At 34.3% G+C, this 917,492-nt stretch overlaps 1 protein-coding gene across 1 annotated transcript; it reads right to left on the reverse strand.

Annotated features, from left to right (window-relative positions):
* Positions 1-47,551: 47,551 nt before the first annotated feature.
* L3MBTL4 (L3MBTL histone methyl-lysine binding protein 4) lies at positions 47,552-537,081 on the reverse strand. The gene is made up of 19 exons (XM_031946621.1): positions 536,951-537,081; positions 415,057-415,136; positions 414,455-414,557; positions 402,269-402,323; positions 372,116-372,207; positions 352,905-353,009; positions 350,654-350,789; positions 348,535-348,626; positions 343,080-343,234; positions 341,961-342,037; positions 336,200-336,285; positions 328,197-328,307; positions 298,331-298,445; positions 255,595-255,697; positions 204,178-204,351; positions 182,776-182,846; positions 72,113-72,282; positions 50,343-50,405; positions 47,552-49,179 (listed from the first exon to the last, which is right to left on the reverse strand). The coding sequence occupies exons 3-19, from the start codon at positions 414,524-414,526 to the stop codon at positions 49,012-49,014; spliced, it is 1,845 nt and encodes a 614-aa protein (XP_031802481.1). The 5' UTR covers positions 414,527-414,557; positions 415,057-415,136; positions 536,951-537,081; the 3' UTR covers positions 47,552-49,011.
* Between the last annotated feature and the right edge of the window lie 380,411 nt (positions 537,082-917,492).

Genomic DNA, 917,492 nt, shown 5'->3' on the forward strand with positions numbered 1-917,492 from the left:
TTTATCCAAGCTAATAGCAAACAAAAATCAAAGAAGATATACAAATGAAAATGTAGCAGATAATCCACAGAGAATGAGTTTTCCCATTAGGTGCAAGCAATCTCAGTTCAACCAAAAGACAGTCCTAAATCTCACCCCTGGAGGAAATTATACAAAATTTCTATTGTGCTAAATTGGGGAGAGGAACATGAGATGCCAGCTCCTTTCTAATATCCTCTTTTTCCCAGAATTAGGCTGAAAGCCAGAAGACAAGAATGTCTTTTTTTCCTAAACTCTTAACCAAGTCTAGGAGCAATCTCCACTAAGGAAGGGAATCCTGTTCAAATAAACTGTGAGTCTGTGCTTACAAATATAATGCATCCTACTGTTAACCATCAGGCATCTCTCTATTACATTTTAAACATCAGTCTGATAAGCTTGGTTGCTAGTTTTATTTTATCTGTTCACCTATGTTTAGTTTTCGTGGCTTATTCTACATGTAGCTTGGTTATTCATTTATAACTGAAAAAAAAAAAAAACTAGAGGGAATGCTGACCTTGCGTCCTCTCCATCTGTTTCTGCAATGGAAAAGGTCTTGAGATAGAATGGAATTTGAGGAAAGAATCTCCTTCCATTGAACAATCAACATCATTGTTTCTGCTGAAAAATTGTAACTGATTGGCATTTTGGGTGGATCAGTCTTTGATTTGCCTCTTTCATACCAGAAAAAGTCCTGCCTTGGAATGAGAAAATCCAGATTCAAATTTTAGTTCTTTTTCTTCCAATTATGTGATCTTAAGGAAATCACAACTTCCCTGAGTTTTTGGTTCCTCATCTATAAAACAGAGTTAAGGAAAATACTTGTAGCATCTACCCATATGGTAGAGGTATAAAATTACTGTGAGGCAAGAGCTTGTATATATGTGAGCTATTATTATTCAGCTACTTAAAGGTCCTTGAAAAGGACAGAGGGAGAGACATTAGCTCAAGGCTTCTTAAAATTTTTCAACTAGTGACCCCTTTTTGCCAGAAAATTTTTTACATAACTCTGTTGTATGCAGATATATAAAAAGGCATATAAAAATATATATATTGATAATAAATAATAATTTCATGACCCCTACATTCAGTTATGAAATCCTATATGGGTCACAACCTATAGTTTAAGAATTTGGGCACTAGATATAGAGTCCTAACTCTAAAAGTTGAAAAGATAGTTCTGGTCTCATTTCCTTTCCAAATGAATGAATGAAAAAGCATTTATTAATGTTTAGTAGCTACCAAAGGTTGGAGATACAAATAGAAAAATACATTCTAATGAAGAATACATATAGGAGATAGGGATTGTTGCTACAGCCAATTCAATTTAGCAAGGATTCATTAAGTATAAATTGTGAGCAGAATGTTTTTGTGGTCTTTTTTCAGTTATATCTGACTATCCATGACTCTATTTGGGACTTTCTTGGCAAAGATAGTGTGGAGGGGTTTGCCATTTCTTTCTCCAACTCATATAATAGATGAAGAAATTGAGGCAAGCAGGATTTAGGGACTTTCCCAGGGTCAGTCAGCTAATAAGTGTCTGAGACTTCCTGACCCCAGACCCTGCACTGTGCCACCATGTGCAGAGTACCACATTACTAAACCTAATGCTTACTAAGAATGGGTGTTTGCTTATTACATTGAATTAATCTTTAATAGACCTTTAGGCAGCTAAGAGGATGATATTTCTGGAAAGGAGTCCTTCTTTTTAAACATTCAACCTATTCTAGTCTTGGAGGAGTGGGATAGTAGAGAGAAAAGTGTACACAGAATGTGATTACTTCCAGCAGGAGAAAGAGGCAAAGAAGGGAGGAGGGGAGGGATTGGTCACAAGATATTTATTACTCTCATGAAGACCCCTGGATCTGTAACCCACAAGGATTCAAACATCCTAGTTCTCTGATAGGGAATACTTCAAAGCCAAATATGCTAGGAAGAGCTCTTTTTTCCACCTGGAGATGATCAGTTTGTCTGTCTATCCCAGTGGCTCTCAAAGTATGGTCTAGAGAATCCTGGGGATCTCTGAAATCTTTTTAGAGGGTCTACAAATTCAAAAATTGTTTTTATTTCCAATATGGTAAATGTCTATAAATATAATCCAGATAAACAAAAATGGTTTGGAGAGATCCTCAATAATTTTTAATAGGATAAAGATACTGAAAACAAAAGTTTGAGAACCACTGATATATCCCTTGGTACTAGGGCTAGAGACAGCTCCTGATAGAAGCTGCTGCTGCTGCTGCTGTTGGTCCAAAGCCAGCCCTGGCTATTGGCCCAACTCTGAGGGGAGCCCTGCTTTGGTTAGCACACCACAAGTTCCTCTTGCTCCAGCTGTGAGGTGGAGGGGAAAAGAAGGAAAGAGAGAAAAGTAACCCTAAGAAAGAGGAATAGCTTGCTGTCTCTCACACAGTGGTCATCTCCATGATTACTGTACACTGCAGTTACCAGATTTCACATGGCAGCAAAATAGGCCCTTTTCTCCCACTAATGAAATGGCTTTTCCTCTCCATGGTGTTCTGACCCAAATACAGCAGCTGGTGAATTCTGGGAAAAAACAATGCAACACTGAAAGGTATTCAGGTGCTCTGATTATGGAGCAATTAATTAAAAGACAATAATAAAAATGTTCCAGATAACTCACATCAAACAGCTTCTCATGATTCCTTTTACATTTAGGATATAAAATCACAATTATCAGTTAATTTGTTTTTAATATGACCATTCAGCATTAGGCAATTATTTGGTAATTGAACATCAGCTAAATGCCCAGGTGTTTTAAAATACTTCCTAGTCAATTACCCAACTTTTAGAAGATGCAAGTTATGCAATTAGCTCAGATTTTTCATACACAGATGCAGACCCTTAATTGCTGCCATAATAATAATGGCAATTTACTCACATTTATTTACATTTTTTTTATCTTATAAAGCACTTTCTTTTCAACAACACTTTGAAAGTGTTAATTGTTCCCATTTTGCAGATGATAAAACTGATCTCTGAGGACTGTTTAGAGTTGATGGTCTATGACTATTAAGTGGTCCATGTAGTTTAGTGGATTAAAGAGCCTGACTTGAAAACAAGGATAACTTGAGTTCAAATTCTTACTGACATTTCCTAGCTGAATGGCAAAGGCCAAGTGGTTCTAGTATCCTTGAACCTCTCTTTCTTCATCTTTAAGATGAAATAGTATTACCAGTAGTATCTACTTCTCAAAATTATTGCATGACTCAGAAGATTAAATGTATACAAAGTCTTGTCAGACATTAAATGTCCATTAAAATAACAAAAACAAATAAATGATTTTCTTTGTTATTGATCTGTTTCAGTCATGTCTGACTCTTCATAATCCCCTGGCAGGGATTTTCTTGGCAAAGATACTTGAATAATTTGCTATTTCCTTCTCTAGCTCATTTTATAGATGAGACAATGAGACAAACAGAGTTAATTGACTTGCCTGGGATCACACAGCTAGCAGGTATCTGAAGCCAGATTTGTAAGTCAGATCCTCTTAACTGCCATCCTAGCACTCTATCTACTGCACCACCTAGCTGCCTTTAAATGATGTTCAGAAATATTAAATGTTTTAGCTATGTCCCATGCGCCCAAAATGGCAAAGGCAGACCCACCCACTCCCATCCAGATTCTCTGATTTCAAGTCCAGCACTCTATCTCTTGTCTTTGTTTTGAAATGAGACATAAACATAATTTTTGTTGTTTGTGTTTTTGTTATATGCATCATATTTTATAATTTGCCATTGTATGTTTGGAATCCTATTTTTTCTCTATTTTGTTCAGTATCCATGTGTGTGTGTGTGTGTGTGGTCCATAATACTAATAATATGAATGTGCAATTATTACTAGAGATGTGGAAGTCCTTTCAGAGTTTTTCAGAAATATTTCTTGAGCATCAGTTTTGTGTTAGGAATCATGATGCTTGCTGTAATCAAGGAAGGTTAAAAAAAAAAAAAAACACAAAACCTGGCTCCTAATCTCAACGAGTGGCCATATATTTGAAGATAAAATTAATATGCACAGAATAATCATTAACAATAGACTTCAGAGTTAGTAAGGTCAAGTAAACCCAGGCTTAGCTTCAAAACCTGCCTCTGCTGCTTCCTCCAAAACTTCCCTTGTACCTCAGCTTTCTCATCTATGAAATGGAGGCCTTAGAAATGCCTAGCATGGATATTCCAGGGCTGATTTTGTGATCCTTATGATCTGTAATTTTATTGGTGCAAGTATCCCTACTCTGATATAGATTTAAAGTATGCCTCGGTATAGATGGTTTCATGAGTTGCTTTAGCAATGTGTCTGTGATATATTCGGTCTATATTTATATATACTTATACAAAGTATTCTTAAAGTCTTAATGCCATTTTGAAATTTAAATGTTAAATTAAAATAAATTAAAATTTACAATTAAAATGGCACTGCCTTTGAGGACAATCCTATATCTATTCTATAATCTTGTTTGTTTTGTTTTGGTTTTGTGCAATATAAGCCACCAGAAGGTTGGAATGAAATGCTTTCCAAGTGACATAATTGGAGCAAAGCTCCACACCCATGGGCCAAGGAGCATAAGTGATATCGGTGGTGATTGATTGCTTCCCAAGGAGAATCCTAAAGATGTTTCTCTTAATTGCAACATTAACCCTAGATGACCCATTTAGAGGAAAATGGAAAAACTCATTCCAAGCTCTAAGAGTGTATGGTGTGTGTGTGTGTGTGTGTGTGTGTGTGTGTGTGTGTGTTCAGAGAAGGTGGGACTGCCAGAAGCTTTGTTATGAGCACGAAGGATGGTGAAAATCATATATTGTGTCCTGTATCCAGGTATGCAGTCCTTCTGGGTCACAGATTTAGCTATTCTCTTCCACCCTTTGGAATTCCTAGCTTTCTTCAAGGTTCACTTCAAGCCACCTCCCATACCCGGTATAAGAAATCATCTCTCTTTCCCTAGGAATTGCTTTCTATCCATCTTGCTAAAAAATTTTTTAGTTTACATTGCATATATTTTTATTTACTTATCTGCGTGCATATTTTATTCCACATACTCTCTCCCCCTTCTCCTTTAGCTGCTCCCAATCCGTCTTCCCTCCTATAATTCTCCCTAAAGTAGAGATTGCTTTAGCTTTGTCTATGTCTTTCCAAAACCCAATCCAGTGTCTTACACATAGAGGTTGCAGATAGTGACTGGGCCTATAATTTTATTGGCTTGAGGAATTATTGGATGAAGAATATCCCTCTTCCAATGTAGGTCAGCATCTTGTCTGCAGCTTGTATTCTTAGAGGGATGCCTAGGGCACTGAGAGTCAAGGGAATTGCCCAGGAATCACACAGCCAATATGTGCTAGAGGCAGGCCTTGAACCCAGGTCTCCTTGCCCTGCTTTCTCCTCACTACCCTAATATGCCTCTCGGTCATACATATTAGGAACTTAATAAATATTTGTTTCACTGAATTAAGCAAAGCTCATATGTGTTTTGGGAGGTGGTTAAGAGAGAGACTCTCTCCCTTTTGACTAGTAATCTACCCCAGGCTCCTTTAGTCCCTGCCCCAGCTCTCAGCCTCCAGGAATTGTTTCTGGCAAGAACTGAAAAGTTCTCTCTGCATGTGGTCATTAAAATTACTTGAGAAGACATTGGCCATTTAGAAAGAGGTTTTTGTATGGTGAGATACAGCTCTAGTTAGTGAATTAATAAAAGGGAATTGAAGAAAGATAAAACACCAAAAAGAAGGCATTAGGATTGTCCCTCTCACTTTTGTGTTTTAAGATGTCTAATGCTCACCTTCAGTCTTCTCTACTCTCATAAGAGGAAAAATCAAAATAGGAAACCAGCCCAGGAAAGAGATTTCTCTATTTTTCCACTTAGACTTTCCATTTCTTTCCATTATCAGTTTCAGCTTGAGTCTGATTTGGAACTCTTTCTTCTCTTCACTCCTGTTCTATATAAAATCTGCCCATCCCCATCTTTGGGGCTGCTTTTGCATGACTTGCAATTCCACTTCTCTTGAATTTCTTTCCTCTCATTTTCTCTCCCATCACTTTGGCTTATTCACCTCTCTACTCGGTTGCCTTTTGGAGTCATGATTCTCTGGCTTCTGGCATCTGGATTGTGGTCCAGCCTCGTTGGCCCAAGGTAGAAATACAAATACAACACGACTTCCTCTTCCTTTGAAAGATCCAAGGCAAAATGTATCAACCCCAGCAGCTGGGGTGTTAGCTAATTTACTAAGTGGTCCCTGAAAGAGTCAATGTGGCTCTGATCAATATGCATCTGATGTTATAGTAAGGAGTCACTTCTACACTCTCAATGGATTTTTTCAAACACTAATCTTGAGGTCAGAAGATATGGCTTGTAGTCTCAACTCTGATTTAAAAATACTGACCCTGTAAAAGTAATTTTACTATCCTGAATTACAATTTCTTCATCTATGGAAAAAAGGAAGTTGGATTGGTTGATATCTAAGATCCTTTATGTCTCTAAAACTCATAATCCATTGATCTGTAATTGATAAAGCTGTTATACTACTTTCCCACAGTGATACAGTGAGGAAAGTACTTGTAAAATTTAATGTTCTTTAAAAAAAATTATTATTATTCTGATTCTCATCAATCAACTTGTTTTCTATACCTTAATAAGATGAATATTGCTTTTTGAGAAGGGTGGTTGGACTGTGACAGATGTGGTAGATGGAGTGCTAGGGCTAGGGTTGAGTACTGAGATCAAATATGGCTTCAGCTTTCTGATCTTGGCAAGTCAATTAATTTCTGTATACCTTAGATTCTTCATCTGTGAAATGGTGATAATAGGAGTATCTACCTTACAGAACATTGTGAGGATAAAATGGGATAATATTTGTAAAGTACATTGCAAACTTTAAAATGTGAAATAAATAGCTATTAAATAGCTAAAAATTAGCTATTAAACAAAAATACCTTTTTGTTTCCTTCTGTCACTTATGTTATTTCTGTATCATGATAGTGGGTATGAATTAAATAGCCTTAATAACTTTAAGTAGTATTAAAACTTTTGGGACAGTTTGTATATATGTAAACAATATATGTGTGGATCTATGTATCTATGTATATATATGTAGCACATATTTATATGCTATGAAAGTATACAAATCTCACTTATCCAGAAGAGCCTTAGATGGTGGCCTTATACACTAAGACTATTCAGGGAATCTCAGAGCACTGTGGAGCTAATTGCTCAAAATGCAAGTAGAAATCTCAAATCAATCAAAAAAGCATTTATTAAGTGCCTACTATGTTTCAGGCCCTGCACCAAGAACTCATATATAAACAATCCATCCTTGTATGGAACTTACATTATAATTGTGAAGACAACAAGGACATATGTGAGGATATGTACAATAAATTTAAAGAGAATAAATACAAATCTATGTAAAATACTGAAATATAAGACTGTTTGCAAGGAATGGCACCAGAAGTTGAAGAGATCAAGAAAGATTACCTGTGGAAAATGTTATTCAAGCAGCATCTTAAGGAAAGAGGAATTTCCTGATGTAGATAAGAGGAAAGAATGCATTCCAGACATAAGGGAGAGCTACTGCAAAGGTGTGGAGACCTTTTGTAGTCTTTGTATTATATGGGTTTGGAGGCAGAAGGAGAAAACAAAAGATAAGGATACTCAAAATTGAACTCAGACATTTACTAGCTATATGACCGTGGACAAGTCATTTAAACTGTTTGCCTCCATTTCCCTAACTGTAAAATGAGGACAATAATATCACCTACCTTCCAGAGTTGTTGTGAGGATCCAATAAGATAATATTTATAAAAAGCACTTAACACAGTACTTGGCATTTACTAGTTATCTTATAAATGTTTATTTCCTTCTCTTCCCACCTGTTCTATCCTACTCCCTCGTTTCTGCCTTCAATTCTCTCCTACAGATAGATTTCTCTGTGCATTCTTGAGCGGAAGGGGAAAGCAATAATGAAGGCAGAATTACCTATCAGCATGGTTTTCTCTCAGTCAGCAATGGCACTTTCTCTTAAGGGTAAAAGCCTCTCATTCACTTTACATATTTTGGGATATTTAACAAAATTAATGAACAAAATTAATGAATCATTTTCTCTCAAGTTGCTCTTGAGCCTCCAGTGAATATTTAGATTTAACAATCATTCACTTTACCCTGTGTAATAGGATCATTCACTATTCTCTTCTTTTACAACCCCTTAGTCCCAAATGATAAGGTATATATCAAGAGAAATCAATCAATTACATTTTTATCTAAAATTAATCAGTTTAAAAATATTAATGAAATAAGAAATTTTGAACAAATTTGAAGAGGAGAAAGCCATTGGAATACATAATTTCCATCTATCTGAGAATATGGGGAGGATACTGACTGATAACTATTCTCCCTAATAAAAAGGGCCTTCAATTGCCCCACTCTGTACAAAGAAAGCTGAGGTGAATGCAATACTAAGATGAACACCAAATTGGTTATGTGAACCCAACACTCAGCTGTCCAATCTAGGAATTCTTCACCTAGGGTCCATGAAATAGTCTTAAAATATATTTAAATAACTTTATTTCAATATTTGTAATTATATGAGCAGGCTAATTTCAGAAAAGCCCAGAAAGACTTACATGAACTGATGCTGAGTGAAGTAAGCAGAACCAAGAGAACATTGTACACAGTAACAAGATACCATAACAATGTGGTAATTTAAGGCAATTCCAATAGACTTGGGATGGAAAATGCCATCTGTATCCAGAGAGAGAATTATGGAGATGGAACATGGATTGAAGCATAATATGTTTACTTTTTGTTTGCTCATTTGTTAATTTTTTCTTTCTCATGTCTTTTGAACATGAAAAATATGGAAATATGTTTAAAAGAATTGCACATATTTAACCTATATCAGATTACTTGCTATCTTGGGGAGGGAAAAGGTAAGAGAGAGAGAGAAAAATTTGGAACACAACTCTTACCAAAATGAATGTTGAAAATTTTCTTTACATGTATTTGGAAAATAAAATATTATTGACAATTTCAAAATAATTTTCAATCATAAGTATTTTATTTTACGCATTTTAAACATTATTCTGAGAAAGAATCCATGGACTTTGTCAGACTGCTCAAGAAGTCATGACAAAAAAAAAGATTTAGAACACTTTCTTTAGAGTTACATACTAAACACTTGTTAGAACTCATCTTCTGAGTCATGTGCCCCATAATAATCCTAGCATATCTAGCCTCAATCTCTCAAAAGGATAGTAGAAAACAGTGCTAAATGTTTTTAGCTATACTAATGACTATATCTGCAAGAACCACTCTATAGCTAAAAAGTAATCAGTCTCCCCATACTTTGCTATACTTATCCACATAAACTAATTAAATTCTACCAGATGTCTACATGAAATTATTACTATCGTTATTTTGCTGATGAATACACAATTATAGAAACTGCTTATGTGATGTTTCCAAGGCAGTGGTGGCCAAAAGGAGAATGTCAGGTGGTTGGGACTGCTATGTCTATGGCAAAAATATGCCTAAGGCTTCTCTTGGGATCTAAAAGAAGGGACATACAGACAAGTCCCTTTAAAGACCTTTGGTCTTCTAAAAGTACTTGGGTCCTTAGTAGCAAGAGAGTACAGGAGGAAAAGCCAATAGTCATTATATGTGTAGAAATAAAAAACAACTTGACATAAAAATGGTTGGAGAAGGAAATGGCAAATCAATTCAGTATCTTTACAAAGAAAACCCCAAATGGAGTCACGAAGACTAAAACAAATAAAAATGGCAGAATAGAAGATATGAACCTGTGATTTCACTGATATAGGGAACTCCCAGATAAGGAAACTTAGTAATGGAGTTGCAGTTATGGAGGTTGGTAATTTCTTTTCAACTTACAGTCTTAAGAAAATTTCCTGGGAACATTTAGGGGTTGCAACTTGTTCATTGTCACAACAGCCAATATATATATATATATATACAAAACAGGACTTGACCTAGTCTTCAGACTAGCTCTTTATCTACTGCTGTTGCTAATCATTTCAGTCTTGTTTGACTCTTTGTAACTACATTTGAAGTTTTCTTGGCAAAGATACTAGAGTGGTTTGTCATTTCTTTCTCCAGCCCATTTTATAGATGAGGAACTGAGGCAAAATGGGTTAAATGATTTTACACAGTGTCACACAGTTAGTAAGTACTGAGATCAAATTTGAACTCAGGTGTTTGATTCCAAGGCTGGTGCTCTTTCCAAGGGTGGTAGCTGCCCTGTCCTCAAATCCCTTTTTAAAGATCCACTGCTATCTATATAAAAAATTATGATAGACTCATCTCCTTAAGGGATGAAATTGTGTACATTCTGAATGCATTGAAAATCCTAATAAAGTCATGGTCACTTTCCATAAAATAATCACTGATAGTCATGTTTTCCTCCAGCACTTCTTAAACAACTACAAAATTCTTCTCTTAATCATCAGAAATAGCAATGGATTTAGAGCTATAAAATCAGCTCCTTCGAGAAAGTTCTGATCAGATTTTACCAGCCAGTTTAGGAGAGTTTGTATCATTCTTTAGAATTTCTATTTTAAGAGCAAATAGTCTTGTTTTAGCTAACAGCCACAGGGTGGTATAATAAAAGGTGTCAGGATAATGTAAGAGACTGAAACCCTGAATGTTAGATAAATATCTGGTTATTTCTAATAAATACTGTGTGTGGGGGAAATCAAGCATTTACTGAAAAGTGATACTAGGAGAGTAGAAACAAGGGGAGTGGGGAGACTCTAGAGACTATTTTGAATTTGTGCTAGTGAGCTTATTCATTCATTCAGATGAAGTATGCTAAGCCTGGTGATAGAAAGGCAAAAAACAAAAACAGCTATATCCTCAAAAGGCTTCCATTCTATTTACATGCTGCAACGTACACTTTAAAAAGCAAATACCAGAAAATATATGGAAGAAAAAACCTTTAATTCTTGAGGGTAAGGAAGGAAAACAAATAGGAAGTAATTTGAGGAGAGAACATAACTTCTAAGATGAAGGAAAGACAAGAAGGCTTCTTGGAGAAGGGGACACATGAACTGAACCTTGAAGGAAAGTTAGCCACTGTAAATGGCTGAAATGAAAAGGACACATTCTAATTATAAGTTACAGTTTAACAAAGATAGGGAGTTAGATATGGAATGTGGAGTTCAAGAAAGAGCAAGAAGGTCAGTTTGCTTGAAATGTTTGTTTATTGTCATTTTTTCAGTTGTGTCCTACTCTCCATGACCCTATTTGGGAATTTCTTGGCAAAGATTCTGGTATAGTTTGCCATCTCCTTTTCCAATTCATTTTATAGATGAGGAAACTGAGACAGAGTTAAGCGGCCTGCCCAGGAAACACAGATAGTTAAGTGTCTGAAGCCAAATTTGAAGGCAGATCCTCCTAACTTTAATTCTGGCAGTCTATCTAGTATGACATTTGGCTGCCCCTGGGCTAAAATGTAAAGGACATAAAATGTGATAGAGATTGGATTTGTGATTTCAATGATATAGGAGGGAATTCCTGGATGAAGATACTCTGTCAAAGCCACCAAGATCACCTGACTATTATGTGTCAAAAATAACACACCAGTTTCTCTGCCTTTACCATCAGCTTTCAATGCATTAGGCCATGCTGAAATAAGACTAAAGGATAGGTCGGTTTCAAATCTCATTATTTAGGCTGAGTTGACTGGGAAATCATGAATTTCTTCTCCCTGTACCAACTGTTTTTATTTGCTCGTTTTCCTCGAATACAGCTATTTTTAGTGCTGTTCACCCAAAACAGTACACAACCCATTATAGCTTTCTGCTCATTTTACCTATGCTCATGTTCAGAAACAATGGGGTAAGGAAGTTTAAATTCTCGGAGGAAGATTTCCTGAGATACTGCTGGAAAATGACTGCATAAACATCTGGGGAAAATCAGAAAGGGCTGTGCAGACAAGCTTAGCCTGTAGAAAATAAATTATTTGAAAGTACTGTGTGGGACCCATCTCAAAGTTTCATAAAGCAGGAATGGAACACAGATACATTCATTGTATTTTTAAATTTGATGCTATTTATTCCATCCAGCACATTTGATTTAAAGGGAGAAATTGGTTTCTGAAGCAATCTGGTTGAGGATTGTTCCCTGGGGCATCACCTGCAAGTACTAGAATTCAGAAGTGGGTGGTGGGTTTCATTCCAGGCCGGAATTCCACAATAAGATAGTTATGAATGCCATTCCCTAAATTGTTCCAGTAGCTCCAGGCTTCAACAATTTCCAGGCCTCTTTTACCTTATTTTCCTGTACAGTGGAATATATTTTATAAATTTCTGTGTGTCGTTTGCACACAGTATTATGAAATGTTACACCAGGAATGTGTCAATCTCCAGCTAAAGAGAAAAGAAGGTTTCAGGTGTACATACAGGGGATGGATGACTAAGTATCTAAAAGGAGCTCCACAGTACAAATAAAGAGAAAGAGAGTTATGGAAAAGACAGACATGCAATTATATCTTCTTTATTCTATGCAGTGACTATGACACTTCCTGCAGTCAAAAATGATGATGAAACTAATCTCTGCAGCTCATATTCAATCCCTGGTTATCAAAGGGACCTAGCCATTTGGTGCCAGGGAATAGCTGATGGGGAAGGAAAGCATAATGTCAGCAAAAAGCAAGAATTCCGAGAGCTGAAGGGTGGTTCAGGGAGATCTGGTGTCCTAACCTTTCCCTGAAGAATATCTCTTCTTCAACTATAGGGATGAGATGGATCCATAGGATCCACAGAGTAATTTATGGCTAGGATATCTGTCTGGGTGAGTCCCTTTATGAGGGTTTCATAATCTTTCTCTGGAAAGGAGTAAAAGGATTATCGGTTAGATAGAATTATGCTTCAATTCAATTTAACAAACATTTATTAAACCCCTACAGTCTATCAGTCAATGTGCTAGATGCTGGGACTTCAAAGATGGAAATGAAACTATCCCTGTCCTCAAAGAGCTGATTTTTTACTGGGGAGGTACAACCCGCATATTAGTAAGTACGAAATCTATTCAAAGTAATACAAAAGACAAAGTAATACATATTACCCAGAACTTAGTACAAACTCTTGTACATAATAGGCACTTAATTTTATGTTGATTGATTGATTAATTTAAAAGTTTATTTCAAGAGGGTAAAGAGTTCTAATATCTGCAGGTAGGAGTAGGAATTAGGAATGGCACTGTGCAAGACATATTTCCTGAGCTATGCTTTGAGAAAATCTAGGGATTCCAAGAGATAGAAGTGGGGAAGGAGTGCATTCCAGAAATGGACTCCTTATTCCAAGGGAGGAAAAGAAGGGAATAAGCATTTGTTAAGCACTTATAGTGTACCTGGCACTATGCTAAGCACTTTATTAAAGTGCTTTACTATTTACTATTTTATTAGTTATTTTACTATTAACTTTACACTTTACAATGAACACTTTACAATTACAATTTACAAATTAAATATTATCTCATTAGATCCTCCCAACAATTTAGGGAGGGAAGTGCTATTATGTCTCCATTTTACAGTTGAAGAAACTGAAGCAGAAAGAGGCTAAGTGATTACCCAGGGTCACGTGGTGAGTAATCAAGGATTTGATAGAAATGTTTATGTTTTGTTTTAGATTGAGAACTGGCTTAAAAACAACACATAAGACCTAAGGGGAAACAGGCACTGCTCTGACTTTATTTATAAAATATATAAACATTCAAAGTTATTAAATATGAAAATATTGAACATTTTTATAATAATCTGGATGAGAGTGAACACAGTGAAATTTCCAGCACTACAGATGGGTAGTGAAATGCCACGCTGACAGGGATAAACTGAAGCAAGATCTCACAAGGTCTTGTGAGTGGGCAGAAAATGGCAAATGAGCTTAGCGTGGGCAAATGTAAGGTAATACATTTTGGGGAAAATAATCCCAAAGTATACTTACAGCAAAGCTCAGTCCTATCTCAGGGAAAGGATCTTGAAGTCATGAAAATTATTCCTTGCATTTTACTTTTCTTCTATTTTTTCCAATGCAATTTCATGTCCTCTTTTGATCCCTAAAACAACAACCTGACAAGCTGAAAAGGGAGTTATCATTCCTACCTCCCAGAGTTTTTGTGAATCTCAATGAGATCATAATTACAAAGCAGTAAACTGTACAGTACCTGACACATCATCATCATCATCATCTTCATCATCATTATCATCATCAAGTTCATCATCATCATTCCTATTTTATATTTGAAGATGGGAAAATGTCTTACCCAAAACTAATTAGAAGCAGAGACAAAAATGGAACTCAAGTCTCTTGACTTTTAGCTTTTTCAACTATTTTATGCTTCATCTCTAACACAAGCTAGTTTCTCAAAGCATGGCACTAATTCTACATTCATTTTGATTTTTTATAAAAATTAACAAACATTTATTTTCTCCCCTAACACCATCTTCCAATTGTGTAGTTGAAAGAATGGGAAAGAAAAAAGAAAACCCTGTAACAATCTGCATAGTCAAAAAAAAAAAAAAAAAAACAAATTTTGACATTTGAAAGCCAAGATAGAGTAAGGAGGAAATTGCCATAATTTTCCTATACTCACCTCCAAAAACTATAAAATAGCACCCCAAAAGAAAGCCTGGAATAGCAGAAAGCAAAAAGATGGGGTGCAACAATTTTTAGCCAAGATACTTGGAAGATTCATTGGAAATGTCTCTCATTTGGGTAAAAGGGGAATACAGTCCAAGACATCCCAGCAAATTCTATTTCAGCACATCAGAGGGAGATCTTGAGTACCAGTGTGGTGGAGAAGGCAATCACCAAATCCAGGACCCCCACAAGCCTCAGCATAGACAAGGGAACTGGCAAAGTCTACCTCTGAGAACCACCATGTGTTTCAGCATAGACCTGGGGCAAACAGGCAGCTGCCACTTTGAGACCCACCAGGTGCTTCAGCTCAGTCCCTGCAAACACTTAGACTCCAAAAATGTAGACCCCCATAGGTGCCTAAGCAAATGAACAGACACAAGCTTCAGGACCCCACACATAACCTAGTATAGTAATCGCATGACAACAATGATCGTGCAAGTGTGCTTCTATTAAAACTAGGCTAATTTGAACCTCAGTCCTTGACCAAAAAAAAATTTAGGTTGGTTTGATTTTCTCGAGCTTTTGTTAGTTCTCTAACAGCTAAGGTTTGAGTTTCATACCAGATGAATTTCATTAATCTCTTTTGTTGAGTTTTTAATTTTGTGATTTTTAAGAATGGAGTTTGTCAAGTCCAAGTTATATCTCTTAAAGAGTATACTTTAATGACTGGTAGAGATATTACAGCTGCTATTGGAATAGGGAAGTCAAACATTTCAAGAATCATTCAAGCCTACAAAGAAACAGCGTTTTTTTCATCCAAGCACAAAAGAAGATGGTGTCCAAGTTGAAAACCAAACTGTCAATAACGAACAATAGTTTGTTATTGACAAATTATTGCTGTAAAGCAGTCTGATTCATCATCAGAAAAGAGGCAGAGTTTCAGAGGAACCTGACAACTAGAGGGATTTTATTATGTCCCTTTACAGCATGGCAGAGACTTTTTAAAGTTAGACAGCTTGAGAACAGTAAAAATAAACAAACAAACAAACAAACAAAAAAAAACCCTACTAACTATGGCTGTTAAGGTTAGAGGGAAAAACTATCTGTATGTGCAGAACAATAAGGAGACTGGAATACTGAAGATTAGAAAAATAAACTTTCTACAGATGTAACTAATTTTTCCACTAAAAGACTATATTAAAACCATCATCAAAATAAGTATGGGTGAACTTGTAAAATCTGACCACTTTTGCTACACTTTTAAATAGTCACCCAAAAAAATGTATAGGGAATTTTTAATTTCCATGGAGTCTAGAAGTCTTGTCTTCATTGAGTTAATGATGAATTCTGATAAATCTATTGATACTCTAAGAAAAAGAATTGTTCCAGAAGAAAAGAAATCCTCAAATTGAGATGGAATACTACAATCTCACCTTGTACTATGCTATAGTAGATCACAAAAGGTTAAAAATTGTATCTAAAAATTGTATCTTTTGAAGAGAAATATGCTTCAGTGGCATGGGAACTCATCTGATTTCAACTCTTTTAAACACCTTGGATGATTCACCTATAAAATGGAAACAGATAGTAGATTAAAAATCTGAACTCAACAATATATCACTTTCAAGAAATGTTATAAAAATGAAAGATATACACAAATAAAATAAAGGTCAAGAGTAGAATTTATTATGTTTTAAAAAAGCAGTGGCAGTAATAATGATCAAAATTAAAACTAAAATAGATTTAATCAAAAGTGAAAAACAGGAAAACTATATTATATGTCAGCTACATTAATCAATATTGTTTTAGACTATTTAAAATAACAAGACTTTATAAGATTGGAATATTACTGTTCTGTGAGAAATAGGAGCTGGTAAATTTAGAAAAAATATGGAAAGACTTGGACTTATGAAGGAAGATGATGTCCATCTTCAGAAAAAAACAGGACAAGTAAAAATAAGCATAGTACATTCTTACATATATGAGTATGAATGTATATATATGTTTATGATTATAGATCTCTATGTATATGTATGCACATCTGTGTATGTTTTGTGTGTATCTGTGCTTAATGATCACCCTTGGGGAAGAAGGGGAAAAATAAAGCTAAAAGTACACAGCAGAGAACAAAAGAAAACCATAAAAAGAAAAGATGGAAATTTTGAACACAATAGGTTGTAATTATTTTATAGGTTTTCTTGAAATGGAAATTTATTGCTTTATATTTTGAATCCTCTCATGTCTGCTGCGCACATGGCAATGTTTTCTTTTTCTCATTCTGTATTTAAGTTTAAAATAAATAAAGGAATGTTGAATATCCAATATGATAAAAAGATCATGATAAAGAATCCCTATATGCATCAAAATCGTCAACAAAAAATTGTGGAAAGTAATTCACTGAAACAAAAAAGGACAAGTTGTATATTAAAAGGTGTTAAAGATGCGAAAAGTTGTAAGATTTATTATATGTCGATAAATTTAATTTTAATTTGTCCCAAGTAATTTGCACAGCACTGTATTTATCACTATTCTTTTATGATTGGAAGACAGAATGGAAATCATTCTCTCTCATTAACCATGTTTGGTTCCATTGCCATGGGAAGATTCTTGGACCCTTGAAATCACTGGTATATCTTACAATCTGGCATATTTGTGCTCTTATATTGGATGTTTTTGCCTGAATTTCACGAGTCTGACTTTGCTGCTTATGCTCATTCTGGAAACCTAACAAATTTCTCCCCAGATCACTCTGTATTTATTAGACTCAGCTATATGTACATGCTGTAGTGTCCCAGAAGAAGGTAAGTACTTTGAGGGCAAGGGTTGTTGTATATTTATTTTAACTTTGTATCTATTACCTATATGAAACCCAGTAGCTACTTAATAAACGTTTGTTGAATTATATTAAGGAGATTGTTTCATTGTAGTTATACTAAAGATAGGTTGTTGAATTTAAAACAACCATCTTTATCCCCTTTCTGATTTTTAGCATTTAAAGCATATCCTTCCCATTCAACCCAATGTCTTATGAAATTCCAAGGACTTTCAGTCCTCTCCAGGTATCTCCCTAAATGAAGTTCTGTCTCAGTAATTTAGAACCTAAGCCCAGAGGCCAATTCTACAGTGGCAGGTAGTACTTCCAAACTGGGTATGAGCCTTTGATTTAAGCCTTTAGGAAACACTGGGCTATTTGTATCAGAATAGCTTCTTGATCATATTTTTGGTTGTCCTGAATTTTTTCAGGCTTTAGAAATATGCTTATTTGTATAGATATACTAAGATTTATTTTAAAATAATCTATAAAAGGAACATAAGTTAACAATACTATATATTAGATGATGACTATATGAAGAATTCAATATATAAGATGAATATATCTTATAAAAATAAGAATATGAAGAATTCAAGAAGCAGAGGAAAACTTTGTAAACAAATACTAAGTGGACTGAGGAAAATTATAAATTAGTATAAAAAGTATAAATTAGTATACTAAAGTATAAAATGGGAACAATGGGGAAAAAGTCAAAACTGAATACTATATCACTACAATGACCAAGCTTGATCTGAAAAAGAGAGAAGAAAAAAACATCTTTCAATTTTTTTTAATAGAGATAGGGGACTATGAGAATCAGAAAAATCTTTTAAAAGCTGACACAAGTTCAGATGCTTCTAAAATTCCTGTTCCACTGTAAATAAAAATGAAACTTTATAGGTCTTCATGACTCAGGGCATACCGGAAGTGGTCCAGGAAACCAAAAAATGTTACGGGAATACAGCACAATGTGGCTATGTATTGTGGTGATTGTTGACTTCATTTTCTGTGTCCCTAGTTGCCTTTGTAATCCTGAGACAGGACAGAGAAATGGAGAGTTGGAGATAGAAAGAGAGAGACAGAGAGACAGGCTGAGATAAAGATAAATGGAAACAAGAGAGACAGATAAAAAGAGACACAGAGAGACAGAGAAATAAAGACACAGGCACAGAAACATAAAGGAACAGAGACAGAAAGAGGGAGAGACAGACACAGAGAAAAAGAGAGAGAGAGAGAGAGAGAGAGAGAGAGAGAGAGAGAGATTCCCCCACATTAATTTTCAGATTATTTGGCTAATGTTTTCCATAAAGGAAAAAAAAAAAGACTGCCATTCATTTCCTGATTTCTCTTCAGTAGCTGAGTGGGGACAGATAGCTTTAGACATCTTCAATAGAGCCAATTTAGGACAGTGTTGCTTTCAACCAGGAAAGCAAGAGCTCTGACATCTCTGAATCCTGTATATAGATTAGCAAACTCAACCGCCTGACACATATACAGAGGTTCAAAGTTTGCAAAACACTTAATGTAAATGATCTCATTTGACCTTCATAAACACCTTATGGGTAGATGCTATTATTCTTATTCTCATTTTACAGATATGGAAATTAAGGTTCAGGAAGGATAACATGTTTTGCCCAGAGGTAGATGCAACTAGAGGTCTGCCTAAGTCCAGCGCTCTAGCCACAATGTCATAACTATCATTTAGTATTAATGTTTACCTCCAAATAGCTTAACCTAAACCACAGTAGATTCAGACAGGTTTATCAGTCTTACCCCCTATTCTCCCAGATCCAATAGTAAGGATATAAGTGGATTGTGAGAGGTTCAGGATTGGTTCTAGCGGTGCCTCTGAGTTCTTAACAAATATTCATTAAACTAAATACCAATCTGAGAGACTGGAGCTGGAAAGAGAAATCAGGGATCACGAATCCTAGATAGGGTTGGTCCTTTATGTTTTCCAAAAGCATTTTGCCATGAAAATACTTCCCCAAAATAGAGAAGTCAGGGTCCCTCCTCATCCTTTGCATCTTTAAGAGATGAAATCCAGAACAAACCAGAGAACAGCCCTTACTCCATTCTTCAGGAGGCAGAAAGTGGTTGATCATTTTCCACAGCAAATTTCATTTTTATTGGTGCCATTCAACTAGGGAAACTTTCATTGCAGTTTCTCACTATTATTGCTTAAGGTGTCTCAGATGACTTTGATGGGAAACAGTAGCTCTTCAATAAAGGCTGTAGTCAGCAGCTTTGCAAAGTTCCTTGCTTGGCTTTTCAAGTTAACAATCTCCTCCTCCATCCTGGTAGTTGGGCTTAAAAATATCTATCCAACACAACCAAGGCTATCCAATATTACCAAGAAGCAAAATGTTGGCCAGCTGGGCTCATTCTTCTAAAAGGGACAAGACCTTTTGTCTCTATGACAGATTTGCTGGTATTAACTGCCAGTTTTTTTCCCCCCTTCTTCCTCTTATGTTCCCAGTAGTTTTTAAAAGCTCCTATTCTTAGTGTAATATACCTGGCCTGGCACAGGTTTGAGTGGTGGGGTAGAGTACATGATAGGAGTCAGAAAGGTGAAGAATGTTAAGGGGTTTTAATGAGTATCCTCTGCCTGAAAAAAAAAAAAAAAACTTAGTAAGAAATACTGTTAACTATATGGGGGACCATTGTTTGCATCCTAGAGTCAGGGAAGAGATCAATGGAATTCAGTTGTGGGTGTGAAGGTTTGAAACTATTGGTTGGGATGGAAAGGACAGGAGATCACAGCTGCCTAAGGAGTCCTTTTGTGTACCATTTGGGTGGGTATTAGGGACCTGACTAACAAAAGAGAATGCAAACTCCTTTTATCTTTTCTAACCCCAGAACTTTTGACAATACTTTGCAGGCTAAAACATTTCTATTTTATTCTAGGGAGCCAATGAAAATTCTTGTATTGGTGTTATGATAAGATCTGAGTTTTAGGAATGTCAGTTCAGTAACTGAGCGAAAGATAGATTACAGAGAGGATAGACAGAAAGCATGTTACCTAATTAGTAGCGTACTGCTGTTGTCTATTATTCATCTCACTTCCCTTGCAAGCATGTTTCTAATAAAGTCTGTGCAAAAAGGACTGGTTCCCAAGTCCATGATCAAACCAAGAGATATTCCCTGAGTTCTACTTCGTCTTTCTGGGGCTAAAACCCCTTGATCTTGCATGAAGAAAGAGAGTTCAAGAGTGCCAAGCATTCCTTTGCCTTTGGTGAGCCTTACCTTCAGGGATATATACAGTTGCTCCAGAGCACCTTAGGATTGAGTCTTTCCCAAGGTGGGGAGAGGGGAATCAAGGTTATTTAAAAGCTGATTTTTTCCCCTCCACATATGCATACATGGTCTACAAGGCTCTCAGTACCAATGAAGGACAAAGTCAAAGTCAAGCTTCAGATTCATTCTACTACAAATACTTTATGGTTCTGACTCGCCCTTGAGCTCCTGAATCATAGTCTCACCTTTCTGAGAGTTACCTCCAAACTCATACATTCCTAGGGGGTAAATCCCCAGGATCAAGGTATTTTGGGACCCTCAGTGCTTAAACTATACCTCAGGAGCCCCATCTGGTGTGTTTCCATTAATAGGCAGAGGACACAATTAATTCAAAGTGCATTTCCTGAGTAAAATCAGTAGCTATAAAATATTTCATCCATAAATATGGAGTAGATTCTCCCACAAATAATATATAGTATAAGTGGGAAGACTAGACGTACACATAGCCTATGCAAGTAGAGAGAAACATATGTGGGAATCACATATGATCCCTACAACTAACACTTCCATCACTTTCTTTTTTCACAATTTCTTTGTTCTGTCAGGACCAAGATTTGAAGCCAAGTTTTCCTTGACTTCAATTCCAACATTCTTCCTACCATATCATGAATCATATCATAATTCTATATGCTTTATCATAATTCAACACTTACTATGAGAAATATGGAAACAAAGAGTTTTGGAACTGGAAAGTTAAATTTAAAGATTATTAGTGATGGAGACAGAAATCTCAGTGAGTAGAGTGCTGAACTTGAAATCAGAAGATCTAAATTCAAATGCATCATCAAACACTTACTAGCTGTGTGACTCTGGAAAAATGGATTAACTTCTATTTGTAAAGCATTAACACAGTGTCTGGTACTTAGTAGGTGCTTAATAAATGGTCCTTTATAAAATAAAGCTAATAAATACCACTTGCCTCTTAGGGTTATTGTGAGGATAGAATGAAATATTTTCAAGGCACTTTGCAAACACTAAAGCACTATTTAAATGTTAGTTATTAAAAGTTCAGACTCAAGAGAAAAACATAAAGCAAAATTTTGGTGTGTATTTTATATAAGGCAAAAGAACATTGGAGAGCGGAATCCAAGAGCCTGTGAGCAGAATCTGGTCATGGGACAAGGTTCACAAAAACAGGGTTGCAAAATAATGATGCTTGGGTAGTCATTCCCTAGAAAGTGAAAGTCTGATTAGATGAGGTTGCAGCTTTATCATCTTCCCATAGCTAAAACTGCAATCACAACTTTTGATCCAGTCCCAGTCACTGAATACTTTTTAGAATTTTATTCAACAAACATTTATTAAGCACCTACTATATGCAAGGCACTGTGCTAGGCAATGGGGACAAAAAAAAATGAAACAGGGCACCTTAAAAAATGTGATTGTAGGATGCATAAGATTAAAAAGAAAAATAAAAGCTGGTGATTTTAGACTCAATGGGTAAAGTCAGACCAAGCAGGATTTCTGTTTGTCAGTTTCAGGAGAATTCCATTGTAGGGCTACCTGCCAGTATTATAAACCAAGCCATGGCCTCTGGCCAAATATTCCCACTGAGAGCCCACAGCAGAAACTCATCATGGGCTTTGACTCATAGCAGCCTGCAGCCAAATGAAGCCCACGTGGATGATGAGTGAGGATACCATATTGACAAAGTCAGGGGCAGGCGAGCAGATGGAGGCTCAACAGCAGCTCCAACAGTATCAGGCTTCAGACCCTCCTGACAAGCACTAAAACTGTCCAACAGGCTGCTTGGCCACACATCTCAGCCCTGCTGCTGATGGCACATTCTATTCTCAGAAGAGATGCCCAGGTGCCCTTTGCTTCCCATGTCTAATGTGGAATGGCAGAAGAAAGCCTGCAGGAAGGACAATTCTGCAATGCAGGTTCAAAGTCAGCCTCCAAGCAGCTCGGCCACGATGGGGCTTGTCACAGGGAGAGCAGAGATGACAACGAGAATGCCAGGCAGTTGCTATAGAGAACAAGGAGACACAATGGTTCACGAGGCCTAAAGAACGGGACCTTTGAGTGGCTGATGCCTAGCTAGCTCGAGACAGTGAGTTGTTGATGTCTGTAGTTGAAAAAAAAGTCTTTGACAAAAATCTTGATTTTTTTCTTTTATTTTATAAAAAATGTATTTGTTGACATTTTGTTTGTGTAATCATTTCTGGATATGTTCCTTCCTCCCTGAAATCAAACCCACCCTTGTATATTTGTTTTATTTAAAATTTAAATTTATTGACATAATTTCTATGTCACCTCATTTTTAATTATATTCCTCTCCCTATTTCCAGATATCTCTTGAGGGAGGGGAAAGAGAGAGAGAAAGAGAGAGACAGAGACAGAGAGAGACAGAGAGAGAGAGAGAGAGAGACAGAGAGAGAGAGAGCAGAGACAGAGAGAGAGAGAGAGAGAGACAGAGAGAGAGAGAGAAAGAGAAGAAGAGAGAGAGAGAGAGAGAGAGAGAGAGAGAGAGAGAGAGAGAGAGAGAGAGGAAGGGAGGAGGAGGAGGAGGCAGAAGGGGAAAAGGAGAGGGAGGGACAGAGGGAGAAAGGGAAGAAGGAAAAGGGAAATAGGAGATATGGAAAAGGGAAATAAGGAAGGAAGAAGAAATGAATAGGGAGAGAGAGAGAGAGAGAAAGGGAGAGTGAAAGAGAGAAGAGAGGGAAGGAGAGAGAGGAGAAAGAAAATGGGAGATGGGATGAAAGGGATGGGAAGGAGGGAGAGAAGGAGAAAGAAATAGGGGAGAGAAAAAGAGACAGAGAGAGAGTCAGGGATAGAGAGGGAAAGAGACAGAGACAGAGAGGAAGGAGACAGACACAGAGAGAGACAGAGAGACACACACACACACACACACACACACACAGAGTCAAGGAAAGAGAGGGAGAGAGACACAGAGACACAGAGAGAGAGAGTCAGGGAAAGAGAGGGAGAGAGACAGAGACAGAGGAAGGAGACAGAGACAGAGAGGAAGGAGATAGAGACAGAGAGAGAAAGAAGGAGGGAGGGAGAGGGAGAGAGAGAAAGTGCCCTTAGGAAAACTACCAAACTCCTTAAGAACAAAGACAGTGACCTTTTCTGACAGTGTAATGCTCCAATGGCATCCCACCTCTCTTCTAAGGTGTTTCATTATCTGTTCTCTGGTACAGAGGGTGGTTATTATAATCACTCATAGTTCACCTTTCTTTTCTCCTCCTTTTATTTCCTTTATTGTAGATGTTTAATGTTCTGTTCCGGTTCTGCTTACTTCACCCTGCATCAATTCCTATGAGTATTTCCCTCTTTCTCTGAATTCCACACATGCCTCACTTTTGTCGCACAATTATGCTTCATTGAATCAACAAACTATAATTTGCTTAGCAATTCCCAATGGATACATCCGTCTTGTTTCCAGCCTTTGGCTACCACAAAGAGTGCTGTCATCAATATGTTTGTGTATCTGGAGCTTTTCTTTCTGCCTTTGATCTTCTTGGGCTAGATGCCCAGTGATGGGATGCTTGGGTCAAAGAGCACAAACAGTTTTGTCACTTTCTCATATAATTCTTTGACCAAAATCTTGGCCAGAAATGATTGTTTAGAGAAAACTGGCTTATTTTGAAACAAAACCAAGACACTGAAGCAAACGGTTGTTAACATCCCTTGATCACAACAATAGTGGCAGGTGTGAACACATTCAGAGCCCACCAAGCTTCATTTTGAGAAAGTACTTGATAAAACAGATGCTGAATCAGTGAATGAATGAAATGACCTGCTGACATAAGAAGATGATGTACTGTCATCAGGATATGAACTTCGAATTATATTTTCCCACTACTGGTGACAGTGGACTTGGGCTCAGTCACCCACTCTGGTTTCTTGTTACATTTTTGACCAGTAGTGATTATCTGAGAGTTGCCTTGTTGTGCTTAGTGGTGATGAAACCAATTTTCATTTTGTGGAAAAGCTTTTTGTCATTCCTAAAATGCTTTGTCTTTTTAAAAGGAAGGAAGCAAGTACATGGCACAGAAAATAGAGTGTTGGGGTTGGAGTCAGGAAAACTGCCTCTGTTATGAGTTGCTTCTCTATCATGAACTTGAGAAGGAAATGACAAAATACTCCAGTATCTCTGTTGAAAAAATTGCAAAAGGGGTTATAAAGAGTCAGATATGATTGCAAAGATATTTGTTAAGTGCTTACTATGTGTTGGGCCCTGAGTTAATTGTTTTTTAAGTAAAATTTCATGTGATCCTCATAACAGAAAGCCTTCTGGTATCTTTATCCTAATTTCACAGTTGAGAAAACTGAGGTAGACAGAAGTTAAATGGCTTGCCCAAAGTCATAAAAGCTACTTGGTATCTGAAGACTGATTTAAACTTAGATGCTCTTGATTCCAAACCTATCCACTCTACCACTTACTGCCTTGGAAAAGTTACTTTCATTCAAAGATCAGCTCAAGTACTGCCATCTTCCACATTTTTCTTGATCTCCCCTTTCCCATCAGTTACTAATGCTTCACTGCCCAAATTACTTTTGTTTATTTTTTATGTGTAGCACATTCTATGGAGCTATTATTCCAAATCCCACTTTTACTGATGAATCAGATTCTTCTCAAATATGGCTATTACTCATCCTCAGGATTCTAGGGGTTAGCTTTTAGGGATTGGAAGCTGTCATATTATTGTTACAGCCTGTGAGCCCCCACTGATATACTCTTTATCAAGATTATCAGTTTGATACCAATTAGAAAACACAATTAACATTTATAAAGAGATATTTACTAAATATACCTAGAGTTAGAATAATTGGCAGAAAACAATCCTCACAAAGTTTATGACACAACCACAAATAGATAGAGAGTTCAGAGAAAAGTGGAACCAAATACATATGGCAGAGGGTTAACTCATAGCTTCTGAAAAGTCATTTGCTGTAATCTTCAAGATGTTCTGCAATATGATGTAGCTTTTCTTCTAGGCTCTTTGTAGACCCTAGGATCTGTCTTTCTTCAATGAGTCTCTTTACTCCTTGGCTCATAATGTAAACACTGTATCAGTTGTGCTAAGATTCTGCTAGGACTAGGAAACTAGTATTAAAGACTCTTTTATAGTATTAAGTCTAGGCTCTGGTCTTTTAAAATTCATGTGGTCCTTCTGTGAACAAATGGGACTGAAGTAGAGAATGGGGAAAAGGAAAGAGGAGACATTTTCCTCCTTCCCAAATGATTCCTTCTCAGGGTTTTGACTGGAACACCCTCTCCTTACCAGTCACACACTCTCCTTACCAGTTACATAACTCTCCTCATTTAGCCAGGTCCCTCAGATATGGCAAAGAAAGTTCCTAGTCTCTTTGATGGTGTTCAGTCTTTGTCCACATCTACTGTATAACTGATATGTATTCTCATTTGATAAATACAACTAAGTTAGCACTTTGATCTTTTTTTTAAAATAGGATGGAACAATTTGATTGATTTACTCAATCAGCCTTTAGCTTTATCCTCTCCATTTTAATTTTAATATTGGCTGTTTTCAATAGATCTATTGGAATGTGTTTGGCAAGTGCATAATACCAAGCCCATGGTAATTTAGAATCTTAGAGAGGTTTTTCCTTATTCTTTTTCAATTCTTTCCCCAGAGTTTTGCATTAAGTGGTCACAAAAATGTTTGTGTGATCTAGGTTGTAATCAGTTCTGGAAATTAATATTCTTTTTTTCTTCTAAATACACAGTGACAAAATTGAACAAATAGCATTCTACAAAGTTTTAACAAGTTAGTAATTTCTATCTTGCTGTTTCCAAAAGGGCCTTCTTCAACCCAAAACAATAAAGAAAAAAGAAGAGAAAAGGAACAGAAAATTAAGCCTTTCTCATGAAGTATGGGGGGGAGGGGTGTAGCAATCCTTGTCCTTTATACATTTCCTTGAGCATGTGAGGTTCTTCTTGCAGGAATATAGGACTTATGGTCAGGTGAAAGTTATCTTTTCACTCTTAGGTGAGAAGCCAAGATGATTTGGTTTTTAGTGATTTGGTTTACAAACCGCTGGGGAGTTAGGGAACTTTATCCCCCCTCCACTTGTATGAAATGTTCTCCCTCTGACCTGTATGTATGCATATATATGTATATGATATACATACATATATATGTTTATGGGTATATTATATGTATGTGCAATATACATATTCTAAATATTTTGCATATGTGTGTATTTATACATATACATATATATCTCTTCCAATATATGGTTAGCTACTTGAGGGCATGGAAACTTTCATTTTTGTCTTTGTAAATTCAATGCTCAACAAAGGGCCTCATATATAACAAGCATTTAATAAATGACTAATCATTGGTTAATTGATTAATAAGTTTTAAAACACTTATGTACTGGGAGCAGCTAGATAGCATAGATAGATAGAGATCTTGATAGAGTCAAGAAGATTCATCTTCCTAAGTTCAAATCTGGCTTTAGACATTTATTAGCTGTGTGACCATAGATCAGTCATATAATCGTGTTTGATTCAGTTTCCTCACCTGTAAAATGAGCTGGAGAAGGAAATGGCAACCATTCCATTATCTCTGCCAGGAAAACCCCAAATGGAGTCACAAAGATTGGACATAACTGAAAACAATAACAGCAGCAATGAAATGGCATTGTCGGGTTATACTTTTCAATTATATTTCTAGGCAGTATTTTTAGCTACACAACTTCAGATTCACAGAAAGGCCTCTGGAGGAGAAGGCAAAGGCAAGTCAGTATCACATTCTACTTTTGAATCAGGAAGTCACTGAGCATATTCTAAGCTCAACCAGAAAATAAATGTTATGATTATTATTTTATTATTATTGTTATTATTATTATATCTCAAACTATCCCAGCTTCCACAGAACTTGCCTGTGTTCTACTTCCAGGAGCACAGACCCAGAAAGTGTCCCCTCCATCCCCATCCCTTCCCAGCATGGAGGCAGATGGTGGATGCGCTCCATAGATGAACCGAGACCTGCCTACTTCGGTGTTGTCCTGAAGGGACAAGGTGGTTTACATCAGGCTTAGTTCTTGCTGCAATGCAGCAGCCAATGTTCTAGGCTAGAAGGAGAAAGAGAACTGGAGACTGAGCAAATGAGTTCATTATTTCAGAAGAGAAATGAATTGTATTCTTGCCAACTCTGTTCTTTGGATGGGAAGTGTGGAGAGTGAGCGGAGGGAGGAGGTCGGCTCATCCTGCCTACCCTGATCCCCTCCACACTTGGCCTGCTAAGCTCTCTTAGCTCCAGCCTGCCAGGCTTGCAGTTCTTGGCAGTGAGGGGCCCCGTCTCCCATTCCGTGTTCTTGTTTTAAAGGCAAGGATTGAGTCAGGATCAAAGTGACTTTGTACTCACTCCACTGGTCTCTCCCCTCGCCTGTTCCCTGGTAGGAATTTTGAGAAGAGTTTTCATAGTGGGGAGGAGGGGGAGAGTGAATATGCTGTGCTCAACCCTACATTCACAGAAAAGGAAGTGAAATGATTTTCTTATATGTTTCCTACTCAGTCCTTATTTCAGCATCAGATTTCTACAAGGAACTTCAACTTAAAAACAATCTCATTATTTGCAAAGTATCCTTTTCTTAGAGTTAATGTCTTTCTTTCCAAGGCTTTGTAGTGGTGACCTCATTAGTATCATAATATTTAGAGTTAGGGGTATAGGACAATTCATGTGACAGTGATTGGGGGTATGAGGTCAATGTCAAGGCATCTAGTCTAGTCCTTTTGATGGGGGTGAACTCTGAAACTTATGAAGGGAAGAGTACTTACTATCGGCTAGGAACTATGCTAAGGGCTGGATCATCTCATGACCTTGATGTAAGAGTATTGGGAACATGAAGAATGGTCATAGGAAATTGGTTCTGCTTTGGCTAACACAAAGTCACTACTTCACTTACAATGAAAAAAAAAAAACCCAATTTGCCATAAAAAAAGAAATTCAATTTGCCATTCTTGAATCAAAAATTCAGTGAATGTGTGCAGTAACATCGACAATTTAATCAGTTAGTAAGAATGGTTTGGATATTTGCTCTATACCCATAGACCATAAGTTCTTTGAAGATGGGCTATTTTCATTTTTGTTGATCTGCAGTGTAGGTCCCAGCACAGAGTAAAGACAGAGTTAATAAATGTGTGCTCAAGTGAATTGAACAGAATTCTTAGCAATGTACTTACTGGGTGCTGGAGGAAGATACAGAAGGGGGATATAAGACTGGGTCTCTATTTTAAAGAATGAATAGTATAGATTGGAATCTAGAAGTATCTGGCAGGAAACAATTAGAGAACAATTAAGTGGCCAACTATGTGATGTGGATGTAGCAGTATAGTAGTTTTTGCTCACAGGAAGGGGAGAGAAAAGGAAATCACTTAATCTTATTTGCCTCACTTTCTTCATTTGTAAAATGAGCTGGAAAAGGAAATAGCAAGAGGGCAGCAAGAGATCAGAAGATTAGAGAAGGGTCCAAAGGAAACATCTCAAGATACAGAGCCTTCTTATTCAAGACATTGCACATTGTTTCTTCAAATGGAGGGATTGGTTCAAGCTCTTATGCCTGAAAACTGTCCTTCATTTTGACTATTCATTATATTTATTTATAGTTATAATATATTTATATTTAAACTATGTTTATATTATATTTAAAGTTTTGTTTTCAATACTCATTTTAAAAACCACTTAATAAAGGGAAAGTTCATTTGGCCCCTGAGAGCTCCCTTTTAGCTTGAGAAGCCCAAGTATCCTCATTCTGATTATTCGATTCTGCATATAGTCAATAACTTTCCAGGGTGTTTCCACTTTATGTCCAACCCTTTTATGATATTTGACATAGTTAGAGAGTGAATAAATGTACAGCATCATTAACTTTTAGCAAAATTGGTCTGGAGGTCATAGTGATAATAGCCTATCTACTCTTTAACAGTCTATTATTCAGTGATAATGAGGAGGCTTTATTTCAGAGCCAGTAGCTGGGGGGAAGTAGGGGGAAAATAAGAGATAGGTATAAAAGAAATAAAGGAACATTAGCCACAAAAAGTGAGTGAAAATATTACAAAACCAAACTTCTGGAGACAGGTTAAAGGAAATTAGATTTATTATAAAGAAGAAAAGGTTGAGAGATAACTTCTTGAGTCCTCAAAATATCTGGTCAAATTTTTGACTAATTAAGCCATTAAATTACCATCTATGTGGATTTGGGCATGGATAAGGGCAGATAAGGGCAGCTAGGTGGTGAAATGGATAAAGTGCTGAGTCTGGAGTCAGGAGGCTTGAGTTTAAATTTGGCAATAAGCACTGAGCAAGTCATTTAACCCACAGTTTGCCTCAGTTTCCTCATCTGTAAAATGAGCTGGAGAAGGAAATAGCAAACCACTTCAGTATTTTTGCCCAGAAAACCCTAAATGGGGGTCACAAAGAATTAAACACGACTGAAACACAACATATGGACTTGGACAAGGTGACTTGTTTCTCTAGACATAAAAAATTTAAATAGTTAACATTTATAGAAATAACTTGAGATTTGTCAAGAGCTTTATTTGTAAGAGAAGTTACTCAATGATTATCTACTTGAACTTTGAATTGCCTGAAATTATGACAAAAGCTTAACTCTTTTCTCCTTAACACAGACTGAAAAAGCAAGAAAGGACTCCAAGGGTGACTAGTGAGGGATGTTCCTAAGAAGTCAAAGGGAGTAGACAAAATGGTAGCCACTATGGCATATGTATGCAAAGGTGGTGGTGATTATCACTAGCTTTTCTCATTGAATTGGCTCCCAAGAGATTTCAGTCATGGTGACACTGCTTTCATGCCATATGGCTTCAACCACAAATAGACTGGAGGCCGAGACATAAATGAGGTTCCTGGAGTTAGTTACCTCATCATTAAGTCAATTAATAAGCATTTATTAAGTATTTCTTATGTGCCAGGTATTGTATTAAGCATTGAGTATACAAAGAAAGGCAAAAACACAGTCCTGATTCTTGAGGAGCTCACATTTTATATGATTGCAATAATATAGAATTGTGGGTCTATCTGCCTCAAGTACCTCCCCTCTCCAATCCATTCTCCATTCAGCCACTAAAGTGGGATTTCCTAAAACACAGGTCTGATCATCTCACCCCTCTCCACTCCTCTCCCTCAAATAAACCCCAGTATCTCCCTATTGCTTCTAGGAACAAACACACAATTCTCTGTTTGGCATTCAAAGCTAACCTAGCCCTTCTTACCTTTACAATCTTATCTTACTCCTCAATAAGTACACTTTGGTTCAGGGACAATAACCTCCTTCTAGATGTTCACGACTAAGACATTTCATTTTTCAGTCATTTTCCCTTTTCCCTGATTGTCTTCCATTCCTGGAATAATTTTCCTTCTTCACTCCAACTACTGACTTCTCAGGAACTATCATGTGCTCTTTTTGTATCCCCATCACTTTCAGTGTCTAGCACATAATAGGTGCTTAATAAATATTTACTGAATTGGATGAAAATTCTAATGGTGGAGACTACAAGCAAACAAGATATATACAGAGCAGATGGGGGAGGTATTCTCAGAGAGAAAGCAGTAGAAGAAGCAGGACTGGGAAAGGCCTCTAGCAGAGGGTGGATTAGGATGCGAAGAGATGTAGTTATCCCTGTTTGGCAAGAGCTACATTGGGAAAGGTGCTACTTCTCTGTCTCTAACCTTGTTTTGGCTTGCCCTAAGCCTACATGTTCTTAAATTCCTCATCTCTTTAAAATGTTAGCTTCTTTTCAGTATTTGCTAAAAGTTCTCAAAAAGAAGCTTATTGCAGACATACAGAGAGGATTTTGTCTTTCTACTTGCTGTTTTTCTGTCAGATGAAGATTTGGAACAAAGAAAGAAACTTTATTGTAATATTCTCTCTGGACACGTAGGTGCTGGTCTGGAGTCAGGGAAGCTTTTAACTTCCTGATTTAAAATCCATCCTCAGATACTTATTAGCTGTATGACCCTGGGCAAATCACTTCACCCTGTTTGCTTCAGTTTCCTCACCTGTAAAATAAGCTGGAGAAGGAAAAGGGATATCACTCCAGCATCTTTGCCAAGAAAACCCCAAATGGGGTCACAAAGAGTTACACAGGAAGGAGAACTACTAAACAACAGTATTCTATCTCCCACAAAATCAGAGAAAATGTTAAATAAAACTGGACTGAGACCTAGATGCAAAATCTAAATGCAAAAAATGCATTGGGAGAAGATTATAAAGTTATCATTTATTGTTGTTGTTTGTCTTTTGTTTTCAAACAGGACCAGTGATATTATAGATGATGTCTTGATTCATGAATGAATTGGATTTAAGCAGAATCTCACAAAGTCTTGCTTTTCTACAGTTACCAAAGTCTAGTAGCAAGATAAAAATTAGCTCATCTGAGCATCCCTCACACCAGAAAAGTTAGTCTATTTAAAGCAAGCCATAAAACCCAGATTATAAAGTAGAAGTAGAAGGAAGGTCCTCTGAAACAATGGTTTTGGGCAAAAACCTGCTCTGTTGTCTCTCCCAGGCTTGATGACCCCACCACCACTCCATCCTGAAGGGCAGAGGGGGGAACTCACTAAGGGAAAAATCACAACCATTCTTAAATTCCTGAAAGGATTCCTGAAAGGAGCAGTTGGAAAAGAGAAAAAATGTTTAATGGAGTATTAATGATACAAAGAAAAAAAAAATTTAAGTCCTCAATTTAACCCTCAAGAAGTTTCCAGTTTTCTATTTATTTGATAATGGAGTCCAAGTACTGGCTGTCAATATACTTGGTAATAATTGTAATTAGTGATACCCATTTTGTTGTTTGTGCAGTAATGTGGGATGGGATGGTGAGTAGGGTTGTTTAATGAATCAAATTTGCATTTCTTCTCAATTCTCCTATTAAGTTCTTGCCTAAGTATAAGCACTTCTCTGCTCTAGGGTGTTATATCAAAGAATATGTCATTTTCTATTATTATTATCATTATTTTTTAGTTCTGAGCCCCATACCAGTGACAGTGCTCTGGCAAAATCTTTCATTAGATCAAGGAAATACAGGATTACTTCTGTGGAATAGATACTGGGTGCCAGAGTTAGGGGCAGAACAGAGAACCTGCCCAGATAGTCCTTCTCCCAATAGGTCCAAGCAATCAGAATCCCTGCTTCTTTCTTCATTGTGGCTGCCTGCCCACATGTCTGTTTTAGTTCCATATGGTTTCTTCAGGGACCTGGTTCCTATTAGAGTTTCTCCTTTGGCTCTAATGAATGAATTTACTTTTGAAGGACACCTGGAAGTATCAGTCATTTATTTTTTTCTATATTTTATGTTCCATTCATGTAGAATATGAGTTCTATATGTTTGAATTTTTTTTTTGTTCTAATGAATCTTTTAGATTCACTCAAGATACTTATTCATAGTAACCTTTCCTTATTGGTCCCTGTTCTGTGACTAAGCACTATGCTTTGTAGGACCAACTTCTTTATATTCACAAACAGCTTTAATCTCATTTGGGCAGGAATCACAGGTAGTATTATCCCCATTTTACAGATGAGAACACTGAGGCTTACAGCATTTACATACCCAGCTCATGGTCACATACCCAGTAAATGTCAGAGGTAGGACTACAGTTCAAGTCTATCCTGACTTCTGTAGTGTCCTTTGCAGTATACAACACCTCTGAACAAAGTGTCAAAGCTCATTGATTTCCTGATAAAATCTGTTCCTGGTTTGTTGATAGGCTTTCAGGATAATGGTTTTCATTGTTGCTCATTTTTTTCTATATTAGAATAATAACGTTCCATTATCCCCACTGTGGGAGTGTGTGTGGAGGATTGGGGGAAGGCTGGAAAAATCAAATATTGGATAAAAATTTCAAGTTGTAAGGTAGAAGGTTTATTTGAGCAGTAGAATAAGATGAGAATATATAAACATTGAAGATTCATAGTTATGCCTCATAAACATCAGCTTCCACTGAACTAAAATTAATGAACCTGTATGTAAAGCATTGCAGAACAAAATATATTCCTGATGACAATTTTACTTAATCACATTAGAAGCATCTCTGATTACTCCTTCTTAATTGCTACTTACAGTGTGAAGAATTTTGATGGAAATTTCCAGGTAACAGTTTACATAATTATTAAAATAAAACTAGTGTTTACAAGGCCATAAAAATCATCATGGCAGCCAGTCACCAACATTTACCAAGTACCCACTGGATGCCCTGTTGGGGAAGGGATTGAGCCATGAACAAATACACACACACATACACATACATACATACACATACACTGAAATGCTGGGATTCAGTCATGTGAAGAAATCACAATGACCATTCTCTTTGGAAAAAGGGAGGTTTGTTTATAAAAAGAGGTACAGACAAAATGGAATTGACACCAGGAGCAGTAAATATGAGATAGATTTGGGAGAGCATCTAGTTAACAACAAAAAGACAAACTGTATAGAAGGGAATATCCCATGAGGTTGGAGAATGCCCTTAGCTGGAAGGCTAATTCCCCAAAAGGGATTTAGCACCCTAAAAGAAGTAGCTATAAGAAGGAGAAAGATACCATGAATATGGTGGGGTAATGTGAGGATAGGGGAAAGACCCCACAGGGCAGAGCGTATGTCTGGCTGTAACCCCAAAAGGGATTCAGCAATGATCCACGGACAGAGATATAGGGGAAATTTAACCTCAGGGGTTTGAAATAACTTGGATTTCTGACCTGACAGCAAGGAGGGGCTACCCACAACCTCTAAAGAGGGTGGGACTATAAGAATAAACTGATCCCCCAATCAGTGTCCTTCCCTGCTTGCCTCAGGGAATAATTTTATCAATATTTCAGGCTTTCTCTGTCAATCCCACCTAGTTACTCAGGACCTTATCACTTAGCACAGTGACCGCATATACTAAATCAGAGGCAAAAGGTCCACAATACCCTTAGTGTGCTCTGAAACAACTTAAAATATAACTGGGAAATATTTAACAAGATAAATAAAAATGCAATGAAACATAGATAACATTGTATTTTAAAACTAAATTAATGTGTTCCACATCAATATTTCTATAGGGTTTAGTAGCTCCTGATTCTATTCATGTGACACAATTGCACTAATTAAATGTTCTATGCATCAATCTATCTCATAGAGAGCACATTCCTTTCTTACTATTTTTTTTTTTCTGGGTTAGAGAGAGGTGTGGAAAGGAAGCAAAGGGACAAAAAAAAAAAAATAGAAGATGAGATGGAAGGAAAAATATTATTAACAATCGTAACTGTGAATAGGATGTATTAACCCATAAACATACTTGAATAATAAATGTTCTCAAAGAGTTTAAAAACAGAAACTGGAGCAAAATCCATATGCTTCAAACAAACTTATTTTTAAAAAGCAGAAGAATAACATTTTTGATCTCAGACAAGGTAATATTAAAGAAGATAGCTGATTAAAAGAGATAAATAGGGAAACTATATTATGTTTAAAGGTAATAAATGGATTAACATCAATACATAATGTAGATGTAATATCTATAGACTTAAAGGAATAGTTAAATAATTTATGGGGATAAATAGATAGTAAAACCATAATAGCTGGGGTCTTCAACATACTCCTTTCAGACCTCAATTTAACTAAAAGATAAACAAAAAGTAGTTAAAGTCATGAATAGGACTTTAAAACATTTAAGTGTGATAAATTTCTGTTAATTACTAATGGTTAAAGAAAGGAGTAGGCATAGTTGCAGAAATGGAATATGTCCAAAAAATGGAATATGTCATAAAAACTGAATATACATAGCACATTCTAAACAAATGTAGAAATATTAAATACATTGTTTATCGACTACAATGGGATAGAAAATGATGTTCTGTAAAGGGCCTTTGAAGATAGCAATAAAAATTAATTGGAGACTAAATACCTTAATAATAAAGAATTGCTGGGTAAAAAAACAAATCATGGAAACATTAGAAAACGTCATCAGATAAAATGACAATGATGAGAAATATATTAAAAATTTGGGAATATAGCCAAAGTAGTTGGGAAAGTTTATAATTGAAAATACTTTCGGCAACAAAAGAAAGAAGAGAACAATGACTTGAGCATGCAGTTAGAAAAATTGTAAAGCAACAAATCAACCTCCCATTGAGTACTAAAGTAGAAATTCTGGAAATCAAATAAGAGATTGACAGAATTGAAAGCAAAAACCCCTAAAATAAATAAAATTAGAGCAGGTTTTTAAATTAAAAGTGTAAAATACAAATGAATTTTGTCAACACTTAAAGAACAGTTAATGCTAATATAAATTGTAAAAATTTCAAGAGAAGAGATTCAACCAAATTTCTTCTGTGGTACAAATATAGGATTGATGCCTAAAATAGGGAAAGACAAAAAAGGAGGAAGAAAACTATAGATTCCTCTAGATAGTGCAGTGGTCCTATAGTCAAAAAGACCTGAGTTCAAATCTAGCCTCTGATATTTATTGATAACTCTGGTAACTAAGGTAATTTACTTGTATAGTTCTATATTAATCAAAGTATCATACATTAATTTATAAAGCTAGAAAAGTAATAATGATAGTCATATGCAGAAAAAAAGAACCCTAATATTAAGGGAAATAATTTTAAAAAGTGGAATGTCATGAGGTCTAGCTGAACTAGACCTTGAACTCATTACTCAAAAAGCAGTTATCATCGGAAATATTTAGAACTGGTTAAAAACTAAAGAAGTCAATCAGTGGAGAAGATTATTTATAAATCATATAAAAGCAAATAAACATAATAGTATGTTTTTTTGATGAACCAAAGGACCCCATCTACTGAAATAAACAATCATTATTTGAAATATCTCTTGGTAAAACTGTAAAGTAATATGGCAGAAATTAGGTTTAAACTAAATCTCACATCATGTACACACGTTAAGTTTCAAAAAGATGCATGACTTAGCTATGACAGGTCACATAAAAAAATTAGAGAAACAGGGAAAGATCATTTACAACTACAAATAAAGGACTAAACAAGGAGGCAGAAGATGAACAGTTTTGATGATATATGATTTTAACAGCTTTTTATTTTTCTAAATATATGCAAAGATAGTTTTCAACATTTACCTTTGCAAAACCTTGTGTCCCAAAGTTTTCTCTCTCTCCTCTCTTAGACAGTAGGCAATCTGATACTGGTTAAACACAAGAGTTCTAAACATATTTCCATATTTGTCATGCTGAGCAAGAAAAATCAAATCAAAAGGGGAAAAAATGAGAAAGGAAAAAAAAAGAAGCAAATAAACAACAAAAGGTGAAAATACTATGCTTCGATCCACATTTAATCTCTTTAGTTCTCTGGTTGTGGATAGATAGGTTTTTCCATCATAAGTCTATTGGAATTGACTAAAATTAACTCATTGTTGAAAAGAGCCCAAGTCTATCACAGATGACCATCACGTAATCTTGTTATTATTGTGTATAATATTCTGCTTATTTCACTAAGCATTGATTCATGTAAGGTTTTCCAGACTTTTCTGAAATCAGCCTGTTCATCATTTCTTATAAAACAAGAATATCCCATCACATTCATATTCCATACTTACTGAGCCATTTCTCAGCTGATGGACATCCACTCACACTTTCCAGTTCCTGATGGTATGTAATTAAAAAAATAATGCAATTAAAATTAGAAGGTAAAAATTAACTAGAAAACAATATTACCAGAAAGTTTCTCTGAAAAAGATTTGTTATGCAAGATATGTAAGTGATTCAAATATATAAGAACTCAGGAGTTTTTTTACTTACATATGTAATCCATATAGATATATATCCATATAACATATCCAAGATATGTAAGTGATTCATATATGTAAGTGATACATATGTAAGTGATTTAAGTGAACACAAGAAAGAAAACTATCAATGGAATATGAAAAAATATTCCAAATAACTAATAATTAGAGAAATGAAATTTTCCATAAAATTAGGGAAATGACAATTGTCGAAAGGTCTGCACAAAACCAGATACACTAATATACTGTTTGTTGAGCTATGAATTAGTCCAAAAAAAAATTTTTAGATTTATACCCCCAAAGTAACTAAACTGTGCATATCTTTTGAGCCTGTGATGTCATTAATAAGCCTATAATACAAAAACATCAAGGAAAGAGTAAAATGTACAAAAGAATCCATGTGTAAATATAAAAATATTTATAGCAGCTCGTTTTTTATCAGCAAAGAGTTGGAAAATAAGAAGATACCTATCTATTTAGGAATTGCTGGACAACTTATGCTAAATAAATATAATAGAATATTATTGTATCATAAAAGGTGATGGAAAAAGTGGTTTTAGGGAAAAAAAACTGAGCTGTCTTATATGAACAAATGAGGAGTGAAGTGAGCAGAACATGGAGAAATAAAGCAAGGTCAACATAAAAGCAAATCTGAACAAAAAGAATTCAGAACACATTAACTACAACCCCATAAGAGGGAAACAAAATGAGCAGGAATGCACAAAGAATCCTGCTGGGGACTTAGAAGGAGTGCCTGAAAAATTGTTATGCTTTGAAATTAATTCAAATGTGTTTATGTTGCAAGTTTGTTTGTATTGATGTTCAAGTATTTAATAATGTTTTTGATTTAAAAAGAGTTTTCCCTGTTCCCTAGAAAGGAAAAGAACAGCATTTAAAGCAAGATGCAGAGGAGAACAGATTGCTGCAGTATAACCTGAGAGAATTAGTAACAAGAACTTTTAACTAAATGGGGAAAAGAGATGCATGAAGGTGTGAACTCCTATTTACACAAAATAAAAGTCTTGATGAGGGATTATCAGATATTTATTTAGTTATTTTCACATGTTCTGTAGTGTTCAAAGCCAAGGGTGTCCATTTCCATGAATTACTGAGACCAATTAAGAAAGATTAAGAACCTAACCTTTTGCATGTTTTACTTTTTCCATTTCATATCCAAGAAAAAAGGACCTTGAACTAGAAGTAGCCATAGAGATTACCTAAACAATCCCTTTCGTTTTACAAATAATAATGATGATGATAATATCTAGCATTTTACATAATTCTTTAAGGTTTGCAAGATGCTTCACAGCAACCTATAAGATAGATATTATTACTGTTCCCTTTTTATAGTTGAGAAAACTGAGGCACATAGAAATTAAATGATAAAGGCCATAAGTGTATGAAGTAATATCTGAACTCCAGTCTTCCCCACTCCAAATCTCATGTTTTATTCAATAGCTGCATGAGGAAAAAGGAGGCTCAGAAAAGTTATTTGTCCAGCTAGTAAAATAGTTAGTAAATGATAGTGTTGAGATTGGAACTCCAAAAATCCACAGCTGTTTCCATACCCTAAGGGTCCTGTATGTGATGGAAATGAAACTGAGCTCTAAAACAAATGATGATGAGGACCATTGATATCAGGAAGATAAACAACATTCTGTTTGATAGGGAAGCTTCTGGCAGTTCTTCACATGTAATCTGCATAAAATCAGACTTAGATGTTGCTAAAAACAAGTATTACAAAAATGGAAAAATCTAAATTAACTAGGGTCCCACCTCCAGGGCCCACTGTCCATATTTTCCAAAATGTATCCTCAGAACCCTATTTGGTGTGATGTGAATAAAAATACTTGCGTTGTAGCACTATCTCTGATCTCACAACTTGGTCTTTGTTCCACTAAAGCAGTCTGCAGCCCATTCATGTCTTGCCATCCTAAGTTAACATTATAATTTAAGTCCCAAAGCCTTTCCAAATTAATTTTTGTAAGAGTTTTTCACAATGTCAATCAGCTAAGAGGAGTAATCTTAGAATATATATACTTTTTTTTGAACTATGTTAATAAGTTGGCTTGGTGATATGAGGAAAAGTTTGGTCTTTTGAGGAAAAAATGAACCAAGTGCATTCCTTCTTTGGAGACAAATAAAGAAAACTAAGACATCAAATTATAAAACAACTCCAAGAAATATGGCTGCCCCACAGGGAGGATTCTGTCTAAACATACAGTTGCACAGGCTTAACATTAGCCATCTAATAGATACTCTGATTCTCTCTGCTCTACTGAACAGACACCTGCATCCTCTGGTGCTAGTTATATGTGAAAACAACCCTTTAGCTTATTTAGAAATAGCAGATTTAATTTCAAAGTATTTCTCGCCCATCGACTTCTGCAGTGAAGCTGAGCCAATATAGTCAAGAGTTCCTGGCATCTTCTCCTATAAAAAAGCCTTTGAGGCCCCAGCAATTCATGGCAAAATACACAGTCTTCCTTTCCCATTCAAACTGTCCATCTGGGTATTTAAAAGAACTGCTATCTGCTGCAGCTCAGTGATCACCGAAAATCCCTTTTAGGAACATCTGGGCTTAACCTGGGATTTTCAGAACTTTCTGTTCTTCATATATCACTTTCTCTTGGGGTCTAATTTCTGAAATCATAGGGAACAGTCTAATTTCAAGTGGAAGGTTCTCTATGGATAAATAAAAGCCGTTAAAGTCTGGTGCCATGATACTAAGTAATTGATTGAGATTTCTTTTTAAGAGAAGCATGCCATGATTTATTTTATACCTTTTACAAGTTTACAAGTTAAGTTCTTATTCCTTTTCCCAGCTCCTCATAAAAGTGCTTTGTTCCTTTATCATCTCTTGATCTTTTTATCCCTTGAAAATCAGTAGGGTTTTCAGAGATTGGATTGGAAAAAAAAAATTTCATCTTTATTTCAACATAACTGTTTTTGTTTTTAATCCTTTGCATTTTATTTTAGGCATTTAAGAAAAATTTTCAGAAAGGATTCATAATTGTGGTAGAGCCTTTCAAGCTTGTATTGGTTTGATCAGCAACAGATAAACTGCATATTAAGATCATTATGTTACTTTGGTCACTTATGAAGACAACAATAGACCAGACTTCCAAAGATTCTCCATAATTAAAAAAAAAGAGTAAGAAATTCCATTGTACCTAAATTATAAATAATTCCATACTTTGGGGCTCACCATTACTACATGAGTGTTGGGAAGGCTGGTCGTCATAGAAATATATGTGACATATGTCTGGAGTCTCAGGGTTAGAATGGACTTTGTAAGTCACTTACTCTAAGCCACATCTGAAGAGTAATCCATTGTACAATATACTGGTAAGTAATTATCCTAATTCTATCTAAAGACTTAAGGGAAAAGGACCTCACTGATTCCTCAGGCAATTTTCTGCTCTAACTATTGGGGAGGTTTTCCCTACAGTGAACCAAAATAGACAACTCTCAGCAATCTCCATGCATTGTTCCTAGTTTTTTCCTCCTCTGGGGCAAAATGAAATAAACTTAATTCCTTTTCCATGAGACAGTCTTTCAAATCTTGAACAGAGATATTCCCATCTCTCATCTTTACTTCTCCAAGCCCAAAATATTCAGATCCCTAACTGGGTTCAGATCCCCACATGGGTTGGTTCCCCATCTCCTAGCAATCTTGATTCTCCTTCTCCAGATGTACCCCAGTCTGTTAATATCTTTCCCAAAGTGAGCTCCCTCATATTGAACACAACAATCCAGAGGTGGTCTGAGCAGAGCAGAGGATGGCAGAATTCTCCCTTCTCTTGTTCTGAAAATGAACTTTACTTCATCTAAGACAACCCAAGATCAGATTTACTTGGGGAGGGGGGCTACCCTGGCATATTGTTAACTCAATTGTGAAAGGACCAGAAGTTTTTCATTGATACTATTGTCTATAATCACACTGCCTTCTCTTCCCATCATGTATTCATGCAATTTACTTTTTGAAACAAAATGGAGGAAGTTAATATTCTTAAACCTCATTTCATTTGATGTAGCAGGTTGGTAATATGAGGGATAGAGTGCTGAGCTTGAAGTCAAGAATACCTTTATTCAAATCTGACTTCAGATATTTTCAAGCTATATGACCTCTGCTTCAGTTTGCTCAACTGCAAAATGGGGGTAAAAATAAATCTACCTCTGAGGGTTACTATGTAGATCATCCACTTAGTACAGTGCCTGGAACATAGGAAGTACTACATAAATGCCAATTATATTTTTTGCTAATTGTTATCATGATAGCCCATTGTTTACTTGCTGACATCATTTTAGAGTTCATTCTTTCTTCCAAGTTGCTGACAATTCCTCTGATTAGATAAACAGTCCATCTGTTCTTTCTTCCAAGTATTGATCAAGGAATTGAACAGAACAGGGTCAGTCACCACCAATAAAGATACTGAACAAAACAGAGCCAATAACAGTTCCTTGGGATATTCTACTAGAGACTAAATTTCCATATGATATCAGTTCCATGTGGTATCAAGATATATCTTCAGCAGTTCCTAATCCATCCAACTCTACTATCATCCAACCAATCTCTATCTTGTTTGCAAAGCATGGGAGACTTGAGATGGCTTCTTGAGAGAAGGGAATTTTATTTTATTTTTATTTGTAATCCCAGTACCTTGCACAGTATGTGGTATATTGTAGGTCCTTAATAAATACTTGGTGGTTGACTAATTGGTACATGTAGGCTCCAGTTTGTCACTACCAAATAATTCTCCCCATAGCTACCTTATGCTTTATCATGATTCCTCAAGGAACCCTAAATTACAGCTTTGTAAACATCATCACATAATTAAAATCAAATGGATTTTTTTGACCGTGATGATTTGGATGAAAACATCATGCATTGTGAAAATTAAATAGTGTCTGAAAATAAGCAATGGAACTTGACACCAAATCAAAGCAGAAGACAATTTTATTAATAGAAGGACAATCAAGGTAATTCAGGGCTAGCCAGAGGAAGAAAAGAGAGAATCAGGTAGAAAGGAATTAGCAGTCTGTTATTCAGCAATTGCCATTCAGTCATGTGGGACTATTTGTGACCTCATTTGGGATTTTCTTGGCAAAGACTCTGGAGTGGTTTGTCATTTCCTTCTCTATCTCATTTTCAGATGAGGGAAACTGAAGCAGAGAGTTAAGTGACTTGCCCAGAATCATACAGCTAGTAAGTATCTGAGGTCAAAATTGAACTCAGAAACATGACTCTTGCTGACCTCAGGCCCAGCACTTTATCCACTGTGTCACTCAGCTGCCCACTGTTCAGCAGGTTACTAATCAAATTTGTAGATGACAATGCAATGTTAAGGTTAAATAATTTTGTTTTCTGTCGTAAGAGTTTTCAGAATTTCTGTATTCTTCAGGTTCTCAAAATATTCCTTTTAAATTACCACTGTTGCAAAGATACTGTAGATCAGGAGCCTAAAGAAACATGCTGCTAGGGCTTTGGTAAATTAGCAAATATTTAATCAGTGAATGTTTTGATATTTCACTGTTAGTCATCCCAGTAGGAATTTTAATGTCCAATAATTAATTAATTGCTTTCTATGGTAGCTCTTAAACTACTTATTAGAGATAGCCATGTATTGTTGTTCAGTCATGTCCAACTCTTTGTGACCCTGTGGACCATATCATACTATACTGTCTATAAAGTTTTCATTGCAAAGATGTTGGAGTGGTTTAACATTTGCAGCTCATTTTTTAAAGAAACAAATGAGAAACTGAGGAAAACAGGGTTAAGTGATTTGTCTAGGGTCATATAGCTCCTAAGTGTCTGAAGTTACATTGAACTATTAAGGAAAAGGATTCAAAGCTTAATTTTTTTCACTCTTTTTATTATTATTAAAGCTTTTTATTTTCAAAATACATGCAAAGATAATTTTCAACATTCACCCTTGCAAAACCTTGTATTCCAGATTTTTTCCTCCTCCCTTCTTCCCACTCCCTCTCCTAGATGGCAAATAATCCAATATATATTAAACATGTGCAATTCTTCTATACACATTTCCAAATTTATTGTGTTGCACAAGAAAAATCCAATCAAAAAGAAAAAAATGAGAAAGAAAACAAAATGCAAACAAATAACAAAAAGAGTGAACTTGCTATGTTATGATCCACACAGTCCCCACAAACCTCTCTCTGGGTATAGACGGCTCTCTTCATCACAAGATTGTTAGAACTGGTTTGAATCATCTCGTTGTTGAAGATGGCCACATCCATCAGAATTGATCATAGTCTTCTTCTTGTCATGTATGATGATCTTCTGGTTCTGCTCATTTCATTAACATCAGTTCATGTAAGTCTCTCCAGGCCTCTCTGAAATCATCCTGCTGGTCATTTCTTACTGAACAATAATATTCTATAATATTCATATACCACAATTTATTCAGCCATTCTCCAATTGATGGGCATCCACTCAGTTTCCAATTTCTTGCCATTACACAAAGGGTTGCCGCAAACATTTTGGCACATACAGGTCCCTTTCCCTCCTTTAAGATCTCTTTGGGATGTAAGCCCAGTAGAAAAACACTGCTGTTTGCACAGTTTGATAACTTTTTGAGCATAGTTCCAAACTGCTCTCCAGAATGGTTGGAGCAGTTCACAATTCCACCATGTTGGAATACATGGGAACCACCTGACAGTGGCTGCTGGAGATCCAACCCAGAATGGATCTCCTCTTGTGAGAGAATGATACAAGGAGACTGAGAGGCCATTACCTTGACTGACTTCTCTCCTCTTCTCTCGGCCTCCAATTTATTTCATTCCTAGTCCGCAACACCTGTATCAGCAAAGGCTGCCTTGCAACTCCTTCAGATGTTATGACTCACAGCTGTGGAGGCTCTTGGAGAATTGTCCTATCCCTTAACACACCAACAATGTATTAGTGTTCAGTTCACAGTTCACAATTCCACCAGTTTTCCCACATCCCCTCCAACATTTGTCATTATCTTTTCCTGCCATTTTAGCCAATCTGACAGGTGTGTAGTGGTATCTCATAGTTGTCTTAATTTGCATTTCTCTAGAGCACTTTTTCATATGAGCAGAAATAGTTTCATTTTCTTCATCTGAAAATTGTTTATTCATATCCTTTGACCATTTATCAATTGGAGAATGGCTTGATTTCTTATATATTTGAGTCAGTTCTCTCTATAATTTAGAAATGAGGCTGTTATGGCTCAGAACTCTGAACTTGAAACAAAGGATTCTTAAAAGGTACTAAATCAGTGGAATTGATAGAGACAATAATTAATCTAATTTAGCATGGTGCTTAACTCTAATTCAGTACATGTACTTAGTACTTACTATAGTTCTACAAGATTCACATCTTTGATTAGAGAGGATATATTACCCAGAATCAGAACTAGGGAAGACAGAGACCATGGTGGCAGTTCTTCTGCCTCCCCCACAGAAACCAAGACACATTCAGGAGGACCTCAAGAAGATAGCAGAGGCAGAGAACACAAAGGACTGGCAGCAGGAGCTCAAGCTCTCGGAACTAAGGACAGAGATAGGCCTCTAAGAAAGCTAAATGGGCCCCAGGAAAGGAGACAAGACTTGGAAAGAGAAAGAGAAAGAAATGAGGATAGTGAGAGAATCTAATCTATCTCTGGATTCCTGTCTATCAAGCACCTAGGATAGAGACCTGCATAATATCTTAATAATCTTAATAAAATAAATGCTTAATACATACTGATTGAATTGAATGAAACTTAAGAGCATGCAAATCTTTTTGTAACATTGCAGCATCTTTGATGTCTCCCTTTATTCAAACCACTCCAAATTGGGACAAAATAGAAATAGGAAAAGAAAGTTTCTGTAATTTTGTTGATATAAAATCCCTCTATCATGGCATATTGGCAACTTCTTTTTAACTTAAGAATTAGTTGTTTGGTACACTGGAATATTAAGTGATTGTCCAGGATCCTAAACCCAACGTTTCTCTTTCTCTCACATGCATGCACGTGTATACACACACATACTCAGCTGGGAAATACAAGGAGGATCAGATGATTTTTTCCTAGATATTTTTCTAGAAATACTAACCTTTCAGCTATTATCATTCATTTGTATTTTACTGGAACAAACCTAGTCTTTTTTTCCCTTTTTCTTTTTTTGAGATCAAGGTATGTTAGAAGAAAGCATAAGGATTCTGATACTTAAATTGGGATGGTTAGAGATTCATTAAGGAGGAAAAAATGCAAGGTTGGGAGAAAAAAGGGAAGTTTTGTTTACTTCCCAACTTTGTTTAGCATGGCTGACAAACGTCAATAAAAGCATCTGAATCTCTTAGGTTCATGCCATTTTCTGGGCTGATTTGGTTCTTTTCTAGGGGGATTACTTATATCAACACTGATAATAGGGATATTAGCCCACCTCAATGAGATCCTGTTACTTTTCCCCTGTATGTTTGGAGGTAAGTCTCCTTACTTCAAGTCTTTTTGCTTTTCAGTTCATTCTATATATTGCAGTGAGAGTCGTTGTCTTAGAGAGTGATATGATCTGGTGTGTATCCTTTTTCAAGAATCTTCACAGGCTACTTATTGCTTACAAGATAAAATATAAATTCCTCAAGTGAAATTTAAAGTACATCACAATCTGGCTCCAGTCTATCTTTTCAAAAATTTCATTTTTCTTTATAAACTCTACATTCTCATCAAACATCTACCTGCTGCTTTCTAACCCTACTATAATTCCATCTCTTCTTTCCATGTCTTTGCACAGACAATTCCAACATGTGTGGAATTTATTTCTTCCTCCCATTCCCACACCCAGAATTTACTTCCTTCTTACTTCTATAGCTTAGAATACTAAACTTCCTTGAAGCTTAGTACACTTAAAGCAAATCTTTTCTGAATTTCCATTGTTTGTACTCTCTCCCTCCTCGATGCTACTCTTAAAAAACATAGATACCTTTTGTTTTTCCATCAGATTCATTTTCAAATATATCCTTCTCTCCCCTATCCAGAGAATAATCCTTTAAAATAAAGATTTTAAAAGTCATATAAAAAAAACCTGGCAAAACTGGGAAATATTTGTAGATCTCTAAATATCTTGCATATCATAAAATTATCAGAAATATTTGATGCAAAAATTTTCCCTAAGCAAAAGGTTTCTCAGCTACATTTACTTGATTTTTGTGATTTCATATAATCACTGTTATTTATTTTATCTTTTGTGATCTTTATTTCATTTGGTTAAAAATTCTCCCCCTGTTATACCTAATTGTATTATCTTTTAAATTTTTAGCTTACTGTAGTATGTGGTACAAGACACTATGTAACCCTAATTGTTGACAATTGTTTTGCAGTTTTTTCTATAATAAGAATTATAAAAAAAACAAAAAACAAAAATAACAAACTCAAATTATCTTGTAATTTCTTAGATAAGTACAAATGTTGTATCCTTCTTTACTATAAAGAGTAGAGAGCAGATAGAATAGATTGTAGAGTTGAAATGATGACTTGGCAAGTGATTGGATATAGGTAAGAGTAAAGACATGCATTCAGGGGTACCAATTTTATGACCCCTGGTGTGGTCCTAGGCTCTGTGATCAACCTATCTGGAGATTGGGGCTGCTATTTAAGCAGGGATGGGGGCAGGCCTTCCAAAGTCTGACTTGGAACCTACCAAAGGGACTTAACAGACTTAAAACACCCAAACCATGGTCAATAAGAAGAGATGCAGACTGAGCAAAATCTAATCCAACACAAGAGGTTGTTAGCACAATGTAGGGCACATAATTGGTGTTCAACATATTACTGTCAAATTTAACTTAATAAAAGTGGTTGGTCTAGCTATAATTTGTTGTATTTTGTTTTTAAGTATTTCCCAGATGCTTAATTTTTGTTATTGTTGAATTACTTTTTATTGGTCCCTACTCTTCAAACCACTTTATTACTATGAATTTCCCAAGAAAATTCACTCTTTGCCAATCTACTACTTGCTAATGCAGGAGATGTCACTATGATTTTGTCTTGATTTCAAATATGAGGGAAAATGTTTCAAAACTTTGATGTAGTGTGTCATGTTAATGAAGGCAAGAAGACATAACTATCTCATGTATATCAATCTTTATTAGCATTTAAAATATATTAAAATATGAATGCAGTAAAAGTAGGGGTTTCATTTACCCATAGAAAGATTTGGTAAAATCGCGGAAATGGAAATTTACATCAACCAATAATATATTAAAATTCGATCTAAATCAAACCCCAAGAAAACATAACAAATGTATATGCTTTAAAGATGATGTTTTTTCCTCAAGTAATAGGTATTGATGACAATTCCATTCAAATAGATACAATATTAGAAAAACATGACAAATAGAGAGGACAATAGTAAAATTTTATCATTTTTCTCCAATTTTTCTGTCATTTTCCTTTTGCAAACATGATGGAATTACTAATGTGAATGCATTCTTCATTCCCTTGTGCATATGGCCATCAAAAAACAAGTGCCAGTTATGGAGGATCCCATAGGATTTTGGTTTCAGGTATAATTACTTGTAGGAAAACATCAGCTTACAAAATACTCGAGTACTATTCTTTTCAAGTCCCCTCCTTCTGATCACTCTTTTATGATAACATTCTCTTGCTTTAAAAAATCAAATAGATTTATCATCCATAATAGCCTAACTCTGGATTGCACAGATCATATGTAAGGAGGACCCATCCCCTCTCTTGAATGTGATCATTTACACAAAGCAGAAGCCTGACATAATACAGTTCTTCTACAAAGGCAAACTGTCAGCCAAAAGCAGTGTTATAAACAGATCCCAAAGCCCTGTCATTTAAAACACTAGGGGACTAGATGACTATCAGAACCAGTGTTTCATTTTAAAACACCCAAGCTTGATTTTTTCACATTACACCACCACATCCTCCCCTTTTAAGGTCCCGAGAAGTCTTTAGTGAGCAACCAAAAAATGGTTACTTAGGCAAAAAAAGAGGATTAATGAATCATGAAAACATGTGCTTTTTTTTTTTTTAAGCATTCACACTTTCCTGAGTAAAGTATACAAAAATCTCACAAGACATCTTTTTAAAGCACCAGGTCTTTGTCTCTTTCCTCCGTGTATCTCTTGCAGACTCATTACAGTCCAGATGGCAAATCTGAGCCAAGCTCGGATGTTCTGATGAAAACATTAACAATGTATTTATGAATACTGTTTTTCTAATATTTTATCACTTGAAGGTTTTATGCCTGGGAGATGGGAAATGGCTTCTTTAATGGAATCTAAGGAAAGAATAAAAATGTATGTACGTGTGGACATCTTTGGTCCTGACGTGACAAGACTTTGCCAAAGAATGACAATATTAACAGACATTCGAAAGGCCTAAAACTTTCTGAATTCTGGCACTTCATCACCAAAATGTTTTCACTGTGTAAAATTTAGACACTTAATATTTTTCAGTATGGATATGACTGGGTAAAACATGAAAAACCAAATGAATGTATTCCAGATTTTATTGCTTGAATAACCTAAGTTCAAGGTATCCAGGAGAGAACGGCACATCTATTCTCTGATGACTTTGCTAGAGGCAGAATCTGTGTCTCCAAGGTCCTGGGCATTCCTGAACATCAGGATGGAATTAAAAATCTTCAAGGCTGGGCCAAGTTTAATGCGCATCACTTTGACTATATCTGTCTGGGTCAGAAGCAGGAAGGCTTTGCCATCAATCTGCTGCAAATGTAAAAGAAAAATTTCTTCATTTTCCTCTAGGCTGTATTTCTGACTCTTTTTCCACAATGACCTTGAACTAGATAAGGGCGAGTATCTCCTTATTCCCTGCCCCTCACTCCCATCACACTCCTTGGGCTTCTTTCTCTCTACTTTTCTCATCCTCTTTAAGAACATAAGCTCCCTGAGGACATTATCTTTTTTTTTTTCTGCTTGTATTTGTATTCCCACTGCTTAGCACAGTCCAGGAAGTGCTTAATAAATCATTCACTTGCTGGCTTGACTTTGTCACCATTTTTCTGATTTAAAACCCATTTGTCTATGTCAAAAAGAGATATTATCACATAGGGGACAGAAAAATGGCTTTAGAGTCAAGAAAATAGGATTATACAATGTGTGACCAAAATCATTTGACTTCTCAACAACCTAGGCAAGTAAGACTATAAATTGTAGATAAATTGTGGCTACATACATCAATTGAGGGAGTTTCCATAGGAGAAGGATCCTATCTACCCTCATGACTCAATACCATTACCTCCACCTATATCACTACCATCACCAACTCTTGTGTGATCAAATATGAGTAGACTCAAATTCACACAAGTCACTTAACTAGCCACGCATGCCCTGATTTAAGAGACACAAGGCTTATGTGTCTCCTAATAATAATACATAATAATTTATGTTATATTTATATTATATATATTATATCTATATCATTATAATTATATATATAATTATTATATAATATATATTATATGATTATATATAATATATAATCATATAATATATATTATAAAAATAAAAGGATTATGGCTTTTCTGAGCTAGTTTTATTAGAATTAATCTTTCCAATTTTTTTTGATTATTTGAATATATACTTAAAAGCAGACTATTCAAATGTTAAGTCAAACAGAGGATCGACACTAAATGTTCAACCCAGGAAGTAGGGGTGGGAATTACTTTGGCTGCTCAAGTGGATCTCCACTAAAATTCATGTGGTATCTTGAGAGAGTCACAAAGTGGCCTTAGAAAGACATGGAGCTATATATCATGGGGAAGAAGTCATATAAGACAATAAAAAAAAAATGTAATTAAAATGACTAAGCTGGGCCCTGAACACAAGAGGTGTGAGAAAACTGAAATACTTTTGCTGACAATTCTTACCTCTTTTTTGAAGTATCTGGAATGATCTTCACAACCTGGAAGGCTTTGTACAAAATTTGCCACCTAAAACATAAAATGAAAACTTAATTTTAAACATGTATATGATAGGTGCTTAAAAGTTAAAATGCTATTTGTTCTAATTTATTGAATAAACTGAAATAATTTCTTAGGTCATAATTTCATTAGGTTATGATCACATTGTAGCTTAGCAAAGTGCTTAATAAGTGCTCTCTGTCATTGTACGGTTCTGCACACATATATTGTATCTAGGATATTCTGTAACCTATTTAACATGTATAGGACTGCTTGCCATCTAAGGGAGGGGGTGGAGGGAGAGAAGGAAAAGTTGGAACAGCAGTGAGTGCAAGGGATAATGTTGTAAAAAATTACCCAGGCATGGGTTCTGTCAATACAAAGTTATAATAAAAAATTAATAAATGCTCTCTGTCTTTGTATCTCTCTCATAAACAATTTTACAACTGTGTATATATGCATATGTGCACATACATGCATATATTTCAAACTTTCAAAGATAAACTCAAGAAATCCCCAGATAAGCCAATTTATTAAACATTTATTAAGTGCTTATGATACACAAAGTACTGCCCTAGGTAGTGAAAGCATAAACAGGGCTGGCCCTAGAGATGAATACTTGTGGGGGTGGGGAAGCACGGAGATCTGGGAGAATTAGGGAAGGATGCTTTGAGGAAGTGGCACCCAAGGTTAGCATTTAAGGGGGAGGTGAATTTTGGGCAGGGAAGACAGCTTGTGCAAACCCAGAGCACCACATTTGGTAATGGTTTATGGCTTGGGGAGTGTCGGAGCCCAATTTAGTCTAGTTTGAGAGATTTGATAGTTAAATTATAAAACTGAGCATTTTACACCTTGAAAATCAATGAACTCTGAAAATTAAAGTTTTGTTTATTGTTTATCTAGACTGAAGGAAGTAATAAAGAAAATGTCAATAATGCAAATTACATTTTAGAATGTGTAATGACTACTCCCCTCCCATACCTTTGCTAGTAGTCCAGTAAGACTGGAGTACAGAAAAGGTCAAAATATGGTTAAAAAAAAAATAAGTGGGAGACTTGACTGTGGAAGGCCTTAAATGGCAGGCTGTTTATATTTCTATCTAATAGGCAATGAGAAGGCATGGAAGGTTTTCTGAGGGATTCAATCTGACCTATGCCCAGGGAAAAGTATTCTGACAGCAGTTTAGAGGATGGATTGGAGAAAAAGAAAGACTAGAAGCTGGGAGGCTAAATGAGAAATTATGGGGCTTTAAACCATAATGTTAGCAGGGAAGAGATAGGAATGGATGTGATGACTAGTAAGGAGGTATGATAAACAAGACTTGGAAGCTGACTGACTAAAGAAGGAGAGGGAAAGGTTTAAGTGACTGAAGTCACTTAAATGACCCAAGGTTACACAGGACTCCTGTCATAAGGTTCCCCCCACTTTAATACTAGGGCCCAATGTACTTTCTGGACACTTTAGAGAAAGTAGTTTCAGTTGAGTGGCATGGGTACAAAACCAGATGGCAAAGTGATGAGAAGTGAGTAATGGGTGTGAGGAAATGAAGTTAGAGAGCATAAAGATAATTCTTTCTAAGAGTTTGAGGAGAAAGATAAAGGACAATGGCTTGCAAGGTCACTTTGGGTATCTTTCCCATTCTTTCATTACCTATAAAAGATACTAGACTTTATTTGGAACTATTCAAGCAGTTACACACATTTGAAGCTCTTCCATATAGGTCAAAGTTCTAACAAAGATATGACTGTAGATTCAGGAAAATAACAAATTTTCCCTATAGACACATTTCCCAAGACTAGCAGATCAAACAAAAGTAAAGAGTACAGATGCTCAAGAGCTTGTTCCTTGTGCCACACAGGACTTTGACCCAGTGCAATTATTTTGTCTGATGTAGAGTCAAATTTATATTTATATTTGGAACAGAATCTAGCCTTAATCATCAAATATACATTAAATCAGTCAAGCTGAGACCTGGGAAAGACTTAACTTAAAAATACCAACATCTCCACTTGTCCAGATCTGGACCCAGATGGCTTTGGGGGGGAGAAAATGACGTTGGTGACTTTGCACTATCTTCCCTCATTTAAATCCAACTCTTTTTCACAACATGGCCATCATCTTCCTGATGTCATGATCATTCTTCAAGATAGAAGGACAAACAACAATAAGGTCTCCTAGTTAGCTGGCATCTTGCCCAAGATTGAAGAGCATGTTCCTTGAAGGCTAGGAGTAATCTTAATCAGTCATATCCTTCAGAGACTGACTTTTTTACAGGAGCTGGACCTTATTGAGGAAATAGAGGAAAAAAGGCTGGATTCCAATTTAATTTAATAATTGGTTACTAATATAAATGTAAAATAATAATTTCTCTTAATAGGTAGTATGTGGTATGGCAAACCCCAATTCAAAAATACTCAGAGATATCTCAAAGTAAAGAACAGAATTTTATTAGGATCTCACAAGAAATGGACAGTCCTGGAGTTCTCCAGTGAAGGGAGGTCAACCCCCACAGAAATCAAAGGCAATTATATAGTCACAACCACAAACCATGACACCCCCTTCCCCTTATCTGGTTAATCCTCACTACCTTGCTTAATGCTTGGAAGTAGCATGGGTTTGTTAAATTCTAGCCAAGACAATTGGTATTGCAGATATGTTTAATTGAATTTATAGTGGTCAGTTTCACAAGGTTTACAGATGTTTGCAGGTGTGTTTGCCTAAATTTATAGATTTATGGTGGTCAGCCCTACAAAGTTTACTTGAGCTAATATGAGGTTTGTACGAAGAATTTCATTTTTCCAAAGCCATTGGATCTTCATAAACTAAATTCATGTTATAGATTCATCTACCTTAGTTAATAATTTTATGAGAAACCATATAATCCCTCACAATAAGGAGATTTATTTAGAGGTAAGTAATCCCTTAAACTAGATTAACCAAGGAGATTTAGTTTACCTTAGGCTTCTTTAATCAACAAATAGAGATTAGTTTGTTGACTTCTGAATATCTCCAGGCCATTAAATAGTCAGATTCTTCTCTAAACAGTTAAGTAAAAATCCAGGAGATTATCTCAGATACTTCTGCTAGAAGAACAAGTCTTTTGTTCTCTTTCCCAGAGCCTTAAAGATTATTGGACTTTTGGAATTGGGGCTGGAATAACAAGTGATTATTCTGAGAAGTCCTTAGTTTCCCTTTTTCACTCAGAAGGAACAGATTTTGGTGAATTTAGGTCCTGATGGACTTCTCTGGTGGTCTGCTCAGTTCAGGTTAGTCTTTCTGAGTTTAGTTCCTGAGAGCTAGATGTGAAATTTAAAAATGAGGAATATCTTTTTGAAGAACAATAAATTTCATTGTCAAATTTCTCCTGGAAAAATTAAAAGGCAACAAAACTCTAATATTTTCCTATCCTCATGAAATGGCTGATAAATCTCTAGAAAGAGCTACTAGTCTCTCTGTGGCAGTGCCTTGCACATAGTAGGTCCGAAGTGTCACTGAAGTGAAATAAAATGAAACTGGTAACCTTTCTCTCTGTGTCTTTGTCTCTGTCTGTCTCTCTGTCTCTCCTTCTCTCTTTCTCCACCCCCACCCCCCCAAAAAAAAGCCAAAGTCTTTTGGAAGCAATTTATTAATATACACAAATTTCTGCTTTGTAAAGAAATACAGAATTTCTTGGGCTTTTGATTCACTTAAATATAACAGTAATGCTAATGCCAGTGTACTTTTGGTGGAATATCATGTAGAAACCTCTTCAGCCAGGAAGCTTACCCCATCTTTAGACTCCTTCTCAGTTTGAAAGCACCATCTACCTTTGTGACCTGTTGACTGGCTACTCTCAAGACATCTATTTTAAGGAGGGGGTTCAGACTAACTATCTTTATCCCTTGCCAAGCTGCACTTTTGACTCTACTAGAGAAGACTTTCTCTATGGCATGCCTTCCATCTCCTAAGCCCACTGACTTCAAAACTCCCCTTCTTAATTCCCTTTTATATACTGCCTTCCCTCATTAGAACAAATTCCTTGAAGCTGGAACTTTCTGCTTCCATTTGTATTCCTAGTGCTTAGCACAGCCCCTGCACACAGTGAGGAATAACAAATGCTGGTTGACTTGAAATCACTCCCTCCCTCTTTAATTGCTCCTATTTAAATCTAGTCGAAGGTCACTATAAACAGGACAAATGCTTTCTAATAATCTTAGGTTCAGGAATCATGATCTTTCCCTAAAGTTGATTGCTTTAGTCAAAAATTCAAGTGACTCTAAGGACTTCAGACTAGGGCATTGTCATAATATTTTCCAATGAACGTCTTAGTGCTATATATTTCTACATTCTCCCATTTTCATTCTGGGCACAAAATAACCTCAAGCATGAGCCATGCTTCCAGGATATCATTTTGTATTCTCTCTTCTCATTCTTTAAGCTGCATATAATCAGCAGCAAGAAACATTACTTGAGTTGGTTCATTATAAATTTGGAGCTCTCTGCTTTTTATTTCAATACAGCAGATGCGGGGAAACAATGAAATAAAGAGAACTATTCCAGATGCTCAGGGTGTATATCAAGTGGCATTTAGGGTGGAAGCATTGCCTAGCATGATTCACTTTCATATTTATCCAATCCAATTCAACTCTATTCAGTTCAACAAACATTTCTTTATTAGGCATCTTCTCCATTCAGAGGGAGAGGCAGTGACAGCAAGGGCAGGTACTGGGAGGAACTCTGAGTTCCTCTGGAGGTTACTAGCTAAGTCATTACAGACAAGTCCCTATCCCAAGAAGCTCTCAATTTATGTTATAGGTATCAGTGAAGGAAACTAAGTGATCCAGTGGATACAGCACTGGGACTGGACTCGAGAAGACTAGAATTCAAATTTGACTTCAGACACCTATTAATTGTGACTGTGGACCAAAAAAAAAAAAATCTGTATGCCTCAGTTTTCTTATTTGTAAAATGGGGATAATAATAGTAACTATCCTCCAGTGTTTGTCATAAAGATCAAATGAGATAATACTTATTAAGTATCTGGTATGAAGTATGTGCTATGTAAGTATTACCTTTTATTATTATCAGTTCACATCAGGAGATTCCCATAAAGATAACACCATAGTTTAGATCATACTGCTATTCCATCCACCAAAAAACTAACAAACCTATGGAAGGCATTGTTCAACAGCTGAGGAATTTATATTGTAATGACTCATGATGGGGACACGATCTGACTATAACCTTGGTTCTAAGATTCCTCATTGGAATTTCTGGCTTTTTCAGTATATATTAAAATCATTTTGATTTATCAGCCACTACTGACCTCTTTTTAAAAAAATTTCACCAAGACACACATATAAGTTACAAGCTATAGGATCTACCAGTCAAATTACCAAAGGGATAATTTATAGAGTTAGATAAAATAACAATAAAATTAATTTGGGAGAATAAAAAAGATGTAGAATATCAAAAGAAATAATGAAAAAGAAATTGAGAGAAAAAAAGGACCACGACATTAGGGAGGTGATCTTATGGCATACAAATTAAAAGGATTTAAATGAGGGGGGCTGTGCAAAATGGTACTTCTAGAATTCAAATAATATAAAGCAGTGATCATCAAAACCATTTGGTAATTGTCTAAAAATAGATCAGTAGAATGTATCAAAGAAAGAAAATTAAAAAAAATTGGACTCAATAGTTCAGTGTTAATAAGTGTCAAAATGTAAATAATAGGGAAGATATATGGCAAGAATTGTTGGTAAATCTGGAAAACAGTGTGGCATAACACTACCTAACACCATATATAACAGTCAACTGAAAATGGATACATGACATGAATATAATACCTAAAAAAACTAGATGATAATATGAGAACATACTGTTTACAATTATGGGCAAGGGAATGAATTTTTAAGCAAACAAGGGATAAAACTGATCATACATAATAAAATAGAATACTTTTATTACCTAAAATGAAAAGGTTCTGTGTGAACAAAATTCATGCTATTGGGATAAGAAGGGAAATATTAAATGGGAAGAAAATATTATTACTGATAAAACTCTGATATCCAAGTCATTTAGGAAACTTAGAAAAATACATAATAAAAAAGTCACTGCTATCTATAAGCAGTTAAAAAATATGAACGAGTGGTTCTCAAAAATACAAATTATTAAAAACTATATGGAAAATTTTTTTCTAAATTACTAATAGAAAAATGAAAAAATAATTCTGAGATTTTACCACACACTCAGCAATAAGCAAACAAAAGATGTCAAGAGACAAAGAAGGAAAGGCTTTACAAAAATGGAGATAATCATGCATTGTTATTGGAGCTGTGAATTTATCAACCTTTCTGTATAAATAATTTTGAATTATGTGAAGTTGACTAAAATATCCATCTCCTTTGATTAGAGATTCTACCAACAGGCATATATATCCACCCAGGTCAATGACAAAAAGAAAGATCTTGTATATAACAAAATATTTATAGCAGTTTTTTTTTCTTTGTTGTAGCAAAGAATGGGAAACAAAATAGACAGTCATCAATTGGGTAATGGCTAAATAAATTATGGTACAAGACTATAGTGGAATGTGCTGTAAGAAATGATAAATATAATGAATACCAAAAAGCAGGGGAAGATTTATATGAACAAATGCAAAGAAAAGTAAGACAAATAATATACACAATGATTATAAAAATGGGAATTGATCCTATTTACTGAGTAAATAAGATTTTTTTTTCTTTTCCAGGTGAACAAGATGCAACAAACTGTCTTTTTGTAACCTATACTTAGCTTATTGATGGAAAAGGTAGATGGGGTATAGTGAGTTGAATGCTGAGCCTGAAGTAAGAAACATTTGAATTATCTTCCCGAGTTCATATTTGGTTTTCATCACTTACTGTGAGACCCTGGACAAATCACTTAAGATTTTCTTCAGCTTGCTCATCTGTAAAATGAGCTGGAGAAGAAAACTACCCCAGTATCTTTGTCAAGAAAATCCCAAATGGGGTTATGAAGAGTCAGACATGACTGAAATGACTGAACAATAATGACAAAATTTAGTTTATCAATACCCTTCTTAGAACTACTAGACTGCTTGGGAGCAGGCTGCAAAAAAAAATATGATTGGAAATCTAGATGGTCTCCATGCTAAGGAACAACCAGAAAATTAAAATGATGGTACCAAATCCTAATGATTATGTTTGCCCCCCCCCCAAAAAAAAGAGATATGAGAAAGTACCACTGCCCTTTTTTTTTTTTGCATAAAACCAGGAATTGTGAGTATGCATATAATATTACTTTTCTGATATGTTATTAGTCTTACTGAATTCCTGTCCTTCCCCCCCTTTTCTTTTTATTGATATAAAGGATGCCTCTTTGGGATGAGAAGAGGAAATATTAGGCTTATGTAGGTTATGTAAAAACAAAATATCAATAAAAATATTGGAAGAAAAACTTTTTAAGCAACACCATAGCTGGTTGCTTTTCTAAAGGCCACTTAACTGTCAGAGTGAACTCCAGAGCAGAATTTAGCACCTGTGTGCACACCTTGAACTGCTCTTTCACCCTGACATCTCTTCACTATATTTAGTTATTCAGTTTTATATCTAGTATGAAAGTCTCAAAATATTTTGTTTTTAGAAATAATCAGTATGTTGATGTCTGCTTTGGTCAGCACTGGCTCTACAAGTATAATTTTATCTTGAGTCCTTGAACCATTTAAAAATGATCTTAAAAAAAAACTGGTTGAGGATAAAAACATCACCACAAATAGCCAGCCATCAAGCTGATAGAAAACAAAATATTCTTGTCAGTAGATCACAGTGGACAGAAGGCTGGTCTCGGGAAAAGTACTAGGTTTTGGCTTCTGGAATCACTTGAATATGAAAGAATCAGAATAAATGACTTCTAAGATCCTAAGAACTTGTGATCTGATGTTCATCAAGAAGGATTCATAGATTTAGACCTGCAAGTGAAATTAGGGCTTAAAAGGTCCAAACTCTTATGTTATTAATATATGTTAACATACTATGTTATAATTATTGTAATATTATAATATGATTATATTGTATATATAAACATATTACATATATCAATACGATAATAACATATTATATAATTAACATAAATAACATGAGAAAGAACCTGGATTTGAACATAGGCCTTTTGATACAAGATCCTGCAAGGGACAGTTCACATACACTTTGGCTGTAAATAATATCTGGTAAATTCTTTTATCAATTAGCAAGTATAAACTTTTTTAGTTGTGAAGCCAGATTCTCTGTGAATCCTTTGAGTAAGGATATTTTATATTGTTAATTTACATTAAATTTTGTTATACTATATTATATTATGTTATTTTGTCATGTAATATCGTCACATTATATCCACAAGAATTTATTAAACACCTACTATGTGCTAATCTTTGTCTTAATCATTTTTACAAATATTTTCTCATTTGATTGTCACAATAAACTCAGGGAGACAGATAATGTGATCTCACATCCCCCTCTTTAATAATTGTGAAGAAATTGAGACTGAGTTAAATGACTTGCCTGGGGTCTCATAGCTAGAAAGTGTCTGAGGTATATTTGAACTGACTTGAATTCTGACTCCAGGCCCAGACAAGAATCCACTTAGATTATGGATGACATTCAGACACTGAGAAAACCAATCCTATTTATTAAGTAAATAAGACATCTTTTTTTTTTTTTCTTTTCCAAGTGAACAAGAAGAAATGAACTCTCTTTTTGTAACCTGAATTTAACTTATCAATACCTCTTTCTTTGAACCTATTGCTCAGCCCCTTGGATCCAGGCTGCAAAAGAGATGTGATTAGAAATCTAGATGTCCTCCAAGTTAATGAATAAAATGAAATTTCTGAGGCAAAGAGCACTCCTGAGGGTTAGGGGATTATATCATTCCCCAAGTGTTCTTTATGGATAGTGAATTATCTTATTGATATTTCAAGATACATCATCTGTTCAGGCAAGTGAGGGCCCAAGAAATAATTCTTCATTTCTGAGGAAAATGTTTTAGCAGCTGAGTTCTAAAAAAGGTCCCCAGAATTTCTGTCTATTTGTAGGAGAAATGCTTTTATAGAATAAAAAAATATTTTGGAATTTTGGAGACCTAAGTTCTGGTTCCAGATTTGTTAACTAGAAAGTTACTCCCCTTCCCTGGGACTCGGTTTCTTCCTTTGTAAAAATGAAGGCAATGAAAAAGACATTTTGTAAGGTCTCTTCCAGTTTTAACATTGTAAAATTGTAGGAATTTCATTTTCTGAAAAGCAGAGAAGAAAGTAGTTCTGTTTGGTAGTAACAGTTCAGTCTGTAAGTTGACTTGATTTCTCTGCATGTAGATTTAATTGTCCATTTCTAGGCCAGCAAAGGCTTTAGATTATGCCTTTTTTTTTTTTGCTCCTTGAAACCAGGAATTATAAATCATTATTACAGACAGAATAAATTGAAGATAGACAATGGACGGATGGCATTAACATTAAAGAAAACCCATAAAGTTTCCCTGTATAAGGTGGAATTTTAGCTGAGACTTGAAGAGGGAGTCTTGGAAGCTAAGAGGCAGAGATGAGGCAGGAGAGAGTTCCAGACTTTGGGGGACAGTCAATGAAGGTCTCCAATATCTGGAGATGGGATATTTTGTTGGAGGAACAACAAGGAAGCCAATGCCATTGGATCAGAGTATTTGGTGGGGAGGGTGAATGTAAGAAAGCTGGAACATGGAGTAGGGGACAAAGCATGAGATTTTCCAAGATCTAAGAGAAAATGTTGGTAATTAATATAGAGCAGTGTGGTACACTGGAAATCCTGCCTCTTATTCATTACCTCTGACTTTGGAAATCACTAACCCCCACCGGGTCCATTATCTTAATCTATATAATAAGGGGATTGAATTAGATGACATACAAGGGCAACTAGATGTTGCAGTGGATAGATTTCTGGTCCTGTAGTCAGGAAGAAACATTTTCCTGAGATCAAATCTGGCCTTAGACACTTATTAGCTATGCGACTTCTGGTTAAGTCCCTTAACTTTGTTTTCCTCAGTTTCCTTATCTGTAAAATGAGCTGGAGAAGGAAATGCAAGCTGCTCTATTATTTCTGCCAAGAAAACCCCAAACAGGCTCAGGAAAAATTGGACACAAGTGAAAATGACTGAGCAGCAAAGTCCCCTCAGGTGTAAATCAAATTATAAAGAGACTGCTTATTCGATGAATGCTTACCTGTTCTATAACTATCAAATTCTGTGGCTAGTAATCAGTGTATTTATCCAATCCTGATGTTTTCTTGGCTTAACCTACTGGATTTTCCAGCCACTCCAAAAATAGCAAAGTCTCTTTTCCCTGTTTTGGGTTAATAAGTAAGTTCTATGAAACTCAACTCAAGGAATTCTTGACCAAAAGTTTAAACTAATGCAGGACTTTTACAAATAATAACATGAGGATGAAATGGAAATTTGGAGTTTTGGAGTCAGTGGGCCCAGAGTCAGATCAGCAGTAAGAACGGCTAGCATGACCCTCATCAAAGACTGAGGGAGATGGATTTCTGGAGGGAATGTGGAATGATTTTCCTGGTCCTTAACCCAGGCGGTGTTTTACCTATGTGATTAAAGGCTGCCACTGCTCTGGGAGAATAATGAACATGAAGGATGACACTATCAATTGGAGAGTGGAAACTTCCCTCACGCCTTTCCTTATAACCTACTTTTGTTGACATCCATCTCTGGATCTCATTGGGACTAGTTTTTTTTTCCGGTGGCTCCCTGCTTTTTCCAAATCCCTCCAATTGCCAATGTTTTCTATTTTGCTGAGCTTGTTGTAGTGTGTCCGACTGTACCACCTTACGGGACATTTGGGATCATGTTTCCAGTCCATCTCATTTTTTTTTTAAACAGCAGAGTTTGTCATTTGCCTGTTTTATCCCCCCAAGGTCCAACTGCATAACATTCCTATCCTCAGCTTAGCAGTGTCCTGGATTTTTTGAACTGCGTTCCCCTGTGTAAAGCTTGCTTTGAAAGTGACTGCCATCTTTTAGTGTTAATGAACATTTGGGGAGCACTTGGCTGGGGATGGGGCAATTTATATACAGCGCTTTAAAAGTTCTTTTTTCTTTTTTGAATATAGGAAATAAAAATCCCTGTGCTTTTGCCAAATATACTTAGCAAGTCCTCTCTGCAGCAGCTGGTGAGATAGAGACATATGGTCTGCTCACCCTACCACTACAACATGTGTGTGTGTATACATACATACTCACTGTATAGAACTGTGTGTGTTGAGAATGTATATATATGGGCCCATATATGCCATGAGTGTGCTCTGTGAAATTTATTCCCTAGGAAAAAATGTCCCTGTGCAGAGGCTGCTGAGGGGAAGCAAAAGATAAACAGATGGAAAAGACACAGTCTTACCCACAAAGAGCTTACAGTCTAATAGCAATAGAATATCAGTAGAGTTTAAAAGTCAAATGAAACTCTGCTAGTGGAATAGTAATGGTCATTTTAATCACCCTCATCCTTTGTTCACAGAAAAAAAGAGATACCTGTTTTTTCTAACCAAATGTGGTTAGAAATAATCAAATTTCTAATAATATGGAATAGGTCTTCCTCTGAATCTAGGCAAAAAGGAATATCCATTCACTTCTTTGTCATCTAAAGGGAACGGTACTTAACTGACAGGGTGCAGTTCATTTAGTACATACTGTTGCAAAATTCTGCTCCATCACTTTTACTACTGAGGAAGCACAGAAGTAATTTTTCTTAATCTAGCCATCCTAGAACTGCTTTTTCAAATAATTTCCATTCTGAATACCACCGTCAATCAGAATTCCATACCAGATTCAAGCTGTTTTAAAATTGTAGCCAGTGGAAATATCTTGTACTCTGAAACATCCTTTATTTTTATGTGTCCAACACTGCTAGGTGCACAGTGGAGATATAAAAGCAATATAAGAGATGATCCCAAACTTCACAGAAATCAAAATCTACATGGAAAGAAAAGTTTAACTTATGTGGATCCATGAAGTGTTAAACTATGTGATATTATTCAGTAATTTTTTCAATCATGTCTGACTCTTCATGATCCTATTTGAGGTTTTTCCTGGCAAAGATATTGGAGTGATTTTCCATTTTCTTTTCTATCTCATTTTATAGATGAAGAAACTGGGCCAAACAGAGTTAAGGGACTTGCATAGGGTCTCACAGTTGGGAAAAGTCTGAGGCCAGATGAGTCTTCCTGCCTCCTGATCTCATACTCTATTCACTGTGCCCCAAACTATATGATATAAACTGCCAAAAGATCATTTGATTTATCACTAAAAGGTTTGGTTCAGGTCCTTTATTTTATAGAGGAGGAAATGGAAGCCAAAAAAAGTAATTGTATTTCCTAAGGTCCCACTGATTATCAGAGCTGGGACTTGAACCTAAGTCCTATCTAACCTTTTAAATCTAGCATTTCCCTCCCTTTTTGTATAACGCTGCCTTCCAGGGCAGCAGGAATTCAGAGAAGGGAGAAGTGAGCATGGGCTAGAGCTCTCCAAGAAGGCTTCATAGAGCACAGAGGGCATTTGAGCTGGAATTTGAAGGGAGATTAGAGTTTAGACTTGGTAGTTAGCAAATCTATTGTTCAACAAACACTCATTAAATACATGATGAGAGGACAACAGAGAGATAGCAGAACTACATGAGTCTTATTGTGTTTCTGTTTTCTCTACCCAAGAGCATGATTTTTGGGCTGGGAAAAAAAAAGAACTAGGATAAAAAAAGCTTCTTTGTTTTTTTCTTGGCTTAGATGTCAGCAGCATGGCTAAATGTTGTGGTCCTCATATGGTTATAAAGCTCCACGGGAGTAGGAGAGACTAACAGTGTGGTGACCAACAATATGAGAAAGTCCATTTGGGCACTGCCCTGAAAGCCCAACCTATTTGGAGGAGCACTGTACCTAAAAGGGATTGTCTTGGAAAAAAATTGGTATGGAAGCCAAGCAGATCAATTCAGCTATTTGGGAGTATGTGAAAGTCTAGCTAATTAAGAACAGCAAAAAAAAAAAAAAAAAAAAAATCACTATCTTAGTTCCTATTGATGACTGCTTGAACTTTAATTGAGGAAAACAATGAAGTTATGGTTTCTGCATTTAGTCAGCAGAGTGGTCATGCTGTTGGTGATATTCTAGGAAAATTTGCAAATGTTTCTTCTGGCCTTGTAAAAATCAGACCAAGGAAAGACCAAGATTAGAAAAAGTGCATAATGCCTTTGTTATAGTAAAAAATATTCATGTAAAAAAAGTTAAACAAAGAATTGAAATCCAACATAAGAGTTTGTGATAAAAGAGTATCTAGCTCTTCCCAGGATCTTCAACTCATCAAGCCAAGATAAACTGCAGCCCTGAGTACCCTTTAAAGAACTTTTTGTAATGTGATAGGTGATCTTTGGAAAACAGGGTAGAAAGGAAAGGGGACACAGTCCTGGAGATGTGTGGATATCCTGGTATTCAAAAAGGGGAAGAGACTGGAATTGGTAGAGAAGTCTGGTGAATCTGAATTCTGGGACTGACAATATTCTAGACTGTATTATGAAATAGATAGTTTAGGGCATTGAATAAAGATTTTTAAAAATCATAACATCCAAGATCACTTCATTTCTGACTCAGTTAAGTCAAGCTAGCTTCATTTGGGGGGTGGGTTAGAGGTCAGCTAATAATGGAAATGTCTTTAGACAGCAAATTTGCACTACAAGGTGCCTGACAAAATCTCTCATGTTATCCTTGTTTCATAAATGGGTCAATATCAACTTAGAGGAAGTTCTCTAGTATAGTGTCCCTGGCACCTCTCATTAGTCCTATTCTATTCAACATGTTCAGCAATAGCTTTGGTAAAGTCATAGATGATATACTTATCCAATTTTCAGCTAACACAAAGTTTGGAAGGGCAGCCAATATGTGGGATGACAGAATTGGGATCTTAACAGCCTGAAAAAATAAGCTGAAGTGAATTAAGATGAGACTGAATTAAAATAAAAGTAAAGCCTCTTTTTTGGATTTAAATGATTCGGCACAAACACAAGTTGAAATTCTTACTACATATTGATGGGATCTTGGGGGTGGGGGAGGAATCAATAACAACAATGTGAATCAACTCAAACTTCAGAAAGATCTCACCAATACAGGCATCTCCTATATAGATTACAACCAGCTGTGCCTTCTCATCTCATGCATCTTTATCCATGATCTTCCACAAATCCTCCTTAGCGAATGCATAGGACCTGTTGGAGACTTTCTTTTAAATATTTCAAGGATACTAATGTCACATTTGGACAGTTTATGTTTTATCCCTTGTTCTTGCTCTATAATTAGTCCACCTCTTTTTCTGCTCATACATTTTTTAAAATGACAATTTTTTTTCCCACTTCAGTGCATGTGAGCTATTGTTGGTCATATGCTGCAGACTACTTGCATTTACCATGTATTTGAAATTTATTTTTTGAGATCATGTATTTTCACTGGAATAGTCTTTATATTAAGTTGGCAGGATTCCATGGAAGGAAGGAGTTTAGATCAATAGAAATTATGCACAATTTTTAACTCACAGTCTACCTACTTTCCTTCTCTTCAATCCTGGGTTCAAGTTCTGGGTTGCTTTTTCCTTCCTTCTCCCTCCCTCTTTCTCCTTCCTTTCCCCTTTTCCTCTCCCTCTTCCTTACTCCCTCTCTTTCTCCCTCCCTCCCTCATTCCCTCTCCCTTCTTCTCTCTCTCTTTCTCCTTCCCTCCTTTTCTCCCTCTCCCTCCCTCCTTCCCTTCCTTCCCCCTCTCTCTTTCTTTCTCCCCCTCTCCCTCTCTCTCTTTCCTCTGTCTCTCCCTCTCCCTCCCCCCCTCTTTGTTTTTGTCCCTCCCTCTGTGTTTGTCTCTATCTCTGCTTCTCTGTCTCTCTGTTTCTGTCTCTCCGTCTCTGTCTCTCGCCCTCTCCCCCTCCTCATCTCTGTCTCTGTCTCTTTCTCATTTGGACCTTTAGTTTCATTGGCATGGAGAATTCTAAGGGAACTTCTGCAATTTACAGTCTTAGGAGACAAGTGATACCACAATTAATAAATGACCAAGGATTATGAATAGTCAGTTTTCAGATGAAGAAATCAAAGCTATCTATAGTCATAAGAAAAAATGCTCAAAACACAATTGATTAAAAAATGCAAATGAAAACAAGTCTGAGGCACTACTTCACACCTATTAGATTGTTCAATGATAGAAAAAGAAAATTATAAATGCTGGAGGGGATGTGGGAAAATTGGCACATTAATGCACTGTTGATGGGGTTGTGAACTAATCTAACTATTATAGAGAGCAATTTGGAACTATATGACTGCCAAAGGGCAGTTAAACTCCATACCATTTTGCCCAATAATACCACTATTAAGACTGTATCCCAAAGAGATTTTTTAAAAAGTAAAAAACATCGACTTGTACAAAAAATATTTATAGCAGCTCTTTTTTGTGTGTGTGTAGTGGCAAAGATTTGGAAATTGAGGGGTTGGGAATGGCTGAACAAGTTGTAGTATATGAATATTATGGAATATTATGGTGCTATAAGAAATGACGAGCGGGAAATGAACAGAATAAGTAGATCACTGTACACAGTAACAGCAACACAGTACAAGGACTTAGCTATTCTCAGCAATGCAATGCACCCAAGACAATTCAAAAGGATTCTTGAGAAAAATGTTATTCATATCCAGAAAAAGAAGTGCTGGAGCTTGAATACATATCTAAGCATATTATTTTCATTTTGTCTGTTTCTTCTTTCACAAAATGCCTAATATGGAAATATATTTTACATGATTGCACATCTATAACCTATATCAAATTGTAAATCATCTTAGGGAGAGAGTAGGTGAGAGAGGAAGGGAGGAAGTTTGGAACTCAAAATTAAAACAAAAAAAGTTAAAATTTGTCTTTTCCCATAGTTTGAAAAGATAATGTATTTATGTATTCACTCATTTATTTATTTGCTTGTTTGTTTGTTTTTCAAGGCAACTGGGGGGTAAGTGACTTGCCCAGAGTCACACAGCTAGGAAGTATTAAGTGTTTGAGGCTACATTTAAACTTGGGTCCTCTAGATGCCAAGTCCAGTGTCATCTAACTGCCCCTAAAATATTATTTAAAACTTTTTTTAACCTCAAGGATTTGCCTGGGGCACTGAGAAGTTATAGGTGCATTGTTCTAGATTTCCCAGACATTAGGTAGCAGAAATAGTTTAAATCAAGGCTTTCTTTCTATATAACTCACTGTGTACCCATAATACCAAGCTTTCTTTCACCTTTAGGCTATATAATTTTTTTATGTTATTCATCAATTCAATGGTTTTTACCTTTATTTTTATTTATTTCTTCTTTGATAATCAGAATGTTGATTCTGATTTGATAGGATTTTTTTAAATTATAGCTTTTTATTGACAGAACATACGCATTGGTAATTTTTCACCAGTGAGCCTTGCAAAAACTTCTGTTCCAACTTCTCCCTTCCTTCCCTCCATCCCCTCCCCTAGATGGCAGGTAGTCCCATACATGTTAAATATGTTAAGGTATATGTTAAATACAATATATGTCTACATATTTATATAGTTCTCTTGCTACACAAGAAAAATCTAATTTAAAAAGAAGGTAAAAAAATAACCTGGGAAGAAAAACAAAAATGCAAGCAAACAATAACAGAAAGAATGGAAATGCTATGTTATGGTCCACACTCATTTCCCAGTGTTCTTTCCCTGGGTGTAGCTGGTTCTGTTCATCACTGATCAATTTGGAATTGAATTGGATCCTCTCACTGCCAAAGATAGCCACTTCCATCAGAATTGATCCTCATATAGTATTGTTGTTGAAGTGTATAATGATCTCCTGATTCTGCTCATTTCACTTAGAGTCAATTCATGTAAGTCTCTCCAAGCCTCTCTGTATTCATACTGTTGGTCCATTCAGTTTCTAGTTTCTAGCCACTACAAAAGGGTTGACCTTTAGGCTATATTAATAAAAACATTGGGTTATGGGTATGGGTATACCTCTAAGTCCCGTGCAACTATGGGATTTTCATCAAAGAGTAAAGATGAAAATGAAACTCTTTAGTGTTCATGTTGGTAAGCTGAACTTTTTGAAAAAAAAATCAACAAAATAATCTTATGTTACTATCAAACTGATCACTTATTTTTAATAACAAAACTAACTAAAAATAGAACATTTTTAAGTGTTTACTAAGTGCTAGAGATTGTTCTAAAGCACTGAGGATATATATATAAGAGCAAATAAGAGTATCCCTATTCTCAATTAGCTTTTAATGGGGAATACATTTTTTAATAGGGGAGGAAAAATGAGAGGAATGGTACCCCAGTGGGAAGAAGGCAGATGGCAAACAGGTAAAATACAGAGTGATGGGAACTCCCATTAGCCGGGAGTGATGGGAACATGTTTGGAACACTTATGAAATGGTTGTTTAGGTGAGTCTAGAGCAATGCATCAGAATAGTTTTCTTGGAGATGGAATGGAGAATGACTAACTAGCAAGTAGAGAAGTACAAAAAGTGAGCTGAACAGAGAAGGGAGAGGGGATAGCTAGGGCTCCTCAAGAAATGATGGGTGAGTAGGGAGTTTCCAACCAGGACAAAGGGCTCCAGGGAAAAAGGCAAAAGATCTGCAGTGATACAAAGCAATGCAGAAGAATGCAGGCTTCTTGATTCTAGGTTTCCGGGCAGTTAGGTGATGCAACAGAGAGTATTGGAATGAAGAACATCTGAATTCAAACCCTGTCTCAGATTATTAACTAGCTGTGTAAGTCTGGGTAACTCATTTGACTTCTGCATGCCTCAATTTCCTGATCTGTAAAATGGGAAAAAATAGCTCAAAAATCACTCACAGGATTGTTGTAAGGATCAAATAAAATAATATACAAAGCATTCTGCAAACTTCTATCATCAGCATCACCATAACTATTTATTATTATTATTATTATTATTATTACATCAAGCAAGGAATGACAACAGCATCTCTGATAGCTGAGTACCAAGTTGCTTTAATTGAACCTGGAATTACCCTGGATTTCACATATCCAGAAAAAATGAAATCCAAAAAGAATAGTAACTTGTACATCAGGAAATTTCAACAAATACCTAACCTTCCTTACTTGTTGTTCAGTCATGTCTGACTCTGTGATAATCCTACCTGGAGTTTTCTTGGCAAAAATATGGGAATGGTCTGCCATTTCTTTCTTCAGTTCATTTTACAGATGAGGAAACTGAGGCAAACAGTAATTTATGTGACTTGCCTAGGATCACATAGCTTGTAAAGGTCTGAAGATTTGAACTCGGGAAGATGAATCTTCCTAATTCAAAGAACAGTGCTCCAACTCACTGCATCACCTGACCTGGTTGCCCCAACTTTCTTGGAAGATTTTGTTATTTTCAAAAGCAAGGGGGTGAACAGAAAAGCATGAATATGACCAGACTGATTTCATGGCTGACGTCTTATAAAAGACTGAACCAGGTGATACAAATATTCACATTCACAGAAGCCAAGGATGTGTATCTGAAAATAGAATAAAATATAAGGAACTGGATAGTAGGTTTCTGTGTCTCTTGTGCAATGACCTTAGTAAGTGCTCAGAAGTATTTGGCGATTAATTAAATGATTTGGTTCTACCCTTTTCCTTCAATAGTGAGTTACCTTGAAATCAATTTTCTTCCATGCTTAGTAAAAAGAAAAACAAAACGTTCTCCAACCTAAAAGAAGAAATGCTAGGAGACTAAGAGACTATTTTCAGTAAAAGCCCCCATATTGCTCAGAGAAAAATTAGGAACAATGTATAGTTTAATTGATCCTGATTAAACTCAAAATTTAAAGGCAAACCTATGTGATATGACTTTTTTTCCCCTGTTTTACACTTGGCATTATAATTTCTTTTTTTAAAAACAATGCTAGATAGTTCTTGCACATCTCCTTTTGGAGAACTCCAAGCTTCATTTCATTTCACTCTTTGCTTAATTCACCCTCTGTGGCCTGCTCTACCTTCCCACCTTGGGTAGTAACTGTCCTTTCCCTAAATCTTCATTTCTTAGGACCTCTGGCTTTTAAGTTTCAGTTTGGGTACTACTTCCTATAGAGGGTCCCTTTCCCCTTACTCATCCTACTTGTGTCCCCCACTGTGCCTTAACTTAGCATGCAAGATAGACAGCTGAATCTAAAGTCAGGAAGACTTGAGGTCAAATGTGGCTTCAGGCATTTACTAGCAGCGGGCAAATCACTAAAAATCACTTTTTAGCTCTGTTTCCTTCTTAAACAGGGATACAAATAGCATCTGACTCTCAGGGATGTTATAAAGATCAAATGAGTATTTGTAAAGCACTTAGCCTAGGGCCTGGCACATAGTAGGTGGTTAATAAATTTGTCTTTCCTTAATTCATATCATATACATGTCTAGTACACAAATAGATGACTATTGTATCCCCAGTTAAAGGCTCTCTTTGAGGAAAAAGAAGAGTTTTGCTTTTTTTTTTTTTTTTTTAAATCTTTAGTGCTTAGCATATTGCCTAGTACACAAAAAGCACTTAAATCAACTTATTGGCATTGCAATCTGGGCAGTGTTAGCACTAATGTATATTAGCAAAACTCCTAAAGTTGGATCTGATCTTTGATAGTGTAATACAGCTTCAAGAGCTCCGAATTGGTCATCAGAGGAACCAGACTAAAACTCTATCTCTGGTGTGACATCAGCTAATTCTTTGTTAATTCTCTGAGTTTATGACTCTTCTTCTACATAAGGAGAGTCAGATAGAGTGATCTTTGCAAATCCCTTTTAGTCCTAATCCCATTTCTGCAAAGCCAAGGTGAATAAATTACTCTCTAAGAGAAAGGAATTTAATGGTAAGTAATGAAGACATTCTATTGGAGCCCCAACATGTCACTGGGCAAATAGCTACTCTCAGAGAGTAATGGGCTTGTCATGATTCAAAAGTCTTTAATAATAATAGCAATAAGTAAGTTCTGAGAAAGGAAGAAAGCTAAAACTTGAAGCTTCCCATGTATTTTCACATTTGTATTGGAAGGAAATTTAGGGTAGGAGAAAGAATACTATAGTTGGAGCTAGAAAAGTAGTTCTAAATGTTGGCTTTAAAAAAGCTTACTACTGGGTGATCTTGGGCAGGTCACAAGCTTGGTGGTGATTTGGCAAACAGATAAAGATCTGTGTTCAAGTCACACTTTTAGTGAGACATATAACTGGGTGTGTGACTGGGCCAGTCAGTTAATCTTGAAATGTTCTTGACAAGTCTCTAGCACAGGAGGTGCTGACCCAAAAGAGTTTCCTCATTTGGAAGGTCCCTATAAAAGTGAAATCCCATTATTGCTAATGCACTTAACCAATCTCTCAGAGTTCCTTTAAGAATTAAATCAGAAAATGTTCAAGAAACAAGAAAACAATTTGTAAACCATGAAGTGACACAAAATATGTTTTGAATGTTGTTTCATGATTAAATGCAAATTTTTAAGAAAGCAATATGCTGAGATGAATGCTTTGGCCTTTATGATTAAATTAAAACAAGAAGGGTTAAGATGAAGATGAAACAAAGGAACCAAAACAAACCAATTAGTTTTAAATGGCTTTCATGATATCTTTACAATCTTTGTTTTCTTTTCCCCATCAAACTTACATAATAACTTAGGTGACATCAGAGCATTTGTTCTGACAAATAGAGAGGGGTACAGTTTGAAAGGGCTTTCATAGAAATCTGTTTTGTACTCATAACTAAGGAAATTTTGGAGCCTTCAATGTTATTTTCAATTTGCTTCCCCCAATGGACTTCCTATTCTCTGCAAAAGCACTCAGACTAACAGAACATTGAACATTAAAAATATTTTATTCTCACAACAACAAATAAAGGAAAAAATTAGTTCCTAAGGCAAAAGACAATTATAAAAAACTCTCCATCTACAAACAAGATCTTCTAACTTCATGTGGTTTGGGGTTGTTAATCTCTGTAATCCAATAACTCGACTAACCACCAATCATCCATGTTAATTCTGATGAGCAGAATTGATTCAGGGATACCAAATTACTTCTGTTGATTCTCTGAAGGAAATGCTATGGTATCTGAGTACATTTACTACACCCATTTCCATTTATTTTTCTGTGTTAGAGACCCTTCCTATTTGTGGTGTCATTAGTTAGATTGCATTCTTGGACTTACCATGGTTTTTTGATGCTTTTAGATGGGCACTGGATATATTAGCTGGTTTTCTCTGGCCACTAAAACATGTTGGACTCATGGTTGACTAGGGTTGCTATCTCTGGATGGAAACATCTAATTTAGTTCCTATCAGAATATGGATCAGAATGTACAACATATTGCATGTCTATAACCAAATCGAGGTCCACATATACAAATGAAAAATTTCACAGTAATAGCCCACATAGCCACTTTGAGGTTAAGAATTTCAATTTTTAAGATGAGATACTGGCATCTAGCTCTTGGCTGGCAAATGCAATAGATTTCTTCCAGTCAGTCATTTTTGCATGAGAAGAAAGGCAGGAGGAAGGAAAAGATCTTACTCGACTTTTCCTGGCTTATGCCTGATAAAAAACCCATATTCTTAGCAAAAATCATTTTATCAGGAATAAAGGGACACAAATATAAAGACCATTTAAAAGTCACAGTTCTAATTTAGGCATTCTCCCTTGAAAATCTTCAAAACAAACAAAGAAAATAGATTTCTCACCTCATCCACAGTCCATTTGGCTACTTCACTTGCCTGGATATCAGCCACACCTGGGAGAAGCTTGCAATGCTGTTCTCTGCAGAGGGGAAGGTCCCGGGAGGGGTGGGTTGACATGGCAGACAGGAAGACTGACTGGTGGAGGGCCTGTTGCTTACTTTCAGAAGAGTATTCTGGGGGGAAGTAGCATTACATGAAACCACTTTATTCAACCTAACTTAACAAATCTTAATATTACTTAGAGCTAACATTTATAGCAGGTGATTTTCTATATGTTTTACAATTATTATCTCATTTGATCCTCACAACAACCCTGGAAGGAAGGTGCTATTATTAGTTCCCTTTTAAAGACAAAAAACAAAAATGGAAACAAAAAAAGGGAAACAGGGATAAAGAGACTTATAAGTGACTAGCCCAGGGTTACACAGCTAAGAAGTATTTGACGCCAGGTTTGAACTCAGGTTTTCTTGACTAGTTCCTGAGTTCTGAGTCACCCAGCTGACCCTGTTTACAGTTCTGTGTTCTCCCTATCCCTGTCCTTCTCCCATAGTTACATACATATATATAACAGAGCAATCAAAGATTTTATATATATATATATATATAGCCTAAGAAGTTCATTAGTTTCCTAGACCATCTTATCACATTGAACTTTTAGTCTACTAAAAAAAACCCACCTCTAAATCCTGTTTGCACATGAATCAAACCTGGTCAATCTTCTTTGTCATTGTACTTGTGAATTTTTAAAAGATTCACATGAAAGACTTAACTTGTGTTTTTCAAATTTTCCCTTACTAGTACTAGCCCTATAATAAATGTTTAGGTGTCTTTCTTTGCTTTTTCCTGTGTTACACTATCCTAAAATATAGAATTCCCTAGAATTCTATTTTGAAGGGAATGTTTCATTACTAGTGTGAAGGCATTTCTCTTTCATACCATCATGGTGGCTTGATGTTGAAGTAATGAAAAAAATGGCTGACATTTATATAAAGCTTTAAGGTTTACAATATGATTTCATTTGATCCTCACAACAGTGCTGTGGTACAGGTAGTGTAAATATTATTACGGTCATTTCAAAGATTAGAAAACTCAGAGAGATTAGATGCTCTCCACCCCCCCCCTCCACTTTGCACAGTAAATGGCAGAGTCGGAATTCAAGCCTAAATATTCTAAATCTTGTTTTCTTTTTGCTGTACTATCCTATTTTCACACCATTACAAATTCTCATACATATACAAATACAAAAATAATCATAATACAAAATGACACATATATTAGAGAGGTTTCAAACAAAGTGCAATGTGAGAGGATCCTGAGCATCATAGGATCATAGGTTGCAGGCCTAATAGGAACTTGAAAGAATACCTAATCCAATCCCTCCACTTTCTGGATGAGGAAACAGGCTGAAAGGATTAAACTTGTTGGAACAATATTAGAAACTCAGGCACACCAGGGATTTTCAATGGATTAGGCAAAGGCGATTGATAAGCAGCATTAAGTAATTGTCAAGAAGGAGGACTGATCTTATCATAGGTAAGTGGCACTCACTGATTGGGTAGAAATTGTACTGTTGAAAAGTTGGATCAGTAAAAACAGCTGGGTCTGGCGATGATCAACTGGGCAAATGGGATGTGAAAAAAGAGAGAGAGAGAGAGAGAGAGAGAGAGAGAGAGAGAGAGAGAGAGAGAGAGAGAGAGAGAGAGAAGAAAAGATGATTCTATAGGTATCATGAGGAGAGAAAGGGAATTTTAGTACTTTCCAAAATGGGGATTTTCTACATGGAGGAAGATTTGTTAATTTTGAAGACTCAGGAGATGGTGAATGAGCATGTTATAGGGCAAAGAAAATACTGAGTGTATATTTGTTTGTGGTTAGGAATGATGCTTAATGTCATCTATGTCCTTACAGAGATGATTAATGCTGAGTTAAATGCACAGATTTCATTCTGTCAATGGTTTATAAACTATATGGTAAGTGAAACTGTATCAAATGCTTGCACTGTGAAGTATTATTCTGAATTCTTAGGCTCCTCTCCAAGAGGTAGATCAATTAAAGTGATTTGTCCAAACGCACATAAACAGTAAATAGGTGGGATGGAGAGTAGCTTCCTAAAGGAAATATGATTTTTGTGTGGTTTTAACAGATGGGTAAGGAATTTAGTTTGTGTGTGTGTGTGTGTGTGTAGCGAGAAGGGGAAAGGGAGAGGGAGGGAGAGAGACCCATCCAGGCATGTGAGATAGTAAGCAAAAATTCCCAGAATTGGGAGACTGAGTATCTAGTTTGAGGAAAAGTGAGGAGGCTAAGTGCCACTGGATTGTAGAATATGGGGAGTAAGAATACTGCCAAGGCAGGAAGGGACAAGGTAATGGAGACTCTTAAAAGCAAAACCTTGTTTTTGATCCTGGAGGCAAGAGGAAGCGTTAGAGTTGAGTTAATAGGGGTAGAGGAGACATGGCCAATCTTTCATGACAGGAAGATAAATTTGACAGATAAGTGAAGGAGGGACTGGAAATGGGAAAGACTTGAGGCTCAGAAAATGAATAGATTATTGCAATAGTCCAGATAGAATGGAGGTGGTGGGGAATATGTCAAAGGAGAGAACAGGACATATTTGAAATATGTTGTGAAAGTAGAAATGACAGGTTTTGGCGACTGATTGGATGTGGAGGTGGGAGGAAGGAGAGAGTGAGGAGGCAAGGATGACTCCTAGATTGTGAACCTGAGTCACTGAAAAGGAAGTGGCATTTTCCATAGAAATAGGTAAGTTAGGAAGAGGAAAAGGATTTGGGAAAAAGATAATGATTCACTTTTTGAAGTTTAAGATTCTTCAAGACATCCAGTTTGAAATGTCCAACAGACAGTTGGAGATGCAGGAGAATCAGTTGGGGGAGAGGCTGTTATTTAGCCGATTCCAACTTTTCTGCAACTTCCACAGACAATTCCACGGGATCCTCTTGGCAAAGACACTGGAGTAGTTTGCCATTTTCCTTTCCAGTGTGTCCCATTTTAAAGACAAAGAGTTAAGCTTAGCAACCAGAAGTTATGAGGCTGGATTTGAACTGAGATATTCCTGACTTCAAGTTGGTGTTCCTTCCACTGTACTATCTAGCTGTCCCCAGGAGAGAGGTTAGAGCTAGGCAAATAAATCTGAGAATCGTGTAGTAGAGATAATAGTTGAACCTACAGGAACTGTTAAGATCACCAAGTGATAAGAGTATAGAGGGAGAACAGGGCCCCATTAGCATTATATGTATATACATATATATATATATATACATAGATACATAGATAGATAGATAGATAGAATTATACCATTAGCAAGTATGATGTGTGAAGAGTAGGAGCAGTCAGACAAGTAGGAGGAGAACCAGGAGGCAACAATATCAAGAAAATCTAGAGAGAAGAGAGTATCAAAAAAATGTGACTGACAGTGACAAAGGCTTATAGAAAAGTAAAAAAAAAAAAAAAAAAAAAAAGATAAAGATGGACAAAGGACCATTAGATTTTGTAAGAGATCATGGGTAACTTTGGAGAAAGCAGTTTCAAGTTGTTTGTTGTGATCAGAAGTTGGAAAAAGTAGTCAGAAACTTTTATTAAGCACTCACTAATATGCTAAGTATTGAGAATTCAAATACAAAAAAAGATAGTTCCTCCCCCCAAAAGCTTACGTTCTAATGGAAGAAGGTGATGGATAAGAGGAAATCCAAAATTTGAGTAAGCAAGGAGAGTAAGAGGGAGGTAGCCCAGAACAAGGACATGACGAAGACTTAGGAGTGTTGCTGTTAGAAAGCAAAAGTTAAGAAGGGAGTGAGAGGAAAGGAGTGGAAGTATCAATTGCACAGTCTTATCTGAAAGTTTAGCTAGAAAAGAGATGTACATGATGAAAGACAGCAGGAACAAATAGATCAAGTGAGGACTTTTTTTGAGAAAGAATTGGCAAAATTAGAATATCTACTCCCTTACAGGAAGACAAAGTGGAAGAAACATGATGTGAGATTAGGAGGATGTGAAAAGAGAGAGTTCAGCAAATGGACTCGATTTTTTTCAGGGAAATATGAGGCAAGTTTTTTAGCTGAGAAGGTGAGAGGCAAGTGTGAGGGGGGCTGAAACACTTTGGAAGAGATGCAGCAGTGAGTAAGATAGTAAATCAATTAGGGAGCCTTAAAAAGATTGTCCTATCACAGTTGAATGCCCAGTTGAGACTATGAAACATAAATTTGTAGAGAATCTAGCCAACACAGTTTTGTGATTTTTCTCCAGCTTTGTTTATCAGGGAATTTTAATTGGAGAAGTGGGTGGTGTGGCCAGAGCTTTGATAAGAAATATAATCTTGCAGCAATATGAAGGATGGAGATAGAAGGAGAGAGCATGGGTAGCAATGAGGGCTTATTAGGCTGAAAGCTGGGATAATAGGGAGGAAGGAATAGATAAGGTGAAGTCAAGTTAACAAGCATTTATTAAGTACTTACTAGGTACATATAAGCCATAACTTGGAGGAGCTTCCATTTTAATTGGGGGAAAACAATATACAAAAAGGACCTGAAAGCAGGATGGTTGGGAGTATTATCCATACAAGGGCATGGTGGTAAAGTCTAGTCAGTATAGAAATGAAAGATGGCTGGCATAGCCTTTTTTCAAAATAGAGGTTACATGTCAAAGGCTTATAGATGAGGACCTACCAGTGGGAGAAGGGGACTGAGGGAGCAGGGGAATATTCCAGGGTAAGAAGACCATAGGTTGAAGGGAAATTCCAAATTAGGAAATTAGGTCATGAAGGCAAAATTCAGAGTCAGAAGCAAAGCTAGAAGAATTATCTTTGGAAGAGTTTTTCCTCTCTGTATACTCTTTTCTAAAGATTTCTCAACTACTTCACTCAGATTGATTATCACTTCTATACTTACAGAAGTATATTCTTATATTTTCTCTCCCTCTTTCTCTCTGTCTCTTACAAACACACACATATACACCTACAAGTATGTATAGACACACAAGTACACACACATATATATGTATATCTCTTGCCTAGACTGCCCATCCAACTCTCACATTTATTATCCCTTCATGTGTGGGACAACTACACATGGATGTTCCTCCATAACAAATTCAACATGTCAAAAACTGAGATGTGGAAGTAGAAGTAACATGACAAGGTAACCAATGGATATGAAAAGAGAAGAATGGAGAAGAGTCCATATCAAGATTTTGAAAATAGGAAATTCACTAAGTGGTGGCTACATTGACTGAAAGTGTGAATTAGAAGAAGGAACAATAAGAATAAGTTTTGGGAGAGACGAATTCAATTTCTGACACATTGGATTTGTTTGGGAAGAACATCTGGGTGCAGCTGCCCAAGTATAAGGAGGTAGAGATATGGATCTGGGGTTTGAAAGAACAGCCTAGGCTACAGAAGTATATATATAGGAGTCAGTTGTATCAAAGGGACATTCAAGCTGTGGGAATGGCTAAGATGTTTAAGAGAAAAAGTGAAGAGAGACTCTCCATAGATAATGTCCCAGTGCTATAAGATTGTCTTTCCCTTTTGCTCATGGGTTTGACAGACGTCCAAATCACTTGATGATTACATAGGATGCTGCCTGGTAGACATATTGGATCATCGGGATTTATAGCTGCAGCTGCTAAGTTTGCTCTCATGAAGAACACTATAACAAAGTTTCACTGATTGAGGCTGTCAGTTCATGGCCAGCTCTTCAGATGGTATATTTGATTTTTTTGTGTAGTTTCATCTGAATTTGCTGTGAATCAAACATTATCATGGCAAAACAAGATCACTCTCCAGCTAAAAATGTTCTCCCTTTCCTCAAAAATTCCTAGAACACTTGGTGACTTTTCTTTTCTTTTTTTTTATTATAACTTTTTATTGATAGAACCCATGCCTGCGTAATTTTTTTACATTATCCCTTGCATTCACTTCTGTTCCGATTTTTCCCCTCCCTCCTTTCACCCCCTCCCCCAGATGGCAAGCAGTCCTATACATGTTGAATATGGGTGATTTTTCTTAACCTACTTGTATTATGCTTATTTATGTATAGTGTCCCTTCCACACCCAGACTTTTGCCATCATAATTTTGAAACATTGTGGGTCGACATACAAAACTAATTGGGAAGTTTTGGGGGAGTTTTGAAGAAGCTGAAGACAATATACAAAGCACAGCAGATGACAGAGAGCCTGTGACCAAATATTTAACCCAAATTTTACAGTAACGTACTATAAACCTCATAAAGTAAAAGAAAAAAAAATCCAATTTCTTCTCTGGTATGAAGAGAAACCCAAAAGATTTTACATGGATTTTCCAGATCACGAGGGTACTACACCCCTAAACTCTGCTATGTAAGAGGGATAACTGTATGACATATTTCTTCCTCTTCCCTAACATCAGAAATGAACTCTTTGAGGGCAGAGACTAGTATTGATTTACTTTGTATTTCAAGGGACTAGCACAATTCCTTGCATGTAGTAGAGGCCTATTAAATGTTTGTTGTATTGACTCAAAAGAAGAGAGATTGGTCTTGGAAAAAGGTCATATCTGCTTTCACCTTAAATGTAGCTGTACTCCATCTATAATGGCTCTCTATTACCTCTAGGATCAAAACATAACCTTACTATAATATATACATATTTAATATAAAATAATAAGTAAAATATATTTGATTCTACTATATTTTATTTGAGCCACTATAGATGGGTTACAACTATAGATCAACTGTAGCCACTACTCATCAAAGCCCTATATAATCTACCCTATTCCTGCATTTTGTTGTTGTCACTGTTAAGATCTGATTCTTTGTGACTCCATGGACCATACTGTCCATGGGGTTTTCCTGGCAAAGATACTGGAATGGTTTACCATTTTCCTTTTCAATGGATTAAAGCAAACAGTGATTTGAGGGACTTGCCCAGGATTATTGTACATTGTGATGAACATGTAGAAGATTGGGTACTATTGCTGCTCAGGAGACCTTTGCTGAGCCCTGGTGAGCTCAATGCACTGTCCAAAGGGCATATTAGCTCTTTACCTTAAAAAAAAATCAGTTTGGCTAGAGGTTTATATTCTAACCACATTTCCTCCTATCTACTCCACAGACTAAAAGTCCGAGTTATATGGGGAAGACGGAGTCAGATAGTGAGACCAGATAAGGAACAAAAACATGATGGAGGTGCCAAGAAAGCCAGTGTGTTTACAATAAAAAGGAATTTATTTTAAGATACTTTCATCATACATTAGTAAAATTGTTGATATTTTAAAGACTTTCAAGAGAAAGACTACAAAAGAAGTATTTTAAGCAATCTAAAAATCTATTTTTGCTAAATGCAAATGATAGGTTAAGTAAGCAGTAGCCACGTAATTTAAAACCTATTATAATGGTCTGTATTTTCCTAACTGAACCTGAAAATATGAAGCATCTATTATGCAAATATTACACCCTTAAATTAATCACCATTTTTAGTTGATGAGCCTGACCTACAGTTTACATAACCCCTTCTACTGCCAATACCCATTAGTAATCAGAAAGGTTTGAAACTACAAATGAACCTGTCAATCACCTTGCCTCTCTATAAAGCACTTTGGGTGCAGCATGGGCCAAGATGTCTCAGGAATATTTACTAATGCTCCCTGTCTATGCAGATAACAAGACAGCAAAATTGCTGGCTGTACCCGAATTCTCATGCTTCAGTTGCAGGCAGCAGGAGCAAATTCATCTTTAAATGCTGATTTGTCCAACATTGACCTTTTTAGTATGTAAATAGGTTATCTCTCTCAGTGTAGTTCAACTAACAGAATGTAAGAGGCTGTGGGTTCTGAAGGAAAACTTCTTATTTCCTTCCCAGAGCCAGGATGTTTACAAATGTGAGTACTCATTAAGGAAATTGCCAGGTTAGGCCATGAGTGTGTATAAAACACTTACTCCCACCCTATCCCATGGACAACTTGCAAAAGAGTGGGTGGTCAGGAGGAGACAGGAGCCATATACTATGAGAGATTAAGCCTGGGATAAAGTCTAGCTTTTTTTTTTTTTTTTTTTTTTTTAACTCTGGCAAAACCCAAACCAACCAAATCAAAATAGTTTGTCTATCAATTGCTTATTCATGCTTAAATAACGGATGCTTTAAAAAGGAAATGCAGTTTTTTTTTTTTAATATCCCCAACTTCTATAGGTGCACATTGGCCATGTTAAGGTTCAAACTTCTTAGGAATTTTGGAATCCTTGATAACTGGATCTAAGCTCCTACAGGTATAAAGTTATCCAGAATCCATTGTTATGGGATTATGTAGAAGAGGGGTCACCAGCATAGTGTCTGGCAGCCACCTGCATTTCAGTAATAGCCAAGTGGCCAGACCTTGCCAAATTATCTTTAGATTCAGAAGAGCTGTGAATATAAGGAAGGTTGAAGGTGCAAGTTAAAATGTATTAAAACAAAATGAAATCAAACACTGTGTTCCCAAGTAAACAGGTCTTCCATGCCATGGTTTTTTTTTTTTTTTTTTTTTTTTTTTGAGAGCCAATGTATTGCTTTGGGTTATGAAGCATATATTCAGAAATATAAACTTCCAAATGGATGGAATTAGGTATTTTCACAATACATGGCAAATTAGTCTGGTTACCCATGATTTGAGGGTAGTCACAAACTAATCCTGGGGGTAAAAAAAGGCCCTTTTTATAGTTTTTAGTTCTTTCCTCATTATATGATTTGATTTTGTTTTTGGCTGCATCCATACTATTTATACCATCCTAGGGTGTTGATCAAAGGGACAATTTTGTATAGAAGAGAAAGTTCCCTACTCAATCAAACTATTTGTTTGAAGGGAACTATCATTTAGATTTCTCAAACACTGAAAAAGGCTTCCTAATCATATGGGAGTACACAAGGTTTAGGGTGAATATTCTTTTTGCTATAGAAACACTACAGTGATTGGTGAGGAGAAAGTAATATTAATAAAAGAGATTTTATTTGTCCAACTAAAAAGGCATGCTTGACCTGGGGTAGGGGAGGAGGGAAGAGGCCAAAATTAGTTTTATCTTATAACAGAACAACGTACTATATAAACTGAATCATTAAAAGATGTCAAAGATTAAAAGCTTGAAAGTTGTATTTTATGTACACATGACTTGTTTACAGGATCTAGGTATATTTTATAGAAATACAGTTTCACAGATTTGAAAGTGGAAGGGATGTTAGGGAACAACTACTATGATTCTTTCATTTACATATAAAGAAACTGAGATCCAGCCTTATTACACATAACCAAGATGGGAGGAATACACTTTTTCTTACTGTGTTTGGTCTTTCTTGGAGAAGGACTAATAGACCAATGTCTGTCATGGACTCCAGTTGCTGATATTCCCTTTCAAGCATAGTCCAGTCAAACAGGCCTTTGATTGCCCTTTATACATGATGCTTCATTTCTTGTTTCACTTTCTGTGCTTGGGATCCCTTTTATTACCTCCTCACTTGAAATCTTAATTAGTTTTAAGATTCATTTCATGAGCCACCTCTTTCATGAAGTATTTCTGTAATTTCCCTATTAATGTCCTTATTCCTTCAAATTGCCCTCTATTTATTTTCCATATATCTTGCCTCTACCTGGATAAGTGGTCCTCCTGTTGTTCCCCCCACCTCCCACTTCCCAGCCCAAAAGGATGTAATCTTCCTGAGGCAAAGTCTGTTTTGCTTTTGCTTTTGGACTTTTAGGACTCAGCCCTGTCTGGCACATTGTTTGTTGATTAATTGGCTGATTGATTTGCTGGGTCACAGTGAGAGCTGGGAAACTGACTTCCAAATTTGTTTTCTTTTCCTTAACTGGACACTTTCTTTAGAAGGATGCATACATATCATGCTCTAAAGTCAGCTCCTGAGGCAAGAGAAGCAATTTATAAGCCTCTCAATTGGATTGTAAACTCCATGAGGTTGCAAACGCGATTTTATTTTATATGGAGCTTTTATCACCGTATGATCTAGCATAATAAAAACAATATTGATAATATTAATAATATTAAAGTTTGTAAAGCATTTTAACATGTGATTTCATTTTAAAAAATCATAATAATTCTCTGGTAATTATGATATTCATTTTGTAAATGTGGAAATTAAAGATCAGTGTTTGTAACGATCATCTAACACATAAAAGGTTGATTCAAGAGGTTGGGCCTGGAGTCTGAAAGACATTTTTTTCCACACTTAATAGTATTTTATTTTTTCCAGTGTTAGTAATATTAAAGTTTGTAAAGCATTTTTAACATATGTGATTTCATTTTTAAAAATTACAACAATTCTCTGCGTAATTGTTCTCATTTTGCAAATGGGGAAATTAAAGATTAGTGGTTGGATATGGTCATCCAACACATAAAAGGATTGATTCAGAGTATAAAGAGGTTGGGCCAAGAAGATTCCAGTCAGGAAGTTTTTTTTTTCCCATTTAATAGTATTTTTATTTTTTCCAATTACATGTACATTACATAATTTTCAACATTTTTAAGATTTTGATTTTCATTTTTTCTCCCTCTCTCCCTTTTTTCTCTCTCTAAGATATTAAGCAATCTGATGTGTTATACATGTACAATCATATTAAACATATTTCCACATTACTCATATTATGAAAGAATAATACAAACAAAAGGGAAAAACCACAAGAAAGAAAAAACAAAAACAAAAACAAAAAACAAAAATAGTTCGCTTGAAACTGCATTTAGACTCCCTAGTTCTTTCTCTGGATATGGATAGCATATGAAGTTAAGTCTTCAGGAAGACATTTTAGCATGAGTTAAAATTTGTCCTCAGGTCTGCTTCAGTTTATTCATACATAAAAGGGAGATAATAATAAAACCTATCTTCCAAGGTTGTTATGACAATCAAATGAGATAAAATTTGTAAAGTGCTTTGCAAATCTTAAAAGTACTATTTGAATGTTAGTTATTGTGGAGTCCATGTGTAAAGAGTCAATGATTAAAGGTAATAGGTTGATCCTGCACTTGTGTCTGTCTCTATAGCAAGGCCAGCCTGCTTTCCTCTATACCCTAAATGCTGTGCCTGCATTAGAATCTCATTATAGAGACCACTGACGGATTGATAACAGAAACTGACCTGTGGAAGACCTTAGCTTAAAAAGGTCCAGGTTTCCCACTGCATCCAGGGCCATCTCCAGTCATCCTGATCTCTATCTGGCCCCTGGACCCAGATGGCTCTGGAGGGGAAGGTGAGGCAGGTGACCTTGCCCACTTACTTGCATGTCTCTTCCCTGATGGCCTGATTCTCTTGGAGAACAAAGGACAAACAATAACAAAACCAATAGAAACAAAGAAGTCCACGTTGGGCTATGGCTAGTGATATTGTTGCCCAGTTTCACCAAACGGAGAGGCTTGGATGGAAGCACACTAGAGCATAAAAGAAAAGTGCCATGTTAGAAATCATCTCAGCCATGTAATGAGAAGGATAACTTTATTGAGAGCACAATTAAGTACTTCAACTATGAGGTTAAAGACCCTTCAGAAAACAGTCAAGAACAATTTAGCACTTTAGAAATATCTCTCCTTTTGAGAGGGCTAATTGTTTTAATTTACAAAAATGCTCTGTGTATAAGGGAGGGAAATCATGAAACATGTATTTAAGTCACATTTTGCTTTTTCTACCAGCCTGTAAGATGACAAATAATAAAGATATATTGCTTCTACAGATGTGCTCCTCATGTTCCCCCCTCCCCAAAAAGCAAGACACAGAGTTACACTGAATCAGCCAAGTACCATTTGAGAATTCATGTGGTTGAGAGGATTCTTCCCCTTCCCCCTATTTCTCCAACACTAGGGATTTCTTCATAGGCATCTTGCCTCTGTTTATTATAATTAAATTTTTAATGATTTTTGTCAAGGTGCCCAGAGGCTTCCAGGCAGGGGGGAGCTATCATCAAGTTTCTGTTGCCAGCATGGATAAAGCCTTTGCAAAAATACATCACCTCAGAACTTGGGACAAAACTGCGAAGGGGACTCTGGAATGGTGAGACCACAAAAAACATTGGTCATACACCTGACATCTCTAAAGAGACATTCAAAAATGTTGTGGAGTATGGGAAAGAATTGTCTTGAAACATATTTTAAAGTCATTACCTTTCTTGCTGAGCCAATTACATGTTGAAATCTGCCTTTGGGTTCCTGAAGAGTGGGAGAAATAATTAATCAAACTTCAATTGCAAGCGAGGTTACAAAGGTCCAAAGGCAAATAGTTGGCTCTCTTTAATGGTGAAAATAATGTAATCTAGCTAAAGGGGTCTCTTCACAATTGTAAACCAAATTGTTCCCCAAAATTATCAAATGGAGCAGGGGAACAAGTAAATCAACCAACCCCAAATTTTTTTGCGGGGATTTCTCTATTGCCAGTTTTATTGTAAAGAATCAGGGTTAAGTGACTTGCAGAAAGTCATACAGCTGGGATGTGTTAAATGTCTGAGGTTGGATTTGAATTAAGGTCCTCCTGACTCCAGGGCTAGTGCTCTATCCACTGTGCCATCTAACTGTTCCTACACATTTTAAAAAAAGACTTCTAATCGCACATGTTTAACATATATTGAACAGAGGAAGGGAAGGAGAAAAAATTTGGAACATACAATTTTACAAGAATTAATGTTGAAAAGTATGCATATATTTTGAAAATAAAAAGCTAAAAGTAAAATAAAATAAAATGTTAAAATGAAAATGAAAAAATGACTTCTATGAGGCACCTTTGAAATTATATGGATGGTATGTCAAGAGCTTCATGAATTTTCAATCCCATCAAAGACCAGATACATTCTGCAACACAAATAATATTTTTTTTCTGTTGCCTCCTTTCTCTTCTCTATAAAAGAGGGAACTCATAAAAATGATACCACAGCATCTGTCTCATGTGACCCTAATCCTTCTCTCCATTACTTTAGTTCAGTTCCTCTTTACCTCTCTCTTAAAAATATTGCAACAGGTCTGTTGTTCTTTCTGTCTAAAATCTCTCCCTGCCTATTCTACCATTCACACAGTTGCCAAAAGCATTTGTCTTACATTTTAATCCAACCATCTCACTAACCTACTCAATCAAGCTCCAGTGATTCCCCATTACCCTTAGGATAAAATAGAGGCTTTCCCATTTAGCTAACCTATCTTTTTAGCCTTATTGGACATTATTCTTCACCAGCAGCCTGCTGTCCAGCCAAATTGTCCTTCTCTGTTTCTTATACACAAAATCCTCATTTCTGATTTTCGCACCAACCGGAAATGTGCTTCCTCCCTCTTCTTCTTTCAAGATGGATTGCAAGCATCCCTCTTTACCTGACAACTTTCCTGACAACTCCCACTATCCCAGTGCTGGTGCCCTCCTGTTCAGAATAGCTTAAACTTAAAAACTTTATATCTGTTTCATATTTGTCTATACACTTCTCTCTCCTATTAGAATGCAATCTTGTGACTAAGGATTGTTTCTATTTTTGCACTAATATTCCCAACACTCAATAAAGTGCCAGACACACAGCAAGCACTTAATTAATGCCTAATAATTAATAATTAATTCATAGGGTTGTAGATTTAGAACTGGAAGGGATCCTAAACTTGAATTATTTTAATCCTTTCTATAGATGAGGCTATTAAGGACTTAAGATGGAAAATCACAATGATAAACTTTGTCTCTGCCCATTTGGGGCTAGCCCTGCTACCAACATGGTTTCCATGTTTTCCAATTAAATTCATTTTTTGGGGGGCTTCTTTCAATTCTTCCTAGTGCCCACCATTCTTCTGGTTCTTCTTTCATGCTTCCCTTCAAACAAAGAAGAAATAAGAGGCACAAGGGAGCTATTCCAGTATGTTGGAGAATCTTTGTCTGCTTTTCTTTATGATCCTGTTTTCCTCAGCTTAGAAATCTGAGCTCCTCTAGAGCAATAATTTATTTTTCTATGTTGAGTGCTCGGCACATCACGGACACTTCCTAAATGCCAAGTAATACCATTACCAAAATACAGTGCACCATTTGTTTGCTATGCTCACCCAGCATCTATTTTCTCACATTTATTTTGCATTCATACATTTATATCTGCCGAGTGCTTTATAATCATAGCTATTAGTCATTCCTCACAACAAGCCTTTCTCCTCTCAGTCCCTTTTATTCAAATGTGGGAAATGAAAACAGGAGATTTGTCCAAGTCTATCCAGTGAACCAGTACAAGGAAAGAAAGAGAATGGGAAGAATTCTGGTTTGTTGGTTGATTGCTTGGCTCACTGCCTCTGACTTAAGTGAAGTTCTGTGTTCCTTTATGCAGAAAGAAGCCAGGTAACTGAGTGAGCAGTAGCAGCATTCTGGTACACCTACCTTCCCTAGAAGTGCCAGGAGACCTGGCAGGGAGGAAAACTTGCTATTATTATTTTTGGGAAAGATATTCATGTAATAGCTCTTGTTTTCTAAATGCTGTCCTCCTGGGGGAGAAGTCCAGTGCCCACTCCATTTTAAAAGACAAATAAACCATGAGCCTGCAGTGAGCAAACTAGAATCAGAGCTAGTGCAAGAATGCAGAGCATGGGGAAGTTAGAAGAGACTAGTTCATTTTTTTTTTAAATTTTAATTTAATTAATTAATTTATTTATTTTAGTGGTTGGAATGTATTGTTGTTGTTCAATCATTTCATGACCCCATTTGGGCAAATATACTAGAGTGGTTTGCCATTCCCTTCTCCATTTTACTGATAAGAAAATTGAGGCGAAATTAAATGACTTGCCCAATATCACCCAGCTAGTGTCTGAGATCACATTTGAACACAGAGCCTCCTGATTCCAGAGGCAGCACTCTATGTAATGTTTGTATATGTGTTTGTTTGCTTTTGGGTAGAGATATTGGAATGGCTTGCCATTTCCTTCTCCAGCTCATTCTGTAGGTGAGGAAACTGGGGCAGACAAGGTTAAGAGACTTGCCTAGAATCACATAGCTAATAAGTATCTGAAACCAGCTTTGAACTCAGGTTTTTTTCTGACTCTAGATCCAGCACTTTATCCACTGAGCCACCTAGGTACACCTAATAAGTATGTAACAGTGGATTCAAACAACACAAGTAGTCACCATTGTCAAGCTTCATTAGGTGCTTACCATGTCCCAGGCATTAGACCAAGAACTTTCTAACTATTGCTTCATTCATTCTTCACAGAAGTGGGTGCTATTATCTCTATTCTATAATTGGGAAAATTGCAAAAGGGGTTAAGTAACCCAGAGTAAGTGCTTCAGATCAGAACTGAACTCAGATTTTTTCTGACCTTACCCTCCATCCACTGCATTACCTAGGAGCCTATGGTTTTAAAAGTCTGGTGAAAACTTAAAGGCAGTAGCTGATAGGGAAAAGCAAGGCCAGATAGTAATTATTTATCTGACTGATCTTTTCTCTCTCCTTCATCAAGCCATCTATACATGGATTTACCCCAGAATTTTATCTGGGTCCTTTCTCTTCTGTTCTTACACATACTTTTCGGCTGCTACAGATTTACCTCTCAACCTGAGGCAGATGACTTCCTGACAATGTATTTTATATTTACTCATTTGTGTATTCCCTCTTCAATAGAATGTAAACTCCTTGAGGGCAGAACCTATTTGAAGAGGGAATGAAATCGCAGTTACATCCCCTATCCCTTATCTCCTATGCTAGCTCAGTATTTGAGCTACTGAAAGGTTCTTGTTTATCCTTCATTCTGGAAGAGGACCATGACATCAGGAGGGGATGTGATGACATGCAAGGAAATTGGATTTAAGTGAGGGAGGGCTGGGTCACCTGCTTTACTTCCCCACCCCCCTCTCCCCCAGAGCCATGGAGCCAGGGAGGTCCAGTGGTCAGATATAGATCAGGATGATTGGAGATGGACCTGGATACAGTGGGAGACCTTGGCCTTTTTTAAGCTAAGGTCTTTAACAGGCCTCTTGCACCAATTCAGCAATTAAGACTATATAGCAATTGAAGCAAAGAATCTCATTTTATCTAGTTAGGAAAAAAAAAATCAAATCCAATAAATCTGGGAGGGCAAGACCTAAAATGTAAGGTCCTGGGGGACCTTTTTCTGTGTCCCTCCTGCCAATAACTGCTCACTGAATAAAACTGGATTCAGTGGTCTAATGTTCTGGCTTTTCATGACATCATGTTTCAAGCAGTGCAAAGTTTTTGCATAATTTTGAATTTTTAGATTCCTAATAACATAGCAGACACTACTTAGAATCAGAACTCCTCTCTGCAAGTTACCTCTCCTGAACCTACTTAATTCATGAATTACTAACAGAGCTTGATGAGCGGTTGTGGTAACACTAACTGGAGCAAATGACTTAGTCACAAGAATACTACTTCACTTTTAGGATCCCATATAAACTCCTGCTTAGCATTTTAAAGCTCTTTATAACTTGGGCCCAAATTATGTTTCCAGGCTCTAAAGTCCTGTCAAATTGGTCTTTTACTGCACCTTCTACATCTCCTATCTCTGTGTGAAGGCTCAGGCCATTCTCACAAAGCCTTAAATCCACTCCAACGTCACCTGCACCTCCCTTCCCCAAATCCCTCGCTTTCTTCAAGACTGCTCATACACCCCCCCTTCTGTATGAAGTATTTTCTGATTCCTCCCCACCAGCTACTAGTACCCTGCCCCAATCGAATGTAAGGGCCTTGAGGGGAGGGACTGTATTTCTGTTTGTGCTTCCCATGGGCACACAGTCAATAAATACTGAGTGCATTATGTTGGCAGAAGCAGCGTCTCTCTCAGGTGCTCTGTGATGTCGTAATAGCACTCTTCACTGGAAGAGAGAGGAGGTTGTTTATGAACCTATTTGAGATTCAGATACTCCTCATTAGAACCAGGCAGCAAGCAACAATCGACTCTAAATCAGTTATCAGCCTCTCAACCACAGACTTGTGCCCAACATACTCTCGGTTCCCTAAAGAAGAATTGCCTTGTGCTATAAGATCTGCTCCACACAGTAGGGGATGCCATTAATTACCCTTTTTTTGATTGAATACTGCAACAGTCACTCAGCATGTCTCTTTCATGCTCTGCAAGGCTATTTCCCTTCATTTGCAAAGGTGACACTATAATTTAATGAATACTCACATCAACTTGACTAGATTGAGCAAGAGACCCTCTTCACAAAGATGTTTTTCTTCCAATGAATGATCACTAGTTTTTCAGGAGGCAGATTGAAACTTTAGAAGAGAACAGAAGGAAAACAGAAAGCAGGAACATCTGTGGCTCTGTATGAACCAGCAAGCCCCTGAACTTTGGAAGTGCCCTCCTATATCCCCCGCAAATCAAGCTGGGGCAAAGGGTGAGCACAGGAAACATTTCTCTTTTGCCAAAAACACAGCTTTATGAGTCCAGAGTTGTGATCTGTGACTGGAATGATTCAATCTAGGATTTTCTCATTCTATAAAGCTTTCTACATTTACTTTCCTTGAGTCCCCAGCACCTAAACCAGAGCTTGGCTAGGAGTAAGCATTTAACAAATATTTAATTGATTGATTTCCCCCTTTTTTTGCTGTTGTTGTTTCCTTATGTTTTGTTTTCTTTCTCATTTTTTCCCTTTTTGATCTAATTTTTCTTGTGCAGCATGATAATTGTGGAAATATGTATAGAATTGCACATATTTAACATATATTAGATTACTTGCAGTCTAGGGGAGGGGATGGAAGGAAGGGAGGGAGAAAAAAAATTGAGAGCACAAGATTTTGTAAGGGTGAATGGTGAAAAGTACTCTTGCATATGTTTTGAAAATAAAAAGCTTTATAAAAATTGATTGATCACACCATCATTTAAACAAATTAAGTCACAATAAATAACCTGTCAGACTTAGATGGGATAGCTGAAATGAAAATAGATGTAAGCTTCATTGTTAAACTGACAGATTAATAATAGTTAATAACAGGTAGCATTTCAAAGTTTGCAAAGCACTTTACATGTCATTTCATTTCACATGATGAAACTACTGGCTCTAATACATTCAATTCTCAGATCTACTTGTCCAGCCCTAAGTTGACCTCCAGTCTAATATCTCTAACTATCTAACAGATATTTTAAAGCAGATGTCGCTTTTTTTTTTCTTGCTAAGTAATTTTTCAGTGTCCAACACCCTATGACCCCATTTCAATTTTTTGGGCAGAGATACTGGAATGGTTTGTAATTTCCTTTTCCAGCTTATTTTACAGATGAGGAAACTGAGGCAAAAAGGGTCAAGTGACTTGCTTTTGGTCACCCAGCTAATAACTGTCTGAGGCTGGATTTGAACTCATGAGGATAAATGCAAAAACTGAATTCATTATTTCATATCCCTCTAATCCTTCTATCTTCCTAACTTTCTTATTACTGTTAAGGACAACACCACTCTCCCAGTTCCCTATGCTTAAAATCTAAGTATCATCCTCAATTCCTCACTTTCTCTCACCCCCATATCCAATCAGTTTTCAAGTTCTGTGACTTCTACATTTTTTACATGTTTGATTTCTTTCTCTGTTTATGCATGTTCATTAATTTAAAAAAATACACATTTCTTTATGAATCATATTGGGAGAGAAAAATCAGAACAAAAGGGAAAAACTGAGAGAAAAAAAAAAAGGGGGAAAAAAAGCAAACAGTTTCTACAATCTTATCTTTTGAATACTTCCCTTCCCTTCTAATACTATCATTACACTGGTGCAGGATCTCATTACCTCACTCCTTGATTATTACAATTATCTACTGGTTGGTTTATTGACCTCATCTCTCCCCAGTTCTGTCCATCCTCCACTAAGGTTAGCTCCCTAATCAATAAATTGCATTGCATCCCCATTATCTAAAAAAATCAACTATAAACTCCTTGGTGTGATTTTTAAAGCTTATAATCTGGATGCCACCTAAATATAATAGGTGTTTAATAGACACAAGCAATCAAATTTACTAAGTGCTAGGGACACAAAAAGAGGCAAAGGACAGTCCCTGCTCTCAAGAAGCTTACAAAAGCAGAATGAGAAATTTTGGAGTAAAGATGGATTCTTCCCTAGGAAAATAATTACAATCTAAAAGAGGCAGAATGGGAAGTTTTGGGGTAGATGTGATGGATTCTCACTGGGAAAAACTTACAATCTAACAGGCAAGAATGGGAAGTTTGGGGGTAGATATGATGGATTCTTACTAGGAAAAGCTTAAAATCTAAGAGCAGAATGGGAGATTTTGAGCGAAGATATAGATGGATTCTCAGTGGGAAAAGAGGCTTGCACATTCTGCTAAAAGGGGATTGATGGGGCCAAAATATTTTGTGGATAGTACATTTTTTCACTGATTTCCAAAAGGGAAATATTTGATAATCAAGGAGGAGTATAGCAGACCACAAAGCGAAGAGTGCTAAGATTAGTTAGGTAATAAACTTGAACCTCAGGACCTTCCAAAGATTTGTCTGTGGTAGTCTACCTGAAATCTGTATATACTTGATTTTAAAACAAAACAAAGCAACTCGAAGCTGTGGAAATGACAGCACCAGCTACAAACCCTGGCACCCCTCCTGGCAGGCGGTAGAAGGCATCTGCATTCATAGAGTCCCCAGTGCCAAGCTCAGCATCTGTGCTGCTTCTGGTGGCCCAGCTCTTCAGCTGAGGAGGATGTGTACAAACGTTGATCTCTGGCATGGAAATCAGCCTCTTTCCTTGGCAAAGAGAGATAGCACATAAGTTAACCTTGCAGAGGTGCCAGGGTCTGCCCTCATGGAGGTGCTGATATTTCCACTGATATAAATTAAAAAACAGCTCGAGTTTTTGGGGCCTCCAGGAAACCAAACATCCTGAGCATTTTCTTTCAATGTCTCAGAAATCACTGGCCTTTGTCTCCAGGATGATCTGGTTATATTACACTATCCTGAACGGTTTCTTTGTTATTGTTTTGTATTAAAGTGCATTTCAGTAAAAGAAAAAAATCTTAGAATCAAGGATATTGCAAAGTCTCCTGGAAAGGTTTATCTTTGGTTCTCCATTCCTGAATGATGCTGACCTGGGCAGAACTAGATGCTGCATTTCCTTATTTCTGAAACAAGTCTGTGAGAGGTGATGTTTATTATTTCTCTGGCAGTTCTTCCTCTAGAATCTGAAAACATACAGGTTGACTTCTGTATAAAGCTGTATTGTTATTTCTACTTTGGGGGCAAATTCAATGACAAAATCAGTAAAATCAAGTTCCCCTGCTAAGAGTTATACAAATTTTAACTACTTTTCCTGCTTTTTTTCAGTTAAGAAAGGAAAATGAAAAAGAATCCTACAAAGCTTCATTGTTTAAAAGAATTTAAACTTATTGGCACTTCTACCCTAAATCAAAAATAGTGGAACAAACCACATTGCCAGGTATCTCATCTGTTCAGGGATCCGTTTCCAGACATTACCCACCCAGGCCAAGTTTCATTCTTTACTTAGTGGTCGCCCCGATTTCCAAATTGTTTTTGGAAACCAGTAAAAAATATGTGCCACCCACAGGATGTTTGGGCTTCAATGACTTCCTCTATTCAATCATGGGTAAGTTTCCCTTGCTTTCACATGTTTGTTAATGAGAGATCTTGGGTGGGCTGTGCCCACTGCAAATTATAAAAGAAGAGAATTGAAACAAAAATTTGCTAATTTTTTCCTGATTAAATTTCTCAAATGACAAATAAATGCTCTATAGCATTTGTTCTTTAATTAGGATAAAATATTCATGTACCATCAAATTTCCCTCTGAGACTCATCTCATAAAACAACAATGAAATATATAAAAGCTAGAATGCCCAGTGGTCTATATCTCCATTTAAAAGAGATATACTATCTACATGCATAGGCAATATACATTTAATTTAGTCTAATTCATGAATGAGGGGAGCTAAGTGAGGTGGATAGAATGCCAGGCCTACAGCCAGGAACAATTGGTCTCAAATCTGGTCTCAGATATTTGCAGTGTGACCTTGGACAAGTCACCTTACCCTCAGGTTCTTCATCTGTAAAATGAGCTGGGAAATATAATGCAATACCCTAATCAAGAAAACTCTAAATTAAATCACAAGGGTTGGACATGATTGAAAACAAATGAACAACAACAATTCATCAACATTTGAGGAGATAGAGGCATTTTACTGTTTTTATAGGAGAAAATTTTGAATTAAAAGAGGAATTTTGGAAGCAGATATTATCTATACAAACATACATATATATATAAATATTTAGCAGACACATAAAGAACCACATTAGCCTATTTACCTTCATTCATTCATTTGTCTATTCATTCATTTAGTCATCGATTCATTCGTTATTTATTTATTTGCTTGTTCATTCATTCACTCATTTATAAGAAGAGTTCTTGGCAGGTACAAACTAAGTTCTGAGTACAACTTACCAACTTTGATTCTTACTTAGGTCATGTACATTTTTGTATGTGTGTGCATACATTCTACATATACTACCTTACCCTTTTTATATTTTTTTTCTGACAAGTTCCTTGATAGATTGCCTCCAGCACCAAAATGTCTTCAATTAACCTGGTTAGATTCCCGACAACTTACAGAGCTGACTATTTTATATTAGGTCTGCTGAACATCTGATATGGGCAAAAGCTATTGGGGGGGAGTAATTTTTGATATGTTATTGATAAATGAATTAGCCTGAAGTAGAACATGTGCTATATAGTATTTACTTCTTAAAATTTCTGTCAAAGAATGGTGCTAGAAAGTTTCTCTGTTAAGGCCTCATTTCTTAAACATAGAAGAAACTGAGACAGATTTATCTTATCTTATCTTTTAAAAAATAAGAGCCAAGTCCCAGTTGAAAAAGGATCAGAAAATATAGCTAAAGGGCTATATATTCATGCACTTCTTTTGACTGGGCAACACCTCTACTAAGCATGAATAACAAAAGAGATTTAAAACAAAAAGGAAAATGACCTATATGAACAAAAAAAATATTTATAGTAGCTCTCTTCTGGGCCAAAAAAAAAAAAAAAAAATGGAAATGAAGGGGATGCCTATCAATTGGGAATGGCTCAATAAAATGTGGTATGTGTTTGTGATGGAATATTATTGTTCTATGGGAAATGATGAGCAGAATACTCTCAGTAAAAAAAAAAAAACAAAAAAAAAACCTGGAAAGTCCTCCATGAACTCAAAGTGAAATGTACTGTATACAAAATAATAGCAAAGTTCTGGTTTGACTAGCTGTAAATGTCTTTGCTATTTTCAGCAATAAAATGATCCACAACTATTCTGAAGGACTTATGATGAAAGATCCTATCCATACCCAGAGAAGGAATTGATAATGTCTGAATACAGATTTAAGCATTCTTTCCTTAAAAAAACCAAAAAACCAAAAAAAAAACCACTTTATTTTTCTTGAGGGTTTTTTATTTATATTAAGGTGGGAGATCTATGTTGTCTTTTACAATATGACTTCTATAGAAATGTTATGCATAACTTCACATGCAGTTTTTAAATTGTGGGTGGTGATAAGAAAGAGCACCTAGAACTCAAAAAAAAAAAAAAATTAAAACAAATGTAAAAAAATTGCTTTCAATAGAACTGAGGAAAATATTAAATAAATAAATCAAATACAAAAAATGGTAGAATAACAGTGCCAGGAGATGGAAGTGGAACTAGGGCTTTTAAAAGAATAAACTGATATTGCCTGAAAGTAGACCAAAGCATGCTATTTTTCACTTTCTTTCCTTCTTTTTTAAGTTCAAGTCTTCTTGTATAAAATGACTAATATGGAAATACTTTATATGATTGCACATGTATAACCTATATCTGATTTCTTACTATCCCAAGGAGAGGGTTGGAGGGAGGGAGGGAGGGATAGAATTTGGAACTCAAAACTTAAAAAAAAAAAAAAAACCCAAATGTTAACAAAAAATGTTTTAACATATCATTGGGGGAAAATAAAATGTTATATATTTTAAAAATATACAACTTTTTAGAAAGTAAAATCAAGAGATTGTGAAATGTTAGAAGAAACCTGACTACAACCCTATGAAGTACAAGAAACACAATCAAAGAAACAGCTACTGTCTTTGATACTGATGTTCAAGAGGTGGATGTGTGGGTATGAAGAAATAAATGGGGATTATTGATCTAGAAGCCATTACTGGCTATCGAATCATGCAAACCTATCAATGAAAGACAAGGATTTGGTGTCTGTAGATTTCAGGGCATCATTAACTGAATACCATGTTTTTAACCTTCAAGTAACAGTTCAAATCCAACCTATGGGAATTATAAGTAACTGCCAAAGACATCTGAGAAAAAGGAAATGATGGCATTCATCCATTTCTTAATAGATATCTGCTTGGGTTTCCTGGAACAGAGGTCAGCATTTAAATGGAATGCAGTTTCAAAATCCCTATAACCAGACAGTAATGAAATAAAGGGAAAAGACAAATCTTGAAATCAGAAGAGACCCTTTAAAAAACATAAAGGTCTTCCAAGTACTCTGTGAATTGGAATTCTTTCAAAACTTCCACTTGAGAAAGAGAAACAAACCATTGCTAGAGTAAATGAAAACTGCTATAGGAAGCACTGCTTAAACTGCCTGACAAAATAATGTGTTTTATCAGAGCTGGTAATTCCACGGAAGGGCCTATTCTCAACTAAGAGCAGCAGGCCTAGAGTCAGTAAGACCGGAATTCAAATCCACCCTTCGACACTTATTAGCTGTGTGACCCTGGGCCAGTCACTTCACTCTGTTTGCCTTAGTTTCCTCATCTGTAAAATGAGTTGAAGAAGGTGGACTCAGAACCAGCACCCTTTTCTCACTACCAGCTTGCTTTGTCCTTCTTTCAGCTTAACATCTTCATGCTAAGAGCTTCTCTGCCTTAGTTGCCCAAAATAGCAGTAGAATTTTATTTTTTTAAGTCATGTTATTTTTCAATAGTCATGGCACGCAACTATTGAAAATGCCATGGAAATATATCAGGCTGCGTTGCTAGAATGCTTTAGAGAACCCAGAGATAAAGGATTTCAAGTCAGGATTTCCAAGATTAAATCTTTTCCCACAATCCCAATCACCAAGCCTAACTGTGCTTTTTATAATGTTTGCCTCCCTTTCTCCCTCCATTGCTGAGATAAAGGGCCTATGGGTATGGAATGCAGCAATGACTAATACATTGGTTGGATTTGCTGTCCTTTCTCCTGCCCACATTTTTTTTTTAAACAAAGGATTTTAGGCAAAGGATTTATTAAGAAATGAATGTAATCTGGAGAGCAATTTGAAACTATGCTCAAAGGACTATAAAACTGCATATCTTTGGGGCTAGCAGTGTCACTACTGGATCTGTATCCCAGAGATCATAAAAGAAGGAAAAGAACCCACAAGTGAAAAATGTTTGTGGCAGCCAAAGGACAAGGAACTGGAAACTGAGCAGATGCTCCATCAGTTGGGGAATGGTTGAATAAGTTATCATATATGAAGATAATGGAATATTATTGTTTTATAAGAAATAATGATTTTGGAAAAGCCTGGAAGGACTTACATGAATTGATGCTGCTGAGTAAAATGAGTAGAACCAAAAGAACATTGTACACAGTAACAACAAGATTATGTGATGATCAACTGTGTTGTACTTAGGCAATTCCAATAGACTTGGGACGGAATATGCCATCCTTGGCTAGAGAAAGAATTATGGAGACTGAATGTGGATTGAAGCATAGCATTTTCATCCTTTTTTTTCCTGTTGTTTGCTTTTTTTTTCTTTGTTTCTCATGTTTTTTTCCCTTTTGATCTGATTTTTTGTACAACACGACAAACATGGAAATATGTTTAAAAGAACTGTACATATTTAACCTATATCAGACTGCTTACTGTCTTGGGGAGAGGGAAGATAGGAGAGGGAAGAAGAAAAATTTGGAATACAAGGTTTTAGAAAAATGGATGCTGAAAACTATCTATATATGTATTTGGAAAAATAAAATGCTATTTAGAAAATGGGGATCTTTCAGCCAAAGCTAGATGATGATTTGTCTGGTTTGATGTAGAAGAGGGTTCTTGTTCAGTTATGGATTGGGCTAAGTGTTCATTACATTATTTTTCTATTAAAAGAAAAAATGAACGTGATAAGAAAGCACAAATAAAAATCTAAAATAAATAAAAAATAAAACATTTGTTCCTACAACCCATAGATATGATGCGTAACACACTGAACAAAACTATTTATGGTTAAGACTTTTTACAAATTGTTATTGCACCTCCTATAACTGAAGATGATGATCAACATAAGTAAATTCAAGTAAAATATTGCAAAAACTTAATTATTCATGAGACTAGCAAGATTTAAAAACAGTAACAAAAAAAAAACTTTTCAAATAGTCTACATTCAAAACCAATCAGAACTCTTTAGAAAACTTTTGATTTCTATTCAGCTTTTGATTTGGAAGACCATAAGTGATTCTCTCCCCCCCCCCCCCCCCCCCCCCCCCCCCCCCCGCCTTTATATGACAATATATCATGTTATCAAAAATGGCTATTTGTGCTTGGTTCTTGATTCCCTTTTGGTGACATAATTAACTGACATGTCAGACCAATTTGTATTTAAAGTATCTAAAGTATCCACTGAATTCTCACACAGAATCGTGTTCAGGTCTTGAATCAGTCTGGTCATTCTTCTCTGGATTCTCTCTAGCTTATCAATATCCATCCTGAAATATACTAGGCAGAAATGAACCTAAAATTCCAAATGTGGTCTCGAATCAGGTAGAGAGAAGTAGGAATAGTCATATCTCATGTTACAAACATTATATTTCTTAATGTGGTGAAAGGCCATATTAATTTTTTTGGTTATCACACTGGTGACTCATACTGAGTTTACCCTCACCTCTGATCTTTTTTGAATATACTAATGGGGTCTAGTTATTCCTCTACTTTTTCCTCCTTGTGAAGTTAACTTTTTTGAATCCAAGAGTGGAGTTTTACATTTACAGCTATTAAATCTCACCTTATTAGATTTGGACATTATTCTAGCCTGTTGAAATCATTTAATCTGCAGATCCTCCTTGATTGTACTAACCAGAGCTCTCAGATTTTGGTTCCTTCTTCTTTCCCTTATTTACAATTATTAAATCTCATGTTATTAGATTTGGACATCATTCTAGCCTGCTTTAGTCTGCAGATCCTCCTAGATGGTACTAGCCAGAGATCTCAGGTTTTGGTCATTTTTCCCCTTTATTTCAAAGAGGATTAATAATATCACAGGATGATGTCTTGACTTGAGTTTGAATTTGGATTTAAGGGAGGCAGAGTTGTACAAGGCTGTCAGTCTCAATTTTTCTTCCTGAGTCAACAAAATCCAGTGGCAAGGCAAAAGTCAAGATGACTGAGGATGGTGCAGATTGCAGTTAATGACTCTGATGTCTGACCAAGCTCTTAGTGCTTCACATTACCTGGCTCAATTGCTTTCATGGCTGCTGAAACAAATTGTTCTCATCTACCTAATGCATTGAAGGAAGTCTTCATATGCTTGAGGAAGACATCCCTGTAACTCACTGACAGGTTTGAGACTTACTGGTTACCCTCAGTTTGGCTTAGTCCATCTGCCAGGATGGTTTTACTGTGGTATGGACATTACCTTTGCTACAGCTTCTTGGAGCTACAGGTAAGAATTGGGTGCAGGTGGATGCCAAAGGTTGAACAGCCCTGAAAAAGTTGAAAAGGCCCTCATACCAAGCAAGATGCTAGTCCTACCTGATTTCATCCAAGTTACTGATAAAAGTATCAAATGTCTCTGATCAACATTTTCTTTGTCAGTTTGATTTTCCTGGTACAGAAAAACAGTTGCTGGGCCTTGGTTGTCCCACTAATTCTGAATACTATGAGAAAGTCAGAATAAATCAGGAGAGGCTTTTATCCATCTTCCTATCTAATAGTAACAGCTTAGGCTATTTAAAGGTAGCATGAATATTTGTTAGGCAAAAAGCTTTTACCCACTCAAAGTTCAAATGAGAGAGAGTGAAGCAAAAAGTAAAACTACAAAGGAAAGAACATTAGATTAATGAAATAGATTCAATGAAAAGGAAATAATAGGAAATACTATAGCAGCAAAAGGATGAAGAAATCACATATGAACAATGATTAAAACATAGATTTAGCAGTAAAGGAAAAATAAGATTTCTATTTTATTACCTAAAATGTGTACAACAGTACTCTAAGGGAGAAAAAACATTTTCTCTTATGTTTTTATTATATTTATTAATAAGTGTTACAGTGCTTTGCTTATGGTCCCCCTCTTCCAAAAAGCCTGATTCTCCCCACCTCCTATACCTCTGCCTATCCTATTCCAAACCATCTTTCAACTTTTAATAGTTAATTATTAAGAACCAACAATGTACTAGGTGTGATGACAGATATAGGAATGATAATGAGTTGAGTAACCATCTCTGAATATTTTAATAATAATAAATGCTGCCACTTTGTCTTTTTTTCTATGTCCTTATCCTCTTAGTTCCTTAATGTAATTGTTATGCAAGTGAGGCAGTTGGGATTAAGCAACTTGCACAGCTAGTAAGCCACATTTGAACTCAGAAAGATGAGTCTTCCTGACTCAAGGTCCAGGCCTCTTTCCACTGTGTCAACCTAGGTGTTCTTTTTGTTCAGCAACCTTAAATTCTAAAAATGAGTAATTCCATACGTGAGTTGAGTGTGCCAGCTTTTTTGAGAAATAAGAAAGGCTTAAAGATCTTTATAAGTGACATTAGGGATGAAAATCAATTGGATAGGTGCCTGCGGGCAATAGGATTTTCCTCATCTAAGTTACATGGTGATAGATGAAAATGACCATAAGATAGTGATCAGATCACATAACATACATAGGAGGTTCATTGAAAAAAAAAAACTGTTTTTCTAGCAACACATTGTAGTAATGTGAATAGGGCTGAAAAATCTATTTGACAAAATTGATGTTCCCTAAAATTTACTTTCTATTTTCCCCTTATCCATATTTCATCTACTATGGCAGCTTTCCAAATCTCATCCTCTCTCTTCTAGGTCTCAATTGCATCTCAAGCTCCCATACTGAGAGAAGGTGATTTAGACTTTTCTTTGTCAAAACTTCTTGACACCAACACCCAGCCTCAAAGTGCTACTGCATTCCTGCTCTTCACATCCAATCCATACTTTTGATTCTATTATTATAGTCCCTTTTAAGACACTTCCCTTCAGCCTTTTTCATTTCTTTACCCTCTGGTTCCATCTATCTGCAACATGTTCTGGTCTCAAGATTTCTTTGCCTTCTCACTCAACACACACATATACTCTTTGCCACCCTTATGTTTCAAAATTTCTTTATTTTATTTTTTCCCCTTAGAGTAGTACTTTCTCTCCCCATTACAGATTTTTTGGAAAACTTATTTAAGTATGATGCCTCCTTTAACATTCACTCTCTCCATCCCTTGTAACCCAATTTCTACCCCACCACTTAAGTGAAATTGCTCTCTAGAAAGTCACCAACAGACTCCTTATCTTCACATTCAATGGCCTTTGAATGCTGTCTTCAGCTTTTAACACTGCAGATCACCACTTCCTACTGAATATTATCTTTTCTTGGCTTCTTAGCTTTCACTGCTCTTCTTGTTCTCTTTTTATCTCTTTATTTGCTCCCACTGTTTCCTTTTCTACTCCTCTTCTTTTTAGTTCCTTAATGTGGTTGTTACACATTTTTTAATATCATTTCCTTTTTATAATCACTTAGTATTCCCAATCATTCCCAAAGACTTCAACTATCCCCTTCCAGCAGATAAACTGCTGTCTATATTTTCCAACTATTTTTCATCTAAGCTCCAGATGTTTTCCAACACACACTTCCCACTCAAAACATCCCAAACTAAGGTGATTATCTTTCCTTCTGAGTCTGTGTTTTCTGTCTTCCTGATTTCTGTCACTGGTACCAACATGGCTTAAGATCCCATGATTGAAAACCTGATGTTATTAGCAACACTTTCCTGTTCCTTATTATTGCACATGATTTACCAAATCTTATTGGTTCTCCTTAACATTTTTTTGTCTTTTCCATCTCAATTTCCATTATCAATACTACCACCAGGTCCTCATTATGAACTGATGAGATTATTTCAATAGCTTTCTAATATGTCTTCCAACTCTCTTTACCTTCCAATCAATCCATTGTATCACTGTTAGATTTATCTTTTTATATGTTGATTTGGACTTCTCTACTCAATAGCTGGAATTTATATGGTAGTGTAAAGTTTGCAAAGTACTTTACAACATCTCTGATAGGTAGATGCTACCACTATCTCTATTTTATAGGAAACTAAAAAACAGAGGGAGGTTAAGTTGCTTTCCCAAGGTCACACAAGTAGGAAAAATCTAATACTGAATTTGAACTCATGTCTTTTTGTTTCTAGGTTCACTGCTCTACCCACTTAGCTAATTCATGTTTTTCTAAAAACAGCCTAATGAACAACATTCATTCAAGTTCCATAGTTTATCATTTAAAGTTCTATACAATCTGACAGTATCTTACATTACAATTTGACTTATTGTCTTCTAACTACATCTCTGAAAGGCAACTATAGTAGAGAGAGGGTCAGACTCAAAGTCAGAAAGTTCTGAGTTCAAGTGTTGCCTCTAACTCATAATAGCTCTCTGACTTGCGGAAAGTCCCTTAATTAATCAGTGCCTTCAAATAACTCTCTAAGGGAGTTTCTATACTATATGTAATCAACACTTAAAGAAAGCACAGGTCCAAACCAAACCCTAAAATGTGTTTCTTTTTTCTTCCTCTTCTTTTTCTTGTCTGGAGCATGGCTGTTGTGCACGCTCAGCTTCTTAGAGCCACAGGGAAGAATTGAGTGAAATGTGAATACCCTGAAAAGAATTCTGGAAACCCTCATGACAGAGCCTGCTGTCCTCAATGCATCCTCCACACACCTCAATAAATAAGTAATTGATGAAAGAAAGAAGTCTGTCAGAAGATGCTCTGAATCACTTTTTAATCCTTTTAAGAGTAGACTATAATGAAACATTTCAAAAACTACTGTCCTTCATCTTAAAATGTAACATTTCAAGGAAATTCTGCCTGGGTTAAAAATTTATTAAGTACCTATATATGCTGGGCATTGTACTAAGTCAGGGAAATAAAAAAGAGGCAAAAGACAGTCCCTGTTCTCAAAGAACTCACAGTTTACATTACCTGAAAGGTACAATTTAGTACCAAGTGGATGTTATCATGGGGAAATCATCATTTCAGTTTAGGTTATTGGAATTCCCTTTTATATAGTGTCAGCCCTCAATAACACATGGAATCTCTACATCTCATTGGAGTATCCACTTCCTTTCCAATACAACTGTTAAGTAATTTTGTAATATTCAGTGAGGAAAGAAAGACTCAATGAGATTAAACAATTTGCTTAAATCACAAATGCAGTATAAGCAGAGGTAAGATTAACACCTACATCTTTTGGCTCTAAATTCAGCATACTTTTGACAGCTGATAAGTAATATTTTAAATGTATTTTCAAATCTTCTCCTTACTTGATTCACATTCTGGCAAGAAAAAAAAGTGTTAAAAGCAAAGAAGTACCTAAAAGTAGGTTGGCTGAAAGGTGGGAAAGAGAACTTCTTAAATAGTTCCAAATTAGCATATGATTTTGGGATTACTCAATTGAACTAATAAAGTAGGCCATTCAGATGGATCCCATCAATATTTTCCCTTCCAAGAGACTGCCTATGTGATTGGCATTCAACTTTATATTAGCATTTAATTCCTTGCTTCTGAAAAATTGTAGGAAAATTTCCCATTGTTAGGTGTACTTTTCTCAGACCTAGATATAAAGCATAGCCACTGTGTATGTTTGCAACATATAATTATGTATAATTATATTAAAATATTAAACACTCGGTGGGCCATTAAAAAGTAATGTAATTCATTGGTACAGAGTCATTGCATGAATTACTCTACTGATTGTCAGAAGCTTAATCAAGAAAACACACCAGAATCTGCAAAGACAATGAGTCAAAGTATTTTAGTTCATCAAAAAATCAGATGCCTTTCAAAAGAAAAAAATCCTAAAAAAGCTCACAGAAGCTCAAGAGTTAGAAAGGATTTCAGATGTCAGTTAGTCCAATCTGTAATTGAAATAGAATGTCCTAAATGAGGGATTCATCTTATCTAGCCATCGCCTGATGACCTCCAGTAATAGAGGTAATCCATATCACTTTTGGCCAGTATAAAATAAAAGTGTGACTATGTCACTTCTCTGCTCAACAAACTCCAAGGGTTTTCTATTGCTTCTAGAATAAAAAATAAAAATAAAAAAGTACCCTCTTATTTAGCATTGAGTCCTTTGCTACCTGGCTCCAATCTACCTTTCCAACCTTATATATTTATTCCTCTTCACGTGATGCACAATCCAAGTAAATTGGTCTTCCTGCTGTTCCTAAACATGATCCTGAATCTCTCTTCGATACTTTTGCACAGGTAACTGTTCCCTATGCCTAGAATATATTCCCCCTTATCTTTTATTTTTTAGAATCTTTGATTTCCCTTAAAATTCAGCTCAAACCACACTTTCACGTGAAGTCTTTTTTTTGATTCTCCCAGATATTAGGACCTCCATATGAAAAATTTTCCTCATATTTATTTTGGATATACATATGGATTATACATGTCAGCTCTGCTTGACTCACCTTAGTCATAGCAAAATCCCAGAATTATATCACATAAGCATCAGGTGGTCTCAGAGCTTGGATAAGCACCTATAGTACTCATGTTCCAATCATGAAGTCCTTCTATGAATCAAACTTGTCTCATTGTCAGGGATACAGCTCACTGTGTAGCCACTGGTATAAGTATTGAGATTTGGCTACCCCAAAGTGGGTCTCCTACTTGGGATGTGTTCTGGTACAAAAGTGTCTAGCCTCTCTTATCCAATGGAATAAAGAAAGAATTTTAATTGTCATCATTGTTACCTCTTCAGTGTTATTTAGTTTTATTTTATTTTGTTATGCCATTAGTTTGTAAGTTCCTTGAGGGGCAGTGACTTACATTTTTGTCTTTGTATTATTCTTTTTCTTTTTTTCTGATGAGTCAATTGGGGTTAAGTGACTTGCCCAAGATCACACAACTAGTAAGTATTAAGTGTCTGAGGCCACATTTAAATTCAGGTCCTCCTGACTTCGGGGCTGGTGCTCTACCCACTGCACCAACTAGCTGCCCTTTGTATTCTTACCAGAATTGGGTACAGTGCCTGGCACACAATGGGGGACTACAATAAAGGCTTATCAAACTGCCACTTGATTCTAATTTTCAGCAAGTTCTACCTTAGTTACGTAGGGCTAAATCATAGCTCTCTAACTCCTATCCTTGCTATTAGCTCTGCCCTCTAGCCAAGCAGATTTAATCTTTCAAATCTTTGGAGACCACTGTTGTATCTCTTCTAAATCTTTTCTCCAAGTTAAACATCCTCAGTCTTTTTCACTAAGGAGATTGAAAGAGAACTGAAACAGTGGTACGGCCTTTGCTTGGGGAGATGGGACTAATGGAACTGAAAACATTATCAAGGCAAGGCTGCTTAATTTTTTACTTTGCTTCTATTTCTGTTCTGCCAAGGAGAATGACCTTTGCAGTAGAAATAACAGAATACAAATGGCTAATCAGGAGGTGATGCCCATGATAAGGAATAGAGCACTTATGCTGCTTGTGGTGAATTAAAGTCACGACAGCAGTTAACAACACCCTGAAGTCCTGAGACAACTGGAAGGTGTAATTGCTGGGTCACTGACAAGTCACCTTTGAATGCTTATGAAAAATTGGAGTGGATAAGGGAAGTGTTCCAATTGTCAAATTAGGGAATAAAACAAGGAAAGTTATTAATAAAAATCTATAAAAACCTGCTTATTTAGTAATTAGTTCATTTTTGGGTAAAATCTACAAATACTTGAGCATTGATGTTAGGTACCATGTACAGAGAATACAAAGTTTTTGTGCTCAAGGACATTTCAATTTAATTGGGGGAGATAAGGAATATGTGTGTGTGTGTGTGCATATATACACATTTATGTATATATAAAAATACATGCAATATATACTATTAATTATATATTCACATTAAAGACACATGTATACTATATACACACATACATCTCTCTAAATACATCTATGTATGTATACATATATAAGTATATATATGTATACATACATATGCACACACATACATGCACACACACACACACACACACAAACATTCCCTCTCAAAGATATAGGGGTAGCTAGATGGCATAATGGATAGACTGACAGTCTGGAATCAGAAAGACTTATCTTCCTAAATTTAAATCCAACCTCAGACTATCTGTGTGACTCTGGACAATTGACTGAATCATGTTTGCTTCAATTTCCTTATGTGTAAAATGATTTGGAGAAGGATACAGCCAATCACTCAGTATCTTTGCCAAGAAAACCTCAAATGGGGTCACAAAGAGTCAAAACATGACTGAACAATAACAGAATATATTATATATTTTATATAAATAAGATTAACAGCAATTAAGAAGCATTTCCTTATCTTCCCATGAGCTAGGGCCTTTCCTGCTTCAATAACTCATTTTATTTATATTTACTTTGCATATTCCCATGAGCCCTTGTTCTCTCTACTATTAGAATGCAAGCTTCTTGGAAGTAGGAATTATTTTACTCTTCCTATTTTATTCCCAGGATCTAGCACAAGGCTTGGCATAGAGCAAGCCTGGAAAAAAAAAAAGCCTATTGGTTGGCTGATTGATAAGGTAAAAAATACTTATTAGGGGACATATGAGGGGACAAGTTGTAAGTACTACCGGAATAGAGAAGTAGAAGAGATCGATTTCTGTAAAGAGGAACAATCTTCATAGTGGAGCAGTGGTCTGAGATGAAGATATCATTCCACTTCCTCTCCTATCACTCTCTTCCAAATTCTCTGCATTCTGATTTATGACTTCTCATTCACCTGAAACCTCTCTCTGAAGTTACCAATGATCCCTTAACTACCAAATCTACTAACGCCTTTTTCTCACTTCTTGTCCTTCACCTCTCTTGCAACCTTTTATTTAGTCAATAAATATTATTAAACATGTAGTTAATGACAAAAAATGGCAATGGACAGTTTCTGTTCTCAAGTAGTTCAGTCTAATGGGGGAGACAATGTGTGATTCTTCTGCGATTACCTCTAAGTTATCTTACATACATCTTTTTTGTATAAAGTGACTTGCACATTGCGTCAAAGGACTAACATGCTAAAGAGGAGACAAAGGCTGATCCCCCTCCTCATTCTTTGTCTTTCCAGAGCCTAGGACAGAGCCTGCCACATGGTATAGATATATAGTATACATAGATAAATCTATCTATCCATCTATCTATATTATATATATATATATATATACATACATATATATATATATATATATATAGAGAGAGAGAGAGAGAGAGAGTATAGATGGTTATCCTAGACCTTGATGATGATGAAAATACAAGTTGGGCTCATAAGATAATGGTCCTCAAATTAGAACCATTAGAACAGCAGATTTCTTCAAAGGAAGAAATGCTTGTGAAAATAATCTGAGCCCCTGAATAAAAGAAAAAATAGTATCATCCTTCTATTATCTTGTTGGCAATAGGGAGCCAGTAAAAGTTTTTGAGCTGAGAGGGTGACATCATCCAAGTAATGTTTTGGAAATAATAATTTAATAGGTATAGATAGCAAAGGATAGACAATGACTGGATTTTGTCCCTGGTGTTTCCTTTCTTTTTTTCATTTTTTGGGGGTTACATAACTAGTGTCTGAGGCCAGATTTGAACTCCTACTTTCTTCACTATTTCACTAAAGAAGAAAGAGTTACTTATATAGTGCTCTATCAACTTCCTCTTAAAGCTAAGGGGACAAGATAAAGTGAAATAGGACACACTTGAAACCTTTGATCTTGGTTAAATGTTAAAATATCAATTACTGAGAATCTCAGTTATATAACATCTAGGATCTCTTATGGAATATCTGAAAAAAAATCATCCCCAGCCATTCTTAATAAGTCACTCCAGAGAATTTGGGGACATACTGAAACTAACTTAAAGTAGTTCCTAAAGCAGAAATGAATGAGCCTCAACATTAATAAAATTGAACAATTTTCTTTCCCAACCAAATGTAATTTTGTCACCAAGCTAATAATATCTGCTAACCATAAAAAGGAGAATTAGACTATATGCATTTCTTTTGTTGTTAATAATAATTGCTATTATATGGAGATCTTTTCTTTTTTTCCTTTCAAATTTGTTTAGGAAAAAATATGTCAAGGCAGAGTTAAAAGACAAAACTTTACAAGGAGTTTGGGACTTCCTGCTCCTTTGTGCCTGACCACACACTCTTAGAATCACAGACTTTGGGAGCTAAAGGAATCTTAGTTTTGTCATATATAAAATAGAGGTTGGGGGAGAGACTACATGATCTCTAAGATCCATAAAGATGAAGTCAGTCTAGTTGGACCTAGAACAGGAAGCCAATCTCCTGACTTATACCTAGTCAAGTGCTCAAATAGAAATATAATAGCATAATATGTATTATATGTTACATATAACATAACATGTATGTTACATATATCATAATATATAACATATTATATGTTAGATATCAAATATATTGTTATTTTATATAATCAAATATATAAATATGATAATATATTATGTTATTATAGACTATATATAAAATATAATATAATATATGATGCATTAAATATAATATAAATACATATATAATTATATAACAAATTTTACTAACAATGATGATTATAAAAAGAAAATAACTAGCATTTGAATAATGCTTTAAGGTTTGCAGAGAAATTTAAGTACATGTATGTATATGTTTACATAGACACAGATATAGAAAGACATACATATGTGCATGTATACAGATACATCTTTAGTGAGTATCTGGCCAATGGGGAGTCCTGTGGTTAGAAGCTTGCAGAGCAGACTCTGCCTGATGAAATGGCCTATGCTAACGTATTACTGCAAGCCTGCTTACCATGTGCAGAAGAGCTTTTGATGATTTAGCCTCTGTTTTCCTGGCTGTGTTTCTGTATGGAAGGATGTCAGCTTCCAAGTGGGACCAGAGGCCCCTGGAAGTTCATTTCCCCATCCCAGGTTGTGGGTGATCCTCTTTCTGCTTCTGTCTCTGTGATGTCTAGTTTCTCCCTCTTAAGTAGTGCAATATCAGACTAGGGTGCAATCTCCAGACCTGCAAAAGGTTTGGAAAGCAAGCTACCAGAAATCTGGGAGCCAGAGTCTATGTCCAATTTTGCAAATGGCCAAGCCAGTTAAGGAATAAAGTACTGAATAACCGGCTTTATCCATCACAGAAGTTGATAAAAGCCAGTCAGGAAGGAAAGCCACTAACTAAATGCATCCAGAGGCTGGGTTGCTCTTGAAAGTGAACTTGATGCCAAATGATGCCATGTTTAAGTTGGAGCCCACTCTCCCCAGGGATTTTAAAGTGCTAACTAGGGTATTGATGAAATAAGGGATGATACAAACTGTTCTTGGAATTTAACACTAAGAAGAAATCAAAAGAATAGAAGCTTCAGCTCAAAGAATTAATGAATTATCCCAATCTCTCAGAGGTATCTATAGAAACCTGTAAAAGAAGCTGTCGCTTTCCTTGTTTTATGAGACCTGGTTTAATATAAATGTGATCTGGAATAAGAATCTTCAAATCTTATAAATATATATCATATGATCCTTGTGACAACCTTATGAGATCTGTGCTATTATTAATTCAATTAATGATTCTTATAACAAGAATGCACTGTAAATAGGAGGGACATAGTTCTTCATGTGTTAAGTATTTTGAAGAAAACATATTTGGTCTGGAGATATGTGTGTAATAGTATTAAAAGGAGCTGGGAGACTAGGTGAAAAGAGCAAAAAAACTCATAAGGCTCCTATATTTATAATAAAGATAATAAAATTTCCATTGATCAGCCTTGGCTACACTGCAAATTTTGGAAGATTACTGCTTTATTTTAGTTTCATGCTCAATTACAAAACACGAGTAGCATTAGAAAACATTCAACAGGCATGGTCAAGTTATTGCCGCTTTATCCACCTGAACACAAAGCAAGACAAAGCATAAGGAAAATGAAACAGGTAGAGGTGATGCTCAAGCCTTGCCTTGTCTTCTGGTACCCAGAGTCTGAGCTTCTGTGGTGGCTCAAGGATCTCTGGGACAACACATTAAGTCCTGTACCTCTGCACAAGCTCTCTATCACCTCCCCTGTAACTAGGAGGTGCAATGTGGGCAGGAGAAATCTGATGATAATAAATACACTCTTCACAGGGTATGGCTGAAAACTGTAGGCAGGGGAGGCTACTATAACTTGGATATAACTCTCGTTTTCTTGTCAAAGCCAGGAAGACTTGATTCAAATCCTGTCTATGACACATATGGGCTCTGTGACCTGCAGCAAGTACCCCCTCTGTGTCCTACATAGTTCTCTAATACTCTAAGATACAGAGGAGGTACCAGCCTTCATTGATAGTGTTTCCTTAGCCAAGATATCCCCATCCAAAGGACATATGAAGAGAGAAGCTATCTGCATCCAGAGAAGGAACTGATAGGTAGAAGTATGTTTAGAATTTTGCATATATGTGTAAAATTTATGTATAATACATATGTACATTATTACATATATAATATCCATATATAGGTTTACACACACACACACACACACACACACACACACACACACCCCTATTTCATTTAATGACAGCCGTGGGTGGAGAAGGAGAAAAGAAAAAAAAAGAGAAAGAATTAAAAAAAAAGAAATTTATATGATAGTTTTATTATATATTTAAAAGGAATAGCAAATTGTATATAATAGATTTGCAGTTTCATCTTTTTTATTATACTATGTTATGGAAATATGCTTGTTTTATTCCATAAATTAAAAATAAAATAAATTAAAAAAAAAAAAAGATTTTGCTATGCTAATAAGATCACAGGTCCAGTTCCTATCTTTCTGCTCACTCTGTTTTCATTAGTAATTATAAGAGTGCTGGTGAACATACAAAATATACTTTATACAGGAAAAAAAATGACAATGAAGAAATCAATCCTGAGCTTATAATAAATGTACTGTTCATGTTTAAAAAGAGAAGTATTTACTCAAGGAAAATTTTGAGACAATGTACCATATAAGGGAAGGAAACAGGTTTAGGGCAAAGGGCCATTTTAAGTATACTTGGATTTTATTGAAAAAGCATTCCTAAGTTAACAAAAAAGAAACAATGTAAATTTAAATGGGAATATTTTCTTTAGGTCATTTTCCTAATTCTTCTGTATGAAAAAGCTAAACAGTCATGCTCTTACATTGGTTGCCATGCTCCAGGTATTTTCATGGTGCATTTTTGTTATTTTTATAAGACTGGGGCAATATTCAGAAATATTTCTTCATACCAAATAAGTTTATGCTAATTCTAATTCAGTTAAGGAAAAAATTCAACAAAGTTAAGGTACAGAGGCTTAGTAGTATTTATATAGATTTCTCTGTATTCCTTAAAGAAAAATAATTGATTTAAGTACAAACTATAATAAGTATTCATAAAAACACTTATTTCAATTGAAATGTAATATATGATAGTGAATATGTTCAAAATTAAACTGTACATTTTTTTCCTTCCAGCATATCTAATACAAATAAACACTATTTTCTGAGAAGTAAAACTTGATTAAACTGGTCTCCATGAATTTAGAACTTATACTGAATCAAACAAAGAATATATGATTTTTAATAGGTAAGATGTTCAAATTTTTTCCTTAATATTTCAGGTCCCTTAAAGACAATTAAAAGTAGTCAAAGGTAAATTTAGTAGTTTGATTAAACCAAAGCCTCAACAAATTAAGATTTCTGAATTACACTCTCAGTAACACAGTACAGTGGCAAGAGTCCAGAGAAATGGTACTTGTTAACGAGTACCTACTAATACCTTGGTATTCAGGAATAGCCATTAGCTAACCTTATATAACAGCTAGCACATAAAAGCTAGTATTACATATAGCTCATATAGTACTTTCAGATTTGCAAAGAGCTTTACAAGTAGTATCTAATTATATCCTCACAAAAGTCCATTTTAAGTATACTCAGATTTTATTGAAGAAGCATTCCTAAGCTAACAAAATTATTATTATCCCAGGAAAATACTATTTAACAGATTAGGAAACTGAAGCACACAGGGGTTAAATGATGCTCTCAGAGTCACACAGCTGGTGAGCATACAAGACTAGATTTGAATTCAAGTCTTCTTGACTCCAGGCCAAGCTCTCTACCCACCATGTTACCTAACTGTACACTTCATTTAATTTCTCAGAACTTTGGCTTTCCTTTCCTAGAAAATAAAGAAATGAGGGACAGCTAGGTGGTGCAGCGGATAGAGCATCAGCCCTGAAGTCAGAAGGACCTGAGTTCAAATATGATCTCAGACACTTAATATTCCCTAGCTGTGTGATCCTGGACAAGTCACTTAACCCCAATTGCCTCAGGGGAAAAAAATAAAGAAATGGGACAAGATGATCTCTAAAATATCTATCAGCTCCAAAGATTCTATTACCAGCTCTGGGATCAGCAATGAAGTCTTGGACATGAATTAAATCTTTACTTTTTATACAATAATGGAATATTAGGGATTGAAAAGAGGCAATTAGGTTGGCACAGTGGGTAGAGTACTGGGCCTACAGTCAGGAAGACTCATCTTTCTAAATTTAAATCTGGCCTCAGATACTGTATGATTCTAGAAAAATCATTTAATTCTGCCTCAGTTTCCTTATTTGTAAAAGCTGGAGAAAGAAATAGCAAACCACTCTAATATATTTGAAAAGGAAACTCCAAATGGGGTCACAAAAACATCATGACACAATGGAACAACATGACAGAAAAGAAATCAATATTAACTAGTCCAATCCCTCCAATAATTGGATAATAAAGCTAAGCCTCAGAATTCCAATGGATTATGAAATAATGTAAATACTATAAATCATGACTTTTGGCTTTAATACAGCTCAGTTAACATGCACTATTTTATTGGAAAACAAAGACTAATATTTAAGCCAATATGCTGATCCTCTGGCCACTCTGATCAAAAATCTTCTAGCCTAATTTAGTATCCAGTATCGTAAATGATTCATTCTAGGTTCCTGGCACTAACATTGGAGTGTTAGAATTGGATTAGAATTTATGAATTATAGCCCTTTCATTTTACAAAGTTAAGTTGCTTGTCCATAGTCATGCTGATAGGCAATGCCAAAATTGGGATTCTGATTTCCAAATCCATTTCCCCCCAACCATATCTGAGTGACCCTTTTTGGCAAAACTGGGGCTGGAACACCATTTTCTAAATTATTTACTGATTTATTATTTAGTATTCATTTTAAAAAAAATAAGTTTCAAATTTTCCTTCTCCCTTGTGTTCTCCTTCCTCTGTCCATTAGGAAGGGAGGTTTGTTGGTTAATTCCTTCTCAAAAAGGATCAAAATGACTTCAATATATTAGAATTAGGGTATACTGTGTCTGACCTGGCTGATTGTACAAGTGTGAGCTTAGAAGGCTCTACCACAGGTTGGGCATAAATAATCCACATGAACATTTGGAGTAGAGATGTCCAATTTGTGCATCTCACTTTTCACTTAAGCTACTTCAATTCTGCTTTTGCTCAGAGAGCACAGCACTTTCTTGGATGTGGGCACTAAGCTGGGTAGTACTTTGCCAGTGTCTTCTATATCTCACAATTGACTCCAAAATTCTTCAGAGAGACATTGGCATTATATATAATACCATTAAAAAACAAAACAAAACAAACAAACAAACCAAAAAAAACATGTTCCACAGCAGTACATTTCTAGAAAAGCATGTGTCTACAAAATTGAGGTTTTTCCAAAAGCACACTGAAGGAACCCAATTTTATTTTCCAAATGGTTGGAAAATTGTTACAATTAGAATATTAGCTAAAGGCAAACTCTTATAACCAGGAAGGTCATAGGTTTTAAGCACGCAGCTGATGGTTACCATCTGTGTGTTCTTCAGCCGTGATTGTGACACACGGTGATAGTGCAAGGTAAGGATGCAATCAGGGATTTAAAAAAAATAAAACAGCAGTAGGCCCGGTTGGATTTGATTAAATCAAAATCTTATCACCATAGCACCTTACCTCAGTCTAACATTGTTCCCAAACCATTACTTTCATGCCGAGACAATGTTGGAACAAGGGAAGTTAAAACTATTTAGAAAAAAAAAAAAAAGCTAACATATCAGAGGCAAGCTATTTTAAAATTATTCAGTGGGTAGCCTTTTTCATATTTATGAAAATAAGGAAAATGGAAATTTAGGAACTTGGCTGAAGTTAGAAATAAGTGAAAAATAATTATTTTTTAAAATAAAAGAACTGGATACTTTCTGGTTCTGCTTGTTTCCCTCCATACTGGCTTAGATTATAATTATAGGCAAATTCAACAAAAAGATATTTTCTTTCTTTATGTAATTGTTTAAAGAAGAGTTACTAAGTACTGAAAAGGCATGATTTAGAATCAGAAAAAAATACAATAAAAACAAAATGACTTTAGAAATCAATCTTTCAAATGTCATTAAAATTATAGTCTCATTTGTCTGAAAATATCTAAGAAATATCAACAATGTTTAAGAAAAAGAAGCAATCAAAAAACATATATAACTAGGTTCCAATTAGTGTGAATAATGAATTCCTTGAACTGGTCATATATATTCAAATTCACAATATTTGAAGTTATATAAAATATGATAATTGCTTCTGGTGCAATGGAAATATGCAGTGTGAATTCGAATTATGTGACCTTTGGGAGATTCATTATTCACAATAATCAAGAGCTACCTGTACACTGACCTCCCCCTACCTTCTCCCCCAAACCCTAAACACACACACACACACACACACACACACACACACACACACACACTTGATTAAAGTTCCATAGTCTGAAGCCACAGGAAGACTTTGTGGGAACTACAGTGGAACTGATAGATACTGACAGATGATGGTGATACTTAGCTCTGTTTTTTCTTATTCAAAATCTGAATTAGTTGTTTCCAAAACATTTAACCTGCATTTTCTCATCTTAAAAATGCACATTCAAAAAACTGTATATATGGCGACTGAAGGTTGGGTTTAGAAACCACATCCATTAGTTATCAACTCATAAGAGACATAAGTAGTGATTATAAAATGCAGCAGAAATGCTGAATTATACTTAATTATTAATGCTTAGGCTACAGGAAAAAGCCATTGGCAGATTGACTGACGAGAACAATTTCTTAAGAGTAGGAAGTCTTTTAAATAAATGAGAACCCAAGCATTTTTAAAGAACTTATTCTTTGTTTGACATTGTGCTAAGCACTAGAGATAGAAATACAAGAGTAGAATTTGCCCTATGCTCAAAATTCTCAGTTCTAATGGGGAAGACAACATGCATAAATATAAATGTTTACAGAAAAAATAAAAAACAAGTTACAAGTTCATTTGGGGAGGAAAGTATATTAGTAGCTTATTGAAATGGTAGTTACTGAAATGACTCTTGGAGGAAATGAAGGATTCTAAAGAGATTAAAGTAAGTAAGGGATATATTTTTGTCATGGAAGGGAATCTGTGCACATACATACAGAGACAGGAGATGGAAGTCTCATGTGCACAGAATAATCAGAAGACCAATTTGACTGTACTGCAGAATATGTGGAGAAGAGTAATAAGAAAGGTAGAAAGGGGTCAGTTTATGGAGAATACTGTAAGTCAAACAGAGGAGTTTCTATTTAATCCTAGAAATAACAGGGCCACCTAGTTGCCCCCAAAGGGAACCACTAAGCACTAAGTCTATGTCATCGATTTTAATGATTCTATGTGAAATGGATAAATAGTAGAAGGATGGTACAGAGCAAAGAGCTTTGGATGTGGGAGCTCACTACTTATATAGACCAAGACTGATAAATTCCCATCTCTGGGCCAGTTCTCCCATCTGTAAAATAAGAGTTAGACTAGATGACTTCTCAGATTCTTTCTAGCTCTAACATCCTGTGGTTCTGTGAAGCAAAAACTAAAAGATGTAACTCTCCAAGATTTGCTTCATGATTTCAATCTAATATTGTTTTTTTGTTCTCTTTTTAATCAGGGGTTGAAGAGAAGGTAATACATTTGATGGGAAAGTCATCAGGTAGAGACGAAAACAGAACTCTAAGAGAAAGAGAGACAATTAAATTTTTTAAGGGATAATTTTACCAGCGGTTCCTACAAAGATGTTTCACTTGTTTCTTTTTTATAAACTAAAAGGTGGGGAAAAACTTCAACAGTATAGTTAAGTACTAGTAGTTCAAAACAAATTCCAGAGATTACAATTTATGTTTGTTTAATTAGAAGATGTTGGGAAAATGGTTCTTTCTTGATCTCTGTTTAAAAAAATATAATAAAACAACATCTTTTTCAATCTCTTGGAATATGTACTCATTGTCAGTCAACAAGTATTTATTAAGTACTTAATGAATTGAAAAAAACAAGGTGTACTTGATGGGGCCATGGCAGAGAAAATCTGGAGTGGAGAGGAATGGTCTGGACATCTTCCAATGGGAGTCATCCAATCACAGGTAGAAGCTGCATGGGTGTAGAGTTTCCATTGTGTGAATTCAGGGCTGGAGTGAGATTCCAGGATGAAGAGATCTCTGGGACAATGGTCTAGAAAGGATAGAGTGTAGCCTGGAGAGGGTAGTTCATAAGGAATCAGGAAGATCCTTGATCCTCGACAATAACAAACAAGGACAGAACAAAATGTAACTTCAGAAGTTTATCAAAACTGGGGAGTCCCCAAGGCGGGAAAGGAGCCCTCTCCCACCAAAATAAATAAATAAACAAATAAAGGTCTAATCCCAGCTTCGAGCATGAATTCATTCTATAATTACTGAGTTGAGAATAAATCCACAAATTGTTCAGCATACATATCAACTTTCGTGATTCTATGGCATTACTTTGCTATTGCAACACTCTTCCCACTCAAAAATACTGAAGTTCATTAAACTCATACTCTTAGGTAAGAAAGGAATATATAAAGTTATCTAGTCTATTTTCATGCCTTCAGATAGGGTAGAGTGGTAATAATGGAACGAATCTATCCTTGGAATGGAGGGACTTTGATTTAAGTTTCATTTCTGACATTTACTAGGGGTATAGTTTTAGACAAGTAATTTAATTGCTCCAAGACTCAATATTTTAATCTCTAAAAAGGAGATAACATTTAAACTATGTTCCTTACAAAGTAGTCATAAATAAGGCATTTAAAAGTGCATAAACAGAAACTCCCATTGCTCACTATATCTAGTTCATACTAGTTATATTGACTGTCTTGCCATTCACTCTACTATGGCACCTTCTAGACTGCTAGTTCAGATTTCCAAAGGCAAGGCTCTTGGGCACTTAATGCATCTACATCTAGCTTTAAAACAACTGCCTTAAGGGTATACACTGGTGAGTGTATAAATGCAAACTCGGTGGTTCACTTTATCTTAACCTTAGTCATTTTCCTGACAATCACATTGTCAACCAAACATATATATTAATCTTCCTTGCTCCTTTGACCACTTGCCATGAAAACTTGGTATCAAATAAATCACTGCTCATGGAAAAGGAGTGACAATCATATATTCCCCATAAAAATGTAAGTTTGCTGGGGTCAAGGACTATTTCTTTCTTTTCTTTTCTTTTATATCCCCAGAGTTTAGCCCAGTGCTTAGCACATAGTAAGTGCTTTATAAATTTTATTTTTATTCTTTCAGAAAATCTATTAGTTATTTTGACTTAAAAACAGTTATTTCCTTCTATTTTTGTCTCTTTCCTAGTAACTCATTTCACTGTTAAACAGCTGTAGGAAACTATATACTACACTGAACAGATGATATATACATTATTATTACATATATCACATCTTAATGGTATTAAGATTGCAGGAATCATATGTATAATTGGTTAGAAGGATGAGATGTATACAACTAAAGCCAGATTGATAGAACAGAACAGAAAATGGGCATGAGATTTGGAATCACAGTGCACACACAGATCACAGATCAGAGCAAGACAATGGGACAAAATCAGAATAGTAGTCAGAATCTAAGAAATTTATGGTTTCTAAAGGAAAAAGGCAAAGCAATAAATTCAAAACCCAAGATAGAATTTGGCAGCAAAGGGATCAAATGGAAAACAGGGAATCAGAGGATATGAAGATAGATCCTGAATTTGCCACTTTCTTTCTAAATGATTTTAAGCAATTAATTCATTTAACTTTTTGGAGGCCTTAGTTTGTTCATCTCTACAATCAATAGAGATGAGGAAAAAGAGATCACCCCTAAAGTCGCATCTAATTCTGGGCCATATAAGAACTTTGGAAGGAAAGAGACCACAATGGCACAAGCCAACAGGAATCCATGACATTGTGTTGGCCTTTGGTCTCAGCTCCTAAGAAGTCTACTACATACATTTAGGCAAGAATCCTCTGCAATAGAATAAGGTACTCTGGAATAGAGTAAGCTAGGAAGGACACAGGAAAAGACTGTCAAAATTTCATCAATATTAAGTACATATTGCAGCAAAATGTGATGTCTAAATATAATTAACTCTCACTCTCATATTATAATGTTTGTTCACATTACCAAGATCACCATATGTGCTACTGTTCACATAAGCTATTTTCAGCATAGGTGTTCTAGGACCTTTGGCCCCACTCTATTTCTAATCTGACTCTTTCATGCTTAAACCTGTTTGTTTTTGTCTTAATGAAGACTGGAGAGTTGGTTTCCATTTCCTGTGTAAGAGTCCTTTATAGATTTCAAAATCATTATTAATCTGCTCCCTCAATTTTCCCTTCTCTAGAATAATTGATGCATAGTGTCTCATTTCCTGATGGGTTTTATTTTCAATCCTTTAATCATATCTCTTGCCCTCCCTTGATGCTCCTTTTAAATTCTGCTTGATTGATTGATGGCCCTTTTAAATTGTGCATGACTGATTATTCTTTGAGTTAAAAAAAAACTCTCTAAATTATAAGTATGTCTTATTCCAAAATCTCATTCTGGCATAGAGATGAACTTGCATGCTTGAAGACTATGTCAGTGAAGGGTAAATTCTAAGTTGGAAAGTCTCTATTTTGTTGGTTGGTATGTCTGGTATCTGAGGGCCAGCTTAATTAAGCTTAGAGAGGAACATTTCCAGAAACTAAACCAGCACACAATGAATTTTTTGCTCATAGAAATTCATGAAACAAGACAAAAAAATAATACACACATCTGAAGGTGAAAGAGAAAAAGAGAGAAAGAAAGGATCACATTTTTTCAATTACAAGTTCCTTTTCCTTTTTCTTACTTTTTTATGAAAGAAAGCAGAAAATCAAATGAAATATAATACTTATTTCAATACTAGACGATCTTTTGAATATGGGTTTTTCCTTTCTTGATGCAGATCATAACCATTCTTTAATTTAGAGACTAGTCATCATGAGTTTCCTTGACTAAATAAAGCTTATTACTCTGTAGTCAACCTGGCAATATCTTCCAAAATTTAGCTAGCCAGTCCATCTTTGGATCTTTCCATTTAGGAACAATCTACCAGACCATGCATTCTATAGACAGTTGTCAATTGCCCAGGGATATGAGTGGAGGACATTCATGGAAAATAAAATAGAAACTGCTAATAAAATTGACCCCAAGTTAGAGTTTCCATTTATAAATATTTGTTGTTAATTTAATATGAAATCTAGTAGCAAAACTATGATCCTTTTCTGCTTTTGAAGTGCCCAGCTCTAATTTCATGGAACAAATACTTATTCGTAATATGCTTTGAGTAGTACAGGCTTTTTCTTAAGCCTTTGGCTTCAGTTTCTCACAAAGGACAGTACTTATTCCTAACTCTTTGGGTCTGAAAAGGAACTCTGAATCTTCGAGTGAGACCCAAGTGTATTCTCTACAATCATATGGAAAAAGGGCTATGAAAGGCTTTCTTGTAGCCTCTTTGAAATATGACAAACCTGAGATCTTCTTCCCCACAGCCCCATTTCAGAAGTTGGGTTAATTTTCAGGGAAAGAAAAAGACTAAGAGGTTGACTTCTCTAAGCTTCTGTAAAGGAGAAAACCCTAGACCAATAATCTTGCCATTTTCACTTACAGAAAGACAAATTCATTTTGTTCTCTAATTTGTTCTCTGTTTTTGCTCTGCTGTAAGAGAGAGATTTGTATTGAGGGGGGGAGGGGATTAGGGCTGTAGTTAAGACTTCCTAGTAGGAATCTCTGGATTACGAAGGGGCAGAGGCTACGGTCCCTGAGGGGTCAAAAATGTTCTCTCTCTTTCTCTCTTCCTTTCTTCCTTCTATTCTTTCTTTCTTTTTTCTTTCCTTCCTTTCTTCCTTCCTCTCCCTCCTTTCTTCCCTCTTCTTCTTTGTCTCCTTCCCCCTCCTTCCTCCTTCCTTCCCTTTTACCCCTCCTTCCCTCCCTCCCTCCCCCCCTCTCTCTCCCCTGCCTCTATCTCAAGGGAAGAATTTTCCTCAGAAAATTGATCCCTCTACTACTTTCATGTCCTCCCTCTTTAGTCCTCAACCAATCCTTTCCCCTTTTGGTCAAAGCCTTGTTCCCAGAGGTTTTTCCCCTCAAGGAAGCCAGCTAATCCTAGGAAGTTTCAGGACATTTGTGTTCTTTATGAAACCCAAAGCAAAGAAGAATATAGAGAAGGGAGGGTTTGGAGTGTATTTAGATCACTGAGGTATTGGGGCCATTTGAATGGGACATGAAAAACAGCACACACAATCAAACACACAACATACAAATCTCTACAACTACCAAATTGAAGAAAAGATGTCAATCTGCATTGGAATAGGGGATTTCTTTATCAAGGAATTAACCATACCAGTGAAAAAGTTCCAGGTCCAATCCCTATACTTATCCTTTGATCAATAAAATTTCAAAAGATCAAACAAACCTTTCCAGTCTGAAAGCAATAGCTTTGCAAACCATTAATCCATTTCACTTGTATACTTAGATTTAATACTACAGAAGTTTTAATTTTAGCTTGACTTGGTTTCAGTCTGTATTCTTTCAAATTTTTAATCAATCCTGGCTTACATATCTAGAGCAACACTAAAAGATTTTTCTCCTTTAATTTCTTTATCTCCCTTTATTTATATAATACAACCCTACCTTTAAATGACTTGAATGAGATTATAGATAAATATATACACACATATACTATATATTCTGACATTATTTTAGGCCAAAACAAGAAAAAAAAAGAAAAAAAATTATTTTTTCTTACTATCATTGGTCTAACTTTCTCTTCTGGAATCATTCGAAGACAGTGGCCAAATCTAGGATCAGGACAACTGGAAATGGCCCTGGAGGCAATGGGAGATTTTGGCATTTTTAAGCTAAGGTCTTTAATAGATCTCAGTTTGACAGAATGCCCAATTGGTGATTGAGGTTAGTAAGATATAGTAATAGCAATATTGTTTAAAGAATAACTGTGAATAACTAAGTTAAATACTCAGATCAATTACAAAGAACCTATGAAAGAAGAGATTATTCTCCTCTGGGGGAAGAACTGATAAGTAGAAGGATGTATAGCATGGTTTAACATATCTATCCATTTATCTTTCTATCTATCTGGCTGCCTTCTCTAGTACGAGATGTGGAAATATGAAAAGGAGAAGGGAGAAAATTCAAAATTTAAAATATAATGAAAAATCAATTTAAAAAAGAAGTAAAAGAAAACACAAGTTTTCTTTTTCTGATTTTTGGTTTAAACTTTAACTTGGCTTGACCTAAAATAATGTCAGACTTGTATCTATTTGTATACTATTCATACTGTAAGTATACCTATAAAGAAGTGAGATGATATATATGTTGCTATATACTAGCATTTTGGATTGACTACCCAGCTTTATGCCATAGTCAGTACAATGGACAGTTTGCATCTAGTTTGTTTTTTCCATATGGACTGTTAGGTTGATTTATCTTAAGGAATCTCATTAAATCCTTACATCCATAAGTAGAAAGACCTTGAAGACCTTGTCATCCATGGAAACTTCCTCTTCACTCTGGATCCCACAGTGAACATCCACTATGTCATCCCTTGTTTGATATCTCAATTGGCAATAATTAGAGTGATCACTGAATAGTTATTACTACAGTTGTTTTGCATGACTGTGATATTTGCATGAGATTTTATTAAAGACTCTTTAAGGTGTCTCTCACTCCTCCAAGTCAAATGAACAATAAACACTGAGGGATATTGTAAAATAGAAAGAACAAAATAATGCAATCAAATTGATTCTATAAGATCGCACATACAAACCAGCTTTGTTCCTTTGGATCTGCATCTCTTTGAAGGTGATTTGGATTAGTGATTCTTTACAAAAGTCTGAAAATTAGGAAAACACAGGAATTGCCCTGATACCCGATATTGTCATTATTACTCCAAACTGAGGAAATTGGTGTGGTTACCAACATGGGAAATATTTACAATTCAGCGACCTTTGTTATTGTTACTGCTGCCAGTGCAATAATTTATCATGTTAAGGTGTCTTATTGACAAGACTGAAAAGCACATTAGCAGGGGGAAATGATTACTAGGGAAGACTTAATTACTGTCCTTTGTGTACTTAATGTTGGTTGAATATATACAAGGAAGCAAGCAAAAGCTCAATGTGACAAATGCCTATTAATTTGTCAATCCTTTAAGGCTATAGATTTTTGGAAGAAATAAAAAAATTAGGAAGAAGGCAAAAAATAGCACTTAATGATGAGTCTATATTTTCCAGATACAACTACCTGATGAAGGTTTTATATCTCTGTGAAATTTGGAGGGAGAGGGAGTTGGTGCAAGAAGGGAGTCAAATAGTAGTAAATGCAAGTTTTCCCAACACCATGTCCAGTGCTGGGCCCACTGTACCATGTTGCCTCTGAAATAGCAGGTATATGTACACAGTTCATGTTGAAAAGGGCCTTGTTTCTATTCATTTCCCCCTATCTTATGGCTAAAGCTTCTCTTTTCTGGTTTATTCTGTTAAAACTAAAACATTTCTTTTTTGTGACTACCCCGTAAGAGTCTCTCCACTCAATAGCAGCAATACCTTGCAAAGGAAAAAGCATTGATTGGAAGTCAGAGAACCTAGCTTTTAGTGATTTCCCATTTGTAGTTTCATGACAATGGGCATACCGCTTGACCTCTTGGGGACTCAGTCTCCCCATCTTTAAAATGGAGAGAGAGGAGAAAAGGGGAACAAACATTAAGCACTTCTTAAGTGTCAGGCACTATCCTAAGCACTTTATAAATGTCTCATTTGATTGATGATAATATCGGATAATTTAGAGCTGGAACAGACCTGGGAGATTGTCTGGTTTATTAGTCTCATCTTACAGATGTTACACAAATAATAAATATGGAGTTGGAATCTGAATATAGGTCTTTTGACTTTGACTAAAGGCTCTTTCTGCTGGTCTTTTTCTTGTACTACAGGATTGCAGGTGAAATTAAAATTAGGATAGAAAAATCACTAGAAACATTCAGTATTTTAAGTACACTGAAAGGGAATGATTGCTATGAATTTTTTAGATCTGGGAAGTAAGTTCTGAAACAAGAATAAGTGCCCAACTTTGAGTACAATTTTACATTAAATGAATAGTATTTGAAAATTCTTTCTTGTGCTTTGGGGCCCACAAAGTATACTTTATAAACTGTATACAAATGGACATCTAGTGGCATAGTGGATCTGAGTTCAAATCTATCCTCAAACACTTATATACTTGCTGTGACCCTAGACAAGTAACAACACTGTCTGTTCAGTTTCCTCATCTGTAAAATGAGTTGGAGAAGGGAATGGCAAACCACTTGCTATGTGACCCTGGGCAGGTAATTTTATCCTGTTTGCCTTGGTTTCCTCATCTGTAAAATGAGCTGGACAAGGAAATGGCAAATCACTTCAGCATCTTTGCCAAGAAAATCCCAAATAAGGTCACAGAGTCAGATATGACTTCATGACAAGACGAAAATATAAATGGAAGCTGTTATCATTAACAATCATTAACAATTAGAAATTGGTGCTGGAGTACATCACCAGCCCAAGGTAAAACACAACTAAATGAGCAAATAAATTTCTTTTCACATCATTTTAGTGATGTTTTTAAAAACACCGCTGTGTTCTGTTTAGTAAAACTTTATTTTAGATACAAATATGGTCAAGAAAAACATATACCTGTAGATTGATTATGTTTGATACCCCATTCCTATATATATTTGTCCTCTACCACCTCTCTGTTGACAGCAGGGAGGTTATGTTTCATCAGCAGTCCAATGGAATCATGATTGATTTTTGTGCTAATCTGACTAATCTGAGTTCTGATTTGTTTTCATTTAAAAAAGGGGTAAATGTTTTCGGCTACATTATTATGTATACCTTTTTCTTAGTTCAGTTTACTTTGTTCTTTATCAGTTCATACAAAAATTTCAAAGATTCTCAATGTCTTCATTTTGTATTTTATTATGGTAAAATAATTTTCATTATATTCCTATACCACAATTTTTTTAGTCATTCGTCAAATAATGGCCACCCAACTTGCTTCCAATTCCAAACTATTTCCTTCAGATCTAAAATAGGATTCTAAAAATCTCTTTGATGATGATTTTCTACTTTACAAATTTCAGTACAGAATGATACTACTGTCTATTACATTTTTAGGTAAGAGGAAAAATGATACCCAGTAGTTTAAAAATGTCCCCAAAGGGCTTGTTTTTTCCCCAACTCTTGATGGAAGTAATCTTGCTTCTGGGCTGAAACCTTTTATTTTGAAAATCAGCCTGCAGCACAAGAAGACCAAGTTTCCCTTAAAAAATAGAATTTGTAATAGCACTGCTGACAAAGCCATAACAATACCAATGTGTGGCCAGTATCGGTGTGATAACAGTATGAAGAGACATTTCAATCCTCTCTTTAGACTCTTGCACTTTAGTGCAATGGAACAAACATTAATAAAACATAGATTTTAGAGGGAAAAAGCAAGAAGAAGATGTAAAGCCAAAACAAACAAACAAAAAAGAATGAAGGAGAACTTAGTATGAATGGTTATCTTAAGGGGAATCTATAAATATAATGAAAGATTTAATATCATGTATCAAACCTAATGGTTGAGGATGAAATGGAAATTGGAACATCTGCAGTATGGCTATGTGTCTTGAGGAAAATAAAAGGTCATAAAAGCTTTTGGTACCATAAATACTTAAGGGTATAAATCCCTAAAGCAGAAATAAATGCTTGTCTTTAAGAATTCTCTCATGTGAAATCAACAGAATCAGTAAAATCTTTCTTAAGTATGGTGACCACCAAAATACCTAGCCAAATGGCAACCATAAAAAGTCCAGGCTTTTTCCATCAGGGAAGAGTAAGAGTTCCTGGGTGTATGTAAAATTTATTTTGTCTGTTTTACTTAGTCATCCTGTGTCTTCTACAAGGAAATGTCTCTCTATTGATTAGAATCTCTAACCATTCATTTCTACCCATTCTTCTTATCATCTATACACTGCTTTACTTACCTTTTCCATTCCACACCTCTGTCCATTACAGTGGAAAAAAATACTTTAATACATTATATATTCCATCATATCTTGGTCTTTCTTTCTTATACTTATTGAACAGTGACCAAATGCAAAACTTAAATGTGTATTGATTTTCCTATAAGCATGCACCCACACCAAATACTACTAAACCAAAATTATGAACATTCTCCTTCAGAGTGCCTGTAGTTTCATTTCTGCTGTCAAATGCCCTCATTTAATCTGATTTTGAAAGACTACCTGGAGGTAAGTATTGATAAGAAAACAGATATCTGCCCATGGCCAGAGAGAACAGAGTTTCTCTAATTTTGACCCCAATTGTTAAAAAATGAAGACTTATCTGTTACGTTTTTGTATTAATTTTTTACCCCAACTATGGTTTGGCACTAAGCCCCTTTGCTGCCTGAGAGAAAACCACATGCTAAAAAGGAGTCAAGTTTAAAAATTTATCTATGATGTTTTCCCATGATGAAGAAAATGTCTGCTCCTGCTAAGATCTTTAAATCCTCCCTCCTCCCCCAACCTATCTTCATCAAGAGGATTAATCTGATATTTGTTCATTTTCTCATTTTTGATGATTCATTTCTAAACCAATTTTTAAAAAAATCTAGACTTTTATTGACAAAATATGATTTTACTATGTTTTCTATTAATTAGGCTACAGATGAGAAAGGCTTGGGGAATAGAACTTTGCTGAGTATATGAACAAATGGAAAAAATCCCAGGTTAAATTTCAAAAGACTTTGGTTTCAGTACCAGATTTGCCAGTATTGCTAACTCATCCAAAGCTTTTCTTCTCTCTGGAACTCATCTGTAAAAAGTGGATAACAATATCTGCTCTCCAACATCATGTGTATGTTGTGAGGGTATTTCTCAATAATTAACAAGTCATGCTGTCTGTACTAAGGGTATTCTGCTCATCTCCTTTTTCAAACCTTGGTTTGAGCTCCTAGGACTGTGTTCAAGTAGTTGAGCTTTTGCCCTATCTTACTTGAAACTAGACCTCTATCTATTTCCCCAGTCATTTTCAAACTTCACCATCAGGTAAATATTTTCCTTCCCATTTAGGTCCTTCTCATCTTTGTATACCATCTTCTCCATTAGAATGTAAAGTTAAAGGGCTGGGGCTATTTTGTTTATTAGCTTTTGTATCCTCAGTGTTTAGCACAATGCTGACATATATTAACTACTTAATAAATGATTAATTAATTCATAATTTCTATAAGAAGTGTCATAAAAATGAGAAATTATTTAAAATTTTTAAATTAACTTAATCCAAATACTACTACTAAGTTTTTTCCATTTCACCATACTCAATGCATGCTGAGAGAAAACAAATAGGGTAAGAGATAAAGAGTGGTTTTAGAGTTGGAATCCCTGCATTTCATTATTTCTGAACAAGTCTTTAACCCTTCTAATGTTCCAGGCAATTCTTTTAGGCGACAAATTAAATTACCCACAGTTCCAGGTCCCCATACTGATAAAATCAGGAGTCCAGATCCTATTCCATCACCAAGGTATGCTGCAAAATGTTTTCTCTTCTGTCTTTCAGGGAAGGGCCAATCTCCAGAGAAGCTAATTAATTGCAAGAACTCTACACCTCAGGGTTATAATAAAAATGTGAATGGTCACTTTGGCATTTATTCTTCCTTGGAAGAGAAGGAGGTGAAATAGTCTTCCCTTTATCATAAACCTTTCTGTTCTGTCCACAGTGAGGCAAGTATTCCTTGATTACCCCCAGGTAGAAGTGACCCTTGTCAAGAACAATCATTTACTAAATGTTATTGAACCCAGGGTGAAGAAATGTGGTACCATTCCTGATCTAAAAAGATTTAGAATCTAATTATAAATCTGTATATATATATATGTCTACATACATACAAACATATATGTGTATATGTATATATATAATATGCATATATATATATACAGATAGATGTATATAAACTATCTATATTTGTATACTATCTCACACTCAAGGATATAAGATTTTGCTACATGAGTGGTACAGGTACAGGTATAGTGGTACAATATAGAAGGAATTCAGAGGATGGAGTGAACATCAATCAGCTGATCTGGTACAGTCAATCTGAGGACTCTTGAATCTTCAGAAGGATATAGATAAAAGACCTTCCTTCTAGCAGAATGGACATAATATCTTTGGTACCATCTGGCCTCCCCCATTTTCCTAAAATAATTATTTATAAACCATTGTTTGTATATATTTCAGGGACCTGAAAGTGACTATTATATAATGTTATAAGAAAAACATTGTGAGCCAAGATTCTGGTTAGCACAATTTAAAAAGGAAAAGAAACAATGATTCAATCCAAAGTTCAATTAAGCTTAGGCAATATAATGAATGATTTGTTATTGCCTTAGGAAAAGAAAATAAATTTTAATCAACTTTCTGGAATTTTAAAAATTAAGCTTTTGCCAAAGTAGGTAGAGGAAATTTCATGATTGTTATTTCATGTTAGCTTTAAATTCATTATACAGGAGCTATATATCACTTTTGAATTATATTTATCTATCTATCTATATATAGAGAGAAACATGCCATAGCTATACACAGGAAAAATAATAAGTTAAATTTACATAGATTTTAGTAGTTTACAAAGAGCATTTGTTATGTATTTTAGTTCATCTGAATCTTGAAATAACCTTATCAAATAAGAAAGGTAAATTAGAGATGAAGAAAATGGGGTTTGGGGAAAATAATAGATTTGCAGAAGGAAGGGAAGAAAGAAGATATGAAAGAGATAGGGACAGAGAAGGAATAGGCTTATTAAGTACCTACTATGTGCTAAGTAAGAACTTTACAATAATTATCTCATTTGATCCTCAGAACAATCCTAGGAGGCAGGTGTTTAGATTAGTCTTATTTTACAGTAGAAGAAACCATAGGAGGCAGAAGTTAAGCAAATGAGGTCAGATTTCTATCTATTTACCTTTCCTACTTGTCTCCAATTAAATAGGTTGTAAAGCCTTTATTAAAATTTGGGTTTTCAGAAATTCTTAGTCTAATTCTCTTTTCCACAAATAAGGCAATTTTTATTTAAATATTAGCTATGCTAAATAAATACTGTTCCGAATCTTTTGGGGACTTATGTTTTAATCAAAGAGTATCAGTGGAATATACCTTCAAGAAGTTCCTCCTGTCATATTAATAGCTAGAGCCTCTACTTTTAAATTACTTCATGCCCTTATCTATGAGATCTGCCTGCCTTTTGACAGGGCAGATTGCCAACTCGTCCAAATCTAATTATCTGGTATAGTACTCATCCATGTCATCCTCTCTTTGATGATATCTTTTATAGCTAATCATTTCTTTGATGATATCTTTTATTATACCTACCACGTACCTCTACTTTGTCCTTTGAGAGAACTACAATTTGGATTTCTCAGATTCATAGCCATAAAACATCACTGGAAAAATATTAGCGTTTTAAACATGAGGTTTTGTTTCAAGAAAAAGGCTGGGGTCATTGAAAAGCATTACAAAGTTTCCCAAATGAATCAAAACCTACTTTCTTCCCCCTATTTCAATTCTGTATCAATAATTTTAAATTAGACTGGCCTAAAACTTTGGCAAGTAGGACTGAGAACTGGGGAATGGATGACATAGGTAAGATTAGCGGAAACACAGTGACTGAGAAGAGTGAACAGATCCTTTGAAACCAGTCTTTCAACAAAAAATAAAGGAATTCTTTGGAACTAAAGAATAAATCAATGCATAATCATGAAGGCAAAAGGATAAGTCATTGTGGAAGGGCATAATGAAGGTGTGTCTGTAACTAAGTGTTATTGAATGAAACAAGTATAAAGTAGGTCCATTTTGGTCTTGAGAGTTTCTTTGAAATTCTATTCATTTAAGGCAAATAGAAATGGGTCTGAAGGCAAAGGCATATCAAAATGCTGACATATTAAAATTTGCCATAAGTTATCTTTCTAGGATCATTTTACTCTCCCAGTGTGCCTATCCACATTATCTCATCCTCCCACCCAAACTCTGACATATGGCTCTGAGAATAAGTGTAGTAGAAAGAATAAGGGACTGAAAGCTGGAAGGACAGTGTTTTTGATTGGCCATTTGTCACTAATTAAGTGTATGACCCATGGCAACTTCTCTGGACCCAAGTGTCCCCAAATTCAAAATAATGAAGGTTGGACTAAATCATGTCTGAAGTTCTTTCCAACTTTATCCTTTCTGGGACTTTAATTCTCTCATTTTGTTTGGAGAAAACGAGACAGGCAATATAATACATGTTATTTGTTACATCTCTAACTTTTTACTGGACATCTTGAACCAGATGTTCTGAAGACATCTGAAACTTAACACATTCAAAACTAATTCTTTCCCCTAAGTCTCTCTCCTTTCCTCCAAATTTCTTTATTATTGTTGAGAGTACCACCTCCTCCTAACCCTTTGAGCCTACAATCTTGATTCTTAACTATCACTCTTTCCCTCAATCCAATTTGTTACCAAATTCTGTTAACTTCACCTTTTCAAAGGTTGAGAAGGATATACCTCCTTATCCCCTCTGACCATTCTAAACCCTGATACAGGTACTCATCATCTTACACCTGGACTTTCTATTGTCTCCTTATCCCTTACTCCTTTTCACACAGATCTAGGGATTTTCACTGGCTGTCCACCATGATTGGAATTTTCTCATTCTCCTTCTCATCTAAAATATCATTTCTTGCAAGAAGCCCTTCCTGTATTCCTTAATACTAATGCTTTTCCTCTGAGATCATCTCCACTTTATCTTGTATATATCTCGTCTGTATAGAGCTGTTTGCAGGTTGCCTTCCTCATTAAATTATAAGCTCCTTGAGGACAGGGATTATTTTTAACCTTTCTTAGTATCCCCAGGACTTAGCACAATACCTACTACAAAGTAGATGCTTAACAAATGCTTTTTGACACCTGTGATGTATCAGACAAGCTCTAACTGCATCACATATAAATATTTAGAAAAATTGATATGTATAGGAAATATACTTTAAAGAATAATTTGCTTAAATATATTCTCTATCCTTCTCCATTCCCTCATATGACCTTTTCCTTTGCCTTCTCTCCCATCTCTGCACCAATATATTACCTTTGTTTTAGGATCTCTGCTCCTGATGTCTTTATACAGTTATTTATGTCTTGGTCTTTTTATATCTCCTTCATTTTCCAGCTACTACTGCTTCTTCCCCCACACACATACTTTTATGGTCTTTTCCAATATGCACTTCCATCTATACATTGAAGCTTTAATTTCTTACACTCTAGTTCTCCAATATGTCTTCTCTAGGATCTAGAATCTTTCAATCCTTTCATTTTTTCCTGATGTCTATTTCAAATCACATAGCAATGAAAATACTATATAAGTCAACATTTTCTCTGTCTTTTAAAAATAAAGCTTATTGCTTTTTTATTGAAATACAGGTTGATATTAGTCTAAAATTTTTATGATGACATTCATTTATATATGCAATTGGAACATTTTAAAAGAGGGTATGGTCCAGGAAGATACCTTGAAAACATTTTTGAATTGTTATAAAACATATGAATCCAAAATGATAAACTTGGATTGTTCCTTTAAATCCTTCAGCTTTCTTTTTCCCCCCTTCTCTTCTCTGCTAAATCAATGTCAAACTATAGAAATGACCTATTTTAAAACTATGCGGTGATTTTAAAACACAAGGAAATAAGACAAACTATTCACACTGGTAAGGAGTTCTAAACTGTTAAATTAAAACAGAACTATCCGCCTTATGAAACAAGTGCCCTAGGAAATATTTTGAACTATAGAAATGGATAACAATAAAGACAAACAGGAAACAGTAAGAAGTGACTGCACTTGTGGGTGCATTTTTAAGAGTCATTCACAATGCTGACATGACAAAAGTACATCTATGTGGGCAAAGAGGGAAATATCTGTTAATGAAAGTAATATAAAAACAAATGGTTTCAATAAAAATAAGGATTTTTATTATTATTAAATTTAATTTAATTTAATAGATCAATTAGTTAATTATTAAGTTAAATTATTATGATAAAACCTGGTTTATACTGATTGAGGAATGGTTGAACAAAATGTGGTATATGAATGTAATCAATTATAACTATGTAATATGAAATGATAAATATAAGGAATTCAAAGACATGTAAGAAGATAAATATATGATACACAGTGAAATAAGCAGGAATACTATCAACAATGGCTAAGATAATGTAAATGAAAACTTTAAAATATAGTTCATTGGAATATCTCTAAAAGCTAGGTCCTTAGGTCACTTGAGACATATGAACTTGTTTTTAAAAATGTTTTGGTAATTGCATTCTAATATAATTGGGTTTTTTGTATAATCATATATTTCATGACATAAAAATAGGGTAAGTGTGTTCACCTTAGGTAGAAAGGTGGAGAGATTACAAAGTTTTGTACCCTGTCAACATTCTCTAACTATAGTGTGGTCAGGGCAGACAGGTGGTACAGTGGATACAATACTGAACTTGGAATCAGGAAGAATCAGCTTCATAAGTTGAAATCTGGCCTCAGATACTAACTACCTGTATGATCCCAGGCAAGTAACTTAATTCTGTTTGCCTCAGTTTTTCATGTGTAATAAATGAGCTAGAAAAGGAAATAGTAAACCACTCCAATATTTTTTACAAAGAATGGGGGCCACAAAAAGTCTGATGCAACTGAAAAAATGACTGGGAACCAGGTTATTTTTCTTAAATTTTATTTTTCTTTGTTGCAAAGGAGAATTCTACTGAGGATGGGATAAAAAGGAACAGATCATGAAATAGTTGCATGGAATAAGAAGGCATCAATAAAAATGTAACACAAATTAATAAAATCAACCTTTTCCCATCATCACTGATTTGCCTTTTTTAACACGAATACAGTTGTAGCTGTATATTGAAGGCTTACACAAATTACTTACAAATATTAGTAGCTGTGATAGCAAACAGAAGTGGATCTATTGCTCTAATAAGACTCAGAAACTGAAATCTATATTGGGAAACTTAGGAAGAGAACAAAGACCCCCTTCTAATGCTAATCCAGTGACTAAAGAAATCATGAGTTGTAAGATGAAGGAAAGATAAAAGGAAGCTTTGCTTTTTGGCAGCAAAGAAAACCAGCTCAAACACATGGAACCGAAATTTGGGGCTATAATTTCTTTTTTTTCTTTTATATTAGAATGTAGAAGATTAGACAGACCAAGTAGGGAAGTGTCAGGACAAATTTCTTTCCAAGAATCTTGTTTTTGCATAACTTTCTAAAGAATAGAGAAATAAAATTCAATTAAAACTAATTTATTATATAGAACAAACATTTGTTAAGAACTTGGTTTCTGTAGGCATGGTACTGTAAGGAATACAAAAAAAGGTACAGATATAAGATTCAAAATCTGCAAGCTAGTGAGGAAAAATATTTGTTGTGTAAATACAAGGAAGGACATGCAAAGATTCAAGAACAGTTAAAGGAGGAATGATGCATTTTTTTCCTCTTATTCTCTAGTTTCTTTTCTACTCAAATTTGTTAATTTTACTATAAAGTATCTTATATGCATAATTATTGAGATTTTTAAAAATCTCAATCTCATTATGACGACCTATTAGGGTAATTATTAGGTTAATTCTGACAATACTGAAAGTGCATGACTGACAACTCACTTAAAACAAGGGGAAAAACTAAAACCTTATTCTTACACTATGCTTATCTCAAATATTTGTGTCTTCTCCAGTTTTTGAAGGGATCTTTTAGAAAGGTCAAATGTTCTTTTCTAATACGAATGAATGCACTATCGACTGATTTCATAAATTTGGATTCTGAATACATTTTTTAAAAAAAGAATTAAAAAGAGCTATATCTGCTTATTTTTATGTATAGGGCTAGTGAACCAAGTTTCTCCTAAAAGAGAAATTTGGTATCTTCTACTACAATCTTATGAAAGATAGTTGAGGAATTTGAATCACTTTACCATTTTTAAATTTCAAACACAACATTTATATTCATGTAATGGCTTTTCATGGAGCAAATACTAAATGAATCTGTCACTGTAATTTCCTAACATATTCCAAGATGATATTATCATGTTAAATCATGGTCTCTAAAGACCACAGAGATTCAATCATAAAAATTGCCCACTTTTCCACTCTAATGAATACTGGAGATGGTCATGAAAGCTGCCATTCACTAAAGAAGTACTGATGCAATCATACCCTGACTAGCCCTTAGGCTAATAATAAATAACCATGACAGTAAAATTCATTTAAAAGCAAGAAAGGAGACAAAACAATGTACTTGGATGTATTTTTACAATATCTTAGTTAAAAACTAAAAGATCTCCAAAAAAGACTGATAAGAAAAGAACCGGTAAAAGCTTAAATGTGTTTCTTTTTCTAGAAACAAATCATATGGATAGCATATTAGACTTTCAGTAAGAAGAAACTGGATTTATACTAATTGTATACCTCCCAGGGTTGTGGTGAGGTTAAATGCAATTCAACAAGCATTTTTTGTTAAATATTTACCATATTCAAAGTTCAAATAAGATAATTTATGTAAGCGCTTTGCAAACTTGAAATCATTACATACACTTTTGCTATTATTCCAATTATTATTACTATTCCAGTCACTCAAATCAATGTGTAGTTAAAAAAAAAAAAACTCACATTCTGTTGGGGAGTTGAGCTTTTAGAAGATGGCATGGCTAATTAGCACAACTACACATTCAAGAATTTAGTTTATGATTATGAAAAGGTCACATACTTGAAAATAAAGCTTAGAACGCCTACCACATTTAGCTAAATAATTATAGAGGATGTTTAAAAATAAATTCTAATATTCTCTCTTCCAAGAAACGTCTTCTCTTCATCTGGACTATTTCTTTATCACTGTTTCTCTTCTCACTGCAAGCCAAAGTTTTTTTCTATATTGCTAGGAGTAACTACATTTTAGTTTTTTCTTCAATTATTTAGTAATATCAGTTTCCAAGATGATAGCGGTATAAATTGGGCTCTGGTTGGGTTATATCATTGCTGAAATGAAGTCTTTAACAATAACCATCCAAAACTCTTGCTCCTTACCAACCACCCTAGGGAGAATACATGGTTCAGCAGAAAAATCTGCAGCTCAAGGATTAGGGTTTGAATTTGAAACTCTTCCATTTGTAGCCTGTGTGACATTAACCTAAATTCTAGGTCTCAGTTTTCTAATTTAAAAACAAACACATAAGGGGATTGAATTAAATAATCTGTAAATTCCCTTTTTGTATTAGATTGACTAATTTATGATTAACCTGCTTGATCCAATAAATATACCAAAGAAATGTTTTACAAAAGGATCACTTGTCATTCATCATTTATTTAGTCAATATTTATCAAGTTCCAATGATATTTAATCTATGAATGCTGGAATGGAACTGAATGTGATAAAATGATGATCCCTACCTACATGGAAGCCTATAGTGAAGATTAGCAGATTAGCTGTTTTCTAACACTATTCAAATTCAAACAGCACACATCTAAATCCACCAATCCTTTGACCTGCTTATACCTAAATTTTTGCTGGTCATTTTTTTTTAAACAAATTAAGAGTGTTTAGAGTGAAAGTCTGATGAGCCAATTATTTTGTGCATTTACTCAGCAAAGAACACTCCAGTTTTCATTTTCTAAAACCATTCTCTGTTTCCAATTTCTAATGCATATAGGTTCATACTGTCCATTAACTTGATCAGAATATTCTTTCCATTGCATCTTTTAAAACCATTAATGGATATTTTGATGAGTTTACCAAGCATTCCTTAAAAAGTTTTCTTTCATGTTTACCCAACACCCCAAAGATAGCCTATTATAGGTGTTGGCTATCCAGGAGAATATACACTATGGATGCTTCAAAGACACAAAATTCGATAATCAATGGGTCCTTTAATATATTCAGCTTTCTTGGGTCTGTGTAATGGCTGTATATCTGAGAGGGGTGTGTGTGTGTGTAGAAATGGAGTGCTGTGAGTTCCAAGGGGTGCAAAGTTACCTAGGGAGGAGAATGTAATTATGTAATTATATTATTACTGATAGAAATCTAGGTTGCTCTCAAATATCCATTCAAATAATTTATATTACTTGGATCAAATGGTTTTTCCTCAAATCTTTACAGTACTTTACAACTTTAATTGAATTCATGCTGGCTTATGAAATAACTATTTATTATATGGAAGATTGGTTGGCATTTGGAAAATTTGACATTTTAAACTTCACAGAATAATAAAATCATTGTTATTTTAACTTGGAACAGACCTTGGAGGTCAACTACTCTAATCCCCTCATTTAAGAGATGAAGGAAAACAATGCCTTGAAAGCATGTAGTGCTAAAATATTATATTAGCAAGGAAGATGAGATAATCTTTACAATCTCCTTGAAAGGTAAGTAGATCAAGAGTTAATGCACAGCAGAAAAAGTAGCTTCTCTACCACCCCTAACATCTGGAAAGCTTCTAGGAATATAGAAGAATAAAGGGGGATCCTGCAATTCCTCTCAGAAAATAAAAGTAAAATCATCAAAAAAGAAACCCCACTATTCTGAACTCACACAGGAAAATTTGGTACCCAAGCCAAAGAACTGTAATAAAAATACACATATGATGGAATAAGAGTAAATTTTCTCCATTCCATTCTAACTCTTTCTGTAAACTGATGCTTCTCTGCTGCTTGTACCACGATTCTGAAAAATCCTCCCTTATGCCAACTGTTTAGCCTTACTAGTTATCATCCCATATCTTGCTTCCTCTGAGAAAATGATCTAAAAATCAGTGCTTTCTCTTATGTCTACTTTCTTTTAAATCCTCTGTGCACTGTCATCCAACCTCATCTTTTAAATGAAGACTATTCTTTCCAAATAACTTGCTTTCTGGATGGTTCAAAGGCAATCCAATTTAACCCAACATGATTTCCCCCTCTTTCCCTCTGCATCCTTCCCCTGTCCCATCCTAGAGATAGCTACATTTATACACACATACACACACACACTATATATGTATACACACATACATATATAATTTTATACAATATTTTATATATTATTTCATTGTATATTATAATTATATAGTATATCATTTAATAATAATAATATAATATATAACTTTATATATATATATAAATAATATGTAATATGTATTTATATATAGTGTGTATTTCTATGCATGTATATGAGGTGCACATATGTATGTGTGTGTATATATATATATATATATACACACATATATAAACTCATTCTTTATATAGTTTATTTGTAAGTTCTTTCTCTGGATGCAGATAGCATCTTCCTTCATAAGTCTTTTGTAGTTAATTTGTAGTTAATCTATTATAAATAGACAGAATTACTTAGTTGCTTCCCTTCCCCTTCAGTCATTTTAGCCAATCTGAAAATATCATCAAGGTTGTTTTAATTTGCATTTCTCTAATCAATAATAATTTAGAGCTTATTAAGTATCTACTTTGCGCTAGGCACTGGCATCTGCTGTATGTCAAGCACTAGGGATATAAAGAAAGTGAAAAACCATTCAAATAAAAAAATCAAACTTTGCTCTCAAGGAAGTCAGGGGATAAACAAAAGGAAAGCAAATATGCACAAACAAAATATATTTGGAGTAAAATGGAGAAAATCTTAGACACTAAGTAAAACTTCTGGTGGAAGCTGAAGGAAACCAGGGAAATGGGGATGGGGGCACAGAGATTGGGAGGATGAGAGTGTCAGGCTTGGGGGATATTTTAATATATTTGTCTAAACGAACACCCAAATACTATCCCTACACACTGAATTTTCAAAAACCAATTAAGCAAAAGTAGTGATGGTGACTGACAGTGGATTCTACTTTTGTTTACTAATTACTGATTATAATTTAATGACTATTAAGAGAAGGGAGGAAGTGTGGTGCTACTATTTGCAGCAACAAAGAGAAATATTTTAACAAATAATGGTAGAAGATAAGTTAAATCTAATGATTGTTATTTTAATCATAAATCAAATTAATTCTAATAAAAAAGCTTAACATGCACTCAAATCTCATATTGTCTACAGACAACATTATATGAAGCAAAATCTACAAAAATAAAAATCTAAACATTTAATTGTAGCTAAAGAAAAGGAAGGCAGTGTCATTGATGGTAGCTGGCAAAACTGAATTAAAACCAGAAAATATGAAGAGAAAGCCAATGAAGTTTCTTTTGCTCAAAGGCATAATTCAAAATGAGATTTTTCATTATGTAGGGCATTAATTAGATTTTCAGCACCTCTTTTTGCATCTCCAGTGCTTAGCACAATGCCTGGCACACAGTGGGTACTAATAAATGTTTTTTGATTAACCGACTGATCTAAACATACACATAAACCACCACCTGATATCCTCCTGCTGCTGTTTCCATATCTTTGCAATATCCTCCTGTTGAAATGCTCTTGCTCCTCACCTTTAACTCTTAGAACCTCTAGCTTCCTTCAAGATTCAGCTCAAATATCATCTTCAGGAGGAGGCTTTTTCTAGTCTTCCTCCTCCTCCATCTATTCTAAGGTTAATTTCTACCTATCTTGTATCTTACATGTACAGATATATATATACACATACACATACACATATACTCCCTCAATAGATGCCAGTACCTCAATTCCAACCTTGACCCTCTTTTATATTGTAAATTCTTTGGGATGAAGGACTTTCAAGAACTAGTTTTGTTTTTTCTTTTATGTATTGTTAGGATTTGGTATTATGCCTGGCCCCTAGTAAGTGCTCAATAAATGCTAGTTGATTCATTGTTGTATTATATGACATCAAATTTAAAAAAGGGGATTTATTAGTGATAAAACAAATAATAGATAATAAAAAATTAAAAGTGTGTGTTTTTTCACACAACAAAGAACAATAAAATATGTTGTTATTAATAATCACAATCTATTTGATGATTTCCAAAGTGCTTTATAAACATTAATTATACATATATATATATATATATATATATAAATAATATCATTTGATATCAAGTGAGCAAATGCATATAAAATACCTTTTAAACCTTAAAGTACTATGTACCACTTATGATGATTATGATTTATCAAAATCAATGGGAAATGGCCAAAACAGTTCTCAGAACCAAATTTAAAGTGCTAAATGGTTCTATTAACAAGAAAAACACTTTACAGATATTATCTGAATTGAGTCCACATTTAAAGAACTCAGAAAAGGAACAAAACAATATATCAAAGAGAAACAGAGAAAGAAAAGAAAAATCATCAAGATTAGGGAAAGTTTTGAATAAAATGGAAAATTCTTCCATTTACTTAAAGGATCAGTGACTTCATTATGATGGGCCTTCCCTTCACTTGAATAGATTATGTCCCATGTACAACTTGGCAAATGGAATTAGAGATGTCATGTGGGTGAGAAATTAAACAACTGGAAGTCAAAATTGTGATGAGTATCTCTGGAATGAGCTAATTTTATCCTCAGACAACAGATATATTGCTCAAGATGTACTCAAGGAACTTACAATATAATGAGCAAAATAACATGCAAATAAATATGTGTAAGTGAGCCATATAGTAGACAAATAGGAAACAATTACATGATCTAGAATTAAGAGGGCTGCTTCTTCTAGAAAGTAGAATTTCTGTTAATAATTAAAGAAAACCAGGGGGGGTCAGTAGGTGAAGTTAAGGAAAGTGGGCAACACAGGCATGGCAGACTGTTGGAGATAATGTTTAGAGCAGAGAAAAGGGTAAAGAAAATGTAAAAAAAAATCATATGATTATCAATCATAATGTGAATGAACTACTTTATGGTATTAAAGTTGTAATAAAATTCATGTGGACAAGACCATTATGAGGAACTATGAAAAAATATCTAATGGGAGGGAGGGGAAATTCCTCTTGCTGGGTTTCAAAGTACACAAAAGAGTAGTAACTATAAAAATTCTCCAGTGGTGGGATAAAAATTATTTTAAAAAATTACACAGACAGTAGCAAAGAATAGGACACAAAGCAGATGTCCACCAAATGCAGAATAGTTGGCAAATTGTGACATGAATGAATGGAAGGAACTATTTCTAAGCAGTAGAAAGCAATGAAAATGATGAATACAGAGAAGCACAAAATGATTGACATCAGTGGGTGCAAAGTGAAGAGAGCAGAGTTAAGAAAATATACACAAATGTCTATCACAACATAAAGGAAAGAATAATCACATATGCACAATATAAAGCAAATGTTGCAAAAATATTTTTAAAAAGCATGGCCTGAAAGAGAAGAGTAGACACTCCTAGCACATTCCTTTGAGGCAAAAGAAGGTCCACAAGTATTAAACATTGTATATATTTTCAGACTTTTTTATGTATATGTAATCAGTTATGTTAATTTCTCTTTTATTTTTTAATTTTTTTTCTATCTTAAAAATATTAGTTATATTGGATATATCTTTTCAAGGGGATGTGGAAGTATAATGAATAAAAAATAAAAGCTCTCAACAAAAACTTATTTAAAATCAACATAATAGAATGGAGACTTTAAAAAATATGACATATATACATAAAACCAATTAACAGATTAAATTTTTTTTTGTCTGTGAGGGTAATACGATTTGTGTTGTGAGGTTTGTCACTAAATGATAGTAGACACCAAAAGCTGAGGTTCAGTCATGTGAAGAATTTACAATGGCCATTCTCTTTGGCAAAAGGTAGATTTATTTAGGGGAATAGGTTATAGACAAAATGAAGAGATATAATAGACACCAGGAATGGTAAATATGAAAGAGTTGGGAGAGCTTATCAAAGATAAGTTCCTCAGTGGAACTTACAATTACCGAGTAGAAGGGGAGCACCCCTGAGGTTGGAGCTTGTCCTTAGGTGGTAGTTTAAAATCCTGAAAGGGATTTAGCTCCCTAAAAGAGTTATAAGGAGGAGAAGTGGGGTTGGGAAGCATCCCACACAACATTGGGAAAGGGAAGGGGAAAAGACACCAGAGGCTGAGTGCAATGGCGGCTGACCCAAAGGAAGATAGCAGCCATGGGATGCCCACAAGTAGGCTTTATAGAGAAAATTTCACCTCAGGGGCATGATTGGGATTTCTGGCAGGTATGACAGGTGAACTGCACATTTTTCAATGACTGGCTACCCATTCTTTAGTAGTATACTGATCAAAGCATGTGAATGAAAAGGAAGTTTTCAAAGGAGGAAAGACAAATTATTAATATTCAGTAGAAAATATATTTAAATGTTTAGCACTAGAGAGATGCATATTAAAGCCAAATGAAGCTACCATTGTTTTTCATTCAATGCGCAAAGATGTTTAAAAACATTAAATTTCAATTCCAGGAAGGCTTTGGTGAAGCACAAAGTAGATTACCTTAATGATAGAATTATAATTTGGTAGAAACTGTCAATAAACAATAAGAATGAAAAAAACTAACAACCAAAGTCCTTTTTGGTTGGACCATCTAGGATCATAAATTTCAATTTTAAAAGAATCTTAGACTCATCCAATCCATTTTACAAATGAAGAAGCAGAGGCCCAGAGAAGCTATTATCCCTTGCTCAACATCACTCAGAAAGCAGCAAAACTGGGATTTAAATCTAAGTCCTTAGACTTCAATTCCAGAACTCTTTCCAGAATTTCTTATACCATATTGACTCCCTAAAGCATATTAAGGATACTATTAAAATGGGGGAAACAATTAATTTATTCAAAAATATTTGTAGCTGCTTTACTTCCAATAAAACTTCTATATAAGAAATACTTTTTTTTAATGAGGTTCTAGTACATGCTGTCTTTATTGTTAGTATTTGTTGAGTATTATTTAAACTTGTAATAAAATTATTAAGGGGGAACATTTTTAAATGGGGAAAATGAAATTTAATGAAGTTGCTCATAATATCAAATTACTATAAAGGGCTCCATTGAAGAATCATAATGATGACTTAAAAGATCTCCACAATCTAAAGTGCCTTATGAAATGTCCAGTATTTCCATTTATATAACACAAAATTAAAAAAAGAGCTTGAGTTAATGGCTCATTTACATATTAGTATTTGAGCTAATATGATGATTTCCATTTCTCTCCTTTAATTCTCTTCACCCTATGATTAATTAACTATAGCTAGCTATAGGTATGGCTTTTCCAGACATTCCAACCACCAGATACAGCTTTATTACCAATACTTAACAATAACACCAAAAATTAACTAGTATTCATAATGATGAACATGAAACAATGCATTTAAATGCTTTTTGAATTAATAATTAGATAAAGCCACAAACATTATGGCTTTAGTGATGAGCATAGATTGCCAAACAATACTTCTTTAAAAACTGGGGCTATACTGAAAGCTATAGAGGGAAATTATTAATTAAACAGAATTCCTGAATAAACAGATTTAGCCTCTGACCATGACAAATAGAAGAGCTCATTACATAATGATTTACAACATTGTAAGTATGTTTAATTTTTCTTTAATTTAATTCTGTTCTGTAACTTAAAACTTTCTGTTACTGCAAAGAAGCAGCAAAGAAAAACTTTCTCCCTCTTCTCATTAATAAGCATTACTTTTATTTCTCAAAGTAAAGAAATTTTTAAAAATTACATTTAAATTTTTACCTAATTTTTGTTAGGCATATAAAAAAGTATACAATTACAGTCCATTTTCATGATTTTAATCTTTAATCAGATAAGTTATCCCAAAATTATCAAAACAGATTTTCCTCTCCAGATGATATGAACTTTAATTTTTTAAGGACTTCATTGTAACTAGCTGATGAATCCTATTGTTATTCAATATACAAAATCATGAATATATCAAGGCGTGGTTAGAATATTGTAATTCTTAGTTTTACATGGATTGGTTCTGAAAAAGGCTCTTTCACATAAACAACATTTAACAGGTAATATTGAAAATCACTGAACAGATTTATAAGCAGTTTAGAACATGAAAAACCAAGTACAATTATCTCATAATGCCATCTATCTAAATTATCACATCCAAAATGCAGTTTTGCAGAATGTTGTGCAACAAAAGGTTGCCTTCACTAAATGGAAAAATGGTCTGATCTCTTTAGCTCACCAAGCTACTCTGGGGCAGGGTTAATAGTATTACATTTAGGAGCGGATCCTTCATAACCCTAAAGCAATCAACTTTAGCAAAGTAAAACTTTCACCTGATTAAATTGATTAACATTGTCTCTGAGGAATTAAAGCAGAAAGGAGAAGAAATTCTGAGCATTTTTTAATTTGGGGAAAAAAAGAGAACAAATGGAATTATGCAGAAAAAACTTTGGGGAAGGAAGAATTCTACAGGAAAGACAGTGGTTAGAAACTGACAAAGTCTGATAGAATAGAAAAATATAGCTCTTAGAAAGAGATTACTGTACTGAAAAATTTTAAAGCACATACCTGAAAATATGAGCTACAACAACAAAAAAACCTCAAGGAAAAATAGTCGGGGACTACTGCTTTGTCTCAAAGAATTCTAAGGGTACAGAGTACCATTCCATTTTATTCTGTTTGGGGCATTATATTGTTGACACTTCCCATTTTTACCTACTGGGAATTTGTAAAGAGCTTTCTCTGAATATAATACAAACCTAGAAACTTCAGTCTTCCATGGTTTAAAGAAATGGACAGGATGTGTAAGTTCAGATGAACTTAATTATTTTTTAATATCCAAAAGGACAGTCAATATTAACACAATGCAGTAACAGTAGGTAAGTTTCAAAGCACAACTCTGACAAGGAGGCACCTGGGATGTGGATTTGGAGAAACAGTCTGTCACTCTTCAAATAAACAGCAGAACTAGTTCTGCTCTAAAAGAAAATGCGACCTTACTGCTCAGCACTGTTAAGTCTCTATATTATATTAACCATACTTGAAAAATTAGATTAGGAGGGAAATATTTATCATAGAAAAATTAAATGACTGAAAAATACTCACCAGTATTCTAACAATTTATAAAGATTTTTTTTTGTAGAATTAAAAAAATTTTTTTTCATTTGTTTGAGTCCATTAAAAGCTTGCGGTAGTTAAGTGGTACAGTATCGTACAAAGCTTGATTCCAAGCATATAGCTTGGAATCAGAAGATTCATCTTTCTGAATTCAAACATGATCTCGGACACTTGCTAGTTGGGTGATCTTGGGCAAGCCATTTAACCCTTTTTGACTTAGTTTCTTCATTTGTAAAAATTAGCTGGAGAAGAAATGGCAAATATTCCAATATCTCTACCAAGAAAGTCCCCAAATGAAGTCATAAAGAGTCAGATATGACTGAAATGACTTATGAATGACAATGAAAAGTTTGATGTTCTTGGTTAAAAGGAAAAGACACTGTTACATTACTTAGGAAAGAATTGTAGCCCCTGGATAAGGTGGAGAAGAAATATCAATTTTATCAGTTTACATCATAGAGACCATTTTAAAAATCTGGACTTCAATGTTCTTGGACAATTCTGTAGTCATATGGCAAAGGAAATAAGTAACTAAACATATGGTCCCCACAAGGAAAACAGAATACTCCAGAAGCTTGTACATGCTCAATCACAAAGATCCTTTCCATGAACTTCCAGAAATAAAAAGAACTCTAAAAATCAGGAAAGGGACATCTAAATGGAGTGAAAAATAATGTGTGAAGCCTATAGTTTTCCCCCAGAAAATGGATTTATCTTTAGCTAAGGTACTGTCATACAAAACACCCTGAGACCTTTGAGAGGGAAGATGAATACAATGAAGTAAGAAGTGAGTTAAACAAGATGAGTGTCCAAATGGTGTGAAACTATGGCTAGATGCCCCATATGCCCCATATCTTTTATATGAAAGATATAAGTAGAGAATTGCTGAGCAGATTTATTGGTCAGAGGAAAATGGTATTCTCACAGAACAGAACCTTTACGTGGAAGAGTATTTACAACAGAGCTGTCAATTAGAAAAGCTCAGGTCTGGAAGAGAGCTGAAAAGATCATTAATCCATCTTTTGTTTCTAAGTAGGACTGCATTAAAAAACCATCATAGAGAGGCAGCCTTAAATCACTTTTTTTTTTTTTTTACTAATTCTAAGCATTATTCTTAATTATGAGATTTCATCATCCCTCTCTACCTTAAGGTCTTCTTCAGTTATTATTTTATGCTTTTGGTGATAACTGCTCTTTAAAATCAGATAGATTGATCCTCAGATGACAATTTTTTTGTTTAGTTGTTCAGTCCTTTCCAATTCTTTGTGATGCCATTTGGGCAGACACTAGAGTGGTTTGCCATTTCCTTCTCCAGCTCATTGTACAGATGAGGAAACTGAGGCAAACAGAGTTAAGTGATTTGTTCAGTGTACTCACAGCTAGGAAGTATCTGAGACTTTACAAGCCCAATGCTCTATCCATTATACCACCAATTCTGTTTAACTTCTAATGGAATGGTACAGAGAATTAATTGCTATTAAAAAATCTCCAGAGAATTCAATTCAGCACTTTATATGTGCCAGACATTGTGCAAGGCACTTGGGAAACCATAGTCCCTGTGCTCAAAGAGTTTCCATTTTGACAAGGCTATGTATGCTTCCTTAGGTAGATAGTCCATTTCAGTATTTCACAATCCTTATAGTAAGAGAGACCTTTATTTGGATTTTGAGATTTTCAAAATCATTCAATGAACAAATATTGATTAATTATCCTACTGGGTACCAAGTATTACGCTTGAAGTTGAGGACAGGATTAGGGAATCAGGACTTAGAGTTGTAATTTCACTAGGAAAGGGAATTGCTAGGTTTTTGAGCAGCATCTTTTTGGCAACTCATTTTTTTCTGAGGCAACCGGAATTAAGTGATTTGCCCAGAGTCACATAACTAGTAAGTGTTGTGTCTGAGGCCCATCTGAACTCAGGTCCTCCTTGTTCTAGAGCTGATGCTCTATCCACTGCCCCTAACTCATTATTCTTTTAGAGAGTTGCAAGAAGCATTGATATTAAGGAACTTGAGGATACAACAACAACAAAAATCATTCCTTGTTCTTACAAATTCATTTGTGAAGTAGGCAAGTACAAATACCATCATCCTTATCTTAGTCTCTGAGAGCTACGTAGTTCTTCCGGATTCATTGGACAAATGTTGGGATCTAAAACTAGGCCACTTTCTAACACTATAGTACCTCTCCTGAATGCCTCCTTAAAAATTTCCTCCTTTGACTAGAGTCTATTCAATATTGCCCTGTCACTTGTGGATACAGAGAATATCTACTGCCACTTAAACACAAACACTTGCAGATTTTCTTCTGTAGTTTCCCTTCCAGGTGATACCAGCCTAGCTCCCTTAGCCTTTCTTCATAATGTGTTTGCCAAACCTTTAATTGCTCCTATTGTTTTCCTTTGGATCTTCCTAGAGGGCTCAGTATCTTCTCAAAACCAGCTTCACTTTCATGTTCCCAAACTAACATTACAGTCCTAATGAAGGCCTGTCCTATGCTGTGAGCATCGAGAATGGATGACTTGGTTATATTATCCAGGGGTCCTCAAACTTTTTTAATAGGGGGCCAGTTCACTGTCCCTCAGACTGTTGGAGGGCCGGACAATAGTAAAAACAAAAACTTTGTCTTGTGGGCCTTTAAATAAAGAAATTTCATAGCCCTGGGTGAGGGGGATAATCGTCCTCAGCTGCCGCATCTGGCCCACAGGCTGTAGTTTGAGGACCCCTGTCTGTGTAGACCACACATACTTATTTCTTTCTTTCATAATTATATTGGTGATTTATTATTTATGGACCTTCAGATTCTATTTTCTGCTTTATTTAGAATCGAACCAAAAGGAGAGAACTGGTATATAAATTATAGTAAAAGTTGTTAACAATTTGTGTTGTGAATCCCTATAGCAGACTGGTAAAGCATAATGACTCTTCGGAATAATGCTTTTAAATGTATAAAATAAAGTATACAGGATTATAAAGGAAAGCAATTAAATTGAAATGCATTTTTTTTAAAAAATAGAAAGTCCCCAGATCTCAGAGTAACAGCTTCTATCCCAGATAATCACAAAGTCAAACTCTTCATTTTACAGATAAAGAAAACTGAATGAAGGACTTGGAAAAACTGACTCATTCCCAAGCAGGATTGGGAACAGAATATAGATAAGAATTTAGGTTTTCTAACTTCTGTTGTTGTTCAGTCTTTTTTCAGTCATGTTCAACTCATTGTGACCTCATTTGGGATTTTCTTGGAAAAAGTACTGGAGTAGTTTAACCATTTCCTTCTCCAGCTCATTTTACAGATGAGGAAACTGAGGCAAAGAGGGTTTAGTGACTTGCCCAAAGCCACACATGTAGTGTCTGAGGTCCGTTTTGAACTCAGGTTTTCCAAATTTCAGGCCTGACACTATCCACTCTCCTATTTAGCTGCCCTTAGATATATTAGACAGTAATAATTTAATATTTTCATAAAGTTTCATACATAGTAAACTAACCCTGTTAGCCTACTAGACAGTCTTGGACTTTGTCAGCAATACTATAAAAGTGGTTCATTAAATTTACCAGCTCAGTTGTCCTTTATTTAGCCAGTACCTGAACCATCTTTTACCAAAAAACATTTCCTTAGCTCTTCTATCAAAGAGTAAACTTTCTTCACTGGGAAAATGCAGGTATGACTACTGAAGTACAAATTGACAGACAGGCTCATGCATTACATGATTTGTCTAATATTTTAATTCTTTTCCTCTTTTTCTTTTTTTTTCCTGAGGCAATTGGGGTTAAATGACTTGCCCAGGGTCACATAGCTAGGAATCTGAGGCTAGATTTGAACTCAGGTCCTCCTGACTTCAGGGCTGGTGCTCTATCCACTGCACCACCTAGCTGCCCCTATTTTAATTCTTTTTCAATATGGTGGCACCTCTCTGATCAGTACTCAAAATTGGGTTCTATTTATTTCTGGGCATATTGTTTAATTCTTTATCCCTCTTTCTTAAAAAAAAAATGTTTCAATGATGTCTTGTTACTTACACTACAGTCATTTCACAATATATCATCTGTGTTACAATGATCCCTCCTCTTGTTATAAAGAAAAATAATGCATATGCTCAGATCCTTTTGGTTTTGAAACCAAAAGGATCTGAGCATATGCATTATTCTTCCCCTCACCAACTACATCTGAAAAGGAGGAATATTTAATCATTTATTTCTTTTTAATTTATTTTTTATTATTTTTCAAAATACATGCAAAAATAGTTTTCAATATTCACTCTTGCAAAACCTTGTGTTACAGATTTTTCTCCTTCTCTTCCCCCCTCCCTTGGTTATTTAGCAGAATGTCCTGCACATAGTTAAGTGGTTAAGAAATGCTCATTAATTTATTCTCTGTGATAGAGATAGGTCATTATAATTGATGTGAGAACACCTTTCTTTTAATGTAATTTTCATTTACATTATTATTGTCAATAAATCAGTATATTAGCAAGCATTTATTACTTGCCTACTGTGAGCTGGGCACTGAACTAGGCACTGGGGATACTTATTTTGTATAATCTTCTCCTGCTTCTGCTCTGCTTATCTTTCCTCTTGAAAATGTGGACAATACCTGTTCTACATCATATTGATATAAGAGGAAATTAAGTAATTCTTCTGAACTATTTAGAGGAGACAGGTATTAAAGCCCTTATCTGAGCTGTGTTTCTATTTGCATTTCTAATATTAACATCAGAAAAATTCTACTATCATCCTCAATGAATATAAATTAAGTGTCTACAGAATGCCTGAGACTGCAAAAGGCTATATGTGTACTGTATAATTTCCTCAACATTGAAATATTCATTTACTATAAAGACTTCATATATGTATGTGTATGTGAGATGGGGAAGCCATGGAGAGGAAGACAGTCAACCTCCATCTTTATTCAAATAATCATTAGAAATATGAGAGCAACTTTTATAAAATCTAGCAAAACTGGACACCTCTAAGAACCTGGTAGAGACATCTGTTATGTGGTTTTAAAGTCCTCAAAAATCCACCTTGAAATAGCAAAAAAATTTCCATTCTCAAGATTTGAGAATTTTAAAATATTATGGAGTAAGTCATGATACCATGTTACTTCAGAACACTGAAGCCTACAGAGGTGAAGGAAATAGTCTGCAGTCATCCAAGTATTAAATAAATAAAATAGTTTGGATATAAATCCAGGCCCTCTAATTCTGACACACATACACTCACACACTCATGCACACACACACATATACACACATAGATGCACATACACGTACACATATACTACCCTCTCTTTTCTAATCACCAATGAGGGTAAATATCTTTTTTCTCTCTTAAACCCAAACACATGGATATGTCATAATGGATTTACATTATTAATATTTTGATTCACTGAACTGAAGAAGCCAGAGCAAACATTTAAGGGCTTAACTTAATTATTTCACAGGTTGGGGCAGGCAGTAGAAAGTTATGGAAAGAACACTGAACTAGTGAAGAAAATCTTCCCGTGTTTGAGATAGCAACAGTAGAAAGTATCAAATATTCTGACAAGATTTAATTCTTTATGTAAAAATAAACAAGTAAATCCATCTCATTAATATGTAAATTTGCTTTAATCTTTATTAAATGGTAAAATTATCCATGTGCCAAAAAATGTTTTAAAATAAATTTCTTTAGTTTGATTTAGATATCTATTTTATATACCTATATGCCCTGGGTCACATAAAAATTTCACTTGCAAAGTTTAAGCCCTGCTCTATAGATCTATAGGTATTTTTAGTATTTGCGCTATGTAAGTCAGTGTAACTATCTTGAAGCAGGAAAATTATTAGACTGTTACATGCTGTGTGTCCAATCTAAATACAGATATGGTCCTGAATGTACCAAGCTGGAGTGATGATTTTTTAATTTTAAACTGTGTTTGAATTTGGTGTGATTTTAAATTATGTTTGGAATGCAAGTGCTGTGATGAATGCTTTAGGAAAGATCCCTAAAAGGATTCATCAAAAGAACATTAATATTGACATATGGCACTAGTTCTCTAAAGTAAAATAAAAAGACTCCAACAATCCATTACCCTCTAACAGAAATATATACCTCTTTTTTATTTATGTCTGCATGAACAACAGACGCCAGTGGTGAGCAGTCAATTCATCCTTCTTTCATTGTCCTCTTAATTCTGTCTTCCCCCAGCACTGGAAAAGGTGTTTCTCATGTAGAAATAATATATGCTGCTGTCAATCATTTTGGGTACCACCCAACCTTTCACAAGCCCCTTTTAATCTTGCCTCTCAACATTAAGGAGCGTACAGGGCAAAGTCTTATAAGGGTTCTGTCTTGTTTTCGTTCCCCACATTTCTTGTATACAACAAATACTTGGTAAGCCTTTACTGCTATTATACTGATAAAAGGAAATAACTTTCCTTTAAAGAATTTATATTCTATGGGAGGAGGAAAGGAGGAAGAAAGGAAGTATACACACAGATGAGACACATTTTAAAAAATCTATGATTTCTTTTTTTTTTTTTTTTTTTTTTTTTGTTTGCTGAGGCAATTGGGGCTAATTGGCTTGTCCAGGGTTACACAGCTAGGAAGTGTTAAATGCCTGAGATCAGGATTTGAACTCAGGTCCTTCTGACTTCAGGGCTGGTGCTCTATCCACTGAGCCATCTAGCTGTCTCTCTATGATTTCTTTAATGTAGGATGAAATTACTACCATTCTGTATTTCAATAACTTTTCTATTATGTATAATTTTTATCATATTTTAATATATATCTTATATATGTGTGATATACAACATATATACCTTAAATACTTCTTATATGTGTGATATGTATGCTTTATATAACATATATATGATATATGATATATACTTTATTTATAAATGTGATATATACCTTAAATTTGTCTTATGTGTGTGATACATGATATATGCTTTATATAACATATATATGCTTTATATAATTTATAAATGTGATATATATATCATATATATGATATATGACATATATCTTAACTGTATCTTATATGTGTGATGTATAACATATATTTTAATGATATATATACTGTTCTATTATATATGACGATAACTTTTCTGTATATAACATATAGTGAAAGGACTTATAAAGGTGAAGAATACCAAAAAACTGCTACTTCAAGAAAGGTAAGAGGCAGGACCTGAGTTGCTGCCCAAGGAGTTGAGGATTTCAAAAGGCAGAGATGAGGAGGGAGAACATTATGGGTTTACCAGCCAGACTATAGGAAGGCATGGGGGGACCACAGGAAGCCAATTTGGTGGGAATGTGTAATGCATATGGGGGAGTACTGTGAAATCAGTCTGGAAAGATCACTAGACTGCCACTGGAATTAAAGCTTCTGCTCAATGATCGTTTTGATGTGACTTTGGACTACCTCAAAGGGTTGACATGAAGATTAAATGAGATATAGAAAGACAGGCTTTTATAACAAGATTGCCTTATATTTCCATAATTGGCTACAATTTACAAAGTACTTTTTACAAATTCTGAAACCAAACCTGGGAGCACTTCAGGCGGGTACCCTTCCTAGAGCCCCATGCTGACTTATGCAGATCTCAGGGTGCCGTTATCTGCCATGAACTTGCTCTTGGGCTAGGTTCTCATGTCCTAGAAACTGGTACCACATAGATTGTTAATGAGCTTCCCATGCACCTGCTGATCTACAACCCGTCTGGCTGACAAACAGGCTGCTCAGCAAGTCTTGTGTTTTAACTTTTAACCATTATTCTGATTCTCCCTTTGGGAATATGTAGAGAGAGAACTGAATTCTTTCCAACCTATGCTATAAAGCGTAGGTACAGAATGAGGAGTCTGCAGAACAAGTACATGCTAAGCCATCATGGCCCAGGATGTAATTTTATTAATTTGCAAGCATCTCCAATATATTCTGTGGAAATACAGAACAGAGCTCAAGAAGGCTGACCTGCACACCTTTTAAAAGTGAATTTCAGGGTCAAAAATAAGAATTTGTTAAGTGGAGGAAAGGTAAAAAAAATCAAATAGATCTTTTTAACACGCTTATGCAGGTTAGCTTTCTACACTCAGAGAACTATTTGGTGGGATGAAAAGTGTTGGAATATTTACAAGCTGTTAAGCCATTAGAGTTGATAGAGACAATAATTATCTAAAGGAATGTTCAGAGTTGATGTTCTCCTACGTCCTTTTAGAATGAAGTGAAGTAGTAAGTCTTCCTGTAGTCAGGAAGCCATGAATGTAGATATAGACAAGCAATACAACTCTAAGTAAACCACTTAATCTTTCTGGCTCCGACTTTCTACTTTGTACTATGGGGATAATAATATCTCTGGCACTGACCATAAAATGGTGTTGTGAAGCTTGAAAGAGATATGTACAAATTATAAGGCAATGTATAAATGTCAACTACTATTATAACTGAAAGAATGGTGTAACAGAACCTTGCAGTCAGGAGGATCTGTGGTAAAATTCTGTCTCTCACCCATATTAGAAATATACAGGCAAGATGCTCCACCTTCCTGTAACTGCTAGACTATATATTACAGGTAAGGCATTATATGTAATTATGTATATTATTATATTTCACATTTTACATAATTATTCATAAGAATATATTGTATGAAATATACAAAACTGTATACTCTATGTAATTATGTAATAGTATTATATAAAACATGCATAATTATATAATATATATATAAGGCTATGTTACTATCTGTTAAATCTGTTATATGGTATATAAGAGTATTTATTATATATAACATATAAAGGTATATTATATGTAATAATTACTTAATAGTATTATATGTAATAATTTTATAAATGAATATATAATATATAAATGAATATATATTATACACAATAATATATATAATTATATAAGTGAATATATATATAATTATATAATGAATATATAATACATATATAACTATATATTATAGGTAAATTATAGATCTGCATATGTGATAAGCATTTTCACACTAGAAATTTCCCACAAAAATGAAACTAATCCAAAACACCTTCTTTAATATTTTTTTAACATTATTATTTTTGTTGTTGCTGCTATTTAAATGAAGAAACTGGCAGAACCTTGTCCTTTCTCTCTGACTCCTTTTTTTTCCTAAGTTCTCCTAAACTGGTTGTCATTCAGATATATTTTTAAAGATCATGTAAAATTCCTGTTTAATAAAATTCCTTATCATCTGAAAAATAGAGTTGTGTAAAAATTTGCTATTGGATGCAGTCTTACAATTGTAAAAAGCAATTAACCTTGTAGTCTTCCCAATGATAAAAATATTAATAACTTCAACTTTAAATTTCTACAATTTAAGAACATATTTCCTAGGTCCTTTACAAGCTGTGATACCCTCTATTATTAACACCTATGCACATAAATTTTGAAGTATTTAATTTTAGATACCTCAATAAAATCAATACCTGACAGTATTTTTTTAAAATGCAAATCCAGCTTGACTCAAGCATGAACAATAGTTTTGAGCATTTGGATTCAACAAAAATCTACTTCCTCCCCTGTAGCTCCACAGGACTGCTTTTAAGTACAGGGCTTCTGTTTTTTAATGGTGTTTTTCTCTCAGGGCAGTAACATGGGGCTGCAAATGAGCTCTGGAGAGAAAGATATGAATTTTTCTTCCTCTAGCTGATCTGCACAAAACTATGAAAAATTAAAAACTATAGCTTGCTGTGGTAAATACACTGAACTTATGCTTTTGTCCTTATGTTTTCTTTACAAACAAAAGGACAAAGCCACAATAATATATGCTAATCAATATTCAGAAAGATTTGGTTTCTTGGATACCTTCTGTGTTGGTTTTTTGGGGAAAATGGATTTGAAGGTGATAATGTCAGATGCTTTAATACACAGATTTAATGAAAAAAAAAAATCTAGGCATTACTGCTTCTCTTTGTGCTTTTAAAAAACCTGTCATTCATTAAAGATATCTGGACAATTTCACATTGTATTTTTTTCACTTTAAAAATTTTTTTTACCTCCCTAGGATTTAGCAAAGTGCCAGACATACTATAAGCACTTTGTAAATGCTTCTTATATTGAATTAACAAGGCAATTCTGGTAGTAAGCATGTTGTGGATAGTAAATATGTCCTTTGGCTCATAATGGAGACTAAAATGAAAGTTTTGATCACCTTCAATTCAGCAAATGGCATTCACTAAGTGCGAAGTACAGAGGATAGAAAATTTTTGATATGGCACAGATTCCACCCTTAACAGGTTCACAATAGAAGGATATAATATACGATTATATCAGGAAGAACAAGATAAATGCAAAAAAAAAGGTCTAAACTAAATGCTGGGAGGAATTTGAAGAGGGAGAGAGATCCTTTTCATCTGGGGACAGAGGAAGTTCCAAGAGTTGGGGGAAGAGGAGTCCATTATGGGCAAGTGGATCACAAGGCAAATTCAAAGGCAAGGAGACAAAAATGCCTTAGAAAAATGAATACAAAACAACCACTACCACAACAACCATCAATCTGAGTGCTTATTACAGTGCTGAAGATAAAAATACAAAAGCAACCCAAGCCCTGACTCTCAAGGAATTTAAATTCCAAGAAGGGATGTTCAATACCAAAGGGAATGGTGATACATAAATGTATTCTGGTCTACCAAATGACAAGGATAGTGAGAGGAAATCAAGTGAAACAGCCTTTCCAAAAGAAATGGCAGTGTTTTTTTTTTTTTATTACAGTTTTTAGAGCAAAAGGTAGAATGTGTGGGGAGGGGGTAGCACAAGTGTTCCATGAGAACATGTGCATAATGGAAGACCAGGAGATGGCCGGAGTAAAGACCATGAGCTCTTAAAATTCAAAGTTGAGTGATTTAACTCTTTCAGAATACTGAAGGATGGGGATAGGGAGAGGGAAGGCTTGATGGAACTAGGATCAGATTATACACGGGTTCCGTTTGAAGTCCAGGGTCAGGAATTTACGCTGAAAACAAGGGGAGCCACTGAAGGTTTTTCCCCCCTAAGAATAGGAAGGACATGATCAGAAAAGCTCATTAGGAATATTGTTTGAATATGAGCATAAAAGATGAATTGTACAGGTGATATATATTGAAAGCAAGAAAACTATCAAAAAAGCTAATATCTTAATCCAGGCAAGCAGAGATAAGGGTCAGATCTTGGAAATTAAAAAGAAGGCAGAAATGTAAGAAAATTCTGATCTGATGGCATTAATAGAAACTAGTATTGTCTTAAACTTTGAAGAAAAGTTCATAAAGACAAGTTTACCACTTATTATTATTATTAAAGGAGGACCTTTGACAACATCAGCAGGAATTCCATATTTAGCAAGGACTTTAATACTCCTTAACTACATAGCAGAAAGAAGCTAACATTCTTAGACTTTGATTACAGCTATATTACAGACTATTTTAACCTTTCATATTTGTGTCAAGTACCCCTTTGACAGTTTTTTTTTTTATGGAACTCTTTTTGGAATAATACTTTTAAACACATAAAATAAAATACCTAGATACAAAGAAAAATAAATTATGTTGAAATATATTATCAAACTATCTTCATACACACACACATTCACAAAGTCCAAGGTTAAGAATGCCTGCCATCTCACTTCAATGATAATTATTAAGAAATTGACTTCATGTTATTCTGGTGCTGTCAGTGTGCCATATTTCAGCAATGAGCTTTCGGGTATTGTATTAAAAATTTCTGGCTTCAGAGAATGGATATTAAAAGCAGGAAATATTGGCAGTGGTAGTCTTGGCTGGCAGTGTATCTATTGTAGAGCATTGGAAGGGTCTTGTAATATTCCCAATCACTTGGCTATTTGGTATTATTAAGCATTTATGGTTTATATTTGGCCACTGTTCTTTGTACTTGATGACTGATGGGTTTCTCTCATGGGATCTCTACTATTATGGTAGTGTTTGAAGGTTGCAGGGCTGTTTTAATAGAAAATGTTTATTTAAAGTTCTTTGGGCTAGGAAGCACAAATCAAAAAACTTTTTTTTTCTGGGTGAGTGTGGGATGTAATTTATAAAAAGATTGACTTATGAAAATAACTTTAAGAAAAGTTTAAGAGGAGGTGGTATTTGTTATTGATCTGTATGCAATCATTTTTATATGGCACATATAGTATAAGATAAAGGCTATAACATCTATTGCCAAGAAATCTCTAACAGGAACTTCCTGTTACTATGGTGGTTGCTCATCATTATGAAGAGGACTGGTTTAATCACAATGATAGGGGTCAAGGTAAAGTATAATTAATGTTCATATAATGACACTGATATTCACTACTGTTCAAGTGTTTCCTGGGTCATCAAAGATTCAGTAATACTCAGAATTTAACGTCAAGCCCACTTGAGTAATTCTTTGACCACCAGAATTGATCAAATAATTTTCTAATTCCTACTATGCAAAATGCATAGGAACTCATACTAAACAATTAAGATTATCTCACTTCACAGAAGTGAAAAGTAAATTAAGATTCAATCTTCATTTAAGCAGAAGACAAAAGGCCCACATATTGTTCTATTGTAAAACAAGAGGCAGCAGGTTATAGAAATTATTGTTTTCTCTCCAGCCTGCTCAGGTTAAAAGAAATTAAAATCTAAGTTTTGCAAGCAGACAGCTCCACTTTTCTCATACTAAAGGATTTTCTGTTTCAAGATCCAGTGAGTAAGTAGGCTAATGGATATAGAGAATTCTGTCATTGTTAGTTTTCTGGGAAAGCACAAGTCAACAAACTGGAAAATGTACAGCAATAGCATGAAATTGTGTTATGTAAATGTGAATTTGAATGCTACAAATCTCAAACTATAGTCAACACACACCAGCAGATATGGGGAAAGCCATCGAAGCTGAAGGGAATCTCATTAGAAAGTTTACTGCTTCCCATTGAAAGTTTGTCTTTCTGAGCAAATTCATATTAGCATCATTTTGCTGTATTTCATGTATTCCTGATACTTTAAAAGCAGCATTATGAATGTAATGAATTGGTAATCTAGAGATATTTATCAATAATTCATTTATTTCAACATCCTAGTTAATAAAAATTCAGGTTCTAAAGTACAGGGCACAGAAAAAATTAGAAAATTAGCACCATGGAGTGAAGTATCTCAGTGTTATGATATGCTGATAAAAGAAACAAAGGCATCAGTGATTTCGGTAACTTGATTGGTAATGCTAGTTTTCCTTTTGAAAAGAAACAATCCTAATTTTTTTGGTGGGCATTGCCTATTTTTGCTACTATATCTATAATGGATAATGTAATTTTGGCATCATCAGGCTGCTAACAGAGAAATTAAACTAATCAAAAATATTTACTATCTTACTATGTCCCAGGTACTATATGGGATACTATTCTTTTTGAACAAAATTAAAATAATCTCTTTTAGTTTCCTCATCTGGGATTTCCCTATACCTACAAAAGCATAGGTCTAATTGCTATCTCATTGATACAATCTATCTACCTATATGTATATATATATATATATATATATATATATATATACATATACACACATGTATATATACATATATACACATTGTATAGTTATTTAATAAATATATGTATATTACTACTATATATGTGTTTCTGTATATGTGCATATATAAGATGTTATTACAAACGTGTAATTCTTATACATCGATTCTTACACATGTGCATACTCTTGACAAAATCATCTCTGACCCGAGGGCTCTTTAAAATCCTAAGCTTTCAATTTCTTCTTCACAGTTAGCACTGGATAGAACTCAAGAGGGGGGCTAAATTAGCCAGTCCCTTCATCACTCCCTTTTCTTATAGCAAATGCTGATCTAGTACAAGAGAGAGTCCACAATTTCAAACATTTTCTACTTTTCCCTTTACAACTCAATCAACCTAAATCCACAATCTAAGTAAAATAATGGAAACTGTACTCCAAATTTACTTGTCCTTTTAGAGAATCTTTAAGAGAACTGTTACGTAAGCTGATCAAGGTAGGATCAGCTTGGGTTTGTTCTTGCATATAGTACATAATTTTTCATCTTGCTTTTCCCATAAAACAATGATAAACTTAATATTTATCTTTCCATGTTGGAGAAGAAGAGGAAGAAGACAGACCATGAAAAAAATACAAATGCAGTATTTTTCAGATTTAATCTTGTGAGTTAATGTAGGTAATTTATTCTTGTCACCAATTTTATTAATTAATTAATTATTGTTAAAGCAATTGGGGTTAAGTGACTTGCCCAGGATCACAGAGCTAGGAAGTGTTAAGTGTCTGAGGCTACTTTTGAACTTAGGTCCTCCTGATTTCAGGGCTGGTGCTCTATCCACTGCACCACCTAACTGCCCCTTGTCATCAATTTTAAAGAAAGAGATTTGTCTCTGCACATGGAAGTCAAGGAATAGCAGAAATTTAGGCATGTCTTCAAAATATCCTTTTTCAGAAACATGAATAAAAATATCCTTTATTTTATTACCCAGAAACTAAATAATTTGTAGTCAAATTACTAGTGCATATATGTTGTTCTCCTTTAATGTGTTCACCCTTAAGTTTAATTAAGGTACTATCTGGATGATGTCTTATCTCAAATTAGACAAAGACTATAATATAAAAGCATTTACATCAAAAGTTTTCATTTGGGGAAGATAAATCTCTTAAAGCCCACTATTATTTATTTGCTACAGATGGAGAATATCCCTCTACTTTACCTCCCACTAGTTCTTAGATCCCTGGCTGGTAAATGATTTCCCAGGCTAACTCACATACTAAGAATCTAGATCTAGTGTCTTTGCTGTTAATTCTCTTCTATTTATCTGGTATATGGCTTGCTTTGTATATAATTGTTTTCTTGAGGGCAAGAACTGCTTCTCCTCTCTTGTTGCATTCTCCTTGGTTAACTTAATGCCTGGTACGCAGTAGGCATTTAAGAAATGTTTATTGATCGACTGATGGACTGGTATCTATGCTCAATGCAAACCAAACACCCAGATTCCTACCAATACCCCTCTTTATTCTAATTGCCCACTCTAAACCCATTCTAACCCAATTTACCTACATGATAGCCCATTCCATTATACCTTTTGGAGCCTCCACTCTTCTCTATGAATTTCCCAAAAGAATGAGACATTTTAGCCAACATTACTTCCACTTAATCAATTTACCTAAGTCTAGCTCTGTCCTGGGACTAATATATGCTTTATAACCCTCGCCATTGGGGATCCTGTTTTCTCACTCTCCAAGAATAGTCTCTCATGGGCCAAGAAGAGAGAATGTTGAATTCCCCCTCTCTCAATTGCCATTTCCAGACCATTTCCCTATCTTTATTCTTCATTAACCTTACCTAATTTGAAGTCCGTGCATTATAACCCTGTCATCTACTGATAGGCAGGTCACCGTGCTAATTTCTTAAGGAATTTAGAAAGTATTCACAGTGAAGTTCATCCCCTGACATCATTAAGACTGATTCTGTCCTATAACTGCTTAAGTCATGGCTCTTTTGTCTTTGAACAGAATTCACAGTTCAGCTGATCTAAAATGGGTTAAGTTTAAAAATCCAACTCTTTTGTTCAAAGAATTTAACTGACCTTGTAGAATGCATGTGAACAGAAAGGGAGGTGAGCTTAATATCTTTATTCCACCAAGTTATTCTTTAAGGATATCTGGAAAAGTCTGGTCACTAACACACCTGCACTCAAATATAAAGTGCTTTTTTAGGCTCTTGAGAAAAGACTGAGGGTTATTTGCTAGTCCCATGACCAAACTTCCAATCAATCATGTCATTCCCTGAACCTCATCTCAATAATCAACCATGTTGCCCTTAATCCCTTGATGTTATCTATCCTGTTTGGTTCTTTAATACTTCCTAAAACCAATATAAAGGAACTTGTCCTTTTGTTTAGAAATTTGGCATTCATGGATGCAGGCCATTGACAAGTTTATCTTTCTCAGAGGTCTGCCTCTGTTTACCATTTTGTTAAAATCTCAAACTCAACACCAATATACCAATGAAATTCCATTTTGTAAAACTAATTTCCAAAGTTTCTACCTCTCTCACACTTTCACTTACAGTGAATCTAGTTTCCCTTTCCCTCTGTTTATAATAGGGAAAATTTTCTATTCTTCACTAAAACACATTCTGCTTACTGAGCCCCTGACTCCATTTCTCCCTGAGTCACCCAGAACCTTGTTCCAGAAATTGTTCTCTTGTTCTCATTCATCTTCAGTTTTTCCAAACCTACTAGCTTCTTTTTATTTTTCTTAACAAGAAAAATCTTCGCTTAACCCTTCTACTCCATATATCCATGCTCTAGATTTCTTGCCTTCCCATGATAGTCAAACTCCATGGACAGATATGGGTTGACCTGATATCCTCTGTGCAACTTTCCCACTATAAGGTTCTAAGATATTTTCAATATTATATGACTCAGGTCCTTCAGTAATTTTTAATCTTACAGTAATTTTACTCAAATGGACTTCATTTCTCTCCTTAAATGGTTTTGATCATATGATCCAATACTTTATTTTTTTTTATTTTTTTAATAGCCTTTTATTTACAGGATTTATACATGGGTAACTTTACAGCATTAACAATTGCCAAACCTCTTGTTCCAATTTTTCACCTCTTACCACCCCCACCCCCTCCCCTAGATGGCAGGATGACCAGTAGATGTTAAATATATTAAAATATAACTTAGATACACAATAAGTATACATGACCAAAACATTATTTTGCTGTACAAAAAGAATCAGACTCTGAATTATTGTACAATTAGCTTGTGAAGGAAATCAAAAATGCATGTGTGCATAAATATAGGGATTGGGAATTTAATGTAATGGTTTTTAGTCATCTCCCAGAGTTATTTTTCTGGGCATAGCTAGCTCAGTTCATTACTGCTCCATTAGAAATGATTTGGTTTGATCCAATACTTTAATATTTATCTAGCCACTACTGTAGAATCCTGAGTTTCTCTGAATTTAAGTTGTTCTCAATTCCATAATGCTCAATTCTTAAAGAATACCACAATCTGATTTCTTTGCATCCATTCCTATGCTGCTAAACATCACAGGGAAAATCACACACTAAAGCTAATTTCACTGACTACATACTTATGGAACACAAACCGCAGCTGAGTCCCTGCGAATATTTAAATCTTTCTACTTTACACTTAATGACTCCTTGTAAAATTCAGCACAGTAACAACTCTAACTTTCTCATTTCTTTTTAATTTCCCACCATACCTCCTTCCCCCTAAATTCATAATAGATGACAGCCTATGAAATTACTTAGAAGAAGGTCGTTTTACATAATACCATGAGATGAGACAATAGTCCTAAATTTTTCTCAAAATTTTTTCTCAAAAAATATTTCTCAAACTTTTTAAAGCATATTTAATCAATTTATCTTTCTTCCCATATAAAAGGAAAGCTATTCCTACTATAGAATGTACAAAAACTTATATATTTGATTATTCCCTCTTGCTTGCTCTAGGACTCTATTTCATCAGAATCTCTACAATGTGGTACCAACCTTACTTTACCATTCTCTTCTGTGAGTGCTACACTCTATCCAAAATGTATTATTAAGGCAATTAATATCATGTTCAATTCTGGAAACCACACTTACAGGAAGTCTTTATCAATCCAGAACTTCCAGAAGTGTTGAGTGAGATGGTAGAGAAAATGGAGAATACATCATGTGATGATAAGTTGAAGGAACAGAGTAAAATTAGTCCTGGGAAAAACTTGGGAGAGGTGCATTATAGCCACACTGAAAGATTTGAAGTATTGCTAAAAAGCAGAGGGTAGTCAAACTTGTTCTGCTTGGATTTGGAACTAGTCACAATGGGTGAAAGTTTCAGGAAGGCAAATTTAGGCTGAACTAAAAAGAAGCACTTACTGTAAAAGAAAAAAGTCTAAAAATTGAAGACCACACACTTATAATCGTCTTCTTAATTAGCTCGCTAGTACTTTATGTGTTAATTAGCATGCTTACAACAAAACTAACACACACCAGTACTACAGATGCCTAAGAAGTCGAAACTATTTTATTTGCATTGAAAATAAAGGTCTTCAAGCTGAATATGGATGTCCACTTACTTGGTCAGGGATGTTGAAGGGCAGATTTCAGTTTAGGCTTAGATGATCTCTCATGTCCTCAGAAGTTTTGAGATTATGTGATATTTTCTATTTGCCCACAGGAGGGGATAATTTCATTTTTGTCTTTGTATATGTATAGACATAGTACCTTGCACAATACTCTGCACATACTCAGATTCTATCTCATATGCTATCCATTGAGCATTGGGTTGTTCCCACTCAATATACAATCAAAGAGTTAATTACATTTAGAGTTAACTCTATGTATTTGTAAAATTCAACCCCACTAAAAAAAAACCCCACAGCAATTGGATTTCAATGGATGACAGGTTCACAGAATCATCTCTGAATATTTAGAACCTTACCCTACAGCTAAAATGGATTTTATAATTCAATCTTACATAAAAGGAACCAGAAACTCAGGAAAGAGTTAGTGACTTAACAAAATTTATACTGCAAGTTATTAGCAGAGATGGAATTAGAACTCAATTTTATACACTCCTAATCAAGTGTTCTTCCTCCAACAGGATATCTTCACATTATGTTATAGAATAAACACACTTTAAAGCCAAGAGCACCCTTTCAAGCAATTTGGTATTTTGCTCTAATGTATATTTAATATTGATGAGACTCTGAAAGAATGGTCTTACCTTTACAATATATTTATTACATCAATCTATTAATTGCTCCCATACTGGAAGTATTGATTGAACTTTGGTATGTAGAAATGAGGGGATAAGAAACAAAGGTCTTAGATGTACTTTGAGTTCCATTTATAACACTTAAAGAAGTGCTATCCAACCACCACTAGGAGACTTCCACTGTCACAGAATTTGTGCCTATTTAGGCAGCTCATTTTGGGATAACTCTAATAGTTAGGAATCTTTTTTTGCTTATATTGAGCTGAAATCACTCTTCCTATAATTTTTACCCACTGGTAATAGGGGAATATTGCTGAGCCTGTCGATTTCACACAAAGAAAATTTCTAAACCACATACCATACCTCAACTTAGAATTTGTGAGAAAACTTTTGATATTTCACTACAAAAAATTACAACTACTATTGGAGAAACAACTCAAATTGTCTAACTGATTTATAGTGATAATGCATTTCTGACCTTCTGCCAGAAGCAAAAGTAGAAGGAGGCAGACAAATAGCTATAAAGAGTTCAGAGTTTACAATCCCCTGACACCAAAATAATTTTATCAACCATGTCTAGTCAATTTATGTGGATTCAATGGTACCTGGAGTTGGGATTGGAGGATTAATAAAAGGCTCTAGGGACCCTCTATCTAGTCCACAGACCTTAATACACTCAGGCCATTCTAAACCAGTCTAAAGTTCTTGATAGATTGAATTTTCTGATTTGTGGTAATATGCAGTTTTATTTCCTAGAATCTGAACGACTGTGGAATTGAAAGGATGGAGGTAAGAGCAGAAGCACATTATTTCTAGTATCCTTGTTTGTGAATGAATTCAGTCAGTGACTTGTGGCCATTAATCAGTCCTTAAGTTAGCTTAGGCTGAATTTGTGTTCCTAAAGATATATAGAAATTCAATTAAACAAGGCTTTATCAAATGCTAAATGCCACAGAGACAAAACAAAACAAAAAAAGATATTTTGCCCTTAAGGAATACCTTTCTACTACCAACTTTCAACATGTTTGAAAAGAACTAAATATATAAAAAGTAAACTCAAATAATTTGGGGGCAGGGGATGTATAAACAGAACCTGTGAATGGGAGTAGGAGTTCCAAATAGCATAAGTGAGAAGGAAGGATATTCTAAGAGAAGAAGCTGGAGGGGAAGGTGTGGGAGGAGGGTAGCCTGTGAAAAATCAGGGAGGTGGAAGATGGAATACTATATATGGGGAAACATCAAAGAAGCCAGTTTGGATAGAACCCTGAGGTGTCAGGGGGAGGAATGTTCAAATCAACCTGGAAAGAGAGACCAGAGCCAAATTGTGGCTCTAACTCTAGAGCAATGTATATTTATTTTATCCCACAGGCAATAGGGAGGCACCAAAGCTTCTTTTAATAAGGGAGTAACAAGTTCAGACCTAAGCTTTAGGAATATTAATATGGCAGCTGTGTGAAGGATGGACTGGAGAGGGGAAAGAATAAATGTTGGGAGATTAATTAGGAAGTTTTTTCCTTCAAAAGTAGGAAGAAATAAAGATCTAAGCTGGGACAGCTGTGAGGTGAGAACAGACAAAGAGGCATATATATGAAACAGTACAGGATTAGAATCAATAAGACATGGCAACTAATTGGACATATGTGATGGTGAGTAAAATAAAGAGGTTCTAGAGAACAATTTAGAACTATATTGAAAGAACTATCAAACTGGGTATATTGTTTGACCCAAAAATACCACTGTGAGGTCTTTATCCTAAAGAGATTTTTTTAAAGGAAAAAAAGGACCTATTTATAAAATATATATTTATAGCAGCTCTTTTCATGATACCAAAGAATTGGAAATTGAAAGGATGCTCACCAATTGGGCAATGGTTGAACAAATTATGTATGGTATATGACTATGATAGGATACTAATGATCTATAAGAATTGATGAGTAGCATATTTCAGAAAAACCTGAAAAGATTTACATGAATTGATACAGAGTGAAGTGAGCAGAATCAAGAGAACAGTAAACATGCATTACTGTGAATGATGCAGCTATTTTCAACAATACAACAATCTGAGACAACTCTGAAAAACTTATAACGAAAGAAAAAGAAAAAATTAACAGAATCTGAATGTAGATTAAAGAATGCTACTTTTTATTTCCTCTATTTGGGGGGTGTTTTGTTTTTTGGTCTGTTTTCTTTTGAAACATGACTAATATAGAAATGTTTTACAAGACTGTACCAGTATAAACTATATAAAATTGCTTGCTATTTCAGGGAATGGGGAAGAGGAGGGAGGGAAGGAGAGAATTTGGTACTTTATAGAATGAATGTCAAAAATTGTTTTTATATGCAATTAGAAAAATGTTTTTTAAATGAGTAAAGAGGAGAGGATGATTCTTGAGTTGCGAACCTAACTGCCAGAATGGTAGGGAGTTGGTAGTACAATGGATAAAATGCTGGGCCTATAGTTAGTAAATCCTAAATTCAAATGTAGCTTCAGATACTACTGCACTTAATCTATTTTGTTTACCCCAGTTTCCCGAATTGTAAATTTGGACAACAGTAGCACTTACCTTGCAGGATACTTTTGATAACAGAAATAACCAATGGGGATATAAGTGGAAAAATGATATAGCCTCTTGTATCAAAAAGTTACCATTATACCTGGGGAAGATACCAGGTGGGAGAGCACAAAGAAAGTAACAACATGGATACAAGAGAGGGAAGGAAAAGTATTAATAGGCAAGAGTTGATCAATGATGTCAAATGCCACTGAGGCTAAGTGGATTACTCAGATCATCTTTATTCAGATATAAAAAATGTTCTTCAGATAGGACAGACAGCAAAATTAATCCAATCCAAATTCTCTGCAGTTTATTGGTCATTTTTAAAAAATAAGGTAATGATATTTTTAATGCATTCATAGATCCTAATCTTTGATAACATAAAGACCCCAAGACAAAGACTCAAATTATTTCTACCAGTCTTCCCCAAAGAGTAAGAATTTGCTATTTGATTTTACTTGGGAAATTATGTATTCATTTCAAGATAAATTCATTTTGTTTGCTGAACCCTGGGTATTGTCATATGCGCACCTTTAATATGCAATTATCCCTTAAATCATCAGCTTACAGGTGGCTAAGCATCAGAGGGAAAGAGAAGAGCCCTAGCATCTCAACCCTACCTTTCCCTTAGTAGAGTGAGAAACTGACTTAAAACTGCATAACAAATGGATTGGAAAACAAGGCAGATTCAATTTTTATGTAGCTGCTGTCTTTGGCAACCTTAATTGTAAAGCTGAATAAAAACAAAGTGGAAGACAGAATAATTTCATTAATTATTATTTTCATCACGTGCCCATTACAGTTTCATAACCATGAGTTCTGTGAAACCCATACTCTAGTAGGTCTTAATAAGGTACAAAAAACTTTGAATATGAACCCAGAAAAGTACCCTATATGTTTTTTTTTTCTGAGCATCATCTGAAGGTCAGAAGGTCAGAATCTCATCATCAAGAAGCTGATCACTAATGATGATCTTTTTTTTTAAGTCACAGTAACTTCAGATTCTCTCCTGAGACTCAGGGGGACTGTGATCATCATTGGTACATGAAGCACCCGTACTGATAAATCACAAGTCCTTCAAATATTACATTATGTTATGTTTACTTGATGTATGAAGGCGATCTTACTCTAAGCCTTTGCAAATCCTCCCTTTCTTCTACCAGTCAGTATTATATGTGCACCTTATTCAGAAATGGCTCAAAGCCCATTATTTGAAAGCCTTCTTGCCAACAGACCTGAAAACACAGTAGTCCTTTAAATTTCTTTCTTTCTCTTCTTTAAAGTATTGATTTTGTGTAGATATGTCTGAATTCCTATGAAATGAAAAGGACCAACATTACAAAATTCATTAGCAAAAAGACAACACTAATGTCACTTACAGGATGAACTTCAGGTCAAGCAGAAAGGGATTCAACTTAAGAAAAGAAAGACCATCATCAAATCAAATAAGAACATCAGAAATGCTGAAATGGTTTTTGATTGAAAGCTTTACTGCCAATATGACCCACACAAAGCAAAATTTCTCTATTTACAATAGCTTTTTTTGTAGTAGACAGTGAAGAGATAAAGCCTTTGGATATATTTTCCATTCAATCTAAGGGATTTATGGTTTTCTGTTAACTCAGGTCTTTGAGAGAAGAGATGTTCAATTCTAAATGTTTAGTTAAAGAAGTTAGGAATGGCAACTACAAATGAAAGAAATGAAATACAGGCAGCTTGATATAATGCATACAGCACTGGATTTGGAAGTCAGGAAAATGCGAGTTGAAATCTTGCCTCTGATACTATCTGTGTGACCCTAGTCAAGTCATTTAATTGCTTTCAATCTTTTTTTCTCTTCTAAATCAGAGCTTCTTATACTGAGGGTCACAATCTCATATGGGGTCAATGTAACTGAATATGAAATGATGATTTATTATCAGCAAATATTTGATTTGTATACCTATTTTATACACCTGGAGTTCCATTAAAATTTTTCAGGTGAAAAGGGGTCACAAGTGGAAAAAGTTTAAGTCCTGTTCTATATGATAGCAATAATAGCACCTATCTTACAGAGTTATTGTGAGGATCAATGAAAGAATACATGTAAAGTGGTTTGCAAACCTTAATGCTAGCAATTATTATTATACAAAAGATGAACAATGAAACATCAATCATAGAGGATCTCAAAATTAAAGAATCATAGAATCTAATAATTGGCAAGAAAAGTAGGCTTTTAGTCTGACATCACTAAGTTTTCTGTTAAAAAGCTAAATATCACCAAACTGATCCTCATACAAAGAATATGACATTAAGATCCCACATCATTTTCACTGCTCTCTGAACACTCTTGTGAATTTGTGAGTGAATTTTCTCACAGGTTGCAACCCAAATAGAAGAGCATATTTCAGATGTCACCGGGTTGGATGACCAACAGTTGCACTTAAGGACTCAGACTCTTCAGCTCTTAATGTTATATTTCTCTTGATGAAAGCTAATTCACATTAGCTTTTTGTTGTTGTTGTCATATCACATTATTGGCTCTGAGTTGGCACTTTAAAAATACCACCACCCCCAAAATATCACCACCTTTAAATTCTACTCAAAAGAACTATTATCAAACCACAGTTTCCCTATCTTATATTGTGTGTAGATGATTCTTTGAACTGAAAATGTAAAATTTTACATTTCCTCAATTAAATTTCATTTTATTAGACTCAGTTCCATTTTTAATTTGAATCATTTTTCAATCTGATTTGATCATCTATATTGGATATCACTCTTTTGTGTCACCTACAAATCTATGCCCTCATCCAAGCTGTAAATAAAAATGTTAAAAAGCCCAAGTAAAGAATGAGTCCCTTTAAATACACACTAAGGACTTTTTCCATTGTCCTAGACTGCTCTGAGACAGTTTCAGTAGCTTAGCTCAACTACTATCCAAATTCAGATACATTAAAGGGTGGATACCTATAAGATAATGTGTTCAACTATAAAGTTATTGAGATTTTCATCCATCAAATTCTGTGATTCTGTTATTATGGAATAATAAGCATAAACTTAATAAGACCAAGGCTATCATGTGCCACTCCAGTTGACAATTTCACATGGGAAAAACTCTCTTTGAAGGTTAGCATCTAAAAAAGATTCTTGGTACCACTCAACACTACTGGAAAAACTCCGAATGTGATGATGAAGGGCTGGCATTTGACAGACACCTCCTTCCTCTAAATATGAAATAAATGCTATCCTGTTGTTCATATTTATCTAGAATAGTGACACCCTCCCCCCTTTCTCAGCTCTGCTGTCCTGACTTCTTTATAAGTTTTTTTTTTAATTCTTTTGCTTAGTATTAGTTATATTTAGGTGCTGATTTTCTAAGAACCAAAAAAAAAAGCTTCTACTACTGTGAATGAATCTCATTTGAGATGGGTAGCTAGTATTGATGCTGTAATATGATTTTCCTTTGTACAATGTAGCCACCAAAGCTTTATCAGCCAATTTTGAAGGAGAAATAATGTTGGATCTTTATGCTGTAAGTGCCTTCTGAAATTATACAAAACTGTTTCTCAGAGGGAAAAAAAACCCAAGGCAGAGGAGCAAAGTAAAATAGTGAATGAGAAAGAACAATGTAAATAATAGATGAAACTGCAGTCTTTCCTAGTAAATAAAGTACAACACATAAGTGATACACAATGTAACCCACAAGGCAATGGTAACTATAGCAACAACAAGAGGTGCAACGAATTCACTGTGACTCAACAGAATCTCTGACTTTATGTGTGGTCTGTAAAGTCCAAGCGATGTTAGGACATATTTATTTCCACACTGTACAGAAATATTTTGTTTCATATTTATGGAAAATTAATTATCTACAAAACTATTGTCTTTTCATTTTTAAAGTGTTTTAGCTCTGTCAACTAACCTAATAGAACAAGCTGAATGCTAACAAAGATCCATGACTGTTGGGAATGGTTATTCTCAATCTCCTCTTCTCAGGAATATGATTTTTAAGTCTGACATATTTCAGTTCAGAAATCTGACCTGCTGACTGTCCAGCAATCTGAATAATGCACTTCTAGGCATCATTAATACGGTTTCAGGGCATTATACTAGACTGACTTTTCTGTACACATGTAAGATCTAAAATGAGAACATTTTAGAGTTTGTCCCCCTCTAAATTGTTTCATGTCAGCATGAGGTAATATGGGTCTAAGAAGGCTCAGTGAGAATCTATGTGGTGCTGAATGGCCTTTGGGGATGCTACAATTTGTCTCACTTATGCTTTAAGTCCTTCCATTAAGGAGTCATCTTCTTTTTAACCCAATGCCTTTTTGCAGCAGGCTCAGTGCAGCTCCTAAGGCTAACTTTACCAAGTATATTTTTTGAATGCTTCTTATAAATCTCAAGGCTAAGAGAAGCATTTCTTAAAATCAGGGTCTTTTGATAAGTGAGCAATTCTCATTCAGTTGTTTTTAATCATGTTCGACTCTTTATGATCCCATTTGTGATTTTCCTGGCAAAGGTACTGGAGTAGATCGCTATTTCTTTTTCTAACTTATTTTACAGATGAGGAAACTGAGGCAGAGTTAAGTGCCTTGTCAACTATAAATATCTGATTTATCTTCTTAACTCTAGACCTGGCACTCTAACCATTTTGCCATCTAGTTGGTCTTCCTGAGCTTTTACACTAAATCAAAGGGAATTTTTTTCTTCTAGGTGACTAACATTAGTTCTATAAGTAGCATTAGTTGGAATCTTTTTTTCTAGCATAAAAACTAGTGACAAAATAGAAAGGAGATTTATTTTTAAAGTACCAGGTAGAATAATGAACAAGGGATAGGTTATCTTTGCTATGTAGCCTCCTATAGCATTCTTAAAGAGTTTTCAAAAAACTAAGGAAATATATGTTCCCTCCCTTCAAATCTGCACATGTAGGGAGAACAAAATGAGAAAGGAGACAGTTATGATGATTTTAGATCATTCTGCCTGATATAACAGTGTAGATATTTAGTTCAGCATCACACATCAGCTCTGAAGACGAAAGGAATCAGAGCTAACATTCCGTCGGGAAGTTGGAGGGCAATTCCAATCACAAATTAAAACACCTTTCCATGGTCATTCAACACAAGGACTTAATATCTGATTACAATTAAATTAAGTCTAAGGGAAACAAGTATCTGACAACTGGTGACAATAAAGGACTGTGTCTCAGGTTATCAATTAAATAGGATGATTTAGGATGATTAGGAAAGGTAAAGATTGCTCTACAAGGTAACTAAGTAGTTGTGTTGGTTTGGAGAAGAGGATGTAGCAGAGACAGGGAGGTAAGAATATTTTTAGAACACTTTGAGAAAGCTTGTGGTGTTGGCTGCCCACATCACACCAGACTCAGCAATGCAGAATTTAGTTTCCAGAGTTGACAGTCCCTCAAACCTCATAACCCAAAAATATGTCATCTACTTATTAAGTAAGTTTATTTTTACCCAGATATCCTTCAATTTTCCACCAAGTTTCTTTCCATATTTGAGTTTCAACAATACTGTGTTAGTAATGTTTATATTTTTAAAAATCCATAACTCAAGGATGGAGTTCAGTAGGAGAAACCAACTTCCTTTTTTTTCTCCCTCCCTCCTGAAATTCTACACAATTATAATTTTTTACTTGGGAAAACAATGTATAAATATAGCTGGGAAGTATCCTCTGAAAAATAATTTAAAGTCTAATAGCTTAAGGGGCAGCTAGATGGCACAATGGAGAAAGCTCTTGGGCCTGCAATCAGGAAGATTCGAGTTCAAATAGGGCCAGAAAACACTTACTATATACTCTGGGCAAGTCACTAACCCCTACTTGCATAAAACTGGAAAAGAAAATGGCAAATCACTCTTTTTGAAAACAAAACCAAAAACAAATAAATCCCCAGACAACTGCTCTAGGTCATATAGAGTCAGACATAATAGAAGGACTGAACAAAAATGGCTAAAAAAAAATGACCCTACTTGCTTTCAGATTTAAGGCTGAAGACCAAGACATTACATTTATTTTTATTATTATTGTTATACTGAGGAAAGGCAAACTTTATTTTCTAGGCTACCACCCTTTATAAAGTTCAATATATAATGATATTTCCAAAAGCAATAACAATTTGTCATTAAACAAGAATACAGGCAAAAATGGAACTGATGTATTGAATTATACCTAAATATTATGAAATGTAGCAAATGTTTCAAGCAAAACTATGATTTTACTAAACAGGGACAATAACATCTATACATTTAAAACATATATCTTATAAAATAATAATATAATACAAACTGCATGATAATAACAATATAATACCTTGTTTTCTTGCTTGGTTTGAAGTTTTCTTACTTCTATTAGACTCATGCTTGCTTATTGTTTGGCTTGAAGTTTTAAAAATTCTATTACATCAATTGTCTGCCTCAGCCCAACAACAGCATGGCTTGAAAATAAGCTAATGCTAGCACTTACTACAGCAAAGGAATGAATACCTTACCATTATTTGCCTCTATCTACCAAGCAACATCTCAAAGGACCAAAACGAATTGACCTTGGAAGACCTTTCCCCATTCCCCAATTTATTATCAAATATCCATTTCTTAGACTCTCACCAGGAAATAAACATCCATTTTTAGCTGGATGTTCACCCACCCTTATTTTTCCTCATTCCCAGCATGACTGGAGGTAATCTAGACATTCCACTTGAACCCTTGGGCCCACCCAACTATTCCTTTCTCAATAGTCATTAGTTGAAGCCTGTCTACACAGCCAAAATTATTACTTGTGATTTAGAACAGGTAAAAGAGGCACAAATCTCTTACAAAAATGAAATATCACTCAACTGAATCTGAATATTTAAAAACCTATTATGTGTAAGTCACCAGAGATGAAAAGAAGAAAAGTTACTCATTCCTTGTATTCTAGGAATTCACCAATTATTATAATTAGATGGTGGTGGTGGGGAGTGTATTTACTTGGGATTTCACTAAAATTCCTCTTACCAACAGTTAAAAGCTCTCATGGTTCATGTTGCACATCTGCTGTCTTGTTCCAGGATGATTCTCCCAGAGACCAACTGGATGACTGCCCAAAAGGCCATGTTATCAAAAGTCTCAAACACACTTTTCATTTCTCTCCCAGCTGATTACTCCCTTCAGTGGACCCCCTCCCACTTTCCACTTTCAACTTCCCATTTATTCATTCATTCATTCATTTATTTATTTGTTGTTGTTATAATAATATTATTGTTACAATAATATTATATAACATGTATTATATAATAATATTATATATTTATTTTATAATAACAATAATAATAATAATATATGTTATTAGAGTAGAGACCATCCATCTTGATTTCTTGGTTTTTATATCCCCAGTGCTTAGCACAAGGCTCAGTACATAGTAAGTCTTTTTAAAAAATGCTTTATCCATTTGTCACCAACTATTCTATAATTTAAAATCATAGAGAATTGCTTGGGAGCAATAGCTGCTTAAATAACTTGCCCAAGAATATACAACCATTATATATCTGAAATTAGACTTGATCCCACATAGTCTTGACTCTAAGACTGGTTCTCTTTACTATACCAGAAGTGTCACATACATAGTTCACAGGTTGCATGCAGCTCATCCTGCATCTTGACTGCAGTCTGAACCAAGTTAAAATGTAATTGGGGAATATTTAACAAAATAAATAAAAACATAATGAAACATTTAATATTAATATGTGGCTTTGCTTACAAAGGGATCCTTTTGTACAATTTAGTAGTCTCCATTTCTATGAGTGTTTCACAATGTATATACCACCATGTCTCTATTAAGTACAAAACAAAGAGAGCTTTGAGAATGGTAGATATACTTTGCACTTTGAGCAATGACTGAGGTCAAGGAAAGATTTTGGAATCTAAGCTGGTTCTTGAAAGAAGATTCAGTGATTCTATACTTGAAGAGTGTCTGTCCCAAACACTGCTATTTAAGGGTAGTTTGGGGTGCAGAAGCAGAAAATATAGGGAAACAGAAGAAAGATATGATTAGGCAACATACTAATAATGATGTAAAAGAGAGTACTTTGAAATAAGCTTGGCAGGGTAAATGGAAACAGAATGAAGAAGGCTTTAAGAGGTAGACTAAGAAGTGTGTATTTTATTTACTGGACTATAGGAAGTACTTGATGATTTGGTGAAAAGAAAGTGATGTGTAAAGTTCTCATTGGACATCTAATTTAGGGTATCATTTTATACATTTTTTAAACAAGTATCTTTTGACTTTAAGTTCTTAAAATTGGGGGGGGGAGAGGAGGAAGATTCTGGAAAGATGTCAAAGTAGATCAGTAAATTTAAAACATTTCTGTTTTCCCCCCACAAATAGAATACATTTGCATAATAGGACAAATGCAGACAGGTAAAAAATCAAGAAGATTTGGGGGCAGAACAGGGGTTCTTCTGAAACAACCCAAGATATCTAAAGAAAGACCTCAGGTTGGGGATTAATCCATTTGAAGTATACACATTTCCATGTTGGCTCTGCAGAAACACCAAGTGGGGACTCTTGGGGCAGGAGCCTCAGCAGGAACGACAGCTATTTTCATCTTCCAGACTGTATGTGGATTGGGAATCTGAGTCCAGGAAGACTGAGTAACTCTCCTCTGATTAGGAACAATAGACCCAGCTTTATTACAGAGACATAGTGGGAAGGAACTAGCACCTATGAGTACAGAAGCAGTGGAGCAGGAATGCTGCTGGCTGTGGGCACTTGAAGGAGAAGGGAGTTTGGAATTTGGGGTTCCAGGTCAGAGGGGAGAGCTCGAGTCACCATTCCTTCATCCCATGATTAGAGGTGCTTATTCTAATAGTTCTTATTTAAAAAAAAATAATAAATTAGCAAAGAAGAAAGAACCCAACCATAGAAACTTACTATGGGAATAGGGAAGACCAGGATTCATCTTCAGAAGAGGACATTAAAACAAACTAAAAAAATCTTCTTCCTCAAAGAGCAATGTTAAATGGTTTCCTGTCCAGAGAGAATCTATAGAAGAACTCAAAAAAAGAATTTAAAAATCACATGAGAGACATTGAGGAAAAACTAAAAAAAAATCCTAGAAAGACAAGATTATGAAAAAAAGTTAATTAACTAAAAAAGGAAACAGAGTCTTAAAGAAGAAAATAACTCTTTGAAAATGAGAATTGAGCAAGGGGAAGCCAATGAAGCTACAAGAAACCAAGAAATAACAAAATAGATTATAAAAATGAAAAAATAGAACAGAATGTGAAACATAAGAAAAACAACAGATCTATAGAATGGATCAAGAAGAGAAAAATAGAAAAATAATTGAACTACCTGAAAGCTATGATCAAAAAAGAAATCTTGACACTATAATGCAAGAAATAATCCAAGAAAATGGCCCTATATTGATAGAACATGAGAGGAAAGTAGAAATAAAAAAAATACCAATAACCACCTCAATGAAATCCTTTGTGGAAAACACATAGGAATGTTATTGCCAAATTTCAAAATTCCCAGATCAAAGAGAAACAAGAACAAAATAATTCAAATATGTGGGAACAAAAATTAGAATTGTACAAGACATATCAGTAGCCACAATAAAAGACTGTAGGTCCTGGAATCACATATACTGGTAATCAAGAGAAAAAGATTTGCAGCCAAAAATATTATATCCAGCAAAATTATCCATACATCAAATGAGAAAAAATAAACATTCAATGAACTTGCAGATTTTTAGGACTTCCTCTCTACCAAACTTGAACTCAATAGAAAATTTAACATATGAGAACCAATATCAAAGATCAAATTCAAAGACTTAATATGGACAAATTGTTTATGTTTTTACAATGAAATGCATACCATATGTTTAAGACTGACATCAACAACTGGGTAGCTCAAAAGAAAGACTGGGAAAAAAGATGAGTATGATCTGACTATAAAAAGCAAAACTAACTAGGAAAAAGTAGAAATAGTTATATAATTTATATATAATTGTATATAACAATTTATTGTTATACAAACGAAGGGCAGAGGAAAAATAGACACAGAGGCATTAGAGAGAGAAAAAGGGTAGTTCTGAAAACCTACCTATATTGGGAATGGGTTAAATAGTCAATACTACAGATATACCATGAAAGATATAGCATTTTTCAAAATCTATAAAGAAATAAGGAGGAATGGATAAGTGGAGGGGGAAGCAAAAGGTGAGGGAAGAAGACAAGGGAGGGGTCCATGGGAGGAAGAAGGTTAAGTAATAACAAGGCAACTTAAAGAGCAGTATTAAAGCAGAAGAGTTAGCAGGGATAGGAAAGAAGAGAAATACAGGAACATCACAACAATGATCAGGACTAGAATTTACTAGGAAAAAAGTACAGCTAGTAATCACTGATCTTAGACAAAGCAAACTTAAAAGATTTAATCAATAAAGAAATCTATGTTATATGTTAGCCATACTGATATTTTTTTAGATGCGTGTTTACATATGTATATATTTGCTTGAGTATATGTAGATATATAAGCATGTTGTTTTATATACATGTATATGGATATATGTATATGGGTATGAGTCTGTGAGTGGGTATAAATGTATATGTATATGTGTGTGTATCTGTGTTTAATTGCAATCTCTTGGAGAAGTGGGAGGGGGAAGGGGGAAAAATAATGTAAAAAAGATACACAGCAGAAAACAAAAGAACAATCTACAAAGAAACAAAGACGGATACTTATGAATATAATTTCTTTTCCTATTATATATATCCTTTCATGATCCAGTAATTTACTGTTAGACATATTTTGAATCCTCCTTGATGTTTTGTTGGGCATATGATAATGTTCTGTTTTATTTTATTTTCCTTTTCTGCCTTTCTTTTTTCTATTTTTTAAAAACAGAAAAGAAGAAGGAAGTTCTTAATATCTGGATTAATCTTGAAGAAGATAAAAGGCTTTCTTCAAGAGGGTAGTATTAGGGATAGATTAAGTTTGTATTTTCTATATAAATTACAGTACCATACTTATCATTGTACATCAATTATGTGCTTTTAAAGTACTTCAGTATTTTATAATAACCACTGATATTTTTCTGTTAACATTCATATTAAACATTATATATTGCTAGACTAGTTTCTTTTTATTTTCTTTCCTTAATGTTAGAGAAAAACACGACTTAATTGCAGATGTCATCAAAGTACCTTTATGGCCTTCCATTTTGCTTTTTTATTCTATTTATCCCAATATTTGAAGAGTTGCCTACTAAATTTCATTTTTAGTTATAAAAATCAATCCAAATCTTTACATGACAAAGACTTCCAAGAACTGAAAAGTTGCTTTTTAGTTCACGGGTAATTAGTTTGAAAGCCTCTCCAAATGTCTTGTCCCCCACTTCCCATTAAAAAGTAAATTCCTTGACAAGAGTTTTAATTCATTGTCTTTATATCTCTACTTCATTACAAAGTACCCAGTCCATTGTAGGTAAAGAAAAAGCTAGGTAAGAAAAGCTGGTTTATTGACTGACTAAATCAAGAATAGTATTCTGCAGAGAACACATCTCTGCAGACTTAGGCTCTTGAAAAATACAAGTTTATAACCCTGGTTAGCTCTGAAAATTCTTCAAGATACCTTATAACATAAGTCAATTATTTTGCTAAGTGGTATCATCCTAAGTATTGTGACAAAGTGACAATAAAACATGGAATAGAACAATCTCAGAAGAAGTGGAATTCTGAGAAATAATAAATAAAAAATAATAAAAACTATATGTTTGGTATTGGTACATTACAGCATTTTACTAATTTCTTATGAGTTAGAAGTGGTATAAATGCAATCCCTTCATTCTTTAAATTAACTTATGTTGCCCATGTGCTTTAATACTTAGATATTGGATGTAACCCATCTAATTCCAACTACTTTCTGGAGAAAGAGAACTCTTCAAAATGCTGGGATTCTTTTATTTTTTTATTTGTATCCCATGTGACTTGCACGTAGAGGGCATGTATTAAATCTGGGATGAACTGAATTATAATGCTAGAAAAGGAGGTGAGACAATAACAGAGAGGGAATGAGACAAAAGATTGGATAGCTAGAGAAGTATTTTCCAAAAGGAGAGCCTGCAGCACTTTGGGTATCTTTGATGTAGAATTTGCAGAAAAACACATTTTTCAGTATTTGTTTTCAGTAAAGTATTGATTTATTTTGCTTGATTATACATAAAAACACTTTTTTAAAAACCTGAGTCTATTTCACCCAGGCTGGAAGTGCAGTAGTCACTAGAAGGTTTGATCCCATTCCTGATTGGCTCAGAAGCTTTGACATATTCCATGTCTATGACGGTTTGATTTGCCTCTCCAGGCATCTTGTTGGCCCTTCTTATTTTAGGGAGTCTACCTACTGGTGTCAGAATTAGTATGGGATCAATCAGCTTAGCCATACTGCAGCTCAGAACTTATGAACTCATGAGCACCAGCCTCCTAAGTAGCAGAAATTGAAGGGATAGGTGACCCGACTGATCCATATTTGTTACAAGAAATGGTTACCATTGAGTGTCAGGTGACCTGACTGACTATCCATATTTGTTAAAAGGAATGATTACCATTGAGCGTGGGGGGGGGGGGCAGGAATGATTGTTAATGGAAGGAAAGAAGGAATGGAGAAAGAAGGGAGGAAGGAAGAAAAGAAAAGGTGAAAGGAATTTAAAGGTTTCATTATCATTTTATGTTCAAAAGTTCATGATTTTATATAAAATTTTTTTTGCTGGTTTTGCTGTTCTTTTGGTACTGGAATGTTTATGTTGGTTGATGACTGTTCACTTTATATTTCCTCAATGAAAAACTCCGATATTCCACTGACTATAAGCTTTTATCATTCCATCTCTCTTTGTACTTTAAACCTCCTAAATCTATTCTTTGCTCTCATGAGTCTTCCAATTCCTCAATATTTTCTCTTGGAGTTACTTTGCTCTTATTTCACTTTCCTCCGTTTCCAATCTCAATGTTATGTTAGCCAATTCTGTACTGTCCCTTATCCTCTTATTGCTGAATCCTTATCCTCTTATCCTATCATTCCCTGCCAAATCCCAGCTCTGGATTATTCCCACCTCTATGTTAATTCCTACCCATGTATTGCTGAATGGAGTTGGAATGCTGAATAGGTATATTATAAATCCATGTGATACAACTTAAAATGGGACCTCACTGCAGCAATCATCCTGCTCTCAATGGATTCTTTATTTTTCTTCCTCAAAAATTGTTCCAAACCTTCACTTCTCAAGTCTATCATCATTCCCTTTCCCCACCCCTTCTTTCTATCTCTCTTCTGATGACTCACAAATCTACAGATATTTCCACAATTATATATCTAGCCCTGCTCTTTGCCTTGAGCTTTGGTGCTATACCACTTGCTTCACCCTCAGTGCTTCAACCTAAGACTAAACCGGTTCCCATCTCCCTGAGACTATTAAGATCTTCCAGGACAGACCATCTCTCTCCATTGGCTTCTGTCTCTCCCTTAACTGGTATTTCCCATCCACTCCCCATCTTTTCCTCCTGGATCATGCTATACTCTTAATGTGTAAATGTTATGAACTAATAAGGGAAAAAAAGGTTTTTTAAATTGCCTATTCGATATTACAAACTGCAGGGTCCAGAGACATCTCAAACATATATCCAAGACATAGTTTACCATTGCCCCCACCAATCCAGCTGTCTTCTTCATATTCTCTTTTTATATAGTTTCTGGACAAAGAAAGATAAATATGCACATATATGGATATGTATACAAAAACATATATAAATACATTTCTGTAGCTATATATATACACAAATATATTTCTATATCTCTGTGTATATACATATATATATATACACACAAAATATATATATATAAATACATTTCTGTATACACACACATCTATTCATAATCACCTCCACTAGATCTAAGTTCCTTCAGAGTACAGATTCTTTCACAGAATTTTTTATCCCTAGTATTTAGCATGTTGTTCAACACACCTAAGTTCTGCTTATTGACTAAGTTAAAAAGAGAAATGACAGCAATAATAAAATATAACAAATAATAAAAATACAATGATGATGATTCATACTTATAAAATTAGACATATACTTATAAAATTAGAATCCTTATAGAAGGGTTGTTTGTTTCAGGGAGAGGAGTCTTCATATGAATGAATCAAAACCATTTGTGACAAAACTTTTAATAAATAGCAAGAAATAAAATTTTTGATGTTTCTCTTTAAAGTTAACTCCAATATTCTTCAAATGTAAATTTTAGAAGTGTGAATATCATTCCACCAGAATCCCATATTCTTAAAGTAACAAAAGCTCCAAAATTATAGTCATCATTTCCTTTCTCCCAACCCCCATCTTCTGTGCTTTTTTCAAAGTTAGTTTTCATGGCTGTTTGATGTATAGATATGGAACTTAAGAAGCTATGGCAATAAATTAACAATCAAATGACTTGGTGGTAATTAGTTTGGCAGGTCATAGGATATATAATATATATTTTAACACCACTCTCCCTAGACACTCATACACACAAACACAAATCATCTCCAGACTATAAATATTCTCAAATAAATTACCTTATTTGTACATTATTCAAATTAAGAGAGAGATATATACACTCATTAAAATACTATTTAGGAAGTAGCTAGAACTAAATAGCTATTATATGGCTAACATGTATTATATATATATATATATATATATAATTATATATTATATAAGTAACTAATAATGGAAAGAATGATGCAACCTGTTTCCTGTTACTGGTACTAAGGAGCTAAGTAACCTGTACCATCAATATTGCCATTACTAAAAGAGTGGGAGAGGATTTCTAGGTGAGCAAAACCTCAAAGATTCATGAATATACTTTTTTTTAGTCATAGTCAATTGGTGTTCTAAGTATTACATATCAGTTAATTTTGAAGCAGTTTTTGGACAAATCTAGGAAACTGAATGGAGAATGTAATAAAATTCCAACAATAACTCAAATAATTTTTTATGTGGTGATTTGCTCCAATGTAACTGGTATATGAATGATATAATACAATCCCCAAATAAGATCCCGAAATCCTTCCATTTCTTTTTTTTTAATTGTTTGTTTATAGATTGTTGTATGTCCTTTATCTTTTGCATTTCTTTTTAAATTTAATACTTTTATTTTCCCCAGTTACATGTAAAACAATGTTTTTTTTTACAACTGTTTAAAACTTTTAAATTCCAGATTCTCTTCCTTCTTCCCCATCCTAGACCCATTGAGAAGGCACAAGTATATTTATATAAAACATTTCCATAAAAGTCATATTACAAAAGAAAACATAGATCTCCCACCACTCACAAAAAAGCCTTCAAGGAAAAAAAAAAGGTAGGGAGGAAGTGTGGTTCAATCTCTATTCAGGCACAATAAGTTCTTTCTCTGGGTATAGAGAGTATTTTTCATCAAAAATCCCTAAGAGTAGGCTTAAATCATTATATTGTAGAGAATAACAAAATCATCCACAGCTGACCATCCCACAACATTGCTTTGTGTACAGTATATTTCACTTTGCTTAAGTTTATCCTTCCTATTCTTTTGTCAAAGAAAAAAATAAACAACTGTCATGAGCATCCTTTCAGCTGATATGTGGCTATCAGGTCTTGTGTATATGTTTACCTTAGATGAACTTCTCAATTACTTTAGATATTACCTTCTGGCAGGAGGAGTAAGTAGCACTTCTTTATTTTTAAATTTCAAATTACTTCCGTCCATTTTGCTATCAAAACTCCCTTCTGAAAACCTGGCTTTGTTAATTAATTCCTTACAATCCTAAACTTAATTAAAATTTTCATGTATCCAATGCTATTTATATACATTATTGTGAGAAAAGAAAGAGCACTGATTCTGATTTTCTTAGAACCCATACTTGGCTGAAAACCTGGTGGCATTTCAGCAAATTTTTTTTTCATAATACCTGTCAAGTCCAGCTACTATAGTGAATAAATTGCTTTTGGAATAAAAAATGTGTAATTCAAAATTTAAAATATGCCTAAAATGAAAAAAAGGTGAAAAATATTTCCAAGAAAAAGAATAAATAGATATTATAATTTCTATCTACTTTGAGAGAAAATAATTTTTTAAAAGTAATTAGTGATATGTAAAGGAATCATGATAAAGTTTATAGAGAGCAAGTCTCAGAGCACCAAAGATCTTGGTTTTTAAATACATGACTGTGAACTTAGGCAAGTTTTTTTTTTTTAATCTCTCAGGCTTCTAGGTAATTTCTTGAATTATAAAGTGCAAAGAAGATACTGACTATTCATTCAGGAGTTTGCTAAATCAAGAAAATAAGACTTCCTTTTTAAAAATCCAACTCCCCCAAAGTAAAAGCAAAACAAAATAAATAGACAAAAACTCTACCTCATTATAAAAACTTATGTTCCTTCACAAATGAATACAAGGGAGGAGGAGTATTCTAAGAATTAAGGAAGGCAGTATTATAGGATGTCATCTGTGAGGGGAAAGGGAAAAGCTGTAAAAAATGAAATTAAGTTGAACAAAAAGACATTTGAGTTAGACAAAAGAAAGACTGGCTAGCATGATATATACTAGAAATACAATGCTAAATTACTTCCATTCCTGGATACCATTAGCCTCTACTTTATGTAGATCTGAGCCAGGAGAATAATAGATTTAATGCTGGAAGAAACCTTAGACACCATTAAGTCCAATCCTTTTATTTGAAAAGATGAGGTACCCAAAGAGGTAATGAGACCTGCCCAAGCTCACATAAGTATTATAAAGCAAAACCATAATGTGAACCCAAGGTCCCCTGATATCAAACCCAATATTCTCATGAACCCATCAAAGGAACCCATAAAATCACTTATAATTCTTAGCAGAGAGCTATGAAGCCAGGATCTTAAAATATTCAAACTAAAGAAAATAGTAAATGCCTGGAGAAAAGAAAAAAACATATGGCCAAGAATTTTTTTAAGGGATGAAGCGAACAACTATGTACTGAATAATTAAAATAGATTTCATTTTTCACATTATGCAAATATTTTTTCTATTTATACGAATTATCCTCATTACTACATTTACTATGTGAATTGTAAAAAAGAGTTGGGCATTTGTGCGCATGTGCCCATGTGTTTGCATGTTTTAATAAAAACATGTAATTACTGTGCTGAGATGTTCCAAACCTTGTGGAAAACTGATTTGGAACATTTTTTTTTAAATTCCCTTATACTGTCTTCAGAAAGGTTACTTTTTAAAGATAAGGGCTCTGAGATTTTAGCAAGAGATCTTGTTCCTTTTTTTTTAATTGTTCCTTTTAAATTTAATTGTTCCTTTTAAAAACAAGGTTTCATTCTCCACTCAGCTAGTTATTGTGTTTTAGAGAGAGAAGTATTTGTGTGAGTGAATAACAGAGCCACAGTATTTCATCAGCCCTCCATTTTTTTCTTTGTGGCTGGGATGCAATCAAGATCTGTTCCCTAAACCACAAGCTGTGCTTCTCTTCCTACTGTGATGAGCAGAAATAGGCTAGCAGGCTTGCAGGAATCCCAGCCCTCTTGTTCAATGTCTGCCAAGTACTCTTTCCTTTTTCTCCTCAAAAAGGTCTAATGGGTATTGCCTTCCTGAAAGGGAAATGCCGAGCCACACAGCTGTGTTAATTTCAATGCACTCTGGGCTAAGCCAACAGAAAACTTTGCATCTCATTTTCATCTACAGTAGCAAAGAAAGGTGTCCTATGGAGCTCCTGTAGATACAAATAGGGGAGAAATCCACTTCAGCCAGAGGGACAAAAGTGCTGATTAATTAACGATGATAGAGAAATGATTTTAAGTGACCAGCATGGTGAAGTGATCTGAATGCTAGATTGGAATGGGAAAAAGCCTCTCTAGGACTCCCTTGTCTAAAGCTTCTTTGTTTTAGAACTTGGACAAACTATTGAGTCTCTGTAAATATCAATTTCTTCTCTAAAATGAAGATAATAACGTTTATTGTACTTACTTTACAGTATTGTTGTGGGACTCAATTGAGTAACACACAAGCGCTTTGTAGTCCCTATGTTGAAGCACTGATTATATTTTCCATCATTTTTTAAAAATTAAAACTATGATTTTTTATGCTGATATGAAGAGTGATACACAAAAATATATCTTTATTGAGCCCTGACTGGAAAGAGAATTCAACAAAAATTTTCTTCTGAATATACCCATAAATACATCCTCCACTACTTAAGAATTTTTTTTAAGGCAAGATATTCTTATCTTTCTAATTTAGCAAAATAGTATCTTCAGCACAGTTAAGGTGCCTCAGAAGTCATCCAATAGATGAGGCTATAATGTACCTATGCTTTAGTCTTATAGCATCAAGAGTTATTTTGGTTATAATGCTCTACATGTAGAAGGCAAAGGTAGATCTCAACATGGATTACTTTACTCTCATGGTCTGCTCATAATAAAGTATATAGTTTGACAATCTTTATGTGAGCAACTATAAAACAATAGTAGATTATGTAGTTGAAAGGGGCCTTAGAGATCATCTAAAAACTAAAAACCAATATCCTTATTTTATTGATGATGAAACTAAAACTCTAATATGGTTTGGTTACAAAGAAAATGAAGTGGAATTCAAAGCTACTTCTTCTTATTCCCAGTCTAATGGCTCTTTCCACCACAGAGCTCAGTAAGAGAATTGAACAAAACAAACAAACAAAAACTCAAAGAAATTCCCCATAAAAAAGCATTTTTTTTTGTTTTTACCTCTGAACAAATTATCCAAGTCAATATCTTCTTTTCCTTTGATTTTCAGACACTTTGCCTGCTGTACAAGTCTGGGCAAAGAACAGAAATAAAATCTAGATTCATTATCCTGTGAGGTGGGAATAAATCATGGTAGCAGCATGAATCTAAGTAAACACCACAGGGTAAACAGTAGTGAAATAGATGATCATTTGCTGCATTAATTTTTTTGTTGAATTTTTTTTCCAGGCCAAGAAAAAACGTATTATTCAGGGACTAGGCTGAAATGTTGAAAAGCTTGTATTATCACAGGTAGAAGTCAATTAAAATTTGGGAACTAAGCTCTTTAGAACCTAAAAGAGATGTGTGGGTAAGAACCAATTGCTACTTATGGTTTTAGAATCAGTTGCTAAAAAGATGATTATAAATATAACTTTAGACCAAGTAGAAAATGGGGGCTTTAGTTAAGTTCCTGAATTATAGGGAATTCATGACTTTTGCAGCTTTGCAGACTTGCAGAGTCTAATTTTGCAACTCTTTGATCATGGGATATTATTACACTTGACTTAGATTACTTTAAAAGATGTAAAGTATAAGGAAAAATATACAAGATAAATGTGTAGCATTGCTTCTACATAGGCAGGAAGCTGACCCATTTTAATTGATTTGCATATTTCATTTATTTAACAAAATCATAAATTTATTTTCCTTCTGTTACAACACTTGGAAATTATTTACTTAACACCCCTCCCCACTACTGTCTCATTTTTATTCTCATAGAATTATAGAATCTTGAAGGTGGGTCCTTAGAGGTTACCTAGTCTAACTCAAACCTTACCAAATCTCCAACAAATGGTCATCTAGCTATTGCTTCAACTTACCATCTCCAGAAGCAGTGGATAATATTTCTGGAAAGCTCTTACTAATTAGGAAGGAATATTTTTCTAAAATAACTCTCTTTTGTATCTTCCACCCAATGTTCCTGGCTTATCCTAAAGAGTGAAGAAGGACAACTTGAACTCTTTTTCCATATGATAGCCTTCCAAGTATTTGAACATAGCTACCATGATTCCCTTCACATCTTTTTTTTTTCCAGGCTGAGCACCTCCATATCCTTCACCATTCCTTATATAATCTCAAATCACCATCCCAGTTTTCTTTTGGAGACTTTTCTGTTTATATATGGTCTTCCTAAAATGAGGCAGTCATAATTTATTTATTATTGCAATCAGATAATGATAAATATGGTGCTAGAACAACTAGGAATTGAGAACTAGAGTTAAATTGCTGAATATGAGGGAATTCATTAACTTTTGTTAATGTGTTCTAAATAAAATCTGACCAGGGCAAGGTACAGGGGATCAACCCATCACCTCCCAAACCCTCAAGAAAACATTTTGTGCTTAGATAATTAAGGTTATTTCAGTTTTGTAAAGGAGAAAAACTGAGGAATAAGTGAAATTAAAACACTCACTGTAAGATGATGACATGAATTAAGAAGATATTACACATAACTATGGATAAGTTTTATATGTACATGTAATGTGTTTAAAATATTTAAAAAGCCTATATGCTATAGTATAAAGGTTATGGGTTTAGTATCTATTATAAACATTTTTCTTTGAATGTAAGATATTGAAAATATAATTTTGGCACCTTCATAATTGGGCGATTCTGTATACCTATTACAAATTGAATGTAATTCTAAAACTATCCAGCATATTTTATGTATTTATTGTAATGCAGGATAAAAACATAAGAAGAATACTGTAATGGGCTGAGGCTTGAGTTGATGCACTGAGGTCCCAAGCACATGAGGCTAAATAGTAATTGGACCATACTCTATTAATATATATGCTTGGAGAAAGAATGGCCCCCACCCACTCTTTGTGCAAGTCCTGATGTGTTGTATAGGAAATGACGATTTTGGTGGGTGGAGGCAGAGAGAGTAAGAGAGGATGCTTGTAGCTGCTGGTCTAGCTAGCTTGTTGACTCAGCTGCATACATTGCTATCACCCATTCTCTTCCACCTCCGATCCTTCTTCATTAGAATAAAGATTGACGATTTTCCCCTAACCTGAATTCCTGACTGCGGCTGATTTTAAAATATGCGGTCTTCACAGAATACTAAAACTGATAGGTAGTTATAGTTAGTATTTTATAAGGAAAAGGACAGCGTAGCATATTTAAAAAGATATGAAATCAGGAGAAACCTGCATATGGAACCTATCTCTGACACTTGATAGCAAGATGACAATGAGCAAACCACTTAACTTTTCTGATCTGTAGTTTCCTCATCCATAAAAATGGAGATAGTAATACTTACCTACCCATGACTCCTATCTCAAAGAGTTGTAATGAGGATCAAGAAAGAAGCTGATATGAATCATGGTCCTATAATTTACTATCTCTGTGACCTCACATAAATCACTTAACCTTCCTGAACCGCATGTTCCTGAGCTATAAAATGAAGGGGTTATATTAAATGGTCTCTAAAGTCCTTTACAACTCTAAATCTATTTAAAGTGATTTCTGTTCATGTGTCTGTCCATCTATCATATATAAACTATCATATTTTAGAAATAATTTTTCAAGATTAAAGAAAACGAAATTTTTTATTATAAGGAATAGTTCTCTGGAAGGAGGGAAGGTAAGAGATATAGAAAGAAATCTCAGTAATATAAAACTGAAATTTAGCAATAAAAATCTATTAAAATAAGTGAAGACTAAAAGCCTTCCATACCTGTAAACTATGAATAAGAGCCAAGTTCCTAAATTTACTCTATATGAATAAAAAGACTCCATGAAAAAAAAATAAATGAGAGGGCAAGAAGAAAAAAGAGAGCATCCAAAGAACCTCAAAAGAAAATAGTTTCTTAGATAAGGAAAAGGAAATAACACTTCAGTCAATAAACAGCAGGGGGGAGGGAGGGAGAGGGAAATAACTGCCTCCAACATGATGAACAAATACCATGGACAAGAAAAAAAATCACAAAGACAGCATAAGGGGAGGGGGGATAACAGATTAACTTCCACAATGGCCCAAAAAGTGGTAACTTTGAATAAAGGATGGAATCAACCTAGAAATCAAATTCTCAGGCTGGAAGGCTGATTTCTAACAGAAGCAAAAAATGCAGCAAAGCAAGAACACAAGATGTTAGAGGAGGGGAGACATCTTAAAAGCAAAAATGGCAGAGTGAGAAAAAGGGTTGGAAAATTTATCTAAAAAAATCAGAAGATTACCTGGAAAAATATGAAGAAAAAGAATTTAACTATGACATTTTCAAGAAACTGCTCAAAAAAAGTCTCAGAATTAGTGAGATTAGGAGACATGGTGCAAATCTATTGAATTCACGAGGCATCCTCAAAGACAAACATTAAATGCAACTTATTTGGGTAAAGCGTTATTAAATTCTAAAGCTACATAGACAAAAAGAAGCAATCTAACCAGTGGCTAAGGAGAAACCCTCACCTATTTAGATATTCAAATTTAATTCACTGGATTGTTATCTATTGTGATAAGAGAGAGAAAAAGACTATTATGTGATAATAAAATGAGTTGGAGATGTTATGACTTGGAGTTATTTCAAAGAAAGAAGAGAGTAGGGAAAATATCATTCATATTTTTCAGAGTAAACAAAAATTCAATGGAATTTATAATTTGTAGTAATATCAAGTAATGAGGGAGGAGGGAAATTGGTGTATACATCATTGAAATTCATTACATACACTTCTATAGACTGTAGCATTTATAATGAATTTAACTAGATAACTAGATATAATTAATTTAATTAGATTTAACTAGATTTACTATATGTAATAAGTGAGATGTAAAATATACTGTGTACTAAAACAGTCAGAAACATACTTAATACTTCTCACATATATTTAACTACTTTACCATATTTAAATTTTTTTCCATATTCACCATTTTCAATTTTCATTTTTTTTTACCATTTTCAATTTTCCATATTCAATTTAAAAAAAATTTACCATATTTTTTAATTTACCATATTCAAAAATTTAACATGGGAAAGAAGAAATGAGTAATCTTAAAAAAGGAACACTCCTGTCTAGGGCTGGTGACAAGAAAGTGATACTTTTAAACCCCCCCCCAAAAAAAAAATCTATAAAATTAATGAAAACAAGTCATTGGGATTAGAACTATATTTCATGGAATTATACTCACTTGCAATAAAAGTAGGAATTTAAGGAAAGTGTTTTTGTTTTTTGTTGGGTTTTTTGCTGAGACAATTGGGGTTAAGTGACTTGCCCAGGGTCACAAAGCTTCGAAATGCTAAGTGAGACCAAATTTGAGTTCAGGTCCTTCTGCCTTCAGAGCTAGTGCTCTATCCACCACACCCCCTAAGGAAAGTGTTAAGTGCTTAAAGGAAAATTTGGTGATAAATGAATTGATCTAGAAAATTGGATCTGAGTTCTAAGAGTGTGTTAGGGGATAAATGCCTGCTTGTTTCTGTTTAAAATAAAAAATTAGAATGGTGCTGAAGGTTAAGTTTGCCATCTCATACCTATAATCCCTAATAGATTAGGGATTGCCTTCCTAGAGGAAGGCAAGACTGGCTGAGGGCGTGAACTGAGATGTTCTAAGATGAGGGCCAAGTTGATGAGTGTCCTCACTAAGTGTGGCCCCAATATAGGAAATCCCAAGAGCAGGGTGATGTTAGATTGCCTAAGAAAGGGCAAATTGGTTCATCTTTAAAAAAGCACAGGTCAAATCTTCTCAACCGATCAGTTGGGGTTGGCCCGTGACTGACTGCTGTACTTTCAACCTGAGAAACCAACTCTTAAAAAAAAAAAATCAATTAACAAAAAGTTGAGTTGATGGCTGTAGGTGAGTTCTACCTTCTTCAAGAAGGTGAGTTGACACAAAATTGATAGGCAATTAGCCTAGAGTCTGGAAAATCTGAGTTCAAATTTGGCTTCAGATTCTTCCCTAGTGAGGGTAATTTTGTCCAAGTCCCTTAATTTGTCTGCCTCAGTTTCCTAACTGATAAAGTGAGAATAATGTTAGAACCTACCTCCCACAGTTAGCATAAGGATCAAAAAAGATATTTGTAAAGCATTTGTCATAGTTCCTGGTGCTATGTGTTAATAAATGTTTGTTTTCTTTTTTTCCTTGCTCAATCTTCCTTAAACTTTAATATTTTCCTTCGGAGGCTATACCCAATTTATTTTGTGTACATTTGTTATTTACATGTTTTCTCTTCCATAAGACTGTGAATTCTTGGAGAGCAGAGACTGTCTTTTGCCTCTGTATGCCCTGTATTTAGAATCTAAAAATGCTAACTGACTGACTGGGTGCTATAGCAAGCATCTGTGTTTATCAGCAAAAGGTATTAGACTGATCAAAAATAAGTAGAAACAATGTGAATTTCAATATAAATGAATTAAACACTTTTAAAAGAAAATGATTTCAGAATGGAAATAAGGAAAAGATCTAACAAGGCTGTAATTTTACTACAGGTAAACATATGCTATATGTATGACAGAAAGACCATGAATAAGTGCAGAAAAATCATACATTTAAATATCTTTATAGAATGTCAATTAATATAATAAAAAGGGGGAAATGTGGTAAAATTAAGGCTTGTATCCTAGGACAGACAGTCCCGTATTGCTTATGGACTCCTTACTAGATGAATGTTTTTAGTGTACCAAGTAAAATATAATAGAAAACAATTATATTGAAGTTTAGGCATAATTTAAAAGTTGTATTATTTTAAAAGTAAAGAAACTCTAAGAAGACCTTTCTAAGACTTCTCACATTCTCTTATTTCATAGTATTCTTTCCCTCACTGCCTACTTGGAAGTCCAACATTTTTTACAATGGGGATTTACAAGTCCATACAGATATCTATATAGAACACTATATTTATTATATGTCCAGTATATCTCTGAAGATGTAATCAGCTGTTTGCCAGAAAGAATCACTATCAATCTTTGTCATCAATTTAATTCAACATATTTTATTAAGGTCCTATTGTGTAGAAAACATTATGCTAAGTATTGGGAGGTAAGAAATATGGGAAGAAAAAAGAAAGGAAGAAAGGAATTGTGTAAAATGAAATACACAGAATTGAAAAGAAACTGATTATATTCTAATATAATACTTTTTTTGGGGGGGGGAGCAAGGCAATCAGTGTCTGAAGCCAAATTTGAAGTCAGATTTTCTTAACTCGAGGGCCAGTGTTCTCTCCACTGCACTACTTAGCTGCCCCAATCAAAATATTTTTTAAAATGTTCACAGATGTCAAGTCAAGAACTATTGCTTTACCCTTCTCCAATTGATAAATGGTCAAAGAATATGAACAGACAATTTTTGGATGAAGAAATGGAAACTATTTCTAGCCATATGAAAAGCTACTCCAAGTCATTATTAATCAGAGAAATGCAAATTAAGACAACTCTGAGATAACACCACACACCTGTCAGACTGGCTCAGATGACAGGAAACGATAATGTTGGAGGGGATGTGAGAAAATTGGGACACTGGTACATTGTTGGTGGAATTGTGAATGGATCCAGCCATTCTGGAGAGCATGTCCATACCCTTTGATCCAGCAGTGTCAGTACTGGGCTTATATCCCAAAAAGATTTTAAAGAAGGGAAAGGGGCCTGTATGTGCAAGAATGTTTGTGGCAGCCCTCTTTGTAGTGGCCAGAAATTAGAAACTGAGGGGATGCCCATCAATTGGAGAATGGCTGAATTGTGGTATATGAATATTATTGTTCTGTAAGAAATGACCAACAGGATGATTTCAGAAAAGCCTAGAGAGATTTATATGAACTGATGCTGAGTGAAATGAGCAGGACCAAGAGATCATTATATACTTCAACAACAATACTATATGATGACCAATTCTGATGGACGTGGCCATCCTCAGCAATGAGATGAACCAAATCAGTTCCATTTATTCAATAATGAATAATTGAACCAGTTACATACAATGAAAGAACTATGGGAAATGAATATGAAACCACAACATAGTATTTCCAATCCCTCTGTTTTTGTCTACTTGCATTTTTTATTTCCTCCTCAGGTTATTTTTACCTTATGTCTTAGTCCGATTTTTCTTGTGCAGCAAAATAACTGTAGAATATGTATACCTATATTGTATTTAACATATACTTTAACATATTTAACATGTGTGGGTCTGCCTGCCATCTAGGGGAGGGGGGAGGGGAAAGGAGGGGAAAAGTTGAAAAAGAGGGCTTTGCAAGGGCCAGTGCTAAAAAATTACCCAAGCATATATCTTGTAAATAAAAAGCTATAATAAAAAAATAAAATAAAAAACAGTAAAAAAAAAAAAAGAACTATTGCTTTAAAAAATCTGTGATTTCATTAATTTGAATATTGCCTTCACTGACATATATTACAGGTCTTTGGATAGAAGGTCTTCATGAGTTACTAATATGTTCATAAAAATCATTACCTGGTGAATGAATCTCTGAACTTATTCAGACATTTCATAAGACAACAGACACACAATCCTTTGCTGGGTTTATATCTGAAAATTTTCACTTGCCACCATATGGGCTCCAGAAACATAGTTTGTGTGTGTGTGTGTATGTGTGTTATGTACAATAGCATGCTTGTGAAATTCAATTGTTAAATTTTCAGTGTGAGCATTTTATACCTTAGAAATTGGCAAAGCTATAAATCAGACCTTGATTTATTGTTGTTCTGGGTGTCCATATTTTAAAAAGTGATTGAGAAAATGGTAATGCATTTTAATTTTAAAAGTAGGTCATATTAAGTGCTTTTATTTTTCAGAGTTGACTATGAAACATTTACCACAACAATTCTGAGTAAATGGAAAGGGTAGGGAAAAGAAAGAAAATGTAGTGAACTATGTGTTGAATAGAAACAAAGATCCAACAATTCAAACTTATTTTTGTCTGAGAAGCAAAGGAAAATTTTTTTTCTGACATAAAGAAGGCAGCATAACACCCTGTTTTGGCCTTTTATTTATCTGTATTTCTTTCAAGGCTGACTGTGATACTTTTTACATTTAGAACAATGATGAAATGGAATTGTGTTCAACAGACTTGCTATTGTTATGTGTCTTCCTGAAGCATAAAAAGAGAAGCTTAAGGACTTTTAAAAACAGTATATGACTATTTTATACATCCAAATAGATCTTTTTTCCAAAATGTCTTTTTCTAACTTCATTATGGTAGTTAGTGATTGCCTGCACTGTCCGATGATTTGTTTATGTTCCCCTAAGACTTATCTCCCTCTAAGGTCTCCAGTCCTCATCCCACATATCCACTAAAAACAGAAATAGTGAGTCTAAGATCCTGGAAGATTCTTTTTATTTTTTGTTATGTTTTAAACAATTTTTGTTTTGTTTTGTCTTTTGATATAAAATATATTTACATTTAGTATTGGAAAATAAGTGCCTTACATGAGAGCATATTTTAGAAAGCATAAGGCACTATATAACTGTGAGAAGTTGGTAGTACAATTAGCCAAAAGAATTACAAAACTAAGAGAGATCACAGAAATCATCTCATTCAAACCTCTCTCTTTACAGATTAGATAAATGAATTCCAGATGATTTCAAGGTTTTGGCCAAAGTCACAGAGCTAGTTAACAACAGAAGCTAACTTCAGGTCTTCTTCTACTTCTTTAGGGGGCCTCCCTCAGTTGACCATGACAGACCCATAATTATATATGAATCGTCTTTGGAAACAGAGTTAAATCTTTTCAAAATTTTTATTCATATTAAGAGTTTGAAAATATCACATGATAAAAAAATTTAAATACAAAGTGAAAAAATCTGTGTAGGCTCTATTGGTGAAGCTTTGTTTTCGTGTAGTATATGTATATATGCATATAAACACACATGCATGTATGTATATATGTATTTTGTGTATATATGTATATGTGTAAGTACATATGGATACTAATATCTTTTCCCCATATAGAACCATGGATAGTTTTAATACAGATAGCCAGCTGGTCATTTAGTTGATCTAACTTCTTAAATCAAAGTTGTCTGTGTTTTAGAATGTAGATGAACTCAAAATAGAGAATGAGACTTTTTTTTTGGACATGGCCAACGTAGGGATTTATTTTGCTTGACCATGCATATCCGTTATAGTGATTTTGTTTTCCTTTTCTTTTTTTTCCCATGGGAGAGGGGAGAAAGAGAAAATAGATTTCTTCTTTCTCTCTATGTATATTCCTTTTAGCCTGGAACCAAGGATGATATTTAGAAATTTATAGATTTATATACTTGCAAAAAAATTTAAATATTTTCTGAAAATAAGAGCAAAAAAAAGCTTATTTAAAATTTACCAAAAATAAAATGTTGTCAGATACATTGAATATGTACTATGATTTAATAGACCTCTTAACAAAATGGTGTGCTTAAAATGCCAAATACCAGCATCCATGGTTTTTCTTATTCTTATCTATTAACGTCATAATACAAAGTATACCCAAGTATATAGGTAACAAATAATTAACTCAGTCTATATTACCAATTTTATTTCCATGATTATGCACATATATATATATTTCTTTGTTATATACATTTCAATATGTCAAAGTTCTTCAATTTTGATGATGTGGACATTCTCCCCATAAGTAGAGACTACAATCCCCCTATAATTTCGTATTATTCAAGAGTGTCCTGTACATGTTGTCAGTCACTAGACTTCAATCTGAATTATATCCTGTTTCAAAGAAAGTTCCCAGAATTTGTACTCTTTTACCTACCATAGCTTTTGATAACCAAAGGAAGCTCCAATTGAATCCATATACCTTGACCTCTCATGAATTTAATTACTTCAAGTAGTTTATAATTTATTTAAGATGTGTACATTGTAAGTAGGTGGGTAGAAAGAAAGAGGACAGATAGGTACAAGGGGGGAAAAGTAGATAATAATGATAGCTAACATTTGCTTGTGCTACAATCCATAATTCAGGATCCTGAACTTTCTATTACTAAAAACACTTCCTATTTAGAATATGAAAACAATAATTAAAGACTCTTTTAGAGTTCATGGCTCTATGACTCCAATTCTAAAAATTAAATTAAAGCAACATTTATTAAGCATTGACTTTGTGTGTGAGGAACTGTGTTAAACCGTAAATTCACAAAGACCAATGACATACCCTGCTCCCACTGTTGGATTTTTCTAATCATTGGGAAATTTTTTGTGTTACCTAGATCCCAACTTCTGAAAATGTGAGTTGCAACTCCATATGGAGTTTTGTAACTAAATTTGGAGGTTATAAAATTATAATTTATTGTCAGTAAATACCTGCTTTATATACCTATTTTTTCCCCTATATACCCAGGGTCGTGTAAAAATTACAATGTAATGAGGCAAGTGTGGGAAGGAACACCACTGCTCTTCCACACACATAAACATGACAGAGTAAATGAAGCCCAAGTCTGAGAAGAGAAAGATTATTTTTACCTAGGAAAGAGTAAGTAATTTCAGGGGATAGTTTCATTAAAGTGATTATAACTGAATTGGGGCTTGATAGAAGGAAGGGACAAAAAAAAAAAAATAAAGAAGGAAGGGATAGAAAATGTACTAAGAATGGATAGGGGAAGAAAAGAAATCAGGAAGTGAGATACTCCAATTTGGCTGGAATAAAGAGAATTGGTAGGAGAAAAAGTCAGACAATTAAGTTGCAGTCAGATGGCAGAAATCCTTGAATGCTAGAATTGGAAGGTAGAACTTCATTCTGAAGACAATGTAGAGGAAGTGGAAGGTTTTGGATTAGGACAATGACAATCAGCTAAGAAGACTATTCAGGTGGAGAAGTGAAAAACTGATTGAAGAGGGGATAAACTTGATGCAAGAAAACTCATTATAAGGATAATTTAGGGAAAGAGAAGCAAGATCTTGAATTATGGTCTACAGTACAAGTAGAAAGAAGATAAGAGAGGGAAGAGAGAAATCATAGGTCTTGTAAAAGAAGTAGATGAATGAGGTGAGGGAAAGTGAAAAGTCACAGATGACTTCCAAGTTGTAAGAGGAATGAAATATGACAGTGCCATCAACAGAAATGGCAAAACTGGAAGGAGGGATAGGATTAAAGGATGAGGAATTTACTTTTGGACAGAATGGTAGTAGCAATAGAGCATTCAGCAGAAAACTGGAAATGCAGGGAACAGAACTCTGGGGAGAAATTATAGGTTTGAGGGAAGGTCAATGCAGAAAATATTTTGTAGGAGAAGAAAATTGTTATTTGGAGTGATAACTTAAAATAAGTATATTGTATAACATAAATAAGTGATAATATTAATAAATGATATTTAAAAGAATTCAATGAATCATTCACAGAATCACAGAATGTGAAATTTGGAAGAGACCTCATCTCAAGCCTATACACAAAAGGGATCTCCAACAAAATTTTAGAGAGCAAGATCTAATCCTTATCTTTGTATTTCCAGAGCTTCCATGAGGGGGAAACTTATCATTTCTCAAGGTAACTCATCCCATTGTTGGATAGCTCTAATCCTTGGGAGATTTTTTTGTGTCATCTAGATTCCAGTTTGTGAAAATCTGAGTTGCAATCCCATATGGAGTCTTGTAACTGAATGTGGAGATCATGAAATTATAATTTATTATTGGTAAATATCTGATTTATATACTTATTTTATATTCCTATACACCCAGAGTCATGTAAAAATTTCTCAGTTGAAAAGGGCTTAAGTGGAAAAAGTTTAAAAAGATCTAATGTAGAGTAATTTTCACTTTATGGAATGTTCACTCATTACCCCTGGTTCAACTCTCTGAGGCTAAAAATACATCTAATCCCATTTCCATATGATAGGATCAAATGAGATAATACATGTAAAGTTCTTTGTAAAACTTGAAAGTGCTATATAGTTGCTAGCACAAATAATAATAATTATTATAATAATAATATTTTCTCCTTGTTTTTCTTGTCTCCAACCAATCTTTATATATGCTATGGACTCAAAGCCCTTTACCACCCCAGTTGTCTTGGTCGGATATTCTAAAGATTATCAGTGTACTTCTTAAGACATGGTACACATAACTAAACACAGCATTCCACAGGAGATTTCTATCTACCTATACCTGGAAGCTCTGCCCTACTTAGTGAAGCTATTCTGTTCTCCTTGGTGTGATGAATGAGATCAGTATTAGTCATAAGTATATATCATGATACTGAAAAGAAAATAGTTCCTATGACAGGACTTCAATGAATGAGATATCAATTCTCACTTTGAAAAGGAGATACAATAGAAAGGAAATACAAATGTCTAGGACTAACATTTTCAGTAAAGACAAAAAAAAACAGAAGGGTTTAGATTAATCTAGTTTAGTTTTTGTTCAATGATATTTGCCCAGATAATTGTTTAAATATGTAGGTATATATTGGATTTAACATATATTTCTACCATGTTTAACATATATTAAACTTGCCATCTAGGGGGAGACTACTTGCCATCTAGGGGAAGACGTGTGTGTGTGGAATTGAAATACAAGATTTTGTAAGGGCTAATGTGTCCACACATGTTTTTAAAAATAAAAAGCTTTAATAAAGGAAAAATATTTGCCCACCAATATTTATTCTGGATAGATTATGATATTTTACCCCCAAAATGAATTAGACCATATTTAAATTATATGTACATTTTCCCTTAATTTAAAAATGTTGCCTAAGTGTTGTGAAGTAGTTAATCTTAGGTTATAGTGACAAAGAAGAACAGTAAGATAATCCAAAACCAGAAAACAATGAAAAAAAAGAACCACTGAGATCTATTTTGAGTGTACACTATACACCTTTGACAATTTTGTCTTTCTATTTATATAAGATTCAGACTGTTAAAATATATATTTATATTATCTAAAACTTGCTCTCAGGCCATAGGGGAGACAGTTTAGAAGCATGCCCCAGAGCAATGAGGAAGCCATGCTAGGACTGGAACTTTTCCCTGGATAAAGCAGGATTTTGTGGATAAACCAAAAAATGGGTAAAGGGAAACTGTGTGGATTGTATTACCAGCATTGTAACACGGCATTATATTTACAACTTTAGGTCAAATATGGCTCAATATTAGTTGAGACTTTTTTAATGGCTTAGAATCATAGAATTTCAAAATTGAAAGAAGCTTCCATGATTATTAAGGGCAAGGATGCAAATCTTTTATTTTATCATGGACCTCCTGAGATGTCTATTCAAGATTATGGATCACTTTCTCAGAATAACATTTTTCAATCAATGAAGAAAAACCTAAATTTTACTAACAGGCTAATGACTTGCCCAGAGTCACACAGCTAGGAAGTGTCTGAGGCCAGATTTGAACTCAGGAAGATGAGTCTCCCTCTATCCACTGTGCCAACTGGCTGCCCCTAAGCCTATATAATACTAATCTCTAATTGCTTCTGGGTTTCTGTAGCCATTTGAATTAGTCTTCAGTTAACAGGGAATTCAATTCAGTCATCATGGGATTCAATTAGTTCAGGAACCTCCAAGTCATCCAACTCCAATAAACAAGCATTTAAATTCCTGATATTTTATATGTGCACATGGTAAATGATTTCTTCAAGTATTTTCAAGTCAAGATTTTTCTGGTGGCCTTCTAATCACTTTAATTTTACTTTCAGTAGCAACACTAAATTCTCTGGGCTACTCTCAATGTGGGACCAATGGGCTTTTCGTTCAGGAATACAGTGACCTGAATGACTATTTTCATCATTTTTGTCCTGTTGTGCAGATAAACTTTCTATTGCAAGACAGACAAATGCAGCACAAAAAGCAACTTTGCATTGAGAATAGGCTGTTGGATGTAGAATAAGAAATTTCAGAATTCAAATCCCATCTGAAACTTGATAATCAGCTAATAAGCAAGTTACTGATCCTCCATTTCTTTACTGTTAAATGAGGATAATAATATTTGTGGATTGTATTTCCCAAAAGGTCACTGCTCCACAATGACCTCAAATAAGGTGATACCTGAAAAACACTTGGTAAATCTTCAAGAATTACATAAATATCAATTACTATTATGTTTTCAATTAGTTGTATTGACTGAGGGCCTACTATGTGTCCAGAAATGTGAGCCTGCAAAGTACTGTGAGACATAAAGCTTTACCCAAAGAGTTCAAAGTTTACTTTGGCAAACAGAGATATAAGCACATAATAATGAGTAAAAAGACAGTAAAATATAAGGTTCTGTGGCACACAAAGAGCCTAAAAGAAATCAGAGAAAAAGACAGACTGGCATGAACTATTTATCCAGGGAAAGTTAAAAGATACAAGATTTAAAGATCCATAAGATAAAGGACAAATGAGAAGAAAATTGAGGAGAAAAGCCTCAGAAAGAGTACAGAAATGAGCCTTTTTTAGAAAGTAGGGGCTGGGATGCGGACAGTGAAGTGATTAGGCTGAAAGGAGCTAGAGAGATGGGGAAATGAAGTTGATTAATTAATAAAGCAACTTTCCACAGACTTAGTTTGGTATGTGGAACAACAAACTTGTGTCCTCAGAATTCTGAAAATCAATCTTATTGTTGCTAATTTGGGAAATAAAAACAAGCTGGGTTGGCCTATGGCAGTGCAATTTATTATCAAGATTGTTAAGGAACTTTTCCACTATACCATTATCTCTTATTACCACAGTTCTGTTCTAGCCATTTTATTACCAGTATATGCCTAGAGAAGGACATAAGATTTATAAAGGAACATGTTACATAGAAACTGGAAAAACAGTGACCTTCAGTCATTATCAACACTGAGTAAACTGGGGACACTTTTATTTTTTGACTATTATTAATCCTATCAATCATGGAAATAAGAAAATCTTGGACACTGATTTTGAAGTAGAGGATAAGAAAATCAAAGGTTTGCACTAAGAAAAGACCTTAGAAGACATCTAGTTCAACTCTCCTCAATCCAGATGAGGAATTTGCTTTTGGTTTCGTTTTTTTTGGGGGGAGGCACTTGGGATTAAGTGATTTGCCCAGCAAGTGAGTGTGAAGTGTCTGATGTCACATTTAAACTCAGGTTCTCTTGACTCGAGGGATGCTGTTCTTTCCACAGCACCCATCTGGCTGCCCCTGGTTTCTATAAAAAATGAAAATTCTATGACTCTATAAAAAGCTACGATCTTTTCTGAAAACCTGTTGAATGACTTGCCTAAAATTACAGAGAACAAATGTGTCAAGATTCAAACTAGGTCCTCTCACTAAATCCAGAATTATGTATAATGCCACTGTGCTATTGAGTGAAAAATTGTAAAAGAATGACCTAGTCAAATAGTTGGTAGAAATGGCTGCATCTAAGGTGAAATGGTTATATCCTAAAGTTATTTTCTTTGTAAATAAATTATCTAACTTACTGCAACTATAATTTCCAGCTATATAGTAGCCTTTAATATACTGTCTCAGAGGAGAAGATAACTCCCCTGTCTCACCAAACTTAACTGCTCTCTGAATCCTATATATTTGCATCTTCTTCTCCAAGATAATCTTCAATTATCTACTTTTTCTCTTCAAGATCTCCCTCTCTCTACTTACTGATTCCCTTCCTTCATTTCTGTCTAAACTCTCATAAACATTCAGATTTCCCATATCCTAGGTCAAGTAAAGTCAAGTCAATTCAAGTAGCACTCACTAAGCAACTATTAACCATGCACTGTGCTATGCACTGGATATGCAAAGAAATGCAAAAGCAATCCATGCCCAGAAAGTGCTCATATTCTAACAAGGAAGACAACATATGCATTCAACTCTGGACAAATGAGATATAGTTAGGATAAACTGGAAATAATCTCAGAGGGAAGGAATCAGCATTGAAGAATAAAGCAACAAAAACAACCCAACTTTTCTAAGCACTCTGCTCCCTATGATTCCCAACATCTAGAATTGTCTCATTGATTGCTTTTACTTTATTATCAATTCAAGGCACAGTCTATTCATTGTTAGCTGTATTTGTCCAAGATACACATACTGATGGATTAAGTCTGTGATCTCTACACCTCAAACTGGCAAAATTTGATCTGCTTGCCATGGCAACCGAAGGCCATACCAATGTACTGTAAAAATTCATTAACAAAGACTACAGAAAAAGATGATGGAAGATTACAGGTGGGACTATCTCAAAAATAAGAAAAAGCAGAAAGAAAAAGAGTTACAAAATGATTTTCATGAAACACAATTAAATGAGAACATTTATAGATGAAATTGGAAAAAGGACAACAAATTAATGAATATAGATACTTGCCAATATTTCTATCATGATTTAAAGTTTGTTTAGAGTCTGGAAACAAATCAGACTGTTGAGCTTAGAGTCTGGAAAACCTGAGATCAAATCTAGCCTCAGACTTTACTCAATTTTGTGAACACTGGACAAGTCACTTAACTCTGTCTGGCTCAGTTTCCACATCTGTGTTGAGCTGGAAAAGGAAATGGCAAGTCACTCTATTGTCTCTGCCAAGAATAAGAGGGTCTCGGTGTGTGTGAATGAAGGATATTCAAATGGAAGGATATTAAAAAATGTTGGAGAAGTAGAAATGATAAGATATGACAACAGACTAGAAATGTGGGGTGAGTGTAAGTAAGGAGTAGAAGATGACAGTATACTTGGATAAACTAGAAGATAATAATATTCCAGTTAGAGTAAGAGGAAATTTAGGAAGAGGGGAGGCTTAGGCTTGGAAAGTTTTGTTTTAGTCATGGGAAGTCTGAGATACCTTTAAGATATCCAATTCAATCACAGAGACAAGTGATTCAGTCCTGGAGCTAAGAATGAATAAGGCTGGAAATATATATTCAGTTCTGAAGTTAAGTAGAAGGAATAAGGCTGGATACATACACACACACACACACACACACACACACACACACACACACACATCTATGGGAATATATATCTATAATCTATTTCTATCTATCTGGGAATCATCATTGAATCTATGGGAATTGATGAGATCAGCAAAAAAAAAAAAAAAAAAAGAGGGGGGAGGTGCCAGGTAGTACAATGGATAGAACACTAGCCTTTGATTTAAAAAGACCTGAGTTTAAATCAAATCATTAGTTGTGTGTCCTTGGGCAAGGCACTTAACTCTGATTGCCTCTATGCCTTCTCCCCCAAAAGGCAATCAGACAGGTAGGGGAAAAACCAGGAGAGGTAAATATCACAAAATCCTAAAGAGATTATCCAAGAAAAGATGATGGTTTAAGTTTTTATTTAAAACTTAATGAAAACTATTTAAAAAGTTATCAAGAAGCATTCATCAATTATGTTCCAGACATTGTTCTAAGTACTGGTGATAATGAACCAAAGGATGTTACCTTGTTAATTTTTTAGAAGAGAACACATGGAATTCTAATCATCTCTATCAATTTTTTTGGAAGCAATACATATGTGCTCTCTTTCTACTTCAAGCAAAAAAAATTGGGCTTTGAACAAAAACAAGCTATTGGATAACCCTTATTTCCCAGAGATATGAAATAATTATAGCAAATGAGAGGAAGGTCCCTTTCTTTTCTCTTTTATATATTCTTATCTAATGTCTTCTTTCAGTTTCCCTTTTTCCTACTTTTGTTTGTTCTTCAAACTAAAGAGAAGGGGAAATAGAAAGCTAGGTGAGAAGTGGAGTCTGCTACTTTCTTCTATTCAGTGATGTACCTTCCTCTTTGACATATAAATAGATAAGAAAAGAGGAAGAAGAGGTTGAAGTGGGGAAAAAAGTAGCAATAATTGTGTCCTGAAATTTGAAAGGAAAGGCAGACAGAGAGACTCTCTGGATGCATGTAAACCTTTTCAGAAAGATTCCACATATTATTCAGGAAATGTAAAGAATAATTAGTATTAATAGAAAAAGATGGCTTTTGATTTTATGCTCAACTACCAATTTAAATAATACATCACTTTCAGTATCATCTTTTGGTGCAAAAGTTTTCTGAAATTGTGAATACAGAAAAAACTTGTGATAGAAATAAATAGAATATACCAAAACAATACATGGAAAACAGTGTGAGATCTTGAGAGAAGTGCAAAAGGGGAAAGAAAACAATTGTACTTGATAAAGAAAAATATATTTTGGGGACAGAATATGACATAGATGTCCAAAATATTTTCTTTCCTCTTTTTTCCCCTCTAATAAAGAGCTTGAGAATGAATATATAGTATTCCTGGAAGGAAAAGAGAGATTCCTTGGAATTTTATTCTAAAAGAATATATATAGCACAATATTGTAAAAAGAGCAAATTGGTGCAATGGTCTTCATGAATCTAGAAATAGAAAATCAGAAATGTTCATCAGAAAATGAGAAAAAAGGACCTGATTGGATTAGGAAATGGAGATGATGTTAGAGGCAAGTGTGTTTTCAACTAGCTTAAGTTGTAAATAATGTGGGTGTGAAAAAATCACTAGAGAGAACAAGTAGACCCTGTGAAGTTTCAACAAGAGAAGTGGGTGTAGAACAAACAAATTCTAAAAGATGGCTACAAAAATAGAGAAACATGTGCATATACAAGAAATAGACCATCTAACACAAAAAAGGAGAAAAGTCAAGCCTCAGGATAATCAAGATAAATACAAGCCCCTCTACAATTATGAGATGCGACATCATTGCTAAATTACTTCAGCAAAAAAGGATAAACAGACACTTTAAAGAAATTTAGGTGTAAAAATCTATTTATGCATTCATTAACTGCTTGATTCAATTTCTCTCACAATATATAAGCTGCTTCTCAAGGACAGAATAGGGCTTCAGAGAAGCTACAAATAATTACACTTTTGGTGCTGAAGTGGAAAGTTACAATAGCAACTGCTGGCGCTCCAGGCCTTGTGTCAGGACGACCAGAGTTTAAATCCAGCTTCAGATAGATACTTTTGAGGAATGGCTCTTGGCAAGTCACTTAACCTATCTGCCTCAGTTTCCTCAATGGTAAATGGGAATAAAACTAATACCTATCTCGCCAGATTGCTGTGAGGATCAAATAAGATAACTGTACTGCACGTGGCACAGTACCTGGCACATTTAGAAAGCCATTTAAAAAATGCTCATTTCTTTCCCCAATACAATAAAATGAGAGTTAATGATTTGTACTCACTAAACCTGGAAATTAACAGAGTGTCTGCTGATTGGGAAATGGGTATGTTGACTGTATGCATTACTGTACTGTAAGAAATGACATTTCTGAGAAATTCAGATAAACACAGGTATGTTTTGTATGAACTGATGCAGAGTAAAGTAAATAAAAACAGGAAAATAATAAATGCAAACAAAAAGAACACTAACCCTAAAACAAATGCAGTGTAATTATAATGACCAATTATGGACCACTGAGAAGAGATGAGAAAATGTACCTCTCCCCCTTCCTCAGTGTGTGGGGAGCTAATGGTGCAGAGTATTGTGTAAAGTATTAAAGATGAAAACTGCTGGTTTGGCTGAATTGGATTTTCTTTGTTAAAGGGTTTTTCTTGGTTACAATGTGTGGGTGGGTAGAGTGTAGCTGGAAATCACTATGATATCAAAATAAGTAAATAAAATAAAATAATCATGTATGGAGGTTCCTCTAGTTCCTACAAAAATATATGTTACTGGAAAATGCAGGAATACTGGGGTTTAGGTTGGGGCAAATATCATTCTCAAAAGATTCTATGATTCTATATTAAATAAGAGAATTTCTATTTTGTCGGAGAGAACTAAGGATGCAGGTCAAAGGAAGAGTATTAGAGTGAAAGTCAGGTTGCCCAAGTTCTATTTTATGCTAACCAAAAAAAAAAAAATGGTGGAAATTATAGCCCTAATTGCCAGTGCTAAAAATTTTGAGCAAGCTAATTTCATGAACTCATTTTTAGGCCCTGGGTTTTCCATCTTTGAGTTGGAAATGCTGACCTAGTTGAAATTATTTTAAGCCTGTTTTTAGTTCAAATGTCCTATTATTCTCTATGATTATGAGATTGCTGGATTTAGGGACTGGATGTCTAGGTTAAAATGGGGTTCTAACTTACTTTAGTTTACCACAAAACTTTTATCAGCATATTGCTTAAATTTTCTGGGCCTCAAATGAGAGAACTTTTCTGTATGAGCTCCAAGATCTATTCTAGTTCTATAATCAATGACCCTGGGGTTATTTTTTATGTGGGATCTGATTATGCCTTAACTTTTTGTTTTATCTGTTCCAGTGGTAATCTCATTGTTTGCTTGTTCTGTTCATTTCACCCATCTATTTATCTAGATAGCTATTTATTGATACACCCATTCATTTATAATTGAAAGTATGATATACTGAACAGGTCTGGTCAAGAAGATCTGGATTTACATCTTATCCTGGGACATATTAGCAATGAAAAACTTACAATCTATTACAGATCTCAAGAAATTCTCAGATATAAATCACAGATGAGTTATCCATCTACATTAGTGAATGAAGTTTCTATACTGGTTGTTCTCTATACCAAAGAAATTATAAGTCTAAACACATATACAAAATCATTAATTCACATTTATATAGAACTTTAAGACTGACAAATTGTTTTTTCTCAACAAGCCAAAAAAGTGAGTAGGGCAAGTATAGATAAGGAAAAACACTTAGTGACTTGCCATAGCCACAAAGCTAGTAAGTATGAGAGCTGGGATTTGAACTAAAATTTCTTTAATCTAAATTCAACATTCATTTTGTTCTATCACAATGCACTTCTGCAGTTATGTTATGTGATTTTTATTTATAATTCTCAGCATGAAACCTTGAAAGCTCTTTGTATGATGTATTCTATGGCAATCTTTTGAGTGAATAGATTAAAATAAATAATGTTCTGAATAGCTTAGGAGTATGTTTCTATTATTCTACTGATTACATAAGTATAATTGAAAGCAGATTCTTCTCTGAGTGAATCAAAAGTTTACACTCAGAAAAATAAGGAAACAAAATTCCAAGAATGAAAGATAGTAGGAACCTTTATTAAAATATTTGTAAAGTAGATGTAAGCCCTGTTTTAAGAGGAAGAAGAAAGAAATTTAAAGTCTATTGCATGGGAAAAGAAATCTAGGAAAAACTAATGAAAGAGACAAACATTTTAATTGAGAAGAAAAGAGATTGATGACTATAATATACAAAATAATTATTCTGGAGGGTTAGAGGGATTATTAGGAAAGCAAAAGACTTATTATCATAGAAGAAAATATGTTTTCTCATTGCTTAATTGGACTCTCAACATTGAGGGAGAGAAATATGGACAATTTTTGAAGATGAAGTAATAATAGTTACAAGTTTTCAAAGTAAGAAAAAGACTTGGTTGGGAATTACAATGAATGTAACAATTCTATGAGTTATGAAAAAAGGACTAGAGTGAAAAGTCAAGTGAAAAGTATATAAGGAACTGTCAACCCCAAATGATTTGAAAGTGAAAAATCATTTTCATGCTGAGTAATATTCACAAGAAAGTTTCTTACCTGAGTTTACTGTTCAACTTTTCATGTTTTCCATTGAAGTTCACACTACAAAGACCTTTCAATTTGGGATGTGAAGAGTCAGCCATGAAATTTGCCTGTGTTTCTTTTTCCAAACGATGATGAAACATTGCCTCCTTTTTCAAGTTTATGTCTGAATAGGGGCAGCCATAAGCACTGTTTTGTATTTTAAAAAAAGGTAAAGGAAAAACAATTATCAGTGTGTAGTGATAAGCCACTGATCAGAATAGAGTTAGAGCAGCATTTAAAAATTGGAAAGATACATTCAGCTTGCACCCAATACAATGAATTTGTTTTTCCTTATCCGAAACTTTTTGTCTGATAAAATGTCAGATTCCAGATGATTAGTCAGCAGAAACAGTTTTTGGAATATTTAAAGTTTCATAAATATAACATAAGGAAATATTTTCCATATGGTAATAAAATGCATTTGTAATATAACAGTTAATATGTCCAGATGATGTCAGTTTAGAGGTTGGATTTCAGTAGGTAAAACATATATCGCAAAATAAAGCCTATGGACAAGTAGACAATCTTATCAATCTTATAAATATGATTTTATAATTAACATCAGTAAATATATAAAATAATTATATGGAAAACAAAATATAAGTATATTAAATATAATTAATAAATATTATTAGATGTTATTTATAATATAATTTATTTTCATACTAACAATTAGGAAATATCATTTTGTTTTTTAAATAGTAGATGAAAAAGTCTGAAATGCCTGCTTAGTTTAAACAACCTTGCTTGATTTCATCAGTTTAAGTATTCCCTACTTAGAGGAAGCTAGGTAGTACAGTGGATAGGGTGAAGATCTTAGGGTCAGAAAGATTTATGTGCTATTCCTACATAAAATACTTATTAGCTATGTGACCCTGGGGAAATTACTTAACCTTCCTGTCTCAGTTTATCACGGGGCTGTTGTTGAGATTAAATAAAATAATATGTAAAAATGCTTTGCAAACTTTAATTCATATTTTTGTTCTGTACATATAGATTCCAATTCCTTTCTCCCTACCAAATGGTCTTCACTATTAGCTGAAAAGAATTTATAGTCTGATGACCCAGCAAATGGTGATGACCAGCCTTTCCCAACTTAGTTTTGAACTCAAGAGGGAGACCTATTGCCCGTTTCCAGACAATGCTTAAATTTTTTCCACCTACAGAAAATTTTCTACAGCTTGTACTCTGTTGGTCTCCAAGAACCCAAGTAAAGCTGAAGAATTTTCATGTAAGCTGATGAAAAAATGTGGTTGATGCTCCAAGTAGTACAGAGTCACAGATATCAAACTAGTTTTTATGATAAGGATTTGCCATAGAAAATAATTAGATATTTGGTTCCTCCAAAAATCTTGAATGGGTTTGATTACTACTAACAGATATTTCAAATCAAAAATCAGAATCTCAGAAAGGAGTTTCAGTGTAGTGAATTAATAGTTATCAAAAAAGTCTTTTTTATATCTAAAATTTCTAATTTATAATATCTAATTAGATGATTTCATTTCAGATGCCCAATTTCCACTGCTTTGTTACTCCTTCTTCTAGGTATTAGTTACTAATCACTTCCCCCTTCACCATGGAGACATCTGTGGAAGGTATGAATCCAACTATTATCACCAAAAGCTAGGATCTCTATTGCCTCTCTATACCCCAAATAGACATCTTCTCAAGGGGTTGAGAATGGGAATGAGATGCTTTCAAGCTGACCCAATATTCCTGCTGTACTTGTTAATAACCATTTATTTGATGCTTGATGAATAACCTTTTTACCTACACCAAATGGTTCATTTATTCCTTTATTCATGTACTCAAAAATATGAGAGCTTATATTATGCAAAGCACTTGAAAATACAACGTTCAAGGTACTCAGACAATTTAGTAGATTTATTAATCATATTCAAAAAATAAAAGAGTAAAAGTATCCATATATTTAGAACCTCTTGAGGCAACTTTTAATCATTTTTTTAAAAATTTAACTTGTGATAGATTTTTTCCCCAATTATGTGTTTCTCTTTTAATTTAGCTGCATTACTTTTGTTTCTACAAAAACTAAAATGTATGCAATCAAATTGTCTATTTTATCTACTGTAAATTTTTCTACTTCTTATTTGGTCATAAGCTTTACTATCCATAAAGATCCAAATGATGACTTCTTCCTCCAACTTGTTTATGATTATACACTTTTACATCTAAGTCATGTATCCATGAGAGAGCTTACCTTGATATGTGGTGTGAGACAGTTGATCTAAATTTATTTTCTCTCAGATTATTTTCCAGTTTCCCAAGAAGCTGTCAACTAACTGACTTCTTGAGATCCAACCATTGAAATACTGACAGTGGACCCAAGTGATTAAATAGTAAAGGCCCAGCTGAGAGCATTATTAAGGAGAAGACCAGAATCAAGGATTAGTAAAAGAAAAGCCACCCTTTGGAAGCCATTAATGGTTTGTTTATAACAGTTTATATCTTTCCTCAAAAGGAAACAGTTAAAGGAAGATATAAAAGCATACACAGAGCTAGACATCCTCTTGGATATCTTGGTAATGTGAAAATCTCTCATTTTGCTTATATGAATCACAAGAAAAGAAGGGCTCTGTTTAACTGCAGAATGAGAGCATTAGATAAGAAATAAAAGATGGAGAAAAGAGAATAGGTATTTATTAAGTACCGACCACGTGCCAAGCACTATGCTGATCACTTTACAAATACTGGTGGATCATTTTACAATTATTAGTTAATCTCCTTAAAAATATCAGCCTATGATGATCACTTTACAAATATTACTTCATTTAATCCTTATATCAACCATAGAAGAGAAGTGCTACTATCAGTGCCATTTTATAATCGAAAAAACTAAGGCAGATCTTGAAATAGACAAGCCTAATAGCTAATAAGCATCTGAGGCCAAATTTGAACTCAGATCTTCTGCACTCCAGGACAGGTGTTCTATCTACTGGGCCACCTAGTTATATTTTAGGACTGAAGGATGGCCAAAGGAAGGATAGAAATTTAAAAAATATTTTTATTATGGTAGAGACTTTCCCTCAAAGCATAAAACTTAGTACTTTTGTTTAAAGGACCTAAGAATCTAGCATAAATTTTTATTACAAGATTTTTATTAGCATTATTTGCTTGAAATTTTCTTTACCCCTCCCTTAATTTCATCACATCACTCCCACTTGAATCAGTCTGTGTAACATTAAAGTTTTCTCCTCTGATATTTTAATTTCCCTGCATTTACTATATCCCTTGCTTCCTGCTTCACTGAATTACATTTTATTTCCCTTAATCTATACTATATATCAATCCCTGCAGTCATTTAATCGCACTCATTCATTTTTTTCAAAATCCTTCCAGCTAGACTTTATCTCTTTGGCAATAAGGCAGGGGCAATGTAATATCAACCCACCTCACTAGGGTATAATATTCTCTGAATTATATGAGGCAAATATTCTGAGGACACATCCCCAAATCACAAAGATGGGAATAAAACCTGAAGTTCAATTTACTATTTTTAAAAGATAAAGGCAAAAATTGCATATGCAGAGAAGACATTAAAGAAGAAACCTCTTAAGGAAATGTAACATAAAAACAAAAGTTCAAAGGATCATTAATTTAGAGCTGAAAGGGCTCTAAGAGGTAAGCGAATTCAACTTGATTCATTTTACAGATGAAGAAAGTGAGGTAGAGAAATTAAGTATCAGGTAGGATTTGAATACATGAATTTCTGATTCCAAGCCCAATACTCTGTCAACTGCCACCTTTTGTTGTTGTTGTTTACTCATGTCCAATTCTTTGTGAACCCATTTAGGATTTTCTTGGCAAAGATAATGAAGTTATTTGCTATTTCCTTCTCCAGCTCCTTTTACAGATGAGGAAACAGAGATTAAGAAGATTACCCAAGTTCACATTTCCGGTAAGTATTGGAGGCCATATTTGAGCTTTGGACTTCTTGACTCCAGGCCCAACACTTTATCCATTACAAAACCTAATTACCCCAACTGCCACCAGATAGTAATAAAAAGCTTAAAGATGAAAAAAAAAAAAAAAACAAACCTCTGAACATTTTAAAGCACACATCCTTTTAACAAAGCAAATTTATAAAACTCTAGAGTCCCTCATTTTGTCAAAGATTCCTGTGTTGTTTTGCTTGTGGCTTTTGGAAAATAAAATTTAAATGTACAGTATTTTGTAAAATTACAAGGTGCTATGTAATATTAACTATTATCACTCTATGGTTATACTTTTATGTTTATCATTTGTATGACACTTAATTTTATTGATAAGGCATCAGATTGATAAAAAGTTTTAGTATTAAGGAAATTAATACAGTGACATTTTCATATATGCCAGTTAAGGAAAGTAAAACATTATGAGAGCCACTCTCCAATAAACAAGTAGCCAAAGGATATGAATGAGCAATCCTTGAAAGAAGAAATAAATAATTATGAACAACCAACCATGTAAGAGAATATTCTGAGTCATTAATATTAACTTTTACCTCACATTTATCAGAGTGGCAAGGATAACAAATTACCAAAATGGTAAATTATGGCGGAATTACGAGAAGAGGGCATATTAAAATCATGATACCATATATATCATTTGAATCAGTGATACCATTATGCCAGTAAGACAGAAAGAAAGGCTCCATATATGCCAAAACAGTTATAATAGTACTTTGTTAGCAAAATAAATAAACTAGAAATAAGGTAGATCATCATTAACTGGTGAACAGCTGAATAAATCTAGGTATAGGAATTAATAGAAAATTATTGTGCCATAAGACATAATAGATAAGAATAATTCAGAGACCCTTGGGAAAGTTTAAATAAACTTATGCAGGATAACCTAATCAAACATAAAAGAACATTATATACAACAATAATAACCCCAAAGAAAATAATCATAGACAACAGAATTCTCAATGCTATAAAAACCAATAATTAAACCATAAAAAACAATCTTGTCTCTGGAGGAAATATGCTGAAATATACCTCTTGGCAAACAAGGTTATAGCTGCAACATAATTTAAATATATTTTTGCATTACATGAAAGGTCCATTGCATGTAAGGAGGGTGAGGGGAATTCTGCTTATATAAAAAATAAAATAACAAGAAAACATTTAGATAAGTTTGGGGTTACTTCATTATCATTTTAAAACATAAAAAAAGAAATAACAAAGTACAAAGAAAAACTGAAGAATGAGAAAGGTTCCCATTGCTGACCCAGGCATGTGTTATATAATTGGAATCTGGTCATTTCTATTTTCAGGGGGAAAACGAACAAGTAAGCATTAGGTCTATAACAACATCCAGAACAAACACACTGCTTATGTCTAAGGAATGAAAGGCTGCTAAAAAGTAGAAACAAACCACTAGAAAAGCTTTTTGCTGCCAAGATGGCCCAACCACTTCAAAGAGATTTGGACAGAAGATAAAGATTCATGGTAGGTCTTTAAGAAGCATTATCATCCAATCTGAGAACAAAATTGGGGTAATGTTAAAAATAAGAATTAAAGACAGATGACAGGAGCATCAAAGTACTTTTCTTTATTCTTTTTACCTTATATGTGTATTTATTCAAAACCATCATTTAATACTTAACTGCTTTGATAGAGAATTTTAGATTTTTAAGGAAGAAAAGGATAACGATCAATGCAATAGGCAAGTCACTAAGCATCAATGGGTTTCAATTTCTTTAGATGCAAAATGAGGGGGTTGGGTTGTATGATCCTTGCAGCCTAATTTTTTTTAAAGTTCACTAATTTGTTTCAGAAAATTTTACCTTTGACACTGTACACAGTAATAGCAATATTGTACAATGATTAACTATATTTGACTTAGTTCTTCTTAGTAATACAATGATCTAAGATAATTCCAAAAGACGTGTGATAGAAAATGCTATCCACATCAAAAAAAAAAAAAAAAAAAAAAAAAGAACTGACAGTGAATGAATTCAAATCAAAAATACTGTTTTCACTTTTTTGGTGTTTTTTTTTCCCTTTTGTTTTGTTTCTTCTTTTACAACATGATAATATAGAAATATGTTTTATGTGATGGCACATGTATAACTTTATCAGATTACTTGACATCCTGAGAAGAGGAGAGGGAGAAAAATTCAGAACTCAAAATCTTATAAAAATAAATGTTAAAAAAATAGAATGGTATTTGCAAAGCAGAAAAAGAAAAAGGAAATTCCAACTCTGATTGACTAGATAAGAAAGATGCTACAGATATATCATTATTCAAATTCTGGCAGGTTTTTAATTTAAGAAGAAATACATAGCCTTTTGAATACTGAATGTACAAATTTAATGCTATAGAACAAGGAGATGATGATTTCAGAAATAGTATGCTGAGTCTACTGATAGACTGGTGTATCCTCTATAAAAATTATACACATCAAAAACTAGAGATATATTTGTCAGTGTTCTTTTTTTTTAAAATAGAAATACTCCTGTGAAATGTGTGTGTGTAAGGATATCACATCTCATTTTATTTAAAGCCTCTCATTTTTATTCTAGTAGTACCAAAAGCAAAATTTGAACCCAGATTCTTTGACACATACTGTACTACAATAAATCTGTTAGACATAATGACAATATGATGTAGCAGAAAGAAACATGGGTTTGAATGTCTGAAATTTTCTCTCTGGGTCATTCTAGCATTTGAACCTCCTGAAAAAATTAAAGGGTTCACTCAAATTCTCTTGCCTTACATTTTTCTCTACTTTTAAATACATTTTGCTTATAATAAAAGCAAACCCTTCTATTTACTTTTTTGGAACAATGTTGAACAAAAACTAATATCCTAAAAGGAAGAAAAAAAAAAGAAAAGCTAAAAACAAACATTTTCTCAAGTGGTTTAAATTTTTTTTCTTTTTTTAAATGTATGTATATTTTTATTTAAAATTTAAATACAAAATACATTAAAAAGTAGATGAAGAAAAATATTGTCATGTGCACAGCAGAACATAAGAGATGATTTAAAATATGAAAAAATAAATTTCCAATGAGAAAAGTCTATGTAATAAATACTACTAATTGTATTCAAAACTGTTCCTCTTTTTTTTTTTTTTTGCTTTCTTGTAGGTTTTCTTTTGTTCTTTGCTTAGCACTTTTAACTTTTTCTTTTTCTTCCCTTTCCTTCTTTTTTTGAACTACTCATCAATGACAATGTTAGACATATGGTTAACATTTCCACATATAAAGCATAAACAATTTGTCCTTATTGAGTCCCCTGAAATTAATCTAATGTTATCTAATATTTTTCTTGGATCTTATATGTGAAATTTTCTCTTAAGTTCACATTTTCTTGCAAAAAAATTCTGAAAGTCCAACAATTTACTGAATATCCTTTTTTCCCATTCAGGATTATGCTTAATTTTTTTGAGTAGGATATTTTCAAAAGGTCTATTTGACTTACAGACCAAATAGGTCTATTTTCAAAAGACCTATAATCCTAGTTCTTTTGCTCTTTGATATATGGTGTTCCAACACCTGTGGTGTTTTAATGTAGCCACTGCTAGGTCTTGTGTGATTCTGTGACTCCAGAATATTTGAAATTTATTTTTCTTGTTGCTTGTAATATTTCCTTCTTGATCTGAGAGATTTCAGAATTTAGCTATGATGTTTCTGTAGAATTTTCTCAAGTAATTATTGATGGATTTTTTTTTTATTTCTACTTTCTCCTCTTGTTTTAACACTTCAAGAAAATTTCCTCTATTTCTTGTATTATATCAAGATTCTTTTTTTGGTTATAGTTTCAAAGTAGTCTAATTAGTCTTATATTTTTCTTGATCTGTTCTCTAGATCTGTTGTTTTTCTTATGTTTCACATTCTTTTGCATTTTTTCATTCTTTATATTTTGTTTTTACTATTTCATGGTCTCTTAAAACTTCCCTGGCTTCCATTTGCTTAATTCTAGTTTTCAAATAGTCATTTTCTTCCTTAAGATTCTGGATGTCTTATTCTAGATGGTTGACTTTCTTCACATAATCTTTTTGTTTTTCTTAGACTGTTTTTATTTATATATTTAGTTTTTAATTTTTCCTCTAAATTAAAATCTCTAAAAAAATCTTATATGAATTATTTTGGGGTAGGTGAACATTTGACATTATATTTTGAGGTAGGGGAGGCTTTTTAAAATTTCAGTATCCTCTGAAGATGAAACCTGGAATTCCCTATTTCCATATTAACTCTCTTTTGCTTGCTCATTTTGTAGCAGACTGTTAGTGTAATTATCTCTAGTTCTGGGATCAGGGTATCTGGGATCAGAGGGATGGTTCTTTGGTCTCAGATCATCCTTTTCAGTTCTCCCCTCTGATCTAGAACTCCCAAACCAAGAAATCCACTTTCCTAGGAGTGCCTGAAGGTATTTACAATTCACAGGAACCAAACCCCTTTCTTGGTCCTGGTTTCTTCCAGTCTTCTCCAGTTGCCCCAAGAGAAGCAATATTCTGTCCCAACTCTTAATTGTCTTTTAACTGCTATGAATTTGCTCTGAGATGTACTTTTGTCTGATTTATGGGAGAAATCTGAAGAACTTGTAATTTTCTGACCTACTCCACTATTTTCCCAAAATCCTCTTTCCTTTCAAGTGACTGTAAAGGAATCTTACATCTATAGCACAAAAAAGAAAAAAAATTATTTTATATTAAAAGTACTGCTTATATTGGATGGGATGGAACTAGTGCTAGAAAGACATTTATGAGAACTCCTAGGGGAATTCTGTGAGTGAAATCTCCTTAGAAAGTTTGAAAACACTGGGAAGACTATAAAGAATTGGGGCTCTCTGGAACATCAATCATGATCTCTAAAATTCCTCTAAAATTCAGACCTCTGTGCAAAGATGGTCTATAAGAAGCTATCTTTTATTTTTGCTTTAAAAAAGATGAAACTTCACTCTCTAACTATATCTAATGCATGGGGTAGACATTCAAAGAGAGTCTAGTAGCTACCTACTACAATGATTCTCTTTTTTCATGTGTCATTTACAATTCAGTAAGGTGGTGACAAGGATGTCTTTCTCTATGATATGACATTTATGTCTCCTGTTATGCAAAATGTGAACTAGACAGGAATGATAGAATGTTAAGATGGGAGAGACCTTGGGGATTCTCTAATACAAAAAGGTCTGAATATTTTTGTGTGCCATGGATGCAATGGACAATTTGGTGATGCCTTTGGACCATTTCTCAGAATTTTAAAAAGATAAAGTAAATTATATAGGATAAAGTAAAAAATATAGGACAAAATATATAGGAAACCAATTATATTTAAATTAAAATAGATTTTTTTTGCATTTAAAGTCATGGAAATCCCTGAAGTCTATATATGTATCTTAGGTAAAGAACCCTGATTTAGTCCAATTCCTTCATTTATACAGAAGAAGTAAGCCTTTCTAAAATCACAAAGCTAGAGTAGAATGTAAGACCTAGAACCCAGTCTCAAACGGGAGTGTCTTCCTTTTAAAAAATTTACGTTATGGTAATTTCCTGATTTTTCATCCCTTTTCCTTTCTTTATTTCATTAAATTTATCCTTGTAACAAAGAAAGACTTTGAAGAAAAGCGGTTACTTTTTCTACTGCACTGGAAGAAAAAAAAATCTGAGAGCTTTTCATGGACTACAAAAGAAGCAGAAGGTCAAACATAAGGATATTTGTAACCTATTATTTTTCCTTCAAAAAAGTACTCTTTGTTATTTCAAATAGAATGCAAGTATTCTAATTATATAAAAGATAAAGGGAGGATATCATATTTTGTTGGCATTACATTATGATCAATCTTTTAAGAACTGTACAAAAATGAGAGTTTTGAGTTGTTTTGCTATTGTAATATTTTGAAAAATGATGCCAGAACAGGGAAAGACAATAAATAACGTAGGTAAGAAAACATTAAGTACCTATTATGTACCAACCACCATGCTAAGTGCTTTATAAATATTATTTCATTTGATCTTTATAGTAACCTTGGGGAGAAAAATGCTAGTATGACCTTTATTTTACAGCTTAGGGAATTGAGACATTCAGAGGTTAAGTGATTTGCCCAAGCATCACACAGCTAGTAAATATATGAGGCTGGATTTGATACAAATCTTCTTGATTCCATGCACAGCATTCTCTCCACTGGGTCAATTAGCTGATAAAGTCTCTTTCTTCTAAGGTACTTTAATTAATAGTCCCTAAACTCTCCTAAATTGTAAATTATAGTAAAGAAGAGCATCATCTCAATAAATATCATGTTAATGACCTTAAATAATATCTACCCAATGGCTAATGTACCCCAAGAGTAATTGTGCAGGGAATGCATCTGGAATACATAGTTTTGAAATTTCTAATAGCTACTACCTGCATAGTTAACATCCCACAGTCAATTAAACAGATGGAGTGATAATAAGACTGCAATATTGATTCAATGAAAGTTATTAAAACAGCCATGGATATGTGTTTCCACTACAATAGTAACAATTACTTACTTTGTAAAATTTTTCTTACAGATTCATTCTTTGCATAATATGCTCAAGTTATTGGAACACATCAAAATTTTCCAGGGTTATTTTCCAGGATATATCACAAAAGAAATCTAATTGTTAAACCGAGAACATGTTTCCATTTTATTTCTTTTTGGTAAAGGTGATTATAAAATGATACTAATATACTGTGGCTGTGTATTTATGCATGTGCAAAATTATACATAATATATATATCATAGCATCAGCACACACTAAATATATATACTAAAACTATTTTATATACTAAATATATATTTTGTTGTCAAATCATGTCTGATTCTTCGTGATCTCACGGACCATATAGCATGGCAGGGGCTTCTATTCACTATTTCCATATACATATAAACATATGTGTATATGTTTATATATATGTATACATATATAGACACATCTATTTTTAAACATCATATAAATATATCTTTTAAAATAATTTGCTGAAACAACTAGTCACATTCTCTAAAGAACAGCACACACAATTGTAAAATTATATATTTTTGATTGCCCAGAAATAATTCTAAGTGCTAAATCCAATATGCAATGAAAAAATATGAACTCACTGATTCATTCAGAAAATATCAATCAAGTGTCTACTATGTATGTGGCTCCATGTGGTATCTGTGATACCTGTCTTCAAGGGGTTTTCAGTCCAACAACAGGAGAAATAAAATATATAAACAAATGATTAGGATACTTGATAGAATATGAAAGAAAAATAAGGGACATTCCAGATAGACTGTAGGGAAGAATGATTACTACTGACAGGGGTACCAGGGAAATTTATGGGTGAAATTTTATACAAAGTAAGAATTAAAGAATGAGTAAATTATCACCAATTAGGATAGGAGAAAAACAGAAGGAACAATAGAACCAGAGTCAAGCTAGACACAGAGAGACCTCTCACCAATCAGAAATTCAGGGAAGAAGGGTGGCAGGTGAAATACCTGGTTAGAAGTCCTCCAGCATGGTAGGAAGAGGGAAGATAACTAGGAATAGAGTGTACAATGGATTATTAGAAGGATGTAGACATGTTGTCAAGGAATTGGCATGGTAGAGAATGAGACCTGACTTTCAAATACAGTTTCAAAAATGTAATAGCTGTGTGACTCTGGCCAAATAACTTAAACCCTATTTGTCTCAGTTTCTCCATCTGTAAAATGAGGTGATAAAAAGAATGGCAGCCATTCCAGTTTTTTTTTTCTTTTAAAAATCTCAAAAGAGGTCAAAAAGAGCCAGATAGGACTAAAATGACAGCAACAATAAATATATTATCAAAGTCTGACAGTATATGCAATGTTTCTCTCACATGGCCTATCCACTTTGCAAGGAAACTATCTTCTCATTTTCTTTTTAGGAGCTAAGTTTTTATCATCATTACTTTATAGCACTTAGTTTCAATTTTGTTATTTCTCTTTATTTCATTGTAGCCATTGTGCATTATTTTCCAAGTCTTGTTTACTTCACTTTGCCTCAGTTTATATAAATCATTCCATGCATCTCATGTATACACTATAAGAAATTATAGGAAAGTATTATTTCATTATTTTGAGGAATCAGTTTGTTAAGCCCTTGCACCAATGATGAACATCTAACAGTTCTCTATTATCACAAAAATCCTTTTTACAAATATTTCAGTCTATAAGAGCCTTGCTTTTCTTCACTGATATCCTTGGAGCATATAGAATGCAGTAGAATCTACAGATCAAAGAATAGGGGCATTTAGTTACATTGTTAACATAATTCCAAATTGTTTCCCAAGATGATTCAGTCAGCGCTCTGCCATATCAACAGTACATCAGTGTGCCTATTGTTCCATAATCCCTGCAAAACTGATTCCTGCTATCTTTTATCATATCTGCCAACTTGCTAAACTTCAATGCTTATTTTGAAGTGTATTTCTCTTATATGTGACTTGGAACATTCTTTTATATGGCTGATAATGATTTGAAATTCTTTTTTGTTGATATCCTTTGACCAGTTTAATTATTGAGAATGAGGCTTAAGACAAATATTTTTCTGCCTGTCTTGGTTATCAGAACCTTTATCAGAGATAGAAAGATTCTCTCCCCAACTTGACCATTTCCCTTCTCATAGAAGTTGCATTAATTTCATTTATAGGAGACATTTTCAATTTCATGAAATTAAAAGTAATTTTTATATTTTGATACCATGTATTTGGTTTGCTCCTGAGGGAAAAATGCCTAGGAATATAAATTATTAAGAATTCACAACATGCCAGATACTATGATAAACACTTTAACAAATATTATTTCATCTGATTTTCACAACCATCCTGGAAATAGGTACTATTATTATTCCAATTTTATAGAGGGGAGCTAGGGGGTCCAGTGGATAGACTGCTGGGCCTGAAGTCACAATGATTCATTTTCTTGAGTTCAAATCTGGCCTCCAACACTTACTAGCTTTGTGACACTAGGCAAATCACTTAACTCTGTCAGTTTTCTCATCTGTAAAATGAGCTAGTGTAGGAAATAGAAAATTGCTCCTCCATCCTTGCCAAGAAAATCCCAAAGGGGGTCACAGAGTCAGACATGACTGAAAATGACACAACAGGTGAGGAAACTGAGGCAGACAGAAGTTAAGTGCTTTGTTCATGGTCACTTATTATGAAGTATCTGAGCATGAATTTGTACTTAGATTTTCCTTACTCTCCATGATTCAAAAATCAACCTTTATTAGTACAAGATGAGGAAACATAGCTGAATAATAGTTTATATGACCAGTTGGGGAAGGTTTAGTAGGCTGCAAATCACTATGAGTCAAGAGTTCAATAATAGCCAAGAAATCCAGGTTGTTCTCAGAGGCAAAGCTTCCAAAAATAAGGAGCCTTTATAAAATCTTTTTGATAAAAACTTATTCTATTTAATCTCTTCTGGTCAGAATAATTTGAAGCATGGTGTACAGTTCTGGCTGTCACATTTTAGGAAGGATAGATGAATATTCTGACACTAGGAAGTGTCTAAAAATGATAAGCAGGAGGGGGAAGAGCCTCAAATAATTTCAAATGATTTGCCTGAAAGAATTCGGCCCCTTTAGCTTGGAGAAGAGGACTTGGTAAGTAACATGATAATTATCTCCAAGCATTTGAAAGGCTATCACATAGAAGATGGATTTAACTTCTTCTTGTACAACTTCTAGCAGTGAACGTACAGCACAAAGAAATAAATGCAGGCCTGAACCAAAAGCAACTTACATGAAGCAAAACAAGCCCCCCACCAAAATCTGACAGTTATAGTTTGTGTTGGATCATGTTGCCTTGAGAAATAGTGGGTTCCTATTATCTATGAGAAGCAATTAAAAATGGTGTGAGATTTGAAGTCAGTGAGTGTAGATGCAAATCCTAATTCTGCTAGCTATTACCTGTGTGGGGTCAGGTAAGTCACAAAAACCCTGAGTATGACTTTCCTTTTCTGTAAAACAACTTCTAAAGTTCCTTCCAGGTCTATACTATGATACTATGATCCTTCAATGTAATTCTTCTAGTAGAGATTATATAACCATTTGTGGGAGGGATATAGAGATGGACTGTTTGTCAGTTACAGGTTGGAATATTTGAGATCCCTCATTCCACTCTCAGGTATGTTTGTTGTTGTTGCTTAGTCACTTTTTAGTCCAAAATTTTTGGAATTTTAGTCAATTCTTCTTGACCTACTTTGGGGTTTTCTTGACAAAGGTTTGCTGTTTCCTTCTCTGGATCATTTTACACACGAGGAAACCGAGGCACATAGTAAAATGGTTTGCCCAGTGTCACACAACTAGTAAGTGTCTGAGACCAGATTTAAATTCAAGAAGATGAGTCCAATTGGTATTCTATCCATTGTACCCCTTAGCTTTCCCTTCTCTAGGATTCAGCTTCTTAAACTGTTATTTGTGACCCATACTGACTTTTGTAACTGAATGTGTGTCATGAAATTATGGTTAAGTAGCATAAATGTTTGATTTATATGCCTATCTTATATACCTATATATCAGGGGGTCATTTAAAAATTGGGGGGCAAAAAGGAATTGTGAGTAGAAAAATTTTAAAAGCTCTGCTTTAGTAGACACTATCCAAACTCCATCTTAGAAGTGTTTTCTCACTCACTCATATCCCAGTCATAAAATCAAGTGTTTTAAGAAACAGTTAAATTAAGAAATTTAAGAAAATTTGGAATTTATTTTAGCCACTGACTTTTGAATATTTTTCAGTTTTTAAGGGAAAAAACATTTTTTATTAAGTTCAGATAAGCAGTTCCTTAGTTGATTGCCAATCTAATTATATGTAAATGAAGTGAATGAAAAAAGCAGTGGTAAGAGTGTACCCTAATTGTGTAAGTGTATGTATGCATACCTGGGTGGTGAAGTAGATTTAGCACAGAACTTGGTCAGGAAGAGACTGTGATATCTTGCAAAGTCACTTAACTGCTCTGTGCCTCAGTTCCCTCAAATGTAAAATCGTAATAATAATACTTGGGAGTTGTTACACAGATCAAGTGAGTATATAACATATAAAGAACTTTGCAAACCTTAAAGTACTATATGAATCCTCTATCTATATATTATAGAAGTAATGTTATTATAATAATTGATGAAGTTTGTGTAGTATTTTAACATATCAAAAATGCTTTATATCCCTTACTTAATTTGGTATTCACAACCCAGTGAGCTCAGTAGAACAAGTATAATTTCTGTTCAGAAAATGAAAAAAAGGGACCAACAATAGGACCTCATTATAATTTTGAAGTTTTTTCCTATTTTTAAATTTTGAGAGACTAAAAATAATGTAACATAACTTTTCTAACCTTAACTTAAGCCCAGATAGATTTTTATTTTTTTCTAAAAAATAAAAACAAAAACAAAAACAAAAATCTAAATAGAGTTTTTTTTTTTTGTTGTTTGAAATCTTTCCATATAATGGAAAAAGTTTATAATCTATTAACTGCAGGGAGTCAAATATACATGTATTTTTAATTCTCACCATATGACAAACCAAATTTTACCCCATAATGTTTGATACAAAACAAAAATAATTTGGAGAAGAAAATAATTTTAATCAAAAATTAATCTTTCTTGGTTTAGATTTTTCCTCTTAAATACCTGGAAATAAAGATAACAGTGCTTTACGATTGTATGGGATAAGGAGTGGAGAGGGGAAACTGGACCTATGATTTCAATTAGGGACTTTTCCTAGTGAGGAAGCTCCCTCTATAAATGTATCACTGGACCTTCTTTATTTATAGTCTTGAGAGCTCTTTCAAGAGCAGTGAAGGTTTAAATGAGTTGCCAGACAGTACACAGTCAGTGTGTGTGTGACAGAGGAAGGCCTTGAACCTAGCCCTCTTATCCATAAGATTGGCTCTGTAGCCACACCCACTATTTATGTGCTACCTGTAGATGTAACACAATCCATCTTCATAGTAGTTATGCAATATGTCCCTTGAAATTTTATAAGCCTACTTGATCCCTTATCTCGGGGTCCAATCATCTGCTGTAGGTTACATCTAGTGGTCCAGTTTTCTAAGAGTAAAGAGTATAGGATGAAGAGCCTATATTATCAAATGAGGCTGGAAGGCATGTTGGAACCAGATCATATGTTTTTAAATTCTAGGACAAGAAATTTAATTTTGTCCTAGAGTTAGTAAAAACATATAGTGTAGAATGGCACATAGATACTTGGGAGTTGTTAAGTCCTACATTCAAATTCTGCCTCAGGTATTAATTTGTGTGATTCTGATTTACTTATTATTGTCGTTGGGAATCACTTAGGCTTTCTAGGTTTCATGTTTCCTCCACGGAAAAGGGAGGGAATTGAAATCCTGATCTCCAAGGTTCCTTCCAGCTCTGATTCAATGAGCCTATCAGTCTAAGGTGGTTGAGCAGGGAGCCTATATCTTGGGAGGACTGTTTTGGAAACTTTGTGATGAATGGGATACAGAGGGGAGAGACTGGGAACACAGAGACCTGTCAAGAGCTTATTACAAAAGTTTAGGTGTAAGGTCAATTCTCTCCCTTCTTTCATTTTGCATAAATCTTTCATACCCCACTTTCCGTGCAATCTTTCCTGATCCCTTAAGCTATATATATAGTATTTCCTATATTTTTGAATTTCCCTAAAATACTTTTTGCTTCTATTGCTCTCTGTACCATAGGATACTGTTTATGTATAGCAGGTGACTATAAGTCCTTTGCTGAAGGCAATACTTTATTTTCTGTAGCCCAGGACCTAACACGATTTACTATATGTGTGTGTATTTGTATGTATATAAACATACAAATACACACACATACATATACATGAAAATATACATACATACATACATACAATTAAGGCTAGATTAAGGTCAGATTACCTGGAAAACATACACACAATTTTTTATTATTCAGTTCTTCAGGTGTGTCTGATTCTTTGGGACTTTCTGGAGCATATCATGACAATATAGTGCATGGGGTTTTCTTGACAGACTGTCATTTTTCTCCAGTGGCTTAAAGCAAAAAGAAATGAATGATCTGCCCAAGTTCAAACAGTATCTTAGGGCACATCCGAATTCAGGTCTTTCTGGCTCTAGACTTTGTGCTTTATCCGCAGAGTCAACTAATTGTCTCATTATAAATACATCACATCCTTAATAATTGGTTTGTAGAGTTGAAATCAATATTCCTAGAAAGTATCTTGTCACAATTACCCTTTTTTTCCTAATGAGGAAATAATCTCCAGGTACAAAAAGGGATGAAAGAAGGACAAAGACTAGAACCCTGCACTTTGAAATCTCTGTTCAGTGTTCTGTGCATTCACCTGTGCTACTTCTCCAATAATAATGACAACGATCATAATGACACATTCTTATAAAGTAATAAAGTAACAGACACTGTATGATTGTATATGCAAAAGGATAAATGAAAACACCTTAGGGAAATGAAGATGTCTACCAGTTTTATTCCATTCAATCCTAAGTTTATTGAACTAGCACAAGACAATATTTGGCAAGAAAGGGAAAAAAATTGTTGTACGAGAACAAAGGTACAATATCTGCATGTAATGAAATGTGATTGAAGAATTGCCCATCTGGATAATTTTATATTGGGACAAGCTGTAATTTACAAAGCCTTTGGAAAGGAAAGAAAAACAAAGATGAATGAGGATCCTTGCATTTCTCCTGGAGAAGGATTTAATAGTTTAATACTAATATATTTTAAAACCAAATATATATGTATGCACATTTATATGTTATATATGTGTGTATAAATATACAAAATAATTTACTGACATAATATAATTATATTTACATCAGTAAATATGGTTGGTCATTTTAACAATCTGAATATTTTTTGTTTCCTGATGGGACTAGTGGGAAACTAACTTAAATAAAATGCATTATATCAACCTGAGATATCCCAGTTTTTTTAAGTGAAGCACCAATCAGAGAACAAAACAAAACAAAGCAAAACAAACAATAAAACCCTGCACTTATTGAAATAACAAACATCAATGAAATGGCTACTGAGAGCTTAGAACTGTTATTGGGACTATGAGGACTTAAAATAAACAGAAGGCATGGACCCTGTTAACTAATTTTGAAAGCAAAAATCCAAATGTGTGTATATGTGTACTCATACATATAACGATCTACATCTGTGGTATGAAAGTCATACGACAGAAGTGGGAAAGGAAGTTTAAAGAATATCTAGAGACTATTATCATGGCAATTTGTACAGAATAAAATAAAATATAGGATACTAGAGATATGGGCTCTCATCTAAGAAAGTAAATAAATAATTCAAATAGGATGTGATATGGGTATAGAAGAGGATAAGAACTCTGAAAATTAGAAAGAAATTAATCTAGGACATATCAGGGAACAAATCAGGAGGATTTGGTGATTCTTTGGTCACAGAATATGAAAACTGTTAAGAAATAAAAATAATAATAATTCTAAAGTCGTGGCCTCTGGGAAATAAAGGCAGAAAGATTGTCACACCATGGATAAACAAGGGGAAAATCAGAGATAGCAATTTAAATTTTTAACATTTTGGCAAAACACTTATTTTAAGTGAAAATCTTACATGAACAACTAAAAATATCATGTTGTTGGAGATTTGCAATGTCAATGACAGAAGTTTTAGTAGTTATCTACTTAAAAAACACAGTTGGGGTCAAAATTCTACAAGCTTCTTAATCAATAAAACTTGGGATGACTACAGCTCCTGTGCATTTAGTATAGTGGGTCTTCACTCTAATATACTCATAGATCTGTGATTGCCTCAAAGTGGTTACTTTCTATAGTAATGCTGGTCATAACTCATCCATTCCTGCCTTTCCTGTGTGATCCTATCCATGTCCTTCCATAGGTTCAATACAGGAAGTCCATACAAACTGTTGGGTATCATCCTTGCTTGCTTTCTCTCAATACTATAGAATTGCGAGTGCAAAAAAGCCATCAATAATTCTTCCTCAATCTCACGATATGGCCAAAATATCACATGACCTTTTCAGCAGACATCCTTAGTTTTGTTATTTCTTTAAAGTTTCTTATGCTTAAGGGTTGCAGTTATGCATATCTAACACATGACTCTTTATCATCATTTGTATGAAACTCAAATTTAATTCTTTGGAAACTGCCATCTTTCGTGACTGATGATCAAGCATGATCTCTCTTTTCTGGCCAATAAACTCCCACAGATCTGCCTCTCCTGTGTTTAGTGCTGCCATTTGCATTTTGATCCAAATCCCAGGGTTTAAATGGCTCATTCAATGCAAAGATGAGAAGGCAGCAAAAATAAAGAAGAAGAAAAATGGGGGAGGAGAGGGGAAAGGGATTTATCATATTGTCTAGGCAATACCTTGTGCACCATCCTGTGAAAAATGTCAAAGAAATTTAATATACAGTTCCTAGCTTCAAGGAGTCTCTTACAATCACAGCTGAGGAAACAAGATATGCAGGCATAATCAAAACTTTTTAAATTGCATGTTAAATGAGAGGTGTAAATGGTAAATGTTATAGTAGTTAAAGGGCCTACTCACTAAAAAGATAAATGAAGACTTCATGGAAGATATGGAATCTGACTTGGTCATTGAAAGATGAGAAGGCTATAATGAAACAGAGGTCTTTTTTTCCCCAAAACCCAATTTTCTTTATGAAAATTTATCAAAAAGATCTAATTACCAATCCCTAAATACTTAGAACTACATTATTATTTGGGGACAGCTAGGTAGTATAGTAGATAAAGTGCCAAGACTGGAGTCCTGAAGACTCATCTTCCTGAATTTTAATCTGTCCTCAGACACTAGCTGTGTGATCCTGGGCAATTCCCCTCATCCTGTTTACCTCAGTTTCCTCATCTGTAAAATGAGCTGGAGAAGGAAATGGCAAACTATTCTAGTGTCTTTGCCAAGAAAATTCCAAATGGAGTTACAAAGAGTCAAACACGATTGAACAGATTATTATTTATTGATAAATATTTTAACTGGAATTTTTGTTTACATAAATTAGCTTTTTAAACTTTTTAACTTGTTACCATTTCAATCTAACAAAATGAGAAACAGTCCAAAATTATAATAGCATATCCCACTGACATACCATAAGGTGAAAATACTATTATTTTATAGAATTAGATTTCACAGTTAGAGTCACTAATTGGGAATATACCCTCCAAGAGATTCAAAGATTTAGTGACTTGAAACAGATGCCTTCATGAACTCAGGAAGCACAGCTGTGCTGCTCTGATTTTCCTCTGAATAAGGAATTTCCAAGTTGTTATTGTGTCTCACCCCACTGCTATTCCTCCTTAATACCGGGGATTTAAAGGTGCATGTATTTTTGTTAAAAAGAAAATGAGGAATAAATGAGAAATGTGTGGAAAAAATTAGAATTCTATTATTTAAAAAAAAAAACAACAGCTTCACTAAAGCTCTACTCTTTGTTATCATACCCCCAAATGAAAAGGATTTGATTATTCAGTATAAGGGAGAGGGACTGAATTTTTAATTTCATTGGTATAGGGAATTCCTGCAAGAGAAAATTTTCTATAAATACAGGCTGGCACTTTTTCCTATAATTCACAATTTTATAGCTGTTATTTGTCCTTCTTTTTGAAAAGTTTCAAGACATCAGGGATATGATGCCTTGATGTGCAGGTGAACAGGATTTAAGTGAGTGTGGGCTGCAGAAAATCACAACAAGCCTTTCTCCTTCGGAGCCCTCTGGGTCCAGTGGCCAGACAGAAATCAGAAAGCCTGGAGGTGGCCCCAGATGCAGTGGGAGACCTTGGTCTTTTTAAGCTGAGGTCTTTAACAGGTCTCAATTTGACTGAGACAATGCACAATGAGTGACTAAAGTTAGTCAAAATGAGCCAGGTGACCTTGCCTAGCCCTTCCTCACTTAAGTCCAATTCACCTGCATGTCACAGCATCCCCTCCCTGATGTCAGGGTCCTTTTTGAGAACGAAGGTCAAACAAGTATCTCTTCAATCCATATGAAAGATACTTGTCTCAAACTTGTATTATAAAATTCATCATGAATACTACCATGAAGTATGGTTATATACATCATGAAATGATGTTTCTTGTCGCATTTGGAAATGTGATAAAACCAACTCCTTTATCTGCCTTTTCTAGAACAATATATAAAGCATCTTTGCCATTTAGCTATAATTTCTTTCTTGTCTTCTAGTTTTATTTCTAGTTTGCATTGAATAAACAAACATTTTTGTCACACTGATATGATTTCATCTTTCTAATACAGTGACTAATCTAGTAAGTGAACTACAGCATTTTACATTTAGAGCATTAATAAAGTGAATATTTGACTATAGAGTTATAGAATCATTAGCATTATCTAAAAAAAAAACCACAGGAATTTATTAGCCTTAGCAAAATGGGTTTCTGAATTTAATTTTGGTGAATGGTGAGTTTATTTCACCAATAAGATAACTTTAGAAAGGAATGGCATGTTTTCACAGAGCTAAATATTTGCTTTTGAAAAGGAAGCAAGATGAAACATAATTATGTCATAATTTTTAAAAAATGTTTATAGATACCTTTTGTTTTCATCTTAGCTAAATTTCCAATGTACCTCTTCCTTTTCCCTTCCTAGAGAATCATTCCTTATAACAAAGAGAATTAAAAACAGTTCAGAAAAATCAACCTACCAAAGAGTAGACATAATATGTAGTATCCCACACCCAGAGTCCTACCTCTTTGCCAAGAAGCTGAGGGAAGTACCTTTTCATATTTTTTCCTTTGAGATAAAGATTTGTAATTGTGATTTTACAACATTCAATTTTAATTGCTCTACTGTTGTACTATTTACACCATTGTGGTCTTTGAGCAAATTGTTTTGTTTCATTTTGGTTCTGCTTACTTTATTTTGGATTGGGTCATCTAACTTTTCTCATAACTTATTTGTACTACATTAACTACATTGTACAATACAGTAATAGTATTTGTATGTCACAATTTATTTAAGCTATTCCATAATCAATGTAGTCTATGCTTTTTTAAAATTTTATTTATTTATTTTTTTTGTTTTTTTAAATTTTTTTAGTCTATGCTTTTTAAAAAATATGTTTTAATTATTGTTTTTGAGACAATAAGCACACTTACATCTTTACTATTTTTTACCTCTTTATCAATTTTCAATTCTCTTGTTTATGGTCTCATGAAATTTCATTAATCCTATAATTAAATATTTAATATCCATCTATGATTAATACAACAATTTAAATTCCATGCTTTCTTTCTATGACTTTTAAAACTATTGACTTGTCTAGTATGTAAAAAATTATATTAGGTCCCAGTATAAAAACTGTTGCCCATTGCTAAATGACTGTTTCCTCGTGTCTAGTTCTGAGCTTCAATTGCTGCCTACTGGACATTTTAAACTAAATATTTCAGAGACATCTCAAATTCAACATATCCAATAAAAATTGCTCTACCAAACTTCCTAATTTCTGTTGTAGGAACCACCATCATTACAGACTTTTCAGTTTATAATCTTGGCTGTTTTCTTGACTCCTAACTCTCCCTGGCCCCATGTTTCCAATCAGTTGCCAAATCTTGCTTATCTAATTCCTTCTCTTAGCTAGCACTGTAGTGCAGGACTCTCATCACCTCTCTCCCAGACACTGCAATGTCCTTTTAATTAGCTTCTCTGTTTCAAGTTTTTCCCTACTCTACTTTATCCTCTATCCTTTTGCCAAAGGAATTTTCCCTAAGCACAATCTGACCACATCAATTCCATACTCAATTAACTGCAATGGCTTCCTATTGATACTACACAGACTCAAATGTAAACTCTGTTTAGCCTTGAAAGCTCTTGAAAACCTAACCTTAACCTAATTTTCTTTTTTTTAGTGCAAATTTTTATATTTCATTTCTTACAATTACACATAAGTATACACACATATAAATATATAAATTTCCAAAATCTCTTCCTCCTTCTTTCTCTTGTTGCCCCATTGAGAAGGCGATCAGTTTGGTATAATTATATATGTGCAGTCTTGCAATGCACTTCTATATTATCCCATGTTGTATATGGAAGCACAAACCAAATAAACCTCCCCAAAATGAAAATAAAAAAAAAATAAAATTTTAAGAAGTGTGTTTCTACCTGCATTCAGATTCTATCATTTCTTTCTCCGGAAATACTTTAACCTATTTTTTTTTCTAACCCCACATCTTGTACTCTGATCTTCTCACACTCATCACTCAGTTTTCCATTTCCATTGCCATATACTAGCCATCTATCCCCCATGTCTAGAATGTACTCCCTCCCCCTTTAAAACTTAGTTCAAACATTATCTTTTATATGAAGACTTTCTTGATCTCTTCAACTGACAGGACGCTCTTTCTAACACTATCTTTGCATTGAACTACTTTGTCATTGGGCAGCCAATGAGCCATTGGGCTCAGTGGATAGAGAACTGGATCGGGAAATAGGAAGGTCTGAATTCAAATATAGCCTCAGATACTTAATAGCAGAGTGACTCTGGACAAATAAGTCACTTAAGTCTATGTGTAAAATGAGATGGAGAGGGAAATGGCAAACTATTCCAGTGCCTTTGACAAGAAAACCCCAAATGGATTCACAATGGGTCAGACCCAAACAAAATGACTGAACAACAATATCAAAAACTTTATAACTATTTGCATTTATTCTTTTGGGATATACACTGTACTTATATATGTACCATTTTGAATACTGGCTCCTTTTGAATGGTCTAGCAGTATCTGGCATTTTATAGATAGTGTATATATATATATATATATATATATATATATATATATATAATTAGATAGATGGTCACCAAAGAACATAATTGACGTTCTAAAGCCAATTCTAAAGAACCTCTTTCATAGAAAAGAAAAATACAGTAAGAAGGTTGCTTTTTTTTTCCTGCGACAATCATTCCTTTATTTGGTGGTTTCATTAATAGTAAAAGAGAATGGGTCTGTACAGGAGCAGATCTCTTAATGAACATTCAAACTCTGGAGTTATTATGGAGAGTGACCCTTTTAAGCTTCAGTCTGCAGAGTAGAGGAGATACTGTTTCATGAATATTTATGACCAATATAAATGATTACTTACAATCAATAATTTGAAGTAGTATAATTAGGATATACTGATTCCTTTATAATGCTAGTGTCTTTCTTGTTGATTATCTCCAGTTTATCCTGTATATATCTTATTTGTACATAGTTATTTCTATGTTATATTCCTAATTTAACCATGAACTCTTTAAAGCCAGGAAGAAATGAACTGTCTTATTCTTTTTTGAATTCCCAGTGCTTAATGACTTAACTTAATGAGTGATCTCATTTATAATGGCAAAAATTTAAAACATGTATACTTAATAATTCTGCAAATTTTCTGAAGTTAGCCTTCTAGTAAAAATAGAATAAATATATATGACATCAACTATTATTTTCTGGGATGCAATATAATGGAAACAAAAGTATATTTTAGACAGAAGAATTTAAATTTTAGCTCCACTACTTACTATTTGCATGTCTACTATGCTAATCTTTAGGGGTCTCAATTTAGGGGTCTCAAAACTAAGAATAGTGAAAACATTAAGAAACGATTGGGAGGGAAGGCCTGAGGAATGTTTCCTTAATATCCCATTCTAGTCTCCAGGTTACTGGTGATTTTCTTTTCTCTCTAAGACAAAGAACCTAGGGAACAAAGAAGGAGAAGATTAGGGAGAAAAGGAGGAGCCTAAGAAAAAAGAAAAGGTAACAGGAAGGAGAAGGAAAAGGAAAAATATTAAGAGGGGTAGGAAAAATTTTAAAAAAAAGAAATGAAAAAAAGGAATGTAGGGAAAGAACCGCAGTTAAGTTATGCAGTGGATGAAATGAAGAGATGATGACAAGGGGATTAATTTGATGGAAGATTTTATAATCCATTATTATGCATAATGGCATGGCAGTGACTGACTGGGCAAACTGAACACATCAAAGATCCCAGAGCCTCCTAGGAAAATTGTGCCACTGAGAACTGCATCTCATCCCAATGGCTTCACCTGAATCCTGGGGTCACATCATAGATGGATTTTACACAGTAAGTGGAAGAAGAGTACACACACAAAATGAAATACATGGTTGGGATCTATCAAGCTCAGTCTCACGTCTTAATTAAATTCTTAAGGTCTTTATTAATTGGGAGCAAAATTGCAATGGAAAGTAAGTAAAAAGCACAGTTATATTTTTAATTACTCAGATTATTATTATACTTATGCTATTAGATATACTTAACACTGTGCACCTAGGTGTATCAGATATGTGATAATATATAATCCAATCAATCAACAAACATTTATTAAACTCTTATTTTGGGCCAGGAACTCTGCTGGCTCTGTCTTAAGAGCAGTGCTTGTCCTCAAGAAGCTTACCTTCTATTGGGGAAAAAAATTAACAAAACACCACACAAATCATGTTCATATATAAGTACTTATAAAATATATTTAAATATAAACCCAAGAGTATTAGGTGGGGGAGAGGGGCACTAACAGCTGAGAGGCTGAGGAAAAACTCCATGTAGAAGATAAAATATGGGCTGAGTTTTGAAGGAAATTAGGGTTTTGAAAAGTCAAAAGGCTGGGGCACAGTGTTTAGAGCACCAGCCAGCCCTTTAGTCAGAAGACCCTGAGTTCAAATCCAGCTTCAGACACTTAGTGACCCTGAACAAGCTACTGAATGCCTCTGCCTCCAAAAAAAAAAAAAAAAAAAAAGATCAAGAGTCAAAAGGTGCATTCCAGGAAGAAGTATATTCCAAGCATGAAGAACAAAAAGTACAAAGGTACAAAAGCTGCAGAGGGAATATTTTGCATGACAAAAAGCAAAAAGGCCAGTTTAGTGTATGATACATTCAAATTGTACAAATACATATAATGTACTAATAATTGGGGAAGCATAAAGAATATATATATATATATATATATATATGCATACATGCCTTAACATAGGCATTTACTACATGTTTACTAATTGACTGACACTAGAGTTAATACAGCTATGATTTCAAGTTGAAATGAACTCTAATGAAAATCTCTCAATTTAGGAAAAAAAACAAAAATAAAGTAATTGATCAAAGTCACATATTAAGAAGAGTCAGGATTTAAATACTAGTCTCTAAATTAAGTGATATTTTTACTATATAAAGTTGGGGAGATGAGGGTATTACAATAAAGGTGCTGTGAGAATTCAGAGGAAGAAGATAATGTTTTTGGTTGAGAGGAACAAAAAGTTTTAGGAAGGAGCAGAAGTAGAACAGAACTGGCTTTGAAGAGGGAAGATTCTGCTAAGAAGTTATTTGGAGAGGGTAGAGAGATAAAGTATTAATGACACAAGGACTGAGCTCCATAAACTTTGAGTATCACAGAAACTGGGATTCCAAAAGAATCAAAGCAAGAAAGTCTCTTTCCTTTTCAGGTCATCTTCCTTTAATGACAATCTCTGTTGAAGATCTTAACTTCAAAAGGTTAAGATCTACCACTGCATCCAGGGTCATCTCTAGTCATCTTGATTCATATCTGACCACTGGACCTAGATGGCTCTGGAGGGGAAGGTGAGGCAGGTGACCTTGCCTACTTCTCCCTCACTTAAATCCAATTTACTTGCATGTCACAGCATCTCCTCCCTGATGTCATGGTCCTCTTGGAGAACAAGGGACAAACAGCAACAAAAATATCCTCCACTCAGCTACCAAGATGATTTTCCTAAAGCACAGGTATGACCATATTGCTTCTGGCTAAAATATTCAGTAACTCCCAAATGCCACTAAATAAAATATGAATTATTCTGCTTGGTATTTAAAGCCCTCCAGAATGTGGCTTATACCTACCTCAGCAAATGCAAGTATTTGATAAGTATATGTTAACTTTCCAGCATTATTTCACTTTAATTCTCTTCTTGTCCTTCAGATTCCCAGCAAATTGACTGACTTATTCTTCCTTTGTGGTATTTTCCTTCCCATTTTAGTGTCTGACCAGCAGAAGGTAATTTCCCCCTGACTCAAGTATATTCCCTCTACTCACTTTAACCTCTGAGAATTCTTGTTTTCTTTCAAAGTTCAGCACCTGCCACCTTGTACAACAACAGGAGGCATTTATTAAAAACACGTTCTGAGTCATGCCCTGTTCTAAGTGCTGGGAATACAAAGTTAAACAAAACAGTCTTTGATATCAAGGTTGGGAAAGGATGGAAAACAAGGAAACATGTGCCTTCTCTTTGTGTCCATGTGGCTGAGCACTGTTTCCACATTCCTCAACTCAGCTGCTTACACCCCACGTAAGACATTCCTATTTCTACTTCTCTTTTATGTATGCTTTAATTTCTACCATAATATTTCATTTACATGAATTTCATCAAATGAGATGTACTATAAAAATGATTTTTCCTCCAAATAACTGGAATTTATGCCTTTAAATGTTTATACATTGCTATCTTAATCAAATTTTGCAAACCATAGCTATGTAATTCCTTATTTCTTAAAAATATAATATATTATAACTGACTGGCTTCTTCTGAATAGTTCATAACTATCATTTTGAAAATTAACAAACATACTTTGGTCTAACAATGATACTTCTTCAGGAATATGGGGCTCTGGGCCCCTATACAAAATAGCCCCTAAACTGTTGTGATCATAAACTCTTTTGCTTGAATTAATAGTTTCTATCTTCAACTTGGCTATTACTACTTATTACCAAAAGTAATTATCCAATCTCCTGTTTTCTGTTTTGTTGATGTTGAAGAGTTTTAACAATGTCTAACTCTTCATGATTCCTTTTGGGGTTTTCTTGGCAAAGACATTGGAATAGTTTGCCATTTTCTTAGGAAAATGAAGCAAACAGAACTAAACAATTTTCTCAGTATCATGTGGCTAGTTAAATGTCTGAAACCAGATTTGAACTCTCCTGACTCCAGACCCAGTCTCTATCCATGGTACCACCTAGTTTCCTACATATAATGATGGCTGCATATAACCCGAAGGGAGGGAAGCAGAGACCAAGACAGCTAAAACTACTTGCACAGTACACCGGCTCAAAATAAGAATATGAGTGAGTCTTTTAGAAATACAAAAATTGGTTTCTCAACTTCTTACAAACGTATCTCAGCAGCCTTCTTTTTTTCCTTGTATGTTTTATTCTTGAAAAATCACATCAAATTCCAAAGCTTCAATTACTAATCTTATTTTAAAAATTTTATAAATCCAGCTATAACTTCCTGAATTTCAGACATATAACTCCAAATAATTACTGGACATCTCACTGCACCTAAATATCAACATGTTCAAAATAAATAGTGAATTTTTCTCTAAATCTTTACCAGATTCTATTTTCATTTGCGATAACACCATTTACACAAGACTTGGTTCTGTAAATCCTTAATTTTTTTGTCTAATCTAATGTAGCATAGCTATTTGTATTAATGTCTGAGGGCAGGAGTCCAATTTTATCTAACTTTTGTATCTTCCCTAAAGCACAGTGTAGTACTTTGTAAATACTAGACATTTTTAACTAATTCATATTGTTATTGTTGCTTTTTTTTTTTCTCTTAGAGGTAGAAGTAAAAAGGTGAGGGGGAATCACGCCTGTTTTCTCATCTATTAGAGAGCTAAAGTTGTCAGAAATGTGAGCTCCAGGTGAGGGATTCTTCTATTTGGAAACCTCTAAAAAAGGAGAATGAAAGAAATTTGGTGTTCAAATCCCAGCTCTGTCATTTACTAACTTGGGTAAGACGCTTTTACCCTGAATGTGACTTTGGTGAAACATACTGGGTCTCAGTTTTCCCATCTCTAAAATGAAAGGACTGGCCTACATAGCTTCTGAGGTCTCTCCTATCCTAAATCTACAAACCTATGACAACAAATTTTCCCACATTTGAAGCATTACTTAAAAAAAGTAAAATTACGTTTTTAAAAATCTAAATACGTGGCATAACAAAAAAGGAAAATACTGAGTTTTTTTTAAAACATGTACATTTATAAAAACATTACAAAGATTAATAGTGAAAGGGTACAAGTAAGATGAATTCAGAAAACAATGGAAACAGTAGGAGCAAAAACAAATCCGTGAAAACTTTTTTTATAAAAAGCAATTTAACAAGAACATTTTAAAATGAAGCCAGAAAATGGAAAAAAAAATGTCAACTCTTTTATAGTGGTCTAATCTTATTATCACTGGGAAAAGAACCATGATAGACGATTCCATGATGCTCTGTGGTTCTTTTACATGTCCTCTCACAAATTGGGGCCCTTATTCCATATGGTCCATTTTGAACTGAAGTGTTCTCTGTACCATGGATGGATAGCAACTTTTACTAGTGGAGGTCCCAAATCAGTAAGCCTGAAGACCCCCTAAAATACAGAGATGTAAACTTCATGAAATAATCATTTAAATCCCATTCATTCCAGTGGGAGATATGGAAAGGAATTTTCTTTTGGATAGCTCTTAGGCATGTTTATGAGAATTCTTTTAATAGACAAAGTCAACTCTTTGAAGTGGATATATATTATTCCTTTTTATTGAAACTTTTTATTTTCAAAACATATGCAAGGATAATTTTTCACCACTGACCCTTGCAAAATCTTGTATTCTCATTCCCCCTCCTTCTCCTACCCCCATCCTAGATGGCAATCCAATATATGTTAAATATGATAAAATATGAAAGTGCAATATAGGCATATATGTTTATATAATTATCTTGCTGCACAAGAAAAATCAGATCAAAAAAAGAAAAAAAGGACATATGTTATTCTAAATCAAATCAATCTAATAAATGAGTTGAGATACATGATTGAGAAAATACCACCTCTTAGTTTTTAGTATAGTAGAAATAATCACGTTATACAGCAAATAAGGCAGAGGAATGCTGCTAAGTTATTTAGGCTTGTACATGTTAATAATGAATTTTCCCATTAGTGCTAATGAGTTGTGCCTATTTAGCTGTAGCACCTCCGTGAAAGAAAAGATCTCAAATATTGTAATTGCTTTTCATACTTAATTCAATTTGTTTATATATTGCCATCACTAAAACAGTGTCTCCCAAAAAGCAATTTCAGGAAAGATATCATAATGAGAAAGTGCTTTATAAAAACTGGGTATACCGAAACCAAAACAAAAGGAGATAGACAGAAGTTTTTGGAGAAATAAAAATTACTTCCTCATGCTTTGTGAATGTGTGAGTATTATCTGATTAGAATTAGAGGCTAATATATTCATAGATCATGAAATGAATTGCTTTCTGTATTTTCAGAGACTCTATGAGAGAAGAGAACAAAGACCTAGGGAGAAAAGTATTCAAAATAAATATAATATAAACACTGAGGCGCGAATGGAAGATGTTACAACTAGGTACTACAAAATTTCATTTTCACTAGAGTAACAAAATAAAAATAAGAATTTGGGGGCAGTGGAGTGTTTTTAATTGGGAGAGTGAAAAATAGCAACTAAAAAGCAAAAAGACAGCAGGCAGTTTAACAATCTGCATTGAGGCAGCATGGTACGTAGAAAGCGTACTCCAGATGACATTTAGGACTTTGAAACCCATCTCTGTTATTTAATATGACTGTGTCTACAAACATATTCTTTACTTCTTTCTGAATGTTAGGCATTTCTCTAAGACCATTAGTTAAAGAAAGGTTGGCATTTGAAATGTTGCTGTTAGATAGTTATATTGTTTATTCCCATTGCCTCTCAATCCTCAATTGTCAATTTTTCTTCCAACTTTATAATTCAACGGAAACTGCTCACTACAGTTAACAATGATTTCTCAATTGCTAAATGATCTGTACAGGGTATTCAGGAGAACCAGCACCTCCCGAGTAAGGGCTTGCTAGGCCCTTTTCAAGTTCGCTCATCTACCTTTGATGTCCACCTGATTCACCCAACTCTCCCTGGGGCTCCAAGAAGCTGTAGCATCCACAGCATCCACATCTTGGTAAAATTGCCTCGACAGACCAACTAAACCAGGCTGAGGGTAAACAAGGGGCAAACACATTGGTGCATTGAGGGGCAGTCTACCCCAAGTGTGAGAAGGCTTTCTAGGGCAAAACGAAGAGATGAAACAATTTGTTCCAGTGGCCATGAATGCAAATGAAGCCGGCATGGTGCAAGAATTTTCTGGTTGTTCTCACTGCCTTATGACTCCCCTCATCCCAATTTGATTATCTAAATGATTTTCCTAAAATAAATTCCAGTCATTCTCTATTATCTTCAGGATCAAAAATAAATTCTTATCTTGGGGTTTTTAAAGGGTTACACAAATTCTCTCCTCCATATGACTCTAGCCTTCATGATGTTCCTCAAACATAACCCTCTATCTCCTTACTCTGTCCACTGGCTGTCTTCCTTCACATCCCCAGACTTATCTGTAATGGACTTTCCCTTCACCTCTTCCTCCAATAATTTTTTCCCTCAAGACTTAATTCAAATTCTGCCTTCTAAATTAGGCCTTCTCTTCCCTTCCCTTCACTCTTTTCCCATATAGACTTCCTTCCAAGATTGCCTCCCACTTATATTGTACAGATTTTGTATGTACATAGTTACTTGCATGGTAGCTTCACCATTTGAATGTGAGCTTCTTGGATACAAAGGCCATGTTTTTGCATTATTTGAATCCTTAGTGCCTAGCACATAGTAAACATTTAGCAAATGATTGTTGACTGACTGATTCTACTTATATTGCTTGCATTTGTAACCTTCATTCACTAAACCAATATTTTAAATTCAATTCCTAATCACATTTTTTTTCCTTTCTAACTTGACTTCCTGTCTACAGTCTTCTACATCTTTAATTAATCTATCAAATGGCTATTAAATTTATATTTTTAAAGTACAGGTTTTATCATACCAGTGCTCTATTAAAGAAGCTCTAGTGCGTTCTCATCAGCCATAGAATAAAACACAAACTACTCTATACAAAGCCATTGTGGATTCCCTCATTCCTAATATCTTCCATTTACTCTATATAAATCTTATATTTATCTGTGTGTAAACATGCTGTTTCTCCCCAAAGGATATAAGCTTCTTGAAGACAAGGATTATTTCTTATGGTACAGTGTCTGGCACAGCTGGCATTCAATAAATACTTACTAAATAAATGAATTATGTAGGAAAGACAGGAAATCACATTAATTATCTAAATTTGTACTTTTGTTGAAACTATAATTTTACTGGCCCTGAATTTCCATAATACTTTTTCACTAAGACAGTCAGATTACCAGATGTACTGTTCAGAAACTACATAAAAATTTTATAGGCTGTTTCTGTGGTCTTATTTTCAAATACTGTTAAATGACTTTAGTAGTGATTGATTAAATGAACATCAAAATATTCATTTTTAATGAGCCTGCAATTTGTTTGTATGTATTATACAAGAATGGTACATCAATCACTCAGTATGAATGTTTAGATAAAGATACAATTACACATTTTAATTTATTTAGTGCCTTTGTAATGAATTTGGTGGAATTCATTGTGCCAGTAGGAATGAATCTTTTCCTTCATAGGGCTTTTTAGAAAAATGCATAAGTACACCATCCATATTAATTTTTGAACATTTTTTAAAATAAAAAGAGAGCTCATTGTTCTCAGTTAACAATGTGTATTTTAGAAATATGGTACTAAAGAGAGAATAAGCGTTAGAAAGGCACTTTGGATACTCTAGCAAGACTCATCATGTAGGGGTGACCCCTGGGCATCGCAGACATATTTGAGCAAGACACAATTGGGGCAGAAGTTGAAGTGAAAGTTTCATTAATGTCAGAATGACATGTTGCAGGGAAACACAAAGTAACTGCAAAACACTTCTAAGCTTGACAAGGAATTCTGACAAACAGCAATCAAAGTTAAAACATGAAGCCAGGTAAATAAATGTGCATAGGTTATTGGGTGAGCAAACATATACTCTCTGTCTAAAAAACATACACTCTCTGTCTCTCCATGTCTATCTGTCTCTCTGTCTTTCTCTGTTTCTGGCTCTACTCCCATTCTTTTTATCATAGGACTACAATTTAAAATTTTTCTAGACTACTTCATTAATCTAAGGGATATGTTATTATAATAAATAAGCAATCTGACCCTAAGAAATGTAAGGCAATGTCAAGATCCATAAAGCTAAGTCATTTCATCAGGGGAAGAAATTTCCCTGCACACCCATACCCACACAAAAACATATAAAGGGACCGTGCCACTTTAGAATTTGGGGTTAATAAAGATAGAAATAACAAGTGTAGTCAGATATAGATCTCAAATTTTAGAAGTTCATAGTTCAAAATCTGGATGGGTAGGACCTCTAGACCCAAGATTCTAACAGATAATTGACCTAAAGCATATTACAGAAACTCTCAGGAACAAGAAATTCCAGTAATTAAATAATAATTGATTCTTATGAGGAAAATGGAGAAATGTCTAGAATCTCTAAAAAGATGGATGTGTCTAAACAGAAAAGTCATAAACCACACTGAAATCTGAAAGGATACACGTAAGAAACGGGAAGCAAAGGCAAATATCTGAAGACAAAAACGATGATATTCTATATGAAAAGCATCAGAATAGTTAAATATATTATAAGTTGAGATGTCTATTAAAGTCTGCAGATAGAGGAAAAGATCAATGGATGGATGGACATTTGGAGATGGATCTTATTTTTTATGTTTTAAGTATATTTTTATTGATATGTTTTGCTTTTATATCATTTATGCTTCCACAGTAATCAATCCCCTTCTCCCCTCAGTTGAACTAGGTGTAAAAGAACTACCAAAGTGAATGAAGTAAAATCACTGGTTCTGGATGGATTTACTTTAAAAGAACAATTAATACCACTCTTTTTACAAATTATTCCCCGAAATTGAGAAACTCCTTTCATAGGATGGATATGGTCTTAATGTCTAAAATGATGAAGGATAAAGCAAAGAAAATGAATTATTACAGATCAATGTTACTAGTGAATATGAATTTTAAAAACTTAAATAAAATCTTAGCAAAAAAAAAAATACAGCAATTTACCAAAAACCAATTTGCTACAATCAAGTTAAATTTGTACTAGGGAAATCCCTAGTTTAAGAATGTGGGAAAACAGCCAACATAATTAATGATATAAAAATAAAATAAATCAATATAAATAAATCAATAAATCAAAATAAAAACCTAACAAACTACTATATCGAAAGTTGCAGAGAGAAGAGAAAAACTTAAGAAACTATAACTCCTATGCTAAAAATCTTAAAAAGTAGGAACAAGGGGATCTTTTAATTATTAATTAAAAAGGGAATAAAAGGAACATCAATAAAGGGGAGAACCCCAATAGCAGATATTCTACACAAAAAGTAGGATTTCTCAAATCTTATTTTTACTGCTGTTTACTATAGGAGATAAATCAATTTCTGAGAAACAAAAGACAAAAATGTCTAACAGAAGACTGGAAATGCAAAATAAATAGGATGATACAGTGTGCTTACTACCTCTCAGCAGATTTAGAAAATGGCTGGGGAAGCTTTGTGATCATTAGAATTGTCTATAAATAAAATAGGATGCCTTATGGAGTAGTCAGCTCCCTGTCAAGGTCATCAGGTATGATCCTGATCCAAGGTGGTCTGGATAGTGTTATGAGGATCCTTTAAATTCTAAAAATATGATTTTATAGAAAATTAAGTCAAATCTACTGGTCATCCTGCCATCTAGGGGAGGGGGTGGGGGGGTAAGAGGTAAAAAATTGGAACAAGAGGTTTGGCAATTGTTAATGCTGTAAAGTTACCCATGCATACATCCTGTAAATAAAAGGCTATTAAATAAAAATTAAAAAAAAAAAAAGAAAATTAAGTCAAAAACTCAACAGCAAAAGATATATAAGAAAAAGATCACTGAAAACAAAATTGTATTCTCTTAATTTCTGGACATTTATACATGAAAAACCTGATTTGTTTCATAAATTAAGAACATAACATGTAATCATAAGATATGTGTTAAAATCTTAGCTTCCTTCCTTATAATCTGTGTGACTATCTGCCTCTCTGGTTTCCTTTAATGACATGGGAATTGAATTAGATGAATTCTAAGATCTTTTATAACTTAAAATCCAAATATTTAATCTACTTGCTCATCAAATGAGGAAACAGGTCCAAAGAAAAAATGACTTGGGTAAAGACAGTAGATTATGGCTGTACTAGAACTAGAAAGAATCCAAGTCTCCTGACACCTAACTCAGTATGCTATGCTATGCAACTAAGATGAAATTCTGTAAAACTAAATCAACTGTTTTTAAAAAGTTTTTACTTTGAAATGGACTTATGCAGAATGAGATTCAGTTTTGTTCATGGTCAATATGTGGGTTTGTTTTTCTTGACTATGTTTATCTGTACAAGGTTTTGTTTTTCTTATTCTTTTCTTTTCCTGGGGTTGGCAAGGAAGGAGGTAAAAATAAATATTAATTGGGATGGGAGGAAAGTAATCACTTTGCATTGCAATATGTCAGAGAGAGAATGGGAGAACCAGAATACCAGTATGTTCATCATCACCAAAATGTACAAAACCTCTTCGTTTATACATTTTTAGAACTGTGCAGTTGGCCAGTCTTCTTTGAATCAGTCAACATTCCAGAGCACCAGAGTACATAGTTTTCAGAATGTCTACAGCATTTTTTTTTGTTGTTGTTTTCTCTGGACTGTTAATGCATTTTTATAGGATGGAAGGAAGACTTTGGCGGGGGGGTAGGGGGGGTGAGGGGTTCTTTGAAGCTGGCCAGTATTTCATCTGAACTGTTACCAGAGCTACCTAATGCACAGCCAATGATGAAAGCCTCCCTGCAAGTCTAAAATTACTGTGAAGACAGTAAAAAAGAAAAATCAACTTTGAATATCACAAATGACCTCAAGAAAATCAATTGATGACTGCTGTTCACCACAACCCATATAAAAATCCCAAGATGAAAGGGGCTCAATTTAGGATAAAGAGAAGTATCTTTTCATGTATTTGTTTATACCAGAAATTTCTGTATTGTTTATTATTCTACACGAAGCTAATGCCACAATAGCTACTTTCATAATCTCTTATCATTGGACAAATAAATTGCAATGTACTATTTATTTTAGATTATGTCTATAATATTTCTTTATGAATTCCAATTCCTCATTTGTTCAGCTATTATTCAGAGGATCTGAAAATTTTAGTAAACATCACTTGCTTCTTATAAATAAGCAATACATCTTTTCCATCTGGCACCATACTCACACACATCAAAACTGGCATGTATAAGCATTTAGTTACATTGACAGGAATTGAGGTATAATTCAGCATTCATTAGAGAACTGAAATGAGACAAATACTGCTTTTTAAAAAAGGACAATATATCAAATTGTACCTGTTTTATTTTTTAATAACTAAAATTCTTATTTAACATTTCAAACTGCAAAGTATCTTTTTATGGATATACAAATATATGAGGCATGATTCAACAGCCAGATATGAAAAGATTAGAGAGAACATTCACACAGCTAGGATTCATATAACTCTTGACTCTAATTTTTGAAGACTGAGCATTGGCTGGCTTGAAGTACTGTTTTTATTTTACTGGGGCCACAGAGAATGAGGAAGAAAGAAATCCCCAAATCAAAGAACCATAGAGATGACCTACTATACTTTTTCCTACTTGTTCATCTCTATATCTATTATGGGAATTTCTTCTCCAGAATATTTGATAGATGATCATTCTGTTTACTTTAATACTGCATCATTCTCATTGAAACTTAATTCTGATCTTTATATTCTATGAATAGATGCCCTAACTCTTAAGTGTTATTCAAGATATTCATCCACAGAACAGTTCGTCCTTACAAAATTAAAAAAAAAATCTAAGCAAAAATACAGTCAATCCAACAGTCAAAACAATTATTTTTACAGTTATTTGGACAAAAGGTTCAAAAGTCAAAACAATTATTTTGATTTAGTTTTATTTCTTTTATTTTCCTTTCTTTTTTTCTTTCATTTTTTAAAAAAGATTCGTGGGCCACCCCACTATGATTGGCATAGAGTTTTGACCTGCTCTATTTCTGTCCTAAGCCAGTAACTTACTGGAGAACCTGGTGGTCAACCTTACAGGAGAAGGGGAAGGATGATATTAATGCTAAATTTAGTGCAGATATCCAATCAACATAATCCACTACAGCTGAGAACTCCTGAGCTGGAATTATTATACTGATGTAGCTTATAATTATCATGTCTCTTCCTCAACCTATCCCCATATCTCCCTGTGCCAGTCATGAATTGTGTGACCTTACAAGATATTTTAATATAATATAAATGAAGTAACAATGAGTTGTTTCCTAGTGAATTTTCTGAAGTCACAATTTTTTTGGTCAGTAGGATGTCAAAAGTAGTGTCTTCAAATGCCCAGTTGACAATCAAGGAATAAATTGGACTCAGGGAAAACCAGACCCAACACCTTTCAATAATTACATAAGATTATAATCAAAGATTATATATAATCTATCTCTTCATTTTACAAATCAGGAATTAAGACCCTTCTAAAAAGTAAGATACTCGCCTAATGTCACATAGGTATCAAGTGGCACAACTTGGGTCTTCTGTCTCTAAATAAAAAAGAGTATTTTCACAAAACCAGATGATTTTTTAAAATCATGTTTTTTTAAAAAAAATGTTTTTAAGAACTCTGCAACCCTGAGAACACTTTGCAGTGTCAGATATTGTTTGTCAGATTATCATAAAAAATTATTTTTTACTCTTAAAGAATTCCATTCTATTTAGCAATACTTGAACTCCACACAGAACTTATTTCCCTAGATCATCAACATTTCAATACCACCAATATCTTTTAAAAGTAATTAGTACAAAAAATACTAATCAATCTGTAAATCTTATATTAACTCTGGCTTAATTAATGATCTCTTTTCTCATTATAGAAATCTTACTTCCTGGCACAGGAAGTTAATTAATAGCACAGAATGTAGAAGAATGCTGTTTTTTCCATTTAGCAAATGACAGTTGTGTGAGGTCTTAACAATCTTCCTTACGACCATTGCTGACGCCTTATTCCTATTTTCCCATTATGATCTCATAATGGGAATTAAAAAAAAAAACTGTCCTGCTATTACTGGGCTTATATCCTAAAGTAATACTAAAGAAGGGAAAGGGACCTGTATGTGCCAAAATGTTTGTGGCAGCGCTGTTTGTAGTGGGTAGAAACTGGAAAATGAATGGATGCCCATCAACTGGAGAATGGTTAGGTAAATTGTGGTATATGAATGTCATGGAATATTATTGTTCTGTAAGAAATGACGAGCAAGATGAATACAGAGAGGCTTGGAGAGACTTACATGAACTGATGCTGAGTGAAATGAGCAGAACCAGGAGATCCTTATATACCTCAACAACTATACTGTATGAGGATATATTCTGATGGAAGTGGATTTCTTCAACAAAGAGAAGATCTACTTCAGTTCCAATTGATCAATAATGGACAGAATCAGCTACACTCAGAGAAGGAACACTGGGAATGAATGTAAACTGTTTGCATTTTTGTTTTTCTTCCTGGGTTATTTTTACCTTCTGAATCCAATTCTCCCTGTGCAACAAGAGAACTGTTTGGTTCTGCACACATATATTGTAACTAGGATATACTGCGACATATTTAATATGTATAAGATTGCTTGCCTTCTAGGGGAGAGGGTGGAGGGAGGGAAGGGAAAAGTCGGAACAGAAATGAGAGGAAATGAAAATGTAAAAAATTACCCAGGAATATGTTCTGTCAATAAAAATTTATTAAAAAAAAAACTGTCCTCTGTCCATCTTCTTATATCATCTTTGTATCGGGTAAGATTTGTTTTCCATGTTTAATTCCTCAAGTGACTATGATGCCACATAGATATGAGAACTTCAAAAATATTATTGATAATGATGCTGACAGTTCTTGTATCTAGAATCACCTTTCAATTGTTAGTTTTATTAAAATGAATTGAAAATTTACAAACTTGTAAAAAAAAAAGAATATTTTCTAAGGACCTTGTGAGATCTCAAAAAAATTCTTCAAATGACTGTCATTTTTAAAAATTCTGTGACTTTTTTTGTTATGATGTGGCTGATAACAAGATTAAAACCAAAGGCTACTAAGTAAAAAATACAGTAATCAGCTCTCCATAAAACCAAACAAATGCTCTGAATTACTTTTCCAGTGAAATATTGCTCCCCATTCCCCATCCCTATCCAGTGCCAAATATGTAATCTACTAGTTATTTTAATATAGCATAAACACAACACCATGTGTTATTTTCCAGGAGACTTTTATAAAATAGACTTTAGAGGACTGACAGGATAACTAGTAAATGTTTCCCAAATGCCTTACTTACAATGAGGAAAAGAGACTGAACACCATGCAAAAGCCCACTCACCATCATTCAATGTCAAGTGGTTCATTATCACACCAATACGACGCCTACTACAATGGTTAAGTGGAGAACATTCACATTTTCATATCTTGCACAATCTTTGCCAATGTTTTTCTATAAAATCGTCTATCAGGGATCTACTGAACACATAGGGAGCTTTCTTCTAAGCTTCAGATAATTTGGGTAATGAGTGAAGGATGTGGGCTACCCACATATTAAAGCTAAATTTACCATTCCTCAATCAATCTCCATGAACATCAGATGAAAAATAAAACAAATCTAACCTAATTGGATAAGTAGATGCAATCTGTGCCCACATTCTAATTCAATCATGAATTTAATAGCCACATAAAGGTAGCTAGACTCATCCCTCTTGCTTTTACATTCTTATTAAATATGGGTCTTAGAGATATTCAGTAAGTCCCCTTTTTGAAGGTATAGGGAAGATCTGAGTTCTCCCCACATATATAACCTGATGTGGAATTTTATAGTTGCATATACTTAGGTATATGGACTAGCTTTAAATTCAATATTCCATTTGCATTTTCATCTCATAAAAAACTTTGGTTAAAATCCATCTTTCTTATAAGTATTTTCCTGGCTAGTAAAGTAAGTCCTATCTGTTAACTTTCAAGAATTTTACACTTACACATAAGAAGGCTTCACATGCTACTAATGGCCAATTTTTTTTCTTAAGATGTTTATTAAATTGCATAATCGTGTCATTTTAAAAACTGAAAATGTTTTCAGAAGTTACCTTTTTCTGATTTAAGTATCAGGATTGGCTGTTGTGATCATACCAGCTTAGTGATAAAGGGCAAGCCACTTAATATCTATGTGCCTCAAAGTTGGAGGAATAGCAAGACTAGTGAAAATACAGATATTAGCCACTGCTAGAAAGAAAAACAAAACAAAACAAAAATATGTGTCCTTGGCACAATATAAAGAATGAAAAATGGAGATTGAAAACAGATAATTTTTATTGGACAAACTCATTTTTTTTAATTCAAAGTTATTCTAAAGCCATCCAGAAGTCCAGTAGTACTTGTAAAATCTAGACAGCTTCATCAGAATGAAAAATAATTACACCCTCCATTCCCCATAAAGCTTATACTATTATTCAATAGTTTTTTTATTAGAATCAAGTCATCTGCTAGCTTCCTTTTAGGAATATTTTTCCTATAGGAAATATTTTCAAAATATTTTTCAAAATAGTTTATAAAAATTAACACTGGACACGCTAATAGGATAGAAAGCACTGGATAAATGCTTCACTTGCTGATTTGTATAGAGCTTTAAGGTATTTTACATATATTATTTAACTCGGTCCTCATAACAACTTTGTAAAGGAGGTGTTGCAAATATTATCTCCCTTTTACAGATAAGAGAAGGGAAATTCATGCAGATTAAATGACTTGTTCACCATCATATAGCCAGTGAGTTTCATGACATGATTTCAACTCAGGTGCTCCTGACTGCAAACTGCTTTTAAACCTTTTACTCTCTGCGCCAATGAGAAGGTGCACAATAATAATTCTCAAGTTGCCCTATAGATAAATAAGCTCATAGATTTTCCCATCCTATGTCTTGAGAAAGAGAATTTGAGTTTTAAAGAAACTCATTATTATAGCCAGAAAAGCATGTTTAAGCAGCATATATGTAATTTTGATAGCTATAGAATAACACATTTATTCATTTTACCAAATCTAAAACCTTAAGCTTAAAAAATTTTCAGGCTTGAGTACATGACAATAGAAGGGGGAAGAATGCTCCAATTTGATTATATTAAGCTGAGATGTTTCTAGACAATGGGAAAATCTATGGCTTGAGAAAGGCTATGTAAATGATTTGGGCTCCATATAGGGAGTTCAATGTAAAAACTTCAAGGAGTGTGATGTTCAATATGGGCACAGAGCTACTAATCTAAACTAAAACTAACTAAAAGTTTTACAGTAAGTCTTTTTGAACATTTTTTCCCTCAATGATAAAAGAGATCTAATTTTATAATGGAATACCAATGTAAAAATAATTTCAGAAAAATATATCAACTGGCCAAATTTTCTACAATATACCTACTTCTATATACCAAAGGTTGCCTACATTATCAAAGACTAACTAGCTATAGTTCCACTGAGTTACTAAGATCCAAACTATAAATTTGAGAGTGATGTGTGAACTTACTTGATACTTCTGTTCACTTTATTATGCATAAAATGCTGGGTTTTAAAATACCAGATGGAAAGAAATTAACTGTAACGCTTAAAGAAATACACTTTTCAAATAATATTTTTGTAACTAAGTGGAAGTATTAATTTTTAAATTAATAAATTGTGTAAGGTGGTATGTAATCCCCTATACCGTCATTTAATTTCTATTGTTATTCTTTTTATTGTGTTTTTCCTTAAAGTATTATCAAATGAAATTTATAAACCTTCCAAAAATACTTCAAAGTCCAAATTTATTCTTGAACATACAAAAGCAACAAAGTCCATTAATTTCAAAAATATGATCTAGTAATTAGAATTTTCAGAAGTTTTAAATGAAATATCAAACTGTATTAAGAAATAGAATAAAGTTTTCTTTGCTTCTAATCAGGAAAATCATTTTGTGATCTTAGACTAATTATTCCCTAATTGAAAATAGGTTAGAAATTCAATAGTTTTGACTTTATGTTGCTTAAAGGGACACAAATTTTCAAGTAATACCAAGTCTTAAGTCTTTCCTTTGAGTGGTTAAAGGAACTCTTAATAAATTATTGGTATCAAAGACATTTACTATTTCTCAAGATAATCGCTAGCAAAGTTCACTTTCACAAGGTCATGAATTAAGCAGAAAACAGAACTTTTAAAAGCAAATAAAAAGAGCATTGAGGTCCTCAATCACTAACAAGCAGTTCAGTGTTTCTAACTTTGGTGCCTAAATACAGAAATTTCCCTGAGTTGTCTAAACATATGCTAGGTAAGGTGAGCATCTACTTAGAAAAAAGGTACAGACCCTAAGAATAACCCCAAAACCCTGGCTTTGGGAAGAGGGAGTTAAGAATAATCCATTTCTTCCCTTAGCCTATCTTGCCTTAGTTTATTTACTTTATATGACAAGGATATTGAGCCCAAAAGATTGCTGGCTGTCACATAACAGTCAATGGTAATGAGATTTCTGAGACTATTGAGCAACAATAATGAAGCGCTTAAAGTTAACCAGTGCAGAACAAAACTGGATGCCAGTCTCTTGACCTAGTGTCATTTCAGGCCTAAAAACACATCTTTGGAAGGTTCCCTCCAGGAAACTTTATTCAAGAAACTATGGATACTGCACCTGTGCACAAAGTCAGAACCAGACCACTTCTCAATTCTCCCTCTAAACCATAAAATTCACATATCAGTGATATGAAGTACCTGATTTCTTTTACTTTTTCAGGTTAACTTATCTTCTTGCTCCTGGCTCTTTGCTAACTTGTTTTGGAATTTAAGTCATCTTAATTACAAATGTAATAAACTTTGCCCCTTGACTTGGAGATGAGTCTGAGCCTGCAAAATTTCTTTGAGACACTTTGCAACACTAGTCTGGAACCCCAAAATTTGGGGGGTCTTTCTTGAACCTTAACAGAAACATGTCATTTAGACCCTTAGGACTGGGGGATTTTTAATTTCTTTCTAACTCTACTGCCTTGCAATGAGATGACAATGAGATTGCCCTGAAGTGTGTAAGGAAAAACTAGTATCTAATGGCAGATGTTATAGGAAGGTACTTTTAAAGGCTTCATATACAGAAGATCTTCCTAATAAAACAGTTCTAGTATGGAATGAATTTCCACAGGGACTCAGGAAGTTTGTCATTAGAAGGATTCAAGCAGAATCCTTTTCTTTGTCCCCCTATTTTCAATCAGTTGCCATATCCTGAAAATTCTACCTTGAAATCTGGCTATACAACCCCCTCTCATATTTAATACCAAGATTATTAGGCCCTCATCTCATCTCAATTTAAGATTATTGCAAACAGTCACTTAACTAGTGTCTTTGTGTTTATTTTTTACTTCTTGAATAATTTTCATCATCCACGGATCAGATTATATTAAATCAGATCATCTCCTTGAAAAATCTGCTATGGCTCTCCATTGCCAACCACCTCATGGATAGAAGTCTAATCTTGATATTCAAGGCCATTTACTACGTCAGCCTTCATTTCAAAAGTCTTCACCTTTTCTACTGCCCTTCTTGAATTGTTTATATCCAGCAAAACTGGGTTTAGGTAAATTCCTTAAGTAGCCCAATACATGGCTGGTCCTGGAAATAGAAAGTCGTGAGTTCAAAAACAGGCTCAGAAATTCACTCCTTAGAAAATTACTTAATCTCTATTTACCTGTTTCCTTAAATGTAAAATTAGGATAATAATGGCATCTACCTTCCAAGATTATTATGAAAATAAAGTCATTGAAATAATATTTGCAAAATGCTTTTTAAAATCGCTAACATTTATATAACATTTACTAATTACCAGGCACTGCCTTAAATGCTTTATTATTATCTCATTGAATCTTTACAATCATCCTCAAATGGAGGTGCTTTTATTATTTTACAAATAAGGAAATTGAGGCAAATAGAAGTTTAAGTGACTTGCCAGAGTCAGACTGACAATAAATGTGGGAGGTCATATTTGAATTTGGATTTTTCCAGACTACAAATCTAGTACTCTCTTCATTTCTGCTCTGCAACTACCAATAGGTCTTTGCCTTTGTCAGTTAAGTTCCAATTTAATCAATCAATTTTTATTAAAGTTGCTTTTTAATTTATTTTTAATTATTTTTTTTTATTAAAGTTGATTTCTGTTAAAGTTTTATTAGGCTTTTATTAAGTATCTAGTATGTGCCAGACACCACTCTAGTCATTGGGGACATAAAAACAAAGAATAGTATCTCTACTAACACAAAGCTTACATATGAGGATGGTCAATGTTGCATCTATCATTGTAACCCCTGGTTGAACTGTTCCTAGCTAATCACTGGTTTTCTAGACAAAACATTGATAGATGCTGTCGGCAAAGCTCCATGTTGCTCTGTAAAAGCAATTACAACAGCAATTATGTTTTTATTTGACATCTCTACCTTTAATCAATAGAAGTCCTTTTTCTATTGGTATTCACTGAGGATAAACATCAGCTGGGTTGCACTGAGGCGATAGGACCCACATATAGGAAACATAGCCTTACTGACAGATGTTGTAATAGTTACAATACAAATCAAGTTTTTATATTTTATAGATCAATTTTTACTATAAATTTAAAATAAATAGTTCTAATTTTAATCATGGGTTCAAGTTTAAAAATAAATTTATATAGTATGTAATAATTTCATTTCATTAAAAATTTTCTCTGTTCACAAATACACCTACTTCATTATTATCACTATGTAAATTATTTGATAACTGTGCCAAATGTCTTGGTTTCATACAGATAATATCTGACCTAATTCCATAATGATTTATGAAGATCTTACATGAACCCAAGGTTATCTGAATTACTGTTAACTCCTCAATTATTTTAATCAAGGTTAAAAAGAAACTTGTTTGAAATAAATCAATAAAAGACATCAAGGAAGGCATTAAATTAACAATGCCTTTAATACCAAGGCCTTCAGTCATTTCAGTATCTTACCTGTCCTAGCAGTTGTACAAAATACGAAACTGATAAATAATTTATTTTCTCCAATCATTTATTTTCTATTTTTTGTTTGTACCAACAGTCATCCTAATGACTAGTGACCCGTTAATGCCTGTTTTGAAAACTTTATTCTTTGTTTCTTTAAAACAAAACAGACTTCCTTGAAGAACTTGGTATTTTTATTTAATTTTTAATTTATGCAATAAAACAATAAGAAGATAATTCCATATGAAATTGCACATCTATTATATACAACTTGCTATTCTTTTCAAATATATAATAAAGTTATCATGGAAATTTCTTTTTTTTTTCTTGCTTCACTTCCCCTTCACCCCACCTATAGATGGCTACCATTAAATATGTGTGCGTGCACATGTATACACATTTATGTAAAATAATTCAATCCAGCTTTCTCTGATGCAGATGGTGTCTTCCTCCATGACTTCTTTATAGTTAATTTGGATATTTTTAATAGTCAAAACGACTAGTCTTTCAAAGTTGTTCTTAAAATAGTATTGTTGTTACTATGTACAATGTTTTCTTGGTTCTGCTCATATTGTTCTTCATTATTTCTTGCAAATCTATCCATGTTTTCTAAGATCACTGAGCTCATTATTTCTTAACAATAGTATTCCAACACAGTCATATACCACAATTTGTTCAGTCATTCCCAAATTGACAGGCATTTCCACAATTTCCAGTTCTTTGCCACCATGAGGAAACCTGCTATAAATATTTTCCCCTAATCATTTTTGGAAAACAACCTAGTAGCAATATTGCTAGATCAAAGGGGATAAGCAGTTTAATAACTCTTGGGGCATAATTTCCAATTGCTCTCCAGTAGACCTCTTTAACTGAATTTGTCTAAAATAGAACTCATTATCTTTCCCCCCACACTTCCCTCTCCTCCTACCTTTCCTATTACTATGGAAGACAACATCCTCCCCATTTCTTCTGCAATCTAGGAGTCATCTGGACTTTCTCACTATTGCTCAGCCCTCATATCCAATCTGTTGATAAGGGCTTGTCAATTTTGCTTCCCTTCTCTCCTCATCTCCTGATGCTTTCATTATTGCAATAGTCTGCTGGTGGGTCTGCCTGCCTCAACTCTCTCCTTACTACCATCCATCCTCCAGTAAGACCCTAAAGTGACTTCTCACTAGGTCATCCTCCTGCTGAATAAATTCCAGTGTCTCCCTACTACCTCTGTACGAAATTCAAAGACCTCCATAATTTATTCCTACATCTTACTCCCAATATATCCTCTTTGATCCAGTGACAATAACCTCCTGGCTGTTCTACACACAAGACACTCACTTTGTTTTCTTTGGCTGTCCCCCATGTCTGGAGTACTCTCCTTATCTCTTGCTTCCTACCTTTCCTAGGTTCCTTTAAGTTCCAACTAAAATTCCTTCTTCCATTGGAAGCCTCTACAAACGCTTCTCAATTCTAGTACCTTCTCTCTATTAATCATTTCTTGTTTATCTCATAAATAATTTGTTTATAATAGACTGTTACATAGTAGATACCTAAATGACATGTAAGAAATCCTATTGAAAAAGAATATCTGATATTGTGATCCCATCTGATGTTATATAAAATATTCTATTCTAATAAAACCCTCTTCTTTCTATAATGAGAAGGGGGCTAAATTTAATCATCTGTTCTCTTTGACCTTCATTGTTTTTCTTCATTATTCAGCATTTAACTTCATTTTATTGAAATTTTCATTTATATTGCTAGGATCATTGAATATTATTTTCTCCATTCTTTTTATTTTGGTCTTTCAGTTCATATATATCTTCCTATAATTCTCTGAATACTTCATTTCATCACTTCTTACTAGACAATAATATTCTATTGCATTCATATACCCCAGTTTTTTCAATCATTTGTCAATGATGATCCACTGGTTCTTTTCTACTACAAAGCTTAACTATGAATATTTTGGCATATTTTAAACTTTCATTTCAATCTCTGATATGGAGCATATGCTCTCGAGTGGGATATACTAGGAAAATGGGTGTAGATAGTTTGCTTAATCATTTCTATTATGTAAATCCAAATTGATAACCAGAAGAATTGGGACAAATTCACAGATTCATTGATAGACAGCATGTCAAAAGTGTTGATATTCTCACAATTGTTTAGTGTTAACTGCTCCATTTTTCATTATCTTTGTTAATTTAGATGATGTGAGATGACACTTTTCAAAATTGTTTTAATTTGCATTTTTCTTTTAGCAATTTGCACCATAGCTTCACAAAGTTATTTATAATTTGTAATTCTTCTTTTGAAAAATGTTCATGATTTTGGAACATTTTTCTATTAGATAAAAACTCTTGGTGTTACATGTTCATGTTCATTTCCTATACTGTTTTGGATGTTAGACTTTTTACTTGATAAAAAGTTTTCTTTTCTTTAACTAATTCTCTTCTAATTCAGTTTTTTTCTTGTTTTATTCATGTAAAAGCTTTTTCATTTTAAACAGTTATAATTAATATTTATCTTTTATGGGCACTTCTATTTCTTGTATACTTAAGAATTTTCCCAGTAGTCTGTAAAAGTTCTTGTTTTCTTCTGAATCTTTTAATGATACAACTTTTTTATATTCATGTTGAATATAAAATTTTAATTTATTGGTTTTATAATATAAAAAACTAGTTTATACATAATTTCTACTTTCTAGTTTTCTTTGTAATGCTTCTTAAAAAGAGAACCTTTCCTCAATAATTTATATTCTTAGACTGATGAAATACCAGGCAACTATCTTTGTTTCTAAAATTAGTTGCTAAATAATTTTAAATTGCTAGGTGGTACAGTCAACAGAGTAAGTGCTAGACCTGGAATCAGGAAAATGAGTTCAAATTTGAACTCTACTTATATGACCCTGGGCAAGTAATTTAAGCTTTTCTTAAACTTTTTTATTTTTAATTTATGGTATAAGACAAACATTTCCATAACAGAGCATAATAATCAAGACTGCACATAAAACTGCAAATCTATTGTTTAAATATATAATAAGGTTATCATGTACGTTTCTTTCTTCCCTCCTTTCCTCCTCCCCTTTATCCCACCTTAAAGATGTCTAAGTAACTTAATCTCAGGATATTTTACTTTTCTCAACTGGAAAAAAAGGGATTAAAAATAATACCTACCTCATAGGATTATTATGAAGACTGAAGGAGATAATATTTGAAAAGCACTTAGCATAGTGCCTGAAAGAACATTTTGTTTTTGTTGCTGTTAAGTAGTTTTCAGTCATGTCTGACTCTTGGTGACTCCATTTGGGGTTTTCTTGACAAAGATACTGGAGTGATTTGCCATTTTCCTTCTCCAGCTCATTTCACAGATGAGGAAACGGACAAACTGAGCCCAGATTTGAACTCAGGAAAAGGAATCTTCCTGACTCCAGTCCTGACACTTTATCTATTGTGCTCCCCAGCTGTCACTATTCCCTTCCCTTTCTCTACTGCTTTATAATGCATTTTGAGCTTTGCAGTGGCATGTATTCTACATGGCATTCTTATCATTTCCCATAATTTCTAGATCTTTTGTTTGTCCAAAAGATATTTCAATATTATATCTATTTCTATATAGTATCTGTTTTGGTAATATGATGGGTATAACATTAACTGTAAATCCATTTTAGTAGTATTGTCATTTTGTTTTCTTAGCATAGTCCAAATAGAAGTGGTGAATATTTCTCCAATTATTCAAATAGTTTATTTTTAACAACAGTGCTTACTTTTTTTCCAAGCATAATCATTCAATGTGGAATCACTATGACATTAACTTTTTTTAAAAATTACATTTGTTACTTTCAAACATCTCATTCCCTGAGAATAGTTTATAGAAAAGAAACTGAAAGGAATTTTAAACATTTCAAATTTAGACATTCAAATATGCTATAATTTTCAAAATATATAGGACTGGAGATGACAGAAACCTGAAAGAGAGAGAGAGAGACAGACAGACAGACAGACATGGGTTATAGGCCTAAGATACTGCAACAGTTTTTATTGGGGAATTGGGAATGAAGGTGAATGAACTAAGTTTCTAATTTCATTGGTATAAGGATCCTGGGTGAGTAAATACCCTTCACCAATTCAAATAAGTAACTGTCCAACAGTTTATAACCAATATTGCCTGGGGCAATATGATGTTAAATGAATGTTTAAGTTTATTTGGCCTTTATGGATTTCCAGAGGTAGGAACCCAAGTCTTTTTAACTCCAGACTTGGCTATCTACTAAATCCTCCTGACTTGAAAGCAATTTTGAAATTCATGTTTCCTTGATTCATGTCTCCCTCCCTGTCTCTTTGCTGCCACTGAGAGAAAATATACTCCAACAATATGAAAAATTTCTAAATAAAACATAGATAACATTTACAACATAAAAACTAGTATTTATTTCAAACTGACATATCAAAAAATATGGTACATCAATATTTTTGTCTTTGGGATATATCAAATATGAGTAAAATAATCAAAAGTAATATGAAAACCCAAGCCAGAGATTAGTCACAAAATGAAATATCTTTAACCCTGATAACCATGGCAGAATTACAATAGGTTCATTTAATTTGGGTTTTTAATTATACAAATGAGGTGCTTAGTTTAATAACTAATATTCAGAGGGTAATGACCTGCAGTGAATATAAAGAGAACTAGTAGTTTTCAAAAAGGTAATATATGAAAAACATTTAAATACCACACCTATGGGTAGATAATTATGGGTAACTCCAGGAAAGCAACACTCTGAACTTCACTGTAAATACCACAGACTGCTACTTGAAATAAGTAAATGATTAAAACCAGAAAAATGAAGACAGTCTTCCAGAACTAATTTAAAATTTCCTACATCTCTCACTCCATAGTAAGCTGACTTGCAATTAACAGGAATTCCCAATAAATTATTTCCTTTACCTTGGCTGTATAATATTATTAGAAATTAAGAATGTTTTCAATGTTCCTTTCCCTTTAAGTTTAGAGTTTTTCCCTCTCAATTTCAATATAAAAAAATCCATAATGTAAGCACATGTCCCCTTTTCATCCACATAAATTGCAATATCTCTAAAATTAGTTGCCTTCGTGGCCATCCATCTCTTAATGGCTAACCTTCTGAAGATGAATTTCCCTAAACCAAGATGGCAAATATTATGGGATCCCATAAGTCATCTAGGCTGTCCTCAAAGTTTTTCTGGGTTGATAAAACCCAGCACAGAGCACAGTGTAAAAGCATAATTTCCGAGACTGCAAAGTCAACTCCATGCCACCAAGAACCATCAAAACTAAATATTAGTAGAGGTCTACTGCATTAAATAAATTATTTTTTATGGCACCTTGAGCAATGCTAGGCTTAGTTAATACCTCTGAATGTGGGCTCTAGATCATTTTCCCCTTAAATCTAGTTTTCCATCATAAACAATTGGGTCTGTTTCATAACCAACTGTACAATGATAACCTCCCCTAGGATGAGGATCAGATGATTTATTTAAGTAGTTTTTCTCCTATATCAGGTATTTGGATCAACTTCTACATAAATTAATCAACTTCATATCTATGTACCTAAAATTTATTTAAAACTGTATGTGTGAATCACCTGTGTGAATAACCTGACATTTCCTTTTCCAAATTACAGAATTCCCAGGAGTAGGAAGAAAGAGGGGGATCAGAATTGGTTCATTTATTTGCATATTCATTTCTGTATTTTATCCTTCTGAAAAACTGATAGTGGAAATATTTTTGTGATTGATTTTTTTTTCCAGTAATTTTCCTACCATCATTTGCATTCCTGAGAGAAATAAGCTATTAGAGAGACAGAAAGAGAAAAAGAAATAAGAGGTGTAGAGGGCAAAAAAGCTTTATGGATTCTCCTAGAAGGAGACACAGTGGGATCAAAGGAAATAGGACTATGTGAAGGCAGAAGAATGGGTTGTAAATATAATCTAGTTAGTATAAGGTCTTTCAGGAGTCAATTAAAGGGCAGAGAACTACACAGAATACTAGAAAGGTAAAGGTTCAAGGGAAAAATCAGAGGAAAGTCAGAGAATTGTAGGAGGCTATGGGAAGGAGAGAGAAACAGAAGGAAGCCATGTGTATAAGTTTGTATGAGGAGCACAAAGTTTCCTATAAAAAGTTAGATGGTTTCTATGGGAATACTAGGATTGATAAAAAAAAGAGGGAGATTAAATATACCTGATATCTGACTATCTTTGGATCTTTCTAAATTTATCTTAAGCCAAGAGTTGCTGCTAATCTGCACAGATTCTGAATCTATAACTGAACTTAATCAAACAAAAAATAATTTTTTTTTAAAGGTACCTGTGATGTCCCATGTAGCTTGGACCTTTGATATGGCCTACTCCTCGGCATCCTCGGGTGGGGCACACAGCTTGGCCTGGAGCAATTTTCTCATCTTTTTCTCCTTTTAAAAGTAAAAATATATATACATATTTTAAAAATAAACTCTGGGTAAAGAAAATAGGAAAGACTAGAATACGCAGATAACAACAAAAGTTCAGATTTTATCTTCTATAACAAGGTTCCTTAAACTTTTTTTCCATTTTATGCCTGAGAAATTTTCATGCAACCCTGTCTCGAATCTGGGCAGAGGTCTTTTTGTCAGTGTTTGTGCATGCACAGTACAAAGTGCAAATGTATATTCAGAACCAAGGCTGCAGTGAAGTCACGGGATGCAACATGGGCAAGTGCAGCCAGAAACACCTCAGATTCATTCCGTGTTTGAATCTGAATTAATTTTTGGTTTGCATTCAGAAACTTTTTACTGCTACCAACTTTTCTCTGATGCCCACATTCAACTGCATGATTCCACATGGGATTGTGACCTACAATTTAAGAAGTTTTGTTCTATAAAATGCATATTACCACCTTCATCATCAGAAAGCTCTTATTAAGATTAATTTGCAAAAAATCACAGTATAGAATGATTGGAGTGATCTCTGACCTTAAGGGTTATATAGTCTAAAAGACAAGACCTTTATGAGCTGAGTTGAATAACTGAATAATAGACATTAATGAAATACACAAATTCATCTTTTATAAAGCTGCTCCAAAATTTCCCGAGACACAGATAAGGCCACAGTCATTTTCCTTCTTAAAAAGCTTCAGTGGTTCCCCACTGCTGCAGGTCCAGAAGGCCAAATCTAACCTTTTGTCTGCTCACAATCTAGCTTCTATCTACTTTCCAGAATTTGGAAAAGGAAAGAGAAAAAAATTTACATAACAACTTCATTATATATTTAAACAGTTTCCTCAACAGTAAAACAAAGACAATAATAACACAAGGTTATTGTGAGGATCCAACAAGATAGTGCTTGTAAAGTACTTAGCACTGAGTAGGCACTATCTATTCCACTATCTCTTCCCTAATATGAAATAATTTCCAGAAACAGGGACACAAACAAGAAAAGGATATAGTGGTCTCCAAGAATGAGAATGCAAAGTCTCAGAGGAAGGAGATGGAATCCCACAGAGTGAAAAGCAAGTAGTTCCAGTTGTTTTGGGATAGAGATGGTGAAAGGAGAAATGAGAATACATTACTGAAATATAGGCCAGAGTCAGACTGATAAAGATTTTAATGGCCAAAAAGATATGGCTGTATTTTAACCTAGAGGCAAATAGAAATAATGAAGCTTCTTAATCAGGGAGTGATATTATTAGACGTGTGCTACAGAACATCCATTTGTCAGCAGTGGAAAGGATGGATAGTGACTAGATTTAGAGATTCATTAAGAGCCTACCACAATAGTCTAGACAAAAGATAGCAAGGTGCAAGTGCAAAGGAGGACAGAGCTTCATTGGTTTTCTGTTGCCAAGCCTTCATTAAACATGTTTGTCCTAGGACCTATAAGTAAAAAAAGATATTTAGAGCATCTCTTTTATGGTGATGAAGAATTAAAAATCTAGAGGATATCCATCAATTGCAGAATGGCTGCACAAGTTGAAATATGTGAATGTGATGGAATACTATTGTGTCAAAAGAAATGACAAAGGGGATGATTTCAGAATAACCTGGAAAAACTCATATAAACTAATGCAAAATGAAGTAAGCAGAACCAGGAGAACATTGTGCAGAGTAACAACAGTATAAGGATGAATGGCTATGAAAGGTTTAGTTACTCTCATCAGTGAAATGATCTAAGACAATTCCAATCCTCTCTACCCCTGGAGAGAGAACTGATGAACTCTGAGTGCAGATTTACTTCTTGCTTGTTTGTTTTACAACAAAGATAATATGGAAATGTTCTGCATGATTTCACAAGTATAATTGATGTCATTTTGTTTGCCTTATCAATAGCAAGAGAAAGAGACTGGAAATAAAATTTTTTGAAAAAACACATGCCCAACACAAATAAATAATAAATTTGATAAAAAGAAAAAGGTTTTTTTTTAAAAAAAAATTTCTTTCATATTTGCTGTTTTGTGAAAGGATATTTATTCCTCATAAATTTTTCCCCCTCATTTTTACAAATGAGTTTATATGCTAAACTGGTGCTACCCTTGGCTGCCATACCTCTCCAATTGGCAGGGAATTAAAGCATTTTCTGGATGAGACAATTTTTAGGTTCTTTTAAGGCAGCCCTTCTCCTTGCCCTAGGCCAACTGATCCACTTGCATTCTTGACTGTATCCTTTCCTACCTTGCCAGCAGATTGCCCCAGGGTTATTCCCAGTTTCTATAATAGCTTTGATCTTTCCTTATCTATTGACTCCTTTCTTATAAGTATGTCTCACGGATCTTTAAAATACTTTCACTCTATCCTTGCAACCTGGATAGCCATCATCAGGTATCTTCCTCCTCTTGGTGGCTAAACTCCTGGAGAGAACAGTCCACATTGTGTGTCTTCTCCCTCTTCTCTCTCTCTTTTCTAAACTCTGTGCAATATTAGTCCTGACCTCATTCCATACTTCCCCATCAATGATCTCAAGTGCAAATCCAATGGTCTTTTCTCACCTTTAATCTTCCCTGACCTTTCTATAGCATCTGATCCTATTAATCCCCTCTTTTTAAATAGTGTCTCCTCTTTAGATTTTTATGACGTTTTCTTTCTTGCTTCTTCTCTGTCTAATCACTTCTCAGTTTCCTTTTACTAGTTTTTATTCATGTCTCACATACTAACCAATTGCTCAAGACTCTGTCTGGGCCCTCTACAGTTATTTCTTCACATTATCTCTTTGTGTGAACTCATTATGTTTTGTGGGTTCAAAAATCATGCTTTTGTTGATGATTTCCAGATCTATAGATCTAGCCTAGCTTTTCTTTGAAATACAGTCTGCTTTTTGAGCATCAGCATGTCCAAAACAGAATGCATTATTCTCAAATAAACTTCACTTCTTTTTAACTTATCTATGTCTGACAAGAGGGACTCCCTTCTTCCCAGGTATCCAAGCTCATAACCTCAATGTCATACCTGATTCCTCACCCTCATATCTCGTCTGTTCTCAAATCTTGTTGTTTTACCTCTTTTCTTCACTTGCATAGCCAACACCCTGCCTCACCTCATTATCTCGTTTGAATTATTCAATTAATCTTCTAATTTTTTTCTTCCTGTCTTTCCTGCTTTCTCTATTCTAAATTATCCTCCACTCAACTGTCAGAGATTTTCCAACAGCAAAGATCCGACTATGTCAGCAACTGCTCAATAAACTATAATGGCTTTAGTTATGTCCATAATCCAAAATAAAGTGCTCTCTTTAGTAGGGTGAAGAGCTTTCAACACTTTGCTCTTATCTGTATAGTCAAAAATACAACTAAAATGACATATATTCAATACCTCACACATGACATCCATCTTCTGTCTTTCTACCTGTGCTGGCTTTTTACCTTGTGATTTCAACCTTTTAGTTTCCATGTATTACTGTAATATTTAGCTTTTGTAGGTGTCTTTCCTCAGTCCTGTCCTTGTCCATAGCTGCTAGTATATTCCCCCTCTGAGATTACTTTTTAATCTATTCTGGGTATATCTTGTATGTTCCTATTTACTTATATGTTTTTCCCCTGCTCCGCCCACCATTACAATATGAGCTACTTGAAGAAAGGGACTGGGGAACTTTTCTTGGTTTTGCCTTTGTGTTCCACCACTGCATTTCTCTATCTTATGCTTTGGATTCAAATCATCACCCTGTCACAGGATAAGGATCTCCTCTTTTTATCCCTATAATAGTGCAACTATGTGGCCTGCAATCAGGAATATCTGAATTCAAATCTAACTTCAGACATTTACTAGCTATGTGACCCTAGTCAAAAGTTACTTAATCCTTCATTTTTCATATTTGTAAAATGCACTGGAGAAGAAAATAGTAAAAACTTTAGTATCTTTAAAAAAAAAGCCAAATAGGGATACAGAATCTGACATTACTGAAAGGACTGAATAATAACATAATAATTTAAGAAAATGTTTATAAATTACCCCCAAACCTTTGTGATTCCTAGAATACTCTGTCTTTCTTCCCATAATATACCACTGAAACTGCAAAAGTAGACAAGGAGTCCAGAGGACTGAGCACCATTTTGCATTTTTCTTTCTTTGATAGTACTTCATAGGCTAAGGATTTACCACAAACTATTGATAATGAGGTTTTGTATGTCCAGCCAGGATAGTCCTTCAAAATCAGAGCCAGTCTGTTTCTTATAATATCCATTCAAAGTCACCAAACTCACCCCTTTTCTAAGATTTCTCTTTATGTTCAGTGCACCACTATCTTTAGTCACAAACAATAACCCTCCATTTTACACTTTGCATCAATCCACAAATCCAATCAACTGCCAAATCTTACCTATTCTACCTGCATATCATCTCTCATATATTTTTCCTTTCTCTCCAGCACAAAGTCAAAACTCTAATTCAAGCTCTCATTACCATGCTTCTAAATTACTGCAATAGGTTCCTAATTATTTTCCCTTCCTCTGGATGTCCCCTCTACAATCTCTCCTCACTAACAGCTGACAAATTTATCTTTCTAAAGGGCAAGTCTGAATATGTCACACTCTCTATGAGGTTCTCTATTTCCTCTAGATCTGGGATTCTTAATCTGGGTTCTGTGAATTTCTCTTTTAAATAAAATATTCAATAACTATATTCAAAAAAACTGGTTTCCTATGCAACCTTACAGACTTTAATTTATGCATATAAAAATATTCTTCTGGGAAGGGGTCCATAGGCTTCACCAGACTGCCAAAGGAATCTGCAACACCAAGAATATAAAAATCACTGCCCTAGATAAAACACAAATTCTTCTGCTTAGCAATTCAAGTCTTTCACAAGATGGATTCAGGCTCTTTTCCTCTCATATTCACTATGTACCTATATAAAATATTTTATCTTCATCCCTATACTTTTTTATATCCTTTACTCCATATCAAGAAGTTACTCCCTCCTGTCTGCTTCCTGGAATCCCCATTTTGGTATTTGCTTCAAAAGCTCAGCTCAGATATTATCTCTTATCAAAGGTCTGTCTTGACTTCCCCTTTATTGTAGTTGTTGTATGGTCATTTTTCAGTTGCATCTAATTCTCTCCACAATACCATTTGGGATTTTCTTGGCAAAGAGATTGGAGCAGTTTGTTATTTCCTTCTACAACTCTTTTTACAGGTGAAGAATGGAGACAAACAGGGTTCAGTGGCTTGTTCAAGGTCATATAGCTTATAAGTGTCCGAGACTAGATTTGAACCCAGGAAGATAAGTTCTCTATCCACTGCGGCACTGAGCTGCCCTTCCTCTCCTAATTAAGCTGCATTTATTTTGCATTTCCTTATCTAGGTACATGTCTTTGTCACCTCTTCTTACACAACTACAATCCATAATTAAGATCATATATTTGGGGCAGAAAGGAACCTCAGAGGCTGTCTAGTACAATTCCCTCATTTCACAGATGAGGAAACTCCCAGACCTAATAAATATCTGGGGCAATATTGGAATTCAGATCTTCCTGACCCCAAGGCCATCCCCTATTGGCAATGCTGTGCCCTTTGAAGGAAAGAATTATATAGCTTTTGTCCCTTCTTTCTCTAAGCCTAGACCTGATAATTACTAAACACTTGTTGAATTTCATTTCTAGTATAGCAGAACCTGGTGCCATAGGGCATAGAGTGTTAAGTCAGAAAGACTCATATTTCAGAATTCAAATTTAATTTCAGACACTTACTAGTTGTGAGACCCTGGGCAAGAAACTTCACCCTGCCTGCCTTAGTTTCTCTTCTGTAAGATGAGCTGGGGAAGAAAATGGTAAACTCCTCCACTATTTTTGCAAAGAAAACCGCACATAGACTCATGAAGCATTGATTGAACCATAAAAACAACAGAACTTGCTGAATCCAAAATTAAGCTAGACCAATGAATGTATCCTTTGTGTCAATGCAGGCAGCAGACCAGGATTTTGAAAATAGCAAGGTATCAGTTGAAAAAAATTATCCTTGAAGGGAAACCAAATGCTATTTTATAATCATAAACATTTTACTCCTTTTTATAAAAACATTTTCTTCTTGTAAATGTTTTTATTCCTTGATTTTTTTTTTACCTTTCCTGAGTAGGACATTTTAAAATTAATATAATGCTAAGTTTTGTCCTTTGTTAGTTATATCATCTTAAGTACATCTATTAATCTCTTTGGGCCTATATTTCTTCTACAGGAAACAAGGAGATGGCCCAATGCTCTTTATATTTCTAAATTCTAGGAATATATCAATGAAGTACTTACTAAAGCATTACTGAATTTTCCAACAAAATTTCCTTTACAAGAGTAAAGAACAGAAGGAAAGATATCCTCGAAAACTCCAAACTGTATGAAGAATTTAAAAAGTACAATATTAATGTCAACATTATTTCACGGTTGTAATTATAAGTGGGACATATGGTTCACTATTTCTCCAAGCAGCTGATTACATGAAATCAATGAGTACACATGATGAAGTTACTTGATATGCCCTTTCTGGAAGGAAGCAATATTACTCTGAAAGGCAGAAAGAAGCACAACATACACCAGCCCTCCAGATCATATGAAGCTGTCCTACATAATGTATGAGTAGGAGAAATCCATATAAGCCAGTGTAGACTCAATACACAGGTGATTTCTTTGTCTCCAGCAAACAAATAAGGAAATTGTCCTCTCATCTCATTCAGAATTGACCAGAAGTGCCAACCCTGATAAACGTAAATGGAGTTTATTATGATCTCCAGACTGGGTTAGCAGCTGAGGCCATTTCTCATCTACTCTAGCCTGTTCTCTGTCTTCCTTGGAGGATGGAAGAGTTCCCTCTTTTGTTTTGCTGCTAGAATCATCTGATTCAATGTAAAATGAGAAAACTGACATTGATTGAATCAAATGAAGATGCTTTAATGGATGTGATGCAAGAGGATCTCTTTCATTAAAAATTCCAGATAAAAATTGGCCAGTGACAAGAAATAGGAGAGGGGGAAGAAGGATGATTGTAATTATGTCAAGGCTAATTTCCCACTGCTAGCAAAGTATTCAATTTGGCTTGATTCTATTAGCAAATTTTTCTGCAGAGACAATAACATTAGTGTTGGGTAGCAGTATCAGTAGAGGTGACATTAAGCTTGCAATGCCGTTTTATCAAATAATTACACTAGCTTTGAGTGAAAAAAATTAAATGTACTTAAAGGTCATAGACTACAGAGACATCTACAAACTTAGAATTATCAAATGTCATCACTCCCTGACCAATTCATTTTTGTCCCCACAAATGATTAGTTCACCTAATTTAAAAATTTAAAACAATTAAAACCCACATATGTTTTGTTTTCAATGAGTCAGGCATATGGTGGGTAGGTTTGGAATTTTTTTCTTTGGGATATTTAGATAGATAGTACATGTTATTCAGAATTTTTAATGAAATAGCTGCCTTTAACTATGGAGAATGCAAATAAACATTTTTCAAACCAATTTATCAGCTAATTATAAACATTCTCATTTTCTCCAAGAATTAGGCTTAATAAATATCTATTGTACTAGATTAATGAGTTTCACAAAATTCCATAATAAAATCCAGTAATTATTTCACTCTTAAGTATTCAAAGTGTAATGGAATCACATGAAAAAAGGGGGGAAAAAAGAACTTGATGAAATGGATAAGTCATGAGAATTCAAGAAATTAATTCCCTAAATACCACACATGCTCCATCTATGAAATGCTACAGATAAGCCACTAAATTAGAAAAGTAGTCAAGTAGAAAAATGTAATGCTGGCAATATCTTAAGGAGGAGGCTCATGGGCTTAGGTGTCAAGCTGTGACCTTTCTGACAGCAGGGGAGGAAACAGAAAGATGGTTGGTCATATAATCAATGGCAATACACAAAAAAGAAGCTAGTAGTAGAACCAAACAGATTAGATGAAAATGACCTAAGACTGTACAAGATTGACCAAAATTAGGTAAAGAGTAAAAAGAAGACAAAGAGATTGTAAAGGTATCCTGAAAGTTCTTTAAACATATTTAGCACAATTGGTATACCAGGGAACCAGAAAGATGAATTCAGTTAACATCAAACTGTTCAGAAGGAAGAGTCTTCTGGCTAAGAAAGAATGGGATAACAGAGGTATCTGTTAAATTCTAGAGGTTTTTATTTGAGTCTGAAACTCTGTCTGAGAATAAAATATCTGAAACATCCTAATAGAGACTCCATGCTAGGGTGAAACAAAGGTTTTACTATTATTTTATCTGTATAAAGATTGGGTGGGCAGAGAAAATATGTTGTTATTATCATTCAGTCAGTTGTTTCAGTTACTTCTGACTTTTGTGACCCCATTTAGGGTTTTCTTGGAAAAGATAATGGAGTCATTTGCCATTTCCTTCTCCAGCTCCTTTTATAGATTAGGGAACTAAGGAAAACAGGATTTAATGGCTTGCCTAGTGTCATATAGCTAGGAATTATCTCAGGCCAGGATCTAAACTCAGAAAAAGCAGTCTTATCACCAGGTCTGTCACTCTCTCTGCTGTGCCATTAGCTTATAACTTTCAAAAATAATGGAACCAATCTCTCCTAAAGCTAATAAATTTGGCTACGGTTTGGATAATGAAAATAGATTCGCCTTCACAAAGGGCATCGCATAAAGAGTTAAAGGTCATCTGACCTCTCACTTCTTCTACAGCAGCCCCAAGAGTTGAAAAAAATCCTAAAATGAAACAAATGCTCTTTATATCGCTGTTTCAGTTATCACATGATCAGGATATGATAGGATCACAGACTCATCCAGACGAGGTCCTAGATAGTAATTAGTTGAGCCCCTTCATTTTATGTATGAAGAAACTAAAGCCCGGGTTTGCATTTCCATTTGTAATCTCAAGTGATTTGCCCAAAGTCACAGGTGATAAGAGGTAAATCTGAAAATGGAATTCAGGTCCCCAGATACCAATTCCAAAGCTCTTTCAAGTACTGTGAGCATACGTAACTAATTCCCAGGATTCACAAGACACATTACATTAAGCAATTATTTTTTTGAACCACACATAAGGTACTATGTTCAGAGCAGATGCAATTAGCTTTCCAACCTCTAGTCTACGATTCTGAGTGTTTCCAAATAACAGCTGGTTAAGCCATCCTACCTGTTTCAATGTCTTGCTGTTCCCTTTTTAGGTGTCTCCTTTTTAAAGCACTTGGTTCAACATTAAGCTAAACTCACATCTCTTCCAATTCCACTCTATCCTCCACACAGCTACTACTGTGATTTTGTTAAAAAAGGGATCACAACAAGGTGGATTCATGGCACCCACCCCACTACACCCACTTAATAAATAATAGTGACTTTGCAATATGCATTGGATCAAATGTTAGCCTCCTATGGAATTTTAATCTCTTTAAGCCTTGGGCCCATTTACTTTACTCTTTGGGATATTTAGATAGATAGTAGGTTAAATTTTAATGAAATAGCTGCCTTTAACTATGGAGAAATGCAAATAGTCTTATTTATGTGTTACTTCCCTCCATATATTCTATGGTTCAATCAAACTGAACTACTTGCTTTTTTTCCACAAGTGACACTGCACCCACCATTTATTTTCATGCCAGCAATTATTCTCAGCTCCATATCTTGCACCCACTGTCTGCCGCTACTGAAGTACCAATTTCTGCATGAGATCTTTCTGGACCCCCAGTGTCCCAAATGCCTTCCTTCAGATTACCTTGTATTTACTTCTATACATGTATATATGCATACATATGTGTGTTTATATGCATATACATATGTTGTGTTCTATTTTTATTAGGATATAAGCTCTTTGAATTTGTAACCTTAGTGTCTAACACAGAGTGCAGGACACAGTAGGCTCTTTAAAATTTTTTATTAATTGATAGAAACAAAAAATCAACAGCATCCTGTCTCTACTTTCTTTCTCGTCATGGACTTTGAGAAGGGATGTAATTTTGGGAGTGTTTTGTGATTAGGTCATGTTTTATCTTTTTCCTTGATAAGTTAAGGTGTTTTTTCACCTACCTTAAGGAAAGTTATATTTTTGTGGTTGTATTTTGTGGTTAAACATAGCCTGATGACTGAAAAATAAACTACTTCCCCCAACAGACTATTTCACTTATTCTTATAACCAAAGTATGCATAATTCTTCAAACATAATTTGAACAATAGTACATTTTCAACATTCAGCAAATATTCATTACATCAATGCTTAGTGTAATTATTTCCAATGACTAAAAATGAAACCAAACAATGAATTATTTCATGAAAAAATAGTGGGGATTGAAGGATAGCAAAAAAAGAAACAAACATCCAATACATACCAAAATATTCAAAACAGAACTCTTTGTTGTAGCAAACAGTGTATTCAGTGAAAAACATTGGTATATATATTTAATGGAATATTATTATTTAACAAGAAATGATAAATAAGGAATACAGAGAAATACAGGAAGATTTTTAACAACTAATCAATAAAGAAAATTTATTAAGGATGCACTATGTACAAAGCACTGTAATAGACTGGGCACACAAAGATAGAAATGAAAGTATACCTGATCATTAGGGATCATATATATTCTGTTGAGGAAGACAGCACATTTGTACATAAGTATATACAAAGAAGTATTAACTGACTGATGAAGAGTAAAATAAACAGAAATAAGAGAAAACAATCGCTATAACAATATAGTTTTTCTTAATATTTATAAAGTACTGTGTTAAACATTACTATGTTAAACATTTTACAAATATCAAAAGATTATAAATTTATATTAAAAGATCCCCAAAAGGAAAATGAATTCTGACTTTCACAGACTAATGAAGGTTGGTGGGAAGAGTGTTATGTATACTGTCAGATGCAGTAAGATCAGGAAATTTTGCTTAGTTGTCTAACTTGGTTAGAAGGGATAATTCATATTAGAAGGGGGTGAAGAGAACATCCCTATTTTCCAACTAGAAATGATTGAAATCAAGACAATATATTTTTCTTTTATAAAGTAATCAAAAGAAAAGACAAGAAAAAGGATCCGTCATATTGTATCTAAACCAAAACATCTTCCTTCTAATCAAATCATAAGTAGAGCATACGTATAAATAACCAAAATGAATTAGCAGTGAAGTTAGCAGCTAGTCATTGCTAACAGAAAACACTCTACAGAAGTCAATTACATGAGAAATTCCATTTTTTTCATTCCAATTATATTTTCTCCTCATGGCTTTTGCTTTAACCCCACCTCTGCACCTAATGACACTCCTTTCTTTAATTGCCTGGAAATGAACTGGCAAGAGATGGCACATTTACAGTAAGTAAATTCTCTACAGTGCTAGTTATAATAGGTAGTTATGTGTGATAGATGAAACCAGTTACTTTCTCTCTAAGATCTGTGTACTGCTTACTCATCCCTTAGGCTTTTAATTAGTCTGGATTCAGGGACCTATGCAAAGAGAAAAAATACAGGAAACAACTCCCTGAAGGAGTTTAAAGTGTGACTATTGCCCCAGAGAAAACTCTCTGGTAACAGGTGTGACAGAACAGTCCCCGGCTACTGCCAGAATGCCTGTCCAAAAGGCAAATAACAACAGTGCTTTCTAATTGTACTTTCTGAAATTAACCAGACAAAATAAAGTTCCTATGACAAAAAAAAACAATGTGCAAAAGCTTCTGAAATATTAGGGCTTGGGGACTGGGGTCAAGAAAGGAGGGAAGGAGGGAAAGTGGGAAAGAAGAAAAGAGGAAAAGAAAGAAGGCAGAAAGAAGGGAAGAAAGCAGGAAGGCAGGAAGAAAGGAAGGGAGGAAGGAAAGAAGGAAGGGAAGAAGGAAGGAAGGAAGGAAGGAAGGAAGGGAGGGAAGAGGATAAGCATCTACTAAGTGCCAGGCAGTGTGCATTTAATAGCTTTACGAATATTATCTTTTTATCCTCACAACAATCCTGAGAGGTAAGTGCTATTATGATCACAATTTCATAGCTGAGGGAATTGCTGCCTTTCTTCTGGTGGTTGTATAATCTATCTAATTAGTAAATCAATAAGCACTTATTAAGTATCTGCTATGTATCAGGTATCATGCAAGGCAATGGTGATACAAAGACAAAATGAAACAGGAAGCTTATAATATATGAAATGGAAGAATAATTAAGGTAAGGTTAATAATGTAGCACAAGGGATGACTACATGGTAATCACAAGTAGCAGAAAAGCTAGAGTCAACTTCCACTTTGTGATGGATGTAAAAGGTCAAGTCTATTTGATGACTGGCAGTATTTTACAAAATACCCCCAAAGCTTCAGTTACTTAAATAGGAAACAAAAGGTAAATCTAGGGGAATATAGTGGAAATGTAAATCCATGCTGCTGAACTGTACTGGTTTCAATTTGGGTTTAAATGTTTATTGTAATTTTAAACATAAATATTTTTATCTTTTAGAAGAATATTAAATTTTTTTAACAAAAGTTATTCTATTTTGTATAATGTAAAGACACCAGACTCAAATCTTTTATGTTTTGCAAGGATCACTGTGATAATTCTTATCAAATATATGCATCTAAGCCATGGTTTACACATAGCCTAAGTGTGATTCTTGTGAAAAGGTAAAACTCTGAAAGTCACCTAATAACAAAACTTTCCCCCCATAAAACTAAAATGAGAACTTTTATAAATGATATTAAAGGAAATAATTGCATAATCTCAGAGGCAGAGGAGCCTCAAATGCCATCATGTTCAATTGTAGCTCATATACAAAGACATCTAGTAAGGAAGAAACCACTTTCTTAGGAACAGTCAGTCTCCTAAGTCCCCTTTTGGACAGCTCTAAATATAAGAAAATCTTCCTACTATATCAAGCATAAATCTGTATCTCTATAAGTTCCAACCATGTTCTATTCTCTGATGACAAAGACAATGAATGAATGAGAATTTATTAAGCAGTTAGTAAGTGCTAAGCCTTGTGCTCATAGTTCATATTTATATATAATAATGATAATTGTTATTATTTTAATTACACAAGGCATCCCAAAAGAGTTAATAGAATTTAGTTCTATAATAATCATTATTATACTATAGCTATAATAAAATCATACTATTATATATGCTATTACTAATACATATATCTATATATGATTTTATAAACAATAGCTATTAATGGCTATTGTTATATTAGATAAATTATTTTACTAGATTTATCTGTTCAGTCATTTTTCAGTTCAGGAGCAGGGGAGGAGAATTGAGAAACTCAAATTGACTCTATTTTGTAATTGATTCTATTCTGTATCACTTTTGATATTTTGTATGCTTTGCCTCTAAATTAAATTCAGATGTACAGTTTTCCTCCCTAAGCTAATTAAGTCTAAAAGTTCAGTTTTCTTGCTAATCACTGTTCTAATATTGTGTCAAGAAAATGTTTTATCCTTGAGAGAGGCAGGCTATTTGTCAGAGAGTTTATTCTGTTAATTCTGCCACAATGGCTGTCCTTTAAGAATATCTCGTTTGTTATTACTGGGACATTAACTAGCCATGTGGAAAGCAATGGCAACAGTGAGCTTTCCGTACTAACAAGATAGAAGGAGGGATTGTTGCTAGTTCGGCCAGATTACCAGCCAATCTTATTGCTTTCCCGTTTATGATGCTGTCTGCTAGCTTGTGGATGTTCTTCCTTTTATCATCCTCATTTTAATTCTTTTTTGTTGTTGTTGAAGAGCTAAAGATACCTTTTTTTTTCTTTTTTTTTTAATTTTATTTAATAGCCTTTTATTTACAGGATATATGCATAAGTAACTTTACAGCATTAACAATTGCCAAACCTCTTGCTCAATTTTTCACCTCTACCCCCACTCCCTCCTAGTGCAGGATGTCATAGATTTAAATATATTAAAATATAAATTAGTACCAATAATTATACATAAAACGTTATTTGCTGTACAAAAGAATCAGACTCCTGAAATATTACAATTACTTGGAAGAAATCAAAATGCAGGTGTGCATAAATATAGGGATTGAATTCAATTAATGGTTTTAGTCATCTCCCAGAGTTCTTTTCTCAAGCTAGTTCAGTTCATTACTGCTCCAAAATGATTTGGTTGATCTTTTGGAGATTTATCCATCAGAACTGGTCATCATATATATTGTTGGAAGTATAATAGTCCTGGCCTCTCATTTCCTCAGCATCAATTATTCTCTTAGGCCTTTAAATTATCCTGTTGGTCATTTTTTTATACATGACCAAATGTTTTTCTTAAAAAGAATCAGACTCTGAAATATGTACAATTGCTTTGAAGGAAATAAAAATGCAGTGGGCATAAATATAGGGATTAGAATCCAATGTAATGTTTAGTCATCTCCAGGTTCTTTCTCTGGATAAGCTAGTTCAGTTCATTTCTGCTCCATTGAAATATTTGGTTGATCTGTTGCTGGGATGGCCAGGTCCATCAGAACTATCATCATAGTATTATTGTTGAAATTAATGATCTCCTGGTCCTCTCATTTCCTCAGCATCAGTTTTGTAAGTCTCTCAGGCCTTTAAATTATTTTGTCATTTTCAGAACAGTCATTTCATAATTTTTAATTATCCTATGTTCCTTAATTTATTAATAATTTCATTCTTTATACTAGGTCATGAACCCATTTTGACCTTATCTTGGTGTCTGGCTTAAGTATGGATCAATGCCTAGTTTCTCTAATAGTTTCCAATTTTCCAGCAATTTTTATCAAACAGTAGTTCTTATCCAAAGCTGGGATCTTTGGTTTATAAAGACTAGGTTGCTATATTTGTTGACTGTTTATCCTGACCTAATCTATTCCACTGATCAACAATCTATTTTAGCCAATATCTGTTTTGGTAACTCTGCTATAAATTTTAGATCTGGTAAGAACACCTTCATTTGATTTTTTTCTTAATTCCTTAATTCTTACCTTTTTGTTTTCCATATGAACTTTGTTTTATTTTTCTAGGTCATTAGAAAGTTTTGGACTCTGATTGGTATAGGCTAAATAAATAGATTAGTTATTAATATTTCTCTTTAATTATATTTGCTTTCCCTACAGAGCATTTAATATTTTCAATTAGGTTAGATCAGACTTAATTTGTGGAAAATGGTCTTAATTTTACTCATAAAGTTCTATTTTTAGATAGGTTCCTAAATATTTTATTTTATTTCTTAAATGGATTTCTCTTTGTAATCATATTGATTGTTATGATATATAAATGCTATGCTTATGTGGGTTTTTTATAATAACTTTGCTAAAGTTGTGGATTATTTCTAATAACTTTTAGGGAATTCTAGGTTTAAATCCATCATGTCATTGGAAAGGGTAATAATTGGTTTCCTCTTGCCTTTTTTTCCTTTCTACATCTTATTTAAAGATTTTAATCAATATTAAATAGGTGATAGTGGGCCTTTTTCCCAGATCTATTGGTTTGTTCTCATACTATGATGGTTCTGATGGTTAATAATGTCTGTTATTTAGGAAAGGTCATTTTTCCTAAAGTGTTTTTTATGAATGGATTTGGATTTTATCAAATCTTTTCTGCATTATTAGATGATCATATTTTTTTAATTTGGTATAATGGAATTATATTGATGGTTTCCTAATTTAACCAGCCTGCATTCCTGGTATAAATCCTATTGATTAGTGTATTATCTTGGAATTGTTTCTGTAGTCTTTTTGCTAATATCTTATTTAAGATTTAGCATCAATATTCATAGGAATTGGTCTATAATTTTCTTTCTCTGTTTAGCTACCTGGGGGTTTAAGTCTGTTCATAGAGGAATTTGGTAGGACTCCTTTTCCCTATTTTATCAAATATTTATAACATTGGGGTTTCTTTAAAGTTTTAGTAAATTCTCTTAAATCCATCTGGTCCTGGGATTTTTTCTTGGGAGTTGTTTATTGCCTGTTCTTTTCTTTTCTGAAATGGACTATTAAAATTTATTCTCCTCTTTAGTCTAAGTCTGATTTTTGGGTAGTCATCCATTTCCTTAGGTTATCAATTTATTGGCATAAGTTGAAAATAACTCCTTATTTTTCTCTAATTTCCTCTTCATTGGTGGAAAGTTCTCCTTTTCATTTTAAGCTATAATTTCATTTTCCTCCCTCCTTTTCTAATCAGATTTACCAAGGCTTATCTATTTTATTGGCTTTTTCATGAACCAACTCTTAGTTTTATTAATTAGTTCAATAGTTTTTTTCTTTCAATATTTTAATTCTCCTTTTAATTTAAATTCAATTAATTTGGATTTTCTTTGAATTTCAATCTTTTTTCTTTATTCAAAGTAAGCCTCTAAGGATATAAAATTCCCTCTTATTACTGCTTTGGCTGCATCCCACAAATTTTGGTATGAGGTCTCATCATTGTCATTATCTTGGTGAAATTATTAATTGTATCTATAATTTGCTCTTCCCCAATCATTCTTTAAGATAAGTTATTTAGTTTCAATTACTTTTTGGTCTATTTCCCCTAATTTTTGTTGAATGTAGTTTTATTGCATCATGATCTGAAAAGAAAGCATTTACTATTTCTGCTTTCTTGCATTTAATTGATCTTTATGTCCTAATATGTGGTCAATTTTAGATAGGTTCCATGAACTGCTGAGAGAAAGTATTTCCTTTCTATCTCCATTCAATTTTCTCCAAAGATCTAACATACCTAATTTTTCTAATATTCTATTTACTTCTTAATTTCTTTCTTATTTGTTTTTGTGGTTTGGTTGTCAATTCTGAGAGTGCAAGGTCGGATCTCCCACTATTACAGTTTTGTTGTCTATTTCTTCTTGCAACTCTCTTAACTTCTCCTTTAGGAAGTTGGAGTGCCATACCACTTGGTGCATATATGTTTAATATTGATATTTCTTCGTTTTTTATCCCTTTGGGATGTAATTTCCTTCCTTATCTCTTTTAATTAGATCAATTTTTACTTTTGCTTGATCTGAGATAAGGATGGCTACCCTACTTTTGACTTCACCTGAAGCATAATAGATTTTGCTCCACCACCTTCTCTATATTATCTCCTTGCTTTAAATGTGTTTCTTGTAAACAACATATTGTGGGTTCTGACTTTTGATCCAGTCCTATCTCCTCCTCTTTATGGGGGTTCATCCCATTCACATTTCTGGTTAAATTACTAAATCTGTTTCCTACCATCCTAATAACCCCAGATTATGCTTCTTATTCTTGCCTCCCCAACCCTCTTCCCCTTTTAAACTTATGTACTCCTCTTGTATCACATGCTTACCCTCTTTATAATCCCTCCCTCCCCCTTTGGTCTTCCCCTTCCTTCCTTATTACTCTTTTCTTTTCCCTTTTCCTCTCCCCGTTTTTAATGGGGAGAAATTTTCTCTAATACAAATGTCAATTATTTTTTCTTTGAGCCAACTCTGATGAGGAGTAAGATTCACACAATGTTCCTCCCCTCTCTAAATTCCTCAGATATGATAAGTTTCCTTTGCCTCTTTGTGGGATGTGGTTTCCCTCTTTTTATCCCTCCTTCCATCTTATTCTGCCATCATCCCTTTTCCATATCTACTTCCCTTTTTATGTTATATCAATTACAATCAAATTATACATGTATTCTTTTGTATATCCACAACAGAAATACAATTCTCAAAAGTTATTTTTTACCTTTACTGCCTCTTGAGTTCTATAGGTTTAGAATCAAATTTTTTGTTTAGTTCTGGTTTTCTTCGAAACAAATGGAATTCATTTGTTTCATTAAATATCCATCTTCTTCCCTGGAAGAAAATGCTCAACTTAGCTGGTAGTTTATTCTTGGCTGCATCCCAAGTTCTTGTGCCTTGGAATATCATATTCAGGCCCTTCTTTCCTTTAATGAGAGGCAGCCAGATCTTGGGTGATCCTTATTTGGCACCTCGGTATTTAAATGGTTTTTTTGCTGTTTGTAAAATTTTTTCCTTAATCTGATAGTTCTGAAAATTTGGCCACAATATTCCTTAGGGTTTTATTTTGGGGTTTCTTTCAGAAGGTGTTCGATGAATTCTTTCAATGCCTATTTTACCTTCTGATTCTATTACATCTAGGCAGTTCTCTTTGATGATTTCTTGTAAAATAGTATCTGGCTCTTTCATCATAGTTTTTGGAAAGCCAATAATCCTCAGATTATTCTCCTAGATCTATTTTCCAAGATCTTCGTTTTTGCAAGTAGATAATTCATGGTTTTTCAGTTTGTCATTTTTTTGTTTTGCTTGACTGATTCTTGCTGTCTCAATGAATCATTAGTTTTCTATTTGTTCAGTTCTAATTTTTAAAGAATCATTTTCTTCATTAGCTTTTTACTTCTTTCTCTATATGTCAAATTAGTTTTTAAATGTATTGTTTTGGTCTGTAGATTTTTTTCCATTTCCACTAATTTTTTTTTTAGAGATTATTTTCTTTTCCAATTCACAGATCCTACTTTCTTCGGGTTCTTTGTCTTTCCCAATTCCAAAATCCTACTTTCTTGCGAGTTCTTTATTTTCCAATTCACCAATTTTGTTTCCTGCACTTCCTGAATTTTTAACTTTTCAATTAAGTTTTCAGGAAGTTGTTGCTCTCTTTAAAAGCTTCTTTCCTTTCCCATTTATCTTCTAACTCTCTTTTGAGACTTTTAATGGTCTCTTCTGTGAAGCATCATGTAAGGACAGTCTGATGCATTTTGCTGTTTGGGTCTCTTCAGGTTTGCAGACCTGCTCTTTTCTGCATAGAAGCTGTTGATCGTTCTTTTCATCTTTTTATTCATGTTTTAAAGCCTTTAGGTGGGTCTCCCTAGGCAAGGGGTTCCAGCTTCCTCTGCAAGGCAGGGAGATGTAAACCGGTTTCTGGCTCCAAGGTAATGGATGCTCTGAGTGAAGTCTCCTTCCCCCAACAGGAAGTGGATTCAGCACTGGCCGAGCTATCAGGGTGCCCAGTTGGGCTGTGTGGGTTAGCGATTGCCCTGGCTGGAGACTAAGGGAAAGTGTCACTGCCCCAGGCTGGAGCCTCTTGTGGGACTGTGAGTTTGGGCTGACCGCAGACCGCAGACCAAGGAACTCTGCCCAAGCGTCTCTGCCTGATGCTCGGCCTGGCAAGCTCTTGGCCCCAAGCCAAGCCCCACTGCGCAGATTGGAGGCTAACCCGGGCTGCGTCCTCCTGCCATGCAGGATCACAACTGCCCCAAGGAAAAGCCCCGTAAGGCGGGTTGGGGCTGGTGCTTGTGCTGAGATCTGTGCTTTCACTTTCGGTTTGAGACTCTCCTCAGAACCTAATTTCTCTCCCAGTCTGCGCTGATCCCCCTGGCCGGAACCAACCTTTTGGCGAGACTGCCAGATTTTCTTGGCGGTGAGTTGTTCTACTTCTTATCTTTATGAATTGTGATCAAGACTGTTTTTGAGGCTCGATATAATATTGATAAAGAGGGTAAGAGAAGAGCTTAGAAAGTCGAGTGTGTCTTCTCCGCCATCTTGGCTCCGCCCCCCTAAAGATACCTTTTATTGGTCATTGTTAGATTTACCGATTACTTTGGAACTTTGTGTCATTTCCGTCACCACAATACAATTTGAAGTATTAAGGTAGAACTGCTTAATAAATAATTAGTAATTATTACTGTTAGTTTTAGCAATAATGTATTTATTACTACTAGTAATAATATGCATAACATCGAAATGCATTTACAGAATGCTTTAAAGTTATAGAGTGTTTTTCTTAAAACTCCTTGAATGCTAGTTCAACCCAACCATTTTTTAAATGAGGAAAATGATTTGCCAAAATAATGGCAGAACCAGACTTTGAGCACAGGTATACTATTTCCCAGTTCCTTGACACTTTCAGCCTTTTTCAATGATCAAATTTTTTACATGTGTACTTGTTAGTAAAGCTTTTCTCATCCGTGTGTGTGTGTGTGTACTTTTTAAAGGCTTGGGACCTACTAAGTGCCTAAGTATTTGATCATCTTCAATGAATATACGTGCCATCTGCTGATTCGTTGCTAAGCTTAAGAAAAACCACTTGTCAATAATATTCTGTACTTACATTCTAATGGGGACATAATGATTACTGAAAAGAAACATAGAAATAAGGTAAATACATAGGATGAATAGATTTCCTGTCAAACTTGAGCAAAATGCCACTTTTTAGTCAAAATTTGAACTACGATCAATGATGAACTATGGTCAGCAACACTGGAAGAACTTCCAAGTCAATGAGCTCAAAAATTCATCTGAGTATCTGAATCAGGTGCAGAAAAATTAAGGAAAATACTTGCTAGATAAAAGATTTCATGATTTCCCTACTGCTCTATCTGAGAGGATAAGTAAATTATCAGAGCTACTCTATTATCTACAGCTGCCAGTCAGAATCAAAAGCATGAGCATGCAAAAGGGGAAGAAAATGGGCAGAAAAATGGATTCCACATGCTCAAGTTACAAGACTAAAAGTTATAAAAAAATCAGTCACCTATTAACTACCATAATATACACATTTTTGTGAGATGGAGTATATAACTTTGATATAATAGAGAAAAAACATGTTATTTGAAATGAATATCATAACATATTTGAAAAATAATTTATCAGCAAAATACTCTTGGCCCCAACATTTGCTCTATAGGTTTTCATTTCTTGAGATTTATGTCTTTCCTGTTACACCCTGAATTTTAGCTCTGTTCTCCAACTTACTGATTTTGGGGTGCTTAACAATGCAAGGAGGAATGGAAAGAATGCAATTTTTCCACAACTCTCTCTAATAAAAAAAATCCTAAGAATTCAATTTAAAACATATATCTTTTATTGACTCTTCATTCTTAAAGAATCATTTACAATTATGTCCATTCATCTTTTTAAAAGGATATGTTAAGTTAAAGTCATTGCAGTTGTGTCTTACTCTTCATTTTGAGGGTTATCTTGACAGAGATGAGGAACTGAAAAAACAGAATTAATTGACTTGCCCCCAGAGTCGCAGAGTGTCTGAGGCAGGATATGAACTCATGAAAATTAGTCTTCTTGATTCTAAGTCCAGTACTCTATTCACTATGCCACCTAGTTGTCCCCCTTTAAAGATAACATTAATTTTTTAAAAAACATATTTGTGATAAATTGTGAGACCCAATATGATAGACAGGAAGGGGAGCAAGGCCAGAATCAGAACACTTGAGTATCTGACATTAGTTGTGGGATTTCCGTCACTGGTCACAGTGAGAGTTGATGTTGGGAGAAAAAAAAAATGAATGTTCAAGTTTAATTAAAGAAAAGCAGGAATAAGAAGTATTTAGGAATACTAAGAGACAAAGTGGGATAAGAGTTTTATTTGCAAGGGTATTAAAATTTTGGAGAAAATAAGGAAATTAATTGGCAATATCACTATAGAGTAATTTTATTAGTTTTAAATATCAGTTTTATTTTAAATTCATACATATGCATGATGGAAATGTTTTGTATGACTGCACATGTAAAAATCACATCAAATTTCTTGCCTTCTCAATGAAGGAGAAGGTCGGGATAAAGAAGAATTTGGAATTCAGAAAAATTTTAAAGTGAATATTAAAAATTGTTTTTACATGTAATTAGGGAGAATAAAATATAGCATTTTTAAAAAGAATGTTTTATGACTTTCTTTGCTTAGAGATTGTAGTACATTATAAACTAAAATGGTTGATGAGCATTCAATTACACTTTTTATAAAAAAGGCCAAGAGCTAAAAAAAAAAATTTTCTGGCCATAATGACTGACCGACTTTCAAAACTACTCTGTGCTGATACATGAAACACAAGGGCCAGATTTTAGAGAAATGTAACCAGCTTTTGCTCTTATAACTCAGAAATAATCCACAAAACAGAAAATGTAGGATAAATGCCTTAACTAGAAATACTTAAAGCATGTGATATCATTAAGAGAAGACTGTAAGTACATTTTGAAATGTATTATTTTCTTGATAAGTCTATCATGTAAATCTGTAATTAAGGACTTTTAAAATAGCTGACTTTTTTCTCTTCTTTTTCTTTCTTTCTTTCTTTTTAAACACAATACACTGTAATTGTCTATTAAGTCAATGAGTACTTAGGGACTCTTAAACCTGCACATTGCAAAAAAAAAATCCTTATGAAATTTTCTTTGAAATAGAATACAAGTAAGAATCCCCACTTGCATAGTTAAATTAGCAATCATCTCTGGTCTGAATAACACAAAGACTCTAATATAGTTAGAGGTCAAGATTTAAACTTGAAATCTATCATCCAAATCCATTATTTTGTAACTTTAATGAGATTTCCCATCTCTGCAGGACTGAAGACACCCTAATTCTATATTCTTGTATTTTTTCACCAAAAAGACTCATTTATTTCTTTGCATAATTCTCAACTCTACATCATATAGAATGTAAGCTACTTGAGAGCAAGAGCTATTGAATTTTTTATCTATGACCCAAACCTTTTCACACAAGACCAAGCATGTTACAGTTACAATGAATGTTTTTTGATTGATCAAGTATACTGCAAAGAAAAAATTTCAAAACATTTTATTAAATGTCATTATTTTCATAGTATGTACAGTATATTTAGTTTTGCAAGTCCAATTGCTGTATTTATAAGTTGGTTATAGTATTAATTTTAGGCATTAAGTAGCACCGTAAATAAAGTGCCAGGCCTGAAGTCAATAAGACTCATTACAATAAGTTTAAATTTGGCTTCACATACTTATTAGCAACTGACAACACTTTTTGCTTTAGTTATCTTATTTATAAAATGAACTGGAGAAAGAAATTGCCATTGAATGAAATGGGGTCACAAAAAGTCATAGGACTGAGAAGTGACTGAAGGAAAATGAAAATCTCAACTGTATATTATAGAAAATGTAAGCTCCTTAAAAACAGGGGCTATTTCATTTTCTACCTGTTTCACTATTTCTTACATAATACCTACCATATCACAGGTGCAATGAACTTTGTTTATTGATTATAGAACTGGCAAATTATCTTATTAAGTCATTATTTTCACATGTGCAGTATATTCAGTCCAATTGCAAGCCCAATTATAAGCTGGCAATACTATTAACTATACAATCTTAAGATTCCATTTTAATGTTAATTTTTTGTGTTCATTTATTCATTAATTAATGTTTCTCTTATTTATCTAGTTATTTATTCATTTACTTATGTACCTATATGTATATTTGCTTATGGACAAAAAGTTAGAAATATTCTAGTCTATCCCTCTTTTGTGTGCTTTAGAAAAAAGACTTCATGGTCACTGTACATTAATGTTTCATTCATTTGCTCAGTAAGCATCATAATTAATTCAAACATAAACAAAACAGGCACCAAAAGTACAATGACAATATTATTCAGACATGGAAACTAATTATGAAACTGTCTGTTCAGCCTGTCAGCTTTGTTTATAAAAACTACTTTGGCTGACAATAGATATTATTTTAGAAATATTCGATTCCTGCTCTGTGGACATGGGACTAGAAATGTTTTACTCAGGGATCTCTGACCTAGTGTACAGTGAGGTGCAATGGAAAAATCATTGAGTTTAGAAGCAGAAGTTGGTTCTTTGAATCCCAGCTCTACCACTGACAATCTGTGGGGCACTTGACAAATTATCTGATCTATTATGACTCAATTACCTCTCATGTAAGACAAAGGGGTTAGACTTGATTCCCAAAGTCTGTTTTAGCTTTAGGTCTCTGATCTCATTATTTTCCATATTGATTATTTCCAGATAGACCTGCTATTCACCCTCACCTAAACATAGGGACTCTTGAGACTAAAAGAGCTTTAAGAGACCAATCATGAATTTACATCAGTGATTACTAAAGTGGGAACGTGAAGTATAATTAGTTCCTGAAAGAGTGACAAATTAGCTACTGGAAAACTGACAAAATGTAAAATTGTGTTTGATAGCCCAAGTGAATAAGATATTTGGATGTCCTTCAAATACCAAGGTTAAGGGAATTCACATCTCTCAGTCCATATGCCTTTTCTATCACAGTTGGGGATGAGAAACGAAGCTTCTTCAGGAATATGAAGCTATATAAACCAAGGAATTTCACACAGTTCTATTTTTCTTATTTGAAGGCAGGTATTCTAGTCTCTGGTAATCCCTCTTGCACTGATAGACACCAGTAACAAGAGTAAGAATATGAATACTAGAGATCTGGGATCCAAGATGGCAGAGAGAAGCCAGAATATTGCCCAAGCTTTCCTCAATTGCCCTTGGAATCAATGCTAGATCAAATCTATGAACAGATTCTAAGTGACAGAACCCACCAACATTCAGAGTAAAAAATTTTTTTTGGCTTATCTTGGAAGGACTTGGGAAGGTCTCTCTAACTTTAGCAGGGAGGAACATAGCCCAATGCAGGAGCCACATGGAGAATCTAGCAGGAGTCTCTTAATCAAAGTACACACAAGTAATGTTGGTGACTTAGGAGGCCAGCTGTGTGACCTCCAATTCAAACACAGAAGGCAAATTGTGGGCCCCAAATCCCAGCATAACAGGTGGGAATAGGCTAGGCCAACCTGCAGTGCAGTAGGCAAGCCAGAAACACCACTCCAGCCCCAGCATGGAAAGCCAATGGGAGGTCCACTTCCCTGCAAAAGAAACTTGGAACAATCTCCCCTATGCCATAGGAATACAGCCCAACTTTTAAAAACAAACAATAACAACAACAACAACAACAAAGGAACCTTAACTATAGAAAGCTACTAGGGATGAAAAGAACAACAAATTCAGAAGAGTACAGCAAAAACAAATGGCTACATGTGAAGCCTTGGTATCAAGAAGGGGGAATGAAGTCTCAGGCTCAAAAAGTTCTTTTGGAAGAGCTCAAAAAGGATTTTAAAAAATCAATTAAGAGAGATAGAAAAAAAGATTGGGAAAAGAAATGAGAGCTATGGAGGAGAATTATGAGGGAAAAGTCAACATCTTTGGGGGAAAAGCTAACAGTTTAGAAAAAAAGCACAGAAATTGATTGAGGAAAAACAATTCCTTTAAAAGTACAATTGGATGACAAATGGCCAAAGGATATGAACAAACAATTTTCAGATGAAGAAATTAAAACCACTCCTAGTCATATGAAAAAAATGCTCTAAATCACTATTGATCAGAGAAATGCAAATTAAGACAATCTGAGGTACCACCTCACACCCCTCAGGTGTGACAGGCTAAGATGACAGAAATAGATAATGATAAATGTTGGAGGGGACGTGGGAAAACTGGAATACTACTGAATTGTTGGTGAAGTTGTGAAAGGATTCAGCCATCCTGGAGAGCAATTTAGAACTATGACCAAAGGGCTATTCAAACTGTGCATACCCTTAGATCCAGCAGTGTCTCTACTGGGTTTGTAAACCAATGAGATTATTAAGGAGGGAAAAGACCCATACGTGCAAAAATGTTTGTGGCAGCTCTTTTTGTAGTGGCAAGAAACTGGAAACCAAGTGGATGCTGGCTGAATAAATTATGGTATATGAATGTTATGGAATATTATTGTTCTATAAGAAACGATCAGCAGGATGATTTAATAGAGGGAGAGATTTACATAAACTGATACTAAATGAAGTGAGTAGAACCAGGAGAACATTGTACACAGCAACAATAAGATTATATGATGATCAATTCTGATGGATATGGCTCTTTCCAACAATGAGATGATTCAGATCAGTTCCAATAGACTTGAGATAGAGAGAGCCATCTACACCCAGAGAGAGGATTGTGGGGATTGAATATGGATTACAACATACTATGTTCACCTTTTTATTGTTGTTTGCTTACCTTTTGTTTTCTCTCTCACTTTTTTCCTTTTTGATTTTTTTTCTTGTGCAGCATGATAAACATGGAAATATGTATAGAAGAATCATACATATTTAACATATATTAGATTAACATTCCTATTAAAAACACTAGAGAGTGTAAGAATAAATGGACTTTTCCTTAAAATAGCCAGTAGCATCTATTAAAAACCATCAGTAATCATCATATGTAATGGGGATAAAGTGGAACCATTCCCAATAAAATCAGGGGTGAAACAAGGTTGCCCACTATCACCATTACTATTCAATATTATATTACACATTCTAGCTTTGGCAATAAGAAAAAGAGATTAAAGGAATTAGCGTGGGTAATGAGGAAACCAAATTAACACTCTTTGCAAATGATATGATGGTATACTTAGAGAACCCTAGAGAATCAACTAAAAAGCTATTAGAAATAATCTACAACTTAGGCAAAGTTTCAGAATTCAAAATAAATCCACATAAATCATCAGCCTTTTTATACATCACTAACAAAATCTAACAGCAAGAGATACAAAGAGAAATTCCATTTAAAATAACTGTTGATAATATAAAATATTTGGGAATCTATCTGCCAAGAGAAAGTCAGGAACTATATGAGCAAATCCATAAAACACTTTCCACACAAATAAAGTCAGAACTAAAAAATTGGAAAAAATATCAAGTGCTCTTGGATAGGTCAAGTGAATAGAATAAAGATGACAATACTACCTAAACTAATTTATTTATTTAGTGCTATGCCAATCAAACATATATTGGATTACTGTGTGTCTAGGGGAGGGGTTGAGGAGAGGAGAGGGAGAAAAAAACTGAAACACAAGCTTTGCAAAGATGACTGTTGAAAACTATCTTTGCATATATTTTGAAAATAAAAAGCTATTATTTTAAAATAAATAAATAAATGAAAAATACAATTGGTCAAATGAGAAAGAAGGTAAAAAAGATAACTGAAGAAAATAATTCATTAAAAATTAGAATTGGATAAATGGAAATGAATGACTCAATGAGATATCAAAAAATGAGTCCAACAAATTTAAAAAATGAAAAAAGAGTAATAAAATATAATATCTCATTGGAAAAATAATTCACCTGAAAAATGGGTACAGGAGAGAGAATGTAAGAACTACTGAACTACCTGAAAGCCATGATCAAAAAAAAAAAAGAGTTTGGACAACATCTTGCAAGAAATCACCAAGGAAAACTGTGGTGATATTTTAGAACTAGAAGATAAAATAGTCATTGAAAAATATATCAATCACCTCCTGAACGAGTCCAAAGAATGCTATAGCTAAATTCCAGAATTATCATATGAAGGAGAAAATACTCCTAGCAGCCAGGAAGAAACAATTCAAATATTAAGTAGCCATGATCAGGATTACCTATGACCTAGAAGCTTCCAAATTAAAGGATCTGAGGACCTGGAACATGATATTCAGGAAGGCACTTATTCAGGAATTTAGACTACAACCAAACTGTAGCTACACAACAAAACTATATCTTTCAGGGTAAAAGATGGACATCCAATGAAATAGGGGGTTTTCCAACCATTTCTGATGAAAAAACTGGAGCTAAACTAAAAAAAAAATCTGATCTTCAAATGCAAGACTCAAGAGTAGCATAAGAAAGTAAACAGGAAAGGTTAAAAAATGTTACTTAAAGGTTAAAGTATTTACATTCATACACAGGAAGATGATACTTATAACTTATAAGAACAAGAACTCTATCTTCATTGGGACAGTTAGAGGATGGTTGTAAGTTGACTCTAATGTGATTATATATATATATATATATATATATATATATACATATATATATATATATATAAATTAAGGGATGGAAAAAGTATTGTACTGGAGGAAGAGTAAAGAGGAGGTAAAATGGGACAAATTATATCACATGAAGAAGCACAGTATACTACAATAGAGGGAATAAGGGAAGGGGATAAGCATTGTTTGAACCTTAATCTCACTGGAACCTTAATCCTTGTTCTAAAGCAATGTGTTTGCTTCTGAAACAGTTCAGCTTATCAATGTTGATATTATAGTCGCAGGGTACCGGAGATTGAGCAAGCTGTGAGTGTACTCTCTGCATTCACAACAGACTTCTGGATTTTTTGGCACTCGAGAATTAACACTTTTTCATATGTCTTATGGAGACAGCCCCATTAAGTATCAAGCATATATCCCTCCAAGAGGGAAGAACATACATAGTGAATAACATACATACTTAGTTTGATATAGAAATTCATTTCATCCTATTGGGAAGTAGGAAGAGAAAGGGGAAGTAAAAGGGGAGAAGTTGTTAGAAGGGAGGACACAAGTAGAAGGTGAAAGAGATAAAGGGGGAAGCTGTTAAAAGCTAGAGCATATTGGGAGATGTGGGGGTCACAAGCAAAAAACTAGGGAGGAAGGAAAGGGTGAAAGAAAAGAAAAAAAATAAACCTGGGAAAAACAAGATGAAGGGAAAGAGACAGACTTAATCTTCATAATTGTTAATGTGAATGGGAAGAATTATTCCATAAAATGGAAACGGATACCAGAGTCAATTAAAAGCCAGAATCCTACAATATGTTGATTACAGGAAATATATCCGAAGCAGAGAGATACACAGAATAGAGGCAAAAAGTTGGAGCAGAATATATCATACTTCACCTGAATTTTTTTTTAAAGCAGGGGTAGTGATCAGACCAAGCAAAAGCAAAAACAGAACTAATTAAGAGAGAAAAGGAAGGAGAACACATCTTGCTAAAGGGTAACAAAGATAATGAAGTCATATCAATACTAAACATATATACATCAAGTGTTAGAGCATAGTAGTGGAAGATCTCAACATCCCTAAGAACTAGATAAATCTAATCACAAAATAAATAAGAAAGAGGTTAAGAAGGTGAATAGAATTTTAGAAAAGTTAGGTATGGTAGAACTCTAGAGAAAACTGAATGGGAATAGAAAGGAATACATTTTTCTCAGTGGTACATGGTAGCTACACAAAAATTAACTATATATGGGCATAAAAACTTGACAATCAAATGCAGAAAGGCAGAAATATTAAAAGAATCTTTTTCAGATCATGATGCAATAAAAATTACATATAATAAAGGACCATAGAAAACAGACCAAAAATTAATTGGAAATAAATAATCCTAAAGATAAAGTGGTTCAAACAAGAATATGAATTCTGACAGCTGTGGCTAGAGTCTTGGATGTGGGAGTCAGGAAAACTTATCTTCCTGATTTAAACTTGGCCTCAGACACATACTAACTATGTAATCCTGGGAAAGGCACTTCATTCTTTTTGCCTCAGTTTCCTCATCTGTAAAATGATCTGGAGAAGGAAATAGCAAACCCCCTCCAGCAGCTTTGTCAAGAAAATATCAAATGGGGTCATAAAAAATTAGACCCAACTGAAAATGACTGAACAATTGCCATAATGAGGTCATTGATATGTGCATCTCCTTTTTCCCTCATAAAATAAAAAATCATAATAATAATATCTCACTCTTCCTATCATACCCATGTGAACTTCTCATATTATATAATGAAGACTCAATTTTTATAAATTGAATTCCAATATGAATCCTTTCCTAGAGTCCAAATTATACATCAATGTCTTCATCTCTGTCTACCATTCTAAAGTCGGAGGAGTAAATCTAAAATTACTTCATTGATTACTTCTAAATCATTAGTAAACTACAAGGGCCAAGAAATCCAAGAATTGTTGTATACTTTTTACTGGGCTCATCACTATTAAATTCAAACTAAAAAACAATCTTCTAAGGTTTGCTCCTATTTTTGAGTACATTTGAAATATCTCTTTATATATATTTATTCTTATATGTGAGCTGGGAAAACAGTTCCTTGTTTCTTTAAAGTTTCTCTAAAGCAATGCGTTTGCTTCTGAAACAGTTCAGCTTACCAATGTTGATATTATAGTCACAGTGTACCAGAGATTGAGCAAGCTGTGAATGTACTCTCTGCATTCACAACAGACTTCTGGATTCTTTGGCACTCGAGAATTAACACTTTTTCATATGTCTTATGGAGACATCCCTATTAAGTATCAAGCATATATCCAGAACTGCCTTTAATTAAGACAATACATGATTCTACTGATGCTATTAACCTGTAAATTACATAGAGTCCTAAAATTATACAGTTGAAAGAGACTCAAGAGGCAATCATCAATCTGAATGTGATATATGAATTCTTTTTGTAGTATTCCCAACATGGAATTATCCAGGTTCAAGTGAAGACCTCTACAATGAAAGACTCTTCTAATTATTAAAGTTTCCTCACCTATGGAGTTTAGCACATTATCTATTTTGCATAATAAGGACTTCATAAATGTTTGTTGAATTAAATGGAGGTTCAAATCAGATTTCCTATGTCTGCTCATTCCTCCTATGTTTTCTGGGTTTAGGCCAAGGTAGTCTAATCTTACTCCATGGAATGTGGGCAAAGGTCTTTAATTTAAGTGATTTTCCTATTTGCATTTCCACAAAATATATTTTATAGTATCAAATGTATTAAACTGCCTTTTTCCACTAGATCTGAACAAGAAGATGGGTTTCACACAACAAAATACAGAAAGTATAAATGAATAATATAAAAATATGATGAACAAATGAGGTAAGAAAAGACATTTTGACCCACAGACAAAAACAGCCTCCTGATTAGCCCCTTATAAAAATATAATGAAGCATTTAAAATTAAATAAAATGTATGCTGTAGAACAGGCTACTACTTGTTGTTTGGAGGAAAGTGGATCATCTCTTTTTCAGGCTTTTTTTTTTTGAAATAAGAATCTATAATTTTGATGGACATAGCTCTTTTCAACAATGAGATGATTCAGGCCAGTTCCAATGATCTTGTGATGAAGAGAGACATCTACACCCAGAGAGAGGACTGTGGGAACTGAGTGGGTATTGCAACATAGTATTTTCACTCTTTTTGTTGTTGTTCGCTTACATTTTATTTTCTTCTTCATTGTTTTTCCTTTTTTATTTGATTTTTCTTGTGCAAGACAATTGTATAAATATGTATGCATATATTGGATTTAACATTTTTTTTACCATGTTTAACATATATTGGATTACTAGGGGAGGGGGTGGAGGGAAGGAGGGGAAAATTGTAATACAAGGTTTTGCAAGGATTAATGTTGAAAAATTATCCATGTATATGTTTTGAAAAGTAAAAGCTTTAATAAAATATAAAAAAGAATAAAAGAATCTTTTTTATAATTTTTCTGGTTATACATTAATTTTTTAATACACATTTCTTCATAAATTATGTTGGGAGAGAAAAATCAGAACAAAAGGGTTAAACTATAAGAAAACTAACAGAAGAAAAAGTAAAATGAACAAAGCATGTGTTGATTTTCATTTAGTTTCCACATTTCTCTCTAGATGCAGATGGTGTTTTCTGTCCAAAGTTTATTGGAATTATCTTGGATTGATGAACCGCTGAGAAGAACCAAGTATTTCATAGTTGATCCTATCACAGTCTTACTATGTGCAATGTTTTCCTGATTCTATTTGTTTCCCCTCAGCATTGGTTCATGTAAATCTTTTCAGGCCTTTCTAAAATCAGCTTGTTCCTCATTTTTTATTACTTTCATATACAACTTATTCAACCATTCCCCAATTGATGAGCATTTATTCATTTTTTAATTCTTTGCCACCACAAAAAGAACTGCTACAAACACTTTTGCATATGCGGGTCCTTTTCCCTCCTCAATGATTTCCTTGGGATACAGACCCAGTAGAGACACTGCTGAATTAAAGAGTAGGCACTGTTTTATAGCCCTTTGGGCATAGTTCCAAATTGTTCTCCAGAATGGTTTGATCATTTCACAACTCCACTTTTTAGTCTTTCCCATTGCAATTTGCATTTAAAAGAATAGCATGATTGGAAGGAAATTAGGGTGAAGAAGGTAAAAGAATTATCCTTAATAACTTCTTTTGACCTAGGAATTGCCTCTTTCTGACTAATAAAAGTCATCAATGGGGATTTGTGAGCTATATTTTAGAAGGGATTCTGACATACTACCTCAGATAGCTTTCTGGGGACCATGGGGAAGGAAGTACTGTTTGCTACAACATTCTAAAAGAAGTTCTTATCGGATTCAAGCTTTCTAAAATGGTCAAAAGCACAACTGGGCATAATAAAATATTTAATGACTATTAGAACTCAAGTAGGTAGAAATCCTAGTCACAGGATAAGGTGTAAGAAGTCAGTTCCTGAAGCAAGCATTGAAGAAAAACTGCTGACAGGAATCTTAGGGATCCTGCAATCTGCTCCCAAGAAAATAACTAGTGTTAATAAAACCCACAGACAAGAGCTCATTGCTATCATTAAATATTGATGTTACAGACCCACTAGGGAAAACTGGCCCACTTATAGAGACTCTATTTATCAGAGAATGGGCCAATCATCATTCCCCAAATGCAGGTAAACATTAAAGGCTACTCAAACCAACCAGAAATGTCAAGTCACTTGAAAAGCAGTTTATCTGCAATGCAAATGTAATGTTACCTGCACTAGGGATAAATTTCACAAAGCACTGAGATCCCTAGAACTAATTTATGAGACATTTAGGCTTTGATGGTTTAGAAAGTCACAAAGAAAAGGCAGAACTGAAACACTTTGCCAAGAATTTTAAGGGAAGTCAAAGCCAATTATTTTAAGGGAGTCCAATAAACCTAAAGGTTTTTACATATTTAGACTTGACCCATAATCATATACTTATCCCTGTAATTATTGTAATAGATTTAGGGAATAACACAGTTGTTGTATAAGTTTTAGTAAACAATAAACTTACAATTATCCTTCCAGTGAAAGGAAGCAATGAATGGAACTGATCTTAAAAATTCATGGTTATGGAGAGACTTGCATGAATTAATGCTAAGTGAAGTGAGTAGAATCAAGACAATATTGTACATAGCAACAACAAGATTATGTGATAATCAATTCTGATAGATGTGACTCTTTTCAGCAATGAGGTGATTCCAATAGACTTGTGATGGAGAGAGTCATTTGTATCCAGAGAGAGCAGGACTGAATGTGGATCAAAACATAGTATTGTCACTTTTTTGTTGTTGTTTGCTTGTTCTTTGTTTTCTTTCTCATTTTTTCCTTTTTGATCTGATTTTTCTTATGCAGTATGATAATTGTGGAGATATGTAAAGGATTGCTGTACATGTTTAATATACCCTGGATTGTTTGCTGTCTAGGGGAGGGGATGAGAGGAAGGGAGGGAGAAAAAACTTGGAATGCAGGATTTTGCAAGGGTGAATGTTGAAAACAATCTTTGCATGTGTTTTGAAAATAAAAAGCTATTTTTTTTAAAATCCATGGTTAACCTTTCTTGACTTCTGATTCCTCTGGGGAAATCAAACCCCACAGAAGCAAGTTTCTGCCTAGCAAGACAACCAGAAAGATAATCAGGAATTGAGTAAGAAAATATAATGTACAACTGAATAGACAACACACAGAACTAATTTCTCAGTAAACAGTGTATGTGTGTGTGTGTATATTATATATATATATATATTATATATACACACATACATATTTTTGGGGGGAGAGGAGACATTGCAAATGAATAGTGACTTACCCAACCCACAGCTAATAAGCTTGATTAGGCAAGTCCTTGGGAGGTCAGCATTCTTTCCAGAGAACTAGTCTGGCATATGGTAGGTAGTATCAGGTGGTATATATTACAGTTGAGGAATTATGTAGGAGAAAGATGACATTAACAAAATGTATAACTGGAAAATAAAATGGATCAGTCATTCAATAAAAGAAAAAGATAAGGATCATGTGTGGGACACTAATAATGGCCCGTGTCATTCATTAATATTCACTGGTTTCCTCATCCGTAAAAGAGGCAGAAATAGCAAACCACTCCAGTATCTTTGACAAGAAAACATGAAAAGAGATCACAAAAAGGAGTGACTTCTCCTCTCATCTCAAATCCTTCTGACATATTCCCTACTATTTCCTGCTAAGTCTCTGATGAAGACTTGAACCTTCTGTCTTCCAAAAGCAACCTCTCTACATGATATTTTGAGGTTCACGAAGTATCTTACAATGAAATCAAAGCCATATTTCTTTTATATCAGTGGTAGCAAACTCAAATAGAAATAATCCTTGCAGGTTACATAATGATTTAGAAAACCACGATTTAACATTATTTATGTTGTATTGTATTTATTAATTTTGAAAAAAATTTCCAATTAAATTCTTATCTAGTTCTGATTAAACTTTTTTGCTGGCTTCAGTTCACAATTCTCTGTTTTATCCCATGAGATTTACACTCTGGAGAAAAGATACAATTTGGACAGAGGAATTTGCTTGGAGAGAATTTCATGTGATCAGAATGCTATTTTTGGAGTCAGTAGAAAAATAAAAGGATCAATAAAAGCAGGGCCAGATTATGGAAGACCTAGATGAAAGCTAGGCAGAAGGATTCAGATTTGATGAAACAAGAAAATAATTTAAGTGGTTTGAACAAGGAGACTAAAGAGAATGGTATTAAAGGATAATTATATAAATAGCAGAATGTGAAGAAGAATCCCAGGGAAAAATCTGGTTCCGGAAAGCCAGATGAAATAATCCTAGTAAGAACAAATAGGAAGTTGACTAAGAATTTAATGATACCCTTCTAAAGAGAGTTCTTTACAAGTAATTTTGTTTTTCTGAGCAGATGAATTTAATAGATTAGATCTAAAAGACTAAAAGTCATCTATCTTAACTAAAATATACCCCTTGGGAATTTTTGGCAAGATGCAAACTATTGTATTAATAGAGCAATAAGAAGAAAAATTTCACCAAAAGATATATTTTGTAATAAAAATATTGTTGGTTTTATGGAGTAAGAAAATGAAAGCAAACTAAATTGGTTGATGTATGAAAAATAAGGTCCATTGATAATAAAACACATAGGAACATTTTTACTAGCAAACAGATGAGGCTAATCCTCAGCCTACAAATGCAATCTTCCTAATACAACCCCAAGCGTGGACCAGAGAATCTTCCATATTATATAGCAGTAGAATTCTAATGGGCCAGATAATAAGTCCTAGCTACTAGATTCCCTCCTAGGTAGGAATCAGAATTACAGGATTAGCTGTGTAAAAGCTGTAGTCAGCTTGTCAAGGATTCAAAATAGTGAGCCAAGGTTGGGCAAAGGAGAAAAATAGTGTCTAAAACAGAAGCAAGATCTTATAATACCAGAATCAAAATGGTTTGAGGAGTGAGGAGAGAAATATGATCTATGTGTCATTCTGAAGCATAAAAATCTAGGACAACTGAGTATAAGTTCTATAAAGACTTCATCTAATTAGCCACATTCTGTTTTGTGCCAGGACATATGTATTTTTATCCACAATTATGTGAGTCTGGCCCTGCTTTTCCAGTTTCTTTTAAATCATTTGCAAATAGACAGCTCCTGACATTCTAAGGCTACAGACATCCAAGTTAGTGCTCTCCAAACTGTTTTGATCACACATTTCTATCAGTGATAAAAACTTAAATTAACGATGGTTATATAACATTACATATGTGTATATTTGTATACACATATTATATATGTACTACAGCAGAAATACATTATGTACGATATAAAACAAAAAGAATTTAAAAGGTCAAGATGAAGAAGAAACAATATTTTCCAAATGATTTTCCAAATTATTAAATGATAGATGCCTTTTTGCTCTCACTAAAATAACAATATTTTAGTGAAATTAATGTAATTAAATATTTTTCATTATTTTTAAAAATCTTGATTTGACATAATTCTAAATTAATTCTAATGATCATAAATTATTTATTTTGCATCAAAACATTTAATAAAATAATTTTAAAATCTTTTAATTCTCTCTAATATATTTTTTATGTGTAGGTTTTATTTGGTTATAATGGCTGTTATATTTGAAAAAAATAAAAAGAAAGATAGGTAGCACAATGAATATAGTACAAAAATTTGGATCCTAATCCTTCTTCAAACCCTTAACATTCACCCTAAACATTCTGCCTGTTTTGTGTCTTTGTTTCCTTATCTGTAAAATAATGACGATAATAGCACCTGTTGTGTACATAAAAAAAAATAATTTGTAAAGAAACTATTTTGCAATCCATAAAGTTATTATATAAATGTTATCATCATTATTTGTCATAGATTCAAATGGGAAAAGTTCACTGATATATGTACTTACTAAATAATGTTTTGATTCTATTTGCCAATTATGCAAAGAATTTTTTAAAAATGAAATCCAGTTAGCAAATTTCCATCATCTCAAGAAATCCTCTATATCATATATAATAAATGATTATCTGACTTCAGACCAAGCAAGAGCACTGATATTTATCTATGTCTATACAGCACATCTATATTTTTGTCTATATCTATTATGAGTAAAGATTAAATTCTTTTTATAAAAGTTTTTATTCTGCATATATATTAAATAAATATATGTTTGTTTGTTGTCTCTCCCATTAGATTATAAGTTCTTTGAGGGCAGGAAGTGTTTTGCCTCATTCGTAGCCCCCAAACTTAGCATAATGTGATGCCTGGTACAGAGAAGCTTAACAAATGTTTATTGGTTGATTAATAAAAATAAATTAAAATACAAGTTTTAACAGCTTCTTTCTGTACCTCAGGGGATCATCTATCTTATCTCCTATGGTATGTATATCCCACCATGTAAAGACATTTTACTCCAAATTAGAGTGGACACTGAGATTTTATTCCAATTCGGATATCTGAAATATTGCCTTAATTTATGCCCACATTCTAGACATAACTGAAAATTTCGATCCCGAGCATCCTTCCCAACAACAACTATTAATTGTGATTACTTATTTATTTCAAAATCCCTCAACACTGTCATACATAGTCTTTCATTTGCAAAAACGGTATTGCATCTCTTCTTTCTGTTTTGCCATAAAGCTAAAATCAGAAGGACAAACAAAGTCCTAATTGTAACAATTATTTTCTGTGGAACAAATTTATTATGGAAACAAATGCTGACTCACATATCTGTATTAAAAGTAAAATTCTCATGGGAAATAATGGAAAGGAACATGACTGAAAAAAACCTAGAGTTAAAGTTTGAAGAGTTATCTCACGGATTCACTGAAAGATAGAATACAAAAATCAGAGGGAACTTACAGATCATTTGTTTACATCCTCTCACATAAGGATCTGTTTTATATATATATATATATGTATATTATGTTACATATAAACATATATAATATAATATATATTATGTTATATACATCCATATATATTTTATATCTTATGTGTATGTGTGTATATATGTATATGTGTGTAGATATATGTGTGTATATGTATATATATATATATATATACATACATTTTAAATATCTTGTTTGGCAATTCTATGTACTGAAATGCTATTTCTATTATGTGTCCTTCTAAAACATGACATATTGTTCCTCATCATTTCAGAATTGTTGGTATCGTGACACCTCAATGCATCAGGGATCTGTCATTTCACTCAGGCAGTAATCTCCCTCCAGGCTTGGGAATCACAACCCTTCTGTATTATTACAGAGAGTTGCTGTGGCCTTGAGAATTTCTCACCTCGTCAGCATTCATCTGTGGGATGATGAACCTCTCTAAACTCACCAAGAGTTTTCCTTCTGACATTATTAGTCCTGAAAGAATTCATTCTCAACAGCAAAGTCTTCAAAAACCCCACATAAGCTCCCTACCATGAGGAAGTAACGAAGGAGGCCTTTGGTGGACTCTCTGTACAAGTCAAAAGCAACACTGCCCAAGTAAAAACCAATTGAATGAATATGCTAAGTAAAGAACAAAGGATTACAGATCTAGAATTGGAAAGGGCTTTGGAGACCACCTAGTCCAATACCTCACCCCCATTTTACTGACAGGGAAACTGAGGACCTAGGAGGTAAGGTGACTTACTACCCACCTAGGTAGTAAGAGAGAAAGAGCATTTGAACTTTGGCCTTCTGACTTCAAGCTAACACTTTTTATATGGCAAAATGATGCTAAAAAACAGATCTAAAATAACCACATTCAAACAGAACTATATAAGACCACAAAGGTTTTTATTATTTCCTTTAGAAAATAATGTTTTCAATTAATACACATTTATTTTCTCTTCTTCCCATGTCCTAACCTTGGGAAAGGAAACAGAAAAGGGAGGAGAAGGAAAACAAGATGAAAATGAGAATATACAAGGAAAAGAGAAAGGGAAAGGAAAGAAAATAGGAAGAAGAGGATAAGGAAGTGAGATAGGGAAGGAGAAAAAGGAAAAGGATAAAGTAAGCAGAGAGGAGAAGGGAGTAAAGGAAGAAGTTAGGGGATGAGAAAACGGGGAAAAGAAGAGGTCAAATACATCCCAATTCATTTCTCTGTAAACCCAGGAGCTATGATTGTGGGACTTAGCATATGATACTAAGTTTTTCAATATAGTTTAGTTTTGCTGAACTATTTTTCTTTCCCTTTTTATTCTCTGTCAAACCTCTCTAGTAGGAAGTAAAGATAAAGATACACTGGAAAAATTTATGTGATATAAAAATCAAAAATAATAAAATTTATTAAAAATACTCTATAAATGTGAGTTGCAATGTTGATGGTGGTGACTTAGGATAGAGACAGATGCCTCAATTACGGCAAGCTAGGCTATCCTGGCACCAGCTGGCACCATTCCAAATATATTGTGGTCCTGAACATTCTGCAGCAGCAACAGAAGCAGCAATTATACCATATGGAGAGAAAACATGCCAGGAATTAAAGGCATCACATGAGACCCAGCACCACAACTTCAAGTCTGTGCATACTATCTTAGAACATTGAACCATAAGAATATCTCCCAACACACCTGAAAATCAAAATAGTGAGAGAGATGATAGATGTTCCTTTCAGAAAATTCTACAGGACAGAAAATTCTCCTCATTCAGCAAAGTTTCAACTTCTGACAACCCTGCGACCACCTGAACATTATGAGGAAAAAATGCCTGAGATCACTCATAACACCATTTCACCACCAAAATGGCAAAACTCCTACTAAGAGCATCAGGTCCAGGAACAGGGGAGTCCCTTCCACTTACCCCAGAGAATAATGTGGGTAAGAGTGTCAGTGAGAGCAATTCAGCTGCAATGAATTTAGAAGAAGCTTTAAGTCCTTATTGTATAGTCTAAAAACACACCAATATCTAGAGGAAACTCAGTGTACCAAATTATACAAACTTTATGCAAATAAAATCTTCATTGTTAACTATGGTAACAAGTTTTTTTAACCCCTGGATCAAGGTAATCCTGGAGCCAAGGCTCCCTTAATTCTGTTTGATCCAGAAACTGGATAAAAAATGCTGAATTTTTTATTGGTGGCTTAGGAACAATTGCCATACTCTTCAAATTTGCAGAAGACATACATGTGGAGGAATAACAAATATATTTGGGAGTCAGGGCCCCCCAAAAAGAACTGCATAGGCTAGAACACTGGGGTCAAATCTACTAAGATGAAATTAAATAAAGCTGAATGCAAAATCTTATGCACAGTCTCAAAAAAATCAGTATCCCAAATAGAAGGATGATGAGTAAAGTAATAATTTTTCTGAAAAAGACCTAGGGTCTTTATATGAGTTGACGGACACTATAGTTTGAAAAGACAATGTTATCTGCAGCTAGTTAATGAGGGGACATGGTGACCCAGAGAAGGAAGGCAATGATTCCAATGTATTTTTTTCTGGTGAAACCACATTAGAAGTACTGTGTTCAGGTTTGGGTTCCACATGTCGGAAAGGACAATAGTTGAAGATCTGAATTCAAAGGACTAAGATGGTGAAAAAAGTAGGATGGAGAAGATCTATAATACTATTGTGTACCCATCAAGCATCTCCTGAAGAAAATGACAATGTTTAACTTAGAGAAAATATTTAAAGTCAACTTCAAAAAATCTGAAAAAAGGTATAAGAAGGATGTTATTATTATTCAATGATTTCAGTGACATCCAACTTTGAGAAAACCCATTTGGGATTTTCTTGGCAAAAATACTTACTACAGTGATTTGCTATTTTATTCTCTAGCTCATTTTACAGATGAGGAAACTGAGGCAAATGGGGTTAAGTGACTTGTCCAGGGTTACACAGTTAGTGTCTGATATCAGATTTGAACTCGAAAATGAGTCTTCCTGGCTCCAACACTTGCTACTTTTTATCATTGTATCAACTAGCTGCCTTTACTAGAGAGATAAAATGTATTCTAGTGGACAGAAGTTGCACAGGCAGATTTTGGCTCACTGCAAAGAAAAATTTCATATTAATTAAAAGAATCCAAAAGAGAAGTGGGAGTCATTGGGTTCTCCTTAATTAGCCAAATTACACAAAAGCTCAATGACAATTTGTTAAGACTATTATAGACAAGGGGTTTTGTGAACTGAGCCCCTTTGGAGCACACAGAAAAAGCCTGGTAGATTTATCAGGTTAGAGAGAATTTCAGTAACCCTAAAAGTGAGACTCCCTACATATGAAGGAAGGAGGAAAACAAGCATTTGGTAAATGTTTATTATTTGCTAGGCCAAGTACTTAGAATACAAATACAAGCCAAAAGAAAAAAAGTTCCTGTCCTTAAAGAACTTACATTTTTAATAAAGGAAAACAATATACAAAAAGGAGCTAAAAAACAAGAGAAATTAAAATAGTCTGGCCTTATCCATTCCACAAAATAGAGGCTAAGAGGAATTCACCAATGTATGGAGGGAATTGGTTTTGCCAAGGGATATTCCACAATGGGCAGATCACAACAGTGGTTGTTGAGTTGCAACAAATTCACAGCATTATATTGTTCTTTTTGACCCCACCTGGATGAGTCTTGGGTCTGGATCTATATTTGAGATTTTTCTATAGGATAGGTTGAAGTTTTTGTTTTGTAAAAGGGAAGAGATAGTTCTGCAAAGTTCAGAGACTGCAGTGATAGAGTTAGGGTTTTGCTTAGAGGAAAAGTATTGAAAATGGAAAGTGTTGTTTCGATGACAAAAGTGGGGTCATAAAATCTCAGAGTTACAATGGATTAATGTTCTCCCTTAACTCTAACCCCCATCCTGCTATAAGAATCTCTATTCAGCAAGAGTTCTTAACCCATATCTGTAAACGAATTTTAATATAATGGTTTCTTCTTTAATCTTATATATTTTAAAGGGTTTCTTCCTTCATGTGCAGGGACCCTTACTTTTAGGGTTGCAGAAATTCTGTCCCATCTGATAAATCTACCACCCTCTATTCTGTGTACTCCACATAGCCAAGGTATCCCTAAATAGCATAATAGAATGAATTATTATCATATGTGCTATGAAATATAATAAAAATAGCAAGAGAGGTCATTCATATAATTCTTCATGATGTACAAAGCATTTTACATAAGTGTAAAAAACTGTATTCATATAACATTCTTGTGATATAGTAAATGTGAGCAGTAATTCCCATTAATGTGAAGTACTTTAAGGCCCATAAAGTACTTTCTTTTAACTACCTCTACTAGAAGATATTTCAATGATTAAGAAATCAAGACAAAGTCTTTAAGTACATTGTCTAAAATCATTCATTTAGTCCTTTAGCTAATGTTAAAGTTTGGTCTCAAACCCAGGTATTCTGATTCTTGAAACATCCTAGATCTCTTCATATTTTTAAAAGGTAGTAAGTCATATGTAAAGTGAATTGAAATGAGACAGTCAAGTTTTTCAGCATTTTAGTTAAAATTACATTCTCTAATCTACACTTTGTTTCTAAAAGTGGCCCATTCTTTCTTAAAAGACTTTGATGGCTCAAAGTAAAATTTTACTCTCTGCTTTTTTCTTGCTACATATTTATGTACTGAAATGGTTATAAGGCTACCTGGTCATATATTTCCTTTTGTGTCTGCCTTTACCACTTATATTTGGTTATATATGCTAGTAGAATATATTTGACTATTAAAAAACATCTTTTAAGACTAAGGGACTCTTAGACAGACATAGTTTCTTGAAATAATTATTGAGCCTAATAAAGTCTCTCTGATTTAGGTTTACTAGAAGGCAATCTAATTAAAAGATCAAAAGCCAACATTTTATCTATCAAATGTGTGTAGAAAAGAGCTGGAGCAATGAACAAAGAATGTTAAACACATTACTAGTTACAACAAGTTAAATTAAATCAAAGGAATCAATGACATAAAAATTAGAATCTGGTCATAAGGTTCAAGGACAAAAGATCTAGATAATTTTCTCCTGAATTTTTGGTAGGTAGCAAAGCACGCGCGCACATGCACACACACACACACACACACACACACCAACCAATCTTAATACCAATAGATTTTATTATTGTTCACATATCAAGAAGCAATTATTGCAAGCCTTTCTATTTCTACACAAAAAATTTCTGCCACTAACATGCTGAAATAAAATCCTACAGTGGGGCAGTGTTAATAAAATATACACAAACTATCTAAGGACTAGACATGGTCATCCATGCATTTGTTCTTTTTTTATTAAAATTCATTAATTTATTTGCTATTTGAAAGGCAGAATAGTAGCTAATGGGCTAGAAAGAAAAACAAGGAATACCCAGTTTTGCATCCCGAAGTTATTGTTCAAATGGACAATACTACCAAATACTATCAAATTTAGTTAATACTATTCAAAATTCATTCTGATTATCATACCTAATTTGTTATGTAAGTCAAATTATTGAGGATTATTTTTTTCATTAATTTTCTGTATTTCAAGTAAATACCTGAGTATTTAGAATATGGAAGAAGTTAACAACCTTGACAGCTCAAATGCATACATTTTTTATGGAAAAAAAAATCTCAATGAAAAACTCAATACTTACTATATGGCACTTCTAGTGGGTGACCTGTCATATTGCACCATCCTATTGGATGAATGTCAGGACTGTCAACATCTACCCAATAGTCATATTTGTGACTCCAGCCATCAAAGTGGACCTGTCAAAAAGTATAGTTTGAAAAATCATCATTTTGATAGTCATACGTGCAAATATATGTGAGAAAATTTTATTAACCAGAGATCAATATGACAAAAGTAAAAAATTCTTAAAAACATTATCTGTGAACATAGGGAATAAAAATATATCAAATTTAAAAATTCAAGACTCATGCATTTCTCAAAGAAATAGAAAAACTTGACTTTTTTTTCCCTATGACCACAAATAGATGTTGATATAGGTGGGAATTTTCAAAGAAATCAAATATCACTGTCATACTCTCTATTTAACCAGCTATTGACTTCTCATATCATCCTTTCTCATATAATCTTAAAAAATAATAAAACAAACCAAAATATTTTGACACCCATCCAGAGCTTGATCATTCCATGGTTTTTTTTCATTTTCACTCTGATCTCATCATTTCCCATAATGTTTATTTTCAGAAATTGCATGGCATGGTTTGGCAATTCCTAGGAGACTTTTCATCATATCCTGAATACATGTACCCAAAAGAAAGTATATCTCCTAATTGTTCATGTCAGGTTGACATTTGGCACTGCCTCTGTGGGCAAAAAAAAACATTCTGGAGTAAATTAAAGTCTTACATTACTCAAGTTTAAAAAATTGTAGGGGGGAGAGGAATTTTTAGACATTTCTTACAAAAGCTCTCAGCCTAAGTCAATAATATGAGGTGACAGAAAGAAAATTCAAATGATACCATAGCTTGAATTTATAAGGTAAAATATCAAAAACATGAAGAATAATATTCTACCATAGTCTACCATGATAAAAACACATATGGAGTTTTCTGTCTAGTTCTGGGTCCCACATCTGAAGGAAGATCTTGATTGTGGGAGAAATAAGACAGTTGTCTTCAAACTTATAAGGACAAAAGGATAATATGAGTAGAAACAGGAACAGGAGAAAGCTAGATGGCACAGTGGATAGAGAGCTGGACTTGAAATCAGAAAGACTCATCTTCATGAATTCAAATCTGACCTCAGACTCAGACTCTTAACTAGCTGTGTAACCCTGAGCAAGTGAAAGTTTTTTCTCCTCAGCTCAGTAAAATAAACTGAAGAATACAATGGCAAACCATTCCACTACCTTTGCCAAGAAAACTCCAAATAGGGTCATGGAGAGAGGGACAAGACCGAAAAACAACTTACAAGAATCAGAAATAATGGATGGAATCTGCCTATTGGAAGATTGAAGAGTTTGGAAGACTGAAGGTTAAGAGGTGGGGATGGAGGGGACTCCCTAACAATTGGAGCTTTCCAAAAGATGGAATGGGTTACTTGAGGAAGTTGGAAGTGACCTGAGAAACCACCTTAGTACAACTTGCATAAGAAAAAAATCCTCATTCAAATATGTCTGTTGTTTCCATTCAGCCTCTAATTTAAGACCTTTAAAGCAAGAGGAACTAATTAATTCTCAATGGAGTCCATTTTTTTTTTCACAGATTTAATTGTTTAGAAGATTTTCCTGATATCAAGTGTTTGCAATCTACTTATTCTACTGGTTTTGCCCTCTCAGGCTAAACAGAATAAATTTAATCTCTTTCTTACAGAAGACAGATCTTCAAATAACAGAAGACAACTATCATGTCTCCCTTAAGCATTCTTTTTCCAGACTAAACATCTCCATTGCCTTCAACATATCTTTCTATGCCATGGATCATCCTCTTAATATTCCTCTTATCCCTCTCTTAATAATTTCCAGCTTATCATAAACTGTTTTGCCTAGAACTGAACACAATATTTCAAATAAGAAAAGAATCCAACATGTATATTACTTCCCTATTCTTGGAGGATAGTCCTGTCTTAATGCAAAGACTGATTAGCTTTTTTTTGTCATGCTGATAAATCATTGGACTTGTTGTCCACTGAAACTCATTGATCTTTGCCAGAAAATTTTCTGTCTAACCTCGTCTTGTACTGTGAAGTTGAACTCTTCGTACCCAAGTGTAAGATTTTACATTTACCGCTACCAAATTAAACTTATTAGATTTCTCTCAGTGCTTTATAATGCCAAGAACCCTATGGATCATGACTCTGTCATCTACTTTAATAGTTATCCCTCTCAGTTTGGTGCCATTTTTAAAATGTTAAACAACATAAGGTCAAGCACAAATCTCTGAGCCATTATAGAGGATAACTCGCTATGCTGAGCTATTAACAAATGCACTTTTTGTAGTCAAGTCATCCAATAATTATGGCAGAGACCTTCAAACAGAGATTGGAGAGCCATTTATTAAAGATGTCTTAGAGAAGGTTCTTTCTCAGATTCTATATATGAATATCTAAAAATTCTAGATGAAGGCTACAATCAGTAGAATATAGTAAGGAAAAGAGCTGTTGTGAGCCTCAAAAATAGAAAACAGGACAGGTGGTTATTTCACACAGCATTTACAAAATTTCTCAGAAATTATGACAGCATCTGGGAATCAATGTGAGAGTTAAATTAATTGAACATTGGTGGTAAATATACTTTGCTAAGGGCAAGATGTCTAAACCTAGAACTATGATTGTAGAGATTGCAAACTTGGATGGAGAAAAAATACATCTTTATTTTCATTAACTTCTAACAAATTGAATAATTCCTTCAATCATTTAAAAATATTAATCTAGGAAGGGATCCACAGGCTTCATGAAACTACTAAAGAAGATAGTAAACACAAGGAAAATTAAGAATACTTGCACTCAAATATTTAAGGGTACAGACTGGGAAGGGAATAGTGTATTTTTAAAATTTTATTTTTTATTATAAATTTGACAAATATCAACAAATTGAATATTTCCACATGCAAGGAACAGAAAGCATATTATGGAAGACATTATATATATTTATTTTACATAGCATAAAGTACATATTATGTTCAAACAGACCACTAAGTCTCTGATCATTTGTATCTCCTTTTAAACTTCCTTCTGTTCTCTTCAGTATACATTTAAAACTTTCTGTTGACATTCTGTTCTTTTGAGGGGAAATATCCTTTCCATTACTCTACTTTTCTCCCAGCCTTTTCCCCAAAGAAAAAAAAGTTGGTCTCCAAAAACAAATACAGTCAAGTAAAACAAATTAACACAATGGTCACATATGAAAATGTATCATTTTGTACTTATAATACATTATTGTTGTCAGGATTGAAATCTGATATAAAGATAAACTGAGGCAAATTTCTCTGAGCAAGATATAATTTATTTACAAGGGCATGTCATATGATAATAAAATGTCAATAGCTTGCCTCCATTTATACCAAAGACCCCAAAAAGGACATTTTCCCTCTTATAGGTTTACAGGAAAAAAAAGAACAGAACAAGATAGATGACATCATGGGTCCAAGTAAGAGTTGACATGAGGGAAGCAACATGTTGGACGGGAATTAAGTAATGAAGAACTAGCAAGTATCCCCATCCTTCCCTTCTGAAAGTAAGAAATGCTCTTTGTTTGAGTCCAAGTGCAAGCTAGTAGACCAAATTGCAAACCAGACATGCTTGAAGGATACTTTGGTGATGCAAAGATGCAAGATCAGACTCCCTGATGACCATGCATCCCCCAGAGAGAGCAAAATTCCTGGAGTCAAGAATAATATAGTGATTAGCAGGAGAGCTGGATTTGTAAATTTAACTCATTACAGACCAGATGGATTTCTGAACTAAGCTATAAACAAAGAATCATCAGTTAAGTAGCTACAGAACAAGAGGAAATCAATTGTAAATAGAAAAAAAAAAGATACAGGATCAATTAATTCACTGTGGTGCCCTGAAAAGATCACTATTGCCTTGTTGGAAATTGTTCTTGCTATTTCTAACTCATTTGCCAATTATATTTAGCTGTGATTCTTTATGACGAGGTAGTATTTAATTGGAAATAGATTGAAAAATTACTATACTATGCTGATGAAAAGAAAAGGCATCCACAATTTAAAACAAAACAAATCCAATCCTGGACTTTTAGAATACATGATTTATATCAAAGTTCTATTACTCCTTTGCTGGATGACTGAGTAAAGACTGGTCTCTATTTCTCTACACCTCAGTTTAATCAACTCTAAAATGGAGGATTTGATTAAAATGATCATTAAGTCTCAGCTTGAACATTCTGTAATCCTATATTTATATATTTAATCTTTTCTTGGCCTTGATTTGCTACATACTGGCCAGATCATTTAACTTTTCATTGGATGGATTTCAGCACTTTTGATAGATTATGCTATTAGGCATTATATAGATTTTGTATATTAATATTTGAAAAAATCATTTGAAAATATAAAGTAGTACTTAAGTACCAGAAGTAAAAGTAATTACTACCATTAATAGTTCATTTGTGTTGCTGGAAGCAATAAAAAAAGTTGTTCAATTTTTTAAAGGGGCTATAGAGCATTTAATTTGCTCTCAATTTAATTAATTTTAATTAAGTAGAGTTGGACTTAAATTTACTTCTATAAATAAGAAGAATTTAATTTAGCATGGTCACTATGATACCTGCTGGATCTAAATTCTTTATCTGGATCATATGCAAATCACCTCTTTTCCTATGAAACAGCAATCAAAAAACATGATCAGTCAGTGGTACATTGGCAGGATTAGAAGAGAAATATTTGTATAAATTTTTATGAACTATCGCCCATACTTTATTGATCAATATGATTCCACTGGAGAGAGTACAGAATAGACAGGCCGGTAGAAAGCACCCGAAATAGTTGACAACAATCAATAGAAAACAGAAGAAATAGAAATGTTCCAGAAGAGAGCCTTACTCAGATATAAGGCCAGACAAGGGTCCCTTCCAACTTCTTGAGTGTAGGAAACAGCTTTTTTACATGTTCTTTAATTGTTTCTGAGTTTGGGCATTATAAATCATTACAATTTTTGTTCACAATAAACACTGAGAATATATTATAATGTGATAATCTATAATAAATGAAAACATAAAATCTCAAAACTGTTTTATACCAACAAATATTTTCATGGTACTTGTGAACATCTCAACCTTTCAAGCACTGAAGTATTCCAATAACAATTAGAATAAAAGCCACACATTTCAGTGAGTAAATACCTGAGGCAGGATTCAAACTAAGGTCTTCTTGATTCCATTTTCAGGACATTATACATCTATGAAGATAAAACTTCTGGCACTATGTCAAGAGCATTGGTCTCCTCTCACAAAAAAATACTTTCAGCTATTATTTTGGAGGAAACTTTCAGGATGTCTCATTATCAAGAGAAATCTCTCAACCCACTGCAAGAAGTCCGAGTTTCCTCTCTTGCTTCGACACTATTAAATCACTAAAGATTTTATGCAAAGTCACACACATTAGAATTTATATAACTAAATTTTGCAAAATCTACATAGGTCATATCCACAGCAAAATGGATGACTATTTTACATCTATCTTTGGGATACTTGACATCTGTTCTCACCCCAACAATTGTGAATACTAAGTATGAATTTACCAGAAGGCATGGATTAATCACCTTTCTTTAAGAAGTAATTTAAAATTTCTATGCACTCCTGCCATGGAACTGGTTAAGACAATAAAATATTTCTGGATATTAAATTTTTCATTGGCTATAAAATTAAGTTTACTTTTACTCTGTAACATCTTTCAAATGTCAACTCAATTTCTAAATTCAATTCAACAATTTGATCCTTTCTGAATCCTTTGAATTTGACACTTCTAATAATGCAATATAGGGATACAAATAATTGTGTTTATTTTAGTCTTTAAATGTATTTTTCCCACATCAAAATATACAACACCAAATATAAACTTTCCTATGGGATTCTACTTTTACCTCCTCACCTTTACATTTATGCTTGCTATTCCAATAGCTGGATAACCTATTTATCCCCCTTCCCCAGAGGAATAACTATAAAATGTTTTATATAACCAATAAACTTGTCTACATATCCCTTATTCCCGGAAAAACCCACATATGATCTGAATATTCCTTATAGAAATCATTCTATATCTCTCCTCCCTGCAATGGTTAAATTGCTTGAAAGATTCATCTATACCTGATACCTACACTGGTCTTCCTCTCACTTTTTTTTCTAAATCTTCAGCAATCTAGCTTCTTATTTCATCATTCAACTGAAGCTGCCTTCTCTAAAGGTACAATTGGTATATCAGATGTCAAATCTAAATGCTCCTTTTCAACCTTGATCTCCTTGACTCTACATTTAATCATTTCTTATGGGTACTTACTCTGCTCAAGGATTTTGTAACATGGCCCTAGAGACTTCTCCTAGCTGTCTAACTACTGCTCTTTTCAATCTCCTTTGCTGGTTCTTCCTCCAAGTCATACATATTTACCTTGTTCAGTTTTCTCAATCATACCTGACTCTCCCTGACTCTATTTGGAGTTTTCTAGGCAGAGACATTACAGTGGTTTGCCATTTCCTTCTCTAGCTCATTTTCCCAGATGGGTAAACTGAGGAAAATAGGGTGAACTTATTTACCCAGAGTCACACAGCTGTTGAATAATCAGATTAAGGCCAGATTTGAGCTCCCATCTTCCTGACTCCAGTCCCAGCCTCCTTGCTGGCCACCTATTTGTCTCCCAAAGCTTTTCTTTTCGGTCTTTATTATCTTACTTGATGATCTTATCAACTCCCGAGGGTTCAATTATTATTGATTTGTAGATGATTCCTAGATCTCTAAATCTAGTCATAGTCTTTGTTTGTCTCTTCAACTGTCTTGAATACATCTTGAACTGAATTAGACATCTCAAATTCAATATGTCCAAAAGAGAATTCATTGTGTTTTCCTTTAAAGCCTCCCCTTTTCCAAATGATTCAATTACCCTCCCATACAGACAAGTCCACAATCGTGATTCTTATTCTTATTCACCTCATAAAGTTTTTTTTTAAAAACCTTTACAACATCTCTTACTTTTTCCCCTTCTCTCTACTCACACAGCCAATCACCTTGGACCAGGCTTGCATCTTTTCTCACTTGAACTATAGTTTTCTAATCAGGTTTCCCAGCCTCAGGACTCTTCAATACCCTTATCTATACTCTATGTGTTTGTGCAGATAATAAAATATGTAACTTCTTATTTGCAGGTATTTCTTCTTATTATTAGAAAGTGAACTCTTTGAGAGCAGAGCCATTTTTTATTTAGGAAAGAAATATACTTTTGCATTTAGGAAAAGTACTAGCACATAGCATAATGTTTACTGAATGACAACAGTTCAAATGGGTGATTCAGAATTGTTCTAGGTATTAATCTCCAGAAGTGAAGAAGTTCCCATCCATAGTCTAGCCTCACTTTTCACAGGAAAAGGGTTCAGAAATATGTCTGGCTTCAATGCAGAATGTTGGGGGTTGGATAAAGAGCATCCTAGAAACTACTTAGGTATTAAAAGATTATAATATCAATGTCAGATTTCTTTTCAAATCATTTAGTATTTTATGATATAAAAGTTGTCATGTTTTCCTCAACTATATAGTTACAATGTACATGAAACAGCAACTGTTAGTGTGGTTGAAGATATAATTGCATTAAAATCCATTGCTATCAGTGATTAAAACAAATATGTGCAAGACAAAGATTAATATTTCAAAATTTGAGCTATTTATCTTTTAAATAAATTTTCTTTCACAAAATGAACCATTTCACCCTGACATAACCCAAAAAGAAAGCTTTCAATTTCAAGAAAAAACATAACAGCTCTCGTCTGTATTTTTTCAGTTCAATGACAATGTGAATTTAGTCTACATTTAAATCTTGATGGTTCTCTTGTAGTGCAATATAGATTAAAGCTTGAAATGTAAGCTGACAGATATATGTTGTTAATAAACAACAAATAAGATGACCTTAAAATGAGGATCTGAACAGCTGCAAAATTTTGTTTCTGTATCAGTTTCTGGTGTTTACTTAGACTGGCACTCTTGCTCTGAACCATGTAATTTATCCAAGTGACTGCAGGAGCTATTTGTCTTTCTTGTGTAAGTGAATAATTACCTGAACCACAGCAATGACTCCTGAAGATTAATTAAATCGCTAATGATTTCAAAGAATTGTGGAAAACACTGAATAACTTTCAGATTACTGAGAATGAATGATTGTTTACACATAACAAATTGGTTTGGTTTTTGGGTTTCTAAAAACATTTTCATGTTCACAATTCATTAAGGAAGTAAAACACCATAGATTTATCTTAAAACAGACTTAATTTTGAGGAAGATTTAGAGCTGGAAAAAACTGAAGAGGAGATGTATCAATAGTCCTCACAGATGAAATTACTGGTCCAGACAGTAATCCCTGGAGTCCAGTTTTAAGCCAAGGTTCTCTGATTCTATTATTCCACAAAAAATTCTAGTTTAGTAATTCAAAACACTCCATCTAGTAACTATAAATCTTATCTATCTATAAGAGGAGAAACAATAGTATTTAACCCCTATCATAGCCATATTCTAAAAAACACAGTATTTTGTAAAGCATAAAGTTACCTATAGAGATAAGAACTGGTTAATTAAAATCTGTCTATTTTTATTTATGAATATGTGTTCATTGAAGCACATTAAATCTTGCTACCACAATCTGCATTAAAATTAACCATTTGCCTTTCATTTAATTCTTAAATTTTATTTTATATTCCATTGCAAATTCTCTCCTTCCCTTTTCCCCTAGTTACCAACAGAGAAAGCAAGAAAAACAAAACCTGTTATCATACATATTGTCAAGCAAAACAAATTTCTGCAGTAGACATATGCAAAAAAATGTTTCAATGTGCACTGAGTATTTCATCTGAGTCTTTTGGAAATGTGGCTAGGTCCTTTACATTATTGTTATTGTATAAATTTATTCTCCTGATTCTGTCCATCTCACTTTGAATCATTTCACACAAGCCTCCCCAGATTTCTCCAAAACCATCCTTTTATTATTTCTTAGACAGTATTAGAAAATAGTATTCTATTACATTCATGTACCATAACTTATTCAGCTATTTTCTAATTAGGAGGTACCCCATCAGTTTCTAATTTTTTCTTATAATGAAAAGAGCTTCTATAAATAAAAGGTACATATTTACATTTTTCTTTGAACTCTCTGGGACACAGATTTACAAGTGGTATTACTGGGTCAAAGGATATGCATTGTTTAACAGCTTTCTGGGTATCAACTCTTTACTATTCAATAAAACCTCCAGAAATTGGATTTTTTTCTCTATCTTTTCAAATGATTAAAATCTAAAATCTAAAGATGGTTTCTTAGTATATCAGCAAGAAAAAGGAAATCTTAAAAGAAGGCATTATCTTTGGATATGTTGTTCTCTTTAGGTGACAGATATATTTTTTTTCATGGTATGCATAAAGACTCCTTTAAAAGAAGAAAAAAGTAATCATTTACCTAAATTAATTTATTTTCCTATTTTTAGCACACTTAATTCAATGTATTATGTTGATTGAGCATCCTATAGCATGTTTTGAAGAAATGCATATTTTAGCAAAAGAAAAACAGGAATAAAATCGTTTCTACTGATTATAATTCTTTATTATAACAAATCCAGAAATAAGTGGGTTCAAATCCCGCCTCTGCCATATAATAACTGTGAAATTCTGGGAATGTCACCTAATCTTTACAATTGCAGGAGTAAGACAATAAGTTTCAGAAAAAGTGTCAACAAGAAAATTTCCCTATATCAAGAAAATTATATGCCTACTCCCTATTCCTATGTCTTCCCAAGTATTCAATACATTTTGATAAGTCCTTCCTTTAGCAATTATTTTGTAATGAATTATATACACAAATACATATCTTCATATTTAGACTTTAAGAAAGTATTTAAAAAGAATACTAAAGTATTACAGTAACTCACAATCATTAATAGTACTTTCTTCACAACCTTAACATCACTTTTTTTCTGGATGAAGACTCAGTTGTTAATTGACTTGTATAAACCAGATGTCACAGGTCTGCTGCCAGCATTTTTTTCTAACATGGAGCTACCATGCTATCCAAGAAAAATTCCTTTATCTGGAATTTCCCTTCTCTTGCAGACTTTCTGTTTCTATTCAATTTGTATTCCAGCACACCCATTCCTGCTCTACCTACTTCCTAACTCCTGCTTTTATTCTTCTGGCTGTCCCTGGTTCATTTCATTACACTCATTTTCCTTCACTGACAAGACTAATGCTATTTAATAATTAAAAATAGGAATGTATATAAGGATTAAGAAATCCTTATTTCTCATGATAATGAGTCTAACAATTGCCTTAGAAATTAGGTTAAGGCTACAAATATAAAATTAATGAGATTTCAAATGAATTTTAAATTATTTGATCAACTAGAAGTTTAGTATATATGTATCTAATGCCATATTAGAAAAGTTTTATAGACCAGTGGTACATGAGGAACACACAGGGAGGAATGAGTCATCATTTGGCATTATCACCCTCATCTCTACTTCCAGTTTGTCCACCACTCCCCACAGTCGTATTCAAGAGAAACCATTACTGGCATTTGCAACTGGCAAGAAGGCAGAAAATCTCAGGACTCAGGAATGGCACTCTACCTCACGGTTCCGCTTCCCACCTGCCCCTGTTAAGTAGCCATTGTCCAGAAGAGCAAACCCTATAGAACTTCATCCTGGAAACTACTCTTAAGGGTGGATGGAGTTCCCAACTTTTCAGGAATCATGGCTACTGAAAACCCAGAAAAGAAAGATTATAATGGCCAAATTCCTTGGAACCATCAAAAGGCTCTCATGAGGAAAAGAAATAGTTTCATTAATGGAAATGACATTAAAGAAAATGCATTATTACTGGCCTCGCTATTGCACTTTAAGGAATTGTCTTTTTATGTACTCAGCAATCTTAACCTACTTTGCATATTTTCTCCCATTATTAGAATGTAAATTCATTGAAGGCAAAGAGTTCTTATATTTTGTTCATCTTCCCAACATTTAAGACAAGGCTTTACAAGAACTTTTTCGTCCATTTATAAGTACTTGGTACTATGTATCCACCAGGATACAAAGAAAAAGAAAGCATTCAAAGAGCTTCCATTCTTTTGGAAAGTTCAGATCTTTTCAGGTTAACCTATAATATAATTCATAAATGCCTTGTATAGTTCACTGCAATATTATCTATAAGTAAGAGGAGTTCTACTTTATTAAACTCACGTTAGTCAAACTTTTTTTTTTAATTTAATAGCCTTTTATTTACAGGATATATACATGGGTAACTTTACAGCATTAACAATTGCCAAACCTCTTGTTCCAATTTTTCACCTCTTACCCCCCCTCCACCCCCTCCCCTAGATGACAGGATGACCAGTAGATGTTAAATATATTAAAATATAAATTAGATACACAGTAAGTATACATTAGTCAAACTTTTTACAGTCATTGAGATACCACTTCAGAGAGTAATGCAGTTTTAAATCTATTCAAATCCTTCCTCACTAAGGATTTAACCAATTATTAAGCTTCTCTGTTTTAAGATTTCTATCAACAATATCATCAATGTGCTCAGATGTTCAATAGATCAGTCCTCCTACCTGCATTAAAATCGTGACAAGATCTATGCAAGAAGAGTTAAATATTCTATAACTAAGTATAAAAAGTGACTCAGTAATGATGTTAGAGAGCATGCTCCCCTGCCAGTCTACACAACTTGAAAAAGGAAAATGTTATAGAAGATAAAAGACAAATAAAGGACAGAGTATGATTTAATAAAAATGAGTAGTCTGTGTCATTGACAACTGGTCCCGATGACATCTTTGAGTCAACTGAAGGAGTCTGCTACCTCCCTTCAGCACAGTCATGTCTGCTTTACCATTTATTTTTAATAATTTCAAGATGAACTCGAAAATTGGGACCCCATTGTTATATGTCAGTGATTTGAAACTAAATATGTCTTATTATAGTTAATTATGCAGTCTAAAAGATAATTTACAACTTAAAAATAAAATCAGCAAATCTAATAGCTGTCAATTCTTTTTCAACTTTAGAACACTGGTTTCCCATGCCTGGAATATGATTTCTTCTTACTTTTTACTTTCTTTTGTCCTTTTTCTTTTCTTAATGCATAGTTCAGGTTTTAATTCAACAAAGAAAGTTTTGCCCTCTGCCAGCTGAAAATGATTTCTCCTTAAAAAAGTCTTAGAGCATTGATATCAAATAGTAATGCAGACTCTAAACTGTATGGACAAAAAGATCTCTGAGGATTCAAACAGACTTAGAAAACAATATGTTAACATTATCTATGTTTGATTTTATTTTTATTCATTTTGTTAAATATTTTGGAATGACATTTTAATCTGTTTTGGGATACACACAAGGTTACGAATAGCTTGTGGTCTGTGAACTGTATTCCTCCTTCTTCAATATAACATAATACCTATTAATTAGCATTGTAAGATTTGTCTTCATTTCAGTATACTGAGTGCCTAACAAAGTACCCTGCACAAAGTAGAAAATAATTCATAAAGCTTTACGGAATTGAATTCATTTTAGTGAACAAAATCTAATTGTCAAAGGGTCATTTTGGGAGGACTATCTTTAGGTCTTAAATAATGAGCCTATCTTGGTTCCATCTTCTACCCTACAACTTTTGCCCCTTCTAATACCTTCTCTATATAACTGCTAATTATAGCTGTATAAGCTTTCATCATATTTCTTATCCTATCATTCCAGGTATTCCATAATATGGTCCTTCTTAAGCTATGGAATTTTACCATGTACAACTCTATAACCCCCAATTAACAGGATGGCTTCAAAGTTCCCTAATGACAGAGTGTTCATCCATATCTTCCTGGCTTCATTAATAAAAATAGACATATATATAGCACTTTTTTTCCTGAGGCAATTGGAGTTAAGTGATTTGCCCAGGGTCACACAGCTAGAAGTGTGAGGTCAGATTTGAACTCAGGTCCTCCTGACTTCAAGGCTGATACTCTATTCACTATACCACCTACTGCCCCATATCTATAGCACTTTAAATTTGCAATCCTCAAAACAATACTCTGAAGTGTGTAGTAAAAATAGGGCTATTCTTCCCATTTATAGATGAGTACACTGAGACTTAGAGAAGATGACTTACTCATGGTTCCACAACTTGCCAGTCACGTTACTGTGAAGATTAAATGACGAAAGCATGTAGAATATTGGGTAAAAAATTGAGCCCTGTGTAAAAGTAAAACATCACCATAAAGGAAAGTATTGGAAACAAAATAGAAACCACCATCCTACTTTGATATAAAACCATACTCTATCTATGCCTGGGTGTACTACTTATAGCTTCACCAGGCCAGAGAAGAAAAATTAAACTGTAGGAACAAGAGAATAAGTGAGATGGTGAGATAAGACTAAAAAAGATTAGAAACTTCCAATCTGAAAAGCATTCTAAAAGAATAAAAATGAATGAAATAAATGAAAATCTACAAAATAATTTAAGATTAGCTTAATTTTTTAAAAAGATTACTTATTGGATTATTATTCTACATATTAAGTTAACAAGGAAACTAAAATTCTCTGGAATAATAATATAACTTTGGAATGTTGATTTCATTGAGACCTACCACTATAAGCTTTGTTGTTGTAAGAGGTAAGGGAATGAGTTAGATGGAGTAGAAGGAAGTTATTCCTATAGGAACAATGTTATGATTTGTGGTTGAGGATATCTTTTTTAAAAAAGAAAGAATTACAGTGGAAATTCATAATATCATATTATGGAATAGTGAAACTTAGTTATAATGGGGAGGGAGATAGATAGGGATTATTTCTCTATCTAAGCTGAAATCTAAGGAAGATGGAGTTGCAGTATTTTAAGAGCATAGAATGTAGAACTAGAAGGCTTAGTTTTTTTTTTAATCACATTCTTGCTATTTACTGTTTGAACATAGATAAGTCATACATTTTGAATCCCAATTTCCACATTTAAAAATAAGTTAGGAGGAGGAGACTAATTTAAGTTATCTCTAAGACCCCTTTGCATCTGTAATACTACAATTCCAAGCAGTTTAAGGGATATAATATAGAAAGAGTATAGATCTCTTCTACATGACTCCAGAGAGCAAAACTAGGAATAATCAAAGAATTTGTGTTAGCTGAGCCCTTAGGAAATGTCTAGTTCAAACTATACATGAAAGGAACCTACTTTATAATATACCCAAAAAGTGGTCAGGAGAAAGTAGAGTGAGAATATCAATTCCCTAATCCTTAAAGCTATACCTTTCAATGTGGTGCAAGATTATGAGAGCCTTTTTGACTAAAACATCAAACTACTGATTGAAAGAACCTCCCAAATTTCTCTTAAAACAAGCGTCTTATAAACATGCCTCCCTCATCCCACAAATTTAATTGTGAATCTGATATTTGCACACAAGTGAAAAACTTTAATGAGTGAAAATTGCAGAGAAAACAATTTCAACTTAATGAAAGAAATGCTTCCTAATAATTAGAATTATTAAAAAATGAAATAATATCTGAGAAAGTGGTAGGTCTACTCTCTCTCACTGCATCAATCAACCAATCAATCAACAAGCATTTAAATACTTAAGTTACTTGGAGCAGAATTGAGTACAAGGGATAAAAAGAGAAAGAAGTTATAGTTCTGTCTCTCAAGAAGCTTTTTTACCAGGAAAGAAAACAAAAGCAAAGTATGTATGTGTACATATGTATGTACAAAATGGGCATTCTTCTTTGGGATGAACAAACCTCTTGCAAGCTTCAAACGAAGAATCATATGATGAATGATAGAAATTATGATGTATTAACTAAGATCTTTGAAAATTTCTTGTGTGTGTTTTTTTAATTTGGCATTCACTCCATGACATAAACAAAAGCAGAGAAAAAAGTACTGGAAATGACTGTAATTCAATTTCCTCATTTTATAGAATAAAAAGTTGAAGTCTCAAAGAATGTATGGAGGGGAGTTACCTAACCTGGGATTATATAGTCAGTGTGAGTTAGTAGCATTTGATTCTCTTTACCCCCTTATTTAAATAGTATTTTTTCCAATTACATGTAAAGAAAATTTTCAACATCCATCTTTTTAAGATTTTGAGCTCCAGATGTTTCTCCCTCTATCCCCAAGACAGTAAGCAATCTGATAGGTTATACATGTACCATCATGTTAAACACATTCCATACTAGTCATGTTATGAAAGATGATTCAGAACAAAAGGGAAAAACCATGAAAAAGAAAAAAAAAGTGAAAATAGTATGATTTTATATGCATTCAGATTCCATACTTATTTCTCTGGATGTGGTCAGCATTTTCCATCATGAATCCCTTGGATATCTTGGACCTTTGCATTGCTGAGGACAGTTAAGTCTATCGCACAATATAGCAGCATCTGCTTTTCAACCCAAGTTCTTTGACTATCAAGTGCAAGCAAGCAAGCTATTCAAAAACATTCATTTGGCATTACATGGTTGACTTTGGTCCAGCTCACTTCTTTAAGGTGTTTTTCACTTTGTTTCTCTTCCTGTTCCCTAATCCACTTTTACCCTCTCTTAAATTTGTGTGTCTTTGATCCTCACTCTGTATCTCATGTTACTCTGATCTTTCAAGTTATTGTAAATGCTGCTTTCATCTTCTCTTCTGTCTTTCTGGAAGTACAAATTCTGTGACTTTTGAAAAAATATATCATTTTTAGGAGAAATGTTTTCACAGAAGCCATAAGGAATTGTACATTGAAAACAACATAAACCAGGCACAAGAGTTTATGTAAGAGTTATAAGCCACTTATGATCTCTCTTCACATTCCTATATAAGTATTTACAATTGTTTCAGTTTCCCTCATGCTGACCTGATTTATACTACATTCTTAACATGATTCATATTATTGGAAAGATAAGTTATACCTTGAACTAGCTATTCTATATTATTCTGAATACATTTTAATCTTTCCCAGTAGATTAAGCTTTATTCCTCTAAGTACATTTTTTTTGGCCTAATTCTGTATCTTGTGAAACACCCACAATGCTCTGGGATATAATAAATAATTCAAATAAAATGAATATTCCTCTGCCTAAAAATATCTGTTTTCCTATTATCTTTTTCTCATAGTTCCTTGGGTCGCCTTTCTTCCTTTTTCTAGATTGTCTGTTCTAAATTTCTGTAAATCTCCATTCAAAGGAAAATTATATTCTGAAAGAATTTTAAATCAAGTATGCCATCAACCAAAGATAAAATGGTAATGAGTGCTCTCACTTCTATAGAGCCATTAAGGTCTGTATGAAGTAGGCAATACAAAGATCATTATCTTCATTTTATGGATGGGAAGAGTCAGGTTTGGAGAGATAAAATTGCCCAAGGATACAGTTAATAAGTACAAAGAAGGGATTTTGCAAGGAGGGTAAAACATGAATACTATGAGTTTGGAAGAATGGTTGTCCTTTGTGCTTGAAGAAGACCAAAATGATATCACTGTGTTATAGTTCAGCTGCAGTATGTCTGACCAATACAAGCTCGAAATGCTCTGCCACAGGTTAGACACAAATAGTCCCCATGAACATTTGGAGTAGCTTCTCTAACTTTGTGCATCTCATATTTCTTCTGAGCTTATTCAATTCTGCTTTGCTCATAGAGCATATTATGCTGGGCAATCCTGTGCCAGTGTCTCCCATGTCATACAATCAATTCCAAAGTTCTTAAGAGAGACTTAGATATCCTTGAATCATTTTTATTACCACTTTGTGAGCACTTGTCCTGTGAGTTTTTCATAAAATATTTTTTTTTGGCAAGTATGCATTTGGAATTTTAAAAAGGTAGCCAGCCCCATGGACTTGTGCTCTCTTCTGTAGAGTTGGAATCCTTGGCAATTTAGATCAAGAAAAGTCCTCAGTATCTGGTGTCTTATCCTGGCAGGTGATCTGCAGAATCTTCTTGAGACAATTCAAATAGAAGCGATTTTGTTTTCTGGCATAGTACTGGTAGATTGTCCAGGTTTCATAGAATAATGTCCACGTTTCATAGAGCACAGTGACGCTGTAGACCTTCAGTCTAGCATCAGTCCAATGCCTCTCCTCTCTCACACTTTCCTTCAGAGCCTCCCAAACATTGAATTAGCTCTGGCAACATGTGTGTCAATCTCATTATCAATGTGGACATCCCCAGAAAGTATATTGTGTTTGGGAGAATATCTTTTCCCCAGACAGAGTACCTCAGATCAAGGAAAGAGAAATATGGAGTTTTTACTTCTCACCATAAGGTTAACAAAAAAATGAGGAAGAAGGATTTTATTCTGAAGAAGACTTCTATCATCTTTGAGAGAGTCCATGACAACACAGAGGATTCTGAGATTAATAACAAAGAAAAACATTTCCCAAAGGAATAAACTTGACTTTTAGCAATGTTTGTGATTTCAAACCTTGCATACTTCCCTTATCCATTCTGACACTGAATATTGCTGATTAAAGATACATATTGTAATTGAGCCTAAATAGCTATAAAAATACAATCTGTGCCATAAGAAACTAGAGATGCTATCAGGAAGCAGTCTGGACTAATGCACTAATATGTTTCTTTTCCCTTCTGGCTACTTAAAGACCTAAGCTGCGAAACTCCCATACCAATTGATTCTAACTCATCTGCTTCCAAATCAGGCTCTTTCGCTCTCTCTTTCAGATGTAGGTATCAGACTTTGTAACAGACAATTTATTTAATATATGAGAACAAACAACTTTTCTTGGCTTTTACATAATGAATTGATGTACACTGTGGATTAGAAAGGAATTTTAATGTTGATTAAAAAGGCTATTAAGCTGGATGGTCACATTAAACTCAGAAAATGTTAAAAAGTAGTGTTCTTCACATGGTTTTGGCAAAGGTTAATGTTGAAGAACTGTCCACGTATATGTTTTGAAAAATAAAAAAAAAACTTTAATTAAAAAAAAAGATGAAGAAGCTGATTTTAGAAAGGACTGGAAAATTTTACATGAACTGAGGTTAAGCAAAAAAAGCAGAACAAGGAATAGATTATACACAATAACAGTAAGAATGTTTAATGATCAACTAAAAAAAGGAAAGCAGTGTTCTTTAATTTAAAAAAAGAGCTTCAACAAATCAACTGAATTCCAATAATCATCTTTTAAGTGTCAAAAATGTGGACACAGTTTCTAACCTGAAGGAACTTATATTCACACACTATGGAGCCTGAGATTTAGAACTAAATAGGGCTACTAGGTGGTACCATAGTGCATAGAGTACATTAGAAACTTACTTGCTATGGGATACTGAATAGTCATTTCACCCTGTTTGCCTCAGTTTCCTTATTTATAAAATGAGCTGGAATAGGAAATAACAAACCTCTCTAGTATTTTGCAAAAAAACAACAACAACAAAAAAAAAAAAAAACCAACCCAAAGGGGGTCATGACTGAAATAACTGCACAGTCACAACAATGGGTCTTTAGAGATCACTGAGCCCAATTTCCTCATTTTACAGATGAGGAAAGACACAGAGAAAATTTAAATGATCCCACAGCCAGGGAGTATTTGAATCAGAATTTGAATATGAGTATTCTTGAGTTTATATCTAAAACTATAACCTCTATCCTACCTAGTAGTCTCTAATCTAAACTTAACATTTCCACAAATAAATAAATAAATATAATAAGAGGTAGCTTTTCTTATTGGACAGCTCATGATAGATAATTTTTGTCCTGCATTGGTAAAGGGAGATTCCTCTCACAGAAACGAAATCATTGTTCTAAATAAACAAAAAATAAATATAATTTGAGGAAAAATATTGATATATAGATAGATGAGGGAAAGAATTCCACAGGAGAACATGGCGTACACTTTGAGCAAGGAGAAATTAGTAAGAGGAAAGGATGACCAGAAAAGGGGGTCAATATGTCCTGAGTGTGTGATGTCTGAATCAGATGTGTGATTTCATTAGTAAGGAGAGATTCCCTTGAGAAAAACACCCATCATTAATGCAGGTCAATTCCTTCTCTGCAACTCACAGTCCTAAAGAATTGCTCAGACTCTATAAAGTGTCTAAGGGACTTTCCAAAGATCATAATACAGCCAGTTTGTGGTAGAGGTAGCATCTAAACTCAGACTTTTCTAACTCTGAGGCAGGCTCTTCATTTACTAAGTCATTGCTGACTCTGTTTGAGTTTTTAGGTTTAAAAATATATATTTTATTGTTTTCATGTACGGTAGAGTGGAAAGAGGGCAGTTAAGTGGAACAATAGATAGAGTACTAGGTCTAGAGTCAGGAAGAATCATCTTCCCCAGTTCAAATCCTATTTCAGACACTAGCCATGTGATTCTGAGCAAGTCACTTCACTCTTTGCCTCAGTTTCCTCATCTGTAAAATGAGCTGGAGAAAGAAATAAACCACTCCAGTATTTTTACCAAGAAAAGCCCAAACAGGGTCATAAAGAATTAGAGACTGAAAACCAATTGAACAAAAGGGAAGAACTATTTTATATCTGTGATTGTTATTGAGGATAAAATCTAGCCAACCAAATGTGTATTTCCAGAAAAATGTGATACAGGTAAAATGACCAGTGAAATCCAGGAGCAACACCCCAACTCCAAACCACAGAACAGTACAAGGCTAGTTCTTATCACCACTGAAATATAGAGTCCTCTGGAATAGATTATTTATTCTCCCTGAGCACTGTGTTTGGTAAAAAGCAACATAAAAACAAATGTTCAATAAGTGACTAAAGTTGAAGTAGATGACATTTTTGGGTTTTTTTCTTTTTTATTATAAATTTTTATTGACAGAACATATGCATGGGTAAGTTTTTACAACATTATCCCTTGCACTCACTTCTGTTCTGACTTTTCCCTTCCCTCCACCCCCTCCCTAGATGACAAACAGTCTTATACATGTTAAATATGTTATGAGTATATACTAGATACAATATATGTGTACAGAACCGTACAGTTCTCTTGTTGCAGTAGAAGAATTGGATTCAGAAGATAAAAATAACTTGGGAAGAAAGACAAAACTGCAACTAGTCCACATTCATTTCCCAGTGTTCCTTCTCTGGGTGTAGCTGATTCTTTTTATCATTGATCAATTGGAACTGAATCAGATCTTCTCTTTGTCGAAGAAATACACTTCCATCAGAACACATCTTAATACAGTATCATTGTTGAAGTGTATAATGACCTCCTGGTTCTGCTTATTTCACTCACCATCAGTTCATGTACGTCTCTCCAAGCCTCTCTGTATTCATCCTGCTGGTCATTTCATTTTTTTTAAATAACTTTTATTGCCAGAACCCATGCCAGGGTAATTTTTATAACATTATCCCTTGCACTCACTTCTGTTCCGATTTTTCCCCTCTCTCCCTTCACCCCCTCCCCCAGATGGCAAGCAGTCCTATATATGTTAAAGAGGTTACAGTATATCTTAGATACAATATATGTGTGCAGAACCAGACAGTTCTCTTGTTGCTCAGGGAGAGTTGGATTCAGAAGGTATAAATAACCTGGGAGGAAAAACAAAAATGCAAGCAGTTTACATTCATTTCCTAGTGTTCTTTCTTTGGATGTAGTTACTTCTGTCCATCCTTGATCAATTGAAACTGAGTTAGATCTTCTCTTTGTCAAAGATATCCACTTCCATCCTCACACAGTATCGTTGAAGTATATAATGATCTCCTAGTTCTGCTCATTTCACTCAACATTTCTAAGTCTCTCCAAGCTTCTCTGTATTCATCCTGCTGGTCGTTTCTTCCAGAACAATAATATTCCATAACATTCATATACCACAATTTACTCAACCATTCTCCAATCGATGGGCATCCATTCATTTTCCAGCTTCTAGCCACTACAAACAGAGCCGCCACAAACATTTTGGCACATACAGGTCCCTTTCCCTTCTTTAGTATCTCTCTGGGGTATTAGCCCAGTAATAATACTGTTGGATCAAAGGGTATGCACAGTTTGATAACTTTTTGGGCATAATTCCAGATTGCTCTCCAGAATGGTTGGATTCGTTCACAACTCCACCAACAAGCATCAGTGTCCCAGTTTTCCTGCATCCCCTCCAACATTCATCATTATTTTTCCCTGTCATCTTAGCCAATCTGAGAGGTGTGTAGTGGTATCTCAGAGTTGTCTTAATTTGCATTTCTCTGATCAATAGTGATTGGAACACCCTTTCATATGAGTAGAAATAGTTTCAATTTCATTATTTGAAAATAGTTCATATCCTTTGACCATTTATCAATTGGAGAATAGCTTGGTTTCTTATAAATTAGAGTAAATTCTCTAAATATTTTGGAAATGAGACCTTTATCAGAATCTTTAATTGTAAAAATGTTTTCCCAGTTTGTTGCTTCCCTTTTAATATTGTTTGCATTTGTTTTGTTTGTACAAAGGCTTTTTTAGTTTGATATAATCAAATTTTTCTATTTTGTGATCAATAATAAACTCTAGTTCTTCTTTGGTCGCAAATTCCTTCCTTCTCCTTTTGGTTTATTTTAAAAGGCTGACATTAATGATAGAAAGCCACTAGCAATCATTACCATTCTAAATGACTTTTGACCATTGAATATCCATTATGTATCCACTGCTACCCTACATTTCCACTCCTTTTCATATAATATTAGAATAATGGTTCTATGATATGCTATTCAATGACACTGTTGTAACTTGACTATGATTCACTGTGACAATGTTCCAAGAAGAAATAGGACCATATGTAATGAAAGAAGTATCACTTCAATTATCCAAATTATCATAATGCTCTTTGAGCCCTGCTTACAGGAAGCACTTTGGTTCATCAAGGAACATTAGTAATACAAAAGCATTGATTAATCAAAGTTTCCATACAGCGTTACTAATGGCCCCTTCCTTATGAGACAATGTAACTGTAGAAGAGCATCTAGTTATTAATAACTGCCAGGAGCCATTTCATGGTTATTATGCCTGAGGAATAAGTCACCACTTGCAAATAACCTGTGTCAGTAAAACCCACACAATAGAGCTCATTACCATCATTACATATTTATGTTACAGCCCACAGGCAGAAACTTTTGGAGAGACTGCCTAGCTGAGAATGGGCCAATCATTGCACAGCAAATGAGGGAAAATATAATGCACCATTCGAAACCAATTGAAATATCAACACAACCTGAAATAATTCCATCTGCAATGAAATCAGGATGTTGTCTACACTTGGGAAAAATATGAGATAGGAAAAAAAAATGATATCTACTCAGACTTTGATACAATAGAGAGAAAATTTAATGTTAAAATTCCAACATCTTTTAGAATTCCAATAGTTTTGAATTTTGCTCAAATTTGGTTGAAACTGATTTGGGGGCAAGAGAAGCAGATGACACCCAAGAAAGCAATTTTATCCCTGTGGGAATTTTCCCTTCTATTAATATGGCTTGGTCATCCTTATAATTTACAGCCTCAGAAAAATGCCTGTGGAGATAAGGGATTAAGTGATGATAATTTATGATCCTATGAAACTGTCACTTGCTCATAATTGTATAGTTAGTATACAGGAGGAGGACTTAAATACAGGTATTCCTATCAACATATGAAATGAGCAAAAGGGAAAGCAGTGGGATATATAGGGGCAAGTACATAGGGCAATTCTCTCAGATCAGAATTACAGAAAATAGAATAAAATGCTAACTGCTTGTTAGCACACATCATATTTTATTAAATAACTTTGTAGTTGGCAAACTGAAGTGTACATTGGCAATTCAAGTAGTAAAGAATTCTGAATGTGCTGACAAGTTCGTAGAGCTCTGCTATAGATAAGCCCGAAGAATGATCAGCATTCCCTAAGAGAAAAATTCTAATCTGATCAGGGAATTTACCACCCATTCCCCACCCCCAAAAAAACCAAACCTTTTTTGTTAACTGTATTTCAACATAATTGGTTTCCTTTTTAATTACATATATATGTATATGTGCACATACATATATATATATTATTTTATGAATTTAAAAACATTATTCTATATTATTGTTTTATAAGAAACAATCAGCAGGAGACTTACATGATCTTATCCTAAGTGAAGTGAGTAGAACCAAGAAATCATGGTACACAGCATACACAGTTATACACAGCATATAACAAGATTATACAATGATCAGTTCTTATGGACATGGCTCTCTTCTACAATGAGATGACTGATGCCAGTTCCAATGGTCGTGATGAAGAGAGCCATCTACACCCAGAGAGGGACCTGTGGGAGCTGAGTGTGGATTACAACATAGCATTTTCACTCTTTTAGTTGTTGTTTGCTTGTATTTTGTTTTCTTTCTCATTTCTTCCCTTTTTGATCTGATTTTTCTTGTGCAGCAAGATAATTGTATAAATGTTTACGTATATTGGGTTTAACATGCATTTTAACATGTTTAACATATATTGAATTACTTGCCATGTAAGGGGTGGGGTGAAGGAAGGGAGGAATTTGGAACACAAGGTTTTGCAAGGGTCAGTTGAAAAATTATCCATGCATATGTTTTGTAAATAAAAAGCTTTAATAAAAATTTTTTTAATCTTATTTTATGAAAGGATCCATGGCCATCAGCATACTGCCAATGGGTCTATGACACCAAAAAAGTCAAGAATCCTGTGCTAAAATATCAAGACCTCTTTATAGGTTTCACTGAATAAGCCTGAGCACCTGAGTTGATCATAGTAAGGCTGTACTTCACCAGGGGCATATACCCTGATTGTCCTATACCTATAAAAATACTTAAAATGAGAGCTTGCAACAATCTTTTTTTCCACTATCAATGGTCATAACTTCAGCTGTGCTTTGATGTGTACTGTCCACATCTACCCTTAATGGACCCTGAGTTATGGAAGAATCACTAACCTAAGGAGATAAGAAAGTTACACACAAGTTCAATAGTTGCTATCACAATTAAGCTGAATTAAAAAACAAGTCCAAGATTTGCTTGAATATCATTGTGCTGAAAATAAATTCTTCCTCCTCAAATTTTCCTGGAACCCTTTTTTGAAGGAAAAAAAAGCATCTCTTTTTTGTACCCTGCATCTGTACTGTTCTCATACCATATTTATTTTCCTTCTAAGTTCAGATCTGATTCTACTTCATTCATCTAACCTTTTCTACTCTCCCTCCCTTTTCTCCCACTCCCAGTTATTGGTGCCTTATGTTATATCTCAAATTACTTCTTAGTATTTATCTCCTCAACATGTATATCTCCTAGTCAATGGATTTAATTTTGTTGCATAATGGACCTTTCTGATATTCTGGTGCAACCCATGAACCTTCTTCCCAAAATAATGTTTTATACACATTAAATTACATACACAGGTTTAGAAATGAAATTAAATATCATCAAAATAAACATACTTAAAAACAACCAAGTTAACCAACTGAAAGATAATAATCCTTGCTGTAAAACAAGAGTTGTTTCATTTGTTACTTTATGTGCCCCAAATCAAGCAAAGTGACAGGTTTAATAAAGATGCTGGACTGAGATATTAAAGTCATAAACCAGAATAGTATCTATCAAAGAATAAAAAGCAATGAGTAAAAGAGATTTTTGTATTTGCATCTCTAGCATATTGTCTTGCCTATGACAACACTTACTGTACTGAATGCAAAGTTTTGAAAGTAGAGCCAAATGGACATAGAAAAGGAGAGATAAACTGGTGGATGGTAGGTTTGATAATAATAATAATTCCCCTGTATCTACTGCAGCACTTTACAATCCACAAAATTATTTATCTGTAGCTTACTGTTTGATGTGTATAACTATCCTATGAAGTAGAAAGTGTATTACTATTCCTATTTCCAGATGAAAAAAAATTAGGATTCAGAAAGGTTAATTGATTTGACCAAGATCATGTAAAACTCAAATACTTTGACTCCTGATATTGTATTATTTCATCTATTTTAAATCATCAGTTATTGGGAGTCTGGAGTTGGCTAATACATCACAAGAAGAGCCTGCAATGGCTCAGTGGGTGGCAATCTAATTACAAAACCAATGCATCACCATAATAAAATATTAGAAAGCAAAACTTATTTATTGTTGGAGACACTAATTTTAATATAAAATATGATAGTGAAGTACTATCCATCCACTAATAGATATTTAAAGATGCTAGTTCTCCTAACTACAAAAGCAGCTATTTTGGGGGAAGAACACTTTTTTTCCTGTGTCATCTATATGCACTTAAAATTCTGAAAGAAAAAAAATACAGGGAAGCAAAGACAATTTTGAAATAGTTTAGAAAGTTTTAGAAATATATTTTTAAAAAAAGTTTTTTTACCAAGATTTATATGCTGGATATACTGGGAGAAAATAATCTTATTGATATAAAAAATTAGTTCATCAAATATAATTACAAATTTTATTTATATATATATATATGTATATATATTTATAAAGAGAGATTACATATAACAAGGTATAGTAAAAACAGTTATTTTAATAACAGCTCAGTATGAATATTCTTATATATAATCATTAAAAGACAATACTTTAAATAACCCTAGCTAACTCAATCTTTGTAGAAACAACCTGTTTCCACTTTGATCTTTTTCCTATTTTTGAAATTTAAAACTTTTAAAAACACCATTTTCAAAATCTTCATCTAAATTGAAAAAGAAAGAAGCAATAATCATTTTACATCATTATAGCTAATAATTAGGTCGTGAAGTCTTAGAAAAGAAGAACAATTAGTAATACTATTTTATTGTATCTCCAATTTTCAAAACACTATTTTAATCATTTTCCAATGAGAAATTTGGAAAAGTTCAAAGATACAAAAATTTGTCTACTTTTTTGTTAGCCAATTAAATTTAGACCTATCAAGGTCTTTAACTTCCCAAGGTAGAGCACAATCCTGAATTTCAATGGATATTAGCTGTCTTGCATGTGGACTAATGCCCACAAGAAATTTCCCTAGTCTTTAAAACAGAAATTTCTAAATTCATTAACCTGACCTAAAATTCAGAACTGTCTTTAGTCTAAGTTGACAATATGCCATATTAATGTTTTCTGGTCATAATATTCTTATTTCTTTTTAGAAATACCATAAATACAGCCTGTTAATGCATTAAATATGAAAAAGACTAACTGAAGGAACTCAATTTATTAATGATTCAATAGACCTTATGCTAAAAAGCATCTATTTGGAATTCATCTATTATTCATTTCACAGCTTAGCTGCCATTCCCACAGGCCAAATATTTATTAAATATTACTATGTTTTAAGCATCTCCATACGTTTATTTGTAGAAGTACATATTTTCCCAAATAAAAGCTAAATTTCGTAAGAACATCCATCAGTCAATGGTAATTTAACATGTATTTTCAGAGACGGTGGCAGAAATGGGCTTTCAGACACAAAGGATATATTGTGCAACCAAACAAAAGAATGATTATTATTAAACAGAATAATTGACTATAAATTGAACAAGACACATTGATGGAAGGACATAATAAATATTTATAAGTGTGGTAATTAATAAACACAACAAAGAATGATGAGAGAAAGCCAGCACTTTGGAGACCCTATCAAGTCTAAAAAAAAGTAATTCTCTCACCTTTGGGTAAAGTGGGTAAAGCAAGAGGTAGGTCCCATTAAGTATACAGTAGCACATATTTACAGAATTTTTGGATTTATAGATATATTAATGTAAAAATAGCTGCTTTCCTCACTTTTTAGTGGGGACATTATCAATGGCAATAACAACATTTCAGATATCTGGGTATATTAAAAAGTACATAGAGACAATCACACATCTATGAAGAGAAAAGAGAACTCCAAAAGATAACTTTTAGCTTTACATGGATTTTTCTAGTAAACAAATACTTAAATAGCTGTTAGGAGATACTGCTATAAAATGGAGAATTACATTAATGATTCAAATTACCCTTTTAGAAGAACCAACTAAGAGAGAGTGTGTGTGTGTGTGTGTGTGTGTGTGTGTGTGTGTGTGTGTGTGTGTCTGTGAATAACTTGGAGAAGACAAGTAGCATGGGAAAAACAAGATCATCTCCTTTGAACTCAAAATTTTACAAATTCATAGAATTAAAGGTCATTTAATTTAAACTTATTTTTGAATAAGAATCACCTCTATAATAATGGCAACAAATAGTCACCCATAACTGGCTTTTGCTTGAAGGTTTCTAGTGAAAAGGAACCATTTTTCCCCAAGTCAACATCTTCAAATTTTGGAAGGGAATAAATTTTAGGAATTCTTTTTCTTAACTCTGATATGTGATCTTCTTAATGTGTCCACTCTCTCCAATGATATACATTACAAGCAATTTATGACCTCCTATTAAGTTTATTAATTATTTCTGGTCTCATAAATATACTAAAAATAAATTTCATAAAGTCTCCATCAGTTATCCCTCCTTCTTCCATGACCAAACAATGTTTTTTTCCTGGTCAAAAATCTTCTCTATTGACACTGTTACTCTCCTGTCATTTTTTTCATTAATAATGTGTTTCAGAGTATTTAGACACACTATGCTTCTTTGCCCTTTGAATAATTTGCAACTTTGATTCTTCAAAAAATGATATTCCATGCCTCAAAAACATAGTTATAAGTGACTTTTTCCAACTTCCACCCATTGATCTTAGTCAAATATTATATATGTATAGATATGGATATATATATATTATATACCCCCCCACATGTATATACATATATGAATGAGAATAATCACAGAATCTTCCCTTATGTACTGCTCTTTTTTTTCTCTCACTATATTTCAGCCTCTTCTGATGGTTCCCTCTCATGTCAAAAGACAACAAAAAGAACAGAGAATAACTCTTACTGACTTAACTAAGACACTATCAATTTGAATGTAAACTAAGATAGAATTAGCTTTTCTTGATTGACACATTACATTGTTAATATGTATTTAATTTGTAATCTACCACAACTCCCATATATTTGTTTTATGCATTTTAGGATGGTATTTTAATTAGAGTTCAAAATGTATATTCTATATCTTGACTGGAAATTTTTTTAAACATTCTTTTACTATCATCCTAAAACCCATCTAGCATACATTTAGGTGGGAAAGAAATTTTTCCAATAAGAATATAATAACTGAAGACAATACAATACAAAGTTTAATTCAAGTTATAGAAATTCATTTATATCCAAATGTTAGAAACAGGTTGAATATGTAAAATATCACTTTATGTCTTTGTTAAACAAAAAAAATTCCAATAGCTTTAAAAGTCCAAGAAAACCCCATTCAAACTTGAATGATATAAATGTTGCATGGGCAAAAAAAAAAAAAAAATACGCAACAACAAAAAGTTCAAATGGCATCAAATTAACTATGATAATTAATGTCAAAATTTTAAGTAAAAGCAAAGTACTAAAAACAAATCACTCTCTCTTTCTATAAATCACACTTTCATTGTAAGATTAAGATTCTTGGCAGAATTTTTCTGAGCACAAGGATGTAAAGCCAATTAAAATACCATCAGTAGAATACCTATTTCCTACTCATCTGTCATTCTGGAGTAATTCATATTAACTAGGCTCTTAGGTCAGAATTTCTTCATTTACAAAATGAGGGATTTTTATTAGAGCAACTTCAAGATTCCTTCTACCTTTAAAGTCCAATATGCTGCTATCTGCAGTTGGTAGCATGACAGAGAGGAAGGAGAACTTAATTGGAAATTACATCACAGCACTAGGTTTAAATCTTGGCTCTGCCACTTAACTAACTCTACTTATCTGGCCTTTTATTTTCTTGATCTGCAAAAATGAAAGGGCTGCATTGATAACCTAAAAAAGAACACTTCAAGCTTTAAGACTCCATGCCTCCTAGAATGTATGTCTAACAACTTAGATTTATTAATAATATCTCATTATATTACTCTCCATAAGAAGCATCTGAAATGTCTGTTGAGTCACTTGCATATTGCGACTTTCATGAAACAATACATCATTTCTTTTGACTGATCATGTTTATATCAAGCCTAAATCAAAATTTCTTTCTGCATGGCATCTTTAAAAATTATATTGTTTTCATTTCTTTATTATTATGAAAATAAACTGTGTCTGGGTAAAAATGATTTCTGAACTGAAGTGTGATTTCAGTGATTTAATGAATTATATTATAATATAATTATACAATATATTATATTCTCTGCACACAGAATTAAAAAAATTCAGAGTTTTTGATTCACTGATTTTTAAAAAAATATATATTATCTTGAAGAAGTTCAGAGATGTGATTATTAATCAAAATGTTACCTCAAAACCTAGTCTCTTCTTTTAGCTATAGCACTGAGATTGCATTTCTATTCTGCACAATATGATTGAGATAAGAGGAAAAGGCAAAACTGTGTTGGTGTTGTCAAGGACTGCAATGGCACAGCTGCTTTCGCAGGAGGAAAAAAAAAAAAAACAATGATGCTATCAGCATGTGAGAAACTCTAGTGATGGCCTAAATGGAAAATGTATTAGCATTTCTCTAAAGCTCATGAGTCACTTCTAGCCTGCATAGCATACCCACTCCTAAATAAATGAGAATGCAGGAACTAATCATACTCTGCAAAGCTTGTGTTGGTAAATGAGGTCAGTCTCATTTCACTTGATTTCTCAATAAATCAGGCACATTTTACCCTTGGAATTCTATAGAGGGAAGAGCTTGCAGCACCTAATATTAATATCTCCATTACAGACAAGACTAGACTCTATATATTAGACTTTATATTCACAGAAGCAGGTTGCTATTCTTTCCCTCAAGATGGCAAATGAGATGACAGTTATCCTGGAAATGGAAATGGGAAATAGAGAGTAGAGAATTAATCATCTGAAAACACTACCTTTATTCTTTGGTCTTCTATATCTATGACAGTAGCAACACGAATTAAACTGGGATTGCGTTTATCTACAGCTTCAAGTTTCATATTCACCAGAAATCCATGAGGTTTTCGCTGCAACAAACAGGAGAAAAGTGAGTCACAACGATCAATAAAGGGCAATCCAAAGTGAAAAAAGGCAGCAGAAAAATAAAGTCAATATGTTCTTTAAATTCATATGTTGATAATTTTAGAAATAGAGGAAATTAGACATACAGAAGGTCTACCCAAATCAAAGTGAATATTTCTTTGTTCAGAAATTCATCCTAATTCATCCGAAAAGGAGATGTTAACTATGTTAACATCCAAGTTCCCTGACCCTATATCTAACACTCCTTCCAGCATTCAGTTTCATTGTGGCAGAAAATTAACCTAAACTAATTGCTCAAACAAGTTAGAGAGACAAAAGTCAATACTTTTTTATTCAGAGATGCATAGATTATATTAAATGTTATCCTATAAAACTAACCAACCTATTAAACATTAATTGGTGGCTATCTGAACTACTGAGGATATTCAAGAAACATAGGATATTTGAGCCACAAATTTAATGAATGCAATAGTCCATTAGAATATTTGATCTCTTTAAGTTTATCTGATTATTTTGCTATGTGTGTTTAGGTTTTCTTTCTTATAGACACTTTGATATTGGAACAACCATTGGCTGTTCTCACTCTGCAGTTTTATATTGAGTAATAAAAAATACGACAAATGTACACATAGAAACTCTTACAAAAATTAACTTAAAAGAACTTGGATAAAAGCAATAATATTACAATTATTAACAGAATATACATAGTATACATAGATGCATGCCTATAGGCACTTATATGTATATATGCATATTTTATATTATATTTATTTATTTAAAGAAGTGAGAATTAAGATGATTTCCCAGATAAAATAACCCTTCCCTGGAAACTATTGCCATATGTCTTTTCTTCTTTTATCAGAATATAATATTGGTAAAGAATTCTTTATCAAACATGGGATTAACCAAACATTCCAAAAGATAAAACACGTAATTTTAATTCCATGAAATTAAAAAAGATTTTGTGGGAAGAACATTAATACACCTAGAATAATAAGGGAAGGAATTGACTGAGAAAAAAACAACTTTCAATTAAATACTTCTGATAATTATCTGAAATCTAAGATCTATAGACAATAAACAGAAATATATCAGGCCAAAAGCCATTCAACAACAGATAAGCAGTCAAAGAATATCCAAAGAATTAAGAACCATTAACAATCATAGGAAGAAATGGTCCAAATAATTAATAATCAGAAAAATCCAAAAGTAAATAATTCTTAAGTTTTATCAGCAAATTAGTAAGGATGACAAACAAGGAATTTAATAACTGTTGGAGGAATGATTTTTAAAAGGGAGATATAAAAAGCAATGTTGATAGAGTTTTAAATTGTTCCAACCAATCAGAAAAGCAATTTGGAACTTAGTGATGAAATTGACTAAAATATTTATTACCATTGACTCAAATCTTTTATTGCTAGGCATATCCTCCAAAAGATGAATGACTAAAAATAAAAAAGGTCTCAAATAGCTAAATATATTTATAGCAGCATTTTTTCTAGAAGCAAAGAACTATGTGAGAGATAGAAGGAAGGTAGCAGGAAGGAAAGAAGAGAGGAAAAGGAGGAAGGAAAGAAGGAAGGAAGAGAGGAAAGAAGGGAATAATGAAATGAAGGAAGGAAGGAAGAGGGGAAGGAAAGAGGACAGGAGGGCAAAAAGAAAAAAATGAAATAATAGAAAGCAAGGAAGGAAGGGAAGAAGGGAGGAACAGAGGGAAGGAAAGACAGGGAGGGAAGGAAGGAAGGAAAAAAAGAAGCAAGGGAGGGAGGGAAAGGGGAAAGAAAAAAGGAAGAAGGGAAGGAAGGAAGGGAGGGAGGGAGGGAGGAAGGAAGGAAGGAAGGAAGGAAAGAAGGAAGGAAGGAAGGAAGGAAGGAAGGAGCCATGCTCTCCTTTCCCTTCCTCTTTCCTTAGGGAGGATGGGAAAGAGTAAAGGAGGGAGGGAGAGAGAGAGAGGGAAGATGGAAGGATATTATATATATATATGAGAATATTGTTTTGAATTGACTTTGTTGTAAAAGGAAAGAAAAGTAACAACAACAAAAAATAGAAAATGAATGTTGTGGAATTATAATGTCCCTCAAAAAAGAGTCAGGAAAAAGGTAGTTCCTCTCAATATTTTTCAGAAGGGGGAGTCCTATGTGAACCCCTATGTGGGGTTCAATATGATGGTCAGTACCACAAAAGTCTTCCCCCATGCCATTCCCACTTTTTTATGTTTGTAATAAGGGATTGTTCTCTAGAAGGAGGAGAAAGAAGGAATATATTAGAAATTAGAAAATACAAATTATTTAAAAATAAAAGATATCAAAAATGCATTTTAAAGAAAAGATGGGCAGTTAGGTGGTGCAATGGACAGCATGCTGGGCCTATAATCAGGAGGATTTAAGTTCAAATATGACCTCAAACACCTACTAACTGAGTGACTCTAAGCAAGTCATTTAAGCCCAATTGCCTCCAAAAAATAATAAAAAAGAGCAAGTGATTCAAAAGTAATTTCTCAGTTGTCCAATGAGGCAGAAGGTTTCAAATGGAAGAGAAACTTCTGACCTAGAGGATGGAGAAGCTATTTGCTCAGTGTCAGAAAGCTAGCATGTGTCAGAGGTACAACTTGAATCCAGATCTATTATGACTACAAGACATTGCCTCTTTCTAACTTTTAAAATATGGAACATTTGGAGAAAGGTGTGTGTGTGTGTGTGTGTGTGTGTGTGTGTGTTTTAAAATGATGAAAATTTATATACTGAATTATCCACTAATATAAGTAACAGAATGAGATAGATAAAATGCTGAATATTGTATCTAGAAGATCTCAGTTCGAATTCTACCTACAAATCTAGCTATGTGATCATGGGCAAAACACTTAAAAATTAACTAAATCTGATTTATTTATTTGCAGATTGGAGGCAGTAGACTATATAACCTCTGAGGTTGTTTTGAGTTATATATCTATTATTGAAGCCCTAACTTTCTATTTAATAGATCTATTACTTTAGGCCAGTGACATTTTCTTTTGCCTTCAGTTTCTTCATCAAATCTATTCCATCCACTTTCCTTTAATTCCTTTAATTTAATAACTAAGTCCTCAATATATGATCTGATGACTAATGTGATCTCAGATAGCAAATGACTCAAGTCTCAGTTTCTTAATTCTTGAAATAAGAATGGTTGTAATTATGTAATCTCTAAGGTTTTTAAAATTCCAGTCTATATGCTAAACATCAATATCTTACCAATACCTCAAATTCAACATGTACAAAAGCAAACCAGTCATTTTTCTCCTCAAAAACTATGCGCCTATTCCCTTTTGTTGATGGTACTCATCATTTTCTAACTACGTAATCTGGAAAGATTTGCATTATCTTTGAACATATTATCTTTGCAACATCTTTGAACATATCTTTGAACCTTATATGATCTGTCCCTTCTTTTCTACTCTCACTAAAATCACTCTTAAGTTTATCATGACCTCAAAAATAGCTTATTACAGAAGTCTGCTAATTGGATCTCCTATGGCCAATTTCTCTACTTTACCATTTTCTCTCTGATCAAGTAATCACACAGTTATCTAAGCAATCTTAATGTATTGCTAGGATAATATTGCTTCCCTATTCAAAACTTTTTCATGAATTTTTGTGGCTTTGAGAATAGAATACAGTCATTAGTCTGGTATTTTATGTACTCTCCCTATGGATGTATCTTATTCATACTCCCTAAATCATAATGTGTTTTCTATCCCTATTTCTAGCTTTCTCTCATACAATTCTCCTTGAAGTATTTTATATGACAGCCACTAATCATTATTCTTGCCCTGTTCTTTTTCTTTTTTGTTCTACTGCATTGCCTGAAAAGACTCCTTAATACTAAGCATTTGCCCTTTTAAATCTTTCCCTTTCTTCTAAAACTAACTCACATCATCTCTTCCAAAAAGTTTTCCCTAATTCTGCCCATGAAAACAGTAATACTAAGACATTAGTATCAAAATACAGTTGTTGTTCAATTATTTTAGTTACATCTAACTCTTTGTGACCCCATTTGTGGTTTTCCTGGAAAAGATATTGGAATAGTAAGCCATTTTAATTTCCAGTTAATTTTATAGATTAAGAAATTGAGGTAAATAGAGTCAAGTGGCAGAATTAGTAAGTGTCTTAAGCCATATTTGAATTCAGGTCCTCCAGATACAGGCCCAGCACTCTATTGCACCACCTACACATCCATTAAAATATTAATGTTTATGAAAATTCCTCCCTTTTTTCCAACTACATATGTGTGTGGGACCAGATTTTCTTCATAGACTTGAACCAAAACAATCTATCACTAAGTGAATGCAGAAGCAGATTATGAGAATCCATCTGTCTTCTAAAAGTCAGACATTAGATTTGCAAAAATTATTTAAATAATTTCACTATTTTCTCAATTTATCTTTCGAAAAATACAGTTAATTGTCACCTAAAATGTATTTATGTTAACTTATAACAGGCTTATTATTCTTTTCAAGTGAATTAATAAATATTTTAAAACTTTAAATGTTTTAACTTCTAATGCAATAACTATGGATAAATAAAACACACATAAACAAAAGTTTCAGCCCTCAGCTATTTATAAAAGTGTAAAGAGATCCTGAGACCAAAAAGTCTGATCACTGCTAGAGTAATAGATATTGCACTGGACTTAGGCTCAGAAAGACCAAGGGTTCAAATCCCACCTGAAACCAATACTAGCTGTGCAACCTTTGTGATAGAGAGACAGATCATGACCAATTGAACAGAAATCAGCAAAATCATCGTGGGAAGTAAGTAGTGATGAGAAAGAAGCAATATCAAGAAATAATAATGGGAGAAGGTCAATAATCTAGTTTGGAGGGAAAATGATAAAAATGAAAGAGGCAGAATGAGAATAAGGAATAATCTAGTTTGGCTGGAATACAAATTTTATAAACAGGGCTAGAATGACATATGGGTAGATATCTAGATAGGAAACAGATTGTAGAAGGTCTTGAATGTCAAGTTAAAGGATTTGTAATGTAATTCAAAGATACTAAAGGCTTTTGATTAAGATAAGTGATGGGACTGAAGCAATAAATCAGAAAAATCTTATTTAGTCCATTGCAAAGAACAAACAAGACATGTATCAGATTAGAAGAACAGAGCCTAGAAGGTACTTTTTGGATAAAAGTACAAACTAATTATTTATCTACCACATGGGTGGTTTTTCTTAAAAGATATATGCAAGGAAAAAGAAATCTAGCTAAGGAATCCTTTTCTTTTTTTTCCAAGATGATTCAGTATTCCTCTATAATCCCCACATTTAATGTTTAAATTTTGGTTACCTTTTCAGCAGTCCAGGACTTTAAATCTGGAATGTTCTCTACTCCCTTGGATACTGGGACACTATTACCTCTAGATTCTACTCCAATCTGTATGATACTTTATATTTCTAAGATATCTTGCAGTTTACTGATTAGATTTCTCTCTTAAAGACCAGACTTTAAACCAAAATCAATCTGATTGTAATTGGCCACAAATAAGTTGTAGCACAAGCCCCATTTGGTCTTTGAGTCCAGATTGACTCAGATTGAATGTAAACAGCAGTCATTTCTGCTTTGGCCAGAAACCATGAGGGTCTTCCCCTCCCAGATTAATTCATTTATTTATTTAACAGATTTTTTTGGGATTAGTCTAAAAAGGAGATTCTTTGCCTCAATTGCTACCCAGGCTGATCACTGAAGGGATGCAACTTCAGTCAGACTAAGACCTGTTGAAGACCTTAGATTACAAAGGCCAAGTTCTCCCTTTGCATCCAGGGCCATCTCAAGTCATCCTAATCTTTATCTTGCCACTGACCCCAGATGGCTCTGGAGGGAAAGGGGAGGTAGGTGACCTGCCTGAATCACCTGTCATGGATCACTTCCCTGATATAAAAATCCTCTTCTAGAATAAAAGACAGACAAAAACAACATTTTACTGGATCATTATTCTGACCACTAAACAGAGTTGTCACACAAAAGCTCTCCACTATATTTCCTCATTTCTCAGTTTAGTCGGTTTGTGACTGCATCAGTTTTCATATATTTAATTATCAGCTTTGTATACATCCACCAACAATATATTTTTTAACTTATTTTAGATTGTCAATTGCCTACTGCCAACCTTCACTTGGATGTAATTTACTTTCTTACTGGAAAGCTCACATTCCTTCAACAAACATCAATTTCTGTTAAGGACATTGTCATCTTTGTAATCATATAGATTCAGAAACTTGGAATCATCTCTGATCATTCCTTCTCTCATTATTCCTCATATTCAGTCAGTCATCAAGTCATCAATTCTGTGTTAAAAATGTCCATTAAATTTATGACACCATTTCTCCTCCTACAGTCATCACTGTAGTTTTTTTTTGTTGTTGTTGTTAAGTAGTTTTTCAGTTGTATACAACTCTTCATGACCCCTTTTGGGATTTTCTTGGCAGAAATACTGGAGTTGTTTGCCATTTCCTTTTCCAGCTCATTTTACACATGAGGGAACTGAGGCTAATAAAGTAAGTGGCTTTCCCAGGATCTTAGAACTATTAAATGACTAAACTACATTTGAACTTTCTAACTCCAAGCCTGGTGCTTTCTCCACTTTCTCCACTATTCCAAACCTTCATTAACTCTCATTTAAATTGTTGCAAGCTTCCTAGAATCTCCTAAAAACACTCTGAATCTAGTTAATCCTTGCTCTTAGTCCATCGCTCATACATCTCAATTCCTAAAACAAAGATGTGACCGCATTATTCCTCTACACTAGAGATTTTAGTGACTTCTTATTTATCCTCTAAGATAAAATACAAAATCTCCTGCTCCGCATTTAAAGAGCTTTGCCTTCTAGCTGCTAGGTACCTTTCCAGAATTATGTTGCACAATAATGTCTCCATTCCAGGCAAACTCTCTTTGCTAATTCTTCTTAGTATACAATACTATAGGTTCCATCTCTGGATATCAGGTCCCCATGTGTAAAATGCATTCACTTCTTACTTTTACTTTGTTAGACTCTATGCTCAAAGCCCAAAAAAGATGTCATCTGCTCTGGGACACTTTTTTGACCCCAAATTACCATGCTGTCCTTTCTGAAATTACTGCTGTTGTTGTTTAGTTGTTTTTCCAGCTCTTCATGACCCCATGTGGAGTCCTGTTAGTATAGACATTCAAGTAGTTTATTATTTAATTTTCCAGCTCATTTTAGAGATGAGGAAATTGAGAAAAAAAAATTAAGGTTAAGTGAGTTCTCAGCATCACAGAGGTAATAAGTATCTGAGGCCATATTTGGCCAAGTCTTCCTGACTCCAAGCCTAGAACTCTATCCACTATGTAATTTAGCAGTATACAAGCTTCATGGTCTAATACAACACAAGTTCCTTAAAAATAAGGACCTTGTAATTTTGGTTTGTATCCTCAGTACTCAACATATTGTCTTGAATACAGAAGGCAGTGAGTTTTCAAAAAAACACTTTTATTGAAGTGAGTTGTTAAAACTGACTTCTTCAAGTTTGTCAGACAAAATAAAATAACTAATGTTATACATAATCAGCTTTAGTTTGTTTTTGTTTGTTTGTTTGTTTGTTTTGAAGAGGGAGGGGTGGGCTTTGGTCAGGATCTCTGATTCATCAGTGTAGGGAATTCTCAGGACAGATATGCACTCCACTGAAGCACATCAGCAACCCTATACTTATACTCTTAAAAATTATAGTTATACTCTTAATTTATACTAAAGTTTAAATAATATTTAATATTTGACTAAATAAATTAATACTTAAAATGCTTAGAAATTTGCCTAGGGTATGGACATTCACACATACACAAACACATATAACACACCCCTACATACATACACACACTAACCATTTTAAAAGCTTTAACTGGTACTGCAGAAGATTGAGTAGCTTCCAAGTAGTCTGTCCAAGAAAAATTTTCTGGATCAGGATGACCTATAAGAGAAGGAATGAGAGAAAAGAACAATGATCATGAGAGCATTGAGACATTAACCTTTTTTTTACGTGTACTACATAATATTTAAAACAACAGTAGCTAATAATAACATAATTATTCTTTTATCAAAATAACAGTGTTATAAAGTACGTAGAGAAGTGGATATAATACTGAGCCTGGAAGTCAGGAAGATTGGAGTTAAAAATCTGGTCTCATAAAGAAGCTATATGACCCTGAGCAAATTGATTAACCCCATCTGCCTTAGTTTTCTCAACAGTAAAATGAAAATAACCACACCTATTTCTGAAATTGTTATAAGAATCAAATGAAATGACATTTTTTTAAAAGCACTTAGAACATTTCTCATTCATGCATTTTGTAACCAAAGGAAGTTTTAGGGAAAAGGGGACTTAACATTTTCCTCCTCAGATGATCAATACGACCTTTGATATTAGACTTTAATATGATTTCAGCTCCATTTCTTATAAAGGAATTCAAGCTAAATTGTAAGCAAATTGGCTCCTTAAGATTAAAAAGGTTCCTGTCAGATTTGTGACAGTCTTCACTAAAAGATTTTAGAGAATACCACATTGAAGTACCTTAATGGAAGTATAAAACTTCTTTATGCTTATGACTTAAGTTCTTTAAAACTGACCTATTTTTCCTTAAGTTATTTTATCTCAAATCTAAAAGAACTGAAATATTCACTAAGGGAAAGCACATGCTGTTCTATTTTCAAATTCTGTAATTGCTCTCAAAAGAGCAATTAGCTATAAGCTGTGACTGATAAAGCAAATATATTTTTCTGACAACAATGTAATTGCAACTATAAAATATAATTTGATATAAAAAATCCATAGGCTTAAAATTATGACAGGAAAACTCAATGACTTTTAGGAAAATAACTATAGTTAGAAAATCACTCATTGAAAGATTTTAAGAAGAAAATAACTAATGTGAACATTGCCTAATCTTTTTTATGAGTTACACAACTCAAGAGAAACAAAAAAGGCATGATTCAGGCAGTTTTATCCTAAGCAATCATTTAAAAGACAAAGTTTGAATGATAATATGGTAGAAAAATAAGATAGAAATTCCTCCTTCAATAATTTTTGGGATGCTTTTTGCCATTTTAGAAGTTTATCTTTTACTTTTCTGTAAATTCATCTAGATCAGCTGAGATTTGATTTTATTGCATTCCAGTCAATTCACCAAGACTGTTTTAAGAATCAACCTATAAAAAAGATGGAAAAAAAGCCTGTTGATATTAATTCTGTCATGTCATCAAGAGTTTTATATTCAACTGGAAAATAAAATATATAAAAAACATCATTTGGGTTTGAATAATAATAAAAAAATTTTGCTATAAGCTATTACCTAATCTTTGGAACTGTGATGGATTTTATCATTTAATCAGAAAACTAGAGATATAAGTTTAAGATCTAGCTCCACCAATTACTACTTATATGACTCTGGTCAAGTTTACTCATATCTCTCTGACTCTCAGTTTTCTCATCTTCAAAATGAAGAGGATGAACTAGATGACCTTCTAAAATCATGATCCATAATCAAAGGGGGATTTTGTGCAAATGTCAGGGAACAGATTTCAAACCTATTCCAAGGAATCAGCCAAATGTATAAATGAATCCAACTGTCTTTGCCCTACATAAGGATTTTCAGATTATCATAACTGTCAAGTCTCCAATTCCTTCAAACTCAGGGGAATAGCTCAAATTCCTGTTAAACTGAGGAGTGTTTATCCTTATTTGGACTGAATTGGACACTGAGATAACCTTCCCTGTGCAGGGCTAAATAGAATGTGATATAAATGGCGAGGATGTTCTCATCATGGTATCAAATCGCATAAGAAAGCATGAGTTCTTAGCAGCAAAGGGTAACAGCAAAGGATATTTAAGAGTAAATTAAGACTTAAGGACATCATTTCTAGGCCTTATCCTTAGGCAAAGGAACCCAAGAACAACATCTGTAAGCAGGTTACTATGAAGTAAACTCTTAAGACCAGAAACATAATAGGCATTTTCTCCAATGTATTCCAACTGCTAAGAGAGAAAAAGAAGTTTAAACTATGAGAAATAGCAAAAGTCAAAGAAATAGGGAAATTATTTGTTGCCATTCATCTCAAGTTATTAAGTATTTATTAAGTTCTTTCTTATTATATGCAAAGTGTTATAGATAGAGTAGATAGAGTACTGGCTTGACATCAGGAAGAATAATTTTCCTGAATTCAGATCTGATCTAGCTGTGTGACCCTGGACAAGTCACTTAGCTATGTCAGTTTCCTAAAGCAAAAAAGAAATCACTCCAGTATCTCTGCCAAGAAAACCCCAAATGGGGTCATGGAATATTGGATATAACTGAAAAAAGATTTAATAAATATACAAGGCATAAATCTAGACACTAAGGATATGAAGAAAGGAAAATTTTACAAAGTCTGCTATCAAAGAGCCCAGAATCTAATGAGGGAGACAACATGCAAATAGCTATACACAAATAAGATGATAAATTTGAGATTCTCCTAGAGAAGGCCTCCACATTATGGAGCAATTTCACATTATCACAGAGGACTAATTAATTCATTTCTGCATCACATGTAGCTCAGTAGTTTACTGGAGCAGCAGAAAAAGCACCATACATAATTTCTGAATGTAAAATATGGGATATTGATTTGCATCCTAACTCTGTCACCATCAGACCACCTATATGACTACAATAAATAAATAAGCATTTTTAAACACCTACTGAGTCGCAAAGCAAAATTGTAGTAGCTCCAAAGAAATATGAGATGATCAGATTCAGAGACATCTCCTTTCCAAATGACCATTTGTCACACACACTACTTGTGTCTGGCTTTGTGACAGAGCCTTCCAGCTCCAATTGGTCTGATCAGCCACAGCTGGACACACTATACACTCACCCTATCATGTCATGTCATCTTTGAGTGCAAATGACAACTACTAACAGCTATGTGAGGTAGACATGCAAGATGCTGGGATATAAAATACAGTGAATGAAACAATCCCTACCTGCAAGACTCTGTGGGCCTCAGTTTCCTGATCTGTAAAATAAGAGGATTAAACGATATGACCTCTAAGGTCTCTACAAGATCTAAGAATTTATCAGTATTCTCCCTTTCATTTCCTACACACTGTTTGGCATCTCAGTCAGTCTTTCCCTGACTTTTTCTTAAACTGTTCTTAGCCTAAGAGTGTTTTACAACTGAGGAGATACTGAAAGGGAAGGGGGAACCTTAGACACGAAGACCCATGAGAGTGGGAGGAGGAGAAATTTCTCTGCCTTCTCTTTGTCTGTTATTACCAATTGATTTCGATAGATTATATATCCTTTCACTCAGTTGCCAGAAAGAAGTTTTTCTTTTCTTCAATAGTGCAATACTGCTTCAGTACTGCAGGGTATACCAATGACCAGAACCAATAAACAATGCATTGTGATTGCCAAGTAGGCACATTTTTTAACCTAAAATTCTGTGGAACCTTAGAGGAAAGTTTCCAATTTATCTGAAACCAAACTACAGTATGGTGGTTAGAGAAATGAACCAATCCTCCCCCTCAGTAGTATAAAACTAAGTTAAACTCAATAATTTATTCATTTGCATAAATCAACTGATCCATTTTATCATTCACATCCCTCCAGGGCTCTAGAGTTTATGCAATATCAAGATTTTTCCCCATCATTCTGCCCTTGGCTCATGAGAATACTGGTGGTGACTTTGTTTCTATACATTTAATGTTATCAAAACTATTTCTAGATTTTCTCACTGCTGAGAGATGAGAATGATGGACTTCAACTCAAGTACCAAATTTCATCCCCTAGAGACAATAAGAGCAATGTGAAAAGAGCAGAGAGGGTATAGTCATCAGTACTGAAATTGGAAGGAATATCTTGCTAACTCCAAGTAAAACAACTATGTATATTTTGAGATCTGACAAAATTGTCAGCTCATCTTAAAGTGGATTATACTAAAGTTAGCTTTAGCCATTTTTTTTTGCAGAGATACAGGACAAGGGACTCAGCATAATCTTGGTTTTATCTAAATCAGATTGTGTAAATAATTACTTGTCCTAAAAGATCCTCCTTAGCACATGTAATAGGCTTAAATATCTTCAATTTCTTAGTGAATAGCCATTTTTCATAGACTCCTTAGAATTACAAAGTGAACTTTTGGATGTGTTCTGGATATTTTTAGAACAGTATGTCAACCAGAGAACAGTTGATACAGGATTTGTATTTAAATTAAAAGTTACATTTTTCCCCCATGAACCGTTATTTAAATACCATACTAAAATTAAATAGATAGCTACTATACACAACTCATTTTTTGTTGTGTGCCAGATGCAAAAATGGCAGAGGCATTAATGGATCATTTCTTCAAGGGATTCTTGATAATGCTATAAAGTGTCAACTCTTTGATCAACATCATGACCTTTTTAAAGGTCCTTTGAAAGACTTCTCTATATAGTTAAGCTCTTAAGAGAATTCTAAATTATCTTGGTGAATTGAGTTTGAACTTTTATATCCATGCTCATTGGGTCATAGATTTAAAATTAAAAGGGTTATCACAGGTCATCTTGTACAAATCTTTCTTTTAAAAGTGAGGAAACTGAGATCCAGAGAGGTTAGAAGGTAGCTTATGGGCACACAAATAGCAAATATTTCAGGCAGAATTTGAAGCCAGAGTCAATGCTATTGCATCACACAGCTCCTCTTCTTCTAAATTTCCATATATTATGATGTACATGATATTGCTACCAAAACCAATTTGGACAGAATAAGGTGTTTGTGTCAATACACAATAAATTATAAAATTAGTTATTTTAAGTTACAACTGCCTAGATATTATATCATGATGACTATTTAATTTACTAAATGATAATAATTCACCATTATATCACTTAAAATTTTCCTTAAGGAACCTTATTACAGGTCATATTATTATATCCTTTGTCTGTTGTTGTTCAGTGATTTAAATCATGTCTGATTCTTTGTGAACCCATTTGGGTTTTTGTTTTTTGGCAGAGACACTGGGGTGGTTTGCCATTTCCTTCTCCAGCTTATTTTACAGATGAGGAAACCAAGGCAAACAGAATTAAGTAACTTGTCCAGAGTCACATACGCAATAAATGTCTGAAGCTAGATTTGAATTCAGGAAGATGAGTTTTCTGGATTCCATGATTGGAACTCTATTTACAATACTATTTCCATTTTAAAGATATGCACATAAAGGGTCAGAAGAGTTTGCAAGACACATGTGTCAAAAAATTAGTAAGTGTCAAAGGTAAGATTCAAATCTTTGGTCTTCAGATGCCAAAGTATCCTTCTTCTTTCAATATGTCATCCAGTAGATCTTACAAAATTTCACATGCAGCAGGATCACTAGTTGAAGCACTGTTTATCTTAAATGACTTCCTACTTTGTCCTTACAATCCCCTAATTGGCAAAAGGATGGGGGTGGAAGTCTTTAAATGGAGAGTGGAAAGATTTTAACCTTACTACTGAAGAGAGTAGTTGATACTATTACATTTTATTCTCTTTTTTTGTTGCTGCTAGAATTCACTTTGCAAATCCCAAAATATACACTAAAGTTTACCATTCATACTGTGACTATGGTACAGATAAAAAAAAAGGATCCACTCACCTTGGGGTGCTATCAGAGTTCTGGCATTTTTCTGACACCATCCAACCGGCTGAATAAAAGGACTATAAATATCACACCTGCCAAAAATACATATCATATTACTCTAAATAAAGCATTCTTCTAATTAAAACTAGAGAAAGAGTTCAAGATTGATGATGGATATCAAGAGCAATTATCTTGTAATGAGAGATGATCAAAAATAGCTTTATGTATGTCACTTTGTATTAAACATTTTCCAAGTCGAATAACTGTGCCTTAGTATGCCAAAACTTATTTGGAGTCTCACAAATCCTTATATAATACAAACACTAAAATGCCATCCTTTCCTTAAACCTATACTTTGTATGATACATTCATTTCATTTTACATTCATTATGCAATCAAAATTTGTACAGATTCAGTCATTTTCAGAAGGAGTTCTTTTACTTATATATTACATTCTGGGAAAGAGTGCTAGAAAATTATTTTAATGACAAATTCTTTCTTATTTAGGGTTGTAGCTCAGAAATACCATCCCTTCTTTTTAATGGTATGTTAGCTTAATGTCATTGTATAATATATGTTTTTTACTTTAAGTTACTGAAGATCTCACTACCACTTATTTTTGATCTTTCCTAACAAGTAGCAGAAGTATTTTTCAAAATCTGGTAGAATAATGAAATAAAATTCTAGAGTAATTCCTTCAGAAAAATATCCTCTTTACTGACTAGATAAAATGTAGCAAGATGATCTAAATTATACACACTAATTTAAATATAGCACTGTTAAATAATCAAGCAGCCAATTTCTCCCATGTTTCTATTGCCACTGAGTATTCAACTCTATTTGAATGTAGATCACACTTGATCATCTTTACCAGTAAAATGGAGTAATGGTATGTCTCACTAAAAACTTCACAACACCTGTGCAAAGGGCTTAATGCACTGACTTTTAGTGTCTCACTAAAAACCTTACAACATCTATGCAAAGTGCTTAATGCACTTTGAAGGATAGCTGACCTCTCCTTACCAGCCTAAATAGCTCCCAAATTGGTGGGAGGAACCCATCATTCTCTCATACCCCCAATGGATAAGTGGGAAGTCACAATATTTTAGATTAACAAGGATACAAGTTCCTTACCAATAATCGTAGCTGTCATCCCAGTTGTCAAAGTGTACAAGTAGGCGATCCCCAACTATATCCGCAATGGTGGCCACACACACTAAGGAAGGGTTCTTCCTGTCCACTGCTTCCAGTTTCATTCCTACCTGAAATTCTTCTCCTGGAGTTCCAATCTAGCAAAGCATCCACATGAAAATGATTTTTTTAAAAAATAAAAAAAAACAAATTAATACACATATACACACACAAATTTAATTCCCGTTCCATTCCATCCCTTACACTCTGGAATAGGGCTAAGACTGTTCAAGACTCTACAAACAGGCTAGTATATCATATAGAGTTATCATAGCATTTATTATATGATTTTCTTCTACTAATCATAGCTAGCATTTCGTAGCACTTTGAGGTTTGCAAAGCACTTCAAAAATATTTTGTTTTATCCCAACAAAAATTTTGGGTAGTAGGTACTACTATTATACCTGTATTATACTATTATACTTCATACAGATGAAGGAAAGAATATGTGACTTGCCAGGTAATTAAGGACTGAGATCAGATTTAAAGTCTGATGACTCCATTATATCTACTGGACTACTGAACCATGGCAGGTTATTTTTCTCTTTTACTTAATTCTTTATTCCTGAAGTTCTTATTCAAAATTAGATTTTAAAAACAACTTATTTACTGAATACAATAGTAGATTTAAAAAAATAGTTTTTTAACTATAACAAAAGTTGCAAAATATATAAAGCATGTAGTCCAATCATTTCAAAACAAAAGATAATAATCTGAGCCCTTGTTCTTGAAAATTATATGGACTCAAGATTTAAACAGTAAATCCAAAAATTAGTTGGAAAGTCTATAGCTTTTGCTCACGACTAGAATTCATTTTCAGGTTTCAGCAGGACATACTTTACCTGCATGCTAGCTTTATGCCCAGATCTGAAACTGCAAAAGTAATTTCCAAAAATGACTTTAACAACATAAATGCCATTTCTGAATTTTAAGGTTCCTGAAAGATATTGGGCATTGAAAGCAAAAAGAAGCTGTCTGCACTGAAGGATTCCTGAATATTCTCACCAATTTTTTTTAAAGCCCTATGAGATACGTAGATATTAATATCTTCATGCCAAAGGGAACTTGATGCACAAAGAATTGAAATGTCTACAAGCAAAGATGTCTACTAGTTGGAAACTAAACCAAAAGAGAAATTTGTTTTCTTCATTTCCTAGACGTACTATTTATGCTACGCCATTTAGTCTTTAAAGCAAAGGAGCCAGTAGAAAAGCCACTGTCACCATATTAGAAGGCTGGCATTGTAACTTAGCATTTACCTTCTTACCACCATGGGTTTTAAAGGCTGCAGAGAAATAACACGTAGAAAATCCTACCCACCACCTCACAGAATCTGTTCTCTAATTGTACAGAAAATGGTTGATCCTTTCTCCTTCTTTTCTATTCATAAACAGATACTTCTTCATTTCAAGTGTCTGTCCTAGCCATATATGTACTAGTGGACTAAATGGGCTATCCATTCAACTTCATTTCAAAATCTGGGTAATAGGCGTTCTTTGTAAGATCCTACTGTTATTTTTCAGTCAGTTTTTTATAAGCCCATTTGGGGTTTTCTTGGCAAATTCTGGATTAATTTGCCATTTCCTTCTCCATCTCAGTTTACTGAAGATGAGACAAACAGGGTTGTGTAAATTGCCTAGAGACACAAAACTAGTGAATATCTGAGACCAGATTTGAACTCCTAAAGATGAATCCTACTGATTCCAAGCCCAGTACTCTTTCCACTATACCACCTATCTGCTCTTTCTGTTGGATTTTAAGGCTTTAGTAAGATAATGGTATCCTTTAAGGGACATAACTAGAGAAGCTCTCCATTGATAGTACACTTTTTCCATAATATAATTTGCTCAGGACATCCTACGTGACATTACTAACACTTTGATGAAGAACGTATTTCCCTACTTTCTACCTTGTTGATTAGTGATAACTGGCAGATCGCTGAACAATACTGTTAATGGTGATTACATCTGTCTAGGAATCTTGAAGGCATAGAAGGCACAATGTTGGAGGGGACAGTTCTTAAGGCTGTGCTTTGCTACTCTAGAAAGTCAATTTATTTTTTATCTAATGCACAATAAACACAGTAGAATTTTATATTGTATATAACCCTTCAGTCAATTATTATATATAAGATGCAAGTTGGCTGTGGAAAATCATTTGCCAAATTCTGGCCTTTCTTTTTTTATCAAGTATGTTCTCAGTATGTTTATGGGCCTATTGGTTTGCCAATAGATAGATAATTCTCATAAAGTCTTTATATGGAAAAGAAAGTTATATCACAAGGGTCAGTGATTATTAATACCTTCAACATCATTTTTGAATAAAAAAGTAATCATGATCTTTTCTATATTTTAAATCATCTCTCCATCTTGAAATGCCTTTAAAATAAATTTTTTCATTTATTTCCTAATTATAGTTTCTCCAATACAGGCTGCACATACTCAGCAGAAATTTGACCTACAAGTTAGTCTTGACTTTATCCTTTTAATTTCCACATCCTGATATGAGACATCTTATACCCACAGCCTCAATATAGTGCTTCTACTATAATTGATGAGAATAACTGACTGCTATTTCATTAAAGGTTCATTTTTCTTCTACAGGATTATGTTCAGCTTATCAATTTGGGAATCATTAAACAAAGTATGGTACCTGAATGTAATGGAATACCACTGTCCTAAAAAGATGAAATGGGTAATTTCAGGGAAAACTTTGGAAGACTTGCTCTAAATTAATGTAAAAGTAAAATAAGAACCAGGAAAATAATTTTTACTATAACTATGTTGTAAAAAAGACTTAAGAACTTAAGCTGATCAGTGCAATCCTCAATCATGACTTCAAAGGACTAATATGAAGCATGCTACTTCCTTTCCTGTCAAAAAGATGATTAAATCAGGAAGGAAATACTTAGTTTTAGATAGGTCTAAAAATTTATTTGGCTTGCTTTTGCATATCTGTTATAATGTATGCTTTGCTTTATTTTTAAAGAGAGAAGGGGAAGTGGGCAAGAAAGAGAATATATGCTTATCAATATTTTTTAAAAAGAGACCAGAAATAGTGAAAAATTTTCAGCCTGAGTTCATTAGGTTCCTGACTCTTCCAAAAGACATGTGACCTTTCCTCTCTTAATCTTGCTTTTTTTGTGTTGCATAATGTTTGCCTTACCATTAAATATACTATGTATCAAGAAGGAAGATGTAAACTGACTTGTGTTTGAGAGCATTTTCTAGATCTTTATAAAATCACTCAACTTCTTCAACTTTTGCAATGGATTCTGACACAAAAACTACAATAATCTTCACTAGAATCATTTTTCTTTTACTTATGAGTTGATTGGTGGTTGTCCATTCTCAGAGAGGATTAAAATGACTTCCCTTGTTAAATCAAGTTATAGTGTTTCTGACGATGGCTGATCAGATCAGTATAATCTCAGGCTGCTCTACCACAAGTCGAGAACACATAGACTATGTGAAGGGTTGAGGTGGATTCTCTAAATTTGTGCATCCCATATTTCTTTTGAGTTACTTTATTTCTGCTTTGCTCACAGAGCACAATACCTTCTTTGATAGGGTACATCAGGCTGGGCATTTTTTTGCCAGCTTCTCCCATGTCATCTATCTACTCCAAAGTTCTTCAGAGTGACCTTGAGTGAGCCCTTGTATTGCTTCTTCTGACCATCTCATGATCCCCTGTCTTATGTGAATTCTCCATAAAACAGTCTTTTAGATAAACATATTTTTGGCATTCAAATAACGGGATCAGCCCATCAGAGTTGCACTCTCTGCAATGGAGTTGGGATGCTTAACAGTACAGCTTGAGAAAGGACCTTTGTGTTTGGTATTTTGTCCTGCCAGGTGATCAGAATTTTCCTAAGATGATTCAAATGGAAGCAATTCAGTCTCCTGGCATAGTGTTTGAATATTGTCCAGGTTTCACAGGCATACAAAAATATATTGTCCAGGTTTCACAGGCATACAAAAATCAGGTCAGCACAACAGCTCTGTAGATCTTCAGTTTGGTAGTCAGTCTAACACATTTTCTCTCCCACACTTTCTTCAGAGCATTCCAAATGCTGAACTAGCTCTGGAAATGTGTAGGAGTACAAGACCAGAGAACCAAATATTCTATGTAATGATATTCTTGATGCCTTTGGAGACCTCCTAAACATCAGAGAGTTGGAAGGAACCTTAATAGTCATCCAGTCCAAATTTGTCATTTTACAGATGAGGAAACTAAGGCACAATGATTAAATGTCTTGTCCCAAGTCAAAGTAAGTGGGAAAGCCAAAATTTAAACTTCAGTGCCTCAACTCTAAAATCATCATCCATACTTTACAACTCAAAGAAAGCTTCTCAGATAACTCCATTATTTGCCCCTTCAAAGAAAATCTGTGACCCAATTTTCCATGTTACTGCAAGTTAATTTTGTTTTATGATTTCAGTTATTATAATATTAACATTGATGAATTCTGGTTTCAGTAGTAGCATATGCTCTTTGTTACTGAAAACATCTTGCATTCTGAGATCTAGGAGTCAAATTAATATTTGGAGCCAGTCTATGAACTGATTATAATTGTTCTTTGATCTCTTTTTTCCTCTACTATCATGAAAATTACCTAGAAGAAAGGAATACTTTGAGCTTTTCAGTTTTATGGATTCATTTCATTACCTAATATTCAAACTGCTGGCGAGTTTGGAGACTCTTTAGGCAATGATAGTCCTTGGAGAAAAGAAACAGACAGTGGCAGTAGGAAGTCATCCACTCAAAGGGGAGAAAACTATGCTAGTTTTTATGATATCAAACACAGCTTTTCTAAATACAATTGTTTCTATCTGAAAAATCTGCAGTAATTTAAAAAAACACAAAACTCATAAATAGGTCAATTTGCAGTATAACTTATTGGGAATGAACACATTTTAAAATGAGAACTTTAATTTAAAAATATTGTCAAATGTAATCCCTTTTACCTATAGCTCATTTATTTTCCATATTTAAATTATTCTTTTAAGAAAAACTGATATCTGCCCAGAGAAATGTTTGGTTTTTAAATCAGAGAAAAATAAATGAAAGACATAAAAATGATTCTTAAAGAATCATCAATAGAGGTACTAATCAATACGGGAAAGAGCAACACTGAACACCTGAGATTGAACACGGATTCTGAACACTTACTAACTGTGTATGTATATTATGTTTATACACTAATTTATGACCACAAAAAATTTATGATCATTGAATTTGTGAATCTTAACTTTATCTGTAAAATGGACCTAAGCATGACAAGTGCTTTGTATACATTATGGACTATGTGTTATATATTATGATGACAATAATGCAAAATAATTAGGAAAAACTGTATTTAAAAAGTAACCTGATTTATATTAGAGTAGATACTTACAATACTTCTCTTTAGGAACAATTTCTTGGGAGCATTTTGAAATTTGGAGGTCTTCAGGTTGTCCATACAAGTAACCTTGTCCTTTCTATAACCTAATGGAAATGAAAATTCCTATAAATACTCACCAGACATACAGTTAATAGATTAATGACTGTTGTTTTCATTCCGTTTTTTTAAAAAAATCTTCTTGCCTTTATTTCTCTGACATGAATGACATCTATGGATTTATCTATTAGGCATCTCAAGTCTCTAAAGTATTGAAAGAAAACCAGTCACCCTAATTTTCTTCACATACAGAAATCATTTTCTACTACAAATCAATCAGTCCTGAGTCATTAGACTTCCAAACCAATCATCAGATAGTTCTCAAAGAGGGAGAAGGATACGATGACCATCATGGAGGCTTCCCAAAATACTAACAGATCCCGTCAAAGAGTTGAACCAGGCTGTTTCCAATCATTCAGAAAATCAGTGCTGTTCCCATATCACCATTGCCCCCCATCATCATATTAGGAACAGTATTAATTGAATTGGTTTAATTGGGTAATTAATTTCTAGTTCACTATCAAGTGCCATGAGGAACTCCATTTCCCAATTCCTACAGACCAGTCCTGAGACTCTAACTGGGGGTAAAAGAACCATAAAGATTTACATCCACAACAAGTCATTCTTCAGTTAATTCCAAGGGAAAGAATAGTCATACAGAGCTTTTAGAAATCACAGATTCCACTGAATTATCTAGTAAAAGGAGAGCTTGTCTAACAATTAACTGACCAAAAAGTAAGTTATAAAGTGTTTATATCCACCTGGAATTTGCTTTAACCACTAGTAAATATGATATATTGGAAATTATACTGGACTCAGGAGACTCCTGGCTCTGACAATAACTAGCTGTGGGACTATGCTTAAGACAGTTAACCTATCTGAGTCTCCGTTTCCTCATCTGTAAAATAAGAGAACCAATATTGCAATAAGCACTTTCAGAACTTATTTTGAACAAAGTTCTTTTCACATCAAAAAACAATATATAAGTAATTGTTCTTATTTTCATAAGAATAAAGCCAAGTCCAAGAAGGACCCAATTATATTTAGTTGGTGTCATGGCATTTATTTCATTATATCTCCTTCACATTATGAAGATGCATAACACAACCCCCTCATTTATTCAATTTTTAAAAATACAGCTGATGGCAATTTTTTGTAGTTCTCTAATGGCTCATTAGAAAAACATTTTTCAAACAAATGATTACTCCCTATCAAAGAGCTTCCCAATAATGAAAGCTGAGGATTTAGAACTGGAAGAGTTGGAGAGCTCATCCTTTTGCAGATGAATTAAGTAAGATCCAGAGAACAAAAAGGTCACTTGGCTATTAAACTGAAGGACTGAAATAAAAATCCAGAACCTATGAACTCTAAACTCACCAGTTTTCCATGGTACCACTTTGCCATTAGATTGTAAACTTATTGAGGACAGAGATTGTCTTGTTCCTCTTTTTGCATCCCCAGTGCCTGATAGTAGGAGCTTAATACATGCTGACTGACTGCTTCTTTCTTCAGCTTGTTAAGGTCATAGAATACTATATTTCCAATAACCTTGTATATTAAGCAGAAAATGGGTTGTTATTCATGTTTTGCAAAATGAGGAAACTTTATTTCAAAGAGCTGATTTGTTCTGACTGTGAGAAGAGTTTGTAAATATCAGAGCAAGGATCTCACCATCTTCTGACTCTTATGTCTAGAGCTTTTTATACAATATGAGAATTCATTAGGCTAAAGTCCTGGTGTCGGTTTCACAAATCAGTGATAAAATTGGGTCCTTAAATCAAATGCATTCCTTTCAATACCCAAAGTGCTTGCTTGCTTTGTACCAGGTCACATCATGACAACATCCCAAGTGAAAACGTGTTGACATATTTGATGTTACTAAGCATGTGTTTCGAAGTAATTTATAATGGTAATAACTGTTGAACACTGGATCTCCTTCTTATACAGACTTCTTTTCATCTTGAAAAGTGTGCTATGTTGGACTTTCACACTCATGTTTTGTGAAATTTTGTTTAAAGGAAAATTGAAATAGCAGTCAACCACCTTTCCAATGGGTAAACATTTCCCCGCTTACCCTTAGGGACGTGCAATTCATGTTTGGTCTTTTCACACCACCCCACTGGGTGAATATCAGGGGAACCTGCATTGGTCCAAAAATCATAGCAGCTTAAATAGCCGTCAAAGTGAAGTCTTAGGCGATAACCACATACCTATAAAATGGGATGTGAGGAAATAGCTGTAATTTTGTTTGCTTTATTTAAGACAAATGAAAAATTCACCAAGTAATAAATATATATTTTACCTTAAACATGAAAAAGTATTAGTGACATATTATTAAGGGCTATTCCCTTCTTTAAAAAATAATTTGATTTTTTTAATCTCTAGAATATAACTGAGCTCTAACAGAATAATAGCTTTTCAAGAGCATGGACTAATACTTGTGGTCCTGTTGACTAGTAGAGATTCCTTCTCACGCTAGTGGCTTAATAAATATTTGTGGAATTGAAAGTGATGTACAAAGTAAGCATGTACAAAAACTGTGTGTATTCTGATAGACGCAGATATTATAAGTAGTACCTCTCTGCTAAGGTTGTAGAGTTGGGATGCTTCTACCAAAAAAAAGCCTTTCTTTTTCCTTACACTTTGGCTGAAACACTAAATTACATATATCAAGCTTGTCCGCAGCACTGTCTCTAGTCCTTCTATGGTACATCTAATATAAAAAGCCCAAGATTACCTAAGCTGAGATGCTTAAAACTCTCACATAAAGACCCAGAAATTTCAAATGCTGTGTTTAATATGCAGTGATTCATACCCTCAGAAACAAGCTATTTCTTCTTTGTCCAAGCACTGTGTATTTGTGAATTTGACAAATAAATGAAGTTAGTAAAAACAAATATGTTCTATATGTTTAATACTATCGAAGTTAATAAGCTTAGAAAATCAATTAAAATGGAAAGATATGTATAAATGAAAAAATAAAATTGGAAAATAATGCACACTGACTATTATTACTAAAAACACATGCAAAATGAAGAAACCAGGGCAGTAAATAAAAATTATTAGTATGCTAAAGTTATTAATATGCTAAAGTAAGGGATCTCTTTTTAACATCCATGTTGATATTTACTATTGTATTGATATTTTTTTAAAATTATAAAACAACTATTTTCATTTTTAACAGTAAAATTTGTTTAGTAATTTTTTATAAATCATTCACTAACATCACAAATTTTTCATATTTCAACAACATATTACTTCTCACATTTCTCATAATTTGAGCTTAAAGAATTAAAAAAATCCTCAAAATCAGTAGTCTGGGATTCATCTATGACTGTCATACCTTTAAGTGAAAAATTCTCCCTAATGAGAGTAATATAGGTATGAGCAAAAACAAAAGTGTTTATGTGGTGGTAAATGACAAGAAACTTTAAATTTTTAATTGGGAAGTAGCATGGTATATGGCTTTGAAACTAGGAGAACCTGGGTTCTGTCACATACTAGATATGCCAGCTCAGAAAAGTATTTAATCTCTACATGCTTTCCTAAGCCTTCCAGAGGTACAAATCTGCATCAGAAAAGAGACTTTCTTCATTTAAAACATCCCATCCCAATAAACTTACAGGTTCTATTTTTATTTCTACACATTATAAAACATACCTTCACCCACCTCTAATTAAAATAAATTTAAAAATATGCAACAGAAACTTGATGAAATCCTTTTCAATTTCAACCTAGTAGTATCTGATAATACTTACAAAACTGATTATATCCATGGATTCTATGATATAATTTCTCAGATCTACAATCTAAGGGCCTACTAAAAATAGTCTAATTTGTATAAAAATATTCACAGGTAATTTACTTCTAATGATGGAAAAACTAGGAAACAATCTCCATATCAGTAGTAAGGAAATAGCTAAACAAACATACATCAATACGATATAATAAAAATGAACTACTAACAATAATAAAATGAGAAATATAAAGAAACATAGAAATACATATGAACTAATAAAAGAATAATCTAAACTATATAAAACTAATAACTTTTTATATCTATAGAAAGAAGATAACAGGTGGGATAACTGAATTGGTATCAATATATTAAAGTATTCTTTTAAAGTAAAATTAATTTTAATTATAGAGTTTCATTGGGTTCTATTTAGGGTATCTTTGCTGAGATACTGTCTTAATGATATAAAATTTATATTAAAACACATTGGGATATTGTTTCAGTGCTGAAAACCCAATCCATTATTCTTTAGGAGTTTTATTTTAACTATTATGGAACAGTCAATGAAACTATAATAGAACTCTCTTACCTCAGCTACAGAGAGCACAAAGAATTTAGATGGATCTTGAGGGTCAATGCCTTCTAATCTCATTCCAATTTGAAAGCCATTTTCATGCTCAGGAAAGGACTGATCCTAGGGAATATTCAAAATATAGATAATTAAACCCTCTTTATTAAAATATTAATATGTGAATATCCTGTAAGGAAAGATTCAGCATGAATATTAGCAAATGGGAAACCTTTGTACTACTTGTAAAATTCAGCAGTATGTATCTTTAAAAAGAAGTTTGTTGAAATTACTTAGGCAACATGAATGGTACACTAACTTTAAAGTACTTCAAATCATCTCAGATTATAATCATTTTACATGTTAGAACAGGAATTCCTCAGACTTTCTTTTGTAAAGAAGAGCCACTTCTTATTTCCATGAAATATTAAAAACAATGAGTTGGGGTTGGGAATTGGGAATGGACTCAATCTAGACATGGTGGCAGCTAGGTAGTGTGGGAAGTTATATGGCTTAGTGGATAAAGTATTAGACCAAAAACCAACAAGACCTACTTTTTTGAGTTCAAATTTGGCCTTAGACACTTACTAGCTGTGTTTCTCTGAGCCATTTATTTAACCCTTTTTGCCTCAGTTTGCTAATCAGTAAAATGAATTGGAGAAGGAAATGGAAAATCATTCAGGTATCTCTCCCTAGAAAATCTCTGCCATGAAAAGGCCCTCCTCACTGAAAAAACTTACCAAGTTGGCAAGTTCTTAATCACCTCACCTCTTTATATCCAATTAGTTGCCAAATCTGGTCATTCAGTATCTTTTTCATTCTTATATTTATACTCACAACAAACAGATTAATTACATTTCTGTCTTTTCTCACCTAGACTATGGCAATAATCTAATGATCTCCTGAATTCAATCTTTCTCTTATCCAGTTTTCTGCATAGCTGCCAAAATAATCTTCCTGAAGGACAGTGACAAAGTCACTTCCTTGCTTAAGAATCTCAATTACTCTCTTTTGGTCTTAGAATAAAAAGCAAACTTCCCAGCTATTCATTCTGGTCCTACCATTTTCCAGACATTTCAAATTTCTCCTCATGAATACAAACTACATTTCAATCAAAATACCCTACTGTTATTTCCCAGACCCAGAGTTTTCATTTCCTCTCTATCCCTCTGCCTCCAATATACTCATTCTTCAAATTCCTTCATATTCCAAAACTCAATGGAGAGGGCACCTCCCATAGGAACCCTTTCCAGATTGCCCTAGTTGTTAATTAAGCTCCTCAAATGATATTGTACTTGGATCTATGTGTATGCCTTACACATATAAATGCTTAATGTATATTGAATTATATGTCTTTTTTTTTCCACTTCTAGATATAAGATAAATGCAAGATTGCAAGAGCCCACAGACATCACTACTAACAATAGGAGTAAAAGATAACAAAACTTCTTGTTGTAAAGAGTTGTTTGGTGGTGAATTAAACAGGTAGAAAATTAACTACTAGGCTTAAAAGTCTTGAGTTTTGAAAGGAAGACAAATTTCTAGGAGAGAAAAATAGCTCTAAAAGAAAGGGCATAAAATTATATTCTAAAGCAGCAGTCATCAAAACCATGTGGTACTGGCTAAGAAAAAGAGTAGCTGATTAATGCATTAGGCTAGGTTGACAAGTCAATGACTATAGTAAACTAATTTACAAAAACCCAAAAGCCCCCAGGCTTCTGGGAGAAGAACTCATCATCTGACAAAATTACTGGGAAAACTGGAAAATAGTGTGACAGAAAATAGGCATTGACCCACAACTAACAACCTAAAGCAAGAAAAGGTCAAAATGGGTTCATGATTTAGACACTGAGTGATATTATAAGCAAATTAGAAAAAACAAAGGATAATTTACCTTTCAGATCTGTGGAGAAGGAAGGAATGTGTGGCCAAAGAAGAACAAGACTACATTATGGATTGCAAAATGGATAATTTTGATTATCTTAAGTTGAAAAGTTTTTGAACTAGCAAAACCAGTGTAGACAAGATTAGAAGGGAAGCAGAAAATTGGGAAAAATTTTTACATCCAAGGGTTCTGATAAAGACTTCATTTCTAAAATATATAAAGGACTGACTCAAACATAAAAATGCAAGTCATTCTTCAATTGATAAATGGTCAAAGGATATGAACAATTTTCAGATGAAGAACTTAAAATCATTTTAGTTATATGAAAAAATGCTCTAAATTACTACTGATGAGAGAAATGCAAATTAAGACAACTCTGAGGTACCACTACACACCTCTCAGATTGCTAAGATTAATAGGAAAAGTTAATGACAAATGTTGGAAGGGATGTGAGAAAACTGGGACACTAATACATTGTTGGTGGAATTGTGAATGGATCCAGCCATACTGCTAAGCAATTTGGAACTATACTCAACAAGTTATTAAACTGTGCAAACCTTTTGACCTAGCAGTTTTTCTACTGGGCTTGTATCCCAAAGAGATCTTAAAGGAGGGAAAGGGACCCATATGTGCAAAAATGTTTGTGGCAGCCCTCTTTGTAGTGGCAAGAAACTGGAAACTGAGTATATGTCCATCAATTGTGGAATGGCTGAATAAGTTATGGTATGTGAATATCATGGAATATCATTTTTCTGTAAGAAACAATCAGCAGGATGATTTTAGAAAGACCTGGAGAGAATTACATGAACTGATACTAAGTGAAATGAGCAGAACTAGGAGATCATCATACATGACAACAACAAGATTATACAATGATCAATTCTGATGGACGTGGCTCTTTTCAGCAATGAAGTGATTCAAGCCAATTCCAGTGGTCTTGTGATGCAGAGGGTCATTTGCAGGCAGAGAGACTGTGGGGACCGTGGATCTCAACATAGTATTTTCACTTTTTTTGTTGTTGTTTTCTTGCATTTTGTTTTCTTTCTCATTTTTCTTCCTTTTTGATCTGATTTATTTTTGTGCACTATGGTAATTGTGGAAATATGTTCAGAAGAATTCCTCATGTTTAACATATTGGATTACTGACTATCTAGGATGGGGTGGGGGAAAGGGAGGGAGAAAAAAACTGGAAGACAAGGTTTTGCAAGGGTGAATGTTGAAAACTATCCATGGATAAGTTTTGAAAATAAAAAGGTTTATATTAAATTGGTTTTTTAAAGAGAGAACAGATGTTCAACCAAACTGAAAAGCAGATTAGAAAGAAAACAAGCAAGTTGTTGATAGAATTCTCAACTACCTGCCAACAACAAAGCAACATCAAGAAAAAAGCAGGGTTCATTCTCTTTATTAAAATGAGCAAGGGAATTGCCATTTCCTAGAGCTTTGGTAGTCTAAAAGTAGCAGCCTGAACAGCCTTGATTCCATAGCAGGTAAGATAGCTCTGTGTGTAAATGTTCTTCTTCCCTCCTCTCCTTCCTCTGTCTTGATAGGATAATATATCCTTACACTGAGATGATCTTAAAAGTACTTTTTTCTTGTTTGCATTTCTGAACCCTCCTAAGATATGGAGGTATTCTGGCTAGATTTCTTTCTTAAGAATCATCTGATTCTAATTGGTCACCAATAGGATTTAGACCAAAGTCCATTTGGTCCCTTTTTGGGTCCTAATTGACTCAGATTGAATGTAAATAGCAGTCATTTCTGCTTTGGCCAGAAATCCTACTACATTCATTCATTTATTTATTTAGATTTTTTTTTAGTCTAAGTGAAAGAGGAGATTCTTTGCTTCAACTGATACCTAGCCTTAAATTAAAACAGAGACCTATTGAAGACCTTAGCTTAAAAAGGCCAAGGTCTCTCACTGCATCCAGGGCCATTTCCAGTCATCTTGATCTATGTCTGGCCACTGGACCCAGATGGCTCTGGAGGGGAAAGTGAGGCAGGTGACCTTGCCTAGCCCTCCCTCACTTAAATCCAATTCACTTGCATTTCATGGCATCCCCTCTTTCATGTCACTTGGAGAACAAAGGATAAATAATAACAGAATCACAGAAAAAATGAAATTCAGAACTAGGAAGATGGAAAGCAACATTTCATAGATGAGGAAATTCAGGTTCAGAGAAATAAAGCAGAATATTTCAAAAAATAAACTATTCCATTAAAAGTTGTCATTTTTTATAAATGCTAAGATAGGGAAGTTATTTTAATATTAACACTATCAATTGTAGGTTGCTTCCTAAAATGTTGATTTCCAACTGTCAAGCACATTTTTTATGCACAATCCAAAAAAAATTGGGAGTCTGGGAAGTATCCTAGTCTATTCTTGGGCTATCATGGGGTACTTCCAAATGAGGAAACTTCTTCTACCAATAAAGACAGCCTGGGTTGCAACTTATGACCTTAGAAACTTTCCTGGACCACTGCAAAGATAAATGGCATGCCCAAGGTCACAGTTAGTTAGTTATATGACTCAATAGGACCATAACCCATGGTCGGTTTTCCTGTAAGGTCAGCTCTTATCTACTCTGGCCTAAAAATGTATAATCCTTTTCCCTAAAGATTGAAAACATATGAATATGAAAGTAGTCTTTTCAATATATTCTGATGATGAAATATGTAATACTTATTTGTAGTCATATTAACCAATGAAAATATAAGATGGTATAATGCCCATTTCCACCAAAGATAAACTCAGTTGAGTGGAAGAGGCAAAATTATAACCAAGTTATCTCCCTTTCCATTTTAACTTCTCTTTCTATATGTGCATAATTCCAAAAATTTAAGAAAAGTAGATTAAAAATTGACCATCCCAATCTTTTTTGTAATTAGAAATAAAATGATCAGTACATGAAAATCAGGTAGTGATTAAAAATCACACACAAAACTTTTCATCCATCACTGTTATGTTAATAGAAAGTACAGCTTAGCATTTTAATATCCATTGGAACATGAAATATTTGTTCAGAATCTTAGGAAATGACCCAAAAAATATTCTGAACAGCTGCCCCATATGCCTGTATCATTTTAGATTTTTACCAAGGAAAACGTTCTTTAAAAGATGACCAAAAAAAAAGCTAAAATGAAATGCTAAGACTGAATGATTTCTAAAGCATTTTTTATTTGTACAAGAATAAAATGCCATGTGTGTGTTTAACTCTCCCAGGCTTCTTCTCACATCTACTCTGTTTTCCAGCAGATTTTATTTAACAAGTTTTATATGACTACCTCCTGTTCACTGCTTTGAAATTTCTCTGTGGTTTCTCCCCCTACATTCCCTCAAATGAAAACAAGGGGGGAAATGTGTATTGATAACATTGAAATGAAATTTAAGCAGTTGTAGGAAGACAGAAGATGCTTTTGTAGAAATGTCAGTCAAAAAATAAGAAGGGGAAAAACATGACTTCCTAGGGAACAGACTATGTCTTCTTATTACACATCAGTGATGGAGGCAAGACACTTGCAGAAATTCACAGCCAGAAGTTAAGATGATCAATGTTACTATTATCAGCATATCAAAACTGCTTCCCAATTGAACATTTGGGAGCTTTATATAATACTGTAACTAACACTGTATATATAACACAGCAGTGTCTTTCCTCTTTGGGTTTCAAATGAAAATAAAGCATACCATTTTCACAATTTTGAAGGACAGTATTCAAAGAGAAAGTCACCATTTTATAAGCTCTTTTCCAAATATTCTCCTTTATTGCTGCATTCACATGACATACTTAGGAAGGGAGGGAGAAAATTATGCACTTAAAGTACCTACTATGTGCCAGGCACTATGTAAGGCACTTATTAGAGGTGAAAAACTTTTCCATTAAAAATATCTTACAATTATATATGGTAATGAGGTTCATAAAAATAAATTTCTATTATATGCCGTGATAAATAAAAAGCATTTAATTTTTTTTCTCTCCTTAAATGCTAGATCTTAATAAACTACCATTACTGAGCATAACTGAAATAAATCTAACCCCTTTGTCACTTTATTTCTAAAGAGATATATGCTAGATATTTTGGGGAAATGATTTCATTCCTTTAAGTTATTAAAGTATCAAGTCCTAATAAATATGTTACTATTGAATGATCTGAAAAAAAAACAACAACCAACAAATCAGTATGTATTCAAATACATCAAGACCAAAGGTATTCTCTTTCCTATACCATGACATTAAGAATATGCATAACTGATAAGATATATGTTCTCTCTCTCTTTAATGAAGCTCCATTCCAAACACATTGATTTTTCTTCTGAAAGGATATGCTATTCTCCTATCCTTGAAGCACATCCCACTTTTTCCATGAACTCTAACTGGATAAAAAAATCAATTTTTAATTTCCTCATGGCATAAATAATTCTTCATCATGCTATCGATTTGTTAGATTAATAGGAATTATTTTTAATTTCAATGGAAAAAGGCAATTGGATTTTACAGTTAAGGCTAACCTAAAGGTAAGGATGACAGAAGAATTTTGAAATTCTTGTTTTATATGATATTTTCTTATTACAGTCAAATTTCTTAAATGGTTTCCAAATATATACATAAATATGTGTACAGCACAAATAAAAGAGCAGCAATCAATCAGTTCTTACTAAGGATCTACTTAATATACAGTGGGCATTGTGACATATAAGCACAAAAGTGAGACAATCTCTATTCTTAAGGAGTTTCTATCCTGCTGGGGAGATATACAACATTTTCACAAGTTATGAACATGAAAGCATGAATAATATGAAAGCAAAATAAGGAAATGTCTCTTGTTGGAGCTGGAAAGTGAAATAATTCTTGAACGGAGTGAAAGGTTCCTAGAAATGAGGAGGTGAAGAAGGAAGGCATTCCAAGAATGGTGTATATGGCCAATGTGATAGAACAGAGGTGAAAGACAGAAATTCATCCTTAATATAATGACAGTACTGCTTTATAGATAGGTCAGTGTATATTTTTCTGGTTTCTGTGAAGTAATAAACTCATTCATCTCTTCATTCAGTTCTAATCAACTCTATATCATCTCTAAAAAGTAAGAAAATTATGTTAACATATTTGATTGCACAATTAAAGTCTGCACTCAAAAAATACCCCAGACATCTCAGTAACTGACTAAATTAAAATCTCACACACAAAACAAAATGTACAACGCATCTTTCTGTGAGTGAAACACTGACATGGGCAAAAGCAAATGTGGCTTAAAAGTTCCCTATGAATAAAATAAAAATGACACTTGGATAAGAGATTGTATGTAAAAAAAAAAAAAACTCAAAATACTGCAAACCATTCTGAGTGCCCTTATCAAAGCTGTCCACAAATTCCTCAACCAACAGAAAATTTATGTCAAGAATCCTCAGAGAACACTTTGTCTAAAACAGAAAAAAGCCCTTGGGTCCTTTTTTTCTAGGGGTGAGCCCATTCTGAGCAAAGAATCAATGTAACTTTAATATAAACTTCACTTAAAGGACACCATTTTCTCTTTTAATCTCTCTTCTTAAACGATTATGAACTTGGCATTCAACTTCCAGCTGGAAGTTCAGATAAGCAACTGTAGCATTTGTAGAAAATGAGAATATCATTCTTTAGAACAAATAAGCAGTACTTAACTAACTCTTAAGTACTATTGTTTTGGATTTGCTTAACTATTTGATACCAACCACCATATTAGAAATTAAATCTTTTTCAACAAATAGACTTATTATGTGGGGTGAAACTGAGTATAGTGATTAGTTGTTGGGTTCCCCCCCCCATTATATCACTCATCCCACCCTCAAAAAATTAACTATATATAAAAATTCAGAAAAGCAAAACTATCATAAATAGAATGGTAAGAGATAACTCAAATAAAAATTCTTCATATGACTTGAGACATGAAGGGCTTCTTCATATGATTTGAGACAGTAATTCAAACCCAGGTTAACACTGAAAATACACAGAACAACTGTTAAAATTCTGCACATGTGAGAGTTTTCAATATATTGGTAATATTAATGTAAATGATATCAATGAAATTTATTCATAATACAAACTGAAGGAATTGTATAATGGGGACAGGAATAAGAAATAAGGAAAACACAGAAAATTATAATGAGAATACTGAATACACACATACACATACATAATTACATAAAAGCAAATGGAGTATTTCATATCATGGAAAAAAAGATAATAGATGTATTAGGAAGAACACATGTTCAGTTATAGAACTTTAATTAACATCTCCAAAGTATTTATTGTCTAATAGCTTATGCATGTATTTTTTCTGTGCTGTAATCTATTCTCCTACTAAACCATAGGGATCTATCAAGTCCATATGAAACCTTTAGAGAATTTCTTCATAAAGATCAGGAACTATATTTCATCTAAATTTTCTACCTCTTCAATGACTAACAATTTTCTAGACACAATAAATGTTGACTTAAAAATTTATAGTACAAATATATGGAGTAGTTTTTAAAAACCAGAGTATTTCAGGATATCTCTACCATTTGATTCTAAGACCAACTGCTGTCACAGGAATGGAAAACCTGATTAACTCTCTCTTTCCACTTCTCCATTTTTTAACCTCAATCACACTCAAAATCTGATGAAAAATTTCTAGACTAATACTATTAATCAATGCTGTATTACAATAGGTAAATAACAACTCCAATTGTTTGACAAATATCCATGTGTGATATTTCCTATTAATGAAACCAAGTGGTACTATCATTTTTCCTAAGATGTACAGAACAAATTGTTAGGCAAAATATTAGTAATAACAGCTCAGATAGAAATAATATTTTGTAATCTATAAAGTCTCTGGAAACAGTCTTATAAGGAAAGAGAACATATATACAAATGCAAAGGCAAACACAAACACATGCAACAACAACTTTAAACTTATTTAAAATTATTTGAAGTGTAAGGGGCCTGGGAGACAGAAGAAGATCTAAAAAGGTTTCACAAAAAGTTTGATACAGATAAAACCTGAGCTGATGTCACTACACAATGGACAACATATCTAAAAAAAATTTATTTGCCTCTTTACTTTACCCCCCAATATATCTAAGAGTTACTGCGTTCTATTTGACAATGCTAAAATTCTGCCTAGATGCTTAAAAGCATATATAACCAGATACCATAAGAACATCTGCCTGTATAGAAAAAGCATAGAAAAAGAGCTTAAATGTCAAAAGAGGATGAGAGGCATTTAAATGTGCATGATAAATTTTAATTCTACAGTAGTGGGTGATTTGGGTTTGTTTGTTTTTGATACAGTTGGTATCAAACTGTTCTGAAGCTTTTTACTATTAAAAGGAAGTTGAAAAGGTATCAATGATATGGTATCTACAAGATTTTTTTTGTCAGTTAAGTTTTAAAGTGCACAATTCATACAAAGACATGTATCAAGCACCTATGTATTGATTTTGTGCCTGGCAGTGTGGCAGATATAATAGCAGAAAGCATGTTCACAATCACTAGGGGAGACATAAGACAATTAGGAAGCAAGAAACACGCAAACAAAATAATAAGAAAACCATTTAAACAAAATATAGTGCTATAAGAATTCAGACTGAGAAAAAGATCATGAAAAGATGGGGTCAAGGTTCTCAAAAAACCCCTGAGAAATCCAAGTCACTTCCAGTTTCATAGGTTTTTAATTACAAGAAAATAATTATGATAGATGAATTTAAAATAAATCAAGAAAGATAAGAAAGTTTCTTATATCCCTTGAAAATATTTTTGAACAAATGTACTAATTAATGAGAGAAGGTTATGCATTTATTTAATGTCACCAATTTCCTCTACTTCACAGGGCTGTTTTGAGGAAAGCAATTTGTAAATTGTAAAATGTCATAGAAGTGAAATCTATTAATATTATTATGCAAACAAAAAGCATTATTAAGCATCTCTCATGTGCAAGGTAAGAGGCAGGTTGTTATAGTTGTTAAAGAGCTGACCTTGGACTGGAAGGGTTCAAGCCTTGCCTCATACATTCTCTGTAACCCTAGGCAAATGCCTTAAATCTTCAATTTCTTCACTTAAAGTTCCCTATATTCAAATTGCACATCCATTTTCATGTTCTGGGGATGTGTATGTGTGCACATATGCAATTATAGACGTATGTGGAATGTGCATACTAAAAATACTCTGTCCTTCCCTCTCTTTCTCTGTCCTCTGACTGTGTATAACACACACATACATATCTAGTATGCATATATATAAAACGTATTTATGATACTGTGTATAAACAAATATATCAATAGATATGGTAAATATACATATAGATCACTCAGAAAAGAGAAAGAAAGGAAGAAAATGGGGAAAAGAAGGAAAGATAGAGACAGAAACAGAAGCAGACCAAGAATTCTCCATTTTTTTTTACTTTTTTTTATTATAATAATTTTTTATTGACAGAACCTATGCCAGGGTAATTTTTTACAACATTATCCCTTGCACTCACTTCTGTTCCGATTTTTCCACTCCCTCCCTCCACCCCCTCCCCCAGATGGCAAGCAGTCCTCTACATGTTAAATATGTCACAGTATATCCTAGATACAACATATGTGTGCAGAACCAAACAGTTCTCTTGTTGCACAGGGAAAATTGGATTCAGAAGGTAGAAATAACCCAGGAAGAAAAACAAAAATGCAGTTTACATTCATTTCCAAGTGTTCTTTCGTTGGGTGTAGCTGCTTCTGTCTATCCTTGATCAATTGAAATTGAGTTAGGTCTCTTTGTCAAAGAAATCCACTTCCATCAGAATACAGTATCGTTATTGAGGTATAAAATGATCTCCTGGTTCTGCTCATTTCACTCAACATCAGTTCATGTAAGTCTCTCCAATCCTCTCTGTATTCATCCTGCTGGTCATTTCTTACAGAACAATAATATTCCATAACATTCATATACCACAATTTACCCAACCATTCTCCAGTTGATGGGCATCCATTCATTTTCCAGTTTCTGGCCACTACAAACAGGGCTGTCACAAACATTTTGGCACATACAGGTCCCTTTCCCTTCTTTAGTATCTCTTTGGGGTATAAGCCTAGTAGTAACACTGCTGGATCAAAGGGTATGCACAGTTTGATAACTCTTTGGGCATAATTCCAGATTGCTCTCCAGAATGGCTGGATTCGTTCACAACTCCACCAACAATGTATCAGTGTCCCAATTTTCCCACATCCCCTCCAACAATCATCATTATCTTTCCCTGTCATTCTAGCCAATCTTATAGGTGTGTAGTGGTATCTCAGAGTTGTCTTAATTTGCATTTTTCTGATTAATAGTGATTTGGAACACTCTTTCATATGAGTGGTAATAGCTTCAGTTTCATCATCTGAAAATTGTCTGTTCATATCCTTTGACCATTTATCAATTGGAGAATGGCTTGATTTCTTATAAATTAGAGTCAATTTTCTATATATTTTGGAAATGAGGCCTTTATCAGAACCTTTAATTGTGAAGATGTTTTCCCAGTTTGTTGCTTCCCTTCTAATCTTGTTTGCATTAATTTTGTTTGTACAAAGGCTTTTTAATTTGATATAATCAAATTTTTCTATTTTGTGATCAATAATGGTCTCTAGTTCATCTTTGGTCACAAATTTCTTCCTCCTCCACAAGTCTGAGAGATAAACTATCCTATGTTCCTCTAATTTATTTATAATCTCGTTCTTTATGCCTAAATCATGGACCCATTTTGATCTTATCTTCATATACGGTGTTAAGTGTGGGTCCATGCCTAATTTCTGCCATACTTATTTCCAGTTATCCCAGCAGTTTTTGTCAAATAATGAATTCTTATCCCAAAAGTGAGGATCTTTGGGTTTGTCAAACACTAAATTGCTATAGTTGACTATTCTGTCTTGTGAACCTAACCTATTCCACTGGTCAACTAATCTATTTCTTAGCCAATACCAAATGGTTTTGGTGAATACTGTTTTATAATATAGTGTTAGATCAGGTATAGCTAGGCCACCTTCATTTGATTTTTTTTTCATTAATTCTCTTGAGATCTTGACCTTTTATTATTCCATATGAATTTTGTTGTTATTTTTTCTAGATCATTAAAATATTTTCTTGGAAGTCTGACTGGTATAGCACTAAATAAATATATTAGTGTAGGGAGTATTGTCATCTTTATTATATTTGCTCGGCCTATCCAGGAGCACTTAATATTTTTTCAATTATTTAAGTCTGACTTTATTTGAGTGGAAAGTTTTTTTGTAATTTTGCTCATATAATTCCTGACTTTCCTTTGGTAGATAGATTCCCAAATATTTTATGCTGTCAACAGTTATTTTGAATGGAATTTCTCTTTGTATCTCTTGCTGTTGGATTTTTGTTGGTGATGTATAAGAATGCTGAGGTTTTATGGGGATTTATTTTGTATCCTGCAACTTTGCTAAAGTTATGAATTATTTCTAATAGCTTTTTAGTAGAATCTCTGGGGTTCTCTAAGTATCATTCTCCATTTTTGTGATTACAGTTCATTAGTATGAAGGAAGAGGAGAAGGGGGAAGTTTTGAAAAACACTACTAAAAGTCCTTCAACATTTTGGTTCTCTTTTCTACATGTGTTTTACCAAAAATGAAGCCTCTTTTAAAAATACTATAGAAGGGGCAGCTAGCTGGTGTAGTGACTAGAGCACCAGCTCTGAAGTCAGGAAGACCTGAATTCAAATCTGACCTCATCTTAACATTTCCTAACTTGTCTTAGCAAAATAATAATAATAATAATAATAATAATAAGCAGTGCCATAGAGATAGTGTCTCAAGTAGCATTACATGTAACATAATTTGTTCAAACTACCCTGGGACAAACAATAGGCTAAAAAAAACTTGGATCAGTTTTATTCTAAGGCATATAAACTAGAAGAAATTAAGATGACATATAATTAGAAAAATGGATTCCTCTGGAAGACTGGGGAGCATTAGGGAGTCTAAGGTGCTTAGATTAAAACAGTTATAATAGGTATCAGTGAAGAAGAAATAAATTAAGAAGGAAGAATATATGAAGATAAATAAGAATGTATAATGGTCTACAATGTGTGAAACACCAAACAGATAAAATATATTATGTTGAAAGACAGAATTATGGGTTAAGAGCTATATGATAACATCAAGGGTATGATCATATTTAGGAGCTAGTCTTTAGAAAAGCCTTAATGATTCATCTTTCACATATCCAAGAGAGTTCTGTTTAGTCTCTTCCATTCCAAATACTATACCAAAAATATCTTCTACTAAAATCACTGTGGAGATTTAACTGGAACAAACATGCTGTGCTCAAGAAGCATCTGAAATGATGATAGGATTGAGAATTTCTCATATCCAAAAATATTTCCAAAAACACATCTGAAAAACATTTTAAAAATTCTTTAAGTATTTCATAATTTCTAATCAACAACAATGATGAAAATAATAATAGCTAACATTTATATAGCAACTACTATATACTAACCACTTTCCTATTATCTCATTTTATCATCACAGCAACTTCAGGAGGCAGGCGCTACTTAAAAATCCTTGTTTTATGAATGATGCAAACAGTGTTAAGGCATTCGCCAGGGTCAGTGTCTGATGTCTAATTTGAACTCAGGTATTTCTGATTTCAGGGCCTGTACTTTTATCAGCTACACTACTACCTACTCCTTATTAACATTATAAATGTTCTTTGGAGGGAGTGACCAGAGAAGTAAGAAAGGCAAGCCTATGATTTCACTGGTATAAAGAGAATTCTTAATTCAACATCTTACTACCAATGGAGATGAGCATCAATTATGAGAGGGAAGATGGATGGATGAATACAGACACACACATGTACAGATATACTTATGTGTATGTATGATATATTAGCTACATGGAGCTGATACTGATTTCTTATACTTCTAGCAGTATAATGGTAAATCAAATAGGCATTCTGACTTCAAGGAACTTACAGTTTCACTAGGGGACAAAATGTAGACATATGGAATGTAAGAGACAGCTAGGTGACACAGTGAATAGTGCCCTGGGCCTGAAGCTGGGAAAACCTGAGTTCAAGTACGGCCTCAAACATTACTAGCTGTGTGTCCCTGTTTGCCTCGGTTTCCTCATCTGTAAAAGAAGCTGAATAAGGAAATGGCAGACCATTCCAGTATCTTTGCCAAGAAATACCTCAGTGATATCACAATGAATTAGATACACAAAGAGCAACAAAACAAGATATCACAGAATAAAATTTAGTTGTGACTGCCTCTTTGTTAACTCCATAGGAGGTTTTCTTGGTAAAGATGCATTTCCTACTCCAATGGATTTGTCAAATGAGTTAAGTGACTGTCCCAGGTTCACACAGCTTGTTAATATCTGAGGCTGGATTTGAACTCAGATCTTCCTGACTCTAGGCCCAGTTCTCCATCTACTGAACCACCTAGATTAATAAATACTAGTTTTTGTTAAGTCTAATGAGTCCTAGGCTATAACCTTACAAGAACCTAGAAAGCCAATTAAGATTTTTAAATTTTTATTTTTATTAAAGCTTTTTATTTTCAAAACAAATGCATAGATAATTTTCAACATTCATCCCCACAAAAACTTGTGTTCCAAATTTTTTCCCTCACCTCTCCCCACCACCTCCCTTAGATGGTAAGTAATCCAATATATATTATACATGTGCAATTCTTCTATACATATTTCTACAATTATTATCCTTTACAAGAAAAACCAGATCAAAAAGGAAAAAAGAGAAAGAAAACAAAAAACAAGCAAACAACAACAAAAAGATTTAAAATACTATGTCGTAAACCACATTCAGTCCCCACAGATTCTTTGGGTGTAGATGGCTCTCTTCATCACAAGACCATTGGAATTGCCCTGAATCCTTTCATTGTTGAAGAGAGCCCTGTCAATCAGAATTGATCATTGTACAGTCTTGTTGTTGCCATGTACAATGATGTCCTGGTCCTGTCATTCCCCTCAGCATCAGTTCATCTAAGTCTCTCCAGGTCTCTCTGAAATCATCCTGTTGATCATTTCTTACAGAACAGTAATATTCCATAAGATTCATATATCACAATTTATTCAGCCATTCTCCAACAGAGGAGCATCCACTCAGTTTCCAGTTTCTAGCCACTACAAAGAAGGCTCCCACAGATATTCTTGCACATACAGGCCCCTTTCCCTTCTTTAGTATCTCTTTGGGATATAAGCCCAGTAGTAACACTGCTAGATGAAAGGACACGCACAGTTTGATAGCCCTTTGGACATAGTTCCAAATTGCTCTCCAGAATGGTTGGATTCGTTCACAACTCCACCAACAATGTATCAGTGTCCCAGTTTTCCCACATCCCCTCCAACATTTGTCATTATCTTTTCCTGTCATTCTAGCTAGTCTGAGAGGTGTGTAGTGGTATCTCAGAGTTGTCTTCAATTAAGATTTTATCACAACTCAAGATAACTTATATAAATCTCCTCAACTCATTTCAAAATACTCTTTGCTCTGATATTTTATGCCTATTCTTTGTTGTCCTGGCATTTAGCCATTATCCCTTTTCAACTGATGATCTTTGTGTACTCCCAATTGAATATTTTTTGCTTGCCTGGTCCCATCTCATACATCATACCTTCCATGATCTATGAAATCTTGAGTAGAGAGTTAATAATGTTATTTAATGATAGAAAACATGGTATCAAAAAAGTAATCTGAATAAAGAAAAACTGAAAGACTAGGAAAAAAAAATAACTCTGCCTTCTATCCTCCTGACAGGATTTTGCAAAGGTAGTCAATAAATATTTATAGACCTGGACCATCAAGGGATGGACAGTCTTTAAAGAGAACAAGAGAAAGAAGGAAGCTAGGATCTCGGAAGCCAGCATGACTCAAAAATTAAAATAAGAATCAGAACTGAACAATTAGAATTAAAACAGAATTAGAATCATTCATTGGAAGCCATCTGTTCCAATATTTTCATTTTACAGACGAGGAAACTGAATAAAACCCAGAGAGGTGATTTCTTTAAGATGACACAGGTAATAATAAGCTACAAATACAAAGAGATTATATAATAGCAGTGGGGGGAAAAGTATAACAAGAGGATGGGCATTGTACCTAAAAATCACTTTTTATTCAAGAAGCAACACACGGTCCATAAGGGGATTGTGGGTGAAGAGATTACCAAGAAAAAACAACATTCAAAGAATTGCAAGTCTAAGGGCTTATTACTCACAGGACAAGTACACAATTGATGACAATTACAATCATGATCAATCTTAAGAGTATTTTAGAAGCAGTATTAAAGAGAGATTATAAAAGTATAGTCTAGAAGAAGGCTAGAGAATAAGAAAGCTCTTGCAAAAAGGCACTGAGAAAGAGAAGACGATATAGTATAATGGAAATAATTCTAGAATTGGAGCTAAAGAAACTTGGTCTGAATTCTGTCTCTCCTAATTTCCTACCTATATGATCTTGGGCAAAGAATCTAACTACTTTGGGTCTCGATTACTTCACCTGTAAAATGAGAGGATTGGATTATAAAACCTCTAGGGTTCCAATGTAAATCTCTAATAATAATAAACTAGAATGATGGCTACGTGAGTTTATGAAAACAGATGTGAGAGATTATGAAGATAGAATTGGCAAATATTGCTAATTAGTTGAATGAGAGAGATGAACTCATGATTAAAAAGTTGAATTATGGCTGTGCTTTGACCATAGAAAAGTTTAGAGGAAGAATAGAAATAAGGAGAAACAACATTAAGTTTTATTTTTTATATGATGAGAATTAGGTGATGATGATGATATATGCAGGTGGAGGATGTCTAGCAGTCAGTCTTTGTGAAGAAAAATGGAAATCAGAAGACAAACTAGATGCATGTATATATGTATGTGTATGTATGTGTGTGTATGTGTATATATATATATATATATATATATATATATATGATAGATGGATAAAAAAATAGACACAAGTTATTTACTTATTTGGAGATGAAAATGGAAACTACAGGAGCAGATAAAATCACTAAAAGAAAATATATAAAAAAGGGAATATTCAGGCTCTAGGTGCAAGTAATGGATGGACAGCAATGTCCATCTTTTCCTGTCATTCTAGCCAGTCTGAGAGGTGTGTAGTGGTATCTCAGAGTTGTCTTCAATTAAGATTTTATCACAACTCAAGATAACTTATATAAATCTCTAAAATGTAGAAAAAGACTAAGACTGAAGTTAATTGAGACCTTTGAAGGAAGCAGTGCAGCAAAAAAAGACTCATATTTAAGTGGTGGAAGGAAGAAGGTGTAGCAAAGACTGAGAAGGAATTATCACATAAGCTGTTGTTTGTCCAGAGGACAATGCTATGACTTGCAAGTTAACTGGATTTAAGTGTGGGAAAGCTGTGCAAACTCATCAGCCTCAGTCTAGGAAAAAAAGGTAAGCACTCCCTTTGATCTGTCCTGTTGCCATGACCTGGCACTGAGAAGAGCTTGATGGTGGATCTTCTGTATCTTTGTCAGTAAAAACCAAAGCACTAAAATGCTCCAAAAGTTTTCTAAGTCTCTACAGACCTGACAGAAAAGTACTGGGTACTAGATACCCAGTATTTTTTTTTATAACAACTATTTTTTATAAAAAAAGTAAAACTAGCTTATGCCCTTAGAGATCTTCAAATCTATGAAATGAGTGTCCCTAGCCCTATGGGTGATAACTAATCACTAGGCAGAGAATAAAATATGATTTTAGGGTCAACTACAAATTAGCTTATCAATATGGGAACTTCTATACAGCCGTGATGTGCCTGAACTTTGATAGCAGATCATACTTATAAAGCTGGTCCAATGAAATTAAATCATTTCAACAAAACTATATTAAGTGTGCACTGTGTGCCAGACTGTACAGCAAGGTTATACTGAGAATACAAAGACAAAAACAATAAAAAAAAAAACCCTTCTCTCAAGAATCTCATATTCTACAAGTGCTGAATTTTAACATATACTGAATTCTTTATTGTTCAAGGAAACCAAAATGGCAATTTGCTGTTTCTGATACAATGTTAAAAATTCAAGTTAGTCAATAAACAAGTATGTTTTAAGTATGTATTACATACTAAGCAATGTGTTAGCTACACAAAGAAAAAACAGTATAGCACATGGTAGTTCCCATAAAGAAATTTGTGATCTCACTGAGAAGACAAGCAATATATTTGAAACAATAGGGAACCAGATGGTATATAATGAAGTGCTAATGCCTAAAAATACAACAGTAATTCAAAAAAAGGGATGATAATAATGCTTAACATCTACAAAGTATTTGAAGGTTTGCAAAGCACTTTGGAAATATTAAATGATTTTAACCTCATAACAATGCTGGGAAATAGGCAACACATTATTGTAAAATTGTAATTTTTTACAAAAATATAAATTTTAAAATTTGCAAATAAGAAAACTGTGTGATTAGCCCAGGATCACATTGCTAATACAGCCAAATCTGAACTCTGATCTTCCCAACTCTAGAATCAGAACTCTTTTCATTATGCTATCCAGCTGATGTGGATAGAGAGAGGCAAGGCAACATGAATAATATATGACTGAAGCTGAGGATGGGTAGATTGTTTCAGATAAACAATAAAAACAAAAAAACAGTAATGTAAACAAAGGAGTGACATGGGAATAGCATGGCATTTTCAGACAATGGGAAAGAGGCTGACCTAAAGTTAGAGGTTAAATATTGAGGAATAACATGAAGCAAATTTGAACTGGAATCCACATATTTTATTTAACAATTCCAAATAGACAGGTATTGTCAATTTATCAGGTGCCAGTTTAGAATAATCTATGATCCAATAATAAAGTTACTAGGAGAGTGAGGTGAGGAGGAAAGAGAAAGAGAAATACTGGTGCTTTCACAGCCATATTATATCTCTGAACCTAAAATCAATAAGAGAAAATACAAATGGTCTATGAAGATACTCTTAGGTTGTGATCACTCTAAATTAGTGGCTGCTAAGGTTATATGACAAGTAAGTCAATAACTTTACTCAGTATCTTTCAACATCTAATCCTGTACACCACACTTCTATAATCTTACTCACCCAGAGAAACCACATCTGAATGAGAGATACACAAAGAGGATGAGAACAAAACTGAAATATCCTTTCCTATTTGGGATGATTCTTTCTATACTCATCCCACCTCTCATAATCACAATCAGAAAACCTCCCAATCTATATCTCTCCTATAAGAAGATGATAAATAGTTGTTCACTTAAACTTCAGTTCCCATTGAATTTGCTTAAAGTGGATTTAAAAGATAATAATAAGACTGTATGGAACAACTTACCCTAGAAAAAAGTCGAGCAGGTGCTGCTACAGCATTCTGTTCCTTTAAGTATTGATCCCAAGACCAACTCTCCCATCCAGCAGCTGAATTTACTAGAAGAGAAAGAACAAAAAAAATTCCCACAAGCAACAAGTTTGTTTTCCTGATTAGAAAGTAGTTTAATTAATTAAATAATAAACTAAAAAGAAAACCTAGGGACTATATGTGTTTTTTTCTGATTTGTCACAAGGAACTATGTAATCCATAGTTTCCCCATGCTTCAATTTTCCTTCTACAATATGAGCAGCATAAATTTTTACCTTTCAAGGATTTTTATTTGAAAAACTTTTTTCAATGGCTGTGTAAATTTGAAATTTTGATTATTTCTCTTGTTGAAAAAGAATACTCTCCAAAAAGTCAGTAGGACAATTTTCTATGAATAAATTATTCCACTTCTCCCCTACCAATCCCCCCAGCCAGAAAAAAATTGTAAGCAGCTGGATGCCACCCACCCAACCCTTTTTTGCAGCTGCGGGAGTTGGAACAGAAGCAGCTATCAGAAGAAGCTGCTCAAAAACTCTGTCTCCTCCTCTTTGGAAGTTGCAGCCTAGTAAAATCCAGAGAGCTTCTTTTCTCTCCTCTAATCTAAACCTTTGCCCTCATTCCCTTTAGATCAAATGTGAACAACTGTTAAAAAATTGACTTCCTACTTTAGTTTTGTTACATTGAAAATTGCTTAAAAAAAAAGGATGCCTCTTTGATAAAGGAATGGGAGAGAGATATAACAAGAAATTCAGGCAAGGTAAAAACCAAATATATTAATTTTTAAAAATTTTCTTAAATACTTTTTTAGTTTTTTAAAAAATGAATTTGTGAAAATATTCAGCTTGGGAAATTATAATCCTTAGTATCTAATTTTTCAGAATTTGGGACAGGAAGAGACAGAGATTATTTAGTCCAGTCTGTTCACTTAACAGATAAGAAAAATAAATGTCAAAAAAGTACATAAGATAAAACAGGAATTTTCAATAAAATTAAAATTCAAGGAGTATATGAACATATCATTAAATACGTAGTTACAAAAAGTAATGACATACAGTAGTTCCTTTTTTTTTTTCAACATATCAGCTTTATTTCTAAAGTTGCCGGATGCACAACTACATTTCAGTTAAATTCTTGTAAAATAACTGTCATTAGCTGCCTAACATCTGAGCATGCTGTGTTGGATAATGCCTCTTCTCAGGGAACCAATTGCAAATGAAGTAATTCCCCTCATGTTATCAAGGCATCACTCCAATGTAATGAACTATTTAAGTAGTCTGTCATTGAAATTATGCTGTCTCTTAAAGCCTTTACTTCCAAATGACCTGGCAATGCTATTGTAACAAAAGTCTTCTTTCCCAGCTTTAATGTGAAATAATTTTCCTTTGCAGTCTCATGTTCCTTTTCCTAAAATTCACTGATCCCAAAGTCTCTATAAGTTTGTCCTAATAGAATCAAGTTGTTATTACCATCCCAAAGACAGAACAAATCATCCAAGTTTATATTTGTTAAAACAAGATAGCAACATTCCCTTCAAATACTGATTAACTGAAAATTATTTGACTCTTTCTAGGATATGAGATAACAGTCAACTACTATAATCCATCAGGTTGATGAATTGAGCTGATCCTATCAGTCAGAATTCTGACTCACAAACTAAATCAGAAATTTCAACCCTCTTGGGCCTCAAGAAAAGGGTAACTTAACTAAAATGTTATTTAAGCTTATTTCCTCCATGATCTTTCGCAATGTATAAAAGAAAAACTACTTCATGTTCTTTGCAAAATTATCTTCATAAATTCCTAACCTTTCAAAACTCTATCTGGATATTACACTGCAATTGTCTATACACAAATTTGGGGAATTGAAAGGTACATTAAATCTCAGACTTCTGTTGTCTGAACCCAGAAGAGCACTTTTATTAAATAAGAACTAAATCAATTCTGTTTGGAGTAAAAAAATGAAACTTTTCCCTCCAAAGTCACTATTAGCTGCCCAATCTAACAGACTTTCCCCTCAATCTTTATGTTGCTTGACCTTTCTGAGCATGACACAGTTGGTTACCATTTTCTCTTGGTCCTTTCCTCTCTAAATTTTCATGACACTGTTCAATCCAAGATCATCTCCGGTTGGACAGCCCCTTATCCATCTGTCTTGTCCTTGAAGCATGAATCAGACACATAATAGTGAACCTCCCAACGCTTATCCAAATGGATGACAATTACCCACTTCTAGTGATTCATTTGGACACAGAGGGAAATCAAGTAGTACTGCCAAGAGTTATTCTTGAACAACAACCAACGACCATAAGGACACAGGTATGTTTTCTATTTTTGCCCAATGAAGGCAAGAGATGCAAAAGAGAAAAAAAGAGATTCTTGGGACCTCATCATAGGAGCCACAGGAATACCAGAAGAAATCAAACAAGAAATACAAAAGAGAGAAGATCTGGAGATGCAAGAATGACAAGAGAAATGGAAAACTTACACTTTAGAACAGAAGATGCCCCCAAATTGAACTGGATCAAAAAAGGGGGAAAGACAAAACCCAAAGATTAAAAAAAAATGTAAAGAATATAATATGAAAAACAAAGGTCCTGGAAATCAGATCAAAAATAATTTTAAAACTATCAAAACAGCTTGAAAACTATTATGGGAGAAAAAGTCTATACTGATAAATGAAGAATGAAGACATAATGCAGTCATGGAGAAAGAAGTAAGAGATGATCAATCTGACATTTATAGAATGGGAAGGGAAAGAAATATACTTTTTTTTTTAACATAACAAGCTTTATAAAGACTGATCATGTCCTGAAACATAAAGAAATGACAAAAATAGAGAAAAGTAAAAATACTCAACACATCATTTACTAATAATTGATGTTGTTTTAAAAAAAAACATTCAATTAAGTACCATTAAAGAAATAATATAAAAGTAATTAGAGACTAAAAAAAATCACTTTAAAAATTTATGAGCCAAACTTTAGAACAACAGAAAATTTCATCAAAGAATATTGTAATAAGGAAACAACATAAAATTTATGAGCTTCAGCTGAAGTAGTTCTGAGAGAAAATTTATATATCTAAATATTTTCCTCAACAAAACAGAGAAAGAATACATAAAACAATGAAGTATACAATTAAAAAGTTGATCAAATCCAACTAAATAACAAAGTAAAAATTCAGAAAATTAAAGAAATTATTAATTAAAAGGAAAAATAATAAAAAATAAAATAAATTAAAACAATAAAATAGATTAAAGGTAACTAACCTTATTTTTTAAAAGATAAAATTCAAACTATTTTTAAAATAGAAGGAAAAAAAGGAGAATTACAGCAATTTAAAATGAAATAAAAGAAATACTTATACTCTTTATTGGCCTCATTCAGAATCACATCAGAATCTAATTTCTCCAAGAATTTGTTCAACAACTTTATATTTTCCTTCTTGCTTAGCATTCTATTGGATTTATCCAAATCAGAGAGAAATATTAAATTTTCTTATTATTGTTGTTTTACAATTTGCTATATTCCTTTATTGAGTGAGAGAATTCGAGACATTCAGGGTTACGTGAGTTGTCCAAGGTCAAATAGCTAGTAAGTGTCAAGTTCTGAAAGCAATATTTGAACTCTAGTCCTCTTGACTCCAAAGCCAGTACTGCATCAATTAGTTGCCCCACAATTAAATGTCCTTTATGAACTGACATTGCACCATTTGAAATATGCGAATTTGATTTGATATCAATTTTTAATATCTTTGGCTGGGTTTCTTAAACTTTTTTCACTTCTGGCCCCTTTTTGCCTGAGATATTTTTATGTGTCCCTGGGTATATAGGTCTATAAAATATGCATACAAACATTTAGTGATAATAAATCATAATTTCATGATCCTCACATTGTTACAAGATCTCACAAGGGATCATGAACCGTAGTGTAAGAAGCTGGGATCTATGACTTCTTTCAGCATAATGCAATGTTTTTTAATGTTTATATTGTATTTTTTTTTAACTTTTTTGAATTAACCTAAAATTTGGTCATTCAGAACCATTCAGATAGATTTCTATCACTCTTCCATTTGTCAAACCTTTCTCTAGTTTTGAAGTTTTATTTAAATTTATTGTTTTTTTTTGTCTTTCTCCCATTAGTTTATTTATTTAATCTCTTCTGTCTTCCTTTTACCCTTTCTTTCCCTGCTCTCAGTTATAGAGGAAATTTGAAATCACTTCTTTTCCCTCTTCTACAACTTCTTTTATTTGCTAGGGTTTTTTTTCCTTGTTTCTTTTTCTAAAAAGGATTTCAGTACTTTGTTATTTCAATTAATTCTTTCTCTTCCTGTCTTTTCTAAATCTCTAACAACAACATATATATATATATATATATATATATATATATATATATATTTAGAGAGAGAGACAGAGAGAATTTGAATTCTAATGATTATTCCAAGACTGACTCCTGTGTGTGTGTGTGTGTGTGTGTACACATACATACACATATCCCACTGCTGCCTCTCTGTAAAAAAAATTAGGGCAGCTAGATGGCACAGTAGATACAGCACTGGCTCAGGAGTCAGGAAGACATGAGTTCAAATCTAGCCTCAGACACTTAACACTTCCTAATTTGTGACCCTGGGTAAATTGCTTAACCCAAACTGGCTAGCTAAAAAATTAAAAATAAATTAACCCCAATATCCAAAATAGTCTCAGTAAATATTCACAGAGACCTATTCTGTCCCATTCAATTAGAAATTGCAATCTAAGTTCTTCAGTTAACTACCATCATTAAGTAAGCCATCCAGGTATTTCCTCTTGTTAGACTATCATTGTCCCTACCTTCATGACTTTTACACACAGAGGTATTGTTAGAGGAAAGTTTGTTGAATCTAATTGCTTTTGAATGGAACTGTTTGTGACTCTAAGACCCTATTAACATTGACCTGAATTATAAAGTTTTAAAATGCCAAGACCAATTCCAGGAACTGTTATAACTAATGACCAAAGCAGTTAAACAATATACTAGAGTAAATCAATAATGGTACTGTTTCCTTAGCAACAGGGATAAAATAACTCCCATTTCATAACAAGAAAGTCATTATTTTCTAATTTAGCATCTCACTGTGGCAATGTAACAGTTAATATCAGCAATAATAACTTCTACCAAATTAGAGTCTCTCTTTCACCCAAGAGCCATTGCTCATGTTATTTTGATAAATTTTCCAATACACTCTCAAATTCTCTGTTTCTACTAAATAACCATAATAATATAATAGATAATGCAAAAATAACAAGTTGATCATAATTAGAATTTACTATGAAACAGATGTAGCAACTAAGAGAATGAATGTGAATCTGATAGAACTTTCTAATGTTTTGATGTGATTCTCATGATGGTGATCCCTTACAGATAATGCTACTGTATCATATAAAAATAATATTATATACAGATGATGCCAAAAGCCGGAACGTTGCCCTAAATGCATTAATGCAGAGTTTACAATGTTATCTCTCACAAGGAGTTGCAACCATAAGTTTCTCCCCACCTTTTTAAGAACTACTGCTCCAATTGCCTTAATATTACATGTGCCTTATATCTTTTAACTAGAGCGGCCAGTTTTTTTTTCATACATCCTTTGTGCATTTAAAAAAAGAATCTGAGTGACTGAGTTCAAATTATTGACCACCACAAATAGCTTACTAAAGGTAAGTATTCCTAAAATTCTATGTTATTTTTAAAAATCATTAACCATTTAAAGGAACAATGAAGAGTGGCAAACTTTGAGTTTATTCTCTAGATACTAAAGACCTGATTTATATTTATAAACACACACCAGAAATTAACTTCATAATAACATTCCTGAAATATACCAAGCCAGAACAGAATTTATTTACAGGCATATTTCTGCTTTGAAATGAACATCTTGAAAGATCCACTGAGATATTACTGAATGATTTCATACTCAGACAGCATTGGAATCTAGAGACACATACTACTTTTACTACTTTTATCAATTCATTTTTACAATTACCTTTTTGAGATAAATAAAATAAGTGGAAAGAAATGTAGAACCAACCATAAACAGTAACAATTAGATGTAAGAAAATGTTATGGGCCCTTGTAGTCATGAAAAAGCTCTAACTTTGATATGGAAGTATTGGGGTGTACATTGAGGTGGGTACCTTTAGGGCAGGTACCCTAGTGCTTATTAACTAACCCTCCCTGAGCCCTAAATTAGAATTGTCCTGGAGGAGAAAGAACAGAGACATTGACTACCACACTGCTGAAGAGAATATCTGACCCAATCAGAATTTTAATAATTCTACAGAGATGTGATTTTATCAAAGGAAATCTATGTGAGGAGGATGGTAAACAAGATGAGAGCATCACTCAAAGCCATCTGTTATAAGGAAGGCTTATGTCCCATATGCCTGAAAGACAATTGTTCCCTTTATAAAATCTCTAGATTCCTTCAAAGGCCAGCTCAAGGACTGCCTCCTACACCAGACCTAATTTGGGATGCGAGGTAGCAGAGTGGACAGAGTACTTGCAGTGGAGTCAGGAAGTCCTAGTTTATTCTTATTCTCATTTTCTTATTAGCTCCCGTATTTTTATTAGCTAGATGGCCATAGGTAAGTCAATTGATCTCTGACTACCTCAGTTTCCTCATCTGTAAAATGAGGATAATAATAACATTTATCTTCTAAGGTTGTCGTGAAAATCAAATGAAATAACAAAGTACTCAAACTACCTGGAACATAAAAAGCGCTATGCAAATATTAGCTATTATCATTATTGTTATTCTGACACCCTCAGTTACTGTTGTCCTCAATTTCCCCCCAAAAAATTGATATTTACTTGTGTAGATTATTTTCTACCTCCAAATAGGGTGTCAATTCCTTGAAGATATAGTTAAGTCCAAATGGCCTATTACATATATTTAATAATGCGCATATACATATACTTTTTCATTATAGCTTTTTATTTACAGGGTATATTCATGGGTAATTTTTCAGCATTGATAATTGCAAAACCTTTTGTTCCAATTTTTCCCTTCCCTTCACCCCCTCCCCCAGATGGCAGGTTGACCAATACATGTTAAATATGTTAAAGTATAAGTTAAATACAATATATGCATACATGTCCATACAGTTATTTTGCTGTACAAAAAGAATCAGACTTTGAAATAGTGTACAATTAACCTGTGAAGGAAATCAAAAATGCAGGTGGACAAAAATAGAGGGATTGGGAATTCTATGTAGTGGTTCATAGTCATTTCCCAGAGTTCTTTCGCTGGGTGTAGTTGGTTCAATTCATTACTGCTCTATTGGAACTGATTTGGTTATCTTATTGCTGAAGAGGGCCACGTTGATCAGAAATGATCTTCATATAGTATTGTTGTTGAAGTATATGATGATCTCCTGGTCCTGCTTATTTTGCTTGGCATCAGTTCATGACATATACATATACTTAGTGAAAGTTAGCAAGTCACACATAATTTAACATTTCTTCTTCCATGGAATTCCTAAATTGGACATGTTTATGAAAAGATCTCTGGCAAGTTAAACATAAAACAAATGCAAAGTCATGGGGGAATATATATATAGATATGAAGCTACTTTTTATATAGTTTACCATGTGCCAGGGATAGGCTAAGGACTCTACAATATTCATTTCCATAATGCTTCAGTCCTTATTCAAACAATATCAGTTCTTTCTCAGAAGGCAGATAGCATGCTCCATCATGGTCCTTTGGGATTATCTTGGATCACTGTTTTGCTAAGAATTGCTAAATCATTCAAAATTCTTCATCACACAATATGGCTGTTAACTGTGTACAATGTTCTCTTGGTTCTACTCACTTTACTTTGCATCGGGTCACATCAGTCTTAAAAGAAAGAGACTTTACACTAGGAAGGTATGTGATTTTTCCTCAATCACACAGTATTAAGTGTCAGGAGTGGGATTTGAACAAAGGCTTTCCAGATTCCAAATTTACAATTATCCAAAGCTGCAATTTAAGGATTCACCAAGAGACCAAAAAATATTATTAGAATTTACATGACACCTACAACCTTCATGTTAAAATATATCTCCTCTTCTTTCAAAGATGAGAATAAAAAATTGTGAGAATCATGTGGAAGTTAGTTCTTATTAACATCTGAAGAAATACTAAATTAAATTTATCACTTAACATATAAATTAACAGAATATGTAGATGAATGATTATATTAAAAGATAGAAACTGAGGAAGATGTAGTTAGTGTGCATCTTCATCACCAGCTTTTGTCTTCAAGAGAACGCTCTCTATATAAAGGATATCTTGGGAATATAAGAAAAGCTAGGATAGGACTATCAATTATAGAGTACAGAGGACCAGTTTTAGCTACTTTAGTTAATAGTTTATTTAATTGCTAATCATAATTGTTCATTAATTTCTCATGGATGAAATGTTAAACATTTCTAAAAATAATAAATACCTGCACTTAGCTGTGTGACAAAGAATTTTGACAAATTTTCATGAGCACATATTTCTCTTTTTTTTTTTTAAATAGCCTTTTATTTACAGGATATATACATGGGTAACTTTACAGCATTAACAATTGCCAAACCTCTTGTTCCAATTTTTCACCTCTTACCCCCCCACCCCCTCCCCTAGATGGCAGGATGACCAGTAGATGTTAAATATATTAAAATATAACTTAGATACACAATAAGTATACATGACCAAAATATTATTTTGCTGTACAGAAAGAATCAGACTCTGAATTATTGTACAATTAGCTTGGAGCACATATTTCTCATCTGTAAAATGGGGATAATATAACCTTTTCCTTAGCCAGTTTATGTTAGTAGGATAAAAGAATGTAAGCGCTGAAAAGTTTTAAGTGTATATAAATGCAAAAGAGAATTACTATTATTCCTAAGTTTAATTTGGCTTACAAAACAAACATTTAATATCTAGGATAAACAAAATATGTGCTAGACAATAGAAAAATAATCCCTTCCTTTATTCTACTAGAAACAACTTGGAGGATACCAGTCTAGGATTAAAAATTTAGAGATGAAATAGGCCTTATCAGTTATGCAATAAAAGCTTCATCACATTTTTTTAGATGAGGAAACCGAGCCACAGAGAAATCAAGTGATTGAATCAATACCACATAGCTGCCAGCATCAGGATATGAATCCAGGGCATTGGATTATAACTCCAGCATTCCTTTACCTATTCAATATTCCATATCAATAGTGTCAAACTCAAAAATAAGTGCATCCCCATGGGCCACATTTTGATCTACAAACCCACAAATTAATATAATTCATATTATATTAAATTCTATTTGTTTTATTCAGCATTTCCTAATTATATTTTCATCTGGTTTAGGTCTGTATTCAGGAGTTGTGGTCCCTATAGGTCATCATTGTGACAACTTTGTTCTATATGATTAGAAAGGGGTGAGAATAATAATACCTTCAAAGAAAATCAAACTGCAATTCAAGTGGATTGACTCTAATAAAAATAAACATATTAAAGAGGGAAAACTTCAAGGATTTTCTCAAACTTCCTTTATATGCCAACTAAAATACCATACTTACCCCAATCCCTCTTAATTCCAGTGTCTATCCTTTGTTAATTATTTCTTACTTATTCTGTCCATAGCTTGCTATATTTATTTTCAAGTAGTTTTCACTATTAAATTTCAAGTTCCTTGAGGGCAGAGTGCCTTTTGTTCGCTTTTTGCATTCCTGGTATTTAGCACAATGCCTGGCATATAGTAGACACTTAATAAATGTTTACTGAATAAAGTATAATGTAAAGAATGTAGTGAAAAGTGAGTAATGAGTTGTCACCTATATCATAAAATAATTGGGTTACACATAATAGTGATCATCAAGATAGAAACAGCAGATCCATACTTTTAACAGAATAACAAGGGAGATTTTCTTCTTTGGGTAAGAGAGAGACTTTAATCTATCTCATGTGAATTGGATATTAATCTGGAATTATTTGATGTGAATGTAAGTCAAATTTATATCAAGAAACTCTTTCATAGTACATTTTTATTGTTTTGGGTTATGATTTTGATTTTTCTTAATAAACTGACTCCATCACCACCTCTCACCCTAATATCTCCTGTCCCCCAAACTATAGACATATATTCTTTTGATATGTTGGTGGGTTTTATGGAATTTTTTTTCATTCTTTAACAGATGGCTCCCTGAAAAGGCTTGAGGAAATCATAAATGGAAAATATAAGTGATGGGAAAACAAAATATATCAACAAAATTATATTTTAAAATAAAAACTGATTTAACAAATAAGTGTTCAGATTTTCTTAAAGATCTTTCTAGCATTCTAAAGTAGGAACTTTGCCTTTTCCTTGAGCCACCCCAAGTTATCATCATCAAACTACTTCCAAGAGCATAAATATAAGGACCAAACTAAGCTTTAAAAATAATTTTCTTCTTATTCAAAATGCTCTCCCACAAAAAAATCATTTTTGTACATATCCTAGGGTCATTTATCTGGGAGAGATTTGAAGAAAATATATTGTGCTCTTTTCTGTTATTCAAGAAAAGAAAATTATTATAAACCAAATGAGTTTAAAGATTAAAAGTTCATGTCTGGCTAGTCCTAAAGGAAAAATAACTTCTTCCTTAAGCATTAGGAAAGCTAAATACTAACACAATTTCAGACCTACTTCACTTAAAGGAAACTCACTAGAGGAAATAATAAATGTTGTTAATGAACCTTTTGCTATTTCTTGATGCGAAAAAGGAGCTAAGCCTCCACATCCATCATAAAGAACAGAGACCAAAAAACTGAAACAGACAAATCATCATCCTACCTTCGGAGACTTTATTGAGTAAACCAGCCAAAGACTTCCTGCAAGGTAAAATCCTTTAAAACTCTAAAAGTTTAGCTCTTCTTGGCAATAACATAATGTAGGCCAGAAATAAGAGCATTGGGTGAATTCTAAAAGCCACTCAGCATTTAGAAGAGTCTTTTTATCTCATGAATTCAGCCTGAAACAAACAGAGTTTGGAGTCATCTACAAGTACTCAAATAGGTCCATATCTTCGGCAATTCAGAAATCCTGGCCATCTATTCATGTTATAACTTATTCACACCTGTCCTATGTGACTCTCCTCCATGTCCTCCCTATACTTCTTCACGGAGCTCTACCCAATATGCTGGAAGCTTGCTTCATTTTCTCCTGCTATCTTACAAATACCAGTGAAGAAATCTAGCCACATAGCTGTCACTCCTCACTGAGCCACATGATCAGTCCATTTTCTCTTTCTGATACCTGTGATATCATCTGTTCCTGTTGTTCAGATTAATTCATCCTCACCTATGTATTACAACCTCCTCACACCCAACATGCACTTTTCCATTGTCCTCTGTGTGATGAGAACAGAAGTAAAATGTTAGTATGGAAAATAAGAGCCTTTGATGTTATAGAAAATACTGGGTGAATAAAAGAGTTTTGCAGTTTCTGAAAAGTGATCTAGCTTGCACTTTTTTGGAATTTTGATCCAGCTCATTGTGTTTTAGCACTGTTTGTCCCACAGATATATGCTATGATATAAATTTTCTAGGTTATCCATTCAAATGCATATTGATAGCAGAGCAATAAATATTTTCTTCCATTTGCTTTTTCTTCTGTGGGTGGACAAATCAAGCTCATTTCAGTTATTATATTACAGGTTTCTTCCAGAAGACTCTTCTTAGACTTGGATAGTCAAAACAATGTCATCCCCTCAAAAAGGGTACCATGGCATACCTCAGCATCCCACAGGAAATCTTCCACTAGGATTAGTTCCAATACCAGTGATAAACATTTTTTGTAAGCCTGTATCTCCCTCCTTTATACTCTATCTGATGTAGTATATCATCAGAGGATTAAATAATCAAAGAATTGTTTCTGTTGTTACATGTTCTAAGGAGCTTGTAATGATGTCAATATATGGATTGGAGCAGGAATATGCTGGAACCAGCTTAAGCTTGGTTCAAGGGAAATGAATGTTAAATTTTCAATGTAAGTTTTTACATCTTAGAAATAGGCAAATGCTACAAAGAAGACTTGATTTATTCCTTTGTTGATTTTCTAAAGCTAAAAGAAAATAATGGAAAAAATAGAAATACTGGAGATTAAACTTTAAAGTGTGCAAATATTATCTCATTTAACCAATGAAGAAATCAGGATTGAAAAGAGATGATTTGCCCAATGTCACACAACTAGTAAATGTCTGAAAACACATTTGAACTCAAACCTTCCCAACTCTCAGGTCCAGAGTTGTATCTTCTGTACCACCTAGATGGCTCTCACAACTAATACTATAAGGGAATTGAGCTTGAAGATCTCTAAAATTCTAATGATCCTTCCCATTCACCCTATTTAAGAATGACTATAAAGAAGCTCTTAGCTTCATTAAATTTCAAAGATGGAAAGTATTCCAAAGGTCATTTGTTCTAACTTTACACACACTACAAATGTCTCTTAGTAAGCAGTTAAAACTTGTGACAAGGAGTTCAAGACTTCCTAAGAGAGCCAATTTAATTCTTTGGTTTAGGTTTTTATGTAGAAAGTTTTAGTTTTTTCTGAAAAGAACTCTTGAGAACTATATCTCTGTTATGGGTATACAAAGAGAGTGCATGTATAATTTGATTTTACTGTTACAATATAAAAATGAAACTAGAGGAGGAAAGGGGAGTGTACCGGGAAAAGTAGAAGTAAAATGAGGGAAATTACCTCTCACCAAGAGGCAAAGAAATGCTATTATAATTGAGGCAAAGAAGAGAAGGGGAATGAATATTTTTGAGAATCTAACTCTCATTATATTTGGCTCAAAGAGAGAATATTAGACATATCTGACTTTACAGAGAAACCTCTTTCATCTTATAGGGAAGTTGGTGGGGGAAAATGAGAAGGGGAATGAATATTTTTGAGAATCTAACTCTCATTATATTTGGCTCAAAGAGAGAATATTAGACATATCTGACTTCACAGAGAAACCTCTTTCATCTTATAGGGAAGTTGGTGGGGGAAAATGAAAAGAAAAGGGGGAGGCTAATAGAAGGGAAAAGAGAAATAGTAAAAGAAAAGTATAAGGAAGTTTTTTTCCCCGTTATTTAGCAAGATTCTAGATCCCCAGAAACTTGCTTTTTGTTAAATTTGGCTATACCATGATAATAATTTCGCTAGCTCCTTTACTGACCACTCCAAAGAGAGCACCCTAACCATCTTTACATTGCATTATGTCTTTTAGTTTCATTTATAGTAATATATCGGTACAAATGCTACTGCATTTCAATTTTCTCATTCTTGCACCAAGACACAAAGTTAAATTCACATTTCTAGAAAAGAACCACATGACTCTTTAGCACCCTTTGTCATTCTTTGCTACTCTCATCACTGAAGAATTGTAAAGCAAGTCAATTTATATTTTTATCCATTACATGGGCTGCAATGGCCAATAATAATAATAATCAATATCAATTTTCTAATAGTTATCTTCTCTCCATGGCTAGGTTTGTTCATCTTAGACAAGAGTATAATTTATAGCTAGACCCATATTTGGATTCTGTCCAACTTCGCAGAACATAAAGAAAAAAAAAAGGTGGTCTTAACTGTAGATCTGGGAATTTTGGGTTTTTTAAAATATTTTGATAACTATTTCAATTATATATTGTTTTTTCTGATCATCTTACTGTAAGATGATGCATTTGAAAACACTACTATGAGATGAAGTCTTCCAGCTTCAACTAGACTGAATAAACGATAAATGAAGGAAAAGATTAAGAATCCTTATCCTTTGAATAAACTCATAAAAAAATTCTACACTATTACAGGATATCAGAATAGAACCTCATAGGAAAATGAATGATAAGATAGTTCTTACAACCCACAGTTCTACTTCATACATTTTTATTCACTGATAACTTCTACATTTAGACTCCATTAAAATCCCATGTTTTGTTTTGTTGTTGTTGTTGTTGTTTTGTGGTGGGTTTTTTTTTTCATTTCTTTCATCTTCTTTGGTGATGATGGCAAGAAAATGAAATAAAAAATTAGATAACGCTAATTCATTTCAAAGTGAGATTGTATTAAAGTTTTAAAATTCACATCTATAGTAATACAAGTTATATGAGAATACAATGGACCTTCACTCTAATTTTGTTATTGTTCAGTCATTTTTCAGTTGTGTCTGAACATATGATCTTATGTGAGATTTTACTGGAGTGGTTTCCATTTCCTTCTCTAGCTCATTTTTACAGATAAGGAAACAAACAGGGTGACAAGTATCTGAGGTCAGAAGAGAAGTCTTCCTGACTTCTGGACCTAGCTGCTTCTAATACTTTTCACTAAAGGATATTAAATTCAATATGATTCAGTTACTGAGGTATAAAAAAAAAGTTGTTATAAGGGGAGAAGAGAGGGCCTCTCATATAAAGATGATCTCAAAAAATGATTCCAAGACTAGGACTATGAAAAGGACATGCTGTTATTATTTAAATATGCAATGGTGCATAGAAGCATTATTTATAAATATATAAAAAAGGAAATCAACTTCAAAAGAATTATATTTGGTTTTGCCTTGGTATCTTCTCTACCTAAGATGTTAATCAGGATGAAAGGGTATCACACAGAGGAGACAATGCAAATACTCAGTCTACCATCAGCTGGGATGGGAGTAGCCAAGTAATGTACCAAATGGCCTGCTTCAAATAGTATGGTAAGAAAGTAGGGCTTTTTTGGAAATTCATGACAAAGATGGAAAATTCAACTCTTGATAGTGCAAGTTATATATTTTGTAATCCATCAAAGTCACATGGTTCACAATGAAGAATTCAGCAGCTAGTAGACAGTAACAAAAAGGGGGTACAATTTTGAAACTCTGCCTATGGCACAAAAAACACTTTGTCCCAACTCTGATACCCATTTATTTTTTAAAAATCTGCCAGTGTCATTAGTGAGAAAGTCAGCTAAGGACTCTGACAAAAGACTCTGAGGATCATATTCAAAAGGCCTTTTTGGAAGGCTTTAAAAAGTCATTTAATAAGCCCCGTTTTCAAAATCAGTGTTTAAAACTAATCCTTAGGATTAAGTTAGGCATTTGAGAAAATGAATTATTTTCTCTTTAAATTTTAACAAAATATTACTTCAAAATGCTATGCTTCTGAATGACTTAAAAGGGTTAAGGTGACTTCTAAAGTTATTTTTAAGTCAATGAGAAAGAAGAAAAGCAAGCAAACAAGCAAGAGAAAACAAACAAGAAAGCAAATGAGAATGAGTGAAAGAAAAAAAGGAAAGGAGGGAAAGAAGGAGAGAAGAAGGAAGGAAGGGAGGGGGAGAGGGAGGGAAGAAAGAAGGAAGGAAGCGAGGAAGGAAGGACCCTGTCTAGGTACACATATATTCAGAGGCAAAGTAGTAAAAGGAAAAAGAGAAGGGAAGAAAATATTTATTGCGTACCTATTACAAAGTAGGCAGTATGCTAAGTGCGTTACAAATACTATCTACAAAACAGACATAATGATAAAATTGTAGAGGAGTTATGAATACCTCTCTGCATTCTAGAAAATAATTTGTGATTAAGTAAAAAATGTCCTTAGGATTATTTTATTTTAAGTAAATTTTACCAACATTTAAAGAACATTTAATTCTAATACTATGTAAATTATTTTGAAAAATAAACACAGAAAGAGTCCTAACAAATTCTTTTTATGATATAAATCTTGTGCTGATACTAAACTAGAACTGCCAAAACAGAGGAATAAAATTATGGACCAAATTCCCTAATGAATATTAATACAAAATTTTAAATTAAATATTAGCAAAGAGCTTACAGCAATTTATCATGAGCATAATGCACTATGACTAGATAGGATTTATATTACAGATGCAGAGCTGATTCCTAAATCAGTATAACTGACCATATAAATATAAAATCAACAGAAATCATTTGATTAACTCAATGGAAGCTGAAAAATTTGACAAAATACAACACCTATTCCAATTAAAAACACTAGCAAGCATAGGAATAAATGGAGCTTTCCTTAAAATGATAAGCAACACCTATCTAAAACAATAATCATTATATGTAATAGGGATAAGCTAGAAGCTTTCCAATCAGATCAGGAGTGAAATATGGCCATTATCAATATAATGCAATATTGTACTAGAAATGCTAGCTTTAGCAATAAGAAAAAAGAAACCGAAATAATTATAATAGGCAATGCAGGAACAAAAGTATCACTCTTTGCAAATGATATAGTGATATATTTAGAGAATCCTAGAACATCAACTAAGAAGCTACTTGAAATAATAGCTTTAGCAAAGTTGAAGGATATAAAATAAACTCGCAAAAATCATCAGCATTTCTATAGATTACCACCAAAGTCCAGTAACAAGAGATAAAAAGAGAAATTCCATTTAAAATAACTACATACAATATAAAACAATTGGGTGATTATCTCTTAAGACAAACCCAGAACTACATAAAATACTTTTCATACAAATAGTCAAATCTAAACAACTGGAAAAATATTAAGTATTCATGGGCAGGCCAAGCTAATATAATAAAAATGATAATTCTCCCCAAATTAATTTACTTATTCAGTGCCATAGCAATCAAACTAGCAAAAATTATTTTACAAAGCTAGAAAAAAGTAATAAAATTCATCTGGAAAAACAAAAATATCAAGAGAATTAATGAGAAGAAAATGCAAAGGGCGTTAGTTTAGCAGTACCAGATTTAAAACTATATTATAAAGTGGCACAATTATCAAAACTCTTTGATACTGGCTAAGAAATACAGTGGTGAACTAGGTTAGGTGCACAAGACAGAGTAATCAATGACTATAGTAATGTACTGTTTAATAAACAAAAAGACTCCAGCTTGTGGATAAGAAATCAATTTTTGACAAAAACTTATGGGATAACTGGAAAATAATGTGACAGAAACTAGACACAGACCAACATTTCATACTGTTTAATAAGAACCAGTTGCCCAAAGTGATATAAAACTGTGTATATCCTTTGATCCAGCAATATCACTACTAGATCTATATCCCAAAGGGATCATAAAAGAGGGGAAAGGACTTATATGTATAAAAATATTTATAGCAGCTCTTTTTGTGGTGGCAAAGAATTGGAAATTGAAGGAAAGCCCATCAGTTGAGGGATGGATGAACAAGTTGTGATATATGAATGTAATGGCATAGTCCTGTGCTATAATGAACAGGCAAATTTCCGAAAAGCTTGAAGAAACTTATAGGAATGGAGGATGAATGAAGTGAGCAGAACCTGGAGAACAATGTACACAGTAACTATAACATCATGTATTGATCACATGTAACAGACATAGTTCTTCTCAGCAAATAACAATCCAAAATAATTCCAGAAGGTTCATGATGAAAAATGCCATCCTCATCTAGAGAAAAGAACTATGGAGTCTAAATGCAGATGAAAACATAACATTTTCATTTTTTTTTTGTCTTTTATTTCTCCTGGTTTTTCCCTTTTGTTCTAATTTCTTTTTTTACAACATAACTGATGCAGAAATATGATTAATATGATTGTGTATGTATAACCCTGCCACAACAGTCACAAAAACAGACTACAAATAAGTGCTACATAAATATCCTATTCAGCAAAGAAGCTGCTTATTTCATTGATGTGAATGATGATTGATATGTTTATTATTGTTAATGAATAGGACAAAATAAAGCAACGAAGCTGTCTATGTGGAGAGAAGAGAGAAGAAAAGAGGGAAAATGAAAAATTCAGAACTAAAAATCTTATGAAAATGAATATTGAAAATTAAAAAAATAAAAATATGATTATCGTGTTTTACCCCATAAATCAAGAGTAAAATAAATATTTTTTTAAAAAATAGTAATAAAAATGTTTTTAAACAACCCATACCCTTTAATTCAACAATCCCATTATTGGACAGAAATCACTAAGAAGGTAAAGAAGTAGAGACAGACCCCTGTATGTCTCAAAATATTCATAGTAGCATTTCTTATAATAACCAAATACCTATATCGTACCATCTGGGGGAGGGGGTGGGGGGTAAGAGGTGAAAAATTGGAACAAGAGGTTCGGCAATTGTTAATGCTGTAAAGTTACCCATGCATATAACCTGTAAATAAAAGGCTATTAAATAAAAATTTTAAAAAATAATAACCAAATACCTAGAAACAAATTTCCTGCCCAATGACTCAGTAACAGAAAAATAAACTGCCTATGAAATCTATGTTATTTTCTACACTGCATTGAAATAAATGACAAATATGAAAATCCAAGAATCATGGAAAGGGTTACATGATTTGATGAAGAGTGAAGTAAGCAGACCTTACTGCTCTATTGGTATATTGGTCTGTGAGGGCCTATATTAAGCTTTGTAACTGCTCACTGTCCCATCTCATAAATGCAAGATACCTCAAAATATGAAGCTGGCACAATGGATAGAGCGTGGGAGCTACATTTCGTAATGACCCAATAGCAAATATGGCCTCAGATAATTACTAGCTGGCTCTGTGACTGAGGGCAAGTCATTTAACCTCTGTCTACCTTAGTTTCCTCAAGTGTAAAATGTTGATAATAATAGGACCTACATCCCAGGGTTATTGTGAAGATCAAATGAGTCAATATTTGTGAAGTGCTTAGCACAGTTTCTGGCACAGACTATGTGCTTAACAAAGGCTTGTCCAAACCTCCACACTGCCTACCCCACCAAAAAGCAAAATAAATGATTTTTATGGCAAGTCAGTTGCCCCACAGAGGGAAACCCAAATACCTGGTTAAACTCTAATCTGAGATTTAAATTCTAAGAACCATAGTATTTTTTCCCCTCTCCCCATTTCTAGCTTTTCCAATGCCTTGGCTGGCTATAAAAAAAATCTCCTTCTGAAAAAGACCTTATTAACTTGAATTAGTTTTGTTCGTGAGCCACATTTTTTTTCTCTATTGTGGCCACTGACTCGCCATAAAAATCACTTATTTGGAGAGCATTCACTATTAAATGATAGAGAAAATGGACAAGAGAGACTTATCACCTACACCTTTCCAATTATGCCTGTGAAACCCAGAGTAAAGTATTTTGCTTGTTAATACAGAAAGAAAAAAGGGCATTAGTAGAGGAAATGAACAAATCCAATATTTTTATTGCAGAGATGCCAACTTTAAACAATCTGAAAAGTGAGAATTAGGTGGGAACTTATGACAGAAGTTCATTAAATCATAGCCTTTCCTCATTTAACATGTTGGAAAACTAGAGTCCACAGTGATTTTTTAAAAAGTAACTTCATGAGTTGCCTGGACAGAATTTTATAGCTGTGAAACTGAATTTCTTCTGTGAAAAGTTAACTGGACCATTCAAAGAATGAACCCAGAAACATAGCACCCACACAAAAATTAAGGAACCATCCCAGGTTCCTGGTGATGTCTTTATCAATTTTGTCATCAATTCCTCTCCTTTCACCATTAATCTCAGAGACAGAATTCAAATATCACCCCCCAAATTTCCAAATCACTTTATCTCACACAGAATGATAGGAAAGATACAACAGAGAGCACTTACCTTAATTACTTATTTTACTATGAGAAATGTTGTGGTGCATGAATGTCATAGAACATTATGTTAGTATTTCACATGAATTATGAATGTGGAAATGACAAACATAATGGATGACTACAGAGAAACATGGGCAGATTTCTATAATCTGGTACAGACTTCGAAGCAAACAGAAATGAGATAGCAATAAATACACTGACTAAACAGTTAGGGCACAATGGAGAGAGCACTAGCTTGGAAATCAGGAAGACCTAAATTCAAATTCTGTCACAGATACTTAATAAATATGTTACTCTTAGCAAGTTGAACTAGTCTGTCTCAATTTCCTAGTCTTTAAAATGGGGATAATAATAGCATCCACTTCCCAGGATTGTTCTGAGGCTAAATTAAAATAACATTGGTAAAGTGCTTTGCAAATCCCCAAATGCCCTATGTAATACATGCTATGTAGTAGCAAAAGTAGTAACATTATTATAATCAAAAGGGAACTAGAAAGAACAAGTACATAACAATCAAAAATGAATATAGAAAATTACAATAAATACCATATCTTCATAAATGTAAAAGAGCAGGACCCACTTTTTTAAAGGAGGAAGTCACAAGGGTGGTAGATTGCATATATTTTCCAATATTCTTAATATGTCAATTACTTTTGATGATTTTTGTCTCTCTTTTTTCATTTAAACATTATTTGTATCATGGAACAGTTTTCTGGGAATGGAGAAAAATAGGAAATATGAAAACAATGTGAAAATGAGTGATGTAAAAAGAAAAGCTATCAATAAAAATGCATTAAAAAAAAAAAGAAAAGTGAAGCAGAAGATATCAAGAGCTTACCATACATTAAGAGCTAAGGAAACAGATGGAAACCTGCCTCCCTGACCAAGGTTCTCAGTCAGAACAGTTTCACTTAAATTTAAAGCTGAAAGAAGACTTGGAAGGAATTCCATACAAACCCCCCCCCATTTTAAAAACTTAAAAAACTTTAATTCATCAAGATTTTCACTTGCTCTGAATCATGTACCTGGTGAGTAAAAGAAATTACTGGAGTTTTACATATATCGAATCCAGTGCTTTCTTATGAATGGAGGCTCCTGAAAGGCAAAACCAAAGCTTCAGAAAGCTTGAGTTTCCCACAGAAGCAGAAAGCATTTAGGAAGAAAATTTGTTCATACAAAAATATTTATTATAAACCTACCATATAAGTACCTGTTTTCAATTCTATTTAGAATACAAAGTCTTGGAGGCAGGGATTGTTTCTGTATTCCTAGCCTCTAACTCAATGTTTGCCACACAGTAATCTAATAAATGCTTCCTGATTGATTCACTATTTGATACTGAAATCAGGATGCTGCATAAATCAAACATTTTTTGGAGATGAATGTGAAGGAAATAAATAGGCTAAAATTTTTGTAATTTCCTTTAACAATAATTCCTGATGCCTCTATGGTACTTTGTCTTTCAAAATGTCATTTTATTCTTTGAGGAATATTATTTTCATAAAACAGCATACAAAACAACAACAAGCCCTGAAGCAGTCAAGCAAAGTATTTTTATCTTCATTTTACAAATGAAGAAACTGAGTAATACAGTGCCAAACATATATATGATCAGCAATGAAAAATGACTGAAAAATCCTTCTCTGGGAGGAATTAACCAATTCACAATTTTACTAGTGACTTTAACCCCTTTGGATCAATATCATCAAATTCAGATAGAAACAGGATTTTATACATATGAATCCATATAGTCTATATGTTAATTCAGTTTTAAAATGTAATACTGTTTTATTACACTTTCCCTTATTTTACTAAATATTTCCCAGTCATATTTTAATTTGGTTCAGTCACATTTGGAAGTGTTGTGGGCCACATGCAGCCCACAGACCACGTGTTTGATACCTCTGCTTTCGATTAATAGTTTTATTACTCTTAAATGACAATCTGCTGACTTTTTCTCATAATATATTCATCCTTCTATGCCTCTCTACAAATTTTAACACTGCTGGCAAGTCTCTGGGGCAGCTCGGAGGTTCAGTGGAAAGAGCACTAGGTCTGGAGTCTGGAAGACTCAACTTCCTAAGTTCAAATCTAGCCTCAGACACTTCCTGGCTGGTGATCCTGGACAAATTACTTATTCCTGTTTGCCTCAGTTTCCTCATCAATACAGTGAGCTAGAGAAGGAAATAGCAAATCAGATCCAGTATTAATACCAACAACACAAACCTTTCTCCCTGGTTATCCTCTGAGTTTTCTCTTGTTTCTCATTCTGTTTTTTTTTTTTTTTTCATGGCTAGATCATCATCCTCATGCTACCTTCTAAATGTGGGTTTTTCATCAAGGCTTTCTCCAAGACCAGTTCCATGACTATGAAGATCCCATAATCAGTATTATAATAACAGTGTTTGACATGGAGAAACAAGGAATATGACCTTGTAATCCTATCATAAGTGAATGATCTCAAACTCTCTGACTTCATATACAGTGAGACTAATACTACCTGACTACCTATTGTGGTCATTTGAAATAATCAATTGAAATAATACATATAAGGCACTTTGTAAATGTCACCTATGATTTTTATTATTCTAAAATAGCTGAATAAAAACACTGGAAGCAAATGGTTGAAACTACAGTCATTGTTGAGTCATTTTAGCTATATATGGTTCAAATTACAGAGTCAGTGTTAAGTCATTTCATTTTTATCAAAATCTTCCTGACCCCATTTGGGATTTTCTTGGTAAAGGTACTGGACTGGTTTGTCATTTCTTCCTTCAGCTCATTTTACAAATGAAAATACTCAAGTAGAATTAAGTGACTTACCTAGGATAACTGGCTATTTTTAACCTCAAAAAGATGAATTTTCCTGACTTCAGATCCAGCACTATCTACTGGATGATCTAGTGCACCTTCACTTCAGAAGGTCCTTTATAAAATATCATGTAGTAAGCAAGTATAAGAAGTTCTTTCTTCATTTTTATAAAATTTATAAATTTTATGTAAACATATGTGAAATTTTATAAATGTAAATCTTATGTCTGTGAAATTTCTTTTCTCCTAATAGTACCTTTTGATTACCAATAAAGTAAAAAAGGAGTGTTAGAAGATTAGAAGGGAAACAATAAACTGGGAAAACATTTTACAGTCAAAGGTTCTGATAAAGGCCTCATTTCCAAAATATATAGAGAATTGACTCTAATTTATAAGAAATCAAGCCATTCTCCAATTGATAAATGGTCAAAGGATATGAACAGACAATTTTAAAGATGATGAAATTGAAACTATTACCACTCATATGAATGAGTGTTCCAAATCACTATTAATCAGAGAAATGCAAATTAAGACAACTCTGAGATACCACTACACACCTGTTAGAGTGGCTAGAATGACAGGGACAGGAATGTTGGAGGGGATGTGGGAAAACAGGGACACAAATAAATTGTTGGTGGAGTTGTGAATACATCTAGCCATTCTGGAGAGCGATTTGGAACTATGCTCAACAAGTTATCAAACTGTGCATACCCTTTGATCCAGCAGTGTTTCTACTGGGCTTATATCCCAAAGAGATACTAAAAAAGGGAAAGGGACCTGTATGTGCCAAAATGTTTGTGGTAGTCCTGTTTGTAGTGGTTAGAAACTGGAAAATGAATGGATGCCCATCCATTAGAGAATGGTTGGGTAAATTGTGCTATATGAATGTTATGGAATACTATTGTTCTGTAAGAAATGACCAGCAGGATGAATACAGAGAGGATTGGCGAGACTTACATGAACTGATGCTAAGTGAAATGAGCAGAACCAGGAGGATCATTATATACCTCAACAACAATACTGTATGAAGACATATTCTGATGGAAGTGGATTTCTTCGACAAAGAGATCTAACTCAGTTTCAATTGATCAAGGATGGACAGAAGCAGCTACACCCAAGGAAAAAACACTAGGAAATGAATGTAAATTGTTTATATTTTTGTTTTTCTTCACAGGTTATTTTTTACCTTCTGAATCCAATTCTTCCTGTGCAACAAAGAGAACTGTTCGGTTCTGCACACATATATTGTATCTAGGATATACGGTGACATATTCAACATGTATAGGACTGCTTGCCATCTGGGGGAGGGGGTGAAGGGAGGGAGGGGAAAAGTCGGAACAGAAGTGAGTGCAAAAGGTAATGTAAAAAAAATTACCCAGGATTACGTTCTGTCAATAAAAAGTTATAATAATAATAAAAAAGGAGTGTTAGTACTTACAACAGGCAGGGGAGGCTGTAGTCTACCATAAAATATGTAAGTAAGGAGAAGCGAAATGATGCTAGAAATTCTTCAGTATGAGAGAATTTTTTTAAAGAGAGAATTCAATTGGACTCCTACTCTTTTCCAATCAGTATTAATCAATTAGGTAGAATCATAACAGAAAGACTTTTATCACATGGCTCTTCTCAACAATGAGACAATTTAGGCTAGTTCCAATGATCTTGTGATGAAGATCTGCATGCAGAGAAAGGACAGTAGGAACTGAATGTGAATCACAACAAAGTATTTCCACTCTTTTTGTTGTTGTTTGCTTGTATTTTGTTTTTATCTCATTTTTTCTTTCTGATATGATTTTCTGTGTGCAGCAAGATAATTGTATAAATATGTATATATATATATTGGATTTAACATATATATTTTTTACATGTTTAACATATATTGGGTTACTTGCCATGTAGAGGAAGGTTAGGGGAACGGAGGGGAAAATTTGAAATGCAAGAAATGTTGAAAAATTATACATGCATATGTTTTGAAATTTAAAAGCTTTAATTTAAAAAAAAGAACTTCCGTCCAAGACCACATTGTCAGATGAACACAAATGTACAGTACTGGTTAAAAAAAAATCCCAAAGGTTTTCTGAGATAGTCTAAATAATAATTTTTAAAAGGGTATGACATATATACATATAGATAAAATACAGATATATGTTTATATATCTATGTAAAGATATTTCATTCTAAACTCTTTTTTCCCCTACATACGTGGCTATGCACCAATGCTAACAGATAATTACAGAGTAATTATATTTCTTGCTTTGACAGTAAGGAAAAGAGTATGTTGTAAATATAGTAAATAAAGCATTGGATTTGAGGTCAAGTTCCCCCTAAGCTAAACTCCCAGCTCTGTTACAGATTAGCTGTGTGATCTTAGCCATATTACTGTCCATCTCTGGAGCTGTTTTCTCATGTACAAAATGAAGTAGCTGAATAAGGTTTCCTACCACTAATATCTATATTCCTTTAAACTGAAACTTCTTTTTTAAAAAAAGGACTAGAGGATAAGCCTGACAAGTGGTAATGTGTCTCCAAGGATAAACTCAAGAAGGTTATTTTAACTTTAAAAGCGAAATAATATTTTGAGACATACTACATAGGTATGAATAACAAGACCACATGCTAAATTATTAAAGATATTTAATTTTAGTGACTGGACCTGCTAAAAATCTTTGGCTAGAGTCTTGGGTTTTTTTTTTTTGTTTTTTATTTTTTGTTTTTTTTACAAGTGGAACAAATGCCTCAAGCAGGATATAAGAGATGCCAAAAACAAATTTGTAGGAATATGTGAGGAAAAAAAAAACAGAACAAGGAAAACAACAACCTAATAAATAACAACTTATTCGTGAAGATGAGCAAAAAGTTACTAATTTTCTTTTTTTAAGGCAACTATACACCCCTACTGTTAGGCCGAAGGACACTTCACATTTATTTTTGAGATGCCACTGTTGCATAACTAAAATGCTTTTCAATGAAACTGTTACATAGTCAAGTTACATAATGGCAAAGATTAGTGAATGCTATTTTGCTTTTTCAGCAAACATTAAGACAGGTCTCTGGGGGATGAAAAACTACAAAGCAGCAACTTTTTATTTACAATAGGAAGCAAGTTCTTTATTATTTGAAACATATATCATTTGAATGAAGGATCCTATACTTAAAGGAATCCATGACCTTATCAGTCTGAGGATGCCCTCCACTGGGAGACACTGAAAATCCTTCTATATTTTTCCTTCTTGAATAGTAATCTTCCATCTCTCCAAACTATTTTTTTTTCTCCTCTCCCCTTAGAGCTATACAAAATGATGATTATTTTTTTTACATATCACAAAGATACCAATGTATTCAGGAACTCCATTGTGTACAGATTCGAAAAATCACACATGATTGACAAACATGATATTCAAATCAAAATCAAAGATTATGAAACAAAAAGGGGCAGCTAGAAGCCTTAATGAATAGAACTATATACTGGAGGTAGGAGGGCCTGTGTTCAAATCCAGAATCAGACACTTATATAGCAAAAAGCAATTGTGAATTCCAGTTCTGATTTATTACATTTTGCAGACTCTCACTTCTTTGTCTGTAAGGACTTTTAATATTTTGGAACTCTACTTACTTAGTTTTTATGAATTTATTATTTAACTAGATATATCTACCAACACAGATGGCAAACTCAATTTAGATTTTTACTACTCAAATATTTGAGGAGAGAGTTAGATGTTGAAATGTGGAACTTGGAGTGATTAAGTCCCAAGTTTCATTTCTGCCTCAAGCATTTACTAGTTATAGGAATCCTCTTACCCCCTACCAGAACAAATTACTGTTAACTTTTCTGTTGTTCTGGGGGTTTTATTTATTTTATTTTACTTAACTTTTTTAAGCCTCAATTTCTTCAAATAATAAATGGGGACAAAATAGCACCAATCTCTCAGAATTATCATATTAGAATACACACACACACACACACACACACACACATATATATATATACACAGAGAGAGAGATGTGTATATATATATAGAGAGAGAGAGATAGTATATACATATATGTTCATATATATGTATGTATGTTTTTGTGTATGTGTATAAAGACTTTGCTAGCCTTAAAAGCTTTGTTATTATTGTCATTTTTTTGTGTATGACTTTCTGTGACCCTATTTGAAGTTTTCTTGGCAAATATAGTGAGGTGGTTTGCCATATTCTTCTTTAGATCATTTTACAGTTGAAGAAACTGAAGCAATCAGGGTTAAGTGACTTGCCCAGGGTCACACAGCTACTAAATATATAAGACCATATTTGACCTCAGGTGAATCTTCCTAGTTTCAGATCCAATGCCATCTAGCTGCCATTAAAAAGCATTATATAAATATCCGTGATTAAACAAATGTGTGTGTGTGTGTGTGTGTGTGTGTGTGTGTGTAGGACATTTTTTAGGAAAGAAAGGTTGTCTTTGAATAAAACTTTGCTTGAGCAGTATTCTTAAGTATAGATGTGATCTCTCTATCAAGAACTGTAAAATTGCTACTCATCTAATTGTAATGCATAAAAAATGAAACTCTGATTAAGTAGCAATAATCATATATCTGGTTAAGTAGAACTGAAAGGATTTATAACTTGTAAATAAGATATCTTAAATTAAAATAATTAAAAAAGATATAGATTTAAAAATCTAGTAGGATCTACAGCACTCTATAAGATTATTTATGACCATAATAAATGAAATTAATTCCACTAGTAATATATTTGCCTCTGAAACAGAGAGTTTAAATAATTAGACCTTGAAGAAACTGAATTTGAGAGAAAAGTAAGTAAAGGGTGGGAAATATGGGAAATACTATAGAGTTTAAGTTTTAACATATCAGGAAATACTTGAATTTCACTCAGTCTAAAAAATGGCAAAGCTCAAGATGAAGACCTTATGTAAAATTAAGTTTAAAAAACCTACTTGCAAACTCAGTTGCAACTTATTTCCAGCAGTGAACCAAAATTTGCTGAGTGGTATATCACTGAGGAAATGTACAATGAAAAGGAGATGGGAGTTTGATCATATGGCAGTTGAATTCAAACATTAATTAGGGGTCTACTATATGCAAGTTACCAGGCTAAACACTGAATATACACAAATAATAATGAAATAGCCCCTGCTCTCAAGTACCTTATATTTAACTGGAAGGCTCCAAGATCAGATGCATGCATGGAGTTATGGTTTCTGATTTACATATTACAAAAATATGAAGGAAAAAAAAGAGCATCCACACTTCAGGGGGAGAAGCAAAAATCATGAAAGAGTAGAAAGGGTAGCACCTGAGAGGAGCCTTGAAGAGACACAAAGATTCTGAGAGGCAAGATTAGAAGCAGTGTATTCCAGGCATGGGGAACAACTTCTGTGACTGCAGAGAGGAGAGATATGATGTATCAATACCTAGAAAAGGCTGGCAATCCATTCTGTTTGGGTTACAAAATACATATAGGAAACATAAGGTAGGAAAGGCAGGAGCTAGATTGTAAAGGGAACAAGATTGAGCCAGACAAATGAATCTTTGTTTTATCCTATAAAACACTAGGGGTCTGTTTGGGTATTTTTTAAGCAGAGGGTGATATGGTCAGATTTGCATTTTTTAAATATCAATTTGGCAGTTATATGGAAGATGTAGTGAAGAGGGGAGATTGGGCAAACTGGAGAAACTCCATGATAAAAGACATTTCTGCATGCCTGAGGGATGAGACCATGAATTTCTAGAAGGATAAGTTTATTAAGTAAGAAAGTCCAACACAAGAATATGGGGGGTGCAGGAAGAAAGGAAAAGAATAAGCATTTATTAAGCACATAACTATGTATCCAGGCACTGTGTTAAGCACTTTACAAGTATTATTCCATTTGATGTATTACTTTTATTAATTACATTTATTACTTCATCTGTTGTGACAACAACTTTGGAAAGTAGGTGTTATTATTATACTAATTTTAGTATCTGAGACTAAAATTGAACTGCTGGTCTTGCCTATTCTATCTATTGTGCCACCTAGCTGCCTTCAAAGAATAACAAATGGACAATCTGAGTCCTCCTCTAGATTGCCCCAAATGTAAAAGACTTGGAGGAACTGTGCATTGATGTGTCCAGTGGTCCATCTCATAAATTAAAGATATCCCAATATCAAGATAAAGATATCAAACAAAAAAACCTTTAAAAAATGTTAAACTATTTACTATAACTATTGCAGGCTTTAGAGATTACAGACTGACTCCAGAGAATTAAGAATAAAATCAGAAATTAATCCACAAACACAAATGTCATTTTTGATGAAATTTTTTTGTTTGTTTTGCCATAAACCCTTTCATAAAGGAACAGACACATAAAATTAGAGATTGAAGTATGTAGGTAGCATGATAGCTATAGCACAGAGCCTAGAGTCAGGAAAACCTGAGTTCAAATTCAGCCTCAGATACTTCCTAGTTGTGTAATCCTGAGTAAGGTTGTTACCTTTGTTTGCCTCAGTTTCTTGCACTATTAAATGAGAATAATAATAACACAAATTTCAAGATAGTTATGAGGATCAAATAAGGCAATAATTGTTAATAGATATTATAACAGTAGATGGCGAACAGAAAGCATTTCTCTTTCCATTTTAAGATTGGAAGGGGTCTTAATAGACAATCAAATTCAATTAGTTAATTTTATAGTTTAAGATGAAAAGGACAGGCAGTTTACATGATTTGCTAGAATCACACAGCTAGTGAGAACCTGAAATTTGGAATTCAGCTATAAATGCATAAGCCTTGTACTCTTGGAAATTTATAGATCAATATTCAAAGAGTCCAGCTATCTTCATGAGAACCAGATGTGAGCTTATATTCTTATACAATGAACCTGATAAATCTGCAAAGTCAGTCACGGAAAAAATCAAAATTTCTCTCCTACCACCTTTTTTCTTTCCTTCTTTTACTCGCTCAACCAAGTAAAATGCTCAGATTCCAAAGAACAGATCTCAGAACAGAGGTAAAAGATGACACTTTTATATCCCTTCCAATCAATGCCTAAGAATCTTTAGGTAGAGAGAGCTAAGAGTGAAACAATTTTGATTCATATCAGAGATGAGACCTTACTCTATTAAAAAGAGAAATCTAGGAACCTTTAGGTTATTGTTAACCTAATGGGTTATTGTCCTCTTCCCATAAACTGACATCACACTGTAGCTGACCAATCTAGTGGAAACCCATGGAAAGATATAAAATGGAAATCTTTCAGCATTTCCCAATACTTTCTAAAGACTCAGTCAGATATAAAGAATATCCTTAAGTAAATCTTATTTGATTATTTAAGATCTGTATGGGATCTCTTTTAACTTTCTGGGAATGGTAACTTACCACAAAAATGACTACCACCTTTTGTTTTCACATTATATCTAAAGATCTATATAGCACTAATTCAACTGGATGAGTCTTACATGAGGAAAATCTGAAGGATCATGGCGGGGGGTAGCGGGGGAGAATTATACTATACAAAAAAGCACAGGTGAATTGTGATTTATCGCAGTGTTAGGAATGCAGTGATTTCTTCCAAACATTGAAGAGATCAGAGCTTTATTGAAGTATTAAAACATACACAACCACATTTTAACTAAAAGCTATAATTTATATCCTGAATTTTAAAAATTAAGTATCCAAACTGATGTATTATTAAAACATTCCCCTTAGATCTTATGGTTGACTATGGAGTTAAACTCTGAGGAAGATAATGATAGTTACCATGACAGGAAGTGATCATGCCATTCTTCTGCTTCTTGTCATCTTTAGATTGTTCCTACAAAACAGAAAATTTCCAGTTTAGAGAGCTTTAGTTCATTATTAGAAAAAGTAAACAATACATTGTCCATATAATCCAGGAACCAGAAAGTAACAGGCTTCACAAGGACATACCTATATGTTCCAAATAACATCCTAGTTCACTATATTTGGCCAACGTGGAAGTTCTAAATTACCCAAATCTTGATTCTTGAAATATTAAATAACCTACTACAAGTTATAAATGTATGATTTCTGAGATCTTGACAAGACAGGATGTCATGCAACTCTAAGATACCACTACATACCTGTCAGATTGGCTAAGATGACAGGAAAAAATAATGATGATTGTTGGAAGGGACGTTGATGCATTGTTGGTGTCGTTGTGAACAATTCCAACCATTCTGGCGAGTAGTTTGGAACTATGCTCAAAAAGTTGTCAAACTGTGCATACCCTTTGATCCAGCAGTGTTACTACTGGGCTTATATCGCAAAGAGATCATAAAGAAGGGAAAGGGGCCTGTATGTGCACGAACGTTTGTGGCAGCCCTTTTTGTAGTGGCTAGAAACTGGAAACTGAATGGATGTCCATCAGTTGGAGAATGGCTGAATAAATTGTGGTATATGAAAATTATGGAATATTACTGTTCTGTAAGAAATGACCAACAGGATGATTTCAGAAAGGCCTGGAGAGACTTACACGAACTGATGCTGAGTGAAATGAGCAGGACCAGGAGATCATTATATACTTCAACAACAATACTATATGATGACCAGTTCTGATGGACCAGGCCATCCTCAGCAACGAGATCAACCAAATCATTTCTAATGGAGCAGTAATGAACTGAACTAGCTATGCCCAGAAAAAGAACTCTGGGAGATGACTAAAAACCATTACATTGAATTCCCAATCCCTATATTTATGCCCACCTGCATTTTTTATTTCCTTCACAAGCTAATTGTACAATATTTCAGAGTCTGATTCTTTTTGTACAGCAAAATAACAGTTTGGTCATGTACACTTATTGTGTATCTAATTTATATTTTAATATATTTAGCATCTACTGGTCATCCTGCCATCTGGGGTAGGGGGTGGGGGGTAAGAGGTGAAAAATTGGAACAAGAGGTTTGGCAATTGTTAATGCTGTAAAGTTACCCATACATATAACCTGTAAATAAAAGGCTATTAAAAAAAAAGACAGGATGTCATGAAAATGTCTTGAAAATTAGTAACTTATTTACTGGGATTTATCTATTAATTTTCTTCTTTTTCATTAGGTATTCTCAGCAATATCGCAAGCTCAAAGTTAAAATCTGGGTTTAAGGCCTCCTATGATAAACACCCTAATTAATTTAATTCCTCAGTACTCCCATGCCATTCTCTAAGATGATCAGTTACAGAACTATTACAGTTGCATGGATAGAGGGAATTTATTCTCTAGGAATGCCCTGCACCAATATAATTAGTGGTCCATGTCCCTCTCCATTCCCACTGACCTTTCCAAACCCAATTTAAAAAAAAACAAAAAGAACTGAAAATTAAACATTTTAAAACAAAAGCCTAAAGATAGCTCTGAGCTAATATGAAGATTTTTTCTGTTTGTACTGACAAATTTATGCAGTAGACATCTAGAAGGAAAATAAATAAGCTGAAGAAATGATAAGTGGAATAATAATGTAACTTAAGCAAGCTTTTGCCCTATGGCAATTCAATAGCATCCAGTATTATTCAATGGTATGTGAAATAATGGTCTCATTTTCAAAGGAAAATCCTTTATCCCAATCCCATTCCTCTTCACCCAATATAAATGTGTGACCATTATAAACATACAGTCATTCTCTCATGAAAATTTTAATCTCAGGATTGAAAAGGTGAAGAAAATCAAAGTTCAAAGTCCCAATAGCAGCTCCCACTTACTTAATCCTTAACATCTGCAAGGCACTATATATACATTGTTCCAGTTGATTTATACAAGGATGCTTTAGAAATAGTATCTATTTATCATTATTATTATTATTGTTATTTTTAATTATTATCCTTACTCTACAGGAAAATAAGACTCAGAAATGTTACGAAATTTTCCCCATTGTCACACAGCAAGTATTAGAGGTGGTTTTCAAGATGAAGATGTCCTGCCTCCAAGCTTAATTGATATTCTTCCTACTACTTCACTGTTTCTTGAGTCGGTGAAGATGAACACAACTATCTGATTGCATTCAATTCTATACAATAACAATGTTACCTATTTTTTTCATAATCACTGGAAAGCTTAAAACAAGGGAAATATGTAATTCCATATCTACCTGTGAAGAAGAAAAATAATTAGCTAGCATTTATATCATCAACTAGGCGGTGCCATAGTAGATAGAGTGTTGGGCCTGGAGTCAGGAAGACTCATTTTCCTGAGGTCAATTCTGATCTCAGACACTTCCTAGCTGTGTGATCTGGAAAAGACACTGTAAAGTGTATAATAACAGCAGAAGGAAATGACAAACCATTCCAATATCTTTGCAAGAAAATCCCAGAGGAGTAAGACATAATCAAACACAACTGAAAAAATGAATAAACAATAATACCATTTATGTATTGCTGTAAGAGAATTTTTAAATATATATTCACATATATTTATATACTATCACATATAATAACATTAAATTGTAAATTAAATTATTTAGATATATATTATGTATAAATAAATATAAAATGTATTTGTATATAGACAGTTATTGAACTTATACATATATATATATATATACACACACACACAACTCTATTTATATATGTGTACATGTGTATAGATACACACACACACAATTTTAAAGTTAAAGTGATTTACAAGTATTATCTAACTCGACCCTTAAAACAGTCCTGGGATTTAGGTGCTACTATTATCTCCATTTTATAGAAGAGAAAACTGAGTCTGGCAGAGAGGCTAAATGACTTGGCCAGAGTCACACAGCTAGTGAGGTTAAATGAATTGGTCAGAGTCACACAGCTAGTGTAAGGTTAGATTTGAATTCAGATTTTTTCCTAATTCCTTTACTCTATCTACTGCATCAAATATCTGACTAGGTTAATGAATTGGCAATGGCTGGTTCATATTAATAAATACTCAATTCATTCAAATTCAATTAGTAGATTTTACTGTCTTGAAAAAAAAGTGTCTCCTGAATTTATTTAAACTACAATTCCCTTTGGCAGATAACTTATTAAACATTTACTACGGTACACACTGGGTTACAAAACTGGAAACAAGGTAGTTCCTCGTCTTAAGGAGTTTATAATCTAATAATTAGAAGCAGAAACATATACCAATGTGTATATAAGTTAAAATAAGTGCAGAAACAGTGGAAGGAGGATTCACTTCTACTTCCAGGACTAGCACTGGGCTTTGAAAGATTTCTAAAAAGATAGGATACTGGAGGAGTTTGTTACAGAGATGCATGAGAACAGAGAGACAGGAAAGGACGGGACAAAATTAAATAGCCTGATCTCTTTTTCAGTTTGACTAAAGTAAAGAATGTATGAAAAGAACTACTGTGCCATAAGGCTGGAAAAGTAAGGAAGAGATCAACTGTGGTGAGTCTTAAATACTAGATTTAAAAACTTCTATTTTTTCTTGCAGGAAATAGGCAATAAAGGATTTGTTTTAATGAGGACTTAAAAGTAACCTTAAGTTTACACAAATTTCATATAGTCTCATTCTTTTACTTAATTTACAAAAGAGAAAAACAGGACCCAGAAAGAGAGAGTGAATTGTGTAAGGTTACAGACTTAGCAGGTAGCTGAACTGGAATTTGAATGTAGGGTTTCTAACTTCAAATTGAGTTTTCTTTCTAATATGACACACTACTTACAGCTGTACACTAAGAAAACTGCTTTGACACCAACATGAAGGAAGAATTTAAGAGAATTAAAAGAATCTAGGTGACTGCTAAAAAGGGAATGGAATATGGGATATGCCATGGGAGTAAGAAGAATCTTGAAGATAAAATGGACATGACTTCACAAGTTGTGAGACATGAGAAGATGAAGAAGAAGGAAGGGCCAAAGATGACTCCAAGTCTGGATAACTAGAAGAGTGATGGTATTTAACAAATAAACAAAAACAACAATAAAGAAAATTAAGATATTAGATATCTAGCTATACACACTAACATTTTAAACTTACCAAGTCCAAAAAGTTTTCAATTACCTTTTATTTCACTTTGTCCTTTACCTCAAACATCCGATTAGTTGCCAAATTTTACTGATTAGTTAGTCAACTCTCCAATTATGAGCTAGCTTAATATCATGAACTATTTTAGTTATGTGCTAAAAGAAATAATGACTATGAGGAGTTACAGAGAATCATGTAAATCCTTATAAAAACTAATTCAGGAAAACAATATAAATAATGACTCCAACATTGTAAGAGAAAAGAACAATAAAATACCTGAACCTAAATACTTGGTCACCAAAAATGAGGCTGTATCTCCATTCCCTCCTGCTATAAGTCAGGAGACTGTGTGACGTTGGACAAATCACTCAACCCTGTTTGCCTTAGCTTCACAGCTGTAAAAATAGTTTGGAGAAGGAAATGCAAACCATTCAAATATCTTTGCTAAGATAACCTCAAATGAGGTCATAAAGAGTCAGATAAAACTGAAGTGACACAATAACTTCAATTTCCTTTCTATCACCCTTTATATGTGTGATCAATATTATTATCCTAGTTCAATCCTTCATAACCTGTCACAGACCATTATAATATATATATATAATTAATAATATAATCCATAATATAATATCCAAACAAATACCCTGTCATCTCTCAATACTGAAAGCATCCTTGCTGTTGCCTACTGAATAGCTATGATTGTACCATTGCCCTATCCCAAGAACATTTGACAATTGCCAACTATATAATAAAAGAGTAAAATTCCTGTCTGGCACTCAAGGCACTTTGCTATCTAGCTCCAAACTACCTCTCCAGTTCTACTCTTTATACATACACAATTGACTCATTCCCTAACTTTGTCCTGCCTTTTCCCCTAGCATCTTTTTTCATTTCATCTTTAATACAAATATCTACCTACCTCTTCTACTCTCTCTCTTCTGTCTGTTGCAATCTACTCCTCCCAAGAAAGTTAAATAGCTAGAAGCTTTCCCTGATGATTCTCAACCACTTAAAAATTTTCAAATTTTATTTGGAATTCATCTCTTTTTCATTTCTAATTTATATTATATTTATATAAATAGCACTTAGAAGTTTACAAAGCACCTTATAAAAACAAATTTAAATTTAAAGAAAAATAGATGGTGAAGTCAGAGGATTGTGCCTTAATTCATATTTGTATATCCTCCTACAGAATACTTTGGACAAAGAAGGCTCTTAAAAGATTTTTATGTTAGACTTGCAGGATCTTTTATCTGCAGGAATATAGTGGGCTTCATCCAATCCAAAAAACAGCATAATTTTGAATTTCAGAATAATTTGTACAACTGTTGGATAATTTTATAAAATTTGAATAGATAACTGCTTATTTCATATATCTACATGTCATAAATACTAGATGTAATTAATTTTCAAAAGAATCATTTTAAAAGAGAAAATATAAGAATTAATCTTTTGCAAATTCTACCAAATAGGTATAACACCTAGAGGCTTACTAAGGAAGAACAATCAAATAACAAAGGATGAAACAGTAGATTTCATAATCTATCAGCATCCTCCTCTGTAAGAAAAATATGGAAAAGATGAAAATTATTTGCATAATAAAATACCAGGAAATAAAATCAAGGTAAATACAAATTCTCTCCATTAAAATTTCCATTCACTGATTTACAATCCCACTATTCGAGAGAGGATTAGCAAACAGGAAAAATAATATGAAAGGCTTAATGTTGTCTTCCTTTAGTCATCAATACTTCATCATATTCTTTTATCGTAAAGGAATAATTTTTTCTAATTATTCAGCTACTACATTTCACTGGTAATAAATTCAAATCAGATGAAAGAAAATAAAAGGATTTAAAGCATTTTATTCCCATTTGCCAATTTCAAGTCACTATCTTGGAAATTAAAACTTCTTTATGCTTTTAACTCCCTGAGAAAAGAATCTTCCCAAAGATTAGATTTCCCCAGTATCATGCCGGATTTTTGCCCTTTTTGTATGCCCAGAAATTAATACAATTCCTGGTACAGAGTGAGTGCTTAATAAATGCTTCTTGATCTGTTATAATATCTGGTATTAATGCTTCAGATAGTGATAGGCTTAATGAACATTTAAATAAAATACACTGAAAACAGATTCAATAATCCCCATAATAACAGAAGCAACTACACCCAAAGAAAAACACTGGGAAATGAATGTAAACTGTTTGCATTTTTGTTTTTCTTCTCAGGTTATTTTTACCTTCTGAATCCAATTCTCCCTGTGCAACAAGAAAACTGTTTGGAACTGCACACATACATTGTATCTAGGATATACTATGACATATTCAACATATATAGGACTGCTTGCCATCTAGGGGAGGGGGTGGAGAGTGGGAGGGAAAAAATCGGAACAGAAGTGAGTGCAAGGGATAATGTTGTAAAAAAAAAAAAATTACCCTGGCATGGGTTCTGTCAATAAAAAGTTACTATAATAAAATAAATAAATAAAAGAAAAGGAAGAGAAAATAATCCCCATAATAAAATGCAACTTGAAATTAAATTATTAAATAATGCTAATATTTTGTTGATTTTTAATTCTTGATATTTTTATATTTACATTTACCAATATGACCTTCTTCTCTTTCCATCCCAAAAGTCAGCTGTTAGAACAAAGGATAAAAATAGAGACAGGAAAAATCAGTTCAGACAAAGTGGCCTATCAACAAAATTTCCCTGAAATTTCCTGACCTGTAGGAGAAGGGATGGAAATAAATTCTCATTTTGGGGGGACCAAACTTGGTCATTACAATTTCACAGCATACAGGTTCAGGTACTTCATTGTTATTTCCTCTTACAATGTTGGAGTCATTATTTATACTGTTTTCCTGAACAGATATTTATAACAGTTTAGATGAGTCTCTGATACTCCTATACTCATCATTTCTTATGACACATGAGTAGTTCAAGAGTGGATAGCTGAATAACTAAATTTTGAAAACATTTACATCTTGGAAATCAGCAAATGCTGCAAATCAAGGCTTAATTCTGCTATTATTTTGTCAATTGTCCAGACTTAAGTATGTGATGAAGAAAATATTAATAAAGCAGATGAAACTTAATACTGTGTTATTTGGGGGAGAAGCAAAGTTAAGATGATAGTTTATATTTGACAAAAACTTCTGGGAAAATTGGAAACCACAATGGCAGAAACCAGACATTGACCCACACCTAACACCATATACCAAGATAAAGTCAAAATGGGTTCATAATTTAGACATAAAGAGTGATATTATAAGAAAATTAGAAGAACAAAGGATAGTTTACCTCTCAGATTCATCAATGAGGAAGAAGTGTGTGGCCAAAAAAGAACTGGAGTAAATGATTGAACACAAAATAGATAATTTTGATTATATTAAGTTTAAAAAAATTGTACAAACAAAACTAATACAGACAAGTTTAGAAGGGAAGCAATAAACTGGGAAAATATTTTTACATTCAAAGATTCTGATGAAGGCCTCATTTCTAAAATATATAGAGAACTGTCTCAAATTTATAAGGATTCAAGCCATTCTCCATTTGATAAATAGTCAAAGGATATGAACAATTTTTAGATGATGAAATTAAAACTATTGCTAGTTATATGAAAAGGTGCTCTAAATCACTACTGATTATAGAAATATAAATTAAGACAGCTCTAAGGTACCACCACACACCTCTCAGATTGGCTAAGATGACAGGAAAAGATAATGATGAATGTTGGAGGGGATGTGGGAAAACTGGGACACTGATACATAGTTGGTGGAGTTGTGAAATGATCCAATCATTCTGGAGAGCAATTTGGAATTATGCCCAAAGGGCCTCAAATTGTGCATACCTTTTGATCCAATAGTGTTTCTACTGGGCTTATATCCCAAAGAAATCTTAAAGGAGGGAAAGGGACGCACATGTGCAAAAATGTTTGCGGCAGCCCTTTTTGGGGTGGCAGGAAACTGGAAACTGCATGGTTGCCCATCAGCTGGAGAATGGCTGAATAAATTATGGTAAATGAATATAATGGAATAGTATTCCTCGATAAGAAACAATCAGCAGGATGATTTCAGAGAGGCCTGGAGAGACTTATATGAACTAACACTAAGTGAAATGAGAAGAACCAACACTTCATTATACACAGCAACAAGAGTATACAATGATCAACTGATGGACATGGCTCTCTTCAACAATGAGATGATTCAGGCCAGTTCCAATGATCTTGTGATAAAGAGAGCCATCTACACCCAGAGAGAGAACTATGAGAACTGAATGTGGATCACAACATAGCATTTTCATTCTTTTTGTTGTTTGCATGCTTTTTTCCCCATTTTTTTTCCTTTTTTGATTTGATTTTTCTTGTGCAGCAAGGTAACTATATACATATGCATGCATATATTGAATTTAGCATATATTTTTACCATGTTTAACATATATTGGATGGTTTGTCACCTAGAGGGAAAGGGTGATTGGAACACAAGGTTTTGTAAGGGTTAATGTTGAAAAATTATCCATGCATGTGTTTTAAAAATAAAAAGCTTTAATAAAAACGAAGGAAAAAAGATGCCAGTTTAATCAATCAATAGCCATTTTAAGTATATACATATATTTTAAGGATTAAATTATATTAAAAGGATACATGCAACATCCAACCATAAAGTCACCATAGAAACTTCCTTAAAGTATGAGATAAGACCTATAACAGTATGGATATTTAGTAACTATTAAATAATATTTTTAAAAAGTACTGGGAAATCATATGAATGACTCAACCTTAATCATTATTAAGAAAACAACATATAACAAATGCCCCATCATATCAGTGTTATGAATCTCTCAGTACTAAACAGGTATCTAGGCTTAGATTAAAGATTGTAAAGATCAAATCAGGACAGTTGTGGAAAGCCTTGCAAATATTTAAGTACTTTATAAAAGTCACTAATTATCATTACAGGCAGGTAAATTACCAAGCCTGGAGTCAAGAAGACTTGTCTTTCCTGTCAAATACAGCTTCAGACCTTACTAGTTGTGTGACCCTGGGAAAGCAACTTAAGTCTGTTTGTCTCAGTTTCCTCATCTATAAAATGAGCTGGAGAAGGAAATGTTAAATCACTCCAATGTCTCTGCCAAGAAAATCTCATATGAGATCACAAAGAATTGGTCACAACTAAAATGACTCACCAACCATAAAATTGTATGTATTTATATACAAAGGACTAAATAATTACAGCACACATAAGCATATAAAAAATACTTTCAAAAATATACCATAGTAAACATCATATAAATGCAAGAACCCTGAAGTCAAAATCAACCAAAAAAATACTCTTAAGAATTTATGCTAAAACTACATTTACAACTGAGCTGATAAATGCTGATTTCCTTCCGTTCTTCCATTACTGGGAATGATTTTGATTAGATTGATATGTACAACATTACCCCATCTTTTGTAACTGCCTCTAACTCTTGTTTGGCTAATAATTCATCTTTATCCATAAAATGTATCTTTATCTTTTCTTTCAACTTTATGCTGTGATTGATAATATTCAAATTGACTATCAATTTTGAATTTATTGTGGAATATGGAATAAGATGCTGACCTAAACCTAATTTCTCCAGTTCTTCCAGTTTTCCTGGTACCTTAGATGCCATAAAGTACTGGCTGGGGGATTCAAGGAGTACCCCCAAAATGTTAGGTTCCAACTGGTATTATGAGGAGTCTCAAAAAATTTGCAAGCTCAGAACCATCTCCCAATCTAGGAGCAAATTTGTTAGATGAATTAAAGCAGGCAAAATTCCAAAAGAAGGTAAATTTATAGGGAAAAGAGAAACCAAGTGCTTCATATCACTGATATGCTCATTTTGTGTTTTGGAGATGCAGTTGAGGAGTTGTCTGGTTCTGACATTATGCACAGATACAGTTCCCATAGTTCCCTGGGGGGTCAACAAAGTGAGGTGCTGAGCATCCAATTTTCTTCAATTCTGCACTAACTTTAAACACCTTATTATTATTGCTCATTAGTTTCAGAAACCATATAATCAGTGACCAATAGGATTTTATCTAACAGCAAGCAATTTTTAGACTCAGCATCTAGCTATATAAAGTAGACTAAGGCAAGAAAGCCTAAGGGAGGAAATATATAACTCTAATGATAGCCTTGGGGTTATTCCTAAAGATGGCCCACTTCAATACAATCCTTTCCATTTTACAGAAGTAGAAACTGAGGCTCATGGCAGGAGACAGCTTATATTGATCCTGTTCTGAATTCCTTATAGAAACTATTTTAGAATAATTTCCCTGCCTCCTCCCTCTTAGCAGTCAGCTTCAACCCCTATTTTATCAAGTGTATTAATTATTTAACAATTAAATTTCCCAATTCCTGCCCCTGTACCTCCAATTTTTTCTTTATCTTCGCCTGGACTCTCCTTGTGGTAAATATCATTTGTTCTTGATCCTATGTCCTTGTATATCTTTCCATATTTTGTTTCAATACTAATCTTCCATCTCTGATATTTCCAATCTCTCCCCTTAACCAGTTCTCTTCCATTGACCACCCATGATCTTTCTTGGGTTACACTATTTGTAATGCTTGCTATGTCCTCTTTCCCCAGCTTGGTCTGCAAAATTCCCATGTACTTTTTAAAACCCAAAGCTCAATTCAAATGTTGCTTCTTCCACAGTATTCCCTAATTGCATCCTAGTTTTAATAACATTCTTGCTTACATCTTATACAAGACTTATTTTGCAATTCTCAAAGATATCTATAGCATATTATTCAGCATTATGACTTCTTGTATGTATCTTATTCTTACTTAAAATATAAACTAAGATCATCAAAACTGTGTCATACCAACTTTTTATCTCCTCTAACACCTAGCACTGTGCTCTATATGCAGCTGACCCTCAATAAATAATAATTAAATATATAAATAAATATAATGATGCTCTATATCTGTATCATGATTTAAGATCTACAGAGAACTTTACAAATAATAAAAATTAACATTTACAGAGTTCTTGCTATGTGCTAGGCATTGTGCTAAGTGCTTCACAAATATTTCATTTGCTCCTCACCAAAAAAAAAATTGGGAGGGAGTTACTATTATTACCTACATTTTACAAATAAGGAAACTGAGGCAAACAGAAGTTAAGCGATTTGCTCAAAGTTAAACAGTTAATAAGTCTGAGACTAGATTTGAACGTAGAGGACCCTCAAATATAGCTCCCAGCAGTAGATATTACAAATGTTCATATTTGCATCTAAAGAAAAGAAAGAGTAATCAAAGCAGCAGACACAGAATGAATAATCTTTGCTCCCCATTAGCCCATCCTCCAACTGCTAAACCTGCTTTGCCATTCTCTATTTTGGTATCCTCCATGTACTTTCACATTCAGCTATCATTCAGTCTGTTCTCAAAATGCTGGCCCAAATGGTGCTTATCAGGATCTCCTAAGGATCCAAAAGATGTTCTTATAATTTTCTCTTACTATTCACTACTGAAAATAAACTTCCACTACCATGTTTTTGAAATAATTTTTTATACTTCTAAAATAAAATGTTCTCAAGTTTCACTTCTAACACATACTGGATATGTGATCCTGGTGCTGTGATTTAACTGCTCAATGCTCTAGGCAACTGCTCAGAGGCAACTCTGGTAGGAATGATATGGAAAAAAGTTTCCTCATCAGGCAGAAAATGTCTGTACCAGTGACAACACAGGTCCAATCCTATCACAATTTTGTCATCTTACTTTTAAAGATTGATAATTTTCTTTTTATAACTATATAAAACACATACAAATATAAGGTATATTAAGTATATATAAATATAAATATATAAACGTAGAGTCAATCTCAAATCAAGTCCTAAAAATATAGTGTGAATTAAAAACCCAGCAGCAATAATTAGGTAAGAAATGTATAACTATGCTATTCATACCAAAGTTAACATGTATATTAAGGGATCAGATATTCAGGCCTTACCCTGCCTCTCTCCAGATCTACATGGTCCTTTGAATCTACATTGCGCTTCCTCTTTTTGTGGAGCTGTTTCATTGTTATTTTCTCACTCCTCACCAGTGGTTCTCTACAAGAGAATTTAATTTGAGAAAAGAAATATTTTTCTACAATTCATTAAACATGCTTTAAATTATAAATCTTACAAATGATGATTAGGGACTGCTTCCATAAACATATTGACAAAAATTACACAATGAAATCTACAATCCTCAATAAAGGATTGAAGCTATAAAATCTTAAACAGAACCATACAATTATAAGTAGAAGAAATATTCTCCAATGCATCTGGAATTTACTACTAAGACAAATATTATTGCAACTGTTATGTGAGGTAATTTTTGCTTAGTTGCTTAGCTGATTAAGTATCACATCTAATTCTCCAGAGTGGAGTAGAAAAAAATCAAATCATAAAAAACACAGTATAGTGTTTATAGAACATATTTGCATTATGGTGTCTATAATGCTTTTTATCACTTCTAACATGCTTCCCTTGCCCTTAAATGATGATTTGGGAAAAGATATCACAGTCTAAATTCTTTATGTTGCCTACAAATGAGAGAACTCACATTTTTTGAATGACTAGAGACGTCCAGCTAAAGGCAGTCTTCACCAAAGGTATAAGTCATCAAAAGTATATCACAGCATTCTGAAACATAACAAATGAAAACAAAAGTTTCAAAATGAGATATAATTATATATACTTATATGCATAAATGTAGATTACAAGCATATATGCATTTATATAAATGAGTGTCTACACATACACATAGTCTAGGAAAGTGAACTTTTTTTTTCTTTCTTTTTTTCTGAGACAACTGGGGTTAAGTGACTTGCCCAGGGTCACACAGCTAGGAAGTATTAAGTGTCTGGGATCACATTTGAATTTAGGTCCTCCTGATTTCAGTGATGGTACTCTATCCACTGCGCCATCTAGCTGCCCCCTAAGAAAGTGAATTTTAAAACATTTTCTCCCATAATTTTTTTTTTAATGTCTACCACTAGGTTTATGTATGAATGTATGTGTCTCTGTGTGTGTGTGTGTGTGTAAAGATATTAAGTAGGAGGGAAAATGTTTAGATTACATACATGCTAACTGGAATATATATATATTATATATATATAGACATATGTATATATATATATGTGTGTGTGTGTCTATATACATACATACAGAAACTTATTTCCATTAGCATATGTGCATATATATATGCACATACATGTGTGTACACAGCCACATCTGATAGTAGACATCCAAAAAAATTATTGGAATGTCTATTGTAAGAGCCTCTATCCTAGGCTGTCACCTGTGTCCCAAATCATGTCCCAAATACTCCTCATCTCTGCCTCCTAATTTCCCCTGGATTTCTTCAAGTCTCAGTTAAAATCACCACCTTTTACAAGAAGTCTTTCCCATTCTGTCTTAATCTTAACACTTTCTGTTTGAGATTTTATCCTGAATATAGCTTGTTGTACACAGTTGTTTGTGTCTAGCTCTTTGCGTGCTGTCTCCTTCATAGGTTTGTGATCTTGAGAAGAGGGACTGTTTTTGCCTTTCTTTGAATCCCCAGTGCTAAGCTCAAAAAAGGGCACAAATAAATGCTGGTTGTCACTACCAGATCTATATCCCAAAGACATCCAAAAAAAGGGGAAAAGGAACTATTTGCATAAAAAATATTTATAGCAGCTCAATACAGATCAGGATGACTGGAGATGGCCTTGGATGCAGTGGGACACCTTGGTCCTTTTAAGTGAAATCTTTCCACAGGTCTCAGTTTGACTGAGGCAGCACTCATTCAGTGATTAAGCCTAGATAAAAATATTAAGGCAAAAACAAAATCTTAATATATTAATGAATGAATGAAACTAGGAAGGGAAGCATCACCTTCAGGGCCCCCAGGCCAGAAGTTTCTCACCTGGGGATAACCTGGGTCTTTTACCTCTCAATTCAATGAATGTCTACTTCATCAAGCTACCTCCTGATATTTTACATTCCCTCTAGCTCTAAAATTTGTAAATTCATGAGTTCAAGTGATTTATAAAACAAAACATCAAAATAATGCCATACTTCTGATTGTAGATGAAAAGCAAAAAGCACCCCTCTTAATCAAAACAACAATATGTCCTTCCTAATAAGACACACATTCATGATCAATCTGTTAACTAGATTATGAGGGTCATTAATTGATCAGCTTTTGATTTGTAAAAGAAATTCTCATTAGAATGCTGCTTGGCTTCAGTGTATATAGTCACCAAGCTTACCAATTTCCTCATTTTTCTCTAATGTACAGAAGTCTGTTCTTCATGGCCAATAACTATTTGCTTCAATTTAGAAGCTATTTATGTCCCTGAGAGATGTACTTGTCTGACTGAACTCAATAAAATAACATTCATTTCATGGACTATAAATAAAATTTATCATGACTAGCTCCTGGTGATATCTATTATGCACTTCTATGCAAATGAACTATTTTGATTTGATGCCTCTGGCAAAGCATTATTGCACAAGACATTAGCACCACCCAGCCTGGCTCACCTTTCATTATTAATAATGTCCCAGAATTTAGCAAATTAAAAGCAATCTGTCTGTTTACAGTCTCCCCCAAATTTCATTTCTTTCTCTGCCTCTCATCCATATCATCACTCTGGCTTTTCCTTTCAATGGGAGTTTTTTGAACACCATAAATATATTTTAAAATGTGATATAATAGTTAAGGAAGAAACTAGATTCTGGTCAGAAAGTTAAGGTCTCAAATTCAACTTCAGACATTAAAATGAGTGATTTTAGGCAAGTCATTGAATAGCTGCCTCAATTTCTTCCTCTATAGAAAAGGAGGATAATGATAAGACCCATCTCACAAGGTTGTTGTGAGGATCAAATGATCCCCCCACAAATGAGATAACATATGTAAAGTACTTTGCAAATCTTAAATGCCATGTGAATACAAGCTATTTTATGAGGATAAACATGGATTTTCTGTGTTTTATAAAATAAAGAATATATGCCATTCCATTTAGAAGGTTTTCTTTTAATTCAATTCCATTATTTACCTGTATGTGATATTTAAAAGTATTTCTTTTCAGCCTAGAAATAATAAAACTAGACAAGACAGCTACATAACTAAAGACAATTAAACATTCAATGCCACAGAGAGAAAGAAACCTAATAATCAGCCAGAGCAGAAAATTAAATGAAATCTTTTAATCCCTTCAAATCTCAGTTAAGAATGTATAGGTCCAACCAACCACATCTCAGCTGAAATTTTCTTGGCAAAATCTTAAACCATCAAAGCTAGTACCTGGATTGTACCTGTTCAGCATACAGCATATTTACAGCATAATTAAAACAATTAAAAATAATATCCACAGGGGGTGGCTTCCCAAGAAAAGTGGGGTTCACAATGAATAAATAGGAATGAGAAACCCTGTAGATATAATATGACACTAAGGCACACATACTAGAAGTAGTGGTGATTCAGAAGAAAAACACCCCCCCGGGGACCGTGAGTTTTGCAAAAAGATCCAAACATTGATCTTCAAATCATGATAATAACAGTTTACATTTATATAGCCCTTTAAAATAGACAAAACACTTTATATACATTATCTCATTTGAGCCTGACAAACACATGAAATAAAAAGGAAAATGGGGCCTAAGAAAGAATTAAAATCCTGATCCTCTATCTCCAAATTTCCCTATTTTTTCCAGGACTGCCAAGCTGACATCAACTGATGGGCCAATGTTTACTTCCCCAGAGAAATCCTAAGATTTCATAAGCTGTTTATTCTTATTTACTCAATAGTAACAAGCTGAGTTAACTATTTTTGAAAATCAAAACAGCACATCTTATAATCAAATTCTGAAACTGGAAAGGAACTCATAGAGAATGAATCAAAGGGCAGAAAAACATGACAGCTGGCCCAAGACAGATCAACAGGGTTATTGAAAAAGTGGGCATAAGACCTTAAAAAAGCATGACAATTTAAAGGTCATTTAGGGTAGAAACATACAACACACACACAAACCTTAATAGGCCCCAAATGCATAAAAGTATTGTATTAATTTATGTATAGACAATAATCACTTTCAAAATACAAAATGTTATCTTTTTATAACAGAATTGATCATTTGTAAATACAAGGCCTCTTCCCAATTCAACCCCAAATAAACAAAAACAAAAACAAAAAAAAAAAGTAATCCAAAACAACAGAAGAAAAAACTGTCTGAAAATGTATACAACATTCTGCTCCTATATTCTCTTTGTGGAGAGAAAGGAGATAATATCATTGTCCATTCTTTGAGCCCAAGAGCAGTTATTTATTACAACTGTTTATGACAATTATTGAATTCTTCCTTTGGATGTTCTTGTTATTAATACTAATAATAAAAAATAATAGCTAACACTTACAGAGCACCTACTGTGTACTGGCACAGTGCTAAACTCTTTAAATCATTTCATTTATGGCTCACAACAATCCTATAAGGTCAGTGTTGGTAATTTCCTCATTTTATAGATGAGGAAACTGAGGCAAAGAGGTTAAGTAATTTGTGTTTTACTAAGTACTTTATAATTATTATTTCATTTGATCTTCACAACAACACTGTGAGGGAAATGCTCCAAATGGGGAGACTAGGGCAAATGTTAGTTAAGTGATCAGAGTTCTGTGCCCTATGATGTACCCAGGGGTCTATGTTATTAGAGTCATCATGTCTGTAGTTCTTTTGATTCTGTTTATTTCACCGTTTCAGTTTACACAAATTTTTCCATGTTTCTCTAAGTCCTTCATACTCATCATTTAATAATTCTACTCCATTTCATTAACTTAACATAGTTCAGAAAAAGTTTCCAACCAATGGACACCTATTTTTTCTACTTTGTTTCCACCAAAAAGTTAACCATACATTTTAGAACATTGCTTCCTAACCTTTTGCTTTGTCATGGATTCCTCTGTCTAGGAGAAGTCTATAGCCCCATTTCTCAGATTAATGCCTTAAAGTATTCAAACACTAGATACAAAGAATTACAATGGAAATAAATTCTACTGAAATAAAATTAATCATATGAATTTTTTATGAATTACAATGGAAATAAATTTTACTGAAATAAAATTAATCATATGAATTTATATGAACATATATGAATACAAATACAGATAAGTTTTCAACTATCAAAATTACCAATTCTGCAAGACTTAGAGACCTTAAAATATGTACCACATACTGTACTATTATTCCAAAATATGATCTTAATCAACAGTGAGTATAGATAAATTTAACAGATTTTTCTACCTTTAGTTCCTTAATAATATTACTTAAGTAATTCAGTTCAGTTCAAACATTTATTTAAACATTTAATATGGACAAAGCACTCTGTTAATGGCAATATGTTAGCAGTCTAGATATTTAAAGGCAAAAGTATTGTCTGTGCTTTCAAAAAGTTTCCTCCTAATGGTAACATGTAAACAATGATAGCAAGAAGGCTGGTGTCATTGAAAAGTATGTGGCAGGGAATCAAATATAAGAATGAAAAGGCAGAAAAAGACTGAGTTATAAAAAAATCTTCAAACGTCAAACAGAAGACTTTATATCTGATCTTGTGGGTAATAGAGGATCACTGAAGTTTATTGAACCGGGATGAGGCAGGAAAAAAATGCTATAGTTAGATGTGCACATCAGGAAAGTCACTTTGGAAAATGAGTTGGGATGGACTGGAGTGGGGAGAGAATTAAATCAAGACATCAATTAAAAAATTGCAGTAGTACAGCAGTGAGGTGATAAGGACATGATAAGAATTAAAGTGACAAAGGCTATTTGAGATGAATGGAAGTCAAATTAAAAATAATTTATTAAGCACCTACTAGGTGTCAGGCACACTAAAAAAACAACAAGCAAAAAAATAACAAAAACAAAAAACCGTCTGCTCTTAAAAATACTCGTCTAACAAGTGTTGCGACATGACAACAACTATGCACAAATAATATATAGTTTTCCTTTCTCCATCATGATTTCGATTTATCACAAGTTAATGTAAGAAATTAAATGGGAATTTGGGGGAGTTTTGCAGAAACTACAGATGACACACAAGTCAGCAGATGACAAAAAGCCACATTATACAATAAGGTACTATAACACTTTATAAAAGAAAAAAATTCAGACTTCTCTGGTACCAAAGAAGAGACAAAAATTTTTGTAAATATTTCTAGATTTCAGAGGCATCACACCCCTCTCTCCCTGCCCCCATGATGTGGGAGGGATAAATGTATAAACAAGAAACACTGGAAAAAATCTCAGAGAGAAGCACTATGATTAAGGATGACAGTGGGTAGCCAGCAGGAAGCTATAAGAGAATGTCAAGATAGTCAAGGATGATTCCAAATTATAAGACTGGGTGACTGGGAGAGTGGTGGGTCCTCAATAGTTTTTCTTGTGATCTTAGACGCCTCCTCCTTCCTATTTAATAGGGCTAAATGTCCAGTCATTCCAGAACAGCTATACCAAATACTGAATAATTCTACTGATTAACATGTGATGCATAAGATAAAATAAGCAATTTTCAGCAAGGTCACAAATTGGGTAAAGCGAGGAATATCTCCTCATGTGATGGACAGGTTTTTCCTTAATGGTACAAGCGATCACAGTCAGTGACCTATGTGATCTTAAAATGGTCATCTGCTCCTACTGGACAAGTGATTTTAGAGAGTATCCAGGAAAAGAAGATGATCGCCAGTGTCAAAAGTTGCAGACACAGAAAGGTTAAAAGGGATCCAGAATAAAAAAAGGCTATCAGATGTGGCAAGTTAGAAATCCCTGACAATTTTGGAGTGATTTCACATAATAAATGAGTTCAAAAACCAAACTTTGGAGCATTTAGAATCAAGAGAGAATTTAGTAGATTGAAGGAATGGGAATTTTTTCTCAGGGCCCCCTGGGCAGGCAAGGTTTGGAAGTATTCTAGGCATTTAGGAATGGGTCCATGCAGAATATCACTGGTTGGAGAGAGAGAGAGATAGCCACTGACTGAGGCAGCTTAGGGATCTCTGCACTCAGGGTGGGTCTGATTTGAGAAAGGTCTCTGGAGAAGAAGTGTCAAACACTTGACCTACAGGAAATGATGCCTGTCTCAGGTCAAAATGAAATTGGGAAATATTTAACAGAATAAATAAAAAATATAAATACTATAGAACATAGATATAACAAATATTTGGTTTTCTAAGTCAATATGTGTGAAGTTTTATGTACAGTTTTATGCCCTTCCCCCAATTTCTATTTCAGTTTGATATTATTACCCTAAAACACTGGCATCTCTAGGACTTTACTGGAGCAAAGAAAAACATATTATACACAATTTGCTTGGATAAGGATTATAGCAAAGCTCACTGGGAATTTCAACAAGGGCACAGATCCCAAATTCTCAAAGCTAGTCAGAATTTGAACTCACATTATCTGAAGCAAAGATTACAACTCCCTTTTAATGACAAAAGTTCTAGAAAAACATGCAAATCTGTATCAGAAAGTATCACTGGGGAGAAAGACCCATTCAGAAATCACTTCTGAGTCACTCTGTCTCTACAAAGCCCACTATCTAAAAACACAAGGTACACCACATAGGTACTAATTATTATTACCTAGAGTATGGTAGCAAAAGAGAAAAAGATTTATGTGGGTAGAAAATCTGGAAGTTGGGATTGTTTATAGGTAATGGTCCTAACTCAGACTGACAATTATACTTTGAGAATTTTTTTGGCAATTTAACTTAGACTCTATTCAAGGGAATATAGTTAACTAAAGTACCTATGAGGTTTTCCTTGGAGAAAACATATATCCATTTTAATTTTATATTTATTTCATAGTACTTCATATATTTTATGTACTCTCCTGAAAAACTAAATTATCTTCTATTCTAAAAAGGTACAATCTTAGTGACTTTATCCAGGCTGTCTCCTATGCCCCCTCCTTACCTCAAAATTATATAATTGTGTAGCCTATTTCAAGGTTTAGCTCAAGTGCCGGAAGATTTTCATGATACTCCTTTCTTCACTATCACTCCTCAACAAAGATGTGGTTTTTTCTCTCTCTCCTTAAATGATCGTGCATTTTTAAAAATCTGTTTACATACTACATCTTCCTCAGAAAATGTAAGCTTTAGGTCAGGGACAGCTTTTTGTCTTTCAATCCCCGACGCTTGAAAACACTGGCATTTAATAAATGAAATCCATTATGGCCAAGTTCTTAGGAAGAGATTCATGACAATTATTTTTTTCATTGAATGGAGAAGCCACATTCATCCTTTAAAAAATTTGCTAAGATTCTTAAGAGATAATACGTACTTAACATTAGAGTAACTTAAGAAAATGCTGCCATAATAAACATATCCTATTGGAGATGACATTTTGAATACAGTGGCTTTCTAAAAAGTGACACATGAAAACACTGCCAAAAGAAAATTTCCCCAGCATCACATATTTTAAATGTTGTTTAAATAATTCTCCTCCTGCTAATTTTTTTTTAAAACACTGGGACTTGAATCATAACAAACAGTACAGTTGCCAGAGATGATTAAGCAAGTTAAAAAACATGAGGTTATTTTTTTATTAAGGTAGCCAGGTGGTACAGTGTATTGTGGGCTGGGCTTCGAGTTAGGAAGATGAGATCAAATCCTTCCTCAAGACATCATATTCTTATATAATCCTTTTTAATTTAAATTTAAACTCTCTTAGCCTCACTTGGGGTGGTTAGGTGATGCAGTGGATAGAGAACTGGGTCCAGAGTCAAGAAGACTCATCTTCCAGAGTTCAAATATGGCCTCAGACTAATTGTGTGATCTGATCACTTAACCTCATTTGTCTCTGTTACCCAATCTGTAAAATGAGCTAGAAAAGGAAATAGCAAATCACTACAGTATCTCTGCCAAGAAAAACCCCAAATGTTAGCAAGAAGAATCTGATAAAATTGAAAAAGAGCAATAGTCTCAGTTTGCCTCATCTGTAAAATGAAGAACAATAATACTTTTCTCAAAGGGTTGTTGTGAAAGCCAACTGAGATAATGCATATAATTCTGCTATATTATGTATTTCAAGAACATGATTTCATTCTGAGCATAACTCAAGTTTTGAGTTTGCTTCTGCCCAGCTGCTTCCATGAGAATGAAAAAATTTAGAAAATTACCAATTTCATGACAGCTCATACCTACGACCGTTCAGATCCATTTGCACAAGTTAACATTTAGGTCTTTATCAAAGTAAAGTACTTTATTTATTCTATATCTTCTGGTGCAGAAGGAGCTGTGAGGGGAGAAAAGCTGGTTTATGCCACATCCATTCCCATATTCTTCCACCATGACCACCATTTGCTCAAACTGCTCAGCCCAGCTAGTGCCCCTATAAATTCTGTGGTTTTACTGTGCAATTCTTTTTTTTTTATATAGCTTTTTATTTACAAGATATATGCATGGGTAATTTTTCAGCATTGACAATTGCAAAACCTTTTGTTCCAATTTTTCCCCTCCTTCCCCTCCCCCCTCCCCCAGATGGCAGGTAGTCCAATACATGTTAAATATGATAAAGTATATGTTAAATACAACATATATATATATATATATACACACACATATACATAGTTATTTTGCTGCATGAGAAGAATCGGACTTTGAAGTAATGTACAATTAACCTGTGAAGGAAATCAAAAATGCAGGCAGACAAAAACAGAAAAATTGGAAATGCTATGTAGTGGTTCACATTCATTTCCCAGAGTTCCTTCCCTGGGTGTAGCTTCAGTTCATTACTGCTCTACTGGAACTGATTTGGTTCATCACATTGTTGAAGAGGGCCAGGTCCATCAGAACTGATCATCATATAAGATTGTTGTTGAAGTATATAATGATCTCCTGGTCCTGCTCCTTTCACTCAGCATCAGTTCATATAAGTCTCTCCAGGCCTTTCTGAAATCATCCTGTTGGTCATTTCTTACAGAACAATAATATTGCATAACATTCATATACCACAATTTATTCAGCCATTCTCCAATTGATGGGCATCCATTCAGTTTCCAGTTTTTGGCCTCTACAAACAGGGCTGCCACAAACATTCTTGTACATACAGGTCCCTTTCCCTTCTTTAAGCTCTCTTGGGATATAAGCCCAGCAGTAACACTGCTGGATCAAAGGTTATGCACAGTTTGATAACTTTTTGAGAATAGTTCCAAATCACTCTCCAGAATGGAGATGTATTCACAATTCCACCAACAATGTATCTTACTGTGCAATTCTTTGCAAAGCAAGGTCCTTTCTAGGAACATATATGCCCAGTAGAGCACAATTGTCTGATTGTGTTAAAGTGCTATATAAATGAGAAGAGGGGAAGAAGGAAGAGAAGGAAAAAATGCAGAGGGGATATGTACACCGGATGTACTTTTCAATTTTTTCTATGTTGCTAACACTGTCCGTCATTTTCTGTAGTCTAGATAGTCAACAAAACAATATATCAAGCTCTGGTTTATAGCATACACTGATTTTCCAGTTTTGAATGCTTAAGCTAAAAATTTAACAATGGGATCTCAGCCCCCTGGAGCTTGCTATAGGACCCCTGAACTCAGTTTATACTATTATTGGTAGAAATAAGTGATTTCTAGTAGTAGTTTGTTATACTGCCACAAATATGACCCTTTTTCATCAGCCTCAGGCAGCTGGTTCCGGCTTGCCCTGTTATTTCACTAAATCATTTTTCCTCTGATCCAAAATGATTCACTGAAACAGAGACTGACAAAGCAATTTTTGATGATCCTGGCCCAGGAAGTTCATTACCCATCATCTAGGATCACAATCAAAAGTACATACTCCTAAAACAGGAGTTCTTAACCTGGAATCCATAGCCTAGAGGGATTCCATGGGCAAATTTTTGGTGGTCTATAAATCTAGATTGGGGGAAAAATTAGGTTTTTATTTTCACTAATCTCTCACTAAAATTTAACATTATTTTCCATTATGATTTCTAAAAATTTGTTCTTACAAGGGTCCCATAGGTTTCATCAGATTGCAAAAGAGGTCCAGGACACAAAAAGATTAAAAACTCATAGGCAATAAGAATGTTATCTGAATGTTGCAGTGCCTTCTCTTTATGTCCTTCTAATGTTATTATGTGAACTTACAGATGGAGGTTGGTAGCAAATGGAATCTTCAAGGACTAAGGTGAGGATACCATGACCATTCCACCAGAAGCTACGGTGCCATGTGATACTGCACTATGGAAGCCCCCATAGCCGAGTTATTGAAAATAAAGGCCAAGAGCAGAAAAAAATCCAGAATTTCTGAGACTGCTAACTGGTTTGAATACTCATTTAGCTGGTGACCCTCAGGAAGATGCTTTTCTCTATTATTTCACATTCCTAAATTGAGGATTAAGAGTAAAGAGAAAACCTTTACTGTCTTCTTGAATTTCCTGGATTTTCTTCATTTGTTTTAAGGTTTGGGTTTTTTGTTTTGTTTTGTTTTTAAGTCCATAAGTCTTAAATAGTACACAACCCCTTCCACCATTTTTTTGTTCATAAATTGCATATGTATAAGGTCAGGAGTCTATCCAATTGCACTCAAAAGTCTGGGAGGAAAATGGGGGGGGAAAATGACTAGGAGATTATCTAATGTAAACCCTAGTGTTTGGTCTCTTTCCCTTTCCCTTTTTTATTTTACTCTGATGCACAATAAATTTGTGGTCACAGAATGTTAGTCCTCTGAACACATTGGGAAGTGACCTAAAAGAATGAAATTCATTATTGAAGTGGAGCTGGGAGGTTAAAGAGAGCAAGCTTCACATTTTAATATTTTGATCAATATTTTATGCTAACCCCTAGACTAATGGGAGTTCTAGTCAGCAAAGAAAGGGGCATCACAAGAGTTGGTCAATGAGGGTTAGAATACTGCAATTTATATTGCAATTTTCCATCCTCCCCTTCCTTCAGAGAGATGGCTTATGGTAACTGCCCCAGGATCAGAAGTGATTTCTGATATGGGGGCTTCCACAGTGCTGTACCACATGGCACTGTAGCTTCTGGTGGAATGGTCATGGTATGCTCACTTTAGTCCCTATGCATTCCATCTGCTCCTCCTGAAAATTCACAGTAAGCAACTCAGGTATCAAAATGAGCTAATTAAACCACCTTTCTGGAAAGTAAAGTGACACATTATCTTTCTGAAGGCTTAAGGAAGTCAATTCAAACCATATAACCAAAAGCTAGTGTTACCCTGGAGTAGAAAGATTTTGAACCAGCCCCTCAGGTGAAAGACCAATTACCCTTAAATCCAGTTTGAAACTCTCATTCATTCAAGTAAGGCCAGTTATGGTAATGCACAAATGGATTGTATGGCATCCTATAACTCTTAGAAAAAAGGTTAATAATTTAGCACAGTGCCTAGCACATAATTAGCTATATAGATTATATCTACCCCTCAGTGCTTTTCTACAAATCCTAAAAGCTTTGAGACAATCTTCCTCACATAGTAACCAAGCCATCTTCCTTATCTATTCTCAGCTTCTCCTTTGTCTATGTGATCTTCCAAGTCATTCTAAATTAAATAAGACTATTTAAATATAAATAAAAGTTAACACTTATTAAGGACTTCAGTATCCTGAGACTACTAGAACAGATACAAGGTCTAGATAAATCCCTGTCCTCAGGAAGTTCAAATATATTGCCTCATATGAACCTTATAACAACTATGATAAGTATTTTTCCCCATTATAATGAGGAAGTTGAATTTCAGAGAGATTAAATGATTTATATACCACATAGCTTAGTAAATGTTGGGGGTAACTTTAAACTGTATCCATAATTTACATGTGAATTTTACCAAACATTTAAAGAACAATTGGCCCCAATGCTATATAAATTATTTGATAAAATAGGGAATGAAGGAGTCCTACCAAATTCCTTCTATGACACAGACATGGTACTGATAACCTAAACCAGGTAGGCTGAAAAGAAAGAAAATTATAGACCAATCTCCTAATGAATATTGATGCTAAAATCTTAAATAAGATATTAGCAAAAAGACTACAAAAAATCATCTCCAAAATAATACACTATGATCAAGTAGGATTTATACCAGGAATGCAGGGCTGGTTCAATATTAGGAAAACTATCAATATAATTGGCCATGTTAATAACCAAATTAACAAAACCATTGATCATCTCCAACAGATGCAGAAAAAGCATTTGATAAAATCCAACATCCATTCCTATTAAAACACTTGAGAGTATAGGAATAAAGGACTTTTCCTTAAAATAATCAGCAGCATCTATTTAAAACCATCAGTAAGCATCATATGTAATGGAGACAAACGCAACCATTCCAATAAGATCTGAGTGAAACAAGGTTGCCCAATATCACCTATTATTTAATATTGTATTAGAAACGCTAGCTTTAGAATAAGAGCTGAGAAAGAGATTAAAGGAATAAGAATAGGCAATGAGGAAACCAAATTATCACCTCTTTTGCCGATGACATGATGGTATACTTAGAGAACCCCAGAGATTCTGCTAAAAGTTATTAGAAATAATCCACAACTTTAGCAAAGTTGTTGGTTATAAAATAAACCCACATAAGCATCAGCATTCTTATATATCACTAACAAAATCCAACAGTAGAGTTACAAAAGAGAAATTCCATTTAAAGTAACTACTGATAATATAAAATATTTAGGAATCTATCTGCCAAGGGAAAATTAGAAACTTTATGAGCAAAATTACAGACCACTTTTCACACAAATTAAGTCTGATCTAACCAATTGAAAAATATTAAATGCTCTTGGATAGGGCAGCAAATATAATAAAGATGACAATATTATAAACTAATCTATTTATTTAGCGCTATACCAATCAGAGTCCCAAAAACTATTTTAATGACCTAGAAAAATAACAACAAAGTTCATAGGAAAACAAAAGGTCAAGAATTTCATGAATATGAAAAATCAAATGAAGGTGGCTTAGCTGTACCAGATCTAAAATTATATTATAGAGCAGCAGTTACCAAAACTATTTGGATTGGCTAAGGAATAGATTAGTTGATCAGTGGAATAGATTAGGTTCAAGGGATAAAACAGTCAACAAAATAGCAACCTAGTCTTTGGAAAACCCAAAGATCCCAGCTTTGGGATAAGAACTTACTGTTTGATAAAATTGCAAACCAATATGGCAGAAACAGGCATTGATCCATACTTAACGCAGACACCAAGATAAGGTCAAAATGGGTTCATGACCTAGGCATAAAAGAATGAAATTATTAATAAATTAGAAGAACACAGGATAGTTTACCTCCAGACCTTGGAAGGGGAAGGTCTTTATGACCAAAGCAGAACTAGAGATCATACTAATCACAAAATAGAAAATTTCGATTATACTAAACTGAAAAGTTTTGTACAAACAAAACTAATGCAGACAAGATTAGAAGGGAAGCAATAAACTGGGAAAATATTTTTACAGTCAAAGGTTCTGATAAAGGCCCATTCCAAAATATATAGAGAATTAACTCTAATTTATAAAAATCAAACCATTCTCCAATTGAAAAATGGTCTGGATATGAAAGACAACTCAGATGAAGAAATTGAAACTATTTTAGTCATAAGGAAAAGATGCTCCAAGTCATTATTAATCAGAGAAATGCAAATTAAGACAACTCTAAGATACCACCCACACCTGTCAGATTGGCTAAGATGAGAAAAAATAATGATGATTGTTGGAGGGGATGCGGAAAACGGGACATTGGTGCATTGTTGGTGGAGTTGTGAATAATCCAACCATTTTGAGAGTAGTTTGGAACTATGCTCAAAAAGTTATCAAACTGTGCATACCCTTTGATCCAGAATGTTACTACTGGGATTATATCCCAAAGAGATTATAAAGAAGGAAAGGGACCCGATGTGCACGAATGTTTGTGGCAGCCCTTTTGTAGTGGTTAAAACTGGAAACTGAATGGATGTCCACGTTGGAGAATGGCTGAATAAATGGTATATGAATATTATGGAATATTACTGTTCTTGTAAGAAATGACCAACAGGATAATTTCAGAAAGGCCTTGGACTGGAGAGACTTATACTAACTGATGCTGGAGTGAAATGAGCAGGACCAGGAGATCAATTATACTTAACAACAATACTATATGATGACCAGTTCTGATGGACCAGGCCATCCTAGCAACGTAGATCAACCAAATCATTTCTAATGGAGAGTAATGAACTGAACTAGCTATCCCAGAAAAGAACTCTGGGAGATGACTAAACCATTACATTGAATTTCTAATCCTATATTTATGCACACCTGCATTTTTGATTTCCTTCATGTTAATTGCAATATTTCAGAGTCTGATTCTTTTATACAGCAAAATAACTTTTGGGTCAGGTATACTTATTGTGTATCTAATTTATATTTTAATATATTTAACATCTACTGGTCATCCTGTCATCTAGGGGAGGGGGGGGGGGTAAGAGGTGAAAAACTGGAACAAGAAGTTTGGCAATTGTTAATGCTGTAAAGTTACCCATGCATATATCCTGTAAATAAAAGGCTATTTAAAAAAAATTTAAAAATAAATAAATAAATAAACTGGATCCATATACAGTTAAAAGCAGATGACAGGATACAAGAAGCAAGCTCTTATTTATGGCCAACAAGATATCACAAGGAAAATGCCTAAGACCATGTCTTACTACTGACACAAAAAAGACTGACTCTGTCGCTCTGATACCTTGTTTACTGGGTTCAAAAATCTGTCTTAAAAGTGTAAAGATTCTCAGAAATTGATGGCACTTTCAGAGATTAAAAAAAAAAACCACATAGTTCACACATATACCAATCATGTGGGTATTACAGCTTCCTTGATTGTTTTGAAATCAATAGGACTTTGCAAGCTAAAAATAATCCATATATATGCTCCTTTACAATAGCAATTTATGCCTGGTGGCTCCCCTAGAAAAGCAGGAGCTGCAACTAAATTTTTTTTCCCTTTTTTCCCTTGTTTTTTTTTTTAATTGATCTTTAAAATTCCCCTTGTTATACAATTGGTAAGATTTATTTTCCTCAGTTTCAAATCTAACTCAATAGTACATAAGAATCACAGGTCAAAGTAATTATATCTTGTTGCTCTAAAAGTACACTATTTTTTCTTCCCACACACTGAACCTATATCACTTTCACAGACACTATATGAACTATGGATTACCTTTTACCTCATCTAAGTACTTGTTAGAATCTAAACTTAAAGACTTATTAAACTTTTATCTTATCATTCCTGGATTTACTCAATTCCATATATATATATAAGTATATATAGCTGATTACATGATTATATGCATGCATATACATGCATACATATATATATGTGTAGCTGATTAAACCTAGGAACAGGAAATTAATAATTTAATACAATTTTAAATGTCCAAAGGGATACGCAGCTCAATTTTTAAAATATAGTATGTGAGAAAGTGATGTGTCAGAAAGTAGATTCTGCTGAGGAACTGATATGCATATAAATATGTGTGGCTGAGTATGTAATTATATGCAAGTAAAAAGCATATATTTTATATGTAGATATGATAAATCTAAGATACATATTTATGCATAGCTATATATGTGCAGTTGGGTTTATGTGTGTATATGCATCAAGTATAAAATGGGGATAATAACAGCACCTCCTTTTCTAGGTTGTTGGGAAGATCAAATGAGAGAATTATTATAATGTTGGAGAAGCTTTGGGATGAAGAATATGCTAACATACTATTGGTAAAACCATAAGTTAGTCCAACAATTCTTGAAAATAAGTTGGAATTATGCAAGAAAAGCCACAAAAACATTTATGATTGTTGTCCAAAAGATCCTACTAATGCCAAAAAGATAGGATTCATACACACCAAAACAGGAAGGGCAGAATTTTTGTGGTAGCAAGAAAAAAAAAAACCAGAAACAAAGTGGGTATCCAACACTAGTAGGAAAATGGCTAAACAAGTGTTATTTAAATTTTAATTCATGTAAATAGGATTAATTTTGTACCATAAGAAATGATGAATATGAGCAATTCTAGAAAATCTAGGACTCATATGAAATGATGCAAAATTAGGATAGCAAAGCCTGGGGACAAAATGTATACTAACTCTAATGTGAATGAACAGCATTAAAAATCAATGAAGTCAGAAAAAAATGCAATGACCAATCTTATAACAGGAGAATAAATGATATAACATATGAGGACATAAGTTCCTTGGGGTCAAGGCTTATTTTATCTTGTATGACCATTGTCTATCACAGTGCCTCTTACAAAACAGGAATCTAATGAGTACTCGGGGAATTTAATTGAATTTTCTTCTTGTAGGTAAAGACTACAGGAATAGAATGTGACATATTAATCAGGCATAGGCATTTTGAAGGTCAGTTTTGATTAACTATTTTACTTTCTTACAAAAGAAGATTCAGGAGAGGGAACAGTGAGAAATGACTGACTTTGTTAAAAGGCACCAATAAAATGTTAAAGATAGTTTTAAAGAAAAATAGCAAGATAAAACACTTTTTTAAAAATATGTTAGATGCATGAGTATAACTTGAAATAATTAATGCTATTAACTTCTTAAGCATCACAAAGTATGTATTGAAGATTTATGTGGCCATAATACAAAAGTAATAGAAGAAATTACTGCTTTTGAAGAACTTTGAAAATAATTCTTTTTGAAATAATCAATACATAGGAAATAGGTAGGAAACAATGAAAGGACAAATTCTTTGGTGCTAACCAAGTACCATAGTAGCACAAATAAAGAAGTTATCAGTTTAGATTGTAATCGATCAGAATAAACTCTTGACATGACATGGCATTTGAGCTGAATCTTGAAGCCTGGTCAAAATTTACATAGAGGTTTAGAAGTAAATGGAGGGAGAGAACATTTAAGGTAGAAACCAGAGAATGGGGAAAGGAATGATGCAAAAAATAAATGAAGAGGTAACATTTTCTGAGAAATGACAGTGGTAACCAAAAAGTTTGTTAAAGAATATTTACCTTGAATAACTACAACCAAAAATGTAACAAAACCTATAAATTCAGTTACTAAAAATCAAATGTTCATTATTTCTAAAAGAAACATTCACTAATATAGTAGAAATCTCATGTAGAAAAAATATTTGAAACTTTTTCTTCCCCATCTTGTTCATTACCAATTTTCAAATCAAGCTGGTGACAAAAGAACATGATCAAAACTTTGAAAAATAAAGTCAAATTCAAATTATCTCCAAAAAGTTATGCTTGATTATCCAATGACTTTAAGGGAAAAAAATTCAATGAAGTTTCTTTTGAAAAAAAAAAAAAAAAACTAGACCTGTGTTTACTGACATAGGGAACTCTCAGTGGGATCAAGAACCATTTGTCAAATTACAGTCTATGAGAGTTGTTCAGGACACTGAAAAGTTGGATGATAATCCAGGGGCAGTTCATGGGCTCAGGATATATCCAAAGCAGGCATTTGAACACAGGATTTTCTGACCCAGAGGTCAATGTTCTATCCATCATGCTATAAAGCTTCTTACACAGCAGTTTATCTGAAGGAAATGTCACTTTAAAATTTATTTTCAGTTAACAGTAATTCTTCTTGGTACCATTTACAAAGAAAATCATACAGTAGTTATTTGTTCCCTCAAAAAAAAAAACATTATTTTTTAAATGTTTTGTTTCTTGGGAAAAAAAAATAAAAGACAGTTACTGTGAGCAAGAAACTTAACTGACAACTTTGAATATGCTGGAAGACTGGTTGTGAAAGAATTATTAAGCTCTGTGAGCAACACCAAAATGAAGAGGAATAGACAGAAACAAATAGCTGAAGTAGACACAAGGATGAAAAATGTTATCTATCTCCAGAAGGAGAACTAATGAATTCTAAGTGCAGACTTAAGTATAATTTTTTTCAGTTTATTTTCCTTGCCCTTTTTTTTGGTAATATGACTGATTTAGAAATTTTTTTTATGATTTCACATGTATAATTGTTATCATATTGCTTCCCTTCTTAATGGGAGGGAGAAAGGTTAGAGGGGAAAAAATCCATGACTCAAAAAATTTAATTAATATGAAAAATAAAGAATAATAAATTAAAATTATTATTTAAATAAAATAATAGTAACAATTGAAAAAATGAACTGGACACAAGGAAGTTCATGTTCATTACTTTCCAATATGGAAAAAATAGTCTAGGAAATCCAATCAATAAGAGATAAGGGTAAGAGTGCCCCAAATGAAAAATAAAGCCCAATTCTGGCAGACTAGGAACCCAGTCTCAGGTCCAAGCTTCCCTACTTGGTTGCCATACAACTCAAGATGAGCTGCATCCATTTCCAGGTAAAACAGAGAAGCTGCTCCTTGACCTTCTCTGCCTCCAAGCAGCCTCTGCTTATCTGGTGGTGCAAAAGATGGAGAAGGGATTTCAGAGTCAATTTATAATTACTGAACACCCAATTAGCAGGAGACTGAAAAAGAAGGCAGGTCTACTTATCAAACAGGTTGCAGGGCTCACAGAAACAACTCACCATGTAACATCCTGATTAAGGGACTTGATCAGTGAATCCATTTGCAGCATCTTCTCCCCTCCCTCCAATGCCTCCTGTGCTGAGGAAGAGCACCTGCATGTTATAAGGCTCTCACACTGGGCTGCAAACTCTGCACAAGCTGGAAAGTTTTCAGGTGTGAGTCCAGGAATAGATCATGTATGTTTCTTGTCTCAGGACTAGCCTCACAATATTCAAAGAAGATTCTAAAGCACTTGTCTTCAATATATGTAGAAACTGATTGAAATCTATAGGAACAAGAGCTATTCTTTCAAATGACAAACAATCAAATGAAATGCACAATTGTCAAAGGAAGCAATCAGCTTCAAGCTATCAGAAGTCATATAAAAAAGAATTCCCAAATAACTATTAAATGTAGAAATACAAATGAATATTTCCAAATGTCCACTTCATACTCATTAGACTGGCAAAGTTAACCCAAAAAAAGAGAAAGAAAATGGCTGATTAAGTTGTGGTATATGAAGGTAATGGAATATTGTTTTCCTATAAAAAATGATGAAAAAGCTAATTTTATAAGGCCCTGGAGAGATTTACATGAACTAATGCTAAGTGAAACAAGCAGAACCAGGAATACATTATATGTAGTAACAGCAAGATTGTGCAATGATCAACTATGAAAGACTTGATTCTTCTCAGTGGTTCAGTGAGGCAATCCCCATAAATCTGGATAGAAAACATCATCTGCATCCAGAAAGAGAAGTATGGAGATAAATGTAAATCAACACATTATGTTCACTTTTTTTTCTGTTTTTCCCCCTCCTTTTATGGCTTTTCCCTTTTGTTCTGATTTTTTTTTCTCCCAACATGATTAATAAAGAAATGTATATTTAAAGGGTTAATATACATGTATAACCAGGAAGATAAAACAATTTTTTAAAAAATTAAATAAATTTATATGAATAAGCGCCATTCTTTCAATGATAAGCAATCAAAAGAAATGGACAGCTTTCAAAGGAAGAAATCTAAGCTATCAGAAGCCATATGAAAAAGAAGTTGCAAATAATTAAGTATAGAAATACAAATTAAGTATTTCCAAACTTCCACTTCATATTCATCAGACTGCAAAGTTCACCAAAAAAACGGAAAATGACAAATTTTGGAGATCTTGGCTCTGGGTATTTTAAGTGATTGCCCTCCATGCCTGGAATCTTTTTATCCATATCACTTCATTTTTCTGGCTTCCTTCAAGTCCTGGCTAAAATACCATCTTCTAGACTGAGCCTTTCCCAATTCTTAACTCTTAGTATCTTCTCTCTATAGATTTCCCATTTGTGTCATGTATAGCTTGCTCATATACATAGTTGCTTAACATGCTGTCTCCCCCATTAGATTGAGAAATCTTTGAGGTCAAGTGCAGTTTTTTACCTTTCTTTATGTCCCCAGAGAATAGCATAATACCTGGCACACAGTAAGTATTTAATAAATGTTATGGATTAACTTTTTTTAATGGAGGCAATTGGGACTAAATGACTTGCTCAGGATCATAGAGATAATAAGTATTTGAGGCCAGATTTGAACTCAGAAAGTTTTCCTATCTCCAGGGATAGCTCTATCCACTGTATAATGTAGCTGTTCACACCCTCACCCACTTTTTGTTGTTGTTTTGAGGGTTTGGGGACTAACTTCTTTGGGAAATGAAACATTAATTCACTTCTGGTGGAACTATAAATTGGCTCAGATATTTGGAGAGCAATTTGGAATGATGTCCAGAAATTTGTCCAACTATGTAAACCTACCGACCTAAAGATACCATGACTAGTTTTTTAATTAAATCAAAGAAAGAAGTAAATGACTTATAGGTACAAAAATTTATAGCAGCTCTTTTATGATGGCAAAGAACTAGAAAATAAGAGGATTTCCTTCAGGTGGGGAATCTAAATAGACTGTAGCATATAAATCTATTGTGCTTTAAAAAATATTAAAGAGATGGTTATAGAGAAATGTTTAGTCATATGAAGTAATGCAGAGGGAAATGAACAGAAACACAAACTCAACTTAAGCAAGAAGAAATATCATTGTAGTGAAATACATAAACTCTCTGATAAATGTGATAACCATCACAAATTCCAGACAATCAATGATAAAGTATGCTACCTACCACCAGTTTTTACCAGTGAGGTAAAGCACTCAAGAGATAATGCAATCCTGTCATTTGAGGGCCATTTGAATGAACTTAAGATGTTTAGCATGTAGAAGATTCAAAGGTGTAAATAACAGATGTGTTCAAACATATAAGGGACCATTGTGTAGCAGAGGGATGGACTTGTTCCTTTTAGTCCTAGAATATAATCAGGAGGAAATGGTGGAAGTCACAAGACCCATTAAGGCTTGGCATAAAGTACAACTTTTTAGAACTATCCAAAAGAGAACCAGGCTGGATAACCACTTCTGGATAAATATTTAATAAATATATGACAGGAGCAATGGGTGGGAGTAGGTAGCCCCTGAAGTTGCTTCCAACTCTGACATTTGGTGATAATATGAATATCCATGCACGGGAAGCCAATAAGACTATTCAAAGGGCCAAGAAAGCCAACCCAAGGGAGAGAAATAAATCCCCATTACAGTTTTAAACATATATTATTAGAGGAAAACAGGAAAGCTGGGAGGAAAAGACGGCAGATCCCAAAAGAAGCTGTCTGTACCCATTATAGATTTAAAGGGCACTTGCTGAGGGAGTCTAACAGAGAACAAACACACAGAGAAGAAAAAAAATACAGGAGAGGCTTGACTCTGACTGCTCTGGCATGACCAGTCATGCTTAGACAGTAAAGGCTCAAGTAGCATCAAAAAAGAGATTAAAAACTCTTAACAACTAAAACTTAGACTCACACCTACCTAGATGCCCATAGCTTTCAGGAGTAGTCAGTAAATGCAGACAAAAGCTTTAGGGTCTTCCTGAGGATCAGCATGGTTAGAAGCTTCAATGGGATTTCTGAGAGAGCAATAATTTCAAACTAGAAATAGAAAAGCTCAGTTCCTAAACTGAACAAACTTCTATACCCACATAATCATCTTTACTGTTTTACCCCAAAAAGGACCTTTCCTTTTTGATAATTGATAAAATAATTAATATTCATATCAGTTTACAAAGTCTTTTTATTTAAAACAAGTCTGTGAGGTAACTAACAAAAATAGTATTATCCCTCTTTTACAGGTGAAGAAACTAAGGTCTAAATAAGTTAAGTGACTTGCCTACAATGATTAAATTAGTAAGCATTTTCTTTCAAAGTTCTTTCCACTACAACAAAATATAAACAGTAATACACATATCTTTACAACTATATTTTAAAATTATAAAAAGTATAAAATATAAGATATATACAAATCATATGCAGATAGAATATATATTATAAAAGTAGCTTACTATAACTTGTCTAAAACCTAATTTCTTGCCAAATGGCAGATTCTTTCCCAGGTAAATTATTTTGGAAGATTTGCTGAACATAAAATTATTGAGCTAAATTATTTGTAATTCTTCCTTATTCTAATCTAATTTTCTATTTTTTAAAACTAATTGGTTTTGATGATTATCATTTGATAATATAATTTAGTTTAAAATTATTATTTCTCCTTCATCCCTACTCCCACACCCCCCATTCCCAACATACTCCTTGACTGTCTAACTCTTTTATTCTCCAAATTAATTTCATTATTTTCTCTAACTCTCCAAACTACCTCTTTGAAAGGTTGTTTGATATAGCATTAAATCAGTTTCAATAGTATTGTAATTTTTGTTGTACTGGTACTGCCAAACCAGGAGCAGTGAACATTTCTCCAACTATATATGCAGGGTTTTTAAAAAATTTCTTTAAGGGATATTTTGTAATTCTATGTATATAGATATTCAATATCTTTTGGTAAAATGACTCCAGATATTTTGGATACTTTATAATTATATGGAATGAGATTTCCATTCCTAATATGATCTGCTAAATTTTGTTATTGCTACATAGAAATATTTTTGACTTTTAGAGATTTATTTTGTAGCCTGGAACTTTAGTCAAATTATTGTCTCAATTAGTTTTTCTTTTTTGCTAATTCCCAAGAAAATTCTAAATAAAATCTCATGTCAATAACACAGGTAGATTTATTTGTTCTTTTTATATTGTTATGCCTTTAATTTTTCTCTTGTCTTATGGCCATTCCCAACATTTCTAGGACTGTCAAATACCAGAAAGGAAATGAGGAATCTTTTGTTTTACTTCTATATTTGCAAGCAAAGTTTCTAATACCATCTTTTGATTTGAGATATACACTTTTTTACTGTATTTTAAAATTCATTTATACTTATGTGTCATGGAAATTTTATCATAAATAAGTATTATGCTTTATAACATTCTTTTTCCTTCTCTTGATATGATCATATGGTTTGGGATGTTTTTGTTTTCAGTATTATTATCAATTATGCTAACTTTTTTTTTAAATATTGGACCACCCTTGCATCTAGACTATAAATCCAATTCTATCAGCTCCATCAAAGAAATTTTTTTCAGATAAATTAGTGGTCTTTTCTACAAGGATTTAATTTAACATTCTGAAATGTTATTCACTAGTGACATTGGTTTAGAATTGCTTTTCTTTGCTTTACCTTTTCTCAGTTTAAGTACTAGAACTATATCTCATATCAGCAGTATTATTTCTTATCTGTTATGATTTCACCTTAATCATTTTTGTTTAGTTAATTTGATTTTCTCTTTTGTCCTTTTTAATAAGATTGACTAAAGTTAAAAATTTAGGTGATCTCTTCAAAAAAACTGGCTGGAGAATTATTAATCTTATAATCATTTTTGTTTGCAATTTACTATTTTTTAATTTTCAAGATTTCTTCTTTTGTGTATTTATTGGTCTACTTTTAATTGCACATACAATTCATTAATTCCCTATTTTTGTATTCCAATAAGATATATCTTAAGGATATAAGAGTTTCCTCAGAGAACTCTTTAGCTACATACCAGAAATTTTGGCATACTGTTTCATTATCACTGTCTTTCATGACTGTAGAGGGCAGGAACTTTGAAAAGGTATACTTTAGGCTCAATATGATTGATTTAATCCTACAAAAAGATATTAACTCAATGGGACTGAGATAATGATTCTCTAGTTTGCATGTACTTAGTACTTAGTATAGGTCCACAAGTTGACATCTACTCTACAAGATTGACACTTATGATGATGTACTTATAATAGAACATATAAGAGCTAAGAGATCTGGGAGGAAGACAGACTCAGTGATAGAGAAGACAGAGGACTGGAGGCTGGAGGCCAGAGGCCAAACTCTAAGATAAAGACCCTAGTGGTGGTTGTCCTGTCTCCTTCACTTCTCCACTAAGACCAAGGTCCATCTGAAAGTCCTCCAGAAAGCTAGCCCAACCTCAGGAGAAGGAGAGACTGTGAAGAGATAAAAAAGACTTTGGACTTTATTCCTGACTATTCTTGTGGTGATTATTCTGCTGAGACCAAGGCTGATCCCAAGGCTCTCCAGAAAGCTAGCCCTGACATTACACATGACATTATTATTTTTATGATTTGTTCTTTGACCCATTTACTATTTAGAATTTCATTAGCAAGTACAATTTAGACATAAGCCTTTTCCTTGTGCTCCCAGGATTGAACACTATTTTTACTGCATTGTAGTCTATCACTGCTTTTTTTAAATATTTATTTGCAATTCTCTGTGCCTTATATGATCTCTTTTTGCAAAGGCTACCTATGTGGGAAAAAAGGTATACCTTAACATCCCCATTTTATCTGAAATACATCATATACCTTTCACAGGTATGGCAGAAGAATGAATTCTTAAGCAAGTAAGGAACAGAGGCAATTATAAAATACAAAATAATCAATCTCGATGCCACGAAATCAAATCGATCAAATCAAATGAGCACATGACAAAATAAATGGAGTTAGGATAAAGAGGACAACTTGAAAAAGTTCTTTATATTAAAATCTCCAATAATAGTCCCTGTCCTCAAAGAAATTGCAACCTAATGGGGGAGCACGTGAATGTAATGGAATATTATGTGCTGTAAGAAACAATGAAATTATTAAATACCAAAAAACATCAACTGATACAAAGTGAAGTAAACAGAACAAGACAAATATTACACACAATGACAATTACCACCACACAATAAAAACTAAATGCTACAAAATTACAATAGTCAAGTTGGGTCCCGAGGAAGGGAAGTAAGAATACATTTCCATTTGTTTCTTTATAGAAGTGAGGAATCATGGGTTTGAAACACTGTTTATAATGAGTATCACTCTTTATCAATATGTTGAATGATTTTGCCAAAATTTTTTCCTCCATCTCTTTGTATTCTTTTATATAAGGGATGAAATGTGGGGAGAAATACAGTAGAGAATATAGGTGGTATAAAAACAAAAGAGTAATCTTAATTGTGACCCATGGAGAGACTTGGATTGTCTTATAGCCAAATAAGGAACATTTGATTCATGACAAAATCCCTTGTTCTGAAAACATTCAAACAGTAATCTCCCCAAGAAAGCATCTGAGTAATTTTCATGCTGTTCAATTTCTATATCCTCAACTATTACATCACAACTTGCTTTGCTGACACTTTATTTCCCTATATTTATTTCCAATCCAAGAACATTTATTTACAAAAATACTTAGCCCATACTCTCAGTCCATTAAACTAATAACATTCCAAACATGAATCACTTGATTGAAACACTCTATTCTCAACAAAGAATGGTTATTTTCAGGAATATATACAAAGAAACTAAACAAAACAGGTTTCTTCTTGAGTGAAACCTTAAAAAGGAATCTTCATTACATTGGACCTATTCAAAAGAACAAATTAATATAAAACCAGATTTAAGAGACAATTACAAATTAGGTTTATTGCCATCAAAAAAAAAAAAGTTTTTTGTCTCCCCATTCCAAAACAGCTTTCACACAAGCTCTCAAGATGACACAGATTGGACCATGTCATATGTCTATTTGAAAAACTCCTGTGTTCCATTAATATCCCCAAGTATTCAATCCAAACCTTCCTTATTTGCCAGTTAAAGCTCTTCATAAACTAACTCATCCATCTATCTTTTCAGGTTTGTTTTAGGGTTTTCTCAGTCACAAAGCCAAAAATCCCCACAACCTCTTCAAAACAAAGTATATACCAAAGATAAAGTAACTTCAGATGTATCCATGGTCTAGGTCATTAAGACTACAAAAGAAGGTTAAAAAAAAACCCCAGGAACCTATACTCACTAACTCCGAGTTGCTCAGCATCCCTCCCTCACATCCCACACTATCAAAAACAAGGCTGCATTTAACCTACACATTAAGCCTACCAGATGCACCCACATACCCTGTCCCTTTTTCCAGTGCTATAAAGCCCCAGCTCAAGGCTGCGGAAGTTTCCTTGCTACTCCATGGCCAGCTTGGCCAAAACCTGTCATCAGAAGCAAAAGCCTGCTGGGGGCTACAACCCAGAAGCATTAAAGCTACAAAATCTGACCTGCTAGGGAAATCAGGCTTTGAACTGCCTGGGCCAGCTTTGAGAACTGAGGAACAAAGGGAATGAAATCACTCACCAGGATAGAGCACTATGCATTGGTAGACTGTGGAGCACTCTATTAAACCTAAGAACCACCCAACATTCAGCTAGGGCCACTTTGAATAGCTAAATGTGAGTTAGGGCAGAGACCAAGACTGGGGATATGAATCCCCCTATATGGGAGGAGAAAATGCTTTGAGATCCAGTCCCCAAGGAAATCATAATCAGAGAGGGAGGGAATCAGAAAGTTAGTGATAAGAAAAAGAATGGGGGGGGGGGGAAACATGGAAAAGTACCAAAGATTACAGGAAGAAGAAAACTCAAAAGACTTTGAACATAAATAAATCCACAGGAAAAACAGTAATATCAGAATGAAATATGTCCTATAAATATGAGTTCAGGCATCTATGAATAATCACCACAAAATAAAAGATAATGTTCCTAAACTTGATGAGACAGAAGACTCTGTGGAATTTGAGGACACAGAATCACAACACACTGTTCCTGAGTGATTTAAAAAAGAAATGAGAAGTATGAGAGAAAATTTTATGTCCTCAACAGCAAAAATAACAAGCAGAAGAGAAAAACTTGAATCTCCAATGGCAAGCCTCATCAAAGAAACAAAGGAAGAACAGATTAGGAATGCAAATACTATACACTGAAATGAAGAACAACTAAAAGATGAGAAGCAAAAACTAATGACATTAAAAGAAAATATGCTCACTATGCAAGCAAAACAAACTGAACTTGAAGACAGGATGTGCAGACAATCTAAAGATCTAAGTCTACCAAAGGAAGACACACACACACACACACACACACACACACACACAGCTATAATGAACTACCTCAAACATCTAAATATGAAAAATGAAATTCCAATTGAAAAAATTCACAAATCACTGCCAGAAAAAAAAAACATAAAAACAAAAAACCCCAAGGCTCCAAGCTTATTATATATGATTTTTTTTCATTTGCTTTAAGCTTCAGGCTAACTGACCTTGCTGTTCTTCACACAAGACATTCCATCAAACCATAACTGTTCCTTTAAATAGTCTGCCTACCATATCTGGTTTTCATTCTATTGTCACCTCTGCCTTTTTGAATCTGTTTCTGTCAAACTTAAACTTAAGTATCACTTTCTACAAATGGATATTCTTTCTTCCCAAATGCTAGTTCTCCTGAAATTATGCATGCATGTGTTGTTTCCCAACAAAAAATGTAAAACCCTTGAGAGCAATGAGTACTTCCTTTTAGTTTTTTGTATCCCAAGCATCTGGCACATACACAGTAAAGCATTTAATATATGCTTGATAATTGACTGAATCATTCAAAACTTTAGATTATCTTCACATTATTTTCTATTCCATTGGTCTAGCATTAGGTAGAGCAAATTAATATTTGCAAGGCTCTATATAGATGTTTTGAGCCTCACAACAACCCTGTACAGATGGGTGCTATTATTATGCCCACTTAACAGATGAGAAAACTAAGATTAAGAATATTAAATGACTTACCTGAGATTACACAACTAACAAGTATCTGAGGCAGGCTCTAAACTGTTTTCATTACTCCAAGTCTTTCCCCATCATTGGTAAAAGGGAAAAAGCAATGAAACTGTCAGAATTTTGAAATCTACCCAACAATGAACATTTGAGTGATGAAAATGACAGAAACTTTTGGTAGGGAAAAAAATCACATTTTCAAATTCCTCAAAAGAAACTATGTCTCAAAGCATAAACTCTAGACATCAAGAAATTAGATTTTGAAATAATATAGAAAAAAAGGAGAAGATCTCATATCAGAAAATCTAAAAGGGAATCAGAGTGAGGATGGATGAGAGGCTTTAAAAAATAAATTCTAACAATATATCCACATATAATATCACTAAGGGAAAAATAGGAAAAATCCATAGAAATTATAGCAAGAATTTTGTAATGAGATCTTCATTTTCAAAGGTCAAGCAGAGTTTAGAAGGAAGGACACACAACCAAAGATAACATACAAAAGGAAACAGAATTATAATAAGCAAGTCAGAGAGGCTAAAAGCCAAGATCATTTGAGACTTATGTAAAAAAAAATGTTAAGGATATCATAAAAACAGCCTTCACTTCCACAAACATCTATTAAGTATCTATTTTGTTAACAAAGAAGGCTAGGCTGGGTATAACTTTTTTCTCTCTTTTCCATGACTGTCTCCCAAGCCTTAGGTCTATGATTTTCAGAATAATTTTATAGCATATAGTTCCCCACCAGACTGTAATAAGTTCCATGATTCCAGGAATTATTTCACAGTTAACAAAAAAGAGCAGGTAAAGAATTCTGACTCTTTTCTCCCTTCAAATATTATCAACAGGGAAATGAATCTCAAGTTACCCAAGAAAAACTCCACATATCAGCTTAAGTTCTACTCCTTGCCTTTCGCTCTCCTTAAATTTCTCCTTAAATTTTCCTTTATTTTATCTTTTCCTTAGTCCTTCTCTGTAAATATCTAGTATCCTGTTTCTATATCTATAAGATCTCAAATTCATCCTTTTCTTTCCACTCTCACAATCACCATCATAATTTGGCTCCTTTCTGAGCCATTTCTCCTTCCTTTATGGTGATAGAGAAGCCATATCTATGAATTTTGAAGACGACAAACTTAAAACACAGCTAATATTTTGAAAAACAATTAGGATTCAAAATTTTCTCATAAGACCAAATCCAAATTAAATTTAACAGACATAAAATGTAAAGTCTTCATCTAGGTTTAAAAATTCAATTTTTAAGGATATGATAGAACACACCTGGCTTAATGTCATTTGTATAGATAGGAAGTTTTAAACTAGTTCCAAAGTCAAAGTGAACCAAGACTATGATAAAATTTAAGCTAGAGACTTGACCTGTGATTTTATAAGTATGGGGAACTCCTATGTGAGGAAAAGCCTTCTACCAATGCAGCTTGGCATTTGCCCAGAGTCAGTCATATAGCTTGTACATGTCAGCATTGGAATCCAATTCTTCCTGACAAGTGTCATGGCTTAAGTACTAATGTAGACTCAGGATAACTTAACAGAATAGAATCCAGATTAAGGGGAATAAACAGTACATTGCACTCTTCTCTGGTCAAAATACAGATTCTAGTTAAAAAACACTATATTCTATTTTTTAAGTTTTAGAATAAGGTAGCCACTGAAACTTAACAATCTAAGAGTGGGCAACCACTTCTCTAGTGAAGGGGCTAGAGACTAGATTACATTAGAAAGAATATGAATAGAGATGTTTCACTTAAAGTGAAGAAATGTTTTAAGACCAGTGGGTAGAAGGTTAAAAGGAAGCAAATATTCCTTACTCAATAAAATACAAAAAGGAATTAGAGGTGTCCAGTAATACAAAGAGCTTCTATCTTAAAATAGTGAATGGAAATATGGAAGCAACAATTGAAAGAGGATATATGGGGAATGTGCAAGATATTGTGTATTTAGTTAAAAGACAAAACTAGATGAGCTCAAAAGTCTCTTCCTACTCAAATATTCTAAGATAACTAGAAACTGATTTTAATTAAGTGTTAAGAGGCATTTTTTACAAGAAAAATCATTCAAGCTTTACTGGAAAAAATGTCAAGCAAAAACTTCTTTAAAATTCTTCTCCCTTTCTCCTCCAAAAGGCAATATAATAGAGCAACAATTTACAGTAATGCATGTCACCTCTCACAGATCAAAGCATAAACAGGACAATTATGTCAAATATATTTTCTTTCTCTAGTCAAACTAAATTGAAGCTACCCCTGAAGGAAGTCAGAATATTATCTAGAGGTGATACAAATACTTATTAGTTAAAGAAGTCATTAACAATTGGGTGCTTTTTCTCAATTTGGGAATGAATCAAATGAATTAAATCATAGCAGATCAACATATTAAACATACTGAAAGCAAGAGACTACAAGCAATGACTGCAATCCATCACCATGCACAATGGACACATTCGGCTCCATGGCCTCTTCCTCTTCCAAACACACAGCTGAAAAATGATGCTAATAAAGGAAACCTTCCAGGCTTTCTGCCACTGATCTAGCCCATAACAGAAGAACAAAACAACAACATAATTGACTGTGTATGAGGTGGCTCTAAAATATCAGATTTCAAAGGAAGATGATTAAAGTAGAAAGGGATATGCATATCAGAGTAATAGTAATTACATGTACATTTTATTCATTATTTGTGATGAGCATTCCTGTTACACTGAGTCAGTATCGTGCCTGATGAGACAAGAAGGCTTCAGTTTAAGCAGATGGGATTAAACAAAAAGCACAATAAATATTAGGAATATTTGGCGCTTGATTTTAGTATGAAACATATTAAACAGGTACTCTGCAAGTTGTTTAATAATTCATTTCTCTTTAGTCGCTCAAAATGTCTTTCATAACATCATGATCAGACAGTTCCTTTAAAAAATAAAAATGAATGCATGCATAAAGCCCTGACAGCCTTCCTTCACATTTTTCTTTATACAAGGGGTGAACTTAGGCAAAGAGGGACTGATATTTTTTAAGGTAATAAAAATGAAGTCTTTGGTGGGTTTAAAAATACAGCAGAATCTCGCAAAATAAGGGGAAAGTCTATATGAATTTGTGAGGACCATGATAGCATATTTTAATTAAAATTGAATTTTGTTACTGACAACTGCATTTAACTAAAAGCAATATAGCATTAGTTTTGGTGTAGGTTCTTACATACTACATCTGCAAATAATCAATCAATGACCATTTTGTTGTTATTGTATTGTTTCAGTCATGTTCAACACTTCATGACCCCATTTAGAGGTTTCTTGACAAAGATACTGGAGCAGTTTGCCATATTTTTCTCCAGCTCATTTTATAGATGAGAAAACTGAGGCAAACAGGGTTAGATAACTTGACAATAATAGGTGTCTGAGGCTGGAATTGAATTCATAAGTATGAGTCAAAGCTAAGTGTTCTATTCACTATACCACCTAGCTATCCAAAAGGGAAAAAAAAAAAAGAAATGTTTCTGGCTGATTTCGAATCCAAGGTCTTTTTCTTTTTTCTTCCTGTTAAGTGAATGTGATAACCAGGACACAAAGGAAACCTACCTCAAAAACCATTTAAGTGCATACTATGTGTTGCCAGGCAAGGTACAAAGCTTGGGAATAAAAAGAAAGGCAAAAATCTCCTAGCTCTCCAGAAGTTCACAATCTAATGGAAGAACACATGATAAGCAGTTGAAAGGGTCCTGGAGGAGAGAGATAAGAAAAGAAAGGCAAGATGAAGTCCAAAGAAGGGCAGCCTCCTTCTTAAAAGGAGAATCTAGAAAGAACTTTCTAGCATTCACCTCTCCAACTGTGAAGGGGGGAGGTCCTCTTAAGGCAAAGGGAACTAAGAAGGTGTATGATTTTCAGAGTTTATGTGATCTTGCAGGGTGATAAGATTGCTGAGAGCATGATAAAGTCTAGAGTGTAGTCAGTGGGAAATAGTGTAAAGTTATTCTTAATTACCTTATCAATTATAGGTAAAGGGATGTTTCTAAAATACTTGAAAAAAAAAATCTGTTCCTTTGAATAGTTTATAAGCTGATATAAACCAATTTGTAGAATCTATTTTTAAAAACTGGAAATGCTAAACAAAGGTAAATATCAGTTCCCACTTTCACTTAAATCACTCTATTTTAATGCTAAACACTGTGATTTTCCTCTACAAACATTTCTATTAGTTAAGCCTAATGTCTATGAGCTGGACTGGGTTAGTTATCTCCATTTTCAAAGCTGAATTAAAAAAACAACCCTATAATCAAATATCAAGTTAGCAACAAGACTAGAATTCCAGCCATCACAAAATTACTCGACCTTTGCCACTGGCTAACAGTACACAAAATAATTCTTTCTAATTCTGGATATTTTTTGTAACATGATATAGATACTATTAACCTCTATTCTTTTAATTCCACCCTGATGATGCTTTTTTGATGCCCTACTTGCTAAGATAAGCCATCTGAATCATCTGGACTTCTTTTATAAGCAAGAGGGGAAAAAATCAGACCAAAAATAACTGCATCAGACTTCTCTGTGTGAGCAGTGATGCAAGCTCTGAATCACTCTAACCAATCCTCCGGACCCTAAGCCATTTCCACATGGAGTAAGTCATCATTTGAACTTCTAAGTCACAGACCAGTTCTCAGATTCTAAGCCATTTATATACACTGGGTAAGGCATCATTGAACTTTCAGTTCACATCTTGGAAAAACAAACAGTATAGGAAAAAAAAACTTATGAAAAGAAACTATAATCAAATTATTTACCATCTAGGGGAGGAGGGGGGAGAGAGGGAAGGTAAAAGGAAGGAAGAGAGAGGGAGAGAGAAAGAGAGAAAGAGAGGAAGAGAGAGGGAGAGGAAGAGGGAAAGGAGAGAGAGAGGGAGAGGGAGAGAGAGAGAAGGAGAGGGAGAAAGAGAGGGAGAGGAAGAGGGAAAGGCAGAGGGAGAGAGAGAGGGAAAGAAGGAGGGAGAAGGAGAGGGAGAGAGAGAAGGAGGGAGGGAGAGAGAGGGAGAGGAGGAGGGAGAAGGAGAGAGAGAGGGAGAGGAGGGAGGGAGAAGGAGAGAGAGAGGGAGAGGGAGAGGGGAGAGGAGAGAGAGAGGGAGAGGAAGAGGGAAAGGCAGAGGGAGAGAGAGAGGGAGAGGAGGAGGGAGAAGGAGAGAGAGAGGAGGGAGGGAAGGAGGGAGGGAGAGAGAGAGAGCGAGAGCAGCTGAAGGAATATTAAGCAGTTGAAAGTATTCCTCCCTTTACACATTGCAGAACATGAATTTCTCTATTTAAACTTACCTGTTCCCCCTCATTCAAGTATCGACCATGTATCCCTTCAGTTCCCACCTTTCTTCAATCAAAATGTATTTATGAAACAAATACTTACTACATGCCAGGCAATGCTAGGCACTGAGAATTCAAGAGTTAAAAAAAAAATCCTTGTTCGCAAAGAACTTAAATTCAAATAAAGATGAGAATGATATATAAACATACAGAGGGTCAAGATAAAAACAATAAGTACAAATAAATATAAAGTAGTTAAATACAACATCATTTTGAAGGGAGAGCACCAGCCAGTTGGGATGATAAGGAAATGCTTCATGTAGAAGATGGTACATTTTGAAAGGGATTATATTAGGGAGTGGGGTGAGGATACGGAAAAAGTAGATTTCTGGCATGTAGTATGGCCAGCCCCAAGTCGTAGAGATGGAAGATGGGATGTTACCTGTGACGAACAAGAAAAAGGCTATTTTGGATGGATGGCGAACCATGGAAATGGGAAGTAATTTCCCACAAAGCTGGAAAGATACATTGGGGACCATGTAATCAAGGCATTTAAAAGCTAGAATTTAATTTTTTTTATCCTACAGGCAATAAAGAATCACTGGAATAATTAAGAATGGGAATGTCATGATCAAGAAGCTGTGCTTTCTGAAAATTTCTGAGGGAAAAATAAGTTCAGGGCGAGATAGTTTAAGTAAGTTGGGATGTCTCAGACATCCAGTTAGAAATGTACAAGCTCAGGAGAGACGGGATAAAGATGCTTAAAGATTATAGTTAAACTCACAGAAACTGATGAGGTTACAGAAATAAAAGTGCAAAGAGCTTGGGACAGAACCCTGAGAAACACTTCTATCATAAGGGATGGCATGTCTCAGAAACCAGCTAAGGAAACAAAAGGAGAAAGAAGTCAGACAAATAAGAGGGGAATCTGGAGCAAGCCATATAAAATACTTGAGAAGAAAAGTATGCAGAAAGAGAGAATAGTAAGCAAAATCAAAGGCAGCAGAGAGGCTTAAATTTGGTATGACTTCCTCACTCAGAATTTAATTAAGAAACATTTATCTTTTTTTTTTTTAAGAATTTAGAGCGCTTTTGGCATTTCACATTTTTCCATACTATACTTAATAAGGTCCCCAAAATATATATGTGGTGAAGGTGGTGATAACTGTTAACATTATTTTTAAGTAGAACTTTGCCCCCAAAACTCTGTGGATATATAGATAGAGCAACCAAAAATCCAGATTACATAGGTAATAGATATTATTTTGCTGTCTGTATCTGCTGGATGTCTCATTTAATTTGTGCATCTTCCCTATGAAAAAATGTATTTTTAAAGCCAAAAATGTATTTTAATTCCTAGGTGTTCAAGTTTTGAAGGATAGCTTTTTTTCCCCTTCAATTACTGATTATCTGACTTGAAACTGCCTCTACTGTAAATACTACATAATCAAAAATTCCTTCAACTACTTTACAGAAAATCAGTAAAGTCAAACTAAAAAGGAACAAAAAGCAAGTTCTTATATCATTATTTGATCATTTGATAGATAAATCAATTAAGTATTCTTGACAATGTAATCTACAACTTCTTACTTACAGGCAATAAAATAGAAATAATCCCTCACTTCTCCTTTAGGCTAACTAAACCTGTTTAACGCTTCAAAGTTCAAAACATAATCTCATTATTACACTTCAGGTTCACTTAAAAATGTGAAGCTTAGGCAGGAAAATTTGTGTGTTATCCAAGCACAGAGTATATGAGAAGGCAGACTTCATAGAACATTAACCTCACTGCACATTTTTGATATTTTCATTTCTCTTTGGTGAGACAGAAAAAGAGTTAACACCTACATCCCTTATAATTTACCAAGTACTTTTCTGATAATAACCTAGACAGAACAAACAGTTATCATTCTCATTTTACAGGTGGAAAATTTAGATTTCATAACTGGCCCATGGTCACACAACCAAATTGGAAGAATCAGATCTCAAACTCTAAGTCTAGCACTTATATATACTATATAAAACAGTATTATTCTCAACTGTTAGGTTTATCTTTTTCCCTTTAGAGGGAATCCAGTTAATGTTCAAAGAGAACAACCCCAAAGCAACAATGTGATTATTTTATTATTTCCTAGTTGCATTCTTCCAGTGCCAAAAATATTGTGAATAAAGCTTTTGAAAAAAATCTATAAAAAATAAAAAGAAACTTTTTTAAAAATAAAAAAGCTTTTGAACTCGGTTCCAGCAAAGAATGGGGGAGGTTGGGAGGTGAGAAATGAATAGGGTTCAGCTATAGCAGAGATCTTTGGCTTTCAGGATAGTAAGAAAATGTATGGTGAAATAATCCCTAACCTCCTGGCAATTAAGATCACAACAATATCAGATCTCATATGATTCTGCCAACCAAAAAGAAACCACATTCCAAATCCATGCTTTGGGATGAAAATCTGGTACAATACAAAGAGAGAGAAATATGGAGACCTGAAATTGGATGAATATGGAACCAGAATCTGAATCCTTGTCAAGTCTATTAAATTCTGTGGGATTCCAGTTAACTTTCTGGGCCTCAGTAAAGTAAAGGAAGGGAGTTGGATTACAATGGTCCCTTTATATCTTAGATTTTTGATGCAATAATGCTAAATCTTAAATAATCTATTCTAATAAACTACAGTTCCTTTTTCAACCTTAATATCTGCCCTTTCTTAGTCTTCATTACTTTACTAAATTCCTTTGACACAGGAAGGGACTGAAGGACTGGAGATTAATATTTTCCTGATTTTCAAGTCTGCAGACTATTGACTCTAGAAAAATTCTACAACTTCACATAAAATATGCTTGAGGAACATCTGGAAAAGGAAGGGATCACAAGAGTCAACATCAAAATTAAATCAAACTCCACCAAGTTCATTTCCTTTTTTGACAAGTTTATTAAAGTGATGGGCAAGAAAATAACAGGTATGCTTTGTGGTTATTGTTTGGTCATTTCAGTCATGTCAATCTCTTAATGACCCATATAGGCTTTTCTAGAAAAAGATGGCTTGCCATTTCCTTCCAGATGAGGATCTGAGGGATATAGGGTTACGCATCTTGCCCAGAGTCACACAGCTAAAAGGATCTGAGGTCTTATTTGAACTCAGGAAAATGAGTCTTCCTGACTTCAGGCCTCTCGCACAGCATCTACTGCATCTCCTCCAAAATTTTAAAAATTTATATAAAAAGGATGGAAAGTTGTTGGCTAGAAAAAAGTTGTTTTAGACAGATTCAGAATTGAATTTCTAGATTCAAATGCTAAATAATTAACAGACCCATCACAACTTGAAAGATCACCAAATGTGTGTCACAGGTATCAATGCTTGGCCCTGGGCTTTTCAACATTCCTAGCAAAGATTTTGTCTAAGGCGTGATTGTTATGCTTATGATATATGCAAATGATATAAAACTCAAACACAGCATGACAAAGAACCAAAAAATTTCACCAGGTAAGAATTCTGGACCAAATTTTAAAAGAGAATTTTAATAAGAATAAACAAAAATCTCTTAGTTTAAATTTTTTAATTATTTTTTAATTAATAAGCATATATGTTATCTCCCTCCACGGCCACCTTCTATCATTACAAAAGCAAAAATATAAAGAGAACACTGACAGGTAATTTCTTCCTTTTTCCTCTAATTTATTTATAATGTCACCTTATACAGTCACATCATGTATCATTAGAAGCTTAAGCAATGTGAGATGTTGGTTTGGACCTACTTTTTGTTTTCCTACAATTGTTTTCCAATTTTCCTAGAAGGTTTTGTCCAAGGGTAAGCAATTTTACTCTACTAGTTTAGTTCTTTAATTCTATCAAACATTAGGCCATTCCATACCTTTTTTCTGGTGTGTTGAATACCTAATTTGTTCTACTAATCAACCTCTTTGTTTCTTAACCAATATTATATAGTTTTAATAATTATTGGGTTTTTTTGCAGAGTTTGAAATCTTGGACTTCTAAGCAGCTTTACCCCTTTTTTCATTATTTACCTTGAAATTTTTGACCTTTTGTCCCTCTGGGTGAATTTTATTTCTTTTTCTAAGTCTAGAAAATAATTTGGTAGTTTAATTTGTTGGGGCATTGAATAAATTAATATTCTAATTTTTATTAACTGTGTTGCTCTATCCATAAGTAATTAATATTACTAGAATTATTTTATATATGTCTTTATTTATATTAATGGTTACTATAAATTCCCTTAGTTCTTTTTCAGTTTTCCATTATATGTTGTCTTCCTCCATTAGATTCTAGATTCCTAAAGGGCAAAGATTATCATTCTTTTTTATATCTGTATTCTCATTCCTTAACAAATGCCTGGCACATATAGGTATTTAATAAATGTTTATTAACTTATTGCAGTTATATTCATCATGGGTATATGATGGTAAGCTGACTTTTAAGCATTTTATACAATCTGTGGATATTTTAAATTTAATGTCTTTTTCCATATCTTCCAGGATTTTGCTTTGTGTAAGAATTTGTTTTCAATGACTGTCTAGTATTCTGCAAGTATACCTCATATCATTTGAGAAAGTAATAATTTTGTTTCTTCTTGGTCCATCAATTTTTTTTCTTTTTGATCCTGTTACTGGAGTTTCTAATTCTAACATTATTCGACTGATAATTTTTACAGTGGATTTCCTTACTTTAACACCCTGGTCTAATTAAAAAGGCTTCTAGTTTTACTCCATTAAAAATTATGTTGGCTCTGCGATACCACTACACACCTGTCAGATTGGCTAGAATGAAAGGGAAAGATAATGATGAATGTTGGAGGGGATGTGGGAAAACAGGGACACTGATATATTGTTGGTGGAGTTGTGAATACATCCAGCCATTCTGGAGAGCAATTTGGAACTATGCTCAAAAAGTTATCAAACTGTGCATACCCTTTGATCCAGCAGTGTTTCTACTGGGCTTATACCCCAAAGAGATACTAAAGAAAGGAAAGGGACCTGTATGTGCCAAAATGTTTGTGGCAGCCCTGTTTGCAGTGGCCAGAAGCTGGAAAATGAATGGATGCCCATCAATTGGAGAATGGTTGAGTAAACTGTGGTATATGAATGTTATGGAATAGTATTGCTCTGTAAGAAATGACCAGCAGGATGAATACAGAGAAGATTGGAGAGACTTACATGAACTGATTCTAAGTGAAATGAGCAGAACCAGGAGATCATTATATACTTCAACAATGATACTGTATGAGGATGTACTCAGATGGAAGTGGATTTCTTCAACAAAGAGATCTAACACAGTTTCAATTGATCAAGGATATACAGAAGCAGCTACACCCAAAGAAAGAACACTGGGAAATGAATGTAAACTGCTTGCATTTTTGTTTTTTCCCAGGTTATTTTTACCTTCTGAATCCAATTCTTCCTGTGCAACAAGAGAACTGTTCGGTTCTGCACACATATATTGTATCTAGGATACACTGTGACATATTTAACTTATATAGGATTGCTTGCCATCTGGGGGAGGGGGTGAAGGGAGGGAGGGGAAAAGTCGGAACAGAAGTGAGTGCAAGTGATAATGTTGTAAAAAAAAAAATTGCCCAGGCATGGGCTCCGTCAATAAAAAAGTTATAATATTAAAAAAAATTATGTTGGCCCTTGATTTTACATATATACCAATGACCATCTTTAAGGAAGAGTCTATTTATTTCTATGCTTCCTGGTGTTTTTAATAGAAATAGATACTATATTTTATTACAAGATTTTTCTGCCTAGTCATATGATTTTGTTGTTCTTGTTATTAGGAGTAAATTATTCTTACAGTTTTCCTAATGTTAAACCAAGTTTGCATTTAAGAAAAAAATCCAAATTGAAAGAAGAGAGTAGAAATAGGAAATCATAAGGATTTAAAAAAGAAAAAAGAAAATTTATAAGGCTAGGGGTCTAGTTGAGTGAAAGAGAACAGCAGGGAAACAAAAGCTGTTTGCACCAAGCATAAAGCACTTATTTAAACATATGCATGTTCCATAACCCTCTTTCTTGTTTTTTTTTAAAGAGGAAACAAAAAGCAAAGAGAGAAAAAATTATAATGGAATATGATATTATTTATGAATAAAATGGACTCATCTTCAAAATTGAAAATAGCAGAATACATTAGGAAACAGGATCCAGTGATATGTCTTTTTCTTTTCCTACTAAGAAACAAATAATCCCACAATTAAGAAAATGAACTGAAGAAAAAATGTATTATATTTCAATTGAATTCAGAAAAGCAGAGGTAGAAGAAACAATTAGATGTGACAATAGACTAGAAATAGGAGGTGAAAGAAAATGAGGAATCAAGTATTCCCAAATTTAAGATAAAAATCATTAAAGTCCAATTACAGCACAAAATAGCATGACTCAGTTGTGCATTATACTTTTGATTCAGTTGTGCAATATACATTTTTATAGAAAACTTCAAGAAAAACTGAAATCAAAGTCCCTAGATTCACAAAAACCTCTTAAAATAGCTTAAGCATAATTTGTTACTAAGGAATCATAATTCTGGGTAAATGGATGTTAGTGTCCTCAATCATAATAGTAAAGTTTGGAATATGGAACATTCTGGGGGAAAAGATAAGGAAATGAAAGATGTGTTTTGAACTTGCTAAGATTGAGGAGCCAAAGGAACACCCAGTTCAAGATATCAGAAACAGCTGATAATGCAGGGCTAGAAATGAAGAGACTAGGGATAAATATCTGAAAAGGGAATCATCTGCATAGAAATGATAATTGAACCTGTGGGAGATGAGAGTATAAAGCAAAAAGAAAAAAAGATTCAGGACAAACTTGGAAGTTAACTTGTGCTTAGCGGGTATTTCATGGATGAAGAACAAGCAAAGGAGACTGTGGAGTGTCAAACAAGTAGAAAGAAAACAGAAAAATATACAATTAGACTGATAACCATGAATGTGAATGTACTGAATTCACCCATAAAACATAAGACAATATAAGAAACAAGGTAAATGAGCTTGAAAACAGAGATTCAAAGAAGTAAAAATAAAAGGCTAGACAAGAACTTGTGCCTCAAGTGCACCCAAAGAAGTATATGTAACAATCATAACTTTTAGGCAAGAGAACTATAAAAAAAGACAAGGTTAAAATAGATAAAATAGCTAAATTATGGTTAAAGCTACCAGAAGAACTCAAATAATATCAATGCTTAATACATTACTTTTATCAATCAAATTCAGTTGACTTTTTAGAGCTCTTTAAATAGACCATGGTATAATTTGCAAAATTGCTCATTTTGTTTCCTTTTTGCCTATTCTCATTTCTTTTCTCTGTTATATATGATCCTGATTGGGCAGAGCAGAGAAGTAGAGTTTTTATTGGCATAGAATCTAAACACTTGAAGGTACAGTTAACCCAATCACAGGGAGACATACATAGCAAAACTAAAATTTAGGAAACCTCTATGAATCCCCTTCAGGACTAGACAAATTAATAAAGATAAGCAAGAATCCAGTTAAAGAGCTGAACAGAGGAGCAGTAATAAAGCATCTGCCCTGAAGTCAAGAGGACTTGAGTTCAAATCTGGCCTCAGAATCTTAAGAATTCCTAGTTGTCCTGGGCAAGTCAACTGACCCCAATTGCCTCAGCAAAAAATAAAAAATAAAAATCTGAATAGAAATCAAAATAAGTGTATTTTTTCAGTTAAGTTTTGTACCCTAACAAAGACTCACCATGGAATAAAAATCTCATCAACACATACAAAAAAGCAGAATTACTAAATATATGTCACTAATTGCAATGCAAATTTTTTAAAAATCCACAGAAGAATGAATTAGGCATGCAACCAAAAAAAAAAGCTAGAAAAGCAGTAAATCTGACATGTCCCACTAAATATCAAAATAGAAACTCTCAAAATCAAAGAATATAATAACAAAATTGAAAGAAAAAAGATGAATTATAAAGAGTTCAAAAAAAAGAGGCACTATGATTTTTTAAAACAAAGGAAAAACAAATACCAAGTATAAAACATTTTATTCAATTTTACATCAACAAATAACAAATGAAATATGTGAAAATTTGTCTAAAATTCCTATATTAGCAGAACAAGAAATCATGAGGATGCTGGGGGCAAATTCTCATTTCCATGAATTCATTACCAAAAGAAAAGACCTCAAAAGTTAATGGATTTAAAAATTTGTTGTATCACATTATTTTTAAAGATTCCATTATTATATCAAGTATTTGCAAAATCAGAAAAAGGAATTTTTCCAGATACTTTATATCAGATGATTTTTTAAATCAAGGTACATTTTTAAATAAAATATGAAAAGAAGCTATAACATATACCCCAAAAATATATACTTTGATTTATACCAAGAATGAAGGATTGATATAATATTAGGAAAACAAAAGTTAAAGACTACTATGATAAAAACAATAAAAAACCACATAATTATATCATTAAATGCTGAAAAGATACCTGATTCTGTTTGTTGTTGCTGTTGTTTTTTAAAAACAGAAAGCATAAAGAAAAAAATTGGCATTTCCTTAGCATCATTAGAGATCAGAGATGGCTCTGAAGATCTAATTTAACATTCTAAATCTCAAATTTTTATTAAGTGGAAATCTGAGCAAGAATCCATGATGAAATTAAGAACAGTGGGCTCTACTCAAAAGTGAAAAGCACAACACAGAGACATGTTTTAGCATAAAGATGAGACTAAATTCAGGATCTGCAGCTAGAGAAAATCAAAAGGTAGAAGCTTGCCATGGCTGCATCTTCAGCTCAGTTGTCTCTATACGTACAACAGTACTCAGCCAAAGAACTTGTAAACAGGCAACTAGAGCAGGGTGCCAGCATGTGTATGGAGCCACTGAACTGATCTAAACTAATATCCATCATTCTGCTTTCCACTTTTCCTATTGTTTTCATCCAAGTTTATAAAGTCTTTCTCCCATAATTTGTGTAAGAAAGCTCACTTGAGGTTTTTAAGAATTCAATGTAACAGTGTAGGAGAGGTGAGAGAGATGCTCTAGACTTATCTCTTATTCTTAACATTAAGGAGATTTTGTTTCTCAAACTAGCTATTCCACACCTTGAGGGTGGGTTCCCCCTGGTGATTCTGAGAGGATTTCAGGTTAAAGAATGTTTTATCTGGAAGAGCTTAGTTCAGCACTTTATACTTTTATTAAATCACACATACACATACCTGCTGAGAATAATACCATGCAATCATAACATGATACTAAAAATTAAAACACATTAAACACATTTTGAAATTGCCTTTTTAGTATTTGGGGAAAATATTATTAAGTAGAAAAAAGAAATTGCCTTTTCAAAAATAAAATAATTTAATATATTTCAGTTTTCAAGACAGGTATCAGTGAAATCTTATGACAATTATTTTACTTGTGATTTGGTAAAAATCAATTAATCTTTACAGGCTAAAAATAAATCTTTGCTAGAAAATCATATAAAATATTTTCTCATACCTAGAAGATTCTTTAGAAGACAGGCTTTAATCAGGATGGTTATATTTCAAATAGATAAAATCCATCATCTAAACCATTTTCTAAATCATTCCCCAAAAGTTCTTTTATTCTAGATAACTCTACAGAGGACTTTCCCAAAATAAATCAACTGAATTCACTGTACAACTTAATTCCCAGCATTTCAGTTTTAGAATCTTACTCTTTATAACCAAAAGCCGAGAGCTTGTGAATTGAGCATTTTACTATTTTTACATTCAAAGATACTCTGTTCTCTTCAAAACAGTCAACTAAAACAGGTTTTGTAACTGAGATCACAAAATCAAATCTGATCATTCTTTCACTTTTTAATTCTCCAAAAATATGAGAATCGAGGAAAAACTCAAAATAATGTGTAGATTTGTATCTGTCTTTCCTTTTTTTCCTCTTTCTGTTTAATAATTACTTAAGTAAAATTGATAACTCAGAACTACTATTTGACATACTAATAATGACTTGACAAGAAAAAGGTAATTCTCTGTCACACAATACTGAACACAAAAATAGACATTCTAATATAAGAATGTTTAAGGAAGATTAGATGATGAAGGAATTATTTCACAATCATTTCTGTCCCCCAAAGACCTGATGTTTACATAATATTACTTTACAACATTCTAGCACTTTATTGAATCAAAAATTCAATACATTTTATAGATGTAAATTAAGTCTGAAATCAGTTTTTATTATATTAATCTAACAGCTGAGTAAGCTGAAATATCAAAAACACGTAATATAACATTGTGACAAAGTACAAAGACAATGATGGGCTAATTTTGGTATCCCAAATATTCAGGCTAACAATGATAAAATCTGAATTTTTAAATATAGAATTGTGATAAGGATAAACTTTTCAAAAGGGAAAGCTAAGTGGTACAATAGATAAAAAGATAGACATGGAGTGAAGAAAACCTACATTTGTTTCTAGCCTCAGACATCTACTTCCCAAAGACATTGTGAGAATAAGAAAAGATATTCCTAAAGTGCTTTTTTAGCTTTAAAACATTATATAAATACTACTGTTATGATGAACTTCAAGTCCTCAGTACTCAGGAATAATCTTAACTCTAAGATTTTCCATATTTTTGGCATGCTCCTGATTACTTATATATGAAGAAGGAAAGTCTTGAAGTCAGGAAGACCTGAGCTCAAATTTGGACTCAGACACTTAACACTTCCTACCTGTGTGACCCTGGGAAAGTCACTTAACCCCAACTGCCTCAGCAATAATAAAATAAAAAGAATGTGAACTTTGTAATCAATCTCTCCACATAAATTACATTGCTTTCCAGATTCACCAGCAGAACCACCTTTATGTAACTTCTCTCGTATTGTTTTCTTCTTTTTCATTGTTATTAATTTGCTAGATGTTACCATGTAGTTGTTAGGGTTTGCATTTCTCCTTGTTTTGGAGAATAAGATAAAGAGGGGCATAACTGAAGTGATTCAAAGGAAAGTAAGCCAAATTAGGAATGCAATAAACACAATGAGTATAACAATATAAACAAACAATAAATAAAATGTAAATAATAAAAATAAAATAAATTAAATGATCAAATAAATTCTATAAGCATAAATAAAATAAATAAGCAATACAAAATATAAAGTATAGCAACACTGAAATTAAATGCTGTGAAATTATTGCAACCAAGTTTAGTCCCAAAGAAAGGATATAAGAAGGCAGCACTATCTCTGACTCACACATAACTTCTTGCAGATGAGAGTGATTAGGAATACTGCTTATAATGTCAGACTTTTTAAGCACGTCAATAAATTTTGTAGAACTTTCCTTCCCTTCTCCTCTTTTGTTTCTCCTTCATTTTAAGGGTGGCTCTCCTGAGAGGGAGAGTTGTGAGAGATATAACAGGAAATACTGGTAATATAGTAATAAAACATTTCAATAAAAACATTATTTTAATAAAAAAGAAAAAATAAATGAGCATATTTACAACACATGGTTTACCCCATAATCACTCATGTCACAAATATCATTGGTTCCCTATTCTTCTAGAATAAAACATAAAAGCATTGTGCTATTATTTATAGCTCTTCACAATTTGAATTCTATCTACTTTTCCAAAAGTATTTTATGCTATTTAGGGTCACAGAATTTCTGATTGGAAAGAACCTTAGACATTATTTATAATGATGTCCTCATTTTAAAGATAAGGACACTGACAACCAGAAATTTTTAACAGATTTGCCCAAAGTTACAAAGATAGTTTAATACCAAAATTGGGTTCAAATGCACATCCTCAGATTCTTAACAACAATTCTTTATCAACAATATAACAAGTCATCATCATATTATTATTTCTTCAGCACAAATATCTCAAATAAGATGCTTCCTCTGTAGTGAAAAAGAACTGGAAACTGAGTGGATGCCCCTTAAGTGGAGAATGGCTGAAAAGTTATAGTATATGAATGGTTATGGAATATTATTGTTCTGTAAGAAATAACGAACAGGATGAATACAGAGAAGTCTGGAGAGACTTACGTGAACTGATGCTCAATTCTGATGGATGTGACCAGAGATGATTCAGGCCAGTTCCAATAGATTTGTGATAGAAAGAGCCATTTGCACCCAGAAAGAGGTCAATGAGGACTGGATATGGACCACAACATAGTATTTTCACTTTTTTATTGTTATTTACTTGCATTTTTTTATTTCTCTTTTTTTCTCTTTTGATCTGATTTTTTTTATACAGTATATTATGGAAATATGTTTAGAAGAAGTACACATATTTAACCTGTATTTGGATTACTTGCTGTCTAAGGGAAAAAAAGGAGGGAGGGAAAAAGAAAAATTTGGAACACAAGATTTTCCAAGGGTAAATGTTGAAAATTATCTTTTCATGTATTTTGAAAAATAAAAAGCTATTAGTATAAATAAATAAATAATAACTGCATAGTAATGAGAAGCTTTTCTGCATTTATTATACTTACAAGTTTTCTCCCTTGACTTTTATTACATTTAATTAGGTCAGATACTATTTGAAGCTATTTTGCTGTGTATCATATTTATAGGGACTCTCTCCTGTGGAGAACAATCAAGTATTTAACAAGGGCTAACCTCAGACTACAGCATTTCCTATCTATATTAGATTTAAGGTAAGCAGCATTTGCTTAATTTCTGTTAGTTGGCTCTACTGCTACCTTTGCAATCTGCCACCATAATCACAACACTGTCCCAAATTTGTGTTCTGGAGAGAGTATCTTGTAAATTTTTCTTGGGGTTATATTTCCATGGCATTGTTGTGTTTAAGAATTGACTTTTTATTCTCAGACATGGTCTCCCTGGCAAGCTCACCTGCTATGTAAGGGGTAAAAGAAAAGGTAATATTAGATTTTCAAAAGACTGGAAAGAGTTTGGAACAGTCACTACCAGGAATATGATAGAAAATCAATAACAGATTAGCAGAAAGTATATACTGAGTGTTTCATTGAGGGCCCAGTAAATTATTCAGCTTGAATTTGTAATGGAATTAATTTGGACGAGTATTGAAATTTTCTCCAGTACAGCTTGCTAGCATGAGAATGGTAACAGAAAATATCAACTGGTACATATTACCTAAGGTTGGAGACTGGAGAGGCAGGTGTGAAAGAAGCTCAAGAAATCAAAGCATTTAAAGGTACCAGGGTAGTCCACAAATACTTTTGATTTGAGAGAGCCTCTCTGAGATCCATAAGGGACATATATAACAACTTCTAGACACACCTCCTCCTCTACCTGTCTGGCAGGTTATCACTGTCTATGGCCTGGCACGCAGCTGTATATATTTGTTAAAACTGTCCATCTTTGGAAACTTAGAACCCTGAATTCCTTTTAAATTGACCTCAAGCACCAACCATGGTAGAGAGTTTTTCTGGTTCACTCCAAATAAATCCCTATTTCCCTTCTCAAAGGTTCTCTGTTTGTCTACAATATGCCTTATTTATAGGATGCACATTGGAACGTAAGCTCCTTGAGGGCATAATTTTACTTTTGTTTTGGGGTCTACAATAGGGGTCTAGCCAAGGCTTATCAAATGGCTGATTTACTCCAAAATTCTCTCTTCAACCAATTCTACTTAAAACCCTAAGGGGCTTTCAGCTCCTTAAGTAGGATATTGAACAGACATTTGAGTGAGCCCCAGTTCCTTACAATAACACCTATCTCCTCCTGTTTCTCTGTTAACTCAGTAAGTGAGTTGTTCTAAGCTATCTTAGCAGATGAATTTATATATATGGACCAACAAGGTGTCACCTACAATTTAAAATTTCCATGATGTATAAAGGATAAGGGACACAGACTTCCTAATCATCAAACTAGGGGTGACAAATGCTTAACATAATTTAAATGTGTCAATTCCAGAAGGGAACCTCTCAAAGGACAAGTCTTTCTGCAAGAACTTTACAATCATTACATTCACAATTGCAGAAACCTCCTTGCTGGTGGCCTTGATTGCCCCAACACTGCATTGATTCCCCATGCCTAATTCAAGGTGTCTTATTTTGAACTTCACATCTTCTCACATGTAAATTAAAACATTGCTACTGTAATAATGACCTATTTGCATTTTTTAAAAAATAATTTTATTTTCAATTCACAGAGTAAAACAAGCATTTCCATAACACAGTACAATAAAAGGTGATTGCACACGAAACTGCATATTTACCATGTACCCGCTATTCCTTCCAAATATACAACAAAGGTATCATGTTAACTTCTTTTTTTTCAAACCTTTTTCTTCTTCTTCCTACCTCTCCCACCCATTCTGTCCAAGCGATGGCTAATATTAGACACAAATAAGTCCATATATGTAAAAATTATTCTATACATACTTCTATTTATCAGTTCTTTCTCTGGATGTAGAAAGCATCTTTCTTCACATGTCCTTTATTTTTAATTTGTGTATTTATAATTGTTATGGGCAAGAACTCTGAACTTGAAACAAAGGATTCTTACAAGATACTAAGTCAGTGAAATTGATAGACAATAGTTATCTAATTTAGCATGGTTCAGTATGATTGATTTAATCCTACAAGGAGATGTTATGGGCCAGAACTTGAAACAAGGTACTAAGTGGAATTGAGGAGGTAATGGCTAAATCTCGTTTAGCACTGATTAAGTCTACAACAAATAATGGTTTCCTAGTGACATAATGATTGGTGTATACTCAGTGTGGAACATAAAAGGAGGAGCTCTCAGGGCCAGAAAGGACAAGTGCACTAGAAGCTCTCGGAGGCTGAGACAGATTTATTCCATTGTCCACCTTTGTGGTGGCTGGAGGCTGAATCACAAACCCTTGGAAGTAGGGGAGATTCAGAAGGCAGAGAAAGAAGGCGGGAGCTCAAGCTCTCGGAACCAAGGAGAGACATAGGCCTCCAGAAAAACTAGCCAAGCCCCAAGTGAAGGAGACAAGACTTTGAAGGAGACAATAAAGGATTTGAACTTTAACTCCGGGTTACTCGTGTGTTGATTACTGAACTTAAACGAAGGCTGCTCCCAGAGACCCCAAGAAAACCTCAACAATGAATATTACATTTTAGAGAAATTATTATATATAATAGTCCAGATGATTTAGTCACTTAAAGTCATAGGAGCAGCTAGCTTATTTGTAGTTTTACTAGTTGATCTGACACTTCTTGAAAGAAAATCCCAAGCTCCCAAAATAGCTGAAAGGACAAAGTGTCATTCACAAGAGTATAGCTACCAAAAATATGACCATCTAGACCAATCTAGGCAAGAAACTAGAGAACTAGAAAGGGTCAAAGGATTAAAGGCCTTACTGATGGCAAAAGGTAGGATATTAAAAAGTGAAAAGGTCATCATAAGCTTAGGCAAATAAAACAAACCAGTGAAATCAGACATTCATGAAGAAAAACAATTCCACATATTTGTTAAGGTTTCTCAAACTTGTAATTATTTCTCGTCTAAATACAATACAAATTTACAGAAATGTTATCTATCTTAACCATAACATTAGTAGCCAAACTAATAGCTTACAGGTCACATAAAGGTAAACATCAACTTTAGTGTCTGAGATCTTATGATCTGAAAACTACAAGTATGATCTAAAATTTTTAACTAAATAATGTTAGTTAAGCAAAAGTAGTTTTCCCAAAAATTAGTTACATTAAAAATATTTTCTACTATGTCTTATTCTGAAAATAAAGGTTAGTGATCCATTATAAGGTTCAGAGTCTAAAAGTAAAGACCATTTTGTTTTTCTTAGTAGCAAGCTAAGAGAATCATACAAATAAAAACTTTTAATCTTTCTGCAGCTAGCAAGAGAGCCTCATTCACTTACTTTAATATACTCTGAACTTGCACTTGTGTGGAAAATCAATATACCCTTTGACCCAGAGATTTCTACTGTAAGCAAGAGCAAGAAGGCTGATAATAAAAATAAAGGCCACATTTACACCAAAATATTTATAGCAGAATTTTTTGTCTTAGCAAAAATTGGGAAACCAAGGAGATTACCCCATGAAGAATGCAATGATACATAAATATGGTGAAACATATTACTATGCTGTAAAAAATGGTGAATATAATGATTACAGAGAAAAATGAAAAGTCATATGAACCAATGATCAAGTGAAGGAGGCAAACACAGAATATATACAGCCATATATGATGGGAAATTATGGGATATATATTAATGGGAAAAATAATAATGGGAAAATTGTAAAATTATAAAAAACAAGACTAGTGCCAAAGAAGATACAAATGATTGAAATTCTTCCTATACTGCATATGTATATTTTGTCCCTGTATTAATAAGTTTTGCTGATTTTTTTTTTTAGTTCTTTCATACAAATAATGGAAGGCTCTCTGAATGTTGTTCAGTCATATAGGTCGTGTCTGACTCTCCAAGGTTTGCCATTTCCTTCAGCTCATTTTACATATATGGAAACTGAGAGGAACTGGATTAAGTGACTTGCCCAGTATTACACAGTCAATAAGTGTCTGAGGCCGGATTTGAACTTCTGACAGGGACCAGCTTTCTATTCATTGCACCACCTAGCTGAGAGGAAATAGGGAAGAAATAAAGAGAAAATTCTAGATGCAATTAAAAGCAGATTTTTAAATTTTTTTTTAATTAAAAAAAATTTTAAGCAAATTATGGAACATGAATATAAGGGATTATTACTGTGCTATTTTTTTTAAATGATGACTTTATTGAATACAGACAAGTATGGAAAGACTTAAATGAACTGATCCAAAGTTCATGGTGTTACCAGGTCTGGAGTCAAGACTCATTTTCCTGAATTCAAATCCAATCTCAGACATTTACCAACCATGTGACGCTACAAATTACTTAGCCATGTTTGCCTCAGTTTTCTTGTCTGTAAAATAAACTAGAAAAGGAAATGGAAAACCACTCCAATAGTTTTGCCAAGAAAACCCCAAGTGAAGTTACAAAGAGTCAGACTTGACTAAAATAGTCAACTAAACGAAAAAAAAAAAAAGTTAAGCATTACCAGGAAAACAACAGACAGAATGAGTACAGCTGTATAAAGGGGAAAAAAAGAACAAAATAACAGAGTGAATGCTGAGAAATTATCTTGAAAAAACTTAATCCAACCCCAAAGAAGATATATGAATAGGTATTTCCTCCCACCACCCCCCTGCAGCTTCTTTGCTGAGTTGTAGACTAAAGGTGTGGAAGACTTAACCAATGCCACTTTTTATATAATGATTTACTTTGCTGAAACACCTGTTCCCTTTTTCTATTTATATTTTGTTATAAAAATGGTTCCCCAAAACAATGAAGGGAGAGATGCATTGGGAAATAAAAGGAATGTAAAATCAAATAATGTCAAAGAAGATTTACTTTTTAAAAATAATCCTTATGAGCATCTTCATCATCAAAAACATCCATTAAATTCCTAAGTGGGCATAATATTGTGCTAAATGGAATACAAAGGAAACTAATCTGATATAAATTCACAAGATGCAGCAGACTAAGTTTCTTTCAGATAAGAAATATTTAAAATAGTATAAAATGTAGCAAAAATATTTTATGGAGACAGATGAATGAAATGCCCTACTCAAGTTTTAATGCAGAATGAATCTTGTTTTCATCTGGGGCCTGTGGAAATGAAGATTTACAGCATGAAGTCAGAAGGGAGAAATAAGTATTTGAATCATAAATGCAAATGATAGTAATGATCTAGGCTACTTAGGCCTGGCCCCAAATTATTCAGTCTACTTGCCCTCAGAAAAAGAATTAATTGGTTATTTCCTCTATCATCCCTTTGTTACCAGAAAATATTAGACATCTTAGCAGTCTGAACAAAGAAAAGGAAGGAAATAATCTCCCAGGTCTCTCACTCCTACCGCTCACATAAACTAGGGCTAAGAAACCTCTGACAAGAATAGAAAGAGGAAAATTTTCATGGGAAATTTTCAAAGAGCACTGAAACACTATGCAATCCTTGAATTTCTTTCCAGGGTTCTTTGAATTTTCCCCTGCCCAATGATAGCTCAAGCTAAATTCATGGAGTCAAGATACTCTGTCATGTTAAATAAACCATAGGAAAAGTTATAGAAAAAGATGCTCAGTATAGCCTTTACCTAATCCATAGTTTTAGGAACAGGTAAATGGGTCATTCAATAACAATAGGATATATGGATGAATGAGGAAGTCTTTTCTTTAATATATATATATATATATATATATATATATATATATATATATATAGTTGATGCATTTAGGGTTAAGTGATTTGCCCAGGATCACATAGCTAGGAAGTGTTAAGTGTCTGAGACTCAATTGGAACTCAGGTTCTCCTGACTTCAGTGCTGATGCTCTCTCCACTATGCCATCTAGCTGCCCCTATTTCTTAAATACAAATGTGCCCCAATTATGAAAAGACTGCTATTTCAGTCCAATAACTTTCACTCCTGCTATGCAAATAGAAAGAATTATGGGTCCCTAAAATGACTTTTTTTGGCCATTGACTTATTTGTCAAGCATCCTCCATAATAGCAACAATAATAATACAATTATTTCCATTTAAGGCTTATATATTACCTACATTATCTCATTTGATGCTCACAACAATTCTGTGAGGTAGGGGCTTTTACTGCCTCCATTTTACAGATGAGGCAACTAAAACTGAGCTAAGTTAACTACTTTGCCCAGAGCCATAAACTGGTAATGGCCTGAATTCCAAGGTTCCAAGACCGGCATTTTAACTACTGAGCCAGCTCCCAAAGCTTAAGCAAGTATGCCAGTATAAACCTTTGAATCCAAATGGCGTTCAAATGAAGAAAGCAGATAAAAATACTCTCCTATCATAAGTTAAAAGATGATTTCATATCAAAGAGATCTCTATATGAGGAAATAATTTAATTGAAAAAATGCCATTTTAGGGTTACTGCTCAAACTCTCAAAAAGATCACAAAGTCATGTTATTTCAGAGCTAGAAGGCATGACTTCATATTTATAATGTAACAATCAACTGGAGGGAAAATTCTTGAATCAAAATCTATAAATTGAAGGAGAAAAAAGCTTATGCTTTACCTATGATTCTGAACACCTGTCTGCATTAATGTTAAATGCATAGCAATTATAATTTACAAAAATGGTCTATATGCATAAATATCTTATAATTAAATAGGTAAATTTATAGAATTAAATAAAATATAATTTTAAAAGGAATTTAACATAGTCAAGAAGCATTTATTAAACACTACAACCTAGCAACTGTGCATAAAATGCAAAGATTACAAATACAAGTAGAAAAAAAAGTTTCTAAACAACAAATCTGCAATTCATAGACATTTCTAACTAGATATCCTACATGAATTTCAAATTCAATATGTCTAAGCAAAACTCATTTTTTAACCCTCTAAAAACACCTCTTCTTTAAGCCTCCCTAATTCTATCAAAGATATCCCCCATCTCTCTAGTCATCCAGGACTACAACCTAGATGTCACTCCCAACTTTTCCCTCTTCATCCCCCTCCATATTCAGAGTTACCAAGTCCTATAAATGCTAATTCAACAGTTCTTATAATGATCCCATGCTCTCCGAGATACATACAAACCCCATATCGTTCATGCCTTCATTACCTTTTGCCTGGACAACTATCTTCCAGTCTCTCCTTTCTTTAATAGATATTCCACACAAATTCCAAGTTGATATTCCTAAAATTGAAGCTTAAATATTTCATCCCCTCTTTAAAAAATCTTCCAATAGTTTCTAGCTGCTTCCAAGTTAAAATACAAACTCCTAAGCTTGGCATTTAAATAATTTCTAATCTATCTTTCAAAATTTACTGCATATTATCCTCCATGTTTTAGTAAACTCCCCTAGAACTTTCTGTTTCGTAAACTTAAAATTCTATCTTCTTTCTCTAGTTTTTTGTACAGATTGTATTTCAAGCCTTCGATGCACTCCCTTTTCACCATCAACTATTAAAATCCCAAGGATTACTTCACCTGTCACATCTTACAAGAAACCTTTTCAAATATCTACAATAAACAGTACTCTGTCCAAGTACATCTCCCAGTAGAATGGGAGCAGCTAATATCATGCCTTGAATATGGGAGACACATAATAAATACAAGTTGGATTTAATAGGTCTATAAGCCCAACGACATTAAGAAATGGGTAAAGGACCTATTTGTAGAAAAATATTTATAGCAGAGTAAGGGGGGGAGCCAAGATGGCAGAGTAAAGACAGGGAATCATTGAGTTCTCCCCAAAGTACTCCAAATTCCCTTAAATAATGGCTCCAAACAAAGATATATATATATATATATATATATATATATATAGAGAGAGAGAGAGAGAGAGAGAGAGAGAGAGAGAAAGAGAGAGAGAGAGAGAGAGAGCGCACAGATATGAGTTGAATATGAAGGGAAAATATGAAAAAGAAAATTAAGGGGTGAAAAGGATTGTATTGGGAGAATGGGAAAGGAAAGGTAGAATGGTGCAAATTATCTGCTCAAGAGTCACGAAAAAGCTTTTATAGTAGAGGGGAAGAGGGGGAAGAAAGGGGGAGTGAGTGAACCCTATTCTCATCAAAATTGGTTTAAAGAGGAAATAACATACTCAACATGGGTATAGAAATCTATCTTATTCTGCAGAAAAGTAGGAGGCGAAGGGGATACAAGAAGGGGAAAGGGTGATATAAAAGAGGGTATATGGGGGGATAAAGCTAAAATATTTCAGGAAGGTCAGAGTGAAAGGAGAGAGAAAATAGAATAAATGAGAGGAACAACAATGGTAACTGGGAGAATATTTTGAAATAAATTTCTCTGAAGGCCTCATTTCTCAAGTGGGTAAGGAATTGTGTCAAATGTATTTTTTATAAAAAGTTGTTCCCCAATTGATAAATGATTAAAAGATACAAGCTATGTCCAAAAGGCTAAGAAATCAAGTCTATCTTTTGCTCTAACAATACCACTACTAGGCATGAGTCCCCAAAGAGATTTTTTAAAAAGAAAAAGGACTTATATATGTACAAAAATATTAATAGCAGCTTTTTTCTAAAAACAAAGAATTGAACTTGAAGGAATGACCATCATTTGGGGAATAGATGAATAAAATGTAGTATGTGATTATTATGGAATATTATTGTTTTATGGGAAATGATGAGCTGAGTCCTCTCTGAAAAATCTGTAAAGCCCTCCATGAATTCAAAGTGAAATGTACTATGTACAAAGTAATAGCATTGTTGTGGGATGACCAGCTTTGAATGGCTTTGCTGTTCTCAGCAACACAATGATCCAGGACTACTCTGAAGGACTTGTAATGAAAAATGCCATCCATATCCAGAATAAAAACTGATTGTGTCTGAATACAGATTAAAGTAAGTTCTCTCTCTTTTTTTTTTTTACTTTATTTTTCTTGAGGGTTTTTTTGCAGGGGGGGGGAAGGATCCATGTTTTGTTTTGTTTTTTTTCCACAACATAACTTTTATGCAAATGTTTTGCATAACTTCAAATGTACCTCCTTAACAGAAGATGGGTGTAGGGGAAAAAGTAGAGAATCTGGAACTCAAAGTTTTAAAAAACAAATATAAAAGAATTGTTTTACATGTAACTGGGGAAAATATTTTTTTTTTTTAAAAGAGAAGAACAAGAAGGAATAAGAGCAGATGCCTTTGTAATGGTAACCACCATCAGCATGAGGATCTGGTTCTACTTCCTCTTTTTTAACTTTCCTCCATAAGGGGAAAGTGAATGGAGGGAAAATTTGTAGGTTTTCTAAGATGAATACAAATCATATGGAGAAAGAAAATATATTTATAGTAGCTTTTTTATGGTGGCTAAGAATTGGAAATCAAAGGGATACCCATCTATTGGGGCATGGTTGAATAAGTTATAGTATATAATTGTGATAGACTATTATTTTGCTATAAAAAATGACAATCAGGATGATTTCAGAAAAACTTGGAAAGACTTACATGAACTGATACATAGTGAAGGGAACAGAATCAGAAGACCATTGTACACAGTAATAGCAAGATTGTTCAGTGAAGAACTAGGAATGACTTGGATATTCGCAATTATACAATGTTCCAAACCAATCCCAAAAGACTCAGGATGAAGTATATGCTTCCAAAGAACTGCTAATGTGCAAATATAGATTGAATCTTGCTATCTTTTTCCCTTTCACTCTTTTTCTTTTATTTGAGTCAACTTGTACAAAATAACTAATATGGATATGTTTTACATGATTACATATGTATAACCTATATCTGATTGCTCATTTCTCTTAGGGAAGAAAGAAAGGGTTAAATTTGGAATTCAAAACTTTTTAAAGTGCTACAAAGGATTTTAAATATATTTTTAATGTCTATGTCAACAAGCAATATAAACTGTCACAAGAGATCTACTTTAAATGAATGATATATTGAAAAATTTATGTTATGCTAGTTGGTGTAAACTTTTTTTAACCACTCAGAGATAGGAAACTATTAAATTGCTAGGATTTTCCCTAATAATCAACTTGCCCCTTTTGGGAAAAGTATAAAAATTGCTTCTTTTATGAGAAAAACTTGTATTTATAATATTCCTCCAATTACATGTACATTTACTATTCTCTAAATAAAGAAACCAAATCTTGTGAATTGGGTAATTGTGTTACTAAGACAGAAGCGATTATATTAGTGGCTGCTATGGCTGACTGGCCCTCAAAGAAGCTATTAAATGAACTTCCCTCAAGAGGGATCCTAGGATCACACAGATTTAAGGGCTGAGAAAGACCAGAATTCACCTAGTCAAACCCCCTCAATTTACAGAGGAAGAAACTGAATCCCAGACGAGTTACATGATTTACCTAGTATCCCACAGATAAAATGTAGAAGAGCTGGGATTTAAACTCAAGTTCTTTGATTCCAAAATAATAATTTTTTATTTGTTTGCAATGCCATGTCTCAATAAATAAGGTCTTAATTGCCAAAACAGCATTATTTGGTATAGTCAACCTCCATTCTGGGGAAGGATTCAGACCAACTATTCCGCATTCTCTTAACTATATCATCACGCTCACTATGGTATTTCTTCTCATTTCTTGTCAATTTTCAATTTCCCTTGACAGGCTGAATTATCACCTTAGAATGTAAGTTTCTTGAGGATAGAAGCTGTCTTTATTTTTGCTTGTAATTATATTCCTGGAGCTTAGCATATTATCTGGTACATAGCTGGTGCTCAATAGATGCTTGCTAATTTGACTTGACTACAGTATGATACTTTTATACAATTGAAAGTTAGAATCTTGAGGTTTCATCAGTGGAAAAATAACCAAGAATATAGTGAATACTTTCTTTCTGAAAATACATGAGTGTTTGCTGTTCTGCTTTTCAGACAGCTTATCCTAAAAACACACTTTTTAGTATATTTCAATTAAAAAGAAAAAAAAAACTATTTTCTCCCAGGAAAGAAAACTGAACTAATTATCTGCACAGTAGATTTTTAAAAGAACTTACAACTTATTCCATGAAAATGTAATGGACAACTAAAAATCTCCAATTCAAAATCCTTGAAAAAGGATTTTTCAAGAAAAACAGAAACATACTTGAAACAAATTCAGTACGTTTATCTAATTAGGCTATCTAGTTAGCAGTGGTATCAAATGATGCAAAACATGAGAAGGAAAAATGGAGAAACAGTCACTCCTATTTATACCAAGATGGTCCAGGTTCAAAGAATTACTAAAGAATTAACATGTTGGTTTTTCAGAAAAAAAAATTTCCTTTCGTGTTCACCTAAAATATATATTTAATACTATAGAACATTTTTCAAATTTTTGTAAAATATGCTTCCTCACAGTCTAGAGCTAGCTCACCTATATATCATTTAACTTAGCCAAGAGTTAGTCACATCAGCCCCAAGATTTTTCTACCCCAGCATTTTCAAACATTGAGTCATATTTGTCTTTTCATGGCTCTGTAAACAATATCACACCAAAAATATCCAGATATTAGAGTGGTGTCTTTCTGCAGTGGATAAAGAAAAACAATAGATAAGTGACTTGCTTAGGATCAAACAGCAAGTCTCTGAGGCTGGATTTGAACTGTAATCTTCCTGATGTTTGGCCTAGTCCTCTATCTACTGGGATTTGTATTTAGATGATCCAGATTCAAATTCTGACTGTCCAAAGGTTCTGATAAAGGACTCATTTACAAAATATATAGAGAAGTGACTCTAATTTATAAGAAATCAAGCCATTCTCCAATTGATAAATGGTCAAAGGATATAAACAGACAATTTTCAGATGATGAAATTGAAAATATTACCACTTATATGAAAGAGTGTTCCAAATCACTATTGATCAGAGAAATGCAAATTAAGACAACTCTGAGATACCACTATACACCTGTCAGATTGGCCAGAATGACAGGGAAAGATAATGCAGAATGTTGGAGGGGACGTGGGAAAACAGGGACACTGATACATTGTTGGTGGAATTGTGAATACATCCAGCCATTCTGGAGAGCAATTTGGAACTATGCCCAAAAAGTTATCAAACTGTGCATACCCTTTGACCCAGCAGTGCTACTACTGGGCTTATACCCCAAAGAGATACTAAAGAAGGGAAAGGGACCTGTATGTGCCAAAATGTTTGTGGCAGTCCTGTTTGTAGTGGACAGAAGCTGGAAAATGAATGGATGCCCATCAATTGGAGAATGGTTGAGTAAATTGTGGTATATGAATGTTATGGAATATTATTGTTCTGTAAGAAATGACCAGCAGGACAAATACAGAGAGGATTGGCGAGACTTAAATGAACTGATGCTGAGCGAAATGAACAGAACCATGAAATCATTATATACCTCAACAACGATACTGTATGAGGATGTATTCTGATGGACGTGGATTTCTTCAACAAAGACAAGATCTAACTTAGTTTCAATTGATCAAGGATGGACAGAAGCAGCTACACCCAAAGAAAGAACACTAGGAAATGAATGTAAACTGCTTGCATTTTTGTTCTTCTTCCCAGGTTATTTATACCTTCTAAATCCAATTCTCCCTGAGCAACAAGAAAACTGTTCGGTTCTGCACACATATATTGTATCCAAGATCTACTGTAATCTATTTAACATGTATAGGACTGCTTGCCATCTTTGGGGAGAGGGTGGAGGGAGGGAGGGGAAAAATCGGAATAGAAGTGAGTGCAAGGGATAATGTAAAAAATTGCCCTGGCATAGGTTCTGTCAATAAAAAGTTATTTAATTAAAAAAAAAATTCTGACTGTCACCTTCAGCCCACGTGACTTTGGGCAAATCACTTGGCCAGATTCTTCATCTATAAAAGCAAAAAGCACAACTGGAAGTCCTCTAAATTCCCCCCTATCTCCAAATCTAAGATCCAAGAGCAAAAAACTGGAAACATTTTTGAGAGAAAGCAAGAATGACCTAGAACTCAGAGCATACAGCAGGACAACATGATAGGGATGTGACAATAATCCTATGGGTGTAAGATTTATAAATAAGTAGGCTCAATTTTTCTAAATGATAAGAGAATGCTATAAAAAAAATTGAAGCCCAATGCTGTAAGGAATTAGAGGTGGAAGTCAGGAGCCCAGAAGAAAGGTCAGTATTAAGGAAATCTGTCAAAATATTTAGAGCCTAATGCTATGAGGAATTAGAGCTGGAAGCAGGAGCCAGAAGAAAGGTCAGTATTAGGGAAATCACAATCAAAAATATTTGGAGCCCAATACTATAAGGAATTAGTGGTAGAAATCAGGAGCCACAAAAAAGTTAAGTATTGGAGAGATCACAGTCAAAAATATTGGAGTTAGGAATTAGAGCTGGAAGTCAGGAGCTCAAAAGAAAGGTGAATTTTGGGGAGATTGCAGTCAAATATATTTGGAGCCAAATGCTTTAAGGAATTAGAGCTGGGGGACATTGCAGTAAAAAAATATTTGGATCCCAATGCTATAAGGAATTAGAGTTGGAAGTCAGGAGCCCCCCCCCAAAAAAAAGATCAATATTACAGAGATCACAATCAAAAATATTTGGAGTCCAATACTATAAGGAATTAGAGGTAGAAGTCAGGAGCCCAGAAGAAAGGTCAGTATTAGGGAGACTAGAATCAAAAATATCTGGAGCCCAATGCTGTAAGGAATTAGAGCTGGAAGTCAGAAACCTCAAAAAAAAAAAAAGGTCAGTATTAAGGAGATTACAGTCAAAGATATTTGGAGCCCAAGTTATAAGGAATTAAGGATGAAAGTCAAGACCCCCCAAAAGTCAGTATTGGGGAGATGTCAAACTTTCCATGAAACCCTGGATTGAATAAGACTATCAATATAGTGAGAATAAAAGAATAGGAAAGACTATAAAAAGCCTTAAATGAGGAATAGTCAAAGAAGTTAAGAGAAAAAACAGGAGAAGATGGTGCTTCTAAATTCAAAAAAGAAAAATAAGAAAAAAGAAGGAAAAAGAGATATCTACACTATGACAAGTTTAGAGTTAAAAAGGTAATCATGGTACCAAATGCTACACATTGGTAAGGGAGGATGAGGAATGAAAGAGACCAAGTGATACAACACTTAGGAGGTCACAGAGGACCTTGGAGAGAAAGAGAGCGGAAGCAATTTCATTAGATTATTTGAAACACAAGTCAAATTGCAAAGGGTTGAGGGAAAATGAGTAATAAAGAAATATTGGCTCTATTTTCCCCTAAGATTAGCAGTAAAGGAGAAGAAAAAGAGATCAAAGAGAATAGGAGAATGAAAGAAAAGAGTTTGGGGTTTTGTTAAGGGACAGGTCAATTCTTTGAGAGCCTCCACAACTCTGGATCATAGTATCTGAAGGAGTTGCAAAGCATCCTTTGCTGACACAGGTGTTGCTGGCTGGGAATGAGATAAATTGGAGGCAGAGAGAATAGGAGAAAGGTCAGACAAGGTAACGGCCTCTCAATCACAGAAGTCAGAGAACAGCAACTGCCTCTCAGTCTCCTTGTAAGATCCTCTCACAAGAGGAGATCCATTCTGGGTTGGATCTCCAGCAGCCACTGTCAGTAGGGTCCCGGGTATTCCAACAGGGTTTGTTCGGGAGGTTTTCCCCATTGAGATTAGGAAGTTAAGCATGTTTGCAGACAAATGGAAAGGTGTCAGGGAAGATGCTTTACATTAAACTGGTATAGAATGTAGACCCAGCTTGCAATTCAGGCTAAAAAAATAAAGGTTATGTCCCAAGAACTATAAAACTCATACCCTTTGACCCAGAAGTACTATTAACTAGGTTAGTAATACCAAGAGATCAAAATAAAAGGGAAAAGGACCATATGTACAAAAATGTTTGTAAAAGCCGTTTTTGTGGTGACAAGGAATTGGAAATTAAGTGGATTCCCATCAGTTGGAAAATGGCTGAATAAATTATGGTATATAAATGTTATGGAATAGTATTGTTCTATAAGAAATGATCAGGAGGATGATTTACATTAACTGGTGTTAAGTCAAATGAGCAGAACTAGGAGAACACTGTATACATCAACATAACATTGACTGAAAATCAACTATAATAGACTTAGCACTTCTCAACAGCAATGCAATGATCCAAGACAATCCCAAGGGACTCATCATGGAAAATACTGACCACATCCAGAAAAAGAACTACAGAATCTGACTGCAGGTCGAGGCATAAATTTTTACTTTTGCGGGGAGGTATTTTTTCTTTCTCGTTTTTCCCTTTTGTTCTAAATCTTCTTTTACAACATGACTAATGTAAAAATGTGTTTAGCATGATTATACATACTTAAACTTTATCATATTGCTTGCTGCCTTAGGAAAGGGGGAAAGTAAAAAAATGGAGCTCAAAATCTTACAAAGATGAATGTTGAAGATTATCTTTACATGTATTTGGAAAAATATACTATTAAGTAAAATAATTTTCTTTTTAAAAAATGGGTTATGTAAAAAAGGATAAAGGCTCCTCAGTGCTAAGTATTACCCTTGGCTTCTCTCCCTACCTGAATTAAAACAAACATACTGATCCCTACTCTTGAAATCGGGATGCAAGATGATCAGCTAACAGGTTCTTATCATACCCCTTTACTGAGTAGCTGCAGTCAATCAATCATGTTCAACAAAAACTCTCCAGTTATTGATCATCTTGTAAAAGTGTATAATCTCAGGGCAGAATGTTCTCAGATAAAGCACTTGAACGGCAGAGATGCTGCCAGAATGATACAGTTGATCCCCATACAGCTTCCCAAACAAATGTGAGATGCTGCTATTTACCCACACCATCATTCAGCATGAGAGAGAAAGTACAGTGCTCCCTAAAATATACCTTAAAGGAGTCAGGTGCTGTAGGAAATAGGCAATCTGTGAGCTGATTAAGACAACCCCTTTAACAGAGACACCCTGGATCTACAAAATGCCCCTGGGAACAGCTCTAAAAAAAGGCATGATTCATATTGATAACATATGCAAGGCAAACACTGTATCATATATAGGAAATTCCTTTAATGTCTCTGAAGTGGAAATATACACAATGCATATATTGAATCAGCCCTTAATTTTACCATCAATCTTCTCACTGCTAGGGCTCTCCCTTTGAGATTACTTTTCACTTAGGCAGTATCTATCTACAGTTACTTGCATGTGCAAAATTACAAACAAGTATGGTTTGAAAGAAGAAATGAAGGAATGCTTCTGACCCAACCCTTCACAGGTTCCCAGGTGTGGACATTGCACATGTTTTCAGGATTGGGTTATGCTGATTTTTTCCCTCCTTTTTTGTCTTAAAAAATGCTATATGGAATGGCTTTCTGGTAAGGGGAGGAGGGACATGGGAAGAGATAAATGCAGGAGAATCTATCATGATGTAATATAACAGCATCAAGAAAAACTTATTTAAAAAAAAAAGGTGCTTAACATTTGCTGAATTGAATTTAAAAGGCAGATAATAAATAGTGGGAGAAACATATACCATTTACATAGTACATTTAGTAAATATATCACCCACGATAATCAAGCAAATATGTCCAAGAACAGATCAGAGGAAGCAAGTGAAAATGCAGGTGGGTGTACACCAGAGAAGTCTGGAAAGTTAGGAAATGTGTCTGCACTCTCTAAATATCCTGCCTTTGAAAGCTGTTTTGTAAATATATTGCTTTATAGGTTAGTCAATGGGTAAAACAGCAACTAAACAAAATCATCTTCTGAGAAACAAAAATAATGAAAGATTATGGACCAAATTTTAACTCTCTATATCAATATCCCTTTAATAAACAAATGTCTAAACTCAAAGTAAGGTCGTAACAATAAAAATGAATTAAAAAATCAAGAGAAGTTCATTCAAAATGATCAAAAATCAAACAAAATTATAAACAGTGAAAATGTCAAGCAAAAGATTCCAGACATCTTCATTCTAACATCTGATGCTTAAAGGAAACTAGAGATTTTAAGAAGAGGGAGTGCATTTCAAACATGGGGATAGCCTGTGCCCAAAGAGACAGAAGTACTGTGTCTGAGGGACAGTGAGAAAACCAGTCTGGCTAGAACACAAATGCTCATGATGCAAATTGTACAGGATACCTAGGACAATGAACAAAGCAAATGAAAGACGTTTAGTTTAATAAGGATAATTGTAACATTCTGCACTCAGATTCAAAATATCAATGACCCAAGAACAAAATCAGGGGAGATGTGTGAATGATTGCCAACTCACCAAGAAGGGCTGTGGTCCTGCCAGTCCCTGCCCTGGTCAGGCTGGGCCTAGGTTATGTTTGTCTAGTTATAGATAATACCTTTTTGCTAAGCTGGAGTATATTCAGAGAAAAGCTGTTATGCCATAGTTCTCTTTTATTGCCCTGATTCAATTTCCCTAACTATCCTGATTCAGTCCTGACTCAGTTTCTCTAATTGTTCTGCTTCAGTTCATCAGCTCAAAGCTCAGTCCTGCAAAATCTCCCCTCCCTCTTTATCAGAATATTTGATAAGGATAAAAGATCTTATGTTTAGAATAACAGACTGCCTCTCCGCATCCTAAGCTACTGGAATGTCAGTTATCAAGATGCCTCCCCCCATTTCCAGTGCTCACCCCACCCTGTCAGAGTCCTCTTACAGCTCTCAGAATCCTGCCTCTGCTCCTGCCTCAGCCTAACACCCCCACACATCCCCAACTCTGAGCCAAGTGTATATAGGTCATTGAGAACTCACATTGTTTGCTGGATTCTTGGAGATCATAGTCTCATTCAGCCCTGGGACCAAACTATGGATCCATTTGGTCCCAGCAAATCTCTCCCTTTTAAATAGAATATTAAATACTCTCTAATCTCTATCTTGCCTGGGCATTGCATTTTGGAGGCTTCCTACCCAGATGTTAGAAAATGATCAGGATTAGAGATAAAAGACCTTCAGGTCTCTGCCTTGAGCCTCAGGGTGGCTGCGAGTCTGGGTTCTTGTCTTTGGAGAGGCCGGGCCCCCTGGAATTTTTTTTCCAGAGCCTCTGGGAAAGAGCAGTTTCCAGCCACAATGTGCCTGAAGCCCAACCAGTGGACACTCCATTTCTGCCATGGGAGAGTAAGTCTGGATGTCTTAAGAGCTGTTCTGTTCTGTCTGTGCTATCATCTGGATTCCCAGAATAATGAAATGCTGACGGGCATAAATTCTGGGAGTAGGGTCCTTTGGACGCAGGGGACCCTACCTGCATGTCTAAGATACATCTGTGTGCCAGTTGGCACAACTCTGGGCAATCCAGAACATAAATCTGGGTGCCTTTTTTTAAGACACCATCTGGCTAAAAAAAAAAAAAAAAAGCTCCATTTGGATTCTGAGAGGGAAGACTCTGGAGCTGACAACTTCCCTCTGGGCTATTCTTTCCATATAGCCCCTGGTCTGTGTGTCACACACTGTGTGTTTTTGGCTGCACAGTCATGTCCATGTGTTTTATGTGACTTGTTTGTCTGTCACTTGTTTGTGACTTGTTTGGTTCAGAGCTCTGCTAAATTAAGAAATTTGAAAATTGGTTAAAATTTGCTTGTGATTTTAAACTTTCAAAAGCTGATACTCGGGTAGTTTAAATTCAGGCATGGCTTGGATTGAGCTATCCTAAATAAGGCCTTGGGAGAAGAAAAGGAGTTGATGCTAATTGCTTTAGCCAGTATTCTGTAAAAGTTTAATTGATTGTATCCTGAGGTTATGCCCATCACTGAAAGGGCTTCTGAAAATAATAGTTTTTCCTTGTCCTTTTGAAAATGTTTCTGTTAAATATGAAAGATAATTTGTGAACTTACTGAAACAAGTTTATTACTGTTATCAATATGAGGTTATGGTGTTTCTAAAAGTTTAACAGTTTTAAGAACCTCTTCGATTCTTTTAGGATATTCTAAGTTTTAATTGATTGTATTGGGTCATCCTGAGGTCATTTAAAGAGACTCTGAAAATAATTTTTTTGTCCTTTTGAAAATGTTTCTATTATGGACAATGTGTAATTTAGGATATTTATCTATGTATTAGGTATTTTTAAAAGCAAACTTATTTGTATGTATAATGTTTACTTGTAGAAACATCTACTTAAGATATGAAAGAAGTGAACATACTAAGACAAATTCTTACTATTATAAATATAAGGTTATGGTAAATATCTGTTTAGGATCTATCTGAAACTTCAGCTAATGGAATTTGTTATTAGAAGTTCTTTGGGCTTATAATTAATGCTATTTGGGAGTTATAAAGCTCCACCCTCTGATAGTTAGTGGGACAATTAACTGGAGTAAAAATGAATTAAAGCTATTTTATCCTGTTTTGCTGAAAGTTAAGTTTTAACTGCTTATGTTATGGCTGTGTCTGCATTTTTTTCCTCCTGTAACTAATTTCTATGATTAGAGAAATGGTCAATAAGAAATTGTTAATGCAATTCAATTATGGCATACCTTGCTATTTCCAATCTGGTTATATATAATCATTATATCCTGAACACTTGACAAATGAGTATTTACCCTGGTCATCTATCTGTTACTGAATATTTGGGTCTGTGGATATTCAGGTTTTTAAAGGTTTCTAAATAATAAGAGGACAAAAGCCTAACTGCTGTTTTATCTATGGAAGCTGCTGGCCAATTCATACTGGCCTCTTCACATTTTGTATCAGTCTGTTCTAACCTTTACTTGTTAGATTTGTGTTTTTTGTTCTATATTTTGGTCAAATTACAGGTATTGACTTGCTTCTGAGATATGGACCAGCCCATCTGAAGCTTTGACCATACCCATCCCCTCCATGGACAGAGGGTGTCCTCAGCAGGAAGCAGGGGGAGTGGGAAAGTGGTTAAATTATTGTTAAAATTTTAACTGTATCACTGTGTTTAAGATTTGTTAAAACTGTTTAACTACTGCTGTATGTTTGAGGGATTTTTAGGAAACTTACTGTACTAGTCTGTTATGTATAGGAATTGTGATTCACATTATATACTTCAACAATACTATATGATGACCAGTTCTGATGGACCTGGCCATCCTCAGCAATGAGATCAACCAACTCATTTCCAATGGAGCAGTAATGAACTGAACCAGCTACGCCCAGAGAAAGAACTCTGGGAGATGACTAAAAACCATTACATTGAATTCCCAATCCCTATATTTTTGCCCACCTACATTTTTGATTTCCTTCACAGGCTAATTGTACAATATTTCAGAGTCTGATTCTTTTTGTACAGCAAAATAACGGTTTGGTCATGTATACTTATTGTGTATCTAATTTATATTTTAATATATTTAACATCTACTGGTCATCCTGCCATCTGGGGGAAAGGGTGGAGGGAAAGAGGGGAAAAATTGGAACAAGAGGTTTGGCAATTGTCAAAGCTGTAAAATTACCCATACATATAACCTGTAAATAAAAGGCTATTAAATTAAAAAAAAAAAAAAAGGAATTGTGATTCACTTAGGATTTACATGTGGAATGGTCATTTGATAATTCCTTTTCCATAAGAAAAAAAAAGGGGGGGAGGAAGGAAACGGGTTGAAACTGGTCAGGAAATTGGGAAAACTGATGTATTTTTCTTAGGCAACTTTTCCCCTGCCCCCTATTTCATTAGTTCAGATTAAGTTGGAAATTTTAAACAGTCCTTTTTGTTTTTACTCCTTGCTTAAAATTCACTGGACTATGATTTGCTGGTTATGTTTTAACTTTGAAATCCCTTATTCTGCTAGAATTGCCCTGGCAGACTCAGTTTTGGGGATTATTTTTCAAAAACAACCAGAAATCAGACACCCTGGGACTGGCAGTCTCTCTGATCTGTTTCTCCACTCCTGTTACCCCAGTCCCTTAATTAGTATTTCAGCATTTTGATATCAGGCCTCTAATAGTTCAGGGTTTGCCTGCCTTGATCTAAGTGCATAATCTGCTCAGAAATCTGTTTCCTAGTAGCAGCTCCTGTTCTATTGAAAGGGGACAGATGGAGCTACTCCCAGGCTCCACTTTTTCCACCCTTGGAGCCCCTGACAGACTTGGGGTGCCCTCTTAGGATGAGCAGCAGGACTGTCTTGAGCACTGCTACTCCCTGTATAAGCAGAGGCTGAGTTAAATGCACAAATGACCACAGACCTAACTCACTGTAAACTGTCCATCTCAAACTGGATTCTCTGGCTGAGATGCTTCCCAACTGCAGAGGACCTAAACAGGGAGGCCTGTGTGTCTCCCTAAATGAGAAATGCTGTTTGATGCTAATAACTCTGGGGTTATCAGGGAGAGACTTATTCTTGCCATAAGTCTTTGCATTTTTCTAGTTTTATTTTGGTTTATTTGCTTTACATAGGGTTGGTCAAAATTATGATGCTAAGACCTTCTAAAGGAAGATAATTCAATGATTTGAATATTAGAAGAGAGAGAGTGTGTGTGGAATGTTATGCCACAGTTCTCTGTTATTGTCCTGACTCAGTTTCCCTAATTATCCTGACCCAATCCTGAGTCAGTTTTCTGTTTTTCTAATTGTTCTGCTTCAGTTTATAATTATCAGCTCAAAGCTCAGTCCCACAAAACCTCCCCTCCCTCTTTTTTCAGAATATTTGATAAGGATAAAAGATCTTATGTTTTAGAATATCAGAATGCCTCTCCCCATCCCAAGCTACTGGAATGTCAGATACCATCTTATCAAGATGACTCCTCCCTTGTCCAGGGTGCCTCCCCCTATTGTGTCATCCCTCTCCCGAAGCTCAACCCCTGTCAGACTCCTGTTCCCACTCTCAACCTTGAGTCCGCCCCTGCCTCAGTCTACCCCCTGAGTCTGAGCCATGTACATATATATATAGGTCATTGAGAACTCACATTATCTTGGAGACAATAGTCTCATTCAGCCCTGGGACCAAACCATGGATCCATTTGGTCCCAGTAAATCTGTCCCTTTAAATAAATTATTAAATACTCTCTAATCTCTATCTTGCCTCAGTTTCTCTGGCATTACAAAGCAACTTGGATGGTAAAGAGGATTCAGGATTATGTTCCAAGAACCAGTGAGTGGATCAATAGAATCACAGATTTAAAGGAAAATGGAGACCAATTAAATAAGGACAATGTAATATCAGAGAAAAAATAACTTGCCTGAAATCACTTAGCTAAAAAGTGGCAGTCAGCATTTCGTCAGATCCTGTTTCCCTTTTTTATCCATATCACTGAAAGCATTCTGAACCTTACCTCTGTGGCAGAGCTGACTAAGTTGATTATTATTGTTATCGGAAAGTATGGCCTTGTGGTACAATGGAAATGAAAAGAGAGGGAGGGAATAAGCAATACTGTGATAACTGCTTTAGAAATATCGTCTCTAGGGGAGGGGGTGGGGGGGGTAAGAGGTGAAAAATTGGAACAAGAGGTTTGGCAATTGTTAATGCTGTAAAGTTACCCATGCATATATCCTGTAAATAAAAGGCTATTAAAAAATAAATAAATTAAAAAAAAAAAAAGAAATATCGTCTCACTTGAGCTTCAAAACAGCTCTCTAAGGCAGATAAGTATTATTATCTCCATTTTATAGTGGAGAAAGCAGATGATAAATGATTTGCCCAGTCACAAAACTAGTTAAGTATTGGAGATTGGATTTGAACTCAAGTCTTCCTAACTACTCGTGACCTGGCATTCTTATCCACTGGGATTTGTAGCTGATTCCAAAGCTGGGCAGCTGGTGCTCTAATGTACACCTGACCTGGAATCAGGAAGACTCATCTTCCTAAATTTTAATCTGTCCTCAAGCACCATGTGACCCCTGTTTGCCTCAGTTTCCTAATGTGTAAAATGAGCTACAGAAGGAAATGGCAAACTACCCCAGTGACTTTGCCAAGAAAACCCCAAATCAGGTCACTTAGAGCTGGACAATTCAAATGACTAAACAACAGTTTCATAAAACAAACAACACTCAAGGGAAGTATTCTGATCCATCTCCAAAAAGTAAAATACCACAGCTGATTTTCTATTATCAAAATAAATGAGAAGGAGCCAGACTTACGGATCTAAATCAATGCATAATGCAAAAATCATTTGGTTTGTAAATGCATTTTTGTTTTTACTTTTAAATGTCAGTCTCCCAATTGTTGTAGGTATTTACTACAAAATGAATTAATAGCAATTCTGGCTGATGACTCTAAGGGATCTTAGAAACTAATAGATTAAAAATCGTTTTTCAAAAAGCAAAGTACACAAAGAAACAAAAACAGGGCATTTTGATACTATCAATATGTACTTTAAAGCAAACAAAACATATCTATAGAAGCTCATGGCTTCATAGACAATCCTTTTTGTTCTTTGTGAACTGACGTGCACATTTTGATTAAGTTCATAATGAAAATTACATTTTTTTAATGTTTAGGGAAAGGAAGGGAAGCTGAAGAATAGGAAAGCATCTGTCAGAAATATTTCAGACTTTTGATATTCAAGATACAGATACAGATATATATACACATACATAGAGTCAGACAACTAACAGCACTAGACACACACACAAAAAAAACCAATAATCGTTCCTCAATAAATGATGAAAAGAAATGAAGAAATACTTCTCAAAAAAATTGTAAACTATTTTAATACAGTTTTTACCACAGGAAAGATGATTCAAATCACTAATAATAAAAAAATCAAACTCAAGACAATAAGCTTTTTCTCCTGTTTGTTCTGTGATTGTTGTCAGAAATTTGGCAAAGTCCAGCCTCAGACACAATACTTTCTGGCTATGTAACCCTGGACAAGTTACTTAATCCCAATTGCCTCAGCAAAAAAAGAAAAGGAAAGGAAAAAAAAAAGAAGAGAAGAGAAGAGAAAGGAGGAGGAGAGAAAAGACAAGGAGGAGAGAAAAGACAAGGAAGAGAGAAAGAGAAGAGAAAAAAGAAATTTGGCAAAGATGGCAAAAGACAGAAATAATGTTGGGGGGGGACTATGGAAAGACAAGCACTAATATATAATGAGTGGAACTATGAACTAGTATAAACATTTTAGAAAACAATTTGGAATTATACAAATACAATGACTAAAATGTTTATACCCTTGGCATTATGCAAATAAAATGGCTAAAATGTCTATACCCTGTGACCCATTCTTTCCTCTGTTAGGCCCATGTCCCAAAGAAGTAATAGACAAAATGTACTTGTATAGATCAAAATATTTATAGCAGTACTTTCTTGTAATAGCCAAGAACTGGAAACAAAGTAAATGTCTATCAACTGGGGAAAGATTAAACAAATTATAGTCTATGAATATAATACCACGAACATAATAAATATAGCAAAACATGGAAAAGTTTACATGAATCGATGCTGTCAAGTAAATAGTCAAGAAATCAGTATATACGACTACAATATATAAATGGGAAAAAAACCCACAAAATAAATTAACAAGATTTATTAAGTAGTTACTATGTGCCAGATGCTATGCTAAACAATGACAAAAAAAAAAAAAGACAAAAATGTTCCCTGCTTTTAAGGGACTGACAGACTATTGGAGAAGAAATGAAAAAAAAAAAAATATGTGTAGAAAACAAGATAGAAGACAGGATAAATTGGATATAATCTCTGTGCTCCAACATTAAGAAGATAGAATTTCAGCAGAGAGTTCAAAGAAGCCAGGGAATCCCAGGCACAGAAGACAGTCAGAGAAAACAAAGCTGCTTGTTGGGTGACTATTGCTGAGGATGTGCAAGGAATAATGCATAAAAAGTCTCAAAAGATAGGAAGAATCCCCGTTTTAAATGGCTCCCAAAAATCCAAACAGGATTTTATATTTGATCCTGGAGCCAAAATGGCTCCAAAGGGAATGGCCCAAAATGAATGCTACAAAAGTTGAAGGAGTGGGGAGGGTGGGGGGAAAAAAGCAGTCATAGGTATGGAATATTTCATATAGTGTCAATTTTTTTAGATGTATGATTGGCTTTGCTGATTTTTTTTTCTTCTTTTTTCTTTCTTCTAAAAATAACTTATAGCGCTCGTTCTCTGAAAGGAAGAAGGGTAAGGATGCTGGAGAAAATTTAGGTGACGTAAAACAAGACATCTACATCTACCCATGCAGAGATAGATATATATTATAATCTGGAGAACTACTACTCCAAATAAAGTTCCTGAGGGAAAATGTTATATACAGCAGAGCAATTAATAAATTTTCAAAAGTGCTGCTCCACTTTTATTCTGAGATGCTATTATATAGAAGTTATAATTAATAGCTATATTTTAGCAATTAGTAAGTACTATATTTTAGCTATTAGAAATAGCTATAGCTATAGCTATCACTAATTGATTAATTTATTGAGAAAAATAAAATTTGTCCTGAATGAGTCATAATAATGAAAAACATATCTTGATTTTCTGTGGATAAGTAACCAAACTTTTAAAGCAAGTCCTTAGGAAGAAATCATTAATTCCACTGTCATCAATCCCTTTTAAGAGTAAATACCCACAAGAAAGGGAACATATTTTAGAGTACTCAAAAATCAGGCTATTGTTTATTACTAAATTTCTTCAATTATTAAATTTGATCCTTAAAATACTACAGAAGACATAGACTTAATTTTGTAAATTGTTTCTGACTTATGAAAAGAGTAATAGAAGCCAAATTTAGTAGATAAATTTGGCCAGAATTGAATGTTCCAGGTAGTATCAGTCAATAATTAGTAATGGAAAATAGAAGGACAGGTAAAAGGACCATAAATTGTAGAAGATTTCAAAATTATGAAGCTCAGACTTTATTCCTGTAGGCAATAGAGAGATGCTAAAGAATGCATAATGCAAAAATCTTTGGTTTGTAAATGCATTTTTGTTTTTGCTTTTGAATGCCAGTTTCCCAATTGTTGTAGGTATTTACTACAAATAAAATAACAGTAATTCTGGCTCAGGACTCTAAGGGGTCTTAGAAACTGATAAATTCAAAATAGCTTTGCAAAAAGCAAAGTGCACAAAGGAACATTATTAGTTTCCAGCTGGTTTCCAAGTAAATTCATAGGGTCACAGTATCTCAAAATTTCAACAGGACCTCAAAGATTATCTAGTCAAATTTGCTCTAGAATTCATCCTTAAAAGTAAATAAAATATTACAAATCTTCTGTGGGGAGAAGAAACATAAAGGCAATAAATGTTTTTCTACTAACCTATCAAATTAATCTACTCATCAAGAGAACTAATTGATACATTGGATAAATTAGAATATCAAAGTGAGAAAGATCAAATTTTAAACCCAGCTTTAGAAACTTAACTGCTCTCTGCCTCAGTTTCCTTCTCTGTAAAAATGGACATAAAAATAGCACCTTCCCCCAAGGCTATTATAAGGATAAAATAAAGTGACATTTGTAAAGTGTTTTGCAAATCTCAGAATGCTATATATGTTATAATTAATAGCTATATTTTAGCAATTAGTAAGTACTATATGTTAGCTATTAGTAATAGCTGTAGCTATCACTAATTGATTAAAAAAAAAAAAAACCTAGGGTACACAATGCAACATCTTCCTAGGAAATCTATTTCTGTGTCTCTTTCTGTGTATCTCTATCTGCCTGTCTGTATCTCTCCCTCTCTCCTTCCCTCCTTGTGATAGGAATGGGAAGATGGGAAATGTCCATGAGAATTAATCATTGAGTAAAAAAAAAAAAAAAAAAAAAAAAAACAACTCTCAAAGAAGAGAAAACTTCCACTACATCTGCTAAATATAACAGGACTCTTCAAGTTCTCCCTAAGATTTACAGCAACGAGTCTGAGACTGAACATCGGGTCTTTTGACATCTCTTCTGCTTTCAGGATTTTAAAAATTTTTTTGTGTGTGTTATGCTTTTTTTTCCTGAGCACAGATGACAAATTAGCAATCATAAGATTCAAGTGTTGGAGGAAATCTTACAAATGTGAACATTCAGGGGCTCCTAGGACTAAAGGCCCAAGAAGGAGATGATCACTGAAAAAACTTGTCACGGGAAAAAATATTCAATATCAGGAGGATTGATCTTAAGTACCGTCCTGAGGCTTGCCAAATGATAAGTACTTTGGGTGAGATACAGCAAGGAGCCATAGTAAAGATAAAATGTTTTTCAGTAGTCCAATTGTATTTCATGTTTTAATGTACCAACCCAAATGAAAGTATAAAAAAGTGCTGGGTCACTGTATCACATATTATTTGTCAATACACTTATGAGTCTTTTCTGTTTTTTAAGAATGAAATAATCACTTTTCTCTACTATCTACTTTGCAATAATGAGCACAATTTTCAGAGACCTTAGAAAAGGTCTTAAGGACCAAACCAATGTTTTGTTAAACACTTTTCCCCTGGCACTATAGATGAAACAGAGGTGTAATAAAAATAAAAACAAAAACAAATCCCAATGTCTTTAATCTGGGGGTAGGCTGCCCTAGGAGATAAACTTGATCTTCAGGCCTGTAGTGGGAGATGCCCTGGGTACCCTAAGCAGTGAGTATTTTACATAAGAAAGTATATAGACTGAAAATTGCTCTTTATCCACATAAATGTCATGTACTAAGGAAGAAGCTTCTCCTAAGATAGTGGGCAGTCAGAACAGAAATAAGAGGCTTAAAAGAGAGCCATTTGCTGATGTGAAAATGAGATTCTTGGTGCAAAGATAAGTGAGGAATAAGAGAGGGAAAAGTAGAAAGCCCGTCATGCATATTTTTCTTTTCCATGAAAAAATTTACAAGAGACAAAAGAAAAGATGAGTCAGAAGTTTCCTGTTCCAGATACCAAGATAAGGAAAAGCCCAACTGCCAGACCACTGTAGAAGCAGATCCATAAGTATCTGAGATAAAGAAGTACTATTTCTGCATATAGATTTTCATGAGTTATCAAGGTTGTAACTAGAGTAATTCCTTGCATTTTGGGATTTGTTTAACCTTTTAGGAAACTGCCAGTATAAAGTAAAAGCAAAATTCTTTGAGAAAGAGATTAAAAAAAGAAAGAAAAAAATTCCACTATCTTATTTAGAATGGATGTGGCTTTGAAGATTACCATTCAATGGACGGAAATTTTCTTTTTTAAATTAAAATTAACTATAATGGCTTAAATGAAAAAAAATTTGTTTTCTTGGTGGGGGGCTAACAATTTTTCTCTTAATATTTGATAATTTCCAAGTTTCCATATGGGGATAGTGAATTAATAATTCTATGAAACTTTTTTCTTCTTTTATTGCATCGGTTTAAAAATTAATTCTTCAAATATGAAGAAACCATATCTTTCTTCATCTCTACTATTTATTTTTCTGATACTTTCTTTCTACTCTTGGTGTTTGCCAAGAGTATCCAGCTATCCAGCCCAACAATTTGCTGTATCTTTGTTTCAATAACATATGGTAACAACAAAAAACCTTCATCTACTCTGACCACAAATAATATTTTATATTTCCAAAATGTAATTAACAATTCCCATTCATCCCAGAACCCTCACAATCCCACATATACAACCAGATTTTGATACCTCCTCTATTATTATCAATATTTGCTGATAACATTCAATCAAGGAGTCAAAATGAAATTTCTGAACAAGTTGGAAATATATGAAAAAATATTCAAAAACAATTTTTAGTCAATTTGGTATTTAAATGAAATTAATTTCCAGGAAAACTCAATAAAGTGCCAGAATACAGAACATGCTCTTATTAATATAAGATGCCGATTTCCAAAAAAGACTCTCTTTAGGTATATCAGGGAAATCTGGGGTAGTCCTCTGCATCACCATTCATGCATTAAAAAAAATTTAATTTATATACTGTTAGTAACCCATTTTTTTCCTGATAGAAACAAGTTGGCCTAGTTTAATCCCAGATAATCACTTTAAATTAAAATAAAAGCGTCCATTAAAAAAAGACAACAAATTTTCTTTTGATACCCAGTGAAACATTCTAGCCAAATCCTAAATCTCAGAACTATTCTGCAGACAGTTGTGCAAGAAAGACTACAAAAGGCAAAAGGCTTCTTGGAAGGAACTCCAGCTGAAAAGTAGAAAGGAATTATTCTAGGACACTAATTCATGGGGTCACAATGGTAGGAGAAATTTAAAAATTTATATGACCTATTCCTTCTGTGTCCACGTATCAATCAGAACAGTGACTCTTAAAAGTCAGCTGTCTGGTCAGTTCTCAAAAGCATTGCATAGACTCATAATTAAGAGATACCTCCAAATGTCAAATCAGTACCAGTCTAATTAAGCTAAAGTTCTCTTTATCTTCTTACGAGAAAACAGAGTAACTGTTCAGCTCTGAGTACAGTACCTCACACACAGTGAACTCTAAATAAATGTTGAATAAATGAATTTTTATAATATCTTTCATTCATATTCAATGAGCATTTATTAAGTGCCAACAGTGCCAGGCATTAAAAATACACAAACAATGAAGTACACATTTGTTGCAAGAGAGAGCTTTATTTATTTTTCTCAAATGGTTATTTTATCAGATTTTGTTTGAACAATAAATTCATCCTCATTTTACTATCCAAAATAATTACCTGAAGTTTGTTAGGGTTTTTTTTTTCCATGTTTATATTTATTTTATTTATTTATTTATTTTATTCTTTGGCACAATTTTTGGGGCATTCAGACTGTCATTGTACAAGTCAGGAGAGAGCTTTCCCTTTGTGCTGCCAATTCTGAGAAAGAGCTTTAGAGAAAATAGGGGGACAATGAAAACTCGGTATATGGGAGGGGAATGAAAAAAAGATAATAGTGATACCCCCCCAAAAAAGAAGAGATTATTAATGAAATTTTTTTAATTTGGTCTGTTTTATAAAAAGTCAGATTTATTATTTCATAAACAATACTATTACTCTTTTATTTCTATACATAAATATTCACATTTGCTAGTGTTTCTCAAGTTCATAATAAATAAAAACAAATGAAATGAGACAATCATGAAGAATTACTGGAAGGATTAACAGGAAAGAAAGAAAAACCCCTTATAAACAAGCACAGATAAAGCAATAAATACCAAGTGATTTGGAATGAGGTGGTAATAATAACTGGGAAGGATCCCAGGCTTAGGCTAAGGAGAATTGAGTCTTGAAGGGAATTAAAAATTCCAAGAAGCAGAGTTAAGAAAGAACAGCATTCCTAGAACCAAGGACAGACTGGGCAAATTCGTGGAGGTGAGAGGTGATACGCTCTTGAAGACGCAATTTTGTTAACTCTAAAGGCTTCCTAGAATCCCTCTAATTAAGAGACTTTAGTCAATCCAATTCCTTTAGTCTCTTCCCATGAGATCCATTTATTAAGTCTTCAATCCTTTCCATTGATCTCTTCTGAAACATCATTACATCTTGTCAGAAACTAAAAGGTAGAGTTAGTGATCTAGTATTAAAGGAACAATTACCATTTGCAGACAGGACATAAAGAGAGCCAGAAAGACTAAAGTCAGCCCTCATCTTTGACATATGCTGGCTACAAGTCATTTAAACTTTTGGTGAGAACACAAACCTCTCAAAGACTAAATATTGCAGAGGTGATCCTGCATGGGCAAAAAAAGGGAAAAAAAAAAAGGCACACAGACTCACAACTCTTACAAGTTCTAATTACTGAGACTAATGCGAGGATAAAATAATGTATAAATTTCAAATCACTAGATAATCATAAATTATGGTTATATAAATAGCCAGTTCTGGACCCAATGTTAAAAAATAAACCATTGTAAATCACTAATTCTTAGAGGGTCACAGGACTACAGATCTAGAACTAAAAAGAAAGCCTTCTAATCCAATCCCTCCCTCTTCAAATGAGGAAACCCAGATCCAAAAAGCTTAAATAACTTTCTTAGGATCCAACTACTATTAAGTATAAGAGGAAGGAAATGAACCTAGCTTCTCTGACACCAATACCAATACTTTCCTCCATGCCGTGCTCCCTAGAATGTGATTTAATACTTAAAACTGCACCAAGATTTTATTAAAATGTATTATTTAGACCATATTTACAAATGACAATGAAATTATTTACCATTAAATTAAAAAAAGAAAGAGTTACAAGAACAGGTACCTTTCATAGCTATGGCTAGAAAAGACTTCTTAACAGGTGATAGGAGATCAGAAAATACAAAATAACTCATTTTAAACACAAATTTAAAAGTTTTTGCAGAACATGAAGAGTAGAAGTAGAAGTAGAAGGAAAGTTATTGATAAGCAAAAAGGGAATGGACAAAAATTTAAAGGAAACCAAGAGTCATTACCCAATGAATAGCAAAAAGAAATGAACATTTCATAAAAGAAAAATTGTAAATTATTAATAGTCAATGTTGAAAAGACTATGATAAGCACCTTAAAATATATTTGGTGGAATTCTGAGTTGATCTAACCATTCTGGAAAGCAATTTGGAATTAATTAAAAGAAAAGTGACTAAAATGTCCATACTTTCCACATCTTACTGCTTGGCAATATCCACAAGTAGGACGAAGAAAGTATTTAAAAAATATACTTTCAATAAAATATTTAAAGAAGTACTTTTGTGGTTAAAAAAAAACACTGGAAACAATAAATGCTCATCAATTGGAGAACGAAAAAACAAATTGTCACACATGAATGTATAATAAAATACCTCATTATAAAAAATGATGAATAGAAAGAGTTTATTTTCTAATTAGAAAACACAACAAAAAGTAATCTGAATTTTAAGTCATAATAGATGAGAAAATGCATTTTTCACCATTCTTTGCAGAAATGGAAGACTGGCTGTTGAAAATTGACCTTAGTCAATGTTTATTTATTAATTTTGTTGAACTGCTTTTATTTCCTCTTTATTTTTTTTTGGTAGACAACTGGGATTAAGTAATTTGCCCAGGGTCACACAGGTTCCAAGTATAAAAATTTAGTTTGAGGCCAAATTTGAACTCAGGTCCTCCTGTCTCCAGGACCGGTGCTCTATCCATTGCATCATCTACTTGCCTTCCCCTTTTTTTGTGTTCTTTGTTACAAAGGACCATATCCTGGAGAGGAAAGATGTACTTGAAATAAAGAATATTTAAAAGCAAAGAATATTAATAATTGCACATATGAGCGTGTGAGTGTGCATAGTACATACAGAACTGATTGGCCTCCAATTCAAGTCCTGTTTCTGACATTAAAAAAAAAAAAAAGTTTGACCTCTGTGTCCTAGGCACATTTCCAAGAATATGAACTGCAAAGAAGGTACAAATAGTTCATTAGTAGGACCATTCCCTACTTTGTGTGTATGTGCGTGTGAAAAGTATTGCCTATTCTGGTCCCTGAATAGATGATCTTTGTCACCTAATTCTAGGAACACATCTTGATTATTATTCACAATCACACAGAAAGTGATACAAATCCACAACGGTCTGAAAAAGGAGTAAAGGGAGGGGAGAAGGAGAGACGGAAAGTAACAGAAACAAAAATAAAGAGAAACAGAGATAAAGAGAAAGACAGAGAAATGGAGAGAGACAGAGACAGAGAGAAGGAGAAACAGAGGGAGAAAAACAGAGAGGCAGAAAGAGACAGAGACAGAAACAGACAGAGAAAAACAGAGAGACAGAGACAAAGAGAGGGAGAAAAATACAGAGACATAAAGAGACAGAGACAGAGAGAAACAGAAACAGAAAAACAATGAAACAGAGACAAAGAGAGGGAGAAAAACAGGGACAGAGAGACAGAGACAAAGAGACAGAGAGATAAAGAGACAAAGAGACAGAAAGATAAAGAGACACACATAAAGACAGAGACAAAGAAACAGAGAGATAGAGACAAAGAGAAGGAGAAAAACACAGACATAAAGAGACAGAGAGAGGAGAAACAGAGACAGAGACAGAGAGAAACAGAGAGACAGAGAAAAACAGAAACAGAGACAGAGACAAAGAGAGGGAGAAAAATACAGAGACATAAAGAAAAAGAGAGAGAGAAACAGAGAGACAGAGACAGAGAAACAATGAGACAAAGACAAAGAGAGGGAGAAAAACAGGGACAGAGAAACAGAGATAAAGAGACACACATAGAAAGAGACAGAGACAAAGAAAGAGAGATAGAGAAAAACAAAGAGAAAGAGAAAAAAGAAACAGAGAAAAGGGAAAGGGATAGAGGAAGAAAGAAAGAAAGGAGAGAGTGAAAGAAAGGAAGGAAAGTAGAGAAGGAATGGGAAAAGGGAGAATGGGAGGGAGAGAAGAATAAAGGAAGAAAGGAAAGAAGCAAGCAAGCACTGAGCTAAGTTTTGCAAAATTTACCTCATCTAATTTTTCACAACCCTAGATAGGTGCTATTATTATCCCCATTTTACAAATGAGTAAACTGAGGCAGATACTTAAACCCAAGTGATGTGCCTGAAGTCACACAACTAATATTTTTTAGGTGGGATTTGAACTCAAGAATTCCTGACTCTAGGCCTACCCCTCTCTCCACCACCAACTGCTTCTGAGATTATAGCAAAACTTGTAAAAGAGGTACTAAATTCCTGAAGGTCCAAATTTCTAACAAAAACACAACCAAATGTCTCTACACCTTAACTTTCACATCTTATTTTAAATCTTTTCAGGAAGTGTCAGAGCACAAAAGATGACAAAGGGAAAAAAAATTCCTTGACTTTGCTTTATTAGCAATATTTGGATTCAGGGATTTTATTCATTTTTATCCACCCTGATTTGAACATATTTCTTCTTAAACAAAGCTCAGAAACAGCAATTTCCAAATTGGTATAACTCTTCCAAAAGCTCAAAGGTTTCTTTTCTTTGAACTTAAAATCATCTCTATTAAATTTGGGGGTTTTCCTCTGGGAACAAGTATAATCATAACTAAATTAGAAGAGCTACTTTCTGGAAAGAGATCTGACTAAAATGTGCCTCAATTACATTCTAAATTTTTATGGTTCCAACTGGGAAACAAGACAGAAAAAATTAGCATTACACAAGGGGCCATTTCCTGTATATTTAAAGGCCCCTGCTAATGATACAATAGAGACAGGATTTGATCTAATTTTCTTCTCATTTTTTCTCTGTCAAGCATAAATATACAATAATGCCATTTTAAATCAAACTTGGTAAAATAAAAAAATAAAAAAAACTTTTATCAAAATTGAAGGCACCAATTAAAAAATGTATAACCATTTTAAGGAAATCAGTTTAAAGTATGTTATATAATTCTATGCTTTCTTAGACAGTATAATGAATAGAATTTAGTATGTTGATGAAAGAGGATCATTATTATGTATATTTATTATTATTGAGTTATAATCAGTGAAGACTTTAAGTATTATTTATAGGATTGTACAGGACTCTTGCACTAAATGTGTCCAGATATATAATATGTAACTTCTCTCTTTACCTTATATAGTTTTTCATTACTTTCCTGACTATGAGGCATTCCCTTCTAAAAGGAAGGGGATAACAAGATGGCAAATCAGAAGTTAAAGGGAGCTCAGTTCATCTCACCACTAAATCTGACTGCACAAATAAGTATGTTACACATACTGTGAACTTTTTCATCTCAAGACCCTTTTCTATTCTTAAATTATCAAGGATCCTTTTATACTCTTAAAAACTGAAAATCCCAAAGCACTTCTGCTTATGTGTTTATGTATTATTTTTATCTTTAATATCTGGCTCAAAAGAAAATAGCTGAATTCTTTCAAGATTATAAATTCAGTTTGCTTTTTTTATTGTTTTTGTTAAAGTATATGAAGAAAATCTGGCCTCACAAAAATATGAAAAAGGAAAGAATAAGAGGAAAAAGGAGGAATATTTTAATAGGCAAATAATATCCTAAATACTATGAAAGTAGTTTTGATTTCCAAGACTTCCTGAGAAGGTCCTAGGGATACCCAGTATTCTGAGGGCCATATTTTGAGAATCCCTACCCAAAGAGATGTTTTGAAAGAAAAAAAAATCTTCTGTTGAAAATTATCTTTGCATGAATTTTGAAAAAAAAAGCTATTATTAGAAAAAAAAAACAAAACTTCAGCTATATGAAAACCCCCAAAAAGATAAAAGCAAGGGAAAGAGAATAGAACATATATTTAGGACCTATTACTTGCCAGGAATTGTGCAAAGTACTTTACAATTATCTCATGCGATCCCCACAACCCTGGGAAATAGAAGCTATTATTATCATTCTCTTTATATAGTTGAGGAAACTGAGGTATGTAGCAGTTAAATGGCTTGACCAGGTTCACATAACTAAGAAGCTACATTTGAACACAGAACTTTCTGATTGTGGGCCCATTGATCCCTCCACATATATGCCAAAGTTAAAATATAAATATAAAAAAGTTACACACACACACACACACACACACACACACATATGAAGTCTATTCAGAAAAATTTGTCCTTGACACATTATGGGCTCCCTCCACATTCTTGGATCTGTGTTTCTGGAAAATAAGGCAACTCCAAAAGACAAGTACAGGGGACCATTAAAATTCCAAGGGGGAAAAAAAGGAGACAAAAGTCTTTAAAAGACAGGGATGATGACCAGAGCACAGATCTAGAAGAAGAGAACACTCAAAAATATCTACCAAGAACAATGAAAAAATCATCTCAGAAATGATATCGAGTTTTTAAAAAATTACAAAAGCAAATGTGAGATACAGAGGAAAGACTAGAAACTACAAGATAACAGAAAAGTAAATTATTTACTTATTTAGAGTTACCCTAATGAACAAATTCCTTAAAATCAGAAAGGACCAAATGAAAATTAATGATCCCAGGGATGAAAAAAAAAAACTATTTCTTTTTTAAAAAATCAAAAAGAAAAAAGAAAGGAAAATGTAAGCTAATATCAAGAACAACCCAGAAAACAAATCAAGGAGAGATAACTACCAACTACAAATCACAGGGTTACCTGGAATACATAATAAAAAAAAAGGACATGAATATCATATTTTAAGAAACCATTTTTTAAAAAAACACTGTGCAGACAAATAAGAACAAGAGGACAAGATGAAAATAGAAAGAATCTACTGATCATCTAAAAGAAACCGCAAAATGTCATTTCCAATATCTAAACCTTCCAAACAAAATAAAAAATATTGCAAATATCCAGAAAGGAAGAACTCAAACATCAAGAAATCATATTCATTATCATGAAAGATTTGTAGCTAACAATATGAAGGAATGAAGAATATGGAATGAGATTCTAAAAGTTAAACCCAATAACTTACTCAGAATAATGTAGTATAATCCTATAAGTAAAAAAGGATGAAACTTCAAAGAAATTGAGGATTTTCAAACATACCTGATGGAAGCTGAAAAGAAAATGTAAAATACAAATTTTGTTTATATTTTTTGAAATACAAAAGTCAAGAAAAAAACTTTAAAAAATTAGGATAAGTAAACAAACAGAAGAGATATCATAAAGATAAACCACTTGTATTCTAATAGGGTGGGGATTAGGGGTACTGAAAGAGTACTTTCAGAAGCCTAATGTCACAAGAGATGATATTAGTAGTCAACTGAGACACAAGATTTAACAGCTTTGCTATATTTTGTACATGCTTTAAGAAAAAAAAGAGAGAATACAGCAATAGAAAATAAGAGGAAAAATGGGAGAACAACATAAGTGATCAAATTGTTCGATAATAGTATGCATCAAATGCATCAATAAAATAATATGCATCAAAAAAGTGGGTAGAGCAGATATCACAAACTTCATTTTCATCTAAATTGATCAAGAAGGTAGAACATGTGCGCGCGCACACAATTTGATAAGAAATATATATATTGTTTGATAACAAATACACACACATATATTCATAAACACAGGGATCTAAATAGAAAGAGGAAGTGAAAAAATAAATTAAAAAAGGATTATTCATAATTTAAGCTTAGAGAACAGATAGTAAAGAGATTCGAAAAGAGTGGACGAAGTCAAGAATTTATAATGAACAAAGAATATAGAAAAGAAAAAGTATAGAAGAAAAGAAGTAGAGGAAACAATTAACTATTATAAATGTGAATGAAATGAGTTTACCCACAAAATGAAAGAGATTAACCAGAATGGATTAGAAAGCAAAATCCAACAATATGCTGTTTCCAAAAAACACACTCAAAATATAAAAACTCATTCAGAATTCAAATAAATGGTTAGAGCAAAATCTGTTGTTATTCCTCAGATAAACACAAAAACTCAATTATGATTTCAAACAAAGCAATGGAAAGATAAATTTAATTAAAAGAGAGAAACTATATTTTGCTAAAAGGTAGCTTACACAATAGATTAATTTCCATATTTAACATATATTCATTGAATGGAATAACTTCTAAATACTTAAAGCAAAAATTAAATAAATTAAAAAGAGAAATAAAGAATAAATTAATAATGCTAAGGAATCTCAAATTGTCCTTATTACCTTTAAACAGCACTAACAAAATAAATAAATTAGAGAGTATGAATAGAATGAGAAAAATTAGATAGGCCGACCTGTGGTAATTACTGAACAGAAACATATTACTCATATGTACATGATATTTTTATAAAAACTGACCATATCGAAAGACATAAACTTCAAAAATAAATGCAGAAAATCATGAACATTTGATATATTCTTTACTGACCAAAAATGCAATATATATATATATATATATAAAAATTATAATTATTTTTTAAAAGTATGAAATTCAACTAAAGATTCAAGTAGGAAAATTAAACTACCAGTATCAAAAAAGGGAAAATTTAGAACTGAAGAAATAAAGATGATGGAAATTATTTTTGCCCTAACTTGTTCCTTATCTGTTGTGTTTGTAGAAACTTGATAACCAATCATACTAGAATTAGTCAAATAAAAGCAAATGCTGTCTTAAAGAGTTTTCTGAGGAATAACATACAAAAACTTGGGTAAATACAATAGATTCATCTAATTTGGCTGCTAAGATTTTTCTGCTTACTTCCTAGTTCTTGGCTGTGTTCCAGATAGCTGATCAGTGAGGTGTTGTAAAATATGAATTGTTTTGATGAAAAAATAAATGGTTTATGGTTTTAAGAATAAAAACATCAGCAATAAATATATTCAATGACACATCATATAGAATGTTCAACAAAAAAATGAAGACAAATATTTTAGCAATGAACTTTCAAGCAGTTAATACAATATAAAGATATTTGCAGTCAACCTGTAGTTTAATAACTTGTCCACTATTTTTTTTAACACAAATCTTTTAGAAATAATACACTATTTTAGGTGCGTAATGGAGATCAATATTTTAGGGGCAAATACTCAATATAGATGAGAGGATTCCTTTTTTTTTCCAGTATCATTTTTGATGATCTAAGAGTGTGAAATTTTAAGATTTGCATTCAAATACAATTGCCATAAAATAATTAGTTGTTTTTTTTTTTGTTTTTGTTTTTAAAGAGCCTTTGTCTGGGGAAAGAACAGTCATTAGTAATACTATTAATACTACAGTTTCTAGGTATAACATTGCTCATTCCCCTATTTTAATTCAATTATTGGTCCAAATCATTGTCCATTTAGAATGTCTAAATACATGCATTGATGGTCCAAGTCTCTGGTTTATGTAACACATGGTGGGCTCCTATATATTACCAACAGGTGACAGAGACACTATCATCAGAGACATAAATCAGAGAAGAAAACAGAATAAGCATTTATTGAGCACCTACTATGCTAAATACTATGTGCCAGGAACTATGCTAAGTGCTTGAGATAACCAGGAAAGATAAAAGACAGTCCTTGACCCTAAGGAGCTCAAAGTCCAATATGGAAGACAACATCTAAACAACTGTGTAAAAACAAGATATATATAGAGTAAACTAGAAATAATAAACAACAGGAAGGTACCAGCATAAAGGGAAACCAAGAAAAGGTTTCTCATAACAGATTAGCAAGACTACAGTAAACTAGAAATAATAAATAGCAGGAAAGCACCAGCATAAAGGGGAACCAAGAAAAGGTTTCTCATAACAGATTAGCAAAACCAGAATAAACTAGAAATGATAAATAGCAGGAAAGCACCAGCATAAAGGGGAATCAAGAAAAGGTTTCTCATAACATTAGCAAGACCAAAGCACAAGGGACAGATTGCATGAGTGCCTCATGATACCAATGCAATGGCAAAAGACCTAGAAGAATCCCAATACCCTGTATGGACTACCTTTGGAAAATTTATCAGAGGACACATACAAAAGCAGCAAAGAATAAAAAAAATGTGACTGTATTGCAATCTGTACTATAGATGTGCAATTGAAATCATTGCATCAAAGCCTGATGGCCTAATGCATGCATCTGAAAATTATGATTGCATACTCTCCAGGTTCTTACTGAGAATTTTCCCAGCCAAAGCAAACAGTACTGTCAAAGGCTCCCAGTGAGGAAAGGGGCCACACAATTAACCCAGAGAATTGCTGGCTGAACCAACAAAGGGTGGGAGAGTGGAGAGGGTTAGGATCAGCCATCTCCTCCATAGGCCCTCTGTCAATGTCTCTCCAAAGTTTTTCTCAGATGGGTCCAAGGTCACAGAGGCATCCATTGTGTGGCAAAGGGAAACATTTGAGCCCACATTTTCCTAATCCACTGACTAAATCCATTTACACCAGAAAATCTGTGTAAAAAGAAGCATCCGTGTCATTTAAGTGTTTTGGAGTACAGAGCTGACCCCTGGCATGGAATCCTTTTGGATGCAATAGAAAGTACAAATGGAGGTTTGTGGATGGGGTGGAGGAAGGGGAGGTAGATGTGAAGCTTTTTACCTTGTGGAGAAGTTCAATCAGAGGCAGTTATACTGGACCTGGAACCACCTCATATCTGCCCTAGCTGTGTCATCTCTGATAGTCACTTATCCTCTTTTTGTTTAGTTCAGTGGTTCTCAAAGTATGGTCTAGAGAATCCTGGGGATCTCTGAAACCCTTTTAGAGGGTCTACAAATTCAAAAATAGTTTTTATTTCAAATATGGTAAATGTCTATAAATATAATCCAGATAAACAAAAACGCTTTGGAGAAATCCTCAATAATTTTTAATAGGATAAAGATACTGAAAACAAAAGTTTGAGAACCACTGATCTATTTCCTCAATGGAAAAGGAAAATCAGAAAAGCATCTACTTCCCAGATTACTCACCAAGATCAAATGAGATTGCTGTAAAGCACTTAGCATAGTGCATGTGACATAGCTATTATCATCATAAATTACTTCATCAACTTAAAACTTAAAGTTAAATTAAATTTAAATTAATTGTGTAAGTATCATAGGAGAATTCACTATTTTAAAAGTACACCAAAGTGAAACATCTTATAATTATTTTATACTAATCAACCCTCTAATTGATATTCTGCTGTAAATTAGATTTTTATCTCTTTACTCAGTGTGTGATATAGCAAGAATACAAACAGCTGTAACAATGCATTTTTCTTACAGTGACACTGAACTAAAGCAAAGCAAGACAATTTTTCCTTCTGCAGATGAAAATACAAGGTACAAGCAGCTTATCTTTTCACACATAGGGTTGGCAAGTGTTTGAGGTGGGATGCAAGCCCTAGTCTCCCAACACTGGGTTCCACACTGCCTTCCTCATCTTGCTTTGCTTTTCAATCACTATGGACAAAAAGTACTTTATAGGAGAAAAAATGTTTCATTACATTTCATTTTATGTGGATATGGATTTTTTTATTCCCTTCGATTCATCCATCCTCTTTCCCTGTAAACATTCCAAAGATTTCCCTTCTTGTTCACACTTAATTTCAAACATCATCTATTTGAAAGTTTACAAAGAATTTTACTCTTTGGATAGGTATTACTTACTATACCTATAAAGAACGGGAGCATCATAAATGATTATTAATTGACTTACTTTACAGAGGAGAATAATATGAGGTTTCTCAAAGGTTGCCTGACTTATGCAAGTTCACTTTTCTCTCATTCCTCCCCCCATTCTATAAAGAAAAAAAATTAAATTCTCCCAAAAAAGAATCATGAAACTCTTGCAACTCAAGAAAAAATTAACTAATCCACCAGGTTATCTGGCCCTGTAACTTAAAATTTATCCAGTCATCTCACACAAAAATATTTCCACTATTTCCTACAGAAAATAGTTCTCCATTTGAAGAGCAATAATAATAGCCAACATTTAGATAACACATTAAGGTTTGCAAATTGTTTTACTAATATGATCCTCACAACAGCCCTGGCAAGTAGGTGCCATTTTTACCCCATTTAAAAGTGGAGAAATTAAGGCTTTCTCAGTGTTTGTGTCTTAGGGAGAATTCCAAGATTCTTTCAGATTCCAAGTATACTCTGACAATCAGGAATATTAGCAGGGATTTCAGAACAGTCTGGAGAGACTTACATGAACTGATGCTAAGTCAAGTGAGCGGAACAAGGAGATCATTGTACACAGCAACAAGATTATGTAATGATCAACTGTGACAGACTTCACTTTTTTCAACAATGATTCAAGGCAATTTCATAGACTTGTGTTGAAATGAGCTATCCACATCCAGAGAGAGAACTATGGAGACTGAATGTGAATCAAAGCATAGGATTTATTTGTTTGCTTGTGTTTTATTTTTCTTTTTCTTGGTTTTTTCCTTTTTGGTCTAATTTTTCTTGTACATGACAAATGTGGAAATATGTTTAGAATAAGTACACATATTTAACTATATTGGATTACCTGCTGTCTGGGAGAAGGAAGGGGGAAAGAAGGAGAAAAATTTGAACACAAGATTTTGCAGTAGTGAATGTTAAAAACTATCTTTCCATGTATTTGGAAAAATAAAATGGTATTAAAAATAAATTATTTTTTAAAAAAGGAATATTAGTAGGCTCTCATCATCTCTGCCTAGACAACTGTCAGGCCTTCTGCCTGTCTCAAGCCTCTCCTAGCTACAGTGCAGCCTCTATTCAGCCACCAAAGTGATTTCCCTAAAGCCCATTCCAAGCTAATCAATCAATCAATCAATATTTACTAAACATTTACTATGTGCCAAACACTGCACCAAGCACTGGGGATATAAAATGAGCTCCTCAAGAAGCTTAATAGGGAAGACAACATGAAAACAAAAATATACAAAGCAAACTACATACAAGAGAAATAGGAAATAACAGAAGAAAGATAATAAAATTAAAAATCAGTTAAGGAAGGTTTCCTGTAGAAGAGAGGATTTTGGTAGAGCAGTTTGGTTGCACAGTGGATGGAGTGCAGGTCTATTATCAGAAGGATCTATGTTCAAATTCTACCTCAGACATTTAGTAATTGTATGACTCTTAGCAAGTCACTTAGCCCTGTTTACCTCAGTTTCCCCATTTGCAAAATAAACTGGAAAAAGAAATAGCAAATCCTTCCAGTACCTTTATGAAGAAAATCCTAAATAGGAAAAAGAGTCAGACACAAATGAAAAACAACTGAACAAGAAAAACAAAAGGAAATCAGGGAGATTGATCCATCCTTCAGTCACCAAAATTACTTTCCTAAAGCACAGGTTCATTCATGTCTTACAGACACATAGACACACAGACCCTCTCCCTTCTCTCCCTCTTTCCCTCTCTCTCTCTCCCTTCTCTTTCTCCCCTCTTCCTCTCCCCCCTCTCCGTCCCTCTTCCTCCTCCTTCCCCCTCTCCCTCCTTCTCCTCTTCTCTCTCTCCCTCTCGCTCTCCCCCTCAATAAACTTCAATGGCTCCCTATTGCCTCCAGAAACAAATACAAAATGCCATTTGGATTTCAAACCCTTTGTAATCTACTTCCCTCCTACTTTTTCAGTCTTCTTATACCTTACACTTACTATTACTTCCTATCAACCTTATGTTCATTATGCCTTGCTTGTGTTTGTATGTTGTCGTCCCCATCCACAATCAACTTGAGGGTCGTAATTAGCTTTGGCCTTTTTTTATATCCTCAGCACTTAGTACATGGGAGGGGAGAGTGGTTGAATAGAACATTATTAATACACCTTCAATGTTGAAAATTATCTTATGCATTTTGAAAATAAAAAGCTAATATTAAAATTTTTAAACACATATTCATTAATTGATTTTTTAATAAAAATTCCTCATCCTTGGTGTCCACACTTTTGGACAGGTAAAAACTATCTTTTCATTACTCCTACCCAAAGCTACAAGCTTTTCAGGTTCAGAGTTCAATGAAATCAATACAATTTTCAAAAAATTAAATTATTTTCTAAAAGAAAAAAATCCTATAAGACAATTAAGACAAATATTTCCATTTTATAGATATGTAAAGTAAGACTCAGAAGACAAGAATTCAATGACTTGTTTGGATTATATTACTAAATCTGGCCCTGGGATACTAATATTGTGAGAACACAAATGAACATGAAGTTATAATGACAGTCTCAACGATTTTGGACAAGGCACATCTCTCACAAGCTACAAAATGGGGATAAGACTTGTATTATTTATGTCACAAAGTTGTCATAAGTAAAGTGCTTTTAAAACCCTAAAGAATCTTATAAATGGGAATTAAATTTAGAACCCAGATATCCCTTATCCAGTATTTACTGGCTCAATCCCATAATTCTGTTTCTCTTTTCTCTGTGTACTGCAAGAAAGCAAATTAAGGTGATCATCACCTCCAAAATCCTGAAAAAGCCTCCAGAGTCCAAAAGCATATTCACCTTTTAAGAATCATATTTTTACACTAACTTTTAAACCCAATCACCAAATCCCTTTCATTTTTTCAGTGCAGAAACTTGTCCACCCAATAAACACCTTTACTTTGAACTGAATTATTATATTTTTATTATCATGTATTTTTTCATTTATTGTTAGTTTGTCTTCTGCAGGTTTTCTTCTTCTGAGTGTTCTATTTCTTTGTTCCCAAAATTACAACCTACAGTTTCCTGTTTTATGGTTTCCCCTCGTTCCCCTCATAGGCCAGAACCAGCCTAGCCACCAAATTGTTTGAATCCTGTAAAAACTGTTCTAAAACCTAATAAAGTAAAATCCCATTGACTGCAGGGCATTAATTCAAAAAGCATGAAAATTTCTACTGTTATTAAACGAAGTACATTATGAAGAAGAGGATAAATGGATAAGATTGTGTGAAATATAACTGCATGCATTTATTCACATAGAAAAAAAATATTCAGCTGGCAATTAATAAACAAGTCTTATTTAACTATTAGAAAAGCCCTATAGACAACTTTAAAAAAAATTCACTGGGCTACTGCCAACTCTACTCATATTTGCCTGAGCAAATCAACTGCCATTTTATGAATTTCAGCTTTCTCTTTCAGTCATGTCCAACTCTTCATGACCCTAATTTGGGGTTTCTTGACAAAGAGAGTGGAATGGCTTACCTTTTCCTTCTCTGGCTCATTTTACAGGTGAGGAAATTTAGATGTAGGAAGGACTTGTCCAAGCAAGTCCTCACTCAGCAACTAATAATCTAGGGATTTGAACTCAGGAAGATGAGTATTCTTAACTCCAGGTCCAGCCCTCTATGCTCTGGGCCACGGAGCTGAACCAACCTCTCAAGTTTCCTCCTCTGGTTATAAGATGACCCCAAGTAATATAAAACAAATACCTTATTCTCTATAGGCTGCCATTTCCTTAATTCATAAATGAGAGGGTTGAACCAAATGGCTTAGTGATTTCCTTATATTTCTGGGACTATAATCCTATTCACATAACTGAATGCAGGGGTTGTGAAATTATAATTTCAGGAAATGTTTGATTTGTATACCTATTTTACATACCTATATCTCCAGGGATTGCTATTAGAAAAAGTTTAAGAAGCCCTGCACTAAACTATGGGAAAGGCATGGATTACCTATGCATAATTGATTTGTGACAGTACCCTTGTCTAAAATTAGAACATCAAGTAAGCAAAAGTATCACTGGAAGGCAAGCCTATTCTGTGGGGAAAAAAGGTGATTTGGGTTTGTCCTATTTCTATCATCAACCTACCCACTGATGATGAGTGACCATCATTCATAATAATAGTAATTCCCATTTCTATAGTAATTTAAGATTTATAAAATACTTGAAGAGGACCAAAAATGGCTTTTACCATTTTAGACCCCCAACCTCTAAATTACTGCTCCTAATGGCTACCCTCTTTCCTTCCTTCCTTCCTTTCCTCCCTCCCTCTTTCCCTCTCTCCTTCCCTCCCTCCATCCTTCCCTTGTGCACTGTGTCTGTGTCTGTCTCTCTCTCTCTCTCTCTCTCACACACACACACACACACACAAAATTGGGGTTACATGACTTGCTAGGAAATATTAAGTGTCTGAGATCAAATTTGAACTGAGGTCTCCTAACTTCAAGGCTGGTGCTCCGACTACCCTATTTCTACTAATGGCACACACATTCTGTATTATTCAAGTTCTTTGTCATTTTTTCTTAATGGTGAAAGAGTGGGAACCATTATTCCATCAATCTTCAAATGCTGATTACTCTCACCTTGTAACATCACAATTATTAGCCCATGCTTTAGTTCATCTCTTCATTATCTCTACAATAGTCTCTTTCTTCCCCCTCGCCATGGAAATACAGATTAACTCTCCAAATGCACATGGCTTGGTCATTAACACCTCTGCTCAAAATCCTACACTGACTCCCTCCCCCTGAAGATAGAATAAAATTTAAACTGCTTATTCAAGCATTTAAATCCTTATAATTTTGCCTATTTTCTTGTTGCTATTAAATCATGAATGTATTCAATGTTTACCTATAGTCCCCACCCAAAATATAGGTGGCACACTATACCAATGTTATAAATTGAACATGCATGTCATCATTAGGACAACAACAAACACATAATGGTAATTTATGTACTGACTTCATCTTTACTGACATAATCCAAAAAGACTGAATTAGGCACCTTTCTATTATCTGGGAAAAATCAAACTTATTCTTGATAAAACTGATTTTACTGCCCTTGTATTCATTGCAGATTTATTTTCTTAATGTCTACTCCATAAAATGTTATGATGAGACTTGAGGATTATCACTGCCAAGATCACTACTTTTATCTTGATAAATTACCATTTACCAAGAACTATACCTAATAAGACCATATAATCTTAAAGTTATTAAAGCTATAAGAGCTCATTTGGTCAGTGTTTTTATTCATAGGATTATAATATTGTACCTTCTACTTCTTCTTTGAATTCCTCCTCTTAGTTTTTAAAAGGAAGGACAGGAAGCCTAGTTAAATACTATTTCTGACACACCATAGGGCCCTTGAGTCTCAATATGCACAGATAAAATTCTCAAAAACTTAAGTTGCACAAAATCTGGGCATTTCCTTAGAGGGGCCAAAAATTAAACCCAAATTGTAAAACCCAATTCTAATGTCACTTCTTAAATGAGACCCTTCTAGATAAACAGTGATACTAATGTACTGCTGAGAGACTAGTTCAACCATTCTGGAAAACAATTTGGAATATGACTCAAATCATTAAACTATTCACAAACTTTTGCCCAGTAATAATAAAAGGGTCCATTTCCCAAAGAAATCAAAGAAGGAGGAAAAACACTCACATAGTCAAAAGTATTTATTAAAGCTCTTTTGCAAAGAGCTTTTTGAAGGGAGCTAATATAATAAAGAACTATAAAATAAGAGGAAACCAATTAATTGAAAAATGGATGAACAAATTATGATGTATTAATGTAACAGAATATTATTGTGCGATAAAAAACACACAAAAAGATCAAAGGGAAGATTTCAGATATTCTTGAAAGACTTATATAAACTATTTTTTAATAGTTAGAAGGGCCTGGAGAATACTATGTACAACACTAAATAAAAACAATTTAAAGTTCTTATCAATGAAATAACTAATAGGTTTCCAGACTATCAATGATAAGGCCTTACCTTACAAAACTGACAGAAGAAGATGAATTCAAGATGCAGAATGAGGTTATTTTCAGAAATGGCCAATTTGATTTTATTAACTACACATATTTGTTACATGGTTTTGGCTTTGTAAGATCAGGAGATTGGGGGGCAGGAAAGAGACAGGATAACTCAAAAAAATGAAAGAAAAGGTTCACTGAAACATTTCTTAAAAGTATAGAAATGTTCACTGTATAATTCTTAACAGAAAAGTATACTGAAGAAAGACATTAGGAATCAAAGGCAAGCGAGAGAATTTTGAAATGATACATGCTAAATTTATTGTTTAATTTTATATTTATAAAATCTGTATTTTAAAAGAAAAGCAAGCTGTTCCCAATAAAAACATGTAGTTTTGTGTATAATTCTTTTTCTGTTCTGCTATGTATATGCTAATGCTCATTTTTACTCAGTGTTTAGTTCAAGTTTAGAAAAAATTAAAATAATGTGTTCCCAGATATCCCCATCTACACTTGACAGTGGATTTCACTTTATATTTCTCTAATGCATTTATTATTTAATATTTGTGTATTAGAGTTATCTACATTTGTCTTCCTTTTTATCCAAATCACTTACCCAAACTTATTTTCCTAAAGTGCAAGTCTCTAATTTTAACGGCTCCCTATTATTCTGAAGATCAATTAATTATGTAACCTGAATCTCAAGCCTCATATTTCTCCTCGGAATTTATCTACTAGCAGAAAGAATGTTTACTTGATAGTCTGGGCTGGCAAAAGGAGCAGAATTATCAAAAGCTTAGAGTAAGAAAGATCCTGGTTTTCTCCCTTCAGGCTTGGATAAATAGGTTTATTTAGAATTCACTATGTGTGACTGTCTTTGTGTAACTCGCATCTGGTAAGAAAGGAATCAAGCCTTCAGGGGGCCACTGCTTCAGTTAAGGGATAGTCTACTGGAGTACAGCCTGAACCCAAAAATTATTCCTCCTGGATTAACAATATTTACGGTTACAGATATAATTCAAGTCTAATTCCCCTCTGGCTGAGAAGAGGAAAGCAGCCATTCTTGTAGCCTCTTTTCCTGCTTCCCTCTAGGCAAGAATCACAATATCTCTTGAAGAAAGGTAGAAGAGACTTGAGATATCTTTTTATTTTTCCTGTGAATCACAACTAAGCAAAAAAGAGAAAGACAAATTATATATATATATATATATATATATATATATATATACACACACACATATATACATACACACACATATACATATACACACATACATATACATATATATATATTATACACACACATTATAGACACATATGGGTAATCCATGTTCCTTATATATAAACTTCTCTATCACTTAAAACTTCACAAAATGGCTCAATTTTATCTTTCTAATATTTAAGCATATTTGCTCTTTGGTTAGTCTATTTGCTCTTCTAGCCTTGTATATTGACTATCTCCAAGGCTTAGAATACACTTCTGTCCTAAACTCAAAACGGTTAGAATCACTAGCCTGCTTTCAGACTCACATCAAGGGCCACCTCTTCTAACAGGCTTTTATGGGTTAATCCAGTTACAAGTATCTTCCCTCTAAGTTTACCTTACATCTATTCTGTATGTGTCCAGTACATGCCAATAATATATTTGTGTGTAGTCATAGGTACATATATATATATATATATATATATTTTTGTCTGTATGCAATATGTACATAATTAAATATATACATATTTTTATGTGTGTGTGTGTGTTTTGAGGGTCAAAGAGCAAAGAATAATCTACCTATCAGATCCAGAGTGAGATGAAAAATTCAATGACCAAGCAAGAGATAGCATTATGAAATGCAAAACAGATCATTTGATTATATAAAATTAAAAAGCTTTTGTATAAACAAAATCAATGCAACCAAGATTAGAAGGAAAACAGAAGGCTGGGAAACAATCTTTACAGCAATTGTCTATGATGAAGGCCTCATTTCTCATGTACATATATGTATGTATGTGTGTGTATATATATATAATATATATATATACACAAATGTATATGAACATATACATTATCAAAAATATATGTGTATACACACACACACACACACATATATATATATATGTATGTATATGTATATATGCCATTCTCCAAATGATATATGGTCAAAGGATATGAACAGGCAGTTTTCCAGATGAAGAAATCAAAGCTATGTACAGGTATATGAAGAAGTGCTCTAAATCATTTTTGATTAGAGAAATGCAAATTAAAACAACTCTGAGATACCACCTCACACCTCTCAGATTAGTCAATATGATGAAAAGTGTAAAATGATAAATGTTAGAGGATGTAGGAAAATTGGGACACTAAGGTACTGTTGGAGTTGTGACCCGGTCTAACCATTCTGGAGAGCAATTTGAAACTCTATCCAAAGTGCAACCAGACTGTGAATAACCTTTGACTTAGTAATACCACATCATGATCCCAAAGAGATCATAAAAATGGAAAAGAACCTACATGTGCAAAAATATTTGTAGCACCCCTTGTCATGATGGCAAAAGACTGGAAATCAAGGGGACACTCATTAACTGAACAAGCTGAGGTATATGAATGCAATGGAATATTGTTGTGCAATAAGGAATGATGAACAAACAGATGTCACAAAAACCTGGGAAGCTGTGCATGAACTGACAAAGTGAAATGAGAAGAATAAGGGAAACACTATACATAGTATCAGTAACACTATGTGAGGAACAACAATGACTGACTCAGCTCTTCTTAGCAATACAATTATCCAAGACAGGTACAAAGGATTCATGAAGGAAAAAGCTATTCACATAAAGACTATATGGATTCTAAATGCAGAACAAAACATATTTTCACTTACTTTATTCTTTCTCATGTTCTTTTTTCCTTTTAAACTGTTTCGTTTTTCACAACTGTAACTAATATGAAAATATGTTTTATAAGGTATATATTTTATATTATACATTATATTATCTTTTTCATATTATACATGTTATATGTTTTTAATATAGCACATGTATAAACTATATAAAACTGCCTGCCATCTTCAGAAAAAAGGAGGGGATGGAAAAAAATTTGAAACTCAAAATCTTGTAAAACTGAAAGGTAAAAATGTTCATTAATATGTAACTAGGTAAAATATACTATTAAAAAGATAATAGTACAAAGGAATAAAGATGGCATATGTAGTTTAGTTTGTGAAAAACAAGTAAGATGAATACTGCCAATCATAATGTGGAGAATAATATGTAATAAGGTTATAGATGTAGGATAGGACCAAGTCTTTAGGAAATCCACTTTGTCTACTATGTGATGGCTGAATTGGACTTGAGAGAGACTAGAGGCTGCAGACCTATTAAAGTGACTATTTCAACAGTACAAGGGAGATTTGCTTAGAACCTGAACCACTGAGGAGGTTGAATGAATGGAATTAAGGGAACTGATACTACAGAGGTAGAAACAAAATCTGAAAATGTATTGGACATGAGAGAATAATGGGAGTAAAGAGTGCCTTTTATTCATTTTTAGCAATGTTTATTGCTAAACCCAAAGAAGGAAACCCTGGTGCCTGGAAAAAAGATGGGGACCTCTGAAACTTAGAAGAGGATGGATTTGAGATGCAAAGATAATGAATTCTGTTTGACTGAGATGACTATAAGACACCCAGGTCAAAATGTCTACCAGAGAGTTGATAGTGCTAGTCTGAAACTTGGAAGAGAGACTGAGGGCAGACAGAAAGATTAAGTGACCTGTCCAGGATAACATGGCTAAGTTAGGGTCTGAGGTCATATATGAACTCTAGGCCTGGTGCTGGTGCAATTGCATCATGTGATATGAATGATGAACCAGCAAATGTTCAATCATTATTGTTGTTGTTATTATGCTGTTATGTAGCATTCAGCCCAAGGGCAAGAAAATAAGACTTAAGCCTTAATTTTACTGCCACTATTTGTTTTAAATTAATTTTAATTTCATTATTTCTTTTAAATTACATTTTTATACAGCATATGTATAATAAAATTTGTTACATATGCTTGAATTCACAACTGAATATTGGTCCTGTTGCAAAAATATTTACATTGTAGTATGCTTTTACTATTAATTTTGATCAGTCTCAAAAACAGTTGGCACTGGGGAAATAAACATTGCTAAAAATGAATAAAATCACTCCTGAACTTTTAAAAATTTATCTTTTTCAAATTTTTAACAGTTAAAAATTAGCAGATCATACAGACATTATGATAATTTAAAGCAGGGTACAATAAAGTTAATGATTTTTCAATTAATACAAAGACTCAAAATATTAAACTCCTAAAGTTCTAGTACTACTTACTACATGGGTAATAACCAATGTGTTTTTCCTCCATTTTGTGAAACTTTTCCATCCTCCTGTGAAATAGAGATCAATAACGTAGTTTTGAGTCATAAAATAAATGAAGATGGATTATTTTTATTTTAAATGATTCACCTTTTAGTCATTAAAGACGATCTCATGAGAAGAATATTGAAGCTTGGTAAGAGTTCTTTTTTTAAAAAAGCAATTAAGGAAAAGATGAGGTAAGCAATATCCAAAAGAAATGAAATTCATCAGCCCAGTGTTCAATAAACTCATGGCCAGAAAATTCCTGGGAGAAAGACTCCTGATTCAACAAAAAAAGCAAGGAAAAAGTAAGCAGTTTGGCAGCAATTAGTTTTAGGCCAGTATCTTATATCCTACACCAAAAGTATCAAGCATATAAGTAGTCTCTACAACACACCTGAGTGCCGTCCAAACAAGAGTGAAATATAATTCCTGATTTTATTCACAATGTATTAAAACACACACATATATAAATACATATATATATGTGTGTATGTGTGTATACATATACATATATATATATATATGCAGTTTTGTAAAAATATGTAAAGCCCCCAAGGAAGCCTTCTATATGGTTTCGTGGCTCCTGTTTCTATTTGATGATACTACCTATTTTCTATATTTTAATAAGCTTCAAATGGATATGCAATATGCTTACAGATAAGTAAATAATCTATACAAAGTGATGAGTAGACAATAACTAGAAGAAATCAGGAAAAACTTCTTGAAGGAGGTTACATCTGAACTAAACCTTGAAGAGAACTAGAATACCAGGAATAGGAGATAAGGAGAGAAAACACTCCATAAATGGGGGAATAACCTTGACAAGGACAAGCAGGTGAAAGATGGAATAGTGAGCAAGTTTGGCTGGAGCACCCAGTGCCCAAGAAAAAAAAAAAATGTGTCATCCACCTGGAAAAATAGCCTGGAGCTAGGCAATACCCTGCTTTAAATATCAAATAGCAGAGTTTAAATTTTATCCTGCACACAATGGCAAAGACTATTTTTAAAAAAAGGAAATAGTCAATGTTGGAGAAATTGTGGGAAGACAGGCACATTAACACATTGTTGGTAGAACTGTGAATTGGACCACCTGTTCTGACAGACAATTTGGAATTATGTGAGAAAAGTCACTAAACTATTCATACCTTTCTCACTCAGGCTGGGATTGCAGAGGGCTACTAATGGTTCCTTGATCCTATTACTAACTAGCATGGAACCTCTGACCTGCTCCATATCTAACCTCGGTGAGTGCACTCTTATTTTAGACAAGCCAGCGGTCCAGCGGTCCCCCACTCTCAGGGGCTAATAATGCTTTAATAGTTCAGACTCCTGATCACCACAGACCCCTACAGTTAAGAACTCCACTAGCCTCAGCCTGTATGCTGGAGAGCTGGAATTACAGGCACTTGCCAACACTCATAGTTATGTTCATAAGTCTGAAGAAGAAATTCAAATACATCCCACATCCCAAAGAAGTCAAAGATAGAAAGGCTACCAGATAATCACAGCAAATAAAGAATGGACTTTCCAAACAAACTATATGAGTGGAACAGACTACCACTGATAAGGAATTCAGAGAAATAGAAGACATACCATTTGATGAAAGAAAAAAAATCAAGAGATAATATACAATGACATAGTATATTTTATATGCAGGGATGAACTAGGAAATATTTAGCTGGGGGGCAGAATGTATATACATGACACTATAAAATTTTCAATAGAATTTTATTTTCTGAATATATATGATAGTTTTCAACATTCATTTTTGTAAGACTTTGAGTTCCAAATTTTTCACCATTCCTCCCTTACCTCCCTCTCCCCAAAGCAGCAAATAATCTTCTTACATTGGTTAAATATGTGCAATTCTTTTAAACATATTTCCATATTTGTACATGACCCATTTTAAGCTTAATTATATTAAATTAATGCATTAACATTTTGTCCATCACTTATTAAAGTTTATAAATCAACAAAGCAATTAACAAGCCTTGATACATCGCAGTTGTTTATTTCCAAAGTAAAAATGTTCACACTGCAAATTTAGCAATCTCCTGCTTAATCTAGCTTTAGCATATCCCAGTATACTTCCAATATAAGCAGTAGTTCAAGACCTAAATTCTGTTTATTACTGTTAGCATTATAATACAAGTATCATAACTGGTCTCAATGACCCAAGTTATCCCCTTTCCTTCATCTTTCTAATGCACAGTTCTGATGTCACTCATCTAAGCAAAAAACTCCAATAGTTCCCCATTACTAGCCAAAGAAAACAAACTTCTGATATTGATATTCAAGGAACCCCCTTCCCACAATCACGATCTCATGCATCTACACAGGCTTAACTAACAATATTCCCTTCTCTTGTACTTTACATACAAGGACTTGGGTTCAAATATCATCTCTAGATGTTTAATATCAGTCATTTAATCTCCTTCTTCATCTATTAGGGGATGAACTAGAGGATTTCCAAGGTGAGATCCTCTGGTCCCCAGACCTATAATTTGATTTATGACCTATTTTTCATATTCTATTCAACCCCTAATTCTCATTTTCCCTCATTCTTCCTCTCCACCTACCTTTTTAAGAGAATGCTAAAAAATAAGAGATTTATAAGAGATAATAAAAGAATTATAAATGATAACAAGAGAATTCTAAGAAAGATTTGCTAACCTCCACATCTTTCCTCAATCTTTGTTTTTCCCTTTCTTCAAATCTCAACTCAGATATAAATCCTCTACAAAGCCTTCCCTCTCTCTCCTGGCAAAAAGTGATTTCTTCCTTCTAAATTTCTCATAGCATTTTTTATAAAGTTCTTCTCTTTTACACATCTCTTTCCCTTGCATCATAATTATAAGCTCCCATAGAATTCATAAAGTGAATGTTTGTATCCTATCTTGTTAACTTCAGGGCCTAGTAACTTGGCATATAGTAGGCACTCAATGCGTGTTTACTGCTTTTAACTGAATTGTAAAGTTAAAAACTTGACAGCCAGCCTCCCCAAAAAGCCTCCGCAAACAAAATTTAATCTCTTCTTAACCCCAACTGTCAAGTAGACAGAGAGAAAGCCTAAAGGAAGCAAGAGGTAATCTATATTTCTTAATTTTCCTTTTTTTACTAGTCCCTTTAATCTGATTAAATCTGAAAGTACCAAACCTCATTCTATTGTAGTTTATATAGACTTAGAGCTTTGATAAGAAAAAGGAAACAGTGCCACCTAACTGTAGAAATGGCTTTGTTTTAAAGATTTTATTTAAAATTACATTAGTAGCAACTATCTTAATCAATTATTTCTTATTCATTTTAATCCTCGTTGGAAATAATTCCCAAGATATGAAGTATATGTTGCCAGCTTTCCAAAAGATAGCGGGAAGCTAAAAGTCAATTTTAATTAAATTAAATCCTGTAAAATATAATACCTCTAATTTTTTTATAATAACATGGACTAAAGAATACCAAGCAGGGTAGAGGGCATACACTTTTCATTTTTTTACTACTAACTAAAACCTAAAAATATCTTCCTTTTACATATCTCCTCTATAAAGTCCTGTTACTTCACAGCAAAAAAAGGATAGATCAGCAGGACTAAGAAGAAAGGTTGCTTTTTACCCAGTGTGAGGAATATTCTCACAAAGATGAATTAAAATCACATGGGAAGTGGTGACTACACATCACTGTAAATATTTAAACAGTGGGAATGCCCCCTTGTCCAAGATATCTTAGAACAGTTTCTCCTCATCAGTACATAGGTTGAATCAAACCACCCCTAAAGTCAGTTGTTCAATTAGCATTTATTAAAGCACCTACTAAGAGCCAAGGAACCATACCTTCTAATCTAAGAGTCTATGATTCTTATTGAAATTAAATTTCTTGCAAAGCCTAAATTCATATTTGCCATTTTTTTTGCTTAAAATATGCCATGATTCTATAAATTTTAATAGATTATCTTACAAAACAACTGAAAAGATTTTTAAAATTTCTTTTCAACTAAAAATCACTGAAGTTGGCTTCCTAGAGAGAGAATAAGTTCTAATTTCCCGTATGGACTCAAGCAAGTAAGGAACACTGAGCCTGCCTCAGGGGTGAGAAAAGCATACCAAAATCCTTAATGCCTTCATGATTATAATAATGAATGAGTCAATACTTCAAAAACATTAAAATGATATCAAAATGTGGAGTAGTTTGAAACAAGTTAATTAAATTTAACCAAAATCATAGGGTTTCACAAATAGAAAATTAAATAAATAACCCAAAGTAAGTCTATTTAGCATCATATTCTAAAAATGCCATGAAAGCAGGCATTATCCTTAAAGCTACCATTAATAAGTTAGTTATATATCTAACTTATTAATGGTAGCTTTAAGGATAATGCCTGCTTTATATATCTAAACTTGTAATCTTCAAAACAATCTGGTAATGGCTCTTAAAACACAATAATCTACTTCATATTTAACATTAACAACAATATATAGCTCTGGGAAGATGAGGTTTGCAAAGTATGTACGTGTGTAATTTCATTTGATCCTATAACAAATCTAATTAATCCCTATTTTACAGAAGAGAAAACTAAGACCTGGAACTTAAGTGTCTTGCCCAAGATCACGCAACTTATAAATACCACAGAAATGATTTTAACTCCAAACTTCTTCACCCCAAGTTTTATCCATTACACCACTATATTTCTCCCTTTCAATTTGGTTTTCATGTAAATTTGCTTTTATGATTGAATTGTTCAAAGTATTTTAATCACAGGCAGGTATTTGTAATTTTAAGGTAATTATATGAATTGGAAAAAGAAAAAAAAAGGATGGAAAGTGGGGCAGAAGGGGGAGTAGGTATAATATGGGAATTCAACAGAAAATTTTATGGATCTCATTAATTTTGAAAATCTTAAAACACTTCCCTAAAGGACCATAACATATATATGGTAAAGGAGATAGGGAATGCTTAACACAAAAATCAAGGAACCACTGAAAATTAAAATATGAAGCAAGAATGATAATTCTTACTCACTCTCTTCCTCTCCCTCTCTCTCATTCTCTCCTTCTCCTAGTCTGTCTGTCTCTCTCCCTACTCCCTCCCTTTTTCCCTTCTCTGTTTCTCTTTCTCTCTCTTCCCCTCCCTCCTTCTCTCCCTTTATCCTTCCTTCCCTCTCTGTCCCTCCCGCCCTCCCTTCCTCTGTCTCTCTCCCCCTCTCTTCCTCCCTCTCTCCCCTCCCTCTCTCTCTCTCTCTATCCCTTCCTCCCTCCCTCCCTCACAATTAAGGAGGCAGAGTGAATGGTGTTACAGGGCCTGAAGTCAGGAAGATTCATTTTGCCTGAGTTCAAATCTGGCCTCAGACACTTCCTAGCTAGAGGATTCTAGGAAGTCACTTTACACTGTCTGCCCCAGTTTCCTCATCTGTAAAACAATCTGGAAAAGAAAATGAAAAGTCATTCCAGTATTTTTGCCAAGCCAAGAAAACTTCAAATGGAATTGTAAAGTTGGAACCAATTGAAAGAAATGAAGAACAACAAAACAAGTCCACAAATCCAATGATAACCACAGGAGTAATCAAGTAATCATGACAAAACTCAAACGTATTTCCATGAATAATTCTGCATGTAATACTTGTTACTACCAAATTCAGCAGATTTCTGAAACAAGATAAACTCATGCATTATCCAACATACTATCCTAATTTTATTTCTAATTTTAGGTCATAATTTTATTCAAAGTGTGTTTTTAAGATGAAGAAGTTAACACACATATACAAGTTTAGGAGCATTCTTCAGAAATAATCACCTTGTATAGACTAATACAGAAAGGCAGTTTAAGAAAATACAGTGCTCTGAAGAAGTACAAATCCTATCAAACTGAAGAACTGTAATCCTGACAGGATTTTCAACTGAGAAGGAAGGGAAGAAAAATACTCACGTTTTGTGTAAAACCTTAAGACAAGAGAGTAAGTCATCACAGATAGCTAACAATAATGTTGAGTCACTCAATGGAAAAACTAAATGAGGAGGGAGGGAGGAAGGAATTCTATTTATGGTTTGAGGAAACATATACCAATGAATAAAACATATTTTGGCAAAAGTAAAAAAGGGAACTTAAAATTTTGAATATTATTGCTGTTCAATCATTTTTTTTAGTTGTGTCCAACCCTTCCATGACCCCACTTGGGGTTTTCTTGGCAAAGATACTGAAATGGTTTGTCATTTCTTCAACTCATTTTATAGTCAGAAAACTGAGGCAAACAGGGTTTAAGTGACTTGACCAGAATCACATAGCTAGTAAATATATGAGGGCAGATTTGAACTCTGAAAGATGAGTCCTCCGGACTACAGCCCCAGAACTTTATCAAACTCATCATGTAGTGAAAATATCCCAGATGTTAAAGAGGCTTTCTGGAAAAAGACTCACAGTTGGAATATGATAATGGAAGTGCATACTTTATTTTTTTTAAATTATAGACAGCTATTTGAAGTAATTCTATTGTCAATAAAGTTATATACTTATTTAGATCTCCAAAAAGCTAGGAAGGAGGGAAAGTAATACTATTTGTCAACAAAGTGATATACCTACATAGAAATCCAAAAAGCTAAGGAGGAGGGGAAATAATATTGTTTGTTACCAAAGATATATCTATGCAGAAATTCAAAAAGCTAGGAAGGAGGGGAAGTAATATTGTTTGTCAACAAAGTTATATACCTATTGAGAAATCCAAAAAGCCAGAGAGGAGGAAAAGCTAAGATAAAAAGCATCTGCATGTGGATAATAGAAAAATAATACTGAGATTATGAGTATAATCTTCCTAGGATAGGTGGAAGAGACGGATGTTAAGTTCCTAATTTAAATCATCAAATTGGCCAAAGGAAAGGAATATGGAGGCCACTGAGCTATATTGGGATTAGCTCAGAGTTTGGGAGCTAGAGGCCCTACATCTTGCCCTGGTTCAGTTTTTACTAATTGTGTTACATTGGCCAAGTCTTTTCACTGCTTTCAATCCATTTTCTCACTTATTTAAATAGTGACAATAAAATTTGCATTATCTACCTTATGGATTGTTGTGCTTTACAAATAAGTTATTTATAGAAAACCCTTTATAAACCATGGAAACCCTAGATAAATATCACTTTATCATCATCATAATTATAGGGATGGGTCTAAAGGGCTGTCTTATTTATGTCTGCATCTCTCCTAGTACCTTATGCTGCTCAGAGCAGACGCATAATCATTTGTCATATAAATGGGAGACTTATCCCAAACTATCCAAACATCTGCTACAAGTCTCTCATTCCACTAAGTAGAGCATCTCATAAATTCCTGACTTGTCCTGCTGACAGTCTCATTTCTCAGGGAGTTGATGAAGCAGTGAGAGAACTGCTACCTTGGACTTAATTCTGACCAACAAGGAGAAACAGGGTTGGTGAAGTGGAAGAGACAGAACCTCAGAGGAAAGTGACCATGTTGTCAAAGAGCTCCTAATAGCAAAGTAAGGACATGCTGTGCACCGGCAATGCATGCATCTCAGGCTGCAGAAAAGAGACTTCAAGACCAGCAGGTACAAGTCAATGTTCTGAGGTTCTAAAAGGGACAATGCCCTAGGTCACAAGTGACAAATACAGTAAGTTAATTTCAATTCAATCAACATTCATTAAGAGCCAGGCACTGTGCTAATTGCTGGGGATACAAAAAGAGGCAATAAAACAAGCCTCTGCCCTCAATGAACTTATAATCTAATATAGAAAACGTGCAAATAAATACAAAGCAAAATGTATAAAGGATAAATAGGAAATAATTAAAAGGAGGAAAGCATTGGAATGAAAAATTAATTAGTCAATTATTTAAGATTACCGGTAGAAAGCAGAATTTTAGTTGGGACTTAAAGGAAGCCTGGGAAATCACTAAAATGTAATTGGAAAATATTTAATAAAATAAATTAAAACACAGATGATGTTAATACATGGGATTCAGGGGTATGTTAGAGCCAGCTTAAATAGATGATTGTTAAATTTTCACTGTGCTCATTTATACTTCTAGAATCAAGATCCTTAGTTTAGTGCCCTATTGATCCCGTTCTTATTTGAATTTGACACCACTGATGTAAGGCATAGAAGTTCCTAAAAATGAAATTATGAAGGGGCAGCTAGGTGGTGCAGTGGATAGAGCACCAGCCCTAAAGTCAAGAGGACCTGAGTTCAAATCTGACTTCAGACACTTAATGCTTCCTAGCCATTGTGATGCTGGGCAAGTTACTTAACCCCAAATTGCCTCAGCAAAAAAATAAATACAATAAAATAATTAAAAAGAAATTATCATGTTATAATTGTAAATACAGTCATTATAGGCAGTAGATAGAACATTAGCCCTAAAGATGCAACTCTCTATTATATGTGGCAAAATTCTGTCAACTTGTGGTACAGAAGTAATTGTGGTACAGAGAATTTTCATACTGGGAGCGAATTTGTTTTTGTTTTTGTTTTTCTGAGACAATCTGGGTTAAGTGACTTGTCCAGGGTCACACAGCTAGGTTGTGTTGAATATTTGAGACCACATTTGAACTCAGGTCTTCCTGATTTCAGGGCTGGTACTCTATCCACTGCATCATCTTGCTGCTCTAATCATATAAGTTTTTAAAATCTGTAAATTAAACAAATGGAGAAAGGAGGATAAACACCTAAAGAAACCAAAGTGGCTCCACTACTTAAATTTTAAATAATTTGGGACAGTTGAGTGGCACAATGAATAGAGCACCAGCCTTAGAGTTAGTAGGATCTCAGTTCAAACTCTGTCTTACACTTACTAGCTGGGTGATCCCAGGCAAGTCATTTAAGTCCAACTGCTTCCAAAAGAAAAAAATCTAAATGATTTGTAGGGGGTGGAGAAGATACTAACCACTTACAAACTAAAGAGTGACAAGAGTGTCTCGTTAAACACTGCTAAATTATTATTATATTACATATCATGTTATATAATTATATAAGCTATATTACATATCACAATCACATAATTGTATAAATTATAATATTACACATCATATTATATAATTATATTAATTATAATTATTATGATTAAGTCTGCTCCTGTGGACCAGATAATAACAGATAACAGATAAGAAACTATACCTCTCTCACCCTTCTATGCAAAAGAAAGGGACTATGGCCACTTAAGCCATCTGCCTCAGTTTCTCCATCTATGGAATGAAGACAATGATAACACCTATATCCAGGGTTAAAGGATAAAATGAGATAATATTTATAAAGCATTTACAAACATTAAAGCTTTATATAAATGCTAACTATTGTTATTATTATTTCTATGAGTGTGGATATTGTTTACATCATCAATTTTACTTTTGCTAAATTATTTTTTCTTTTATTTATTGTTCACTAAGATTCACTAGGCAAATTAAGGCTAAATCAAAAATCAATTATCAAAATACATGTATCTGGGAAAAGTGATATAAAAATTTAAATTTTTTTTAAAAGGGAAAGGGAGAATAGTGTCTTTAAAAAAAAAACAAAGTAAGGTGAGCAGAATCAAGAGAACATTGTATATAGCAACAAAATTATATGATGATCAACTGTGATTAACACCTGGCTCTTTTCAACAATGACATCATTCAAAGCAATTCCAATAGAGGTGGAATGAAGAGTGCCATCAGCATCCAGAGAGAAAACTATGAAGACTTGAGTGAACTAACGCATAGTTTTTCACCTTTTTGTTGTTGTTTTTTCCTTTTTTGTGGTTTTTCCCTTTTGAGCTTATATTTCTTGCAAACATGATGAATATGGAGATATGTTTAAAAGAATTGTACATGTTTAACCTATAATCTGATCACTTGATGTTTTGGGAAGGAGGGGAGGGAGGAAGAAAAATTTGGAGCACAGGGCTTTGCAAAAGTTGATAGCTGAAAACTATTTTGGCATGAATATGGAAAAATAAAATGTTATTTTAAAAAAGCTCGAGTATACAATAACATCAAGATTGTACATTAATCAACTATGAAAGACTTGGTTCTTCTCAATGGTTCAGTGATCCAAGGCAATCCCAACAAATTTTGAATGGAAAACGCCATCCACATCCAAAGAGAAAAATGTGGAAACCAAATGTAAATCACATGCTGTGGTCACTTTTTTTTCTTTCTGTTTTTTTTCTCTCATGGTTTTTCCCTTTTGTTCTGATTTTTTTCTCCTAACATGATTCATAAGGAAATGTATTTCTGTAATGAATGTACATGTATAACCAGGGGGGAAAAAAGCAAAATTAAAAGAAAAAAAAAAAGCTCAAAACAAAGAGAAATTGAAGTCAGGAATAAAAAGGAATTCAAAAGATGCCTTTTAGTGTATTTGAAATAAAAAAGGATCAAGGATAGAATAATAACTTGTATTTATATAGCACTTTATTTTACAAGTATTGCCTCATTTAATTCTCACAGCACACTGGAAGAATATTGCTATTATCTTCACTTTTTGAGATAAGGAAACAAGGCTGAAGGAAGTTGACTTGGCCAAGGTAACACAGCTAGTAAAAGTCTTTGGATATAGATCAGAATTCGAATCTTCCAGACTACAGGCCCATCTTGAATTCCAAAGGTGTTTACAAACACAACTGGTCCAGAAGGGCAATGAATCAGATATTGAGTCTAAGAGTAAATATTTGGCCCAAAGCTCAATGGGACTTGATTTTAATCTGAAACAAGTTCAGGAAAACGCCAAGAGACGGGAAAAGGCATAAGTCATTAGCAACTAAGAACTTAAATATGAAAATGTTATTGCATCCAGAGAAAGAACTGATAAACAGAAGTATGTAAGGAATAAAATTATATCTATAAATAATCACTAATTTGTGTCTAATAATAGCAATGTGGGGAAAGGGAAGAAAAAAATTTACAGGATAATTTTGTTATATATTTTTTAAAAATAGCAAGTTGTATACAGTTGATTTGTAATTTTGCACACAACCATCATTTTTGTTGTGTTATCTTATGAAAATGCTTGCTTTATTCCATAAATTTAAAATTTAAGTTAAAAAAAAAAGAATTTGTTTGGCATTAGTTTATGCTAAGACTATGCTCCCTCTTTTGCTCAATTTCCACCTCACAACTTATTAATAAGATGATAAGAGAAGACTTTGCAGAAAAACTATCATGTGGTCTGAGTCCTCAAGGAAGATAAATTCTCATCAGGCACAGATGAGAAGTGGCAGTTTAGCCAAGAGAAATAGCAACAACAGAGCAGGATACAAAGCTGGAAGGAAACTTCCAGACCATCTTGTCTACTTCTTTCAGGACTTAGTTCAATCTTGTCAGACTCTTCATGATCCAATTTTGGGCTTTCTTGGCAAAGATACTGAAGTGATTTGCCATTTTCTTCTCCAGCTTGTTTTCCAGATGGGAAAACTGAGTCAAACTAATACATCATTGGTGGGACTGTGAACGGATCCAGCCATTCTGAAGAACAATTTGGAACTATGCCCAAAGGGCTATCAAAATGTTCATATCCTTTGACCCAGCAGTGTTTCTACTGGGCTTGTATCACAAAGAAATGTTAAAGGAGGGAAAGCGGCCCACATGTGCAAAAATGTTTATGGCAGTCCTTTTTGTAGTGGCAAGAAACTGGAAACTGAATGAATGTCCATCAATTGGCAAATGGTTGAATAAGCTAGTATATGAATGCTATGGAATATTATTGTTCTGTAAGAAATGACCAGCAGGATGATTTCAGAGAGGGCTGGAGAGACTTACCTGAACTGATGCTGAGTGAAATGAGCAGGACCAGGAGATCATTATACACAACAATAAGATTATACAATGATCAGTTCTGATGGATGTGGCCCTCTAACAGTGAGATGATTCAGGCCAGTTCCAATGGTCTTGTGATCAAAAGAGCCATCTACACCCAAGAGAGGACTATGGGAATAACATAGCATTTTCATTCTTTTAGTTGTTCGCTTTTCATTCTTTTGGTGGTTGTTTACTTACATTTTGTTTTCTTTCTCATTTTTCTTCCTTTTTGATCTGATTTTTCTTGCGCAGCATGATAATTGTATAAATATGTGTACATATATTGGATTTAACATATATTGGATTACTTGCCACCTATAGGAGGGAGTGGGGGAAAGGAGAGGAAAATTTGGAATACAAGGTTTTGCAAGGATCAATGGTAAATATATATATATATATATATCCATGCATGTGTTTTGAAAATAAAAAGCTTTAATTTTAAAAAAATGAAGAAAAGAAAAGAAAACAGAGTCAGAGTTAAGTGACTTGCCCAGGGTGACACAGCTAGGAAGTGTTTGAAGCCCTATTTTTAACTCAGGAAAATGAGTCTTTCTGGCTCCAGGTCTAGCATTCTATACACAATGGTGCCATTTAGAAAGTGGGATTTTAGTTGCTACTTAAAGAAAGTCAAGGTCAGTAACAGAATCCTTATTCACTAGAGTGATTTTCCTAAAGGATGAATATAATCATGTCATACATTTCCCACCCAATAACCACTAATGACTCCCTGTTGCCACCAGGATCAAATACAAAATGTTCTGTTTGGTATTCAAAACCCTTCATAACCAACACATTCCCCCCCTCACATGTATCTTTCCAATTTTCTAACACTCAGCTCCGTTACACATATTCTTCAATTCAGTGGTACTAGACCTATAACCCATTCCATGAGCAAATCAGTATCCCATGTCTGGCACATTCTCCTTCCTCTGCATTGTCTACTTACCTCTTTAGGGTCCATTAAGTCTCAACTAAAATTCCATCTTTTACAAGACTTCCCTAAACTCCCTTAATTCTGGTGCTTAATTCTGTACTTTCTCAATTACCCAGTATATGGCCTGCTTTTATGTATCTGTTTGCATGTTGTCTTCCCCAATAAACTATAAGTTCTTTTAGGACAGAGAGTATCTTTTGCCTCTTTTTTATATCTTTTAAGCTTTTAAATGTAATTGATTCATGGGTAGTAGAGCCAACATCAAAATCCAGAACTCTCTGGTTCCAAATCCTGTAATCTATTCTTCCTGAGCCTTATATTCCAGAGTTAGAACTCTTATTACATAAAATAATAAGATACTAAGCAGCACTCTGTCCATGATCAAATGTCTATAAGGAAGATTAATCTAGTGGCTCTTCAGAGAATATACCATCAGAGAACAGAAGTGGAGAAAAGTTATGGATTTTAGGAATCATACAATCAATAAGTATTTACTAAGAATCTACTATCTCAATGTTTTTGAATTCTTGGAATCATACAATCAATAAGTAGCCACCATTGTGAACACAGTTATCAATTGCTGGAATTATACAACAAATATTTATTCAACACTTACTGTGTACAAGTGGGTAGTATTAAGAGAATATCACAGAGACTTACATGAACTGATGCTAAGTGAAATGAAGAGAACCAGATCATTGTATAGGACAAGAAGATTATATGATGATGAATTCTGAGGGACGTGGCTCTTTTCAACAATGAAATGATTCAGATCAGTTCCAATGAAATATCTTGTGATAAAGAGAGTCATATTACATCCAGAGGAAGTCTGTGATAACAAGTATGGATCACAACATAACATTTTCACTCTTTTGGTTGCTGTTTACTTGCATTTTATTTTCTTTCTCATTTTTTTCCTTTTTGATTGCATTTTTTTGTGCAGCAAATTAATTGTATAAATATACATACAGATATTGGATTTAACATATATTTTAACATGTTTAACATATATATTGGATTACTTACCATTTAGGAAAGGGGGAAATTGGAAAACAAAATTTTGCAAGGGTTAATGTTGAAAAAGTATTCATGCATATATTTTGAAAATAAAAAGCTTTAATAAAAAAAAAAGAGTACATCATGGGATAATGGCACCAAAAGGTGAGAGATGGGAGGAGAAACTATGTGGGTTAGAATCAATAGAAATTAGCAACTGATTAGAAATGAGATGAGAGAAAGAACAATAAAAAACAATAAATAGTTTCAAATGAATGCCAATGACAGAAATAATGAAATCATAAAGGATTCTGGAAGTTAATGCATTAAATGTAGTTTGGGAAACTTGATTTTGAGGAGCCAGAAGATTTTAAGGAGAAATCTAGCCAACAGGGGTCTGGCCTAAGGTGATGGGCAGGACAACAGAAAACAGAATTGATATTGATGAATATTGTCAAGGAAGGAATTTAGAGAAAAAAAAAAACAATATGGGAATGGATACCATCCAAGGATAGTAGATCAACAAAAAAAGAAACAAAACTAGATTTTAAGGAAATAAGGTGAAAGTGGAAGGAAAGGAAGTTGAATAAGAGACTTTTTCCAAGAATTCTGATGGTGAAATGGAAAAGAAAAATGGGAACTTGAAGGGACAGAAAGCAAAGCTTGTCTGTGTTTGCAGAGGAGACTAGAAACATCCAAACAAAAGAATGAGCTAGTGAGGGAAAAGAGATTATATATGTATGAAAGAGAAAAGGAGATAATTAATGTATCAAGGCCATAGGTGAAGGGATTAGCCTTGAAAATAAAGAGGGATATAGCAACCTCAACCAAAAAGGCAAGAGATTCTCAGAATCCCTGGCTCCAGTCCAAGCAATTGCTTTCAAAAGGCCTTCCTTACCTCTCCTCCCCCATTTGTTAATGTATTCACTGTATCTTTCTTTTAATTTATGAAATAATAAGCATCTCCATAATACAGTAGAATTTTAAAAATTTGAATGCACAGAGCTGCCACATCTATTGTGAACAACTTGTTATTCCTTTTAAATATATGGTAAAGTATATAAATTTCTTTTTTTTTTCTTTTTTAAAAAAATTCTCTGCTTCCTCCTTGCCCTCCCTCAAGATGGCTATTAGGCACAAATATGTATGTATGTGTATATGTACACACACACATGTAATAAAGATAAAAACATTCTATACTTACTTCTATTTATCAGTTCTTTTTCTGGATGCAGATAGCATCTTCTTCCACAGATCCTTTGTAGTTAGTTTGGGTATTTATAATACTTATAATGAATTAGTCGCTCAAAGTTATTTTTAAAACAGTATTGCTGTTAACTTATGCAACGTTCTCTTGATTTTGCTCTTCATTATTTCATCCAAGTTTTTCTACAATGAGCAAATTTATCATTTACTGTAGCACCGTAGTACTCCATTCCCCACAAGATTAAGGGGGGATTAAAAAGTTGGGATTTTTCTTACAGCTGAAAATTTTGGCTTCTAAATAGCTTGCAAAGGCTGTTAAAAAACTAAACATTGGCATTTAGGTGGCCCTGAAAATTGCCACTCATTTGCTTTATGACCTTGGACAAATGATTTAACCAATCTTTTCCTTTAAATTCCTGTGTGTAACACAGTAACAATGAATATCATTTATAAACTTGACAAAGGTATTCGGAACAATGTTCCAATGGGGTCATGAAGCCCATCCTAGGCTCATTTCTTCAAGCTGCACTGGCCCTTAACCACAGTAACAGCCAGGTACAGTGCACTTTACAAATAGTATCTTATTTGATTCTTATATCAATCTTAAAAGTAGGTGTTGCTATTATCCCTATTTTACATTTGAGGAATCTGAGGCAAAAATTTAAGCGGTTTGCCCAGGATCACAGATATTATCTTAAGGTCAAACTTGAACTCAGACCCAGCATTCTATCCAAAGTCACTTTTTTTCTGAACAAAAAGTTTACCAAGCAGTTATTTTCTTAGAAAAGTTGAACAACAAGAGACAGGCCCTTATAGTATACAGTTACAATGAGAGTTAAAAGCAGAGGATTGCCCCCCAAAAAAAATTTTACCTGGAGAACTGGAATTTTAATTTATGACACCTCTCAGAATGGGGAGTGAGGGAAATCTCACTGGAAACACAGGAAGAATTTCCATTTCTAGTGAATTAGACAAATAGAAATTAAATGAACTAGTAATTTCTAAGACCTCTTTTCAACTCAGTTCTGACTCTTGGACAGCTAGGGAAGAAGTGGATAGAATTCTGGGCCTGGAGTCAGGAAGATTCATCTTTCCAAGTTCAAATCTGGCTTCAAACACTTACTATCTATGTGATCCTGGACAAGTCACTTAACCCTGTTTGCCTCAGTTTCCTGATCTGTAAAATGACTTGGAGAAGAAGTACAAACCTCCTCTTCCAGGGAGAGACAACAGCAAATTATTATTATAAGTAAGTGTTATTATATATGCCATTTTACGGTTGAAAAAACTGAAGCAAACAGGGTAAATGATTTTTTATGGTCCCATAGCAAAGTTGAATTCAAGTCTTCCTAACTACAGGTCTATGGCTCTATCCACTGTACCACCCAACTGCTTAAGTCTTGGCAAAAAGTTTTTTTTTCCTTTTTTTTTATTAAAGCTTTTTATTTTCAAAACATATGCATAATTTTTCAGCGTTGACCCTTGCAAAACCTTGTGTTCCAAATTTTTCTCTCCTTCCCTCCACCCCCTCTCCAAAACAGCAAGTAATTCAATATATGTTATACATGTTAAAATGCGTTAAACCCAATATATGTAAACATTTATATAATTATCTTGCTGCACACAAAAAAATTCAGATCAAAAAGGAAAGAAACAAGTAAGAAAACAAAATGCAAGCAAACAACAACAAAAAAGTGAAAATGCTATGTTGTGATCCATATTCAGTCCCCAACGTCCTCTCTCTGGGTGTAGAAGGCTCTCTTCATTACAAGGCCATTGGAATTGTCCTGAATCATCTCATTCTTGGAAAAAGTCACATCAATCAGAATTGATTATTGTATAATATTGCTGTTTGGTAAAAGTTTCAACTATAATTCTCATAAGAAGGCAATAGTGTCAAATTCAAGTAGACATGGAGGTCACTAAATTTTACACAATGATCCCTTCAGGCTGTGTATTGACTTAGAAACCATATATAAATATTAACAATGTTTTATTTTTTACTAAAGTTGAATATTTTTCAGCTATATTCAAATCTGCTTCAGGCTGCACTTGGAAGTTAATGTTACAAGCCACAATGGACTGGCCCAATGTGTAACATTTCTGATACAAAGTACTTTCTGACAAGAGTTAAAAAACCCACTATTTTAACAGAGAATTTCTAATCACCAAGAGGCCTCTTAATATGAAAAATTTCACTTCTTTTATATACTCACTATATTGTCTTGAATAAGTGATTTTAATATTTCTGGGCTCCCATTTTCTTCTTCGGTAAAATTGAAAAGGGAGTGAAAATTACATTCAGGTAGATAATGTATCTATAGTCCCTTTTAGCTCTAACAATTCTAAATATGGAGTAAAGAAAAAGTTTAAATCTCAAGCCATCATGTTGCTTCCTTTGGAAGAAAATATCAAGAGAGACTAAAAAAAAACTCAAATATGAGAATATATGTAAAGAGCTTTACAAACCTTGCTATATATAAATGTTAGCCTTTTATTATTTAAGGGTCTTATCCTGTAGTCAGAGCCAAAGTTTCCTTTGAACTAAAAAGCCTCCAGAAACATAAAAAAAAAGAAATAACCCAACTGCAGGAAAATACCAAGCAAACATTTTCCACTAAACCATGCATTAATGACTCCTTTAATCATACTGGAAGACTAATGAATAAACTATATCTGCCAGGTTACCATTATTTTTCTTCACCGGCCATAGCAAAGAGCATTATTTATTTTGGACAATGAAGATTGAAATTCTTTTTTAAAAAATGATTGCAGTGACATTCTCCTTGTCCTCATTCCAGGTACAAAAATCAAACAAGAGAAAATTCCTAAACCCTCAAGATTACCAGTGACTGACTGCAAAATAATGGATGGGCAGAGTCCCTCATACAAAGACAGCACCAGCTGGAACTAGACACACTTCCTTCAGTTTATACAGAATCCACAAGGGAGATGCCAGTTTAACAGCTGCTGTTTTAAATGGTTTACAAAATCCCACAACCTTCCTTACTGAAGTCTTTAGCAACTAGTAAGTCTGTTTCTCTGGCTTTGGCAATTAGCAGAAATCACACAAACTTCTTTGCCTCCATTTAATTCTGAAAACTAAAACTGAAGTTTGTTGCAATAGCCATCTGCAAAAGGGAAACAAATCTCAAATTTTCCAGGCCTATTTGAAAGTTATTAAACTGCTGCCCAGAAAACATTCACAGCATATTTTATGGGAATAAAAAGCACAACTAACTTAATGAGCCTAAGGAGCAAAAGAGAGCTTTGTTCTCAACCATTTCCACATATCAGGTGTATAAAAATGTTGAAACAGCATCATTAACAATTCAAGGCTGACAAGTGCAAAGAATAGGGAAATTAATAAGGGGTATACAGCTGGGGTTTAAAAGTGTTTTTTTTTTGTTTTGTTTTGTTTTACCTATACTATTTCAATTAATGTTCATCCTAATTCCTAGAAAGTGGGTTAATTCCATTTCACAGCTGAGAATGTATATTCATAAAGGCTGACTGGCTTGCTTCCCATTTTACAGATGAGGAAACCAGGACTCCACTGAAACTGAGAAAGTTGCAGCTAATAAGGAGAATTGGAACTCAGGATCTTTCTAAATCAAGTCCAAAATTTGGGCCCCTGCACCATCTAGCTGTCTAAATTACATAGGCCCTTTCTAGTTCCATCTAGGCTCTATTCTAGCATAGATAATAGATCTGCTACAATGCTACAGTTACCTTTCATTCTAAAATCTATAAAACATTCTGTGAACTAGGTTAGTAGATTGCACCCCTCTAAAAAAAGTAACTATAGAACAAGATCTATTGGGTATATTAATAATTTACACAAAAGTAAAACAAACCTTTCTTCAAATACATCTTGGATTATTGTATCATAAAGGACCAAATCTGATTTTTTAAAAATATCATTTTCCCTGAAATCTATAATTAACAGCTAAACACTGAAGCCAGTTTCACACTTCGCTAGTGAAGATGGAACTCAGAATGGATCAAAGCTGTTCTAAATGCAATAAATAAATGCCTCTTGCTATAGGCTGAGGGACCATGGCAAAATCCGTTCCTTGGGGATGAAGAAGATAGATTAAAAACAAGGAATCAATACCGACATTCTTTTTAAAAAATTGTTTTAAACAATCAAGAATGCTAGCCTTTCAGAATAGTTGTTTTTTTAAGAACCTACTGTATTTGCATTTAAAATTATGAACATGCATAAATTCTTGTATTTGCCACATGATCCCACAAATAACACTACTCTCAAAGTCCATTTGAAACTTCTAATAAACATTAAACCCACATGGAAAAGGTATAAATTCTGTTAAAGCCAGTTGCCATATATTTCAGTTTGTGTGTGTGTGTGTGTGTGTGTGTGTATTTGTTTAGGTAGGTCATATGCCCAATTGCAGATAGACTCTACTATTTGCAGATATATTGTTTCAAATGACCATTCAAAACAATTAGAGCCATTAACTTTACCAGAAACCAAGAACAATAGTCCTGCCTAAAAACAAACCAATTCTCTACAATTAACCCAAAGGTAACCCATATTGCCTATAGGGTAATATTTGGGCCATTTAATTCATTTAACAAATAAATGATAAACTTAATATTTATATTGCCATAAACTCCTTTTCTATATATGATGGTCTTTGGTTGCTACATTTCAAATGTGATCTTTTCGCCAGAACTCAACTCTATCCAGTAATTACAATAATGATAAGAATGATAATAGTTCTAAGGTTTATAAATCACTTTGCCAATATTATCTCATTTTATCCTCACAATAATTTTGGGAGGTGGTGCTATTAATTTCATTTTATGTATGAACAAACTGACCCAAAAGTTAAATATTCACATATCTAGTCAGTTTCTTTGGCAGGATTTAAACTCAAATATCCCCAATGTTCTAACTGCATAGCTCTACTTCCATATTATGCAAGTGCCTTAAAACAAGGAACTGTTAAGTTTCCCTCCTCCTGTACTGAATTCTAGTCAAATCTCATGGTCTTTGAGCAGTGCTGCCTTTGACACTGCTAAAACAAAACTAGCTTCTTATTAAAACCATCCTCTCCCTGGATTTAACATCTTCCTTTCAAATTTCTCCTTCACAGCCTCCTTTTCTTTGTACTCCCTAATTGTGGCTAAACTGGAAAGGTGGCATTTGAAATACAAAAAAAAAAATTGATAGAATTTCTACAGGTAGATGTGGAAAAGGAGATGGAAGGAGGGAGACATTCCAGACACAAGAAATTATACATAGACAGATAGACACACATTTGATTTCATTACAACCCTGGGAAATGAGGTATTATTATCCCCATTTTACAGATGGGCAACTGTGGCCCAAGGGATTTGAAGAGATCTAGTCTTATTTAGCATCCCATAAGAAGAAGATTTTGAAGGATCCTGAAATCCATCATGGTGAACTGAAAAGAAAAAATGGATTTGGAAAGAAAATAAATTTCTCTGAATCTTGGCTCAGCCACTTATAAGTTATATAAACTTAGAAAAGTCATTTTAACTTCCCTAGGCCTCAGTTTCCCCATCTACAAAACCAAAGGAGACAGGATTAGATCACTTCTAAATCCCTTTTACTATCTATTGTAGTGTCTCTATATTATTATCTATTTACAATCTATTGCCTTATTTTTTTTTTTAACAAGCTGGACTTCATCCCATAAGCAAAACATGGCTTATGGATTCTGAGCAGGACATACAGAGTTGTGCTTCAGGAAAATTAATCTGGCAAAGTCATGTGTAGGAGAGTTTGGAACAATAAGACTGGCGGCATGACAACCACTTAGGAGTCCACAGCAATAACCTTGTTCACAGTGGCTGGAGGAAAGGAAAGGAGGGGGCAGTGATGCTTGAGATATTGCAGACCAAATCCAATCAAAAGGATTGGAGAAATAACTGAATGTGGGTGGAAAGGAGATGTCAGAAGCAACTCCAAGGTCTCCAGCTTGAGTGATTGGGAGGAGAATGGTGTATTGTACCCTTCAAAGAAAATAGGAAAATCAGGACAAAAAAGCAGTTAGAGAGAGAAGCAGGTTGGGGGACAAGAGATAATGAATTCAGTTTTGGACAAATTGGATTTTACATGCTTTCAACTATAGTTGTCCAGTAGGTAGTTTGAAATAGAGATTAGAAGCTCAAGGAGAGAACCTGGAGTTAAAATTATATAAAATATAAGGAGAGATGTGTGAAATGAATACTACACAAGAAAGAGAATGTTAAAAAAAAAAAAAGGGACAGGATTTGAATTTGAGAAATACCTCTATTTAGTCACCTCTAGGTGGAAGAAAAGGAAAAATCCAGGAAAGGTAGTGAATTTAGATAGTAGGAAAAGAAGCAAATAATTTCAGAATCCAATATCCACTTTGGTCCTCTCTGGAGCTGAACTGCAAAGCATTCAAAACCAACTGCAGAGAGCATTAATTCTGATTTGCTGGCCACAGTGTTTGAATATCAAATATACATTTGCCTAAAATATTATTTTTTAGGATAACTCACACAAGGAAAGCATTCATATGGAAGAAATACAAGGACATTCTCAAGGTCTCTCTAAAGAACTTTGGTGTCAATTGTGAGACAGGGGACAGCCCAGTATGGCATGCCCTCATCAAAGAAGGCGCTGTACTTTATGAGCAAAGCAGAACTGCAGTAGCTCAAAAGTAACAAGAGATGTGAAAATTTTAGAGACATTTCCCTCCCAAAAATTTATATGGACTATGTATGCCCAATCTGTGATAGAGCTTTCCAAGCTAGTATTAGTCTAATCAGCTACAAACACACTGTATATTGATTCTGACATATTGATGTATTTTGGTCCTTTTCAATTATGAAGGACACAATCAACCAACCAGTTTCAGAATTCCAAAAGTCAAAACAGTAACACAGTGAATCATTTTGAAATGCTACATACAAACATGATACCTGAAATTGGAACTCATTAACTGTCACTGCTTAATTAACATTCTCAAGCTCTTGTTTCTGCCAGCTCTCCGGCATCAAAAGTCTAATATAAAAACATCCTCAATATAACTGAACACAATGTTACTTCACATTGAATACATCATAACCAAAACCCACAATACCTCCTAGTCCATTATGACATCCCCATAAGATCAAAAGCCAAAGTACAACCAGCCACATTCATCCTTCCCACCTCTTTTTCTACCCTAATTCTACCACCAAGTCTCCAGCTTTCTTTATTAAGTTTTGTTCCTATGAAAATGAGTGTCTCTATAGCACTATAGCAACTCCTATTTGCACACACACACGCACACACACACACAATTATTAAATTTTAAAAATAATTATTACATATGTGTTTATTATTACATATGATTACATAATTATTCATTAATAAATATTAACTCTTAGGGGATGCCCCTGTCCAAAACAGTCAACGCTTTCTGTCTGTCCAAATACTTGTGTACCTTGTAAATCCCTCCTCTCAGAAATCTTTCTCCTGCTTTAAAGATACTATGAATATGAATTTGTGAGGCATAAACATTGTATCTGTATCCAAAGAAGGAAAAAGCATATTGTTGTTCAGTAGTTTGCAACTGTGACTTCATTTGGGGTTTTCTTGGTAAAATTAGTGGAGTAGATTCCCATTTCCTTTTCCAGTTCATTTTACAAATGAGGAAACTGAGGCAAATAGAGTTAAAATGACTTGCCAAAGATCATATAACTAGCAACTGTCTGAGGCTGGATTTGAAGTTAGGTCTTCCTGACTCCAGTCCAGTACTCTATGCATTACAACACTTAGCAGCGCAATATGATAGAAAGAGTATTCCATTTAGACTCAGAAGACTTGAGTTCAAATTCTCAGATACTTATAGCTTACATGACTTTAGGTCAAAAACTCCCAGGTCTGGGCCTGTTTCCTCATCTGAAAAAAGAGAAAAGATCCTATCAACCCACTTCTAAATGGGGAGACACAGATGAATTAATACAGAGTGTAAGACATAAAACTTGGAAAACAACATACAAGATGACAACTACATAAACGGAAACAACCACCACAAAAAACAAACAAGCAAAAAAAAAAAAAAAACTAAATGTTGCAATATGACCAAGATTAATCCTAGATAAGCTGAGGAAAAACCTTTCCCTTCCTTCTTTTGCAAGTGAGGGATTGTGATGTTGGAATACTGTATATTCTGTTAGAAATGATTTAATGCTTTGGCTGGTTTTACTGATAAGCTTTTCTCCTTTTTCTTTTCCTTTTAATTAGATCTCACAAGGGCTCTTGGCTCCATGGATAGGGGAAAGAGAGATTGCACAAGTAAAACAATGTAAAAATCAAAAGATAGTAAAAACATTTTTTTAAAAATTCACTTGGGAAGAAAAGTTGCTAAATAGACTCAGAGAAATCATATGATTAATCAAAACTAAGGCTTGTTGGTTTCAATTTGCATTTTATGCTGAGTTTACAGTACATTCCTTAGAAAGCAGTACACATAGGGAAAAGAATATTCTGGATATCTGGATTCTGTCAGCTCTAAAACTCACTAACTCTGAGATCTTGGGCATGTCATTTCTCTCCCAGACTCAGTTTCCTTATCTGTAAAATTAGAAGATTAGACTTTTGTTGTGTTAAAGCAACAAACTGTAAATGAATTGTGGCAAAGATTCTGACCATTATCTAAGTAAAAACAAATGATCAAGGACCAAGAAGTCCTAAAAACAGACAATACCTCTGCATTTAAATTATAAGGCTCAGGATAGGTCAAAGCCAATACTCTGATTACAGATGGAATTACCAGACACTAACTTCACCAAACCTTTGATTATTGATTGAATTACCAAACACTGAAGTCACCAATCTTTGGTTATTGATTAAATAACCAGGCACTGATTTTACCAGATATTTGATACATAATAAGAATTACAAGTGCTTCTCTTTGGGGAATGGGAAGAAGGGGAAAGTAGGGGAATTTTTTCTTCACCAAGTTTTATGAAGTAAAAAATAAACAGTCATAAAGAACAGGATGAGACGATCCCAGTGACAAAAAGGGGCGGTCATGGGACTTATTTGAGGGAGTTTTCAGACACAGTAGATGCTACAAGCACTGTTTCCTGCAAAACCTCCTTCCAAGATCTTCCTCCTTCTTCCAGAATTAGATTTTACTTATCTCACCCTAGCCAACAATGGAGGAAGCCACGGGTGATGGAGGGAATAACAAGCGTCTCCATCAGAAAGGGTTTTTCCCCCAAAGGAAACAGAAAGTGAAAAATGATTTTCAGAACATCTGTCCTCTGAGTCGCTCCCTTAAACTCAACCACCAGAAGAGGCCAAAGTAAAGCTAGGAGAGGAAGAGGAGGGCAACTTCTGAGCACGGTCTCAGCTACCAAAGGACGTCAAACAAGTTAGGAGAGGAAGAAGAGGGCGAGATGAGGCATGATCAGCAAGAGGGTCTTCCCGGGACCGAGCGACCCCGGAGCAATTCTAGTGCCAAGAGGAGGGGGCAAAGAAGCAGGAGCAGACACTCGGACAACCTCGTGGGTAAACAAAAGGCACTAGTGGCGCAAAGTCCCGGGAATATAAGGTCATTCTAGATCGCAGAGGATCCTCCCATGCTCCTTCCCCCCCCAAAAAAGGTCGGTCTCCCCGTTTTCCCCAATATCCTACCCGCCCCGACAATGCTAGGGCTGTATCGACTACTGCACACGCATGTGATCGCGGTAGAGGCAGTCTGCAGGTTCCCTGGCCCCCCAAAGTTCCCCCACGCCCGCGGGAGGCACCCACGGATGCTGGTGCTGTTGCGCCCCGTCCAAAGTGCAAGCAAAGTAGGGACAGCCAAGCGCCCCAGGCGTGCGTGCGGGGTGGCCACAGCAATACGTCCGGCGTCCTCCGAAAGAGAAAGAAAAAGAGGAAAGGGATGGGATAAAATTAACTCCTATCACTGCTCCCCCCACCCCGACCCCCAACCCTGCGGATTTGCCGAGCCACACGCCACGCACGCACCTCGCGGGGCACTCGCCTTCCTCCACCTCCTCTTCGGCCCGGACCTCCCCGGGTTCCCTGACCCTCCCTTCTCACCCCCTCCTCCCCCGAGGGCCCCGGCTCTCGCACACGCGCCCTCGGGACCATCCCACATGGCTCTAGAGCAAACGTCCTCCTTACCCCCAGCAGCGCCGGGCTCCGTGACAAGCCGGGCGGGGCCGCGACCTGAGGAGCAGCTGGGACTGCGTTAGCCAATGCAGCCAAACCAGAGTCCCGGGGTGGGGAAGGGGCAGAGGGGGAGGGGAGGGTGGGGAGCCGCCCCCTCGCTCACTCCTGGCGCGCATGCTCCCGCCTCTCTCTGCGGGAGGCCGAAGGATATCTTGCACCTGACTCCCTTCTCGTTTTCCTTTTCCCTAGTGTAGCCCAGTGCTTTTCTAAGGCTTGTGCGTTCTCTGCGGAGCAGGTGGGATAGAAAGAGACCCTTTCCCCCGGCCTAGCGTTCTCTGCACTCTCTCCTCCAACTCCGCTCGGATGCGCGCACCCCCGGAGTGCGGTCCCGCGGGCCCCTGGGTACGTTCTCCGCTGACTTCTACTCCTGCTTTGAGCTCGTGGGATCAGACACCGCTACCTACCCCTGGTCCCCAAACCTTCAAATTCCTTGGGGGACAGATGATTGTTTGAAAGCGTGCAGGAAAGAGTCGGGAAAAGGAAGCGGGGAGGAGAAGACAAAGGACTAGCTAGATGACTTTCCGAGTATTCAAGGTAGAGGGACCAAGAGAAGCAGGAACGGGGGATTAAAGTAGGGGAAAGCGTCAAACACGATTTTTTTGGTTAATTTAACATAATGGAGACCTGCCTGTATTTGCAGAAAGAGGGGAAGGGCCCAATAGAAAGGAATATGTAGGAAGGGAAGATGGTCAGTAAATCAAGATTTAAAAATAATAAGAGGGATTAATCAATGATAAAAATACCTAATATCCATAGAACTCCTGCAATGTGCTCAGCACTTTCCAGTGATTTCATTTAATCCTCATAATAATCTTGGGAATATTATCTCCATTTTACAGTTGAAGAAATAGAAGCAGATAGAAGTTAAGCTATTAATAGCTAATATGTATATAGCGGTTTCTGTGTGCCAGCCACTGTGCTAAGCTTTAAAAATATCTCATTTGACCTTCACAACAGCCCTAGAAGGCAGATGTCATTAGTACACCCATTTTGCAGATGAGGAAATTGAGACAAAAGTAACTTGTCCAATATTATACAGGTGTGGTAAAGATAATAAATCAGGAGGGAATAAAATAATAATGATAGCTAATATATATGATAAGTGCTTTACAATTATCTCATTTGATTTTCACAATAACTGGGAAGCAAAAACTGCTATTAATATTACCATTTTACAGATGAGGAAGTTGAGACAGCTAGGAAGTGACAGAGGCTAGATTTGAAGTCCTGAGTCCAGAACCATTGCTCTATCCACTGTGCAAAAAGATCAATGACATACTTCCAATGATTCTCGACCTTATGCTCTATTATATTTGACTGACTTCCTATTTACGTAAAAATAATTTTTAAAAATGGTCTCTTTTCCAGTCCTCCCATTTTACTTTTTTTCCCCTTTTCCCCCCATTTGTTTTCCTTAATACACATAAGTGTTCTATGGAAGTTGGTTTAATAGCTTTAAAAGTAAGTTCAATTGCATATTAAAACTGGAGCTGAGGATACAAACTAAATATTCTGATGTTTTGAAAGAAATAATCAAAGGTGGATACATTGATCAACAATTTTTTTTAAAATGGGAATGAAACATGCTTATTGGGAGAAAAGGTGCCTTCCATAACTTGCATTTCTAAGAAGAAAAACTCAACCTGGATTTAGTGTCTAAGGATCACCTAACTTTGGGGAGGGGGGGGGGGGCGGATATCACTGAGAAGGAGGCAGGAAAGTGACTTAATGGATAGAATTTGACCTGGAATCTAGGAAAGTTTACATTCCAATCCAGCCTCAGACACTTACTTACTATGAGACCTGGGTAAATCACTTAACCTTGTTTCCCTCAATTTCCTCATCTGTAAAATGAGCAAGAGAAGAAAATGGTAAACCATTCCAATGGTCTTGGCAAAGGCCAAGAAAACTCTTTGTTAAGCATTGATGTGACTTGGTCCATGTGATCATGTGGAGTAGGACATGACAGAACAACAGCTACTCAGAAGATTTTAAATTAAAACCTGTCCTTGTTTTTCAGTCCCAAAATCTTCATGTTCTTAAAGGCACCAACCGTCTATTTGCTTCCCAGTTCTTTGATTATCAAATAAGAAAGCAGGGGTGATAAAAGCTGCTTTCAAAGACTAGTTTTCAGGTTATTTTTAGCAGACAGTTAAACTATATATGTGTGTATGCACACACATACGCACACACACACATATAAAATAAAGACCAACAATATCACATTTAAACACTGATTTTTTTTTTTGACTGAGTCAATTGGGGTTTACTGACTTGCCTAGGGTCACACAGTCAGGAAGTATTAAGTGACTGAGGCCATATTTGAACTCAGGTCATCCTGACTTCAGGGCTGGTGCACTACACCAACTAGCTGTCCCTAACACTGATGATTTTAAATAACACTGCAGGTCATCCAACTACATTTAGTGAAAGCCTGCAAATCTACCAATATGTATGAAGATTTTTTAAAAAGAGAAGATAACTCTGTCTATGCTTCTATGATATTTTAAAAGATAATAATGACATTTTTAACCATAATGTTAAAGGTGTGACATTCAGTAATTTTTAAGACCTTGCTTTCTTTAACCACTTCTTTTCCTGGTAACAAGTTAGAATTAGAAATATATTTATTATCCTTTGCCATATGTTAGGAGATAGATTAAAATCTTAAATTTTTTACATTGCATATATACATTGACTAGAATCAATTGCCATATTTATGTATTATATGTTATTTGAATGGTTCAAATTCAAATAATCTGACTATGAGATTCACTAATTTGTTCTAATCAAAACCCAGTTTCATACATAAAACTACTCAAATTTATATAAATATCTTCAAACATCATGTAAATATTATGCCTAGTTAAGGGGGAGGTACAGAAAACATTAGGAAACAATTTTTAAAAATAGTAAGATAGTCAGACATACTAGTGAAAAAGATAGATGTATACATACTCAGGTTTTTATATAATTTTTATTGATACATTTTATTTTTACATCACCTTCATTTTCCAATATACTGCCTGCCAATCCACTATCTCCATTCCTTTAACAAAGAATTAAAAAGAATGAAGAAACAATTCCGCAAAAGTAACCAACACATCAAGCAAGTCTCAATGTTATTCATTGACTACCACTTCACATATCTAATCTGTCATTTCTATTTTCACAGCATCTCTCCATGCATACAGTTGAAATCCACCTGTGACTTTCTGGTGTGGACTACTAAAATAAACTTCAAACTAGTTTCTTTGAAGCCTCTCCCAACTTCTGTGATGCTTCCAGCCAGATGTCAAGATGATTTTTTCTAAAGGTAGATCTAATCATGTCACACTTTTCCCATTCAATAAGTTTCAGTGGCTCACTATCACCATCAAGTTCAGATAAAAACTACTTGACATATAAAACTCTTTTATAACCTAGTACCTTCTCTACCCTTCCATCCTTCTTCCCCTATACTCCTCTTCACATACTCTACCACTAACGATTTGATTTTTTTCTTTAATGCATAAGTGATCTATGGAATTTGGTTTAATAGCTTAAAAATAAGTTCAATTGTATAATATTAAAATTATCTGAGAGGCAATCAATGTAGATGAGAGCACAGAAGTTGAATATATTGATAATTAGAAAGAAATAATAAAAGAAGGTAAATACATTTATTTCCAAAAAATTTTAATGGGAATGAAACATTATTATTTTGAGAAAAGATGCCTTCCAGAACTTGCATAAACTTAACATATCCAGAACTGAACTCTATCTTTTTCCCATTCCAAACTTCTCTTTTACTCTTGAGGGCAACACCATCCTCCCTATATCCAGTCTATGACCAAGCCCTATTAATTTCACCTTTGCAACATCTTTCAAAGCTGCCTCCTTCTCTCCTCTGACATTGCCACCAAACCTTGTGCAGGCCCCTGTTTCCTTATCCCTATATTATTGCAATAACCTGTTGGATATGCTTATCACAAACCTCTCCCCACTCCCACCCTAATCATTTTTCCATTCAGTCACTAAAGTGATTTTTATATGACTTCAGAGATCCATCCCAAACATTTCACTCTCCTCAATAAATTCCAGTGGTTCCCTATAACCAACAGGATTAAATAAAAATCTTCTCTTTGAAGGATTCTTCTTCACCTAACTTCCCTTCTCCCCACTGACTACTTTGTACAATCTTCTTATACATTAATCATCCTCATATATTCTTTGAGAATATGAGCAAAAATGCAGATTCATTAAGGTGTAAAGAAAGGGAGAAGAATGAACTCACAATGATGACCTCTATCTCAGTAAAAAAAAAAAAAAAAATGGGTTTGGGATGGAGTTGGGAGCTTTAGAGGAAAGGAGAAATTTTGAAACAGTGACTGTTGGAAATATAATTGATTTATATCTTATTCCTGAAGTTTTGGAATGAGTGCCTCAGGACCACCATGAAGAAACATAAAAGTCCTATAATCAGGATTCCCCATTCCTATCACTTAAATCAGTTTCATGAAACCTAGGAATACCCAATGACTTCTAGGTCACTCCCCTTTCTAATACAAGGAGTTGAATGACAGGAGAGCAATTTTTCTCTCTTCCCCAACTCTTACCCTCATATAAGGGTACTTAAACATACACATTGATTCTCTCTGAAACACTCCACTTAGTCCTTCCATCTATTCACCTCCCAAGAGTTGCTCCTCCACCCTATCTCATCCACACACAATGATGGTAATATTTTTGATTTTATCATCATCCACAAATGTACCACCTCTGTATTCAAGAATTCTGAAATCTCCTTATCTAACTATAATCTATTGGCCATTTACCTTTTCCCCTGTTTTCCCTTACAAAATCCACCTCTTCATCCAAGAATCTCTAAGTCTTTGAATTCTCAATTCCCTTCTAAGTCATTTCCCTTGCATTTCTCCAGTCTTGACTCCTTGGTGAACTAATTCAACTCTACCTAGTCTTCTCTTAACTCCCTTATCACATCAGTGATTATGCTTGGGTCATTTCCACCATTCTTTACCCTTTGCTCCTACACAAATCTGATGAGCAAAAGTGGAGAAAATCACACAATCATTCTGAATGAGTCCACTTCAAATTTATGTCACATAATCTCAACTGGGCCTTCACTGCTGATAATCAATGCTTCCACAGCTTCCTTTATCAACTTATTACCCTACCTCTTACCTTCCCTATTACTCCAGCCTCCCAGTCCCTCAGACTCACAGCATAGGTGTCCCTCTGAATTCCTCACCACCTCTCATTCCCATATCCATGGTGTTGCCAAAGCCTATTTATTTCACCTTTTCACCATTTCTCCAATGTTCCCCGCTCTCTCCTCTGGCCCTGCTAGAATGCATGCCTTCACTTCACACTTGATTATTGCTACAGCTTTCTGATGACTGTCTCCCTCAAGTCTCTCCCCTCTCCAACCCGTCCTCCATTCAGTCACTAAGGTGATTTCCCTAAAGATCAGTCAAGTCTAATCATGTTACCACCTCTACTCAATAAACTCCTTCTGCCTTCCTATTGCTTCAAGGATCAAATACAAAAATGATCCATTTAGGGGCAGCTCATTGGTGCAGTGCATAAAGCACCACCCCTGAAGTCAGGACCTGAGTTTAAATGTGGTCTCAGACACTTAACACTTCCTAGCTGTGTGACCCTGGGCAAGTCACTTAACCCCAATTGCCTCAGCCAAAAAAAAAAGAAAGAAAAGAAAAGAAAAGAAAAACTTTCCATAGCCTAGCCTCTCTCCTACCTTTTCAGATTCCTCATGCCTTACTTCCTGATATATGCTCTTGGGTCCACAGCCAGGGTTTCCTGGCTGGTCACACTCCCATCTCTTGGCTCTGAGCATTATCTCTTGCTTTCCCCCATGTCTGAAATGCCCTCATCTATTCTGACTACTGACCTCATTGGCTTCTTTTAAATACCAACTAATATCCCACCTTTAATTCCAGTTCTTTCTCTCTGTTAATTTTTCCTGTATTTCCTATATATAGCTTTCCTTATTTATATTTATTTGCATGTTGTCTCCCTCATTAGATTTTAAGCTCCTTGAAATTAGGAACTAGCCTTTGCCTCATTTTGTATCCCCAGTGTCTGACACATAGTAGGTGTTTAATAAATGTTCATTGGAAAAAAAATCTCTATTCTTAAATTGTCATCCCAGAAGTCTTCATTGAATATTCCATCTACAACTAAACATCCTCATGGAGTTTGGAGGAGAAAGGCATAAACCCTCCAAATTAAGATTTTATATGTGATTATATACCAGGTCTATTTTATTTCTGTAAATTATTATTGAGGATAAAAGTTTACCAATCCCATGGTGAGAAGATCATGAAAAATGGAAAAGGCATTTAATATTTTAGATAGAAGTTGTTAGGGAAAAGCAACTTTTTGAGAAAAAGACATACTGGAATAGTTTGCCATTTCCTTCTCTAATTCATTTTACAGATGAGGAAAAAGGAGATACACAGGATTAAGTGACTTGCCCAGGATCACACAACTAATTAAGTATCTGAGGTGATATCTGAACTCAGATCTTGAACTCTATTCCTTAGCATCATTAAGCTGTTACAATAGTAGCACATAGTAGGTGTTCAGTAAGTTTATTCTACTAGAGATAGAAGAATATTCAACAGAGAATCAGTAGTACTTTTAAGATTGAGCTTAAATATCTTTGTTATATTGTATTGTGTTTTTTTGACTCCCGCCCCCCCCCATTCTAATTTATTAAGATAAAGGTGCTAAAGATATAGCAGGATAGGAAATTTAATTGGTCAGGAAGCTCACGTTTACATAGTGCATTAATTTCTGAAAAATCACTTTATTTTATTTATTTCCTATAAGGTAGATAGCATTATTCCTATTTTACAGATAAAGAAACTGGGGTTCAGAGACATTAAAAAACTTGTCCAAGGATACAATATTTGTAAGTGTCTAAGGAAGAATTCAAATTCAGCCCATTCTTCCTCCAAAGTTAAGCATTCTAGCCAGTACCTCTATTGCCCCAATAACCAAATACATTCATTGGGTCCTTAAAAAACGCTTATTTTCTTATAACAGAGAGACCACCATTGTGACATAAAGATGACTTGGTCTTCTTAAAGACCAGAAGAGAAGAGCACAAACTTTGGAAGTTCCTTACAAAATAGAAAAACTTTTAGTACTGCTCTAGTGGTAGTGAGTAAAACAGCTCAGCTAAGTCGGTTGACCAGCTACAAGATGAGATGATCATTTTAAAAAATTTTGTAAGGCCATTTCTCTTGAGAAGAGGTTGTAATCAGTACCATTGAAGGACAGCTCTACAAAGATGAAATCACAAGTTCTTGAAATACTAAATAAAGAACCATAGCTGACACATCTAAAGACTGTCGGAGACCTACCAATATGCTCTGATTTAAATACGGAGTGAAATATTTATAGAATCAGAATGTCAAAATCAAAATCTAGTCCTTCTCAAAAAAAGTTCAAGTAGCATTATTTCTATTCCTTATGCTAAGATGATTCATGCTGAAATATATGTCACTGAAATGGCCTTTCCATAAAAAAATTTTTTACAGTTTACTGGATTTTATCAACAAGTTTCCTCTTCTGTTTAGTTTTTATTTAATCAACTTTAACTCATTTGGACAGATTCTCTTCCTAGGTAGCTCTAGCAGAATCACTGGGTTTTTAAATTTTATTTACATCAAATTCCCTTTTAAAAAATCATCTTTCTTAATTTAATTATGTTATTCACATATTTGGAGGAAATACTTTGTTGCTTAATTTTTCAGCCTTTGAGTAAAAAAATAAATAAATAAACAGGTGAGTGTAACAATAGCAGTTCTACTTTAAGATTTACAAAATTCTTTACAGAAATTATCTCATTAAATTCTTACAACAGCCTAGTGAGTAGTGCCGTATTCATTTTATAGATTAGGAAGCTACTCAAAGTCAAAGGCTGAGGGAGGACTTTAGCTCACATCATGGCAGTTTTTATCTAGGGAAACTGGTAAAGAAGAAATCAGTAGAAAGGAGATCATAGACATAGGGGAGAAATTTTGAAACAAATGTGGAGGGTAGGAAGAGAGGACTAACTAGAGGAAGATTCAGCTGGACTGCATAATCAAGAATATGAAAAGGGAAGGACCCCACTATGGGGCAATGTTCTCTCTGATATCTGTAATAACTGGCATTGTTCTGAGAGTGAGATACAATGGAAAAGAGAATATATCGGGGCATATTCTGTGATACAGTGGCAAAAAATGCCTAAAGGGGAGAGTTTACAATGGCTACCTTGGAGGCTTTGATTGCATGATACAGAGAAAAGAGAGAGTCCAGATAATTGTAGAGAAGATGAATCAGAAATTGAGGGTGTAAAGTAGACAGACAGAAAAAATGGATAATGAAGAAAATGAGAAAAATCCTTTTTGGAAAGGGATGCGGAATGCAATTTTTAAATTTAATGAATAGTATTAGAAGAAGAAGGAATCTGCTTGATTAAACTGAGAAGAAAAAAATCAAGGAAAGAATTTTATAACCAGATGAAGCAGAAGAATAAAAGTAACTAATAAATAAAACCTCAAGGGTAAAGGAAAAACAAATGAGAACAGAAAATAAGTAGTGAATGGAAGAGAGCTAGCCATCTTAAAAAAAAAAAAAAAAAGAAATTTACAGAACTGAAGAACAGTGGAAGAGAAGAAAAAACTTGGGGAAAAAAGCTGCTCCATATTAGAGAGAGATGGAGAAAAATAGAAACCAAATTCTTATTATTTTAAATGTGAATGCATTAAATAATCCAATAAAACAAAAAAGAGTGACAAATTAGATAAGAAAACAAAATCCTACAATCTGTTGCTTACCAGAAATAGTTAAAAAACAAATACATTCACAAAATAAAATTGGGGGAATAGAAAAATATATGCTCTGCCTTAAGTGAATCAGACAAAACAAAAACAAATATTCAAAAAATAAAAATAAATAAAGAAACTGTATTATGCTGAAAGGAATTATAAACAACAAACCAATATCAATAATAAACTGATGTGCTTCAAATGCCTTACTATGCAAATTCATAAATGGAAGATTTGAGTTTCCAAAAGACATAGTGACCATTAATTAGTAAAAGAAGACTTCAGTATTCTTCTATCAGTTTTGGAGAAGTGATGTAAGAAATAAATTAAAAAAAAAACAAAAGAAAAAATTAATCTTTCTGTATAATTGACAGAAATTATACTATTTCCTTTTTTGAAAACTAGGACAACTTTTGCCATTCTACAGGTCTTTGGCACATTTCTTGTTCTTCATGATCTGCCAATGATCCCTAGGCAATTGTATTTGTTAACTTCTTCCAGTATCTAATGATGTAGTTCATCTCAGCCTGATTACTTGAACTCATTGAAAACAAAAGAAAACAAAACAAACAAAAAAAAGCATGAATCAATGAAATATTTTTTTTTTGGCTACGAGCCCCCAATCTCCAGAGGATGCCTACCTGCAAAAATAAAGTTTATCTTTCTCCACGTGTATCTCACCATCCATTGCTTAGCTCTTGGATGAATTTTCCTAAGGATATACATAAATCAGTAATGCAATGAAGTGAACACATTATCTTAGAGAATCTATTATCTCTCAAATAAATGGCAAAATAAACTTTTAAAGAAAGAAGGACTGGAGCATAGCCTTAGCTATTTGTTGGGATAATGCAAGAGTGAAATTAATGCAAGTAACAAGGAAATCACCAGTTCCATGTTCAGCAACAGAATTGCCCCCATCTATCCAGAGCTATTCCATGTGGTTTCTCCTGGTTCAGGACCCCAGATGTGTTTTTGTTCTCCAGAAAGTATTCATCTCCCATGTCTATTCCAACTCCTTAGGAAAGGAAGGGAAGGAGGAAGCCTTGATTAAATTTTCTTATGTGCCAGACATTTTGCTAAGTGCTTTATATAAGAATATACACTCTGCATAAAGAAAAGAGAAATACCAATATCTTTGTAGAAGATAAAGATAATAAATTTAAAAGTGTGTGTGTTTTTATTTTTTTTTTAATGTCAGAAAATCGGGAGGAAGATGGGAGGAGGCTGAGCAATCCATCTTAGCAAATAGAAAGTATTATGCATAGAAAGTAGTGAATAGCTACAAAATTGAAAACTGTTTCTTGGAAGGTTTTAGTCACTTTATTAAAAGATACCTTTTAAAGTTTCCATTGTGTAGATACTCCATTAATTTCATTTTCTTTTCAGTTACATCCACAGAGACAAATTTTAAAGTTTTATAATAGGAATAGAATATTTGACTAGAATATTACAAATTAGAATTATTTTCTTTTCCTTATAGAATCTGTTAAAACCAGCTAAATGGTGCAGTGGAAATAGGGCCCTGTCCAAAGTCAGAAGGATTCAGCTTCCTGAATTCAAATCTGGCCACAGGCATTTACTTACTTTGCTGTATGACCCTGAGATCTGAGTTTGAATTTTGCCTCAGGGCTTTGAAAAAGTCACCTAAGCTCTCTATCACAATACTTAAATTTGTAAAAATGAGGATAATAATATTTAACTCCCAGCTTTGTGAGCAGTGAATGTAAACTTTAAAACTTTGTCAGCTATTTTTATTTTAAAAGTTACTCGCCAAGAGTCTCTAAACCAGAAATAGTCAACTAGTTTGTGATTGGAAGAGAGTGAAATAAAAAGCAGAGAATGGAAAATTATTTCCTTATGGTTAGGAAATTGAGAATGGGGGAAAATTTTATACCGTTACCAGAAAAAAAAATAGATTCATAAGTAGAAAGTGTGTATTACATATCTTCTTTTTTACCTATGTGATTCTGGCAAATCACAGCTTCTCTACTTCTCAATTTTCTCATTTATATTTTAAGAGCTAAGGTTTAGATTAAAGAGGTTCCTGCCTGATTTTATGAGTTTCCTAATCAAACTGATGAAATTACAGAGAGTGGGGCTTTGTTTGGAGGCACTTGAGGGATACCTCTCTATGAACTATAAGTATGACCGACAGTTCTTTGTCAATAGAACATGGATAATTTCAAGATAAGTAACTGGTTTAGACTCAAAAGTGGACTTTTTTTTTCTCTCAATTACATATAAAAAAATTTAACATTAATGTTTTTAAAATTTTGAGTTTTAAATTCTCTTCCTTTCTTTTTCCTTCCTCTCTTCCCTTCTGTTAAAGACCTTTGCTTAAAAATGGCCAGGGTCTCCCACTGCATCCAAGGTCATCTTCACTTGTGCTGATCTTTATCTTGCCACTAGACCATCTAAGAAGGCTTCAGAGAAGAAAGTGAGGTTGATGACTTTTCACAGCCCTCCCCCACTTAAATCCAATTCACTGGCATATTATGGCATCATCTCCCTGATAACATGGTCCTTTTGAGAAAAAAAATGACAAACAGCAACAGTCCTATGTGATGCCTTCTTGGAGCACAAAACCAATGAATTATTTGGATAGTGTAGACTAATGGGGAAAGGATTGTTTATTCGGTAAACCTAGAATTAAATTATGTCTACTTCCTAAGGAAAACTAAACCACAAAGTGATATTATGAGTCTGATGTCTGTGAAGCAATTTCCATTTCCAGTCGTTTCTGAAGACAGGGTAAAATTGATGGATTATTTAAATATTTTATTTATTTGTCCACTGTTTATGAATTCCTATGAATCTTTTGTATTATCTACATTTTCCATGGATTATAATAAAGACTGTTTAAGATTAATATCCTACCTAGAATTAAGGAGCCAAAGACCCTTGTTATCTAGTCATTTGAGTCTTGTCTGACTCTTCATGACCCCATTTTAGGATTATTTTGGCAAAGATACTGAAGTGATTTGCCATTTCCTTCTTCAGTTCATTTTACAGATAAGGAAACCAAGGCAAACTGCCTATATGTGTTACAAATACATAAGAAACTTTTCCTAGAGCAACTCTAGATAAGGGCAAGGAGCCAAGGAGCTAATTATCTTCTTTGTATAAGCCTCCAAGATTCCCCCAAAGACCTGGAGCTATACAAAGCAAGGTCAAGCAAACACTATAGCAGTGGGGATTATAAATCGTTGGTGACTGATATCCCCTCAATTTCCAATTCTTTGACATCACAAAAAGAGTTGGTATAAATATTTTTGTACATGTGGAGTTTTTTCTCTTATTTATGATCCCTTTGGGATACAGACTGAGTATATGGTATTGCTGGATTAATAAATATGCACAGTTGGATTATCCTTAGGGTATGGTTCCAAGTTGCTCTCCAGAATGTTTGAATCAGTTCACAACTCCACCAAGAATGCATTACTGTACCTATTTTCCCACATTTTTTCCAACATTTATCATTTCCTTTTCTGTCATATTAGTAATATTTGTTTTTTTAAAAAATTTACATTCGAATCTCTCCCTTCTCAAGAAAGAAGCAGGGGATCAACTGTAAGATCCCTGGGAGATGCTTATTAAAAAAAAAAAAAAACATAAATTTAAATCATCTAAATTTTATTCTATTTTTATTTTGTTAACTATTTCCATTTCCATTTTGTTAACTATAACCATTTTAATTAGATTTGGATGCACTCAGGAATATAGTACCAATTGCTCATTTGACTACTGAATGGAGCACTAATTTTAGTGATCTTTTTGGTTTCTAGCAACATTTGTCTTATCTACAACAGGACTTTAAAGTTTTTCCCACTCACAACTGTTTCCTCCCCTGTGGAAATTTTTACCCAGTGCCATCTCCAATCTGAGCCGAGGTGTTTCTGACAGTGTTTGTGCACATGTAGTATAAAGCACATGTGTTGTATGCTCAGAACCAAGGCTGCAGTAAAGTGGCAGGATGCAACAGGAACAAGCACTGCCAAAAACAAACAAAAAAACAAGCAAAAACCTTGGATTCATTACATCCTTGATGTTGAATTAATTTTTAATTGTTGCATTCAGAAATCTTTTACTGTTGTCAAATTTTTCACAACTCCCACATTCAGTTATGTTACTCCATATGGGATCCTGAACTACAGATTAAGAAGCTTTGACCTACATGAAGGATCACTAGTTCAGAACTAGAAAGTTTATTTTAGGGATTATCTTGATCAACCCTCCCATTTTATGCTGGGGACAAGAAATCATACAGAAGTGGTTACCAAGATAAAGGGATTAAGCTAAGAAATGGAATTTGAATCCAGTCCCTTTGACTCCAATCCAGTGCTTTTTCAATTGTGTCACTTTGTGATCTAGTTACAAGTCTGAACAGCCAAAACTTTGCCAAAAGTTGGATCACAATCATTTTTTTGTCTTCCAGCTATCAATTTTCTATTACTTCATTGTCTCTGTTATCACTAATGATTTTTTGATTTCTTTTAAATACATGCAAAGACAATTTTCAGCATTCACTTTTGAAAAATCATGTGTTCCAAATTTTTCTCCCTTCTTTCCCTCCTCCCTGACTCCCTTAGACAGCTGGTAATATAATAATATAGGTTAAACATGTGCAATTCTTTTTTATTATTATTATTATAACTTTTTATTTACAAGATATATGCATGGATAATTTTTCAGCATTGACAGTTGCAAAACCTTTTGTTCCAATTTTTCCCCTCCTTCCCCCCCCAACTCCTCCCTCAGATGGCAGGTAGACCAACACATGTTAAAGTACATGTGTAATCCTTCTAAACATATTTCATGCTACACAAGAAAAAATCAGATCAAAGGGGGAAAACATGAGATAGAAAAAAACAATCAAACAAATAACAACAACAAATATGATGAAAATACTATGTTGTGATCCATAGTTCTCCCTCTGGATGCAGTTGGCTCTTTCCATCCCAAGTCTATTGGAATTGCCTTGAATCACCTCATTGCTGAAAAGAGCCAAGTTCATCACAGTTGATCATAATAATTTTTTAAAAGAAGTGAAATAAAGGAAATAATTAAGAAAATGAATGAACAGAAAGGAAACATGGGGATCACATATGAAACCTGCATAATAATAAGTATGCTCAAAATAGTCAAAAACCAAAGGGAAGATTTGTGGGAAGATATGGGCAAGAATCATGTAACAAGCATGTGAAAGACATGTATCTTGCCAAGGAAGTCAAATTCTCTTTGGAATGGCATTCTGTGGAAAGCTATCAAAGTTCATAGAAAGAGAAGCCTTTGAATATGGAAGGATGTAAACTCTTTGAAGGCAAGGACTATTTTATTTTTCTCTTTATACTCTGTGTCTAGAATGGTGTCTAACACTTTACAAAATATTTGTCCTGAAAGGAAGTATCACAGATCTTGATTTCTTTGCTATAAGAAATTGACAAGTGAAAAATTTCCCTCTACCAGTGCAAATTAGTCATTATTATCCAATTTAAAGTCTTAGAAACTTCCCTTAAATTTTGAGAATTTAAGTAATTTGCCCAGAGTCACACAGCTTGTATGTGTTAAAAGCAAAATTTGAAATCTAGGTCTTCTTAACTCTTTAGAGTTCAGCCAGCTCTCCATTTACAACAACATATTGATTACAGTTTGCTCAGTAAATAGTGTGGAGGTTATAAAATGTTCTCAGGTACAACCAATGATGTAAAAGTTTAACATTTGACTCTGGGGCAGAGGGTGGGGAGCAGGGAAGGATGTAGAGAGACAAACTTTTAAGTTTAATCTGAATTTTTAACATTTTCTTCATCACTTTCTTAAGTCTTAAAAGAGTCCATGACTATACCAGTATTGCCATTAGCCCATATGTATCTAGATTTGAAGCTGCACTAAGACAGGGAGTTTACACATCAAGAATTTAATAGGTATTTTTTTTTATTATAGCTTTTTATTTACAAGACATATGCATAGGTAATTTTTCAGCTTTGACAGTTGCAAATCCTTTTGTTCCAACTTTTCCCCTCCTTCCCCCCACTCCTTCCCCGAGATGGCAGGTTGACCAATACATGTTAAATATGTTAAAGTATAAGTTAAATACAATATAAATATACATGTCCAAACAGTTATTTTGCTGTACAAAAAGAGTTGGACTTTGTAATAGTGTATAATTAACCTGTGAAGGAAATCAAAAATGCAAGTGGACAAAGATAGACGGATTGGGAATTCTATGTAGTGGTTCATAGTCATCTCCCAGAGTTCTTTTGCTGGGTGTAGCTGGTTTAATTCATTACTGCTCTATTGGAACTTATTTGGTTCATCTCATTGCTGAAGGGGGCCATGTGCATCAGAGTTGATCTTCATATAGTATTGTTGTTGAAGTATATAATGATCTCCTGGTCCTGCTCATTTTCACTCAGCATCAGTTCATGTAAGTCTCTCCAGGCTTTTCTAAAATCCTCCTGCTGGTCATTTCTTACTGAACAATAATATTCCATAATATTCATATACCACAATTTATTCAGCCATTCTCCAATTGATGGGCATCCAGGCTGCCACAAACATTCTTGCACTTACAGGTCCCTTTCTCTTCCTTAATAGCGATAATTAAGCTACCTTAGAGAATATCTAATTCAACCCCTTACCTTTATTTTTGAAGAAACAGAGGCTCGCCAAATTTAAGTGACTTGCCCAAAATCATGTGCTTGATAAGGAACAGAATCAATATTTGAATCCAAACTGTGTATGAGAAGAGAATGTTGATAACCATAAAAACCTTCAAACTTCATCAAGTCTAACTTCATGCAGATGAGAAAACTGAGGTCCAGGGAATTTATATGTCTTATCATAGCTTAAATGGCTAATTAGTGATAATATTGGAATGAGAACCCAGTTCTCCTAACTCCCAATCCACTGATCTTTCTTCACAGTCTTCTGCCCATACAAGGTTTTATCTTAACTATAGAGTATTAGCAGGTTTTGAACATACAAGAAATCTTTTAAAAATAAGAGCAATACAAGCTCTACAAAATGGGACTATACTCCAAAACTGTGAAGTTATGCATACTTTTTAGCCCAGTGATATCACTACTAGGTCTGTAACTCAAAGGGATCAAATAAAAAAAAGAAAATAATTGCTATACAAAAATATTTACAGTAGCTCTTTTTGTGGTAACAAAATATTGAAAATTGATGGGATGCCCATCACTTGGGGAATGGTTGAACAAGTTGTGATGTAGAACTACTGTGCTGTAAGAAATAATAAAGGAATGGTTTCAGAAAAAAACAAACTGGGAAGACTTACATGAACTGATACAAAGTGAAGTGAGCAGAACTAGAACATTGTACACAGTAACAGTATATACAATTTTCAACTGTGAATGATTTAGCTATTCTTAGCAACACAGTGATCCAAATTAATTCTGGTGAAAAATGCTATTCTTTTCTAGAGAAAGAATTGATAATGTCTGAATACAGATTGCAACATACTTTTTAAAATATCCTTGTTTGTTTTCTTATGTAACATGCCTAATATGGAAATGTTTTGTATGATTGCATGTCAATAATCTATATCAACTTTCTTGCTTTCTCAAGAAGAGAATTTGGAATTCAAAATTTAATAAAAATAAATATTTAAAAATTTTGTTTACATGCAACTGAGAAAAATACATTAAAAAGACAATATTAATTTCTTCATTATTTTCATTGATCAAGTATTTATAGTGTGCCAGCTCTGTGTGAGTTACTTCTGGTTTCCCAATTATCCTCAGATTTGAAGAATAAGACAAATTATCTGCAAAATAATCACTGTTCAGAGAGAAAATTGATAAGGATTTGGTGAATCAAATAACACAGTCCTCTTCTTCTAGAAACAAGGCCTGATTTTTCTCCCAGAATCCTCTGATTTACAATTTCACCTCTTGTGTTCTTCTCGTTCACACATCCATTTATAGCCCTATATTTTTAACTAAGCCAGATTGTGGGTTCTTCCTGACTTTATTGGTTTCATAAGTATTTTGATCATGTGGAAAGATTAGTATCAGTTAGCATACAGAATAGCTTAAACTGTGATTACATGAAACATCATATATATTTGTAGCCTGTGGCAAAGAGATAGCTGGACACTGTTTAAAGCTGGTGTCATATGAATGAATATAACATTTCAGAGTAGAGCACGGAGCAGCTACATTAATTACACACACACATAAACAGATATATACACAGCACTGAAGCCATCAGTATGTTCCATTGGGAAGCTTTTCTAATAGCATAATGATGCTGGTGATGGAAATGCTAATTAAAATTCATGTGCATATGGCTTATTTCCAAAAATCCAAAATATGGAGGTGAAGGAAGACCCTCCTAGGTATCCTACATTTAAAGTTTTTTTTTTTTCTTGCATCTAATAAGTAAGTATTCCTATGGTCTGAAAATGCCTGTGAATATTTCTCAGTAGATAGATACAGCATGGGGCCTAGAATCAGGAAGATTCATCTTCCTGAATTCAGATACTTACTCAGCTGTGTGAACCTGGATAAACTTAGCTATTTTTCCCCTCAGTTTTTTCATCTATAAAATGAGCTAGAGAAGAAAATGGCAAGATCATAGCCAAGAAAATCCCAAATGGGGTCATGAAGAATTGGACATGGCTTGAACGACTGAACAACAACAAAATCAATATATAACAATGATTCCCATAGACCAAACATTCACGACAGCCAATATTCTGAGGTATTATTTAAAAAAATAGCAATATCCATATTATCTGCCTGAGTTGAGAAAGGAAAAATTCTGAAATGCAAAGTATATACTTTTCCTCCTTTTCTAATTTATACCAAAAGAATCAATAGCAATGTAATAAATAAATGAAAATTTCCAGTGGGATCAAATTCAAATAGAAATATTATGCCAAATTCTGTATAAACATCTGTAGGGACCAAAAATTGATTTTTTTAAAAAAAACTCACAAATTAGTATTATATGTTTTATTGTATTTTTATTTAATTTTACATTTTAAAATTGTTCAAACTGCACTAGATAGCATAGCACCAACCATGCATTTGACACTTCTGAATAAAGTACTTAGTTCAGAAATCTTTTTGGTTTCTAGCCAGCATTGATCTTTTGGCTTGTTATCTACATGAAGAATCTATGATTCCCAAGAAGAATACAAACTGTTTTAATCGATAATTCCAAAGATATTACCAGAAGGTCAGTTAGTTTGAAGGTGACTTGTCATTTGAAGTCAAATTCTCAAGCCCCTCAGTCTATCACCTCAGCCTATTGTATGTGGAATCCAAACTTTATTTAACTCCTGGCATTTAAAAAAGAAGCCCTAAATATGGAACTCTGAAATCCTCCAAATACCCTCTTTTTATGTTCTCCTTTTGGTCTTTAGTGAAATTCTAAATAGTTTGTAAAAATTACTAAAACTAATTAATTACTAAAAATATTCTTTCTTGAACTTTTGCTTTCTTTCACCATTCTTAATACATCCTTCCTTTTCTGCAATATACAAAAAAGTCCCTGTTTTCACCACAAACTAAATTAAACTCTCTATTTTAGACAATCCTAAGGCAACTTTTATATTCTCTAGAAGTAATGTGGTCTGGGTCTAATGGTCTATGATGCGTGGTCCATTCTTCAATTTTCAGCATTTTAACATATCATTTTTTTAAATGGATAAAACCATCACATAACTCAGTTTCATTATATTCTTTATGCATATGAGAAATGATAATCACATTTTACAAAAGTATTTATTAAAAATGAGATTTAATTCCTATGATATCTTTTATAACTTAAAGGCTTATTCTTCATGTCTCAGAATTGCTTTAATCTGCATTTCTGAGGAATTTTGTGACTAAATGTGGGTCAGCACATCATATTCTGCCTAACACAATTTAAGACATATTACTCATACCTATTGTCAAAAGATAGTAGATTTATTCAAATGCATTTATTTACACCACATCACAGGGGTCATATCTTATTTATCAATATATTAAAATAAATATTTATTGAGTGCCTAGGCACTTTACTAGGAGCTAGGGGTGCAAAAAAGTAAAAGAATGATCACCTTGGTACTAAAGGAGCTTATATCTAGTGGTGGAAGTCAACACACAAAAGGCAGGAGTGTGGAGTAGGGGTGCAAGAGGGAGTAAAAAGGTACTCAGATTAGGGGCATGATGGTAGTGGAGTTAGTCCAAAGAATGAAGTTGACTAGTGTGAAAAGAACAGTTGGCTGAGCTCCTGAATTATTCTTAAATGAAGGCTTTGGAAGTTTTCTGCTTAGTATTGGGAAAACAAATACAAAAGGGGGTCTTTATCCTGGGGTCTGTAAACCTTTTTTTTAGACAATTATTTTTCAATATATTTAAACAATTTTGATATTTCAATTCAATTCAACATTTTTCAATATATATTTTCAATATATTTCAATTCATGGGAAATATTCAATATTTCATTATATTTAAAGAATATTTCTAATCCTACATATTTAATTAAAAGATTATTCTGATAACCAGACCATTAAAAGGTTAGAGATTAAGAATATCTGAACTGGGGAGAGACAACTAAATCAGAAATTAAATAAATGCAGTTTATACAGACTATCCCAAAAGTATTAATGCACCTTTAAGCTTTAATAGTTTAGATACTTTGGGGACACTCTACATACAAAGAGATGCACAATGATTGTTAGGGGAAGAGAATAAAAACCGAGAAAATCAGAAAAGATGTCAAAGGAGGTTACATTTGCTATAGGCCTTGAAAAGATAAAAAAGAACTCTATTGTACAAGAAGAAAATAAAGGTGACTTATTTATTCATTGTAATTATTTTTTGCTTTTAGAGATAGTATGCACTTTGGGAAAATAAGAATTACATTTTTCTTTGTTGTGTGTCATACCTAGCAGAGTACACATGCTTAATAAGTATTAGTCAATTAAATTCTTCTTCCTTATACAGGTTCCTTATTAATAACTAGAAGCAATATATCGAATTGCTTTACATGCTACTCTAGTAAGGAACTAAGTCAAAGGTTCCAGAAGTGGCTAGGACTTTGGAGATCACCCAATTTAATCCCCTAATTTTATGAATGAAGAAATTAAGACCCAAAGAGGGCAATTTGCCCAAAGTCATAGAGTTAGAGGGTAGCTAAATGATGCAATAGATAGAGTAATGGACCTGAAGACAAGAAGATTCATCTTCATATCTGGCCTGAGACACTTACTAATGTGTAACTCTGGGCAAGTCATTTAATCCTACTTGCCTCAGTTTCCTCATCTGTAAAATGTAAAAAAGAAGGAAACAGAAAATCATTCCAGTATCTTTGACAAGCAAACCTCAAATGGGGTCATAGAAAGTAGACTTGAAGAAAAACTAAACAACAAAGCCTGGATTCCAGCTCAGAACTCGATTCAAAATTTTACATTCTTTCTACAATATCCCAGATAGGAATGAAATAATTAAATTAACACTTTGCATGGGAATAGTGCTTTAAAGTTTGAAATAAGGTTTATTAATAATAATGTAATTGTCACAGGAAAAAAAAACACCCTGACACAACAGAGAAAAATTTGCATGAACTCGAAAATCAGACTAAAGGCTCAATACTCAGGCAATTTACTTTTGGAGATCTAATTTGAGCTCTAGAATGCTAGGCTCACAGCGACACTGCAGCTAAATCTCAGCTCAGAATTTTTTTCAAAGGCTGGCAACATCTATATTACAAAAAACAACCTCTCTCTGAACTGCTTTTGGTGTGTACAGTGACCACAAGATTAATTTTTCTCTAATTATAAATTAATGAATTACATGGAGTTAGTTTTGAAGTACAATGATTTAATTTCTGATCTTGGGTTATCAGGGAAAAAAGGCCTGTCAAATATCCATAATCGCAGTTTGGGAATATGTTCCCTACTGATGACATGAAATGAAGATCACACATAATTGAAAGCAAGGATGCTTTCTGATTTAAATCAGTCTAGGTGTGAAATGGACTCTTTCTATTTAAACACACACACACACACACACACACACACACACACAAAAAAAAAAAACAGCTCAACCTTGACATTATTGAGGAGAAATTTGCTAATTTTCATTTTCATTTTAAAATTAATATAACTAACCCGTCACCTTCACACCAATTCTATGATGAATTATCACAGAACTCTACACTCTGCCTGATTAGCTAACTAGCTTCTTCTGTATACTATGGTGAGAAGATGTTTACTTTTGGCTCCCCTTTATCTTAGTGATTCAAATTACTGTCTATTGAGGTGAAAATAATTTCCCCTGTTACTTATTCAGGTAATCTTATTTCTAGACATTTCATCTTACCTTTCCATAGACCATATAGTCTTCAGTCTCTAGAACCCCAGATCAATTTTTCTTTTTCTTTTTTTTAAAGAATGTTTTATTTGCATTCTTTGGGTTTTATTGAATCCTACAGGTGAGGAAGCTGAGGCTTAGATAGTTTAAGTGATTTGTTCCCAAAAGTAATATGTAACAGATCTAGAATTTAAAATCAGGTCCTATGCTTCCAAACCAATGTTTTTCTCTGCATTGTACCCCGTTTCCTTAAGCCTGATGCCTTTTGTTTTAAATCATCCTTCTTTCTAAATAATTCTAATTCCTTGCTACTATCTTACTGGGTCTTCTCTTTAGTCAACTGATAAGCATTTATTAGTTGCTTACTATGTTCCAGGCACTGTGCTAAATACTGAAGATACAAATAAAAAGTGAAAATAGTTCCTACCCTTAATAAGCTTAAACTTTGATGATGAAGATAAGATACATATGTATAGGTGAAAAAGTTCTCCTCTCAAAGGAGCCTAAATTGCACATGCCCCTAAAAGCTGTATTTCTTCTATGCTCTGGAAGAGAAGAAGCTAACAAGAGAACAGGACTAACGGGCACAATTTTTAAAATACTAGAGAATTTTAAGGAGAGAAAACAGAGAACAAGAAGAGAGAAAGGAGTAGCATGACTTCCTAGACTCACACAGCAACAACAGCTTGGACACGGTAGCACTATTCATCTCCTTCCTAAATATGTCTGTCTTCCAAATTTTCATTTTTTTATTAAGAATCCTGGCATTTTCCTAATCACTCATACTCTGGGGCTTACAGCAATCTTCAAATCTTTACTCTGCCTTAAGCTCCATATTCAATCAACTATGGAGTCGTTAAACTTCTCTTGCCTCAGTCTTCTTCTCTCCATTTAAATGGCTACTACCATAATTCAGATCCCATCACCTGTTGTCTCACTTATTGTAACATCCTCCTAATTGACATTCTTATTTCCAGTTTCTCCCCCCTGTAGAATCCATTCTCAACATAATTGATAGAACAATCTTCCTAAATTATTTGCTAAGAAATTTTCAGTGGCTCCTTACTCCTTTTGGGATGAAATAATTCCTCAGTCTGCCATTTAAAGCTCTCCAAAAGCTAGTTTCTGTCTGCTTTTTCATTATTTTTAGCCTTCACACACTCCATGTTTCAGTCAAACTGACCTATTTGTTGTTATTCAAACTTGACATTCGATTTTCAATTTTTAAATTGAATGTCAAGTTTGAATAACAAATTTTTTTTACTTTGCTTTACTTATTTTTCATTTAATTTTTAATTAACCAAAAGCTATCTCTGTTATCCTCAAAACAACAAACAAAAACATGTAACAAATATGCACAGGAAAGCAAAACAAATTCCTGCATTGGGGATGGTCAAAAACTATATCTGAGGCTACCCCTTGTCACATACCTATCAGGAGATGGTTAAGTCCTTGAACTGACTGGACCCTATACATATAATACAATCCCTCTTTACTAATTTCAGGACTCATTTCAGATGCCACTTCCTATTGGAATTTTTTCTTGATCCTTTTAACTGCTTTTACTCTCACCTACTTCCAATTATCTTTTACTTACCTATCTCTATATATGCTATAGAAGATCCCCTGACTCTCAATAGGATGTAACCTGCATGTAGCCAAAGTCTTGTGTTGTATTTATCTTTTTATCTCCAGAACCTAACAGAGTGGTCCTTTAAAAAAAAAAAAGTTTGCATGAATCATTGATAAATGGACAAAGCTTATTAAATAGGAACTTTTGGGGAAAATAAACCATAGTATAATATAAAAAACGTGAATAAATGATGAAAATAATATGAAAAAAATGTTTTAAATCATTAATAATTGATAAAATACAGATTAACACAATTCTAAAGTGCTACTTCATATCAATCAAATTAGCTAAGATGACACAAAAGGAAACTAACAATGCTGAAGGGGATGTGGAAAAACACAGACACTAATGCATGTTTAGTAAAGTTGTGAAGTGGTCTAACCATTCTGGAAAACAATTGGAAACTCTCCCCAAAGACCTATAAAACTGTATATTTTAGCCGAACAATAATTTTCATAAGTTATCTGTGGTCTTCTGAGAAACACATCAAATAAAGGCAATTAATATTTTATATTTACCACCTGTCATCAGTTGTTGTCAAAGTATAACAAATTTGGGTGATCTCTCTGATCCTGTACTTTGCCCATCACTGACTTTGACCAGTTTTAAGATTTGGGGGCACAAATGAAAATAGAACTAAACAACTGGACAAATATCAATTGCTCATGGGTAAGCCAGGCCAATATCATAAAAATGATAACATTATCTAAATTAATTTGCAGATTCAGTGCCATACCAAACTAATTAAGAATTATATTTGATAAAGCAGAGAAAATAATAAAATTCATCTTGAGAAATAAAAGATCAAGAATATCAAGGAGATCAATGAAAAAAAAAGTAAAGGAACCTTGCCTAAGCAGTCTCAAACTACACTTCAAAGCAGTAATCATCAAAATAATCTTGGACAAAATAAGACATAGTGGTTATTCCTTTAATCTCTTTCTCAGCTCTTATTGCTAAAGCTAGCGTTTCTAATAAAATATTAAATAGTAACGGTGATAGTGGGCAACCTTGTTTCACTCCAGATCTTATTGGGAATGGTTGCAGTTTGTCTCCATTACATATGATGCTTACTGATGGTTTTAAATAGATGCTGCTGATTATTTTAAGGAAAAGTCCATTTATTCCTATACTCTCAAGTGTTTTTAATAGGAATGGATGTTGGAGTTTATCAAATGCTTTTTCTGCATCTATTGAGATGATCATATGGTTTTTGTTAATTTGGTTATTAACATGGCCAATTATATTGATAGTTTTCCTAATATTGAATATAATATAATATAATATAATATAATAATATTGAGGAAACCAAATTATCACTCTTTGCCAATGACATGATGGTATACTTAGAGAACCCCAGAGATTCTGCTAAAAAGTTATTAGCAATAATCCACAACTTTAGCAAAGTTGCTGGTTATAAAATAAACCCCATAAGTCATCAAGCATTCTTATATATCACTAACAAAATCCAACAGTCAGAGTTACAAAGAGAAATTCCATTTAAAGTAACTACTGATAATATAAAATATTTAGGAATCTATCTGCCAGGAAAATCAGAAACTTTATGAGCAAAATTACAGACCACTTTTCACACAAATTAAGTCTGATCTAACCAATTGAAAAATATTAAATGCTCTTGGATAGGCTAGCAAATATAATAAAGATGACAATATTACCTAAACTAATCTATTTATTTAGCGCTATACCAATCAGAGTCCCAAAAACTATTTTAATGACCTAGAAAAAATAGCAACAAAGTTCATATGGAAAACAAAAGGTCAAGAATTTCAAGGAATTAATGAAAAAATTAAATGAAGGTGGCTTACCTGTACCAGATCTAAAATTATATTATAGAGCAGCAGTTACCAAAACTATTTGGTATTGGCTAAGAATAGATTAGTTGATCAGTGGAATAGATTAGGTTCAAGGATAAAACAGTCAACAAATATAGCAACCTAGTCTTTGACAAACCCAAAGATCCCAGCTTTTGGATAAGAACTTACTGTTTGATAAAAATTGCTGGGAGAATTGAAACTAATATGCAGAAACTAGGTTGATCCATACTTAACGCCGTACACCAAGATAAGGTCAAAATGGGTTCATGACTAGGCATAAAGAATGAAATTATTAATAAATTAGAGGAACACAGGATAGTTTATCTCCCAGACCTGTGGAAGGGAAGGTCTTTATGACCAAAGCAGAACTAGAGATCATTACTGATCACAAAATAGAAAATTTCGATTATACCAAACTGAAAAGTTTTTGTACAAACAAAACTAATGCAGACAAGATTAGAAGGAAGCAATAAATTGGGAAAATATTTTTACAGTCAAAGGTTCTGATAAAGGCCTCATTTCAAAATATATAGAGAATTAACTCTAATTTATAAAAATCAAGCCATTCTCCAATTGAAAATGGTCAAAGGATATGAACAGACAATTCTCTCAGATGAAGAAATTGAAACTATTTCTAGTCATATGAAAAGATGTTCCCAGTCATTATTAATCAGAGAAATGCAAATTAAGACAACTCTAAGATACCACTACACACCTGTCAGATTGGCTAAGATGACAGGAAAAAATAATGATGATTGTTGGAGGGATGCGGAAAACTGGGACATTGATGCATTGTTGGTGGAGTTGTGAAGCAATCCAACCATTTTGGAGAGTAGTTTGAACTATGCTCAAAAGTTATCAAACTGTGCATACCCTTTGATCTAGCAGTGTTACTACTGGATTATATCCCAAAGAGATTATCAAGAAGGGAAAGGGACCTGTATGTGTACGAATGTTTGTGGCAGCCTCTTTGTAGTGGCTAAAACTGGAAACTGAATGGATGTCCATCAGTTGGAGAATGGCTGAATAAATTGTGGTATATGAATATTATGGAATATTACTGTTCTGTAAGAAATGACCAACAGGATAATTTCAGAAAGGCCTGAGAGATTTACGAACTGATGCTGAGTGAAATGAACAGGACCAGGAGATCATTATACTTCAACAACAATACTATATGATGACCAGTTCTGATGGACAGGCCATCCTCAGCAACGAGATCAACCAAATCATTTCCAATGGAGCAGTAATGAACTGAACCAGCTATGCCCAGAAAAAGAACTCTGGGAGATGACTAAAAACCATTACATTGAATTCCTAATCCCTATATTTATGCCCACCTGCATTTTGATTTCCTTCACAAGCTAATTGTGACAATATTTCAGAGTCTGATTCTTTTGTACAGCAAAATAACGTTTTGGTCATGTATACTTATTGTGTATCTAATTTATATTTTAATATATTTAACATCTACTGGTCATCCTGCCATCTAGGGGAGGGGTGGGGGGTAAGAGGTGAAAAATTGGAACAAGAGGTTTGGCAATTGTTAATGCTGTAAAGTTACCCATGCATATATCCTGTAAATAAAAGGCTATTAAATAAAAAAAATATATATACTAAAAAAAAAAAAAAAAGACATAGTGGTTAATGAATGGAATGTGAAAGACAAACAATATATAGAAATAAATGGCCATAGTGACCTGGTGTTTGATAAATCCAATAATCTAACTTTTGGGGGTAAGAACTCACTATGCAAGCAGGTTAGCAGAAACTAGGCATAGACACCTTACCCCCCTATACCAAGATAAGCTCAAAATAAGTATGTGATTTAGACATAAAAGGTGCAAAAGCAAATAAGAGGACTATGGAAAAATACTTGTCATATTTATGGATAAAGGAAGAATTAATGATCAAATGAGAATGAGAAAATCATTGGAGATAAAATAAAATAATTTTGATTATATTCAATCAAAAAAAGTTTGCATAAACAAAACCAATACAGCTAAAATTAGAAGGAAAACAGGAAATTTAGGGGAAAATTTTGTAAGTATCTTTGATAAAGTTCTCATTTCTCAAATTTATAGGAAACTAGAGCAAATTTATAAAAAGAAGAGCTATTACCTAAGTGATAAATGGATAAAGCTTAGTAAAAACATTTTTGGGAGAAGAAATCATAGACATCAATAATTTGAAAAAAATACTCTAACTCATTAGTAATTAAAGAAATACAACTCTCATACCAATCAGATTGGCTAAAATGACACAAAGGAAAATAACAATGCTAGAGGCAATGTGGAAAAGTATGGATGGTAATGAATGTTTGGTGGAGTTTGGAAGTGGTCTAACCATTCTGGAGAAGAATTTGAAACTCTGCCCAAAGACCTATAAAACTGTATATTTGACCCAGCAATGCCACTACTAACTCTGTATTCCCCAAAACAAAAGAAAATACCCCATATGTACAAAAATATGGATAATCAGTTTTTTGTCATGGCAAATTGGAGAATTTGCCAATTGGAAAATCTTCAATTGGAGAATGACCAGACAAGTTGTGGTATATGATAGTGATGGAATACTATTTTATTACAAGAAATGATGAAGGGGATGGTTTCAGAAAAACTTCAGAAGTCTGGAAATCATACACAAATTGATGCAAAGAAAAGTGAACAGAACTAGAACATTGTACACATTAAAAGCAATATCATAACAACCATCAATTGTAAAAGACTTAGATAGTCTGATCAAGATAGTGACTCATGAAAATTCCAAATGATTCATGATGAAAATTACTATCTCCCTCCAGAGAGAGAACTGATAAACTCTGAGTGCAGACTGAAGCATATTTCACTTTCGTTACTTTTCTTGCTTTTGTTTTTCTTTTGTAACATGGTTAATCATGTTACTATGTTAAAATGTAGACTTTTTTTTCATGACTTCAGATATATAATGGTTATTGTGGGGAGACTAGCTGGAGGAAACCTAACTATAAAAAAATTGAAGGCTTCTGTGACCTCTGAGAACCAATAATTTGGGGGGTTTCTTCAAAATTTGTGTATTAAACACACTTACATATAAACTTTATATCACATTGAAAAATATTTTTGAAGGATTTCTTTAAATATTATGACATTTTTAAAAATGGGAAACAAGCTTTGAGCTCCTATTTACTTTAAAATACTTCTTTACTATTTTAATGTATTTTTGTCTTGAACATAACGATGCAAGATATATAATTATATGTTTTATATATATGATAAGCAATTTAATTAGCAAACACAGTGTTTGCTAATTTGATCTGAATTTCAAAATTAATCATTGTCTCACTGGAGACAAAAAATAGGAAGTGGTTGGTAGTACTTTTATATCATTTTCATCCTAATCTGGGTTCTTGTGAAAACTCCTAGCCCAATCATAATGCCAGCTTGCCAGCTATCCCAAGTCAAATATCTAAACCCTTTCCCTTCCTCCTACCAACCATATGCTGCCCTAGAAAGAGAACCAATTTAATCAGAAATTAACATGTAAAGATAGTTTTCAACATTTATCTTTGTAAGATTTTAAGTTCCACATTTTTCTCCTCCCCTTTATCCCCCCACCCCAGATATCAAGCAATCTGATATAGGTTATGCACGTACAACCACATTAGTCATGCCATGAAAGAAGACTCAGAAAAAAGGAAAAAGCAAGAAAAAAGAATCAGTACCCCAAAGTGAAAATAGTATGCTTAGATCTGCATAGAGACTTTATAGTTCTTTCACTGGAAATGGTTGGGATTTTCCATCATGAGTCAGTTGAAATTATCTTGGATTATGGTATTGCTGAGAAGAGCTAAGTCTATCATAGTTGCTCAAAACCCATTATGCTATTACTATGTATAATGTTCTCCTGGTTCTGTTCACTTCATTCAGCATCAGTTCATGTGATCTTTTCAGATTTTTATGAAAACTACCTCCTCATCATTTCTTATAGCACAGTAGTATTTCATTATATTTGTATCCCACAACTTGTTCAGTCATTACCCAACTGATAGGCATCTCCTCAATTTCCATCCTTTGCCACCACAAAAAAAAGAACTGCTATAAATATTTTTGCAAAAATGGAAAGAGAATTATTTTAGACTAGTAGGCTTAGGTTCAAATTCTGAATCTGCATCTTATAGACCTTAGATCAGTAATTTGATATATGGGGCACAACTTTCTCATTTGTAAAATGGGGAAATTACTTCACACACAAATCTAATCTAATAGGAATTAGAAGGCAAACCAGATAACTACATTCATCAAATTGATCATCGTATAATCTTGCTGTTGCAATGTACAATAACCTCCTGGTTCTGCTCAATTCATGTAGCATTAGTTCATGAAAGTCTCTCCAGTCCTCTCTGATAACATTCTGCTGGTAGTTTCTTAAAGAACAATAATATTCCATAATATTCATATACCATAATTTTTTTCCAGCCATTCTCCAAATGATGAGCAGCCACTCACTTTCCAGTTCCTTACCACTACAAAAAGGACTGCTACAAACATTTTTGCACATGTGGGTCCCTTTCCCTCCTTTATGATCTCTTTGGGATATAATCCCAGTAGAAATACTGCTGGATCACAGTTTGATAGCCCTTTGGGCATAATTCTAAATTACTCTTCAAATGTTGAAGCAGTTCAAAACTCTATCAACAATGCATTAGTGTCCCAGTTTTCCCACATCCCCTCCAACATTCGTCATCTTTTTTTGTCATCTTAGCCAATATGAGGGGTATGAACTGGTACACCCCAGAGTTGTCTTAAGTTTTATTTCTCTGATCAATAATAGCCAATATGAGGGGTATGAACTGGTACACCCCAGAGTTGTCTTAAGTTGTATTTCTCTGATCAATAATGATTTAGAACACCTTTTCATATGTCTCATAATGATTTCAATTTCTTTGTCTAAAAATTGTCTCCTCATATCTTTTGACCATTTGGAGAATGGCTTGAGTTCTTATAAATTTGAGTTAATTCTCTATAAATTTTAGAAATAAGGCCTTTAACAGAACCCTTGACTGTAAATTTTTCCCCAGTTTCCAATTCTAATTTTCAAAGAGTTATTTTTATCTTTAAGATATGTATCTCCTTTTCTAGTTTGTTAAACTTTTCCCATAATCTTCTAGCTCTTCTTGAATAGTTTTTATTTTATTTTTTTAGTTTTTCCTCAATGTCTGTCATTTGACACTTAAATTCTTTTTTGAATTCTATAAATTCTTTCTGAGCAAGGAGCCATTTAATGTTGTTCTTTGGGGTAGAAGAAACTTTTTTTTAACTTCAGTGTTCTCCTTTGAAGATGAACCACAATCTTCCTTGTTTCCATAGTAAGATTCCATGTTCCACCCTCCTACAAGTGCCCGAAGCCAGCAGAATCCCTGTCTCACTGCTTCTGCACTCACTGAGTGTGCTGGTTCTTTCCTGCAGAGGGCCAAGTCTCTGCAGCACAGTTGGATCTGGCATTCATGATCAGCAGAGATTCAGTTAGTTTTCCTGGATTCAGACAGACCCCAATTCTACATATAGTCTGGGAGATGAAAGTTTCTATGGCTGAGGCTGCTAAGGCTCCAGCCACAACCAGCTCACCTCAGGGCTCCCCACTTGGTGTTTCTGTGGAGCTAGCCAAGAAGTGTCTGCATTTCACATGGGTTAAATCCAGCTTCGGATCTTCTAATCTTCTTAAGTTGTATCAGGAGGACCCCTGTTCTGCCCCAAGTCTTCTTGACTTTTCACCAGTCTATGTTTGTCCTGAAGCACAAATTTGTTTTGTTTGTGAGGGAAATCTGGAAAGCTTGAAATTTACATTCTAGCCATCCTCCCAAAATCCTTCTTCTCCTGGAATTTTAAAATGGAATTAGGGAGTATCTAAACTCTCTACAAAAGAATTTCCTTTTCACCCATTCAGGTTCATTCTTTCCTTTCTGGGAGTGAATTGTGATTTTTACCCTCTAGATACAGTAAGGAAAAGAGAATTTCACTCTCTGGACACAGCAGGAAAGAGCATGAATGAGAAAGAGAGAAAGAAAAGTGAGACTGGTTCAATTTCCCCTATTTTACTGAAGTTATGCAGCCAATCAGAGGCATCCATAACTGTCTACATAGTAAGGAAAGAAGAGTGCCCCATTCTTAGGAGATGTGGCTTTGTGCTGACAAGACCCTCAGGCTATCCCCATGTTAGATGATCTGGGCATACTCCAAAAACCCCATTGCACTGAAAAATACATTTATAAAAAATAAAATGATAGATTTGGAGTAGATCTCTTAGATTCCCTTGTGTATCTAAATCCTATGAACTAAACTTCTGTCCCTTCTTGGCACACATGAGCTTCCCCTGCCTCCATTAACAAATATTGGGCAGTGAATCAGGAAGTCAGTTAATAAAGGTGGCAGCTCCATTAATTGGTGTTTAAAAAAAGATCTGAGGAATATGTGTGTCTGCATGTGTATATATGCTATCAATTATATTTCCCACCATCAATGCCCCAGACTGACACTCTTGTCTTTAACTCATTTTGCTCATGTTGCTTTTGAGAGTTCTTTTCTGTTCAGCAGATAGTATTCATTTTAATCTTATTTCACAGATATTAGGGAATAAAGGATGAGCCATAGGGTAATTGGCCATGCAGCCTCAGACTCTGGAGATAATAATCCTTCCTAGTACCTAAGGAGAAAAATAAATAGGAATTTTATAGGTTGTAAATAGCATGATCACCTTTGAAACAGAGTTCACAAGACAAATCTGCTAGAGTTTGTCAATATCAGTACTCTAGATTATTTTTACCCATGAGACTGTGTTAACATTTAAAGAGAAGAAATAGTCCATTAGTCAAAAGCAAGCATATCTCTTGAACAAAGCATCAGTCCTTTAAATTAGTGTCTTCTGAGTAGTTTTGAATCAGATCACAGGAAAAATTAGCATGTTATCATCATCATCACCATCATCACCAGCATTTTTATAGTGCTTTAAGGTATGCAAAGAACTTTGCATGTATTAACTCATTTAATCTTCACAACAACACTGTGAGGTTAGTGCTACTATTATCCCTATTTTACTGAAGAGGAAACTGAGACAAATAGAAATTAAACTATTTATCCAGATCCACAAAGCTATTAAGTGTCTGAAGCCAGATCTCAACTAAGGTCTTCTTGACTACAAGGACTGCGTTCTATCTGCTTTGGTCGATGCTCAAAATTGACTTTTAATGAAATAGATTTGGGGCAATCTCATCAACAACCTGTTTTCTCTTATCCCAGGTTCTAGACGTTCAGTTTGATTCATTTTCTCCCTATTCACTGGAAAATTTCCTCCACTTACATTTAGTTATAAATAAATCATTTGGACCTAGTAAAAAAATAGGGGATTGGGTAAGCCCAACTTTTATAGCTTGTGCAGTGTGCTCAACTATTTCCACATGAACTTTAAAGGATGTGTTATTTTTGTTCAGTAGTTTCATGACTGACTCTCCATGACCCAATTGGGACTTTTGCAGAAAAGATACTATAAAGCAATTTGCCATTTTCTTCTCCAGTTTACTTTACAAATGAGGAAAATGAGGCAAATAGGTTAAGTGACTTGCTCAGGGTAACATTGCTATTAAGTGTCTGAACCCTGAATTTGAACTCATGTTTTCTTATCTTCAGATTCAGTGCCATTTAGCTGACCCAAGAGGATATGTAGTTATGACTATTCCCATCTACTAACAATGTAGTGAAGTCTATTAATTTTTGATTGACTTCTGAGCCAAGAATTCATTGGGAAAGTTTTTGATTGGGATAAATTGATATTGGGAAAGACTAAAGACAAAAGAAGAAGGGAATGATAGAGGATGAGATGGATAGATAATGTCATAGAAGCAACTAATATGAGTTTGGACAGACTTCAGGAGATAGCAAAGGATAGAAGGACCTGGTGAGTTACAGTGCATGGAGTCACAAAGTATCAGATATCACCCAACAATGAACAACAAAGCCTACAAGATTTGAGGGAAACACTTTGTTAGATCTGCTCTTGTTTAATCTTCCTAATAAATTTACTTTTTGTAAAAGCTAATTGATGTTCATTGTTATGTGATACTAGAGGGAGTAGGGTGTCACAATAGATAGAATGCTAGCCCTGGAATCAGGAAAATGAGCTCAATTCTGCCTCAGACACTTACCAGTCATGCCAGCCTGAGAAAATCACTTAACCTTTCACTGCCTTATCTGTAAAATGGGGATAATAATAGCACCAACCCCCTGGGGTGTCATGAGGATAAAATGAGATATTTGTAAAGCACTTTGCAAGCTTTAAAGTTTTAAATAAAGGGTAGCTATTAGCTATTAGAGTTCTACTCATAGAGATATCAGTAACATGAAGGAAATATTAACTATCACTGGGAATTAATATGGGGAGAATACAATAGAATAGGGGATCAAGTTGATAGCACTAATGATAGCCCCAATACCTCAGGGGTACTACTTGACCATTGATGGGGAAAGATGTAGCCAGTGTTGAGTCTGTGGGACCTTTCTTGTCAAGACAAGGAAGAACTGGGAAAAGAATCCAAGAGTATATATGGGCTACATATAATAATATCAAACATACAGTTATCAAATACATGCAAGAGATAATTCAAAATTACATCTAAATACCATAACTTTCCAAAATGAAAGTTTCCTTTACCAACCCAATTCTACTCCCTCTACTTATTCTCTTCATATGCTTGAGAGGTTCCTCAAATACTAGCTATATGATTCTAGGCAAGTCACTTAACCTCTATCTGCCTCAATTTCCTCAACTATAAAATGGGAATATTAACAGTACCTACTTTACAAAATTATCAGATAAAATAAAATTGTAAAGTGCTTAGCACAGTGTCTGGTACATAGAAAAAGTGCTTAATAAATGTTTGTTCCCTTCTCTATACTGAAAATATAGTTCAGATAATATATAATATATATATATAATATACATAATATATATAGTTCTGATAGTTCAGAAAGGCCCCTTTTAAATAAAAATTTCTTCTCCAGGCAATGGATAAAACTAGAGTTACAAACATTATGGGAAAAATAGTAAAATGGAAACATATTAAATCCAATTAAACATCCATTAATTTTCCAAACCATTATGTCCGTTTCAGTATCATCTTCATTCCTCCCCTCTACCCCTAGTCACTGCTATAAACACCTAGACTCTGATCTTGAGACAATGAATGAATTCTGATAGATGAGCTTTCACATTATTTTATTTAGAAGTATTCTGTCTGAGAATGCCAATTTCACCTTTCTGTTATGTGTCTTTTCCCCTTATTAGAATACAAATTTCTTGAGGGTAGGGATTGTCCCGATTGCTAGAATTTGCTCTGCCAAGAATTTAGCATAGTGACTTAGTACATAAAAATGCCGTTTTAAGGCACTCATTCAACTTACCAAAAACAATTAATTATTTATTAATTGCCTCAAGGTACTAAGAAAAAATCAGCAGTCTTAGACTAAAAGGTATTAGAATAGCTTGATATACACCATATTGAATTGTTTCTTGTCAAGTAGATTAGTAAGGACAAAGGAATTCAATTAAAAGTAAGACTAAATCGGGGCAGCTAGTGGTGCATTTAGGGTTAGGGTTAGATAGAGCACCAGGTCTGAAGTCAGGAGAACCAGAGTTCAAATCTGATGTCAGACATTTAACACTTCCTAGCTGTGTGACCCTGAGCCAGTCACTTGACCCTTTTGTCTCAGCAAAAACAAAAAGCAAGAATAAATATATGAGTTAGGGTTTCCAAGAGTTACAAGAAAGACTCAGTATTTCTTGGGAGAGAATTTTAACAGAATTTTGTTCTTAGAATTAAAAGATTATTTTTGGAAGTTGATGCTCAGCATGAGTGATTGATCTTTTCAAATGATTCATTCCTCAGAAGGGATAGAGTGATAAATTACATTTAGTTATCTTCCACTAGTATTCCCCAGGGATTCTGTAAATTACTACTGCCCAGTTGTAAAATCTGGCAGGAGTGGCTTGCCGAGAGAAGCCAGAAGGCTGGTCCTGACTGCTCCTTACCCTACTGATTGCTGGGAATTAGGGAAGGCAGTGGGGGTCGGCTATGGCACAATCTGTATAGTGTAGGTACTGGGTACTAGTTGCAACATTGAAGGGAGGTTGAGAAAATTGTTCCTGGGCCAAGGGAATAGTAGAGAGGGACTGAGTTGGAGGCTTGGGAGTGGGGCTAGGCAATACTGTTTAAGGAAAAGCTGTTTTGCAAGGAAATAAGAAATGGTCCCACTGTATCCAACAACCACAAATGGAGCAGTGGGGACAGGATTGAAACATGGGACATCACAACAGGCAGTTCTTGTCCCCATACCTGCTCCTTTAAGTCCTCCAAAAGCCTTCCACTTACTGGCTGATGCATGAAGTTGCAATGTCAGTCAAATCTCTAAAGGTTAACCTTTGATTTTGAAGACAATAAGGTGTGAATTGAAGTCATTGGTTTATATCCATTAATATGAAAAAGAAAAAATTGAAAAAAATTTTATAGGGATGTAGGGGCATGTTGGGCAGGTAGGTTGTATTTGGTTATATTACAAGGACTGAAATCAGGAATAACTAAATTCAAATCCAGCCTCAGACGTTTTTTAGCTGTGCTATCTTGGGCAAATCACTTAACCTACTTTGTCTCTATTTTCTCATTTGTAAAATGAGCTAAAGAAAGAAATGGCAAACCACTCCAGTATTCTTGCCAACAAAACCCCAAAATGGTGTTTCCTCCTTCCTATCTGAGTGGTTAAATGACTTGTGCAGTGATAAGTGTTAGAGCCAAGATTTAACACCGGTCCAAGATTTTAACATGGGTTCTCTCACTCCAAGTCTACTGCACTCTGATTCTACTACATCATCTCACATTCTACAATTTATACCAGTGTATAGTAAAAAGCAGGGCAAGTAGGTGGTACAATAGATAAATTGCTGGGTTTGGAGTCAGGCAAACCTGACTTGTAACTGTGTAATCCTGATCATCACTTAATCTTGTTTGCCTCAGTTTCCTCATCTATAAATTGAGCTAGAGAAATAAATGGCAAACTGCTCCAGTATCTTTTCCAAGAAAACCCCCAAAATGGCATCAGGAAGAGTTATATAGGACTAAACAACAAAAGAGTGAAAACAAAACAGCAACCTCATTAAAATCCCAAGATTATAGTACTCAACCATATTTACTTTGACCCCTTGTATTTTAAAATTTGTCCTACTAGTTATTTGTTTTTATTCTCTTTGACCTTCAGTTTATTCAATTGTTCAATGTCACTTTGAATTCTATTCACCTCTTTCATTGTATGAGAAACTCTGCCCAACTGTCACCTGCAGCTTAATAAGCATGTTCTGAATGCCTTCACTACAGCCTTTGATAAAATATTACTATGAATAAGAATGTTCTTACCCTGACCTTTATGTGATATATCACCTCACTTTCATCATTTCTCTTCCTTCCCCAACCCCAGCCCACCAGATAACACCAGACTATCAATCACAATCCTTTGCTCATAATTCTCAAATCAATTGCATATCTGCCTAACAGTGGTCAAAGTCATAATCCTGGGTCTACAGCTAGCTTTTTAGTGAGCATAATATTAAGGATGTGCCATTTATTATAACCAATGAGGAACTCTGAGGGACAGGGAAGAATTGTAAGATAGGAAGAGAAGATGGCTTACAGATGCTTACCAGTCTCCAGGACCTAAATTGATTGCCACCTCTCCTAACTTGTTTCTAGTTCCAGAGCTGCCAGGAATTTCTTGAAGAGTGCTTGAAGAAGCCTCCTTTGTAGTCTCTTCAGTGGATGGTTTTGAATGTCCATCAACAAAATGACTCCATTGTAACTCAAATGGATCCTTGGTAGGGACATCTTCAAAGAAAGCATCTTCCTTCCTTCCTTGGAAGCAGCATCTTTCCAGCAGTCCTAGGTGAGAGGGGATAGAGCTAAAATGACCCAGGTGCTGTGCAATGACAGTACCTTGTACACTGAGACCCATGCTTGTGTGTAAGCAGTCCTCATGCCTCCAAAGTTAAATAGGGGGTAGCTGTTAGTCAGATGACAATTGATGACTGTGTGAATGCTGGAGACAACAGAAAATGAAGAGCAAAAATGATAAGACTTATCAAAGGTTAAAAATTGATCTGTGAGAGAGCTCTTATGTCCTTCACTTTACTAGTAGAGGTCAGTTATCTTTCTGCCTAGCTATACTCCAATGCATGTGGCAGGGATATTTCCTTGGGCTATGTTTGGGATATCAGAAATAAATGTCTGTTTCTTAAGGCACTGGACAACTCATCTTTCTCTCTGTATTACCTAGTGCTTCTTTAAATAAGTCTCCCATGTTGGTGATCTCTCTGCCATTTATGCTGCCCCTTCCTTATGCTGGGGAATTTTTAAAAATCAATTCCATTTATATTCCATATAGTGAAAATGTTTGCTCACCAAATTAACCTGTTTGTATGAGGTTAGTTATTTATGCCAAGAAATGAAGTAGGGGTGGACAAATTTATTATTTACAACAATGTTTCTTTTAATAATTCCTTTCATTGGATTTCATTGTTGGAAACAGGCTAGCTAACTAGAATAGATTTATTTCTAATCACCACATTTTATGTTTTGGATTTTAATTGCAGTCTTATTTTCAATTCAGTTCAATAATTATTTGTTAAACATGTACAAGGCATAAAGACAAGCACAAAAAATACTATATCTCTCCCAACAACTTTCTTCACTCCAAATTGAAACCATCCAGTATTATTAGGAAAAAAAATTAACAGAATAAAGTAGAATCACAGATTGGGTTCTAGAAGAAAACTTGGTGATCATTTACACTAAACTCCATTTTATATAGAAAAAATGAGACAGAGAATTAAATAATTTGTTTAAGATCATAAAGGAAGTATTTGTTCTACATGATTCTAATTATAGATTTTGATCATTTCTGTTCTTCAACCTGCTTTTTTTGGGTAGCTGGTAGAAAGAAAGAAAGAAAGGAAGGAAGGAAGGAAGGAAGGAAGGAAGGAAGGAAGGAAGGAAGGAAGGAAGAGGAAGGCAGGGAGAAGAAGAGAAAAGAGAAAGAAAAGAAAGAGAAAGAAGGAAGAAAACTAAGAAAAGAAGGAAGAGAAAGAAAAAGAAGAGAAGGAAGAGAAAGAGTAGAGGAAAGAAGGAAGGAAGAGAAAAGAGGAAGAAAAGGAGAAGAAAAAAGGAAGGAAACAAAGAAAAGGAAGAGGAAGAAAGCAAAAAGAAGTAAGAAGAAAAAAGAAGAGAAAGAAGAAAAAAGAAAATAGAGAAAGGAAAGAAAGAAAGGAAAAAAGAAAGGAACAAAGCAAGAGAAAATGACTTTTTGTTCCCCCACTTACATTTTGTAGCAATAATATTTCGATTTATCTGACTTGAGTGATACAAAATTAAGCTAAATTATTGATAATCATCGATTGTAAAAACAAAAGAGGCAGACAGAAGGTAAGAGAATTGATGGTTACTACACTTATCTTGGAAGCAATCCAGTCCTTTGGCTAGACCCTATATTTTCCTGAAGTTGCTATATATTTACTAGTGATATGACAGTGTCCTAAATTTAATTAAATACATAATTAGAAGATCAGAATCACAAAATATTGGAGTTGGAAGGGATCTCAAATCTGTTTTTATTATATTAATTTATTAAGTTTTTAAATTTTAAATTAAAAATTAAAAAAAATTATTAAATCTAATTTTTTCCACTCCATCCTCCCTGCAACCTACCTGACTGATACATTCCTATCGCTCGCCTTCTCAAGCAATTTCAAGGGCTTCCTGCCTACTATAGAACTATAGGACAAAATATAAGATCCTTTGTTTGACATTTAAAGTTTTTAACAATTTGACTCCAACTTATCTTTCCAGGATAATTTGTCATTATTCCCCTTCATGCAGTATATATTCTAACCACACAGACTTAACTACTATTCCCTGTACACAACATTCCATCTCTTACCTTTGTACCAAGATACAAAGATACGGGCACAGGCTTTCCTCCTATGCCTGCAATATCCTCCCTCCTTATCTCCAACTATTGGTATTACTCTCTCTCTCTTCAAGTTTTAGTTTAAGTGTCTTCTAAAAGGAGGTTTTTATTTTCCCGTATTATTTCTTTCCTGGCTTTGTGCACATTTCACATATACTTCTATACACATATATATGTATGTATGTGTGTATATATATATATATATATACATATACATATACACTGGCCAATGGAAGCATATAATCCTTGGAGAGTGTCCAGTGATTTCTTCAGGATGTATATTTACCAGGAGACTTGGTGAACCAGCTTCTGAAAATTCATTCTGGTACCCAATGGAAAGAGTCTGCCTTCTACTCAGAGCATGCATAAATACTGGGTAATTCTTCTCAATTTACTATATACTTATAGAAAATGTTTTAATTGGCTACAGAGAATAAAACTGAGTGTACATCAAAAAGACCTCAATATAATGTGGCTTTTTGAATGAGGGCAGGAGAACTGCTGTAAGCCTCCAAGTTGGGGGGAGGGACTCTCTCACCTATGGTCTTTTCCTTTCTGTCTCTATTCTGGTTATTCTTCCCTAACCCTAATCAAAACTATATTGGAGTTCTAACTATTATATGATATCAGGCAGATGTTTATGGACTGATCCATATTGGAGGAATATTTAATATAAAGGTTTATGAGTGATAATATTAAAGAACAACCCCCCTAAGTAGTCTTAGGGTGACTACTTAGGCTCCTGAGGGGAAAAATAGGAGTTAAACTCTAAGGACTGACCTGACAATGTTAGTGTGGGAGAAGAAACTCCACGTATTATATGTGGTAAATCTAACATGAAAATTGGCCATTAGGAGCCCATGGCTAGGAGTTAATCCTTCTGCTACATATACATGGTGTTTTCCTTCAGTAGAATATAATCCGGAGACCAAGGATTATTTTGTTTTTTGCTTCTGTATTCCCAAACCCCCACACTGTAGCTAGTAGACAGTAGGTGCTAAATTAATTCCAGATGAATTTAATTGAACTCCCACCTTCTCCCCCATTCTTTTTATGTGTTGTCTTCCCTCAATAAATGATAACCTCTTTTCTGACAAGGAGTGTTTTATGTTTCCCAGTGCTTATTGCAGTGCCTGGCACATAGTAGGTGCTACATAAATGTTTATTGACTCCAACTGATCCATTTTAGAAATGGGAAAATTCCCACAAGATTTGCTAAAATGGTTTCTAATTTCCCAAGAACTCTGACTTAACTTGATTCAATCTGAATAATTGCTCTGTTCTAAGAAATGTCCCAATTATTAAAAATAAATGTCAATTGAATAAGGGAAGTTCAAGCAGGTCTTCACCCCATCTCACCACGACATCCTTAGTAGTCGGGACCTTGACACCAGTTCAGACATTTCCGGTTTTATGACCATTAGCAAGCCACATTGTGAGCCCTGACCCACCTTTATTCCCCATTGGTCTCAAAGAGCTTCATGTCAACACACTTTGACAGGGGATAATCTGCCAAAAGATGCTGTTGCTGCCTTGTAGGCTGGCTGTCATCCCACTTTCAAAGCTATCACTCATTCATTCCCCAGGCAAAGTTTGAATGTGCTGAACAGAAATATCCGAGCATATGTTAGATAATTCTGGATATTTACACAATGTTCACATGTTCACAGATTCTTTCCCCTTCATCCTGTAGATCTGCCCTCTACCCTACCTGTTGTTCAAGAAAGTCATGGATGAAATCTTTAATTTTCTGCTTCAAGAAGCAAGGTTCAGTGTGGGCAGGGGTAGTGAGTAGTAAGGGTTTGGAGAATTTGCTTCCTAAGATGCAACTTGGATCTCATGTATAATAAGTATAAGAATGCAACAGCCTAATTATAAGAAAGAGTTGAGAATTAGTGAGCTGAATTTTACCTTTATTGGTCTAACATAATTTAGAGATCTAATATTAAACTTCAATGAGGATGATCTAATATCACTAAGCTGTTAATGCAAAGCTACCACAAACTTTCTAAATAATACCATACTAGGAGTAGTAGCAGGAATCGAACGAGGAATACTTGAATTTCAGAACTAGGCATATCACTTAATTTCTGTTTATCTCAATTTTTCCATCTATAAAATGGAGATCTCTCCCAAAATTATAGTAATAAAATAAAATAATCATTATAAAGCTCTTGACACTGTGTCTGGCACATGGTAAGAGCTTCATAAATGTTGGCTATTATTATTTGGGGCATGCGAAGATTTTGTAAATTTAGAGCAGAAGTCCTCATCAAAGATTTTTAAATCAATACTTTGTTCACTGCACAGGATTTAGGATTATTTCTGATAATTAATAAATGACATGTTTGGCCTATATCAGATTGCTTGCTGCCTTGGGGAGGTGAGGGTAATAAATTTGAAACACTAGATTTTGTGAAGGTAAATGTTGAAAACTATTTTTGTATGTATTTGAAAAGTAAAATACTATTACAAAAATTTAAAAATATTGTTTCAATTAAAAATAATTAATGTGTGAGACCATGGTCGGTTTCTTCACTGTCCTAATTAATTTTTTTAATTAAAATTTCACATAAGAACAAAAGTATAATAAGTATAAGAATGCAACAGCCTAATTATAAGAAAGAGTTGAGAATTAGTGAGCTGAATTTTACCTTTATTGGTCTAACATAATTTAGAGATCTAATATTAAACTTCAATGAGGATGATCTAATATCACTAAGCTGTTAATGCAAAGCTACCACAAACTTTCTAAATAATACCATACTAGGAGTAGTAGCAGGAATCGAACGAGGAATACTTGAATTTCAGAACTAGGCATATCACTTAATTTCTGTTTATCTCAATTTTTCCATCTATAAAATGGAGATCTCTCCCAAAATTATAGTAATAAAATAAAATAATCATTATAAAGCTCTTGACACTGTGTCTGGCACATGGTAAGAGCTTCATAAATGTTGGCTATTATTATTTGGGGCATGCGAAGATTTTGTAAATTTAGAGCAGAAGTCCTCATCAAAGATTTTTAAATCAATACTTTGTTCACTGCACAGGATTTAGGATTATTTCCGATAATTAATAAATGACATGTTTGGCCTATATCAGATTGCTTGCTGCCTTGGGGAGGTGAGGGTAATAAATTTGAAACACTAGATTTTGTGAAGGTAAATGTTGAAAACTATTTTTGTATGTATTTGAAAAGTAAAATACTATTACAAAAATTTAAAAATATTGTTTCAATTAAAAATAATTAATGTGTGAGACCATGGTCGGTTTCTTCACTGTCCTAATTAATTTTTTTAATTAAAATTTCACATAAGAACAAAAATTTATGGTTAAAAATTATATTCATAGTCTTGGGAGCTGCCTATGGTCCTTTCTTCTAGGATATTTTTATTTTTCATTGAAGGCAGAAAGTTATCAACAAAATTAATTAAAAGGAAGAATGATCTCTGGATCATTATCAAAATAATAATGACCCAGGGATCATTTTTATTTTTAAATGACATAGTTTTCAAATTAAAAATAATTACTTTGGGGGAAGTTATGGGTATTTCCATGCTTTCATCTGAACTTAGGGCATTTTTCACATTGTTGAATATAATGGAGAAATGACTATTGGCAGAGAAAATAATGAGCAACATGTTTTGTACCTATGTGAAGGACTTACTGAATTAATTCCAAAAACTTCTGGATGAGAAATGTGGACGAAGGATGCTCTAGGGGACATGACAGAGAAAGAATTTGGAATAGAGGACATGTATAAGAGGCAGGTCCCATCATATCTCTAAACTTATTTGAAATTCTAGAGATGGACCTCCTAAAGGTGAGCATTTTCTTTTTCTTTCTCCTAGTTTGAACTAAAATTCTCCCATTCACAGATAAAGAACTCTTGTGTAGTACATACTTCATTCTAGTTTAAGTAACTTCTTTGATTTTTATTTGTTTGCTTGGATGAGTAGGTTTGCTTCCTATATGCTGTTTGCCATGGATTTTTATGTAATCAGAATTTGATGGGAAGGTACTAAGCTGATGACTATAAAGTAAAGGCTACCTTTCTCCTTAAGAACAACCAGAGAAGTGGTTCAACTTATATTCCTAGACATGAGATATTTGAAGGAGCAGATAGCTTTATTACAGCTCAGTTTCCTTCTCAGAGACTGGAGGAGAGACTATTCAACTAATGCATTGGCAATGGAAGCATAATTCGCCTGAGTTTTTACCCTTTCTCTAAAAGGCAGATCAGACCTCAGATTATATCTATTCATGGGACTGAAAATTTATATATTTAGATAAACCTTGTACACATGTATCTTACACAAGGAGATGCATTACTAGAACTCTGTGTGTGTGTGTGTGTGTGTGTGTGTGTAAGAGAGAGAGAGAGAGAGAGAGAGAGAGAGACAGAGACAGAGAGAGACAGAGAGAGAGACAGAGAGAGAGAAGGGGAGAAAGAGAAGAAAAAAGAGAGGGAGGGAGGGAGAGGGAGAGAGAGAGAGGAAGGAAGGGAGAGAGAGATCACATTTGTGTAATCAAATGTTTAAGAGATAGTATATGACCTACTGGAATTAGAATCAGGAAAACTGGGGTTTTCCTGTGATCTTGGGCAAGTCATTTACTTTGTTTCCTCATCTGTAAAATAAGGATAATAGGACAAGAAAGTGACACAATGGAGAGATTGCCGGGACTGGAATCAGGAAATTGTTGTTTAATCAATTCCATCATGATGGACTCTTCAGGACTCATGGACCATATTGTTCATGGGGTTTTCTTTGCAAAGTTATTAGAGAGATTTGCAATTTCTTTCTCTAATGGATTAAGGCAAACAGAGTGTTTTTTTGTTTTTTTTTGTAAAAGCATCTTGCAAACCTTAATGTGAACCATGGTCATTTAAAATACTAGAATCCTGAACTAGCTCCACTTATTGTAATGAAGAAAATTAATAAAATATAAACCTTATGCCCCTCATACTATCTTCCATGTCACTAACCTAGCTCCAGAGCTCCTGTTGAAGGCCCTTTGTTCTGACTAGGGAGAATTTTCCATAACCAATCAGATCCAGACCCTCTCATGACAGTGCTCTCCAGCCACTCTCATGCTGTGATCCTTTCTATAATTTTGGGAACACTAATCAAATCAACATGTTCATTTTTGTATCGCTTAAGCTGCTAAGTGGTGCAGTGGATAGAGTGCTGGATTTGTAGTAAAGAAGACTCATCTTCCTGAGTTGAAATAAGGCTTCAGAAACTTAGTAGTTGTATGACTCTGGGAAAGTCACTTAACTCTGTTCCTTATCTGAAAAATCAAAATAAATCATCTTCTGATTAGTTTGAAAGAAAAACTGATTGACATCAAGTAAATTTACTATCCTAATTTAAATAAATGTTTTTGCATGATTTTTGATAGAACTAAAAAATGAGTATCATAATTTAGTAAACATAGATAATGATTTGCAGTAAATCCACTTGAATCTACATATCTTGAAGGATCTTTACCAGCTATGATATTCATTAAAGCCAAGGATATACATCAATTTCAAAATGAACTTTTTGAATTACATATGTTTATTCTATATTGGATTACTTGCTGTCTAGGGGAAGGCAGAAGTAAGGAGAGAAGGAGAAAAACACTAGGTTTTGCAAGGGTGAATGATGAAAATAATCTCCATGTATTTTGAAAAGTAAAAAGCTATTATAAAAAAGAAATGATTTTTAAAATATATCACAAAGTGGTAAAATAAGATTTTAAAAAATAATGAAGCATTTTCAATTACATTTGTATCACTAAAATATTGTTAATAATAATATTTCTGTCAGAATCAAAAGTTTCCTGTTAATAATAAAAATTTTAAGTATTTAAAAATTATTGTTAATTCCATCTCTATTTCATTCTTTTTAATATTCATTTTAATTTGTTTTATAATATATATACTATGTCAGTTCAGAACATGTACACAGTTTTGTACATTTAAATAATTTATAAATAAATATAGTACATTGGGGTACATATTCAAAAGTATCTTATTGATGGAGTATGTGATTTTAAAAAAATGGAGACCATTATTCTATTAACAGTAGTCTGTTGAGATGAATTTTTTTCCTTTATTTATTTTATTCAGAATGTAAGAATAAAATAGGCATTTTCATAACATAGTAGAACAGAAAAAAATGATTGTACTTGAATCTGCAAATTGATTGTGTACACCCAGCTAAAGAACACTGGGAAATGAATATGGATGACAACATAGCATTTGAACTCTTTCTATTGTTGTTTGCTTGCATTTTTGTTTTTCCTTCCCAGGTTATTTTTACCTTTTTCTTGTGCAACAAGATAAGTGTATAAATATGTATACATATATTCTATTTAACATATATTTTAACATGTTTAACATGTATGGGACTACCTGCGATCTAGGGGAGGAGGTGGAGGGAAGGAGGGGAAAAGTTGGATCAGAAGTTTTTGCAAGGGTCAATGCTGAAAAATTACCCATGTGTATGTTTTGTCAATGAAAAGCTATAATAATAAAAAATTGATTGTGTACAGCATGCTATTTCTTTTAAATATATAATAAAGTTAACATGTATGTACCTTTTTTTCCTTTTCTTTCCTCCCCTCCTTACCCTAGAGATAGCTATCATTAGGCTTATCTATCTATTCATTTAGTTCTCTATCTGTCTATCTATCAAACCATTCTAACTATACTTGTATTTATCAGTACTTTCTCTTAATATAGATATTGGTTTTGAAGTGGTTCTTTAATATTTTATCCTCTGAGATTTCCTATAATTTTATTTCCACATTCAGTATTCATTACTATTACCTAATCTCCATCCTTTTATTTAGGTACTTTTTCACATAATGAAGGTATAATATCATGTGGGTGGATATTATTCACTATGTGTCTTATTTACATATTTTATGATTAGAATGAGATATATGCTTGATGTGAGAGCCAGATTAAAATTATGATTTCTACTTATCTAAAAGCTGTATTTATTAATGTATGTTTAAAGCATATTTACCAATTTCTCTCTTTTTTTTTTTAACCAATCTCTATTTTCAAAGTAGATATATAGAGAGCAACTTTTAAAGATATAAAATCTAGGATACAACTTGATATCAAATTTTCTAATCCTTAAGTCTTAGTCTCTATGCCTTTTCTTCTTTTCTTTTTTAGCTTCACAGAGAAACAAAGCTTTATCTTGCTCTTACTAACTTCAGAATACTTTAGCTCACACAATACCAGAATTGGTTACATAACTTTTCCATAATTTTTTCCTTCTCTAAAACTAGAGGTTTTACTTTCTCTATTGGTTAAGAGAGAGAGAGGAAATGAAATGGGGAGAGGGAGGGAGGAAGGAGAGAGAAAGAGAGAGAGAGAGAGAGAGAGAGAGAGAGAGAGAGAGAGAGAGAGAGAGAGAGAGAGATTGAGAAAGAGAGTTTGGCTGACCTCCACATCTTGAATTCTCTTCCTCTTCATCTTAATTTTGTAACTTCCATGATTTCTTCAAGTCCCAGCTAGAATCCCCCCTTCCACAAGAAGCTTTTCCCCATCTCTCTTAATGCTGGGGTTTTCCCTCTGTTGATTATTTCCAATTTATCCTCTGTCAAAGCTTCTTAAATTGTGGATCATGACCCCATATGGGATCATGTAACTGAATGGTCATCAAAAATTTGGCAAGAATAAAAGATTTCTCAATGGTCTATGTCCTGCAGTATCAAATATTCGGGAAGTTCTTTATGTAAAATAAGCAAACAAATGCATCTCATTAGTATGGAAATTTCCTTTCATCTTTAATAAATGATTAAAATATATGTATACTGGAGAGTTGTTTTAAAATAAATTTCTTCAAAATGATCAGCAAGCTGATTTCAGAAAGGCCTGGACAGACTTACTGATGACAAATGAAGTGAATAGAACCTAGAGAACGTTGTATACAGCAACAAGATTATGTGATGATCAACTGTGATGGACTTGGCTCTTTTCAACAAGGAGGTGATTTGAGAAATTTCTAATAGACTTGTGATGGAGAGAACCATCTGCCCTCAGAGAGAGGACAACAGTATTTTCACATTTGTTGTAGTAGCTGTTGTTTGCTTACTTGTTTTTTTCTTTCTGATTTTTTCCCTTTTGATCTGATTCTTCTTGTGCACCACAATATATGTGGAAATGTTTAGAAGAATTGCACATGTTTAACTTATATTGGGTTATTTGCTGTCTAGAAGGGGGAGGGAGGGGAAAATTTGGAAGCAAGATTTTGCAAGGATGAATGTTGAAAACTATATTTTCAGGTATTTTGAAAAATAAAAAGCATCTATTTTTAAAAAATAAAATAAAGTTCTTCATGATTTATTATCAATAAATGTTTGACTTGCATATCTATTTTATTATCTGGAGTCATATAAAAATTTCTTGGGTAAAAAAAGGTCACAAGTAAAAAAAAGTTTAGAAAGTCCTATTCTATGTAGCTTGTTTGTATGTGGTTGCTTGAATGTAGCCTGTCCTATTAGAGTATAAGCTATGTAAGAGCAGGTATTGTCTGATGCCTTTCTTTATATCCTCAATATTTAACACAGTGTTTAGTGCATAATAGATTCTTAATAAATATTTCCTGACTAACTGAATTTAAAGATTATATAATCTAACAGGATGGGGATATGTACACATCTAAGCATTGTATAAATGGACTGTGAAGTGGAAAATGCATTAAGGAAAGATTGAAATGGTGATCAGGAGAGAGAAAAGAAAAACCTTCATGGAGGATGTGGCATCTCAGCTGGATCTTAAAACAAGAGGATTCCAAAAGGCAGAAATGAGGAGCAATCACAGTCCAAACACTCAGGATTTCCCAAGGGAATTTAAGGATAGTGCAGGATGAGTTCAGTCTAGTAATCTAGTTTAGTTAGAACATAGAGTATGTAGAGGAAAAATATGAAATAAGTCCAGAAAAGCACAATGGAGCTAAACTATGGGGGACCTTAACTGTCAGAATAGGGAGTTTATATTATATTCCCTATTGTAGTAGGGAGGCACTAAAGATTTTTTAAGTAGATAGCAACATGATAGTTAGGTAGCACAGTCAGAACTGTTTTGGCAGGATTATTTTGGCAAGGAGACAAATTTCATAATGATTCCAATTATCCAGCTGAGGGTTGATGAGAGTCTGAACTGTTTAAGTGGAGAGAACGGAACAGATGTGAGAAGTGCTATGGAAATGGAATCAGAAGGAATTGGCAACTACTCTAATTGAGGTTTCAAGAAAAAGTAGAGTCAAAGATGATAGTGAGATTTTAAGCCTTAGGGATGGGGAGAATATTGGAGCCATTAGGTTAAATTGGGAGATTAGGAGATAGGGCAAGCTTAGGCATTAAAATAATTAATTTGGTTTTGGAAATGTATTCATTAATCACAATTTCAGAGACTATCTAGCCTGGCTCAGATTGGTAATTCTGAAGGGAAATGTAAAGAATGCAAGTGGAGGGGTAGGAATAGAGATCGTTTGAATAGATGAGTTGGCCACAGAAAAGAGTATAGAGAGAAGACCGAAGACAGAGACTTGGAGGGAATAACAGAAATTTCTGGAGATGGTGAATCAGCAAAGAAGAATGACATTGAATAGTTGATCAGGTAGAAGAAACAGGAGAAAGCAGGTGAAGGAAGCCAATGGAAGAGAGAATATCCAGATGGAGGGAAAGGTCAGTAGTATCAAATACAGCAGGTTTTTCAGAACAATTTGCCACAAGAGCTAATCACCAGAAGTACCAAAAATAATTATGAAAAACTGACATGTAAGTATGGAAGGTAAGGACAATTTTCTAGAGTCTTAAATAATAAAGGAAATGTTTGTCTTTCTGACAAAAATAAGGAATTGCTGTGAATGCTAGGACTTTCTTCAGGAGAAAAATTGAAAAGAGGACTAGGGAAATAAATTCTAATGTTTTAGATTATCAGAGAGAATGAAAAGTTTTTAAAAATGAAAGGATTTTAATATAAATACAAAGAAAAATTTAAAGATGCAGAAAGAGGAGGGTGGAAGAAAATAATATTGATGAGGAAAAGAAGAATAATCTCTAAACACTTGGAGCTAAGTGAGACTCTTGTCCAGAGGGAAGCATTGCACCTTCTGAGAAGTAAACAACTACTTATTGCTTGATGATATCAACATAATTTCAGAAGACAGAGGACTAAAGATCAAAAGGAGAGAACCTGAATGATAGTCACTGATGGCTATAGCTCTTCCAAGTAGAGTAGTTTTGAAGTAGAGTAGTTTTGACTTGACATAAACCACAGAAATTATTGCTTCTTGAGATATTTAAATAAATAGATAGATAGATAGACAGATAGATATAAGTATGATGAAGAGGCTCAAAAGACATGTCAAATTTAATAATCACTATTAGTGGTACTGATTACTACTTACCTCTTGTATCATGTGAGAATAAATGATACTATCAGAAGGAATCCAGAAAGCATTGCTGTGGATTCTAAAATCAATGGAGAAGAAAATCTGGAGAAGAGAAAAATCAGGGGAAACATGATGACAGGCTTCACATTAGTAAGGATTGTCATGGGGAAAGGGCATTCTACTTGTTCTATACATTCTCTGAGACAGAACAAAGATCATTAATGGAGTGTAAGGCCTGAAGAGGAACATTTAAATGTCAGGGAAAAAATCTCTTAATAGTTAGGGCTGTCCAAAAATGTAATGGACTGTCTGGAAATGTGGAAGATACCTACTCCTCACACCCTATCTCCACCTTATCCCACCTTTATTTGTCTGATATCACCAAGCAGAGACTAGATAACTATTGTGTATGTTATAATTGGGATTTCTTTAGGGCAAAGCTTCTTAAACTGAATCACAACCCCATATGGAGTCTTGTAACTGAATGTGTGGGCCATGCAGTTATAATTTATTATCAGCAAATGTTTTATTTGTATACCTATTTTATATACTTATATATCTGGAGCCACATAAAAATTTCTCAGGCCAAAAGGAGTCGCATGTGGAAAAAGTTTAAAAAGCCCTGCTTTAGTTGGAGTAAACTGCCATTGAATGGTTTCCTTTGATTCTCAAAATCTGTGACCACAGAAACATAGATGCTATGTCATTACTATTGCCATTTGAAGACAAAGATTTTGGATGAGAAAGGCAAATTTAGCTAACAACAGGGTGGTTAAAAAAACAATATGTGAAAATAGGATTTGACTTTATGGATTACAGTTTAAAATATCTTGGCCAATGATGGAGTGCACCTAAAATGGCCTGTAAAATTATATTTGCCTAGAACCTAGTGAATCTGATTAAGAGGGTTGTGAGCTGAAAAAGGAGGAAGAGAAAGAAAAATGTTTGGTCTGCCATTAGTTATAGCTAGTATTAATATTGCACTTTAAGGTTTGCAAAGTGCTTTACAAATGTGATCTCATTTTATCTTTAAAATAATCCTGGGAGATAGCTACTATTAGTAGCCCCAAGTTTATAGATGAGGAAACAGATGTGTAGACGGGTTAAAGTGTCTTGCCCATTTAATAAATATCTTGAGGCTAGATTTAAAATTGGGTCTTCTTTATTTCTGGTCTAGGACTATATTCACTGATACTCTCTCTCTCTCTCTGTATATATATATATATATATATATATATATATATATATATTCAAGAGCAGCTCTAGTAATGAAGAATGGCAAGAGTTGGAACAGCTAGATGATGCAGTAGATAGTGTATCAGTCCTAGAGTCAGGAGAATCAGAGTTTAAATCTAGCCTTAGACGCAACCCTTATTAGCTGTGTGATCCTGTGCAAGTCACTTAACTCCAATTACTTCTTTAAAAAAAAAAAAAGCATGGCAATAGAGAAACCCTTTAATTTGTAAAAAATTAACCAACAATCTCATGACCTAATTTTTTTTAATAAAAATGCATGTTATTGTTTTTCAGTCATTTCAGTTATGTGCAACTCTTCCTGACCCCATTTGAGGTTTTCTGGCAAAGATAATGGAGTGATCTGACATTTCCTTCTCCATCTGATTTTACAGATGAGGAAACTGAGGTAAAGTTAAATAACTTGCCCACCATCACATAGCTAGTAAATGTCTGACAGATTTGAAAGCAGGAAGATGACTCTTTCTGACTCCAGGATCAGCACGGTATGCACTGTACTAGCTTCTCTTATCAATGCACTCAATACAGCTAATAATGAAAATGAATAGAAATGTTGATGGAAGGAAAAAAATTAAACTTTGTAGCTATTATAGAGACTTCATGAGATGAAATTTCTCCCTGGATTATATAGGTCTTGAAAAGTATATCATAATCCAGGAGAAAAGAATATATGCAAATTGTTGTAGTCACATTTCATATTAGGAAGTCATACTCCTAGGAAAAAATACAGGAACTGGAAGGGACAAACATGGTAGAGAGCATTTGAGTAAAAATCCATGGAGGCAAAAAGAGAAGTAATACTATTTTGGAAATGTACTATACATCATATGGACAGAGGGTAGAAATTGATGAAGAATTTGTCAGAACATATAGGTGGCAAAGAAGTATCATAGAATGGTGATGAAGGGCTTCAATTATCTGTGCAAATGCAGAGAAGTTAATATTTTTTAATTCAGTCTATTAACATTTATTAAGCACCTACTATGTGCCAGGCACTGTGCAAAGCCATTTGGCTATCCCAGTGGCAAATTCATTCTTCAAAAAACAAAGGATGGAACAAATCACCAATGCTCAGTGTGATTAATGCATGTTAATCACCTAGATCAATATGGTAATCTACATGCATGGTAAGGACAACAAAAATACTTTTTACATTATGTCATAAAAAAGAGAAAGAGAAAGGAAAAGATAGGGCTATTGCATAGGGTAGTTGGGATGGAACTAATGGGATAGAGAAGACTGAAATATTTAATGTAAAAAAATCTGCCATCTTATTGATGTAGTTTTCTCCAGTGATGCAGATGGCAAAGCACCCAAGCTTGTTTATTCTGTATGACTCTTATTCATCCAATTTCACAAGTTCATCACAGTGAATTCTCCCAATATTCAGTACACTTTCTTCACTTTATTTTCAGTCAGTCAGGTCTGACTACATCATCCCTTTTTTCAGACTCTTGGATCAAATATGATATTCCTTGTTTGTTGTTCAAAGCCCTCTTCCTTTCCACTTCTCTCATACCTTGGCTATTCCAAGAACAAGACATTCTATCTCTTGGCTTTGGGCATTTTTTCTGGTTGTCTCCCAACCTTGGAATGTCCTCTCTCCTTGTTTTATTCTACTGATCCCCCTGGCTTCCTTCATGTCTTATCTAAAATCTCAACAACCCTTCTTAACTCTATTCCCTTTTAATTATTTCCAATTTAAGCTTTCATATAAATTGTACAAATCTGATACTTCTCATCTCCCCCATTATATTGTGAGCACCTAGAAAGCAGCATTTATTTTTTTGCCTCTTTTTATATCTGTAGTATTTCATACAGTGTCTAGCACACAATAGACACTTATTAAATGTATATTGACTGAATTATATGTTGGAGCCTATGTAGTCACATCCACTCTCTGAACTCTATTGTCTTTTATATGGTAGTGTGATGCTCATTTTCAATTCTTCAAAGATTGCTATATTTCATGTCTCCATGTTGTATGGAAATATAAAACCCTTGTTTTGAAAAGACAAATTTGTCCCAACATGATAAATATATTAGGGAACAATTTGAATATAAAGTGAATTTTGAGGTTGTTTATGCACAATTAGATCGTTTGTTGTTTGTCCTTCATTCTCGAAGAGGGAAGGTGATATGACTTGCAAGTGAATTGGATTTATGTGAGGGAGAGCTGTGCAATGTTACCAGCCATACTCACTCCTCCAGATCCCTCCGGTTCTAGTGGCAAGGTGACTGGAGATGATTCCCCCGTCTATTTGAAGAAAGACCTTGAAGTCAGGATACTACCTTGAGGTTCTAGGTCATGGGTCCATGGTACAGATCAGATTTATACCAGTGGTTTTTAATACTTGCCAGTACCCCTAAATAGAGTAGTTAAACCTGCCAATGTCACCTTAAGTGCAGAGTAATGCACAATCAAGAGAAACAGTAGAAAATGCAGAAAACTATATTATTTCACAATTACTCATAAGCTATGATTCCCCACTTCCACAAACTGAAGGTTCTTTAAAAGGTAAAGTTTCATATTAATTGTATATTTTCTGATTGAGAAATTGCTGTGATCAGAGAAGGACTGGTCAGTCCTCTTCCCCAACACACATCCCTCCCATCTCTCTACTCTTTAACTTCCACAGTAGTAGCAGCATCATACAGCCTCTGGCCTCCTTCTCCTAGCTGCACCTGTAGAGGATCCACTCTCAACCACAGGTATTGACTTTTCCAGCTTGGACCCGGGTACTGCGTACCAGTCAAGCAGCAGCCCAAAGAGCTAGTGTCCACTTTTTATTGTAGGATTTTAAAATTTCTTAACATGTATAAATCTGTGCTATTGTTTTTGCTGGTTTCCATCTTTTTTATTGTTGTTGATAAAGTTTATGAGTGTTGTGCCCCTAAACTCCTTTTCCCCATAAACCCTGTGGTTTTTATTGCACAATTTTGCATAGTACAGCTATTTTTAGAAATACAAGTTACATCTTAGAACTGACTATTAAAAATACTTATTGGAATACTGAGAATAAAAAGATGGAAGAAATTTTCTGGGAGAAACCTGGAATTATTAAAAGAGCTTTGTAAGCTCTATAGTTCCCCCTCCACCTACGTATCATTCTCTGAGCCACACATATTCTTTTTATCTATTTGGTATTTCTTATGTGAATAGCCAAGCCAAACTTTTTTGAAAATTTAAGGATCTTTACCCAGAGTTTCTGCATTATTCCAGGGATTGATACAATCTAAGCAAGACAAGCATGCTCTGCTAAAGAAACCTTTGGAAGTTATCATTATCCTTCTTTAAGCTGGTTTTTGAGATAGTTTTCCATCACTGTGGCAAACACTTGATGTGCATAATTCTCTTTGTTTGCTTTCCCTTATATTTAAGATCAGAGAGTTATTAAGCAAATAATTTTTCATTTTTTATATTACATATATGTTTATATATGCATGTATGTTTATATATATATATATATATATATGTATTATATTTATCTTTCCGGCAAATGTAAAACTAGAAATTTGAAATACCCAATACTTGTTTTCCTTCTAGGAAGAACAATTTTGTTTGCTTTTTTTTTCTTCAGGAAGAACAGATTTTAAATTAATTAGATAGGAGAGAACAAAAACAGGAAGAGCATGACACTGGGATTTGAAGGAACCCCACAGATTGGTATCAGGCTCAGCACAGGCAAATCCATCATGAAGTAATTCTGAGAATGAGATGTGCTTTCTGTGCTTATTATCTTCCCTTGCTTGTCTGGGTATTCTGTAGTTTTTTATTAACTGAAGATCAAATGCTAATTCAACCTCTCATCTAACATACCTTTGGAATTGACTCTATCTGATTTCTTGATTTTCTCTTCTTTTCCCATACTTGTTCTTATATTCATATAGATGTACTAAAGTACTCTTCCTAAATCTTCATAATAAAAATAGGGTATTAAAAATAAAACCCAATATAAGTGTGATAGTAGTACATAGGTGCCCTTTGGAACAGTTGAATTTATAGAGCCTAGATCAATTATGTGTCGTGGTAACAAAATTACTGATGTATATGATTGTCAATGATCTTGGAAGGATCATGGAGAAGAGGAGAGATCTCACTGGGATTGAAGAAGGCCAAATGTCCCTATTTTCAAAAAGACAGAGTAGAATTAACTAATTAATCAATAAATGTCTAGTATATTCCACGCTCTGTGCTAAATACTGGAAATTTTTTAAAAAAGAAAGAGGCAAAAGTCAGTCGCTGTCCTCAATGAGCTTACAATCTAATAGGGGAAACAACATACAAAGAAATATATACAAAGGCAGTTAAAAATAGGAAATAATAAAAATAGAGAAAACACTGAAAGACTTCAGCAGAAGTGGGATTTAGCTGAGACTTTAAGGAGGCCAAGAAACTCAACAGTTGCAGGGGAGGAAGGAGAGCATTCTAGTCATGAGGGAATCTCCAGAGCAGAAAAATGGAGTTTCTAGTTTGTAGAATATCCAGGAGGCAGAGTACATACTGGAGAATAAGGTGTGAGGAAACTGGAAAGGTAGTGTCTGAAACTGTGGGCCAATATGCTTGATTCCAATTCTTGGAAATATTTTAAAATTTCTTATTGAAGAGATGGCTACTGAAATTTTAGAAAAGGAAGAAGTCCCTTTCCTTTAATGTTTTTTTGACAGGAATATCAGACCAATAATTTGGTGCAGCAATGTTATAGATATAGTTTGTCTTTTAGCACAGTTTCTTATGTAATAATAATAATGAGCATGCAAATAATGTTTTTAAAGTTTGCAAATATTTTCTATATATAATTTAACTTGAGCCTCACAATAATCCTGTGAAGTAGATAACACAGGGATCAATAGAGAGAGGTCTGGACTTGGAGTCAGGAAGATCTGAGTTCAAATCTAGTCTCAGGTCCTTAGTAGCCACGTGATCTTGAGCAAGCCATTTATATCTTCTTTAAGTCTCAAAAATATTGGACTATTATGGGAATAATAATAGCACCCATCAGGAAAAAAGATCCACATGTGCAAAAATGTTTATAGCAGCCCTTTTTATAGTGGCAAGGAACTGGAAATTGAGTAGATGCTCATCCATTGGTGAATGACTGAACAAGTTATGGTATGAATGTTACGGAATATTATTATTCTATAAGAAATGATCAGCAGGATGATTTCAGAAAGGCCTGTTACATGAATTAATGCTAAGTGAAATGAGTAGAATCAAGAGAGCATAATACATAGAGAGAAACATCTCATCAATAAATAATAAGAAAAAGAGGACTGTGGAATTCTTTTTTGTTGTTGTTTGTTTGCTTTTGTTTTCTTTCTCATTTTTTTCCTTTTTGATCTGATTTTTCTTGTGCAGCATGATAAATGTGGAAATATGTATAGAAGAATTACACATGTTTAGCATATATTGGATTACTTGCTGTCTAGGGAAGAGAATGGTGAGAAGGGAGAGAGAAAAATTGGAACACAAGGTTTTGCAAGGGTGAATGTTGAATACTATCTTTGCATGTATATTTGAAAAAAAGCTATTATTAAAAAATTAATAGCACCCATATCCCAGGGTTGTGGTACATATACAAGAAGGTAATGTGTGTACAGCTATTTGCAGATAAAGTGCTACATAAATGTTTGAGAAATAGAAGCTAAAAAAAGTTGTTTTACCCATAATCACAATTATTAAGTGTTAGATGTAAGCTTTGAACATAGATCTTCTCAACTTCAAGTCCATAACTCTATATAATACATAAGAGAAAAGATGAATTTGTGGGTTAGTTGATTATATAGAAATGTGAACTGGGAATTGGTTAAATGATTGGTCTCAAAATAGACACTAATGGATTGATTTCATCTTGGAGGAAGGTTTCTAGAGGAGTTCCTCAGGGATCTCTCCCCCTTTTAATGCTGTCTAGGAATCTTGGTGAAGATGTAGAATGCTATTCAAATTTTCAAATTGCAGAAAACTGGAAAGAATAATTAATATGTTCCATGATGAGTCAGAATCCAAAAAGTTCTCAGTAAGCTGGAGGAATAAATAGAGTCTAAGAAGATAAAAAATTGATAAAAGTAAACCCCAAACTTTGTACTTTGGTTTTAAAAAACCAACTTCAGAATTATAAGATAAAGACATGACTAGATAATAACAGTTTATTTGAAGAGTGTCTGTATGTTTTAGGGGACTGCAAATGTAATACTGATTGATGACATAACAATCATCATTTGAGAAAGTAACTCCTACAGAAAAGATGCCAGCCATCCCTTCCAACTACCTATCAACTTTCATGTAAAGGTCAGACAAACCAGCCTAGCTGAACAGAAAGGCACCTTCAGGGTGGAATAGGAAGCAGCAGGTGCCAGATCCTGATGGAGACAGCCTGGGATCCTGAACCTAAGAGCTTTGGGAATAACAATACTTGCAGCCCAATGTTCTCAATCAATTAATAAACATTTATTAAGTGTCTACTAATTGTCAGATACTGTAATAAGCACTGAGGATATGAAGAAAAGCAAAAGACAGTTCACATTCCCATGAATCTTACAATCTAATGGGGCAAGATAACATGCTGTGATGTAAAAATCTACTAGAGTGTATCCAGTGGGAAATGAAAAGATATGGATTTGTGATACCTGCTTAAATGGAAGTTCTAGGAGGAAAGATTGTCTCTGTCCTCCCTCAGAGGAAGGGATGGGCTCCAAGGGCGAGGGATGCTATCAAATTTCAGGTTTGAAATGATCCTGTGGAATGACAAGGTTCCTGATTCATGATGGAAAAGTTCAGAAAAATGCAGCCATCATTCTGGAAAGCACAGCCTCCAAAGCTATAGTTTGACTGTACTACAACCGCTGCTACTAAAGATCCAGGGGGAAAAAGTTTTTGCCAAAAAATTATTACCAAAAGATGAATATCAGAAACTATGATTTTATCAGTGGAAATGGCATTATAGAAAAGGGATTAACACTCCTTTGCTGCTGCACCCTTAAGACCAAGAGATCTTTCCATCTGATTTGCAGTTGAAATCTTTGCTATGTACTATATTGTTTTCTCTATTTAAAAAATGTGATCTCCTTGAGATCTGGGGCCATCTTACTTTTCTATTTACATCCCTAGCACTCAGCACAATGCTTTGTTCATAGTAGTCTCTTAAATGCTTTATTCATTTATTCATGTCATTGAAAAAAAGCTAATTCAACTTTAAGCTATATCAATAGAGGACATAGATGACACAAGGTAATTCTAATAGATATATCCAGAAAGAGAACTATGGAGACTGAATGTGGATTTAAGCATAGTATTTTCACCTTTTTTTATTTGTTTGCTTTTTCTTTCTCATGGCTTTTTCCCTTTTGGTCAGATTTTTCTTGCATAACATGTGAAACATGCAAATATGTTTAAAAGGACTGCACATATTTAACCTATATTAGATTGCTTTCAGTGAGAGGAGAGGTAAAGAAAGGCGGGAAGGAGAAAATTTTGGAACACAAAGTCTTACAAAAATGAATATTAACTGTCTTCATGTGTATTTGGAAAAATAAAATACTATTGAGAAAAAAATATTGAAAAAAGAGAAGGCATAATGTATCCATCCAACAAGGAAATTTCATAGTATAGAAGGAATCTCAGCAATCACTTAATCTAATTTCCTCAATTTATAGATGTGGAAGCAGAAGATCAGAAAGATTTTGTAAAATTCTCAAACCATATTTGCAGTTTGGTATTCAATTCCAGGCATCTTATTTTAAGAAGAATATTAATGAGCTATAGAGAATCCAAAGCCAGATATCAGGATGATAAGGAACTTTTAGACTATTCTATATGATGATCTTTTTTATTTTTTATTTTATTTTATATATTTTTATTATTATTAAATTATTATTATTTATTATTATAATTATATTATATTATATATATATTATATATGTAATATATAATATATATTATAATTATAATAATAATAAATTATTATTATTAAATTATTATTAAAATATTATTATATTTTAAAGATATATTATTTTTCCAATTGCAATTGAAGATGGTTGGTAACATTAATTTTTGTAACATTTTGAATTCCAATTTTTTTCTTTCTCCCTCCCTTGCCACCTCCTCCCCAATACAGCAAGAAACTGATATGGATTCCCCATGTACAATCAATTTTTGCCATATTTCCATATGAGGCATGTTGGGAAAGAAAAATCAGAACAAAAGGAAAAACCACAAGGAGAAAAAAAGTGAAAATAGTATTTTTTGATCCACATTCAATCTCCATAGCTCCTTCTCTGGGTGCTGATGATATCTGTATGATGAACTTTTGAAGGAAATGGGGATACCTTGAGAAAAGAAAATTTACTGGAGACATGATAGCTGTCTTCGACATTTAAAGGGCTGCCATGTGAAAGCATAATTTGATTATTTTTTTGGCCCCTACATAGTACAACTAGAAGGAATGAATGAAAGTTGGAGAAAGATTTATAGCTGATGGAAAGAAACCCTTTCTGGCATTTTAAAACATCCCAAAGTAAAATAAGATGCACTGGAAAATATTCAGATTTAAAGTCACTAAGCAAAAGATGAACAATTCCTTGTGAGGGATGTTTTTTAAATAATTTTTGGTCAGGTATGGGTTTGACTAGATGATCTCTGAACCACTTCCAACTGTGAGAATCTGTAATTCTGTGTAATTCAATTGCATATTGAGAGACAGAGCTTAACCTAAAATTATCCCCAATCAATTAAATGCTTTACTGATCTGAAAAATTTCCAGAGAAATTCATAATATCTCTTAGTAATGATGTCAATATAAGTTGTAGAAAGATCCCTTTTACTTGGAGGGAGGGAGAGGATAAGTAGACAGAGACAACAAAAATGACTGATGATTCTAGAGGTGCAATTCCTGTTGCCAAAATAATTCTATCCATTCTTGTGTTTATCTTGTTTGACCTGTTCATAACCGCTGTCTTCAAAGGTGCCTGCAGTCTGTTCAGTTTAGGTTGAATTGTATCTAAAGGCTCCAACTTCCTTGTGTCTACCTCAGTATAAAAGTCTGCAGCTCATGGCTGCCCTGAGTCACACTAAATCAATCTGTAGGTTGCAGAGCATCAATTTCTTAGATTATGGTTACCTGTGTGGCTGGGACCCAAGAATAGCCCTGAGGAAAAAATACATATACCCTTGTATTTTCCTTTTTTTTCTTAGTGAATAAATGTTCTGCCAGTCAGTGTGGATGAATTTCCATTCCTAAAATGGATTTACACACTACCTGTAATGCTTGAAGTTGCAATCGTCTTCTTAATCTCTGACATCAATCTTGGATGCAATATTCCATAAATTTTATCTCTAATAGAAAACTTGGTTTCTCAGTTGTATCATTATAATACTGTTGAACAACAAGATAGATCAAAATAATCACCACCACAACACAATCAAAAATGAATATTGTAAAATTACCAAGATTAATTGTGGCCCCCAAAGAAGAGGTATGACAAGATACCTCTTCCCACTCCTTTGCAGAAGTAGAGGGTCCATAGGTATGGAGCTTTACATATATTATCAGATTTTTTTTTGATGTATTGATTGCTTTTGATTTTCTTCCTTTTTTCTTAAAAACATTATTTGCTTTTTCTTTCTCATGGTTTTTTCTCTTTTGGTCAGATTTTTCTTGTACAACAAGATTCTCTATGAATGATATGCCAGGAAGAATGTTTGTGGCAGCCCTCTTTGTAGTGGCCAGAAACTGGAAACTGAGTGCATGCCCATCAAAATTGTGGTATATGAATGTTATGGAATATTATTGTTCTGTAAAAAATGACCAGCATAAAGATTTCAGAAAGGCCTGGAGAGACTTACATGAACTGATGCTTAGTGAAATGAGCAGGATCAGAAGATCATTATTTACTTCAACAACAATACTATATGATGATCAATTCTGATGGACGTGGTCTTCTTCAACAATGAGATGAACCAAATCAGTTCCAATGGAACAGTAATGAACTGAACCAGCTGCACCCAGCAAAAGAACTCTGGGAGATGACTATGAACCACTATATATAATTCCCAGTCCCTCTATTTTTGTCCACCTGCATTTTTGATTTCCTTCACAGGCTAATTGTACACTATTTCAAAGGCCGGACCTTTCTATACAGCAAATTAACTGTTTGGACATGTATACATATATTGTATTTAACTTATACTTTAACATATTTAACATGTATTGATCAACCTGCCACCTGGGGGAAGGAGTGGGGGGAAGGAGGGGAAAAGTTGGAACAAAAAGATTTGCAACTGTCAATGCTGAAAAATTATCTATGCATATATCTTATAAATAAAAAACTATATAAAAAAAGATTCATAGAACCTCAAAAAAATAAATTTACAATGACACTGCTAAAAAAAAGAAAGATATGCCAGGGAATATTTAGGTCCCATAATATATCAATAAAAATTATTTTAAAAAATAATAATTATACTGATTCAATTCATTCTGAAGAGCAATTTGGAATCATACTCAAAGGGCTATCAAAGTGTGCATAATCTTTGATCTAGCATTGTTTCTAATGGGCTTGTATCCCAAAGAGATCATAAAGGAAGGAAAAGGATCCACATGTGCAGAAATGTTTGTGGCAGCCCTCTTTGTAGTGGCTAGAAACTGGAAACTGAGTGGATGCCCATCAACTGGAGAATGACTGAATAAATTGTGGTATATGAATGCTATGGGATATTATTGTTCTATAATCAGCAAGATGATTTCAGAGATGTCTGGAGAGACTTACATAAACTGATGCTGAGTGAAGTGAGCAGAACCCGAACATTATACATAGCCACAGCAAGATTATGTGAAGATCAGTTCTGATGGACACAGCTCTCTCTTCAACAACGAGATGATTCAGACCAGTTCAAATGATCTTGTGATGGAGAGAGCCATCTGCATCCAGAGAGATGACTGTGGGAATTGAATGTGTATTACAACATAGTATTTTCATTCTTTTTGTTGTTGCATTTTGTTTTCTTTCTCATTTTTCCTTTTTGATATGATTTTTCTTGTGCACCATGATATTTATGGAAATATGTCTAAAAGAATTGCACATTTACATATATTGAATTAATTGCTTCTAGAAGAGGGAGTAGGGGGAAGAGAGGGAAAAAATTTGGAAGGTTTTGCAAGGGTGAATATTTATTCATGCATATATTTTGGGGAAAAAACTTTTAACTAAAAATTAATTAATTAATTAATTGGATATATCTGGAGAGATAATAGTAATAATAATTCTGATTACTCATTTGGGGTAAAACTTTATTGTGACATGGATAATGATCCTAGATTCTTGAAATCTATGCCAGTCGAGGGTACATGCTCTGCAAGGTCCCATCAAACTAAAGAAGTATCAAATACAGGTCTTCCTGAATTCATTTAGCAAGCTTTTCTTAAATGCCTCTGATAAGCATTCTGCTAAGAATTGATGATAGAAAAACAAAAATAAAATGGTCCCTACCCTCAGGGAGCTTATACTCTTTTGCCTTTACAGGTTTTATGGTGGCCTATATGTCTATCTTTTAAGTACTAACTAAAGAAAGTAGAGAAGTGCTCATTATTATGCTGACAACAGAGTAATGGGGTTTAGGGGCTGTAGCAAACATAAAACCAAGCAGCTTGGAGAGGATGTTAAGGAATTACGATCTGTATCCATGGAGCAAGTTACTATTCTGCTAGAATCCCAGATGCTTCAGGTACATACATTGAGTTCTTTTCTATAGAGCTAATTGGTATGCAGTGAACTTTCCATAATATCTAATCTGCTTTTCCTCATGACATGTGTAACATGATTACAAGATGATTAATCAGTGCAATGTATGCAAATGAAAATACAATTTATGGCGATAGAACATAGATTTTGTTGTAGAGCCAACTGACCCTATCAATAATTAATTCTGATATATTTGGATCACCATTACACTCTAATCAACAGAGCCAACTGTTTAATTTTCAAATCTAAGCATAATGGTCCCTTTAGGAGGTAAGATGATGTGGGCATTCAGTGTTATAAAGACCAGCCTCACACCAATTAAGCTTTGTAATCTCATTTACTTTCCCAACATATGATTTCACCCCATCCTAAATCTGTCTTGTCTTGTCCATATCATGGGCTATTATGCATTTCCCTTTGACCCAGCTCATCCTCAACATCCATTTTTGGATACTTTTTCAGCCTTAGCATTTCTCTGTACTTACAACTAGGTATTTGATTTCTGTGTGTAGCATTTTTTTGGTGGTTGTTGGCAATAATCTTTAGATAAATTGAGATTTGATGTCATTTATCACATGGTGGAGACCCATTTGAAGCAAAGGACAGAGTCACTTGCCATTAACCATAACTTCTCTATTATCTAATGGTTATGCATGATATCAGTTTCTTTACGTATATGGATCCATGATTTTATTGTCTTACAGATTGCAATTTATTCAATCATCTTATTCTGTGACATTCATACATAAATCCTCCATAGAGTTTCCTACCCAGCTACTAGATTTACCCTGGGAATATTAATATTTCATGGATTCTAGTGGAACAAATGACCTTTATATATTAATACTCTCACTATTGGCCAGGTCAATCAATCAATAAAAGAACATTTATTAAGCACCTGTGTCAGGAACTATGCAAAACACTCTTTTTATTACTTCTTTATTTTTAATATTTCTTCTTTATTTTTATTTTTAAATAGTATTTTATTTTTCCAAATACATGCAAAGATAGTTTTGAACATTTACATTTGCAAAATTTTTTGTTTTAATTTTTATTTCCTTCTCCCTCTCTCTCTCCAAGATAGCAAGCAAGCTGATAAAAGTTAAACATGTTAAACAATCTTTTCTAGTGGTTCTCAATACCATTTATATCACTTTTCATCTGTAAAGTATTGCTAACACATTGAAGTCAGTTCACACCCAGTGAACTTTGCATTCTTTTAAAATGATTATTTGAAATTCTGTTGTTCTCTTCTTTGAAACTACATGACATTATTATAAGTGTATTGATGTTGAGAAGATGGACATTTATGGTATATGAATATTATGAAATATTATTGTTTTATAAAAAACCATCAGCAAGATGATTTCAGAAAGGCCTAGAGAAAATTATACGAACTGATGTTAAGTTAAGTGAACAGAATCAAAAGAACATTGTACATAGCAACAGCAAGATTATATGATGATCAACTCTGATGGATGTGATACTTTTCAACAATGAGGTGATTCAGACCAATTCCAATGGATTTCTGATGGACTGAATGTGGATCACAACATAGTTTTTTCACCTTTTTGTTATTGTTTACTTGATTTTTATTTTTTTCTCATTTTTTTCCTTTTTGATATGATTTTTCTTATGCAGCATGATAAATATGGAAATATATATAGAATTGCACATGTTTAACATTGGATTACTTGCTGTTTAGGGGAGAAGATGATGGAAGAGAGAGAGAAATTTGAAACAAAATTTTGCAAGGATGAATGTTGAAAACTATCTTTGCATGTATTTTGAAAATAAAAAAATTATAATTCAATTTAAAAAATAAAATAAAATAGATTATATAAAAAAGAAGTTGGACTTTGATAGCCGGGACTAGCTTTGATATTATCTTTGTTATCTTTGAAAAAGCCAAATATAATCATCTTGTTTTCCTTTTCCTATTCAATGTTGATTCCATTTCATTATCTGTTTACAGGATTAATCCAAGATGTACATACACACACATACACATATGCACTAATATACATGCATACACATGTATAAATATACATGTATTATATGTCTCTATATAAATATACAGAAACTATACATTATATATCTACTCATATATATGCATATATATCATCCACTATACTTTACTATATCTGTCTGTGTATACATTATATATATAATTTGTATGTATTTATATATGTAAATATATAGAAACTATACATCACACATACATACATATATACAAAGTAATGGACTAACTCAGTGGACTACCTTTTCAACTTTAAAATGCATTAATTCATGCCATCTGTATCCAGAAAAAAATCTAAGGAGACTAAATCAAAACATGCTATGTTCACTTCTCTTTTTGTTTATCTTTATCACTTCCATGGTTTTTTTTCCTTTTACTCTGATTTTTCTCTCCCAATATGATTCATAAAGCAATGTGTATTAAAAATAGATAAACTTACTACAATTAAAAAAAATTTAAAGTGAATAGCAGAGAACAAAAGAATAACCCACAAGGAAGAAAAGATGAACACTTATGAAAATAATTTCTTCTATTTTGTATATGCTTGCTTGAAATGAAATATTTATCATTACATATTTTAAATTCTCCCTGAGCTTCTGCTGGGCACATGACAATGTTTTGTTTTGTTTGTTTTCTCTTTATCTGTATTTTTTTTTCTATTTGATGTTTTTTGCATTTAATTTTAAATAAATATATTTTTTAAAATACAAAAAAAGAAATGCATTAATTCTGTAGATGCATTTCTTTTAGTATTTAAAATCATTTAAATAATATATAACAATATATTAATAATAAAATAAATATGTAATAAATAGTATTTATCATAAATAAATAAAAATAATTTTAAAATTATCTTTTCAATTTTGTGTCTTACTCTGGGAAATCATCCAGTTGGTTTTTTCCTGTATGGATTACTCTTCTCGCCTCTTTTTAGTAGATATGTATATCTTAGCAAAAACAGTATATGAAACATGCATATGGGAAGGATTTGTGGTTTTAAGCAATATGGGGACCTCTCAGTGTAGTATTTTTATATAATTGATAGGGTGATAAGTTTACTGTTAGAAATATCTGGCTTCAAGTTCTACATCATACCCTTAATAGCTGTGAGAATCTCAGCAAATCATATAATTTCTTTGTGCTTCAGATACCTCATCTATAGAATGAGATAGTTGATTTTGATGGTCTCTAAAGTCCCTTACAATTTAAAACCCATGACCCTTTGATTCTATGATCTTATGAATTCCCTCCACCAATAAAGACATTTGTGAATTAGCTGAGAAGTTCTAGAATTTTGCTTGAGGTATGGAGGTTATATTACATGGTCATATGAAATCAAGAAATCTCAAGAGAGATGGGATGACTACAGGTTTTTCCAACTCCAAGCTCTGTGTAGTATGGCATATGAGCAATACTACTATTCAGTAGTATCCACTATCAATATCATACAATAATACATACTTTTATACTCATTCATGTAAATATCCTTAGTTTCTAAGGAATCTTACCATCTATAGGATTTATAAGGGAATACTTACTCCATTTGGACTCTGTGATAGACAGTATCCATTACACTATTATATGCGTAAGTGATTACATATCTTCTGATTTCTTCATCTTTTAAAATGATGTTGGCATAAAAATGACAATTGTTTTTCTGTAGTTTCCTTTGTTTAAGCTCCTTATGAACATTGCAAAGTAAGATGATGAAGAGTCCTATAAAATTGTTGCTTGGTTCTTTTGATTTTTTTTGATGAAATGAATTCTAGCCATTCCTTTATTTCTCAGAAAGAGTAATTATAGGTCATTTAGATTGAGTTTCTTCATATCTGAAGATGGCATCCTAATGACTGAGGGTGTCAACACTGGTGAGGTTGAGTTCCTCAAATAGCATTTAATTCACCGATCATTGAATGATGATCTCACATTTAGAGTATTAAATTATGTTAATGTTTATAGTCAGTTTAAAAATATGCTTCTTAAACATAGCCCTTTGCTCCTTTATTCACCAACCCAACTAAATATTTTTAAAAATGCTATTCATTCATCCTGAGAGAAACCAATTAATATAAAGAATAAATCCAATAAAAGTAACATAAATAAAAATGAAAGTACATGTGTGAGAGAATGAATGAATGAATTGAAAAAGTATTTATTAAGAGCTTACAATGTACCAATCACTATTCTGAACATTGATGATACAAATATAGAAGCAAAACATTTCTTGACCTTAAGGAATTTACATTTTAAGAGAGGAAGATAATAAATAGTGCTCTGAGGATAGTTTAAAAGGTGGTGGAGGGGGCAGAGAGAAAAAAAGAAAAAGAAAGACATTTACAAAATAACTTTTCTGTATATTTGGAAACAATTGCAAGTGGTACATGGTAGATTTGCAGTTTCATGTGCAATCATATTTTTTATTTACTGTGTTGTTGAAATGCTTGTTCTGTGAATAGAAAATAATATTGAAAAAAAAAAAGAAAAGGAATGTGGGGGGAAAGTCATAGGAAGAGTTTGGGAAGTAGATTGAGCCATTCTTTCCAATTGCAATGACAATATTGATTTGGTTATGATTCCCAGACTGAAAGTGCAGGGAAATGTGTAGTGTCCTGGAATGGACAATAAGATAATCAGGGTTTAAAGTGAAGCATGACTGGGCCTGGCTAGATATAACTGGTCATATGAGATCATTATCAATTAGTACAATGAGAGCCCCAGAGCTAGCGTTCCAGAGGTAAAAGTGTTGAATGCTCCAGAACATAGTGTCTAATCAAGAGAGATGTCATGCTGGGGCATTAAGCAAAAAGTCCAGGCTGTGAAGAACATAAGTTATTAATCAACACTTTACATATATTTCAAAGGCTCATGATGTAACTTAAAGGCTGCTATTAAACATCAAAGACCCTAATGATGACAAAGATAAATTATACTTATATCTCCCTTCTCCCCTTCCTCACCCTCCAAAGTTGATTTTTTCTTTAAAAAAAAAAAAGATTATTTTGATTGCCACATAAGCACATTATCAAATACTCACTTTTGCCTAGCTGGCTTCAAGTATAGATATCTACTTTCATAACCTACATCTCCCTCCACACATAAGCAATATATAAGAAATTTCACAGCCCATTTGCTATCAACAACAAAGAGGTTTTTGATTCCTACAGACTTCAAAATTCTTTTCACTAGCTTGTCAACTAGGTATGAATTTTAAAGGAACCTGTCAAGGGTTCTCATTCTTGGGCATGAATGTTTTATATCTTCATAATGAGAAGCAAAGCTTGAATAATTGTCACAAGATGTTCCAGGTGGCCAGTCCTCATCCAAATTCACAAAATGTAGGAAAATCTATCATCTCAGATGTATCCACATAAGGTTCTTAGCTGCTTTGTGACTATCAATGGGTCTCAACTATCATGTGCACACATGTTGGCTTTTCTCCAGAGATTTCATTATTCCTAAAGCGTGGAATAATTTTTTCATAATAATTTTGTGTTTTCAAAACACATACAAAGATAGTTCTCAGTATTCACCCCTGCAAGCCCCGGTGTTCCTCTCCCTTCCCTCCTCCCATCCCTTCCCTTAGACAGCAAGCAATCCAATGTAGATTAAACATGTGCAATTCTTTTGAACATATTTTCACATTTAAAATGTTGCACAAGAAAAATCAGATCAAAAAGGGAAAAAAAGAGAAAAAAAAGCAAGCAAACAACAACAAAAAAGGTAAAAAATACTATGCTGTGATCCACATTCAATTCCCATAGTCCTTTTTCTGGATACAGATGGCTCTCTCCATCACAAGTCTATTGAAACTGGCCCGAATCACCCATCCATCAGAGTTGATTGCCACATAATCTTGTTGTGGCTGTGTACAATGTTCTCTTGGTTCTGCTCACTTCACTTGGCATCTGTTCATGTAAATCTCTCCAGACTCTCCCAAAATCATCTTGCTGATCATTTCTTATAGGACAATAATATGAAATAGTATTTTTTTTAAAAGAAAGTGTCATATGCGAGGCTTGAAAATGTTGAGAATTTCAAACAGAACAAAAGGAGATTTTGGTAAATATTAAACCCACTCAACTAAAAAAAGTCAGATTGAACATGGAAATATGTATTACAAAGCCCAGCTAGACTATAATATATATAAAATATAAGCTAAAAATCTATAATGCTGATAGAAAATGTGTGCAAAAAAAGAGTTATTTCTGCCAAAAAATCAGAAATCTCTTACCTCTGATATAACTCTGATAAGTCAAAAGCAACTCCACCTATATATGATAGATACATAGTTAAGTGTTCCTGGAGTCAGGAGCACCTGGGTTCAAATCCAGTTTCAGAAACTTGCTTGCTATGTGGTCCTGAGTAAATCACTTCATTGTTTGCCTCAGTCTCCACATTTGTAAAATGAGCTGGAGAAGAAAATGGTAAATCACTCCAATACCTTTGCCAAGAAAATCACAAATGGTGTCTCAAAGATTGGACAAGCGTGAACAACTACAACACTCCATTTATATGTGGGCATTTGATGGCATGTAAATTCTCAAATTTTATCATTAATGATGGAAATGGATAACAGAGAAGGATATTGCTGAATTGGTGAATTGGTCAAATATCCCAAAGGCATTGTGAAGAAAGTGACTTCCTTAGTGTAGACATCTATTATTATTATATAATTACATAACAATAGACATTGTTATATAGAGAACTGCCAGGGGACCATATAGATGGAAGAGATTTCCTAGGATCAAACTGGAAATGTCCTTTGGGGGGGTAAGACTTGAATGTTTCTGATACCAAGTTGAACATTCAATTATCTATTATGTTAGCTATTTCACTTCTGTGGGCTTCAGGAAACTCCCTGAGACTTAATTACTAAGTACCCATATTGAGGAAATCACATCCTTCGTACTGCTTTTTTAAAGATTGGACAAATTCCCTGATGATCAATAGCATTTTCTGATTAATGTTACCTATTTCTACCATAATAATAAAGTATATTTCTTAGTAAAAATCTCAGAATTTGCATTTATCAAGCATCTCCATGTACTTCAAGTAGACATTTGACTTCTCAGAGATGTGTCAATGCTTAGAAATTTCTTATTGACATTGTAGGTCACATTCTCTGAGTTCAGTCAAGTAGAGACTAGTGATAAATGCTAAGAAAAAGAAAACATTTTAAAGCTATATAGGATGAAGTCATAATAACTGATTGTGATGAAAAAGCTGAATTCCTTAACTCCTCATTTTACTTATTATTTTTTTTTCTCTTTCAAAGAGAATGATTTCTGGATTGGTAAGAAGAACAATTGGAGGTTAGTATTGGAAACTTGGGATAACTTAGATAATGAAAAACCAGCTTATTGCTTTCAATGAGTTCAAATCACTCCTTTTGAAAAACAGAGTTTTGAAGATAGAAAATTTAAGTCAAGCATTTACTACCTATATAAAAGCATCAAAATTCTCTGTTACTTCACTTGCCATCAAGGTTCCTGATTTTTCTACTTTAGCAACCACTTCCTTCTTATAGGTTAGAATTGAGTTTAAAAAGCAATTTTTTTATTGCTTCCTCCATATTTTTAAAGGTTAAGACTATAATTAAGAATAATCAAAATTTAGTAGTTGTTCTGCTTTTTAGTAGATTTCTCTGTTTTTTCCAGTACCCATCCATACAGTTTAACTCTTTCATCATTACAGTACTATGTTTCCATGCAGATTTCCTAAAGTTCTAATTCTTCTTGTGTTTAAATGGTATGTAGAACATCACATCTTTTCCTCTTCATCCAACTGTTTTCTACTATGTTTTTCTATATTTCCTCACATTGAGTATACATTTTAATATAAAATCATTCCCTTTTATCTTTTAAAATTTCTTTTGAATAAGATCGACCTTTCAAAGACAAGATCAATCCATCAATTCTGTCTTTGTAAATCTTGGTGATATTGACAAGGTTAGATTTTCCTCTCTGTATTAGGATATCCAGAGCATCCTGTTTATCATCCATATTTTGTGCATTTGTATATCATCTGAGGCCATGGGCTTTATTCACAATTTTATGTACTAATGGCTATAGAACTAGTCCAGACCTTAAAGTCCATATAATCCAAATCTCTCATTTTATAAAGACAATGAGATTTAGAGAGATTAAGGAACTTCTATAAGTACACATAGTAACAAATGGCAAAGCCAGTGTTGCTTGCTTTCTGCTTTGATATTATCTCTTGTAAATTAATCTCTTCTATTGTTCTTCCTTAAATGGTCTACTCTCTGTTACCAAGTATAATACAGCAAATGTGGTATTCCCTGACAAAAAGGCCCATTAAAGAATCCTAGAAGCTGGGACCCTTCAAATTCAGTTGGCTACTGTCTGGAAGTCTTTGGAGTCATCATACTCTGCTTATTGAACAGACCTATTTCCATTTTGGAGGGGGATAGGAAGGAAGGGGCTTTACTAAAGCTAAATGTTGCAGTGGCCTTTTGGGATATCCTTTCTATGTCCATAGTTAAATAAGTCTTCTTGACTTCAAGAAGTCAAGTGTTCTTGAATGACTTTTGAGTATTTAATATCAAACATAAACTAATGGATATTAGCCTGTGTTAGGCCCATCTATTAACAGACTTTTCTCATGCTTAAGCAGGAAGAAAAAGAAGGTAATTGTTAGCCCCATTTATATCTGAAGTGACTAAGGACCTCACAGAGTTGTAAGGAAAGAACTTTTGAATCTGAAAGCACTATAAAAATTGAAGTTATGGTTATTATTTTTATTATATGAAGCCACATGGTTTGTGTCTGGGAACTTGTTAAACCTGTAGAATAGAGCTATTATCAGGACATAACTTTATTATTTATTATTTATATTCTTTAGTTATTTTAGGACCAAGGATAAGGAAGTTGGAATGATGTGTGTTATCCCTAGTTTCCTAATAACTCTACATCATCCTAGTACAGATTTTAAGTGGCTCATTTTGTTCAACAATTCATTAGTCAGTTTTAAAGCTGAACATAAAACCAAATGGTCAGCTCAGTCCCCTGCTCATCAGAGAATACTACTTCAAAAGCATGGTGTTGAATTATCATTACTTAAAGGATATTCCAGAGTTTTAACATTTTATGATTAAGTATTGTTAACAAAATGTGTATTTTTTAAAAGAATTGTATCCCTCTGCAGAATATATTAATTAAGATAGTTCAATGAGGGAATGGAGATCATCTGAATTATCCTATAACCTCTTCTCTTCTTCCTTAGTTTAGAAAGGATATAGATTTATTAATAAAAAAAAATGTTTTTAGTCTTCTTTATCACTTACAGATCAGGTAAGGAGTGGTTTTCTTCCTTTTGAATTTATTCAAGCCAGGAAGCAAATAAAATGTTTTAAAAGATTTTTTGAGGCAATGAAGCTAGGCAATTAGTTACTGGTTTTATTTTGTTTTGTTTTATTTTTTGATTGAAGGATTCAGTCTGAAGGCAGACAAAACATTGACAAAGACAGAGCAAAGACAGATAATGTGTTTCCCAAACCTTTTAAAGAGCAGGGTAAATGCATTTACCCTTGTCAAGTCTACTTGTGAATTCAATATTATTTATGCCAAATATATTGGCAGCCCCAGAGAAGAGTTTATATTCTAAAAGGCTCTTTATCATAAGAGCAATGTTCCATCTGGATGATTTTAAGACAGCAATTTAAAAACCGAGGTTCAATCTTGGCTTCTTTGTTTGGAATAGTCAATCACATCTGTTATGCAAAAATGACAACTAATAAATTATTATATGCTTTCTTTCACTACTCAGTTTTTATTATAAGTAAATTATAAGTACCTGGTATCTAAAATAATAGGCATTTGGGGAGTGTGAAAAGAGCTGAAGAGAAAGAGGGAAGAAATAGAGAAAGAAAGGAAAAGGAAGATGGGGAGGAAAAAATATAAGAGAAAAGGAAGAAAGGATAGAAAGAGGAAATGTGAAGGAGTCAATTAACTAATTAACTCCATTTGGGGCACACTCTTCCACAAAAACCTTTGGCTGAAGCACAGGGTTTCTGAAAAGAAGCAGTAAGAAAAGGTAAATTAGCCAAATAATGGAATTATTTAAGTTTGATGACTTTGAAAAACAGCAAATCAAAAGTTTTTAGTTCTGGTAACCACTTGAACAAGTATTGCTTGTTCTATTTACCTCAGACCAGAGCTAACAAATTTATTCTCTGAATACAAGTAGGTGATCATTCTCAAATTTAATTAATCATCATCATTATTATTATTATTAGGAGGAGGAGCAATAATAATGCAATATAGGCCATAGCCAAATCACCTTTGCTATTAATGGACATTTCCAGGACTTAGTTTGCCCATATTTCCCAGGTCTGTTTGCAAGGTTAAAGGTCAGACAGACAACACAGGGAATGGAATCGTGAAAGAAGAACAGAAAGTGGTAGAAATGTTCACAAAGGAAAGGGTTTGACCTGAATTTTATTCCACCTTTGCTACTATTATCAGGAATTTTCCCTACTCACATTAGTATTGACTTTTTAGGACATTAATGTGGTTATATACTGTAAACACTAAGGCTTTCCCAATTCCAGTTAGGACTATGAGGACCATGTTGATTTCAAGCATCAAGATTTCAGCATTCATCTACTGGGCAGGTCTTAAAAGTCATTCTGGATTCTTGCTAGTGGAAAGTTGTTAGTCTGCTCTTATAAATTTACAACTCACTTGACCTCAGCAGTGTATTTCCCAGATGCAGTTAACTCAAAGCAAGATTTTTTACTAAGATGGCATAATAATATAGCACTTTTAAAATATTCTCCCCATAAATTTGAAGTGCACTTTCCCACAAAACACACATACTATTTGTGAAAAGAGCAGGTGCAAACTTAGAGTACAATAATAATGAAGTATACTCTTAGGGAACCAAAGTGGCTAAGGCAACTCACAATTCCAGAATTAAAGAGCTGCAGTATCCTTTCTCTCCTCTTGGAGTTTCCCCTCTTGATTCTCAGAGGTAGATCTCTATTGAACCTCTAGGCATTTCTTTTCTGGCTTCAGATAGATCCAGCTTCTTTAATAGATGAGTGTCATTAATTCAATGCATCATACCCAGAGTGGCAGGAAAAATGCCCCTCACTCCAAAAATAAATTCCTCTGAAAGGTCAGGCTCTCCCTCAATTGTTAGCTCCTACCCAAACTGCCTTGAATTCTCCAGGCTTAGCTGTTTCAGTGCTTACAATTTTTAGTGTAATACTTGCCTTCCCAATTCAATCAGAAAAAGGTGTTCATACTTCAGAAGGGAAATTACAAATACCCTATCTCCAAGGAACTAATATTGTACTAGGATCAAAGGTCCACAGATAAATGTAATTTTTGTCTTTTGTTCTTGAAGAGAACCAAAATACCATCATTATGTTGGGGTCAGTTATAGTCTGTCTGATCAGATCAACATGAACTCAGAAGGCTCTACCACAGATTGGGCACAAATAGTCCATATGAATATTCAGAGTGGAGAGATCTAAATTTGTGCATCTCACATTTTTTTTTTTTTTGAGTTCCTGTATTTCTGTTTTGCTCAAAGATCACAGTGCCTCCTTTGATGTGGACACACTATCCTGTGCTAGTTCCCTCCTGTGCCTTACAATTGATTCCAAAGTTCTTTGAAGAGACCTCGAGAGTATCCTTTCTTTGCTTCTTGTATCCTTGTTTTGCTTCTTCTAACTTCTATGTGAGAGCTTGTCTTGTGTGAGTTCTCCATTAACTAGGCAAATCTCCATTGAGCATTTGAACAACACAATATATATATACAAAGTAATTTTGGGACCAGGGAGTAGTAACAACTGGATGGGAGTGATGAGCAAATATTCATATAAAAAGTACCATTTGAATTGAGTCTTATAGGGGACTAATGAATCTTAAGATGTATGAGGAGAAAGAACATTTCAGGTATAGGAATAGCCTAGGGAAAAGCATGGAAGTGAGAGAAACAAAATGTAATGTACATGGAATAGGAGGAAATTTTTGAAGGAGAATGGGATAAAACATGTATGAAGTAGTGTATAGGAACCATCTTGTGAAGGGTCTGGAATAAGAAACAAGAGTTTATATTTTATCCCATAGGTGTTAAGGAACCATTCAAATGAAGTTCATTAATAGGGGAAGGACCTGATTAGCCTAGTGTTTTAGGAATATTATACATACACACATACATATATGTATATATTTTCAATCTTTAAAAAAATATGTAAATGTCAGTTATCATCAGCCTTACTATTGTTATCTGTAATGGGCTTAAGCTGAGCAAATGCACTGAGGTCCAGTGGAGCACTTGAAGCTAATTAGCAATTAGACAATACTCTATTAATATATGCTTGGAGAAAGAATGGCCCCACCCACTTTCTGTGCATATTTGGTGTGTTGTATAGGAGACAGAGGATGAGGTGGGTGGGGTGTGAGAGCCAGAGGCACAGCTGGCTGGTTGCGATTGCTCTCACTTTGTATCCCCATTCCCCTTCACCTCCACAAAGAATAAAGGTCAAGGATTTCCCCTTATCCTGACTTCGACTGATTTTAATATACTCTGGGTGCTAAACGTGGTCATCACAGTTTATTCTCAGTGGTTAGTATTTATGAGTGATCTCGGATCATTCCATAACTTGATTTTCCTCTATAACCTGTTTGTCATTCTAAGAGTGATGCCATTTGGATCATCTTTGTAAGTCAATTCTAATATTACAGCAAATCCAAGGATGTCAGGTTTATGATTGTTATAGATTGATTTATCTTGAGTCAGACTTGGAGTATGCTTCTTATTCATACATACATCTGAGAAAAAGCTTAAGCAAGATTTTCTTTGGCTCCAGCATTGCCAAAGTTTTCTCCGGTATATAAACTTGATTACAGAACAGAGCACTAACCAAATGTTTTTAGCAGAGTTTCATAATTTTTTGTTGATTTGTCTGTTGTATGGAATCACAGTTCTATGAAGAAACTGCATTCTTTCCTCCTCTATTCCTATATCCCTTGCATACGTGAGGGAAATAATATCTTATTAGTTTCTTTATGCAATTTTTTCAGTGGTTCAACAGTTCAAAATCCTCTTATTTCAAATAGGCCTCAGGGAAGTCTGGCTAAAATCAAAGTTTTAGGAGAATGAGTAATACTACACTAAACAAATGCTGACGCTCTTTATTTTATCTTTGCCCATTTCAGACCCCATAGATATATTTCTTTTAGGCTGTTTGGAATCAAGTTGATGATCTGTGCCTTCTAGGATACTAAGCTGAGTGCTTCCTTGAAGCAGAAAACTATGTAGTCAAGCTAGAGAGGCCATAAATGAGAACTGGATAACATGTAGACACAAGGCTGCCTAGCATTGAATGTAGCTAGATAGTGCTTATCAAAATGCAGAATCTCTCTCCATAGTTGTAGCTGTTTCTTGATCTGTGTTGCCAGAAATGATGTTATACTTTCAAAGTACTTATTGCACAATCTTATTTAAAAGTTGCCTTGACTGTCTGTGATTCCTGAGGGTTTTTTTTTCTTTATTTATAATTTTTAAAAAAATACTTCATTGAGCTTTTTATTGTCCTCCCTCCTTCTTTCCTTGCTTTTCTTCTTTCTTTCTTTTTTCCGTTTGTTTTGTCTCTCTTTCTTTCCTCTTTTCTTTCTCTTGTTTTTGTCCTTCCACCTTCCCTTCTTTCCTCTCTCCTTTCTTTCTTTCTTTTTTATCCTCCCTCCCTTCTTTTCTTCCTTCTTTCCTGATTTCTTTTTTTCTTTTTCTACTAAAGGCAAAGTACAGTGTTAGCAGTGTCCAAAGTTGAAGAGAGATGTCTGTTAGAATGAGGACTGAAAAAAGGCTATTGAATTTAGCACTTTCCATGATACTCTCTTGATTTAGCATAGAGCTGAATATCTGTGGTTTCTTGGAGTTTAAAAGAGGTATGACTACCCTTGACTTACAAAGAATGGTGTTTTTTCATACTAAAGATCAAGAGGAACCCAAGTGCGACTGAGTAGTAAAATTCTAAGGTTTTGTGGAGGTGACACCTTGAGAACTTACAACCTCAATATTTGATGATTATTTGTTCACTTTTTCTGTACTCATGAGGAGCAGGAACCACCAGGAATCATGAATTTGTTTCAAGGAAATAGAAGGATTTACAGAATTTCTAACATGGTTTGATAGTTGGACCACAAAGCTGTGTATCAAGTGAACCATACTTTGTTATCCTCCTTGCAGTCTTCTTGTTTCTGAAATTCAAACCCTAAAATGAGATTTGGGGTAAGAAGAAAGTCAATAGAGAAGTTGCCTATCATCACAGGAGGAAAGGATGTGTGTGGGGGAAAAAAGCAACTTGCTGAGTCTGGAATTTGCTTCCTCTCATCTCCTCAGTTTATGGACTAACAATTTGTGCTCTTTTTCTCCCAAAGTATATCACTTCCTAGCTCCTGGATCACCTCTGACCTTCCCCTTTTTCAACTTTTTTTTAATTGCTCTATCAATTTACAACCTTCTCCATTCTCTACTCTACTCATCCAGAAAAATATATCATTCCCTCTTTTTCTTAACTCCTTCCCTTATGATCATTGGATGCCTCCAAGTTCAACTCAGGACTAAATGTGATGCCTCAGAGAGCTGAGTTGTTGGAGGAATCCAGGCCAGCCTTGCCAAGAGCACAGCAAAAAGGCATCTTTTTTCAAATATAGAGACTTATGTAACAAGGGATGCACATGGCAGCCAAGATAGCTTATGGATATTCCTGTGCTAGCTTAAGGTTTGGACCCTCTGGAGATGATGAACTCTCTGGCTATTTCCAGCTGTGTGTAGAAAATAATTACTAATCCCTCACTTACCTTTGTGATCATATACAAATCACATAATAATAATGGCTAGCCTTTACATAGCATTTTAAGATTTGCAAATACTTGCTAATGTTATCTCATTTGGTCCTCACAATGATAGAACAAATGAAATGATGTAGTACAATGGTAGGAGTGGGGAGTATAGAAGTTAGGAAATTGATGGAGATGTCCAAGTTGTAGTTGGAATATTTTAAGTAGAAGTACCAAAAATTAATCAAGTCAAATCAAGTCAATGATCATTTATTAAGGACTTACTATATATCAGGCACTGTGCAAATATAAGCAAAAAGAAATATAACACCTCCCCTTAAAGAGCTTAAATTCTATTAGAAAACAAAGACATAAAAGAGGTCTTTTTTCAAACTGATAATTCTTGGAAGGACTCATCAATTGGAGGAAGAGGCTGCAGGGGCAGAAAGAGAAAGCAATTGTAGTATGATGAGAAAGTCTGGAAAATGAAGCAATGCTTTCCTTTGTCCTGCCTAGGAACAGTATTCCTTCCCACAGAGAACAATTTCTCCTTATTCCCCATATACCTTCTTCTTGTTAGGAATACTTAACATATTTATAGGGTTAGATAAGTGGTTCAATGAATAGAAATGCCAGATGTGGAGCCAGAAAGACTCTTCTTCCTGAATTCAAATCCAGCGTTAGATCAGCTGTGTGATGCTGAGCAAGTCATTTTTGTCTATTTATGATAATTCTAGAGATCCAACTAAGAAGAGCCCAATGTCTTGCTTCCACATTATATTCCACTACAAGGAAACAACACATATACAGGTTAAGTATTGTGTAAAAAATGCAAAATAAAGTGTAAAGAAATTCCATAAATTGGTGAGATAAGGAAAGTTTTCATAATTAAGGCTCCTGAGCTGAGCCTTGAAGCATTTTGAAAGACAGAGATAAGTAGACAGAGATTCAGAAACACTATATGTGAATAAATGGAGGCAAGAGACAGCAAATAGAAGTTGGGAAATGACTAGTTTGCTGGAATATTGTATGTTAAGAAGATTAGAGAAATGCTTATTAAATCTGGAGTTCCCCTTTTCTTCTAAAGTCCTGATTTTTAAAACATAAAAAGTTCAATGTCTTGGAGGAAAAATACTAACAAAATTGAACTGATTCTCTTCAGGCTTGGTCAGACCCCACACAACCTTATGAGGAATTTAATCTAAGGTGGGGAAGGCCATTGTTTTCTAATCAGGTTCAGATGGGGATAATTCTTTGATTAGATTGCCTAAAACTGGGGATGGTCTGGGTATAGAGAGATTTTCTGTCCAAGGGTGACATGATGTCAGTCTCAGATTTTCATTTTAATGTAATCCATCTTCTATTGTGTTAACTGATCAGAGTTGATTGCTTCTCCTTTTCTAAAAAACCATGAAAACTGAGCCTACCCACCATGATTATCTTTGATTTAAGAGAGAGGTGGCCAAATGACCATTCTTTTATTAAAATGTGCTGACCTTATTCATTAAATGATTAAATTATCCAGGAACTAGGTCTCCAATTTCTTAATTATCACAAGATTAATGTAAAGTAAGTCTGGGAAAATGGGTAAGAGCCACGTTATTGAGGGCCTTAAGTACCAGCCTAAGAAGCTGTATTTTATCCTGTAAGCAATGGGGAGCTATTGAAGACTTTTTTTTTTAAGCAGGGGAGTGATTTGGTCAGATCTGTGCATTAGGAAGATGTTTTGGGTAGCTACATGGAAGAGGAATTAAAAGGAAATGGGAGCAGAAGCAGAGAGACTAATTAGTAAGCTATATAGAATATTAAAAAAAAACTTTCACCCAAGATTTGAAACTTTCTGACATTGGACCAAGACCCTGCTGAAACAGCACTTCCTTTGTAAAGGTACATAAACTCTGAGTTGGTGTCATTAGAAAAGGGAGTATACTGAATCACAATCCCCTAAAGACCAGTGAATCTACTCAACATAAGTAGGGAAACTAATCCAAGTAGTATATAAATGCCTGAACAAATTACCCAGAAATTGACTCTCTTCAGTGGAAACTAATTCAATCTCATCAGTGTTTAGCCTCCTTCACAAAGTTGACCTTCCCCTGAGGACATGTAGTGAATTAAACAGTATATTATGCCAGGTACAACAATCCAACCATCAGAGGAAGCAAGCTATCCACAGGATGATTAACTGAATGATGCCTAAAGAGTTTATATATTTGGCAGAGGGGTGACAATTTGAACTGGCTTCTGGTGGGTAGTCTAATGAGCAGCAATTGGAATGGAAGAGATTGCCATTTCAGAGGAAACAACAGAAGGCCACAGGCAAGCATCCATTCACCCACCATTTTGATAAACTACAGGATTATGGTTCTCAAGCTGCCAATTCCACTCCTCCAGACCACTCTCCTGCTTTGGGTCCCTTGTGCTCATGTACAATGGGATTGGCTAGAACTGGACAGGCACAGGTGCTCTGCTTAATGCTTCCAAAGGGAACAGTTGTTCTTGGGCCTTTTGTCCTGATTATGGAAACAAGACATTGTAGAATTAGCATTTCATTTAAAATATTTTAACCTCAATTACCCTATCCACTTTCTCAAACTGCTGCAGGCTACAAAATGGATTGTTCCAGTTACCCTTTTCCACTAAAGGAATCAAGAAAAGGCAGAGGGAAGTCTATCAATAACTGATCAATAAGATTAAGGGAGACTAGAAGTCCATCTGATGCTCTCCTTTTTAACTAGGTTCTTAATTTTTTAAAGGCAATACACTTAATTCATTGCCTTAGAGATATGCTTTTGTATTACTCTCATTCCCTATGGAGAGATTTTAATTTAAACATCAAAAGTTTCCTTAGAATATGAGTTCTTAACCTTTTTTTGTATGTCTGGTGAAGCCTATGAATCCCACCTCAGAATAAATGCATAAAATAAAATAATAGGATTACAAATAAACCCAATTATATTGAAACAGTTATTTGAAATATTAGGGTAAAAACAACTTAAGCTCATGGACTCCAGATTAAGGATGCCTATAGGAATCAAGTACATTTATGTGTACATGTAAAACCTTCGCAACTAGTCTGGCACAAGCACATGGTATGATATGAGGTCAACCAAAGGAAGCCTTTCTTCCTCCCCTTCCTTTTTTTCGTGTTTGCCAAGTGCTTCAGTCTCTACTACTTTAGTACTGCATAGGAGTCCTTGTTACAGTACAATTTTTTTTTCTAGACTAATATCACATATTCCCATTGCAGGGTTAGAACAGGGATAATTATAATAACATAGGAACTACTTTTTGTTCCAGGACTGCTAGGTGGGGGAATAGATAGAGTGCTAGAGCTGGATCCTAGATGGACCTGAATTTAAATTCTGTCTAGGACACTTACTAGCTACCTGACTCTGCATAAGTCCCTTAATCTCCATATGCCTCAGTTTCCTCATCTGTAAAATAGAGATACTGATTCACAACTCTTAAGGCATTGTGAAGGTCAAATAAGATACTATTTGTAAAGTGTTGAGCACAGTTTCTGGTGCATAGTAAATGCTATGTAAATGTTAATTATTATTATTATCAGTAGTAGTAGCAGCAGCAGCATCAGTGGCAGTAGTAATAACAATAGTAATAGCAGCAGTAGTAATAGTAGTAATAGCCATAGTAGTAGCAATAGCAGTAGTAGTAGTATCAAAAGCATCAGTAGTAATAACAGTACTAGTAGTAGTAATAGTAGCAGCAGCAGCAGCAGCAGCAGCAGCAGCAATTGTTCACTTGTTTAGTAATATCCAATTGTGCACCCCATGGACCTTAGCATGCCAGATTTCTATTCTTTACTATCTCTCCAAATCTGTCCAAGATCATGTTTGTTGTTTCCATGACACTATCTATCCCTCTAATCCTCTTCTGTCTCTTTCTCCTTTTGCCTTCACTCTTTCCCAACATCAGGGTCTTTTCCATCTTTTCCATTGAATAGTAGAAGTAGTATAAGCAGCTGGGTATGAAGATTCAAGGTAAAGCCTGAACTTGGGTAAATTTTCAGAGCACAGAGAAAAGCCATTTTTCAAATCAGTTATTTAAAGTTCCTGTTTGCAGTTCTATTACATAAAGGATAGTAATTTATTATCTTGTGTCTTATTGAGAACTCTGGTTCAATGAAAATATGGGCTGAGGGTAAACCTTTACTTGGAAAATAAGACTTATGCTCTTCATGCATTTATGGAATTCAGGTGAGAGGTAGAATGCTGGTAGGATCCATTAACATTCGTAGTGGAAGGAATTGTATTGTACACTTGCTAATCCATCTCTTTCACTTGACACATGAAAAAAATTGAGACCAACATGCTAAGTGACTCAGAAAAGTCATAGCTAATTATTGTTCATCTAAGTAAAGACAGAACCAGTTGGGATTGACTAAAATCTATTTTTTAAGCCAACAGATAATTTTACCTGGTGACAAAAATCCAAGCATGACCCCCACCAATGAATTTTATCCTGGCTATGTATTTAGTCACAGTTTTTAGCCATAATGTATGCATACATATAATAACATCACCTAGATTTGGGGCTGGATGTAACTTTAGAGATCGTCTAATTATGTCACCTAATTTTATTTGGAGAGGTTGTGACTTGTCCAAGGTCACCCAGGGTAGTCAATAACTGAGCTGACATGTGATCTTGTATTCTCTGTCTCCAAAGGCCACATTCTTCTCATTGCCACTTACCTATTGAAGCCAAGAAAGTGAGGTTACAGAAATACAAGTTTATGAAATATTTATCTGTCTCAAAAAATGATGTCTTTTTCTGTGATCTTTGCTTTCTTCCCTTCTGTGTGAGTCTTTGGCATTTTATGACACTAAATTGACATTTTCAAATTTATAGTTCAATGAAGCCCCTTTGCACATTTTTAAAGGAAATGATTGGTTCTTAATGTTATGTGTATTCAAGATGAATTCTTCCTAATGGCTAGAAGATCAAGAATCCCAGGCACATAGAGCATTTCAAATAAGTTAATAATTAACAGCACCTTTTTTCCTTAGAATAGACATAAAGAGAGGCAAAGTCATTTTCAAGTTTAAGCTGTTTTAACCTTCAATGATGTGAACTTGAATTTAGAATCCTTTCCTTTCCTTTTGTTGCTGTTATTGTTTTTAACTCTTTTTCAACACATTTAGAAAGATTTTTTACCATTTTCAACAATACTCATGATGTGAATTTACTTTTTAAAATGATAACAAATTTTTAAGGAAATCATGGCTTTTTCAACTGATTTTTACCATTCAGCTACTTTATCTGTATAAATTGGAACTATTCAGCCCAACTTGTTTGTGGAGAATAATGCTGTTGTTTAATAAATATTGGATTACTTGCCATCTAAGGGAGGGGCTGGGGGGAAGAGGTAGGAAGTTGGAACACAAGGTTTTGCAAGAGTCAGTGGTGAAAAATTATCCTTGCATATGTTTTTGAGAATAAAAAGCTTCAATAAAAAGAGAACAATGCTGTTTTATGATATAGGTTAATTTGCAGTAATTATCTAAAAAATTTAATGAAACACCCAACTTCTAATGAGAAGATGATTGTATATCAAAATACAGGTTTAGTAAACCAAATTATTCACATTGATATTGGTGGACTTATCTTGGAATTCATTTCACTCAATATTGATATGTAAAGATGTAGATTAGGAAGACAGGAAGATAAGCATCTGAGGAGTGTTTGAACCTATCAACTATGAAACCTCGGGCAAGCAAGTCACTTAACTTTTCAGTGCCTCAGTTTCCTCATCTGTAAAAAATGAGGAAGCTGAACTAGATAGCTGTAAATCTCTATTCCTGAGATCTTACGATTTCAAAAGAGGTTCACAAATAGGCTCACCAATGCCTCAATTCTTGAGAGTGAGTAAACAGGCAAAAGGTTGATGGACAGTCCAGAGAGAACATTTTATAAACATTTTAGAGTTTTTTAGAAGTTTTCTAGTGTTTTAGGATATGTAGAAATGTTGTGTTCTGTTTTCTAGAGTACCCAAATTGGAGTGACAAAATGTACTATGCTTTCTAGAGCCCCCAAGCCAGGACATTGTGTGCTTTCTAGAGCCCCTAAGTTGGGATGACAAAACATAATGTGCTTTCTGGAGCCTCCATACCAGAGTGGTTAAAACATACCATCTTAGAGGAAGGGTGATAAGACAAGACTCCTGAGGATGGTGGAAATATGGAGTCCGTTTATTCTAAGGTCTTCTTCCTTTATATACCCTAATATCCTTATGTAACCAAAACAATAGTGGGTATGCACTAAGTATATACTGCACACATGAGACCACATAAACAACTTGCTATTGTATGTAGATTGCCCCCTGGTATCACTCTTTGCCACCTGGTATCACTCTGCTTCAATCAGAGCATAGGTTGTCACAGCCCCCTGACTCCTCAGGGAAGGTGAGAGCCTTAGGGGAGATGGGGAGCTGAACCAGATATTGTTAGCAGGTTCCCTCTGGGTTAAAGGGTCTTATACCTCACCCAGAGTTCCCCCACTGTCTGTGGCCCTCTACATCTCACCCTTTCTTTTGTTTTTAATTGAAGCATACACCAGTGGTTAAATCTATCAACATCGGAGGAATTACACAGGCAAGCTGTAATATCACACAAGTAAGTAATAACATAAGAAAGAAAATACTATAAAGATTTCCAAATCCCAGAAGGGAGGTGTAGAAAATAACTATCAGTTCACAACCACACATATACCTCCTTCAGCAGCCAAGAAATAGACCAAAACCAATCTATTGTCCATCATTTCACGTATCAGGGAATCCAGTAATTCCTGCTGATTTTGAAGTACCGCATCAGTCTTATCATGGTTCAGGGAGTCCAATGATTCCTGCAGGTTTTGAAGTTCAAATCAGTCCCATTGACAATTATTTTTGATGTTCATGAGTTTATTGCCTTACATACAGGGTTAACTGTCAGGCTCTTTCAGTGGTAGGCACAGTAAGCAATGGAAACATCCGATTTTTCTTGGGTCTTCTCCTTCGTTTTGAGGGTCTTCTTTTTCTGTCTCTTTCCAATGGACAAGGTGGATATGGCTTGTTGGCACCCATCTGACTCTTCTCCATCTGTAGAGATACAAGTAAACCCTTTCCCCCAAGCAGTTAAGCTATCTAGTCCCTTCCATTCTCCACTTTCTGGATCTTTGCACATCACTTGGCGATTATCTAAAAATATTGGAGCTGCTCACACTGGACACTGCCTTTCCAGTGGGTTATGAAACCTGTCTGCTGGAGCCAGTGTACCTCCATCAAAAATAAAAAAAATTAATAATATATAAAGTTAAATTTAGAAGTTCTCTAAGGTTACCTGTGGCTCCCCCTCTCTTCTGTTTTTGGAGGAGCATCTTCATGTTTCTTTCTCCTCTCTACTCTTGCCTGTCTTTGAGGATTATAAGGTATGGCAGTGGTGTGTAAAAATCTGATACTGTGCACAAAAGTGTACAAAATGTTTAGAAGTATATGCAGGTCCATTATCTGTTTTTATTGCCTGTGGCACACCCATAATTGCAAAAGCTTGTATAAGGCATTCAGTGACCAGTTGGGCTGTTTCTTTTGCTGCTGATTGTATTGAGCCCATTGTATTGATCAGAGTAGTTAAATCTCACAATTTATTATTATTACAATATTGCTGTGACTATGTACAATATTCTTCTGGTTCTATTCACTTCACTTTATATCAGTTCATATTAGTTTTACCAGTGTTTTCTGAAACTATCTTGCTCATTATTTCTTGTAGCACAATAGTATTACATCACAATGATATAACATAGCTTATTCAATTATCCCCCAATGTATGGGCATCTCTTCAGTTTCTTCATCATAACAAAAATTGCTTTTATAAATATTTTGTATCTGTAGATCCTTTTTCTTTGCCTTTGATCTCTGGAATACAAATCTCATAGTGGTCTTGTTAGGTCAAAGTACAACTTTATAGCTCTTTGGGCACAGTTCCAAATTGTTTTCCAGAAATGTTGAGCCAGGTCACAACTTCACTAATAGTGTATTAGTGTTCTTATTTTCACACATCCCCTACAGCATTTGCCATTTTCTTTTCTGTCATGTTAGCCAATCTGACAGGTGTAAGGTGACACTACAGAGTCTCTTCACCTTCTTTGACTGTCAAATGAAGGATTGGACAAAGTGATTTCTAAGAGTCTCTTTATTGCATATGATCTGAACTTTGTGACCTTTTAGTATTTTCTTTGAATTGTTTTAATTACTATATATTTTTGTTATTTGGTTTTATTTTTTCTACTTTGCATTATTTCATTTAAGTTTTCTTGTATATTCAAAAACACATTTTGTTCATCTGTTTCACAAAAGCTGGGCATATACTTGGCTTTCTAGGGTTTTTTTGCTGTGACAAATAATAGAACCACTAATATTTTGATACATATGTGTAATGGGCTGAGGTTTGAGTTGATGCACTGAGGTCCCAAGTACGTGAGGCTAAATAGTAATTGGGTTATACTCTATTAATATACATGATTGGATAAAGAATGGTCCCTGCCCACTCTCCATGCAAGTCCTGATGTGTTGTATAGGAAATGACGATTTTGGTGGGTGGAGGCAGAGGGAGACAGGAAGAGAAGCTGGGGGAGATTGGGCCTGGGTTCCATACTCCTAGCTGCTGGTTGTGTGGCTGCTGGTCGAGGTAGCTTCTTGACTCAGCTGCACACATTGCTATCGCCGATTCTCTTCCACCTCCAATCCTTCTTCTGAGAAGGATCTATTCACTATCTCACTATTCACTGAGAATAAAGACTGACGATTTTCCCCTAACCTGAATTCCTGCCTCCTGCTGATTTAAAAATATGTGATCTTCACATATATGGGTCTTTGTTTTGTCATTGATCTCCTGGGGTATAAAACCAGTAACAGATTAGAGTATTAATAAAAAAAAAAATTCCCCATTAATGCTTTAACCAGTTCACGGCTCTATTATCAGTGAATTATGTGTTTCTCTTCCCAGAGCCCCTCCAGAATTGAATTCTTTCATCTTCTATGCTATTTTGGTCTATGAGGTCATCTCAGAATTAGTTTCATCTTAATTTATTTGATTATTAGTTATTTGGGTTCATTTTTCAGATATTTGTTAAAATATAATCTCTTTTTTGACCCTATAAGCAATCTCAGAGATAATCTTGCCTCTCAAATTACTGATGAGGAAATGGAAAGTTAGGGAGGAAAGGGAGAAGAAAAGAAAATAAACATTCATTAAGTACCTGTTATGTGTCAGGTACTGTACTGAGTACTTTGTAAATATTATCTTATTTGGAGGTCAAATAACTTGTTCTGTGTCATTCTGTTTATTGGTAGTTCTAGCAATTGTCTGGCATGAAGATGTGATCTTGCTAGAAAAGAAAAGGTAGTATGAAGATGTATCTATTCTGATAAGATTACATCTCAAATCTCAATTGTCTTCTGATTTCCAATGCCGTATTTTTTTCAGTACCTGTCCTTTTGATACTGTCATAATGGAAAGACCATTATAATAGCAATTCCTCTCTTACTCTTTGTTTTTCCCTTCTTCTTTCCTTCCCCAATACTGTAAAAATCACATAATATAGAAGGGTCTTGATGAGAAAGATGGAAAAGGGAACTGTTACTGTGTAGATAATTGTTTTGAGAGCACTAATAATAATGGCTAGCATTTAGATAGTATTTATATAGTATCATTAATAATTTAATATTTACAAAGCACTTTACAATTACTTCATTTTATCCTCTCAATAAATATGGGAGGTAGATACTATTACTATCTCTATTTTACAGATGAGGAGACTGAAGTAGAAATTAAATTACTTTCCCAAAGTCACAATAATAAATGTCAGAAGCAGGATTTGAACTCATCTTCCTGACCCAGGGACAGTATGTTATTCATGACACCATTTAGCTACTTTAAAAAAAAAAAATCACTTTTCCCCTTCCAACTTGTAACCATGCATAAATTTGGAATATTTCCTTTCAGTGTGTGAAGTGCAGTTCATAGCCCATGTAAAAGCTGTGCATTTTTGGACAAATTATATCTTCATGCTAGGCAATTATACAATTATTCTCAAATAAGTTGTCCAGAAAGAAAAGGTCTAAGGCCTATTAGGGTTTCTTGGAGATGGGTAAGCATGAAAGGATTTTACTAAAGACAGAAATTATAAACCCACTTCTATTGCACAGAGTATTTTAAAATCTCCTTCTTAAAATTACTTCTATGGAAAGTAGGCAACCTTGAGAACAAGACATTTCATAGACCATGCTGCATGCCATCTGTAATTGTTTGCGGTTATTATTGTTCTGTGGAAATCTCTTTCTAAGGTACATTACCTGTGCTACTAAATAATAGCTCATTAAATCTGGCAGAAAAAGGCCTCTAGAAAGAAAAGGAAGACAAATTCACTGATAGAAGAGCCCATCCCCTTTTTGAAAAAAAATGAACCACATGGATTGGGCTTCAGAGAGAAGTGAGAAAATGGAACAATCAATAATACTGGAAAGAAAAATATGAATTTAAGCAACAGAATTGTCTTACTAATTTGTGTACTGTATCAAAAAGAGAGGCCAATAACTCCTTCTTATTGATTTTCAGAAGAGGGATGATTAAAGTCATGGTTTGAAAATTAAGACTATAGACTAAAAAATGCAGCTGGAATCATGAGCTCACTCTTGATGACCGAAAGTCTAGTAGCTGTCATCACAAACAAATCACTGAGCACCCCAATATTGACTTGCTGTTTGCAATATGTGGGCAACAAGAGATTTTTAAATAAGTGATCGTTGAATGTCTTGCAGGAAATAACTTCTTGTTTTAAATGTCCAGTCCACAAAATTAACAGCATCTTAGGGAATTTACTGATTAGATTGATTTGTATGTATGCTGAACAAATCCTTGTAAATTCCAGGAAGGTTTCCATGGGTCAGAATTATTGATTTTTTTTTTCAAGGTTTTCTATGTACTTCTATATTCTATTGGACCTGTGATTTCATTAATGTGTGGATTTCCTCCACCCAACACAAAATCACAGAAATTAGGTGAAAGGGATGTCTGGGAATATCTAGCCAATACCTTACAATAGAGGAAAACTGATAAGTAAATGTACAACCTCTACCTGAAGACCTCTCCCATCATTCTCTCTCTCTCTCTCTCTCTCTCTCTCTCTCTCTCTCTCTCTCCAATTTCTGTGTGTCACCCCCCTCCCCCCCTTCAATCTCCCTCTCTCTCTCTTTCCAATCTTTCTCTGTTTCTATCTCTCTGTCTGTCTCTTTCCTTTCTTCCCTCCCCTTATGCAAGCATTTATTTTTTTAAATTCAATTTTATTTTTAGGTCTGAATTCTCATTTTTCTACTTCTCCTGTTCCTTAGCAAAAACAAAAAGCAAAAAGCAAGAAAAACAAGACCCCTTAAAATCATAATCAAATCAAATAATCAAATAAAAAAGTTGCCATATTGGTCATGTTTAAATATATAGATGTCTCAACTTGCACTCTGAGTGCATTTGAAGATGGGCAGCACTTTCATCACAAATCCTTTGGAATGATGATTGGTCATTGCATTGATCAGTCACCTAAGTCTTTTAAGTTCCTAAGTCTTTTATAGTTATTTGATTTAACAGTTTATTTGTTTATTTTATAGTTATTTGATTTTTACAATATTGTTGTCATTATATAAATTGTTTTCCTGGTTCTTCTCATTTCACTTTGAATCAAATCGTGCAAGTCCTTCCAGGTTCCTCTGAAACCTTTCTTTCTCTTCTTTTAGCATTCTTATTTCTTTCTTATAGCACATTAACATTCCATATAACATTCTGCTACATTCAAATACTATCAGCTATTTCCTTATTGATGTAGCCCACTCAGTTTCTAATTTTTTGTGGCACCACAAAAATGAACTGCTATAAATATTTTTGAAATCATGGGTTCATTTTCCTGAGTTCAAATTTGGCTTCAGACACTTATTAGCTATGTGATTTGGACAAATCATTTAACCTTATTTGCCTCAGTTTTGTCATCTTAAAATAAGTTGGAGAAAGAAATGGAAGCCATTCCTGTATCTTTACCATGAAAAGATCAAATGGGATAACAAAGAGTAGGATACAACTAAACAACAGCATTTGTCATGGATGACACCACTTTGTTATAACCATTTTTATTCTGTCATCTCTATTGCAAGTTTATTGTCTTTGACAGAAAATAGAGAAGAAAAAATTTAAAAATAGGCAATTCTCCCTTCTCTTTGCTGTTTCCTATCAGTCTCTTCCACAGAGTAAAGGTGATATATCTCCTTTTTTTCATCTTTTTTTCCTTTGAGTCAATTACACTTCCCACACTTTTTTTTTCTTTTCCTAAACCCTTTGGCTCATTTTTTTCTATGATCTTTACTGTTCCTGAAATGACTTTTTACAAGAGAGTACCATACTTTAAAATTTCATCATCTGTTACCTAATCTTGCTTTCATTTTCTTTATTATTGTTATTTTTACATTATTTTACATTAATTTATGTTATTTCCTTTATTTCTTATTTTTGTTACATTAATTTTAATTTTTATTACATTAAAAAAACTAAGTCTGACTACATTTACACAGATATATTCAGACAAATCTATTTTTTCTTCCTCATTGGAATGGTTTTCTTTTTATGTTTTCAGACTTTATTTCCTGAGCATATCTAAAGCACTAAGCACAGTACCTGGCATATAGTTAGTGCTTAAATATTACTTGATTAATCCCTCCTGGGCTGACTTACTCTGCAATATTTTATTCTGATGAAAAAAGATTGAGCAGACCACCCCTCATCCATGTCTCCTAGTCCTGTTCAATGGCAATGTCTTGCTCGTTGCCTGGTTGGTGTTCTGGGGACCTTTCTTTTGACACACCAGTGGAGCATAAAACCCATTCAATGTTCAATCTTTGTCATTTAATCTTATCATATGACTAGCCCATCTTGTATTTCTTTGATGATATTGCTTATACAATTTCTCTTTCATAATTCCTTGTTTATAAGGAATTTCAGCAGTAGTAAAATGGCATAATGGATAGAGCATTGGTGCTGGAATCAAGAATCAGAATTCAAATCCAACCTCAAGACTTAATTGTTATGTGACTCTGAATAAATTCCTTTGCCTGCTTCATTTTCCTTAACTATCAAATGGAAATAATAACAGCATCTACTACGTATTTTCAGGATTGCTGTGAGTAACAAATGAGATAGATAATATTTGTAAAGTACTTAGTACAGAGGGGCAAGCTAGGTGGAGCAGTGAATAGAGTACCAGACCTAGATGCAAGGCTCATCTCCCTCAGTTCAAAACTAGCTTTAGATACTACCTGTGTGATCCTAGACATGTATCTGGTAGTAATAACTAACACACTGGATGACAGAGCTTGAGATTCAAAGAGATCTCAACAATTTAGAACATTATTCTAGTTCTAATAGGATGAGTGAAATTCAATAGATTAAATTTAACACTGTTTACCTTGGTTTCCTGATCAGTAAAATGAGTTGGAGAAGAAAACTATAAACTACTCCAATATTTTTGCCAAGAAAGATTTGGTCACAAGTGAAAAATGACTCAACAACACTTAGTATACTACCCAACAAGTACCAAGTTCTTAAGGGATGCTTGTTTCCTTTCTTCCTTTCTTTCTTCCTTCTCTCCACTGTTCTTCCAATGATTCTCAGTTTAAATTCTTTGGAGATCACAGTGTACCATGAACCATTCTACTGTTCTACTTCATACATTATCTCTAAGACATTTAAATTGATCACTGACATGTAATCTGCAATCTTTCTCCTGCGGTGTGTATGGCACCCACATACCTCATTATCATGAGCAACATTCAGTTTTGGCAAAGCTTCATTTAATCACTATGTCAGCCATGACTGAGTTTATTTACCATAGAAGTATAGTACTGAGCAACAATTTGTCCTCTTTTCTTCCCCTTTTTCTTAAGGGATAATGAAAACATCCTACTTATATAACCTTAAAATTCTCCTAACTTTAAGAAGAAAGAAATAAAAGATTTCCATTGCAATTGGATTAAAATTGCTTTTTTACACATCACAGGAAAATCATATGGGAGGTCATCAGACCGCAGAGATGGCATCCTTTTTTATTCTTTGTCATTGTTTTCTCTGATCTGAACAGCTAGTCTAAGTGATTATTTGAGAAGTCACAGGTAATATGGATTTCAAAAAGACATTTAACCCAACAAGTATCATGGATATTTAAAGACATTTTATTTCTTCTTTCCTATATTAATCTTAAATATAGCCAGCAGAAGTTAGTCACCTACACATTCACTAAATATATCACATTTAATGAGATTTTATTAACTGTGATATATTTAAAAACTTCCCCGAATTTCATGTTGCAAACAGTATTTATTATAAGATCTTTCCTCTTTTATCCTATCATTTCAACACCCAGTTGAAAAATAATACCAAGATAAGACAGGGTCAGGAAACAAGTCATTAATCCAGACTTGCAGCTCTGTGAGGACAAGTCCCATCTGTCAGTACTATAAGAAGCAGAAGAAAAGGAAGAACTGAAAATTGATCATCTGATTTATGCCATTGTGGTCCAGTGCTCACTAAAGGGCCTGGCTCATAGTTCATTGACTGACTGAATAGTCATGATCTAAAAAAGGGGCAAAAAGGATGAAGCTAAAACCCTCAAATCAGACAATGTTGTCCTGAGTTGTAACTCTATGGGAGAATGTAAGAATTGAAGGCAATAAGAGAAAATTAGAGGGTGAAGAAAAAGAGGGACAAAGAATTCAGAAACCCACACATACTGACTGCAAGAAAGCAAGAGTATCTGCTTTCTTTTAGGAAGAGTCCTGTATTGAAGCAAAAGTTCATCCTTAACTGGTGGGTTTCCAATGGGAATAGAATCAACTGATAAACTGCAGACACTTTGGCAGGGATACAAAAATCTAGAAGACCTTACAATTCCTCTGAACTTTTTTTTTTTATTACAGCTTTTTATTTTCAGAACATATGCATGGATAGATTTTCAACATTGATCCTTGAAAAAGTTTTGTGTTCCAAATTTTTCCCTTCCTTTCCCCTATCCCCTCCCCTATATGGCAAGAAATCCAATATATGTTAAATATGTTACAATATATATACTAAATGAAATATATGTATACAGATTTATACAATTATCATGTTGTACAAGAAAAATCAGATCAAAAAAGAAAAATAAGAAAAAACAAAATGCAAGCAAACAACAAAAAAGTGAAAATACTATGTTGTGAACCACACTTAGTTCTCACAATCCTCTCTCTGGGTGTAGATGGCTTTCTTCATCACAAGATCATTGAATCATCTCAGTCATCTTAATGTTGAAAAGAGCCATCCATGTCCATCAGAAGTTATCATTGTATAATCTTGTTGTTGCCATGTGCAGTGATCTCCTAGTCCTACTCACTTCATTTAGCATCAGTTGAGGTAAATCTCTCCAGGTCTCTCTGAAATCATCCTGCTGGTCATCTCTTACAGAACAATAATATTCCATAACATTCATATACCACAATTTATCCAGCCATTCTCCAACTGATAGGCATCCACTCAGTCTCCAGTTTCTTACCACTACAAAAAGGACTGCCATGTAATGGGCCAGAACTCTGGACAAGTGTACTTGAAACAAGGATTCTTACAACAAGGTGTTAACTCAGTGGAATTGATGAGACAATGGTTATCTAGTTTAGCATGTGAGTTCTCTAGTTCAGTATGATTGAATTAATCTTACAACAAATAATGGTTCAGATGATATAATGATTGGCTTATACTCAGTATAATGAATGGATTTATATAGTAGAATATTTAAGAGCTCAGAGTCAGACCTAGAGATAGACTTGGAGATAGACTCGGAGAAGACAGAGGACTGGAGGCTGGAGTTCAAACTCTCAGACTTGAAAAAGACAGAACTGGAGGCTGGAGCTCAAACTCTCAGATTTGGAAAAGACAGAGGACTGGAGGCTGGAGCTCAAGTTCTCGGACTCTGAGAGACATTCCATCTTCTGAGACCAAGGCCATCTGAAGGGCCTCCAGAAAGCTAGCCAGACCACAGGGGAAGGAGACAGACTATGAAAGAGACAATAAAGAATTTGGACTTTATCTTTGGCTATTGTCATGGTGATTACTCTGCTGAACTAAAACAATCAATCAATGCTATATAAATAGGGTAGAAAAAATAATTGAATGACACCACCTAGGAAATGTCGTATTGTTGGTTGACACTTCTGGGCCTGTTTCTAATGAACAAGACAGTTTAGCACCTGAAATTCCACCAACAATGAGTTAAGTAATGTTTGAATTCAGTGTGAAGGACTCCTGATTTAGAAGATGGCTTTAAGAAGTGGTAGGGTGGTGGGGAGGATCAAGTGTTTTTCTCCTGTCATCCATCACTATTGACCATGGAACATGACAAAGTCAGAAGAGCCATGCCAGAATCATGTAGTGACTAATCACATTTTACTACTAACTGAGAAACATATTGAAGATATGCTGGTCAAGGTGAGGAAATATAGCTCTAGCACTCTAGAAAGGTATTGACTCTAAACCCAGAAGAGAACTACCTGTAAAAGAATCTTTATGAGGAATCCCCAAAGGAAGAAAATGACTCTGATGAACTATGAGTGATCCTGGTACATCAGATAGGGGCTTATAAAGGCAGTTCTAGAAAAAGTCCCTGACTTGTCAGGCTTGCACCTAGAATACTCAAGGGAATGATAGTTATTGTCTTTTAGGGATTCATCTTGCCTGTCCTTGGAAATAGCCTTGGGAAGGAAAGGGGTGGAGGAGGAAGAAAGTAGTATGAGACAAAAGCAAATGTCTCTTCATCATTTATTAACTGGAGTTTCTTAACATAGTGCCTTGTACCTAGTAGTAGTGTCTGTAAAATTGAATGAAATTGTGTTACCACCATTGGTTATCACCATTACTTGAGTGTTTCCATCTGTGTTCTGCTCTCCCAGTCATGTTCCTTTTTGACATGATATCATTGAAATTCAGGGTCAACAAGGCATAAATCTACCTATATGAGAGTGAGTGCAGAGCCAAAATTCAGTCCAACTTCTCACTCTACTATAAACAACTGATCAAAATGTGGTTTCACCTGAGAGTCAAGGAAAGAGATACAAGGAATGAATCCCTTTTTTCAGTTTCACCAGAGGGCATGATATTTTGTTCTCTGAGGCTGGAAAAAGAGGGGAAAAAATATAACATTTTTGACAATAGCATTTAGTTATGCAGTGCCCTTACAAGTTCCAAGGATTTTATAAATATTGATTCATTAATCACACTCACAGTGACTATTACATTACTATTGTGCACATTTCTTTAGGTTTCCAATAAGCTGGTGGACTGTTAGCATTCTCTCACACATTACTGGTTTCATCATTTTAAAAGATAATTTTCTCATTGCCAAATACATGAAACCCTTCAGATTCCAAAAGCTGAAATTAGTTTCCTTATTGTATTTTTGCCCCTCCATTTCCTGTGCACACCAGGAGGCTTTGGTATTTGTTTTTGTAGCATTTTTCTTTTGTGATAATGTGCATGAATGCTGATTTTTTTTAAAAAAGTAATAAAACAATTGAAGAAAAGTCATACTAAGTTTTGAATTTCACAAATATCAACAGTTTTAAAGGTGTAGTACACAGTTGTGTGTAGCTTAGACATTTGGTAGGACCAGAATTTGGTCTCTTTCTCTTTTTTTTTATTGCTCTGATTTTATAAATTTACATAAGGCCAAATTCATATTTTGCTTTTCCTACCTCCCTGACCTTCTTTAGCAAAGAGTTCCTGCTTCCCTAATGGGAAATTTGAATGACTGAACACATTGTCATTTTCAGGACTAAGTTAAAGGATCAACTCAATCTTCATTTGAAAAGAGCAGGGTGTGGGAACTCAGTGGTATATAATTTAACAGTCACTACATACTGTGCAGACTGTTATGAATTATTACCTTTTCCTTTGGTTCTCAACAGCACATTGTGTTACCTTAGTTCTATGATACACTTGCCAAGGCAATCCCTGCCTTCCATTTTTCTTCTGTTGTGAAACATCCCATTTTTCTGTTTTATGCTGACTTCTGTCCGTTGTTGCCTTTCCTCTAATCGAGCCATCACACATCTCCAGGCAAAAATGAACAGAGCCCACGACTACATCCTTCCTGGTTATCTGATCAAATGAAATCTGGGAAAAGGCTGAACTGAGTAAAAGTTTTATTTTTTGTTTGTATTTTTTAATACTGTAGTGGTAGGCACTGTCACAGCCTGGTGTTCAGATCAGGAGAACAGAAATCCCCTAGGAAAAGCAGAGAAGGGTTAGCATGGGGCATGGAGCAAAGCATGTTCAATGGAGCATTAATAAATTGTTTGAATTTTCAAAAACATGCCTGAGACACACCTAGCTAGACTTTCTTTTGGTGCATTCTTTTGTAGCATTTTGCTTACTTTTTCCTACATAGGTGTCTTAAAATCACAGTTAAGAGATATATTAGGAAGCACTAGAATTCAGAACTCAGATGCTTCCATAGATATACTTTATTTGCCAACCAATCAAAGGATGTGTTGACGATGTTTAGTTACTTCAGTCATGTCCATCTCTTTATGATTTTGTCTAGGCTTTTCTTGGTAAAGATACTGGGATGATTTGCCATTTTCTTTCTCCATGGGGAATTAATTTATTTTATAATAAAATACAATATAGAATATCATAATATTTTATTATTAAATGACTTGTCCATGGTCAAGTATCTAAGTTCAGATTAGAATTCAATGAAAATGTGCCTTCCTGATTTCATGTTTGGTACTCTAATCACTGTACCACTTAGCTGATCTAGAGGATGTGTCTGTTAAAGCAGAAGACATTTATTTAAACATCACAGCAAAGTAAGTGAGCAGAAAGATTTCCCACACATATAAGGACATATTCTTCCACCAGTTACCACATATACAATAGGAAAAAAATCTATATTGATGAGCATCCTTAAGAATCTGGCTAAGGAATGAATAGCAGTCATTTTTAGACAATAAGAAGATATCAAATTCATGTTTACTAGAAATTCCATGAAGAATATGTGTGCTGAGGAAGTATTCATGGTTAGGGCAACTGATGCTCCCTAGGTAGTGGTAATGTATCCACTGTTACATGTTCATGAGTCCTCTATTTCAGAACAATCAGCATCTTCTGTTGGCAACATTGGATTTAGAGTTTTAAGTCATTGGACATGGAAACTCTATGTCTCTATTGATTTTCTCTACTCTTCTCTGTGGGAATCTTCACTCATCTCTCTTCTAACACCTGCTGGAGTATCCTCTGATGTAAAGCTAGAGCTAAGAGAATTTCATCTCTTTTAGTCATCGCCCAAGGGATATTTCAAATCTTTTATAATTTGAGACCCTACTCAATTATAGGATAACTACCCAAAGAAGCTCTGAGGCATTAAAGTCTGTCTTTGAACTGATCTCCTGTGGTCTCTGACAGAATTTCTCCATTTTAAATCAGGAGTTCTTAACCTGAGGCCCTTGAAATTTTTTTTTAATATTTTGATAACTGTATTTCAATATAATTAGTTTTCTTTGTAATTTTATATATATTATTTTAGGGATTTAAAAGGAATTATTCTTGGAAGGGGTCCAAGGATTTTACCAGTCTGTCAAAAGAGATCCATGACACAGAAAAAGGGTCTAAACTTTTATTTAAGGTGTGGCAATAATATTTCTTTTAACTTTAATTCTGCTTCTGTTTCCCAGCATTTGTCCCTGAAAATCATTCCAAAAGTTCCACTTAGCAAAATAGTAAATAAAGAAGTTAGATATTTTCAACCACCATCAAGTCCAGACCTCACCTGGATGCATGTAAATTACCTCAACTTTCCACTGAGACCAAGTCACTAACTCCCTATACATATAATCATGGTTTCTAAGAGGTTACACTATGCCATTCATAGTTTTGAACAAAAGTTTCATTAAAAAATGAACTGTTTGTGTGTTTGCTTCATTTTGTCTACCTACCAATTCCCTTTCCTCCCAGACATGCTCATTATACCCTACTCAAAAGTAAGACACAATTATTTTTGACAACAGTCCTCCCTCACCTGTGTCATCTTCTTAGAGAACTGGAATTTCTTCTAGACATTCTGAGGCAAAGAACTACATATCATCCCTGTCCTTTAAGTCACTCCTAGTTTTGTTATGAAAATGCTTTCAGTAAGCCTACAGAAATTAAATTTATATTTCAATAATTTTAATTGATGTTGCTATTATCTATGATATTAAAATATATGCATATACATATATCCACATATAGACATGTCTCTCTTAATATATATAAAATTCATAAAATTAGATTTGTGTTTTCATCTATATTTTTTTCTTTGAATGTATTTTAAACTACTGGGGCAGCTAGATGGCACAGGATAGAGTGCTGGGTCTAGAGTTAATAATCTATCCTCAGACACTTAATAGCTATGTGACCCTAGGAAAATCATTTAACCCTATTTGCCTTGGTTTTGTTATCTGTAAAATGAGTTGCTGAAGGAAATGGCAAACTACTCCAATATTTTTTGCTAAGGAAACCCCAAATGAGATCACAGAGAACAACACAACTGAAAAATGGCTGAACAACATTTTAAACAATGTTTTCTTGATTTTATTTTCTCACTTCTATTACCACTCACTATCCACTTTTCTTCTCCATTGTACCCTAGTAGAAGCCCTTCCTTGTAACAAACTTAAAATATTATGTTGACTATGTTTGAGAAGACATGTGTTTCGTTCTATATCTCTTGTCTGCCATCTCTCTGCCAAGAAGTGATAGATATATTTCATTATTGAATTGAAAACAGAAAATTGGTATGGCTTTGGTCATAATTCCTTTTTTATTTGAAGGAGAACTATTTATGCATATGGAAGGATTAGCCTTGGCAAGAAGAAAGGCTACCTCTTCATATAAAGTCAGAATGAAGGAACATGTATACAGCAACATCTGAAGGTTGTAAGATGAGGAATGGACTAGGAGGAAGAGGATACTTTCTGTGAGTAGCCTTAATTTTGAAAATAAAATATAAGGCAAGATTCTCAGCTGAGAGGTAGGGGGAAGGAGTGCTATGAAATGTATGAAAAGAAATGAAAAAAAAAAGGTTCAGAAGGACTTCTATGGTTAGTGAGATATAAGTTGATTAGGAAGCTATAAAAGAAATTGCCTTTCAATAGTGAGGGCCCAGTTGAGGTTATTTTAACATAAATTTTTAGTGCAACCAGTCAGTAAAATTTCATGATTTTTTTTCTAGCTTTGCCCAGAAGCACTTACATTTGAGTGTAGGCAGATGGTGGAAATGATCCAAGGCTGAGGTTTGGTGGGGTAACATCCTAAATATGATAAGGGACAAGGAATTCAAGAGAGGAGAACAAAGGGGAATTGAATTGGTTCACCAAGTGATAAAGGGAGAAAGTATGCCTAGATCTCAGATCTTCCTACTCAATGATCTTTCTACTGCTTTATATTGTGTCTGAGTTCAGGGTAGCATCTGGATTTCTCTGTCTTTTAATGACCATATATATTTTATTTATTTATTTATTATAATAACTTTTTATTAACAGAACCCATGCCAGGGTAGTTTTTACAACATTATCCCTTGCACTCACTTCTGTTCCGATTTTCTCCCCTCTCCCTCCACCCCCTCCCCAAGATGGCAAGCAGTCCTAGATATGTTGAATATGTCGCAGTATATACTAGATACAATATATGTGTGCAGAACCAAACAGTTCTCTTGTTGCACAGGGAGAATTGGATTCAGAAGGTAAAAATAACCTGGGAAGGAAAACAAAAATGCAAACAGTTTACATTCATATTTCCCAGTGTTCTTTCTTTGGGTGTTGCTGCTTCTGTCCATCACCAATCAATTGAAACTGAGTTAGATCTTCTCTTTGTTGAAGAAATCCACTTCCATCAGAATACATCCTCATACAGTATCATTGTTGAAGTATATAATGATCTCCTGGTTCTGCTCATTTCACTTAGCATCAGTTCATGTAAGTCTTTCCAAGCCTCTCTGTATTCATCCTGCTGGTCATTTCTTATAGAACAATAATATTCCATAACATTCATATACCATAATTTACCCAACCATTCTCCAATTGATGGGCATCCACTTAGTTTCCAGCTTCTAGCCACTACAAACAGGGCTGCCACAAACATTTTGGCACATACAGGTCCCTTTCCCTTCTTTAGTATTTCCTTGGGGTATAAGCCCAGTAGTAGCACTGCTGGGTCAAAGGGTATGCACAGTTTGATAACTTTTTATGACCATATATTTTAATAGCCATATGGCCTAGTTGATCTTAGTTAATTTTGTAATTCAAAGAACACTTTTAATTCTTTGTTAATTTTTAGTGCAGAGATGACTGACTATTGCTAAGCTAATTATATAATTTCTTCTTGAACTCCGGGTATCCACCTTAGCAATGTCCTTTACAATACAGGGTTCTTAACATTTTTTTTGGTGCTATAGAGCTCTTGAGCAGTGTGGCTGAGTTTATAGAACCCTTTTTTTACCCTTCTAAGTTCATGGATCCCATGAAATTTATGCACAGATCTTTGAGGTATTTCTGGACGCTAGGTTCTGAAAGGCTGCTTTTGAAGTTCCTTAGAGAATAATTTTTCAGAATTCTATTGTTCCAGTTATACCAGAGGGAAAAAATATATTTACATAGAGAAATCACACAATTTCTAACAACAGTTAGCAAAGGAATTTTCTTCATAAGCTTAGGTTAAATAACTTTTCTTAGGTTACCTAGCTAATAAAGGGTATACCAGAATTGAACAGATTATGTTCAATTCAACTGTTCAGCTTTCTTTTCACTCTATCATATGCTTCCTAACCCAAGTCTACTTCCTATTGGTAGGGTCAAGCTTAGTTAAACATGTACAGTTTGATGACTTTTCTATTTGATGCTATTTCTGGGAACTTTCCCAGATTTTCAATGTGGTACAGCTACTCACAGTTTCATAAAGGATGCTAGAGGTTCCAAATATCAATCAGTGAGGTTGATAGGTATCAGTCTAGGAAGGGGAAGATGAATAAAGCCTACATGCAAGGCAATCTAGTGGGAAAAATGTCAGACTTTAAATCCAAAGATGTTGGGTTTAAGTCTCAGTTCCATCACTTACTGAGTCTAGTGACCCTGGAATAGATGATTTTATCTCGTTGACTATTGTGAACCAAGCATTTCCCAAACTATAAAGTACTAGACAAATATGAGCTGTTATTAGAATAATTTCATTAGGAGACTTGGGGCTTGCAAAATTCAACTCAAATAAACTATTTACAAATATGAGCTTAGGGCAGCAACATTTTATAGGCTTTGCCAACTCTGTAGGAAGCAGTGAAATCCCTCTGTAAGAGCTTATATTATTCCAAGCAGTCAACATAACATTTTAATCTTGGGATTTGGGTCAGTTCTTACAGGCAAAATCTTACCCAGTGCTTTAGCAAAACCTTCCCAGTTCTTTGCACAAATAATGGTCAAATAAAGGTTATTGGGATTATAAACATCTGCTTAGAGTATTTTACTCTTTATCTATATGACTAGGGCATTTTTTAGTTGATGACTTTGCCTAAAAACAGTCAGGAAAAAACCTAACCTATTAAGAAATGAAGCTATTTGGAACCCCACTGAAAAAGCAGCCACTAGATGGCAATAGTTCAGCATAGCAGCATTGTGTCTTCCCAGGGACTGCAAATAGGCTCATAATACATCAGGCATAAGGAGCCTTCTTAACCTTTGGGTACTTGGTGGGAGAAGGAGGATTTAATAGCTGAGTAGCTAGGTGGCTCAGTGGACAAAGCACTGTGCTTGGAGGTAGGAGGACTTATCTTCCTCAGTTTAAATCTGGCCTTGGGTAAATCTTAATTAACTATGTCACCCTTGGCAAGTCACTTCTTATCCTGTTTGCCTCAGTTTTCTCATCTGTAAAATGAATTGGAGAAAGAAATGGCAAGTAGCTCCAGTATCTTGATTGCCAAGAAAACACAGATTCAGACATCAGACATGATTGGAATGAATGAACATTAGTAGGGGCAAATGACATCTGGAAGGTGTCCCTCCCACCCCACCCCACCCCCCGCCTTTTTTTTTTTTTAGCAGGATCCTGTATACAGTTGCCCAGAGGGAAATGAATAGAAAGCAAATCACTACCAGAATTTCCAGCTGATACCTTAGCAAACCATTTCTCAGTTTTCTTTTGTTTCCTTATTTGTAAAATGGAGGAATTGGGTTAAATTACTTCCAAGGACCCTTTTATGTTTTAACCCAGGCTGCACAGAACGTTCTGCTGGCTCTCAACATGTATTTTTGTTTTGTTTTGTTTTGTTTTTTGGGGGGGGGTCACTTACCAAACTAGTTGTTTTTTTTTTTTGAAGAAATTTTATTCAAGATATTTTCAGTGATTTTAAACCAAATCATTACATCTGAAGCAAACCACAGGAGATAATTTCTATCACCCATTTGTGTATGGTGTGTATTGATCAAGAGAAAAAGGATGATTCTCAAACCTCCAAAGTATTCCAGAGGGGTGTTATGGAGAGAAAAGAATGAGGAAGTTGGGAGTTAGAAGAACCAGGTTTCAATTTGAACCCTTCTGCTTATTGGCTGTGACAGTTGGCTTTTCTCACCCTCAGTTTTCTCATCTGAAAAAAAAAAAAATGGGAATAATAATATTTTATTCCTGTCTCTTTGAGTTTTGTGGTGGAAATTGAGATAAAAGCAAATCTATAAAAATAAAGCACTACATGAATAATTATGTTGTTGTTCAGTCAATCTGACTCTTCATGACCTTATGGTCCATAATGTTTTTTTTGGCAAAGATGCTAGAGTGGTTTGCCACTTTCTTCTCAGAGTGGAATAGTGACTTGTCCAGTGTTACACAGCTATTAAATTTCTGAAGGTGGATTGAAACTCAGAATTTCCTTACTTTAGACCCAGTGCTTTATCCAGTGAGGCTGCTGCCTATGAATAATTATGTTAGCTCCCTCTAAAAAGAAGCTATCAATTAAGTACTTGGCATATATAATGTTAAATCCCTATTTTTGATATGTTAATATGCAATGTTTATGCCAATCATTTTAGTAGTGCACATGAAATCTGACCTGAATTGTTAATTATATGAGGAGTAGTTTTCTTTTTCTTCCCATGGTTGTTTTTCCATGGTCCACTGATTTGCATCAAGTAGATGTGAAATAATGCCAAGTGACTTGGCTGGGTGGCTGAATTACATGGTTTGTGATAAAGCAGATTCTTTCTTAAGTGTATGAGCTATTATCCGGGAATGCTAAATACATTTGGAAGCTATATTAATGTTTTCAGAACATCAGTACTTCTACCCTGGTAGTAATTTACTATAGAATCACAGGGGCCTTAGAAATCACCAGTTCCATCTTTTTTGATTTTACATATAATCCCAGAATTGATCAGGAGGAGGAGAGCTGACTGGGTTGCCTTTGGGAAACATTCCATCTCTCTTAATGGCTCCAATCAAGCTTCTCTTTGAAACAAAGAGCTGTCTTTAAACATATTCTTCTGATGATATTATTTTTCTATGACTAATTGAATAAATACCTCAGTCTCCAAAGAATTGTAGTCATTAGAAGGTCAAAAGAGTGGTGTATAGTTGTTAGGAATAGGCTGTAGCACTTTATTAATGAAGAACTGCACAGAAGTAACACAAGATGTTATCAAAAAGGTGTGTGACTGAATAAGATGGCCTCTTTATGTAGTGAGAGTGAGTGATAATTGATGGACAACTTCCGTATTTCATTTACATTGTTGTGCCTCAGTTTCCCTAATTGTCCTGCCTGTTTCCCTAAATTATCCTGCCTCAGTTTTCCTAAATTGTCCTGCCTCAGTTTCCTTAAATGGTCCTGCCTCACTTTCCCTAAATTGTCCTGCCTCAGTTCCTTGAATTGTTCTGCCTCAATCTTCCTGGTTGCAACCCCCATTCCTGACCTTTAGGACTGAGATAATTAGGGCTGTAGCTGGCCATTCTGACATTCCAAAAGATAAAACTCCAGATGTCCTATCTCAGATACCTAATTGGTATCCTCTATCTCTATCTCTCCAGACTTCTTAGCTCTAGTTTGACTATCTCCTTTACTCCCAATTTGTGAGAATTTATGGTCCTCACCCCCCACCCTTTCAGAACTGGATTGATCCCCTTGCCTTTGTTTACCCTGGACGCTTAGAGACACCAAAATGGATCCTTTGGTCCCAGAAAATCTCTTCCTCTCAGAAATCCAAATAAAATATTAAAAACTCTTTAATCTCTATCTTGCCTCAGTTTCTCCTGCATTACAATATTAACAAAATTTAAATGGAAAAAGTAGTTCTCATAAATAATGTGGTTTTCCAAATGTACCTATTTATAGAACACACATGCTCATTGGTTCAATTTTGAGGAAATTTTCAAGTCTTCTAATGAAATCTATCATCACTCAAAAAAGTTTGACCTAACTCTCCATACAGGAAAAACTAAGTAGAAGGAGAAGACGTATTGTTCAGATGATACCATGCAAGTAGAGAGATGATTCACAGAACTGCTGTATCAGTACATTTTATATTCTGGATAGACAGCTTAGATGGTTCAATGAATAGAGTACCAGCGTGGAGTCAGGAATACCTACAATCAAATTCGATCTCATTTTAACATCACTTTTTGTTGCTACTATATAGTTGTGAAGCATGGATGACCATAATCTCTGAAAAATTAAAGTGGAAGATCACTCAAAGAACAATAAGGAGTTATATAGTCAACATGAGTAAGAAAAAGAATAGTATCAAAGAAAAATGTGAGGAAGAATCTGCATGGAAGTTATCAAAGCCCTTTAGAGCAAGAAAGAGATGAACCCTCATGTAGCAAGTGCAAGGGATAAAAAATGTCATAAAAAATGGAAAAGGGACCCACGTGTACAAAAATATCTATATCAGTTTTTTATGTATCAACAAAGAATTGAAAATCAAAGGGGAGTTCATCAATTGGGCGAGTCATTTAACCCTATTGGCTTCATCTGAAAAAATGAGCTGGAGAAAGAAATGGCAGACCATTCCAGTATATTTTGTCAAGAAAACCCCAGATTGGGTCATGAAGAGTTGTATATGACTGAAAACAAGACTGAATCCATTTTAGATTATTAGGAGTATCAAATGAGATAATAATTATAAAATGCTAACACACAGTAAATGTTATATAAATATTAACCATTATTATTATATCCTGTGATCCCTGCTTGAGTCTCATAGTAGCCCTGAGAAATAGGCAGGACATGTATTATAATATTTACTTTATCAAAGAAGAAACAGGTTCAGAGTGGCCAAAGGACCTACCCAAGTTCTCATGTTTACTTGCTGTATACTTTCAGAAATAAACATTGAGATAAATAAGATTACCAAGGTTACCTTCCATCTACTCTATGGATCTTGTATGTACATGTCTCCTTCATTCGAGGTGAGATAATTATCAATGTGCCCTATTTTAGAATTGTCTAGCTATAATACACCTTAGAGATTATCTAATAATGTCCTAAATTTATAGATGTTAGCTTGGACTGCTTATTAGTGATAGCATTTGGACAAATGAACAATGAGAAGCCTAAGACCATAGGAGTAAATGCTAAACAGGACTGCTGGAATCCATCAGCCCAAATCCCTTATTTTATGCATGATAAAACTAAGGTTGGGAAAGGTTGACTGTCTTGGCCATGATAACATAGGCAGTTGGGACAAGAACATAGAACTCCTAACTTTGGGCCAGGGTGCTTTTCACACTGCTTCCTGTGATGCTTCATGTGAACTTTCTCTTAATGCTAAAGTGCCAGCTCTGCCCAGTTGGTTCCACTCACTGCTTTTCCAAAGGACTCTTTACAATCTGGATAAATCTTTAAAATTTGTCATACTCCTCTTTCATTGCACACCAAGTCAATTATTTGGCCATATGGAAGAACTATCAAAGGAAAAGTTGGTCTGCCAAGAGTCTGAAAGGAAACAAAAGCAAATGTTTCAGAGCTCTTGCTTTATAAACTTGATGATATCCGAATGGCTACCTTTCAAGCACAGGAGATTGCTTGATTTATAGTCAGCTATCCAGGGATAGGTGAATCAATGACTTCCTTATATCTGCAGAAATACAATAGCTTCGCTTGGCTCTGGAAAACTTGTTCATATCAGAGGATATATCTGTGTGACTTTGGTGTTTTACTCAGTTAAAATCATAGACATTTTCCATTTAATTCTCAAAGAAAATGCACCAATATTTATATGCCATGTTTTTATTATGTTTTTGCAAATCTACCACAAAAGGTTACATTTTTTCATTCTTTTGAATGACCAATGTTAAGCCTCTAGCAGGAGTTTGGCAAAAGCAAAAAACTTGTTTATCTTACTTTGACATTTCTAACTTGGTAAAAGTCCAAGTCTGTAGTGTTCCACAAGTCTTGGCATATTCAATTCTCTAGTTAGTTCTTGAGGATTTTTCTAAAAGACCAGTCAAGAAGTCAGCCAACAGGCATACAGTTAACAGAATTGAGTTAACAATGCCTTCACTGACTTTCCCCGTTGGATAAATTTCATGTCATTTTGGTTTGTTATTTTCAGAACCGCTGCCTTCAAGATTCATCCATGGTCTTGTCACAGATTCACAGAATCACCTAATTAGAGCTGAAAGAAATTTGGCTATTTAAAACCCTTATCTGAACAAGGATCACTCTAACCCCCTGCCTCACTACATGCTTGGCAAAGGACTAGCCAAACTCTTCATGAAGACTTTCAGTAAGTACAAATCAGTTCCCCAAATTTAACAATAAAAAGAAAAGGGGTTTGTTTAATAGCTTTTATTCACTTTACTTTAGTTTCTTTTCATTCCTTTTAATTATGCCCTTTAGGGCCTAGAAGACCAAGTTTAATCTCTCATTTATGTAATAGTCTTTCAAAAATTTAAACTGTTGAGATCTCCCATGCCAAGTCCAATGTAGGATAAAAATTTCCCCAGATGTTTTTGAGTTTAATTCAAAGAACTCACATTTACAGTCTGACCTCTCCATGATGTATGACCTTGGATTATTTATTTAATTTCCTTGATTCAATTTCCTTATCTTTAAGGGAGCATACTTGCATTACCTACCTCCCTGTACATTTTTGAAGATCTAGGATAATTCAGCCCAATCTGACAAGCATTTTAAATACCTCTTTATAATCAGAGTCGTGGAAGGATAAGTCCCTTACCTTCAGGAAACTTAAATTCTTAAATTGGATTGAGAGATATGACATGTGCTCTGATATTATTTTTGACAGTAAAATGTGGTAAAAGCATGTGAAAGGCATTAAGGTATCATAAAGGAGTTAGTCCACAATTTTTTTGCCATTAAAAAAAATCATTTTCCTCAATTACAAGTAAAACAACATTTTTGTTATACATAAATATTAACTTTTTACGTATTTCTATATGAATCATTTTGGGAAAGAAAAATCAGAACAAAAGGGGAAAACCATGAGAGGAAAAAAAAACAGAAAAACAATTGAACATAACACGTAGTATCTTACATTTTGTCTCCATAGTTCTCTTTCTGGATGTGGCTATATATTTCATCTACAGCTTATTGAGATTGCTTTGGATCATTGAATCCCAGAAAGGAACCAAGTCTATCATAGTTTATCATTGAACAAACTTGCCATTACCATGTAGAATATTTTCCTGATTCTGCTTGTTTCATTTGGCATCAGTTCACGTAAATCTTTCCAGACCTTTCTAAAATCAGCCTGTTCATCATTTTTATAGAACAGTAATTTTTATTACTATTATATGACATAACTTAACCAGCCATTCTCCAATTGATGGACATCTACTCAATTTTTCAATTCTTTGCCACCACATAAAGAGCTGCTTAGTTTTTGCACATGTAGGTCTTTTCCTCTCTTTTATGGTTTCTTTGGGATACAGACACTGCTGAATCAAAGGGTTTGCCCAGCTTTATAGGCCTTCGGACATAGCTCCAAATTGCTCTCCAGAATGATCGAATCATTTCACAACTTCACCAACAATGTTAGCCCACAAATTAAGAATGGTTTTTCTTTTTTTAATGTAGACAGTGTGCCAGATTTGGACTATGAACCATAGTATGATAATCTCTGTATTACAATGGAGCTAGCTCCCAAAGCAAGAAGATTTTGGTTCAAGGTTTGTCTCTGACATATACTGTCTATGCGACTGTGGGAAAGTCGTTTTACATTTACAGTGTACATTGAAGAGAAGGTACCCACCTGAATAGGTAGATGATCTAATAATTCCCTATGTCAGTGAAATCACAGATTCAATCTTTATCTTTTAAATTCACCAAAAAATGTACAAAACAAAGTACCATTAAGATCCTGGAGGAAAGCCCTTTTTTCCTAGAAGTGGTTAGAAGGGGAGGGGGGAGAGGGAATTAGACCTGGCTTCCTGAAAAATTAATGATGCTAGATGCACAGCAGTTATTATTATTATACAACAGATTGTTGTCCATTGGCTTGAGCCAATTGGCTTGGACAACTGAGCCAAGATAAGGCTTAGTGTTACCTTTTGCGACACTGCTTGATTTTAGCATTCCAATTTGGTGATGTCCCTACTAGCACAGATTAGTGCTAACTCCTCTGCATTATTATGTAAGTGTCCTGATAGTCTTGTCCTGCTTAGCCTTTAGCAGTGTGCCTTTTCCTTTTAAGGAGATAGATATTGAGCCATGGCTATAATGGACTTAAATGGCCCCTAAGCCTCACACATTCAAGAATTTCAAAGCTGGGAAACTGTATTGCCCTTACTTCCATGATAGCCAGCAGTACACCTCCTAAAGGTTTTCCCCTTCTTAATTCCTGAAAAAAATCCCTTATTTGGGCCAGGCTCATTTTTTTAAAGCTCCCCTTTCGTTAATTAGCAAATCAGGATTTTGGTGACTAATGCTGCTAATAACTCAATATTTCAAGGATCCATAATTTCATTGGTGTGAATAGGATTCCCATAGAACTCTGAGACATCAGAAGAAGATTAAAAGTTCCTCAGAGTAGCAAGCTTGGTGGCACAGTGGATAGAGTGCTAGAATCAGGAAGACTGATCTTCCTAAATTCAAATATGGTCTCAGATATTTAGTAGCTATGTGACCCTGGATAAGTCAATTAACCTTTTTGACCTCAGTTTCCTAATCTGTAAAATGACCTGGAGAGGGAAATGACAAATCACTCCATTGTCTTTGTCAAGACCATCCCTAATGGAGTCACAAAATGTCATACTGAGAAGTACTAACAAAAAATTCATCAGATCACACACCTTAAGCTATAAGGGAGATCAAAAGCCAGAGAGTCCAATTTTATAGATGAGAAAACTAAAGTTCTGGGTCGTCTTTAGTTGCTTCTTATTGTAGTTCAAAAAAGTCTCCAATTATTTTGTGTGAAGCCTTTCTTATGATTGGTTATCTCCTAATCTGTTTGGAACTTTCCTTATCTGACATTTTCCATTAAGAAATGATCATATCCCAACTGCACTTAACCTTGCTCCTTGTTGTTGACATCAAAAGTGGGGAGCTAATAAGACACACCCCAACCCTAGCCATAACATTGTCTGTTCTGCTTTTGCTCCATCTAGTAGATGGCTCTAAATGGTGCACGAACAGACTTTAGGTACTTCTAGATCCAAGGAGATCTATGCACACCATATACGAGACTCTTCAATTCCCTTGAAACCAGATTAAAATGTAATTGGGCATGTTTTATAAAGTAAATTAAAATACAATATAATGTAGATAATGTTAGTTTGTGATTGTCTAAGTTTTTATGTGGCTTGCAAAGTTTAGGTGCTATTTGAGTTTGACACCAAATATATGGGCTAACCCATCTGCTAGTAATATATCTTTTCACAGGTAGTCCATCTATTCTGAAGGTCCTGTGCCGCAGAACATATATAAATATAAGACATTTTTGCTATTGTTAAAGTCTTTCCTAATTGTTTAAAACAGCTAATTAATATCAACAAAACCTTTTTTACTTTTGTCCTAATCTCCTAAATTCCAATCCTTCATTACCAATTGCCAATTGAACATGTCAATCTATGTCTTATAGGCATCTCAAATTCAATATGTCTGAAATTAAACTCATTTTCTCTCTCTCTCTTTCTCTTTCAATCTCTCTCTCTCTCTCTCTCTGTCTTCCTCTTCCATCTATCTGTTTCTTTCTCTTCTTCTCTCTTCTTCCCTCCCTTCCTCACTCTTTCTTTCCCAGTCTCTCTCTTCTCTTTCTCTCACCTTCTCTCCTCTCTATCTCTGTTTCTCATACATTCTCTCTTCCTTCTCTCTTTGTCTTTCTCATTCTCTTCCTCCTCTCTGTTTTCCTCTCCCTCACTTTCTCTCTTCCTTCCCTCCTCCTCTTCCTCCTTCCCTCCCTTCCTCCCTTCCTTTCTTCCTTCTTTCTTTCCTTCCTTCCTTCCTTCCATGGCCAGGTCTCATTATTTCACACACACACACACACACACACACACACACACACACTTCACATTCATCCTTTCTCCAAACTTCCTGATTTCTTTCTATTCTCCTGGTCACTCAGGTTCTCAACCTTGGAATTATTTTCTATTCAATCTTTCCCTCATTTCACATATCCAATCAATTGTCAAGTGTTTTTGATTCCATGTCTGTAACTTCTCTTGTATCTGTTCCTTTCTCCTGTTCTTCTCTTACAGCTGCCATTGTAGGTCAGGTCCTCATCAAGTCTTGACTAATCTATGGCTCTAGCCTCTGAATTGTTCCCTTTTCATCTTCTTGATCTTTATTCAATTCTCCAAACAGGTGGCAAAGTGATATTTCTAAAGTGCTGATCTAGTCTTATAACTATCCTCACTTAAAAAAAACTTGTGGGGTATCTGGTACTATGGGGATCAAATCTCCGCTACTTTTTGTTTTTTAAAGTCCTTCACAACCTGGTTCCAGCCTGTGTTCATAGACTTTTTACCTATTACTCATCTTTCTATACCATATAATACCACCAAACAATCCTCACATAAAACATTGCCTCCTATCTCTGTCACTTTGTATACACTGTTCCCTAGGCTTACAATACTCTTCTCTCCTCTCTACCTTTTGGAATGCCGAGCTTCATCAGTCCTCAGCTCAAGTGTGTCCTCTCCATAAGGCCTTTTCTGTTCTAGTAACTAATGTTTAATATGCACACACATGATTAATATATGTTTGTACAATGTTTCTTCTGATAGATCATAAGGTTCATTTATTTTTTTTGTCTTTGGGGAGAGTGGTTAAGTGACTTGGCCAGGGTCATACAACTAGTAAGTGTTAAGTGCCTGAGGCTAGATTTTTAGATTTTTACTCCAGGGCCAGTGCTTTACCCACTACATCACCTAACTGCCTCATAAGGTTCCTTTTTTTTTTTTTTTTGCAATTAGAATAATTAATAATAGATTTTTATTATCAAAATACATGCAAAATTAGTTTTCTATATTCACTCTTGCAAAACTTTGTGTTCCAAATTTTTCTCCCTCCCTGCCCTCCACTCTCCTCCTCTAAACAGCAAGTAATACAATATATATATTAAACTTGTGCAATTCTTCTAAACATATTTCCACATTTATCATGCTGCACAGGAAAAATCAGACCAAAAAGGAAAAAAAAATGAGAAAAAAAGCAAGCAAACAACAACAAAAAAGGTGGAAAATACTATGTTATAATCTAAATTCAGTCCCCGTAGTCATTTTTCTGGATGCAGAAGGCTCTCTCCATCCCAAGTCTAGTGGAATTGGTCTGAGTTACCTCATTGTTGAAAAGATTCAAATAGAAGGTTCATTTTTTACCTCATATCTCCAGTACCTTGCATACTGCTTGGTGGATAGTAGACTTGTCATTATTTGCTGTTTGATTGATTTTATGTCTGTGTTAGCATATTTGCTATTTACCATTTCTATTTTATCATTCTATAATAAAATTGAAGGGAGATTACCCAGCAGTTCAAAAAATTATTTTTTTTTACTTACAGAATAAAATAAGCATTTCCATAACAAACATGATAAAAAGATGATTGAACATGAAACTGCAAATCTATTATGTACAACTTATTATTCCTTTTAAACATATAATAAAGTTATCATGTAAAATGTTTTCTCTTTCTTTTTCTATATTTCTTCTTTGCTCCATTCTAGAGACGGCTACTATTAGACACAATTTCTCAATCCTTAAAATTCCGGGTCACTGGAAAACCAGAGCCAAAAAGCTCTATTCAATCATCTGGAATTGTAGTCCTTAGCACATTGCCTGGAACATAACAGACCTTTAATAAAAGTTCATTGACTTGTTGGATGACTTTGCCAGTCTGTGCTGTTCTTTGTTTTGAATCAGTCTGGACACTAAATCCTCCTTCAGTTAAAGAGTCTAAGCTTATTCAGTTTGAGTAAGTAGGGAGTTATGAGATTGCCCTTTTGACATCTCAGATTTTAGGCTGCTTCATTCAAATGCTAAGTAAATAAAGGTATACCATTTCAGAGGTTACTCACTGAGTGGGAACAAGAGACATGATGAATCTTTTAGGCAGGATGTTTGGACATATCACAAGTATGTGCTGTGAATTAATGAAAGGAAGGTATTTCCACCTTGTGTTTTCCTCAGTGTGATAGGTTCTATTGTTGGGAGTAACTAGCTGACTACGTAGCAGAATGAGTTTCTTAGTAGCCAGCTGACTATTGTAGGAGAGTGAGTTTCTTAATATGTTCTGGATAAAGGAATCTGGCCTCTTCTTTCCATTTGGGTGAACTGAGTAGAGTAGAAAGATTTGCCATTTTAGAGAATTGCCACTCAAAAAACTAGTCTAGGCTTTTAGTTTCTGGACTCAGAATAGGGCATAAGGACATTTTTGCATAACCAAAGTTTGTGTGGTTGAAAATAATTTGATTTCCCATTGCTAGATATATATCCCAAGGGTATCCAAGACAGAATGAATGGTTCCATGGATACTAAAATACTCATAGCTGCATTTTTTTGGTATTCATAATAATAAAAAATAATAGCTAGCTTCATGCAGAATTTTAAAGTTGACAGAGCATTTTACAAATGTTACTTAATTTTATGCTCAATAATTAGGTGCTATTATTATCTTACTTTTAAAAATTATGAAATTGTGATAATAAGTAATTTGCCTAATATCACACAACTAATAAAAGCCTGAGGTTTTCCTAACTTCAACTCCAATATTCTATTCACTGTGCTACCTAGCTAAACAAATTGTGGTGAAGTAAAAGTAGTGAATATTACTACTGCATAAGAAACCACGAATATGAAAAATTCAGAGAGCATGAAAAGCATTATGAAGAGAACAGAAATAGCAAAACAAAGCATATCATGACAATAATATAAATGGAATGAACAACAAAATCTGAGGGGTGAGTAACTGACAGACAACCTTGGAGAAGGATTGGGAAAATGAATTTCTCCCCCCACTTGTCGCAAAAGTGGTGGACAATGGATGTGGAATGTGATATTTACTGTCAGGTGCAGTTTGTGCATTGTTACGTGTTGATGAAATGCTTTTGACTTTGGAATTGTACATGATAGGACTATAAACTGGCCCAACCCCTTTGTTTCACTATTGAGAAACCTGATGTGGACTGAGAGATTTGTCTAATATTCTATAAGTGTTACCTGTTGATATAAACTAAGATTCTCTGTTTGTAGAACCCGTTCTCTTTTTAATTTTACCATACTGTATCCCTTTAAAAATTTTCTTCTTTCCAAATGTTGGTTGCAAGAGACAACTTTTTAGGTAGGAGAGGGGGAGAGATATATTCAGAAATAAATGTGATGAAAAAACTATACGAAGCAATAAGATTAGCCAAATTAAAAAGCAAAATAGCTTTGTCAATATGTTTTTCATAATCATGATTAATGATTATTCCTGACAAATTCATATTTTGATGAATTTTTATGCTACATCTTTATGTTGTAACGTACTCCTTTCTCCCTGGAATTCAGATACCTCATATTCATTTAATCCTAAAACCCTTTGTTACCTATCTTTAGTTGAATGCTCTTTTCTGTGTGTGGAAAGAGAAGTTTCAGAACTCATTTGCTTCCATCCTGTGAGCCTCTCGGTGGGTTTCATAATACCTGGGTCAAACCTCCTATGATGAGAAAACTTCTTCACCACAGGAAGAAGGCCATTCCTAACCACATCAGAGACAACCAGAACTCACAAATCCTGATTTACTTTTTATTCTGAAATCAGAGTCCCGGAAAAAAAGACAAAGGGAGGCAATGCTTTAAAGCTAGAAGTAGCATTGGGTTTGGGGTTTGTGCCAAATCTCTCAAGATGATTTAAATACTTTAGCAGGTCATATAAAGTCAATTTAGGTTATCTTTCACCAAAAAATATAATCATCTATGGAAAATTATCAGAAATATTGTAAATAGAAGGATCAACCATTCTTCACAAAGATAATAAGTTGGCTTTGTAAATATTTTTTTCATCTCTCAGATGTTTACCTCAGGAAGCCTAATGAGGGAAGATTCAGAAAAAGCAGGGGCTTAGGAAAGAGAATCATGACAGTTTGTAGGTCATTATTTAAAAAAAAAAACATCCTGAGGTAAGAGAGCAGTTGTATTATGCTCATAATTTAGCTTAAAAGATAACTAACCCCAGGAAAATTTTAGCATCTTGTTTTTCTAAACGCAGTTCTTTTGTGCTAAAGACTGGCAAATATCTGACATCTAACCCTTTCTTCCTGAGATAATAAGCAAGGCTCCATGTTCTGCCAACAACAATCTTCATTTTTCCACTAGAGCTACAGTATCTTCAATTTGGGAAAATCATTACTTGGGCTTTCTCCTCTCCCTTTACTCTCCCTACCCTGTTTTTTCTTCTTTTTAATGATTGTACTTTGACATTTGTGTGCTTATTGTGGTTTTCTTTCTATGGGAATGAGGCTGGAGTATTACCAGTATTGATCATAAAGAAATCTGCTCAAGTATGGGGGGTGAAGGCAATGTAAGATATTTATATTCATTTCCCATCACCTTTATCACTTTCAGCGTTTGTCTATAGATTGTCCAATGAAACAGTGACACTGATCATGAGGTTTGTTCTCTAGTTTTGCTCAGCTCCTTTATAAGACTAATCTTACTAGTTGCCATTAAAAGAAATACAAATCTCATCTTAAACCAGTTGTTTGGTGGCTTTTACACTTCTGAAAGTTTAGCTGCATGAGAAAAATGGGCATTTCCTAGATCCACTTAGGACATGAATTGGTGTTCAATTTTTTTTTTTAAATCAACAACAAGAAAATGGGAGTGGAGAGAAGGGAAGCCCTTTCTTTTAACACATAAAACATTAAAATCAAAAAGTCTTCCTGGTACTGATAATAGTCCAAGCTGTCCTTTACCTTCTATGGTTGTTGATTGGTGTTTCTTAGGAAGCAATTTGGAAATGGAATGCTTGTCTGAAATCACAAGGAAACAGGACACATGGATGCTGATTTCTGCAGATATATTTCCAAGACCAGGGAAGTAAAAGAAAACTCATAGTGTTTGTTCTCACACTTTAAGAAAAAAAAGAGAATGTTGAATGTGATAGAATACCACTGTGCTATACGAAATGATTTTAGAAAAATACAAAAAAATTTACATGAAATCAAGAAGAGTAAAATAAGCAGCACCAAGAGAACATTGTCCTTAGTAACAACAATATGGTTGGAAGAACAAATGTGAATGAATGAATTATTTTAAGTATTACAAATGCTTAAATCAATTACAAAGGATCTATGAAGGAAGACATTATCCATCTCCAGAGAAAGAACTGATAAATATAAATATCCTAGTATGGTTTAACATATATATATATATAAATCTATACATACACAACTATATCTATATCTATAAAGATATATATATATATATATATATATATATATATATATACACACACACACACATGCAAGTGTCTAATGGTGGCCTTCTCAGAAGGCCTCTTCTGCAGAAGAGGGAAGGAGGGAGAAAAAAAAGTGCACAAAAGAGAAAAAAAGAAAACTCAGAAGAAAGAACAGAAAAGCAGGGTAGCTTTGAAAATGATGTAGTATTTATTATAGAGTTTTTTTTAAGTAAACTGTGAAATGTTTAAAAAATCCCCTTTCTGCTAAAAAAAAATAGAATATGAATTCAAAAAATAATAATTCAGAAATATTGAAGAACTACTTGTAGCAGCCTTATGCTTTCTTCTTTCCATAAGGCAATGATATATTGGTATATGATCTTGCTAGTCAGAAAACCAAATTAAACAAAGCATTTTCGTCTTTAATGAAACCCCCTTCCAAAAACACTCTGCTTCAGAAAGATTCCAGTATCATGTTTTTCTAAAAGAGGTTTGTTTGTGATGAAAAATGATGAATATTTGACATCTGTCAGAGGGTATGCTGGAACCAATGTCAGCTGTTAAATTTCCATTGTGGGCATTTACACCTCAGAAATAAGTAGATGTTACAAACTGGGTTTGATTTATTGTTTTGCTGATTGTCTAGATTTTAAAAAGTGATGAAGAAAATGTTAATAATACAGATTAAATTTAAAAGTGCATATTAGGTTTTCTAAAAACTGGTTGTTTTACATTTACCAGCACATCTCTGAATCTAACCCTTTCCCATAGTTCAAATCCAGCCTCTGATACATATTGATTGTGTGACTGGGCAAGTTATTTAACCTCTTAGTGATTTATGCAACTCTCTAAGACTGTTAAAGATCTTAAATCAAAGATTGCAGAAAAAAGTGCTCATGTTGGTTGGCAAAGAGTTTTCTTACTAGGGAATATTTAGCTATACCAATAAAATCTATGATATACCAATAAAACTATACTATGCAATGAAATCTATACTATACCAATAAAATCACAAGTCCATTCCTTATCTCTAAATAATGATCTTATAGCAGTTAAGTGGTACAATGGATAGAATGTCCTGGAGTCAGGAAGATTCATTTTTCTGAGTTCAAAACCAGTCTCAGACACCTACTAGCTGTACAACTCTAGGCAAATCATTTAACCTTGTTATTTGCCTCTATTTCATTATCTGTAAAAATGATCTGGAGAGGGAAATGGCAAACCCCTTCAGTGTCTTTGCCAAGAAAATCCTGAACAGGGTCAAGAAGAGTTGGACTTGACTAAAAAAGCAAATGAACAACTGCTTCCTACCTTTGTTCTAGCCACTGTTCCACCTAGCTACTTCTGTAGAGTTTAGGAGATTCCTAATAGCCTTGGCTTCTCAGGCTGAAGTAGCTTGTCAAGCCAAAGGGGAGTTTCATTACTCTCTCCTTGTTACCACCATCCCTGTTTTGAGAATCAAATGACTGGGGCTGAGGGAAGAGAAAATCAGATCTTTCTCAGTGATCCACATGGATTATAGCAATTTAAAAATTCAGAATGCAGCCTTTTTGTAGTTCTCTGGGGCAAGTTTTATACCTCTGCCAATAAATGTATAGCATCATAAATCCAGAGCAGGAAGGCATAGTCAATTGAGATCCAGGAAGTTTTATAACTCGTCTGAGAGAACAATCAGGAATATGGAATATGAAGGGGAGAAGTAGATTGGTGATGGTAATTTGGGGAAGTTGATGCTTTTTTTTGGCTACATGCTTTTCAAAAATTTATGCTAAGACTTATTTTTAATAATATCTTTTTATTTTCAAAATACATGCAAAGATAGTTTTCAAAATACACCATTGCAAAAGCTTATGTTCCAATTTTTTCTCTCTCCCTTCCTCCCACCCCTTCTTCTAGACAGCAAGCAATCCAATATAAGTTAAACATATGCAATCCTTCTAAACATATTTCCACATTTTTCATGCTGCACAAGAAAAATCAGGTTAAAAAGAGAAAAAAGGAGGAAAGAAAAAAAAAGCAAAAAAGGTGAGAATATTATATTATGATCCTTATTCAGTCCCCATAATCTTCTTTGTGGATTCAGATGGCTCTCTTCAGTCTACTGGAATTGGCCTGAATCACCTCATTGTTGAAAAGAGCCAAGAGAGACTGACTTTCTACTACCATTTGTAGTCAACATACTTTTCCTGAACCAGCAGGGAATTCTGAGGGAAAGACAGAAATCAGTAAAGGTGCCAGGCAAGTTACTACCTTGACCTCGATCTCTACTCAATGCCTGATGGAGGCATTTTAGGAACCTGGACCCAAGAGTCTTTGGAATAGCAATACCTCCAGTTCAGTACTTGCAGGCAGTATCGTGGAAAGTAAGCTTGGTGGACATGGAACCTGGCAAGTAACTCCTGCAGATACTACAACTAAATTCTTTGAAGACTCCCCCTCAAAGAAAAGATAAAATTCTTGTCACCAAGTTCTCTGGCACTGTTAAATGGTCCAAAATCAGAAACTGATGTCATTTTATGAGCAGAAATAACATTAGAGAAGAAGCATTACTATCACCTTTGCTCTGCATCCTCAAGACTAGGGACCCTTTCCATCTGAATCACACGTGAAGCCTTTTCCTAATTAGAATGTGAGTTTTTTGAAAACAGAGAACTATCTTATTCTTCTATTTCTATCCATAGTGCTTAACACAGTCCCTTTAAGTAAGTGTTTAATAAATGTTATATTCATTCATTTTCATTCATTCATCCATACATTTATTCATATGAAGTCTATGTAGCTTTCTTCTAATAACTGGATCTAAGAAATATGAGTTAATAGTGGGTAGGAACCAAGTTTACTTTTAGGAATCATAGAAAGAAGGTAAACCTAGGGTGATTACATTCTCCAAACCATCACTTCCCAGTCGTATATCTTAAAATTTGTCTTTTAAGGTTATTATGTGGGTGTGAAAGAAATACTTTTAAAAACTATTTTAAACATTTATTTCAATTTAAACTATTTAAAAACATTTAAAAAGTTTCTCTAGGAACTTGAGCTTTAATTATTTTTCAGTTCTGTCCAACTCTTCATTACCCCATTTCATTCTGTGTGTGTGAGAGAGAGAGAGAGAGAAAGAGAGAGAGACAGAGAGAGAGAGAGACAGAGAGAGACAGAGAGAGAGAAAGACAGAGACAGACAGAGAGACAGAGACAGAAACAGAGACAGAGAGAGTGTGTGTATGTGTATCTGTTTTGGTAGAAATATTCCTAGAGTGGCTTGCCATTTCCTTCTCTAGCTCATTTTACAGATTTGAAAATCGAGGCAAACAGGGTTTAGTAATTTCCCAGAATCAAACTGTTAGTGTCTGATTTGAACTTAGGAAGATGAGTCTAAGTATAGGACCTGAGCTCTATTTATTGTGCCATCTAAGCACACATGCAAAAAATGTAGAATTAAGCAAATCCATTACTCAAAATGAATTTCAATAGAAGGCTTGGTAACAGTGGATTACTTAAAAAAGCAATTTTGATCACAAATGAACACAAATACAGGTACATTTCAGGGAAAAGGGAGAAAATATAAAGAAAAACTCTTGATGCTTCAGACCAAAATTTAGATTCCAAAATAAAGACTAATAAATAAGTACTTTGTTACAGAAATTGAACATCGTAACTAATGAGATGAATATACAAACACAAGTACATACATAGAGTTAAACAGTTTTAGCAAAAAGAATTCTCTACACATAGAGTAGGACACCTGACTTCTAATCATGATTATATGATCTTGGGCAGTTTGTTTCTTTGTGTTGGTACCTCGAGTTTCTTCTTTAAAAAATGAGCCAGTCAAACCAGATGATTTCTAAATTTCCTTCCAAATCCAGTTTTTGATCTAATTTTCTGAAAAATAAGTTTTTGATCTACTTTTCCTAAAATTTTGCATTGTTCTAATAAGAAACTCTATTTTAAAAGTAGATAACTTACATTTCCTAAATACTGAATCATTTTCCTAGGAAGGTAAGTCCTAGGGAAACTTTAAAGCAAAAATAAAAAGAAGTGAAAGAAACTAAGATTTTTTAAAAAGCCAAATTGGGATTTTTGGAATGCAGTTCTAGTTTTATAAGGCCAAACACAGTCTGTATTTTAAGCTTTCATTAAGTGACTAAAGGGATTTTGCTTATGCAATAAAAAGTAGAATAGATACAGGAATTTCCCCCATAATAATATAAATGGTATTGTTATGTTGCTATTTGGGGCCCAAAATAAAGGCTATGGCAAAGCCTTGAAGGTCAGTCTTCAGGAATAAGGATGAGAAAAGAGCAGCAGGCTCTAGTGGGAAAAAGGGCCAAATAGAGAAGACCAGGATTCTAGGCCAGACTCTGCTATTAACTAATCTGTGACTGGCGGCAATTCATTTTACCTCTCTGAATTTCATTCTCCTCCTGGTTAAAAACAGGGTTTGGATTAGCTGATCCTTAGATAGCCTTTTAGCTCCAGCATCCTTTGAATTCTGCTTCCTACTAAGGAGTTAAAGGCAGTGGAAAAAGTCCTCCATTTTAGAGCAGGAGGACACTGGTAAAGTTCCAGGTGTGTTACACCTATTTGACCTTTTACTACCTGTGTGATCTTTCTCAAGTCACTTACTTCACTTTTGGTGGAGCCTCAGTTGAATTAGATTTTCTTTAAGATGTTACAGTGATGACAAATTTGGATTTCAAAAAGTCACAGTTTAGTCTACAAAGTATTCTTTGGGAGAAATTTGATCAATGAATTTCATCATATAGGAAATCTCTGTGTTTTGTGGGACTGTCTGTTTTGAAACTTTCCATTTTATAGGTAGCATTTCTAATTATTACTATCAGACAACATGGAGATAATTGATCTGAACAGAAAAAAATATTTATCCCAGTATTGTCAATGTATCATATCTTTAAAGTGTTTCATCAAGAAGAAAGATGACAGACCTACATTGTGTTTTATGGAAATAATAAGCATTCATTGTTGTTTAAATATGTTATTAAAAAAAAGGACACACTTTCCCCAAACTATTTTCACATAAGTAAAAGAAATTCTTAATAAAATTATAATTGAACATTTAAAAAATTCATAGGGCAGTAATAATAATAATAAATACCATTTATATAACACCATTTATATAATAGCATTTATATAAATATATATAACATATAAGTTGACAAAGTGATTTATAAATATTATTTTGGCTTAATGACAGCCCTGAAAGGTAAGAACTGTTATTATTCCCATTTTAGAAATGAAGAAACTGAGGTGACTGTTTAGGGCTACTCATTTAGTAAGTGTTAAGATAAATAGTCTGCTTTCCTGAAATGGTTTGCTGCATTGAATTTCAGGACTCACAGTTTCCATTTGAAGGAAAGCTGTGTTCATAAAGATTTTAGAGGAATCTGGGCACATTCTCCAATAATTTTTATAAGAACAGCTAGTGGTCCAGTGCATAGAATGGAGGGCCTGATATCAGGAAGATCTGAATTCAAATCCAGACCCACATACTTACTGTGTGACTTTGAATAAGTTATTTAATATCTGTTTAACTCAGTTTCCTCTTCTGTACAATGGGTATAATAATAGCACCCATCTCCTAGGATTATTGTGAAGATCAAATAAGATAATACTTATAAAGCACAGTGCTGCCATATTCTAGATGTTATATAAATGTTAACAATTATTAATTATTGATCAGAGTGATAAAGAATCTTCCTCTGCTCTGCAAAAGCTTCCAGGGTGCAAGACTTTTCTGATGGTAAGTGTTGGATTTGTAGTCAGGACAACTAGTTTGAATCCTGTTTTTGACATGTAGTTGTGGGATCATGGGCAAGTCACCTAACTCCTATGAGCTGCAATTTCCTCATCTCTAAAGTGGAGAAAATTGCATTGGATACCGGAATTATTGACTTCACAAGGTTGTTGTGAATCTTAAATGAGAAAATGCAAGTGAAACATTTTGAAAACCTTAAGGCTTTTGATAAATGCTAGCTATTATTCTCTGGGTTGAGACAGTCAAACCTGTTCCTGAAGTTTAATAACACCAATGAAAACTGGCAGTTATATAAGCTTTGAAATGTTAAGGGGATGACGACTAGGATTTGCCCTCTTAGCTTTAGGGAGGGAAACTGGAAGTACAGAAATTGTTTTGCAATAGGGGCAGAGAACTGCTGGATTTTGATTTCCTTCCCCATTTCTGGATTTGTCCATATACCAGTGACAGGATTTATATTGTTCTTGAGGTACAAGCCTTGAGTTTGTTACTGTTCTTAGTAATGGCCTGAGATATGGAAGGACAGTGACATAACTAGGGTCAGTCTGAAAAAAAGAGCAGCCAGTTAAGGTCCAGGCAGGCCTAAACAATTGTCCAAAAGGCCAGACATGTGGACATGTAAACAAAGTTTGGAGGAGGTTAGTCTAGGGATGGGAATTTAGGGGAATGATTCTGAAGGAGGTCCCACATTGGGAAATGAGTTGTGAAGAAAAAGACAGGTGAGAAGTGAATTCCACGGGTCAAAACTCTAGCCAAGTTTGAGATCCAGTTTGTCCTATGCAAGCAGGGGTCACGATAGGAATCACTAGGATAGCAAAAAAAAATTGAAAAATTAAATCAGAGAATGGAAAGCAAGGTAAGAAAAGTGGAAGGGAGGCAAACTAAAAACTTTGGGTACATTAAAAACAGAGCAATAGCAACAAAAAGCAAAACAACAAAAAAGACAAATGGATTATTAGATATTATTGGGATGAAGAATTAATACAGTATCTGTGTCCATGATTTTTGACACAGGCTCAACAGAAAAAAGGGAAGAGGGAACAGAGAAGGTGGTACAGATACAGCTATCAATGAGCTCTTGATGTCAGGTCATTATTGTTTTGCCATTTGGTTTGCTCTGTGCTAAAGATTTCAAATAGATAGCTGGAGGCAGCAAGGTTGCTCAGTAGTTAGAGTGCTGGACCTGGAGTCAGGAAGATCTTGAATTCAAATTCAGTCTTGGACACTTATTAGGTCAACTCAGTAAACTTCTGCTTGCCTTAATCCAGTAGAGAAGGAAATGGCAGCCCTGAAGTCAGGAGGACCTGAGTTCAAATGTGGTCTCAGATACTTAACACTTTCTAGCTATATGACCCTGGGTAAGTCACTTAAACCCAAACTGCCTCAGCAAATAAATAAATAAATGAGAAAATTTAAAAAGTAAAAAAGAGAAGAAAATGGCAAAACACTGTAGTACCTTTGCCAAGAAAACCCCATCGATACTATGGTCCACAGGATCACAGAGTCTGAACAACAAAAGACTTCAATTGGTTTATTCAAGCTTTTCCCCAAGAACACACATGACACCAGAGAAAATTAAAACAGAAACACCGAGGGAAGCTCTCTAGAGAATGTCCTCCCACTGTGACACTACTCTGCTATAAGGACATCTCACATAGTTATTTTAGCCTCTCTTCCAAAACCTGTAGCTCTATCAGCACATTAACGTGTGAAATACAAGCCCTGGTCTCTTCTGATTTTTTTCTGCTATACAGAGGTAGTATTAGAATAGGAAAGAGGTCAATGACTTCAGCTTTTAAATCTTACTGGACAATTGTTCTACTTTCCTAATAATGGTAGTTCATGATGGTTGATCCAGTCTAACACTAAGAATTCTGGGATGGGCAGCTCAGATAAAATAGCAAAACCTAAGACAAAGTTGACCAAACTCTTAGAAATACTGTCAAACAGGTAGGAACACTGATGTCATGGTTTCTCACTTGCATGGGTCAAAGAAGAGTTATTACTGATAAATAAGTCATTTGGGCTTCAAAGAGATTCTTCTCATTTGTTTCTTCACTGACCTGTTAAAGCACATGCTGTTATTGTTCAGTCATTTCAGTTTTGTCTGTCTCTTTGTGGCCACATTTGAGGTTTTTTGGGCAAAGATACTGGAGTGGTGTGCCATTTTCCCCTCCAGTTAATTTAACAGATAAGAAACTGAGGCAAACAGAGTTAAATAATTTCCCAGAGAAACACAGCTAGTAAGTATTTGAGGCTAAATTTGAACTCTATCTTTGCCTCTTTGCTCTATCTACTTCCACACCTAGCATACTCTAAAAAAAAACCCATTTAAACCAAATGGTTTGATAATTTTTTTAAAGAGATAAATACAATTTGGTTAAAACACTAAATCATATCCATAAACATAAAATGGATCATCTCAAAAAAAACCCTGTTTCCAAGGATTTGAGGTAGGTTGAAATTTCAATTCTTCACATAAGCAGTTTTAACTAAATAACCACAGTCCTCCTAGCTTGTCAAAACAGCACCAATTAATCCCAAATACACTATTAACTAATGGGACAAATTACATTTCCTCTTCACTGACATCTTGTGACCATTATATAATTAAGACCCTTTTTAATGATGAACTTGTCTACCAATAAGTAATAAGCAAGAGAAAAAATTCCAAGCTTATCACATATTTTGCCCATCAGATATTTCACCATAATTGAATTCATGGTTTACTTTACTAAGTACTATAAGTGATCTGAAAGATTAAGCAGATGAAATAGAATGGAGAGAAAATGGAAGTTGTGCTTCTTAATGTTTGTTTGCGGTACTTTGGATTTGCAACAAAGAATTGTTCCTTGGAAAAAATAGAGTAAAAACCACAAAATAAGGCCGTGGGAGGAAAAAAGATAATTGATGCAAAGAAGCAGTACCTATTTTTTCTGCACTCAAAAAACAGATGAGTCTTTTATCTTCTCTTTTCTGTATTCATACATGTGTCATGGAAGTCTGACCCTTGAGTCCTGTACTTATAACTATGTTCAGAGTGCAGTTGATGTAATTATTTTTGTGGGAAAGACTGGGATCCTGCTTCCAGGAGCATCATGGGAGAATCTTGGAGAGATCTGGAGCAAGTGCAGCTGTTCAATAATCGGAACCACACTCCCTTTGATTAGCCATGCACTGTCTTTGATTAGCTATGATATTAGCCAATGATATTGTTACTTGTCCTTTTTGAAGAGTACCAATGGCATCTTGGCTTGTGCATGAATTGGATTTAAAGAAGGGAGAGCTGCACAAAGTTGTCGGGAATTGAAGTCCAGTCTCAGGAAAAAAATCAAGATGACTAGCAATGGCCCAAGATGCAGGGGATGACCTTGGGGTGTTTGATGTCTAATTAAACTCTAAGCACTCAACAGCACCTGCTCCATCTAACTGTATGACGTCTGGAATAAATTCTTCTCATCCACTCATTTCACAAAGGAAAATCTTCAAATGCTTGGAGCAGACATCCCTAACTTACTGAAAGGTTTGAGGCCTTTTGGTTATTCTCCTTTTAGCCCAACAAGATGGTTTATTAGGGGGTGCACCTGTGTACTGTTGCACATACTATAGCTTTTTGGAGCCACAAGTGAGAGTTGAGGGTCAGGTAAACACTAAAGGTGGCTGAGCATACCTGAAAAAGGCATGGCAAGCCCTCACACAGAGACACTAGTCTTCTTTGAATACTCTATATACCTTTCTGCTATTATTGTGTAGTTAGAAGAGAAGGAGGGGGGAAGCAATCAAAAGGCACTAATTCCTAATTAATTTCTCTTGATTTGACTTCTTCTAATCTGATAGAATTCTAGAGAGAGGCAATCCTCTAAGGGAAGAGAGGCTTTGAGTCTTTCCTGATAAAAATCCACTAATCATGTGAATATGACTTTATTTTTTCCTGCTTTACCTTTGCTCTTTTGCTTTAGCCAAGGAAACTGAGCATTTGAGTAGCACCATAGATAAAGTGCCAGGCTTGAAATTAGGAAAAATCATCTTCCAGAGTTCAAATCTGACCTCAAATACTTTCTAGCTTTGTGATCCTGAATAAGGTACTTAACACTGTCTCAGTTTCCTCATCTATAAAATGAACTAGAGGAAAATTGAGCAAGACTAAAACAACTCAGCAACTATTGTACTAGAGAATACTATAAATTTGTGAATTTTTAGGGATCAGGAAAGTGTGCTACTTGAAATCTGGGAGTTGAGATCATAAGAGATCTTAAAATAAGCCAGTCTAGCTTTGAGGTCCCAACCAGTAAGGGGTGACATTTGAGACTCAATCCAGAGGAAGCTGGGAAAAGGTTTATCTTAGGAAGATTATGTTTGAACTTGAATTTTATGTGACTAATGCTATGTAGAAATGGCATTCAGCCTGAGCCCACTACTCCCAGAGACTAAAGTGGTATTAATAAGAATATGACCCGAAGGATTGTGAGGGAGATGTTTGTACTTCTATTCTTACAATATCTTCAAAATAAATATATCTTCATAAATATGTTTAATTCATTAAATGGAAGAGGAGCATTAGTGACTGGTAGCTAACAGTTCAATCAACATGCCCACAGTGAATGCTTGAGTCAATAGCATTAGAACAAAGATCTGTTACTCTTAGAGTTCTGGCATAGTGGATAGAAACTTGTCCTGGAGACAAAAGGATCTGAGTACAAATCCAGCCTCAGACACTTATTGTGTGACTCTAGAAAAGTCATTTAACCCCAATTACCTCCAAGGAAAAAGCAAAAAAGAAAAAATCATTAGAATCCTAAAAAGAGATTTATTTGCCCCAAGTCTGGGAGAATAAGGTCAGATAGTTTTCACCATATATACTTTGTATACTGGAAGGACCATATAAAAATTTTGAATTCCACTCCTGTTTTCCTTGACTCTGATAACTTTTGATTGATCTTGTCAGAGTGTCAGCCTCTACATCACTTCTTGGCTAACTGCTTACCATGCCCTATGTGGTTAAGGCCCCCATATGCTTTCCAGCACCCCTTTTTGATTCTCTTATTAGAATCTATGGTCCTGTAACACAGGGTCTGTATGATTTGCTTGTGTTTGTATCACTGGGGCTTAGCATAGTAGTAAATGCTTAATAAATGCTTTAAGATCTATCATCTGTATACTAATCATCTATATATTTATCTATCTATCATCATAATATGGCAGTGAAATATCTGAGACAAGTTTCTGCCTCTGTCTGCCTCAGTTTCCTCAACTGAAAAATGGAAATAATAATAGCACCAAACTCAGGATTGTTGTGAGAATCAAATGATATAATATTTATAAAAAGCTTAGCACAGTCCCTGGAATAAAGTAGGCACTTACTAAGTGTTTGTTTTGCTCCTTTTCTATTGTGTTTAGGGGATAAATGTCTTGTCCACTGATTTCTATGTTCTTCTTAAAATGACAGTTAGGAATTCCCTTGTTGCAAAGGGAGTAAGTACTTCAGACAGGTTTAGTTTTAAAAGTGAATGGGGAGGGGGAAAGCCCAAGAAAGCTATTTGTTGTAAAAAAAACATTTTTTTTATCACTGAAATTAATTCTCATTTTCAGTTGCATCTGACACTTTGTGGTACCTTTTGGGGTTTTCTTGGCAAAGATATAAGAGTGACATCATTTCCTTCTTTGGTTTATTTTACAGATGAGGAAACTGAGGCAAACAGTTAAATGACTTGCCCAGAGTCACACAGCGAGTAGGTGTCTAAGGCCAGATTTGAACTCAGAGTGATGAATCCTCCTGACTGCAGACCCAGTACTTTATTCACTAGATTTATCCACTAGTCGTCCCTGAAATTAAATTTAGAGGAGATATAAATGCCAAAGTATGGCATAAGATGATATTATTCCTTTTTTATTCAAAAATAATGTGTCCTCCTTGGAAATAGCTGACTTGTTAAATACAGTACCTTTTCAAATAGTTTTCTTTTAGCTATTTAAGCTTAAATTTCTCACAGGAGAAAAAAAAAATCAAAGGACTTTGAAGTCCTTTTTTCGTAGTGAAGGGTACATCAGCAAGTTCAAAAATTGCTATATAACTAGATGGACCAGTTTCCTTTTGTCAAAGGGATATTCTAAGGAAACTAGATTGTGCACAAGATAAGTGAAGAGCTTTAGCATTTTTAGGATGTGTTGCTGGGTAGCCATCTATTCAGTATCACTGACCATCCTTATGCAAGCTCTGGGGCAGCAAGATGGGAAAGTGAAAAGAGTACTAGGCGTGGAATAAAAAAAAACTGCTGGGAAAACTGGAAAATAATATGTCAGAAAATCAGCATATACCCACAGCTCATACCCCATACCAAAATAAGATCAAAATGGATACATGATTCAGGTATAAAGGAGGATATCATAAGCAAATTAGGAGAACAAAGAATAATTAACTATCAATTCTTTGGAGAAGGGATGAATTTATGACAAAAGAAGAACTAGAGAATATTATGAAAGGTAGAATGGACTTTTTTACATTAAATTAAAAAAGTTTTGCACAAACAACACTAACAGAAACAAGATTAAAAGGGAAATACAAAGCTGAGAAAAAATCTTTACTGATAGTATTTCTGATAAAGGTCTCATTTTTAAAATATGTAAAGAACTGTGTCAAATTTATAAGAATACAAGTCATTCCCCAATTGAGAAATGGTCAAAGGGTATGAACAGACAATGTTCAGGTGATGAAATTAAAGCCATTTATAGTTTATATGAAAATCACTATTGATTAGAGAAATTAAATTAAAACAACTTTAAAGTTGTTTTACATCACACCTTACACCCTTCAGATTGGCTAAATGTTGGAGGGGATGTGGGAAAACTGTGATACTAATGCATTGTTGATGGAGTTGTGAAATAATCCAACCATTCTGGAAAGTAATCTGGAACTATGGCCAAAGGGCTATAAAACTGCATATAGCCTTTGACCCAGCAGTGCCATTACTGGGTCTATATCCTAAGGAAATCATAAAGAAAGGGAAAGGACCTACATATGCAAAAATGTTAGTAACAGCTCTTTTTGTAGTAGCAAAGAATTGGAAAAGGAGTAGATGACCAACGACTGGAAAATGGCTGAATAAATTATGGTATATAAAGGTAATGGAATGTTATTGTTCTATAAAAAATGATGAACAACTTGATTTTAGAAAGGCCTGGAAAGATTTATATGAACTGATGCTGAGAGAAACAAGCAGAACAGGAATATATTCTACACAATAACAGCAAAAATGTACAATGATCCACTATGAAAGATTTGGTTCTTCTCAACGGTTCGGTGATCCAAAGCAATCCCAAGACTTTGGACACAAAACAGCATCTGCATCTGGAAAAAGATCTAAGGAAATTAACTGTAAATTAGCACATTAGAAATTTTTTTTTCTGCTTTTTATCTCTCACTATTTTCTCCTTTTGCTCTGATTTTTCTCTCTCAACATGATTCATAAATCAATGAGTATTAAAAATAAATAAACTTACTACAAAAAACCTGGCATTAAGACTATAAAACAAGAATTGATTTATTGCTTCATTGATTAACTTGATATAAGAAAGTGATGAATTAAATATTAGGAGCACAGATTAAACTTAAAAGTGTATCATGCATAAATTTATTTTCTGAGAGATGATTGCTAAAAATTTTCCAGTATTCTTCTAATTCAGAATCTCGTCATTTCTTACTTATACTATTATATTAACCTTCTAATTGTTTTTTCTTCTTCAAGTCCTCCTCTGCAATCCTTCTCTTCCTGCCCAATCCTTCACTCTCTCTTCTTTGTGTATTAAAGAAATTTTCAATTTTTATTCTGCTATCAATTGAAAGTCCTCCTACCTTTACACAGTTATTTCATGTGCTCTAAATTCTAGACAAGTTTTCCTCCATTCTGTTAATCCTTATGTCTTGCATTTTCTCTTTTTTATATCTTTGCTCATGTTGTTATTCAATCATTTTTCAGTCATGTCTATCTCTTTGTGATCCCATTTGGGTTTTTGGGGGAGTGTTTTGCAATTTTTCTCCAGCTCATTTTACAGATGAGGAAAAGGAGACCAACAGTGTGAGGTGACTTCCCCAGAGTTACACAACTAATAAATATCTGAAGCTAGATTTGATCTTGGGAAGATGAAACTTCCTAATTCCAGATCTGGCACTTTTCCCACTGTGCCATTTAGCTGCCCTCTTTTTCTGATCCCTGTATGTATTTTATTTTCATTATATTTTGTAACAATCAGAACTTCTGGACATGAGAAGAATCTTCTTGCCCCCTCCCCCTCAAGAGCACAAAAGCTCCAAGCCCACATACTGACCAGTTACTGATTCTTCCGGGGGGGGGGGCGGGGATTTACCTCCCCAACCTTATCTTTCATAGAAAATCTCAGGGAGAAATCCCACATTTAAAAGGAGAAAGAAAACAGCTCCAGAAGGAGGAGTCACTCCTTTTAAGGTCTACCAAGTGTGTGGTTCTTTTTGCTTCAGTAATCAACCTTCTTTGGTTCATCCCTCTTCCCGGCGGCTGTCATAGGGGCCATGGGATTTTCTGACAGAGCCCAGCTGCAAGAAGAGTACACATATCACTGGAAGGGGCCCACCTTCAGGCATATTCCAAGGCAGGGAACACTAGCCAAAGTTTGGGGATGGGATCCTTCCCCTGATTATACCCATTACGCTTTCACAACTTGTTGGGGCAAAGTTTGCAGGGGTATTCAACATTAAAAATTGTCTGGCATAGCATGAGATGGAAAATGATGTTCAAAGGAAATCCTTTGACCTTGTATTTTTCACATATGTACTTATGTATTTTTTCATTGCTAGGTTCAACTGAGCACAAATGCACTTCTGCTCTTAGAAGATGAATAAATCTAGCATTACTCATGGCACTGAAACAGGGAGGGTCATTTTCCTCCACAAACGGCTGAGAAATTTTTTTTTATCCTAAAGAGGATCAGATGACCTTGGAGGGAGAGCAGGGATCTTCTGGTGGCAATTAGGCCTTGTGGGTATATACAGAGATTGTTGTGGTAGCTGTCAGCTAAACTTGGTCAGGAGGAACCATTCTTGGATCCCATCCAGTCTATCAGGATTTCCCAGACTGTGTCTGCACTGATGGATGCATGCCACCCCAAACCTCTTTGACTAGGAGAACAATGAAAGTCACTTTTTCCCTCTAGCCTCTGAATCATGAGATCTTACATGCAGCTAAGGATCTGGAGTCCATGGACCTGGTTTCAGCGCTGGCTCTGCTGTTTGTTACCCATGTGACTCACTTCCTTCAAATCCAAACTAAAATTCTTTCTTCCATAGGAAATCTTGCCCAATTTTCCCCAATTCTAGTGTCTATCCTCTATTAATTCTCTCTCTGCTTCTCTCTTTCTACCTTTCTCTCTCTCTCTCTTTCTGTCTGTGTGTCTGTCTGTCTCTGTTTCTGTCTCTGTCTGTCTGTCTGTCTGTCTCTGTTTCTGTCTCTCTCTGTGTCTCTCTGTCTCCCTCTTTCTCTGCCTCTCTGTTTCTCTTTCTCTCTCTTTCTCTGTCTCCCTCTCTGTCTCTCTCTCTTTCTCTCTGTGTCTCTGTCTCTCTTGATTGCTTATACCTAGTTTCCTTACAAAGAGTTAAACACAACTGAATGACTAAACAACAACAAAATGAAGGTATGGGTAATAAATGGGAAAACCAAGATTCATGGGTTCATAGATTTAGAACTGGAAAATATCTTAGAGGCCATTGAGAAATTCTCTCTTTTGTAGATAGGAAACTATGGCTTAGACAAAACTGTTTTATCAGAAGTAGCTAAGTGACATAATGGATGAGAAGGCAAAGAGACAAGTTCAAATCTAATTTAAATCTGCCTTTAGAAATTTACTCTCTCTCTGATTCTTTCAGTCTCAGTTTTTGCATCCTTAAAATGAAGGAATTGGGATCTGATGATCTCTGAGACCCTTTCTTACTCTAAGATTGTAAGATACTTACTTGCCAGGGCCACATATATAGTATCAGAAGAAGAATTCAAACCTGGTTTCCCTAAATAAAGTATAATTCCTGCTACTTCAGGATGCTTCATTGGTATAGCTTTTCTATCAAACTTGATAAAGGTAAAGTCTGGGCTGGGAGAACAGAGCATGTGTGTGCTAGGAGGATTGAATGGGAAAGAAGGGGGCAGTGGAGGGAATTTCTGGGAAGAAGTGAAATTCTTTTTTAGCTTTCTATTTTGCCTTCCTTCACTGAGAGGGCATTTCAGATAACTTGTCAACAAGCTAGACTTCTCCAGAGAATTATCCCCCTGCAGGTCACGGCCAAATGTAAAAAAGACCTTGTGAGTTTTACAAGATGCTCACCCAAGTTTGACTGGGGGCAAAAAGAAACATTTCTCCTTTGTTTGAGGGGCAAATATGGTCATCTGTCAAGCTTCTCTCCTTCCAGATGGGCACCCACATATTTTGTAAAGGTTGGAGAATATACACTAAGCAGAAATTCAACTCTTCTTGCTGCTTGTTTCCAAATCACAAATAATACTTCGCTGATAATATCACATCATAAATATAGAATTAGAAAGTACCAGAAGTCATTATGTCCGACTCTCTTAATTTTTGCAGATGAGAAAAGTGAAGCCTGGAAAGATTAGATAACTTGACCAAAGTCACACAGCAAATAAGTGAAGTCTTCCTGACTTCAACTATACTGCTATATCAGTGATCCAAAATGGAGCTATTTATATAAGGTTTATATGTTATCTCTGTAGGAGGTAATAATAATTATAATAGCTGATATTTTATAGTTCTTTGAGAGTTATAAAGAAGTGTTGGGTGTGGTGACATATGTCTATAATCCCAGTTACTGAGGAAGCTGAGGCTGATAGTTTCCTTTTTTAATTAAAAATGTTATTTATTTTATTCTGAACAAGCATTTCCAATATCATAGTAGCATAAAAAATGATTATACATGAAATTATAAATCTTATATGTAAAACTTGCTATTCTTTTAAATATATAATAAAGTGTGAAAATCTCTGAGTTTCTAAGTAAATTTTAATCAATTTTATTTACTTTGTCAAGAAAGCAGCCAGAATACCCTTTGATCCAGCAGTGTTACTACTGGGATTATATCCCAAAGAGATTATAAAGAAGGGAAAGGGACCTGTATGTGCACGAATGTTTGTGGCAGCCCTTTTTGTAGTGGTTAGAAACTGGAAACTGAATGGATGTCCATCAGTTGGAGAATGGCTGAATAAATTGTGGTATATGAAAATTATGGAATATTACTGTTCTGTAAGAAATGACCAACAGGATGATTTCAGAAAGGCCTGGAGAGACTTACACGAACTGATGCTGAGTGAAATGAGCAGGACCAGGAGATCATTATATACTTCAACAACAATACTAGATGATGACCAGTTCTGATGGATCAGGCCATCCTCAGCAATCGAGATCAACCAAATCATTTCTAATGGAGCAGTAATGAACTGAACTAGCTATACCCAGAAAAAGAACTCTGGGAGATGACTAAAACCATTACATTGAATTCCTCAATCCCTATATTTATGCACACCTGCATCTTTGATTTCTTCACAAGCTAATTGTACAATAATTCAGAGTCTGATTCTTTTGTACAGCAAAATAATGTTTTGGTCATGTATACTTATTGTGTATCTAAGTTATATTTTAATATATTTAACATCTACTGTCATCCTGCCATTTAGGGAGGGGTGGGGGGTAAGAGGTGAAAATTGGAACAAGAGGTTTGGCAATTGTTAATGCTGTAAAGTTACCCATGTATATATCCTGTAAATAAAAGGCTATTAAATAAAAAAAAAAAAAAGAAAGCAGCCAGAAATATAGGCTGTTTTCCCAATTAAAGAATATAAATAATTTTCAGATGATGAAATCCAAGCTATCTATACTCATATAAAAATGTTCTAAGTCACTATTGATCAGGAAAAAACTAACTGTGAGGTACAATCTTACACCTCTCAGATTGGCTAAGATGACAGGAAAAGATAATGATAAATGTTGGAGGGAATGTGGGAAAACTGAGACATTAATGTATTGTTGGTAGAGTTGTGAAATAACCCAACCAATCTGGAGAGCAATTTGGAACTATGCTCAAAGGGCTATAAAGCTCTGCAAAGTTTACTACTGGGTCTGTATCCCAAGGAAATCATTAAAGAGGGAAAAGGACCCACAAATGAAAAAAAATTGTAGCAGCTCTTTTTGTGGTGGCAAAGAATTAGAAAATGAATAATCGCCCATCAGTTAGGGAATAGCTGTCCAACTTGTGGAAAGTCATAGAATATTACTGTTCTGTTAAAAAAAAAGATGAACAAACATATTTTAGAAAAGCCTGGAAAGATTTACATGAACTGATGTTGAGTGAAACAAGTAAAACAAAAAATGCAGTGTACACAGTAACAGCAGGATTGTGCACTGATTAACTATGAAAGACTTTGTTCTCCTCAGTGGTTCAGTGATTCAAGGCAATTCCAATAAACTCTGGATAGAAAACACCACCTGCATCCAAAAACAGAAGTATGGAGAATAATTATAAACTAATACATACTATGTTCATTTTCCCCCCCTTTTTTTCTGTTTTTTTTTCTCCTGTGGTTTTTCACTTTTGTTCTGATTTTCTTTCCCAACATGATTCATAAAGAAATGTGTATTTAAAACATTAATGTACATGTATAACTGGGAACAAAAGAAAAAAAAGAGTAAAACAAAAAAACAATATAGGCTCTAGAGAGAGCCTTTTGAAAAGGGAGTGCACTTGAGTATAGAAATCATCTCTGATTGATTAACAAGCAATGAGAGAATGAATATCATTATGAGAGGTGGGCTTCTTTTAAGAAGCGTCTTAGGATATGTGACACTGAACATTTAGTCTTGGTCAGAGCTTATCAATATCTATATCACCTTTCTGAAAAAAGGGATGAATCCAAATTTTCTTAGACCTATATGAGTAAACACAATAAGCAGAAATCCATCAACTCACCTAATCTTAGAATTTCTTTAGTCTCTTTGATTAGATCTTCACTTTCTTGACTGATTAAGTTTTGCCCAAGATTTCCTACAATGATTGATTTCTGGATGAAGAAGTGGAAAATCCTTTAGTCCTAATTAAATGATTGATTACTAATATATGAAAGGAATATGATTTCTCTCAAAAGTTATCATATAATATTCTCTTTTTTTCTTCCCTCTGTCTCAGAAACAGCTACCTTTAGACACAAATATATATATATGTAAAAATATTCTATACTTCTATTTATCAGTTCTTTTTCTGAATATAAATTTTGTCTTCCTCTGTATGCCCTATGTAGTTAATTTAGGTAATTAATAACAGTCAAAATGACTTATTCACTCAAAGTTGTTCTTAAAACAATATTGTTCTTATTATACACAATGTTCTCTTGGTTCTGCTCATTTTGCTTTTCATTATTTTGTGCAAGTATATCCATGTATATAACTACTATACACAGTCCTTTCTATGTGCTGACATTATACAAATTTTATCTGGATCCTAGAAATTGCCCTTGATCATCATTTCCTCATCACAATCTCTCCATTTGACAGATGACAAGACTGGCTATAAAGATAGGATGTATCTAAGCTAGGATGTATCTAAGGATGTATCTAAGATAGGATATATCAAGGATGTATCTAAGAACTTAAGTTTGTCAACTTATTTCTTGCAAAGAATTGTATCAGAGCTGGGATTCAAATCAAGATCTGACCTTAATCACCATCTCAGACTGTTTCTATCAATATTTCCTTTCCATTGAAATGCTCCTTACAGGAAAATATGGAGAAGAAATATAGTCAGAGATTTCTCTGTAGACTAGTGCTCCTAGGAAAAAAATGAAACTTTGTGGTAGATATTCTTAAAATGTCTCTGCTCATCAAATATGATCTCAATAGGATTCATCCTGTTTGAAATTTTAAATTTTTCTTTTTAAATGAGGCTAGTATAAAATTCAATTTTCAAAAAAAATTTGGTCGGGTGCAATTTTCTTCTTTTTGTGTGTTTTGTTTTTACAGTCATATGAATGCTTTCTTATGTGTATTTTTTAATAAAGAGAGGAAAAAGTCTAGGACTTGTAATGATCAAATTTCATACATATGAATCCATGGGGAGCAGGACTCAGTGAACAGGGGAAATGGGCTCCAAAACTGCATGTTGAATTGACTTTCATTGGATCGAGTCCTGTTAAACACAAATTGATGTTGCAGGAAAGCATTTCTTGACACCCCCTAATCGGTATTCACTGGAAAACTGGCAGTATCTTGTAAATCATTCCTTTCCCTGAGTCAGGAAGAAAAGATATCCTGAACCACATGCCAAATAATCATACAAAGATGCAAAACCAAAGGTCAAGTTTCACTAGGACTACGTCAGCACAACAGGGAAAATGAAAATCTTTTTATCAACATCGGGGGCAGATGTATTATTTTTCTTTGCACTAACTAATAAGTAAATAGGTAGCTTCATTGTCCTACAATCTGTCATGCAGAAATAGTCCCTTATTCCCACTAGGAATGGAAGTAAAATGAACTATGTAGGGAAAGGATAAATCACACATAGGAATGGCTACAATACTCTGTGATTCTTAGAGGTAGAGAAATATATGCTACCCTCCAGTCACATAGAGAATCTGTTTTCCAGCTTTTATTCTCTGATTTGTCTTGAGAAGGCAGGCAATTCAAGTTAATGGTAATGGTCTTCAGAAAATGTATTACAAAATATGTAATTGGGACAACTGTGCAATGACTAGTCATAATTATTAGATAATCATTCAACTATTTAATTATCATGTGATACATGTACAAGGGTATGTAGATAAAAAGGACCTTAGAGATTATTTAAGGAAGAAATTTTAATAGTTTTATATTATGGATTTATTTAGTAGAGTGGTAAAGTCCATAGACTTTCCTCAGAATAATGTTTTTAAATGTGTAATATATATTCTTCTGTTAGTCTGGGCAATTTATATATATATATATATATATGTAAATATATCTATTTTTTGTACAAATTTATCTATTCCATTTACAGTGTCAATTTTATTAGAATATAATTGGGCAAAATAGCTTCTAATAATTGCTTTAATTTCCTCTCTATTGGTACTTAATTAATCCTTTTTCCTGCTAGTAATTTAGTTTCTTCTTTCTTTTTTTAAATCCCCCACCAATAGCTTTAAAAACTGTAACTAATTTAGCTCTCCCTGAAATATTTCTTTTTTTTCCTTTTGTTTATTTGTTTCTTTCAGGCAACTGAAGTTAAGTTTCTTTTTCTGTAAAAAGAGGATGATAATATGTCATAGTACCTTCTTCCTAAGATTATTATTATTATTATTGGGATAAAATAAGATAAGTGTGACATACTTTTCCAACAATATAATGTAGTGGATTTGGAAGTCATATGCAGAGAGATGATTATGGAAACAAGGGAGAGAGAAAAAAAATTGTAAGGATAGAATCATAGAAGCAAATTTAGGAGCAAGAGAATATTTAGCAGCATATCCCATCAGAAAGAAGGAGAAGACGTGGCTTCAAATCCTACTTCTTTCACTTACTACTTGGGTGAACTTGGATCACCTTTCTGGGGTTTAGTTCCTCTTCTGTAACAGGAGAGAGTTAGCCTCAATGACTTCGGAGGCTCTTCCATCCCCAAATCTGCAGAAACAGGGAGGGAGTTAATCTTCTCCCTCTCCTTCCACTGCTTCAAGTTCTTGCTAGAAACAAACCTATTTCTCAACCAACCATAGTATTAGTATTAGAGAGAATGCATAAACAAGAGTTGAGGGCCAAGTAGTTTTAGAGCACAATTTATCCTAAAATACCTGTAAGCACTAATTATAGATTATGACAATTAACCCAATCTTTCCAAAACTTTTTTCTCCCCTTGGATATTCAGTGCAGTCCTTTCAACTACCAAAAGGGAGTTTTGTAGATTTTTCAGGAATCCTGGTTTTTGGACATAGGATAATTTTAAATGTTTTCCTGGAGACTTTTGGGTGAATGGAAGAAGGTGAATAGGTGCATTTAGGATTAGAGGGGTAGTGGAAGTAATAAAACTGGATAAAATTAAATCAAATTGTCCCAGGTCTACATCACAGAATATTGGTTTAGGAAAGCCTCAGGTGGATATTTTGGGAATGGGAGGGTCAATTCAAGCTGTCCTCATTCTGCCATCATTCTGGCTTACAACGAGTAGGAAATTTTGTTTTCATTTTGGAAATTGGGGAAAGAGTTGCCCAACTAGCCAGGGAAAGGGAAGGTGAATGAAACATCTGTCTAAATGATGGAGACATAAAGAAATATAGAGTGATATGGTGCTGTACTTGAATTTTCTGAGCCACAGTTTTTTCATCTATTAAATGAAAGAATTGGCCTAAAATGGTTTTGAACCTTTTTGTGACCTGGACCCTTTTGTCAATCTGGCAAACCCTAAGTACTTATAATTTTGGAATAATTATTTTAAAGGCAAAATATATATATAACTTCTCAAAGAAAATTAATTTTATTAGGAAAAAAAATAATTTTTCCTATAAGGTTCATTATATCCATGACCTGGACCCTTTTGTCAATCTGGCAAACCCTAAGTACTTATAATTTTGGAATAATTATTTTAAAGGCAAAATATATATATAACTTCTCAAAGAAAATTAATTTTATTAGGAAAAAAAATAATTTTTCCTATAAGGTTCATTCTGAATTCTATTTATAGGATTCTTTGTCAGGGAAGGAGTTTATGGGGTGCAGATTAAGAATCCTTAGTCTAAAGAATCTCTAAGATATTCTGAATTTATGATCCTATGAGCAGGTAGAAGAATATCACTGATAACAATGCTTGGAAACCTCTTTTCTAAAGTTGAGTCCCAGTTCTATCTCCCTGCCCCTTGATGTTGTAAAGGTGACCCCTCTTTGGAATTGATTGAATAATTCCCCTTGATTCCAGACCCCTATAAGGGTCCATACGGTCCTTGCTGCTCCCTTCCTCTCTCCCAGAAAAGAGCAGGTGACTCCATACCTCCAGAAATCATATTTTAAAGGTAAGTCTAATCAAGATCTTGCCCATCCAATTGGTGCAGTGGATAAAGGGCTATATCTGGAGTCTGAAAACCTGAGTTCTAATCTAACCTCAAGCATTTACTACCTGTATGATTGGGGAATCACTTACCTCTATTTCAGTTCTCTCATCTGTAAAGTGAGTTGGAGAAGGAACTGGCAAACCACTCCAGTAATTTTGCCAAGAACATTCTAAATGGAGTCACTAGTTGGATATCACTAGAACAACAACGACCAAGTCTAGACCTGCCTACAGCTTAGTCTTTATCCCTCAAGGAAGGTCCAACTTGCTAAGCAAGCAGGACCTAAAATAAGAGACCATGAAAACAATGGGGAGGACGCCAAATATTACTGAAGCTAGCCAATGAATCGCCATGGAAACATCATTTAGAGAGACTGTCCATCCATCTGGAAGCTTTCCATCACCTCTCCAGCCATTTCAGTTCCTATTTTTAAGACTCACTCTTCAGTACCATTGAAAGTCATATAAAAGGAGAATATTAACAGACTTCCTTTCAGGAAGCCAACATCAAAGGCAGCCCATACCAAGCATATTGGACGTCTCCCTGTGTTTTCAGCAGCGACCATTAAAGCTGTCATCTTTATCTTCACTTCAAGGACTTTTCTGAGCTGAAGACAAGCCAACTTGGACTTCAAATGATCCTGCCTGCCATGCGTTTTTCAGATCCTTAATACTATTTAGGGAGTCTTAAATACTAATAGAAAAGTCATTCATTAGCTTAGCCGCCATTCAGTTCCTATGGTTTTCATGTCTTACTGCAGTTTTTATGCCTGGAGATTTGTTTGAGAGAATTGAGGAAATGAAATAAACAGATAAATAGCAATACAATACAGTAGTTCTTTCCTGTAAGAGTTGGCAGGAACTAGGAAGAATTTTTTTTTCTGTTGAAGCTCTAGGCCAGACCAAAAATAAAAAAAATTTTAAAAAATTGTACTACTTAAATCTAGCCAAGTCAGCCATCAATCAAGAAAAAACGACTGTTCTTTCTCCCTTTTTAGAGTTCTACATTGTCATTTTCTCCCACATTCCTTTGAGGTTAGGCCTTGAGGGCATAACAGACTCCACTTTTGTTTTCAAAGCTTCTCTATGTGTCAAAAGTCTCTGGAGTGTAGGAAGAAAGCACCATTGACACACAGAAAAGCCCCTTATCCTGAAGCTAAGTGGTTGTGTCAGCACACCGCTCACTAATAGAACTAAACAGTGATGGAAGAGAAGGCTCTCCTTTACCACCAAAGGACCAGACAGGTCCCCAAACACCAGCTCACGTGTCAAAGTCACATATTAGGGAACCAGCAATACACAGGGATCTTCTCTTTTGCATCTCTTCAGACTCCAGCACAAGCTGTTACCTTTTCCTTTGGGATCTTCCTGTGAACTCTTATAACCCCATCTATCCATCAACATGTATTTATTAAATATCTATTATATGCCCGGTGCTGTACTAGGTGCTGGAGTACAGTGACAAAAATGTACCTCCTGTCCTAGGCTTTCTACAAGGAAAAGCAATAGGTATCTACATAAGGGACATGAGCATATATGTCCAAAGTAAGTGAGAAATAATTTGGAGGAAGGGAGGAGGATACTAACAGATGTGAAACTTAAACTAACCTTGGAAGGAAGGGATTCTAAGTGTAATAGGAAGAAAGAAGTGCAGTGACTTTAGGGCTGGTGCTCTATCCACTACACCAACTAGCTGCCCCAACATCACCATTTTTTACTCAAACCAGGACACTGTCATTTGTTTACTAGGGGCTTCCCTCTTTTAATTATTTCCTATTTAATCCGAATATAATTTATTGGTACAGAGTTGTTTGCTTGTGTTCCTCATTACATTGTGAGTTCCTTGAGATCAGAAACTTTCTTTTGTTTTTTTAAAAAAATTATTATCATCCCTAGCATTTAGCTCAATGTCTGGCACATAGTAGTCCCTTGAGACAAGCTTATTGACAGACTGCTTACTATTTTTATTCTTTTATTTCCTCCTCATTTGCCACCAAGTATGGTTTTCAGGGACCTAGGAATATTATCAGAAGTTGATTGCTTGTTAATAAGATTATGGATGTTGGGAATCCACCAAGTTAATTCCAACCCTTGGGAGTTGAATCAGGGAAATAGGAGACAAGAGCTTGATGAAAGTCAAATTAAATTTTTTAAAAATATACTATCTGAACTCTATACTTGAACATTATTTTCCTTTCCCTTGCCTTATATTTTGGTATTTTTATTCTAATTAATTGTGGCTTAAAGTGAATTAAAGGTTTGAACTTGTCACTATAAATAAAAGCTTATTTTTGTAGAATGTAGTCAGGTTTTGTCTTGGATTTTTATTGCCTTTTCTGTGGGGACTTCATTCTGGCACTGATGATATGTCCCTATATAAGCTACAAAAGTTTTTTCAGTGCCAGTATAAGAATGACAGGGAAGATGGACAGAATCAGGAAAAAATGCAAGAGCTGAAATGAAAGATATTTAGTTCTCAATCTGTAATCCTATCAACCAATTTTTTAAAATTAAAGATTTTAAAGATAAACTTAATTATCAAAACATGAATATTTAAGTGTACAAAGAACAAAAAGAATTTTATTTTTGTGAATTGGACAAAAAATCCTGATTTGAATAGATTCATATATTATATGAAACTATGAACAGCTGTTACATATTTTTTAAAGTATAGGATACATTTAACATAGTAGTAACCAAATATATAGTATATAGTATACCAAAGTTTGTTTCTCCTTCTGTTTGTTTTCTTCTATGAAGAATGTTCTCTTTTTCTTGTATCTCTGTTGATGACTTCTAATTCATCTCCTCTTCCTGAAATAACAAATAAATATAGTCAAGCAAAACATACTGTCTCATTTTGCATCTCTACTTTCTGTCAAAAATTGGGTGGTACCCAACTCAATCTTGAACTCTTGTCAGTATGAAACAATGCTTAAGATTTGCCATCTGCCCAGATCCTATTCTTGTTTCTTCTCAATTGGCCCTTCTTCTTTGAACCCAACTGGACTGGTGATCTTTCCAGACCTATTTTAATTACAACACACTGCTCCCCTTCTGCTTGTTGGCTACAGAGATAATGTATGTTTACTGAGGCCATCTTAGCTAATGAATCCTCATATCTCCCAATATAGCTTGTAATGTTTCCACTGTAACCCATTTTAAGCAAGGTATATTCATCTTTTTTTTAAACCTGGACCTTCAAAATCCACTTAATATTAATAAGTTTAGGGGTTAATATTAAGGGGATCAGAGAATGTTGACAAACAGGGAAGAGCTAGGTTTGGGATGATAGTGGGCTTATGTGAGAAGTGACTTAAAAGACTTCATGACTACAAAATGAGACAGGGCAGTCACATAATGAGAATGAGGGATAACAACAGACAGACAATCTGGGTGTTTCCCTGGTAACCGTGAAATACTAAAAGACCTAGAGGAAGAGATGTGGTACAATGGGTAGATACTATATAGATGATTTACTGAAGGGAATGAACAAGAATTGAATAGGATAGGAAGGTGCAGACAATTTGCCATCTGTATCATAAAGCTATTTGGTAGAATAGAGGGAGTGTCCAAATAGATGAAAGTTTGAATCCACTGACACTGAGAAACCAGTTGGAAGCCAGTAAAGCTGTTCAGTTAGAAATGTCACTGGATAATTTTTTTCCTTAGAGTATCATAAACTCTAGTCTTTTCTTTTTGAAATATTTTGAAGTACCTTCCTCCTAAAACTGACCTTTTATGATGGTCCTTAAGGGATTCTGTGAAGGTCTTTAAGGGAATGTTCCTTCCCTCTGGAACAATTTGCCCTGGATTCTTCTGAGATTTTCTCTTTTGTTGTTGAGATATCTAGGATGATGTCATTTTGATTCACTTAATTTCCATCAAACTCACTGAGCTAAAGCTGGTGAATTATTTGTAAACTGTCTTTTTATAGGGCTAGAGCTATACAAAGCCAATAATTAATTGATTAAAAGCAAAATATATTTCCTTACAATTCCTTATCTCTTTCTTACAATTTTGACATGTTATGATTGCGCAGTGTTTAAAAACATTTAGACATCATTGACATTATTAAAAATAAATGTATCTATCTAGGGTCAGAGTACATCCTTAATGTACATGGGGCTGGCAGGTGAAGCATTGTGATGTTCCACATCTCACCTTAGACAAAGTCAGGGTGGTATAGGTTTCCTGCTGACAGATTATAATTGAATTCTGTTATGCTCTCCAAATATCCATCTAGTTTGCTGAAACGGTACTGAGACATGTATAGTTTGCTTGATTTATTATTAGCTCAATCTTTAGTCTTCCAGGTGCAGAGAATAGCTGTCAAACTCAGCTGAAGCTGTGATCATATTGAGTGATTCATAGAGAAGATCTGGAGACCGAAGTTGCAAGGTCTTACCACCAATCCAGTTGATTGATCTGTTCTGCCTCCAGCTTTGACTGAGCCCTCTTTTCCTACTTTTGATGCATCGCTCTCAGACCCCAATATTTCTATTGAACTATCTAACAAAAACCAAGATTATCTGGATTTTTTAAAAGTAAGATAATAGTTGTTTTCTTTATTTTTGCCATGTAATATTGTGACATGAAGTTATTGATACGAAATGGATAAATGGCCCCTGTCCTTATATCTCAAGCAAAATCTGGAAGTCATGATAGAGTGCCCTACCTAAGAGTAAAACTAGGAGAGAAGTCTCTCAATGCAGGGGAAAAAAGCCCATGCATCTCATTTTTTTTCTTTTAAAGTGGCAAATTTGACATTATTTTAAGTGTTTATTTCTATTTCCTAAAAAAAAGAAAAGGACATTTTTCTTTTTAAAAAAATTTTTTGCATTGACAATTGCAAAGCCTTTTATTCCAATATACTCCCTCCTTCCCCCCACCCCTTGCCCAAATTGGCAGGTAGACCAATACATGTTAAATATGTTAAAGTATATGTTAAATACAATATATGTATACATATCCATACAGTTACTTTGCTGCACAAGAAGAATCAGACTTTGAAATAATGTACACTTAACCTGTGAAGGAAATAAAAATGCAGGTGGACAAAAAATAGAAGGATTAGGGATCCTATGTAGTGGTTCATACTCATTTCCCAGAGTTCTTGTGCTGGGTGTAGGTGGTTCAATTCATTACTTCTCTATTGGAACTATTTGGTTCATCTCATTGTTGAAGAGGGCCACGTCCATCAGAATTGGTCATCATATAATATTGTTGTTGAAGCATATAATAATCTCCTGGTCTTGCTCATTTCATTCAGTATCAGTTCACATAAGCCTTTCGAGGCTCTCTGTATTCATCCTGTTGGTCATTTCTTACAGAACAATAATATGCCATAACATTCATATACCATAAGTTATTCAGTCACTCTCCAATTGTTTCCAGTTTCTGGCCACTACAAAGAGGGCTGCCATAAACATTTGTGCACATACAGGTCCCTTTCCCTTCTTTATGATCTCTTTGGGATATAAGCCCAATAGTAACACTGCTGGATCAAAGGGTATGCACAGTTTGATAACTTTTTGAGCATAGTTCCAAATCGCTCTCCAGAATGGCTGGATGTATTCACAATTCCATCAGCAATGTATTAGTGTCCCAGTTTTCCCACATCCCCTCCAACATTCATCATTATCTTTCCCTGTCATTCTAGCTAATCTGACAGGTGTATAGTGGTATCTCAGAGTTGTCTTAATTTGCATTTCTCTGATTAATAATGACTTGGAGCATCTTTTCATATGGCTAGAAATAGTTTCAATTTCTTCATCTGAGAATTGTCTGTTCATATCCTTTGACCATTTATCAGTTGGAGAATGGCTTGATTTCTTATAAATTAGAGTCAATTCTCTATATATTTTGGAAATGAGGCCTTAATCAGAAACTTTGACTGTAAAAATGTTTTCCCAGTTTATTGTTTCCTGTCTAATCTTGTCTGCATTAGTTTTGTTTGTACAAAACTTTTTCAATTTGATATAATCAAAATTTTTTATTTCATGGTCAATAATTATCTCTAGTTCTTCTTTGGTCACAAATTCCTTCCTCCTCCACTGAGAGATAAACTATCCTATGTTCTTCTAATTTATTTATAATCTCATTATTTATGCATAAATCATGAACCCATTTTGACCTTATCTTGGTGTATGGTATTAAGTGTGGGCCAATGCCTAGTTTCTGCCATACTAATTTCCAAGGAAATTTTTCTTAATAAGAATGACAATATAATAGAAAATCATATCATAGTTAAGAATGACAGATTTAAATGAACAGTTCTCAAAAGAACTGTAAACTATTAAATAAAAAACACAAAAAAGAAAGTCCAAATAACTAATAATAAGAGAAATAAAAATCAAAACAACCCTCAAGTTTCACCTCACATACAATGGTTGATAAAGTTGACAAAAGATGGAAATGGTCAGTGTTGAAAAAGTTGTAAGAATATGGGTATGTTAGAGTAGTAACGGAACTGTGAATTTGTCCAACCATTTTGGAAACTGATTAAAAAGTCTATAACTTTTGACCCAGAGATTTCACTATTAGCCATGTAAGCCCAAAAGAATGCTGATAATAAGAAAACCTTATGAATACAACAATATTGTCCAGTACTTTTTTTGATAGCAAAAAAACTGGAAATAAAGAATTGATAGTTAGATGGTACAATGAATAGAGTGGTAGACGAGAAGTTAGAAAGGCCCATGTTCAAATTGAGACTTAGATACTTAATAATTGTGTTACTTTGGCTAAGTCCTCAACTGAGGAAACTACCTCAGTTTCCTCAAATGTAAAATAGGGACAATAATAATTTCTATCTCCTAGGGTTGTTGTGAGTATCAAATCTCAACCTCTGCCCACCTCAATTTCCTCAAATATAAAATAGAGATAATAATAACTTCTATCTCCTGGGGTTACTGTGAGTATCAGATGCGATAGTTATAAAGTGATTAGCATAGTAAGAGCTTTTCAAATATTAGCAATTATTATTAATAAAATAGATTGCCATTGATTGAGAAATTGCTAAAGAAATTGTGGCATGTAAATGTTATGGAATATTACTATATTATACTGAAAGAAATGTTGAAAATAATGAATTTAGAGAAGCATGGAAAGACTTTCATGAACTAATGATGTCAACAGAGCCAAGAAAACAATATACACAATGATTACAGTCATGTAAATGGGAAGGAAAAAAACATAAAGCAATCAAAAGGGGATGTTACAAATTACAAAGAATAAGTATGACCCCAAAGAAGAAATCTGAGAAAAGATACTTTCATTCCATTCCTTTGCAGAAGTGGATATGGAACATGCATTTATTTTTAATTTTTTGAATATTAGCTTTATTGATTATTGATTATATTCTCTTTTTTCCCTCTGGAGATATATTTTGTTACATTGGCCAGTTCTCTGGGAAAGAAGAGTAGTGAGGATTATGAGAGAAACTGTGGTTTTGTAAAAACAAAAAAAATTCATAAAAATATTCAGAATAGTGACAAGTTTGAAGAATATAAGAGAAAAAACTATCTATATAAAATAATGAAAAATCTACATCTTACCAATCAAATCTAAAGAAACTAAATACATATAGACTATAACAATATAATTTTTAAAAATGTATAATTTTAGCACATTTATGAATATAAAATCATAGCCATCAGAAGGAAATTTAGAGGGAATGTGAATAAGTTAATATTGCTATATAAATGTTTAAATACATTTTTATTATTAATGTTTTTTATTTTGTTTTGTTGGATATTGAAGGCAAGAGGCTTTTCCCATCCCTCTTCCCATTGCTTTCTCGTTTAGATCACCTCTCATTTATAATGAATATATTATATATGTCCAGAGCTATTTACATATAATCTTTTTCATTAAAATGGAAATTCCTTGAGACTTAGAGTCACATTTTTGCCTTTCTTTGCCCTTCTATTGCATAGTACAATTCTGAGCACAATTTTTTTGGTAGTTAAGTAATTTCCAGTTCTTCATAATCCCATATGGGATTTTTTTTACACTCCTTTTACAGATGAGGAAACTAAGACACAGAGGTACAAAGCTAGGAAGTGTTTGAAGCCTGATGTGAACTCAATTCCTCCAGACTCTGGGTGTGGTTCTCTCTCCACTGCTCTATCTAGCTGGTGTATACAAGTAAGTGCTTAATAAATGTTTCTTGACTGACAATACAATTGACTAGTTTTGTAGGGAATTTTTTTTTCCCTCAGAGCTGTGACTTCAATGGTGTTAAGAACTTCTAGTATGGAAATTTTCTTCACCAACACAGAGCATCTATAATTAACAATCTAATGGAGTAGTGTGTGGGGAAATGAGACTTGTTTATGGTCACATAAACATTATGTGTCAAATGCAGGATTTAAGCCCAATTCTCCCTGTTAGGGAGTCCAATTGTTTTCTATTAAACATACTGCCTCTCAGAAAGGTTTTATGTTTTCAGGAGTGTCTCAGTGAATAGAGTGGTGGGTCAGGAGTCAGGAAAACTTCTTGAATTCAGATCTGGCCTCAGAAACTTGCTGCAGTACTCGGGGCAAGTCACTTAACCCTGTTTGTCTCAGTTTCTACATTTATAAAATGAGTGGGAGAAAGAAATTGTAAAGCACTCTAATATCTTTGCCAAAAAAGTTCCAAATGGGGCCACAAAGAGTTGAGCACAATTGAAAAATGACTCAGCCACAACAATCATATTTAATAATAACAAATATTTGTGAATTTCTTACTCTATGATCCATATTTTCATTGATGTTGATTGTTGTGTTTGTTCTTCCTTCTTGGAGGACCATGACATCAGGGAGAAGATACCATGACATGCAAGTGAGTTAGATTTAAGTGAGGGTGGACTTTGTAAAATCATCAGTCTCACTTTCTCCTCCAGAGACGTCTGGATACAGTGGCAAGGTTTACATCAGGATGACTGGAGATGGTCCTGGATGCAGCAACTTTTTAAGCTAAGATCTTTAACAAATCTCATTGGACTGAGGCAATACCTGTTCAGTGATTAAGGATGCTAATTTTTTCTTCATTTTTGAAGTGAACCATTACATCAGGGAAATGATACTATGGTATGCAAGTGAGTTGGATTTAAGTGAGGGAGTGTTTTTCAGTTATTACTCTCATTGGAAAATCCCCAGAATAGGCATGTAGGGAAGAGCCAATATCACCCTTGATTCCCAGCATTTGCATCCCCAGAGAGTTCTAGGAGGGAACTCCTCAGGTGAGATCATTCTCTCCCTTGTGAAACTAAGATTTAATTTTGCTTCTGAGTCACAGAATCCCTGCCCATTCTATTGTATGGCTTCTCTAAATATCCTAGCCAGGGGCTCTTGGACACTACGACTATAAGAGGGACTCAGACTGGTTGATATATGGTGAAATTACCAGATATTCTGACGGGGTGGGGGGGACAAAGGAGACCAAGATGTGAACTATCCTGCCAAGTTCTCTTTGATTTTTTTGTCATGTCAGAACCTCTGGGACATAAGAAAAAAAATTACAAAATTTATTTCACTTACATTTCATACCTTCAGTGAGGGGGAAATTAATTGAACCTACCTCTGAGCTTAATTAGATTGGCCTTCAGACCACAGACACATAGACCATTGCTGGACCCCAACTTAAAGTTTTTCCAACTGGTAATGGCTTGCTTCATCCATCATTTTACTGGTATCAATTTTCAGACAACGAATAGCATCCACTTCATGATGATTCATTGGAATAATACTTTTGCAGAGGCACACTTACATATGCTTTGCAATTATGAAGTGATTTACCAGTATTATCTTATTTGAATCTCATAATTATCCAGAGATATGGGGTACAGGTATTTATCTTCATTTTACTGATGAGGAAGTTTAGACTCAGGGATGCTGATTAATTTGCTCAAAGTTACATCGCTGAAACTCCATCTCAGGTTTTCTCATTCAAAAATAAATGCTTTTCCCATAGTGCTCACATGGCAGCCAGAAGAAGGGATACAAGGACACTTTCAAAGTTTTTCTTAAGAATTTTGGAATTAATTGTGTTACATGGAAGACACAACCACAATACTGCCCAGTATGGTGCACCAGCATCAGAGGAAGTGCTGTGCTCTCTGAGCAAAGCAGAATCGAAGAAGCTCAAAAGAAATGTGAGATGCACAAATTTAGAGAATCTACTTCACATGTTCAAATGCACTTTTTGTGCCTGACTTGTGGAAGAGCATTTCCAGCTCATTTTGGTCTTCTCAACCCCAGCTGGACACATTGTAATTTGACTCTAACATCATAGTGTCATGTTAGTCCTCTCAAAGACAACAACCAACCAACGCTTCTTTTAAATTGCAAATTTATAACAGAGAACCTACACATGTATCTTACCCATTAGCTTGGTTAGCCCTGTTAAACATCTTTAATGACCCACATTCTCCAAAGTTAGTGTCATAAGGATTGTGATCTTTAAAAAAAAATATCTTCTATTTATCTTGTTGTCTGGTAATATTGAAGGGTGATTGCCTCCCCATATCCTGAATGCTGTATGGAATATCTCTAGATAATTTCAATAATCAATCTAATTAATCTATTGATCAATAAGTACTATATGCCAGACACTGAGCTAAGTGATTGGGAGAGAAAGAAAGCTTAAAAATAAAATATTTAATAAATAAATATAATAATATTAATAGCATTTATTTAATTTATATTAAATATCAATTCATTCAATATAAATATGTAATAGTATCATAAATAAAATAAAAAATTAATAAAATAAAGCTCCTGTCATTCAGAAGCTCATATTCTGATGAAGAGTTGTTAAAGTCATTTTTTCATTCTTGTTTGACTCTGTGACTCTATTTAGGGTTTGTTTGCTTTTTTTTTTTTTTTTTGGCAAAGATAATTTAGAGGTTTGCCATTTCCTTCTCCAGCTCATTTTACAGAAAAGGAACTGAAGTAGATAGAACTAAGTGATTTGCCGAGACAATTACAGCAAACAAGGCCCAATTTGAACTCAGAAAGTTGAATCTTCATGACTTCATTCTAATCCCTATGCACCTAGTTGCCCCTTATGAGAGAAACACTATGCAAACCACTATGTGCATTAAAAAAATGTTTTCTGTATATGTGTATGTATGTGCATGTTGTGTTGTAAGTGGGAGATAATCATAAAGAGCAGGCACTAGTATTAAGCAACCAGGAAAGAACTCTTTCAGAAAGTGTAATTTGAGCTGAATCTTGAAGAAAACCAGAAAGCTAGGAGATGTGGTTGAGATGGGAGCACTCCAGGCATGGGGGATAACTCTTGAAAAGGCACAGAACAGGAGATGAAGTGTCAAGTTTAAAGAATGGCAAAAAAGTCAATGTTTCTGGATACTAGAATATTTGGAGAAGAGTAAAACGTAAGAAAATTTGAAAGGTAAAAAGAAAGCAGGTTATGAATGGCCTACAAAGCCAAGCAGGATTATATATAATATTCAATGTGGAAATTACTGAGAGACAGTGGAGTTTATGTATTAGGAGAGTGAAATGGTTAGACCTGCTCTTTAGGAACTAACCCTATCCAATTCCCCCAAGAGAGTCTTGTAGAGTAGGATACACAGTTGGAGGGGGAAGCATATTTAAGGCATTTGGTCAAGTTCTTATATGGATGAGAAGTACTGATATGAAACATTTGATTAGTGGTTTAATTAGACTGATTGATTATTCAGTCTTGGGGGAAAGGAGACAACATACAGTGATTTACTTTGATAAGGCAGAATCAAGGAGACTTTTAGAGGAAAAGAGGGGCAGGTTTGAATCGTTGGCTCTTAGACAAAGTTTTTCTAAGAAGTTATTGGGAACCATTGTGCAATCATGGGGCTTCTCAAGAGAAGACTCCTGATCCAGCCTAATTTGTGTTTTGTCATACTATCTTGTGGACTGAAATGGGCATCCTAAAAAGGAGGCTATCACCTTCTGGGGGATGCATGGGTCTTCAGGCAGAATGGACTAATAAAGAATCATATAAAGGTTTTTTTTTATTTTTTTAAAGGAAAGGATAGCTTTAGGTTGTAAGCAAAGAGCAAATAGGAGAGGGAGAGTTTCGTGTGTTGAAAAAGATTGAATTAACTTTGATTAAGAAATGTAGTTATGGAGGCAGCTAGATAGCACAGAGGATAGAGGATAAAACATTGGCCTTAAAGTCAAGAGGACCTGACCAGTCTCAGACACTTTTCCAGATTCACTAGAAATAATGAAATCTTAAGATTCTATTTCCTCCTCCTCCTCTTCCTCCTCCTCTTCCTCCTTCTTCTTCTATTTAACCACAACCACCTCACAAGGAAAAAAATAGAAATGCAGAGTAATTTGGCATAGTTAATGATTTCCCAAACACACCTCAAGACATCTTTTTCTCTCCTAACTCTTTGCCCACTTCTAGAGGAAGAATAGCTAGACTTTCCTAAAATAATGATTTCTAAGAAAATTATTTTTTTTAAACAATACAATGAATTAAAACAAGTCACTCAATAAAATTTCCCATTTGGTATATGCTTTCTGTCCAGTAGGAAACACAATGATTATTTAGAGATATTTGACTGAATTATAGAAAATAAAAATGTCTTTAAAAATCATAAATTCATGAAATCCAGGAGGTGTCCAAGGTCGGAGATTTTGAATCCAATTTCCAGAATCATAACAAGAGGAAGTCTGTAGTTTAATAACCCTGAATGAGAGAGAGCAGAGCTTTTTTGTGTCATATCTGAGCTTTGAAATCCAAATCAAAATTTGTTTGAAATATATGAGATTTTGAAATAATTGGAGCCATTTTCCTAAAGATAGTTTCAATATGCATCATCTAGAAAAGGATGGGGAACATTTTTATTTCCCTAAACTATTATAGATTATTAAGACTTTTTAACATGAAATAAAGATACACTTAAGTGAAATTCAGGAGAATCATTCCTAGAGAAAGTACATTATGGTTAAGAACATGAATGAATGAATATCAGAGCAATACCATTATGCAGACAGAATATTAGTAACGCCTGCTGGTATTTCCAAGTAATTATGTTTATATTTTCTGTGTGTGAAAAATGGAAGGGTAAGAATTAAGGGACTACCCAGATCAAATATAAATTATTGGCCATGAATCCAAAATTATTATCTTACTTATCTAAATGTTTTAGTAAGCAGTACATCTTGGAAAGATTATGGTCTGTCAATCATACTTGAAATAATGATTTGTGGCAGAAACTTCTTTTATCTGCCTTTGTAATGTCCAGGTTAGAAGGATTGCTATGCTTGTATACTTATGATCCCTACACTTTAGAAACAAGTATATTCAAAGGCACAAAAGCCAAGCATGAGTTCTGGTATCAGAAAGTTAAGGAGTCGATATGAGGTTCTATTAAACTTTCTTGTTAACATTTGCCTTTCAACATGCAATATTGAATGAATGAAAAGCACATCAAAGATTCACTGGAAATAATGAAATCAAAGATTTTTTTAAGACTCTCTCTTACTCTTTCTCTCAAATTAGGAAAAGGCTGCCTATTTTCTTTCCCCATATGGTATATTTTATTTGATTACTTCACTCACTTTATTTCATGTCTAAAGCCTGAAATCCCTTCTCCAAATGTGAAAAGCATTTTCTATTCTCAGGGGACAAGATGCTTCTCTCGGACATGCAATTATATAAGCAAATTTGCTCCAAGTTAGTGCTATTTGCCTCCTCTTGATGAAAGTGCATCTGCTTTCAGAGATAAGTGTGTGTTACCTAAATAAAAGACAGCTAGGTAATGTAGTGGAGAGAGTGCCAGTCCTGGAGTCAGGAGGACCAAAGTTCAGATCTGGCCCCAGATAGTAACTAGCTTTGTGTTTCTGGGCAAGTCATTTAAACTTGCTTACTTCAGGTTTCTCATGAGTTGGAGGAAAAATGGCAATATATTTGTCGAGACTGGGTCACAGAGGCAGATTTGACTGAAATAACTTTGGCTTATAAAAAATGAAGTCATCAGTCACGTTATTTGCTTTATTTCAAAAATTAATGTGTCATTTTTAACAGGTAGTAAAGACCATGGAATGGCTGAAAGTTACCATGTTTCCCTCCCCCCCAAAACTTGTTGCATAAACCTTGGATGATATCTAATTACTAAGCACAATTATAAGAAGTCAGAAACCATCCGGTCCAGTCCAATGATCTGTTGCTATGGCTTGCTCTGTATTGCCAAGACAAAAATATTTCTACATGAAAAAGAGCTAAATAAGAACCCTGTCTCAACAACAAAGACCTTTCCTGGATATTTTTTTTTTATTTAATAGCCTTTTATTTACAGGATATATACATGGGTAACTTTACAGCATTAACAATTGCCAAACCTCTTGTTCCAATTTTTCACCTCTTACCCCCCCCACCCCCTCCCCTAGATGGCAGGAACCAGTAGATGTTAAATATATTAAAATATAACTTAGATACACAATAAGTATACATGACCAAAACATTATTTTGCTGTACAAAAAGAATCAGACTCTGAATTATTGTACAATTAGCTTGTGAAGGAAATCAGAAATGCATGTGTGCATAAATATAGGGATTGGGAATTTAATGTAATGGTTTTTAGTCATCTCCCAGAGTTATTTTTCTGGGCATAGCTAGTTCAGTTCATTACTGCTCCATTAGAAATGATTTGGTTGATCTCGTTGCTGAGGATGGCCTGCTTTCCTGGATATTTCTAGTAAACGTTAACTTACTCCTTTCTGAAGAAACTCATTGTAGTGAGATATGACTTTAATGATAAGGAAAGTTTTCTTGACCTCTATTCACTGTTCTTAGTTATTTCACCTAGTACTCTTAATTTAAAAAAAATATATATTTTTTATTTTTATATAACCTTCATTTATTATTTCTCCTCTTTCCCTATCCAGAGAGCTATCCCTTTCAAGGAAGAATATTAAAAAAAAGAAACACAATAGAGCAGAAAAAAAAACCCTAACTTATTAAGTCTGGCAGTACTATACATAGGATTCTACATTCATAATTCCCCTCCTGTACAAAGAAGGGAAAGAGGTGCATTAATTCAACAAGTATGTATTTCATATTTATCATAATAAGGCACTGTCCTTTATCCTAAGGAGTAACTGATATTTTCTAACTAAACTAGTTAGAACTAACTATTTTCTAACTAAAACTAGATATTTTCCCAAGTTAATATATGTCACTCATTCAGAATCTAGCCTGGTCTATAATTAGATATTATTCAGTTTCCATTTTGTTGTATTTTTTCATTTACATTGCTATTTTCAATGAGATTAAATACTATTACATCTGTGGTTTTTTTTTTACTTCTTTTTAATATTTTATTTTTCCCAATTATACATAAAAACAAATTTTAACATTCAATTTTTTAAAAATTCCAAATTTTTTCCTTTCCTCTACCTCATTGAGAAGCAATTTGACATATATTATACATGTACAATCATGCAATACATATTTCCTTGTTAGTCATGTTATGAAAGAAAACACATAAAAAAGTGTGTTTAAATCTGCATTCAGACTTCATAAATTCTTTCTCTGAAAATGGATAGCATTTGTTATGAGTCCTTTGAGATTATCATTGAATTGCTGAGAAAAGTTAAGTTATGCACAGTTGACCATCATACAATATTACTGTTACAATATTACAATAATACAATGTTTTCCTGGTTCTTCTCATTTCACTTTTGCATCGATTCATGTAAATTTTTTCAGTTTTTTCTGAGAGTTTTTCTTGCTAATTATTTCCTATAACTCATTAGTATTCCATCAGAATCATTCAAATATTCCCCAATTGATTGTTCAGATATTCCCCAATTGACGGGCATCTCCTCAATTTCTAATTCTTTGCCACCATTAAAAGAGCTGCTATAAATATTTTGTGCATCTATATCTATAGGTATTTAAATATTTATGCATACATACATATGTTCTTTTCCTATTTTAATCTCTTTAGGATATTTACCTGATATTGCTTGTTCAAAGAGTACAGATGGAGTTATATACCTTTGGGTATAGTTCCAAACTGCAATAATATTTGTAAAGCATTTAGCATAGCCTGGCATAAACACTTAATGTTTATTCTTATTCCCTTTAGTCAGTGAGAATATTTTTTGTTTCTGTTTATTTCATTTTTCCTCAGTTCATACAAATATTTCCATGCCTCCTTGTATTCTTCACATTCATAGTTTATTATGGCCTAGTAATATTTCATCATATATCTGTACTACTCTTTTTTTTTGTCATTCCTCATCAATAGACATTTATTTACAATTCTTTTCTAGTAAGAAAAGTGCTGATAGAAATATTTTGTGCTTTATATCATCTTTTTTTTTTTAACCTCCTTGAGGTATGTGTCTAGCAATGAGATCTCTAGGTTGTGGAGTATGGGTATTTTAACTTCTTTCTTCTTATAATTTCAAATTACTTTTCAGAATATTTGGACTAATTCCAAACAACAGGGAATCAATGTACCTATGAAAGAAAATTGAAAAAATCAAGAAGCATGAATTGAAAATTCTACTAATTATGCATCACTGGCCTCCTTTCTGAAGTGAACTCTATTAGTTCACCCCAGCTGCATTTAAAAATCTTTTACCTTTGCCAAATGCATTCCCAAGGTAAATTGACCTGACAGTTTGTTGGTGATGATAAGAGTGCTCAGATGCAAAATTAAGCTGTTGAATTTTAGCAGGAAAAACAGAGTTCTTCATATTGTAGTTAGAAGGATACTATACCAAAATTAAGGCAGCTACATAGCATAGTGGATAGTGTGTCAGGTCTGGAGACTCATTTTCCTAAGTTCAAATGTGGTCTCAAACACTTACTAGCTAAGAGAAGGAGGGAAGGGTGATAGAAGATAAGGTAGTGGGTTGAGTGAGAAAAAAAAAAACCTCTACTAAGGAGTGGAAAGAGAGGACAAAAGTGTATACAGTGGAGACAATAGGATGGAGAGAAATACAGAGCTGGTAATCATAACTATGAATGTGAAAGGAATGAACTCTCCCATAAAATAGAAGCAAATAGCAGAGTGGATTTAAAAATGGAATCCTACAAAATGTTGTTTACAAGAAACACATTTAATATAGAGAGATATAGAGTAAAAGTAAATGACTGAAGCAGAATTTATTATGCTTCAGCTGAAATAAAAAAGCAGGGGTAGCAATTCTGATCTCAAATAAAGCAAAAGTAAAAATAGATCTAATTAAAAGAGATAAGGATGGAAAATACATCTTCATAAAGAGTACCATAAACAATGAAGTAATAATAATATTAAATGAAATGCACCAAGTGGTAGAGCATACAAATTCCTAAAGAACATATTAAGCTACTTACAGGAAAAAATAGACAACAAAACTATATTAGTGGGGGATCTCAACTTCCCCTCTCAGAATCAGATAAATATAACTACAAAATAAACATGAAAGAAGCTAGGGAGGTTAATAGGATCCTGGAAAACCTAGATATGATAGACATCTGGAGAAAACTGAATAGAGACAGAAAGGAATATACCTTTTTCTTGGCAATATATGGCACTTACAAAAATTGACCATGTATTATGGCATAAAAACCTCATAATCAAATGTAGAAAGGCAGAAATAGTAAATTCTTCCTTTTCAGACCATGATGCAATAAAAATTATATTCAATAAAGAGGGAAAGATAGGAAAAATAGATTAAAAATGAATTGAAAAATAAATAACCTAATTCTAAAAATGTGAGCCAAATAACAAATCATAGAAACAATCCATAATTTCATCCAAGATAATGACAATAATAAGACAACATACCAAAACCTATGTGACACATCCAAAGCATTTCTTAGGACAGATTTTATATATCTAAATAGCTGCATGAATAAAATAGAGAAAGAGAAGATCAATGAATTGGATATGCAACTAAAAAAGTTAGGAAAATAACAAATTAAAACCCTCCAATTAAATATCAAATTAGAAATTCTGAAACTGAAAGGAAATATTCTTAATATTGAAACTAAGCAAACTATCGAACTAATTAATAAAACTAAGAGTGGGTTTTATGAAAAAGAAATAAAAAATAAATAAACCTTTGGTTAATTTGATTAAAAAAAGGAGAGGAGAAAACCAAATCACCAGCATCAAAAATGAAAAGGGTGAACTTAAAACCAATGAAAAAGAAAAGAAAGTAATAATTAGGAGCTATTTTGCCCAACTGTATGGCAGCATATCTGACAATTTAACTGAAATGGATGAATATTTACAAAAATTTAGTATCTCTTTTAAGAAAATTCCAAATGGGGTCACGAAAAATTGGACATGGCATACAACTGAAGTACAAAAGCAATATCATAACTAAGCCCATAGTGGAATCTTCCATTTGACCCACAGTGACAGCCATCTTTTAGAGTTCTTTCTCCCTCCTGGACCCCAGCCTCCAGAGTATGGAAAGACAGAATTATCTGTAATCATAGAACACCCTATATTACTAAGGCAATGATATTTCTCCATGTCAAGGGGCTGCCTAGCATATTTTAATTAAGTTGGCCTGTTCTTTGCTTGCCTCGCTTGATCAATCATCCTTTCCTTTGAAATTGTCTTCTATTCAAACTGAAGCATATTTTGTTTCTTTTTTCCTTTTTCTTGAGTTTTTTTTTTTTTAGGGGGGAGAGAGGAGATCCATGTTTTAATTTTGCAACTTGACTTTTATGGAAATGGTTTGCATAACTTCACATATGCCTTCTCAATGGGGAGTTGTGGGGAAGAAGGTAGAGAGTCTGAAACTCAAAGTTTTGAAAACAAATGTAAAAAAATTGTTTAAAACATGAAATTGTATTCTATGTGGCCACTAGATTTGTCAAATTTTTAGGGATGGAATATTTTGCAAAGTTGACTTAAAGTTCATTATTTTAGCTATTTTTCAAAATCTCTAATGAGTCTCCTTTCCAGCTCTCCATACTGAACTTCAAATGTCAGAGTTCCTTTGTTTGTACCAGCGGGAGCTTTGCCATATTGTCTGATGAAACATAGACTTTACACCATGCTGAATTTGATGAAGATAGCCTGGAATTCTCTTTTAATTGTCAGGTACTCTTCCAGCAACAAACAGTATTAATGGCCTTGCTTTTAATGGATTCCCTTCTAACCTATCTATTACCAGGTTGCATAAGGTTGTTCAAAAGTACCCGAGACAAGCTGCATTCCACATGCAAAATGCACCATCCCAGAAATCCCCTTCCTCCTTAAGAATGGGGCAGGATCAAGCATGAATATGTCCCTGTTGCCTTCTACATATAGTGTTGTCTTGTTTTTCTTGTGGGAACTCTGACTCTGACATTACTACCTGTCAGGGAAAGTGGTACAATGGAAAGAATCCTGGGTATGGAATCAAAAGATCCAGGTTCTAACCATTACTTGCTGGGTAACTTTGACAAGTCACTTTTCTGTGCCTCCATTTCTTTTTCTGGATTATTTGACCTGTGAGCTCTAAATCTAGCTCTATGTTTATAAAACTTATAGTCTATGAAAGAGACAATATAATTATTATCATCTTCACTTTAATAGATGATGAAGCAATCTCCAAAAATGAAAGTGATTTTGCTACTAAGCAGAAGGAGAACTAGAATTTGAACTTAGATACGTCATTGCTAATCTCAGAGCTCTTTCCCCTTATATATCACAATGCTTTTTAGTTTGGGCTCAGATTCATTAGGCAGCCAACTGTTTGTATTTGGCTGTTGTTATTATCACTGATCAACTGCCAGGCCAAGTCAACCTGGCAATGAAAACTCAATGATTCACCCAAGACTGAAAAATTATAACTGAGATGTATCAATATGCTACTCATTAGTGTGAAGGTGAGATACTTCAACTTGGTAAATTCCAATACATGTTTATGTTGATTTTTAAAAGGTCTTTCCACCAGTATATTAATGCACTATTGGTGGAGCTGTGAATTAGTCCAAACATTGTGGAAAGCAATTTGGAATCATAGTAAGAAAGTGGCTAAAATGTTCATATCCTTAACCTGGAGATCCCACTCCTAAGTATATATTCCCAAAAGGTCAAAGGCAGAAAAGTTCAATGTTCATCTTTTCAGACCATTATTTTTTATTGTTGTAGATATCTATTGATTGAGGAATGATTAAATAAACAGTAGCATAGGAATGTGGTGGAATATTATTGAGCTCTAAGAAATCATGAAAATTAAGACTAACAAAGAAGAATGGGAAGACTTATATTAACTGATAAAGAATTAAATAAACAGAATCAAGAAGACAATATTCTCACTGACTTCAATAATATAGATAAAAAAACAAAACTGCACATCATATAATTTTTAAAAATGTGTATTTGTTGATATCTTTTGTTTTTATATCATCTAAATTCTAAGCCTTCTACATCTCTTTCTCTTCTCCTCTCCCAGAGAAACATTCCATAAAACCAAGAATTTAAATAAGAAAAGTAAAAAGTAGAAATAAAGAAAACAATCCAGCAAATTGATGTATACATTTTTAAAAGGCTGACATTAAATATCATGTTCCATACTCAAGGATTCTCCACTTCCCTCGACATCTCACTTCTGTAAAGTTGCCAATGAAGTATTGGTTTTATTTTTTTTATTAGGGTCATTTATTTTTTATATTTTGTAATACTCATTTTTTTTACTATTTTGTAATTTCTTTTTTTTTTTCATTGGCCTTGCTATTATCATTGTGTGTATCCTTTTTATGGATCTCATTTCATTCTGCATCAGTTCACTTAAATCTTTCCAAGGTTCTTTATATTTATCACATTCATCATTTTGTACAAGTAATATTTCATTGTATCATGCATTACAATTTGTTTAGTCATTCCTCAATTGGGGAACATCTACTTTGTTTCCACTTATATTAATATTCCATTCCACTCATGTATAATTATTTGTTTAGCCATTCCCTAATCGATAAAAATCTACTTTGTTTATTATCACAAAAATTGGTGTTACAAATAATTTAGTGTTTTGGGGGATTTTTTTTTGGTCAATGATCTCTTTTGGAATATATATACTTTTAGATCAAAGGGATAATTATCTGGATAGGACAAGAAGATAAATATATTGGGAAATGTAGGTGATTTAAAATGTCAATAAATTAAATATTTAAAAAGTTTTTTGTAGTTTGGGGGCAAATCAAAACAATGCAGACAAGATTATAAGGGAAACAGAAAACTGGGGAAAATTTTTATATCCAAGGGTTCTGATAAAGACCTTATTTCTAAAATATATAGAAAATTGATTTAAATTTATAAGAATACAAATCATTCTCCAATTGATAAATGATCAAAGGATATGAATAGACAATCTTCAGGTGAAGAAATTAAAGTCATTTTATTTATATGAAAAGGTGCTCTAAATCACTACTGATCAGAGAAATGCAAATTACAATAACTCTGAGGTACTACTACACAGCTCTCAGATTGGCTAAGATAATAGGAAAAGATAATGACGAATGTTGGAGGGGATGTGGGAAAATTGAGACACTAACACATTGTTGGTGGAACTGTGAACTGATCCAACCATTCTGGAGAGCAATTTGGAGCTATGCCCAAAGGGCATACTCTTTGATCCAGCAGTGCTCCTATTGTACTTATATCCCAAAGAGATAATAGAGAGAAAGGGTGTAACATATGCAAAAATGTTCGTGGCAGCCCTTTTTGTACAGCGGCAAGAAATTGGAAACTGAGTGGATGCCCATCAGTTAGAGAATGGCTGAATAAGTTATGGTATATGAATGTTATGGAATATTATTGTTCTATGAGAAAAGATCAGCAGGATAATTTCAGAAATACCGGCAAAGATTTACATAAATTGATGCTAAATGAAATGAGCAGAACTAGAAGATCATTGTATATGGCAGCAACAAGATTATACAGCAATCAATTCTGATGGACGTGGCTCCTTTCAACAGTGAGATGATTCAGGACAGTTCCAATGGTCTTCTGATGGAGAGAGCCATTTGCATCCAGAGAGAGGACTATGGGGATTGAATGTGGATCACAATATAGTGTTTTCATCTTTTTTGTTGTTGTGTGCTTACTTTTTGTTCCATTTTTGATCTGATTTTTCTTGTGCAATATAATAATTGTGGAAATGTCTATAAAAGAATTGCATATATTTAACATATATTGGATTACCTGCTATCTAGGAGAGGGGGTGGGGAGAAAAGAGGGAGGAAAAAAATTGGAACACAAGGTTTTGCAATGATTAAGGTTGAAAACTCTCTTTGCACATATTTTGAAAATAAAAAGCTATTATTAAAAAAGTTTTTTGCTATTGCTATTGCTCTACTATGTCTCTACTTTCCTGTTGCCTTCTCAATTCCTTTACCTTCCTCCCTTTTCCCATCAGTGGCCAATTACCTTTTCTTAGACAAATTCTAGCAGTTCTCTTGGTTGTTAGTTATTTACATCAACCTATCAATTTTCTTCAATTCCATCTTGAGCTTCCTGTTGGTATTCTACACTTTTTATTCCTCCTGCTTACCTGTTTTCTGCCCAGACCTTTCAGTTTAATGTACATGCTAATTTTCTTCTCCTTGTTGGTCCCCATGAAGCTTCCTTCCCATTGCCTCATGTGAAAAAAAGCTTTTCCTAAGCCCTTTTTCAGAAAAACATACAGAAGATGTTAGAAAATGGAAAGTGTATGTTAATAACAAATGTTATTCTTTAAGGGAAATACCCTTTCACATTATTGGCAGCTTCTTATGTTGGACACCCTGGAGAGATAAAAAAATATAAAATTCTCCCAAAAGCTAAAATAGAGATAGATGATATTTGGCAAAATACAACATAAACCTTGAATTCCTTTTGAACTAATAACCAGTAGACATACTTCTCTCCCCATTATGCATACCATTTCCCTGCCTGAATTAATCAACATTGAATGCAATTAAATCCAAAAGATTTAATAGGGGAAAAGTTTCTTTCCCACTTAGGAACAATTTGTTGTTCAATATTTGTTGTTATGTTTCAGGCTTTTCAATGGTCGTATTAATGATAATAGCATTAGAGTAAATAAATAATTAAATTGCTAAATGGAAAATACAAATTCATTTTGAAAATATATTTTCTTTTTTCTCCAGGGTGGCAATAATGACAACTATAAATTTGCTGCTTTGCTAATTCTTTATAAACACTTTAATGGATTCATGGTTTCAATTATGTGAGTTCTCCATTCACTGATATGGATAATGCTCTCTCTAGGCCTTCTTGCCATCACTGTGCTGATCTTTGTATTCCTACAAATCTTTTCAGGAGTATCTACTACATAAACTAAGGTTCTTCTTATGGTTGTTTAAATTTGTTCTGGGTAGCATTGATACACTTCAATCCACCATCTTTTTTTTTTTTTAAATTAACTTAATAGTATTTTCTCCAATTACACGTAAAGATAGTATTCAATATTCACTTTTGTAAAATTTTGAGTTCCAAAGTTTTCTTCTCTCTCTTCCTACCTCCCTCCTAGAATAGCAAGCAATTAATATAGACTTTAGATATATAATTATGCTATATAATAGATAAATAATAGCTAGATAAACAATCATAAATCACAAAGCAATTCTTCTAAATATATTTCCACATGTATCATTCTGCACAAGAAAAATCAGATCAAAATGGGAAAAAAATGAGAAAGAAATAAAAAAACAAAGAAGCAACAACAAAAATAACAACAGGTAAAAATACTATGTTGTGATTTACATTCAGTTACCATAGTCTTCTCTCTGGAAGCAGATGGCTCTCGCCATCACAACTCTATTGGAGTTGGCCTGAATCATCTATTTTTGAAAGGAGCCAAGTCCACAACAGCCGATTATCACATAATCTTGTTGTTTCTGTGAACAATGTTCTTTTGGTTTTTTACTCATTTTCATCTTTCCAGGTTTTTCTGAAATCATCCTATTGATCATTTCTTTTAACACAATAGTATTACATTATACTCATATCCCACAACTTATTTTTTATTCCCTGACTGATGGGCACCCTCTGAATTTCCATTTCATTGCCACCACAAAAAGGAGGTGATATAAATATACTTTCCCTTTTTTATGATCTCTTGGGGATACAGAACCAGTAATGGTATCGCTGGATCAGAGATTATGGACAGTTTTATAGCCTTTTGGGCTTAGTTACAAGTTATATTTTGTGTTTTTTTCTTGCTATATGACCAGTTTATTTCTTTCCCAGTCAGTGCTGCCTTGCATTTTATTTCTCACATCCAGGTAATCATTGGCACTATTTTGTAGCTCATTTATGTCCATTCTAATGCCTCATTTTTAGAAAAAAAATGTTTATTTTTAACACACATTGTTTTATAAATTATGTTAGGAGAGAAAAATCAGAACAAAGGGCAAAAACTATAGGAGAGGAAAAAAAAAAACAGAAAAAAGAAGTGAACCTAGCATGTGTTGATTTACATAGAATCTCCATAGTTCTTGTTCTGAATGCAGATGGCATTTTCTTTCCAAAGTCTATTAGGATTGTTTTGGATCACTGGACCACTGAGAGCCTTTCATAGTTGATCATCACACATTCTTACTATTATTGTGTATGGTGTATTTCTGGTTCTGTTTGTTTCATTCAGCATTGATTAGTGTAAATCTTTCTAGGTTTTTTCAAAATTAGTTTGTTCATAGTTTTCTATGGAACAATAATATTCCATTATCTTTATATACCACAACTTATTCAGTCATTCCCCAATTGATGGTCATCTACTCACTTTCCAATTCTTTGCCACCACAAAAAGAGCTGCTACAAACATTTTTGTACATGTGGGTCCTTTTCCCTTCTTTGTGATGATTTTTTTGGGATACAACCAGTAGTAGCACTGATGGGTCAAAGGGTATGTTTGATAACCCTTTGGGCATAATTGCAATTTGCTCTTCAGAATGGTTGAATCATTTCACAATTCCACCAACAATGCATCTAAACCGGGCAGGGGTCCTCAAACTACGGCCTGCGGGCCAGGTGCGGCAGCTGAGGACAATTATCCTCCTCACCTAGTGCTATGAAGTTTGTTTATTTAAAGGCCCACAAAACAAAGTTTTTGTTTTTACTATAGTCCGGCCCTCCAGCCATCTGAGGGACAGTGAACTGGCCCCCTATTTAAAAAGTTTGAGGACCCCTGAAGCCTGATTAAAATAAGAAGATGACTCTGAGTTCTCAATGGCTATGTCTGGGAATCATCAACTGAGACAGGTTCTACCATGCCAGAAAGCCTTGAATATTGTCTCCATATTCAAAACTGTTTCCCAAGGACTAATCTAGTTAAGTACAAGGAAATTCATCACTAATAAACTGATTACCTGGTGGTGAATGTTTTGGCCATAATAATTTTTGCAGCAAATTTAAAGAGATGAAAAGAGATAAGACATTTCCTAAGTACTTAATATGTATCAGGCACCATATTAAGCTCTGGAAACACAAATACAAGAAAAAAGAAATATTCCCTGCCCTCCAGGAGCTTACAGTCTAGTGGGGGGAAGATAATACACAAAAAGGAAGTGAAAGTGTGATGAGGAGGTGAAAATATGTATGTGGGGACAAAGTAGATAGATGACTTGATTGGTCATGGACTAGTCCAGATTTAAAAGAGAGCACAACATTGTTGTTTTCTCAATTGGAGGTTAAGGGAAGAATACAACAATTGAAGGAAGAGATTGTAAGGATAATGGCATTTCCAGCTGCTGGGGAGGAAATGGAGAGGTAGTTGAAGGAGTCATGGGCTAGTCCAGGTTTAAAGAGAACATGGCTAGTATGGATAAAAAATACCAGACAATGCTCAGGTGTATGTGGCTTCCTTCCACTTCTTCAGTGATGAGAATCACATGGTTTTTAGAACATTTGTACATTTTAGCTTGGTTGTCAGCACTCTAAATGTGAGATCTTTGTTTAATACTATTAATTGATAAGATACTAGAGGAACTAAATGAGTAACAGTCATCTTAATCTTGACATTCTGTTTATAAATTAAACCAGAAAAAAAAGAAGAAAGTTGCAACTGAGGAAAGAAAAAAAAAAACTATGGACTTGTTTTTATTATATGCCCAAAGGCAATAAGAAGCCTTTATAAGAAGAAATAATAATAAGAAATATACATTTCGAGGGGCGGAGCCAAGATGGCGGAGAAGGCACACGCTACTTTCTAAGCTCTTCTCTTACCCTCTCTATCAATATTATATCGAGCCTCAAAAATAGTCTTGACTGCTACAATTCGTAAAGATAAGAAGTAGAACAACTCACCAGCCGAAGAAAATCTGCAGTCTCGCCAAAAAAGGTTGGTTCCGGGGCCAGGGGGGAGATCAGCGCAGACTGGGAGAGAAATTAGGTTCCGAGGAGAGTCTCAAACCGAAAGTGAAAGCACAGATCTCAGCACAAGCACGCAGCCCCAACCCGCAGTACGGGGCTTTTCCTTGGGGCAGTTGCGATCCTGCACGGCAGGAGGACACAGCCCGGGTTAGCCTCCAATCTGCGCAGTGGGGGGCTCGGCTTGGGGCCATAGAGCTTTCCCAGGGCCGATTTGCATCAGAGACACTGGGGCAGAATTCGGTGGAATCGGCAGTCTGCGGTCAGCTGCTAATACTCACAGTCCCACAAGAGGCTCCGGCCTGGGGCAGTGACACTTTCACCCCTTAGTCTCTAGCCGAGGGCAATCGCTAACCCACACAGCCCTACTGGGCACTTCATAGCTCTGCCAGTGCTGAATCTACTTCCTGTTGGGGGAAGGGAAAACTCTCACTCAGAGCACTCCCATACCCAGGGCTGGAAATGGTTTACATCTTTCCCTGCTCTGCAGAAGGAAAGCTTAAACCCCTTCCCTGAGGAGAACCTACCCTAGAGGCTTTAAAACATGAATAAAAAGATGAAAAGAACAATCCGATAGCTTCTATCGGAAAAAAGAGCAGGTCAACACACCTGAAGAGAACCTCAAACAACAAAAAAAATGCATCGAACTGTCCTCCTTTACATGATTTCTCATAGAAGGACCATTAAAAAGTCCAAAAGGAAAGAAGATAAATGGGGAAAAGGAAAGAAAACCTTACAAAGAGGAACAACTTCCTGAAATACAATTGGAAAAGTTAAAAAAATTTCCCAGGAAGTGCAGGGAAACAAAATTGGTGGTTGGAAAAAAATAAAGAACTACTTAAAAAAGTAGGAATCTGTGAATTGGAAAAAAAAGAAAATAATTCACTAAAAAAATTTAGTGAAATGGGAAAAAAAAATTCCACAGACCAAAACAATTTTAAAAACTCAATTGGACATATACAGAAAAGAAATAAAAAAGCTAACGAAGAAAACAATTCTTTAAAAATTGAACTGAACAAAATAGAAACTAATGATTCATTGAGACAACAAGAATCAGTCAAGCAAAAACAAAAAAATGACCAAGAATTATCTACTTGCCGACAGACTTGGAAAATAGATCTAGGAGAATAATCCCAGGGATTATTGGACTTTCCGAAAACTATGGTGAAAAAAACCTAGATACTATTTTACAAAAGAAATCATCAGAAGAACTGTCCAGATGTAATAGAATCAGAAGGTAAAATAGGCATTGAAAAAATTCACCGAACACCTTCTGAAAAAAAACCCTAAAATAAAAACCCCAAAAGAATAAAGGGCCAAATTTCAGAACTATCAGAATTAAGGAAAAAAAATTTTACAAGCAACCAAAAAAAAAAAACATTTAAATACCGAGGTACCACAAAAGGATCACCAAGATCCGGCTGCCTCCCACATTAAAAACGAAAGGGCCTGAAAGAATATTCGAAAACCAAAAACAGGTTTGCAAAAAAAACTACCCAACTAAGCAAGCATTTTCTTCAAGGGAATGGAACATTTAATACTAAAAATTCCATTTTTTTCCAAAAAAAAAACCAAAACAAACAAAAATTTAAATCTCAACCAAAAATAAAATCAAGAAAAAAAAAAAACCTTAAAAATTGTTTTCCTTTATTGGGAATAACAAAAAATACATTATAATTTAATTTACTGATATAACAAAAAAATAAATATGGAAAAGGGAATGATGGCAAAAAAATTGGGAAAAAGGGAATAAAAAACCATCCCAAAACAAAAGGTTTTCCCAAAGGGAAAAGAAAAACATTGGGAAACTTACCCTCTCATCCAAAATTAACTCAAAAAAAAAAATAAGAACATTTTTAAGAAAACCTCTCTCACCCATTAAAAGGGAAAAAAAAAAAAAGAAAAAAGGAAAAATTCCAAAAAAATAAAATCCACCAATAAAAATTAAAAAAAAAAACCTAATCTAAAAGGGTTATTGGGCAAATTTTATAACCCTAACACATAAATTAAAATAAAAAACTCCCCATAAAAAACAAAAATAATAAAAGTCAAAACCCCCAATATTTTTACAAAAACACATTTAAAAGGGAAACCATTAATAAATAAAATGGGCAAAACCATTTACCCCATGAAGCCAAAATGCCATCCTTTCTCAAATCAACAAAAAGAAAAGCCAAAAAAAAAAAAAAACCACATCCACTAAAAAAAACAACAACAATTATCCCAAATGAAAAATGCCACCAAGGTGGTATGGCATCCCAACTTTAAAGGAGGAAGAAGGTTGCAAAGAAAAGAAAACAAACCAATGTGGGAAGGTCTCCCAGCCCACCTCAAATTAACAAATCCAAACACAAAACAAAAAAAAGGAAAAAAAAGAAAAAAATTAGAAAAAAGGTATTTAGAAATCTTTGGAAAAAAATTGGAGAAATAAAAAAAACTTTCTTCTCACTTCTGGAACCTACCCAAAACTTAAAACAAAAAACCTCAAATAAATCAAAAAGCAAAATAAACTTTCTTTTTCAAAATCAACCAAACCACTTCAACAAAATTTGGAAAAAAAAAAAGAAAGGAAACAAACAATCTCATCCAAAAAAAAGGGTGAAGCAACCAAAAAGTCAAAAAAACCCAAAAAGCAAGGAAGATTCCCTAAATTGCCAGGAACAGCCAAAGCCAAAAGAAATTTTATATCCAAAACCACTTAAAAAAACAAGAAAAAAAATTAAAATTCCAACTAAAAAACCAAAAAAGCCAAAAACCCCCAATCAAAACCAAAAAAACTAAAATTAAAAAAAATAAATAAAAACAAACAATTAAACTAAAAGGTTTTCTATAAAAAAAACCAAAAAAAAAACCAAAACCATTAGAAAAAGGAAAGGAAAAAAATTATGTCTTAAAAAGAAAAAACTTTCCACCAAAAAAGGTTAAAATAATAAAATTTTTAACTTCCTTTTTATAAAGAAACCCCAAGGAAAAGGAAAACTCCCTCCAAAAAAACTTTTAAACTAACAAGGAAAATAAAAGCCTTGAAAAATCCCCACAAAAAAAAAAAACAAACAATTAACAACTCCCTAAAAAAAAATCCCGGGAACCCAAATGGATTTAATGGAAACCAAACATTTAAAAAAAAGCCCCCCAATGCCCCAAAAAAAAAAAAATAAAGCCCTTACCAAACCCTAGCCACAACAGGACCCTTACCTTAAACCAATTTAAAAAAAAAAAAAAATTAAAACCAACTCCCTAAGAAATTAGCAAAACTTAAATAAAAATTAGCCAAAAAAAAAAATCACTCCAAGGAATAAACACAACCAGTAGGATTTTAACCAGGAAGCCAGGGGGCCAAAAGGCTACAAAAATTGCCCCCAATTCCCAATTAACCAAAACCATCCATCACTTGGGCGGCATTTGGCAAATCCCAACTCCCCAAAACACACGGGTAAAAAAATGGAACTTTTCCCAAATATGGCAACTCTTTAAAACTTCCAGAACATCATTAAAAAAACAAACTTCCCAACCCAAAAATAAACCAAAGGGAAAAATTTCCCACATACCGTTAATTTTAAAGAAAAATCTACAACTTAAGGCAAAAATTAAAAAAAAAAAGGCAAAGAAAAAATTATCCTCTTTGCAACATGAATATTTTAAAACCCCAAATTCCACTAAAAAATTAGAAAAACCACAACACTTAAAAATTGCGTTATAAAAACCCCAAGGCTAACTTTATACCCACTAACAAAATCCAGATTAATTCCAAAAAAACCCCAAGAACACGAAAAAAAGGGAACACCCAAAAAAACTTTATAACAAAATACAACCACCCACAAATTAATCCCACTACCCGGAAAAAAAAAATGCCCATAACCGGCAAAAAATTGCAAAACAAACAACCTTTTTTTGCACAACCCCAAATCAAAACTCCCCAAAAACATTTTAAACCTAAAAAAAAAACCAAAAATTTCTTAGGAAAAAAACAAAAAATCCAAAATTTCCAAAATTAATGGAAAAAAAACCAAAATCACTTACCAAATCCCTTATTAAAAAGCAGCAATTAAAACCATTTGGAACCTTTAAAAAAATTAATTATCCACCGGAAAAAGGTTTTCCAAAAAAACCAACAAATACCAAACCAGTTTTGGCAAAACCAAAGACCCCAGCTTTTGGGATAAGAACTTCTGTTTGATAAAATTGCTTTGGGAAAATTGGAAACTAATATTGGCAGAAACTAAACTTGGATCCACACTTAACCCGTACACCAAGATAAAAGGTCCAAAATGGGTTCATGACCTGGAAAAGAATAAAATTTAAAAAATTAGAGGAACTTTGGGATATTTACCTCTCAAGACCTGTGGAAGGGGAAGGACTTTATGACCAAAGTGAACTAGAATCATTACTGATCACAAAATAGAAAATTTTTGATTATACCAAACTGAAAAAGTTTTTTTACCAAACAAAACTAATCAGACAAATTAGAAGGGAGGAATAAACTGGGAAAAATTTTTTAATCAAAGGTTCTGATAAAAGGCCTTTTCCAAATTATATAGAGAATTAACTCTTTTATAAAAAATCAAGTCATTCTCCAAATGAAAAATGGTCAAAGGATATGAACATCAATTCTCAAGATGAAGAAATTGAAACTATTTCTAGTCAATGAAAAAGATGCTCCAAGTCATTATTAATCAAAAAAATGCAAATTAAAGACAACTCTAAGATACCCCCAACCTGTCAGATTGGCTAAGATGACAGGAAAAATAATGATGATTGTTGGAGGGGATGTGGGGAAAAGAAATTCAGGAATTGATACATTGTTGGGTTTGGGTTGTGAAAGAATCCCAACCATTTTGAAAAGGGTTTTGGAAATTTTGCTCAAAAGTTATCAAACTGTGCATACCCTTTGAATCCGCAGTGGTTACTACTGGGCTTTATATCCCAAAGGAATTTTATAAAGAAGGGAAAGGGACCTGTTGTACGAATGTTTGTGGCCCCCTTTTTTGGGGTGGCGAAACTTTGGAAACTGAATGGAATTCCATCAGTTGGAGAATGGCTGGAATAAATTGTGGTATTGAATATTATGGAATAATTACTTTGTTCTTAAGAAATGACTAACAGGATGATTTCAGAAAGGCCTGGGGAGACTTAACGAACTGATGCTGAGTGAAATGAGCGGGACCAGGAGATCATTATATACTTCAACAACCAAACTATATGATGACCAGTTCTGATGGACCGGCCTCCTCAACCAAAGATCAACCAAATTTTCCAATGGAGCAGTAATAACGCCCAACTATGCCCAGAAAAAGAACTTTGGGAGATAACTAAAACCATTACATTGAATTCCCAATCCCTATATTTCTCCCACCTGCATTTTTGATTTCCTTACAAGCTAATTGTACAAAATATTTCAAGTCCTTTCTTTTTATACAGCAAAAATGTTTTGGTCATGTTACTTATTATGTATCTAATTTATATTTTTAATTATTTAACATCTACTGGTCATCTTTGCCATCTAGGGGAGGGTTGGGGGTAAGAGGTGAAAAAATTGGAACAAGAGGTTTGGCAATTGTTAACGCTGTAAAGTTATCCATGCATATAACCTGTAAATAAAAGGCTATTTAAAAAAAAGAAATATACATTTCATATATATGGTTACTTTAAATTGAAGAGTTCATGACAACTATTTGTCCACCATGACAATGATATGACTACCACGAACCCATTTGCTGCTTAGGTGCTATAATTTGTTTAATTTAAATTTTTTTCTCTAATTTGCTTTGTGCCATTATCTATAAAGCTTGAAGGGTAAATCCTATGTAGAATTATTTGATGAGATGTTCCAAATTCATCTAACATATACTTAGAAACTTAGTGGCCTTGATGCAAAAGTGGAAATAGGTTACAATGATAGAATACATATTTATATACACACACACACACACACACACACACACACACACACATACACACATATATATATATATATTTTTTTTTTGAAAGCTTGGGTCAGGCATGAGAGAGTCCAAAGACTTGTAGAAAGCTCAGGAACCTCCCATCTCTACATCATAAATGCTTTCTTTAAGAAAAGCATTGGCAAGTACTGGACATGTCAAACACTGAATAATGATACACATGCAAAATGGAATTAATTATGTTTTAACAAACAAGAAAAAATCTATGGACATGGAAATCATCTTAGAATTAGGTGTCTATACAGTCAGACCATTAAATTATTAGAATAAAGACAAGAATTATGATAAAAATGAAGGGTAAATGATAATAATGTGTGTATATACACACATTTATTTTCTGCCCTCATTGATATGGGACTTTCTTAATCACCTCCCTGATGTTATGCTCATCTGAGAATGAAGGATAAACAACAATTGATGAAGACGAATAACTTGCCCTCAGTGAGGGACAGAGCAGAGGCTGTCAAGAGATAGTTTCAGTTCCTAACAGTTCCCTTCTGGGGTCTCTTCAATTGGAGTCCCCTTTTAGAAGAGTCTAAGAGAGTCTTCTTTGAACATCAAATTGGTTTCTAGCTTTAGGAAAGAAAGTGAACTGAATTACCTCATTCCCAATGGGAGAGCTTTTTCACTTTGTATTGTCTAGAATATAATCTCCTATGTATGCTTTCTTTGATTTGTTTTGCTACAATTTGTATAAATGGGTTCCTTTGCAATTTTTGATGTGTGTTAATTGGGAAACTGGTCTTACATGGATATAGAGTCAAACCTTGGATATGCAGCTTGGAGTCTTTCCCTCCAAAAGACAAAGTAATAAAAAATTAGCTTAAATGTCATCATTTATCCTAAATGAACAATAATTGAGGGAGCAGATAGTTACATTCCAGTCAATCTTCTCCCTCTGAGAACGGGAGAGTGGTGTCTGACCCAATCTCCTGCTTCCCCTTCTGGAAAGAATGAAAGTTTGCTTTGGAGAAGGTTGGGGAAAACAGGCTAGAGATGTCTATTCTGTCCCCCTGAAATGGAGCCTTACTATGCATGTGGGACCACTACTTTGCTCTTTATTGTTAAGAGCACGCAGGCACACACATACATGTCACATAAATGAAACATTTTAATTTTGAACAAATTAAATACATTCTTGATAATAAAAATGAGTAATGTTGGAAATAGCACTCTGAATCAGAGGAAGGGGCCATAGGGATGTAGAAATCTTCCAAAATAAGAATATTGGAACATGATGGCAGAAACCAGGGTGGGAGGCTGCTGAGATATTGTGGAGAAATAAGTCTGGAACAGAGTCAAAAGAAGAAGCCAGAGAGGAATAAAGAAGTAATCTTAAAAGAAAAAGATATAAATTTTTTTGGAAAAAAATCTTGAGCTTTACTAACACTAAAGTAAGTCAAGTTAGAGAATATCAACTAGTGACCAATAACCACTATCTCAGCCAAACTGTTTTTTTGCAAAATAAATAAATAAATTACTGGTTACTATTTAGTAGTTTGAATGAAATCAACACTTTTCTAAATTGTTAGCTTGAAAAAATACAGCTGAATAGTTGATTTTATGTGGTAATCTGTTCTTTGTTGATTTGGGTTTAGGTTAGCACTCTGAAGTTAATGTGATCCCTTCACCAATGTGATTTTGCTCTCTCTTGGATCTGCTAATATCTTTTAAACCACTAATAAAGACTAGCAATATCAGTCCTATCTCCCTGCTGAAAGTTAACAGTTTTATCATTCTTGGGCTTTGGGAGGAAATTCTTATGTTCATACAATTTATAAAAATAATTTAGGTTTCTATAAATTTTGAAAGATACTTTGAAATTTCCTGGAAAGGTAGGGCTCACTAGAGGAAAAGGAATTATTTTAGAACTAATCTTCAGTCTTTCCTTACATCTTTTTTCTTTTGTGGGGGGGGGGGGGTAGGGAAAGGAAATGAGCATGCATTTATTAAGTACTTACTATGTACCAGGCACTGTACTAAGGGCTTTACAAATATTATCCCATTCAATTCTTACAAAAAGATAAAGGGCAGGTGCTATTATTATCCTCACTTGAGAGCTGAGAAAACTGAGCTTGACAGAAGCTAAGTGACCTAGTACTTTATCACAGTCTGTCACTTAGCTGGAGAGAAAGAAGGAAAAGGAGGAGGAGATTCAATTTCTAGGGTAATAATAGTACTGATAAAGGTAAAGTATTACTAGAGAATTTTCTGTACTGTTAGAGATTCACATGTTAGTGTTTTTCAAGTGTCTGTTTTGCATTTTTTTGGATCAGATTAAATAAATATTATCCTATATTTTACGTACAATTAGTCCAAGTGATTCAATGGCATCTGAGAGTTCTTTTAATATTTTTATAGGTATTGAGATAAAAATTGTATTGTGATGTTACCAGGGGAAATTTTGACTAGGGAAATAAGCCAAGCAGTATAATCTGTGAAAATACCCCCAACATTGAATCTAACTCATGAAACAACAGACATGCCACTTTAAACTATATGCCATAATGATATAATCACAAATTTCAGTTACATTTTTTCTACTCTTGATTTAATCCCCATCCCCGCCCCTATTACTACCCATGTAATCTTTAAATCTGGGCAATTTTACTGCATACATTTTAGGAACCTCAACAATCATGAATTTGACAAGAAATCAGAGGGAACAAATCCCCAGTAGGAGGGAAAGGGCATTAATTATCCATTAGTTATTTACTGAGTGTAGAGTTATTCCTGTAAATTCTATTAATACTAGTACCCTCCAGATAGAATGGTTCTTAGTATATGAGGAGACCTAGCCCAAAATACATATATAAGATTGTATAGCAAATCAGTAATATTCTCTGTAATATAACAATTTATTACTGTTACTATATCCTGCTGCTTAGAAAAAAATGAAAGAAAAACTATTAAAGAGAACACCCATATTCCAGAAAGGTGGGGGTGAGGAAGGGAAAGAGATGGAGAAATAGGGGAGAAAGAAAGAGAGAGAGAGAGAGAGAGAGAGAGAGAGTTGTAAAACTGTAAAAAAACAAACAAACAAACAAACAAAACAAACATAAAATATATTCAAACTAGATGATAATTTTATGGCATTTTCCAGATGGTATCTCAGCTAATAATGTCCTTTCACAGTTTGATGGTAGTGATTGAATTCTTGAATATTTAATGAAAAACCAATTTTTAAAATAGAAGAAGTCATATGTATTAAATCACATTAAGAACATTAAAAACTTTTTTTTCTACAAGAGATAATCCATTGCACTTTACGTGATATAATTTATAATTAAAGTTTTATAAAGAAAAAATAGTCCACATAGTCATAAACAGATAACAAATACCAGTTTGTATTATGTTTTCTTTCTTTAGCCCACTGAGGTCTCATATTTTTCCCCTGGGTTGAAGTAGCACTCCATGTGTGGTATAGATATTGACAAACTGAGTCTTCAATTAGAATTAAAAGAAATAAAAAGGTAAGAATCTGTAATAAAGAGGATATGGAACAAAGAGAGAGGAAAGTATAAGAGATTAGGATAGAGGAAATACACAAGTATCATAATTGAATGTGAATTGGATGAATTCACCCATAAAATGGAAAAGTGTATTTGAATAGATTAGAAAGTAGTATCCAGCAATATGCTGTTTGCAAGAAACTTACTTGAAACCTAAGATTCACAAAGAGCCAAATAAGGAGTTACAACAAATTCTGTTATGCCTCAGCTGAACTCAAAAAAATCAAGAGTATCAAGTATGATTTCAGACAAAGTTATGGCAAAAACATACAATTAAAAAGATAAGTAGGGAAACTATAATTTGCTGAAAAGTTTCACAGATAGTAAATTAATACTTAACATGTATGGCATAGATTAAATGTAGTTAACATACATGTACTGAACATAAAAAAACTTAAAGGAAAATTAGAATGAGTTACAGAAAGAAAAAGAAATTGCAGCTACAGTAGTGAGAAACCTCAATATATCCCTTTCATAGCTATACAATTCTAACTAAAAAAGATTTTTTTTAAGGGACCTGAAAATAATTTTTAAAAAGTTAAAAATGATAAATCTTTGGTAATTTTTTTGAAATGGGAATAGAAGGGAGTTTGCATATTTCTTAACTATACATGATATCTTTTAAAAAATTAACCAAACAATAAATCATAGAAATAATAAATAATTTTATTAAAGGTAATGATAACAATGAGAAAACATATCAAAACATTCAAGATATAGTCCAAATAGTCCTTAGAGAAAAATTTATATCACTAAACATTTTAATTAACAAAGGAGAGGGAAAAGATAAGCAAATTTGTCTTAGAACTAAAAACACTAGAAAAACAAGTTAAAGGATATCTGAAATTTCTGTAAAATGGAGACACAAATACATAAATACACATTTTTGCTGTAAGTTTAGTATATATATATATATGCATGTATATGTATACACACCCATACACATACATGCATACAAATACACATATGTGTATATATGTTTACACACATGTGTATACATGTGTGTATGCCTAATGGAGGATATTGATTTGGTTCCCAGCTCAGCTACTTACCTTATGTTTATGTTTCCTAAGGAAGTGTTCCAAAAGAGAAAATATTACCATTCATGAAAGGACAGAAACCATTGTTTATGTCTTTCCTGAGGAGTTTCCGGAATTTCCATTATTTCCTGTGGGAATTGAAAAGTTCTTAGAAATAATCTAATTCCAGGGTTCCTTTTAAAACTTTTCTACTAATTCAGCATGGATATGCTTCTATCAAGGAAGGAATTTTTATATTAAATGATATTCTCGGGAAGCCAAAGATTGCTATCATTGGGCATATATTCCTATTTAGAATAATTATGACTGGAAAGAGATGAATGATTCATAATTTCTACTCCAACTTCTGAATCATAGGACTTGAAATATATGATTAGTGGAAAGCTTGTTGAATATCCTACCTCTGCCAATTCAAGTGCAGTGTCTAGTTTTGTATAATTTAGGTTATTGCATATGGTAATCATATCTAGGTATGATGAAGAGGTTCCTGCCCCAATTATAGTTGTATCATAGATGCAGCATTTTTCTGCTGAAAGAGATGATTCTATATGTGATACCTATGTGAGCTTAAGGAATTGTGGGAATACTGATAATATTAAGTTTTTCCTTATTGTATACAGAACATAGTGGAATGGACAATCTAGGGTCAGATCTGGCTGGAATGAAGGGATATATGAAAAGCAAAAACAACAACAATAACAAAAAAAAACTAAAAAACTTAGTCTAAATATTTATTATATCAAGGCAGATTCTTTCTCAAACAGGGTACATCAGACCTTATTTTAAGAATCATCTTGTACAACACTAGCTTATATCCACTGCCCAAGTGCTGAGAGATCTTCTTCTAGGGTGCTTGACAGTGAAACACAAGGACTGTTCACTGGTTATCTTTCATTTTCCTTCCATGATGTTTCCAATGTCAATTGCTGACAATATTTTAAAAGCCAATCCAGATACATCATTACTTTTCAGTAATATTCTATAGCAAATCTACACCCATCATATATTTCTCTAATGCCCTTTGAGTTAAGTTTTTAAAAAAAAACTCTGGATTATGAAGTTTTGTGAGTAGAAACTTAAACTAATGTGAAAAAAGAGAAACAGGGGAAAAAAGAAAAGAAATAGGAACTCAACTGGAGGGGAGCAAAGTCAAGTGAAAATATTTTTCAAGGTAAGTTTCATATTTATAAGGCAAGAAGTCAATTGAAAGGAAAAGAATGAAGATACTGGGTAATGTAATTGTTTCTGTCAGAGTTTCCTTCTGCTTTACATTATTTTACTCCTATACAGAGTACATTTGAGTGGCACAAGAGGGGCTTTTTATTGTAAATATTTTCTTTCAGCTTTAGGGTCACAATCCCTTATCCATGCACACTCCAAAACAGAAACCCATAATTCAAGTATCCATTACTGAACAGAATCTGTTTCTTCATTACAGTGCTTTTCAACACAGTTTACAGAAATAATTTGTGAAGGGGCAAGGAGGAAAAGTGAGATGTATAAATGCCCATACTCTAGTTTTCTATCTCTATTTCACACTTGGTCTCAGGGTGTAAATATTTTTAGGCCAAGTGCCAAATTCTTCCAAATCCCGACATTGACTCACTCTTTAATCTTACTTGAACATGATAATTGCTATCTTTTCCCACAGTGTAATAGCAACTCTTATGCTCAATATCCAAACTACCAGTCTGGGTCTACTAGCTCTGAGCTGAATTCCTGATCAAGCTAAATACTCCATTCAGAATGGTAGATAGTTAGAAAGAGAAAATGCTTTGCTTCAGGGTATAAAAATTTCTTTTTCCTCCTTCCTTACCACAATCTTCTAACACAAACTTCTGACACAAAAAGCTAGGTGATACATTGGATAGAGCATCTAGATGTAGAGAAAGGAAAACCCAAGTTCAAATCCACATGTAGATACTGTGAACAAGTTATTTAAGGTCTATCTGTCTCATTTTCCTTATTTGTAAAATGGGGGAAATAATGGAACCTTCATTCCATGTATGTTTACAGTATGAAGTAAAAAAAAAAAAAACACAACTCAGAGCCTGGCACATAGTAAATGCTATATAAATGTTAATTATTACTATTAGCTACGATTAAATTGCTACTGTTCAGGCTATTCCTTTGTTTTAATTCAATTTATTTCTTTGTTCCTTCCCTATTTCTGTTGAGGGCACAGTCATTTTTTCATTCACCCAGGGAGACAACTTTGGAGTCATCCTTGACCCTCATTTCTCTCTAAACACTCATATCTAATCAATTGCCAAGTCACATAACTCTCACATTAACTTCTATACCCACGCTCTTTTCTCTACTCATTTAGACATCATCACAAGTTTTTGTAATGGTCTCCTCCCTGGCCTTCTTGATTCCTGTCACTTTTATCTTTAATCCATCCTTAACCAGTTGCCAAACTGATGTTCCTAAAACATAGAGCTGACAATTTTGCTTTCCCACTTATAAATGTTCAATGACTTCCTAGTGTTTCTAGGATAAAAAAGAAAATTCTCAACTTGGCTTTTAAAGCTCTACACTTTGCAGCTGGTACCAAACTGGGAAAATGAAATACAAATTCCCTTTATTATAGCCTCAAATTGGAAACTAAGGGAGTGCCCTTCCATCAGGGAATGTCTCAACAAATTATGGTACATGAATGTAATGGAATATCATTCTACCAGAAGCAATATCAAAATTGACAGTTTCAGAGGAAAGTGGGAAGACCTTTATGAATTTATGCAGAGTGAACAGATTCAGGAAAACAATTTATACAAGATTGACAATATTTTATAGAAAAATAATTTTGAAAAACTTTAGAACTTTTATCAGGACAATGATAAACTACAATTCCTGGAGACTGAAGGTAAAACATGTTACCTACCTTCTTCCACAGTGCTAAGGAGCTTAAAATGTATTTTAAGGTATGGCCAATGTGAGACATTGTTTTATTAAACTATATATATTTATGAAGAGGGCATATATTTATAAAGAGCGTTTTTCCCTTTTTTTGGTTGTTGTTAAATGAGGATGCCATGAAAGATATCATTTTTGTAAAAAAATATTTTTAAAAGTAAAGTTCAACTTTTGTCAATATTTATCTAATATAAATATATAAGGAACATGATCATGTACTTGCTGGAATTGGGGGGAAAGAGTCACCCACATTTTTAAAGTCTTCTATATCCATCCCTTTTGATATATTTAGGTTATGATTATCCTCATGGAAGTAGGAATGGAGGGAAAAATCTAAGGAATCAAATGAAGATTTAGACAAAGATTCCAAGTGACAACAGGAGAAAAAAGTTCCAAAAGCAAATTTTAAATACTCAAGGACTCCTCTGACTATAATCTTAGTATGGCTGGCTAGGGGCTGCATCACAAAAAAGCTAAAGATAGTCCTCTAGGGTGATAAGCTAAAGAGCTAGTCAATTCTTCTTTGAGAGAAGTTCCATCACAGCCAAACACCAGAAGATGGCAGCAGAGAAGTACAAATTCACATGGATTTCCATCAGATAGTAGCACGAGGACATCCCCAGGGGACATTGGTAGAGTACATTGTCTTAGCCATACATATTCCCTGATCTCATGTGTTACCTACAGATTTGTCACTCCATTTATTTCTTGGTTTTGTGCAGTGGTTCTCAAACTTTTCTTCTCAATATCTTTATCCTATTAAAAACGATTGAGAATCTGTCCAAAGAGTTTTTGTTTATGTGGATTATAGTTATAGAAAATGATCATATTAAAAATAAAAACTAATTATGAATTTGTAGACTCTCTGAAAGGATTTCAGAGATTCTCAGGCTGCTCTGGACCAGACTTTGAGAACCACTGGTCTTTTGGATCCATATAAATGTCTCCCGACCCCACGGATGGTACTGGGAGATTTTATGAGAATCTTTTGTGTGTACAGGAGGAATATTTTCCATGACTTATTTTCCTCTGCTTATTTAAGTAAGAATCATAGTTCGAATTTATGTTTCCGCTGGCTTATCTGATAATAGAAACACATCAGTGGGGATCATGACTTATGGTTTTGAGAAAATGCTGACCCACAAATTACCTTGAACCTGAGAGACCTTCCTGGGGTCTCATATGTGTGGGTAGAGGAAAAAGAACATACTTCACCTAATGATGAACCTGTGTGAGAAGTAAACGAATGTAAAAATAATCCAATTGGATTAAAGTCTCTCTTCCATTTCTCCTATGCCAGTCAACTTTATTCTCTGTGCAAATTTCCCAGTTAGCTATGTTCTGGGAGGCAGGCAACCTTTGTAAGCTTCTAGTGATGTCTTTTCAGATACCTTGTGTAAACTGTATTTCTCTTTATGAGCTACAAGCCCAAAAAGGTTATATGCTGCTTGTATAAAAGCCTGGAGGGCTATTTTCCATCTAGCTGTCTCCTTTGGTTACTCCCTACCTTCAGGCTGCCTCTTGTGCCTTTAGCCTGTCCACAGCTGTCAATATCAGTTTGCAGTGACTTTTGACCTTTGCTGTTGATTACAAAAACTCAGCTGGAAGCTGCTGAATACAAACCTACTTCTCAGCACAAAATTAAAAAAGAAAAGTCAGCCTGGAGACAAAGTGAGCGATTCAGAAAACTGGGACTGGATTGATGCGATGGATGGATTTCAGCTTACTATTGGGCACATCCCTTGTGACAGGCTGGTGCTAGGTGCCCTTGTCCCCACTCCACATATCCTTCCCCCAACCATCACTTAGTTCTCCATTCCCAGCTCTGGAGTATTTAGCTCCCTTCTCCGGGGACCAGAAACTTATTAAAATGCTTTCAACAGACGTTCAGATGAAATCTTTACACACATTTTACCCCCTTTCTACCCACCCCACCTCCACCCCAGTAGCCGGCTTTTGTATACTCTTAGTGTTGCTCAAGGTCATATCCTGGGCACTTAACGGTTCATAGACTCTTAGGCTCAAAAGGGATCATCTGACCAGAGTATCTCATTTTACAGATGAAAAAACTCAAGTCCCAGAAATTATTCGTTTGAGGTCAACCTAGGATTCTGATTCTGACTTCCACTCCAGGGCTCTTTCCATGAATCCGTACCATTTTTGTTTAAAAATCTCAAGATAATAAACAAACCAATTCTTCCTTCAAGACCAAAGTAAAGTGCTTCATAGAGAGTGGAATCTAAGAGACAGGGCTGTCCAGGATCACAGATTTTTAGTTGGAAAGGTCCTTTAAGGTCATGTAATTCAATCATTTATAGACAAAGAAACTGAGGCTCAAATAAATTAAATAATTTGCTAAGGCAACACAAGGATTTCAGAGGCAGAATTTGGACCTACTACTCTGATTCCTAATCTTTTCACTGCTATCAAAAAAGCTACCAAAAGCCTTAGAAACTCATGGTATTAAAGTTATGTCTTTTTTAAAATTTTCAAAACATATGCATGGACAATTCTTCAACATTAACCCTTTCAAAACCTTGTGTTCCAATTTTTCCCCCTTTTTCCCACCCCTTCACCTAGATAGTAAGTAGTCTAATATATGTTAAACATGGTAGAAATGTTAAATCCATTATATGTATACATATTTAAACAATTATCTTGCCACACAAGAAAAATCAAATCAAACCAGAAAAAAATGAGAAACAAAGCAAAATGCAAGCGATCAACAACAAAAAGTGAAAATGCTATGTCGTGAATGTTTTCCTTTAAAGACAGAAAACAGTAAAGGAAATGTTTTATGCTTTACTAAAGCTAAATTTAGTTTACCTAGCAATATTTCCTTTTAGATTATATGATGACAATATTTTTTCTACTCAGAATTTTTTCAAAGAAACCAAAATTGGTTTTCTGGATTTATTTATGTTCTATTAGCACATATTTTGAAGTTTAAGAAATATCCTTCTCCTGATGAGTTATATTTTATTTAGGGTCTTTTTTTTACTGTCTATTTTCTAATATTACGAACATTTACTAGTTTACTTTTGCCTCTATTCCAAAATACTCTAGGCTAGAACAAGATAATGGATACTCATAACCTTCTCCCCAGATTAATAGCATTTAAGATTAGTTCAACAAAACAAATGCTCTGGGACTTCATTTTTAATCTTGCATTCTCAATTAGTATGTTAATGAAGCATCTTTCTGCACCACACATCAAAGCCTTCTATGACAACTCTATTATCAGGATTTTATCTGATATGATAGAAAATTTATAACTCATATCTGTGGTGTGGCAGCTGAGAGCCCACAGGGTGTATGTCTCCAGCTGCGAAACACACTCAAACTGAAATTCAGGGATGGAAAACCCTGGAAGCCTTCAAATGTCAATTTGTCAGGTTGAACTTAAAAAGAAAACTTTCCATTCTCAAAAGTTTCTATCTTTTTGGAGGAATAATGTTAACTAAGATATACTGAAAAATAAAGATAGTGCCTTTATTTCTCTGATATTTAAAGATTTCCCAAGGATTCAAGGAATATCAGAGATCATCTAGTTCAATCTCATTTTACCAGTGAACAAACTGAGATCTTCACTTAGGAGTATGCTAGTGAAGGTTTAACAACCAGACTTGGAAAACAAAAGCATACATGTATATTTTAAAGTTTATTCTGCATTATTAACATTTTATTGTATTTAGGCAATCTACAAAACCATAAATCAAGTCCTAACATAGCAATTGTCAATTTCTGAGATGTAAAGCCTCATACTGAAAATTTAACAACCAGCACTGCAAGCTGGTTAGAACTGGCTCCAGCACACCTCCTTTTCACCTCAGTGAAGGGACATGAAGTGATCAAATAGGGAAACAACTGGCAAAGTAAGCCTCTAAAGCTGTCAAATCCAATACTCTTTCCATCAAAGTCACAACATTAAGCAGTATAATGCACATGTAAACAATTTAAGCAATGGCATATGTTTTTAGAATTTATAAAGAGTACATAAAAACTATATGTATATTTACATAATATGCTTGGAAAAGCATACTCTTTTTCATAAACAAACTCCTTTTAATCTTCAATCTCTTCTTTTTATGCTTCTTTAACCTCATGACCTTAAATTGAAATGTTTTTTCTTCCTAGATGTTCATAGATTTAGTGTTCATCAAGGTTTATGTTATAGAAGAGGAAACTGAAGTTCCTAGGAAAGTTAGTTAAGTGACTTGTTTAAAGTCACAAAACCAGTAAGTGTTAAAAACTAGAAATTGCATTCCAGTTCACCTAATTGTAAAGATAGTAATTTTCTACTAGATCATCATATCCCTTCTCAATGCAGATAACTTGCTCCCTATACTTCAACTCCAGATTTGGAGAAAGAACACATACTTTTTAATCCCCTAACTCATGAAAACTTTTCAACATTCATGCATAGCCAGAGTAGCTTCTGAGCCTGTTTATGTCTAGAAGCATAACTATGACTAATAGTCTTTGCTCCTCTCCTCCCCTCAGAAATTAATGTTGCTATTCAATCATTTCAGTCATTTCTGACTCTTTGTGACTCTATTTGGGGTTTTCTTGGCAAAGATAATGGAGTAATTTGCCATTTTCTTCTCCCTCATTTTACAGATGAAGAAACTGAAGGAAACAAAGTTAAGTGACTTGCCCAGGATCACACAGTTAGTGTCTCCAGTCAGATTCAAACATGGGAAGATGAATCTTCCTGATTCTAAGCCTAGTGATTTATCTACTGTCACATCAGAAATTAGATTTCATTTAAAATGTATACAGGAGTCATCTGCCTAAACATTCTTTCAGGCAATTGTAGTTTTTCTCTGCATCTTCAGTTCTATTTCTAGTTTCATATACATAAAAGAAATTAATTTAAGAGTATTGCAAACATATTTGCCTTATGAAAATATAATATTGTCATTCTTCTCCCTGATCTTCTTGGCTAGGTAGGCATTGGTGCAGTGGATAGCGCACTGGGCCTTGAGTCAGAAAATCCTAAATTCAAATCTCACTTCAGACACTTATTATCTGGTATTGGGCAAATCTTTTAAACTGTTTGCCTCAGTTTTCTTAACTATAAAAATGGGGATAATAATAATAACCACCTATTTCATTGTTATGAGGATTAAATGAGAAAATATTTATAAAAATAAAACAAAATACTTAGCACAATGTCTGGCACAGAATTATTATTGTTGTCTCGTTATTCAATTGTGTCCAGTTCTTAGTGACCCTGAGGGCCATACTGTCCATGGGGTTTTCTTGGCAAAAATATAGTAGTTTGCCATTTCTTTGTCCATTGGATTAAGGCAAACAGAGATTAAGTGACTTTCTCTATTAGTAAGTCACATAGCTATTAAATATCAAGTATTTCTGACTCTAGACTCAGCACTGTGTTTCCTTAACTACCTATCTGCTTCCTTGGCCCATAGTAGATGTTATATAAATGATTATTCCCTTCTCTTCCCCTCTAGATCTTAGTATACCTTAGATGAAAAAGAGATTTCTTTTCTCTGAAAGTGGAAATTCCTACCCTTAAAAATGTCACTGTGTTTAAGGTAGAACATACTTGCATTTTTGTTGTCTGACAAATTGTATGATATTCAAAGGTTTAATACTAAAATGAAACATTTTGGAATAGAATGCTGGCTCCCAAAGTCCAAAACCCCTGTGTTGTTGTTCAATTATTTCTCACTCTTTATGACTTCTTTTAGGATTTTCTTGGCAAAGATACTGGAGTGGTTTGTCCCTTCCCTGTCCAGCTTTGAGGAAACTAAGGGAAACAGGGTGAACTCACACAGATATTAAGTATCTGGGGCCAGATTTGAACTCAGAAAGGTGAGTCTCATAACTCCAGGCTAAATACTCTTATCTACTGTGCTTTTTAGCAGTCCCAGAAGTCCTTTAAAATAGCCTAAGGCAGCAAGAAGTAAAGAAATTAATTAGAGGGAGGGAAATGCAATTTTTCCAGGAGAGGATAAAGTGAGGAGAGAGATGAATAAGAGGAATGAGTGTTGCTTTTTTTCCCCTCCTAGCTCTTACTTGATCAGAAATACAGATTTCACCTGTTCATCATTCTTGCTCGGATCATCCCTATCATCTTGGGATTAGGAACCATCCTTCTGTTCATGCTGTCACAATCTTAAGCAAATCAAATGGTTCCTTTCAGTTGTTTCTGCGGTTAGCTCTGTTCTGGCTTCTTCCATAAGAAATGATTAGCTGACTGATTTAGAAAAACAAGGAAAAGGTTGATTCTATGAAGGAAGATGTTATCCACTTCCAGAGAAAGAACTAATACATACAAATATGCACAATATGGTCTTACATATATGTATATGTGTGTAAATACATATCTATAAATATAGATATGTATGTAAATATACAAATGTTTGCTTTTAATTGTAGCCTTCTCTAGGGAATGTGGGGGGTAGAGGGAAAAAAATAAAATTAAAAAGTTCACAGCAGAGAACAAAAGAAAACCTAGAAGGAAGGACAAAAAAGATGTGTTGCTTTGAAAACAATGTGTAGGATTTATTATATAGCTTTTTGTGAAATGGAAATTTATTGTTTTATATTCAATACTCTCATGTTTTGTTGCATATGTGAAAAATGTGGTTTTTTTTCTTTTTCTCATTTTGTATTTAAGTTAAAAGTGAAATTTAAAAAAAAATTTAAAGAAGGAAAATCATTTTGACAACTGAAGGGAGGATGAGTAGGAATAGTAGGTAGGGTGGCAGGTAGACCCCCAGCAGACTAGTACAATAATCAAGACATGAGGTTATGAGGGCTTAAAAGAGTGTGAGTAATAATAGAAAAGATATGGACCATATTCAGGAAATGTTTGCAAAGGTGAAATTGGCAGGCTTTAGTAATATCTTGGATATGGGGATGAACGATGATAAAGAGTTTGGGATGACTTCTAGATTGCAAGCCTGTGGGACTAGGAAGATGATGGTGTCCTCTACAAATAAGAGGGAAAGTGGTGGGGATGAGAGGAGATTTTGGGGGGAAGGAAAAGAGTTAAGTTTTGGACCTGTTTAGTTTAAAATGTCCATTGGATATCCAGTTTGAGATGTATGAAAGGCAGTAAGTTGGAGATGAGAGATATTGGAAGTCAGCAGAGAGTTTGGGGAAGGATAGATAGATTTTGGAATGTAGCCTAAGAAGGAAATGTGAGGCAAACCTCCTTGTAAAAATTAACTCTACCACCTACTAGTGTGCTGATAAATGTTTAACAACTGCCTCCCCAGAGAAGCAAAAAAGAATTCATGATACACATTTTGAAGTCTAAACAATCAATAAAACAATAGATCAAGTGGTAATATGTGGCATTTGTCAGTTTGTAAGGTGTGAATGCTTCTTATATCATCTCAACTACCCTCTCATTTTCTTATATTTTTCAACTTTTTATTTTGCTCTAAATATTTCTTGTTGTCACATGGAGTTATTGATTTCTGTTTGAGTTTTCCTATCAGGATTCTGCTTCATATTATCAAAGTTTCCTAGCCTGTATCCTTGGTGGTTTCTCTGGAAGAACTCTTCTTCTGTTTTCCATTATTTTTGATGTATTTTTGTAAAATCCTGAGTTAAATGTGAAGTTCATTGGTTTTTCTCTAAGGATTTCTTGATTACTTTTCAGTCTGGTGCTCTTTTTATATAATTGCTGGAGTCCTAAAGCAGGAGAATTGAGCTCCTATATGATCTTCATAACCACCCTCTTTAAGGCACTAAATGGTCCCAAGAGAGTGCCATTAAAAATTATTTCTACATACTGGATTGCAAACTCCTTGAGGGCAGTCACTTATCTTTGTTCCTCCAGCAGCTAGCACAATACTTAGAAAATAGTAGACACTAGATGTTACAAATGTTACCAAAAATAATCCAATAACTGTCTTTGAATAAGAAATTTAGGATTAAGACAATTATTATTTGTATTGACCTGAGGAAGTCAGGCATAATTATTTTTCCTCAATTTTTTCACTTGAAAATAGGGATAATATCTGCCCTCATAAGTTTATTGTAAAGATCAAATTATATATGATGATTTGGTAATAGAGCTTTAGAAATGACCATGTATCTTTGTCATTGTCTGTCTAACTGTCAGAATGGTAGGGATGATGGGTACAACGTAGAAGATTGTTTCTTGTACATAATGACATTTTACTCCCTTTCTCATTGCTAAAAAATTACTCAAATGATTTTTTAGTACTAGCTCAAATGATGCCATGATTATGACTATTCCATGCTTCAATAAAGGCCAAAAAAAAATCAAACTTTAATGTATCATGTTCTTGGTTCTAGAAAACAGGGGAAAATATGGAAGTTTATTGTTTTCTTAAGAAATTTTCTGAGGTTACTAAGGACTTGGTAATTACCTCAGCAAGAGTAATTCAGAAAATATGATGAGACATTAAGAACTGGGTGTAATTCACCACAGCTAAAAACTTGAAATCAAAGAAGGCCCCTATGGAATATGTTATCATGATGCATAAATCTTTAAGAGCTGGATAAGTCCACAGCCTTACCATGACTGGACCAGATGGGTGAAAAAGCCCTAGAATATTCATGGGAGGGGAAGAGGAACAGATGAAGGCAAGGAAGCTAGATTGGTGATTGTAGGGAAGAAACTGAAGACCTGAATTTCATCTATACTTAACTCTAAAATTGAGATTTGCTAGAGATATCTTCCAAAATGAGATGTCTTTCCAATTTCCAATAATGGGGCAAAAAAATAGGACCAAATGTATTCACTTCTACTAATTATTTATGGAAATCATTCTCTTGATTTCACTAAAAATGAATGAATTGAACCAGAATTGGAAGGGCCTGAAGGGATTTATTCCTAAAAAGATAGACATTTAATTGTATTGCTCCCTTATTTAAAAAGTTGTGATGACTCCCTATTGCCTCTAGGATAAAATTAAAAAATCTTCTGTTTGGCACTTAAAGTCCTTCACAATCTTGTTACAGGCTGCTATTGTTGAGTTGTTTCATCCTTGGCTGTCTCAGAAAGAGAGAGAGAGACAGAGAGAGAGAGAGAGAGAGAGAGAGAGAGAGAGAGAGAGAGAAAGGAGGAAGGGGAAGAAATGAGCCTGACTTACTTTATCATCCCTTATCCTTTCTTTTCCCTTTACCTCACAGATAAATGTTTGAACTAGACTTATGTGATCATATACACATACATATATATTTCTTTTAAAATGTATATTTATAATCATACATAAAGACTGACCGGTGTGCTAACAATGTTAAAAATGAAGGGCTCCTTTCACAGACTTTGGCATTATATGTATAATTTTGTGACTCAGGAATATAGGGTATGTTGGAGTCAGTTTTATATTGATTTAGAAAAGCTGATTGTTGAATTTTCAGTGCATTTATGCCTCAGAAATAGGTAAATGCTATGAATCAGAGCTTGATGTATTGAAGTTTTTTTATTATTGTTTATTATTATTGAGACTTAAGAAAGTGATTAAACATAAATGTGAGTCAAACTTTTCAAAGAGCTGATTGTTAGACATTTCTTAGGGCACCCCTGGTTGTGTTTTCTGGATCAGGGAGCAGAGTTGGCAGATTCCTGAGGACTTTGTATTTTTTATTCTAAAATGGGACTATTTAAGTCTTTTCTTTTCTGCTAATCTGGACAATTTATACATACATACATACATACATACATATATATATATATACACATCATATATATTAAACCTTTTTTATTTTTCAAAAGAGTGGACTATTCTTTAACATTAGCCCTTGCAAAACCCTGTGTTCTAATTTTTCCTCTTCCCTCATGCCCTCCCCTAGATGTCAAGTAGTCCAATATATGTTTAAAATGGTAGAAATATATGTTAAATCCAATATACGTATACATATTTATACAATTATCATGCTGCACAAGAAAAAAGAGAAGCAAAATAAAATGCAAGCAAACAACAACAAAAAGAGTGAAAATGCTATGTTATGAACCACACTCAGTTCTCTCAGTCCTCTCTTTGGGGGTAGATGACTCTTATTATCCCTGAACAATTGGAACTGGCTTGAAACTTCTCATCATTGAAGAGAGCCATGTCCATCAGAATTGATCATCCTATAATCTTGTTGTTGTGTATACTGATCTCCTGATTCTGCTCATTTCACTTAACATCAGTTCATATATGTTTTTCCAGGTCTCTCTGAAATCATCCTGTTGGTCATTTCTTAAGAACAATAATATCCCATAACATTCATATACCACAATTTATTCAGCCATTCTTCAATTGATGTGCAATAGTTTCCAGTTTCTTGCCACAACAAAAAGGGCTGCCACAAACATTTTTGTGCATGTGGGTCCCTAACCCTCATTTAAGATCTCTTTGGAATATAAGCCTAGTAGAAACACTACTTTTTGAGCATAGTTCCAAATTGCTCTCCAGAATGGTTGGATCCATTCACAGTTCCACCAACACTGTATTAGTGTCCCACTTTTCCTACATCTCTTCCAACATTTGTCATCTTTTCCTGTCATCTTAGACAATTTGACAGGTATGTAGTGGTATCTCAGAATTGTCTTAATTTGCATTTCTCTGATCAATAGTGATTTAGAGCACCTTTTCATATGACTAGAAATAGTTTCAATTTCTTCACCTGAAAATTGTCTGTTCATAAACTTTGACTATTTATCAATTGGAGAATGGCTTGAATTCTTATAAATTTGAGTCAGTTCTCTATATACTTTAGAAATAAGGCCTTTTTCAGAACCTTTGAATGTAAAAACGTTTTCGCAATTTATTGCTTCCCTTCTAATCTTGTCTGCATTCATTTTGTTTGTACAAATCCTTTTTAATTTAATATAATCAAAATTATCTATTTTATGATAAATAATGATCTCTAGTTCTTCTTTGGTCATAAATTCCTTCCTCCTTCACATATCTGAGAGGTAAACTATCCTATGTTCTTCTAATTTGTTTATAATATCATTCTTTTTAAAAATTTTATTAAAGCTTTTTATTTACAAAACATATTGGATGGGTAATTTTTCAACATTGACCCTTGCAAAACTTTCTGTTCCAAATTTTCCCTCCTTCCCCCTCCCCCCTCCCTTGGGAGGTAGTCCGATTTGGCAGGTAGTCCAATACATGTTAAATATGTTAAAATATATGTTAAATTCAATATATGTATACATATTTATACAGTTATCTTGCTGCACAGGAAAAATAGGATCAAGAAGGAAAAAATAATCTGAGAAAGAAAACAAAATGCAAACAAACATCTACAAAAAGAGTGCAAATGCTATATTGTGGTCTACACTCAGTTCCTATAGTCCTCTCTCTGGGTGTATATGACTCTCTTCATCACTGAACATTTGGAAGAGGTTTGAATCCTCTCACTGTTGAGGAGAGCCATGTCCATCAGAATTGATCATTGTATATAGTCTTGTTGCCATGTATAATGATCTCCTTGTTCTGTTCATTTCATTTAGCATCAGTTCTATAATATTATTCTTTATGTCTAGATCATGAATACATTTCGACCTTATCTTGGTATATGGTGTTAGGTGTGGATCAGTATCTAGTTTCCAATTCTCTCAGCAGTTTTTGTCAAATAGTGAATTCTTATCGCTATAGTTACTGACTATTTTGTCTTGTGAATCTAACCTATTCCACTGATGACTATTGTATTTCTTAACCAGTACCCAATGGTTTTGATGATAACTGCTTTATGATATAGTTATAATATAGTTTTAGATGTGGTACAGGTAGGCCACTTTCATTTGCATTTTTTTTCATTAATTCCTTTGAAATTCTTGACCTTCTGTTCTTCCATATGAATTTTGTTGTTTTTTTTTTTTCTAGGTCAGTAAAATAGTTTCTTGGGAGTTTGATTGGTATAGCACTAAATAAGTAGATTAGTTTAAGTAGTATTGTCATCCTTATTATATTTGCTTAACCTATCCAAGAGCATTTAATATTTTTCCAATTGTTTAGATCTGACTATTTGTGTGGAAAGTGTTTTGTAGTTTTGTTTATATAGTTCCTGACTTTCCCTTGGCAGATAGATTCCCACATATTTTATACTATTAATAGTTATTTTAAATGGAATTTCTCTTTGTATCTCTTGCTGTTGGATTTTGTTAGTGATGTATAAAAATGCTGATGATTTATGTGGATTTATTTTGCATCCTGCAACTTTGCTAAAGTTGTGGATTACTTCTAATAATTTTTTAGTTGATTCCCTAGGGTTCTCTAAGTATACCATCATATCATCTGCAAAGAGTGATAATTTGGTTTCCTTATTACCTATTCTAATTCCTTTAATCTCTTTTTCTTCTCTTATTGTCAAAGTTAGCATTTATAATACAATATTGAATAGTAATGGTGATAGCGGGCAACTTTGTTTCACTCCTGATCTTATTGGGAATGGTTCCAGTTTATTCCCATTACATATGATGCTTGCTGATGGTTTTAAATAGATGCTACTGACTATTTTAAGGAAAAGTCCTTTTATTCTTATACACTCTAGTGTTTTTAAAAGAAATGGATGTTGGATTTTTTGAAATGCTTTTTCTGCATCCATTGAGATGATCATATAGTTTTTGTTAATTTGCTTATTGATATGGTCAATTGTGCTAATAGTTTTCCTAATATTGAACCATCCCTGCATTCCTGGTGTTAATCCTACTTGGTCATGGTGTATTATCCTGGGATGATTTCCTGCAATTTCTTTGCTAATATTTTGTTTATGATTTTTGCATCAGCATTCATTAGGAAAATGGGTATATAATCTTCTTTCTCTGTTTTCATCCTATCTGGTTTAAGTATTAGGAGAATGTCTGTGTCATAAAAGGAATTTGGTAGGAGTCCTTCTTTTCCTATTTTTAAAAGTAGTTTGTATAGCATTGGAGTTAATTGTTCTTTAAATGTTTGATAGAATTCACATGTAAATCCATCTGGCCCTGGAGATTTTTTCTTAGGGAGTTTATTAATAGCTTGTTCTATTTATTTTTCTAAAATGGGACTATTTAAATAATTTATTTCCTCTTCTGTTAATCTGGGTAAGCTATATTTTTGAAGGTATTCCTCCATTTCGCTTAGGTTATCAAATTTATTGGCATAAAGTTTGATAAAATAACTCCTAATTATTGCTCTAATTTTGTCTTCTTTGGTGGAAATTTCTCACTTTTTAATTTTTGAGACTAACAATTTGATTTTCCTCTTTCCTTTTTTTAATCAAATTACCTAAAGATTTATCTATTTTGTTGGTTTTTTCATAAAACCAAATCTTAGTTTTATGTATTAATTAGTTTTTTTAACTTTCAATTTTATTAATCTCTCCTTTTATTTTTAGAATTTCAGGTTTGATATTTGATTGGGGTTTTTTAATTAGTTCTTTTTCTAGCTTTTTTAGTTGCAAGCCCAATTCATTGATCTTTTCTTTCTCTATTTTGGTCAACTGAGCATCTAGAGATATAAAATTTCCCCTTGTTATCTTTTTGGCTGAATCCCACAAATTTTGGTGTGTTGTCTCATTATTGTCATTCTCTTGTATGAAATTTTTTATTGTATTTATGATTTGCTGTTTCACCCATTCATTCTTTAAGATGAGATTATTTAGTTTCCAATTACTTTTTGTGGTCTATTTTCCCCTGGCCTTTTATTGAATATAATTTTTATTGCATTGTGTTCTGAAAAAAATGCATTTACTATTTCTTCCTTTTTGCATTTGATTTTGAAGTCTTTATGTCCTTATATATGGTCAATTTTTGTATAGGTTCCATGAACTGCTGAGAAGAAAGTATACTCCTTTCTGTCTCCATTCAGTTTTCTCCAAAGATCTATCATACTTAACTTTTCTAGTATTCTATTTACCTCCTTAATTTCTTTCTTATTTATTTTTTAGTTTGATTTATCTAGTTCTGAGAAAGTAAGGTTGAGATCTCCCACTATTATAGTTTTGCTATCTATTTCTTCTTGCGACTCTCTTAACTTCTCCTTTAGGAATTTCAATGCTATATCATTTGGTGCATATATTTTTAGTATTGATATTGCTTCATTATTTATTTATTAGTTTATTATTATTTATTAAATATAACAATATTTATTTAACATCTACTGGTCATCCTGCCATCTGGGGGAGGGAGTGGGGGGGTAAGAGGTAAAAAATTGGAACAAAAGGTTTGGCAATTGTTAATGCTGTAAAGTTGCCCATACATATAACCTGTAAATAAAAGGCTATTAATATATATATATATATAACAATATTTATTATTACCTTTAACAAAATATAGTTTCTTTCCTTATCTCTTTTATTTAGATCAATTTTTGCTTTTGTTTGATCTGAAATCAGGATGGCTATCCCTGCTTTTTTTACTTCACCTGAAGCATAATAGATTCTGTCTGGTCTTTTACCTTTTCTCTGTATGTATCAGTCTGCTTTAAATATGTTTCTTGTAAACAACATATTGTAGGATGGTGGCTTTTAATCCAGTCTGCTATCTGCTTCTGCTTTATGGAAGAGTTCAGCCCTTTCACATTTATGGTTAAAACTACTAATTCTGTATTTCCTGCCATCTTATTTACCCTAAATTATACTTTTTTTCTTTCCTTTTCCCCTTTTCCTCCTCCCAATATTTTATTTATGAGCACCACTTCCCTCCAGCAGCCCTCCCCCTTTAGAGTCCCTCCCCCTTTCTTATACCTTTCTGTTATTATTTCTGTTTTCCCTTCCATTTAGCCTATCCCTTCCCTTTTCCCCTTTCCTCCTACTTTTCTAAAAGATGAGAGAAATTTCTCTGTAAAACCAAATATGTCTAATATCTTTCTTTGAGCCAAATATGATGAAAGTAAAATTCACACAATTCCTTTCTTTCCCTCAGTTATAATGGGTTTTCTTTGCCTCTTCCTGAGATGCAATTTCCCTCATTTTCCCTCCTTTTCCCTTTTTCCAGTACAATCCCCTTTCCATTTCTAATTTCTTTTTTATAATAGTAAAATCTAATTATACATGCACTCTCTGTGTATACCCATAAGAGGATTACAATTCTCAAGAGTTCTTTTTGCCTTTTATACTTCTTTTGAGTTTTATATTTGGAGGTCAAATTTTTTGTTTAGCTTTGGTTTTTTTCATCAGAAATAAATGGAATTCATCTGTTTCACTGAATTCCCATCTTCTTCCCTGGAAGAAAATGCTCAGTTTTGCTGGGTAGTTTGTTCTTGGTTGCATTCCAAATTCCTTTGCCTTTTGGAATATCAGATTCCAGACTCTTCTATCCTTTACTGTAGAAGCTGCTAGATCCTGAATGATCCTTATTGTGTCTCCTCGGTATTTGAATTGTTTTTTCTGGTTGCTTGTAATTTTTTTCCTTGATCTGATAGGTCTGAAATTTAGCCATGATATTCCTTGGAGTTTTAATTTTGGGGTCTCTTTTAGGAGGTATTTGGTGAATTCTTTCAATAGCTATTTTACCTTCTGATTCTATGACATCAGGACAGTTCTCTTTGATGATTTCCTGAAAAATAATGACTGGGCCCTTTTATTTTTCATCTTGGTTTTCAGGAAATCCAAAAATCCTTAGATTGTCTGTCCTAGTTCCAGGTCAGTTGTTTTCCCAAGTAGTATTTTACATTTTCTTCTATTTTTTCTTTTTTTTTTTTTTTTTTTGGTTTTGCTTACTGATTCCTGGAGTCTCACTGAGTCATTCATTTCCATTTGTTCAGTTCTGATTTTTAGTGAATTGTTTTCTTCATTTACTTTTTTCTACTTCTTTTTATATTTGTAGAATTGAATTTTTAAATGAGTTGTTTTGTTCTATGGAATTTTTTTCCATTTCACAAATTCTGTTTTTAAGAAGTTATTTTCTTTTTTCATTTCATAAATTCTGTTTTTTAAGAAGTTATTTTCTTTTTCTGTTTCACAAATTGTTTTTCTGGCAGTTGTTTTCTTTTTCCATTTTATCAAATCTATCTTTTAATGAGTTATGTGCCTTTTCCTAACCCTCTTGCAAAGATCTTATTTCCTTTCCCCATTTTTCTCTTTTAAAATTCTTTTTAATTTCTTCTAGGAGAGCCTTGTGTGGGTACCAGTTTGTATCACTCTTTGAGACTTCATGTGGACATGATCTGCTTTTAGTTTCCTCAAGGTTTGAAATCTGTTCTTCTCTTTCACCATAACTGTCTGTTGTGAGAGTTCTCTTTGCTTTTTTATTCATTTTTTTTTTTAAAAAATGTTATGGTTTGCTTTTAGGGTAGAGGAGGTTTTTCAAGCTTCTATTACATGCAGTGGCTTCTCCTATTAGTGGCCGTGGCTGCACTAGATCAGTACTGACTCATTCCTGGTGCTGGGTGGACATGGCCAGGTCTCGTGACATTCTGGCTTTTTTGCCTTCTCTATTTACCTTTTGTGTTTGTGTTAGATGTTTTCTAACTTCTTTGCTGATCTACTGGTTTGCAACCAGGGCAAAGTAGCCAATACTGCTGTAGATTCCTCCCCATAGAGGGATTTTGCACCACTCTGGATCTACATAGTATGCGCTGTTGTCTGTGCTCTGCCTGTTTGCACTTGGCCCACCTCCCTCTGTGCCTGATTGAAACAGACCTCTTCTGGACATCTTTGAAATTATTTTCTGCTGATAATTTGTTACAATCCCAATATTAGTGGATTCTGCCAATCCAGAACTAATTCAGAGGCTGGATTTGCTAATTAGTTTGAGGGATGGGGGATGAGATCAGAAAGAATCATGTGAACTCTCCACCATCTTGGTTCCTTCCCACCAAGACTTAGTATTCTTATAGCAGATAGCGATAGTAACCCAGTTATCAAATAATTTAACTTTTTATAAACTTTTAAGGGATAAACTGTGAATCCACCTGGGTCCTATTTCCTTAGAATGTGGCAGTGCTGATAACATTTGGGAGGTTAGGTGGTTGGGGTAGGACAGAATCACCTACTTGCCTCTCTTAGGGAGTCTGAAATTTGATTTGGGCCACAGAATTTATTGGCTCTCCCTCATGCTTGGTATGTTCTTCCTCCACTCAGCTTCTTGCCTTCTTTGGCTTCCCTCAAGTCCCATCTAAAATCCCTTCTGCAGGAAGCCCTTCCCAACTCTTCTAAACTGTAGTGTCTTCCTTCCCTTTCAATTATTTTTTATTTATTTGATTTAGATCTTGTTTGTCTGTACTTTTCATTTTCCCTATTAGATTTTAAGTTTCTCAAGGGCAGGGAGTTTCTTTTGATTCTTTTGGTATCACAGGTACTTAACACTGTACCTCCCTGTAGTTGGTGTCTAATAAATACTTATTGACTGATTGATTTTATCTTTTACTTTAATTTAATTTAAGAGGTACATTTATTTAAATAACTATTTAATATCTGTGCTATTCCAGATGATAGATCAAAGCGAAAAATGTTTACAAAAAACTGCATATCTACCTAAAGAAATGTGGAACAATAAAACCTTTATCTGTTGCTCCTTATTTATCCCCTGCAAAAACCTTATCCTGTTTAATTGACAATATCTTACTAAAACACATACAGGCTCCTCCCTCATCTGTATCTAGCTCTCCCCATGTAGTCTGCCTGCTAGTTTAGCATATAAAACTCTTCCTAAAGGCTTTCTAATGGCTAGACTCCCTTAGAGACTAGTTGTCAGTGGTGGCAAAATAAAGGTTTTTTTGTGATTACAAGAGAATCTTCTTGAATTCTTCCAATCCTACCAACAACTGTGATTCGAACACTTCATTCACTCTTCTCCCCTGGAACTGGTTCCAATCAGTGGAATGGAAGCTTTGGAGCCCTAGCCAACTGCCTAAAGAACTCTGTATTTTAAATGGAGAGAGCCCTGAGTCATCTTGTGCTTCCACACTCCTACTTCCACCCCCAAATCCATAATGGGAGCAAGGAAGCTGGATGCTGCATCTATTAAAAAGATAATAAACTGAGTCTCTGCTACATCTTTCTAGGAGGAAGAAGATCCTTCTCCATCCCCAGATCATACCAACATTGACCATAAAGTTGCAATTAGGAAAGCTTTTTCCAGAGCCCACAGCTACTCATGCATTTTTGTGTTTGTTCTGTCCTGATCTTAGGAAATTAGGCAAGGGATCTTGTAAGTTTGAAAAGTCTAGAGGTCTTTGAGTGTGGACTTTGAGTATGGAGTATGGAGTATTGAAGTGCTGGGCATAAAGTTCAAAGGAGGTTCAATTTTGTAATTCAATGAAGATAGAGAGTTAAAAGGAAAATCACCTAATCAGACATCCTATAAACTACTTTATGTTTTGATGAAGCTTAAATATAACCCATTTAAGAGACTGTACTGATCATTTTAAGTTACCAAATCTGATTCTGTTAATGCAAGCCTGTGAATTGTTTTGTTTAGTCTTTCTTGTGTATGCAGGAATAAAGTACCCCTCCCATTTTTTATTTATATTGTACATTGAGTTGTCTTTTATTTCCTATTTGGGAAACTGAGACATAAATCATAATCTAAGTCTTAAGCATTTTTTCCTCAGGGCCCCAGGTGGGAGAATCATTGACCTGAGAAGTTATTAGAAAGAAGAGCTTAATTGGATACAGGTCACTCCAGACTAAATCTGGTCCAGAGAATTGAGCACAGAACAGGGAATGATCAAATACCCTGTTGAACTAGCCTGGTGATGGATAAGTAAACTATACCCTTTTCACCATTATAGTGAAATTATTCAGAAAAAAATTCAAAGAGAAAGGGGGGTTCAGATCATTACTAGAAAGGACATGGAAGTAATATGGAGCTATTACATATAAAATGGGGATAATATTGGGTACTATTAGGAACAAAGGACTTTACCTTGAAAAACTGTAAAAATGTAAGTTTTTGTTATTGTTGTAGGATATCTGGCTGGTCTCTCTGTAGATATGTCTCTATTTTCCACCCATCTGTTTGTCATTTCCCAAAATTTTCTAAGGCATGATTTTTAACTTCAGAAGTTTTTTGTTTGTTTGTTGTTTTTTTTAATTCTGTCTAGGTTTATTCAGCCAGCTAGGAGATCCTAAGGCAACTTGGGATTTACATTTCAATAATTAATTTCTTTAACAAATACCCCTTTGTTCAGAGCCAGCTCTAGCTTCTTCATTCAGAATTAATCTTTCTCTCTTTTTTTTTTTTTCATTCCAGGAATTCTTCATGGATTTCTGAAATTGACTTTTCATCTCATGGAGTTATAGAGAAATATTTCCTTTTTTCCTCTTTAGTTCTCCTTTGTTTAACAAAAATCATAATTGACAACTATCATTTTGTATTTAGGATCATTGTTCTTATCTAGTTCAATCTCTTTGTTTTCCAGATGATGAAACTGAGGCCCAGAGAGAAGGTTAAATAATTTGTCCAAGTTCACATGGGTCAGACTTTGCAGAATCAGGATTCAAACTCAAATCCTGTATCTACACTCAAGGCTTTTATACTGACAAATCTCCTTTTTAACATATGTTGATCATATAGCTTCAAATTGATACATGATCCAGGTTTGAAAAGCCACATTAACAAATTAGGAAGAAATTACCTTTCAGAGCTATGATTAAAAGAGTTCATAATCAAAAAAAATAATAGATCACACAAGATAAAATACATTATTATGATTTTATAAAATTAACAGGTTTTGTACAAACTAATGCAGTAATTAGAAGAGAATTAAAAGAGAATCAGGTTACTGGTAGAAAAAAATCTTTGAAGGAAATTTTTCTGATAAAGGTCTCATATCCAAGATAAAAAAAGAATTATTTCAAATATATAAGACCAAGATTCATTTGTTAATAGACAAAATTGGTCACAGAATATAAATAGGTAATTTTTGAAGATAAGGACCTATCAATATGAATATTCTAAATCCTTGATAATGAGAATTTAATGCAAATTAAGCCTAATCTGAGATTTTTTTTTCTCCTAGCATCAAAATGGCAAAGTTTACTAAAAAAAAGGAAAATGACAAATATTGAAATAACTATGGGAAAATAGGCACATTGATGGAGCTGTTAGTTATTCAACAACTTGGAAAAATTGGAATTGTGTCCAGAAAATTATCAAATTATCAAATTATGCAAATCATTTGACCAAGCTACATTCTATTAGGACTATGCCCCAAAGAAATCAAAGAAAGACGAAAAGATCCTATATGCGCACACACACACACACACACACACACACACAAAACAATTCTCTTTTGTGGTTATATTTTTGTCCTTGAAGAGGACTGTGATGTCAGGGAAGTGATGTAATGACGTTTCAAGGGAGTTGGATTTAAGTGAAGGAGGGCTGTGCAAGGTCCCCAGCTTCACTTTCTCCAGAGCCATCTGGGTCTAGTGGCAAGATATAGATCAGGACAATTGAAGATATTCTTGTATGTATCTTGGCCTTTTAAAGTTAAGTTTCACTTTGACAGTGGCAATACCCCACCAGTTATTAAAGGCAGGTAACAACTGAGGCAAAGAATGGTCTTTTTTATCCAGTCAAAAAAAAAAATCCCATTTGGGAGGAGAAGATACTCAGAGTTTCTGATCAATATAATTTCCATTCACTTTGAGGCAATAAGGGCCCAAACCATGATGGATTGGGGATTGTCCTGTGACCTATAGTTGGCCAATCAATGAAAGCTGGAGTGATTTGGATTTAAGGCATGGTTCTTAAGAAATTAATCTACAAAAGTATTTATAGCAGATTTTTTTTTGTGGTTGCTCTGAATGGAAACTTAGGGGATCTCCTTATATTGATGAATAGCTAAACAAATTGTGATACATGATGGTATTAGAATATTATTGTGCCATAACAAATGATGAAATGGACAGTTTCAGAAGAAGCTGAAAATGCTGTTTTGGAGCCAGAAATACAGAGGAATGGGAAGATAATTTAGGCAATGATAATATCATAAAGAAAATGAATTTTCTAGGACCTTAGAACTATGACCAGTACAATGACAAACCAGCAGTCCCGAGGACTGAAGATGAAACACACCACTCACTTCCTTACAGAGAGGTGATGAACTTAAAACAAAGAGACATATATTTTCAGACATGACTAATGTAGGATTTTATTTTGGTAGTATATGCTATGAGCTGATGGCCTTATTTTTGAATTTTATTTTTATGGTAGTTTAAGGAACAGATTTTTTTAAAAAGATTGTTAATTGGAAAACAAATGCATCAATAAAGTGTATTGACACTGCGAATGATTCTATTACTTACTAGCACTTAGAGTTTTTTCTTTCTTTTTTATTAAATTTTTTTTTATTTTCAAAATATATGCATGGATTTTTCAATATTGACCCTTGCAAAACCTTGTGTTCCAAATTTCCCCCATTCTCCCCACCCTTTCCCCTAGATGGCAAGGAATCCAATATATGTTAAATATGTTGAAAATATATATGTTAAATTCAATATATGTATACATACTTATACAATTATCATAGCATTAAGATTTATCATGGGAATAGCACAATATTTCAAGATCAAGGTTCTAGACTCACTGTCCCAGAATAAGGGTATTTATCTCTCCCGTTAAGGGCTGAAGGGCACTCCTGAGGATCAGGTATACCTGTCTTGGATGTTTTTGGTTGCACCATTTTGCTGAGTTCCTCCCAGTTAGACTGACACACTAGTTTTAATTAATCTTTATATAGAAATATTTCCTGTGAAGACTTACAAACTTTTCCTACTAACATCTGTGGGTACACTCTCCCCTGTTCTAACTTGATCCCTGAGGAGAGTCAGCTCAGACTTAATTCAGTTCCTAAACAATATTTATTCCAAATCCACTTTCATTGTTGCATGGTTAATGGATGTATGGGTCAACATGTATCTCCAGCAGGGCCAAGAGATCATTATATACTTCAACAATAATACTAGATGATGACCAGTTCTGATGGACCCGGCCATCCTCAGCAATGAGATCAACCAAATCATTTCCAATGGAGCAGTAATGAACTGAACCAACTACACCCAGCGAAAGAACTCTGGGAGATGACTAAAAACTATTACATTGAATTCCCAATCCCTATATTTTTGCCCACCTGCATTTTTGATTTCCTTCACAAGCTAATTGTACAATATTTCAGAGTCTGATTCTATTTGTTCAGCAAAATAACGGTTTGGTTGGTCATGAATACTTATTGTGTATCTAATTTATATTTTAATATATTTAACATCTACTGGTCATCCTGCCATCTGGGGGAGGGGATGGTAAGAGGGGAAAAATTGGAACAAGAGGTTTGGCAGTTGTCAATGCTGTAAAGTTCCCCATACATATAACCTGTAAATAAAAGGCTATTAAATTAAAAAAAAAATGTATCTCCAGATTTTTTTACCTAAAAACAGGGAAGAATAGCTATAAGTTAGAAGCAGCAGCAGGGATATATGCTCTCAGCTTCCTTCCAGGAGGGAGAACCTGGGGCCCCTTCCCCAAATTGAGGCCCTCAATAGGTCAACCCCCCTCTGCAAAGTATCATGGCCAAGAAGTTGGCCTGACTCACCAGGGCTTATTGAATGAACCCAAGTCCTGCTATGGGAGCCAGTCTGTAATCTATCTCTTCATCTCATGGTTAACAGGCAGAACCAGCAACAGAACATCTGCATGTGGTCCAAATTGGGAAGCAGGGTACTTCTAGAATACATTATGCTTATCTGCATATAGCCTTTTCAGCCTCTTCCGTGTGAGAAATTGCACCAGTCTCTTTATTATTTTTAAGAGCAAACACATACACACACACATCCTTACTTGAGTAGTGCCATTGCTTAACTAGACCTTACTTTTAGATGAATAGGGGAAAAAATGAAATAACTTAAAGGTCTTGGTCTCCAGTAGCTCTCTGTGAGAAGCAAGTCCAGCTAAGCTGGTTCACTGGAGTGTTACTGTCCCCAAGACCAAAGCCATAAAAGGAATATTCAATATAAAGCTATTTTATTATTTAAAAAGATTTATCTCAAAGTAATGAAAACCCTGAGTATTAAGTGCAGCTTGACCAGAATCTAATCCTGTGGAGACCTACTTCTCTCAGTAAGCCTGATCCCCACTGAAGATCCTGCCACATGCACAGAATGGTGGGATGCAGCCCAGAGAGATACTCTGCACAGCAGATGCATTGCCACCTGATCCCTCAGTCTTTAACTAGGAGCTCATGTCCAGCAGCTACGAAAACAGGAGCCCCCAAAGAGTCCAGGGCTAAAAGAGAAATGACAGGAGGGGAGAATGAAGTCCTGCATGTGTCCTGGAAAATATCATAGAGTGGAATTACACCTAATGGAAGGTAGCAGTACTGGAGTCTTGAGCTTGAATTTGTGATAACAGGATGGCCTTGTGGACTCATACATAGAGTTATGTCCACCTCCATTTTAATTCCAAGAGAAAAAGTACTTGATTCTGCTCCTTTGAGAGGAGATTGTGTTTTCTCAGATTTTTCACCTAATCCAGATCCTGGTGGCTGTTATCTACCACCACCCCGCCACGTCATTCTCCCTTTCCTCAAGGAGTTTAATGCTTGGTTCCAAGTCTTTCTCCATCAAAAATCTTGTTCTTATACTAGAAGATTTCAACTTTGGTAAACTTCATGAGGATTTTGCTATCTTGAGAGGAAAATAAAACACCTCCATTGTCAGGGTTACCTTCTGCCACAACTATAATTCTAAATGAATACTAAACATTGGATTCTAATTTCTGCTGATATGACCAGTGATGCCGGTTTCCTTGCTGTACTCCATCTCCCATGTGTGTGTTTTCAATGGCTTTATTCTATGTCATTTTCCTTCCTCATCTCTGCATTACAGCTTCCCTGGCTTCCTTCAAGTCTTAGCTAAAGCACCATCTTCTATTAGAACACTTTCCCAATGTTCCTTAACATTAAACCACCTTCCAATTTATCCTTTATTTATCTTGCTCATGCATAGATATTTACATGTTGGTTCCCTCACTAGTCTGTGTACTCCTTGATAACAGGGGCTATCTTTTGCCTTTTTTATTTTCTTGAACCCCCAAAATTTAGCACAGTGCTTGGCTTATAGAAGGCATTTAATAAATACTAATTGATTTTGACTATGACTATGATATATGATATGACATTTTTTAACTACATTCTAATTTCCCTTGTCTCCTTCAATATAAAACCATCCCATCCCTAACAGCTGCAGGATATCTATTACTAATTGCCAAGATAGAGCCCCTTATTTTGGTTATGGTTATATGTATGGCTTAATTTCCTGAAATAAGGTATTAGTGGATAACTATGTGTGAATTATACCCATTAAATTGCTTCATCTACTATCAATAAATTCTATAGTTAGATCAACCTAATCTGAGAGTTTGCCTCTGTTCTTTGAAATCTTAGGCCCAACCATCACAAATAACCATGGAACCATGACCTTGTTCTTTTACTTCTAACATTTTATGATATCAACATACTTTTTATCTTCTTATCTTGTTAATGTGCCCATATATCAGTGGTTTTAGATAATTTTTGGTGCCAAGTTAATATGCTTTCTCACTTTTTTTTTCCTTTTTTGTAACAAGTACAGCACATTCAGTAATCTCAGTCAAAATATTCTTAATAGTATTGTACTTGGCAGCTATACTATCATCATGGTGATATATTTGCTTTCCACAAAGGTAAATAATGACATGGAAACATTCTGAGCACAGCTGGTACAAAAGTTTTTAAAATGTTCATCCTCAAGCAATTTTTTTTTCACAAGGAATTACATAACATGCAATTAAAGACTTGGAAATAAAATGAGAAAATGTGATTCTTAGTATTCAGACCCAAAGGCACTGAGATGTAGTTTGATTCTTCATTTTTCTTAAGAAGCTTTCAATCCATCTGTGGATTGAAAATCTGGAGCTATGAGTGAATTCCCAAAGAAAAAAAAAAGACTATAGATTGAGAAAAAATTCGTTGCTGCTGTGTCTCTATCTGATTTACAAAAGGCAAATATGTCTTAGCTGTGGGAGGTGGCTTTGAGGTATGCTTCTTATTCCTATTTAGAGTCACAGAATTTTGAGCTCTTCTTATAGATGAACTTAGATGTCATCTGATAAAATTAGATGAATCTAATACAACAAATATTTAAGTAATTACTATATACATTATATTATCATGGATTTCCAGAATACAAAGATGGTCATGGAACTTATTTAACCTTCTTTTATAGATAAGGAAATTGAGGCCCCAAATATTTTCTAAAAAGTTTTCTCTAGGATTCTTTGCAAGATAGCTTTTGTGAATTTTCTAAGTGTCATTGAGCCTTTAACCATTGAATTGATTTTCTGAGCTGTTTCATCTTTCCTTAATTAATATACATCATTGCTCAATATACATAATTACCAATTCTTGGTATATTTGCTCTACATTTTACCTGCCCCCCATTTTGCATCAAACGTATGTTCATATTCACCTTATATCAATTATGTCTTTCATATATCCTTACTGATTATGTACTAATTTTAGATAAGAGGTCTATATTCAAATCCTTTCCCTGGAAATGCTGGATAATGTCAGTTAGAATGGTTTGGGGAAGCATATGTACAGCAGCCATCTTCAAATCTACTTAATGATCTACCAGCCCTATAGTCCCTTTGCCAAGTCTAAAACAAGTAACTTGTGACTATAAGGAAATTCCCCCTTCTTTCACTGGTAATTCTAGATTAGGATCCCCAAAGGAAATTGATTATTCATTTCTCAACATTTTCTTGAGGGACTATGGATTTCTAGTAGTGTAGCTAAGGTGCCCACACTAGTGTGATACCCATTAACAATTAACCCATTCAGACTTAATTAGCTTTTCCAAAAGTAAAGCAAGAACAATAAGCTCAATAGAAAAATTCCCATGAAAGGTTAGGATTAAAATTAGGGTTAGGGTACACATTTTAAATTTAGGATTAGGATTAGCATTCTCCCAGCAAATATACATAATACATCATATTAGAATAGACCTAATTTCCAAGTAAAATGATAATAAGGTCATAGAAAACACATATGGCCAGAGGGTAAATTCATAGTCTTGGTTAATGGAAGTATTTCCTTAGTCCATAGCCAATATTCTTCTCTGACACAAGGGATACACTCTTGTCTCTGCAATATTTCTTTGACAGCAGCCTCTACAATGCTCTAGTCTCTATAATGACATGATCATTCTCCCTTCCTCCTATGCCCTGAGGGATTCCCACTCACAAACTTTAAAACTCTAGAATTATGATCCTCAGCTCCAGAATTTCAAGTTCTCTAACACTAGACTGATTGATTTATTACTTGACAGCATCTCCTGATATTTCTCCAGCTATCCAAAATCCTAATGGAAATGCTTAATTTGTTAGGTTAGCCAGCTTTCCTATTCCTTTCTTTACCCAATTAAAGACTAGTTTACACTTGATAAAGGGATTACAGAACATAGACAGTCTTAAAAAGTGTTTTTTAAACCTAATTATGGTTGTTGATTGATTGAACTGTTTCCTTATAATAGGTATGGGTAAGCTACATCCTGGAGCTTTACCTCAGCACAGAAGTTCTTTGTCATTCATAGGTGCATAGATCTGGAACTGGAAGAGATCTCATAGACCATCTAGTGCAAGCCTCTTATTTAACAAATGAGGAAACTGAGGCCCAGGACAGTTAATGATTTGTTCAAAGTCACACAGGCAATAAATAACAGAAAAAGATTTAAATCCCAGTCTTCTTTTACATACCCCAGAGAGTTGGAATATCTCCCTTGTTCAAGAACATGAAAGCCATGCATAAGTCTGGGCATATGAGCTGTAAAGCAAACCATAGTCCATGGTTTTATTTATTTACTTATGTTTAGAGGCAGCTGAGTAGTATAGTTGCTAGAGAAACAGGAGACTTGGAATTAGGACAGACCTGAGTTCAAATACTGCTTTAGACACATATTACCTGTGTGAGCCTGAACAAATCATTTAACCTTCTGGGATTGCTGTGATGATCAAATAAAGTAACATATGTAAAATGCATTGTAAACCATAAGCTTTTACATAAATTCTATTATTCTGGAATATTACCTTTGTTTTATCATTTAAATGGTATTGACACTTCCCAATGCCCTTCCCATAAAAGGACAGTCTTGTGACTGAAAAGTATACTTACGCAAAGCAAACTGACACATTGATTATGTGTGACAAAACACAGTTCATTATGCAGACAAAAAAAAATAGATGTGGTGTTTTTTTTTAATACATTTTAAGATCCCATGCAAAAGGGGAATAGGTTCCTTATGGAACTGGAGGCTTCATCCTCCCTGGAGATATTCAAGCAAAGACTGCATCATCCTGCAACTGATATGCTTTAAGAGGATTCTTGTTTGAGTTGCACTAAATGGCCTCCAAGGTCCCTCTCAACTCTTAAGATTCTTTGAAATCAAACATCAGGAATAGGAAACTCAACAAAGAGGAATCTCCTCCCCACCCCCACCAAAATTGTGAGTCCCTCAAAGAGCAACTGAGAGACAGATGGTGACATAAATAGACTGGAACAAATTATTATCCAAGAAATGTAGGACCAGAAAGGAGTGACACTAGTCATCTAACAAGAGTGAGAGAAAGCAGATGGACAGCTTGCATGAATTTGCATCAGTAGTCATGAAATGTCAAATAATCTGAAGAAAGCTCTCTCTCTACCCCAGCATGTTGTATATACCCCCTGAAGAGGATCTGCAGGAAGACATGGGCAAGAATCTCCCAGGATGAGGAAACACAGATGGGTTGGTATCTGTGCAAAGGAGGGAGTGCTCAAGTTGGTCAAATCACAGTTCTACTGGTCTTTTAAAGAATACGAAAACTGGGGCAGCTAGTTGGTGTAGTGGTTAAAGCACCAGCCCTGAAGTCAGAAGGACCTAAGTTCAAATCTGGCTTCAGGAATTTAACACTCTCTGGCTGCGTAACCCTGCATAAGTCACTTAACCCCAATTGGCACAGCCAAAAAAAAAAAAAAAAAAAAGAATAAGAAAACCAATATATAATGTCTACAGCCAAAATAATGACTCTTAGCTCCAGTCATAGAAATTGATTGATTATCAGATCTTCCCTTTGAAAATACCACTCTCTATTAAAAGCAAACAAACACAGAAGCAATGTCTACCCTTTGATAGACATGGGGTCTTTGGTATATTTCAGTAGATGTCTGTAAACTTGTTTTTTTATGGTACCTCCATAGGTTATTTAGATGTTAAGAAATGAATAAGGCTACTTCGTCAATTATTCTCTTTTCATCTTAAAATAGCAGTTATTTATGACTTAAAATATAGTACTAATTGGGGAGAATTGAACTATGGGAAAATAGGAGCAAATATATTTAGTTTTCCCCTTTTTTTGCTGAGGCAATTGGGGTTAAGTGACTTGCCCAGGGTCACACAGCTAGGAAGCATTAAGTTCCTAAGGTCAAATTTGAACTCAGGTCCTTCTGACTTCGGGGCCAATGCTCTATCCACTATGCCGATTTATTTTCAAAACATTTGTATGAATCCAAAGCTCAGCATTAGCCTTTTGAACAATGAAAATCCTTGGACAGAAACAGGGTTTCTCTTTCTCTCTCTCTCTTCTCTCTTGCCCAATCCCAGTCTCTCTCTTCCTCTCTTTTTATTCTCTCTCTCCCTCTACCTCTCTTTCCTCCCTCTCTTTCCTTCCTCTCTCCCCCTTTTCCCTTTTGCCTCCCCTCCCCTTCCTCTCTTCCTCCCCAGCACACACACCTACTATTTGAACATTTGGCAGTATAAATAAATGAGCTGTAAAACCATGAGCACAAGAGCCAGAGCAGGAGTCAAATGTAGCACAAAATTGTAGGATCTCAAAGCCAGAAGTGGACTTTAATGGACACCCAGGCCACTTCTTCAGCTTCAGTAATAATCACACTTCAAACATCTGAGCCAATGTGCATTTTTCATGTCCAGAGAAAAAGATCACACTATTTCTGATTAACCTGCACCAATATTTCAAAAGATTGCCAAAAATATTTTTCTTTATTTGTAACCTAAATTACTCTGGCTAATTTGAGTCTCATGTTAAGTATTCAGTAGACATTTAGGAAGGAAGGAGGAAGGGAAGAAGGAAGGAAGGAAAGAAGGAAGGAAGGAAGGAAGGAAGGAAGGAAAGGAAGGAGAGGAGGGAGAAGAGGAGGAAAGAGGGGAAAAGGGAAGAAAGGGAGAGAAGGAGGGGAAAATGGAGAGAGGAAAGGAAAAAATATAAGGAATGAAGGAGAAGAAGCAAAATCTGCAGGTCTCTTGACCAAATCAAGTGTCCTTTAGATTACATTATATCTCTCCTAGAGATTATCACTCAGTCCAATATCAGCTAATCATACTTAATATAATTTAGTTGATCAGATTACTTAAAATAATCATAAAAGAATAAGACACAGGTCAGTTATATTGTGGTAAAAAAAACAAGAATAGAGAAAATTCTGGAACATAAGATATAGTCAAGGGAGGGTAGATACAGATAGTACATCACCTGGCAGGTCCTATGTCTGCAGTGTTAAAACCATGAGAAGTGCTAAGATGTAATCAATTTTCTTCCCCATTTTACTGAATTTATCTTCCTGGTCAGTTATAGTGGTAAAACAGTGTGAGACAACAAAGTATGGTGGCAAAAGCCCACGGTCTCTAGAATCAAATAGCCCTGTTGTGGACCATACCTTTGGGGTTACAGTGAACAATTATTTTTAAAATCAACAGCAACGATCAAACTATGCTTAGCTCCTCTGGTTTTCGGCGGCTCTTTCTTCCTATGCTGTCCTTTCCTCTGTTCCTTCAGAAAAGCTCAGGTACCATTCCCTGAAAGTATGAGATGGGAAGGACTTCCTTCTTCTGGTCTCTTTCTTTCAATCTCCCTCCAAGAAATGGGCCTCGATGTATTTGTTTCTGTTCAGTATTATTTGTCCTTCTTAGTTTCAAGTGCAAGAAAAGTTGGGGTTGCAGGCAAGTTGTGCAACCAGCTAACTTAGCATGGAAGTTGGAAGAAGGCTCTACCTGAGGGAATTTTGAACTTGCAACCTGGACTGTGTTCTATAAGAATCAAGCTAAACAATGAACCTTACCTTCCCCAGAGACTAAGGCAGTTCAGAGTTTGGGTTTGTATGTGGAGTAGTGGTAGTGGGAAAGATGACTCTCATGTGCTATCCAAGGCATTGGACTAGGTCCTTGGAATGCAAAGGGAAAAAAATGAACCAGATACTGCCCTCAAGGAACTTAATTATTATACATGGGAATACTGCATGCACACAGATAAGTAAATACAAGGCATATGAAATTAATTTAAAGTAATTTGAGGGTGGGGAAAACATTAACCACTGGGAGGAGTGTTAAAGGAAAAATCTGATGAAAGATGATACATCTGAGGTAAACCTTTTTTTAAATTTGAATTTATTTTTAACATTCAATTTTTAAAATTGCTGAATTTGAAATTCAAGAAATTGAAAATTTGAAATTTTCTCCTTCTTACCTCTGTTGATGAAGGCAAGCAATATGATGTCAATTATACATGAGTAGTCATGCAAAATATATTTCCATATTACCTTTTGTTGCCAAACACAAAAACAAATTCTAAAAAGCAAAAAAATGTAAAGAAATTGGGGGGAAAAAGATTTAATCTGCCCTCAGAATTTATTAGTCTTTCTAGAGATAGATAGCATTTTTTGAAATCATGGGTCCTGAATGTTGGAAGGAATGTGGGAAAACTGGGACACTAATACATTGTTGGCGGAGTTGTGGATTGATCCAACCATTCTGGAGAGCAATTTGGAACTATGCTCAAAGGGCTATCAAACTGTGCATCCCTTTGATCCAGAAGTGTCTGTACTGGGTCTGTATCTCAAAAAAGATCTTAAAGGAGGAAAAGGGATCCATGTGCAAAAATGTTTGTGGTAACCCTTTTTGTAGTGGCAAGGAACTGGAAACTCAGTGGATGTCCATCAGATGGAGAATGGCTGAATAAGTTATAGTATATGAATGTTATGGAATATCATTGTTCTGTAAGAAACAATCAGCAGGACAATTTCAGAGAGGCCTGGAGAGACTTATATGAACTGATGCTGAGTGAAATGAGCAGAACCAGGAGATCATTGTACATGGCAACAGCAAGATTATATGATGATTAATTCTGATGGATGTGGCTCTTTTCAACAATGAGATGATTCAGGCCAGTTCCAATGATCTTGTCATGAAGAGAGCCATTTACACCTAGAAAGAGGATTGTGGGAACAGAGTGTGGACCACAACACAGCATTTTTATTCTTTTTGTTGTTGTTTGCTTGCATTTTATTTTCTTTCTCATTTTTTCCTGTTTGATTTTATTTTTCTTGTGCAGCAAGGTAATTGTATAAACATGTATGCATATATTGGGTTTAACATATTTTTACCATGTTTAACATTTTTTGGATTACTGAGGGAGGGCTTTGGGGAAGGGGGAAAACTGGAACATAATGCTTTGCAAGGGCTAATGTTAAAGAAATGTCCATGCATATGTTTTGAAAAATAAAAAGCTTTAATAAAAAACATAAAATTATAGGTCTTTGGAATTATCATGGATCTTTATATTGATGAGAATAGTCAAATCTTTCACACTTTCTTATTGTAACAGTATTGTTACAATATTGCTATGTGGAATAACCTCCTAGATCTGTTCATTTCATTTTGCATCAGTTCATGTAAGTCTTCCCAGGCTGAGCTGATCGTTGCATAAAGTAGTGTTAAGGATTCCAAAAGGTAAAGGTAGGGAAGGAGAGCATTTCAGGCTTGGGGATGATTATTATTAGAGTAATTTGGATCAATAATTTTCATTGTTGGGATTCAAGTTAACCTGGTGATCTGCACAAACTTAGCTGATTTATGTAAGTGATACTTGAATCCATTTGTTTTCTTACTCTTCAAAGTCCTCATCCTGCTTCTGTTCCTTGGATTCTTGTGCAATTCTTCTGGAATGACTAGGATAAACAAATTAACATTAAAAAAAAAAGTCCTTGTCTTTTGGAAATTTTATTATCAACCCATCCTATCACCACTGCTCTCTTGCTATCTACTGAAAGACCAACAATTTCCTTTATAGTGTTATTATTTCTGACCAGACCCCTTAAACATAAAGAAAGTTTTACATCCAGGACACATATGTAGATATGGCCCTATGTATGCACCATAATTTTTTCTCTAAAAATGTATGGTATAGTGGGTCATCAAAACCATTTGGTACTGGCTATGAAACAAAGTAGTCAATTAGTGGAATAGATTAGGTTCATAAAACAAAATAGTCAATAACTGTAGCAATCTAGGGTGTGACAAACCTAAAGACTCCAGGTTTGGGGATAAGAACTTACTATTTGACAAAAACTGCTGAGAAAATTGCAAACTAGTATGGCAGAAACTAAGCAATGGCCCATACCTAACACCATATACCAAGATATGGTTGAAATGGGTTCATGATTTAGACATAAAGAGTGATATTATAAGCAAATTAGAAGAACATAGGACAGTTTACCTCTCAGATCTGTGGAGAAGAAAGGAATTTGTGACCAAAAAAGAACTGGGACTCATTATTGAACACCAAATAGATAATTTTGATTATATTAAGTTAAAAATTTTTGTACAAACAAAACTAACATAGACAATATTAGAAAAGAAGCAATAATTAGAAAGGAAGGAAATATTTTTACATTTAAGGTTTCTGATAAAGGCCTCATTTCTAAAATATATAATTGACTCAAATTTATAAGAATTCAAACCATTTTCCAATTGATAAATGGTCAAAGGATATGAACAGACAATTTTCAGATGAAGAAATTGAAACCATTTCTAGTCATATGAAAAGGTGCTCTAAATCACTATTGATCAGAGAAATGCAAATTAAGATAACTCTGAGATACTACTACACGCCTCTCAGAGTATCTAAGATGACAGGAAAAGATAATGAGAAATATTGGAGGGGATATGGGATAACTGGGACACTGATATATTGTAGGTGGGATTGTGAATGGAACCAGCCATTCTAGGGAGCAATTTGGAACTAAGCTCAAAAAATTATCAAACTGTGCATACCCTTAGATCCATCATTGTCACTGCTGGGCTTACATCTTAAAGAAGGGAAAGGGACCCACATGTGCAAATGTTTGTGGCTGCCATCCTTGTAGTAGCAAGAAACTGGAAACTGAGTGGATGCCCATCTGGTGGAAACTTGCTGAATAAATTATGGTACATGGTACATAAAGGTTATGGAATATTATTGTTCTATAAGAAATGACCAGCAGGATGATTTTAGAGAGAGTCCTGGAGAGACTTACATGGACTGATGCTAAGTACCAGGAGTTCATTATACTGGCAACAACAAAATTATGTGGATTATCAACTCTGATGGATGTGACTCTTTCCAACAGTGATATGATTAAGGCCAGTTCCAACGATCTTGTAATGAAGAGAGCCATCTACACTCAGAGAGAGGCCTGTGGGAACTGAGTATGGACCACAACATAGCATTTTTACTTTTTATTATTTGGTTGCATTTTGTTTTCTTTCTCATTTTGTTTTTCTTTTTGATCTGCTTTTTCTTGTGCAGCAAGATTATTGTATTGTATAAATTGTATACATATTTATACAATTGTATATAATTGTATACAAATGTGTACAATATTGTATAAATATGTATACATATATGGGATTCAACATATTTTAACACATTTAATATATATTGGATTACTTGCCATCTAGGAGAGGGGATGAGGGGGAAGAGGAAATTTGGAACACAAGGTTTTATAAAGGTCAATGTTGAAAAATTATCCATGCATATGTTTTGAAAATAAAAAGCTTTAATAAAAACAAGAAAAAATGTATGCTACGATAACAACAACTGATAAAGGAAACCGTAATAACATGAATACCCAAAGATATATCAATAATGACCCAGTCACTTAGCTCAATGACAGAAAAATTGCCTTTAAAAAATCCTGACAATATTCAAAAGTTTACCTCATTTTTTGGACATGTCACAATTGTTATTAATCAAAATATACTTCACTATCCTGGGGATCTCTGGACTGTACATGAAAGCAAAGAAAACACTCAGAGGGCAATCTTTGGCCATGGTTTTGTGGTTTCACATTGGATGGGTTAGGGAGGTAGTATGTTATGTAATGAAATAGCAGAAGGATTAAGAGTGTTTTAGCCATATGTAGCATAGCAAAATCCCATTATAATTTTTTACACAGTTATTTGGGATCAAGGTCATTATATAAAGATAATTTTCCTTTAAGACAAAAATTGGTCATATAATTGAAGAAAATTGCAGTCACCAAGAAGAACCTTGAGAATACTTACATGTTCACTGTAAAAGCAACTCAAGTGGATAGACATTTTCTGACCTACTTGCTTCCACTATACTGCCAAGAGTTTTGTTCATAACTGCTTTTACACTAAATCATGCAGATGCTATCTTACCACTGTTGTAAAAGATTTTAAGGGAAAATAAATTCAATTAAATCCTTCAAACCTTTATTAATTACTTATTGTGTCTATAAGAAACAGCCTAATATAGAGAACAAAAACCAGCCTTTAAGTCCAGGAAGATTGGGGTTGAAACTTCATTCCTGTTATATACAAGTTATATGACCCAGAGGAAATGATTTAATTTCTCAGTGCCCAAGATGTTTCTTTGTCTCTGTTTCTTTCTTCTTCCTTCCTTCCTTCCTTCTTTCCTTCTTTCCTTTCTTCCTTCTTCCCTCCCCCCTTTCTTTCTTTCTTTCTTTCATTTTTATTTCAAATGAGAAAATGAGAAAAGAGAAAAAGAACATTACCATCTATACAATTGAATATAGAAAAGGATTCAATATAAAGGAGTAAAATTCCATTTCAAGAAAACCTATATGTTAAATACTACAAATTGTTGTCAAAGCAACCTTTTGCTTCCTTTTGGGTTTTCCTAATCAACTTTCTAAGATCATAAATTGCAAAGAAGGTAGGAATCTGCAAAGAAGATGAAGAAGAAGAAATAGGAGGAGAAAAAAGAAGAAATAGAAGGAGGAAGATGAGAAGGAGAAAGAAGAAGAACAACAACAAGAATGAGAACAAGAACAAGAACAAGGAGGAAGAAGAGGAGGAGAGAGAGAAAGAATGAAAAGAAAGTCTTCCCCTTTGAGAATTCCCTGTATTAGTGAAATCATAGATCAAGCCCTTTTTCCTATTCTTATTATGTCTCAGGCACTGTCTAGACAAAAATGAAAGGCTACACATTCCCTTACTGCTTGTATTCTACTTGGGGAAAAGAGGGTATGACATATATATATAGATGTGCAGTGCATGGACATTACAGAGTATATGAGATACAAAGTGACAAAGGCAAAGAATACATAGAGACAAAGTGTTCTAGGAAAATTTAAAAAGGCTTCAGGAAGTATTCCTGTTTCCCTGGGGAGATCAGAGAAGACATCATGAAGGAACTGGTGCCTGAGCTATGCCATGAAGCAAGAGAAATATTTTGACAGGTGGAGATGAGGAGGAATTCAAGACATGGGGATTTGGCCTAGATGAATTCAGTGAGATGAGAGATGACACATCAAGTTCAGGGAACAGTTAGTAGTCTAGTTTTGCAGTAATGAAGAGTTCACAAAAGGGAATAGTGTAAATAAGTCTGCAAAGTTAGGCTGAAGGCTAATTGTGATGGTCTTTAAATAGGAGTCTAATTAATTTTATTTGCTCTTGAATGTTTTTTCAGTGGCCAAATGACAAGGATCTATGGAAGGGTGACGATTTTAGCAGCTTCATGGAGGATAGAATGGACATGTGGTAACAGAGAGGAGGCAAGTTCAAGTAAAAGGTGATGGGGACTTGAACGGCAGTCACAATAACTCTGCATGTGTGTGTGTGTGTGTGTGTGTGTGTATGTGCATGTGATTATCTCCATTTTTACAATTGAGAAATCTTGAAGCAAAAAGAGACCAAACAATTTGCCCAAAGTCACACAGCTAATAAGTGTTTGAAACTGAATTTGAATTCAGATCTTCTTTCCAGACCCAATGTACCTGGATTTCAGCTGCCTCTGAAAATCCACCACACTTAGAAATGTAAAGGCCATTTTGGTTCCTTTTTGCAAAAAAGTTTTAGTATAATGATGGAGTCAGAAGTCAGATTTCAAGGGGACAAAGGGGAAATAATTGTTGAGTTAGTAGAGGTCAAGATTGTAGACTATTCTTTGTAGAAATTTAGCAGTAAAATGGAGGTGAGATATAAAGTTATGGATTGAGGGATTGGTAGTGTCAAGAGAAGATTGCTTGTGGATAGGAAAGTTGTGAACACATTTGTAAGGAGTTGGTAAAAGAGGAGACAGTGAAAATTGGAGGAACATAGTGATAAATGAGAATGAAGTAAGTTTCAGGAGGAAATGGAAAAAAATACTGTCAAAGGCAAAAGGATACAATTCAATCAGAATGGCCTCTTCGTACTCTGAAACTAGAGGAAAAGAGGATATAAGAGGCAAGGATAAAAAGCATTAGAATTATAAAAGAATGGGAGGTAAAAGAACTCATGGTGGATAACCTCATTCTAGGAAGGTGGGAATCTAGATCATCCTCTGAGAGAGTTTAGAGGGGAAAGAATGTGCTTAATGAGGAGGAAAAGGTTTAGAACAGATGCTGTGGGGAGTGTAATAAGATGTATTTTAGGCATTATTTGGTCTTTCAGACCCTTGGACAGACTAGGGGTTGACTAAACCTCATAACACTAGCGATTTAAAGTGTATTTATTCACTTCTTTCTCTGATGTATCTATTATCCAATAGCATCATCAAAGAATTCCTCAATTTATATGCATTGCCTATAATGGTGGTACAGGAGAAGAGTGGGAAAATTTAAGTGCATGTAATTTACTAGACTTTGAATTTGACAACTAATATGAGCCATTATATCATGACATGAATTAAGGTACCTTAGATTATTTGCTAGATAGTCATTTTAAATTCTGGATCCATGGATACTATTAGAATACCATGACAAGAAAACAAGAAAAAGGCCACAGCTTTCTTCCCAGCAGGAATCTACCAATTTAAGCATGTGACATTTTCACTTCCATCCCAGGAATCTCATTGGCACTTTCCATTTTTCAATGATTTACAGAATAGGTAGTTCAAAATATGAAGTAGTAGAAGGTATTGATCCATTTGAATGAGCTCATTGTCTTTGAGGATACATTGCAAGAATATGAGCAAGGCATCAGATTTATTGGAGGATACTGGTCTAAAATTGACAACTGATGAATACTAGCTCTTCAGCTGCAGAGGATAAATCATAAATGAGGATGAGGCAAGTTTCAGGAGGAGATGGAAAAGGATTGTGTTAAAGGCAAAAAAATACAATTCAACCAGGAGGATGGTCTCTTCATACTTTGAAAGTAGAGGAAAGGAGAGATGAGAGGAGGAGAAGAAGAAGAAAGGAGGAAGAGAAGGAGGAGGAGGAGGAAGAGGAGAAGGAAGATAGAAGTTTCCCCATTTGAGAGTTCCCTATATTAGTAAAGTGAAATATGTATGTATATATGTAGTATATAAGTCATAGTCCCTAAAAGGGAAGACATTCAGAAAAGATAGAAGCATTTAGCAGTTGTGCAAATCCAAAGAATCTATCGGAACTGAGGAGTTTTTCAAACTTAAGTGGCTGTTATTGATACTTATGAAGAATTATGTTGTCACTACAAATCAATAATTCAAGTATTTATTAAGCACTGTGTGTCAATGATTGGGGACACAATTATACGTTATGAAATAATTACTACTCAAAGGTAGCTTATGTTCTAAGGAGAATGATTAGTGAATAGGAATAGAGACAAGAGACGGATTATTGTGTGCAACATTAAACATTTCAGTGATCTTATTCATGGTCATGACATTGAGAAGAGTAGGAACAGATGGAGAAGAAATAAAGAAAACAACTACTATTTCTATAGAATCTACTATATGTCAGGTATTGTACTGAGCTTTTTACAAATACTTCATTTGAAGGGCAGCTAGATGATGCTGGTGGATAAAGCAACAGCTTTGGAGTGAGGAGGATCTGAATTTAAATCTGGCTGTAGATACTTAACACTTTTTAGCTATGTGACCTTGTGCAGGTCCCTTAATTCCAAAAAAAAAAAAAAAAACATCATATAATCCTCAAAACAGTCCTGTGAGATAGGTGCTATTATTGCCATTTAGTTGTTGCTTTAGTCACATCTGGCTTGAGGTTTTTTTTACTCTTAAGGCTGCAAAACACTGCATTGTGATCCTTTGGAAAGGATCAAAAGAGGATACATTTTTCGCCTTTTTTTCTTGGTTATTTTACAGATAAGGAAACTGAGGCAAACAGGATTAAGTGATTTCCCCAGGACCATAAAACTAGGAAATATCTAAGGATGAATTTAAATTTAAATTCTTCTGCCTGATATTCTATCCACTGTGCTACCTAGATGCCCTATTCCCATTTTACAGATGAGGAAACTAAGGTAAAAAGAGATTAAATGATTTTCCCCAAGGTCCATAGCTAAGTATCTCAAGCTGGATTTGAACATAGGTCTTCATGTTTTTAGGCCTGGAACTCTATCCACTGTATACTTAAAAATATTAATTTGGCTTGACACCATTTGAAAATCTTGAGAACATACAGTGTTAATACATTTTCAAGGATTTGGTCAGTTGCTTTATGTATCTACCAGTGCTGGCTTAAGAAAACCTAAACAAATCCTTTGTCTTGCTCACTAACAGTAACTGGAAAGGTTGGGAGTGATGTTCAATAATAATCTATTGAATTTTATGGTGAAGGAAATAATGAAATTATTAACTCATCTTCAAATTGGAGTCCCCTTGCAAATGAAGGTGGACTAGCTGTACCGGACCTAAAACTATATTATAAAGTAGTGATCATCAAAAGCATTTGGTATTGACTAAAAAATTAGAGTAATTCATTAGTAGAATTGGTTAGGTTCACAAGACACAATAATCAATGGCTATAGAAATCTAATGTTTGATAAACCCAAAGACCCCAGCTTTTGGGATAAGAATTCACTACTTGACAAAAATTGTAGAGAAAATTGGAAATTAGTAGAAAAAAACTAGAAACTAGGCATTGACCTACACCTAACACCCTATACAAAGATAAGATCAAAATGGGTTCATGATTTAAACATAAAGAGTGATATTTAAACAAATTTGAAGAACAAAGGATAGTCTATCTCTCAGATTTGTGGAGAAGGAAGGAATTTGTAGCCACACATGGCTAATTTTGATTATATTAAGTTTAAAAGTCTCTATACAAACAAACAAAACCAATCCAGACAAAATTAGAACAATAATAATAATAATAAACTGGGAAAGCATTTTTACATCCAAAGGTTCTGATAAAGGCCTCATTTCTAAAATATATAGAGAACTGACTCAAATTTATAGGAATTCAAGTTATTTCCCTATTGATAAATGGTCAAAGGATATGAACAGATAATTTTCAAATGAAGAAATTAAAAGCATTTTTGGTAATATGAAAAAACACTCTAAATCACCATTGATCAGAGAAATGCAAATTAAGACAACTCTGAGGCATTACTATACACCTCTTAGATTGGCTAAGATGATAGGAACACATAATGATGAATTTTGATGGGCATGTAGGAAAATTGGACACTAATACATTATTGGTGGAGTTATGAACTGATCTAACCATTCTGGAGAGCAATTTGGAACTATACCCAAAGGGATATAAACTGTGCATGCCCTTTGATCCAGCAGTGTTTCTACTGGCTCTGTACCCCAAAGAGATCATAAAGAAGGGGAAAGGACCCACATGTGCAAAAATGCAAAAAAAATGCCCTTTTTGTAGTGCCAAGGGACTAGAAACTGAGAAGATGTTCATCAGTTCGAGAATGGCTAGATAAATTATGATATATGGATGTTATGGAATATTATTGTTCTATAAGAAAAAAATCAGCAGAATGATTTCAGAGAGGTCTGGAGAGACTTACATGAACTGATGCTGAGTGAAATGAGCAGAACCAGGAGATCATTGTACACAGCAAAGGATTGTAGGGCTAGCAATTCTGATGGATGTGGCTCTCTTCAACAATGAGATGATTAAGGCCATTTCCAAAGATCTTGTGATGGAGAGTGGCATCTGTACCCAGAGAGAGGAGTATAAGGACTACATATTGATCACAACACAGTATTTTCACCTTTTTGTTGTTGTTTGCTTGCATTTTGTTTTCTTTCTCATTTTTTTCCCTTTTTGATCTGATTTTTCTTGTGCACCATGCTAATTGTGGAAATATGTATAGAAGAACTGCACATGTTTAACATATTGGATTACTTGCTACTTAGGGGATGGGATGGGATAAGGGAAGGAAAAAAATTAGGAACACAAAGTTTTGCAGAGGTAAATGTTGAAAATTATCTATGCATATGTTTTGAAAATAAACAGCTTTAATTTAAAAAAAAAAAAAGAAAAAGGAAAAAATTGGAGTCCCTTGAATTTGGGTTATTTCTGAGAAGTTCCAAGGTAACATTTATGGAACTGACAATAATCCACTGACAAATTCTGACATTAAGTTGGATTCTCTTGAGAGAGGTGGGTAGCAGCCTTAACCATCTATGAATTTGTTAACAGAGAAAAATAATATAGATGCACATGCTAAATTATTCTGGAGCTATGGTGACACCCATAGAAGGAGTGATGGCAATAAGAATTTTTTCACATAAAAATACAGCTGAAAGTTTTTTTACTACAACATGAAAATGTGCTATAAATGATGCATTGAACAAATCCCTTTTCCCCCAGCTGTGGGGGTGACTCCATAGTGAAGGATGAGGAGAAGTGAAATGAGCCAAGAAACCAGGAAATAGCTTTATTTTTCTAAGAAGCATTGTTGAGACAATGGCAAAAGTTGGATCTATGCAAAGAAGTACTGTGCGGAACCTTTACAGATTATGCAAATGGTACCAGACAGCAGCTAATGTCACAATAGGGCATTTTACTCTTGAGGCTGCAAAACACTACATTATGACCCTTTGAACAACGACCAAGAGAGGATATGAGCGAGTAAAAAACAGAATTCACTAAGCCCCTATGGCATCACTAGCTCTTAAGAAATGTGAGATTTGTGCTTTTTGTTTTCAATGGAAAGTGCTATCAGCTTATATTATATACTTAGTATAAGTACCACTGAATATTTGAAACTTATAGATGTATATATATGTATGTTTGTTTATGTATATATGTATATATTATATGAATATATACAGAAACATACACATTTTTTTTGTCCCAGGTAGAGATAAAAATATAAGCAACACTCTCATGCTACAAGACCATTTCACCTACTAAATCCAAACAGGAACCAGTGACCTTTTATAGTTGTTTAGGTGTTTTGGAGCAAGTATTTCCCTCTCAGAAAGCATCCTGACCAAGGTAGAGGCTTTGAAAACAAACTACTTAATAAAGAATTAACTTTGGCAAGAATCAAGAAATCTAGTACCATACATTACCTCCTTCAGGGAGACCATAGCCCAAATCTTTTTTCCACAAATTGCTGCATATTCTAAGGATCCTGAGGCTTATAAAAAAGACTCGGGGGAGTAAACATGACTTTTTAAAGTGCATGTTTACATGCTATCAAGAATGATGTTACAGGCTTTATACCATACCTAATGATGGAATAGTAAGAGTTACGTTTTCCCAATTACTTGTACTTTTCCATGTCAGAAAATGGAAAAGAAATAGAAATTCAAAACCAGTATAACTTTTATTTGAGAGATGCCCATTGCCTAGCTATTGTCTCAGCCTAGAAAAGCTCAATACATTCAGAAAGACCTGGAGAAACTTACATGAACTGATGCTGAGTGAAATGAGCAGGACCAGGAGATCATTATATACTTCAACAACAATACTATATGAGGATCAATTCTGATGGACGTGGCCCTCTTCAACAATGAGATGAAACAAATCAGCTCCAATAGAGCAGTAGTGAATTGAACTAGCTACACCCAGCAAAAGAACTCTGGGAGATGACTATGAACCACTACATAGAATTCCCAATCCCTCTAGTTTTGTACACCTGCATTTTTGATTTCCTTTACAGGCTAATTGTACACTATTTCAAAGTCCGATTCTTTTTGTATAGCAAAATAACTGTAAGGACATATATACATATATTGTATTTAACATATACTTCAACATATTTAACATGTATTGGTCAACCTGCCATCTGGGGGAGAGGGTGGGGGAAAGGAGAGGAATAATTGGAACAAAAGGTTTTGCAATTGTCAATGCTGAAAAATTACCCGTGCATATATCTTGTAAATAAAAAGCTATAATAAAAAGAAAGAAAGAAAAGCTCTACAAATAAAAATAGTACAACAATTGAATTAATTGTCTTCATCAAATTGACAGAGTTCTGCTAAGAAATCTTGGTATGCAAGGAAGACAAAATAGCAGCCCCATAGAAAGTCATCCCATGTCAAGGAGGTGAGACTTTGGATAATATGCCAACCCAGAGAGTGGTAGGAATCCTACAAAATCAATGTGCTGCAACTACTTATTGCCTACTGGGGAGTTAGACTTCTTAGGGATCAGGAGAAAAGGGCAGACAGATGAGAAAATTATCACTAAAAAGGAAAGTCTACCAGTTGCAAAAAGTCTCTCTAAAGTTGATAATAAATACTTCAGGGGACAATAAATCAGATGATGAAGAAGCTGAATTGTGATATTGTGCTTGTCCCAGATACAGGAAAGCCTCAGTTCAGATGGGCTGGGAAGGGATAAATCCAAGGTCAGCCCCTTTAGTTTACCTAGTATCTAACAGCTAATAATATTGTTTGAAGAGAAATTTATGGGGCAGAAGTGACCTTAAAGAGTTTAGAAATGGTGATAGGTAGCCTAGGCCATTGTCAAGTTAGGAGATCATGATACAAGCTTCAGTCCTATTAGGACAGTGACAAGGGTTATTTGTGATTCACCATGAACAAGGTGGTATCAAAGCTGGATTGTACCAGTTTATGGGAGTCAATTATCAAATTTTCAGTGTGGGCATTTACGTCTTAGAAATTGACAAATACTATAAATCAAGATTTGATTTATTACTTTGTTGATTGTCTGGATTTAAGAACATAATAGAGAAAAATGTTAAAAATGTTTTGTGTGTCTTTTTTTTTTTCAGAGAGCTGACTGCTAAACATTTACTGCCATATCCCTAATTAAGAAGAATTGGAAAAGTGGCTGGTAATGGGGTCAGACTATGCTCCTTGTTGGAATGCATGCATTGTATACCTGCAAATATATAATGTGCTTTATATGACCCAAAGTATGTGTTCATTGCATAATACCTTATTATTTGTGCTAGGGTTCCATGATACATGTGTATTATCAAATGTCTTTCTGACTCTGCAGAAAATCCATACATTTAACTATATAACTCTGCTATACAATGCACACTATACTACATAAGATTTATTTTCTTAGTCAAATGTATTATTGTTCTTCTATACTTGCTACTAATGAGAGTGCAAGACACACACAGAGAGATTGAGAGCGATGAGAGAGAGAGAGAGAGAGAGAGAATATATTAGGAAAATGGGGTGGCTATCTGTGATATACATTACATGTTGAGTTATGAAACTTAAAGTATGTTCACTTATACTCAAGTATATTCTATGATTTGCAGGGATGGTAAAATTTTTCATTGGAGGTGAAGATGTAATTTAATCTGAACTTGTAGAGATTTTATAGGACCAATCCACAAAACATTTAGCTCCAGGGTATAACAGAAAAAGTCAAAGAGTAGGCATTTTCAAAAAGAAAGCCATGTAAATGTGAGCAGAGAGAAAAGTTATTGTACTTGTGAATTTTTCTTCTTGCTGCTTGGAGGGTACTAAGAGACTTGGGCAATTTCTGTCTTGTCCTGGAAAAACAATTCCCCTTTTCTTCATTGAGCAAAGGGTCACCAAGCAGAGATATTAGAGGCTGAACCAGTCTGTTTGTTGCTGCCCTGCCTGCTTAAGCCATGTCCCACTCTGGCAGAAGACAGAAACCAGCTGGGGCATGCTGAGTTAACAGTCATTCCAAATGGCTGGACCTTGACCTTCTAGGTATTTTTGTCATGAGTAAAATACCCCTGTGGTGGACACTGCTAGCTCCCTGAGGGAACAGCTGGGGTGGGGAACTGAGCTCTTGGGTTTTGACTTTCCTGCCAAAAGGGAGGGTGGCTGGCTGGTTTGGAAAGAATTCGTGGGCTGGGAGGAGATACCCAGATTAAGTGCATTAATGTAATTTTTTTCATTCCTTTCTAATATTACAATTAAAAAGTTGTAAGGAAAAACAAAGAGTTGTTTTTATTCCTTTCCAATAGTTTGACTGAATTGTTATTCCTGTCTTGGTGAATAATCTCATTTGAAACACAGCAGAGAAAGGATGAGGGACAAAGTTTTCCTAGAGTAAACTAGAGCTGAAGGAGTCTAAAGGAATGGATTCACATCAGATCCTTAGATTAAGGAGATAGGCATTGCCACCCACAGAGGAGTGAGGGGAGAGAGGCAGCCAGTTCTGAGCATCCAAGTTACTACAGAGCACCCATGAGGGTTGATCTCATTGCTAAGATAACCACTGAATCATATCACTTGACTCTTGCTATTGAGTAAGTTCAGGTTTGCCCCCAAAGCACCTCCTTTCTCCCTTCCTCCAATTTGTGGCATATTTACCAGTTTATAATCTCACTAGAACAACAGGGGCAACATTGAATTATCCAAAGGTAGACAGTAGATGATGAAAGGGCAACATAGTAGCAAGTGAAAGGCTGAAGTCCAGCCTTCTCATGAGAGTCTGAAACTGGGTATTTGTAGTTGTCCTGGAAGATGAAGAGGGAGAGACAGACAGACACAGAGACAGAGAGAGACAAACAAAGAAAGACACAGAGAGTCACAGAGAGAGAGAGACAGAGGGACAGAAACAGAGATATAGAGAGACAGACAGAGACAGAGAAACAGAGACAGAGACAAAGAGAGACAGAAAGACAGAGACAGAGGGACAGAAACATAAATATATATATATATATATATATATGAGAGAGAGAGAGAGAGAGAGAGAGAGAGAGAGAGACAGAGAGACAGAGAGAGAGAGACAGAGACAGAGAGAGACAGAGACAGAGAGAGAAGAGACAGAGACACAGAGAGAGACACAGAGAGAGAGAGACAGAGAGACACAGTGTGAGACAGAGAGACAAAGAAAGGTAGAAACAGAGTGAGACCGAGAGACAGAGACAGAGAGAGGCAGAGAAACAGAGAGACAGACAGAGACAGAGAGGGACAGAGACAGAGAGAGACAGAGACAGACAGACAACCCACTGAGATTTATTCTGAATAGGAGAATGGTTGGCACAATGATCTAGCAATGAGGACCATCACAAGGATTGGGAATTCAGAGACAGGATTTTGGTCTCCTGAAAGACTGACAATGTTGGCAAAAGAACGAGGATATCAGGCCAAAAAGTACAGTAGGGACTCACCAAAGAAATGTTTCACTGGAAAGGGATATGGTTATAAGAAATGATGATGATGATAATGATAATAATGAAATAATAATGATTAGCTTCAATAATATTATTAATAATGACTAGTATTTTATGGTTTGCAAAATATAAATATCATCTCACTTAATACTTGCAGCAGCCCTGGGAGATAAGTGCTATTATTTTTTCTATTTTAGAGATGAGGAAACTGAAACTGAGATGGATTAAGTGATTTTCCCAGAATCGTATAACTAGTAAATGTCTGAGGTTGTATTTGAACTGAGGAATTCCTGACTTTAAGCTCAATGTTCTAACAAAGCTCTATGTTCCACTGGCCCAACCTAGCTACTTCCAAAATGGAAGAGATTTCAGTCAGATAATATCTTGCTTTTACTGAGTACTTCATGGTTTACAAAGTGCTTCATGCCTGTTATCTCATTTGATCCTCACAACAACCCTGAAAGAAAGGTGCTGTTAATATCCCATTTTTAATAAAACTTTTTAATTTCAAAACACGTGCATAGATAGATTTTAACATTCAGCCTTGCAAAATTTTGTGTTCCAAAAAATTTTTTCCTCTCCCTCCCTTCCCTCCATTCCCTTCCCTAGATGGCAAATAATCCAATAATCTCCTAATTTTATAGATGGGAAAACTGAGGCTGAGACAGGTTAAGTGACTTGCCAGATAACAAGTATATTTGAAGAAAGATTGGAACTCAGGTCTCCCTGTTCCTACATCCACCCCTCTATCCAGGGAACCACCTGGCTACCTAACATAAGAGGTCAGTTACTGCTACCTGGCTTCAAGGTCAAGCAAAATTATCCTTAATGTTAACTTCATGCCAAATTGCTAAAACTCTGACTCCAGGAGATTGTATATATTTCTCCTGAATAGGAGCTGGATAGGCTCCAGAGTCCAGAGAGGGACTGCTACTAGGTTGGGTTAAATTAATGGGGTTTAGGACAGAGAGTCATTGCCTGTTACATGCCATTACAGTATGACATGCTCTATATTTGAAACTATTTAAACTGAGCTGGCAGAAAACTAGTGTGACACTGAGATTCACTGTCACCACCTGGGTACTAGGTATAGTAGAAACTAAAGGGCAGCACAAGAACTTTAAATATAGGCATTTCTATTGACCTGACACTCCATATAAATTGGATTTTATTATAAAATTAATTACAAGATGTCTCCTTGAGAAATACTGTCAATTCACCCAAATCTCCAGTATTTGTATTTATTTAGCACCTCTGAGTTGGAAGAATCTTAGATCATCTAATCCAACCTCACAATGTATTGTGATAATCTCCTCTACAACATCTCTGCTAGGTGATCATTCAGATTCTACTTGCATTTCCTCTGACAGTGTGTTCATTACCTAACAAAACATTTTGTTTTTGTTCAGTCTTGTCCAATTCTTCATGATTGATCCCATTCAGGGTTTTCTTGGCAAAGATACTGGAGTAGTTCACCATTTTCTTCTCCAGTTCATTTTTCAGATAAGGAAACTGAGGCAAACAAGTTAAGTGATTTTCCAGCTAGAAAATGTTTTAGCCTGGATTTGAACTCATGAAGAAGATGAGCCTTCCTGATTTGGAGTCCAGTGCTCTATCCACTGCACCATCTAGCAAATTACAAGCTATTTCCCCAAAATTGCTAAATTCTGTATAACTTTTGGTCCAGGGATTCTACTTCCTGGCCTGCACCCAAAAAGATCAAAGGGAAAGTAAGAAGACTCATACATTCAAAAATATTTATTTAATTCTTATTATACTAATAAAATATGGGGAAAAGGAAATGTCCATTAATTAGAGAATGACAGACAAACTAGGGAATACAAATATGCCAGAAGAAATTATGAAAAGGATAGTTTCAAAGAGAATAGGGAAGATTTTTATAAACAGATTCAGAGTGAAGTGAATAGGATCTAGGCCAGAATCCTAGTGTCCATGTACTTCTCTGTGTGTGTCTCTCTAAGCCAGTCTAGTCTGGAAAAAGGACTTGCTGTGATTTTTTTTTTACTTAAATTTCTTAATCAGGACTTGGTGTGGTGGATTTTCTAAATCTTTGGGGATGAGGAGTAAAGGCTCAGCTATTCTTCAGGCTATTTTATCATCTTGGCTCTGTTTTCCTTTCCAAACCAGAAACCCATTTAGCTCCTAATTGTAAGAGTTTTTTGAGTAAGGTACTAAAGGAGAAAAAATCAGACTGTTGAAACCAAACTATTTTTGGTAACTCTTAAGCCATCCCTGTATGAAAATATACTCCTTGGAAAAGGAAATTAATACCACTGTTTTCTACAACTTTTCTCCTTTCTCTGTTTAGAATTGACAAATTTCACTTAAATTTTTTTAGGTTTTATGTTTTTTTTTCCATACCATAGCATAGGAGGGTGTGGCCTGAGGGCTGGGAGATGGGAGCAACAGAGTATAAGGGAAATCAAATTTGCTTATTTGCAAATCAGGTGTTAGGTTGGAGATGGCTTGTGCTTAGTACAAAGTACCCCAAGCTCTTCAGAAGTATACTTGGGAACCATGAAACATTTTTGCAGCTCAGTGTATTTTGAGGATAACTTAGCTGCACCTGGGACCAATTATTAAAGAAGTATGAATCAAAGAGATGAATTCAGTCCTCAGGAAAAGCTCCAATATTAAGTAGAACAAAAATGTTTTATTTCAAGGGATCATAATATAATGATAATCAATTTACTTTAAGACAGTCAACCCAAAGATAATCTTTTGTCTTTTGCAGAGATTCATTTAAAATTGCAAAGTTTATTTAAGGGAAACTTTTAAATATGAAAGTTATAGTGGCAAAAGGTGTGAGGCTGTAACCCTTGTGTTACTCATGGCAGCCAATGTGTAACAATAGGAACATAATATGCTGATATTAATAACTGGATTGCTAATGGGATGAAGAGTAGGTCTGGGAATCACAGAGCAAAATTCAAATTCTATAGGAAGAAGAGGGGTTAGAAAATCACAAATTTAGAGCTATAAGAATTAGGGGATCATAGATTTATAGCTGAAAAAGATATGAGAATTAACAGAGAGAAAATGAGACCCACTCAGAGTAAGAGACTTGTCACCTGAGGCCACATTGGTGATAAAACTGAGATTTGAATAAGGTCTTCTGAATATTTAGACCTCTCTTTACTGCATTATACATAGAGAAATAACAATTAGAATAAATCTAAGGAATGACAGTGTGATTTTCACCCTTGGTTTCTTCAGAGTCTAAAGAACAATAGGCTTATACATATACATGTATATATATATATATTCATATTCTATAATCATATATATAAATACATACATATAAATATGCTTTTTTGGAACCATGATGTTATCAGTGTAGGAAACTCAAAGTGAGGAATCCCCCTCTACCAATTCAGACTGACATCTGCTCTGAAACTTATAGAATTAGAGATCTTATAGATCTTATAGAATTAGAACTTAAATGATTTGTCCACTATTAGCATGAATCAGAAGTGACACTTGAACCAAGGCCTTCTAGATTTGAGCCAGTTTACTGCCTGCTACATTAGACTGTCTTTCTTTATTGGGCCATCAGCAACGGCTATTCCATTTAATTTTCTTATGAATACTTTAAAATATTAAGATGCTCTAATGTATCCCCCTTCATCTCTCTTTTCTATGCTTAGGATTCATGGTGAGATTAATGCCAACATAAATATATGTTTTAAATGTGATATATATGTATAAGCACACACATATTTCATATATACATATATATACACGTATTTAAAGGTTAGTTGATATGGAATCTCTAATTTCAGGAGTTATTGCTATTCCATATTGTGGTTGTCTCCTTTATTTTTTTTTTACTAGAAGCCTACTTGGCTTCAGTTTTCCTTTTCTAAAAAAAAAAGAAATATATCAATCTTTCTCTCCTTTTCTCTATTAGGAGTATATGGCTAGGCTAGCCAAAATAAATAGAAACTGAGTTGGTAGAAGCATTAGAATTGTTGACAGCTTTCCCCTTAGGAATAACCCATGAATTTAGTCTCTTTGCTTAAGATAGAGACAGATGAAAGAAAAAGGGTTGGAGTGGATCCTGAATTTCCAAACTTATCAAGTTTCCTTAATTATAATGAGGAGAGGTGGTTCTGGGAGAAGGGAATACTCCGGTCATAAAATATGGTATGGTATCAGGGTATTATGATATCAACCACCATCCTAGTGGAATAGTCAGTCCAGGTAGAAGGGAAAGAAAACAAATTTCTATTTATTAAAAATAAAAAAGGAACTTATTATAGATGTGGAATGTTATATATATTTTCACATGTGCAAGAAAAGAAACATTTGTTAATGTGATGGCACTACGCTCAGAGCTTTACAAATTTCTCCAGTGACACTGAGAGGTAAGTGCTACTGTTATCCCCATTTTACGGACAAGAAAATTGGGACAGACAGAATTAAGTGATTTTCTAAAGGTCATAGAGCTAGTGAATATCTGAGGCTAGATTTGAACTCCGATTATTCTGATTATAGGGCTAGTACTCTACTCATTGTGCTATCTGGACTATAGAATTATTAGCTTTACGTGTATTTTATTTTGTGACAAGAAACTTTCACAGAAAACAAAAGTGATGTGTAAATGTTTGTAATGTAAAAACAAAACACTTTACAATTTTACAGCTTTAAAAATCTTTAAAACTTTGCAACTTTAAAAAAAGAAAAAGAAAAAAAAGAAAAAAGACTTAATTATTAAAAATGTTTATTGATGTCTCTTTTTTAAAATATCACAATTACTTTTCTTACTATCCAGAATCTTTCTTTATAACAAAAAAGTCATAAAACCACAATTACAAGTCAGCAATACAATGATCCATCATAGGATTTTGAATATGTCACATTTAGGATATGATTATCTAAGTGGCAAAGGAGGAAATTTAGATACTATATGTGGCAAACCTGAACAGATGCTGTTTTGTCTGACTATTAATTTGTTTTGCCTGACTACTTTTCTTAATTATAAGAAAAAGCTTAGAATCAGAGAAGAATACTGGGGAAAGATTGTGATACTAAAAACATAAAGACATCAATATGCCAATATAGCAATTTATTTAAATATGCCATATTCAGCATAAACAATTTCCCCATTTTCCACTGAGGAAAAAAAAGACATATACTTAGAAGTTAATAATTACATAAATTCAATTAACTTCAAATCAACAAACATTTATAAGGCATATGGTAGGAGTTGGTTTCAAGAAGGGAAAAAAGAACCTCAGATAGAGCTAGTAAATATTCAGAAATAACAATTTGTCTTGGGAAATAATTATAAAAAAATTATAACATCACAATTTGAATTTTCTTTTAATTGAGCAAACTGTCTTTGCTTTTCTGGAACCATTATTCTAGGAAAAAGCAGAGGGTTGTGGAATAACATCTTCAAATTTAAGATTTAGATAGAATGTGAAGGTCTTGTTGAGATTTTAGAGTTTAATGTAGAATCTCGGAGTAAAAACTACTCAATCTCTCGATGAGTGCTTAAGTAAAGAAAATATTTTCCTTGGCAATGAGCATTTCACTTTTTCTTGGATAATTTTTTTTTTTAAAGTGGAATTGGTCCAGTTTATTTAAACAGGCAGAGACCAAAATCAAAATAAATATTCTAGAGAAATCTTTCCTGGACTAAATGAAGAAGCAGAGGACAAACAAAGGAAAAGACAAGAAAAACAATTTTTGGTTAAAATTATCTTGTATTTTAAAACTTGGGCAAAGTTTGCACTCCTCTTACTGTCAGAAAGAAACCAGAAGCAGCCCTAACAAATCCCAGAGATACATCCTGGATTAATAGAAGGAACACACATGAAATCTGATACTAGAATGATATGATACCCAAATCTTAATCTGCTAAAATTCAGAGTTGGAGGAAGTTGGTACCAAGTAAACTGAGATCTTCTGAAAAGCATTATGTCTTCAAAGTCCCTTAACAATTGGCATGTGATAATCTTGGCATTAATTAAATGGTTAAATATGAGCAGAGATCCATTTGCTTACCTCTAAGTCTCAGAGATTCAAGTAATAAAACTTGAGTAAAATATTCCTTGAAACAATCAAGAAAAATTTGTACGGCACACATTTTCAACCTTTCATTTCTTTTCCCTTCAAATAGAGTTCCCATGTTTCCCCTAAGTTTTTGATTCTGTTCAAGACCCAGAACCTGTTTGTCAAGTTCAGGCCAAGAGTTAATTTATAGAATGAAAGTGTAAACCCAACAATACAAGCTAACGACAGAAACTCTGACAGAATCTTACCTCTCGTGTTTGGAATCTGCAGTTCTTCTAAAGACAGCAGATGTTTTTTTGGCATAGCCTAATTTTCCATTTTTGCATTAAATTTTTTGGCTGAAATTTTGATATACTATATAGGTAGGGAAGTGGGGCAGACATAAGATTTAACGGGAGAAAGGAGAATTTGGCCCCATTTGGGGTTTTCTTGGCAAAGATATCGGAGTGGTTTGCCATTTCCTTTCCCCAGATCATGTTACAGATAAGAAAATTAAGGCAAACAGGCTTAAGTGCCCAAGGTCACATAAAAGAGGTGGATACAGAAAATAAATTGAGGGTGCAAACTCCCAGATGATAAAGGAGGGGATGGAATGAAGGACAAAAACTGAGGGACTGGCTTTGGCAAGGAGGGGAATCACCTTTTCATCTGAGATTGGATCAGAGATTGAGAGATGATACAGAAGAAGACTATTGAGATGTGGAACAGAGACAACCTCCATTTACTCAGTAAAATAGGAATTAAAGTCCTCTTTTGAAAGGGAAGTGGGAAGAAGTGGTAAAGAGAGTTAGAGGAGAGTTTTGTTTTTGTTTGTATAACAGGTTTCTTACAACAGAAAAATGTCTTTTATAGGAAACCCTTGAGAAGGGTATTCCCTGAAAGTTTTATTGATTAAACACTTCTTGAAAATCTAAACGCTTCTACATATATATGTGTGTGTGTGTGTGTGTGTGTGTGTGTATGTATGTATATATGTATATATATATATATATATGGGTTTTATTTTGATAGATTTTCCAGAAGTGTTTACAGCATCTCTAAGATTTTTTATATCTTTCAGTTCTAATAAATCAGTCAATAATGATTAATGTTAAATTGTACTTTGGGGGCCATCAGGCAGGAGCCAGACCAGGGTAACATAGGAGCCCTATAGCTGATAAGGAGCTAAAAGTATGCTAAACTCTGGTGATGGTGGCAGGGACAGAGAGAAGGGTACAGTATATGGGTAGTAACATCCAGTCTATGGACCTTGTTGCTGTTGTTCAATCATTTCAGTTCTGTCTGATTCTTCTTGACCCCATTTGGAGTTTTCTTGGCAAAGATACTGGAGTCTCCAGATCATTTTACAGATAAGGAATGAGGTAAATAATGTTACTTGCCTAGGATCACAGAGCTAATAAGTGTCAGAGGTTAGATCTGAACTCAAGATCTTTTTGACTCCAGACCTGAAGTACTATCCACTGTATTTTATACCCAAAACTGAGCTAAGTGCTAGACTATGAGCACAAAACAATTCTTTCCCTCAAGAAGCATACATTCTTGAGGGGTAAATGATTGGGAGACGTAATGTATATACATATAAATTGGAGTGGAAAGTAGAGAAAGATTTATTTTCTCCCTTCTGATTCAGTTGAAGTAATCATGGAATATAATCACACAAAACAAAGTATTCATTTGTTAACAAAGTGTTAACATAGATCTTTTTACAAAGTGTGAATATTATTTTGATGGAACTAAATTAGGGAGCCTGGTCTTTGGATCAGTAAAATATATTTACCTCACACCAGGAAGATTTAAATAGTATTAGCTAAATAGTATCAGGGAAAAACTTCAGTTCTTGACCTTTCAGGATGGGGGGAAGAGATAGAAGGGATTTTCATTCCTTCCTAATATAATTCATTCATATTATCTCACAGTCAAACTACCTACCCAGAGTGGTACTCTAGCTAGCAGATGAAGTCGGTTCAAGAGAATTTGCAATCCATACTTTAGATGCAGCAACAGCCATTCAAGGCAGGGATCAGTTCTAAAGAGTGTGACCTCTGGAAGCAGAAAAGACTGTTTTGAACTTGGGAGGGTCATTGAAATGCAAAGAATAAACCCTAGGAACATAGTGAGCAATTTGCCCATTGGAAGATTTGTACCCAAAAGAGAGCTTTGCAGAGCAGATGCTGTAGGAGGAAGGACTTCAGGGTCCTTTAGTACCAGAGTTGTGATTTGCCTTGGCTAAATGTATGCCTCACCAAAGGTAAACAACGTTTGTGAACACTTCCTATAGATAATGTTTGCAGAAAGAAAGTCTTGTAAGTACTATTTTTACAATACCATTTTGGTTTTGCATTTATTGGGATCCAGTTGTACTTACTAGTTTAAGATTAAGGGGAATCCCACTGCTGGGGGCTCATAAGTTAATAGTTTAAGACAATATCTGTAGGATACTATTTGATGCCTAAGGCAGTAGCTGCCTTTTCAAAAGTGATCTAAAAAATACTACATTAAGTATATATATAACATATATAAAACCAGATGAAGTAATTAGAGAGGAAAACCCTTGGCAGGTAAAACTGGGAAAGATCTCATGAAAGAGGCATTATCTGAGCTGAGCTTTGAAGGAAACTAAGGATTCTATTAAGAGGCAGTTAGTGTGGTAAATTTGTCTTTCTGGACAATTCTAAATCTCAACATATCTATTATTTCAATTACAAGACTATAAATTCCAGTGATTCTCTAAGTTAAAGATTACCACACCTACTTAAGGAGGCAAGCAAGGCTAGTGACTTCACTGATTATCATCAATCTAGTCTCTCTTCTCTCTGCTAAATAAAGAGACTTGGAATATTTCTATTCATAGATACAGGATAGTGCTAGACATTGAAGTCACAAAGATGAAAAGAAACACAGAATTTGTCTTTAAGGAATAACTAAAGAAGATTCAACATGAACACAAGTAAGTTATATGGCAATTTTTGTTGTTGCTGTTGTTCAGTCCTGTCTAATTCTTTATGATCCCATTTGAGGTTTCTAGGCAAAGATACTGGAGTGGTTTGCCATTTGATTCTCCAGCTCATTTTACAGATGAAGAAACTGAGGCAAAAATATTAACTGACAATTAGGATTCCAACAACTAGTAAGTGACTGAGGTTGGATTTGAACTCAAGAAGATGTCTACCTGACTCCAAGCTGGGCACTCTATCTCACAAAGCAGGGTAGAATGTAATTAAGTAGGGTAGAACAGAAATAAGCATATAACAAGATTAAATTATTTAAAGAAGGAGGAGGAGGAGGAAAAGGAGGAGCAGAAGAAGAAGTAAAAGGAAGAGAAAAAAGAACAAGAAGGACAATAACAGAAGAACAAGAAATCTAGACAAAGGGCTTCAAGAGATTTTGAAGAGAGAAAGATCATTTTCATTTGGGAAATCATGGAAAGTTACTTGGAGAAGATCCTCTGCGCTGGGCCTATGAAAGACCAGAAGACTTAGTCAATAAAAATGCAGAAGATAAAAGTAGATAATACAATACATAGAGTATTCGATGGTGAATCAGCAAGGCCTGGGTTAGAATCCTGATTCAGAAACTTAATAACTGTGTGACCTTATTAATTCAATCATTCTGCCTCAGTTTCCTAATCCATCAAATAAGAATAATCATAGCACTTAGTCTCCAGAATTGTTGGGAGTATAAAATAAAATAACATATATAAAATGCTTTGCAAACCACAAAGCACTATAAATGTTAGATATTATGATTATCATCGCTCTTCTAGAGAAAGGACATGAATAACAACTTATGCAAATGCTTAGAAATAGGAATGTAAAAGGTAAGATCTGAAGGCAGATTGTAAAATATATGTAGAGGATTGTTATTGTTTGTCCTTTGTTTCCCAAGAGGTCTAATAACATCTCAGGGATGTCTTGACTTATACCTGAATTAGACTTCCAGAGTCATGAAAGTCCATTGGCAAATCAATAGTCAGGGCAATTGGTGATGGCCCAGGATACAGTGGATGACCTTAGCATCTTCAGTGTCTAACCAAGGGCTAAGTACTCCATAGCACCTCCTTCAGCTTCCTTCATGCCATTGGATCTGCCCATTCCTCTCAGAGAAGTCTTCACGTGCTTGAGGTAGACACCTCCATAACTCACCAACAGGTTTGAGAGCTGTCACTTACCCTCAATGTGTAGGATAGGCTGTGAATTAAGGCTAGAATAAGAAGCCATGTTCAGAATGTGGAGCCATACTTTAGGTATAGGTTATTCAGAGTGACTGCAGTGTTTCTTATAATTTTAAAAGTCTGGCTCTGTGACTGCTGATCCTGTAAGATAATCATGCACAAGACATTACAAGATCATCAATCATTGCATAAAGAGGTTATCCACACACTGCACAGGCAAGCATAGGTATTAAGACTTTGGGGGAAAAGTCCCAAAAAGACTGAATACAAAGCAGCTTTGGGGGAGTTAACCCTTAGCTAACCAAACTACTCTATTTTCTGAACTTTCCATTTATCGAGATTTCACTCTGAAAGGACTTTATTCCTCATTACAAACACCTTTTTAGAAGAGGGCAAATTAATCTTTCAGTAATCAAAACTGAAATATGTTCATGACAAATGTAAAAGTCCTAATACCTTAACACTGTTGCACTAAATCATAGTTATTTGCAAATTTTCATTTGTCAAAAAGCTCAAGTGTACCATTTCCATGGTAATAAATGGGATGCTAACTCTTATAAGCTTAGGGTCCTTTGATACTGAAGTGCTTATTAAAAAGAAGGAAGTGGTCAAAGAAAATGCAATTTTTCTTATGATGCAGGTTATATTAGAGCCCTGGAGTAATGCAAAATATTAATGAGAGAATTAAAAAAAGATGACTGGCTTCAAAAATGGGTCAAAACCTATTGTGTCAATTGCTCACTGTCATAACTAGGAGATGTCAACTGGAGTTAAGTTAGAGGATGCTGTTAGCTTGCACTTAAGTGAACTCTTCCCCATTTATCCTTCCGTAGCTGCTTCATATATAAGTAGCTAGGTGGTACAGTGGATAAGAGTTCTGGGCTTTGAGTCAGGGATAACTGAATTCAAATTCAGCCTCAGAAACTTCCTATCTATGTAATTTTAGGCATATCATTTAAACTCTGTTTGCCATTGAAGAAGGAAATGGCAAACCAGTGCAGTATCTTTACCAAGAAAACTATGAACAGATTTCTACAAAGTAGGACTGAATTGAAATGATAGAATAACAACAACAGTTATTTTGCATGGACCTGAAGTATTCCCCACCTGGTATTGTGCCCAAAGCAGTCAGTGTCTACTCAGCATATTGTCTGGCTTATAATAAGCATTTAATAAATGTTTATTGCATGATTGGTTCATGGTAACTAATGGGTGATATGGTAAAGTCCTTCTCCCTTCTCCCTTAATTGAATTTATTTTAAGATTTTATTTTTAGGTAAGTTACTTAATCTCTTCTCAAACAACACTCTAAAGTGTAAGTTACAAAGAAGTTGAAGACCTACAGCATTAGAGGGAATTTCCTAGCTGTACCAATGAAATCACAGGTGTGGTCCAAAAGAGGGAAAAAGTGGATTAGAGAGCCATTTGATTTCATTCTATTTGCCTGAGGGGAGAATTATGCTGCTTGCCCTTGGTTTAAACATTTCTAGTTACAACTCTTCAGAAATCTGTCACTAAAAGAAATAATGAGAATGTACATTCTATTAAATTCTAAGCAGAGCTCAGAAGCAATGAATTGCCAGGTGATGCACAGGGCGGTAAGAACAAAAGCTGCATCATGTTTCCAGTAGCATAGTGCCAGGAGCAAAGGAGGAGATCAAAAATGGGCATATGGCAAGGTAGTAAGGGCATGCTATTTAACTCTAGTTTGGAATGGCTGATGACTAGTGAACATGCTCTGTTCTGAGTCTCATCTGTCACAGCTCTGTAACTTCAGATGAAACATTTAGATACTCTTCACCTTTGAATATCCCCTCACTTCACCTTGAACAGGTAAATCTTTTGAAATTTCCAAGCAGGGTACTTCGTCATGTCTTAATATTAGTATTTAACTTCCCATGACTTAACCTATCATTTGGGAGCAATTTAGAGTTCTTTTCTTTCTCTTTCTTAAAAAGTACAACAGTAACTAAAAAAAAGGTTCATCTAAGGAGAATATTGAGAGATTGTTGGGCTTTTTAAAAAAAAATCATATTTAATTATTAATGTGCACTGACCTAGAAAGAGCAGCTGCCTGTCACTGGTATGTTGGGAGGAACACACAAAGCATTTGTTGTCACTCCAGGCTGCTAGGAATGTCCTGTTCCAGAGAAGCATGTTGTGTGTGGGGACTGTGGAGAAGAACCCGGGAGGTGCTGTTTGTTTGACCTACTGTGGAATGTAAAATGTGTGTGTGGTAGGGAGAAAGGGGATGGGGTGAAGTTTAGGATCTAAATGTGGGGGTAAATTTTTAAAGATTATTCAATTGGGCATGTTTATTCCTTAGGTCAAATATATTATATTCTTTGGAGTGCTTAAAAAAATAACAAACCTATTATTTAGTTGCTTTAGCTTCACACTGAGAAGCAATGTGGAGTCCTGATCTTAGAATCAGGAAAATCTATATTAAATCTATATTATATGTTTGTGTGTATATGTATGTGCATACACACACACACAACATATATATGTTGGCTTTCTCCAACATGTCCCATAGTTCTCTTCCTAGAAAATCACTCCATCTTTGTAACCTCTTCTTTTGATTTTAGGAAGCTTCATTTTAAATCAAGTACCCAAGTATTCCTTCCTGTCTGGTTTTCAATCCTGATTTTCTATACTATTTTCTCTACTGTGGCCTTTGCTAAGGTTCTTTCCTTCCTCCTCTCCCTTACCCTTCCATCAGGTTCCTTTTAATGAGTGATTCTCCCCTACTAAAATATAAACTCCTTGAAGGCAGCAACTCCTTTTGCTTATATTTGTATTCCTAGAGTTTAAGCTAGTGCTTGGTACATAGTTTGTTCATTTGATGAGTCCACTATGTTTTAGTAACTTAAGTCCTCATTGCCTCTCAGGGTCAATTTGGTAGCTCAGTGAATAGAACTCTGGACCTTGAGTCAGGAATACTTATTATCTTCCTGAGTTCAAATCTGGCTTCAGACACTAACTAGCTGTGTGACCCTTGCCAAGTCACTTAATCATGTTTGCCTCAGTTTTCTCATCTGTAAAATGAGCTGGAGAAGGAAATGGCAAACCCCTCCAGCATCTTTGCCAAGAAGACCTCAAATTGGGTCGTGAATAACAACAAACTATATAACAGCATAAATTGCCAAGAAGTGCTGACCTATATGACCTAATTGTCTTCTAAGACTTCTCTATGCCAAAGAAATCATAAGTTCATTCCATATCTCTGTCTTTACACTAGAGAAAATCAAATCACAAGTTTGGCACTGAAATACAGGGTTAAATGGCCTAAGCAGCTTATTTTGCTTCTAATTTGAATCTTACAGAAGATTGTTTCTATGTGCTTATGTTTAGACTAGCAACCTTCATCCAAGGAATCTTTCTTTACCTTCTCTCCCATTTAGTTTGCTGCCTCAGCATCTGGAATGTTTCTGGGGAAAAAAACTGCCTTTAATATGTATGTATGCATGCATGTATGTATTTATTCAAGATGTTCCAAAAGTCTTAGGGCAGTTTTAAGCTGCTAAAAGTCCTAAGAACCTACTAAAATTGACAACTATGCTAAGATTTGGGGGACATACTGAAACTTACAACTAACATAAGTTTAAAACACTCTGGTTTTGCTCTTAATGCTTTTTGGCAAAAGCCTGGCCACTTTTGACTCCTACAATTCATTCCTCATAGATTTTTTTTTTTTTTTTGGTTCAAGCAAGAAAAAACAAAAAACAAAACTTCACTGTGTTCCAGACTTCCTTTTTCTTCAGATCTCCAAACCTTGGCTCCACCCCTTTGTTTATAGCAAATAGCTTTATGTAGTTAGTGACCCTTATTGAATCAAACAAGAACATCTCATTTACCTTAATATATCCATATTTTTTATTTTCTGTATATTCTGGATTCTTAGAGTCTGAGATATATAGATAGAGAGACAGATAGTAAATATGAAATGAATGACAACAAAGATAAAATAACATACGTGATACAGATAAATAGAAGATATACACAGAGGACAGAGATAATATAAAAATAGATGCTATAGAATTCAGGGGTCCTCAAACTTTTTAAATAGGGGGCCAGTTCATTGTCCCTCAGACTGTTGGAGGGCCGGACTATAGTAAAAACAAAAACTTTGTTTTGTGGGCCTTTAAATAAAGAAACTTCATAGCCCTGGATGAGGGGGATAATTGTCCTCAGTTGCCGCATCTGGCCCGTGGGCAGTAGTTTGAGGACCCCTGATATAGATGATATGGATGGACAGATAGGGGAGAGAGAGAGAGAGAGAGAGAGAGAGAGAGAGAGAGAGAGAGAGATGAGATTTGATAGATAAAGATAAACTTTTCCCTTTTAAACTCTTCACTAGTGCTATGGACCCCATTCTTTCTTATCATCTTATAGATCTTTCACATGTGTTGCCCTTCTTAATATCTTTAACCTTTTTTTCTACTAGCTTTTCTTCCATTCACATCTGAGCAATTTGTTGAGAAGAGTTTCCCTTGATTCAACATATGGCTCACACTCCATTCTCTTTTTCCCTTCCCACCAACAATCTGACTAGAAGAGCCACTGGTCCTTCCAACTGTTGAGATGGGTATGTTATTGAAATGGGTGTGACTAGTTGGCCCCATCAAAAGGAGGCTGAAAATTATTCCACCTTGTGGCCTGGTCACTCATCTTTGCAGGGGCAGATCTCTGGTTTTTCTTTGATATTGAGCCAGCCTGCCTTTGTTTCTGGCTTTCCCTTTCATCTTTTCCTACTCACTTTCACCATTTCCTCTCATCATCACATGAGACTGCTGGAGCTTAGGCTCTGATATCTGGCTATGTTTGTCTCCTTCAGATTTAACACCTTAGTTTCTTCTATTTCTTTCTTTCCCTGCACCTGGTCAGACTTCCATTTACAAGACCAAGTAATAAACCTAGCATATTTCAATTTGAGCAGTTTCTATTGAACTGAGTTAATAGCTGGAAGCAAACCCAGTTTCTCTAATAAAATGATTGTGAGTGAAATAATCTTTCTTTCCACCAAGATTGGACAGAAGCCAACTCAGAATGAGAAGTCTATACTTTCACTTTTATATCTTCAAAATTCAGTTGCCCTTTCTAATTTGTAAAATTCTGTATATTTTACTTAAAAGGGACCTCAACAATTATATCAAACCTTTTATTTTACAAAAAAGGAAACTGAGGTATAGGGAATCTTAATGACTTGGAGGAGGTACCAGAATGAATCAATAACCACATTTAGGACTTGAATATGCATTTCCTTAGTCCTTCTTTCCGCTCTTCTTCCACCATAGTGTTCCAGAGGCAGTTGAATGGCACAGTGGACAGAGTCTGGGACTTGGAATCTGGAAGAACTGAGTTAAAATCCTGCCTTAAATACTTATTAGCTGTGTGACCTCTACCTGCCTCAGTTTCCTTACTTGTAAAATGAAGATAATATCTACTTTTTACTGTTATTATAAATATATGAGATAATATTTGTAAAGTTCTCAAAACTCTATATAAATAAATTACATAAATAAAAGTCACCTAAAGTCAAAAGGTAATCTAAAGCCACCAGTAACCTTCTGTCTTACACTCATCCCCTACCTGGACCTTCTGATCTGGCTAATCTCCTTGTATACTATGCTCCTTCCTTTGTTCCCTTGCATACTTCTTCTTATCTCCTTTCTATCATCCCAAGTTTATATTTTCTTCAAGAACCAGATCAAGGAGCAGTAATTCCAAGTTCTTTCTGGGCAAACTTCATGCTATACAGAAATTTCCTGGATTTGAATTTCTCCAGCAGTCATGTATCTTGTCATAGAGCTTTATACTGTGCTTCCTTGTATTTGTTCACTGGCTGTTCTATGTCTTTTTGTTTCAGCAGTAGGAGCATAAGCTCCTCTAGGACGAGCGCAGTCTTTTTGTATTCCCCATAGTCCCTAACACAGTGTTGGACATGTAGAAGGCCAGCAAGAAATGTTTGTTTGAAAGATACCTCTCAAATCTGTGGAAAAGGAAGAAATTTGTGATCAAAGAAGAACTAGAGTACATTATGGAATGCAAAATGGATACTTTTGATTATATTAAATTAAAAAGGTTTTGTACAAACAAAACCAATACAGCCAAGATTAGAAGGAAAGGAAAAAAACGAGAAAATTTTACATCCAAGGATTCTGATAAAGGCCTCATTTCTAAAATATGTTGAGAATTAACTCAAATTTATAAGAATCAAGTCATTCTTCAATAGATAAATTGTCAAAAGATGTGAACATACAATCTTTAGACAAGGAAGTTAAAGCCATTTCTAGTCATATGAAAAAATGCTCTAAATCACTATTGATTTGAAAAATACAAATTAAAACCACTCTGAGGTATCACTACATGCCTCTCAGGTTGGCTAAGATGATAGGAAAAGATAATGAGAATGTTGGAGGGGATGTGGGAAAACTGGGACAATAATACATTGCTGGTGGAGTTGTGAAATGATCCAAGCATTCTGGAGAGCAATTTGGAACTGTGTCCAAAGAGCTATCAGATTATGCATACCTTTGATCCAGCAGTGTTTCCACTGGGTCTGAATCCCAAAGAGATCTTAAAAGAAGGAAAGGGACCCACATGTGCAAAAATGTTTGTGGCAGCCTTTTTTGTATTGGCCAGAAACTGGAAACTGAGTGGATGCTCATCATCAGTTGGAGAATGGCTGAATAAATTATGGTATATGAATGTTATGGAATATTATTGTTCTGTAAGAAACAGTCAGCAGGATTATCTCAGAAAGAGCTAGAGAGACTTACATGAACTGATGCTAAGTGAGTAGAACCAAGAGATCATTGTACACAAGAACAACAAGATTATATGATGATCAATTCTGACAGACGTGGCTCTTTTCATCAATGATGTGATTCAGGCCTGTTCCAATAGACTTGTGATGGAGAGAGCCATCTGCATCCCAAAAAAGGACTGTGGGGACTGAGTGTGGATTATAACATAATATTTTCACCATTTTTTGTTGTTGCTTGACTGCTTTTTTGTTTTCTTTCTAATTTTTTTTTCTTTTTGACCTGATTTTTCTTGTGCAACGTGATAATTGTAGAAATTTGTGTAGAAGAATTGCACACGTTTAACCTATATTGGATTACTTGCTGTCTAGGGGAGAGATGGAGGGAAGAAAGAGAGAAAAATTGGGAGCACAAAGTTTTGCAAGGGTGAATGTTGAAAACTATCTTTGCATGTATTTGGAAAATAAAAAGCTATTATTTTTAAAAAGAGAAATGTTTGCTTGAACAAATAAATAATGGATGTGGCTTTTATATAGACTATTGAAATAGGGGCCTATTTCAATAGCTAGGGAACAATGGGAAATCAAGTGACTTTAGGTGTCCCAGAAAACAATTTCAGTAGCCTGACAATGCCAATTAACTTCAGATCTCAGGTGGATTTTTTTTGCAATGGCACTCAGTTTGGGCATCTAAGTAGCCTGGTAGAAAAAGAGTTAGAGCTAGAGTCAGGAAGTCTTCTTGGCAAAAACTGTAGTGGTTTGCTATTTCTTTCTTCAGATTATTTCACAGATGAGGAAACGGAAGCAAACAGGATTAGGTGACCTGCCCAGGGTCACATAGCTAGTAGGTATCTGAGACTTTATCCTAATCATTAAAAAAGAAAAATTAAATAGCAAGGGGCTAACCCTAGCACCTTGAAACTACCTTGATGAGAGGCTAACCTCAATTAAAGTTTTTTTATCCTTTTCATTCTAAAGATCATACTTCATGAAAGAAAATAAAAGCACAATAAAAGTTGAATATTTCAATTTTGTCCTCATTGTCCATTTTCAATTTCCTTTTCACTAAAAAATTCTTTTTTTTTGTAAGACATGGTTCTTATGATTTGGTCTGCTTAGCTCCATATATTTGTATGTTCCTACTCTCTTTTAGAACCTAAAACTTAGCATATCAGTGGATCCATGATTTCACAGATATAAGATTGCTTCCATTGGCATAAATTACAGCCCATATATGCCTTCTCAGCCTCTATGTTCAATTCATTGCCTCTCTTACTTACTGTGTGGATGATCTGTGGAAGTCTTTCTCTGTTTTTTTTTAACATTTTATGACTATCAGTGCTAAACTAGGCCAGTTCACTTTTTTTTTCCCAATCATATATTTCCTGGATGGCACTCCTTTATGTCACTTTTTGCTCACGAGCTTTATGACATATACTTTATGACATCTACTTACACATACCAAGCATCTTTCTACTGCCCTGGGTAGGGGGAGAGGAGGCAGCCACCCACAATTTTGATTTTTTGAAGATTGTACTATTTAATGATTCACTATCAGAGTTCCTTAGAGTAAATATGAGTAATTAAAAAAAAAGATTTTGTTTTTTTGAGCAGCTTGAGAGGATTGAAAATATTGTAAAATTTCTCAAATGAATTGCAGTTTACCTCATGCTGGGCTTGCCTCATTTTCTATAGACAGTACCTCTCTAAGATACATGTTCTGAATCATTCACTCAGTGGGTTAACATCCAACTACATGTCAGAATCTGGATAATAGTCATTCCTCATTATTTAAAACTAAGAGCAAACCTTTTAGTCCGTTTTTGTAAAAATGAATTTCCTCTCTTTCCAATTCATTCCTAAGCCAAGGATTCAAATCACCCAAAACAACAAAGAAAGATTGATGTTTATGAGATATGGCAGAGAGCTCAGGTTATGTCATTGTAGCTGAAGGAAAGCAGCTGATGCAAAACCCACATATTCAGAAACAAATACCTCAGGGATCACGAAAATGAAATGTATTTATTAAAATCAGGTTTACTTTTCATTTTTAAATCATTGCATTTGCTTTCTGTGATTCATTTGCCTTTGGAAATGACAAGTATATTCTTGGCTTACATGTTATTTTGTTTCCTATTCATACATGTAAGTTACCAATACTCTAGGGATAGGTTTACTTAAAACAAGAAACGTGTTTTAAATTCTTTTTTTTTCTTGCCACAAAAATATTTCAAATCATGCTTGGTTCTGCTACAAATTACTTCTAATTTTAAAGTATATCTATAAATTTGGCAGAGGTAGCCTCTATGATCTCAAGTCGTCTTCGTTTCAAATTGAAGTAAAGTAGTATAAATGCCCCATTTTGTAGAATCAGCAGTTAATATAATAAAATTCTAGTTTACTTGAATCCACACAGAAAAACCAAAACTATCCATATGTTAATACATTTGAATAAAATCCAGTTATGATAGGATCACAAGTTTTGGTTGGAGAAATTATAGAAGTCATGTTAAAAGGCTAGCAATGAACAATTTTACCAGTTAGGAAAGGTGCTTCATCCCCTTCAAGATTCCTTAGCAGAGATCCTTTGCAAGTCATTGTTTTGCATATAGTGTGATGAGCAGTGGCCTAGGGTTTTCAAGAGGTAGATACTTGGAAGAGGAAAGGGGTCACTGTGGCCACAGTGGGACAATCTCATATTCTCTTAATTCTACAAGGGATAACTGTGGAAAATTGACAGTGCCAGAAGGGCAATTACTAATGACATTTTAGGCTCTTTAAGAAAAGACAATGAGTGCTCTGTGCTGGGACTGTCTCCTTTATATTTAAATGTAATGTCCATTTCATCTCTAAACTTCATTTTTAAGTTGTTGGAGTTGAAAAAAAAAACATTAGGGATCTTCAAGTGCAGGGGTTCTTAAGCTGTGGTAGAATTCTTTTTTAAAAATATTATTATAATTGTAATTCAATAACAAAGATTTCCTTTGTAATCCTACATTTTATTTTATGCAATAAAGACATTATTCTAAGATGGGAATTCATGATACAAGAAAAGTTAAAGAGTTTCTAATCTAGTTCAATCCCTTGGTCACATGAGAATAACATCAACTAGGGTCCATGATTTTGGGGAGGGGATGTGAAAAGGAGGGAGGCTGTTGACATCCCCTTCTCTTCATAATTTTCCCCCATGGTTAAATCTCTGTTTAATGCAAAAAATCAGGCAAACAGACAAGACAGGGAAAGGGAACACCTTGATGAGATTGAATATATCACAAACTTTACTAAGAACAAATTTGGATAAAAGAGAGATGGAAAGAGTCTGTGGACTTCTGGAACAGAAAAAGTGAAAAAGAATACTAAGAAAGCTGTGGAGAGACCAGTGAGATGAAGCATTGGCCCAAAGACCTATAATGGAAACCTGAGATCTGGTTCTACTAATTCAACAAAAGCTAATTACAGACAGTTGTCAAAGACCTCCTAACAAGAGCTGTGTCAACTAAACCTTGAAGTTATCCTCCTATTTCTAAAGTTCAGACTGTGGAAAAAGCACTCTTAAATTTATTTTCCCTGGTTTTCTTTTTAATTTAATCAGCCAGTTAAAAGCATCAAATTTCCACTTCCCAAAGTGATGGAATTCACCATGCTAGAAAACTGAGCCTTTAGGAATGTCTATATGACAAGAAAACAACCAGATGAAAAGGGGTGGAGAAGTTAACCAAGGAATTATTTGTTTTGTCTATATCATGTTAAAAAAAAATCTACCAAATCTTATCTGACCTCTTATTACTCCAATGAATTGAATGATTCTTTGTTTGGGACTGAATAGAGGTTTCAGTATATGGATAACACCACCCATGTCTTCATAGGCAAAGTCAAATGAATAATTGAAATGAAAAAAAAAAGAGGGATTAAACTCAATTTTTCCAAATTATCTGTTTCTGTGATTAAATATTACTTGGTAATTTTTAATTTCGTTGTTTTTCCTTGACAATATGAATCTAACAGCAGATGATGAAGCAGCCTCACTATAGATTCTGGTTGGATAAGCATAGACTTTGAGATAGCTTTACCAGAGTTTTAAAAAGTCTTGGGTTGGATACTAGTGAAGCAACACAGATGTACACTACCATTTCATTGCTTCATTTGATGTCTGGCTTGGGCATCCCATGTTTTCTTCTCTCTCACAGACTTTAGGCAAAGCTTTAGTCCACAACAATAATGTACCACAAGGCAATTGGGAGAAAATGAAGTGGTTTATTGGAGGCCACAAGTATTAGAAGTGCTTTGTTGTTGCTGCATTTTCTTTACATCAGAAGACTTGCTATTTTAAGTAATTTATTTTTGTGTTGACCATAATCTGAAGTCTAAGTGATTTTTAATGATTGGTTTTAAATTAAAAAAAAAACATACTAAATGATGAGTCTGAGACAAAGATAAGTTGAACTCAAGTCCTAAGTAGATTTTTAGGAAACACAGAAAAGCAATGCAGGGGAGATTCCAGGAAAATACCACTTATTGCATATGGAACATTATATGGGAATTGAGTTTGAATATTATTGCTATAACAATGTTATTGTTTGGCTGTTTTTCAGGCATGTCTGACTCTGTCATCCCATTTGGGTTTTGTTTTGTTTTGTTTTTGGCAGAGAGACTGGAGTGGTTTGCCACTTTCTTCTCCAGTTCATTTTACAAATAAAGAAACTGAGATATATAAGATTCAATGACTTGCCCAAGATCACATAGCTAGTAAGTGTCTGAGGCCAGATTTGGATGCAGAAATGTCTTTCTCATTCCAGACCCCTCATTCTAGCCACTGTCCATTTGCCATGTAGTTACTCTACTATACCAGTAATAAAGGGTTAAAAGTACTTAAAGTAAATCTAAGGATAAAATGTTTGTGATACAAAAGCATATTTTAAAAGAATTTTTTTCAATGGAAAAAAAATTTGATTTAATGTTGAAAGATTCCCATACAGATATTTTTAATATAAGATTTATCAACAGAATTTGATAGAAAGAGGATGATTCATTTTACTATTTTATCACATGTTAATGAGTGGTCACAGTTCAATTGAATTCCTTTAATATTTTTAAACCATTTAAACAACAACAGGATAAGAAAATGAATACAGTTTTTTAAAAGTTAATATGATAGACCTTTGGAGAAAACTGAATGGGAATAGAAAGTTATATACTGCTGAGAACAGGAAAAGGCACTTATGCAAAAAGTGACCATGTATTAAAACTTAACAATGAAATGCAGAAAAACAGAAATACTAGACCCCTCCTTTTTATATCATAATGCAATAAAAGTTACATTCAAAAAGGGGCCATGGAAACATAGATTGAAAACTAATCATAAACTGAGCAATTTTATTCTAAAGAATGAGTAGGATCAAAGAACAAATCATAGCAAGAATCAATAATTTCATTAAAGAAAATGATAGTGAGACAACATACCAAAATGTATAGAATGCACCCAAAACACTATTTAGGGAAACATCTATATTTCTAAATGCTAATATCAACAAAATAGAGAACGAACCAATCAATGAATTGCCCACACAACTAAAAAAAATGAAAGAATGAATGAATGAAAATTCTCAATTAAACACCAAATTAGAAATTCTGAAAATCAAAGGAAAGATTATTAAAATTGAAAGAAGTAAACTATTGAACTAATAAATAAAACTAGAAGCTGGATTTAAGAAAAAAAGAAAGAATTAAGTAAATCATTGGTTAGTTTGATTTTTTTTTTAAAAAAATTCAAATTACTAGTATCAAAATGAAAAGAATGAATTCACCACCAGTTATAATAAAATTAAAGTAAAAATAGCAGCTGATTTGCCTAATTATATGTGAATAAGTTAAATGGATAGGTATTTTTGAAAATATGTAAATTGCCCAGATTAGCAGAAGAGGAAATAAAACACTTAAATAATCCTGTCTTTGAAAAAGAAATTGAATGAGCCATCAATGAGTTCCCTAAGGAAAAAATTCCCAGGAGAAGATGAATGAACAAGTGAATTCCACCAAATATTTGAAGAACAATTAATTCTAATACAAAATAAACTATTTGGAAAAATTGGCAAAGGAGTCTTCTTTAATGAAACAAATATGATGATGATACCTACTTCAGGAATGCAAAGTTTGTTCAACATTAGGAAAACTATTAGCATAATAGTCCATTTCAATAACAAAGGTAACAGAAAACATACAATTATTTCAATAGATGTAGAACAAGCTTTTTGACAAAATACAAGACTCATTCTCATTAAAACCATTAGATAGCATAGAAGTAAATGGAACTTTCCTTAAAATAAGTAGTATTTTTCTAAAACCATCAAGTATTCCAAGGCAATCCCAATAGACTGGATAGAAAATGCCATCTGCATCCAAAAAAAGAACTATGGAGATGGAGTGTAAATCAACACATGCTATGTTCACTTATTTTTTCTGTTTTTTTTTTTTTCTCTCTCCTCCATGGTTTTTCCCTTTTGTTCTGATTTTTCTCTTCCAGCATGATTCATGAAGCAATGTTTATTAAAAATTAATTAATCAATTTAAAAATAAATAAAACCACCAGGTATTATGCATAATGGAAATACACTAAAAGTCATATAAGATAGGGTTGAAGAAAGAATTCTTATTATCACCTCTATTAGTCAATATTGAATTGGAAATGCTATCTATAACCATAAGAGAAGAAAAAAATTGAAAAAAATTAAGACAGGAAATAAGAGAACAAAACTATTCCTTTTTGCAAGTGACATGATGATAACATTTAGAGAATTCTGGAGAATCAACTAAAAAATTAGTTGAAATAATTAACAATGCCAGCAAATTTGTAGGACTTAAAATAAACACACAAATCATCAGCATTCATCAGCATTTCTGTGTTAGCACAGCCTCAAGATATCTCTTATCGTACTTATATTATCGTACTCTTATTACCCTAAGAGAAATTCCATTTAGAATAACTGTAGACAATATAAAATACTTGGAGGTTACTTACCAAGGTAAATTCAGGAACCGTATTAGCAAAATTGCTGAACGTTTTCCACACAAATGAGATTGGATCTAAACAACTGAAAAAGTATTAATTGTTCATTGGTAGGTTGAGCCAAAGCAATAAAAATGATAATTTTATCTAAATTAATTTATTTAGTGCCATACCAATGAGACTATCAAAAATTATTTTATAGTACTAGAAAAAAATAATAACAATTCATTTGGAAGAACAAAAGGTCAAAAAATTTTAAAAATGCAAAAGAAGATGGCTTAACCATTGAAGATCTTAAACTGTAATCATCAAAATAATCTGGTATTGTCCAAGAAATAAAGTGGTGACTCATCTAATAAATAAGGTTACCCTATACACAGTAGTAAATGACTATAATAATTTTTTTGTTACTGTTGTTGAGTCATTTCTCTGTTGTTTTTGAGTTATTTTTTGTAATGTTCTCTCTAAAATGTAATGTTCTCTTGTTGGGTTTTATTGGGGTCTCTGGGAGCAGCCTTCGTTTCAATTCAGTAATCACAAGTGCAGCCAGGTGTTATATTGCCTCCTTCAAAGTCTTGTCTCCTTTCCTGGGGCCCTGTTAGCTTTCTTAGAGGCCTATCTCTCCTTGGTTCCAAGAACTTAAGCCCCTGACTTGTTCTCTGCTCTCTGAATCTCTTCCAATGTCTCTGAATCTCCCTGGCTGAGGCTTCTAGCTTATATGTTTCACATTGAGTACAAACCAATCATTATATGAATAGGAAAGCATTATATGTTGTAGGATTAAATCAATGCTAAACTAGATTTAACCATTGTCTCCTTAATTCCATTTAGTACCTTGTTTCTGGCCCATAACATCTCCTTGTAGGATTAAATCAATCACACTGAACTGTCCTATATTAGATAACTATTGTCTCTATCAATTCCACTGACTTAGTATCTTTAAGAATCCTTTGTTTAAAGTTCAGAATTCTGGCCCATAACAATTTTTGTTCTGTTGATTCTTTATAACCCTATTTGGGGGTATTCTTGGCAAAGTGATTTTCCCACATCCCTTCCAACATTTGTCATTTTCCTTTTTTGTTAGATTAGCTGATCTTTTAGATTTGAGGTGATACTTCAGAGTGATTGACCATTTCCATCTCCAGATCATTTTTACAGGTAATAAAACTGAGTTAAACAAAGTTAAATGACTTGCTCAGTTAGTAAGTGTCTGAGGCCTGATTTGAACTCAGGAAGATGAGTATTCCTGATTCCTGGCTTAGCATTCTATCCAACTGCACCACAATGATCCAAGCCTTTGGAACAAAAAATCACCATTTGACAAAAAATGCTGGGAAAACTAAAATGTGGTCTGGTAGACATTAGGTACAGACCAATATCTCACACTGATTATCAAGATACAGTGAAAATGATTAGATGATTTAGACATAAAGAGTAATACAATAAGCAAATTTACCTGTCAGATCTATGAATAAGGGAAAAATTTATGACTAAACAAGAGATAGAGAACATTATAGAGTGTAAAATAGATAATTTTTATTACATTAAATTAAAAAAGGGTTGCACAAATAAAAACAATGCAACCAACATTAACAAGAAAGCAAAAAACTTGGGGGGGGGGTTACGGCAAATTTCTCTCATAAAGAGCTCATTTCTCAAAAATATAAAGAACTGAATCTAATTTATAAGAAAGAAGCAATTCCTTAATTGATAAATCATCAAAAGATATGAATGAGAGTTTTCAGACAAAGAAAACAAAGCTATCTGTATGAAAAAATGCTGTAAATCACCATTAATTAGAAAAATGCAAGTGAAAAGTACTCTGAAGTATCACCTCAAATCTAAAAGATCAGCTAATCTAACAGAAAAGGAAAATGATAAATGTTGGAAGGGATGTGGAAAAATTGAGAGAACAATCTATTCTTAATGAAGTTGTGAATTGATCCAACTATTCCAGAGAACAATTTAGAATTATAGGGTTATAAAACTATTATAAAGACCACTACAAGGTCTATATATCAAAGATATTTTAAAAGGGGGAAAGGATAAACATACACAAAAATATTTATAGCAACTCTTTGTCTTGGTAAAGAATTATAAATGGAGAGGATGTCTATCAATTGAGAAATGGCTGAACAAGTTGTGGTATATGATTATGACAGAATACTGTTGTGCTATAAAAATGATGAGTTGAATGGTTTCAGATAAAAAGCTAGATTTACATGAACTAAGGCAAAATGAAATAAGAAGAACCAGGAGAACTTTGTACACAGTAATAGCAGTATTGTATGATGATCAATTTTGAATAATTTAGCTATTTCAGTGGTCAATGATCTAAATTAATATGAAAAAGGTTAGCTCCAGAAAGAACTGATGGAGGGAGTCTGAATGCAGAGGCATACTTTTTTACTTCATATTTATTTTTCTTGGGTTTGGGTTGTTTTTTATGTTTTCTTTTACATGACTAATATAGAAATATGTTTTGCATGATTGCACATGTATGACCTGTTTCAAATTGCTTGCCTCTTAAATGAGGCTGGAAGGGAGGAAAGAAGGGAAAGAATTTGAAACTCAAAATTTAAAATAAAACAGATGTTAACAATTGTTTTTCATATAATTGAAGAAAAATTAAATGATTCCAAAATATGAAATCAATTACTATGTAAAGTACACAATGTTAGGTTTTAGGAGAGATATGGAATCAGTAAGACACAGTTCCTATCCTTGTGTAGTTTATAATTTCGCAGAGAAGATAAGGCAGATGGGCAAATTCTTATAACATCAAATAGAATAAGCTAAGTGAACAGGAAGTTTAAAGTATTCTTTGAGGTATAAGAAAGTAAGGATTGTTTCCAAAAGGTGAGAATTTAGAAAAAGTCTTAGAAGAGGTGAAATTCGAGTTGGATATTGAAGGCAACTACATTATCCCCATTTTTATCCCTATTTTGCAGGTAAAGAAACTGAGACAGACAGCTGTTAAATAACTTGCTTAGAGTATACACAATTAATAAGCATCTGAGGCTAAATCTGAACTCAGATCATCCTGTTTCCAGATCCAGCATTTTATTCATTATGCTACCCAAACTGGTTAATGAGTTCATTAGTTTGTGAGCCATAAATAGTGCTGTGTAAAAATGACACAACTAAGTTTAATATAAGAATATCCATTGAAACATTAAAATTCAATGCAAGAAAATCCAGATTTAGAAAAGAGACAAATTTGGGGTGATTATAATTTTCAGAACATGAATTTTCACTTTAAGAAAAGAAATTATCATTTAATGGTCTAAAAATCAGAGGAAGTAGCTTTCTGATAAGATGTCCACCTGAATGGGAGATATGTTATCTAGACCACACTTTTCAATTCCAGCAAAACTTCTGAAGTTAACACAGATTCTATGATAATCAAGAACTCCATTGCGAAGCTACAGTGAGTGATACCTTCCACCATAGAACCATAGGATAATACTTTGTATCAAAAAGTCAGCCAGATGCCCAGAAACCATAGGTAAATCTCATCATATCCTGGCAAAAACAGCTCCAGTACTTTCCAGCATAAACAAAGATAGAACACTTCTAGTGGGCAAGTCTCTGTGGTCAGAGGTGGGAAGTGATAAGTACTCTTCTAAGAAAGCCTTAGGAGGCACAGAAATACCATGGGTGAGATGCTTGTAAGTAGACTGAGGAGGTGAGGAAGAAGAAAAAGTATTTATTAAATTCTTACTATGTACCAGGGGCAGTGCTAAAAATAAGGACTAAGAAAAAAGGGGGAATAAGCATATACATACATACATATATATAGTGCCTACAATATGTGTGTATGTGTGTCAGTGTCTACCATATGTGAATATTATGTGTTTTTCTTTTCTTTTTTTCCCTTTCCTTCCTTTCTAAAAATAGCATCTCATTTAAGCTTTACAACGATCCTAGGAAGTAGGTGCTTGTATTATCCTCATTTTTATAATTGAGAAAATAAGATAAAAATTGATTTTCCTAGGGTCACATAGCTAGTAAATGTCTTAGTCTGCATTTAAATTCAGATCTTCCCAATTCCAGGATCAGTGTAGCACTGACTGCCACCTAAATACATTGGAAGCCCAAAGGACTGATAGCCAGCCACATAACCAGCTTAGTACAAAACATGGTGCTTACTAATGCAGTATGGACCATGATGCTCTCCAACACAGTATGGCAGAGCTGGATCAGACAGGATCATTCAAGACTATATGCCCTGTATTCCTTAATACTTTCATTGGATACCAAAGAGGACCCTATAAAGTTAGTACTATGAACCTCAAAGATCTAGGAAAATCAAACCCTTGGAGGTTGAGGTCAGTGCAAAAACCTTGAGATAATAAGAAAAAGAATGTGATCTCTTCAGATCTCAGATTCTATCAAGGCTGAAGCTAGGTCCATGTATGTAACCCCAGAACTGAGGCTCCTCAAAGGGAGAGGACATCCCCAGATCTTAATTATGTAAAATAATAAATATACATATATTATACATAATAAAATGGATATATTTAAAATATAAAATATCTATGTTAAGTAAAAGACAGACCCCACTCTTAAGCAGAGAATTCTTGCTAAAGTGAGAGATAACGGGAAAACCATTATGTACAAACAAATAAGATAGATACAAATTAAATTGGAGATAATTAAAAGAGAAAAGGGCACTAGCATAATTAGGATTGGGAAAGCTGGTGGTTCTTTAGCTGAGAAACAAAAACAAATAAGGTTACAATAAGGAGACAGTTCCAGATGATCAGAACAGTTAGTGAAAATAGCCAGAGTAAGGAGAAGGAATACAAAGAACAGCAAGGAAGCCAGTGTCCCTGGATTAATGAGTGGAAAACTGAGAAATAGAGAGAGACCTGAGTTTAGGAAACCAACTAGTTGGGACTATTGCAATTGTCAAGGTGTAAAATGATAAAGGCTTGTACCAGGTAATGGCAGTGTCAAAGCAGAAAAGGGAATGTGTTTGAGTCATGTTAGGAAGATAAATTTGCTAGAGCTTGGTCACTAATTACAAATGAGAGATGTGAAAGAGTAAGGAATTGGGGGTGACATCTGGGAGGATGATAGTGGCCTTCACAGTAAAATAGCAAATTTAGGAAAGGGGTTAGTTTTCGAGGAAAGATGATATGTTGAGTTTAAGATGTCTACTAGATATCTGGCTCAAGATATCTTAGAGATGTGAGAGGGAGGCTAGGACTGGCCACACAAATCTGAGAATCAATAATATGCATGGAAATTATAGTTTAATTAATTAATTATAGTTTAATCCATGGGACTTGGTTAGCTCATCAAGTAAAATATTTTAGAAGAAGAGAAGAGGGCCTGGGAGAAAGCATGACCCAAATAAAGATCTGGCAAAATAGATTAAGCAGGAGTGGGAGCCTATCATTAAATTTTCAGCATGAACATATACACTTCATAAATAAACAAATACAATAAATGAGGGGGCTTTATTGACTATTTTGTTGATTGTATAGATGTAAGAAAGTGATGAATAAAATGTAAATATACAAATTAAATTCAAAAGTATGTCAAACATATGTTCTTTTTTAGAGAAAAAGTTTCTTAATCATTTGCCAGTACACCACCCAGGCAGTGTCTCAAAAACTTAGAAAGAAAAGAATATTAAGGAGAATAAGGTGATTGAATATCAAAGTCTACAGAGAGGTCAAGAAGAATGATGATTGAACAAAGATTATTAGATTTTGCAATTAAGACATCATTGAGAGAGCAGTTTTAGTGGAAAACATTCGGAGGAGAATTAAGAAGGGACTCAGAAGAAAGGAAGTAGAAGCAGTGATAATTAATGACCTTCTCAAAGAATCCAGCCAGAAAAGGAAGAAAAGACATGGCATGATAGCTACCAGAGATGGATCAAATAATTTTTTTATGGGCGGGGGGGACTTCTTTAGGTAGACAGAAGGCTTTTTCAGGCAGCACAGTGATATACAGTATCTAGAGCTCTTGCCTAAAGTCACAAAGACCAAGGTACAAATCTATCCTCAGATATTTCTTAGCTATGTGATCCTGCCCAAATCACTGTAATTTCTGTTTGCCTCAGTTTCCTCATCTGTAAAATAAGGATAATAATAGTACCCACCTCTCAGAGTTGTTCTGAGAATCAAATGAGATAATAATTCTAGAGTGCTTAGCATAATGCCTGGAATATAATAGACATTATATAAATGGTAGCTATTATTATTTTTATTTCTTGTGATTGTTGTCCTTCATTCTCAAAGAGGACCAAATGATATCACTATGTTAGAATCAAGTTATAGTGTGTCCAGCTATGGCTAATCAGACCAATATGAGCTCAGAATGTTCTTCCCCAGGTCAGACACAAATAGTGATTGAGCATTTGGGGTGAACTATCTAATTTAGCACATCTCGCATTTCTTCTGACCTAATTCAATTCTGCCTTGCTCATAGACCCCAGCACCTTCTCTGATAAATTCACGCCATTCTGGGTGGTCCTGTGCCAGTGTCTCCCATGTTATACAATCAGTTTTAAAGTTCTTAAGAGAGACCTTGAGAGTGTACTGTAACACTTTTTCTGACCAGCTTGAGAGAGCTTGTCATGTGTAAGTTCTCCATAAAATAGCCTTTTTGGCAAGTGTATTCATATTCGTATTTCATATTCTTTTGATCATACTGATCATGGAAAAGACACCTGCATGATTGGCTTCTTAGAAATACTGTTTTGCTGATGTGAATAATAACTAGGGTGAGGGGAAAAGAACAATTCCTTTCCCTGTAAAAATAGCCTTGTCTCCTTTTTCTGAGTTTGCAGAGGAATAAAAACTTGTGTTAATAGAATTTTTGTCTTGAGACACATCCTGTATATGTAAACTCTGCTACATCAATCTACCATGCCTGGTTTCCATAATACTCCTTTTTTCAAATACTACAGTGGCTTTTAAAATCTATTTTCATTTTTCTGGTTCATTTTTTCTTTTTTTTGTCTCCTCATCCTAAATATGAATCATACAAGAAGGAAAGAAGGCTATGACCCAGTTTATGCGAGGAATAGCTGGCATCATTTATCTCCTAATTCCATGTGTAATTCTTGTTTTCCTGTTCTTTGACAACTGGATTAACCATGTCCTCTGAACTCAGATATATTTCTTAGATGAACTACTTAATTAGTCCTCAAGCATAGAGGGCAGAACATTACCATTGATTACATCATTCGAGAAATTGTTCTGAAAAACTCAGAGCATCTTTCTGCATCCTGAATTTTAGCTCTAAAATGTTTAAATGATAAATAGCATGTAGCAATAATTAAACCTGAAGCTGACCACATAAGTCCTTCAAATACCTATCTATATGAGGTTGAATCAGATGTAGAATCTAAATATGATCCATAGGCAAAGCTGGAAATGCCTGAAAAGATCATTTCAGATAGAAAGAAGCTTGGCTTATCTAGGAGCTGTTCTTCAGTCCCAATGGCAAAGTCAAGTGAACAGGCTTCATCGACACATAAGGGCAGAGATTTATTTTTTTGGAGTAAAATTGCAGTTTGGTCTATTTTTCCTTTCATGGCTCTGCAGAGGTCTAAATGAAGCAGGGCACGTGAACTAGAATGAACCCTTTGAGATTACTATTAAGTAAACACAGACACCAAAATCCCTGCCTAGGTTCCAGTGAGCTCTTACAGAATTCCCCCAAAAGGATATCAAACTAAAGATTTCCTTTTCAAGTCTCTCTCTCTCAAATTTGCACCAAAGCTCCTCTCCAGTTTCTTTTTACCATGAATATATTTTTCCCCAAATGAAGACATTACCATTTTTCTCTTTTCTCTCCCACAGGCTGTTACAATCAACTGATTTGTTCAATTATTTATTTAAGAGAGAATATCTAATTAGAAAGCTTTCTCTTCTGAAAGACTGTTTTAGAATTGACTTTGGAGCTGCAGTAGGGAAAGTTTGTCAAGGAAACTCTAGGTGCTAATTCTATAACCATATAATTCATGTAGATTTATATCAAATTAACATATATATTTTAATTTCTTTAAAATTTCCATAGTATAAAACATAAAGGATAAATGCTGCTGTATCATAAGCCTACAATTTGTTGTTAAATGCATACTGCTTTGCATTCATGGAAAGAGCCCTAAATAGATATAGCTATGATTCTTTTAAGTTATAAGACTAAGTAGAATATGTTTTAATGGCATGAATTAATATTTTAGTGCCAAAAGAGGGCATATAAATTAGCTATATTGCATAAATATAGCCTAAAACCTACAAAATATAATAACTTAACTGAGTAAAACCTCAATTCATCGGAGGCTAAATTATAATCACTTTTCTTAGTGGGCACTTTGGAAATTCCTTAGGCAAAAAGCCCAAGCTGCCGTCTGTTGGATTCTTACTACTTAATGATCTTGGAAAAGTATTAAAAAATCATATGGTCTTCTCAGGTATTTTAACTGATCAAGAAATGCCTCTTATTTTGTTCTTTCAAGAATCCCAAATAGCTGCAGATAATTGATATGAAAAAAATGGTTGTGCATACACATACTCATTGACTTTCAATATGACAATATTTCTATATTTAAAAGATGGGTATGTATAGTTACATATAAGTAGATATATATTGATATATAAGAATACACACACACACACACACACACACACACACACTGAGATAAGAATTGGGCCTGTGATTTCACTGGCATAGGAGATTTCCAAGTGAGAAAGCTTCTCTGTCAGCGCAGGGTGACATTTCTTCTAAAATTCAGAGAGCTGCCACTGAGAAGTTAAAAGACTTGCCCAGAGTTCCACAGATGGCATATATCAGAAACAGCTTCAAAGTCAGCACTTGCTCTCTCCCTGTTTCTCTCCAAATATACATATGTATGTGTGTGTATCTCCCAAACTGTGACTTCATTGTTATCAGAAAAAGAGAAAGAGAAGAGAGAGAGAGACAGAGATAGAGAGAGAGAGAGAGAGAGAGAGAGAGAGAGAGAGAGAGAGAGATTGAGAGAAAGAAAAAGATCATTAGGAGAAAAGAATAAAAGTAAATCATGGAATTACAATCCTAAATATTGTCTGGTCAGCATTTAATTACCATCATTGTTTATGTTAATAATTTATCAACATACCTGATACTAGGAATATTAATTAGGCATCAAAAATAAAAGTTTTTGACACAAGTTGTTTCTCTTTTTGTAGAACAAATGTAAATTATGTTGACAAATGATGACTAAAATGAGTGCTTTATTTCTGTTAGATTATAAAAATAAAATTTGATTGCCACATCTCAGAGATAGAAGTAAGCTGAGAGCATCTGCTCTAACCCCTCTAATACCTGTATAATAATTTTTCTACATCATACTCAATAAGCCATCATACAGCCTTTGTATGAAGACCTCTAGCCAATAAAACCCTACAAATACTCTAGACAGCCTGTTTTACATTTGGATGACTGTAGTAGTTAAATTTTTTTTTCTTGCTTATACAGAGGTCTTATGTTCTTAAAAGAAACAGTATCCACCATAAGACTATGTAGAGCAAAGTAAAGTATGATGTTTCCCAGATATGGCCTCTGGGCAGATGGAATGTTCCTAGAATGCCTGGTAGGAGAATGGCTGTGATTCTCAAGACAGATGAGAAGTAGGAAGCTTCTAGCAGGATACTAGTACTGAGAGAAAGAGCCCATTTGTCTCCTCAGTCCCCTTTTGCAAGTTTCTTCCCACAATACAATATCCTGCTCTGATCCTCTTCTTTTTTTCCCCCTTAAACTATCTGATTTGGTGATCTCATCAGTTTCCAAAGATTCAATTATTTCTAAGAAAATGCCAGATGTATATAGGTACACTTTGGACATATTGTAGGTTCAGTTCCATACAACCACAATAATATCTCAATAAAACAAATCACATGAATTTTTTGGATTTTGCATTTCATATAAAAGTTTTATCTATACTATAATACAGTCTATTAAATGTGCAACACTATTATGTCTAAAACATGTATGAGACTGCCTGCTATCTAAGGGTAGGAGGTGGAGGGAAGGAAGGAAAAAGTTGGAAAAGAAGTGTTTGCAAGGGTCAGTGTTGAAAAATTACCCATGCATATGTTCTGTCAATAAAAAAATAGTAACATCAAAAATCACTGATCGCAGATCTGTGTAACAGACATAATAGTAATGAAAAAGCTTGAAATGTGAGAATTACCAAAATTTGACATACAGATAAAACATGAGCTTGTACTTTTGGAAAAATGGCACCAATAGATTGGCACAAACCTCAATTTGTAAAAAATAAAGAAAGAAAGAAACAAATGAGTGAATGAATGAATGGATAAATGAGTAAGTTAATGAATGGAGAAATACATAAATAGGCAAATAAATGCAAGCTAGCTCTTTGAGGGCAAGGGCTGTCTCTGTAGCTACTTAAATTCTCAATTTTTAGCACAGTCCCTGGCATGTATTAAGTGTTTAATAAATGCTTATTGATTGACTAAACTCTTTTGTAATCTTGTGACCCATCTGAGCTACGGGGAATCAGAAAGAGCCATCATCCATGAATTCGTTGAAAAATTGATTATCTTAGCAGTTTACATATTTTGGCCCAAAATCAATGCCACCTATGAAGAAAGCACATCTGCTTTGATTTTCTAGATACAAAGTTCATTTATGAGTTGCAGCTTTATTTCCCATGACATTCTTAAGGTATTACATGTGTGTGAAGGAGTGACTTCTGTTAGAATGTACATGAGGCAGATGTTTGCAGAATAGAATTTGAATGAATCTAGGTGCTTTGTCAGCTTAAAAGATGATCTAAATGCAATTTGGGATTATTGCTCATATTATTGGAAAGTCCCTCACACCCCCTTTCTGTATCTAGGTTATGGTTGTTATTAGCTGGAAATCCAATAATCAATGACAATGTTTTCTGTCTTTTTCTATTTCATCTTTTCTTATTTTGTATTTAGTTTTAAGTAAATAAATAATTGTTAAAAGAAATTTATGAACCTTAAACCACTGTATAAGTGTCAATTATCAACATCCTTACCATAATCCTATTGAGGATCAGAGATAATGGAAAGCCAAGAAAAATAGCAATGGCCAGCCACCAGAATAAAAAACAAGTTTTTAAATCTCATCACTTTGGCCATTTAGAAACTCCACCCTAAATAATTGTAGTTTTGGAGAACATAAAGATTAAAATTCAAAGAGCAGTCTACAAAGACCTAGACTACAGTGTTGCCAAAGTCACTGCTATAGAGGAACCTTTCCCCGCATATCCAATAAAGTATTTGAAAAAAGAGAAGGGAAAGTGTCAATCTGGTATTTGCTTTATTCACAAATTACCATTATCTTTTCGGAATAGGTTATTTGCATCATTCATATGGGTGTTTTCCAGTATAAATCAGAGTTCCCATTTTTTTCCAATAGAAAAATAAGATTTGTTTAACATAAATCTGTTTTATAGTATAAGCCATATCCATTAAATAAATGAAGGTTGATGACTTTTTGTGATGAAATGTTATGCTGAATCTTTGCAGAAAGACAGCATACTACAATAAGAGGTGCATAGGAATACAGACCTAGGTCCAACTTTTTTTTTTTCACTTTCTAGGTGGGTGATCTTATATTATTTATCTTCTCAGAATTAATTCCCTCATTTGTGAGATGAGGATAGTTGCAGTAATTGAAAAAATGTTTTTACTATCTCCTTCATGAGGTTATTAGAAGTGTCAAATAAGACAATGTGTATGAACATGTTTTGTAACCCCAAAAATGTTCTCTATAAGTTGAAACAATTTCCTTCTTCTTGATCAGGACACAAGACAAAGTTTCCCCTTAAGCTCACCATAAAACTTAATTGAAACCTATAACTGCACTTTCAAGACAAGATGGATAAACATAATAATATTGACATATTTTGAGACTTCAAAGGAGCTGTGATCTCATGATTGTGGGTACTTTTTGCACTGAGCCATGACCTCTTGTAAATTTACCACAGGGACCCACCCTCTGTCCTAAGGACCTTTTTCTAAATTGTTTGCCATTGCTAAAATAAGCAGGCTGTCCATTAGTTATTCTCCACTTTATAAATATAATCAATCTACTTTTTCCCTAGCCATGGAATACATATGTGACATCCTTTGTTCTGTATTGTCTTTGTTGGGGAATAGTTGCAACCTTCTCACTGGAGATCATTCTCTTTTTTTTTTTTTTAAAGTTTTTTAAAAGGTTTCAGAACCCTGCCTTCAAATACCTTTCTTATCTTCTCACCATGACATTCTGAAATTGGCATTATTATAGACATCTTAGAAAGAAATATTTTTTAAAAGTTTCTGTTTGTAGTGATTAGAGCACCAGTCCTGAAGTTAGGAGGACCTGAGTTCAAATCTAGCCTCAGACACTTAACACTTCCTAGCTGTGTGTGACCCTGGGTAAGTCGCTTAACCCCAATTGCCTCAGCAAAAAAATCCAAAAAAACCAAAAAACAAATAAACAAACCAAAAAAAACCCAGTTTCTGTTTGGTAATTTGGGTAAGTGTTCTCTTAGTCAATATCTATTTCTTTCAACGATAACTCATTTTAGGTATATACTTGGGGATGACCTATATTCTAACCAAAATGGTATTATCATTAAAAAGTTAAAAGTATTGTTTGGGAATTCTCTAGTACTTTCCACTGGGCTCCTAAAATATTTCTTAGGGTTTGGGGTATGAGGAACAGCAGGATCACTACTGATGGGTTTTGCCATGGATTCAAAAGCTTAAATAAGTAATTCATTTTCTGAAGGAAACTAGCAAAGCCCTAATAAAACAACAGAAGTCTTGCCAGATACAGATGGCTGGTGCCCAATACAGATTCAAAAAGAAACCACACATCATTGGCCAAATTTTTAAAAGATCAGCTGGCATTGAAAACTATAATCAAAAGGAAGGCTTTAGCCAAAAATAAGTTTCTCCAAAGACAACAACAGCAAAAAAGATTCAGTTCCACAAATGAGAACTTCAAAACTACTTAGTATTGTAAACAACAGGTGAGCTGAGAATGCTTTTCAGAGGGCATGGGAAATGTGGTAGCAAGAGGGAGAACTGGACTTCCTCTTACATAAGGATAGGTCCCAATGGGGAAATTCAATTCCAATAAAGAAGAATGAGAAGCGGTATGGTCTAGTGGGAAAAACTTGGAGCCTGGAACTCAAGGACCTAAGTTTCTCCCCCTGGATCTCTCACATACTATCTGTGTGACTTTGACATTGTTGTTTTTAAGTCCTTCATTTTGAAGAAACTGAATTGGAGGTTTTAAGCCAGGATTGCTGGGAGGAGGATGTCCGGAGAAATGAGTAAATTGGGGAAAAGAGGAAGCTTTTGTGTGGAAGTACAAAGGCTGATTTCATCCTTTTATGCTTGCAATTTTGTAGTTTTTGAGACATCTAAATGAAGACGGTCAACAGTCAGAAGATGAGTACTAGGGTTCAGGAGACAGGGCTTGATTTATAGATTTGGGAGTCATTAGCCTGGAAGTGAATATTGAATCCATAATAGTGAATTCAAACACTACAATGGGTGGGGGAGAATGGGAGGTAGGGAGAGAGGAAAAGAGGAAGAAAGAAGGGAGAGAGAAAGAGAAGAAGAAAGAAAGAGGGAGAGAGAGGGGAAGGAAGGAAGGAATGAACGAAGGAAGGAGGGAAGGAAGGAACAAAGGAAGGAAGGAAGGAAAGAAGGAGGGAAGGAAGGAAAGAAGGAGGGAAGGTAAGAAGGAAGGAAGGAAGGAAGGAGGGAAGGAAGGAAGGAAAGAAGGAGGGAAGGTAAGAAGGAGGAAAGGAAGGAAGGAGGAAGGAAGGAAGGAAGGAAGGAAGGAAGGAAGGAAGGAAGGAAGGAAGGAAGGAAGAAAGAGGGAGGGAGGGAAGGAGAGAGGGAGGGAGGGAAAGAAGGAAGGAAGGAAAGAAGGAAGGAAGGAAGGAAGGAAGGAGGAAGGGAGGGAAAGAAAGGAGGGAAGGAAGGAAGGAAGGAAAGAAGGAGGGAAGGAAGGAAGGAGGAAGAAGGAAGGAAGGAAAGAAGGAAGGAAGGAAAGAAGGAAGGAAGGAAAGAAGGAGGGAAGGAAGGAAGGAGGGAAGAAGGAAGGAAGGAAAGAAGGAGGGAAGGAAAGAAGGAGGGAGGGAAGAAGGGAGGGAAGGAAAGAAGGAGGGAAGGAAGGAAGGAGGGAAGGAAGGAGGAAGGAAAGAAGGAGGGAAGGAAGGAAGGAGGGAAGGAGGGAGGAAGGAAAGAAGGAGGGAAGGAAGGAGGAGGGAAGGAAGGAAAGAAGGAGGGAAAGAAGGAAGGAGGGAAGGAAGGAAAGAAGGAGGGAAGGAAGGAAGGAGGGAAAGAAGGAGGGAAGGAAGGAAGGAGGGAAGGAAGGAGGGAAGGAAAGAAGGAGGGAAGGAAGGAAGGAGGGAAGTAGGGAAGGAGGGAAGGAAGGAAGGAGGGAAGGAGGGAGGGAAGGAGGGAGGGAAGGAGGGAGGAAGAAAGGAAGGGGGGAAGGAAGGAGGGAAGGAAGAAAGGAAGGAAGAAAGGAGGGAAAGAAGGAGGGAGGGAGGGAGGGAAGGAGGGAAGGAAGGAAGGAAGGAAGGAAGAAAGGAAGGAAGAAAGAAGGAAGGAGGAAGGAAGGAAGGAAGGAAGGAAGGAAGGAAGGAAGGAAGGAAAGAAGGAAGGGAGGGAGGAAGGAAGGAAGGAAGGAGGAAAGGAAGGAAGGGAGGGAAGGAGGGAAGGAGGAGGAAGGAAGGAAGGAAGGAAGGAAGGAAGGAAGGAAGGAAGGAAGGAAGGAAGGAAGGAAGGAAAAGAAGGAAAGAAAAGAAGGAAGGAAGGAAAATTCAGTGGCTATTTGGCCAAAGAAATGGTAGCAGCCAATAAAACAACTACTTTTAGAGTAGTTGTGTTTTTTTCTTTCATTTTAAGACCAATTAAACAAAATGTAAAGTATTTCAAAAGCTAGAAAAGGATTCTTTCTGCATATCCCCTCTCCCAAAGAATGCTAGAAATCAGACAAGGATTAATGATGGACAGGAAGAAGAGAGGCAATAGCAAAGATTCTTAGCTTTGGGATCCCCTGACCCCAATAACAAACAATTCACCTTACAACATACCAATTATTTCACAGTAATATAATCAAGCTACCAGTGTAAATGATTACTCTGCTCTAGCAGCACAAGTAATGAAAGGCATAGGAGGGAAATGCTTTATTTAGAAAGGCAAGATCAGCTGTTCATTGAACACAAACAAGATTTTTAAGAGGCAAAGGGTTGAGAAAATCTAAATAAGTACAGATGAATCCAGGTTCTTGGATGAACCTATAAATGAGGCTACAGAGAAATCACATTAATCCCTGTTTAAAATCCTTATTATGGTCCATGTAAAAAGTTATGTCTGATATAATTTAGGATTATTTGTGTACCTCCAGGTACTCATTTGAAAGCAAATGTACCATAAATGGTCTTTATAGGAAAGGAGATTTGTACCTAATCCTAGGAGGGGAAGAGCTGCCAAGGGAAATTTATCTTTGCAAACCAATCAGTAAGGGTTCAACAGCAAGGTGCCCCATGGGTTAGGTATATGTGGGGGAAGCTACAAGACAGGGCCAAGATAATCACAGGATATTCTCAAAGGCCAATAGCATACAATCCAATGAATTTATCCTTTTTTTCCCCTACTCAGCCATGAAGCAGAGAACACCAAAGGACTGGTGAGAGTTTTCATACTGCATTTTATTAACCAAACACATTTCTGTCATTTTTCAATTATGTTCAATTCATTGTGACCTGACCCCATTTGGAATTTTCTTGGCAAAGATATTGGAGTAGTTAGCAATTTCCTTTTTCAGTTCATTTTACAGATGAGAAAACTGAGACAGACAGGATTAAATGACTTGCCCAGGATCACACAAATAGTAAATGTCCGAGGCAATATTTGAACACCAGAAAATGAGTGCTCCTGATTTCAGGACCAGAACCACCCAGCTTGCCTAAGACCTGAAAATTCCACCTAATATCACCTAGGCAATCCAAACCTGAGCACACCTACTGGAAATAACAATTCGAAATAACACAACACTAACACTCTCCACTGTCACTTTGTACTTGACCCATCTGTCTCCACTAACTACTGTCACATATGTCTTTTGTGGTTAGACTCCTTGAAGAGACTGTCCTCCAGGTGTCTCCATGTCCTTTCCTCTCACTCTCTCTGCTTAACTTTTTGCTGTTTGTTTCCAATCTTATCGTTCAACTAAAGTTGTTATTTCCAAACTTACCAATGATAATTTAATTACCAATTCAAATGGATTTTTTCTTTTTTAAAATTTTCAATAGAATTGTATTTTTCAAATACATATAAAGATAATTTTCAACATTTGCTTTTGTAAAACTTTTGTGTTCTGAAGTTTTCTCCCTCTCACCCTTACCTTCCCCTTCTCCAACACACCAAGTAATCTGATATAGATCAAACATGAACTATCTTTTAAACATATTTCCATATTTGTCATGTTGTGCAAGAAAAATCAGACCAAAAGAGAAAAAAACCTTGAGAAAGAAAAGGAAAATAAACAAAAAGTGAAAATATTATGTTTTGATCCATATTCAATCTTATCACTATATGCAGATGGTATTTTCCTGCACAAGTCTCTTGGAATTGCCTTGAATCAGCAATGCTGAGAAGAGCTAAGTCCATCACATTTGATCATCACATAACCTTGTTCCCAATGTATACAATGTTCTCTTGATTCTGCTCGCTTCACTCAGCATCAGTTCATATCAGTCTTTTCAGACTTTTCTGAAATCATCCTGCTGATCATTTCTTATAGAACAATAATATTCCATTATCTTCACATACCATAACTTATTCAGCCATTCCCCGAATTATGAGCATCCATTCAGTTCCCAGTCCCTTGCCACTACAAAAAGGATTGCTACAAACATCAAATGACTTTTTTTTCAAGTCTTTGATACTTTTGATCACTCTTTCCTCCTTGATATTTTCTGCTCTCTCAGTTTCCAGGACACTTCTCTCCTAGTTCTCACCTACCTATTATTTCAACTTTATAACATCTCCCAAATATGCTTCCTTCTTTCCTCTGCTATTACTACCTCTGCATTTCAAGATCTCATTTCCTCATTCATGGACTATTGTAATAGTCTGCTTATTTGTTTGCCAGAACTCTCTTCCCATTCCATTTAATCTTCCCCATTCACTGTCAAAATTATTTTTCTAAAGTTAAACTGTCCCTCCCCCCTCTGTCTCTGTCCCTCTGTGTCTATCTCTGTCTCTGTCTCTCTGTTTCTTTCTCTGTCCCTCTGTCTCTCTGTCTGTCTCTCTCTGACTCTCTCTTTCTCTCTCATACACACATATACTATATTACCTCTATGAGTAAATATAAATTACTGTCACTCAGAGCCCCTCCAGAGCCTTGCTGTCCTTTTCTCATCTTATACCTTAAGTATAAGATACTCCATATAATTTTTGATCCAGTGATGTTGGCTTCCTTGCTGTTTCTTTAACAAGGCATCCCATCTTTGGACCCAGAGTATTTGCATTGACTGGCTCCCCATATTTGCTTTGCTACCTCTTGTTGTCCCTGTCTTCCTTCAAGAACCAGCTAAATTCTCATTTGCTATAGAAATTTTCCCAATCTCTCTGGATTCTAGTGCCTTTTCTCTGTTAATTTTTTCTACTTATACTGGACATAGCTTGTTTGAACATGGTTGTATGCATCTTATCTCCCCCATTAGATTGTAAGCTCCTCAAGGACATTGCCTTTCTCTCCATACTTAGCACAGTGCCTTACACAAAATTAATAAATACTAAGTAAATAAATTTATTCTCTCTGTTTTCATAGTCCCTCAGTTCAAACATTTCCACCCTTCACAAATTCAAATTTTGCTCTATTCTTTGATGCTATTACTGCCACTAAGGAACCAGCTTCCAAAAATGTCTTCTGTATTCATTTACTACACACAAATCAGAAGAATGTCAAGATACTTTCATCTATGAGCATGCTGGAGCCAGTTTAAACCTGTTCTTCAGAACTGATTGTTAAATTTTTCAGTGTGAGCCTTTCTACTTTGGAAAATAGCAAACACTACAAATCAGAGCTTGATTTAAGGTTTTTATTGTCTAGACTTAAGAAAATGTTAATGCAGCTTCGACTTCAAAGTTTGTAATAACATTAATATCTTGTTTGCTTTCTCAGTGAGTATGGGAGGGACTAGGGGGAGGAAGAGAATTTAGAATTCAAAATGAGAGAAAGAAAGAATGTTAAAAAATACATTTTAAAAAGTTAAATTAAAAAGTCTGTAGTGCCTTTTTAGAGAGCTGGTTGTTAAACATTTTCTATTAGCATATTGCTGGCTGATAGACTTTGAAGGAATTACAACTACACACAGATGTGAGCCACCTGTTAGGGAAGACTCCACTATGAAAAGGAAACAATTCCAAAATTAAGCTCATAGTCTTATGAGAAAGGGTGATAGAAGATTATGAGCAATTTGTCTTATAAAGCAGTGAAAACTATGACTTAAAGTTTAAAAAGTAAGTGTAAATAAAATTAGACATTTAATACAATTGATTAAATGATCCCAAGAATAGTCAAAGATAAAATCTGTCAAGATTATCATAGCAAACTATTCTTTCTACCAGTGGAAAGAATACTATAGAGATTTACCATTGAGAAAAAGAATACTATAGTTAGACTCAACATCCTAGACTTTGATGTGCTTCATGAAGAGATGGAAACTACACCAAAGGAAAAAAAAATGAGGATAGTTGGACTAGACCAAATATATTCAGAAATGTTCTGTACTGGAGGCAACCAGTTCTAGGGACCTCAGGGGATTGAGTCTCAAGATATTTGAAAAAGAGGAGGTCATCAAATACTTGAGGAAAAAATCACAGACTATTATTCCTTCATCTTCTTATCCTCCAAAAACCAAAACAAAACAATTCAGAAAACACCAATAATTTTCCTAAACCATCAAAAAACCTGAGGGGGACACAGCAGGTAGCATATGCTAAGCGGATCAATATCTTTGAAACCCAATGGAAACAGGCTAGGTCTCTGAACCAAGGAATCTTCGGAAAGCCATGTTTCCAGGGTATCATTTCTAATTTCATCATGGTCTCCACAGACCTCTTTACAGGGAGTAATATCTGTAGAGAAGTTTCCTGTCTTTCTAAAGACATCCATCATCCATCCATCCACACCTGACCAACCATGACTGATGGGAAGGTAAGTCCAAAAGCTTAGATAAAAGCATTTTATTTATTCATTTATATATTCAGATTATTTATATATTTATAATTCCTTGAAAGATGAAAACCCTTTGTTTTAATTAATGAAGTTGAAACTATAAGAGTGGAAAAATCAATCAATCAAAAAGCATTTATTAAGCAATTTCTATGAGTCAAGTACTGTGCTAAGTAATAAGGATACCATACAAAGAAGATAATCACTTATCATGTAATAGGGGAAATCAATATATAAAAGAAAGTTTTAAAGGGGGTGGGAGAAGATCCCACTTGGGGTAGGTAGTGAAATCTCAAATATAAGAAGCAAAACTGGGACAGGAATGAAGGGTGGCTGACCTGAGTCCCTCTTCAAAATGGAAGAATCTCACCAATGAGAGAAGCCAGACATGGGTGCTGAGGGAAGTTGCAGGGTGAGAAAGTCACATATCCTGTCAACGACAAACATTATAGCAAGAGGTTTATTTTGCTGTTTTTGAATAGAGAGTTTGGGGCAGAATGGGTTGCTTTTAGAGAAGTGACTGCAATGTCAAAAGTAATAATTTTCATTATGTAATACCAGAGTGCACTCAGAACTGCTTCCTAGAGAGTCCCAACTGCGTGCCCCAGAGAGGGTACAAAGACTCAGTAATTGCAAATGTTCCTCTGGTTATCAGAGAATGTAAGGCCTATGCTTTGGCTCTGTCCCTCATCATTGGGCAGGATCCCTTGTGGTCTAGAGGTGTGTGAACGTGTGGATTTACTCCAATCCATATTAGCTCTACCATATCCCCTCCTCCTTTTAAACATGTTGTGTTTCAGTGAGTGCTAGTCATATGACCTTAGCATAATGGAGTTGGTTTCCCATGCAAAGTGACATTTATACTGAAATTTCCAAATATATTATTTTTTGCTGTTTTTAATTCATTTAAGTCATGTCTCTTTGTGACCCCATTAGAATTCTTCTAACAAAGATACTATAATGATTTGCAATTTCTTTCTCTGGCTCGTTCTATGGATATGGAAACTAAGGCAAACAGGATTAAGTGATCTATGCGTGGTCCCCACAGATAGTAAGTGTCTGAGGCCAGATTAGAATTCAGGTCTTTCTGACTCTACACATGTCACTTTATCTACTGCACCACTTAGCTGCCCCAAATAAGCAATATTCAACAAAAAGGAAACAACATATAATAAACAATGCGTACTTACAAAACTGCTGTAAACTCATAGCCACCTAGCTGACCTAAGGCAATATTTCAGATATGTGAAGGTGACTGTCATGTCTTCCCTGACCCTTGTCTTCTCCAAGCTAAATATTCCCATTTCTTTCTTTCTTTCTTTTTTTACATTTTTTATTATAGGTTTTTATATACATGGGTAGTTTTTCCAACACTGACCCTTGCAGAAACTTGTGTTTCAACTTTTCCCCTCCTTCCCTCCACCCACTCCTCTAGATGGCAGGGAGTCCAATATGTGTTAAATATGTTAAAGTATATGTTAAATACAATATATTTATACATATTTATACAGTTCTCTTGCTGTACAAGAAAAATCAGAAAAAACAAAAATGCAAGCAAACAATAACAGAAAGAATGTAAATGCTATGTTGTGGTCCATACTCATTTCCCAGTGTTCTTTCTCTGGGTGTAGCTGTTTCTGTTCATTACAGATCAATTGGAACTGATTTGGATCCTCTCATTGCTAAAGAAATCCACTTCCATCAGAACTGATCCTCATACAGTATTGTTGTTGAAGTATATAATGATTTCCTGGTTCTGCTCATTTCACTCAGCATCAGTTCATGTAAGTCTCTCCAGGCCTTTCTGAAATCATCCTGCTGGTCATTTCTTACAGAACAATAATATTCCATAACATTCATATACCACAATTTACCCAGCCTTCTCCAATTGATGGGCATCCATTCAATTTCCAGTTTCTGGCCACTACAAAGAGGGCTGCCACAAACATTTTGGCACATAAAGATCCCTTTCCCTTCTTTAGTATCTCTTTGGAGTATAAGCCCAGTAGTAACACTGCGGAATCAAAGGGTATGCAGTTTGATAACTTTTTGAACATAGTTCCAAATTGCTCTCCAGAATGGCTGGATCCATTCACAGTTCCACCAACAATGCATCAGTGTCCCAGTTTTCCCGCATCCCCTCCAACATTTATCGTTATCTTTTCCTGTCATTTTAGCCAATCTGACAAGTGTGTAGCAGTATCTCAGAGTTGTCTTAATTTGCATTTCTCTGATCAATAATAATTTGGAGCACCTTTTCATATGGCTAGAAATACTTTCAATTTCTTCATCCAAAAATTGTCTGTTCATATCCTTTGACCATTTAACAATTGGAGAATATTCCCATTTCTTTCAAGTGATCATCATTTGACAGTAGATACCAAAGAAATGTTTATTGAATTGAATTGAACTGAATTGAACCAAGATTACATCTCTTTAATTTTTTTTGCATTTCTCATATTCTATTTCTTTATAATAGCTTTTTATTTTTCAAAATTTATGCAAAGATAGTTTTCAATATTCACTCTTGCAAAATCTTGTTACATTTTTTTTTCTCCTTTCCTCCTCACCACTCCCTCCCCTAGATAGCAAATAATCCAATATAGGCTAAACATGTGCAATTCTTATAAATATTTTCACATTTATCATTCTACACAAGAAAAATCAGATCAAAAAGAAAAAAAAACAAGCAAGCAAACAACAAAACGATGAAAATATTATGTTGTGATCTACATTCAGAACACATAGTCCTCTCTCTGGATTTAGATGGCTCTCTCCATCACATATCTATTGGTACTGGCCTGAATCATCTCATCAACATCTCTTTAATTTTAACTGTGGGCAGGGATAAAGAACAAGGTTCCAAGCACATCAAAAGAAAAATGAAATAGTAGCTGACCTCAAAGAGCTTACAGCCACAAATAACATATGTATGTCCAGTTATGTTTTTGCCTTGGATTTTATTCCATAAGTTTCAAGATAACCATTCTGTTGTCTTTTTTGCTTATTGTTTTAGTGTATTTTTTTTAATGTCAGGGCTTTCAGTCCAAAAGGGTAATTTTTAATTTGGTTATACTGAGTTGAATAATGGGGGTCATAATTCTAAAGTAAATTAAAGGAAGCTGCTATCACTATATTTAGATTCAGTACTCAAAACATAATATGCTTGAACCACATTATATATCTTTGTATCTACTGGTAATCACACACTGGAAGAGGAAGAGCCTTAACTTTTTCTTTGTAGCTCTGTGTCTTGCTTAATCTATGGAGTTTCCAGGAGGAAGGTAGGTGGCCCTTTGGATATAGTGCTGGATCTGATTCACTTTTCCTGGGTTCAAATCCAAACTCAAACTAACTGTGTGACTCTAAGTCACTTGACTCTTTTTGCTTCAGTTTCTTCATCTGTAAAATGAGCTGGAGAAGGAATCAGCAAACCACACCAGTAGCTTTGCCAAGAAAAGCCCAAATGGGTCACAAAGAGTCAAACATTGCTGAAAATGACAACTACAAGAAATGAAATTTCTAGGACTCCCCAGTTTTAGACTAGCTTCTAACTGCATTGCTCTCATTGAAAAACAAGAAAAAGAGGGGAAAAGGCAATGTCCCTATTTTTAAAAAGAATTTAATGGGTGAGTACCAGCTCTGAAGTCAGGAGGACTTGAGTACAAATGCAACTTCAGACTCTTGTACTTACTAGCTGTGTGACTCTGGGCAAACCTTTCGCTTTGCAAAAACAAAACAAAACAAAACAAAAATCCAATGGATATGCAACTAGTATTCAGTAGAAGGATTTAGAAACTAGAAAGTAGCTTCCAGTAGAGATAGATCAAGGCAAATGCTTATGGATTCCAGTAGGGAAAATCTTTGATTTATTCCCATTATTAATGGGCTATCTACAGATTATAGAGATGTGACTGCTGAGATAACAAAAGGTTTAGAAGACATCCAGCCAGGAAACCACTGTAATTAACTAAGTCTCTTTTCTCTCCTATTGTCATCAGTCTTCAATGTGTTCTAAAATTTTTAAAAATATATTCTCACATGGGATGTAAAAGATTTCCACTGGTCCTGCTCTGTTTAAAGCCCTCATCGCTTCATACCTGTACTATGGCAAGAACTTTCCAATAATCTCTCTGTCTCCTGCCAATTCACCCTCTAATCCTTATGACACATTGCCACCAGATTAATCTTCTTTAAGGACCACTTTGATCACATTCCTCCTTTGTTCAAAATCTTTACAGATTTTCCCATTGCCCAACACAGTGTAACATTTTACACTAACTTTTGAAGCCCTCTTCAATCTGATCCCAATTGACTTTTTGAAGATCATCTTCCATAATTCTCTGCATGAACTTTATTGAGTTTTTTAAATGAATTTCACAAGCACGGGAAGAGAGGGGAAGGGATAACTCATGCTACCTTCAAAGGTAAATTAACCAAGACAAAGGAGATAAGAGATATAGTGTTTTATCCTAGCCAGGACAGTTATAGCTACAAGCACCATATTTTAGGATGCCTTAGATATACTGGAAAATATTTGGGAAAAGGTGATCAGTATAGTAGAGGGACTGGAAACCAGAGTATATGAGATCCAATTAAAAGAACTGGAGATATTAAGTTTAAAGAAGAAAAATCAGGGAGGGCATATGAAGAGTTGTCATGTGAAAGGAGGGCAGCTAGGTGGCAAAGGCGATACTATGCAAAGAGCTTGTAGTGAGGAAGACTAAGTTCAAATTAAGCCTCAGACACTTACTCCCTAAATGATTTTGGGCAAGTCACTTCACCCTATTTGCCTCAGTTTCCTCATTTGTAAAATAAGCTGGAGAAGGAAATGGCAAACTACTTCAGTGTCTTTGCCAAAAAACAAAAACAAACATGAACACACACACACACACACACACAACCTAAATGAGGTCATGATGAGTCCAACATAGCTGAAATAACCAAATAACATTTAATCTCTGTAGCCCCAGAGATTAGAATAATAAGCAATTAGTGAAATTGTAATTAGGTAGATTTAAGATCAGTGTAAACAAAAACACACACAAATAAACTAAAAACCCTTCCTAATGATGAGAGTTATCCCTGAGTAGAATCAAATACCTTGGTGTATGATAGGTTCTCTTTTGCTGGAAGTCTTTGAGCTAAGAATGAATGACTACTTTTTGAGGCTGTTGTAAAAGGGATTCAGATATTTGTCAAAACTAAATAACCTTTACCCAGATGCACCTAGATGTCTGGAGCAACTCTTTTTGTGGTGGCAAGGAACTGGAAATGGAGGAGGTGGATGCCCATTGGTTGGGGAATAGCTTAATAAGTTATGGTATATAAATGAATGTGGTGTATGGTTTATGAAAAAAGAATATCATTATTCTGTTAGAAGTGATGAGCTGGCTGATTTCAGAAAAGCCTGGAAAGACTTATATGAACTGATGCTAAGAAGAGTGAATAGAACTAAGAGAACACTGTACATATAACAAGAAGAATGTGTGATGATCAACTATGATAGACTTAGTTTTTCTCAGCTATTCAGTGATCCAAGACAATTTCAACAGACTTGGAATAGAAACTATCATCTACATACAGAGAGAGAATTATGGATCAAGTGTGGATTGAATCATATTTTCACCTTTGTTTGCTAACTTAACATTCTCTTTCTGATTTTTTTCCTTTTTGATCTGATTTTTTCTTGCATAATATGACAAATATGAAAATGTGTTTAAAAGGATTGTACATGTTTAACCTATATCATATTGCTTGCTGTCTTGAGAAGGGGGTAAGTAAGGAGGGGAGGAAGAAATTTTTGAAATGCAAAATCTTATAAAAATGAATGTTGAAAACTATCTTAACATATATTTGGAAAAATGAAAAAACTATGGAAGGAAAAAAAGAAGAAAAAAGCCAACTGGATATTCTTTGAGATGTCTTCCAATTCGGATAGTCTGTGAAATTCTAGCCAAAGTACTCTCCTCAACAATTTTACAGTAAAGCAGATGAAATATTATCTCATTTTTACACATAAGGCAAGCTAGGCCTAAAGAAGTTAGATAAATGGCTCAAAGTCACACAGGTGGGAAATGGTAAAAGGGAAAACCCAGGTCTTCTGTAAACAACAGCTTTTTCAGTTTCAATTCTAATTCAGTTCAACAAATATTTGGTATATACTTTCCAAGTGTGATGGGCACTATAAGATGAAAAAGTCATAAGCACTTTTTTTCTAGGAGCTATAATGTCAGAAATATATATGTTCTTAGTAAGTTACCTGTAAAACAAATATGCATATATGTGTGTATGTATTTCAACCTGCATCTATTTTCTCTTTAATTTTCGTTATCAAATTGGAGATATACATTTTCTTATTAAAAGTTAGTCTCAAGCTATAACAAAATCACATTTAAGCATTTATTCAACAATAAAAAACCCTGTATTTGAGAGAATAATGAAATATAACCACAAAATAATAAAACTCAGAGAAGACTGTAAAATATGATTACAATGTTGCAGGAGTTATTTTTATGTTTTGCACAATAAATACGCACTTTAATAAAAAAAAAATCCTATCTTAACAAAACAAGGCACATTGGGCTAAAAAGTCACTCAGCCTCCAGCAAATTTCCTCCTCATTACTTGAAAATCTGGTCGATGCAATGGTCTTTGGCAGTCTGAATCCTGTTCCTTTGCACTTTGCTGCTAGCTTTTAGAATTGAACATGTTGATTTGGGCACTAGGGAGGAGAGTGCAGAAGAGGCAAAGACTCAAAATACAGCTGGGAATAAATTTCCTGAGCATAAAGGAGCTCATGAAGTAATGGAGGAGTACATTTAACTCAGCCAAGAGGGTAAGAAAGAATTCTTTGAAGTTGTCTACAGCTAATGATTTCTCTCCTATCAATTTTCAGAGTGATGAATTCTTTAATAGCAAATATATTATAAAGCTTTTGTGTGTGTTATTTTGAATGTATTTAAAATATAAATAACAATAATTACTTTAAATGAACAAGCATTTATTAGACATTCTGTGCAAAGCACTCTGCTAAGCACTGGGGATGCAGAGACAAAAAATGAAATCGTCTCTCTCCTCAAGGAGTTTGTAATCTACTGGGTTGAAAAATGACATCTGACCAGATAAAGGCAAAATGCAGCAAAGCACATGAATGACTGGATTGTGGAGCAAAAGTTGGCTTTTGAGCTTTTTTTTTTCTTTCTTATATACATCTACATGTAACTTACACGAGTCTACACTCACAGTCTAGTAAGACCTGGAAAACTCATTTAACTTTCAGCAACCCAAAACAATTCTCAAAACCTACAAGTTGAGCTCTTTACACTCATAATATCATAGATCTGTGATTAAAAGAAAAGTAAATACAAAGCAATCCATTTTTGGTTTCCATATTTCCCCCATCTCTCACCTGTGGCTCCAAGAAGCTGAGACATGAGCAGAACAATTTGTTCTAATGGCCATGAAGGTGGCTGAAGCTGTCACTGCTTAGAGTTTGTTCATCCATGGAAGATACAAAGGCCATCCTTTGCATTCTGAGCCATCCCTAATTGCCCTGACTTTTGTCTTATCACAAAACTTTGATGACTTTGGAAGAGAGAGTGAGGATGATGACTTTGTGCAACTGTGCCTCACTTAAATCCAGTTCAAGCACAATACATCACCCCATGATGTCATTAGGCACTGTGCTAAGTGTATTACAGCCATTGTCTCATTTGATCCTCACATCAGTCCTGAGAGTTGGGGGCTGTCATTATCCCCATTTTGCTGTTGAGAAAACTGAGGCAGACAAGGGTCTGTGCCCAAAGTTGCATAGCTAGTCAATGTCTGAGGCTGAATTTAAACTCATTTTCTTGACACAAAGCCCAGTGTTCTATTCACTGTGTATCTTATCTGCCAATAAATATGAAAAGAATAAATACAAAATATTTAAATTCAAGATAGTTTGAGAGCACAGGAACTAGCAATTGAGGGGATGAGGAAAGTTTTTTGTAGAATTCTGCTTGCAGCAAATCTCAAAGGGAAAGATTCTGTGATGGAGAAGGTGAGGAAGGAATTCTGTCATTGCAAAGGCATGGAGACATTGATGGAGTCTCATGTATAAGAAACAGAATTTGACTGGATTATAGAATATGGGAATCAGAGGAATATATTATTAGGCTGGGAATATAGCTCGAGGTCTAGTTGAGAAGGTCTTTCAGAGTTAAACAAAGGAGTTGGTATTTGTTTCTAGAGGCAATAGGAACACATTGGGAACTTTCTGAGTTAGGAATGTGATATGACTTAGCTATGTAAATAGAAAAAGGCAAACATATGCCAAAGATAAGCAATACTTGTTAAATGAGATGAGGAAGAGTGATGAGTTAAAGATAACACAAAGGATGTAAATTTGGAAAATTAGAATGATAACAAGGCCCTTGATGAAAATAGGGACTCTTGAAAGAAATATAAGTTTGGGAGAAGGACATCAAGAGTTTTATTTTGGAGAGGCTAAGTTTGAGATATGAACAGAGTCCTGAAAACATCTACAGTAGTAACCCAGAAAAGGAGTATAGTAACCCAGCAAAGGAGAATAAGGAGTAAATCAGTTCGTAACTTCACCAACAGTTCATTAGTGTTCCAGTTTTTCCAAATCTCCTCCAACATTTTTCATTTTTCTTTTTTGCCATGTTAGCCAATCTGATAGGTATAAGGTGGTACCTCTGATTTAGTTTGCATTTCTCTAGTCCATAGTAATTTAGAGCATTTTTATAGGATTAAAGATAGCCTTAATTTTTTCATCTGAAAACTGCCTTTTTGTATCATTATTAATTGGGGAATGGCTTGTATTCTTATAAATTTGGCTTATGGATATGTATACATATATTGTATTTAACATATACTTTGACATATTTAACATGTATTGATCTACCTGCCATCTGGGGGAGGGGAAGGGGAGAAGGAGGGGAAAAGTTAGGACAAAAAGTTTTGCAATTGTCAATGCTGAAAAATTACCCATGCATATATTTTGTAAATAAAAAGCTATAATAAATAGATAAGTAAATAAATAAATTTTTTTAAAGAGTTGGGACTAGGGTAAAACATTATTCTACTTGCAAATGTTGTAAATAACAGAACCAAAAGAAAGATCAATGAACATATCTCAAAGTATTACTAAGGATATAAATGACTTCTGTAAACACTTAAATGAAAAGCAAAAGTACCTTTAAAAAAATAAAAATAAATAAATTATTTGAAAAAAAAAAAAAAAAGAAATGGGCCCTTTATCAAAGGTACTTGCTGCAAAAATTTTCTCCAGTTTTCTGCTTTCCTTCTAATCTTTGGTTGTGTTGGTTTTGTTTGTGCAAAACCTTTTAAAGTTTTTACAATCAAAATTATATCCATTTTACATTTTATAATGTTTTCCATGGCATGTTTGGTGCTGAATTCTTCTCTTATCCATAAATCTCACAACTATTTTCATGCTCTCTTAATTTGCTTATGGTGTCATCATTTATGTGTAAATCACGTACTCATTTTGAACTCATCTTGGTATATTGTGTGAGACGTTGATCTATACCAAGATTCTGCCATGCTGTTTTCTAGTTTTTTCAGCCATTTTTGTCAAATAATGAGTTTTTGTTCCAAAAGCTTGGATCCTTGGGTTTAGCAATCAGTAGACTACTATGTTCATTTACTATGATGTATTGTATACTTAATCTATTCTCCTGATCCTTTATTTATTAGCCTCTACCAAATTGTTTTAATGGTTATTGCTTTAAAATACAGTTTGAAATCTGATATAGACTACCTTCCCTCACATTTTTCTTTCATTGATTCTCTTGATATCCTTGATCTTTGTTCTTCCAGATAAATTTTATTCTTGTTTTTTTTTTCTAGCTTTTTAAAATAATTGTTGGTAGTTTGATTGGTATGGTGCTGAATAAATAGATTAATTTAGATAGAATTGTCATTTTACTGTATTGGCTTGGCCTGCCCATGAACAATATTTTTTCACTTGTTTAGACTGGACTTTGTGTGAAAATTACTTATGTTCATTTAGTTCCTAGGTTTGTCTTAGCAGGTTGACTCCCACATATTTTATATTTATATTTTAAAATATTTTATATTATATTTATACAGTGATTTTAAATGGAATTTCTTTTTCTATTTCTTGCTGCTAGACTTTGTTTTAACATATAGAAATGCTGATGATTTATATGGGTTTATTTTGTATCCTGAAACTTAGCTACAGTTATTAATTATTTCTAGTAGTTTTTCTTGATTCTCTAGGATTCTCTAAGTATACCATCATCTCATACTCAAAAAGTGATAGTTTTGTTTGCCTATTATAATTCCTTCAATTTTTTTCCTTCTTATTACTAATGCTAATATTTCTAGTACAATATTGAATAATAGTGGTGGTAATGACAGTGTTAGTATCCCCATTTTACAAAGAAAATTGAAGTTCAGAGGGATTAAATGACTTTAATTAATAAATATTTATTATATACCTTCTATTTGCCAAACATGGTGCTAAATGCTGGGGATTCAAAAAGAGGCACATGACAGTGCCTTCCTTCAAGAAGTTTATACTCTAATAGGGAAAAATATATACAAATATGTAAAGATCAACCTGTATATAAGATAAATACAAAATAATTAATGGAAGGAAAGTACTGGTATTAAATGATATTACAGAAGATTCCTGTAGAAGGTGGCATTTGGTGTTTGTCCTGAGTTTTCAAAAAGGACCAGGATATTAGGGAGATGATGCTGTGATAGACAAGAGAACTGGATTTAAGTGAGAGAGGGCTATACAAGGTCACCTGTCTCATTTTCTTCTCCAAAATCATTTGGGTCCCATGGTGGGATACATCAGGGTCTAAAAGAAGCCAAGGAAATCAACTGGTAGAGATGAGAAAGAAGAGGGTTGCAAGCATTGGGGAAATGCTGGAAGCCAAGAGATTCAATGTCTTTTTTGTGGAACATCTAGGAGACCAGTATCACTGAATCAAAATGTATGTGTAAGATAGTAAGTAGTTTTAAGTAAATATTATTTATCATTTTAAGGCAAGTACCATTCATCTCTATGCTCTCTAGTAAGATGTGAAAAGACTGGAAAGGTGAGGAGAGAAGAGGCGTCCTATGTTTTGAAGGGCTTTGAATGTCAAACAGAGTTTTTTTTTTTTTTTTTTTTTTTTTTTTTTGCTCCTGGAATTACTGGATTTTATTGAGTAGTGATTTAACTTTGAAATTTAGGAAAATCACTTCAGTGGTTGAGTAGAGAATGAATGGAGGGAAGAGAGAGTTGAGACAAGTAGACCCACCAGCAGTTATTGCAATAGTTCAGAAATGAGGTGATAAGGGTTTGAATCTGAATAGTGACAATGTTAGAAAAGAGAAGGGAATTTATTTGAGATATAGCAGTACTAAGATTGACAGACCTGGACAACAGTTTGGATATAGGAGGTGAAAGATAGTCCAGGATAACTCCTAAATTTTAAGCCTGAAGAACTGGGAAAATATGATGCCCTCTAAAAGTAATAGAAAAAGTAGTAATAGCAGGGTTTAGGGGGAAAATTATATGTTCTATTTTAAGTTTAAGATGTCTACTGGACATCTGATTTGAGTTGTCTGAAAGGCAGTTAAAGATCTGAAATTGTAAGTTAGGAGAGAAACTGGGGCAGGAAAAATGGATATGAGAGTCATCAGTATATAGAAAGAAAATTGCAAACCAATCTTCCTAATGAATATTGATGAAAAAAGTGTAAATAAAATATTAGCAAAGAGATTACAGCAACTTATCAGTAGGATAATATACCATGACCAAGTAGGATTTATACCAAGAATGCAGGGCTGGTTCAATATCAGGAAAACTATTGCCATGATTGATCATATTAATAACAAAACCAACAAAAATCATATGATAATCTCAATAGATGCAGAAAAAGCTTTTGACAAAATGCAGCACCTAGTCATATTAAAGACTCTAGAAAATATAGGGATAGAGTTTTCCTTAAAATAATAAGTAGTATCTATCTAAAACTAACAACAAGCATTATTTGAAATAGAAAAAAACTGGACACATTCCTAGTAAGATTAGGGGTGAAACAAGGATGCCCATTATCACCACTATTATTTAGTATTGTACTAGAAATGTTGATTTAGCAATAAGAAAAGAAAAAGAAATTAAAGGAATTAGAATAGGCAATGAAGAGATAAAACTATTACCCTTTGCAGATGATATGATAATATACTTAGAGAATCCTAGAAAATCATCCAAAAATCTATTGAAAATAATTCATAGCTCTAGCAAAGTTGCAGGATATAAACCCACACAAATCATTAACAAAGCTGAAAGAGAAATTCCATTTAAAATAACAGTAGGGTATCTACCTGCCAAGACAAACCCAATAACTATATGAACACAATTACAAAACACTTTACATATAAATAAATTCAGATCTAAACTATTGGAAAAATATCAGTTGCTCATGGGTAGGCCAAGCTAATACAATAAAAATGACAATTCTACCTAAATTGGTCTACTTGTTTAGTGCCATACCAATCAAACTGCCAAAAAATTATTTTATAGAGCTAGAAAAAATAATAACAAAATTAATCTGGAAGATAAAAGATCACGAATATCAATGGAATAAATGAAAAAAATACAAAAGATGGTGGCTTAGCAGTACCAGATGTAAAATTATATTATAAAACAACAGTCATCAAAAGCATTTCATACTAAGAAACAGAATGGTGGATGAGTGGAATCGATTAAATACATATGATACAATAATCAATGGCTACAATAATCTAATATTTGATAAACCCCAAGACTTCAGCTTCTGAAATAAAAATTCACCATTTCACAAAAATTGCTGAGAAAACTAGAAAATAATATGTCAGAACTCGGCATAGACCTACATCCACACCCCATAGCAAAATGCATACATGAGTTGGGCATAATGGGTGATACCACAGGCAAATTAGGAGAGGAAGGGATAATTTACCTGTCAGATTTTAGGAGAAGGGAGGAATATATAACCAAAGGAGAGTTAGAAAACATTATGAAATGCAAAATGGACAACTTTGATTACATTAAATTAAAAAGGTTTTGCACAAACAAAACCAACACAAACAAAATTAAAGGGGAATACAAAGCTGGGGAAAAACTTTTTACTGCCAGTTTTCCTGATAAAGGTCTCCTTTCTAAAATAGATAAAGAATGGTGTTAAATTTATAAGAATACAAATAATTCTCCAATTGATGAATGGTCAAAGAATATGAACAGATAATTTTCAGATCATGAAATTAGTATATCCTTGTGTTATGTATGTAATATTGTAATATTATACATTTTTATTATTATATATTTCATTATATGTTAGCTATTACATGAAACATGTGCTAAATCACCATTGATTAGAGAAATGCAAATTAAAACAACCCTTAGGTACCAACTCACACCTCTCAGATTAGCTAAAATGACAGGAAAAGATAATAATAAATGTTAGAGGGGATGCAGGAAAACTGAGACACTAAGGCCTTGTTGCAAGTTGTGAATGACAGCCATTCTGGAGGGCAATTACTGTTCTATAAAAAATGAGGAACAAGCTGATTTGAGAATGGCCTGGAAAGCTTTACATGAACTGATACTGAGTGAAATAAACAGAGCCAGGAATATATTGTACACAATAATAGCAAAATTGTACAATGATCAATTATGAAAGACTTGGTTCTTCTCAGTGCTTCAGTGATCCAAAGCTATACTAATAAACTTTGGATAGAAAGTGCTATCCATATCCAGAAAAAGAACTATAGAGATTGAATATAAATCAGTACATGTTATGTTAATTTCTTTTCTCTGTTTATTTTTTGTCATGGGTTTTCCCTTTTGTTCTAATTTTTCTCTCCCAACATGATTCATATTCTAAAAAGTATATATATATATATATATATATAACCAGAAAAATAAAACAATTTAAAAAAGAGAGAGAATCATCATTATATAGATAGTAATGGAATCCAGGAGAACTGATGAGATCACCAAGTAATATATAGAAAGAACAAAAGAGGGTCCAGGGTATAACTCTGAGGGATACCTATGGTTAAAGAGCATTATATATATATATATATATATATATATATAGGATATTTGCCATCTGGGGGAGAGATGGGGGGAATGGAGGGAGAAAAAATTTTGGAACATGAGTGCAGGAGTGAATGTTGAAAACTATGCATGTGGTTTGTTTGTTTTTTCCTTTTTTATTAAAGCTTTTTATTTTCAAAATATATGCATGGGTAATTTTTCAATATTAACCCTTGCAAAACCTTGTGTTGCAATTTTCCCTCTCCTTCCCCCAGGCCCTCCCCTAGATGGCAAATAATCCAATATATGTTAATCATGGTAAAAATATATGTTAAATCCAACATATATGCATATGTTTTGAAAATAAAAAGCTTTATAAAAAAATAAAGAGCATGATAAAGAGAAGGATCCAGCTAGGTCAGGAAGCCCTGAGTTTGGATCTTACTTTAGTGCTTATTGGTGATGATAATAATAATACCTACTTGCAGGGGTCAGGGCAGGGAAGGAGTTGTCAGTTAGGCAGGAGGAATGACATCCTGAAAACCTAGGGAGAAGAGAGTATCAAGATGGAGAGTGACCAAAAGGCTCAGAGAGGTCAAGCAAAATGAGGACTGAGAAAAGGCTATTGGATTTGACAGCTAGGAGATCATCAGTAATTTTGGAGAGAGCAATATAAGTGGAATGATAACATTGTAAAACCAGGTTGTAAAGGATTAAAGAGAGAGTAAGAGGAGACAAAATGGAAGCCCCTTTGTCAAAAGCCAACAAATGTCAGAAGTGGTTTGTATCATTATTTCCAACTGGGGACTAGTTGGTGAGTTTCCACTTCCCTCTTTGGGTAGCTTCTGTTCTGCTATCCACATTGGGATCTGTGGAGACTGCTTAAGAGTACATGTCTTCAGTCCTATCCCAGCACAATCTTCTCCATCATCTAGCCACCAGCTTATACCTACCCTGTTACCAGTAGTGATCCTCAGGAGAAATACATGATAAGTTTCTCAGATGGAAGAATGAAAAGCATAAAGGCAAGAGAGATGTTAAATAGCCAAGCCAAGATATAAGTAGGGGTCAACGTGAACAAAGGGAGAAAAACAGTCACACTTCGGGTCTGCCATGAAACTGAGCAGAAGGCTGGGATGACACTTGTGATAGGAGGTTAGAAGGGCAATTCCAGGCTTCTTTAGCCTGGAAGTGAAAATATTCCTTCTGATCAAAGGTACCTTGCAGTTATTTAACACGTGAAGGTTTGCAGCTAGGTTTGGGAGATAGGTATTTTTATTATTATTATTATTATCTCCAACAAGCAAAGAAGCAACATTCAAATTTACGGCTTCTTGGCTACACACTCATGCCTTATGGAAAGTGTAACCTAGTTGCCTAAAAAGACCAGGGATATTTCAAAGAATCATAGTGAGTTACAGCTGGTGTTTATTTTAGATATAAAATCCAACCTATATTATAGATTAAAAAAAAAAAAAAAAAACTGAGGCTGTTCCAATTTGTGATAGAGAGAGCCATCTGCATCCAGAAGGAGGATTACAATCACAACATAATATTTCTCCTTTTTTGTTGTAGTTTGCTTGCATTTTGTTTTCTTTCTCATTTTTTTCCTTTTTGATCTGATTTTTCTTGCGCAATGTGATAAATGTGGAAATATGTATAGAAGAATTCATATACTGGATTGCTTACTGTCTGAGGGAGGGAGTGAAAAGAAGAAAGGGAAAAAATATTTGGAACACAAGGTTTTGCAAGAGTGAATGTTGGAAACTATGCATATGTTTTGAAAATAAAAAAAAAAAACTTGAATTAAAAAAAATTGAGGCTGAAGGCAATGAAAGGCATTATGGTCTATTGGAAAGAGATTGGATTGGAAATCAGAAGAAATGGACTTATTTGGGACTTCTTTGGATTCTCCACTATGCACTTTCCTTATCTTTCCATCCAATGCCACTTCTCAGTTTTCTTTTATTATCTTTTATTTTGGGGGGTTGTTTGTCCTTCATTTTTTTTTCAGCTCACCATAATATTTTTCCCCAAGTACATATAAAGATAGTTTTCAACCTTCACAAAACTTTGTGTGCCAAATTTTTCTCCTTCTTCCCTCCCCCAAGATAACAAACAATCTGATATAGGTTAAACATGTGCAATTTTTCCAAATGTATTTTCATATTTGTCATCTCAGCTTCTTTTTGTATCCTGTCTTCCCCCATTACATTGTAAGCTCATTGAAGGCAGGTCTTGTCTTTCTTTTATTTGTATCCCAAACACTTAGCATTGTTCCTGGCATATTGCCAACACTTAATAAGTATTTATTGACTATTACATCTAGGTTTTGGGGGCAAATTCCCTTTTCTGGGGCTTGGTTTCTCCTTTTGCAATATGAGATAATCATACCAGATGAAATCTAATTTCCCTTCAAGCACAAATTCTGTGTCCATGATATTATGAAATGACTTGTCAAGGTCACCAGATAGGTATGACCATGCTGTCTCTAAAGGTTGATAGTAAGGAGGTCCAGATGCCTTTTATGTGTCTGACAGAGTTGTAAAAGCCTTAACTTTCGAGTCAGAGGACCAGAGTTCTTATCTCACTTCTCTTACCCCCTGAATGACCCTAGGTAAGCCATAGCATCTCCCTAAAAATCATTTTTCTCATCTATAAAATGAGAGGATTGAACTAAATACCTCCTGAGGTCCCGCCTACCTCTAGATCTCTTTTTCTTCAGTGATTTCAGGCACATTTGGCTCTTCATGACCCCATTTTAAGTTTTCTTGTTTGAGATACTTTCTGGCTTGCCATTTCCTTCTCTAGCTCATTGCCCAGGTAAGGAAACTGACACAATCAGGGTTAAGTGACTTGTCCAGGGTCACACAGTTAGTGTCTCCTTTGAATTTGAACTCAGATCTTCCTGATTACAGACCCAGTACCCTATCCCTGGATTCTTACAATAGTCTCCTAAGAAGAGAAGCCAAATGGCTTCTCTTACATAAGTTTTTTCCCACTCCAATTTATCCTCCACACAGGCACTAAAGTGATTTTCCTAAAGTACAAGTCTAGCCAGGCTGGGTAGCACATGGGTATAATTTCTGCTACCAGGAAGGCTCAAGATTTGGTTGAACTTAGGAGTTATGAGTTGTAGTATGTAAGCCAAAGAGGCATCCATATTGTCCTAGTCTCCCTAAGGCAAGGACACACTGGTCCAAGTTGAAAACAGAGCATATCAAAGCTCTCTTGTTCATCAGCAATGAATGGTTAATTCATTTCTAGTTTATGTGAAATAGAGAGACCCAATCTCAAACCAAACAAACAAACAAAAATCCAATCTATTTCAAGGCTGACCATATTGTACCTTCCCATTCAACAAATTTCAAAGTTCTCTATTAAGATTTAAAACAGAAGAAGAAGAAGAAGAAGAAGAAGAAGAAGAAGAAGAAGAAGAAGAAGAAGAAGAAGAAGAAGAAGAAGAAGAAGAAGAAGAAGAAGAAGAAGAAGAAGAAGGAGGAAGAAGAAGAAAGAAGAAGAAAGAAGAAGAAAGAAGAAGAAGAAGAAACCTGTCCCTTTCCAATTTTTTTCTTAGTTTTCTTTCAAAATTATTCCCCTCTATCCAGTAGGACATCTAAGTGATACAGTGGATAGAACAGCAGATCTGAAATAAGGAAAACCTGAGCTATAATCAAACACTAGCCATGCAATCATGGATGAATCACTTAACCTGTTATCTTTTTATCTACTAGGAAGAAAATGGCAAACCACTATCAATATTTTCTCTAGGAAAACCTCATGTGGGTAAAACAAAGAATTGGACAAGGCAAAATAACACATTGTCTTCCTCATTAGAATTGTCATTTTTGCCTAAAACACAATAAGCAATTAAAAAATACTTCTTGATTACCTTATTAATAACTTGCAATTCTTTTTAAAGCTTTTAAAGTTGTTCATGTCTTATAACTGTTATAACTTATAACTGTTTATCCAATGAAGAATGACTTGTCTTATTTATGTTATATGTGTATTTCATATATCAGAGCCTTTTCAAGATTTTTTTAAAATCTATGTGCATACATAAGTATTTATTTTTCTCGAATTAATAGATTCCTTTTTTATCCTAGCTGCATTGGTTTTATATGGGCAAAAACTTTATTTTATTTCATGTAATTTAAATTACCTCCATTCAAAAATAATGAAGTGATTTTTAGTATTTATGTTCAGTATCTATGTAGGCCTTTGGGATATAGTATAAGGTGTTCATACAAATCTATTTCTAGCCAATCTTCTTTCTTGTTTCCTAGTAGTTCTTGTCATTTGTGCTATTAATTTGAAAACTGTGTTCAATTCTAGTATTTTAGAAATTAAAAACACAAAATAAAAATGTATCCTTTTAAAGCATAGTGACTTAAGAGAACAATTGATAAACAAATTGTGAACAATTTCACATATATAGTCACAAAATATAAATATATTTTGAATGTTTCTTTAGTATTATTTTTGATACTTTATATTAATGGATCCATTATCTCATTGATAGTAATGTTCCTTCAATCGGGAAAACTCAAAATGTATTCATACCTTCTCTCAATTTATGTGAATATCTTTCTCATTCATCCACATATCCTGTATAAAGGATCTATCCAATATTTTAGAGCAAAGTTCTCAGAGGGTCCAGGAGGTCAAAACTATTTTCATAACAATATTAAAATGCTATTTGCCCTTTAAAATGCCCCTTTCTTTTCCAGTTACACATCTGTGAGGCCAGATTTTCTTCATATATTTCAACTAAAACAACATATTGCAGCAAATTGAATGCAGAAACAGATCTGAGAATCCAGCTGTCTTCTATTAAGCCAGACTTTAGAGAGATTTGCAAAGTATGTAAAACAAGCCACTATTTTTACTATTTTTTTAAATTTTGGAATTCTCATAAAAATAGATCATTTATAATAAACTGTTAAAAGTTTATTATTGTTAAATTAATTAATAAGTAAATGTTTTAAAATTATATTAGTTTTAGTTTCTAATATGATAAATAATAGCTAATATTTACATAACACTCACTATGTGCCAGGCACTGTGTTAAATGTTTTATAATTATGATCTCATTGAATCCTCACCCAGGAAGGTGGATACTATCATTCTCTCCACATGAGGAAATGAGGCAAACACACTTATGCGACTTGCCCAGAATCACACAGCTTGGTTAGTATCTGAGGTCTTCTTCAAGCTAAGCCTTGTATTCTATCTATTCTGCCATCTTGCTCCCAACATATAAACAGAAGGTCTTTTGTCTTCAAAAAGTTTTAAGAATATAAAGCGGTCTTTAATTTTTAAGTGTATATGTTGGGATCCCAGGAACAAAAGTTTGAGTAGTACTGTTACCCAAAATGGAGCACTTCCTCTAGGTCTTTTTACATTCCATCAGCACCCATAATGCACTCTATTTGTTTTCATTGACCCCTTGCTAAATGGCTGCCCCACTCCCTTTTCTGATCACACATTTCCCAGTAATATCCCTGGCATCACTTCAGAATATGAACAGATAATTGACAGATAAGGCCAGGTCATCTTTGGAAATATGCTTGTGGATCACCCATGGCTTTAATTCTTCAGAGACTATGGTATTCCAAGAAATGAAACTACAGAGTGGAAGAACACTTGTTTTGAGGAAAGATAGATCTGTACTGAAAAACAATTTTAGTCCATTTAAGGTATTTTCCAAATATAATCCAGCCCAATATTTTCTTCCTGCTAAATTCTGGGCTTAATTCTTTGTACATCTGCAGCACCTCTCCCAGATATTTGTCCTCATGGAATAACTCAGTAAACTAGCTTTCCAACTATACCATAGTAAATTGTATAAAACTTGGCATTTTGCCACTTTTGTTCTCTCCTGTAAATTATAGAGCCCCTGAGAGGTTTATCTCTGCATGAACTATCTTTCATAAGCTATGAAGAGGGCAGAACTCATGCTTTGGACCTTCCTTCACTTGTCTTGGCTGGATGTCATCCTCACTCCCACCTCCTTACTCCAGTTTCACAAACATTTCAGACTTGCCAACTCCATGCAAGGCATCAAGCTAGCAGTAGGGATTTGACATTGAAAAATGACAATTTTACCCTGTGTAATATTGGTATAAGACATGCACTCAAATAGCTGATATAAAACATGACAGGATAAGTGAGAAGCAGAAGTTCATGCAAAATAATTTGGAATCAAGTTCTTATTAGATCTCCCAAACAATAATAAAATATCAATATGATATAATAATAGCTTAAATTTTTATGGCACTTTAAATGGAAACCCAGCTAGCAAGGATCAAATCCAAAATTCAAATGCAGATTTTGAGACTTCAAGCATGATGCGTTTTTTCCCCATTTTACCAAATTATACAGAAGACCAAGAAATACTAATACTCACGTCTGTGAAATGAATGGCACAACATGGGGTAGAAGACGTGTTTAGTCCTACTTTTCCATCTGATTGGAGATAGGGTTGGAGCCATTTCATAGAATGTTATAACTGAAGAAGACTTTCACTTCCCTTATTTAACAAATGGGGATTCTCAGATCTCTAGTAATGGGAATCATTCTGATACAGTAGAAAATGTTCTGAGTCAGAATCTGGGTTTAAGTTCTAAGCTAAGCTATGTGTGTGTGCTTTGGATATGTCACCTAAGTCATCTGAAGCTCACTTGTTTGGTTTGTAAAACAGGGGTAATACTTTTTGTTTTGTTGCAAGGCAAGCGGGGCTAAGTGCCTTCCCCAGGGTCACATAATTAATAAGTCTTCAGCGTCTGAGGTCGAATTTGAATTCAGGTCCCCCTGACTCCAGGGCTGGTGCACTATCCACTGAACCATCTATCTGCCCCTGGAGTAATACTTTTTGCCTGTTTACTTCACAGAAATGTCATCAGGATCAAATGAGATAACAGATATGGAACATTATATAAATGTAAGATGATATTTATTATTAGGGATTTCTCCCAAAAGTTGAAGGTTAATTGCAAAAGAGAGTCTGAGGAAAATATATGTAACATGGCAGCCATACTAACATTAAGAGGCAGTGGGGTCTAGGAAATAGAGCTGTATTGTCCTATACAGTAATTTACTTACCTCTCAGAGTCCCAAGCAACTGTGTAACTTTAAGTGGATAAACAGAAGTTGAGCTGCACTGATAGAGGGAGTTTAGTCACCTGGAGTAACCTATGCCAATGAAAGGTGTAACCCCACAAAATTAATATTAACTTACTTTCTCAGTCTGGATGAAAGAGTGAAAATACAGAAGAAAATGAAAACAATTCTGGAATATTGACTTATGCAAAAATCTTTTCACCAACTTTTCTCTAAAGGAGAATTTCTATTGTTAAATAGAAATGCTTTGAAATACTATAGGGACAAAAAGTTCAGAGAAAATAAGAGAGTAAAAGAAAACCTTGAATTGCAGTTCATGTGGAATGAAAAGTCAAAGGAATCAATTCAGTTTGATGATATTTCAGATTGAATAAGCATCCCCTTGCTTTCTCATCTCTTTTCTTTATCTCACCTATTCTCCTAGGACTGGAATGTTCCCTGCCCCTGCCCCTAGGACTCCATCAGCTTTTAAAGACCTTCCAAAACACAAACTCCTCCATGAAGCCCTCCTCTATTTCCTTTATTTGGTAATGGTCTTTTCCTTCAGATTGGTATTTGATTGTTTCCCTTATATATGCTTTTATGTCTTATTTTGTGTTTTATAACAGGTGCAAAACAAAAGCAAGTCCATATCTCAGTGTGTTGTATAGCAAATATGAGCCTTTCCAATTAAAGTTACATTTCCCATAAAGCCATAGTCCTTGGGGGAGCCAAGGCGGTGGGGGTGGGAGAACTCAGTGTCTGACTCATTTCTGGAAGGCAGGGGATTTCTGATGTGAGAAGACAGAGAAGATCTAGGGAACTATGTAGAGAGAGGTGGCCCTGGTTCTGGAAGTGACTGGTGTGAAAAAGGAACAGTAGCTGCACAGCCTGATTTGGAGCTACCAAGAACAAGCTGGACAAGCTGAGAGACAGGCAGACCGAGATTGACAGAGACAGAGAGAATGTTCTGAAAGAGACAGAAACACAGAGAACAAAGACAGAGATAGAGCAACAGAAACAATGACACAGATAGACATGGATACAAATAAAGATGGGGGGAGGGGAGAGAGAGAGGAGAGGATTAGAGAGAGGGGGATAGAGAGAGGGAGGGATAGAGAGGGAAGAAAGGAGGGAAGGAGAAAGAGAGGGAGAGAGAAAGAGAAAGGCAGACAGAGCAGAAAGAAAGAGAGAGAAAAACAGACAAAGAGACAGACACTGACAGTGAATAGTCAACTGGTACAAGTGAAGATTCCAATGTTGTATGAGTGGGTCTTTTTGATCTTGATCCATCTGTGTCAGGCACATGAGCCATGACTGCTCAGTGCTGGGGCATAGGTACTAAACAAGGATGTTTTCCCACCCATTATTTTCATTCATATGAGGCTCTAGTTCTCACAGTGTTTATGTTGAAATGTATTTCCTATTCCTTTGCTTATTTCACTTCCATTGAAATATTTTCCTTTGTACTGTATGGTGTTTCTCTAGGTAGCTAGACTTTAGAAAGCTGAGTTTTAGTGATGCTGAAAAATGAAGCCAAATAAGGTACACAACTTCCAAATACTCCCCAATGAATCAAATAATCAATGTGAATTCAGAGTTGAGTGACATACAGACTACAATTATTTGTGTACATATTGCATCCCTCCAATGTGACATCTGAAAGCTCCAAGAGGACGTGGATTGTGTCAAATTTAATCTTTATGTTTTATTTTTCTTTATTATATTTAATATCCTTATTAATATTTATTTCTTTATTGTTATCATATAAATATTTATAATAATTATTCATTATTCATTGTTATGATGATCTTTAGATTTCTCAGTATACAGTAGGTATTTAATAAATAATTATTGAATTGAGTTAAATCAAAGAATCAAGATACCATAAAAAACTGTTTTCTGTCTTCATTTGGCTGGTTACAACTTCTCTGCAGATTTTTAAGAGAATTAACATACGAAAAGATAAATAATTAATTCAATAAACAGTTAATAAGCACTTACTCTGTGCATTGTACTAGGCACTATAGATAAATGGACAAAATTAGTCCCAGTCTTTAAGAACTCTATTTTTCACTAGAAGGAGGCAATATTTATGCAGATATGTTACTTGACACTAATTAGGAAAGAGAGAGTATTAACAAAGGAGAACAAGAAAGATTTCCTGTAGGGTATTCCTAAATGAAGCTAATAAAGAGAGGTAGGGAAAACACCTTTTTGTCCAGACACTTTAGACAAGTTTTAGCAAAGGCAGAGATTGCAGGAAATGTAATGCCAAGTTCAAGGAATAAGTAGGGTAGTTTTAATGACCTGGAATGTGGAATTGTGAAGGGATACAGCCAGTATTTAATATGCACCTATAGTGTGTCAAGCACTGGGCTAAACTCTAGGAATGTAAAGAAAGTAAAAAGTCAACCCCTACTCTCAAGCTGCTTAACCAAAGACAATGTTCAAATAATTGTGTAAAACCCAGCTATCAAAAGGATAAATTAGAAGTTATCAACATAGGAGAGGCACTAGCATTAAGGAGGATGGGGAATGGCTTCTTATAGAAGGTGGGATTTTAATTGAGATATGAAAAAAGCCAAAAGAGCCAGGAGGTAGAGATGAGAAGGAGAAACATTCCAGGTATGGGAAACAGCCAAAGAAAATGCCTGGAGGTGGGAGATGAAGTTTCTTTTTCAAAGAACAAGAAGGAAGATCAGATTGAAAAAGTGACTGAGGGAGGTGGTGAAAGGTGAAAGAAGACTGAAAAGATGGGAAAGAGAAGGTTTTATATTTGATCTGGGAAGTGATCCACTGGAGTTCATTGAGTATGGGGGTGATATAATCAAATTTATGCTTTAGAAGGACCACTTTGGCTGCTGAGTGCAGGATGGATTGGATTTGGGACAAAGCTAATGCAGGCAGGCAGACCAACCAGCAAGCCATTCTGATAGTCCAGGGAAGAAGTTCTGCCCAAAGTGGTTAGTATTGTCAGAGAACAAAAGGAGACACATATGAAAGATGCTTCAAATTGAAAAGGCTTGACGTCAGTTTGGATATAGTTGGTGAGAGAAAGTAATAAGACTTCTAGGTTGTGAATCCAAGTGCCTGCAAGTCTGGTGGTAGGTACCCTTACCATAATAGGGAATTTAGAAAGAGGGGAAGTTTTGGAGGGAAAGATAATGAATTCCATTTTACACATGTGTTTAAGATGTCTATAGGATACATAGTCTATGACATCCAATATGCAGCTGGCAATGCACAAACTGAAAGTCAGGAAGGAAATGAAGACTGGATAAGTAAATTTGATCATCATTAATATAGAAATGATAATTGAATTCATGAGAGCTGATAAAATTACTAAGTTAAATAGTATAAAAGGAGAGGAAAAGAAGACCAGGACAGATCTCTTTGGGACATCTACGGTTAGCAGATGTGACTTGGATAAAAATCCAGTAAAGAAGATGGAGAGCCACCTGGGAGATAGTAATATCATGGAAACAAGAATATCAAAGAGAAGGAAGCAATTGACAGGATCATAGGCACCAGTGAAGTCAAGAAGGGTAAAAGTAGAGAAAAGGCCATTAGATTTAACAATTAAAAGATCTCCGGCCATTATGAAGTTCTTCATTTGAATGATGATTTCAGAAGTCAGACTACAGAAGAGTTAAGAAGAGACTGAGAGGAGAGAAAGTGAAAGCACCTGCTGTAGATGTCAAGCTTGAGTTTATTCAGAGAAGGAAGAAGAGACATGGGACAGTAGCAAGTAGGAATGAATAGTTACAGTGAGTTTTTTGAGGAAGGAGCCATCTTTATAGGCTGCAGGGAAAGGTTAAGTAGACAGGGAGATATTGGAGCTAAGTAAGAGAGTGGGAATAATAGAAGGGGTAACCTACTGGAGAAGGGTGATGGAATGGGATCACTTTTGCATATAAATTGGTTTCTTTTGAAAAGGAGATGGGCTATCTAAAAGAGAAATGAGTATATGAGATGAGGAAGAGGAGAGAAGAAAATAAAATATGAGGTCTGATACCTAAGATATATAAGAAATTGATACAAATATATGAGCAAGAATCATTCTCCAATGAATAAATGGTCAAAAGATATAAATAGGCAGTTCTCCAAAAAATCCAAATGAACAATGGCATATTTTTAAATGCCCCAAATCACTAATAATTAGAGAAGTGTATATGAAAACAACATGAACGTTCTACCTCATACCTACCAGATTGACAAAAAGGACAAAAAAGAGAAAATTACAATTGTTGGAATAGTTGTGGGAACAGAGGCCCACAAATCCACTTTTGGTAAATCTGGGAATTGATCTAGCATTTTGAAGAGCATATTTAAATTGTTATATTAATGATACTACTAACAGATCTATACTCGGAGATAAAAAAAAAAGATGTTTCTCCTTCTCATCTCTACCTCCTGGCTCTTTTGGCTTTTCTCATATCTCAATTAAAATCCCACCTTCTATAAGAAGCCATTTCCCCATCCTCCTTAATGCTAGTGCCTCTCCTATGTTGATAACTTCTAATTTATCCTTTTGATAGCTGGGTTTTACACAATTATTTGCACATTGTCTTTGGTTAAGCAGCTTGAGAGTAGGGGTTGACTTTTTACTTTCTTTACATTCCTAGAGTGCTTGACACACTATGGGTGCATATTAAATACTGGCTGTATCCCTTCACAATTCCACATTCCAGGTCATTAAAAATGTCTTAAAAAATATTTACAACAGTTCTTTTTATTATAGAAAAACCTTGGAATCTAAGATGATGGGCATCAATCTAGGAATGGCTGAAAAAATGATAGGAATGAATGTAAAAGAATATTATTTTTCTATAAGATATAATGAAAGACATAGTTTCAGAGAAATCTAAGGAGAATTGTAGGAAGTGGTATAGAATGACCAGAAACAGGACAATTTATATAAAAAGAACCAACATTATAAAAGTAAACAACTTTGAATGATTTAAGAACTTTGGTCAGTGCAATACCAAAAAGAATGCCAAAAGACCAGTGATGAAGAATGTTATCCACTGCCTAATAGAGAGGGTTTAGATTTTATTTGTAGAAGAAGACAAATGGTTTTGGATACAGCCAATGAGACAGTGTGTTTTGATTGATTAGGCATATATATATTGTTAAATTTTTGTTTGTTCATTTTTCTCAGAGGGTTGGAGAAAGGTAAAAAAAAGTTTGTTTTTTTTAAGAAATGATGCAAAATGATAGTTTTAGAGACAACTGAAAACATTTGCATGGACTTAAGTATAATAAAGTAAGGAGAGTCAGGAGAAAAACTTTCTTTTAAAAAAATTAAGAGCATTTCATTTTTTCAAATACACATAAAATAGAATTCATTATTCATTTTTGTAAGACTTTGGGGGGATAAATTTTTATTTTTATTTTATTTTAGTAAGTTTATTTATTTTTAATACACATCATGTTATGAATTATGTTGGGAGAGAAAAATCAGAGCAAAAGGGAAAAACCATGGGAGAGATTTAAAAAACAGAAAAATAAGTGAACATAGCATGTGCATTTTCACACATATGAGTCGTTTTCGCTTCTTTATTATTTCCTTGGGGTATACACCCCATAATGGCACTGCTGGATTTTTGAAAGAATTTGTGTTCCAAACTTCTTCCCTCCCTCCCTCCCTTCCTCATCTCCCCCTTCCTCAAGACAGCAAGTAATCTGATATAGGTTAGATATGTACAATCCTTTAAAAAATATTTCCATGTTTGTCATGTTGGGCAAGAAAAATCACACCAAAAGGGGGAAAAAATGAGAAAGAAAAAGAAAGCAAGCAAAGAAACAAACAAAAAAAAGGTGAAAATATTATGCTTCAGTCCACATTCAGTCTCCAAAGTTCCCTCTGGATACATTTGGCATTTTCCATTCCAAGTCTATTGGGATTATCTTGTATTGTTGAGACAGAGACATTGTTGAGAAGAGCCAAGTCCATCACAATTGATCTTGTTGAGTTTTGTTGTTACTACGTACAATGTCTCAGGAGAATAATTTTCAAAATAACAACAATAGTGTAACAAAAAAACAACTTTGAAAGATTTAAGATTTTGACCATTGTAATAAATAACCACAATTCAAGAGTATTTATTATGATGATGATGATGAATAGCTAACATCTATAAAGCTCCTGTTACATGCCAGGCATTATGTTAGCTCTTCACAATTATTATATTCGATCTTCACAACAGTTCTGGGAGGTAGATATTAGTTTTCTCAAGTGAAAAAAAATGAGAATAACAAGACAGACAGAAGTTAAATGGCTTGTGCAGGGTCACACATTATCTAAGACCACATCTGAACTCAGGTCTTTCTGATTTGGGGCTCATCTCTAATCATCTCTATGAAGCACACTGCTCTGTTCCTAATAAAGACATGATGCACATAATGTGCAAACTGAGACATAGTTTCACACATGGTAAATCGGGAAATTTATGGTAAATGGGGAAAATTTTAATACGGCTAATTACTATTTTTATTCTGTGGAATTCCACAGGAATAAAGATGTCCTCCAGACAAAGGCAGAGTCTTTTTTTCCAAGTCTCTAGAAATAACCTTGGGCCAAGGACCTCTTCCCTGGTTCCTACTTTGAACTAAGAAAATTCTTCTTTTATCCTAAGAGCTTTGTGAATTAGGGAGGAAAAGAATAAGGTTTCTTCCTGAAGCTGTGACCCTAAGGACAACTTGAACTGCTTTCTCCAGAAGCAGTGAATACAGAGCCTTGAGCCTGGAACCAAAAAAACCTGGATTCAAATCCAACTTTATATAGTTATGTGACACTGGGCAAATTACTTAACTTTTCCTTATTCTGGTTTCTTTAAGTGTAAAATAGGATTATTAATAATACCTATCTCCCAAAGTTATTGTAGAGATCAAGTGAAAAAATAATTTGTAAAAAATACTTAGCACAAGCAAGATAACTGTATAAATATATATACATATATTGTATTTAACATATATTTTAACATATTTAACATGTATTGGACTACTTGCCATCTAGGGGAGGGGTTGGGGGGAAAAGGGGAAAAGGTGGAACAGAAGGTTTTGCAAGGATCAATGTTGGAAAATTACCCATGCATATGTTTTGTAAATAAAAAGCCATCATAATAATAAAAAAATACTTAGCACAGTGCCTAGCACATATTGCTGTTGTTGTTCATTATATATAATTCTTCAGGACTCCCTTTGAGTTTTCTTGGCAAAGATACTGGAGTAGTTGGCCAATTTCTTCTCCAGCTCATTTTACAGATGAGGAAACTGAGGTAAATAGGGTTAAGTGACTTGCCCAGGGTCACACAACTAGCAATTATCTGGGGGCAGATTTGAACTCAAGAATTTGAATCTTCCTGACTCCAGACTTGGCACTCTATGTGCCACCTAGTTCTAATCCCACCCTGCACATAATAGGATCTATTAAAATACTTGTTTCTTTCTTTCCCTCATCACTAAACTATCTGCTCACCCAGTCCTCTGAAGAAAAGGTAAAGAAACCTGGTTTTTCTCATCTCCTGCCTCACCTGGCCTTTAGTCCCATTTGATTAGCCTCCAGTCTAATCATCACCCAGATTCCCATGTGGGCAGTCTGGAAATAAGAGCACTACAACTCACATACATGGTTTGGCTCTTAACCCAAATTCCTTCTTTTAAAACTTAAATTCCTTTCCTTTTGTTCTTCCCTCAGTGAATATGGAAAACACCTGGTACAATAGTCCTGATCATTTTTGAAAGTAACCATTTTATCCTTAAATTTCAAAAGTTTGAATTTCTTTAAACTGTCAATTAGACAACACACAACTATGCCTTCTCAATAACTGTAGTCATCAACATTATTGGGTCTTATTCATAGAAGTAAACACTCAGAATACTGAAGATTCAGACAAACAAGCCTGAACTAAATAGAGATAATCTTACCTTGATCATAAAGTTTCTGTGACTGGCCTGGGAGGGAATCAATCCTCTGTACCCTGCAGAGTCAAATAACATTTGGAGTGTTGTGGCCAATCTGTAAACTCATTGACAAGCTGGAGAACAGTCAGAAGATGGAAGGCAGGATGAGTAAGGTCTCACTATCCTGACATGTTCGACTGAAGAAACTAATAATGTTTAACTCAAGTTAAAGAAGATATAGATAAATATCTTTAGGTAGATGAAGAGCTATCAGAGGAAAAGATTAGATTTGCTCTTAGATTTGTATCTAAGAGGCTAAAGTAGGATCAATGGGTAGAAGTGTTTAGGAGGCAGATTTAGATTTGACTTTACCTTAAAATAAAATTCCAACAAGTACAACTGTTTAGTATTTGGATGGACCAACAGAAAATAGTGAGCTCTTCCTCAATAGAGATCTTGAAACAAAGACCAGATGATCCGGCCAGATGGGTCTATTGTAGAGTAAATGCATGTTCAGTTATAGATTGGACAAGGTGGTTTCTAAGATGGTTCCAGATCTGTGATTCAGAGAACCATGCGCCATTTAGCCTCCCTGGATCTGCCTGCCAGTTTTTCCAAGTGATAAATAATTTTTCACTGAACACTTTCCAAATGGGTCCCCTTTCATCTTTTTTCACACAGAAATCCAATAAATAAGCACAGTGTATTCCTCATTAGTGCTTCAAATTATACCTAGTAATGTATAGAGGAACATCCTCAGTTCTCCCATGGGCAGACAGTATTAAAGTTAATCCAGAGTTAGAGATGCCTAAAGACCTCAGAAAAAGTACATATAACATTACCTGCTATTAGATAGAAGCCAACATACATTCTATTTGTTTTGGAAAAAAGGCATAATTATTAGAATTCCCAAACAAAACATTTTTGTTTGTTTTTTGAGGCAATCAAGGTTATAGCTAGTTAGTGTGTGAAATCAAATTTGAACTCAAATCTCCCTGATCTCAGGGCCAGTGCTCTAACCAACACACACCTAGTTATCCCCAGAAAGGACATTTTTAAAGGATGGTGAAAAGATACAAGATGGAGGCATGGGCTTGAGTTGCCAACTGTGTCACTTAAGACCATAGCTTCAAAACTGGAAGGAACCTAACAGGTCATTGAGTTTAACCTGCCCATTATACAGATGAGTAAAGTAAGACTCAATGAGATCTAAGGCATAATTTGAAAACTGATTCCAAGTCTGGTACATTATTAACTTCTATCATGCACCAGGGACCCATTGTTCTGGAAGCTCATTCCCTTTCTAAAATTCAGAATATTGGAAGTACCTGGCACCCCTGTGGTTTCTTCCTCTTATGGGAAGGCTCCTCCTGACACCTCCACTTAAAAATGCTCATCCTATTCCAGTGTCTTTGCCAAGAAAACCCAAATGAGGTCATGAAGAGCTGGACATGACTGAAACAATTAAATAGCATATTTTGCTACTAACTATGAGTTTATGTAACTCATTTAACATATCTGGGTCCCAGTTTCTTCACCCGTAAAATTAGTGAAAGGGTCTAGATGATGTCAGAAGGTCCTTTCCAGCTCTGAAATTCTAGGATTTATCCAATGTATTTTGACTTACACATGATCTCATGGCATTGGGCCCCATGGATGGAGTTATATTAAGGCTCTTGTGTGTAATCCTCTGGTATGTACTATACTTTCCAGAATATTGAACATCTGAGCCACAACTTGCAGAGCATAAACTATATTATTTCCCTTCCAATTCTGCATCTTGGTTTAATTCTCCTTAACTTCAAGTCTGATTTTTGGAGCTGGGAATAGATAGAACAAATTGTCTCATTCTAGCCAAGTTCCCAGGAAATGAGATCATAAGAACTCTGATCTTGTGAGATGTTTTAAATCAATTTTATCCATTAATACAACTTACAACTAGCATTGGAAAAAAAAAATCTTTCCCATAGATTACAGAGCAAGAGGCTGATTATTACATTCTCTCCTCTTGGATCTCTGGCTGTTTCAATAAATTGCTAAATACCTAGAGACCCTCACCCTTGTTGTTGCTTATACAGTACAGTTCAAAAGAAGGAAATAAGATGAGGGATTTTTTAGAGGAAAAATCCCTATTATGATAATTACTTGTTCACTGATAGCTTAAGGCTTTAAACTCAGCTTAAATCAGGATTTTATGTATTCCAGCATTTCACCTTTGCACAGCTAATGAAACAAATAATTCCAACTTGCATTTGGGTAGCCCAGGAGGGTACCAGGAAAATGTGAACCCTATTCTAACATAGAATTCAGACACCCAGAGAGAGCCACTTTATTCTACTCCTCAGGTATGTGTTTCCTGGGATCCTAGGGGTGTATTAAGTGTCCACTGACAGATGGATTTTCCCATTATGTACTCCCTCTCTCCATTTGGGAGGGTAAGGCACAGCTGTACTAAGCTCTTTGTGTAAAGGATTTGCTAAATGGAGTCATCTTCTTTCATCCACTCTTCAGCAGAGAGCTCCAACCAGGAAACAACAGGATGTAGTACCCATTAAGAACTAAGTGCTTCCATTTTAATCCCTGTCTCTTTTAGGGCACAGATTTTTTTTTACTGGGCCTCACAGCTGGTAAAATTCCCTCATGACTTCTCACCCCAATAATTTTCTTCTTGGTGTCTACTAGACTTGCAAAGTAGTTTTTCGTCTTTATTGATTGTGGCAATTTAAGACAACGTGCCATTCACAAATAAAAGTATTTTCTCAGAATTGGGCATAATTGTGTTTCCATTTGAATCCTTCAAAAAGTAGATTAAATATTTCACAAGACAGTGAACTTTCCTTCACAGGAAATCTTCAAGTGAAAGCTGGGTAAGCTCTTCCTAGGAATATTGTATGGGGCTATCCTAGAAAAATTTGGGTTAGAAATTTCTTCTACTGATATTATTTTATTTCTGTTCAAGAGACTGAATTCTCCAAAATGTCTGGAATATAGTTATAGAGGGAAGTAATACATGACAAAAATGGAAAAGTACAGTTGTGCCTGGTTGTGAAGGCCCTTGAAGGCTAGGTGGAAAAATCTGAATTTTCTTTGGTAATCAATAAAAGATCACTGAAAAGTTTTGACCACAGGAGGACATGATCAGACCACTGGAAAATAAAAGCATTCTGGCAGTAATGCAAAGGATAACACAGAATTTGAGCATTGAAATAGACTTCAGTGAAATCTTTCCATTTAATCCAATCTATACACAAAAAGAATCATTACTATAGAATATAAAATTATTAGCCATCTAACCTCTGCCTGAAGATATCCAAGGAGATGTACAAAAGAGGCAAATGCTCGTTAAGTCCAACCATACAGCCAACTCTAAATTTACCTAATCACATTATTTTTTTTCATATCTTTTCCTCTACTCCACAAGAATAGTAAGAGATATTTTATCAATAGTTTCCCTAAAAATCTAAGTAAATTTCATCTACAATATTGCCCTTATCTACTAATGTAATCCTATCAAAAAAAAAAAAAAAAAAGAAAAAAGAAATGAAGCTGAGTGGGCTTAATCTGTTCTCAAAAAAGCAATGCAGCATCTTTGAAATTACTATTTCCCTTACTAGATCTTCAACAACTGTCTTTTTAATGAACTTTTCTAGAATATTCCCAAGAATAAAAGTCAAGCACAGTGACTTCTAGTTTAGACTCACTTTTCTTCCTTTAAAAAAAACGGGACATTTGCCATTCTCTTATTTTGGTTTCTATCCCATTTTCCATGGCTTTTCAAATACCACTCCATCTCCTAAGTTCTTCTAAGTATCCAATGTTCATCTGGGTCAGATGACTTAAATTCATCAAGGGAAACTAGTTGCTCTCTTAACTAACATTTCACTTATCTTGGGTATCAACTCCTCATTAGTCATTTTTGTTCTGTCATTTCTAGTGCAAAGGTCATTCTCTTTAATATAGAAAATTATAATTGCATAGTTCTCCACTTTCTCTGTTGACAGTTATTATCATCTTGTGCACTAAAAGCAAAGATCTTATCCTTTCTTTGATCCTCCCTTTTCTTCTAATATAGCTTTAAAAAACTTCTTTTTGTTTTCCTTAGCTTCCCTTGGCAGCCTCTACTCATTCTGAGTTTTAGCACCCCTTAAACTATTTTTAAAGGATCATGTCATGTATATATTCATTCTGTTATTTGACATTGTTTCCATATTCTGTCCATTAGTCTTGAAAATCTAAGTTGGTTAGTAAGGTACAAATGTTTTTTTCAGATATCTTTTCAGAAAAATCCCATTTTTCCTCCTTGATGAAATTGCTTCCTTTGCTGTCTTAAGAGTGTCATTCTCAAGCAACTCCTATCTCTCCTAGACTGATTTCCCCAGAAGCATTTTATTTCATTGGATCTTCCATATCTTTCCTCTAAAGCCTTTGAAATTTGGTTTTTTTCAGATATGAAAGGCATGTTGAGAATATGCCTAGATTTCTCTCCCCTCAACTCACTCCTCCCTCCATCTCCATGTACCAGAATTTCAATAATTTTTATTCTAACAATCTTTTGTTTATTAGTGATGATTAGATCTGCAATAAAAATTCCCTTTGCTGGTTCTACCACTTTTTAAAGGATCAAATGGGTTGTATTGGAATTGGATTTGAGAAATTCTGTTAATCAGGAGGAGGAAGAGTCAAACATAACTCTAGAGGTTACAAGCAGAAAAAACTAATTGTGGTATTACAAATAGAATTATTTAATTCCAAGGAGTAGTTTTAATAGAAAAGAAGGATTTTCATTTCAGACATATTGAATTTGACTTTCCAACAGGGCATCCTTTTGGGATATAAAGGGGGTTTGAGTCTCACTCAGGACAAAAAAATATATATTGCCCTGGAATATAAATTTGAATTGAATTGAAGTTTCTGTATAATTTGTTGGAATTCTTTGATCTCATGGTCATGTGAAATGAGGAAGAGGAAAAATCCCCCTCCCATATACACACCTGCCAAGCCAACTGAGCTTTTCCAGATCATTGGTGCTTATTCCCACCTTTCTGAGCTAATTTCTACTCATTGGAGACTGCTGGTGTGATTGTGTCCATGTTTGCTTGTGTTATACAAAAGTTAGTTGTCTTATAATCAAGAAATGATTATGAGCTAAGAATAATTTGGCGCATGTTAAGTATCCTATCTTCTCCCAATTCTGGTTCTCCATATTTAGTGACCATAATATGGAATTCCTTCTTCAAATTGGTCATATGCATGAGTGTGTATGCCTTTCTCTGTATCAGAGCCATAGCCACTGGACCAAGGGATCCAGTCCTGTCCTTGGGTTTCTGGAAGAGAGGAGAACTTTTTTTTTAACAGCTTTTTATTGACAGAACATATTCATGGGTAATTTTTCCACACTGACCCTTGCAAACACTTCTGATCCAACTTTTCCCTTCCTTCCTTCCACTCCCTCCCCAATATGGCAGGCAGTCTCATACATGTTAAACATGTTAAAGTATATCTTAAATACAATATATGTATACATATTTGTATAGTTCTCTTGTTAGTAGAAAGATCGAGTTTAGAAAGGTAAAAATAACCTGGGAAGAAAAACAAAAAATCAAGCAAGCAAACAACAACAGAAAGAGTGTAAATGCTATGTTGTGTTCCACACTCATTTCCAAGTGTTCTTTTACTGGGTATAGCTGGTTCTGTTCATCACTGATCAATTGAAACTGAATTGGATCAAAAGAAGAGGAATTTATGCATGAAGAATGAGATTGCTAGCTTTTGCCTATCTGTGGGGATCAGTAAGAAGGTGAGGCACAGATCTAATCTGGTCAGACTGTTAACAGTTAACGGTGCTGAGAAGAAAGGGACCTTCATCAGGTTCCTTACATTTTTCTCTATATGATTCATCTCTACCTTCAGGGGACACAGCAGAAACAATGCCAGCAATAAAACATAATATTTTCTTTCGCTGTTTTAATTACATGTAGATTTTTGCATAGAGTTCAATATAATTTTTTCCCCTTTTTAAAAAATTTAAATTTAAATACTAAATAGAAAAAAAAAAAAAAACATTGTCACATGCCTAACAGAACATAAAGGAGGACCCAAAATATATAACAATAAATTTTTACTTTAAGCATATATATAAGAATAAAATATATTTATTTTACTAATATTATTAAGATCCATCTTTTCTTTGCTTCCTTGTAAGTTTATTTTTGTTCTCTGCTGTTCACTTTTTACTTTATTATTTTTCCTCCTTTCTTCCCCCCAACTCCTTCAAGCAGGATCAATACACATATTTATACTGGTGTTCAATAGTTTTATTATTCTTTAGACTGATGTACATATATATATATATATATATATACACACAAATGTATGTATGTGTACATATATAGAAAATAAAGTGTCTTATAACTACAATAAATAGCCACATACCTTCTCTGATTTTTATTTGCCAGTTCTATCACCGATATTATGCTTTCCTTATTTTTCATCAACAATTTTTGACAAGAAAGAAATTAATGCTAATTGGGAGAGATTGGGATTGTACTTTAAAAAATACTATCACAAGTATTAAGAAGAAAAAAACAAAACAAAACAGAGGATATGAAAGTGAGACAAGAAATTGAGGTCAAAAAAAGATCTCTAAAACTATTTAGAAAGGGAATGAGCTACCTGTTGAGGTAGAGAGTTTCTCATTTTGGGAAGTAGGCCTTGACAGAAATACTATTCCAAGAGCTTTTATATTATGAGGGAAGTTAAATTCTATGATCTTTAAGATGTCAGTGATCTAGTTTCTTAAATTAAGCAAAGTCTCCATCACTCCTCTCTCCCCCTATTTAACTGGGCCACATTCTTCTTTTAAGCAAAAACCAGAAGCAAAAATTAGAATCCAATGATTTAAATGTATTCTATTAAATAGAATCTGATCCCAGTCTTCCATCACAGCACATTTTTTACTAATATGTGAGGATAGGATGGGGAGAAGATCAGTAGCGACTAAGCCACAATTCCATGCCTAAGGTTATTTGTTACTTCACACTAATTCTAAGGCTTTAATGCCAAGTTCCAAATGTTCCATATGAACTACCCTACCTCCCCAGTGCTACAATTTACTCACCCTCTAATTTCACACAAACTCATGATATTTAATGCAACTTCTGCCCTATTCAAATCTACTAAATGAGTCTCTAAAACTTCCATTTCAGCTGGATTGTACAGTGAATAGAATGATGGACCTCTAGTCAGGAGATCTGATATTAAATCCAGCCTCAGACAATGACTCTGGGTAAATCATTTAATCCTATTTGCCTCAGTTTCCTCATCTGTAAAATGTATCTGTAAAAAAAAAAAATCTGTAAAATGAGAAAGAAATGGAAAACCACTCATAGTATCTTTGCCAAGAAAACCCCATATGGGATCATGAAGAATCAGACATCACTGAAATATGATTAAAAACAACAAAAAAAATATTAGCACTAAGATTATTTTTGTTACACCTAAATGTTCCATCTCCAACTAAAAATTTTACCATTTGCTTTATTTTATAAATTTGGTCAAAAGGTAGGAATCTAGAATTTTTTTCATTAAGAAGATATACTTAACTCCCTTTTCCTTTTCTTGGTCCTTTAGCATTTCCAAGATAAGGCTCTTCTATTCTATGACTCAAATACACAATTAAAAATCACAGAATTGTAGAGCTACAGGGGATCCTTAGAGGTTATGGTATTTAAAAATGGAATGGAACATGAAAAATCATCTAAACCAAACCTCTTATTTTTTTTAAAATAAGAAATGGATGCCCAAGGAAGCAAAAAGCTTTGCCCAAAATAGAGGCAGACTAGACACAAGAACCTAATTTCTCATCTAGAGGGCTTTTCACTATACAAATTTCTCATCAGCTGTTCTGATGCTTGATTTCACCTCCACAAATGTTGAATTTCCCCAAGAATGATTTCATAACTACAAATTCTCACTATCATGGAGAATGGTCCAGGTCTGATACTCAACAACACCTCCTCAGCAGCCTCAGTGGCCTTTACCCTCTGATTGGAGAGATGAAGAATGAACTCTATAAATGCCTTTCTTTATAGAAGGGTCAGGATTTTCTAGCTAACTATGTATCCCATCAACCATTCTACTTGGTTTCAACATGAATAGTATGCCCTCCTATCACCCCTTCCCCTTTTCAGCTTCCTTTTGTGTATTGTTTTCCCTTATTAGATTATAAAAGGCCGAGATTGTTTTTCTTTTTCTTATTTGTATCTCCAGTGTTTAGCACAGTTCCTTGCATATAGTAGGTACCTAATAATTTTTTTTTTTTACCATTAAGTACCATATTCTGAATGCAAGAATTAGGAGAAAAGCAGGTCATGTGTTATGGCTAACAACTATAGTCGATAGAAAGGAAAGCAAGGAAGACCAAAAAAAAGTCTCAAAATAAAAAAGATGTAGAAGAAAAATGAAGTATTGGAGTTCTAATACAAAAAAAAAGACAATTTAACAGAAAGCAATGGATAGGAATTGATGGAAAAACTGAATTAAAGGAAACGCTTTGCTGAAATGACTCACATTTTAAAAAATAAACTCTTTCTGTCAATATTACCCAATCATCCATGCTTGAAATCTGGGTAGAAATTTTTAACTTCCCTCTTTTCCTTAACTTCCAATGTAATTGATTGCTAAGTTTTGTCAGTTTTGTTTTTGGGAAATACCAGAATCAATTCTGGAAACCTAAGAATTCCTCCTCAAGTGACAACTTCCTTTTATTGAACCTGTCTGTGTTCAGGCAAGGCTAACCTCGGAAACCACAGTCAGTCTGTGGCCAGATTAACATTTCTAACATGGTAGAGCATGCTAGAGTTTGCTCATTGATAGTCTAATCTTCCACAGTCACTGACTCACCATAATGGAACATTGGAATAGCTGCCAACTCTATTGATTGTCTAATAGCAGAGTCCTATATGTTAGAAACATTCTTATACAAGGTTTTCCAAAAGTCTTTGTGTGGTTTTAAGTTTTGAACCAAATCAGCTAATAAATATTCATTAAACATCTGCTATGTGGCAAGCATTATGCTAAATACTGGATATACCAAGAAAAATAGCCTTAAAGGTCCTTAAAGAATCTCATAATCCAACAGGGCAGACAATGTGCAGTTATGTGCAGATATGCTATATAAATGATATACAGGAAATAATCAAAAAAGGAAAGACACTAGAATCAAGAGGGATTGGGAAAAGCTTCCTATGGAAGATGGAATTTTTGCTAAAATTTAAAAGAAAGCCAGGTAAATCAAAAAGTGAAAATGAGGAGAGAGAACAACCTAGAAATGTTGGATATCCAATGAAAATGGTAGTAGAAGTGATGTTGAGAGTTGTCTATAGAATATCAAAGAGATATCCCCTTAGTGTGTCACTTGTTCCTTCTTTAATTTTAATGTTTTCCCTTTTTTTCTTCCTATCCCCTTCCCCAGTGATGACTATCATTAGATACAAATAGGTATATGTGTATACACATATATGTGTGTGTGTGTGTGTGTGTGTGTGTGTCTACATGTCTCTCTCTCATTCTCTCTCTCTACCTATCTGTCTATATATATACGCACAAAGTATTTTATGCATGCTTCTATCAGTTCTTTCACTGATGCAGATTCTATCTTCTTTTGTCCTTTGTTTTTCATTTGTGTTTATAATAGTCAAAATAATTTAATCACCTGAAGTCATACTTAATATTGCTGTTACTATATACACTGTTCTGTTAGTTCTGCTCACTTTGCTCTTCAATCATCCTTAGTATGCTTTGGTTTTTTGCCTTCATTATCAGCTGTGTGAATCTGAGCAAATCATTTAAGCTCTCTGACCCTCAATTTCTTTATCCATAAAATGGTGATAATAATACTTTACAAGATTGCAAATGTTAATATATGATGTAAATGTGAGTTGGCATTATTATAGTTAATGTGTTCAGTCATTTCAGTCATATCCAACTCTCTGTGACCCCATTTGGGGTTTTCTTGGCAAAGATATTAGAGTGGTTTGCCATGTTTTTCTCTAGATCATTTTACAGATGATGAAACTGAGGTGAACATTTACACAATTAGTAGATATCTAAGGCCAGTTTGGAACACAAGTTTTCTGACTTGTAGGTCCAGCACTCTCTCCATTGCACTACCCAGCTGCCCCTATTATTGGTAATAGTAATGATAATAACAACAATATTGTTATGAACTAAAGATGTATAAGTTGAGAAGCAATTCCTTAGTTGCTACCAAGAGTCCTAGAAGTTTTAGAAAATCATGTAAGAATAGGGAATAAACTCATGATTTCACTGTTTTATTCCACTTGCGAAGATCAACTCATTCTCTACCATTTACAGTTTTAAGAAGTTGCCTAGAACACTGGGAGATGAAGTGATTTACTTATAGTCACACAACCAGGATATATCAGAGATTGTACCTGAACCCAAGTCTTCATAACTCCAAGACATGGCTGGGCCATGTGGTCTCAGGATTCTGTGTACAGATGTTAACACAGATGTAAACACAGATGTTAGTTTGAAGGGAAAGGTTTATTACTTTATTTCCCTACTCCAGTACTCCTGTAATCTCATCAGTAGGGGGACTCCCTCCACTGGCTAATGGCAACTGTTCTACCTCTTGTGAGATTCTTGTTCCAATCTCTTAAATTCTTGATTAAAAAATCTATCCTACATGATTTCAGAAAGGCCTGGAGAGACTTACATGAACTGATGCTGAGTGAAATGAGCAGGACCAGGAGATCATTATATACTTCAACAACAATACTATATGAGGATCAATTCTGATGGACATGGCTCTCTTCAACAATGAGATGAACCAAATCAGTTCCATTTGTTCAATAATGAATAGAACCAGATACACCCAGTGAAAGAACTCTGGGAAATGAGTGTGAACCACTACATAGAATTCCCACTCCCTCTATTTTTGTTCGTCTGCATTTTTTATTTCCTTCACAGGCTAATTGTACATTATTTCCAAATCCAATTCTTCTTGTGCAGCAAAATAATTGTATAGATATCTATACATATATTGTATTAAACTTATACTTTAACATATTTAACCTGGTCTACCTGCCATCTGGGGGAGGGGGTGGGGGGAAGGAGGGGAAAAATTGGAACAAAAGGTTTGGCAATTGCCAATGCTGTAAAATTACCCATGCATATAACCTGTAAATAAAAAGCTATAATAATAATAATAATAAAGAATCTATCCTACAAACTATGATCCTTTATCTGGTGGGCAGCTAGGTGGTATGGCAGATGGAACATTACATTTAGAGTCAGGAAGGCTGAATTTCAAATCCTGCCTTAGAGATTTGCTAACTGTGAAATTAAGCGAATCAGATAACTTCTTTTGGCTTCAGTTTCCTTATTTGTAAAGTGAGAAGTTTGAGCTTAATGGACTGTAAGGTCTCTTCTTCTATCTCTATGATATGTCTTTTTTAATATTTTGTGGCTTCTACTTTAAGATCGTCCATCAGCCATTTCTTTGTCAGATCTTGCACATTTTTCAGGCTACTTTTCATGTGAAAGTTAGTATTGGTAACTTGCTATAAACTATTTCTACATGTCATCTATATTTCCAATTATTCTTGGGTCACCGGCAATGTTAATTTTGTTCATATTATCATACTCCAATTTTGCCACCAAATAGCATCACTGGGAGAATATTAGCACTGAAGAGATGGCCTTTGTGATTTGAAAGTGCTACTCTATTTCCTAAGTGTAAGTCAACCAGATAACCTCCTATTTAGATCTGGGAAAAACTCATTATCCTTCTATAATGCTCATCCATCCAAAATGAATTCATATTGCCAGTTCAATGGCACGTCAAAATCTGGGCAATCATAGACATTTTTATCAATGTTTCTCCTATGGATAGCCAGATTTATCTTTCTTGAGTATGTGAGATGTCACTGAGGAGACCCTCCAGTGTTGTGGTGCTAGATGCAATCAGTACAATGTCATCTATAAGCATGAGAAGATAGAAATGTTCACATTACAGAAGAAAAGTTAATATAAGGAGATTTCCAGAAGGCTTTCCATTGATTAAATATCAGAAAACAATTTTAGGATTAATAAATACCAGGGTTATGATATACCACTGTGTTTTATTTCTCCAAATCTTGCTAGATATTCTGAGAACTGCACTCACACTGTGCAATTGGATATCTCTCTGTCACTTTCTAACTACAAATCAAGTTTTGCTGAAACTTGCAAAAATTTACAGAGGTGACAGAATGGATGGAGCCCCAAGCCTGGAATTAGTTCAAATCTGACATTTATTTGCTGTGTAACTCTGAACAAACCACTTTAACCCCATTTGCTTCAGTTTCCTTATCTGTAAAATGAGCTGGAGAAGGAAATGGCAAGCCACTCCAATATCTTTGCCAAGAAAGCCCCAATTTGGGCTCATGGAGTTGGACATGACTGAAATGACTCAACAATGAGCACTTTTTTTTCTCAACAGTAAAGTCTTACTGTCCTAGTCAGACAACATAGGGAAAGGCATCTTCTCCATTACCAGTGGAATAAGGTCATTATTGAACTGATGTTGTTGGTCGCCCCATATACACATGGAATAACCTTATGCAGGAAATTAATCTCGCTTCTGACTAACAATAAAAGTTGCCAGTAATGGCCATTAATGTCACAATTTGGCTAGATTTAGTTCTCAACAGGGATTAAGAAAGAAAGCCAAAAACTTGATCTTTCAGAAAAATGACAAAATCAAATAGAGAGAAGAAAACACAACTAATGGAAAAAAATGAGATAAATTTAATTTATCACAGGGTCTCCATGTCTTCTTTTACACTTCAAGATCTTTCAAAAGATCATAAGATTTCTAGTGGGAGGAAACACTAAAAATCACCTAATCCTCATATTACAAATAACTAAAATAAGGCCCATTCATTATGCCATTGTCTGGCACATTGTAGGTATTTAATAAATGCTAGTTAATTGTCTGGTGTCTTTGCCATCACAAGGATAGCAAAGAGCAAAATCTGAGAGTGGGGAAGAAAGTCAGTAAGGCAGTCAAAAAATAGAACTCTAGGTTAGCATTTTGAAGACACTCCTAATATGGTGAGTGAAATGTCCAAGTGTAGCATAGAATCAGATCAGATAGAATCAGAAGGTAGAGTAACCCAGAGAGCCCTCCTCAGTGTAATCCCTTTTCTATTCCCTTTCCCTTCTCTTTGTCTCTCTGTGTTTCTGGGTTTCTGTCTCTCTCTGTCTCTATCTCTATCTCTCTCTCTCTCTCTTTCTCCCCCCTTCCTCTGTGTATAGATGTGTTTGTGTGTATATATATATATATATATATATATATATATATATATATATATATAAAATCTAAAAGCATAAAGGTCCAATTAATAAATCACTCTGCTCTTTATTTTTTTCTCTTGCTTATCAAACCTTGGCTGGCTTAGAAAGCAGTTGCAGTCGGTACTTTTCCAAAAAAGATGCTTGACTTCCTGCTAAAGGGGATATATGAACTAAATGTGTCTGTCTCCTGCTCTGGTTGCAGAATCCCAGGATCCCAACTTCTTCTCCCAACCTCCACTGGTATTTTTTCAAAAAAACCCAGTTCCAACATGAATAGCATGTTAAATTATTTCATCTAGCAGTTGTTATCCAGTGTTCAAGAAGGGACAGACAGAGCATAGAGAAAGGAAGCAAGGAGCACTGGCCAGTCTAGTCCACTGGAAATATTACAACCAGTCCTAAACTCTGCTTGCAAGGGCAGGAAATCAGTTTCCTGTTAGAAACCAGAGAAGGATGGTTAATGCAGCATCTTCCACTGTGGCTCAGAGTTATTAAGTGATAGAGAAATTTTTTGGAAGAAGAGGTCTCACTGAGCCAGGTCTGTTCAGTATCTCTGTGAGTCACCTTCCTCACCATGTATCATAATTTCCTTGAACGAAAGCACTGAGGGAAATAAACCTAGGTGCCAGCATGTACCCCCATATTTCCAAGATGGACATGCTTGCAAATTGTTTCTGACAAAGCTCCTGTAAATCCCTGGCCACCTTAACACAGGGAAAAATTCTGAGGAAAGGTCACAGTAGTCTGGTGGTCAGGGATTATATTAATGTCAAGAATCAATAAGATCATTGATGGCATAACATTAAGCAAAGCCTTATTGTTAAATATTGTTAAGTTTATTGTTCAATTCAGGCAGAAGGATGATAAATTTAGAGCTGGAAGAGACCTTAGTAGTTATTAAGTTCAATTCCCTTATTTTACAGATGGGGAAAATGAGGTCCAGAAAAAAGATAGCTGTAAATAAGGGATAATTTTCCCTATAAAATGTAAAATAGTTATATTTATATACCAAATTTTTATAAACAAATATTTTTCCCTTGTACAAATGAGTACATTTGTGTAAGGAGTTCTCTTCTACCAATATAAATTGACAATCGGTACAAGTTCTATTCAGAAAGTTGCCTGGGACATTCAGAGGGCATACCTGAGTGAAATAGCCAGTGTGTGTTTTAAATTACACACTGACTCAGATTCTAATATCACCTTTAGCTTTTTCTGTTTATGTCAAAAATACATATAGTAATTTTTCCATATAAAAACTGGTTTAAATCCTCTATTTTTATTGAAAAATTTCCCTTGTCTTCCTTTGTTGCTGGGTTGGTCTATATCTTCAAATTCATAGAAACATAAATTCCATTGAGCCCCAATGTGTGGTAGAACAAGCTGACCTCCCATTCAGAAGATAAATACATGTTTGGACAGAATAGAGACATTTTTCTTTTATGTTATGTTTCTTCTGCACTTCTGCACATTTACTCTGCAATAGTAGGGCATGTCAAGAAATGAAAGAGTAAAAGGGAAATAGAGCAATCCATAAGAAATTTGTTCTTAAAAATGCTTCATAATGAAAATGTAGGTTTTAAGGAGGATGATGTACAAATTACCTGGTTAGAATAAGATGAACTGAGATATTATTTTACTTCCCTAAGGTATTTGATGCAGGAATGTTTAAATTGTTGATTTCTGTTTTATGTTTAACCACTGGGTATGTTGGACAGGAGTGTCTAGGAATAAGTTTTAGTCAAATAAAATCTGACAGCTAGGGGGAAACCACTTTGTAGCTTTGCATCCCTCAGGAAAAAAAAAGACTTCATATAAAGCTAAACTACTTGTTTATTGTAATATTATTTATGTTCTTTACTATCATATGAAACCATTTTAATAACAAAAAAGCAGAAATAATAGTCTTATGGGATGAAAACCCAGACACAATGATTCGGCCTAGTCTGACATGAAATCTCTGAGCCATAGACACTGTTTTCAAGACCCCAATACTTAAATATTTTGGGTCATATTATTCCTGCTGACTTTTAGAAATTTCTAGAATAATCCTCCTCAGAAAAAGGGTTTGTATACTTAATGCCCACAGAGAATTCATTCACAGTATTCCTAAAGGACCTTGGCTGTTATAAAATCTTCTTGTCTTGAGAAAACTTTCTTAAAGAAATAAGAGTTTTTGTGGCTTTGAAAAATCAGGACAGCTGCTTTTTTCTGTTTTCCAAAACAAGAAAAATTGCAACATTGACAAGAAAAAAATATTACCTAAAATACTTTTTAAATAGTAAAAAAAAAATCATTTAAGGTAATTTAAATACTTAATATTATGCAAGATATATTTACTAGATTCATGCCCCTAAATGCTTTCAAACATCATAGGGGTTTTTATTTTGCACTTTTGAGGAGGAACAGGGTGAAAGGGAGAGAGAGAATAGAATAAATCAGAGAGCAATAATTAGCAATCATAATGATGAAAAAATTTTTGAAGCAAGTTTCTCTGATAAAGTCCTCATCTCTCAAATATATAAACAAATGAATGAAAGTTATGAAAATGAGAATCCAATTGACAAATGATCAAAAAATATGAACAGTTTTCAGATGAAGTAATCAAAGCATCCAAAAAATGTTCTAAATCTCTACAGATTGGGGAAATGCAAAGTAAATTAATATGGGATGCTACTTCTCCCTATTAGATTGACTAATAGGACAGAAAACGTAAATGATAAATATTGAAAGGGATGTGGGAAAATTGAGATACTAAGGCATTGTTGATGGAGTTATGAACTGATTCAACAATTATCTAGAACAATTTGGAACTATGACCAAAAATTTATAGCAGCTCCTTTCTAGTAGCAAAGAATTGGAAATTGAGGGATGCCCATCAATTGGAGAATGACTGAACAATTTGTACCATATGACTGTAATAGAATATTATTGTGATATAAAAACATGATGAAATAGATGCTCTCAGAAAAAAACTGGAGAGACTTACATGAATCAATGCAAAATGAAATGAGAGGAAGTGGGAGAATATTGTACACAGTAACAGCAATACTATATTGATCATCGTATATAAACGATGATCAATTGTGAATGACTTAGCTATTCTAAGCAAAACAATGATCCAAGACAACTCTGAGGATTTATCATGAAAAATCCTATCTGTCCCTACAGAAAGAATTGAAAGAATCTGTAGACAGATCAAAGCATACATTTTTTATTTTCTAAATTTTTCTTTGGTTTTTATTTTGTTCTATCATTTCTTTTACAATGTGACTAATATGGAAATATGTATTCCATTATTACATATATATAACCCATATCAAATTGCTTGCTTTCTCAGTGAAGGGGATGAAGAAGGAGGAAGAGAATTCACTTTTTTTAAAATGAATGTTAAAAATTGTTTAAATATGTAATTGGAGGAAAATAAAATATTAAAATTTTTAAAAGCTTTAAAAGTATAATTTTAAAATTATTTATCCATTTTTCAATATTGTTAAATTTAATACCTAAAAGAGAACACCGAGTACTTTTTCTCTTGTCAAATCTCCCTCCTTTTTTCTCTCTCTTTCACACATATACTACATCTCCCAATTGATTATAGTCCTGTCAATAAAAATACATCACATTAAACTCTTGTCTTTGTGTGAGCAAGTCTCAGGGGTTAGGGGAAAATTATCTAAGAAATTTAAAATGAGGGAAGTGAAGGTTTTAAATACAAAAACACATAGAATTTGTTTAGTCTTTCACCAGACATTTGTTGATGTTACTCAACGTCTGTCAAGTTTTGTGTTTGTAAAGCTCAATTTGGTCACCCTGAGGAGTATTAAATAATTATTCAGTGCTCCTATCTTCTCCCAACGCACTGGAGGTTGCTCATTGCATGCATTATTTTAGAAGCTGTTGAAGTAAAAAAAAAAATAACAATAATAATTCAAGTTATTGATAGTTTAATCATTTTCTACAAACAGAATTATTGATGCAATACAGCTTCACTGGAGACTCCTATAAATTTTAGCAAAATCTTGGATACAGCATCTAAGTACATTAAATGCATATTTAATTATACTGCAGCATCAGCCTGAGCACTGAATCTAGGACTACACATAGCACACACATACACAAACCAAAAAAAAAAAAAAAAAAAAAAAAAAAGCAGAAAAAGAAAAATATCAGAGTGAATTTTTTTCAATTATCTGTACTTTTATCCTGGAGATATTTGAAAAGTCCTGGCAAGAACTAAAGTTTTGAGGGTTTTGACCCTTCTATATTTTTAGCTCCACTAACAAACTGATGATCCAAAAAAACCTCTATCAAAAGATTCTAATGCCATGATGATAAAAATATTAAAAGTATCAAAGCTAGAATTTTAAGAGCTGGTTACATGATATGCATTTGAACAAATGAGCCATGGGCAAAACTCCAACACTCCTATGGAAACAGCAGAACATCTTCCTTAATAATGCTCCAACAGACCTGTAGTCTCAGAATATGAATATTCTCTTCAATGACTCATCTGTTCCTATCTATTCTGTGTGATCTTATTCATATCTACCTACAAATTCATTTCAATGACTTTGCTCAATATATGAGATGACTTCCTTATATTCCCTGATATTGTGTGGACACCAGTGGAACACAGGCTAGTCTGTGGTCTTCCTTTCCCATTGCTATAAGACTTTGGGAGAAACTTAGGGTCATCAAAAGGACTATCCAGTTTCTTAGTGACAATCCAGCCCTCTCTCCTGTTTTTCAGTTTCAGACCCAGGTCACTGCCCATTTACTCAATGAACTGTCCATCCAGTTTCCTATCTCAGCCTTCACAATGGGCATACTTCATCCAACTGATTTTCCTGTGTTGATAGTATAATAGCTGATATGATTATATGATTATAAATTTCATTTAGAAGTCTCTGTAATGTTCTGTGATAGAAATCATGACATTATTCCAGTTAGAGTAATGAATTAATTTATGGAAAACACTTTTCAAGTCTTAATAATCTATGTAAATATTAAATGTTATATTTGACTATCATAGAGCTTTGTACTAAAATTATCCCCTTTCCAGCTTAGTTCCATTCACCTCAGAATGTACAATATATGAAGATTTTGCCAATCTGTTGGATAATGTTATATATGAAACTGAAGTGATAAGGGCAGGTAGGTGGCACAATGAAGAGAGGGCCAGATCTGGAGTCAGAAGTCTTATCTTCCTGAATTCAAATATGGCTTCAGACACTTACTGATGTATGATCCTGGGCAAAACATTTCACTCTGCCTCAATTTTTTCATCTCTAAAATGAGTGGAAGAAGAAAATAGCAAGACACTCTAGTATCTTTGCCAAGGAAAACCCAAATGGAGTCACAAAAACTTGAAAATGACTGAACAACAATTGAAATGATTTATATATTCTTAGATTTTCTATAGGATTTTCCTTCCATATATCATTTGTATAGCACTTAAACATTATATATTACTTGACATTTAACTTAACAACTTAACATCTAGCTTCATAAAATGGAAGCACAAAAAAATTTTGTTGACATTTGGAGAATAAATGAAAATTGTATTATTAGGGTTACTTCTGTTTTTATTTGACTGAAGTTCTATTTCAATGCCTTATTGTGATATGGAAATGATTCTAGGTTCTCAAAGACTATGGAGCCCAGGGGATCACAAGTCAGTTTGATAGGTGCTACTAGACTAGAGAGTTTTCTAGTATGAGTCCAGTAGTGGACTGCACATACTCTGTCATTGGAAAATCAGCCCAACTAGAAACTAGCCATTGACCCACACTTAACACTGTACACCAAAATAAAGTCAAAATGGGTTCATGACCTAGGCATAAAGAATGAAATTATAAATAAATTAGAAGAACATAGGATAGTTCACCTCTCAGGCCTGTGGAGGAGAAAGGAATGTATGATCAAAGAAAAACTAGAGATCATCATTGATCACAAAATAGAAAATTTTGATTATATCAAATTGAAACGTTTTTGTACAAACAAAAGTAACGCAGACAAGATTAGAAGGGAAGCAATAAACTGGGAAAACATTTTTACAGTCAAAGGTTCCGATAAAGGCCTCATTTCCAAAATCTATAGAGAATTGACTCTAATTTATAAGAAATCAAGCCATTCTCCAATTGATAAATGGTCAAAGGATATGAACAAACAATTCTCAGATGAAGAAATTGAAACTTTCTAGCCATATGAAAAGATGTTCCAAGTCATTATTAATCAGAGAAATACAAATTAAGACAACTCTGAGATACCACTACACACCTGTCAGACTGGCTAGAATGACAGGGAAAGACAATGTGGAATGTTGGAGGGGATGTGGGAAAACAGGGACAATGATACATTGTTGGTGGAATTGTGAACATATCCAACCATTCTGGAAAGCAATTTGGAACTATGCTCAGAAAGCTATCAAACTGTGTATACCCTTATCCAGCAGTGTTACTACTGGGCTTATATCCCAAAGAAATCTTAAAGAAGGGAAAGGGGACCTGTATGTGCAAGAATGTTTGTGGCAGCCCTGTTTGTAGTGGCTAGAAGGTGGAAAATGAATGGATGCCCATCAATTGGAGAATGACTGAATAAATTGTGGTATATGAATGTTATGGAATGAATATTATTGTTCTGTAAGAAATGACCAGCAGGATGAATACAGAGAGCTTGGAGAGACTTACATGAACTGATGCTGAGTGAAATGAGAAAAATCGGGAGATCATTATATACTTCAACAACACTATATGATGATCAATTCTGATGGACGTGGTTCTTTTCAACAATGAGATGAACCAAATCAGTTCCAATAGAGCAGTAATGAACTGAACCAGCTACACCCAGCGAAAGAACTCTGGGAGATAACTATGAACCACTACATAGAATTCCTAATCCCTCTATTTTTGTCTGCCTGCATTTTTGATTTCCTTCACAGGTTAATTGTACACTATTTCAAAGTCCAATTCTCTTTGTACAGCAAAATAACAGTATGGACATGTATACATATATTGTATTTAACATGCTTTAACATATTTAACATGTATTGGTCAACCTGCTATCTGGGGGAGGGGTGGGGGGGAAAGAAGGGGAAAATTGGAACAAAAGGTTTTGCAATTGTCAATGCTGAAAAATTACCCATGCATATATCTTGTAAATAAAAAAAGAAAAAAAAAAAAAGAAAATCAAATCAACTAAGGGCAAAAGGATTCATTGCCTGAAGATTGGCTCCCAGGAGATTTGTCAGCCATGGCAATTATGAAAAAACCTTTAATGAAAGATTATGGTGAAACATGTATAAGTCATATAAAATTAGGAAAATGTTGATCTTCATTAGGTAAGAGAAAACATGCATTGAAGAAATTACAGATCATTCAAAATTATCAGGTTTTTTTTCCAGTTCTGACCTCCACCACTCTGCATCTCAGTTTCTTCATACATAAAAATGGAGTGCCAAATGGACTGAATGAGCCTGTGGGTGGCCTGAGCGAAACAGAGCAGGAGAGTCAGGAATCAATAGAAGTTTAATTTCAGAGTTAGGGAAGTAAAAAGGCAGATTAGACACATGTTCTGGGGCCCCACCTTTAGTGGGGAAGACTTGAGGCAGTATGGGGAGATTTTAATACTTATATCAATGTCTACACAGTGAGCTGTAAATCTGACACCGAGGGGCAACAGAAACAATGAGACAAGTTTAATTATCTCCGTGTACTTCATGGACAGAATGTAGATATATATTCAAGCTTAGAGAACATGCTGATCAAAGCAACATAATAATTATGCAGGGTTTTGCCATAGAGTGAATGCAAAGGACTGTTGTAATGCTAAGCTCAGGGCACAGCTTATTTGCTGGGCCTTAGCTCTTAAAAGCAAGATGTTTCTTGCCTGGCAGCTTGCAGCATTTTTATCTTGAGATTGTAGTTTTGAACTAAGGGGTAAATAAGAAGAATCTGGCTAACCATGTTTTGAGTATATCAAGGTATTCTTCTATCCCATGAATCTCACTAAAATTCAAAAGCTTTCTCAATGAAAATGTCACATGCAATAGCATTTCTTTTCATTCCATCTAAGTGATTATTAACTCATTTCCAGATCTCATTGCATTAGGCTATTGACATAGGAATATACAGTGTTTCATTTTCCAACACATATGAACTTGATTTTAACTAAAAATGAAACACATATTTTAAGCAAATGAACAGAACACTGAGGCAGAAGAACAAAAGAATACTCAAATTATCACTGGTCACTCAATCAGTTTGCGATTCTGGAAAAAAAATTTTATTATAAAACATTTGTTGAACACATGCTTGAAAATCTTCCAAAATAGTTTTCTAACAAGGCAAAATAGACATGAATGTCAAATCACTCTTCACATTTTTAATGCTCAGTCGCTATTGGACATGAGGCATACAAAAAACATTTAATACAGGGAGTTAAAATAATAGTCATTTGCTTTCTAGAATTTTCATTAAATGGAACATCTAGGTCAAATTGTTTACCTCAGTTTCCTCATCTATGAAGTGAACTGGTGAAGGAAACCCACCTAGTACCTTTGCCAAGAAAACCCCAAATGGGGTCACAAAGAGTCAGACATTAATGGAATGGCTGAACAACAATAACAATAATTTCCATTACACTTTTATGCAAAAGCTGAATTGTAGACTGCAATTGACTGGGATTTTTTGAAGATTATAGCAATGAAGCAAAACATCTATCAAATTATAGAAACCTTGAATATGGCCCTGGTAATGAACTCTGTCTATTGTAAAAAGACCATCCTGGTTGAATTTGGAGAAATCATGAGAGAAATATTCTAGTCAAAATAATGTTTAATGATCTACTAAAGTAATAGACTTGTAAACTATATCTGGAGAGTGTCTCTGTAATAATTAACTTGTAGGCATAGACTTATGAAGGTAGGTATGTAGCCCTTTTCCTGGCCCAAATTTAGTTGTCAACAATTCTTAAACTAAGTTGCACCCACTTGTTCCTACTTGAAAAATAGTCTACCCCATAGGTACAGGTAAATTCTGCCCTCCTGTGCCTTATTTTGCCCTCAAGACGAAAGTGTCCTTTTGTACAAAATGATTAATGTGAAATGGTTTTCAGAATGTATGTATATTATCAATAATCTATGTTGAATTAGTCACCATCTTAGGGAGAGGGAGAGAAGAGAGGAAGAAACTTTTAAAACTGTTTAAAAAATGTTTTTAATTTTGTTTTAACATGTAATTAGGGAAAAACAAAATAATCTTTAAAAAAAGAAATTAGGTGAAAAACAGACATAGATAAACAGCCTTTTAAGTCAGTAATTTTATGTAACTCTTATCCAGTGTCTTTTCCAAAACACAAAAGATCCAAGAATCTTTGAGGACCTGTCACTTTGACTCACTCACTTCACACAGTTGATCTAAAAAATCAATATCTAGAATTCCCCTAGAGTAGGTTAGTCACCAGCTCTTCTCACAAGTACACAGGCTAGCAAGACTCAAAGTATGAGCTGTTTTTAATTACAAGTTAATGGAAACAAATGGAGCTTGCATGGAAATCAGTAGAAAGTAATGACAGATCCCCACGAATGACTCTCTCAAAGATGTGTATAGTCAATATAGTTTACCGCATTGTTCTGAGTAAGACTCCAATTGGGAACTGTCGCTTTTTATTTCCCCACATCACTAGTCCCCTAAGTAGTTCCTTTGTCTGTGCTATTCTGTTGACCCTCAGAAACTCTCACTTCCCACTACTCTCATCAGACATGGCTAGTTATTGCTTCCTATCCAAGCTCCAACTGTACCCTTCTTTAATGTTCCATTGGAGCCCTGTTCTAGCAGATAGTGTTCATTTCAGTTAATGGTGTTTTCCATCACTCCCATTTCTTACCACCCAGTTCAGACTTTCCCACCCTTCTCTGCAGATAGGGCTCTCTACCCTCTGCTTCCTGTTACTCAGCTATCTGCTGTTTTGTAAGGACCATCTCATACCCAGTACATAGTGGTTCCCTCCTTTCCCAGAGAACCAGCTTTCTAACCTATCTAGGGAAGCCAAGTGGTATAAACCACTGTACCTGGAATCAGGAAGGCAAAGTTCAAATCCTACCTCAGACACAACGCTGCACAATGCTAAACAGGTCTCTTCCCCGCTGTTTACCTAGGCTCCTTAACTATAAAACGGGAAGAATAATAACACCTATCTCCCAGAGTTATCATAAGGATCAAATGAAATAATATTTGTAAAGCGCTTAGAACAATCCTTGGCACTTGATAAATGTTTATTGTCCTTTGTATTCTTATACGGATACGTTTATGAGTGTATTTCCTCCTGTACAAAAATAAACAATCCAAAACGAAATCATACTTCTGCTTCTCTTAAGTTTTCTTTTGTACAAGGTCATCACGACTCTAAAATTCACATGAGAGGTTTTCTTGGGAAAGTAATGAAGTGAGTTATGAGAACCTTTTTTTTCCCCTTGCAATTCTTTACCTTCAGCCCCACATGAACTAATTTTTATCTTTAACTAGATCTCAGAATTTGAACAACACCTGATTTCTCCCCATTTGCCCTTCCATCAATAATCTTCTTTCAGAGCATCTGGAATGACAATTCAAATTATTCTAGCCACTTGTATAAGAAAAGAATTCTTCTACTGTGGATGCCTGAATATCTAGAGCAAAGAGGATGTCAGTTTTTAATGGATTTAGAGAGACTCATTTCTTGTCAGAGATGTTTGTTTGTTTTCCAGAATGGCCATTTTTATTAACTAAAAATCAATATACTGATTAACTGATTCTCATATCACCAGTATTTCCCTTGGGACCAACCTATGGTTTTCTCTGTGGTTTAAAAAACAAAAACAAAAACAAAAAAAAATGGGTATTGGAAATTCCCAGGATTTTTTTCAGAGTGAGCTAAGGGAGCAGCTAAGCAGAAAATACCCTCAATCAACTTGTGCAGTTCAAGAAATAGGACCACAAAGTGAGTGAAATAGGCCATCACCACCTCCTGTAAAAGTTGTTCATGGCTTACCACTCTTATTTAGGGATTCCTGATAGGATATTTTTTGCTCCAAATCATGGGGATTCCCCAATCAGACTAGGACAAGGTATTTTCTAGATGAAATACAGTTTTTGAGTCATAGTTGACCATTTCCTGCTTTATGAAACTTTTTCTTCTCATAATTTTCCAACATAAAAGTGAGAGTTAAGTGCTTGGCCGAAGCCCCAATACTAGAGACCTGCTCCAATGCTTTGCATTAGCCAGCCACAATGATTTGTCCAGGTTCAGGTCTGGAGAAACACAAAATTCTCCTCAGAGGAGAGTTTCATACTCATTAGCTTATCACTACACTTTCTATCTCAATACCCCAAGGGAAATTATAGAAATAATGACAAATTGAACTGATGCTAAGTAAAGTGAGCAGAACTAGGAGATTTTGCTGATTCATTATCAGCAAGATTATATAATAAACAGCTGTAATGGATTTGGCTCTTCTCAGCAATGCAATGATTCAAGACAATTCCAATAGACTTGGGATGGAAAATGCCATTCACATCCAGAGAGAAAACTATGGAGACTGATTGTGGAATTGAAACATAATATTTTCAATTTTTTGTTTGTATATTTAGCCTGCTTGTTTTTTCTTTCTCATGACTTTTTTCCCTTTTAGTCTGATTTTTCTTGCATAACATGGCAAATCTTCTTGCAAGCATATTTTTATTCGTCATGTGAAAAAAAATGTTTTTGCATGGAAATGTTTAAAAGAATTGCACATACTTAGCCTATATCAGATTACTAGTTGTCTTGAGGAGGGGGTAAGTAAAGGGGATAGAGAGAGAAAAAAATCTGAAACACAAAGTCTTACAAAATTAATGTTGAAAACTATCTTTACACATATTAAAAAATAAAATACTATTGAGGGGGAAAAAGAGATAACGATGTATTCAGAAGTCAAAATGGTCTCCCCCCAAAAAAATTGGTGAAGGAATATAAGATGTACATATATCACAATATAAAGCAAATGCTGGCTGCAAACTTTTTAATGCTCACAGGGTTGGTGCTAAAGGAAGGAAACACAAGAGAAGCAAAAATAACCAGAAGTTGAGAAAAAGCAGCCAGTGTTTCTGATGGAGGCCTCATTTGGGGGGTATATGATAAATTAACTCAAATTTATAAGAATGTAAGTCTTGTTGATGAATGGTCAAGGGATGTGAACAAGCATGTGAATTTTCAAACAGAGAAATTGAAGTTATTTTTAGTTGCATGCAGGAATGCTCTGGGTCACTGTTGGTTGGAAAGGAAGGATAGTGCTTGGTATTGGGGAGAATGTGGGAGAACTGGGATGCTGATGTATTGTTGGTAGAGTTGTGAAGTTGTCCTGCAATTCTAGAGACAGTTTTTGGGCTGTGCCCAGGGGGCTATAGAGCGGTGCATGCCCTTTGGTTCAGAGGTGTCTCTGCTGGGTCTGAATCCCAAAGAGATCATAAAAGAGGGAGGGGGACCCATATGTTCAATAATCTTTCCAGCAGCCTTTTTCCTAGTGACAAGAAAGTAGAAACTGAGTGGATGCTCATCCATTGAGGAATGACTGAATAAGTTATGGTATATTATTGTACTGTAAGAAACAATTAGCAGGATGATTTCAGAAAGATCTGGAGAGACTCACATGAACTGATGCTGCTAGTAAAACCAGGAAAACACTGTAGATAGCAACAAGATTATATGATGATCAATGCTGATGGACATGGTTCTTTTCAACAATGAGATGATTCGGGCCAGTTCCAATAGATTTGTGATGGAGAGAACCATCTTCATCCAGAAAGAGAACGGTGGGGATTTAATTTAGATCACAACATAGTATGTTCACCTTTTTTGTTGTTTCCTTGCTTTTTTTCCTTTCTCATTTTTTCCTTTTTGATCTGATTTTTCTTGTGCATTATGAAAATTGTGGAAATATGTATAGAAGAATTACACATATTTAACATATATTGGATTACTTACTATCCAGGGGAGAAGGAGGGGGGGAAAAGGAAGAGAAGTTTGGAGGACAGAGTTTTGCAGAGGTAAATGTTAGGGACTATCTATTCCTGTATTTTGAAGATAAGGGACTATTATTATTAAAAAAAAAATCCATTATTGAACTCAAAAAAAAAAAAAGGAAAGAAATGAGACTGAAAGAAAGAAAGAATGGGATGCTGATTCTTTGAAAAAAAGAAATCTATTTTACTTGTCTACTAAATACTCGGTCTAACTAAATAATGGAAATGATAGATGCAAAAGATTTATCATATAATCATATCAGCTAACATTTATATGGCACTTATAAAACACTTAAACATGCATTATTCCCCTGGAACTTCACAATTAACCAGGGAGGTAAAAATAAGAGGTGTTCTTTTTTTTTACATTTTACACTTGTGGAAACTGAGACTCACAGATATTAAGATATTTGTCCATATCGCACACATATACATAGCAATTAAAGGCAGGATTCGAATCCATTTCTTTTTGATTTGAAGAATAGTATTCTAGACACTAGTTGCCAATATAAGACAAGAAATTTTTTCATTGAAAATTATGATTTCAATCTTGCTCCAGAAAGGTAATAGTGTTTTTTTTTTTTACTGGATCCAATTATTCTGATAAGCTATTTTAATAATAAATAAATAAATAAATAAAGCCTTTTCCTCAGATATTTGGATTGAAATTTTTCTTCCTGTCTGCTTACGTTTGTTTATAAGAGTAAAGACTTGACAAGAGGAACTACATGTTTCTGAGGTCATTGGGTCCATTTTTAAGAGGAGAATGAACACTTTATACTATATGTAAGTGAGGGTAATTATGCTGACTTGTTCAAAAAGCTCCAGGGGAGGAAGGGAAAGATTCTGCTGAGATGGATGTATAAAAGGTTGGAGGTCATTTAGAAATGCAAGAGACCAGGCACTGGGATCTGGCAGAATCAATAAGAAAAAATTCTGTCAGCATAGGACTAAAGTGCTGAGTGAGTAAGACATTTGAAATGGAGAACTAACTGAAATGAATTTCTAGAATTCACTGCCCAGTGACTTTTTAAAAAATTAAAGACAGAGAGAAACTAAGAAAGAGGAAGCCACTCATATCCCTTAGATATGAGTAAGACCTTGTCACAGGAGATTGTTAGGGGGAATTTTGTAGTAGTTTCCAAAGTTTTTATCTTTCTTCTTCTAGGCCAACTGCATCTAGCTCCAAAGTAAATTGGTTTTCTTTAAATGTCAAGCACTGACATATTCAAGAGATGTAAAGCAATCCAGTCTTGTTGCTCTCTCATTTATTTCATTGGCAGGGATTGATTTGGGTTTTTTTTTTTTTAACTTCTTTTTGTAACTTCAGTACTTAATACAGTGCCTAGAATATAGTAGATGATTAATGTTGATTGATTAATTTAGTTATGGATCTATATATATGTACACTTACCCTGCAAATACACACACACACACACACACACACACGTGTGTGTGTGTGTGTGTGTGTGTGTGTGTGTGTGTGTAATGTGAACAGGACTTCAAGATTTACTTGACCAAAACTTTCTGCCTTCAAGCAAATAACCTTGGACAGAGTTATTCAGTCTTCAGGAAGAAAAATACAAGTTTTTCTCAGAAACCAAATTATATTTTTTCAAACCTTATTATATGCAGCGAGGGAGTATATGATTATGATTCATTCATTCTAAATGTTTGTTAGATACTTACTGAAAATTTTGTACTATAATAGGAGATAGAGGGAACTTTTAGTCTAGTTTGGAGATATGACAAAAATACAGATAGCAATAAACTAGATTACATAGTAGAAGTATTGGAGAGGTGTCTAAAAAAGTGTGCTGTAAGACTTAAGCAGGAAAGTCTAGCAAAATAAGAATTCAATCAGATTCATAATCATTTCACTTTTAGATATGATTGAATAAAAAATATTAGTTTTGGTATGAATCATTAACAATCATTTGTTGAACACTTTCTATGTACAAAACATTGTTCTAGGCTCTGGATATCAGGCTAGATAGCCATATTATGAAAACTTTATTTAGCAATCATGAATCAACATTTTTAAATGTGAACCAGATACTATACTAGGCACTAGAGATTTAAAAAATAATAATAATAATAAAAGATGAAATTGTCTCTATTCTCAAGAAATATAGATCTAACACTGAAAGGGTCATTAGTCCCATCCCATAACTTTTCAAGTAAGAAATCTGAGACTGAGGGGAGGAGCTTAATTTATTAGGGGACCTAACACAACATATAGTATAAGTTCATAAACATGTACATATACACACACATTAAATGCATGCCCTTGGGAAGGAGAGCACCAGCAGCAAGGGGAGATGAAGGCAGCTTCGTGTACAAGGAGGTTCACGAGCTGAGAGCACTGGTGCAGATATTTATTGGGTACCTACTATGTACCTAGTATTGTCGTAAGCACTATAAAGGATGCAGACACACAGGAGAAGATCACTGACCTCCAGGTCAGTCTATTTCAGGAAGGTACGACTAAAACATGAAACAATTGACAAACTATGAAAGACAGGATATGATTAAGAAGCAAATTGTGTGAGATAGAAGCAAATCCTTAAGGAGTTCAGTTAAGGGGACAATCAAGGAGGCCTTCAGTAACCAGGCAAGGCTTCATGGAGGAAGTGAAGTTTGAATCTGAGAAGTATTTGAAGTGGAAGAGGGGTAGGCATTTCAGATGAGAATTTTTAAAAAATCAAATGGATTGTGGAGGTAAGAATAAGTATTGCCCACACCATGCATAGTAGGGAGTTATAGTTTGTTTTCTAAGATCTAAGAAATAACTGATTTACTTATTTTAATTAAAATAATTTTATTATTTAATTGTAGAATGGTTCCCAGATCTATATATGTAACCCTAGTCTCTCTCTTGATCTCCACCATCACCAACTGACTATTGGACATCTCCAACTCGAAGTACTACAGACATCTCAAACTCAACAACTCCAAAATTGAACTTTTTATCTTTCTCTTTCAATTTCTATTTCCCTCTGCTTCCAGAATATCAGGACAGTTTTCCTTGACAATTTCTAGACAGATGATGTCTAAGCTCTTTTTTTAATCATTGCTTTCAAGTAGTCTAATAATTTTAGATAGTCTTTCCTGTGTCTATTTTCTAAGTCAGATTTTTTTTCCCAATGAAATATTTCACATTGATTTCTTATTCTTTCTCAAAAAACTCACCTTTTCTAAGTATTCCTCTTTTTGTCACGATTACTTGGATCCCTCTAGTCACCAGGCTCACAATCCTGATCATCCTAAACCCCTCACTCTTACTTACCTTACATAACCACTCAATGATCAAATCTTATCATTTCTATCTCCACCAAATTCCTAATGTGTGATTCCCAAGTACCCTTCACAATCCCTACTCTAGCTCAGGACTTTGTCACCTTTTTCTGGACTATTGCAATAGCCTCTTAACTGGTTTCCTTGCTTTAAGTCTCTTCCTTTTCAATCTATTCTTCAACAAGATGCCAAACTGATTTTCCTAAAGGAGAAACCGGTCCATAATCAATCCCCTTATCAATAAATTCACTATTTAATGGCTCCCTATTACCTCCAGAATACAATGTGAACTGTCCTGTTTGGCTTTTAAAGTCCTTCACAACCTCACCACTTTTTGTGAATATTGACTGGCTAATTGCTTGATTAATTAAAATAAGGCTAAAAAGTTTGAATGGGAACAGATAAAGGTGTCTAGAAAGATAGGCAGATTTATTTAATTTCAATTGAGACAGCAGACCATAAAGAAATAACCACTGGGCAGGGAATATGAAAGTTTCTGAGGCTAAGTGTTCATATCTGAGAAATAGTAATAGCATTTATCTCACTGGACTGCGGTGAAAATAAAGTGATATATAGATATATATTAAATATATTGTATATATTGTATTGTTTATATAATACATAATACTTTATAATAAATAGTATGCATGTAAAATATATACTTATAATATATATAATTACAATATATAATAATAATAATAAACATTTTCAAATCCTTAAATGAATATAACAATATCAGGGTTGAAAAGAAAGGGACTTGAGTTCTCAGTCAAGTTCTTCTTTTACTTAAAAAGCTTTAAACCTATTTGAGCTTTATTTTTTTCTTCATCTGTCAAACAGAGAAGATTATATTCATGTAACCTAAAAACAGACCCAGTATAAGATTTGGAGCAGAAGAGTATATGATTAAAGCCATCTTTAAGAAATATTAGTTTAGCAGTGCTTGTCAAGATGGTCAGAAATCCAATTCAACAAATATTTGTTGTGTTTCTTATATTCAAGGGACTGGAGTTTAAAAAAAAAGATAAAATACAGTCACTGCCCTCCAGCAGATTGTTGCTGTTCAATCATCATTCCATTTGGGGTTTTCTTGGCAAAAATATTGGAGTGGTTTGCCACTTCCTTTTTCATCTCATTTTAAGATGGGAAAACTGAGATAAACAGGCTAAGCGACTTGTCCAGGGTCACACCACTAAAAATGTCTGAGCCCACATTTGAATTCAGGTCTTCCTGACCCCAAGCCCAGTACTCTATTCACTGCCCCACCTAGCTGCAGATTATGTTGATACAAAGGAGGGTGGGGTAAGAATGAATAAGAGGGACTGGCAATGTACTCTGAGAAATGTGAAGATGATGATCGTTATTCAGCTGAAAGGTATCACAGAATCACCAAATCTCTGAACTGGAAAGAACCTCAGGGGCTTTCTAGCCCAACTCTTTCTTGACCAAAAATGCCTCCCAAAACATTCCCAACAAGTCATCTAGCCTAAACCCCCAGGGGGAGAAAGCCAAGTACTTTCCAAGGCAACATATTCTATGTCTGAATGACTCGGATTGTTAGGAATTTTTTTCCCCTTACATCAACCTCAAATCTATTTCCTTCTGATTTTTAGATTCTGTAAAGATAGAGCACCCAAGTGGAACCTTGAAGAAAAGGAGGAATTTCAATGGGTAGATATAGTTGTCCATTCTAAGGAAATAGACCTTCAAGAGCAAAGAAAGGCATAAAGGTAGAAGATAGAACATAACACTGTGATATGGGGAATTGTTCCATTTAGCTAGAATATCAAACAATGTGAAAAAAGTCCCAAAATGGTAGGACTAAGACTATAAAAGGCAGGAGGGGAAGGATTGCTTTTTCTTTTCTTTTCTTTTTTAATATGTACAATATTTTTGTATTGTTTAAACATGTTTTTGTTTACATGTTTGTACATGTTTAAACATCATGTTGTGTCATGTTGTGCAAGAAAAATTAGACCAAAAAGGGACAAACCACAAGAAAGAAAAAGGAAAAAAAGGGGGGTAGGATGAGGAAAAGTGAAAATACTATGCTTTGATCCACATTCAGTCTCGATGGGTTTTCTCTCTGGATATGAATGGCATTTTTATCCCATGCTTTTGGAATTGCCTTGGATCACCACATTCTGGAGAAGAGGTATATCTATCATGGTTGATTATCACATAATCTAGCTGTTACTGTGTACAATATTCATCTGATTCTGTTTACTTCAATCAGCATCAGTTTCAGACTTTTCCAAAATCAACTTGCTCATCATTTCTTATAAAATAATATTCCATTACATTTAAAAATCACAACTTATTCAGATATACCCTAATCGATGGGCATCCACTCAGTTTCCAATTCCTTGCCACTACAAAAAAAATCTGCTACAAACATTTTTGCATATATTCGTCCTGTTGATGGTTGTTCTTTTAAGCTGGCAATGTGAGCTATTGAGGATTTTTAAGCAAAAAAGATAACCTATTTGGGGAGGACAGACTGGAGGCAGGAAGCTCTGAGAAATGTATAGAAAGACTGTTAATTAAGCACCAAAGTCATTTAGAAGGGGAAGGATGTAGAGTCAAGGATACCAGTTAGGAAGTTGTTGCATTTGTGAAGTGGTCTACTTTGATAGTGCTAAGAATAAAGAAAAAAGGAAAGATTAAAAAACATATTTTGAAGGAAGAATCAACTTGAGTTGGTGACTGATGAGATGAAAAGGAGGAGAAATTATCTCTAGAAATTAGAGCCTGGAGACAGTAAAATAATGTCCCCTCTGTAAGAAGGGTTAGAAGAAAAAGCAGGTTTGAGGGGGACAAGGATTTCATTTTGGAGAATCTGTATGATATATTAGAAAAAACAGTGGACCAACAATCAGTGGACTTGAATTCTAAACTTTACTCAACATTGTCTGTTATCCTGATCAATTCACTTAAATTAATCTAGAACTCAGTTTCTTTATTAATCATGAAAGTTAGATCAGTTAAAATCAAAATTCTCTTCCATATTAATGACCTGAGTTGAAGAGATTCCAGTTCATCCAACTTGAAATGTATATTGGGTGGTTAGAGATGGGACAAGAAGTGGCAAGACAGGATTTTGGAGTAGCCATTCTACTAAATCAACATATTTCCTACATAGAACAGTTGTTATGTTGCCAGTTACAGTATTAAAGGATCAAAACATAATAAGTTCACTTAGCAAACCATGGATATGAATATTGTATCTAAGCACATATGGTACATTTGCATAATAAATTATTTTTTAAAAATGTATTCTGTATACAATGGCAGTATCTGTCAATCATATTCTAAAGTTGTGCCCATTTGCTTAATGCATTACATATGGAGAATTACTTCCTTAAAGAAGGTTAAAAAAATTATTTAAGGTAAGTATTCTCAAAGGTAATGGCATAGATTCAAATAACTATCAAGGTTCCTTCTAGTCCAATAGCTCACACATAGAGCTTTAAAGATCACAAAACACTTTAAATATTTGATCCTCACAAGAACAATGTAAAGTAGGTTGGTGGTATAGTGGGTACAACATAGAGTCTAGAGTTAAAAAGACCTGATTTCAAATGTGATCTCAGACACTTACTAGCTGTGTGACTGAGCATATCATGTAATCTGTCTGCTTCAGTTTCCTCATTTGTATAAGAATATAACAACTACTTCCCATGATTTTGTGAGGATCAAATGATATAAAATTTTTAAAGCATTTAGCTCAGTGCCTAGTACATAGTATGTACTCTGTAAATGGTTAGCCATCTTCCATTTTACAGATCAGAGTCAAAAAGGAAAATGAGCTTGCCCAAGATCATACAGATTATTAAGTAATTAATGTATATGATCCAATGATTCTGTAGTTTTTGCTTAAAAAATATAGAGGAAAAGTGAATTGATTTTCTTTGGATGTACAACAATTTTGTAATGAACCAATGGAACTGAAGTAATTAGTGTCTTTGAAAAAGCTGGGTAAAAATTAGCTCTGTTGCTAAATTAAAGGTTGAAGTTGAAAAAAAAAAAGGAAACAAAAAGTTGCTGAATTAAGTCAAGATGAAATCCTGCAATGAATAAAGAGGATGGGTTACTAAAGAGTGTGCAGAGAGTGAGCTCTGGAAACATAATTAGATTCCTTTGTGGAAAAGAATTTGGGGGGTGAATTTTGGAAGAAAAAGAGGAAATCGGGAATAAAGGAAATAAAAAAAAATAGAAGCCAGATGAGCCATTTCCTGTCCTTAGTGGTTCTTACTCTTGTCTGGTTGCTGATACTATATTCTACTTGAAAAGTTACAGTTTTCCCTTGTGTTTTTCTTTCCATAAGCATGATAGCCATGACTGGATGTAATTCTCTGTTTTTCCTTGAACATAAATTATCTTGACCTCAGCCAAAAGAATATGGAATCAGTCACTTCAAAGCTTCTAGAAAGCAGTCTGAGAGATTTTAGCTTCCCAGATGAGATGTATAGCTCAAATCCTGTTGCAGTTAATTACAAGTTCAAGCGCCTTTGCTATACTGTAATTCCATTATATTAAAAATATAGGTCATTAACTGGGACTTGGAATTCTATAATAGTGGCATTTGAGAACTCTGTCAGGAAAAAGTAGTTCAATGGATAGGTCACCATTTTATAGACTCACCCATGATATTGTATCTATCTCAAAAGTTTTTGTCATTTATTTGTTATTATTGTTCAGTCATTTTCAGTCAAAAGTGACCCCATTTGGATTTTCTTGGCAAAGATACTGCCACTTTCTTCCCCAGCTTATTTCACAGATGAGAAAACTGAGACAAATAGGGCAAAGGGACTAGCCCAGGATCACACAACTAATAAGCATCTGAGGCCAGATTTGAACTCAGGAAGATGAATCTTCCTGACTCCAGGCATGACTGTGCACGTCTGTCCATATTTGCATAGCTTTAAATAAGTTCTTTCCTCAAAGTTACCCTGGGTTGCCCGTGTTCTCTGTTATGTGCTAATTATTAAAAGGCTTCAAGTTCTTGATTCAAAGGCTCAGTTTCCCCATCTATAAATGGGAATAATAATAATTCCTACTTCATAAGGCTATTGTGTGTATCAAATGATTTGATATACATAAAACCAAAAGTGTTATATAAATACTAGCTATTGTTATTATTTACTAAAGTCTTTTGTCGAATTCAACTCTCTGAGCTTCTATTTAATACCTAATATGTGTCAAATAATGTTAACAGTCATTGGGTATATAAAGAAAAAGAAATAATAACCCAAATTTCTTTCCTTAGCCAAAAAAGCCAAATATTGAGTATATTCAAGTAAAGTATTGAAAATTAAAAAATAAGAGAGGAAAAAACAACCTAACCTTGTACTGTCTTCTGATTAAAATGTACTTCTTTTAAAATGAAGAATTCAAAGGTTAAAAGAGGCAAGGAGGGAACATTACTTTTTCTAAGAATAGAAAAATGGATGCATCTTTGAATTTTTTTTTTTAACAAACTCATAAAGTCTGCTGCTGAAAGGATGTTTTTAGTCCTCTCCACACAGACAGTGAGGTACAACAGATAGCTTTCAAACAGAGGAAGCTTGAGGGGATGCAGGAAAGAAGAGTTATCTCCTGAACAAAAGATTGCCTTCTCCTCTAGTGTAGGCTATTAGCTTGGTAAATGATTGGACTGTACAAGTGAAGGTCATTCCATGTGCATTCCACACTTAATGGTCTCACATAATCCCACAATGGCACAGTAAGGACCAGATAAACAGAGATAAATCTGGTCTTTTGAGTTAGATGCTAATACTTGAACAGAAGGATGGGATCAATTTTGTTTTTCAATCTCCAGCACCCAGCACAGTTTTGCCTTTCTTTCTATCTCTGACACTTAGCATAGTTCCTTGCACTTAATAGGTATTTAATAAAAGCTTGTTGACTTAATTTGCCTTGACCAACAGATGTATATATACTTAATAAGTGTTTTTGATGGAATGAAGCAATACTCATTCCACTTTACAAAAATATACCATGAAAACTACTAATTCTGGTCAAGAAATACTATTGTAGTATGGGAATAATGGGCCCCAAATCTCAACCAATTTTAACTTTTTCCAGAGAGGCTATTAATTGTTATCTCAAATTCTTCTGATTTGCTCTTGCAATCCCCGTCATTGGGAATGAAATTAAAAATTCTGTACAAATTAAAATGAGAAATTAAAAGGATTTTTAAAATGAAAAAAAAAAGTAATTTTAGTAAAAATCTTAGGAATGACTTTTGGATTGTTTAAGAAGATTCCTCTGATACTGATTTCAAACTTCTTTCATTCATTTGTACAAAACAAACAGAAAGAAGCATAAAAGATTTGTGCAAGGATGTGCTGGTAAATATTTAACAACCAGCTTTCCGAGGGAAAAAAAAAGGAACTCACAACACACTTTTAAAATTTAATGTACATTATTAAGATTTTTCTCCATAATTTTTTAAAGCCTAGGCAGTCAACAAAGCAATAAATCAAATCCTGATGTGTAGCACTTCCCAGTTTCTTAAGCTTCAATGCACACATTGAAAATTTACAATCAGTTCTCACAAGCTGGTTTGAGCTACCTCCAGCACTTCCTTGATTCTGTCACAGAAAAGGAAAGGAGGGGAGGGTGTGTTTGAGGGCAGAAGCATCTAAAAAATAATTTATAGCTTCAAAAGGAAAAAATGTGAATTAAATAACCTTTCTATAATGGAATACTACATTTACAGTAAAGGGTACAAATGTATGTCTATTCACAGGTGTGTTTTAACTTTTATGAACAATTGCACTTTAACATAAAGAATAAAAATAATTTTTAAACAACTTAAGCAAATAAGGCTTCTGTAAAACACAATCATTCACCTTTAATGTTAAACCATATAAGCTACTAAAATGACTGATGTAGCTTATGAAACAGAAAAGAGAAGTTTGGTTATAAAAAAAACAAATAAACAAATACCATTTGATGACAGTAAGAACCTACTCCTGGAAGGAAATACTACTGTTTATTTGCATTTCTATGCGTTTTAAGAACTACTTTGAGCTCTTTTCACAGCAACTTCTGAGCTAGATAATGCAAATATTTTTATTCCTATTTTACAGATAAGAAACTCCAAGTTGTAAAATGTTAAATAGCTTCCCCATAGGCACTCAACTAGTAAATGTCAATCAAATTTGTCAATTAAAGCACATGTATAACTTAGAACAGATTGCTTACTGGCTTGGGGAGGGGAAAAAGGAGGGAGAGCAAGAGAAAAAAATGGAAATAAAAATCTAATAAAAGTACATGTTGAAAACTACTTTTACATGTAATTGGAAAAAATAAAATGCTATTAAGTGGTTTAAAAAAATTGTCTATCAAGTGGTTTATTAAGTGGTTTCTAAGTGCCAGACATTGTACAACAAAGACAGAAACAAAAGAGTCCCTATCCTCAAGGAGCTTCCATGCTAATAGAGAGAGACCTCAAATACATATATAGGTACATACAAGATATAAACATATCTAACTCAAAATTCCATTGAAGGGGAAGGCACAAAAAGGTGGGGAAGAGAAGGGTGAGGAAAAATGTCTTGCAGAAGACAGTACTTAAGCTAATCCTGAAGGAATAGGAGGGTTTCAATAGGTGGAGACGAGGAGGGACACATTCCAATCAGGAAATGCAAGAAGTGCAAAGTCACAAAGATAGGAGTAGAGTCATATGTGAGGAAGAAAAGTAAGTAGGATGGATTGGAGAGAGCAAAAAGAGGAATAGCAGAAAGAAATTTTTGTTCAGATTTTTTTTTAGTTCTAACTCTTTTTACCCCATTTGGTATTTTTTTGGCAAAGGTATGGGAGTGGTTTGCCATTTCTTTATCCAGATCATTTTAAACATGAAGAAACTGAGGCAAATAAAATTAAGTGACTTGCCCAGGTATTAAGTGTGTGAGGCCAGATTTAAGCCCATCACTCTATTCACTGCACCATTTTTAAAGAAAGGAAATCTTGGACTTCTGAGGCTGGAGCCAATATGATGGAGTAAAGTCAGGAAGCTGCTCGAGGTCTCCCAGTTTCCCTTGAAAACTACCTGAAACCAAGCCTCTGAACAGAGTCTGACAGAATGAAGCTACTCTCCAACTTAAAATAGACTGGAAAAACTTTAAGAAAGGTCAGTCTCCCTGGAGTAAAAAGGCTGTTCAGCACAGTTCAGATAGATTCTGGGAAAGCCAGTGAGAGGGTCTTAATCACAACAAATCAGCAATTAAGAACCCCAATCCTGCCTCAATAAAGGAGCAAATCGGTGGAGCTGCTTCCAGTCCCAGCTCAGAAGACAAACTGGGAAACCAGGCTGTTTTCTGAACAAAGCTACCTGCTGAAAATACAAGGGGCCCCCAGGCTGAAAGTCAGGGATTGGAACTGCAGAAAGCTTGGGATGGGGCCTCTTTTACCACAGGAGCAGAGCTCCACCATAAAAATAAAGAAAGAGGAAATACCAAAAGAAAAGAAAAGAAAATGAACAAAAAACAGAAAAGAGCTTTGACCAAAGAAATGGTGACAGGGCAGACCAAAACATCAAATTCCTAGAGAAGATTTTAAGCCAGTTACAGGAAGAAATAGACAGCAAAACTATTCTAGTGGGGGGCTTCAATCTTCCCCTCTCAGGATCAGAAAAATCTAACCACAAAATAAACAAGAAAGAAACTAGCGAGGTTAATAGGATCCTAGAAAACCTAGTTATGATAGACATTTGGAGAAAACTGAATAGGGACAGAAAGGAATACACTTTTTTCCTTGGCAGTACATGGCACCTTCACAAAAATTGGCCATGTATTAGGCCAATCTCACAATCAAATGCAGAAAAGCAGAACTAGTAAATGCTTCCTTTTCAGACCACAATGCAATAAAAATTATATTCAATAATGAGACAAGAAAAGATGAACTAAAAAACAATTGAAAATTAAATAATCTAATTCTAAAAAAATGAGTGAGTCAAACAAGAAATCACAGAAACAATCCATAATGAGAGAATGACGATAATGAGACAACATACCAAAACCTATGGGATGCAGCCAAAGCAGTTCGTAGGAGGGAAATTTTACATCTCTAAATAGTTATATGAATAAAATAGGGAAAGAGGAGATCAATGAATTGGGCATGCAACTATAAAAGCTAGGGGAAAAAAAAGATTAAAAAACCCCAATTAAATACCAAATTAGATATTCTGAAATTCAAATGAGATATTAATAAAATTGAAATTAAGAAAATTATTGAACTAATAATTAAAACTAAGAATTAGTTTTATGGGGAAAAAAAAAACAAAATAAGTAAACCTTTGATTAATTTGATAAGAAAAAAAGCAAATCACCAGAATCAAAAATGAAAAGGGTGAACTTACCACCAATGACAAGGAAATGAAAGCAATAATTAGGAACTATTTAGCACAACTGTATGGCAAAATATCTGACAATCTAACTAAAATGTATGAATATTTACAGAAATATAAACTACCTAGGTTAACAGAAGAGGAAATAAATTACTTAAATAGTCCCATTTTAGAAAAAAAGAAATTGAAGACTACATTAATGATATCCCTAAGAAAAAGATTCCAGGGCCAGATGGATTCACAAGTGAATTCTACCAAATATTTAAAGAACCATTAATTCCAGTACTATGTAAACTATTTGGAAAAATAGGTAAAGAATTTCTGCCAAATTCCTTCTATGACACAAATATGGCACTGATACTTAAATTAGGAAGAACCAAAATAGAGTTACAGACCAATCTCTCTAATGAATATTGATGAAAAATTTTTTAAAATAAAATATTAGCAAAGAGATTACAGCAATTTATCAGCAGGATAATACACTATGACCAAGTGGGATTTATACCAACAATGCAGGGCTGGTTCAATATCAGGAATACTACTGACATAATTAACCATACCAATAACAAAACATATACACATAATACAATAATCAAGGCACTATAGCAATCTAATAGTTGATAAACCTCCAAACTCCAACTTATAGAATTAAGAATTCATTATTTGTCAAAAATTGCTGGGAAAAGTGGAAAATGATAGGTCAGAGACCTACAATTCATATCTCATACCAAAATAAGATCAAAATGGATACATGATTTGGGCAAAATGGATGCTATCATAGACAAATTAGGAGAACAAGGGATAATTTATCAGATCTTTGAAGAAGGGAAGAATTTATGACCAAAGAAGAACTAGAGAACTTTATGAAAGACAAAATGGACAACTTTGATTACATTAAATTAAAAAGGTTTTGCATAAACAAAACCAACAGAAATAATATTAAAAGGGAAATACAGAGCTGGGAAAAAATTTTACAGACAGTATTTCTGATAAAGGTCTAACTTCTAAAATATATAAAGAACTTTGTCAAATTTATAAGAATACAAGTCATTCCCCAACTGATAAATGGTCAAAGGATATGAACAGACAATTTTCAAATGAGGACATTAAAGCCATCTCTAGTCTTATGAAAAAATGCTCTAAATCATTATTGATTAGAGAAATGCACATTAAAACAACTCTGAGGTACCATCTCATATCTCTCAGATTAGTTAAGATGACAGGAAAAGATAATGATTAATGTTAGAGGGAATATGGGAAAAGTGGAACACTAATGCATTGTTGGTGGAATTGTGAAATGATCCAATCATTCTGGAGAGCAATTTAAAACTATACCCAAAGGGCTATAAAACATTATATACCCTTTTACCCAGCAGTGCCATTACTGAATCTTATCCCAAGGAAATCTTAAAAGAAGAAAAAAGACCCAATTTCTAGAAGTTCTTTTTGTAGTAGCTAAGAATTAGAAAGGGAATAGATGCCCAATAATTGGAGAATGGTTTAGAGTTGTAGTATATAATAATGCAATATTATTGTTCTATAAAAATTATGAACAAGCTGATCTTAGAAAGGCCTGGAAAGATTTACATGAACTGATGCTAAGCAAAACAATCAGAACCAGTAATAAATTGTACATAGTAACAGCAAGATTGTGTGATGATCAACTATGAAAGACTTGGTTCTTCCCAGTGGTTCAGATATCCAAAGCATCCCAATAGACTTTGGCAGAAAATGCCATTTGCATCCAAAAAAAAAAAAAAAAAAAAAGAAAGAAAGAAAGAAAGAAAAGAAAAGAACTAAGGAAACTGAATGTAAATCAAAACATAGAATGTTCACTTCTTTTTTCCATTTTTTAAAATCTCTCCCATGGTTTTTCCCTTTTCCTCAGATTTTTCTCTCCCAATATAAATCATAAAACAATGTGTATTAAAAATAAAAATAAAAAAAAAAAAACTAAAAAAATTCTGGTGTCTAGCCCATTGTCCTTTGGAGATATTTGTCTAAGCTATGTGTATTAAGGCACTAATTCAAGGGGTAACCAATCAACTGCATCTTATAATATGGAGAGTAAGAATTTCTTATGCGACTTGTCATAAAGCACTGCTTTGAGGGGTTGTGGGCTTCACTGAGGAGGTTCTGTAGCTTTCTACAGGTTTCTGGGATGATGAGAAGAAGCTGTTTGTAAAGAGGAACATCTAAATTAGGAGGGGATTCTACCATCTAAAGAGAATCCAGAGCATCTTCCTTGACACTGATGACGTTTCTGCCTTTTTCTTTGTTTGATATTGATAAGACAGTAAGCTAAAGTAGCTAAAGAGCCATCTTCAAATTCAGAAAGTCCTGGAATCAAGTCCCATCTCAGACTAGTACTGCTTGTGAAAGTCAAGGCAAATATTTTAAAGACTAAGTGGGCCTCAGGGAGAGGCAATTAGATAATCCAGTGGATAAAGCCTGGAGTTAGGATAAAGCCTGAGATCAAATTCAACCTCTGATACTTAATAATTAATCACTTAACCTTTTTGCACTGGAAGCATCTAAGTGGCTGAATAGATAGAGCTTTGGGTCTGTAGTCAAGCCTCAGACACTCACAAACTGTGTGATCCTGGCAAGTCATTTAATCTTTAATTGCCAAAATGCACTGGGAAAGGAAATGACAGACCATTCCAGTATATTTGCCTAAAGAAACATCATATGGAATTAGGAGGGATTGGATGTGACTATATGACTGAATTACAACAATCAACCTCCCCAAGAAACTTTCTAAGATTGTAATTTGCAGAAATAACAGCAACCAACATTGATAGAAGCAGTTTCCTCAAACCTCTTTCTATCTTTCCAGTCTTCTTACACTTTACTTCTTTTCCTGTATCCTATAACTCAGCTACACAGATCTACTTGCTATTCCTGGCAAAAGACACTCCATCCCTTTTTATGTATTCTCATCTATGGCTGGGATGTTCTCCCTCCTAACCTCTGACAACCATCTTCTCTGGTTTTCTTTTAGACCCAATTTAAAGGCTGCCTCCTGCAAGAATCTTTTTCTTAATCCTTCCCCTGCCCCAATCCCAACCCCAGCCCATTCCTTCTAATTTTCCAGTTGCTTTGTAGATGTCTTGTATGTACATGATCATTAACATTTCGTCTCTTTTACCATTGTTTGTAAACTCCTTGGGGTCAGGGACCAGGTTTTTACCTTTTTTTTTTTTAATCCCTTTACTCAACACAGTGCCGGGCATAAAGTAAAGACTTATTAACAAATGCTTATTGATTGACTGACCGGGAGTTTCCTATACCATTGAAATTACAAATCCAATCCCCATGGACTTGTAATTTACACAGAATTACAAACCCAGTCCCTGTGCTTTGATACTGATAATTAGAAGATCTTTAAACAAAAGTTTCCTTGTGTTTGCAGCTAATAATGAAATCTCATAGGATGGAAATATGCATGAGAGATACTGTCAATCCATATGAGTGTTTTCTCATTTCTACAAAATCCTTATAGGAATAATCTATGTGCCAATAGAGGCTGTGCTTGATAAAAATGTGAGAAGATAGACAGGCTTTCAGAGAAAATTATCAACAGCCAACCTCATCTTCACAGTTACACAATTAGCTAAAAAGTGTAGAAAATGCCAGTATTTTGTGCTTGCATTGTAGAGTGAATGCTGTTTTAAAGGCAATCTTCTCACTTCTGACTGCAATACAAAGTAATATATAATAAGTGCATTTGAGAAAGGAAAAAGGTTCTTTTTGGGGTTCTGGAAAAGGTCATTATACTAAATTAAGAAATATTGTTGATTATGTTGAACTTGTTGAAGTTATTTACTTACTGAATTAGAAGAGCAACAAACTATATTAGAGTCATTGTCATTATTTTCTATTTTATTTAAACCAAATGTTTTCCAAAGAAAATTGCACATTTACTATGATGTGCAAAAAAACATATCAGAATAGGTAGAGATGAAGAAAATACAGTGCAATGAAAAAAAGTTGGCAAGTAATCCACAATTTATGGGGAAGGGGAGAGAAATGAATTCTATAAAAATAATAGCACAAGAAAAGAGATCAACCTACATAATATCATTATAGAAGTATAAAATACTATACACATACACCTATGCAAATAAATACTTATATCTATATATAGTTTGCCCACTACATCAAATATGTGTGATTTCAACATTGCTTATTCATTCTGCAAGCATAGATCCCAACCAGTAAACAGAGGAAGTATGAAGACAATATTTAAATGTCTACAGCAATGTAGACATTTAAAGAACACTAGCATCACAACAATAGAGACTAAAAGCTGCAAAATTAAAACATCTAAATTATCACCAATAACTATAGACCTTTCTCGTTCTTTTGGTGGTTAAACTCCCCAAGAAGGCTGGCTACAATTGGGGCCTCCATTTTATTGTTCTCACTGTTTTCTTAATTCTCATGATCTCCTCTCTCCAAAATTACCAGTGATCTTTTAATTGTTACATCTCAGTCTTTGATGCTTTTGATCACTTCCTGATATTCTCTCTAAGTTCCTTTGACTATTCTCTTCTGATTCTCCTTCTATCTAACTTTCCACTTCTCAGTCTTCTTTGCAGGATCTTCATCCAAATCATCATGCCCATTAATTCGGAAGTCTCTCGAGAGTCAATCCATCTTCTCTTCTTCCTCTTTACTGTTTTGTTCAGTAAACACATCAATGCTCATGGATTCAATTATCCTCTCTATGCAGGTGATTCTCAGATCTACTTATGCAGGTATGAATTCTCTTTTAACCTCTAGTCTCACATCTTTAAACTTTTGTACATCTTGAACTAGATGTCCATAGACATCTTAAATTCAATTTGTCCAAAATGCCTGGCTATCCCTAATGCCTAGAATTCTTTCTTTCCTCATTTTCAAGTTCCCTGTCTTCCTTCAAATCTCAGTTAAATTCTCACCTGCAAAAAACAAAAACAAAAACTTTCCCAGTCCTCCTTAATCATAGTGCCTTCTCTCTGTGATCATCTCCAATTTATCCTCTGTTTGCTCATTGTCTCTCCCATTATATTATGAATTCTTGAGGGCAGGAATCATATTTTGGCTTTTTTTTTTTAATTCTCATAATAGGTGTTTAATAAATACTTGTTGGCTTGACTTGAGATATAAAAAGAAATCTCTTCTTTACAGCAATTGAAGGCAATGAATATTGAATATTTCAGATGATGTCAGTCTTTTTCAATATGTTAAACTGGTTTTGATTATCTCTGTTTTCATTTTAGTTATATGGCACAGCTCTCTTAAAAGTGGAAGGGTAAACTAGGAAATATGACATAGCACAGATAGGCACATTTATTGTCCAGTCATTTTTAAATTGTATCTAACTCTTCATGACCCCATTTAGAGTTTTCTTGGCAAAGATACTGGAATGGTTTACCATTTTCTTTTCCAGGTCCTTTACAAGTTAAGGATACTGAGACAAACAGGGTAAAGTGACTTTTCCAGGTTCACATAGCTAGTGTCTGAGACTGGATTTCAAATCAGAAAGATGAGTCTTCCTGACCTTAGGCCCAACACCCTACTATATCACTTAGCGGGCCTATCTGGCACATAATAAGGCCTTAATAAATAAAAGCTTGTTGTTTTATTAACAGATAGTCTTCATAACTTGTAATTATAGGAAAATGTTATCAGCGTGTGCCAAACATCTAATGATGAGGATCTCAACTTTTCTTGACTGGTTCTTTTATTGATAGGTACAGTCACAGACTAAACCAATGTGGGAAAAAATGCATTTCATCCAATAAGTATTGATCTTATAAAAACATGCATTCTCCTCTCCTTTTTCCCTTTTAAAGTTCTTTCATCTTGCTGCTTTATGAAGTAGGTGGTATAAGCATCAGACCCATTTCACATGCAAATAACTAGACATAAGTGGTCTAGTAGCTTACCTAAAGCCCCAGAGCTAATTGGTGGCAGAGACTGGATTCTGGTCCAAATCTCCTGCTTTCTACTCCTTTGCTTCTTCCACTGTTTTATGTGATGACACTTCTGGAAGTGTCTGGAAGAAAAAAAATGCAGACCCAGTTGTCCTAAGTACATGAAACACATGTGAAGTCTGAGCTTTGAAGAGTGGTTGTAGCTCCTTTTGCAGAGGACTGATTATTCACAGCTTCTAAGACTTAGGGTTGGCCTATAGAATGTGTTCAAAATGAGCAACTCCATCCATTGTCACACACAGAGAGATCAGCAGCACGCAAAGTTGGAACTTTCAGCCACAGCTGTTTTCCAGCCATCTCGTTATTCCATAATGCTTGTGGCTGCTCTTCAATAAATCTTAAAGTGTTTCTTGTGCTACACTATTTATGATTGCTCCCCTTCATCTCACTCTGCAACAGCTGTTTGTGCATCTTGAATAGAATAGGAATATTAAATTCTACTTTACTAGAGGCAACCAATCATTCTAGCCTGTCAAGATCTTTTTGGATTGGAACTCTGTCATCTTCCATGTTATTATGGCTCCTGGCTTTTTGTCAATCCCAGCTTGGTAAGAATGTTATCGTTTCTCTGATACAGGTAGGTGGCAGAAGGCATAGAGTGATGGATTTAGAATTAGAATCAGAAGACCTTCAGCATTTCATAGATTTCAGGATTGAATCTATAATCATATGATTGTATATTGAATAGCACAAGTCAAGATTCCTGGGACATCCCATTGGAGACCTGCCTTTAAAGTGACATCACTTCATTAATCACATGTTTTTCAACTAGTTATTCAACCAACAAATCCATCTGATGATAGAATTTTGTAGCCTATATCTTGATATTATGTCAGGTTTAGTCAAATGCCTGATGGAAATTCATATAGTCTATGGCTATGATCAAAGTTCACCAGGTGATACACTGGATAAAATATTATTCCTGGAGTCAGGAAGACTTGAATACAAAACCAACCTCAGACACTTTAGTAACTATGTGACCCTGGGCAAATTACTTAATCCTGTTTTTCTCAGTTTCTTCATTTATAAAGTGAGAAGGAAATGGCAACCCATTCCAGTGTCTTTGCCAAGAAAATCCCAAATGAGGGCATGAAGATAGGATGGAAAATGACTGAACTGAAATGTGTGCAATAAATGAGTCTAATATTCTTGATCAATGAGTCAAGAGGGGAAATGAGGGCAGTCTGATAAGATTTTTTTTTTTTGAGTCTAAACTGGCTTATAGATATTCCTCAGTGTTCATCTTTTTTCCTGCTAAGTGTCCACAAACTAGCCTTTTGGAAATGCAGTCCAGAATTTTTCTGGACCATAATATTTAGAACTGAAAGGGACCTTATATAATCAGTTAGTCCAAATATTGCATTTTATACATGATGGGATTGAAACCCAGAAAGGTTAACTACATTCAAGTTCGTTGGTATAGAGTTTGTAGAAACATTTTCCCCTCACTAAAACTTAGGCCATTTGTCCACTTCTACCTATCCAAAATTGTTCAAAATCTACCCGAGAAATGGTTTAGCATTTGGATCAAAGTTATGGAGTCTAGAGATGAAAGGAAGCTCAAATCATCTAGTATAAGAAAGAGAGATATTGGATCAAAGTTATGGAGTCTAGAGATGAAAGGAAGCTCAAATCATCTAGTATAAGAAAGAGAGATATTTTTCTCTCTTCTTTAAGGTCAGACTTGGTCATAATAATGACATAGCATTCTGAAATTTGTATTTTCACAAGACAACTCTTTATATTTTTGGACAACTTTGATAATTTAGATTTTTTTTTCATATGAAGTCAAAGTCTAACTCCTGGTAATTCCCAAAGTGACACAGAGCAAACTGAATCTCTGTTCTATTCTATTCCTTCATATACTTGAAGACAGCTATCATGTTTCTTGCTCAAAGGTTTTCCCCCCAAGATAATCATTACCAATACCTTTGATTTTGTGTCACATAAGGTAGTTTTCAATCTTTTCATCAGTTCTTGTTGTTCTTATCTGGGCATATTCTTATATGTCAACATTTCTCTTAAAATGGGGTCTAGAAAATGAAACATAAGATTCTAGATATGGACTGCTCATTGCAGAAACAAATTAAATGATCACTTCTTTTTGTTCATGAGGTTATGCTTTAATTAAAAATCCATCTCAGAGTGACTTGGTTTCTTTAGATGTTGCTTTACACTGTTACCTTATGTTGAGCTTATAGTCAAACCAAATCCTAACTTTCAACCCTGTTAAGCCAATTTTCTGTCATGTTTCTTTAATTAAAAAAAGTTCATCCATCCCATATTTTTATCATATTATATAGATAATGCTGAATTATAGATTCAATATTCAAAAAAATCTTGACAGGTTAGAATATTTGATCATATCTTTTAAGATGAAACATAATGGGGATCCATTTTGTGTTAAACTTATGTTTAAAAAAATCACTTTGACCAGAATAAAAAAGAGGAAGTATTATTCAACAACAGACTGAAGGATATTTGGAGATTTTAATGCATTATGAGTTCAATAGTAATCAATATGTTTAGAAAGCTATTGTTATAAAACAGCCTGTGTTGAGGCAGCTTGCTAATGTACTAGAGTCAGGAAGACCTGAGTTCACACACTTACTAGTTGTATATATCATGTTAATTGAACTGAAAGAATTTGAGAAAAATTGAGGATATTTAGCCTGAAAAAGAGGAGGATCAGATAGGACATGCCAGATGTCTTCAAATATTTGAAGGGATATCTTATGGAAGATGGATTTCATTTATGCTCTGTAGCTCAGAAGTCAGAGACAGGAGCAGTGTGAGGGGGATGTAAAGAGAAAATGTGAAGTTTGATCCAAGAAAAAGGTACTAACAATTAGAGCTACCCAAAGGTGGTCTACATTACCACCAACCATATCTATTATATAACTGTATCTTTGTGTGTGTGTGTGTGTGTGTGCGTGTGTGTGTGTGTGTGTGTGTGTGTGTGTGTGTGTAGAGAGAGAGAGAGACAGAAAGAGAGAGAGAGACAAAGAGACAGAGACAGAGAGAGAGAGAGAGAGAGAGAGAGAAAGTCTCATTAGGCAAATAGAAAATACTGGCCTTGCCTCCTTAGCTTACCTTTTGTTCAGCCTCACACTTATTTTCAGTTAGACCACAGTGAGAGAGAGAGAGAAAGAGAAAGAGAGAGAGAAAGAGAAAGAGAGAGAGAGAGAGAGAGAGAGAGAGAGAGAGAGAGAGAGATAAGTGTTTGAGAGAGATAGAGAAACAGATGGCTATATAGGTAATAGAGATGGAGAAATAGAAGGATAGATAAGTAATTGGATGGATAGAAGGATAGTTACTAAAGATAAAGAAATAGATGGATGGATAAATAGATGAAAATATATTTCAATATTATTGGTTTCTTTGGTAATACTTTGTATTTTATATATTAAAAAAAAACTTTCTTCTGAGAAAGTTTCTATAGATTTCACCAGACTGCCAAAAGACACAAAATGAGATTAAGAACCCCTGCCAGAGAGGATCTTTAAACCTAAATTAGGTAATTATCCGAAACCACTGTCCAGATTCAGTGGTTGAAAAGAAAAAATCTAATCTTAACCTGGAGGCACATTGTGTAGTTTCTGTTAGGTAGTTTTGTAGCTGTGACTAAAGTAGACTTTGTAAACTTACTTTTTATCATGTATAGTAACTATATATACTCTAACAACCTGAAACTGATACAATTTAGCAAGCCCTGAAGAAATGAGATGATGGTAGCAGGAAGCAATGCCCAATAGAGATTATCTATCTAGCAGCTACCAGAGATCAGTGGGTACCAGTAGAACAACACATACCCAGTGGAGATGTTAAGACCAGCAGGGGCCAGCAGAGCCGTAAGTCCAGCAAAGTGCAGGCCCAGAGAAATCAGTGCAGTGACCTCACCAGAAGACATCAGGGGTTCTTAGGAGTCAGAATGAGTTATTCCTCCCTTATTCATAATTCCTTTTATATTCACTCTCCCCATTCATAGTGTGTACATTCATAAGAAAGTACACAAAAATGTATTTTTTATAAATCTTACTGTCCTTTTTCATTAACTATGACTTTGTTTTGAACAAATTTGATAAAAAAAAAAAAAAGTACATACACTGTTGGGAGCTCATGAACTACTATATTAGTAGAAGTTCTAAAGTATATTTTTTACTTGTAAATATTCTGGGCTCCACACCAGTAAGGAAGGGATATTCTAGGGACTACAAATGGATTACAAATTTAGAATTGAAAGATATTGAAGGAACATCTAGTCCAATCTTTTCGTTCTATAAATGAGGAAATGAAGGCTGCGTGATGAAGTGACTTGCCCAAACTCAGAAAGGTAAAAGAGTGTCAGAACTAGAATTTGGAGACAGGTCCTCTGACACAGGATCCAATGCTCTTTCCACTTTCACAATACCTCCATAAAAGATTCTTCAATAGAAACTTTTGGTATCCTTTATAATCCTGAGACCGTGGCTTTTGGTTTATTCCTATTTAATTTCATAAGGACATCTAGGTGGCTTAGCAGATGGAATACTAGGCCTGGATTCAGGAAGATTCATCTTCTTCAGTTCAAATATGACCTCAAATACTGACTAACTATATGACCCTGGACAAGTCACTCATCCCTCTTTGTCTCACTTTCCTCATCTGTAAAATGAGCTGGAGAAGGAAATGGCAAACTGCTCCAGAATCTTTGCCAAGAAAACCCCAAAAGGGGACACAACAAGTCAGACATGACTGAAATGATTGCATAACAGCAAGAACAAATTAAATTTCATCTTGTATGTAATCCATGTTATTTTAGATGACCGAATTTAATAACACACACACACACACACAAACACTTCAGGACTGAGTGTTATTTGCACAATGTTCCAACTCACATTTCATCATTCCATCCACAAGGATATCATGATAGACTTCAAATGTCTCTATAAAAGTGAAGATGTACCATGTCTTCAGTATTCTTCTGACTTATCAACCTACCCCAAAAAGGAAATATTTGTTTAATATGGCTTTCTGATTGGCAGTTCATTCTGGCTCTTAGTAATCTCTTCTATTTGCCTGTCCACTTACTATTTATACAACTTCAAGTTATCTTACCACTAAAATTAAGATAACAGTCTATTCTGCCTACCTACTGAGTTGTTAGACTAAGAAAATGATAAAGTTTCTAAATGTAACTTTGAAAACTTTAAATACTCAGTAAGTATTCATTAATTTTAGAATTTTGCCAGAGACTTATGTAAAACTTTCCATTTGGAAGTCAGAGAACCTGTCTTTTTCCCCACTTTGAAAATCAAATCACTTACCCATCTTTTGTGACACTGCTCCATGATTTATCAAAGTTAATTGGCAAGGGAGCTCCTCATTCACATCTTCCATTCCCTTTGGTTATTATTCATTTGGTACTATATTGAAAGGGACCTAGAAACTTGAACTCATTCAAAGTGGCTCCTTATGACTCCCTTTTAGTTATCTTCCTTGTGTTTCCTTAAATCATAACATCATCGCATTCTATATCAACTTATTAGTCATGTCTAAGTGAGATTTAGAGACTTTATCCAGTTGGCTGAATTCTTATAGTCAGACCTTATCCTACATACAATACCCTAGAAAAAATCTAATTTTAACACTTTGGAAGAATGGTAAGTAGTACCAGGTTTTTTGTTTTTAATTTTAGAAGTAAGCAGTATAGTCTAGTAGATAGAACGCCAGATTTGCAATCAGTGAGTTCTGGCTTAAAATTTCATTTCTGCTACATAATAGCTATTGTTGCTGTTGTTGAGCCTTCATTTTCTAAGAGAACCAATGATATCATGGAATGTTGCCTTGTTAAGTGAGACAGAATTACACAAAGTCATCAGTCTCATTCTCTCTCCGAGTCATTGAAATCTAGTGGGAGAACACTTGACTAATAGCCAATCAAACTTTTTTTGCTAGAAAATTCACTACATACTTTGAAAATATTTGAAATAGGAAGGTGGAGCTAAAATGGCAGGAACTTGCCCAACTTTTCCCCTAAGCCACTCCAAATTCCTTTAAATAATGACTCTAAACAAAACTTTAGAGCATAGAGCACCCAAAAAGACAAAGTAGAATAACTTTCAGCCAAAGAAAATTTAGAAAGTCAGCAGAAAATATTTGAAATAAATAATTTGATGAAAGTTTCACAGGGTAGTACATTTCCGCCATTAAGAAACTCTAAAGAGTTCAGTTCATTCCTTCCCAAGACACTTATGCAGGCCAAGTTTTCTATCTATGATTTGTTTATTGCTCATATTACTGAGATGGAAGGATAAGTATGCATTATTTTCTCTTCCTTGCTTTTAAACTCAGTTTCCTCTTAACCCTACTTACTGTAATAGGAGACAGAATTAAAGCCTTTATCTCCTAGACCTCAGGAGCCAGCTCAAAGATGTTTTTTACTCAAATTTAGTAGTATACTTAAAGTGGAACTTTGTTTTTTTCTTTAGTCTCTCTTCAATGGAAGAAAAAAATTATTTGTAGAATCAAAACCTTTATCCTACAAAAAGTTTCCTTCTGGGAATATGTTCAGAAGCATAGTTTCTAAAAGCATCCCTTTAAATTTGAGGTGTTTTTTTGTAGGAGAGGAGATTGTGAGATTCTGAGATGAAGAATAATAGATCAAATAGCTCACTAAACAAAAAATTGTTTATATGATAATACTTATGCTTATTATGGGAAAAGTTTTCTGTTAGAAACTGGAAGAATAAAAGGAATTTAAGACCAGATCACTGACCTAAAAAATATAGAACAATGTAGATTTAAAGAAAATAGTAGCGTCTGAACAGTCACAATGGGTTGCAAAAATTTGGTACCTCCTGAATACCTAGGAAGATATGAGCTGATAGCTACCATCACTCATTAGAAACTCACTGTTTGATTGACAGACTACAAATCCCATGTTCTAAATACAAACCTCAAAATATCCTTAAGACCCAACTAATAAACTATTTAGAACTAGACGAGTTCAAATCTGGTCTTAAACTATTACTATCTGTCACTTTGGGCAAATCACTTCACCCTCTACCTCAGTTTACTATCTGAAAATGAGCTGAAGAAGAAAATAGCAAACCACTTTGATGATCATGAATTAGATCTTAAGTGAGCTTCTTAACAACTTTTTGAGTTGAAGTAAGTACTACAAGTAATATCATCCCAATTTCGCAGATGTAACTCAGAAAGTTTGTGACTTTCCCAAAGGCATATGGCTTTTTCTACAGTGTTAGAAATACAATTGGAATCAGTTTTACAATTTCCATATGTAGTACTTCAACTAACACTGTATAGTATGCATCTATATGAATATATGCACACAAATATCTTTGCAAAGAAAATTCCAAAAGAGGTAATAAAAAGTTGGATGTGACAACAAAAAAACCAGATCATCACCACAGACTAAACTGTTATTCATAATCATCAGGATATAACATTGATCCATAAAAATGTAAAACAACATTCTTAGGAGCTGTCACCATACCAAATGCTCATAAACTCTAAGCTATGAGGAACAAAGTTTTCAAAATTGAGAGAAGAAACCAAAATCACATGGGAATTAGCCTAAGGACACATGATCTCCCTCATCCTCTCTGTTGCTAGAATTAAATAGAAGATGATTCAGGGAGTTAAAGGGGTATATAGTCTAAAACTTTTATCCAACTACAAAAGACACTTATTTTGTTCACCTTTTCAATAGTAAATAAAACTATTAGAGAATAATAGCAGATAGTAAATTATTTCAACATCATTTCTATATTGAATAGAATTTGGACAAACCCAAAAGCATTTTTTTTCAGTTTATCTAAAAAGAAATTAATGTCACTAAAATAAGAAAGTTTTTTTTCTTATTTAGAGTGTTTTTTTCATTTTTACTAGATTTTTCTAATATGCAAAATATATGGGAACCATATGCAAGCAAGATGAGAAGATTTTTTAATCTACATTTACCTACATTTACATAGTGTTTTTAACTTTACAAAATACATTATGTGCATTATGTGCATAGAGGTAGTAAGATAGTACAGTTGATAGATAACTGAACTGAGTTCAAATCCAGCCTTACTCCCTTACTAGTTGTATGATCCTATAAAAATCTCTTGATCTCTGTTTGACTCAGTTTCCTTATCTATTAGAAAGGGGGATAATAATAGCATCTATCTCCCAGGGATTTTTTTGAGGATAAAATGAGATGAGTTTTGCAAAGTTCTTTGTAAATCTTAAAGCATCATTTAATTGCTTGTGATGATGATGAATAAGATCTTAACTGAGCTTCTTCATCTTTTGAGGTAGGTATTACAAGTATTATCATCTCCATTTTATAGATCCCCATTTCTCAGAAAGGTTAAGACTTTCCCAGAAGCACACAGCTAGTGAGTATTAGAAATACACTTTAAATCTGTGTTTTACCAATTCCTTGTCTAGTACTTCAACTAGCACTATGCAGTATGTATCTATATGAACATATACACCTAAATACACACCAAAGTGATGTTTTTTGGTAATATATGCATATATTATGTGTATAAATTGCATATGACATATCAATATATTTGTATGTATTTCAAAATAACAAAACATTTATATGTATGTATATATATATATATATATAAATATATACATATACACACATACATACACATACACACACACATGTCCCAAAAGTCTAATTGGGGGATACCATGCATGGTACCTACATTATGACAATAAACTAATGATACTATTTTTCACAAACTACAAATGAAAGAATTTTCCTTATTATTCAGTATTGTTTCTATAATTGCAGTGAATACATGAGTATTAAAACTAGATGTGCAGATCCTATTTTCCTGAGGCCATTAATGTCACATTTGTCATTTAGACAATTAGTTGTGTTTACCATTTCTTTCTCCAGATCACTTTACAGATGGGGAAATTGAAGCACATGGGATTAAGGGGTCATATAACTAGTAAGTATTTGAGTCAAATTTGTACTCAGGTCTTCTTGAATCCAGGTCCTATCCACTCTACCATGTAGTTGCCATACCTTACAATGTAAATATTCCTTATCTTTTACGTTCTCTACCCTCTTTGTATTCTCTACCCTCTCTTATCTTCCTCCTTTTTGTGGCTATTGTTGTTTTGAGGAGTGAAGCCTGGATCTGTAACTTCATTCATCATTCCTGTTGGAGTCTTCCAGTATGGTGAGTCCCATCCATAGATGCAGATAGTCATATTGGCTTCTATGTAAGTTATACTCTTAGATAGTTACCTAGGGCACTCAGAAGTTAAATGGTTTCCCCAGGACCATGTATGTACTTAAATATAATTCTTTCTGACTCTGCTTCTGCCTCTGCCTCTGCCTCTCAAATGTACAGCATTTTTTTTTAGAGTAACCATATTTGATGCCTACAAATATGTGGGCAATGTAGTTGCACACTGGAGTACACAGGGGAGTCTTCATTATAAATATCTCCTTCCTAAGCTATCAATTCTTTTTTCACTATTGATTAGAAAAATGCAAATTCAAATAACCTTGAGATATCATTTTATAACCACCAAATTAACTAAAAAGTTTGAAGGGGAAAGATACAGATGTTGGAAGGATGTGAAAAAATTGGGACACTTATTCATTGTTGGTGGAATTATGAACTTATCCAATCATTTTGGAGATCAAGCTGAAATTATGCCCAAAGAGTGATAATGTAGACCCAGAAATACCACTACTAGGTCTATTTCCAAAGATGATTAGGTGAAAAGGCAAAGAACCTGTATGTTCTAAAATGTTTATAGCAAAGAACTGGAAATTGCAGGGATGCCCATCATTTAAGGAATGGCTAAACAAGTTGTGGTGTATGATAAAGATGGAATACTACTGTACTATAATAAATAATGAGCTCAATGATCGTAGAAAAACATAGAAGGACTTATATTAAATAATGAAGAGTGAAATGAGCATAACCAAGAGAATAGTGATAGCAATATTGTTTTAAGAATAACTATGAGTGAATGCTATTTTGGCTATTGTAAATACCCAAATTAACTATAAAGGACATATAAAGAAAAATGATATTTGCATTCAGATAAAAAACTGATAGAAGGCTGAAGAGAATAATTTTACATACACACATATGCCTATTTGCGTCTAATCTAATTTGTGTGCCATCTCTAGGGCAGAATGGGCAGAGGGTAGGGAAAAAAAAGAAGGGAAAAAAAGCATTTACATGATAATTTTGTTGTATGTTTAAAAGGAATAGCAAATTATGCTTAGCAGATTTTCAATTTTATGTATAATCATTTTTATTGTACTATGTTACAAAAATAATTGTTTTATTCCATAAATATGCATTCATATTAAAAAAGGTAAAAATATAATTGTCTCTCTTTAGCTGCCAATTCTTTTTTTATGGCATGAAAATCCTTTCTGATGGAATTACAGCCTTGCATTCCTTGGCTAAGTATTAGATAACTAATGATATCAGCTTGGGTTCTTATTATGTAAAATTCTGTGGCTTGTTTTCATGCTTTGGTAAACTGGGTATGATGAAAAGAAGCACTCTATTAGCTTGACCTGAAAAGTCTTGATGAATGATCTGGTATTCTGAGGTCGGAGCTAAAATCACTACTATAAGTACAACTTGAGAAATGCTTGAGTACAGCTAAGAAATCTATGGGAATGGTTGGATGATCCAACATGGCACAATATTAAATTAAAGCACTATATAAATGCTAGTTACTATTATTAATATCAGGCCAGATAGGTGACCCAATGGGTAAAAGCACTAGGTCTGGAGTCAAGAACACTGTCTTGAGGTCAAATTTGGCCTCAAATACTTACTAGTGAACAAGTCACTTAAACCTCTTTGCCTGTTTTCTCATCTGCGAAATAAGCTGGAGAAGGAAATGGCAAGCCATTCCAGAATATTTGCCAAGAAAACCCTAAATGGGGTCACAAAGAGTTGGATATGACTGCACTATGAAATTATTAATATTCTCTCAGCTGAGATTTACAACAACCTTTTGAAAAAAGTAATATAAACATTATCATTCTCATTTCACAAACAAAACTGAAAGAGCTTAAGTGACTTGTTCCTTACTTAAGGCTTAGGTTGTTTTGGTGATTCTGATTGAGTGATATCAGTCAGTCTCCCCCAAAGCCAAGGGCTGTGGTTTAGAGCAAATAGAAACCATTGGTGAGTCAAGGAAAGAAGTACAAGAAAGAAAATTGTAGCAAATGAATCCCTATTCACCATAAATTCACCCCCCTAACTGACCATATATCTTTTTTTAAAAAATTGAACCTTTTTTATTTTTCAAAACATATGCATGGACAATTCTTCAACATTAGCCCTTGCAAAATCCTGTGTTCCAATTTCCCCCTCTTCCCCCACACCCTCCCCTAGATGGCAAGTAGTCTAATATATGTTAAACATGGTAGAAATATATGTTAAATCCAATATATATATATATATATATATATATATATATATATTTATACAATCATTGTGTCGCACAAGAAAAAGAGAAGCAAAATAAAATGCAAGCAAACAACAATAAAAAGAGTGAAAATACTATGTTATGAACCACACTCAGTTCCCACAATCTTCTCTCTGGGTGTAGATGGCTTTCTTCATCACAGAATGATTGGAACTGGTTTGAATCATCTCATTGTTGAAGAGAGCCATGAACTGACCATATCTTACAATTGAACTTCTTATGTTCTGTTGATATTTATTGAAAACAAAGTAAGAAAAACGTGTGACTGTTTTAGAAAGTAAATAAGTGAATAGGTTGGGTAAAATGCTTTATTTCTTCTGGCTTTGATTTCCTAATAGAAATTAGACCACAGACAGTTCTTGTTTTAGGGAAGAGGACTATTCTGCAGACCTCTAAGTAGAGTGATTTTTTACAATTTTGCCCCTCCCTTATCTGGATCCAAAGCAACAATCATAAATGTATATGTGTAAATGCAATGTATAAATGTATATGTATGTAATGTAATGTATAAATGTCAACTATATTATAGATTTGCCCTGCCAAGTAGGGCCTTTCATCTTTTATTTGCAGAATTCTGATAATTTCTTTGCTACTTCAATATTTGCACTAGAAGTGACTCCTGACACTTGCACATTATGAAATCCTGCTTGATTTTAAATTGTTCAAACTAACCACTGCTTGCTCTAAATAGTTGTGTTTTTGCAGGGTATTTTATCTTTAAATCTTCAAAGAGTATTTGAGCCTTAGTTTGAATTGCCATCAGACTTAAAGAAGATTTTTCTGAGTCTGGTCTTGTACCCAGATAGTTAATAGCTTCTCCATCTCCAGAAGAGTACCTTCTCTTTCTTTCAAAGGTAAGTTGACATCATGCAAGCATTGCTTTTTGCGTGTTCCTTTATCCAAACAGCATCCTTTACTATATTCACAATTGATACCACAAAACTGGATTCACATGCTATCAATAACAATTTTTGTTCTCCTTCATATTTTCCAATTATCTTCATTTTCATTTCCAAGTCTGTTGGCTTATACTGATGAGATAGCTGACTTTTCTCCTTAAGACATTTGGCACCAGACATGATGAAAATATAAGGATCACTTTTGAACACAGGGAGAGATACAGCATTACTTATTACAGACACATGGGAACTAACTTGGAGATGCTTCTCAGCTTCCCACCACCATTCTTGCTGCCCACATCATACAACATCTCATAAAGCATCTGCTTTGCATAAGGAATTTTTGTTATTTTTTTCTTTGAATGTGGGTTTCTTTCAGAAATTTATGTAAACTCAAATTTGCATAATGTGACTTTACATAAAGTGAAAACTATTTGTATATAATCTGTAGAGGTCTCTTCCAAAAGGATTCCTTTAATTCTTATAAAGTTTAAACTAATATCACAGTGACTGTTTCAAATCTAATATATACCAAATGCTCCCTTATCTCCAGTGAGCTGAATAGGATGAGATTGCTTTACTTTCTAAAGGGTGTGGTTGCAAAATTCTGGATGACAGACAGTATACAGTATTGTATAGAATGGGAGTCTCCTCCTAACTGGTAATGCGATATTGATGGCGCATATGCAGTCCCAACTGTCTCAAGATGGTTCCAAAGCCAAATGGTGTTTATTTTCATTTACAAAATCCATGTTCAAAAAACAGTTCCTGAGAATCCTTTTTTGTTCTTCCAATTGTGAGTCTTGTAAGGCAGAATAAAATTTAATTATTTATATAGATATTCCTTTCACATTTAAAAATTTTGTAACATAATTTACCAGAGAAAATCATTATTAAAATCCCCTGAGACACTTTGTAGTTGAGTGGGAATGAGCTAGCCACTTAATCCATTTTGAACCTCGGTTTCCTCATTTTAAAAATGAGAATACTCTAATAAATAAGGAATTTGCAGACGAGTTATTTTCCTAAAGGTATGTTTAACAAAGAATCTTTCTGGGTTTTAGATATATAATGACCTCCAACCAACAGACTTTCTTTATTTGTCCTGATACTCAAGTGTAGTACCAAGCACTGGTGACACAAAGACAAAAATGAAACAGTTCCTTCCTTCAAGAAGCTTCCATTCTAACGAGATAGATAATATGAACTTAGATAAATATATATATATATATATTTATATTTATAGAGAGAGAGAGAGACATATGTACACATACATACCCACACATTGTACTGTACATGTACACACATACAAATAGACACACAAATCCTAAATTAATACCAAATAGTTCAAGGAACCAAGGAAGGAATCAGCATCTGGGGCTAGAGAAGCTCTTGGAAAGGCTTCATGTAAGATGTGGAATTTATTCTTCCTATAAATCTGAACTGCTATTATAATTATAATTTGTTGCCACATATAAGTACATGGGTAACGTGTGTGTGTGTGTGTGTGTGTGTGTATATGCATTTTTATTGTCTGAACACACTGGTAAAAGCCACAACCAAGTGCTACTTCTATCCTGTGCAAGTGAATTCCATTCTCCCCTTCCCCAATACCAGTGTTTCAGGATCTCTGTCTTCTGAAACAGAAATCCTCTTTCATGCTCTTTCATCTCCTTCCAGATTAATCCTGCCCCCCTTCCATTTTTTTTCCTCCCCTGATCTCCTTTTCCATCATGCCTCCTAGAACCTTGGCTCTGTTGTTTACTATCTCTCTCTCTCATCTTACATTTTTTCATCAATCCAATTCAATGAGCATTTTATTAAGCTCTTACAATATACAAGACATAAGGCAAATAGAGCGCCAGCCTTGAAGTCAGGAGGACCTGAGTTCAAATATGAACTCAGACACTTAATAGCTACGTTATTCTGGGCAATTCAATTATCACTGATTACCTCCACCATCACCCCCCCCTCCAAAAAACAATGCAAGATACTATGGCAAATGCTAGGGTACAAAGACAAAGATAGTCCCTGCTCTCAAAAAATTACAGGAGGGAAAATAACATATACATAGATAGTGAAACAAAAACTATATATATATACAAAGTAATTTTGAGGTGGGGAGAAAAGATACTAGTAACTGGGGGATTTAAGGGAAATTAGATTTTTGTGTAGCATTTAGCTGAGCTTTGATGGCAGCCCTGTATTTAAAGAAGTAGAAATAAAGAAGGAGTGCATTCCACAGTGGGCAGTCTGTTCAAAAGCAAAGATATGGGAGATGGAATATTGTCTACTGGATTTGCAAAGAGATCTGTTTAACTGGAACAAAGAAGACATGAAGGAGGGTTAACTTGCAGAAATCGTGGAGGTGAAGACTGGAGTCCAGCAGTGAAAGTTTTTAAAAGATAAAGTGAAACAGAAGACCAAAGACTGGACTAAAGATTTTGACAGTATAAGGAGTATAAGGAACTTTTTTGACCAATATAAATAAGAATCTTCTCTACTACTTAAAGCCTTAGAAGGTTGACTGGAACACTGAGTGGTTAAGTGGTTTGCAGTGTGTGTCAGAGGACGCAAATGAAGCCCAAGTTTTCTTGATTCATAAAATGACTCTCTAACTATTATAGAAATCTACCTTTTGCTCACATAGTTATTGCCTTTAAATATTTTTAAAGTTCTATCATTTAGTAAATATGCAAATTTCTATTTTGGAATTCATAGAAGATGATACACTTACTCAATTATTCTACAAATATTTACCAAGTACTTATGATATACAAAGCACTGTGCCAGGAGACTTTTATTGGGAATGTAAACTAGGAAATCAGTTACCTTTAAACAAAAATTGATACTTCATTTTTGTAATTCTGAAAAAAATCCATGAATCACCATTCCCTTGTCTTATCACATATGATTTTGGAAGGACCACTGAATTCAAAATCAAGAGATTCAGTTTCCAGTTCTGTGTTCAACTAGCCACATCACTGTGAGCCTAACCACACCTTCTCCCCCCATCTTCTAGAGGTTGCTTATTTCACTGGGAAAAAAAAAATGACCATTTCCCCCATCTCTCTCTTTCTTCCTTTTTGAGAATTTTTCCCCAATTCTCTTCCCTTTCATTCTTGTCTCTGCTGAGGAGGTAACTCTTCTCTTTGGCAAGGTAAACCCCTCCAAAAGCATCCTTCATCTCATTCCCTACTTCTTCTTCAGCAGATTGTCAGTCCCCTTTTCCCAATCTTTAATCTCATCCTCATTCTCTGCAGCCATTGACACTGTCAATGACCAATTCTTTCTGGAAGCTATCTTTTCTGCATTCCTGTGAAACTGTTCTCCTCCTATGTGTCTGAGCACTCCTTCTCTGTCTCCTTTACTGGGCCTTCATCCACATTGTGTCCAGCAGTTTTTATTGTTTATATTGGTGGTGATAAGGAAGGCAGGGAATTTACTTTACTCTCTGTTTCTCAGTTTTCTCATCTGTAAAAAGAGGAGATTGCATTAGGTCAATTAGTCAATCCTAAGTGGCCAATTAAACTGTTAGGGGCTAGTAATGTAGGTTATCTAGGTGGTATAGTAGACAGATTATTAGGCCTCCGGGTAAAGAAGACTCATCTTCCTGAGTTCACATCTGGCCTTGGACATTTTTCCAGCTGTGACTCTGAGCAAATAGCTTTACCCTGTTGACTCAATTTCCTTATCTATAAAATGAACTAGAAAAAGAAATGGCAGACTACTCTAGTATCTTGCAAAAAAAGAAAAAGAAAAAGAAAAAAAAAAGAAAAAAGAAAGAAAGAAAAAGAAAACCCAAATAGGGTTATGAATAACTCAATATTATTGAAAATGATTGAACAACTGGTAATAGGAGAAAAAATTAAATGATACCTTCCATTAAGACACAAATTAGGATATATATATAGATAGATAGATAGATATAGATACAGATATATTTAAATTTGGCAAGGAGAGAGACAAATGAAAACCAGGGACTCTCTTGATCTCTCCCAAATTCTCTCCAAACAATTTTAAAGAATGCCTCAAAATTAAGTCTGGAGCAGCAGAACCTACAAAAGGATTTAGTGAAATAATTTTCCAGTCCAGGATTATATAGAAAGTCAACAGGAAAAGTTCATCACACAGGAATGAGAATAGAGTGCAGGCTCTCCCACTGCAGGACACACTCTTGCAAACCAGAGTGGGCTTTGGATCAATAGCAGTAGTAGCTGCTTCCAGAGCTCTCAGCCCACAAACAGTAAGGGGTCAGATAACTTGTCAGAAGGAGATTACAGGGGTCTTTTTTCTGTACCTCGCACTAGGTACAGAACTCTGTTGTATTGCTCATATTTGGATATAGACTGCTGTTCTGAGTCACAATCCTAAGGTCAGGAGGAGCACTAGCACGCCAGAACTTGTGGCCATAGTTGAGCAGGGACCCTATTCACAATTCCAGGGCAAAAAAGAGTGCTTGTGGTCACTCACCAACCAGAGCAAAGATCTAGTAAACACATTTCCTTAGCTCAGAGTACCTTGGAAGAACTGAAACTTAACGATCTCCAGAACTAGTTGCACAAAAAACCTGAAGCTTGGATGCCTTCTCTACTCTGGGAGTAATGGCCACTTTTAATGTAAATTTAAAAGCCAAGAAATGAACTAGAGAAATGACCAAACAACAAAAAAAGATCCTGACCAGAGAAAGTCACTATAGTGACACAAAAGATTATAACACAAATTCAGAAATAAATAAAACTAAAACTGATACATCCAAAGGCTCAAAGAAAAGTGTGAATTGATCTCAAGCCCAAAAAGAATCCACAGAGTAATGGAAAAAGGATTTCAAAAGTAAAATATAAGAAATAAAGAAAAATGAGAAAATAAATTATAATGATGCAAGAAAATTATGGGGAAAAGATTCAACATCTTGGTAAAGCAGAAACACATACAATTGCTGAAGAAAATAACTTAAAAGACTGAATAGGTAAAAGTTTAAAAAGCCAGATACCTTAAATATTTTAAAAAGAAATTCACTGAAGAGAGAACTCCTTAAAGATAGAAAAGATGGAAAAGAAGATTCAAATGCTCAGTGAAAAAATAATTCCTTAAAAATTAGAATTGGGCAAGTGGAAGCTAATGATTCCATGGAACATTAAGAAACAATTAAAAAGAAAAAAGAAAAAGAAAAAAAATAGAAGAAAATGTGAAATATCTTATTGGAAAACTGAGCTAGAAAATAGATCAAGGAGACATAAATTCATAATTATTAAACAACCTAAAAACATAATCAAATAAAAAAAAGAACTGACCTCATATTTCAAGAAATTATTAAGGGTAGAATCAGAGAATAAAACAAAAATTGAAAGAATCCATGGCTCACTTCCTGAAAGACATACCAAAATGAAAAGTCTCAGGAATATTATAGCCAAGTCCCAGAGCTTCCAAGTCAAGGAGAAAATCAATCAGAAAGAAACAATTTAGATATCATAGAGCACAATCAGGAGAACACAAAATTTAGCAGCTTCTACATTAAAATATCAAAGGACTTGGAATATGATATTCTGGAGAGTAAAGGAGTTGAATTACAACAAAGAATCACATATCCAATAAAGCTGAACATAATCCTTCATGGGAAAAATGGATATTGAATGAAATAGAGAACTTTCAGGCATTCCTATTGAAAAAAGCCAGAAATGAATATGAAATCTAACATTTAAATATGAGAGCCAAGAAAAGTATAAAAGGGAAACAAGAAGAGAAATCATAATGGCTTCAATAAGGTTAAACTTCATACTCCTATATAGAAAGATAATTTTTGTAACTCATAAGAACTTTCTCATCATTAGTGCAGTTAGAAAGGAATATGCATGGACAGAAGATATGGTTGTGATATCTAAAACATTAAAAATTAAGGAGTAAGAAAAGAATACACTGGGAGAAGAGGAAGAGTTGAATTTGAATGAGATGAGGTGAGATCTTTCAAGACAGTCGTGAAAATCAAGTAAGGCTTCATCTACTTCAGAGTTTGAGTAGGCCTGAAGGACTTTGAAGATTGAGTCAAGGGCATACCTAAGCCCCCTTCCTGCTATCCTCCCATGACATCAGTGTCTCCCTATTTCAGTCAAATATGATCAACTATGTACTTATTGGTCAAGTTCAATTTCTTGGGTAGTTCCCGCACTTAGAAAGTAAGATCCTCAGCCAATAAGGATGAGGGTCAGTGATGGGAGGGGGTATTTGAGTTAGGTATTAAAAGTGTTGATCCTGCCCCAATGGGGCTTCCTCCCTTCGATTGTCTGGTTAATGGGTGGGACGCCCTTCTCACCAGAATGTATAATATACTTTGCTTTGTTTCTAGAGATCTCTCCAGTTTTTTATTAAAAGGGTGATCCCTCACCATTTCTGAACCACACAAATTGGTCAAATTATCTCACATAAAAGAGTTACAAAAGAGTTAGTTTTTACAGTGGAGAGGAAGATGGGGGAAGAAGACGGGAAGAGCGCTTGAACCTTACCCTCATCAAAATAGTCCCAAAGACGGAATAACAAACTTACTTAGTTGAGTTATGGAACTCTATCTTACTTTACAGGAAAGTAGGATAGGAAGAGGATAAGAGAATTGGAGGGGGGATGCTGAGAGAAAAGAGAGTGAAATATTTTTCAGGCTGGACAGAGTGAAAGAAGAGTGAGAAAGCAAGAGAGACAGAGAGACAGAATAACCAAGGAGAAAATAGGATGGAGGGAAATACATCAATAACTGGAAAAAAATTTATGGCTTTGTTTATCTGATAAAGGCTTCATTTTTATATAGAGAACTGAATTAAATTTATAAAAATCAGAGTCATTCCCCAAATGATACATGGCCAAAGGATACAAACAGGCTATTTTCAAATAACATAATACAAAACTATCTATAGTCATTTTTAAAAAATGCTCTAAATCACAAATTAGAAAAATTCAAATTAAAATAATTCTGAGGTACCATCCCACATCTATCAGAATAACTAATATGACAGAAAAGGAAAATGACAAATGTTGGAAAGATATGGGAAAATTGAGACACTAAGGCTTTGTCAGTGGAGTTATAAACTAGGAGCAATTCTGGAGAGCCATTTGAAACTATATTCAAATCTCCATAAAGCTATGCATATCCTTTGACCCAAAAATGCTGTTACTAGATATATATTTCAAAGAGATAAAAAAGAAAAAAGAAAAAAAAAACCTCTATCACACAAATATTTGTGTGATAGAGGTTTTTTTTCTTTTTTCTTTTATATATATATATATATATATATATATATAGTGTCTTTTTTTTGATGACAAAGAATTAGACATCAATCTGGAAATGACTGAGCAAATCATGATATATGATTGAGATGGAATATTATTTTATTATAAAGAAATGACAATTTAGGATGTTCTCAGAAAAATCTGAAAAACCTTACAAGGCCTGATGTAAATTAATTGAACAGAATCAGGACAACATTATACATATTAACAGCAGTATTGTACAATGGTCAAGTGTAAATTACAATTATTCTTAACAATACAATGATCCAGAATAAGACTTATGATGAAAAATGCTATCCACCTCCAGAGAAAAAACTGATGGAATCTGAACAGACTGAAGCAATTAAAAAGAAAACTTTATTTTTCTTGGATTTTTTGGTCTGTTTTCTTTTACAACATGACTAATATGAGTATATGTTTTGCATGACTGCACATGTATAACCTATATCAAATTGCTTGCTTTCTCAGTGAGGGAGAAGGAAAAGTAGAAGAGAATTTAGAATCTGAATTTTCTTAAATGTTAAAAATTGTTTTACATGCAATTGGGGGAAAATAATATATTAAATAAATCTTTTTATTTTAAACTGGGAAGGAGGAGGAACAGTTTCATGTAGAAAGTGTTACTTGAGCTCAGTTTTAAATGAAAAAAGAGATGGAAGTGAGATGAAAGTCCATTCATGCATAAGGATCAGTGAATACAAAGTCCTGGCAATGGGACTTGGAGTAAGATAATCCACCTAAGATCTCTTTATATTAGAATTATATTCTTGAAATTATAAAGTTTTTCTTGTAATAATTTTTAAATTCAGTTCTTAGACTGACTCTTCAGTTTTTTTTCCAAAATCTACACTCAATTTGACTTCATATGCATTTATTTCCCAGCTTTTCTTTTTTTCCTTCAACTCTCCATCAACATCCCATCTTAGTGTTTTCCCTATGTGTTACCCCCCCCCCAATTTATCCTATTGTACACAATAATTCATATGTTGTCTCTTCATTAGATTGTGAGTTTTTTGAGGGCAAACACTGATTTTGCTTTTCTTTGTATTCCTAGCACTTAACACAGTGCTGTCATGTAATAGTGCTAATAAAATGTGAGATGACTGAATGTCTTAATTTAGATATAAATATATCCATTGACATCTCCCTCAATATAACTCATTGAAACTGATAATTTATAATGTATAAAATTTTGATGTATTATTGTTTTCTTCTAAACACTATAATAGCTCATTTTTATACATGAACAAGAATATAAAATTGAGTCCCTTATCCTAAACACAAGTAATGTCAGGGCAGCAGTTGTTCATTTTATATGTCATCATTTATCTCTAAGTTTTACATGTACAAAGCAAATGTTTCCTTTGGTTCACCTTTGCATCACAAACAGAAGTTATTGTCATAGAGCAAAAAGGAAGTTGTCTAGCCCAAAGTTGTCAGTCATACAACCTACAATATTCCCAAGAGTAGCTAAACCAAATTAAAATATAATTAGGAAATATTAAGCAAAATAAGTAAAAATACAATATAAGACAAATAATGTTGATATGTGGTTTTCTAAGTTAATATTCAATTAGCAAGGATCCTTAAGCACAGTTTAGTGCTAAGTTCATTCTCTATCCAAATCATAAATCTTGTATCCAACATTCCCAACAAATGGCCATACAGCATCTGCTTAAAGATGTTCAGTATTATGACTTTCAATACCCTCTAAAAAAATCTATTCCATTTTTGGACAATTCTGATAAGAAGAGTTTGTCTTTCCACATTCTGTACTATTGAAAGTGAAGATCCCTATCATAACACATTTGAAATTTCTCTTCTTCACATTCATCATTTCTAGTCAGTCTCTTCAACTGAGCCTTATAAAGCATAGTTTCTAATCTCATTACCAATCTAGCAGTTTTAGTTTTCCAATGTATTTTGGAAAATTACATTTAGAACTTAACTTGTGCATAAGACTTTAAATTTATCCCTAGTAAATTTATCTTGCCAGTTTGGACTCAATTAGAATTTATAGTGATTTTTTGCCATAAATTTTATTATCATGCAGTTAGCTACCTCTTCCATTTTCTGTTATTTAAAGATTTGATAAATTTGCCATATATGCCTTCATTCAAGTCATTGATATGATATTTCCTTTCTTTGAACTCCTATGGATTTTTCTTGTATCTGTTGGGTGATAAATAGATTATAAACAACCTGAAGGGAAGGATATTATTTTATGCATCCTTTTATTTCCCTGGAAAAGTGACTTAGGCAGCAACTTGTGTATCCCAGTATCTCTGACAGATTTTGAGGGTCTCTCTGGGATCTAGAGATAATTCTCTTTATATCCTGGTTAGAGTAGTACATCTCCAAGGCTCTACTCACAGGGAACCTGGGATTCTGTGCTGCCATCTTCCCCTCCTTCTACATTTCAACATTCTTCTTTCCACTCTGCCATTACCTCACCCTTCACCTCACACATTGGGCCTCTGGTCCAATATTTTACTATTGTCCCTTAGCTGCCCAGGGTTCCTATCTCAGTACTCCTTCTAAGCCTATTCCCCATGATGCTTCTCTAAAGCCCTGACTCTAATCAAAGTACTATATGAACTAAATGTTTCTCTTGACACAATCTATCTTTCACAAAGCTATCAAAGTAATTTTCCCTGTAGTAATTTTTCCAAAATATATGTCTGACCATGTCTCCAGAAGAAACATGAATTCTTCTGGGACAATTGATTCTCTCTACATCAATGGTCCTAAAGGGTTGGGAACTTTATATTTGTTCACCTATCTTTGTATTCACTTTCCTTCTCCTACTACTCTAGCCTCCAAACACACTCCCCTCTCACTCCCTAAATTGAAACCATAAAGTGCTTTATAAAATGTTTAATTCATATTCATGTCTTCTGTTTTTAATCTTTCTTTCTGAATATATTCTTACCCCTACACTGTGAGCCATCTTTTGTTTAAAAAAACGAATAACAAAGAGAGAAAAAGAGAAAAAATAATTCAGCAGGAGAAAACAGCATCCAAATTGAGCCTGGTGGTAGATGGAATGTTCCACACCCATAGTTTGCCACTTTTGCAAAGAATGGATGAAGCTACTTTTTTTTTTTCATCTGTTCTTTGAGGCACAGATTAATCAGAATAATTATACTGCATTTAGCTTGGGTTTTTGAATTCTTTCCATTTCCATTCTTATAATCATTGTATATATTCTTTTCTTGGCTCTATTTCATTCTTCAACAGTTCACATAAGTCCACAAAACTCTGAATTCTTCTTAGTTACAGATTTCTTACAGATCAATACTATTCTACTATATATGTGTACCACAGTTGATTAAGTTATTGTGCAATTAATTGATCAGTCCATCAATCAAAAAGCAAAAATTTTTAAGAGCTTACCATGTTCTAAGCACTGAGCTAAGTGCTGGAAATACAAAGACAAAAATTCAAGTTCCTGCCTTCAAGAAATTTATATTTTCATCCTGGCACTGAGTGATACTGCAGAAAGCTTGTTCTCTTTGCTGAAGTTAGGAAGACCTATGTTCAAATTCTGATTCAGATGCTTATTAGCTATATGAGCCTGAGCAAGTAATTTAACTTCTATCTACCTCAATTTTCTCATCTGTAAAATGGGGATAATAATAGTACCCACCTCCTAGGCTGTTGTGAGAGTAAATAAAAATATTTATTTGTAAAGCACTTTATTTATTTATTTTCCTGAGGCAATTGGAGATAAGTGACTTACTCAGGGTCACATAGCTAGGAAGTGTTAAGTGCCTGAGGCTAAATTTGAACTCATCTCCTGACTTCAAAACTGGTGCCTTATCCACTGTGCCATCTACCTGCCCCTCCTCTCCCCCCTCCCCCGTAAAGAACTTTATAAACATTAAAACAAAATATAAGTGCTAATTATTATTATGTCTTTTTAAAATAATGTCTGACTTTATGATCCCATTTTGGATTTTCTTGTCAAAGATACTGGAATGGTTTGCTATTTCCTTCTCTAGCTCATTTTAAAGACAAACTGAAGGAATCATGTTTAAGTAATTTGCCCAGAGTCACATAGCTAGTAAGTATTTGATGACAAATTTGAATTCAGGTCTTCATGCCTCCAAGCCCAATGCTCTAGTTACTGTGATACTTACCTGCTTTTTGGAGTTAATGGGAGCTACTAAATGAGTGTAAAAAGAGAAGCTAACTCAAAACAGAGCTTTGGGGTACCCAACGTTAGAAGATATCTTATCTATGATGAACCAAGACAAAGGAGGAAGAATCAGGTAAAAGAAGATTAAAGGGAGGGTAGTATCCTGAAAACCCAGTGAAAAGAAAGTATCCAAAAGAAGAGGGTAGTCAAGAATGTCAGATATTGCAAAGAATTCTTCTTGAACTGTTGAAGATTCCATCCATCAACCCAAGAAAAAGTCATCAGCACTGGTAATTAAGAGACTACTGGTAACTTTGGGGAAAGCAGGTTTCAAAGAGAGAAGTCAGATTGCAAAGCTTTGAGAAGTACACAAAAGAAGTGGAGACAACGAACAATGATAGATTATTTTTTCTAGTAATTTGACAGTGGAAGGAAGAAAAGCTGTGTAAGAGCTTGAGGATATGATAGAGTCTATAAAGCTATTGTTTTGTTTTATTTTGTTTTTAATGGAGGAAACTTGGTGGTATTTGTAGGTAACAGGAAAAAAAATTGACATAGAAAGATTAAAAATTGGGAGGGGAATAATGGAGGTTGAATTTTGCTGAGAGACTAGCCCAAGGATATCTCCACCTTGTTTCCATTCTTTGCTACCACAAAGATGTTATGATGAATAGTTTAGCATACATGGAATCTTTCTGTCTTTCACTCCTCTTAAAGTGAGATTGTTGGATCTCGGTAGAAGCATTTTAGTCAGTTTCTTAAGATAATTCCAGATGACTTTACAAAAATATTTGTGCCATTCACAGTTTATCAACTATGTGTCAGCATTTCTCTCTTCTCATTAGTCCTTCAAGACTGAATATTAAAATCTTTTATCATCTTTGTCAATTTGCTTGGTGAGAAGGGAGAGTTTCTGGAATTTGTTTCTTTTTTTTTTTAATTTACATTTATCTTATTATTAGTGGAACAATATTTCATGTGATTGTTAAAATTTAATTATTCAGTTAAAACCTATCATATCTTATTCCCCTTATAAGGAGACTATTAATTCCTACAAAACTGAAAAATCATTTAAATTATAATAAACAATCATGCTCTAAAGAATGAGATCTACTGTTGATACCCCAGGACTTCTCCTTCTATGACAGAGCATATCTCAGCTTTTTCTAGGTAATAGTGGAAAAGTTCAGACAGGTACAAAGAAAATGTGCCACCATAGCTAGCAAAAGAGAGAAACTTTTGAGATGATAATGTTTTTTGACACCCTTCCAATAACTGCATATAGGTAACAACTTATTCTTCCTCAGCATCGAATAAATCCTGCATTAGCGTTTAAGCATTTAAGATTTGGGGCTATGTACCTCTATTTAAAAACCATCTGGGATTTTGATTTTATGATGTTTAGTCAAAATCATAACTAGAAGAAGGCTAACAGGGCTTTAGTAAACTGGACTAAAAGAGTACCACTATGAAGATCAAGTAAACCTCTCTCCATTACTTCGAATTATCAACACTTTAGAAAGAAGAAACAGGCAATTTCCTCTCCCTCAATGAGTTGTGCCTGCCACTTATATAGATATCAGAACTGTCAAATCACATTTCTGGAGCCTTACCTGAAAGTTTTACCTTATTAGGGTGGAGTGCCCCCATGCCACCAGCCCTAGGGAATTACACAGCACGGAAATGTTCAGAGCCATTAATGATGTCCATTTGCACCAACTGCAAAATATCCCGACTTATCTCCTTTTCTTCCTCCAACTGAAAATGCCCAGGTGCTAGAATTTGCAGTTACAATTCCAGGTTTTTAAATACCAGTTTCCTTGACCAGAGGATGAATACAGAGAGGCTTGGAGAGACTTACATGAACTGATGCTGAGTGAAATGAGCAGAACCAGGAGATCATTATACACTTCAACAACAATATTGTATGAGGATCAATTCTGATGGAAATGGATTTCTTCGACAAAGAGAAGATCTAATTCAGTTCCAATTGATCAGTGATGGACAGAATCAGCTACATCCAGAGAAGGAACACTTGGAAATGAATGTGGAATACTTGCATTTTTGTTTTTCTTTCCAGGTTATTTTTACCTTCTGAATCCAATTCTTCCTGTACAACAAGAGAACTGCTTGGTTCTGCACACATATATTGTATCTAGGATATACTGTGACACATTTAATATGTATAGGACTGCCTGCCATCTAGGGGAGGGGGTGGAGGGAGGGAAGGAAAAGTCAGAAAAGAAGTCAGTGCAAGGGACATTGTTGTAAAAAAAAAAAAAAAAAAATTACCCATGCCTATGTTCCGTCAATAAAAAGCTATAATTAAAAAAAAAAAAAAGAAACAATAAAACATTTATTCCTAATAGAAAAAAAAATACCAGTTTCCTAAGGCAAAATGTTTCTTTCCTAAGTCCCAGGCTTCATTATTTTCCAGGAAGGTTCTAACTCAGAGGCTCAGAGGGAAGCTCTGGAGAGGAGAGAATGAGGAAGATTATAGGATCAAAGTCCCTTAGGATTTTAGAATCATAGCATCATAGATTTAGAGGTATAAGAGACCATCTTGACCAGCCCTCTCATTTTTCTCTTGAAGTAATTGAAGTGAAAAATGTTAACTGACTTGCCCAAAGTTATATGGGCTAATTAATAACTATTACAGCCAAGATTTAAAATGAAGTCCACTGGTTGAAAAATCCATCAATTCTTCTATTATATTATTTTGCCACTCTTAGAGAAACAAAAAGGACTTGAGAGACCACCTTATTCTATATTTTCTTTTGTGGAAGAGGAAAAGGGAGGCTCAGAAAGATGTAACACATTGTGCAATATACCACCCTTCAATTAGGAACAAAGTCAGGATTCACACTCAATCACCTAAATCCCTACACTTAAAATGTAGGAAAAACACTGTCCTTTTTACCATTCTTTCTATTCATTACCCCAATCCAGAACTAATCTTCCTCATCTGAAATCTTGCAGACCTTTGCATCATTCTTTTGATATATCTCACAGTGTGCCTTGAATGAGAATTATTTGTCTAATTTCTATCTCTTTTAATAAACTGTAACTCCCATATGTCTTGGAAACTCTCTCTGAATGAATGAATGAACTATCGTATTACCAAAAAAATGCAGTGTCAGGAAATGTTCTTGAATGTTCTCTCTTTACAACTTTTACACTATACACATCCTTTTATAGTCCCCTATGACATGCTGATCCATTAGCAGTACTCTATCTCCAATCAATAAAAAATTCAATTGGTTTACGGGAACTCACTCAGGAGCTACAGCAATGTCTGCTACATAAATAAAGCAAGTTCTCTTCCTTTGCAGGGGAAGAAAAGGGCACTCACACACTGTCTAAAATAATTTGCTTAAGGTAGTCAAGTAAAAAAGGGATACCAGAGAAAAGTAGCTCCCACTTTCTCTTTTAAAAAAATTACTAAGAAAGCAGAAGGTAAAACCAGCACTCCTATCTCATCATTACATGGCTCCAAAAAAGCAAGGTTGGGTAGTTTCAATTAGTGCCAACAAGTTTCAAGAAATGCTTCATTGCTGCTTTCAGGATTTATCATCTGAGGTAATGATGCAGCATTTCAGTGTCAGCAGCTGAAAAGTCTTTCTCTTCTCCATTTCTTTCTGATATCCCAATCTTCATAACACAGCCACAGCTTACTCATTCATCCCTGTAGATGTGCTTTCTATCAGATTGTATTCCCTAGCTTCTCTCAAATTAACGATAATTGGAGAAGTACTAAGCATAATGGATAGAGAGCTAACCTCAGAACCAGAAAGACCTAAGGTCAGTTATCTCCAATGCACACTGGCTATGTGACCCTGTCACACAACCCTCTGAAATGATACAATGCAAGAGGATCAGCCATCTTGTATTGATGGGGGAAATTTCTTCACCTGGGAATTTCCTAACAAAGACAACATATTCAGATTGTATTTTATAGATGCTTATACCCTTCATCTGTGCAAATTAAACAGATTTTCATTTTATTGGGGGTAGTTAGGAGGTGAAATGAATAAAATACTGATCCCGGAATCAGGAGGACTCAGATATTGACTAGATGTGACTTAATTTTGCCTCAAAAAAATTTTTTTCGCATTTCCATAGCACTATTAATAATAATAGTTTGCAAAGTCCTTCAAGTAGATAACTTGACTTTAGCTTTTCAACAAATTTGAGAAGTAAGAAGTACAATTGCTGATATCCCAGATAGCACAGTGCCTACGTAATAGGATCGCAATACCATTTTATTTTTTTCCTTTTCCTTTTTTAAAGGAATGTAAACAGTATTTTAAAATATCATTTTATTTTTCCAAATATATATAAAGATAAATTTCAACATTCACTTTTGTAAGACAATGAGTTCCAATTTTTTTCTCTCTCCCTCCTTCACCTTCCTCCCCCCTTTGCAAGACAGCAAGCAATCTAATATAGATTTAATATATGCAATCCCTTTAAATCTATTTCCATATTTGTTGTGTTCTGCGAGAAAAAGCAGATAAAATAATTCAAACCAGTGCCAATTGTTCAGTGACAAAGACAGCCATTTACACCCAGAGAGAGAACCATGGGAACTGAGGTGGTTCACAACATAGCATTCTCATTCTTTTTGTTGCTTGCTTGCATTTTATTTTGCTTCTCTTTTTTTTTTTCTTGTGTGGCATGAAAATTATATAAATATGTAATATTGGATTTAACAAAAGTTTCTACCATGTTTAACATATATTGGACTACTTGCCACTTAGGGAAGGGTGTGGGGGAAGAGGGGAAAAATTGGAACATAGGGTTTTGCAAGGACTAATGTTGAAAAATTGTCCACATATATGTTTTGAAAAATAAAAAGTTTTAATAAAAAAGAAAGAAAGAAAAAAGCAGATCAAAAAGGAAAAAATTCACAAAAAAGATAAAAACACTATGTTTTGATCCACATTGAGTCCCCATAGCTCTCTCTCTCTCTATGTTATTGGCATTTTCCATTCCAAGTCTATTGGAATTGCCTTGAATCACCACATTGCTGAGAAGAGCCAAATCCATCAGAGTTGATCATCACCTAATTTTGTTATTGCTGTGTGCAATGTTCTCTTGGCATCACTTAGCATCAGCTCATGTAAGTCTTTCCAGGCTTTTCTGAAATCAGGCTGCTTATCATTTCTTACAGAAGAGTAATATTCCATTATATTTATATGCCACAACTTTTTCAGCCATTCCCCTCAATTTCCTTGTCACTATAAAAAAAGAGCTGCTACAAACATTTTTACCTACATTGGTCCTTTTCCCTTTTTTATGATCTCTTTTGGGATAAAAACCCAATAATGAGACAGCTGGATTAAACAATGTTCATAGTTTTATAGTCCTTTGGGCTTAATTCCAAATTGTTCTCCAGAATGGTTGGATCACTTCTAAGTTTATTTTATTGATTGATTGATTTTAATACACATTGTTTAATGAATCATGTTGGAAGAGAAAAATCAGAACAAATGAGAAAAACCATGGGAGAGTTTTTAAAAAAAACAGAAAAAAAGAAGTAAACAGCATGTACTGACTTACATTCAATCTCCTTAGATCCTTTTCTGGATGCAGTTTGCATTTTCTGTCCAAAGTCTAAATTCTATTAGAATTGCTTTCCACTTCCATTGGGAAGAACCAGACCTTTCATAGCTGATCATCACACATTTTTGTTGTTATTGTGTATGATGTATTCCTGGTTCTGTTTGTTCTGCTTAGCATTAGTTCCTGTAAATCTTTCCAGGCCTTTCTAAAATCAGCTTCATCATTTTTTATAGAACAATAATATTCCATTACCTTCATCTACCACAACTGTTCAGCCATTCTCCAATTGATGGGCATGCACTCCTTTTCCAATTCTCTGCTACCACTAAAAGGGCTGCTACAAACATTTTTGCACACGTGGATCCTTTTTCCTCCTTTATGATCTCTTTGGCAAATAGATCTAGGAGTGGTACTGCTGAGTCAAAGGGTATGCAGAGTTATAGCCCTTTGGGCACAGTTCTAAATTGTTCTCCAGAATGGTTGGATCATTTCACAACTTCACCAACAATGCATTATGTTCCAGTTTTCCCACATCCCCTCCAATATTTATCATTGTCTTTTCCTGTCATTTTAGCCAATCTGAAAGTTGTGAGGTGGTACCACAGAATTGGTTTAATTTACATTTTTCTAATCAATATATGTATACATATATACGTACAATAGAGCATTTTTTCATATGACTATAGATGGCTTTAATTCCATCATTTGAAAATTATCTGTTCATATTCTTTGACCATTTATTAATTGGAGAATGACTTGTATTCTTATAAATTTGACATAGCTCTTTATATTTTAGAAATGAGACCTTTATCAGAAATACTGGCTGTAAAGATTTTTACCAGTTTTGTACTTCACTTTTAATCTTGTTTCTGTTGGTTTTGTTTGCGCAAAAACTTTTTAGTTTAATCTAATCAAAGTTGTCTGTTTTACCTTTTATAATGTTCTCTAGTTCTTTTTTGGTCATAAATTCCTCCCTTCTCTAAAAAATCTGGTAGATAAATTTCTAATTTGTTTATGTCATCATGCTTTATGTCCAAATCATGTATCCATTTTGATCTTATTTTGCTATGGAGTATAAGATGCAGGTCTATGTTGAATTTCTGACATTATTTTCCAGTTTTTCCAGCAATTTTTGTCAAATATTGAGTTCTTATTCCAAAAAGTGGGGTCTTTCAATTTGTCAAACACTAGAGTATTAATTTTATTGAATGTTTTGTTCTTTGAACATAATCTATTCCACTGATCTACCACTCTATTTCTTAGCCAGTACCAAATGGTTTTGATGACTGCTGCTTTATAATATAGTTTTAAGTTTGGTACTACTAAGCTACCATCTTTTGTATTTTTTCTCATTAATCCCCTTGATATTCTTTACCTTTTGTTCTTCTGGATGAATTTTGTTATTTCAGCTTATTTTCAATACTCATTTTATTTTCTCTACAATTCTAATTTAAAAAAAAAAGTTTTATGTTCCAAATTTTATCACTCCCTTCTCCCTTTCCCTCCCTGCTCCTTGAGATATAAGTAGTCCAATATAGGTTATACATGTGAAATCATGTAAAACATTTCCATTTGATACTCATTTTAAAGATGAAAAAACTGGGTCTCAGAAAGTAGTGACTTGAAATTTGTTAATTTTCATTCCCCCTGACAATAATCCTATACGATAGACAATTCAAGTATAATATCTCGTTTTACAAATAAAGAAATGGGTTCAGAGAAGTTATGATTTACCCATGGTGAGAGAGCTAACTAGTAATAGAGCAGGAATTTGAATCCAAGCCATCTGAGTGTAATAAACTTAGCATATTTTCCATTATATTAAGTGGTTACATTTATGTAATACTTTATAGTTTATAGAGTACATTACTTACTTGTCTCATTCAATCCTTGTTAATGATGCTATGAAGTTGGTGATGCAAGCATTATTGCCTTCTGCTTACAGATGAGGAAACTAGGGTCAAGTGACTTGGCTAAGATCACACAGTTAGTAGGTCCCAGAAATCCAGATATCCTGACCCCAGATTCCATGCTTGCTTTACAACCTCACATCTGCACCTGCAGATAAGAAAAAGGGCCTTTATTTCCTGTAGGGGAGTGAGTAGAGTGACCTTATTTCAAGAATTCATGCTAAGAAATAAAGAACCAGCAATTGCCAAGTTCCATGCAGCTGGGCTTGTTTTCCTGGACTATGTTTAAATGATTAAACCTAGCAACATTTCTGCTGGCTAAGCAACTACAGGGATGAGAGGCCTTTTTCTCTGATCTATGTTTTCATTTTGTGCGATGTGGTTTTGCTTTCCTGGTGGGTGGATTTCGAATGTGTTAAGAAAAGTTCTATACAATACTGCTAGTGTCATTGTAGAGCCAGGTGTTTGTTCAGTTCTATTAGGTAAACTAAGGTCATCTTGCTTTTATCTCTGTATCACATCATCCCTACAGCATCAGCTGGGGTTGGGAAGACCTGGATGTTCTCTGGTTTTTTCAAAACTGAGAACGAAACTCTATTTTTGCAAACAACTTTGAAAGACTTAGGATATTTGATTAGTCAGTACTCTAGAAGAAATGATTAAAACATGTTACCTGCCTCCTGATAGAGAGAAAAAGACTCTGAACAGAATAAATCATATGTATGTGAATAATATATATTTTAAATAATAATATACTACACAGAATACATATATTATAATATATCTAAATTATATGCAATATTGTACAATACATCTACTCACATGCAAATTGTATATATATATATATATATTGAATATAGAATTATCATACATATATACAGTGTGATAAAAGATAAATATTTTAGACTTATACAGTATTACATATAATTTTATATATACACATGTATATATACATATATAATCACAGATCTGTAGACCCATAGGAATTATAAAAATAGAAATAGGAATAGATTATATACATGTATAGATTCCATATGTATATGTAGTTTTATATATATAGCTACACATATAGATGTGTATATCTATATCTATATATATATATATAATATGATATGCACCCATATGACATTCTTCACTTTGAGTCTTTTATCTCCATATCAGGAGGTAGATAACATGTTTCATTATAAATGTTTTTAAATCTCTGTCAGTCATTATGCTAATCAGAATTCCTAAGTTTTTCCAAGAAGTTTGTAAAGTAGTTTTTTTAATGAATCTTGTATTTGCAGTTTCTATATAGTAAAATTTTATGTTTTTGTTATTGTAGTTATTGTTGGGTCATGTCAGTCATGTCCGAATCTTCATGATCCCTTTTAGATTTTCTTGGAAAAGATACTAGAGTGGTTTGTATATTATATATAATTTAGTTGTTCAGTCATTATCAGTCATGTCTGACTCTTTGTAACTCCTTTTTAGGGGGATTTTCTTGGCATAGTAGAGTAGTTTTCTTGGGTCCCATTATATGTAATATATAATACACATATATTATACATAATACATACACATATACATACAGATACATATATCATAGATAGATGAGTAAATAGGTGGAGCCAGGTAGATTGATAGATAGATCTTGGAGATATGTCTAGTATTTTCCTTGCCTATACAGTTATGTCATAATATTCTCAAATGCAAAGGAAGGCAAAAGAGTGGATGTTTTGCTTATTTAAAAAAAAAAAATTGATTTGAAAAAAGAAACACAACTTTCCCCTCTCTGAGTCTCAATTCATTTGGAAAATGCAATATCTTTTATTCATCTGTGACCATACTTTAGTATACTTAAATATTATGTGTACATTCATACTATTGTTCTTTGAGCTGAAAGTGCTGTAAAGTGAAAGGATTTCAGTCGATGGCCTTAGAAATTACTTCTAGCTCAACTCCTATACATCTACATTTGTGTAAGCGAGAGAAATAAGAATAATCCATCTCACTGATGCAATAGATAGTAAAGCCATTGTCAATTTTGTAAGGTCTTTGTATGATAGTTATTATCTTTATGGCCCTGATAACTCAGCTGTTTCTCAATATATAGAATAGGCGTTCCTGAAACATAGCCTAGAAATAGAACCAGATGAAAACATGATAAGGCTCTAAGCTTGGACAATCAGGGAGGCAGTGCTGAGAAGTAGAAAGAGCTCTGCCCTTGGGTTTTAATCCTGGCTCTGATAATCATGAGCTGTGTGACTATGAAGTCATTTGTCCTCTTTACCTAGGTTTCCTCAGCTATTAGTAATAAGTGGTTAATAAAATAACAATGAACTGTTGAGTGGCCTGGAGTTAGGAAGATTCATCATTCTGAGTTCAAATTCAGCCTCAGACACCCATTAGTTGTGTGATCCTAGGCAAGTCACATAACTGCCTCAGTTTTTGAATCTGTAAAATGAACTTGAAAAGGAAATGGCAAATCATTACAGTATCTTTGCTAAGAAAACTCTAACTAGGGTCACAAAGACTTGAAATTGACTTTAATTGTTCAGGTGCTTCCAATGGAACAACAATGACAAAATAATCCTGGCCATGATCTTCACAGGCTCCTGGTGAGAAAACTGATTTGTTAATTGCAAAGTATTCTAGAAATTCAACATTCATGTTATTGTTCGGTAAATGCTAATCAACACAATGAATGAAGTTTAAGAAGCTTCATGGAAAATAATGAGATGGGTCTAATCTGGTGTATTCTAGACCTAAATGGAATCAAACCTCACCAAACTGCTGGACTTTTTTTTTTCTTCCCCCCATAAACTGGTTTATTTATTTATCTAAATTTTTAATTTTCAAAATTCATTTTTATAAGATTTTGAGTTTCAAATGTTTCATCATCTATCCTTTCTCATTTCCCTCTCCCCAAGACACGTTCAATCATGTTAAACAAATTTCCACATTAGTCAGTCATTTGCAAAAAAGAATCAGAACAAAAGGGGAAAAACACAAGAAAGAAAAAAGCAACCAAAAAACAGTGAAAATAGTATGCTTCAGTCTGCACTCAGACTCCATAGTTCTTTCTCTGTTGGTTGGTCATAAATTCTTTCCTTCTCCATAGAAAAAGAATTGCTCTCCTAATTTTTTTTTAATTTAAAGCCTTTCATTTTTCAAAACATATACATAATTTTCAACATTCACTCTTGCAAAACCTTGTGTTCCAAATGTTTTTTCTCCCTCTTTCCCCCACCCCCTCCCCTAGACAGCAAATAATCCAATATATGTTAAACGTGCAGTTCTTCTACACATATTTCCACAATTATGCGGCACAAGAAAAATCAGATCAAAAAAGGAAAAAAAAATGAAAAAGAAAACAAAATACAAGAAAACAACAAATAGATTGAAAATATTATGTTGTGATCCATACTCAGTCCCCACAGTCCTCTCTCTGGGTGTATATGGCTCTCTTCATCACAAAACCATTGGAATTGGTCTGAATCACCTCATTATTGAAAAGAACCATGATTATGTTTATGATATCACTTTTTAATGTCTAAATTATGTATCCATTTTGACCTTATCTTGGTAAAAGGTGTGAGATATATTTATGACTAGTTTCTGACATAGTATTTTCCAGTTTTCCTAGCAATTTTTGTCAAATAACTTCTCCCTTGTGCTCCTTGGTTGGTTATGGACACCTGATTTATGGAAATATTTATATTAAATAATGAGTAAATATTAAATTAAAATATTAAATAATTATTATTTCTACCTAGTTTTATAAAATGATATAATTGTAAAAACCAATTGAAGAGCTATAAAATGCACCTTTTTTTGTCATCTCAGAATGTTAATGCTTAAAGTATATTTACTTGTGTAGATGTATCTTCTGGTTGAACAGAAGCTCTTTGAGGATAGGAATTATTTTGTTTATGTCTTACTATATCTAATATTTCATATAAGATTTGGCACAACATAGACATGATATATATTTTTAAATGAACTGAGAATTTTTCTTTTCTTATTCCTTGTTTTAATCAATATCTATATCTATATATCTTGAAATGTAAATATTTTTTTGTATGTAGAGACCCCTAATAATCAGAACTTCTAGACAGTTTGTTGTTCAACCATTTTTCCATGGTGTCTGACTCTTCATAACCTCATTTGGAGCCTTTTCTTCTGTAGGCCATTTTCCCAGATGAGGAAACTGAGTCACACAGGGTTAAGTAGACTGACTTACACAGGGTCTATCGATGAATGAACTCATAGTGATAAAAGGTTGGCATGGAGAGAATGGGATGCATGTTTTTACAGACACAAAGATAACCAAAGTTGGAAGGTATTTTAGGGATGATTTGGTAAGTTTTGATTTTATAGATGAGGAGGCAGAAGCTGAGAGAAGATCAGCCACTTATTATTTATATAGATAAACATTACATGTCCTGGGATGGATTAAAGCAAAAGGTGAATGAATGGCCACTGGATGGTCAAGGATATGAATGGGACTTATATATTCCTCCCATTGTCACAATGGCCTCCAATCTCTAAACATCTTCATAAGGTGCCATTTCATTTTCTGACACTTTGGTACTCATGTATTTTTTGAAAAATTTCTGTATGATAAAGATCTTGCCATTGCCCCAGTGTCATAGAATCTGCAAAAAAATCTAAGGAGAGCTGTTCATGGCTGCTTCTATCCAGGTGACCATTTTTAGCTTAGCATAATCTTTGTGGACTTGGTGTAACAGAATGCTTATCATAACACCAAAGGGATTATAAAAATTCTATAATTGCAAAACTTCATTCAGTTTGTAGATTATAGTGATTGCTCCAAGATCACATTGTTAATAAGCCTTAGAGGAAGATTCTGAACCCATCCTGTAACTACTAAGCCAGTGATTTTTTCCCCCCTTGTTCCATGTTTTTCTCATAATCAAGAGAGAGACACCATAATAATAACTTAGCTTTATGTATACTTTCCATCAAGTCAAAATCACATATCACATTTATTTACCCAAAATCATTGTAAAATATGCAGAACTTATTATTAAGTTCATTTTTCAGGTAGAAAAACTCAGCCAGGACATAAGTGGAGAATGAGGATTCCTGGCCATCTGCTTTAATCATGGAACCCCACTGCCACTCACTACCTAAAGAAATGCCTTGACTCAGAAACTAATTAATTATCTTCATAGAAGAGGCCCTTTGCTCAGATACACATGGATCCATTACAGCGTAAAGCAAACTACAGAAACAATTCTCTTATCTTGTAACATGTTTCATAAAAGAGAATTTTCTAGGTAAACAAATCTGAGCTTTTAAACTATAATTTAAACATCTTAGATGAAAATCTTCATCTAAATAGATGGCACACTCCTTTACTTTCTAAAACAAAATACCACTGAATATAATTCAAACTTCTTGACAACTTAGGGTCATGATTGTAAAAGTCTAATTTTTCTTAATTTTTTTTAAAATCTTGTACTGTTGGGCTGCTCTCAGAGTACTTATTTCTTCCAGTGTTATCTTCATTTTAATCCACAGTTTTGATTTTTTGTAGCCATTAAAAAAATAATATCTGTTAAGGGTCATATATAAAATAGGACTTAGTTCAGTTATTTTCAGTTATTTCCAACTCTTGGTGACACCCATTTGGAGTTTTTTGGGCAAAGATGCTGGAGTGGTTTGCCATTTCTTCCTCCAGCTCATTTTCCAGATGAGGGAACAGAGGCATATAGGATTAAATGACTTGGCCAGTGTTACACAGCTAGTAACCGAGGCCACATTTGAACTCAGGAAAATAAGTCTTCCTAACTCCAGGCCCAGCAGTATCCACTGAATCTCCACAACAAAAGATACATTCTAAATAAAATTAGCTTTAATGAATACTGTCTTGCCTCATTAGTGGTTTGTTTTGTTTGCTTGCTGAAATTTGACTACTTTCAGCATAATTTAGATTTCAAGATGAGTGGGTCAGGGAGTTTTTTTTTTTTTTTTTTTAAGTGTTCTAGGAAAAGAAATACAAGTAACAAGTCCTTACAATATATGTTAACTTTCTTATGACTTAATTTTCAGGCTGGGAAAGTTGGTTGTGTATAATAATATCAAAGAAGCAGGTAGATAATCTGCTCAATGGATAGAGCACTGGGTTTGAAATCAAGGGACAGTCCTCTGATTTCAGATCTGGCCCTATATGCACACTAACTGTGTGATCCTGGGAAAGTCATTTAATCCTGTTTGCTTCAGTTTTCTCATCTGGAAAATGAGCTGAAGAAGGAAGTGGCAAAAACTACTCTAGTATCTTTGCAAAGAAAACCCCTCAAAAGGCACCTCAAAGAGTTGGAAATAACTCAATAATAACAAAAATAATGTTGAAAATGTTCAAGGAACTAGCATGTTAAAAAAAACACATAAATATACTAAAGAGTCCTAATGGAAGAAAAAGGGAAATACTTTTTTTTAAAAAATAACTTCTTTCTCATCAGTCCCTCTTCTCATAATCCTCCCCCAAACCACCACATATTCTTTAATATATACAGACAACTAGTTGGTGTAGTGGAAAGAGTGTTGAACTCAGAGTAAGGAAGTTGTTGTTTTGCAGTCATTTTAGTGAATATCTGATTCTTTGTGAACCCATTTGGGGTTTCTTTGACAATGATATTGGAGTAGTTTGCCATTTCCTTCTCCAGCTCTTGTTACAGATTTGGGGTTTCCTTGTAATGATACTGGAGTAGTTTGCTATTTCCTTCTTCAGCTCATTTTGTTGATTTGGGGTTTCCTCAGTAATGATAATGGAGTGGTTTGCCATTTCCTTCTCCAGCCCTTTTTGCAGATGGGGAAATGGAGGCAAAGAAGATAAAATGACTTGCGCAGGATGACACAGCTAGGAAGTAACTGAAGCCAGATTTAAACAAGAAGTGTTCCTAACTCCAGTCTAGATACTCTACCTATTTGTCCCACAAGCCCTGTACTTATCCCAAATAGAACATAGTAAGGACTATAAAGTCCCTTACTCCTTTCTAGAATCCTCATTTTTACAGATGAGGAAACTGATGCCCAGAAAGGAATTCAAGTTCTCTTTTTTCTCCTCTCTTTCCACAATCTTAGTGCCCTTTTCTTAATACTACACTGCTTTAATTATTAGAGATAAAGAAAAAAAAAGATTCATATACATGTTATCCCCACCTAGGACAAACTGATCACCTGAAGTCTTATCATACTGATTGACTTGGTTCTTCATACTCATCATCTTCTCAACTCCCCGACGGCATCTCACCTCTGATTAAAGGATTGGAAGATGACATAAGAAACTTCTTCCAAATCCTTCCTTTAGAGAAGACTTTGAACTTTTAGAATTTTCCAGGTTAACTCTCAACTTTCCATCAACAAACTCATCTTGCTTTGAATTCCATAGAACATCATCATCTCTGATGCCCCCTTCACTTTTCCAGTTTCCTTTTTGTGTGTTGGCTTCTCCCATTCCATTGTAAGCTTCTCAAGGGAAAGTCATCTTTAATACTAATTATTATAATAATTAATATGGATATAGCACTTACTGTATACCAGACACTGTATTAAGTAATTTACAATTATTATTATTTGATCCTCACAACAATGCTAGAAAGAAGGTGTTATTATTATCCCCATTTCTCCATTATCCCCCAAACAAATAGATTAAGTGATATGCCCAGGGTCACACAGCTAGAGTCTGAAGTAGGATTTGAGTTCAGATTTTCGGACCTCAGGTCTAGAATTTTCTCTGCTGTTATTTTTGAAGATGTCCAGTGGCATCATGGGGTGATTCTTGATTTATGGGTAAATTGGATTTAAGTGAGGCAGAGATACACAAAAGTCAACAATCTCATTCTCTCTTCCAGAATCAAGTCCAATGGCAAGACAAAAGTCAGCATGAATGGATGACCCAGGAAACAATTGATGATCTTAGGATCTCAGGTTTCTGATGACCAAGTTCTAAGCATTCCCTGGTACATGTTTCAGCTGCCTTCGTGGTATTGGAACAAGTTGTTCTCATTTGTCCTTTTTTCCTGAGAAAAGTCTTCACATGCTTCAGGTAGATACCCCCCAAACTCATTGAAGTATTTGAGGTCCATAGGTTACCTTGGTTTAGTTGTCTGCTGGGAAGGTTTTAGTAGGGTGTGGTTGCTGTACATGCTACATACAGCTTCTTGGAGACACAGGTGAGAGCTAGATGATTAGTGGACACTAAGGGAGGATGAGTCCTCCTTGAACACTCCACACACATCATTTATCTGTTGTACCATCTAGTTGTACAAATCATTTGTATCCCCAGCACTTAGCACAGTATCTGACATATAGCAAGCACTCAATAAATTGAATTATTGAATAATGTTTTTTTTCAAACTTGGTCCTTGAATCCTAGTGTTATGATTAGTAGTGTTTGATGGCAACTACAACCACAATGTATTTGAAGGACATAAAGGGTATGACTTGGGCAACCTGAATCTGAATCTTATTTCCACTACCTATTTGCCATGTAATCTTGGGTAAGTCACCAAAACTCTCTAAACCTCAATGTCTTTATAGCTGTAAAATGAGGTTATTAATTAATACCTGTACTGCTTAACTCAAGAGGGTTGTTGTGAAAAATTAAATATGATCACATCACCTTAGGAGACCTGTATTCTAACTCTACCACTTATAAGTTGTATGAGCTAAGCAAAGTTACTTAATTTATGTAAACTTTGATGACATCATTTGTAAGGTGAAAAGTCTGGGCTAGATTTCCTAAAGGTTTTCTTTTAGCACTAATATTGTGTAATTCTCTGATTCTACTCAAAAGTACTTATAAGACCTGTGAAATACTCTCTCAAATGCATTGTATTGTTAATAACTTCATCTTCAATTTATATGTTGTTGATT

This window comes from Sarcophilus harrisii, chromosome 1 (assembly GCF_902635505.1).
Source record: "Sarcophilus harrisii chromosome 1, mSarHar1.11, whole genome shotgun sequence".
Lineage (NCBI taxonomy): Eukaryota > Metazoa > Chordata > Mammalia > Dasyuromorphia > Dasyuridae > Sarcophilus > Sarcophilus harrisii.

What these genes read in the sequence shown, in the direction of transcription:
- L3MBTL4 (XM_031946621.1), bottom strand. Translation starts at nt 414,526, where the DNA reads ATGAAACAGCTCCACAAAAAGAGGAAGCGCAATGTAGATTCAAAGGAC. An exon ending in TGTTCCTAAAGAGAAGTATT is followed by an intron (nt 343,235 to 348,534) that starts GTAAGTATCTAC and finishes ATGCTTTGCTAG; the next exon opens with ATTGGAACTCCAGGAGAAGA. An exon ending in CAGTTAAAGCTTTTAAAATG is followed by an intron (nt 328,308 to 336,199) that starts GTTAGTGTGTGT and finishes TGTTTGTTGCAG; the next exon opens with CGAAAACCTCATGGATTTCT.